Below are 1,153,433 nucleotides of genomic sequence, written 5' to 3' on the forward strand. Positions count from 1 at the left end.
AATTTAAAACGGCAAGTTTACATCTCAATCATATCTTGATTGCTTCAGTTCAAATTAATTGTGGTGGCGTCCAGACCCAACATTATGAAAATTGTATCGCTGTCAAAATACTTGCGGACATAATTTTATAATCCTATAGGGTGGGGAAGAGGAGGAGTCCTGAGGTGGCCATAGAACTTCCTGGAGTTCCACATAATTTTATCTAGTTCATAAAGCATCCAAAATATTAACTTCATCATCTTGAATATTTCATGTTGAGTCTTAACATGTAACCTGGAAGATCAAGCACTGTCATTGGTCTGTATGAACTCATAACTGGTTGTCATCTTAAGGTTTTAAATGTTTTGTTCCCATCTGAAATCCTCAAAAAATCTGCTTTAGAATATAGAACACATCTATACAGGACTGCTAAGGCTTGGTGTTATGCAAGTCTGAAAATAAAAGGTCTTGATTTTCTAAGTGTTATTGAGAGGGAACCTGCTCTTTGGTTCTCATAATGAGATTATAGTCTCTTTCTGTTAACAGGTCAATGTTTCCATCCTTATCCAGTCCATTTATGCTCACCTCCAGAGTGGATGTCAGATAAGGTGTATCTGTGGGAACACTAAGATTGCAAGCACAAAACCTGATTCCCTACATTGGCCAGAGCCATAGCCTATCCCAGAAGCATCAGGCACGATCATCGTAAAAGTCCAGAGATTACCATTGATTTGTATGAACTCATAACTGGTTGTCATCTTAAGGTTTTAAATGTGTTGTTCCCATCTGAAATCCTCAAAAAAATTCTGCTTTAGAATATAGAACACATTCAAATTAAATTTTGGTCAGTTTCAAGGGGCTGCTTTAACCATGCAGGGCTATCTGGACCAAATGTTTTCTTTTTGTCACATACTATACAAATTAACATACCAGTGTGCAAAGTTTGAGCCTGCTCAGTTGTTTTAGTAATTGAGGAATGGACTTATGAAGTTTGATGAAACAATGAGGCCAGATAAAATCAACACCCTTTGTCCCCTCGGTAAGCTGGCGGTATCTTGGAAAGTACAGTATTGATCTTACATCAAAAACATTTTACAGTTAGTCGCCTGACTAACATGGGTAAACCTGGTAATTTTTGCAGAATTTTTTGAGTTTGGAGTGCATAGGCCATTGGTTGATTTGAGATGGAATGACCCCACTTTAAGTGTGGAGTTTTCAGGTTTTCCCTATGTCTTTAAGTTTTCCCTTGATATTCCAGGTTCCCTTCCACTTCCAAAAGACATGTATCAGATTAATTTGCAACACTGAAATGACCTTCATTGAAAGTGTTTGTGGTTGAACAATGTAATTGCATCCTGGGAAGGACTGAGCAAGTGCTACCAGGATAGGCTAAGGTTCTGTGTAACCCAGAACTGAATTAAATGGGTTTGACATTTTGGGAGATTCAGGTACATGTGGGGATGCTCATTTTTTTTTTTTTTTTATTTTCCTTTGCTTTTCAATATGAACTTTTATAGTTACTCTTTTCAAATCTTTATTCACACACATACTTAAATGACCCCTGCTATATACATAGGCATTTCCTTTTATTTGTTTATTTATATTTCATATTCCATAATACACATCATATTAAGAAACACAAAGAATGAATATTAACATTTTGTAAATTAAATTTTATTAAAAAAGCAAAATTATATTTTAAGATAGACCTTTAGGAAATCCCGTTAATCTCACATTTTCTTTATTTCATGATAAGGATTATAATTACCCACTAAAATTCATTCAGACCAGCTCTAACCACAATCGGTGATAGCAGGCCTACTTCTTTGTAGGAAGACATGTTGATTTTTGAGGTGATTTTGAAACGTAGTGGCTTTTGTCAAAATAAATGTTTAGAAATAAATCAGCTTATTTTATCTAATTGTTTTCCTCAGTAAAAGGTCATGACATCTCCTTTTACAGGCCTCATCATATATTTATTTTAAATGAGTTTTTTTCATGAGTTTCAATAGACATAAAGAAAGTCAAGAATGATGACACCAACAAGGAAAAAATGCCTGCAATGCCACTTCTTCGTGGGAACAAATTGCAAAAGTTGAGAGAAATGCTTGTTTGTGTCAGGTTGGCATTGTGACACTGGTGGTGGACAGTGGTGTTGTGTTGCATTTGAGAGGTCAGTCTAAGCCCTTTACCAGTGACTCCAAATGTATCTCCTTCATCTGTGACTCTTTGTTATCCTACTTAGCATAGATAGCACATTATGAGCATTAAGTTGAATAACTTCCACTTCATTATGCACCATATGGAAAATGATGATTCCAAGCAAACTTTGTGTTGATGACAGCAGATTCAGAGTCCACTTAACATTGCAGTCATGAAGAAGTAAGTGTATAAAGCCTTTAATTGTACTTGTAAAGTGTGCCTGATAAAAGCTAAGTTCATCAGTTCTTCAGATAAGGAAAATAAAGGATTTATAGCTTGGTCTCTGCCTTGCAGATTGTCTCTGTAGTACTTTCTTCCTTTGGTGTTGGGTGCTTGTATTCAGTATATTCCACGCACCCATAAAGCACCATTCCGATGATGAGCACCGCTAGGACCACATAGAGCTTTACATAGACGCAAAGAAAAGTGCTGTAACCAAATGCAATCACAAATCCGACTGACTCCCAAAGACGGTAGTTTGAGAATGCAGCCTCCTTGTGTTTCTCAAACAGAACTCCATAAAGTGCTAGAAAAAAACAGAATGAACAACATAAAAAAATATTTTGATCAAGAGTGCTAAGGCTCAATAAACTGTTCAGACATTTATCAAACAACCTGATCAATAACAACCCAATAAATCAAATCTTGCCTAAAAATGCAACCTTACTTCTTTCTACAGACAGCACACAGGCTACCCGACTCAAATGAATTGATTTTCTTTCAAATATTCATGTTGGTGCAGATATTTTTCTGATGTTTTCTGATGTTTCTCAGTCACTTCTTAGCATTACACTAGGCTGACCCGCCTTTTAAGGCGACCGACTTTTAAGTTGACCACTTCTTAAGGCAATTCAATATGTAGATCAATTTGATATTTTATACAAACTCATTAATTTGGTTATATTGCATTTGAGCGGTGTAAGAGCCATTTTCCTAGTTCTATAAAATGTATGAATATTTACTAGATGATAATGCATAAAATATGGGAGGTTCCTAAAACCCCCGTGAATAGAATTGAGTTGGTATTTTCCTGTCATTTCTTAACAGTTTTTGAGTAAACAATGTTCTTTAGTAAGTGTTTGGCCTTGCCTTGTGTAAGGTACAGAGGCATACGGTTTTTTAACCATGTCCTTGAAAGAATTCTTTTTTGTGCTCGCGTTCGTGCTTATGCACGTCACTGAGCCTGGCGCATATCTAAGTGCCAACGGCCTAAGGGTCTTTTGAGTGTGAAGTAACTCGTAAATTAAAAGATCTAAGTTTTGAACCGTATGTTTAAAGCATACAGAAGAAGAAATAAATAACCTTTAAGTACAGAAGTAACCAAAGCTTCATAAGAAAAACTAAGTTTATATAAGATACATTTTTCCCTTTTTTTGCCTTTATTCTTTGTGTGTAATTATTTTTCCTTTTATTCTTGTATGGATTATTTGCCTTTAACTTCATCATCATCCAACCCGCTGAATCCGAATAGGGTCACGGGGGTCTGCTGGAGCCAATCCCAGCCAACACAGGGCAGGAACCAACCCTGGGCAGGGTGCCAACCCACCGCAGGACACATACAAACACACGGACACACCAAGCACACACTAGGGCCAATTTAGAATCGCCAATCCACCTAACCTGCATGTCTTTGGATTGTGGGAGGAAACCGGAGTGCCCGGAGGAAACCCACGCAGACACGGGAGAACATGCAAACTCCACGCAGGGAGGACCCGGGAAGCGAACCCGGGTCTCCTAACTGCGAGGCAGCAGCGCTACCACTGCGCCACCGTGCCGCCCTGCCTTTAACTTTCACTAAATATTTTTAAAACAAACTTTTGGACTGAGAGATTTCTTTGACATGCGTCTTACCCGTGCCTGACTTCGCCTTATACATCGGCGGCTACAAGCGGTATTACTTTAATACTCGTAGTTTCTGTTATTTTTGTGATGAAATTTAAACTTTTTTTCTATATTGAGGTCGCCCTTTTGAACCCCCCTGATATTTACTACGCGGTGAGGCATTTGTACTCCATCAACATTAATTATTTCCAGAGACATCATTTTGTCTATTTTTCCAGCGCATCATGCACAAAAGCAAGGGAACGATGGGAGCACCAGAACTCTGCTCACATCATGTCGCTTCGTACCGCAAGCTGCAAGTAGTAAGTCTGTGATAAGCGGAATACCGCTACGCTTTTCACTCACGGGACAGAAGGACAATCCCGACCGCTTTTATATAGTAAGAAAGAAGAAGAAGATATCGCACAGTCTAGAGTAGAAAATCATCTTTTACCTGGAAAAACGAAACTACAAATCCCATCGTGCATTGCAAAATGGACGGGGCGTGTGTGAAACTCCGCGCCTGCGTAGCACTCACGGGACGGAAGGACAATCCCGACCGCTTTTATATAGAAGAATATGATTTATGCGTTAATGGAATGTAACACCTAATGGTTAACAAAAGCAGCTTCATTCTTGCTGTCTGTATTGCAGTAGGAGTGCAGTAAAGTGATCCAATTGTATGAGGAGAACAGGACACTGCTGTGAATTGCCTTTTTAATGCTGAGAAAAATGTTTTGTTTTTGTGAACCCACACCATAGGAAAAATAGATGTACTGCCTCCTAGGGCTGGTACAATTATATTGAGATTTTAAAAGATACTGGGACATAAATAGAGCTGGATATGGATTGAGGTATCACTGAGGCAGTTGTTCACTACATAGCAAAATATATGCTTCCTATCTCAGCTGTGGAAATGGACGGTTTTAAAAGACTGATCAAAACTCTTGACCCACATTACGAATTGCCCAGTCACAATTACTATGCAAAAGGAGCACTGCATAACCATGCAAATCAGATGTACCCTTACTGACCTGATCATTAAACTAAAACATTTTGTTTTGACAACTGATAAATGGTCAAATTGTACCTTTGAGCCACATGTAAGTCTGACTATTCAGTTCATTTAAGAATGGGAGATTAAATGTGTGTGTGTAAACATTCTATTTCCCTGAAAACCACATTGACGCCCCACAAGACACCCTCATAAACTAGAAGCTGGATGAAAAGAGGCTCGTTGGTATTACAAACAACAATAGGAGCAACATTACCAAATCATTGCAGTCGCTGAAGTGGCAGAGGATGAAGTGCTTTGGGCATCGACTTCATCTGGCAATTGGTAATTTAAAAAAAAAAAGTTAATGCTAACTGCTAAGTGTTTTATTTATCAAAGCCAGAATTAAGCAGTAAAAGTGAGTTTTAAACTGCTTGCCTTTATAGTATAATGAGTTATGTCAGTTAAACACGTTAATATATTTCATGAAGTTTAAATTAGCTGCAGCATAAAATGTAAAATGCCCTTAAGCTAGACCTTTCTTAATGAAATGTTTTACAGATTTATTTATTAAAAAACAAATGCAAGTTAAAATTGTAACAAATTTAAATGCATGTCTAATGTACTGCCATGTGTTAATCAGATTTCATTAGGCCTTCCTTTTAACATAATTGGAAAATATTAAAAAGTAAAAGCATGCTTTACTACAGAACATGGCATGGATCATGACTAAGTGACCTGAGTAACTTCTTTATGCAAAAGAATTGTCAGCAGTTTCTCCTACAGCTGACAGAGGAGGAAGGAGCTGGCTGAATTTCTCATGCAGCTGGGACTGCCTACTCACCACCTCATCCTGCGCTGGGGATTAAACCAGAAAATGATTGAGAGGGTTGTAGAGCAGCAGAGAGCATTTTCAAAAGTCCTGTCCTTTGACAAAAAATCCAGGCATCTTGTCCCTACCTCGCAAGATTTTGAGGTGCATGAAGTAGTCCAGAAAGCTCCAAAACCTCTTCAGAAATTCAGAGATGCGATGTCAGGAAAGGATTATGTCACCCTTTCATATGTCCAACCAGTATTCTGACTTTTCAACTCTACCATCCTGGCTCACGATGAAGGAGACAGTGAGCTTGGCAAATACATCAAATCTGCCATTGTGGGTTGACTGAATGAAAAGTATGCCAACCCATCATAAGTGACCTGTTGGACATGGCATCATTTGTCGATCCACAATTTAAATCCACTTATTTTGCAGCTGACAGGATCAAGGCACTGAAGCTCAAAGCTGTATTGGAAATGGAATTACTGGCCTCCAATAGAGCTGCTGCAGCACAAGTAACCCAGCTATGATCAACACTGTGTCTAAGCCTGCAGACCAGCCAACCGGGGCACCACTTAAAATTTCTTTGGAAGGCCTTTTCACTTAGACAATGACCCCCACCTTCTGGACAGCATCAAAGAGGCAAACAATTGAGAATGAACTGTCCAACTATGTAGTGACAAGTCCAGTAGAGCACAAAGCAGATCCTCTTTCATGGTGGAAGGGGCATGCAGTTATCTTGCCTGTCTGGCACAAAAATACATTTGTGTTCCTGTCACCAGATCACCATCAGAGAGGGTATTTAGTTGCAGTGGCAATATTGTCAGTTGTCACAGGGCATCCTTGAAGCCTGTGACGGTTGACAGGCTGGTATTTCTAGCTCAAAATCTTTAGACTAAGATGAAATGCTTAGATAAGGCTACCTCAACAAAAACTACTTTTACAAGATAGATGGCTTCAGAAGTTAGTATTGTTTGCACAGTTGTGTACAATATTTTGTTAATGAAAACCTAAATGTAATTGTTATTGTCTACAGTTTGTTAACTTGTTTGTTAAAACAACAACAACATTTATTTATATAGCACATTTTCATACAAATGAAGTAGCTCAAAGTGTTTTACAAAATGAAGAAAGAAAAAATTTTAAATAACAGTGGGGAGCAAGTATGAAACACGTCATATATTTATTGTTATTATAATATTATTATTTCATTTTAACTGTGTTGTAGACTGGATTTTCATGAATTTCCACATACATTTTCAGAATACTTAGGCCTGTTTACATTTAAACATTTTATTTACATTTACACTATGTTATTAAGCAGATTCACTGAGATGTGACAACAGGCTATATAAACTGATGAAAAATGCAAAAGTTCTTCAGTGCTAATACTGTACACAGCATTGGCCCTCTTAAAAGGGAACTAAATAGAACCTATAAATCATTTTCAACAGGTATAAAATATTTGTCACATCAACGCACATTAGACTAATGACTCGGAGGTATACATTATTATATGCGTGAGTCATCATATAGCTATTTTGGATGCATTTCCCTGCTTGATCAAGGGTGTCGTCATTTCCCAGTTCCTCCGAAATGTTGCGTATGCATGGGCCGCAGTTGTCATAAAAATACATAAGCTTCATGTCAGGTTTTCTTTTATAAATCATAACATTTGGATGGGAAATTCTATACAAATATTTCAAGCCTCTTTTTGTGTGTACGCAATCTGTTTAAAAGAGACCCCTGGTGATGGAAATAAAACTGTGTGTTCTTTTCTAGATAAAAAGCCATCTCCAGTCTGGCAGAACTTTAAAATGTTTTCAAATCATCACCCTTCTTTTTTTTCGCTTTCTGAATTTTACACACCCTTGTAAAGGCTTTTAAAACTGTCAACCTCTTGCTTTTACCTTTCGTTTTTTGCTTCTACTTTAGTCTTCTTTCAATCTTTATTTTTCCTTTGTTTTTGCTACACATACAAGAGTTGAAATTCCATTGGTATCACAATATTGCTTTTGACATTTTTTAAACATTTTCATGCTAACTTACCAAGATGCCTGGCCACTGAGTCATATTATTAGTAACAACAATTACTGTAAACAATATGGATGCAAGTATTTCATTTTAAAACTACAAATGCATAATTTTATCTAGTTCATAAAGCATCCAAAATATTAACTTCATCATCTTGAATATTTCATGTGGAGTCTTAACTGCTAACCTGTAAGATCAAGCACTGTCATCGTAAAAGTCCAGAGATTACCATTGATAAGGTTTTAAATATGTTGTTCCCATCTGAAATCCTCAAAAAAAATCTGCTTTAGAATATAGAACACATCTATACAGGACTGCTAAGGCTTGGTGTTTTGCAAGTCTGAAAATAAAAGGTCTTGATTTTCTAAGTGTTATTGAGAGGGAACCTGCTCTTTGGTTCTCGTAATGAGATTATAGTCTCTTTCTGTTAACAGGTCAATGTTTCCATCCTTATCCAGTCCATTTATGCTAACCTCCAGAGTGGATATCAGATAAGGTGTATATGTGGGAACACTAAGATTGAAACCTGAATCCCAACATTGGCCAGAGCCATAGCCTATCCCAGAAGCATCATGCACTATCCAGGTATGTATAACGCTGTGCGTAGAATTCACACTAAAACATGGAGTATGGCCAAAAGTGGAAATGTGAGTATGCACAAAAAAATTCCAACTTCCACACACTTCAGCTCCATAAATCCCAGTCAACATTATAAGTAGCGCACATGCACAAACCTACTGCCCCACCCAGACTCCTCACAGAATTATGCAAATCAATATAAATAGCCCGTTATGTTCAATATTTTGTGAAAAGACAATGGCAAAAGCACGGGGAGAAGGAAAACTTGTGAAGTGGAGGCAAGAAAAACATACTGTTTGTTACCTTAAGCCAAGGGTGTTGAACTCCGGTCCTTGAGGGCCACAGTGGCTGCAGGCTTTCATTCTAACCATCTTCTTCATTAGTGACCAGTTTTTGCTACAACTTAACTTCTTTTGCCTTAGTTTTAATTAATGTGACTCAGGCCCCGTACTTGTTTCTTTTTCCTTAATTAGCAGCCAAACAATAATAAGACACAAAACGAGCTGACATATGACCAGCTCACCTCACGCAATAACTTAAAATAAAAGGTGAAGGTCTCAGTAAGGCTGATCTCTCAGGTCACCAAACCATTTTGACGGTGTTCTTAGAAAAAACAGAAACTCCACAGATTTGGAAATGTCTGCTGTGGCAGGATGAGAGCAGCAACAAACCATGGAATTAAATAATGGGTTTAATTAACAGCAAGAATTGGCTTCTCGTTAAGAAACTGGTTGGAGTGAAATTGGTTGGCGTTTGAAGCCCCAATTTATTTAGCTGCTCATCTGTTGGCTCGTTTCATGTCTTATTTCTGTTTGGCTATCATTTAATGAAGAACAGAATCAATTCAGAGGACCGAATCCTTAAAAACAGAGCCATTAAAATGAAGGTAAAAGGTGTTGATTAGCAGTGAAAACTGCTTGCTGATTAGGAATAGGGTTAGAATAAAAACCTGCAGCCACTGCGGCCCTCCAGGCCTGGAGTTCGACACCCCTGCCTTAAGTAGTGGTATAAGCAACAAATGGAAAGTAATGGAATGATACAGTGTTCAGAAAGTTGTACAGTATCCAAAATAAAAAAGAAGTGGTCAGATGTCAAACCTGAAGTGAAAAGGCGAGTCGTAGCCCACCGTTAGTGTGTCATACAAATGGAAACATATTAGGGCACAGAGAAAAGAAAATTAAAATTAACGACACCATGAAGAAAAAACAAGGCCAAAATGTTGACTTTAATCTCGAAATTTCCACTATGATCTTGTAATTTATTTTATTGTTAAAGTAGAACGTCATAAACTTACTAGATTTTCTCAAATCCCATCATAACTAAAAGTAGCACGTGTTCCCCGACCCAGGCATTAATCACTACTTGCAATGGTAGCAATGAGCTGGCCCCACCCAGGGATTGTTCCCGCGTCCTGGAAGAAGCTTGCTGGAACATGTGTGACTCTGAATGGAATAATTTAATGCAGCAGTACTGTCTCTGTCAAACATACTAACCCCCAATTCCTGTCCTTCCGTTTTCTTTCTCCACGTAACCAATTACAACCCAATGACCTCTGTAATAAATGTAAAGCCAGCTGTAAGCTTAGAATGCCGATTCTTCAAAACTTTTATGGAGCATTGAAAAATCTTTGTTATACATGTTTAATTATTCCATCCATCCAGGGTTGCACCAGTCCCAGCAAGCATCGAGTGCGTGGCAGGAACAAGTTCAAATAGGCTGCGGCATGGCTGAGTGGAATCCATGCAGATGCTGGTGGCTGGTGGCAGTGTGTGCTATAAATGTCCTCCAGGGCTGGAAACTGTATCCCAATAATCCACTGTGCACTTGATACAACCTGCCGTAGAGCTTTCCGATCAGCTTCTGTGCAGCAATGATGCCAGACACACATACAATGGATAATGGTTGATAACGGTCGACAACATCCGCCATGTTGAACTTTCTTATTTATGGCCCCATCTTCACGAAATTTGGTAGGCGGCTTCCCTGCGGTAACCGAAACCGATGTACGTACTTATTTTGATGGTATGACGCCACTGTCGGCCGCCATATTGAACTTTCCAACGTCACTAATTCTCCAACTTCCCGTGTAGGTAGAAGGCTGAAATTTGGCAGGCTCATTCCTTGCAGGTTTCATTTCGAAATTCTACGCGTAACGGTCATAACGGTCGACAACGTCCGCCATGTTGAACTTTCTTATTTATGGCCCCATCTTCACAAAATTTGGTAGGCGGCTTCCCTGCGCTAACCGAAACCAATGTACATACTTATTTCGGTGGTATGATGCCACTGTTGGCCTCCATATTGAACTTTTCAATGGTCTTTGTTACTTATGGGCCCATCTTCAAGAAATTTAATACGCGGGTTCCCAACCTTAACTGAATCCTACTTACGTACATATATACGTATATAGCCTGCAGCTCGGTCACCGTGTGAGGTGGCGTTGGGTCCCCCATCCCCACGCCTCCCACGTAGTTGGCTGACTGCCTATATAAGGCCATCCGTCTCTCTGGTCTCTACATTCCCTTCCTTGCTTCGCCACGGGATTCACGTCTCCCTGCTGATAACTACAGCCTTTTTATTTTATCCACGGCTTCTCCGCTGTTTTATTGTTCATTTATTACGATTATAGTTATTGTGTAGGTATTTTAGTTTACATTGTTCAGGTACCCATTTCCTTTATCATTCCAACCGTACCCCCATTAACATGTCTATCGAGGTGATCACCATTGATCAAAGAACTGTCACTTACCGAGTGGTTTCCATGCCCGGAGATGGCACCTACTTTTTCCATTCTCTTTGTTACATAGTGCACGGCCATATGAGGCTCACTCTTGATATCCAGAGGAACATTGTGTCTTATGTATTGAATGACTGGGACAGGTTCAAGGTGTGGATTGATGACGGTACAGGAGATAATTATTCTACACAGGAGCACTAGAAGAGTGAAATGCTTAAGCCCTTCACCTATGGATCTACATGTGAGTTGATGGCTGCCGCTGAATTGTTCGGTTGTCACTTTCAAGTGTACCGAAATGGCCAAATATTTTACACCTTTCGACAACCGCCTATGCCTCTTAAACATCTTAGATTCACAGGTGACGATTTCAGTAGTGGACACTTCGAAGTTTATGAATGTTTAAACTCTCAAAAGCTGGATGTGAAGTTATCAATGAAACCGGTTGTATACTTACAACGCTTGACAGATGCCGAATGTCTCTTCAACACAAGTGCTACAAATACTGTCGTAATTGAAACAAACCATGAAACTCAAACCGATTATGACAGCAGCAATCCAAGCTGTGAGATTTGAAACAAGATTACTGTTCACATGGCCAACTGTACATTGCATGCTCAAGAGTAAGCTCAGCGCACAGCTTGGTCATATTACAACCGGAGGGCCAGCTCACAATGTGGTATACAAAGAGATCCTTAACAAATAATTATTGGTATATTTTCCCTCAGTTTAAAAAGGTTTAATTTTCTTCTTAATAAAAATTTTAAGGCAGTACTTCGTCGCTGCGAAGCGCGGGTATTTTGCTAGTATTTGATAAATCCTGTGTCACTGATTCAAATCTGAAAAAAGGGAGACAACACAGAAACATTAGCACTGCTTTGACACTGGGTGCCACTAGTTTGCAAAACCAAGCAAAAACGTGAGTACACAAGTGGGGGGAGCTGCCCCAATTTTTTTTTTATACATTGCGATGTAAGCATGGAAATGGGCATATGCAAAGTTTTTGTACGTATGCACTGTTTATACATGAGGCTCCTGGACATGATGGCAATACTTTAATTTTTCTATATTGTAATAAGTTAAATATGATGAACACGAGGCAGACTTCTCCAGGTTAGGCTTATTTACTTTCAGAACAATAGATTGTCCATTTTTAGTTGTTTCATTTGATCTTTTGATGTTTTATTCTAATACATGTAAGCATGCATTATCCATCATTTTATTAATTTGGTTATTCTATTAAAGGATTAAATACAGGCACAGCCAATCCTGGCATCAAGTGCAAGACCTATCCCTAAAAGGTTCACCCATGTACCCACACAGCTATAGAACCATTTTAGAGTTCCACAACATATCACATATTTACTTGAGCAAAGGGTCTATTATTGCCAGCATTGTGATTACACAGGTATGAACTTCACAATCACAGAAACGTATCTGACTAAAAAGATCTTGCATGTTTTCAACAGGAGAAATGTGATTGGTGATTAAACATAGCTCACGGATATACACCTGTGGATCTGAGCTTAATATGTTCGGCCAGCCAGAGTATTCTCTGCCATTCTAACGGACTGATAATCAATGAATTATATACGGTGGAAACAACTAACTAAGCTATGAAACCCCATGCCACCACCCACCAAAGGGAAATACTACAATATTTCACTTGCCATTGGTTTGAGTCTGCCATATAGCATCAGCCAATCCCCACAGTGCTGGAAAAACAAAAAACACTGGGAACTCATCTGGGTGTGGCTTCCATGTCAGCAGAGAAATGATACAGGCCAGGTTTGTGAATGCCGCTGTGAAACAATAAGGGAATAAATATAGGTTAATGTGTTAGAATCTGGTAGAATACTGTAAAACTGGATCTTAACAATTAGCATGGCTGCATAATCAAAACAATTTTGTTAATAACAGCTTTTCACTGAAAACATTTCTGAAGCAATGATCATTTGTCTATTTTTTTAATATTGAATATAAATGTTTTAATGTTTAATGTTTTAACAAGTTGGGAAAGACGCAGGGCAGATAGTCAGAAGAAGCATTAAGAAAGACAAAAGTTTCTTAAAGGTGAAAAGAAGTTAAAGGAAATTATTAAAAAAATATTAGAAATTAAGGGAAATTGTTGTCTGACCATATAGGCATACAGTTTATGTACAGTTAAGGGGCTTATCTTGAAGCAAACAGGGTTCTAGGTACAAATTCCAGCACTGTCTTACTGGACAACATATCAAGCCTCATATCAAGTACCCTACTGGTCCTTGGGTTTGTTTATTTATTTATTTATTTTTTCCTAAGCTGCTGATAATGCTCCTTGAGACTGCTTAGGCGTTTTATGTGTCTGAGCTCCTATAGGCACAAAGCCTTTTGGCAAGCACTGTTAATGTAGTCTGTTACATTTTAAGTGAATACACCATTGTTCTTACAGTGTGCACATTGTGTTATGTTTGAATGCTTTGTATAGACGTTTATTAGCATCCACCTGAAGTCCAGTAAACGAGGAATAACTGAAACATCAGGATCCTTCTGCTCTGCTCTAAAATTCTGTCCGCTGTTGCCTATAAATTTATTGATAAACATATAAAGATTTTTTAATTGCCTTGGGTATTTTTCTAAATAAATAAATAATGCATAAACTGTGGACAGCAATTGTTGCCACTGCTGTCTTTCATCCCCAGAAGACTATGTACATATCTTAGCCTCGAAACTGCCCCTGTGGAGTTTGCCCTTTTCTCCAGGTTTTCTTCACAGATCCAATAGAAATCAAGCTTACACTGCTTGGCAACTTTAAATTGGTTCTAGTGTGGGTGTATTAGTGCACATTATGATGGACAGCCTCCCATGCAAGTTTGGCTTTTGTCTTATATCCATCATGTCCATACTCTTACCGACACATCTTTGACATGTGGGAGGACTGGAGATAATCTACATGGATACAGAGAGATAATGGCTTGGCTGGGATTTCAAACTTCCTAATTAAACCTAACAATTTTTTAAAACTCATTTGCAGGATGTACTTGACTGATACTGTAATGTTTTAACTATTCTGTTATCAAATTAAATTAAAGCACACTACCACATGCTGTTTTCCTTTATTTAACTGATGCTTTTTTGAGTGCATGAATAAAAAACCTTTATAGACTTTGCAATATTCTTTGTACCAAGTAATACATTTGGACATCCTCTCTCACATAAACTCCCTGTATAGTCCTAATGTCAGCCACAGAGAAGCATATGGCTAAATCCCACCTCACACTTCACAATTCTTGCAGGGATTTTCAGTTGTAGGCTTAATATACATAATCTTAGCAAGTTGGAGGCAGTTGCAGCACACTGTTGTAATGGCCACAGTGAGTTAGTCCAGCGGGCCAGCAACTAGCCCCAGAATAAGAAGACAAGTTTGATTTTGTCTTAAGTTGTAGGGTGAACTGTGTTGTGTACGAGAGTTGTTCAGCTGGAAGTAAAGTGCATATAATGCAGTCGAAAGGAAGAAAGAAAAAGGTATTTTGAATGGCAAAAATAGAAGAGAGGCTTGTTTGTCCAATGTGTTGTGCTTATTGTACCACAACATCACAGAAGAAGATATGCAGAGACTGCGGCTGGATTAATCATACCTGGAAAACATTAATAAAGCCACGACCAAAATCAGGCAGTGTGTCAATTGGCTCTCAAAATGCTGGGACATCGCAATACTTTGAAATTTGAAACTACGCTGAATTCATGAAGCAGTTGTGTGATTCATCATCCCCTTCAATTTATGATCATGCAATATGCTCTTCTCAAGGTGATGACCTCCAACAATTTCAGTCATTATGTCTGTCATACTTTCTGACGAGAAGTCACATAATATGCCTCTGGCCTCAAGGGACAAAAAAGTACCAGAACACTGGGTAAAACTTACCTAAAACAAAAAGAGCAATTCTCCCTGTATACTGAGAAAGCCTTCCAAATGCAAGTGAACAAAGGGAGTTAGTGGCTGCAAAGCAGATCATCACGTAGCCAACATAGTCTATACCCAGGGCACAGGTTACATAAGACTAAAGGAAAAAAGATTGAGAGAGTTAGTATTTGACTGTTAAGTAACGTGGACAGAATATATGCTGCAGCCCGCATTTAAAAGTGTTTTGTTTCGTTATATCACTTTTTATGTTATAAAACTAAAGTCCAATTGTGGTGTTGCACAGTGATTTTAGCCAGTATTTGAATAGTTGCCTTTGTTCAGAGAGGGGAAGTCCATCTATTCATTTGCTTAACACACTTCATCCATTGCAGCGGGGGGTTTCCAAATCCGATCCTGGACAGCCGCAGTGGCTGAACGTTTTAATTCCAACCATTTTCTTAATTACTGGCTAGATTTTGTTGCTAATTAACTTCTTTTCCATTCATATCAATTGATCTACTATTTAAGACCCAGACCCCTTTCCTTTTTCATTTAATTAGTAGCCAAACAATAATGTGATAAAAAACAAGTCAACTTGTGTCCATCTTTCAATATCTGAAAATAAAGAAGGGTGAAGGTCTTAGTAATGTTGATCTGCTCTGGTTTACCAAAAATTTTGATGATTCACTTAGGAAAAAGAAAATCAATGGTTTTGAAAATGTCTGCTGTAGCAGAATGACAGCACCAGCAAGCCCTGGAGTTAAATAAGAAGGCTAATTAACAACAAAAATCACCTTCTAATTAGGAAACTGGTTGGAATGAAACTGGCTGGAGTTTGAGGCTACTTAGCTGGTCATCTGTTGGCTTACTTCACATCTCATTTTGTGTGGCTGCCATTTAAGTTAAAAACAATCAATTCAGAGGACTGAGTCTTAAAAAACAAAGGAATTAAATGGAGGGAAAAGAAGTCAATTAGCTGCCCGTGTTATCTGTGAAAGGATAACTTCTGAATTCATCTATGTCTAGAGAAACTGAATGTGCATACAGAAGTAAATTACAGGTAATATGTATGTACCCATTTGTATTTTATTTTTAATGTATTGGTTATTGGTTTTAAGGATTGCATCATAATGAATTACGTACTTCTGTGTGTCTTTTTCAAAAATGGTCCAATAGTCCTTCTTGCCCATGTATTATTTATATGTGTTTCAGAGAAGAATATCAAAGTGGAGTAATAATTCAAAAAAGAAATGACTATGCAGTTCTTTCTCTAATATTTGAAATGGAAAGGTTTCCCAATTAATGTGCTGACACTGAACCAATTGTTTGTGTATGTGTACATGAAGAGGACAGGCCACATTGAGCTGCAGTATTATTTCAAAAATAAAATTTCTAAGTGATAGAAAAATCCAAAGGAGCAATTATGGTTGCTGTTTCACAGACCAAGGACCTGAATTTGGTTCCCTAGCTAATCACTGCAGAGTTTTGCATGTTCTCCCTGTGCTTGTGTAGGTTTTTTTGGGAGCCTTAAGTTTTCCATCTCACCCCACACTTTGAATGGAACCACTGAATTAACCAGGTATGAGAGAGTAAAGGGTGAATGCATTGTATCTCAGTAAGCATTGGTTCCTTCCTTGCTTCCAGGTCTCTTAGGATGGATTCAAACTTCCCACAGCCCTGCAATTTTGTACACAGGTTTAGAAAAACTGAAGAATGAAAGGAAGGCCAGGTGGATGAATGGGAAGTAGTAAAGTCTAACGGAAGCAGCATGGTGGCACAGTGGTTTATGCTGCTTTTTAACAGCTCTAAGAGACAACAAATGCACCACCATGACTGTTTGAGCGTTCTGCCTTTAATACAGGATTTTTCTCCTAATGGTGTGCATGCTGGGTTGTTTTGTGGGTGGTTTGTAGTAGCAACTGTAAAGCAGTTGAAGAATATTTATGGCTAAATAAAAATTATTAAAACTAGTCTGATTTTGAAAATCAGAAAGAAGCAAATGAATTCTACTTAACATCTGGAGATATCATTTTAGTTGGTAAGAAAAAAATTCATATAAAGGTGGAGGTTATTACATGCTTATGGAGGTAGGTCAAGGTGCAAGCTTCACTAGTGAAAGGCTGTCAGTTCTGAAAGAAGGCATCAGCAATATCATCTTCAAAGAGTAGAGTTCTAAGGTAAATTTCTTATAAATTATGACAGTTATTGTTTTATTGACTATTGCAAAGGCAAAGATGGCACTTTATAGTTGTGCGTGTAATTTAAAGATACAGTGTGTTTGGTCCATATCTTTCCTTCAGCTTTTATTGTAGCTTTATTGCTTTCTTGTATACAGAGTATAGAGAAAGTATAGGAATCATGAAAAAATTCGACCTTGTGATTTTGATGAATCTTGACATTTTAGACCTTCCCAAGTCCAAAAATACCATTTTTGAAATTACAGTATGTGTGTCTGTGTGTAAACATGAAGACTTGAAAGTGCTTTGACCTAGCTCAATGAGACTTTGTACACCTGCTTTATATCAAAAATAAGGAATCCTATCAACTTTTTGTCCACTTCTTGGCAATTGGAAGTGGTACTTTAACTGAATACTTTCACGAATTTTCAAGTAAACTGTGGTTATAATTACACAAAGGTGATTCAAATTTTGTATAGATATTTATAATTATAAAAAGCAAACATATGAAATTTAAGAAAAATTACTCAACTGGAAGTAGTACAGTATTCTGTTTAAACAACCATCAGAATTTTTTGTATCATGGAAATATAAATGTGTACAAAATATTAAAAACTGTATTTAATATAACGCATATTCTTTCAGTAACTATTACTAATTTTATTTTAATTTATACATCATCAGTTTACCAATATCATGTAAACATTGAACATGCTATATAAATTTAAAGATGTAATGGGAACAATAAGCGGCTATGTTCCCATCATGTTCCTGGTAATGCATTTAATTTAATGATTTTATTTTTATTTCTGCCATCATTATCATAATGAAAATGCAGTTTTACCTATAGCAATTTATTGCAACAAATATTATATAATAGTAACACTTTTCGTATGTTTTTAGGTGACTATAACTCTTTTTACTTTGCATGTAATCTAGGTAATGCATATGTAATCATGAAAAAAAAAGTGCAAAAATATAATTTTAATATAAAGTTTGAATATAAACAGAGATAAATGATTGTGTATTGATATTATCAGTTAGATATGATAAGAAACAAAGCGATATGATATTTGAGAAATATTGAGCAAATGGAAGTGGGTTTGATAACATTTTTCTCTATCTCTGTATACAAGAAAGTCGAGGGGAGCACACTCCCAATTTTTTTTTTATAGCAAATTAATGTTGAGAAAGCTTTATGCTGTTTTTTTTATCTGAATAAATGTGTACATAATTTTTAAAAATTCACAGAAGAAGCAATATGGCAGAGCCCATTTACATACCACTACATCATTAAATCCTCAGTCTGTTGTGTTTATGAGGAGGCTCCTGGCTGGTAAGAAGTTGCCTGGGCCAAGGACTATACTAGGAAGCAAAGATCTTTGCAGTTCCCTTCATAGATAGGTGTATAGAAAGATATGGAGAGAGCGACACCAACAGTAAAAAAAGATCCTGTGTATACCTGAATTTTGTGTGGTTGCCAAGTGACACAGATGGGCATTAGACAGGGGCACCAGTATCAAGAAGCATCCAGCTGCAGTCAGGACAGTTTTAGGCTTCTGACATATCCAAGCAATTCACACACTATGAAGTCCAGAACCTCTGTGCTCATGTGAGAAACGCAACATTTATTTTTACATGTTGTATAACTCTTTAGGTAAATAATGTACTAACTGGGTTCAGACACTTTTAATGTGATGTGTTGCTTTACCTAGAAATTTGATTCATTTTATTTTTTCATACAAAAAGTTATATTGACTTCTGAAAAAAAATGCTTGTGGTTGGTCAGCCAGTTGGCAAACATTTGCCACATTCTGTCAGTTGCAAGAGGCAGATCATAGATATGTTTTATAGTACCTGCCAGATAACACAATGAGTACATGACAAGTGTGTCGCCCTAATTGGGGCTCATCAGGTGTACGCACCTTTGTTCCCCTTACGGGGATTGAACCTCTGACGTTGCGCCACGGTGGCTGGTTCACTTACTTAACGGTGTAGATTGGAGTATTATATTCATAGGTCTGAATCGTAATCTGATTATTTGGGTGGATATAACCAATAATAAAAGAGACATCCATTCTGTGGTTTTGTTTCGGATGCAGAACTTTCAGAGCAGGAACTAAAAGGACCTGAAACTGACATTATGTGCGTGTAATACAGGCGTCAGTACATCGGTGAAACTGTCAGCGGCATCATCTCATGTGCTTCAGAAGGTCTCAGGTCACTGAATCTGTCTGAGGCTTCAGACTGTCTTGCCTGCAGCTGGACTCTATTGCCATCATCAGAGAGAGATGCTGTCAAAGTGGAAATATGCAATGTTGCATTAGGACTCAAAGGAGCAGGAAAGGGTATCTAACCCTCTCCTGGTAAGGAATGTAAGACTAGGGAGTAACCATCCTGTTTGCATGATGATCTGTTGCTTTCCCTCTTCAAATTTGTTGACAAAGACAGCAGTTTCCATGGGATGTACTTGGCATCAATTGTCAAAGCATTACTCAAGAAAGTCAGAACCAGACCCAAATATAATTATTAATTATACAGTCAGTCAGTCATTTTCCAACACGCTATATCCTAACACAGGGTCACAGGGGTCTGCTGGAACCAATTCCAGCCAACACAGGGTGCAAGGCAGGAATAAATCCCGGGCAGGGCGCCAGACCACCACAGGACACACACCCACCCACACACCAAGCAGATTATAGAATTTATCTAAAAATATTCCACCTAAATTTTTTTTTAATGTTTCTTACTGTTGTTTGTTGTAAGAAAAAAATGTAATCTTACATTTTTATGCAGAATAGAGATAACAAAATTCCTGACACAATCGCCTTCAGTAGGGACCAATGCTAAACTAACAGCACAAAATATCAAAAAAGTCTATGGAAAAAACCTAATATCACATAATCCATATGTCAGATATCTAGCTGTATGCTTACAATATTCAAAACACATGTATTTTTGCTAAAATATTGTTAAATAAACCACTATAAGAAAATCCTGTCATGAATGGCTGGAGAGATCGTTCAAACAAGATTGAGCTTTTGAATTGATGATTTTTCTCTCCCATTGAACATAACAAATTGATTCATGATGTTAGGATAAAACTCGATCATTACATTCTGAAGGTGAATATGGTCTTCCTCAGAGCTTATTTCTCAGACTTTACTGTTTCCATTTTATATGTTGCTCACAGGAGATAAAGTTAGAAAATAAAATATTCACTTCTCATCCTTATGCGAAAGATACTTAACTATATCTTTCCTTTAGATATTTGACATTTCTTATTTTGGATCCTTCATTGTGTTTGTGTCAATGAGTTAAACATTGGATGAGTGATAACTATCCATCCATCCATCCATTTTCTAACCCGCTGAATCCGAATACAGGGTCACGGGGGTCTGCTGGAGCCAATCCCAGCCAACACAGGGCACAAGGCAGGAACCAATCCTGGGCAGGGTGCCAACCGACCGCAGGACACACACAAACACCAAGCACACACTAGGGCCAATTTAGAATCGCCAATCCACCTAACCTGCATGGCTTTGGATTGTGGGAGGAAACCCACGCAGACACGGGGAGAACATGCAAACTCCACGCAGGGAGGACCCGGTAAGCGAACCCGGGTCTCCTAACTGCGAGGCAGCAGCACTACCACTGCGCCACCGTGCCGCCCGTGATAACTACTTATCTTTAATTAAAGAATAAAAACAAATGTTAATTGTTGGGAACAAGATTCTGTCACTTTTTAACAGCAGTTTGTCTTTAACCACACCATTTACTACTCTTGACTAAAACTTGTTTTTACCACTGAAACAAAAAAAGGGAAATTAACACACTAATTGCTGTAGTACTGTGTACAAGACACCTACACTCTTAAAAATACTGGTTGTTTAATGGAACTATATGACTCTTTACTATGTAGAGTGGTTCTTCATAACTCCATTGCTTGACAGAGCACTATTTTATTCTGGGACGGGTTCTTTTCTTATGAAGTTGGTAATTTGTTTTGAAAAATTTTCTAATGTGTAGAAAAACAAACAAAATCTTTAATGTATGGTGGTCTGCAGGACACTAACAGATTAAGAAAACCTGGCCTGTGCTACTGGGCATATGCAGCGAGAGTCCTTTTAAACTTAGGACCCATTGGGATTTCACAGATCTGTTCCAATTGATTTGTGGTTATTCACTGTATGGAGCCTTTTACTGATTCTGGTACCTTCATGTCAGTGGGTCTTTTGGGAACCAAAAATAGTTCAACTATGGCATCACTCTGAAGAACCGATCTGGCACCTTTATTTTTAAGAATGTACAAGAGAATTCTGTTTGTTCATTTATAGTCAACTGAATGTTGCAATGCATTATTCACACGCTGCTTTGTTTGTAGCTTTCAATTAAAGGAGATGTTCAGTACTACTTTATTTTATTTATTAAAAAAATAACGTTTTATAATGATACTTACAGGGCCAGGGGTGTGGATTTAATGGGAAAATCATCGCTAAGCACCATTACTGACATTAAATGTTGATGCCCTGATATTAATTGCTGTACATGTTCTGTAGACAACTAGACAATAAAAACTGAAAATAAGACGCACTTATATTCTTTCTCTATATTGAAGCTTATTGTGTTACCTGCTGGCATTGGATTGATATTGCATACTTGTACTTAAGTGAGAAAGAATATTGAGCTTGCACATAGTATCAATCAAGTGACAAGAACTGAACATACATTACAGGCGTTCAACCATCTTCCTAACCTGTTTATCCAGGGCAGGGTTGTGAGGCAGCTGGAGCTTATCTCAACAAGTGCTGGGCGCAAGGCAGGAGTAACCCTTGAATGGGCCAACTGTCCATCACAGAGTGAACACACAGCCATGAACACACCCACACACACACACACACCCACACACATAGCAGGGCCATTTTAGCAATACAAATTCAATGAAGTTTAATCAGGTTGAAGTTTAGTAAGTTTAATATAAATGTTTTCATAAAGGCAGAGTGATACCACAGAGTTATCATTCCTGCCTCACGGAGCCAGGGTCTGCATGGAGTGTGCATGATTGATTGGTACCTGTGAGTGTTAGTGAGCTTACTCACTTAAAACATTTTCTTCAGCTCTTTCATTATAATATCTGCAGCAAGAGCAATTAATCATGCTTTTAAAAATTGATAACTGGTTTGTGGAGCTTCAATCTGTTCTATGCCTTTTTTAGTTTCTGAGTAACTGTTTTATTTCCACACATGCACATGTCTCACCATAGGAAAAAAGTATGTGTGGGTGGCATGGCTCTTTAAAAAATATTTTATTAAAAGTACAATGCGTTGCAGAATATAGCTTGGCAGGTTGTTGTTATAATTCCACCTACAACGCCCTTCTGCTAATATAAAAGTGAACAAAAAATGTGTCCTTACCTTGAGAAAGCAGTACCAAGAATCTCTGGTAAAATGTATTTTTTCCAGTTGATTTTCTTTACAAGTATGCCTTAGATACGCAGAAGGAACTTTTTGATTGGAAGTGGAAGTATCTGGTAGGTTCTAAGGTGCATTTTCACAGTGGGTCCCAGGTACCCATAAACTCCATTTTAAATGGCAGGAGAGAGCTGGTTATTTTTTAAATTTATAAAATATGTTTCACTTTTTCATGTGGCAAATTAATATTTACCATTATTGTGAAGAAACAACTTCAACTTACAAAATGCAAAATGTATGCTTTAATCTAAAATGCTGTTGCATGAAATGTTAGTAGAACTAGAAACCATGACTGCATACCTCCTATTTTGAAGTCTTAACACTGGCTAACTTTACACAATTTATTAGTGATTCATTATTATAATCTGCCTGCTTGGCTAAGTGATGCCCCATTACTCCACATTTGTGTCCAATCTGAAATTCACCCTGAAAAAGTGATTACAGCTGCTGATTGCCTGTATATGGCGCAATTCTGTTTATTAGTCACTTCCTCAAAAAAAAAAAAAATGTTTGACAAATGTTACCAACTATTAGTGACCTTCCCCTATTCTGTTTCCCTTCTAGGTATTCTGCTATTCCACATTTCAAATTTACTACATATGCCTATGTGGAGTGACAATAAAGATTTCAAGATACTTGGGATTCAATAACAAAAATGTTATTTCGTCCTCACTATCGAGTATATACTTCTGATATTTTAAAGTGCCAATGATGAAAAGGTGAGTTGGTCTTTGTTAAAAGTGACTATGAACCCCTTCTTGCTGAGAGGCTTACTTTCTTCCACTTTTAGCTGCCCATATTTTAATTATAATGTTAAGGATTTTATATTGTCATGATTTTGTTACTGTGTGTTTGATGTACAGTATATGTTGTATGGCTTGTAATTTACTGTTAACATAACAGAATAGTTATACAAAAATGAATGTAATTGAATTGGTTGGTAGTGTGTGTACTTTGTAATACTGCCAACATTTCTGGACTTTCACAATGGCTGTGTAATATCACAGCATGTACATTTCATCATTCTGGTTATGTTTATTGTGCTACAGTAGTGTCCATAACAGCAGGGAGTGATGTTCAACTGGAAATTCTTAATCATTGAGCTGCTGTTTCTACATTTGCTCTCAGACTCCTCATCATGTATCTTGTTTTGCTACCTAATATCTTGGCCTGATTTGTGGCATTTAGGAAATAGGAAAATTGTGTGACCACTTCTTTATTTCTAGGATTTCTCTAGCACCTAGGATGTCAAAGATGCCACAATTACATCACTTAAAGATGATTGTTTTGACAATCTGATTAACAACTCGTATCAGAGTGAAATAGGCATTCATGTTTGTCTTGTGCTTATCATCTTTATTACATGTTCATGAAATCTCAATCAATTTTCTTTTCCTGAACTAATGTAAGTTAATTGGTGATTCTAACTGATCCTGTGGAACCTTTGTTACGTGAGTTAGAGAATGTTATGATGTGCTCAATTAATTTTGTGATTAATTATGGTTCACTGCAGTCCTGAAATAAACAAGCCTCCCCTGGTTTACAGCGTATGCTGTCATTTTTTGCTTATTTTCAGGAGTAAATGTCATGTCAGCCCTTTTCAAATATTTTTGTTAACTAATACATTTCTGTTACTGAACTATCCCCAGCTGCATACCTTTACCCACCTTGGTGTAGTCCCCAGCAAGGAAGCCTTGTTCAAAGCCACTGTACATTGTAATGGGGATGAGGAGGAGCTGTCTTTTGTCTTTCATTTGCTTGAAGGTTGCCATTAAAGTTGACCAAAAGGGATCCCGATTTTCTCTGAATTGATGTGCTACTGCTCTGTCCACGTTTTCCAGAAACACAGATACGAGTACCACAGCCAGCAAACCCACTCCTGAACAAGAAACACACATTACATACATAGCAGCAGGAGCTTAGGACTGGCCCAGTGTAACACACCAACTAAAATGAACCGTAACATAGAAACAGAAGTATTTACAATTAAATGAACATAAAGTGAGCAGCACGTTGACGCAGTGCTAGCACTGCTGCCTCTCGGTAAGGAGACCTGGGTTCGCTTCCCGGGTCCTCCCTGCATGGAGTTTGCATGTTCTCCCTGTGTCTGTGTGGGTTTCCTCCAGGTGCTCCTGTTTCCTCCCACAAAGACATGCAGGTTAGGTGGATTGGTGATCCTAAATTGTCCCTAGTCTGTGGGTGGGTGTGTGTGTGTGTCCTGCGGTGGGCTTGCGCCCTGCCGAGGATTTGTTCCTGCCTTGCACCCTGTGTTGGCTGGGATTGGCTCCAGCAGACCCCCGTGACCCTGTGTTAGGATATAGTGGGTTGGATGATGACTGACTGACTGAACATAAAGTTAAGGCTATGATTAAAGATATTGTACAGCAGTTCCAAAATCAATCGTGTGGATCACTTTCCTGTAGCTTAAAGCTGTATTATGAGGTAGGAAAATGCTGGGTATTTGTGTCAAACGACTCCTTTATTTGTTTTTAACTTCTCCTAAGATGGTTTTTTCATCTGATCATTAAAATCAGGAATATATGAAAATTGGTAAAACATTCAGGTGTATTGCGAGAGAACAATGATTATTGCTCAAGGATTTCACACTTTTTCTTCTAACAAGACATTAGCTCTTTGCTTTATGTTTTGGATTTTTTTCATTGCACCTCCATCTATGATTATTGAGACTAGAAGGGACCAGACATAAAGTTGCCAGGAATGTAAAAATTTTTCTATTCAACAAAATAATCTGATTTTGTCAGTGAGTATGGTGGTGCTTGATCATTGGTCTTACATTGCTTATAAGACATGAACATTGGAATGGTTAACTAATATCATGTATTGTGTGTGTGTGTTATTCTTTTATTGTGTACAGTATAATTATGCCTCCATTTCTGGAACTGCATGCGTATCAAATTTTCTGCTAGGATCAATGAATATTGCTGGATAAATATAAGAACTGAGATCAAAGTGATTTATCACCATGACTGCTGAAGGCCTGTGCATTGGAACTGGGGAGTCCTCTACAGCGCATCTTCAACCTGAGCCTGGAACAGGGGAGAGTCCCAAGGCTTTGGAAAACATCTTGTATCACCCCTGTCCCAAAGGTATCACGTCCTAGTGAGCTGAATGACTTCCAGTCTGTTGCTCTGACGTCACATCTGATTAAGACCATGGAACGGCTGTTGCTTCACCACCTGAGGCCACAGGTCCGTCACGCTCTCGACCCTCTGCAGTTTGCATACCAGGAGAAGGTGGGAGCGGAGGATGCCATCATCTATATGCTACACCGATCCCTTTCCCACCTGCACAGAGGCAGTGGTGCTGTAAGAATTATGTTTTTTTACTTCTCTAGCGCCTTCGACACCATCCAACCTCTGCTCCTTAGAGACAAGCTGACTGAGATGGGAGTAGACTCACACCTGGTGGCATGGATTGTGGACTATCTTGCAGACAGACCTCAGTATGTGCGTCTTGGGAACTGCAGGTCTGACATTGTGGTCAGCAACACAGGAGCGCCGCAGGGGACTGCACTTTCTCCAGTCCTGTTCAATCTATATACATCAGGCTTCCAATATGACTCAGAGTCCTGCCACGTGCAAAAGTTCGCTGATGACACTGCTATTGTGGGCTGCATCAGGAGTGGGCAGGAGGAGGAGTACAGGAAGCTAATCAAAGACTTTGTTAAATGGTGCGACTCAAACCACTTACATCTTAACACCAGCAAAACCAAGGAGCTGGTGGTGGATTTTAGGAGGCCTAGGCCCCTTATGGACCCTGTGATCATCAGAGGTGACTGTGTGCAGAGGGTGCAGACCTATAAATATCTGGGAGTGCAGCTGGATGACAAATTGGACTGGACTGCCAATACTGATGCTCTATGTAAGAAATGTCAGAGCAGACTATACTTTCTAAGAAGGTTGGCATCCTTCAACATCTGCAGTAAGATGCTGCAGATGTTCTACCAGACGGTTGTGGCGAGTGCCCTCTTCTACGCGGTGGTATGCTGGGGTGGCAGCATAAAGATGAAAGACGCCTCATGCCTGGACAAACTTGTTAAGAAGGCAGGCTCTATTGTAGGAGTAAAGTTGGACAGTTTAACATCTGTGGCAGAGCGACGGGCATTAAGCAAACTCCTGTCAATCATGGAGAATCCACTGCATCCACTGAACAGTGTCATCTCCAGGCAGAGGAGTAGCTTCAGTGACAGACTTTTGTCACTGTCTTGCTCCACTGACAGACTGAGGAGATCATTCCTCCCCGACACTATGCGACTCTTCAATTCCACCCGGGGGAGTAAATGCTCAAAGTTATTGTCTGCTTTTTCATTTTTTCATTTTTATTACTATTTAATTTAATATTGTTTCTTTGTATCAGTATACTGCTGCTGGATTATGTGAATTTCCCCTTGGGATTAATAAAGTATCTATCTATCTATCTATCTATCTATCTATCTATCTATCTATCTATCTATCTATCTATCTATCTATCTATCTATCTATCTATCTATCTATCTATCTATCTTAGTGATGTGAAAAGTAACAGTTGCATGATTATGTTTTTTGAATTTTATCTTTTCACATTTTCTCAACTTTGTGACTAACGGAGGCATAGTTAAGTGATTCAGTGAGTGCTTGTGTGGTTTGGTATGTGATGTCATGGTAACTAACCCCCTACAAAAAAGGAGTCTTGAAACCATGGCAAGATTGTTACTTTTTTAGCTTTTCAAAATTGTCGTATTTAAGCTTGCTAAATTTTGGAATCACTTTTCTCATCTTTGCCTGTAAACATCACATTATTATTAATGCTTTTGTTTGCTCTTTAGAAGCCAGTTACTTTTAGGCAGGCATTCAGGTTGATCTGCATGAACCCTGTGATGGACTGACACCCCAAATTTAAGATTACTTCCCCCCTTCTACCTAATGCTGTCAGGATAGGCACTGGACTTTCTGTTACTCTTAATCTAAAAAACTGGATTAATGGATTTGTGGGATAATGTCAATCATGTTGGGTCAGGTGAGTGAAGTTATCCTTCTTGAATGCATAATGCACTTTGTGGTCTGACACCTTTCTCTCATGGCTAGCATTAAGTTTTTTAGCAATTTGTGCTACAGTAGCTCATCTGTGGGATTGAACTAGATGGACTAGCCTTTGCTCCCCATGTGAATCAATCAGCCTTGGACACCCATGACCCTGTCACCAGTTCACTAGATGTCTTCCTTGGACCACTTTTGGTAAGTACTAACCATTTCATACCAGGAACACTCCATAAGACCTGTTGTTTTTGAAGATGCTCTGACCCTGTCATCTAGTCATTACAATTTGACCCATGTCAAAGTCACTCAGATCCTTTATTCTTGTGCATTTCTCCTGCTTCCAACACATCACCTTCAAGAACTGACTCTCTCACCCCTTGGCAGGTTCCATTGTAACACGACCTTCAATGTTATTCACTTCACCTGTCAGTGGTTTTACTGTTTTGGCAGATTGGTGTATACTTTTTTGATTGTGAATTCTGATATCCCGAAGCTATATGTACATGATGGTACAATGCAATAGCTGTTCTAGTGCAGTCTTGGCAGTATTGGTGTAGCCTTTCCTAATCAGTTCTATCACAAAAGTTGGTCTTGCTGCTGAAGTTTTTCTTTCTTGAGTCATTAAGAGTAGCTCCACAAACACATTTGGATATACTGCAGTGGAACTGCAGGCTTAAGTAAAATAAATTGCAACAAGCTCAAATACTTACCAATGTAAATTCCAAGCAAGGTGTATCGCAAGTTATTTGGGACCCCAGAGGTTTCCGTGCCATTGCCTGTGCCATTGCCTGTGGAGTACTTGTTGTTTGGACAATCGTTAGCTCCACAAAACTGTAGCTGCTCTTCAGTTATTACACCTTGAACACAAAAATTACAAAAGAAATCAAGCTAACAACTACCAAAGATTATATATATATATACAGGTAATCTTTACAACAAAATTTTTATTACAACAAAGTACAATGAAGTGCACCAAAAACCTTGAAATGCCTGAATGAATCATCCGCAGAGCAGTTAGTTCTGTGGCCGCAGCTCAGTTGTGCACAACGATCCCCAAACAGAAACACTGTAATTTGTTTTTCTTTCTTCGAACTTTCCTAATACTGTTTTTTTTTTTTTTTGCCTTTTTTGTTTCCTGCGGTTTTCAGTGATACCTTTTGCTTATTGTGCTTATTGCTTGTCAATATTTAAAAAACATCCATTGGAATTTAACTCAATGTCACCCTCCTATAGAAACAACAGACACGAAAAAACAATAAAAATTCATATTAGAAAAAAAAAACTTTAATTTTTTCGATTGTGGCAAAAAGAAAAAAGATGTTGCCAGTGAATTCAGAATTTCGCCATTGAAACCGCCAACTTTGTTGAAAGACAGAGCAAAAAAAGAAGAAAAATCTCAGGTTGCAAACTTATGTGAACTGCTACATTTGAAGACGTTGAAAAAGCAGTTTTTATGTGGTTCAGTGATGCTCGTTCAAGAAACATTCCTATTAATGCAGCACTCATTCAAGAAACTGTGAGGTTTGTAAACTCTCTTGGGACTTCCCCCAACTAGACAGCATGCCAAAGAGCATCCCGAAGTACGATCTCCGCGTCTGCACAGTGCAGGCTCACAGCTATGCTGCGTCTCTCCGCCAAAGTAAACAGAAAAGATCTTGATGGGTGATGCAAGGTTAGGAACACAATATTGTAAATGCAGATAACAGGATTACTATATCACTGACCTGGCCATGACCCTGCCTGACTGCTGTGTCTGTGTATAGCAGAGTGGCAGATCACACTACAATAAATAACTGTGCTGTTCCTGTTTCAAGCTGAATAAAGCTGGTTTTGCTGAGTACTGAAGGTAAGCCTCGTGTTTTGGGGTGCAAGACAGGGACTTATAGCGCCACCCCGATCTTTTAGGATTCGCTTCTATGAGCCTGCTATTGCCCTGCCCCAGCAGCGGACAACTCTTCCACAGATGCCGAAATCGCACTTCGGGACGCACTTCAGCTTGTCGTTCCCATTGGGTGGGGTGTGTGTGGGGGCGGGGATCTCAAAAGTGTTCAGAAACCTCACAATATGAAGAAGAAGAAAAGGATGATTCAGCTTCTGATTGATAACTGTACTGGACGCAACATGCTTCCACATTTACAACAACAACAACATTTATTTATATAGCACATTTTTATACAAAAAATTGTAGCTCAAAGTGCTTTACATAATGAAGAATAGAAAAATAAAAGACACATTAAGAAAATAAAATAAGTCAACATTAGATAATTTTCGCATTGAATTCCTCCCACCCAATTGCACAGCAGTGCTTCAGCTATTGGATTTGGGCATCATTCGCACCCTGAAAGTGTATTATGGCATAGAAATGCTGAGAAAAATTCTCATCAGCATAGCATGTAGGCAGGATGAAATTAAAATTCACGTGAAAGAAGCTATTGAAATGATTGCAAACGCCTGGACACAAGTTAAAGAAAGCACTATAGCAACAAATATGTTGTTGAAATACTTATTTCAATGAAATTTTCGTTACAATGAAATATTTTTTAGGTCCCTGGTAGTTCATTGTAACGGAATTTTACCTGTATATATATATATAGATAGATAGATATATATATAAAGACACTAGAGGGTGTTGTTGCTCCTCTTACCCGATAGACAAACGTCCTGGATACCAGGTAAAAAAACAAAAGGATGCTTTAATTCTTCTTTTTCCTGTAATAGTGCCTTTAAGCACCTCAACCACCATACACAGGCAACAATAATATTAATAAATACAATAATTATTCTCAGTTCTCTCCTCCACGCCTCACAGCAAGCTGTGTGATCAACCTCCCAACTCCGGCTCACTTGCTGGGTTCCCAACAGTCCTTTCCTTTCTCCCAGAATCAGAATATCAGAATATCTTTATTGTCATTGTAACAAATACATCTAAATTAGGTACAGTCCCTGGGGTGTCATAATATAAGTAAATATAATTACAAAAGGATAGGAAAGAATAAGAAGAAATAAGGTAGAACACAACATTCAACATAAGACCTTAATTGCACATGAAACACTATTGCACAAAATGTCTTCTATTGCACTGCTGCATTGGAGGTGATTAGGTGACATTCAGTGCCCTAATAGCTACAGGGTAGAAACTGTTATTCAGTCTATTAGTCTTTGTTTTGATGCTCCTATATCTTTTGCCTGATGGCAACAGTTGGAACATGTCATGAGTGGGGTGTGAGGAGTCTTTTAAGATGTTTTCCGCTTTCCTGAAGCAGCGAGAGCTGTGCAGTTCATCTAGAGAGGGTAAAGAACAGCCGATGATCTGCTGGGCAGTCTTTACGATTCGCTGAAGTGTTTTCCTCTGCGCTGTTGTGCAGCTGGAAACCACACACAGTGGCAGTAGCACAGGATACTCTCAATAGAGCAGCGATAGAAGGACACCAGCATTTTTGGGGGGAAGTTATTTTTCCTGAGGACTCTCAGGAAATCAAGTTTCTGCTGAGCCTACTTTGCCTGCTCAGCTGTGTTCACACCCCAGGAGAGATCTTCCATGATGTGGACTCCCAGGAAGCGGAAGTCTGACACCCTCTCCACACAGTCCCCTCTGATGTAGAGTGGTTTGATGTCAATTTTCTTTTTCCTGAAGTCCAAAACAAGCCCTTTAATTGTGTTCAGGGGCAGGTTGTCAGTGCACCATGCTGTCAGCCACTCCACTTCATCCCTGTAGGCAAACTCATCCTCCCCAGAGATTACCCCACCACAGTGGTGTCATCTGCAAATTTGATGATGATGTTGCTGTGATGGGTGGGGGCGCAGTCATGTGTGTACAGCGTGAAGAGCAGGGGGCTCAGCACACAGCCCTGAGGAGAGCCGGTGCTGATGCTGATGGCCAAGGAGATGTGAGGCCCACCCTAACCCTTTGTGTGCGGTCTGTCAGGAAGTCTTTAATCCATATACATGTGGAATACGGGAGTCCCAGGGCTAGCAGCTCGCACACCAATAATTGAGGGAGGATGATGTTAAAAGCAGAGCTAAAATCAACAAAGAGGAGACATGTGTTGCTCCCCTGGTGCTGCAGATGAGATAGGGTAGCATGGAGAGCAGCAACAACAGCGTCCTCAGTAGACCTGTTAGCCCTGTAAGGAAATTGGTGTAATTCAAAGGTGGGACGGATGAAGGACATGATATGACTCTGGACCAGTATCTCAAAACACTTCATCAACACAGGGGTGAGCGCTACTGGCCAGTAGTCATTCAGGCAGGTTATGGGTGATTTTTTTGGTAAAGAGAGTAAGATGGAGGATTTCAGACAGGGAGGAACTGAGGCCTGGGACAGTGACAGGTTAAAGATCTTTGTAAAGACCCCAGCCAGCTGCTCTGCACAGCTCCTCAACACATGTCCAGGGACACCATCGGGACCTGCTGCCTTCCTAGGACTTGCAGCCTAGAGCGAGCGTCTCACCTCGTGTTCCTGCACCCTAAGGGAGGGGGTGATGTTATTGTGAGCTGCTGCTGCGTGTGTAACAGCTGCCTCTGGTAGTTCCAACTCAAAGCGAACAAAGTATTGGTTCAACTCCTTTGCCATTGAGGCGTCACCTTCAGCAGCTCCATAACTGGTCCTGAATTTAGTGAAGTGCTGGACTCCCTGCCAAACCTGCCTGCTGTTATTACTGTCCAGGTGCTCCTCAATCCTTGCCAGCACATCCAGTCCTAATGTAGGGCTTCAGTTTTCTTCAGCCTGGAAGTACTTCGGGGCTTCCATCTACGTCACTTGGGAGTACTTCTGGGCTATACGGAAAGTAAAAATTCCCCGGGCTCCCTGCAGCGTCTCCTGGCGGCACCCATGGTACCCAGCAGGGCTGTAAAGCCGAACTCCAAATCCCATGGTGCCCTGTGGGAATCTGGGGCACCACTATGCTGCAGAGAAATCACCATCTAGTGACCTGGCAGAGGCACTGTCCCAAAGTAGCTGCCTTCCCCCATCCTTCCATTCTTTGGGCGTGCTAGCCGGGTTGAGCTGCTGGCCGTCCATCACAATATATATAACAGAGTCTTCCAGTAATCTTTGTCTGATATGAAGTCATTCTGGAGGTATTACTTTTCTAAGTTTAATCTCAGCTGGCAAAGCATGGACTAATGTTATTATCTTATAACTGCAATAAGCAGGATGTAATGTTGTGGCAAATTACATATGTGGAAATTGTTGCTTGAATTCGTTAACATTATTTTCCCTTGCAATTCACAAAAACACAAAATGTATGAAACATTCAACACTGAAATATTAAGTCCATGAGCAGCATGGTGATGCTGTATTAGCACGGATGCTTCATAGAGTAAGGAGACCGGGGTTTGTGTCCCACGAGTTTGCATGTTCTCTCCATATCTGCAGAGGTTCCTCCAGATGCTCCAGTTTCCTTCCACAGACCAATATCATACCGGTTAGGTGAATTATGTTTAATATTACATTTATTTATTTGGCTGACAGCATTTGAGATACAATTGGTAACGTTTCTTTTGTTTTTCTTTTTTTTTCAATTGGAGCACAGGCAGGTCAAGTGACTTGCTTCTGGTCACCCAGTGCCAGTAGCAGGATTTGAATCCACAACCTTTTAGTGTTTGAAGTCCAAAGCCTTGACCACTACACTACACTGTCAGAACTGGCAATGCTAAAATTGGCCCTAGTGTGTGTTTGGTGTGTGTGTATTCACCCTGTTATAGACTGGCACCTGTCTAGGGTTTTTTCCCCCTGTGACCCTGGTCTGGGTTAAGTTGGTTAGAATGACAATATTAACTCCCTTCATCCATGTTGTGAATCTTAATTTTTGGCCCCTCTGATTTCGTTTCTGTCATTTTTTTTATTTGCTGTAAATATTAATAATTTTGTCTTTATTTTTGTAAAGTCATCAGACTACCACTCTTTGATTTGTTTTATATCTCGTTCACCACCATCTCGAGTTATCCCATGTTGTCATGGATCATTTGTTGTTAGCAAAGACATCCAGTAGACACCACATGATTGTGGTATGTTGAATGCTTGAGATCATTGCCATGACCAATTTTATGTAAGAGGGTGCTGAATTAACTTCTTTGTTCAAAGGTTAAGATAAAATCAACCAGAAGTACTTTGCAGATAGTTACATAAGGAAAAGATTATAATGCAGACAAGAAGCTTTTGTTTTTTTTTAATTGCCTTACAAGTTTTGTGTGCTGATTTTACCTACTTCATTTGGGTTATTCGTTTTCTTCCTGACCCCTTCACCTACTTCCTGGTCATTCTTTTGTGATGTTCTTGTTTATTGTCTTCATTTTTCAGTTCTGTAATTATCAGTCCTTTGGGATGAACTTCTACTTGCTCATTATTTCCTATTTCCTTTGGTGCTTTCTGTGATGCCTTTTCTTTGTTTTATTTTTCATTTAATTTTGATGTGTTAGACATCCATGGTGGCATTGAGCAAACTATTGCTGTGCTGTAGTTGTCAAAAACCTGTGTGTGCAAGAGAAACACTCATGGTAATCAACCAACTGACAGCAAATTGTTTAGGGCTTGGATTTGTAATTTTTATTGGTTATTTTAAGGTATTACAAGATGGACCTACTGTGTAGTGCATGCTATTACAAATTTGTACATATGTAAAGAGAACTTTTTCTTTGAAACTAATTTAACTTCAATGAATTTAATGAAGCTTTTAAGGTTCTGCCTAATTACTCCATGCTTGATCAGCTAGCAAACTAGTTATTTAGTGTTATATGGTAGAATTTTGAAAATGTCTGGCTGACTATGGCTGTGGATCAATGCATAGAGTTTTGCGCCTTTTGCACTAATACTGAAGAACACCATTAACCAAAATGAGGCTGCCAGCTCATCTTCTGGTGTTTTTCTATACAGCTCTAAGAGTTATGTCTTGTAATTAACATACATTAATGTGATTAATGTACACAATCCTTAACTAAAATAAGTAGGATGAGGAGGTATGCATACTGTATACACATATATTTCTTTCTTTTGTTGCTTTTCATACTGTTCTTTACAATGTTTCTATTATTTTCTTATAGGCATCACTTTATTATATGTCAAAGTTTCTGTGTTTCATTGAAGTTTTTGCAATTTTGTCATCAAGTCTCAGTTATGGGCCACACTCTGAACTCCCTAGAGTTAGTAATGGAGGAGAGGATTAAAACAAAACTGAGTGCCATTATGAACAATATTGCACATCCTCTGTCGGACACACTAACACTGAGGACTTTAAGCCAATGAAATATGCAGCAGTAGTGTGTCAAGAAAGCTACTGGGGCTCCTTTATACCAACAGCAATACTTCTACATAATACTTCACTGGGACTGGGACTGCCAAGTCAGAAGTTTCCTTTCCTTTTAGTCATTTTGGTGTTTGTATCAGAGTGTACTGTGTGTTTATTTATTTTTTATTTAATGAGCCTCTGTAAAAAGCCTAAAGCTTTGGCTGTTACATTTTTCAACATATTTGAATAGGAAAATATTAGATCTTCATGCAAACAGTGTCTACAGATAAATGTGATTTTTTCAAACAAGTGACACATAAAACTGTCATGGTGTACTCATTCAAAACTTAAATGAACAAAAATGCAGATTTATTATATGGATAAAGTAAGTACACCCGTACATTTATCACCACTTGAAGTCCTAAACATTACAATCAGAAGTTCCAGATAGATGCAAATGATTAAAACCCCCATAGGGAGTATGCAGGTGGACCCTGTTTCGTTTAAACCCCAGATATGGATATACTGGTGTTCTCTTCCATAATGATGTGTGTGGTATCATCATGTCAAGTTCAAAAGAGCTCTCTAAGGCTCTTAAAAAGAAGGCTGTAGATGCCTAGGAGTCTTTCAAGGAATTTAAAAAGATCATCAAATTATTTGAAATCTATAATTTCAGTGTAAGGAAAATCATCTACAAGTGGCATAAATTTCAAATGCTAATTTATCATGGACTGGGCCAGCTCAGCAAATTCAGCTCAAGAGCTGACCATTTGATAGTACAAGAAGTATCCAATAACCCCAAAATTTCATTAGGGGATCTGCAGAAAACTCTTGGGAGCAGCTGATGTCAAAGTCCATGAATCCACAGTCTGAAAGAGATTGCACAGATTTGACCTGCATGTGAAGTGTGCCAAGAAAAGGCAATAAGGACATTCAAGCAAGACTACCATTTACCATTGAACATACAGGCAAAGACCAGGCCTTCTGGAACCATGTGCTTTAGACAAATGAATCAAAGATAGTGTTGTTTGGCCACAGTAATAGTAGACATGTTTGGCACAAACTAAAAAGTCAGCATTTCAGGAAAAATCCTAAGGGTGTGAGAGTAGACCGAACTGGTAACAAACTTGAGTGAGTTGAGGGTAATACTATGATAATACATGACTTCTTTAATATGTTCTTTAGTCTTCTATTATACAGTACAAGAGCACATACGTAAAAATCTTTTAACATTTTACTTTTTAAAAGATATTTCTTTTTTTATGGTAAATCAATGGGCAGAACAGCACTTAATGTAATTGTACAATAGTACCAGATTCCTCCGTTCACTCCTGTCCTATTCACTATCTGTGTGGAGTTTTCAGGTTTTATTTTTTTTATTTATTTATTTTTTTTTTATTTATTAATTTTATTACAATCAATACATAGCAATCAAGTTTTTACAAAAAAAAAGAATTATGCTAAGAACAGATCGATCCCCACCCTTGAGAGAGAGAGCAAGCCAAACAGTGTAAAATTTAAGGCTTGTAAAAATACCTAAATCAACAAATTCTCTGTGCTTTATAAACTCATTTCAAAATATTACTGATTAGATCCTGCCATGTTTTGAAAAAAGTCTGTACAGATCCTCTAACTGAGTATTTGATTTTTTCCAATTTCAAATAATATAACACATCAGTTTCCCACTGACTTAAAAGAGGAGAGTTTGGGTTCTCCCAGTTTATCAGAATCAGTCTGCGTGCCAACAGTGTAGTGAATGCAATCACAGTTTGTTTGTCTTTCTCCACTTTAAACCCCTCTGGAAGAACCCCAAACACAGCTGTTAATGGGTTAGGAGGGATTGTGAGTCCAAGGCTGTCTGAGAGGTAATTAAAATTTTTGTCCAGAATAATGTTAATTTGGTGCAGGCCCAGAACATGTGACGCAGTGAGGCTGGGACTTGGTTGCAACGTTCGCAGGTTGGATCATGCCCTGGAAACATTTTGGAGAGTTTTAGTCGAGACAGATGTGCTCGATATATAATTTTGAGTTGTATAATTGTATGCTTTGCGCATATGGAGCTTGAGTGAATTCTCTGCATTGCTACTTTCCACTCCTTTTCTGATATATTAATTGAGAGGTCATTTTCCCAGTGTCCTCTTGGATCTTTGAAAGGAAGGGATTGTAAAAGGATTTTATATATTGTAGAGATGGAGTCTAACTCCTTGAAATTGAGCAATAATTTTTCCAGCGTGGATGAGGGTGCAAGATGAGGAAAATCTGGAAGGTTCTGTTTAACAAAGTTCCTGATTTGAAGATAGTGAAAGAAATTTGTAGCTGGAATGTTAAATTTGGAATGTAATTGTTCATAGGATGCAAAGACGTTGTCTATATAAAGATCTCTAAGCAAGTTAATTCCAAATTTTTCCAGATATTAAAACTGCATATGTTTGTGAGGGTTGAAAGAGGTGGTTCTTTTGCAGGGGTGCCACAGAAAGAAGCTTCTCCGTCTTAAAATGCTTTCTACATTCGTTCCAGATTCTAAGTGAGTGGAGCACAATTGGGTTATTAGTGTATTGCCGATAAGCGTGTGTTTATTGGAGCGCAGAGCAGGGAATACAAAGAAGTACTGCAGGATTTTACTTCTATTGCGGTCCATGCCTGTATATGTTCTTCTATTTGTGTCCAGGTTCTTATCGACTGTATATTTGCCGCCCAGTAATAAAACTGGAAGTTAGGTAGAGCCATGCCGCCTTCTGCCTTTTGTCTTTGTAGGGTCGCTCTTTTGATGCGTGGATGTTTAGAATTCCAAATAAATGAGGTTATTGTTGAATCTAATTGCTTAAAGAACGATTTATTAATGTACTAGCAGAATACCCGCGCTTCGCAGCGGAGAAGTAGTGTGTTAAAGAAGGTACGAAAAAGAAAAGGAAAAATTTTAAAATAACGTAACATGATTGTTAATGTAATTGTTTTGTCATTGATATGAGTGTTGTTCTCATATCTATCTATCTATATATCTCTATCTATCTATCTATCTATATATATATATATATATATCTATCTATATATATATATCTCTATCTATCTATCTATATCTATATATATATATATATATATATATATATATATATATATATGGCAGCGGAGAAGTAGTGTGTTAAAGAAGGAAAGAGAAAGAAAAGGAAACATTTTGAAAATAACGTAACATGATTGTCAAAGTAATTGTTTTGTGTATTTGGCGGCAGCGTCACAAAGTTTTTTTCATCTAGCTGCATCAGAAAATGTACCACGACGTCTGACACGCCTCCTTTTTACCGTTTTCTCACAGCTTGGATTGCTGCTGTCATACACACACACACACACACACACACATACACACACATACATATATATATACATATATATACACATACATATCTTCATATCTATATACATATCTACATATACACTTATATATATACATACCTATCTACATCATATATACACACATACATACACACATACAAATTATATATATGTGTATGTATGTATATGTATGTGTGTGTGTGTGTGTGTGTGTGTGTGTGTGTATATATATATACATATATATATATATAAAATGTAGATGGGGTGTGTGTTTGTATATATATATATATATATATACACATACATACATATATATACACATACATATACTTGTGTGTATGTTTGTATGTGTCTATATGTGTGTGTATAGCTTTGGTCACTGAGTGCAAGGGAAAAATAATAAAATATAGTCTATAAGTTATTAAACAGTAAAACATTAACGTTTTAAGAAGTACAGGTACATTGAGCACTACTGGAGTGATTTGGGTAAACTACATTTTAAAGACTGTGTAACACAACAGGTAAGTAACTAACAGCAGCTAAAATGTATATGGATCATCTCTCGGTAGTTGATCCCTTTTGAAAGCGCTACACGACGGCTGTGGTATAGAAATTACATTTTCTATGTGAACGTTCAAATTTGTGCCTCTGGTAATGTGCCTTACCGGCATTTAAAGAAAATTAGTTTTGTGTCCTCTGCAGTGTTAAGAGAAAGGCTTTGGTTTGGGATAAAAGGAAAAAAGGTGTAAAGAAAGGAAAGTTGCCTTTTTCTTTTATATAGTATAGAGAGATGTGTTTGCTGACGTTATGATCGCCTTTTGGGGACAGTCGTGGGTGTCTTGTGTAGACTGGTGAGACGTCCCGCCATTAATCGGCTGTGATGGCACTGTCAGTCCTCCACTCGTGCGTGTCTTCATAATCCGAGCTGACAACCTCATAATCGTAACGTGCAAAAGAAAGTGTGAATCGCCTTAATATTAGTTTGCCGCGGTGTAGAAAAGGGGTCCCGTGTTTGCACTTGTCTGGGCTATAGCGCAGGGGGAGGATGAAAAAAATTAAAAGTGCTCACTTTGACTTAAGGCAGAAGCGCAGTCAGCGTCTCAAAGGCCGGCACAGCTATGCGCGCTGGCTGCTCGACTTTTGCTGGGCAGGAGACCCAGTTTTGCAGACACGTTCATGATATCAAAAGTCTCAGCGCTCTTTGGAGGTCATTCATATATATATATATAGCAAAATACCCCGCCGCAGCGGAGAAGTAGTGTGTTAAAGAAGTAATGAAAAGAAAAGGAAACATTTTAATAATAACGTAACATGATTGACATTGTCATGAGTGTTGCTGTCATATATATGCCTGCCTAAATAAGTCACCTCGCTTTGCTCTTACTTTATTTACCGTTCATTTAATCATGGCTAATGGCGGAAAAATTATAAAATGGAAGGAGGATGGCTTTACCAAAACAATTATTGATGGCGAATCGATTATTCATAAAGCTTGAATTGGTGATCTGTTTTTCTGTGTTAACCTCATATTTTTCATACTTCTTCTCAAACTAAGGTGGTGCGAGGGTAAAATGAATCGGGATGCTGATCAATGTAATCGTGTACCAGGAAATCATGCATTGACAAAAGCTCCCTTTGCTTGTAATGCAAAGTGTGATTAAATGCATTATTTTTAACGTTATGGAGCACATGCATCGAAGCTTCTCAGCTGTGCTTGTGCTAAGAAAAGGAAAGATTTTAAAAATAGCGTAACACGCTTGTCAATGTGACCTTTTGTAAGTAGTGCCTGGAGGATTCAGTGTGAGAAACTCTAGAGACAGCGTGTGTATTAACTTGTGGATTTTTCTGGGAGTATTTGGTGGCAGTGTGACAAAGTTGCTTCGGAAGACGGCGCGGAGCTCAGCTCAGAGCAAAATGAGGTAAATGGGAGGGGATATGATGACGTGACTCCCCCACCCGCCTTATCCGTCAATCCCCCAGAAACACAGTCTCTCGGAATTTGCATAAGCACACCCCTTCACCTACAATTTTAACTTAGTTACAAAGTGATCAAAACTCTCATTTATATCCTGCGTCCTCTCATTAAACTTGTATCCCGCATTACCTGTGGGCATGTGAAACGCCAGCGGTAGCCTGTCTATGAACTTAATTTAAAGTTTAGGTTTACACCTTGCTTTCTTTCCGAGGTAGCAGCAGTCATGAATATGGTAGTATATGTCACTCGCTCGCTTCTTATTGTTTTTCGCTGTCTTCTCAATTATATAATGCATGTTTTCTTAAGCGCTTTTTGGAGGTCTTCCTGGTTTTCTACGCACTGCGTTGACAATCAGTTCACGTGATTACGTGGGAGGCGTGATGATGTCAAACAAAACTCCGCCCCCACGTCATTCCAGCTCAACTCCATTACAGTGAATGGAGAAAAATACCTTCCGGTTATGACCATTACGTGTAGAATTTCGAAATGAAACCTGCCCAACTTTTGTAAGTAAGGTGTAAGGAATGAGCCTGCCAAATTTCAGCCTTCTACCTACACGGGAAGTTGGAGAATTAGTGATGAGTCAGTGAGTGAGTGAGTGAGTGAGTGAGTGAGTGAGTGAGTGAGGGCTTTGCCTTTTATTAGTATAGATATGAGTTTTCAGGTTTTAACCGTGTCTGTATACGTTTTTGTGCATGTACTCCAGTCTCATCTAACAACACAAAAAATTCAGTTTAGGTTAAATTTTGACATAAAAGTTGCCTAATATGAGTAGGTGGGGATGTGTAGATGGGAGGTCTGTCTGGGGTTGTTGGTAGGATAGGATCTGGTCATTCATGACTGGATTAAGCATTTTTGAAAGTGGATGGCTGAATTAATTAGTTATATTAAGGAGGATCATTTCACATTTTCCTTTTTACTTGCTGATAAAGCTAGATGGACTAATTGTTTGAAAAAGTTCTTATGTTCTTAAAACTTTCATTATATACTTACTTTTAAAACCATTAAAACCTGCACAGGAAAAGACAAAAGGAGGATGCTTTAACTGGTCTGACTCTGAGTGACTTCAGCTCATACTAATAAAAGGCAAAGCCCTCACTCACTGACTGACTCACTCATCACTAATTCTCCAACTTCCTGTGTAGGTAGAAGACTGAAATTTGGCAGGCTAATTCCTTACAGCTTACTTACAAAAGTTAGGTAGGTTTCATTTCGAAATTCTACACGCAACAGTCATAACTGGAACCTAATTTCGTCCATATATACGGCCATAGCCTGCAGCTCGGTCGCCGTGTGAGGCGAAGTTGTGTCTCGTATCATCACGCCTTCCACGTAATTGAGTGCCTGCCCATATAAGGTAAATATTTGCGGGTGAAGGACTGTGCTTATGCAAACAAACAGGAAAGCAGGATGTAAAACTTAACTTTAAATTAGGTTCATAAATATGCTGCCGCTGGCGTTTGTCATGCCTAAGACGAATAAACGAAAATGAGATGGTCAGGGAGACGCTGCTGCCGCTAAATATTCGCGGGTGGACTGTGCTTAGCATATTCATAAGTGCAGCTACTGCGGAAACCCTCTGACGCTGAACAAGCCTTAGTAGACATATCAATAGGAAAGCAAGGTGTAAAGCTTAAGTTTAAATTACGTTTATAGACACACTGCCGCTAAATATTCGCAGGCCAATCCACAACTTAATACCGAGAATGCCTGTTAAACATCTTAGATTCACGAGTACCGATTTGAGTAGTGAACACTTCGATGAATGAAACGTTATCTTTACACCGGTTGACAAACACGGAATGTAACTTCAACACAACACATCCTCCAAATACGAACCTGATTGAAAGAAATAATGATAATCAAATCCTTGATGACGGCAACATTCATAACATCGACAAAACAATTACATTGACAATCATGTTACGTTATTTTTAAAATGTTTCCTTTTCTTTTTCATAACAAAGTGTGGGTATTTTGCTAGTTACTTAAATAAATCAGTAACTCTTATCATATCTAATGACAGTCTAGGCAGCCATAATAGTTTTCACTAAATGAACTATTAAAACCAAGAACGGCGTATTCCATTTAAATTGGGAATCCTACTTTAGGCTTACCCATTAAAGGACAATAAAAGTGAAGGAATGTTGTTTTGATAAATGCTATCAGTTTAACAAGCTATTTGGTTCAATTACTACTTTTTTACAGCACCCTATGTTGACAGGGTTATTAAAGGAAACAGTTCACTTTGAACTTTGAATGTATAAACTTGACAAAAGACAACATCACTTTGGACTTTCCAGTAAGATTAACTTATCTTCCTTGTTACTTATCAAGTATGTCTGCGATGTCTAAGTATGTATCCACCTTAATAAAAGGATAAGTGTCTGTGTTTCAGTCTGTGTGTCAGTTTGCTATGTCTATGTTGTTTTAAAAGGTAGCCCATCACAAACACTTTTAGTAATAAAATGCATTGCCATTTGTCATTCCAATAAATGGTGCATCACAAAAATGACATATGCATTACATGGTGTACTATAAGCGTTAAAGCTGAGGTCTACATTGATTTCTTAGATTTCAGCCCCTCTTAGATGGATAGCACAGCTAGTTATGAATAATTGTTTGTATTTATTTTAATAATTTGTACTGCCTGTGATCACGAAAAAACCTATTAGAGCATCATTCAAACAGAATGAAACAATAATGTACAATAATAATTGTACAATTTTGTGGAAGTGAGCTTTATTAATTCTTGTCAGGTATCAATGCTACGATCAGATGAAACTACTAACACTTCTAAAATATTTAGTACTAGCTGTGCTACCCATCTAAGAGGGGTTGGAAATAAAGTAATCAAAGTACACCTCAAAGTTAATGCCTGCAGTACGCTTATTGGAATGTATTCTGTAATGCAAGTAGCATTATAATATTTGTCAATTGCGCAGATGGGGCATTGCCACAAGTGTTTGCAATGCACCACCTGTTGGAATGACAGAGACATTGCAAATGGAGGAACACACAGATACACAGACACTTTTCCTTTTTTTTAAGGTAGAATAGGGTGCTCTGACTTAACGGATTTACTATACAAAATATAATAAAAAAGGGAGAGATAAATAATAGAGAGATAAAGGAGAACACAAACAAAAAATTTAAAAACCCTAGCTATCATCTGGGCCATGTTCAGTGGGTTTTTAGTTCCTTTTTAGCAGGCATAGTGGCTTTTTCACTGGCCCACAAGTTAAAACAATAGTGACACTGCATCAAAATTCCCCCATTTTTGGCATGAAAATACGGAGGGAAAGGTGTGAGTGCAAGACTCGCCCAGCTGATGTCCACGGACTGTCTGAAAGGACAGAGCCATTCTTTGAAACTGAGTAGAAAAGGAGCCAATGCAGAGAAAATGATCCATGGAAGACTGGCATGGTGACCTACTAGTAAACCTCATGTGAGGAAGCAACGGAGAAACACGGTGTTTCACAATGTATTAGGCTGTAAGTACCAGTGCTAATAAAATGTCAGCCAAATGATCCTATAAAACACACAAAATGAAGATCAGTCAGCATGTTATTTTGTCAAACATACAACCAAATTAAATTAGATTAAATGATATCTCAACATAAACATCAAATATGCAACACCAAAAGCAGAAATGCAAAATAATATCCATAAATTTCCAGTTTTTATTCAATGGTGTTTTTACATAAGTGATCAGTGCAACACAGGGCGCAAGGCAGGAAACAAACCCTGGGCAGGTTGCCAGCCCACCACAGGGCACACACACACTAGGGACAATTTAGAATCATCAATGCACCTAACCTGCATGTCTTTGGATTGTGGGAGGAAACCGGAGCACCCGGAAGGATCCCACACAGACACGGGGAGAACATGCAAACTCCACGCAGGGAGGACCTGGGAAGTGAACCCGAGTCTCCTAACTGCAAGGCAGCAGCGCTACCACTGCGGCACCCTGTGTCAATGTTTTTACATTTAGTTTACTATTAGACAGTGCATGCTATGGTATAATTAACTATTTTTGTGCTTAAAAATCTTTAAAAAATATATATTTACATACAGCTTGTACAGTCCGGAACGGATTAATTGTATTTACATACAGTCCTATGGGGGAAATTACTTTGGGTCAGGACCAAATCGGGTTGCGACCAGAGTTTTGGAATGAATTACGGCCGTGACCCGAGGTTCCACTGTATATTTATATAAAACAACTGATCTTACAGTATATACATGCAGCATGCATGATTAGTTATTGCATAAAAAGAAACAATAAAAATGACCTAAATACATTAATAAAGATATTGTTAAAAACATGAAAAAAACAAAAAATTCAGAAGTAGAGGAATACAAGAAAGTCTATTTAAAGCTTAATAAAGACACAGAAATAAAGAAGTACTATAAAAGTTTAGACAAACAAAAAACAATATAATATTGTATACAAAATTAACAGAATACCTCGGGCAGAAGAAGAAATAAGCTCAGAGTTTACAGATTTTAAAAGAGAAGAGTCAGATGTGCATCAGGCTCTTGCTGCATTGAGGAATAAACCTCCAGGCCTGATGTAATTTTAGTATTGAAAGAAATAAATGTTATTATTTATTATAAAAGTTAAAAAATCTTTTCTGGCAATTGCTTCACATGGGATAAGTGTCTGATGACTAAAAAATTGTCAATGTGATGAAAACTACCAGAATGAGACACAAAAGATTCTAGGATGTATAAACCTGTAGAACTTTCTTCTATTAATTTTATAAATACAGTAAGAAATAAAATAAAAGACTACTTGCATGAAAATGATATGCTAAATTACAACCTGCACAACTCCATAAAAGGAAGATTCTGCTAAACCAACATGTCAGAAATTTTGAATAAGCAACTGGACTAGACGAGAGAAAAGTGCATAACGTAACTAAAAAAAACCTTAAGATTGACTCCTAAACCAGAAACCATTGGCATCAGAGGTAACTTACAGCTTTGATATCAAGATGATTCATCTTCAAAAGAACAAAGGGTAAAGGTAAGAGGAATAGTGCCCCATGGGTCCTCCAGCCACTACTCTATTCTAATTATATTAATAACACAGTTTCTAACATAGTTAAATTTTCAAATTATATAAAAATTGAAAAAATAGCAAACACTGAGGGGACAATAAAAAAATCAAAAATATCTGAGTAATCTTCAAGAATGGGGAAGACCTGTAAAAGGCAGTTACATGGAAATGTGCAGAGTTCTTTGTGCAGGCCCAAAGGAACTTAAATTATAAACACAAGATAGGTGACACAACATTCTTACTATCTAGGCATTATAAAGTGAAACTTCAGATGTTAGGTGTGCCAGCTGATTCAATCTTTCCATAATAGAAGGATCTAAACCAGACATGGTTAAGAGTTAAGTGGGCCAAATTACAATTTAAAAGGGCAAAGGCAAAGTTAGGCTATGATTACCAAACATTTGGAAATTAGTCACCAAATTTAAAGAGCTGGATAATACTCAAAGTCAGGACCAAAACAAAGTCAAATCCAAATATAAAAACAACTAAAAAATAAATGTACCAATGTATGGATAGAGTTTACACTGTTCAGGCAAGAGGATGTTTGCTTCTAGTCTGAGGTCTTGCCAACCTAAACAGAAATGTAGCGCGTGCAGGGGATGTTGGAACTCAAAGCATGACATTCGCTTTTTTTTTTTAAATGTTCTATTATTGTATACTTCTATTTACTCAGCTGGGATTCTCATGGAAGTAACCTTGAGTTCTGATAACCATGTCTGAAGCATTCTTTGCATTCACACAGCTGTGGTGCTGGGGTCGGTTATTCTCCTATTTGAGCGACAGGAGGAGGAGGTGGTGGTAGAGGAACGCCAGTCACCAAGCTGCTGTTTTAAAAACTGCTAGAGAGTTATCTAGCTCTTGTGGAATTTTATTATGCTTATCATTATTAATCCTTTATTAATTGTAATTTATAGGCTCTTAATTTTATCTGTAGTATGTAGCCTTGTTTTAAATAAATAAATAAATAAATCCTATATTTTCAATAGTAAATATTGGATTCCTTTTGTAACTGCTATGACCCAAGTTTGCTACTATGCTCGAGGTGAAGGGTTAAGACAAAATATATATATACTGTATATATATTCAGGTGCCAAGACTAGTCTTGTTATTGTACAGACAATCAAAGCAATTCATGAGAGTAATTGTTAAGAGCGGAGCTAAATATCGAAGAATCCCAATTGACTGCCCATTGTCTTTCAAGTGTCTGGCTCTTAGGTTAATAATGAAATCAGGTCCTGTCTTACTCATTGTTCTCTATCGTTCCTGAAAATAAAATGCATCTTTTTTATCTGATCCAATTGAATTATTAACCTGCTTAAGTTCTTTTCACAGAGAGTCTTTCTTCTTGGCGATTTCAACATCCATATTGACATTCCTATATATAAACTGAGGAATGAATTCCTGTCCTTGATGGACTGTTTTAAGAACAGTCCAGCAACATGTTGATTTTCCTACTTACTCTGGTGGTCATATATTGGACTCGATCTGTACATCTCGCTTGGCTGTCAGCAACACTTATGGCAGTGATTTGGGACTCTCTGATCATATAGCAGTACTTTTCACTGTCTCATTACCTCTTCCTCCTTTTACTTGCAAATGTCAGATTTCTTTTAGAAATCTTAAAAATATGTCCTTCTATCCTTACTTGTTCCATTTCTGATCTTTGTCTGTCTTCACCTATTCCATCAATACTAGATAATCTTGTTGACTACCATAACACAGCCCTTTTTTCAGCACTAGATAAAAGAGCTCCTTTAAAGCATAAGGAGGTTTCAAGCACTCCGCTCCATGGTACAGTTCAGAGTTATGGTCTATGAAAGCAGCTGGCCAACACCTTGAGAGAATGTCACGTAAGAATGGCCTCTCCATGCACATCCGGGCTTTCTAAGACCACCAAAGGGCTTACAGGGATGCACCAACTGCAGCCAAGAATACAAATTGTTGCAGAATGATAGAAAGTGGCCCACTTCATTCAGCTCCTTTTCTAAATTTTCACCAATCTCATCTGCATTTGTTAATGACCTCCTTTGTAAGATGAGGCGACTACTTGTGTACTGGACCCCATCCCCACCACACTTCTTAAATCCAGCATATTAATTCTGTTAGACCTCAGTGCAGCATTTGACACTGTCAGACATGACATTCTTGATTATTCATAAAATGACTTTGGCGCCGCCACGAGTGGCAGCCTTTCCAGCAGCTCTGTGTACAATTTTATCTTTCTACCTTTTTCTCTATTTCACTGATCACTCCTACCACTTTCATTTATGTAGACTCTGTTCCCTGGACACTTTTTACTACTTGGAATAAATTTTTACATGCCGAGACTTGTCTATTCAGGTAGTCAACTTCAAGTGCTGAGAGCAAATGCCCGCACCGGTGTGGTTCCCTATTTACCTGACGAGATAAGAAGGCAGTATCGTGGCAGCAGAGCTAAGCTAAAAACGAAGCGGCTTGCGAGAAAGTGTTTTATCTGAATTCTAAGGGTTATGCCACCTAACATACTGTAACTCCTACACAGGTTAATTTATCGATTGCTAGTCAATATTTTTTATACTTGTAGGAGTGTTTATTTCTGTTTTATATTAAAGATTTGTTTTCTACATGTAAAATTTTGATTCCCTTTTCTTTGTTCTTATATTAAGAAAAAAAGTGATTTTTTTCTTTTTCAGAGATCTGGAGTTAGTGAGTACACATGCTACTCCTGTATAGTGAAAATTGCTCAGCCGCATGCCGGTTACTTGTGACCACAACTGATATTTTATTAATTATTTTATTTAATATCACCTTGTAAATTGTATGATAAGTGCAAGGTATGCAGTTGAGGGTCAGGATGACACAAGTAGAGAGTGCTGAAGATGGTTAAGCCAATCTTCCAAATATTGGCACTTTCAGGGTTTTTATGGGTTTTTTATGGCACTTAGGGTATTTGGATTTCAACAAATATTTCAGCTTTGACCACAGCAGGGAATTTATCATTGAATACCTAACTGAGGACACTTAGTGGTCACATGAATGGTTTGTTACAGACTGAATCAAAAGAGATGCTATGTATTGGTTGTGCATTATAAAGACCTGCAACACTTATTAGTCTTCATTTTTCTGAATTGCACTAAAGTCACTGCCTACCAACAGACAGCCCCTGTGAGAATACAAGAAGGGGTTGACACAGTTTTGAATTTTTCAGCACATTCTAGCAAATACCTTCATCTCATCCAAAACATTACTAGGAATTAAACTTTATTGTTACGCAGTATGTACTTTAAAACTTAGTGCCCCATTATTTTTCTGTGATTTCCACCTTTCAACCAAAAAAGATGAAGAAGTGAAAGTTGGAAATTTCACACACCTATATTACGGTAATTGCATTTTGTTTCTTAGGGTTCATTCTACCTTCTTCTCATTTGACCTTTCATGAGCCCCCTGGTTAGCCACTGATTTTCAGAGTTTTTATATACCTGTCGGCCCCTCCTTTATGTTAACCCTACAGGGCAGTACACCTACTTAAACAGTTTTAAACAAGGGCCAGCTACTGTACATACTTTACTCAAAGCTGAAATTTTAATTTTGAAGTGTACAATTTTCAGGTTGTTGTACTTCCTTAACATTTAACTTGAAATAACTGTATAGTATCTTGGCACAGTCAAAAATATGTCCTTTTTTAAGCTCAAGAGCATTTTCTTTAAAGTCAAACTATATGAATAAAGCAGGTGAAAACAAGCTAAACCAGGGGTCACCAACTCCAGTCCTGGAGGACCACCGTGGCTGCAGGTTTTCATTTGAACCCTTTTTTTAATGAGTGCCCTGTTTGTGCTGCTAATTAACTTATTCTGAATTCATTTTAATTGATTTGCTTTTTTAAGATTTGTACCTCTGAATTTCTTCGCCATTCCTATTGCTTTACTTCTCTCCTTAAATGGCACCCAAACAGAAATGAAATGTGAAGCGAGTGAGCCAACAGAAGACCAACTAAGTCGGCCTCAAACTCCAACCAGTTTCACTCCAACCAGCTGCTTAATGAGGCGCTGATTCTTGTTGTTATTTAAACTCGTTCTTTAATTCCATGGCTTGTTGTTGCTCTCGTCGTGATTTAGCAGACATTTCTGAAATTGTCGATTTTCTATTTCTAAGAGCGCCATTAAAATGTTTTGGGGATCTGTGCAGACCAACATTCCTGAGACCTTCATTGTTCTTTATTTTCAGATATTGTATGATGGACACCAGTTGTTTTGGCTCATTTTGTATCTCATTATTGTTTGGCTGCTAATTAAGGAAAGAGAAACAATTAAGGGGTCTGAGTCTTCAAGAGCAAGTCAATTAAAATTAGTTCAAAAGAGTCAATTAGCAGCAAAAACAGGTCACTCATTAAGAAAAGGGTTACAATGAAATCCTGCAGCCATGGTGGTCCTCCAGGACTAGAGTTGGCGACCCCTGAGCTAAACAACACATTCTAAGCACCATGGTGTCCCTCTATGAGAGCAAGTCATTAAAGATATTTTGTTTTACCTTTGTTGGTATTCTGTCCAAAAATCAGAGATGACATGAGATTTCCCCAGACACCTGATGACTGAAATATGAGGAAGAAAATTCCAAAGTATTGGGTAATGACATCCTTTCCTTCTTTATTCTCTTTGCTTGCTTGTAAATTTCCAGTAATGGTCAAATAGGCACACTTGGCTGACCAAAGTGGTGCTCCACCAAATCCCAGAATTATTGATGTAGGAATCAGTGTCTCCCTTGAAAAACATAAAAATATGCTTTAAATCGAGTGGTGGCTTTCATTGACACTTAGTCGGTAGTCGTACTTTATAGAATACGGAAGATAATGTACGGTATTAGTCAGAGGCAGCAACAATATAACCTGAGAGAGATATGATGCGTGCGTGTGAGGGGTTTAGCTGCTAGCAGGGTTTTCTAGACTTTTACCACCTTGCCTGAATGATTTCTACAAATAAAGAATGCTTAGTATTTTAACTATGATGTACAATTTTCATCTTGTTCCTTCTAAAATGGTTTACCTTTTTTATCTCTAATATGCAAAAACGGTTTCTAATCCTTGTGATTAAAGGCAATAATACACTGGCACCCTGGCTGGAATGAAGGATTGGTAACCCAGCTGGGAGGCCCTCATAATGAATGGAGAGCGTCAGTGGATGGGAGCCCTGACCGGAATGGCTGGTGTTACCTTTCCCAGTGAGGAGAATTTAATGGAAGGCCAAGGGGTGACTGTGTGTTCCCTGAAGGCACTGAGTGGCAGCATCTCCCTCATGTAGCTCCTGTATGAACATTAGCAAGGCTGCATAGGAGTTGTGGTTCTGAAGGGCAGCATTGTTGTATTTCATGGGGACCTTTAGAAGGTGCTGTTGGGATGAGAATCCCCTCTCAGCTGGAGGTTCTGCCTGACCTGGAAATGCTTCCTCACTACAGCTCAGATGCAATAGAAGTACTCCTGGGACCAGGCTAAAAAAAGCCCTACATCTCACCCTGGCAAGCTGGAGTCAGGAAAGGAGAAGGACTGCACTCGCCTGCGTGGTTTGGAGGAGAAAAGGAAAAGAATGATGGAAGGAACATTGTTTGTTGTGAAGGTATTTTGCTTAATAAACATAAGACTTTTGAACTGGGGACTGGTGTCTGTGTGGTTGTGTCTGGGATCTGAGGTTGTGATGCATCCCCTACTTGTGACATCATACTAGTCGTCAATGAGTATGGCAGATCCAGGCATTTAAGTTTTTTCTTGGTCAGTTTGTTTAGAACTAGTACGTTTCTATTGCGCTTCTCTCTGTGTGCTGCAGTTTGTTTAGAACAGGGTTGTCCGACTCCAGTCCTGAAGAGCTACTGTGGCTGCAAGTTTTCATTCTAACTCTTTTTTTAGTTAGTGATCAGTTTTTAGTCCTAATTAACTATTTCCTTTTATTTTGATTGACTTATCTTGAGACTCTGATTGCTGAATTGATTCTTTTTTCCTTAAACGGCCCCTAAACATAAATATGATGTGAAGTGAGCCAACAGGTGACCAACTAAGTTGAGGCCTCAAATTCCAACCAACTTCACTTCATTCAGTTTCTTAATTTGAAGCCAATTCTCGTTGCTAATTAAACCCGTTATTTAATTCCATGGCACTAATTCTGCCATGGCAGACATTTCCAAAACTGTTGATTTTCTTTTTTAAGAGTGCTGTCAAAATGTTTTGTGGATCTGAGCAGATCAACATTAGTGAGGGCTTCACCTTTCTTTATTTTCAGTTATTGTGCGATGGACGCAGGTTGTTGTTTATATGTTGGTACATTTTGTGTCTTAATATTGTTTGGTTGCTAATTAAGGAAAAAAGAAATAATTAAGGGGCCTGAGTCAAAGAGACAAAGAGTTTATTAGCAGAAAAATCTAGTCACTAATTAAGAAAAGGGTTAGAATGAAAACCTGCAGTCACAGTAGCTCTCCAGAACTGGAGTTGGAGACCCCTGGATTAGAACCAGTATGCTTCTATTGTGCTTCTCTCCGTGTGATGCAGTTTGTTTTATCTCATATCACAAAATGTTATGTTAACTGTGTGGGTGCGTACAGGAGAGCGTGTGGTTATGTCAGTCAGGGTGGGCTTGCACTGGTAATGTGGGACGATGGAAGAGTCAGGATATGATAACATTTAGCCTTTATGTTTTGTCATACCTTTATCTTGTAACACCACTTTATAGTTATTAACTGTAGGTTAATTTTTAAATAAGATTGTTGGTTATATACACTTTCATGTGGGCGTGTGAAGTCGTGATGGTCTAATGCAGTGTCCAGGAAACACTGCACAGAGCTTTCTTCAGTACCCAAGGCAGCATGACAACATAGAAAAATATCTCATTAAGTAAACATATAAAATGTACACAGAGACCTGCACAAAACCCTCTAGAAATGAAAAAGAACCATTGATGTCAAAGATGCAATAACTATGTTAATCGAATGCTTAAAACTCATTTTGATTATGATAAAATTACCATCTAGGCTCGATGTTACCCAAAGAATATGTTATGTAGCAAAACATGGAGACGACAATGGTCCATTTACAGCCCAGGTTTTTGATGAGAATGGGTGGCAGGAACATGGAGGACAGAATGAGAGAGCCATAGATGACACTTAAGGATGCTACACCAAGGCCTTCATCTGCATTCAGACTGCTCTGTTGAAAGATAAAGGAAGTGATCTTACATGACAGTATGAGCACGGCTTTGAAAAACATTTAAACTTTGTATCTAATAACTAAGAATACAATCTCACATTGTCAGAGATTTTTATTTATGAAGACACCAAAAATACATAAACATAATGAGATTAACTAGCACTCCACAATGCAGCACTGTACAGAATGGGTTGGAGAATGTAATATTATGTTAATGTTTACATATGATGCTGTTATAAAAAGTTAGATAGCTTTGCATAGTAATTTTGTATTAATTTCACTTCATTTTCACATTGTCACAATTTTTTTTTCTTTTTTAAGCATTTTATTGAATTTATTAAAAGCAAATAACATTCCATACAAGCAAGTCAAATTTTACAAAACTAGGTTCACATCAAATCAACCCCAACCCATAAGAAAGAGAGCTAGGCCAACAGAATAAAACTTTAATAGTAGGAAAAATAAGTTAATAAATACATAAATAAATAAAAAGAATTAAAATAAATAAGGGAAGAGAATCCACTTTCTCAATTTAAATGCCTGTTCTAAAATGTTATTGATTTAGACACTGTCAGGTTTTAAAAATGTTTTGCACAGATCCTCTGAGAATTAGATTTTTTCCAGTTTCAAGTAATATATAACATTCCAGTTGAGTAAGATAAGTCTACATGTGTACAGTAGTGAAGTAAAGACAATTACAGTTTGTTTGTCCTTCTCCACCTTAAGCCCATTGTCACATTTGCTTTGTTTTTTCTAGTACTGAATATAACCTTATCTTTGTACATTATTATAAGAATTTTTAGATTTGGAGTGATGATAACTTTTTCTGCTGTATATAAAAGAAAATGCCAACTTTTGTCCAGAGACGTCAGTGTTTAAGGTTTACCTAGACAGTTTTGACCTTACTTTTTGTGATCAAAGTTTTTAATATAAATATGCAAATACAGATGTAAATCAAATATCAACTCATAAATAAATCATTCCATATGAACATTCACTTCTCAGAGCCCACATAGCACCCACCCAATGTAGCCAGGAGATAAACTCAGAAGAAGGAAGTTACAGATGTCAGTCATTGTCCAACCCGCTATATCCTAACACAGGGTCACATGGGTCTGCTGGAGCCAATCCCAGCCAGCACAGGGAGCAAGGCAGGAACAAACCCTGGCAGGGTGCCTGCCGCACACACTAGGGACAATTTAGGATCGCCAATGCACCTGACCTGCATGTCTTTGGACTGTGGGAGGAAACCTAGGAGTACCCAGAGGAAATCCACACAGACACAGAGAGAACATGCATACTCCATGCAGGGAGAATCCGGGAGGCAAACCCTTGTCTCCTAACTGCAAGGCAGCAGCGCTACCACTGCACCACCATGCTGCCCAAGTTACAGATGTACTGACTATATATATATAGCTCTATTAAAAAAAAAACTTGGGATGAGAGTGCGATGAGACGTGAACTTGTGAAGAGAGATCTCTGAGAGACAGAGAGATACTTTCACTTTCCGCGAGACGGGCAGGTCATGCCATACTTACAACCTTTGGAAGCAAGTCCCGTGATACACATGCAGAGCAGGTTAGAGATAATGGAAGTAGGAAAATTCGAAAGTCTCAAGAAAATGTGAGTAAAGCTCACATTAGCTCAAAAAAATGGAAAATATTACTCGGTTAAATAACAGAATAGCAAAAAGAGATCAGTGTTTGAGGATGTCTGGGGGTGAAGACAAGGCAGTGACTTTAAAACGTTCAAAATGCCGCACGAAATGCAGATCACACCGCACAGGAGGAGCAGCAAGCCAGCAGCTGATCAAGCAAAGAGGAGGTAAAAAAAACAACTGCTGTTTGCTTCTGATTGTATCACCGTTAAAGATGGGTTTCGGAGGAGCGACCGCATCTCCTTGAGGTGCGTTCAGCCCACCTCTTCACAACGTGATAAGATCACATTATCACAAACAAATGGAAAATATTAATGAAAATTAATGAAATAATGGAACAGCGAAAAGAGATCGAATAGTGTTTGAGGATGTCTGGGGAAGAAGAGAGACAAGGCAGTGAATGTTCGAAGTGCTGCATGAAATGCAGCGGCATGGCAAAAGCAGCAATCCAGCAGCTGATCGAGCAAAGAGGAGGTAAAAAAAGAAAAGGAATTTGTTTCCCATTGTATCACCATTTAACAGGGGTTTCGGAGGACCGGCTACATGTGTTTGGGGTGCGTTCAGCCCCCCCTCTTCAGAACGGTGCCATCCAAAATATCACAACAAATAGGGATACCGTGGTGTACCCAGCTCAGGAATGAGATAGGATTACGTAGTGTACAGATACTGGACTGGCTCCAGCACACCCCCATGACCCTGTAGTTAGGATATTGTGGGTTGGATAATGGATAATGGATGGATGGATGGAAACTAAAAGTAAACTAAAAGTCCAAGCAGAGACTACTCAGCTGTGTTCAAAAACCTGCTGAAACAAAAAATGTCTTGTTGCTTACTAATAGAGTCAACTGACTTGGGCGTGCACAATGCCAGTGGAAGACCATTCCAGAGCCTTGGCACAATGGACTGAAACGCACAATGCCCACGTAGCCATGACAATTCTTTTAGTTTTCTACATCACCTGTGTTTGTTTTATTTGCTAGAGGACCTTCTACACTAGTACTGAATTTTCTGAAGTGTTTTTCAAATCTATTTATTTATCAGCAGTTAAACTGGCAGAACCTGTTACTGCCTAGTGTTTATTTGCCTTGGGCTTTTTAATTTATTAATGACTTCAGCAGCTTGTGATCTATGAAAAAGTGTTATATAAAATAAAGTTTGATCAGTTTAAAGAAGAAGGAAGCACATTGTAAGTCATTGTTATCTCATCTGCAGCAAAAACACTGACATTTACACCTTGGCATTTTAGAGTAAGCCAAATAACCCGACAAAGTACATATGGAATGTGCCATAAAGTGGAGTGTTTTGAACAAAATCCATTCAAATGTAAGGAGAATATGTCAATTCCACAAAGAACACTCTTAAAAATAAACTTTTTTAATTGCACTGTATAGTTCTTTACTGGGTTGTGGGTTCTTCAGAGACCACTACTTGACAATAAACCATTTGATTCTGGGAAGAGTTCTTTGTATATGAAGTTGTTTCGTTGTGCTTTGAAAAACTTCCTAATATGCAGAAAAACACTAACATCTGTAATGTATGATGGACCACCTAGCAGGACACTAACAGAATTAAGAAAAGCTGAACTTAGCCTGAGTTACCGTACGTGTGCAGCAAGAGTCCTTAAAGAATTAAGAACCCACTGGTATTTCATAGATCTGTTACCATCTATTATGCACTGTATGAAGTTTGTTATTGATCTAAATTATCTCTCACGCTCAGGCCTGGAATGTGCGATAAATATCCAAAATTGAAAATAACTCCTTATAGTAAATGTTACTATATCTGAAAATGTCTTTACAGTTCAAACTCGATAACATCTGCCTCTGTAGGTTTAATGAGCCCTTCAAATTCTGCTTTCCTAACAGAAAATTGTGTAAATCATCCTTAGAAAAGTCTCATTGTCATTAATCTTTCCAAGCATCAGCTATTCGCACTGCCATCTTAACATATGGGTACAATGGGCACTGGCCGGGGGCCCCAGGATCGTAGGGGCCCACAATGTTACTGATGTCTAGGTATGTTTCTGTTTTGCTATTAAAACAGGAGCCTCAGCTCACTACTTTGCCGGGCGGGCCTATGATGCTGGTAGGATGGCCATGAAGGTCCTCACGATGTCCCGCGCAATGTCACTTTAGTAAGTGTGGAATGGACTGCTGTAAAAGTGTAGAAGTGACAACTTTTCATTTGCCCTGCATGGCTGAAGCAACATCTGTGGTAATCATTACCATCTGGTGTAAATTTAACTTATTTTCCACATAAAAGTATTGAATAGCTTTATGACAAGATAAACTGTTACATGAGGTTAATGTTATTATGTCAGCAAACACAGTTGTGTGAATGGATTCAATTTCATTCCTAAATTTAATACATAAAACAATACTGAAACTGTTATATCAGTTTTTTCTTCAACCATCAAAGTGTGGTAGGTTTTCTAATTTCGTTTAATACGTCAATTTTGATTGTTGAATTTATGTCCTCTATGAAGTCAAAGGTGTACTTCTTACTTCGCCAACTATCTATTTTAAGTGTTTGGCAGCATTAGTATCATGGACCGACAATATTGAAGAGTTTATTTTCACAGCCAGCAAAACATTTATCCATTAAAACTTTGATCTTGTCAGGTGTCATGTATTTTTGCTAACAAGTTCTTGTCTGCCTTGTTAAAAGAGATTCTGTTAACTTTTTTTAGTAACATTTCGATTGATTTTTATGTTTAAGTTAAAACTAAGATGGTTCACTTTCCAGTTGCTCCATGCTTTCTCTAAAATCAATTTGTTAAAAAAATCCTACTTTCAAACCTATTTTTTTAAATGACACCATCCTTTATATATTTCTTCCAGAAGTGAGTGCTGCCTATCTCTATATAGTCCGTTTTAACAAAACAATTCTGTGTCAACTATTCTGTTTTAAATCCCAAACAAGTTGTACTAGAACTATAGCTTAGATATCGCTTAGATATGGTTAAAAGTGACAAGGAAACAACAGGCAATTTTATTTGAAACTTGATTAAATCGGGTGTGGGTCATTGATTTAGTTTATTTTTATTTAATTTTTGAGAGTTTAATTTTGCTTGAAAGTCTGGTCTTCTTTTGAGTGACCATATAAAATCTGTGACCGACGCTCCTAACATGAATAATAGATCGCTTATGCGCTCAGCTTAGTGGAAACATTGGTCTCTATCTCCGTAGAGGCTGCATGTTCTTCTGATGTCTCTCTGGGTTACTTATCTTTCCTTCTAAATTATAAAGTCATACAATATAAGTTCATTAATGTCCATAAACTATGGGTGTCTGCATGAATTTTCCCTGTAGTGACTGACTAGTATCCCATACAATACTGGTTCATTCTTTGTATCTAACATTTCTGGAATAGGGGTCCTTCTTATTGTGACTCAGTTTTAGAAGACATTGACTTAGAAAAATGCACGAAGGGACTGATAGTTTAAGGTAATCAGTGCGGAGCACTTTGATTACACTACCAGTCAAAAATTTGGAAACATCCAGAAATGTTCATGTTTTTAATAGAAATTGATGTTTTTTAATCAAAATACCATTAAATGGGTTTAAAAATTGTGGAAGACAAATGTTCTCTTCGTTCCCTTGTACTAATTCATGTCTGAGAAGTAAGCTTTACAAAACCATGTAATAGCATGCTTTGTTTTAGCAAACAGAAAAAATATTTGTGCAAAGGACTCAAGGTCTGAGTATTCCACACATGAGTCTGCCTTATCACGTTTTCCCTTAGCTTACATCTGAACGCCATAACAAAAGGGGCCAAGAAATCAAGTTGCATAAGGGACATTGAAGGGGCTCAAGGATTGTGTATAATAAAGTGTTGACTGTTACATTTTATAATGATATTAAATTACGCATTCTAGGGGTATAAAACTGGACCCCACCCAACAGACGGGGTTCAGAAGAGCCCTGACGCTGTCATGTATATTTGATTGTCTGCTTTTCTGAAACTCTTCTTACCGTGACTCTAAAAATAAAGCTGCTTTGTAACCGCACCTGCTGTCGGGTCTGAGATTTCGTCCACAAAATACAACCAACACATGACCAGTGTTGCTAATGGCAATTACTGCTTGAAATAACTGATTTTTAATTTATTATTTAGATATGACTGCAAAGCCTCAGTTACAGCAACAATTCCTTCTGTGTCCTAATGGTCAGCTCTCTTAGCGTATCTTTAACTAGACATCCCCTGCATATTAGTGAAACAGGAGTGAGTAGGACCCTGGCCAGCTCTCTACTTCTGACGTCACTCTTCCCCATCCCCTCAGCCCCCAGCCTCTGTCTTGGATTAGCGCGAATATATCGCTCCAGCAAGCAAACTATGATTCTTAGCGCAACGAGAGAAGTCACAAAATCAAACGGAATGTTCAATGTTCAAGCAAATTATAGAAAAAAAAAGATCTAAATCCGTTCAGTAGTTCTCTCATTCGCTAAATAAGCGGAGTTAAGGTTATGCCCCGAGGCAGACGCTTAAGTAAGGAGGGCACCACCCCCCTCCCCGCAGCCCGATGAGTCTCTCTCGGATTTGCGCTAATAAATTGGTACCACAAGCGAACTATGATACTTAGTGTGATGAGAAAGTTGCGAAATCAACAGAATTTTCAAGCAATTTATAGAAAAAAAACCCGATCTAAATCCGTTAAGCAGTTCTCTCGTGATAAGCGGACAGACATACAAACGGGATTGAAAAATTATTACGAAATTTCGTGCTGGGACCACAGAATTTTTAAAACTGTTTCTTAGCGAGCATGTATGGGCCAAGGGCAACCTACATTCTAAATTTCAAGTCCTCATGGTTCGGGAGATTTTGTGATGAGCGAGTCAGTGGTATTTGGCTATATATATATATAGATTAGTCATTAGTCAACCTTTGTAATTGCATTAGCACCGCTGAAACCTTTTATTCTGTTCACTTGGATTGCAAGGTACTAGCATTCCTAAAGTTCAGTTCAGGGTTCAAAAGCAGCCAAACTGAAACACCTCTTTTGAGTAGCATGCCAATTTTGTTTTCAGAATGAAGGTTATTTTAAATGATAGGTTGCCAATAAACTGAAGATTTCATACAAAGGTGCTTGATGCTGGCCTAAGAGGCAGAGTTCCAAAGAGAAAACCATATAGGAAACTATGAGATGAAAAGAAAAGATTAAAATGGGCAAAAGAACACAGATAATGGACAGAAGATGACAGAAACGTTTATTAAGCTCAGCATCCTGGAGTCACCTTTTCTCTGTTGCAGATGACAATGGTATTTGACGCTAAGGAAGAAGCTAATTGAGGACCTGCAAAGTGTTACTTTCTCAAACTATAGATTGTGATGGTCTTATCTTCTTATGCAATTGTCCATTTCAGCCTTCCCCTTCTTTTTCTATCCTGGTTAGATCCAGTTCACCCCTTTTCTCTCAAGACAGTAGTAAACACCTTTATATGAAATCTTCTGTTTCTTGACAAGCTGCCACATAGATAGATAGATAGATAGATAGATAGATAGATAGATAGATAGATAGATAGATAGATAGATAGATAGATAGATAGATAGATAGATAGATAGATACTTTATTAATCCCAAGGGGAAATTCACATAATCCAGCAGCAGTATACTGATAGAATAACCTTCAAGCTACAATAAATAAATAAATAATAGACTGACACGTTTCCTGAGCAAGATGTTTCATTTTAGCCATTTTTTAACCCAGAATTGAACTTTAGGAATGCCAGAACCTTGCAACCCAAGTAAACAGAAGAATAGGGTTCAAAGGTGCTAAAGCAATTCCTAAGGTTTCTCTAATGGCAAATTTAAACATGACTAATTAGGGAGTTGTCTTTTAGGACACTGAAACAACGGATGTTGAAAATGTGGCTAGGCAGTCAAATTTGAATAATAATTTAATAATCAAGCAGAAATCGCAATTAGCAATACTAGTAATGTCTTACAGTGGGTACGGAAAGTATTCAGACCCCCTTCAATTTTTCACTCTTTGTTATATTGCAGCCATTTGCTAAAATCATTTAAATTAATTTTTTCCCTCATTAATGTACACACAGCACCCCATATTGACAGACAAAAAAAATAATTTTTGAAATTGTTGCATTGTCTTGGTGGAAGGTAAACCTTCGGCCCAGTCTGAGGCCCTTAGCACTCTGGAGAAGGTTTTTGTCCAGGATATCCCTGTACTTGGCCGCATTCATCTTTCCCTCGATTGCAACCAGTCGTCCTGTCCCTGCAGCTGAAAAACACCCCCACAGCATGATGCTGCCACCGCCATGCTTCATTGTGGGGACTGTATTGAACAAGTGATGAGCAGTGCCTGATTGTCTCCACACACTGAGGAGAGGCAAGACAAATGACAGCCCGCATGGAGTTTGCTAAAAGGGGAAAATTTTTATTTAAATGATTTTAGCAAATGGCTGCAATATAACAAAGAGTGAAAAATTGAAGGGGGTCTGAATACTTTCCGTATCCACTGTAGCTGTATTCTTCAATTAGGCATCCTTATTAAAAGGTATCACTTTTGACAGATTGTGTTCATGTATTGTTTCCTGTCAATAAAATAATAGCCTTTACACATGCACAAAATCCATTCATCAACTGTATATACTGCTTATACGCACACTCACTAGTACAGAACCACTGAATGTATTTGGGAATTAGGATATGAAAGGAAATCGGAGTACAAAAAAATAATTTCGATATTTTGGTTAAATACTATAGTAACCCTAGCTGAGGGGAAGAGAGCACTCCAAGCGCATCCACCTCCTGCCAAACCCCATCGGCACGGCCACCAGCGGGCTCGGCTCGGCTCGCGGAGACGTTTGTTAGTGTGGCAGGCGGATTGCCCCTGACCTCCGCTGAGCGGACTGAGGTGCAGCAGGGTGGCACGTACGGGGACGCACAGGCATAAGGCAGGTGGGAGCATGCGTGTCCGTAGAACGTCTGAGCGGAGTGTCGGAATCGGTGCTGATGAAGCCAAACGATCCTTTTTAGAGTCGCTCACCAGCAATCGGCGTCAAGAGGCAAATAACATTCTTCGTCTATTGCACTTTTATAAAATAATTGATTACATGAATTCTGTATTTTCTCCAATCGGTTCATTCGGTAACTACTTCATTTTGAAAGACGGTAAACTTTAAAGCATTGATTATTTTTTTCCCTGAATATAAAAGTATTTGATATACCTCTTTTTGTTTGCCGTCTGGCACATATTGACCAAATTCACAGTTGAAAAAAAGTATTTAGCAGCAGCAGCATCTTACCTGTAAACTTTGAAGTCCTCCATAGGCTGTAAATAAGAACAGAAATCCAAAAGAAACGACTAAAATATTCTTCAGCTGGTTTGCCATTTCTAAACAAGCTGCCTTCTATACAAATGGAAAGAGTCCGGACCATAGATTGGAGTCACAGTAAGTAAGAACAACAGGACTTTCTTATCTTGTGGTTAGATGACTTATCAGCTGCATTATAGACCGTCAGCTAATTTAATGCAAAAAAAAAACCTTTTCCTGCTGACCTCCTGCATTATGACCGACACGTGTTTTCCGAGTATTAACTTAAGCAGTTTGCTCACAAATACTCCTTTTCGGCACATCCATAGTTAAGTGAACTTTTCTGGAGGCTCTCCTGCCCACAATAGGAAGACGCACGTTTCTTTCGGCAGTTTGTAGCGAACTGTGCAACATACAGAAATACAAACAAGATATCAGGGCGCTAAGCAATGATGTGTTAACTTTATAAGTTTATTATAGATAGTCGTGAAGAGGTTTGTGTGCCCACCAAGTTAACACGCTCTCTAATAATTCGCACTGTCCCTCGATCCTAGACTTGGACCCGCTGGACTGTTCCCGGAGGCAAAGTTCAATGATGTTATCTCAGCCTGAACACCATATATTAAGATAAGGACACACGGAGAATTCCGTCCACACATCGACTAGACCAAAAATGTAGTAGATTGAATTTCATACTGATTCCATTAGCCCAGAGAGCCCACCGATAGTTTCAGTTTCGAACTCATATTTGGAATTAGGCAAAGGGAGTTGTGGACGGTCGGGATTATGTGGAATCAATTGAGCGCATTTGGTCATATACATCCATCCGTTTTTCAAACGGCTTGTCCAAGTCAGTGCCGCCAGGTGCCTGCGCCTATTCCGACAGCAATGTCTACCAAAGCGGGGACTCGCCCCAGCCGTGAAGTCACACCAACTGCCTAAACAAGAAATGGCATGCCGTATTGCTCCAGCTGTTTAGCAAGTTTTTCAAAGTTCTTTTAGATAAGTCACGAGCACTAGGCACTGGATTAGAATAGACACCTTGAGGGTTGCGCATACACAAACTGTGAGCAGTGAACTTTTATATGCTAAGCACACACACCTGCGGTGCCACTGTATACCTGCATCTCTACAAGGCTTTTTCAAAAACTGCCGCTGTTGACGGACTTTACTGTGACATCACGGAAGGGCGGGCTTGTTAGCTGTTCTGTCTGCGGCGTCCAATCAGAACAGAGAGAGACTGCCTGGAGTTGGAGATCTGGGGACCATTGCTACAAATCTTAAGGCTGGTAATTAGCTTTGCCATTTTTAATGGCTTTACTGAGTCTCTCTATGCATTTTTTATTTGTAAGGACGCTTGAGTAAACTTTGTATTCTGCTATTTGTTTAACTAGGTAAATTAATACAGAATATAGTCTTAAGAAATTCTATCCAGGATCGTTGTTAACTAATCGCTGTGTCGGAGGCAAATAGTGACTGGGAAAAGTTGTAGCAGGGCACAGCATAATCTGCAGCAAACTGAATGAATTAAATCAATGCAACTCTACACTTGTAAAATGGATGGTAATGGATGGCAGTAATAGTTGTCATTCATTAAACTGTTCAGTGGCCATTTAAAATTAAATTAGATTAGATTAGATATACCTGTACTTTATTAATTCTCAAAGGGAAATTCAAATGCATACTGCAGCTATAAAATACACATACCGACTCAGAGTACAATATAAAATAATATAATAAAAACATATAATACAACAAGCATTATGATACAGTAAATATAGTAGACTGAGTCCACACTTTCTTCATATAACTTCTGACTGGATTGATGGATGAGATGTCAGAAGGAAGTATCAAACTGCCTCGTATAGCTGCAGACGGAAAAGAGCTTCTTATTGTACCATGGGGCATTGGGCCTGTGGCTAAAACTACTCCAAGAAGGTGCCCCCCCTGGAGTGGATGGGCATAATTGCTCATGTTTGTGTCCAGTTTTGCCACATTGTTCTCTTCTGCCTCAGCCTCCAGAGTATCCAGGGTCAATCTTTAATGGAGTTAGCTTTTCTGATGAGTTTCTTCAGAAGTTTTGCATCACCTAAACTCAAATTGCTCCCCCAGGAGACTACAGTGTGAAACAATACACTGGCACAACAGGCAGGTAAAACATTTCCAGTAGCTTCCTGGACACATGAAAATACCAAAGTCTCCACAGAAAGTACAGTCTGCTCTGGATCTTCTTATACAACTCAATTGTGTTGTCAGACCACTCTAGTTTGCTGTCCATATGTACTCCCATGTAGTTTTAGCTCTGCTCTGTACATCTACATCCTCTCCCGAATGATAACTGGTATCAGGGGCTCCTTCATAAAACAAGATGGGAGACAAGATGGTTCCTTGGAAAACCAAGCCCAATTAAATAAGTAAAATACAGTGTAAACTCTCATTCAGTATGTGTCACAAAGCGGACCAAGATCAATGCATGACTCTAGAGTAGGCCTACTTCATGAAAGCAGCATGCATAAACCTTTTACTTGAGCATAATCCCTTTGAGAATGATTATTATTATCTTAGTAGTGAAGTTTTAGTGTTAGTATCAGAAAGCTGCAAAATGTCATCATGGTTTCCAAGGAAATTACAAAACACCTTCATGAGTGCCATTTTGTGGCCTGGTGTGTAATAAAATTGTGATATCATTCATTGTCAAACATGAAGTCCTACTTCTTCCTGGGAGTGGATGTTCAGAACGTTTTTCTCATGCTCTCCCCTGGGTTGAGACTCTCCCACTGTCTGTTTTGGACCTTTGTCCCTAATGCTTATTCTAATTTTTGGTTTCTGAATAGCTTCCCCTTACTCTTATTTTACTGCTCCTAGATCTCTCAGTTTTATCCCTTTCTTTTTTACAATGCAGATTTTTCTAATTGGGCATGACTGCTACTAGGCTGGCATTGGTCTGGCAAGGAAAGACTACTGGATCTGTTTTCTCACAATTTCTGTGCATCCTCTTTTTATAATTTATTTCTTCTGGAACATTCTACATCCTTCATTAATAGGTCATCCAGGTTTAAAGTTGATGAATTGCTAGGTGTGTCTTGCTTGGTAGAGGAAAGTTGTGTAACTTCAGCTCCCTATTTTCTTTTCTCCACTTTCTTAGTCTCCTCTGGGGCCTTCACTGGACTGTGCCCACCTGGGGCTTCCTTTGCGCCTGTGCTCTGTATTTATGGCCTTGCACTATTCACTGGACTGGATGAGATTAGTGGAGTGGGCATCATTGTGCCGATTCTTTTTTTTTTTTTTTTGCAGTCAGAGTTCAAGATGTGCTTTTATTTATTTTCAAATATAATAAAACAGTGGCTCCCAAGTTCAGTCTGAGCATTCACTGTAACTTGGGGTTTCTGCTCTAATTAGTTTCACAATCAGAATATCATTCTCACTTTTAATTGCTTGCATTTTTAAGTTACTTGCCATTGGTTATTCTCTTATTCTAAGAAATTCTGAAATATTTATATTTTTGCCAAAACTTTAAATGATTCTTCTGCTTCTTTCGGCTGCTCCCGTTAGGGCTGCGGAGTGGATCATCTTCTTCCATATCTTCCTGTCCTCTACATCTTGCTCTGTTACACCCATCACCTGCATGTCCTCTCTCACGACATCCATAAACCTTCGCTTAGTCCTTTCTCTTTTCTTCTTCTCTGGCAGCTCTATTCTTAGTATTCTTCTCCAATATACCCAGCATCTCTCCTCTGCACATGTCCAAACCAACACAATCTGGCCTCTCCGACTTTACCTCCCAAGCATCCAAATTGAGCTGACCCTCTAATGTACTCATTTCTAAGTCCCAAGGCTTTGGAAAACATCTTGTATCACCCCTGTCCCAAAGGTATCACGTCCTAGTGAGCTGAATGACTTCCGGCCTGTTGCTCTGACGTCACATCTGATGAAGACCATGGAGCGGCTGCTGCTTCACCACCTGAGGCCACAGGTCCGTCACGCCCTCGACCCTCTGCAGTTCCCATACCAGGAGAAGGTGGGAGCGGAGGATGCCATCATCTATATGCTACACCGATCCCTCTCCCACTTGGACAGAGGCAGTGGTGCTGTAAGAATTATGTTTTTGGACTTCTCTAGCGCCTTCGACACCATCCAACCTCTGCTCCTTAGAGACAAGCTGACTGAGATGGGAGTAGATTCATACCTGGTGGCATGGATTGTGGACTATCTTACAGACAGACCTCAGTATGTGCGTCTTGGGAACTGCAGGTCTGACATTGTGTTCAGCAATACAGGAGCGCCGCAGGGGACTGTACTTTCTCCGGTCCTGTTCAGCTTATATATGTCAGACTTCCGATATGACTCGGAGTCCTGCCACGTGCAAAAGTTCACTGATGACAATGCTATTGTGGGCTGCATCAAGTGTGGGCAGGAGGAGGAGTACAGAAAGTTAATCAAAGACTTTGTTAAATGGTGCGAACCACTTACACCTTAACACCAGCAAGACCAAGGAGCTGGTGGTGGATTTTAGGAGGCCCAGGCCCCTCATGGACCCTGTGATCATCAGAGGTGACTGTGTGCAGAGGGTGCAGACCTTTAAATATCTGGGAGTGCAGCTGGATGACAAATTGGACTGGACTGCCAATACTGATGCTCTATGTAAAAAAGCTCAGAGCAGACTATACTTTCTGAGAAGGTTGGCATCCTTCAACATCTGCAGTAAGATGCTGCAGATATTCTACCAGACGGTTGTGGCGAGTGCCCTCTTCTACGCGGTGGTGTGCTGGGGTGGCAGCATAAAAATGAAAGACGCCTCATGCATGGACAAACTTGTTAAGAAGGCAGGCTCTATTGTAGGATTAAAGTTGGACAGTTTAACATCTGTGGCAGAGCGACGGGCACTAAGCAAACTCCTGTCAGTCATGAATAATCCACAGCATCCACTGAACAGGATCATCTCCAGGCAGAGGAGTAGCTTCAGTGACAGACTTTTGTCACTGTCCTGCTCCACTTACAGACTGAGGAGATCGTTCCTCCCGCACACTATGCGACTCTTCAATTCCACCCGGGGGAGTAAATGCTAACATTAATTTTATTTTAATTTTTTTCATTTTTATTACTATTTAATTTAATATTGTTTCTTTGTATCAGTATACTGCTGCTGGATTATGTGAATTTCCCCTTGGGATTAATAAAGTATCTATCTATCTATCTATCTATCTATCTATCTATCTATCCATATCCATCCTCATCACACCCAATGCAAATCTTAGCATCTTTAACTCTGCTACCTCCAGCTCTGTCTCCAGCTTTCTGGTCAGTGCCACCGTCTCCGATTAAACTTTCTTTTTAATTGACCTTCTGGTGTAGCGGTTTAAATCTGATGGGGAAGTGGAGGGGCTGTGGTAGATGGTCACGCCCACTTTTTTAGGATGCCGGGGCAAAGAGTGCATCACTCAAGTCATACACATGTATAGTGATGAATGTCGGAGGACAATATTTTATAGAATATATACGCAGGTGCTTTGTGTAAGACTTTTTTGACGGTTTCTTACACCTTAAATTCCACCAGCTTTAGAGAATGCAGTTAAAGAGAGCTGCAGTGCTGATGCCCGTTTAACTTTGTTTTGTCGCTCTTTTGGTAAGCCACTTTGATCAGTATTACTGTTGTTTCGTTTTTGCTATTTTTTAATTATTGTCAATGTCTACGTGCCGTGAGGTATTAGATTCATATGAATATTTTGCTTTAAAATGCAGAAAAAGATGCTCCAGAATACAAGTGGCATTGCCCCCTCAAAACAGCTAGCATCACCCATGATTGCACAGACGGTACACTAACTTTATTGTTAACGGTGGTCTGTGTTTTCTCTGCATTCGTACTGTGGTATTTTATTACTTTCATATGTTTTCGTATTATTATTTGTTTCATCATTTTATTCTAATTCTTCTTAGAAATGTCTTTGTGAAAAAATATTAAGCAGTGAAATCGCACATCGAGATATAGGATATCTATCTCATACTTGAAATGAGAGTTATGTGTAACGCAAAGGAAATGCAGACTTTGTTAGGGAGAGTTTTCTTTTACCGCGACTATTGAAAACGCATTGACTGTCTTTGTCTAGCGCGTTGTTGGCTGCAATTCGAGCTCTTGAGCTTCGTTTAGGTACAAAGCCGGAGCGCTGCGTCAGGCAGGATGGCGATTTGTTTCTATCAACTATTTCGGAGCACTTGCTCCTATATTTGTTGTGGATCCAAAGGTATGTAGGCTTTATGTGTAATGCAATTGTGCACCGCAGCCCACTGTGAGAATCCAGGCCTTCCGTGCTTAACTTCTTTCAGCCCCGAACATGTGGACAGTGGCGGTTCTACATTAAATTGCTCCCCGGGCGAGACTCCCTCCTGGCGCCCCCAAAAATAACATGACAAAACTACACATTTTGTACACACCACACGTTTTATTGTAGTAATTCTGTCATTCCGTAACAGACCAATTTTTGCAAAATAAATAAATAAATAAATAAATAAATAAACTGCTCATAACTTAATTATACTCTGTACAAACCAATATTATTTAAGAAAAAATATTTTAAATTATTAAGAATAATATACAAATAAAATATAGAATAAATCACACTAAAGAAAATTAAATTATTTCACTGCAGAACAGAAAACACAAACTGAAACTAAAATCTGACATTTCTGGCCTTTCTAGATGCAAAGTCATCAATAATGGCATCATATGAGATATGCTCCCCTACTGAATGATTAATGCTTATGACAGCAAGGCCAGTGAGCCGTTCCTGAGACATGGTTGACCTCAGGTATGTCTTGATTAACTTCAGTTTGGAAAAGCTCCTCTCTGCTTGAGCCACAGTCACTGGCAGGGTAAGTGCAATCCTGAGAGCAGTCCAAAAGTTGGGGTAGATCTCAGATAGATCCTTATCGTGCATGAAAGTGATAAGCTCAAGGAGGCTCATGGTTTTTGATGGCAGGTGAGGGAAGTTCTTGATTTCCTGCAAAAGCTCTCTATTGTCCAAATCAGAATGCCCTTCGAAGTGCAGTGTGGTACCTAGTGCATTGCACTGCTCTGCCAGCTCCTCATCTGCAAGACTAGGGAAATTTGTCAAAACCCCAAATTTGTTTTCCACATTTTCCAATGTGGTAAATCTCTCCGCGATGGCTGACAGGGCTGCACCAAGAACAACATTGAAGAATCCAATCTCCAACTTCCTAAGGGCATCACTGAAAGGCTCATCATGTGATTCATATGAGAAGTGGCGCTTTGTGGACCTCAGCCTTTTTTGTTTCAAAACAGCTTCCACATTCATTTCTTCACAAATGTCTTTGGCCGCCATCTGTGCAGTCACAAAGCCACTTGCCCTGTAGCTCTGGAGACCTTGCTCAGTCTTCAAAAGATTCACAGCTAGGTCGACATGCATATTTGGAGACTGCATGAGTTTGCTGACATGCTGTATTGCAGATAGCATGTCATACCAAACAACCGTGCAGATGCTGAAGCGTACGGAGGAACAATTAGCTCCTTGGTTAATTTACTGCCTCAAATTATATGCTTTGTCACGTAACAGAGTTATAGCAAATGGAAAATGTTTGTCTTTTACACGATCTACACATATGTAAATTACACTGGCTATTTACAGTACAAACAATGGAAATAAATAATAACTGTACTTGCAACAGTTTTGTTGCAAAGCAAAATTTTGTGGTTAAATTTAATTAGATCTCGTGTTGTATACACTGCTGAAAAAACAATAGAACCCTGCCCAAAAATAACAGAAAATGTAATGGATTTAATGGTTATAATGGGAATTGTATTGGTTTTAATGGTAAGTATAACAGTGTCTGCTGGTATATGATGGATTCTATTGGTGGGTGGGATGGTAAATCCTATTGGAAAAGTGCCCAAAACACACTACAATAAGGAATTTTGTAATAGTTTCACTGGAAAAAAGTTAATGGTTCACAATGGTATTTAATAGAAACCATTAGAATTTCTGTGATGGCTTTTACTGTGTTTTTTTTTAGCAAGGTAAGCATAGCATGCATGCATCATAAGCAAGAAGGCTAACAAAGTAAGAGTTAACGTTATACCACTAATTAACACAATGACATGAATACCTTAATCATACAGAGAGAATATTGTTGCATAGCTACCTTTATCTTTTGCCCGTTTCTCCTCATCATCTTTTCTTTTTTTCCTAAATTGGGCACCTGTGTTTACTAAGTAATCGGCAATCAACAGATTTCCCATCAATCCCCCAACGCTGTCACTCACGACCAGAAGTCAAGACTAAACCAATTCACCTCCACGTCATAATTGTTTTTTATTACCTATTTTTATTAGCCATTTCACACAATTAAATAAATAAATAAAAATGTGCCAATTATTGGTCTGTCACAAACCGACACTCGTGAGTAACATTTTTAGAAAGTTCAAAAAGAAACGCAAATCGCAAAGCGTCTGTGTGCCGAGTCGAACAAGCTTTTGCAGAATACATTAACTGACAAGAGGCTGGCCCGCACTTTCCGAGTTTTGGTAGTCGTGATTCGTCAGTTCTTGGTAGCCGAGCGAGCCGTCATTGGTCAATTCTTGGTAGCCGAAATGGGTCGCGATTGGTCAATTCTTGGTAGCCGATACGGGCCGCGATTGGCCCGTGCTTTCAATTCTTGGTAGAATCTTGGTAGCGGAGAGCGATCCGATTGGTTCTCGCTACCAAGAATTACCTCGACTCACAGCTGCACGGAGGGCGCCAGCTCAGCTTCTGTGCGGCTCCTTCAGCAGCAGGGGCGGCGCAGGTATCATAGATAATAGAAAACCGCTTAGCGGGACAGATGATTTTTTTTTTCCTCCAAGTTCGTGTGCCGCCCCCCACGTGTCATGAAAAAATGCCGCCCCGGGCGGCTGCCCCGTTCGCCCATGCCTAAAACCGCCACTGCATGTGGAAAAGCCCAATAAAACACAGAATGACGCGGGCGGGTGCACCGTCAGGTGCCTCATCTGATTGGTGCTCAAGTTTCAATCTACAGATTTGGGTTCAGTCATTGGTGGTTCAGAGGCTAGGGCGCCAGAATGCTGCAAATGCTTGGTCCAGGGTATGACGTTAATCTGCATCCAGTCCTACAAGCATGTCCTCTAACTTTGGAGGGAAATCTCGGGCCAGGACTGGCACTCCGGCCTCTGTACTTCACCCTGTTCCTTCCATTCAAACTAGTGCTGTGAGGAGGTGTCACTGCTGAGCTCGTGTCCTAATTTGGGATCATGAGGTGGCTCTTTGTCTGGTGTGTGTGGCAAACCATCTCTCGGTGTCGGCGGGTAACGCTTTTCTCTCACCGGAACCCACAGCCTTAACGCAAAGCAGTGCTCTTCTTCAGTGAGCCGGCGAGCTCATCAAATCCTTTTCAAAGGGCAAAAGGTGGCGTCAGTGCTTCACAAGCGAGATCAGGTTTCATAGCCAAGTCCTGACACAATCATCCTAAACTGCTCCTGGGGTGGGCAAAGATTTCAGCTCCGGCCCTTATCCCACGGTGACACAGAATCCAATTTAAATATCAGGTACGCGTCGATAAAAATGTCCAGTGACTGAATAGACCCAATAAAAAAGAATAGGATGCATCACGCGACAAAAAGACCCTTCGGTCAATGCCTACCAGCTGCGTCAACTCCAAAGTTTTACGCGCCACCAGATCAAAGGCCCTGCGAATGGTCTTCTGCTGTGCCAATAGGAATATGTAGATGGTGGATGATTTGGGCAGGGCTGGCCCATACGTGTACAGGGTCCCCGAGATGACTAAGGGCTTAGCTCAGCCTTTCGTCACAAGCTATAATAATATAATAATAATAATAATACTGAATTTTATTTATAGGGCACTTTACATCAGCAGTAAATCCCAAAGTGCTACATAGTTTAAACAAAAGTAAAGCAAGATAAAAACAGAGATAAAACAACAATAATCATAGCATTCTTGTTAATAAGCTTTCCTAAATTGAAAATTCTTTAGTCTTTAGCACAGCCTGCTGTGTTCTTATGCTCTCTTGTAGGGAATGAGCCGTGGAGCAGCGGCTGCAAAGGCTCGGTCACCCAGTGTAGGGGGGCGAAGGCGGTAGGTGTTTGCAAAACGGAGGTTTCTTGCAGTGGTTTGTAGTTTAAGGAGTTCCTTCAGATATTGTGGAGAATTTCCATGGATGCACTGGTGAGTAAACAAACAGAGTTTGTATTTGATACGGCGGTGGATAGGGAGCCAATGGAGTGACCGAAGGATTGGTGAAATATGTCCGTATTTCCGCACCCTATGCGGGAGCTATGCGTATTAATCCTGCTCTTTGTGTCTTCAGTGCATCAGGAGCTAGAAAATGTCCCAGCACGGTGGGGGTGGGGGTCACGGCATTTTGGATGGTCAGAGGAATGAGGTTTGTAGAGTGTTTGCTCCGCTGACCCCCAGCCAATGATTTCGTTAAAGAGACCAAATTTTAAATTGGCTGATACATCTTTTAAGGATATTTGGCAAAAAGAGTAAACTGTGCTATTTGGTAACTGGAGTTCTGACAATCACCTTTAAGAGCGCTAAATAAAAACTGTGCACAACAAACGCATAATTCCATCCTTCTTTCTTTTCTCTTTTGGTGTTCCGGTGCTTGGAAAGAGGAAGGTTTATTATGGGTAAAATTTTGGAGAGTGTGTTTTCTCAGCAAAGCTCCTGTTTTGTTAGTCATTATTGCCTGCTGCTCACTCTTTGACTTTCTCTGCCACATTTATGGCAGCTGCTGTATAGCTGTGTCACGTTAAAACAGAAAAAATCAAAATAAATAAAAAGAAAAACTTCACAAATATAGCCAAATAAAGCATAATTATATGGCAGTGCACAATTTATACACCACCAGCTACAATTAATATTATTTTAAGGAAGTAACTCCGAACTTTGAATACATTTTGAATTCTAACTTAATGACAAAATTCAGTTCAACGCAAGTATACTTAAATGATTACTTACGAGTCCTTAATGACCCTTTTGAACACATGCAAATTATGAAAAATCACCATCCAATGAGTGCACGTCGTCAGGGAGAGTCTGCTTTTTTTCTCCTGCCAGAAGCGTAAACCAAGCTTAAAATGAAAGGACTTGCAGTAGCGCTCCATTTGGAATCAGCAGGCTAGGTCTGATGATGTTCCTGGCACCAAACTGAAGCTGTTTTCTTGTTGGGCTCCAAAATCTGTTCTTGGCCCTGCTGCCCTACTCACATAGGAACGTGGAAATTTTGAATGCCATGGTTGCTGACGCAGGAAGACACACAGAACGTTCAGGTCCGCGAATATGAAACAGTGGTGGTCATTGTTATTAATAACTGTTAAAAAAGATGAAATGGTTTTCTGTTTGAAGATTAGGCTTTAACATTAAAATATTGAATTCAGGTTAATTATTAAACTAAAATATTGATCTATAATTGTATACAGTGAAAACATATACAGTGGTGTGAAAAACTATTTGCCCCCTTCCTGATTTCTTATTCTTTTGCATGTTTGTCACACAAAATGTTTCTGATCATCAAACACATTTAACCATTAGTCAAATATAACACAAGTAAACACAAAATGCAGTTTTTAAATGATGGGTTTTTATTATTTAGGGAGAAAAAAAATCTAAACCTATATAGTTAGGATATAGCGGGTTGAATAATGGATGGATATATAATATTGTGGGATATGGCCCAGACACAGACAGGTAGACAAGTTTAAATCACCCAACACATGCTTATTTACGGACTCCATATTTACAAAAGTGCCGCGCAACCCCCAAAGCCCCCCAAAGTCCAGGCCTCACAATGCCTCTTTCACTTTTCAGGCCGTCTCCACTCCTCCCACCAAGACCTTGTCTTCTGCACTCCCAACTCCAACCATTGAATGGAAGGAGGCGGCCCCTTTTATCCCCACCCGGATGTGCTCCAGGTGCCTCCCGACCAGTGGCAGTTTTTGATATGGGCACATGGGCTATTGCCCAAGGCGGCATCGCGGTGGGGGCAGCATCTTGGGCATCAGCAAAAAAAATGGTTTTTTTTTTTCCGCGCTCCCATGCTGCCCCAACATCATGCCAGTGCATTTTTGGGTTTGCATGGGCACCGATTGGTTTTTTGTTGCCCATTTGCGGGGAGTAAGGGTGCCCTCCATTTTCGAGGTGCACCTGCTGCTTGCTGCTTGCCGCACAGGGAGGAGAGGGGTCGGGCGGCGGGGGATTCTCTGGCTGGCTGGTGCAGCTTCTAATAACCAGCTCACAAAATAAAACAAAATAAAAACAAACAAACAAACACAAAAGCACCAGACATTACGATATCTATACATATAATTCACTAAGGCAAGACACCCATGGAAAGCACGCCGGAAGGGGCGTGGATTCACTAAGCCGCCGACAAGTAAGACACCTATGGCGCACACAGGAAGGAACCACGCCCACCAACTCCAAGACCATTTGATACGACGACAACTCGCAGAACCACACCCACCAACTCGGATGCGACGACACAGAAAGAACGGCGTCTTTTATATTCGTCTGTCGTAGAGGCCTCATGTACCTCCGAGCCACGTTGCCTGTTCATAGAGGCATGTTTCTCACGGAGGTGAGTCGCCATATGCAGCGTGTAAAACGGTTTGCGAGGGGTATCCCATGGGATCCTTAAAACAATCCTTTACAACTGAGGTTAAAACACAATGAAGTAGGCAGTCTTTAAAAAAGAGTTTTGATTCGACGCGCCTGCGTGCACCATAGCAAACTGTTTTACACGCTACATGCAGCAATTCGCTTCAGTGACAAACATGCGTCTTCTTAGATGCTCCTGCACTTTGTTCACACCCCCTTCCACCTCGCTACTACCGTGGTCGGGTGTCTTGGTGGATTATATATAGAAAGGCAGCCAAAACCGCACAGAGCAATGAAACGTCTACGTGAGTCACAGGTGCATCTGGACTGTGCAAAGACGACAACGACTCCAGTGACGAGTTGGAGGTGGGCATATGAGCGGTCAGTGCATACAGAACGAGAAATCAGCAGACTAGCATGACGGAGGGAGCTGAATGGACGTCCTTCTCCTCTCCTCCCGTTCCACCCTCCGCGACTGAGCGCCGTGCACCCCCATCCCTCCGTCTAGCAGGAGAAGGCGCGATGGCGGTCCACCAGTTTTCAGTCACTTCAGACGATTGTGTGTTGGTTCGTTCCATGCATTGTTACAATGTTGCTTTTCTTGCTGATTTATTACATTACCGATTTTTCAAATGTTAATTTTCTCCCTGTGCTTAAAAATCATTAAAAAACCAGCCTGATTATGCGGCATATGGTACGCCGCGGGTTGGCTAGTACACTTATAATTTGCATCGATGTGTTTTCTAAATTCTACCACACCCATATATGTGGAAAGTGAGCGCAAGGGCCCTCGGTGCCCTGTCAAAAGGGGAGGGGGGTGGGGTGCTTACAAATAAAGCACATTTCATTCATAATATTGTCAATCCAAGCCCAATTTGTCACAATTCATTTTTCCTGGGTTGTGCGAAATCGCAGAAATCGTTAGATGGGCGCTCCTTGCAAGCAGCATAGAGCAGAGTACAGCAAACAGGAAGAATAAATCCTTCTGTGTGAAGCTGATGCCAGCTCAATGCGTGTGCTCTCTCTATTCTTTATCACAGGTTAGTAAATTTGCCATAATTGGAATGCACATTACAGGCTTTAAAACGGTAAAATATCGTCAATGAGATTTTGAACATGTTGATAAAATGATTTGAGTTAGTAAGAGTTTTTTTGTATGGATATAAATGTTTGCATGCTAACTTACTAATGCAAATAACTTGTGTAGTGGAGAGTGGTAGGCGGGGAAAGTTAACTTGAAATAATAAACTGACTGCAGCGCTGAGAGAAAAGGTTTATGTAGTTGTTAGTGACCAGGGGCCTCATGTTATAAACGGTGCGTACGCACAGAAATGTTGCGTAAGGACGTTTCCATGTTCAAATCGCAATGTATAAAACCTACACTTGGCATAAAGCCACGCACTTTTCCACGGTACCTCATACCTTGTCGTACGCAAGTTCTCCACTCGGTTTTGCAGACTAGTGGCACCCAGCGTCAAAGCAGTGCTACTGTTCTTGTGTGGTTACTCTTTTATTTTCCTGATGCGGCTTTATAAATACACTGAAACTAACCGCATATTGTTTATTAGTGTAATGTATCTGATTGTAATTAACTTGTAACAATATAATGGTCCAGGGAACAGCCATAGTATTCCAAATACCATAACTGCTTCAGCGTTGTTAATCTCACTGCACCTTCTTCTTCTTTCAGCTGCTCCCATCAGGAGTTGCCACAGCGGATCATCTTTTTCCATATTTCTCTCACTGCACCACTCGGAGTATTTATATCACTGTATCTGAGTGGGGAATCACAGCAGCAGCTGATCGGAAAGAGAATTATCGGTATACAGCTTTAAGGACACGCTATCTCAGCCACTGCAAAATGTTTTAAAGCCTTTCCTGTACGGACCTCGCGGTTCAGAAACAGTTTGATCCCAAGAACTTTAAATGCACTCAATCAATTGCTCCTTGTAGAACAGTTTGTACTTATAAGTACAATCACGCCACTGTAAACTTGCACTACAGTTATAATATCTCACAACCTGGGCCACTTTATAAAGCGCGTATTTACATGTGATGACGATATCATTTTTAAGGTGAAATGTAGCAAAATATTTTTATTATATTATACAGATAAAACTTTAACTTCATTTAAATAATCTATATTCTTCACTGGGAGTGTCGTTAAGGATAGAATAATTAAACATGTACTACGAAGATATTTCAATGTTCTTTAAATGTTTTGAAGAATCGGCGCTAAGCTTACAGATGGCTTAACTTCTATTACAGAGCTGATTGTGTGGCGATCAGTTACTTGGGGAAAGAAAAGCAAGGACTCTTGGGGCGGCCACGCCAATATATAATGAATATAAAACAGAAAGAGAAAATAACAACACAGCTAAAAACGCAGCGACAAATTTTGGCAAAAGTTAAATACTTGTGTCATGAGCACGAGGCGGCTATGCAGTGTCTGCAACGGAAGTGGCCATCCACCGTGCATAAGCTACTTTACTGACATTGGCGGGCGAAGGAGCCACCGATTCTTCCTCTGCCCAGTGCCACCACAAGCCTAGAGCCGCCCCTGAGCACTGCTGCAATAAATTATTTCATCGAAGGTCGCACACAATCACTGCGCTGTGAAACTCATGTTTAATAACGTGCTTTAACTCCTATTATCATAAAAATGATATCACGTATACATCTCAGTATTTTAGTTATTCAGAGAGCTGTAATATCACGAATGTAATGGATTCTGTGTCCTGTCAGAGGAAGAGAGCCGATTTAAGAAGCAAGTAGTGATTAACACGCACAGAGCACATAGAAGATCACATACAAAACAAAGCATTTAATGTGCTACTTTAATTAAGATGTGATTTGAGAAACTGGTTTATTAAACGATTTTAAGATGAAGTTTATGATGTTCTACTTTAATGACAAAATAAACTACGTGATTAAAGTGGAAATTTCGAGATTGAAGTTGACATTTCGTGCTTTTTCCCCACTGTTTGCCTTTTTTTCTCTGTACCCTAATAAGCTTTCATATGACACTCAGACAGTGGGCTACAACTCGGCTTTTCACGGTGACTTTGATATTTAACTTCTTTTTTATTTTTGGCACTGTGCGACTTTATGAACATGAGCTTTCAAGTTTCTCCAACACGCTATGTCACTCGATCAACTTCCTTTTGTTGATTATACCACGGTTTATTTGAACAAATAGTATGTTTTTCCTTTGCCTCCACTTGGTATTCGCTGAAATTCTTATATTTTCCCCGTGCTTTTCCCATTGTCTTTTCACAGAAGGCTGAGCTTAAGGGCGATCTATATTGAATTGCATATTCAAAGAGGCGTAATTCTGGGAGGAGTTGGGGCATTACATAAACCGCGTGCACAAGCGTTAGTTTTCACGCTGATCGGGATTTATGTAGCAGAAGAACGTGGAAGTTAGATGCGCACAGATTCCTGCATCTGGATTTTTCTGTGCGTAAGCACATTTCGGCTTTTCTGCTTACGCCATGTTATAGTGCGAGTTCTACGCACGGCGTTATACATGAGGCCCCTGGTGAACTGATGATTGGAGATGGTAAAGTGAAAATATTTTGGTGTTTTGGTGCTGTATAAATGTAAAATTTGATTTTGTCTATGTTAGATATTACATTTACAATAGTTTGTTTTATTGCACTGATTTTGTCCAGTGTTTATTAGAATGCTCGGGGTGCGCCGTGATTTCGCCAGAGGGGGTGTTCCCCCAGGGCACCAAACATGCTAGGACCGCCCCTGCTCCGGACTATCTTCTGCCGGCACTCCCCAGTGTGGCGGAAGTACCAGCTGCGCACCTAGAACTACTCCGGGTGTCCCTGGTCTTCTTCTCCCAACACTTCCAGGTGTGGCGGAAGTGCTGAGAGCCAGGGCTCCAAAGGCATTGGGGTGCCCCCTGGCGGTGACCACGGGCCCCTATAGGGTTTCCAAGCTCAGTTCCTGCGGTCCCCAAAGGCACCAGGGCGGTTGCTCCCACATGGTCTGGGGGAGGCATAAGCCCTCCTCCAGTTCTCCGGGGTGTCCCGGCTGGGCACCTGTGAATATATATATATATATATATATATATACATTACCAGGGTACAAAAAAATATGTTTAATTAAATGTTAAACAGTATAATGGTTAAGATTGTTTTTCACTTTTGAAAGCCTCAGAGAATTGCTGTCCAGTTAAAAAAAGCTACATTTTACGCTTATCAGAAAGGTCTTTTTTAGGTCAGTATTTGTTTTTTAACTCTTACCATGTAAAACATCTTAGTTAAAAACGTGTAAGCATTAGTTCATGCTAGAGAGAGTATTAATAAAGTTTATTATTTAAAAAGGCAAGAGGAGCATCTAGTGAGGGGAGGTGTACAAGTGAAATGGAGAAGTGGTTGGTGTAGCTCAGCGTTGTATGCACACTGTTGTCTCATTAAAAAAATTGGCAATCCCGCATAATAAACTCACCAGCGTCATCCTGTACAGCCAGAATGCATCCTGATAAGAAATGACATTGATAGTATATGCATCTTCTTCTTTCGTCTGCTCCCAGATCATCTTCTTCATATCTTCCTGTCCTCTGTATCTTGTTCTGTTACACCCATCACCTGCATGTCTTCTCTCACCACATCCATAAATCTTCACTTAGGCCTTCCTCTTTTCCTCGCTGCTCTATTCTTAACATCCTTCTCCCAATATACTCAGCATCTCTCCTCTGTACATGTCCAAACCAACGCAATCTCACCACTCTGACTTTGTCTCCCAAACGTCCAACTTGAGCTGACCCTCTAATGTACCCATTTCTAATCCTATCCATCCTCGTCACACCCAGTGCAAATCTTAGCATCTTTAACTCTGCCACCTCCAGCTCCATCTCCTGCTTTCTGATCAGTGCCATTGTCTTCAACCCATATAACATAGCTGGTCTCACCCCCGTCCTGTAGACCTTCCTTTTCACTCTTGCTGATACCCGTCTGTCACAGATTACTCCTGACACTCTTCTCCACCAATTCCACACTGCCTGCTCTCCCTTTTTCACCTCTTTTCCACAATTCCCATTACTCTGTACTGTTGATATGAATAATTAATAAAGATATGACCTATTGTACACAAGAACATTACCATACTTTTCCAGATGGGCCTTAAAGTTGTGTTTTTTAGCACTACCTTCCCATTGCTTGGGACAATGCCTGTAAGCTCTTTTCTGCACTTGCTCTTCTTGGCAGAAACAGAGAACAATAAACTTTTCTGTCAGCCAAGAACATCAGTTTCAGTGTGCACTTTACCTTAAATATCACTTTTAGAAATACTATAACAGGTACAGAGAATTAGAACATGACAAGGATTTATAACTTGTTGTATTATCACTGACAAAACAGTCTCATTTTTGGTTAAAAAAAAAAAAAATTATTACTATTGACCCTAAAGTTTCTCTTTAGTGAGTTAGATTCATCCATCCATCATCCAATCTGCTATATCCTAACTACAGGGTCACGGGGGTCTGCTGGAGCCAATCCCAGCCAGAACAGAGCACAAGCGAGGAAACAAACCCTGGGCAGGGTGCCAGCCCACCACAGGGCACACACACACACACACACACACACACATATCAAGCACACACTAGGGACAACTTAGAATCGCCAATGCACCCAACCTGCATGTCTTTGGACTGTGGGAGGAAACCTACGCAGACACGGGGAAAACATGCAAACTCCACGCAGGAAGGACCCGGGAAGCAAACCCAGGTCTCCTAACTGCGAGGCAGGAGCGCTACCCACTACGCCACCGTGCCGCCCTGAGTTGGATTCTTTCTGTGTAATTTTTGGAAACTGTCAATTAGTGAATACAGTGCCCTCCATAATACTTGGGACAAAGACACATTTTTCCCTGATTTACCCGTCTTCTCCACAGTTTAAAATTATAAATCAAACAAGTCAGACGTGATTAAAGTGAATATTGCAGACTTTAATTTAAAGGTATTTGCCTACATTTTAGTCACACCATGTAGAAATGACAACACTTTTTCTACATGGTCCCCCCATTTCAGAGCTGTAAATAAGAGAAGCCTACACAGCAGAGACAGAGAGGACACCCATAGAAAGCGAAAGAAAGAAAAGGCAGGGAGATGGAGGTTAAAGAATGGAGAGAAAGAAGGCAGGAACGAGAAAGCTGGGGCGAGAAAGAGAAAGAGGAGGCAGCTGGGAGGAGAGCCTCTTCGGAAACCACTAGGTTGATGCTCGGGGCTGCAGTGAGTCACCCCCACTGAGCGTTTCTTGAACCGTGGAATGACGTGAGGCTCGCTCCCCCATAAGGCCGGGGATGGCAGTGGGATCTGAAGGAGCTGAGGGAGACTCTGTGTGACACCCTGCTGGGGAGCCATGGCCAGCAGGGACCCGGGCCTATAAAAGAAAGCTGGTTGTGCCAGTCGGCTGGGCATCTCTTCTGCTGAAAGGCCCCGTGCGTGGTAAGAAGAGGAGACGTTGGTTTTAAAGGGATGCACCCGGGACTGAATTTTTAAGAAATGACTCCTGCTGTGGAATTGTAATTTTGTTTTATCAGATTATTTGATGGATTATTTTTAACCTCCACTGTTGTCACAGTTTTTATTGGATTATTTATTAAAAAATGTTTGCACTGCACTTTGGACACTCTTGTTTATGGATAGATCTGCTGCATGCGTGTGTTCTCATTTGCCGGCTCATCTCAGTTATGCCTATCGAGGGTGGCAGATTCAAGACAATGTGGAGCCAACCCGTGTCTTCACAAACAACAAACGAAACCGAAGCATTTCAAGTTGCGATATAGAGAAGTTTCTCACAAATATTTGTTTGCCACCTAAGTACACAATGAGATCAATAAGAAGTACAAATGATGTGAATGTTAAATCGGTAGAAATAAAAACTTGCAGCCAAGTGGAAACACCAGGACTGAACTTGAAAACCACCGTCATAAAAATGTGATCACAATAAACTAAACTGTACAAAAATATGACAATTTAAACCTTGTTACATTTGGTGAGAGTGGTTTACCTGCACCTGGGTGTAAAATCAAACTTCTTTCATGAAGTAAAACTTTAATTTGTCCTACTTGCATATTCATAACTGGTTTATAAACATTTTATTCTCCATTATTTATATATTACATTATTATTATTCATTTTACCACAAAACAATAAATTCTTCAACAATGCAAAAAGAATTCTATGCTTTTGTGAAAATGGCTTCATTTTTAATGAAAAGGTCTAATAAATAAAATGATTTTTTTCTGCCCATTTCCTTTCTCAGTATGAATGCACTTGACAGTCTTCAATAACATTTACTGACATTAAGTACTGTAGTCTCGTCAAGAACGTGTCGTGCATGGCATGTGTATCTGTTGTTCTTTACTATAGCTGTAATATCCGGCTCTGATGAGAGGTTCATCCATTTCATACCAACACTTCTTGTTAAACTCTGGGAAGAAGAAGGTGATCTCTCTTTCTGCAGAATCTAGCGAGTCTGAAAAAAAAAAGAAATGGTGTTAGGATCAGCTTTAGCCTGGATCAAAAATAAAGATTGTTGACTTTAAAAAAGAAACCATAAAAAGTAAGCTGGAATGTTATGGAGCGTTATGTAATGCTTCAAAATTACATTTACCACTTCACAGTAGGCTTGCATAAACATTTCATTGTAAATTACAGATGTATACAATAGGCAACTTATAAAGTACTAGCAGACCACGTGCTCTTCGCTGCAGTTGTATCTACATGCGACTTATAGAGCTTCTTTATATACAATTTACATTTTTGGTTTGTCCTCCTGGAGCCAAAATATATACATTTTCTCTATGACTAATTCGTGAACATGCTACATAAAAAATAGAAACGGGAAAAACGGCAACACCGCCGGGAACAACAGTAAATGAGATAAAGTAAAAGTCTACTAAACACTAAAGTACAAAAACAAAGTGGAAAGTAACAGTAAGTAAATCAGTAAAGGAGAAAGGACTAAACATTAAGGAAAAAAAAACGGCAAGACCGCGTCAGCTCGGAGCGAAATGAAGAGAATGAAATGAGGTGAACTGGAGGGGAGATGATCACGTGACTCCCCCACCCGCCTTAACTCTCCATCCCTCCACAAACACAGTCTCTCGGATCCCAACTCTCCTTTATATCATATGTATGGATAGATAAGATAAAATAATATGCTCCCTTGACAATTTTGTATAAATGCCATTTATTACGCAGCTATGTCACGTTAAACAAGGAGCACATCTATTCATAATAACGGTATGTAGAGGCTGTAACTCTCACGTCACGGATGGTGTGACAAGTGTCAATACTCCTTGGCACGGTTCATTATGGCTGCCACTTGGTTTGAACAAAATGTACTACAGTGTTTGCTATGGCTACTCAAAACTTAACAGGAGGGATTTAAGGTGGCTGCTCCAAGAATATAAGCTCACTTAAAAATATTAGTGAAGGGTAATATATCCATACACTCTCATTTCTTTCACAATTACACACCTCCTTGTGTAGAAAAAGTGATCCTTCAAGGCCACGAGGATTTATGATATACCAGTCAGTGTCGTGTATATTAATGATTAATGATGAATTTTTACTTTGCATTACAGAGGTAGTTTAAATGCATTTTCTTTTTTTTCGACCTAGAAAAAAAATAGCACATGAAAATATTAACAGCCATAACCCTTAGTGTTTAAAAAAAATGTAACTTTAATACCAATTAAAAATGTTGACGTTTTAAGATCAAGTTTATTGTTGCATGTACAATGAGATTCTTACCTGCATGTTGTCCACATCCTGCTGACAGGAGTTCAATGCCAAAAACATGCCATACGATAAAACACAAAATTAGATAATACCTGTATATATCTGAGTAAAACACATTAGATACACTCACGCAGATCACAGTATTGACAGCCGATGAGCAGCCTTATGATCTGTGGATAAAATGGCAGCGTGAGAGCTGATGGTCCCGAACGGTTTGCCAAAATGTACGTCTGACTTGAAGAGAAGGCAGCTGTGCACCAGTTAATATTCTGAGCCGACTTCATTTTCCCCTATAGTGCTTTGCAGTCCTGAGCTGAACAGGCGTTATACCAGAATGTTATGCAGCCAGATTTCACTGTGGATCAGGAGAAGTTCGTAAGCGTAGACAGAGACAGCCTACCATTTCTGTGCATGCCCAGAGAGCCTTTTTGATGTGTTTTGCCCACTGCAGGTACTCAAGGAAGTTAAAGTTTCTGACCCTCTCAACAGCATTTCCTCTGATGCTGCTCTGAGTCTTCTGAATATAATCTGTCACCATATTCTAGTCTTTGCTGTCCTTACAGGAGGGATTGGCAAGCTTATACCACTATGCCTTAAGGTGATTCTCTTTCTTTGTAAATCATCTCATTAATGCTTCTGGTGAACACTGTGATGGTGAAGTCACAATCAAATGTAATGATAAAGCTGCAGCAATATCTGGCCACACAGTTATAAGTGAACAAGAAACAGATAAGGGTGTTTAGCCCACTACCCTGTTGAACGTACTTGTTGAGGGTCAGTGTGGAGGCTGTGATGATGAACATCCACACATTCTGAGGTGTGCCAGTCAGAAAGTTCAAAATCCACTTGCAGAATGTAGCACTAAGGCCCAAGTCTAGGAGCATTCCTGGTAGAACTGTGTTGAATCCTGACTGTACACTATAAATGGCAATTTGGCATAGCTGTTCTTATTATCCAGGCGTGTCAGGATAGTTTGTATGAAACAGGGTATCTTCTGTGGACCGTATGCGATAATGTGCAAACTAGAGGTAGTCCAAAGTATTTGCATGCTACATTTAACTTGTTTAAGCACCAATCACATAAGGCATTTCATGACAATGAAAGTGAGTGCCACCAGTTGGTAAATATTGATGCAGTCCACTTTTGCTTTCTTTCGAATAAGGATAACTGATGGCTTTTTGATGAAGGAGGAGAGACACTTCATAACTGAATACGTGATGCTGCAGGAAATTTGTTGCTGTGATTAAATATTATGTGCAATAAATTTTAAACGTAACCAGGAGACAGTTTTATGAAACTGTTTCTCATCTGTTATTGATATCAATATTTCTTTGTGGGGGAAGAAAAGAAAATATGGTGCGACATGAAGTGACAGTGACTAGCACTGCTGTAGAGAACTGTGTTTGATTCCAAGCTTGGTAAATGTTTGTGTGGATTTTCACTGGTTATACTAGACCAGTAAGTGAATACTTGACTTGAGCATTCCTAGTTTTCAGACTCTTTCTCTGTACGTTTATCATTCGTTTGCTCAGAGGTTGATGCGCTTGCTGCTTCCTGAGCAGCTCTTCTTTTCTACACCCTAGCAGCCCGTTGCTTCTCTTTTTCGTCTGCATCTTTTCGTGTTAAAACTGTTCAAGTCAGTGTTTGTGTTGCAATTACTTAGTATGTTTTTCTTAATTTTTCACTTAAGCTGGCACTTAAGTCTTCAATCTGCCTCAAGAATGATTTAAGATATGAAGAGGTAGGGGAAGTGATGGTGAAGGTGGTAGGGGTGAGAACGGCACCTGTACTCATGCGCCACACGGCCGCCCTGCTGACCGCTGCCAAGAGTTGATTCTACAAATAAAGTAAAATAAAAATAAAAAAAGGAACAACCTCGGAGGTCAATCATCACTCTGAAAGCGGATAGTAGACACCACGTAGTATATGTGTACCAAATTTCAGGTCAATCGGTCAAATGGTTTGCGAGCTACAGGTGATTTAAAATCCTGGATAGACAAACGGACAGCCACGGTAAGTGTATTATATAAGAAGATTCTTCAGTTGTCTCAGTGATACTGTATGTGTACTAAACAGCTTGACATGAGTGCGTGTAGGTGTTTAAGGCAGCTTGTCCTATGATGGATAGATCCAGCATAGAGTGTTTTAATGTCTCGCTGTCTACCTGGTCTTAATATGCTTTTTTGTTGGCAGACATAGCACTAGTTGCTCACATGTAAACAGTGGTATGCATTTGAAAGTCATACCAGATTCGTGTTTGTAAGTACAAAAATTAATCTTTTCTTTATGACTCATAAATCAGAGAAGAGCATTCATATGCCTCATTTTCATAAAACAATTGTGCAGAAAATGAACTACCGATTTCCTCGTACACAGTATGCATCACTCACCTTATCAAAAGTTTTGAATATAGCATTTATTTTTTTTTTACTTTCATCAAAAAAAAAGTTAAATATCTTACCTGAACCATGGGTCGTGTTTCTAGTGTCTGTCAAACCATACTTTCCACGTATGGACTCTGGGGATAAATATCGGGCTCTATACGTTTTCGTAGGTCCCATCAGTTCTCTCCAGTGACTAACTGCATTTTCTCGTGCCAAGATGTATGCTCTCATTGGTCCACTGTAAAGAAAGAAGTATGCAATTTGAAAAGGGCTCGCAATCAAGCAACAATTGGAAAAGTGTATGTTTAAAATTCTGACTGACACACAGTAGAAATAATTGAAATATTCAGTAGTTTATAGCTTTTGAAAGTAAGTGCTTAATGAATACTGCATAAAAGCGTTCATATAAGACAATATGATTTACAGGTTTACACAGAAATTAAACCAAGTTTCATCGGCAACACTGTGGAGCTTGAGACTGAGGAGTTATTTTAAAATAAATTAATTACTTTTTTTATCTACTTATGACATGAGACAAAATGTATCCTACATAGTAAAACCTTAAAAAAAATTGACAACAGTTAAACCATTACTTTTTCCAAGCAGCATGAAAACACATTTTAATTCAGTTTAATTTTGTGCACCGTTCTTCACGGAGTGCAGGCTCGAGTACAAATTGAAAAGAGGAATGGAACAGCAGTGTAGTGTTATATGTTGTTTCATTGTTGACACTGTACACTACAGCAACTGGACATTTGTGTACTGTGATTGACTCCATCATACAATAACAAAGGCTATCAACATATTTAATACATTTTAAAAGTTATTTTTTCCAAAAACTTGGTTTATGCATTTCCAAAATTAATAAGGGGCCTGAGTTGCCACAAAAGCTTGCATATTGTAATCTTTTTAGTTAGCCAATAAAAGGTGTCATTTTGCTTGGCTTTTCTCTATATTGCTCAGTAATTTAAAATCATAATCAAATAATGGGGCAGCAGCAGTAAATGTACAGCAAGTCAGTTTAACTGTCCTTTTCAAACTACACCACCATTGCCCTGTATGGATTACTAACAGACACTGAAATATGAAATGCATCCTTAAGAGTTGTTGCTCAGGAATGTTGATTCTAGCCAATTAATTTTGAGGCACTTTGGAGATCAAAGTACAGTACAATAATGTTACTAAGTTACATCAATGACTGAAATAAACTGAACAATCCATTTCTTTTTATTATAGCCTTGCAAGTGATGACTTATTTGAAGAGCAGTCAATGCTTGCTATAGCCAAGAAGTTATCTAATCTGAAATAAATAACAAAATCAACTAACCTTGACATGAATTCAACAAGTCTCTGGTAGAAGAACCGTCCTTTATTTAAACAGAAAAACCGTGAGAAATAGAGAGAAGGTAAAAAAAAAAATCAATACAAATATTGACTGATAAGAAATGCTTCAAGTTTTAAAGTGATATTTGTACTGCACCGAATATTTTGTTTTCCTGCAACTCTGACAAATTAATTTAACAAACCAAAGTCATACCCTGCCACATTTCCTAGTAACCTCTAGTTAAATAAATTAGTAACTGGTAGTCTCAGTTGGCTTCAGTGTGACCTACTAGAGACATAATGTTTAGGGCACAGAAAGAGCTGCTTAAAATATGTATAATGGACATACAGAGTAGACAGAAAAGCATTAGATAATAATGAATAATCTATTTAGTTTTTATTAGTAAATGCAAAAGTTCTATTTCTCATGTTGGCCTGCATCTGGTAACTGTGTCCAGTCACAGATTTGTTTCTTCTATAACTACAGTGGGATGCAAAAGTTTGGGCAACCTTGTTAATAGTCATTATTTTCCTGTATAAATCGTTGGTTGTTACGATAAAAAATGTCAGTTAAATATATAATATAGGAGACACACACAGTGATATTTGAGAAGTGAAATGAAGCTTATTGGATTTACAGAAAGTGTGCAATAATTGTTCAAACAAAATCAGGCAGGTGCATAAATTTGGGCACCGTTGTCATTTTATTGACTCCAAAACTTTTAGAACTAATTATTGGAACTCAAATTGGTTTGGTAAGCTCAGTGACCCCTGACCTACATACACAGGTGAATCCTATAATGAGAAAGAGTATTTAAGGGGGTCAATTGTAAGTTTCCCTCCTCCTTTAATTTTCTCTGAAGAGTAGCAACATGGGGGTCACAAAACAACTCTCAAATGACCTGAAGACAAAGATTGTACACCATCATGGTTTAGGGGAAGGATACAGAAAGCTGTCCCAGAGATTTAAGCTGTCTGTTTCCACAGTTAGGAACATATTGAGGAAATGGAAGACCACAGGGCTCAGTTCAAGTTAAGGCTCGAAGTGGCAGACCAAGAAAGATTTTGGATAGACAGAAGCGACGAATGGTGAGAACAGTCAGAGTCAACCCACATCCCAGCACCAAAGACCTACAACATCATCTTGCAGCAGATGGAGTCACTGTGCATCGTTTAACCATTCGGCGCACTTTACACAAGGAGATGCTGTATGTGAGAGTGATGCAGAGGAAGCCTTTTCTCTGCCCACAGCACAAACTGAGGCGCTTGAGGTCTGCTCAAGCACATTTGAACAAGCCAGCTTCATTTTGGAATAAGGTGCTGTGGACTGATAAAACTACAATTGAGTTATTTGGGCATAACAAGGGGCGTTATGCATGGAGGAAAAAGAACACAGCATTCCAAGAAAAACACCTGCTACCTACAGTAAAATATGGTTGTGGTTCCATCGTGCTGTGGGGCTGTGTGGCCAGTGCAGGGACTGGGAATCTTGTCAAAGTTGAGGGACGCATGGATTCCACTCAGTATCAGCAGATTTTGGAGACCAATGTCTAGGAATCAGTGACAAAGCTGAAGCTGCGCCGGGGCTGGATCTTTCAACAAGACAACGACCCGAAACACTGCTCAAAATCCACTAAGGCATTCATGCAGAGGAACAAGTACAACGTTCTGGAATGGCCATCTCAGTCCCCAGACCTGAATATAATTGAAAATCTGTGGTGTGAGTTAAAGAGAGCTGTCCATGCTCGGAAGCCATCAAACCTGAATAAACTAGAGATGTTTTGTAAAGAGGAATGGTCCAAAATACCTTCAACCACAATCCAGACTCTCATTGGAACCTACAGGAAGCGTTTAGAGGTTGTAATTTCTGCAAAAGGCGGATCTACTAAATATTGATTTCATTTCTTTTTTGTGGTGCCCAAATTTATGCACCTGCCTGATTTTGTTTGAACAATTATTGCACACTTTCTGTAAATCCAATAAACTTCATTTCACTTCTCAAATATCACTGTGTGTGTCTCCTATATGATATATTTAACTGACATTTTTTATCATAACAACCAACGATTTATACAGGAAAATAATGACTATTAACAAGGTTGCCCAAACTTTTGCATCCCACTATATGCACTGTAAATACATGAATGGGGTAGAAGTCACCTACTATAACATTATTCTTTGGTTTTCATTTCAACCTATTTTAAAAAAATAATTAAAACGGGGGCAGGATGGTGGCACAGTGGTAACGCTGCTGCCTCGCAGTTAGGAGACCCGGGTTCACCTCTCGGGTCCTCCCTGCGTGGAGTTTGCATGTTCTCCCCGTGTCTGCGTGGGTTTCCTCCCACAGTCTAAAGACATGCTGGTTAGGTGGATTGGCGATTCTAAATTGTTCCTAGTGTGGGTTGTGTTGTGTGTGTGTGTGTGTGCCCTGCATGGGATTTGTTCCTGCCTTGTGCCCCCATGACCCTGTTTACAGATTCAGCAGGTTAGACAATGGATGGATGGATGAATAAAATGACATAATATTTCCAATTGGCCAAGTTATTACTTTTCTATCAAAGTGCAACTGAACTCAAGATTTTGTAATAAAATGTTTTGTTAACACGTTTCTTGTGTGATTTAACACAGTTCAGCACTTTATCCTGAGTTATGTTATACTGTACCCAATAAGAAATGTACACTTACTGGTAACCTTTCTGTTTTTCACTAATTAAACATGCATAAATTAGCACAGGTTTAAAAGAGTCAGAATAAAATACACTACTGGAAAAAGTACACACCTTTGGGGAGACATTAATATTTTGCAGGAAACACATTCAAGAAACTTATCTTGAGTAAATAACCAAACGTTCCCCTATTTTCCACATAATAGATGGACTAGAAATTATACTTTTATAGAAACTGAAAAGCAGTAGTCTAGTAGTGAGCAGATTCTACTGCACGCAGAAAACATTTGTGGCCAAAAACAGTGTTAATTAATTTAGACAATTATCCCTTCCTTGGACTTTAGCTTGTTGGAGAGACTTAGCGGACCTAGTGATCTAATGAGCTATATTATCATAAGCTTTATCCAAATGCAGAATTAAACTTAGCTTAAAAGGGGTTAGACAAGGAGCAAACCAAAATAAAGCTGTCAAGACAAATCAAATGAGAACAAATAGATCTCTGTCTGACAAAGGGAGTCCACAGCTCACTTTTGGAGCCAAACCACTCAGTCGCAGTTGTCAACAACCAACTGGATATCATGTCATCTATTAAGTCCAAACAGGCTCACCCTAAAGAACATGCCTGTTGCTGCAGGGTGAAGGCGTAAGGTGAATGATGGGCAGAGGGTGAAAGGCATGCCAAGCTAGGGGTATGACAGGGGCACGTTCAGACAAACTAGACATTCTTGGAATCATTTAAACCAGTTGTGCTTTTAAGTAGCTTGTGAATGAGGATAATGTCTTTGTTGCCATAGTCATCTCTATTGTGCACTGGGACAGTTCTTACCAGAATGTGACATGGTTCACAAGCCTATGCTGAAAAAGAGTGCAATCATCTCTGTAGGTGAGGGGAAGGAAAATAAAAATTGCAAGTGGAGGAATTTACATAAGTAAGTAAGGAGCTTGGAATCTCGTTCACAACAAAGGTGCAAGGTAATCACAACTCTCAATTTACCCGTCAGTCTAAAGCCAACGTGGTGGGTGGCAGGATTGGCTCCCCAGCCACTGTCAAAAAAAAAGTCTCGCACCGTTCCACTTGGGTCCTAATTTGGGATCCCGAGGTGGCTTTTCGTGTGGTGGGTGCGGCAACACACTGTATCAGTGTATATTCCTAATCATTCTATCCTATAAAGTCAATCAACCGTCTAATGGGTGAAGACCCAGGGGACTCTGGAGGGTAGACATTTTTCAATGTATGTGCATGTGCCTTAGTACTTCATAATTGGAGCCTGAGACTTCATGCAAGCTATAAAAAGGTCTGGTCTATCTTGCTCAGTCTGTTGCTGTGACAAGGTGGGGGAATTTAAATTCTAATAAAGACAAAAGTAAATAAACAAAAAGCTGAAAATGTTTTGTTTCTGATTTATACCTTTATGCTCTGCATAGAAGCGTTCCGAATCTTCTTTCCTCCATATTAATTCTTTAGACCTCACTACAACAAACTGCTGGTCAAGGATTTTTTGATGGATAGCCTGGACAAACACAGAGGAAAATGTAAAAGTAAAGCAAAACATATATTGTCCATATGCATATTTTTTTAGTTTTCACTTTTCAATTATTGCATATGCAAAAAATGCATAGAAAATCAACTTTTCATATCTGAATATGTAAAATAGCCTTTATTTACCCCACTGTAATTCACACCTGAATTTTGGTTTATACTATGAATTTTATCACTACTGCTGGCACAACTGATAAGAGAAGTCAAACATATTAATATAGAACTTGTATGATAATCAGTCTCCTCTTTTAACAAGACACATACTAAAAGGAATACAGAATGGTTACTCTAAGTGAGTGCTGTGATTATGATAAACTATTACATTTGGGACTGCTATCTTGCAATGTTGTCTTTAAGTTATCACAAATTACTTGAGGCCTGTTTATAAAGAATGCTATCATTGGGATGTTTATTGATTCCTAGTGACTCGAGGCCATCTGTCCAACATTTCTGAGAAAAGAAATAAACAGGAATAACTGTAGACTATTTTTTTACCATGCCTAATATCGAAAGAGGACTTGTTTTCTTTCTTCAAGCATGCAAACAGAGTAATCCATTGTTATACTAAAGGCAGAACCTGCTAAACAGTGAAAAATACTGTAAAATGACCATCACAGCCTTCAAAAAAAGAACACAAAATAAAAATGCTTGTAGAAAATGTTTACTCAAAGCCAATGATAAAAACTGAATGTCTGCAAGTGCAGTAAAGTATAAGAAACAGCCAAACTTTGAACACATTATCTGTCATCAGACACTTTGGAGGAAAAGGAGCAAACAGGACAAAAACATTCTTTGAAATTTAAAAGTATGCAGGACAAGCAGACTTAATCTAATGTGGATTTTTTGTTGTCCTGTAATTGCACAGTATAAAAGAGTGCATGGCTAAGAACATCCATGGTTACATTAAAACATTAATAGCAAATGGATCTAAAAATAATCGGTGAATTTAAGCTTAGCACACTACTCCTGCCTGTATTTGGTTAGTAATTTTAGATACAACAACTGGAGGCAAAAAGGAGAAATACATTATGTGATCCCACTTAATTGGGTACTATGGAAGGGAAACAAGGAACTTATCTTAGTAGCAGCAAGCAACTGTGGAATCAAGTCCATCACAAATCACACCCATTCAGACATCAGTACAGCTTGGCCAATCAGTAGTTGCACATCTTTACAGGAAGACAACCAGAAACATACAGAGAAAACCCAGAGAGACATGGGAGCACATACAATCTGCATGCTAGCTGGGCCGAAGCTGGAATTTGAAACCAGGACTCTGAGCCGAGTAGCAGCAACACTGTTGTGTCTATGCCATCATCTCATTAATATACCTTAAACAACAAGGGGAAAATTATAATAAACATAAATGTGAAAGATATTGTAACAGATAAAACAGTTTATGAATTGTTTATTATAATTAAAATGGCTTTGTCTTTATTTTTGAGCCTCATATCTACCTGGGCATATATAAATGGCACAAATCTGCCAAAAATGTGGCACAGACCATCCCCCATGACTTCGCCCACGTATAAGTGAAACAGGACAGTGAGGAGGGCCCCACCCAGCGCTCTACTCCTGACGTCACTCTTCCCCCTCCCCTTGGCCTGCAGCCTCTGTCTCAGATTAGTGTGAATATATCGATCCTGCAAGCGAACTATGATTCTTACCGCAATGAAGGAAGTCACAAAATCAAATGAAATGTTCAAGCAAATTACAGAACAAAAAAGATCTAAATCCATTAAGTAGTTCTCTCATTCGCTAACTAAGCGGAGTTAAGGTTACGCCCCGAGGCAGACGCTTGACTGAGGAGGGCCCCGCCCCCCTCCCCACAGCTCGATGAGTGTCTCTCGGATTCACACAAATAAATTGGTACTGGGATCTGTGCAGAAATTTTTCAAAACCTGGCAGGACCTAATCAGTAACATTTTAGAATAAGCTTTTAAAGCACAGAGGAAGTAGATTCTCTTACCATTTTTTTCTTCTCCATTTATCTTTATTCACTTATTAACTCATCTATTTACTTATTTTTACTAGCTTTAAGTTTTATTCTGCTGCCTATGCTCACTTTCTCAGGAGTGGGGGTTGATTTGTGTTCAAACCTATTTTTGTAAAATTGATCTATTTGTATGGAATGTTGTGTGATTTCAATAAAATCAATAAAATTTAAATAAACAAACTATGATGCTTAGCACGAAGAGAAAGTCGCAAAATCAACGGAATGTTCAAGCAAATTATAGAAAAAAACCCAATCTAAATTTCTTAACTAGTTCTCTCGTGAAAAGCAGACAGACATACAAACGGGTCAATAAACTATAAGAAATTTTGCGCTTGGACCACACAGTTTTTCAAAAACATTTCTTAGCGAGCACTTATGGGCCAAGGGTAACCTACATTCCAAATTTCAAGTCCCAAGTTCTCATGGTTCAGGAGATTTTGCGATGAGTGAGTCAGTGGTATTTGGCTTTTATTTACAGTATATAGATTTACAGATACATAGTGTATATAAAATTGTACCTATAAAGTACATGTTGCATGCTATGTAGTCTTTTTAATTACTCATTTTTAATATTGTATTGTTTTTTTTTTCTCAGTTCTTCTGAGAAGACAAGAAAGTAAGAATTTCATTGTACTACATATAGGGTGGTCCAGATCTAATTATGCAATTTTCATTGCACTATAACTTATTAAGTTTATTAAATAGAAAATCACCCAAAAAATCCCGGACCATCGAGAAGTGTGCGAACTGACAACATGAAGAATTGTCTTTGCACCGAACTGGAATCCTTAATAAGTCATCCAGACGATCTGGATCTGCATAATTAGATCTGGACTACCCTGTATATGACAATAAACCTGAAACACATGGATAACGCCACAAGAGTAAGCTAATCTCATACATAAAGCTCAATGTGGGTGTGTTTCTTTTTTCTTTTTTAGTTTAATCTTAACACAATTTAGCACACATATCCCACTTTTTAGACAGTAGACTACTTGGGAACTTACAATTTTAATCTCATTTGGGGGGACTGGAATTCTTTATACAATTCCACATCCTCAGTCCAATCTTAACAAAACTTTGCACTTATCTGCCACTTAGTCAGAAAGAGACAGCAGACTACTTTGGAACTAATGATTTTTACCCAGGGGGTACCTTTTTCCTACTGCAGTGAGTTTTACGAACAATGACTTTTCTGATTTTGACCTCTGGATTTAGTTTAATTTGTTTCAAAGCTCAAAACCCAGGAAAAGGCACTGTGCTGTGTTTAAGCAAAGTGATTTGTGACACATAATTGCTGCCTGTGGAAAAACATTTATTTTTGAATTTTATGCAGTATTCTTTTTTTTTTCAAAACAATGCATCCTGGGAAAAGGACTAGCAAAGTGTCTCTGAAATCTTTTTAGTTGTTGGACAGTTCTGGCTTAAAATTACTTACTTGAGCAATGTTGGGTCCTGCTGCTAGTACTGTATAAATATTTTAATTTACTACTTAGGAGCCCCTGTGGTGCCATGCCTGTGCCTATATAAAATATTGAGGTCTGCATCCCTGCCTACAGTAAATATGGGAGGATTTGGTCTGCTTTCTGCACATAAATCACAAAATTGCCATTTCTGGGCATAGGCTATCCAGGCAAGTGGTAGGGTGCATTACTGCAGCCTTCTGTAGAGGTTCCAATCTTTATTTTGTTTGGAAATAATTATCAGGACAAGACTAGAGCTCAAAGAAATTTTTATGTTGTGCGCCTCAGCAGTGCCTGGACTGTCTGCACTACGCACAAGACAATCTGTGTGCTGCTGCATACACTAGTGCAGGCAGCATGCCAGGAATTTGGTGCGACCCCCTTGATCCCTGTGCACTGTGTGTGTGACAGTGAGGTAGAGCCACTTCAACTTTGGCAGCTACCCGCTGCCAGGACCAGGAGTGAGAACTGACCCCCAGTCTTCCCACAAGACACGCAGCCTGCCAGACATACACACAACTGGGTCCCAGTCCCCTCCTCTTCCTCTTCAAGCACAGCGCTGCAGGGTGAGGGACGGCTGACCCGGGTGCAGTCCAGACTCCCATGAGTGACTGAGTACAGGTCACTTCCTCCTGTCATTGTCGTTGCCCGCTTGGCTTGTTCCTCGGGTCGGGAGGTACTTAGGTGAGAGACTGAGTTGCAGGAGCACTGGCGCTGCAACAGGGACACTGTGGCCACTATACCAACAGAGATTTAAAAAAAATACATACACTCCAGGGGGACATTACACCAGAACACATTTAGCACTACACAAGCACATTGCCAGTTGTCCCAAGCCCACCTTCCAAAAAGGTCCTGGTGGTGTATAGGTTAAATGTGTTGTATAGTATGACATTCTTGCAAAAATTCAACATGCAAGCAAATTAATGCAGTCAGAGTCCACAAAGTTGAATGCTGCTATAGAACTGCTGAAAAAAAAACAGAAGCCTCCTTAGTTAATTAGTTAAACTGCTGGCTTTGCTCCTGCGCAAATCCCTGCCAGAGGTATTTGTGAGAAGATGAACTTGGAACCTGTGCTGAAGCAAAAGCGGCTGAGACAAACAAAGCATCAATTCTTATATGAGGCTCCCAATGAGCCTCTTAGTGATGCACTTCAACAAATGGAAATCTCTTTCTTCAACAAAGTTGTGGAGGTTTTCACATTGCAGGTGAGATTTCAAATATTAATGAAGTTCAGAGTGAATTTGGAGTCCTTACCAACTTTTCAAAGCTTTCCAACACTGAGATAAATGAGTAATGTACAACACAAAGTCATTCCCTAAGCTACAATGACCAGTCAGACCTTGATGGGAAAGCACTGGCACAAGAAATAGAAGTAGTTTTCTGGTATTTTCATAAAGCTAACATGACCACACTGGAACTGTTCTCTCTCTTGCAAGAAATTAAATTAAATGAAATAAATTCCAAATACTGTATGTGGATAGCCCTCAGAATTGCAGCCACCACTCCCATAACTGTAGCTTCTGCAGAGAGAAGCTTCTCAAAACTGCAGTTCATAAAAAATGACTTGAGGTCTACAATGTCACAAGACCGTCTTAGTGGCCTTGCAATGATGAGCATTAACAGAGACATGTCAAGGAATGTGTCATATGATGATGTTATAAATGATGTTGCTGCAAGAAAAGCCAAAATGTATCTGGTTTTAAACAGACTTTATTTGCAATGTTACGTCCCTCCACTTACCAACAATGTGTTTCTAATATTATTTATTTGTTGTACTTTCTTTTTTTATATGAAGTTTGTAGAGTCTGTTAAATAAGTTGTTTACATAAAAAGTGGTGCTATTTTGTTTTTTTATTGTTCTGTATAAGTTTCATATGTTTTGGTTAATACACAATTTACATGCAAAAGAGTTCTATTGTTATTTTATTACTATATTCACATTTATTTATTTCTGTAGTGGGTGTTGTACTTTGTTGGCCAATATGGACGCAATGAGAAGTCAAGCAAAATGACACCTTTTATTGGCTAACTGAACCGAATACAATGTGCAAGCTTTCAAGGCAATGAGGCCCCTTCTTCAGGCTGATGGTTATTTATTTGTAATTAAATAAGTGATTAACCTGTGTTAGCAGCATATTGTTTGTGTGTGTCTGTGTACAGTGGTGGGTATTTGAGTGGGATCGGGGACAGATTTTCTTGCCTGGGGCACCAAACAGGTTAGAAACAGGCCTGCATTAAGATGTTTTTAATCAAAAAAGACAAGGGTTACTTTGTTTCCCTATCTGATGATGATGATGATGATTGATCCTGACAGGGATTAATTATCAGTATCTGTTCTTTAGTCACTAACATGTTCATCATGGGAACAAACATGGAATGTCCTTGTAACAAATAGATTTTTTTTTCAGTAACGGACCAGGTTCTGTAATTTTTTCCTTGCCAGGCATGAAACCACTTTGGGAGAGTCTTCATTAGAATGTGGGTTTTGTGTAAACTCTCTGACTCAAGACACAAGGTAGGCCAATCCAGATATACATATATTTTAATACTAGACTATATTTAAGGTGAAAGTAAAAAAAATCTAATTACCAAATAAAAAGCTAGCTATATTTTATATAGTTGTTTAGAATGGATGCTCTTTATTTCATTTCACAAGATGTTGCACCTATTAAATTTTGAACTGGCCGTGACAATAAACGGAATTCTGAGAAATGTTATATGTGGTTAAAAACCTTTCCCGTACACAATAACTACTTTATGTATTAATATGGCACTACCAAAGTTAGATAACAACTTTCTATTAGATACTGTGTTACACTAGAATACATACAGTAGGGCTTGCAAACATGCATTGACATTGACTAAAAAAGAAGGAAGAAAAACTGCACTCACTTCAGAGATCAAAGGGTGTGCCACTGCATCAGGTTTAATAATAGCCAGGGTAATTTGCAAGGCTTTTGCTCGCCTGACAGCCAGGAAAACCATCCCACCTTAAAAAGAAAAAAGAAAAAAAATTGGATGCAATTTCCTACCATAGAGCTGTGATTTGGAAATTTTGATCCTATTTCAATGATTTTCCCTTTTTCTCATAGGTGCCCATGGTATATACTATATAAATATCACATCTAATGGAGTGGTTTTGCTCAAATAAATAATTTTGTAACTAATAACTAAGCCAATTTTCATTTAGAGCAAGTAGTTCATTTTTGAGTCATCGTGACAGAGGTGTCACTTCCTGACAGCCAGAAATCACTCATCTCACATCTACTTGCAAGGCTTTCACGTTTCTGTGAAAAAAATTAAGTCTGTACAACACTGTGAAGCTGTTGGAAACATAACGGGAAAGATATGACTTAGTTCTACATAAATAACAAAAAATGTGGGTGTCATATTATCGCTTACATTCTATATTCAATCTTACAACTAGGAGGGAGCATTTCATTTTTTCCACCCACTTTCTTCATGATAGGCCAATGCTTGTTGTTAGTTAATTCTTTGTCTGGTTAATACACTCTTTCTGCCATTGTAGCTCTCCAAATGTTTTTGTGCACCAGTGCGTGCAATTATCAAAAATCTTGAGATTCAAAAATGTCATAATGATGCAAATTTTGTTCTGCTGTTAGGAGAAGAAGTAAAAGCTGTTTATTCTTTTTTCTAATTTAGGAAACTACTGGTGAGCTGTCTTAACTTGCTATAAACTGTCAAAAGGATGGTGTTTATGCAGCGAGAGATCAGTGCACACATTCTGGGATAGAAGGAATGTTTTGAAAATGACTGACAACAAAGAACTTGTAAAAAGATATCGATCTGACAGAGATGGAATAATATTAGTAACAAATCTTGTGCATCACATGATTGCTCCATCTGAGTGAAAAAACCATGAGATGTCAGCCGAAATTAAAGTGTTGGTAACATTTCATGCTTTGGAAACATGGAAAATGCTTTGCAATAGCAATGATTTCACTACGTCACAAGCAACCATTTTGGTCCAATCTTTGAATGCCATTACAACACCTGAGTTAATATGCAGATTTATCCTTCACCACTCGATGTGAGGCAATGTTAAAGTATGCTGAAATCATGCCAATTACTGTTTTTTTTTCTGGAATTGATGGTGTGACTGGTGGCAGGCACATAAAGATCATTGTCCCAAGTGTGGATGACCAAGAACTTGTGAATCTTAAGTGATATCACAGTATCAATACACAGTTGGTCATGGACGGAGGCTGAACGGTGGATCTGAGGCTAGGAATCTGCGCTGGCAATCGGAAGGTTGCCGGTTCAAATCCCGTAAATGCTAAAAGGGACTATGCTCTGTTGAATCCTTAAGCAAGGACCTTAACCTGCAATTGCTGAGCGCTTTGAGTAGTGAGAAAAGTGCTATATAAATGCAAAGAATTATTATTATTATTTAAAAAAATTATGGACGTAAACTGCATTATATAACCAGCATATTACCCTGAGGATAAGCAGGGCTGGATGGGTTATTAACAGCAAAATGTCACATAGATACATAAGTACCACAGAAGTTAAGGGAGGATCACAGAAGAGGACATGTCACGTGATTTTAGTAGACAATCAGGAACACTGGAATAGTGAACGCTAGTTTCAGGAATGTTACTTTGCAAGGTGCTTCCCGTGGCCATAACAGTGGGAAGGTGACTCTTCTGAAAGGATGGCAGTGAACAATTTTTTTGCTAAATAAACGTGCCCAAAATGATCCTTACTTTCTTTCTGTGTGTTTGAGTCTTAGGCTTTACATCTCAGTGTTCATTAAACTATTATTCTTTATGTGCAGCTTAGTACAACATCCTACTTTATTGTGCTTTGCTACTTCATCTTTTTTTTTTTTTTTTTACTACTTGTAATATTATTATTATTACACTTCATAACTACTTCTCATGCCCTTCTCTGGGTTAGGACAAATTCTTATCCTAGTCAGAATTTTAGTAAAATTCCTAGGACTAATTCTGAGACACTTGATAATTATGGGCACTGGTCAGAATAATGATTTTAGTTCTTTCCATTTTTTTACTTTAACTTTTTTTCCCAAAAATTTCACTAAAACAGATACTTCATGATAGATAACAGCCATTCATTCACCCTCTAAATGTTTAATCCAGTTTGGGAGGAGTGTTGTCCTGGCAAAGTCGTTACTGTGAAATTGATAAATATGTGCAACTTCTTACACTTAGTGAATACCTATACTTTGTTAATATACTTAGATATCATTCTATTTTTGTGTATTACTACCCTGTTAACATACTTAAGATGACGAGAATTGTTATATGAATGGCTGTGCCTTTTTATGTCTGCTATTATTACCCTGCAATTTCCTTCTGGATTAACACAGTTTCTATCTATTAATGGAGCCAGGTTAGGGAAAGGGTTAGGTCCTCGATAACTGCTTGCTACTTAAGAAACTACAACTGAAAACGTAAACGCTTCTCTTTGAGACTAAATACAACAACGAACACTTTTGGGTCCTAAAAATTTTGCTAACTTAAAATAATCCAAAAAATATGTTTTTTCAAATGTATATGTTGCTTCTAATTAATAAACCGACTAGAACACAAATCTGCGGCCCTTCTCTTTAGGGAATATAAAAATGAAGTCAAACCTAGGGTTTACTAAAGGGTTTTATGCAATCAGCTGGCACATTACCAATCGACAGTTTAAATGTTAACTATATTTTCTCCCATTTGACCGACCTCAATTCTGCCCACGTGTACTCGTATTTCCTTTTGTCTGTCCAACATTTTTCTATTTTATGAATCTGTGTTTTGAGAATTCATATAATCAAAGGTGCTTATTATGTCCACTATAAACTGATAAAGCAATAATCTGCAGAAGAACACTGGACAGTTAATACCTGAGCTGATGATGCCATAACCTCATGATCAAACTACGATACTGGGAGCCGCAGTAACGCAACTGTCACTCACCTCGTGCTGCAGATGCCGTAGGTCCGGATCGAAAACAAAGCCGCACAATGTACTTTAACGTTTGTACCACCGCATTTAAAAAGATCTCTCTAATACTGTAATAATGACTGCCGATATGGATGTGATTGATTTAAAACGCGTAATAAAAGAGAATTCATTGAAATTTGAGCTTTCAGTTATGGTGCATCAAACTCAAAAACCCTGACAAGCTTGTGTCTTTTCAGTTTATAGTTCCGTAACGCTTTGTCTCTGTGTCTCAGAAAGAGCAACAGAAAGTTTTCAGTAAGTGTTCCGTGATATCGGGTTAGATAATGACCGACTGACTGACTGGCTCCGTGATATTTTTTTACTTTGTTTTTAAAATAAAAGCTAGAAAGTACGTGTGAGTCTTGGTATATTAATTGTACATTTTGTTCACTTGCAGGTTGGCTACATTCAGGTCTGTTGTAAATTTTCATTCAAATTCCGTATTTATCCTATGCCATTGTCCGAATTTATTTGTGTGATATCCATTCATGTTTAAGTGTAAATTTATACAGGGTCACCTATATGTTATTTCTCAAAAAGTGTACCGGGGGCAGTGTTTTGGCTAAGGACGGTAATTAACAGTCAACACATTCCTAGAGAGTAATACATCTTTATTACTTTTTCCAACAAAAATAAACAAACAAATACATACATACATACATAAACTGCAGCAACAAGCAGTTGAAATATAACCATTTCTTTTCCATAATGGCAAAAAAGTTTGAATTCTAATTCGGGGTGTTTGTAAGAAATGTAATAATTTACTTTATGTGGTAGAAGTACATAAAAACAATAATGTTTGAATTTGAATAATTAAAAAGTATTCTTCAAATTTGAATGTGTATAGTCTAAATATTCTCGATTGCAAAAGAAATGTGTTATTTTCACCCTCTGAATCTGACAGCGGTCCATCTTAAACGATACCCCAGTAATGTAATGTCCCAGTAAACTTTCTGGGAATAACTCTTAAGAGTACTAGCACCACTGGTAAAAACTTAACTTTGAAATACTAGTCTAAACAGACTCCTCACATTTCTATACTGTATTACCAATTTTTGAAAAGGATCGGGTAACTTTGACCCCGCGTTTACGGGTTGAACCCCTGGTGTCAGTTCGTGACCTGCACAACTTCGAGTCCTTTTGTTCATTCTTGCTGAAGACACCAGTTGGTTTACTGTTTATCATAATGGTGCAATGTCCTGCAAAAAATTTGGTTACAAATGGTCTATCAGTTTTTTCAGTTCAACAATAGGGGGAATTTCTTTCAAAAAAGCTTGACATCTTGTACAACTAGACATCAAATGGAGTCGAGCTGTGTATCCAGACAAAAAAAAAACAACTGATTTCAAATCGTTCATAAATAATTCATATGAATCCAAGAAAAACCCTATCTTTTATCTTCGCTGTAAAGTTCTTATTAAATAATTAGACAATTAAAATCGTCATAATTTAGGAGTAATCCTAATTGATTGCAAAAAATGATCAGTTTTAACGAAACATGTTGATAACGTGAGAGAAGTTAAAGTGTCATTGTTTGTAATAACCATAAAAACAACCTGACAGCCAGTCACTCCGACTAAATGTTATGCCCTCCATTGACTTGGGTTTCATAAGACAGACTTTTTCTGTGCGCATTTTGTTAAAACCAGCGTCAAACGTTGTGGACTGGCCATCACCGAAGTTCCTTTCAGCTTTATTTGTGTCGGCTCAACACAGAGCACCTTCGACTGGCCCTTCCTTACGTCTAGGCTGGGAACAAGCGGTTTTATTTCTCTGTCCATCTTTAAATCGACGCTTTCTTTGGTGCATCTTTTGTACTTTGGTTGTGATCTGCAATCGTCTTCCGAGGAACTGTCAAACAGCCATGCATGCTTTTCTCTGAACAAACCTCTTAGCGTTTTCTAGCAACATTAGCATATGGCGTGTGTAAGTTCAAACCGTCTACTGGCATCGCATTAACTTTTTATAATAATTATAATATCCATACTTTGTAGTGAGCAATATGAAACTATGAATCGAAACTATGGCCACGAAACACTTGCCTTAATTAGTATCTGGAGCACCGTGTTAAGATTATCTTTGAGTGCCAACATCGGCTCTTTGAATAATGAATGCCCTTGTAAATTTACCTGCTGTGGGCATCTAACTTTCACTTTGGCTTTTTACATTTTACTTTATAATACTGAAGTCTGGGCGGCACGGTGGCGCAGTGGTAGCGCTGCTGCCTCGCAGTTAGGAGACCAGGGTTCACTTCCCGGGTCCTCCCTGCGTGGAGTTTGCATGTTCTCCCCGTGTCTGCGTGGGTTTCCTCCGGGCGCTCCGGTTTCCTCCCACAATCCAAAGACATGCAGGTTAGGTGGATTGGCGATTCTAAATTGTCCCTAGTGTGTGCTTGGTGTGTGGGTGTGTTTGTGTGTGTCCTGCGGTGGGTTGGCACCCTGCCCAGGATTGGTTCCTGCCTTGTGCCCTGTGTTGGCTGGGATTGGCTCCAGCAGACCCCCGTGACCCTGTATTCGGATTCAGCGGGTTAGAAAATGGATGGATGGATACTGAAGTCTTCCAAAATATGTCAGTTACAATTTACAGTTAGCTTAGGGATTCAGAACCATTCACTTTTTGTACACTTAATTGTGTTTTAGATTTAATTTTAAATAAATTTGCAATTTTTGCACATATAGTTAAAGTCAATAAACCCTACTGACAAGGTGAAAACAAGGTTTGTAAATTTATTAAAAATAAAAAACTGAAATCTCTCCCCTATGTAAGTATCCAGACCCTTGATTTATTACTTTGTAGAAGTCCTTTTGGCGCAATTACCGCTTTGAGTCTTGTTGAGTAAGTCTGTACAAGCTTTGTATGTCTGGATGTCAAAAGTTTATCTCATCCCTCCTGGCAGATCCTCTCAAGCTTTGTTAGATTGGATGGGAAGCATCTAGAAACTGCCATCAGGTCTCTTCACAGTGTTCTTTGGCAGGGGTTATCATATTCTGTCCTGGGGATCCACTGTGGCTGCAGGTTTTTGTTCCAATCCAGCTTCTGTTTTTAATTGGACTCCTGGGCTAATTAAGTGAACTGTTATTTCCCAGATTCTGTGCTTTGGGAACAATATAGAAATTAGAAAACTAAGTTTGCTAAAAAAAAAAAAAATAATAATAAATAAATAAATAAATAATTAAAATGTGCTAAGCAGTCATGTGGAGATTATGATTTTTTTTCTTTTTAACAATATTTTCATCCTGATTTTCATTCTTTTTTTTTCCAGGTGTTCTAATTGTTTAATCCATTATTTACTAATTAGTGGGTCTGACACTAAAGTAGTTGCAGCCTTTGAATACACTATGTAACAAATTTTTATTTTTATTTTGTTCCTGGGTACAAAGTGTGTTTTCCTAACCCGTTATGCCTAAAAAAAATAGAAAATAGCTGTTGCTCCACAAAAACTTTGCTTTTGTGATCAGGACAATGATATTTTGAAATTTGTCTGTTTTCGAGAAAATTCTCGATTTGCATTCAATACTGAATAGTGTTCTAGAACATCCTTGAACTGTTAGAATTGTCCAGAAGTTTCTAGCATTTTCCAGAATTATCTAGAACGTTCAAGAAACTTTTAAAACTTTCTAGAACGTTCTGGGACTGTCCAATAGTAGTCATACAAGTATAAAAGCACAGGTGACTCGAACCAACATTTCGGTTTATGTTATTTTTTTGATTTGATTTAGATGGCATCAAGAGGTTGCTTGCACCCAGCAGATGCATTTTGCTACGTCTGTGTACAATTTATAAAGACAAGAGCGACAAAGTATTCCGTGAAAGCATGTCGTAAGATGTGCGAGGCCTACAAGGCATACTTTGGAATGCCTGTTGGGGATCAAGACAAGCCCTGGACACCTCATTTTACATGCGAATATTGCAAGAAAACTCTTGAAGGTTGGTACAGGGGAGAAAAGAGAGCCATGAAGTTTGCTATCCCGCGAATTTGGCGGCAACCGACTGACCACTCAAGCAACTGCTACTTCTGCATGGTGGATCCTACCAATTTGCCAAGCTGCTGAACAGGACGGAGAAAACGGCTTGGAACAGTTTGGTTGCAGTGGTTCACGGCTTTCTGGGTAATCACAAGGCTGGAAACTATGTGCAGTTGGTTCGGACTCTTATAAAGAATTATGCCAAAATGGGATGCAGAATTTCTCTCAAAGTCCATATCCTTGACGCTCATCTTGACAAATTCAAGGAGAACATGGGAGCTTACTCAGAGGAGCAAGGCGAGCGCTTTCATCAGGATATACTGGACTTTGAACGTCGTTACCAAGGACAGTATAACGAAAACATGATGGGGGACTACATTTGGGGGCTTCTTCGAGAAAGCAATTTGCAGTACAGTCGCAAATCTAGAAAACCTACTCATTTCTGAACCTTTTTGAGTGGTTTTGACTGTCTTTGTCTATTTACCATGCAAGTGTTGTTCTTTATCAGACCACATGAACGAAAAGATAAAAATTCCCTTGTTTTGTCACTATAAATACAAAATTTTCTGGGATGTGGTCATAAAATCAAAGTTTGTGCTGAATGTAGTCGTTTTTCCATAGGCTTTAGACATAAGCAGTTGAAATATAACTCTTGGAAGCCAGGTACAAAAATTTTGTTACATAGTGTTATTCAGTGTTATTTACCTGGGTGTCTGTTCTGCTCATTTTTAATTGTCATTATTAAGATACAAGGAAGGGAGTAAACTGCACAGAGAAAGGGCAAAATATAATGAAATCAACAAAAAAGAGTTAAGCATTTCGACAGAAAAAAATAGAAATATTTCTATATATCTTATAAATGTAAAAATCATGCTTCTGTGCTTTTCTAAATGTAGAATAAAAGAAGAGAAAAATACCAGCTAATTAAATAATATGAGTGTTATCAGTTGTTGTCACTGATTATCAATCAGGTTGGAACAAAAACCTAAAGCCACTGTGGGCCCCCAGGACCACCTTTGAGAACCCTGTACTATGGGGTTTATGTCTAACCTTTGGCTAGGCCTGCACTCAAGGACAGTCAAAGACTTGTCCCAAGACCATTCCAGCCTTGTCTTGGCTGTATACAGTACTTCAGGTCATTGCTGTGTTGAAAGGTGAACCATTGCCCCATTCTGAAGTCATGTACACTCTTTAACAGATTTTCTTCAAAGACTCTGTGTATTTGCTACATTCATCCTATCCCCAATTCTGACAGTCTCACTGTCCCTGCCACTCAGACATACCCACACAGTCTGATGCTTCCACCACCATGCATCACTGTGGATAGGTGATGAGTAGTGCTTAATCTTTGCCAAACACAGTACTTGGAGGTCTGCCCAGTGACTTCAATATTCGTCTCATTAGACCAGAGAATCTTCTTCCTCATGCTTTCAGAATCCTTTAAACTATCATATGCCTTTTACCAAAGAGTGGATTCCATCTAACCAATCCACCTTTAATGGTCAGTGCTGTTGAGAGGATCATCCGTTTGACAAGTTCTCCTATCTCCACAGAGGACATCTGTAGCTTTGTTACAGTTGAATGTTGGGTTTTTTTGCACCACCCTGACCAAAGACTTTCTTGCCCAGTTACTCAGTTGGGCCGGGCAGCTGACTTTACAAACAGTCCTGGTAATTCCAAACTTAATATAATAATTTCATAGTTATTAATGTTGCTGAGCTCCTGGGAAAACTCAAATGTTTGGAAATGGTTTTATACGCTTGTCCTGATCAATGCCATGTCTACAGAGAGTTCCTTGGACTTCATGTCTTGTTTTATGCCCAGACATGCAGTGTGAAATTTTGGACCAGATATATACAGGTGTGTGCTTTTCAAAGTGATGTCCAATCATTTCAGTTGGCCACATGTGGACTCCAGTCAAGTTCTAGACATTTTGCAGGGATAATTAAAGCAAACAGGACGCACCTGACAATATTTGGAGTGTTACGGCAAATTGTCTGAATATAAATGAGAGATTTCAGTTTTTGATTTTTGCCATTTGAAAACATGTTTTCACTTTGTGATGATAGATTATTGAGTGTAGATTAATGGACAAAAATTGAAAATGTATCCATTTAAACTTAAATCTACAGCACAATAAATGTTTAGAAAGGGGTCTGAATACTTTCTGAATCCACTGTATAGTTTTATCTGTGGGACATTGGTTGTGCCTGTCAGTCTTGTGGTTCAGCTGACATTTTCTAGTTTGTTTTGTTGCACTTAGTTGTTGTTACTGAGTCTATTTTCACCCTCTATTCACATGTTTAGAACAACAACATTTATATAGCACATTTTCATACAAAAGTTTATTTGTTGTTAAGTTTGCTTTTAAAATACAATCCCAAATCAGAAAAAGTTGGGACAGTATGAAAAAAACCCCACAGTGATTCTCAAATTTACTTTGACTTTTATTTCATTGCAGACGGTATGAACCCAAGATATTTAATATTTTGTCTAGTATATTTCATTTGTTAATATATTGTGAGGAATACCCTCAGTGTGGAAGGACATAGGAAGACAACATGCACAGAGCATTGTCTCCCTTGGAACGCTAGATGACAGCCCCCTTGGTTGCAGCAGCACCCTGGATTCCCATACTGCATCGTGGTAATTAGAGTCTCATGGCTCAGCCCTCTTTGGTTCTGTGGATGCTTCCGGTGGGTGCTGCTGGGACTGGGGAGCTCTACTTTTTTGGGTTCCAGCCTTACCTTCATGTGCTCCCGGACCAAGCTTTTGGAATACCTGAAGTACTCCAGGAGTCAGAGTTGGGAGGATGAAGATGAATCTTGCTGGGAGGAGTGGAGGAGGCAGTGATGGAGAAAGAAATAAAAAGTGTTGCAGATGCTTTGTAACTTTGGCTGTGTTGTGGAAAACCTTTATTGAAGAGTTTTCCATGAATAAAAACTCTTGCCTGTGGCAGACCTTCATCCAGAGCCTGTTTGTGTCGAGTGTTTGGGGAGCTGGAGCTTCCCATAGTGGCCACAATACATCCATTCCTGCATTTTAGGCCTGCAACACATTCCAAAAAAAGTTGGGATAGTAAAGCATTCACCACTCTGTAATCTCGCCATTCCTTCTCACAACACTTTAAAGACGTTTTGGCACTGATGATATCAAGCAATGAACCATTTCAGGTGTTATTTTGTCCCATTCTTTCCTGCAAACAAATCTTAAGTTGTGCAGCGGTACGGGGGTTATCGGCATCACATTTCTTTATTTCAAAATTCTCCACACATTCAATATTGGGGACAGGTCAGGACTGCAGGCAGGCCAGTCCAGTACCCGTACCCTCTTTTTCCACAGCCAGGCCTTTGTAATTTGTGCAGAATTTGGTTTTGCATTGTGGTGTTGAAAAATGCATGGATATCCCTGGAAAACATGTCATCTTGATGGCAGCATATGTTGTTCTAAAATCTCAGTGTACCATTCTGCATTAATGCTGCCATCATATTAGTATAAATTACCTTTGCCAAGGGCACTAACATAACCCCATACCATGGTAGACCCTGGCTTTTACATTTGTTGTTGATAACAGCCTGAGTGGTCCTTATTATCTGGAGTACTGATTCATCTGACCACAATAAAGTTTTCCACAGTGTGATGGACCATTCCAGATGCCTTCAAGCCTAGAGAAGTCGGTTCTACTTCTGGAAATGTTAATATAAGGCTTCTTTTTTGCAAAGTAAAGTTTTAAGTGGCATTTGTGAATGTAACTCTGTATTTTAGTGCTTGACAAAGGTTTGCCAAAGTAATCCCTAGCCTGTGTGGTTATATCAGCCATTGATGAGTGATGGTTCCTGATGCCGTGCCATCTGAGAGTTTGGAGATCACAGGAGTTCATCTTAGGCTTGCGCCCTTGCCTTTTACGCACTGTAATTCCGCCAGATCCCTTGAATCGTTTAATGATATTATGCAGTGTAGAGGAAGTAATTTGTAAATCCCTTCTAATCTTTCCTTGAAGAACATTGTTTTTAAACATTTTAATAATTTTCTCATGCATTTGTTGACAAACTGGAGATCCTCTGTCTATCTTTGCTGCTTGAAGACCCAGCCTTTCGTGGATACTGCTTTTGTACCAAATCATAATTACAACTACCAGTAGACAACGCCCCTTTGAAATCACATCATTATTTAATTTTTTTACCTCATTACTGGCCCTAATTTGCCCCTGTCCCCACTGAAACGAAAGCAAAAATATAGTTTTTAGTTTCCCAAGCACCCATTAGCAATTACACTATGTTGAAAGAATTTCTAAGCATGTATCACGTTTTAATATGATTGTAAATCAAAAAGTTAAAACAATTTTGAAATAAAGCAGTAACCAGTTTCCATGTAATTTTTAAATCACCTTTACTTTTTGATTTATCCTCGTATAAGCCTTTAGTTAGGTATACAGTACAATCTGTTTTAATTGTAGCTCATTTCTTGTTACTGAATTATGCACATACTGTGAATATACATATAAGAGCAGCCATAAATGTGATGCATTATGCATCACCCAATTTTATCATATATATGATCAATTCTGGCGTGCTGGTCTGGTACCTAATTGTAAAGGAAGAAAATTAATTTAACTGAAATGAATTCAACCGAGTGGAACTACAGTACGCAGTACCTACAATGTCACTCGTGGAACATTCAAGGGCATTATTCTCAACATTCCCATTTCAAGGTGTTTGTTGTGTACTAATAAAATGCTTTGCATTTTTCATTTCATCAGATGGTAAATGCTGTTATAGGTCCAAATGTCACAATTACGTTAAATGTATGAATTTTTTATGTTAAAAGTGCTGATTTAGTTTCTATAAGTCAATGTATATTCTGCCATGTTTTATGTGTTTTGTGGGTGATCCCCCAAGAGGTGGAACCACCCCACCGTCACTGTCAAGGAACTACTCTCAGCCATTTAAAAAACATTAATTTTTTTAAAAATGTCTTGTCCTGTGCCAGCCTGTGCTATTAAAGTGCTTGAGTACTTCATTGAAGACATTGTCTTGGTAAAATTAGTTTTCTGTATATATCTGAAGGAATTATAACAGAAGTGTTTAATGAAGGTGCTACAGAAATTCTTTAAGTAAAAAGGCTAAAATTCACGATTCTTACATTAAAATACTCATACTTTACTTGGGTTGAATCCACTTGATATTAAAGTGTCCTCTTTGATGATGATGATGATGATGATGATGATTATTATTATTATTATTATTATTATTATTATTATATCATTTATGGACATCTTTACCAAATGTGAGTAACAATTTCAGGATATACATTTTACCTATAAAATACATTTTTTAAAATTGACGCAGTACTTTAAGGGACTTGTTTAGAGTCAGAGTCTAACAGTGCATCAGAAGTTGAGACAGAACATACTGTATAACCTTAAACCTTATGAGATGCCCCCAAAATAATAGATAATATTTTACATATTAGTACATTGTAGAATACTCTGGAAAAGTCAGACAGGTATTTAATTTGCATTTTTAATGATTGTGAGCCCCAGAAAATGTGAATAGATCAAAATGTTATGTTTCTCTCTACTTGCACCATTTTACCATGTTAATATATTTATACTATTTATGTTAGCATTATTTTCATGCATTTTCTTACGTAATTTGTACAACACAGGGTTTGCTGAGATATACACATGTATTTCTGTTTCTCTGTACAGATTGCTTGGTGTTTCATGTGTTTTTATTTAATGTTATTTTGGATTTAATGGCAACATTTTATAATTAATGTGTACAGCACATTAGGTTAGTATATAAGTGTGCTATAATAAAATGAGTTCAATAGTATGTTTCTACAACATTCTTATATATTGTCCTGTGACAGAAGCAGAACCCTACGTCTATGTATTTTTGGTGCTTATATTAACTATAGTGATCGAGACTGCTTCAGCTAAATGAAATGTCACATACATTAATCAAGCCACTCATTTTATTGAACAAAAGCATCTACAATGAAACATTTTGTACTGTTCAAGACAAATAATATTAATTGGGCATAACAGCAGACACAGTGGACTAAATCATAGTTTACCTAGGAGGCAAGGCTAAGCATCTTGACTTAAAAAACAACAGTTACAGAATGTAAGATACTGTAGAAGAAGTAGCATTCAGTAGAAATTGTAAGAACTCAGGAAGAACCTGAAGAAGCTGAAATCTCATTATTCTTTATAAAATATAGTGCTTATTAAACTTAGTAGTACTTATTAAAGAAGTTATACAGTATATCTGAACTTCATTGGATTGGTCAAATTACACACATTTACATTGGCATGAGTGTGTCAGGAACAGAAACATGGTTGGAATTTTCATGCATGGCAGTTTTATAGCTAAATCAAAAACGGGCCACCACCCATAAACATTCAGTCAAAGGCAGTTCTTCTATAAACAGAAACCGATCACTAAAGATATGGGCTGATGGGCGTTGAATAATATACATGCTACAGTCCATCAGCTTACAGCCGTGTATAAAACTGGTGCACATTAAAGGACACTAATCTTGTCTTAATCTGTCATGGATGGTTTATGGCAGCCAGTGATCCAACCGCAATTCATTCTTGTCTGCAGAAAGTAACAAGGTGTGGTGGCAGTTGACAAGTTTCGGCTGATCCATATGTTGTAATGGTATGGGGTGTGTTTACGTGGCTCTTTTGATCTAAGTTGGGTGAAGTTAAATGCTATATCTGAGCATCATTGCCAATCAGGTGTGTCCCATTATGGCATCATTGTATCCAGCTGTAAATAGGAAGAGTATTGCCCAAAACTACATATCCAGGAAAGTCTTAAAATTTTAACAAGAACATGATAATGAAATCACAGCCTGGGTTTTCCCTGCATGGAGTTTGCATGTTCTCTCTGTGTCTGCGTGGGTTTCCTCCAGGTGCTCCAGTTCCCTCCCACAAACCGAAGAAATGTAGGTTAGGTGGATTGGCCGTAGTGTTTGTGTGGTGTGTGCATGAGTGCTTGTCTCTGCTTTGCACCCTACCATGCTAGGAAAGGCTGCAGGCTTAGAAAATGGTATGGTATAGTATGACAGTGAAGTCATCATAATACAGTGGTCTCAGCATTCTACTGATGTATTCGGGGCAGTGTGCAAGTGATCCAAAATAATTTACTTCAGAGGGTGAAATCAGGAGTATGGTGAACAGCCGTACAGCCCCTGAAATTTTAAGGGTACCTCTGATCATCATAATAATTGTCAGAATTTCTGTACTTCTAATTTTTTTCAGTCAAATTTCCACACAAAGGTTTTAAATGTTTATTAAAAGCTACTGTCTTGTAAACATTCATATAAAAGATTGAAAGTGCATTTTTAATTGCAAATTTTATTGATCAAACCTAGCAAGCATAACCATGGGTTAGTTGACGTCTGCATATATATAGCAGTGTAAACATTTTGAGGTTGTGAGTTTCTGTGGAATTTAATCTTATCTTCAAGTGTGTTAAGCATTTTTAATTCCTGGAACATTCAGATAATTTCTGTTATTGTGTAGCTTCTGCATAAAGATACATAAACTTAACATTCATTCATTAATTTTTTTTTATCAATTTTTTTATATCCAAGGGCCATAGGGAGATAAAGCCAGTTCCAATTAAATCAGGTACTAGCCTGGAATCAGTTGTGGATCACAGGAAATAGTCACACCCAAATTACAAAAACAGATTCATTGCAAATTAATTTGCATTTCTATAATGTGGTATATGGCAAGAAACTAAAGTACATCAAGTGAGCCCACATGCAAGTGAGGAGAACATGAAACCTTCACACAGACAGCACTAAGCTGAGCTACCACAGTGCTGCCCACTGTGCCACAGCTCCACCAATTACAATGTCAAAATGGCAAATAAGCCAAACATCAAACATACCTGTAATGATATAAACAATATATGACAACACAGTAATTTGTTATGATCTGAAGCAAAACAAATTGTCAGAGAGATATACAAATTTCCTAAGAAGTTACACACATAAACAAACAAAAAAAAGGAAAAATCTTTTTGTTGACTTGAATTTATTTTAAATATCATTATTACCTCTTATTCTGTTCAGGATTCTTTCCCCACCTTCCTCAAGAAAAGTTGAATAGTTGAACTTACTTGGAGACTACTAGCACAAAAGTGCAAAAATACATGCATACTATATATATATATATATATATATATATATATATATATATATATATATATATATATATATATAAAATATAATATAATGTGTGTGTGTGTGTGTGTGTACGTTTAAATAAATATATACAATATATTTACAAAGTGTTCAATTGGGTTAAAATTTTCTGTCAACGTTTTAGTTCTTTCCTATAGTTTCTTTTTTTCAAAACATTCTTTCCAAATTGGATATATTTTCTTGTAAATGCATTCAATCTGAAAGACAAAAAAAAAAACAGGAAAAGGTATGATTTCTGATAGAATATAATATGTTTACTGTCTGACCCATTTACTTAATGAGCAAATAACAGAAGGAAATTGCAGAGTGGCTTCAATTTAATGGCACATTGGACTGTATGTGAAACATATCCTATTTGTAGTATTTTTGTTCTATAGTCCAAATAAGACTTCACTCCCACTGTTCTTTTTCAGCTAATTTCAATGTCTTTTGGGAAATTACTGCAATGTAAAGTTGTATAGCCAGTATCTCACATGAATTTTCTTTGTTTTGTCATTTCTGAGCTTCCTAGACACCCCAAAGGTAGAATATCTCACAAAATAATTTTTCCCATAAAAACAGAAAAACCAGGGCAGAAAGGGTTAGGCATTGTTTGATGTGCAGTTTTGGCCTCAAGTTTCATTTTGAAACCCCAGCTTTTAGATTTTAGAACCTTTTTTTTCCAAGTTTTGTTATAACATCAGCCTCAAGACAGGGGCCATTCACAATCTACACTTACTCAAGCTTTTCCAATTAAACATACACATTGTTGGCATGTCGATGGAAATAGGAGTACTTGGGGGAACCTCATGAGCAGATCAGAAGAATATGCAAGCTACACACATGGCAACCCATTTGGGATTAGAAACTAGGTTCCTGGAACCTCCATCTTGCTTTAATTGGTGAAAACATTCTACTTTAAATGCTGTTTTTTTCAGTACAGTCACTGTACAGTCACTGGCCAGTCACAGAAAGTTATTTTAATTATTATCATATTACCACTAGATAGTGTTTGAACATGAAAGAATATAGCTAAAGAATCCATTATAATCTTGGGCTGATAAAAAGTAAAACTTTCAAACCTAATCTATTTCAGAATCTAGTGTAGGAGTGTCCAACTCCGGTCCTGGTGGGCTGTAGTGGCTGCAGGTCTTCATTCTAACCATCTTCTTAATTAGTGGACCGTTTTTGCCTCTGATTAATTTGTTTTGCCTTAGTTTTAATTGACATGACTCAGACCCCTTAGCTGTTTCTTTTTCCTTAATGAGCAGTCAAACAATAATGTAACACAAAACAAGCCACCACATGACCAGCTGTCCTGAAAATAAAGAAAGGTGAAGGTCTCGGTCATGTTGGTCTGTTCAGGTCACCAAAACATCTTGACAGGGGTCTTAGTAAAAACAGCAAATGAACAGTCTGCATGATATTCAACAATGGCTTTAATTAACAGCAAGAATTGGCTTCTCATTAAGAAACTGGTTAGAGTGATATTGGCTGGAGTTTGATGTTCCAGTTCAGCCAGTCATCTGTTGGCTCGTTTCTCACCTCATTGGAGTTATGTACTTAACAAAAAAAGGTGAAATAACTGAAAACATGTTTTATATTCTAGTTTCTTTAAAATAGCCACCCTTTGCTCTGATTACTGCTTTGCACACTCTTGGCATTCTCTCGATGAGCTTCAACAGATAGTCACCTGAAATGGTTTTCACTTCACAGGTGTGCCTTATCAGGGTTATTTAGTGGAATTTCTTGCTTTATCAATGGGGTTGGGACCAGCGGTTGTGTTGTGCAGAAGTCAGGTTAGTTGGACGATCATTTATTTTTCAACAGGACAATGACCCCAAACACACCTCCAGGCTGTGTAAGGGCTATTTGACCAAGATGGAGAGTGATGGAGTGCTGTACATGGTCATGAAAATAAAGAAAACACATTGAATGAGGAAGTGTGTCCAAACTTTTGGCCTGTACTGTATGTGTTAACATTTAATTTAAGTGTTTTGCAAACTGTGTGTTGATGTGAGTGTGAATGCACCCTGCATTGGACTGATACCACTTCTGGAATTGCTTCCTGGCTTGAAGCAAGTAGAACAGAGGTGGGATTCAGCCCACCTACAACACTGTATTGCAGAAAACAAGCTGGGGAAATGAATAAAAGACTGAATGCAAATTATTACATAAATTGAAGTACAACAATATTATATTATGAGTTTATTTGAAAAATATATACATTAGTCCACATTCTGAGAATTTTATATTATTAAATAAATCTTTCATAGTTCACTATAGGGCGGCACGGTGGCGCTGCTGCCTCGCAGTTAGGAGACCCGGGTTCGCTTCCCGGTCCTCCCTGCGTGGAGTTTGCATGTTCTCCCCGTGTCTGCGTGGGTTTCCTCCCACAATCCAAAGACATGCAGGTTAGGTGGATTGGCGATTCTAAATTGGCCCTAGTGTGTGCTTGGTGTGTGGGTGTGTTTGTGTGTGTCCTGCAGTGGGTTGGCACCCTGCCCAGGATTGGTTCCTGCCTTGTGCCCTGTGTTGGCTGGGATTGGCTCCGGCAGACCCCCGTGACCCTGTATTCAGATTCAGCGGGTTAGAAAATGGATGGATGGATAGTTCACTATAACAGCAGGCTGATTCTCCATAGCAAATGCTTTTATTTCATGGTAAGTACGCATCATCCCAGGATTATTTAATGCACTTGTACAAATTATGAATTATAGTTTCAAGCCAGTTGTGTATCCATGTAGTTTAAATAAGTTGGTACATTTTCTGATAAGGATAAAAAATATCAGACATAAAAACACAGAATTATCTACCTGTATTGATTTTTTTATTCCATAGCGGAGAAGTGTTGCCTGGTGCTCACAGTTGTGGAAGAGGATATCATAGGTGACCGGCTTTCCTACTGCCTCATCAATCTCTGGTTTAATGACTTCATAGTAATCTCGTGGCTTGTGTTTTCCATCCAGGTAGTTATTTATTTTGTATTTTGCCCCCACTACATAAAGGGGGTCTATTTTAACCTCAGCCTTCAGTGCTCTTCCAAACAGCAGGATTTTGGCATCAGACTCTGCAAGGAAAATATTGAAATGTAAATTGATTTAAGCATTGTATTGATTTTTTGGTTAAGATGTGGGTTTTTTTGTATGCCTGTGTCTGTTGCTGCTTCTAAATGGTTTTGTAAAATCCAAAAAAGCTTAGGGAAATGGAAAAGACAAAACTATATATATTAGTATTAATTAGTTTGATACATTTATTATACTTTATTTATATTTACATGATTACTTTATGCTTGCTCTTAGTGTAACATGTCCCTTGTCTGTTGTTAAGTTAACATAAATAATTTTCTTTGGGATTAATAAAGTTTTTCTGATTTTGATTCTGAAATAGGACCAAAAAATGTTAATGTCTATTCCAGCAGTTCACCATAATCAATCCCAAGAAAATTAAGAAATATGCTAGTTATTAGAACATAATTGAAAGGATGATGGATAGAGACGTGGATTCTGTATTCTTACCCTCTTAGCAAAAGAATACTTGCAGAAAATCATATATCATAGGACAAAACAAATAAACAAAAAGAATTTTTTTGAAGAAATGCTTATTTAATGATTTAAAACATGTATATCTTAAGAGTAAATCATTCAGATGTTGATATCTTTTAAAGCTCATCAGATTTAAATAAGATTCGGCATATAAATATGGTTTAGATTAGATTAGATATACTTTACTAAACCTCAAGGGGAAAATCAAATGCATACTGCAGCAAAGCAAAAATAAATAAATAAAAGTAAAAACATAACGCACAGATTTTGACTCAAAGTTGAACATAATATAATCAAATAAAAACATGCAATAAATGCTATGCTAAAAATACATAGTAAATTTCCCTATGGGTTCTGGCTGGAGTGAAGGAAAGGATGTTAGGAGGATACATTGAAGTACCTAAAGGTAGCAAGCAGAAAACATCCCCAGAGGCACGTCTTATTACACTGAGGAGTAATGAACCTGTGGCTAAACATACTCCAAGAAAGCACCCTGGATGCAGTGGTTAACAACTGCCTCACACCTTTAAATGGCTAGGCTTGAATCCCAGCTTCACTGTATGTGTGGAGTTTGCATTTTATTCCAGTTAATGTATGATTATTTTTCCTTTTACATTCTGAAAACTGGCATATTATGTTATATGCTCTGTGATGGTATGGCTGTGCACTTTTACCTGATGCTGTTGTGATATGCTGTGACTCTGTACAACAGTGAATTGAACTAAGCACATCTAACAATGGGTTGATGGATTCTGCTGTTAGGGAGTTAGTCTAATTGTTTCTTGAATGGTTGAGTATTGTGCATTTTTCTCAGGCTCCAGCAGATGGCATTGGTGCACACCATGGAGACTTAAGCACAACAATAATAATATTGGAATGTAAATTGATTTAAGCATTGTATTGATTTTTTTGGTTAAGATGTGGGTTCTGGATTCTGGATCTTTATGATCCAGTCTCTAGCTGTTTTTTGTCATAGTGTACTTCAAAGCCATTAAACCTGGAAGAGCCAAATGATGGCTCATCTGATCAATCATTTAATCCTTTAACATTTTCATTTAACAAAAAGTAAAGTTCTCTGTAATGTAAACCATTTCCAAAGATAAAACGATAAAGTGTTATACATATCATATATAAGGTGGAGTGGTGGCTCTGAGGCTAGGGATCTGCACTGGCAATCGGAAGGTTGCCAGTTCGAATCCTGTAAATGCCAAAAGGAACTCTACTCTGTTGGGCCCTTGAGCAAGGCCCTTAACCTGCAATTGCTGAGCGCTTTGAGTAGTGAGAAAAGCGCTATATAAATGCAAAGAATTATATTTAGTAAGAATTGTTATGCTGCACATCTATCTGTCTGTCTATCTATCTATCTATCTTTTTTCTGATTTTCCTTCTCTCAGTAAAAGGATCATAGTGAGGAGGAGTCACTACTTGTTGCAAAAAGGAACCAAACCAAAGATGCTATTTTATTATGCAGTTTGCACGTACAAACACATAAAAGGGCATCATCCATCCATCCATTTTCTAACCCGCTGAATCCTAACCACAGGGTCACGGGGTCTGCTGGAGCCAATCCCAGCCAACACAGGGCACAAGGCAGGAACCAATCCTGGGCAGGGTGCCAACCCACCGCAGAAAAGGGCATCATTCAACTCATTAAACATGGGCTATCTAATAGCAATATTGTCCCAATATCTTATCTAAGCATTCTAATGAAGCCAACAACAAGACATAATATGTGCCTGACTTACAAAATTCATCATGTGATAAAGTGCTTCTTGGTTTCCATCTTTTAAACAGACCAATTGGGAGTTAAAAGTTAACATAACTCCATGTCTTTTAACAGTACAAAGAAACTGGAATTTCCAGAAAAAGCCAATGTGAGCAATATAGAGCAATTAACAGCTACAAAGAGGGTATACCAGCTAGAAACTGAACCAGGATACAAGCTCAGTGAGGTGAAAATACTACTCATTATGCCACCTCCACATTATTTGGACTAAAAAAAGTAAATGTGAAGCATGCTACATTGTCACCACCTCCTGTTTGTTGAATTTGAAAGGTCAAAATGAAGAATATCTTTTCCACAAGTGTAATAATTATTCATTGTTTGACCTTACGTGACATTTCTCTTTCTTACTTTCCTTGCTAAAATGAATTTCTGGTGCTAAGAAAACTGATTGCATGCATCAAGTTAAGCATCCAGAACAGGAACCATTCGAGCAGAGATTCTATAGCAAATGATAATAGTTTAGATAATTTGCATAACGTTTTATCAAACTCTATAGAAACATTACCGATAAATATATTTGTCATTTAAAAGAATGTAAATTTTTTGGATTTTCTTTTAGGTGGTGCTGTAGTTAATTCTCCAGGAACCTGAATTCAGTTTTTATCTTGAATGCTATTTAAGTTTGCATATGTGAATATCTACTTATATTTATAGTGACTACTGTATATACAATGGTAAATTTACTTTCTCGATTCTCTCACAGCTTCCTGAATGCCACTCAATACTTTTGCCAGTTTGTCTTTGGTATTGGACAATGTAGGAGTATGACACCATAGTAGACATCTGTAGGTTAGAACTGTAGTATAAACAGGATACATGATGGAAATCTGACATTTTTACATTTGATTACATCCTGCCTGAAGAAGGGGCCTGATTTGCCTTGAAAGCTTGCATATTGTAATCTTTTTAGTTAGCCAATAAAAGGTGTCATTTTGCTTGGTTTTTCTCTACATACATAATGGCTAACACGGTACAACACCCTAGTACTACATACATTTTTTTTGTAATTAGTGCTTTAGTTAAAAAAAGCTATTAAAGACCTAATAACAACCCTTCTGTGTTCTCTTTCTCCAATAAGTATTTATGTCTTTTCTCCTATATCCCAAACACTTGTGTGATTGGTTATGCAGCCACTCTAAATGTTCCTGTGATGAAGGTGTGCTTGTGCATGGGGATGCCTTTCCATGGACTGGCACCACTTCTTTGTGTCTTCTTCTGGGATATTTATGTACTGGCTGCCTGAATTGTATAAGTGGGTTGGATAAGATCTGACAAAGATTGCTGTCCCTTGTGCCTCAAGCCTCCAAGATAAGTTTTGACTGCCTGCTACTATAATGGAAAACTCAAGTTCAGGTACTTATTAGTTGGATGATTGTGGTGTTAGTTTTATCTGATAAATCAAATACAAATCAAAATTGCTTTGAGTGACTTTTCAATCTGTGTGATATTTAAAAATGTGTGCTTGTAACCAGTCTCTGTGGGGCTACTGTTCTTAGAGGTTTACAGTAGTCTTAAATGTGTTTATTGTTCAGACATCTCCAACATCCCAGGCTAGTTGAAGTCAAGTTGAATTCAAGGGATGCTTTTATTTAACATTAAAGAAAACAAATGAATAGAAGAAGAGATCTTTACAGTGAGTCACTAATGCATGGGTTATAAATAATCATTGTGCTGTGTGCCATAACCACCACAGGTGATGCAACTTGAAACTTTTGTCTGCTGCTTCAAGAAAATGACGTAGAACAAGGAATGTTCACCTAATGAAAATGTGCACATATTGTTAGCTCTAAATGCATACCAAAAACCAGTGGGTCACACAAGTTTCTTCATTCTGCTACACCTGTTGTGAACAGCACATCTATGTTCACAACATACAAACAACAAAACCAACATCACTGCTCACTTCATATGAGAATCGTCTGTTAAGACTAAGTGTTGCCAAGTATTGGAGTATCACAAAGTGAACATGTCAGTTACATTAAATGCGATTTGATTTTTTTTTTTTCACTGATCGAAAATAGTTGAATGATTCAAAAACATTTCAAACAAGTAATATAGACATTTTATTCCCAATCATTTTAAGTTTAAATATTTTTAAGAAGAAAAAAGCAACAGTGCCATACACAGTAAACCTTATTGTAAATGAAATCAGCCCAATATTTTAGGTTTTCAGGCTGCTTTTGGAAAGGAATAATGTATAGGTTTTAATCCATGTTTAATTAATAAAGCTTGCTTATCATGGCTCTAGGGAGAGTGCTCTTGTAGTGCATGTTTTTTCAGTTAAGCAAGTAATATTTTACTGTACAATGTACATGTGTTAATAAATGTCAATGAAACAGTAGGGATCTTCAAAAAATGCGTCAAACTGGACCTGCACCTTTTCATTTTTTCATTTTCAAACACGCACATAGATGTGGATTGAATGACATTTCATGAAATTGGTCAAATTGTGTCTAGGATGTAATTCTATTGAAAATTCAAAATCAGAAATTCTGTATAGAGAAAGTAAAAGCAAAGTTAAATGTGTCTTATGTTCAATGTATTCAAATTCTTTTTAATGATTTCAATTAAATAGATGCAAAAAATTGTAAAACTGTTGTGGTAGTAAAGATGCATCCAGTTGGCATCATCATTACAGAGAGAAGGCTTCGGGCATTTCAACAACAGCTGCTGGTCAGGCTGAAAGTCACTCAGGCCCTGTCTGGTCGTGCTGTGCTACCTTACCCTTTTCCACACACTAGTTTATCAAAACTTTGATAATGTACTGAAACCATAAGTGCAAAACTTAAAGGTCTAGAAGTTAAAAAATTGAGTTTCCTTGTCAGCAAAAGTGAAGAGTGCAATTTATTGAAAAGTCATATACTGTATATTACTTGCCTTGCTTTATAGAACATATAAGAGGATGGCTCTGTGACTTCTTTTTTATTTGTGTGATCCTTTTGGTATCAGTTCTATATTGCAATGTTTGCTGTATAACACTCTTTGTCATCTGCTGTGCTGTAACTGGCCAATGTAATCAGAAATTCTCCCAGCAGTACATTATTTCAAGGGCTGACTTCAGCACAGATATGACTCTAGACAATCCTTTCTATACAGAACAGATGAGGTCAGGTTTAAGAAATACGGTTACAAAAGGAACCCCTCTAAAAATGTCACCATCAAAATGACAGTTTTTTTGCCATTATTAGGTGCTTAGGATGCACTTTGATACCACCAACTATTTTGCCTGAACAAGACGTTTTCACTGCATCTTTCTTCTATGAAACTTTTTAACTCGCAATCTTATTTACTCACTTAAATTTTGAAAATGTCAAATTAAACATATACTGATACTCAACCTACTGTAGACACCCTACAGAATAGTGTGCTGATCCCCCTGCTATATTATGTGTTTACCTGTGACAAAGTGGCTGAACACAGACCCAAATAAAACATTACAGTTGGTGATGACACCAACTTTGAAAGTCTGGTCACCAGAAATAAAGAAATGCCTTACAGAGCAGATATTTACCTTCTGACACAAGTGGTACCAGAGCAACAATGTCTCACTCAATGGCTTATAGACATAAGAGGAAGCACGAGGCACAGTGTGGTCCAAAACATCCCCACAACCGTGGTCTTTGGTCTAAGTGGTTTAGGGTCAAGTGGACAATGAAAGTTACAATTTTGTCTCTTTCTCTGATCTCCTTTGGGATACTTCTAATCATTACAAAGCTTTTATCCCTAGGCCTGAAAAAGGCCACCATGTCTACCTGGACATACCCATTTCTACTCCATTGTCCCTTTTCTATACATGGCTTGGGCATGGGTGAGTATCATTGGGATTGTTGTCAGCTTTATTTTAGACTTTCATTATTGTGCAAAACCTTTTTTAAGTGAGTAAAAATGTGATCAAATAATGGAGGGGAATTGGGAATTGCCTAAAAAGATCAATGAAAGGTGATGTGTCAGCATCACAATGTGTTAATATACTAGTTATCATGTTCTTATTCACCAGTTATTTTCAGAGAAAGTGGTGTTTATCAGCAGCCGTTTCTTACAAGAAGGGATTACACTGTTTGGAGAACATCGACTTGTTAGTCTTAAATACAGTAATTTCTACAAGCTAAAATTACAGTGCAATAAATATAAAAAATAAATCGATAAAATTACAGTGGAGCAACAAAACATTAAAGCTGAATGTTATCCTAAGTCTTTCTGTACTTTCCAACTGTGTGACCTTCTCCATAGGCCCGTCTGGAGTAATGTCCTCTGGTTTTTGGTAAATCTTGATGCCTAATTTTCAACCTGTCTTGGCCCGGGGTTATGGAGAAAAGAAATCAATCTTTAAATATCTTAGTGTTTCTCTTTGCATGAATGTCCTTCTGTATACTGGGGTATATTGGTTGTAATGTTTATTCATTAAGAGAGACTGTTAATGAAGGTTCAAGTACATTTATGTAAATTTTTCATTGCTTATAACTTAACCTAACCAAAATACCAACAGAACATATTGTATTACCCATCACAAAATGAATCCATGACGAAAACTGATCCCTGTATTAAGAAAAACATACCTCTTGCCGTCAAGTGTGCTACATAAGGAACACCATCTCGTTCTCCATAGTAAATTCCAAAATGGGACAGATTTTTAGTGCGGGGAAACTCTATGATGTCTCCAGGAATAAGTAACGGGTGAGAATTTTTCTTTAAGAGAGAAGACAAAAATAACACAGATATCTTTAGGTTCCATGAATGTGCACACAGCTCTCCTTAGATAACATCTGTTTTGATATACAGAACTGTAATCCTAAAATTTCAGCGACTGATGGTATTGCCGAAAAGAAGAGCACAACTCTGAGGTAACTCCTTAATGTCTGTTCATTTACTAACACATACTGTTCTTGAATTTATCACACATGGTTAAGAGCATCCCATTTGTGACACCACTGCACCAGAGAATGTTTTGATCCTCATGCTTTCGCCACAGTTCATGTCTTAAGAAGTGTGTCCCTTGGATTTTCAGTTATACTGTGGTTCACACACCAAAGTTGACCATACTAACTAAATAAGAACTAGCGTCCTTGTCCAAATAGTTGGTATCAGCACATAACAGTATAAGGTTTTTGCAATCAACACTGCTACTCTGTTTTTGCACTTAAATACACTATCCTTCATGAAGGGTGACTTAGCTCTTGATTATAAATGTTAACAAGACCAGTTTTGTCCTTCACATCCTGCAATTAAGAGTGACCTCTGGCTCATTACTGTGGACTGGTTACACATGCTACTTAATCATTTAAACAAAATATGGTCCAACATGTTAGTATCATTATTGTCTAATGACATGGAACCACCACTACTACATCAAAACTCACATGTTGTTATGCTATTTAACTTTCCTGCAGGCATTGTCAAAAGGGATTGTCTCTTCTGACATCATCCGTAACAAGAATAGTGTTATCCTCAGCATTTCACATATGGTATGAAATCCTGAATATGACTCTGTGAGTCGCACTGCAAACTGGACACATGTGCAACAAGGCTCACAGCCATGGCTTCTGCAACCCAGAGACCTAAAATCGTTGTGGTTTTCAGGGTGAAGTGTGGCAAATGAACCATAACAGCCATTTTGGACTGTTTCAATATGTAAATGTACATATGTCATCTTTTTTATTATTAAGGACCCTGTACTATTTTCATGTCAAGAGTTGGCTCCTATTGTGCACTTGATGCTGCTGGGAAAGACTCTGGCCCCCACATTATTGCAACAAATATTATATCATACTAACACTTTTTCTATGTTTTTAGTGACTATAACTCTTTTTACTTTGCACGTAATCTAGGTAATGCATAAATGCAAAAATATTATTTTAATATAAAGTTTGGTTATAAATAGAGATAAATGATTGTGTATTGATATTATCAATTAGTTGTGATGAGAAACAAAGAAATATGATATTTGAGAAACATTGCGCAACTGGAAGAGGTTCTGATGACCATTTCCTCTATCTCAGTATACAAGAAAGTCTAGGGGAGCACACTCCCAATTTTTTGTCTTTAGTGATGGGCTAATGGCTGGCACCCAGTGTCATCCAGTGTCAAGGGCCACAATGAAGCTGCATTATTATTTGAATGTAATATTGTAATAACATGCAAATGTAATACTACCCTGGCCCACAAAGTGGAGGCTGAAGGTTACGTCTGAGACCAAAGCACCACAGCAACTATAAAACTTTGCTAATTTGATGCTGTCCATCCATTGATCCATTTTCGGAACCCCTTAGTACAATTCAGAGTCATTAGGGCTGCAGTCTACATCTGCATGGGATGCCAGCCTATCATATGACACACTGTGATTCTATCCCAATTGTCGGCCATCGATTATCCTAATATGCACAACTTTGCGATGTGGTAGGACAATAATGAGAGTACTTGAAGAAAACACATACAAGTCCTAAAGAAGATAAGATGTTGGACCTGTGAATCAGCAGCAGCAACTACTGTACCTGAGCATCTGGCACGTGTAGACTGTATGCTTTTCAGTATGTGCACTTACCCTTATGTTTCCAAACACATCTGTACTGTGTAAAATTGAAGACATTTGCCGCTAACGCAAATGGCTCTTTCCCCTTTTTGTAATAAATATTTCCAAAATAGACTTTTTAAAACAAACAGCTGCCTTAGTCAGGCACAGGTGCACTTGTTGATGAGTGAAGCACGACTGAGGCAGACACACTCTTCATTATAACTGAGTCAGCTCTCCAAACGTATTCACCTTTCCAAGCCCAGTTTCACCAGGATAGGATTTATAACTGGTTAGTGTTGGTGATAAGTTACAGTTCTGTGAACTAAAACTCAAGTTAGTTCATATTTGCAAGACATCTTAGACAAAGTCGAAATGTACCATAGACCTAAACTACATTAATGTGGAGGAGAACACTTACAGAACAGAAAAAAATTCTATTGAAAATATGCAGCTGCTCTGGCTTTTCTCGAGCTGTGTTACCCATTCACGTGTAAGAGGAAAGCCAGTTGAGCATCTACGTGCCGACAGGACCATATGCCTCTGCCAGTGCATCACCACATTAAAACAAAAGGAAAATAAGCAGTTAGAGAAGTCTTACCAAACCCATCTAGATTAGAATATTCCTTGGTTTTTAAATGCTTGAATTCAGATCAGCAACGGTATCCCTTGATTAGTGTCGACTGCAGGAGGCAGATATTCAAGTGAGCCTCTCTGAAAGTAGTGGGACTTAAAGAGAAAAGGAAGTGTGATTTGAAGGAGAAGTGAAACAGGCATGCATTTTAATCAAGTGTGAAGTTCTCAAGTAATCATTTGTAATTTGCATTTTTAAAAAAATGATATACAGTAAGTACAATTATCATTGTGACTGTTAGATATTAGTTAGATAGCGAGGGGGCACAGAAATTAATTCCCAGTGTTCCAGGAGACTAAGGTTCAGTATGAGTTCAGTCACATTCTTTGTGGGGTTTGCTTGTTCTCCATGACTCAGTATAAATATTCACCAAGCATGCTGGTCCACATGTCACTGATAGGTAGGTTTGGTTGAACAGTGGCTCAGGTATTAATTAGTGTGGATGTGTTTCCTTGTAGATAAATTGGAATAGACTGCAATTGTATACAGAGTTGTCTCTTGCCTTACACCCAATGCTGCCAGGAAAGACTGCTTTTTAAAATCTGTGTTAGAATAAGCATGTTTAGAAAATGGGTGATTGGCTGATTGGTTGGGTATGGTCATTTAAGACAGTCTGTACAACGGCAATAAGAAAAGAAGGGAATGCCGTTGAGTTAGGACTTGTTTAAGGATTAGGCGTAGTTAGTGCTGCTTCTTCTGAGTCCTGTGTCCAAATCCCAACTTGGTCACTATGAATGTGCAGATTGCATGTTTGTCTGAGTTTGAATTGTTTTTTTCTAAATATTCCAAACATGGAGTATTTACATTCATTTGTGACACTAAATTGGCCCACTGTTAATGATTGTGCTCTATAATGGACCTGCGTCCTGTCTAGGACTAGTTTGTGCCTTGTGTTCTTGCCTTTTGCGACACTCATTTTGGAGTAAGTATTATTTAGAATATGGATCAAAGAAATAAAACATCCATTAAGATATTGTTCCCTCTAATGGCTTCTTCTCTGCATTATGCACTTCAGTAATTCTAATGTGCGGTGTCTGTATGTATGTGTGTCTATAAGGTTCTGTAACACAATTTGCTGTATCAGAATAAATACAGAGCAGTTACTAGCTGGAAGGCTAATGATTTTTATTAAGGCTGTACACACTTTTACATTGTCTGCAATAACCCCAAAACACAGTAAACTGAATCAGGCACTTATGGACAACCAAATATTGTAAGAAAAAAAAAGCATGATAAAATTTTGAATTGGAAAAGGCCATTCACCACACAATAGCTTGTCCTATTTTTTATATTCAGTTGTCATTTTCAATTTTAATTTGAGCAGAGATTTTTAGGGTCCCCAAGGTTCTGTTTTCAGTTTGTTAGGAGTACATGCCGGTTTGGTCATTGTTTGTTTTTTTTTTGTCATTTTTTCTTGCCCTCTTGTTTGCTCTTTATTTTCATTTTAGTTAATATTTGTAATTTTGTCCCAGTCCATTTCATTAATATTTCTTGTCTAGGGATGTCAAGTATGCAAACCAGGAATTGTCTGAGAGGCTGTTTATTACATAATCTGTGCACCCTGCCTGGTTTATACAGTGCATGCAGATTCATTTCCAACCGATGTATAGTGCATTGCTTTCAAATGCCACTGGATCTGTACTGTGGATTTGTATTAATTATGGCATTGCATATTTTATCTTATTTTAGTCTCATGTTGAGGTTGCGTTTTTCTTTATTAGCAAATAAATATTTTGAATTTTACTTTAAAAGATGAGAACTTTTACATTTTACAATTCCTTGAAATAACATGTTTGGCAAGAACGACTGAACATTAGTTTAACAAACACAGCACAAAGTAAAATGCACTGTGCCTGTGAACTGCATAATCAAGTGCATATTAGCTTGGCAAATATTGTTGTCCTGTGTGACGTACAGGTTTTTAATCAAAGAGCTGGTTTAGAACTGAATTTACCAAAGAAATAACGTCTTCATTATCTTGTCAAATTAAAACATTGCATGTTTCAAGTGCCATAAAGAGTTTCGGCTTGTGCAAAACAAATCAGTACAACGGGGCATAGATCTGGTAGCCAAAATCTCAGTTTAAGACGCCTGCTGGCACAGCTACCTTTTGGTGCCATTTGTTGCCAAAAATGGCATTGCTCTTTGGCTCCCTTTGTTGTTTTTCTTGCTTGTAAGTCATTTAAGTGGCCACTTTTTCTGTTTCTTGGTTTTGCTCTGGTTTTCTATATTTTGAGTTTTGAATTTGTTGACTTTTGACTTAGTTTAATTGATTTTTTTGTTATTTATATTTGATGTATTTATATAGCTTTAATGTTCGTTTGTTGTTTGTTTTGCATTATGGGAATCTTTAAATAATTTTTGGCTTGGAATTTTTGAACTTAGAATTTTTTGAAATTTGGGTACTTTATTTCTAAATATACTGTTTCCTATTTAACTTAATTTGACTGTTAAATGTTTTGTCCTGAAACTTATTCCCACCATAAAAAGATTATTATGTTACTTCAAATTAATTATCATTTTATTTCACAAAAGTATCACCTGCTGTTGTCAGTATCGTTGTATGTGTTTATACGCTCTGGTCTTCTAGAGACTACTAGTGAGGGAGAAGTTAAGCCTGTACATAGCGTGTAATCTAGTGACAAAAATTGAACAGATATGACAGCCATACGTTTAGTGTTAAACATGTTAAAGTTTAGTAAATTTAGTACAAATGTTTTAACATCAAGCAGAGCTTGTATTTCTGCCTCACATGATGATGCCTTTCTGAAGTGATGCAGTAATTTTGTGAAATAATACAATAATTATTGTGAAATAACACAATTCTTTAGTGAAAAAAAACAATTATTTTGAAATAACACAATTGTTTTAATGCAATGTTTTGCAAAATAATGGAACATCTTTGTGAAATAGCGCAATAAATGTTCATTTTTTTGAATAGTGGAAATAAACTTCCATCTTTGTGATGGTTTGCTTTCCTTCTCAGAGTTTATTATAAAACTTTTTTTTTTTGCATCAAACTTTGCAAATAGAGTCATTTGATAAATTACTCAATGTATTTATATTACTTTGTATTAAGAAGTAATGTCTAATGTTTGTGAAGTGTTACTTTAACCAGCAGATTTTTAAGTAGTTATGTATAATTTCGAGGTTTTCTTTCATACAAATGCATGCTGTCTCATGTAGAGCATGCTAAATGAATGTAATAGCCCAGCTAAAGCCAAACAGCAAAGAGTAATTTAAAAACTGATGAAATTTACAAAGACATTAAAAAATGGTAACTGCTGCTCATTCAGAATAGGCACAGAATATTGCAAGTTATTATAATTCTCCAGATCTCCTGGTTTTCTGCCCACTTTCTAAAGATGTGTGTTAGATTAATTGCCAACTTTGAATTTGTTTTCCCTATTTTGACTGACCCCCGATCAAGTTTTTTTTGTGTTTGACACTTGATATGGACAAAGTGTGTACAGTTATTGGATATTAATATTACAACTAGAAAAAGGAATTGTATTTCTCCATTTCTTATGTCTCTTATTGTTGATGTATGATAACAGTTGAAAATCCCTCTTCTAACATACTTAAATGGTTTCATTACCTTGCTGAACTTATTAATGTTTATATAGTTAAGCATATTTTACAGTCATGAGACTCTATCACATTATTCTAACCTTACACAAAATATTCCTTAGAGGTGAAATCTTTAGTTATAGTGACTTTAAAACTTATACATGTGAAGGATACCCCTTTGATAGACACATTTCAGATGAAGCAGAAACTCATTCTTTTTCACATAGGATGGCATAAATCATACAAAAACTAAATCTGTTCAGTGTAATAATTGCTGTTTATAACTCTTCTTGTTTAAAACTTTAATTATATAGGATTTTGAAGATCTGTCAGGTTATTATGTTTATTATGACAATTGTAGCCAAAGGACATTCCTGACTAAATATTCATTACTACACAAAATCATTTTTATTATTTTTCAGATATGACGAAGATACAGTATATAAACCCACAAAACTGAGTGCATTAACTCAGCCTTATTCCGCCTTACACTACTATAACCAAAGAGCAGAACGTCTACATGCAGGCTGCTTCCAAGTTGTCTGTGAATTTGTGTACACACCCCGAAACTGCAATGGTGCTAGTTTTTGTCATGTGGAGGTGTGCACTTAAAGAAGAAGCAAAAATCGAAACTTTTGAAAAGTCCCATCATAAAACTGCCCAAGTTGGTTATCTTAAAATAAACCTTAAAGAATTAAGTGCAAGTAGTATTGATTAATATTTAAGAAAAAAGTGTCCATTTGTGTAAGTCTAATCTTTTTCAACAACCAAGTCAAAATCTTGATAATGTTGATTAATTTAAATAAATGTTTTATATAAGGTTTATATTCACCAGAATTTGTATACAGGCAGATTGCAGCTCCATAGTCCTGGATGCAAATCTGTCCCACACACTGTTTGTGTGGAATCTGTGGAGTTATGCCAGGCCAGACAGAGCTGGGGAATTACCCATCACTCCCAGCTAGGAAATATAATCTGTCCAGCATTTCCTCACTGTGTCCCTGGGTCTCCTCATAGTGCAGCATCCCTGGTATGCCTTTGGTATCCTTGAAGGCACCCAGAAGACATTATATCTGTATTCACAAACCTCCTCAACAAGTGTTTCTCAATATGGGAAAGCAATGGCTCTACTCCATGGTCCTCCTTTTTTGCTGAATTTCTCACTCTTTCATTGAGCGACAAGGTTATTTTGGCTGCTTGTACTTCAGAGCTCATTCTTTCAGTCACTGCCCAGTGCTGTTGACTAAAGATGAAAGCATAAGGATGTGAGGTCATTCTCAGTTCCTTGAATGTATTTTTTTTTTTTTCCTGGAACTACTTCAAAATTCTTATACCCGGACACTTATTTACATTCAACTAGTCAGCTTAAACATTAGCCTCTGACATCATACACCACTAAGGTACATCATTTCATATCTGCTTACCTTAAAAATTTTAATAATGTTAAATAGTTTTCTTATATTATTTTGATAGTATTTATCAAGGAACACTGTAGAAGATTTCATGCTCTTTTGGCATCCCTCAGTCATTTGTTGACATCTTCCAGATTATCTGCCATTAGTCAAACTGCTGTGTTCATCCCAACCAGGGTATCTCCAAGTTCTTCCTGATTGATATAGATGTACACCAAGGGTGTGTGCTGCCATCGTTCCTCTGCCTCCTGGCCATGGACTTCAACATGCGACATTCTCTTGCTCATGGTGACTTTGACCTACTGCAACAAGATGGGCTGAGGCTTGCGGACATGGACTTCACCAACAATATCGCCCTGCTTGGAGTCATTCAGTGGGTACACAGAGACTTTGGAGCATGAGGTGGCAAAGCTGGGTTGCAAATCAGTGCGTTGAAAGGCAAGATTTTCCGTGTAAAATACTCCAACATCAGCATCCCCATCTACGGTGGTCTATAGCGCCTCAAGGAAGTGGGTCTCTTCACCTACCTCAGTAGCATTAAGGAAACAAACAGTATTCGATAGTAATTCCTACCTTTTTCTATGCCAATGAAACATGGAAGGCAACTTCAACTATCTAAACTAACTAAAACGCCTGAGTGCATTGCAGCAGCAGTGCCTACAATGGAACCCTTGTATCTCATACCATGGCCACATCAGAAATGAAGTATATCATTGAACTGCCACCAACTCTCTAGCTGATATTGTCACTGAACACCAGTTTCAGTTTGTGGGCCACAAACCCAGAAGACCTACCAAAAGTGGGCATGCTCTGGACTCCAATGCATGGGAAATTGAATCAAGGACGACCGAGGCAAACATGGTGGCGCACCTTTCTCGAAGACCTTTGTGCAGTCATCTTGGCATGGGATGAAACTGAGGCCGCTGCTTCTGACTGGGCTCAATGGTGATTGCTTGGCACTCAATCGCTCCCCAGTGCAGGAGGAATTAAGTCTAAGTAAGTCAAGTTTTCTTCTAAGCTCTAATACTTTTGGCAGTGTTCTTGTGAATGACAAAGAAAGGTTATTTTTCTCTTCCAGAGGGTACTTTGTAAGCCTTTTATTGCAGTCTCCATGTTATGATGTACGTCAAACTGATTAGTGGAAGGTAAATGACAATTCATGTTCATCATCACTGATTTAGCTCCTGGAGCAACAGAATCCCAAGCTTTTAAGGTCCATCATGTATATTGACCCACTATTTAATCAAAAACTGTAGCCAAAGGTTTAGACCCTGCTTCCTTGGTGCAGTTTAATGTCTCCAAATCCTCCAAAGCAGAAAACATTTAGGGCCAAGCCTATTTAGCATGAAGCGGAATCAGTTAGACTTTTTTATTTATAAATGTATTAGCTTTTAGTGTTCTACTTTGACATTACAGAGTTATTTATGCTCATTAGTAGTTAAAATCACAATTTTATTTATACATTTAATTTAAACAATTATAATATTTTAATATAGGAACATGTTAAAATGTCCAGGAGATGGAATGCTTTAACATAGTTATCATGCAATGTATATTTAAAGGCTGCTTCTAAATAATCACAGAAAAGCAAATACTTTAAAAAAAATTAAAGTGAAACATTTCTTTTAGCACAAGATATTTTATTGTTTTTAACAATAGACTTTTTCTGTAATTTTTGCCATTTTACTATTACTAGTGTAAGTATTAAACTTACAAAAGTTATAAAATCTCCAAATTAAAAACCTGTAATGCATAAACAAACATTGCTAGGTGTGGTATGAAATTCACAAGCTATTTTTACTTGACCCTTTCATCTATTCAGCAATAACTTCTCCTTTTTTAAGGAAACACCTGAATTTTCTTTTGCTTATTTCTCAGTGCACTAAGAAAAGGCTTCAACAGAATAAAATAAGTCTTTAAAATGTTTCACAGTTTCACAGATGAACCAGTTTACTACAAGTTTAACTCAAAGGCCATTTTCTGTGGCATTGAATTCATTGCCTGCATAGCCTACACTTTATTTTACAAGGTTAGCTCAAACCTTGTGTGTATTATTGTTTATGCAGTAAATTTTAGTTTTGAGTCTTATTTACAGAATAGTGGTAAAGTAGCACTAACTTAATTATGAGACAATAAGAAAGCAACTTATTTTAAAAGAAGCCCATAGCAAAATATTTTGAAGAGAATTGTTGTTCATGGGCCTCCACTATAACAAATAAGCTTTTACGTAGAAAGTAAATGTTGTCTCACATTCCTTTGCTAAAGCAAAGTCTAGCCATTTGGTGTTTGTGATAGGCTGTACTGCTGCACACATGTAAAGCAATAATTTTTATCAATGATTCTTCAAAATATTAGATATATTGCAAAGCAACATTGAGGATAGACATCTATTTATTGCTTTTTATGCACCTCAGTCTAGCTTTAAGATCATGGTGGGACACTGCCCGTCCGAAATCAATGCAGGTAGCCAGTTCATCACATGGTCATGCTCACAAGCACACTCAACTTCAGATTTAGTTCAAGTTCATGATCATTTGTATACAGTACAACGAGATTAGTATGTACATGTTCACAGGAAACTAGTGAGAGTAGTATGACAGGTCACACAACACTTAAATCCAATAGTGAATGGCAAATACAACATAATGAAAATGAAACTAAAATCAAAAATGAGCAACAAAATCAGTCTATCTATTTTAAACCCAAAGATCTCAGTGGGAGCCAAAGCCTGTCTTTGGATCACCTGGTTCAAGTCAAGAACCAAAAGCAAATAGAGCACAATTTCTTTGCCGAATGCACACACAGGCCTACTCATTCTCACTTAGTCATACCAGGCAGATTTAAGTCACCTAACCTAATCTAACATGCATGTGTTTGCAAAGTGGGAAGAAAGCCAGACTACTCAGAGAAAAATCAAGAATTAATATGGAGAGAATGTGCATAATTCAATGTATAACTCAAGTCTCTTTCAGCTGTGAGGCAGCAGCAGTAATGTTTGAGCCATTATGTCACTCAAGGTGAAACCTGTGGTTATAAATGATTTTTTTAAAGTAAGCGGTTTTAGCATGGTCAAGAGTGGGTTGATCGTGGCTGAACAGGGGATTTTGATGTTGACTGAGGCAGTATGACCTAGTGTTTAATGCTTTAGTCTGTAAGCCACAAAACTTCCAGGTCCTCTTTAGGTGAGATTGAGCAAGTTCAGTCCTCGGGGCCCTACTGTGGCTACAGGATTTTGTTCCAACCCATCTCTCAGTCAGTTGGTCATTGTTACATTTAACTGATTGCATTGCTTAATTAGCTGATTTGTTTTTTTCCTTCTATTTTGCATTTAAAAGTAGCAGCAATGTCAGATTTACATGTATAGGAAATGTAGACATATTTGAATTTTTTTCTGGATCTTTAAATGCTTTATTTTTTAATTCACCTTTACTGTGTTAATTCAGTTTGCTGTGTTAATCAAATCTAAATACAGACAGTTAATATTGAGCACAGAAGTCACAGTCACAGAAGATGTTAACTTAACTGTTGTCACAGACGACTGGGGTTCCGACCCGATAGGGACGCCTAAATGGACCGGAAGGTCATAAGAATAGCTTCCGGGCCACAAGGGGGCAACCTCCCTGGAGCAGGAGAGGACCACGGGAAAGGAGAAAATGGATTCTGGACTGTTTGGACCCGTGGCCACCGCCAGGGGGCATCTTAAGCCTCCTAGAACCTGGGAGAACATTACTTCCGCCACATTTGGCAAGATGGCGGAGGAACATGCCAGGGATGCCCGGAGTGTTTCCGGGGCAAAGGGCAACACTTCCGCTATACCAGGAAGTGCTGCCGGAAGATCGTCATCAGCCACCTGGAGCACATCCGGGTGGGAAAAAAAGGCACCGCCTCCCAGCAATCTGGGAGCTAGAGTCAGGAGAGGGAGCAGGACGAAGCTCCCAGGAGGAGATTGGCGGCCACGGACAGAGTAAGAAAAGAAGGATTATTGTGGTGATTGATTGCTGTGTGCATCGTGTGTTGTTCGGGACTTTATTCCTGTGTTTATTTGTGGATGAATAAACGTGTGGTTTTGATAAAGATATAGTTTCCGACTGGTGGTGTCTGGGCAAGTCTCATACTGTTTAGTTAAGGTAGGAGTCCAATTAAGAAAAGAAATGGATTGAGACAACAACCTGCAACCACAGTGGGCTGAGAGGACTGAAATTTGAGAACTACTGATTTAGACCATTTTTAAACAAATCTGAAATTAGCACCTGGGAAGTGAAAATGTCCTCCGACCTGCTCTGCCTCTTAAATCTATTGCTTTAAAAATATACTACATTATCAGTTTTGTTTCAGTATTTTTTCTGCATCCTTTCACTTTCTTGTCATCTAGGTCAACTTTTGTGGTAGACCGTCACGGTTGCAAATATATAGAGGCAGCATTTTTATGCATTGTGCCAACAAGTGTGGTTAGACGCTTTCTGCCTTCAATATAACATAAATAGGAAATCATTAAATTCCAGCATGTTTGTTCCACGTATGTTTGATATTTAGGTCAAGGAAGAGTTTTATAATGAGAATGAATACAATGAGGATAGTCCACATCAGTTAAGAATATTAAGCCAGAAGACACCAGTCTACTACGGGGCACTTTGACTTGGCAAGCTTAGTCTTAACTGTACGTGGACTTTGAGGGAAAGCCAACATTTACAGAGAACACCTGAGCAGATACAGCAATTTAACAAAAGCTCCAAGCTACCTACTACACCATAGTAAATATAAAGTGATTGGAATTAAAATGTAATGCAAAGAACAGAAATTGAAACCTTTTTCAACTTCTGGAATGAGCACAAATTTCATATATTTTTTTTTTATTTTAGTATAGTTTTTTTAATCCCTGAGGGGAAATTGATTTTTAACATGAACTTCACTCACGTAAGAGGATTAAATATCAGGGAGTGAATTCATAGCTCTTCTTAGACGGTTCTCTTGTTTAATTTGGCAATTCTAAGAGAGACAAAAAAAAAATGTAATCCAAAATGTTTGGTGGGCTAAGGACACATTGGCTTATTTTGTGAATATATTGATAATTTTTTTGCATTATGAGAAGACAGTTTGATGTGAAAATCTGCACAATCTAGTGCATCATTGTTTGTTGGAGGCTTACCAATAACAGTTGTAACAGAATTTTCGCACAGAATGATCTGTGACTGGTAATTACTTTGTTTTACGTTAAATGTATTTTGAAGACTTCAAAAAGTGAATTATTTAATTTGTTTTATAACAATAAAGTATACAATGGAATGTTATTACATAAAAAATGGTCACCTTCGAACATTAGGACATGCGGTTATAAGTAGTCATAAATTTAATGACAAACTTACTGTATGTGCAGACTCATAAATTAAGCAAATTCAAAGCAGCAGGCTAAAAAGATTAATGATAAATGTTTAAATTAATTTGCATAACCCACTTAATCCAGTTGTAGGTTTGTGGGGAGCTAGGCAGAAGTCACAAACTCCACACAGTATAAAGCATATCTTGCTTCACATTATAGAGTCCAAGCATTAGTGAGACCTCATCTTGAGTATTTCAGGCAGGTCTGGAGACCACAAGACATGTAGCAGCATTAGAGGAGGTGCAGAGGAGAGCAACTACAATACGTGCATCCTGCTCTAACCGGCTAGGGACATTAAACCCAAGGTTGTGTCACAATCTAATCTAGGACTTCAGCATTCTCAGTAGCATCGATAGAAATGGATCCATCACAATTATTGCAGTTAAAAGTGAATTGTGAAAAGAAGAACATTGGGTAGGGCACTTAAAATGAAACTTTGGAAGTGGCCTTTCATAGAAAAGAGCGTAATAATTTGGAGCAAAATATCCAGTCATGTAGTTCAAGCACACACCATGACAATATTGAAGAAAGATTTGAATGAAATTTGACGATATTTAGTTCAGAAATTGTTCTTCACAAGCTAAATAATGTTCTGTAATTTTTTTTAACATTTTGACCTAAATTTAAAACTCAGTCTCTTGCAACTGTGAATCAGCAGCAATACTGCTGATTCACAATACTGAAAATGAATCCTGTTCTAGTGCGATCATCTCAGGGTATTTGTGGTCCTTCTTCTCTTTATGTTACCAAAGGAAATTCAGTAAAGCTACCTAAAATGAGCCAAAGGCATAGTCTCAGAATAACAAAGAGGATACCACACTGCTTACTAAGACATAGGCTGGTCCAATAGCCTGTTCTGGATAATAGAAGGACTGGGAATTCCATTATAAAATAGACCAAATCTGAAAACTCAGAGGCAAGACACAGTGTTATCTATTTTAGGTGTAAACTTTGACATTTTTTTATTTTTACTATTAAAAAGACTTTGTATTTTAGTTAACTATGCATCACACTATGATTACTATGTATTCTATACTATAGTATATATACTGTAGATGGTATTATTGTGTAATGACTACTGGTGTTGCTTTAGTGAACCACTGGGTTGGAAACCGAGGTCCACTTGTCTTTGTTGAGTTTGCAAATTCTGCCTCTATCTGCATGGATTTTAGTCAAATATCCCCAAACATAAACACGTTTAAGGTTTATTGAGGATTCCAGATTGACTGTGTTTGAATGTGTTTGTGTGTGTGTACAGAAACAGTAATGAAAACAGATATTTACAGAGTCAAAACCTCCACAAATTATATAGTTATGTTCAACAGATGGTTGTTTTTCTTTATGAATATAATTAAATGGAAGCATATCAGGAAAGATTTGATGATTTAAAACCTCCCAGTACTAACAAGAAAAAAAAATGCTGATCCTAGAAAATAAGGCAACTAATAAAAAGGAATGTAGCAAAAGTTTCATTTTGGTTACCTGGAATAACATTGAAAACATTTCCAGAGAACCTTTATTAATGAGATGTACTAATGAAAAGCATGATAAAAAAAAAGAATTAAAATGACCGTATGTAATCATCCAATAACTGCATCACAATTTGCTTACACTAAAAATATTTTAAAATAACAAAATAAAAATTTGAAAGCCCAGCAGACAATCAGTCAGAGCTTGAAGAGAAACCAGGAAAGTCAAGATTTGTCTTCTGTAAGAAAAGAAAATACAAAAATGGAATAAAAAAGCAAAACTAATTCAGTTCAACCTAGCAAACTTTAAATATAAATATAGCATGAAAAAAGAAATGCAATACAAATACATACTGTATATAGATTGCCATGGGGTTCAAATTTATGTTTTACCGTATGTCTATTTGTGATTATTTTAATTATATTGATGCTATTTTTGTTTATGTGCATTATTCTTTGTTTTTCATTTTGTTTATGTATTTAAGCAGCCTGCGTTATGCTCCATGTGTTTTGTGAGTGCCAATCTCCACCAAGAAATGCCCTCTGCCCTTTAAATCCAGAGGGTCTCCCACAGTTCCTGGCAGGTTATTTAGAACGTGCCTGGGAGTGATGAGTTTACTTGTGCTTTGCTACACTTAACGTGTTTATGGATTTTTTTGACTTCTTGCTGTGGTTTTGACTTAGTCTTTGGATTGTATTTTTGGGACATTGCTCACCTTGAATTGCCTTGCTGGCAACTCATTTATGTCTTTCATGGTCCACAGAACGTCACTGTAATTGGAATATTTTTTTGTGAACAATGAAGCTTTTATATATAGATTTGGTGCTATGTGTGGCAATATGGTCAGAAGTAGAATTAATTTTACTGGCCAGGTACAACGTGTACTAGGAATTTATCTTGGTAGTATTGATGCAAAATACAAGGACAACACAAATACAAAAAGATAAAATATGATGCAGTATACAAGGCCAACACAAAATGTGAAATGATAAAACAGAATAAAATATGATGGAAAAAAAGTCCTGAGTGTGCAGGTATACATACAGTAAATACTCTGCAGGAATTGAAACCTGGTTAGTCAGAATAACTGCAGGTGGCAAAAAACTATTTAGGTGACATGTTGTTTTAGCATTCACTCACATAGGTGTTTTTTGCAGTGAAGTTCTTGGAGTAGGTGGTGCACTGAGTGAGTTGGACCAGCAGTGATCTTGAAGTGATGCTCTCTTACGCTGGAGTCATATAGGACTGGAATGAGTGGTGAGTCCAGGAGATTCGCAGAAGACTGGCCTTAGCCTGAGCAGAGGCAGCACCAAACCAGACGGTTACAGATGAGGTGAGAATGGACTCAGTGGTGGCTTTGTAGAACTGGATCAGTATTGATGAGGAAGATTAAACTTGCTCAAACCTAAAAAAGTATCTAAAATATCATCTGAATTTGCAGAACTGAAATTCAAGCATTCTGAGTATTCATTATTTCATTCTTAGCACATAGTTGTCAGGTAACTCAAGAACTTATTTTTCTGAATTTTAAGAGAAATAGCTCTTAATCATCCATTGTTTCACATCACTAAAACTATTAATCATGTTGTACTTGAAGAAGTATTATGTGGTTGAAATAATAAATGCCGGTGAGTGTCATTAGCTTAAGAGTTACAACTGCAGCAAGTAACCTGTATTTAGATTAGAAAGGAGCTGATGACTTCTTTTCATGTCTACAAATAAAAGTTGTCAAATCCTAGAAGACAGCCGTAAAACCGATTAAAAGGAGTAACATTTCCAAAACAGGGTCAACGTTTAAATTATTTTGCAGAAGAAAGCAAAGCAAAAGATGCAGGTTACGAGAACTCCTGATAAAACAAGTGCAGTATCAAAGAGGAAGGAAGCAAACAATTTACACCTCCTCCAAGATGGTATCTGGTTTACCAGTTGGAGACATCTAGATGTGGTCTTGATTTATCTTTAACTTTATACAGTTTAAAGATTTTTATTTAGATACACCAGCATTTATTATGCAAATGCACAGTAAGCTATATTTGTCAGTCAGTCATTATCCAACCCGCTATATCCTAACACAGGGTCACGGGGGTCTGCTGGAGCCAATCCCAGCCAACACAGGGCATAAGGCAGGAACAAATCCCGGGCAGGCTGCCAGCCCACACACACACACACACACACCAAGCACAATTTAGGATCACCAATTCACCTAACCTGCATGTCTTTGGACTGTGGGAGGAAACTGGAGCACCCGGAGAAAACCCATGCAGACACGGGGAGAACATGCAAACTCCACACGAACTCAGGTCTCCGTACTCCGAGGCAGCAGTGCTACCACTGTGCCACCATGCCGCCAGCTATATTTGTGTTAAATAAATTAATACTATTAAAGAGTGGAGTACACCAAAATCTTTAGTTATCTGGTTAGTTATTTGTCAGATATTCATTTCAATACAGTTCCGTTTATTTTTGGATATTGGTCTTCACTGAGTGCAGGTTCAGAGCACTATAACAAGTTCACATGTAAATGCCATTTCAACACAAAAGAAAACAAAATAGTTTGAAACTTGTTAACATGAAGGGAACTTAACAATATCTATCCATTATCTGTCCATGAACAACACATGCAGTATGTGTGGAAGGGATAGGGTTTTTTTGTAAATGGAGTATATAACAATACTAGCAAAATACCCGCGCTTTGCAGCGGAGAAGTAATGTGTTAAAGAAGTAATAAAAAAGAAAAGGAAACATTTTAATAATAATGTAACATGATTGACATTGTCATTGTCATGAGTGTTGCTGTCATATATATATATATATATATATATATATATACATATACATATATATATACAGTATATATATATATATATATACACACACACATAAACATATATATACATATACACACATATATACAGTATATATACATATACATCTACATATATATACATATATATATATATATGTGCACAAATTCACGCTTTTATCAAGGCTTCCGTTGGGTAGTCTTTTGAAATAAAATTTTCCTCCAATCAGTCGTAGCAACGCGCTTTCTTCCGACTGTTACATTTTTGTAGCTCTGATGTGTGCATCAATGTAATCGGTGTAGCAGGAAATCATGCATTGACAGAAGTTCCCCTTTGCTTGGAATGCAATGTCTGATTAAATGCGTTATTTTTTAACACGTTATGGAGCACATGCATCGAAGCTTCTCAGCTGTGCTTGTGCTAAGAAAAGCAAACATTTTAAAAATAACGTAACACAATTGTCAATGTAACCTTTTGTAAGTAGTTCCTGGAGGATTCAGAGTGTGGAGAAACTCTAGAGACAGCGTGTGTATTAACTTGTGGATTTTTCTGTGAGTATTTGGTGGCAGCGTCACAAAGTTGCTTCCGCAAGACTACGTTAGCTGCGAACGAAGCTCAGAGCGAAATGAGGTGAATGGGAGGGGAGATGATGACGTAACTCTCCCACCCGCCTTAACTGTCAATCCCCCCACAAAGACAGTCTCTCGGAATTTGCATAAGCACAGCCCTTCAACAGCAATTTTAACTTAGTTACAAAGTGATCAAAACTCTCGTTTATATCCTGCGTCCTCTCATTAAACTTGTATCCCGCATTAGCCGTGAGCATGACAAACTCCAGCGGCAGCCTGTCTATGAACTTAATTTAAACTTTAGGTTTACACCGTGCTTTGTTTTCAAAGTAGCTGCACCCATGAATATGCTTGTATGTGTTTGACTGATATTGACTTACTAATTTTGGTCCTGAAGCCAGTCATTTCATCAGGTTTGGGCTGCCGACAACTTTTGTTGGTACTCGAACTGCTAATGTTAACAGCATACACAGTTTCTGTGTTCGCTGTAACATGTTTTGTACTTAGATGGTACCGTAAGGTTGAAGTGCTTGGGTGGTATGGAAACTCCTTTTTGCACAGTTTGCACAAAACCACGCTTTTATGAAGGCTTCCGTTGGGTAGTCTTTTGAAACTAAATTTTCCTCATATCAGTCCTAGCAACGCGCGTTCTTCCGACTCTAACATTTTTGTAGCTCTGATGTGTGCATCAATGTAATCGGTGTACCAGGAAATTATGCATTGACAGAAGTTCCCCTTTGCTTGGAATGCAAAGTGTGATTAAATGCATTATTTTTAATGCGTTATGGAGCACATGCATCGAAAGCTTCTCAGCTGTGCTTGTGCTATGAAAAGGAAACATTTTAAAAACAACGTAACACGATTGTCAATGTAACCTTTTGTACTCATAAGTAGTGCCTGGAGGATTCAGAGTGTGGAGAAATTCTAGAGACAGCGTGTGTATTAACTTGTGGATTTTTCTGTGAGTATTTAGTGGCAGCATCACAAAGTTGCTTCCGCAAGACTGCATTAGCTGCGGAGCTCAGCTCAGAGCGAAATGAGCTGAATGGGAGGGGAGATGATGACGTGACTCCCCCACCCGCCTTAACTGTCAATCCCCCCACAATCACAATCACAATCTCTCGGAATTTGTATAAGCACAGCCTGTCACCAGCAATTTTAACTTAGTTACAAAGTGATCAAAACTCTCGTTTATATCCTGCGTCCTCTCATTAAACTTGTATCCCGCATTAGCTGTGGGCATGACAAACGCCAGCGGCAGCCTGTCTATGAACTTAATTTAAACTTTAGGTTTACACCATGCTTTGTTTCCGAAGTAGCTGCACTCATGAATATGGTTGTATGTGTCACTCGCTCGCTTCTTATTGTTTCGCTGCCTTCTTAATTGTATAATGCATGTTTTCTTCAGCGCTTTTTGGAGCTTTTCCTTGTTTTCTACGTACTGCGTTTACAGTCAGTTCACGTGATTACGTGGGAGACGTGATGATGTCACATGAAACTCCGCCCCCCCATGGCCATCGAGCTCAACTCCATTACAGTATATGGAGAAAAATAGCTTTCAGTTATGACCATTACGCGTAGAATTTCAAAATGAAACCTGCCCAACTTTTGTAAGTAAGCTGTAAGGAATGAGCCTGCCAAATTTCAGCCTTCCACCTACACGGGAAGTTGGAGAATTAGTGATGAGTGAGTGAGTGAGTGAGTGAGTCAGTGAGGGCTTTGCCTTTTATTAGTATAGATTTTATAGAGACAAAAGCATCATCGATCGGGCAACTTTGTATCTGTAATAACATTTTCAAAGATAAATTTCAGCAAGTACATATGAGTTAAATGGGCAAAATAAAAAGAAATAATAAAAATAAAAAGTTCAACTTAAAATGTAAGTGATTAAAGTTGGTTTTGGAGACACTGAAAAACAATTTCATTTTATAATTGAGAAAAACATGAATCTAAAAATATTTATATTGTTTTTAAAGTACATTACATTACAAGGAAAAAATATTTTACCTTACAACTATTATTGAGCTCAAATAATTTGTTTAAGCAACAATAATATTACCACCTAAAATTATAATTAAAACAATAATTAAAACTTGTTTTATCAGATTCTGAACATGAGAAAATGTTGCAAGGATGGTGGATATAAAGAAAAAAGAAAAAGTCCAGAATGTTAATTAATAAACACTACTGAAATATGCAAGAATGGCGATATAAATAGTGGTTTAAGATAAAGAGAGAATGGCATATACTGTATAGCTAAATTATAGTTAGGAGCTGAATTAAAAATTACAAAACTAAAATGTTCTCAGAAAATATACCATCTAGTTAAACCACAGCATTAAAACAACCAGCAATACTGAGTAGGTCACTATTGTGTCGCCCAAACAGCTCTTGCCCATTGAGACATTGGGCCTCATGTATAAATTGTATGTACTGTGGAGACTGGCCCAGACAGAGACAGGCAGACACGTTCATGTCACCCACAAACACATTTATTTACACTATTTACAAGAGTCAAGTGCACCACAAACCCCCAAAGTCCTAGCCACACAATGCCTTTCTCTTCAGACCGCCTCCTTCTCTCTTCTCCAGGTCAGTCCACTCCCGACTCTTGCCTCGAATGAAGGGAGGCGGCCCCTTTTATTATCACCCGGATGTGCTCCAGGTGGGTTCTGGCAATCACCCGCAAGTGCCGGCTGCATCCCCCAGGGGCTCCAAAGGCATGGGGGCACCCCCTGGCGGTGACCACGGGCCCCTACAGGGTGGAGCTTCAAAGCTCTGTACCCATGGCCCCCAAAGCAACCAGGGTGGCGGCCCCCACGTGATCCAAGGCGGCCGCACGCCTTCTTCCGGTCCTTCATGGCGTCCCGGCCGGGTCGTCGCCCCTGGCACCTCTGACAGTACTCATAAAATTGTTTCATGCGCACAATCCCTCCTAACCCATTAACAGCTGTGTTTGGGGTTCTTCCAGAGGGTCTTAAAGTGGAGAAAGACAAACAAACTGTGATTGCATTCACTACACTGTTGGCATGCAGACTTATTCTGATAAACTGGAAGAACCCAAACTCTCCTCTTTTAAGTCAGTGGGAAACTGATGTGTTATATTATTTAAAATTGGAAAAAATCAAATACTCAGTTAGAGGATCTGTGCAGACTTTTTTCAAAACATGGCAGGATCTAATCAGTAATATTTTGAAATGATTTTATAAAGCACAGAGAATTTGTTGATTTAGGTATTTTTAAAAGCCTTAAATTTTACACCGTTTGGCTTGCTCTCTCTCTCAAGGGTGGGGATCGATCTGTTCTTAGCATAATTCTTTTTTTTTTTTGTAAAAACTTGATTGCTATGTATTGATTGTAATAAAATTAAATTAAAAAAAAAAAAAAATTGTTTCATGCGCCTGTTTCCACACTCACTTAATGATGTATAAAAACTAAATTTGGCATAAAGCCACATACATTTTCACTGCAGCCTTCCCCCTTGCGTATTCGCGTTTTTCCTCGATTTTACAAACTGGCGGCACCCAACATCAAAGCAGTGATACTATTTCTGTGTCATTTCCCTTTCGTTTTTGATTCACATCCATGACATGGGCTTTATCAAATACACCAAAATTAATTGCATATCACTTACAAATTTAAGGCACTTTACTGGCTAAACTGTTCCAAATACCATAGCTGCTTTAGCATTGTTACTCTCAGCGCACTACTCAGAGTATTTTAACACATTGTAGCTGATCAGAAAGCTCTACAACAGGTTGAATCGAGAGCACAGAGGATTATCAGGGTGCAGCTTCCAGTCCCGGAAGACATTTATAGCAGACTCTGTGACACGAAAGTCACCACCATTTCCATGGATTCCACTCACCCATGCCACAGTCTACTTGAACTTCTCCCATTTGACAAATGCTTCAGAGACTAACCACTGCATACCACAAACACCCCACATGACCTATTGTTTTGGAGAAGATCTGACCTAGCCATCTAGCCATCACAGTTTATTTAGCCCTTGTCAAAGTTCCTCTGCTCCTTACGTGTGAACATTTTCCTGCCTTCAAACACATCGCCTTCAAAAACTGACTGTTCAATTTCCCCCACCCCTTAACATGGGCCATTATAATGAGATAATCAATGTTATTCACTTCATCTGGTGGTGCTTTTAATGTTATAGCTAATTGCCATATATGTTTAGGAAAAGTTATTGGAAAAAACTGGAGAATTTGTAGATCAGGATATTTGGATTACTAAAAGTTATTTTCTTATCTATGAAAACTACCATATAATCATGAAGAAATGCCCTGTTGTATAATTTAGAATAATCTGATAGTTTTTTTTTTTTTGAATGGAAATAATTTTTTACTACATTGGAGAAGACTGTATACTAACCCAGAAACTTCAGTTTGCATCAACAACATTTGCTCAGACTACTTTAAACTAGAACGTGGTACTAGACAAGGATGCCCCCTGTCACCACTGCTGTTTGCAATTGCCGTTGAACCACTGGCAATACATTGTCGAAATACTGATCAGATAAAGGGATTTAGCAGAGAAGGACTGGAACAGAAAATTTCATTATATGCAGATGATATGGTACTGTATATATCGGACCCAGAAAATTCTGTGCCTGCAGTCTTAACAGCACTCACAGAATTTCAAAAGATCTCAGGTCTCAGAATTAATCTGAATAAAAGTGTACTCTTTCCATTGAATTCTACCTTTTATCACTGCAGAACAGTTTAAATACCTAGGGGTAAACATCACAAGTAAACATAAAGCTCTTTATCAGCAAAATTTCACAGTCTACATGGAAAAAATCAAGCAAGACTTGCATAGATGGTCAACCCTTCATCTCACACTAGCTGAAAGAATTAACACTGTTAAGATGAATATTTTTCCTTTGCTCCTTTTTTATTTCAAAACATTCCAATATACATTAATAAATCATTCTTTAAGCAATTAAATTCAACAATAACCTCATTTACAGTAATCCCTTTGCTATATCGCGCTTCGACTTTTGCGGCTTCACTCTATCGCGCATTTTAAATGTAAGCACATCTAAATATATATCATGGATTTTTCGCTGGTTCGCCACTTTCTGCGGACAATGGGTCTTTTAATTTAGGTTACATGCTTCCTCAGTTTCATTGCCCAGTTGATTTCATACAAGGGACGCTATTGGCGGATGGCTTAGAAGCTGCCCAATCAGAGCATGTATTACATATTAACTAAAACTCCTCAATGATATAAGATATGCTTCCTGCGCGGTGCTTGTTTGCTTCTCTCTATCTTTCTCACTCTCTGCCTGACGGAGGGGTGTGAGCAGAGGGGCTGTTTGCACAGAGGACACGGAGGCTCCTCTACAAAATGCCGCTTTATCGCGGTGCTTCTGTATACTTAAAAGCACGTATTGATTTTTTGATTGTTTGCTTTTCTTAGCTTTTGAAGATAAGATATGTTTGCTTTCTTTTAATTGTGAGAAAGAACTGTCATCTCTGTCTTGTCATGGAGCACAGTTTAAAAGTTTGGCTAAAGGGTGTTATTTCATGTCTAGAGGGCTCTAATAATGTTAACAGGGTGGGAGAGTTTATAAGGGCTTAAAATATATTAAAATAACCATACAAACATATGGTTTCTACTTCGCGGATTTTCACCTATCACCGATCGAGGAGGGATTACTGTATTTGGAATTCAAAACATCCACGCATCCAAAGAGCGACCCTACAAAGACAGAAGGTGGCATGGCTCTACCTAACTTCCAGTTTTATTACTGGGCAGCAAATATACAGACAATAAGAACCTGGACACAAATAGAAGAATATATACAGGCTTGGTCCGCAATAGAAGGAAAATCCTGCAGTACTTCTTTGTATTCCTTGCTCTGTGCTCCAATAAACACACGTTATCGGCAATACACTAATAACCTAATTGTGCTCCACTCACTTAGAATTTGGAACCAATGTAGAAAGCATTTTAAGACGGAGAAGCTTCTATCTGTGGCACCTCTGCAAGAGAACCAACTTTTTCAACCTTTGCGGAAAAAATTTGGAATTAACTTGCTTAGAGATCTTTATATAGACAACGTTTTTGCATCCTATGAACAATTACATTCTAAATTTAACATTCCAACTACACATTTCTTTCACTATCTTCAAATCAGGAATTTTTTTAAACAGAACCTTCCAGATTTTCCTCATTTTGCACCCTCATCCATGTTGGAAAAAATACTGCTCAATCTCATGGACTTCGACACCATCTCTACAATATATAAAATCATTTTACAATCTCTCCCTTTCAAAGATCCAAGAAGTCACTGGGAAAAAGATCTCTCAATTAATATATCAGAAAAGGAGTGGAAAGTAGCAATGCTCCATATGCGCAAAGCATACATTTATACAACTTAAAATTATATATCGAGCAACTCTGTCTCGACTAAAACTCTCCAAAATGTTTCCAGGGCATGATCCAACCTGCGAACGCTGCAAACTAGTTCCAGCCTCACTGGGTCACATGTTCTGGGCCTGCACCAAATTAACATCATTCTGGAAGAAAATTTTTAATTACCTTTCAGACATCCTTGGTCTCACAATCCCTCCTAACCCATTAACAGCTGTGTTTGGGGTTCTTCCAGATGGGTTTAAGGTGGAGAAAGACAAACAAACTGTGATTGCATTCACTACACTTTTGGCACGCAGACTTATTCTGATAAACTGGAAGAACCCAAACTCTCCTCTTTTACGTCAGTGGGGAACTGATGTGTTACACTATTTGAAATTGGAAAAAATCAAATACTCAGTTAGAGGATCCGTACAGACTTTTTCAACACATGGCAGGATCTAATCAGTAATATTTTAAAATAATCTCATAAAGCACAGAGAATTTATTAATTCAGGTATGTTTACAGGTCTTAAATTTCATGCCGTTTGGCTCCCTCTCTCTCTCTTAGGGGTGGGGATCGATTTGTTCTTAACTCAATTTTTCTTTTTGTAAAAACTTGATTGATTTGTATGGAATGCAATAAAATTAATAAAAAGGAAAAAAATAATAATCTGATAGTTCTGAGGGAGGTTGTTAAGTATGCCAAAAACAAACCAATCCTGTAAGCACTGTTTAAAATTCTTAAAAGTCTTAAAATTCTTAAAATGCTCAACACAGTTAACTATAATGGCAGAATTCTCAGAATATCCTCTGTGAAGATGTGCTGAAATACAGAAATTGTGAGGTAAGGCAAAGAATATATACTACTAGCAAAATACCCACGCTTCGCAGCGGAGAAGTAGTGTGTTAAAGAAGTAATGAAAAAGAAAAGGTAACATTTTGAAAATAACGTAACATGATTGTCAATGTAATTGTTTTGTCACTGTTATGAGTGTTGCGGTCATATATATATATACCTGTATATATACCCGTATATATATTTATATATATATATATATATATATATATACACACACACACATATACATATATATACATACATATGTACATATATACACACATATATATATTGTAACAGAATAAGATGCTTCTCGCACCCTTGCACCTTCAGACACCACGTCAGACACCAGGTAAAAGTCCAAAGATGATATTTATTTTATAATAAAGTGCACAAAGCACCCTCTACTCCCAAATATTCCAATAAACAATAACCAATAACAAATCCTCCACTCCCAGACGCTTAGCCACCCTGCCTCCCAACTCAGCTCATCGCCTGGGAGCTCCCATAGTCCTTTTATATTCCCTGACCCGGAGGTGTTCCTTCCCAACAGTCCACAAGTCCTTATTCCTTCCGGGTCAGGGTAAATAATGTTTCTCACCCCGAAGCCGTCGCTCTTCCTATGACGAACTTCCGGGTCATAGGGCATGAAGAATTCTTCGGTCCTCCCTGCAGCTCCCTCTCGTGGCCCCCATGGCATCCAGCAGGGCGGTGCACAAAAACTACATGGTCCATAATGCCCTGCTGGTCTTCTGGGGACCTCCATGCTGCAAGGAGGGCTCCACCTGGCGCTTGGGGTATTGGCGGGGTACATGGCCGCCATATCTTACAATATACACATACATATATATATACACACACATACATCCACATATATACATATACATATATATATATACATATATATATATATACATATATATATAATATATATATACACACACACATACATCCACATATATATATATATAGTCAGGGATGCCGGGGTAACGACCCGACCGGGACGCCATAAGGGATGCTTTGGGGGCCACAGGTTCAGGGCCTTGGGGACTTGTGACCTCAGCACTTCTGCCACACCAGGAAGTGCTGGGGGGAAGATTTAAAAGGATACCCGGAGAGCTGCCGGGAGGACAGCTGGCACTTCCGCCGAGGAGTATGCCGGGAACCACCTGGAGCTCACCCGGGAGAGTATAAAAGGGGCCGTCTCCCTTCATTCAGGGCTGGAGTCGGGTGGAAGACGGACGAGGCACGAGAGAGAGTGTGGAGGCGGCCCGAAGAGAGGCATTTTGTGGCCAGGACTGTGTGTTTGGGTTTGTGCACTATTTTGGACTGGGTCTTAGTGTACATATTATTGTAAATAAAACGTGTGGTGGTGAACAAACAACATGTCCGCCTGTCTGTGTCCGGGTCGGCTCCACATCTGGCGTAGCCAGCAGGATGCTCCGCCTGTTTCAAGGCGGGGACCTGTAAATAACAAATTTGTTGTGGACGGCCCGGTGCAGCAGGGGATCCCACCCGGTAAAGGAACCCCACGGACCACCAGGGGTCCACGAGAAGGCCGTTTTTCCCTGATGTGAGCGGGCAGCGTGCATGACAAGGGGGCAGCGGTCTCCACCATGCACGCTGTCAAGAGAGGCCACGCCGAGGATGTGTCCTCGGTTGGACGAGTTCGGGGAGGTGAGTTCCCTGCCTAGTGGCAGCCGGCCTGTGGGGGCCGGGCGTGTTTTCTCTTTTACAGGCAGGGATTTCCCGAACCTGCGTCAGTGGCGGGCACATGCCGGTCTGTGGGGCTCCGACAGCACGGCGGCAGCCGCGAGGGCTGCGGAGGAGGAGATGCTGCAGCTCGAGAGGCGCTGGCAACAGCAAGGCTGCTGGCAAGCACGTCGCCGCCGCAGAAAGGGATGCAAGATGGCCGCAGACCAGAAGTCCCTCCCCCTGACAGGCATGCGATTGAATGGTGTGTCTTGCGTGCCCGCCAATGACTGCATAGAGGCGGGTCCAAGGAATGTCCATCACGTGCAGGGGGGAGACCCGATTGGGCCAGAGGAGGAGGTCCACAGGAAGTTGCCGGCGTCGAGAGACTGACAGATAGGTAGGCTCCACGTCGGTTAACTTCCTGTCTTTGCCGGCTGCTCGTCAGAGCTGGAGGCATGCCTTCAGCCCGCGGAGCAGCGTTTGTTCCAGGTGCTACGTGCCCTCCGGGCAGAGATGCAGGTACTGGAGAGGAAGGCAGTCGCATCCATAGAGGAGCTACAGTTGGCGATCCGACGGCGCGGCGCGGGATTCTCCAGCCAGAGGTGCATGGTGGGGAAGGTAGGTCTTGCCGTCCCCGTACAGCATGAGGGAGGGTCTGTTGAACACGGCTGTGATTCCAAAGATCAGTTTCAAGTAAGCAGCCCTCCGACAGTAGGTGTGGCACAACCGGCTGTGTGCACGGCGAGGGGGGAGTCTGTGAGGACGCTGACTAGACACGGGCTGCTAAGTGCCCTGGGTCCTAGCGCCCTCCTCCCCGAGTCGGCCACGGTCTCGCACCGCTCTGTAGGGACGCAGATGGGAAAGAGGCTTTTTCTTTATAATAAGGAGTCTCAGACCGTCAGGGCGTCCCAGAGTGATGGGAGGAATTGGAGGCTGAGTGCCCGTTCCTCCGATATGTTGGGACACGATGCTGGGTGCATGTGTCCGGGTGCTGGCTGCCCTCTGCGGGGTCAGAGGGAATCCCTGAGGCTGGTGGAGAGAGTGCAGGCGGTGCCAGCGGTTCCACCACCAGGAGGGACATGGAACCCCCGGAGAGGGTGCATAACAGGCAAGTGCCAGGGTGTCAAATGGAGGGGGGAACGCTGCCAGTATGTGGCACAGGAAGGGTGCCCAGGCAGTGGTTCTGCCCCTGTGTTTCTCTCTGTTGCAGGGACGGACCTGGACAAGCAGTAGGACCCATTTTGTCAGGGACCTGCCCTCAGGAGTTGGACCGTCTGTCACAAGATCTCTCCGCTGGTGTGCGGGTGCCACCACGGCTGGAGGAGGCTGCAAGGGAGCGAGTGACTCCGAACAAAGCGGCGCAGAGGCCTCGGAGGGGGTGCCGAACGAGGGGGCCCTGGGGTGCCGGTAAGAGGGGGGAGCGCAAGGAGGGCACCAAGGGCTGGTGCTCAGGTCGCATCTCCGCCCCTATTCCTGTTTGGAGAACAGGACTGGACCCCGGCTGTCCTGAAGTAGGACCCGCTTCCGGGGTGTGCTGCCCTCGCGGGACGTGTCGCTCTCCCCGAGTAGTCTTTGCTGGCTGTGGGGCACTGTCAGGGATGCCAAGGGTAATGACCCGGCCGGGACGCCATAAGGGACCGGATGTGGGTCTGCGCCCACCCTGGATCACATGGGGGCCGCCTTCCTGGTTGCTTTGGGGGCCATGGGTTCAGGGCATGGAAGCCCCACTTGTAGGGGCCCGTGGTCACCGCCAGGAGGCACCCCAATGCCTTGGGGACTTTTGACCTCAGCACTTCCGCCACACCAGGAAGTGCTGGGGGGAAAATTTAAGAGGATACCTGGAGAGCTGCCGGGAGGACAGCCGGCATTTCTGCCACGCTGGGGCGTGGCCAAGAGGGGAATGCCGGAACCACCTGGAGCTCATCCGGGAGAGTATAAAAGGGGCCGTCTCCTTCATTCAGGGCTGGAGTCGGGTGGAAGATGGATGAGGCATGAGAGAGAGTGTGGAGGCGGCCCGAAGAGAGGCATTTTGTGGCCAGTACTGTGTGTTGGGGTTTGTGCACTATTTTGGACTGGGTCTTAGTGTCCATATTATTGTATATAGTGTACATATTATTGTAAATAAAATGTGTGGTGGTGAACAAACAACATGTCCGCCTGTCTGTGTCCGGGTCGGCTCCACAAACAGGATGCTCCGCCTGTTTCAAGGCGGGACCTGTAACAAATTTGTTGTGGACGCCCGGTGCAGCAGGGGATCCCACCCGTAAAGGAACCCCACGGACCACCAGGGGTCCACGAGAAGGCCGTTTTCCCCGGTCGGCTCCACAATATACACATACATCCACATGTGTATATATATATATATATATATATATATATATATATATATATATATATATATATATATATATATATATATACATGCATACAGTATCTACATATATTCACACATACATATACACACACATATATATATACAGATTCCATCGAGGAAGAAAAATTAAAACATTATTTGTACAAAATCTTAATTTATCTATCCATTCCTAAATAATTAAATGGGCAGGCTATTTCGTATCAGTGCAATACGCTCCTTGTTAAAACGGATGACTTCTGCTCTTACGTGCACGTAGTGCTGCGTGGGCATTATGAACTATCGTATCTGTTCAAGTTCTATTTAAATTTTAAATATAAGTAATTTTTATTTAGTCGACAGAAATATCTTTGGTAGGAATGTAAGTTAAATGTAGTCATCATTGCATAAATTTTTCTTCACCATAGAAATGTAAAGACTAAATTCATCTTACATTCCTACCAAAGATATTTCTGTCGACTAAATAGAACCTACTTATATCCAAATAGAACTTGAAAAGATATATTTTTTTGAATCTGAGCACGCATTTTAGATCGACTTAACGCGCACTACATCGAGCCCCGTGCTATTGTGCTCTGGCCTGCCTGCCTCAATAAGTCACCGTCACTTCGCTCCTACTTTTTTACCGTTCATTTAATCATGGGCCTCTCTACAGTTTTGTTTATTGTTGGATTGTAATGTTCATTAAATTTACGTATCATCTGGTCCATTGGCGGACCGTGCATCTCACACCTAGGCCTTCAGTACTGCTCCGTCTAAATAAACCAGCTCCTCAAAAACTAATTTATGGTTATAAAAACCATCTTAATATGCAGAAATACAGTATAAAGGGCCGCTGCATCACAGATAGATAACTCCTATAGCCACAATAAATGCCTTTATTGAATAGACAAACCAGGGGTGAACAAGTTCCTTTCTACTGCAGCCACAGCCGCGACACACATAAAAAACATCAATAATAACTCAAACTTGCAATATTATTTAGGAAAATCGCAACATTTTATTCACCAAAAATTCAGATTATTTGTAAACAAGATCCATCCTCCTCTCTTTCCTCAAAAACAGTTCAATCACTCTGTTGTATGGATTATCTGTGTGCCTCACTTCCATCAAAAAGTCCCTTTCTATCGCCATCGAAGCTAATGCTGAAAGTGGAACCAGCGGCTTCTATCCAATCAATGGGTCTGAATACGGTGATGTCGCCGTACGCCTGCGAGAGGGTCGTACTGATGCCAACTCAAAATCTGATTGGTTGAAACAACAGGTTAATCAACATTTACTCTGTGTTAGAGTGCCTGTACAATGGATTTTGAAGGCCTTTCTGCCTGGCAACAAATGATGGCTGAAATGTGAGTGGTTAAATGCTTTAATATGAAAATACACTTATTGTATTAAAAGTGTGCCATTTTCAAGCACTAATTTTGTACTTAGTGTGCTAATGTTATATAGTATAATTAGTGTAACTAAATATATACTTAAATACAACTAAGTGTATTTGAATGTGTTATTTTGAGACATCATTAAGATGTGCTTAAATATTCTTAAATACACTTTTTTCTATTATTTCTGTACTTTCATAAATGGAGTATATTTGAATCCACCTTTCAGATACTTGTTAATACACCTAGAATGTATAGGAAATATTAATATTTCAATCAAAATGCTAGAATAATACATTGAAAGCATATTTGGTATATATTTCAAATGTATTTACAAGTCAGAAATTGCAGACATTTAGTGTATTTAAATTATACAAGTGTATTTTTTTTCCTGAGTATCTGCAAATAAGTGTAACTAAATGCAACAAAATGCTGTGCAGTTTATGCTTGGTTGTATGTTTTATAACAATCAAAACAGTTATTCTGTCGTAACACTTTATTGGCATTTCGAGCATTCAAACAGACTGTGACAAACAAATGGACCTTGTGTGCTTATATTAAGTACACTAAAGCATTATGGAGGTTTTTGATATTAAAAAAACAGGAGTTGATAGTAAGTATATGAGAATCCACTAAAATTGAACTTCAACTTAAAGCTTTTAATGCACACTATTAAATAACACTAACAATATACTTCTGATTACTTTCAGAGTAGTACTTCAGAATGCACTAAATATCAACTTAAGTATTACTGCTGATTACTGCACTTACATTAAGTACTACTCATGTAAAAATATATTTGTAATTAGTCAATTTCTAGTGCATTTCCCTGAAAATCCTAACAATGAACTTGACAACAGTGTATGAAAATACACCAAAATTGAACTTATATTTAAAGCACGCATAATGCAATATTAAGTTTTGCACTTATAACACATTTTTTATGTATTTTAGGGGTAGTATACTTTGTCTGAGTACACTGTGGTATATGGCAAGCCATTCATCCCAGCCAATACCCCCAGGCCACCAGATGGAGCCCTCTCTGCAGCATGGAGATGCCCCGAATACCAGCAGGGAATCATGAACAATGGAGTGTTTATTCACAGCCCTGCAGGATACCATGGGGGCCGCCAGAGGACGCTGCAGGGAGGATCAATTACTATTTTCCCTACAACCCGGAAGTACGTCCCAGTCACGTGGACAGAAGAAATGACGTACTTCCGGGTTGAAGAAAAAAGCAGTTTTCATCCGACCTGGAAGTGTTGCCAGTCACATGGACAGTGAAAAGAGAAACACTTCCGGGTCAAGGACTATAAAAGACTGTGAGAAACACCAGAGCGTTGAGCTGAGTCGGGAGGCAGGGTGAGAACGCGTCTGGAAGTGGAGGATTGTGATAATTATATTGAATGTGACTTATTATTTATGAGTATTGTGGAATGGAGGGTGCTTTGTGCACATTATTATTATAATAAAGTCAACTTTTGGACTTTTATCTGGTGTCTAACGTCTGGTCTGATGGTTTCAGGGGATGATAGCGCCCCTATCTGTCACAACACTTAATATCAATTTATTAGTGCAAATTTGTGTATTTAGATTAAGTACTACTGAGGTGCAAATGTACATTTTATTAGTATACTAGCAAAATACCCGCGCTTTGCAGCGGCGAAGTACTGCTTTAAAATTTTTATTAAGAAGAAAATTAAACCTTTTTAAACTGAGGGAAAATATACCAATAATTATTTGTTAAGGATCTCTTTGTATACCACATTGTCAGTACGGCCCTCCGGTTGTAATATGACCAAGCTGTGCGCTGAGCTTACTCTTGAGCATGCAACATACAGTTGGCCATGTGAACAGTAATCTTGTTTCAAATCTCACAGCTTGGATTGCTGCTGTCATAATCGGTTTGAGTTTCATGGTTTGTTTCAATTACGTTGGTATTTGCAGAACTTGTTGTGTTGAAGTGACATTTGGCATCTGTCAAGCATTGTAAGCATACAACCGGTTTTATCAATAACTTCACATTCAGCTTTTGAGAGTTTAAACATTCATAAACATCAAAGTGTCCACTACTGAAATCGTCACCTGTCAATCTAAGATGTTTAAGAGGCATTGGCCAAATTTCAGCCTTCTATCTACATTGGAGAATCAGTTATGTTGGAAAGTTCAATATGGCGGGCAACAGTGGCGTCATACCACCGAAATAAGTACGTACATTGGTTTCGGTTAGCGCAGGGAAGCTGCCTACCAAATTTCGTGAAGATGGGGTCAGCCTTCTACATACACGGGAAGTTGGAGAATTAGTGTCATTGGAAAGGTCAATATGGCAGCCGACACTGGCATCATACCATCGAAATAAGTACGTACATCAGTTTCGGTTAGCGCAGGGAAGCCGCCTACCAAATTTCGTGAAGATGGGGTTATAAATAAGAAAATTCAACATGGCGGACTTTGTCGACCATTATGACCGTTACGTGTAGAATTTCGTAATGAAACCTGCTTTCCTTTTGTAAGTAAGCTGTAAGGAATGAGCCTGCCAAATTTCAGCCTTCTACCTACATGGGAAGTTGGAGAATTAGTGATAAGTGAGTGAGTGAGTCAGTGAGGAGTCAGTGAGGGCTTTGCCTTTTATTATTATAGATTTGTATTATGTTTTATTTGCACTTTTAGCACACAAAAACAAAAATGTGGTAGAAATGTACTTTCTGATATTAAATTATATTTTTAGTTCAATTAAATATATTTTAATTTTCCCTGGGGTAAGTAGGAGAAGAAATCAAAGCTAGATACTAAAACAAGCAAAAACATAATTGATGATGAATAAAGCACATAATATTCAGGTATGTCTAGTCAAGGATGCAAACTAACTAAAAAAACAAAGCGCAAGTATTAATTCCTCAAGTATACGGCTGTTTTCAATTTATTTTATCTATTCACTGTCATGTTTGCAATTTTCTAATCTTGCAATTGTCTTATGTTGTCTTATGATTTAAACCTCACTAAACAGGACAGAATTATTTGAACCAAAATGTTGCTGGACTTTAGGATGTTGTCATTTGGAGACTGATGCTTTATAGGTAAAGAAGAGCTTCATTTCTCTAATATTCCCTATGTTAAGTTCTCCTAAATGCAGACACTTGCCTTCATACCACAGATATTATATACCCATTTTTTCCAGACAAAGGTCACTTATAACAGAGGGGTATCCATTCATCCATTATCCAACCCTCTATATCCTAACTACAGGGTCACGGGGGTCTGCTGGAGCCAATCCCAGCCAACACTGGGCGCAAGGCACAGAAGGATATCCTGGAAGCAATAGTTGTGATGTGGAGCATTAGACCATCAGAGACCGCATATATGTACACATTCACAGTGTCAGTTTAGATCAGTAAAGAATTTCTTTTGATAATGGAAGGAAAATAACTCAAATGGAGTTTTGTCCTCTTACAGTTTTACATGCTGCATTTGGAAAAAAATTGTCTGATGCTTACATTAAGAAGTTGAGAAAAATTTAAAACTAATTCACACATGAGCAAAAAGAAAAGATCCTTCTAAGATTATTAAAGTTAATTATGTCATGGGATCAGGCCATAGTCAATCATGTGTGACTGTGAATGTACAGCAGCTGTTTACAATGCAGATGCCACAAAACCTGGTAAAGGAGATAAAGAATAAGTCAGAGGAAGAGCATTTTCTGATGCATAACCAGTGTGCATCTCTTTACATCTGCCATTGTTATCTTTTTATATGGGTGTTTTATATGAGTGTCTTTTGTATACTTGGTGAGGCACTAAGCCAAATACAGCTCGGAAGCAGAGGCGGCACTAAGAAAACAGGGTGGGAGTGCTGGAGTTCCCCTGAATGTGTTGAACTGGATGGAGGAACTCATTTGACACCCTTTTTGTCTGATTTGTCTGATTTGAGAAATCAGCTTGAGCAAAGAGCGGTGGGGAGCCCCACCAGAGGGGTTGGCACGGTCACCAACTCCAAAGCCTAGTTGACATTTGACAACTTCCCATTTTCTGTGACTATGCTAATTTCAATTCATAAAATAAACAAGAAATAATAATGTAAAATGATGAGATAGACAATCTGCGACTCTTTAACAGTTCAAAATAAAGTTCAACTGCCATAAAGTATGTAACTAATGCAGCACAATCCTTAAATGTTAAAGTTCCCTCAAATAATATTTTTTTTCTCAATGAAAAAATATAAATACTTCAGTGGCAGTGTGTACTATCTGACATAAATACAGTAACCACAATTCTGTATTTAGGTTCTGTATAGGTTTTCATTTCAACAAGTTTTTCAAGGCCTAGCAGATAATGATAATTGGTATTTAATTATATGGCTTTTTAGTACTTTCATTCTTGTAAGACAAATCTTTCAGTGTGATAAAAAGATTTTTCAAATCTTTAACTCATTGTAGATTTCTCCTTTTCTGAGAACATTGCCATATATTTTGTGGTCTGGAATAGATTTGTACCTTCTGGTCCTTCCCTTCTCTCTCATTAATTTCATAACTTTGTATTAACACAGATGCTTCATGACACATGTACACAGATTTAAATGGAAGCACGTTAGCTGGACAGCTGGTGGTTCCTTTGTCATTTGCTCCACATTGTTAACTGATACCTGGTTAAGAAACTGGTAACAATTAAATCATTAATGTAGTAGTTTAAAACTAAAATAGATAATTAGGGTTCTGAATTGTAACACGCAAGTAAACTAAAACTAAGCCACAAAATATAAATTGCTTTAGTAGTAAATAAATGGGTTATGATTAAAAAATTGGTTTAAGCAAAAACCTGCAGCCACTGCAGACGTCAAGTACCAGTTTTGTTTAACTTTGTGCTCTTATAAATACTGAGGGATACCAAGATGTTCTCTGATATGTGGATAAAAATTTTGATTTTGAAATGAGCTCTATTTAAATTATGTTTGAATTTTTTTCCGTGACATTGTGAAGATGAACTCGTACCCACAGGAAAGATTACATGGACTTTGTTATTGAAATCCTAAATTATCAGACTAAAATGCTGAGCTAACACTACAGTAATAGAATTTGCTTAACTTCATTTATTACTAACAGTTTGTCTTTGTTTTAACGTTCTTATTTATTTGATAATGTTAAGGTTCAAGAATTAATAGAATTTTTTGTCTGACAAAAGGTTTAAACTGATTGTTTAATGATTTATCCATCCATCCCGCTATATCTTAATTACAGGGTCACGGGGGTTTGCTAAAGCCAATTCCAGCCAACAAACCCTGGGCAGGGAGCCAGCCTACCACAGGACACATGCACACTAGGGACAATTTAGGCTTGCCAATCGAACTAACCTGCATGTCTTTGGACTGTGGGAGGAAACCAGAGTACCCTGAGGAAACCCACGCAGACATGGGGAGAACATGCAAACTCCACGCAGGGAGGACCCGGGAAGCGAACCCAGGTCTCCTAACTGCAAGGCAGAAGCGCTACCACTGCGCCACCATGCCACCCTTTAATGATTTATTTGTATTTTAATTTTTAACTGAGTATTTTTAAAAAGTCTTACTCAGAATAAGGATAACAAGGTGTCATGCCTCAGCATTCAGAGAATGGACGTATCTAATAAAAATATAAGATATGAAAAACAAGAAAAATAACCTTCTTAGGAGTTCCTCTTTTCCATCTGAGAATGACATAAATGGATGTATGTCTGCCACAGGATAGGCCTTATAATGAAGATCATCATAAAGTTACAGCAGTTAAAAGAGATTATATACTTTACGTAGAACGTCTGCCTACCCTCTGCTTATGGTATTATATTTAAATAATATTGAAATAATAATATTGGAAGAAGATTTGCCTTCAGTGCTATTCTGCCTGTGGTTTCTCTCATGGGACTTAGTAGCTTATTACTAATTCCAAGTCAATAGTGGTGGGAGAAGATGTTCTCAATAGACAGTCTGAACACAGTGTAGTCTTGAGTGATATTACACTGCATGAGCAAGGGTGTACCTTAGAGGCCGAAGCTCCAATGGTCTTGTGACAAACACTATAACTGGTTTGTCAGTGAGTCTGGTAAGCAGAAACACAAACACACAAGTTTAATAGATATTTAATAGATAGACTTCCAGGTCAGGGACTATAAAAGAACTGTGACAGCTCCCAGACGGGAAGCTGAGCTAGGTGGAAGGGTGGCAACGCATCTGGGAGTGTGGAGGATTGTTTATTGTGTTTATTGTGATTAATTAATGAGTATTGTGGAGAGGAAGGTGCTTGGTGCGCTGTTGTTAATTAATAAAGTCAACATTTGGACTTTTACTTGGTGTCTGACATTTGATCGGAGGGTTCAAGGGAGTGATAGTGCACCCTATCTGTCACAATATATATATAAAGTAGGGTTCCCCCCCACCACTCACTTCATCCACCAACCCACCCCACCCCCCCCCTTTGCCTGCGCTATGCACCAGCACTTTTCGTCTCTGTCGCTCGTGTCGTGAAGAGGGGGGCTGAACACACCCCAAGGAGATGCGGTTGCTCCTCTGAAACCCCCTCTTAAACGGTGATACAATGGGAAACAAATACAGTTTTTTTTCACCTCCTCTTTGCTCAATCAGCTGCTGGCTTGCTGCTGGATTGCTGCACAATAAACACAATAAACAATCCTCCACACTCCCAGACGCGTTGCCACCCTTCCACCCAGCTCACATGATCTCCATCTTGCATGACCATTTAAAAGCCTGTACAGCAGCTGTCCTACTCTTTGTCTTTTAATTCCGGCTCTGGGTGTGGTTAAATCTCTTGGCACAAACTCTTGTCTCATGGGACGCGAGTTCTAGATATTTTTTAGTTTATAATTTAAAATAAGCCTGATTTAAAGCTTGACAAAAAAAGTGACATAAAATCGTTGCACTATTAGGCTTAGGATTTTATATATAGAGAGTAGACAGTATATAAAAATAGGACACAAGCAATATACAAGAGTTGGGGTACCACCTTGGTGACACCATATAACTGAAAGGTTTCAAATTAAAAGAAAACACGCAAAGATTGCAGAAACATCTTCACAGACGTGAGTTAACAGAATTTACACAAGATGGCCTATTTCCAGGTTATAAGTTCATGAAACAGGAAGGGGAGGTTCCAGGTGAAATGACATGGAAGTTATTTCATTGTTGGAGTGGCTGTCAATTTTCTTTTCTGCAGAGGGAGAAGAAGGCATTAGCATACAAAGCCAACCCCTGGTCTGGAGGGTGACTGCATTCACCAAAGCACTTAAGCCATCTCCCATCCGCATACGTGTGATGATATATATACAGTATAAATATATGAACTACGGTATATTAAGTGTTATTTATATATGGAATTGTCAAAGATGTGGGCATAGTGAATGGGGACCAATTTAGGAGGACTCCACAGAGGAGGATGAGAGTACTACACCATCTTACACCATAAGCTGCATTATTTGTATGAAAATGTGCTATGTAAATAAATGTTGTTGTTGTTATCTATAAGTCCAATTTCATGTCAGCTCCTTCCTAACTGTTCTCAGTATTGTTTCTCTTCTTGGAATCTTGTTGTGTCAAATGCTAAGCTATTCTCATCTGAGATACTCTGAACCTTGAAATCAATAGATGGATCATTCTTCTGTCAGCTTGGATATCCCAACACAGACTCTACTATTCAATACCTAGGGAAGGAAGGATAGAATAATTAAACATGTACTACGAAGATATTTCAATGTTCTTTAAACGTTTTGAAGAATCGGCGCTAAGCTTACAGATGGCTTAACGTCTATTACAGAGCTGATTGTATGGCGATCGGTTACTTGGAGAAAGAAAAGCACTGACTGCAGTGACGGCTACGCCAATATATATTGAATATAAAACAGAAAGATAAAATAACAACACAGCTAAAAACGCAGCGACAAATTTCGGCAAAAGTTAAATGCTTGTGTCATGAGCACGAGGCGGCTAGTGTCTGCAACATACGTGGCCATCCACCGTGCATAAGATACTTTACTGACATGGAAGGAGCCACCGATTCTTCCTCTGCCCAGTGCCACCACAAGCTTAGAGCCGCCCCTGAGTACTGCTGCAATAAATTATTTCATCGAAGTGAAACATGTTTAATAACGTGCTTTAACTCCTATCATCATGAAAATGACATCACGTATACATCTCAGTATTTTAGTTATTCAGAGAGCTGTAATATCACGAATGTAATGGATTCTGTGTCCAGTTGGAGGAAGAGAGACGGTTTAAGAAACAAGTAGTGATTCACACACATAGAGCACATAGAAAATCAAATACAAAACAAAGCATTTAACGTGCTACTTTAATTACGATGTGATTTTAGAAACTGGTTAATTAAACAATTTTAAGATGAATTTTATGATGTTCTACTTTAATGACAAAATAAACTACGTGATTAAAGTGGAAATGTCGAGATTGAAGTGGACATTTCGTGCTTTTTCCCCACCGTGTGGCTTTTTTCTCTGTACCCTAATAAGCTTTCATATGACACTCAGACAGTGGGCTTACAACTCGGCTTTCCACGGCGACTTTGATATGTGACTTCTTTTTTATTTCCGGCACTGTGTGATTTTGTGAACGTGAGCTTTCAATGTTCTCCAACACGCTATGTCACTCGATCAACTTCCTTTTGTTGATTATACCACGGTTTATTTGAACACATAGTATGTTTTTCCTTTGCCTCCACTTGGTATTCACTGAAATTCTTATATTTTCCCCGTGCTTTTCCCATTGTCTTTTCACAGAAGGCTGCGCTTAAGGGCGATTTATATTGATTTGCATATTCAAATAGGCGTAATTCTGGGAGGATTTGGGGCGTTACATAATGCGCGTGCACGAGCGTTAGTTTTCACGCTGATCGGGATTTATGTAGCGGAAGAACGTGGAAGTTGGAGCACGCACAGATTCCTGCATCTGGATTTTTCTGTGCGTAAGCACATTTTGGCTTTTGTGCTTACGCCATGTTATAGTGCGAGTTCTACGCACGGCGTTATACATGAGGCCCCAGGAGTGTGACTGTGTTGGACTTTGTCTTTGAGTCTCTCTCTGTTTCTTACTGTTGACTGTGGAGCCCCCAGAAGTTTATTTTCAAGGCTACTGTTGATGGGAGGTTTTGCTTTCTTATCATTTGTTGTCAACAGAACATAGTTAAATAATTAATCCATGCATAAATATTTTTGGTTTTTATTTATGTTAATCTGTTTCAAACTACTTTCTTTTTCTCTATGTGTTTAAACAAATATGTGTCTTTATGTGTAATAATTCTGTATTAAGTAATTTGTAAAAATTAATATTTGCATTTCACTTGAGAATTTTACTGAGCACATCGATATTTACTTCAGAGATGTATACCCAAGGGTTGGAGTGACCTTAAAAGTGTCATTTTTCATTTTGACATTTTGTTCGTTGTCCCTATTTTTTGTCATCTTAATTTTCTGAAAAATTTAATGTTAGTCAGTCAGTCATTATCCAACCCGCTATATCCTAACAGAGGATCAATGGGGGTCTGCTGGAGCCAATCCCAGCCAACAGAGGGCTCAAGGCAGAAACAAATCCCCGGGCAGGGCACCAGCCCACCGCAGTAAATGTTACAGAGAAATGTTATATTTCATTAAAGAAAGTAACATATTAAGTAATAGACAGAAGTCCCTTCAAAATAGAGAGAAATATAGGATTGCTGCTCGTATTAGAAATTTACTCAAGTAAGCAATTAAATCCATCAGAGACCACACACTACAGTCCAGAGTTCTAAAAAAGCCATTCTTCTGAAGAACACAAAATGCAAACGTAGTTCATAAACTTTTATTAACATTATGTTTTATACATTCTGTGATGATTTTGTTATTTATTGAGTGCTCAAATTTTGTTTAGCCCTTTTTTATGATGCAACCATGTTTTGCTAGAGGGCATGGTCATGGAAGTCACTCATGATTACATCATCAGAAGGACAATATTAAGGTCAGTGTTATGGACAATAATTTGTCTAAGACAGCAGATATAAACCAAGGTTTGCTGCTTGTCTTCCCTTATTTTTTTAACTTGGTTTCCTAACTTTTTCCTAAGCTTCTTTTGTCTATGTTTTTGACTAATGTTTTGGTTTTGACTCTCGATTCATCGCTATTGCTTTAAGGAATTGTACAAAAGGGTACTCTCCATAGTAATACTGAAGCTCTCTACCTCAGGTGGCTGTAATCCTTAGGACAGAACTAGGCAGGGGCTATGTCCGACATGTGATCATTCCAAACTCCAAAATGGGTGCCAATTTAAAGAGGACACAGTGGGACAGCATGTGTGCCATTGCACAGTGTATTTTATCCATATTTGTTCTCCATAGTCAAGACATGGTAGACCTGGAAAAAGATTCCTGCAAAGGTCCACTCATCAGCCTGACATTTCTACCCACAAAAGGATAAAAACAGCAGCAGACTCTCATTCTCTTGTTTTCAAACTGAAGATGCACATCTCACAGAGAGAGAGAAAGATAAATAATGATGTCATCCTCAGGAGCTCAGGCCTCTCCATTCAGAAGCCAGCCACCCCCATTTAGAAGCATGGCCTCTCCAAAATGTAAACTTAAAATAAGGAGGACAAACCCGATCTTAGTTCAATCGTTATTAAACCAAGCAGCTCAAACCTTCAATGGGGATAACCTATGGATTTTATCTCAATCATCATTAAACTGTTGTGGACAATGGTCGGCCAGTCATCCCGGCCAATACCCCCAGGCCGCCAGGTGGAGCACTCCCTGCAGCATGGAGGTGCCCCAAATGCCAGCAGGGAATTATGGACATTGGAGTTTTCATCCGCAGCCCTGCTGGATACCACAGGGGCCACTAGAAGGTGCTGCAGGGAGGAGCAGCGAGACTTTTGCGTATGACCTGGAAGTGCGTCCTAGTCACATGGACAAAGAGACCGACGTACTTCCGGGATGAAGAAAAGAGTACTTTTTATCTAACCTGGAAGTGATGGGGAATCATGGACTGAGGGATGAAACACTTCCGGGTTAAGCAGTTTAAAGGATTGTGGGAAACCCCAGACAAACGAGCTTAGCTGGGTGGCAGGGTGACAACGTGTCTAGGAGTGGAGGATTATTGTGATTTATTGTAGTGTATTAGTTAATGAGTATTGTGGAGAGGAGGGTGCTTTGTGCACTGTATTGTATAAATAAAAACAATATTTGGACTTTTACCTGGTGTCTGGCGTCTAGTCTGAGGGTTCAAAGGGACAACAGAGCCCTCTATCTGTCACATTGTCCAGCTTAAAACTTCAAGGAGGACAACCTCTCCCCAGAATGGCTTATTGCTTGACCAACATATTGTTTCCAGGCCCACCCACTTTTCACTTTCTTTTGGTATATACAGTATTTTCCTCTTTTTCTCCCCTTGCTTGCCATTTAATAGGCTATACCCCAATGGGAACCCAGCTTTATGCTGGTTTTATATATCCTTTTTTTCACAATATATATACAAACTCAACAGTCACTTTATAATGCAACCCTTATAATATGGGGCAGGACCCATATTGTCTTCAAGGCATGGGGTCAACAAGATGTTCAAAGCATTCTTTAGAATTGGTGGTCCCTGCTCATTTGCTAGCATCATGCAGCTCCTACAGAATTATAGGGTACACATTCATGCTAGGATCCAAGGAGCTCTATTTATATTTGGGGACAATCCAGGCCTTTGGTATAAACTACTGAAGTCATTGTCATGTTCATTGAACAAGTTTGAAATGGTGTGTGCTGTGTAATATGGTGGATTATCTGTTTTATAAAGGGTGGTCATAAAAATGCACATTGTGAGAAACAGAACTTAAGTTTGCCATGAAATTTAAATGACACTCAATTTATGTTAAGGGCTAATATCTGCCAAGAACACATTCCCCACAGAAATTCACACTATTACCACATGTCTCTGCTGTTGACTCAGTGCAAGGTAGAGACATAGATTCATTCTGCTTACACCATTTTCTGGTCATACCATTTGCATGTCACAGCATCATATGAAATTCCTCAATATTAATTATCTCTTTTGCCATAGTATGAAACTCACATGCCACTGTGATAAGAAATTCATTCACAACTTGGCTTTCTCCTAACTTTACACAGCCTCTGTGTGAATGCTTCCACAAAGCAAGCTGCTCAGCCTCTGTGCTAGCTCTGACCTACTTTAGCATCCGTTCCTTGAGCACCTTCTGAACATAAGCGTCACAAGTGCATCTGGATATTCATGCATGGGGTGCAAAAACTTGGGCTGTAAGAGATCATATCTAGTTTTAGGTTTAACTACTGCATTGTAAGGAGTAGGTAATAAACAAGTCTGTAACTTTTTTCAGACATAGAATTAAGCCAAACCTAAAACTGATAAAGCAATAATAACTAATCAGAGAAGACAGAGATGTGAAGTAAAAAACAATTGCTGGCTAAACCTAAGCATATTTCTTAAAAACAGTGGCCATTCAGAAGAGAACATTGATCTCTGCAGCACAGCATGTGGTCACATCAGAAAGAAACTGGGCATTAATGAATCCAAAGCATTGTTTTTTTCTCCTGTTAGAACTGTTGCATTATAGCCGGGTTCATTTACATGATCTAAAATCAAAAACAGAAGCTTTTATTAGTCTAACTTGTTACAGATCAAAAGGTATTACATGCTAAATTTAGCCTTTGGACAGATGTTTCCAGAGTTTTCAAAGGGTTTGTTTAGTGCAGATTTAACTGTTTTACCTTCAAGTAAATTATCTGATTAGTTCTTTCCTCATCTTGGCTTTTCGGAATGTTAGCCGTAAATCACATACAAGTTGGTTTTACTGGCAGAATTCCTTTCTGCCTCCCTATTTATACCTTTGTCTAACAAGTTAAATAGACAGAATGTTTTTCTTTCTGCACTGTCTAATATTATCAAAGACCTATGAAAAAGCAATCTGTTATTTTACATATCATTTTTGTCTAATTATTTTTAAGCTTACAGTAATTTGCCTAAAGATGAGTTCAGTTGTTACTGCTAATGCAAAGTCCTTGCTTCAGGTCCTGGCCTGGGCGCCGCCTTTATGAAGTCTGCACGTTCTCCTGTTATCTCAATCACTTTTTCACTAGGTTCTAATGTTTGCCCCAGACATCTCTCTTATGCTAAATTGAATTGGTAACTTTAAATTGGCCCCACATGAGGATGTGTGTGGGCCTGGTTATGGTGGATCCTATCCAAGGTTGGATCCTTGTAGGCAATGATGCAGAAGTGGTTTCTGGTTCATGTAACCCAGAGATGGTTTAAATGAGCTTTGAAAATGGATGTCTCAAATACATTGTTTAGTATTTCGTCCTGTCAATTCTTTCAAGAATACAATAATCTGCTCCTCAACTCTTTTTTTTTTCCAAAACTCTCTTGAGACAGCATAAATAGCACTGTCTGCTGCCATCAGTACCCATCACCTTGTTCTCTACGGGTGTCTGGTATAAAGTATGTGGTGGAAGAATTTTTTCTACAGCCTGCTCACCTTGTTAATGCAATTACGCATTTTGAACATGTGAATCATATGTTTTCATTATGCTTAAAATCAACACAGAGCAGAACAAATGTGAAGAGCCTGTTATTGTAGGGGTGAAATGTTGGCTGTGGAGATAAGAGGAGTTACGCGGGCATGCCCTTATTATAAATAGTAACACCCAACAATACCCTTCTATTGTACTGATGACCTATAAAGATGTACCAAGTTTCAAAGAGAATTCATTAAGGGGTATCAATTCTTCACAGGCCATTGCACTTGTTTGAATAAGTTTTGATATTTGTGTTAAATACACTTAGAATGATTCACGTTTGTCAATCATAATTTGAATTGTTCATATTGTTATAAGATTACTCACATTTGTTTTATTTGTTTAAATTAGATTTTTTAATTTTTTTATACACTTTAAAGGTAACTGATGTACTGCACATGTGTTTTTTCCCTTAAGTGGCATTTTCATTTATTTGGTTAAATGATAGGTTGATTCTGTTGGACATTTCTGCCAGTCTTTTTTATTTTTTTAAGATGTTATATATTTTTTTTCAGGATTGTGTATGGAAGATCCATAGTTTCATTGTGTAGAAACCTTAGAAAGGACCTAGTGTCAAAATATTGCTTAAGTAGTAGTGTCCTAGAGCTCATAGCATTATTACCACTAGATGGTGTAGTTGGCTAGTCTGTCTGTTTTATTTGGCACTAGCGTTTGGGTCACTGGCACACTCATGCTGGCTTACAAGGGGCTGATTTAAAGCTGCCTAGAAACCAAGTATACACGGCTATAGGAGTTATGGGTGGAAAACCCATGAAGACCCAGGATAAAGAAGCTGTCTTTGTGAACATCTTACTTTTTAACTCCAGCCTGTCACAGCAGGCTCCATCACAAAGTGTTTAACAAGCAAAACACAATTAGACTGAAGGAGGTCTTCATGTGCTGTTGTTTGCCCAGGATTGTCCTTCACAACTGCCATATTTACCATCGAGACTTGTATGACATCAGTGATACTCCTGTCCTTGTTTTTCAAAAGGCAGTAACCAAATGGAAAAAGTTGTTTTTCAATTTGACATTTTTTTTTTATGTGGGCAGAGATTACTTTTAGAAAAAAAAAGAAAACAGGCATAAGAGTCCATCCCTATTAATAGTTTGCAAAAATATTGTAGATCCTTTTCTTCTTTATTTTATTTTTTATCTCTGACACTTTGGTAAATGATATGACAGTATATACTTTGCTATATCTTAAAAAAAGAAATTTAATGAAACAACTAGTTGATCCTCTCATTGAAATTTACATCAGCAAGTCTTGGAATGAGGCTACTTGACTTCCTTTAAAATGGCTTTCACTTATTTTAGATTTGAGACGTAGTCAGATAAATGCCCTATTCTGCTTTTTTCAGCACAGGATCACAGGAAATAAATTTGAATTGGACTTCAGTCCATCACACGGCTCATTCACACACACATCGGTGCTCCTACATATCAAGCCTATTGAGATTTCTAAATATAATATAATATAATAACTTGTCTGCCCTTGAGATGTGAAAGGAAAGTGAAGTACCCTTTGAAAACTCAAACAGACACACACACTGATGGTAATCTGATTATTTAGGCTCCTTTAGTGTAACATAGCTAACCACTAGAACAACATTCTGGCCTACTTTAAATAGCTTAATTTGCAATATATTGTAGAGTCGCAAGCACACAATAAATTATGCTTAACCCACAAAATGACCTAAATCATAATAGACAAGTAGGAATAGCTTTAGTTTCCTTTTTTATACAATAGTCCAATGCTACTAGACCTTATGTTATCGAAAATCTCTGTATACTTATCCTTCACTTATGGTACTGCATGCCAAAATAAAATAACACTGCGTTTGTGTTCAAAATTATTTATTTCTTTTGTTGTTTGAATATAAAAAGTAATGAATTCATTGAAAATCTTTATTTGTATTTGAGCACATCTGTGTATTGATACCAGGAAACATGTGTTGACATCAAATTTCTACTCTTCATTTTCACTACCATCATAATTCTCTATAAGTCTCTATATTCCCCTTGCGTATTCTTTATTGTGTATGCTTGATCAGAATGCCTTGAATCCCATAGAGTTACCACTGTTTATATGGTATTGTACTTTAGCATTTCTCCCCACCTTCTCTTCCACATCTATAACCTCAGGCAATTATACAGAGTAGAAGGACAAGCAGGAGTTAAGTTAAAACTTTTAGTAATGTATTAATTATAATATTAATATATTAATAATGAAGCAATGTACTGTGCATGTCAATATTAGCAACCAAACTTCCTGATAAATGCTAGATGTGTAGTTTCAGGTGGGATACAGACTTCTAGTTACTCAGATGTGTCTGGTCAAGTCATCATTTCTAGTCAGCTTTCTTCAGGACAGGCCCCATGCCTGTCTTAATATGGCTGCCAAGTGTTGCTCCTCATTGTGTTCTCTTCATGTCCATGGTGTGACAGTCAGAGAGAGAGGGAGGGGTAAAGCAAACAACTTTATACATTCCTATCCAAATCCTTAGACCAATAGGTGTCATGGTACAGAATGACCTCTGATTCAAAACCAATCCCAAATAGCCATGCTTCAGATCAATGGGTGCACACACTGCATTTACGCACTACATTTCTTTAGCTGAAGGTTGCCAGCTAGGTGTTTTTATGGCCTTCCAGCAGGGGTTGGTTTTTAGGAATGTCCTGAAAAAACAGTATGAGGCAACTCCCCTAGCCCTGCAATATATTTAACATCCTGAGTCAGTCCTAAAGACTCAGCGGTTGGTTAGTTAGTTAGACATCAAAGGTTGTACTAAAATCATTTAAATTCATTTTCACCCACATCAAAAAACACTTAATACCACATAATGATAAAGTAAAAACAGGATTTTTTAAGTATAAAAAACTGAAATTTCTCTTTAACACAAGTTTTCAGACCCTTTACAATACTTAGTTGAGGAAACTGTGATAGAAATAACAACCTGGAGTCTTTCTGCGCATGATGTGATAAGCTTCACACACTTAGATCTGGGGATTTTCTGCCATTCTTCTCTGCAGATCCTGTCAAGCTTGATTAGGTTGAATGGGGTCTGACGGTGGACAACAATTTTCTGGTTTCTTTAGAGATGTTCGAATGGGTTCAAGCCTGAGCTCTGATTGGGCCAATCAAGGATATTCACAGATTTGTCCTTAATTGTCTTTATTGCTGTCTTTGCTTTGTAGTAAAGGTCATTGTCCTGTTGGGAGGTTATCCTTCAGTCCTTAACAAAAGGTTTTAGTTAAGGATATCTCTGTACTTTGTTCCATTAAGCTTTTCTTTAACCCTGCCTAGTCTCCTAGTTCCTGAAAAACAGCCCCACAGCAGGATGCTGCCACCATCATGCTTCACCACAATATTTCACAGGTGTACAGCATTGTCCGGCTTCTTTAAGACATGACACTGAGAATTCAGGCAAAACATTTCAGTCTTGGTTTCTTTAGACCAGAGAATCTTGTTTCTCACAGTCTGAAAGTCCTTTAGGTGCCTTTTGGACAACTCCAAGCAGGCTTCCATTTGTCTTTTACTTAGGAGAAACGTTTGTCTGGACACTCGCTTATAAAGCTTAGATCAATGATGTGTCATAGTAATGGTTGTCTTTAGGCGCTTTTCCACTGCATAGTACGGCACAGCACGGTTCAGTACAGCTCACCTTGGTTCGGCTCAGTTCGGCTCAGTTTGCGTTTCGACTGCAGTTTAGTACCGCTTTAGAGTGGGCGGGATTATTCACGTGTCGTTATAGTTGCGCCGCCTCTACTGCCGTGACATCATCATAAACGCGCCACAAGCGACCTCCTGAAAAACTTTTTCATTCCGCGTCGCCCCATCCAGCTCTCGCTGGATCCGCTCCTCAGCTACCAACGAGAGGAACGTCTGTACTTCCTCAATAGACCACGAAACAGCCATTTTTGGTTAAAACAAAATGGTGTGTCCGAACCTTCGCTGGCTGTGCTAAAAATCTAGCGGGTCTGTTGTGTTTCGTGTCGCAAGTTCAGTGACGCAGTAATGACGATTTTCTCCGGCCAAACAGTGACCAGCAGAGTTTACACGTCACGTTTTGGTAACGGTTCGGTGCGCTTGGAACCTCGGCTGAGGTGGTACTAAAAAAAGGACCAGGTACCAGGTACTGTTCCCAGTGGAAAACGCCTCAAAAGTGAGCTGAACTGAACCGTGTCGTGCCGTACTATGCAGTGAAAAAGCGCCATTTGTGGAAGTTTCTTCCATCTCCATGCAGGTTTCCTAGAGCTCAGTCATAGTGGCCACTGGGTTCTTGGTCACCTACTCCCCACATTGCTAAGTTTGTCCGGGTTGCCAGTTGTAAAAAAAGTTATGGGTGTTACAAATTCCTTCCATATAAGAGCTATGCTCTTGGGAACCTTCAGTGCTGCAGAAAGTTTCTTGTAGCCTTCTCCAGATCTGTGCCTTAACACAATCCTGCCCCAAAACTGGTGGTAATTTCTTCCACTTTGTGTTTTTTTTTGTTCTGATATAATAGATTGTCAACTCCGAGCCATTCTATAGAGAGGTGTGTGCCTTTCCTAATCATGTCCTGTCACCTCAATTTACCACAGGTGGACTCCAAGCAAGATGTAGAGACATGTTAGAGATGATCAATAGAATTGGATGCACCTGATCCAAACTTTAATTGTCATAGCAAAGGGTTTGAATAATTATTTATTTATTTATTTATTTATTAATTTTTTATTTTATTAATTTTATTACAATCCATACATAGCAATCAAGTTTTTACAAAAAAAAGAATTATGTTAAGAACAGATCGATCCCCACCCCTCTGAATAATTGAATAATTGAATAATTATTTTAATGTAATATTTTGCTTTTTTGTTTTTAATACATTTTCATAGAATTATTAAGTCCTGAAAAAAGTGGAGGGGTCAGAATACTTTCTGAAGGCACTATATGTTGTGTTCTGGACTATGTGCCCTCTAAAGGTGAACAGGTGTTGCCACCTTTGGTGATCGCTCCTTGACTTCAGTCTGTCTGTTGTTTGGCATGCTTGCCAATATCTGAATCACCTTCGCATCCTATGGAGCCTAACCCGTTTCTCACATTGCTGCTTTGCCCCTCTCTTCCACTCATACTTTGATTGTCTGCTATTGCCCATCTGAGTCACACAATACATATGTTGATCCTTAGCAGCCCCTGTATTTCTACACTGGTATTTGTAACACATTATCATAAGTTAATTGGTTATTGCTGTAATGTATGACAAATGTATGACTGTAAGCAAGCAGGTAAAGCTTATGCCCATACGTCTGTGAATATACAGTACCTCATCATCTCTGATCTTATGAAATAAACACGTTTTGGTTCAGTCAACCCTTCCATGGGAGACCACCTAAAAAGCCTGAGTCCTGCAAGTTAATTGTTATTGATTGATCTTTTTTCTTTATAATTATAACTATTTCTTCTACTTTGTTGTAAAGCAATTTGAGCTACACTTCTGTATGAATATGAATAAATGTGGGTATGTGTGAGGGTGACAACAACCTGTTGTCCTCTCCAGGCTTTAGGTGCCTTGCACTGAATGTTGCTGGGATTGCTCATGGTGACAACACGTATGCCTATTTTGTATTGGCAATTTCAACATTTACTTAGGCAAATTCCCTGGTTGTATAGATACAAAAAAGTGTTACAAATGTATATAATTAAGATATGAACTGATTTCAGGGTGTGATGTACAGACAGATAAAAAGAAGAGGTGCATCACATACTTCAGGGCCAGATTTTCTCCCACGGTATATCTCCTAAGCTGTATTGCTGAGGTTTAGATTGTTCCAAATACTTTGCGCAAGCACCAGAACCTCAGATTAAATTTCCCACTACAGTCGCTGTGACGAGTCTCAATATGACTCAACTGTCAGCTTCCTGGTTTGAAGATCTTTCAACCTGACGTGATAAATAATTATTAATTTAAAAAAATCCTTTGCATGTTTTCATTTGAGACGTAGCAGTACACATATGAAAGACTGGCGTACAAGATGCATGTCCTATTGAAATGTTTCTGGATTTTCCTACAGAACTTTCTCCAAGGTAAGATTTAAGCTTCACAAGAATTTTGAGTGCAGGTATCCCACTATAGAGGCTGGTAGCTTTGAACCATAATATAAAAGGCAAGGTAAATGACAATAATCTTGATAACTTGGAGTTATAGCTTTATTAAATGATAGGGCTTTGCCTGTCAGACTTTACATTATATACAAATAAGAGCAGCTTGAAATTACTGTTAAGTTCATTTAAGTGAAAAGGTAAAGCTTTACCTGTTAGGCCATGATTCCTTAAGTTTGTTTATCAAATAAACTGAAAAATGTGCTCCATAGTTTGATCAAATTTATATAGCAATTAAAGTTTAAAAAACAATGAATATGGTAAGCAGCTCTAAAGAAGTAAATTGGTAATACCTCCCACAGTATTATGTGAGATGTTCTGTAATGCCTTCATCTGTATCTGTGCAGGGGTGAGTGACAGTTTCAGATTTAATGTCTCTACAAATGCCAAACTTAAGAAATGACAACCATAGTTATACTTTCCATGGAAATCAATCTCATTTGAAATAGATCATCAGAGTTTGTAATTGTTTTCTATTTAGATTTTAGTAACCATTGTGATAGGAGAGGGCCCCTATGATGGCCCTTCACGCTCAGAATAATCACACAAGGGGTTACAAAATATCTACAGTGAGTTTGAACACAAGGACAACACAAATTACATGTGATTAGGCTGAACTGAGCAAGTTTTCAGCCTATCTGGTCCTGGCTTAAATACTTGTATACTTAGCTAACATTTCTCCCATCACTTTGTTGAATCTGGACCTCTACCACCCACTAGTTGAGCATTCATCCCAGTCTCTTCTCAACTCTGCACTCCAGCATTACACTCCTTGCCAAGGTCACTTGCAGGTAAGCCTCTGAATCAGGTCTATTTCATCCAGGGACATCAGGCTAAATCTCTTGTCTCCTTGCAACTCTGAGTCTTCTATTTGTTTTAAAGTGCCAGGTATCCAAGACAGCACCCCAGCTGTCTGCACTCATTGATGGATTTCATGGTCACACATGTTTTCTGCTGGGACACTGTACAATCTAAGAGCCACCAGCTTTGGTGTTGTCAACTTTGGTGTTTCCTTCTAGGCTTGACTTTCAACAATAAAAGAGTCAGTCATGCTTTCCGGTATCTTGGATGCCCTAATGTCCTTGGAGGGAAGGGTGTGGTGGGGCATTACAGATATTTGGTTTTACTAAAATAACTGAAATGAGAGCCTATACAGATACATCAGAATGAGAAATAGAACAATTTTTGTTCTTCTAATGATCACATGATCATTGATTACAATGCCAAAGAAGGGGCCTCAGTTGTCTCAAAATCTTGCATATTGTAATCGGTTCAGTTAGCCAATAAAAGGTGTCATTTTGCTTGACTTCTCATTGCATCCTCTGTGATAAATATTGTGTGTAGTTCTTCTTTTGCTTATGGTAGTGAAGGTTAGTTACATTGTAGTGGGGAGCCACAACAGCTCATCATGACTGCTCTGGACACTTATACACATATCCTACATTTAAACGCAGCTTACAGTTTATATTCACAACCAGCCCAATGTGTACATATTTAGGCTATGGGAAAACTAAAAACTAAACTAAACTAAAAAAAATAATGCAAGAAAACACCAGAAAATGGGAGAATATGAGGGCAGTTTCCAGCTCAAGAATGAAATTCAACTGTCTCAGTTATATAGAGCCATTCATGTATGTATGTCTGTACAGTGTGTTTGTAAGCATGCATGTGTGTATACATATATAAATATATATATATATTATTTATATATACTGTATATATAAATGAATACTTTTTTCAATATCATCACTTGTGCATGCCAGTAATGCTGCATTAATGTTGAACATTCAGAACCTTTTAATGTTGAACTTTTCAGAACCTACATCACATTGCTTTGAACATTTACAGCTGCGTCAAATCCTTGTCCAATGATTTAGGATTTCATATTTCAAATTAACTTGGTGGCCCAAGACAGTATTAGGTAAGGATACCAAGATGAACAAGAGACAGAAAGGAGACAAAAGTGGATAATGCTTTTTCCTGGTGCTGGGGCAAGTTGGCAGAGATGTTTTATCCTCTTCTAATAAAGAAAGTGAGGCCAGGTTGGGAATGTCAGAATTGGAAAGTTCTCCTGTTTGGTAAAGGAACATACATGGCTTTGCCCCCTCAGACAGAGCAGGCAATTAAGAGGATGCCATGGAGATGTGTCCTCATGTGGTTAACTGACAGTGTGGGGTTGCAAGGGCACCAGGGGCCACTAGACAAATTTCTAGCTGAGCAAAGATAGGATAGTCTCTTACTCTTGAAATGACTCCAACAACTGCAGTCAGAGTCCCCTTAAGTGTTTAGTTGGAAGGTGAGTTGAGATTAATGTTTTATGGCAAGAGGAAGAGAGAGCACAATCTGAAGGGAGAAAAACTGAATTGCGTTTATTATCTCCATGCAATGGCATCTCTCAAGGGGTGAGATACATTGTGCCGCAAGTGACCAGTCAGTTCATGATGGAGAACTGTTGAATGCAGGAAAAAGAGACAAGCTTAAGCCTTATATAATGTTCATATTTCATGCCTTCACAGTGTGATCTGGGTCAGTTTTGAACCGGGCCAAGAATTCCCTCATAATTAATGTCTGTACCAAATTTCGAATTACTGATCTATTTAGAATGCATGAAGAGCCTATCTGTCATTAATAAATTTAGGATTAATCCTCAATTAACATTTCAGAAAGAGTGTATTTTTTAGGTTTTACAACATTCAGTTTTGGAGAAAAACGTCTACTATCACTCAATATTATGTCCTGTTTTACCCAAAAACTGCCATAATGATTTAAATATATTTTATTGAAAGTGAAAATGGCAAGAACATTCTTGAACTGTTGGGATTTATTATATAACCATGTATAACCATTACAACCATTAAACACTTTCCTCACACACTATATCATAAAAAATCCTCATAACAAGCAAGTCAAGTCAAGTTGGGGAGCATGCACTGGTACAGTGTGTTGCCGCATCCACCACACAACGGTTGCCCAATTGGCAACCCCCCAGGAAGACACGTGGTCCAGTCCAAACCTCTGGATATGACCCTCTATTTCTATAACTACCATCTATAATTATCAATATTAATTCATCATTAATTAACACATAAAAATTGTTTATTGCAAACTAGTCTGTGCATTCAAAGCAGTAGTGGGAAACCTTGCATGTATGGGACTTGCACATGTGTTTCTTACGTGTAGCACATTGTCCCTGTTTTGAAGTCCTTCTTGCAGAGCAGAAATTGCATCTCCTTCTGTTCTATCCCTTTTGTGTTGCCTTCTTGTGTGATTTGTTAATCAGGGCCAGGCTGAGATCGCTGCTCTGCTCTTACTAGTGCTGCTGAAGCTGCTGTGTGAGGAAGGTGGTGTCACTTTTGCATGCAAGGAGACACAAGGGCCTTTCCAAACTCCTCGGAAAAAAGATCCTCCTCCAGTTCCTCTTGCTTGCCCTCCAGGTGGGATTCAGCTCACTCCATATGACAAAGTAATTGTATGTCGATATGTCAATGATATTGTGGAATATCACGGTGGTTCTCCTTTTGCAGCTGTATGTGCCTGTTACTTTGTCAAGATTGTCCACTAGTGCTTTGTTGGCATTGTAGTCAAGGATAATGGTTGGTTTTCTGTCCTCCTGAGTGCTGACCTCGGCAGCTTTATGTAATGTGCTCACAAGAATGACATTACTGTTCTTCTTTTGCATATATCAGACAGCTGTGGTATCATGGGAGAAAGCTAACTTAGAAAAAAAGACCTCTCTCCCTCTTTTTGTAATCTGAGCTGGTGGCATATCAGGCTTATTCCACCTCACAGTCGCAACCGCTTTGATTTTCTTCTTCTGGAGTGCCTGACCAAGCTCATGAGAGGTGAAGAAGTTGTCACACGTCACTTTGTGTCCTCTTAGCCCTTCTGTCATCTCTAAAATAACACTCATGTTTTGTTTTCTCTCCAGGCCTCACCCAGGTGCCTTCCCAGTATATACTTGCATATTCCAAGCATATTTTGAATGTGCATGTATATAATGAAGCAGTGATTAATTAATCTAACAATAAAAGGCAATTCTTACCTTCGGACCAGGTTTTCATCCACTATGACCTCAGACCAGGGTTGTACATGAGAGACAGCTGTTCCACCCACTTTTCACAGACATCTCTGATTGCTGCCAGTTTGTCAGTGACACACTGCGCAATTTTTGTCTAACGATAGTCAAATCTGAGCATTGACAATATGGTACAGAACATTTCCACGGACATGGTGGCACAAAATATTGTTTTTTCCAGTCTCAGCATTCTACAGACTATAAGCAGCCTCACCTCAGGACTTGTTCATGCCAGCCAATATTAGAAGGCTCATGTAGGTCAGTCACATCCTTGGTCTTCCATTCTTGACCATACCACTTAATACCCTCCATGCTTGTCATTTCAATGACAATTTTTTCAGTGGCTGGAGGTAAGAAGAGCTGGAATGTTGACAAAATGTTGAATGCATGAGCAGTAGCCAGTCTTGTGGGTCCTGGAAGTGGAAGTAAGAACCAACTGATAGCATTGTTTTTTGACATAACTGTCTCCCTTGCTGCCTCAAAGTCATCTTCACCCTTTCCCTCAGAGTCTTCCATTTTAGAGGGGCTTTAATCAGAGTTTTCCTCCATGTCAACTTCTTGCTCTGAAACATCCTTCTCCAATTCACTGTTTCCTTATCATCTTGGAAGATCAGATCAAGGACCTCTTGCACAGTAAGTCTTGCTGCCAAAACTTCAGTCACTGATATGGCAGCTTACATGCCTTTATAATCTTATGACCCCCCTAACTGCTCTTTTCATCTCTGTTTTAATCTCATTTAGCTCAGTATAAACATATTCTAATTTGTTTATTTTCAGATTATTTTGTTACATTGCAGGGTCTTGTGCTTACAGGTGCAGATCTCGTGTCTGTGCCAAGGCACCCACTGACCTCTGTATGACCTCTGTTCCTTATATGATCACTTCTATGCTGTTTTACTAATTCAGTGTTTCAAAATTTCCTTTTGATCCTTCAAAGAGCAGCATGTGCCTATCTATGTAGGAATCGGGGCAAAAAACAGCATAAAGCATTAAAATATTTTCATTTTTTTGTATTTTGGGTCACTTTTGGAAAAGTCATTACATTTCAGGCTAAAAGAACAACAATTTAGTGTATTTGTACTGCTGTCAAATGTCAAAACAGATCAAATTTGACCCAAACAGCATGTAAAGGTTAAGGATCTGAGTGAAATCAACAAGGGCCAAATTGTAATGTCAGACTGACCCTGTAGAATAGGTCAGAGCATTTCCAAAATGACATGTCTTGAGGAGTGTTCTTGGTATGCCAGTGGTTAGTACCTACCAAAAGTGGTCCAAGGAAGGACAACTGCTGAAACAATGACAGGGTCAAGGGTGCTGTGGGCTTATTGATGTGCATTCCTAGCTGATATGATCACACAGAAGGGCTACTGTGCACAATTTTCTGAAAAACCTAATGCTGGCCATTAGAGAAAGTTTCATTACACACAATGTATGACAGCTTGCTGCATACTTGGCTGCATAGCTGTAGACCAGTCAGAGTTCCCATGATGACACTGTCTACTTTGAAAAGCCCTTACAAGGGTCACATGAGTGTTAAAACTGGACCATGATGCAATGGAAGAAGGTGGCCTGGTCTGATGAATCATGTTTTCTTTTAGATCATGTTGATGGCCAGGTGCATGTGCATTGATTACTTGGGGAAGAGATGGCAGCAGGATGCACTATTGGAAGAAGGCAAGCCAGTGGAGGTAGTGTAATGCTCTGGCCAATGTTCTACTGAGAAGCCTTGGGTCCTGGCATTTCTGTGACATGTACCACCTATGTAAAGATTGTTGAAGACCACATACACCCTTTCTTGGTATACCCTAACAGTAGCGGCCTTTTTCAACAGGATAATGCACCCTACCACACTGTGTTCTGGAATGGTTTGAGGAACATGACAATGAGTTCAAGGCATTGAATTTTCCTCCAGATACCCCAGATCTTAATCTGATGAGCATCTATGGGATGTGTTGGAAAAGCAAGTCCAATCCATGGAGGCCACATCTTGCAACTTATAAAACTTAAAGGGTCTGCTGCTAACATCTTGGTCCCAGATATCAAAGGACACTTTCAGAGGTCCTGTGGAGTCCATGTCTTGATGGGCCAGAGCTGTTTTGGCTGCATGAAGGGGACCTACTGTTGTGGCTGATCGGTGTATGTAAATAAAAACAGGGTGGTATGGTAGCCCCACTTTAGTTAGTACCGTGGCGTCACAACTCTGGTAGTATTAGTAGTAGCCATAGTAGTAGTATTGGGCATGATGCAAGATGTCTCCACTCTTCCTCACCATAGGAGGTTTGGGCTTAATTTCTGCCTGGAATAGCCCTCTGTATACTTTGCCTGTTTTCTCAATTTCTATGTGAGCTTTCTCTGGGGGCTCTATTTCTTCTCCCAAAATCAAAAAGATGTAAAAGTTAAGCCTGTAGCACATGACTTGTAATTGGAGGGGATGTCAAACTTGTTGACTGCAGCTGATGATCTTCTTGCTTGTGGATTAAATGACTAGAAATCACTGGGGATGAGAAATTGGATGGCCTCATGATGACTTTCCAGCAATTTCTCATTTTAAAAATATTGAGAGCTCGCCCATTTTCTAACAACCAATGACGTGCTGCCTGGCTGATCCGGTGCTGTACAAATGCTTTCCAGGTCTGGTGGGTTCAGCCATAATTTCGGCCTTTTTTGCTTTTTTCCGTTCAGTCGTGGTATGTTAGACAGGTTACACTAAGCAGGGGAGCCTCTTTTTTGTCTGTCAGATCCAAAATGCACACATTTCTTATCCCCTGTCACTGCATTATGTGTACATTACAGTACTTCAGGCTGAGTGCTCATTGGTTATCGGCTCTCACATACAGGAATGCGTGTCCCTATGACTTAAGTGAAAATTAAAAAATTAAACTTGTTTGATTTGATTGAGGCAAGTCACAGGCTTGTTGAACCAAGGCACTGAGAATGTCGGGCTACACGACGGGTGGTCACTGGAATGCACTGTGACTCCTCCCAACTCTCTAAGATTATGTAAATGAAGCTTACACAAAAAAATTCAATGGAAAAATCACTTTTGTCACATGACCTTTAGCTGTTAACTCTACATTGACTCCATATGAATGAGTGAGTGTGGATGTGTGTGTGAATGAGCACTTTGATAGTCGAATCATACCTTGCACCTAGTTTTGCTGCCCTTTAGTCCTAAACTGGATTAAATTGATTTAATAATAGATTTATGTGTATCCTTTGTACCAAATACATCTGTGGAGTTTTAGTTTAATTTGATTACCCATAATGGTAATCAATAACCCTTAAACACACTAATGTCAGATTCTGTCTTGAGGTGAGATGTGGTGAAACTGTCACATCTTTCTTAAAAGTTTCCTTAAACTAACATGGATGCTTTTCTGTGGCCCAGAAAGGTAAATGGACAAAAATTTAAATTAGTGGCTCACATGCAATAAGGGGGGAGTCTGCATTAAAAGGTAATATGAGCAAAATACTGGGGAGGGGGTGGCTCACAAAATGCAGACAGGAATTCTGAAAAGGTCAGTAAATGAACTGCTTCTAAGTAACAACTCCAGTTATGCAGTCCTCAATGAATATGAGATGCGATTCCCAGAACTGCTCTCTCCAAAGTGCGCATGAAGGTCACAAAACACTGCATGTTCCCATAATTGGCTTTCTTAATCATCCACTCAAAGCATTTATTACAAAAAGATGTTAATGTTTTTTTTTTGTTTTATAAAGGACTACTTTTTTTTAGTTCACCTTCTTTTTTGGATGCTTACCAGATCATAGATTGTTGGGGTTGGTGATAGGTAAGATTCAAATACAAATTCTTATAAAGCCCTGAATCATTTTGGTAAACACAAGAATGCCCATCACTAAGAAACAGTATTAATAACAAAACACAAGTTTTAGATTCTGGTAGAATTGCACAAATAAGTCAACTTAAGTATAGTGAGCCTGCTGAGCAGGCATCCATAGCCAAATATCCGAACACTGAAGTGAAGGAAAGGACTTCTCTTTGGATTGGATGGTTAAGGTGATTATTGTTGCATTCAGCCCTGGATTGGCAGGGATTTGTAAATACTACAGTGTTGGGGGAGCTTTACTTTTAAAAGTAACTTATTCCATTACTTATTACTTACAGAAATAGTAACTAAATATGTTACACAGTTACTTGTTATGAAACAGTGCATTACTTTTTTTTCTTTTGTATGAAAAACTGCATTTGTTTGTAAATCCTAAACCTATGTTCCTTCACAAAATGGACTACATTTCTTGCACTCAGAAATCAGTCACATCCAAATGTAGGTTAAATATATTTTTTAAATAAGTAGGAACACCAAAATGTCACCAGGGAAACACGGGACATCTACTCACCTCCAATACACAGGATCTGCTTTGTAATTCAAGACGATTATGTCAATTCACAGTTTCATTCTTTATAGGCGTTGTTACACTGAAGGTGAATTCCACCAAATGCTTTTTTCCAGCTACACTACAGCATTGCATGCTGCGGTAAAAAATACTGTGGTTTACCACAGATTCTTATTATGTTTGCTGCAGAAGTTTCCGAATATAGGAAAATATGAAACAACTATTAAATGCATGTCCACACATTTACATAGATAGATAGATTTGTGCGATATGCATATTGCTTCATTCCTCATATAGATAAAGCATTTATGTAAAGTTCATTGCAAAGTTACCTGCACCTTTCACCAATCAAACTGATTTTTTTAAATCATGCAGTACCTAAACAATAAAATTAGATATACTATAAACAAGACTGAAGAACCATCTATGATTTGCATTGTTAATTTTCAGCCTTCATATTATTTAATGTATTTGTTTTCATTGTTTATGCATTTAGAGGTCATGGTTCTGAAGAACAACACTGACATGCACCATCTTGGTTTCTGTTTTTATGGTGTCCATTGACACAGAGATAGACAGCCATCACAGCATTGTTGCTGCCATGTGGCCCAATAACAGTTCAGTTACACAGATAAAAAGGACCTAATCAGCCATCTTCATTTTCACCAATATCTATACTGCAAAAAATTCATATGCAATAACATAACGAGATAAAAAAAAAAACCTTGAAATGGGAGTTGTTTTACTTTTATTTGTCAAAATCTGCCAATAGGGTAAGCAAAATGTACTTGACCAGAATTCTTAAAGTAAACTAAATAGTCATAAGTGCACATTTTCTGATAAGTCAATAATTCATACAATAAGGAAAACAAGATTTAATGGCATAATATAAAAACTTTTCACTTGCTTAGATTTCATTTTTTTCAGTGTAAACATTGTTTCCTTAGGAATACAGTTGGGCTATGTCATGTTTCTTTTACCAGGTTTTTCTTTTTTGTACAAAGTTTCAGGTAATGCGAGTATAGAAACAGGTGTAAGGTGTACATCAGGTAAGCAGATTTGTGTTTTCTATTAATTACAATGATGGTCTGTATGTTAATAAGCACTTATTTATCACAGAGATGGAGAGTGGTGACATGTTTGCATGTTGATTAATATACTGCAGGAAAACACTTCAATATACTCTGTACACATGACAATACTACTCTATATAATTAAAATGTTATTTCTACTACTAATACTACTACTACTGTAATTTTACTGAATACCAGAACATTTCTCTGCTGTATATATACTTCAATGCAATGAAATTCACAATTATTTTAATGGGACATTGTTTTAAATCTTTAAAGGCAAATAAAAGGAAATATTGGACATAGGACTGAATACACTTACAAGGCACTGTGTATGTGTAACACTTGTAATCACCAGCAGGTGGCAGTTTCAAGTAGCTCAAGACCCCAGAATGAATACAATTAGTTTTAATAATATCATTGGTGTTCCCCCAGCCACTAGACAACAATATCGTGAAGCTTCATAAAGATGCTGGTAAGAAGAACATGCGGGAGCACTTGGTGCTACTGAAGGAACCCTGTTAATATGGCCATTGGGTAGTGATTGGGGAACTTGGAAGTGTTTGCCATGAGGTACCTGGAAGTGACAGTTAATCAAGGTCTAAAAGCCACTTACAGCCAGAGGTCCTTTTGAGCTTAGAAATGGGAGGCATGAGTCAACAAGGACTCAGCTGGTGAAAGGGAGGAGGCCAAGGGTAAAGAGGAAGAGTGAATTGTTGAGGAAAGTGAGTAGAAAATAGTGATGTACAATGGGAAAGTGAATCAACCACAGCACAGGGCAGTTAAGAACCTCTTTGCACAGGTAGGCCCTGAGTTTTAGCTGGTGTTGTTTTACTGTTGTACTTATTTCTTCTTTGGGTAATAAATCCATTTGTATTGGTACTGTGGTCACATTTTAGATTAGATTAGATTAGATTAGATTCTAAATATTTTCATTGTACAGGTACAATGAAATGTAGTTTAGTATCAAACTAGAAAGTGCAAACAGCATACTTTTATATATACATACATAAAGTAGTCTACAAGGAAGAATATATAGACATGAACAATGATCAGTAATTACCAATATATTATATGAATAAATATGGATATATGAACTATTTTAGATATACTAATAGATATATGTAATTAGGTGAAAATCAAATAGTCAAAAGTTATTGATATTTAGAAAGGTCAGCTATAGAGTGGAAACGGGTAGTTCGGAAAGATGGTGTTATGAAAAAAACTGTTTCTGAGCCTTTTGGTGTGGGACTGAAGGCATCTATAGTGCCTTCCTGATGAGAGGAGGTTACACAGTCCATGGATGGGGTGTGAGGCATCCTTAATGATGTTGCAGGCCCACCACAGACACTGTGTATGCTGCTGCAGGTCGTCCATAGTCGGCAACAGGATGATGATGATGTTATTTCATATACTGTATATAGTAGCTGTGTAAGCCTGTGCTGTAAAAAAGCTGGGCTCCTAGAAACTATTGAAATCGTCAGAAAAAAACTGAAATGCAGAGTCCCCCTTGTCTATCAGAAAGTAAGCAAGTTTCTCTCCCCTCAGAGGTTTTGTTTTGCTGATGTGCTCGCCTCACTTGTGTATTAGCGGCTAAGCGAGTTTGTCTCCGACTCGTTAACTTGGAGCCGGCTCTTTGAGCTTTATGCTGTAGCCTCGCACTTCCTGGCTTCCTCACACTACCAGTCAGTCAGTGTCAGTGTGTTTATAAAGTATCTGGAAAGTGTTCACATCCTAAGATTTTACCTATAAAGTTGAAACACAGACATGAGCTCACCGCTTCCTGATATTGTAAGAACACACTGTAGTTGTCGTGTCTTTTATCCATAATGTAACAATCATGGCCACTGTGCTTACTGTTTGCACCACAGAATATAGCTGTGTTCAAGATTTTGGTGGATTTACTGGGACTAATCCTGAGGCATTATCAGTAAAGCAGTGAAACAATAAACAGGGCATATTAAAGTGTGATGCTACAGGAAAAACTGAAGCTGGTGATTCAGAGTAAATGCCGAGGACAGCTGTCACGAGGTGCTCAGTGATTGAATTACAATGACTGGCCCAGCTGCTCCCTGCACTCTCTGAACATTCCAGTAGCTATGCTTTGAGATCTCAGATATCTACTTTTCAAGCTAACTCTTGCTCCATCAGAGTATCATTTCAGGGGAAAATGAAATGATGTCTCAATGACTTTCCCACTAGAAGAAAACTATTTTCTGGAAAGTTATGCAGAGATTTTTAAGACCTTCACAAAGTTTGCTCAAGAATGGACGATAAAGTAAACCTAAATATGTTCTTGTTCGTGAGTCTGTTACAAATGGCGTTAGTTCCAAAAGCCTAAATGGTCACTTGAGTTGAAGTAAACTAATAAAACCCCATTAATATAATTCATGGTCATAAAGGGTTGGAGGCAATGTTAGAAGCAACTCTGGACACAGATCTGTCTATCTCAAAGTCCACTCACGTACACAACCACATCTCGCTAGAACAATTTAGAGCCTAAGATCAAAAAGCAAGTCCGTTACCTACAAGCTCTGAATCTCAGAAGAAGACTGATTTTAAAGCAAACATATACAGTATATGGGGTATGACAATTTAATCCACAGAATAAGCCTGTATTTAAAATATGTGTGCCATTTTCGGTAATTGTCACCCCTCATATCTCTCTATTTGGCTCATGCATGGAGTCATGTAGTGCACATGTTTTGTATACACAAGACAAGTTGTGTGGGGTACTGTTTAAAATGTTCTTTCTTAAATCCACAAAGTTTTCAGTTTGATTCCAGTCACTGTGAGACATTGAGATCATCATTTAGTCTGCCTGTGTGCCAAATGTTAAAATATATATATAATTAATGGTACTGTAGCCTGACCTTGTATTTATCCTTAGATAAGGGTGTTACCCAAATATGTCATAATACTATAAAGTGAAAAAGCTCAGATGTGTTTCTAAGTAAATTGCCATAACACTTTGCTGGCTCCTTAGGACATGTCCTCATTAGAGGCCACAACAATCTCAACTTTCTCTTCATAATGTGGAGCAGTAGTAGCTCTACTATGAGGTTTTTCTGAAATTTGCAAGCTTTTCATCAAATCATAGTGACAAGTCAAGTAAAATGACACCTTTTATTGGCTAACTAAAAAATATTTCAATATGCAAGCTTTCGAGGCCTGAGTTGCCTCAAAAGCTTGCATATTGTAATCTTTTTTAGTTAACCAATAAATGATGTAATTTTGCTTGACTTGTCACTACATTCAGAATGGCTAACACGGTACAACACCCTAGTACACCAAAAAATCGCAAGTTAACAGAGAATGTTTATTTTGGTCGATTCTTCCTACAATCCCAATCTTTTACTCAATGCCATAAGCTCCTTATTACATATGAGGATGATGAGTGTCTTGTAACGACTGTCATTGTCAGGTACAAGTCCTGTACGATACTGCCATTTCATCAGTCTCATGATCATCTCTGCACTGACCAGAACAAGGTCCAAGATCCTTGAATACTTCCGCTTGGTCTCTTCACCTGCAGAGAATAAGTCATGACCTCATATTTTCTGCTTCACATCCCATCTACTGTATCACACCTAAGAGTTAAGAGTACATGTGTGCACCAAAGTCAAATACAAAGAAAAGTACAGAGCTGTACATATATATGAAGAGGAAGAAGAAGAATAAGACACATTCTTGAGGGAACATTATGCCTACCTTACATTGATATAATGTAGCGTACATCATGCCTCTACTTCTGAACCGTAATCATATATGTAAATTTCTATGGTCGATGAGCTACTGTGCTTAGTCCATCCTGGATTTGTCTCACACAAGGCTGTCACATCTCTGACACTGCACCTGCCTCCTATATTTTCTTCATGCAGTTGTTGAGTCAACACTCTGGCAGTGCTCATCTGAGCTCAGCCTTGCAAGCTGGTTAATACGACCTCTATGTGAATAAAGCCATAAGCCCTAGCTCCACAGGTGGGCCTCATTCTGCCCATGAGTTAGTGTTGGATCCTTCTTTGTCTGGCTGCTCCCCTTAGATCTGTTTGCCTAGTGGGTAACCCTACCAGCAACACAATGCTCCTGTCAACATACCTCTAAGGATCTCTGGGGCACACAAGCCCCATGCCATGCCAAGAGCATGTGCCTAGGAGCAGTATATACTATATATACCCACTCTACTTCGAGGTACAATTCCTCTGTAAGAATTTGTTAATGATAGGTCTACATTTTTTACACATGCATGGTACTTCACAACAGATGTAGACAAAAAAATCAGTACGCCCATAAATGAAAAAGCCTCAGCTGTTGTTGTAGACATGTGATATCAGCTTTCTGAAAGGGCTGATCATCTCTAAAAATACAGTAACAAAAAAAAAAATCTATGGGACAATGCCAAATTTTGGAAAATCGTAACAAAGGGACTTTATTAAACAGCCCAGCATATTTTGCAGTTCTTTAGATATTTTAGATAATATATTTTGCTATCACCTTAACCTTAGACAACTTATAACATCAAATTAAACGTGATACCTTAAGCTCATTTCTGACAGGTTAAGTGACCTGCTCAGAGGGGTTCACACAGTGAGCTGGTTTAGGAATTCATCTGACAGCTTTGTGCCTTAGTCCTGGTAGTGAGCAATGTGATAGGCCATTTTGAGACATGTGACATACTTGGATGAAATGATATTGTACTCCACAGTATGAGTTTTTAATATGTAATACCAGTTTTTACAAATATCCCAGTAAATAATTCATGGATAAGGATTGATTATCTACTGAAGAAATGTGTTGCAAAATCCAACACGCCATTGAATAAAAGGCTAATGTCAAAGGATTACAAGTTTCACGCTTTAAGAATTGTAAAGCTGGTGTCCTGCATTGCAGAGAACAAAAACAAATAATTCAATGGTGCTTGTTTATGGCTAATCACCACCTGTAATATATGCTGTATAAAATGACTATAAAAACCTTCTTCATAGATATTTATGATTATGAATATATAATATTAAAGGATAAACTCATGTTTGACGTGAAAAGAACTAGAGATGACCATTTTTTGCTGTTCTCTCTTTTTGGGTTACAGTAACACTTTGTCAGGAGTTCAAGATCCTTCACCATCCCTTGCAATTGACCACCCTGGCCGGTGGTAATGTCTCCATTCAGTGTGAGCTTTCTCCACCTGTTCATCCGCCACAACTCATTATCTACTGGCATAGGGGGAATCCAGATGGCCAACCGATGTACCCAATGAGCCACAACGGAGGTGATAAGCGAGTGCAGATCCAAAATGTAAGCGGAAACTCTGTTTGGTTGTGCTTTGTGGACATTACTCTGCAAGATTCTGATGTTTACTTCTGCAGTTTTCACGTACCCCAATTAAACAGAAATTTATCAAGTCAAGAAATTCAGCTGAAGGTGCTTGGTAAGTGTATTTGTATTATGACTGATACCATATTCTCACACTCACATTCATATCCTAAACCTACTTAAAGCAATCCTGTTACTGGCAGCAGTGTGTATTAGACAGAAACCAACCATTGATGGGGTGGCGGTGTATTAGAGGGCACACTTGTGTACACACCCAAGCGTACTCATGCCAACTAAACCAGCACACAAGCCTTTAGAGGAGTGATTTTTAACCTTTTTGATCTCATGGCACACATAATCGATTACTAAAATTCTGCAGCACATCAAAAAATGCATTAGATTTTTTGACAATCTCACAAAAAAACAAGTTAAATTTTGATTGACTTACAAAAAAATATATATTAGTAATTACCTACCCTCCACATCAAGAGGAGTCAGATGAGGTGGCTCGGGCATCTGATCAGGATGCCTTCTGGATGTCTCCCTGGTGATGTGTTCCGGGCATGTCTAACCGGGAGGAGGCCCCGGGGAAGACCCAGGACATGCTTGAGGGACTATGTCTCTCGGCTGGCCTGGGAATGCCTCAGGATTCCCCCAGAAGAGCTAGTAGAAGTGGACAGGTAGACAGAAGTCTGGGCATCTCTGCTCAAGCTGCTGCCCCTGCGACCCGATCTTGGATAAGCAGAAGAGGATGGATGAATGGATGGAAGGATGGATGGATGGATGGATGAAAGGATGGATGGATACCTACCCTTTTTATTCCAAAGTGGCTTTCTAAAAAATCTGTTTGAAACAATTTCTTTGTAATACTTTGTAATAAAAAACAATACTCAAAATTATCAGGTGCCTTTATAAGCAGGTGGCAGAGTGGTAGTGCTGCTTCCTCACAGTAAGGCAATCATGGGTTAGCATGTCGGGTCTTCTCTGCATGCTTTTTGCAAAGCGCTTTGAGTAGTGAGAAAAACATTATATAAATGTAAAGAATTATTTTTATTATTATTGTTATTATTATACGTGTGTATGCATGTTCAACTGCAGCCACGGCATAGTGGAAGATAAATAGAGACACTGGATGTGCTTGACAATAAGACACGATCATTGGAACAACATGGTGCACATGCAACATAAACATATTGTGTATATTATTGAAGTAAATGTTCATATAAATTCATTATATAAAATTATTTTTAGTATACAAATTTTTAACTAGTTGAGACATGTAAACTGTGTATAAATGCATGAAGTTATACATTTATTGCTTTATATTTCACATATAGTATATTTATATTATTATTAAATGATGTCTAAATCTTATATAAAATGGTATAAAATTTGTGTCGTAGACTTCTCTTGCTTCGTATTTCTTTAAAGAAGTCTTTAATTAATTAATTTAAAAAAATATCTTGCAGTACACTTGTGGAGCTCTCATGACACACTGGTTCAAATTCGTTGCTTCAGAGTGTTGCAGGAATACCCATAGCAGTGGTTCTCAACCTGTGGGGCGGGCCCCCCTAGGGGGGCGCGAAGATATGAAAAAAAGAAAACAAGAATCAATAATATGAAAAAAACATCTGTTGAAAGCAAAACAAATTAACTTAAACTACATTCTGATACTAGAACAATAAATATGGAGTTAGATAAATGTCGATAAAAGTTAAGTAGGTATAATAAAATATGCATCTACATTTAAAAAAAATGTTAGGGGGGCGCGATTAAAACTGTTGGAAAACTCGGGTCACAAATACTTAAAGGTTGAGAAACGCTGACCCACAGACATATGGGGAGAATGTAAACTACTCAAGGACAGAAATCAGGCCACTCATTACAGTACTAAGATGGTACGGCTACTCAATACTTTATGCTCACTCACTGAAATGATCATTCAGGAGTTAATAAGGAAACAAAACTTAATAATCCCTTTTGTCAATAGAATCATTCCTTTTATATTCAAATTTAAAGAAGGTTGTCATCTTTTAAATGTCATTTATGACAGCAGAAAACTAACAGGGTCAGGAAGATGAATTCTTTACTTTATGAAACATATAAAGACATCTGGTGGGAATGGACCATGATTGCTAGAGAATAATACAAACTGACATCTAGAAGAGTGGTTTTCCACTTTTCGACACTTTGTGATATTAATCAGATCATTTATTTATAGTCAGTTCATGTATGTATTCAAAAGAGGAAACCAAAGCACAAGATATGGAATTCCTGTTAAATGAACAAAGTCACACAGCAGACTATGTAGTATAATTCAGAGTGAATAATAAAAATAATAAACAATCTGTAAAACTGCAACCAAGACTTGCATTTTGCTCCAGCACCTCTGCCTTTAGTCCAGCTACAAAGTGGACAGCAAACAACCAAACCAGCAAAGCTTTAGACCATCTTCTCTGACCTGAGTGGCTGGCCTTGCTACTGCTAGTGTGAGCAGTGCTGCCACTACACCTTAAGAAGCATGAAATTCTTATATTTACACAAATACCATCCTTGGAGGATATTCACTCCTCATTAAAAGATCATAAATCTTGCATGTCCTCTACTGATATTAATATATGGAAGCACTTTCAAAAATCTAAGCAATAAAGTTTTGTTTCAGACCTTGTAATGAGCAGTTGTGGAGGAGGGCCCTCGGGTCTTGCTTATATCAAGGCATGCAGGTACATTCAGTCTTTTACCCTATAAGCTGCTGTTCATCTCTTGCTAATGTAAATGCACAGATGTGGAAGTACTTTTTCTGACCCTGCTCTAAGGAGATAAGCACAGCAGATGGTACTTAGCTGGTTCTGGTGTCCACTCACACATAAATGTCTAGGCTCTAAGGTCTTGTTTCAGGTCCTAAATTGAGCAGCTAAACAGAACAGGTGGCACTCAGCTGTCGCTGATCACAGTATGTCTCTGTGTCTTTCTACATCAGTTCTGGATCTGCTCTTTCAGACTTTGCACTGAGCAGTTACCTACAGTAGATGGCACTCAACTCTTTCTGAACTCAGTATGGATGTACATTCATGCTTTAGGGCTACCAACTATTTTTCAAACCCAGGGTTGATCAGCTGAAGAGTCTTGATTCTTTGCAATGTCAGTACACAAGACCTGAAGTGATGCTTGTACTCTTCAAGGGATTGTTTAAGACCCCCTGTTGAGCAGGAAAACACAGCTGGAGTGTTTAAAGCTCTCACTTATGTACACACTTAAGCAAAAGTTGATATTTCTCAGCTCCCTTATGTTATTAAACAAAAAGACAGCCAAGCTTGCATTTCATTTTCATTTGCTCTTTATTACTGGAAATGCAACAGTTACACTGTGTTCTCTCCAGTACCTGCCATTCTTCCATATTCACATGTGGTAGAAATACACAATCGTGGTTCTCAGCTGTTGCTGAAATTCCCCTAAAAAACATACTTTGTACTTTCATACTTCCCAAGTATGTTGTGGATATAAAGTATATAACACATATATGAAAATTCTGTTCTATTCTATTATTCATCCTACAAAGGTTTAGCACCAGGCACTCGTGGACCCACTGCAACTAAGATGGGCTACTGCCTCCTATGAATTAAGCAGGATGGAGAATATTACTGCATATTGTTATATTACTGTGTGTATGTGATTGACTGCTGTCCTGCCCAGGGTTGGTTCCTACCTTACATCACATGCTGCCAGGAAAATAAACACAAACTCCTAATGTCCTTGAACAAGACAACTGGATAATAAAATGGACAGATATATTGTCGTATACTATATTATACAAACACACAGTTTACCCATATTCAAACTGTTTAATCAAATTCATGTTGACAGAGATTTAAAATTTACTGGGCATAAGGCAGGAATTGGCCCTTTCTTTCGAAATCTGAAAGCCCAGTCCATTCTCTTCTATTCTTGAACCTGCTAAGCCCCATTCAAGGCCACAGGGTTTGGTGCCTGTTCATTGGATGCAGGACTAAAACCCTAAGTATACCACTAGTCCATAAAAGGGTATGCACATGCTTATATTATATTATATTATATTATATTATATTATATTATATTATATTATATTATATTATATTAACATTCTTAAACCTATGTAATCCATTTCAACGTTGTCTGGCGCTCATCCTGGAAGTGTCAGGTTCATAGGTGGTATATCGGTCAAGGTGACAGTCCATTGCAGAGGATTATATTATATTCCTCATACATCAAAAAAGTGTAGTATTAATCTAATGTAACATTATAATGTGGCATAGCAGTTAGTGCCCGGCCTGGCCTCCAGTGACACAGAATAAATTTGTAGCCCAGAGTTTGCACACTCTCACCATTTTTAACTTTCCCTAGATATTAAAGGTTACTCTAACATCTTGAAAAGGTGCATGGTAGCTTGATCAAGGGATCCAGATTGTCCTGGTATTACTGAGTAGTTGCATTTGTGTATTGGTGAGTGTCCACTGGCATCCTTTCCAATGCTGGTTCAAGCCTTGCACTTTTTTGCTGCTGAGAAAAGACTCCACTTCCTGCAAACCTGCAGTGCAAAAAATGGATCTGGAAAATGGATGGATGGATATGTTTAATTCATATTAAGTTACTTTTTAATTACATGACATATTGAAATATTTTTATATATTTAATATAACAGCCATTGGCCTCTATAATGAGTGACCCCTCAGCCAAGGTGGTGTTTTTTGCTAAATGCTAAATAGTACTAAGCTTGCCTATTAGACATCTTTAATAATAATGCTATGTGTGATATACTGTGCCAATAACTGACATCTTGTGCTCTAAAATTTCCTTCAGGATTAATAAAGTTTCTATCTATCTATCTATCTATCTATCTATCTATCTATCTATCTATCTATCTATCTATCTATCTATCTATCTATCTATCTATCTATCTAATGATATTTTTACTCATAATACAAGAAATGGTGTAATATTGTTAGAAAACAGTTTGGACTGGCCCCATATTTTCAGTTAATTTTTAAAATTGTAATCAGAACATTGTAACAATTGATGAGAACAAACCATTTAGTCCAACAATTTTGACAAATGTATTCACTAATTTGTCTAAAATAACATTGAGTGGCATTTTGAAGATCTCCAAAGACCTACTGTCTACCACTAGTACACAGTGTAGATTTGCATTTAGTGGAATAGTGGAAATTATATGAGTAATAATGACTTTCAAAGTCCATCATTAGGAAACAATTAATAGATATTTGTAGAAAAGTTAATCTCTACTAATTACAAAGACAGTGCTGTAAGTCAGAATGTGTTGAATCCTACAGAGTAGCATTATGGCCAAACTCCCAACAGAACACGATCTTCAAGGCAGTGTCTTCTTTAAATAGCAGGTTTTCCTCAGAAATTTCTGACTTCATTTTTTGCTTCATTCTGTTATTAATTATAAGGAAATAAGCAATTATTGAATTACAACTGACTAGTAAGCCATTTGTAAGTGTGTGCTCATTCGGGGAAGTAGAATGACAGTGACAGAGAAGTTTTAGAAATGAGAGAAGCCAAAGATACTCTTGTGTAGTATGTAGCACATTTAGCTGACTTAAAAATGATTTGTAAAGACCAGGTCAACAGTGAATCAATCAAGCTTTCGACTGCTCTTTCTTTTCATGAGGAGCTCCATTGCAAGTGTTAGAATACACACAGAGTAAAACTGAACACAATACTAAATAATAAAGTATGTGAGATACAAAATGAATCATATGAAATGTCTCAGAGGCTCAGATAAATCAGCAGGTATTCAGTTATCAATTAATAATAACATTTTATTAGGCTGACACCTTTATCCAAAGTAACTTAAAATATTTGAGAGACACAATTGGTAGTATTTCTTTTGTTTTTCCAATTGAAGCCCAGGCAGGTGAAATGACTTGCTCATGGTCACACATGTCAGTAATGGGATTTGAGAGCACATCCAGAAGGTTTGAAGTCCAGTGCCATAGCCACTAAGCCTGGTTGCCTTCCTGAATATGAAAATCAGCATCCAAACTGTAGGTGCAGACAAGACAGCCTTTAATGGAATTAATCTAGGAGCAGTAAAAGTTTAAATTACTGGAATGACGTATGCTTGATAAAGTCAAAAAATAACCTCTGATGTTTTATTGTTCTTAATATAGTAAAGCGGCATATATGGTATATAAATTTCAATAACAATAACTCTAATGAATGAAGTGTTAGAGTAAGTGAAAAAGAAAAAGCTGGTAAAAATCAGTTTAGAGTTTATCTTAGCTGCATTAGGAGTAAACATGGAACCAAACTTGGACCCCTGTCCATCACAGGGGCACTCATGCACTCACCCACACTCAACTTCCATAAACAGTTAGTTTAGAATTACCAATTAACGTAACTTGCATGTCTTTGTGGAGCGAATTCAAGTAGACATGTGAAGAATGTGCAAACTCCACACAGACCGTCACCAAGCAAGGCATTCAAACTCAGTTTAGTCAAATAAAGTAGCAGTCGATGCTCTAAAAATATTTTACTTTTAAATGCAAAAAGTCCAAAATAGCAAACAATGAAATAAATGGAGATGTACATCATTAAAAAATAAACACAGAGCGCAGGGAGGATGGGACAACTAAGAAGTGTTTAAGTTGCAGGATTGTTTTTTTGGGAGACTTACTAGTGCAGCCGGGAAGGTCATAACTTGCATTGTTTATTTGTTTATTCCACTTTGGAATGAAGATTAAGCAAGTAATGTTCTCATATCTACCAGGTTTAAGAGACCTGCATGTTCAGTAAGGTTTCCCATGGGCTCAATATGAGTGCGTATGTGCACTTAAATCTGTGCTGCAGTGGACGGCATCTCATTCAGACGTGATTCCTTTCAGGATAAACAGTTCATAACATATAGTTTAGTAACTTCAGTGATTTTCACCTTTTGGTCCAATCTAAATCTTCTACTTTGAATATTGTTTATGGATGACCGGCATTTATGGTTATGTCAAGGTTGAGATTTTTGTTATTATTTTGTGAAAAATAAGTATCTTTTACTATTAATGAAGATTATAATTTAAATCCACAAAAGTCAAAGGCCAATAGAAAACACAAACATAAATTCTGGAAGCTTTAATAACAGAAATTTGCAACAGCTTTGGCCCTCCTGCATAATGTTTTGTTTCTTCCTATCACAGGCGCTCCAACGCAACCAGTTTTGAAAGTGCAAAATGATTCCGATGTCACCATTCTGACATGTCAAAGTGGTGGTTTTTTCCCTGAAAACATTAGTGTTTCTTGGATAATTGATGATGTGGAGCAACAGGACCCCAGACCCATTGTGCAGAAGAATGGGCAAACATACAGCCTAAGCAGTCTCAGACATATTACCAAGGATGGGGGAAGAGGAATAATGAAAGTCTGCTGTCTTGTTGGGCACATATCACTAGTGAAACCTTTGGAGAGTGAAATTATCATTCTGGAAACTGAAGGTTGGACTGATGTATCATTTAACTATGAATGTTGAATTTTATAAGGAAGAGGCTGCAAATGAAAATCATTGATAATTCTGTGTATTGTGTCACATTACAAATTGGTAAGATTCTTAATAAAAACAAAAAGGTGACCTCCTTAGAGGAGATAAAAAGAAGAAGTCATTGCCAGGCGCATTCATTATTAGTGTTTGTAGATTTTTAATAAGCGTGAAACTGAATTTGAAGAATTGCAGAAGAAGGAAATAGTCATTTATTCAAAACTACCTGGCATTAGGACTGTGACACAGAGATAATTAAAAAAGCACACACCATTAAAATTAACTTAACTGGGGCTACATAGTGATAGAATTCATCTGAAAACACTGTTTCTTTTTTTCCTCTCATTGAGTAACAATGTTATGTTTATAATAACGTGAAAACTAAATCCTTTTGCATACTGCAATGAATTAAAGCATGCATACTATATTTGTGTGCAGATTCAAGGAAAAGCTACCTTCAAGAAAAGTATTTCAACTTCTTTGTTCTGTTATTCGTTGTTTTGCTTGTTGTGGTTCTACTGCTGATTCGATGGCGCAGAATTCGAGGTAAGAATGTGACCTGTTTTGTAGTGATTTTTTTTTCGTGATCAAATCTTTATTGATAAAATGAAAAAGGGGTCCTGAAGATTGTAGTGATTCTTGATGTATGTGCTCTTGTAATAGATAAGTTCTTGCCATAGCTCTCTCAATCTGTAATGTTCGTGCCCATGCCTGTTGTACACATAAAGGGCTATGCTGCCCCCTAGTGGCTCCTGTGCCTCCATACTGGTATGTTTTAGGGCAGGGGTGGTGAACTCCAGGCCTGGAGTGCAGCAGTGGCTACAGGTTTTCATTCTAACCCTTTTCCTAATCAGTGACCAGTTTTCACTGCTAATTAACTTTTTCCCATCATTTTAATAGCCCTGTTAGAAGAGGTCAACCCTCTGAATTGATTCATTTCTTCATTAAATGACAGCCAAGCAGAAATGAGATATGAAACGAGCTAATAGATGACCAGCTAAACTGGGGCCTTAAACTCTAACCAATTTCACTCCAATCACTTACTTAATGAGAAGCCAATTCTTGCTGTTATGTAATTCCATGGCTTGTTGCTGCTCTCAGTCTGTCGCAGTACGCATTTCAAAAACTGTTGTTTTTCTGTTCTTTCTAAGAACACTGTCAAAATGTTTTGGTGACCTGAGAGATCAACCTCACCAAGACCATCACCTCTCTTTAATTTTAGATATTGTGTAATGGGCACAGGGGAGCTGGTCATGTGGTGGCTTGTTTTGGGTCTCATTATTGTTTGGCTGCTAATTAAAGAAAAAGAAACAATAAACAGGCCTGAGTCAAGTTAATTAAAAGAAGTAATCAGCAGCAAAAGCTGGTCACTAACTAAGAAGATGGGAAGAAGAATGAAAACCTGCAGCCACTGTGGCACTCGAGGCCTAGAGTTCGGCACCCCTGTTTTAGGGTCATTGTAGGTTATTATTATCATTTAACAGTTGCCATTATCCAAACTGACTTACAAAGCAACTTATAATATATGTATGAATGATCAGAAAGTGCACCATGCAAGCATTAAAAGCAGCAGAGAGCAAGATAAAAAAAACAAGCAAGCTAGAGTAATACTACAGCTACATAATTATACCTGCAACTAGACAAAGATGAAACAATCACTACACTATGTTTTTTGTCAGCACAACAGAAGCTATCATGTAGAAGAGAAGCTAAGCAGTTCCAAAATATTTAAAGAAAAACTGTGCTTTCAAAAGACGCTTAACATGAGTACATTGGGTGCAGTTTGAATAGTTAAAGGAAAATCGTTCCATAGCTATGGAGCAAGAATGGAGAAGCATTGTCCAGTCTTGGCACGTCTGTTAGTGAGCAGACAGTTAGAGGCGGAAAAGAGACTTCTTGGAGAGACTAAAGACTTTTGAGGAGCAGAACCATTTAGAGAACCATAGGTCAAAGATGAGAGTCTTGAACTGGAACCTTGCTGCAGCAGGATGCCAGTGGAGTAACTGCAGCAGAGGAGTAGTAGGAGTGAAATGAGGAACAGAGAACACCAGTCAAGCTGCTGCATTCTAAAGGGGCTGAAGAGATCTGATACCAGTTAAAGGAAGCCCCACCAGGAGACAGTTGCAATGGTCCAGCCGAGAGAGAAACAGTGCTTGACATAATTAGTGAGGAAGCATTGGATCCCCTGAATATTATAAAGAAAGAATTGACAGTATTGGGTCACTAAAGAAATGTATTTGATGAATGAAAGTGAGAGGTCCAGAGTCACGCCAAGATTATGGTCACATGTACAGAGTACAGTGACATTCTTATGCACAACATCTACTTTTTAACTGTTCAGAGTTTCTTACAACTACTAGTGCAAATGTTCATCAATACTTCAAACAGATCAGATATCTAGTATGACATTTAGCAATGAACTTCACGGCTTTTACAGTGCATACAAAAGGTTTTCGCTCCCTGGAAGTTTTCACATTTTCTTATTATGCAACATTGAATCACAGTGGATTTAATTTTCCTTTTCTGACGCTGATGAACTACACAAGACACTTTAATGTAAAAGTGAAAACAGACCTCTGCACATTGATCTAAATTGATTACAGTACTTGAATATTTTTTATAGCAAGCGTACTTCAGTTTAACTGCTTTACTTATTATTGGGAAAAGGGTTCCTTCCACATCCCCAGAGATATGTAGGTTAGACTCATTTTCAATTGCAAATAGTCTCTGTTTAAGTGTGAGTATGAGTGTGTGTGTGTGTGTTCACAACCTTAGGCCACATGCTATGGGGACAGGCTCAAGCTCATGGCAACCCTAAACTGTATTAATTTGGGAATGTTATATTGTGAAGCTGCACTATGAGAGTGACTTATCTTGATTCTCAAGCAATGGCTGGTCACCGGGAAGCATGCATCAAATGATACAAGCGCAACTTGAATGCTAAATTAAGTCTGAATTTTCAGACAAAAGCAACATCATAGACAAATTAAACACATAAACATGACTTAGAGTGAGGCACTATGGTACCTTAGGATTAGAGACCAAAGCTAAAGATACTTGATTTTGCTCTTTTGCTAGAATTTTGCTGATACAGTATGACTTTTAATCATATTTCATACATAAAAATATAATGATGTTATTCTTTTTTGCAGTTGCAAATGGAAGAGAAGATGGATTAAAAAACAACAGTTTTCAAACAGTAAGAACATGAGCGTCTGATTGTTCTGCTTGAATTTTTCCTATTTACACACAGTGCCCTCAGGACAGTGTACCACTCACCGGTGCTCTGTCAAGAGGCTAATTTAAAGTCATGAATTAACTTTAATATCTTTGGAATTGGTGGGTTAATGTGCCTGTTTGTTCATTTCAGAAGTAGCACTCATTTTCTCACCTTCCATCTCTCCCTCTCACTCTCTTTCTCTTTCTCAGTCTTGATGCTTCAATAAGACTCCATCTTAACTTTCCTGACTATAATCTCAGGGATACTACGACTTGAGGCAGTGCTAAGCCCAGATCAACAGAATCAATTACAGCCATGTGCCCTGAAATGAAAAGGGGCCATCCTACTTTTGCCAAAGAGACACCAGGCTAATCTAGTGTCCTTCGGTGTCCTTTTCTTCAGTCGGACTTCACTCTCTTTATAAGAAAGAAGCCCTTATTGATCCTGTTGCATCCAAAAGAAACTCACTAGACATTTTTTAAACAAAACATTTTCCTCTTTTTATTTGTCTTTTTTCTCAAATAACCCCTTTCACTTCCTTTAACCACATCCGCTTTAGAACATTAGAACACTCTATATGACAACAGGCCATTCAGCCCAACAAAGCTTGCCAGTCCTATCCTATCCAAGTCAAGTTTTGAAAGTCCCAAAAGTCTTACTGTCTACCACACTACTTGGTGGTTTATTTCACGTGTCTATGGTTCTCTGTGTAAACAAAAACTTCCTAATGTTTGTGCGAAATTTACCCTGAGCAAGTTTCCAGCTGTGTCCCCGTGTTCCTGATGAACTCATTTTAAAATAAAAGTCTCACTTATCCAAATCCCACCAGGTAAGCTTCATACATAATCAGCAATGTACACAATCTGTAACATTTTAAAGAAACACCAGATCCTGGACATAACAGATCTGTGTGGGCAAGAGGTCATTGTGGTTTGCCCTTCCTGGCCTTCTTTTCTCTAAACACAATCGTCAGACATTTATTTTAAATCATATTCATGTTTACAAATTTAGGATTTTAAATTCCATTGCATTCAGTCATACAGTTCTATCTTTCGAATGAAATGTTAACTAATGCTGGGAAGTCAGAATGTCTGAGTTCTCAGTAGGAGGTTTCAACTGGAATGCCCCCACAAGTTAGATTTCCTACTTGGAAATTCAGGAGAGCCTCACTAGACCAGACATCAAAATCCAAAATGGCATCCCTATGCAGCAACAGAAGTGAAAACTGAAGTATTATACTTTTTATTTGCATTTCTGTCTATTATTAAATCAGTCATACATACAGTATTGTCCAACATCTATCTGTGGACATGTTGCTGTGGTTTTTAGAAGTGCAAAATACAGAGTAATTTGTTGTTCAGTAGTTGTCTGTATTCCGAAAGCGCAGGCACAACCATAGTTTTCCTCTTGTGCTAGCATGAAGAAGCAGATCTGTTCTTTATTAGAAATGAAAGTCAGAATGCTGTGTCAGCATTGAGCCCTTGACAGATTGAGAGAGCTGTGGCAAGGGCTCATCGATTTACCTTTCTGTTTAAAGGAGCTAACGTCAGAGTCAGCAGCATGTCCATTGGAGTATGATGCAATCAAACATTTTTCTAGTCAGCACTAAGCCCGCAAAGGCATATGGGGAAAAAAAGTCAACATGCTGTTATAGTTGCTTTAGTTTTATTACTATTATTTTTTTGATTACTGTAATCTGTTTCAATATTTATTCAAAACAGGCAGACAACCAGGCACCATCTAGTTTGCTGGAAAAGGGTGTTTGTTATGCCGAGCTTCTCCACCCAAATAAAGTGACCGAAGATGCCAGCCAGCTTTCTACAGAAGCAGGAAGAACTACACCCATTGTGAGAAGAGCCAAATGCCATGCCAGGGTCGGGGAACAGTCCTCGGAGATATATGACACCATATGGTCTCATGTGTGACACCACTGCAGATGATCCAGAAACTCTACGGCACCAAGAGGCTTGTCCAGTTTTCCTTTCCAAAACTGTTATTTATAGTGAAAAAAAAACCTGCTGTTTGTTTAACATCATCTGTAATACATTTTATGTGATTTTGCAAAAGCTCTAAACTCATCTTTTTAACAGCATCCTCTTTGCCAGTTTTTGATGTGTTTTGATTGCATAAGCAGACAGCAACAACAACAACAACATAGCTTCCTGGAGCCAAATGGTATTGTATCACCTTCTCTTACTTCTTGTGATCTTCTGAATATCAAAGAAGTGCCTACTCTTCAGAATCCAAATACGTGTTTGTAACATCTGACTTGGCAAAGTCACCTTTTACAGTCTGTCCTTTACAGCTCACACCTCCTCCCCCACATCCCCTGCCACTGTCACTTATTCCCATCAGCTTAAAAGATAATTTGTTATCCACACTATCCAGATGACCTCTTTGGTTTATTCAAAATGTAAAATAATCATGTTAAGGGGGTTTCAGAATGCTATTCACTGTATATGTTTAGTAATATTAAGAGTACTTCTACTTTGCAGCTCCACGGATCTGGGTTTGAATCCATTGTCCATATTAATTGGGGAGTTCATCTCACATCATCATACTGGACCAATGTGTAGTCAACTCTTAACTGGTTCAGGTGCTGGTAGGTTGCTTTTCTTTTTAAATGAGACAATAGGCCCCAGGATAGACTGGTGTTTCATTTCCAGAATGACTTTTTAGCATTTGTTTTTACTAGAATAGGCATTACCACAACCCTGAAGAGACAAAAGCCTGTATGAAAGTGGGCAGACAGTTGGCAAAATGGGATACACACAGCAAACACGCATGTCTGTGTAAGAGTGTAGCCATTATCGTGAAGGGAAACAGAATTGTCATTCTATTTCAAGTTTTCTCTTATTTCATATTTTTTATGTACCAAATCTAACATTTAAGATGACCTTCAGAGTCTGATGTAAAATAACATTCTCAACCCCACTTAATGGATAAGTTTGGTATTTCTTCTCAAAAATGGTATGCAGTAATTTACAAGGTGAAATTGTGTTCTAAAGTGAATTATATTTTACAAATTTAAATAAATAACTAACCTGTTCTTGCATTTTATAATAGAACTATAGAGTACAGTATTAAGTTTCCAATGTGAAAAAAAAACCTTAAAACACACTGATCCTATTTTTTAACCCACAAATGCTGTGGAGTATTAAAGCACCTTGTGAGAGTGAAGAAATGTTGCAAAACAGTGTACACATGTTGTTTTAAGAAGGAAAAAATGAAAAATGAATTTCGTCTATTTTAAAAGAGACAGGCTGTGTACTTCACTCTGTGCTGCTAGTCTTCCTCCATGGCATCTTTTTCAGCCCCAATGAGGTTGTTTCACATCAGAAAGTCATCGCCAAGGGCCTTTATTAATGCTGAATGTTGATGCCCAGATGTGAATTGCTGCTTCAGTTCTGTAGACAAATACTGTAGGTAATAATAATTAAAAAAAAGTTATAACTGTATATGATAAAGCTCAGTGGTGCTTCACATTATAAACGAGTAAATAAATAAAGTGGAGACAGCAATACCGTTAGAGCAGATACAGATGTGTCAGAAAAGTAAGGTTTAGATTTGAATGTCCATTTCATGTGATGCAGATTCAGTTCTGGATTTCACAATGGATGTCATGGACAAGCAGAAACAACTGAAGTAATGGCGTTTGTGACCGGGAGAAAATGGGAAAAGCTAGAGAAGCTAAATGGTAGTAATTTTAATGAAGGTGACTGATCGTTGAATTTCAGCCAGGTGGAGAGCTACTCTCTTTAGTAATGTAATGTCCAAATGGCAGTAACATCCTGTAAGAACTATTTGAGAAAGCATTTTGCTCTTAATAAATAAGGATGATGCAGTAGAGACTAGCAGGCCTTCCCCATCTGCTGCCTGAGGACGCATTAAAGAAGCGGAGAGTCTGACTACACAGCTGCTAATGTCAGAGTGCATCTGTGAATGGTGGGCTGTAGAGCCAGGTGAGGGTTATAAATCAGAAGCTTTAAATAATATGATACCTGGAAAAGCTCAGTAGCTGTAATTTCATATGAATATGGTCTTCAGCACCAAAGCCTACCTTACATACAGATTGGGCAGGCTATCTTCATTTTATACAGTGCCTTTCACAAAGAGCTGTCAGACACAGAAAAAGTAATGCAGTTATAGATATCCCACATATGTTTTGTATCTGTATTCCTATTTACAGTACAGTTTGTGATTAAATACATGTTTGAAACAAATCAAACATGCCCCCTGTTAACATTCATTTACCTTAAAGTATTTACATAGGAAACTTCTGTTTTTGGCAATGCCCATTTTTGATACAAACACCAAGAAATGTCTGGTGTAGGTGAATTTATTTAGTACTGCATTCAGAATTGAAAAGATTATTTGCTTGACATCCATCCATCCTCCAACCCACTATATCCTAACTACAGGGTCATAGAGGTCTGCTGGAGCCAATCGCAGCCAACACAGGGCACAAGGCAGGAAACAAACCACAGGTAGGGTGCCAGCCCACCGCAGGGCACGCACACACACACCAAGCATGCACACTAGGGACAATTTAGAATCACCAATGCACCTAACCTGCATGTCTTTGGACTGTGGGAGGAAACCCATGCAGACACGGGGAGAACATGCAAACTCCACGCAGGAAGTGAACCCGGGTCTCCTAACTGCGAAGCAGCAGCGCTACCCACTGCGCCACCATGTCGCCTCATTGTAAACATTTATATGTAATTCAGTTCTGTGCAATGTACTGGTTGGTGCTGCTTTCTGATAGATCCAGTGTCCAGGGTTGCTGTCTGTGGCTGTGTAGAATTTCCTCCGCATACTCCAGTTTCTCTCCCACATGTCAGGTAAATTAGCACTGTGTGGGTGTTTGTACATTACTTTTCTGGGATGACAGACTAGGGTGTTCTCCTGCTTTGTGTCTAATGCCGCCTGGATAACCCCCTGTCACTCAGCAATAAGCATGACAAGAGAATGTTACATTAACTCAGTCTATGGTTGGTATCTTCTTGCAAGGGTACTCCATTCGATGCATCACTCAGAAGACCTTTAGTATATTTTGTGGCAGCTGTATCATTCAAATAGTGAGCACTGTGGCAAGGCAACAATAGGCATGCAATAAAGATGAAGGACTTTAGAAATCTGATTTAACAAAAATAGCTAACAATATTTTATTGGGTACAGGAACCCTTTTGGTTTCATTGGGATGCAAAGTGAAATTTTCTCTCCTTGAAATAAACAGTACTTGTGAAGTATTTTATAATACATTCTTTGATGTTTTTATGTATTTCAGTGTAAAAAATTACACATGGACTACTTTGGCAACATAATGTAATTCCATCCATTCATTTTCTAACCCACTTATCTTATTTGGAGTCACAGTAAGCTGGTGTGTATTCTGGAAGCACTAGGCAGAAAGTTAGAACCATCCCAGGATAGTTCACTAGTCTGACAATTATTACACTTTTTAGTAGAATTCTTTAGGATGTAGGAAGAAACAAGATGACCTGGAATAAAACTCACCCACATTCTCCACAGTGCCATCCTGGGAGTTGAACTCACGGCTGTAAAGCTGTGAGACAGCAGCACCATCAAACCACCTTACAATGAATGAATTCAGCAGTGGTTGTAAAGTTATCAACCACAATGTTACTTGCCAATGGTCAAAACGACAGAGAAATGCATTTGACATTACTGTATTGGCGGCCACAATTCTTTTCCATTTTTAACAATGAAATGTACTCAACATTTTATTCCACAAAATCTATTATGAATCTATTCACTAACCATTTAAAAGAAAATCAAAAGAAATTTGCAATGTTTTGGCCCAATAAGGGAACAAAGTTATAACTTACAGTCAGTCCCATGTACAATGAAGTCTTGCTCCTTGGTGGGCCTTGAATGTTACAAAAGGATGTCTTCTGAAGTTATCTTCCAGGTGATCTATGGAATTGGCAACACACAACTGTTATTTCTCTCTAAATACTTCAACCCAGCTGTAGACATTTTCTCCTGAAGAATTACAGTGCTCAGCCCTGCAATAAAATGGCACCTCTTCCAGGGTTGTTTCTTGATTTACAGTATTTACATCTGTTGCTTTTGCCCCCTCAAACCCTGAATTGGATTAGTTGGGCTTGACAGTATTATTGATGTCTTTAGGTATCTTTTAGCCCAATGACTTTCATTCCTTTACCAAACCATTTCTTTGTATGATGTTTTCATTATAACAAAATGGTAGCTCCATCCATTATCTTGATTATTTAATCCAGTTCAGGGTTATGGGGACTTCAGTATACCCCAGCAGGTTGAGATGCCATTGCATCACATTGTACATTCAAAGGGGGGCAATTTAAATTTGCCAACAATCACACATCAAATTTAAAATTGTCTAAAATATATCCAGGGGAAGATCCAGCCTGTGACAGATATCATCAATGATCTGTGATCCTAGGTCACTACACTTAAATCGTTTTGGGACAAAGGTTTACATATGTTTCAAACAGCCTTGGATTAAAAATCACAATAACACCTTAGCTTAGGTACTGCAAAAATGCATCTATTAATCATCTTATGTAACAAGATCTTAACAAAAGATTCTTTTGGTCTTCAAAACAAAACATCTCTCTATTATATAAAAATATTGTGCGACAAAACAAGACTTTTTGAAGAGATTTTTTCAAGTCCCGCGAGATTTTGGCCATGCGATTTTTTAAGTCACACCCTCCTCTCAACCATATTCCACCAGGCACATGGTACTCTCACCTCTCATTCGTGTGAATGCTTTTGTCAGACACAGTTCCTTCCTCACTTTAAGTTCCCAATTAAAGAAGACGCATTATGTCCAAATCTTATTGAAGAATTTCATTATGAAGGGTTATCAACAGAAAAAATGAGTACACAGGAATCGAGCACCGAGATATGATGAAGTCAAACGAATTAACGCCAAAAATCTCGATTGGTTGAACAGTAAATTGGTTAAATGCGTATCAATAGACTATACTGAAACAGTTGATGGTGATTGTCCGGAATATGAAAGCATCAAATTAAAATAGCCTGAAGAATATCTACAACCGTTAACACCGTCCGGTCTTCCACCACATGAATTAGTATAGAAAGAAGGATGTATCCAAGAAAGGTAATGTAGTAAGTCTTCCACGGATAACATTAGACAGCAAAGGAGATTTTTATATGCCATTCGTATTAAAACATTAACAGTTTCCTGTTAGAATAGTTTTGCAAGGACAATTAACAAATCTCAGAGCCATACATTTGAAAAAGTCGTTTTATTTAATAAAGAGAAAGGAATGAAATTCAATCACGGGCAGTTATATGTTGCGTTTTCACGATGAAAGTCCAAACACAGAATCAAAATTAAATGCTATATTGATGGAAAAAAAAATTGTTTTTACTGAAGTTTTACAGTAAAAGTGTAAGTTTAAAAAGTATTTGCGTGTTAATTTCAAAGCCAAACAGAACAAAATCATATTACTCAATGAAAAACTCTAACACAACATGAAACATAATTTACTTTCAAATTATTACGTTTTACTATTTTTTAATATGGTTAATTACTCGCTGTAATGTAAAATAGTTAGTTCTCTATTCTCATTAATGTCTTATCTTAGTTATGCACTTTTATTTGTTATCATGCTTTTTATATAGAAACTGGACAATGGCATATGAATTATCATGTTACATTGTTATGTTAAATATCTCAATTAAATATCTGGACTCCATGGAGTTAGTAGTGGAAGAGAGGGTTAAAGCAAAACTGAGTGCCATTATGAACAATACTACACATCCTCTCTCTGACACTCTAACACGGAGGACTTTCAGCCAACAAATCATTCAGAAAAAGAGAGTCGAGAAATGCTACTGGGGCTCCTTTATACCAACAGCAATATGTCTGCATAATGTGTCACTGTGATTTTGACAGTCAAGTCAGTATGTATCTTTTCTTTCTTTTGATTTTTTTTATTGCTTTATAATAATTCCAGTGTGTGTTCAGATCAAAGTCTATCTATCTATCTATCTATCTATCTATCTATCTATCTATCTATCTATCTATCTATCTATCTATCTATCTGTATACTAGATTTAAATAAAGCAAAGGAATTGATTCACTTAAACAGGTAATTCAAAAGAATCAAAGCAATAAACTGAATCGAAATGCCAATCACTAGTGACAGTGCACTCTTTAAACAGGGCAGGAGGCAGAGCTACTGACGATGCTTACATCAGGGCTCTTCCCGTGGGAATTCCTTCACTCCAAGGCTGGAAAACAGAAGAGCAGTTTAGTGCAGGTGTCACCTTATTAATCTTTCCCCTTTTGTTTCCAATGACAATGACCCGTGAGAAACTTCCCATGCTCACATATGTAATAAAATAATATATAAACATTTACTTAAAAATAAATCAGTAAATGAAATGTTATTATAGGGAAGAATGTGAAAAAAATGAAAAGTGTTATTTTTAAAACAAATGCACAAAATAGGCATTAAAAATAATAAAATGCATATATTTTTCAGTGGTTTATGAAATTAAACTTGTTTTACTCATCCTGTAAACTTTTCTAATAACTTGGCAGTCCTGCCAGATAAAAGGCATCTGATCATAATATGTAACTGATACCTTAAGAATATTTCAGACATTAACAAAATTTTACAAAAAGATAAATCAATAATCAACAATATACAATATGTTAAAATCATCGTTGGAAGTTTCATATGCTGACCTGTAGCTTTAAAATGCACATGCGCTGTTCTCGGAAGCTTGCAGTATGAACCGTGTTAATGCAATATTTCTTGAATTAAAAATATTTTTCTTTCTCCCTTTAAAAGTAGTACTGTATATTATTACAACATTAAATGTTACTATAATTCTTAAGGGTCATACTTAACTCTGATTTTTTTAAAAATTATTATTTTGTAATATTAAAAAAGAGCTGTTGATCAAAAATGACAGCCTTACCAAAGTGCTGCGTGAGGCAGTCGCCTCGTCACCTCACTGCACTCGCCAGCCATATCTGCAGTTGTTCGGTAACAGCGTTACACCCCAATAACATGCTAGCTCTTGATTAAAATGTTTTAATGGTGTTTTAGTAGAGTTTCTGAGGTGGCTGGTTGTGGTGACTGTAGCCATGAGACTTCATGCACAAAGAACTGTGCAGATTTGGTTGACAGCACCAAGTGGTATACTGTTGAATGAAATAATCATTAAGATGAATTGTCGTCTGACATTTTTGTTAAACAATGAAATCTTTAAGCAATTTTCCAGCCTAACTTATGATGTCATTCAGCCTGAATGTGTCATTATTGATATTTCCATTCAAGGCTATTATTCAAAAAGTAAGAGCTCAATTGAAATGAAAACAACAGACAGTTGGCCACCTGGGCTCCTGCCTCTCCAGGGTGTCCCAAAAACTGTGAATGGCTTACTATTGTTTCAAATCGTAAAGTCATTTGAGCATCCCTGTCACTCCAGAACACATGCTAAATACCAGAGGAAAAGTGAAATGCGGTTACCTTCTGGAAAGCCACACAATCTTCCTAGTGTGTAAATTCTTGCCTTGTGTGACCTAAAGGACAGTTAGACATTTGGCACAGCTGACCACTATTCTTGAGATAGGATGGTGGTCACTGCCTGCTAAGGACTTTCCAGCCCAGTGCTTGTCAGGGGGATCTGACCACAACAACAAGAAACTTAAAGAAACTGATAATACCGGCACTTCAAATGTAACCGGTATTTGTGTCTTTACAGTCACATAGATCAAGGAGGCACAGAACTTAGCAAATGAGTTTACTTTTAGGTGGGGTGGCATTACAGCACAGTAGTTAGCACAGCTAATATCCCAACCCCCTGCACTCCCTGTGTTGAAATTTCCCACAATTCCTGTGTGTGAGTGGGTTTGGAGGACTAAAAGCTGGGGTGTGAGTGTGCCCTTCAGCATGCTAGTACCCAGTTTGGGGTGCTTCCTATCTTACACCCAATATTGCTTATGGTGGGCTAGGAAATTCATTAAATGGCCATTACTGTCACAAGAAGGCAGTACAGTGTTACTTGTGTGTCCTAATCAACATACAACACATCACCAATCTCCGACACCATCTGTAGCGATCATAAGCCAGCTACCGTACACTTCTGTCCTCCTTCCTTGGACAATCTCAGAACACAGTTTTTAACTCTACAGATAAACTTCACTTGGTATTAGCTGCATGACAACTGAAACTGAATCGGCATAGTAGTTGAAAAGAGAAAAGAGTAGGAGTGATGAAGGTAGACAATATGCCATTATTTTGGTGATGTCATGTTTCACCATTTTGTGTGCCTGTTTTGTGATTATGCTGCATGTGCTCCACATGTGATGTACAATCATGCTATAAAATCTGGCCACGCGTGTTATGATTGTGTCTGTTTTCACTATGTAGAATTGATCTCAGTAGTTGTTTTACTTTTCGTTTTTTAAATCTTTTTTATATATATATATACAGTACATATATATAAATATATATATACATATTTTTTTACTGTGAAAGCTGCTGTTTTCTGAAGGCAGTAGCCATGTTGTTGTTGAGAGTGGGATTCCCTTGCTAACATCTGGTTAAATAATAAATGAGTAGGGTGAACCCGGCCCGGACACAGACAGGCAGACATGTTGTTTCTCAACCACCACACGTTTATTTACAATATTTACAATTATGAAATTGGTCACACAGACCCAGTTCAGTGCACAAACAAACCCCCAAACACAGTCCTGGCCACTCAATGCCTTTTCTTCGGGCCGCCTCCACAGCTCTCCTGAGCTTTGTCCTTCTGCCTCCCGACTCCAGCCTCGAATGAAGGGAGACGGCCCCTTTTATACATGACCCGGATGAGCTCCAGGTGCTTCCGACACTCCCCCGTTGGCCACGCCCCAGCGTGGCGGAAGTGTCGGCTGTTCTCCCGGCAGCTCTCCGGGTATCCTCCAAAGTCTTCCCCCCAACACATCCTGGTGTGGCGGAAGTGCTGGGGTAACAGGTCCCCAAGGCATTGGGGCACCTCCTGGCGGTGACCACGGGCCCCTACAGGGTGGAGCTTCCATGCCCTGTACCCGTGGCCCCCAGAGCAACCAGGAAGGCGACCCCCATGTGATCCAGGGTAAGCACAGACCCACATCCGGTCCTTCATGACGTCCCGGCCAGGTCATGGCCCCTGGCATCCCTGACAGTAGATAGTAACATAAGGATGAAGGAAGGACTGACTTTTGGATTTTGACTTCATGCAACCCTGAGCTGGATACACATGTATATAGTTGTAAAAATAGATATTATAAACAATAGTTTCAATATGTTGATAGCAAGATGCTAAAGATAAAATACCTAGTATATACCATAAGCATTGTTTAATAATGTGGTCTGACAGAAACCTCCTTGGTTACTATGAATGATCCCTGACTCGTCTCTATGTGTGCTTCATGATCAACAAAGCCAACTTCCATACACAGAATGAGTCGGGATGAATGACACGAGAACAACTGTGCTTTGGGTGTATTTTAGGTGGCTGTGCCATTGGAGCCGATCTTGATGTCACTCTCTCTCATCTTTTGACCTGCTGGCCTGACCTTTTAGCCCTCCTACTGTCACAATCTTCTGTGACTTTTAGAATGAATGAATCATATTCAGAATATACACAATAAAGTTACACTGTATTTAAAAATAAAACTACCTATTATATATGGAGGACTGGCCACGTTAAAAATCTTCACACTGTTCCAGTGTGGTGCTGAGGTGTCACCCGCTGTACTCGGGTCCCAGTCCATGTAGTTGGTGCGGCTGTAATCAGAGCAAGCTGCCAACGTCTTTCTGTATCTCTCTCTCTCTTACTGAAAACTTCTCAAACTCTCTAAATCTGAATGAGGGTCACTGGAGATGGGACCCTATTCTGGCAACAATGGGTGCAAAGGGGAACAACTCATAGACAAGGTACCAGTCCTTTGTAGAACCTACTGATACTCACACCCAGCCAAACCAGAACTGGGAATTAATCTAATATAAAAATATTGGTGAAGTAGATGGAGAACATGCAAACTCCACAGAAGGAGTAACCAGGTGCAGCGTTCAAACCCAGGACACAGGATCTATAATGCATCACTACTAAGCACTGCACCACCATTCTTCCCTTTGTATCGGAATGTTTAATAAAAATCCTAAAATGATGTTAATGTTCCTAAAACAATTTCTGTTACAACTGAACTTATTGAGTTACATTTTCATTTGTAACTAAAGTTATTGAGAAAAATCTAAAACCCTTTTTATTAAAGAATAAATAATTTATGATAAAATACCTAATACCATCTATGAAAGAGTCTGTTCTATCCTGCCATAGTATCTGATGCAATGCCAGTATCAACCCTGGTCATGATGCCAGCCCACTGCCATGCACTACAAAGATAATCCACTCTCACAAGCCAGCTGAGACCTCAGAGCCCATCTAGCAGTGTTGAGCAAAAGGCAGGATCTGACCCTGGACAGGGTGACCTTCAAAGATGATGGCCTTAAAAATAATAAAATTAAGCTACAAAATGTCAGTCTGCTTTTGTTTCACGAATTCACTGCCTTACTGTCATTTTTGTTCCTGCCTTGATTTCTAATGTTTCAAAAACAGCCTTTTGTTCTCCTGATGTTGTGCGGTGCACCTGTCATCCTTTCTAAAGCAAACTTTGCTCACCTTCGACCTTTTCTGTTCAAATCCTTCACAATTCCAACCTTTTATACCCATTAGGCCTGGAACTCCTGACAACAGCTGTATCAGCCTGAGAGAGAGCAACTGGTGCACACGGAGAAGGACAACATTTAATGTCACTGCGATTAATAGAGCAAGGAAAGATGGCTAGTGCAGGAAACACTCACACTAGCAAAGCTTTCATCCTTGAACTCTGCTTTTAAAATACCATATATATTTACAGAAGGGTGTTTCCCTCATTATTATTTATTTATTTATTTATTGTTTTATAACAGTTTGGCTGGCACATTTATCCAAGACATATTACCAAAACAAATCACAGTACGTAAGAAAATTTAATAGAGAAGAAAATCTGAAGAACACATGTACAATTTTACAGTTAATGGGGAAAATATATCAGACTCAGCTGATCCAAGCCTGTCAGAACCTCAGCAATGGTGAAGAAAGAGTAGAACTAAGCCACAAGGGGGCTTGAATTTCTTTTCAAATTAGGTGGACTAAAACAACAGCTGCCATGCATGTCGAGATTAAACCAATGTTGGAATCCAGTTCTAACTAAACTAAGTAACTAAAAAGAAAGAAAAATATAAATGAAAAAAAGTTCTGACATGGCGGTCACAGTCCCAGTGAGGCATTATGCAGGAGTATAGCTGTTGGTATAAAGGAGCCCCAGTAGCGTTTCTTAACTTACATCTGCTGAATGATTTGTTGGCAGAAAGTCCTCAATGTTAGTGGGTCAGAGAGAGGATGTGCACCTTTGTTCATAATGATTCTAGTTTTGTTTTAATTCTTGCCTTCCCTACTACCTCCATGGGTGTAGAGTGCATCCCATAACTGAGCCTGCCCTTTTAATATGCTTGTTGATTCGGTGAGCCTCTCTTGAAGTGATGTTACCAGCTCAGCACACTATGACACAGAAAATCGTACTGACCATTACAGAGATGTAGAAGATGTTAAGGATATCACTACCCACTGGTTATGAGACCAGTCCAACCTGTCATTGACGTAGACCCCCAAGTACTTGTAGGAGTGCCCCACCTCCACATCCACTCCCTGAATAGAGACCGGACATAGAGGATCTTTGATGCAGTGAAAGTCCAAACCTTTTCTTAGGTTTTGCTAATGTTAAGATGCAAATAGTTTTTTCTGCACCAAAAAACAAAGTTCTCCACTTGACTCTTATACACTGTCTCACCCCCATTCCCCTTATCAATACACCCCATAAGTGCAGAACCATCTGAGAATTTCTGCAAGTGACATGACCTGCTGTTACATTTATGGTGAAAAGTAAAGAGAAGAGGAGACTTCACTGTTCCTTGTCATGCTCCAGTGTTGCTCACATCCATGTCAGGCTCACGTTTTGCTGTTTGTCAGACAGACAGTGCATTATCCAGGACACCATAGGCTCATCCACCCACATATATTTGAGCTTAATTAAATCCCTTACTGAAGAGAAAACTACAACAATAACATTAAGACCCATTTTTAAAATCACAGATTTTAGCAAAGCATATAAATATGGTAAAGTTTACTTTTCATACCTTAACAATACAGTTACAACTGGATATCAATGGCATTAATTAGAGAAAATACAGAACCCAAAAAAACACAATACCTGCCACTTCTTTAAAAAAATTCTGTTTCCAAATACTATAAAGACAAAAGAGAAAGAAGACAAGCTTAATACTAATATGAAAGCAAAATACCAAAACTAAAGAACAGTGCAACAGTTATAGCCATCTCATATAGTGTATCTTGAGCAAGTAGGACAAAGCCAGTCCGTAGACCAAACACGTAGGTGTTTCTACTCTGAAGTTAGCTTCTCCACTAGCTTCAAAAAGTCTGAATCCATGAGGCACTATTTGGTATTTTGAGTATTTGCTCAAGTTCAGCCATCTCTGGATATACAGTATATGAGATGGTCTATCTCCCCATCACCTCAATTTTGTTACCAGAAATGAATACAAAGGACATGTAACTGTTTGCAAATTAAGCAAATTAGTTATATGACTGCTTGTTTAATTGTTGATCTGCACATTTGTAAATTTATAATTTCTGCATTGCTCAGCACTAATTTGTTTTGATTTTATTTTAGTATTATGATCATCTTGTCTCTCTTTTATCTTTATTAATTAGAGAAAAGTAAAAAAAAAATAGAGAAAAACTTTACTTTCCACAAGGAACTGTAAAGCATGTGAGCTTCAACCATGTTGTACCATTTTGGTTCCGTCTGAAATGTTAATGGGGGAAGGATTAGGGTGTGACAAAACCTCTGACACAATTTCCGTCTACCCTAGAATGTAGGCGTTTTCTCCGCAAGATTTTCGAAGACTCACTTCCTCTCCCAGCTTGTCAGCTCTGCCACTTCCGCCTCCTCCACTACAGAGACCATGAAATCTGGACTTCTGACTAAGGAGGATCTCCTTCTGGAAGGAAGTCAACCTTACAGGCTACAAAGAGCCTAAACTTTACTAGTGACACCTATGTGCTCCTTTGTCCTCATTTTCAGCACTGGACATTAAACAGGGTCTCTCGTGGTGCCCTAAACCTTTATCTGTTCATTTCTCTTCTTCATTTTTACAGCACATAGATGAAATTGTCATGGTCTGGGTCTTTTTATCAGTCTAGGGTAATGGACAAATTGTATCACAACATTATGGTGGAGAACTTTAGGTACAACAGACCTACTGAGTTACTGACATATGTATCTCCAAAGCTCCTTCTACTGAGGCCACTCTGCCATTACTAGACTGTGTATGTAATTCTAACGTCATGGTCTAACAAAATTAGCATGCAAGAATAAGAATGGCTAGTTAAGGCTGCACCAAGTGCATAGCTTACTTTCTTTCGGTTCTAAATCCACTTTTTGAGAGGCAGCTCAGTAGTCTGCTAGCTTACAACAGAAACATCAATGCGCTGGCTTACAGCAACCCAAAATAGAGTCTGTCTTAATTCCCCAGCCTCTACCCATGCAGCATGAACGCAGATACTTGCATGCCCAGCACACTATATGTGATCCTGGCAGCAGTCCAGGTGCCCACCTGTCACACGACTCAATCTGAAGGAAGCCGATTGTGAAGAGGTGCAGCTTTTATTTCTTTGGAGAATTCCTGACTAAGAGGAATGGGTGACATTTGCCCTTGGGAATCCTTGAGAAATGCGGAAGATGCCACACACTGGGTGGTTGAAGGGGCCAGAAAGCAAGAGGGATCTCTAAACTGAATTGTGTTAACCGTTGTATGATGGAAACTCTCACTCAGTTTCAATCTTGCATGTGTAGACCTTGATTATTGTGCTAGAGTCATATTAAAACAATTGACTCCACCCAAAAAACATCTAGCCAAGCATGGTCCCTTGGTCTTATGGTCAGAGTGTTAATGAAAGAGGATGAAGGAGGCTGACATAATTTTTACGGAGCATGAAAAAGGCTACAGACAGTCAGTTGACACCTGGTTTCAAAAGAGGAATATCAGAATACATAATCATAAAACCCTTTCACTATGCCAACTGACAATATAACTGAGATTTACTTGAGCCACTGAAAACCAAAAAGTGTGATTGCAGAGGCATAACAGGCACAAACACTAAATACTGGAAACACTTGCTATGATGAACTCTAGTCCCAGATTATTTATAGTGATGTTGGGGAAATTGTATGAATCCAATTATGCTTGTTGTCAACAATGTCGAACCTTGGTAGGTATATAATGATGTGGATTGTGCTTTCATGACGCACACCAGGCCGACAGTTGCAGGTAGATTAATATTTGGATGCCACTGGGTATTCTAGGGCTGCTGTCGATCCTGTAAATCCCTTCCTGTCAAAGAACCTCTACAGACTGGACAGTCTTATTATCTAGGCAGCCATGCACAATGTTTTGGCTGGCCTTTAACTCTGATAATGCTCCATATAACAAAGCTAAGAGAGCCTTGGAATGGTTCTAGGAGTATAACAGGAAATTCACCTTAGTGCAGTGGCCTCTTTAGTCACCAGAGTATAATGAAATTAAATCTCTATTCAGAAAGATGTAAAGAGCCGTAGAGCGCTAAGATCCTTTATTAGCTCGTTTCTATTAAGCAGTCACAGGGTTTTGCTTTGTAATGCTTTGTTTTTCCTCAATTACTTTGTTCACTGTTTAATTTTTGTCGTTCACCTTTTATTAGTTCCTCTTAGTTCAGCTATTATCTCCTATTGTTGGTTAATTACATGTTTGGAATAGTGGAGAGGCAAGATCCCAATTAGGTATGATTCTTCAGGTGCCACAATTAGTTTAGCTGTAGCACGTAAGGCCGGTCTATTCAAATGGCCACATGTGACCCAGATGCAACCTCTGATTGGCCAAGTTCATGGTCTAACCAGAAACAGAGAAAAACTGAGAAAACACATTTAGCAGCTTTCAGAAATTCCTACAGTAGAACAGATAATCAATGCCAATATCTGCATAGCCTACTAACATTCAACCAAACCCACAATGCAGCGTGTTGCTGTGTGTCTAGAAGTGGTGGTAGTAGTCTATGATACAGTCACTTTTTTGTGATGGTATTCACCTCGGCTGTGACAGCTGGTTGTGGCATCGACTGTATATTAAATGATTCTATAATCAGTTGTGTTCTGAGTCTTAGTTGTGTTCCAGTTTCATCAAGTGGGCACAAATGTGGATTTTCACAAATGAATCGAATTGTTACTCCAATGAGAGCCTCATTACTGTCAAGCACTGTCTCCGCACTTCTCTTCATACGATTGGTTGGCCTCTCCGCTCAAAAGCTTAGATCCTGCAGATTCATGGCTGTTACGAGGATGATGATTAGCCGTTGACACTCAAAGAAAAGAACAAGTAAGAAAGACTGCATTTGATGAAAACATGAACAAAGTTTGGAAATTTCTTTAAAACTCAATCAAATTAAACACTGGTTGCTTTGTGGGACTACATAACGACTTATTAGGTCGAAGGTAGAGTTTGTTATTAATCCTGTGGTTAATTTTCTTCGATTTTGTCAATTCTATGTTTGTAATTTTAAACTTTCAAGCACACTATTGTGCAGTACAGTACACCGACACAGGTGGCACAATGGAAGAGCTACTGGCTCGCAATAAAGAGGTCATGGGTTTCCATCCTGGGTCCTCCTTGTGACGTTTGTAAAGTGCTTTAATTAAGTAGTGAGTAAATTACTGTATAAATGTAAGGGCTCATTTTTTTATACTTCACAATTTGTCCATTTCAAATTTTAAACATGTTTTTTCACTAAATAAACAAAATATGTAGCTCTTAGACACTCAGCATCTATATATCTTCACAGTACCTCAAACTTAATCCAAAAGCAATGTATACGTGTCGCAACCTTGTTCTACACGCACATGTGGTGATTTAAAGCAAACCTATGTTCCCTCAGTGTGCAGTAGACGTTGTATTCATGTGTGTTAGTTACTGTTGTCACTTGTCATGGGTTTGTGCACTGATAGCTTTGATAGCATTGATAGTTCTTTTTTATTCTGTTAAATGATCTTTGTGATGTGACTGGATGATATATGACAAAGATATTTATCTTATTTCAAAAGGTAAATAAATGCTAGTGCTAATAATGTGCACTTTTTTGATCTTATGCACTTTGAGATGTACGTAGGTCAGATGTGAGCAAAATGTTTATTTTTTTACTTCAAAACTGGAAAAAGGTATTACTACTGCTTCATATTCTGTCCAGTTACAGCTTTTTCATTGTTTTTTATGCACTTTTTGATGTGCCTGTGTCAGATGCGACCAAATGTTACAGGGAAACAATGAATAAGCATTACTTGTTTTTCAATACATTCATTTGTGTTGATTTAAAATATGTCATTATCTGCTGCTTAACGGCTGCTAAAAATGTCTGTCCCAGCTAAATTTCTTTGTTTGAAAATCTGACCCAACTGAATTTGTAATTGACTTAACCTAAAAGTTACATACAGAGCCAGTCAATCTATTAGATGACATCATCTGAAAGGGGCTATTTCTGAAAGTTAAGGGACACAGACTCTGGACAGTGAAGGGGAAGCCCCCCAGACACAAGTTGTCAAAGTGTAATAATACCAACTACCCACTATGGACAATGAGGAGCATCATCTGTCCACCCTCCCTGGGGCTCCAAATGGGCTTCGACCAGCACTGGCACAGACTACTTTGCAGTGGCATTCATTTCTAGTACTGTACTTTCTACTGCTTTTGTTTTCAATCTATTGAACAATTAGTAGTTTTCTTTTGATCTTCATCTTCTCCACTGTGGATTTTTTGTTTTCATGGTTTCAGATTTTTTGGCCTTATAATAATTACTGTTTTTTTTTATTTTGATAATCCTCAGTTCGTTTGTAAGAACTTTGACAATACATTTTGTATTTTAAATGTACAATTTGTTTCTTGTATTTTTTTATTTTGGATTTATTAACTTTGACCGTGACATTATGGAATTTTATTTGAATTTCTTTTTTTTAGTTGATACATTGGAGTGAGTGGTGTGACCAAAAATGCATATCACAGTATAATTATAAATCCTGACTGCCTCAGTAAACACCAGCATAATATATTTGTAAATATCTTTCTAACTGAAATGTATTTTCTAACAAATATCAAGCATATTCATGATTAATTGTGCACATACATGGATTCAATACCAGATATTCACTCACTCACTCTGTTGGTGCTGTAGAAACGCTCAATAAGCACCATGTTTTCTTCTCCTCTTTTCTTGCTTCAAAGCATCAACTTTAAACATACATACTTTATCAAAACCACTAAATCCAATACAGACATGCAGATTTTGCAAGTTTTGAGATATAGCATGCTGGTATGTTTTTAAATCCTTATCACAAGAAAAATGTAATCCAGCAATCTGAAACAATGTGTATACTGCCCACTCTTAAATTTACTTAAAAAAATTAATTTCTATTGTGCCCAGGAGTTTTGATAGTTTTTCCTCCCCTGCTCTCATGGGAGGTCAGCATAGACCAGCCCTTGTTTTAAACACTTTGACACTCTGGTCATCAGTATAACAACAGCCTCAGCCACTTATTTTATGATTTGTTATTTACTAAAATCATAATTTGTATTGATTACCCTCCTTATTGTCAAAATTTGCACCACTTTCTGGGTATTTCACTTGACTCTTAGAAGAGGTCCCAACCAGTTATTGATAGAAAATAAAAAAGACTGATAAACATTTGTGTTCCAAGTAACTGAAATTACTTTAAATTTTCACTTTTGAAGCATCATAATATCTTTTTCTCACTATGTGACAATCTATTTGATTAAAATTAGATTTGTAAAGCAGACCACATTGCTAATTAGGTATGAGTCAAATCCTTAACTGGGATCAACACTCTCCAGTTCATTAGTCATGTTAGCTGCTGACTGATTGATTAAGACCCTTCGCTTGTCCTGTATGCCCCATTTCGGGCTGCTTTCTGTTTTGCATCTACCAGCATCAGTTACTGCACATATGTGCCTGAACAGGATTAAACCAGTTCAAAAATGAATGCATAGAGGGAACAATGATGGATAGATGGATAGGCCTATTCTGCAAATTACATTCAGTATAGCTTGGACATTTAACAGGGGTTCTTCACATAAACACTGTGATGGGCTGGCATCCTTGGCAGGACGGGTTCAAGTCCCTTACTTGGCCGTGGTAATGATAGAAAACAAAAAAAAAATCAGGATATTCCTTGCCTTAGCCAGAAGACTGGAAAGAGATGCCAACAGGCAAGTTTTATATATTAACATCTCAGCAGAGATCCATAAACCAGCTAGGAGGCCAACATAATGAAGGAACTAGGGGAGACAAATTGTCCAGAGTACCTGCTCCCTCGACATGTCAGGTGGCAGCATCCCTTAGTTTCAGTACCCTCGCAGGGTATGCTGGGTATTGTAGTCCTGTAGGGCAGTCATGTTGGGTTCAAGGGTGTCACCAGCCAATGCTACAAGGATTCATGATATCAACTTTTAGAGACTTCCGCTTGATCCGGAAATGCTTCCTGTGGTGTCTGAGCACAGAATCCCAGAATGCAAATGCTCATTTGTGATTGGTCTAAAAAGTAGAATAGGAATTTGTTTTTGTTAATGTGTGATGCATCCTGGGTGCTTCTAGCAGGAAACATGGAAGAGTGAACATCTCTGAAGTTTGAAAGAAATAAAAGTTTGTTTTTTTTAAATGTAAAGTCTGCTGTCCATGTCTCTGCTATAAAACTGCCCTGGTGGATGAAGAAAAATGGAACACTTCCTACTGGCAATACATAAGAGTAAATGAGTAACAGATGCATTTTTGCAGTACCTAAGCTAAACTGTTACCAATACTTTTCAAAAACATGTTACAGTGTTATAAATTACTAGGCGACTATTACCAAGTTTGTAAGAAAATAGGCGAAAATACTAATGGAAAAGTAGATAATTTTTAGTAAACAGTGATCTCTCACTATATCGCGTTTCGACTTTCGCGGCTTCACTCCATCACAGATTTTAAATGTAAGCATATCCAAATATATATCATGGATTTTCCTGGTTCGTGGATTTCTGCGGACAATGGGTCTTTTAATTTATGGTACATGCTTCCTCAGTTTGTTTGGCCAGTTGATTTCATACAAGGGACGCTATTGGCGGATGGCTTAGAAGCTACCCAATCAGAGCATACATTACGTATTAAATTAAACTCGTCAATGATATACGATATGCTTCCCGCGTGACACTTGTTTTGTTTGCTTCTCTCTGTCTCTCTCACTCTCTCTGCCTGACGGAGGGGCTGTTTGCACAGAGGCTGTTTGCCTAGAAGATACGGACGCTCCTCTAAAAAATGCCGCTTTATTGCGGTGCTTCGGTATACTTAAAAGCCCAAAAGCATGTATTGATTTTTTGATTGCTTGCTTTTCTCTCGCGCTCTCTCTCTCTCTCTCTCTCTGACATTCTGTGCTCCTGACCTGCATTCTTTGAAGAGTAAGATATGTTTGCATTCTTTTAATTGTGAGAAAGAACTGTCATCTCTGACTTGTCATGGAGCACATTTCAAACTTTTGACTAAAGGGTGTTATTTCATGTCTAGAGGGCTCTAATAATGTTAACAGTGTGGGGGAGTTTATAAGGGCTTAAAATATATAAAAATAACCATACTAACATATGGTTTCTACTTCGCGGATTTTCACCTATCGCTGGGGGTTCTGGAACGCAACCCCCGCAATCGAGGAGGGATTACTGTATTAGCCTTTACCCTTGAAATGATTTGCTTCTACTTTTTGTGTTCCTAACTAACTACAGCTACAGAATGAGTTTATGAAAGAGTGGAGTAAGGGTGTATTCATATTAGGCATATTTGTTCCATACCGTGCCCAAGCACAATTATTCCCCTCCTTACTCCCTCTCTGGCCTGCATTCACAATTCACTTAACATTCTGGGTCCATCATGACCATGCCACTTTGTGTAAAACCAAAGCAACATCCAAACACAGAGTGACAGCATGCATGGTAAAATGATTTTACTTATTTTGTGTTTCTTTTGGACTCATGTAGAGCAGGATAATGCTCTACCCTATTACAGATTTATTGAGGTCAGCACAACATTTTGCTGTTAATCATGCTGCTCATACAAGAAGATTTTTGCAGTGACAAATGGTGCTAAGTGAGGAATTTGTAGCTTTTCTTGCCATCTACAATTCACGTTCAAGTGTAAGGTGACAATAAAAACTTGTTTTTAACTCAAATGGTATTACAAGAAATGAGAATTGCAGTATCTGACTTGTCGCATCATTAATGTCGTGTCTGTTTACTGTTTTCTGGCACATTTAGTGAGCACACTGTTCCCAAATCCTACTGAATTGTGCTCGGGCCTACATCTACCAAACAGGCCAAGGCACGGTACGGTTGGCCCAGCATGGAATGATCATACTAGTCAAATGAAGTAGACTTTACAGGGTTACATGAAGAAAAGAAAAGACAACTAATTTCTCTCCTTGTAAATTTTGGGTGTACTTTAAAAATTCAAGCAGGAGAATGAACTCAAACAATAAAATGTGTTTACGAGAGCGTCAGCATAACTATAGTGAGTGAGTTGTTGGCTTCTGCTCTCCTCCACAGAAGTATCTGTGCTCTGCAAGATGCTTGTGAAAAGTACAAGGTGGTGTAGCTTTTATTTTTAAATTGATATGATACAATTAGTCTGGTCAAGATATTCATATTATACATTATAACTAACTGCACATGCCATGGTACCAGAATAAGGTTTCAGTGTTCAAAATGGACCACTGACGGGACTCCACAATTCTCACATTGGGTACAATGCACATCATATTAAAGAGCCTTCCACAAAATGCAATAAATGTAATTTAATAAGTCAGGAGGCAACACAATGGAATTGTAGTTAGTGGCCATTTTTCCAGGCTTTAAAGGCATGATTCAACTTCTAGCCTGGCCACTAACTACTTGGAGTTTCTTTCTCCCCCTGTATCTGTGTGGCTCTTCACCAGGTAATTCACTTTCCCCATTTACAAAAGATGTACGAATGCAATATAGATCAGGTTGGCTGGATTTTGCCTTGTGCTCAAGGTTATATGAACAGGAATCCTTGCCAATCACTGCTGAGATGGAATGATTGTGTTCAGAAAACTACATATATATTTGTTTTGATGAAGTCAGATATTTAATAAAAAGCAGAGTGGAAATGTACACATGAGTTTAATTTCTCTTTAGTTAAATGTTTAGGGCTACTATACTATACCACTGAAGCAATGTCAGGCACTGCTCTGCATCCCAACAAATCCAGTAGACATGGCATCCACTCTAATATGCAGAGAAAATCTAGGTGGGCCTGTGAAAGGGCATGTCAATTTGATACCGATTTATATAATCAGAAGCCCTCTGCTCCATTCCTTGTCACTGATGACAGAACCACATGCAAATTCCCTGTGTGGTGCAGGGATCTGATTTATTACCAGCAGTTGTTCAATGATATCTCAAACTCCCTAGCAGTTCAGTCTCCATATTGGAACTTAATAGAAAAGCAAAAATTAGAGGGCACAATTATTTTCACGTTACTATATTATCATATCATTACCCAAATTGACGTCTCCCTGAGCCATACTGATACCTTCTGCTTTGCTTTACTGTTCTTTTTGTGCCCAGTCAGCTACCAAAGCAGGCCAACAGTGCCAAAGCAATGGAAAAGTGCAAGTTAAACCTTTGCTACAGCAGTTTTTGACATGTGCTCCTTTGGCTTCTCTAAGGTCAGCACCTGTGGTCAATAATCAACCCTAAGTGGGGCTGGGGGGTGGACATGGGAGCGCAGTCACAGGAAACTGTCACACTTCAACTGGCTTACCCAGAGATCTCATGCTGAAGCTATTTTGGAAGCATAAAAGAGATAAAAATAGAGCTGGGCTTATCTTTTTCCTCTGATGGGCAGACACAGGGAGTTCCTGGAGAGATCAACGTTGCTCTTAAACTGGACTTTTAGCTGAATGGAAACTTACTGACAATTTCAAAGGCAGAATCGGTGGCTTTTTTCATGGCACGGGGATTTTTTATCTTTACATTCATAAATAATCTTCAACACATTCCAGTTTGAACAAAACGTCTTGAAATGGTAATCCAAGAAGATGGTTTCACCTTTCAAAAATGTTAGTTTTTATATTGAATCTGTCATTTTTGGTAGTTAAGCACTGAGTAATTCTGATTACATTTTAAAAAAGTTCACAACAAAATAAGAAGGTTGTTTCCTGTCTATGCTTGGTATTGGTCATCTCTGTATATTTACATATATGAAAATAAAAAACTTGACAACTGACAAAAGACCATTCAGTCCCAAAGCTACTTTGATTAGCTAATAGCTAAATAGTTCCAATATCTTATCCAGGTACATTTTTAAAAGTTGTCAAGGTTTCTGCTTTGACTACATGATTTGGTAGTTTGCTTCAGATTTCTACAGCTCTTTGTGTGAAGAAGTACTTCCATCCTTCCATTATCCAACCCGCTATATCTTAACTACAGGGGTCTGCTGGAGCCAATCCCAGCCAACACAGGGCGCAAGGCAGGAAACAAACCCCAGGCAGGGTGCCATCCCACCTCAGAGAAGTACTGCCTAGCTTCTTAAATATGCTTCAAAGACAAGGCGTTTCTTGTAGACTTTACATGTCCTCGCCCATCTGTATGGATTTCCCTGTCATGCCAAACGCATTGATTACTCTCAATTGGCTCCAAAACAGCAAGAAGGGGTACGAGTGTGAGTGTGTCCTTCAATGTACTGAAGGTTTGGTATTGCATGTGTGAGTGAGCCCTGAGATATACTGGCAAACTGCTCATTGTTAGATCCCACCTCACTCCCAGTTCTGCCAAGACAGCCACCAGCTCTCTAAAGGCCTAATCCGAATCGGAGATTTAGAAAACGAGTAGATGGAAAAATTAGGTGAAGATCAATTCCACAAAGGTTTCATAACCAAAACACATTTTTTCATTTTTTTCCCCATGTGTAATTAAATTTAATTTTTATTTAATATAGTATAATGTTAACAGGAGAGAATGTTATTATAAGGAATCCAACAAAAAATTTCCATAATGAAGATTTTGGCCAGCTTTTCCACAGAATGAATTTTCTTCAAAAGTACAAAATAGACAGCCTTAGAAAATCTATCAATTGCTACTGAGATAGTGGTATGATCAGGCAACAAAGGGAGACTAGCTGTCGGACCCTGGAAGATGTGCTCCCATGGGCTATGTGGCAGTGACAAAAATTAAAGACTACCAACTACATGAGTACTGAAAGACTTCACCTGATAACATTCTTTGCATGTCTTTGATAAAATCGTCAGTACCTTGTCTAAGAGAAGAATACCAGAAAATACCGGGGAAGACCAGAAGCATCAGGAAATGGTTTCTTGTATGACTAATGAATCATGATCCCAATAAAAAACTTTAATGAGCCAGGTGCAAATAATAATGCCTCAGGCACCTTCCCAGGTGCCGAATGTTTAATGTCAATAGGATCAGTCAGTACAACCTCCACTAAAACAAATTTTTGGGGACAATATGGGCTCAGACTGAAGGGACAGAGCATCTGATGTAATATTCTTATCACCAAGCCAATAAGAAATAGCAACATTTTCAAAAATGACCAAATATTGTACACACTGTGCTTGCCTTTCACTGATGTGTTTAACAGACTTCAAATAAGTTAAATTCTACTAATCACTAAAGATGAAGGAGGGTAGTTCACATCCTATTAGCCTTTACCATCATTTATCAAACAGAAGACGTAATAGCCAGTAGTTCTAGATTCCCTCATCATAATAAACATAGCCTACTTTACACTATTAAGCACTGGCCAGTTCATAATATCTTGAACCTTAGAACTGTCTACTGTATATTTAATCCTGGCAGGAAATTTGATAAATTAGAAGGAGAACTGGGGACTGATGAAATTCAGGCTTTAGTTATGTAACAAACAATGCATTTCTTCTTAACCAAGTAAGGACTTCTTGTACCTGAGTTATGTGTGTCTCCATATCAGGTGAAAACAACATACTGTACAGTAATATCACCAATTTAGGCCAATACATTTAGTATTAACACATTTCAAAACATATATTTTCAACAGGTTGGTAGACTGCATTAACACTGGTAAGTACAAAACAGCATCACCAAGTACTACCAGTGCCCAAGGTGTTAGAAGAAGTTTTCCACTCGTCTGTCTTCCTAATTTCAATTAATTGTAATGTTCTGAGAAAATCAAGATTGTATCTTAGCAGATTTCTACTTTCTTTTGTTTTTCTTTGTGTTGAGCAACCGAAGGGAACACCACACATACATTGAGACTGTCAGAAGTAATCACTAGGAAGAAGTTGATAAATTAAACCTCAATGTATTGCTTTAATTGTTATTTTATGTTTGGCAGGGTGAGGGCACAGAAAGCACTGGTGTACCAGCTCTGAACTAATACAGTTTTCTTTAGCACTGGAATCTACCAAGGCTTGAAATAAACCTATGGACCTATGTGCACTTACTGTATATTTTTAGTCATTACAATGTAAGAGGATAACACAGCAAGAACATTACTCACACAAAATAAAAGGTCATCATGGGACCATTAACTTGTAACATACAAGTTGTTTTCTGTTTTCTTTCTATCTTTCTTTGCAATATTCTGTAACCTACTTTTAGAAGTAGATTACTGTCATGGGTTTCCCAACTTGGCGCAATTTAATAAATGGCTTCTTTAACAAATGAGCTTGGCTGTAACTCAGAAATTAATTTACATTGATTAAGGACACTAAAATAACCATAGCCCCAAGTAACATTTGGGGTGTGGAAATCGAGGGTCTCCATTAAGGGGTTCCAGTGATGGTATAGCATGGTAACAACTCCTATATTCTGCTACAAGGTAGCTACTGTAATTTGATGTATAAGTGTTGAATTGTGGTTGATAACTATGAGGCCTGCAACTACAAGTTATTGACTTTATTTTGTAGACTGCTGAGTTTAGACTCTGTACATCTGATGCAAATGTATGATGTGAATGTTGGGATCTTTCTATAAAAGCTATGAGGGATCAGTCTATTAAACTGAGTGGTGGAGCTTTAAGGAATGTTACAGAAGAGAAGTCAGACATTGCCAAAGTCTATACACTGTAGATCAAAAGGTTTCCTGTCCTGTAGTCAAAACTTAGAGGTGATGCCAAAGATTGTACACTATAAGGTTGTATTTCAGGAGGTTGTCCCATTATTTTTAATGAGTGTTTGATGCTTTCTAACTTTATGATTATATTTTTTGATCATATCATGAATATACTGTACATGCACCACATGCCTAGCAAAACACTGCATCCTAACAACCACAAACACTAAAGCGGCAGTGAAAAATGAACACAAAATAGTAGAGCCCATAAGAAACAAATACACAAAATAGTGGTAAAGGTAACGTCATTCAAGAAATACTGAAGTATATAAAAAAACAACAACAAAATAAAAATGGTGCATTAATTGTGTAATCATGACATCCACAAGTAAAGCATTTGTTCAAACTAATCTGTTCTTAATTGGCCTGTAGATGTGAGATGGCTTTAAACCCCGTCCTAAGTCACCACAGGTCAAGCACTACTTCTATATCTGGGGCCAAGAATGACCCATCTTCTGCCTCCTGCCAACACTTTGTGGTTTCACTCTAACTATTAGAGAGAGGTTAGATGTCCATACCAAGCACTGAGATGCTGGCCACCCAGGATCCAAGGGAGGCACTTCATGCTTATTCTTTCTTACCCAACTGTCTCTGCCTGTCATATTTCTGGGGCACATAGAACACACAGTTCATGTCACTCCCATTATCACCAATGCTTACTTTTCTTAATTTTCTTTCATTAACCGATGAGCCCTTGTCTCATGCTGCTGTTTTCGAGTCTGCAATGTTTTTGTCCATCAGAGTATCCATCACAGTACGTAGTCTGTGGGTCCAATGATCTTGTGATTGACTTCCAAGTAGACTTGAGATAACTTTACTGGTGCCCCAATATTTCTTTTTCATTTGGTTATTCCCTAACCCAATCACAACCTAAAACTAACTTAAAACTCTGAAATGTTTTGCTTAAGTAAGGACATGGAAAAGCAGCCCATTAGGGGTAAAACATTCTCAAAAATAAAATACTGAACAAGTTTCAATTTAACTTCTAGTGAAGGGGGTGAATGTAGCAGTGAGGTAACTGAATGATCCCACTGTAAAATGAAGACACCCTGAAAGTCAGGGGCTAGGCTGGTCACTAGAGAAGGGAAGTTCTCCTTTAGCAGTACTGTGCACTCTCAATCCAGTGGTTGTCTCACCTTTGTGTTAAAGCAGTTCCTAGTGATATCTATTCACTGGTGCCAGCCTTGCTCAAGTTTAAATCCCAGGGCACTCACTGTTTGTTCTTCCTCTATCTTCGCAACCAAAAGGGAAACTGACCAAGCAAATTTCTTCAGACGTGAGAATATACAGGAAGAACGTGAAAACATCACACAAATTGTTAAGATTTAGATATAGGCAGGGTTAACATCAGATAAAAACTTATGGGGTGCATACAGTTTGACATTTTGGTTGAAGTGGAGCTGGAACAGCTACCAGTGTGAAAATTTACTTTCACATGAAGTAAGAATGAACATTCGCTACAACTTTTTTTGTCAGATTTTCAATTAACTAATTGATTTTTCATTATTCCATTAACAAACTCTCTATAAGAAAAGGAAAAAGTTCTATGGTTGTGTCTTTGAGTTTTTCCAGCGTTCCTCTTCCTTATCTTCACAATAACATTTTAAGAAATGTCAATTAAGATAAACATGTCATATGTCAAAAATTCACATCTTTGTTAATTAGGGAGCTCAATTCACTTGCTATACTGATAATAAAGATTCAAAATGAAGATGAATGCCAAAAATGCACTTTACCATTAACCGAGCCACATACAGTAAGCTGGTAATTTACCACAAAACACTGTTCAAAAACTACAAGGGATGCTGTTCTAACTCCTGCTTGTAGCATTTGAATAGAGAATGGAGTCATTGTCAGTTTGGATGGGTAGGCATTTGTACTCCACCAACATGTGGATTAGTGGTCAGCGTAGTCATCTAACCACTGAGAATGTGCAACTGTTTTTAAGGCACAATTTAAAGAGGATAAAGTATTCAAAAATCCTGTTATCTAAAAATTTGGGGGTCAGGCAAATTGAATTGAGGAGGTGATGAGGCAGCAATTGGAACGACTGGTCTCACTATGTCACCTGACATGTAAAACACGTATCTGTCATTCCAAAGAATCTGTGTGGCATTGTCTTGAAATAAACTTGGCACTTTCAATGGCTTATGAGCTGCAATATCTTCACTGGAATTGAATGTTACGTTTGTTTTCAAGATTAATACATCTTTTGGGGATTAATAATTGAAGCTGGAAATGGTAGCTGTTTTTCCATAACAATCTGACAAGTGGGTGTGTCAAGCTCATTGCATTTACAGTCCAACTTTCTGTGTCTGTATGGCTTTCCCCTTCTCATCTAGATCCCTAATTAGGACTTATCCATTTGGTCGCCTTGCCTCTGCGCTATCATTCTACCTTGGCCCATTTGTTTCCTAAGGGTGGGGGTCAATTTACAGCTGCAAAAGAAAAAAAAAAAAAAGAAGCCTTCAGTCAGTTTGAGTTCTGTTCAGCTGTGCTCACTAAACCATTTTTCCTCCGTACTAATAAAAAGAAAGAAGGCCGGGCTTTGTGCAGTTGTTGCCATGAGCCCTCGTAAAGAGCCAGTGACATTCTGCGTAATGGGGAGCCATGAGTATAGGGTGTCTCGAGTGGAGTGCGAACAGCTGAGCGGTGTGATTTCAGAGGCTGTGCTACCCTGTCACCACTGTGATTGGGGCGGACAGGAGGTGTAGGAGAGGCCCTGGTTTGTAAAGGACACCAACAGGTGGGAGGCCGCTCTGCAGGGGGAGTAGCACAGATAGAAAAGGCCGGGTGGAGAGGCCTGTGCTGGACACAATCCAGGAGATGGCCAGTGAGGATGATATGCCAGGAGGCTGGTGGAGCTTGGAGGAAAAAAGAACCTGAGAGAAGCTAAAATAAATGCCACAAGGGAAGACGTTTTCAAGCCACAATATCTAAAGGTACGTTTTCATTGAAGATGGGGCTAGGGATGTCTATGTGCATTGACTTGTCAGAATTGGGCAACTTTTGTGTCAGGGGAATATAGGAGAAGGCCAGATAGTGCTGTTGCTGACTTAACAGGTCTAACTTAACTTGGATTAAAATTGCTAAAGACATGGAAATAAGGCATAACTTAAAAATCGTTTCAATTAGCCTGGCGGCTGTCTGTGTAAATTTCAAACATTCACCCGTGTGTTTGAATACTTCTTCTCCAGCTCCTCCAAGTTGCACACACACTACAAAGACATTCAGATTAGGTGATTATTGGATACAGTATGGAAAATGTGAGTGTGGGTGAGGGCAAGAATGTGCTGTTCCATTCAGGGCTGATTTCTACATAGCAGGTAATTCTCTATGGTTTCCTTTCATGGAAAAGTTCTGCAGATCAAGATGAGCAGATCAATAACATTTCCAGATGCACAATATGTGGCACAACAGTATAAATTCATGAAAACAACTAATAGTCATTAATTGATATGTTTTGTTTTGCTGTACAGAACCATTTAGATAGGTTTTATTTAATGGATTTTATGAAATCCAATACTTTTGATGGAAAATGTTTTCTCAGTATCCTGTCGATATGAGTAAATGAGCTTGTTATACAGTACTCCATTATTATCATATTATTATAAGAATAAAGAGCAAGTTCAGAATAATAGGAAAAAAATCTGTTTTGTCAAATAGCTTCAAATATTATTAATGTTTTGTATTATATATGACATAAATATTATAGAGGTTTTGTAATTCATTCAACATTCTATAAATATTGAAAAGGGCCAAGGGAAATAAAAATAAAATGTGCTGCAAAGTAATTTTTGATTAAAACCATGCAGGGTTGTAGGTGGTGCAGTAGTAAATCTCGGGGCTTTACAGTTCCGTTGACATAGGTCCAGTTCTCAATTACTGTGTGGTATTCGTTCATTCTGTTCATGTCTGTGTTGTCTTTCTTTGGGTTCTCCAATTTGCTCCCAGAGATTTACGTCTTAAGTTCATTTTTAAGTCCAAATTGTCATGGTGTGAGTGAATGGGGATTTACGGGCACATATGATTTATATTAGACTGACATTCCACCTGATTGGCCACCAAACCTGATTGATCATTATCTATGCTTCAGCACTCAGTAAAGGAAAAATAGGTTTAACAAAATCAACAAATAGGTTACTATTTGCTTTAAAAGCTAGCTAATTATGATGTATTATATTAGAGTGTGATTAATGAAAAACATAATGTTACTGAGGGCCTCAACCTTAACAATGCACCAAGTGAAGCCTTGCGGATGTTATAAAATTTGTGTGCTCCTTCTACAGTTCTATCTCAGAGAAATACAGAGAAATACTTGATGAAATAGGAAAGGGTGCAACAGCAAATGTTAATTCAGCCTGGCATAAATATCAGGGATGACAGCTGGCATGTCAGGCAGTTTGATACTGGAGGCCAAAGTTTTTTATAGCCTTGTGCAACCTGAGAAGTCCATGAATTGAAAGTAAGTTGCAGATAGCAAGCTGTGTGGTACATGGGGTCACATCTAGAGCTGGAATTTGGGTTGAACTGTCCAAGTGGGCAAAGTTTTATAAACCAGGTATTGAAAGACCCCACTCTACTCAACCTAAGCACTTTTTCCTAAGGCATTTTGAAAGAACAGCAGTTAAGAAAAGACAAGACAGTATTAGAATATTGTGTTGTTCACATTACAAAGTAAAGCTTGAAAAGAAAAGGCACCCAAAGAATCGCTATTAAATTATTGATGACCCTGAACATCTTGGCTTTTCCATAGATCCTATTTTTAAATCAGACTTCTTATTTTCCTATTTTTGAGTTCAGATCCATTAGTTGGGTTTTAACAATAGCATTTATAAACCAATAGCATTTATAAACCTGCATTCTGGTGAATAACGTTTTGTTCACAGAAGTGTAATCTGTGACATTTATGTCTTAATAATTCTCTATTTCCAAGTGTTCTAGTTCAATTTCAATAAACCAACATGTTGGCTTTTATGTGCTCTACATAACATCTTTGTTTTCAATATAATTTATACCTTAGCCATTTAATTAGTTAAAGCCTGTAGTTAAGAAAAAGGAATAACACCCAAATATTAATTAAAATGAAAAACATCTGTGTAGTGCTAAGTTTTCATTTCTCAGGTTAATTCTGAATTTACAGACTGAGTGTAGGTAAAGGGAAATGAAGAAGCAAGGTGGAGTTCAAAGAATTAAGTAATTAGTAGGGGAAACCTTCAGCAGCCGCAACACTATATGTACAGAGTTGAGTAGCCCCATCTATGAATCTTCTATTTGATGACGTTCAATGGTCACGCTCCACAGGCAGCTTAGGAAAGGCTTTCTGGCAATTAATTAAAAACTATATATCGATTTCCTTCGGTGCTTTGTGGAAAAGGTGATTGTGATTGTTGACAGTGCCTCTAAGTGTCAGTCATTTTGAACACAAGTATAAAAATGCTTTAAAAGTATTATCTGGGATGCAACTGCACAAGGTGGAATCCAGAACACCAGGCTATTTGCAATACCCATAGTGAAGAATTCTAATAAGTTAAAAATCCAGATGCTTCAATTTTATATTTTTCAAATGGCTGGTAGTATTTGACTAAAACATGTGAATATAAAGCTAAAACCAAAACCTTGATTAGATGTGTTGGATAAGGTTTTGGAAGGGTCTGGGTTACTATTCTAAATATGGTGAACCTGTTCCATCCAAGTCCATTTTAAGGAGTATGGTTATTTGCTTTGTGAGGACTTCACATCTCTTGTCTCTTGAGATGACATGCTTCCTTGCATCCCCATATGAATTAAACAATTATGGAATGTAAGGAAGTGTGTGGTTTCAGATACAAAAGCCATCTGTGTTTCTCCTTTTTCCTAATCCTGTTTAACCCTTAAGAATAAAGATGTCCTGGAACATATGTTAATAGTTTGAAAGCCATCAAGATATTCACTGGCACAGAAATGTGCTTCTTCTCTGATGTTAGCCTAGGTACCCCACTGCTTCTTCTCTCTTTTCTTCCTTTGTTTTCGATATTCCTTTTTGGCTCATCAGCCAACCTTTACTTTGGCTGTTTTAGTCAGTGAGTATTATTATCAATGGGCCAAAAGTTTAATAAAAACAAGCCCTGTCACTTCTGCCCTTTACGTTGACCCTGTTATGGCCACATCTTCCATAGTAATCATAAAAAATTATGAGAGCTCATTTAAAAAAGAAAAATCAGTACTACCCTTAGGCTAATAATGTGTCTGTTAAATCATCATTTGGCAGTAGCTATAAAAAAATGGCCTTTTCTCACTTGCTATTACATAATACAAAATATGTTTAATAACCTTCTGTTGACTTTGGTTCACTTAACTGGTACCAAAAAGTACAAACCTAAGTGTGTAGTGTTCTGTGCTTTATGAATAATTGAAAAATACAGTGTATATTTAATGAGCATCAAATAATATGAATGAACGTTTAAGTTGTCTAACTACACTGACTTACTGTAATAGACAAGGTAGACCTCTGAACTGATATTTCTGCATTTTATGTTTTGCAAATAAAAGTATACTATAATCGAAACAAGATGTCCAATTAAATAGGGAAATTCAGTTTCAGTTTCATTCATTTTCAGTCTCATTAAAAGTATTACCAAATCACTATAATATGTAAAAATGTCCATGGGAAGAAATTAAATATCCACTTTGTCCATTACAGGATCAGAGTGAAACAAAGCCTGCAGAAAATAAAGCAGAGAGTAACCTAGGATGGGACACAAGTTAGTCACACATCACACTCGGTGTTATTAGGAGGATACACAGAACATTAAACAATGTGACACCCCAAGGTGTTTCAAGATAAAAAGAATATCAAGTTAATAAATTGGCCAATTTTCTTAGTTAGCACAGATATGTTTTCAGACACTTTGCTTATCTAACGTTTTGCATTTCCTATCAAATATAAAGTGCTATAAAATACTGCCAGATGCTGTGAAAATGTGCATTTGCTAAATTTTTTGAAAATTGTTGTGTATCAGTCCAAATTATCATCAAATAGCACCAGAACCTTTAGTTTATTGTTATTCCTTACTCCAGCAGGCTTAAGTTTTGTTTTACCATCCACTAAATCCATTGGATCCATGTAAGGCAGAGTCATACAGGAGCTGAACTTGGAGGAGGTGCCAGTCCAGCACAGTCCAAGGTGCCACCTAGATCTGAGTTGCCAGTTCAACACAGGTTAAACCCATGCATACACCAACACTTACTCATTTGGGGACACTTCAGTGTCTACAGTTAACCAAACACACACACACACACACACACACACATCTTTAGCATGTCACAGGAAAACTGGAGTACCTGGAAAAAAATCAAGGCAGACACAGGGCGAACATTCGAAAGCCACATAAGATGGTGACAAAATGGGACTCAAACTCAGGACTTAGGAACTGTCAGGCAGAGTGTTATCCACAGCACCATCTTGTGGCCTTACAGTGTTAGATTATTTTACATTAACTCACATTCTACATAATATAATGAAAATGTAATAAAATATATTTTGTTTGTGTTTTTGTATTATATACACAATCAGTATTTTAGGTAGATAGATAGATAGATAGATAGATAGATAGATAGATAGATAGATAGATAGATAGATACTTTAATTAATTAATTAATCCCAAGGGGAAATTATTCATTTACTGAATAAAATTGAAGTATGTTGTAAAAATGTACATACTCATAATTTATGTGTTACTTGCACACAAATATATATATAGTAAGAGTGTAATACGTTAATGACGTTGGTATTAAACATTTAAGTACTGCAGAAATGATAAGCAGATACCAGTTACCTTCACACCATTAACATAATCCAGTAAATGATAATACATGTTCTAAAGAGCTTATATACAGTTAGTCATTCTGAATTCTTTGTAAGCATTGTAGATGGAGAACTGAAGTGTGACGCTAAATGTTAATGGAATTGATTTCTCCTTTCTCAATTTCTGAATTTTTGTATTGCATTCCTCAATCCATCTTGAGCATTCGCTAATGTTTGAACTGTTACAGTAAAATAAGATAAACAATAGACCCACACATTGTAAATTCACTCTTCAGATGCCATACAATCTTTATAATACACATCATTGTTATAATTTTAATACAGTACAATCTGAATTCTTAAACAAGAGTAGAGAAATTGATTGAAAGAATTTTGTACTGGAAAGCCACCGGTTTGCTGTGACTAAATTCAGCTAGTTATTCTTCATGTTTCTTTCATCATTAGTTTCCTTGTCCTAGCCCTGAATTAGAAATGATTTCTTGTGAAAAGTGCTTCACTTCACATGCAGCCATACTCCCTCAGTGTGTTTGCTCATCCCTTGAGATACCAGCAGCTGTATTTGAATTCCTAACCTTGTCAGGACTGTGATGAAGAGCACAAATGGCCCCCAGTAGCCCACTGGGCCTTAAAAATGCTGCTTTTGTTCACTTCTTATGGCACGTGCCGCACATTACTGGAACTGACAGAATTCTGTATCAGCCACAGCTGGAGACATCGAAGATTAGCTCCTGGCAGTTAGGAGCCGAGTGACAGGCCACAGGTGCTAATGGGCTCCAAGGCTGGGGTGGCAGAACAGATCATCCCAGAAGGTTCTCGGATTGTAGTAAATCCGAGCACGGATTTGTTCTCAGAGATATAGGCTTACTGCTTCTGCTACCAAATAAAATGTAAAGATTTGCATATAATATTGAGTTAATTTGAAACAAACATTGTGGAAATGCCATCAAAAGCTCTGCATCCAAGTGAAAGAATCTGTCACATCTAATCACTTATAAGAGCATTTTTAAAAAGAGCAGGAGGCTATTCTATACAAGTTAGTCTGCCAATTTTTATGCACATTGAGATTGAAAACCAATTGTGAGTCGATTAAAATTTTATACTAACTCTTTAAGGTTTTGATGATAAATTTAAACAGCAATAGTTATATCTGTGCAGCACTTTCAAGAAGTTGGGTTTCAAAATCACAGTTTTAACATTCTGAACAAGATTATTCCACCTGTGACTTCATGAATTCACGTATTAAATTGCAATGTCTGTGTTTCTTACAAGTTCAATTAACTGATCACTCTGGTTTCGATTTATCTTTATCAGGATTATGTGGTGTTCAGTATTTTATTCTCTTTATGATCAACAAACTTCAAAACTGGCAAAATGTCTGTTGCTGCATTTTTATATTTGTGCACAATTAGAAGATGGATGGAGAGTGGTTGTAATAGCAATTTGTAGGTAATTCAATTGATTTAGCTGAGTCCAGTGTTGATGGGATAGTTTCTGCTCCTTATAGTCCTGCATATGTTTTAACGTGGTTGATGATAAATAGATAATAAATGAATGGAGAGATGAATTAATAGAAAATGTTCTTGAGTAATTTCATGGAAATTAAAGTTTCACATCAATGTGACCACGTTAACAATATTATATTTGTGTTAGGATGTTTCCCGTGGTAAGATGACAGTCATGTCTCCTGTTTAATGGTCATCTTCAGTATAATGTCCACTTTACTCATTATTATAAGAAGAGTACCAAAAAAAGGGTCTTGTGTGACATCTGTATTGAGAGTTTTTGCTGATTCCATGATCTATCTATGGTAGTATTTAAAACCAAGTTTGCTATCTACGATTTCATCATTCTCTGCTTATTTGGCTGACACCTTTGTTTGAGGTGACTTACAACATTTGAGATACAATTGGTTACATTTCTTTTGATTTTCTAATCGGAGCACAGGCAGGTGAGATGACTTGCTCATTGCAACACTGAGTCAGTAGAATTTGAACCCAAAACCTCAGGTATAAACTACTATGACACATTCAAGATATTTTTTTTTACTCATTTTCCAAATACACCCAATACTCCGTTATCCCATTAAGGGATCTGTGGTCTACCCATCCATCAGGGTCACCTGGAGACAATGTGTGGCATTGGGCCCAAAGCAGAAACAACTAAAGGCCCTCTCACATCCAAATGAAAGGCCAATTTAGAATTACCAGTTAACCCAACATGCACATCTTTGGGAAAGAATAGCTGAGCTCTTTACAGGAAGTTCCTAGGTCATAACTGGAAGTTGTGTGGCAGAAATAATAATGTGCTACAGCGTTGCTCCTTTTTATTATGCTGCGTTTTCTGTTTTCTTTCCGACTGTGTATAAGGCATATCTGATAATGACATTATTGCAAATTATAGAAATAATCACCTTTGTTAAAATCCATGTTACAATGTTGACCTGAATCTGTTTCTCTTTTGTGTGTTTCACACATCCATTAACTGAACTGAATTGTGTAGATTTGCTCAAGCAGGGTGTTTGAAAATGACTTGTCATTCTGAAAGAATCCAAAGGTGTCTAAGAACTTTAATGAGCTGTTCCGGATTGTTCCAACCATTGTTATTTTTGGCATTTATGACATTTATGCTTCTTATCCAATTAAAGGAGGTCTGAAAATAATTACATTGAATTATAAATAGCAGACAGAGCATATCAATTCAAAGTGAGACTGTCATGTTATGGACATGAGCCCTCCTTCAGAAAGACTGGAGATGTCTAGCTCAATAGACGCGAGCCGAGTCCTTTGACTGTTCTTCTAATGTAACTGACTTTTTCACATTGAGTGTGCAATAGACTTTTTTTAAAACTTTTTCTTTATAGTTTCCACATAGCTCTGTTCACCTTACATATTATATAAAGGACACTGTAATGTGAAACTAAATCTGAATTTAACATTAATGCTATGCATAGATCAACGTGAAAGTTGTTGATTAACAGTGATGAGCAATAAAGCAAGATTTTCACTCACCATGGTTGAATGCAAATAAACATTTTCTATATATTTTAGACGGAATAATCTACACTACAGATTCACCCACTTACCAACTCTTAAATTGCACAAAATAAAAAATTATTGCAATAATATATAAATTGATCTTCTTGGGCTCTTGCTTTGTGACTCTGTTTTACTTCGGTGCTTCTTGCTCATTGCGTTTGACACAAATTGTTAAACTGGTTAGCTTGGAAGTTGGAAGTGAGTCTTTTTCAAATTTTGGTATTCACCAAGGTGCAATAAACTATTCTGTTTGCTTTTTATGATGTGGTTGTCTTTAAAAAACTAAAGCAGTTGCATCTAATGAGATAGAAAAATTTAATAACCTCAAAGGGGTGCAAAGGATCAGAATAAACAATTGGTATGAAGTAGGTGAAAAGTTTGCTAAATGAAAACTGTTTTCCAGGCATTGGAAATCTGTTAGTAGCATCTCAGTAAATGGAGGCAAACCTCCCTTATGAGGGAGGTCAAAGAAAGGGTTGCAGCATTGTCTTGAAGAGTCACTATCCATAACTATCCCCAGCTGATCCTGGCTAGCATGAGTTGCCAATTGTAACTGTATTACCCAGCTGGCACATAAAAACTTCCACATGAAATCATTCATATCCCAGTGCTAATACCCAGTTCTAACTTGGATTAAATCCTTTATGGTATTAAAATCAACCAATACCTGACCAATCATCCTGGCTGCAAGGTGTATCTCAAAAAATAGCTTTGACCAATAAGAGGTCTTGGGGGTGGGGCTTAGTGCATCTCAGTTCTTTGACAGAGTTGGCACTGACAGAGCATTGGAGTGCTCTGAAGTGTCCTTGTATTTCATGATAACTTAAAGTGAGCAATATTATTAATTTGACACATATTTTAAATGTTAACTTGGTAGTATTGACATTGGTATTAAATATTTTCACAAATAATAATATAGACTGGACAAAAATGGAACAAATTTGTCTTATTTTATAAAAAACATAATCAAATTCTGGAAACCATTAAAAAAGTAAGCATAAGTCACACTGTTATAATTTTGCAATAATCATTATTATTCATTAATACATATTTTTAAAAAAAAGAGTTAAAACTATTTAATTAGATATAAGTAATTTGTTTTAAGTTACTTTTTCATTACAGGTAAAATATTTAATTTAAATATGCTTTGCTTTCTATGGTTTATTAGAGTAAATAAAATGTCTGGTCAGCCTGTTTTTGCTTGTATTTACTGAGCTCTTCCATTAGCTCTCATAAGTTCCCCATACTCCACTTGTTTCACATATAGTGTGGTTGCTAGTTGTGGTGCATATGTTATTGCTTTTAATGCTACTGCAGTTTGATGTCCATCACATAGAATCTATTAAATGTATTGATTGATTGATTTGGAGTTTTTTTTTTGTTTTTTTCTGTCCACCCTGGCCATCGGACCTTACTTATTCTATGTTAATTAATGTTGACTTATGTTTATTTTTTAACGTGTCTTCTATTTTTCTATTCATTTTGTAAAGCACTTTGAGCTACATTTTTTTGTATGAAAATGTGCTATCTAAATAAATGTTGGTTGGTTGGTTGATTGCAGTTGGTGCCCTGTCTGCATTATGAGATTTGGAGACAAGGTCATGTCATTTACTAACCTGCTCAATCCAGACCAGGGTATCTGGAGCCATCCTCAGCTATCATAGAGTTTAAAGGTAGGACCAAGCCTTGGACAGGGTGCCAGCCCATCATAGGGTGAACACATGCACGCCAGCTGGTCAATTTAGCATCACCAATTCAGCTAACCTGCATGTTTTTGGACAAGGTGAGGCAACAAGAGCATCCGAAGGTTAAAAGGTTGGTTAGTCAATAAGACTTGGAGAAATCTGTGATCGCAGCCTGAGAATGAGCTTTGCTTCTTCAGTTTTTCTGTGAAAGTTGTCTTTAAAGCCATGTGAATGAACACAAATAGAAAGATCAGAGGAGCTATGACTGAGAGCTGTGAGATTTTCTACAGCAGACTTTGTAAGGGCTTTAATTTTAAATGCTCACACATGTTCTCTAAAAAGGTCTACTAGTCGTCTCCCTGTTTCATCTATGTAGATGGCTGGATACATCTGCAAGAAAAGAGTATATAAGAGTTTAACACAGGCAAAAGAATTGTTGTTTAATAATGTATTTACCAGATGGAGCAGATTCAAAGTATTGTTGATGATATATTTTCAAGTGACACAACAGCTCCTGTTCCAGCTCAAAGTGGCTGATGAGGAATGTTGCTGTCCTCTGTGAAGTGAACTGCGGTTGAGAAGTTAGTGTAGGTTAGGTGGTTAATGGAAGGAGTTCAAAAGAGGATTTGGAAAAAGTCTCTAATGTAAAGATCAGTTTGCAAAATTAGGAAATTTTGTTTGAAGACCTGTGGTAGAGACTGAGTGCTAGAGATAAAGTTGTCTTGCTCTCCAGTGGAACTAAATAACTGTTGTCATACAACCTTTTAGCAGAGACTTGCCATTTACAAGATCACAATACATTGCAATTGTTCACTTTCACTTTTTATACTTTGAGTATAAGCAAGTTAAATGCTTAGTCATTCAGTGAATGTTAGTCAAAACCTGCAAGTTTCTGTTTATCAAGTAAGTCCAGAGGTCTAGAGCTCAGATCAAATAACACTAAACTGCAAATTTGAAACTGGGGAATAACCAAAGTTCAAAGTGAAATAGTTTGACTCAAGGATTTTTTTATGTATGTTCATTGCCTCTTGCCTTTATAATGTTCATTGAGTTCACTCAGCAGAAGGAGATTTTTTTCTCCACAGCTCTCCCATTCGGACGGAATAGAATTTGCGGTGTCTGCAGCATTTTTATATTGATAAACACTCTCAAGAGATAATGTAATAGATTCAGTGTGCCCCTTACTGGAATAATAGAAGCAGTGAAGCAGCAGCTTTCAGCTTCACAGATTCACATAGCATGTTGTCTGATGTTCAACTTTGTAATCCTTCACTTTATAGTAGTGCAATAAATGTTAAATTTAATATTAGGTAAAGTAAGGCAAACATACTTAAAGGATATAAACATTCTTTTGTATACCTTGTGTGTCTATAAACATTTTCAGACTAGTGAATGCTATGAAATTAATGAACCTCCTTTTTTGCTTTGTGTTTTAGGTAAGAGCTGTTGTATATTGATGGGACCACTTACCTTAAAAAGAGCTAAGCAGAACGAAGACGCACGCCTTGCTGTGGCTGGTCAAATGGAACCAAGTCGGGAGACTTACTGAGGTTTGGTCCCCTTCAACCAGCTACTGCACCGTGAATTGAACCAGCAGGAAGCCAAAACTGAGCAAGATGGGCTGGTGTCATCTGTCCTGTTTCCAGTTAAAGCAAAATCAAATCATAGGAAGAATATGGAATTTTTCAGATATTTTGAATGTCTCAAAAGCTATTCTTTTTTTTTTTTAACTTTGCTTTAAAGTTAATGGTATTTCTGGCAAATATGTAGAGAAATATATAAATAAATTAATAAAATGAATAAATTATAATTAAATATGTATTAACTAATAAAAAATAGTACACAAAGGTAAATATGTGAATAGAATAATTGTTTTCTTATGTTAGTTGTTTATTAGTATTTAAATATTTCTGATTGTATGAAGGTAGATCATTTAAAGCAATAAGTACAAACACACACATAGAGATCTGATGCCATATTGTAAAATAGTGTTTGTCTAGCCTGTAAGCGATCTATCAAATATTTAAATCAACGAGAGCTATGTATTTTTTGTAGCCCGGTTATATCCGGTTAGGATCCCAGATGTTGGATCATGAGGTTGTAGCCAATCAGAATGTAATTGCTGGATAGGCCCTGTAGCATCCCGGTGTCATCCAGAATCTCTTTCCATGACAGGGGTGTAAAAGTCAGAAAAATGACATAGCTTCACACGTTCATAGGATCAATATTGTCTTATGTACAAAATATAGTGAAATTTTTAACACACAAAAGGGCTAATAGTAATAAAAATGATGGCAGTTATATTGGGGTTCTTGGCCTTAAGGCTTAAATTACAATAAATGGGAGTTTCTGTTCTTTTGTTGTTACAACTGAAACTGTGTGTGGATAGAGGTAAAGGTTTTATAGACTAGGAAAATGAATGTAAAAAGAATTTTGTTGAAGGAGAATACAAACAGATAAGAAAGATGTATCATTTGTTTAAGAAAACAAGGTTAAAGGTAAGAGGGAATTCAATGGTTATGTTTATACTGAACATGTGCTTAAGACGCCCCATGTGGATATATAGCAGGTAAATGATATTGCATTTCATTTTAGTTACTTGTATTTTTTTTATATAATATAAATATTTGGACAATGAACATATATTAATACCAAAGTAAACATTTAACACTTTACAACTGAATCAGAGGTCCGACAGGCTGTTTTTAGAACAGCAATAATAAATTCTTTCATATTCATATGAACATGTTTTGCAGCATTCCTTCTAAATAAAGTTAAAGTTTTTGAATATTTAAATAAGATATAATTGTCATTGTGTTATTGAGATAAGGTTGGATTGTTCCTATTAAGAAAGATAAGATGATGTAGAACATGATGATCACTGATGATTAATTGTTGCATATGTTTATCCCATGTTATTCAAGATACTGTTATTATGGGATCAGAAGCAAGTGTGAGCCAAGCATTATCTGACATATGAGCAGATGTTCTTCCGGAAAATTTTGACCAAACAAGCTCAGTGCAACATTTATCATATATGATGCATCCATCCATTATCCAACCCGCTATATCTGAACTACAGTGTCATGGGGGGTCTGCTGGAGCCAATCCCAGCAAACACAGGGCACAAGGCAGGAAACAAACCCCGGGCAGGGCGCCAGCCCACCGTAGATCATATATGATGACATGGTTCATAGTTTGACAAATGAGAAGAAACCATTTAGTATTTAAAGATTGCTTGGATAGCATTTTTCCAATATCTCATCCAGAATTTTTAAAGGTCAGAATTCTGTCCCTGCTAGATTTTAGAATTTTAATCTTGAAAGACAGGTGTTACACACAATATTAAGCTGAATTATGCCATATTTTGCACAAATTGAAAAAAGTGAATTTTATGATCCAATGAATTCCATTCCTTGTGTAAGAAATTGTTTGAGAGACCCTTTTCCTGTCATTGTAGGGGTGTGCACTTTGAAATAACTTGATAAAGCATGAAATTACTATTCATGTATTTATTATTACTACATAAATTATATTTAAACATAGATACTGGTGGAAGATTAGGGAAGATAGGTAAGATCCCCCCAAAGGTGCTTCCAACCCATACATTAAAAGTTGTGTATTGCTGAGTGTACAACTGATTCATCCATAGATCTGTAAAAGTTCAAATACAGAACAACTTCAGTGACTTAAATACTGTGCATGTTAAGGAAGGTTAAATTATAATATTATTATGCACTGGAGTAGCAGAGAATATCTTCTTTCTACTAAAGTGTTTCCGGCATTTGTTCCATATTTGAAGTGAGTTATGCATAATCAGGTTTCTAGTAAACTAGTGATAGTTACTGATGATAAAAGTGAGTCTGAACAAGACTTCTTTGCCAACACTAATTAGTTTGATGCCTTTCTTGTGCAAATCCAGTCTGATCTTGTGATATTATGGCAACGAGCACTTTTTCTAATCTTTTAGCTGAAACATTCACCAGGATCTTAAAATCATTATTCAACAACAAAACTGGCCTGTAAAATGCACATTTAAGATGGTCTTTCTTCTATGGAAACACAGTGATTGAACCCTGGCATAGATTTTTTGACAAAATTAGGCTAATCATGTCTTTCTTTTCTCTGATCAGATATCTTTTAATTCGTTTTAGGAATTTTCCCTTGTATATCTGCAATCTTTTGTATGAGTAATATTATTGTAAACATTTTTGTAAATTTATAAATAAAAATAAAGTACTTCACTTTAACACTTGTTTGAGCTTACTTTATTGCATTTTTAAAAGTTTACGAAGCCAATTATGACCAGATTTGACACTAACTTAAGTTTATTTATACATTAACTTAAAATCCCAGGAATACGATGTAAAAACTCCTGGACTTTATAATGTGTCTTCTAATTATCTATTGTGGACTGTATGGGTACTCATAAGTCAACCAAAACCCATATAAAGACTGGCCAGCAGTGTGAAAATATGACAGTATTTATCAAGGGACATTTACATACACAAAACTAAATATACAGTGCAGTGATGAAATAATAAAAACCTAATGCCCCAGAATTCCTATGCATGAAATAAGCACTTGTCCACCTAGCCTTCCAATGCTCCCTGCTCAGGTTCCTTAAGTTAGTCTCCATCTCCACTCTTGGCTTTTCTCACTCCTCCTGGTTTAGACCTTGACAAAGTTCACCTCTTAGTCTCAAACTCAGTGGTCTGTTAAGTAGAAGAAGCTTTCAAATCCTGGCCCAATACTATTTCTGAGTGTGCATGACGAATTACTTTCAGGGTCCCAAATGACATATAACAACTCCTGTCATGACCAATAGTGTTGTAAGCCTCAGTTTTGCACCTAGAGAATTTCATGTCTGGTATCAATTCATGAATTCATGTTGTTCCTAATAGTGTTCATATTCTTTATTAGTGTTTTCCTGATTGAGTCAAGTCACCATTTCTATGTTGCTTTGGGTAACATCTATTATTATTCAGAGAAGTCTGTCTTTACTGCAGCCATACTGTTTACATCTCAAATGAGATTTCATTAGGTAAATAAAATAGCCACAAAATATAATATTCAATTAACAAATGTGTGAAAAACAAAAACCAAATGCCAAAATGAATCAGTAGTGCATTCCTAGCTTTGTCAGGAAATTGAGACTTGTAGCCCCTGGAACTCCTGCACTTCTGAATTAGAGCTACCATGGACATGCCAGAGTGAGTCCTAGACGGGCTGGCCTTGGAGAACTTCTAATATTTTAATTGGAGTTTCTCACTGCCTGCACTATTTAGTCTAAAGCTTTGTAAAGCCTAGTGTTTATTTGGTAGTGGCCATAAATAGGGTTGTTACTTGCAGGACGGTTCATATTATGTTTAGTCAATAAAATACTTTAATTCTTTATATTAGACATGTCTGTAACAGTAGTCATGTCTCCTTAATTGGCTCATTAACTTTATGAATTAGGTTTCCCTTAATGATAAGAACTGATAGTAGAGAGGAATATAAGATATTGTGCTATTTAAGTCTCTAAGAATTACTGTATGCTATCAACACTTAGTCAGCAAGGATAATTCCAGCTGCAAAAAATACTTTAAGTTAGACCCTCGAGCCTTTGAACACCTTAATCTTGCCAAAGATTTATCAGATAAACATTAATATTAAATCCTGGATCACTGCCAGGTTAGAAACCATTTACTACCATTCGGACAGAAGCTGTTCTTAAAAAGATTTCTTGGAAAATGTATTAAATATTGGTATCTTCAGGTTTAGATTTTAGTTTGATATTTTTTCTCACTATACCTACAAATTAAAAAAGCTTTTATTAAACGGTGGGTCTTAACTGAGCTAATAAGAATACTTACATGTGGCCATTTTTGTTAAACTCTTTCTCTGTTATTGTAGCAAATTTTAACAGTTAATATTTTCAGGGCTTGAACCAAAATTTTATGTTAGATAAAGGCACCATAATGAACAAATAATATTTTTTGTACCTATTCTAATAAAGTACAACTTTTTTTCACAGCAGTGTATAGTAATTATATAATTATGTATGTAGAGTGCATTTATCTCAGTTTATGGTGGCAATAGGAATTAAGTAGATGACCTCCACACTCCTGAGCCTGGTGCACAGCGGCAGTGCTATTGGCAAGTGCTACAGCACAGTATTTGAGCGATCTTTCAGCTAAAATGCTGTTTCACGTGATTATTTTGTTGTTTTATATATTTCAGACTTCATTTTTGACAAATATATATTTTGACACCTCATGCATAAACAAACATTAAAGTTTATCTTCCTTTTAATAGCTTTTCACAGCTTCCACTTCTAAATTTATCCCTGATACCCTTTAATGCCTTTATTTCTTCTTTTTTTCCTTGTTTCGTTATAATGCACCTGGAAGGCCTCAATTCAGCTATATAACATTCAAAGATTCAAACTAAACAAATACTCTCTTATCATCCAATGGCATGGACGCACAATGGTTAGAGCTGCTGCATTTCAAGTTCAAAATATTTGAGTTCCAATCCAGGAACTGCCGGCATGGAGTTTGTAAATTCTTACCTTGAATATGTGGAATTTCTGTCAAATCAGACATCTGAAGGTTAGGTTATTTGATGACTTCAGTTTACTGTGGCATATGTGACAATGCCCTGCAATCGATTAGCACCCATTCTGGGGGGATTTCTGCACTTGCCCCCAGTGCTGCTATGACAGTCTCCAACCACTGCAATTCTGAATTCGATGAAGCAGATTCAATGCTGGAAGCATTTTGTTTACCACCCTATTAATATGGACATAGCACTGCATGATTCTTATTATACAATGCATTACTTATATGTTCCATAATTAATTCTTGAGTCTAATGTGAGCAAATTAAAACAAATACTGGACCAACCATGGCTCCAGACCAAAACTGTAATGGGGGTGATAAATTGTGCAGGGTGTGATAAAGTCCTAACAATCCTACATTTAGCAGTATACACAACAGCATGGCTAATGTGTTAAACAATGCCACCTGATGCTAGGTACATATTTGCAACCTATTTGCCCCAAACCCTATATATCACAAACAGACATGAGATGAAACTATTGGTTAACATACAATATGTATTGCTGTACAGGCTCCACAAAACACTGCATTCTCTGAACAGCAGATGAAAAAAAGTATACATTTTTAAAATGAAAAAAAAAAAAAATTTGTCTTATAACAATTAAACACACACTATGCATTAAAATCAATAACATTTGTAATCTAACATTACATTTTTCTAACCTGCTTATCCAGGACAGGGTCTTTGGGCATCTGTAGCCTATTCAGCAGTTATTTGGTATAAGGCAGAAACAGCACGTGGACATGACACCAGCCCATCACATGGAGAACACACACACACACACACACACACACACACACGCATGCACACGCACACTTTAGCAGTGCCAATGGCCTAATCCGTATGTCTTTGACAGACAAAACTTGACTTCATCTCTCCTCTTGCATGCCTCTACTCTAAATACCTTGGCCCTGAGCATGTACAATACAATCTGAGGAGACATTTAACAGACATTGTGACTGATATCTTAAACACATTCTAGAAATTAACAACATTTTTAAAAATGACATAATCAGTAAATACATAATGCAATGTACATGAGCATTAGCCCATCGTAAACATTGGGGGGAATGGAGAAAAAATCATAGGTTACAACATAAATAATAATAACAATAATAATAATTGACGGACAACCTTCTGCCCCATACACAGTATATACGGCTATATGTAAAAACCAGGAAAATAAACAGCAATACCACGTACTGAAATAGGACTTGGAAATGCGCATGTGTTGACTTGATTCTGGGACACTCCCAGTGCGGCAGTGTGTTGCAAAGTGTTCCAAACTGCATTATAAAACTTTTAAAATGAAAATATTTCTAGAACTTTCAAAACGTAGTATATAAAACAGTCTCTGGGTGTGTATGAAATTCTTAAGTTTCACACTTAATGCTTTTGTTTAATTATTTTGTAATGTTAGAAAAAGGTACCTGACAATGCCCTTACCATAATGCTGCCTGAGATGATGACCTTTTCATTTCACCCAATGTGCTGGGCAAGCAAGGGTGGGAGACACAGCCCAGCTAAATTTCCCTGTTCTAGACAAACAACGCCAACAAAAATAATGTTCAGAGTGTTAATACTTTGAATCATGTTGAGCAACAAGTTTCTGCATTTGAGAGACCTAGACCTTTATCCAAATAAACAACTTCCAATTAAATAAGGAATCCTGATCTGTAACCCTATTTTTATGTCATTTTGTGATTTTTTTCACATAATTTTGGATTTTATCTTCTGGTTTTGATTTTTGATTTTGGGGGCTTGGTTGATCTTTGGATTATCTTTCTGGATTAGTTTTTTTTCTATGATATTTTGTTATTCTTTTTTAATCATTATTTAACTTTGTTATAGTAATAATACATTTTAATTTAATAGGCTCTTTTCTTAGCACTCAAGGTCACTTTACAATAAAATTAAACAACATTAGTAAAATAAAAACAAGAGAATGATAAATCAAAAAGCAATAATTAGCAAACAAACAAAGATAACTGGCAGTAACAGTGCAAAATTCACAATTGGTATGCCAGTTTGAAAAGATAAGTTTTGAGGTCAGTTTTAAAATGTGTTATTGAATCGAGCTGACGAATATGAGAAGAGAATTCCCGAGTAGAGGAGCACCAGGAGAGACGCTCAATGGTGCTCAGAGCAGTGAGTCTGATGTGTGGTACAGAAAGTAGACCTGCAGATGAGGATCTGAGTGAGCGAGAGGAGTGTCGGTCTGTAGGAGATCAGTGAGGTTGTGGAGAGCTTTAAATGTTCAGAGCCGTATTTTGTATTGTATTCTGTAGTTAACAGGGAGCCAGTGAAGTTGACAGAGAGTAGATGTAATATGTTCAGTGGATTTAGAACAGCAGGTTATTAAAGTTGTAAGTTTTTGTGAGATGCCAGATAGAATAGCATCACAGCAATCTATACGTGAGGTAACTCAGGCATTAACCAATACTTCAGTACTGTGTTGCGTAAGAACAGGACGAAGTCTAGAAATGTTTCGGAGATGGAAGAAGGCAGACCAAGAAATTCTACTTATATGGGAAGAAAAAGAGAGAGTACTGTCTAGAATGATGCCCAGGCTCTTAACTTGGGAACAGATGTTTGTGTTAATATTGTTAACTAAAATAGAAGAATGGTTAACCTTAGCAAGTGTAGATTTAGAGCCAATAAGGAGCACCTCAGTTTTATTGCTGTTTAGTTTGAGAAAATTGCAAGTCATCCATGTCTTTGTGTCTTGGAGACATGCCATAAGAGCATCAGGATGAAAAACAAAAGTGGATTTAGAGGATAGATAGATCTGTGCGTCATCAGCGTAAAAATGAACCTTAATACCATGGTGCTGGAAGATTTTACCTATTGGGAAGATATAAATGAGATAAGGAAGCGGCCCCAAAACAGAACCCTGCGGAACTCCATGAGTAACGACTGCATCCTCAGATTTTAAGCTGTTTATTTGAAAAAAAATGTGAGGTAGGAAGAAAACCACTGGAGGACAAGGCCACAGACTCCAAAACTAGTTAGTTGTTTTTAAAAGTATCTGACGGGATATGTTGTCAAATGCAGAGCTGAGGTCAAGAAGCACAAGAATTGATAAAAGTTCCATGTTAGCTGCCCGGAGAAGATCATTTGTTATCTTGAACTTCATTCTTGGTTTTAGATCTTTTTTGTATTGTTCAAACTTTTGTTGTTGAGATTTTTTTTAGTATTTCCTTTTATTTAATTTATTAAAATGACCTCTATTAATTTTGGCCATGTAAGAGCCAGTATGCATCTAATACTGTCAGTAGTTAACAACTAAAAACAGCACTTGGTAACCATTGAGAATTGCAGCTTTCTAGGGCTTCACTGAACTTTCTCCTTCCATTTCAGAGTATGATCACATCAGTCGTCTGTCCACCCTACTGCTTACTAAAAGAGTGACTAAAAGAGACTGTCAGCTTTGCATTTTGTAGATAGATAGATAGATAGATACAGTGGTGTGAAAAACTATTTGCCCCCTTCCTGATTTCTTATTCTTTTGCATGTTTGTCACACATACAACACACATTTCTGATCATCAAACACATTTAACCATTAGTCAAATATAACACAAGTAAACACAAAATGCAGTTTTTAAATGATGGTTTTATTATTTAGGGAGAAAAAAAATCCAAACCTACATGGCCCTGTGTGAAAAAGTAATTGCCTCCTGAACTTAATAACTGGTTGGGCCACCCTTAGCAGCAATAACTGCAATCAAGCGTTTGCGATAACTTGCAATGAGTCTTTTACAGCTCTGGAGGAATTTTGGCCCACTCATCTTTGCAGAATTGTTGTAATTCAGCTTTATTTGAGGGTTTTCTACCATGAACCGCCTTTTTAAGGTCATGCCATAGCATCTCAATTGGATTCAGGTCAGGACTTTGACTAGGCCACTCCAAAGTCCTTATTTTGTTTTTCTTCAGCCATTTAGAGGTGGATTTGCTGGTGTGTTTTGGGTCATTGTCCTGTTGCAGCACCCAAGATCGATTCAGCTTGAGTTAACGAACAGATGGCCGGACATTCTCCTTCAGGATTTTTTGGTAGACAGTAGAATTCATGGTTCCATCTATCACAGCAAGCCTTCCAGGTCCTGAAGCAGCAAAACAACCCCAGACCATCACACTACCAACACCATATTTTACTGTTGGTATGATGTTCTTTTTCTGAAATGCTGTGTTCCTTTTACGCCAGATGTAATGGGACATTTGCCTTCCAAAAAGTTCAACTTTTGTCTCATCAGTCCACAAGGTATTTTCCCAAAAGTCTTGGCAATCATTGAGATGTTTCTTAGCAAAATTGAGACAAGCCCTAATGTTCTTTTTGCTTAAAAGTGGTTTGCGTCTTGGAAATCTGCCATGCAGGCCGTTTTGCCCAGTCTCTTTCTTATGGTGGAGTCGTGAACACTGACCTTAATTGAGGCAAGTGAGGCCTGCAGTTCTTTAGACGTTGTCCTGGGGTCTTTTGTGACCTCTCGGATGAGTCGTCTCTGCGCTCTTGGGGTAATTTTGGTCGGTCGGCCACTCCTGGGAAGGTTCACCACTGTTCCATGTTTTTGCCATTTGTGGATAATGGCTCTCACTGTGGTTCGCTGGAGTCCCAAAGCTTTAGAAATTACTATAACCTTTACCAGACTGATAGATCTCAATTACTTCTGTTCTCATTTGTTCCTGAATTTCTTTGGATCTTGGCATGATGTCTAGCTTTTGAGGTGCTTTTGGTCTACTTCTCTGTGTCAGGCAGCTCCTATTTAAGTGATTTCTTGATTGAAACAGGTGTGGCAGTAATCAGGCCTGGGGGTGGCTACGGAAATTGAACTCAGGTGTGATACACCACAGTTAGGTTATTTTTAACAAGGGGGCAATTACTTTTTCACACAGGGCCATGTAGGTTTGGATTTTTTTCTCCTTAAATAATAAAAACCATCATTTAAAAACTGCATTTTGTGTTTACTTGTGTTATATTTGACTAATGGTTAAATGTGTTTGATGATCAGAAACATTTTGTGTGACAAACATGCAAAAGAATAAGAAATCAGGAAGGGGGCAAATAGTTTTTCACATAGATGCATTAATGTGGTTCCTAATTTAAAATGCTTTAAAAGGCTTTAGGTATTCTTTAGGTTTAGGTATTCTTTGTGGTATTCAAGCCTTTTTGAGTGTAATTAAAACAATGAGCATGGCATGAGCTACTGAACTTTGAAAGTCACATCTAAATGGCTAATGTGCATTTTTTAACAATAAATGGTGCACCTAAACTGGAGTTAATATACAGAACGGCTCTGGAAAATATGTTTGGTCATCCTAGTGATAATGTGATAATGACAAAAGTTAAGCAAGCAGACATTCATGAATGCATTATTTATCTACCTTATTTATATTATCCTCTGATTTTTTTTGTAATAAGCTCTGACACCACTTTAGTTATTTTTAACAGCTTAGTTTAACAGCCTGCTAGACTATAATGAAGGATTTTGTTGCATTTTTATTAATTGGAAGTGATAGCATGGTTATCTCCTTTTACATTGCATTACATTTCTTCTCATCCAGGCCTACTCAGAGTTTGCACATTCTTTCTGCATCCAGGTTACTCAATTTACACCCACATTCTAAAGGATGTAACAGCGTGTGTAAGTGTGGTCTGTGATGGAGTGCCTTGTGACCTGAAACTGCAAAAAACAAAAATGTTTGCTATTGGTGATTACTGTGTTAAAATATATAGGGTATATGAACTTACAGTGTTTGTTTGACAAAGTGGACTTGTTGTTAAGTATTCTTTAGGAATTAAATAGTTGGTTTAAAAAAAAAAAAAGGAGAATATTTTTGTACCCCACGACTCTTTTCAGGACTAAGCAGAAAATGACTGACTGACTGAATATTTTTGTACTCTAGGACGAAGTCTTTTTCAATGATAAGAACAATTAAATACAGCACGAAGTGTCCATAAAAAGTATGTAAGTTCCTTGACTTTTCACATTTTATTGTGGTGTAATTAGAAATGTGAATGTGCTTAACTGGGACTTTTTCAGATTTTATTACATATAAATATAAATATATAATACTAAAGCATATAACATGCAGTTTTTTTGTCCTTATTTAACAAAAAAGAATGAATAAAAATAAATGCAACAGCATTTTAATATATAATGGTAAAAATTCAATTCTATTTCGATTTAATTTCATTTCTAATTCCTTGCTGTCCAACGTGAAGACCACTCAGTGACAAAGACTGCGCTTCATCTTAGCCAAGTTGGAAGAAGCTCTGGACTGAGAGTTATAGAGAAATGTCCAAATCAGCAGACTATGCACTAGCACGGGTCAAAAACTGGGGAAAAACAAGAAAATTTGTTTCTATTTGACAAGTCGCAATTCTGATTATAAATAAATCTTTAAAAAGTGATGGATTTTTCCAATTATCTTCTGTGGAGCATTCACATAGAGAGAACTGTAGTTACATTTTACCTCATCAAAATTAGAATCACAGTTATGCTTAATATATTTATGGTAAACTTATTTCACATTTAATGCCTGCCTTTGCTTAATCATAACAACAATAACTACGGTCTGCTTCTTGTATAGCCCATAATTTCATAAGGAATGCGTCAATGGGCATTAATAGGCTCTGTGTATTTTTGACATCCCCCAGCCTCGACTCCCTAAGAAAACAAGAAAAAAAAAACTCCCCCCAAAAACATAAACATGTAGGAAAAAAATAATGGAAGAAATCTTTAAAAAGGCAATTCAGAGAGAGGCCCCCTTCCAGGTAGGTTGGGTGTGCAGTGGGTATCAAAAAATGGAGTAAATAAAACACATCAAACTAATTAATATAAATGAAAAACAACAATATCTGCCCGTTAGTTAATTGTAGAATCACTTCTAGATTGTAGAAAAGGAGTCAGACAAACCAGAAACAGTCAGAGTCCTGGAGACCTCGGCCAACTAGCTGCCTACCCCCAATGGCCATGCTACAGCTTTAGTCAGTGCTGGGCTGGCCAATCTGATGAAAGAACCCTTCTACCCGATGATTCCAAATTATGACATGTCAAAATTGTATTTAAGTTATCTAAGATATAATTAAGACCAGTGAGTGTTGAAATTTAAGATTGCTTCAATATTTCTGATAAGGAAGCACATTAGTGCTGCTGCTGCTTCATGGGTTCTAGCCATCGTCTTTGTGGAGCTGCCACACTTGCAGTTTCTTCATATACTCTGGTTTTCCTCCATTATCCCAAAAGTATGTGTGTTGGAGAACGTGTGGGGTTTCCAAAGTGGACCACAATCAAGTGAGTACATAACTAGACCGTGAGACAGGCTGGGTTGATTCCTTGTCAGACAGGAATGCAAATGTTGCGGGGTCAGATGGCTGAGAACATTGTAGTTAATTGTAACATTCAAAGTCAGGATATCTGAATGATATCTGAGGCAGCAGCACTAACCACTGTTTGTGCCACCCTAATAGTAAATGCTAAAGATGTAATTAAAGGTATCTTTAGTTGGAAGCTCCAGAAACGTTAATAAGACATATTCCTAAATCTATAAGTATAGCATGGATTTTTGACTAGTCAAATTGTAGATATTTCCAACATACAAACAACAACTAGTCATAAGTATGTTGCAAATATTATGTATCTAAAACTGAAATTTAACTCACTAAATTATAATAATGACTAGTTGAAAGTGTGGTAATAATCGTTAAAAATGACTTGCCATACGATGTTAACTGGGTTTGGATCTGTTTCAAATTATACAAGTTTAGATCATACTCGTTGACACAATGAGCATTCAGCTAACCAAACTCAGGTCAGATTTCAGAAAGTTTCTCAAAAGTGCAACTGGATTAAGTGGATTTGAAAATCAATGAGCAGAAGAATGCATTAAACACAAATTCAGCAGCTTTGCAGAGCAGGACATGATCCAGTTGCATAAAAATGTATTATTATTGCAGAAAGGTACAGGCCTGGGCTTTTTCTCACCAGCATTTACTGTAAGGATGAATGCTTGAACCCTTTATGACCCTTGGTGTAAATCTACAACTTGGGGGGCTGTAAAGAGACAAAATCTGCTTTTAAATTTATTGACACCTAGTGTGACCAGACTGCCTTCATTTTATGGTAAGGGTGACAGTTAATTTATGGCTACTGTAAAAATAAACTTTCCTGAGATACAATACAGTCCACTCTCCATGATGTTAACTGATGTTATTGTAAAATGGCATTATACATTTTTCTGCTTAACTATAATTCAACCCTACAGATTTTGGAATTTTTGGAACTAAAAAATGTGCATGAATGTGATTGTTAGATTGAGTACTTTGGGTGGTTTGCCAATTGTAGTGTGTATGTATTAATATAGTAAAATTAAACAATTTTAAAAATTCATCTAATCAGATTTTACTCAGACCGCTGCTGTGGCATATACTGTAAATGGGCAACAATGTTAACAGAAGGCCGGCGGTGGCATGAAAACACATTGATGAATGCTCCTGTCTCATGGATCCAGTGTTGAGTCTGTGTAGGAAACTGCAGGTTATTGTGGGTTGTATTCCAGATAGCCCATTTTTCCTCCCATACCCCAAAGATCTGTGTGTTAGTTTAACTGCCGATTCCAGATTTTGTGCATTAGAGGGTTTCTCGTGATGCTGCCAGGATAAGCACAATCCATTACAAAGAGGTGGAGTAAGCAGGTTTGAGAATGTTATGTAATATTTGCATTAGTGATACGCAGTATGGGTTTGTGTCCCTGCATCCCTAACACCTCCATGTGTCTTAAAGGCCCAGTTCCTCCAGCAGCCTGTTTAGTCAGAAGGACAGCACAGCCTCAAAGATCCATCCATGTTTATGTCTGTCTGTCTTTTGGTGATCCATCTTTAAGTTTTATCTCTTTCTATCTAGGCTGAGCATCCATAAACCTTGACACACCCAGTTCAGTACAGTTCAGGCAGTAGCACTACTTCTCACATTTGCTGTTTGCCCTCAGCTCTGTCAGGTATCCCTGCCTTAATGATCAATACAGCACAGTTACAGGGAACTTTGCTCCATGATGATGTTCTTCCTTCTTCTCTGACAGGGGTGGGATGTACAGTACTTGACATTGCAAGCTACATTCTGTTCCACTAAGGTGTCGCTAAGCCCCTCTGTTTCTTGTATTGTGCATTCATACCTACAGTTCTTGTGCTCACCTATATATAGACCACAATAAGTTAAAACTCATTCTTGCAGGTATTACTTCACTACAATATGTTCACTCCTAAGTGCCATTCTGGGTTTTTAGCCTTTAAGCTGCAGGAACTACTTTGTCATTAAATCAGGATGATCCTTTAAGGTAGATTAAAATGAAGTTCTTGCTTTCAACAAATGAAATGTGCAATACCAGAGAGGGAGAAAATCTCAACAATGAAGACCATTGAAAATATCTTAAACCCCCTCTAATAACTTTTATTGATTGCTACGTCCGGATAGAACACTATTTAATTGCTGAGATGATCATTTCTTCCAGACCGAACAATCCACACAATGTTGGAGATGATAACATGGTTAGATTATGTCAGTTGTTTGGTGCAGTTGATCAAATGAAATAGCCCCCTAATCAGTCATAGTGCTTTACTGTAGTGATGCATGTCTGATTCACCAAACCGGCTCTTGACAAGGCCAAAAAACATTGATGGGGAAATAACAAGCAGAATGTACTTTGGATGAGGCAAATGGCAGTTTTTGTTCCCTCAATTGCTGACATAGTTATGATCTTAAACAGATAAATTAAATTCACAGTGTACTGAATAGGCACGGCAGAAAGTTTCAGAAAGAGAAAAATCTAAATATTGCTCGAGTTTATTCTCTTGCTCCTCAAATACAGTATATGATTTACAGTTTTGTTTTGTTTTTTTTCTAGAATTGGAAAAAGCATAATTATTTTATGTGTGAAAGACATGTTGAATCTATAATTAATGTTAGATACAGCTACTGTACATTACAGCATGCAGTTTGTGTAATGTAGCTATACTTCACTTGCTAGTTACACTAACTGACTAAATGAAGTTATTTAGTTAGCTAAATTAGCATTATGTTACATACCGCACCTCTTCAGTATTTGTAGATAGCACCATAAGTAGCCACCAAAATCACCTCAGCACAACTGTCCTCACAAAAGAAGCATTCAGTGTTTTCAGCAGCAGGACTCATCGCAACATTGTGAAACTGTGATGATCTGAGGACCCAAATATACATGTTGGGACCATACTGGGACCAAAGAAGAGGTTTATTACCATTATGGCAGTAGAGCTATTTACAGAAAGAAAACAACGGCCATACACAAATATTATGTGGAAAGCAAATATAAAGCAATAATTCTTTTTCAGAACTGTGCAGATTCTAGGGGTGTATCATTGTCAGTGTAAATGTAAGCTTTAGCAGAGATAAAAAAATTCTTTATAGTAGGGTATGAGGGTAACTACAAAGAGGACTATTTTATTTATGTTAGGTAGAATGCTCAGAGTGGGCTGGGTGGTCCCGTGGCCTGGAACCCCTGCAGATTTTTTTTTTCTCCAGCCGTCTGGAGTTTGTTTTTCTGTTTTTTTGTCCACCCTAGCCATCGGACCTTACTCCTTTTCTATGTTAACTAATGTTGTCTTATTTTAATTTCTTATTTTGTCTTTTATTTTTCTTTTCTTCATTATGTAAAGCACTTTGAGCTACTTTTTGTATGAAAATGTGCTATATAAATAAACTAGCAGAATACCCGCGCTTCGCAGCGGAGAAGTAGTGTGTTAAAGAAGTTATGAAAAAGAAAAGGAAAAATTTTAAAAATAACGTAACATTCTTTGCCTGAAAGAAAGTGAATGAAATAAGTATAATTGTAATAAACGAACAAAACAACAGCAGAAAAGCCGCGGATTAAATAAAGGAAATGGGTACTTGAACAGTAAACTAAGTGTAAAATACGTACACAATAAGTATAATAATCGTAACAAATGAACAATAAAACAGCACAGAACCCGTGGATTAAATAAAAAGGTTGCCTCGTTGGCGAAGCAAGGATAAATGACTTTCGTATATGTCGTTCGTTTATAAAACAGTGCAGAAGCTGTGAGAAAGTTGCTTCCTTGTTGAAGCAAGGAAACCAATAAAGACACCGCAGCGAAGAATGGCCTTATATGGGAAGCCAGTCAATTACATGGGAGGCGTGGTGAGTTGCGCAGCAGCCTTACATATGAATATGCTAAGTGTTGACTAAATAGAAGTTGAAAAGATATATTTTTTCAAATGTGATCGCGCAATTCAAACTTTCTGCGTTAACCGCATATTTTTTCATACGTCTCAAACCAAGGGGATGTGAGGCTAAAATGAATCGGGAAGCAACGTACATACTCAGTACATCCCCTCGCGGGACGCCGCCGCTAGAGGCGAAGGCTCTACTATTGCGCCACAGCGTGTAGTTTGTCTATTTGAGCGTAGCAGTGTAATTCAGTTTTTGTTCAGCACTCTTTGGAACTGTTGCTTTTTGTCTGCGACTCGCCAGTTCATGTGAGCCGCTGAATATGGTTTTATATGTCACTCGCTCGCTTCTAATTGTTTTGCTGCCTTCTTAATTATATAATGTATGTTTTCTTCATCTGTTTTTGGAGTTCTTACTGGTTTTCTACATACTGCGTGATTACGTGGGAGGCGTGATGATGTCACACGAAACTCCGCCCCTCCACGGCTTTCGAGCTCAACTCCATTATTACAGTATATGCAGAAAAATAGCTTCCAGTTATGACCATTACGCGTAGAATTTCGAAATGAAACCTGCCCAACTTTTGTAAGGAAGCTGGTAGAAATGAGCCTGCCAAATTTCAGCCTTCTACCAATACGGGAAGTTGGAGAATTAGTGATGAGTCAGTCAGTCAGTCAGTGAGTCAGTCAGTGAGTCAGTGAGGGCTTTGTCTTTTATTAGTATAGATGTTGTTGTTGTATTTTCAGAAGGGCAGGATGAAAGGCCACTTAACTAAATCACTTCACACTGGATGCCAGGTAAGGAATAAAGTACTCAAAAAAATTAATCAATACAGTTTATTTACCTCGTCTTAAGTGACTTTTTTAATGTTTTGAAATGAGATCATGATTAACAAAATGTGTTTGCAATTTGTTCAGTATATCCCTATTATATTTTAACTGAGTACAAAAGGTGAGTCTTGTAGCTATATTATTCTTTAAAAAATTATGTAATATTTGTGTTTCATACAGGTGATTGAAAAAGTCTTGATGAAGAAGTAAGTGAACAAACCAGATTGAAATATTAATGCTACAGACTCACATTGTTGTGAATGTCTAGCACTCTGCTCTATAGCCAGACTCACCTTTTTGATGACTTCTGTTGTTCTTACATTTGTCATGACTGAGCTATTGTTTATCTGGAATAAAAATAGGTGGGAGGTGAGGAAAATTGGACAGATTTTGTTTAGCAAAGTTTGTAATTTGGAGATAGTGGAAAAATTGTGTTGATGAGAAGTTAGACTTGGAGAGTGATTAATGGTAGGATGCAAAAACATTATCCATCCATCCATTTTCTAACCCGCTGAATCCAAACACAGGGTCACAGGGGTCTGCTGGAGCCAATCCCAGGGCACAAGGCAGGAACCAATCCCGGGCAGGGTGCCAACCCACTGCAGGACACACACAAACACACACTAGGGCCAATTTAGAATTGCCAATCCACCTAACTGGCATGTCTTTGGACTGTGGGAGGAAACCAGAGCGCCCGGATGAAACCCACGCAGACACAGATAGAGAACATGCAAACTCCACACAGGGAGGACCCGGGAAGCGAACCCGGGTCTCCTAACTGCAAGGCAGCAGCACTACCCACTGCACCACCCTATATACAAATCTTTAAATGATTTTATTCCATTCATTTTCCAAACGTTAAAAACTGAGTATGGTTGAGATGGTGTAAAAAATGGTTATCATGTAGAGGTACCACAGATAAAATATTGTCTAACTTGAAGTGCTTCCTACATTTGTTCCATATTCTGAGTGAATGAAGGACAATTGGGTTGTTAGTATACTGACAATACCTTGTATCTACTGCTACACAAAGCAGGGTACAAAGCAGTAAAGAGGTACTGCAGGATTTTGTTTCTATTGCGGACCAAGCTAGAGTGTGTTCATCTCCAATATGGCTGGCAGTTGAAGTCTGGAAACATAGTACATGATCGTGATGAATCCATGTCTTTGATATTTCTAATCCAATCTGTTAAATTTCTGGCAATTTTTATGATTATTTTTAAACTTACTAGGGAGCTATGCCTCCTGCTCGCTTTGCTCACCCACCCCTGGGTTTGGTTTACCGGATATACAATTTAAACAGATTGTTATTTTCATGGGAATTGTTACATATGCATTATTTTCACTTATGTAAAAATAATACTTGTCTTTTATTTCCGGCCCCGGGTGTGGTTAAATCATTCTCGCAGGACGCATAACACTGCTCGTGTTGTGAAAGGGGGCTGAACACACGCTAAGGAGATGCCGTCGGATCATCTGCTGTCTTTCTGCTGGCGAGCTGCGTGTTCTTTTTGTTGCACGGCACGTTGATCATTTAAGCCTATAGAGCAGCTGTCCTTTTGCCACTTCGTGTCTCTGCCGCTTGTGTTGTGAATGGGAACCTGAACGCACGCTGAGGAGTTGCAGTCAAATCATTTGTTGGCTTGTTGCTGCTGTTGAGCTGCATTTTCTCCTTATCATGCTTTGCATTGATCATTTGAAAGCCTGTACAGCAGCTGTCCTTTTGCCACTTTGTGTCTCTTCCACTCGTGTTGTGAAAAAAGGGGGGGCTGAACGCACACTAACGAGAAGCGGTCGGATCATCTGATGGCTTCCTGCTGCTGCTGCTGGTAAGCTGTGTGTTTTGTTTGTCGCTTGTTCTTGTTTTTATAGCTGGGAGCACATGATGTCTGTCTGCCAAAAGCATTCCAACAACTGCTTAGTTAGATGTCCATGAACTTGTTTTAAATGCTGTCTCACTGCCCTGTCTCACGTGACGTTAACGTGTCTCTCACGGGACATCAAATTGTCTTCACATGACGTTAAAGTGTTTCTCGCAGGACGTCAAATTGTCTCCCAAGAAGATCACGTTTCGTCTCCCTAGTCTCCCCCCAGGATTTTTTTTATATTAGAGAGATTATTTTATTATTAGTCTCAAGGGGCTTAATGTGATTCGCAATCAAGAGTACACGTCTGGGGACAACCCGTTAAAAAGTGTGTAGTGAATAGTAGTGAAATCCTGTGCTACAAAGGCTACACCCACAGGGCTTCTTCCTAAAACGCCTTCCTCCAATTTCTCCTGTCCATGCATTTTAAACTGCCACTAAGGTTTCAGGTAGAGAGCAAAAGGATATTGAACAAAAGCCTTGATGCTAAGATAAAATAAAAAGGTAAAATTGCTGTTTTCAGTTCGAGTGCTCAGGAGCACAAGGTAACTGAATTGATTTTTATGTTGTAATGACCACTGCGATAATGGTGACAGACAAACAGACACATACACACACACGTAGACCACTGCAGCTACTGGGCTCCACGTTTGACAAGTGATTCTCTGTCTGCTGCAATATCTTTTTGTTATTTTAACTATTACAAATAAAGTTTAGATAAGCAGTGTGGTCTATGGATATACAGTAGAACGTGTTAAAATGAGAGCACCTCTGATCTGTGCAGTTCAAAAGCATCATACCTACTTTGAGTGCTGCCTTCATGAGGCATTGGATTGGTTTAGAAATGTGACACTCAGTGAGCTCTCTAATTGTTCACACTGAGTTTTAGGAACAATTCACACAAAGTTGTCTTTTATTGATGCCATTTTGTATTCTGTTTTGTGTATAGTTGCTGTCATTTTATGGCAGTCTGTAAAAGACCATGCCAATATTGCTCACATGTTGCTTACGGCAGAAGGTTCTTTTTCTACCACAATTAACTTTTAATATTTACGATATAGCGTGTACTTTCTGCTATATTAAGTATCATTAATATTTATATAGTACATGATTTTATGTGATGTAAATCCATACTGTAAAAGGAACGAGATTTACCATCAAAAGGAATTGAAAAAATACTACTTTTAGGAAAAAGTACGCAAAGCAAAAAGGGTTTAGGTATCTGCAAATTTAAAGGAGGAACTGAACCTTAGATAACATTTTATGCCATCACATCATACCCTGAAAGGTCACAGCCTCCAAGGATACAATCCTAACAACCTGCAGTGATACCTTAGTAACAGGAAGAGAAGATGGTGGTGTTTGTAATGAAAACATGGCGATGAAAATTACTAAAATAAATAAACAGAATCAAAACTAGAGTCATAATTAAACAAAAAAAATAATAACGAATTTGAATTCTAAGGCTAAGATAGCTCCTAAAAGGAGTGATAGAATAAGAAAACCAAAAATTAAATAAATTCCCATTCCTAACAACTTAGCAGTAAATTTAAAAAGACAGTATAATGTATTTCACTGTAATAGCTAATAAATGCTAGTAACACATATACATTTAATAGTAAACAAATAAAAATGCTTATATTAACATTTAAATATTAGGTAAAATGCTTCTTTTAGCAGAAACTCCAAGGTATTGTCAAAAAAGTCAAGGAAAATGGAGAAGTCCACCAGAAACAAGGGTTGTTGTATCCATATAGCAAAACAAGTGTATCAGGCATTCTTATATGCTTCTTTATGCCAATTATAACTAATAACTAGAGACTCAGGTACACAAAGACTAAATGTTTTGGAAATAGAATACAGACCTGGGTTCAAGAGTTGGGTCACCTCTACTTTTAGAGCACAAACTCAAAGGACAAAAACAGATCATAAATCGTCTATCACCATAATAATGTCGAATTTGCTTCATAATTTGTAGGAGTTCCATCTCTTCTGCTGAATGGTCCCTCAAGTGATGGCCACTTCCTCCTTGTGGTTATAATATATGGGCGATTGCCTGGAGGGGGGCGGAAGTCACGTTAGGCGTCATCTGCGTCAAGTCCATCAGGCTGCAGGGAGGCAGCCAGTAATAGCACCCCTTTTCTCCATGGGGGGGAATTACTCAACATGACAGAGCCCTGAAGGTAACCCACAAGTATGTGTGCACGATACAAGTACGGAGATATTATAGTCCCATGTTTAGTTATAGCAAAATCCAATGCTACTATATAATGGAGCAGTGAACAAAATTTGCCATAAAAGTTGTTGCAAAAATGATAAAAACAAGATGTTCTTACGAAAATGACCATCAGGACAAAGTATGGAGCCACTGATTCCTCCTTTCATAGGCAGTAAGTTAGTTTGTTTCTTTGTTTTGTTAAGCCCTGTGGAGCAATAATGCCTTACATTTAAAAATCCGGGACACTTCAATCTGTCAAAGAAGGGGATCAGAATTTCCACCCGACATCAATGATTAGCAGTTTCTAAAACTGAGTTTTTCAGTTATTATATGGAATGATCATCGTCTAAAATGTGTCTGGAGAGGGGATGTTGAGTTGAGTGAGTGTGAATATTACTTTTGTGTCCTAGAATTCATTATCCTACTGGTCTGAACGTTTCACCAATATAATAAAGTGGGCATGGGCAAGCCAACACCTATATTACCGCTCTAGTGCTAAAGTTGGAGCAATGTGTTAAAGTAACGCTGACATTATTAATAGCAATGCCAGAAAAAGTCAGTCCCATACTGTGTATTGAACTGTGCAGATTTTATAATCTATACCTGTACTTACATTATTCCATCCATCTGATGGCAATGCATATAATCTGGCATCCTAACTTTAAAACCATTAAAAGAAAGACTTAAAGAATACCTTTTTATAGTATAAAAACATTTTTGGGGATTTTGAACTTTACTTTTGTGCAGCTGTGCTCTCTGCTTTTGGTTTGGGTTTTGACATTCTAGTTAAATAAATCTTTCCATGTGTCAACTTTTGCTATGTTTGATGATTTGAAGGATTATATCTTTAAGTAGTTGTGATCTCTGCCACTTGAACAGATCCTGACACAGAACTCTCAGTTTACAGTATGGAAATGCACTGTTTGAAACTGAGTTGAACTGAAGCACACTATTGTAATAGCGTACACACATATATTTTTTCTTAGAACTATTTTGTTTGTGTTATATTCCAACTGTCTTGTAAATAGCAACTGTATAAAGTGTTTTAATTAAGAATAAGTTTAAAATTTAGTACTGTATATTATAATCTAGCATTATCAGATTGTTGGCTGCTGTACATTTTGCTAAACAGAAATTAATTCACGCTGTTTGTGAAAAGTACATTTTTATATTCCCTAGCGGTTTTCATAGTTAATATCATCTTTATATGGTTTAAAAAGAAATCAAGAGCATAATAGGAACACCTGTGGCATGTTCGAAATACTCTCATTAATCAATCACCTAAAAATAAAAAAAAACATCTTCTCTGCAAAGGCCTGCTGCCACAGTAAATCAACAAATGCATTAATGGATGGATTGATGGAAAAACTTAAAACTGTCAGTCCTTCCTACAGTGTAATTACTCTATAAAAATTGTTTGGTGTTTTTTTTTTTCCTTAGTAATCAAACAGTAATATTCCACGCAACACTATAATAAACTAAATGTTTATATTATATGTTATAAAAGCATTGTTGTGTTTATGAGGTGCATCTTGTGGCCAATTATAATGATTTTGTTTATTGCTGCACTCATCATGGGCATTGCCTCCTCCTTTTTGGTGGCTTTTCCTATTTGGCTTAGATACAGATGTTTTGAATTTCACAAGCCTAGCTTGACTGCTGGTGACTGTGCAGAAGTCTGAGTAGATGGACATTTCAATTCTCAATTGTTTTTTGCCCAATAGCAGTGCATTGTTTAAAATAAAAAAAACAATCCAGTTATTCATCTTTTTCCTTCTTTAGTTTGCATCTACAGGCTTCTCTCCACCCTGTAAACATTGCATTTTGACCCAACACTGTGTTGCTTATGGGAGGCCCATTCCAGATGGATGACATTTTGACTTGATAGATTTGTTATGTGGAAGTTCCAGCACTGTCACATCAAAAACTTTCACTAAATCACAAAAGAAGTCAGACTTTATGATTTTGATCTTTACTGCTTTCCTTGTGACCAGCACTCCTGTGAACAGTTTGTGGTGTCATATAGGCTTGGCACAGTGACAACAGACTGCAGTCGTTATTCATGAACTCATTGAACCGGTTGGGTGACCTGCTTACTTGTGTCAGTTTATGTGTGAGTTTGATTTCGGAACAACGTGTGGATGGTATCGGGTTGGTAGTGGGTTCTGATTGTAATGAAGACCTTTTTCAGCCTTAAATATAGTGAATGTTTAAAATAATTTAAAATATGAAGATGCTTTTAGGAATGTAAAATTTCAGAGAATGAGATTATATAATATCATTAAAGTTTAACCAAGAAACAATAAAAGACAAGCAAAAACATTATGTGGACACTATTGATTTTTGTTCTTCATATTTTTATAACCTCTTTAGCTCACTCGTTTATTTGTTGATTGTTTTGCATGATATGACTGTCAGAATATGTTTGCACTGTAGTGGTCAATTACTGGGATGGAACTGAAGAGGAGGAGCAGGACAGTTTAGCACTTCTGCCTGGTTTGAAGAATGTTTAGATGTTGTTCATGTGAAATGTACATGTTCTCTCCCTACCTGTCTGGCTTTTCACCAGATAATCATGTTTTCTCCCCACATCCCATAGACAACTACATGAAATCTGTTAGCTACTCTTTTAACTGGTATCCCAGTGTGATTCAGGGTGTTTCTGTAAAAGAATACCCTCTTGGTTTATATCTGATGTTGTTAACTTAAGACAGAAGGTTCTTTTTTACCAAAAATAACATTTAATATTTAAGATATAGCATGTACTTACACTAAAAACCATTAAGTATCAATATTCTTATATAATATGCTATCATGGCTCTCTACTTGTTTGTCTGTCTAGGATTTTAAACCACCTGTAGCATGCAAACCCATTGAGCTATTGACCTGAAATTTGGTACACATAGACCTAGTGACCTCTACTATCCACTTTCGAGGTGACGATTGACCACCAAAGTTATTCCTGTTTTTATTTTTATTTTATTTTATTGTAGAATTAACTCTCAGTAGCGGCCAGCAGGGCGGCCGTGCGGCGAATGTGTACAGGCTCCGTTCTCATTCTTTACCACCTTCACCGTCACTTCACCTACCTCTTTATATCTTAAATCTTTCTTGAGGCAGATTGAAGTGCCAGCTTAAGTGAATAATTAAGAAAAATGTACTAAGCAATTGCAACTCAAACACTGACTTAATCAATTTTAATGCGAAAAGATGGCGGCAAAAGAAGAGAAGAAGCGGGCTGCTGGGGTGGAGAAAAGAAGAGCTGCTCAAGAAGCAGCAAGCGCATCAACCTCTGAGCAAATGAATGCTAAATGTACAGAGAAAGAGCATGAAAACTATGAATGCCCAAGTCAAGTGTATTCATGCAGTGCGCCATTACTAGTATTTATATAGTATATGATTGTATGTGATGCAAATCTGTACTATAGAAAGAATGAGATTTACCATCAAAAGGAATTAGAAAAAAATAATTTTAGGAAAAAGTATGCAAAGCAAAAAAGGTTTTGATATCCACAAACCCAAAGGAGGACGTAAACCTTAGATGTACTTTTAATGCTGTCACGTCATATCCAGAAAGGTCATGGCCTTTCTTCCTGTGAATGAAAAACAAGTACCTCATCTAAATAAGTTAAAGGAAAAGTCATTTGGTCTGTATGGGTTGGTCATCATATGATTTTGTCTTGCAAAGAGACAGACCGCATTTCTACATGAGCTCAGGCCATTCAATTTTTCTTTCTCCCATAATGAGCAAAGCCTTGGCTACCATTCACATCAATGTAAAGTCACCAGATGGGATTCAATCTTGGAGCTTTCTCCACTTCGTGTTAGTGAAATGCAGGCAGCTTAACTGATTTTAATGTGGGTAACATTGATTATGACAGTCTCATAATGAGAAAACAAAGTTATATTTCTTTAAAGGTTTAAGTTTACCTTATATTGAATGTACTCAGTCCATTGATGTTGGCCTTTAATCCTAGGTCTTAATTTTTTACCTTTGTTTCTGTCACTTCCAAATTGTCTGTGAATGGACCTCATGCATTAAACCTCATGCATTAAAATATAAGATCCCTCCTTTATGGAAATAAGAACAAATTTGGTGTCCAAATACATACTCATACAAATAATCCTCAGAGTATTTTTGATTTACAACAGCAAACACCTGGTTCCTGTAAGCATTCAGAAAAGTTAATAGCACTGGATATACTGATATGTGCAACAAAAGATCAAAAACTAAATTAAAACAAAAAAAATAAAAATAAAAAGCTAGGTATCAACAACTTTTTGCATCTTGGCCAACCAATGTATAAAGGGTTACTTCAACAATACCACTGATACACTGTTGGCTTAATATATAACTGTCAACGGCCTTCATTGTAGAACAAATAAAACAGGCAAATACGTGCATAGACATCAAACTGCTGAGCTCACTATTAACAAACCTGAATAAGAAAGAAAGAAAGAAAGAAAGAAAGAAAGAAAGAAAGAAAGAAAGAAAGAAAGAAAGATACTGTATTAATCCCCAAGGGGAAATTCACATACTCCAGCAGCAGCACACTGATAAAAAAAACAAAACAATATTAAATTAAAGAGTGATAAAAATGCAGGCAAAACAGACAATAACTTTGTTTAATGTTAACGTTTAACCCCCCCGAGTAGAATTGAAGAGTCGCATAGTGTGGGGGAGGAATGATCTCCTCAGTCTGTCAGTGGAGCAGGACAGTGACAGCAGTCTGTCGCTGAAGCTGCTCCTCTGCCTGGCGATAATACTGTTCAGTGGATACAGTGGATTCTCCATGATTGACAGGAGCCTGCTCAGTGCCCGTCGCGCTGCCACAGTCAACCTGTCCAGCTCCGTGCCTACAACAGAGCCTGCCTTCCTCATCAGTTTGTCCAGGCGTGAGGCATCCCTCTTCTTTATGCTGTCTCCCCAGCACACCACTGCATAGAAGAGGGTGCTCACCACAACCGTCTGATAGAACATCTGCAGCATCTTATTGCAGATGTTGAAGGACGCCAGCCTTCTAAGGAAGTATAGTCGGTTCTGTCCTCTCTTGCACAAAGCATCAGTATTGGCAATCCAGTCCAATTTATCATCCAGCTGCATTCCCAGGTATTTATAGGTCTGCACCCTCTGCACACAGTCACCTCTGATGATCACGGGGTCCATGAGGGGCCTAGGCCTCCTAAAATCCACCACCAGCTCCATGATTTTGCTGGTGTTCAGTTGTAGGTGGTTTGAGTCGCACCATTTAACAAAGTCTTTGATTAGGTTCCTATACTCCTTCTCTTGCCCACTTCTGATGCAGCCTACAATAGCAGTGTTGTCAGCAAACTTTTGCACATGGCAGGACTCCAAATTGTATTGGAATTCCTATGTATATAGGCTGAACAGGACCAGAGAAAGTACAGTCCCCTGTGCTGCTGACCACAATGTCAGACTTGCAGTTCCCGAGACGCACATACTGAGGTCTGTCTATAAGATAGCCCATGATCCATGCCACCAGGTATGAATCTACTCCCATCTCTGTCAGCTTGTCCCTGAGCAGCAGAGGTTGGATGGCGTTGAAGGTGCTAGAAAATTCCAGAAACATAATAGTTTGAGAGGGATCAGTGTAGCATATAGATGATGGCATCCTCCGCTCCCACCTTCTCCTGGCATGCGAACTGCAGAGGGTTGAGGGCATGGCAGACCTGTGGCCTCAGGTGGTGAAGTAGCAGCTGCTCCATGGTCTTCATCACTTGTGATGTCAGGGCGACAGGCTTGAAGTCATTCAACTCACCAGGATGTGATACCTTTGGAACTGGGGTGATGCAAGATGTTTTCCAAAGCCTCGGGACTCTCCCCTGTTCCAGGCTCAAGTTGAAGATATGCTGTAGAGGACACCGCAGTTCCAATGCACAGGCCTTCAGCAGTCGTGGCGATACACCATCTGAACCCACTGCTCTGCTGGCACAAAGTCTCCTCAGCTAACCTGGGCTGCTGTGGGTGGGGGGAAACTCTCTGCTATGCTGGTATCACCAGAAGGATGGGTGGAGGGTGCAGTACTCTTGGGTGAGAGTGGGTTAGGGTGGTCAAACCTGTTAAAAACGTTGTTAATCAGGTTTGCTCTCTCCACGTCCCTCTCGATGGTGGCACCCCACTTTGAGCTGCAGCCAGTGATGATCTTCATCCCATCCCACACTTCCTTCATGCTGTTATTCTGCAACTTCTGCTCCAGCTTTCTCCTGTACTGTTCCTTCGTCTCCCTGAGCTAGACTTGGAGTTCCCTCTGCATGCGCTTGAGCTCATGCTGATCACCGCCTTTAAAAGCTATTTTTTTTCTGGTTCAAAAGGCCCTTGATGTCACTTGTAATCCATGGCTTGTTGTTAGCATATCAGCGTACTGTTCTTGCTGGAACTACAATGTCCATACAGAAGTTGATGTAGTCAGTAATGCAGTCAACAACCTCCTCAATGTTCTCACTATGTGACTCAAGCAATATATCCCAGTCTGTAGTTCCAAAGCAGTCTCTCAGAGCCTGCACTGCCTCAGGGGACCACTTCCTGAATGAGCGTGTATTTGTAGGTAGCGCCCTCACTTTTGGTTTGTATTGAGGCTGAAGCAGAATCAGGTTATGATCTCCTTTCCCAAGCGCAGGCAGCGGGGTGGCGCTGCATGCGTCTTTAACGTTTGCATACAGTAGGTCAATAGTCCTATTTCCCCGAGTGTTACAATCCACATACTGGAAGAAGGCAGGTAATGTTTTGTCCAGCCTCACATGGTTAAAGTTTTCAGCGATTAGCACAAGCACCTCATAGTGCTGTGTTTGTAGTTAAGCAACAGCGGCGTGGATGATGTCACCCACTATTTCCACGTCCGCCCAAGGAGGGATGTAAACAATAACAACAATGACATGTCCAAACTCTCTGGGCATGTAATAAGGATGCAGACTTACGGCCAGCAGTTCGATGTCCCTGCAGCAAGTGGAGATTTTGACGTTTACATGTCCAGTGTTGCACCACCTTGTATTCACATATACAGCAAGTCCCCCTCCTTTCCGCTTCCCGCAGGTATTTACGTCTCTAACTGCGCTAAACCTGGGAAGCTCCACGTTAGCATCTGGGATGCTAGTTGTTAGCCACATTTCAGAAAAACAAACAAACTGCATTCTCTGTAGGTCCTGACATTTTTCACCAGCGCAGCCTGTTCATCTGTCTTATTTGGTAGTGAGTTCACATTTCCCAGGATCACAGAAGGCACTTCCTCGCTAGCCGCTTAGCCTTTAGCTTAGCGCTGGCTCTGCTGCCACGATACAACCTTCTTACTTCGTCAGGTAAACAGGGAACCACACCGGCATGGGCCATTGTTCTCAGCGCTTGAAGTTGACTACCTGAATAGATAAGTCTCAGCATGTAAAACTCAATGTCCAAGTAGTAAAAAGTGTCCAGGAAACAAGTCCACATAAAAGAAAGGTAGGAATGATCAGTGAGATAGAGAAAAAAGGTAGAAATATAAAGTCGTACACGTAGCTGCTGAAAAGGCTGCCACTTACGGCGGCACCAAACTGTAAGAATCTGGGAACAGATTCTCTGCAGTAGTCATGTAATCAAAATCACAGTGTACTGCTGTCCAGGAAAACAGTCAATCTTACATTTTTATCAAACCATAATTTGTTTTCAGCTCATTTTATTATGAACAGAGCTCTCTTTACCTCGATTTTGATTCCTCTCACACCCTCAAGCCAGCCAATAACTCCATCTATTATCTATTCACTTGCCTATTATTTATTATCTGTTTATAGTATATTTGTTTACCTGTATTGAATGTTTTTTGTGCTACTATATTTTGAAATGCTGTGTATAGATGGTACAACAATAAAGTTACTAAAATTACTTGCTCTGGTAAAAGCTGCAATGTAAAGTGCACCAAGCGACGAGGGGGAGAGAGACAGATTGACCGATGAATAAAGCAACTGCACACACAACAGAAAAATATGAAAATAATAAAAGGTCAACCAATGAAGACAAACACAAAACAAGTGACACTGAGAACAGTACGACAGACACAGATAACAGTTAGTGAGAGAAAGACAGAGAGAGCAAGAGAAGGAACATGCAGCAAGTGATGCAAATGACAGTGTCAGTTACCCATCACAATTTACCAGTGCTAACCATTCTACCTTAGTACTCTCATTTAGAAAAGCTACCCTACCGATCTGCATGGGTTCCAAAATTAAAAGTACATCTCTAGTGTCACAAAAACTCTTTTGCTAGATACTTGGCACTAGACATCTAATAGGGACCACTAACAAGATTGCCCCCTCCAGTTCAAAAGACTTGCACTGATTTCAATGGCACCCTGATTGCAGATGTTACCGGGCTCAGGCCTAGGGGAACCTGGACCAGGTACAAGCCACTGTTGCTACAGGGTGTAGCCACAGGGATATGGTGAAAAGCAGAAAAGAAACAGGCAGCAGTCCCAAGTTTCAGACTATACTTCTCTGTTCTCTCTTTTATTCTCCTTTTCCCAGAAATATATATATGCTTCAGTTTCTGCATAGGTCAACATGGCAATCAGTGAAAACAATGGTGCAAGCCAATTTCCTCTGCATAACAAATAGTGTAAACACATTTACTTTGAGTACTTGATTAGAAGCCAATTTTCCAAGGAAGCAGACAGTTCTGTATCCCCACATTGTGTATAGATGAGATGCTAAGTCAAAGCAGTATGACTATTCAAAGCAGGTGACTCTTTAGCAAGACAGGTAAATATTTATGTCCTGTAGATAGCCATCAGTAATAACCTGTAGCAGTAAAATTCTACCTTTTCTTTAAAACACTGGTTTATAGCCCATTACACTAAGCAACACACAGAAATGCCTTTTCTTTAGGATACTGAATTCTAGCCCATTACACTGACAATCTAATGCCCATTGGTAAATAATGGTGGTATAAAAAGAGCTCTAAGTAACACTGGTAGGGTGATAAGTTTAATTTTAGTGGACAGTAGCCTCTAGAGCCTAAAGAATACAAACCCAGATCCATAACAGTAAATCAAAACAGAGACCCTGAGTTATAATATAATGAGCTGATCACAAGTAATAAGGTTGTGCATCAGCATCGTCAGTATGGTCTGACAACGTTAGGATCGAAGCATATGACATTGACAAAGAGCCATACTTGGGGGAGGATCTCTATCGGCCCTTCAGCGTCAGTTAAGAAAGAATACCAAATGTTAATTCAGTTGAAGACATGATCTTGAACTTGAACTTATGCACAGCGCTTTTTTGTTTACAGGGGGTGCAGCCCACTGTCCTGAGTCATATCAGATTACAGGTTAGAAAGTGCATTATCTTTCATTACATTATCCTTGATCAAGGAGACAAGGGAGGTCAGGGTAAGTCTGAGCAGAGTCATTACATTTTATTGTGTGATTCGTAAGTGCAATACAGGGCTCAGCATGGCTCATTTGGAAAATTCAATTTCAGTAAACATGCCGCTGCAAGTTTTTACCATAAACAACCTGGACTATCGTGACTGCATTTACAGACTTTTAATGACTGCTTTGTCTGCTTGAAAGAAACTGCACAGTCAAAATTGATCTTTTGTAGTTGCTTTGCTATATTTCTGTATAAGTGACACTGACTGCTCAGATTTTCATACTATTAAACAAACTGAACATTGTGATCAAGTATGTCCACTCTTTCTTTGTTTGGATGTAAATTATGAAGATCTCCAGTCAGATTGTGGCCGCCTACATGTAGAATGAATTTAAGTTCTTAGTAAGTGTTGCTGTATATGTATTTAAATCACAACTGTAGAGTTATTCTGAACACTACTTTGTATGTACTTAACACTCAAAAACATAAGATTATTAATAGTCATATTAATCTGTGAAGCAATGTGTAAGGACTGCTTAAAGTTTAAAGACAACCCTGACTTCGACAACAAAACAAAATTTATCTCTTAAGGAACATTTTCAAATGGAAGTTCAGCTTAAAGTGCTTTACAAAGAGTGAAAGAAAAATTAAAGTTAATAAACAGAAGAAGCATCCCTAAAACAAGTGAGTAAAAAATTAGGTTATAATTGAAATCAAATAAAATTCTAATAGTTAAATTGATAAACTTTAATGTCAAATATGATAACGTATGCTATGAGTAGGCGGTCAGAAAGGAGAAGAGAACAAAAATTTCAGCAAGCATGGATGCTGGAAAAAATTTCTTTTTGAGATTTCCAAAGCCAGAAGACAGTTCAGCCTTCATGGGCATTCTTAAGTAGTGAAACGTAATCAAGTTACTAATAATTTACTGCATATGATAAAATAATGAAATCTCACTAGTTTCAGATAACATGCTCATGTAGGTTCTTTTTTCATGAATTTAATATGAAACACACTCTGAAAGCAGAATAAAGGAAAATAACTTTCAAACAACATGACAAGAAAAATCTGCAATGGTGATAATCTTATTTGAAAATCCGTTTGAAAATGTTTTAACATGTCTTATGCGTGTTATCAGCTGATTGTCAAGCTGACAGAATAATTTTTGTTGCAAGGACCAGGACATAAAACTCTGAGAAGGGTTAAGACAAAAAAGGAATGAAGGTCAGAACAAGAAATTCAAAAGGCCTGATCTTCAAAACACAAAGGGTAAAAATTCAAAACAAAAGATTCCTAACTACTTTAAAATTCTTTCCCTAAATAACTATTAAAGATCCTCAAGATTCTGTACATTCTGCATCCAAAAAATTGGACATAGGAAAACCCATGCTGCCACCCTTAAATAATCCCTATAATGACAACATCTCATGCGCTTTTGTGGGCAACACAAGAGTAGCCACTTAACAACACTTGATGCAAGGCCAAAATGGAACTGTGATAACAAAACCAAAAAGACATTAAAAAATAATTACAACATGAAATCACCACTGAAAATAACAATACAAAATAAAGCCCCAAACGTGTTTTATCCATACTGCAAAAAATGCATATGCAAATACTAGACAAAAAAACTTTAAATGGGAGTGTTTTGTTTTTATTTAGCAAACAAATCTGCTAATGGGGTAAGCAAAATGTTCTTGACGAGACTTCTTAAAGTAAGCAAAATAATCGTAAATACATATTTATTAATTAATCAATAATTCCTACAATAAGGAGAATAAGATTTAATGTCATAATATAAATACTTTTCACTTGCTTAGATTTCATGTTTTTGCACTGCAACACCAAGTTCAAAATTTCAACAATGAGTAACATTTTAAAGTACAAGTCTCTCTTTGTAACGCCTCTGCAATGAGGTTTACTGTGACTGAACTGAACCATGATAGAATCACAGTTTTTGGAATTCTTCCTGTGTTTTCCACACTCCTGGCATGGTTGGATGGTTGGAAAGTTTATTATTGTTAAAGGATAAGTTTGGTATTTTTCATGTCAAAATTATTTCTACAGAAACATGGTATATATGTCAGTCAGTCATTATCCATCCCACTATATCCTAACACAGGGGTCTGCTGGAGCCAATCCCAACCAAAACAGGGCGCAAGGCAGGAACAAATCCCCATGCAGGGCACCAGCCCACAGCAGGGCACACACTCACACACCAAGCACATACTAGGGACAATTTAGGATTGCCAATGCACCTAACCTGCATGTCTTTGGCCTGTGGGAGGAAACCCACGCAGTCACGTGGAGAACATGCAAACTCCATGCGGGGAAGACCCGGGAAGCGAACCCAGGTCTCCTTACTGCGAGGCAGCAGTGCTACCTACTGCGCCACCATGCCACCCTATGAATTATAAGCATTTTCTAATCTAAATTGTATTCTAAAGTTAATCATTTCTGTATATTTTTTAAATTATCTTGCATGCACTGGGTCTTTATTTTGTAGTCTATAGGGCATGGAGGAAAAGCTTAAAAACTCCCATTTTCTGTGGTCCTGGAAGGTGCGTGACTTGAGAGATTGGTTGGGCCAGGGGCAAGTGTGGTCTGGCTGCACTCTTTCTGAGCTGTGGTTGGAAAGATGAAATTGTGATCAACAGCACCCCCTTATCATCCCCAGGTGGCAGTGCTTATGTCCTCAGTGCCTTGACAGATTGAAGAAGCCCCCATTGTGCATGTGTGTGACAATGAGCCTATGAACTAATATTCACAGTATTTCAGATAAAAATGATAAATAAAACAAATAATATAGTGCATCATCATAGTAATGGATTTCAGCAAGTGATCACACTTACGAAAAAGGAGATCCTGTATATAAGTCCAAAATCGAAGTGATTCAAGAATCACTTTATAATTACATTGAATCCTGGGTATCTCCTGATTGCCACACTGCACATTGTGAGAGCAGCATAATTAGTCAAGTTGTGATGTTTAGTTAATGAGAGGTTTTTTGCAGTTAATGTGTTGAACAAGAGCAAGAGAAAAAGGATGAAAATGTGGCTAAGTCTGTCTAGAGGCTAAACTGCATTTTCATCAGTACAACTCAGATAGACCCAAATCTTACTGCAGAAAGTAAGTGATTCAAAATGAAGCAAGCGAAGAGGCATCCTCACCAGGGTGCAAGTTACTGCAATGCAGTTTGAAATTCAGAGGGAAAGAATATAGTAAGCTTGATTACATGAACATCCCACTTACGAAGGCTAATATTTACTGCATTTGTGAAATGCACAGCCAAAATGAATTTGGAAAGTTGGAATCTATGGTTTAGGTCAGAGAAATCCACCTTTTGCACATCCGTGATCTAATTTCTTTCATTTCTGGAAGTTGTGCATGTTTATTTAAATTTGGTTAACAATGTTAATTATTCTGGACCATTTTACATTTCCTTTTTTTAGATAGTTATTGCTATTTTGTGACTTTCTTTGCATAGCTGTAGCTGCAAATGTTACTTCCAGGTTGCTGTGCTTATTGTTGGTCGCTTGAAGTGGAGGTCATGTGACGCATTAGTTCACAGCTTCACGCAGGATCGAAGACAACAAATGTCAAACATCAATGTGAAATATAGACAAGAAATCAAGTTAGACTCAAAACATTTCTGCTAGTTGTCATAGGTCCTTTTTTTCAACTTTGGCAATTTTTTCTAATAATGAATCTAATTTTGTACTTAAATGTTTTAAATCTGTTTTGTTTCAAACACGATTGCTTCTTTAGCCAAAGTAAAATTTGGTTTATTTAATCTTTCTGTTATTGTTTAAATGTAATTGTGTATACTGTGTTAGACTTTCAGCTTTTGATTTTGTTTGGTGTCTGTGTAAAATTATGCTTTTCTGTGATATTGTGATGCATATTGCTTATGTTGTATTTTGTATAATATGATTTACATATGTATTTTATTTGTTTATCTACATTTTCTCCTGTATGTGTAGCCTAGTGAGGCAGTGAGTGTCTAAGGTAAAGCTGCTGTTCTAGGTTCGGCATTGTAGTTAGCTTTTGGTTTTTGAGTTCTCGCTTCATTTTTGATTTTTGGATTTCCTGGCTTTTTCACCCTTGCTTTGTTAAAGATGCTGTTTCTGGATTGTGCACCATACTTTTCTTCACTGTGGGTATTTTTGCCCTGTTCTTTTTTTGTCTTGCTTTTGCGCTCTTTGTGCAGTTTTGTATTGGACTTGAGGTTTTCTGGTTGTCCTTTTCTCCTTTTCTGGTTATTTATTAGCTTTAACAGCCTTAGCCCGGGGTAAGGCTGCCTGGAGTGAGACAATTTCCAGGGGCACAGAGCTGAATTAAGCTTAGGTGCCTCCTTTTGTGTGGATTTTTGGAGGCATGTCATGTTTTGTGCTTGTATAGAAAAACACAACAACATCACTCCTAATCTTTTCTGAGCATGTATTTTCATTTGGGTCTTAGTTGATCCCCAGAAACTATTTTTTTCCTCTTAGAATGCCTCCTAGTGAACTCTGTAATCCTAACCCTAAACAAACTTAAAAGATTTAGGCTACCCCAAAGTAGCCTGGTCAACACAATGCATAATAGAAGGTTCTGCATACTGTAGTGAGCCTCCTTGCTGCCACCTGTCAGACGTGGGGGCCTCTGTTAAATTATTACATGTTTCTAGCTTCACTATTTCTATTTGTGCCCTCCTGGAGTAATCGATCACTTCTAGAGAACTCTCTGTAAATGCACAGTACATACTATTCCTAAACTAGGACACTCCATTTATCCTTGTGGACCTCTGCTGCCTGCAATACTGGTCTCTACTTGCAAAACATTGTGTTCTGCCTGCACAGCTTCAGGAATATAAAATAAGGACGACATTATCTTAAAAGATATAGTGTGTCATTTTGTATCCCTGTTGTTGTAACTCTACACGTTCTACAGGTGATGTTGCTTGTGATGTCATAGCAGCCGGACTATGTAAGAGTTTCGTATATATGATTGATTTGTGGGTTTTAGTATCTATTCTTTTTTCAAAAGTTAAACTCATTGTAAATCACAATCTATTTTTCCTTTTGCTTCGTTCAAAGTCTTGTTTGGTTGCTTTTTTGATTACTTGGTTGGTTATTAGCCTTTGGTTAATTGCCCTTTGGTTTGTTCAGTTTTTCCCTATTGTAAAAGACCTTGCCTGTCTGACTGTTCTTTTGGATCCCCTCATACAAAGAACACAAAATCATTTTTTTCTATTCATCTTCTTTACTGAATTTAAGTACATTTTTGAAACTGATATAGAATGTTTAGTCCTATTATAGGGTTTCTGGTGCATCACCTCAATTCTATTAATGATGTTTTTGGTGTTCTCTTTCCACCACAGAAAGACATTGATTTTCCTTTGGACTCAGCTTGTGTTCTGGCATCTCATGCACCGATCAGCCACAACTTTAAAACCACCTACCTAACATGTGGTAGGTCCTGCTTGTGCCACCAAAGCAGCTCTGACCTGTCAAGGCATGGACTTCGCAAGACCTCTGAAGGTGTCCTGTGGTATCTGGTTCCAAGAGATTAGCATTCCTTTAAGTCATGTATGTTGCAAGATAGTGCCTCCATGAATTACTTGTTTTTCCAGCACATCCCATAGATGCTCAATCTGATTGAGATGTGGGAAATTTGGAGTCCAAGTCAATACCTTTAACTCTTTTTCATGTACAATTTAGCAGTGTGGCAGGATGCATAATCCTGCTGAAAGATGTCACAGCCAGCAGGGAGTATTGTTGCCATAATTTAGTGTACATGGTCTACAACAATTTAGGTAGGTAATATATGTTAAAGTAAGGTCAATATGAATGCCAGAACCCAAGGTTTCACAACAGAAAATTGCCTAGAGCATCACACTGCCTCCTCTGGCTCATCTTCTTCCCATAGTGCATCCTGCCGCCATCTCTTCCAAAAGTAAAAGATGCACAAGCACCTGACCATCCACATGATCTAAAATAAAATTTGATTCATCAGACCAAGCCACCTTCTTCCATTGCACCATGGTCCAGTTCCGAAGCTCACTTGCCCACTGTGGGCTTTTTCAGAAGTGAGCAGAGGTCAGCATGTAGCCCCATACAAAGCAAGCTGAGATGCACTGTGTGTTCTGTCACCTTTCTCTCATGGCCAGCATTACATCTTTCTGCAATTTGTTCTACAATAGTTCTACTGACATCTAGAGCCCATGTCTCTGTTGCTAGTTGTCCTTTCTTGGCCACTTTTTGAATGTACTAACCACTGCATATTTGTGTCTAGCCATTATAGTTTGGCCTTTGTCAAACTCAGTCAGATCCTTACTCTTGTCCATTTGTCCAGCTTCCAACACATCACCTTCAAGAACCGACTGTCCCCTTACTGCCTTATATATCCCATGCCTTGACAGGTACCATTGTAATGAGGTAATCGATGTTATTCACTTCTCCTGTCAGCAGTTTTAATCTTGTGGCTGATCAGTATGTAGACTGAGTGTTGTTGGTTTTGGAAATCTTGCAAGATTCTGTTTCTGAGTTGGAGTGAGGCAGCAGCCTTTCAGGAGGCAGAAATTGTCCAGGTGGCTTTCTTGGGGTAGCTAAAAGCAGAGACACAATAGAAATTAAAGTACAAGCCTATTAATCATTCCCCTCATCATGTTTGTCTTCCGGCTGGTACTTTGCTGCTACTCACTGAAGCCCCTGCCATTGAAGGTTTAATTTTTCTCAGTGATGAACTTATTTTCCATATGATCATAAACGTTGTGGTTTGGTAAAGTAGAAAAAAGCATTGAGTTTCAAACCCAACATAATAGCACCTGAACTTGTAAAATAGGACCTTAAAGCATACAAGTGTTTACTATAGTTTTACTAATGCACGTTTTATATTGCCATATGTTTATTTACTTATTTTACTATTTAAAGCTTTCCTGTCTGTTCAGAAAATGTTGAGGTGGATTGTTATATTGTTTTGTTTTTGCAGGGTGTTGCTGCCAGCCCATTTACAAATGGATTCAAAAATGCAAAAGGGAGGCAATCATAGACCCCCAGTATTAAAAATTTGCAAGCCACCATTCCAGGAGTTATAATGAGGTTTTATTAATTTCAGCTCAGTTTATCATTTTTGAATATACTCACACTTATAAGCCTAACCCACTACAGTTTTTACAAATGTAGCATAAAAAAGAAGCAACATAAGCACAAAACATCATCATGGTTATACTTATTAGGAGAGAACAGATCTAAATGTTTTTCTGTATTTATGCTTAAATCTTGAAATGTAGCCTTTTCATAAATGAATAGTTGAATCATTATAATATACTTTAGTAGACCTCTCAGTAGCTTGAACAGAACTCTTAAAGTCTGGACGTTCTCTTCCAGAAGTAAAATAATATGCTTCAAAGAAAATAAATTCACAGAATACGTAATCAAATATAAACTCTTCTTTCCTACCTCCATTAACTCTATACTTTTGACAAGTCTATATCTGCTGTTTCACTGTCTTTTGTTGTCACCACCTTATTTCAGTGTTAAAGAAACTCCCAGACCTCGAAAAAATACAGGAAAGGAAGAAGAAAAAAACAAGTTCAATTCTGAGGGTACAAAATCCCATCAACAGGGAGATTTTGAATGTTTATAGTTTTCTTGGAAACCTGTAGTTAGTCAGGCTAAAAAGTCCAGAAGGTGCATTACAGGTCTGTGTGCTTCATAACTGTAAAAGCAGAGGCCATTTTTGACGTCATCATTATGCATTCACTGCAGCTTTCATACTGAGTAAACAAAGTGTTGCCAGTGCTTCAATTGCTCTTTACGGCACCGGCTAATTACAGATTTTCACATATTTAAGATCTAAAGTAATAAAATCATAAAGTCATTGGCATTATACTTGTAGGTTGTGTAAAATGCAGGAGAGATAGCATCTCACTCTGCCTTCGTGTACGCCTACATTGCACCTTGGTCATTTCAGTGTCATTTTGAACAATGGGCTCGGAAATATCTTGAACTTATATCAAAGAGCACTTTAAAGCAAGTGTGTACATTTCTCAAAAGCCCCCTAAAGTCCAGTTACTAAAGTTCTACTGTAAGCAAAGAGAAGTTCTCTGGGCAAATTGCTGAATTCAGAATGAAAGGGGCCTCATTGCAAGACGTTGAATTCAGTGCAGAGTGACTAAAGGAATGATGGCTTTAGAGACTTTCTTCCTCCATACAGTTAGCTCACACAGAAGTAAAGAGCAACATAGCATTATTGCAGCTTTCTGAACTGAAACCTGAGATTCCATCTACACGGGTAATTGAAGTAAGGACCATAACTCAATGCAATTACATAAACATGAAATAAAAACAAGATTGATTATATAAATAAAATGTTTATTTTTATAAAAATATTGCAATATTTTACATTTTTCTGTAAATACATTTATTTAAGTGTAGACAGAAATCAATGGAAATAATCATAATGATTATTTAGAGTCAAAGATGTAAGCTACTAGTAATCAACACCTCAATTACCAGGAGAGCACCAGTGTCTCCAATGTTGCTTTGAGCACCAACAGGCATCGCCATATTTACATCCCCATATACCAAGCACCAAAAAAACTCATTGGCTCCTGAACTGGCATGGTACTTCTATTGACATTTTGAGCACCAACTGACACCCCAGCCTGGCTCCTGACAAACCAAACAAGGTGTTATGTAGAATCAGCTACCTGTCAATATCGACACTTTGAACACCAATTCAAGAAGCTCAGTGACTTTCAGATGACCAGTCAGGTTAGCATCACTGATACGTGAGTACTAACTGGTGTCTAATGACTACTTTTCTGCTGCGCTACAACATTTTTAGTAACTATAAATCAAAATCGACATGAAAGAAGCTTTCTTTACTTCAGTTGCTTCATTTTATGAAGTTCTTGTCACATTTACATTTTATCAAGGAAATAACGTTTTGATGACGGCTCTTCCTTAAATATGAATTAATTAAACGTATCATATTTCTATGAACAGCTGTGCTGCCTTGAAAATTAATTTTAAATCATCTACTGTTTAGTTCACCCAAACATTAAATGACTCATTATTTTTTCTATTGCAGTGCTTTATATCTGCTGCCTCACAGAATCCTTGGTTTGAATGCTGACTTTTACATTGTGTGGACACTGCACATTCTCCACAAGTTTGCATCGGGTTTTCAAACATCTCAAAGCAAAGCCTGTTATGTTGATTGGTATCTTCAAACTGACCCCATATGAGCAAGTGTTGTGTAATGATGCAATATAAACTATTTAGGAACCACAATTGTTTCCTCTAGTGATAAGTGAAACCAACTGAATTCACTTCGCCTTCTGTTCAGGGAAAATGTTCAGTAAATTCAGTAAACTGCACTGAAGTCAATAGGGAAGAAGAAGCTGAAATAGTTTTCAGTAGATTATAATGGTGCAATTGTCTTTTAAATGTCTCAGGGTATAGAGAAGTGTTGTCAACTATGCTTTTGTGGCAAAAATGTGACCTGAGCTGTGTGGCAGTACAGTAAGCACTGCTTACTCCAGCATTGAATTCACAATGTACAATGAGTCTATGCTTAAAAACTAAGCATTTTCATAATATTCTCATTATGGTCAGCTATTGTACCCCTTAAATGAAAATACAAAAGTTTTCTTATTGTTTTTTAATGCATGAGGGGTGAAAATCTGGCTGGAATACCAATTGGGCAGTGACACCCTCATCCAACATGGCTGCTACAGCTCTGTGATGAAATGCTGGACTCACAAAGCAACATGGGGTCCTGGGAAAAATAAGTTTGTCTAAGCTGGCCACATGGCACATTTTCTGTGAAAAATTTAGCGAATAAGGTCACTGGTGAACTCAACAAATTCATTGAGAAAAATGTTTTGATGAATTTCACCAAATAACACTAGTTTCTAAATACTGTACTCTAGGGAAAAGAGTAGTAGCTATTATATCTCTGAACCTGAAAAGACTCATTTATAATTGTCAGAAACGGTACACCGTCTCTTGTTACCAAATAGAAAATGACTCATGTAATGGTGATCATACATTGGAGCTCACAATGTACAGCCTGATATCTATCAGCAATGGCTCCCTGTGCAACAATGGACATTCCCCATTTAGTTTTACACCACATTTTTCATATGAAACATATGCACACAAAACAATGCACATATCAATTGTACAAGTAATCGGAAATATTTGTTTTCATTGACAATTAGAAAAAACATTTGTCTGCAAAATATTCCTCTGCATCAACAAAATTTTCAATTTCTTAGAATTGTCCCAGTCACCTCCACAACAACAGGAAATACCAAACAAAAACCCTCTCAACATCAAAACTGTCTTGTTCAACTCCAGTACAAATCCAGTAAATAACCTACTCTCATCCTTGGCCAACATCATTTGAACTAAAAGACTCTGCTAATCCGAGTAAATATGAATACTGTATAACAAAGACCTCATGTTTACAGAATCATGAAAAACCATAAATGAACCCACAACAACTCTCTAAATACAAGTAGAACCTTCAGTTGTCTCTTAGAACAACAATCTGCTGCTTCCTCTGACACATGGGCAACCAGCTACATATTTACAACACCCTTCTTAGTCACCTTAGGTTAAAGCACCTGCTGAAATAAGAATAATAACCAATTAGAGTGTACATTTATCATGAGCATTAAAATGAATTTGTCTGCAATGATCACCTTAGCACCATGAACAATGACGATTTCCATTGATTTATAGAGCACCTATCAGCAAAGCTGACTAAATCAAGAGGACCATAAATTATTCTATAACACCATTTCAACTATTAAGAAATATTTTTTTTAGAAATGAGAATCTAGGCAAGACATTTTCTCAGATCCTCTTTTGACAAAACTACATTGAAGAGAAATTAGTCAGTGTCTTTGGGTTTCATGTTGTTTGTTTCTTCCTGACCAGAGTATAGACAATGGCGACTGGTGATGATAGTGTAGGAGAGAGCATCTCCTCATGTCTTCTGGTTTTACCCACTGCATTTTAATTTATTGATAATTGTGTCATTTTTCAATGACCTTCCCCCACTCTCCTTTCCTTTGTGGAACATTCCATTCCGCCTTATTATGAAATGCCAATAAATGTATAAAAAGAACATAGAAATTAATGGTAAAAATTCAGAGAATCTTTGATTTTCACCATCTCCCTGCCCCCTAGATGAAGGTACTGTTGATGACACCTTTGTTATCTGGGTACAGTACGCTGAATCTAGGTGGCCTGTTGTGTGAGGAACAGCTTTCTAGCCCCATGTGATCCTTCTCATCATGTTCATTGAATATACTACAGCACATCTGTTGCTCACAACCACGGGAAAGGCAGGAAGCTGTACAGGAAAGGGCCCTCCCAAGGGGCTTTTCTTGGTAAGTCAGTTCAGGCTGAATGGTTGTTGAATGAACCCCAATGTTATGAAAAATCTCTCGTATTTGGTGGTTCAAGGACTCAAATGCAACTGCGTCTGCACATTTTACATGCAAAGTGGCAACATTGCGTCCAGCTGCCAGTTTCCAGATATGCAGCTCATGCATTCCTTGAACTCCAGGAACCTTCCTGAGGGCTGCACCTGAAGCAAAAAGCAAACATTATTTAACAAACAGAGACAGGAATCAAATCTCCAAACATTTCTTCTACCATGGAGCATTTGATTTAACATAAGAGTGATTTTCTCTAGACACTTTCTACTGGGGGGCGGCACGGTGGCGCAGTGGTAGCGCTGCTGCTGCCTCACAGTTAGGAGACCCGCGTTCGCTTCCCGGGTCCTCCCTGCGTGGAGTTTGCATGCTCTCCCCGTGTCTGCGTGGGTTTCCTCTGGGCGCTCCATGTTTCCTCCCACAGTCCAAAGACATGCAGGTTAGATGGATTGGCGATTCTAAATTGGCCCTGGTGTGTGCGTGTGTTTGTGTGTGTCCTGCGGTGGGTTGGCACCCTGCCCGGGATTGGTTCCTGCCTTGTGCCCTGTGTTGGCTGGGATTGGCTCCAGCAGACCCCCGTGACCCTGTGTTCAGATTCAGAGGGTTGGAAAATGGATGGATGGATGTCCAGTGAATAAACCAAAATGATGCAAAGGTAAGTGGTAAAATGCCACAGGGTAAAAAAACAAAAAAACTTTGGGTTACCCTTAAATGAAAAATAGTGTAATTATCAGAGTTAAAAAAGGGCTTTTTCCATGGAACAGTTAATAAGTTAAGAACATACAACTTCTTGGCAGCAATGTAAGTTAATCAAGTCTTGAACGTTGATACAAACAATTCCTACGTGTGTTCCAAATTTTGTATTTACTTACAAACTCTCCGCCTATATAAAAGCAGTGTTGGAACAATCGTCTCTGGTGACTCTTCCTATGAAGTCAGTAGACAGGTTGGGAGAGCATGGGGGGGTCATGAGGTCACTGGAAAGGGGTGAGTGGTTGTTCATGGAGTTCCAAATGAGGCACATTACCAGCATTGTGAGGAAGCGTCAGTTATGGCACTATGGCCAGCTTGTAAGATCCTCATTGTTGGGGAACCGAGTGGTTGGACCAGGCCAAGGGGTCACCCATGTAACACCTGGCTGCGGCAGATAGAGGGTCATTTCTGGAGGGTGGGACTGGACCAATCAATGCACAACCATTATATGTGCTGACAAAATCACCTGCTGTGATTGCACTGGATTTTTCTCAAACATTTACTCAGGTTATGGAAAAGAGGAACATTTGGGTGTTCTGAAGAAAGGAGCAGAAAATGAACATGGTCATGTAGCCTACTTAATAAAAGCTAAATGACAAATGCGTTTGACAAAGAGAATCACTGCCACTGTTGAAAAATGGATCATTATTTTTAAGAAAATATTGTAGGTGAGGAAATTTCGATATCAAGCCTGTTCTTATCAATATATGGACTGCTCTTAAGGAAGAATACACACACACTCACACATACACACACACACACACACACACACAAAGGTCTAATGTTATTTACTGGCAGATATCTATCAAAGTACATGATAATTCATGGGAGCTTTCAAATGCAAAACGACTCTCATAACTACTCACTGATCTCATCCACATGAAGGCCCTCAGGTACCATGTGAAGCAGAATGGAGACAGCCTCTCTAATGAGAGGGAAGACACTTGACAAAATGATGATAACCATGGCAATTGTGAGGCTTGGATCAATGTAGCACTCCCAATTACAACTATCTTCAGGACCCAATGGCAACACAAAGAAGATTACTGCAGTCACCACCACTACAAGTGAACCAAGTGCATCCCCCATCAAGTGAAGCACAACGCCTGGGAACAAAAAAGCAGACAGAATAATTAATAGAAAGCTACAGTCCAAAATCCAACAGGGACACAGATGTACAAACAGCTGTCTTAAACATAAGACTTCTTACCTCGTATGTTTAATGCTGCTGTTGGACTGTTCTCTTTCTTCTTTGTCTGAACTGGAACACTGTTAATCCTCTTTGAAATGACTGATTAACACAAAAGATGTTATTGTTTTATAAGATATACATCAGCAAAGTATCTTTTATATATAACAGCATCAAATATAATATTCTAACAAATAAGACCAGACTGGGCGTGTTATTCTTGCTTGCTCCTTAAATGCTTAAAAATGCAATAGAAACAAGCTGCATGGCAGTACTTAAAAGAGCTTCTGTTAAATATCCACTCCATGCAGATATGAGACAAACTTAACAGAATATACATTCTGTCTGACCCTTTTTTCCATGATAGAGTCGCAGGTACTCAGATCCAGTCCCTCAGCATCAGGTGAATAGTGAGAGGTGTTACTGGATGTAAAATTTAATGCGCATTAATAAATATATTACCCATCTAGCCATTCACTTCCTGAGCTCTCTTTCCCATTACAGGGTTACAGGAAGCCAAAAGTAACATGAGCCAGCCCTGGACAAAATGCCAATTCACTGCAGAAAAGCATTTGAAGTTTGAAATACATTTTTTCACACAAACCTGTCCAATATCCATCTGGCAAGCTAAGGCAAAAGAATGTAATTCATAAATGCAGGTTTGTGCTTTGCACTTAAAGTCTATCATCAAGGAGAAAAATAAAAACAAAATATGACCATATCACCAAAAACAACCAAGCCAATAATACCCTCCCTGGAGACAACCAAAAACACTTTTGTTCTTATTTTTTTTAAAAAGTACATATGTTGTATTTTCAGTTTACATTTACTATTTGTGTTTCATGAGTATTAGGCTTTCCTTCCTCTCATTTTTGGTAAGTTGTTTAATGATTACTCATGCATATATACTTTCAGCTATTTTCCCCTAAATAAACATTTATGATGTTTGAATCAAAGTTTTTGGAAAAATGTTTCAAAGAAATGTATTTATGTATGAACGTATTATTGTTAAGTTATTATTTCTAATTTCTTCTGAAAACTAATGGTGATTTTTCTGTTTTTACAGTAATCACCTATAAAGATTTTCTTTTAGAAACTATTTTATTGCATGCTCAGTGTTACCTGGCTACACCTACACTATCTTTAAAACAAATTAATTTTGTAGATGAGTTTATAAACCTGGATGGAACAAATTAAAAAATACAGAACTAAAAACTTACTGTACTGTTTATAACAGCAAGCAAGCATTATTACAGAAAATGGATCCTAACATTCACTAATGCTTCTTTGACTTAACACAGTATTGTAATGGCATATATACTGTAATTTAATTGACAAAAATGCCTTGAAATAAACTGTTTAAGAAAAAAAAAATTGTCAACTCCGTATTCAGCATGGGTGGTGCCAGCAGGTGCCCTGGATGAGGTACTGCTCTCTCACTGGGCACATTCATGTAAACGGCTACACTCATTTATACAGGCCTATAGGTATCAGATATGGGGTCTAAATGTAGGATGACCAATGACTCCAACACAAGGGACTTGGAATGAAGAGGGAAACCAAAGTACTTGAAGAAAGAATGAGGCAGACATGGAAAAACAAATCTTTTATTGATTTTAAACTGCTTTAATCAGGCATAATCTACAGCATATAAAATCCTGTTAAGGATTAAATACAGTGATTTTTAGTTTTTCACTTTTCAAACAGATGTACCTAAAAACATCTTTAGTGCATATATATATATATATATATATATATATATATATATATATATATATATATATATATATATCTTTAGTGCATAAATCTATATTGCAACTGGTATGTTTTATGTGTGTGTGTTTTTTTAAATAAGTTAAAACTGGGGTAGTGCGAAGGGTGGTGACTGTCCAGAATTTTACATATACTAATATTTGTATAATAATGTGTTAAATAATGTAGTAAAAACATGAGCATGATATAAGGAAACAGAACTAAATGATCAGAAAACCAGGCAGAATGATCTGAGTAATAAATATAATGCTATATTTGTACTTTTTTCACCCCTTGATTCCAATAATAATAATATGATTCATGGTAGAAACATATGCTAGATAGCCTATAGATAAAGCCTTATAGCGGATACAACATCTGATTTCCATACTTAATCAAAAAAAATTAGTTTGAGATTTATTGCCACTGTTAATTTAGTATTAACACAAAAGTAAATATTTTAGGCTGTACACATCTATTTCTAATATAAATTAAATAAGGTTATCCATTGCAACATGTTGTTTATGTTGAATCACAGTGTTAATATTTAGTCATAAAATAGTGTGCAGGATTTCAGCAATTGTCTTGGGGAAAAAAAAGGCTTAACTGTGAGACCGACAGTTAAAGATTGTATGTAAAGTTAATCTTACTGAATTCTGTGAGTTTTGTTTTCTATGGAAGTAGCATTTGCCCAGTCTGTCTTCAGTAATGGCAGATCTATTACACCTTCTGCATCATAAGAGCATGTTTTACTTCTGCATGAGCTGACAGGTAGTTAACTCTTTTATCAGTTTCATCCCCTGTTGAAATGCTGACAGTTCCATCATTTTGTAGAAAATGAAGCTTGTCTAATATGGATTACCATTTCTTATATATTTGGTTTTGCATACTTATTAGATATTCAGATTTACTTTACTTAATTTGGTTCAATACAAAATGAAAGTAATAATATTTATAATTAAATAAAAGGATCAAAGTAAGTTGGTTTAATGATGTTAACATCAGTGGCCTGGTGTATGCTGCTTGAACTAATTGTAATAATTAAACCTTATTATTTTATATAAGGTTTTTTACTTCTTCTTTAAATCAGTTTAGTTTGATTAAGAAGCATTTAGATAAACATACTGTATTTGGTAGAGAATTTCTTAATTAGTTTATATGAATAATAGGCATCACAACAAAATTAAGTAAATTCAAGCATCTTTTGAGTGCAGTAGGACTTTACAAAGTCAGAATAAGCAAAAATTAGGACTGGGACAAGTAAGAGTTGCTGATACTTTTTTGATTTAGTCAAAGGTTTGGCTGTGCAGGTCTTAAAACAGACATGTTTGAAAAAAAATCCATGCTTGTAGTCAATAAGGTGAAATAAACAAAAATGTGTAAAAATTTAATTTTACTTTCAATTACTATATTGTAATTGATATCAAGATAATTTGGAGAGATCTTGTCCTATATACTTTATAAATGTAAAAAATATATTAATATGAAACATAAACACAGAAAACATTTGATCTCTTCAGTGTCTATTAGTAACAAAGATCTTAAAACCAAATTTAAGATTCTAAACTTCCAAGAGGGAATCGAGGGCTTAAAGGGTTGGAAAACTGATGTCCTCAATCAGGGGTTTTCAACCTCGGTCCTGGGGATCCACTGTGGCTGCAGGTTTTTGTTCCAACCAGCTTCTGTTTTTAATTGGACTCCTGGGCTAATTAAATGAACTGTTATTTCCCAAATTCTGTGTTTTGAGAACAATATAGAAATTAGAAAACAAGTTTGGGAAAAAATGTAATAAAATGTATTAAGCAGTTATATGGGAATACTGTATTTTGTTTTCTTTTTAACAATATTTTCATCTACTTTTTCAGGTGTTCTAATTATTCAGTTATTCCATTATTTACTAATTAGTGGGTCTGACACTGAAGTAGTTGCAGCCTTTCACGATTCAGCATTGCTGCTCGTTTCTAATTGTCATTATTAAGATACAATGAAGGGAGGAAACTGCACAGAGAAAGGGGAAAATATAATAAAATCAACCAAACAGAATTAAGCATTTAAAAAACAAAAACAGAAATATTTCTAAATGCCTTATAAATGTAAAATCATGCTGCTATGCTTTTCAGAATGTAGAATAAGAGAAAAAAATACCTGGTAATTAAATGAGATCCATTTTACCTGGTATTGTCACTGATTAGGAATCGGGTTGGAACAAAAACCTACAGCAGCCACAGTGGGTCCCCAGGTTGAAAACCCTGTCCTAAACTATTCCCTTTCAATCTTTTCTTTTCTTTTAATTTTTATATTCAATTCATAAACTCTTCTGTTATTTTCCTGCAGTGTTATTATTATAGCAAGTAAGCTTTATCCAACTTTATTTCTCTCGTGGATTTTTCTCCCAGGCTCTAATGCTCATGAGGTTGTTACATGACTGATTACATTTTGATTGTTAAAATAACTCTAGAGCTTTTTATTAGAAGAAAACACTGAATGGATAATGCTGATTAACGGCCAATTCTCTCCATAGGTTCTCCATTAAAAACATTAGAAACTAAAACTCACTACTTTGATGATTCCTTAATAATATTCCAAAATAGAACGTAGAAAAGAAAAATACACTGAAGGAAATGTCACAGTCTTTAATTATTAAATCAACTGAACATTTTAACTAAAGAAAAATCTGGTGATTGTTAAAAATTTCTTGATAGTTTCCTCTATTCAGCGGCCAAATATTTATTAATTCACAACTAAATCATCTTTTCCCAGTGACAAAACCTCAAAGTTGAAGCATATGAATTTCCAAACCAATCTCATCCCTTTCAAATGGTACATTGGAAATGCATAATAGTTAACAGCAAATACTGTATAAGTAACTGATACTTTCTCAAATATGAAGGTTGAGTTTCTTGTTTTTAATTTTTGGGACCATTCACAAAAAAGTAACAATGACAAAACTACAAAACAAGACCAACAAGCACAGATGTGCGGTCACATCAACTATCAGATCTATAGTACCATTTGTCATAGAAATTCAACTTTAATTAGCAATCAGCTTACATTTTGAGGAATTTATGTGGCAGTAAGTGGCATAAGGTCCATAATATATACTTTTAATTAATGCTCTAATGTATACTCATGATTTAGTCAATATATTTCTATAAGATTGTGAAAAAAATACCTTATGTATTTTTGTAAAGTTTTGTAAAGTTTTCAGGAAGTTTCTTATCTTTTAAAGCCAGCTACATTTTTGGAAATTGAAAAGTTAATAGCACTTTAGAATACACTATGGTTTCACCTCAGCTGAGGGAAAGGGGAGGGGGGATATTGATTAGTAAATGTTGAGTAAAGTGAAATTGTACTAAAATTTTTTCTTTTCAATTTCATAAATATTTTCTATTCTGACAATTAAATCCATTACCTAGTCACATAAAAAGCATAGATTAAAAATTATTTTTAAAAAAATACATAAATAAATTGGGGTGGCGTGGTGGTGAATACTCTTGTCTTACAAGATCCTGACTCCTGGGCTCAAATCCCAGTTCCAGAGTACCACCTGAGTGTGTTCTGCACATTCTCCCTCTGGCTGTGTGGAGTTGTGTTCTGGAGCTCCAGGCTACCCTTGTAACCTGCAGTGTTCTGATGCCCCTCACCCTGGGCCCAACACTGCTGGGATTGGCGAGGGCTCACTGTGATCTTGAACTGTACAACAGGTTACAAAATGCACGGATAAAAAAACAAATCAGAAATCAAAATTCCCAAAATGAAAAAAATACAAGCTATTTAAAAATTGCAAACAAACAAAAAGCATGCATTCCTGGGTACAGCTTTTTTGTAAATAGGTTTATTAGTTTTATTTGACTTGTGTTCTTACCTTTGCACAATCCCATTCATTTACTCTTATTCCTTTGTTTTTGATTTTTTGCATCTAAATCTGTATGGATGTTTTTGATGTGTTAATGTTTTGTCTGATTTAACTTCTGCATAATTTTATATAGTCTTTTTCTTTTTACTCCTCTGTGTGTGTACCAATTTTTTGGGAAGTGCTGTTTCTTGTGCACTTTTTACAGGATGTGTTCCTTCTGCCTTGGGTTTATTTTTTCTCTGTTTTTCACATTGTGCTTTTGTTGGTTTGTGTTTTAACTTTTTGACTTTGTGTGGTTTAGGATCATAAAAAAGTAAAGTGATTACAGAATTAAGACGCGCTAATTCAAAGATTACTTTATTAAATACAATTTTGACATTTTGGAGTAGTCATATGAAAATTGACTCTCGTTTTTGAATATTCTGCAGTAATATTCTAATTATCTATACTAAAGGCATTATGAACTATGCATACTTTCATTCCTCCATTCATTTTTTCTAACCAAACTCATCCATGAATTGCACTGCTCTCACCTGCTTCGCAATCCTTGTCGCTTCCCGCGGGTTCCTCCTCAACGTCTTCCATCTGACTTTTGCAGAAGCAAAAATCCTGAAAAAGAATGAGTCCAAAGAGATTGATGCCAAGCCCCAGGGCCCCCACAATCAGCACGAGCTCCGCGTTTTCGATCTTCTCCGGCTCCACCAACCGCATGATAGCCTGCACGAATATGGTGAAGCAGAGCGCCGTGAGGAAAACGGCGTTACACAGCGCGCCCACGACCTCGGCCCGGGGCAGTCCATAAGTGAACCGGCCGGTCCGCTCCAGGCGACCAAGACGCAGAGCCGACATGCCAACTGTCACAGAAATTAAGTCCGACAGCATGTTGAAGGAGTCCGACATCAAGGCGATTGAATTTCCAAGGTATCCCGACACCAGCTCGGCCAGAAAGAATGAACCCAAGAAGAACATCATAAAGATGAGACGACATGTCTTTCCACTGTAGCGACCCATTTTTGGGAACTTCTGACGCCGCTTTCCAAATCAAGTGACTCCAATTTTAACCAAAGAAAGTGACCAAAAGAGTACACTGAAGTGTGCTGACAATGATGCCTAGGATACCTTTAATATCTGAGGTGGTCCAGGGTCCTCCTCAACTAGCGGCGCGACTGGCGGTTTCTTCAGATGGAGGGATGTGAACTTTAGGCACTTGACTGTGAACTGAGATGCCGTCTCGTGATGCCGGCCCCTGGGACTGTTTTACGATATGGTAAGTGATCAGTGTGTTATTAAAGAACCCGAAATGGTGACAATGGGCAGCTTGGACCTCCAATACGTTGCCAAAGACTGCGAGTTCTGGCTGGACGTTTGGTGAATGAAATGTTCGCAGCTACATCAGTTGCCCTGCGAGCGCCAGCAATAAAACAGCAGTGAGCAAATCTACTGACCTCCGTAGGAACAGGTCTGTGCTGCGCGATCGGAGCCAGACGCTCGTTTTAATATACGTGACAAAGGTGTCCCTACCCTCCTTCAGGTGAGCTTCTGTGACTTCCTGGTGACACATGGGCGGCACAAGCCTCAATGTTTGATAAGAGTTGAAACTCATTTACAACTTCGTCCGAAAGATAAGCTGGGTTAGTTAGCCACTCTCACAATTTCAAAGCCTGTTAGTGGTACCTGATGAAACATGGCTTGTGCTGGTTTTCGGAGTATCATGACTGGTCATGTATTCAGTTGTTTTGTTGACAACAGCCTTAATCAGAAGTATTACTGTTCACCTTCACTTGCAGTTTTTTTGTAAGAAACTATGTCATTTCTTCAAAGGAAATAATTACACTTCACTTCCAGATCCTGAATATGTCAAAGTCATTAAAACAATCATAGCAACAGGAGAAAATATTTGCAACTGATTATTTAAAACAGCTTATGTTTTCTTTGGCAATCAAATCTCTTTAAAATGAAAACTGTATAGATAAATTTAATATTTCTATTCATCCATTTTGTTCATGGACTTGCTGCATTCAATTCTAGGTCATATTAGACAGCGCTGGGCACAAAGGAAAACTGAACTAGCACTGCAGGGCACACTCCCACAGCCATATTCACTCACAATATCTGTATATTAAAGTTCCAACTGGTCATCAGGTGAGGCACCCCTTCTTAGATGTTTCATTGATTTAAGCCCAGTGCATATAGAGGACTCAACAGTGCACCCTGGCATCTCAGGTGCACCCTCTTCCACAACTGAGCACCCATAGATCATTTTAGGCTGCAGCTGCCATCAGTCCTCTTCATCCATGACCAGTATCTGTTTGGCTGTTTTATTGCTTGCCACTGGTCCTGGCCTCGCACTTGCAGCTCTGTTAACAGTCTGACCATGGAAGTAGCCATAAATTCTCTGTATCCATCCCTCTACTGGAAGAATCTGCACCTTTCATTTTCTGCTACATACCATCTGTGGCCAAATCAGAATATCTTAGATGTTTCTGTTCATGCTCCTTACAGACTACATTGTCTCAGGTCAACTCTAAGATCAGTACAGCCTTCAGACTGCTGGACCACATGAGTATGTCCAGTCTAAGGGTTGGAGTGGCTGTCTGTGATGAAAATGTTAGCCTTTTATCAATGTCAACAGTCATATACCAATCATAACCTGGTTCCAATATGCTTGGCACTAGTTGTGTCACAGCAGGAGGCACTGATTGTCCTTGCTGGGCAAAGGAGATCCTAGATCAGGAGTAGGCAGTATTGGGCCTGGAGTGCCACAGTGGCTGCAAATTTTTCTTCCAAACCAGTTTCTTAATGAGAGGCCAATTATTGCTGATGAAGCACTTATTGCTCAAGTGACATATTGATGCTTCATTTTAGTGGTGTTGCTTCTTAGGCTCCCCCACTCTTAATTGCTTATTTCAGTTTTAAACAGCTGCATTTATTGTTTTTAATAGTTCCTAATTAGTAATAAGATGAAAATGACAAAGGAGCCAGCAGTTCTCCATCTAAATTGTTTCACTTACACCTGTGTGAATTCATCATGCACTATTTGTTTAGTAAAACACTTAACAGAAAAATGTGACAAACTGAAACATTTCTGTTTTAGGATTCAAATCATTTAGATGATATCCTTGGCAAGGAAGAAAATCTATGATAATAAAAACTTACCATTGCACGCTGACAAGCCGTAAAATTAAATAAAGTCTAAGATTGGCAATTAAACAGTTGTGCTGGAATGAAAACCTGCAGCCACTGTGGCCCTCCAGGCCTGACGCTGCCTACCCCTGTCCTAGATGTTCTAATAATAATTTTACAAATATAACAATGTTAATAGTTTCATTTAAAACTATATTTGGGATAGGGAGAAAAGTCAAATTACCTGCTGAAAAAACTAAGCATAAACAGGGGGGTGAATACAAACATAACACAGAAAAGGGAACCCAGTTTCATGGAGCTGTGAGGCTTTAGTGCTAACTGATGTGTCGTCATGCTGCAATATTTGATATCTGATTTAACAAATGGTGTTAAATTTTATTATACAGTATATGAGGTGGCTGGATTATAATCACCATTTGTGCCCACAGCCAACATACCCAGATGTGTGCCAAGCAAGCCAGTATATGTGTGGCCTGCCAATTAGAGCATTGGACTTTAAACCAAAAGTTTGTTGGCTCAATTGCTGCTTCCAACTCACTGTGCGGCCCTCAGTAAGTTACTTAATAAAGGTTGAAAAATAACCTAGCATGTCTGCTTTTGGGATGCAAGCATCCAAAAAAGGAACAAGTGGAGAAAAACATACAAGGACACAGAGAGAACAGGGGGGTATTTTTCATACGTGGATTATTCGTTTAGCAGGATGTAATTGTTGACGATTTGGCATGATCCTGGATCTGTCGGCTTTTTGAAACTCTTGATGGACGTGTTGTCATAGCATGTAAACAAGGATTAGCTCACCCACTTATTCAGTTTCTGTACATGCAATTCATTCAGTCATGGCTTCACCATTCATGAATGAGCAACCAATTGATATCGGTGCGCAAATTATAGAGAGGGTTTTGTGTGATCGGCAAGATCCTTTATTGCTCCCGTAGGAAATTCATTTCGAAAGATACTGCTTTAGCCGAGGGGGAATATTGTACCTCAAAGATTTATTAGCACCTTATATTCGAAGTCAAACTAGGCAAAGTCAGGCTCTCACAACCACACAGACAGTATGCATTGTTTTGAGGTTTTTTGCAAGCGGCACTTTGTTATATACCGTAGACGATGCAGAAAATCTATCTAAAAGTACAGTTTGCCAGGCAATTCATAAAGTCTGTTTGGTTCTGAAATATTTCCTTCGGGTTTTCATAGTGTTTCCTGGACACCTGCATGTCAGACAATAAAAGAGGCATTTCATGCCATTGCAGGTACACAGGCAAAAACACCCACAGTTCCATAAAGAGTCTCACAACCAGCCTAACATTCTCATTACCCAGGATTTCCAAATGTGATTGGGGCACATGGGACTGATCAGAGTGGAGTTTGACCAAACATTATTTGGAAAATGTACCTCTCCTCCTGATAAATAATCGGACACAGTGTCTTCATCAAATATTTGAACTTTGTCAATATCTTGTTGGTCAGACACAGGTTCTAGGGATATGACATTCCCTGCAACTGACCCAACAAAAAAAGAGGGCTATATGGAACATACCTATGGCACACATTGAGGACAAATATATGCAATGACCATCCTTTACCTGAAATGAAGGGACCACTGCATCCTGCCACTGGTTCTGAGGAGGAGCTTCCCCCTGGAATGCCCTCAGAAACAGGGCGATGAGCATTTTGCTGGAGAGCTAACTCTTCTGCAGGGGTTAAGTCTAGATCGCGTGGACCTCCACCTGTTTTTTGCTTGTCAGCCTTCTTATTAGCTTTAAAATGAATGTTTTTTACATTATATATGATTCTTCATGTCAACAATTCTTTAAATAGTTATATACCAGTATTTACCAGTTTTTCTTGTACTTCGCTTTAACCTGCTCCCATGTTCTCCTTGTGCTCACATTTGATCTGGAATTATAATATATTAAATAGTTAATCTGACACATAGGAAATGAAACGCTGCATTCAGTAAGTACAATGCACACTACTTAGCATTTAATTTGTCGCCACTTTTTGCCAGCCGTCTTTTCTGGTTTGGGCTGCTTTTGCAGTGTTACCCCTTGTGCATATTAAATCTTGAAATTCTTCATATCCTTCAAGTAAAAGGTCCTGCTCCGCTTGTGTGAAAAAATGCGCCCGTTCTTTCGTCATTTTGTTGCAGCCTATCAAAGACTTGCTGTTCATGTTTTCTAGACTCGATATATATGGGCTTTTCACTCAGCGCGGGTGTGCGCATTCATCTAGGATGATTAGATCCAGCTAGACTAATCTACAACACGGCTGCGTTTGAAAAGCCAACTTATCCCGGATGAGTTTCACTGGCATTAACTCATCCAAGATGAGGCATCTGATCTCGGATGATTTAAGTGACGTACAGAAAATACCCCCCAAGCCTGTCAGGAACAGTGTCCACTGGATTCAAACCCAGGACTCTGAAGATCTACATCAACACTGATAACCACTGCACCATCATTAAATGAATCCCTATTCAATAAATACTTTTTTCCTGTAAGAGTCTTGATGTGAATAGTCCTCATTTGATATGTTGTTCAAGCACAAGAAGATAACTTACTTTAACCCATCAGTAGTACTGGTGTATTCTCTATATACACTTGATAAAAAACCAAGGTTTAGCATACTGGCTGCTTTATTTAATAATGGGTTATGCTGTGTTCCAGTTGAAGCTACTTTTAATAGCAAAAAAAAAAAATGATGTGGGATGAAGCCAGCGACCTAAGATTATGGAAGAATTTAGTTTTGAAAAGAATGCTGTCAGATTTTAGACCTTAGTAGTAACAAACTGGAAGACCTTTGGGATGTGAGCCACAAAGAAGTGGAACTTTTTAAGTGCTTACCTATGAATCATAAACTGCACCTCGTTTAAAATGGTAGTGTAGTCCTTAGGATGAGCAAGAAGGAGTAAGTAGCTTCACTTTCTGTTCTGTTTATTAAAAGGACAAATGAATGGATTCTCTCACCCATTGGATTCCTGTTCCTGTACAGTATATTTAGCAGAAGACTACTGAAGAGACTACTGTTGTCTTTGGCAATTTCCATGTGGCTCAGACAATAAATTGGGTGAAGATAAGGTAATGTTTTGCATAGTGTTTACTATTAAAGTCTATGTCCACACTACTACAAGTTTGTTGTCTTTTAAAAACATAGCATCTTCATTGTTGTTTCGCCTTTTGTTCACACTAGTCCAGTCTTTACTATTATTATTATTATTATTATTATTATTATTATTATTATTATTATTATTATTATTATTACACAAATTTAATTCAACTTGTCCTCTCTGCTTCTCTGGGTCAAATTTTGCAATTAATTTTTTACCCACTTTTACCAGACTAATTTCCTTCCAACTTTGGATAAATTCTGATCTCTGGTGACAATGCAATACTTCAACAGTTTGAACCCAGGATCTGTATGTTAATTATGTCAAATTTAAATTTCCTTGTATTATACTTTTAGCGATTATACATATATATAATGCTTTAAGCCAACACACATATATATGAAAATTATGCAGTATTGGTCAAGTGGTTAGCGTGTTGGATGTTCAATGAAATGGTCGAAGGTTTGAGACATGTTGGTCATATGTGTCTAAAACTAAAATGCATAGATTCCTTAAATGATTAAAAATACTCTTACAATTTGAACATTTCTGATATTGAATGCAGACAAGGCAAAGGACGACTGTAAGAAATTCTTTGTCTATTTTAGTAGTAAAAGAACAGTCAAGGAGGAGGTGAAGTGCATCAGAAATAAAGGGAAATTAATGGATGCAGTGAGATAGCGGATGCTCTAAACTTGCATTTTTCTGAGGTCTTCACAAGTGAGCAAGTGGATAACTTCCAAGCGGTAAGTGGGTCTACTAAGGACGCACTGAAGGATTTGGAAATTGTAGAGGGAGAAGTGCTGTTCAGATTTAATAAGCTGAAATCAAACAAATTACCAGGACCAGATAATATTTACCCTCAAGTTCTTAAGGAGGTTAGTGAGTACATACACTGCTCACAAAAATTAAAGGAACACTTTAAAGAAACACATTAGATACATCAGATCTCAATATGAAGTTGGATATCTATACAAATAGGGCAATGTCTTAGGAACAAAAGGATGCCAAGTCTTTTAATGGAAATAAAAGTTTTCTGCCTACAGAGGGCTCAATTGTGTAGACACCCTAAAATCAGAGTGAAATGAAGATGTGGCAGGCTAGTCCATTTTTTCAAAAACTTAATTTCTGCTACTCAAAATGCTTTTCAGTATCTTGTGTGGCCCCCACGAGCTTGTATGCATGCTTGACAACGTCGGGCATGCTCCTAATGAGACGACGGATGGTGTCTTGTGGCATTTCCTCCCAGATCTGTATGAGGGCATCCCTGAGCTGTTGTACAGTCTGAGGAGCAACCTGGCGGCGCCTAATGGACCAAACATAATGTCCCACAGATGTTCTATTGGGTTTAAGTCAGGAGATCGTGAAGGCCATTCAATTGTTTCAATTCCTTCATCCTCCAGGTACTGCCTGCATACTCTTGCCACATGAGGCCGGGCATTGTCGTGCATTAGGAGGAAACCAGGACCTACTGCACCAGCGTAGGGTCTGACAATGGGTCCAAGGATTTCATCTCGATACCTTATGGCAGTCAGAGCACCATTTCCTACGTAGTAGATGTCTGTGCGTCCCTCCATGGATATGCCTCCCCAGACCATCACTGACCCACCACCAAACCTGTCATGTTGAACGACGTTGCAGGCAGCATATCGTTCTCCTTGTCTTCTCCAGACTCTTTCACGTCTATTACAGCTGCTCAGGGTGAACCTGCTCTCGTCTGTAAAAGTACAGGGCGCCAGTGGCGGACTTGCCAATTCTGGTGTTCTTGAGCAAATGCCAGTCGAGCTCCACGGTGCTGGGCAGTGAGCACAGGGCCCACTACAGGACGTCGGGCCCTCAGGCCATCTTCATGAAGTCTGTTCCTGATTGTTTGGGTAGAGACATTCACACCAGTGGCCCTCTGGTGGTCATTCTGTAGGGCACGAGCAGTGCTCAGCCTGTTCCGCCTTGCACAAAGGAGCAGGTATCGGTCCTGCTGATGGGTTGAGGACCTTCTACGGCCCTGTCCAGCTCTCCGAGAATAACAGCCAGTCTCCTGAAATCTCCTCCATGTTCTGGAGATTGTGCTGGGAGACACATTAAACCTTCTTGCTGCAGCACGTGTGGATGTGCCATCCTGGAGAAGTTGGACAACCTGTGCAACTTCTGTAGGGTTAAGGAATCGCCTCATACTGCCAGTAGAGATAATTACTCAAGCCAAAACTAGCACGAGTGGAAAACCAGCCAAAAAAGATCAAGAGGGAGAAACTTGAAATGACCTCCACATGTAAAACCAGTCCTGTTTTGAGGGTTTTCTAATTGTTGCCACTTTAGTGCACCTGTCGTTAAGTCCATGAACACCAATACAGCTGAAAGTGATTAACAATGACCTCAGCTGCTTAACCAACCAGAAAATTATCAGACAGGTTTAATTGATTTCATGCCAGGCCCAATAAAAAAAAGTGTTCCTTTAATTTTTGTGAGTAGTGTATATAAATCCTTGACACATACAGTATTTTTAGGAAGTCACTGCTCACTGGGGAGATTCCAAAGGATTGGAAAATGGCAAATATTATCCTGTTATATAAAAAGGGTGAATGGGCAGATTCAAACAACTATAGGCCAGTAAGCTTAACACGCATCACAGGAAAATTAATGGAAGGAATTATTAAGGATAAGATTGAGTAGCACATGGCAAGGACAGAAGTTATTCTGAACAGTCAGCATGGGTTCAGAAGAGGAAGGTCATGTTTTACTAACATGCTGGAATTCTATGAGGAAGCAACAAAAGGATATGATCAAAGTGGAGCATAAGATATTATCTACAGAGTCTTGACTTTCAGAGAGCATTTGATAAGGTGCCACATGAGAGGTTTGGCATCAAACTAAAGGAAGTGGAAGTTCAGGGTGATATTTTAGATGGGTGCAGAATTGGCTCAGACATAGGAAGCAGAGGGTGATGGTGCGAGGAACCTTATTAGAATTGGCTGCTGTTAAGAGTGGTGTTCCACAGGGGTCAGTGCTTGTGCCGCTGCTATTTTTAATATATATATACTGTAAATAATTTAGATAAAAATATAAGTAACAAGCTGGTTAAGTTTGCAGATGATACCAAAATAGATGGATTGGCAGATAATTTGATATCCATTAAATCATTACAGAAGGACTTGGACCGCATACAGGCTTGGGCAGATTTGTGGTAGATGAAATTTAATGTCAGTAAATGTAAAGTATTACACATAGGAACTAAACATGTTAGGTTTGAATACACAATGGGTGGTCAGAAAATCGAGAGTACGCCTTATGAGAAGCATTTAGGAGTCGTAGTTGACTCTAAGCTATCGACTTCCCTACAGTGTTCAGAAGCCTTTAAGAAGGCAAACAGAATGTTTGGTTATATAGCACGATGTGTGGAGTACAAGTCCAAGGAGGTTATGCTCAACCTTTGTACAGCACTGGTGAGGCCTCATCTTGAGTACTGGGTGCAGTTTTGGTCTCCAGCCTACAAAAAGGACACAGCAGCACTAGAAAAGATCCAGAGAAGAGCGACTTGGCTGATTCCAGGGCTACAGGAGATACATTATGAAGAAAGATTAAAAGAGCCTTTTCAGTTTAAGCAAAAGAAGAATAAGAGGCGACATGATTAACGTGTTTACCATTATGAAGGGAATTAGTACAGTGGATCGAGACAGTTATATTACAATGCATTCATTGAGAACATGGGGACACAGATGGAAACTTGTTAAACGTAAATTTCGCACAAACATTAAGAAGTTTTCTTTATACAAAGAACCATAGACACTTGGAACAAGCTACCAAGTAGTGTGGTAGACAGTAAGACTTTAGGGACTTTCAAAATTAGACTTGATGTTTTTTTAGAAGAATCAAGTGCATAGGACTGACAAGCTTTGCTGGGCTGAATATCCTGTTCTCATCTAGATTGTTCTAATGTTCTAATACATAGTGGAACTTGAGTGACTAGCAGAGTCCAATGAATAGCTGGGGTGCTAACCCGGCTACTGCATTTAATTGCAAACAACAAAACCCAAATAAATAAGCGCTTGATGGTGTAAGAAACAAAAGAAAAGCAAAAAGGAACGTTAGTCTGAAATGGCTGTTTAAAAAGTGTCTGTCTGTGGTAATCCGTAATGCTCAGGTCAAGAATGAGACACCTCCTTCTTATGTAGCCAGTCACCTTCATGAGGCATTATTGGAGCCACAAAGAGGAGAGACAAGACTGTTAACAACAGCACCCCTTCTTATCCCGGAGTGGTTCACATACTTAGTCTGATTTGATAAGGTGATCCACCAACATGCATGTGTGACAACATAAATAAAGTAACTGATGCATGGACACATATCAGGAGGAGTTTGAAAGTATGTTTCTAACCAGTCAACTAAAAGCAGAAACAAATGACACAAGAGTCATTATGGAAATTACAGAAAAGCTTTTTTCATGTGAATTTTGAAAAAAAAAAAAGTAACAAAAAAAGACAACAGCGCTCAACATGGCAGACAAAAGTATAATTGTATTGTCATTTCGGGTGCTAAAAAATACCTGGTTACTTTAAACTGGATTGGTTTTAATTGAGATGAGTTCTGCTTTCTTGCAGTGGTTCCATTCTACATTTATTTTATTTAAGGCAGGTGGTCTGCCAAGAGATCTGTCATGAGCACTCAATGAAATCAATGTGCATCATGTTTTCTGTCATAATTCTTAGAAAAGTGAAAACAGCTAAGGTGTGCCTAAAGCTAAACTAATTCTTGAGTGTTTCCTGTGCACCAATAACTGAAAGAGACCCACTTATCAAACATAGAATTTGATGTATGCAAGAAGATAAAGCTACAAGTGTGCCTCTTTTATTTATATTGTGTTGTGATTTCAATTAAAGTATTCAAAGTTAAATAGTACCTGCTGGTAAATGTGTGAGGGCAGCATGTACTGCATGTGAGATCTGTGCAGACCAGCCTAGCCACTATGAAAAATATGGAAGACCAGATCCTCATAATGAATAGATTTGTGTTGGTTGACAAGGATACTTATGTAAAATATTCAGAATTTAAATCAGTTCTCTGCAGTTCAAATTGTGTTTAGTTACGTCTTCACAGTGACACCTAGTGGTCAACTTTTAACATGAATACATAAAACAGAACATTCCCACTTGTAAACACATCTAAACGGGCCTTAGTTAGCCTGCTTGGGGAATACAATGTTTCTTTGTCCTTCACTAGGAAAGACTTTTGAGGCTTAGCCTTTTCTGGAGGTGTTTGCGTGATTTGCCATGTGTTTCCATTTTTTGATTTAGCAATATTATGTACTCTGTAGTGGGTTGGCACCCTGCCCAGGATTGGTTCCTGCCTTGTGCTCTGTGTTGGCTGGGATTGACTCCAGCAGACCCCCGTGACCCTGTATTCGGATTCAGCGGGTTGGAAAATGGATGGATGGATGTACTCTGTTTACCAAATTCTTATTGCTTATGGTGCCAGAGAATGCGAAGTGCTGCATGTTGGTTGGACACAAGAATTTCAGTTGTTATTTGGGTTGGGTTTAAGATTGGTTTTGCTTTACAGTAGACTAAATTTGTAAGATAAGAGGTTTGTTCGAAGTGCTGAGGAACTTGCAAGTTTACTCTGAGTTTTTTGATGTTTGGGTGTGCAGACAGAAATGTGTATTGTATTTACGACACTTCCATTTTTTGTTTTGCTGTAATGCAGTAGATGCTGAAAGAATAGATTTTTCCTTTGAGTCTGTTTGTTTTTTATGAGGTGGTGTTGGGTAGGAATGGAACCCATCTAATTCAGAAGGCTGGTGTTTTCAAAGTACATGGTAACGTCAAAGGTGGTTAAGGAGCAGAAGCTGGCATTGTGATGGGCATCATTTTCAATACACATTTTACTTGTTGCCAGTGTTATATGAATAGGCTCTAGATCCTCAAACTTTAAAACTGGATAAAGGTGTGTTCAGGAAATAGATCCATTTTTCCAGGTGTCATAGTGGCACAGTGGTTAGCTCAGCTCCAGATACAACACTTCCAGCCTTGGCACGTATCATTGTCTATGTGGAACTGTCACGTTTTCAACTGTCTGTGAGGTTTTCTGGCCATCCCAAAATAATCAGGTTAGGCTGACTGACAGATCTAAACTGGCTGTTAAGAGTGAGAATACCTTGTAATAAATAGCCTTCCTGAAGAAAATGGTTTCTGATATCATTCCAGTAGTGAATGTTGCCATCAGTTTTCTGACAGAATAAAATCTTTTAGAAAATGGATTGATACTTAGTATAAAGCAGACTAATACTGGCCTTCCGGTGATTCCAGTGACCAAATAGAACCAGGTTCAGACTGATATGTTTCATCCTCTACCATTTTTCAAAATGAAACTCCTCTGAAATTGCACAGCTTGGTTAGTTTTATCTCCATACAGTATGAAGAATATGGAGTGACAGGAATCTCTGTAATGAGTGACATGATGGTCAGTCATTATCCAACCCATTATATCCTAACACTGGGTCATGGGGATAAATCCATGCCAATCCCAGCCAACACAGGGCGCAAGGCAGCAACAAATCCCTGGGCAGGGTGCCAGCCCACCACATGGCACACACACACATTCACACACTAGGGACACTTTAGGATCACTAATGCGCCTAACCTACATGTCTTTGGACTGTGGGAGGAAACCAGAGTAACCCCATGCAAACACGGGGAGAACATGCAAACTCCATGCAGGGAGGACCTGAGAAGCAAACCTAGGTCTCATAACTGTGAGGCAGCAGCGCTACCACTTCGCCACATTGCCGCCGTGACATGCTGGTGACTATTTGATTTCCTCTTGTATTGTCATGCAGATGAAAAGACTATAGAGGTAGCATTGTCTTCTAGGCATTATTTTCATATAACTAATTCAGTTATTTGGATCAGTTTTTATTTTACACATCACTTCTTTTTTGCACAAAATGGAATAACATTTGCACTGGACTAAAGATGACAGTAGTACTTTTTGCAATTTGGACAACTTGGAAGCTTTGACCCATATGAGAAAATATACAGGCAAACATCAAAGATGCTGGGGAAAAAAAAAGCAAATGCCATAAAAGTGTCAAGAAAAAAAAAAAAACAAGTCATACAAGGATATGAAGAGCAATAAAAATAACAATTAGCACCAAAGTAATCTCTTTAAATTCTTTTTATTACCAATCCATATTAATCATTACCAAGTATATTTGGTACGTTGGAAGTATTCTTAGACTTTGGAGGGAAGCAAGAAGAAATGAAGCTGTAACGGCTCTTTTAAAGTTGTAAGTAAATACTCTTCCAACTCCTCTTTATATGCTTCACTTTGTGCAACTACTACTACAAACTACGATCAATCAAGCAGCAATCCCGTTATTAACATCTATTCAGAATATGGTATCCATTTAGCACATGCACTAGGTCCAAGATGATTTTGTTGTTTGTGTCCATTCAGGAAAGTCAGCTCTTATATTCATCCTTAAGTTAGGAAGTTTTTAAAACTTGCCACTGGGACCTTTAGAGATTTCTATGTTGATAATACACTTGTATCATTTGAACATCTACATCTCAAATTTAATGCTTCAGTGACCCCTCTATTTTGTTATATGCAAGTCAGAAATTTTGTTAAAGATCCTTACCAGGCTTCCTTAATCTTCCTTCAATATTGGTGATAGTTACTATACTGTCTTTCAATAATGAAGTTAGAAGCAGTATTTCTGCTCTCTACTACTCTTTTCCACCGTTGATAACTTGAGGCAGCAGTGGGAAAGGGATTTCCCAATCAAAACATCAGATAAAGAATGGAAATTAGAAATTGGCGCAATACATCCATCATCACAACAAGAAATGCAACTCTGGACATATAAACATTAAAATCTTCACTTGCTGCAGGGACATCAAACTGTTGGCCGTAAGTCTGCATCCCTATTACTTGCCAAGAGAGTTTGGACATCTTATTGTTGTTATTGTTTACATTCCATATAGCAGGTGACATCATCCATTCCGCAGTTGCTAAGTTACAAACGCAGCACCCTGAGGTGCTTGCCTTGTGCTAATAGCTGGAGACTTTAACCATGTAACGTTGGATAAAACATTACCTGCCTTCTCCCAGTATGTGGACTGTAACAACTGGGGAAATAGGACCATTGACCTACTGTATGCAAACATTAAAGACGCATACAGTGCCACCCCGCTGCCTGTGCTTGGGAAAGCAGATCATAACCTGGTTCTGCTTCAGCCTCACTACAAACCAAGAGTGAGGGAGCTACCTACAACCACACACTCATTCAGGAAGTGGTCCCCTGAGGCAGAGCAGGCTCTGAGAGACTGCTTTGGAACTACAGACTGGGATATGCTACAGGGGTCACATAGTGAGAACATTGAAGAGGCTGTTGACTGCACAAATGATTACATCAACTTCTGTATGGACATTGTAGTTCCAGTAAGAACAGTATGCTGCTATGCTAACAACAAGCCATGGATTACAAGTGACATCAAGGGCCTTTTGAACCAGAAGAAAAGGGCTTTTAAAGGCGGTGATCAGCATGAGCTCAAGCGCGTGCAGAAGGAACACAAAGTCTAGCTCAGGGCGGCGAAGGAGCAGTACAGGAGAAAGCTGGAGCAGAAGTTGCAGAATAACAGCATGAAGGAAGTGTGGGATGGGATGAAGATCATCACTGGCTGCAGCTCGAAGCAGGGTGCCACCATCGAGAGAGACGTGGAGAGAGCAAACCAAATGAACAACTTCAGTAACAGGTTTGACCACCCTAACTCACTCTCACCTTGGAGTACTGCATCCTCCAACCATCCTTCTGCTGATACCAGCATAGGCGAGACATCCCCACCCACAATTACAGCAGCATAGGTGAGCAGAGAGCTGAGGAGACTTCGTGCCAGCAAAGCAGCGGGCCCAGATGGTGTACCACCATGACTGCTGAAGGCCTGTGCATTGGAACTGGGGAGTCCTCTACAGCGCATGTGCAACCTGAGCCTGGAACAGGGGAGAGTCCTGAGGCTTTGGAAAACATCTTGTATCACCCCAGTCCCAAAGGTATCACATCCTAGTGAGCTGATTGACTTCCGGCCTGTTGCTCTGACATCACATGTGATGAAGACCATGGAGCGGCTGCTGCTTCACCACCTGAGGCCACATGCTCTCGACCCTCTGCAGTTCGCATACCAGGAGAAGGTGGGAGCGGAGGATGCCATCATCTACATGCTACACCAATCCCTCTCCCACCTGGACAGAGGCAGTGGTGCTGTAAGAATTATGTTTTGGACTTCTCTAGCGCCTTCAACACCATCCAACCTCTGCTCCTTAGGGATAAGCTGACTGAGATGAGAGTAGACTCACACCTGGTGGCATGGATCGTGGACTATCTTACAGACAGACCTCAGTATGTGCGTCTTGGGAACTGCAGGTCTGACATTGTGGTCAGCAACACAGGAGCACCGCAGGGGACTGTACTTTCTCCGGTCCTGTTCAGCCTATATGCATCAGACTTCCAATACAATGGCCACGTGCAAAAGTTCGTTGATGACACTTCTATCGTGGGCTGCATCAGGAGTGGGCAGGAGGAGGAGTACAGGAAGCTAATCAAAGACTTTGTTAAATGGTGTGACTCAAACCACTTACACCTGAACACCAGCAAGACCAAGGAGCTGGTGGTGGATTTTAGGAGGCCCAGGCCCCTCATGGACCCCGTGATCATCAGAGGTGACTGTGTGCAGAGGGTACAGACCTATAAATAACTGGGAGTGCAGCTGGATGACAAATTGGACTGAACTGCCAATACTGATGCTCTATGTAAGAAAGGTCAGAGCCGACTATACTTCCTTAGAAGGTTGGTGTCCTTCAACATCTGCAATAAGATGCTGCAGATGTTCTACCAGACGGTTGTGGTGAGTGCCCTCTTCTACGCGGTGGTGTGCTGGGGAGGGAGCATAAAGAAGAAGGACGCCTCACGCCTGAACAAACTTGTTAGGAGGGCAGGCTCTAATTTAGGAATAAAGCTAGACAGTTTAACATCTGTAGCAGAGCAACGGGCGCTGAGCTGGCCCCTGTCAATCATGGAGAATCCACTGCATCCACTGAACAGTATCATCTCCAGGCAGAGGAGCGGCTTCAGCGACAGACTTTTGTCACTGTCTTGCTCCACTGACAGACTGAGGAGATTGTTCCTCCCCCACACTATGCGACTCTTCAGTTCCACCCGAGGAGTAACTGCTAACATTATTCAAAGTTATTGTCTGTTTTAACATGCATTTTTATTACTTTTTAATTTAATATTGTTTTGTTGTATCAGTATACTGCTGCTGGATTATGTGAATTTCCCCTTGGGATTCATAAAGTACCAAAGTACGTACGTACGTACCTATGTACGTTCGTACGTACCTACCTACCTACCTACCTAATCTTGATTTAGGTTATGTAGAATGTGCCCAAGCCAAGATTCTAATTGACAGTGATGTTTTCAGATATCCACACACAGACCAAACTGGGGAAAAAGACTGCCCTAGCCGTCAGGCAGTATTGGGAGCACTACTACTCCTTATCCACCTATAGCTTTAATTAGAATATTACCACCAGATAGAATAATTTTGCACAGTGAAAAATCTGTTGTGATATGTTATGGTACATTGGTCGCTCACTCATCTTATTCAAACGGATAAATTACAGTCCACTCTTTACAGCACAGTGGAAAAAGGATGCCCTGCTCTATTTAAAATGAGAGAAAATCAGATATTCAATTCAATGAACAGATCATACACCCTTAGAATTTGGCAAGAGTTTTTTAAAGTTGTCCTAAATTAAGCATGCCAGACCTCTGTTAAACCACATGCACTAGGGTGACATCTATGCAGCTCCACAAATTTAAGTTAATAACACCCCAAGTAGTGAGGTGGTGCTGTTACCAGCATCTTCTCCTTTTTCTCCTGCAGTTCAGAAGAGGTTGACTGACTTAGTTTCTGTTTTGACACACAAAGCCCTGCACTTCTTGTGTCAACATTGTAAAGATCGTAAAGCGACCAGAAGTGGGCATTTTTTGAGGACCAGCATCTGAGGAAGATGCAGCTTCATCTTAACAGTAGCATTTCTTTAATCAGTAGCAAGCTCTTTTTGCACCCATGAGTACTTTTATTTTCTTAGTTTTTCCCAATAACTTATTAAACTGTTATGGGCTGGTACACCAGCCTTTTTTTGACTGACCCATCTGATTTATCTTATACTCTCCAGATGTCTCAGAATCTTTGAGACACCAGTTCATCATGATTATCCAATTTCATAATTCTCATGGAGGGCTGGGAATGGCATTAGGGCCAAATTTAAATTTGATATGAAATACTGTATTCACTTGTTGTATGCTTAGTTGTTCTGCAGTACATTTATTGCTATGTATTCTTTTCAAACTAATAAAGTAGGGAAAAGAAGATTGGGTGGTCTCTACCCTGAACTAGTGCCTTGTCCAGGATCGTTTCCTGCCAGTGTAGTTTCTGGCACCCATTGCCCTAGACTGGATTAGAACCTGGATCAGAGAATATTCATCCATCAATTATCCAGCCCGCTATATCCTAACTACAGGGTCACTGGGGGAAACAAACCCAGGGCAGGGCGCCAGCTCACCAGAGGGCACACACACACTAAGGACAATTTAGGCCAATTTGCCAATGCACCTAACTTGCATGTCTTTAGACTGTGGGAGGAAACTCACACAGACACGGGGAGAACATGCAAACTCCACACAGGGAGGTCCTGGGAAGCGAACCCGGGTCTCCTAACTGCAAGGCAGCAGCGCTACCCACTGTGCCACCCCTGAGAATATTCAAATAATTTATTTATAAACAGCTTATTTTTGTTTATAGCATTAATTCCAATACTTTTACCATGCCCTCTATCTGTTAAGAGATCTTTAATGTTAACAAACAGTGTCTGCAATGGTGTACAGAAGTGATGAAAAAAGATAATTATGCAAAGCAAACATATACACATAAAACATATTTGAATAAATTCCTTGATACTTTTATAATTCTGTTCCACGTCTATTGGTATAATGTTTCAGTAAAGTTTAAAGAAAGTAATCAAGTTTTTTTTTTGGGAGTAACATACAATACACTGTATTTGTAATATGCAATACACATATGGCATCCAAAATAAACTTTCAGTATCTTAAAGAACTGAGACGAATGAGAAAAACCATTAAGGCTTAGACTGACTCACTTAAACTTAATCTCACCTGTGCCATTCTGAGCTTTGGAGAGCAAGATTTCCCCAATGAATTCGGTCTGACTTGACTTTTGCAGCCTCGTCTAAATCGATGTCAATGGTTGTGAGGTCCTGTTTGCAAGTTGCTTGTCAGGTCTTGAGCAGACAGCCTTTCTTCCTTATTTCATTTCTAGGCTTCTAGTGTAGTGCCATTTTGGCATTCTGATGGTCGGGTAGCCAGAGTACATAGCCGGTGAGACACATTCACTTGACAGTAATGATGTCTGATAGTTTCAGTTAGTTGCTGCATCTCAGGATTTCCTCATTCGTGATGTGATTGCGGTAGGTGATGCCATTAAAGGAATGCATTGATTTGTCAAATGATGTTCTGTGTTGTCCTCCACATCTGACTGGCATATACAGCTGTTGGCAATATGATGTTATAGTAGAGGTGAAACCTGGCCACTCGATCAATTGATGCCATCAACCGAATCCAACATAGCCTTTGAAATACCACCATCGCTTGGCCAATCTGTTGCCATTAAGACTTGCTCACTTAAATCGAATGTGACATTTTTAAATTGGGTTATAAACTCATAAACACTCCTCTGTATAGAAACAAAAACAGTTATAAAAAAGACATTGTTAAAAAATTATACTATAAAAAACACAAACACATAACAATTGCCCTCTTTCACAACTTTTCTACTCCACTACGCCCAATGCTTTTTTACAAGTTTGCAACAGGTAAACTGAATCAAGCTAATAAAAAAGGCAGGCAAAGTTACAGAACGTGGCCAAAAATGGCAATAGGTGCTTCACAATTTATGCAAATGCATCTGAAAAAGAATGTCAGTGATCAGCAATGATATCAGAATCTGCCTGACAGGTGAATCCCCACACAAATACAGAGGTTACCATGAGTTGACTGATACCGAGCTGTAAAACAAATTTGTGAAGCCTTTGGAAATACCTGGATTTCTGCATTATTACTCATAAAAATATTGTCTGATTTTCAACAAAGTTAAAATTTAACAGGCAAAATCAATTGGCATAAACTAATAACACGTAAACAACTGTGCTGTACTTCTTGTCAAAACAGAACAGACTGTTTAAACAGTCCCAGTCCAGTGTTCTGTGTTAGCAATTATGGAGGCAATGAGAAGTCAAGCAAAATGAAACATCTCATTAGCTAACTGAACCGATTACAATATGCAAACTTTCGAGGCAACTGAGGCCCTTTCTTCAGGCAGGTAGTAATCAATGATCATGTAATCTTGCAATCATGATTACAATCTGCCTGAAGAAGGGACCTCAGCAGCCTCAAAAGCTTGAATATTATAATCGGTTCAGTGAGCCGATAAAAGGTGTCATTTTGCTTGCCTTCTCATTACTGTCCAGGCTGGAAAAATCACGGAAACTCTTGAATTTAGTAGCTGGAAGAACTTCCTTTACCAAAAATAACCTCTGCAGGCAGTTACCCGATCATTGAAATTAATGATAACTCTTTCGCAGACGTCTCTGTCAATTCTGCCGATTACCCGTTGAATTTCCCTCTTCAGTTTGGCAATCGTTTGAGGTTTGTTCACGTAAACTTGTGACTTCACATATCCCCATAAAAAGAAGTCACAAGGTGTGAGGTCACATGACCTCTGAGGCCATTGTTGGCCGCCGGCATGAAGCGAGATCAGACACTCAGGAAATTTTTCATGAAGCAAGATGATTGTCTCCCGGGATGCATGGCAGATAGTCCCGTCCACATTTCATCAATTCCGTCATCCTCCATTTCTTCCAGAGCAGGTCACAAAAAGTTAGTGATCATGTCCTGATAACGGTTGCCATTTACAGTAACTGAATATCCATCATCATCTTCAAAAAAGAAGGGGCCAAACGACTTCACGGGACTCACAATCACACTGTCCTGTCCTACCTCAATGTTTTGTTGCATTTGAACATTACGGTTTTGACCGAGCGATTTTCTGGTTGCATCTGACCCAGATTTTTCGATTTTCTGTACCAACCTTGAAACTGTTGTTGCGGTAGGGGCATTGTCACATCCAAAGATCGAAGGTTGCAGACAGTCTCTGCGTAGCACTCCCCTTTTTTGTAAATAGTTTTCACAATAAGAATGTGTTGCTCGATACTAAACCACTCCATGGCTATTAAACGGAAAAACAACAAATGGTCTTCTAATCGGAGTGATAATAGAACAGTGCTGACAACCTTCAAGCAAAAAAATCCCACGCAATTCAAAAACTGTGTACTTTATGAAACACCCATAAAATGGAACCAAACTGAGTAGTGGAGCAGAAGAGTACACATTTTTGTTTCTCAGTTTTGTTATGGGCACCAAATGGGCCAAATACACCCTGGTGTTCTCTAAAACTTCCACCTCCTATATGCAGTGGTCTTTTACTGTATATCTGCCACCTATGTCTGCTAGGTCCACCATTGTTGTTCAATGTGGAAGTTTATCTGAACCACCACTTTCATGTCCTCAACATCCTACATAGCCATGGTGGACAAACATGTGCCTCTGTGTCAGGTCATATTGTAATTGTTGTTACCTTTACCACCTTGCTTCTAATCCATGAGTTCTGAATGCAATACTTCCCAGTTCTCAATGGTCCCACAGCCTCCAGTGATCATGCTTTCCTGGATAGCTTCTAGGACTGTTACTGGACCTGACACTGTACTTGTCACACTGGGCCTATCATGTTTCCCACCTGCCTTGTCTTTTCAAAGCTACTGGTGCTGAAGCTTGTCAGGCAGAACCCCTGCATATGGCAGGCCTGGTAGTTTAGGTTGCTTCTGCACAGTGTTATGGAATTATAGATTTATGTATTTTGTTGTTTTTGAGTTATCGTGTATTTTATTTTGCTTGTATACATGTTTTTATCTTTCATGTCCTTTGTGGATGAAACACAAAGAGGCGGGACCCCCTGACATTACCAGGAGTGGGTATCATTTGTTAAGAAGTTGACTGATTACCTTTCAGTCAACTCCTTGTGCCTGTTTTTTTTTTTTTGCTCTTTGGAACATTTGTGCTGTTTCCTTTTTTGTTATTAACTCTGATTTATAATGAGTCTTCTTTACTTTTTTTATAAAAAGTCTTTGCTGCACTTTCTATAATTAAGCCGAGGGTTGATGGGTATGCTTCCTCTTGTTAGGCTTTTGCCATATTTATTTATAGCTATTTTTTGGGTCTGCTCCAGCTGAAGCCAGTAAGTATACACATGGGCATAGCAGAAATCAGGTGAGCCTGGCCTGCTTGAGGAGCAACTTTTGGAGGCCTCAAAATTTTTTTTGGCTTGAAGGAAACTCTAGTTAATAACACATAGGTATTGCACACAGACTTCCTAGGGTGGGTTCATTCCTGTCCACTATGAACTTGACTCGGCTGCAAATACCTTGTGATGTGTCTTGATATGCATAAAATGTAGTATAGTTATGTCTACAATATTTGTTTCAGTGAAAAGGCCAAATAAAAATCCCTCAGATTATAAAGCACACACTAACTTGGTATAGTTGTATATAAAGTACAATGCAGTTTAGTGAACAAGGCACATAGTGCAACCCTTTTAAGATGTATAACACCAGTCCCCAGTAACACTTGTAACATATGCAGAGTCTAGGACTCTGTAGCCTCCTTCAAACTAGATTCTGCAGTTCCTATCAGTTCCTTTCCCAAGGAGACAAATACCTGATTAGACCACACTGAACTTCAGAAGCACGCTTCCGTTCCCATTCTCAGGGGCTACTTTACAATGTAATCCTCCATTTGAAACAGCTACTGTAATGCTTTATAACCTGGCTTTATTTCATCCCCACACCAACTTTCAGCAGTCATCCTACATGTTTGTTTTTCCCTCATCCTGGTTCTTTCCCATACACCCGTTAAACACAACTTATTTGCACAGGGATGCCTTTCATTCCTACATGTTGAGTGGCAATCCAGAAATCCAGGCATCCACATAAACAAACACAAAGCATCATACAGTGCAGGCAAGTTTTACACATTACACAAATGCACTGCTGATACATACTTTTCTGAAGACTTGACCAAGGCTGGTGGGTCAAGTGAGGCAAACTAGATGTAAAGCCTGTTTCTCTGATCTTCACCTGCTGGAAGCACACATGACTTGAAAACATCTCAAGTACGTCTCATAGGAAAGTGTTCTGTCACAACAGCCAGGCTTCAATCCCAACCCCAATGGGTGGGTGGGAACCATCCTGCTGATCTGGGGCTCTTACAGCAAGGGACCTTACTTACATCTTTCTAGATCTGTGCCAGCTTTTCCTATAAATGTTCCAGCTTGACCCCTGGCCAAGAATTGCTAAAATTAGGTTGTTATGTCCATGGGAATTGTACCATGGGTGGTGTGAGCTTTCGGCTTTTACTGCAAAGGCTAGTTGTGGAACCATTTCTCCGTGTTGGGTTTTTAAGTGTTTTTGATCCCACTCATTAAATCAATTTAACAACCCAATATAAGGAAAGAACTTCCACAGAGACACCAGCTTTTCTCTGAGAACTGTTGTCATTTCAACTCAAAGGATTACAGGTTTTCCTGAAGCATTACATGATATTACAGTCTCCTAGTTTTTGTTGCTTCCTGATTTTTCACTATTTAGTTGTAAATGGCTCCACTGAATTAAAATGATTCCACACAAGATATGTATGTGACATTAACATCAAGACTAAAGCTGGTGGTGTTACAGAAGGGTAACTTTACTTTTGGTTCTGTTTTGGTACGACACTGTTAACATCTATAACCAATAACATAGTAGGGTATGTGCGCCCCATGGGTTCTGCAAGCTTGCTGTGCTTAAACAGGAAAATAATGACTGCATTGCCTTAATATTTATGAACTGATCATTGTAAATGTCTAGTTAGTTGTACTCATTCATCATGAAGCTAGAGCACAAGTAAGTAATAATTTTACTGTACTCTGTGCACATAATAATAAAAACCCTTTACACTTGTAAAACATTTTATTTAAAAAATGCTTAAGTGGAAAATTTAATTAGACACAACAAACCTGTAAGTATATACAGTATTGTATGTTGGACAGCTATGCACAAGAAAAAAAAAATATGAACAGACCAATTAATTTTCAGACTGGAAAGCTCCCATTGTTCAGTGAATTAACCGTAAGGTTCAATGAGAATGTGGCAAGATTACATATACTGCAATTGTGTCATGTTTTGCTCAAAAGAAGGTAATCTCCATGTAACAGACATTTAAAGTGATCTGAAATCATATAAACATACAAATTTTAATTCACTTTGACTTGTGAACCAATAATATTACAGATTCAGAATGCAAATTGAGGGTCTTTCTTTTCACAGACCTCAAGGAAAAAGGTGGTTGAAGCTAGAGTACAGAAAGGCAGTAAACCCCCTAGGGTACAGAAAGGCAGTAAACCCCCTAGAGCTGAGTGACATTTATGCCATCATTTCCCAGGATGTTGGACTTAGGAAGAGAAACATCTGCTGGATAGCTGCTATCCTCGCTGTGGCCTTTGCCACGTTCAGAGAAAAGCGCACAGCACATCATTGATTGACATGTCTTAAACTGGCAGGGGGCTGTACAGGAGAGGACAGCCTCTGTTGGCTCTTCCTGATGGGTCATTTCAGGCTGGATGGTGATGGAATGGACCCCAGCTTTGTGAAAGATTTCTCTTGTCTGACAGCACAATTTCTCATATGCAACTGAGTCTGCACACTTTACATGTAGAGTGGCAATGTTACAGTCCGTCTCCAATGCCCATACATGAAGCTCATGAATTCCCTGCACACCAGTGATCTTCATCAGGTCTGCACCTGAAAAATCAAAAAAAAATCACCTTTGTTAAAAAAGATGCATATGCACTAGCAGTACTACCCGCCTAAGTAATCAATGTAGACCTTAGCATTAATGTTTGCAGTGCACTAGGTAATGCATACAGTATGTCTCTGTTATATTCCATTTGGATTCGTAAATGCAGTGTTACTGTAATGTTTGTGGTGTGCCATCTGTTGGAATATCAGAGACATAGCAAGCAGGCAGACACACAAGGCACCCTTTTATTAAAATAAATGATAAAAATACTGAATGTAGATGTTGCATCTGTCAGATTATATATTTTAGGCGTTGTCATTCAATTGTGCTGTTCTAATAACCTTATAAACATTGTTGCCCCACTTCAACTCTCTTTCAAATGCACCCAAATAGAAAGGAGGATAGTATTTTTTAATTTATTTTTGGGGGCATTGTGTGTGGAGCTTGCTTAAATTTTTCTCATTTACTGGCAAACATTGTTGTTCAAGTTCTGTGTTTACATTTAGTTCATATTTGATCATTAGTGTATTACTACCAACTCCTCCGTACTGTGCTTGTAATCAAAGGAAAACATACATTTTCATCCATGATAATATTCAGGTTTTGAAGTGCAGGCAACAGCAGGAGCCTGGTGTATGGGATATCCTTTATAGCTCAGAATTTAATACCAATAGAAATGTTTTTCTCATTGCTTTGTTTAGTGAGCTGTTGATGCTACAATATTTTTATGTTCAGCAGATTTTATCATTGTATTACAAGGTATTACAACTGAACTACAGATCCTTTACCTTAGCACACATTTATTCTTAATGCAAAAATTACTGTTTTATTTTTAAACTAAAAGTGTGCTTATTACTAATCATTTTCCATTTTCTACTTCTTTTCCTTATTGTACACTGGCACTTGGTGCTACTGCTGACTTGACCAAGCTAATCTCCGGGCTCGCAAGCACAACATTAGCTTATTTGAGACCTTTTGCATTAACAGTAGTCATACACACAGGATATGCAGCACAGTACTGCTGCTGATTTGAAAGCAAGTGTGAAGCATGGTGGCCTAGGTCAGTCAGACTTTCACTATGCTTATACTAATGAAATGTAAACCCATTGAGTTTGATTGTTAACTCATTTTTTTCTTTAATGACTCTGAATTCTTTTGTTTTTCTCCTGTGGGGTGATGTGGGGAGTTAAAATGTATATCTATGATTGTTGGCACAAACTATAGTAATAAATGTTTAGTAAATTGCAGGTATTACTCAATAAAGTCAATATGCCAGAATAAACTGCTTGATACTTTTATAATTCTGTTACATGAATTCTTATGTTAGTCTGATCTCATTAACATTTCAAAATTTTTCATCAATTGGAAGCTTATTAGATTCATCCTTCAGAGCACTGCTGAAAAAGTATATAGATCACTATGTTTCTTAATATTAAAAAATGTGCTTATATGTATGCAAATCCTATATTTATTTTGCTGTGTTGTTTTGCTCCTATTTTATATTTAGTGTGGCACAGGAGGACATTGAGTAGTGCTATTGACTGATTGATCCTGGCCCCATTGGCTTGAACCTTGCATCTGGTCATTGTCTGGTCATTGTCCGTTTTACTTTGTCTATGGTTTTCCTTGGGGTAGTCCTTTCTTACTCCAAGGATGTGCAGGTGAGGCTTGGTGATTCCCAATAGCCCTGAGTGAGTTGGATGTGTACATGACTGGTCTCAGTGATGAACTTGCAGTCTGTCTATCTAGGACTGTTTCCTGCCATGCATCCAGAGCTGCTGGGATAGGCTATGTCCCCGTATAAACTTACATTGAACCAACTGGGTTTCAGAATGTTATGTGAAATTCTTTTTAGTTGTCCACATATAATTTCATATACAAGATTAAATTGAATCAAATGTGACTGTAATAACCATAGACTATTTTGGGTCATTGGGTTAGTGTTTGTATTACTGTTTTTTAATTATAATTTATTTGTTGCACACTAAGGTGTCTTTTGAATAATTATTGTAGGGCTTTGTAATATGACCTTAAATTGAAATTGAGATTATTTTGACACACAATGAGATATTCGATATGTCCTGATATGTTCTCCAAACACCTTAAAGATGGGAGATCACATAAGCATGTACTGTATGTGCACAATTTCTATATAAAATCCAAAACCTGGTATATTTTCTCACAATAATAATATATTAGTAAAAGAAATTTTTTTTCCAAAATGTATCAATTTAATGAATAGCACTGCCACCTCAAAGTAACATTTTTGTTTTATATCTCCTCTGCATATTTCTGAGTACCCACTGTATGAATTAAGTTCAACTCCGTGCTTTCCTTACTCTCATCTGTGCCTGCCACTCAGTCAACACTGCTTTTTTTCTCTCTCGGACTGTTTTACGTAATGAAAGGCGAAGCTTTTGATTCATTACCTCACAAATCAAAGATCATAATACATGTATATGTGTATATTATATATATTATACATATTTAATGGTTTACATCATTGGCAATCGTTCCTAATTATGTATTTACATTTACATGCATTTTCTTGTTTTTACCAGTCTGTATGATGTGTAAGGATATTTACTTTGTGTCAGTTGCCAATATAGTTAAGTACTGTATTTGCTGCTGGACAACCCGTATTTGGTATTCAGTGCTCTTAACAGCTTCTTGAATACTTATTTCTCTTTGGTATAGATAGGTACTTGGCATGGAAATCGACATCAACTAAGTCATCATCATTTATAAATACACGCTGCATTCTAATTCTTCCATATGAGATGCCTGGTAAAAATGTTAAAGCAGCCATGTTAGTTGGAATAGTTTGGCCATTCCATGCAACATTATATTGTTACAGATTGATTACAATCAGTGAATTAAATGTGTGAACGATATGCAGTTCATTTCATTGTATTTGATAATGCCTTTTGTCATGGATGTGAATATGAAAAAGAAAGGTAAATGACATAGGAACAGTAGCACTGCTTTGACGCTGGGTGCCGCCAGTGAGCAAAACCGAGCAGAAAAGTGCACACGCAAGTTTATATTTTATATATCTTGAAGTTAGCGTGGATACAGGCATATGCAACATTTTTGTGCATATGCACTGTTTATACAGTACATGAGGTTCCTGGAATTTAAACTACATTAAATAAAAAAGCAGCTAAGCAACCATGCACTACAAGCTGTTATGAGCAAGAAGTGACAACACCGTGAAATTAGGAGACTATACTTTCTGAGAAGGTTGGCATCCTTCAACATCTGCAGTAAGATGCTGCAGATTTTCTACCAGACGGTTGTGGCGAGTGTCCTCTTCTACGCGGTGGTGTGCTGGGGTGGCAGCATAAAGATGAAAGAAACCTCACGCCTGGACAAACTTGTTAAGAAGGCAGTCTCTATTGTAGGAGTAAAGTTGGACAGTTTAACATCTGTGGCAGAGCGACGGGCATTAAGCAAACTCCTGTCAATCATGGAGAATCCACTGCATCCACTGAACAGTGTCATCTCCAGGCAGAGGAGTAGCTTCAGTGACAGACTTTTGTCACTGTCCTGCTCCACTGACAGACTAAAGAGATCGTTCCTCCCCCACACTATGCGACTCTTCAATTCCACCCGGGGGAGTAAATGCTAACATTAATTTTATTTAAATTTTTTTCATTTTTATTACTATTTAATTTAATATTGTTTCTTTGTATCAGTATACTGCTGCTGGATTATGTGAATTTCCTCTTGGGATTAATAAAGTATCTATCTATCTATCTATCTAGTCTAAGGAGGGTGGCTTTCACCAGTCTAAGAGTTATACTTTACATGGATTGCTTAGTAGTAGTTATCCAAATTGTTTGCTGTGTGCCTGGTCATGTAATCATCCTTGAGTATTCAAAATTAGTTTTAAAATACTTCTAACTACTTACAAATCTTATCCACTTGAACTCCTTCAGGTGCCATCTGCATCAAGTTGGTTACATATACTTTAAGGGCAGGATAGAGGAGCATTACTCTAATGACAACTGTAATGAGTATGACGGCAGGATCCACATAACACTTCCAATTACATTGGGCTTTTGGGTCCAGAGGCGAAAAGTAGAATATACCAGAACTCACTATTACTGCAGCTGAAATGAGTGTATCTCCAAACATGTGTAACAAAAATCCTAGGAATAAAAAGAAAAACATTAATACGTCCAAAGCTAAGAAATCACCCATTGCAACATGGCCAATTCTTGTAAATATGGTAAAGGGAGTAGAAATTTGTGACAAGAACAAGATCCTTACGTTTTGTATGGAATGCTTTTCCTTTCTTCTCCACCTTTTCATTGTTTATGTCACTTACTACCTCAGCACCTAATTAACAAAACAGAGCACCATATTAGGACTTGTTTGAAATGATAAAATCTCCAATTGTTTTGAAGACATGAGAAAATGAGAAAAGAGGCTCCTGGTTAAAATTTCACTTCAGCTACTGAACAAGCCATGCAGACTTTTTTCATAAAATGAAACAACAGCAGTCTACAACAGACAGTTCTCTTTGTACTGGCTACAATGAAATGAAATAACATCCGCAATATTTGTAAATGAGTAAATTACAATTGTCCAGATAATAGGGGATAAATTCTATTCACCCATCATCCAATCTAGTCATTTTCAGAACCTGTTAGGAATAAAACCCATTTTACTGTAGCAGTGTTTAACACTTCACTAATATGCTAATCAGTGAGAAACTGAATTTTATATTGCAAGTGTATATGATATACTGCAGTAATTCACCCAATGTGATAATATTGTATATTACCAAGCAGTCTATTTAAACAAATTAAAGTAAACTGTGGAAACTCAATATGAACAGTCTCTGCTGATCAAGTGAGGACAGAGCTGTGAAAACTCTGCATAAACAGGGCTTCAGAGCCAGATGGAGTCAGCCCCAGGGTGCTGAAAATTTGTGGCAGCCAGCACTGTGTGGTCCTTCAGCACCTGTTCTTCCTTTACCTGAATTTGCAGAAGGCTGCCCTGCTGTAGAAAACATCCTGTTATAAGCCTAGTGTCAAAGAAAGGACATTAAAGTGATTCCAAGGACTTCGGACCAGTTGCTGTTACTTCATACATCATATGAAGACCTTTGATAGGTTGGTCCTAAAACAGCTTTGACCCCATGGTTTTAGAACATTTGGATCCTCTGTAGTTTGCCTGTCAAGCATACAGTATATAGATGTGAAGGATGCTCTCATCTACATGATCCACAGAGCCTGCTCCTATTTGTACAATCAGGATAATGTTCTTTGACTTTTTCCAGTGCTTTCAACACTACTCTGCCTCATCAACTGGAGAAAAAGCTCAAGGCTTTAAATCTTGATGCTTCTACAACCTACTGGATCATAGACTACCTGACCAACAGACAGCAGTTTGTGAGGCTGACGGACAGCACGTCAGAAATGATTCTGTGTAATACTGGTGGATCTCATGAAACTGCCCTGTCTCCCTTCCTGTTTACCCTCTATGCAACAGACTTTGCCACAATACCAGAGCTTGCCATCTAAAGAAATTCTCAGATGACTCGTTCAACACAGATTGCATTTATAATGGCAATGAGTAAGGGTGCAGGAAGGTTGTGGGGGGCTTTGTCTTGTAGTGAAGACAAAACAACTCTTGGTGGACTTCTGATGTGCCAAGAAGCATCTGAGACTAGTCACCATTTTAGGGGGCAGTGCCTGCGGGTTCACATAAATAACAAACTGGACTGGCCTGACAACACAGTGGCGCTATACAAGAAGGGCCAAGGCAGACTGTACCTGCTAAGGAGACTCAGGTCTCTTGATGTGTGCAACAGGGTGTTGGAAATGTTCTACCAGTCCATAGTTGCCAGTGTGGTGTTCTATGCTGCACTCTCCTGGGGAAGCAACTTGAGCTCCAAAGAAGCACAATACATGAGTCTGCTCCATCACAGGTTGAACCCTGAACACGTAGGAAGTCTTTGTAGAAAAGAGGGTAATGGCAAAATTGGATGCCATCATGAAAAATCACCTCTATCCCCAACAGGTGGCACTCTCTTTGGAGTACATTTAGCAAATGATGCTCATTCCACCACGGTGTGCTAGGAAGTGCCAAAAGAGGGCGTTTTTGTGGCCACTGCTATAAATTCAATCCTTCTTCCTAATCTACTTCCATCCATCCATTTTCCAACCCGTTGAATCCAAACACAGGGGTCTGCTGGAGCCAATCCCAACCAACACAGGGCGCAAGGCAGGAACCAATCCAAGTAAGGGCGCAAAGCCACCGCAGGACACGCACACACATCAAGCAATTTAGAATCGCCAATCCACCTAACCTGCATGTCTTTGGACTGTGGGAGGAAACCGGAGTACTTGGAGTAAACCCACGCAGACACGGGGAGAACATGCAAGCTCCACGCAGGGAGGACCTGAGAAGTGAACTCGGGTCTCCTAACTGCGAGACAGCAGTGCTACCACTGCGCCACCATGCCGCCCCCTAATCTACTTGTTAAGTGTATTTATTTATTTTTGACTGATTGGCCATTAATACAGTCTTGTGAGTCTGTATCGTTGCTTTATATGTTTCTGCTGCTGTATGCATTTAAATTTCCCCATGGGTTTAATAACATTTTCTCTATTTAATTTAATCTAATCTAAAAAGAAATTATGCATTTTTAACATGTATTTTTTAAAATATTGAAATGCCATGCTCTGTCAATATCAGAGACACAATGCTTTTGCATTTACTGCATTGCTCTTTCCAGTGCCAATGCATGCACTGCGTATTGGCCTAAATCTTCTAATGTATTTAAAATGAGGTGATCACCCCTGAGTCTTTTACTGGCAAAATTGGTGTGTGATTTTGTGCAACAACCACAATATTCTATATTATAAAGAATGAGAAAGACAAGGGATATGATCCTCGTCATTCAGAACAAAACAGGCATTTTCATACAATATTTGCTTTTCCACATCTGCCCAATATGGGTCCCCTATCGTATCGTAGAACACATTGCACCAAGCCATGTACTTCTGACTGTTAATCCTTCAACTTCATTTTACAATTTATATATGTCCTGTGGATTCCAGGGGAGCAGCCATGGGGTGCACACTACGTCCCCTGGAACACTTGGTGGGAGTCCCCCTGTTTTAATTCAGGGCCATAATCATGGAACACCGGAGCACATCTTTGTTGGTCTCCGTGGCCAGGGAGCTGCACGGATTAACGAGCCTGTGTGGCAACTTCTGGGTGGGCTACAAGAAGCACACACAAGCCTGCATCGACATGGTGAGTGCCTTCATCAGATTAGACTGAGAGATTATGTTGTCCATTGTTGCTGAACAATTGGATTTTAGATATGTATCTGCATATGTCATAGTGTATGATGAGGCACCGTAATGTTTGGGCAAGATGGGTACCCAAACAGCACGTGCCAACAACTTTCAGTGAATTTCAGCAGGTTTCACTCACTGTGCTCAAAGAAATCTCACTACTGTGTGTTCTTCAACAATGATGCAGTCCTGCAGCATGGCATCCATGTTTATTTGACTGTGGCTTTAACTAGACTAACACTGCACTGTGTGTTTGAACTATCCATAAGCCTCCATGAATATGTTGTACTGTCATCAGTAGTGGGTAGTGGGTACGGTGTAATTTTCAAATTGCCTTCACTTTTTGATTTACCCACATATCAGTGTTTCTCAACCTTTAAGTATTTGCGACCCGGGTTTTCATAACAGTTTTAATCGCACCCCCCCTAACATTTTTTTGAAATGTAGATGCATATTTTATTATACCTACTTAACTTTTATTGACATTTATCTAACTCTATATTTATTGTTCCAGTATCAGAATGTAGTTTAAGTTAATTTGTTTTGGTTTCAACAGATTTTTGTTCATATTTTTGATTCTTGTTTTCTTTTTTTCACATCTTTGGCCCGCCCTACAGGTTGAGAACCACTGCCATATATATAACATTTATTTACTCATTGTTTAACCTCAGTTTGCTGTTTAATAAAATAGGATGCTAAGCTTAAGTTTGCCAGTACTGAGCACAAGCCAAGACCGTTAAATGAGCCCTTTCAAATTATGGGACGGAGGAAAAAAACACATAACTCACCTAAAGAAATCTGAATCCCCAATAAACCTGACTTAATAACTTTGTCCTGTGTAGAAGAAGCCACATTTCCTGCAGAAGAGTCCAATGAACATGGTGAGAACCTTCACACTCCACAGTAATGCTATTTATTATACATTTCATTCTACACTCTTTTTTTAATTCAGTAGTTACTACGTTCAAACCCCCAAACTAAACAACAGTTTTAAACTCACCTCTTTTACAGTCCATCCTATTCAGTTTTTGTGATTTCCTGGGGTTGTATGACTCTTTCTTGCTGGACCAGCTGTACTGGACCATGATGGCTGTCAGAACGTTGATGCCAGTTCCGCTTGCCCCAACAATCAAACCCAGTAGTGGATTCAAATTTTTTTTCGGTTGAAAGAGAGCTGTAATAGCTAGCGTGATGACACTAAAACAAAGCCCCACGAAGAAAGAGTTGCTGCACAGTTTACAAATCACTTTGGTCCGTCTGAGTCCATAGGTAAATAGTTCTGAAGATTGTTTGTTCATGTTGTGTATTACCACAAATTCTGGGCATATGGCAAGTGCTCCAAAGAGTGTTTTATATGAGTCTGCAATAAGGGCAACTGAGTTTCCAAGGTACCCCAACACAAATTCAACTAAGAAGAGGAGAGACTGGATGATCAAGATGAAGATCATGCAGGACATCTTCGTATAATAGTGAACCATCTTGTGCTGAAAGGAAAATGATGTGCTGAAAAGACAGTGGGATCAAAGGGTAGTGCCTGGTTACCCCAACTAGAAAACAGACGTGGCAAAAAGACATTTGTCTATAAGGTGCTAAATACTAGAACTGTTAAAGGTTTGCTTGTTATTAAATTAACTTTTTACATTATAAATGAAGTAGGTTTCCAATATATATATAACTCTTCACACTCTACTTTGGAAAATTATACATTTTAATACAGTGCTAACAAATAACACTTCCTTATTCAGTTGACACAATGAGGTTGTTGGTGAAATAAATATCATGGTATGGCTATTCCAAATTTGTATCAAATTATGGCACAGCTGTTTGTGTTAATAAATGACCTCATTAATAAAAATTACTGTATCATCAACATACTTTTTATAGCACGTATGCACAGTATAACAAAAATATGCACAATGAATATTGAACCATTTCTTAACAATGAATAAAACAAATACTTGCAAGCTTTTTTTTTTACTTATTTGTTGAATAATTCATATAAGTAAAGTTACATGTACCTTTACTTTGAACACTTGATTGGCATGCTAAGTAAGCATTGTAATGATTTTACAGCATTCTGCAGTTGAGTTATAATGCCTTAAGTGTCCTGTAGTAAATGATCTCATCTGGTGTTCACATTTATCAAACTAAATACATTAGGCTGTAATACTTCAACTGGTATATGCAATACAGTAGTGTACGATTCCTCCATATGCCCAATACATAACACCATAATGTGCCAGCAATTCATTGAATGCTGCTCCAATAAACGGATGGTTAAAGCTTTCTGCCTGTACTTTTAAAAATGTAGTATGTGATTTTAACAACATTGTATTGTTTATATATTTTTTAATACCAAAATATATATATATATATAATTACATCAATTGAATATAAATCACACTTTAATAAATGACAATTGAAAATTTTGGCAAAGCTTATAAATGTTTTCATAACAAGAAGAGCAGCTTGCACAAACAATACACTAGCATAAAAACAGTGACTTATGCTTCTTTCTAAGTTATTTTTAATTGAAATGAGCAAAGCATTTCAAAGCAGCTATTATAATGCACTGAATTTAAACAAATTTGGGTTGCAAAGCCTATGTGATGGAACTGACACTGATCTCAGAGCATCTGATTTATACTTTTAGCCGAGAATTTATTTTTACCAGTATCAGTGCAATCAGAGTTGTTTTTTATAAATAAATCTCTCTCTTTTTTACACAGACAATTTTACTTTTACAAAGTTCACATCTGCCAAATGAGCAGGAGTTTTGTTCACATTCATATTTTGGATTCTCCTGTTACCTCCTGCCCTTATATAAGTTCAGGGTTAGGTTTTCACACTGACCTTGTAAATGCTGATATCTAAATGGACATTATATTACAAGAATGTGATTTTTTTGGTGTATGTTGTATGCAAATGTAATTACAATTTAACTTAATAGTCAAATGACTTGTTATTTATCTTAAAGGATTTTTTTGGCTTGTTTGATTTTTATAAGATCATTTTTAGGTCATGCATTTTGGTGACAGCATTAGATAAGGTAAGATTAGGTAGGTAGGTAGGTAGGTACGTACTTTGGTACTTTATGAATCCCAAGGGGAAATTCACATAATCCAGCAGCAGTATACTGATACAAAAAAAAAAACAAACAATATTAAATTAAAAAGTAATAAAAATGCATGTAAAAACAGACAATAACTTTGAGTAATGTTAGCATTTACTCCCCCGGGTGGAATTGAAGAGTCGCATAGTTTGGGGGAGGAACGATCTCCTCAGTCTGTCAGTGGAGCAGGACAGTGATAGCAGTCTTGTCACTGAAGCTACTCCTCTGCCTGGAGATGATCCTGTTCAGTGGATGCAGTGGATTTTTCATGATTGACAGGAGTTTGCTTAATGCCCGTCGCTCTGCCACAGATGTTAAACTGTCCAGCTTTACTCCTACAATAGAGCCTGCCTTCTTAACAAGTTTGTCCAGGCGTGAGGCGTCTTTCATCTTTATGCTGCCTCCCCAGCACACCACCACGTAGAAGAGGGCACTCGCCACAACCGTCTGATAGAACATCTGCAGCATCTTATTGCAGATGTTGAAGGACGCCAACCTTCTAGGAAAGTAGAGTCGGCTCTGACCTTTCTTACATAGAGCATCAGTATTGGCAGTCCAGTCCAATTTGTCATCCAGCTGCACTCCCAGATATTTATAGGTTTCTACCCTCTGCACACAGTCACCTCTGATGATCACGGGGTCCATGAGGGGCCTGGGCCTCCTAAAATCCACCACCAGTTCCTTGGTCTTGCTGGTGTTAAGGTGTAAGTGGTTTGAGTCACACCATTTAACAAAGTCTTTGATTATCTTCCTGTACTCCTCCCTCTGCCCACTCCTGATGCAGCCCACAATAGCAGTGTCATCAGCGAACTTTTGCACGTGGCAGGACTCCGAGTCGTATTGGAAGTCTGATGTATATAGTCTGAACAGGACTGGAGAAAGTATAGTCCCCTGCGGCGCCCCTGTGTTGCTGACCACAATGTCAGACCTGCAGTTCCCAAGACGCACATACTGAGTCTGTCTGCAAGATAGTCCACGATCCATGCCACCAGGTTTAAGTCTACTCCCATCTCTGTCAGCTTGTCTCTAAGGAGCAGAGGTTGGATGGTGTTGAAGGCACTAGAGAAGTCCAAAAGCATAATTCTTACAGCACCACTGCCTCTGTCCAAATGGGAGAGGTATACACTTTTTCAAGAAGTTTAAAAATTTGGGGAAAACTGTTCATTCTGTGTGGTGAGGAAATAATATGGCGTTATTTCAGTGCCACTATTCTGAGCGCACGTAAAAAAATATTGCAAGTGCAAGTGTTGCATTTTGAGGAGAAATTTATTTTGAGCGTACAAAAGCTGAATTTGAGTGAACAAAATTAATTGCTGCGTGCAAAAAATGTATTTCAGTGTTTGCACTTATCCATATACACACACACAATAGCACCCCCTCTCGCTCAGTTTTTTCATTTGCGCTTGATCGCAATGTGTTGCTTGCTCACAACATTCTCTGCTGCAAGCGCTCAACTCTCTGTACACCGTTATAAGTGTGCCACAAAACCAACCAATCACAGACTTGGTTTCAAAAATTCTGATTGGCTCTTACGGTCTCCAATCAGCTCGCTAGCTGCTGCATTCCGGAAACAGTCAGTTGGCATGGTTGTATAATGCAACTACATTATACTACACCAACGATAGTCTTAACAAATAATATATTTTAAAATAAAATAATTAAAGATATTATCCACAAATTGGGGTTTAATTGAGTTTAGCTGGATTTAGCTACATTTCGGACTGTTTCCGGAATGCAGCAGCTAGCGAGCTGATTGGAGACCGTAAGAGCCAATCAGAATTTTTGAAACCAAGTCTGTGATTGGTTGGTTTTGTGGCACACTTATAACGGTGTACAGAGAGTTGAGCGCTTGCAGCAGAGAATGTTGTGAGCGCAAGCAACACATTGCGAGCAAGCGCAAATGAAAAACTGAGCGAGAGGGGGTGCTATTGTGTGTGTGTATATGGATAAGTGCAAACACTGAAATACATTTTTTGCACGCAGCAATGAATTTTGTTCACTCAAATTCAGCTTTTGTACGCTCAAAATAAATTTCTCCTCAAAATGCAACACTTGCACTTGCAATATTTTTTTACGTGCGCTCAGAATAGTGGCACTGAAATAACGCCATAAAATAATAGCTCTTTTTAAGTATTTCTTAAATTTATTGGACACAAATTTCTTTAAAGGAGGAAAAAAGAAATAAAGAATAGGTTGCCACAATCCTGAAGGTACTGTGCATAACATGTCTCTCTATTATAGAGGAGATGTGATCTTCTCGGAAGACAATTTGATGTCCCGCGAGAGACACTTTAACGTCACGTGAAGACAAGACTGTGTGACAACATTTAAAACAAGTTCACAGACATCTGACCAAGCAGTTGTTGGAATGCTTTTGGCAGACAGACATCATGTGCTCCCAGCTCTTAAAACAACAACAAGCAACAAGCAGAACACGCATCTCGCCAGCAGCAGGAAGCCAGCAGATTATCTGACCGCTTCTCCTTAGTGTGCGTTCAACTGCCCCTTCACAACGCGAGCAGCGTTATACGTCCTGTGAGAAAGATTTAACCACGCCCGGGGCTGCAAATAAAGGACAAGTATTGTTTTTACAAAAGTTTTAAAGTACAGTTAGTCCCCAGGTTATGGACATCCGACCTACAACTTATGAACAAGACAGCAGCTGCAACGCAGCTGCTCGCGCAGTGTAGTGTCCCTCAGGTGGCTCCCAGCGGCAAGCGGTGACCCGTGGTCCATAGTCACCGGGGGCACAGCTATTGCTCATGTGCAGGACGATGGTTCGCTGCCCGTGCACTATGCCGCCGCAGCTACTGTTCCTGACTGGATGCAGGCTGGATAGAGCGGAGGGGGGCGTTTTACTGCCCGCCCAGCACACACAGCTGGTAATGCTGCAAGCGGTGACCCAGTTGTGGGTGAACAGGGTGGCTGGGGGGTAGCATTGTAGTGTGCCTCGGATGGCTGCCTGTTGAATTGGGGTTGGGTGATTCACTACCCGCTTTTGGCCATACTGAGTTCGTTCTCGGTGGGCGGACGCAGCAGGCAGCATCTTGTAGTGGAGGTGACTGTGTGGTAGGCGAGTGATGAACCCCCCCTCGCCGAACCTCAGTCATTTTCAATAGTAAGCCTGCTTGTACTGTTACGTGTATAGCAGGATGTTGTCTCTTGTCAGTACATCAGACGTGTTGACGACTGGTGCCTTCCTGCTGTGATAGTGTGTACAGTGCTGTGCAGAAGAGCTCATTTTAACCTTTTGTCTTCACCCTTCAAGAATGTCTCTGAAACACAAATCTGATGCAAGTGCTGGTGATACAGTAAAGAAGAGAAAAACCATCACCATGGAAAATAAAGTAGAAATAATAAAAAGGTCAGAGAGAGGTGAAACTCCACCATTCATTGGCAGAGCACTTGGTTACAGTCGGTCAACAATAGCAATTATTAAAATAATGTACCTGTTCCAACTTACGTACAAATTCAACTTAAGTACAAACCTACAGTCCCTATCTCGTACATAACCCGGGGACTGCCTGTAAAAGTGAAAATAATGCATATGTAATAATTTCCATGAAAATAACAATCTCTTTTAATTGTATATCCGGTATACCAAACCTGGGGGTGGGCAAGCGAAGCCCCCTAGTCTTATATAAGGAAAGGACAAAGATTACAAAAATTTACAGACACACCTTAATGAATGGTGACAGTACCAGCAGACCCCCAGAAACTCTGACATGAGAAATGCATAATGTCTCTACAATGAAAGAAAGTGTTGTGTAAAAAGGGCCATAGTCCATAAGATTTATATTAAAAGTAAAAATTTCAGTGCTACATTATATGACTTGGATTAGGTTAGTTTTAAAAGCACTGCACTTAATCTACAAACTTGCTAGTAATACTTACATTAAATAAAGAATCTGCATTTTTCTTCATGAAAAGTAAAAATACACACTGACAAAAGCTATGGGTGGTCTTACCAACAGGTATGTTTTTATGGATGTAGTATAAATGTCCTGATGATTTGTTCTTAACTGTTCCAATGCTCAAGATCTGGACTCGCTCAGAAAATGTGAAGATTCTTCAGTTCCCAGAGACCTAAATCACCCTGCACTTTGTACATTCTTACACCTGATATATATACACTGCTCACAAAAATTAAAGGGACACTTTAAAGAAACACATTAGATACATCAGATCTCAATATGAAGTTGGTTGGATATCTATACAAATAACGACAGGGCAATGTCTTAAGAACAAAAGGATGCCAAGTCTTTTAATGGAAATAAAAGTTTTCTGCCTACAGAGGGCTCAATTGTGTAGACACCCTAAAGTCAGAGTGAAATGAAGATGTGGCAGGCTAGTCCATTTTTTCAAAAACTTAATTTCTGCTACTCAAAATGCTTTTCAGTATCTTGTGTGGCCCCGCGAGCTTGTATGCATGCTTGACAACGTCGGGGCATGCTCCTAATGAGACGACGGATGGTGTCTTGTGGCATTTCCTCCCAGATCTGTATGAGGGCATCCCTGAGCTGTTGTACAGTCTGAGGAGCAATCTGGCGGCGCCTAATGGACCGAAACATAATGTCCCACAGATGTTCTATTGGGTTTAAGTCAGGGGATCGTGAAGGCCATTCAATTGTTTCAATTCCTTCATCCTCCAGGTACTGCCTGCATACTCTTGCCACATGAGGCCGGGCATTGTCGTGCATTAGGAGGAAACCAGGACCTACTGCACCAGCGTAGGTTCTGACAATGGGTCCAAGGATTTCATCCTGATACCTAATGGCAGTCAAGGTGTCTTTGTCTAGCTTGTAGAAGTCTGTGCGTCCCTCCATGGATATGCCTCCCCAGACCATCACTGACCCACCACCAAACTGGTCATGCCGAATGATGTTACAGACAGCATAACATTCTCCATGGCTTCTGCAGACCCTTCAACGTCTGTCACATGTGCTCAGGGTGAACCTGCTCTCATCTGTGAAAAACACAGGGTGCCATTGGTGGACCTGACAATTCTGGTATTCTATGGTAAATGCCGATCGAGCTCCACTGCGCTGGGTTGTGAGCATAGGGCCCACTAGAGGACGTTGGGCCCTCAGACCACCCTCAAGAAGTCTGTTTCTGATTGTTTGGTCAGAGACATTCACACCAGTGGCCTGCTGGAGGTCATTTTGTAGAGCTCTGGAAATGCTCATCCTGTTTGTCCTTGTCCAAAGGAGCAGATACCAGTCCTGCTGATGGGTTAAGGACCTTCTATGGTCCTGTCCAGCTCTCCTAGACTAACTGCCTGTCTCCTGGAATCTCCTCCATGCCCTTGAGACAGTGCTGGGAGACACTGCAAACCTTCTGGCAATGACACACATTGATGTGCCATCCTGGAGAAGTTGGATTTCCTGTGCAACCTCTGTAGGGTCCAGGTTTCGCCTCATACTACCAGTAGTTACACTGACCATAGCGAAATGCAAAACTAGTGAAAAAAAACAGTCAGAAAAGATGAGGAGGGAAAAATGTCAGTGGCTTCCACCTGTTAAACCATTCCTGTTTGGGGGTCATCTCATTGTTGCCCCTCTAGTGCACCTGTTGTTAATTTCATTAACAGCAAAGCAGCTGAAACTGATTAACAACCCCCTGTGCTACTTAACTGACCAAATCAATATCCCAGAAGTTTCATTGACTTGATGCTATACTCTGATTAAAAAGTGTTCCTTTTATATATATTATATATATATAAATAAATATGTTTTCCATCTCTTAATTGAAACCATCATCCCTCCAATACATTGGACTTACGTTTTGGATTTTTAAAATCAATTCCCATTAGTCTTATTCCTCATTCCCTAATACCCACTAGCTCTTTCATCTCTCCTTAGCAGCAGCAGCAGCTGTGAAACCCCACTTCTCATTCTGTCTCCTTATTTTCCTTTTGAAGTTGCTTTACACGTGGCACAATCTATAGGTCACAAACCTCCTTATCAGGATACACCTGGCATTCCAAATGTACCTCTTTGATAGACAAATAACAAGCCATATCAAAAAGGCCTCCTGTGAAACTCTGCCATTTCCAGCTAGTCCCTCCTTTTCAAAATAAACAGATATGACAAAAATGGAATCTGTTACTATCATCAATAATTCTTTCACATTCGCCCACACTTCTGGTGTCCACCTGTGCTCCCAAAACACAAGTCTGATTATCTCCACCCGGCCACAGTCTGGTCTTGGACATATCCTTTTATGTGTCAACCTTGCCAATTTCCCCCACACCATCATCCAGCTTAAATCCTTTAAAATATTTTTCCAGCCTTTTTGGCTGTACTGTTGTCCTTAACCCCACTTTAAACTTTATTGTCAGAGTCTGCCACCTCCTCCATTGTACGCCTGACAGCCTTGTACTAGTCTTTCTGTTTACAAAGTAACATCTGCAGATTCCCTGTACTTGGTTTTTAATTTTGCTGCATATTCATTCATAGCTTACTGGTCTCTCTTCTGCTTTTGGTTTCAAATTTGACACACTATCAGAGTCCGCTTTAAGGATGTGAACCACAGAGCCAAACAAATTTAAATTTGTGTACAAAGTCCAAATTCAAAGCCTTGCACAAAGGTGTAAAAACACAGCCCATCTCTAGCCAAATGTCTATGATATCCCCATCTCCATTTTCCACACATTGTTCCATATAAACCTTCTTGTCCTCTCATACCTGCCCTCCCACATAAAATGAAACACCATTGATTTAATCTAAACCCACAAATAACAAGACAGAGGAAAATCTGTCCCCAAATACTTACATTTTACTGCCTAACAACGTCTAATTTTGTCACTGCAAAAACTCAAAAATTCTTCAAACTAAAACCTTGGTCTACGGTGAAGATTCAGAGGAATATGGTTCTTCTAACCCATTTATAGTTATTTTACCTATTTATATTTACTTTGATCCATTGATTTTTTGCTTCTATATGAAAACATATCAAATGACATTGAAACACTAACCTTACTCCAAAATGATGATATTTCATAATATATTAGTACTTTGAGAACTCCCATAATTCTCATGGTATTATGCTAATTAGTTTACATTCTAAAGTATACTCTGGTATATTTTTTATGCTGAAAGTTGTTTTTATGCTTAAAGTTTGTTGTTAGTATATAGCAATTCTCCACAGATAATTCAAGTAATAACTACATTTAAAAAAAATCTAATTGAATAATGTTTTGAGTAATTATACTCAGTAAGATTCATTTGGAAAAGAATCCAGCCTGTATTTTTATATAGAGTGGGTATAGCTAATGGGTGAAATCAGAAAAAGAGAAAAATCAGAATCAGAAAAATGTATTAATCCCAAAGGAAATTACTTGAAGTAACTCAAAAATACTTAAGACTTTAGATATTGAATTTTGAGGTAGCCACAAATCTATCAATGGGCTTTATCAACACCAAATAATTAATTTTCCTACTTAAGAGAAAAACTGGGGTACAATGTCTCAAAGATCAACTTTTAATATGTTGAACACATACAATTATAATAGTTCAATAACGGACTTCACATCAATCTCTTTCAGATGCAGAAACAAAATGCCTGCTACCTTAGTTGAAAGAAAATCAACAGTCATTTGCATGAGACACAAAGAATTCTGGGGCATTCTGCAGTTGACTGTAAGTAATACGTGATATACAAACTAAGTATTATTGAGCTGTAAATTAATTATGGATTTTATTATAGGTGCCGTCCAAATGAAATGGTTTTTACACAGTAGGTTAATTAAAAGAGTCATCTAATTCCCGGAGGCTGAACCGGCTACCTGGGCCCTGCATGTGTCAGAGTACTAGTCTGTTCATGGCGCGTTCTCAGTAGCTCACATGCCGATATGCCCTGCAGGAGAAAGAGAGTGAGCTGTGGAGGAGGGGACAGTTTCTATAGTTAACATTTTATTTTTTACTGAAACCTACGTACAAGAAAGCCAGGGCTGAGTAAGTCTTTGTGTTCCCATGGTACGTTAAAGTGGAATAAGTAATGCTGATACTGGTGGAGTCAGAGCGACACCTTAGCTGTTCGCTGTCAGAGCAATACATATATAAAGTCATTTCCAGTGTCAACGGAATGTGAATCTTGGTATCAATTATTGTATCTTTCTTTTAAGGGCCCGTGTCGTATCTGGCAGGTTAAACGAGGGGAGGAAATGAATAAAGAAACCTTGGACTACGCCGTGCATCATTAGGTGAACTCGTCTCCGTTTTCAAAATGAATCAACGCGTCATTTCGTCGAATTCGTTCTTTTAAGTTGTGCACATTATTACAGTGTACACAACCTGCCAATACTGAGCGTTGATTTAAAAAAAATTGCACTGTTGTAGAATCGCTATTCTTTTTAAAAATGTGGCATTTATAGAAAATAAAAAAAAATCACATTCCACGACATAAATAAATAAATAACACCATGACACGTAATTTAAATGGATGTAAATGTAATTATGGCACATACGGCATTAAAGTGCGGATTATATGCATATGTTTGGAACTGACTAATGAATAAGATAAGATTTGTGAATTGAAATTCCGATATGCATTAAACGATATTCTGCAAATTCAAGTCAGCTCTGCCAATATAAAAATATCTTGTCTTTTATTTAAAACATAAATCATTCTGTGGAAGACGAGGGTGATTACTAGTGCACTGTACAGTATACGAAAACGGTCGTTTTTGGAGTTTTTACAGGACGTCAAGCATTTTTTGCTGGACGCCAAATCGTGAGGGCGCCGAACATCCCAATATGAGCAACAAGAGGAGCGCCACCTGCTGTAGAGAAAGTGCATAGCGGTAGGCCCGGGAAAAGGACTTTCAGCTGTTTTTAAGAGTTTAGTTAAAGTTGCTTATCGTCTATTAACTCGGAATCTCACGATGCCGACAATTTATAATTTAATAAGTGTCATATTAAATGTACGATCGATGGAATGTGTCGCGTGCAGCTTTCCATTTTCTGAAAACATCTTTTTATATCCTAATAAATACCCTGCTCTGTCTTAATATTCTAATCATATAACAGAAAAAATAACATCAGTCATGGATCGTGTCGTTAACTTTCTTGACCATTAACGTACTAACACCATTAAAAAATTTGCCGTTAAGTTAAAAGCGTCCTGTCTTTATCACAAACTTTAAAGTGTCAATATAAATCACCTTCCAATTGTGTAGCGGTGCAAATTATTTATTCGCTTTGTAATTTTATTGATTTTATTTGAAGAACATAACATTCCACACAACAAAGTCGAACTTGTACAACAAATAAAATACAATTACATACAATTAAATCAAACTTGACAAACCAGAATTCAGCCCCCACCCCTACAGAAAGAGAGGAGAGCCAACTCCAAGAGGAAATCTTTAAAACAACAAAGAAAGGAGAATGTTATCTTGCCTGATATAAACGCTTATTCTAAAATGTTATTAATTAGATCTCATATTTTAAAAAAGTTTTGAACAAATGCACGAAGTGAGAATTTCATTTTTTCCAATTTCAAATAGTATAGGACATCAGTTACCCATCCATCCATTATTCAACCCACTATAGCCTAAAACAGGGTCACGGGGGTCTGCTGGAGCCAATCACAGGGCCCACACACTAGGGACAATTTAATATCGCCAATGCAGCTAACCTGCATGTCTTCGGACTGTGTGAGGAAACCCACACAGACACGGGGAAAACATGCTACTCCACGCAGGGAGGACCCGGGAAGCGAACCCAGGTCTCCTTACTGCAAGGCAGCAGCGCTACCACTCTGCCACCCTATCAGTTACCCACTGACTTAAAAGTGGTTGAGCAAGATAAGTCTATGTGCTAATAGTGAAGTAAAGGCAGTTACAGTCTGCTTGTCCTTCTCCATTTTAAGACCATCTTGGAGTACACTAAAAAACAGCTGTTAATGGATTAGGAGTGATTGTGACACCAAGGCTGCTTTATAGGCATGCAAAGATTTTTGTCCAGAATGATGTTAATTTGGTGCACACCCAAAACATGTGGCTAGTGAGCCTGGAGCGAAATTTCAACATTCACAGGTTGAGTCTTGGCCTGAATACATTTTGGCCAAATTTAAATATGATAAACGTGCACAATAAAAGATTTTAAGTTGGATGATTGAGTGCTTTGCGCATATGGAGCTGGAATGTATTCTATGTATGGCTGCCTTCCACTTCCTTTCAGAGGTGTTAAGTGAAAGATCCTTTCCCCATTGTACCCTTGGGATCTTTGAGACAAAGGGACTTTAAAATGTTTTTATATATTACTAGCTGATTACCCAGTGGCTTCGCTCACTGGGTGCAAGGTAAAAAAATAAAATGCAGTATATAAATTATTAAACAGTAAAACATTAACATTTAAGAAATAAAGATACATGAGCAGTACTGGAGTGCTTAGGGGTAAAGTACATTTTAAAGGCGTTCTAACACAACAGGTAAGTAGTACTAACAGCAGCTTAAATGTATTTGGATCATCTCTCGGGAGGAGATCCCTTGTGAAAGGCGCTACACGACCAGTATGGTATAGAAATAACATTTTCTATGCGATCCTGCAAATTTCTGCCTGACAACCTTGCACTATGTGCCTGTGATTTAAGAGAAAAATTATTCTGAGAAATGTGGACGCTGCCATTCCGTGCTTAACGGGCAGAAGGTCCAAACAATTCCCAAGTCCAATGCTTTACATGAAGAGGTTGGTACATCTTCTTAGATGTAAACCCCACATGTTGTTAAAAGAATTCATCACAAAAGCAACTTTGAATGTTGCGGGGTTTTAGTGACCCAAACCTTAAGGGACAGTAAATAGTCACGCAGTGAAATTTACAAAGAGAGTCTTGCTTCGATTGTGCCGATTACTGTCATTCGCAACGATTTCCACTCTCCCAGGAGCGCAGTTAAAAAGTTGAAAGACACAAAGCTGTTTTCTTCATCATTTCTACTATCAAGTACTGGCAATTAAAAAAAAGTTACAATGTGGCAGTTTCCGCGACAGTCATGTGGACGAATAAATAAAACTTCTCTGTCAGAACGCGCCTGGCGGTGGACAGCTCAGTGCTGGAGTCCAGAGAGGAAGGCTGGGAGTGGGCGATGCGGGGTGCACTTCTATGGGATAGATCGACGTGTTTGTATTTATTTCTTTTCAATATCAGTAAAATAACTCTCACACAAATAATAACAATTCGTAAGACAATATAAAAATGGCGTCCACAAACAAAGTGATTAGTTCCTGTATTATAATATGTTCTGTGTTCATACGTAATTTCCATTTCAAATGTAAAAAGAATTATATATATAAGATTGAGATGCTGTCTGAATCTTCAAGACTGATCAGTAATTCCTCCAGATTAGAAATAGGTGGGAGATGCAAAAAATTGGGCAGGTTCCTTTTAGCAAAGATTCTGATTTGAAAGTAGTGGAAAATTGTGTTGATGGGAAGTTAAATTTGAAGCATAATTGTTCATACAATGCAAAGGCAATATCTATATACAAATCCTTTAAGTGTTTTCATCCCGGACGATTTCCAAACATTAAATACTTTGTAAGTTTGAGAGGGTAGAAAAAGTTGATTATCGTGTAGTGATGCAACAGATAAGAGCTTCTCTGCCTTATCGTGCTTTCTGCATTGGTTCCGTATTCTGAGTGATTGATGGACAATTGGATTATTAGTGTATTGACAATTATTTGAAGTTACTGGGGCACAAAGCAGGGCATATAAAGAAGTACAGCAATATTTTATTTCTGTTGCAGATTAGGCTTGTATATATTCATCAATTTATATCAATTTCCAGGACTTTATAGCCTGTATATTTACTTCCCAGTAATAAAACTGAAAGTTAGTTAATGCAATGCCCCTATCTGCTTTAGGTCATTGTAGAGTCACTTCACATTATGTATGTGTGGATGTTTTGAATTCCAAATAAAATGGGTTATAATTGAGTCTGATTTCTCAAAGAACAATTTCTTAATGTATATAGGGATGCTCTAAAATAGAAAAAGAAGCTTGGGAAGGATGTTCATCTTGGCAGTATTGATTCTACCTGCTAATGTGACGTGGATGGTAGACCATCTGTTCACAGCATGTTTAATTTTTTCCATGCTCATAGCAAAAGTTTTTTGAAAAAGATCTTTATATTTACTTTTCACTTGGTAATTGTAAACAAAATAGTGTAGCCAGCAGTAAAATATAGTCTCATATTCTATGAAGTGTTTTAGCATAATATGTAAAGTGATTACAGACAGCTTTATAATTTAAATACCCCCATAATAATTTGCACTGCTATCATTACTGAAACATGCACTATAGTCCAACGCACCGACTGTCACCTAAATCAAGGCTGTTGTCTGGGTTGCATCCAGTGCTGCCATGATAGAATCTGAGTACCATGGACCTGAATTGGCCTTGAAATTATTATGTTGTTATTAAGGGTGGCATGGTGGTGCAGTGGCAGTGCCGCTGCCTTACAGTAAAGAGACTGGGGTTTTTGTCCTGCATTTTGCCATCATGGGTTTTCTCCGGGTGCTCCACTATCCCCCCACAGGCCAAAGGCATGCAGGTAAGACAAATTGGCTTTCCTAAACTGTCCCTAGCATGTGTGTGTTTGCCCTGAGATGGACTGGTGTCCTGCCCAGGTGTTGTTCCTGTCTTGTGCCCTATATGATTGCCAGGATAGACTCCAATTTCCATGCAACCCTGCTCTGGGTAAGAGGGCTAAGAAGGTGGATGGATGGTGTTAGGTTCTTATGTTGCAGTGCACCAAAATGCAGTCACTCTGCACTTACATTCACAGTGTACTTGCACACTTTTCTTACTGAATTTAAATGCACATACAAACTATCCTGTAAATACATAGAGATACTTGAGTTTAAATTTTCAGTTTGTGCCACCAAAACACTTGTACCTAAGCATGAAATACACAGAGGATATTAAAATTCAATAAGATACAGACATATGCATAATTCTGTAATGCATATACAGTATACTAAATTGCATTCAGAGTATTGTATATAAAATCATTATACTGTACACCAAAAGACTTGTACTATGTAAACTCACACACAGTATACTAAAGAGCATAAACCAACCATCCAGCCATTTTCTAAACCTAACCCAAGGTTAGGGTTGCAGGGTGCTGAAGACAGAACTTGTCATTTTGTGCAGCTCAACATGAGACACATGTTCTATTGCAGGTCACATATGTTCGCAAACTCATTCACTCATACATGACAAATTTAGAGTTGCCAGAAACAGGTATGTAAACATAAAAATACACATAATATTCAAAACAAGATACATTCTAAAACTTATAGACAACATATTGCAGTGCATATACAGTTTATAGAAACACACACATATACCATAATCATTTAATACAAAATATACAAAGTATGCTGAATATTATACAGAAATGCATAAACATTATACCAAAATATGCATCATGCTGTTAAACATTTACTGTATACTAAAGACAAAAATTAACAAATTAAAAGACACACACACAACTATAGTCAGTACTTTCAGAGCAAAGCAAAATGCATACATTCACCGCCAGGCAGTGCAGTGTACTCTTTGAAACACTGGACTTTAAACCACAAAAATGTATATTCATTTCCCATTTGTCTTTCTTCTTCTTTCAGCTGCTCACATTAGGGGTTGCCACAGCGGATCATCTTTTTCCATCTCTTCCTGTCCTCTGTATCTTGGTGTTACTCCCATCACCTGCATGTCCTATCTTACCACATCCATAAACCTTCTCTTAGGCCTTCCTCTTTTCCTCTTACCATGCAGATCAATCCTTAGCATCCTTTTCCCAATTTACTCAGCATCTCTCCTCTGTACATGTCCAAACCAATCCAGTCTTGCCTCTCTAGCTGTGTATCCAAACCGTCCATCCTGAGCTGACCCTCTAATGTACTCATTTCTAATCCTGTCCATCCTCGTCACACCCAGTGCTAATCTTAGCATCTTTAACTCTGCCAACTCTAGTTCTGTCTCCTGTTTTTTGGGCAGTGCCACCGCTTCCAACCCATATAACATAGCTGGTCTCACTACCAGCCTGTAGACCTTCTCTTTCACTCTTGTTGATACCCGTCTGTCACAAATTACCCCTGACACACCCAAAACTCTTCCACCCATTCCACTGTGCCTGCACTCTCTTTTTCACCTTTTTTCCACAATCCCCGTTTTTCTGTAATGTTGATCCCAAATATTTAAACTCATCCACCATCATCAACTCTACTCCCTACATCCTCACCATTCCTCTCCTTTACAAACATGAGATTCTGTCTTGTTCCTACTGATCTTCGTTGTTCTCCTCTCTACAACATATCTCCACCTCTCCAGGGTCTCCTCAACCTGTTCCTTACTCTTGCTACAGATCACAACGTCATCAGCATACATCATAGTCCAAGAGGACTCTAGTCTAATCTTGTCTGTTGACCTGTCCATCACTATTGCAAAAAAGAAAGGGCTCAGAGCTGGTCCCTCCTCCACACTGTATGCATCTGTGACTCCTACCGCAGACCTTACGACTGTCACACTTCCCTCGTACATATCTTGTACAACTCTTACATACTTCCCTGCCACTCCTGACTTTCTCATACATTACCACAACGACTCTCGAGGCACCCTGTCATATGCTTTCTCCAGGCCCACAAAGACGCAATGCAACTCCTTCTGGCCATCTCTATACTTCTCCATCCACACCCTCAGAGCAGACATTGCATCTGGTGCTCTTTTCCGGCATGAAACCATACTGCTGCTCACTAATCATCACCTCACTTCTTAACCTAGCTTCCCATACTCTTTCTCATAACTTCATGCTGTGGCTCATCAATTTTACCCCCCTATAGTTACTACAGTCCTGCACATCCCCTTATTCTTAAATATCGGCACTAGTACACTCCTCCTCCACTCCTCAGGCATCCTCTCACTTTCCAAGATTCCATTAAACAATCTGGTTAAAAACTCCACTGCCATCTCTCCTAAACACCTCCATGCTTCCACAGGTATGTCATCTGTACCAATGGCATCTCCATTCTTCATTCTCTTCATAGCTGTCCTTACTTCCTCCTTGCCAGTCCGTTGCACTTTCTGATTCACTATCTCCACATCATCCAACCTTCTCTCTCTCTCATTCTCTTCATTCATTAGCCACTCAAATGTACTGTTTCCATCTGTTCTATACACTCTCCTCGCTTGTGAGTACGTTTCCATCTTTATCCTTTATCACCCTAACCTGCTGCACATCTTTCCCAGCTTGGTCCCTCTGTCTAGCCAATTGGTACAGGTCCTTTAGTGTCCAACCTCTCATACAACTCATCATATGCCTTTTCTTTAGCCTTCACCACCTCTCTCTTCACCTTGTGCCTTATCTCCTTGTACTCTTGTCTACTTTCTGCATCTCTCTGACTATCCCACTTCTTCTTTGCCAACCTCTTCCTCTCTCATTCTACCATTAGGTTTCCTTTTCCTTCTTCCTCTGTCCAGATGTTATGCCAAACACTCTTCTTGCTGTCACCCTTACTACTACTTCTGTAGTTGCCCAACTATCTGGTCACTCTTCACTGCCACCCAGTGCCTGTCTTACCTCCTCCCTAAACTCAACCTTGCAGTCTTCCTTTTTCAACCTCCACCATTTGATCCTTGGCTTTGCCCTCACTGTACTCCTCTTCTTGATCTCCAGCATCATCCTACAGACCACCATCCTATGCTGCCTAACTACACTTTCCACTGCCACTGCCAATCTCCTTCAGATTGACCCTCCTGTATAGGATGTAATCTACTTGTGTGGATGTTCCTCCACTCTTGCACGTCACCCTATGTTCCTCCCTCTTCTTAAAATACGTATTTACCACAGCCATGTCCATCCTTTTTGCCAAATCCACTATCATCTAACCTTCTTCATTCCTCTCCTTCACACCATATCTACCCATCACCTCCTCGTCCCCTCTGGTCCCTTCGCCAACATGTTCATTGAAATCCACTCCAATCACCACTCTCTCTCCCTTGGGTACATTTTCCATTATTTTATCCAACTCACTCCAGAAATCTTCTTTCTCATCCATTACATACCCAACTTGCAGGGCATATTTATTAACAACATTCACCATCACACCTTCAATTTCCAGCTACATAATCATCACTGTGGCACTCATTTCACCTCCAATACACTCTTGACATACTGTTCTTTCAGATTAACCCCTTCCCCATTTCTCCTCCCATCCACGTCGTGATAGAACAATTTGAATCCAACACCAATCCACCTGGCCTGACTCTCCTTCCATTTAGTCTCTTGCATGCACAATATGTCAACCTTCCTTCTCTTCATCACATCAGCTAACTCTCCCCCCTTACCAGTCATACTGCCAATATTCAAACTTCCTACCCTCAGTTTCATTCTCTTTACCTTCCTCCTCTCCTCCTGCCTCTGCATATGTCTCCCCCCCTTCTTTGACCAACAGTAGCCCAATTTACGCCTGCACCCTGTTGTCTAACAGTACTTGGTGGTGGCCGTTGTTAACCCAGGCCTCGACTGATCCGGTATGGAAATTGGTATTGTTGTCCACATATTGATCTGGCAAAATCTCACACCGGATGCCCTTCCTGACGTAACCCTCCCCAGTTATCTGGGCTTGGGAGCGACACAAAGAAACATACTGGTTTGTGCATCTTCTGTGACTGGGTTTGTATCCCCTGTGGCTGGGTTCAGTTCCCACTTCTTTTTGCTGTGTGAAAATGAGCAAACTTTTTAATGTCTTTGTGCTACAAAAATAGTTGAATTTATTGATCATTAACACCTTTACAGGTTCTTATCAAGTTAGAAAATGTGTGCATTGTGCAATATTTAGGTGCGTTCAGTTCAGGGATTTCCCTGATTTAAAACTTGGAGCATTGTAAATTTCTTTTGCTACTTCCTCAAAGAGTTACAGTATTATTTTTTTATTTATAAAATATTTTTATAACAGGGAGTCATACTCAAAAAGAAAAGTGATAATAGAATGCATTCACATCTGTTATTAAACTACATTAAATATGTTTTTTAACACTACTTTATATGCCAGTGTAGTTAAAAAAGTGTAGCCCAGATAAGCTGATGATGGCTCAATAGTTTTTACAGATAGCAGTCTAACAGTTGTTGGTTGTGGAGGGGCTGTGACTAACTGTAATTCACATTTTTTAAACATATTTTAAAAAGGAGTTCCTGATAGAGACATGAAACTTCAGTTGAAATCGCCAAGTAAAAATTATTGGCTGCTTCAGCCCATGATAAAGAGCAGGTGGGGGGCTTTGCCAATGAAGTACAGTGTTGGAGATTCACTGAATTGTTATAATGTCCAGTGAAGCTGTGAGGTTATTATTAATGTAACATAAATACTGAAAGTACAGTGCATTCAGAAATTATTCACACCTCACTTTCTCTCCAGTTTAATATATTGTTGGTTCAATTTTAAATTGATAAATTTGCCAATTTTCTTCACCAATAAACTTATTAAAACTCAAAGCTATAATCTTTCAAGTATGTCAGTATTCAGACTCTTTGCTGTGGCACTGTATATTTGTTGTCACATGCATTATTATACTTGGTATGTCTAGAACCTGATTGGAGTCCGACCCGTGGCAAATTGAATTGATTGGATATAGCTTTGTAAGGCACACATCTGTGTAGTGGTCCAACATTTCGCACTGCATGTCAAAAAAGACATGAAGGCCAAGGAAGTCTCTATAGACCACCACAATAAAACTGTGGTAAGGCATAGATCAGGACAAGGCTATAAAACCATTTTTGAAGTGTGGAGTGTTCGCTGGAGCACAGTGGCCTAAATGGTTGTGAAATTGAAAAGTTTGGAACCACCTGGAGTCTCCCTAGAGTCCCCTGTCTTTGGAATCTGAGTAACTGCGCAAAAAGGGTTTCATTTAAGGAGACAACCAAGAACCCAATGGTCACTCTCTAACAGACTTGCATAAGTCATCTGCTGAAATGGAGAGACCTGTTAGAAGGTTGACCAGCTGAACAGCAGTCCATCAATCTGGTTTTTATGGTAAAGTTGCTAGACAGAAGCCACTCTTGAGTAAAATATATATGACAGCCAACAACAGCATTTAAAAGGCTTTGGTCTTATAAGACAAAAAATGAACTCTTTGAGCAGAACTTCAAGCACTATGTCTGGCAAAGACCAGGCACTGTTGAATTTCCCCTTGGGATTAATAAAGGGGAAATCTATCTATTATCTATCTATCTATCTATCTATCTATCTATCTATCTATCTATCTATCTATCTATCTATCATCTACTTAATACATCCCTATGGTGAAGCATGGTGCTAGCAGCATCACACTATGGGGTTGCTTCTCAGGGGCAGGGAAAGGCAGACTGGTCAGAAGTGAGGGAAGAATGAATGCAGTAAAACACAGAGAGGAGCTTGAAGAAAACCTTCTCCTGAGTGCATGTGACCTCATAATGCGGCAACAGTTCGCCTTTTAGCACAATAATGACGCAAAGCATACAGCCAAGACAACACTGGAGTCACTCTATTAATACAAAATGACCAATACTAGCAGAAAATGCACTCTAACTAATCTAACTATTAGTATTATTGTTAAAACACAGTAATTTATTAACATTATATATATAAGAATTTAGAAAGGAGCTGATTTATTGTGTAATGGGAATACAAATGGTACATAGTGAGTAAGAAGATGAAATTTTTTTTATAGTTGTGGGTTGATAATGTTAGTTTTTTGCAATAATAATCTGCAGATAATATTGTCCAGTCTGTTCAGTCTTGTATATGCTTCCATAATTGTTGTCCCTTCCATTTAGTCACTTATTTTTGGTCCTATATTAGTTACCTTACCTAGAGCAGCAGGAGAAGGTGCTACTGTTAGAGCTGTTTGAACGCATACTGTGCCTGGCATCACTCACTAACTTGCACTGGGCACCTGAGTGGCTGTCAAAAGAATAGGTCTTGTCACACATGTGCGATTAGGAGGCAGTCAAAGAGCCTAAAGGTGAGTGAAACATCGCGAGATAGAGGGTTATCACGTGGTACTTACCCAAATCTCTTTTGGTCAACAGAACACCTGAAGAAAAATAGTTCCTCCACTTCCAGGTTCCAAAATGGCCACGACGACGTCACTTCCGGCCAACCATGATGATGTCACTTCCGGCTCCATCAATCCACCTCACTTCCGTCCAGTCATGATGACGTTGTTTCCGGTTCCTGTTTCCAACGTCACTTCCTGCCAACCATTTCCTGTACCATAATCCTGTTCTGTATAAAGCCGCCATTTTTGTCAAAGAAAGGTGTTCACTGTTTTACTTTTGAAACTCTGAATCATTTACATTCTTTATTGTCTGGGCGACAATATATGGGGACGGTCCCCAAAACTTTGTTTTTGTTTGTGCTGTCTTCTTTGGGGAAGAATAAACACCACAGTCTATAAAGAGAAAACGTACAAAATATAAACATTCAAGTAACCGCTCACAAGGTAGAACTGAAACAGTAAACTAGTTCCTAGTTGAAGTTGCACAGAACATTTCCCCGTTTTAAGTTGGATGAGCTGGGAAATTCTGACACTTTAAAACTTCATACAGCTTGATCTGTTTGAGATATCTGAACAAAAATTGAACTGTCTAAACAAATGTCTTTGAAGAGTAAGTGTGCCCGTCTCTACAAAATTGGCCCATGGCAGGCTGAGTTGTTTCTTGCAGAGAGACAGACAGATGTACATGGGCTTTCAGAATTAGTGCTTTGCATGGATTTTCTTGGACTTATCCATAAAAATAAACAAAGCTTAACCATTTGAAGAAAGAAAAGTCCTTTCCAAACTTTAAGCATGAGGTGAAATGGTTATACTTGGTATTTTGCAGCAGCAAAGGAAATAATTTGGTATTCAGCTAAATATCATCAAATTCCAGAAATAAATCTACATGAGTTGCTGAAGAAATTGAACTGGAAAAGAGACTGGATATTTCATCAAGATAACAATGCAAAAAATAGTTAACATTTCACGATGACGTGTTTATTGCTATTTAGTTGTCACATACATAGTCATACAGGACAACACACAGTGAAATGCATCTTTTTCATTTACTCCTTGGGGTCAGAGTGCCATTGTACAGCCCCCCTGGCGCATTCAAAGGTTAACGGCATTGCTGAGTAGGATCTCCTTTGGCAGCAACGAGGATTCAAACCGGCAACCTTTTGGACGCCAGCGCAGATCCTTAGCCTCAGAGCCACCACTCCACCCCTTAACATTTCACCATGACATGTGTTATGGAAATGGTAATAAACTTCATGTCTTAAATATTTTTATAATCTGGGGGGAAATCTGAAATTTACAGGAAATATTTGTAAGCTCTGATTTCTGCCCAGATCTGCCAGTTGGTAAAATCTGACAAATAAATTGTAATTGTGTAGAAATGTGTATCCTGCAGAGACTGTGTGAACTTATTTTTATGTAGGAGATTCCTAAGACATGCACATTGACCACAGGTGCCTACATTTTTTCATGTATGCAGGAAGTCTATGGATTCATTAGGTCCTAAACAGTAATGCATTGTATGATGCCTGATCTTTATTAATCCCCGCCTGTCTGAGCTGCCATACAGTATGTAAGACTAAGTGCATAACACACGGCATTTGGGGTGGCTGTAGGAAAGGTTTTTCATTATAGTACTAATAATAATAGTAACAATGCTTTATCAAGAGCGCCTGGAAAACCCTGGAAACATATATTTGTGCTGTATATTTTTGTTAAGGTACTCTAATAGTGGCTAAATTTAGTGGGGATGTAAACAATGCTAAATAGATTAATTTACATTACAATACAAAAGTTGAATGTCGAATTCTAATTTCCTAATGTGTTTATTTTGAATAAACAGCATGTAAATGCTGTATCAAGTATTGGTATCTGGGATTCTAGAAATACATAGAACTAATATTAAAGTTTTTCTCTGTTTAATTGAACCATGTTCTGTTTTTAGACATTCTTTCTAATCAGCTGCTTTCCATTCTGTTCTCAGATTCCCCTCTTAGTTGGAAAGTCTAAACATGTCTCGACTAACCTGGAAGAAGTGGCAACTCACCTTCATGCTGGTAGACAATGGTCTCTTCTTTTTAACTGAAGTAATTTTGGGATACATAGGAAACTCTGTCACACTGATATCAGACTCATTCAGCTTGCTCTCAAACCTTCTGTCTCTACTTTTGGCCATTTTAACCCCGTATGCCTGCCGATATGGTCCCTCCTGCCACATCACTTATGGATTGACACTGTTTGAGGTGGTGGGTGTGCTATGCAATGCCGTCTTCCTCTCGTCTCTGTGCTTCACTATTTTTGTGCAGTCTACCATGCGACTCATTGTGGCACAGAAGATTGATGAGCCATTTTTGATACTGGTTGTGGGGTCCCTGGGAGTGCTAGTAAATGCTGTGGAGTTGATTGTCTTCAGGCCATTTGGTTTCAGTAAAAAACACGTGTTCAGTTTTATCAAGATGAACCGACAGAGCAGAAAACACAGTGAAACAGGTGAGGTTTAAATTACAGTTGGTTGTGCTGAACCATCGGTACTCACCAGCAGTTGTATCCAGTTTCACTGGAAATAAATATTTAATTGTGTTTATTTAATAGTTCAAATTTTCTGACTGGACAGTAAACCTATGCTTTCTGTGATATGAAGAAGTAGGCTTAGTGGAAATGTTCTGTGGAGGAGGGGAGGGCTCTAGTGAAGAAAATGAGCACAAATCACCATTTTATTGAAAAACATCCAACAAATCTTCCTACCAAACATTTTCACCAAATTTTCCAAAATATCGTCAGGTTGAGGTTTGAAGGTCCTTAAAGTTCAACTGTCAATGCCATCCTACTTGATAGTTTATTCCATTATATTGCCAAAAGTATCGGGATGCCTGCCTTTACACACACATGAACTTTAATGACATCCCATTCTTAATACATAGGCTTTAATATGGAGTTGGCCCACCCTTTGTAGCTAAAACAGCTTCACTTCTTCTGGGAAGGCTTTCCATAAGGTTTAGGAGTGTGTTTATGAGAATGTTTGACCATTCTTCCAGGACAGCATTTGTGAGGTCAGGCACTGATGTCGACGTCTCCACTCTAATTCATCACCAAAGGTGTTCTGTTGGGTTGAGGACAGGGCTCTGTGTAGGCCAGTCAAGTTCCTCCACACCAAACTCGCTCATCCATTTCTTTATAGACCTTGCTTTGTGCACTGGTTGGTGTGCAGTCATACCGGAACAGGAAGGGGCCATCCCCAAACTGTTCCACAAAGTTGGGAGCATGAAATTGTCCCAAATGGCTTTGTATGCTGAAGCATTAAGAGTTCCTTTCACTGGAACTAAGTGGCCAAGCCCAGCCCCTGAAAAACAACCCCATACCATAATCCCCCCATCTTCACCAAACATTACACTTGGCACAATACAAGTCGGGCAAGTAGCGTTGTCCTGGCAACCTCCAAACCCAGACTCATCCATTGGATTGCCAGACAGAGAAGCGTGATTCCTCACTCCAGAGGACACGTCTCAACTGCTCTAGAGTCCAGTGGCAGTGTGCTTTATAACACTGCATCCGACGCTTTGCATTGCACTTGGTGATGTAAGGCTTGGATACAGCTGCTCAGCCATGGAAACCCATTCCATGAAACTCTTTATGCACTGTTCTTGGGCTAATCTGGAGGCCACATGAAGTTTGGAGATCTGTAGCTATTGACTCTGCAGAAAGTTGCTGAATTCTGCACACAATCAGAACTAGACAAGAGATGACCTAATCAGTTCAACTCTCAAAACTGTGCCTGGTACTCCAGGGGCCTCATGCATAACGCCATGCGTAGAATTCGCACTATAACATGACGTAAGCACAAAAGCCGAAATGTGTTTACGCACAGAAAAATCCAAATGCAGGAATCTGTGTGTACTCCAACTTCTGCGTTCTTCCGCTACATAAATCCCAGTCAGCGTGAAAAGTAACGCTCGTGCACGCGCATGCTGTCCCGTCCAAATTCCTCCCAGAATTATGCCTCTTTGAATATGCAAATCAATATAAATAGCCCTTAGGCTCAGCCTACTGTGAAAAGACAATGAGAAAAGCATGGGGAAAATATAAGAATTTCAGCAAATACCAAGTGGAGGCAAAGGAAAAATATACTGTTTGTTGATTTAAACCGTGGTATAATCAACAAAAGGAAGCTGATCGAGTGACATAGCGTGTTGGAGAAACTTGAAAGCTCAAGTTCACAAAGTCGCACAGTGCCGGAAATAAAAAAAGAAGTTATCAGATATCAAAGTCGCCATGAAAAAGCGAGTCGTAGCCCACCATCTGAGTGTCATATGAAAGCTTATTAGGGTACAGAGAAAAAAAAAGGCACACAGTGAGGAAAAAGCACAAAATGTCAACTTCAATCTCAAACTTTCCACTTGAATCACGTAGTTTATTTTGTCATTAAAGTAGAACATCATAAACTTCATCTTAAAATCGTTTAATTAACCAGTTTCTCAAATCACATCGTAAGTAAAGTAGCAAGTTAAATGCTTTGTTTTGTATTTGATCTTCTACTCGTATGTGATCTATGTGTGTGAATCACTACTTGCTTCTTAAACCGGCTCTCTTCCTCCGACAGGACACAGAATCCATTACATTTGTGATATTACAGTTCTCTGAATAACTAAAATACTGAGATGTATACGTGATATCATTTTCATGATGATAGGAGTTAAAGCACGTTATTAAACATGGGTTTCACGGCGCAGTGATTGTGCACGACCTTCGATGAAATTATTTATTGCAGCAGTACTCATGGGCGGCTCTAGGCTTGTGGCGGCCCTGGGCAGAGAAAGAATCGGTGGCCCCTTCGCCTGCCAATGTCATTATGGTATCTTATGCACTGTGGATGGCCACGTCCGTTGCGGACAAATGCATAGCCGCCTCGTGCTCATGACACAAGCGTTTAACTTTTGTCGAAATTTGCCGCTGCGTTTTTAGCTGTGTTATTTTCTCTTTCTGTTTTATATTCAGTATATATTGGCGTGGCCGCCCCTGCAGTCCTTGCTTTTCTTTCTCCAAGTAACCGATCGCCACACAATCAGCTCTGTAATAGACGTTAAGCCATCTGTAAGCTTAGAGCGCCGATTCTTCAAAACATTTAAGGAACATTGAAATATCTTCGTAGTACATATTTAATTATTCTATCCTTCATGCTAGTCCCAGTGAAGAATATAGATTATTTAAATGAAGTTAAAGTTTTATCTGTATAATACAATAAACATATTTTGCTACATTTCATCTTAAAAATTATATCTTCATCATATGTAAATACGCGCTTTATAAAGGTTGTGTAATATTATAACTGTAGTGCAAGTTTACAGGGAGGTAATTGTACTTATAAGTACAAACAGTTCTACAAGGAGCAATTGATTGAGTGCGTTTATAGTTCTTAGGATGAAAGTGTTTCTGTATTATATTATATTATATTATATTATATTATATTGTTACAGGTTAATTACAATCAGATGCATTACACTAATAAACAATTTGCAATTAATTTTTAGTGTATTTATAAAGTTACGTCAGGAAAGGAAAGGATAACCACACAGGAACAGTAGTACTGCTTTGACGCTGGATGCTGCCAGTCTGCAAAACTGAGCGGAGAACTTGCGTATGACAGGGTATGAGGTGCCGTGGAAATGTGTTTGGCTTTACACCAAGTTTAGGTTTTATACATCGGTATTTGAATGTGGAAACGTTCTTACGCAACATTTCTATGCGTACGCACCTTTTATACATTAGTGTAGATGTGTGTCCTCTCTTGCTGTGGCCCATTCCTTGGTTACGTTATCGGGTGGTATGGGTTCAGGAAGCTTCCAAGATGGTTTCCGGTAGTGCTGAGCCAACCCGCACCACAACAGTATGGAATTCATAAAAGCAGTGGTAGTAATTGTGAAACACTATCTTTTGGAAAGACAAATGCAGTGCATTTTATTGCTAAAATGCTTGTGGTGGGGCATCTTTTCGAATGACAGAGACACAGCAACTGGACAAGCACACTGAAAGACACATAAACATTATTCCTTTTATTAGGGTGGATACAACTGTGATATAGTAATCGATGCATCTGCGGCTTAAAGAGGGGGTATGGTAGTGTGGCCTGAGTGGTTCCCTGGCGCAATGCGGGTTTGAGTGTTTCCACACTGAAGTGCACAGGTGTGGGATTGCCCATGTCCGTCATTGATGCCGGGAGCTGCTAATCACCACACCTGTGCCACGTCCCCATTATATATAGTAGGAGCGCGAGTGCAGAGGGATGAAAAAGATCAGAAAAGAGAATGGAGGAAGAAGAGGAAACTGGAAGCTGAGAGCCGGTGTGGGTGTGAGCGAGTGAACAAGCAGGAAGAGCAAGTTCACTGGTAGTGGAAGGCAGCTGGGAAGTGAGCCCAAGCGGGGTGTTTGGCTGGCAACTGGGGGGCAGATGGATTGGGTCACTCCTGCTGAGTTTGCCGAGTAAGGCTTTAGAGGGCAGCGGAAGTCGGAGACTTCGGAGGTGGAAACGCCAGTGTGAGCGTAGGAGAAGTCAGCTGCAGGTAGGGCGACTCCCCTGGTACAGGAGAAGCAGGGGAGCTGCCAACTGAAGAAGGCACCGTGTTTTTCTTTAATGAAGGGACTGGTTCCAACCAAAAATTTAACCTTGGTTTTAAAGGATTTATTTATTGGGATTTTAACCTGCACATTTTCAGTCTGTTTTATTTATTCATTGAACCGTTTTGAACACTGCACTATTGTTTAGAATACTTTTTGGTTTGGACTGTTTTAAATAAAAACACTTCTGCGATTGGTGTCCTCATTGTCCAGCTTATCCAGTTACATTACCGATGTTGTCGGGCTCAAGTTCTCCTAAAAAGGAAGTGGGAGCAGGGAGCCGAACCCGTATCATCACAACGACAAACACCTCGAGTGAGAGGCTCACGACAGACATCATAGAAATTGTGGCCTTCAGTTCCACTGTTGAATAAATTTCGATACAATGATCCAAGACTAGAAGACCATTATTTATTGTGGCCTGGGCCCGCTAGTTTTTTAATATTCATTTGGTTGATACACTGGAGAAATAGAACCGTAATCTTGCAACGAGCAGGTGCTTTCTTGCAGTGTAACCAAATCTGAAAATATTCTTCCAATCAAAGTGACAGGTTTCATGGCCCTGGGCTATACAGTGTCCATGGTGTGATCTGGAGCCACTTGAGCTCAAGTCGCCTTTTCTCTGACTGAAGGGAAGTAATTGTGTGGCAGAGCTGGAACTTGAACCTGGACCTGCTTCTTTGCATACCCTTGCTTGGTTATTAATGTGGATCTTTCCAAATGCAGTTAGTGGTGTGGTTGCATGTGTTCACACTGGCATTTCATGCATTCACGTCTCCTTCTGTGTTATTCAGGTGACTTCTTAACAGTTGACGATGCATCTGATGCAGAACAGGCAACTAAGAAAGAGCCCCCAGTGTCATCATTCAACATCCGAGGTAGGAAATCACGCCTGGGTGTGCAGAGCTGTTTTCCTGGTGCCAGTGGTCTCTTTTCTGAATGTTACCATTATCAAGTGTAATGTCCCGCTTCTGTCTTCCTAGGAGTTTTACTGAACATAATTGGGGATTTGCTTGGTTCCTTGGTGGTGCTAGTGAGTGCTCTCATCTTCTATTTTTCACCCCTGTCACCAGAAATGCCATGCAACTGGAAGTGCTATGTGGATCCCTGCCTTTCATTTTTGATGGTCTTCATTATAATGAAAAATGCTGTTCCTCTCATCAAAGATGCAACCGCCATCTTAATGCTGAAAGTGCCTGATAGAATTCTGGTTAAACAGCTCAGTGAGTAGTCGCCTTTGCATTTTCGAGACAGCCCATATACCCACAAGCACCTAACATGCTAATTAAAGACATAAATGGCAGCGATGCCCACAGACAAAACCAGCTTTTCAGGGCTCATTACGATTAGACAGTTCCATTGTAGGATTTGTGCTGACAGTGCACCCCCTAGACAAAAATTATTGGTGTTAATAATAAAAACATGCTGTAGGCTGTGACAATATTATTTAAAAACAGCTATCCTTTTATTAACTCTTTGAGGGCTGAATATTTTTTTCCAAACAACTCAGTCTTCTGAAAAAGCACACAACACAATGGTTTCACACAAAAATTAACATGTTGCTTTGTTCTGTCGCAGCTATCGCTGTCTGTTTGCTGTTTTTGCTGGCTGTGTAGGATGGCAGGAATCTGCAGCAGGCTTGCTGCCTGGCTATCTTCACGTGGCGGTGGCAGCCACAGTGTGACGCAATCTGGTTTGTACCTCTTGTCATTGTAAGTGGCGGTCCTCCCAGGTGTACGTTGCCATAGGCACATCTGTTACACAAACATGTTCAGCACCGCAATCAGCTAGGGTACCTCACTTTCGTTTTCAACCTCCATGTCCAGATCACTTGCATCAAAATCAGAGTCTGATTCAACGACAATACGCAAAATGTTGTCCATAGCGTACTATGCTTTGCGCCTTCGCTTTGGTCTCTCACCAGGTGTTGAGGTCATTTTAGAGGCTGTTTGCTCTTTGCTTCTCTCATTTAGGTTCCTTTAGAGTCATCAGTTAACAACACAGAAGATGGTAGGAAATATGGAGTGCAATGGAGGGAAGTCCAGAGAGACTGTGACTGGGGTGGGATTTGAGGCATCAGCTTGAACCACTGCAGCACCCTGCTGTCTCGGATGTAAACCAGAGTTGGGTGTGGAGGAAGCCTAAACGTAGCCCAGCAGCACTGCACAGTGCTTGCTCATTAACCTAACAAGTACATTTCTGGGATTAAAATTGACAAAAACCTCTGCTGTCATGGGGAGGACATGCAAACCAACACTCAACATCACACAGCACCACCACAGCAATACAATATAACAGAGTTCACATGTTTGGGATCCATCAACATCAGGGTGCTTACGAGGATAAAGCTTCCAGTTTGTGGGGCAGTGGGTGAAGCCTTCCTTACTTTGCCATCGCAGGTGTTGTGTGAGCGTTGCTAAAAACCTTTTCATTTCTTCCTGAGCCCTGGTTATTAATGCATCGGACTTCTAGAATGAAGGGTGAGCCTCTTGTGTCCCTTAATGCAGCTGGCCGTACATCGACCTTGCATGGGGTCTCTCGGTTGGCCTGTGAGTGTCTATATCTCACTATAAACACACAAATGGCGAGAAACCTTCATGATTTTGTAAAATTTTGTATTGAAATATGATCTTAACGCTCCCATTTCTAAATTAACTCTGTTAATAAAATACCAGCTGATGACGGAAGACAGCATTAATGGTCCTTACTGTTTCAGGTGAAGATCTCAGCAGTGTTCCTGGAGTGCAAGGGATTCACGAGCTTCATATCTGGGAGCTGTCATCTGGGCGCAGTGTTGCTTCATTGCATGTAAAATGTGCAGACTCACTCGCTTTCGAGAGCATCAACCAGCAGCTTCAAGAGATCTTTCACAAAGCAGGGGTCCATTCTATCACCATCCAGCCTGAACTTACTTACCTGGAAAAGCCTTCAGGAAAAGAAACATCGTGCACAGCATCCTGCCTGTCCTCTGACTGCGAAACATGGATGTGTTGCCGAATATTCGTCAGCAGGACAGACGAACTAAAAGATAAAGGTGAAACGGTGGCTGGAATCCCCGTGGAAGTGGAGGCAGTGCTGCCCAAGTCTAGTGCTCAGGATCCTGACCACGCATGTGTTAGCAATGGCTAACCATACAGACACAGAGCCTGACACTGCAGCTGCTTTGAGGGTCCTGGTTTTAAATGGGACGTTGTTGAGTAAAGTGCAGTTGTATTCACTGGTTTGACGTTTTCATTGAATTGATCTGTTAAATCTAGATAAAAGGAAACAAAGGTTTTCCTGTGCTTTGTTGTTAAACTTCTCTTCAGGTGAGTCATGGCTGTAATATTGATTATTAAACCAATAAACGTACCTGAGTGGGGATGTATGGTTTCTTCTGATAACTGTTTGAAATCTTTACCCAACATAGTAAGTGAAAAATTCTTTCTGATTTCTCAGTTTCTCTTGGGTCAGAAAGCTAGATGCCCCCATCTGCTGCTTGCTTAACTACTTCCATCTTTTAAGATGGGGCCTGGCATGACCACTGAGTTGCTAAGCTATTTGCCTAGCTGTGTCATGGGGGAGCATTGCATACTGCAACTTTGGCCATCTTTTACTCTTGCGCTAGTTCTCTGCCACCTGCCTAATGCGCTTATGGAGCACAGAACTTACCTGCAGGACATCCTATACTGTCACATGCAACACCTTTCCAAGTGCCAGTGCAGCTCTGCCTCTTTTCTGATTGCTGTCTCAGTAACTTCCCGTGCTCTGCGCCATCCTAGTAGTAGTAGTAGTAGTACCCTTGCGCCTGGCACACCTTCACAGTTAAGGTCTCCTCCCTTTACTGGCTGCTTGTCCTTCGCTCTTCCATTCTCAGGGACAGGCTACGTTTTCCTGTGTTTTTTGCCTGCTTAATGAAGATTTATCGCAGAAACTAATCCGAGTCCAAACTTCCTGTTGGATTCATGGTGGTCATCTAGGCCTTGAGGACAGCTTCATAGATAGATACAAATGGGATGTTTGCACGGTGAAAGCAACCAAGTGAATATCGCTGTGGCTTTAAAGTATTTGGATCCCACTTGGATTTCCTGTTTTGTGTTCCGAGCTGTTGTGCCTGATGCATAACTCACATCTTGCCTGAAGAAGGGGCCTGAGTTGCTTTGAAAGCTTGCATATTGTAATATTTTTAGTTAGCCAATAAAAGGTGTCATTTTGCTCGGCTTTTCTCTACATTCATAATGGCTAACTTGGTACAACACCCTAGTACTCTGGAAATACCTTTAACACTGAAACACGGCTGGTGCTTTGGTGGCCCATCGGGTGTTCATAATGACCAGACGTGTTTTTCACTTGCTACCCTCCCCTCAGATTAGGTAGTAAGCGCTCCAGATGTCTTATTTTGTGAAAATTGCAGATTTTATCTTTTAACAATGCAGACATTAGGAGAAATAGGTCATTATTTTTGACTGTGATGTTATCGTATCATGTAGTCGATCCTCCAGCAAACAGTATACAAATGGAAGACACGTTCAACATTCCAGGAGTGTACCTACGTGAGTGAATCTAAAACCAGTGCACTGCACAGGAGTGTTTACCTCCGGTGGTCCTTGACGGGAAGCTTATGGGTTACTGTTGAAATAGAAGGGCACACTCGGAGCTCTTGAACCAATGCCCAGGTTTTATCTCTGTCCTTTCAGAGATTCTTTCAGAGAAAGGTTGCACAAAATATGCCTGTATATAAAACTTGCTTTTATTTATTAGTAAGTTAATGTGGCTGGAATTATGGTAATATATTAATTTACACCAACTACTGTGCTGTGAAAACATCTCAATCTTTCCAGGAGCAGCACGCTAATGTTAAAATTAATAAGCAAATAAATAACTACATGAGTCCATGATGACCGTTTAAGGAAACCAAAATAATAATAATAATAATAATAATATTTTACAGAGTTATGGCAAAGGATCTGCAGGCCACTTTTAAAAAGGCATCCATCAGTGTTGATGATTCCTGCAGAAATAAAACACTGGAGATGAGTGGTGTGCAGACCAACAAAATGAAGGATTTTCTATGAGCGAATGATGGGCAAGTGGAGCTGCTGAAAATGAAAAGTTACATTAGAACTACAGAATACCTGGGAGTGCAGCTGGATGATAAACTGGACTGGACTGCCAATACTGATGCTCTGTGTAAGAAAGGTCAGAGCAGACTATACTTCCTTAGAAGGCTGGCGTCCTTCAACATCTGTAATAAGATGCTGCAGATGTTCTACCAGACGGTTGCGGCGAGCGCCCTCTTCTACGCGGTGGTGTGCTGGGGAGGCAGCTTAAAGATGAAGGACGCCTCACGCCTGGACAAACTAGTGAGGAAGACAGGCTCTATTGTAGGCATGGAGCTGGACAGTTTGACATCTGTGGCAGAGCGACAGGCAATGAGCAGGCTCCTGTCAATCATGGAGAATCCACTGCATCCACTGAACAGGATCATCACCAGATAGAGGAGCAGCTTCAGCGACAGACTGCTGTCACTGTCCTGCTCCACTGACAGACTGAGGAGATCATTCCTCCCCCATAGTATGCAACTCTTCAATTCCAACCAAGGGGGAGGGTAAACGTTAATATTATACAAAATTATTGTCCGTCTGTTATACCTTCATTGTTATCACTCTTTAATGTAATATTGTTCCTTATCAGTATGCTGCTGCTGGAGTATGTGAATTTCCCCTTGGGATTAATAAAGTACTGTATCTATCTATCTATCTATCTGTCTATCCATCCATCCATCCATCCCACTAAGCAATCATGAAGTGTGGCCGTGTGAAAAGAACAGCTTCTGGAATCCTTGAAAGGTTTGAGAGAACACTGAATCCCTGATGAGATTTGTAAACTGAATAGGAAGAAAAGAGATGATATCAAGCTATCTACAGCAGGGCCTTTGCAACTACACACAGAATGTGAACGTGACCGCACAACCAGATTGTCAGCTTGTGAGTGTAGTCAGCTTTATACAAAACAGAGTCTTCCTCAAATTGTGCTAGACGTGTTCTAATGCAGCTTAAAACTATCTGGATCAAGACTATCAACAGTTTCTGCCATGTTAAATCCTATTCACAAGGAAAGTCCCGAAGAAGCCATTTTTTGGCCAGATGTTCTGACCATGTTCCTGTCACAGGATCAATGATCAATGCTGCATTTTTTTTTGTTATTTGCTTAGACAGATACTCTTAACCAGTTATGGAGACTTAGATGAAGACCAAGGTAAAGTTAATGGAGGGACAGATTAATATTCTAAAAGGTTCAAAATGTTTTCTCAACAATGTATTCGGTGGAGGAAGCCCCCAAAAGAGCCCAAGACAGAGGCCAGAAGTAAAATCAAAGAGTGGTCGATAACATTTTTACCTGAATCCCTGGCAGGCACAGAGATACTGCAGAAATCAAATTTCAGCAGACTTCTATCTTCTTATCTTCCCTGATACTTGTCAGGATATTACAAGCGCACACACCATCAAAGTTGGTCTAATTTTGTTTTCTTCTTTACCCATAGAGGGCAGACATGGAGAAAAAGTTCAAATTCCCCCTCAAAGTGAGCGAGCCGGCATTGAAACTCAGACCCCGGAGCAGTGAGGCAGTAACATTTCATCAAAATGCTTAAAATACAAAGCAAGTTTAGAGCAGCAAATTTAACTTAGACAAATGCAGAGGACTCCAGTAGTTTCCAAAATGTTCATGGCTCGTTCATCCAAAGCATGAATCTTTCTAACCATGGAAGTCAGAATGTCTGGCAGTCAATGGTTTCCCCTGCAACTTTGATGTTGACAGCTAACTGACTGTCTCAGTTTCCAATGGAAAAAGACTAAGTATGTCTGCAAGTGCTTTTGAGGGAATGTTTAAAGTTAAAGATGAGTATTAACAGAATAACAGTGCTATCAGTTAGAAATATTAGTTGCGTTTAAATATATTCATTGCTAAATAAATAACTGTTAAAGAGAGTTTTTATGAAATAAAAGTCTTCTAATCCTATGAGCAAAGACACAAAGAAGAAGTAGAATGTTATAAATGAAAGGCATAACATGAATGAATTAAAATTATCAGTTTAATAACATAGAAAATTAGATCAAGTCACATATTGAAAGACAAAGAACAACAAATAGATAAATAGACTTTGCACACTGATGCAAAAAACAAAACAAAACAAAAAATAAAATATCAGAACATCATGAGCTTATTGAACAAAATAAACACAAAAGGTATTGAAACAAAATCTTACACAGTGCCTTCGGAGACCTAAAGGAACACTATCAGACACAGAAGATGTGCTGCTCGCTCATTAGGAAATGCCAAGGGCTTCGGCTCAGAAAGAATTGTCTGTGCCAACACAAATCCTTGTGTGTCTACAAGATCAGAATCACCGACTAAAACTGTAGCCAGGACAAACACTTGAGGAATTGGCAGAAACAGTACGGTGTATCTGTCCATTAATGTATATTGACCTGCTTGTCCTGGTCAGCATTGCTGGAGCAAATGATGTCAATGATTCAGACAGGAAAGAGAGAGAAAAAGCCTAGAAACTACACTGTGCACCACATGTTCATTAAAATGTATGCACCATTTTCTTAAGTATATTTCATAAAAATTAATATGAATACAAACAGTATATTTAAAATGTTGCTAAAATAAAACAAAATTAAATTAAAAAGCTAAAACCTTAGCACCTTAATAAATTATTTGGACTCAGATGATGCCAGCAGTGCTAAGCATGTTCTAGGGGCTGTGTGGCTAACGTAAGCTGCTGCAAAGTCCACTTCAACTTCCTTCACTTTTTACTGAATTAAACTAAGCTGATTAACCCTTTTTACATGTCTATACTTTCACAAACGCTAACAGGTCACAAGAACTTGTGCCAGACTAGGAAAAACAAAACAACCAAGTAGTTTTGCTTCTGCATAAGAGCTTTACTATACTTTTGTCAGTTGATAGCACAACAATGTTTATCCTGTACAAAAAGGTAACGACTTTCACTACACCCAGTCATGAGGTAACTGATGCAAAGGCAAGGGGGAAGAATAAAAGGAGAAACGGCGAAATATGTGGCTCAGCATGCACAATTTACTTCCATTGTATACACTGCAGATTTCCATTTAAATAAATAAATAAATAAAAATAAGGAGTGGAGCAAAGTTCATGCAGCCCTCCATTTTATGCACTTAACGTTTATTGCATGTAACCTTGCACCCTAATGGATCTCTTAAGTTATGTCTCATCCATGTCAATAATATTTGGAGTTGTATTACATTTCGACTAAGAATAAAAAGTGAAAATTCATATTACTTGCTAAGCATAACAATACTTCTTTGACAGGTCAGAACAAATAAAATTATCTAATGCTGAGCTTCATTCTGAAATTGTTATTGCACACTATGTCGCGTTTTACGTACAGTACATGCAAAAGACAGAAACTTTAAAACAAAAATCTCTGGTGAAGGGACATGAAGGGAGGTTAATGTGGGGACAACTGCACGAGCTCAGACGGCTCATCATGAAATATACATTCCCTGATTTAATAACGTTTGACATTATAATTTTATGTTCTTGATTCCTATCATGATGTCGTTTGTTTTGCTAGAACAAGGTTCTGCTCCAGAGCTGAGCTATAAAACGCCAGCTTCTACATTAGACTCTACAATCCTTAATTAGCCAATTTAAAGTTAAAATAACATTTTTTATTGCAGATAATTTTTTTATTGCAGTGTTAGGGTAGGAAATGTTTTCTACTTGTTCTATTACTTTGTGCCTTATTTGTTTTTGAACAATGAAATAATTAAAAAGATTCTTACTTGGTAGATGGTTCAGAATATAAAAAGCTATTACTAGTACTGGGAAACAGGATAGCACATACAGAATAGATCTACAACAATTCAGTGTAGTAAATGAGTACTTTTTAATATCAAGTGCATTTTAAAGAGTATAATTATGCATGTAAATGTATGTCATAATAACGAAAACCACAACGCAGGTCTTTCAAAGTTCCAGTAGCAAGTATGTTTCTTTAGGTTTGATTTTAAAGGAAAATGTTTTTTACCTGTGGAGTGTTCCAAGACCGGTCTTTGTAAATTGAGAGCTGCAGTTAGCTTTTGTCATTTCTTATTGCTTTAAACGGCATGCCAGGCTGCCATGCTCTCAATGGAGGATCCTTGCGCACACACACACGAACACGAACACACACACAAGCGATATCAAAATCAGCATAGCCAGCTGTCTACAGGAATAAAGCTGAGCACCGTAAGTGGACATGGTCAGAATTGGTAATAATCAATCTCGATTAATTTCATTATTGTTTGAACTCTCTAGAAATAAAGTTTAGTATACAAAAACATAAAAATGCATGAAGAACTTGTGATAAATTATATTGTATCAACAGTTTTTCATCTTAAAAACAGTTCCTAACATGGGAGTTTTCCAGCTTGGTCTAAAACTACACCTTACATCTATGATGCCAGTCATTGCCAGCTTCTGCCTTTAAGTAATGTCTGCTAGTTTCGTTTTGTATTGTTTTTGGCCTATAATCAGAAACACCGTTTTTTTCTTTAACTAAATGAAAATACAAGAAATGTGAGCCCTGTATAAAAGACAAGTGTACACCTCTCTTTAAGATTTCTGTCCATTCACAGGGACCCAAAGCTTATCTTCATGTCACCAGGCTAAAGTCAGGGGCCAAGTCTGGGTGGGTTGCCAGCCCATCTCAGAAACACTCAATCACAATGTGACCAGTCCAGTTTAGAGTCATCAGTTAGCTTAACCTGCATGTCTCTGCATTGTGGGTGGAAACCCACTGGGAGATCATGAGAACTCCACAAACAGCCATGATGCATTGCCACACTGAACCAGCCTGTGGCCACACCTTAACGTTTTGAGGGCTTTCTTTTACAGGTAATCTTTTGATGATGAATGCACACAGGGGACACCTCTGGAGAATGCAAAGCTATTTACATTGGCATTTGGTCATTCTTCATTAGGAGCAAAACTTAAACATTCATCCGTTTGCTTAATTTAGTTTTTCGAGTACTGTACTACATGAAGCCAGAGCCTACCCCTGCAGCGAATAGAGCAAGGACGGGATGTTAGTCCACAGGATACCCTCATACATGATCCCACCCTCACTCATTAGGCCAGTCTGGGGGCAAACTTAACATACATGTCTATGGGAGGACAAACATTCACATAAATAACGTCAAAGCAGAAGATGAAAGATGAAAATGGATCCATTTCTTTTGATTAGTGGATTTTATGTATGTCTTTTAAATTTGTAACAGAAGTAAACAATAAGCTCATTAGATGCCTGACTTCAAAGACTGACAGTAAAACAAAGTCACCTAAACAAATCAAGACAAACTGTTAATGGTGTTTTGCTAACAAAATCATGAACCTCAAATGTATTTAAGGACCATGGCTGAATCCTGCTTTTGTCAGTGAATCCATCTTGCAGGTAACACCTGTAACCACTTGGTAATTCCGTGTTCGGATCTGCTCAGCTTAGAAGTGGTGGCAGCTGCAATGTCTGTGATTTGTTTGTAATTAGTCACTATTCTTAGTCTTTTTTCCTGTTTCTGCAAGCAATCTGTGAATTTAAAATTCAATAAAGGTATTAAATTGATCAAAGGTCTTTATTATGAGTTTTCTCCGAAGGGGTGCTTTTAGTCACATCTATTTAATAAGAATATTCATTATTCTCAGTCTGAATGCAGAAACTAGGAGACAAGCTGCCTAGCTGACAGAACAACAAGCTACAGTGAAAGCTGCAGTCATTGCTGCTCTCCATTGACTGAGCTGATCCTTTCTCAGTTGTGGCTAGAAATGTGTATAAATAAGAACTGCTTTTCATTAGATGGTGAGTGGAATGCATTTTTCATTCTTAATTATTTGTGCAAATCATTCTAATGATAAGATGAATGAAATTTCTCTACTTGATTTACTTACATGTATTATTGTTGATATATAGGTGGACTAGTTTAGGTTTTATATTAGTCTTGTCACATCCCTCTAATGTATGATCCACTTACAGTACTTACCACACTGAAGTTACTGTTAAAGCTTCTTCAGTAGTCATTTTAAAAAAAATCATCTAAATACTATAAAAAAACAAATATGGAATTTGAAAAATCAAGTCTTTTCTATACAACACATTTAATGTAATGTCACTGTAACTTTAAAACTTACAAAGATTCTGCATTTATCATTCTGTCCTTATAAAAAGCTGCTGAACTGGAGATTCTTGAAAACATGGCTAATGGATGTTGAACATCTGTTTATTACAATTTCTGGTAACTTCAGTCATCTGTATGCTTTCCAAGTATGTATGCTCTGTTCTCACACAGTAGTGTGCCACAGCAGTCTCCAAAATGTATGGTTAGTTACGGTATGTTTTACATTAATGCCACTAGAATCATTCCTGGCGGAGCCACTGAGGATACAGGTCTTCACTGTGCCAAGTCTCTCAACCTGAGGTTCACTTCTGGCTGTAATATAACCCCAGCTTTGTCTTGTGAATACTAAAAATGAACCTGTGTTGTGAAGCTAAGCATTAATGTGATGGTCCTCAAAAGAGAATTTCTTATTTCGCTAGCACACTGCAGTTCTCCTGTTAACTAGTTTTGGACAGAGTAGCTGTTTAATAGCATGACCACTATTCATGACGTCTTATTTGAAAATTCATTCTCCTACTTAGCCCTCAACAGGTGTGTCAGAATGACAGAAGACATTGACATTCTTGAAGGAACGCTGGGTTCACTAAATATCTTAGAAAAACAACTGTGGAAGATTAAGACCATTGAAAAGCCCCCGTCTGAGCTCTGCAAATGTGACAGAAGGAGTCAAAGTGGACTGGTTACAATAAAGAACTTGGGCCTATGTGGCTCACCATGTACTAGGTAACAAAATATCTTAAAAAATAAACAACGAGGAGTCACTATGCTAGAGCCAGCAGGCCTCACATACTATATGTAAAAGAATAATTGTTATGTTGATTTAACAGCACTTACTTTGTGAAATGCATGCTTATCATATTTAGCAAAAGGGGCTTGGAGAGGATCTGTACTGCTTCATACCACAATTCAGTTTACAACTTTGGAATTCTGAATTGAACCAAACAAATGTGACAAGTTAAAGATGACAGAAGCTTGTTTTTTTTTTTGTTTTTTTTTTTGCACAAAAACAATACATTTATTCAAGTGTTTTCCAGCACAAGTACATAAGAAAGGAGCTTTTTCTTCTTTCTGGGCACTGAAAAAAAATGGGATGAAGGTGGACTGAGTCTGACTGACTGCTACATTGGCTGAACGCACTTGACCTTCAGAACAGTATAATCCATACACAGCTATGTCACGATCAATAGTCACACAGAAGTACAACAGTTTCACCAAGAGAAGAAATAGAGAAATTTACCTGCAGAGTCTTAGAACTGTGAAATGTACATTATTGTTGTCAATAAATATTGAAGCGACGTTTCAAAATGACAATCAAATGAAAATTAATCTAAAACAAACAAAAAAGAATCACTGTGTTTCTCTGTTGCATGGAATGTGGGTAAATAGACACTGCTGCCAGGGATCAAGCAAGTACATATGTAACAGTAAAAGTTATTACCAAATGGTTTCTAATTTCCTTTAAATCTTCAATATGAATACATGATTTTCCCACAGATAAGCACCAACTACAGCAATGCCTAGGCTAAAACACATGAATCTGTCATAGTTTAATTTTTTTCAAGTAAAAAGTTAAAATGCTTTGTTAATATATTCATATAAGAGTAAAATAATAGTGCTTCTTTTTCCTTACTACGAACTTAAAAACAGTCATTGTCAAGACAAAATGATTTTCTCCTAACAATATATTTTCTTTTTTTTTTTTGATAAAATGTTTAGCACCTTATTGAAACACCTACTGCCCCTCTTAAAAAAAAAAAAAATTAAAAAAAAAAACACAAATTACCGCATCTAGGGCTGTGTGATAAAGGTCACCTTCTCCATCTTAAAGCTGTCAACAAGTTATTGTTAAGATCACTTGACAATTCAATACAAGCCACTCTTAAAATCAAACATAAAACAAATTTATAAATATAAAAAGGCAGGCTAGGAAATGTTCCACAGCTGCCCTATCCCACTGCTTCATAGCTTATTTCAATACAAATTCATCTGTTTTTTTATCTAAGGTTTACTAGTTTTGTGATATATATTAGTAAAGAATCATATTTGTACATCTCAGAACTAATTTAAAAAGACATAAACAAACAACAACAGGCAAACCTTTCTATGTACAAAATTCTGGACTTCTAAGTTGGGGACAGAGAGCAGCGAGAAAGGAGCTGACGCAGCAAATATCACATAAACCCACAGAATATGGTGGGCCTTAGACGGTGGTGCACTCTTGTCAGTTAGATTCTCTTCTTGTAACATTGGACAACAAGACTGAAAACTTTACAGATTATACTGTCCCATTGGGGATAAAAAGGAAAAAGTTAAATAACATAGCGTTACTTTCCCCGGCCCCGTCAATTCATTCAGGGACATGGGGTGACACGTAATATTTCCTTGCTTTCCTTTAAACTGCAGTGTTAATTTGATTCTCAATAAAGAAACACAATCTTGAGAAATTCTGAAAGCTGCAACAGTGTCTGGCCCCCCAAACCAATGTGAACTCGCCAGCTTGTTTTGAAAGCTCCTTTCTCATAGCTTCTGAACCACATGCTGCACTTTTAATTTGGTCTTAAAAAGACATATCTTAATAGTAGACGTTTTCCAAAAAATATACTGTAATATAACAAGGCATGAGGAATAGGGGATTCTGTGTTATCAGTTTTATTGTTTTCTTTTTTTGCAGCATGAATTCTTGGATTTGCTGTTAAACAACGCACCATAGATGACCCCTACTCCTCAAACCACAAACCAAACAGTAAAAAGTAAAATCAGTCATTTTCTTTCCTGATTACAAAAATATTTAGTAATTCCCCCGTTCACATCATTTGAGTACAAGCCTACTGTAGGTGTACCCCTAAGAAGTGGGGGAGGAAAGGGATCACAAAGTTCACATCATAAATGCTGAACAGAATATACTAAAAAGAGGACAAAAGGAAAAAAATAACACAAAATGATATATATCGACGAGCTAAAGAGGAAAAAAAAAAAACCAACAATCCAAAAGCATATACTCTTAGAAAAGGCAGAACTGCAATGTGAAGCTGCACCATGTTGAAATCTGCACCTGATTGAATAAAAAATGAGGGAAAGGAGGGGGGCACTGAACTGAGGTTAGAATGCCCTCCCCTCCGCTCCCTCCAAGAGATGTACAGTAAAATGACATGTCTCAGTAAATCAAAATTGAAGTTTACTGCAGCCTTAGATCAAAAACATCGCCTCACAAATAGCTGGCTTTCACTTGGTTTGACTTTTTTTTCTGTGCTGCCACAGGTGTTGGGCCTGAGTTCACAAGGCCAGAGTAGTTTGAAAAGCACCAGTATGTTGTGTATAAAAGTTGTGATAGACAAAGAAAAAAAAAATCCACAGCTATGGCAGACCATTATATGCACCTTGATTCTGATTTTACTTTTTGTAACTAATTGCAAATTATTGCATTCTTTCATTGTCTTTTTTTAACTTTATAAAGTTTTTCTAGCATGATGTCCATTATCATAACCCTGCCTGTTGAGGTTTTTAAGGCCATGTGGAAGCTGATGTTTTCAATCATTTTTTTCATTTAAAAGCACCAATAGTTAATGTACAGTAGTACCTTTATGTTTTGTATATTAACTGTAAACAAGAGGTATAGTTGGCTTGTTGACTGTGTTTCTTTCAAGGTTTTCTTTAAAATTAAACCATGAAAATACTGTAACGAGTGTACACTTGAGATTTGTTACCAGTAATGGTGCTGGTAAAGTAAGGCTCAGCAACTGGAATTGTATAGCAGGTTTGGGCATATTGTTTGTGGCCCCCTGGCTTGTGCTCCTGTCAATCAAAACCAGGTTAAAATGTTTTAAAAATTAGCACACACACACACACAAGCACACAATCTCCCACATACATACACATACACACACATATACTGTAGCTATATATATATATATAAATATGTATATATATATATATACATCAATATACATATATGTATATATGCATGATAAATCATTCACGTTGTTTTCTAATTCTCAATCCTTATCTTCAAACAAATTGTCTCTCAGTGCTGTAAAAGAACAGAGAAAGCCTTGTCTCAAGTACAGCTTGCACACATAAAATCAATATAAAATAAAAAAAAAAAACACTGGATAATATAGCTACAAATTGAAATGACATATTTAAAAAATTAAATAGGATAAAAGAATGACATTTAAAATACAAGAAGTTATGTAAAACATCTACTTTAAATGTTTTTTTTTCTTGTTGTAAATCAGAGTAAAATTTTTTATATTTTTTTCCTTGTTAAATATCAGTTCTTGTGTATTTTCAATTATCCTTTTTTTCTTTTCCACGCGTGGATCAGGCTCTAGACACAGGCAAAGTACTCTTTCAGTGGTGCAAATAGGTGGCGGATCACTGGGACGCTCCAGGATCTTCCCAGAAGTCTCTGCCTGGCCAGGCGACTCATATTGGAAACATCTGTGTAATGGACTGGGAAACCAAACACCCTAGAAAAGTAAGATAGAGGCACACAAGGAAAGAAGGGGCATGGGGTGTTGGTAGAGAAAAGGAATTAAAATATTATTAGCAATAGCATAGCAGGGACAATAGATGTGTCCTCTAAATTGCCATTTCAGCCAATAAAGTTGACTTGAAGTCAGATGGAAAAAAAAACAGAGGCTTAAGTCTAAAAAAGATTTAGCATCTAAAGTTAAACCTGCCTATATTCTTGATGAAACCTTCTAAAAAGATGTGTTTGAATGAAAATCAATTTTCTTTTTGGAAGCCATTAAGTCCAAAACTACAAGACGTTATGAAAAAGCACCTTCATTTTTAAACTGGTTCTAATCAATACATAATCATCATAATTCATTAATTATTGATTGTAGGCAAGAAATAATGGAGACTGTAAGTATTTATTTTCCTTTCTATGAAACACTTAAAAAGGCTAAGGTGCAACCAGTTGTCTTTAGAAGCTTCACATATCCAGCAATAGAATACAGACAGGAAACTTTAACCACAGCCAGTTTAAATGGATATTAAACTTTTGGCACAAGGCCCCTGTTAATTAATTATCCATATGTGAGCACCCATGACATCGCATTGCCAAATACCTTAACTTTGCACCTCATGAAAAGGTGGAGTTCCTGCAGGAGACCAAGTAGACTCATGAAAATTAAGTAAACGTAGCACAAGTAGCATTACAGCCAGTTGGGATTCAGACTAGGGTCCACGCAATACATATCTTGATAAATTGGACATTATTACACTGGCAACTCCTTCCCATGCTGATGAAAAGATTTGTGAGGTCATTCTGTATTTGCTTAGCAATATATTTAATATTTATGCTTGTTAATTTATGATATGAGAATACCTTAAATAGCCAGTATTAATCACGAAGTAGAACTAAAAGATGTATGCAACAATTATTCTGAACAACCAAGGTGAAAAGTGTGTTGATGTATTTGAGAATCTAGCACTTCAATTTACCTGTCAGCTTCAGCTTCCAACATTTTAAAAGAATTACTCAATTATAAGAAAATCTGCTGCAATGAGAGCAACATGAAAGTTTTAAAAAGGTTTTAAGTAAAAATGGTTTATCATTTTTTACTGACGGTGACACAATGGAGCAATGGTTAACACTGCTGCCCCAGTACTGAACATCTTGAGCTCGGTGGCTGTATATGTGGAGTCCCCACATTTTCCCTTCCATTTTCTGAAGATGTTTAAGTTAAAGTCAATTAACAATTCCAAACTGTGAGTGTGTCCATGACAGGGGTATGTGATTGACTGGTGTTCTGCTACGGCTAGTTCCTACTTTGCACCCAGTGCTGCTAGGATATACAGTATTAAATCCCTACCATGACCCTTAACTGTAGTGAGCAGGGTTAAGAATTATATAGGTATGTTGTTTAATATAAAAATGGAAATTTACAAAAGATGCTAAAAAATAATTAAAAAGGCAACAAACACTGCATATCCTTGTGTTGATATTAAAATGAATTGCAAGATAGATGGAGGCTTACTTTGCCTTGTGAAAACTTAATATTTTGTAGAAAACATAGCCTTTGACAAATTAGCTGGCTATTTCTGTGTAACAAAGATATGCAAAAAAAGGCATAAAAACAAATGAAATATTAATGATAAACCCACTGTGAATGGGAAGGTACTCAAGGAAGCCTAAGAAATATTCAAAGATAAATGGGTACATTTGGTGATATGGGAGGAAAACCAGAATACCAAAGAAAACGCATGCTCATACATGGACAACATGCACACTCCACACAGAAAACAAAAAGGTATCGAACTAAGACCTCGATATACACACTAGCCATATTCAAATTTTGTTTTGTAGAAATCATACTATACATATCATTTATCAAAGTGAAGCATCGTGTTGAACATTTTAAAACAACACTACTAATACAGGAAGTGCTTCTGAAGACATCCAGCACAGCCAGGAAAGCACCAGCAAATTAAACAGAGTTATTTTGTTTTAAAATAATATTCATAAATCCTCTTTTAAAAATGCTTTTTTCTAGGAAACTTTTTGCATTCCACATATTTCCTATAGGATATCGAGAATACAAGACTGCTGATGAAGGTACCCCTTCTGACTCACTGAATGTTTAACATGCCTGCATTCCATGGATAAAGACGAAAGTCACCAACATAATGCTGCATCTCTGTTTTTGGAAAAAGTCTTTGCAATACACAATACAAAGGATGCAGTGTCGGTATATGAACTTTGTTTTTAGGTAAAATGGTAAGAAATACAAAGTTCTGCATTATTAAAATAAATAAAGCAATGTATGAACAACTGTATAATAATTTTGTTTATGACAGCAGTTTTTAAAATATTATAAAAATATTCAGAACATTCATTATCAGGATACCTGACGATAATGGTTGAAGATCTGGTGTTCAAAGTTTAAGGGAAACATACTTTCTGATTTAATTTTGTGAACTGGCTTTCATTAGATTATTAAGCTTTCTGTTTTTGCCATTTCAGTTTATCATTACTTAATCTCTGAAATGTAATATTTTCCACGTGTTGATCAAAACATATACTGTATATATATATATATATATATATATATATATATATATATATATATATATATATATATATATAAACAAGTTAATGTCATGATCATTGTTGCATAGCAAGATTGAAATACTAAAAGTAAACATGAAGAAAATGTACAGTACAAATATGCCATAAACATTTTGTTTACGGAGCTTTTATTTAATAATCTGCAGTCTGAATTTTTCTGGGTCCAATCGAAGTACTTTTTCAGTTTACAAAAACAGCTTTTTACCTTTCCATTTCAGTGCACCACAGAATATCCTCCTTCTCATTCATGTAGACGGGGAAGTGCTGGTCCTTGCCCTGCTTGATAGAATTAGATCTAGTGGTGATGGTTCTCACTTTGCTGAACTGAAAGAAAAAACAGTTCTTTTATAGTAGGCAAATTTCTTCTACAGTGATTCAGGACCATGTCCCACTTTCAGAAACCAACTTTGTGTTTAGATCGAGTACTGTTTCATATTGTGTGTGTGTATATATAAATATATACAGTATACATGTATATAAAATGATAAACCTGTAGTGTCTGAGTTGACTAAAATATCAGTAAAATACCAATTTACACATCCACTGAAAGGAAACACTGAGATGAAGAAAATTCATGCTACTAGTTACCCAAGAACAAAATAATATACCCTGTTTTTCGACCTGAGAATGTACAGCTCTGTAAAATGCACACTTTCACTGAGTTGAGCTTTTCTGATCAGCATTTTCTGTTTATCAGTCAATGACAAAAACATATCTTTTCATGAACAGCTACCATACAAAGCCTTCTCCTAAAATTAAAAAAAAGTTACTGTAGACGTTTTTTGAAACTGAAGACTTTTTTTGGGTTATACTACTGAACGGCAAAAACAAATAAATAAAGGTTAATGAGCAGGAAATGAATAGATCAAGCAGTCTTTATTTTGTTATATATTCTTTCTTTCTGAACATTTTCCCAAGACAGAGTTTGCACTACCAGGATTTTCTGCTCAAATCATAATTAGCAAAGAAATCCAACCTGCTGTCTGCGGTGTTTACATTACATGGCTCAGATGTAATCTGAGCATTTAAATAAATACATAGCTTATCGGGAATGTTTGTGCTGTGTGTGCAAATGTAGGTAAGCTGTAAACACTGACCCCTCACATTTGTTCTGCTGATATTTTTCAATTGTCTATGTTTTCAAAGTAGAGCTTGTTTTCTAAATATGGTGAGTCAGCACAGAAAGGCTATGACATCACTGTGTATGCCGTAGCATTTTCTGTCATAATTTTCTCCACCTCTATTCAGTGAAGAATTGGATAAAATAAGTTGACAGTGGTGGGACTGCTCACTGCTTTAATGAATTCCAATAACTGGTGATCTTTCAAATAAAATGAATAACACTGCAATATCTGTGCATTTGTTCTCTCCTTCCTTGTTGCATGATGCACAAAAATAAAATAACTAATTTCACTACCTTGAGTGAAACTCAGATCTATTTAAATTCAGATCAAATATGGGCAATAAGAATTGAAAAGGAATTCAGTACTGCAAAACAGACTGTATCCGATCTAAAAAAAAAACACTTCAGTGTCAAATTTGTCATCTGTCCTCATCCTGCTAAATATTCTTTGTCTTTGACATGGTCAACAATCAGATCCTCCTTGCTACCCTGTCTACTCACTAATGTGGGTAGTGACATCCTTCACATTTTCTACAACTTTGTGATGGCCAGTGTGATTTTATATGCTATGGTGTGCTGGGCTGGTAACATCACTTCAGGTGAGTCCCACCAAACCAACAAGCTAATCAAAAGGACAGGCTCAGTTATAGAACACACTCTGGACCCCTTGGAGGTAGCAGAGGAGGAGAGAATGAAAACAAAAGCATGTCATTATGAAAAAAGTTACATGGAGAGGACAGATGTCAAGGGTGCAGCATGCAAACAAGGTGCTGTCCCAAAGACCATTGTTAGACCCTCTCCTCTTCTTGCTAAACACCTGCTATTAAGGCCTTTTCATCCAGTCCCATGGTTTCTCTTATCAGTGTTATGCTGGTTTCCTCCACAGTAACACACAGTATCAGAAAAAACTTTGCCTGTCTCACTGATATTGAAACCTGGATGAAGGACCACTATTTTCAGCTCTACCTGGTAAAGACAGACCTTCTTGTTTTCACCAATTCATATTCAGCACCTCATTTCTGTTCAGCTCGCCTCATTATCACTAACACCTGCTAAGTCTGTTCACAACCATGGGGTGGTGACCGATGGCCAACTGTCCTTCACTAACCATGTTGCAATTGTCTCTGGGTCTTGCAGATTCATTCTATACAACTTCCGCAATATCTAACAAAATATACAGCACAAATCCTGGTATAAGCTTTGGCTTTGTCATGTCTGGATTGCTGCAACTCCGCTGGCAGAAGTATAGGCATGTGTCACCAAGCCACTGCAGATGATTCAAAATGCAGCAACACATTCAACTAGCCGAAGTTTACACACATCACTGCTCTTTTCAAACCACTACACTGGCTTCCTGTAACGTATTAAGTTCAAATCCTTGGTGCGTGCCTATAAGGTTCAGCACCTATATACAGTATGTACTGTATATGGAAACAATTGTGAGGTCTAAGGCTTGTTCTCAACCACTCGGGTCTTCTGATGAAATGCGTATGGTGACGCCATCTCTTCATAGGATCACCTCTCAATCCAGACTCTTTTCAATGTGTAGCTCCTAGCTGGTGGAACAAGCCGCTCACCTTCAAGCAAAATTCTGAGTCCCTCAATATTTTTCAGATTGATGAATTTCTGTCTAACTGATAAGTTTTTGTAATCTAGAAATTGTAACTAGCTTGTACTTTGTTCTGAGCTTTTCACTTGTGATGATCAATTTTGTAACTGGGTCCTATAACACTTGTTTTAAACAGTCCCACAGACTAATGTTTACTCGATTATGTGGACCTCTGTTTTAAGTTGGACAAAACTGCCAGTTAAGCAAATAAATTTAAAGGTATATGTAAAAAGACTGGAGTCAGGTCACATCATAATGCTATTGTAAATACAGCCAAAGAACTTTTTCCAAGATTGCTATGTTATACAGTAACCACATAATTATAGGTTTATGTACAGTATGTACACAGTATGCACAGTACAGTCTGTAATTCAGTAATGTTGTTACTGGCTTTAGTGTTATCAAGCTCTACAAACTTTCAACTAAAATGCAACCTATGTAACCAATGAAATGCAGGCCAATCATTTATTCAGAGTCAAACTTAACACATTCTACAAATGTGTTAGCAGTTTGTTCCACTAGACCTCAAGTAAACTGTGTAAATTCCTATTCATTTAAGAGAAAAAAGAAAATTCACATAATTTACTCTAGGATTCTTAAGGACTAAGAACTGCTTACCTTAGCTGTCCTGCCATGTTCTAGACAGTCCTGAAGGTCCAGTTTGTCATTGATTGTTGCCACTAGAGGTCTAAAAAATAATTCACAAAAAGCACATAACCTGGATGTTTTTCTGTTTAAAACTGTCTCTGCCTACAATGTTAACTGTCAATAATGTTGTGTGGTGGTGTTATTTACAGTAATTACATTGATCTAATAAAAACTGAACAAATCTTAACATAAATCAGCAGATTATGCATTAAATCTTTTTCACAGATCAGTAGCAAATATGAAATAATCACTATTTTTCAAGTTTTTCCAATATTGTAATTATTCACCCTGATGATGAGGAAAATCCAAACTAAAGGTCAATATTGTCACCTGAAAGCAAACCAAAATGAAATGCTAACAAAGAGTAAAATGATTTTTCTCACCATATTGCTTTAGGAAACACTGCCTGTGCCACGATCCATAGTTAGCAGTTTCAGGGGCAGTAAGTTCTGGTAAGTAATTCCCATGATTATAATAATACAGGTGTTTTTTTAAAGGAGTTGTATGCAAACACACCTACAGACTGTTTAAGAACTACGAGCGATAAAGCGTTGCAGCAGATGACCTGGCTTTCACAGTTTCCCAAACTAAACCATATAGGAGGCACACAGGATGGACAAGCATCCCGACTAGGAGTCCAGAAAGTCCCTTACCCGGACGGGAGGCCCATTGGAACATAAAGGCATCTCAGCCAAGAAACGGAAAAGGGTCGCACCTGGATTAGACAGCCTTGAGGGGTAGATGGACATCCTGGCCAGAATGAATGGTTCCTCACCAAATAAATGGACAGGCATCCTGACCAGACATGGACTCATCTTACCTTCCTTGGCCATGATAGAAGAAGAGGACGGAAGGACTGTCTCTGGGGATGTTTATTTCCCCCAGGTGCTAGATGGCAGCAGCCCTCCTTATCAGCTGCCATTTGGGAACCAGCAGGTAATGACAGGTGTTGTAGTCTGGCAACACAGCCCTGCTGGGGTCTGTGGGTGCCATTAGGGGGGCACTGCAGGGATATGAACTCTCCAGAATATAGGACTTTCATATGACCCAGAAGTACCTCCATCAGCCAGTGGCCCTGGCACCAGGAGTACTCCCGGGTCTTCAATAAAAAGGATCACACTCCCTTTTCCAGGTGAGTCAGAGCTGGGAGGACGTGGAGCAACACTCGACTGGAGAAGGAAGAGGGCAGTGAGGTGGTGAGAAGAGAGATTACTTATACTTTGTGTTTTCAACATTTTGGAGGTTTTTATGGTGAATAAACCAGCCATAATTTGAACCCGGGACTCTCTGTGTGTTTGTGATGGTGTCTGGGGCTCACGACACACCCTTTTCCATCACAACCAGCAGAGATGGCTTGGGATGAGCTGGGCCAGACAGTGAAAGAAAATTAGCAAGCAGATACTTAGCCTATACAAAACCCTTCAAAATTTTTGGAAAAGCATCCCAGGTGGCTAACTCATGATGCCAACTGTCACCAAAGGCAAAGTGTGGATACTCTGAAGAATCTGAAACAATGTATTGATTTAACACCTTTTTGTGACTCCAAAATTCCATATTTGTTATTTTATTTTTCTGATGTCTTTACTATATTCTAAAATATATAAAATAGTTAAAATAAAGAAAAATCCTTCTGTAAGATTTACAGGTACTGCCTGATTATTTGAATATTACTTAATTCATTTGGGGCGATATGGTGGCGCAGTGGGTAGCACTGCTGCCTCGCAGTTAGGAGACCTGGGTTTGCTTCCTGGGTCCTCCCTGTGTGGAGTTTGCATGTTCTCCTCATGTCTGGGTGGGTTTCCTCCCACAGCCCAAAGACATGCAGGTTAAGTGCATTGGTGATTCTAAATTGTCCATAGTGTGTGCTTGGTGTGTGTGTCCTGTGGTGGGCTGGATCCCTGCCCGGGGTTTGTTTCCTGCCTTGTGCCCTGTGTTGGCTGGGATTGGCTCCAGCAGACCCCCGTGACCCTGTAGTTAGATTATAGTGGGTTGGATAATAGATGCATGGATAATTCATTTGTTTCTTGTTTTACTTATAATCTATATGACCTTGACTGACTTGAACATTTTAGTTAAACTGCCAGATTTGCGCAATGTCTCTAGTGTAGATAAATTAAACTAGAACGTGGTACCAGACAAGGATGACCTTGTCACCACTGCTATTTGCAATCGCCATTGAACCACTGGCAGTTCACTGTCGAAATGCTTATCAGATAAAGGGGATTATCAGAGAAGGACTTCAACAGAAAAGTTCTCTATATGCAGATGATATGGTACTGTATATATCAGACCCACAAAATACTGTGCCTGCAGTCTTAACAGCACTTACAGAATTCCAAAAGATCTCTGGTCTCAGAATTAATTTGAATAAAAGTGTGCTCTTCACAGTGAATTCTGAAGCATACAATATCAGATTGGACACCTTCCCTTTTATCATTGCAGATGAGTTTAAACACCTAGGGGTAAATATCACAAGTAAATATAAAGCTCTTTATCAATAAAATTTCACTGTCTGTACGTAAAAAATTAAGCAAGACTTGCATAAATGGCCAACCCTTCATCCCACTCTAGCTGGAAGAATTAACGTTGTTAAGATGAATATCCTTCCCAAGCTTCTCTTTTTATTTCAAAACATTCCAATATACATCAATAAATAATTTTTTAAGCAATTAGATTCCATAACCTCATTTATTTGAAACTCAAAACAACCTATGTATCCAAAAAGCGACCCTTCAAAGGCCAAAGGCAGAAGGTGGCATGGCTCTACCCAACTTTCAGTTTTATTACTGGGCAGCAAACATACAAGCTATAAAAACCTGGACACAAATAGACAGAGAACATACACAGGCTTGGTCAGCAATAGAAATAAAATCCTGCGGTACTTCTTTATATTCCCTGCTCTGTGCCCCAATAAATGCAAGTTATCTCCAATATACTAATAACCCTTATGTGCTTCAGTCACTCAGAATATGGAACCAATGTAGAAATAATTTTAAGATGGGGAATCTTTTATCTGTGGCACCTCTGCATGAGAACCACCTTTTTCAACCCTTGCAAACATATGCAGTTTTTAATATCTGGAAAACATTTGGGATTAACTTGCTTAGAGATCTTTATATAGACAACATCTTTGCATCATATGAACAATTACATTCCAAATTTAACTTTCTAGCAATACATTTCTTTCACTATCTTCAAATTAGAAACTTTGTCAAACGGAACCTGCTCAGTTTTCCTCACCTCCGACCTCCCTCTATGCTACAAAAAAATATTGATTAGTCTTGAGGACTCAGACAGCATTTCTGCAATATATAAAAAAAAATATATATATATATTTTTTACAGTCCCTTTCTTTCAAAGATCCAAGAGGACACTGGGAAAAAGATCTCTTAATCAATATATCAGAAAAGGAGTGGAAAGTAGCAATGCAGAGAATTCACTCGAGCTCCATATGCCCATATTTTTTAATTATTCAATTTAAAATTATATATCGAGCACATCTGTCTCGCTTAAAACTGTCCAAAATGTTTCCAGGACAAGATCCAAGCTGCGAACGCTACAATCAAGCCCCAGCCTCAATGGGTCACATGTTTTGGGCCTTCACCAAATGAACACCATTCTGGACAAAAATTTTTAAGTGCCTTTCAGACAGCCTTGGTGTCACAATCCCTTCTAACCCAGAGAAGGACAAACAAATTGTGATTGCCTTTACTACACTATTGGCACGCAGACTTATTCTGCTAAACTGGAATAATCCTAACCCTCCTCTTTTAAGTCAGTGGGTAACTGATGTTTTATACCACCGTATTTGAAATTGGAAAAAATTAAATTCTCAGTTAGAGGATCTGTGAAGAACTTTTTCAAAACCTTGCAGGATCTAATCAATAATATTTTAGAATAAGCTCTTAAAGCACTGAGGAAATAGATTCTCTTCCCATTTTCCTTTTTTTTATCCGCCTATTAAACTCATCAATTTAGGTATTTTGACCAGCTTTAAGTTTTACTCCGTTGGCCATTCTCTCTTTCTCAGGGGTGGGGGTTGGGCTGATTTGTTTTCAATCCTATTTTTTGTAAAAATTGATCTATCTGTATGGAATGATTACAATAAAATCAATGAAATAAAAAAAAAGTAAATTGTAAAGTTCAGTCTGCTTTGTTACAGTAGCGACATTCCTTTGATATTTGCTTAAAAACCGCTGCCTGCTAACTTCCAGAATGCCTAAGGAAGACTGCATGGCCAGTTGGACTTGGCATGCTTTTGACCTTACAAGTAAATCTTGAAACCCATGAGTATGGTTTCCATGTGTCTCACTTATTAATCTTGTGTTTAAATAAATTTTAATATTGGCTGTTTTTTTATTTTGTCTTTCCTTCTGGCATGGTGACACAATGGTTAGTATAACCAGCAGAGTGCACAGTCAGACTGACAGAATCAGACCTGCTGAGCAGGAAAGATACATTACAGGCTAGGCAGCCAAATCTGACACTGGCTGACAGATATCTGCTTTATGTGGCAGAATTGGTGGCTGTAACCAATCTCCAACCTCTGCCATCTCTCACTTGAGACAGAGAGTTGGAGTGCCAGCTTGAATAATTTCTCCTGATAGTAGATAGCCTTACCATATTTATGAGACTAGATTTGGAGTTTATACATTTTCTTTGGGTACTTCAGTTTTCTTCCCACATCCCTTAGTATGGATATAATTTACTTACATATACTGTACTTAAGGATGTGTATGTGTGTGTTCAGTTAATTAATGACTGCAAATTGGCCCTGTGTGAGTGTCAGTAGGTTCTGGAAACGTTTAGCACCCCGACTAGGAAAAGTTCAGCTTCCCAAAATGACGATGAATTGCATTAAGCATATTATCTGTTTCTAGAGTTAGCGCTTGAACCTGTAAATTATGAAGTCACATACATACACAGTGGTTTATAAAGCCACTGCAGTGTTTATTCATTAATGTGATTTTCACACCCTTTTATGCAGACTAGCTCACCTAGCTTATCAAATACAGTTGGAAAAGGCTAAAGCAGTGTCAGAAGTAAATTAAAAGTATAAGTAAAGGTACCTATTAGACTGCATACAGTAAAGCAATTATTTTGCCTAAGAGTGGTGTGTTATGGGGCACTAACTCTGTATCCCCTCACCGTTCTCTCACCAACCTGTTCATACCAGGAAGGTTACCCCAGAAGTAGCGAGCCCTGTGTGCAGCAGAAACTTCTTTCGCATCAATCATTACTGGGTTACACTGTAGAAGACAAAAAGAATAAGGTTGAGTAGAATGGTACACACACATCAATAAATCACAATTGAAGGACTTTTTGAAAACATCTAGAAAAGTTCATGGTTAAATGGTAATAACAGATTACACATTTCATAAATCTGTGTTTTCAAAAGTTTATAATGCAAATCATATATGTATAAATGAACAAAGTGATAATGCTATTATTGAACATTTTATTAGCATAAGCACATTAACATATTATAACTAGAGTCATATTCAAGTTTTAACACCTTACTGTTTTTAACATGGGTCTTTCTGTCCATTTTGGCTGCAGGTTTTCACTATACCTAACACTTACACAAATAGTTATATATAAGAAATATACTTTAACTATTTATGCTTGCTAATGTTAAGAAGTTTAGACACATTCAAATAATTGTTACTTTCTTGAACATGTCCATTCATCTTGAATTTAAAGCCGTAGTTTATATACCGTATATACTCGCGGATAAGTTCTCTCGCAGGTAAGTCGGGACTTGATTTTACAGTATAATTTCTGGTATTTTATAATGTCGGTCCTATAAGTCGAATGCAGAAAACTCATGCTATTGGTCCAAGAGATTATGATAGGCTAACGCCCACTTGAGAGAGTAACTACGGAGCACACTGCCTTTTTTTTCTATGTGGGTGAGGCAATGTGCTGTATCAGTGCATGCTCCTAGCCTCTTTCTTTCTCTCTCTCTCTCTATATTGTGCCTACTTGACCACATGGTAATACCCAAACTATTCTGAAGTGATGTTTGCACGGATTTGTGTTTTTTGTATCTCACACCCTCATACACCTTTACCGTAAGAGCATCCCTTATCTACGATGGAGCGCTCGATCAGAAGAAAATACAAAGCTGGTTTTAAATTAAACGTCTTTGAAGTGGCGAAAGAAATTGGTAACTGTGCTGCTACAACAAAATTTGATGCGTCTGAGAAACTGATGTAAGATTGGAGGAGGCAAAAAGAAGAACGGGTGTATAAGTCGGGGTCTGATTTTATGAATGATTTTTCAGGTTTCAAGACCCGATTTATATCTGAGTATATACGGTAAACCTAAAGTTCATTTAAGAAGTACTAAAACAGAAATGTCTGTCTCACATACCTCTCACAATTTGTAAATTTTCTTGCTTTAGTGGAAAATTATTCTACAACACTGTGCTTTGATAATCAACATTTCATATAGTACCTTTAACAGCATCACAGAGTGAAATCCAAAATAGTTAAAGCTATGACCATATACAGTATTAATCCATACTGATTCAGGTTTTGAGAACATATGTAAATATACTGTAAAATATAAGTAATAATAGTAATTATGAAAACATGGCACATGTCCACATGCTTGAAGGATTTTTGGCATTTTCAATAACATTTACTTAGTCAACATGTTTTAAGTACCTCAAGGAAGCGAGAGATATCCCTTTTATCACTGACACCCATTGCAACCACATTCTCAAACAGCCAAAAGAAGGGCCGATCATTTCCTTCTTTTGGTCGTGCTTCATGGAGAAGACGGTAGAACTCAAAGAAAAGGCGCCCTGTCCCCTCTGTTTATAAAACCAAAAAAAAAAAACAAATGATGAATAGGCTTTTTGTCAGTTACAAAATGCTGACTAAAATAGCAATAAAGAAAAGTTGTGGACAACTTAGTGGATATATGGTCAATCTAATTCTATTTATTTATATATCAGTACTTTAAAAAAAGCTCATAATGCATGTACATACTTACAAACATAACTGCCAGTATCACTACATAACATTACCAAATTCATTTAATCCTAAGGAGGGTGAAGGTCTGGGTCATGATCAGGGTGTTAGTACTTTGTAATAAGAAATTGACAGAAAAATACAATAATATACAATATGTATGGGTTTGCCATGTGAAGGCCTGTTAATACAGTACTTTAGAAATCAGGGCTATGTTCACTTGGTAGTGAAAAATACAACATCAAGTCCCTTAAAAAGGAATATCAAAGTAAATACATGTTTAAAAATGTTAAATGCTATAATCTTTGATTTCTGTGATGTAATCATTTTTGCAGTGAAGAAATGCATATTACACTTTAAAACAAACAGATTTCATATTTGGAAAGAATTCCTACCATAAAGGCCTTTCCTTGCAGGGTTCACAATAGAAAGGTCATTGCATGGGCTTCCTCCAATAACCAAATCAAAGGGGCCCCATTCATGTATCTGTGGAAAGAGGAACAGATGACGTGAACTTGGCTAACAATTATTACCTTCAATAACATGATGCAGGTGTCTGCCCATATGACTATATCATTATAAAACTCAACTATTCTTGTTAGTCATATGTGCTTGCTCACATTTTTAATTGTCTATATAGATACTAATAAATTAAACAGATTTACAGAATAATGAAACACTGAAAAAATATTTTAAAATGTAAAAGAGAAAATTAAAATAATTTAAAATGTTTATAAAACGTGATGCTTATGTCTTGCAAATGTGAAGATACTGTAAATATGTTACTATGAAAGCAAGAGTAGTAGTAACAGTAACAGAACCAGACTTCTCCATATATCTTTATCTATATTCTGAACTGACTTTTGCCAAACTACTCAACTTATTTGAGTAGCACTGGGTACAAGGTAGGAACCAAACCTTAATGGAAAGCATCATAGGGCACACACAGGCACACACTCACTCACATATACTTATAATTTATTTAATCTAACTGCACATCTTTGCTCTGTGAAAATAAGCCACATTTCCTAAATTTTCCTGTTTTTTGTCTTTGGCATATTCTTACTGAAAACCTGGATGCTTCAGACCAAATTGGCAAAAGGTTCAGCTTTTATACTTGAGGAGGTGGTAGCACTTCTTGCACTTGATTATTATGCCTGCTTCTGATTGCTTTCTTAACTGTGAGGGAAGCAGAAATGTAGTACTGACTTTTTCCACACTTGGCTTCTTTATTTTGGCTCATTTTTTGCTGAATACATAATGATAAAGTAAAATCTGTTATATGTTTTTTGTCACCAGAGGTTAGATTGATCTCATTTCAAGAGTGAGGAGTTAAAGTATAGCATACCCTGACATGTAAAGCCATACAGTTGAAAAAGGGTGTAATTTCTTTTTAAAAAATTATTGTTAGTCCTTATTACTGATGTGGACCCTCGGACAGAAAGATCTGTGTGAGGTCATTTACTACCACAGGCTTTTTCCCTCCACTTAGTGATGGTAGGGGTTATTGCATTTCTTATCTAGTCCGATTCTGGATGCATTGCGCTTATGTAACTAATATTTATAAAGCAGCTTTCATAGAACAATCACTAATAAGGCACTTTAAAAACCTCTGTAAAGCAGAACTCAAACCAACAAAATAAAGAACATCTAATTCTATCAAACAGTAAGTCACAACAACATAAAAACAAGGGGTGACTTAAAAAGTAAGAAAACAGAAAAACACACAAAAAAAAACCAAAACAAAACAAATGTACATAGCTGCAGAAATATGTAATGGGCAACATGTTTAAGTCAGAAGTGGCACAGTAGGTACAGAAATCCATTTCAATTGCAAGATGAATTGCAGACAGGATTTGAACATTCATGACCAAATATAGGAGAACTTCTCAGATCATACAAGATACAAAGGTAAACAGACTTTCACAAGGAATTGCACAGAACATGGAGAGCTGAAATTAGATGATCTTAGAAGTACATCAAGTATGTAATCTCTGCCCTTTTTTCTTTCATTCATTGGTTGTCAGCTCTCATGCACACAAACACCCCTTATGAATGAAGGCAAAATCAAACAGATGTGATTTTGTCTGAGCAAATTATGGAATAGTGGGAGTGAGTCGCTGGGCATGTTACATTACACAACTGGCTTCAGGAGAGCACGGCCCAGGCTGCCTCCAACTTGCTAAGATTATGTGAATGAAGGCTATAACTGAATATTACTGTGAAAGTCACCTAATGTGACATGGCCTTAAGATAGATTGACTGATGACTTGAAAATAACTTAATGGTGCAGGGGTGTTACTGGGTGTGCTCAGTGACAGATAAGAATCTTGTTTAAATTTGGTGTTTTCTTTGATTCTGGGATAGTATTCAATACATGTGATCTCATACTGGAGTACGTAGGATTGGGAAATGAATGAAAGGTCATACTTATGCAAGGTATAAAATCAGACTTTTTGACTGTACTCATGCCACTAACTGTTATGATCTTCTTATTTCATGGTGCGTTTTTTGGAAACAAGCAGAAATTTAAGATGGTGCTAATCAACAGTTTTAAAGTTTTCACTTTTTTTCCAGAGAAAAAACCTTCATGCATTGTGCCTATAAAAATGATTTACCTTTGTTGGGACTGGAAAACAAAAATTTTAGGCTCCTGATAAAAATTCTAAATTGGATTGATATCTTCTTAAACAAACCACTCTTAAATATTGACCTTTTGTTTTTAAGCATCTCTAATGGATTCATGTACTTAAAAGTGGTGCTGCAATTGTCCCCTCCTTGCCCACTCTAAAGTATGACTGCATACACAGTTTTATTATTTATTTTTGTATTCATTCTCAAGCCTCCTTAATCCAAATCAGGGTCATTGAAAGCAAAGCCTGTTCTGGAAACCTTGGGCACAAGCCAGGAAACAACTCTGAACAGGGTGGTGGTCCACTGTAGGGCTTGTATCATCATCATCGTCATTATTATAACTCTAAAATTATCTGCTAAATCACCTGTTCATCTATTTTATTAACTTCCTTGTGTCCAGTAAAGTACTTCCAGAAGCCTCTTCCCATATTGGCATAATCATTCCAGATTCTTGGCAGAGCAAGTCAGGAGCCAAGAGGATCAGTGCCTGAAGTAGGTCAAATTTAATTGACCCATTTGATGTTCATGTTACCAGTCAAACTAATATGCGCATTCTTGTTAGGTCAGAGGAAATTGGAGTATCTGGATAAAAAACACCAGAAGAAAGTGCGAACAGCACACAGAATGTAGCCAGGTCTGAAAACAGGTCAGAGTCTCTGATGCAGCAAGGCAAATACACTAATTGCTAACTTAAAACTCTTCAATTGAGTATGTACTAAAATTTGCAGTAATGTTAAAAATTTGAGTGTGAACTGTCACATTACTACTTGTACAACATACTTCAGAGCGTTAAATGTGGCTTCTGTGCAGAAGCTTAACAAGTCTCCTCATTTTCAAAACTTCAATTTAGTTTACAGGATGTAGAATGGTGACAACTCACATGTTTGCGTGTAACGTTCCTCACATCCCCAACGTACATGATCCTACCCTGGTGTCGGACAATCCCCACAGTGATTGAGTCTTCACACACTTCTGAGGCAATGTACCGTTCCACCTGAATCCCTAGGTCCTTTAGCACCAGCAGTCCTGAGAAACACATACCAATAAAATATTATTTTTTGTATTTACAAATCTGATGTGATGTAAAAATTTCTTAAATATAGCTACATGATTTCCATTAAAATTCCCTTCAACTTTACATTAATTTTCACTCCATTCAGCAAGCAAAAGTTGTGAATCAAACTTGAACAGGCTTTTTCATTCCCTTGTGTTTCAAAAATCTAAGTAAAATAACGTGCAACTACAGACAGGTGCTGAGGTATAAAACTTTAAATTATTTAATAATATGTCCAACCCTTATAGAAAAGTATCATTTTGAATTTGAATGGCATGAATTAATGGGCATACAAAAAAACAGTAGGCTTTTTAAAAATGTAATTAATTCACAACAAGATTACATTTAATTATATACCCTTACTGTGTCAATACATCAAATGGCAGTCAAAAAGAAATTTTTACTTTGTTTAAGGGTGTTTTAACAGTTTTTAATATAGACATTTGCAAACAGTAAGCACCATTGCAAATGATAATGTATGGTTGATCTGATCATGTGTGGTCAATCTGCTATAGCCCAGTTTTGTACATGGACCCAAGTACCTTTTAACTGAATATTTGAAAAAAATATTTGAGAAAAAGAACATAGGAAATGTAATCTGTTCTAGTAAATAACATGCTTACTGAATTTCTCAAAACAATAAAAATAAAACATTTTATATTTTGGGACATACATTAAAAGTGGCAACAAAACTACCCAAATGAAAAGTAAAGCCAGCAGTTTAATTACAGGCAGAAATTAGCCTCTGACTGAAAGACAGACTAGAACTAAAATGTTAATCCAGGTCAACAACTGGAAAATATTATGATACTGCTTTCTTTTATTAGCAGTAATTCATGGTGAAAGTCTTTCATATAGAGTGTCAAATAAATGACTAAATATACTAAGACTGCTTACCTGTTGCTATGCCATCAAACAGCGACAGGACGCGAATAGGTTTCCTCTTTTCTGCTGGGACAGGTGGGTAAAGCTTTGGTGGATCCTGCAAGTTTAAGTGGAAAAGGAAAATAAAAATGATAATGGGCCTGGTGCACATTCTCTTGATGATTTCAGATTTTCTTAATCTTTAATCCTTAACATGTCATCTTAGTTCAATAAGTGTAAAACTTGACATTGAACCAGCACATCTATTTGCATAGCTAATTCAAGATGAACAGTGTTCATTACATCTGCTTGCAGTTCAGTGGAGGTAATCACTAGGTATGTGGTGAAGGGTCATGAAGGATCAGCGTGACCAGCTGGCCTAGATTACCTGATCCTTAAGGTACAGTACATGTTGGCCGCACAGGGTTTATTTTCTCCTAGAAGTATGACAGCGTTTTGCTTTCCCCTGTGAAATCAGTAATATCTTAGGATATATTTATTTATAACATTAGTAACATTCAAGTAGAATGAGATTAGACCTTTAAAAATATTTAATTACAGAGATATATGAGAATATACATTCATATACCAGTATGTTGTATTATTGTGCTATTTTAGTATTTATAAATCTGACCCTATCTTCTGAGATGAACACTACAGTATGTGAGAATTCATTTGAACTGAGTTAAAGTACAGGCTTAAGTCCACAAGTTATTTACTGTGTGTGGACTCAAATGTAAGGGACTATTTTCCATGACTTAATTCTGATTACATTAAAAATACAGCATAACTTTTCAAAAACTACATTCTAATAAATATGACCCGTAGTGCATTAACTCCTTCTTAAATTTTTTAAACTGGATAACTAATTTTTACAATGACAAAAATGCAATTAAGGAACATGGACTTAACTGCATAATTAACTCCTTGACAGACATGATAATAAATAAAAACATAGTAGTTAGTGTAGCGGTGGTGCTGTGCTGAAGATGGGAGCTAAGTGAGAGTAACGGCTCAGTTGACATCACCAGGGAACACTGTGCTTACAGTGGTTACAGGCAGTACCCAAGCAGAGAAGGTCTTCTATTGCTCATAGTGTATAAAACAGAGCTGCTTTTGTGAGCCTTTGTAATCCAGATATTACAGGTTCACAGCTTACCATAGTGCAAAATGGGATAACTGGGATGGATTGTGGTATAAATCCATGACAAAACAGATGCCATTGAAATACATTGAAAATGGAGAAGAATGAACAGATGCATATTCAATCCTGTGTACTTACAAAATCTTGGTCATGGTTATTGGCAAAGAAGAGCTGAAGGCGTGAAGGCCAGTCATCTCTGCGCTTCAGTAGCCCATAGATGCCCTTATGGCCACACATGTAGCAGTTCCAGGGATCTTCTTTTATAGCGGCCTGAGCTGCACCTGGTCCCACCAAAAGATCTACACACTCTACACAAAAGCACCTAATAAAAAAAGAAAAGAAATAAATAAAAACACTGACATCAAAGAATGTCTTTACACAGGGTTAAACAAACCACCTTCACTCTGGAGCACACTTTTGAATCAAAGAGCCGCCTCTTTGCAATCATTTATAGGTCAAGAGTCCTGTCATTGGGCTTCCTGTTTGTGGACTGGTTTACTTTTCTTGATGTATGTACTTAACAATATTTTTGCAAAAAATACATGTGTTTTGCACTTTGTGAGCATACGACTGGATGACTTGGCATGTGGATTATGTTACGCAAGCAATGTGATATGTTTTCATGGACGTTTTTATATTGTTTGCTGTTGCCTAGTATTGTTCACCATTGGTTCCCATTCTACCAGAATCTCTGTTCTCTAAGAAAAACATGACATTAAAAATTTGTCTTGGCCATCACTAAAATCTACATGGGGTAAGCAACACATAAAAAAATTAGTTGAATATTCCTTTAAAATTGTGGAAAATCTGAAAAGGAGGAAAAGGTTTGGAAAATGAAAGCATCAGGTGTGACATTTAAATTAAATTGACTTATTTGTTAATTATTATTGAAATAAAATAATTCTTAACAAAAATATTTTTACTTTTTGTAGCAACCGGACTTATGCAAGGGCTAACCTGAGCTGCAGGGGTCCTGAAATTAATTAAAAATATATAAATAGGAATTTCATATTTGGTTTTTGCATAAATATTCCTGCCATTAGTCTTTAACCCTTGCAGCTTTTAACTCTAAAACAGAAAGTAATCCTTTATGAGCCGTCCACATACTAAATATTCATCTAGTGAAACAGTGACTGGTGAAGGAGGACGGGTGACAGAACAAGCTGAATACAGGTGTGTAAAGTGTGTGACGAAGAAAGCGGTTTACTGTGTGAGAATAATGATAGTTCTTTGGGAGCAGATAGTGGCAGCATGATAAATTCTCGTCCAAGTGTTAGTAAAGCGTACCAAGGTGATGATTTTGTTTTGAATGTGCTCGGTAACTTTCATAGCTGTCATTCACTGCATCTCTGAGGCTCTACAGAGAAGTATTATATTTAGATAATCCCTTACAGAATTTCAGTCCATTCATAAATGACGCCATGTTAGCTGTAATTCTGACTGTGCCCAAGATACAGTATGTACACAGCAATTAATTCAGAAGCACACAATAAACTAAATTCCAGGAAGCATGAGTTGGATGTTCGTTATGATGAGCTGCCACATTTCTTTGCGCAACTTGTATATTAAGATGTAATTCAAATGCCTGAAATCAGATTGTGCTGGTCAACAAAATCTTTACTGTATGGGCATAAAAATCACAAGTAAGTAACGTTTCAGTTTATTTCTCAGATGTCTGCGTTTTGTTGACAATAATTCATCTGCTACTTCACCCAGGAGAAATTCTATTTGAAAATAAAACAACACTAATTGAGAGACTGTCTAGGTCAACATAAAAGGTCAGCATAGTATTGCTAAAAAATCACTTTTCCTGTAAAAAGGTAGTTTAATAACGAAGTAATACAAACCTTGAAAAATTCTTGAGTTGGCAACATCTCCTGAACTACAGGTGAAGAGAGTGACAACTGATGAAAAATTAACCTTGCTAATTTGTTTTTGTATTTATTCTGTATTTATTAATTTAACTTTTTTAGTTTTACATTCGTAGCTCAAAATACGTGCTATTGTGAAAATAATCCAGTGGCAGAATCATGTTTTCAAATATTGTCTCCCTCTTTTTTTCACTAACATTAAACTCATATCTAAACCCATTAAGTGTATAGTTCTGTCTGATTGTGACTCAAAACTATACTCCATAGTAGCTCTTTAACCATACCATAATTAGTAAAACTAAAACTGAAACTAATAGATATAAAAATAAAATAGAAATATCTTTGTGAAATTAAAACTAAAAATACACAAGGAAGGAAAACTAAACAGAATTTCCAAGTAAGATCAGAAATACTACAGATATAAAAAATTTATATAAAAAGGCAAAACTATAACAACTTTGGTTGGGACAATGACTGGGAAAGGAAGAGAGTTGACAGATTTCATGTAAATTATGACAGTGAGAGTATTGTGTGTATAGGAAAATAGATGGAAGGGGACTAAGGCAATAGAATTGGGAGGAGGCTTTAAGTTGCTGCATGGTGGAGCAAAAAAACAACATAGTAGTATCCAAAGAACTAAAAGGTAGTCTTTACAAGGAGTAATATGGTCATTAGTGTCAAGCTGAGCATTGGTGAGACTGGGCACAAATGGATGAAGAACTTAGGGTGGAACAAGAGGGAGAAAATAAAGATAAAAAATTGTAAAGTCATAAATGGAGAAACTGTTACAGTACAGCATAAAGTGGTGGTGATGGACTGGGAAACCAGAATCAATAAGAGAATAAAACCATGTCATGCAGCACCAAGTATAAAGAGGTAAAGATTAAACGAGGAACAGCTTAAAAACAGGTTTAGGGAAAACATTTTAAATTAAGTGCTGTCATTTAAGATTGTGGAGGAATGGTGGGAGAAGAATGGCAAAGTTGTATTAAGAGTAGGTGAAGAGTTGCTAAGTAGGACAACTCCAAAATCCCCCAAATAAATTGAACCCCTTTTGTTGTTACTCTCAGGAGAAATCACTCCCTGTCTATTTTTTAAGAAGTAAAAGATATTTAAAGCTTTTTAATTTTTTCTTCAAATTAGAGTACATCATTTTTAATATATTAAAAAATAATTAATTAAAAAACAGGTGTACATAAGAAAAATTAAAAGATTCACACACACAACCACACAAACTATGCATAATACATTAGTAAATCCCCAAAATGCTAAATTTTGGGCAGATAAAGAAATATTACCTTTAGTTTTACAAAATGACAGTTGAGTAACAATTTAGAACCATAGAAATTGTTGTACTTTAGAAAATTAAAATTTCTGGGGTGGTATGCCAAGACAAAAGAATGAGAACCCCATAGTCTATGTTATTATAATGTATTCCTTTGAGATAAACTGTAATCACATAAAACACACCAGCAAGAATCTTAAGCATAAAAAAAGGAAATCTACGCATATTTTACCAGTCTAAGTATCATTACACTGCCTGAGTCCTTCATGATTGTTCAAAAATACTTTTACTTGTGAGGCTATAAACAATTTAGCATCTTCTTATATTTGGGTGTATACATCCTCCTACATTCCTAATTGTTATCTTAAATCTTCTAACACTAGTTTGCTCAGCATTCTGAGAGTGAAACAAAGAAATAGTGAGTTGATATTTAGTTTTTATGCACCAAATATCTAGAATACTTTACTTACATAGACCAGTATAGTTGAACACTTAAGGAACTACTAAAAACATACCTCTTTAATTTGCAATTTTTGAACTCTTAAGAAATTGGTAGTATCACTAGCATTCCATTATACTGGGGGTGGAGAGGCAGAAAGTGGTTCTTTTCATAAAATGTAGTTTTATTTGCTATTTTATTGACTAGGTAGACTGTCACTAATCAATACTTTTGTAGGTTTTCTATTTTTCTTCCAAGACTCTGTTGTGGCTATGTGTCACAGCCCCATTCTGCAACAGTCTGCATTGCCTGACAAGAAGAAAGCTCCACAAGAGTATCCTGGTAATGGTGACACATTTATATACTACAGAATGCCCAGATTAGGCTAGGAAGTCTTTTGCCTTGGAACCCTTGGAGGTTTATTTTCACCAGCATTACACCAATTAGAGTTTTTATTTTTCTCTTTTCCCTTGCCATCATAGTTTTTGTTATTAGAGTGGTCATTTTGCTCATTTAAATGTTTAAATTACTATTCTCTTAGTTTTTACTTTCTTTTGAAAATTTGTTTAATCATTAAGATTGTAAAGCACCTTGCTCTACTTTCATGTATAAAAATGTGCTATATAAATAAAAGTTGTTGTTGATGTGGTTTCATACATTGGGACAATTGTGACAGTATGTTGTATGTGACATTTGTTGGAGATTATAAAATTAAGAAATTAGTTCTCCCACAGACAGCAACATAGGATAAACAGTAAATACACTACACATAATGTGAATAGAAGTCATTAAACAATAAATAGCTTGCAAAGCCTCAAGACAATGGTGATAAATACTATATCTAACATGGTTGGGTCCAATTCAGGAATTAATTCAAAAATTCCAATTCAAAACAAAAAAATGGAATTGGAACTGGAATTAAACAACTTAAATAATGGCACATGGAAAGGCACATTTCTGGGACTGACCATTATTGCATGCCAAAGATGAGGAAGAGGAATATAACTGCCAGACATGTTCATTGATATTACTTAATAATTGTATAAAGTCTTCTTGTCCCATGCATAATTGTATACATGCAACAACATAAACAGAAGCAATTTTTGTTTTAAATTGGTAAATAACCAAACTTGCACATTTATTAGCAATGGATAAAATCCTAGTATATGATTCTTCTGTAGAAGTACACCCAGTACAAGTACTCACCTGAAATTCCAGATTTCTCATTCCATTTCCAGTTTAATAGGGATTCCAAATCTGCAGTATGTGTTACTATTGCAATCCAGAGTTCATACACAGATCAGATTCCTCAAAACAGTCCATGATCATGCACAAAAGCAATCCAATGAAACTCGCAGAAAATCTCCAATCTCATACCTTCAACATGGGCCCTAATTAGCTTTCATTTATACTCATAGGTTATGAAACTTCACCTGGCATGGAGTTCTGGGAAACATTGTTTTATTCTAATTTAAGAAAATATTGTTAGGGACATTAATGTGCAGAGTAATACATGTAAATGAGATAATTTCATGTTTTACTTTTTATTTATAGCAGTGATTTGTGAAATTAACATGCATAATATATACAACATATATTACTCTTATATTTCTTTTACATGTTTGTGATGTATGTGATTCACAATATTTAATGTACTGTAGACTATTTAGCAAATGAAGTGAAATTATCTTAGAAAGTGCAATTTTGTGGAATTTATTTGAATTCAGTTCTATTTCCGGACATTCCAATTCAATTCCAATTGTAGGAAGTGAACTGAAATTTATATTGCACTAGCAAAATACCCGCGTTTCACAGCAGAGAAGTAGTGTGTTAAAGAAGTTATGAAAAAGAAAAGGAAACATTTTAAAAACAATGTAACATGATTGTCAATGTAATTATTTTGTCACTGTTATGAGTGTTGCTGTCACCAAGGATTTGATTATCATTATTTCTTTCAATCAGGTTCGTATTTGGAGGATGTGTTGTGTTCAAGTTACATTCTGTGTTTGTCAACCATTGTAAAGATAACAGGTTTCATTCATCGAAGTGTTCACTACCCATATTGCTACTCATGAATCTAAGATGTTTAACAGGCATTCCTAGTATTAACTTGTGGATTTGCCTGAGAGTATTTAGCGACAGCGTCTCTATGAACTTGTGGATTTGCCTGCGAGTATTTAGCGACAGCGTCTCTATGAACTTGTGGAATTGACTGCGAGTATTTAGCGGCAGCGTCTCTATTAAGTTGTGGATTTGCCTGCGAGTATTTAGCAAAAGCATGTCAATTAACTTGTGGATTTTTCTGCGAGTATTTGAAGGCAGCATCACAAAGTTGTTTCCGTCTAGCTGCATCAGAAAGTGTACCACGACATCTGTCACGCCTCATTTTTACTGTTTTGTCACAGATTGGATTGCTGCTGTCATAATTGGTTTGAGTTTCATGGTTTGTTTCAATTACGACAGTATTTGCAGGACTTGTTGTGTTGAAGTGACATTCGGCATCTGTCAAGCATTATAAGCATACAACTGGTTTCATTGATAACTTCGCATCCAGCTTTTGAGAGTTTAAACATTCATAAACATCAAAGAGTCCACTACTGAAATTGTCACCTGTGAATCTAAGATGTTTAAGAGGCATTGGCGGTTGTCCAAAGGTGTAAAATATTTGGCCATTTCGGTACACTTGAAAGTGACAACTGAACAATTCAGCAGCAGCCATCAACTCACATGCAGAACCATAGGTGAAGGGCTTAAGCATTTCACTCTTATAGTACTCCTGTGTAGTATAATTATCTCCTGTACCGTCATCAATCCACACCTTGAACCTGTCCCAGTCATTCAATACATAAGACACAATGTTCCTCCGGATATCAAGAGCGAACCTGACATGGCCATGCAATATGAAAACAGAGAATGGAAAAGGCAGGCGCCATCTCCGGGCATGGAAACCACTCGGTAAGTGACAGTTCTTTAATAGATGGTGATCACCTCTATAGACATGTTAATGGGGGTACGGTTTGAGCGATAAAGGAAATGGGCACCTGAACAATGTAAAGTAAGTCTAAAATACCTACACAATAACTATAATCGTAATAAATGAACAATAAAACAGCGGAGAAGCCTTGGAATAAATAAAAAGGCTGCAGTTATCAGCAGGGAGACGTGAATCCCGTGGCGAAGCAAGGAAAGGAATGAAGAGACCAGAGCGACGGACGGCCTTATATAGGCAGGCAGCCAACAACGTGGGAGGCGTTGGGATGGGGGACCCAACACCGCCTAACACAGTGATCGAGCTGCAGGCTATGGACATATATATGTACGTAAGTAGGATTCAGTTAGCGTTGGGAACCCGTGTACCAAATTTCTTGAAGATGGGCCCATAAGTAACAAAGACCATTGGAAAGTTTAATATGGTGGCCGACAGTGGCGTCATACCACTGAAATAAGTACATACATTGGTTTTGGTTAGCACAGGGAAGCCGCCTACCAAATTTCATGAAGATGGGGCCATAAATAAGAAATTTCAACATGTCGTTGTCGACTGTTATGACCATTACACGTACGATTTCAAAATGAAACCTGCTTAACTTTTGTAAGTAACCTGTAAGGAATGAGCCTGCCAAATTTCAGCCTTCTACCTACACAGGAAGAGAATTAGTGATGAGTGAGTGAGTGAGTGAGTGAGTGAGTGAGTGAGTGAATGGGTGAGTGAGTGAGTGGGTGAGTGAGTGAGTGAGTGAGTGAGTGAGTGAGTGAGTGAGTGAGTCAGTCAGTCAGTCAGTCAGTCAGTCAGTCAGTCAGTCAGTGAGGGCTTTGCCTTTTATTAGTATAGATTCTCAATTAATTTAATTAATGGTCCCCAAGCCTAGTATCTAATATACGTAAAGATAAAGCTAAATCAATAAAACACAAATAAGTTTTTCTTTTTCTTTTCTACTTTAGCTATGTAACCAGCATTAAAATCTGAAGTGGTCAGAGCATATATTACTATTGTAAAATGGCCTGTATATAATTCAGCTTGCTTAATTTAAGTTAATTGCTTAATAAAATATTCTTCAAGATAACCTACAACCTCTTATTCTGCCTTCTGTGACAATATTACAAATTATTTGTTTTGAAACCGTCTTCATTTTAAATAAAGTGGTGCACAGAAAACATCTCTTTGTATCACAAACAAGTACCACCCAATTACAGCGAGATTTCAATGTCCTAATGAGACACTTAAACTACCTATTAATAAAAAGCTTACATAACTTTATAAACACAATTGTTTTTTTGTTTTTTTTTGTTTTCAGCATCTACCACTTATTTTTTTATGACATTTAATTGAAGTTACATGCCTGTAGCTAAGGGAATATCCCAAATACCCACTCCCTCCACTCCTCCCAAGGGTGCCTGGAGACTACAGTTAGGGCTCTGAGAATTACTCAAACTTAGGACAACAGGCTCTATCTGGGAACATTTTACTTCAATTAGTTTTAATTTAAAAATGTGTTGAACATAGTTAAAGAACTTTGAAAATCTCTGTAGTCAGGGGACCAAGGCTCATGTCTGGTGGATAATCTGGTCATACTTGCAAAGTTGTCATACAGCTAAAGAGACTGTAGCACATAATCTGAGTCAGGCTGGTTAAAAAAATCTATTACATTTAGCAAGCATTACAATCATTAAGACATCTTACCGGCAGCAGTTGTTGTTTCCACACATTAGCACCTCCCGTCCACCACAGCAAATGGTGCAGTAGGACTGGTAACCATCATCATCATATTGGTATGCACATTCCAGGAAACAGTTCTGTTCAAGATCCAAAAACAAACACATACATTATTAAATAAAGAAATTTCTGGTATCTGTTATTTGTTTATGAGTTTTTTTTATACTTATTAAGAGCATTTGTAAATAAATTTACTCCCTACTTACCCGGTACACACAACAATACATTTAAAAAGAAATTGAAATAGCATAATCAGAAACAAAATACAAATGTATAATGCCACTATTTCTTTTATAAATTACTATGTATTTGTATTAATATAAAACGAAAATTTGGAATACTAACAGGATGTCTAATTTTTCTGCGGTGGGTTGGCACCCTGCCCGGGATTGGTTCCTGCCTTGTGCCCTGTGTTGGCTCGGATTGGCTTCAGCAGACCCCAGTGACCCTGTGTTCGGATTCAGCGGGTTGGAAAATGGATGGATGGATGTCTAATTTTTAACATCCTTATTGGTATACTCAAACAATCTGCAGTCAAGTACTACTTCACCCTTCATTATCATCACTACACTAGTGAGGTTTGCAGTGACAGAAATGAGGTCGCTGCTTCAGCTGACAAGTCATTCTCTTCCTCTGCTTATGAAGCAGACCATCATGTACTTGAACTATTTCAATTGGGGCAGCTTTTCTAGGGGAGGACCATAACCTAAAATTTTCAATTCTCAAACCAACGCAAATCATTTAAGTGCATACTGGAGATCACAGACTGATGAGCCCAAAGAACAACATAAACCACAAACCGTTGGGGTTCCAAAACAAAATACTCTGCCAGCCACAGCTGTGTCTTTATATCCTCAACCTCCCTGAGACCCATGCATCATATTGTCACAAATGCCTCTGACATATAACTGTGTGGTTTTATTTCTTCTTCTTTATTCATATGTTTTCCTACTTCTATGTGAAGTTGATGTGTTTAACCCACCTTCTTCATACAAGTCAGCCTCGACTTCCTCCAGTCATAACTTTGTCAAGTCTTCCTTTACTCTATCCATACACCTCTGCTTCAGCCTCCCCTGTTTTCCCTTGCCCTGTACTTCCATTACCATCACTTGTACACATAATCAAAGTTTATCCATCTGGAAGTCATCCTGATTGGCACATATATACTGTAGCGTATATATACACATTATGTGTTTTAAATATATATATGTATGGGTGTAAATCAAAACAATATGGGCAATATGAAAATTATGAGGTTACAACAATGGATAGAGGCTGATGCAATACAACACTCTTGCAATGGCTAATGGGTAGTTCGAGCATGCATAGTGCAGTATTCTGCTGTCAATCTAGTTGAAGTCAAGGTCAAATTAACACGGACACTCCACTGCAAGGCTGCACCATTTCTGAACATAGGCCATAGTGAGATTTCTTTGGGAAGAGGGATTGAAACATGCTAAACTTCACCTGAGTTACCAATCAGCTAATTTTGGTTGTGAGTGGAACTTGGGCTGTTTAGTAAATCCCCCATCCATAGTGACTAATACCTTCCATTGATACAGTATGTATTTTTTGTGCTATTAAAATCATGAAGTACTAAAATTATAATATGCTACATTCTGGATACATTCTGAAGATTATAGTCTGATCACTGAGGTCCTAATTAGCTTTTAATGGACGGGTTCAATAATAAATAGATGGAGTAAAGAGTGTATGGAAAATTAGGAAAGCATGTACAATACTGCTGAAATTAATGCCAGATTTTAGTTTATATTAAGAAAATTCCAGATCACAGAGATTGTTAGTAGCAAACAAAACATAGAGTTTACAAATGTACAGAATTCCCTATAACAGGAAACCTCAAATATTCTTAGGTTTGTAAAACTATTGTATGTAATAAACACTTGTTTGGTGCTACAGATGAAAACTTTATGAATAAAACTTCACTTCTGCTATGTAAATCTTTGCTGCAAATAATGAAAACCATCTACACTGCTTTACAAATAACCATATAAACAAAGCCAACGTGTGTACATCAAAAATATTGTTGATTTATGCCTTTTAGTCAGACTTTGTTTTTTGTGAATGAAATTAATCCACTATGCTAAACTGTATTGTTAAAAATATACTTTGAAAAATGCAGCTGATCAGGGAAATGCTTTAAATAGATTTCTGAAAAAGTGTCTTGCTAGATTAGGAAGGTTTTTTTTCAAAAGCTTACACTTATTTTCAGACTGCTTAATTGCAAATTATAAAGTGAGAGCGAAAACCACATTTAAATATGCCTGTAGTATTTTCCTCAGAAGAACAGATAAAAATAGAAGGCAATTATGTTTCCTGTTGAGACAAAGATAAGCAGGCACAACATACATTCTGCTAAAAAAAGAAAACACAAATAGAACTGATGCTCATTAAGCTATTTCTAAATTCAGAGAAGAGCTGAATCACCTACTGAGTGTTATGCTTCATGAACCAAGCAATGCACACTTCAAGATGAGCATCCAGTTCTGATTATCTTTTTCCCTGGGACCTAACTTACATGGTGTCAAACAACGGATCCCTTTCAATACTGAGAATACTGGATCAATACTCAGAGATGACCTGAAGGACAGCAATGAATTTATGTATATTTGGTGGCTATTCCTCACACAATCCTGGCTATTAATTCTTTCAAGGGCTTTCCAAGAATCTTAAGTACAGTATTGTTAAACTCAAACAAGAAAAGGGAATTAGGTGCAGAAGACAACAATCAATGTCGTACAATCCCCAATACTGTTTACATTTTATTTTCACACTGTGAGGCATATAGAGATTAGATGCTATGTGACACAGCACTTCCATTAACAGTAGGAAGGGAAAAAAGCATAGTGTGACATGGTCTTAAAATTTAAAATTTGAGATAAATTAGGAAGGTTTAAAGACAAACCACTGCTAGTGTTTCTTTAATTTGAGTTGACGTTGTGGACTTTTTGAGAATAAGTAAACTAAAACAATTTTAGTTGCTGAAACTATGTAAATACCAAAGAAGATTTAAAAAATGTTGATGGATGTACATTGTTTATTTTAGGTATCTAATTAAAACGTAAAAGACCGGATTAACATCTCATTAATTTTGAAGTTTGAATCTTCCAGTACAAGGTCAAAGGTGACAATACCCTACAGTGGGATGCAAAAGTTTGGGCAACCTTGTTAATAGTCATTATTTTCCTGTATAAATCGTTGGTTGTTACGATAAAAATGTCAGTTAAATATATCATATAGGAGACACACTTCTGTACACTTTCTGTAAATCCAATAAACTTCATTTCACTTCCCAAATATCACTTTGTGTGTCTCCTATATGATATATTTAACTGACATTTTTTATCGTAACAATCAACGATTTATACAGGAAAATAATGACTATTAACAAGGTCGCCCAAACTTTTGCATTCCACTGTATTTGCCAGTCCTGGTTTCAAGGGAAGTAGTACCGTTTAGTGGGTTGCCAGGCTCAGTCACGTTCCTGTCCTTAATTACTATTATGTATACATTTAAAGTAGCCTGTCCAAATTTGGGAAATGAGTGAAAGAGTGAAAATCTCAGAGAACACTCACAGAGGACCAGGATTTGAATCCAGGACACTGTGGCGATCATAACCCATGTGCTACTAAGCTATAAGAGCTTGGATTATATTACATTACATTAAAATACATTAAAAATGAGGCAAGAAAACATTTTAATTGTCTTGCCACTCAGTTGTCAGTCAGAATTACATTATAAAATGATCAATACCTTCTGAGGCTTTTTCAAAAAAAAATAATGTGCTGTTTGGAATGAAGGGGACAAAATTGGCTACATTTTGGAGGCTTACTCAATTTTGTCATCAGTGGTAGAAGGGAGAGAAAATTCTTGAATCCATATATTCTCACTCTTACTGCATCACTCTGCATTACTAAATCTGAGCCACTTTCTGTCCTTAAACAGTAGGCACTAAATGACAGAAAAATGTATTTTTATTGCAAAATAAAAGAAGTGCAACCTGATTTAAAGTGTAACTAAGCCTCCATGTCAAAACTTGAATCTAAAAAATACAGTATATCAATATATTTAAACATTTATCAGATGTATTGACATCCACCAACTAATACTTTCAGGTAAAAAAAAAAATAATCACTTACTCAATATACGTTTTTAGAAAGGTTTATAATTCCAGTAAATTGTATCATACCTTACAGTTTTGGCACATGCCTCCCAGGAAGAGCGGATGTTCAAGAGAAACATTCAAACTTCCACAAGAAATACAGATATCTGTAAGAAAAAGAAAAAAGCTAAATAATTCTAAATAATTTTGTAATATTAACACACATTAATGTCATCTGGCATTTAGATCTTTTAATCAGCTATTCATTCATTTGAAAAGTGGTTAATGAAAGTCATAATTATCCTAATAATACAACAAAAAAGAAAACATATGCACTTAACAATTTTGACTATAAGAAGGATTCTTCTTCCTAGTCCTGGACAATCACGGGGAGTGTTGGCTTTCATTCTAGCCAATGTGTGTTTTGAAACTGACTTCTATTTCAAACACATTTGCATCTGTTTCTCTATTTATTTCTTTATTGTGCTAATCTAAACAATTCAGACAGGACTGATTTAATTTACAGAAGCTAAGCATTTCATTTTACCTTCATTTTGCACTGTTATTTTTTTGCTTATTTTTAGCCATTGCTTACTTAAGATCAAATATAAATGACATTTCACAATGTCAGTATTGGATGCATTTTCTGCTGCAGTCAGACAGACATGTCTCCACAATTTTGTTTTACTGTTGAGTTTACTCATTTAATGATATTCTGATTTAACCCTTTACAAAGTATACACCAAAGAGAAATAGTACTTTCAGTGTTATCTCCAACTGTTTGACCAATAACAAGCAAAGACCTAAATAACAACAGTATTTTAAAAGAAATAAGTCAACAAAAAAAGTAGTCATACTTATTAAAATGCTAAAACGAAGGTAATATGATGCAGATGTTTGGATTAATATGATTATGGTATAAACAGTGTAATTAAAACATGTTGCAGTTGAAATAGAAGGAATGGCTTGGAAAGAAAAGACAGCACCACTGTGGCTCCCCACCTCCAGGACTGATCATCCCTTATCTGAACAGATGCTTTGAATATTGTATATTATTCTTGGATGACCAATATTTCAAGAGCAGTGTGAAAATATTGTGTCCTACTGCATATATCTATTGTGAAATTAAACCCCACTGAGAAAGGAAACTTAGTTTCAGAACATACCAAGTAAGGAGCTGACACATTAAAAAAAGGAATCTCCCCAGTTTGCTTCTGCATGACTTTAACATGCTAACTTCACTATAGTATCCTGCAACAGAAATCTACTCTTACACTTCCAGTTTGGTTTCATCTAGCTTGCCAATTCTCTGAAGCCAACAATATGAAAAAAATGCACAATTCTCTCCTGTGTTTTGCCCAACATAACTTGCCTTTTAAGAACATGTTTTAATTTTGTGCTTAAAATTTCATTTATTTATAATCAGAAATTTAAAAAAGTTGTTAAAACACAAAGTAAACTCAATATTGTAAGAATATGCTTCAAAGCTAAATATTACTTTCCTTATTTTTTTATCATTGTTTCTACACATACCTTTTTATGAATAGCAACATCAATTATTTTAAACCAAGCTGTTTGTTTGTCTGTCTTTGCCTAATTAAACATGTCCAATGTTTTCAACACCAAAAACAATGTATTATAAATGAGGATCTCTTTTTAAATATTGTAAAGCTTAAAGTTCAGTTTTGCAAGAGTTACTGTTTGGGCTTATGCTCTTAAAATGTTTAGTTCAATTTATATGAATAATAATTTTGAAAAGTTTGTTAAATTTAGGTTACATGACGAATGAAGTTTAATGTAAATTAAGGGAATTTTTTCACACACAAACAGAAAAATATCAGGTAAAATTACATGAAGGTTTTCTGGTTTGATGTAAAGTTTAACAAGAACATGTTTATGTATAAGGCCCATATACAAAAGTGATTAAAAGGCAAAAATTATGTTGAGTCATGCAGTATTCCTTGTGAAGTTCAAGTCAAGGTCTCCATCTCACAAGAAAGGAATAACAACACAAGAGGAAGTCTAGGCAATGAGCTATGAGCTATGATGACCACAACTTGAATCTTCTTGGTCTTAGAAAACAGAGATAAAAAATTCTAAAATTACTTAAAATTATGAAGAATTAATGCTGTATTTCCAGAAGAAAATGGGTTCTTTCAAAACAAAGTGAAAACACTGCTAAATGCTGGTGAAATTCAATTTTATACAACTTTTAGTAAGTTGAGGGCAAAAATGGAATTTGTACAATCATTATTCTTGAAATTGCTGTGAAGAAGCCACCATTAAATAGTCAAAAACAGTCAAAGAACAGTTATTAGGATTAACTGACAACATACTTATCCTAGGCTGTAATAGTGTGTATATAAAAAGTTAAAGCTGGAGCAGTACATATGTAGTTTCACCTAATGCCAAACGTTTGTAAAAAACAGATATGATCACAACTGAAAAATACCAATTTTAATGTTTTTCTAAACATTCTCTTCTTCAAATAAAATTATTCCTTGTGACCCTGAATTAAACTAAGTAGGTTTCAACATTTATACACTATATGTTGTGGTGGACGGCCGAGACCCATGCCTGGCCGGGACACCCTTTTGATGCTCGATGCAGGGGAACAGCCATGAGATGCACACTAAGTCCCCCGGAACACTTGGTGGCAGCCCCCCTGGGTTGCATCAGGCCACAATTGTGGAATACCGGAGCTCATGCCTGTTGGGCTCTGTGGCCACTGCCAGGGGAAGCTGCACGGCTTCCTGAGCCCATGTAGGTTGTAGCACAGCCACACCCGGAAATGCAGGGTGGGATATAAAAGAAGCTGGCAGACACACTCCGGGAGCCAGAGTCGGAAGGAGGAGGACAACACTTGCCAGGAGGGGGTGGCGAAGGAAGATTTGATATTTGTTGGTGCTTTGCTTTTTGTTTTTTGTGCTTCTGGGACTGTGTTGTGTCTGTGGGTACGAGGAAGGCATAACCCACAGACAAAGAAAATAAATCTTTTTGTTTATTTTTCACGTGCCTCTATTGTTAGTATGTGTCGGGTCGGGTGCCAACTGTATATACAGTAGTGCCTTGTTACAATGTATGTACAAATTGCAAAAAATTTATTTAATCTAAGTTTCTTTGCAATGAAATAAAAGTGTTAAATATGTTAATAAAAGATGTGTTTCTCATTAATGGGAATGTTTCTTTTCTTTTTTCCTAAATGCAATGAAAGACAGTTTCAAAGACCTTAAATAAACAGAAAACACATGCTCAATATCCCTTACCTTCAATGTTCCTGCATTTCTGCCTTACTTCATATACAAGTCTCTCTAGAAATAAGAAAAAATAAGATTAGTAGTTCTAAAAAATATTTAGATTAAAAGTAGTCTATAAATATTTAAAATCAACAAGCCATTATGATGCTGTTATTAAATAATAATTCACAACACATTTGCATCTGTAAGGACCAAACTATGTCATACTTATTCTGCATTTAAAATGCACCCAAATCTGTGTGAAACACATGCTTAAAATATAAAGAAATGGTACAATAGGGTATAATCTGTGTCAATAATGCATATTCACAAAGCCTACAGCATATCTATAATATTTCTAATAACATTTTCAACAAGGGTCACACACACACACACACACATATATATATATATAACATATATATATACATATACATATATATATATATACATATACATATATATAGTATATATATATATATATATATATACACAGTGGTGTGAAAAACTATTTGCCCCCTTCCTGATTTCTTATTCTTTTGCATGTTTGTCACACAAAATGTTTCTGATCATCAAACACATTTAACCATTAGTCAAATATAACACAAGTAAACACAAAATGCAGTTTTTAAATGATGGTTTTATTACTTAGGGAGAAAAAATCCAAACCTACATGGCCCTGTGTGAAAAAGTGATTGCCCCCTGAACCTAATAACCGGTTGGGCCACCCTTAGCAGCAATAACTGCAATCAAGCGTTTGCGATAACTTGCAATGAGTCTTTTATTGCGCTCTGGAGGAATTTTGGCCCACTCATCTTTGCAGAATTGTTGTAATTCAGCTTTATTTGAGGGTTTCTAGCATGAACCGCCTTTTTAAGGTCATGCCATAGCATCTCAATTGGATTCAGGTCAGGACTTTGACAAGGCCACTCCAAAGTCTTCATTTTGTTTTTCTTCAGTCATTCAGAGGTGGATTTGCTAGTGTGTTTTAGGTCATTGTCCTGTTGCAGCACCCAAGATCGCTTCAGCTTGAGTTGACGAACAGATGGCCGGACATTCTCCTTCAGGATTTTTTGGTAGACAGTAGAATTCATGGTTCCATCTATCACAGCAAGCCTTCCAGGTCCTGAAGCAGCAAAACAACTCCAGACCATCACACTACCACCACCATATTTTACTGTTGGTATGATGTTCTTTTTCTGAAATGTTGTGTTCCTTTTACGCCAGATGTAACGGGACATTTGCCTTCCAAAAAGTTCAACTTTTGTCTCATCAGTCCACAAGGTATTTTCCCAAAAGTCTTGGCAATCATTGAGATGTTTCTTAGCAAAATTGAGACAAGCCCTAATGTTCTTTTGGCTTAACAGTGGTTTGCGTCTTGGAAATTTGCCATGCAGGCCGTTTTTGCCCATGTCTCTTTCTTATGGTGAAGTCGGAACACTGACCTTAATTGAGGCAAGTGAGGCCTGCAGTTCTTTAGACGTTGTCCTGGGGTCTTTTGTGACCTCTCAGATAAGTCGTCTCTGCGCTCTTGGGGTAATTTTGGTCGGCCGGCCACTCCTGGGAAGGTTCACCACTGTTCCATGTTTTGCCATTTGTGGATAATGGCTCTCACTGTGGTTCGCTGGAGTCCCAAAGCTTTAGAAATGGCTTTATAACCTTTACCAGACTGATAGATCTCAATTACTTCTGTTCTCATTTGTTCCTGAATTTCTTTGGATCTTGGCATGATGTCTAATTTCCAAAATTAAGCTGTCTTTTTATTTAGAAACAAAACATCTTAACAGAAGACAACCAAAAAAAATTAAGTAATATAGAAAGTACAATGGTATGCTGCAAAAACAATCCATGAAATTCAGTATTAAATGCCTGCCTGAACAAGAGATCTTTACAACTGGATAGCCCGGTCTAAAATGGCTCTTTGGGTAGGATAAAGCAGCAAGTAAGAAGGCTGAGTACAGATCCAACATGTTCACTTTAGAATTACATTAATGAACTCTTGCCAAAGTATGAAGAAGTTCTGAACAAAGCCTTGTTATGAAAATGTGTTTTTTTCCAATTAGAGATAACACAGATTGTCATTTTACCACTGAGTCAGAAAAGATGGATGAAGATTCTTCCAGTTTAGCAGTCTTTGTGCAAGTATTGTGACAGAGGATTTTAAAAATGGTTTTCCCATCTGGTATTACTCCAAATATCGTTGTTAAGATGTTAGGAGTGATTTTAAATCCAATGTTATCCGAGTGATATATTTAAAAACATTTGCCCAAAATAGTTTAAGTGTCGAATATTTTAAGTGGGATGTGTGATTGATGAACACATTTTAGTTAAATTAGGGTAAGCTTAGAAAATAATGAACTAGAATAAAATTTTTAAATGGTTGAATTCCATTCATTTTCTGAAATTTTAAAAATGTGGGACCCTTATCCCATTATTATCTAAGCTCAGTAAGGGGGTAGTTGTCACAATGTTTTTATATACTTTGAAGATACTGAAACTTCATTCACATCATCCATCCATCCATCCATTTTCTAACCCGCTGAATCCGAATACAGGGTCACGGGGGTCTGCTGGAGCCAATCCCAGCCAACACAGGGCACAAGGCAGGAACCAATCCTGGGCAGGGTGCCAACCCACCGCAGGACACACACAAACACACCCACACACCAAGCACACACTAGGGCCAATTTAGAATCACCAAACCACCTAACCTGCATGTCTTTGGATTGTGGGAGGAAACCCACGCAGACACGGGGAGAACATGCAAACTCCACGCAGGGAGGACCCGGGAAGCGAACCCGGGTCTCCTAGCTGCGAGGCAGCAGCACTACCACTGCGCCACCGTGCCGCCCCATTCACATCATAGTTATGGTAAAACATGAAGACATTTGGTAGGTTCTTAGCTTCTAGTTTGTGTTGCTTGAAGACTAAATTTAGAACTTAACAGTTCAAAATATGCAAATAAAACATCAATATCTTCAATACAGAGGTTTCTAAATGTATCAGTTTCTAGCATCTTCCATAGATTGAAAACTACATAAGTAAAAGAAGGTGGAAATAGATGGATTATCATGTGTGGTGCCTACATTGAAATTTTTTATCAAATTCTGAACCTCTAAATTGCTAGTAAAATGACAGTAATTACTGTTGACAGGGACACAGCACAGATTGTACACAGAGATGGGTGCACATTTAATACAAAATTACTTTTCTGTGCCCTTCTACTAAATTCCAACAATTTATTGTATGCATATTTGCAGCCCAGTAATAGAACTGAAACTTGGATAGTGCCATTTATATGTCCGCTTTAGATCTCTAAAAGGTTAACATTTTATTATATGACCTTTTTGAGTTTGAGCTGAATAGTTTTACAACTTAAAGAATGATTCATTGACATATAAAATGATTCTCTGAAAGAGATAAATTGGCTTTGGAATTACATTCATTTTGACAATATTGATTTTCCCTGCTAAAGTTACATTACAGGAAATATGTGGAGGACTTCATCTTGTGGTACAGGGACAACAACCTGCAGCTCAACATCAGCAAGACAAAAGAGCTGATGTTGGACCTCCGGCCTGCCAAGTAGAATTTGAAACCAGTGACCATTTAGAAGAGGACTGGAAGTGGTGCAGAGTTACAAGTGCCTGGGGGTTCATATAAACAGCAAACAGGACTAGTCTGACCACACAGTTGTGCTGTATAAGAAGGGTCAGAAGCAGGCTGAACTTGCTAAGGAGTCTTGGGTCTTTTGTTGTGTGTATTAAACCGCTGAAAATGTTCTACCAGTAGTCCATAGTAGCCAGTGTGGTGTTGTATGCTGCAGTCTTCTGGTGAAGCAACCTGAGCTCAAAAGAAGCACAATGCCTGAACAACCTTATCAGGAAATTCCTGCTTCACCACAGGGAGAAACCCTACCCTAGACATACTTGAAGCTTGTTATGAAAAAGAGAATGATGGCAAAATTAGATGCCATCATGAAAAATCCCATCCATCCCCTTTCTTGGAGCACTTTTAGTGACAGCCTCATTCCACCACTGCGTGCTAAGTAGTTCCTCTGGGGGTCATTTCTGCCCACTGCTATGAGGCAATTCAATGCTGCCACCTGATGTACTTGTTAAGTTTACTTTATTTGGTTATTTATTTAATTTATTGATTGACTGTTTATCTGTCCTGTGAGTCTGTATTCTTGTTTTTTATGTTTCTGCTGCTGTATACATCTGAATTTCCCTATGAGATTAATAAAATTATCTAATCTAAACTAATCTAATCTGAAGTACGATTTGGGGAGGATCATCTAGTAATATTTTTTTGATGCTTTCCTTACATGCCAAAATGGTGATTAAATGATCATTGTATTAAATTGTAATTCTTATTTCCATGTATTTAAACTGTTGTAATACTTCGAGCGAAAAGTTACCCAACTTAGACAGTAGTCTATCTAACCAACAGTGCTATCTGAGACATAAAAATTTTGATAGAGCCAAAAAGATCAGGAAGAGAGTGCTGTCAGAAGAGGCTGAGCCATCCTGTGAAGCCATACAGATGGTCTGTGTATGTGGTGTGAGTGAGACTGAGTGTGTGAGAGAGCACTTCAAAAGCAGCACTTACAACAGCTTGCTCCTCCTGAGATCACTCCTCAACTGGTAATACTGGCTTGGATTAGCTTGAGGAAAGTGAGGGTACAGTAGGTGGTATTTCCTCTGACCACAAGTAAGGGGTGTGAGAAGAAACGTGAATGTGTAGGCAGGAGACACAGTAGAAAAAAGATCATTGTAGCCATGGAAGGTAGAAGCTGTGATAGTGTCTTTGCAGCGCAGTTATTATAATAATATGAATGCCTGACACGTTATATTCCAAATCGTAACCTTAGATCTCCAAATGAGTGTCTCCTTATAATTCCAAAAGCTAAACTTAAAAGAAGTGGTGAGGCGGCCTTCTGCTGTTATGCACCTAAAATGTGGAATAGCCTGCCAATAGGAATTCACCAAGCAAATACAGTAGAGCACTTTAAAACACTGCTGAAAACACATTACTTTAACATGGCCTTCTCATAACTTCACTTTAACTTAATACTGATACTCTGTATGTTCAATTCTTCATAATAACTATTCACAGTGGCTCCAAAATCCATACTGACCCCTACTCTCTCTTCTGTTTCTTTTTCCGGTTTCTTTGTGGTGGCGGCCTGCGCCACCACCACCTACTCAAAGCATCATGATGCACCAACATTGATGGACTGAAAGCCAGAAGTCTACGTGACCATCATCATCAACTCCTTCCATGAAAACCCTAAATACAAAGAGGACTGTTTGACTTATGTTAGGTAGATTGCCCAGAGGGGACTGGGCGGTCTCTTGGTCTGGAACCCCTACAGATTTTATTTTTTTCTCCAGCCTTTGGAGTTTTTTTTTTTTTCTGTCCACCCTGGCCATCGGACCTTACTTATTCTATGTTAATTAATGTTGACTTATGTTTATTTTTTATTGTGTCTTCTATTTTTCTATTCATTTTGTAAAGCACTTTGAGCTACATTTTTTGTATGAATATGTGCTATATAAATAAATGTTGATTGATTGATTGATTGATAATAATAATTCTTTGCATTTATATTGTGCTTTTCTAAATACGCAAAGCGCTCAGCAATTGCAGGTTATGGTAGTATTGTTTTTTTAATACATCTTATTTTCCCTGTTTCTTTGTTGAAGAGCTCCCGTTGAAGAATGTATTGCCAAAATGACTGAAGTAACAACTAAAAAAGTGGAATTTTAACAAAGTCTACTGTCTGCCATCAATCACAGAGCATCCTGATAAAACGACTTTAATACACCTTCAACCTTAAAATGCAGACTTGATCACATCTGTGTGTGATGAAACAGCGGGCAGGCAACTGCTCGTACATGTTCACTAACAGACAGGCCCACATTTTGCATGGAGTAAGGTTTAATCAAAAGACAAAACAGCATGCAAAGATGTGCAAACACAAGGTGATTGGGACAATCATACCTTATTGTGCTGCATCAAATCAGAATGACAACTGAATTCCACAGAGCACAGATATATTCATAACAGGGGACCTATGGGATGTGCAGATGAATTTCAAATGTTCTGCATGGCTACCTTTTGTTCTGATGACCGGTTGCATCATATTCATCTGTTTATTTATTATTCCAGCACAAGCGTAACCAGCCTGTCGCTGAAATTCACAGCCGTCCCCTCAGCAGCACCATGTACTTAGAAATATTTTCCCATGCAGTCTCCAAGTCTGACGTCATTTTCGCCAGGACTTCCTCACACCCAGTGCCGGATATAAACTAGCCTTTATACTGTTCAGATATATGCAAGGTGGAGCCTGTACTGACACATTATTAACAGCACATCCGCTTAATGATATAATTAGTTTAAAGTTTTGATGATTTCATTCACAACTGACGAACTAAGTAGAAATGATAACCGCCAAAGCTTATTTTTGGTTGCATTTTAGTTGTAGTCTGGAGCCATGGCAGAACCACAGACTGGGCCACTTGGAGGTTGCTTCTGGGCCGCATGTGGCCTGCGGGCCGCCATTTCAATTACCCTGGCCTAGAAATTCAAATGGGCTTGCTAATTCAACAGCAGTTTGAGAAATGGGGCTCTCTTTGAAGATTTTATAGTCATATTATAAAGGCATTTTGGTATTAGTGTAAATTTCCATAAAAATAATAGCGCATTCCCAAACAACAATCAGAGAACTTGCCTAAGGCATTATGAAGCCATATCTATGACTGCCCAGCGTACCAATTAATGGGCATACAAGTTTTGAAAAGAGGAACTTCAATAACGTACCATGCAGTTATTTACGAAACAAACTTTAATTGTAAATTAGTGTAACACAACAATGACTAAGTTCACTTATCTATACAATCGTGCTCAACTTCCTTCTTTTTTACCCTCTTGAATTTTGGGTAATGCACTTCCTATTATGATTCAAACGCATGCGTATACTTATAATACATAAATACCTATGTAACAGCTTAATCTTGCAGTTAATTAAACACAGATATTTCTGTCTGCATATTATTAATCGTATAAAGTAACAACAACAAAGAAAAGCAAATGAATCAAACATTTTATAAAACTGTTTCACATATTTAAAAAAGCCAAAGAAGTACCTCGGGTTCTTTCATCAATTATCTCCTTGATTTTCGGTTTCTCTGTGCTTTTTCTAGGTTTTTTGGCCGGAGGAGGGGCAGTATAGGCAGTTTCAGGCTCCACCCATATTTCAGGATAAACTTCTTTGTATGGATTGCGCTCCTCTGGAAAAGAAATGCAGTAAATGAACATTACAACCCAATTTTATGAAATAAAACACGTTGAGACAAGTGGCGTCGAATCCAACGTAGTTTGGATTGGTTTGGAAAATGTTCATTTCTTCAATGTTAATTAGGATTATTAGGATACAACTAAGGAAATGTGCCTCACAGAAAAAGGTGAATCAAAAGGAAAATGACAAAAGACAGTACAGAACTTAAAATTACAAATATTTTTATGAGTGCAAATCTCACTCTGTTGCTCTTTTTTTAAATGCAGAAGAGGTGATGAAAAAGACCAGCTAATTAAATGAGAACAATCAAAGGTGAAATGACTAACTGACTGTGAAAATAGTTGGAACAAACACCTACAGCCACAGGGCCTCCAGCACAGGGACTGGAAATGACTAGGTTAAACAGAGGAGTGCAGCACCCATTAGTTTATAGGAGCAACAGTACTTTAGAAAGCTTTTCATTTTTGAAACTGAACATAATAAAGGAAAGAATCGCTGTACACTTTTAGTTGCAACGTATTCAGTGAAGTTTAAAATTTTATTTAATAGCTCACTATTTACAGACGAACACATTTCATTTAGAAAAAAAAAATAAAAAGATGGCATTTATGGGAAAAACAGAGTCTTAGATTATTCAGGCTTAGATAAAATATTTTTATAATACAAACATTTCATGTTCATTTTAAAAAGACATACAGTTACAAGGTCATTTCTAAATCTTCTTTATTGACAAGCGTTGAAAAACATCTGAATAAAAATTCATGACAACATTATGTGTAAAATAAAGGAATTTGACTAATTATCATTTTACATCCTAATCATTCTCAAAGTTCACAACACTGCAGCTTTAGTGCTAAATTTGACAAATCATTATATATTTTCAAGTACAAGCCATCAGTCAAATCATTTCACTTTCCGACACTATAAACATCACTTCTCATAATTATGAAATATTTCATTAAAATACATGGCTTAGACTGCTAATGATACTAGAAATGGTGCTAATTGAAATTTAATTAGAACATATCTTGAAATATCTAAATAGTTAATTGGCCATATGTATATTTACTGAAAGAAAAGTTTCCTTTTGCAATGGCATTGCAAATGGTTATTTTAAACCACTGAAGATATCCAGCACATACATAAACAACAATATGAAAATTTACAAATTCTATTAGATTATTGAAATCTATAGGGTTATTTTTTTTTTCAAAGAACCAAATGTTTTAGAAATACAATATTTATATATATACAAAGCAGGACACATTGAAATATTTTTTCTAAACAAGTAAACTACTAACACATTTAAATAATGTAGGAGGTAATAGTTAGTACTGATTCATCATACTGGAATTATTACTTGTGGAGTTTGCATGTTCGCCCTATATTAGCCTGGTTTTTCCTATGGGTATTCCAGTTTTTTCTTTCAAATCCAAAAAGATATGCGTGTTAAGTTAACTGGTCATTCTAAACTGGCCTTATGTGAATGTGGGTGTGAGACTGAGTGAGGCCTGCAATGGCCTGGTGTCCTGTCCTGAGCTGTTACCTGCCTCAATCCTAAAGCAGCTGGGATAGACTCTAGTCCTTAACCTGGTTTGAAAATGTTAAGACATTCAAATTGCCTAGGCTTCTTACTGAGATCTTCCCTTATCTTACAACACTCACCGTGTTCTCAGCCTAAAAAAGATCTTACTTTGACCTACTACAAACCCTGGTTTCTTTACTCTGTCTCTCACTCCCTCTCCAGAATTTCTGCCTCTGCATACTGTCCTTCCAGAACACCCAGTATGCATATTGGCCATATTGCTTTATTTGGTGTTTTTTTTCGTGAGTATACCAAACACCTATTGTCACTGTCACCAAACAGTTTTCTCTCCATGTTCAGGCCTTTCTAGGCCTTATACCAACTTGTTTTGCCAACTGGATAAACAGTGTGCTGCAAAATATCCTGGTATTGAGAGTCCTTTTAAACCTCCTGTGGGGGCCGAAAGCTAGAATCTTACCCTTAAGGTAACTGTGTATTGTGAATCAATTCATAATGCTATCATTAACCAACAATACAGATCACACTGTCAGTATCGCAGCATCACTAATCTTGGCCACTTTCTGCTGTCTACCATCAAAATTCTTCAATATCACTGAGCAAGCAATAATAGTTGCATAGGACTCATGCTATTTCTCTATAAGTCCTTAGCCTTTTTCTTGAATCCTTCATGTTACACATGTTATGGAGTAAAGCCAAATAGTTATATGGCCCTTTACCTCTGCACTTGGGCAGGGTAATACAAGGATAACTGAAGATGCATGAAAGGGCTAATGGAAGAAGAACCGACCCAGGGTGAAATTTAAAAACTGCTGCTTGCCACAAGCTCATGGAACTTTGGGCAAGGAAGTGAGCTGATGTAAAGGAAAGGCTTGATTGTTAGCAAGTCAGCGAGGATAGGAATTAGACTTCTAAATGATGAATAATACAGCTAGGATTAGAAAATGCATTTCTTCTGCATCCATAGACATGGTAATTTTGATGAAGCCAAACACATAATATATAAGTCTGGAGAGAACCATGAGTGAATTTTGCTTAAAACTGGATGGGAACAATTTCAATGGTTCACCGAGTGTCACATTTCTAAACCAATACAATGCCTCATGAACATAGCAATCAAAATAAGGGTTGTAATCTTCAACTGCTTTTGTTCATTTTCGATCATTGATATTGGTCTATCAGACCATTTTCTTCTACTATTTAATATAGAAATAATGAGAGAAAACATTCATGAGAAGCATATTGTTAAAAAAACGCTTCTTTGACTCATCAGCAGCTTTAAAACTTTCAAACATTCTAAGCAATCAGTCCATTTATAGTGCCAACTATAATAGCGAGGATAATGTAAATAGTAAGGTGGAAAAATTTAATTCTAAAGTGAGAGCTGCTGTTGACATAGTTGCACCTGAAAAGACAGTTAAAAAATCTTATAGCATTATTATACCATGGAAGACCCAAAGAGTGCCTGATTTAAAAAGAACATGTCATAGAGCTGAGTGTAAAGGAGGAAAACTATTCACTGTGAAATACTGAAGGTTAAAATAACAGAATACAATAACACAGTCCGTCTTGAGAGGCACAGCTATTTCTCTAAGATTATAAATAACAATGCTAGTAATCCCAGAGTCTTATTTTCTATAATTGATCATATGCTAAAAACAGGTAACACAAAGGAAAGCCTCCAAAATACTTCCAGTGAAACCTGTGAGGCTATTGCTGCATTTTTCAATAATAGAAATAACATTGTACATCTCCCCAACACTGCAGATCCTCCTTAGCCCCAGTACTCCGTTATAAACAAATTAAATTCTTTCACCAGGATAGATTTATCTGATTTACATAGAATAATCTCTCAACTGAAACCCTCCACCTGCGTCTTTGACCCAATACCAACAAGTTTTTTCAAAGAAGTATTAGGAGTGCTAATTGATAATATTCTAGACATAGTAAATTCGTCATTAAATACGGGGGTCTTCCCAGACTATCTTAAGACTGTTGTAGTTAAACCCCTACTCAGGAAAAATAATCTTGACCCCTCTGCTTTTGAAAATTTTAGACAAATCTCTAACCTGCCTTCTTAAGTAAAATTCTGGAGAAGGCAGTTATTATGCAGTTAAATGACCACCTCAAAAAACATGCTATTCTTGATAAATTTCAGTCAGGTTTTAGAATAAATCACAGCACAGAAACTGCACTTGTTAAAGTAGTAAATGATTTGCAGGTAAATGCAGACAGAGGCCATTTATCTGTTCTCATCCTCTTAGATCTGAGTGCTGCATTTGACACCACTGATCACAATATTCTTAGAAATCGCCTTAGTCAATGGGTGGGCCTCTCTGGCAGTGTCTTAAATTGGTTTGAATCCTACCTGGCAGGGAGAAAATTCTTTGTGAGTTGTGGTAATTACAACTCAGACACATGATATCCAATATGGTGTTCCACAAGGCTCTATCCTGGGTCCACTGCTCTTCTCAATCTACATGCTTCTGTTAGGTCAGATTATCTCAGGGCACAAAGTGAGCTACCACAGCTATGCTGATGACACACAGCTGTACTTATTAATAGCACCTGATGACTCAGACTCTCTCGATTCACTAACACAATGTCTTACTTGTATTTCTGAATGGATGAATAGTAATATTCTCAAGCTAAATAAAGAGAAAACTGAAATTTTAGTGATTGGCAATAATGGATTCAATGAGGTTATCAGAAATAAACTTGATGCATTAGGATTAAAAGTCAAGACGGAAGTAAAAAACTTAGGGGTAACTGTTGACTGTAACCTGAATTTTAAATTGCATATTTATCAGACCACTAAGACAGCATTTTTTCACTTAAGAAACATAGCAAAAGTTAGACCTCTTATATCACTGAAAGATGCTGAGAAATTAATTCACGCATTTGTTTTCAGTCGACTAGATTACTGTAACACGCTACTCTCAGGACTACCCAAAAAAGACATAAATCGTTTGTAACAAGTGCAGAATGCAGCTGCTAGAATCCTAACTAGGAAAAGAAAATCCGAACACATTTCTTCAGTTTTGATGTCACTACACTGGTTACCTGTGTCATTCAGAATTGACTTTAAAATTCTGCTTATGGTTTATAAAGCCTTAAATAATCTCGCTCCATCTTATATATCGTAATGTCTGACCCCTTATATTCCAAATCGTAACCTTAGATCCTCAAATGAGTGTCTCCTTAGAATTCCAAAAACAAAACTTAAAAGAAGTGGTGAGGCGGCCTTCTGCTGTTATGCACCTAAAATCTGGAATAGCCTGCCAATAGGAATTCGCCAGGCTTATACAGTGGAGCACTTTAAAACACTGCTGAAAACACATTACTTTAGCATGACCTTCTCATAACTTCACTTCAATTTAATCCTGAAACTCTGAATTTTCAATTAATTATAATAACTATTTATGGTGGCTCTAAAATCTGTACTAATCTCTACTCTCTCTTCTGTTTCTTTTTCCAGTTTCTTTGTGGTGCCAGCCTGAGCCACCACCACCAACTCAAAACATCATGATGCTCCAACACTGATGGAATAAAAGTCAGAAGTCTACATGACCATCATCATCAAGTCCTTCTGTGAGAACCCTAAATACAAACAGGACTGTTTCATTTATGTTAGGTAGATTGCCCAGAGGGGACTGGGCGGTCTCATGGCATGGAATCCCTGCAGATTTTATTTTTTTCTCCAGCCGACTGGAGTTTTTTTTTTGTTTTTTCTTTCCTCCCTGGCCATCGGACCTTACTTATTCTATGTTAATTAATGTTGACTTATTTTTCTTACTGTGTCTTTTATTTTTCTGTTCTTCATTATGTAAAGCACTTTGAGCTACATTTCTTGTATAAAGATGTGCTATATAAATAAATGTTGTTGTTGTTGTTGTTGTTGTTAACCTGGTCCGACAGAAAGCAAGCCTTTATTCATGATGAACCATTCACAGTTGAAAAAAAAAAACTCTTATCGGAGAACACTGCATGTCTTAAAAGTAAACATAACCTGTTTTAGAAATAAACATAACCTGATGCAAGGGAAACACCTTTCTGTAGCACTAGATTATACATTTGCATTGTGGCATCATTAGATGAATGGTAAATGTGAACGAGAAGTTATCACCGGTGCTATTTGTGCTCTCTGTTGTTCAGCATTATTGTGATAGTGTAAGAGTCAATGTAAGTTTGAAAGAATCTGTAGTTATATTCATGAAAATATGAACTGTAAAATATGCATTTGAAGTAAATGGCATGTCACACTGCATCAAAAGGACTGGTGCTAACAGAGTTGACAACGAAGAGCCACAGAATATGCATAATTTAGTACTTAAAACACCTGAAAAGCTACAAAATAATATAGACAAAGGTCTTCACACACAGGTTTAACACAATTTCTTATATTTTCATTGCTTAGCACTAGCAAGAAGAACATCTTGCCTCTCTCTGAAGCATAATTTGGTTTGGCCAGGGGGCTCTGATTGCAGCCCTGTTAATTCAGTTCCTTTTCCTCTGAATCTAAAGCCAGTCAAAGCCTCCTCCAGGGGCCTCATGTATAAATGGTGCGTACGCACAGAAATGTTGCGTAAGAACTTTTCCACGTTCAAATCGCGATGTATAAAACCTACACTTGGCGTAAAGCCACGCACTTTTCCACGGTACCTCATGCCTTGTCGTACGCAAGTTCTCCGCTCGGTTTTGCAAACTGGCGGCACCCAGCGTCAAAGCAATGGTACTGTTCTTGTGTGATTACTCATTATTTTCATGACGCGGCTTTATAAATACACAGAAACTAACCGCATATTGTTTATTAGTGTAATGCATCTGATTGTAATTAACTCGTAACAATATAATGGTCCAGGGAACAGCCATAGTATTCCAAATACCATAACTGCTTTAGCGTTGTTACTCTCACTTCTATTTCTTCTTCTTCTTTCAGCTCCTCCCGTTAGGAGTTGCCACAGCGGATCATCTTTTTCCATATTACTCTCACTGCACGACTCGGAGTATTTATATCACTGTATCTGAGTGTGAATCACAGCAGCAGCTGATCGGAAAGAGAATTATCGGTATACGGCATTAAGCACACGCTGTCTCTGCCACTGCAAAATGTTTTAAAGCCTTTCCTGTACGGACCTCGCGGTTCAGAAACAGTTTAATCCCAAGAACTTTAAATGCACTCAATCAATTGCTCCTTGTAGAACGGTTTGTACTTATAAGTACAATCACCCCACTGTAAACTTGCACTACAGTTATAATATCTCACAACCTGGGCCACTTTATAAAGCGTATTTACATATGATGACGGTATCATTTTTAAGGTGAAATGAAGCAAAATATGTTTGTTAAATTATACACATAAAACTTTAACTTCATTTAAATAATATATATTCTTCACTGGGAGTGTCGTGAAGGATAGAATAATTAAACATGTACTACGAAGATATTTCAATGTTCTTTAAACGTTTTGAAGAATCGGCCAAGCTTACAGATGGCTTAACGTCTATTACAGAGCTGATTGTATGGCGATCGGTTACTTGGGGAAAGAAAAGCAAGGACTCTTGGGGCGGCCACGCCAATATATAATGAATATAAAACAGAAAGAGAAAATAACAACACAGCTAAAAACACAGCGACAAATTTCGACAAAAGATAAATGCTTGTCATGAGCACGAGGCTCATGAAACACATGTTTAATAATGTGCTTTAGCTCCTATCATCATGAAAATGACATCATGTATACATCTCAGTATTTTAGTTATTCAGAGAGCTGTAATATCACAAATGTAATCGACTCTGTGTCCAGTTGGAGGAAGAGAGCCAGTTTAAGAAGCAAGTAGTGATTCACACACATAGATCACATACGAGTAGAAGATCAAATACAAAACAAAGCATTTAACGTGCTACTTTAGTTACGATGTGATTTGAGAAACTGGTTAATTAAACGATTTTAAGATGAAGTTTATGATGTTCTATTTTAATGACAAAATAAACTACGTGATTAAAGTGGAAATGTCGAGATTAAAGTTGACATTTCGTGCTTTTTCCCCACCGTTTGCCTTTTTTCTCTGTACCCTAATAAGCTTTCATATGACACTCAGACAGTGGGCTACAACTCGGCTTTTCACGGCAACTTTGATATGTGACTTCTTTTTTATTTCCGGCACTGTGCGATTTTGTGAATGTGAGCTTTCAAGTTTCTCCAACACGCTATGTCACTCAATCAACTTCATTTTGTTGATTATACCACGGTTTATTTGAATAAATAGTATGTTTTTCATTTGCCTCCACTTGGTATTCGCTGAAATTCTTATATTTTCCCCCGTGCTTTTCCCATTGTCTTTTCACAGAAGGCTGCGCTTAAGGGCGATTTATATTGATTTGCATATTCAAAGAGGCGTAATTCTGGGAGGATTTGGGGCGTTACAAAATGCGCGTGCACGGCGTTAGTTTTCACGCTGATCGGGATTTATGTAGAGGAAGAACGTGGAAGTTGGAGATGCGCACAGATTCCTGCATCTGGATTTTTCTGTGCGTAAGCACATTTCGGCTTTTGTGCTTACGCCATGTTATAGTGCGAGTTCTACGCACGGCCTTATACATGAGGCCCCAGATGTCTGACTCTTTTTTACTGCAGGATAGTGGTCAGTTTTAATTGCCCTTTGCACATCTGCTTATTTCATTTTTTCAGTATTCTTTGAATAACTGGCATTCAAAAAATAATGACATTATGATTGGATATTTAATGTGTAAATGACTTTTCATAATGTAATGATTTAAGCTCATACTCAAAGGAATAGCATTTTTACTGTAGTTTTACTGCACATTATTGGCAATTTGTCATCCTGCATTTTTTAGTGCTAATTTCTAATTGTTACCCGTGAGTGTGAAAAGATCCCAGATACACAACTTTTCCATTAGGTACCATGGGATTCCAGTCCTTATCCACATTTCTAACGCACAAGTTGATTCACTTGTACCTTTATTACTGGGTGACATAAGAGTGTGCATTATTATTTACATTACTAGAAATAAATAGGTACCAAAAAAACAGAATAATAATGCCTCCTATAAAAACTAGTTTGAAAGATAGTATATAATAAAACCGGAGTCTCAGTTTTTGGACTCAGAGTGTGGGAATTTTTTTTTTTCAAGAACTGCACAACCCTGAATTTACAATGCACAAATAAATATAAATTCAACTATGACATTTAAGCTTTTCTTGAATTGTGATATTACCACTGAAAAGACTGTTTTATTTACTGAAAAAAAGATTTTTAAAATAAAAATAATATAAAAGAAATAAAGAAAATGTGCCAAAACAAAACAAGACAAATGGCATGCACAAATAGAAAGAAATGACAAAACCATGTAAATAAAAGGATAACTAACTGTATTGAGCAATTTATATCTCTGCCTTTTTGTCTTACACACTTAAGTGAACTAAACTTTACACAGACATAAGTGCAATCCCCACGTATAGTTTAACTTACAAATATCGAATAGGTATAAAACACCAAAATACATCTTTATGTTACAACTGTTTATAAGGAAAAGTTGTAGTGGAACTAGAGAATATAATAATGCCCTTCTGTGTAAGGCACTATTGGCACTCGCACCAGTAGATGCAAGGACAGTTTCTACACATAGGTCATAAGGTTGCTGAACGGTCAATCACAACAACAAAGATTTTATATATGTAGGATCAAGGAGACTGAGGTTTGCACCTTGGGTGTTCTGTGTAGAGTTTGCATATTCTCCCCATGTCTGGGTGGATATCATGTGGGTGCTCTGGTTTCCTCCGAAAGTCAATAGATGTACAGGTTGGATAGACTGGCATTTCTCAATTTGGCCCTAATGAGAGTGTGTGTGTGTGTGTGTTTGCCTTGCAATGGGCTATGCCTTGTGTACATGTTGTTCCTACTTTGAGAATGATGCCTGTGGGGATGTGCTCCAGCTTCCCTGTGACCCTGCCCTGGATGAATGTGTTAGGGAAATTGATAGATGGATGGATGGATATACATACTGTATATCTTGTATGCTATGTATATTTTTATTGATATATTTTTGCATTGTGTTTTTTGTCAACTATTCTGAGGAGACATGTGAGCAGGAATTTCATTCTGCTGAGTGGACACGATAGAAAACTTGACTTGACTCGCTTATTTCTGTCTTCTGTTTCCATTCAAATATTCAAATTGAGTCATTTTAAATTAAAATTCTTGAATTCTTTTGGAATCGTTAAAAAACTGCTTGCACTTGAAAATTGTTGATTGCAACAGAATAATTTTTAAGTAAGTTCTTTTTAATTACATTTTAAACACTGGTAATCCAATTAATTTTAAAATGTCAGTAATGTGCTGTCTATTATAACTGAAAACTACCTTTTTTAATCTTTCAATAAAAACAGAGATCAAATAATGAGTAAGCAGTATGTTCTTACCCTCTGGTGGCTCCAGCCCCTTTGGTCCAGAAGGCAGGAATCCCCCCATTGCCCATTCAATCATTTGCTTGTTCTGAATATCCACTGTTTTGGAAGTGTCTGTCTCATCATTTTCAGGACATGATTGGAAGATTTTTCCAGCCCGGCTACTAGCAACCTTAAAAATCAAGAGAAGAAACTTTCTCAACATGTTGACTGCCTCAAATAACTGAGAATAACTAGAAGTTCTCTGAAGTCATCCAAAGAGCAGTAAGTACAACAGATTTTCACAATTTGGCTATAATTCCAATGCTTTCTGAAAAAAACATTTCCCATTAGGTTTAAAAATTAATACATTTCTCTGTGCACCCAGCCTTAAGTGGGCAACATATTTATGAGAACACACTACAATGCACTTTCGTCTGTCTATGCTGAGTGGTTGTTGGGGTTACCCTATTTTACTATTAGGGTCACAGGAAATCACTTTGAAAAGTTTGGTCAGACAGACAGATATTACATTTTATATATAAATATATACAGTATATATTCAGTACATAATCTGTGACACTGTCAGTATATGGCCTGTTTATATACAGTAGTATATTGTTTTACACAAGCACATAGGGAGCAACTAGCAACATAAGGATGACATCCTCCCAGGGTGTAGTTGTTAACTTCTTTTGCCCTTAATTGCAGAACTGAACAAGACATGCACAGAAAAACTTAACATCACTTCCAGTAGCCACTTGGAAGTCCCTTACCCTCCCACCACAACAGGTATTTATCTGGTATAGCATCTCTCAGACCAGATGTCATCAGTCACTTTTGAACTCGCAACTGAGAAGGAGAACATTCCCTCAGAAAACCCCATCTAATTTGCCACAGTTGCATTCAGCAGATGCAGAGCATTCATTTTGTTGTTTCTTTCAGTATTTGAACTTTTAATATTTTGTCACTTTGTTCGTTATTAAATGGGATACACTTTACCTTTTCCCTTCATTTCTTACTATAAATATAGCAAGAGCATAGTTGAGGGCTTTTGTTGCTGTTTAACCAAACATCAGAATGGACAAGAAGCATGATTTACATTTTTTTAGTAACAGTGTCATTGCTGGCAGCAGATGTGGTGGTTTCTGCATCTGATGAAACAGCTCTTGTTCTGCGATTAACATGCTGTATACACTACAGCCTCTAAACTTTACTAAGAATGCTGCCATAAACAAAAAACATTGATTCTATTTTGTGGACAAAAACTCTTGCCAATTAAAGATGTCAGAGGTGAATGGCTAGACTGGATCAAATTAACAAAAAGGCCATAGATACTCAAATAACAGTGGAAGAAGTGGTGTGGTGTGTGGAAGGGTATCACTGAATGCTTAACTCCTCAAACCTTGAAGTAGATGAGGTGAAATTTGGATTTCAATGTATGAATGTATGCCCAAAAAAATCAACTGTAGTTAGAACAAAAATTTCTAAGGACTGTTTACAAAACCCATTCAAGGAATTCAGACTGACCTGGAGGCAAAAGTAAATCCTACTCTGCACTAAACATGGAACATAATAAAGTGTCCATTGAGTAGGTATATGCATTTATTTTGGACAGACTCTGCTTTAATTCAAGGTTGAGCTTTCCAAGGACAATTGGGTATAATCTAAACACCAACACTAGATAGGACAGATTCAATTGAACAGAGACTGACTTAGAAACTCTTTGAGTGGATAACAGAGGGAAAAGTTGATTATGGCACTTATACAAATGCATGAAGAGATGAACTTTTTTTTTCATTCTCTGTATTAGGACAAAAAGTAAAAATATTTTTAATTACAAGATTTAACAGCACCTATCTTTCATAGGGAACGTATAAAGAGCATGCAGATGCTAATCAGCTTACTGTCCCAAATTATGCTTAATCAGTTAGTACTACATGAAGGGACATTTGTTACAACATAAAATCTGAGATGTACAGTATAAGGCCAGCTGACAGCTGTGACTTTTTTATGTTCAGGTTATTATCTCACTTTGCTGCATGTAAAATAGTGAAAAAGCAGGCTAATACAAAACCTTATTTCAAATTTGTAATGTAACAAAAATGTAGGCTAAGCATAAGGAAGAATAGAAATCTAGATATATTATAATATGACATTGAAAAATTAAATGAATGTATGAGTGAATAGATAAAAATTTGCATATAAAATACAAATTTTCATTTTGTGGCATTTAATACTTGTTTGTTGATTGCACTGTATTATTAGGAAATTAAAATAAAAAAACCTGCACATATAGTTATGCAAGGCATAAAAGTTAAACACACCAAGGATTTATTTAACAACTTTTAATTCTGTGTATTAATATACTTAAATAAATTTACAATATTAAAAAAATAAATGATATAATCATTTTCAGTAATAGATGAATTCCTTTATTGACAAATCAACCTACAAATTAAGGAGATGTGTGACCCACCTGGAGCACCTCGTAAATTGCTTTTTTGTACATGGGTTGCTTGTTATACGTTGGCTGGTGAAATGCATTGGAAAATGAACTCAAAGGCATTAATTTCTCAACACAGACCTACGAAAGGAACAAAGATCATTATAGTGACTTAGTGAATACATAAACCTAATAATGTAATAGATTCATGTAATTACAAATTTGTTGTTTTAATATATAAACCTTTCCATTTTATAACACAAAGGTAATGGCACAAGATCAAACAGATTAGGGTACATAGGTGATTAGGTGCATATCTTTATCACCATTACATACAAAACAGAAAGCCACCTGGGGGAAAGCTTCTATCACATGACTCATGAACACATACTCATGCTCACTCACACCAGGCCATTATAACATATTGAGAAAGAAACTGCAGTATCTTAAGAAACAATGAGGAACAAAGCACTTCCAGTTTGAAAATATATTTTTTTAAATTAAGTCTTGAGCTTTGAGGTTTATGTTCTGTGAGGTGTTCTGGATCTTTTTTAATGTGTGTATAATATTGTCTACAGTGCACTAAAAAGTAAAATATATTATTTGAATGACTGGGTGCTGTCAGATCGGTAGAGTTAATGTGGGTGAAAAATATAAATGTGAACCCTAATACTGCTATTATACAATTTATACAATAGCAGAGAATTCAGTAACATATAAAAAAGTTCAAATATACCAGTTAATCAGTGAAAGCAGCTTAGCCAAGGGTAGTGACAACAGTGTAATACCAACAACAGAAAATGTACAATATAGATAGATAGATAGATAGATAGATAGATAGATAGATAGATAGATAGATAGATAGATAGATAGATAGAACTGTATTGGTCCCCGCTATCAATAAGTGAAACATTAAGCCCCCTTTCACAAATATTATAAGTGATTTACTGTAAAACATGATTCCCCTTTTTGTTAAGAAATAATCTGTGTCTCACTGATGTCAGTAATGCATTGATAATGTAGTATGTTTTAGTTCTTCTGAAGAGGTGTAGATAACTCAAGATTGTCATTTAAATTTTTCTTATTTCTGTCCAGCTTACTTTGTAAATGCTTTTATAGTCATTACATAATTCTATAATTAATATTTGAAAAGCATGTTTAGTGACTTCAGTCATTTTTATGTTAAACTATGTCTTCAGATACAATAATAATTAGAAAAATGTTAAGCAAATCATGTTACTCAGAAGAATTTAGATAAACTGTTGGATATGTATTTTGCAGTGGTGAAACCTGGATATACTCATTGTTGGTTTGATGCCCTTTTTAAAGAACATTTACTTAATTAAACAAAATATTTAATTTGTAATAAGGTATAAATACCAACCACAGAAAATTTGCCATCGCCAAACCACATGACCCATCTGGTTCCCTCAGCAGCCCGGCTTCTTCCGGTCATCCCCCAGGAAACAATGCGTCCTGGCCACCAGGAGAATCCCCGTAGCTTTCCCCAAACCAGTTCACCGATTCCAAAACCACGTCCATCCTAAAAGAAACAGACAGTAGGGAGGCTTATTTACGATTAATAGTTCCTTAGGTATTTTCACCTTCTGCTTTATCTTGTTCCCACCAAAACATCTATCAATATTTTAAAAATATAAAAAAGTACATATTTTAAAAATGATAAATATTTTTTATGATCAACTTGATATTATAATAACATTGGCAAAATATATATATATTATGGGTATTATAATCTTTCAGGATTAAAGACAACTGAAATCCATTGAGTATACACACTATATTTCAAGCTTTTTAGATACTGTGATGGATGATTTGATAAATTAGTGATTGCCAGGCTGGAAAAGTGCAAATCTAGTCAAACATGATGGCTTATTCATTTGCCTACACAAAACACTTATCAATAATCATTCTAAACATACATTCTCTCTTCTGTTCTCTTGCCATACTTCTTTCCAGCTACTTTCATGCTATTTCTGAAACTAGTCTAAATTTTTAAATACTATTAGGAAGAAGCTGTTTAGAGTCATTCCTGACATTCAGTTGTAAGGTATTCCCCAGAGTCACTTCTTGGGTCAGAAGCTCCCCTATAAGGCCAGTTGGCTCCAGGCTACAATGTCCTGTGGCAACCTCTAGGCCTAGTATTGCTCTACACACTGGCTGGCACCAACTACTGGACTGCAAACCTTTCTTCTATAAAGCTGCATCTTGCTATAGATAGATAGATAGATAGATAGATAGATAGATAGATAGATAGATAGATAGATAGATAGATAGATAGATAGATAGATAGACCCTGTGTTAGGTCTAAAAGATACCATAGTACCTAAAAACTGAGCTATACAAGTGTATAATAAGACCAGTACTGCTATGAGGCTTAGAAAAATTGGGAATGAGAAAGCAGGAAAGACATGTCTTGGAGAGGACTGAAATTATTATTCTGGGTTACTAAGGGTGAGAGAGGAAAAGGAGTAAAGACATGAAAGCAAGCCTTGGAAAAATCAACATCATTAATAACTATTCATATGGTTAAAGTAAAGACCATATAAATGCAGTTTTAAAAATGCGAGCCACGCAAAGGGAGATAGAAAGGCAGAAATTGAAATGGTCATATAACATCAAGAATGACTTGTTACAGAAAGGATTGAAGGACTGACAAAAAGTAGCAACAATTGACAAGGGAGGCTGACCACCTCATTGAGAGACAATACAGCCTGACGATGATTACAATAATATTTTTTTAGTTATTTTCATTAAAATTAATTATAAGAAAATGTTAATGAAATAGTTGACCAAAATGAAAATGTTATGGCTGTTTTCCTTCCATGAGAATAACTATGGAGAGAATAATCAACAAATTTTTAGTTTGGTTAAGCAGAATCAGATCACATTGTCCATAAAATTGGGCTATATATATAACAAATATACTGTATAAGCAAATATAATAAAATATAACAAAATACTCCTACTTTCTCTTTCAATTTTATGTAATTGTTCAATGTGATTTTGTGACACAAGAGGTAATGGTATACATTATCTACAGCAGAATGCGGTTGATCACATGTATAAACAAAGAGGGTTTGTTGCTACAAAAATGTGCCTATTTGTCTCCGATTACAAAAATAAAGAAAGATTAGTTATTGAAGGGAATGATGCTGACACTACAGCAGTCTGTCACTCTTTAACTCAGTTGAAATAATTTTAGTGAATCAGCATACAATTTAAGTTTTATATTTGAAACTAGGGGGTTACCCCCTATTTGCTTCGCTCGCCAGCCACTTCGCGTCTCTGCCGCTCATGTTGTGAAGAGGGGGGCTGAACACACCCCAAGGAGACGCGGACAAGGAAACCCCCTTTTAAACGGTGACACAATGGGAAACAAATACATTTTTTTTACTTCCTCTTTGCTCTATCAGCTGTTGGCTTGCCGCTGCTGCCGTGCCACATGATCTGCATCTTGTGCGGCGCTTCAAACATTTAAAAGCCTGTACAGCAGCTGTATTTGTCATCTTCTCTTTGTCTTTTATTTCTGACCCCAGGTGTGGTTAAATCTCTCTCGTGGGGCACGAGTTCTTGATATTTTTTAGTTTATAATTAAATTAATTATAATTAAATTAAATATAAAGTGGAATAAGAATCTGCAAATCTAAAAACATCACATTAAATTCTGAAAAGAATGAAACCAAACATATATATGTAGGTTTTAAAATAAGGCCAATTTAAAGCGTGACAAAAAAGTGATATAAAAACATCACATAAAATCATTGCACAAAATCGTTGCACTTTTACACATGGATTTTATATATATATATATATATATATATATATATATATATATATATATATATATATATATATAGTAGACTAGCATATCATTTAAAACACAAAGTACAAAACTATCTAAAACATGTGTTTTTGTTTTTTTTACTTCTCCTGGTTATGATTTTATTCACAAAATTATCATTTTGCATAATTTGTATGGAGGAATATTTCGGACAAAATTAAATAAATAAATGCATAAATAAATAAAAGTACTGTGAAATGTGAGCATAAATAAATAAATGTGTCATGAAATGAGAGCCAAAATAAATAAATATGCCATGAAATGAGAGTACAAATAAATAAATGTGTCATGAAATATGTTTTTTGTTGCTTATTTATTTATTTCATTTTGTCCATAACATTCCTGCAAACCGTCATGAAATACGACTTGAAATAAAACTGTCACTTTCACTCGTCAAAGTTGAGAGGGTGGGCTCTAACACGCCCTCTAGTTACTGATTGGTGAATCAATAGCACAAGAATTAATTAGAAAAATGCTTACTACTGCCTATGAAATGGATTCTGTCTAAGATATTACGTATTTCAGAGAGAATTGATTTATCGGAAGAAATTACAATGTTGGCGGCCCCATTAGACTCCGATGTAGATGAAACTATTTTTGAAACTATCGAAGAACAGGTGGAACGGACTCTACTACACTCCAGTTCAGGTGACACAGTTCCCTGCTCTGGACGTCCATCCTTTGACATTCCAGCTGAGTCAATAGAACACCTTCTGTTATGTGGTTTAAAAGCACGACAGATTGCAGATCTATATGGTGTATCGGAGAAGACGATCACAAGGCGAATGAGCCAGTTTGATATACGGTAAGCTGCAACGGCTGTATTACTTTAGATACATTGACATGGAATGCCCAAAGCAGCTCCAACTAATATTTTGAACTGAGTATTTGACCCTTGTTTTACAAGTATAAAGTCAGGTGCATATTCGCAGCTACTTTCTCAAACAACTCTACAGCTCTGATCAGTGGCAAAGTTGTTGTCACATTTCACAGTACCTTTATTTATTTACACATTTATTTATTTAATTAATTTTGTCCGAAATATTCCTCCATAAATTTGACCCTTAAAATCAATTTCAACAAAATTAGTCTAAAAACTGAATTACCATATTTGCAGCACCAAATTTCTACCTAAAACTATCGTCACCATTTCCCTCCTCCGACTGTGACATTTACAACATGTACTTAGAATTCTTTTTTCTCTGAATTTTATGCTACTGCTATGTTGGCCAGACTGGCCATGGAATCAGATGTTAAGACTGGCCGAGTGTCATTATCATCAACAGTGACACTGTTCACCATTTGTCATACTTGAGTGTATCAATGATCTCCAGGAATACTCCTGGATGCTTTAGAGGAAAGGAGAAGAGAGGACATGAGAGAAGGAGTGTGAATATTTTGTGCAGGTCAGCTAGGCATTGCCTTTGCTTATTCTAAAGAAAAACTGTGGACCTGCCTTGATTTTTACCAGTAACATTATAAGTTGGAGCTTTGAATTTCCTTTACTCAGCTTTATTACAGCTTGTAACAGCTGGATCTCCTTTTATTGATTTATATTACATAATTATGGACTAGGTTTATAAATCTGTTAAATATTTTATATAAAAACGTTCTTATATATTAAAATATTGCACTACTGTGTAATGTTCTATTCATTTTTTTTAAATCAGTGTATATGCTCTATACATGTTGTATTACAGAGCAATAAGCAAGATTTTATTGAACACAAAAATATTATAGTTGTTTATGTATATACAATTGTTTTACACCTAGCTGTTTGTCTATCTGCTGTATGTTAATGCAACAACTTTTCTTGTATATATACTTTGAGCATACACAGAGAAGGTAAATAACATGACTATATCTCACTGCATTTTATTATTTCTATGTACATGTGTTCCTACATGACATACAGTAGTAGGCAAGGTGCTCAACAGCGAACTAAAAGGGGTGCAAGTTTAGTCCTCAGCACTGATCACTGTGTAGCCAGCCAGATTTCCACAGCAGGTGCTCCAGCTGTAGAATCATATAAGACATTTTTTACGTTGGATTTGGAACTCTAAAAATACCTATTAAAATACAATAGCTTTTATTGGCTTTTGTGGATTATAATTGCAATGGTATTATATACCTATCAAGTCAAGTCAAGTTGGGGAGCATGCACTGGTACAGTGCGTTGCCGCACCAACTACACAATGAAACAACTCAGGATCCCGGTTTGCAACCCCCCAGGCAGACACGCGATCCAGTCCCACCCTCTGGAAATGACCATCTATCTGCCGCAGCCAGGTGTTACGTGGGCGACCCATTGGCCTGGTCCAGCCACTCGGGTCCCCAACAATGAGGATCTTATGAGCCGGTTCACCCTCGGGGAAAACACGGCAATGGCCGTAGTGCCGTAACTTATGCTACCTCACAATGCAGGTAATGTGCCTCATTCAGGACTCCATGAGCAACTGCTCATTCGACACAAAGTCAAACCAATGGTACCCAAGGATTTTACGAACAGACACATTACCAAAGGAGTCCAGTCTTTGTCTCAGGTCGCTGGATAGCGTCCATGTCTCACAACCATACAGCAAGACAGGAAGCACCAGGACTCTAAAGACTTGGACCTTCGTCCTTTTGCATAGATATCGGGAGTGCCACACACTCCTTTCCAGCGACCTCGTGACCCCGCATGCTCTCCCAATCTATCGTCTGACTTCATAGGATGAGTCACTAGAGACATGAATGTCACTGCCAAGGCAAGTAAACTGCTCAAAATATATACCTATGTGTGTCTATAAATAAGTAGGAAAAGAAAACTTCCATGAAAAAAACATTATTTCTCCTAAAAAGATTAAAGAAATTGAAGATACAAAAAATGGATATCATAACAAATAATCAGTAACTGTACCATAAGCATTTTTTCATTAACTTTATAAATATTATTTATATTTTCAAAAAAAAGCAGTGGTAGCGCTGCTGCCTCGCAGTTAGGAGACCCGGGTTCGCCTCCCGGGTCCTCCCTGCATGGAGTTTGCATGTTCTCCCCGTGTCTGCGTGGGTTTCCTCCGGGTACTCCGGTTTCCTCCCACAGTCCAAAGACATGCCGGTTAGGTGGACTGGCGATTCTAAAATTGGCCCTAGTGTGTGCTTGGTGTGTTTGTGTGTGTCCTGTGGTGGGTTGGCACCCTGCCCAGGATTGGTTCCTGCCTTGTGCCCTGTGTTGGCTGGGATTGGTTCAAGCAGACTCCTGTGACCCTGTGTTCGGATTCAGCGGGTTGGAAAATGGATGGATGGATTTTCAAATTATGTAAAACAGGGTGGTTCTGATCAGTCTTTAAGGGTATCTATAGACACTTCTAATTAAACCTATCAAACAGTAAAAAGAAACAGCTGGGTAAGGTTATTAACAATAATTTTAACATAAATCTTCTTGATAATCTGTCAACGGTTAACCAATATTATGGCCAAATACCAGGCCTGTAGGATCAATATTTAACAAAAATAGAAATCTCACATTTTTACTATAGCTTTACAATATACTGTTCAGAAGATTCAGATATTGCATTGCAAAGCTGTATAAATTTCAATCACCCGTAAATAGTAAATATCTTATCAACTGCTTGCCACTTTCCTAGACTCGTTTACAAAGCCTCTGATACAGGGTGGGCTCAGTAAGAGATGTATTTTTAATGTTGCCCTCATCTTTTGTGATTCCGTGCACATGCACCTCACCTCATATTCAGCTTCATCATCGGTGGACTTTGAAGTAGTCTTCTCCACAGTTTCAGCTACAGTTGGTTCAGGGGTGGTGGCCACTGTGGGTGAGGCTGGGTCCGTGGGTTGCTGAGGGGCAAGCTGATTTGTAAGAACCTCATCTTCCTCCTTCTGTGCTTCATTCCCAGTGGATTCCTCCCGTACATTCATTACAGCAAGTTTGGCCTTTTTCTCTGCCTAAAGAAACAAACCAAGAAGATGAGAGATTAGTTTAGTGATTACCTTTAAATGCTATAGGAGAAAATAAAAAAAAAATATTAACTTTAGTTAAGCTTAAAAGAAAGAGCATGTACAACATAGCGCATTCTATTTATTAAATCTGTCTGGTTCCTGCAACAAATGGTTAGTTTCTTCAACACTGAGTCCAGAATTGGTTTGCTTTGTAATGTTTATTCACTTGGAGACCACAGCTGAGACCAAGATACAATGCATGTTTTTTGCTATTTGTATTGAAAAAAAAACAAACCTACTAATATCAAGTTAGACAGAAATAGACATATTCCCAAGCAAAATCCAATTTTTAAACATGTAAACATTCAGAACTTGCTTTATAGTGGATATGAAAAGGTATAAATTTAGATTTACCAAAAAAATTACCAGAGGACAGAAGCTAATGTTTTTCTTGTTTACAGAGAGGCCAATTTCATATCTTACAGTTTGCAACCAGCAATTGGAGAAAGTACGGGGCATGCATATGAAGAGAAGAATAATCTTTGTAATCACAGATTGCAGATACATCAAAGGTCACAGGAAGATTTAACCTTACAATTTGCAACTAGTGTGGATAGGTCTTTCTCGAAGCTTAACTTAACTATGAACAAGGCTCCATATTGCAATTTGACCCACAGCAGTTCTAGCTCACATAACAAAATGGCTTTGGATGCACTCAAAAATATACAACCACAAAAAATTACTGAACTAGGGTCTGCTTCCCTAATGTTCCACATGGCATAAATAGGGCATACTTCATACCCTATTCCCAAATCTGTGACACATTTGTCTGTGATCTCTGGTATAATTTATTAAATGCTACTACTTATAAAGCTCTTTATGTAAAATAAGCCTCCAGACTCTAGGTAGTTGCCTTATCACAAAGAATTTTGCTTTTTGCTACTACAAGCCTATTAATTCCACCTGCTACCAAATTCACACAATTTCCTATCTCTTCTGGGCTTTTATATAGCTGCAATGGAAAAGAAATTAAAACTACAGGTTGTCAAATTGGTTAGGGCTAGTGGTGTAACATTATTTGATCAGTGCTAGTGCAAAAACTAATTTATGTCATTTTGTACAGATACTGCAACATAAAATTATATTTGCTTGATCACCACAAAATTCAACTGACAGCTAGAGTCATTTTAAAAAAGTAAGCATTTCTGAAAAATTGCTTCATCCATTTGAGCAACTATTCACTTTACAGTGTTGTTACAGGAGTTGGCAAACATGAGAAGTGCTACAAAGGGCAGGTACAATACAATATAATGTAGGCATATTTCTACTACACACACTTGATGCTTTTAGATCTAGAATTACAGTATCTGCAAATGACTCTGATATTCATTATTAGGATCCACCATCAATCATTCAGTTTTTAAACCTATTTTATTCAGTGCAGGGTCAAAAAGAGCCATAACTGGTCAACCTGAATTCATGCATTTAGACCCTGAGAAAAAACTAAGGTCCCTAGAGAAAACTGTGATTTCTTTAATTAATGTAAAACTCTACAATATGCTGCATGTTTCCAGATGTCTTGATCACACTTCCTGTAATGAGTACATGCTTATGTCACATGACACCACACCCTCAGAACAGTAGCCAGATGACTGTTAAAGAATTAACTGTGACAAATGAAATGAAAATTGTAAGGTAGTTGCTGTAAAACTGACACAGGAGCAGAATGAGCACACTAAGCTTACATTGTTGGTAAATCATAAAATTTGGTGGTACACTGACTAAGTACTGTATTTATTAACTTCAACATCAAATATATTCTGGATATTTTGGTTGAAACACAAAATAAATGATATGTTTGAGTGAAACAAATATCTGCTCACACAATTATTATTCCAGGACAAATATGTGCCAGAAAATGTCATTTTATTACAGTATCATTGCAATTTTAGCTAAATGAATTGGAGGGAAAAGGAGACTTATCTTTTCAATATTGACACATTGCTCTCTCCAGACAATTAAAATACACAATGATATTTAAAGTATTTGACATCTGTATTCACTTAAAACCTCTTTATATTTATCTGGAATGCTGTAACCATACAGTTAGGGAATATTAAAAAAAAACAAACATGAGTGATAATAGAGATGATGACCACACATGTGAACATAATTGTTCTAAATAATCTACATTAAACCAAATTGTGTGCTTACATTGCTCCATTGCCTCACTGCTCTTCAAATTTATTTTTCTGTCATAATTGGAGAAAATGTATTAATTAGAAAATCTAGTTTGCATTGCATTAGACATTTTATATCCTGTATATTACTTTATTTTTGCTGCTACTTGTCTAATGGGCAAAGGTTTTACACTAAATGAATCATTATGATTTCCTTAAACTTGAAGAGATGGAAAGACTGAGAATATAGTGTATTAAAATTTGAAACATTTCATCTACAGGCAAAAAACAGAATATCTTTAGACAATATATCTTAGCATTAAAAATATCAACTTAATAACATTAAGGGGAAATCATTAAAAAAAATGTTGTGTATAATAAGTTATATGATATTCAGGAACACTTAGAAACATTGTAGGCACTTCCATTATATCAATAATAAAATAAAACAACAGCTTAAAATCATTAAAATGCATTAGGTCAATGCAGAAAATCTCTGGATGTTCCAGGCAGAACATTTCTGTTTGTTTAAAGACATTCAGAATAGTTCAGAAAGAAACATACAGGTTAACAATGTAACGGAATCATCTTCAAATGAAAATTAACTCAAGCTGGAAATGTCAAGTCAGAATGAATGATACAAACAAATGAAACACCATGTGTTAACAGATGACATTAGGTACGTATGTCAATAGTCAGAAAAAACTGACATTTATTTTACATTGCCACAGAATATGATAAATGTAGGTCATTATGTGATGTATACTGAAGTTCCTGGATTGTTAGTATTCCATTAATATACAGAATTATTAACAGAGCCAGTCAAAGTGCTAGACTAATTTGCATTGTGATGCGACTCAAAATAAAAAATATAATTTACATTGAGCTGTTTAGTGATTAGTGTTTCACTGTTTATTTAATTGTTTCTATTACACAAAACTACTCAATAAACTGACTGGACTAAATTAATATGAATAGGCAAGTAATATTAAGTCATTTTTTTACAAGGAATTAATCAATGAGTTACTGTATTTCTGCTTTATAGAAAAATATTAATATGCTTGAAGAAACTACATACAATTTTGATTAATATATAGTTAATTTCAATAAAAAATTGTAATTGTGTGATAATTTTTTAAAAATCAATATATATACAGTGTATATAATAAGTGACTTCTCTAAGAAAGCATATTATACAAATATGCTTCCATTGCAAGCAAATCCAAGGTTACATTCAGATGCACCAAACTGTACCAGGCTTTTGAAACATAATACAAGACAAGACACAAAAAACAAACAAAAATGGATTGCATTGCCAGACAACATCCATCTACAGTGCCATCAGATTCACTCTTGTCTATAGCAAATGAACTCAATGACAAGATACAGTCTTGTGCCTGGTATATTCGTATTTTTTTTACATTTGGAAAATTTATGTCAGCTGTTACATTTACCTGATTATCCCTCTTTTGTTAGGGCATTTACTGGTTTTTATTTTGTCCAAAATTTTTACTTAGAATTTGTTGCTGGCACATTTACTATTAAAATGGAAAATAGAAACTGCTTGTTTAGCATGATGGAGGTATTTGGAGTAAAAAACCTTAATTATGTTGTTATTTTAGGTAATGTGTTTTCATTCAGTGAAAAAAATGCTTGAAAACTGATTAGCTGTTTAGCAGGTTCTCTCAATTGAGGTGAGGTCAGTTCTCAAAATAATTTTATAGTGATGCATTTAATCATTATCACTCAAAAACAGACATGCATTTTGATTATTTCAGACAAAAAAAGATATAATAATCAAAACACAAACATTCATGAAGTTTACCCTATTGAAGACCAGAAGCCAAATACTAGTCATCGATTTAAAAAGAAATAACTACACAACAGAAATATTACTCCCTTCATTAAAATAGTTAATAATATAGAAATTAAAACAAAAATGTATTTTCTTAATATGCAGCTACAAAGTTGACAAAATAATTAATATTGATCAATGCCTTTACTTTAATTTGCCTGAAAAAGAGTGGTAAATTTAATAATATTGTGAACTAAGTTTATTTTTTACAGAATAATCCCACCTAGATTATATATCACACAGTTCTGGGAAATATTTATTTATAGTATATATGTTTAAATAATATTGATTCCCTTTCATGTTTACTTGGATTACTGGATCTGGCCTTGAATCTTATTGTCAGGCTGTCAAAATAAAACATTTTAGTTACACTAATTTCCTGAGCTGAGGAAAATAAAAGGATGGTTTTCCTTCTCAGGAATCAGTCTTGCTCCAATACCTCTAAATGTGCACTGGCTTTTGATTGATGTAATGGTATAGCACTCTACTCCACATAAATATATTTTTGGAAACGAAATGGAACAATTTAATCCTTGTCAGAAAACATGTATTTTTTTTTTCTTCCTTATAACACTGACACTCCTTTTGAGTTGGCTATTATAAATTCATTATAGTTCTATTTGTTTTTTCATTCTCAGAATAACTCACTCTCCATACTAAAATAATACTTTAAAATATTATTAAATGATTGTTTTATTAGATGCATATGCACCTTCTTTGCATTTTATGAATACTGTGTTCAGTTATTATTTATTTATGGCATATACTATAATGAGACAGCTAAGGCTGAAAAAGTAAAAGATAAGTTTATTTAACCAAAACACATGAAGAAACGATTAGTGGAACGAGAAGCAAAAGTAAGAGTAATTTAGCACAGAAACCATTGTCTAGTTTCTGCATTTGGCAAGGTCATATAGGTAGGAATGACTAGTTGGGTTTCAGTTCCAGCCCACCATCAACAAACACAGCTTCTCAAGTACTACTCACTCCAACCTCTTACCTTTTGCTTTCTCTCTTTCTTCCTCTTCCCAGATTCTGGCTCCACTACAATGCAAATGGGGCCTTTGCAACAACCTCTTCTCCAAATTCAAGACTCTTGGAGATGCTTGGAGAGAGAAGCCTTTAATCCCTAGCCTAGGTTTGTTTCTGAAGTAATCTACAGATTTCCATCTAAGGTCAGATACACCTTCTGTAAGCTCTGGAGTTATCTCTCTAAATGTCCATCTGGTTGTCTCTGATATTCCAGTCTTCTTGAGTACTCATTTCTGCTAAATGAACTACCAGGCACCTTTGGTGTCTCCTGTGCAATATGGGTTTCTTGTCTTCTTGTCTTCCTGCCCCTGAACCCCACCCAAGTGGCAAAACTATCTTCAGAATGGTTGTCTCAGGAATAACTAACTGTCTAGGTTCAGCACTTTTAAACAAGCACAGCATACAGTACACAGAAAGCTTCCACAGAAAGCTTTGCTAACACAGATACTAGAAGGAGTGCTTCAGTCACCTTTGTCATTTCCTCTTTTCAAGTCCAGAGTCTGCTGAGCACAGTCCTTGTTTTGTGCTGCTTGTTTGACTTTTTAAACCATGTTAACCATGTGCCAGACAGTTATTGTGTTACAATATGCATAGCATTGTATTAACTATAGTATGTGGGCATTACATATTGTGGCACTGTTAGTAATGCTCATAAATGGTTTCCGGATGGTTCTTTGTGTGCTGTACAGTAATGTACACTTTGTTCAAACCCTTCACTTTCCATAAAATTGTATAGGTATTTTTAAGGAAAGATCTTTTATAACTTTTGATTCATTTAGACCAATGGTTTATTTATCTGTTTATTTACTTTATTCAAGTTAATATTTCAACTATCACTAGAATATGTTTGTGCCTGGTTGACAAGAGATTGCCAGAGGCAATGACACTACCAAAATTTCATGGGACAAAACAAAATCCCACAAAACGCCTCCAGAAAAAAGACACCCACACAACATGTCAGTGCGAGAATACAGGATACTCTAGGCAGTGTTACATTCTATATAAGTACTGAGCACCTGGCAAAACCAAGAGGCAGGGCCAACAATATATAGAGGGTTGCATCACAGAAATCTAAGAGATGCACTATTCAGATGCTGACAAGGATGCCTGTCCCTTTTTTAACAGAGGGAGAATAAGAGAAAAAAAGACAGTGAAAAAGTTGGAAGGGAATGCCAGAGGTGGCAAAACAACCTAGCAGCTACAAAGTATACAATCTAACAAGGGAACATATGGGATCTTGCTTGCCCTGTAATGGGGCAGGTAGCTGGAGATCTGCTTTGGAAACTTGGTTCTTTAAGGGCAATGACTAACTCACGGCCACATCATAACAGTCTGGAGCATGGAGAAGAGATTCAATTCAATTCAATTCAACTCATTAAATGGATAACAGTCTGGATTATGGAGAAGATATTAATTTCAATTCAATTCATTAAATGGATGGATTAGTAACATAGATTTAGTACATTTTGCATAATAGTAATACACATTTGTGAAGTGTGATCAAAGGTAGTTAGTGTGACCAGTTGAGGCACTCTTGAGCAGACTTCACACTTAGAGTGATGCACAGACTTTGCAAAAGGTAAAGGTCACATGCTTTCATAAAAAAAAGCTTGGCTCCACAATACTTCATCTCCTGCCTATTTTTGCCCTTCTCTTTCTTGTCTCACCAATAGTAATGGCATTTCGTTCATTTCTTGCTTCACCCCTTTGCCAGATGAGCCCTTGTTTCCATTTTGCTTCAACTCTAAGCTCCCCTGGCCGAGGGAAGGAGGTTTGATTCTAAGTGTATCTCTTAACTACTTCCAAGGTCAAGGCCAATTGGCCAACCAACAGTCCTGTATCATCCCTGACCCTTTGTGAGGCATACACAGACATACCTAAAGGAACACGGACACCTATACTTGGCTACAATTAGGGAGTGGGCACCTTTACTGATTCATTCAGCATGCCTAGATGGCTCCTTTGTGTGACTTCCCTGCAGTGGTTCTGAACAACGAGGAGAAAAATCCCCTGCAGTTCACCTTTGCATCCTCCTGACTTTCTCATTTGTTACAGTATGCAGGAAAATGCAGAATTTACAAAAATCTCTGTATGGTACTTTATTTTGTATTACTCCATTTTAAACTCTTTTAAATTTTACTCTACGCAAATTTTACATCTTTTACTGATTATTCATTTAGAAAAATTGTATGAAATTTAAATAACTGATTGTATTTGTAATACCTACATCAACAGAAGTATTGTAGCTTTATGTGGAATAAGTGGGTCCCAGAATAAAGGCAACTAGATGTAAGAATTCAAAACGTAAATTAAGTCAGGGGTGCACAGTAAAATGGTTTTGTTTTGTTTAAATTCTAGTAGTGCGGTATAATCTATTATAATTGATTTATCTATATGCACTTTAACGCTACCTAGGAGACATCAAATACAACCATTAATGGATTACGAGTAATTGTAACACCAAGCCTGTCTGTATTTGTGTCCAAAACAATGTTACTTTAGTTTATTCCCAGAACTTATGGCCTTGTGAAGCTGGAGCTAGATGGCATTTCTGGCAGTTTAGGTCTTGCCTTGAGTAAATTTTGGACAACTTTAAACAATATAAATGTGATCAACGGAAGACCTTTAGTTAAATTATGAAATATTTGGCACATGTATAACTACAGTATATTCTATGTATGGCAGAGTACCAGTCCGTACCTGAAATGTCAATTGAAAGATCCCTTTCCTACCACTCACTAGTGTCTTTGAAGGGTAAAAACTTTAAAATAGTTTATATTTTGCAGAACTGCTCTTTGGTCAATTACATAATAGCAACATATGGTTATTAATGATGGACAAGTGTACAGTATATGCTATTTGGATACACTGCCTACCTTCCTTGTAGCATTTAATTTACAGGGAAGTGCAATTGCAGACTCAGTGGGAAATTGTGCTGGGAGGACTGACGGGTACTGGGAGGAATGAATAGCTTAACTTGTTCTAAACTGGAATACACACACTCAAGCGGGTAATTCAAAATTTAGAGTTGAGTCAATTATTCCAGATCAAGACAGTATGTTACATTCCGGATCTCCTGCCATTCTAAATAAAACTGTAGAGCAGAGAGGGAATCTCTGACCAGTAAGACGGGAAGGGAGTAGGAGAATCATGAACCATATAAAGATAAGACTGGGAATGACATTCATCATCACAAAAGCAGGAAGGTGGGCCTGAAGAGACATTAGCATATTTGACATTGACTGAATTGACAATTCAATATCTACAAAGATATGACAAGAAATTTTGTGTACAAAAGGTTATGTCAATGCACAAATACCTAAACAAAGTCAGTAACTACGACAGATGCAAGGAAAGCTGCATAACAGGCAGAAGTGTTAATTGGTAGTAAGGAGGATTTCAGTCAATTAACTTTACACCCTGACATAAATTTAAAGGCTTTGAAAAGGTCTAAAGAATGTTGAACATCCTAAGGAGATGTTACCTAGACATAGGAGTATGTTGTCTGCATTAAGAAAAACCTATGATTTGTTTTATGAAGAGAAATTGGACTATGTAATTTATACATATGAGTGGCCTTGGCCAGAATCTCTTAGGATAAATTGAAGAGAAGGGGTTTGACTCTTCCTATCTATCAGGCTTTAGAGAGAAATGTAAGTGTATCATTTTTCACCAAATTTTCAGGAAGGCCTACACTTCATATGTATTTTCCATGCTCCTCTTATTCTGCCAGTTTCAATTTACAAATACCAGTCGCTCTATGCAATGGCACAATTTCTTCTCTGTGTTGTGAGACACTGGTATTTAGAGTCTACAATACATTTTTAATCTGGCATTGCTCAAACTTGATAGTAGCAATCTGACCACAACACAATAAAGTGAGCTTACATATTAGCACTCAAGGTTTTTGTTTTATACATAAGGAAATTTCTCATGATTTCCCAGTAACAAAGCCTTAGATTTCCCAATGTCCACCACTGGTCTTGAGGACTCCTTTGGCGAGCTGAATGATTCAGACTGAGCTCTGCGAGCAGAGTGAAACATCTTGCCACCGGTCAAAAAAAGAAAATTTCTTCTCCTTTAAATGAATTGTTTAATGAATAAGGTGTAATACTAGATCGAATCGAATAGAATAGAATTAAAGAGTTTGTGGTGATCAGAGCACAGAATTTCCACTGCCAATAAGATGTCATATGACATTTCCACCATTTTAAAAAAAATGAAATCTGTCTGAAATCTGCTTTGAGAATTTATTTTGTATTTTTACTTAAAAAATTGCTACTAATTTATTAGTTTCAAACTGCTCACTTACAGAATTATTATATTTCTATAGAGTTACTGAAAATTTCTTCCTCCAAACCTATTCTTTGGTACATGTGTCATAAAATTTAGCATCATTCCTATGTACCCTGTATGAAGATTGATTCTTCACCTCCATCCCAGTTCAAAACAAAGGTCTAATATTCTCTTAAGGAATATTTTAGAATAAATTAATTTATAATTTACTTAATGATCATTTGACATTCAGGTCCAGAAACACAAAATCAATGCCAAACCTTGACATTCCCAGTATGTTATATGGGTGACAAGCAACGTTACATGCGGTCTTAAATATGTTGCTTTTGAAGATTATTTATATTAAGGTAGACCAATAGACCAGGCAGACAAATACATACAACACTCTTTCTGAAGTATCTTTACATTGCAAACACAATTATTATTTCTCTGAAGACATCTATTTTGGTAAAGGACCATGGGGTCTTTAACTTATCCTGTCAACATCAGGTTCAAAGTAGTGAAAAACTCTGGCCAAAAAAACTTAAACTGCATGGCCAGCAAATGTGGTATTCTGAGGAAAAATCTCATGAATATTGGGAGATCATACAACCTCGACACAGACAATACAACCTCCATTTAGAATATAATATGACATGTTGTAGTAACCTGTTTTTAATATGACCAGACTGAGTAGTTTTCTAATCTTTATGTTGTGTAGAGTCTCACAGTAATTGTCTTTTCATTGATTAACATGGCAACCACTGCCTTGTTATATATGCAGAAATAATAACACTGGGGTTATATGTATTTGTAAATGATCAAACCATATATACTTCTCTTTCTCTCTATAGCAATCAATAAATTAATATGAACAATACTTAAAAACATATGCATATTAAAGCTGTCCTTTTCAGAGCTGGTTTAGACAGAGCGTAATAAAACTGTATTCTTCATAACTTGAAAGCAAGATTTTAAGAAATGCTTCTTTATCATGTTTCCAGAATCAACTGCTGTGAGTCGGTTATAGAGAGGTGAACAGCGCCATTTGTATTGTATATCTTCAGTTGTCATTACCATGGATCTTCTAATGCACTGTTACTATCAAAGAAAATCTACTAGACTAAAATTTCAATAAAAACACTTAGTGGAATAACATTTTAAATAATTATCTTATATGACTGTATACAATATTAAGTTAGATTTAGTTAAAGCCTTATTGAAAAAAAAACAACATTTCATAAAAAGGCACATTTGAGGTTTTATTCTTTTTTGTTGAGCCTATAAATAATATAAAACAACAAACATTTCAGTGGTTGTTTTTTAATTTAGTAACTAATATCGACAAATATAGTAAATAATATATTACAATATTTACAATCAGGGCTTTAGAAAATGAGAAAAAACATATTAAAATAGTATTCAGATATGAGTATGCATCCCGCAAAAGTCAGTCTATGCTGCATATATCATATAGTATAGTAATAACTGCAAGCCAGAAGAAGTTTCAGAATTAAGCTTTTATTGTTATGACAGTCATGCTTTTATCCCACATCTTACCAGCAGAGGACACTGTTAACTTTAATACTCATTATGCTTCAGGGACCTTATTATAAGGACACCTGTGTACCACGGTGCACTGCATTTGTGTGGAGGCTTTAGTTTTCATTTCCACTGGGTTACTCATTAGGTAAACTCATTTTATATCCTGGAAGGCATTACAATATCAAAAATGTTTAACCACACAAGTAATAGATACTCTCAGGTAATACTATATTTCAGGAATTATAAAAATAGGTTTACTTAATTAGTGTTATACTCCGATTTAAATTTCATGCTGCAAATAACCATACACACAGCAAAACAACACTAATATTATGTACAAGTCCAAGAAAAAAGGTAATGGTAGTGTAAGTGACAAGTGAGCTGTCTGCTCTGGATCTCCAGCTAAACTTTGCTTCAGGATTATGCCCTTTATAATGCTGATGTGATCCATGCAATTATCAACCCTTAAGACCTAGTTTGACACCTGGGATTCTTGATATTTATGGATATCCAAAACCACATTCTTAACCGTAATCACTCAATGCAAATAACCAATAATTAATTCAGTCACTCCTAGCATTTAAAAAATTCTTTCAGTTAATCATAATAAGCCACTTCAGAGAAAGCCAACTTTAAGGTAAAAAAATTGAACATATTGGGACAAAGTATGAAATATACTATAACAAAACAATGATGTTGTGGCAGTACAGTGGCAGAGTAGCTGTTGCCTCATAGCTCCAGAAAATGGTGTTTGAATCACAGCCTGGATTACTTTACTGTGTCTTTGTGAATTTTCCTTGCCAATTCATAAGATGCATGTGTTTAGTTAACTTGCAACTCTATATTGGTCCTGTGTGTGCATGATTTTGCAGTTTGAGGAATTACCATCCTATGCTACTAGGATAGATTCTTGACCCAGTTATCCTGAATTGGTCAAAGCGGATACCTATAATGGAAAGAAGGATGAATCATTTGAAGGCAGAATTCATAAAACAATGCTTATAATAGATGTGACACAACACATGTGAAAACACAGTGAATAGTTTAGATCTCCATATGGCAGAGGAGATTTGCCAAACTTGAGAGATAATGAAAGTTGTGAGACAAAGATTGAAGGCTTTGAGTTTTTCAGCATAGACAAACAGAAACTAAGACAAGATATGAATGCTGTATTTAGAATTGTGGTTTGAATAACTTACTTTAAGATAAATCCATGAATGATAACACAGAGGCACTGTTGGAAGATGGCACTATTAGATGGCACATTGAAGCAAGGTGTTTAAAATTTGCACGTTAAGGACATTAAAATATTGACTTAATAATGTTCTAGGAATCAGTAGAACCATTATGATCTGAAAAACTAAACACAGTTAAGTTTAACTTAAATTGACTTTTATTAGCAAAATTCTCTTTCCAAAACCATAAACTGGTTTATGTGGATTTGAAAATGTACCAACAGACTATGTTGATAAATTATTCAACTGGCACATCAAATATTGAAATCCACAGCAATAGTTTTATTTTGATTGCAAAATATTAACGTAGAACACTCTGATGATTGCTGAATCGTGGTATTCATCGTACTCAAGATAATAATTAAATGTGTTATGAAAACTAAAGGTAATTGTGTAAAATACATTCCTTGTCAGCCAAATCTAGAGTGTGTCACCTTGCACCTTGATGCCTATTGAACCTACAAAAGGACTGTCGTGCCTGTCTTGCTGCCATCATGGCCATGTCTGTTTTCACCTAGGTCAACTAAACCTTCATCCACATCCACTCACTCAAGCAGCATCATCTACCAAGACTTCTTAAGACTCTGGACTCAGACAAAAAAGAAATATCAGCATCTTACATAATGAAAATGAGTTTAGAACACTTCTTTCACTCAGATATTGGAAAAAAAAAACTTTCAAAAAACTGTGGGCATTTTAATTTTGGAACCAGGAGGTTCCATTTTCTAAGGTGTTTCTAGCTTCGGACTATTGTCTTTTATTAAATTAAGTGAGCTAAGTGATTCTGTGGGTTGTGAATAAGGAGTAAGAGGAGTAGAATGTACATCTGTTGAAGTCCTTGTGAAACCAAGCAAACTAGGCATAAACACAGCCTTTTCACACAGAAGATAACATTATACTATTTCAGTGCAATAATAAAGCTTATTGAATATTTTAAATGTAAATCTTTTTGACAAAAGCCAACCAAATCATCATGAAAGATTTGATAACAAGATAGAAGGGGCACACAAGATAGAAAATTCATTGAGGAACAAATAGTAATTGAAGCTGAGCTTAAAAGTAATAGCAATCACTGCTGAAATATTTAGTTCCATCAGGCTGTGATGTGCCAGTCTTCAGATGGAAATACAGTAGAAATTAAAAGAATAGGTGAAGTTTTGGACTCTGAAGACAGTAGTGTATCTGTGAGCAATAAGATACAGGTATTGACTTGAAAACATACCTGTACAAAATGTCAGATCATTTTGAAGACAGAAACTGGATAAAAAAAATAATCTGACAAGCTGAAACTATTGAAAGAAACATCCCAGTCACATAGTACTAGAATAAGTAGAAAGCAAAGTAAGCAGCCAGGACCAAGAAACCATCGTGAGGGGAAAAGAAGTCTTCATCTTGAAAAGATATCTCAGTAGAAGTTCAGAAAGAGGGGAGAAACTGCTGAAGTGAGAAGAAAGTTGTGAGATGCTAGAGTCGGGTAATTATTCCTGTCACCCATAGCCAATAACGTTAATGCTTTCCACAATGTTTTCTGGTTAAAAGAGGCAGAGAACTTCCTTGAAAACATCTAAAACAAATATTATTGTCTGAATAGGCCGGTCTATATTTTAATGGCCTTCAATCTATTGTGTAAATTTGGTGACAGACTTACATTTGCTTGTGTTTAAAATTCTACCTTTTTTAGATGCTTTAGTCTATGATAAGGTTAAATGTGCAGACAGGTGATAGTTGTTTTGCATAAAAAATCAAGACTGTAACAAATTAATATGGAGAGCAGTAGAGAGTTTTTGTTTTTTAAGTAATACTTATTAAACTATAATTAAACAGTATTTTATTACTTATTGGTGCAGCTGCATGACTTTCAGTTTTGCTTCTCTGTTTGTTATGCAGATAGTCAACACAACTTAGCAATACCTATACCTGGTTTGGTTTTCACATAAAGTTTTGCAAACTATTTCTAAGATTGCACTTATTTCCTTTTTTGTTACTGATAACTGTTGTTCAGAAAATTACACTCGTTTGTTGGTTATTTGAGCAAGGTCCTTAACCTGCAATTGCTGAGCACTTTGAGTAGTGAGAAAAGCGCTATATAAATGTAAAGAATTATTATTATTATTATTTCTCTTTTCACTGGACATCAACATTATGTGTATGAGGCTGCATTGTACTTCCTGTTTGTTCCATTGTAAGCAATCTCTCACCATAGTAGTGATACAAAACCAGAATGAATAGTCTTAAGATAATCACTTGCAATGTGAAGAGAGTGGGTGGTGCAGAAGAAATCTGAATAGTCTGAAAAGAGATAAGACTCAAATATCACTTTCAAGTATAAGAAGAAACTTGAATGACTTGGAGTCGTTTTTAAAAATTTAAAAGGGAATGGAAAGATTGCTTTTTTACTCATCATTTTCCACTAAGGGGAAAGGCATAGAGTTATCCTGATTTAAAAGAATATCCCATTTACAATCAGCTTAACTCACATGGATAAAGAAGTTAGAGTGAAAATGTTTAATGAAATACCAGAGTACATGTGTTAGACATCTGCGGTGGGTTGGCACCCTGCCCAGGATTGGTTCCTGCCTTGTGCCCTGTGTTGGCTGGGATTGGCTCCAGCAGACCCCCGTGACCCTGTATTTGGATTCAGCGGGTTAGAAAATGGATGGATGGATGTGTTAGACATGGTAATGGCATGTGTATATGGCCCTAATTAACAAAATTGACAGTTCTTTATTGATGTATTTGGACAACTGACTCTAATGCTCTGAAATAATATTATCTTAGAAGTAGACTTAAGTTTCACTCTCTGTCTTATGATGGTTAAGATGGCACATGCTGAAAACACAATTGTCTAAAATTTCCAAAAGTGATTAATTTATATTTTGAAACTGATCTTATTGATAAATGCAGATTCTTAAATCCAACCACTAGGGGATTCACATTTTATTCCTCAAGGCATCAAACACCCTTGTACATTGAACACTACTGCCTATCATTCATATGACTCATCTAGTAACAAATAATGGTACTAACTAAGGCTGTCAAATTAACCAAAAAATAAGGTTTGAATTTCATTAAAATAAGTTAAATATTAGAGTATATTTAAACAGGTTAACAATTATGGTTGTTAAATGTAAGTCTGCATGTGTTTTATCTATACTATATTATCATGGTAACAGCTGCAGCAGAGGCTACAGCAAGACCAAACACAAACTGTATAAAAAAAAATACGAGCCATCAAAATCCTGAGCAGATGCGTCCTATAAAGGGGAAGCATCAACTCTGCCCTCTTGTCCTCAATCTAATACTGATGATTGCGTGCTCAAGTCCTTGTCAGGATAGTGAGCTTTAAAATCAGCCATGAACTTACATCCTTATGAACCCTGCATGCAGGCACTATGCCTACTACATTATTATTAATATTATTACTTGTTTCACTCATAGTGTGTCTGTAAAGCATGAATTGCTTCCCTACACATGTGTTGTGATGTGTCTTGCTGCTGAATGGACAGCTGTGGGAAAACTGGGATGTTGCCTGGGAAAGCAATTTTTGTGAGTGTACAGGGCACCTTTCCTAGGGAGAGTTGAGTGATTAAGGACAAAGGATAAGTAGCAGTGCTTTTTTGCTGAACAAGCAGAGGGGTTTTGAGATCAGGAGGAATAGGAATTGCTTAGTAAGACATTGACAGGTTGAGAAAAGCGAAAGTCATGTAACAGCATGCAAGAGGCAGGCAGGTTGAAGACCACCTTGTTTTATTATTTTGGTGGTTTCCAGCAGACAAGCGGCACAGTAATGTTTATACTGTGGCATTCAATAAATCAAAATAATTTGATTTAACAAAACCAGTTTGCAGTCATCCAGAAAACTGGGATTGTCACAGTCAAAGTCAGGGTCCGCACAATCTGTGCACTTTTTTTCTCCTTTAGAGATGCAGCAATATTTTAATAAAGATGACCTGAATGTTTCTAACAATACCTCATTGTTTCGGGCATTGCAAATCAAACCAGCAGCCATGTAAGTTGACTCAGCATGTTGGCTGACACAGACAAGGCTGATTAAAGTGGTAATTTAAAAAACGAAAATCAAAATTATGAAACTTATCTTCCATTTGTTTTAATGATAAGGTTTTTGCTTTAAACAACAATTAGTTATCTCAGGTCTATGGGTGTACCCATATAGGATCAGATATAGACTTTTAGGGCACTGGAGAAGCATTTGAAAAAACTGTTCTGCGTATACTTGTAGATCAAAGTGCAGAGCAGTGGAATAGAGAAAAAAACATCCCCAAACTACACTGTGAAAGTGGCTGTCTTTAAGATTTTCTAATGAAGATAACAAACTAACCAATCAAAATTACAAAAAGGTTGACTGTAGAAGAGAAGTGCAAAAACAGATCATTAAAAGGCTGCAGCTTTGCATAGTGTGCCTGGAGTAACTCAATGTTAGATTAATGCAGGTAAATCAAAGAACTTTTCTTTAACAATCAAATGTCAGCTTTTGCTTTCAAATAAGACATTTTTTAAAATACATTTGAAGTATATTCAAATAGTGATATTTGATCTGACAGCCTATGTTACTATATCTGATCATGCTGTTGTGACAATGAGTGTGTCCTCCACAACTAGTGAAGCACTCTTCTGTCTGGAAACTAAATCTATTCAATATGCTTGATAAAAGATTCAGAACATATCTTCATAATCAAACAGGACAGTGAAGAAACTGATCCTAGGGTAAAATGGGAAGCTTATGAAGCTCATAGTGCCTATAAACCCTCTTAAAATTTTTCACATTTTATTGTTATACATCATTGAATCATAGTGGGTTTTATTTGGTGTTTATAACAATTATCAACAGAAAAAGACACTTCAGCGTTAAAGTAAAACCAGATCTCTGCAAAGTGGTCTAAATTAAATACAAATATAAAAAAAAATCAACAAATAAGTGCTTTGAGTATGTGAAAGTTTCTGTATACTGTGAATTATTATTATTATTATTATTAGGTATTCATCCTCTTCAAGTCAGTATTTAGTTAGCATTTTCAGCATTCTAGCCTTGAGTCTGTGCGGACAAGTCTCTCTCTGTCAGCTTTGCACATTGCAGTTTTTCCCCATTTGAGAAGTATGAGGAGTATGATAATTTATTATGTTAGAAAAAGACAAGATATTCTAGAACAGCATTTACAGTATTGAAAAGGGCAATAATCCTTACCTCCTTCTTGCAAAATTGACAAGGATGAGAACATACAAAAATGTAATCCTGCAAATAAACATATTAAGGGGATACTGGGAAAAACAAATGTAACAACAAATGTTAAAGAAAATTTTTGAGATTCTAAATTGCTCAGCAAGAGATAAAAACACCAGTGAGTATACTTCTAAGAACACAGATATTTCTCAAATTAATGATTCAAAGAAGGGATTTTTAAATAAACCTATACCCAGGTAAGAGGTAAACACAGCCATCACATCACTACATGTATCCTGAAAGCTAACCTGGAGAGTTTTTTTATTTTTAATAATGAAGGATCAGATTTGTAATATCTATCTTAAGGACATTCATGAATCTCCTAAAGAGGTTTCTCTCCAAGAATCTATTAATATTGCTGATACGATTAATAAGAATTCAAAAATATCAAAATATCCTGAGCTATGTGATTCATATAGACCCATAGATTTACTGAATGTTGATATGAATGTACTAGCTAAAATACTGACCACATGGCTGGACTAATGACTAGCATTATTGATCAGGCGACCGACTTTTAAGTTTGCCACTTCTTAAGGCAATTCAATATGTAGATTAATTTGATATTTTATACAAACTCATTAATTTGGTTATATTGCATTTGAGCGGTATTACTTTAATACTCGTAGTTTCTGTTATTTTTGTGATGAAATTTAAACTTTTTTTCTATATTGAGGTCGCCCTTTTGAACCCCCCTGATACAACATTAATTATTTCCAGAGACATAATTTTGTCTATTTTTCCAGCGCATCGCGCACAAAAGCAAGGGAACGATTGGAGCACCAGAACTCTGCTCACATCATGTCGCTTCGTACCGCAAGCTGCAAGTAGTAAGTCTGTGATAAGCGGAATACGCTACGCTTTCCACTCACGGGATGGAAGGACAATCCCGACCGCTTTTATATAGTAAGAAAGAAGAAGAAGATATCGCACAGTCTGGAGTAGAAAATCATCTTTTACCTGGAAAAGTGAAACTACAAATCCCATCCTGCATTGCAAAATACACGGGACAGAAGGACAATCCCAACTGCTTTTATATAGAAGGATAATACCAGGAGATATAATGTATCAGGCTTGATCAACTACAGGTGTCAGACCATGTATTAATGGATGCTGAGAAAGCCTTCAAAAGAATTTAGTGAGATTACATGATTGATGTTATGAGGAATGGTGAATTATCCTGTGGACTGGATTTTTAAATAGTGTAGCTGAAGACACGATACAAACACATAATTTTATTGTCCCACCATTCAGGCTGCACAGGACACTCTGAAAGTGTGCTCCCTGTCACTATTACTATAGCAAACAAATCATTGGCAGTATTTATTACATGTATTCCAAATATCCAGGGGATACACCTAGGAAGGAGACATCATAAATTCTGATGACATTATAATAACAATTTACAGCTCTGTTCACTCTTTAAACAATATCAGGCAATACTACTTACTTTAATAAATCTGTAAAAGGACTAAGGAAAACATGGGCAAAGAAGTACTTGCTTATATCAAACAACTTCGTCTGTACCCTATGGATACTATATACCTAAGGATTTAGATCACTCCCAAAATCTCACATCTTTACCACTTTACATATAGTTAAATTAAAACATGAACCAGTGGACAATGATTTCAGTATCTTTTCCTAGGAAGAGTTCACTACTTAAATACGATAACATCACATAGACTTTATCCTCTATCTACAGTATATTATTCACTCCCTTAACCAAAGTGACACTATAGATCTGAATTAAGCAACAATAGACTATTTTTGCTACAAGTTTTGCTCAGATGAGTTATAATGAACTGTAACAGAACTCTGAACTTCTTTTTCTCATAAACCAGGAACTATTACTCACATATGTCTCATACAGACAACACTGTGGGAACTTATTTCATGTTTTACTTCATTGTTCTATGTTTTGTATACATTGCTTTTTATTTATATTAATGTATAACTCGTATTTAACCTTATATTACAATGATTGCTCAGTCTGTAACTTAATCACCAGATGGAACATGATTTGTAACAAGGAAAGTTTACACAACAATCCTGACAAGATAAGGTGCTTGGAAATATTTTGGCAATTAAATGTTTTGGGATAAGCTGCTGATCATCAGAGTAGTTAGCCAATTATCTGTGTGTAATATCACAAGGCCATTAACACCACATGGTGCTTTTGGCATAAACAAACAGACTGCCTGAGGATGAGAGAAAGACTCCATCCAGCTGGACCTGAGAGAAACCATCCATGCATTAGCCTGACTTCTGAGTCATGAGAAGATAAATGGAAGTCAAACCATCTTTCCCGTTTTTCTCTCCTTCACACAAATGTTTTCATTGGTGCTATTCTTCAGCTTCCATAACCATATGGAAAACATTTTGACTTTGGAATAAGGGTATAATTAGGGCTAGACTTCGCTGTTATTCATTTTCACCTATTTCATTCATATCGTTTACTGCTATTATTACGTTTTTGCTGCAACTATACCTTTTTAATAAACATTGCTTTGTTTAAAAATTTTAAACTCTGCATGTCTTCAGTGATTGTAATAATAAAGTAAACAAAGGGCAGATGGTGTGGGTAGATTGCCAGTTCTCGCCACAGGTTTAGAGGTTTAGGAGGAACGCCTTCTAAAGGGAAAGACGCTAGAGGTAAGTGACTTTAACCACTTCCATAAAACCTAGAGTACATTTAGGGACTGAGTTGTGTCAGTTTTTAGTGTACAAAAAACGTCTGCACAGCAGTGGATCACTGAAGCTAAAGCTAGTGAATATACTGTATATATATTTCATCATCCCAGTTCCCAAGAAAGTGAACTCAATGACTTCAGACCTATGACCTTAACGTCCCATATATGAAGACCCTGGGGCGACTATTTCTTCATCTCTACAGACCACGGGTGAATCATGCACTAGACCCCCTTGTGGTATAGCAGGTCCACATTTTAACATTTCAGTAGCCTGTTTTAAAATAAATAAATAAATAAATGAGGCAATTGAGGCGAGACCCACCTGCATGTGAAGCTTGAAGAGGAAGGATGTTGATTATATTGGCAAGCTGATAAAGTGAGCAGGATCTGTTGTTTAAATGGAAATGGACTCTCTGGAGACAGTGGCAGAGAGAAGGACACTATGCAAGCTGCTATCTATTATGGACAACGAACATCACCCACTATACATTACCATAATTAAGCAGATGTGTTTGTTTAGTGGTAGGCTAATACACGTTCTCTGCTCATAAGATACAGTATATTAGATGTATTAGCTACACACTACATACATCTGATATCATTACTTGGTCATTACTGTATAACCCTTTTTTGTTCATTATTACCCTATTAGCATAAGCCATATCACTTTATTTTATTTTACTTTGACATTAAGTCATTTTAGTATCTGCCACTTTGGCAGTAGTATTATTTGCACAATTCCCACTGCACTGGCAATATTGAGTGTACAATCTAGTGAATTGTGTTATTCATACAGTATTTGTTATTTGTGTAGTAAGTGCACTTACAGTAAATGATTGTATTTATCTTGGTATGATTAATTCTGAGCTACAGGTACTTGAATTTCCCTCAATAAATCTGTCTATCTGCATGACTAGTACAATCCATAATGAACATGGTAAGTCCTACTCGCCCCATGATAATACAGCAGTTAATTAGGGATTATAGTGGATATGTTCTAGCAAATCTGAAATAGTATAGCTGGACATTTACAAGTAAGAATGGTTCAGCGTTACATACATGCATCAATACATTCCACATGTGTGTTTTTGGAGGCTGAACTCCTAAGAACGCTTCTTTGATCATTTTTCAGGTAGAAGGGTAACTTATTTCTTCTTTGTTTTCTAAAACAACCTTAATAATATATTTACTAGAAACATTTAGTCCAAACTAATCAAATACTTACTGTATGCTTTTATCCCTCTTTGTTATGCAGTCTTAATTTTTAGGCAACCATGAAAATACCCCTGGAAAAGACTGGCTATTTCCTGATTAAGTGGGAAAGCAGATATTCTTAGGAGTCCTGACTTAATCAAAAATAGGAGTATTTAAGCCTTCTGAGCACATCCATGCACAACACAACATACAAACAGGAAATTATTTTAAATATATCCAGATTCACATTATGTACTGTATACAATAATAGTTGTCTTCATTTATTTTTAGGAACTTACATACATTGGGAAACAGTTATTTTCTAAATTATTTTCATGTATTAGGGTAGCCATCTAAATTCCTTCAAAATTCCTAATATACTGTAAATATGAATTATTGCTGATCCAACACCTTACTCGGTTGTTTGGTTGTGCTTATCATGAAAGGCACTACACAAAACTATTTCTTGTTTCAGTAGTCAGAAATACTTCTTAAGTATCTTTTGCAAAAATAATCTTTTAACAAAGAGCTGTTACCTTACTTTTGCTTCAAAAACTTCAAAATGTTTAATGGTATAATTTGTTATAAAATTAAAATCTATTCCTTTTTAGAACCCAATTATTACACTACAGGGTCAAAGGGAGCAGAACCATTACACAAGGACCTAGCTGTGATTATTCTGTTACATGACAAGCTCATTCTCAAACCTGATTTATACACATCACTCAACTAAAATGGCTTTGTTTGCTCAAATCTTTTCAAATAAATTTTACTTTGCTTTGTATCCCACCAATACCTACAAAATGATTTACTAAACGTTTTTTAATAGTTAGGCAAGAATGGTAACAAAGCACTTCATTTTCCATATAACCTACTTCTAGTAAAAGTATTTTGAGTAGTCAAAAGCTTTTTCCATATTTTTATTAATTTGTTAAACTGTGAGAGTATTCTGTAATCATTACTGGATGGTGTTTTGTTTTTGTGCTTTATGAGAGCCAATCAAAATACAAGAATAAACAGTGCATTAAAAATCATAAAAAGTAATGGGCAAGAGTAGCTTGTGACAGTGTAAAAGGATGGGTAAAAGGACAGCCAGAATATGAGAAAAGAGGAGTGTAGCATTCAGATTACAAAAGGGACTGGAGACAAAGGACAAAGTGATTCACTGACTAAGATATGGCTCTTGTTTGTGTAGACAAAAAGACAAGCTAGGCAGCTTAAAGTGACTGTTAGATAATTAGTCGCCTAGCAAAAGGAAGTAGGAGGTATACACAAAAGCAAAATACACGTGGAAAGCAAGGCAGTAGACAATCTGCATATGAGATTATGGCATGATCTATCACAAGCCTTCATTAACCACATTTATAAGTTTAAGAAACTGATCACATACTTCATGCTCGATTTTGGAGTCACGTTGGTTGATGATGTTATTGATGTCGGAGCATCTTGCAAAGGGAGAACACTAGAAGCATACAGTACTTGGCTTTAAAAAGAAAAAAACAGGTTTCTGACTTACCCAGTTGCGTGTGCATGCTTCTTTTTAAATGACTGCGATCCTGCAATGGGATTAGGCTGCTCTGCTTGCTATGATCACTTTTACTTTGTCAATTACAACAACTGTATTTACTTATTGATCATAATTTCATATATGAAAATAGATTAAAGTATTTATGGGAATGTGGGCAGAATGTGTAAACTCTAGTTAGATACTGACAGGATTAAAATTTGAACCCAGGACTCTGTAGCTGTTAGACAGCAGTGCCTAACACTGTTTCAAAGCCACTTATTTTCTGTCATTTTTATGTTTAATTCAGTAAAATATACCTCAAACATAAAAAGGACAGAAAAGGTTAATATTTTACCAGTATTTCTACACTCCTCTTATCAACTTTCCAAACTCATACAAAACATACTTTACATTTTTTTCTCTTTTGTTAAATGCACCAAATAATTACTTTTACAATTTAAAAATTAATCATATTTTAAAACTGCATTAAATTACATCATATTATTAAAATATGTATTTTTTTTCTTTGAAGAGATCTCTCCACTCATTTTTCTTGATAGATACCATTCTTCATTTTCAATTTATTATTGATCCATTAAAATATCATGAATGACAAATTTTAACAATAAAACCATGCATATAAAGAAAAACCATAGCAACCAATGACTGACTTCATATAAGCTAATAAAACCTCATGTTAGCATTACATATGAGGATTACGTTTTTTTATTTATCTAGTGCTTTCAATACCACCCAGCTATCCTTGTTAATGGTAACCTCAGAGACATGCAGGTGGGTAAGCCTATGGTGTCCTGGATAATAGTGTGCAAGGCTGAAAGACTGTTTCTCTGATGTGGATGTGAGCAAACACTGGAGCACCACAATGTACTGTTCACCTTGGACTATAAATATAACATCAGGTCATGCAGAAATTCTCTGGGTGTATTGAGAAGAAAAATGAAACAATGTATAAGATTAAGGTGGGAAACTTTTGTTTCTTAGTGCAAATACAAATGCCTGCAAGTGGAAATCAGCAAAATCAAGGAACTGATTATTGACCTTCACAGCACCAAAGAGTCTCTATGCCTGGTTACTATTCAGGGAGCAGATATGGAGATGATATGGTATTACAAGTACTGGGGATCTACATCAATGACAAGCAGGACAGAAAGTGCAGGGCAGACTATTTTTATTTAGGAAAGTGAACTCCTTTAACATGGATAGTTCTAGACATGTTCGACAACTCTGATAGCCAGTGAGATTTTCTACACTGTAGTGCTGGTCCAATAACATAATATCAAGAGAGACCCACCAAATCAACAAGCTACTTAAGATTGCAGGCTCAGTTATGTGCACACTCTCAACATACTGTGGTAGCAGAGGATATAATAAAGACAAAACTGATAGCCATTATGAATGATGATGGACTCCCTCTTGCAGACACACAATCATGTTATACCATCCATCCATCCATTATCCAACCCGTAATATCCTAACTACAGGGTCACAGGGGGTCTGCTGGAGCCAATCTCAGCCAATACAGGGTGCAAGGAAGGAAACAAACCCCAGGCAGGGCGCCAGCCCACCACAGATGTTGTACTTTTAGCTAACAAATTATTTAATAGAAGTGTGTCAAGAAATGCTACTGGGGCTTCTTCATACAAATGTCAACTAGCTAAGTAAATTATTCAAATTAAATGTATCCTAGTAATTGTTTAGATCAAAATGAAATATGCTTCAGAAGAGTTTTTATATTTCAAAACTCTCTTTTCTAAACATACTGTCTATCAAGGTATGTCTTGATAAGTCAAGCCAAATGACACCTTTTATTGAAAGGCATCGAATAAAAGGTAGGAACCATATCTATATCTGGATGAACTACCCATCTTTTGTAGGGCACACTTACATCTAGCCACTCACTAAAACAGAGTAGCCAAATAACATAAAATGCATATTTTGGTGGATGAGACACACATTTTTCATAAGAAACCCCTAGCAAAAATGCACACAATGACCAAACCTTGACTCGGAATCATTTTCTGTATGTATAATTATACTTATTCATAAGTTGCAAGGCTGTTACAGATATTAACACTACTGAATTGTACTTCCAGGAGAATAATGATATTTGTAAAGTTTGGATCTATGTTAACATGTATTAAATTTGTAATGAAAATAGACAAATATATATATCCAACCCCATAAGGGGAAGGAAAAGTGCGTACACCTGATGATCTCCAATAAGGGTGAAAGACGTGTTGTGTACTCTCTGTATTATCTGGCAGATACTGTATCACATATCTATGATTTGCTTCTTGCAACTGACAGGATGTGGCAGATATTCACCGACTGGCCAACCAGTCACAAGTGTTACCTGGTAGGTAACCACCTAATAATCACATTGCGATCTTGATCTTCACCCTGCCAAATAAACAAACCAGCAACTGCGGCTCAGTATCAGAGGCTTCACCTCAGGCGCTGATGTCCAATGTTCGATACCCATAAGGGGATGCAAAAGTGCGTACACCTGATAAGCCCAAATGAGGGCAAAGCACATATCATGTACTCTTTACTCTACATGACACACACACACACACACACACACACACACACACACATATATATATATATATATATATATATATATATATATATATATATATATATATACACACACACACATATATACATACATACATATATATATAATAAAATTAAAGTCTGAGATGAAATATTTAGCCATGAAGTGTGAATGAGACAACTATTCATTTCATTTCAGAGGAGACTGGAGAGGGGTAATCTGAATTGCAAACTTGAAGCATTATATTTCTGAGCCAATCATTATTATGGACCCAATATTTACTATTTTTTACAAAAGCGAAATAAAAGAGGTGACTAGTTCCTGTGCTTCTTTAAAATATTCACATCTACAATATGTTATGCATTTATTTGTTTACAGAACCCACCCATTTAAAAATCTATCTCACTTCATTAGTCATGGCAAGTCACTATATAACTAAAGAAAGCCATTTACTTGTATGTGCCTGTGGCAAGATCAACTTTAAATATCTGTATATGGATCAGGACTATTGTAACTACAGGTTCAGTCAATCAATGGGTAATATAGATAAATTGATATATTAATGATAATGCTGGAATGGAATGTGGAATGGAATGGTAGTGCAGTGTTATCGCTCCTGCCCTGCAGTAAGGAGGCCAGGGTTCACCTCCTGGGTCTTCCCTACATCAAGTTTACATTTTCTCTCTGTGCCCATGTGGGTTTCCTCCCACAGTTCAAAGTCATCCAGGTTAGATGAATTGGTGTTGCTAAATTAGCCTGTGTACGTTTTTGTCCTACAATACACTAATGCTCTGTCAAGGTTTTGTTCTTACCCTGTGCCCAATGACAGCTGGGATGGGCTCCAGCTGTTCATACCATGTATTTTTTTATTGATGTGATTTGCTACAAATCATTTGCAAATTTTTTAATCGCCTTTTGAGCAAAAACTGATAAATCGTTTCTATGCTCTAGTAAAATCTTTCTTAAAATGTATATGCATTTTAGTAACTTAACCTTAAAAATGATTCAATCAAAAATAAGAAAACAATGAATGCTTCACATCCTCTCTCTGACACACTGTAATTGAGTACATTTAGCCAGCAAATTATTCAACAAAAGTGTGTCAAGAAACACTACTAACTTTTGTTTATACTCGAGGGGTGGTTGTAGTTACTACATTTTATAATATTTCTTCAGTTTCTGTATAAATTAAATTTCCCCTTTGGGACAAATTTCTTTCTTTCTTTCTTTCTTTCTTTCTTTTGTTATTTTGACATTTATTCCAGAAATTTAGTCAATCTTTAAGTGTCTTTATTCTGTAACTACTTACATTTTACTTACCTTTTTAAGCAGTAAGTAGGGAAGACGGGGTGAAAGTTTAACAGTGTACCTCTTTGTACAATGCAAAAACAAACAAAAAAAAAATTGTCTAGTTTTTGCACAATAAGCACATCCAAAAATCCAAAAAAATGGGATTGAAGGTATTGTTCTGAAAATTAAGTCAATGAATCATTGCAATATTACTATTGGCAAATAACAGAAAACTGATCAGAGTTACTATGCTATCCCTTAAGTACTGGAATAGTACAGAAAATGTGAAAACTGCTGAAAGGTAATTAAGAAAATCTAGCATAAGCACAGCTAAACCTCTCCCCCAAGGGCTATATTTTGTCATGATTTACATATACATTTACATCTAAATTGTGAAAAACAGATATTTTCCTTTATTTAGCTTTATTCCCAACACTTTATACAACTATATTAACATTTTAAGGCAGTAACCACTAAGGCACATATTTAGACAAATTATCTCTCTCTTGGCAGGACATCAATTTGTGTTACATCCACGTCAAAAATGACGCAAAGGTCCTCTAATGACTCTGCAGTTTTCCTTGCAGCCCTTTTGTCTGTTTACTCCCATGCCCACCTACACACACCATACATTTTCACTTTTGCAGTTTACTGAGTTAAGACTAACAGTATCATTGGCTAACTTTGGCTGTGTAATACTGCTTACAGTATATGGCAATTCAGAAAATTATCAATCCAAAGGGACTGAGTAAGTCAAGTGTCCAGAAGATTATTTGTATATGAACTGAGTGTACATATGTCAAGCCACTTCTCTCAGGGTTTCCGAAGCTAGTATATAGAATGTATTTTTTAACATGCCGTAGGTATTGATAAGAATACTATTATCCTTTAATTTATATTTCCAGCAAATTAAAATTCTGGGCACAGAAGCTGAGTGTTTTTTTTTTTGTGTTGATTGTCCTTCTTCCATATGGTACACAAACCCCTCCTGGATGTTTTTGAGTCTAATACCACCTTCATGAACTCAGAAGATGACAAATGCGAAGCTGTCCTCATTGGTCTGTTGCCTAGTAATAATAATAATAATGCATTTTATTTTTTATAGCACCTTTCCATACTCTAGCAATGTACTACAGCTAGTAGGGAAGGTATCTCACAAAGAACTACTGATTTATTTGTGCCTAAAGCACAAGGTCCTCAGAAGTGCCAATTCAGGTTTCATATTATACGCTACTGTCTTTACTATTAAAACCTGACAGAAGAATGTTGTGCAAATGATCATGAACATCATGTTTAATGACTTGGAAAAGGACAATAATAAAGGGATTATGGTGGTTTCGAAGGGAAGTGACCACATAGATTTGAAGACTGCCTTAAAAAGTCAAGCTCAGAATTAAAAAAAAAAATCCAATTTGATTACACAATGCACTACAAAATAAAAGAATGCTGTTAGTTAAAGTGTGCTATTTAGGAAATCAACCAAATTGAATAAATTGAAATTTCATGCACTGACGGCAACAAATGACAATAAAAACAAAAATGCGCATTGACCCAAATCTCTAACACGTGCAGGTAAAGTTAACTGATGAGTCCAAGCTAGCTCTATATGTGTGAGTAGGTCTACAGATAGAATAGCACCCTGTTCTAGGCTGCTTCCTCTCTTGTGCTCAGTTTTGCTAGGTTTGGCTCTAATTTCACAACTCTGAAATGGATTAAGCAGGCATGAGAATGTTAAGTATTTTTATTTGTATGTAAGAATGGATGTGTTAACATTTACAAAATATGGGACATGCACCCTTTCTATTAAAATAGAAATATTTAAATAAACATTTTAATATAATATACATTTTTTTTAATATTTACAGTTGTCATTATATCTATAGCCACAGTGTGCCTTATGCAACAAATGTGACTGACATTTTTACATGGCACACACATTCTCAGGTGCATCATTTATCTAGCAGCTTTCTTATTTTGTGTTACTAAAAATATTACTTACTTCATTTAATGTAAGAAGCAGATACAATCTATATTAAATATATATACTGTATATACTGTATATATATCTGTTATGCAAAAAACTCGTGCCACCCTGGTCTTTGAAGCTTGGGCTTGGTAACAATCGACAGCTTATGCCGTAACACGCAGCATGACCTCATGGCCACTAAAGATGCAGGAGTATATATCCCTAGACAGGATATAAATGATCTTGCAGAAACAAAATCAACATGCGTACGTACACATGGCATGCGCTGATTGTACTTACAGATGGACAGGAAACATACCCAGGAAAGTCACAGCTATATGTCCACAAACAACTCCCAGCACAAAACAAACTAATATACAGGCAGTCCCTGGGTTATGTATGAGATAGGGACTGTAGGTTTGTACTTAAGTTGAATTTGTATGTAAGTTGGAACAGGTACATTATTTTATTAAATGCTATTGTTGACCGACTGTAACCAAGTGCTCTGCCAATGAATGATTGAGTTTCACCTCTCTCTGGCCTTTTTATTATTTCTACTTTATTTTCAATGGTGATGGTTTTTCTCTTCTTTACTGTATCACCAGCACTTGTATCAGATTTGTGTTTCAGAGAGTCTCTTGAAGGGTGAAGACAAAAGATTAAGATGAGCTCTTCTGCACAGCATTGTACACGCTATCACAGCAGGAAGGCACCAGTCGTCAACACATCTGATGTACTGACAAGAGACAACTTCCTGCTATGTGCTTAACTGCACAAGCAGGCTTGCTATGGAGAATGAATGGGGGCCGGCGAGGGACGGTTCATCACCAGCCCACCTCACAGTCACCTCCACTACAGTATGCTGCCTGCAGCGTCCGCCCACCGAGAATGAACATGGTGCGGCCAAAGGTAGGTAATGAATTGCTCACCACCGCCCCCATTCAATAGGCAGCCAACCGAGATACACTACAATGCTACCCCCCACCACCCCGTTCACCCTTAATGGCCTCCGTTCAGCCACAACCAGGTCATCGCTTGCAGAATTACCAGCAGCTCACTGAGAACGAACAGGGCAGCTGTGTATGATGGGTGGGCAAAGAAACGCCCCCCTCCGCTCCATCCAGCCTGTGTCCAGCCAGGAGCAGCAGCTTCTACGGCAGCGAACCGCCCTATCATGCCTCTGTCCTGCACACGAGCGATAGCTGTGGCCCAGGTGACTATGTACCACGGGTCACCGCTTGCCGCCTGAAGGACACTACATTGCACGAGCAGCGAAATCTCCCCCCTCCAGCCTCTGTCCAGCCACCGCTTGCAGCGTCCCCAGGCCGAAGATGACAGAGCGGCAGTTACTGAAGCGCATGTGTCTCAGCTGCGGCCACGTTCGTAAGTCGTAGGTCGGATGTCCATAACCTGGGGACCACCTGTACACTGGAAGGGGCATTCAACAAGCTAATGACACATGATTCAACTGTGGGACACAATGTGCAGCTATAACAAATACTGGCAGTTGAACAACAAAGGATAAGGTGGCAAGAAACTGCACCACATGTCAAAGAGAAAGATAGACAGAAATTTCCACAGAAAGTGCAAGAATTAACAATTTAGGACACATATAAGGAATCAACAGCTCCTCATCTTTTATACTCATTTGAATCACTGTGTACAATATTCCCTGACATAGTGCATACCTGTTCAAATGACATGAGGACAAAAAAGGCAAACACCATACACAACCACAGACGAGCTTGAAAGCTTCAGTTCCTTATCATATACAGTACATAGCTGGTAAGATGAAACACTTGAAAAAACACTTATGGCCTACAACTATAAACATCTCTCCACATTTCCTTTAAAAGTACAAGGTTTGAATAATGTACACAGCCCTTACACCAAAACCATTTGCCATGGAATCAAGGGGGGCAGTTACACCAAATTGCCGGTGATGTGAATGAAACTCAGTCGGCAAAAAAACATACAATTTCAGTTACCAAAAATAACCTGTATCAGAATTATTCAGGAAATTTGTCTTTTTCCTTATCACCCCAGTCTCAAACAAAGGATGCCTATTGCCCCTTCAGCTATTGGTTTTTACTTTTGCTATTTATGTTTTTTTCCTAAGAGCAACACACAGAAATGTCCTGCTCTTTTAAACACTAATTTCTAGCCCATTACACTCTCCCCTACTTCTTTGAGATATCTCCTGACATCTTGCTCTAAAGGCTAGGCCTTTGATTCAGTACCTAGTGTGTCTCAACCACTGGTCTTGGATAATAATCAAATCCTGGGTATGCTAGATACTATCTATGTGTGGCTTGGTAACAGATACATAGGATTCTACATAACTGCATTTATGCCAGGATTCCAAGGCTGATATGATGGCTTTCCTAGTCTTTCTGAAAACAATTTCATTGCCTCACTGGATTACAACCTTTATATTATTTTTTTTTTCTGTTATTGTCAGTTTTTTAGTCAGACTTTATTCACAACAGACACTTACCCACATTTTCATTAACACCATTTTCTGAGAAATGTATTAGTCCAATACAGTTAAGCCAGTCAATACCTAATATGATGTTACATTTGACATCATCAACACAGAGAGATTTAGCCCACCACCTTGGTAAGAACTATACTTCCTTTTACTTGTACACCACACATATGATTCAACCACCTAACGTGTTTTTGAAGTAAGCAAAATACACATAAAATTAAAAAGAAATTATGTGATGCCATTACCTAAGCCATGACTATAGCTCAAAAAAATGTTATTATAATTTGATAGAAACAGACTAGTGAAAGAAAGTACTTTTCAATTATTTAAAAGTGCTTACTTCTAATTTTTTGTTGGTAGACATCTATCCATTGCCTCTGTATAAATATATAAGTATACTTGGGGGGTGTGCCTACTGGCCAACTATGGCAGCTTGACCCCACCTCGACCAAGTCATGACAAATTTTGATCATCTTTTCTATTGAATGAATCAACTTTAAATAATCTTTATAATATTACCAAACCACCACTTACTGCAGACTCTTTCCACACTCTGTGCAGCCAAGCTTTTACAAATAGAAAGCAACTTAAACAAGAATATAAACTACAAGCACAGACAGATGTCATACAGCTTCCACATGTTAAAACATGCCTACTCATTGATTTTACACAAGACCAACTCTGTTATAAGACATAGTACTTTAAGCTTTTGGTTATGAACTCTGTTATAAGACATAGTGCTTTAAGCTGTTGGTTTAATGTTTTATCACATTCTTGCATTACTTTGTCTTTGAGCTTTCCATTTTTTAATAACGCATTTCTTTCATTATAGGCTCTGTTGAAAATTCACATTCAGCTTTGCCATTATGTTGTTAGACTTCATCCCTTTCAATCCCCTTTTATATGAGGACCAGGGGTCTTTATGTGCAACTAGTGGAATATAATTATTTTGTGTATTTTTTTTTTATTTTTTATTTTGAGGCTATCAATAAATAAGTTATTGATCATGGTAAACAATTTTGTGAATGTTACTATTGGTTTACTAAAGCATGTTCATTTAATGTTATGCCACTAGGTTTAGAAAACCAATAATGGCAACAGCCAACAAATGCCTGTGAGATAAATACTTTCTGATTCTTAAGCCCCACATGATAGATACTGGTGATATATTAAAGACAGTGACACTGGTCACATAATAATATATTTTTAGGTGTTGAAGCCGTACAGTAAGGAAAGCACACATTGTATATTTTTTATACTTTTAACCATGAAACTATGATGATATATCATCTGAATTAGGCATCAGTTGGCTACTTTTTTCATTCATCTATCCATTTTCTAATTTGCAGAAATCCAGTTCAGGGTCATAGTAAACATATTCTTGCAGCATTTAACACAAGATGGGTCCCAATCCCCTATAAACTACTAATTCCTTGCAAGGCACACTATAGCACACACAGACTGATTCACACTGGTTCAAGGTAGAGTCTCCAGTTCACCTAACACAATATGGTAAAAAAAACAAAAAAAAAACAAAACCAAAAGCAGAGCATGGGATTGGACTCAAATCTAAGACACGAGAGTTGTAACAGAGCAGTACTAAAATTTGCATTACTGAAAAAGCATGATACTGAAAATGCAGACAGACTTTTTTTTCTTTGGTTACATTCTTGAATAAAAACAAACCTGTTTTTTTTGATATTTGGACTAAAGTCTTCACACATTATACACTTCATGTTATTATTAGTATAACATGGAAAAAGTTTCTGCTTTAGGTATTGTATGTGTTCAGCATTTCTTGCCTCGCATTTCCTTTCATCCTACACTTACCCAGGTCCTTGTAGACACGGAACACACATGAAATGCATGTGTTCCAAATACAGTAATGGTATACTGTATTATTTATCCTATACAACCCAAGGCACCTCACACACAGATAAGGAGCTTTGGCTTAAGCTGGAAGAACAAGGTGCTGTTGTCCAGCCTGTAGAGGTCTGTGAGTCCCTCCATGGATATGCCTCCCCAGACCATCACTGTCCCACCCCCAAAATGGTTATGCTGAATGATGTTACAGCCAGCATAACATTCTCCACAGCTTCTCCAGACCCTTTCACATCTGTCTCATGTGCTCAGGGTTAACCTGTTCTCATCTGTGAAAAGCACAGGGTGCCAGTGGTGGACCAGCCAATTCTAGTATTCTATGGCAAATGCCAATCAAGCTCCACGGTGCTGGGCAGTGAGCACAGGGCCCACCAGAGGATGTTTCTGATTGTTTGCTCAGAGATATTCACACCAGTGGCCTGCTGGAGGTCATTTTGTAGGGCTCTGACAGTGCTCATTCTGTTCCTCCTTGTCCAAAGGAGCAGATACCGGTCCTGCTGATGGGTTAAGGACCTTCTACAGCCCTGTCCAGCTCACTTAGAGTAACTGCCTGATTCCTGGAATCTCCTCCATGCCCTTGAGACTGTGCTGCGAGACAAAGCAAAACCTCTGGCAATGGCACATATTGATGTGCCATCCTGGAGAAGTTGGACTATCTGTGCAACTTCTGTAGGCACCAGGTATCGCCTCATGCTAGCAGTAGTGACACCGACCATAGCCAAATGCAAAACTAGTGAAAAAACAGTCAGAAAAGATAAGGAGGGAAAAATGTCAGTGACTTCCACCTGGTAAACCATTCCTGTTTTGGGGGTTGTCTCATTGTTGCCCTTCTAGCACACCTGTTGTTAATTTCATTAACACAAAAGCAGCCGAAACTGACTAACAACTCTGCTACTTAATTGACCAGATCAATATTCCAGAAGTTTCATTGACTTGATGCTATACTCTGATTAAAAAAGTGTTCCTTTAATATTTCTGAGCAGTAAAGTGTCATCATCAACATCAATTCAAGTTACTACATAACAAAATAACATTAAACTTTTAATAGATCACTAACCACACAAAGTAACAATCTAAGTAATTTTTAAATGTATGTAATCCAATTGTAATCGATCCTGCCAGAGTTCTGGCTAATTCACATTCAAGTTCAGCCAGACATCTGTTCAACAGCGTTCACCTGTGTATGCATGGATTTATTTAAAAATTTCATAGTTGTAAGCATCGTAAAAGTGTAGAGAGTGTCTTATTAATAGGCTTCTATAAAGGAAGCAATATTTCATGTCAGTCAAGAATTCTCAGGTTTGGGCAAGAAAAAGGTTTTATTCAGTCTTGCGTTTTCTATATTTTGTCATAGCATGTTTCTAGTCATTGATTGTATACTAATAAAAACAAAATACTCTAAGTATCCCATAAAACAATTCATATTTTAGTGGTACCATTGCTTTGAAAAAATGTTAAAGTGTATATCCAACCTTCCATCTTCTGCGCATGCTTAGACCATCACAAGATAGCATCAATACGGAGGCCATTTTGCCAGCACTGGCCAGTAACCACATGTGGATGCACACACCTCTAATGGAAATAAACAACTAAATACATGAATGAATATGTACAGCAAAGGGCAGCACATTAGGGCGATGAGTTGTGCTGCTGCTTTGCAGTCCCAGAAACCTGGCTTCCAAGCACCATCAGAGCCTGTGTGTAGTTTTTATTTGCTACCCCTGCTACACCAGAGGTCACTAACAGGCGTACTGCGGTTCGGGTCCGGACCCAGAAGCTGTCTCATACAGACCCAGACTTACAGCCAAAATAGAAGGTTATCATTTAAAAACTAACGGGGTGCTTTCTCTTTTAGCCGGCTCAGCTTTTGTAGTCTTTACGGTAATGTTTTAGTGGATGAGGAAATGCACAGACCAATTGAATGTGCGTTAAGCCATTTCACGTGATACTACCATTCATGTGGATTCTAGATGGTGAACATTGCTTTATTTTACTTTACAGCGCAGACAGATGAGAGAGTTACAGGCAAGGAAGAGAGACAGTAGAAAGAAAAAGAAAGATAGCGATACATGTAGAAAAAACAAAGGGAAAAATAAGCCGAAGAAAGTGAGAGATACAGACGACTGCGCTGGAAAAAGAAAAGATGGGTGAGATGGAGAAAGGGACAGAAAGATAAGGAACAAATGGCGCTCTCCAAAAAAAGGAAACTGGACAGCGAAAATAGGGCATTTAATCCGGAATGGACAAACTCATTTCTGTTCATACTTCCCACTGGGAGCACTAAACCAGTATGTCTCATATGTTCAGAAACATATATATATATATATATATATATATATATATATATATATATATATATATATATATATATATATATATATATGTTGTGAAAAGTGCCAATGTGAAACAACATTATGAGATGAAACATGAAGGTTTCAAAGAAACATACCCACACAAATCTAAAGTGAGATCACAGAAAATAATTAGTCTCAGAGCCCAATATGACCAGTCCACCAGGATCCTGAGCCACACATTCCCTGCCCAACATTGTGCTTATGAGTGTTCCCTCAGAGTTGCTTGGATTTTGGGTCAACACAAAAAGCCATTTACTGATGGAGGGGTTGTCAAAGAATGCATGAGTACAGTAGCTGAAACACTACTTGAAGGAAAACAAAAACAAGAGCTGTGTAATAAAATAAAGCAAATACCCATGTCAGCATCATCTGCCACAAAGAAAAGTGAAATATTGACTTAGGACATGCTAACCCAGCTTGATGAAGCAATGCATAAGACACCATGTGTAGGTTTAGCTGTGGATGAGTCCATTGACATATGTGACAATGCTCAGCTGTTAGTGTATGTCAGGTTTTTCAACACTGATCAGAAAGCATTCTGTGAAGACCTGTTAGGTGTCACTCCCCTTCAGACCAGTACAAGAGGAGAAGACATTAAGGAGATGTTGGCAAAGAGAGGAATAGAGCCAAAAAAGGCGGTTTCAATAACCACAGATGGAGCCCCTGCTATGATAGGGAGAGAGAAAGGAGCTGTAGAAAGACTGAAAGAAGACAATCCTGAGTGCATAGCTTACAATTGAATCATTCATCAATCTGTCCTCTGTACCTCCCTGTCAGATGAGCATGCTGAGGTGATGAATACAGTGGTGAAAATGATACATTTTCTCAGGTGCCTTTCTGAACTAAGGTCCTGGATGACTAATAATTTTCTTGATCTGAATCAAAATAAAACTGAGGTGCTTATAGTGGTTCCATAAGCTTAAGCCCAAACTGGTCTTAGGCTTCTCGGCTCTTTCTCTGTCTTTTGCAAACCTCAAGTTCGCAATCTAGGTGGTATCTTTGACAGTAACCTCTCTTTTGAGAAACAGGTTAATTCTGTAGTCAAGAGTTGTTTTTTCCAGCTTAGTCTATTAGGTAAGATCAAGCCTTTTTTTATCTTCTAGGGATCTTGAGAAAGCTACTCTTGCTTTTATTTTTTCTCGCCTTGATTACTGCAACTCGCTGTATTTTGGGATTAGAAAATCCCTGATACGCAGGTTACAGTTGGTCCAGAATGCTGCTGCTCGCTTTCTTGCTGGGGCAAGAAAGTCTGATTCTGTTTCTCCAAAATTAGCTTCATTACACCGGCTGCCAGTCAGTTTTTGAATTGTTTTTAAAATCTTGTTGCTAGTTTTTAAATCTTTACATGGCCTTGCTCCTGCCTATTTATCCGAATTGTGTGTTTTACACCAGCCATCCAGAATGCTTAGATCTTCTGGTCAGTTGCCTCCTGTTGTCCCTCGTACCAAATGTAAAACTAAGGGGGACAGGGCTTTTCCAGCTGCTGCTCCTCGCCTGTGGAACTCTTTACCTTGTCACATAAAGGAGTCGTCTACAATTGAACTGTTCAAACCAAGATTAAAGACTCATTTCTATTCACTTGCATTCCGTGACTTTCAGTAATACTGATGGTTTCCTCATTGTGATTATATAAAATTACTTCTATTTATTATTTATTTTATTTATGTTCATATATTTTATTTATATTTATGTTATTACGTTATTTGTTTGTTTTCTTTTATTCTATTATTTTAAAGCACTTTGACCACATCATTCCTATGTTGTTTTAAATGTTCTATATAAATAAATTGACACTGACATAGAGCATCCTCTTCCTACCAGCATCGCATGCTTAGAGAATTCCTTAGGGAAGTTGATGCCAATGCTGATGACCTTTTGCTGCACAACAATATGAGATGGCTCAGCAAAGGCAGGGTGTTAGCGTGCTTTTGGTCCATAAGTAGGGAAGTAGTAACTTTTTTGGCAGAGCTAAGAAGTCAGAAGGCATCACAGTTTTCTTTCTTTTTAGAAAATGAAAAACAGATGGACAATGTGGGCTTTTTGGTTGACATCACTTCACATATGAATGAACTGAATTCGAGGCTACAGGGCAAAGACAATTCAGTTTGTGAACTGATGATGGCTGTCCGCTCCTTTCAGAGGAAACTTGAAGTGTTCAAGGAAGATTTGCAGGGAGACTGTGAACACTTCACAGCAGTGCAGAAACAGGTTCAGGGACAGCGAGATGTGTCTTCTTTTGTTGACTTTATTAATAAGATGATTGTAAACTTCAGCAACTGTTTTGACACCTTCAGATTTGGACAGCAGCTCACCATGTTCATTCAGAGCCATTTCTCATCACAGATGTCAGGGGGGTCTCAAAGGAAGTCATACAGCACTTTAAATGGGTAAATACTGGGCTTCTTTAGATGCAACTGGTTGATTTCCAAGCAGATGTGGCCCTGAGAGAGCAGTGTGGAAGAACTGACCCTTCCATTTTCTGGCTCCAAATGGTCCCTGAGACAGCTTTCCCAGGTCTGAGGAAAGTAGCCTTGTACATCTTGACCATGTTTGGCTCCGCATACAGCTTCGAGGCAGCTTTCTCCACAATGAACATAATCAAAACTAAATATCGTTCCAGGCTCACCAATGAACACCTCCACATGTCTATGAGAATGGCTCTGACTCCATTCAAGCCCAGGTTTAAAATCCTGGCAGGACAAGCTAGAGCTCAATTCTCTCACTGAGCAAAAAAGTGGGGCGATGAATATAAGAGGGGAAGAAAGTGATCATTTAAAACTGTTTAATTGTTGAGATGTGTTGAAATTTATTATCTGTAAAATTGGTTGAGACTGCTGAGTCAAGATGTGAAACAGAAAAGGGGAAATTCAAGCTTTTTCTCCATTTATTTTATTTTTCTGAAGTTATGCACTTTATTTAAACATGCACAATTTTCACATTTTATTTATTTTGAAATGCAGCCCTACTTTTATTTAGTAAATTTAAGAACATTATATACTGTGACAGAACATTATACATATCTGCAGTCATACATACATGTTCAATTCTGTGTTACGTGACAATAAGTATTGTCAAAAAGTTTTTGAATTGTACTGAACTCATTTGATTTGTAAGTCTGGTATTGACTACATGCAGATGCTGATACAACTACTAGGCTACTTAAACATATATGATACTAAATAGTTAGACAACATGATCTTCCGGACCATTGCTTCAAGAAATTTTCTCTAATTGGACCTATTTAGATTTTAGTTGAATACGCCTGCCTTATACGAAAAAAGCCTTACCTTACATATCTAGATGTGCATGTTAGGTTATCAAGTGACTTTGAATTGGCCTGTAATTAGTAAGTGTAGGTTTATGCATGCATGTGAACTATGTTGTATTGATGCCCCATCCAAATTTGTGACTCTGCAAAGGAAAAAAAAACAGGTTAAGAAAATAAATAGAATAATGTATACATTTAGGGTGTGTTCTACTTGGGAAGAGAGTGGCTTTGAAGCTTGAAGTAGGAAAATGAGAGATATATCATGTCAGGTTAAGAGAGACACAAAGAAAAAAATGTGTAGTGAAACTGCACTCCAGGTTGGCATATCTATTTCAAGAAGGTGAAACCAACAGTATGTGACTACTTTTATCTTAGTGCTACAAACCCTGAAGTTTAAGAGAACTGATGTATTGCCGTATAACCAAGCTGTTCCCAAAGGATAACAGATATTCCCAGAAGGAGAAGTTAAGACACCCTTTAACACTAGAATTACCAGAGCCTACGAAAAAACTCGTAGATCCGTCCCACCTTAAAACATTTAACATCTCTCTGTCACGTCATTTGTCTTCTAAATTTGTGGCTAAGCAGCAAACAGCAAGCAGCCTACTATCATATCCCCCAGTGGTGCAGTTTTCTCAGCTCAAGTCTGTTTACTTGCGTGTCAGTTGCTTGGAGTTTTATAGAGTGAGAAGTCAAGCAAAATGACACCTTTTATAAATACTATATCGTTATTTGGAACACTTGCATTTCATGTGTGTTCCGTGTCTACATAGATCTATATACACACATTGTTAAAAAAGAAACGTTTTTCATGTTTTAGTCATAATTGACAAAATGTAGACATGAAGTTTATAATGTGTGAAGTCTGAAGTCCAAATATCAAAGAAACAGTTTCACAAAATGTACAAATATAATAGAACAAGTGCGCTTTATTACAAAAATATAACTACAGTAAAACAATCCGAGTACGATATTGACATGCATTTGCTAAGAGTGCTGTGGTGTTGCAACGGTATCAGCTCTTGACCAGTAGTCTGAACTTCACGGGTTCGATTCCAGATGAGTCTGTTTTGAAAAGTGAGCTGCACGTATTCTTACTATCTATACTAATAAAAGGCAAAGCCCTCACTGACTCACTCATTAATCACTAATTCTCCAACTTCCGTGTAGGTAGAAGACTGAAATTTGGCAGGCTCATTCCTTACAGCTTACTTACAAAAGTTGGGCAGGTTTCATTTCGAAATTCTACGCGTAATGGTCATAACTGGAACCTATTTTTCTCCATATACTGTAATGGATTTTAGTTCAAAGGCCTTGGGGGGGCGGAGCTGCGTGTCACATCATCACGCCTCCCACGTAATCACGTGAACTGACTGTGAACACAGTACGTAGAAAAGGAATAGCTCCCAAAGAGCGCTGAAGAAAAACGCATACAAGCTTATTCATAAGTGCAGCTACTGCGGAAACAAAGCACGCTGTAAACCGTAAGTTTAAATTACGTTTATGGAAACGCTCCCGCTGCCGTTTGTCATGCCTTCGCCGAATACTTTATTCACGAGATACAAGTTTAATGAGAAGACACGAAGTATGAACGAGACTTTAGATCACTTTGTAACAGAGTTAAAATTGCCGTAGCGAGAAACTTTTAAGTGCCGGGTCTTAGCTAACATTACATAAAGCCGTGGACATCGCAACATCACACAAGAGAGCAGCTCACGTGAACTGACTGAACGCAGTAGGAGTGATCACTTCCATGCATCAAACCTGTTCAAAAAAGGCATTACACAATTGACAAGGTAGGAAAAGAATATGCTCCGAGCTGAGCTCCACAGCTAACGTAGTCTTGCAGAAGCAACTTTGTCACCAAATACTCACAGAAAAATCCACAAGTTAATACACACGCTGTCTCTAGAGATTCTCCACACTCAATGTATTCCTCGCATCCCCGTTACACCCTCTGATCTCCCATTTCAATTCAGATGCCTCCAATTTCCACTAAGGCTCTGCTGCGCGATGACAAGTAATAACTCTCAGGTACAGACCCTACAAAAGGTTGCCATTGATTTCAGGCAAGATTGCTTTTCTCCTGGACAACTATACGTTGCATTCTCAAGAGTGAGCTTGCGCAGCTTTGTCATATTATTACCAGAGTGCTGAACTGACAAAGCGATATATAAAGAGAACTATGACAATCGTAATAAACGTACAATAAAACAGCAGAGAACCCGTGGATTAAATAAAAAGGCAGCTTCCTTGGCAAAACAAGGAAAAAGGATGGCCTTATATGTCATTCGTTTATAAACAGCGGAGAAGTTGTGTAAAGGCTGCTTCACAAAAAACCAGCGGAGCGCCTTATATGAGCAGGCAGTCAGCTAAAGAAGGGAATCAATAAATATCTATAATCGTAATAAATGAACAAAAAATAGCCTACAAGCCACGGATTAAATAAAGGAAATGGGTACCTGAACAGTAAAGTAAGTCTCGAATAGCTACACAATAACTTTAACAATCGTAATAAACGAACAATAAAACAGTACAGAACCACGAAGCAAGGAGAAACGTCGGCCTTATATGGGGTTCGTTTATAAAACAGTGGAGAAGCTGTGTGAAGGCAGCTACACAAAAAAAACAGCAGAGCGCCACACTCTGAATGTATTCCTCGCATCACCGTTATACCCTCTGATCTTCCATTTCAATTCAAATGCCTCAAATTTCCAGTAAGGCTCTGCTTCGCGATGACAATTAATAAGTCTCAGGGACAGACCCTACAAAAGGTTGCCATTGATTTGAGGCAACATTGCTTTTCTCCTGGACAACTATACGTTGCATTCTCAAAAGTAATCTCAGTGCACAGCTTGGTCATATTACAACCGGAGTGCTGAACTGACAACGTGGTATACAAAGAGATCCTTAACAGATAGTTATTGGTATATTTTCCCTCAGTTTAAAAAGGTTTTCTTTTCTTCTTAATAAAAATTTAAAAGCAGTTCTTCGTCGCTGCGAAGCGCGGGAATTTTGCTATATACAGTATATATATACAGTAATCCCTCCTCGATCGTGGGGGTTGCATTCCAAATCCGCGAAGTATAACCATATGTTTGTATGGTTATTTTTATATATTTTAAGCCTTATAAACTCTCCCAAACTGTTAACATTATTAGAGCCCTCTAGACATGAAATAACACCCTTTAGTGAAAAGTTTAAACTGTGCTCCATGACAAGACTGAGATGGCAGTTCTTTCTCACAATTAAAAGAATGCAAACATATCTTCTCTTCAAAGGAGCACCGTCAGGAGCAGAGAATGTCAGAGAGAGCGCTCGCTAAGAAAAGCAAACAATCAAAAAATCAATACATGCTTTTAAGTATGGAGAAGCACCGGGATAAAGCGGCATTTTGTAGAGGAGAGTCCTATCTTCTAGGCAAACAGCCTCTGTGCAAACAGCCCCTCTGCTCACACCCCCTCCGTCAGGCAGAGAGAGTGAGAGAGATAGAGAGAAGCAAATAATCAAGCACCGTGCGGGAAGCATATCTTATATCATTGAGGAGTTTTAGTGAATATGTAATAAATGTTTTGATTGGGTAGCTTCTAAGCCATCTGCCAATAGTGTCCCTTGTATGAAATCAACTGGGCAAACAAACTGAGGAAGCATGTACCATAAATTAAAAGACCCATTGTCCACAAAAAGCCGTGAACCAGCGAAAAATCCATGATATATATTTAGATGTGCTTACATTTAAAATCTGCGATAGAGTGAAGCCGCGAAAGTCGAAACGCGATATAGCGAGGGATTACTGTATATATATGTAAATATATATATATATATATATACACAGTATATATATGTATGTATGTATGTATGTATGTATGTATGTATGTATATATATATATGGATATGTATATATATATATATATATATATATATATATATATGTGTTTGTGTGTATATATATGTATATTTATCTGTATGTATGTATGTGTATATGTATATATGTATATGTATGTGTACATGTATGTTGATATGTGTATATATATGTATATATATGTAGATGTGTATATGTATATATATATATATATATATATATATATATATATATATATATATATATATAGATATGTGTATATGTAAAAATGAGTATATGTAATTACACTCACCTGAAGGATTATTAGGAACACCTGTTCAATTTCTCATTAATGTAATTATCTAATCAACCAATCACATGGCAGTTGCTTCAATGCATTTAGGGGTGTGGTCCTGGTCAAGACAATCTCCTGAACTCCAAACTGAATGTCAGAATGGGAAAGAAAGGTGATTTAAGCAATTTTGAGCGTGGCATGGTTGTTGGTGCTCAGTTACTGGGATTTTCACGCACAACCATTTCTAGGGTTTACAAAGAATGGTGTGAAAAGGGAAAAACATCCAGTATGCGGCAGTCCTGTGGGCGAAAATGCCTTGTTGATGCTAGAGGTCAGAGGAGAATGAGCCGACTGATTCAAGCTGATAGAAGAGCAACTTTGACTAAAATAACCACTCGTTACAACCGAGGTATGCAGCAAAGCATTTGTGAAACCACAACACGCACAACCATGAGGCGGATGGGCTACAACAGCAGAAGACCCCACCGGGTACCACTCATCTCCACTACAAATAGGAAAAAGAGGCTACAATTTGCACGAGCTCACCAAAATTAGACAGTTGAAGACTGGAAAAATGTTGCCTGGTCTGATGTGTCTCGATTTCTGTTGAGACATTCAAATGGTAGAGTCAGAATTTGGCGTAAACAGAATGAGAACATGGATCCATCATGCCTTGTTACCACTGTGCAGGCTGGTGGTGGTGGTGTAATGGTGTGGGGGATGTTTTCTTGGCACACTTTAGGCCCCTTAGTGCCAATTGGGCATCGTTTAAATGCCACGGGCTACCTGAGTATTGTTTCTGACCATGTCCATCCCTTCATGACCACCATGTACCAATCCTCTGATGGCTACTTCCAGCAGGATAATGCACCATGTCACAAAGCTTGAATCATTTCAAATTGGTTTCTTGAACATGACAATGAGTTCACTGTACTAGTATGGCCCCCACAGTCACCAGATTTCAACCCAATAGAGCATCTTTGGGATGTGGTGGAACGGGAGCTTCGTGCCCTGGATGTACATCCCACAAATCTCCATCAACTGCAAGATGCTATCCTATCAATATGGGCCAACATTTCTAAAGAATGCTTTCAGCACCTTGTTGAATCAATGCCACGTAGAATTAAGGCAGTTCTGAAGGCGAAAGGGGTTCAAACACCGTATTAGTATGGTGTTCCTAATAATCCTTTAGGTGAGTGCATGTATATGTATATATGTTTACACACAGTATATATATATATATATATATATATATGACAGCAACACTCATAACAGTGACAAAACAATTACATTGACAATCATGTTACGTTATTTTTAAAATGTTTCCTTTTCTTTTTCATAATTTCTTTAACACACTACTTCTCCGCTGTGAAGCGCGGGTATTTTGCTAGTTTTAAAATAAAGACATACATTTGATTCCAGTCTGTAACAGCCGGTGTAATTTATGATACTTGTAAAGGTTTGCTATTTTTTTTTTTTATTCTGTTATTCTCTCAGCCACGTTCACGATCCCAACTCAACCCCCCACCCCCTCCCCACCCTATTGACACTGCTGTTTTCTCAGATGCGCTATAATAGAGGCAAACTCAAATCATGATGACTGTTGTACATCGGATCAAGAATGCACTTTTGCCATCGCTGTACGTTGTATATGTACATGGAAGGCACTGCACTCATGACTTTATTCTGTAGGAAGTAAGTAAATAAATAATATCTATATAGTAATAACAAATTTTATTATTATATAGCAGCTTCCCAGTCTGCCTATCATATAGTGCCTTTCCTTCCTATCCAACTTTATATCTATCTCCTTAGCTGAATTTTTATATATCTATTATACAGTGCCATATGGGGTGCCAAACAGGCAATTACAATGATTTTTGGAATATATAAAGTCATTCCTGAATATATAAAGTCAAAACTTGTCAGATTATATTGATTGAAACGACTCAGGCACATTTTTAGTAAACTCAATGAGTTCCTACTACAACGTAATGAACTAAGTTAACAAAAACTTCAGAAAAATATTAAAAAAAACCCCACTGTTTAGTTAATTCATTCATAATGATGTATGTGCCTGGCATTTTGAACACTATATTTATTTATTCTTTTTGTATGGGCGCATTTTTGGACGAACCTCACAAGCCCAATCAACTCTGAGTGGCTTCTGTTGAAGTTTACCTTTCACTATATATTCAGGAATGATTTTATATATTCCAACGCCGACTTTATATATTCAGGAATTACTTTATATATTCAAGTTTTAACTTTATATATTCAGGAATGACTTTATATATTCCGAAAATCATTGTAATTGCCTGTTTGGCACCCCATAGGGCACTGTATAATAGATATATAAAAAAACTGCTAAGGGGACAGATATAGAAAGGAAAGGCACTATATGATAGGCAGACAAGGAAGCTGCTATATAATAATAAAATTACTGTTATTACTATATAGATAGACAGGGAGTTCAGGCAGGCAGAATGGCGAAGTTTAAAAAAAATAATAATAATAATTTCTCTCCAGCAGGGAATCAAACTCAGGTCTCTGATGTACAGCAAGTCTGTTGCGCTTTGAGTGACAAAATCTTAGCGGTACACCACAGAAGCTACTGAGACATTCTTGAACCTCTTGTGAAAGTGTTTATTTGATCTTTGGCCTTCAGGCTTCAAACATTTTATAGTTTAAGCCTACATTTTGCAACATTTATTACTAAAATATGAAAAAGTGTCTGTTTTAACAATGTGTTTACACAAATTACTGTAGAAACAGAACACACATGAAATGCGTGTGTTCCAAATAACAATCTATTATTTCCACTCTTAAACTCCACTTCACTCCCAGATAATCAATCAAGGCATGAGCTGGGAGAAGTTCGTGCACGTTCTAAGTCGGTGGGGGGATGGAATAGCAAGAGGGCACTTGCCACAACCGCCTGGTAGAACATCTGCAGCATCTTATTGCAGATGTTGAAGAACGCCAACCTTCTAAGGAAGTTTACCAAACGTTTACCAAAAGAGTAGACATTCTATGTTTATTATTAATTTACCCTTTTAATGTTCTTTACTAGCTGTTCCATTCTATGTTTAATGGGTTCTGATGCAAGTAAGCTTAAAAATAGTAATTCACTTTTATATTTCCATTGAAATTTAATACAAAAGGAATGATCAGCCATGCCATCATTTTGCTGTACATACTGTAGATACTGTATGCACCTCAAATCTCTAAAGGAAAAGTAAAGTGTATTTCAAAAATTCTACACATTTGATTGTGCTATAAATCCCAAATAATTCTGCTGTCTGTCACACTTATCCCATTGAGATATATTTTTGATCACACTGAAATGAGTCTAGTATTACACACATAACCAAGCTTATTGGTTAACAAATACAACAAAGGAGTGACTAGCAGGAAATGTGATATGCATGTAAAATAATATAAGAATGAAGCTGTATCACTCCAGAATTATAGTTTCATCCTACTCACACAAATCAAATATGTATTAGTTACTGTTGGATTCAGATTGCAACGAAGTGTGGTCTGTGGCAGCGTGAACTTTGAGCAGAGAAAATACAAAAACAGTGCGGTTTAGTCACTGGGGTTTAATAAGGTAATTGGCTGATTGTGTACTAATGTACAGATGCCCACAGTCTAGCCTATTGCCTCTTTAACACCTCATGGCACATAACTAGGCACTTATGACTTCCAGTAGTTTAAACAGGAGAGCTCGAGCAGTATTTGAAGAATGAAATGGAGAAGAAAAAGGAAAGTATCGGCAGAACAAATGTTGAAAGTGTAATGCCAAGGCAAAAGCAGGATGCACTGGGATCTTTCAAGTTGTTTATTGTTTATTTTAAACTCCACAAAAGCACATTTTTATAATAGATTATTTATGGATTTTATTTTATCTTCACTGTACTTCATTATGTGGGAGTTGGGTTAGGGCCCCAAATGTTGACCCCTGACACAGATTATCAGAAAAAAACTCTGCTTTCCATACAAGTGTGATATGAGGGTCAGAAAGAGTGAATGCTTTACCAAGCCTGCAAAACTAAAGAGAAAAAACATCCCATTTACAAAAAAGCAAAACAAAAACAAAAAAAGCTAAAGCAAATTAAAAAAAAAACAAGGCAATTAGGAAATAGAAAATAAAGGACAGGTCATTTTAAGGTTTGCTCTATTTTTAGTTAAATTATCACTACCTTTACCATTAGACACTTAGTTTGTGTTTTTATTAGTTCACTGGTGAATTTTGCATTTCCAACATTACTTCTATTTTTGTCTTGCTTGCCAGTTCCTACATTTCAACATAAACTAACTATTATGTGCAGTTTTATTTTCAATATTACCGGAAGGTTATTACAGTACTAGCAAAGATTCAAAGAAGAGTTGGTAAACTAATTCTAAGACTGTAGGATATTAGGTTTAATGTGTTGTGTTCAGTTATAGTTTCTGCCAGAATGCTAGGGGAAGTATTTAAAAGTGTGTTACCTGTTAATAGGACAGAAAATGAGTCTTCGATAAAAGAAAGTCGTCTTTTTATTGTACATCAGTGTGTGCTGGTCGTAAAATAAAGAAGTTAACGTTCTGAATTACCCATGGCTGGCTAATTATTTTACTCCGGTCACAATAAAATTGGTGACAAGGATCTTTTCTTTATACTGTGCATGCTTGCAGTGAAAATGGCTGTTGCTAATGTGCCCTTTCCAAGCTTTTTCTTAAGAGCCCTGGCAAGCCTGCAGTGCCATTCCCAAGGTGGCTTCAGAAGTTTAATAACAACTTCTCATCAATGCTACTGGGGATGCTTGGCCTGACGCTTTGAAGAGAGCTGTGTTACTTCATTGTCTTGGGACCAAAGATCAGCAAATTTTTTACACCTTGCCTAAGACAGGTACTACATGCGATACTGCTGTAGAAGCTTTGAAAGTATACTCTATGCCTAAAGCTAACGTGGTCATTCAGCGCCATACATTTCGTTAGAGGATCCAGGGACCACAAGAGACTGTTTTACAATATGTTTACAGTTTGTAAATGATTCATGACCAAATGGAAGAGCATGCATATATCCCACACTTACGTGAAAGATTGCTGTTGATGCCAGGCCTTACGTTGGATAAAGTAGTAATTCTAGCTACTCAGATAGAAGCAGCTACAGATCAGGCTACAATCATTTCTATGAATTCCAGTATCATGCCAGTACAGACAGTGCAGCATAAACACAAACCCAGACAGCAAAAGACACCTGCTACTACTATGTCTGCTAAATATGCTAAGGGGAAAGCGTGCTTTTAATGTGGATCACAGTCACATCTGGCTGACTCAAACACAACTTGTAGGCATTGCAAAAAGACTGGCCATTTTGTTAAAAGTGTGTCGCTCTGCCCAACCCCATATACGGGAAGTACTTGAGGTTGAATTGCCAGAAGTTACTGTACTATATACAGAAAATACAATACATACACCTGCTAAAATTACTTGTGCAGTGGAAATCTCAGCTCCAGGGTCACATTCCTGCTCACTGGACCTGATTGTCGACAATGGTTCATCAGTCTCAATTTTGCCACATTGCATTTACACACAACACTTCTGCAACATTCCTCTGACAAAACCTATAGTAAGACGTATTCAAAATCTAATATCCCCATACTTGGGTGCCTGTCTGTAACTGTATGTTTACATGGCCGTACAACAGAGGCAACATTTTTCATTGTGGAAAATGGATCCCCTCTGATGGGTAGAGACTTAATGTCACTTTTACATTTGCACATCGTGAACAATAAAGCTATGCCTTCTGATGCTGCAGCTTACAATTTGCCTATGTCAGTCTTACAGTGTGCTGATGTGCCCCTGTCCATTGACTGTGTTAAAAACTTCATCCACTGCATTAAGATCGATGAGACAGAAACTGCACCACTTACTTCTGTCGGTTAGAGATGCTGTGTCTGAAGAACTTGATCACCTACTCGCTGCTAGTGTCATAGAACAATTGATGCTCCTGCTTGGGTCTCACCTATTGTAGTCATTCAGAACAAATCTGGTAAAGTTTGCATGTGTATTGATCTGCGTGAGCCCAATAAAGCAATTATTGTAGACTCTTTTCCCTTGCCACATATGGATGAACTCCTTTCTGCACTCAGAGGGGCTACTGTATTTTCTATCATTGACTTAGCCAGGGCCTACTACCAAATGCTATTGTATGAGGACAGTCAAGACCTGACTGCTTTCTTTACACATGAGGGCCTTTTCCGGTTCTGCCGGGTTCCTTATGGTTCAGCATCTGCACCTACCACCTTCCAGAAAATGATGACTGCTATTGTCATTGACTTACTTGGCATGTAGAATTACTTGGATGATGTCATAGTACATGGACCTGACCCGACTACACATGACAGGACCTTACAAATTGTGTTATGCCAGCTGGAAGCCGCCGGCCTGCAGGTAAACAATGACAAGTGCAAGTTTTGTCAGTCCAGCCTAACCTTCCTTGGGCATATAGTGTCTGCTGATGGCCTGCTTCCTGATAAGGCCCATTTACAAGCTATCATGAATGCTCCTACAAACACAGATGCTGTTACTTTGCACTTCTTGGACTGCTGTCTTGGTACTCTAAATTTCTACAAAACCATGCTACTGTCATTGAACCAATGCACACATGCTTGAGACAGCATGCAGGTGCATTTCAGTGGATGGCTGATGCAAATAAGAGCTTTGAGCAGGTAAAAACGCTGCTAGTGGATAGCCCTGCTTTGGCAGTTTTTGACCATACACTGCATACTGTAGTTTCCACTGATGCTTCCGAGTACAGTCTAGGAGCCATTCTTTCTCAACTCGGTTCTGACAATGTAGAAAGACAGAAAGAACTGTGGCATTTGCCTCGAGGACTGTTTCCACTACACAGCGTAAATATTCAATAGTGGAAAAAGAAGTGCTTGCCTGTGTGTGGGTGGTGCAGAAGTGGCACACATACCTGTAGGGACGTCGCTTCACCCTGCGCACAGACCATCAGGCACTGACAACTCTTTTGACCATCACAGGGATTGGTCATGCTGGGACGCGTATTACAAGATGATCTGCACGTCTTCTGTCATTTAACTATGACATAATATATCACCCAGGTTCTCAGAATGCTCCTGATGACTGCTTGTCCCATTTGCCCTTACCTGTTGCTCCTGCAGCTGCTGCTGATGCTGTGGCACATAAGACATTGTCTGCTGCTTAGAATCTGCTTGTGCTGAATGTCCAGGCCTCAGTAAGCTACATAAACAGATTGCTCGGAGCTGACCTCCTTCTCCAAAGCCTTTGGATGCTGATCTGCTACCATACTACAAGCTCTGTCAGGAACTTTCTGTCAGTGACAGCTTTGTGTTTCGTGTTTCACATCTGATGAACACTAATGTTTGTACTGCCATTAGTTCTTGTCAGACATGACAGTTGAATGACAAAACAGCTCATCCACACCCTGCTCCCTTACAGCATAAACTGTTTCCAGATGGTCCATGGCAAAAAGTGGCTTTGGACATTGTAGGACCCTTTGACACTGTTGCATGGGACTATAGATATGCCTTGAACCTGACTGACTACCACAGTAAGTGGCCAGAAGTAGCCTTCACCTCTTCCATAACTACTGCTAAAGTACTAACATTCCTGTCTTCTGTTGTCAGTCACCATGGTAACCCCATGAGTCTGGTGACAGACAGATAAAGGGGTTCAGTTTACCTCTGCTGCTTTTGCTGCTTTTCTGGAGTAAAGACAGATTAAACACCATCGCTCCTCAATGTATTACCCTGCTGGAGCTGTAGAGTGATTCAGTCGTGTACTGAAACATACAATTCAACTAGCTATTCAAGAACATGTCCACAGTGCCACTCCACATGCAACTACTGGTGTTTCTCCATTTGAACTCTTTCATGGTTGACGGATGCGCACAAAATTGACTGCACTACCACCTACTTCTTTAGGTTTACAGTCTGCCGGCAATGTTTGTACCACAGTTGAGCAACACCAAAACAGAATGAACGTCTACACTGATGCCAAATGGGGTGCTCGCTCGCCTTGTTTCAAAACAGGGGAAACAGGGTCAGAAATCCTCTGCATGTTCCAAAAGGATATTAGACGTTCAGCAACCCTGTCACCATCAATAAGAAAGTGGGTGCTCATACATACATATTTAGTGATGGAAAGACCTGGAATGCATCTCATCTGGTTGCATTTCCAGACTGTGCCCCTATACCTGTCCAGAAGGAAGGCAAGCCACCAAAGCTTCCTCAGTCACCCAGACCCAAACGCAGTGCTCACCCACCAAAATGGTTGAAGACCTACATTACTCAAGATAATATTGCTGAGCCTGTGTAATAATATAATTGCATTTCATTTATTCTGGTGGTGGAATACACACGTCATGTTCTCTTAACTTTAATTATTTCATTGCTTGATTACATGGAAGTTCTGGTAATTTTTGTCACATTAACTTCATTATTAGGCAGAAGCAAACCATTTCTTTTTTAAAAAAGGGGAAACTGTTCAGTTGTAGTTTCTGCCAGAACACTAGGGGGAGTATTTAAAAGTGTGTTACCTGTTGAAAGGATAGAAAATGAGTCTTGAATAAAAGACAGCCTTTTTTTTATTGAATATCAGTGTGTGCTGGTCGTAAAATAAAGTAGTTAATGTTCTGAGTTACACATGGCTGGCTAATTATTTTACTCTGCTCCAGTCACAACATCTTGCATATTAAACAAATAAGGATTAAGATGTGACTTGATAAAACTGTTCAAAATTAGGAAAGGATAAAAGAGTGGTAATTAGAAGTTACCTTGAATATAACATCTGTAAGAAAATCATGGGATCAGAGTTGGAAATTGGTTTAAAGTATATTTGCCACAAATAAAATATTTCTTTGTACGAACTGCAGATACTTGAGATTAGAGAGATGTGCATTACCACAGCTATCCTGAATGAATCCTCCAGGTGTAGTATGTAATTTACTACTCTGATTGGGTATGGGTGATCAAGGAACAAAAAAATTTTAACTAAAATAATTAAAACCTTCAAAAACATTTCTTTTTTATTTTAAAATGCCAGTTGCATGAATTTAATAGAAGTGACAAAAAGCATTATTTTAAGTTGAAACTTACTTAACTGTTTTGGTTAATATGATAGGTACCAAACAAAGAGCCTACAATTAAAATGTAGATGCTGATAATTTCTGTTGCATCAGACACTATCATAGTGAATGTTGGCAGATGTATCCAAAATTCATACAAACAATGCTGAAAGGGCACTTAAAATTGTGATTTTAAAGCCAAACAAATAACCAAAGGAAAACTGTACATATTTTCCATGATGGCTAATAAAGATAACACCTAATATACGTTAGTTGTAGCACACTATACTCATAACTTAGGCACCTCAGGTATAAGGTGTCAAGTGTGCACTCCTGTCAAAGAACAAGCTAAGATGATTCTGACAAAACAAAACTGACAAGTGGCCTACCTAAAAAAATCAAAACAAAAAAATGTTCATTATATTTCAGGACATTCAAAACGCACAACATGGTATCTGTCAATAATTGTATTCAAATTATGCAGCACGTGGTTGTTATTTTGAATGCTGGTATAACACTGACACATATTTTAATGATTTTAAGGAATGTGACTAGAATGTAAAAGCAGGAATTGAGTATGTAATCCCATCTATCATAGATATACACATGATATGTATGGATGAAGAGCTATCACCAAACCTCCCTTTTATCCGTAACTGTTTGCAACAAAGAAAACTATGAGTTTATCCACAGAGTGCAGTCATACAACGAAATTTAAGCCCATGACCTTGAAGATGAGTGACAACATTCTATCAACTTTATTACTGTATAAACTCAGAATTGGCAGGACTAATGTTCTGCACTTACACAACAAAGCAGTTTTTCTCAGTGACCATGGAGCAAATACAATCAATGCCCTCCACGAGTTCACAGAATTTAACTGCTGGATATATTAAACATGATTCTCTCAAGAGCCTTCTTGTTGGCAGTAGTGGAAAGGGCACCTTAGATTGCTCATCTACTGACTGACATGAAAGAACTAACTACTTATTTAAAATATTCCTATCAGCAGGGAAAGATGAAAATAAATTTTAAGCAATAATTTGGAACTTACTTCTCTGATAAGTATGCAAAGGAGGACCAAAGTTATCATGCATTGACGAGCCGAATGATACTTTTAGCATACAGGTTGAAATGTGAAATGTCTTCTTGTGCTATGTAATGTAGAACTCTTAAAAAAAATCAAAGCACTCTAGATGAAATAAATCACCAAGTACCTTAGTTGATAGTAGCACTCTGGGGATCTCAAATCCTGAATAAGCATTATTTTGGAAATATTAGATTAAATAACTTCTTCTTTCTAAAACATTTCTTATATTCTAAGGTATTCTATCCTAAATTATGATGGATTAAGCTCAGTTCCACTGACATATGCACACAGAGATATGTTGAATTCTGCCTCGGGGTATGTGTTGCTGAAATAGGCTGTTACTCCTGCATTTTTAGCAAGCTAAAAATCAGAGGGATGGGCAATTTAGTTCTGCTGATTGGTGCAGATGTTGCATCATAATGTCTTCTCAGCAAGCAAAGTACATTATATTAAAATATGCACTTATTTTTCTCTACAAAATAATTATGAAGAGTCTTCTAAGAACTGAAAGGTTCTGGAGATGCTGGATGTGGACCTCTAGTCAAGGATATTCTACTGTGCCTTACCTCTGCATCAAGATAAAATCACTTGACCTATTTAAGGACTTTCAAAGCATTGTTGTTTGAAGCATTATTAATATTAAAAAAATGAAATTCACTAATGAGTACACTACATTTATGATATACCTGGTAAGCAACAATGTTTAGATATTCTGTAATACTATAATGTTGCTGCTGTTCAACCTGATGCTTAAAATAGTCATGGCACACTGCTAATTTGCAACCTGCACTATTCAACATATAGGGATGATGTTGTCATATTTGGAAGAAAACTGGAACTGCTCAACAAGAGCTGTTTCCAGTTGGAGGATGAGTCTGCACAGGCTGGCCTACCGATCAACAAGGGCATGACCAAGTACATGGTCACAACCTTTGGCTAAGGTACCCATTGTAAGCCACTGGTGAAGAACTTGACCTTCGCGATGAAAGTGACAATCAAGTGCTTCACTGATCACTGATAACAGTAAGACATGACTGAAGGTCATGATGAGGATAACTGCAACAAACCACAGCATACATCATAATATCAGATCTTGCTTGCTAGCATGGAGGACCAAAAACACAGTATACAACAACAAGGGTTTTCAATCTTAGTCCTGGGGACCCACTGTGGCTGCAAAATTTTGTTACAGCCAGATTTATAATTAGTGACAACATCTGATAACACTGATCTCATTAACTAGCTGGTATTTTTTTCATCTTCCCTTATTCTACATTTAGAAAAGCATAGAAATATGATTTTTACATTTATAAGATTTTTAGAACTACTTCTATTTTTGCTATAGATTGCTATAGATTATAGAACTTTTGTTGATTTCATTATATTTTGACCTTTCTCTGTGCAGTTTGCCCCCTTCATTGTATCATAATATTGATAAAAACAGACAAACAAGTAAAAACACAACCCCTGTAAGCTTTAGCGTCAGACCCACTTATTAGTAAATAATGGATTAATTAAACAATTAGAACACCTCGAAAAGTAGAATGCCAATCAAGATTAAAATATTGTTAAAAGAAAAGGGACTTATTCATAGTTTTCCTCCCCAGATTTCATGACCTACACAAGATGTGCACTCCAATAAATCTTGGCATCTTAATTGACTGCACTTTTCTGTTCTCAATCAATAATTTTTTAGGGAGTGGCTAATTATTATGACACCATACAAGTGGGGTGCACAAAACCCTTAGCAGAATGCCGATTCTTGGTAAATTCATGCCAGGAGATTTGGCATTGACTTTCATTCAAAGTCAATTAAACGTTTACTTTTGCCTGTTCTCCATTTGAAGTGCTTGATCTGTAAATCTGAACTGTTGGTACTTTAAAGAGCACGGTCATGTGATGCCCTTCCTCCCTATGCAATTACATTAGAAGGACAGGTACATTGTTTATAATAAAATATCTGTTTTGGTGGGTTGTGACACGACCAGAGTGGACTAACAGTTTTAATAAACATGCTGAAATAGTTTTCTTCTTAGTGTTAAATCTTTTTCCTATTCTCAATTCAGCTGTGAGTTGTTTTTTGTACTTTGTTGTAAATGCTTTATCATGCTGCTTACTCTCAAATCTGTAATCTTAATATTCTGTAAATTTGAGGTGGTTGTAACTGTTTATCAAGGTTTGCTATATTTTTGTTTTTGGAAAAGGTTTCAGTTTTCCCAATCACTGCATAGCAATACACTAGTATAACCGAAAACCACTGGGGTTGTACAAACAAATTATAAGTGTGTGTGTATAAGCAATATATGTGTGAGCGTGTTATTGAAATAAACAGTATATGTGTGTATGAGTTTGAGAGCTGCATGAATAATGTTTCTGTATAAATTAGCAATATTGACATTTACCAGCACATGTAAACAAATTACTTTCACATACTTTATTTTTCCTTTTACACTTAACATCTCTGAGTTTTTATTCTACTGCTGAATCAAGGACTTAAAAAATAAAAAGAATACAAAAGTAAAACAAAATTTACAGGAAGTGCAGCATTCATTTCAGGGCAATGGACCATACTTTTCCAGAGACTTGCTTGCTTTATACTTGTCCATGTCACTTGTTGACAGATTTGTGATGATTAAATGTTGGTCACAACCTGATGCTCAATCCCAGAATAACCTTTCAGACTCTGTTATACTAGAATAACAAATTCCATTTGACAGACTGTTTAAAGTTCTTCAGTCTAACCAATGACCTTTAGCTCAAGACAATAAATGAATTTCCCTAGAAGGCTGATTAAAGTAAAAATAATAATAATAATAGTAATAAAAAACTAAGGGCGATTCATCTATAGGCAATGGAAATGCACATATTTTATATAACTTTTAGGAATTTAACTGAAAAAGGCATTCCAAAGAAGTAAACCCTTAAAAAACAACAGCACACCTGGACTTCCAATATTGTTTCAAATAATTAATTATTGCTCACTTAACTTAAGAATAAAAATATATTTTGAAATTACCGCAGCAGAGATTGTTCGTTATTAGCAAAATACAGTAGATAGCTGAAACACAAAGATATGAAGATGCTAGAAAAGAGCTTTACTGTACTCATTATGGTATTAGGTATATATGATAATTTTTTGTTTCAGTTTTTAAAATACTGCATTATAAAGTCTCACTGAAAAAAATCACATAATATTACAAAATGAAAAGAGCAAATTTGTCCAAATTTGCATTTTATCTAATCTTATTTTAAAACCTGCTTCATTTACTTCAGGATCACAGGGGATCAAAACATAGGGAATAGTTCTTGACACAATACCTATCCATCACAGGGCTAACTAACATACACATACACACCCAGAATGGGCATTTGGGAACTGTAATATAAGAATATAAGAAGAAATCATTAATAGTGTTTGGGATTAGTGTCCTACAAAGCCTTCTCTGCTCAGGCTAAATAGGTTTAATTTCCCAAGGCCTGTAAGAGCAGAACATTCCCTTTGGTCCTGTGATGCAGTTAGTTGTTCTTCTCAGCACAACATCTGTGCTGTTCTGTCTTTTATGTAGTGAGGTGACAAGGACTACACATAGTACTTCATGTGCAGTATCACTTGCAAATTATTATCTGAACATGTCGTTCAGAGGTTGCTTTCTCCGTGACAGTGTTTCCATCTTGAATTTGAATGTAGTACTTTGCATTTTCCTATATTAAACTGAATTTGTGTTTGCCCATTTTTGAAGATTGTTGAGGGTTTTTGATCTTTGTTGCCTCCTCAGTATCTTGTACAGTTAAGTCCATAAATATTTGGACAGAGACAACTTTTTTCTAATTTTGGTTCTGTACATTACCACAATGAATTTTAAATGAAACAACTCAGATGCAGTTGAAGTGCAGACTTTCAGCTTTAATTCAGTGGGTTGAACAAAAAGATTGCATAAAAATGTGAGGCAACTAAAGCATTTTTTAACACAATCCCTTCATTTCAGGGGCTCAAAAGTAATTGGACAATTGACTCAAAGGCTATTTCATGGGCAGGTGTGGGCAAGTCCATCGTTATGTCTTATCAATTAAGCAGATAAAAGGCCTGGAGTTGATTTGAGTTGTGGTTCTTGCATGTGGAAGATTTTGCTGTGAACAGACAACATGCGGTCAAAGGAGCTCTCCATGCAGGTGAAAGAAGCCATCCTTAAGCTGTGAAAACAGAACAAACCCCTCCGAGAAATTATTACAATATCACAAGTTGGAAAATCTACAGTTTGGTACATCCTGAGAAAGAAAGCAAGCACTGGTGAACTCAGCAACACAAAAACACCTGGACGTCCATGGAGGACAATAGTGGTGGATGATCGCAGAATCATTTCCATGGTGAAGAGAAACCCCTTCACAACAGCCAACCAAGTGAACAACACTCTCCAGGGGTAGGCGTATCGATATCCAAGTCTACCATAAAGAGAAGACTGCATGAAAGTAAATACAGAGGGTGCACTGCAAGGTGCAAGCCACTCATAAGCCTCAAGAACAGAAAGGCTAGATTGGACTTTGCTAAAGAACATCTAAAAAAGCCAACACAGTTCTGAAAAAACATTCTTTGGTCAGATGAAACCAAGATCAACCTCTACCAGAATGATGGCAAGAAAAAAGTATGGAGAAGACGTGGAAAAGCTCATTATCCAAAGCATACCACATCATCTGTAAAACACGGCGGAGGCAGTGTGATGGCTTGAGCGTGCATGGCTGCCAGTGGCACTGGGACACTAGTGTTTATTGATGATGTGACACAGGACAGAAGCAGCCGAATGAATTCTGAGGTGTTCGGAGACATACTGTCTGTTCAAATCCAGCTAAATGCAGTCAAATTGATTGGGCGGCGTTTCATGAAACAGATGGACAATGACCAAAAACATACAGCCAAAACAACCCAGGAGTTTATTAAAGCAAAGAAGTGGAAAATTCTTGAATAGTCAAGTCAGTCACCTGGGGCCTCATGCATAACGGCATGGGTAGAACTCACACTATAACATGACATAAGTACAAAAGCCGGAATGTGCTTACACACAGAAAAATCCAGATGCAGGAATCTGTACGTTCGCCAACTTCCGCATTCTTCGGCTATATAAATCCCGGTCAGCATGAAAAGTAACGCTCATGCACACGCGTACTGTCCCGCCCCAACTCCTCCCAGAATTACGCCTTTTTGAATATGCAAAATAATATAAATATCGCAAAAGCTCAGTCTTCTGTGAAAAGACAATGGGAAAAGCATGGGGGAAAATATAAGAATTTCGGCGAATACCTAGTGGAGGCATACTATTTGTTGGTTTAAACCGTGGTATAATCAACAAAAGGAAGTTGATCGAGTGACATAGCGTGTTGGAGAAACTTGAAAGCTCAAGTTCACAAAGTCGCACAGTGCCGGAAATAAAAAAGAAGTTGTCAGATATCAAAGTCGCCGTGAAAAGGCGAGTCGTAGCCCACCATCTGAGTGTCATATGAAAGCTTATTAGGGTACAGAGAAAAAAAGAAAAATAGGCACACAGTGGGAAAAAGCACGAAATGTCAACTTCAATCTCGAAATTTCCACTTTAATCATGTAATTTATTTTGTCATTAAAGTAGAACATCATAAACTTCATCTTAAAATCGTTTAATTAACCAGTTACGCAAATCATATCGTAATTAAAGTAGCACGTTAAATGCTTTCTTTTGTATGTGATCTTCTATGTGCTCTATGTGTGTGAATCACTACGTGCTTCTTAAACCATCTCTCTTCCTCCGACAGGACACAGAATCCATTACATTCGAGATGTATACGTGATATAATTTTCATGATGACAGGAGTTAAAGCACGTTATTAAACATGGGTTTCACGGCGCAATGATTGTGCGCGACCTTCAATGTAATTATTTATAGCAGCAGTACTCATGTGTGGCTCTAGGCTCATGGCGGCCCTAGGCAGAGAAAGAATCGGTGGCCCCTTTGCCCGCCAATGTCAATATGGTATCTTATGCACGGCAGATGGCCACGTCCATTGCGAACACTGCATAGCCGCCTCATGCTCATGACACAAGCGTTTAACTTTTTTTTAAAATTTGCCAATGCATTTTTAGCTGTTACGTTATTTTCTCTTTCTGTTTTATATTCAATATATATTGGTGTGGCCGCCCCTGCAGTACTGTCTCTTTCAAACATACTAACCTCCAATTTCTATCCTTGCTTTTCTTTCTCCAAGTAACCGATCACCACACAATCAGCTCAGTAATAGACGTTAAGCCATCTGTAAGCTTAGAGCGCCGATTCTTCAAAATGTTTGAGGAACATTGAAATATCTTTGTAGTACATGTTTAATTATTCTATCCTTCACGTCAGCCCAGTTAAGCATACTGTGTGAGGCAGGAACAACCTTTAATTATTAACAATATAGATTATTTAAATGAAGTTAAAGTTTTATCTGTATAATATAATAAACATATTTTGCTGCATTTCATCTTAAAAATGATATCATCATCATATGTAAATACACGCTTTATAAAGTGGCTCAGGTTGTGCAATATTATAACTGTAGTGCAAGTTTACAGTGAGGTAACTCTACTTATAAGTACAGGTAGTTCTACAAGGAGCAATTGATTGAGTGTGTTTAGAGCTCTTGGGATGAAACTCTTTCTGAACCGCGAGGTCCATAGAGGAAAGGTTTGAAGCGTTTGCCGTGTGAGAAACAGTTCAAATAGGAAGCATGGCTGAGGCAGCGTGTGCTTGATGTTGTATACCGATAATTCTCTTTCCGATCAGCAGCTCCGAGTGGTGCAGTGAGAGTAATACGGAAAAAGATGATTTGCTGTTGCAACCCCTAACGGGAGCAGATGAAAGAAGTAAAATAAGGTGCAGTGAGAGTAACAACGCTAAAGAAGCTATGGTATTTGGAATAGTTTGACCATTCCATGGACCATTATATTCTTACAGGTTAATTACAATCAGATGCATTAAACTAATAAACAATATGCGATTAATTTCAGTGTATTTATAAAGCTGCATCAGGAAAAGAAAGGATAACCACACAGGAACAGTAGCACTGCTTTGACACTGGGTGCCGTCAGTCTGCAAAACCGAGCGGAGGACTTGCGTACGACAGGGTATGAGGTTCCGTGGAAATGTGCATGGCTTTACGGCAAGTTTAGGTTTTATACATCTCGATTTGAACGTGGAAACGTTCTTACGCAACATTTCTGTGCGTATGCAACGTTTATACATGAGGCTCCTGATCTTAACCCAATTGAGCATGCATTTCACTTGTTGAAGACTAAACTTCGGACAGAAAGGCCCACAAACAAACAGCAACTGAAAGCCACTGCAGTACAGGCCTGGCAGAGCATTAAAAAGGAGGAAACCCAGCATCTGGTGATGTCCATGAGTTCAAGACTTCAGGCTGTCATTGCCAGCAAAGGGTTTTCAACCAAGTATTAGAAATGAACATTTTATTTCCAGTTATTTAATTTGTCCAATTACTTTTGAGCCCCTGAAATGAAGGGATTGTGTTAAAAAATGCTTTAGTTGCCTCACATTTGTATGCAATCTTTTTGTTCAACCCACTGAATTAAAGCTGAAAGTCTGCACTTCAACTGCATCTGAGTTGTTTCATTTAAAATTCATTGTGGTAATGTACAGAACCAAAATTAGAAAAAAGTTGTCTCTGTCCAAATATTTATGAACCTAACTGTATCTCTCAAATTTTAGAACAATCTGCAAATTGCACAAGTTTGCTAATTATATCAGAATGTATGTCACTAATATATTAGAAGAAGTAATAGCCCACAGACACCTGAGAAGTCCCCTAATGATCTTATTATAAGTAGAGAATTCTCCATTCATCAGTAATTTTTGTTTCTTACTGAATAACTAACTTGAATTCCATTTTTGTAAGTTTCCTTTGATGCCAATAACTTGAAGTTTAAAAAATAATCTTTGCTTTGCAATGTTTGCAAAGGCTTTTTCAGTTTAAAAAGACATATTTTTATTGATTTTAATTAGAAACAGATAACATCCATACACTCAGGACAATTTGAACAAATCAAAGCAAAATTCGACTCCCACCCAAGAGAAAGTGAGAGGAGCCAGCAACCGCAGCTACTCTATAAAAGGTGCAAGAAAAGAAGAGTATCCTTTTCCCCGAAATAGAAGCTTATTCTAAAATGTTAATGATTACATTCTGTCATAATTAAAAAAAAACTTTTGAACAGATCCTCTAAATGGGAATTAGATTTTTCCAAATTCAAGCAGTATAGAACATCAGTTACCCACTGAGTTAAGAGTGGTGGGTGGGATTCTTCCCATTGAGCAAGATAAGCCTACAAGCTAGCAGTGCAGTAAAGGAAATTATAGTCTGTCCTTCTGCACTTTAAGGCCGTCTGGAAGTACACCAAAACACAGCTGTTAATGGGTTAGGAGTAAGTGTAATACCAAGGCTGTCTGATAGGCATGAAAATAATTTTGTCCAAAATCTTGTTATTTGGTGCATGCCCAGAACATATGGCAGAGTGAGGTAGGAGCTAGATTGCAACATTCACAGGTTGAACCTTGGCCTGGAAACATTTTGGATAATTTTAAACGAGATAGATGCTCTTGATAAAAGATTTTAAGTTTAATGACTGAATGCTTTGCACATATGGAGCTTGAGTGTATTCTGTACATGGCTGCCTTCCACTCCTTTTCAGAAAAATTCAGTGACAGATCCTTTCCCCAATGTACTCTGGGGTCTTTAAAAGGAAGAGGCTTTACATTTTTTTTATAAATTGTAGAGATGTTATCTGAGTCTTCAAGACTGATCAATAATTCTTCTGGAATAGAACAATGTAGAAGGTGAGGAAAATTGGGCAGGTTTTGTTTAGCAAAGTTTCTACATTGAAAGCAGTGGAGGAATTGTGTTGATGAGAAGTTGTATTTGAAGCAAAATTGTTTGTAGGATGCAAAGACATTATCTATGTACAAGTCTCTAAGTATTTTAATCCCGGACATTTTCCAGAAATTGAATAGTGTATATGTCTGAGAGGGTGGAAAAAGGTGGTTATTACGTTGAGGTGCAACAGACAAAAGCTTGTCTGTCTTAAAGTGATTCTTGGTTCCATACTTTGAGAGAATGAAGGGTAATTGAATTTTGAGTGTATGTAATATGGTAATGTAGTTTGTATTAACTGGGGCACAGAGCAGTGAATATAAAGAAGTCAGTCAGTCAGTCAGTCAGTCATTGTCCAACCCGCTATATCCTAACACAGGGTTACGGGGGTCTGCTGGAGCCAGCCCACCGAAGGGCACAAACATACACACACACACCAAGCACACACTAGGGGCAATTTAGGATCACCAATGCACCTAACCTGCATGTCTTTGGACTGTGGGAGGAAACCAGGGCACCCGGAGGAAACCCATGCAGACACGGGGAGAACATGCAAACTCCACGCAGGTAGGACTACTAAGTTTTATTTCTATTGCAGACCAGGCAAAGCTTGTATATTTGCAACCCGGTAATAAAATTGCTTTTTCACTTCTAAGTAAATCATGTCATATGCTTTGCTTATACTCTAGTTGCCCATTCCAAATCATCCAATTGATTTGGCAGTATGTTTCTTTCATAATGTCCTGCTGGCTATTATTTGATATATTATTTTTATACCAGTGCTAGTAAAATTTATTTTTAATGTAGTTTTCACAGTATTGCATGTTGCAGAAGGAAGGATCATTGGTCTGTTATCATGAAAGTTAACTAATCTGTACATTTTTGTGAAGGAAAGCTAGAGTACAAAAAAATGGGAGAACCCAGAAAATTTCAAATGACTTCCAATACCTTTTAGGTGATCTATTGATTTCTTATAAAATAATTAAATTAACAGTAAGGTTAGGTTACATTTTACTTTATTTTAAAATTTCAATATACAGTTCCTCTAATATTAAATCTGTTTTTTTTTCAATCTACCTTGCATTGTTGCTTTTGTAAACACTCAATCCACAGACATTTAACTTTAGCATATTTTAAAGCTAAAAGCTTTAAATATTTTCAATCTAAAAACTCTTTCAAAATAGCTGTTTTGTCGGTATATGACTGCCATTTTTAACAGCGATGTTGAATCTTTAAATTATGTCATTTGGACCACAGTATACCAGTGATTTAATTATCAAAAATGGTTTTCAAAGCAAATACCATTATGAGTATCATTATGAACAATGCTGTACATCCTCTCTCTAACACACTAACACTGAGTACTTTCAGCCAATGAGTCACTCAGCAGAAGAGCGTTAGAAAATGCTACTTGGGTTCCTTTATACCAACAGCAGTACATCAGCATAATGCCTCACTTTTTCTTCCTTTTTAATTATCTCAGTTTTTTGTTATTTTGGTAAGTATTCAGACCATAGAGTAATGGCAGCACAGTGGTTAGTGCTGTGCCTATCAAACCCAAGAACCAAAGTTTTATTTCTGGCAGGTAGTTGTCAGCATGAAATTCTGTGTCTTTGTGTGTTTCTCTGGTTACTCTGGCTTTTTTCCCACATCCCAAACAGTAGTAGAGCTAAACAGTAATGTGACCCTAAAAACTACATAAAATGTTGTTAAAACAGAAAATGTTTTAGTCATTTTTTACATATTGATATTTTCTAAAGTATTTATTTTGTCTTTGCAAACATTCTTTATCCTTGGCAAGCTTAATAAGAAGTCTGGATTTACTGAGTCACATTAATTATTCATATATTTATTTCACTGTGTTTAGATAAACTTATTTATAAACTACTGTTCCGCATGCTTTTGTACAGTATTTTCTATTTTAACAAGACACTGATGCAAAAGATGACTGATTCTGTTAAACAATCTAAAAGTTGAATAATGACATATAAATTAAGTCTAAATATGAGAATAGATTCTGAATGAATATGTATTTCATGGTGGCACAATAGACAGCACTGCTATCTAATGGATCCAGCATTGGGTTTGCACATTCTCCCCATGTCTGAATGGGTTTTCCTTACATGTCCTTGAAGAAGTGCCGGTAGCTTAATTGGTGATTCCTAATTGCCCCTGTTTAAGTGTGTGGGCCCAATGATGGACTGCCTAAGTCTGACTACTTCCTTGCACCTGTTGCTCTCAAGATAGGTCCAATGGATCCTGAATTAAATTTAATATAATTTTCACAAAAATCTTTTGCTACTTAGTAGCAAAGTAGAAGTAAATTAAATGAAATATGCAACATTTTTACTTGGAGGATACTCTTACAGCAAATGTTCTCCATGCAATATTTCACAAATTAACATTGCAAAGAATTGGGTATCCTTCATATTATAGACAATTTTTTTATAGTGCATACTATGGGAAACAGGGAGAAGGATAGAATTAGAACTTAAGATTCAGAAAACTTGCTGACCGCCTTAGAGAAAGGCCAACATTGCTGCAGGTATGAAGAAGCCTTGAGGGATGCAACATGGAAGAGAACTGTCTAAGCTGCTGAAAATGGCACCCTTTCGCCTTTAAGCTTTTTCATGGCCTAAACTGGGCTCAAGGCAAAGATTTCTATCAGATGAGTTAGTGCCATTATTCCAAATTCCTATATTCATCTACTACAGGTTCACTCCTGGCAATTCCGCAGGTCTTAGCAGGCAAGTAGTTAATTGTATTTAATTACACTCCTTCTGACTATGTGACTGCTTCCTAGAAAGTTCAAAGCTTTATGGGATTGTAAATAATGCCATGCTTTAAACAGTCTAAGTCAAAAGCAAGGCCCTAATTACAACAAGACATGCAATGATGTATTGTGTTTAATGCATCTACTCTCTTGTAAAATCAACTATACTCAAAAAACAAAGAAAAAGAAAGTAACACTTGAGTATTTTCATGTCACCTTCATTACATGCACAGGACTAGCTGTACTGCAATGCAGAATAAAAGGTGGCTGCTTTTACTTATGTCCTCCAAAATTATGAGACTTCACAATAGGGTTGAATGCACAAGCCTTACTTTTTGTTAAAATTCAAATTCAGTTCAGTTCTGACAATACTTGCTTCCCTTCCTTTTAAGTTTGTCCCCAGTACTTAATTTGTGGATGTTCTTACTTTTCTTTAATAAGTGTTTGAGTGGTGCAAGAAAACTGAACTCCAGCACTTTGAATAGACTACTAACTAGTAGCCCCTTAGCCTCTGCTTGTTTAATTCCTTTTAAAATGTGTCTTTCTTTACTGTTTTATTTTGTTTAAATATTTGTTTTGTTTTAGTTTATATTATTGCACAGTACTTTGGTTGACACTTGTCTTTTAAATATGCTATATAAATATGGAATTAAATACAACACATCAACAATAACTACTTAATTTGAAATAATTCAAAAATGATCATCTTTGAAACAATACTCCTGCAAAAATAACTTAAAAACATTATGCTTTTCTTTTTGTCTGTACTATTAAAAATAGAAAATGAAAATTGACATAATCACTTACAAAATTATAAATATTTATTTGTATAAAAGGTGGTCTGACAGATGCATAATACCTACTGCCAACAACCACTAAACACGTTTTTGAAGAGTACATTTCCTTTACCTAATTAGCTTTATCATTTAAAATCCTGTAGAAGGGTGACCAAACTGGCAGCAAGTTGTGACCAAAACCAAAACTTGCACACAGTATATCAGATGTGATGTCACATATGTATTTTATTCAGAACTTTTGGATTTGCGCTCTACACTCCAATATATATTCAGTTTGCCATTTCAATATTGAAATCTCCATACTTTTAAAACATCTGAAAGCTTTTCGAGGAATTCATATTTGTGAAATTCACAATTTACAACTTCTCCTGAATTCGGTTGAACTAGTTTTTTGCCTATTCAAATAAATATCTCTCCAAACAAAATAATGTTTCATAACTTAAATAAATTCACATATCGTGTTTTACTTTGCTTAAGTCACTTTTAAGATTCATCTGAATTCTTTATTTTAACTGTACACGGCCATTTTTTCACAAATATTTTTTCAGAAATGTTTAAAATTGTTTTAATTACAAATTGTATTTGGTAGCGCTAAAATTTAAACAAGCAAAAGAATTTGCGACCATTTATACAAGTGTACATACTAAATATGAAAAATTAGAGAAAAGGGTATTCTTTACAATCTTTTTTTAAAAGAATAATAAATGTATTATTTTATTTTCAATCAATTTTAGTGCGCAAAACCAAAGACATACAGTAATCACAGAATTCAATTTATTTAAAGAAACACTTAACTGCAACTGTCCTTTTTCATGCTCAACACAGGTAGGAGGGTTGAAACAGTTAGTGTGTCTAAAACTGCATGAACATTAAAAATTGAAAATTAAAATTCTGCAATGGACTGGTGCCTCATCAAGTGTTGTTTCCTGCCTTGCACTCAGTGTTACCAGGTTAAGTCTGGGATACCAAAAGGTAAATTTTGATTAACCCTTTGAGGGCTGAATATTTTTTCCAAAAAACTCAGTTTCCTGAAAAGCACACAAAGCAGTCATTTCACACATAAATCAACATAAAACATCTGTTGCTACGTGCTGTGGCTGCTGTTGGCGCATGTTTGGCATCTCTGGTGGCAGTTGCTGCACAGGGGCACCTCAATGGTCAGTAGGAATGCACGGTGGGCCAGCTGCCTGGCTGTCTTCACACAGCAGGTGGGTGGCGGTAGCGGTCGCAGTGTGACGCAATCTGGTTTGTATATCTTGTCATCATAAGTGGTGGTCCTCCCAGGTGAATGCTGCCATAGGCGCATCAGCTACACGAAAGTGTTCAGCACCACAATTGATAGATAGGGGACCGAACAAGCGATGCTGGTACCTCACTGTCATTTTTCATACCCATCTCCAGGTTGGAGTTCGACAATTCAAAGTCCTATTCAATGAAATTATGTAAAACGTCCATGGGGTATTTTGCTTTGCACATTTGCTTTCGTCTCTCGCCAGATGTCGATGCCATTTTAGAGGTTGTTTGCTCTTCGCAACTCTTGCGCACGTAGGTATTCGAGCTTAAATAGACAAAGTTATGTAACTGTCCTTCCAGTAAAGAGAGTCAAACTAAAATATAAGGATGAGTTTTGTTGCAGTTTACAGCTGATTACCATCCTTTACCCCTGAATTTTGACAAAAGTCAACATCAGCCCTGAAAGAGTTAATAAAGGATGGAATGTATTGATAAATTTAGCTGGAATTCAATGAAAATAGAATCACATCTTTGCCAATGCCCTAGTTTGAAATCTCTGATGGTAATGAGCAATGGAATCAGATCAGCATTTTTTCTTAGTTTTTTTGATTGCTATAATTGAGATTTAGCGTTCTTGCTACATAATTGGCACTGTGGTGTTTGTTGTTATAAAATTGTAGAATCGTTATATTAGGGAAGTATTTTTGCATATCAGGTTCTGCAAACAATACTATTATAATATTTAGTTAATCATAAAATCAGTTTATCTGTAACATTTAAAAGCAAAACAGTACATTTTAAATATGCTTTTAACTTTTAACATAATTAATGCCTTTAAGTTAAATTTCAAGAGGCAAATTTGGCTCCACTCTTCCAAACTGAGAGGACTTTGTATCTATCTACAAATAAAAGAGAAAGACGCCGCCAACTATGAAAGCATTGACAGCAGGGATAAGATTAATTTAGGGGACCATATAGAATACACAGTAATATAGGAAAACACCTAGGTCTACAGCTGTAAAGAAATGTCATGCCCGCTTTAAACAAAAGTCTCATGTCTACATTCTGCATAACATAATTTGCGAGGTATAATGTGGCACTGAAAAGATGGTGTCTACCACTTTAATTAAATTATTATATCAATAATAAAAAAAAGTCTTTCATAAAAAAAAAAATATATATATAAGGGTGGCACAGTGGCGCAGTGGTAGCGCTGCTGCCTTGCAGTAAAGGGACCAAGATTTGCATCTTGGTGTCTGCATGTTCTCCTTGAGTCTGCCCAGGTTTCCTCCAGATGCTCCAGTTTCCTCCCACAGTCAAATTTAATGCAACTTAGGTGAATTGTTCTTGCCTTGTGCCCTATGCTAGCTGGGATAGGCTCCAGCACACTCCCAAAACCTTGTTCAGGACTAAGAGAGTTAGAAAATAACGCACATATACATAGAAAATTAAAAAGTCTAAATGAGTTAGACTTTAGACTATACTGGAAATAACTGCAAAGTTTGATAGAAATAGGTGTGTTGGTTTTTGAATAATGTTTGAACAGACACGCAGACAGAAATTCAATTTTATATGTAACCTCAATTCTAAAAAAGATGAAAAATGGTAATAAAAATGGAATGACTTGGAGATTTACTTTGACTTGGATTCAAACAAAATCATTGTAACACAAAGTATTTAATGTTTTACTTAATCAACTGCATTGTTTTTTGAAGATATACATTCATTTTGAAACTGATGAACACAACACATTCCAAAAAAGTAGAGACGGGATAGTTAGGATTAATAATGAATTTGAAAATAACAAGGTGATGTTAAACAGATGGCACAATTGTGTTATAGTCTATAAGGAGCCTCCAAAAAGGCCTAGTACTTCAAGTGCAAGGATGGTTTGAGGCTGACCAATTTGCCAATAATTGTACTTTGAGAACAACATTCCTCTTAGAACAAATTGGTAGAATTTTTGAAATTTCGCCCTTTACATTACACAATATAATTAAAAGATTCCCGGGATAAAGTCAAATCTTGGGGCTTAAAGGGCAAAGACTTCAGCCACTTCTGGGTGTACGTGATCTCCGATCTCTCAGACATCACTGTCTTAAAAAGAGTTTGTTACTATTAGTGAATGAGTGTTACTTACTGTAGTTAATCAATGAATTCCAACAATATAAATGGGAGTAACAGTAAGTATCAAGAACATTAAGGAAAGAGCTCTACTGTTAGGAGTAGAATTGAGTAATGCAATGAGCTAAGTAGGTTCAGACAAATGAAGATTTTTTTTTTCTTTTGTATCTTTGAACTGAAATTTATTTTATAGAGGTGTGTCTTAATCAGAATTTTGACGTAACAAAACTTTTGACTGTCAGTGATTGTTTTTCTTGATTGATTCAATTAGAAATCTGTTTTTAGGTGACTGCGGATGCATATCAGATAAGATGCATTATCTACATTGAGTTTAGATGTTCACTGATGTAAATTATATACTGCTAATTTTCGATTCAACACTAACCCATTTTGAGTGTGTTTGAGTGTGTGGTTTATAAACTGACCAAAATTCTTTTTTGTGGACAAAAGTACCAAAATGTATGTTTGTAGCTCAGCTGTGGCTTTAACAAAATAATACTCTCCAACCACTTAATTATGTTCAGTGTAGTATGGATGAAAAACACAGGCTGGCAGAAATGGGGACAAAGAAAAGACCAGTCCTGAATGGGACACTAGTACCTTGCATGGCCCAATCATGCACATGGCCACATATTCAGACAGCGTTAATTTAGAATCACCACTTAACCTAACATGGTTGTCTCTGGCCAGTGTGAGAAAAAGACTGAGGAATACAGACTTAAAAAGTTTAATTTGGGTTGTGAGACGTTGGTTTCACCACAGAAATAACAAAGGAAAAAGCTTTAATTCATTTCACCAATAAACTCCACACACATGTTCTTAGTGTGTCAGTTCATGTTGGTTTGGGGGGTTTGGGTTTTAAAAGACAGGAATGAAAGGGGAAGGTGATGGGACCTTGGTTGCCCTTGGCTAAGACGTCCTATTCTCCTTCATGCCTTCACATGTTTTTCAACACACATACAGCTCAATGCACCATTCAAGCCTCAACAGGAATTGTGTTAACACAAAAACAATGATCACATTTTTTGATGATTTGATCAGTAAGATCCATCACAAGGCACAATCCAACACAGATGTGCCAAAGAGTAAACACAGGTATTGGCAACTTAATCTTTATGAATAAAAATAATAGAATGAATTCTATTGACAAACTAGCAAAATGAATGAAACTTTGACTGAGCACACACATGAATCCAATGAATCATGAACATGTTTCACAATGTCTACGGCTCTTCAAAGCAGCACACATCGAGTTAGGGTGCAGCTTGACTGTCCTCATTAAGACAATGGAAAGAAAAAGATACAATAATGTAATCAAATGTTCAGCCTCAATACCTGAAGACCTCTATCGAAAGGGTGTACTAATAAAGGTCTCTGATAAAATCTGCTTCACACAGACCACCTATGATAGAAATTAATTAGCTGAACAGTACACAAGAAGCATTAAAAATATAGGTCCCTTTGATCTTAATATTTCCAACTGAGATATTCAATTTTATATCTAAAAGACTACAAAAGATATTTTTATTGCAGCTTACAAGTTATAGATATTAATGTGTGTTTATGCTGATGTTTAAACAGCTACAAAATAAAAATCTATGAACTCCATGTTTAATTATGAACTGGAAAATCCTTTGTTGCCATTCCACTAAAGTTCCAGTAATACCATATAACCTTTTTTCATAATTTTAATGAATCAGGGACAGTCGTGCTATGCTCCCATTACCCCCAATAGTGCAGTTTGACATACCTATGGACTGACTCATACTGGTCTGTGATTTGCCTTTACAAAATCCAAGGCAGCCCCAATAAAAAATACAAATTGCTGTTTTGGATCATGCAAACAGAAGAGAGACTTGTCTGTTTGATATTTTGTGTTTGTTGTACTGGAACAGTAATTAAAATTGAATAATGATGGAGCAAGACTGAGACTGAACTTGGCATAGCTGAAAAACACTTGCACATAAACTGGCACTGTGAATCAGCATGTCATTTAGCTGTCAAAATTGGGTCAGCTTCCAATACTTTGAAAATCTGAAACTGTGCTGAGAATTCATGGTGTAGTCATGTAATCTGTCATCCCCAGCAATTCATAGTCAAATAATGTGTCATCCTCAAAGCAACAAGATTCATCAACTGCAGTCGTTAAGTCTGATTGAAAGTTCTGCAGTTTTCTACTAGTTAAACAGCATACTGTATATCTCTTTTGGGCTAAAACCAAGTTTGAAGTGACTACCACAGTGTTGTACACTATCATGAAAACATTTATGTTACGTATCTCCAATTACAATTTAAATCACATGCAGGCAAGAGACACAATAAAAGTAAATAGTTATGGAACTAAGCATGTGATAAAACAATTCATTTCTTTTTAATTATTCAAATAACATTATAACAAAACAATGAGGGAAAAAAATAAAATAACTGACTATTATAAACATTTCTATACAGTATTTAGATTATGTTTGTGTGGACATGGTATAAGGATTTTGCGGCACATTCAGTGTGCCAAAAGATCCAGATTAATGTGCATTGCACTATTCATAGCCCAAGTAAATAAGATACCATAACAATACTTCTCTATGTTAAAGAAGCAAAGGAAATTGATTTTTCCTCATTACCAAGAACAGGAAGAATGGAAAAGAATACATATGCCATGTTACGTTTTCATAAATATTTTACATATATTTGGTGTCCTCTAAACAACAGAGAAATTTCCTGTTGATAAACTAAGCTAAACTACCAAAACATAAAGTATCTCTAATCTGACCTTACTTGTTAAGGTAATGTCAATATAATATTAAGGTATATTAAGGTAATGCTGATGTTAAGGTAATGTTGTTAATGTCAAATGAAAATGTTCTTTGCAGGCATCACATAATCTTTCAGTTAGATAATAACAGATCTATAAAGAAGATCATCAGACACAAACTTGTTCATACTGCTTCTATGTTACAAGCCACGCCACCCTTCAATAACATCCCGTACACTCAAGTGTGCCAGAAGTGCATCATTTATGTTCACATTTACTCTACATTACTCATGCTAGCATGAACCAGAACCATCAGACATTTATTATAATGCCCAAGCCATTTCTAGAGAAGTTCACAGTTACACTTATCTCCTACAAATGCACTCAAGTCGGTCAGACTTTAGGAAACCTTCACCGAACGTCACTCAACATTATTGTCATTAATGTGACAATAAATTTGAACTAGAAGTTGAAAATTCACATCCTTGGAGAAGATAACAACAGTACATTGGCAGGTGGCATTGTTTAAACAATATTCTCTGACAAATTGGATGGCCAATACATCCTGGCATCCCATCCTGGTTTAGTTTCTACCTTTGGTTCTGATAATCTGTGACCCTATAATAAACAATGCTAATTTATAAAATGAGTGAAATGATGACAGGACAATGGAAAAGTGGCAGTTACAGCATATGTTCTACAGCCAAGAAATATACTCAAAATATAAATTATAACTAGTGGTATTATTTATTTTTATTTTTTCATATTTGCAATGACATGCAAAAAAAATGCTCAGAATCAACAATTTAAATCAATTAATGTCATGCATATATTTTACTAATGGTGTTTCTTAACTCTAACATCTTAATACTTTGCAAACGATTGCTGCATTGCTCTGAATCTTCAACTCTGACATACCAGGTCATAATATAAAGACCCCAACTCTCTAGACACAATGCATAATTTTAGAAGCATTAATCATATCAAACACTTATGAAGTCAGTTGCATAAAAAGCAACCCATGGTTTCTGTGAGAGATTGGTATAAACTGAAACAGACAGGCCACAATTCAACATATTAATACATTAAAACAAAAGATTAGTTCACAAGAGGATAAATAAAACTACAATAAAATCCAGTGAAAAAGAAAGAAAAATGTACTGAGACTGAGTGTGACATACCAATTAATTTGATACTTTAACTTTAAACTTGTATTCCCTTGATGTTCAGAAAAGAATAATGGGTCAGTCAGCTGTGATTAAAAATAACCTTTCTTAGATAGACAGATAGATAGATAGATAGATAGATAGATAGATAGATAGATAGATAGATAGATAGATAGATAGATAGATAGATAGATAGATAGTTGATTGTTAGTATGTAAATATATACTTCACATAATTCATTAATATAAATTTATATAACACAAAAAATCAAAAATGTTTTTTAATGCTAAAATAGCATTGGATTCACTGCATGAAATAAAAATGTAAGATTTTAATCCTATTCATTCAATAATGTACACATTTGTACTTTCAACTAATTTCTGCAGCATTATTGCAGTTTTGGTGTGAGTTATATTTTTACATATTAATGATAACTCAAATCCTTTGTCTCTTTCATATCCAAACACAAAGCTGCTCAGTTTCACACAAAAAACAAAAAGGGCCCTTTAAAAAGACACACGTTTTTACAATTCTGCCTCACGTCACTGGAAAACCATATTTACTTTTCTCACTGCAACTGTAAAAGTTGAACGAGGCCAAGATGAGCACCTTTTCTTTAAAATAAAAACACATATGTTTTGTTTGAACACAGTTGCTACAACACACCTTTCAGTCAAACTTCTTTAAAAGCTTTGGCATGATTTTCATTCTGAATTCATAGCTTATCAGAATGACAGATGACAGTGTGCCGTTAAACAAGGAAGAAAGAATGGATGGAAGATTTCTTTGCTCAAATGGTAAACAATGAACAGTAAAATTAAACTGAATGGTATTTCTTTATATCCTGACACTAGTTTTCTTTTTTGACATTACTTTTCAATATACACTTCAAATCTGTTGTTCAGGCTGCTGTCTATTTCTTATGCAAAAGTGGACCGTTCCCTTTAAGTTACTCGAAGCAGATGCTCCATAACAACTCTCTAGAAATACCTTAAGTCAGCATATTCTCCAGCATTGCAGTAATCAGGCTGTACACAAAAGCACACGACAGAGTTACTAAAAATATAACAATAACTTATTAACATACCCATAAACCCTGGTGCAAGCAACTTTAAATCCAGTGTAGGTTTTTGTTTATTTTTAAGCCCCCTTTTTGTGGGGTAAAGTAGCTAGGCTAAAAAAAAAAAAAAAAAAAGAAAAAAAAAAGCTGGAAATTTTCTTTTGTCTGAGAACTCGGGGTCAGGTGATTCCCAACAGTAATTCTGGTTGGCTAGAAAAAGGCTTGCAAATATTGGCAGCAATCCAGGATTCTGTCTGGTCTACAGACGAAAAATTTGCAACAAATCTTGTGCTCACTCTCATATCTATAACACAAGGCTTCATTTCCATACTTGGGAGGGGGCTGGGGGACTAAAGGCCATGGGCTGCAGATTGGGAGGCTGGAAATGGGGGGTGGGCGAGAAAGAGAGAATGTAAGACAGGCACGAACATGCACGCACATTCACAAACACACACACACACACACTCACTCACAGTGGAGCCCTCTTCCAAAGGCAAGCCAAGAGGCCGATCTACTTTCATTTCCAACCCATGCTGTTAAATTAGACTCTGTAGAATAAATGCTACATTTTGAAAGTTCATCCCTCTCAAATCAACAATATGCAATTATTGCAGGATTTGCTATTTTAAACAAAGATATGTGTCATTTTAATGAAATGCTTGAATTTTGTTCTGTTTGCTACATTAAAAATGCCTGACAGAAAAGAAAGGCATCCAACTCAATTATGAAAGTGTTTCAAAGAAAATACTTATTTCAATATGCTTTGATATTAAAACACAGAAAGAAAAGTATGGCCTCAATACAAGTTCCCTTTCTGATGTTTTAATTGTCTTTGTTAATCTGACACTTCAATGGGAGATTTTCTTTAGCAAATTGAAAATGCAATGTGCTCCTTGCTTCTGTTTTATGCATGCCGGAAATTCACTGATGTCTGACTTGACAATATAGCAAGGTTTTCACCTTCTGGACACTTTCAAGACTAACAAAAATAGCAGCAGCTTTTCCGTGGGGGTGGAGAAGGATTGGTTTAAGGCCTCGTAAAAGAACATACAGTAGGCCCTGCTTGTGTTTCCATGGTGACCAGCCATTGCAGAATGAACTGTTCACTGCCTCAGATTAATTTGGAAACAATTTCTGAGTTGATTAAATGATAACAGGGAGAAAAGCCTAGTTAGACGCCTGCCCAATTATTGCTTGATATTTTTTTTCTGGCTAGAACTCGAATAAGCATATGTTGATAAAATAAAATGTGTGATCACATACTTTTGAGACTAAAATGACAATTGACAAGATTCTCTTTTGTAGATTCTGCTGTGATGATACAGTAAGACAGAAGTATGCTAATTTATAAGCTTGACCTTGTCATTTCATTATTATTAACAGTACTAAATGCATTGTGTTTTCCACTTACAAATTTTATACTGTTATTAATAAATTTGCACAAATCTGTGCTTATTGGGGAAGTCACTATCTAGGTTAGCGGAAAGGAATGATTAATTAATTTAAACAGTCAAACTACTTAAGCAGATAATTATTATTATTTAATAACTTCACAGGCTCTTCCTTCATTGATCCATCTTAGAACTGTATTGTCCATTAGCCATTTTCTGTCCCCAGTGCTGACTCACACAGATTCCAAAACAAATATAATGTATTATGATTTGAAATTTCCCATTTGAAACTTGTTTTTTGACAAGTAATATTAGCTCTCAAAGAAAATCACACCAAACACAAATTACAACTGATCCCCAAGATTACCATGTAGAAACTAATAATTTTCATCAGCATTTTGCAAAAGCATGGATGGCTCATTTTTAGTGGTGATAAAAAAACTCTCCTCTTCCCATCAGACCTCTAAACAGAAAGAATACCGCAGTAGTATTAATTGCTTCATTCATATTTTTTTCAAGGCAAGTGCTTTGAGGATCCAATTTGAAACCTCTTATGAAGTATAAATTTATATGTAAGGGCAGAGCAAAACTTGCTTGTGTTCCATTTATTTTCATTGTGCTACATATATCGGAAGGGCATAATGTACTCATGTTTAAAAAAAGAAAAAGTGCATTTTTCATGTTTGAACACATTTGTTTTGACCAGCAAATTCATTATTGGAAGGGCCTCTGGTGACATTATCTGCCATATGCAAAATAATTTTACTATGGTAAGTTGATATCAGTCATCCTTTAAGTCTGCACAACAATCTACTCAGTGGCATCTGTAAGACACAGGAGTTGATTGTGGATTTTAGGAGAAAACAACAGGTGTCTACCCACCTCAGGTGGAGAGGGTGGATAGTTTCAGATACCTCAGTGTCTACATCACAGGGGACTTGACCTGGTTCAAACATGACACCTTGCTGAAGAAGCCCACATCAGATGCCTCAGAGATCTCAGGTTGCCTTCCCCCAGCTACTGAAGAACTTCTACATATCCACCATCGAAAGTATCCAGACAGGAAGTATTACTGAGTGGTCTGGGAACAGCAAGCAGTAGTCTACTCTGCAGAAATGGTGCAGTCAGCTGAACACATTATTGGGTGTGCACTTCCTAACTGACATTTACACCAAATAATGTCAAACCAGGGCAAAGAAAATTATCAGTGATACCAGCCATCCCAGCAACGGACTCTGTTCTGTGATGCAATCAGGTAATCACTACTGCTGCCTAAAGTCCAGGTCAAACAGTCTTATTTCCACAGTTCATCTTCATCTTGAATAAGGAAAGTGTCTAGAATTACATGACGCCCAATTGTAAACTCTCTTACATTAAGTTATTTAAATTATTAAATACTTTATGTAGTGCTATTATCACATATTTTATAATTATAAAATATGAATGATTTTATTGATATTTAAAATGTCATGTATTACTGTTATTGACCTTTAATATTCTTGTTAGATTCACAGTCATTAGTGTTTAGCAACTAACCATTTCACTACATATGGTACTGTGGACATAATTTATATATGACAAATTAAATTCAATTTGATTTAATTTAAAACCTGTATAATGTAATTCAATTTAGTGTTACAGTGGTCAGAAACTATACGGGAACACATCAGGAGCAAGGCAGAAACTAATCCTGGATTGGGCACCAGTACTGATCTGCACCTATTTTTTGTATTAGCCATTTAAATTACTTCTGCTTAATTATATATGAAATCAGATGTTGAAATCAGGTATCATTAGTTTTTGTTTTTTATCTTGCTTTATTATACTGTATATAATTTGCTTTGTAGTCAGGCAAGTTTAAAAAAAAAAAAACATTCTTTTATTAATCATTTGTAAGTAAAAGTTGACAGTGTTAGAAAATCTAATTTGCTCTTTTTGTATAAAGATTTTCAGTAGGATAAAGCATTAATTAACTGGCATAAATAGAATGTAGCCCATCCTGGAATTGTTAATGCCCTGTTCCTATAATAACCTCTCTTGCCCTTGCTGTTTTTGATAATCAAATGTAAGTATGGTTGTGTGCTATGGGACAAGATCGCCACTAACCCTAACAACTACTGCCTATCCTTTAACTCTGGCAATTATATAACCTTTGAACTGAGACATTCCACAGCGCTTTGCAAATACACAGATAAACACTCCTTCTCTGTCACTGAATGGCAGCAATACAATAAGAAGCAGACAGCTCACGTCTCCCAGCCATACTGGAACACAAAGGAAACCTTCTGTGGACTGCCTAAAATGGCCACTTTTGACTGTCTCCCTTTATTATTGCTCTTTTTCATATGGATTAGATGTACACATTAGTATGTAAAATATGCTTAATTGCGAACTTGTGTGCTATCCAGTAAGGCTCTCTCATCATCTCTATATAGCACAGAACAAAGAATAAGTGAAATATTCTCTTATCTATCTGTCTATCTATCTATCTATCTACACGCATAAATACAAATACAAATTTTAAATTTTGATAAAACACAATGTTTTAAGGGCTAAAAAATTATTACAGCGTATAAAAACTGAACTTGTGTGACATAAATGTTACTTTTTTTTTCCAAAAAATCATTTTATATTTTCAAAAGCAATGATTATCACAATTGACATTTTACACCCTCCATCATTTCAGTATAAAATATACTGAAAATGCTTCAAGGTGCTTAGGAGCCTCGTCTTTATAATACAGCAACAACTTAACGTGACTTTACAGGCTGCAAACAGCTTTCTGTTTTGACCTTGTAATATGCTTTAACTTATTTTCTCTTAATCCGCTACACACACAAATTAAATTTTTCAAAAATTGCTGCCTTTTCATTGAGCCGTCAAATAAAAGATGCAGGATGCTATAAAATTTTGCTGAAATAACTGACAATTTTTCTGCTTCCCTTTACATTCACATCTTACAGTATACCATTATCAAATTGCTAATTTAAGCATGAATGAGGCCTAATTTGCAAAGCACACTATTTTAGTTACCCTGAGAATTTATTTTCAATCTGGAGGCAATGATAATAACTAGAAAGTGAAACTACAACTGTGTAACCACAGGTTTAGAGTCAATTTAAAAATCCTCATTTTTGACATACAGTATAGCTCACCAATGCTGGAGAACTTACTAATAATTGTACTCCACAGTATGAATTGTGTTCACAAGATGCAGAACATCAAAAACCTCCAAGGAGTTCCTCTGTATACTCTGCTGTACTTCCCCATTCCACCACCAGGTTTCCTTTTCCTCGTTTCTCTGTCCAGATGTCACGCCAAGCACCCTTATTGGTGTCACCCTTACTACATCTGCTGTAGTTTCCCAGCTGTCTGGTAATTCTTCAGTGCAACCCAGTGCCTGCCTCACCTCCTCTAGTAAACTCAATCTTGCAGTCTTCTTTTTTCAAATTCCACCATTTGATCCATGGCTCTGCCCCTCACTCTCTTCCTCTTCTTGATCTCCAACGTCATCCTACAGACCACCAACCTATGCTGCTTAACTACACTTTTCCCTGCCACCACTTTGCAGTCTTCAATCTCCTTCAGATCAACTCTTCTGCATAGGATGTAATTTACCTGTGTGCATCTTCCTCCACTCTTGTATGTTACCCTGTGTTTCTCCCTTTTATTAAAATACGTATTCACCACAGCCATATCCATCTAGTAAAAGCACATATGATAATAAAACTGGATATAAAAGTCAATACAGGTGTACAATATCACAGAGCTGTCACCTTCATTTACATATAAATACCATGAAACATAAGTAAATGCTGAAAACTGTATTTCGAAGTGTAATTTTATCACCACCTTTCTCACCACAATTTGAGCCTTTAGAATGAAGGCCTGGTTAATGTGAACATTGAAGCCAAAGTGTTAAAATACCATACCGTATGCTATACATTATTCATTTGCTCAGCATTAAAGTAAAATATCTAGAAGGCATATCTTTAAAAAGGTATACAAAATATTTGAAGTGATAATAATAATAATAAAAAAACAACCTGCAAATTTATCCATTTAAGCATTTAAGATTGGAAAGAATGTTGCCCGAAAATGAAGCAATCAACTTTTCATTCTCTCTCTTCAAATAATCTGCTTCACCATATAGATAGATAGATAGATAGATAGATAGATAGATAGATAGATAGATAGATAGATAATTTTCTCAACTTTCCTTTCTCAACTTTCCTTGGAGTAGATATTGCTGTTTTTCAGGAGTCTCACCACCTTTCACTAAAAAGTATGGTGTTTTTGATCATTATTAGGAGGTGCCAATAACTAAAGATTAGGGTGAAGACTGCACAGTATGTATTTCTTCAAATGGCATTATTTAAATCTATTTTTTACACTAGTATTCTTCAGATTGGTGGCAATCCTAATATATTTCCAATCTGAATGCCTGGAGGAGTCAGGTTGATTGGGGACTTGTTCTTCTCCTAAGGTCTAGTGATGTCCTTGGATTTGTTTAAAAAATACCTTTACCCTCTTTCTCCTTCTATTTCTATTTTCAGATCAAGTCAGCATTCGGGGTCATGTGGTATTCCTATGGAGTTTCCCCTCCCAGTACACCCTACGTACCTTCCCTTCCTCCCTCATACCTTTCACATGCCCTTCTAAGGGAAGAGTATCCCATACCACTCCTCAATACATCAGTCTGGCAATCAGATCTTACTTCAGCTCCATTATTCTGTTGGGAAAGTATTTTCACTAACATATCTTAACTGTTCTTGCAATCTGGAGCACCAGCACAGTCAGTTTATATTTTTTCATCATATGTACCCTACCACCAAACAAAGACACCTGACTGGACAGGCCTCTAATTCCCTTTGTCATTTGCAGTAAGTTCATGTGGCTTAGCTGGCACATGTTCAAATGTTCTAGCAAAACCTGCTTATTTTCTTTTTCTGGTCCTTTGTTTCATCTGTTTTATCTGAAATCCTGAGAGCCTTGTTAACCTTATATATTGTTTTTACTCAACTTGTCTTTCTTACCCCTTTCATCTCTCCAGCAGCATCTTCCTATACTGGTACAAAGGCTGCTAAATTGCTTCTGAACCCCTTTTGTATGTCCTCAGGGAAGTCTTTGGAAGGCCAGATTTTATGATCTGCTCCTCCTCCACCTGGAGCTGTCTACACTGCAGGTTGGTTGAACATCTAGTCCAAAATTTACAACACTAAATAGTCTAATTAAAGTGGCGCATGGCTTCTGGTCAGTAAAAAAGACGCCTCATTACTGCTCTTTTTATCTTTCTCTTGGTCTTTTTTATTCTTTTGCAGTCCTTCTTTTTCTAGTTATTTTGATCTGGTGGTGACAGTCTTTCCCTTCTTCATTGCAGTATGGATCATATTATCTTTTTCCCTTTTGTTGACACTTCAGATTGTGTTGGGTCAGCAGGTGTAGGGGAACATTAATTGGTTTATTTTCTTGTTTATATATAAAGACTTATGTTGCTGTATGTTTTCCCTTTTCAAAAAGAAAGCCACTGACAAAGTGGTGCAACTGCCTCTTATGCCAAATCCTTTAAACTGTACCCCTGGGTGACAGGAGAGTACAAAATAGTGTGCAAAAAACAGTACTAGTATGAGTAGGATTGAACGAGTAATTCTACAAGCCGTTTCATATGAATTGGGTTATATCTGTACTTGTGAGCATATATTTTTTCACATTATTATTGTTTTTTAATGCTCCATGTTAATCCTTAACTCATTATGATATGAAAGAGGTTCCCTAGTTTCCGAAAGTAGACACTCAGGATGACTACCACAGCACACAAAATGTAATGCATAATGCAGTTATTTCATGTAATTAAATCAGTCCTGTGCCAGATTATATTCAGATCTCATGTGAACTGCTCCAGGGTCGGTAACACACCAAGACCACCCTTTCCAAAAAGTCTCAGGTATGGTTGATTTGGTCTGCACCAGAGTGTGACTTGTGTGATCACATCTAATTAAATCAACCAGACTTTTAAGGAAATCGCACCAGAGTTCGAAAAAACTGTACCAAACAAACTAGGTGTGAAAACACCTTAAAATGTCAATCTGGCAGCATAATACAAGATATCTGTGCACCACTTTTATGATGTTAACATACAATCACATTATTATTGATATAACTTCTGAAATAGCACTTCCAGTCATCCATCTATTATCAACCCTTTATAATCCATATTCCAGATCTAGAACCAATTCCCAGGAATATCAACTGCAAGGACGAAATCAACCCAAAACAGGGAGTCATTCCAATTTCACTATACTCAAAAGGATAACGTGACCTTATAATGTTGTGGAGATATGTGAAATCCCTACCAGCCATGCAGTTTTACATAAATATTTTACTTAAATAAAATTAAAATCTGTTTGTCTGTTGACCAGTCAAGCAAAAATGGCTGATCTGATTTTCACTAAATTTTGCTTGAGCAAGTATACTGTAGGCTCTGTCCTGGGTATGACGTTAAACTGCATCCGGCCCTGCAAGCGGTCCTCCAGCTTGCAGGAAAATCATGGGGGTTGGTGGCAGGATTGGCACTCCAGCTACCATAAAAAAACCTCACACAGCTCTGAGACAACAGAAAAGACTCCTTTTTGCTCTCCGTGGATGTAGCTCTGCTGCAGCCGCCAATAGGAAGGCTGCTTGCATCATGAAGGGGATGGGGGAAAGCCCTCGGTAGTCCCATCCTCGGAAGAGTTGAAACTGTTGGAGATCGATTGGGGTCAGGTCTGTTGGGGATCGGGACTGGTGTGGCGCTGAGGCATCACCTGCTGCATGGCAGCACTCGGGTCCCAATTTGAAGTGGCCCATACGGGTATGCGCATGGAACGTCTTGTCCCTCCGGCAAGATGATCATCTTCCTCTGCTTTTGGAGAAGCTGCGTAAACTCCACATTTCAGAGGTGCGCAGACTGGGGACTGGCCAGATCTCTGTGGGTGGACAGACAGGGGCTCCGAATCGCTGGATCCTGGTTCCAATGCCCAGAACCACATCGTTGGACTTGGTACTCCAATACTGGTGGTTTCAGTGAAGGAGATCGATCACATCCTTGTGGGCAGACACTGGAGGCTCTTGCAAAACTGCAGGGTCTACAGAAGTACCCAGTTTGTGAATTCTGACCACAGACTTCTTGTTGCTACTCTTGGGTTCCAGCTTATGTCCAGCAGGTTACCACCTACTAGGAAAATGAGCCTGGACCTGGCCAAACTCCAAGACCAGGCTGTTTCTAATGAGTTTGCATGCAGTTTGTGTGAGAAACTTGCAGATTTGGGTGCAACAATCCTAATGTGATGTGGGAGACCTTCCGTGACAACCCTCAGGTTGCTGAGGGTTGTGTTGGTATTACCGGTGTTCCCAGAAAGAGGTGTTTCATCTCACAGGACACCCTGGATATCATCGAGAGGAGTCGCAGCGCTCAGCTCAATGGCAACTCTGGTCTGTACCATGAACTGAGAAGGACGGCTGTGAGGGCTCTGAGGACAGATAAAGAGACGTTTGTTAGAGGAATCTGTGAGCAAGTGACACACCATCTGTGGTCTAACGATCCACATCCTGCTTGCAGAAGAATCGAAGCATTACACACATCTGAATCTGTTCCTCAGAGAGTCGCAGTCAGGGCAGCTGATGAAACGGTCCTTACGGAAGACACTGCAGTTGTGATGCGATGGGCTGGCTACTTTGAGCAGCTGTTCAAAGCTGATCCTCCGGCTAGGACGTTGGATATCTCTGGGTCCACGGTTCTTAAGGCTGATCCTCCAATTGGCTGTAAACCACCCAATCTCACTGAGACTGCACAGGTGATGAACCAGCTAAGAGGAGGAAAGGCTCCAGAGATCTGTGATAATCCAGGGTGAACTTCTTCAGGCTGGTGGTAAGGCTGTCCTCCTGGCATTGCAAGCAATCTTTGCTTCCATTTGGGAGACTGGCATCATCCCAACTGACTGGAAAATGGGACTTGTCGTCCTTATCTGGAAAGGCAAGGGTGATCGTCTGGATTGCAGCAACTACAGGGGGATAAGATGTCTCTCTGTGCCGGGTAAGGTCCTTGCTAAGGTCGTCCTCAATAGGATCCGTGATCACTTGCTCACCTACCAGCGACCGGAACAGTCTGGTTTTACGCCTAAGAAGTCTATCTGGCACTGAGGGTTCTCATGAAGCGCAAACGTGAATATCGGCAGAGTTTCTTTGAAGCCTTTGTCGATTTTAATAAACCGTTTGACTCAGTTGATCGAGCTGCCGTGTGGAACATCCTAAGGGTTCACGGGATCCCCCCAAGGTTGCTGGATATCATGGTCGGCCTGTACACTGGTACTGTGAGTGCTGTGCAGAGTGGAGGCAGAACCTCTGTTTTTCCCAGTTGATTCTGGGGTTCGTCAGGGGTGTGTTCTTGCTCCTACTCTGTTCAATGCTTGCATGGACTGGGTGTTGGGCAAGGTCGTGGAGTCCAGTGGCAGTGGGGCATCTGTTGGTGAAGAAAGATTCACAGATCTTGACTTTGCTGATGAGACTGTGATCTTCACGGAGTCAATGGAGGTGCTGATCAGGGTGCTCGAAGGACTGAGCGAGGACTTGTGAATGTCCTGGATAAAAACCAAGATCCAAGCCTTTAATGACCTATTGGGCACAGCCATCAGCAGTGTGTCTGTCTGCGGAGAGAGTGTCGACCTTGTCGAGAGGTTTACTTACCTTGGCAGCGACATTCATGTCTCTAGTAACTCATCCTATGAAGTCAGTAGACGGATTGGGAGAGCATGGGGGGTCATGAGGTCGCTGGAAAGGGGTGTGTGGCGCTCCTGATATCTATGCGAAAGGACGAAGGTCCAAGTCTTTAGAGTCCTGGTGCTTCCTGTCTTGCTATATGGTTGTGAGACATGGATGCTATCCAATGACCTGAGACGAAGACTGGACTCCTTTGGTACTGTGTCTCTCCAGAAAATCCTCGGGTACCATTGGTTTGACTTTGTGTCGAATGAGCGATTGCTCATGGAGTCGCAAATGAGGTACATTGCCTGCATTGTGAGGGAGCGTCAGTTACGGTACTACTACTGGCACGTTTCCCTGAGGGTGATCCAGCTTGTAAGATACTCATTGTTGGGGACCCGAATGGCTGGACCAGGCCAATGGTTCGCCCCATGTAACACCTAGCTGCAGCAGATAGAGGGTCATTTCCGGAAGGTGGGACTGGATCGCGTGTCTGTCTGGGGTGTTGCCAACCAGGATCCCGAGCTGTTTTGTCGTCTAGTGGGTGCGGCAACACAATGTATCAGTGCATACTCCCCAACTTGACTTGACTTGAAGTATAAGCTATATGTTGTTTCAGAAATTTAATTGCAGAAGTGGGATTTAAGAGGCTGAGGCAACCCAAGAACTTGGCATTATTCCAAAATGACTGGTTCAATCTTAACAAAATTCTGCATGTATAATAAAACTGAACAAAATTAATATCCAGGCTGCAAGGCATTTCAAAAGTTTCATCATTAAGATTAATTATAATAGGGGCAAAAATACATTAGTCCAAAAAGGCTAACTCAAAGTTCATGAAATTTTGCATCCATATTACTGTTGATACAACTAAAATCTAGACTTTAATCAAGAAATAGTATTGTAATATGGGGAAGGGCACGAAACAAAAAAGGAATTTGATATACTGTTTACATTTGGCCAACTTGCAGAGACAGTAACCTTCCATGTCAATTATTTAATACAAATGACAGTGGGAATGGAGTAGGTGAGGTTGTGTAATGTTAAACACACAAAAAACTATGCATTACTCAAAAATGGCTACGTCTGCTTTAATGAAATACTATATACAGTGGTGTGAAAAACTATTTGCCCCCTTCCTGATTTCTTATTCTTTTGCATGTTTGTCACACAAAATGTTTCTGATCATCAAACATATTTAACCATTAGTCAAATATAACACAAGTAAACACAAAATGCAGTTTTTAAATGATGGTTTTTATTATTTAGGGAGAAAAAAAAATCCAAACCTACATGGCCCTGTGTGAAAAAGTAATTGCCCCCTGAACCTAATAACTGGTTGGGCCACTCTTAGCAGCAATAACTGCAATCAAGCATTTGCGATAACTTGCAATGAGTCTTTTACAGCGCTCTGGAGGAATTTTGGCCCACTCATCTTTGCAGAATTGTTGTAATTCAGCTTTATTTGAGGGTTTTCTAGCATGAACCGCCTTTTTAAGGTCATGCCATAGCATCTCAATTGGATTCAGGTCAGGACTTTGACTAGGCCACTCCAAAGTCTTCATTTTGTTTTTCTTCAGCCATTCAGAGGTGGATTTGCTGGTGTGTTTTGGGTCATTGTCCTGTTGCAGCACCCAAGATCGATTCAGCTTGAGTTGACAAACAGATGGCCAGACATTCTCCTTCAGGATTTTTTGGTAGACAGTAGAATTCATGGTTCCATCTATCACAGCAAGCCTTCCAGGTCCTGAAGCAGCAATACAACCCCAGACCATCACACTACCACCACCATATTTTACTGTTGGTATGATGTTCTTTTTCTGAAATGCTGTGTTCCTTTTACGCCAGATGTAGCGGGACATTTGCCTTCCAAAAGTTCAACTTTTGTCTCATCAGTCCACAAGGTATTTTCCCAAAAGTCTTGGCAATCATTGAGATGTTTCTTAGCAAAATTGAGACGAGCCCTAATGTTCTTTTTGCTTAACAGTGGTTTGCGTCTTGGAAATCTGCCATGCAGGCCGTTTTGCCCAGTCTCTTTCTTATGGTGGAGTCGTGAACACTGACCTTAATTGAGGCAAGTGAGGCCTGCAGTTCTTTAGACGTTGTCCTGGGGTCTTTTGTGACCTCTCGGATGAGTCGTCTCTGCGCTCTTGGGGTAATTTTGGTCGGCCAGCCACTCCTGGGAAGGTTCACCACTGTTCCATGTTTTTGCCATTTGTGGATAATGGCTCTCACTGTGGTTCGCTGGAGTCCCAAAGCTTTAGAAATGGCTTTATAACTTTACCAGACTGATAGATCTCAATTACTTCTGTTCTCATTTGTTCCTGAATTTTTTTGGATCTTGGCATGATGTCTAGCTTTTGAGGTGCTTTTGGTCTACTTCTCTGTGTCAGGCAGCTCCTATTTAAGTGATTTCTTGATTGAAACAGGTGTGGCAGTAATCAGGCCTGGGGGTGGCTACGGAAATTGAACTCAGGTGTAATACACCACAGTTAGGTTATTTTTTAACAAGGGGGTAATTACTTTTTCACACAGGGCCATGTAGGTTTGGATTTTTTCTCCCTAAATAATAAAAACCATCATTTAAAAACTGCATTTTGTGTTTACTTGTGTTATATTTGACTAATAGTTAAATGTGTTGGATGATCAGAAACATTTTGTGTGACAAACATGCAAAAGAATAAGAAATCAGGAAGGGGGCAGATAGTTTTTTACACCACTGTATGTATGTCATATGAATGATGAATGTTTCCATCATTGACTGTGGAATGAGGGGGGCATCCAGTCCTGGGCCCTGGCTACTTGTAGTCTATTAATAGTGAGAAGCCAGTGACTGAAGCAAAATTGAATTTGCAGTGAAAATTTGTGCTTAGGGAGTTTGAGTTTTGCAGTTGTGAAACTACATGGGAAATGAGATTTTGCATCCGTTTCATAAACCTATACATGAAAGGAATCTCAGCTGTTACATTCACCACTAATTACCTATTTGTGATATTATAGCTTATCTAACCTACAGTAGGGACATTCAGAGTGCTGGAGAAGGACAATATCAGTGTGAGTTAGTCAAGCATGCAAGCAGGTATTTCATTGCATTATGTGCATGTGACAATAAGGAACGGATGATACTGCATTTTTTATGTAAGCAAAACCTTACATTTTAGAAAATGCCACTGCTGTTGTACACCTGCACATTGTTACTGTCAAGATCTGGATTTTCTTTATAAATTTTAATAATGTTAGTCTTTTATTGTCCTTTGTCTCTAAAATTATTTGAAACATTATTTATTGGGGTTTTAGAGATCAATGATTCTGTTACATTTATTTTTGGAACAGATTATGTTTTTCATTATGGGAAATTGTTTTTGTTATGGCAGCTGACATTTTATTATCTTTGTTGTTTTTATTGGCAGGCAGTTGCTAAGTAAGGTCAACCGAAAGTTGACAGCACATGGTCAAAGGTATAAAGGTCAGCAAATACCTCCTGGTTTGTCCATGTTTGTGCATAACCAAAGCATTCTTAGTTTTCTATTTATGTGATTTATTTAACAGCTTTTTGGTTACAAGCTCTCTTCTTTCCCTGATTACGATTTATGTCTTTTGTTTTGGCTCCAGTTACATGTACTAATCTGGCTTTTTACCCTTTTACACTGTTCTTTTACTATGATTCCTGTTACAATTTCCGTGTTTTTTTTATATAGGCCCCTGTGTGATGGTGCAGGGCACCGTTTCCCAAACCCAGTTGCTCTAGGGAGCCTCTTGAACCTGCCACCTGTAATGTAACCAAAGGATGAGCCTAGCAGATGAGGGCACAACTTAGAAAGCAAGGGGTAGGTGTGAAGGTGAACCTGTGTTTTTATTTAAAACTCCAAAACAGTATTCAAAAGAAAAGTGCATCAAAAGTTTCATAAATAAATGAATAATCCATAAAATGGTACAAAAGTGGAGATTAAAAACAAACAAGTATGTAATCCATTAAAACAAAGTTAAAACCCCACAGGCAAAAATCTGCCCTTTATAATCAAGTCTCTAGTGCTTCCCTTCTAAAATGAACGTCTCCTTGGCTTATACAGCTTGGGTCCTGCAGCCCCAAGAGACTTCAAACCAACAGATGCAGCCGACTTTCTTACATGGGTCTGGGTCCCTGCTGTCTCATGGTTCCCAGCAGGGATCCCCAATCCGAATCCAGGCTCAGTTCCCTATTATCCAAGGTTCCAATACGGCTTCCCATCTGAGCCTTGCCAACTCCCTCTGCCTTCCCAGACTTATGCTGCACGAATTGCACGATCCAGCCCTGGATCACTCCTGCTCCCAACAGCTCAGCCAGAGTGATTCACTTCTGCAGCCCCTGAGTGTGGGCCACACGCTCCCCTGAGGGCTCTCTGCATGGCTGCCTGCTTCTTCTCTCTCTCTTACTCACACTGGCACTCTCCCGTCTTCTTGCCTGATTATCACTTTCTCCCCTCTTTAGCTTCTGTACTTCTTCCTTTTGTTTTTTTCTCTAATTCTGTCCCATGCAGTCTCCTTGCTGCCTAATTGGGTGCAGGTGTATGGAGCTGTTCCCTCTGCCATATCACTGATGTGTCTAACTTAGCCACCTGCCACCGCATGGGCATGCAGTGCGGTCAGCCAGTTCCCCAATTAATTGCCGAGCGAAGCGCACTCATGTATACCTGCACCTGACTGGAGCCTACACCTTCTCAGGGCACAATTATTTATTTAAAATTGGCCACCTATTGTTAAGACAAGGATCTGATATTCCACACCCAGACTACCTAATTTTGACCATAACTTACCTTTTGACCTTGCTCTATCATCTGATTCCAATATCTAATTATAACGTCTGCTCCAATTTTAGAACTTGATGGCAATACAGCGCCAGGATTTGCAGTGATTTTAAATCAACATTGAATGAATTAAATTTCCCTCATCTTTATAACATTAAATTAAACATCATTGATTAAACGAAATTGATTATATTAAACATCATGAAATCAGGGAATGCAAAGAATATAAACCAGGGTGTTCAAAGAAGCAGTATTCATTGTTCAAACCCAGAAGTGAACTACCACAATTATGGAATCCAATCATACAAAAAAACGTAAAATCTTGAATCAGAACGCAGAGAAATTGATAGTTATAAGAAAGATATTAGATGATAAATGGAACACTTGCAACCAAAAATGACAAAGGGTCAACATTTAAAAAAACACAAAAATATTTGCTTTCTTTCCTTGACCCATAAAACAAACATACCTGTGCAATGCCAAATACCGTGGATAGTTCAATAATAAATCAAATAAAAAATGATATTTTTCTATGAAGATATTTTATCATAACTATGGTGATATTGCAGTGATTAGCCTTCCTGCCTCACTAGAGTTTGCCAGCCTTTGTCTGCCATCCATCCATCCATTATCCAACCCGCTATATCCTAACTACAGGGTCACACGGGTCTGCTGGTGCCAATCCCAGCCAATACAGGGCGCAAGGAAAGAAACAAACCCCAGGCAGGGCGCCAGCCCACCGCAGGGCCTTTGTCTGCCATGTGGGTTGATTTGCATGTTGTAATTACAACCTGACACAAAAGAAAACTTTTAAACACCATCTCAGGAAAAGCACAGGTTACCCACTTTTTTAAATCGTGGTCTGCAACTAATCCAAACCATTCAGTTTTGTCTGTTGGATAGTCACATACTCTATTATCTGGAGGAAATCAAACTGCCTCTTTATTATGGTACTAGACCTTCACTTTTGTTCTGTTACCCAAGTTACATTTACTTCAGGGATACCATTTAAATGGGGCCATATTTTCTGAGAAAATTACATATATCAGCTCCAATATACAGTAGGTATCACTGATTCTTTTTAAAATAAGTTTTATTTGTCCTATAATTTAGACAAGACCATTTTCTTAGTATAATAGGTTCTGAAGAAAAGTACTGTGAGTGCTGTTTCACATACTACCCAGGAACAATGGTACACTAAGTTTAAAAACACATTAGTTTTATTCAACACTGAGAAAAGTCTGACTAAACTTGTATTTGTAATGATTACTGGATAAAAAGCAGCAACAATCCTATGCAAACACATTCTCTGTCTAGATAGCTTGCTTTAGCTATGTATGCATCCTTTGAAAAATCACATCAAATGAAAAAACATAGTTAACCTACATTACACTTAAAATGACAAGGGGGCACCATGTCCAAGTAGCTGCTTCCAAACCGTTTAGAGAGAGGACTCCACTCCACTATTGCAATCTTCACTTGTCTATGGTAAGTTAAAAAATCATTTAGAGATTTTAAATTAATTTTAGGATATCTTGAAATATTTAAATATACAGTATAACGTAATCACTCACAGATACCTTCAAATGTAACTAAGATATCTGCAAATCTAATTAACATATTTTCATAACCTGGATTTAAAGATACCTTCAATTTAATTACATCACTTGCAGACATATTTAAAGATGTGTGAGACAGCATCTTCAAATCACTGAAATGTATGTAAACAATTTTGAATAAAGATTTGAATGAATTATAATGTCTTAGTAGATTTTATTCTAATTTGCTACTGAGAGATATTTTAACATTTTTAGATAAATCATTAAGAAGTTAACAGATGCTGTAAAAACGTTAAAGGATATCTGAAATGAATTAGAGATATCTCTAAAGGATTTACAGATATCTTTAAATCACCCTTACACATTTAAGATATCTTGAAAAGAATTTCAGATTATCTTTAATTTAATTATTGGCATATTTAAATCAATTCCTTTTTATTTAAAATTAAATTCTGAAAGTGTCTAAGGATTTCTATAACAATTTAAAGTTGTATACTGTTACACACATGCACATTGAAGACAGCTTATGGGCTTGAATAATTGTACTAACCTACCAAGCCAGGAGCTGGCGCTGTCCACTAATTCTTTCTCTCTTTTCCCAGTGCAGAATAGCATCTTAACCACTGTATTCAGTTCCATTTTGAGCTCAGTCTGTAACAACCAATTTTTTCAGCCTGATTTTTCCAAGTATACAGGGTAGATACCCCAACTCTTTATCTGTGTTTTGTGCTTATTTTACAATATATAAATGAAAGTAATATGAAAAAGCATTAAGGTACTCAATAAACTGTTTCATCATTTATTTGCTGCCGTAATTGTGCAATCTGTTTTCATCATTTATTTGCTGCCGTAATTGTGCAATCTGTTTTAATATACTGTATGCAGAAAGTAAAATGTTTTTGTTAAATTGAAACACATACTTATAAAAACAGCCAGTTATACATGGAATTCTACTTTCAAGGTGTGTTTTACGTACAGTATAATGAGCAGTGTGATGAGTGTGGTTAAGAAAAATTAGAGTCAACTGCAGCAGTCCACTTGACTGCTTTATGCATAAAACAATTGCCAAAGTGCAGGGCCGTGTCCGCTGTAGGCTATTACTTTCAGATTAATGCACCATGGGACATCTTCCTGAACTGTACAGGCACCCTTAGAAGTCTTTTTTGGCACAAGAGCAGTATAATTGTTGAAGGAGTTGTATTAATCTACTCATTAACATACACTGCTCCAAAAGTGCCATGCTTTTGGTAACAGATATACTTTTAAGGAGCAGTGGCCTGCTTGGAGTTCAGAAAACGTGTGTAGTACAGGTGCTGCAAAGCATCAAATGTGAACATTACATCCTCAGTGCAGTTGCAGTTTCATTGCTTCGGGATAAGTTGTTTCCATTGGGTATTCGAGTTTGAACTAATTGAAGTTTAGTTGGATCAACTATAGCCAAATTTTGCTGTAAGATTGTCAGTGACAACCACAATTAAATGAGGCCTGGTGCTAGCTCAGTGATCATGTCTTATTAATTTGCTAAAATAGGATTAATTTAGTATATTCAAGGGTGCTGCTGTAGTACAGCTCATTTTCCTGAACACCATACACATCTTTCCTTATGTCAAAACAAATACATTTAAATATATTAAGAAACATATACTGGTAATCATAAAAGGGTTTTTATTTTTTATTTGTTAGTCTTATTTTACATAAAAAACACAAAAACAATAAGCCTGAATGTTAATATATGGTAGATTGTGAGATATGCAAACACATTCTAATATAACAATGCTTTTTCAGTCATTTAACTGAGCAAATGTTAACATTTGAGTGTCTTTTACTGTTTGGTGTTTGAATGCATGTTTAATGTACTCATTGGAAAATCATGTTAGATTTTCTTAAATTACTTCTTTTAAACTGGAACTATAATAACTATAAAGCATATTTCCTTAGTATTAATAGTTAAACATAAAAGTGGAATAGCCAGTTAAATGTTGTTTTCTCAGCAGGATATGCCTCAAGACCTGATTGCCTCCATGTGTTTTAGTACACTCTAAATGCCACAAGAAGGCCCATAAATATTAGGCATTTAGAGTAGTACTTTAAAATAGTGTTTTTCCAAAATGAGCATATAAATATTTTTAGCCTTTTTTTAAGAACTATATTTCAGATTATTATGTCAATTACAACAATGAGTCAATGAGGCCACATTTGCTGTTGAAACCAATATTCTGTGAAAAGTGTTTACACATTTGAAGAAAGTTGATTGAATTTCTGGTTTATTTTAAAATACGTAAATGATATAACAAAACAAAATAGCGTTGGGGACAATGGAACTGATAGCAGAGCTAAATAACTTAACAGAAGGTAAATAAAGGGAGACTAAATGGGGCAGAGGAACAGCTGTTAAAAATGAGGACAGCATTACTACATTACTTAAAAAGTGCAGTGCTGGACTGATATAAGACTGAAGAAAACAAAAGGGAGGTTATAGAAAAATGAAGGTACTACTTTAAATTTGGTTCTGTTATAATTAACTTTGTATTTTCTAACTTTCTTTGTATTTGAATTTTATAAAATCATCTGCAAGATACAGAATTAAAATAATAATTAAAATAATTAAAATTTTAAAAAATGTTAAAAATTAAAATATTTTAAATTCTGGTCTCTGTTGCCAATTAAATTTGTACTTTCTAAGCACAGATTTTGACTAAATATTTGTCTTTGTAAGTTGCATTTCAATAAAATCATTTGCCAAATACAGAATATTAATTATAACTATATAACACTTCCTGGAAAAAAAACATTTTTAAAAGATGTATCAAATTGAGGACAGCTTCACAAAAATAATTTTTAAGGAATTACTATTAACAGAATTTATTTATTCATCCATTTAACAATCGCACCCCTGAAGCCTACAAAAAAACTCATAATCCTGGCCCATCTTAAATTCCTTCGTACCTCTCCATCAGTGTCTTTTGTTTTGTAAATGTGTCGATCAGCACAAGCAGCATGTAGCCGGCTATCCCATCCCTATGACGGGGCTCAACTCGGGCAAAATGTGCTCCCAGCTCAAGGCTACTTATCTGCATATGAGGTGCCTAGAGTTGTATAGGGTAAATAATACAGTATACTGTATGTTTATTTGGAATACATGCATTTCATGTGTGTTCCGTGTCTACAAAGATCTGGGTAAGTGTAGGATGAAAGAAAATGCAGCGCAAGAAATACTGAACATATACCTAAAGCAAAAACTTTTTCCATGATATACTAATAATGACGTGAAGTGTATAAATGTGTAGCTTTATTTGTGTATGCATTCTGTCTAGTGCTTGTTTCTGTCTAGTGCTTAATACTCCAGGGAAAAGCATATTTAAGAGATTAACAGACACATTGTGACTGATATGCCATTTGTGTTCACATGAAAATAAAGCAAGATGAAAAGAAGGAACATTTCATTTTATTTTTATTTTCATTAGGCACTTTCTCCTAATGTGCAAATGTGAAGCCTGCACAAACAAAATAAAACTGAAACATAATGTCGCGACATAATGTCGCTAAGCCCAGGGTTCTGTCAATTTATGCTTTCTTTTCCAGCTACTTCTAATTGAATGTCAATTCATGCAGTTATGAATCACAGACTCCTTTACAATATGGAAGAATCGTTAAGCAGTTAATGAAGCTAAAGATATTGCGATCAGTTTTTGAGTCTAATGGGACAATTATTTTTCACACAGGGTACCACGTACAGCACAACCGCTTGAAAGATAAACCGAAATAAGTACCACAGTTATTTCCATTTAGTCACAAATAAACAATTTTAATTTTAAAACTAGGTTGAAGACCAGATAAAATTAGCTGAAAAACAGGTCTTCCAAATTCTGCAGTGAGGTTAAAAAATAACATTTTAATTTAATGTATATACACAGTCATAAAACTCGTAAAGAGAACAGTTAGCAATAAAAGTGTGGCTTGTATCACAGACAGAAACGTTAAAAGGCAGGTATTGTGGTATTATATTAACCAAACGTGTGCTTGAGTACAGAAGTTCATTAAAAACAAATTATTTTGAATTTATCAGTCAAAAAAAAGAGATAAAATTGACATGCATTCATTAAACCATCACAATGATAAAATCCATATACAGTAAGATGCTGCTAGAATAAGAATTCAGGATGTAGGCAAGAGAAACTACATGGGGGGAGGGGGTAGCATGAAGTTATTTAAGGATGACAGCACAACACATGGAAAAATAATCCAAACAAAAAATGCTGCATAGACTCATCCAGTCACTACTTTACGCATTTCTACAATCAAATCATGTGGAATCTTCAGACGTTTGACTTGCTTAACATAAAATGCTCTAATAAATCATGTAATTCTTTAGATGATATCTCACTTCTCTGTCCTCCTTGTGTTTTTACTGTATATAACATTAGCAGCACTTTTGTAAATGCAGTACACTTTTTTCTGTACTTTACCTTGGCACTTTGAACTTTCAGATCATTTGCTTAAGTCCACTAAATTTACTCATTCATTTAAAGTCTTAGTTATGTACATTCACAGATAATATATTATGTAAAATTTATTTAGCACAGTTTCAATGGAGAGCATATTTAGGGTTCTGCAGCAGTGTACAGTTTAAAAAGAAAAACAATGCACTCACGCTGTACACCTGGATTTGGTTTAAATTCAACTTTTGAGCGGTCATTAATTATTCTTTTGTGTTTTTTTAAAAAAGGTACTCAGTACTAAATCAAATTAGTTGTTTGCAGCATTCAGCTGAAATCTGAAGTGTAATGATCATGTTAAGCAGAGATAACTTATGTTAAGTTTCTGTAAGGGAAAGAAGGGGCCTATTCCAAATTCTGCCTAGCAACACGTTTAACCACTGTGAGTGCCGAGTTATGTGAAAAGCCCACTTGTTCTGCATTGCTGCTGTGTTCAAAAGCTGTTTGTTTATGAAAGAAATTTTATACCAACTGGAGCAGTGAGTGTGTAAAGCAACTACTTCTAGATATCCTTCTGGCAGTGTTTCCAGATTGAACAAGTTCCTGTCCAATTGGTCTTCTTTTGATCCTGTTTGGTAAATAAAAATAGTCTTGGGTGGTACGTGAAATGTTAAACTGCTTAGACTGTATCGGTCGGGTTTGTATGTTTAAGTGAACTGCTATATATAACGTGAGCAAGGAGCTTCCAATCTAGGTATCACAACACTGGTACAATCACATTTGTATCTGGACACAATATATACATAACATTTTGAATTAGGCTTGTGTGGAGAACAGGACTTGCAGGCACCAACAGGAATTCTCACAGTTTTCAAAGTTCTTGCAGTCTGGACTCAGATGTTAATATAGTCAGTGCTTTTACATGCACACACATAACCGGGTTAAGGTAAACAACCAAATTAAGCCAGAAATCTGATTTATCAATAATTCACATGTACATGTGCAATTAGCCTCATGCATCTCTCTTTTAGCAAAATGCTAAAATGTCATTAATCTGCACAAAAACAGTTTTGAATATTATCATCCACCACCATGAATCTGAAAACAAGCATGATGACTGTGATAATTTTCTTGTGTTTATTAAAGATGTTTAGTCAAACTATAGCTTTATTAATACTGTAAGATTGTTTATAGTTGTTGCCATGGCTGTGATTTAGTCCGGATGTGGTTTCTGGACAGAAAAGAAAAGAGGGGATGTTATGTTTTTTTTTTTCTTTTTCACTCATACACGTGAGTACATGTGAGCAAGAATCTATGCTTTATTTATTCATTATTTGACTCAGATTTGATTTTTTTTGTGTTTCTATTAAGCATACAATGCCATGGATTATGATTTTCAACAATAATTGAAAGAATATTGTTTAGTGATTTTTCATCACACTGAGCAAGATTAAAGTTGTTGCTTGGGCTGAAAATTGTCTGCTCAATCTAGCAATACTGGTTTCTGGGGAAAATTGATTGATTGAAAATTGACCTGGGCAGAACCAACAAGTTACCTATAAGCTAAAGTTAGCACAGTGTTAAAGTGCTGACATAATTTATTTTTTTTAATCATCTTTGAGTTTTCATTGCTTATAACATTAGCACGTTTGTTTGCATTTGGTTCTGGGTAACGCTAGCTTATGACTGTTTGGGTATGTTAGCATACAATTCAAAGTGGTGTTAAAATTTGCATACAAGTGATCTGTTGCATTTACAGCAATAACTCTGAGAACTTTTCAAAAGAAAAAGCCATTAATTAGTCATTAACAGAGGTGGGTTAATGTTTTGCATCAATGTAACTGCAGCTGTTGTTGAGCTCAATGTTCTATTTTGGTTCTTATGAAGATGCAGTGGAAGTACAAGTGCTGTGAGTTTATATGTGATAAAAAGGGTTACCTATTAAAACATTACAAGTTAAACCATGGGAGCGGCAGTAGAACTGTACAGTTTCCTTGCTTACACAAAGAATTCTTGTGCACATTTAATTCCATTAATGCACTTATGGTCCACTCATCTAAGATTCATCAGAAACTGCCCAAGTAACTGCTCACTCTCAGTTATGTAATTTTTTTGCGACCTGCATAGAAGCAGTTGTTTTTCACTCACCTGTACAGTACACAGTTAAAAGTTCATCAAAAAGTCCAGTGTCCATCTAAAGGACATACTAATGTGTACTACACATTTAATGCACACAGAAGTAAAGAGCACAGAACAGACAACTGGAGGACATTTAAGCCAGAACTAGTCTCCGCTGGTGTAGCTAACAAAATGGCCCAAGAAGAACACATGCCTCTAAATGACACCCCTGATTTAGAGGACACAGAGGATTTCTGCAATGAAGAGCTTAATGATCTAGGGAAACATTTGGAGCACAACCTAGTAGCTAACTTTTTAAAAAATATACACCATCCTTCATATTTCAGAAAGGTCTGTACAAGAAGCTATACAACAGCTTTTACAGGTATGTGAATTTCAGGGGCGGTCTGTGCATTTCACACCTAGGACTTCAGTGGCATCCTACCTAAATTAATCCACCTCTTAATACCATCATTATGATGCCATGGCTATAGAAACCATCTATACTATACAGAAACGCAGTATAACAGGGCATTGCATCACAGACTGGTATCTCATGTAGTGAGAATTAATGCCATTACTGAAGCAAGAAATCCAGTTAACACAATTCAACAAGTCTCCTTTCACTGTAGCCAAAGAAACATCACATCATCATCTGTAGCGGAAGCATCAATATTAACCTAACAAAATGACAAAAATATAAAAAATATAAATAAAATGCACCGTACTCACCAAAAATACTGATTTCATTTGTACACAAAATCCATACTCCGTTCTTTCCTCAAGAACAGTTCAATCACTATGCTGTACATGTTATCTGTGTGTTTCAGTTCCATGGAGGCTAATGCTGAAAGTCGAGTCTGTCCAGTTGTATTTCTGGCATAAGTTTTAATTCACTTTAGCACTGAGAATGTCTGCTTGACAGAAGCACTGGACACGGGGACAGTCACTGCCAAATATGTTCATTGAGCTGCATATCAACACGCGAGTTTCCCCAAAAAGTTTTCAAAACCACCGTTATTTGTAAGTGTCCGGCTGTGCTTTGGTGTCTCACTGCTAAGACAACTTGAGTTTGCAAATCCTGTGTGGCTCCAACCACCAAATCAATCTGTTGCAAATAATAGGCATTCCTAGCAATACAATTTGCAGTTCTCCTCAGAGGCTGTGAGCCAAGGGTACCATTTGCGGTTACTACATTGAAAGTGGTGGACAAACCCTCAGCTGGATTAAGTTTGCTAGCTATGTGGCTGGCTGACCTTTACTCATGATATCCAGTCTTTCTTGAAAAGTCCATTTTGAAAATAGCATTGTAAGTATATCTGCGACCAAATCAATTTTCTCTCCTCTGTCAGCCATTGTGGGTTGAAAAAACAGCTAAACCTACACGAAAATGTTTTAGCTTCATCAGGTTGCTAGAGATCGCTCTCTGACCATCTAATCATAGGATAAATATGAAAATGTCAATGTTATCGTATGCCTGCTATATGGCTCCAGTGTCCCCAACTCGAAACCTGATTGGTTAAAACAACAGTTTCATTGCCATTTTAAGCTACAGGCGTCCGCACTGTTGATTATAAAGCTTCAATGCAAGTTTCTTTTACCCTGGCAACACATGATGGCTGAAATATGATTGGATAAAAGCTCCAACATAAATATACACTACTGGAAGCAGCACAACCAAGAGAAAAGCTATGAAATGAAGAGAATAGACTATTGTGAATTATTTAATACATATTCATGGAAAAATATATTAACAAAAAATAAAAAATAAAATAAAACATAAGTTGGTGATTTTGACTTGTGTTTAGGCCAGAAGAGAAGGCCTTGCTGGTCTTGACGACTCACCACTGGTGAATTTTCTCAGCCAATGCTGCATAATTCAGTCAAGGACATTCTCAAAGAACACACAGATGTAGATGATTCAACTGTGAGACTTTCAGGACTGCCTCAGACAGCAATGTCATTACAAGATTTTATGGCATGGATAGCTCGTTATCAAATACTAAAGCAAGTTCAAGAAAGATAAAATGCTAATGTTTCTGTTTATCTATCTTTTTTTCTGTCCGTATTTGATGTCTCTGAATATCGCTTTGTCAACTTTTCTTAATTTATTCCATTGCTCATTTATTTTTTAAAGCACATATGAGAATGTAGGTTGGACAGGATATGGGTCAATTCTAGTTGGATGGGGATGGAATAAGCAGGCTATGCCTTCACCTACAGTATTATTAGTCTTGAAGTGTTAAACTCTGTATCTCTGTATTTTTTAGGTGTACACAGAGCTCAACAGGGATGCAAGAAACTACCTCAAGAGGGAATTCTATGAAAGCACTGATCGGCACAATGTTCGTCTTATTTAGATATTTCAATCTAAGAGAGGGAACACTGGACAGCTGTGGACACACCTTTCATAATATGCCTGGGTTGGTCTATATTAGACACTTGCATTGCATTGTTGTTCACAACTTATGTAACATGACATGTCACAAAAAAGTGGCACTATCTTGGTTATGCAAAACAATCAAATTGAGCTTGTGTGGTTCAGCTTTCTTATAGATCAATAATTTTCTTGTCATTTTTTCATTTTACTTTCCAAAAGACTAAAGAGCCAACTGATATTTGGACACTGGTTCTCAGGGGGTTTCCCATTATTCTTGGTGACAATCCCACAGACCTCTTATTTTCTCAGAGTATCTAAAAACACCATAGTGTCTAAATTTTGATGTTTCACCATAATTTGATAGCTCTTGTCTTTGTTAAACGCTGTGAACATAGTTTTATGCAGTTGAATAAGATATTGATCCATTTATCACTAGTACAATTTGTCCATTAAGTTAGTTTCCTGGGATTTGGCAAGGTTTCCAGACTTCCACATTCTCCCCTATCTCCCTGAATACAATGAGGCTGGATAGGTGTTCTTTTTTGGACCTCAAAGAAGGAAAATTTAACAGCAACATCTCTTTCTGAGCTCTTTCCAACCTCTCTTGGGTGATGTGTTTGTTTAATCTACTTCATCAGTCATAACTAATTCTCACCTTCCCTCATGTGCCTGACCCTTAGTGATTAGACTATATTGCTTAACATTATTGAGGGTTATTTAATGAGAAATATTATGAATGTGCTTTTATGTTGTAAGAATGCTGATGATGACTCATTCTACCACCTTGACATTGGGATCTTCCTCACTGAACACAAAGCTGCTGTGCTTTCATCATCCCTCTATCTCAGTCCAGCTTCACTGAAGATCATCATTGGGGGAAAAGTTGTAATGGACAACATTCAAGACCTGTCAAAAGCTATGTGCATCCTGTTTGATCTTACATACACACTGCACTTCAACTATGCCAAGTGTATGAAGAACACGTTCTACTGTAGTTCAACAGGTACTTCTCACATTTGGCCACAGAGAACTAAAACACCGGTTCTGAAACATTGAAAAACTAGATTGAAATGTAAGGAAATTATATGTAATTTCTTCTGTGAGAAGCAATGGTTGCTTTGTTTTTTTTTATATTTAATTGTTATTTTAATTTTTATTCAAACCACTGTATTTGTTATATTGTTATTGCTTCCTCTTTAACTCCAATAGCCTCTCTAAACCTTCATAGGTTTCATAATCCCTCTCTGTCATAAATGATACAAAGGAAACATTGAACAGGTGCTTGTTATTTTGTATTATGTAAAAACTGTCTTGAATTTAATGAGTGACAGGAAGGTCACCAAACAACAGCATATTTAGTGCTCAGTTGATATTACATAGTTAAAACATTTTGTGTGTCCTTCTCCAGTGAAGTTTAGGTTTTAGAGGCTTGCATCCAGTTTTAACGAATTTCTTTGTGCCCAAATGTTTACAAGGATATAGCCGATATCATATTCCTTCTTCAAAAAAGTTGGAATTGCTACCATGAAGTTTAAATGTCTGTTTTTACTTATCTTTTGGTTGACAGTTTTATTTTGGTGCAATAACACACTTGAAGTGTAACCTTTCAATGTCTGTCAACCATAAAATAAAATATATTGGAACATTGAAATATATTATTTCTTCCTTTCATTTTTGTTGAAACAGAATGTGTTTAAAACAGTAATCTCAAAATTAAAATACTGTAATTAAATTACTTCTATTAACAAATGATTTTATGTTCTGATAATGTTATATTTGTCAATTGTTTTATATTTTTATTTGTTTAATTGAAAATAGTTATTTTATACAACAACAGAAAAGAAATCATTTATGTGAAGTAATAATTCTGAGTAAGATTACTAATGTAAACTTGATTTGCCTAATGCATCCAATCAAGGTTCTAAGTTAATACAACTTGACCTGTTTAGTTTCACCCTATGCATGGTTTAAAATTAAATGGTTTCCATGCAATTTTCTTGTAAAGTCAACTAATTCTGGATAAGAGTGCAGGCTCAGTGGGTGTGGGTGTGCTTGTGGCAATGTAGCCAAGCATCCCTGGGGTTTTAAATGGGAAAATTGGCTGGCTATGTATTCATGTGCAGGTGTGGTCAATTCGGCCAGTTTCCTCATCGACATTCCATGGGGCATAATCACGGCACCAGCATCAACAGTAGTATGAAAAGGAGCCTGAGCAAGTTAGAAGATGGCAGAAAGAATGGTAAAAGAGATAGAATGAAAAAGAATGTAGAGGTTAAATGGAAAGAAGAAGGAAAAGGAGAGGCAGGATCGTGGCAGGTATGGTGCTTCTATAGAAAGGAACAATGCTCTGGGTGTAGAAAACGGACAGTGCTTATGGGGTAGGGTTGCTCCTTCTGAGAATCTAAAGTAGCAGGAGCAACCACTCCTTGAGATCCTGCAGACGCCATGGAATGACAGAGGGAGAAGGAGCACGGCATGCAGGACCTCCACCAAACCAAGAGAAGGCAGCAAGGGGCATGAGTCAGTAAGATGGCTGACTTCACTTGTGTTCACTTGTCTGCCGTTGACCAGACAGTATGGGTGTTTTAGATGGATGCACTAAGGTTCATAATGGCTTTTATGGTCAGATCCAGACTTTTGTTAAACTTGGATTTTTATCTTCTTTATTGGATTATTTAGTTATTGAATTTTAACCTCCATTGAACACAGTTTTTTATGAAGGATTATTTATTTATTAATGAAAACTGCACTGAACTTTGAATTTGAACACTGTTTGACTTGTAATAAAAAAATCACTGAGCACTTTTGCACCACCCTTGCTGTGATTTGTGTCTTCATTGCCCAGTCCAGTCGACCCTCGTTTGTTACTATTGATACCTGGGTTTAGGGATGACAATACCAGCTGCGGGCAACTTGAATATCACAAGTACAAGCAAAATCAGTATTCCTGTTAAGCTGTCCTTGGTATAAAAGAGAATTACATTTCAAGTGGCTACTGCCCGATAAATTAGTAAGTGAGCCTACTGAAAAAAGAAGAAAAATAATTACATATGTATAGTAAGTGTTGCCATTGCCTTTAGAAATGTTTGATTTCTGAGTCCTGAATTTCAGTTTGGCTTATATCCAAACCACCACTGCTTCAACCACAAAGATCAGCATAAATTAGAGTATCTTGAAGGAAAGTTTGACCTTCCCTGGTAGCAAGCAGGATGTTGTCTGTTTTTGAAACAGAACATTTATTTTTGTATAATATCTACAAAAAATAATTCTGTAAACACTTTTGACTTATTGTTAATAAGACAAGCCTCATTCACTGATTTTATGCACATTTGATTTTTAAATGTATAAAAAGTTCATTGATGAGGTTCTGTACAATGTTTATAATTGGATGTTGATGGAATGTCTCATTAAAACACCTGGCCTGTGGTGCAAGAAACTGCTAAAGAGGGCACCTCCTCTGGTACAATATTGGGCTTAGACTAATGGCAATAGAGGAATACAGCCTAAATAGGGTTGTGTGAAGTAAACATACAGATGGGGTTAATTGATGTTTCATATTCCTGCCTGGTAAAGTAACCTTAACAGTGTCTGAAGGAGGCAAAATAGAAATGAAAGCAGGGTGAGGCAATATTTCACAGCTGATGAAGGTGAAACATGAAGCAAAGCTGGAAAGAAAGGAGACTAAATAGAGAGGAGTGTCAGAGTAAAAGGAAGATGAATTTTGAGTTAAATGAAAGACTTGGGGCTGAGGTGTTAAAGTGCTGTGCTGAGAAGCAACAGACAGGTGGTTTAGGCATGAGAAGTGAAAGGCGGAGGATGATTGGGTAAAGAAGAACATTAAGATAGAGGTGGAACAGATACAGCCAAAAGAAAGGCCATGAGCTCAGAAGTGGTGTCAGATTATATGGAAAGAATGGGTCTTGCACTGAAGGATGCCCATGACCGTAGAGAGTGGAAGAAAAAAAATTAGGGGGTTACTGAATAACCTGGGTAAATGTGGAAATTGCCATTAGTTTGGAAATGATGATGTTGGTGAGGAAGTGGATGTTAAGCTTCAGAAGGTAGATGATCATTAATCCCTTACTATTACTGTACATCAGAACTGGAGTAATTTCTGCTGCAAATGCATATGTCATCTTTTATTACAATTTTTCAAGTTTTATTTTTAATTCATGCTATTCATTAATTATATTAATTGTTTAGGATAGTGTTTCCCAACCTCGGTCCTGGGGGCCCACTGTGGCTGCAGATTTTTGCTTCAACGAGAATCCTAATCAGTGACAACACCTGATAACCCTGAGCTCATTTAATTAGCTGGTATTTTTTTTACTCTTTTTCTACATTCAGAAAAGCACAGCAGTATGATTTTTACATGTATAAGACATTTAGAAATATTTCTGCTTTTGCTATAGATTTAAATGTTTAACTGTTGATTTCATTATATTTGGCCCTTTCACTGTGCTGTTTTCCCCCTTTGTTGTATCTTACTAATGACAATTAAAAACAAGCAGAGCAGACATGCAGGCAAACAACACAGAATCATGAAAGGCTGCAACTACATTAGCGTTAGACCCAATAATTAGTAAATAATGGATTAATTAAACAATTAGAACACCTGGAAAAGTAGAATGAAAATCAAGATGAAAATATTGTTAAAAAGAAAACAATATATATTACTCCCATATAACTGCTTGGTACATTTTAATATTTATTTATTTTTACAAAACTTTGTTTTCTAATTTCTATATTGTTCCCAAAACACAGAACTTGGGAAATAACAGTTCACTTAATTAGCCCAGGAGTCTAATTATAAACAGAAGCTGGTTGGAACAAAAACCTGCAGCCACAGTGGGTCTCCAGGACAGAGTTTGAGAAAGACTGGTTTAGGTTATGCTTCAGTAAATTTACTTGCTAGCTTTAGATATTTTATCAGCTAGTTTTAGACATTTAAAATATCAATCTGTGATCACAAATGAGTTACAAATTGCTATTGTTTGCTGATACTATGGAACAAAACGTTTGTCTGACTTCCTAAGTTAGTCGTTAGAATGCTTACCTATACACGCATAAGTATGCATATACAGTGTACATAAATGTAGATATATTCAGGCATGTGGATAATCTGCTGCAAATGTAATATAAACAGATGTATTTTTTTTTTAATTTTCACCTGGTTTAACACCCATGAACACAATAATTTAAAGATTCTTGTCTATGGTCCTGTGGTTCTGGCGGACATCATGAATGATTTTTTTATCTGTTCCGTGGAATCATTTAAAAGATTGACCATATTTCTTCATCAGGTTTCATTATGATTTTATAAACCAGTCCACATGGACGGGCATTTAGAACACTTTCTCTAACAGCACCTTACTAGAATGGTGAATTCCAACACTCTACACAAGTAAATCAGCTTGACTGAATTTATCTTTAATTTATGGATATTAACCTTTTCTTTAACAGAGGTAAGAACTAGTTTTATTAAACAATCATCTCAAAGGAATAATTTAAAGAATTACTAGATGGTTCCACACATTTTCAAGGAGTACCATATTGTACATATGTATAAACATATATATGTTATTTGTATCGAAATGATCTAATATACGTGATATAGGTTATAAAATCCGAATATAGAAACAAAGGTGAAAAAACATCGAGTGAAAAATTACCAGCATTTAGTTCCTATATGGCAAAATGGCACTTACTACAACAAACTAGTACAAATTTAGTAACATTAGCCAGCATGTAAATTTGAAACATTTGGAAATAATCAATAACTAAATCAGTACACAGTAAAGGAAAATGAAAAATTATTGAAACATTGCACTTCTTATCATCCGAAGAAAGTTTATTCTGCAATTTTAAAAAATAACTTAATTGCAGTATACCCATAAACATATCAACATGGTATTGCTTTTGCAAAACTAGTATAACACAAGTTTGATTTGCATAAATATTTGCATTGTTAGTATGCTGTTTGTTTGCAAGGATAATTTGACAATAGGTAGCATATTGTAGATCTATTTTAGTGTTCGCCTTCAAAAGCAAGCATACAGTACATTAATAATAAATTCCGTAAGACAAGTAATTTCATAAGAAATTTAATGAATTAACTGAACATGTGTGTTTTGAAGCAAAGAAGAAAAAAAATCTTCTATGTAACCCAGAACAACTGTGAATGTAAACACTTTCTACCTGTTCTTTATTGTTCAATGTAATTGTATATTCTTTCTATTATTCCCTCTTGTAAACAATAACATTTTTTCTGAATGATAGTCTGAAACAACAGAAAATGAAGAAATACAAAAAGAAACTACAAAAACAAACACTCACGCAAGGAGCATCATCGGTTAAGCTCAGTCATTTCCATTGATTTGCACCAAGAATACTGAATAAATGGTACCTTCATGAGATAGCAACTGAATCGTCAAATACACTTGGCTTTGGAGGTATACTCTGCCCCACCCTTTGGACAGTGTTTCCTAGATTGGAAAGGACTTTCCCTACTGTCTCTTGTACACTGAGTCAATCCATTTACTCACCTCCATCTTCCATTTGGCCAGCCACTCATCTCTCTTCCTCTTGCTAACGTAATAAGGATCCCCAGCCTGGAAGGTTATTCTCTGCAAGGGCTTCTGACGTAGGCTGACTTCCCAGCCCAGTCCCCCACGAAGTCTGGTTCGAGTTCCCTGCTCAAATGAATAAAAAGAACACGGGAAAACAACATAAATATTCTGTCGACTAAGTGTTTTCCCTTAACAAATATTACTTAAAGTGATTCCAAAAACCTTTAGACTCACCACTGTGACATGGTGACTCCAGGATCTAGAAAACTCCTACTCTACAGCTAAGTAGACCTAATTGATATTTAGTGAAACTTTTCCTCAACACTGAGGCATTCACTTTTAATAAGGAGGCTGTGACTATTCTGGTAATCATACTAAGTAATAACTTTCAAAAAGTATGCCTTTATGCCTGACTGTTTCTCCTGCATATTCCCTAATTTAAGTACTTCTATGGCATAGGGTAAAGCTGGGTGATGATTTTTATTTATCAGTTAACCAAGTGTATTTGATGGGTACAATTTTTATAACACTCAGTACCATTTATTATCATTGTACAGTAGACTTGATAGTCTCCTTTTTCCTTTGAGAGGTCCAACTGAGCATTTTCTTGTGTTTATGAACTACTGGGTGTGTAACCCAATAGGCCATAGAAACTCTCTCCTTTGATCATCTTAGAATTGCACTTTATAATTCATGCTTCTCACAATTAAATTCAGTAACAGAGATTCCTGTAAATTAAGCACAGTATTGAACAAGAAAAAGAAATACACCTGTCACTCCAACATGTGCTGTAAGGAAATGCTCTTCTATCTAACTGGTGCAAAATTTTGAAGCTCAAAGCAGTTTACTTTAAAAGATTTACATGTCATAACAAAGCATAAGCTAATACATCTATAGATCAAGTGATCTGAATGTCCCAAAAAGCAAATGATCACTACGTTTTAATCGAACAACAGCAAGACTTCTCACATCAGTAAGACTATAACCTTGAATATACCTTGGGCATGTTTTCTAGTGTATTGTAGTGATGAATAATTAAAATGCAGTGAAATTCTCAATCTGGTGATGGACCAGACATCATTCGTCTATTGGTTTATTATATTTCATTAACAACATAATGGCATATTATTTTTCAACATATCAATGTTTGTTTTAGGTTATTCCTTTAACAAATGATTATTTCTTCAGTAATAATGTTCACATCATTACAATCACATAAATGACTTTTCTTGCTTTATTTCAGTTCAGACTACATTACTCTGAGATTTGAAATTCTCTGATGGTTATAAAGCTTTAGAAATAAGAGCAAGTATAATAAATAATTTCATATTAATCAATATCTTGATGTATGTATGCATGGTTGAAAATTCCAGAATGAAGACTTTTGTAAAATCATTTATAGTTTTGGGAAGTGCTACAAATGCCTTTATTTTGTTACATTTTGTTACACTAAAATACACTATATGCCCATGAAGAAACTTAAAGCTTGCATTTCAATATGAAAAATTCGAGACCTTGCATTGTCAATGGAGATGACCCAAAAGTAAGAAAATGTGTATTCATCATATATCTCTTGTGTCTACACTGTAGCTTGCACTGGTGTATGTGCAAGCAATAAATGTGTCTGCAGTGCATAGTTATATAGCCAACTGTTTAACCTCTGCTCACATGTGCACACTTCAAAGCCTCTTGATAATGGACTATAAAGAACTCACCAGCAAGTTGTCAGCCACAACTCTATAAACCTCTATAAAAGGAAGATCAACTTTTTTTTATTTTAAAGATGCCATACTGCAATATTGATGAAGATTAACCAGGAAAATATAATCTACATGTGAATGCTCTGGGATTTGATTATACAAAATAAGTAAATTTTTTTTTGTACTAGACGATTTAGCACAGTTGCATTATACATACAATAGCAGAACTAATGTATAAAAAGACTTAGTATTGAAAAGTACACTTCTAAATTTAGATTAGTAATAATTTTTTAATTTTACAATGTTCTCATATTCACACAATCAGGGATTTTTTTTTTGTGTAATAAGAAAATTCCATTAACATAATATTTCTTCTGAGCTCATAGTATGTACAGTGTTTTGTAAATTCAGTTTGTGAAGTTACCAAGTGTAACAGGTTTGTGCAGATTTTAACCTATAAAATGAAAATACATGTATATACAGAGATTAATTAAACTGATAAGCTCAAATATGCAAATAAAAGAAAAATGAACTAAACAAACAAACAGAAATGGTAATTGCCAGTAACTGAATCACTAACTGGAGAGAGCACAAACTCCTCTCTATGGAACTTTTAGTCAGCAGGTTTAGTTGCACTCATTATCAGTCTTACACATCAGACAAAAATCCTTCAAACACTTTTACATGTGTTTCAGAGTTAGTTAACAATGACAGCTGTTGCGGTTATTTCCAAGTAGGTTTAATTAGTAAAATCTATCCAACATCTCACTACAAAGCTACTCTACCTGCTGGTGAAATTAGGGCTATTGTAGTCTCTCTGCCGTTTCCTTGCTAATATAACCTTTGGTTTGGGTTGTAAAGAATGCAGTTCACTTGCCATGTGCATAAACATGTACTGTAACTCCTAGGCAATTACATACATGCTTGGACATATAAGAGTAACACTCTGAGATAGCAGCTGCTTAACAGACATAAGTATACATATAAGCATTTCTAGAAATACAGGATTTATTATATAAAAATACCTGCAAATTCCAATAGCTTGCGGTGTATACTAACTCTTGGTTCTTTAGCTGTCCTGTGAGAGGAACGTGCCTTTTTAATAAAGTAGTGCTGGGTAAGGTAGAATGATGAAGTGATATAATGTATGTATGATAAAGTCAGGTTTTCTTTCTAGCTTTCCTGAGTTAAAATATATGCAGCCACTTTCAGTCCTTGTTATAATTACAGAAATCATAAAAATTGTTTTTTTGCAAGAAATAAAAGTTGATTATATATTAAGTTTAGTTCGATAGTGTAATATATAACTATCTTCCAAACTATCTTTTCTTAGATTTGGTGAATGTGCAAACCAGTGAATAGACACATTTTATGATTTAAACATCATGTCTTTTTGAAGTAACAGTAAAGGTGGTTGGCCTGTTTTGTTAGCTATTTATGGAAGCAAAATCATCTCAGGTACAATGCAGCTATTCATAATTCAGGATGGTGTCTTTTACTCACAGGACAGAAATTAGTTTTTAAAGTGCAAGGAATGCTAGTTATACAATGGGCTAGGTAAACAGTCACTTAGGGATGAAAATACTATTTTTTTTTTCTAACCATAACAGAATGCTCAAATTATTGTCTTATAATCTGGAATTAGAAAATAAAAATAGCAGGTATTTTGAAAGATTGTACTTTTTAAAGCCACTTTCATGTCAAGTGAATGCTATGAATCCTTCTAAGTAGTCTGGAATTCTATCCAATCTAGAGATGGTGATCACTTGGTCTGTGCAGGTTTAAAATAAAAATAAAAAAAGTATTGGGATTTAAACCACAGCATTTTTATTTCAATTTTACCTTCATAATCGCTACACCAAACAATGAAACCTGAATTTCAGTTATACACCAAATTTCCACTGAAGATTTCGTTTGTAAAACTGGGATTTTATTCTGTATTTGAAAAAAAAAAAGTCAAAGTTTCCATTCTATATTCAAACCTCAGGTAAAAATAAGTATGTCACCTCAGAATTAAATACTTCAAATTGCTTCTGACAGACTAAAATAAGACAACAGTTTACATGAGCCAAGTGTAAAGTAATTTAATTGTGGCTGATTTCCACCTGATCTGTTTGTTGTCACTTCGCTGAGTAGATAACATTACTGTCCTGTCCCACAGGAATATAGAAATGGGCAACTACAGAGCCTAGCAGGTATTAGAAAATGTTTGTTGTTTTCCAAGAGAAACTGTATTCTATTCTATTTCCAAACTCAGTAAGTCTAGTTCTGGAAAACAACACTAGATAGGCTACCAGTCCATCAAATGGGTCTGGTAATTCACAAGTGGGCAATTTGAAATCGATCCTTAACATCAGTCACACATGTGCGCATGGGAGGCAGCTAAAGGGCTTGAGTAAGGACAGTTCCGAGGCATACTGGGACTGACACTTTTTCTTCCTTTCCTGTAGACCATTCACAGGAGATTTCACTTGGCTCTCTTGACGTCACTTCCGTGACCGAGCCTATGGAAGGAAACCTTGCCGGCTCCGGCCCCTGTGATGTCACATCTGGGCTCAAACCAATGGCTGAAGACCTTCATGAGCCCAACCCCTATGATCTCACTTCCTGTCTTCCCCTTTAAAAGCCTACATATTTTCCCTATTCTCTCAGTTCTGTTTTGGACTCGGTTTTGTGCATAGCAGTGCTGTATTTACTTGCTCAACTTTGCAGCCAGGAAATCAATTATATGGGTGGCTGCCCCAAACCTTTCCATGACTCTGAGTCGTTTCTGACACAACTCACACATTTGTTAGGGGATGTGAGAGTAAAAAAGGAGTACATGGAGGGAACTCATGCAGACATAGAGAAAACATACAAACTCCACATAGCCAGTGATTGGACACAGCAATCAAATATGGGATATTCAATTCATAAGGCAGAAGCCAAAACCACTGCATCAGTGTATACTATTTGACTAATCTTAATAGTTATTCATTATATGAAAATAAAAAAAAGAAAAATATACAAAAAACGTAAATCCATGTAAATCTTATGATTAATTAAGACAAGCATTCACTTTATATCACAAAAAGTAAAAAATAAACAAATACACAGTAATCAAAACCAATTTTAGATTCATTCACTTATTTAAAATGCAAGCAGTCCAAGCACCATTGCACTGTCCATCAAGTGGGTTACAAAATACACTTGCTCCTCACTGTGCCACCTCTATCTCTGTCCAGTGAAGCTCTTTGGCTAGACGAACCTTGATGCCAATGATAATTTTCAGGCTTTTTCTGGCTTCTTCTACTTTTCCTGAAGACTTTTTTTACATTTCTGGTGTTTGTGCTTTTTGTGCTATTCTTGTTTCCTGTCATTTCACTGATTTGAACTTTTCCTATTTATATCCACCAACCTGGTACCTCATTGTTGTTAATAGGCCCTTTTCACCTTGTGTCACTGATGTTATTACTGTTCACTCAAAGAACTTTGGGAAGATTGTATCATCCTGCTGCTTCCTCCTCTGGGATACTTTAGGTAGTTCATGCATTGCTGTAAAACAGTTCAGCTTACATTTGCTGTGTGCAATGAAGCTATGCTACATTTTTCTATGCCCATCACTGTTTATATTAAACACTATATGAGTTCCAGTTTTTTACTGTTTTGGACTACATTTCCAGTGGTTCTTCTGTGCTAAAGGCTTTCTGATCATGGGGCCAGAAAGGAGTAACAGAAGGCACTACACATGAATCAGTTGAGGGTCAAGGTCTGCTTTTATTATGTTTATCACAGTAGTACAAACAGGTATGGCGGGAAGGGAGAGGGGGCATCTGGAGGGAGTCATATATTTTGTTAGTGGTTTTATGGAGACACCTGTGAGTAATTAATGACAGAACCTTGATTGAAATATCTTACTCATCAGTTTTTGTGTTCAGTCTCTCTTCTATTAGCCTCGTGGCTCACTTAACAATCACTTTCCAGGCTTGTTTGAGGCCTCAGTTTAAAAGTTAAAAGTTCCAACATCCTTGATTGTGTTGGGCAGTATAAAATAGATATTGGCATCCTACGGGAATTTAACAGCTGAAGATACTGTAGGTCCCAGTTTTTTAACATTGCAATATACTTAGCTTTATCACCCTCTGCAAGCTTTGCAGAAGCGGAGTGATCATTTTAGTATAATATAATTTGCCACTTAGAATACCTGACGCAGGTTTGTATTATACTGCAATACTATATTTTATTATTTACATACAGAGAACAGAGGCAAAAAAATTGTGCTATGTGCTACTTATGATCCGACTTGTTCAGTCTTCTTTGTAACAACATTTTTAAATATTTCTTAGAGAAAGGCAAGTGTTTTCATGAACCCCCTACAGAAAACATTTTATATCCCTATTTGCAATCTAACCACCATCATATTTGCCTCTAATTTAAATTTGGTTGATTCCTTCAGTCTAGTTAACTATTCCACCAAAGAATACTCATTTTGTTTCATTTGCTATCACTCTCAATCTAGACTTGGCTACATATTGTCTAAATTTTTTATTTCACAGTTGCTCAGGTTCCTTATTATTAAAGCAAGGCTTGTCACTAATTCTTTCTTGGACTGCAGTCTGGTGATGTTTTAATGTATCCTGCCCACCCCTTAATAGCCATACCATGACATTTTTTTTTTCTTAATGTTAGAGCATCATCCTTTGTTCGAAAAACAATCCTCCACACTAACTTAAATTTTACTCATCAATAAGGGTTCTGTGGATTATCTTACATGTGTTTATTTAGATATAAAACATGATTTGTTTGTTTAAAACAGCAGAATATTACTGACCTGGAATTATTTTTAAAAACGCACACCTTTGTGTGATCAGTCCACGACATACAGTAAATATATAACAACTCATGCCAGACAGGAATTAAATTCCCTCCTGCTATGAAGTGCTGACATTGAAGACCTTTGTCACACTCACTAAATTACTGGCACTAAGGCTTTAGAGGTATGACTACTTGGCTTCCATTCTAAGTCTAAGAGCCAATCTTAGAAAGTTAATGCTTAAAGTTAAATATATATAGTGTTTGCTTAACTCCTATAGAAGAATAGCTATTAAAATATGGTATAGTCTTTTACCACCCGTAAGTTAATATGAGATAGAACTTTCTTGCTATTTCTGAAGTACAGTGTGTTTAGTGTGTCAGTGTGTGTTTGGAATTAGTCTCATGGCTAGTGTGGGCTTAAAGACCCATTTTGCAGTATGCAAATGGGATATGCATACCATTTTCTGACCATTTAGAAATGGTTCAGCTGTATAAGCAAACTTAAAGAAAGAAACAAGCTTTAAACCAAACTTTTCTTATACAAGAACCCTTTTTGTCTCTGTTTTTGTGTGAACAGTTTTACTTTGAATTTTTACTAAAGCTTTAAAAAACAAAGATATTTTGTCTGTGGAATCATTTCAACGAGTCAAGCTATTGCTGAATCCCATGAGTCAAACCAAAGCTGCAGATCATTAATAATTTTGAATAAACGCAGCTACAATTTTTCATCAGAAAAATCAGGAATTGGAAACTACCATCTGAGGACTCATTAAATAAAGAAAAAGAACTGAGCGACTATGAGGTATTGTGATCTTATCTTCTGTCTTTGCACAATCGTAAATGAAAGCAAGGTTTCTATACCGGAACTGGAGAAGATTTAAGAGCCTGTGATATAATATAAGACATCATGGAGGATCACTTGTGCTTTTGCCTGAGTTAAGGAAGCCTGATTCATCTGTATTGTTAGAGCGTCCCAATTGTGACATAGCTGTTGCTAAGAAACAGCTTACACGTTGCTGTGAACGTGTCAATGTCCAAGAAAAACTGAAGTGAAGTTACCAGGAGTGATCTGATTACGGACTCAAAACCAGAGAATGTGACCGGCTTTCCAATCTCATGGCTGAAATTGAAAATCTTAAAGATGCTCCTGAAAAATTCACAGAGATAGTACAGTTGTTTGAAACCTTGCATAAGATGCGTAGTCAGGCTTAAGAGCTGTATGGATGAGCAATATCTATGCGAAGTAAGTAAGGTGCAATTAAAAATACAGAAAAGAGCATTCGCAGGAAGCTCTAATATATGGGATGAATTTAGTGATGCTTCAGCAGCTTGGCTTACAGATATGAAGAGCCTTTTAGCACATCCACCTGATGAGCAGTTTGTTAATCGATTTGGAGATGCAACTGTGAGATCAAGATGGCCCAAAATCCAGAGTCCTACAAGCTCCACAGTTGAAATGCATTCCCGATAGTAAATGTGGCTCGTCATAACAGCTAAGAGCTATGGCAATGTCATCCTCCGTAACAAGTGTAGTTGAACAACCGATACTCGATAGAATCCTACAAAGGCTTGTTGAACTTAAGTCTGAAAGGCAGGAACGATCTACATCTAACGCAAAGGCTGACACTCAGAGTTTCAGACACGATCTGATAGACGTGTTCAAGAAGGATCTGGCCAAAAGTCAGAGGGCAGTCGCTGAAAGTCAGAGACTGTTTGCAGAAATTGCTAAAATGTTAGCCCAACAAAGAGATAAACAAAAGGAAGCTCCTGCACTGCATGGTGAAGTACCACACAGACAGGTGCCTTTATTTTCAAGGGATCCATTGCCTTACGCGGATTTTATCAGAGCCTTTGATCAGGCTGTAGGTGACGTGCTAGAAGACCCTCAAGATAAAGTAAATTACCTGATTCAATATATTAGAGGCCTTCCTCAAGAAATGGTTAAGGGGCTGTACATGATTGCCACCAAGTCAAGGCTATCAAAAGGCCAGAAAGCAAACTGAAAGTAATTATGGCAACCAAATATGATGTATACATGGATAAGGCATTGAAGTGGCCTCAAATAAAACAAAATGATGGAGGGGCCCTGAGAAACTATGCAACCTTTCTTGAAACCTGTATGGACTACATGGTCAATGCAAGGAGCCGGGACGCACTCGAAAGCAATCCAAATGTCCATACCATGCTCACAAAGCTCCCATATTCATTACAAGATATGTGGCAAAACTCAGCTTATGAACATGAAGAAAGAGAAGACACAGAGGCAGATATTTACAATCTAACTACTTTTCTACATCAACAGGCTAAGATGATGATCCATCCTGTTAATGGAAAAGCTCCACAAGGTAGCACAGGGAAAAAGGAAAAGACTGACAAGGGTAGTTCTCCTCTGAAGTGTAGAGAGAGATCAGGAAGTATTTTCATTACGAGCATTTCTGATGCTGTTGAAAAGGAGATTTAAGAAACCTTGGTCAAAAAGACTGTTACTGCTGTCTGTGCATTTAAAAAGCCTTGTGTATTCTGCAATGGCCAGTATACTCTTGCTAAATGCAGTAAAGGTTAAAGAGCTGCCACATAAAGACAGAACTGATTGTTTGAAAACTAAAGGTTTATTCCTTCGTTGTCTTAAACAAGGGCACCTTGGTAAGTATTGTAAAGAAAGAATGAAATGTCAGACATGTTCTTTGCAGTATCTAGATATCCTGCATATCAAAAAAGATGATGGAGCAACATCTAAAGCTACATCCAGTGTGGCAACATCAACTGAAGGGGAAACCGAGAAGGGAACTTGTGCCTTTACTGGGGTCGGTGAAGAGTGCGCACTGTATGAGGTTCCCGTTAAGGTCAAAATCTAAGAACAGAAAATAGTATGTAGAAACATACACCTTTACAGACCCCGGTAGTACAGTAACAATCTGTACCAAAAAGCTTTAGAGACAGCTAAACCTTCAAGGGAGAAGAACACAAGTATTCCTCAAAACTATGAGTTATTATGATGATTCAAAAATGCTAAGCACATGCTTTTTCTTATCAAATTTGCAAGTCTGCGGTCTCAATGATAATGCATTTATTAATTTGCCAAAGGCAAAGAGAAAATATTCCTTGATAAGAAGACATTAAGAAGAGGTACGTTTACCATTCATAGACTCTGAAGTTGATGTTTTAATAGGTGCCAATATCCCAAAGGCCTTTGAGCTGTGGCAAATCATATTGAGTGAACCAGGTGAACCTCACACAGTGAAAACCGCATTTGGATAGATGATCTGTGGGCTATACAAAGAAATAGATGACTCCGCAAAGCACAGTGGTAAGCTGCCTAAACATTCAATCAGTTGTGTGTCAATAACAGAAATAGAAGAAATTTTGCTTCAACAGTACATTTCAGACTTTCCAGAGCGCACCTGTGAGGAGAAGGAGGGAACGTTGCAGGACATCAAATTCATGCGCATAGTCACATAATCTGCAAGACTGGTAGGTGGCCATTATTGCTTAAATTTGCCTTTAAAGGATAAAACACTTAAAGTGCCAAACAATCGCTGTATTGTTGAACTGTATGCTGTTGGGCTCAAGAGAAAACTGACCAAAAATTCAGGTTTCCACGAAGACTATAAAGCCTTCATGAAAGACATTATTGAGAAGGGTTATGCTGTCAAAGTACCAAAAGAAAGCCTGAATTGCAATGAAGGCAGGTTGTGGTACATTATTTTCTATGGAGATAACTGCTTTAAGTCAGTAGCAACAGAAGAACAAGTTATAAAGCTGGCAAAGGACCTCCAAGCTCTATGCCTCAGAGGAGGATTTTATTTGACCAAGTGGGTGAGTAACAACACAGCAGTTTTATTATCTATTACTGAATAGGACAGAACTATTAAACAAAACGACCTAGACTTGAGCCACAGTCTGCTTCCCACAAAATGTGCCCTGAGTTTCCAGTGGTGCACAGAAACAGACAGCTTCAAAGTTCAGATAAAGTTACAAAACAAGCCTGCTACAAGGAGTGGTATTCTGTCTGTTGTTAGCTCAGTTTATGACCCCCTTGTTTTTCTAGCACCTGCCATACTCCCAGCAAAGCTTATCCTAAGATACTTGTACAAAGATAAATGTGGGTGGGATGAAGAAGTAGAAGCCAAACACATTCAGAAATGTAAAAAATGGATGGATGACTTACAGTTACTAGCAGACTACAAAGTGAACAGATGCATTAAACCTGCACAGTTTGGAACCATAAAGTCAGCACGAATGCACCATTTCACAGATCCCAGTGAAGATGAGTATGGCACCGTCACATACCTTCACTTAACTAATGAAGAAGGCAAAGAAAATTCTTTATTCTTGATGGGTAAGTCAAGAGTTGCAGCACTGAAGCATGTCACGATTCCAAGACTGGAGCTGATAGCAGCCGTTTTGGTAGTCAAAATGGACAAAATGCTAGAATACATAGCGAATGAAAACACTTGATTCAAGACCTTTGTTGCCAACAGAATCTCAGTGATCAGAGATTATTCACAACCTTCACAGTGGATGTATGTAACATCTGCCCTGAATCCAGCAGATCAAGCATCCACAGGGTTAAGCATAGAAAGTTTCATTAGAAGCACCACATGGACTTAGGGTCCAAGTTTCCCTATCAAAGCCAGAATGTGAGTGGCCAAAAAGACCAGATCTACTGAATGAACCACTTTCTGAAAATGATCCAGAAGTTAACCCTTGTGCAGTCAACATGACAAGAGTAGAAGAGGCTGCCGAGCCCTTCAACAAGTAATCACCCACTTTTCAGAATGGCTACACTTGAAGAAAGCAGTGGCTTGGCTCCTCAAGTGTAAAGACATACTGTTGCACTTAAAAAATGAAAGAAAAACATTTCAAATAGAAGTCAGTCAATCTGGAAGTTATCCCAAAGAACAAAAAACAACATCACATAGCATATGAAGAAGTATAAACCGACGTTAAAGCCAAACCCAATTTCTCCAGAAGACTTGGCTAAAGCAGAAACAGAGCTTATCTGCCTCAGTCAACTGCAGAATTTCCAGAAGAATTAAAAGCTTTAAAGAAAAATGTTTACATAAAAAAGAACAGTCAAATCTTTAAACTTGACCCAGTCATACAAGATGGAATACTGAGAGTTGGAGGAAGACGCAATAAATCTGCAATGCCAGATGAAGCGAAGCATCCTGCAATTCTTTACAAGCATTCACATATTGCTTCCCTTATATTGCAGCACATTCATAAAGAAATTGGATATTGTGGGCACAATTATATGCTCGCATAGTTACGCCAGAAACACTGGATACCTTCAAGCCAACTTGATTATCAGAAAAATTATTTCAAAGTGCACAACATACAGAAGATACAATGTGAAAGCTGTTGAGCAAAAAATGGCAGATTTGCCAGAAGATCATTTAGTACATCAAGAGACTTACATGAAGCAATTAAAAATCTTGACCAAGAAAAAAATCAGCAACGCTATGATGAAGAAAGAAATCAAATGGATTTTCAATCCACCATCAAGGTGGAATATGGGAAAGACAAATTAGAAGCATAAGAAATATTCTAAACTCAATACTTAACAGACAAACACTCTACGATGAAAGTCTGTGAACAGTGATGTGCAAAGTAGAATCAATCATCAATAGCATGATGCACTCACACGCAATCACTTGCTGATACTGAAGACGCAACCCAACATGCCTCCTGGACTCTTTTCTAAAAGAGACCAGTACACTTGAAAGCACTGGAAGCAAGTTCAGTACAGGGCAGATTTGTTAATATTTCAAGAACATCAAAAATGCCTAGCACCAAGAAGAAATTTTGAAGCAGGAGACATTGTCTTAAATTGCAGATGATGCTATACCCCGTAATTCCTAAGTAATGGGTCAAGTCATCATGACAATGCCAGATGCCAAAGGTGCAGTCAGAAGAATTTGTGTGTAGACCAAAATTAGCACACTGGACAGACCTAGGAATAAATTGTGCCTGCTTCAAGAAACATGACATTTTTAAATGTTTGTTTTATTGCTAGTGATTTGAAAACAATATTTAATGTAAAAGCATTATTGTATTATTAAACGTAGTATTGAAGTAAAATATAGTAATTGTCTCTGCTCCTGCATAAATAATTAGGGGCCGGAAATGTAAGAGCCATTCTTAGAACGTTAATACAAGTTAAATCCGTATACTGTTTGCTTAACTCCCATAGCTATAGAATAAGGTATTGTCTTTTACCCCCTGTAAGTTAATATGCTATATCTGAAGTACAGTGTGTTTAGGGTGTCAGTGTGTGTTTGGAATTAGTCTCATGGCTAGCATGGACTGAAAGACCCATTTTGCAGTTTGCAAATGGAATGTGCATACAGTTTTCTAACCATTTAGAAATGGTTCAGCTATATAAGCAAACTTAAAGAATGATGTATAAGCTTTAAACCAAACTTTTCCTAAACAAGAACCCTTTTTTTGCTATATTTATGTGAACTGTTTTACTTTGAATTTTTACTAAAGCTTTTAAATATGAAGATATTTTGTCTGTGGAATCATTTCCACGTGTCAAGCTATTACTGAATCCCATGAAGCAAACTAAAGCTGCAGAACTTTGGTAATTTTGAATAAACGCAGCTACACTAAGCATCAAAAACAAAGGGACAAGAGCTTACTACTAACAATCTCAAATAATTGATAAACTCTTATTTGCACTCAGAGTGCTTTTTTACTTAAACAACTCCCTCTCCAACATTATCACTTTTCTAGAAGGTCTGATTCTTCTAAGGCTTACGGAGGATGAGACCCCCCTATTAGATTCTCCTCTTTTAATGACTTTTTGAACAAATGAAGTTTACCAAGCTTTGATGGGATTCCCATAGACCTCTGTCCCACCTATTTAGAAATATATAATCTGTTTCTAATATTAAATTCTGGCATCTCTACCACAAAAACAATCTTTTCTATTAATATGGCCACAATTACAATTTAATCAAAAGAAGGTTGTTAATATTACCACCTAGTAAATTTGATGAACTATGCTTTTATCAAAATGTCTTTGTTGCCAAGAAGGAAAAGTAGCATGTATAGTGGACTTAAGGTATTATTTTTTAAAGACATTGAAATGTAAGGCTTTCTTTAGAGCATGGGGGAAGACAAATCCCAAAGTCTAAAACAAAACTAAAATGTAAAGTCCAAAAACAAAGTAAAAAAAAGTCCTAGTACTAAATTATATTCCTTTAATTTTCTACACACTATATTTGTTATTTTATTTAGCAGCTTTAAAGTTTGAAAGCCAGAGTGTGTAAGCAGCCATCTTTTATAATGGTTGCATAAAGACATCACATTTCACAGGCACATGACCAAGCACATATAAACAGCACAGATGCAGTACCAACAACAATATTTCAGCACTATGAAATAAGTTGACAACACAACCGACCCATGAAGAAATCCACAATTAAAATGGTGATGTGGTGAATGTCTTCATACACATTTATGACAAATCCCTCCTCCGAAAGTATGAATTCTTAATGCACCCAGCTTACTAGATAAACATCAATAAAACCCAGGCTGGGATCCAAGAATGATCTTGTGACCTTAATTATAATGATGGATGAAATTATCAACTTTATTTGCTGAATCCAAAAAAGATTTCTCTCTGTTATAAAAATAAATCTTGGAAGGAGACGAGACGTGACTTTCTCGGCAAGACACTTGTACATCCCGCAAGAAAGAGATTTAACTATGCCTATGGAAAACCACGCCTCAGGAAAGCAGAAAACATCTTAAAAGACTCCTCACACCCCGCTCAAGACATGTTCCAACTGTTGCCATCAGGCAAAAGATATAGGAGCATCAAAACAAAGACTAATAGACTGAATAACAGTTTCTACCCTGTAGCTATTAGGGCACTGAATGTCACCTAATCACCTCCAATGAAGCAGTGCAATAGATGACATCTTGTGCAAAAGTGTTCATGTGCAATTAAAGTCTTATGTTGAATGTTTGTGTTCTACCTTATTTCTTCTTATCCTTTTGTAATTATATATATTTATATTTTGACACCGCAGGGACTGCACCTAATTTTGTTGCATTTGTTACAATGACAATAAAGATATTCTGATTCTAATTCTGAAATAAAGGACAAAGAACAGATAACAAAGTAGAACGTTGTAAAGAATTCAAAAATGTTGGCGTGGTACACATGCAGAGCAGGTTAGAGATAATGGAAGTATGAAAATTCAAAAGTCTCAAAAAAAGAACAGTAAAGATCGCATTAGCACAAACAAAAAGAAATTATTACTCGGTGAAATAACGGAACAGCGAAAAGAGATTGAATACATTTTTGGATTTAAACTTTAAGTCGGAGACTTGTAGATCATCTAATTCGTGTTGACAGTAAGAATTAAACGATTCCAAAAACGTTGGCGCGGTATTTGGTACCCTTATGACTGTGACTTTTAACATGAGATTCTTTCAAGTCACGCCCTACTTACAACTATTTTTAAACAAGACCACGGTCATCTAACCTCAGTAATATGAATGCTTTTGTCAGAAACAGTTCCTGTGCTCTCAGCTCTTAGTCATGTGAATGCTTTTGGCAAACACACTTCCTGTGCTCAGCTCTTATAAATTTTATCAGGACAATAATTTTATACGTTCTAGATGACATGTCAAGGAAAAAGTGAAGGAGAAAGAGCATGGACAAACATTTGAGAAAGTTGTTTTATTTATTAGAGAGAAAGAAATCTGCTTACAGGCAGTTATATGTTGCATTGTCCAAACACAGAATCAAAATTCAATGTGATCTTGAAGAAAAGTTCACTCCCAATATTGTTTTTACTAAAGTTTTAAAGTAAAAGTGAAAATAATACATATGTAATAATTCCCATGAAAATAACAATCTCTTTAAATTGTATATCCGGTAAACCAAACCCAGGGGTTGGCGAACGGAGTGAGCAGGGGGCAAAGCCCCCTTGTTATCACAAAAGACAAACAAAATAAAATTTTCTTTGAATTTTGTATACAATTATTTTTGCAAAAAAGAAAAAAATAAACTAACTTGAAGTTTAAAGAAATGTAAACATTTTTTGCAAAACTATTATACAAACAGCAAAACCAATAAACATGACAATACAATTCTGTTACAGTTCTTTCCAGTTCAAAAACCATCTAGAAAAAATGAGTACCCAAATTTTTAAAATACAAAAATTATATTCCAAAATTCATATGGTTTTCAAAATGAACAAAATATATAATAGTCAATTTCAATTGCCAATTCATCAATTTCATTTCTTATGTATGTAGGCAATGTCAGTCAATCAGCACGAATATTACAAATGTCTTTATTAGTATTATGTTAATGGCTATCACAGTTGTATAAATTAAGCTGGTGACAAATAGATACAGTGAGTTTCATATCAAATGCAAAAGGCACAATCTTATTGCACTAAAAATATGGGAAAGAGTATCTGTGTTGAATGCATGTGCGTCAACAGGAAATTTTGGATTTCATTCATATTCAGATCAACATGCATCTAACATACTTGTACTTATCCACATTTTCACATTTCTCAATGTTCCTAATGACTTATCCACTCAGCAAGCTGTTACAGGTAATATTACAGCAATAAGAAAGGCTTGTTGAATACTAAAATGGTCATTGAAGTTCAGCAAGTCCACAATCTGTCATTTTCATGTTAAAAAGTGATCAAAAACAAATGAAGACTATAAGCCATTATATGTCATTTTGCCAGGATTTGCTTGGGGTAAAGTTCGGTCCTCTCAGGCAGTTATTGACTGGGCTAATAAAATGTCCACATAGGCAGAGAATGAGGAAGCTGCTATGTGGCTTGATAGTTAAGCCCCTTACACATATAAATGACAAAACACTGCTCTCTTTCATACTTGTATCCAATCTCAACATTTCACCTTGCATTTACTTATTGCTCCTTCAGTTAAATTATTTAAAAAGAAAATGACATGTGTGAAAAACAATTTGCAAACAGAAATGTTAACCTTCTCACTGATTGAACTAAATCACCAGTGTTTGGCGATGCTGAAAACTTAACACATGATGGTTAACACTGCACTCATGAATACAGGTTGTATAAGAGAAATGATACATAAATGTCAGTTTGCAGAAACTGTGTTTCTTTTACTACTGCAGTTAAAATATATTGTTCAAAAATATATTAATTAAGAATGATGTTCCAGTAACTTGGCCACACCATCCTAGCTAAATTTAGTTAAAGCTAAGAGATGTAAAGATCTCTATGATATGCTGCTGTAGTGAAACTCGAGCAACCAGGAAAAATATAATGCTATGATAAACCACTTCTGGCTTCTAACTTCATTGTGTTAAAAGTCTATTTAAAACTGTACCAAAAAGTCAGGTTTACTGTTATGTATAGCTACTCCTCGCTATCTGAACCTAATCTACTGCTGAAAATTTGTCTGATAGTGAATCTCCAGATAGCAAAAGCCAACTACAATGTTTAGATTTGGAAGGACACGACCAAATTTTGAAGGATAATAAACACAAACTATAGCAGAATTAGATCCTGGTGTTTTAGCACATTTTAACCTGATTTCCCAATTTCCATTTTAGCTAAAATATTAGAAAAAATTGTTTATAATCAACTGCTTGATCATCTTAACTCCAATAATTTATTTGAGATCCACCAGTTTGGCTTTAGGCATTATCATGGTATTGAGACTGCCCTCCTAAAAGTATTTAATGATATCTCAATTATTACTGACTCAGGTGGGGCAGCAGTCCTTGTCCTTCTAGACATTTGTGCAGTTTGAAAGTATTGATCATGAGATCTCACTGAGCTTCTGGTGGGACTTGCCTGGGTTGTTCTTACCTGGTTCAGGTCATATCTTACTGATAGATACTTTTCTGTAATTCTCAATTCCACTTTTTCGTCTATTGCTCCTGTTACATGGAGTGTTCTCCAGGGATCCATTCGGAGTCCTATTTTATCTCCTATGTATCTCCATCCTATAGGTGCTATTTTTAGGAAGTTTAATGTTTATTTTCATTGTTATACTGATGACACATAGGTCTATGTTCCAGGGAGTAACTCTTCAATGAATCGGCTGCACAATTGTCTTGTAGAACTAAGGTCCTAGATGGCTGCCAGTTTTCTCAATCTTAATAAAAATAAAACAGAAGTGCTGATAACTGGTCTTCCTGCCAAAGCTCAAATTGGTTTTGAACTTCTTGGCTCTTTCATAGACTTTTGCAAACCTCATGTTTGGAATTTTGGGGTTATTTTTGATAGTAACCACTCTTTTTGAAACAGATAAATTCTGTGGTTGCTTCTTGCAGCTTCTTCTTTTAGCTATGGTTAAGCCTTTTTTATCTTCTACGGGTCTTGAGAAAGTGATTCTGCTATGTTTTTATGTAATCTCAGCTTGATTACTGCAACTCATATTCTAGGATAAACCAAATTCTTAATATCCAGGTCTAGTTGGTCCAGAATGCTGTTGCCCGATTTTTTGTTGGGACAAGAAAGTTTGATTCAGTATCTTCAATTACAATCTCTTTACACTGGCTGCCTGTTAGTTTCAGAACTGATTTTAAAATTTTGTTGCTGGTTTTTATATTAACACATGGATACGCTCTCACTTATGTATCAGAAATAAGTGTTATAAACCATCCATCCAGAGGGTTTAGATCTACTGGACAATTGTCTCTCGAACAAGGTGCTTATCTATGAGGGATAGAGTGTTTGCAGATGCTGCACCTCATCTATGGAATTCTTTGCCTAATTACATTAAGGAGTCACTCTCAATTAAACTGTTTAAAACTATATTGAAGATGCATTTCTGTTCTCTAACTTTCCATGACCTTCAATGATACTGATGGTTCCTTCCTCAGTCATTTGTTTTCAATTTACTCCTGGTTTGTACTGTGTTTTATTGTATTTTATTGTATTTATTTTATTTGTTATTATTACATATTTTCTTGTAAAGCACTTTGGCTACAGCATTACTGATGTTATTTTAAATGTGCTCTATAAATAAATTGACGTTGACAACCATAGTTTCTCAACCAGTTTTCCCAAAGTTAAACCAAGACACTCTGAAACACCAATATAACTGTCCACCGAGGCTTTCCACATAATATAAAGCATGTAAAACACCAATTACCTACTCCTTTTCACACTAAGTAGACTCATGCAGTACATAAATAAACATAATAACACAATCCAGTTTTGTCTACATTATACTGCAATACAAACAATGAAAGCACATAATGAATGTATATAAAATTTAGCTAAATAAAATTTTAAGGCACTTTTAAAAGTGGTTACTTACCTATTGAAGAATTGAACAGTGTTTAGGTGGCAATAGGAGGGAAAAGGCAGAGGGATACTTTTCTTGTCCACTTTCTTTATGGACTTACATTTAAAAATAGGGTCAAAATAATATTGAAAAATGAAAAACACAATAGTGAGAGTGCAGAATGCAATTCAATGAATAACTGAGATGTGCATTTTTCATTCTCTCCTTGGACTGGAAGACAATTTCAGCAAGTTGGCGTGTTTTTATGCTTTGAAGTTTTTTGGGTGCAGATTTAGAATGTGGCAATTCTGGTATGCAATTGTGTGATAGTGAATTTTAAACACAATTTTTCAAGAGTCATATCAGTCAATTTTTAGATATATTGCTAAACACAAAATATTTGTGTACAGTTAAATGGTAAAAGTCAGCAAAGCAACTGCTGTATGAGTTTCCATGCTATGCACTACAAAACCCCCCTTAAATACTGGCTAAAACTCTCAAAACTAATTCTAGATGGTGTCGAACACTATTTAAATCTACATGGAAAGGCAATAATCCTTAGGCGAGAGCTCATTTAGCAACATAGGCAACATCATGCCATGAATCAAAACCAGCCCCTCACAAGATACTTTCCAAGGTGAAATGCCATTGTAACAGCAACTAATTGATGTTACCAGTGAGGAATTACTCATGGGTGATGCTTACACAATCTCTTTTTCTTGATCCAACTACTCTGAGAAGGCAGAAGTATGACACAAAATCATGACCTTGGGAATACAAGCCTCTAGTCTTACCTCTGCACTAAAGTACTGTAGATCTCCTTCAGGGAGTGGCTGATATGGTGGCTGAGCATGTGATGAAGCTTTTCCCATGCCACCAGCCCCAGAGGGATCCTGGATGAGCCTCCAATTGTTACTGGTGAGGAATCACTCATAGCTGACGCTCTCATTCAAGCTACCTACTCTGAGACTGCAGAGGTGGGACTGTGAACTCATGATGCTGAGAGTATAAACCACCAGTTCTGTGTCTGCACTTAAAGGAAACTGTTTTCAGCCAAGAGGAGATATAACTATGCTGGCACATTCTCTCAGCTGCTTCTTGGCCACAAAACATAAAAACAGCCCTATGCAAAAAGAGAAACATTTATTCTCCTTGACTGTACTATGCATATTGATGTCCAGATTTGAAATGCTTATTTATATGTAAGTCATTCTGGTCTTCTTTGCACTAAATAAAAGTCATACAGAAATATATAAGAAATAAAATAATAAATTATCAACCCATACATCAGTTTTCTTCTTCTCAATGCAATGCACAGAAGCAGACTACCAGAGTCCTTTCCAGCCACACCGGCTAAAAGCCATTTTGGCTAGCCCTGCATAGTTGTCTGAGTGTCTCATCATACAGCAAAATCACTCATGCATTAATACTTGATTAGACTGGCAAATTTAATATCAGCAATCAACCTAACATACATAACTTAGTGATGTGTGGGACACCTGTAGCTTACAGTGAAAATCCACAGAAGCATAAGGACAATGTGCACTCTTCATACCAACAATACTAATAGCAAATTACAGTATGTAATATGGGACTATTCAGATCAAATATATTAGAACCAGTTCACACCATAATACACATTTCAAAACATAAAGGCTAACTTCGATGCTCACACTAACTTAAACACTAACATAGCTGGCCAATATTTATGCAATGAAAGCTGCATTTTTCATCGTGAAATAAAAACTTTCAATTTGAAGAACGAACTAAAGAGGTACATAGCAACATTTTACAAATATACTATTATGCAAATATGTATTGATTTATTCTTATTTATCATTTTTAGTATTTAATTAATTTATTTATTCATATACTAATTTATTTATAATTTATTATTTTTTACTTGCAATTTTTAATTCTTCAGTATCTTTTAGCTAAATGTTTTGTAAATATGCTATATAAATAAACGTTAAATTCCTTAAAAATTAAGCACTGGAAATTAAGATCAAAACTTATGTAATAAACTAAGACTACAAAATGTCAACAAAAGTTCAGAAACAATGTCTCCATGACCAAACAGTTAACTTTGTGAGCTGGAATGTTAAAGGTCTTAATCAAGAATTAAAGAGAGAGTATTCTCTCATCTAACAGGTCTAAATGCTAAAATAATATTTTTACAGGAGACCCACTTATTAAGCAAGGAACAGTTTTGGTTGCACAAAGATTGCACTGGCCAAATATGCCATTTCAGCTATACAAAGAAAACTAGAGGTGTGGGAATTCTTATACATAGAACAATTTCATTTGTAGTATCAGATGTTGTATCATAATGGGTAATTTATTTAACTGTAAAATGATTTTGATAAATATCTACACACCTAAAACGCATTTGCATCCATTCCTAATGTGAACACTCATAAAATTATAATGGCTGGAGACTTTAATTGTGTTTTAAATCAAGAATTGGATAGCTGTCCTGCCATGGGGTGATGACATCTAACACTGCAAAAACAATTGCACAGTTCGTAATTTATCACAACATATCAGGCCTCTGGAGATTTCTAAACTCAAACTCAACAGCATATGTCTTCTACTTACCAGTACATCATTGTTACTCAAGAATTGATTATTTCTTAATAGATAACAATAGATAACAATTTCTTGCCCACAATTAAATCTTGTAAGTATGATGCTATTGTTATCTCTGACCACGCCCCTTTGATCATGGAGCTCAAATCTTTATGCCCCAAATTCTCATCTCGCAGCTGGAGTCTTAACCCACTTTTATTAGCAGACGAGAACTGTATATATATCCAAGCAAATCGATTTTTTTAAGAGACAAATACATCCTCATAGGTCTCTGCAGGATTACTCAGGGAAATGCTGAAGGCTTTCTTAAGAGGACAGATTATTTCATATCTTTCCCACAAGAATAAATCGGAACCCAAGAAGCCATCACAGGTAATCAGAGAAATTACCAGAAAAGAACATGGCAGGTATCCAAATGAGGCACTTAATAGGAAAAGACAGGCTTTGCATTCAGAACTCAATGTCTTGACAACAAAAGAAACAGCAACTCATTTTTAAATCACAACATCATTTCTATGAATATGGAGATAAGGCTAATAAGATCTTAGTTCAACAAATCCACAAACCAGATGTTAGCAATGCAATAGCAGTAAATACCAATACAGATGGAGACAAAATCACTGACCATAAAAAATATAATGCACACATTTAGAGACATACCCTAATGTGTTTTGGATGCATTACGGATACCACAACTAGATGCTCTCAGTGCAGAAAAATTGAATAAACCTCTGGCACTTTCCGAATTATTAGATGCTATAAACTCATTTCAGACTGGGAAATCAGCTGGCACTGATGGCTATCCTGCCAAATTTTATATAAAAAAACTTTTAATTATTTAACTCCCCTTTTTTAGCAATATTTGCAGAGGCTAGAGACAATAATATTCTACCTCAAACTTTTCGCCAACCATTAATTACGGTCTTTCCTAAGAAAAATAAGGATTTATTACAATGTGCATCACACAGACCAATCTCACTTCTGAATAATGATGTTAAGATACTCTCCAAAGTTCTAGCTAGAAGGATTGAGAAAGTGCTTCCTTCACTAATATCACAGGAATAAACTGTGTTTATTAAAGGTAGACACTTAGCTTCCAATCTTCAACGCCTGTTTAATGCAATATATTCACCCATAATGTCTAACACCCCAGAGGTATTATTATCATTGGATGAAGAAAAAAACATTTGATATGGTTGGACAGGACTGCCTTTTCACTACATTGGAGAAATTTGGGTTTGGCCCGAACATATGTGCATGGATCAAACTACTGTATACCAGTCCATAAGCTTCAGTTTTTATTGACAATATAATTTATGACTACTTGTCATGTCACCTGTCACCACTGCTTTTTGCAATCACCATTGAGCAACTGGCAGTTCACTTTCGAAATGCTTATGAGATAAAGAGAATTATCAGAGAAGGACTTGGACAGAAAATATCACTGTATGCACATGATATGGTACTATATACAGCATATCAGATCCACAAAATATTGCGCCTGTAGTCCTAACAGCACTAGCAGAATTTCAAAAGATTTGTAGACTCAAAATTAATTTGAATAAAAGTGTGCTCTTTCCAGTGAATCCTCTAGCGCACAGTATTAGATTGGACACCTTCCTTTTTATCATTGCAGATCAGCTTAAATACCTAGGGGTAAACATCAAAAGTTATCAACAAAATTTTGCTGTCTTCTTGGAAAAACTTAAGTAAGATTTGCATAGATGGTCTACCCTTCATCTCACTTTAGCTGGAAGAATTAACACCGTCAAGATGAATATCCTTCCTAAGTTTCTTTTTATATTTCAAAGCATTCCAATATACATTAATAAATCATTTTAAAGAAGTTAGAATCAATCATAACCTCTTTAATTTGGAATTCAAAACATCCCCACATTCAAAGGGTGACCCTACAAAGACCTAAGGCAGAAGGTGGCATGGCTCTATCTAACTTTCAATTTAAATACTAGGCAGCAAATATACAAGCTATAAAAACCTGGACATTGACACAAATTGATGAACATACGCAGGCTTGGTCCACAACAGAAATAAAATCCTGCAGTACTTCTTTATATTCTTTAATTTGTACCCCTGTAAATATAAGATATCCCCAATATAGAAACAACCCAATTGTGGTTCACTCAATCAGAATATGGAACCAAATATAGGAAGTACTTCAAGATAGAGATGTTTTTATCTGTGGCACCTCTGCACAATAACCACCTTTTTGCACCCTATCAAACATACTCAGTTTTTAATGTTTGGAAAACATTTGGGATTAAATGACTTAGAGATCTGTACATAGATAACATTTTTACATCCTACGTACAATTACATTCCAAATTTAACGTTCCATCAACACAATTTTTTCACTACCTCTAAATTAGAAACTTTACTAAACAAAATCTGCCCAATTTTCCTCACCTCCCACTTACATCTATTCCGGAAGAAATATTGATCAGTCTTGAGGACAGACAGCATTTCTGTAATATATGAAACATTTTAAAATCCCTCCCTTTCAAAGATCCCAGAGTACAGTGGCAAAAGGATCTCTTACTCAACATTTCAGATAAGGAGTGGAAGGCAGCCATGTACAGAATTCACTATAGCTCTATATAGTGTGGAGACTGGCCTAGACACAGACAGGCGGACACGTTCATGTCACCCACAAACACGTTTATTTACAATATTATTTACAGTTCAGTGCCACACAAACCCCCAAAGTCCCCAATGTCCTGGCCACAATGCCTTACTTCCTTCTTCAGTCCGCCTCCTTGCCTCCTCCAGTAGGTTCAGTCCTCTCCGCTCCCGACTCTCGCCTCGAATGAAGGGAGGCGGCCCCTTTTATCCGCACCCGGATGAGCTCAAGGTGCTCCCCGGCAATCTCCCGCTGACACACCCCAGTGTGGCGGAAGTGCCGGTTGTTCTCCTGGAAGCTCTCCGGGTGTCCCTGCTTCTCTTCCCCAGCACTTCCTGGTGTGGCGGAAGTACTGGGGTCCAGGGTTGACTTTCTTGTAGGGAATGTTAGTGGCTTTTAATAAATTCAAAAAAATAAAAAATAAGCAGTAACTTAGAAAATACCCCACATTCCCAAAATGCATAAACAGATTACAAAATGGGTGGTCAGAAGGACTTTAAGACATACTACAACATAAGTAAAAATTTGAAAAGTGTAAATAATGACATAAAAACCATTAATGGGTCACATTTCCAAGTGTCATTACTATATATATATATGTCCAGAACAAGTAAGAACAAATAATGTTCACTTTAAGGGGGTGCACACATTAGTTTAAACATTTTTCCACCTATTAATATCAATGACCTGTTTACTGTCAGAATAGCTTCAGTCCGTCTGGGAATGGAGACACACAACTCCTGAACTATGCTTAGTTGAAATAATTTGCCATTGTTGAGGAAGAAAAGCTTCCAGTTCATACTGCGTGCTCTGGAACTTCTCATACAGGTTTAATGATGTTCACACCTGGTAATTGGAGAGGGCATGGAAGGTGTTTGAGTTCATTATGGTATTTATAAAACCACTATTAAAACCGACTGTCAGTGTGTGTTATGGTATTATGATACAGAAGGACAGGATGAGGCAATCAGGTCTGTACCATAGGGTGCACCTGGTCCTGTAAAACACCCTCATATTCCTTGGCCATTATACAGCCATACAGAGAAATCATTGGACTTAAATGATTTCCATGAGATGGTTGTTCATACCCTTATGGATCCCCATAATATTTGATGGTTTGCAATAGACACAGTTTGTTAATTGTGTTTTGTTTTATCCCAGATGTAAACCCATCTGGATGGAGTCAAATGGGTGAAAGAGGACTCATTATATCAAAGTACGTTTTCCACTACTAAGGGATCCAGGCTTAGGTCACCTTATACAGGATATGTGTCTTTGGATAAACACAGTTTTTAAATAGCAGCCGTACCATAAACAGCTTTGTAAAGCTCATAATATACAGTTTTGGCTAAGAAATGTCACAGAGCTTTTAGTTAAATTATGTGCTAATTTATGAGGCAGTACCTTTGTGGGATTGTGCAGCTAAAGTGCCTATCAATCCCTTTAAGCAGCATTAATTTGTGACCACTGTTTTCCTTTTCTGATGCTGTCTGTCCATGTCTGGCATATGCTATTATTATTTTTGAGACTGCTCCCTCTGACACAGTTCTTGTGACTGATGAACTTGTAATTCTGACGCAGTCTCTTTGGCCTCATTTGAACTCATGACAGTTTTCTCATGTTGCTTTTAAAAGTCACATGTCAAGGCCCTCGATGTATGTATTATAGCTGACATGTACTGCTACACAATCAAATGAAAAGTACAATAATATTTTGTGAAGCCAATCCATGAAGCTAAGAATTCAATTCACCACCTGACCATAACAGCCGTATAACAAGGGGGACCCTATCTAAAATGGTAAGAAAGTAGCACATTGCCCGAAATAAAAAAGAAGAAGAACCATTTTATTATGCAGTGATTATTTATTCCACCCTGGTATGTTCATTAATTTTTCTTTACTACTAATGACTGACTGACTAATTTTAAAACAGTGCTGTACAGTGACAAATGCTGTTAGCGGATTCATCTCTAAACGCTGAAATATTTTTTTTTTTAACCAATGTATTAAATTGCCACTTCTCTATTTTTACGATGAGACTGAATATTTAATTCATCCATAAACTTATTTTCCTATAAAATACTAAATAATAATAAATAAAAAAAAAAAACAATGAAAAACATACAATATGAAAGCATAAGTACCATATACATGTATGTATAGTACAGACAGTGCAAATGGTTCAAAATGTGACTCAGGTTGTACAATATTACAGTTATAGTTACAATTACCTTACTGTAAACGTGCACAACAAGTACAAACAGTTCTACTGGGAGCACTTGATGGGCTGATTGAGTGCATTTATAGCTCTTGGGATGAAACTGTCTCTGAGCCTCAAGGTCCATCAAGAAAAGGCTCTGAAGCATTTGCACGATGGGAGAAGTTCAAATAGACTGTGGCATGGGTCATTGGAAACCATGCAGATGCTGGTGGCTTTCCTGAGGCAGTGTGGGCTATAAATGTCCTCTAGGGCTGGAAGCTGCACCTCGATAATCCTCTTGAAACAACCCACTGTAGGGCTTTCTGGTCAACTGCTGTGCAGCTGTGATGCCACACACAAATACAATAAACTGGTTAAAATACTCTCAATGGTACACTGAGAGTAATAAAGCTAAAGCAGCTACGGTATTTGGAACAGTTTAGCCATTCTGTGCACCATTATAATGTTACAGAATGATTGCAATCAAATGCATTAAATTTGTAAATGATATGCAATTCATTTTGGTGTATAGTATTTGATAAAGCCCGCTTCATGGATGTGAATCTAAAAAAGACAGGCAAACAACACAGAAACAGTAGCACTACTTTGATGCTGGGTTCTGCCCATTTGCAAAACTGAACAGAAAAGTGCATATGCTTGGTGTGAGGCTGCCATGAAAATGTGCGCAGCTTTACGCCATGTTTAGTTGTTATATATACCAAAGTGAGCATGGAAATGGGCGTAAGCAACATTTTTGTGCATATGCACTATTTATACATGAGGCCCCAAGTTTCCAAGTCTTATATTTGTATTTGTTAATTTCTACTTTGCAATGCTATCTTTCACAATGACAAAAGTATCTGAGCTGGTGTTTTTGTTTGTTTGCAGATTGACTGGCTACTTCAGTAAATATGAGACCTTCATGTTTTAAGATGAAGTCAGTGAAGGGCTAGGCCAGCATACATCTGCACTGTGCAAGAGAAAAAGAAAATAATGTGGCAATGAACTTTAGAGGCAGCATAGAGTAACTAATTTACACACTGGGTATTCATGATTTTTTGGTTACTGTATTTTCCATACATTACTGAAACTTCGCAGTTTTTCCTTTCCATTCCCAAATTAAGGGAAGACATGCCTGCATAGTAACTATCTATCCATCCATCCATTATCCAACCTGCTATATCCTAACCACAGGGTCATGGGGGTCTGCTGGAGCCAATCCCAGCCAACACAGGGCGCAAGGCAAGAAACAAACCCCAGGAAGGAAGGCAGCCCACCGCAGGCATGGTAACTAGTGTAGATTAATCACTCAAAACAAAATTTAAACAAAATTCACTAATACAGTAATTAGATGCCTAATTTGAGCAGAGTAAATGACAATATGTAAAACATCATTTTACAGTACTAATTGTAAAGGCTTACCAATGTTAGTGGCACTAAAACACAGCTCTCACAGAATGCTTTTGTCTAGAATCCCACTGTATGTCCACAGTTACTAAACAGTTCTAAATTCATATTTCAATTTTTCTGCAATTTTTCACACAAATAGCAAAACAAAACTACATTTATATTACTCAAAATCAATGTTCAAGTTCAGTTTATTTGTTATTTCAGCAATATCTAAAAAAAAATAAAACCACAAAAAGTAAATAAAAACAATACAAAGACAGTACTAAATTCACAAAGCCCAACAAATACCTGAGCTAATAACAATGTAAAATAATCAATTAAATACTACAGTCAAAAATAAATGATTATAAAAAACTGGCTTATTATATGCATATTGCAGAGAGTTTAGCTGTTTTATTGCCTGTGGAAAGAAGCTATTGCATATTCTGGCTGTTCTTGATTTTATGGAGCGATATCTCCTACCAGATGGCAAGAGATCGAACTGTCCATGACAGTGGTATAAGGAGTCACTCACAATGCAGAGGGGTTTCTTCTTGCATCTATCCTTAAAAATGTCCTCAGTGGAAGTGAGAAGAGACCCAGATAACCATCTCAGCCATCCTCATATATAAACCACATGGCACACAAAAATAGATTAAAAGCAGATAGTAATATAAATTTACAAAACTGAGCGATTTTAGATTTATGTAATAATAATCCAGAAACAAGAAATCAAACTGAGTTTTTGAAAATTACATTATTTTTACACTAATGGAAAACTAATTCCAGGTAATCTTTATATTTTTTCCACTTTTAAATAAAAAAGTTATTTTACCTATTTTCAAAATTAATGAACTGCTTGTTTTAGAGACCTACAGTAAGAGTTAAATTATAAATTCACAAGTAAAAAAGCAATTGATTCAGGTAATTATGTTAAATTAAATTAAATCCATCTAATACATGTATTATTATCTTCCTTAATCCAATTCAAGCCATATCAAAACATTCTATCATTTGATAAATGCTTTTTTTAAAACTTTACCTAGTATCTAAACATAATGCATACAAATTGTATTATTTTTATTTGGACTGGTCTGTTGGGTCAAGAAGTTTCAATCTGTATACCAGTTAAATAGTAATGTTAAAACTTCTAATGATATGGTGTGGTATATTGTGGCATGAACCTATAAAAATATGAACTCTCTACATTTAAAATTAGGCCCTGTACCAACTTTCTTTATCTTCCCTGTATATATATATATCATCATCCAGGTATGTCAAACAAAACATTACAAATATTAATATATATGATAATGAATGTAATCTATAATCTCAGAAAATATGAAAAAAAAAATTCTTGGCTATAAAATGCTGCATACCAGTGATATGCTACACCCACTAAATAAATGAAACAAATCTACCAGTTTACAATGATTTACTCAGCTACAGTATAAACTTCCCTAACACTCTCAAGAAGAGGGTCACTAACATAGATTCATATCACAAAAAAAGTGTTTGTTTAAAAAAGTAATTATTTTCAAAACTAAATTCTAATTCTTCTTCAGCAAGCTGTTTTAAAAATTGCAACAAACACAAATTGGACAGGCTTTAAAGCCATGTGGTTTGTAACAAATCATTAAGCCCATACCATCAAATGGCCCTTTAGGTAGCAGCAAAAATCTAATTACAAAAATGAAAATTGTGCACTAAAATATTATATTAGAAAAATATACCTTTGGGAGACATTATATAAATGAGTCTAAAATAGGGTCTAAATACATAACTATTTTATGAAGGTGATGGATCTAATCAACTGTAAGCAGAAAATTAGCCCCTAGTTGAATACTATATACAGAACATTAGTTTATTTCATCTTCTTTGAATACACAGGTACAGAAACAAATATTATGATACTGATTCAATTTAGTCTTTTGCAATTAAACAAAAATTGCTTTATCATTAACTAGATATTATTGTATGTTACATGATGATTCCACATTTTGAGGACCTGGTTAGTATTACATGATAGCAACATATGTAATAGGGGCCCAAATCATGTAAAACATGCAAACGAAAGAAGAAATGTAACAAATTGCAATCCTTACCTCTGTTTTGACAACCTCACAACTCACTTCCTCTTTTTCTTCTACATCTGCAAAACATAAAAATAACAAATATAGCAAATATAGCCAGATTCAAACATACACTAAAGATCCAATCATCTTTCTGTAGTTTACTAAATCTAATTTAACTGAACTTTATGTGGTTTTGCTATAAAGTTAAAGAATTGTTCATTTAAATTCAAAAGAGTGAATTCAGTCTATGATAACTTATTCACAGAAATAGAAAGCAGGATGTTTGAAAACAAATTGCAAAAAGACCATTTTTATTAGTACTCCGGTCACAATATGTTCTTTAACTTATTTTAAATATAAGCACACAATAAGCAGCTCCACTGGGATATAGCAACCATCAGTTTTTCCTCTCAAACTCTTCGAAGACTTTCATTAAATGGCAGATTGACCTTGGAACTTAATACTAAGCTGTCTAAAGTTTTTTCCGCATGCTCAGCTGATTTCTCATAACTCAGTTCAGAGATTTTTCTGCTGTGGGGCCCCAAGCAGACATTTCCATTTATACCAAGGGGTTTAGACCATACTTAATTTTGGAAACAGTAACCTTATACCTTGTTTTGTATAGGTTTAGGTTAATTCTCAACACAAGTAAAAATGTTTTTAAAATCTACATAAAAAACAAATACATGGATATGTATAAATGATGAAAAAAATCAAGGAAAAAATAACAAACTAAGTTGGTATAAAATAGTCATTACATACAATAAAATAAAATATATTTGAACAATGAAAGTAAAATCATCTGTAATAACTATAAAAAGACAGAATATCTATACTGACAGTGTATCAGTTCTTCTTTTTTCTAAATGCAGTCTAGTGGATTCTTCTCTAGTAAATTTAATATTTTTTGCCATCTGCTACTCATCCATAACTTCAAACACCTAAATCATAATTTTGTTCCTAAAGAAACTCTACATATATCTATGCTGAGGAAAGACCAGTGGATTAACAAGTCATGCTTTTACCATCTGGTATGTATTGAGTTTTATGTCCTCTCAGTAAAAGAATGCCATGGATAAAAGTTGTCTGGGTGTGTGTGTGTGTGTGTGTGTGTGCGTGTGTGTGTAGATGCTGGCATCCATGGTCATGCACTAAGTAATTAATTTATGTTAAAAAGTTAAAAAGTAGTTGGTTTAATATGACCTCTTTTGTAGAAACAAGATTCTAAAATTAATTTACTTGCTTAAAGCACTTATTAAAAACATTAAACAATCATTCATTCCATTCATTACAAATAAATACATTCATATACATTTTGCACACTTTATTGTGTTGTAGATTTAATTTTAAATGGACAAATTTGCCATTTGTGCCTTCTAATCTACACTTGGTAACCCACAATGACAAAGTGAAAGCATGTTTTCAATGAGGTTTGCAAATTTTATTAAAAAAAACAAAAGATAAAACTTCTAATTTCTATAAGTATTCAGACCCTTTGCTGATGCACTCTAAATTGTTGTCAGGTACATCCTGTTTGCTTTAATTATCCTTGAAATGTGTCGAGAATTTCACCGGAATTCACCTGTGGCAGACTGAATTAACCTAACAATGTTAAGAAAGGCACAGACCTGTACACATAAAGTCCCACAATTCACACAGCATATCAGGACACAATACAAGTCATGAAGTCCATGGAACTCTTTAGACCTCCACGATAAAAGTATGGTGAGGCACGGATCAGGGAAACAATATAAAACCATTTACGAAGCTTTTAGTATTCCCAGGAGCACAGTGGCCTCAATAATTGTGAAATGGAAGAAAACTGGAACCATCAGAGCTCTTCTTAGAATTGGTTATCTGGCCAAACTGAGTAACCAAGCAGAAAAGGGTCTTGGTAAGGGAGGTTAAAAGAACAGAATGGTCACTCTAACAGACTTTCATAAGTCCTCTGCTGAAATGAAAAAACCTGTTGGAAGGACAACCATTTAAGCAGCACTTTGTCCAAATGTTTGTACTTACTACAGTGGCTAGATGTGGAGCCACTCTTAAGCAAAAGGTATACAGTATATACTGCATATACCTATATATATATAACAGCCTGCTTGGAGTTTGAGATCATGAAGAAAAAGATTCTCTGGTCTAATGAGACAAAAATTCAACTGTTTGAGCAGATATCCAAGTCATATCTCTGACAAAGAACAGACACTACTCATCACCTGCTTTATACCATCCCTATGGTAAAGCATGGTGGTGCTAGCAATGTACTTTGTGGGTGAATCCCAGCGGCAAAAATAGAGAAACTGGTTAGTGGTGAGAGAAGGATAAATGCAGGCAAATACAGAGAAGTTCTTGAAGAAAATCTCCACAGTGCATGTGACCTTGGATTGGGGCAAGTGTTCATCTTTCAGTAGAACAATGACCCAAAGCATACATCCAAGACAACACTGGAGTACCTTCAGAGGCCTTGACTATACTTGAGTAGCCCAAACAAAGCCTACATTTAAACCCCATAGAAATACTATGGAGAGGCCTCAAGATGGCAATTTACGGATGTGTCCAATTCAGTCTAATAATGCTTGAGGGGATCTGGCAAGAAGAAAATGATAAACTGCCCAAACCCATGTGTGCAAAGCATGAATGAAGAGATTTACCAAAGAAGACTGTAAGCTGCCAATTGCTGCTTCAAGTGTTTAAACAAAGTAATGGATTAAAAGGTGTGAATACTTGCATGAATTAAGAGTTTTCAGTTTTTGAGTTTTAATAATGCTGTCATTTTGTCATTATGGGTGATTGAATATAGCTATATGGACAAAACTGTAAATGTATCTATCCATAAAATTTGCAGAAACTGAAAGAGTCTGAAAACTTACTGAGATCACTGTATATATACTGTTCTTTTCTAATTTACTTTGTTCAAACATTCTTTGGTGTGAGAAAACAAGAAATATAAAGGTTGTAACTTTAATAGTCAGCTTCAAACTGTCCATTCATTTATCCATTTTAAATGAAATCGACAACACAATAACATGTGCAGAAACTGAAAGAGTCTGAAAACTTTCAGTTCATTGTATATAGTCTTAATTTCTTTTCTAATTGAGTTTGATCAAACTTTGCATTCTTTGGTTTGAGAAAGCAAGAAATATAAAGGTTGTAAGTTTAACAGTCAGCTTAAAACTGTCCATTCATGCTGCATACTTACAGTGGACAACTGTCCTATTCAGAGATGCCTCTTGCATAGGTGATGGTTCGTAATACATTTAATTTTTTTTATGTCTAATCTTTTAATGAATTTGTATGCTGACATTTTACTGATACTGTATATTTAGATAGTTACTACTATAAAAATATAAAAATTCTCAAAATCCAATTAATGCAAATTAGGGTCATGGGTAACACAGAAATATTCCCCTGTATATTTTATTCAGTATTGAGTACATCAGTTGCAGAAATAAAATACATATATTTTTAATTTATTTAGCATTTGATTTCTATAAGCTCATACAAAAAATAAATAAAATGTTTTAATAAGTTTAATTTTATTTTCAGCCTTATAGATCAACTGTAATGACTTGCACTATGGTTAAGGGGTTCTTAGGAATGCAGTTGTGAACAGAGTGGTAATGATTCTTGAAAGAAAAAAAAAAAACTTGATTCTTGAAAAATACACCTCTTGGCTGACACAGGGCAGCATATGGTCCTTGGACATATAAAATTGGACCATGTTGCCTAAAAGATAAGATCAGTTGGAGGTAATGGTTATTTGCTGATACATAGTCTCAAAGATGAAGGAAATGGGGCATGTTGCCCTTTTTTTAGACTGGTGGCATGGAGACTGCCAAAAGATTTTGCCCTTTTAAAGCTGTGAAAGGTGGAGGAGGTTCAGTGGCCATGAAGTAGAATGAGGATAAGCGAGTTAAAGAGAGTGAAATAAAGAGAAAACAGAAAGATATGTATGGGGGTGCTTATTTTATATTGCTTGAAAAGCGAATGAGCCATCCCACCTGACAAACAGGGCTTCAAGACCTATGCACTTAATCACTTCAAAGTTACAGTCTTTGATATTTTCCTTTAGATTATTTGCTGGTTTGTTTTAACTCTTTGTTCATTGTTCAGAATAATATATACTGCTCAAAAAATTAAGGGAATACTTAAATCATATATTGGATTTCAGTGAACGAAATATTCAAGTGGAAAATCTTTACTAAGTACAGTAATACCATAAAATCCGTTGAGAACAAAATAGTGTAACAACGGATAATGGAAAACAAATTACCAACTCATTGAAGGACGGATTTAACATCACAGCAAAAATCAAAGTCAATAATTCATAACTCATAATGTGACTCAGTAGTTTGTATAGTCCTCACATGCCTGTATGCACTCCTGACAAAGTTTGGGCATGCTCCTGATGAGACGGCAAATAGTGTCCTGGAGGATCTCCTCCCAGATCTGGATCAGGACATCATTGAGCTCATGGACAGTCTGCGCCGCTACTTCATGGTGTTGGATGCCCTAATACATAACATCTCAGTGGTTCTCAATTGGGTTCAGGTCTGAGGAACGTGTGGGCAAGTCAATGGAATCAATGTCTTCTTCATCCAAGAACCACCTACACATTCTGGCCACATGAAGCTGAGCATTGTTATGCACCATGAGGAACCCAAGGCCCACTGCACAAGGTCTGACAATGGGTCTGAGGATTTCATTCCAGTACCTAACAGGAGTCAGGGTACCATTGCCTAGCACTTGGAGGTTTGCGTGACTTTTCAAGGGTATGCCTCTCCAGACCATCACTGACCCACTGCCAAACTGAACATGCTAGATGATGTTGTTGACTGCATAATGTTCAACACGGAGCCTCCAGACTCTTATGTGGGTCACATATGCTCAGGGTGAACCTGATCTCATCTGTGAAGAGAAGGGGTCTCCAATGGCAGAGCTGAAAATTGTGGTGCATGGTGATGGGCTGTGAGCACAGGTCCCACTGAGGATGTCGGTCCCTCATGCCACCCTCATTAAGTCTGTTTCTGACAGTTTGGTCAAAAACGTCCACACCAGTAGCCAGCTGGAGGTTATTTTGTAGAACTCTGGCAGTGCTCCTCATGTTCTTACTTGTACAAAGAAGCAGATACCAGTCCTGCTGCCGGGTCGATGCCCTTTTACAGCCCTATCCAGCTCTCCCTGTGTAACGGCCTGTCTCCTGGTATCTCTTCATGCTTGTACTGGAAACACAGCAAACCTTCTTGTGATGGCACATATGGATGTGTCATCCTGGAAGAGCTGAACCACCTGTGCAACCTGAATCAGCTACAGGTTCCACCTTATGCTATCAGCTGTGACAAGGACACTAGTAAACTGCAAAACTAGATAAGAATCAGGAAGGATAAGAAGAAAGCAAAAGACATCACCAGCAAAACCATTCTCTTTTTTGTGGTTGTCTTGCTGTTGCCTCTCCAGTGCACCTGTTGTCACTTTCATTTGCACCTAAGTAGGTGAAGGTGATTCTCAATTGCTTAGGCATCCTGACTGGACAGATTGATATCCCTGAAGCTTAATTGACTTATACTACTTAGCATTTTGTAAAACATATATAGGAACATTACAGAATTAACCAGATGTTATTAAGTTAATACAAATATCCTTCCTATGATCCTTTGTAGTGGCAAATTATTTAATTAAACTAGAGAAGTTCAAACAATTTGAAGATTTGGAAAGAATACATAGGGAATAATGAAACTAAGTTGTTCCTGAGCCATCTTAGAATGTAAAGCACTTTTAATTCAGTTTAAATTTAAATAAGCCTTTTTGATATTTTATTGCTTTATTTTGGAACTAAGAGTAACAGTTATACAAGATTGTAAACTGTTTTGGTTTCTTTTGTTCATTATTTATCATAAACATGTCAAATATTAATTCCATACTAATTAGATATGGAAGTAAGAATTTCACTGTACTGTGTATACATAACTTTATTTCTACTACCGCTGTAATATGTCAACTAAATGTGGTTGGCACGTGGGTTCTGCAAGGCTACAACTTTTTCCAAACAATGGGGATTCAGGTGACACAACTTCAATGAGTCAGTTAATATCTAAATTTTAAATACATTTTTTATTCTTATTGAAACATAACACTTGTCTATGAAGACAACCACATATAATAGAAAACCATTTAAAGATACTACCTGCCCCTTCAATCTTTTGGCCTGGTGCCTGGATGACACTGGCACCATGGTAAAGCTGGCACACTATATTTATTGCTAAGCAGCTATTTGAAGGTAGTTTGAAATTGGCTTGTTTTTTTTCTTTAAGAACTGAAGATGGCCAGGATTATGTTGAAGCATTAATGAAGTTTCAGTAAAACCAAAATGATACTGCAATGTCTCAAAATAATAAAACATACTATATTTTACAAAATATAACACATCACTCAGTCTGTCATATGCTTTTAGTTAAATAGCATCTACTGTAATATGTCATGACAGCATCAATCATGTTTTTAAAAACTTCTTGAATGAGAATAGTTCTTCGAACTGGGAATGTTTCAACATTTGTGTCTTGAATTTAAACTTAAATGTATTGTATGTCTTCTGATTTTGTATCAGTTTACTTCAGCAGTCAAACACATAGACATTCAACATGAAAATAATTTTAGAATTCACTTCTAAAGCTGAAATGAAAACAGGCAAGCTTGCTATATTTTTAGCTGAACTGGTTTTGCAAAAATGTATTTAGAGATGAGATTATATTTAGTGCTTTTCCTGTCTGACTGACAATTGTGGTCAACAGAGCAACAAATTATTAAATATCCCTTTCTCTTAATTATAGGAAGTGTCTAGGGAAATGAAAGCACAAAATATTTGCATAAAAATATGTCCATATTTAAAACTTTTGAACCTATTCCTCCTTTGACAAACAATATACTGTAAGTTCATTTCTTTCATTTATATGAAGAAAACTGTATTTACAGGACATAAAAAATCCAGCAGTGAAGGCACTCTAAACAGAAACTTAGACGGAACTTAAAGGAATATTCAACCCAAAATGTTTTTTATTTTTTATATGTTAACTACCCCATGTAGTTTATAGTGTTGGCTGAGCCCTAGCATACATGTGGATATTACTTTGACACATACCATCTACAAAAAAGATTGTTGCAGACCACATACACCACTTCATGGCAACAATATTCCCTAATGGCAGTGGTCTCTTTTAACAAGAATAATGCTCACTGCATTGCTAAAAAAATTGCTTAGGAATTGTTTGAGGAATGTGACAAAGTGTTCAAGATGTTTACTTGGCCCCAAAATTCCCAAAATCTTAATCTGATCGAGCATCTGTGGGATGTGCTGGAATATCAAGTCAGATCCATGAAGGCACTACTTCGCAACTTACAGGACTTGGTGTCAGATGCCACATGACACCTTCAGAGGTCTTGTGGATTTTGTTCCTTGACAGGTCAGAGCTTTATTGGCAACACAAGGGGGACCTACACAATATTTTTGTTTTTCCTGGGTAAAGCAGAAATTGTTGCCTGGTGTAGTACTGCATGCAGAAATTCTTTACTCTGGCTTTTATAAACATGGATGAGATTAATGAGCCTAAATTAAGTGAGTTTTTGTAGATTAAATTAGAAATGTATGGAAAGTTAGAATATGAAAAAGTGATAAAGCTTATGTAATCCAAATATTTTAGCACTGTTCTTGCACCAACACTTGTAAAGCTCAAAGAATATCTATATATATAATTCACTAAGGCAAGACATCCATGAAAAGCACGCCGGAAGGGGCGTGGATTCACTAAGCCGCCGACATGTAAGACACCTATGGCACATGGAGGAAGGAGCCACGCTGGAGGTGAATCGCCATATGCAGCATGTAAAACGGTTTGCGAGGGGTATCCCATGGGATCCTGAAAACAATCCTTTACAACTGAGGTTAAAACACAATAAAGTAAGCAGTCTTTAAAAACCGAGTTTTCAGTAACGACGCATGACCGCGTGCACCATAGCAAACTGTTTTACACGCTGCAGACAGCAATTCGCATCCGTGACAAACATGCGTCTTCTTAGATGCTCCTGCAGGAACATGGAAAGTCTACGTCAGTCAAAGGTGCATCTGGACTGTGCAAAGACGACAACGACTCAAGTGACGAGTTGGAGGTGGTTACATGAGCGATGGCGGTCCGCCAGTTTTGTCACGGACGATTCTGTTGGTTCATTCCATGCATTGTTACAATGTTGCTTTTCTTGCTGATTTATTACATTACCGATTTTTCAAATATTAATTTTCTCCCTGTGCTTAAAAATCATTAGAAAAACGGCCTGATTATGCGCCATATGGTACGCCGCAAGTTGGCTAGTTTTTGATAATTCTTTTACAATAGCCCCTACGACAAATTAAGTTTGTTCTATCTATCTATAAGAACCATTACATTTTACAATGCATATGTGTTTTTTTATCTTTACCCAGGTTTATTCAAAAACATTGTGTATGTAACACAAACCACAATATTCTCAAAATACACTATCCAAATCCAAGTGTTGGGGGACCAGCACCTGTTTCAATGCACACTAGACATAAGTCAGGAAACCAACATTGTCAGGGTGTCATTTCATCATAGGAGCTGGCTTACAAGCCCACACTCACAAAGACCTATTTAGAATTGCCAAATAATCTAACATGCATGCCTTTTGCATTAAGAAGGAAAAGCTATTAAGGCATAGGGAGAACAAACAAACCATACACTACCAGTAACCATAGGTTTTAAACCAAGGATGCTGTATCTTTGACACAGAAGTCCTACCACTGAGCCACTGTCCCAGTTAAATCAACCTAAAATTTAATACAAACCGATAGATTACAAAATGCATGTTTATGCAACCCATATGCATTAGGTTTTCATTTTACAAGTCCATAAAATAGTGCTTAGTGGGTATTGTTCCATTGAAACATTGTGGTATAGGTTGAATAAAGAATGTCTTGAAAGGGGTAAAGAGCAATGAGAACCACATTACATGCTTTTTACAAATATTTGACAATGAATGTGTTTTCTTTCTTTTTTATTATTGTTTTTCATCACATCACATGCGATTTAAATAATTTCAATCAAAAGGAGCTTGAGCTTCTGTTTTTCACTCTCACAACAAGGTACTGGCTACAACTTGATTGTACTTTTTCTTTTTAAACTCTGTGAAATTATATGGCTAAAAGTAATAAATAAACATCTGCACTAAAAATTTTATTTACATTAGTAGATGGGATGACAGTCTGCAGGAGAACAGACTACAGAACAGAGTACTAATGCATGCACACACCCATTTGCCTATTTTTTGAACTATAATCAAATTAATTAATTTATTCATTTATTTTAACTGAACCATAAATAAATTAATACATGGATCAATTTATCAATTAATTTATTAATTTTCTATACCATTATAGCGCCAGAGCTTATCATGGCCGAACCCTAGAACAAACTAAGAACTAAACCTTTGAAAAACTGAACAAATTCAACTCTGACAAAAAGAATAGTATAATTTATATACAATGTCATGCTCCCTACTGATTTAAGTCAAGAACATGTTGAAGAGTTAAATTTGATTTTAGGTATTCTACTTATAGCCCATTAATTACTAGGCAGTGTTTCTTTTATCAAGTGTTAATGAAAAACTTACAAAAAATTATCATACATAATTAACAGTATATATTTTAGATTATTACACTAAAAATAAATACAGTACTGAAACTAATTGTAAAAGAAAGTTTCATATCTCACTCTCTCTCTCGCTATATATATCCAATATCTGTCCACTTTTCACAAGAAAACTACTTAACGTACTTAGAATGGGTTTTTTTCTATAATTTGCTTAAACATTCCAGTTGATTTTTGTGACACTCTCATTGCGCTAAGTACCGTACTTCACTTGCAGTTCCAATTTATTTGCACAAATTGTAGAGAGTCACTGTGGGCGGAGGGGAGGGGGCATGGTCATCCTCCCACAAGCACCAGCCTCCGTCCGAGTCAGTCTCGCCACGTGTTGGAGTGTACCTTGCCTCCGATTAGCTAGCGATACCTGTTTGTTCAACAGACATTATCATCTACAGATTGTTAAGGAGTAACATTTGATGTGTTTGAGAGAGAGATCAGAGTCACATATGTTTTAGAGGGTAGCGGCTGATTGCCACAGATAGTTTAGTTGAAAATGATCAGATACAGTGCTAACATTTGACGTTTGGGCATATCTACATTCCGCTTAACCAGAATTATTTTTTTTATTATTAATTTTTAAAGTAATTTTACAATCCCTCCCTTTCAAAGATCCAAGAGGACACTGGGAAAAAGATCTTTCAATTAATATATCAGAAAAGGAGTGGAAAGTAGCAATGCAGAGAATTCACTCGAGCTCCATATGCGCAAAGCATACAATTATACAACTTAAAATTATATATCGAGCACATCTGTCTTGACTAAAACTCTCCAAAATGTTTCCAGGGCATGATCCAACCTGCGAACGTTGCAACCAAGTCCCAGCCTCACTAGGTCACATGTTCTGGTCCTGCACCAAATTAACATTATTCTGGACAAAAATTTTTAATTACCTTTCAGATAGACTTGGACTCACAATCCCTCTTAACCCATTAACAGCTGTGTTTGGTGTTCTTCCAGATGGGTTTAAAGTGGAGAAAGACAAACAAATTGTGATTGCACTCACTACACTTTTGGCACGCAGACTTATTCTCATAAACTGGAAGAACCCAAACTCTCCTCTTTTAAGTCAGTTGGAAACTGATGTGTTATATTATTTGAAGTTGGAAAAAATCAAATACTCAGAGGATCCGTACAGACTTTTTTCAAAACATGGCAGGATCTAATCAGTAATATTTTAAAATAAGTTCATAAAGCACAGAGAATGTATTCATTTAGGTATATTTACAAGCCTTAAATTTCACGCCGTTTGGCTTGCTCTCTCTCTCAGGGGTGGGGATCGATCTGTTCTTAACTCGATTTTTCTCTTTGTAAAAACGTGATTGCTTTGTATGGATTGTAATAAAATTAATAAAAAAAATAAATAAAAAAATAAATGAATAAAGTTTGCCCTGTATCACTATTACGTGAGCGGAGCCACGGGGGACAGCTAGTATTATACAGAATAACCTGCTGACAAATACTGACTTGATGTCCTGCTCACCAGGAGCTGTTTTGCTTTTACTTTTACAATCATGCCAAAAGAATGATGAACACATAAGATGTATTATGGAATAATTTAAATGAAAAGTTAAAACACTAAACCTAGGTAGATCTGCCTATTTATATGTTAACAATCTATTTAAAATAATAAAATATCACCTATGTCCTTAAAGTCTGGAAGTTCAAAGATTACATAAAATAGCTTACAGTTAGAACTTTTGTAATGACTCTCTGATTTGATTGCCTCTGTTTTACTGTACTTGATATTTTCAGAGAACAGTATTTACAACAAAAAATTAATTAATAATCACATACATTTTGCAGTTGTGGAGTACTATGAAAAATGGTATACAAAATGAAGGTAGAACTATTCTAACTTGCATAATGGTCTGTTTTGGACGATGCTAGCAAACTAATAAGGAAACTTGTGATTCCATGATATCATGCGATACACATGAATAGAAAATACAAGAAAGGAATGTTGTACTTTCCTGTATTTTAATCAATTGATTCTTATCCATAGGAAAATATGTTGGCAATACAAAAAGAAACGATTAACATCCAAAGTTAAACTATACATCTGTGAAGCATCTGGTAAGAATGTTTTTTAAAGGCTAAAATAAAGTAAGTATAATCTATGTAAACTTTAGTGGAGGAGTACAAAGATTTCACATCAGATTTGGAGGACACCCACAAAGATTCTTCAACAGCACTTAGAAGAAATGCAGCATGGAAGAAACTTATAGTATCTTTCAAACTGTACCTTACTAGCAGCATTGCCAATATTGAAGAATGAATAACTGTGAAATGTATAAGGTGATCCTTACTGTTTCCCAATACAGCAGGAGAATTTGAACTGATCAATATTAAATTTTACATGTATTGCAAATTGCTGTCTATGATTCTGAGTTAAGTATTACTAAATCATTACTATGGTATACTTCTGTTCAAATACTGTATATGTGTTTTTTTCTAGTTCATAACAGTCTGTATGATGTGTGCTGGTATATATTTTAGTCAACTAAACCCACTACAGTAAGATAAGTACACAACATTCTTCTGTTTTGCCTACTCCAAGATTCACACTGTAATGACAGCTAGTCTTAGTGCAAAGCTGAAGTGCACACTGCCACTGCGCTAAAACCCACAGACAGTCTGTAAATACTGTATGTACTAAGATGAGATCATCCCAGGGTGATCCCATGTTGTATGGGATCAGAGGGGACTGGGCGGTCCCGTGGCCTGGAACCCCTGCAGATTTTATTTTTTTTCTCCAGCTGTTTGGAGTTTTTTATCTGCTTTTCTGTCCACCCTGGCAATTGGACCTTACTCCTTTTCTATGTTAACTGATGTTGTCTTATTTTAATTTCTTATTTTGTCTTTTATTTTTCTTTTCTTCAGTATGTAAAGCACTTTGAGCTACTTTTTGTATGAAAATGTGCTATATAAATAAATGTTGTTGTTGTTGTTGTATGTATACTGCAGCTAATCAATACCATTTAGGTTTCTTTTGTGTTGATCAATTTGGAACTGTATTGTTTTACTGTTTGTTTAAACTAATCTGTAGTTATATATGTGTGCATTAAGTAAAGACTGTAATTTGTTTGTTTTTTTCTTACACTTACATTTATTTGTTTTTCAGACACTTTTACCCAAAGCAACTTACAAAAGAGGTAAACAATTGAGTAACATTAGGCTAGGGCCTATTTGTTCAGCAAGTGTAACAAGATGGGTAACAAAGGTTGATTGCCACAAGTGAAAAGATATAATAACCCATACATTTACAATCATATATTACAATCACTAAAGCAATTAAACTTAAACAAATAAGCTAAGAATATAAAAATATCGCAGAGCAGAGTTTTTTTTTCCCTTAATCAATTTGACAGATATTCACAGAACAGATTGGTCTTCATTTGCTTTATTAAAAAAACATTGTAGAGAAAAGCCAAGCAAAATGATACCTTTTATTGGCTAACTAAAAGGATTACAATATGCAAGCTTTCAAGGTAACTCAGGCCCCTTCTTCAGGCAAGATGTTGTTAACAGTGTGTGCTGCTACCGGGAGCCAATGTAGCAACCTGAAGAGAGGAGTGACATGTGCCCACTTCAACTTGTTAAATACATCTGCAGCAGCCTAATAACACATGCTGGAGCTCCTGCAAGAAGTGGGTTGCAGTAGTGCAGACATAACAAGACCAAAGCCTGGACCAGAAGTTGTGCTTCATACTCTGTTAGATAAGGTCTGATCTTGCAGATGTTGGTGTTTATTGATAATAGCACTTGCATTCAGTGAAGAGTACTATATAACAATAAACTGAAATGAATTCAATATTAAAAATTGACTCAGTCAGCAATAAGAGCTAAGTACAACAAAGGTGCCAAAGCAGGCATATCGGAAAAAAAACAACAGTAATGCTTATATTTAAAGTAACACCAAATAAAGCATAAATAAAGCAATTTTGCAAAAAGTAGCACCTGAATGCCTTTTTATCATATTATTCAAGTTTTCTTGTATAGAAATTTAGAGATTGGGGCCATAATATGATTCTATTTCTGTGAAAGAAGTAGCCCAAACATCCAGTAACTATTTACAAAAGTGCAAAGCAATGCATACTGACAGGTCTAGTGTTCTTATGAATCTGTGATAGAAAAGGCAGACACAGGAAATGGTTGAGTGATTGTAAGAGACTGCATAGCATTAGCCATTCTAGAAGGAATCAGGTCACACCTAAAATACATATTGACAGTGGATTCCAACTGCTTGGCTCCTTCTAAACTCTTGCAAATTAAATTCAGTATAATAATCCTACAGTAAATTGATTCTGTTTCTGTTCAACTCAAGTAAAAAGCACTCTGTATTAGTTTAAGGCTCTTTTTCATTTTTCCCTTTCCTGTGATTTTATTCATTCTAACAAAGTTAATATATAGCTGATTTAAATGCCAGCAAACTCCTTCTACTCTCTCTTCTGAATAACTGGACATTCTACTGAAACTCTCTTTTGTGGTTACATGGTACTTTCCTGTTATGAATGACAAATGTTCATTCATAACAATATATTTTAAATATACTGTACACTCATAAATCAAAACTTCTTACCAATTGACAGAAAGGTGAAAACCTTTTGTTGCAGTGTTTATTTTATCACAGTCGGTTTCAGAATTATATTTTTAGCATATTCTTTGTTTTATTTTCCTGTAAGAAACCAAATCTTTGTCTGAGAAACACTGATAAGGCAAGAAACAACCAGGAGTTGTTGCATGCATTTTATATGTGTCTAGTAACATTGGCAACAAAGCAACATTTGTTTTGTAGAACGTTGTATCAAATACAAAACTTAAGTTAATTTGTTACCCCTAACATCATTAGTTTTATCAACTGCATTACTCTTTATAGCAGGGAGCATAGCAGTGTAGCAGTTAGTGTTGCTACCTCACAGCTATTCATACTTTTACACTAGGAAGCTGGGAGAATCATTTGATGTACATAATGTTAAAGATAATAGAATGTCAAATTACTTCAACATGTACTGTACTGTATATGGAATGTTTCCAACTGTGACACAATTGCTTATTTAGCTGCAAATATTTTAAAGATATTTTTTTAATAATAAAGAAAATGTCACTTATTAAGCAGCAGTTGCTAATTTTGAAAGCTCTTAATTGTCTTGGTTTTCCTGTTAAATCAGTTAGTATGCAAGGTAACTGAATTTAGATTAACAGAATGGAATAACTCAGTCAGCAAAATAATTGTGTGTTTTGTTAATACGTGACTTTCCACTCAAGTAGTTTGCAGTCCTGTTCTGCAATGGCTGGTTAATAGCACTGAATTGCTATTTCAATAATGGGGAGATTAAATAATAGAAGGTGAGGTTAACAAGTTAAATGCAGTACAAATTTAACCAAGCTATAGTCTTTCTGTGTTTGGCAGTTAGGTTTTTGGAGAGGCCCTTTCCAGAGCCACCCAATAAATATCGACACTACTAGAGCTAAGCAGAGTAGTTAGTTGTCATTGTCCTACCCATTTAGGTTAAGGTTAGTATCTGGTTAATGTACATTACAATTCAACCTAGACATCCTGACATAAAACTGTAATTAAGTTTGCAAATGTTACGTCTTTGTTAATAAAGACAACTTTTGATACTACTATTCAGACTAACTTTGATCCATGCTTAAAGTGTCTTTCCCTTTATGAAACTGCAGAATGAATTGTGTCTAGGTAGTTTACTTGGCATCAAAGTCATTTCTTAATTCTTGATTCCAATTTTATCACTGAACTGTGGTGAGACTGAAGTGGGCTCAAGGTATACAATTAAAGCATTGCAAACAAAAGTTATGCCAGCTGTGTATGTGTGTGTTTGTCACTTTTTTAAAGTGAGAAGTTTACAATATGCACGCTTTCAAGGAAGGCTCAGGCCCCTTCAGAAGGTGTCATTTTGCTTGACTTCTCACTACATCCATAAAGGCTAATGATACAACTCACTTTTTTTTTTAAAGACACACCATACTCAGTGGCATATTTTATATTCACAGAAAAAGACATACTACAACAACAACAACTACTACTACTACTAATAATAATAATGACATTTTATCTATTTAGCAATTTAAAAAAAATGCTTCCCATTTTTACAAAATTCTTCCCAAAAGTACAAATAAAAACAATCATAGAGTGCATATAAACATAATCCATCAACTTAGAACACAAAATAATTCATCACAAATGTATTCACCTCCTTGACGTCAGTATTTAGTAGATACACCTTTGGCAGCTATGACAGCCTTGAGTCTCTGTGGACAGTTCTATATAAGCGTTGCACATCTGAACTGCAATCTTTCCCCATTCTTCTTTGAAAAACTGTTCAAGCTCCGTCATGCTGCATGATGATTATGAGTGAACAGCCATTTTAAAATCCAGATACAAATTCTCATTTAGGCTAAGACCTTGACTCTGAATCAGCCAGTCAAAGACATTTCCACTTTTGTGTTAAGTCATTCCTGTGTAGTTTTGGCATTATGTTTGGGGCAGTTGTATTGTTTGAAAACAAATCTTCTCCCAAGGTACAGGTTTACTGCAAACTACATCAGGTTTTCTTCCATGATTTCCTTGTATTTTGCTGCATTTAATTTACCTTCTACACTCACAAATCTTCTACGGCCTGCTTCAGAGAAGCATCTCCACAGCATGATACTACTACCACCATCATTGATCATGGTGGGAATTGTGTGTTTTTGATAATGTGTATTGTTTGGCGTATGTCAAATATGCCGTTCAGTCCGATGGCCGAAAATCTAAATTTTAGTCTCATCAAACCATACAACCTTCTTCCTGCTGACTTCAGATTCTCCTGTGTGCCTTCTGACAAACTCTAGATGAGATGACATGTGCATTTGTTTAACAGTGGCTTTCTCTTTGCCACTCATAAGGCACAAATCTCAGCCGCTCCAATCTTAGTCACTGTAGCTTGCAAATCTGGAGGTTGATGCGAAGGAGAGAATTAAAACAAAACTGAGTGCCTTTATGAACAATGTTCACACTTTACTTTACTTTCTGTCAGGAAGTCACTAACTGTCCACCTTTGAAAATTAATGGTGTGGTTCAGACATTTAAATTTCTGGGGACTACTTTCACTAATACATTAATATGGGACAAGCACATCACCTCCATCATCAAGAAAGCTGACTCTACCAAACACCCAGGAGCAACCTGTTCATTGCCATCAGAGAGGAGGTACAAATCTATTGCGACCTGAACTAAACTCATCTCTCACAGCTTCTTTTTGCAAATTATTCAGGTCCTACATAAACTTACAGAGGGTTACTCCTAAGTGTTTGGGCAACATATAACTGGTAACTGTGCTGTTTGTCTATTTGTAAATACTTCATATTGCTCAACTTGCACTATGTGATTATTTTGGATAGCTTTTCTAACTTTTTCAGGTAAATATTGAAGTTTGTAAATATTCTGTTCAAGAAATTGTTGTATTTGTATAGTTGTTTGCACATTGTCAGGTTAATGTTGGGTTGAAATTGTGTTGTCTTGCATTGGTTCTGTCTTTTATCTCATATTTTGCACCTAACCATAGTCAATCCCACATATTTCACATGCTAGCAATTAAGTGATTCTGATCTATCGATATAACTTATTCAGTTATTTTTGGCCTACTGATAGCTTCCCTTAATAGTCTTCTTTTTGCATAATCACTCAGTTTTTGTAGATGGCCTGCTCTAGGTAGACTTATAGCTCTGCCGTACTTTTTCCATTTCTTATTGATTGATTTAACTGGACTCCAAGGGTTATTCAGTGACATGGAGGTTTTCTTGTATCCATCCACTGACTTGTTCTTTTCAATCACCTTTTTACAGTGTCCTCTTTGTCTTCATTATGTTGGCTAGGCAACGATATTGTTTCAAGACAAGTTGGACTTTTCAGATAAGGTGCATTTATACAACAATCAATTAAAAACCACTTGACTATACACAGGTGATCTCCGTTTACCTGATTATGTGATTTCTAAAACTAACTGCACCAATGATGACTTCCATGCATCATATAAAAGAGAGTAAATATAGAATCAATTATTTTGTGCTTTATATTTGTTATTAATTTTGATCACTTTGCTGGGATCTGTTTTCTCATTAACAGTAAAGATGTTAATAAAGCCAATGTTAATAAAGCCAAATTAAGCCCACTGTGATTCAAAATAGTAAAACGGTAAAATGCGAAAACTTCCAAGGGGATGAATACTTTTTACAGGCACAGCAAATACATTAAAATGTAGTTTTATTATTTTTAAAAAATTAATCAAACACAGAATAAGATGGTTAAAGGTGCCACAGTTATTAATGAATCTCAATTTTTCTGGTATAGAATTTCAGAACTTTATTGATCCCAAAGGAAATTACTTGTTTTTCTTGCATACCCCTTGGGGTCTGAGTGCAGAGTCAGCCATTGTACTGCAAGCCTGGAGCAACTGAAGGTTAAGGGCCTTGCTTAAGGGCCCAGCAGAGTAGGATCTCTTTTGGCAGTGATGGGGATTTGAACCTGCAACCTTCGGGTTACGAGTGCAGATACTTAGCCTCAGAGCCACCACTCCAACCCACTTGGGCCTTAATAATAGAACACTGATTGGTGCATTTTAGTCGTGTCCTTGGACTTACCAGCAAAGTACTTACTATTTGATGATCTGAGTTGCCTAGCGGGTGTATAACAATAAAATCCCTGAGAGAGGAGCAAGGTCATAAAACCAATTCTAAAACAAATAGTTAGCCAATGGAAGGACTTAAAACATGTGATCCATAGTTCCAGTTTTGGTTAGGATTTTCACAGCTGTGCTGACAATGGTGTGATAATACACTTTGGGAGACTGCAAAAAGAATGACGCTGCAATCTCGTCTGCTAGAAACAAAAGCATGAACTGATTTCTCAATAACAGTTTTGAAATTTCACACTTTAGAGATGTTACTGTACATAAGTAAAATAAGCAGTTTTGTTAAAACTACTAAAAGTAAGATCACTCTCAAAGAAAAATCCCAGATTCTTAGCCACCATTTTAGTTTCCAGAAAAAAATAATCAAAATAAGCTTGTAAATACAATCTATGAGCCTCTTTTTGCTAGTGTTTAGCTGAAAATTTCTTTCGAGACATTTAGTCTGGAATAACAGAAATACAGTCACAATAAGTATTAAGTGGGTCACAGACATTAGAAGCCAGAGATATTGTCATCCGTATACTGATGAAAACGAACATTGAACCTTAGGTTCATCCTGAGTGCCTTTTTTAATTCTCACTTTTTCCAAATACAGCATTGGATTATTTCAGTACCTGTGCATGGATGAATATGACCTATAATAGACTGACATATAATTCAGGTTCGTGCAGTATCTAAAAGGATATCATCCCTAAATAGGATACAATAAACCACACAAAGAATGTCAAATTAGTGTCTCCAATCAACCTTAGACATGTGGAAGGAAACTCAGCTGGACATAAAGGGTGTCTGCAAACTACACAATGACTGAAAGCCAATGTGCACTTTGCTGCTCCATTGTAAGGATATAGGCCACAAAAGGTAATATAACAAAAAATAGCATTCTCAAACTTGTTTAATCCACTACAGGGTTAATGGGGGCCTGCAGCACTGAACGCAAAATAGGAAACATCCATAGCAAGGTCTACTTACCCACTCACCCATACTCACCATCAAAGTAAGACCAATTTAGAGTCGTTAATAAAATTAAGCTGCATGTGTTTGGGGATGTGGAAAGATGACTGACGTATCCAATATGTGCTCACACACAGGGACAGTGATCATTCTCTATACATATAATCTCCAGGTATGGGACATAAATCAAGAAAGCTGGTTTTACAAGGTGGCAGTGCAACCCACTGGGCCACTGTGTCAGAATAAAGATATGTTTTAAGCAAGTCCTTGTGCCAGTTTTTTTTTCAAAATGTTAATATTATGCATGGAAGTAAAACATCTATGTTATTCCTGAGTGGTGGAAAAAATGCTAAATATGGTTAAGAGAGATCAATTGTAAAAATAAAATAAAGAGGCCCAAAGAAAAAACTAAGATTAAAGACAAATGTGGAAAAGCCAAAGTTGACTGTAATATGTCTATATTTTGAGCTATCTTAGCTACCCCAGAATTGATAAACTATCTTTAAAAAAATACTATTTACTTTTAAGTACATACTTGGGTAATACTAAAATAGAAGCCATATGGCAATTAGTGTAACATTCTCTGGTGTCTGCATTGTTTGTCGTAATTTGTAAATATTCACATAAAGTTAATATAACACAAGAGAGCAGACTCTACAAAAAAGGAAAGACTTAAAAAGACAAAGACATAGTTAAGCATGTAAAGATACATCAAAACTTACAAATATCGTTTATACTGGTAGCAGGTTGCAGTGGGTTGCTGTGCCAACGATTGTGCTTGATTACCCTCCCACTCTGACAATCATGGTCAATTCAACAAGATGGTAAGCTCTGAGAATTGTGCTTGATTTACCCTCCATTTGTGGGTCATGTAGATATTTAATTAAGGAAAATGGGTCATGACACCAAAAAGGCTTAGAAACACTGGTTTACATGGTATGTGTAACTTGCATTATTCACAGTCAATGACACTAGCAACACAGACAATAAAACACTTAACAACAAATACAACTTCATGAAAATGATGGAGAAAAAGTATGAAGAAATAAAAGCTAAGTTGAAGAACATCCTTAAGGAAACTGACAGCATTGCACTCACAACTGACATTTGGACGAGTGTTGATACAGAGGTTTATCTGGGGGTGACATGTCACTTTTTTGGGGATGATTGAGTAAATGGAGTCCCACAGCCTGACAACACATTGCCCCTTAAAAAAAAGACACACTGCTGCAAATATTGCAGAATGGTGTGAAGATGTTATTGCCAAATTCGACATTCCACAAGAGAAAATCAAACCTGTTCTTCATGAAAATGGTGCTAATGTTGTAGCATCAGTGGCAGAAATGCATGAATGGGCATCAGTGCGATGGGTGAACTTGGTTTTGCAATTTGCTTTGAAGGGCTACCATGCTATCTCCAAGTGTCTGGCGGATGAAAGATGCCTTCTTGAACATTTTTAAAAAAGTGATCTAGCATGCACCCATTTAAAGGAAACGCAGTGGCAAATGGGTGCAACGCAACACATGCTGGTGCAAAACGTAAGTACTCGCTAGAACCATACTAATCACATGGTATCCAGGCTGCTGGAACAAAGATGGCCAGTGACTGCTGCATTCTGTGATACAGCAATGAGTCAGAGAGGAAAACACAACTACTTTGATCTCAAACCTGAACAGTGGAACCTGACTGAGAAGCTGAGTCAGGCCCTTGAGCCATTTGTAATTATTTTGTAATCGGCATATTTTTGCATTAACTAGGGGGCTCCTCTCCCTGCTCGCTTTGCTCACCCACCTTGGTTTGGTTTACTGGATATACAATTTAAAGAGAATGTTATTTTCATGGGAATTGTTACATATGCATTATTTTCACTTTTACTTTAAAATTTTTGTAAAAACAATACTGTACTTGTCCTTTATTTCCAGCCCCGGGCGTGGTTAAATCTCTTTCTTGCAGGACATAACACTGCTTACATTGTGAAGGGGGAGCGGCTGAATGCATGCTAAGGAGCAGCAGTCGGATCATCTGCTGGCTTGTTGCTGCTGGCGAGCTGCATCTTCTGCTTGTTGCTTATCCTTGTTTTAAGAGCACATGAAGCATGTCTGCCAAAAGCATTCCAACAACTGCTAGGTTAGATGTCCGTGAACTTGTTTTAAATGCTGTTTCACTGCCTTGTCTCGAGTGACGTTAAAGTGTCTCTTGCAGGATGTCAAATTGTCTTCTGAGAAGATCGTGTCTCATCTCCCTAGTCTCCCTTCCAAGATTTTTTTTTTTAATGAAGAGATTTGTTTTTGTGTTTCAGACAATGTTTTCTTTAAAGCCCAGAATTAAATGCACCAAATGGGTTTTGTTTTGACTAATAATTTTATTGTATGCAATTTAAGCAATAAAACTGTTGTTTTTTTTTTAAAAAGGGAATAAATTAACTGTTACTTTTAAGAGAGATGTCTTATTTTCATTTTTTTTGTATATTTACTATTGCTCTCAAATAAAGCAAAAGAATTTCTTATCCAATTACTTGATTAATCGATGGAATAATAGGTAGAATACTCAATTACTTCTGGGGATTACTTAAAAGGAGTTGCCTGCCACTGTTAAGGGAGGAGCAAGTAGCAAGTAACAGTGACAGAGAGAGAGAGAGAGAGAGAGAGAGAGAGAGAGAGAGAGAGAGAGAGAGAGAGAGAGAGAGAGAGAGAGAGAGAGAGAGAAGGCAGAGAACTGCAGAGTGTTAATTATAGCACTATGCTTCTATACTTGTAACATGAGAAATGATTCCCAGAAGAGTTTATCACAATAAAAACTCTTGTTCATTTTACACTTGTGTCCAGAGCCTGTCCATATTGGGTGTTATATATATATATATATATATATATATATATATATATATATATATATATATATATATATATTATAAAAAAAAAAAATCCTGGTGAGAAACACTAGGGTGTCGAGATGTGATCTTCATGTGAAAAAAAAAAAAACGTGAGATGAAAGAGATTGGCCACGGAGTGTCTCGCAGGGACCTTAAAAATGAGACTTTGTGCCAAGAGATTCACCCAGGACTGTCTCACAATGACGTGGAACATGAGATTCTTGCAAGACAAGCCTCGCTTACAATTAATATCAGGAGGCTTTGAGCACACACAGATCCAGGGCTCTCAGCACATATAAAGCGTATAAGGACAATATGTTATAAATGAAACGTAGATGACTAAGCGAAGAAGAAAGCAGCGCGGAGAAAAGAGATTCAAAAGCATTAGAGAGAAAAAAAAAGAAAAAAGAAGAATGTAGGTGCAAATTCAGAAAATAAAGAAAGTAATTATCAGCCCGGAACAAGTGGAATTGAAAAAAAAGCACGTCCAATCCAGCTCAGAATTAAAAGACAGAGAGTAAAAGACAAAGTAGGACTTCATAAAGACATTCACAAACGTTGGCGCTATACACATGCAGAGCAGGTTACAGATTATGAAAGTAGTGGAATTCGAAAGGTTAAAAAAAAAACGGCACGATACACATGTGGAGAAAGTTAAAGAATATGAAAGTAGGAAAATTAGAAAGTATAAAAAAAGAAAGTAAAGATTGCAATAGCGCAAACAAACAGAAATTATTACTGAAAAGAGAAAATAATAACCACGGACCAGGTGTCATTGAAAAAAAAGCAGGAAAAAGCGAGATCAGAAATAAAAGACAGAGTAAAAAACAAAGTCAAACGTCATAAAGAGGTTAAAAAACAAGGGGGCCAAAAACATGCAGAACAGGTTAGAGACAATGAAAACTGGAATTCAAAAGACTCAAAAAAAACGTAGGCACAAAACACATGCAAAGTTCTTTAATAATAGGTTTTACTTTACTTCACAACCCTAGGCAGTATAAGGATGATATGAATGAGTCTGTAGTTTACTGTGCAACTTTAGACAATGGTGAGCATGGATAGGGACATCTATTTCACCTTTTTAGTTACAGCAGAGATGCTTTATGACCACTTTAAGTCACAACTGAGGTTGACTCCAAAAAATGTAAAACTGCTTCTCCATTGCAAACAGAGGTGTAGTGTGCCTCTTGTTCTTGATGTTTATGAGCATTTGTTTGTGTATTCCTAAAGACTTGTATATAAAGTTTAATTTTTTCAAACAAAGTTAATAAGGGAACTCTGTCCATAAATCTACCTTTACAGAAAGTGGCACCATAATGTAAATTTCAGTTATTTTATTAGATTTTTAACATCTATGGAAAGAAATTTGTATGATATATACATTTCTAAACTATCTCACCTACACAAAGTTAATCTAGGCCATACACACCAAAAATATAACAACTGTGTTTATATTGTGTTAAGCCCAATGTCAGTTCCAGTAATTGCGTCATATAACTGAAATTATAACATTACGGTGAGAATGGAATCACAGAATACAAGCAATAAAAAGATTTTACTGGCACTGCCAAAATTGCAGAGCTCTGATGGGTTTGGAAAGCTGCCAAGTTGACTTTGGCAGAAGAAACAACATGACCTTATATTCCCTTTCCTGAGTAACAGCTGTCTGAGATTATACTTGTGCTCTCTCTTGTTGATGCTTGAATATACTGATATTGGCTAACTCCCATATTTGTCTGGTAAAGTACAGAATATTGGTAAATAGGTGAAATGTTTTGTGATGCTAGGAAAAGCACAGGGCTTCAGAACATGGGTCATATTAGTCATTAAAGCTGTTGACCATAGCAAAATCACTGAAAATTTGGAATTGGTGATGAAACCTCTGCGATACCCAGTTATTAGATATGTTCTGGCACTTCACTGAGTTTATTATTCTTTAAGAAGTTTCACTATTAACATCTGTCATACATTCAAGCATAAGGCAGAAAACAATACTTTTAATGACTTGCACACTCTTGTCAAATATTCGAAGAAGCACAATAAGGCACCTTCTGCAGAAAAGTATTTGGCCTAAATCTGGGGAGAATTCAAGCAAGAGCTGGAGTGCTTTGTGAGTGTGACACTAGGGGCCTCATGTATGAAGAGTGCATATGCTCTTTGAGATGTATAAAAACTAAAGCTGTCATAAAGCTACACACATTTTCACGGCAGCCTCACACCTTGTTTAAGCACTTTTCTGCTCGGTTTTGCAAACTGGAGGCACCCAGTGTCAAAGCAGTGCTACTGTTTCTGTGTCATTTACCTTTCTTTTTCATATTCGTATCCTTGTCACAGGCATTATCAATTACACTGAAATTAACTGCAATATTGTTTACAAATTTAATTCACTTGATTGTAATCATCCTGTAACAGTATTAATTTGCACGGAATGGCCAACCTATTCCAACTACCATTGTTGCTTTAGCGTTGTTAGAAGACATCACAAAATGAAGAATTAGGAGAAGAGAGCATGTATTTATAGATGATGATGACTGGCTTCTAAATCGATTTCAAATTTTGAGTGCTGACCTTGCATAGGCTTTACAAAAGTAGACTTTGAGGAATTGTGCGCTATCTGTTCCTTTGCTCTGTCTCTCAGGTTTTTAACCGACAGGAACTTTTCATCAAGAACTTGCTGACTGATTGAGTATTTCACAAACATACAATACAATACAATACAGTTTATTTTTGTATAGCCCAAAATCACACAGGAAGTGCCGCAATGGGCTTTAACAGGCCCTGCCTTTTGACAGCCCCCCAGCCTTGACTCTCTGAGAAGACAAGGAAAAACTCCCAATAAAAACCTTGTAGGGAAAAATGGAAGAAACCTCGGGAAAGGCAGTTCAAAGAGAGACCCCTTTCTGTCCTACACAGAACGGAACAATTCCTTAAGACAGCATAATAATAAAAATTTTAGAAGTACGGTTTAACAGTAGATGATATGACATAATTAGGTTTGGATATTTTAAGAGTCCTGGAGACCTCATCCATCTAGCTGCCTCCCCATTTGGCCATGCCACGGCTGAAATGTTGCTTCGATGAAAGGACCCCTCTGAGTCGTGCCATGCCAGCTGTATAGAATGGTATTATCTTTTTGTCATTCAGATATATATTTCCTTTGAAACATCCAAGCTAAATTCACAGCAAAGTCCAGCTTTCCAAATGTAATCAGAATGGTCAACTGCATGCACATTGCTATTGCAACAGCACTGAACAAGATACATCAGCCAGGGATGAATCACCAAAAGAATGAGCTGACATTACATCATCAATAGCAGGAAAGCCAATAAAAATGGCAACTCCGCACAGTCGTAGGTGCTTTTTCCAACTAGTGCAGCAAAAGGCAAGAAGCACCATGTAAAGAGAAGAGAATCGATCTGTTGTGGTGCTTAGTGCCGACCCTCCAGTATAAAGGAGCTTTCAGAGAATTAATTTGCTCATGTAAGTAGAAAGCATTTCCACTCTATTAATGTGCTACTCTAGAGTCCACAGAAAGTGTGCTGCCTTGTGCACCAAATGATCAGCCAAACCGGAATCGTTACAACTTTGCTTGAATGTAATTAGCAGAATGTAAAAACAGGTCATCAGATGAAGCATTTCTTTTTTAACCAATTCATTTAATTTGTGGTCAGTATCATATAGTACAGCCTTTATAATCCTTAGTTCATTGGCCACATCTATTACAGCATACTCTATTGCATTTTGTGACTCCAGAACAGCGTTTGTTAGCACACAGCCAGATGGTCGCCCATCGGTTTCCGAGGCAGGGGTGTGTCTGCAGCCAGCATCTGAAGATGTGGTAGGCACAGCAGCACCTGAAGTCGAGTCCTTAGCATGGGGATCAGCTTTTGTAATATTGTAATATTGATATCTGACCAATTATTTTTTATTTTGGTAACTGTGCAATTTTCTGAGTTTGAACTTTCAAGTGTCTCTGCCACGCTGTATCACTCCATCAAGTTCCTTTTGTTTCTTATATCACTGCTTAAGCCAACAAATAGTATGTTCATCCTTGCCTCCACTTTGCATTCGCTGAAATTCTTCCTTTTTTCCACATGCTTAAATTTCACGTTCATTGGGATTTATAAAGAGAAAGTGTGTGGAACTTGCCGTACATATAGTTTTATGCATCTTGATTTTTTGTACGTATGCCAGTTTTGTCCATATGCCATGCTTTAATGTGAATTCTATGTACATCGTTATACATGAGGCCCTAGAAGTGTGCGATATGTACTGTCTACGATAATATCTTAATTGTTGTTTTAACAATGGGCAAGCTGAAATTATCAAGTATGGCACTCGCTTTGCAAAAAACTATCAAAAACATCCCTTGAAAGTCCATGCTTTCACCGTCTCATTTAACTTAACAGGACAGACTGCTATGCATCCGTGCACAGTCAGATCTCCACAAGTGAAGCTAGAGCAGCTGCCTAAAACTGAGTGAGAAACAGCACCAGGGGATAAACAGCCTCACAATCTACATTGTTAGATTTAATTGCAAGACGTGGATCCTCCTCACTCACGTGGTGGCTTTGAAAATACTGTTGTTGCTTAAAAGACGACAATCTGCGAACTATGTCAGAAATTATTTGCTGCTAAATACAGCTTGACAACTAACTTATTTCACCATCTGCAAAATGAAATTGATCTAGTATGGTGCCCCATATATAGCTGTCTGGCAGTAAAAAAAATTCTGTTCAAACAAATTATGTAATTCATTCGAACAGATTATTTTTATTTCTGTAAGAAGCATATGCCTATAAGACATGTTTTATTTTGCAATCTGTCTTGGATGGGGGTCCTCAATTCTAAAGCAATTTTTATTCTTTCATTTTATAAAACACTCGTACAGATCCCTACCTCCTCACCCCACTGTGATGAAACAATGGAGGGAGCAAAAAAAGAAAAAAAATTCTTTTAGAAGCTATTTAAAAAAAAAAAAACACACAGGAATTCAGAGAAGGCGAGTCTATCACACTGCCACTGATAAAAGATCATGAGCTCTTTGATGATACCTGAGGTGGACAGTGATATAAATCCACTTCAGTGGTAGAAAACACAAGAAGTACCTTTTCCTCAAATTGCAGAAACTTACAAAAATGTACCTGTGTACCCCTGTTTTAAGCAGCCCTTCTAAAAGGGCCTTCAGCACGAGAGGAAATGTTGTAACGTGCAATTGTGCTGCTGTGAAGCAAGATGCTGTTCACAAATGCTATAGTTTTTTTTTCCTGTGCAATATTTAGAAAAACGTTGGATTTTTTACACTATAGTACTGTAATATAATTCAGTTATGATTAGTATTGTATTCCCTTTGGATTCATATCTTGTTTATATTAAGGGTAAGCGTCTGTTTAAAATGCTTTCACTGTTAATAGTTTTGTTGGTCTTTGTGCAATTTTTTGTGTAAATCCTGTAGGCCACTTTGAAATGGTTTACTCATACTTGCACTTTGATTTCAGTAATACTTTGACTTGTGATTTTAATGTTTTGTTATTTTACTTCAGTTTTAAGTAAATAAACAAGACCTGTTATCTTTAACTGTTGTTTCCATTAATCTCATTAGTAAGCTACAATTAATAACCTACTATCAAAACCATGCTCGATCAATAAGACATTTATAAACATGTTTTTAAAGGATGCAAAATGCAGTAATCCCTCCTCGATCACGGGGGTTGCGTTCCAGACCCCCGACGATAGGTGAAAATCCGCAAAGTAGAAACCATATGTTTGTATTGTTATTTTTATATATTTTAAGCCCTTATAAACTCTCCCACATTGTTTATAAATATTTCCCGCACAGTTATACAGCATAAACCCTTTGTATTCTCTTACATATTAGGTAAGATTCATTGAAATTATGTATATAAACACACTGTTTATATACAGTAAAACCTAAATATTATTTTAAAGATATCGAGTGTCTCCGATATCACATATGTTACAGCCATTACGATAGACAGGCCACCAGCAATAAATACGTACAATGCAAGAAAAATTGTATGCAGTAAATGTGTGTACAATGACACTAAACGCACGTACTTGTACTAAGTACTGTAAGTAGAAAATTAATTATGGTTACTCACCAACAATGACACAATGATTTGTCTGATAACAATGAGTTTTATTTTACTGCACAACAAAGGAGAGCGTTACAGCCCTTCTAAAGAAGCCTCTTCAGGCGATTGTGCAGTACCGCCGTTGTTCTTCTAACCGGCAGTCTTCAATCCAAATCCCTAAAGCAGATTCCATCCGGACTACTGCCTTATTACATCCACTTACAACTCGTTTTGCACCCTGGTTAAAAGGACACTGCAGCCATAGATCTTATATTCATTTCCTACTTTTTAAATAAAAAGAATTGTAGCCTCATTGATGCCGTAATGGCGTCCTACAGCGGTGTAGCTTTTCCCTTCCTTCAACATATCCAAAACGTTTACCTTTTTGGCAATCATTAACATCTTCCGTTGGCGCTTGGGCACGGCCCCTAAAGCAGTAGCAGGAGCAGATCGTTTTGGAGCCATAATGAAGGGCTTGACTACGCACAAAGATAAACACAAAAGAGCACAAAAGTTAACTCTTTACACATCGAAACACGTTGATGCTGAATGAATGAGACAAGACTTCCTGGTTAATGCCGCGGAATCAAATTTGGCACTCCGTCACTGAGCCAGTCAGCACACAGGAACTTAACTGTGTGCTCTGATCGGTTAGCTTCACAGTCATCCGCCAATAGCATCCCTTGTATGAAATCAAATGGGCAAACCAACTGAGGAAGCATGTACAGGAAGTAAAAAGACTGATTGTCCGTAGAACCCGCGAAGCAGTGTAAAATCTGCATTATATATTTAGATATGCTTACATATAAAATCCGAGCTAGAGTGAAGCCGCGAAAGTCGAAGCGCGATATAGCGTGGGATTACTGTATTGTCTAATTATCATTATTGTCAAATTCCCAGAAAATACCGAGATATAATTTTTTGCCAATATTGCACACCCCTAGCTGAAACTTCTTAATTCCCTTTCCTAAAAAAGGGAGCTACCAGGAAAGTGTAATAACAAATCTTATAGAAGAATTCAGCCTATTGCTTTGTTTTTAAATGACTTTTTTGTTTTCTCTCCAATATCAAACATGACAAAATGTCATATATATTTATACACACTATTTAAGTTCAAAGCACAGATAACTAGGACAGAAATAATATGGAAAAAAACTAATTTGATTGGTAGCTAGCAAGTCTAAAACACAATAATAAGCCAATAGCAATGGGATATGAATGACAAGAACATGTGGAACTCTACACACAAGAAATTTAGTTTTTTGCTGAAATTATCCCAATTACTTCATTTTTCTTTTTTTTGCTCTTAAAATAATGGAGTTTATTGTGGAGACTTAAGCTTATGATGCTGGCCAAACAGTTTTAAAACAATTTTGTTTGAGCTGCACTCTGACTTTTCTAGTTCTAAATTTTTACTTATCTTTCTGACCATAGGCCAAGACTGATGTTTTGTAAGGATGGATTCAACCCAAACATCTTTTGCTTAACTTCAGTCTTTGGCGTCTTTTCATCGTATACAGTATGCTCAGAAGACTTTTTTGCAAGTACTGCTTGTTATAGCAGACCAAGTCATTTACGCCTTCTTAAAAAATTGCTTTAAATTTATAAATCTCCAAAAATTAAGCAGATGGCTTTAATTAGTTTACTTGAAAGATCAAATACTACCAAAAATGAGTTAGCATTTCCTGAATCGGAGTAGTGGGCATGTTTCTATTGATGATACAAACATTTTTTGTAATATTCCTACTGCTTGCATCTAACAAATGCAAAAAACTTTCTTCCTCTTTAACTTTCAAAAGAGATGAAAGGCAGTTAATGGCTATATGTATGTGGGAAGGTTGATGTAGTGGGTAGCCCTGCTGACTTATGGACATATCATCCTTTCTTTACATTCCATGCTTGTTTGCTGTCTACATGTAGTCTGTATGTTGCACTGGGCTGGTTTAGCAACTAGCTGAGTCGTGTAGGGGCTTTCCCAACATGCACATCATTTTATTGTTATTTTTACTCATCAATTTATCAGTTATCATTTTTTTTTCATAATATGCTATAAGCCTCATTCATGTGCTTATTACCTCGCTGGTGTTGATCGGGTATAATTTCAGACAACAAATTAGGCCAAAAAGATTCATTTTCTTATTCTTTGGAACTTATTTGGTATTTTATTACCATATTTGTATTTTTTACGTTCTTCTACAGGTTTTGCTCATTTTAAAAAATGTCTTCCTAACCTGATTAACTGGACAGACACACACACAGACACTTGTCCTTTTATTAAGGTGGATAAGCTGATTTCTGTCTAACAGGCAGGACAGTTACTCTCTGTTAGACGTATTTAGCATTAATGTTTCCAGTGGACCGTCTATTTGAGTGTATTTTGTGATGCATGTAGTAATAAAAGGCACTGCATTTTTATTTCAGCTGATGGTGCATCACAAACATTACCACTGCTTTTACAAATGCCATACCCAATGGCATGTAACACAGAAACAGCAACCAGGCCGACACACAGATACCCAGACACACACACAGACTCTTGTGCTGTTAATTAGAAGGATAGTAAAGCCCACAAAATTACAACTTACTCAGCAAAACAATAAAAAAAGAAAAAGAAAATGACTTAATATAGTCCTTACATACTTGATTTAAAGAAGAAATTACATTTTAAAGGTAGCACAGAACTGTGAAAATCTGATTTACTTTTAAGCTGTTTCAAAAAAATAAAGATTTCAAAAAGGATTGTCACGTATGCCAAAACACTGGCATACTCATCAATATTATTGTGCATTGAAAAACTTTCAGGATCATTTACACAGCTGTGATTTTATCCAAATTCAACTGCAACTTCTTCAGATAAAGCTTTTATTTATTTTATTGGACACTAGCAAAATACCCACGCTTTGCACCGGAGAAGAAGTGTGTTAAAGAAGTTATGAAAAAGAAAAGGAAACATTTTAAAAATAACGTAACGTGATTGTCAATGTAATTGTTTTGTGACTGTTATGAGTGTTGCTGTCATCAAGGATTTTATTATCATTATTTGTTTCAATCAGGTTCGTATTTGGAGGATGTGTTGTGTTCAAGTTACATTCTGTGTTTGTCTAGTCTATCCCTAACCATCTCATCTTCGTTGTCAACCGTTGTAAAAATAACAGGTTTCATTCATCGAAGTGATCACTACCCAAATCGGTACTCGTGAATCTAAGATGTTCAACAGGCATTCCCGGTATTAAGTTGTGGATTTGCCTGCGAATATTTAGCAGCAGCGTGTCTATGAACGTAAAAAGATTTCTCTCGCACTTTGGCTGAGTTTGTGCCAAACACTATTCTATCCCTGACCATCTCATCTTCGTTTGCATAAGCACAGTCCTTCACCAGCAATTTTAACTCCGTTACAAAGTGATCTTAAGTCTCGTTTATACCCTGCGTCCTCTCATTAAACTTGTATCTTGTGAATATCGTATTTGTCTTAGGCATGACAAACGCCAGCGGCAGCGTGTCTATGAACTTAATTTAAAGTTAAGCTTTACACCTTGCTTTCTTATTCGTTTGAATAAGCACAGTCCTTCACCAGTAATTTTAACTCTGTTAAAGCAATTTTAACTCCGTTACAAAGTGATCAAAAGTCTCGTTTATACCCTGCGCCTTCTCATTAAACTTGTATCTCGCGAATATTGTATTTGTCGTAGGCATGACAAATGCCAGTGGCAGCGTGTCTATAAACTTAATTTAAACTTACAGTTTAAACCGTGCTTTGTTTCCGCAGTAGCTGCACTTTTCAGTATGCTTGTATGCGTCACTCGCTTAATATTCTTTTGCTGCCTTCTCAATCGTGTAATGCGTTTTTTGTTCATCGCTCTTGCTTGTTCTCTGCGTACTGCGTTCACAGTCAGTTCACGTGAGCCGCTCGGAGTACGTGCATCAAAGGTTCTCAGCTGTGCTTGTGCTATCTCATGCGATCTTGCGATGTCCACGGCTTTATTTAATGTTAGCTCAGACCCGGCACTTAAAAGTTTCTCTCGCACTTTCGCTGAGTTTGTGCCAAACAAGAGTCTGTCCCTGACAATCTCATCTTCGTTTGCATAAGCACAGTCCTTCACCCACGAATATTTAGCGGCAGCGTGTTTATTGGATTGCTGCAGACGGATGACCTTCTATGGGCAGGCACTCATTTACGTGGGAGGCGTGACGATGAGGGACGCAACTCCGCCTCACACGGCGACTGAGCTGCAGGCAATGGCTGTATATATGTATGTAAGTAGGTTCCAGTTATGACCATTATGCGTAGAATTTCGAAATTAAACCTGCCTAACATTTGTAAGTAAGCTGCAAGGAATGAGCCTGCCAAATTTCAGCCTTCTACCTACACGGAAAGTTGGAGAATTAGTGATGAGTGAGTTAGTCAGTGAGGGCTTTGCCTTTTATTAGTATAGATATGATTGCTAAAATAATCCTACAGTTTGCTTCTTGTGTGAGGGCCTCTCAACATTTGGTCATTAATTTTTTATGCAAGCTCTTAGTACATTTCAATGTGAAGCAAATTATTCTAAAATATGTTCTGAAAGAATCACTAGAAAAAATTGTAGCTTGCACTACCGACAAAACCAAAGAGATACATAGCAATGGCCCTGTGGGTTGAAGGAGTTCTGGACACACCTACAAATAGCCTGCATGGCTTGCAGGAAGCCACAAAGGAGAAAACATGTTGTAGAGTCTATAGGTCAAAGTAACAACTCTGCCCCAAGGAGCAAACAGTTGCATCCACCAAAATAAATTTAATAACTTTCATATCCATCAATTGGTTGTTATTAACTGGCGAGTTTCAAGGACATAGCTCAAAGGACTATGTGGAGTTTATTGAAATAGGGAGAAAAGAGAAAAAATATGTTCAAAACCAATAGAGAGCCTACACTAGAAGCCCATGTCAGATTAACACTTATGATACTATCCATCCATCCATTATCTAACCCTCTATATAATAAGCACTTAAAAGTGTGATGTGTACTATTTCAGGAACAATGCAAAACCTAATAATGGTGTTTCTGCCTTCCATGTGATGGCTCCTTACGTTAGGTTTCTTCTAACATAAGCCAGGAATTTGTATTACAATTGTGCGAATATGGTATACAATATAAATCTAGTTACTTTAAGAGTTCAATTCATCAAAATGAATACAGTAATCCCTCCTCGATCGCGGGAGTTGTGTTCCAGACCCCCCCGTGATAAGGTGAAAATTCGAGAAGTAGAAATCATATGTTTGTATGGTTATTTTTATATATATTTTAAACCCTTAGAAACTCCCCCACACTGTTTATAAATATTCTCTGCACAGTTATACAGTAAATCCTTGTTTATTGCGGTTAATCCGCTCCAGACAGATAAATGAATTTCCACGAAGTAGGATTCTTTATTTATAAATATTTTCACAGTTAGAGCATAGAAAATCTGTTTATTTAACTCAATTTTTCTTTTTGTAAAATCTTGATTGCTTTGTATGGATTGTAATAAAATTAATAAAAATTAAAAAAAAAAAAAAAGAAAAAGAAAATCTGTTTATTATTTTCTAAATACGATTTTAACATTATTAGAGCCCTCTAGACATGAAATAACACCCTTTAGTCAAAAGTTTAAACTGTGCTCCATGACAAGACAGAGATGACAGTTTTTTCTCACAATTAAAAGAATGCAAACATATCTTCTCTTCAAAAGAGCGACGTCAGGAGCAGAGAATATCAGAGAGAGAGAAAAGTAAACAAAAATCAATAGGGCTGTTGTGCTTTTGAGTAAACGAAGCACCGGCGATAAAGCAGCCGCAGTGAAGGGATCAATGTGAAGGTAGTCTTTTCAGCATTTTTTAGAGGAGCTTCCGTATCTTCTAAGCAAACAGCCTCTGTGCAAACAGCCCCTCTGCTCACACCCCCTCCGTCAGGCGCAGAGAAAAGCAAACAATCAAAAATCAATACGGGCTGTTAGAGCTTTGAAATGTGCGAACGTGTATCATTGAGGAGTTTTATTTAATATGTATTACGTGCTCTGATTGGGTAGCTTCTCAGCCATCTGCCAATAGCGTCCCTTGTATGAAATCAACTGGGCAAAAAAACTGAGGAAGCGTATACCATAAATTAAAAGACCCATTGTCCGCAGAAATCCGCGAACCAGCGAAAAATCCGTGATATATATTTAGACATGCTTACATTTAAAATCCGCGATAAGGTGAAGCCACGAAAGTCGAAGTGCGATAGCGAGGGATCACTGTATACCAAAGCGGAAACTCCAAATTGAACTACACATCTTTCTTCTGATAGGCCGCTAATTAAATATGATCTTAATTTTAAACCAAATCAAGCTACAGCTGATATTTTCAAGAAAGGAAAATTAATGATCTTTACACTAAAGAAGCTGTTTTAACTGTTTTAATGGTGCTGCCTCAAACCTTTAGTGTTTTGGTTTCAAATTACAACTTTGGCATTGTGTAGATTTTACATGTTCTTTCTGGGTGTAAATAGGTTTTTCTTTGGAATCCCTAATTCTTCTCAAATATCTAAAAACATAATTAATTGTTACCTTAACTGAAGACTGTGTAGGTGTGTGTGCATCATTCTACCCTTGCTTTGCAGGGGGCTTATGCCATGTATCTCGCTGTTTGTTATAGGCTCTAGCCCACAACCCTGAAATGGTTTAAGTACCTTTACAAGAATTAATGGTGGGCTGACTTCCACTGTTTAGTTTGCTTACACTTTTAAGATACGCTGTGTATAAATAAAATTTGCACAATATACAGAGCATAGCATTATTCTGACAAAAGGAAAAAAATGAGCAACAGCTGTTTAGGACAACAGTATGATCTATATATTAAGCTAAGCAAATCTGTTTCTCGTCTTTAACATTGAGGACTGAATTTATGCAGAGCTTTTGTCTCGAAACTAAGGTAACTACTGTAACAAGAATAGACCTTTGTGGTGCTGCTACAAGTCAGAGAAATTTAACAGGCTTGTGCTGATATGAGCCATGTATAAAAAAACAACTAGTTTGTGGGTGCAGTGTTGCATAATCTCTTAAAGATGTGCATGTGATTTTCCAGTTAACAGTAGCAACAATAGAAAGTCTCGGCTTTAGCACATAATGTAATGCTGAGTAACTGAAAAAAAAATTTTTCAGATTGTCCTATGAGTGAGTATAAAACTCTGATTCAGGAAAATATACTAATGTTGTACAAATGAGAAATATTAAAAATAGCCGGCAAGAAAGCAAACAACTATTATAAGCATTAATGACTCATGCATAGCATATATCCCTCTGTACACTGCTATTACCTATAAGACAGCAAGAAATTCCTACACTACAGCTGAAAAATATAATTTAAAAATGCATTTTATGGATGCCTTATATGCAAACTGTTTTCAGTGCTTTTTCAACAAACAGTAAAAGTACGTTGAGCACACATAACATAGCTTAATACATAAAAAAGAGCTTATCTGTTACAGTGCTTTGCATATAGAACAAAGTAAGCAACAGGATTAAAATAATAAAAGTGTTTTTATAATAATGGAGGCATACTGTATACAGAGTTGATATTTAGTGTGTCTGTTTTTTGTTTTTTTGCTAACTTATAATGGCTTCTTTTAAACAGAATCCATGTTTTCTGAAGTTGCTTTCTCCATTAATCAACAGGTTACAAAACAACACATACTGTAGCGGTTTTAGAAGGTACTGACTAAAAAGCCATTTTGACAAAAAAAAAGTTGTGATGTGAACTGATTTTTGTATCCTTGTAACACACTGCTGTGCCTTTTATAAATTTAGCATTTTTCTCGGGACTAGTTGGAATATTATTTATATTTTATATTGCGTTTATTGTATTTTGGGAGTGACATCATATTGGCTCATTTTATTATTTGTTTTATTTACAGGCACCACCGTTTTGTGTGTATTTTACATGGCCAAGGCCATGCTGTCTGCAGTTATTCTGCTTGCTTACCATTTATGCAACAATCATCTTCACAATGACAAAATGAGATGAGCACAAATTATCTGTGCATCTTTATTAAACTTTCTTGTACTTTTATCATCTTGTTACTGGATCAAGAGTAGCCAAAATCTCTGTATTGCTTTAGGTTTAAAGTAACATTTGAAATCTACCCATAGATTTGACAACAGTGCAGTGCTCACAGCACACTTACATGCAAATCTCATTTACACGCACACTCACAAATGAAGAAAAGAAAAAAAAAATCTCGTTATAATACTCTATAGGATCCAGGCTTAAAAGAGGATCTGATAACAATAAGCTTTATAGCCTTAAAACAATGAAAACAGAAAAAATGAACACAAAATACAAGTCAATAAAACCTTTTGAAACAGAAGGGAATGGGAGGCTCAGTGAGTAAATCTGTTTAACTCTGCTCAGTTGCAGCAAGGCACTAGTGAGAAGGCCCTCTCATAGTCTACATCACATGGTAAGTGGAGAATCCAGGACCAACATTTTCTTGAAATGAATGTAATTAGTTTTGTCAATTTAGATAAAAGGAAATTTTGCTTGGAAGTGGCTGAAAGTGACATGTAGACTATAACTCAATAGGTAATCTACAGCTGCCTCCCTAAAGCTAATCAGTAACTTAAAGAACCTGTGCAATTATTTTGACTGCTTCTCTGCCAAGGGCACACATCTCCTAGGATACTAAACAAAGGGCCAGCAAGCCTCCTATTCAAGGCATTTTTTACATTTCAGAATGTATTTTTGGTGAGGTGTTTTCCCTCCATCATACAAAGCAACATAACAAAAAAGATATTTTACACTATTTGTGATCTTTTTAAAACTCATTTTTAAGGAAGGGAAGGCCCCTCCCCAGTCTCTTAAAGCAGTTTCTTCATGGAACAGAATAGGCTTTTTAAGTGCAAAGTAAATCACTTTTCTATGACAGTCTTTAGAATTCCTGTTAGATATTATTATTACTAAGATGATCAAATTTGTAGACTTCTTCTGAATAAATCAAGTGAGTAACATTGTGACAATGAAATCTAGGACAGTCTGGTTCTGCAGCAACTAGAATCACTGCCTTACAACTATAGGCAACTTGGATTAAACTCCTGGACCAGACAGAATCTGTTAAGAGTCTACATACTTTGCTTTTGTGTGGTTTCCTAGGCATTCCATCTTCCCCCTACAAATTAAAAAGTTGTGCATGTTGCCTTAACCGATCATTCTAAATAGACTATTGATTAATAAGACTCAGCTGAGGTTGCAAGTTTACCCTGCGATAGACGGGGTACTGGTCTCTTCCTTGAGCCTGGTCTTCTGGCCCCCTGAAACATCATAAAAGGATTAAAGAATAGAAGAATGCCTTTTAATAAGTATTTTGGCTTTCAAATTCTGCACTCTTCAAATTATGCTCATTAACAAACAAGAGATAAACCCACAAGCAGTTGCCCAATGTTCATGAAATATGCTTATAAACTAGAGATACAAAAATAGTAAAAACAACAAAACTTGAAAAATTGAATGACTTATTAATCCAGAAAGTGGCTACAAAAGAGTTTTTTAGTTTCTATTGCCTATTAGTCGGCAATATATGATGCTATACATTGTGACACAAAGTTATCAGGTGCAAAGTGGTGTTTCTCAGAACACGTAACCTAGCCCTGTGTAACATCTACTTGAGGAAGACAGTGACCCATTGAGTGTGTGAAGTGGATAGAAGTTTCAGTCCAAGAATGTCCTATAATTGCTCTGTTGGTGACAAAGAAGGATGCTAACATCAATAAAACACAAAAAAAGCAAAGAAAACCTCAGTGTTGATAAATGGGATCAGGCAGGCCTGGTATGGAATAGGGTATACCGCGTTTCCCTGAAAATAAGACAGCGTCTTATATTAATTTTTGTTCCAAAAGTTGCACTAAGGCTTATTTTCAGGGGATGTCTTATATTTATTCATGTACAACATACATTTATCCAAATACAGTCATGTCATCTTCTTCTGGAATATCGTCATAATTCTCCACGTTCAAACCCTGAATTCCAGCCTGAATTTCTTGCTACATCAGCCGCTTTTAGGATCCTACAGGATCAAGGTGTGCGCGTCAATGTTTGATGAATGGTTCGATGTGGTGAAGTAAAATGCCGACATACAAATGCATTCGTCGTGCTTTAATATTCAAGCGTTGCATATTCTCCAAAGTAATGACACAATACATTTTAAAAAGTCTCACATACCATCTCCTGTGCCGTCTTTTTTTTTTTTTTTTGCAACTTTACAATGCCGTCAGGATGTACTGTGGCGTATTTCAGCCACAGAGAAAAAAAATAAGGACATAATGAAAATGTCTATTTTGTGATTAAAGTAAAAATTTCGGCCTTATCCTCGAAATGTCCACTGTAACCTCGTAGTTTACTTTATCATTAAAGCAGACCGTCGTAAATCTCATATTAAAACCAACCCAGTTGTTAAATCGCTACGCGCTTCTGGGGCTTCCTCCTGACCTGACAGCAGCAATAGATCGTCATGCAGAACACATTAAATTTATTATATTCCAGCTCTCTGCACATTTACAATACTTGATATCACTTTCATGATGAAATGCATTAAAATATGTATGTTACATTTAACAGATAAATCGTTAACTTTGTTTAAATAATGAATGCTGTTAATAGTTACACATATGGGGTGGCACAGTGGCAGAGCAGTAGCGCTGCTGTCTCGTAGGGAGTCATGTCCCTTGTGATCTCTGCCCGGAGTTTGCATATTTTTCCTGGTGGGTTTCCACAGTGTGCTCAGTTTTCCATCCAAAGACATGAAGGTTTGGGGGTTTGGTGAAGCTACAATGACGGCAGTGTATTTGTGTGTGCTTGTGTTCACCTTGCGATGAGCTGATGCTCCGTCCAGGGATTTTGTTTCTTTCTCATGCCCAATGCTTGCTGGAATGGGCATATCCCCAAATTGATGGATGTAATGATTAAACACCCTTTTCAGAGATATTGTGGCAAGGTCTCTTTGGAATTTAATGGATGTTTCAGGCACACGCGTTGCATCGCTTGAAGTATAAACCTGGCCTTACTTTTCAGCTGACGATCTTGACTAGGGCTTATTTTTGGGGTAGGGTTTATATTAGAGAGCAGCCTGAAAATTATGCTAGGGCTTATTTTGAGGGAAACACTGTATTAAGTGACAGTGTCGCAGTGAAATTAAAGTATGCAATCTGGCCACACTGCAGAAAACATGTAGCAGAGCTGATGGCTATAATAATGAATAATGTTCTATACAATGATATTTGATATTGTTGGAATGTTCAAAAATAAAAAATAATGTTCTGGGCCATCTGTATAGTCATTGTATTTAATTAACTCATCTTTCTTGTTATTGTTTATTGTGTATATTTATTTTTATGATGCCAGAATTTTACACCTGATTATCACTGTAGGCACTGCCATTTTACACTAATTTCCATGGTCATGGGAATGCTGTTTACAGACCATTGCTGGTCACATGGTCAGCAACATTGTGACACAAGATGCTTTAATGCCATCAGTTTATAAGGTGGTGGTGTAGTAACAAATGTATCCAAGATTCGGATAAACCTAAAATCTCTCTTAAATAATGATTGAATAATTACTGTGAGAATTAAAATTTTCTAGTTTTGGCTAAGACCTTCATAAACATTCTCCTTGCCATCTAATTTTTGGATTTTGTTTTTAGATTTTGACAATTGTGATGAATGTAGGGTTTTGATTTATGCAAAATCAATTTTTGTTAATATTTCTATAGCTTTTGGCTTTTTCTGGTACTTGAATTAATTTATCATTATTTTGTTTTGTGTGTTCAGTTGTGACCATCACCGTTTTGTTTTAGCAACCAAGTTTATTGCAAGTTTATTGTTGTTAGTTATGAAGTTCAGTTACTCCCATCTGGCCATGGTACATCTGGGATATTGACATGTAAAGTGGGAATGACATGGCTTTTTGGTTCTGGATTATGAATAAACTTTCAAAAAATGATTGTGGTTTAGTTGTTGTTTGTCGTTTCTTACACATATGGCCCTTAAGGTTAAGGTTCTGATTTGGTTACTTTATCTGAGTATCCTAGTTATCAACCCCAAATAATGTTCATGCTTATGTTTCTTTTTCATCTTCCAATCCTTTTCTCTTTCCAAATGTTGACATTCTTCTTAGAATAATGATAGTTTTTGTCTCTTTCTGTAACATACTTAACCACTCCCTTAAGTAATATCTTTTGCCCTCCTATTCCAACTATCTCCTTTCCTCATTTGGATACTTGGCTGTTTTCAAATGGATGCTCAGTGGCACATCTCTCCATTTTTAATACCACTGCACTGTTTACCTGTGCCATTTAGAATTGACTTTAAAATACTGCTCATGGTTTACAAAGCCTTAAATAATCTCACTCCATCCGATATTTTGGAGTGCCTCTCAACTTACACTCCAAATTGTACCCTTACATCTTCAAATGAGTGTCTGCTTATAATTCCAAGAGCTAAAATTAAAAGAAGGGGTGAGACAGCCTTCTGCTGTTATGCACCTAATATCTGGAACAGCTTCCCAATACAAATTCACCAGCCTAATACAGTGGAACACTTTAAAAAAATGTAAAAAAAATGAATATGGCTTTCTTATAGATTCATTGTAGTGTAACCCTAATATTCTGTATATGTATTTACTTATCGTTCTCTTCATGGCTCAGCAATATATATTAACCCATACTCTGCTGTTTTTTTTTCCAGTTTTCTGTCGGGGTGATCTGAGCTACCACCACCTGATCAAGGCACCATGCAGTCCCTACATTGATGGATTGAAGGCCAGATGTCCACATGACCATCAACATCTAATTCTTCCACGTGAAACCTGTACACCATGAGGACTGATTTACAGTGCATCCGGAAAGTATTCACAGCACATCACTTTTTCCACATTTTGTTATGTTATAGCCTTATTCCAAAATGGATTAATTTATTTTTTTTCCTCAGAATTCTACACACAACACCCCATAATGACAACGTGAAAAAATTTTACTTGAGGTTTTTGCAAATTTATTAAAAGTAAAAAAACGGAGAAAGCACATGTACATAAGTATTCACATCCTTTGCCATGAAGCTCAAAATTGAGCTCAGGTGCATCCTGTTTCCCCTGATCATCCTTGAGATGTTTCAGCAGCTTAATTGGAGTCCACCTGTGGTAAATTCAGCTGATTGGACATGATTTGGAAAGGCACACACCTGTCTATATAAGGTCTCACAGTTGACAGTTCATGTCAGAGCACAAACCAAGCATGAAGTCAAAGGAATTGCCTGTAGACCTCCGAGACAGGATTGTCTCGAGGCACAAATCTGGGGAAGGTTACAGAAAAATTTCTGCTGCTTTGAAGGTCCCAATGAGCACAGTGGCCTCCATCATCCGTAAGTGGAAGAAGTTCGAAACCACCAGGACTCTTCCTAGAGCTGGCCGGCCATCTAAACTGAGCGATCGGGGGAGAAGGGCCTTAGTCAGGGAGGTGACCAAGAACCCGATGGTCACTCTGTCAAAGCTCCAAAGGTCCTCTGTGGAGAGAGGAGAACCTTCCAGAAGGACAACCATCTCTGCAGCCATCCACCAATCAGGCGTGTATGGTAGAGTGGTCAGACAGAAGCCACTCCTTAGTAAAAGGCACATGGCAGCCCACCTGGAGTTTGCCAAAAGGCACCTGAAGGACTCTCAGACCATGAGAACCAAAATTCTCTGGTCTGATGAGACAAAGATTGAACTCTTTGGTGTGAATGCCAGGCGTCACGTTTGGAGGAAACCAGGCACTGCTCATCACCAGGCCAATACCATCCCTACAGTGAAGCATGGTGGTGGAAGCATCATGCTGTGGGGATGTTTTTCAGGAACAGGAATTGGGAGACTAGTCAGGATAAAGGGAAAGATGACTGCAGCAATGTACAGAGACATTCTGGATGAAAACCTGCTCCAGAGTACTCTTGACCTCAGACTGTTGGGACAGTTCATCTTTCAGCAGGACAAGGACCCTAAGCACAAAGCCAAGATATCAAAGGAGTGGCTTCAGGACAACTCTGTGAATGTCCTTGAGTGGCCCAGCCAGAGCCCAGACTTGAATCCGATTGAACATCTCTGGAGAGATCTTAAAATGGCTGTGCACCAACGCTTCCCATCCAACCTGATGGAGCTTGAGAGGTGCTGCAAAGAGGAATGGGCAAAACTGGCCAAGGATAGGTGTGCCAAGCTTGTGGCATCATATTCAAAAAGACCTGAGGCTGTAATTGCTGCCAAAGGTGCATCAACAAAGTATTAAGCAAAGGCTGTGAACACTTATGTACATGTGATTTCTCGTTTTTTTTATTTTTAATAAATTTGCAAAAACCTCAAGTAGACTTTTTTCATGTTGTCATTATGGGGTGTTGTGTGTAGAATTCTGAGGAAAAAAATGAATTTAAACCATTTTGGAATAAGGCTGTAACATAACAAAATGTGGAAAAAGTGATGCGCTGTGAATACTTTCTGGATGCACTGTAGGTCATTTATGTTAGACTGAATGCTCAGTGAGGGCTGGGCAGTCTTATGGTCTCTGAAACCCTGCAGATTTTGTTTTTTCCCAGCCTTCTGAAGTTTTTTTTTTTTTATTTGTCCTCCTGGCCATTGGACCTTACTTTATTCTTTCTTATTAGCATTACCTAATCTTATTTTTAGATTTTTCTTTCTTCATCTTGTAAAGCTCTTTGAACTACATAATTTGTATGAAAAAAATGCTATATAAATAAAAGATGTTGTTGTTAAAATATGATCACAAAAATACTGCTACAGTGTTGTCTATCTAAGCAACCACCTGTCACATGAAAATCAAATGTTTGGCCCTTGTAAAACTCACTCAACTGGCTGTACAACTGAGAAATGCATCCTTGAGTCATTTGTGGTGTTTTCCTCTGATAATACATGCATCATGAGCCCGATATGAGTCAACCCATTTGGCTATTATCTATCATGGGAAAACTCATATGCTGCTCTCTGGCATTGATCATTATATGAAAACAGGAGTGTACGTGATTTTTGGGCAAAGAGAGTATGCTTAAACTTCCAAAATAGGGTCTGAATACAGTATTTTTAAATAAACCTGCAATCTGATAAAAGAGGTCTGACAAAAATTCAACTTCTTAAACTATTGTATTATATTTTAATATTGGTTTCTAAGACTAAATACTAAGTTATTTGACAGTATTAGTGCGCTCACTTTAGAAAACTAAACTAGCAAAAGTAAGTAAAGGTTCTGTGGAAATATACACTGTAGGTTAACAAAACTTTTTTTTAAGTATCTTGGTCAGATATGCAAGTAAGAATTTCAGAATACTCTGTACACATGACAGTGCTACTACTAATAGTACTAGCATTACTACTCTGTGCTCCTGCATCCTGCAAGTCTGAAAAAAGTAAGCACCTGAAGTCAGAATTCTGAACATAAACAGATCTACAAAAACACACTTCCTTTAGCTTCACTGTGACTGGATGGTTTGTTTCATGTGTTCTAGGAAGAGGGATATATGTGCATTTTTGTGTAAGATTCACAAGTTTTTCATAGGCCCTTGACCAACTCAGAGTCCAGATCTAAGACTAATAGAAGGTTTATAGCTGCATTAAAAAATGCTGTTCATTCATGATCCCCATGGAACTGGACAGAGCTTAAGAAGAACAGGAAAATATTGCAGTGCCCAAATGTGCTGATAGGAATGCCTGTCCACACAGGCTCAATAATGTCATGGCTGTCAAAGGTGTTTCTATTAATTGAAGACAGTGAATACATTTGTGATTAATTACAAAGTATTTTGAGGTTCATATTAATAAATAATTCAGATTACTTGGCATTGATCTGTTTTCGCTTGACATTAAAGTTTATTTTTCTGTTGATTAATGACAAAAAGCCGAATCAATATTAAAAAATATGAAAATCTGAAAACTTCCAGGGGGTAAATACTTTCTATAGGCACTGTATGCAGCTCAATGTGGATTACAAGTCAAGGGAGGTTAAGCTTAAACTTTATAAATTCCCTGTGAGGCCTCATCTGTGGCATTTTGTGTAGTTTTGATCGATGTATTAATAAAATGACATCGCAGTGCTATGCGGAGAAGAGAGACTAGGCTGATTTCAGGTATGCAATGTGTGATCTATGAGGAAAGATTGAAGGAGATTAACCTTTTTATCTTAAGCAAACTGAGATCAGGATAACTGAAGTGTTCAGAATTATGAAAATAACAAGAAAGATGGATCCAGATGTCTCTTTATTATAATAAAAAAATCTTGGGAAGAGAGCAGAGACGTGACTTTCTCAGAGAGACACTTTCATGTCCCACGAGATGAGACTTTTTGCCAAGAGATTTAACCACTCCCAGTGCCGAAAATAAAAGACAAAGAGTAGATGACAAAGTACAATGTCATAAAGAATTTAAAAACATTGGAGCGATACACATGCGGAGCAGGTTAGAGGTAATGAAAGTAAATTCGAAAGTCTCAAAAAAATGATAGTAAAGGTCACATTAGCGCAAACAAATGGAAAAGTTACTCGGTGAAATAACGGAACAATGAAAAGAGATCAAATATATTGTTTGGATATAAACTTTAAATCGGAGACTTGCAGATTGTCTAATTTGTGTTGCCATCAAAAAAGTAGTGTTTCTTCCCAATGAAGAATCCATGAAAATAAAAAGATTTGTTGTTTGGTGAAAGTGAAATCCACTTACACCATCACGCTTGGATCACAGAATTGCATAGATACACAAGAGATTTTAGAGACAGAAATGTTATTTAAACACTTCAAACAAACATAAGTCTCTTTCAGGAGTGAATCGAGCTCCGTGTGTAGTCGGAGAAGACTGTTCCATCTCTCAATTAAAAGAATAGAAAATCTTCCTCTTCATAGGGGAGTGCCTTGGGAGCACGAACCCCAGCAGGAGCAGAGGATGTCTGGGGGAGAAGAGAGACAAGGCACTGAGACAAAAGGACAGCTGCTGTACAGGCTTTTAAATGTTCGAAGCGCCACACGAGAAGCAGATCATGTGGCACAGCAGCAGCAGCAAGCCAGAGCTGATCGAGCAAAGAGGAGGTAAAAAAAAAATAAAATATTTGTTTCCCATTGTATCACCGTTTAAGAGGGTGTTTTGGAGGAGTGACCGTGTCTACTTGGGGTGCATTCCGCTCCCCTCTTCACAACATGAGTGGCAAAGACGTGAAGTGACTGTCGCATAGCGCAGTCTTGTTGGTGGGCTGGGGGGTTGGCGAAGCGACTTTAAAATTTCCTCTTCAATAAGAATATTAAGAAATTTGCAGATGACTCTGTCACTGTGAGACTTCTACAAGATAAGGATGGTAACCATTGACTTGTTGTTGATGAGTTTGTTCAATTTACTTTATAAAAGCTAAATATCTCCAAGGCAAAGAATATAGTTGTAGATCTTATGTGCTCCCATCCTACCACTATATCAACATTTATTAAAAGGAAGACAGTGGAAATATTACTACAAATACAGTACCTGGGGACATTCATTCACTATTAACAGGCTAAACTTTAATCTTAACTCAAAACAACAAAGGGCCAACACAGCTTTTCTTTCTTAGGAAACTCAATTGTTTTAAGGTGGACAAAACCATGATAACACTTTCTTATAGGTTCTTCATTAATTAATTTCTACACTTTCTTTTATATGTTATATGTCGCAAACTCACCATTAAGAATATAAACCATCTTAACACCACTGTAAAAATAAGTAGTGCAATTATTGGTTTACAGCAGATCTCTATCACTAAGATGTGCAGGGGAGGAGGCCACCTCATTTCTGTTATTCTGGTGCTGTTGCCATTAGGCTGCAGATTTAGGTCCCCATGGGTAAAAAAACAACAGATTTAAGAATTCTAAATTATTACCTGTGTACTTTTAAAGATAATTATTCTTTTTTTTGTACCGATCTTGAGTGTGTGTACTTATGATAATACTAGTTTTCAGTTGTTGTCTCTTTGACTAATTATGTTGTAAGTGAGTAACAGTGCCTTATGTTTTGTATTTTCCTGCTGCAAACAAATTTCTCTCTGGGATAATAAAGTCTACCTTATCTAATCTGAATGGCCTGCTCTCAATAAAAATATTGTTCTAACTGTACTTTATTCGCAATGAAAAAAGTGGATGCAATATTAGAATAAGGGTGAATTGTACACTCTGATGGTATTAAATGTGATAGCAACTGTTCAAGACCTAACAACACAGACGGCATCTAATGGCTGTGTATCCAAATAGGTAATGTTTTGAATTAGTTTGGTTGGAGGCGATGGTGTGTGAGATTTGACTGTCTAAACTAAGATCAATGTTCTTTACTCTATTGTTCACTCTCTTTGAGAACTCTGCTGTTTCAGTACAATTCTATTGAGGTGCATATTATTTCCTCGACATTCTCTTGCAATGTCTAAGCAATGGTTTTTCTAATGTTTTCTATATTCATCATACTTTCTATACATAATGAATTATTACATTGTTCCCTTAGTACACGTTACCTCATTCTGTCATAGTTGTCTGAATCAGTTGCTTCTGAATTCCAAGTTTCCTTTAACAAAAACTTCTGATGTCACACGTATATACTGTACTATATGTACATATTAACTGAACTCTGTGGTTAATTCTCATTAAGGTCAAACTCAAAGTGAGAATATTTTGTCATTTTCTTTTAGACACCTCTGCTATTTGAAGTGTTTGCTGTACTGTAGTTTCTCTGTGAAAGATTATCGTTATTGACAGTTGTTTAATTAGAATACTCAGCTTCTACTTTAATGGGTGCGTTGCAGTTTTACACTTTTCTGATTAAACATGCATACAAAACAATGTATGGAACAGAAAGTAAACTAGCAGGCTGTGATATCTAAATAGATATCTTTAGAACAGAAAAAGTGGACAGGTGTTTGGTAGAATATACTTTAAATAGTTTATTTAACAAAATTATTCATTATATTGTAAACTGAAATTTTTAGTGGTGCAGTATAATTCAATACCATTATTATTAGTGTAGGTCTGCATTTGTGATTCATCAAAATAATCACCAAAGGCACCTGTCATTTAAACTTAAAAATGTGGATTTTATGGCAAAACAAATAAAGAAGTGATTATATATAAGTTTAATTTTGATTCTAGATCGCACCTCAAATGGAAAACACATTATGATGAAACAGATATATAAACAGAATTTTTTTATTAAAAATGTGCAGACCCCCTTTGTGATATAACCTGTTACTAACTGTGTGTTCAGGAATACACAAATAAGCAAAGCTACTTGAATTTACTACTTACATTATTCCATTGACAGGAAAAGAAACGAAATGTCTGCACACTTCCTGCCATGTGGCAATAAGAAGGAAATCAAAAGGGTACATACATAAATTAAAGGGAGTAAAATGACAGAAGCAGATGCAAATATATACAACTGTATGGCTCTGGGGCCAATCTTCAAAACTCTCTCTGACAGGAAACCCACATCCACTGTGTTGCTACTTCAAAACCCCAAAGTGTTCGTGTGCAACACAACCTCTCTGCTCTTTTGTGTCAGACATGTGTGATCAATCAGTCTGAAGTATATAAAGTACTTTTTATGGCATACACCATCAGGAAGTGCTTTGTGTCACTAAGTTTACTGCATAAAGAAGCAGCACTGTCAGAAAGAGAAGGAGCATGTTATGTGAAGAAAATGAACTTGAACAAATATTTTGCAGAGCATCACAAAATGTAAAAATTGAGGTAACAGTTAATACATGAATCTGCTTCCTGTACAATACAATAACTGTAAAATTTCAAATATGATGCAAAGATAATAAACATTTCTTAAAAATGTAGAAGGACAGGTACATTTTAGCCTGTGTCAAATGCATGGGCACAGTGTGGCTTTTACGAGAACAGATTCAGAAAGTGCATACGGAAAGGATTTGGGTGTAATACTGACACTAACATTTTTCCCTTTTCTGTTTCCAGGTCGGAGAGCCATGACTGAGAAGACTTATTAAGTTCCACCACTTCTAGATACAACAGAGTGCAAGGCACTACAATAGTACCAGGCTATGCTTTTCTACAATCACATTATTTTGGCTTACGTGTGGCAGTTAAACAGGGTTACTGCTTACACCTCAACCCTTATTGTAACTTCTGTGCTATTGTTTTCACACTCCACTTGTTCACTGGGACACCATTACACTTCAAAAGCCTCCGTTTTGTAATTCTGCTTTCTATTTTATTCTTCTTGTGTTGCAGGTGGGAGTGGTGCAGGTGTGAGGTAGAGCTAAAAAATTTCTCAGACATAACTGAATGATAAATAGAGACCTGACACCTGCACCACTCTCTATAGAAGAATTTTTCTCCATAAAAGAATTCCATCACAATTCATATTGAATTACTGCATCAAATCAACACATCTGTTTACAAAATAGAATTCTGCAGACTTTTTAATTATTACATATTTTTTGCAGAGGTATTCATTGCGCTGCAGTGGTTAGTATTGCTACTTTACAGCTCTGTAGTCTTAGGTTTGAACATTGGACTTGATACTATCTGCAAGAAGTCTGAATGTTCTCATCATGACTGTCTACTTTTTCTCCAGATACTCTATTTTAGGATTGTGTGGTTTTAACACTAGAATTACCAGAGCCTACGAAAAAACTCGTAATTCCGTCCCACCTTAAACTGCTTCTTAAATCCCTTCACACCTCTCCGCCAGCGCCCTTTGTCTTCTAAATGTGCTGATAAAGAGAAGCCGGTTATTCCATCCCCCCACCAATTTAGAACGTGCACGAACTTCTCTCAGCTCATGCCTTGATTGAGTATCTGGGAGTGAAGTGGAGTTTTAGAGTGGAAATAATAGATCGTTGTTTGGAACACAAGCATTTCATGTCTGTTCCGTTTCTACAGTAATCTGTGTCAACACATTGTTAAAACAGAAACTTTTTTTATATTCTAGTAGTAGATGACAAAATGTAGGCATAAACTATATAATGTATGAAGCCTGAAGTCCAAATAGCAAAGAAACATTTTCACAAGAATAACACAATTGCACTTTTATTCAAACATATAACTGCAGAAACAAAAAGCCGCCTTAATTTACTAGTTTCTCAAATCCCACCATTACTAAAGTAGCATGTTAAATGCTTTGTATTCTATGTGTTCTTCTATGTACCCTATGTGTGTGAATTACTAAGTGCTTCTTAAACAGGCTTTCTCTTATGTCGACAGGACACAGAATACATTACATTCATGATATTACAGCTCTCTGAACAATTTAAATACTAAGATGCATACTTGATTTAATTTTCATAATGGCAGGAAATAAAGCATACAGTACATAAAACATTGGGGTACGGTGGCAATTTTTTGAGATTCAATATTCAAATCCTCCATATACTCATTTTCCTATAAAATGGTAAAATAACATAATAATAATATGATAAAAACAATAAAAAAATATACAATATGAAAGCAAAAGTGGCTCAGGTTGTGCAATATTACAACTGCAATGCAAGTTTACAGTGATGTGATTGTACTTATAAGTACAAACAGTTCTACCAGTAGCACTTGCCAAATGAAGTTCAAATAGACTGTGCCCATGGCTGAGGCAGCGTGTGCTAGAAGCTGCATCCCGATAATTCTCTCTTGACATAATCTGCCATACAGCTTTCCAATCAGTTGCCATATAGCTGTGATTCCACACTTAAATACAGTGGGTTAAAATACTCTTGAGTATTGCACTGAGAGTAACAACGCTAAAGCAAATAGTATTTGGAATGGTCTGGCCATTCTGTGCACCATTATATGGTTACAGGTTGATTACAATCAGATGCCTTAAACTAAATAACGATAAGCAGTTAATTTCAATGTATTTGATAAAGTCGCGTCAGGAATGTGAATCTAAAAAGTAATGGGAAAGCGCACAGCAACAGTAGCATTGCTTTGACATTGGGTGCCACCAGTTTGCAAAACCAAGCTGAAAACTTGCGTACGCAATGGTTTAAGCTGACGTGAGAATGTGTGTGGCTTTACGCCAAGTTTAGTTTTTATACATTGTGATGTGAGTGTTGAAAAGGGCCTACGCAACATTTTTGTGTGTACGCATTGTTTATACATAAGGCACCTGGAAAAGTCTGAATAGCGCTGTTGTAGCCATTTCTAAATCATGACTTTGAGTTTGTAAGCATATTCTTAAATTATTCTTTGTTTAAATGTTGGTTCTCATGGTGTTACTGGAGTAGAGCAGTCTCTTCTTTCTGAACAGCTTCATGTCCTTTAATTAATCCAAAAATAAGCTAGGAATGTAATATCGCTCCATATTTGCTAGTGTACTGCTCAACAATTCATGGCATGCTAGATATCTAAATAATGAAGAAAGCTGGAAGCATTACAGGATTGGCTTTAGATTAATTAGGCAAAGTAACAGAAAATACAATGATGTCAAAGTAGAAACCATCATTATTAATAACACCCACCTTCCCAATAATGTACTGGAGCATATTAAGCTATGAGTTCATTCCGCAATGGTGTGGCATACTGGGGCTCTTTTTTACCTTCAGCCATCAGACTTTATTATACCTTCTCTAATTGTGCACATCCACACATGCTCTATACTGTGATAGTGTTACACTATCTATCTATCTATCTATCTCACATATTAATAACATTTTGGCAAATATTGTTATACTTTAGGAGGCACAACATAGCTTTTGTATGTCTTCCAACAGCTTTTCAATAATTTCGTTTGACTTCCATTTTAGATTTTACAAGATGGCGCCGACTGTTGAGGCACGCCGTCAGCCGCTCTGGCTTTTTTGTTTCTTATTAGTCCTGCTTTTTCCTCGGCTTACCTGTTCCTGTGATGCTCTTCTTGACTCGATCATTTCTTATGATCGCCTCACCCTTCTGGCTCTTCGAACGAGTGTGGGGATTTCTCAACATCTGACCCCTGAGTTCAGTCAAGCCTTTGGCCGACTGTTTGAGGAAGTCCCAGCTTTCCTCATCACTGCCTACGGCTTGGCGGTCGCCGATGGAACCGACGCCGCCGGGGTAAGCGGTGGCATCAGGGCTCGGCTCCGAGCTTCCCGGATCCTCTCTAGGAACAACTCTCCAGGCTCCCAACATGAGGTAATGTTGCCGGAATGCCATTTGCCCTCGGACGCTCCGATGTACCTCCCTGCCTCGCTCCGTCACCGCCGCCGGGGGGAACTTTAACAACCTACGCCGTATCATGACAATATCAACCGCCACGGCTGGTACGTCTCTGTTGACGTCCTCCCAGCCGGTTCGTTTCGCGCTGATAAATGCCAGATCGGTCGTGAACAAAACTTTCATCCTGAAAGACTTTTTTCTTTCTAATGGCCTGGATTTTTTATGTACCGCTGAAACCTGGTTTTACCGGGCGAGACGCTCCCACTCACTGAAGTTTTGCCTCCGGGATGTTCCTTTATCAACACGCCGAGGCGAGCGCGGCGGTGGCTTATTGACCTTATTTAAATCTGATTTTATTTGCAACCGCCCTTCCTTTCCCCTTTCATTTTCCCCTTCAACTTTTGAGCTCAGTATGTTTGAACTAGTCTGCTCACCACCGCTGCTGTGCACACTCATTTATCGCCCTCCAAAATACAATAAGAACTTTTTAGATGAATTTGCAGCTTTCCTGGCTGATATTACCTGCAGATATGATCGCTTCCTTTGTTTGGGTGATTTTAATGTCCATGTCTGCTGTCCCCTTAATCCTCTAGCAAAAGACTTTCTGGACATTATTGACTCCTTTGGTCTCTCTCAACTAGTGAACAGACCAACACATGGACAGGTTCACACACTGGACCTGGTTCTTTCTGCGGTCTCAGAATCAGTGACTTGGACATTCTACCTCCCAGCTTTTCTGATCACTCGCCTGTTCTGTTTAATCTGGATTTGGTCTCTGTTGAGCATGGTAAATCCACCACCACTCGTCCCTCCGTGTCATTCCCCTCTGCTGCTGAAGATTTTACAGCTGCTTTTTCACCAATCTCACATCATGTGAATCCACGGATGCTGATGTTTTATTGCAAACTTTCCACACTTCCTGCTGTTCTGTGATGGATGTCGTAGCCCCACTCAAACGGAGACAATCCAAAGTCAAGCATGACCCATGGCTAAATGAACAAACTCGCTCCATCAGGCAAAACTGTAGGCGGCTAGAACGTAAATGGAGGAAAGATGGTCTCACTGTTACCTTCGACTGCATGAGAGACGCGTGGTCCCAATACCAGAGAGTGGTCAGAGGTGCAAGGAACCGTTTTTGCTGACATCATCTCAAAAAACTCTGGCGATCAACGTGTCTTATACAAAACACTAAATGCTGTCCTCTCTCCAGCCGTAACTGTTTTCTCTGCTGCCTCCACTGCTCTTTGTAATCAGATCCTCACGTTTTTCTGGATAAGGTCACGAACATTAGATCCCAGATCTCCATTTCTTCTTCTGGCTCTGTTGATTTAGCGCTCCTGCACGGTTCCCTCACCAGCTTTGAACCTATTTCGCTCCCCATCTGGAAAAATCGTTGCCTCAATGAAGCCTTGGGCTCTCCGGACGATGTGGTGCCGTCCAGACTGCTGAAAGATGTGTTTCCTGTGATTCGATATGATGTCCTAAAGATCATAACTAGTAGTCTATCCTCGGCTATAGTTCCTCATGCTTTCAAACACGCAGTTGTACATCCAATTGTGAAAAAACCTGATCTTGACCCTGCCATTCTTTCCAATCTTCGTCCAATCTCCAAGCTACCTTTCTTGTCAAAAATACTAGAAAAAGTAGTTTATGAGCAATTAACTCATCACCTACAGGACCATCAGGTAATGGATCTTTTTCAGTCAGGCTTTAGGCCCCAACACAGCACAGAAACCGCGCATTCGTGTCCTAAATGACGTCCTTTTGGCATTGGACTCAGGATTCCACGTGGTTATGGTTCTTCTCGACTTATCTGCTGCTTTCGACACAATCGACCACGACATCATGATCTCCGACTCGAATCCTGGGCTGGTGTATCTGGCTTAGCCCTCGACTGGTTCAGGTCATATTTCTGCAACAGGACTCTCAGAGTCATGCTAGACGATTTTCATCTGAATCAGTCCCACTCCCATGTGGGTTCCCCAGGGTTCCATTTTAGGGCCACTACTTTTTCAATCTACATCCTGCCTTTAGGTGCAATTTTTAGAAAGCATGCAATTTCATATCACCTATATGCTGACGACTGCCAAATTTATTTCTCCCTCAAGCCAACTGACTCCACCAAACCTCTCCTCGACTGCCTATCTGACATTAAGGACTGGCTGGCTGTAAACTTCCTTCACCTGAACGATTCAAAAACCGAGGTCATTGTTTTTAGTCCCGACTGCAAACAGGCTCCACCCCTTGGCCTCGTTTCTCTTCCCATTCCAGTAACCGTCTGTCTCCAATCTTGGAATCAAAATGGATACGTTCCTGAAAATGGATGCTCAAGTCAACAGCACAGTAAAATCCTGCTTTTTCCATCTAAGGCGAATCGCCAAACTCAAGCCTATTCTTTCTAACCACCTCCTGGAATCAGTAATTCATGCATTCATTACGTCCCGGCTTGACTACTCTAATTCCTGCCTTTTTGGTATCAGTAAAGCCACACTTTCTAGACTCCAACTGGCTCAAAATGCGGCTGCAAGGCTTCTAACTGGAAGTAGCAGAATCCAACACATTTCACCAATTTTGAAAACCCTTCACTGGCTGCCGGTTAGATTCAGAATCGATTTTAAGATTCTCCTCCTAACCTATAAGGCATTAAACGGTCTAGCCCCCGCCTATTTGAGTGTCTTGCTCCATTGTCACAATCCCCCTCGTGTTCTTAGATCCACAGATCAGCTGCTCCTAACCGTTCCCAAGGCACGTTTTAAAGCTCGTGGTGAAAGGGCTTTCTCCGTCTGTGCACCCAGGCTCTGGAACTCCCTGCCCTTAGTGGTTAGGCAAGCCGCTTCAGTCGCCACATTCAAATCTCGCCTAAAACGCACTTCTTCACATTGGCTTTTAATTCTTAACCTGTTTCATTTTCCACTTGTCTTTTGCTATTTTCTCTATTTTATTTGGTCCCTTGACCTGTTTTTAGTATCTCTGTTTTAATTCTCTCTTAATGTTTATTTTTAATATTTTGCTTTTAGTCCTGCTTGTTGTAACTGTACAGCGCTTTGGTCAGTTGTAATGCTGTGTTTTTAAGCGCTCAACAAATAAATATGGTATGGTATGGTACTGTTTAACTTCAGTGGAAAGGCCCAAAATCATTTAACTATACATCAGGCAGAGCTGGAATAATTCAGACTGAAAATGGATAGTTATTCAAACAGTTAACTGTAACTTAACACTGAACTGGGAGAAAGTAAGCTGGAAATTAACCAGCAAAACAAATGTGGATTTAACAATAAAAAATCACTACAGTTAAGAATTACAAAAGCCAGATATTCTAAATGAAAAATTGTCAGTGAGTGAAGAAATTGGGAATACAGAAGTCACTGCTGGTGAGCAAGCACACTAAGGCTAAAGATCTTACAATTTTTGATGCTATTTATTATAATATAAATGGAAAACAAATCTATCATGTTGAACAATTTTTGAATTTATTTTGCTGCTACCATATGTATTTTTCAATTAGTCAGGTAAAACTACATTCCAGAGAAAATTATGTTAGTTGACATGAGTCCAAATCATGCATGCTATCTTCTCAACCAAAGCACAACCTACACAGTACAGAGGAGCTGTCATGCTTCCAAGTAGGCTACTTAAACTAAAACCACAAACTCTTTACAGCCATTTTGGGTGCGGTAATGCAGGGTTCAATTACATCATCTAACAAAGGAACCATTGTACACTTTAATCCAAACCTTCAAAGCACAGTGATGAGACTGCTGTATGTAGATACAGAAAGCAGATTCATTAACAACAAGCATTCTTAAAAAAGCAGGGCCCCAGTCCTAATTAAAAGAGCTTTCTGGCTTTGATTATGATACTGGATCTCCATTTTCAGTCACTGCAGACTTGCAGGAATGTGGTTCTGAAATGATTATCCGTTTCGCTCCATCTGGTTTCATTCTTCTGAAGACTGAACATGCTCACAAGCACACTTCTACTCTTTGTTCTTTAGTGTTATATAATTTAAGTACTTTTGCTTCTTTGTGAACATTGTTAAAAATAAGCAGAGTCATCACTCTGTTAAACCTTGGTAAGAACTGTGAATGTGAGAGTATATGCACTACATGAAGCTGAACCACAAAAGGTGGGAACTGATACTGTTATTGGATAAGCTACTGAACAAAATATTGCTCAAATATTGGAAACATAAATCTGCAAACTTTTTTCCATGATGCTTCCTTTTGAATTAAAGCAAAAGAATAAATTTAATGAAAATGTTAAGCTCATTTAAAGGTACTGATTGACAGAATTAAATGTATTCGTGAATGAATATTCAGAAAAGCCCAAAACACACAAAAATACTGCTCTACTGCTATATGCATCTAAATTTCCCCTTGGGATTAAAAAAATCTAATCTTATTAGTACAGCAATTGAATACAAATTAATAGGACACACTCCGGACTTCCAGGAGGTAGTAGCAAAATATAATGAGTGCCATTATTAACAATACTGCACATCCTCTCTCTGACACACACACACACTGAGTACTTTCAACCAATGAAGTATTCATCAGAACTGTGTCAAGAAACACTTCTGGGGCTCCTTTATACCAACAGCAATACATCTACATAATGACTCACTGTGACTGACAAGTCAGAACTTTTCTTTCTTTTGAATTTCCTTGCTGTATAGTCACTCTGGTCTGTGTTCAGACTAAAGTGTTTGTTTATTTGTGTATCTATCTATTTATTTATTTATGTTTGTATTTATTTACATACTTATCTACCTATTTATTTATTTATCTTATTTATTTATTTAAGAGCTTCTGTAAAAAGTCACATTTCCCCCTGGGGACAAATAAAGCTTTCTATCTATCTATCAGCACATATTGAAGGTTTGTGCCAAAGATATGTAATCTCTCATGTCTCAAAACCAGTCCAGGCACATTGTAGGCAAAAGGCAAAATATACACTCTCTATAAATATTACCAGCAATGTATTTGGAAAGTTTACATATGCAAAAGATAAGTGATTACACCTACAATTCTTTCAGGGTAAGAAAAAGCTTCAGAAAACAAGAGGAATGCCCAGATATGCAAGAGGTAAAGTACTTTAGAGTCTGTACTTTGAAAAACAGACAGCTTACATGTTCTGAATTGGCTGCTTCTTTAAATAGTGCACACTAAATACCAGTATCATCTGCAACAATGAAAGTTAAAATGGGCTAAATAACACAGACATTGGATGTTAGATTAACATTAGGGCATTGTCTGCTGAAAACGGAGATGTAAAGTCAAATGAAAATAAAAAATTATAAATTAAATAATTTCAAGCAGTAATAGGCATTTGCAATATTACTAGTGTCTTGGCTATACTTTTAAATAAATTTAACCATATCTTTAAAAGGTCAACTAATCCCACCCATGATGTAAAGGGCAGACATCTCCCCTTACATTCAGATGGCATAAAAGCAGATTGCACCTGAGAGGTGGTGATTCTCTCTGACCAGAACTTATCAGAGGACAGAGCTCCTACATAAGCTCAACTTTTCTCCTGACAGAGACCTAGGGTCATTTCAAGACGACGTTGTTGTTGTTGTACAGCCATGCACTCTTTAATCTATTCTTTTTACATTAAATGGGGTCACCTGGTTGGTGCCCTAACACTCTTTTGTAACTATTTGCAGTTTGCCTCACCAGTCACAATAATATATGGGTTACCTAACGGAAATACTCAATATGAAAACAGTACTGTAGTACTGTATATCTGTAAACAATACCACTGCATTTGTAAATAACTGATTCCTTCACAGTAACAAAGGCCATGGGTACAACCTCTCATTCTAAAGACAACTGTACAAAACTATAAACAATTCATTTATAATTAAATTGCTAAAGCTTTCGACTGACAAAAAATAACAGCTTAACAGAATGATGCACAGTGACAACCTATAATAAAGAAGAAGCACCGGACATAGAAATACACAGTTCTACTAAATTAAAAATTTTGCATGATATACACACTGTTTTTTCATCTTAGAGCTTCCAATCTTAAATTACATCATAGATTATATTAGTTTGTGTTAAAAGATTACAATTTGTGACTGTATAGTATGCAAGCCATAGAAAATCCATCATTAAAGAAATTCAATCATAAAATAGTTATTTCCATTCATAAAAAAAATTTATAAAATTTTAAAATTTGCTTGAAATATCCTCTTCAATTTCCCACGGGGCTAAGAAAAATTGTTGCTCACAGTATAATCTCATACAATAGCAATGAGCTCAGAAGAGGGAAGAAATCCTCCTGTCAATTCTTTATGGTACTAAATGATTACTGGGCCAAGTTCCAAAATGCTTAGACGGCAAAATATTCCATTATCGTGCTATCATGTTCCACCTCCTTGAAACCAATCATGAATACAAGACAGATTTTCTTCTTATCAGAATATCACTTCATTTTTCAACGCAGTTGCTTCTTGGTTTGTTCATTTGAGCAGATCTCAGACTTGAACCCAAAAAATTCATTTGGCTGTCAGGGTCAGAAGAGAGAAAGATCAGATCTATTCCAACACACACATTTATAAAAAGAAGTGCCAAAGCCTTTACAAGTCTGTTAGGAAGAGACCCCTTGTTCAAATTCAGCACATTCTGTAGGTTTGGGCCAGATACAGTATGTTTAGTCTCTTACTTCTCAAAACCAGTTTAGGCACATTGCAGCCAAAAGGCAATCTTGTTTTCTTTAAGTTTTACTTGACATTTTCTTTTAGTAAAAGTACCTTAAGAATGACAAATAATTCAGCTAGGAACATCTATTTCTTGTACTATGGAACAATCTATTAAAGGCTGCATTTATCCACAAAAAGTTAATAGGAAAAAAACAATTTCTTCAGTAGTCTGAAAACAAAGGGTATACCATTGGCTTTAGATGTGCCATATGTACAAACTTATTCAATTTGTTAGCACTGTAAATTTAATATTAATATTGTGTGTTTTACAAAGATATAAAAACATCCAAGTACACGGACTGATAATTGAACAAAAACCATTTGTAATATATTGATTAATACACTACAGGACACAGCAGCAGGCATTTTTGTTTATGGTTAAAGCCACCAACTACTACGGATGCTCCACTCAGGATTTTAGGCCGGTAACGATTACAGATTTCATGTTTCTTGATTGGCCAATTCTGAAACTGATTGCATTTTTTCCTTTAAACCTTTAAAAAAAATTTTGCACTAAGCGACTGCGTAACCTGACGCACAGACGCCTTATGTCTGTATTTAATTCTTTGTGTAATGTGCCCATCTAAAACAAGGCTTATTAAAAAAATTAGTTTTCACCATTTCTCTTACAAAAAAAAAAGATACATACTGTATATAGTAGGGCCAGGAATCAATTAAAATAATGAATTAATCACATAAATGTATGTAATTGTGATTAATCACATCTAACATGAAAATATGTACTTATAAAATTAATCCATAAATTATGATGTAAAACACAAATTTAATGTAAAATCAAAACAAAGGAATTAAAAAAATAGTAGATGTAGTTTAAACTTAAACAATGACCTTAAACCTGAACGTTTAACAAAATACTACTTAAGCAAGTACTTTGTGCAACCTGAATCTGCAAGCATTCCTAAAAGGCTTGATGATTATACTCTACACAAGTGTTTTTCAACTAGTGTGGCGTGAAAATAACAGTTTAGTGCCCCTGGGTCCTGACCTGAGAGAGACAAGTTCCTCAGGTGGTCGAGACTTGTCTGAGAAGGACAGAACTACCTGGAGAAGCTGACATAAAAGCAGCTCTGCTATCGCCATTTTGCAGACACTAGTGGTGTGCAAAACTATTCTTTTTAGCAATTCAATTAATTTTGTTCAGTACACCAAAATTTGAATATTTGAATCACTGATTCATTTACTTAAAAAAAAGCTATATTCTAGTTTAAAATCTAGAATAGTATCCTGGCAGCGTAACAACTTGACAATGACCCTAAGCACACAGCTAAAATAATGAAGGAGTGGCTTCACAACATCTCTGTGACTGTTCTTGAATGGCCCAGCCAGAGCCCTGACTTAAACCCAATTGAGCATCTCTGGAGAGACCTAAAAATGGCTGTCCACCAACGTTTACCATCCAACCTGACAGAACTGGAGAGGATCTGCAAGGAGGAATGGCAAAGGATCCCCAAATCCAGGTGTGAAAAACTTGTTGCATCTTTCCCAAGAAGACTCATGGCTGTATTAGCTCAAAAGGGTGCTTCTACTAAATACTGAGCAAAGGGTCTGAATACTTAGGACCATGTGATATTTCAGTTTTTCTTTTTTAATAAATCTGCAACAATTTCAAAAATTCTTTTTTTTGTCTGTCAATATGGGGTGCTGTGTGTACACTAATGAGGAAAAAAATTAATTTAAATGATTTTAGCAAATGGCTGCAATATAACAAAGAGTGAAAAATTGAAGGGGATCTGAATACTTTCCGTACCCACTGTATACTGTTGTTAACTAAGCAGTAATTTCAAATTTGTCTTCATCTTATATTTTTCCAATTTAAAAGGTGAGGCACTTAAAACAGCTTACGGTCCAAACTCAGATGGTAACCGTTTTAATTAATGGACAAAATAAATTGGTCTGAAGTATTTTTTCTTGTGACTTGTTTAACTGCACAGGACGACTTCTTAGATTCCTTTTTCTCAGAGCATTAGTCCACTTTCTTTAATGTAAAATTTAATATTCCAATCATCTCTTGCTCTGTTGTAAAACATGCCTTAACTAGCTTTGCTTACACTACAGGAAAAAAAAAGACATGCGCTGGCTCAATTATCATAATACCTTGCGTAAAGAAGCACAATAACTAAATTAGCTAGAACATCAGGGGATGAAAAGATCATTTTTTGTGATTGGCCGATTTACAGGTCACCGTCTTTTTTTAGCACCTCTACTAATTACCGTATTTAAATGAATTACAATTACATTACTACCTGTAAAAATATAGTCACAATATATACGAAGGCCTTATTAAGCAGGACATTGTAAGATTTTAAGGGATCATCAAACTTTATGGTCAAGGCAAGAGCAGCTGAATTTAAATGTATCTGTACAATGAGCTACACTTGAGGACTATCAGAGACTGCCAAGTAAAATACATTTCATCAAAAAGGAAAAGCCCAAGCTGAAACTGCAGGAAAGCCATCTTTAAAAACCCTAATTGCATGTAAGGTTTTTGTCCTCTATACCACCTTTCTCACCTATAGACTCACCACAAGTCAGAAATGTTTTGTGTAAGCAAGTATCTGTCAAATTTAAAACATTCTGTGGCTATATCAGAGGGAGAATTTAACCATCATAGCATGTTGTACAACCTTCAGAGAAAATGATTTAACCTTAAAAGAAAAGAAAAAGTTGCCACCAATATGCAACAATATCATCAATGACCTGATGTTGCTGGGTCCTACCAACTTCCTGAATCAGCATTCTCTCCAAAAAGAAAATCATTCCCAAACTCATGCTCTATCATCCATCCATCTACTGTCTAGAGCAGCTTAATATATTTTTATGTTAAGGGGCAGATCCTATCCAGATAACACAGTACAAACCAGAAACCAAACATGCAAAGGTGTCAGTTCTATACTGGGCACATTGAAGTCCATGATGCTCTCACTCCTTTTTATTTAGCTGATTTAGAGTTGCTCGTTACCCCAATACACCCGTCTTTGGTAGGTAAGAGGAAAACCAGAGTCCCAGAAGAAACACACTTGCAAACACTCAGACAGCCTGGAAAGTAAGATTTCATCCCAGTCTCCTGGAATTGTGAAGCAGCAACTCGAATAACTATGTCAAACCAGTATCAAAATGGTTCATATTATCATCATGTCAATATTGTTTGGCATATTGTCATAACAATTAAAATAGTTGCATTGATACACCAATGGTATACAGGCATTACAGTAAAACCAAATTATTTAATGCACAGAGTGGCAGATAAAGAAAAGGACAACACTGAGTCTTAAAACTAAGTGCCACACTTTCAGAAAAGAATCTGTTTTTGAAATGAGCTATAATAAGCTGAACCATCAGACAAAAATGCTTACTAAAAACACAGTAAGTAACATATAAACAGCCACAATGCTGAATGCATTGAGGAAAAGCCTTAGAAAGGAAAAAAGGTGTCCACAGAAAAAGGAAGATCAAAGAATTTAGGTAGAAATGCCTAACTGAAAAAGCAATGTCTCCAGTTTAGACTCAAATGGCTTTGAGGTAAGATAAACCACAAGCTACAGTTTTGCTATAACACACTGCAAAACTCTGTGAAAAGACTCAGGGGATGTCTGGTAGCAGCACTATCCACCATTCAGTTTAGTGTTTAATGGATAGTACAAGGCCACTTTCCACACCAGAAACATACTGAATCATCAATCAGTGAACCTCAAGTGAAGAAAAAAATTAAAAAGGCACTACATTTCTTTAAAAGAGGGGTGTCATTCCGAAGCCACTTTACAGTGTAGGTTTTATCATTTACTGGCTTCATATCCAGAAAGTGAAAGGAACAAATGTACCGCCTCCATTTAGGGCCATCCTTCATAGTACTGTTGATGAATAAAGATCAAAAGGTGCTCTTCAGTCTCATTCTGATCAGCATAATATCTTATACTCAAAGCATTTCTTATTTTATGCTATTTTTTGTCTTTTTCTCCAAAAAACTACTTGCTAGTACCTTTAATGGATTAAATAGTACAGGACTTTTCATAACTCTTCATGGCTTATACTGCATAGCCTTGACTGGGAAGAACTTAAACCAGAATTGCAAACAAGTTTGAAAAAAAAGATATTAATTTAATTAGGAGAATAACGAGCAAGCTCCAAGGCTGTTATGCCAGGTCAGGCTACAAATGCTTACATACTGTACAACCATAAATATGCCTAAAGCACTACAAGTTTACGAAGTTAGTCTCAGTAGCTGGAAACTGATTTGCTGCACTAGACGTGAAAAAAATTTCATTTACAATAAAAAAATAAAATTAAAAATATATATATTGTCTGTACAGGAAATTGAATTAAGCATATGAATATGTTAAATTACTTAAGGAAGCTTAATATTTTGCAGAAAAGTGATATCTGGTGAGAGAAAACACCACGTGGTTTTAAGAAAAACAACTTTTTGTTTTTCAATTAAAAAGCAATTGCAGTATGATATATAAACTACTTTCATATAGTTTTGGTCAAATGAACAAAGTTAAAGAAAATGTACATTTGCTCCAGAGATCAATCCCAAATTAATACATTGATGCGTAATATTAAGTTATGTTAAGTGCTTAAACTAGAACAAGGCTTTTCAATTACATTTTTCTAAAGTGTTCCTTTGATGTACCTGTAGATTAAAATTACTGTGACTATCTAACTGTATTATTGCATATTCTAATACTTTGACTGACCTCTTGGTTTAAGCAAATACATATGCTATGGTTAATTTCTGATTTTCAACATTTCTCTGAGTCATTTATAAACATATATACATTTTAAAAGAAAGTAAGCAAACTTTTCTGTTTTATTTTTGGTTCCCTCATAAGAACAGTATAGTCCTGCACAGATTGTCAGTGAAGTACAGGAAAATCACAAGCACACAGACACATTCACTCATACTTGGGAAGTCCAGAGTAACAAATTTTCCTGTAAATCTTTGGGATATGCAAAAACACTCTTATATCTAGAGAAAATACTCATACAAGTACAATATACAAATTTAAAACCCAAGGAAATGAACCCAAGTTTCTGGAGATGTCCAAACCACTGTGTGTGACTATACAGTATACTCAGTTGTTCGGATCGGGCCTGAGTTCTGTCCTTGGCCCTTCCTCATGTGCAGTTTGTGTAAATGTGCATGTGTAAAAGTTTCATGATGTAACACACATGAGATATAATAAAGGAAGCCTAAGTTGAGCTTTTCGTTTTAGTATTGTTCTACTTTCATCTTTGCAAGAACAGTTTAGTGAAATTGTAATCCCTAATTATTTTTGTGCCTTTTCACCTAGCAGTTATGACCATCTAACTGTACTTTTTGAATTTTCCTTCTGTTTGGTGATTTCTGTTGCATGCTTCCCTAATTATTACTTTTGAAAACTTTGTGTTCTACAATGCTCTTGGGACTGTGGTATGAAATAATACATTATCTTTACTCTTGCAAACTTGTCTGGATCCATAATTAATGCATACCTGTCAAGGTGTAATGGACCAATGCTTCGTCTCTGGTCTTGTCGTCTCAGAAGCTGATTCAAGTAGAATAGCCACAGTCATGTGTGTGATGCAAACAATGCACACATCTCTTGATGTTTATATAGAATTTCATAAATTGGGCTTGCCTCCTTGAAAACTTAAATTGTGTATTAAAATTATTTTATTTGCATTTACATATTATGATAAATCACCTATTGTTGTTATCAGTTTTTCCATATGATAGAACTTGGCTGCCAGTGGACCAAGTTCACTAAAATTCATCAAGGAAGTTTGTCCATCCATCCATTATCTAAGATATTTTGAACTTAGCACACTGTACATATTTTTGAAATTTCAAAATTTTCATTAAAAAGCATTGATGATTTTTTTCAAATCTTTTATCTTATCTTAAAAACATTCTATGCGGCCTCAACTCCTAATTAATTTATCAGATTTACCTTTGGGGGGTCATTTCAACTTTATTTAATTACATTGTTTGTTAGTGCTTTGCATTCTTCCAAGAAATAAAATTGTATATTTTTGGTTTTCTGAGAACTTCATACTTATGTTTTGTGGTTCTCCTCTCTCTCATTTTTTTTACAACCTTTTATTAACACAGATAATTCATGATTCATGTACACAGGTTTAAATGGAAATATGTTAGCTTGAGAGCTGGTGGTTCCATTGTCATTTGCACATCATTATTAACCGATGGCTGATAAACAAGAAAAGGAACAATTAAAACCTAAAAGCAACAGTTTAAAACTCTAGTGTCTATAAAAATCATTTCAACCACCATAAGCATATTACTTGAAATATGACTTTGTTTTCGATTAAATAAATATAAAAAACATTGAAATGTTATAAATTTCAAAACAGCTAACAAAGTTACTACTCGTATAAATACCTGGATGTTACACCATGTGTAGGTTTTTCTAATTAGTTCACTTCTGTTATCGCTTTCAGAAAAAGCATGCAAAATTTCTCTTCTGTTATATTATGCCTTAAAATACTCAAAGCAGTAAACTAACTTCAAAATTACTCTGTCATCTAGTGTTGAGATTAAAGATTAACAGAATTCACCCAAAGAGTTAACATTAAAATTAAGAAGGAAAAAATGTGGTTACTCTAGTTAAGCTAATATGTCAAATTATCTTGGATTTTCCTCAGGATATCCAGGTCAGAGGCTAATAATTATCACAAATAACTGTCTGTAGTTTAAAAATCTAAAGAGGAGGCTTTAGCCTTTCAAGTTTCCCAACAAATCTACAAAGTCTACAAATTAAAGATAAAAATGTATGGCTATTTACCCACGGGATGATGACACAGAAAAATTCTTCAGTCAGTCAAATTGACATAGAAAAATAGCCTCAGAGAAAAGGTGTTAATCTCAAGTAAAGGTGAAACTAAAGAAAAATTATCTACCATCAATGTCTTTTTAACTTGAATGTGTATGCTTTTTGCCATATTATGTTTGCCTTATAAATTGCTGCTTAGAGCAGGAACGTCTGGTACATTTTTCTTGATTTATGCCAGTGTAATTATTGATTTCATCTTCTCTATTACTTATGCTCTATGTAGAAATTCAAGGTCCTCTACACTGTCTTTTCCTGAACCATTCCTCCATATGCATTTCAGTTTTTAGAAATAACAGCTGTGGAGGATGGCCGGCCGTTTTTCCCGGCCAATAACCCCAAGCCATCAGGTAGAGCCCTCCTTGCAGCATGGAGGTCCCCAGAAGACCAGCAGGGCGTCGTGGACAATGGAGTTTTTATACACAGCATTGCTGGATGCCATGGGGGCCACTAGGGGACGCTGTAGGAAGGAGTAATGGATATTTTCCCTACGCCCGTGGACAAGAGGAATGGCGTGCTTCCAGGGGGGAAGAAAAGAACTTGTACCTGACCTGGAAGTGATTGAGAGTCACATGGACTGGGGATTAGGAACACTTCCGGGTCAGGAGATATAAAAGGACTGTGGGAGCTCCCAGACGGAGAGCTGAGCTGGGTGGAAGGGTGGCAATGCGTCTGGGAGCTGGAGGATTGTTTGTTCGTGATTATTGTGTTTGTTTATCAGTATTGTGGAGGAGAGGGTGTTTTGTATACTGTGGCTGAAGAATAAAGTCAATTTGAGGACTTTTACCTGGTGTCTGGAGTCGTGTACAGGGGTTCAAGGGAACAAGAGCACCCCCTATCTGTCACAGTGGCGTAGTTGGCAGGATACTCCAGCATCTGTAGTGGAGGACCTGAATAAAAAATTTCTGTGGGTAGTGAACCCCGAGAAGACTACGGAGTCGGGAATCACCACAGCATCGGCAAAACCCGAAAATTCCGAGTCCAAAATGGGGAAGAGGAAGGGCAAACATAGCAACAACGCGCGGGAGGAGTCAAGGAGTGGCCTTATAAGTCCGGAGAAACCTCCAGGATTCAACGAGCGGCTCTGAGTGCGTGCGGGAACGTTAATAACAATCCATTTATTATTACTCACTTTGTCCCATGCATGTACCTCACCTGGAGGCTCTGAGGGAAAAAGCAGACTGCCCCGAAGACGACGGCCTGCTCCTGTCGAAGCCAGAGCGCCTAGGAGACGACTCCTGCATGACGGTAGCCGAGGAGGGACACAACAACAAACCCGATGCTTGCTGGGAAGGAGGAGGACCGCGTCCCGCTGTTTGCGCCTTCGAGCCCGAAGGAACGGACTCGGATATTCCGAAGGGGAAGGGGGAGGTGAGTGAGGCACCGCTCACCTCACGAGAAGGTAAGGAGGGTCGGGAAATGGCTGATCGGGATGTCACAAAAATATTAAAGACAGACCACAGTTCGCCGAAGAAGGCAACCCGACCCGCAGAGAACTCAAAATCCCAGAAGCCTCCGCGAGACCCGTCAGAGCACGTGCCAGAAGCGGACGTGCTCATTAGCTCCCGGTCGGCAGGTAAGACGAACATGGAAGCAAGTCTCCTGCCGACCAAAGTAAATAATATTAAAGTACGCGAGCTCGAAAAGCTGATCGAGCCCATAGTTAGTTTCTTACAGGTCCAGACGAGTATCGAGAAGATCGTCGGGGAGTTGGGAGCTGCAGCCAAAGCGCCAGTAGAAAAGGTGAGGGACTACGTGCGGCGGTTTGGTGGAGACCCTCCCGTATTTCTTGATGTGGCGGTACAGGTATGTGAAACCTGTACCGTATATAAAACAAGAGGGACACAGTGTAATCTGGCCCTGCTTTTAATAGATAGCGGGTGCCAGTACACTACGTGCCCTACAAGAGAGGCCGGTACCATTAACCGAGTGGTCGGCGGAAGGGTTAATCAATCCGGGGCAGCTAGACAGTGCTGACTCCCGGAGCGAGGCGGCTCTAAAGACGCCGCCACCGGTAAATTATAAAGCAAAAAGGGTGCAGACAGTAAAGGGGCTCTCTTCTTCCAATAGAGAGACACAGACTGTGGACAAGCCCCAGATGAAAAAGGAGACTTCTAAAATAAAACAAGGGTCTCTTGACAGCGAAGCAAAAAGAGAGAAAGCACCGTTAGAGGCGGCAGGGGGTTTCTCTCCCAGCAAAAACTCCAGCTTCCGGGGTGAAGAAAAGAACTTGTACAGTGGGTACAGAAAGTATTCAGACCCCCTTCAATATTTCACTCTTTGTTATATTGCAGCCATTTGTTAAAATAATTTCAATTCATTTTTCTACTCATTAATGTACACACAGCACCCCATACTGACAGATAAAAAAAATAATTTTTGAAATTGTTGCAGATTTATTAAAAAATAAAAACTGAAATGTCACATGGTCCTAAGTATTCAGACACTTTGCTCAGTATTTAGTAGAAGCACCCTTTTGAGCTAATACAGCCATGAGTCTTCTTGGGAAAGATGCAACAAGTTTTTCACACCTGGATTTGGGGATCCTCTGCCATTCCTCCTTATAGATCCTCTCCAGTCCTGTCAGGTTGGATGGTAAACGTTGGTGGACAGCCATTTTTAGGTCTCTCCAGAGATGCTCAAATTGGTTTAAGTCAGGGCTCTGGCTGGGCCATTCAAGAACAGTCACAGAGTTGTTGTAAAGCCACTCCTTCGTTATTTTAGCTGTGTGCTTAGGGTCATTGTCTTGTTGGAAGGTAAATCTTCGGCCCAGTCTGAGGTCCTTAGCACACTGGAGAAGGTTTTTGTCCAGGATATCCCTGTACTTGGCTGCATTCATCTTTCCCTCATTTGCAACCAGTCGTCCTGTCCCTGCAGCTGAAAAACACCCCCACAGCATGATGCTGCCACCGCCATGCTTCACTGTGGGGACTGTATTGGACAAGTGATGAGCAGTGCCTGGTTGTCTCCACACATACTGCTTAGAATTAAGGCCAAAAAGTTCTATCTTGGTCTCATCAGGCCAAAGAATCTTATTTCTCACCATCTCAGAGTCCTTCAGGTGTCTTTTAGCAAACTCCATGCGGGCTGTCATGTGTCTTGCCTCTCCTCAGTATGTGGAGACAACCAGGCACTGCTCATCACTTGGGAGCTGGAGGATTGTTTATTAGTGATTATTGTGTTTGTTTATGAGTATTGTGGAGGAGAGGGTGTTTTGTACACTGTGGCTGAGGAATAAAGTCAATTTGAGGACTTTTACCTGGTGTCTGGAGTCGTGGACAGGGGTTCAAGGGAGCGAGAGCGCCCCCTATCTACCACACAGCCAATAAAGTTAAAAAATGAATGCCACACTAAAAGGGTATAGCCAAGAATTTCTACACTTTTAAAGTAGATTGGAGAAGCTTATGTCTTTGTTTCTAGTAATGTACTAAAACATCTAAGCATTTTACTACATTTTGTATTGTGTGGATAATTTATATGTAACAAAAATAAAATACAATAGAAAATGGAGTAAGGCTACAGACAAATTGGTCCAGTCACTATCATCGGTTATGAGCCAATCTGGTTATGAGTATACTCAGAAATGGCCTGGTACCCCCATTAGGAGCTGAATCCTGTTTTGCCCTTTAATACCACCAGTACATGAACCAAACAACTAGTAACAAAATAAACAAATGAATGTACTGCTTGTTAAGGATACATTTTAAAATGATAATGGAAATTAATCAAAAATTGGTTCCATTTTGAAGTTCTATTATGAATGTACAACAATACATCTTTATTTTTAGGACCTTACTAAAGTTAACAATTAAAAATTGTGCAAAATCCCTTTCCAGATGTTTACTAGTAACTGATATGAAATTACTAGGTAGCTTGGGATACTCTAAGAGCAGACCATTTCCATTTCTCTGAAACTTGACTCCTCATTAATTCAGTAACTTTTATAGTTTTGATTAATTTAACATAAATAAAATTAACATTTAGAAAAATTGAAAACACGGACATTACATTAAACAGGCCAAATCCATCCATCAATTTACAGAACCTACTTAAATTTTGGACTAGTGTAGAGCAGAACGCTTTAACATCAGTATAGATGTAAGGTATGAACAGTTACAGATGGAATGCTAGTTCATCACACAGAACACATTCATGCCAAGCAAATTTAGATTTACAAATCAGCCTAAACAGCACATTTATAAGATAAGACAGGAAAACTGGTGTACATTATCAAAAGGTGCAAAATTCATGTACTATTTACTAAAACTAAATCACTGTAATATAAAATTAAAATATTGCCTACAAAAGAATTCCTCCCAGACACTGAGATTCTCATTTTGTCTCAGTCACTATGCCTTCAATCTTTACATAAAACTTCAAGTGCAGTATGTGACAGAAACATCTAAATTAATTGAGGATATAAATCCAGTTAAATTTACTGTAATGCATACCTAAAGCATACCAAAGAAAATCCTTACAGTACCAAATACCATCAACACAGAACATATGTCAGTGAATATGGTTTAATCAGTCATTTACGCATTCAGGTTTGTCATAACACTCACTAGAACCTTGGTGGTTGTTGTCAGCTATGTGAGATTCGTAAGACTGCAAGCTATATTTTTGTAATTAGGAGAAGATGAAGGTTTGGATGTTAAAAATACAGTATATATACAGCTTGTGTTCCATGCAGAGTTTCCTCTTGCTTTAAATTCATGCACAGCAGTGGTAGGCAATGGATCCTGAAGTAGAATTAGTGCACTCGGTAAATTAATGAAAAGAAAGTCAATTAACGAAATGATTGATGAAGAACAAAGTATAAAAGAAAAACCTAGAGATTTTTTTAAAAGAAAAAGAATCACAGTAGTTTTTAAAAACAAAATAAAATATAGGAAGTGATTAAGTGAAGTAAACTTGCTTCTGTATGTCATATAGTACTGGAAATACAAGTATTCCAATTATTCCTTTACTCATTTATTTTCATTTCCTGCATAATTCTTATCAGGATGGTGGAGCACATCCTTCAACATCTGAGATGTTAATTCAGTCACATGGGACATTTAGATATAGAAAATTACACAAGGATACACAAGGCCACAAGATGGAAATCGACTGTTTTTGTACTGAAGGAGAAAACCAAGTTGGAAGAAGGGAATTTGTGTAAACAACAGATACACATGTAATAATAATAATAATAATAATAATACATTTTATTTATATAGCTCCTTTCATGTAAAATGTCCACATAAAAGACACCCTTGGCCTAGAACCTAATCAGGAGCTAGACACTGTGAAAAGAAGAAATAAAGTAGTAAGTATACTTGCCCCACATAATTTCACCAAAATGTATGCCTTATAGTAGTATATAATAAAAAAGTTTTAATCTATTAATTTCAGGGTCCCTGGGTAGACACTCTACCCATGCAGTCTCTGTAAACTTTACATATTCTGCCTGTGCATGTAACATATCATTTGTTTCTAGGTACTCTGCATTCCTACTGCATCCCCATGGCATGTATTTTACATTAATTAAGATGGTATGAGTATAATTACTTCCAGTAATGGACTGAAATAACACCCTGGGTAATTTCCTGTCATTGTCTTAATGATGTGAGATGGAACAAGCTGGTTTAGAAAAAAACAGATGGATAGATGACATTTTCCTGTGAATACTTGTGGCAGACCTGTCTGTGCCTCTGTATAGGACATATTTTAATTTTTACCTCTGACAGATTTAAGGTAATAGATCTTGGACTGAAATGTCCACTAAAGCTAAACTGGAGTGCAGAATATTCCAGGAATGAGGAAAGGCAAAGCCTATTTTACAAAGCTAGAGAGTGAAACAGGCTCTTACAATGTTCTGCATAGCCAGCCTGTCTGCAGTTTCAAACAGATTTTTGTTTTCCATGATAAGTAACCTTGAGCTTGTATGATAATGACTAAGTACGATTTTCTGTGTTTTGAAAAACTGCTGTACTGCTAATAGAAAAAAAAAACAGGGACCACATGTATAAATGGTGCATACGCACAGAAATGTTGCGTAAGAACGTTTCCACGTTCAAATCGCTATGTATAAAACCTAAACTTGCCGTAAAGCCACGCACATTTCCACGGTACCTCATACCATGTCGTATGCAAGTTCTGCTCTCAGTTTTGCAGACTGGCGGCACCCAGCATCAAAGCAGTGCTATTGTTCCTGTGAGGTTATCCTTTCATTTTTAGATCAACATCCCTGAAGCGGCTTTATAAATACACTGAAATTAACTGCTGTGATATATGGCCAGCCATTCATCCCGGCCAATACCCCCAGGCCGCCAGTTGGAGTCCTTCCTACAGCATGGAGGTGCCCCGAATTCCAGCAGGGCATCATGGACATTGGAGTTTTCCTGTACAGCCCTGCTGGATAACATCAGGGCGACCAGGGGATGCTGCAGGGAGGCCCAGAGACTTGTATTTTTCCTACAGCCCGGAAATACATCCCAGTCACATGGACAAAGGAAATGACGTGCTTCCGGGTTGAAGAAGAGGAGTTTTTACCTGACCCGGAAGTGCTGGATAATCACATGGACTGAGGGCTCAGAAGCTTCAGGGTCATAGACTATAAAGGACGGGCTGAGTTGGGAGGAAGGGAACAACGCGTCTGGGAGTAAGAGGATTGATTATTGTATTGGTTATTGTTATTGATTTATGAGCATAGTGGAGTGAAGGGTGCTTTGTGCACATTATTATTATAATAAAAATAATTATTGGACATTTATCTGGTGTCTGGCGTCTGATACGAGGGTTCAAGGGGATGACAGCGCCCCCTATCTGTCACACTGCATATTGTTTATAAGTTTAATGCATCTGATTGTAATTAACCAGTAACAATATAATGGTCCACGGAATGGTCAAACTAACTATATATATAATTCACCAAGTACATGGCAAGCAAGACGCACGCAAGACATGGCAAACAAGACGCACGCAAGACAGAGCCACACCCACCAACTCACAGAGACCCGCTCACCAACGCTAAGACCATGGGATACGACGACAACTCACAGAGCCACGCCCTCCGACAACACAGAGACCCCCCCCCCACCAACGCTAAGACCATGGGATACGATGACAACTCACAGAGCCACGCCCACCAACAATTCACTAAGCAGCCGACCATGGCACACGCATGACAGAGCCATTCCTGCCAACAATTCAAGCGAGAGCGAAAGCATTTGCCAAGAATGTTTTCATTAATCAAGAATGAAAGTCAGAGGTTCGAAGACAGTCACATACCATCGTAATTCCGACCATAAACGATGCCGACTGGCGATCCAGCGGCGTTATTCCCATGACCCGCCGGGCAGCCAACCGGGTAACCAAAGTCTTTGGGTTCGGGCGGGGGGGGGGGTATGATTGCAAAGCTGAAACTTAAAGTAATTGACGGGAGGGCATCCCCAGGTGTGGAGCCTTTTGCTTAATTTGACTCAACACGGGAAACCTTACCTGGGTCGGACACAGAGAGGATTGACAGATTGATAGCTCTTTCTCTATTCTGTGGGTGGGGTGGTGCATGGCCGTTCTTAGTTGGTGGAGCGATTTGGCTGGTTAATTCCGAAAACGAACGAGACTCCCGCCTGCTAAATAGTTATGCGACCCAAGAGCGGTGGGCGTCCAAATTCGAAGAGGGACAAGTGGCTTTCAGCCACGTGAGATTGAGCATTAACAGGTCTGTGATGCCCTTGTATGTCCGGTACTGCACGCGCGCTACACTGAATGGATCAACGTTTGTCTACCCAGTGAAGAGGGGCATGGGTAAGCCGTTGAACCCCATTCATGATGGAGACCGGGGCTTGCAATTGTTCCTCACGAATGAGGAATTCCCAGTACGTGCAGGTCTTACGTTTGCACAGATTATGTCCCTGCCCTTTGTACACACCCCCCTCTCGCTACTACCATGGTTGGGTGACTTGGTGGATCATATATAGAAAAGCAGCCGGAACCGCAAAGAACAATGAAAAGTCAACGCAGCTCAGAGGTGCATGTGGACTGTACCACAGACAAAAGTGACTGAGGCGGTGTTTGGAAAATGAACAGTCAACGTGACTCACAGGTGCATGTGGACTGTACACAGACGAAAGCGACTCAGATAAGGAGTTGGGGCGGACACATGAGCAGGCAGTGCGTACTGAACGAGCGCCATCCAGCCCCGTCCCTCGCTACTACCATGGTCGGGTGACTTGGTGGATTATATATAGAAAAGCAGCTGGAACCGCAAAGAACAATGAAAAGTCAATGTGGCTCAGAGGTGCATGTGGACTGTACCACAGACAAAAGCGACTGAGGCGGTGTTTGAAAAATGAAGAGTCAACGTGACTTACAGGTGCATGTGGACTGTACGCAAACGAAAGCGACTCAGGTAAGGAGTTGGGGCGGGCACATTAGCAGGCAGTGCATACTGAATGAGCGCCATCCAGCTCTGTCCCTCGCTCTGGGACAGCGCTTTCCGATTCATTTTACCCTTGCACCCCCTGTGATGGATGAGGCCGATTTCGCACCCCCTTGGTTTGTTAAGCAGTATGAAAAAATATGAGGTTAACGCAGAAAAACAGATTACCATTTGAAGCTTTATGAATAATGGATACTTTATTCTCCATCAATAATTGTTTTGGTAAAGCCATACTCAGTGTAATCCTCCTTCCATTTTCTAATTTTTTTGTGACTAGCCATGATTAAATGAACGCTAAAAAAGTAAGAGTGAAACGACGGTGACTTATTGAGGCAGGCAGGCGACAACACAATAGCATGCGGGCTCGATGTAGTACGCATCAAGTTGATCTAAAATGCGCGGTCAGATTCGAAAAAATATATCTTTTCAAGTTCTATTTGGATATAAGTAGGTTCTATTTAGTCGACAGAAATATCTTTGGTAGGAATGTAAGTTGAATTTAGTCTTTAAATTTCTATGGTGAAGAAAAATTTTGCAATGATGACTAAATTTAACTTACATTCCTACCAAAGATATTTCTTTTGACTAAATAAAACTTACTTTTATTTAAAATTTAAATAGAACTTGAACAGATACAATAGTTCATAATACCCACGCAGCAGTAAGTGCGCGTAACAGCAGAAGTCATCCGTTTTAACAAGCAGCGCATTGCAGTGATACGAAATAGCCTGCCCATTTAATTATTTAGGAATGGATAGATAAATTAAGATTTTGTACAAATAATGTTTTTCATTTTTTGTATGTTGGTTCGTAGCGTGCATTGTTGCAATGTTACTTTTCTTGGTGGTTTATTAAATTATGGATTTTTCAAATGTTCATTTTTTCCCCTGTGCTTAAAAATCATTAAAAAAGCGGTGTGATTATGTGGCGGATGCTACGCCATGGGTTGGCTAGTTCTAAATACAATAGCTGCTTTAGCGTTGTTACTCTCACTGAACATTTTTCTTCTTTCAGTTGCTCCCATCAGGAGTTGCCACAGTGGATCATCTTTTCCATATTACTCTCACTTGACCACTCAGAGTATTTATATCACTGTATCTGAGTGGGGGAATCAAAGATCTACAGGAGCTGAGAAAGAGAATTATCGGTATACAGCATCAAGCACAAGCAGCCTCAGCCATGCTGTCTATTGAACTGCTTTCACATGGCAAACGTTTCAAAGCCTTTCCTGTACGGACCTCGCGGTTCAGAAAGAGTTTCAGTCCAAGAACTATAAACGCACTCAATCAAGTGCTCCTTGTAGAACTGTCTGTACTTATAAATAGAATTACCTCACTGTAGAACTTGCACTACAGTTACAATATTGCACAACCTGAAGCACTTCATAAAGCACGTATTTACATATGATGACAATATCATTTTTAAGATGAAATGCAGCAAAATATGTTTATTATATTATACAGATAAAACTTTAACTTAATTTAAATCATTTATGTTGTCAATAATTAAATATGCCAGGACACGGTGCCACAGTACTAGCTATTAGCTTGTGCTTCGTTCACAGATTGCTCCTGCCTCGTCCTATATTATTACTGTTACTGGCATGACACTGGAAGGATAGATGGATAGAATAATTGAACACGTACTACGAAGATATTTCAATGTTCCTTAAAAGTTTTGAAGAATCAGCGTTCTAAGCTTACAGATAGCTTAACGTCTATTACAGAGCTGATTGTGTGGCGATTGGGTATTTGGAGAAAGAAAAGTAAAGACAGGAATTGGAGGTTAGTACGTTTGAAAGAGACAGTACTTCTGTACTAAACCATTTCATCGAAGGTCGCACATGGCGCAGCAAGCATCTGAGACATAACCGATCACTGCGCCACCGTGTTCCCATGTTTAATAACATGATTTAACTCCTATCATCATGAAAATGATATCACGTATACATCTCAGAATTTTAATTATTCAGAGAACTGTAATATCATGAATGCAATGGATTCTGTGTCCTGTCAGAGGAAGTGAAAGCTGGTTTAAGAAGCACGTGATTCACACACATAGAGCACATAGAAGATCAAATACAAAACAAAGCATTTAACTTTAGTTACGATGGGATTTGAGAAACTAATAAATTAAACAATTTAAGATGAAGTTTATGATGTTCTACTTTAATGACAAAATAAACTACGTGATTAAAGTGGAAATATCGAGATTAAAGTTGACATTTCGTGCTTTTTTCCCACCGTGTGCCTATTTTTTTTTCTGTACCCTAATAAGCTTTCATATGACACTCATCCGATGGGCTACAACTCGCCTTTTTACTGAGACTTTGATATGTGACAACTTCTTTTTTATTTCGGGCACTGTGCGACTTTGTGAACTTGAGCTTTCAAGTTTCTCCGACACGCTATGTCACTCGATCGACTTCCTTTTGTTGTTTATACCACTGTTTAAACCAACAAATAGTATGTTTTTCCTTGCCTCCACTTGGTATTTGCTGAAATTCTTATATTTTCCCCTGTGCCTTTCCCATTGTCTTTCAACAGAAGGCTGATCTTAATGGCTATGTATATTGATTTGCATATTCAAAGAGGCGTAATTCTGGTAGGAGTTGGGGTGGGACAGCAGGCGCGTGCACCAGCGTCACTTTTCACATTGACCGGGATTTATGTAGTGGAAGAACATGGAAGTTGGCAAACGCACAGATTCCTGCATCTGGAATTTTTTGTGCGTAAGCACATTTCGGCTTTTGTGCTTACATCATGTTATAGTGCGAATTCTACGCATGGCGTTATGCATGAGGCCCCAGGTGTGTGCACTTATTTTGGGCAAAAAGAGAGGGAAAAGAGTGGCTGCCTTTTATGCGACTTTTTTCCAAAAGAGTTCTCTTAGATCAGTTGCTGCTTTTATAACACTTTTATAAAGAGCTCAGCTGAATTGCAAAAATGGGTGCTTGTAAGGACCTCTCACTAGAAATGGACACTTTCATGGAACTCTGTCTCTGTCTGTTTAGGACACTTGTAAGACAGCTCTCTCTCTACCTGGAAAGAATTTTTTCTTTTCATTTTTAAATTTGAGATTGTATAATTTACAATTGAGGAACTGGATCTGGAGTGTCTTGTTGATATGAAGACTTTATACAGTGGAACCTCGGTTTATGAGTAACTTGGTTTACGAGTGTTTTGCAAGACGAGCAAAATTTTTTAACAAATATTGATTCGATAAACGAGCAATGTCTTGCAATACGAGTAGTATGGATACACTTTGTCTGCTGAGCGTCATGTGATCACAACTGAGCTGATGGTTCTCTCTCTCTCTCTCTCTCTCTCTCTCCTATCTCTCTCGCTCACGCGCAGCACGCCCGTCTCTCTCACTCTCTCTCTCTCCTTATTTCTCTTGCTCGCCCGCGTCTCTCTCTCTCCTTATCTCGCTCTCTCTCTCTCTCTCTCTCTCTCTTGAGGGCAATCGTCTCCTATTCTCCATATGAGTCTGTGTGCCTCACTCATATGGTCAATATTTGTACGAGCGTATACTGTTTACTACAGCATTGCGCGCACGTCCCCATCTTGTGCCCCAAAACACGAAGCTGAGTCTCAGTACTTTAACAACACCAGCTTTATTCAGCTTGAAACAGCAACAGCACTGTTATTTATTGTAGCGGGATCTTTATAATGTTCCTTGTAACACCCATCGACGGCAGGCGCTTATAGCATGTCTGCGATCTTTTTGGATGTGCTTATACGGCGAACTGCTACAGCGCTGGGAGACAGCGATTGCTTTGGGACACTCTTCCACGTGTCATCCCGTTGGGTAGAATCCCACAAGAGTTTAGAAACTCACTCACACCAGCCAATGATTCTTTTTAAAGGTAAAGTGCAGGTTAATTTGTTTTATGTATTTTTAATTTATATTTTGTATTAATCATTTTTATGTGAATAGTTTTGGGTTGTGGAACGAATCATCTGAGTTTCCATTATTTCTTATGGGGAAATTCGCTTTGATATATGAGTGCTTTGGATTGCGAGCATGTTTCCGGAACGAATTATACTTGCAAACCGAGGTTTCACTGTAGCAGGTTGTATAAGTCTTTGTATTGCTTATATTTGCTGCTGTAGGCTTTGATGCAAATAAATATAGATTTTAAGTGAAACTTTAAATCAGCATCTCTGTCTGACTGTTAAGAGTTGCCAAGAAATTTATAGATTGTTGACTAACTGTGGTCCGTTAAGGGCTCAAGGGGATGCCTTTAAGATACCCTCTAGTAGTAACAAACTGGTTTAAAATAAAAGAATAAAAGAAAAGACCGTTCTAGTCAGCAAAGTGCAACTTACTGATAGAGGTCCCTAGGATTAAAGATGCAAGGGACAAAACAGACAGTGAGACAGGTAAGAGGTTACAGGTAATAGTTGTACAGCGGATTTTTGACATTTCTTCCTGTTCCTCATTAACAAAAGAGCCTATGTTATGTTCATGGCATAGGTGATCTGATAACTTGATAAAAAGCCATCCCAACTACAGACCAAAAAAATAATTTCTCCCTTTTCTGGCTAGATGAGCTTTTTCTTTCCCCCTCAACACCCGGATGCACAGTACACTCTCAACCAGGTTAAACCAGCAGCAATATATTTGGCAAGTGTCTCTAACATGTTAATAGTCAAATTTAACACAGACATGTACAGGAGAAAGAAGCAAGAAAAATATGACTAATAAAATTCCTTCCAGACTGACAGATAACTTTTTTGCTACTACTAAGTCTAATTCAATGGGAATGGGATATGATTAACAATTCAACAGCTAGCAGGCTGATCCAGACATACCTTCTACTGAGTACATCACCATATGTCCAACTGATCACTAGTCAAGAACATACATTTACTCAGTCTTGGATTTCTAAACTGTAGGACATTAAATTTAATAAACTTCTACACAGCCTCCAAATGAATGGTTATATACTTAAAAAATCAACTTAAAATATTTATAACAGAATTACCTTCATTAACTCATGTTAAGAAGACACTATAGGCCAAACTGAAAGTCTTTCAGCCTTTCTATAACATACCAATTCAGCTAGAATTATGAGAAGAAAAAAGTATGCTTTTTTTCTCAAAATCCCTCTGTAGCAATAACATGGTTTACAAAAGTTGGATTACTGAAGCCTACGAAAAACCTTGTAATCCCAGCCCACCTTAAATCACTTCACACCTCTACCATGAGCATCTTTTGTTTTGGAAATGTGTTGATCAGCACAAGCAGAAAGCAGCCAGCTGTCTCATCCCTCGCCATGACGGAACTCAGTTCAGGCAAAAACTTCTCCCAGCTCAAGCCAAGGCTGTTTATCTGCATGTGAGATCTGGAGTTGTATTGGGTAAATAATATTATGTTGTAATATGGAATATATACATTTCATGTGTGTTCCGTGTCTTCAAAGATCTGGGTAAGTGTAGGATGAAAGGAAATGCAAGAAATGCTGAACAAATACCTAAAGCAGAAACTTCTTCCATGTTATACTAACAATGAAGAGAAGTGTATAATGCGTGAAGGCTTTAGTTCAAATATCAAACAAACATGTGCACTTTTATTCAAGAATATAACCAAAGAAAAAAAAAAGCATTTGATTTACATGTGGCTGTCAATTAGTTAAAAACTCAAGCTCAAGACAGGGAATCTACATGTATTCCTGAATGGTGCAGTGGTAAGAACTGCTGCCTTATAACCTGAAGTCCCGAGTTTGAGACCGGCACTAGGTTTTGACTAGTGAGCTGCTATTATTATTATTATTATTTCTACAATATAATAAAAACATACATTTGATTTGAGTCTGTATCACCCAGTGTAAATTTTGACTACTAATTAGTTAACTCTAATTTTTTTATTACTCAGTTTAATTCTCTTAGTGATGGTCACGTTGTACAACTTGCCTCTCCCTCTTTGAGTTGATGAAATTTATCTCCATGCTTTTCACAAGAGCAGCACTGTGGCTGATGCCTGTTCAGAACTGTTTGTTGTACCGGTAATCAAAGATACAATATCCTGTAACCGCTTTCAGACTGTACAAATGCAGGACTGAAGCAACAGACAGCTTCGTCACAGTGCTTTCGCCGGGTAATAGACTGCTGTAACGCAACACAACTCTGCTTGGCACCATAACTAAAATGGGACTTCCATCTGCAGCTAAAGTCACTTCAGTACGCAAGCAATTCGCCACGCTAGTGTTTAGATCTGACAGCGCCGTGCTGATGGTGTATACGCCCAAACTTTACACCAGCTGTTACAGGCTTAAATCAAAGTGGGTGCATACATCGTCAGCACAGCGCTGGCAAAGGACCTTCAAACTCTATGCCTCAGACAGGGATTCCACCTGACCAAGTGGGTGAATAACAGCAGAGAGCACTTTTATTGTCTCTTCCTGAAAAAGACAGAGCTTTTGAACAAAAGGATTTAGACTTAAGCCACAGTCTGCTTCCAGTAGAAATTGCCCTGGGCGTCTAGTGGTACACAGAAACAGCTTCAAATTTCAGATAAAGTTGCAAAACAAGCCTGCTGCCAAAGTGTGGCATTCTGTCTGTTAGCTCAGTTTGACACCCTTGGCATTTTAGCACCCACCATACTGCCAGCAAAGCTTATTTTAAGAGACTTGTGCAAAGATAAATGGGGGTGGGATGAAGAAGTGGAAGTCAAACACATTCAGAAATGGAAAAAATGGATGGATGACTTACAATTGCTAGCAGACTACAATGTAGACAGATGCATCAAACTAGCACAGTTTGGAACCATAAAGTCAGCAGAAATGCACCATTTGGCAGATGCCAGTGATGATGAATATGGCACTGTCACATACCTTCTCTTGACTAACGAAGAAGGCAAAAAACGTTGTTCATTCTTGATAGGTGAGTCAAGAGTTGCACCATTGAAGTAGGTCACAATTCCAAAATTGGAGCTAACAGCAGAAGTTGAAGCAGTCAAAATGGACAAAATGCTAAAAGGTAAGCTTCAAATACCTCTACAAGAATCCACATTTTAGACCTGACAGCACTTCGGTGCTAAAATACATTTCAAATGAAAGCACTAGATTCAAGACCTTTGCTGCCAACAGACTCTGTGATCAGAGATCATTCACGACCTTCACAGTGGAAGTACACAACATCTGCCCTAAATCCAGCTGATCAACCACCCAGAGGGCTAAGCATAGAAAGCTTCATTAGTAGCATCACATGGTCACAGGGTCCAAGTTTCTTATTGAAGCCAAAACGTAAGTGGTCGAAAAGACCAGATCAACTGAAAATTTCGTTTTTTGAATAAAGTAATCACCTACTTCTCAGAGTCGCTTGGCTCCTCAAGTTTAACACTAGAAAATTTAGGTTCAACTGTATTGGAAAATTTAAAGAAACAAACATGATATATAAGCTTTTAAACAGAACTTTCTTGAACAAGAACTTTTCTTTTCTTTGCTATATCAATTTTTCTATATTTTTGTGTGAACTGTTTTACTTTGAATTTTGTCTGTGGAATCATTTCAATGCATCAGTTATTGCCAGAATTCCACAAAGCAAACTAAACCTGCAGAACTTTGGTAATTCTTGGTAAATGCAGCTACAATTTTTCATCAGAAAACTTGTATGTTTATCCCACTTGCAGTTTGAATGGTATGAATGGTAGACATACCTCCTCATTGTCTATGGCTATGAAAAAAAATGTATTCTGTTTAAATTTAGCACATACTAACAAGAGTTTAACTTAAAGCATTAACTACCTAAGATTGGCTCTTACACTGTTTCATATAAAAGTTAAAAATACTGGTGACGAAAAATTATTTTTGTGGTTTTATCATTCTTCCTATTTAATGATTCTTTTTATTAGTGCATTTTTGTCATAAATTAGGTTTTATTGCTCTGTAATATGAAGAAACATGTATAATACAATAGCATTCTGGAAGGCCATATATAAAATTGAGTTCTTTTGCACCTGGTTCACTCTTACAAAAAGATGATTCTTTAATAATATAATATAATATAATATAATATAATATAATATAATATAATATAATATAATATAATATAATATAATGAGAGGCAACCCTCACAGTCATAATATGACATCTTGTGGAGAAGAAAAAAAAATGACTACTGCTTATACAGTTTGTGGCGAGACAGATTTTATGTGACATTTCAGAAGTGAGATTCTGACAGGGATGTAAGGATCATTTAGTAATACTTTGGGCTTTTTTAAAACAATTTCTTTGGCTCTTTTTCAATATCATGAGATTTGTTCAATGGCAATAAATTCTATCATGTGAAGGGCAGTATGAAATCAGACATCTTGCATCTGAAATTCTGTTTTCTTTGTCTTTGATGATACAAACATTTCCTCAGTAATCTGGCCTTAGTATTTTGTTCACAGCGTTAAGTAAGTGCACAGAACCATTACTTTTCTTCTGCTACCATTTCCCACTTGGCTAGTCATTGTCTAAAAAGCTGTCTTTAGGACCACTACTAGTTTCAGACAAAACAGAAATATGTAATCTTAGTCAGAAGACATAGAAATTTTAAGAAATTATGCACTGATTCCCTTCTAATACCAGTCAGCTTTTCCTATTAATCAGTTTTCCTTTTTATTTATTGTGCCTAGATGGTATATCACAGAGGTATTACAATAATACAGATTTCTACTATGCTCTTCTCAGTACCTATAATGTTGTTTAATTTATTTTTTTAATGTATTATTAAAGTATCCTTTTGTCACTCAGTCTGAGTTTGTGCTGTCATGGTGGCAACACTGAGACTGATAGACAAGGCCACCCTATCCTTGACAACAGTCACCATGTTTTTGCAACAGAATTCCAACATGAACGCATGCTGGACAAGACATATCATTTCTGTGCCTTATATATGTTTTGTGTATTGGTACTTCATTTTGAAAGATGAACTTAATGACAGTGTGGAAACAATGGATAAGTGAACAGGTTTTGCCCTTTGAATCCTGATTGCAGAAATGCATGACTGTGTGAAGTTTATAGGCAGCAGGTCAGTCTACAATCTTGAAGATTTTCTTGAAAGAACAATTCTTGGGACTTAATTTCCTAGCAAACAATTTTCTCTGGCCCAATACAAAGAAAACAAATTTAAGATTATCTAAAAGGCTACCTGAAGCACAAAAGAAACCTTTATTTACTCATCAGAAAAAAATGTGAAATTTCACAGAAAACAGGAATGAAATATGAAAAATCAAAAAATCATGTCACAATAATTAGTTAATGTAGTTCAGTATAGTTGCTATGAAACTAAAATTTAAACTGCAAAATTGCGAGCATTAACACTCATTACGTTACCATAAACAAGTCTCATAACATGTCTGCTAAAATTGTAAAATACAATTTATGTTAACAAGTATCAGTTCTTTTGAATTACCTTTAAAACTGGGGGAAGGATTAAAAGGAAACTTGCTTTAGAAAACACTACTTTGTTGAGGTGACAAATAGTTTTTTAAAGGTATATAAATCATGTTTTTCATTGAGACTCTGAAAACACTCAATAAAATGTGCACAGTCTAATGTTTTTGTGTAAAGTTAAGCAGTGTTTAACATTTCTTTCTACAGCAATACAACCACAATCTGACTGTTTCATTGTGAATTGATCAATCTACACATAAAGCACTAGTCTTTCATTTAAGTATCTTTTCTGAAAGAAAATGTAAGTTTTATAATATGTTATCAAATGCAATAATTTTGTAAAATTCCACATACAATGTTGAGTAAATAATCTGCAAACTTCAAAGAAAGTGAGGAAACCACCTGCTCTCTAATTGACAGAATAAATCATATCTAAATCAGGCTTAAGCAATGTTTAATTTAATTGCAAACTCTGTTTGGGTCTTAATACAGATGAATGATAAAATGTACACTGTTTCCATGACATAAATGATCTATTATGGCCTCACAGTTAAACTTAGGAAATATGGTATCAGATATCATATCTGTTTAACTAAGCAACAGAAGCAGTCTTTTATGATCTTACTTATATAAACTAATATATAAGCACTACTCATTAATCTTATCCCTACAAATGCCTCACTAAGACTCATTAAGCAAACTATTGTAATTTAATTTTACTATCTAGGCTAAATATTGTTATTGGTCCCATTTCAGCTTTATTTTTTCAATATCTTGGTGCACAATAGCATAAAAGACTTTGACCATTACAGATAGTTAAAGGCAAATCAAGACTGAAGATCATTGCAGTGCAGGGCCTTGAAGACTTTTCAAGTATATATGACCAGATGTTTGCTTGACATTAGCATGTTTGACATGATTTTCTGATATTACATGTAGTGGAACAGATACTGCAATCCTTTAAGGCAATGGTAGTTGGCCTGCCTTTCCCACCTGACATTTTTTTCTGCTTTGTGCAGATTCTTTTTTGTACTTTCCTATGATTCAGTTTTTCTAACATTCTTTACAATATTTTCTAGGATCACTTCAAAAACTTGGTTTTTGCCGACCTTTGGCAAACTATAACTTTTACGTGGTCAGAAAGCCAAAAAAGCTCATGTGGTGCTGTGCTTCTGCACTGGCATCTCTTCTGAACCTTGCAGATCAGGAACCAGCAACATAGCTCCTGTACTCACTAAAGTAAGGTATTACTCATGTCTGGATTGTTTCCTTTTAAAAATAAAAAGCTCAAATGATCCATATAACTTTAAAGCAAAGAGTGGTGGATAATTTAAAGCACAAATGAGAACAGTAAACTGCTCTTCCAGGTTTCTAAAAACGTGATAGGCAAATGCCCAGTAATCAAGACAAAAGGGTAATTCAAATTAGGAACCCAAAGACCAATTCAAAATCAAAAACAGAAATGGAATAGTTTGAGAAACTAACTTTTTCTTGCCAATTAGTCTTTCTTTTCTTTAGGGCTTTAGCTTACTAGCAAAATCTGGAATTGTTTTTATAAAATTGGCTTCCTATTTTTTGAACCATGGTCAGTTTATTGTAGTAAATAATTTAAAATCAGCAATTATTCTCCACTGTTCTGGAATTCCTCAAAGTCCCTTTTTAGACTTTTTAATTACTTATACATAACCCATCAGCAGGACTGGTATCTGCTCCTTTGGGCAAGGAGGAGCAGGATGAGCACTGCCAGAGCCCTACAAAATGACCTCCAGCAGGCCACTGGTGTGAATGTCTCTGACCAAACAATCAGAAACAGACTTGATGAGCGTGGCCTGAGGGCCTGACGTCCTCTAGTGGGCCCTGGAGCTCGATTTGCATTTGCCACAGAATACTAGAATTGGCAGGTCCTCCACTGTCGCCCAGTTCTTTTCACAGATGAGGACAGGTTCACCCTGAGCACACGTGACAGACGTGAAAAGGTCTGGAGAAGCCGTGGAGAACGTTATGCTGCCTGTGACATTTTTCAGGATGACCAGTTGGGTGGTGGGTCAGTGATGGTCTGGGAAGGCATATCCATGGAGGGACGCACAACCCTCTACAGGCTAGACAATGGCACCTTGACTGCAATTAGGTATCGGGATGAAATCCTTGGACCCATTGTCAGACCCTACTAAAAATGACCACATCGTCAAGATAGGCACCCGCACACACAGAATGCGGATGTAGGATCTGGTCCATGATTCGCTAAAAGGTCAGTGATGCACCATGGAAACCAAAAGGGAATGCCATAAATTCAAACAATCCATCCAGAGTGGCAAATGTGGTTTACTCACAACTAGACTCCTCCAAGGGGACCTGCCAATAACCCTTTATGAGATATATGAAGCTTGCCCAAGCTTTTCTGACAGCTTGTCCACTTTTGGCACTGGGTATTCATCAAACTTGGAAATCTTATTCAAATGACTAAAATCAATACCGAACTATCGGACCTTGAGACGAGTACAATTGGATTTCGCCATTCACTATTGCTTGACTGAATAATGCCTAATTGGAGCATCTGTTGCACCTCCTTGTGTATCACTTTCCTTGTTGCCTCCGGTAGGCAATACAGGGGCACCTGCATATTAACACCGGGTGGAGTGACAATCTTGTGTTCTGCAATCGTCATCAGGCCAGGTGTTGCTGAAAAAATGTCTGAGTTCCCTTTGATTAGCGATAGCAATTCTGTTTTCTGGGTCTCAGTCAAATCATCCCCAATGGCGACCTCAGTCGGGGGGGCCGCTATGGCTGTGACCAGAACTTTGTGATGGTTGTGCCATTCCTTTAAAAGATTAATATGCAAAATCTGTACGGGTTTCCACAAGTCAGGAATCCTGACTTTATAATTCACTGGGGACATACGCTCTTCTATCACTTCCGGCCCTTGCCATTCAGCCCGAAATTTATGTGGATCAGATGGGATCGACACCAGCATGTGGTACCCCTTCGTAAACTCGCTTACTCATCTAATCATAATTATGTTTTTGCACCGCCTGCTGGTGCTGCTGATGTTCCACCACAATACAGGATAATCGAGTAATCTGCTTTTGCAGTGAAACAACTCGGTTACCAAACCTCCCCCATGGGTTATCTTGAGAGTCCCCATACATTCATCCTGAAAAATGTCCAACACCTCGTGCGGTCGCAAACCAAATAATAGTTTGAAAGGGCTCATTCCAATGGAAGCTCGTGGAGTCTCCTGGACAGCAAACAGGAGGAAAGGTATTACAGTGTCCCAGGAAGTTGGATCGTCATGAGCTACCCGCCAAATCATCTGCTTTCATCTGTGGATGATAAACCGTGGAGTGTAACTGCTTAATTCCGAAACTTTCACATAGCTGCTTCATGATGTGAGACATAAAAGGTGTGCCCTGATTAGTATGAATCTCGCAAGGGATACCAATATGTGTGAACATATCTGAGAGTGCTTCTACAATAGTCCGGGCGTCCATCCGTCGCAGTACTGTTACTTCTGGATATCTTGTGGTGTAATTGATTAAAATGAACATATATTGAAAGCCACTTTTACTCTTTGGAAGCGGGCCAACAATATCTAATCCCAACCTTTCAAGGGGGACGTCTAAAATAGGCATGGGTACCAGAGGTGCCCTGGCGGGTCTGTGGGCAGAAACTATTTGACAATCGGTAGAAAATCATTCCACATCCCGGCCCATATTCACCCAATAAATGCATTTCAAAATGGGTTCCCTCGGCTGACCCCCTAAAATGTGACTGAGTTTAAAATTTTTAAAATCTTCTCCCTATGCTCACTTGGTACTACCAACTGCTCAATACATCAATCACCCATGCAATCAGAAATCACCCTATACAGAAAGCCAACCTTAAGTAAAAAATGTGGTGTTTTAAAATTCGTGTCATCTCTTTCCAGATAGTAAGAGTATTTTGCGTTGTGGGCTTGTCTGAATGCAAAATCCAAGTTGTTATCAGCTCATTGTTGTCAAGCAAACTCTGTCTGGACGCCAGTCTCTGCTTCCTCCATGTTTGATGTAGAGTCATCCTCGCTTCCCACTGCTACCATGTCCGATGCAGCATCGCACTCGCCTTCCACTGCAATTTCATTTTCATCTGGGTCCGTATTGAGTCACCGGTCTGCCAGCTTTGCCAGCTGTCCTGGGTCTTCACTTGAGGATTCTTCGCCCAGCTCGCTGCACTATTCCAAATCAATTTCAAATCCGTTTCCTTAACTGACATTGTCTGCAGGAAGCCCCTCTCTATCCACTATGGGGGTAGGTGTTCTGCAGGTGGCCATGACCAGTGGGAAGAGGGCATTCCTTTTTCTTATTAGGAATGGCCAGGGTATGGTGTCTGATACGCCAGTACAAACCTTAAAGTTCTTCTCTTTAAATTTCAGGGGAAGTATTATAGTTTCATATGTTTTAATGTCCCCATGGACACAGCGAATGTTCACCTTGTCTGTGGTCTTATAAGGGATCTGCTGCAGCAAGTCATGGTGGACTACACCAAGGTCGCTACCAGAGTCCAATAGCACCAGAAATTCCTATTCCGGCCAACGTAATAGAGACGTTAAATTTGTCCTCCTTTAACATTCTGGGGGAAACATGCGATCTGCATACCTGAGCCAGACCGAGAGCCATTGTTTGCACTGGTAGAAGGTGATACTCCCAAGCTAGGTATTTCAGTTGATCACAGTGAAAGCAGCAGTGCTTAGTCCACACTATGGTGTTCACCCTCTGGCATCTGCTACTTGTGACACTGGCAACGCTGAAGGTCTGTGCTGGCTGGATCAACATCAGGGTCAAACCTGGGTAGCCTTGTTGTTTCCAGGTGGCTTGTGCACCCTTGGGGTCAGATCCAGCAGAGAGTCGACATTGTTCTATAGCATTTCATAACAAAGACTCTTGTCTATAACTGACAGGACTGCATCAATAGCAAGCTTCTTCACAATGCACTCGAAAGGGTCTCCATGGATCCAGCTTTGAATCAGGTCCACTAAGTCCTGGATCTGTCCTCGTACAGGGCGATCCGGATCAATATACCACAGCCGAAACTGGCGCCCCTTAACCACTGGACTCACAACCACGCGGAGGAGGATCTGTTGTTTCAGATAGTCATAACAATCAAGCCCTTCGGGAGATTCTGTACAGCTTGGAGGGTTTCTCCAGTTAAAAACAGGGCTAAAATAGCTGTCTAGGCTCCCTTGTCCCATCGCATCAATGTTGCCATACGTTCAAAGCAGAATAGGAAACACTCAGGGTTGTCAGAGGGATCCACCTTTGGCAGCACATCTCGCAGCCATGCCAAGGCAGTGGCGGCCACCGGAGCATCATCAAGAGCTGGGCTTTGCTATATTTTTTGGGGATCCGTCAGTGCAAGGACCCCACTTCTGGTACTATGTGATGAGTGAGAATCTGTCTTGCACCCCAAAACACGAGGCTGAGTCTCAGTGCTTTAGCAAAACCAACTTTATTCAGCTTTAAACAGGAATAGCACGGTTATTTATTGTAGCAGGATCTACCACTATTTTATACACTGCAATCAGGCACAGTTGTGGCCAGGTTAATGGCCAAATACTGTTCCTTGCATTGCCCATTGATGGCAGGTGCTCATAGCATGACCGCGATGTTTTCAGATTTGATTTTGCGGCAAGCTGTCACAGCGCTGGGAACCCACAGTTGCCCAAACCACCAATATGCTATTTTCCACAGATGCGGCGATCACACTTTGGGATGCTCTTCAGAGTGTCACCCCGTTGGGGGAGTCCCAAAAGAATTATATATATATATATATATATATATACACACACACACACACACACACACACAAACACACACACATACACACACACACACACACACACACACACATAAATATATATATATATCTATCTATCTATATACATATAAATATGTACAGTATATACAGTATATATATATATAAATGTAACTATACATATATATATATATATATACACGCACACATACATACAGTACACACACATGTGTGTACACAAATTGTCAATATTCATAGAAACAAACTGGAAAATCCACACTCAATTAAACAAGTTAGGCTGTATATAGGTACAGAATTAATAACTATAATGGAAAAAGAATTACAATAAAAATGCTATAATAGAAGTCAGACAGAAGCATTAATATACTTATTGTTACACTGTTATGATGCCAGAACATTAACATAGCGAAAAAAAAGACAATGGTGGTATAAAACAAAAGTCAAAGTTGTAATACAGAAAGGTATTAGGGAAACCAGAAAGGATAAAATAAAACACCAATCATTTATACCCAAAATGTAAATCAAACTTGCAGTCAAAGGATGCACAGCAAAGTTACAAAATCGTTCTAGTTTTTCATGCCCCTAATTAACTCAGGCAAATGTTACTTATTTTTGAAAAAGAATCCAATACTCTGATGACAAATACACACCAAAAAAGTGTGAATAAATAGGTGGGTAGTTATTAATCAGAATGCTATTTTGCTGTCTTGTCACGTGAACAGCAATGAACATAATAACCATAAACTACAGTATACAGCATGGCCACCTAACTGTTGGGAAGTTGCATAAAAAGTTCAGAAATCCTAATTAAAGATTAAGTGGCAAAGATTTAAGGGGTGTTATAAAGGGGTAATAGGACATGGTCAAGGTCAGTTAATTAAAGGTCACAACAAGGTTATTATAGTTAATGAAAACTAAAATCAAAACTGAAACTATTAATAAAAAAACATTTTCGTAAACTGAAATAAAATAATTAACAAAATCGTAATGAAAAACTAAAAAAAGTAGCAGTAAAGAACTGAAATAAAGTACTAATTTACTAAAAATTATTTTAGTTTTCATTTTTGAATGCCTATACTTGCTGTTAGTTTTAAACCCTTATAACATATAACTCAAAAACTGAAAGTCATCCAACATGAGCCACCCACACATATTCATTCAGTGAACGGCGGCTGGTGGGTGTTCACACAGCATTTGCAGTGACAGAGTGTGCTGAATACTCACGTAAAGCATGGTAAATAGAAAGCGATTTACGTGCCGCCTTTCTCTGTGCTTGTTGTATATAAAGATTTAATTCAAAAGTCTGAAATCAGAATGTGCTGGTCAACAAAAATTTTACTGTATGGACAAAAAAATCACAAGTGAGTAACTTTTCAGTTTATTTCTCAGGTGCCTGCTTTTTGTCAACAGTAATTCACCTGCCATTTCGCACACGAAGTATAGAGATGGAATAGTAATCATGAAAAAAATTCAACCTCAAGATTTTGATGAATCTTGATTTTTTTAGACCTCCCCAGATCCAAAAATACAGTTTTTTTGGAATTATATGTGTGTGTAAACACAATAAATTAAAAAATGCAACTAGAAAGATGGATTAAATTTGGCATGTGTTTGTTACAATAAAATTGTAGATTTGCATTAATTCTTTGGCCAAATCCATCAACCGGAAATGCTCACATACTCTATTTTTTCTTTTATTCATGCAGCTGCAGAGTCCGATGTATTCAACTTTACTTTTATAATAATTGTTCAATATATTATTAATTTGTTTTGATTTGTTGTTGATGGTTCATTCATGCGGGTTCGCTTCCCAGGTCCTCCCTGCGTGGAGTCTGCATGTTCTCCCCGTGTCTGCATGGGTTTCCTCCCACAGTCCAAAGACATGCAGTTTAGGTAAATTGATGATTCTGTGTTGTGTGTGTGTGTGCACCCTGTGGTGGGCTGACGCCTTGCCCGGGGTTTGTTTCCTGCCTTGCGCCCTGTGCTAGCTGGGATTAGTTCCAGCAAACCCCCGTGACCCTGTAGTTAGGATATAGCGGGTTGGATAATGGATGAATGGATGGATGGTTCTTTCATGTACATAATATAATCATTCTCTTGTGATTTACTCCTCAAGTATTCATCCTCATATTTCAGTACAGGAGAAAATCTAGGGGAGACCACTCCCGATTTTTGAAAATAAAACGTCAGTAATTGAGAGACTGACAAGGTCATCATACAGGATCTGTATAATGCTGCTGACCAATCGTCGTTTAATAACGAAGTAACACACACCTTGTAAAATTCCTGAGTTGGCAACATCTCTACTGAATTACAGGTAGGTAGGCGAAGAGAATCTGAAAAGTAATGAAATGCTAAACATACTAATGGGTTTTTGTATTTATGCTATGTTTATTCGTTCATCTTTTTAGTTAACATTAAACAGCTCAAAATACCTAATATTGTGAAAATAATCCAGTGGCAGAATTATGTTTTAAAATATCTGTCCCAATTTTTTCAATGTTTCTCTCTTTCTTAAAATAGATAGTTTAAATATCATATTTTTGTGCTTAACATCAGCCGTATCATACATATTGCATAGCAGGGATTTTTCCTGCTTTGCATCCAAACCTGCTTGGGTAGGCTCCAGGTTCCTGTGATCCTGCTCTGAATAAACAGATTTAGATAATATATATATTGTTCATAATCTCAGATGCTGTCTCTGTCATTTTGTGCTCGTCCATACTCTTATTACCTGCTCTTGCTCTGCTTATTAAGGGTTTACTGTTCTTATGATGGGCTATTCAAGTCTCATGGCCCCTAACCTTGACACTACATGTTTGTTTTTCTTTGTTTCCCTCAATACAGCTAGGCGGGGTCTGCACACTGATTCAAGCCTAAGAGCCTTGTTCTTCCTAAGCCCCTGTGATTTTCATGATCACACCTGTCAGAACACAGTAGATTCTGTTTTCTGATTTTTGATATCTTTTCAGGCCTGCAGGTGGCAAAATTCTGTCTGTAAACTGAACTGAGATGGAATCAGAGATCAATATTGCTGGTAGAAAATAACAAAGCCCAGTATGGGAGATTTTTGAATGCAATGTTGAAGGCATTTATTATAAGCACATTGTCACTGGAGCAGGATATGTTGTGTGCTGTAGACATTTAGAGGAAAAAACACACCTTAAAATTCTCCTAAATTTCATTACAAACTGGCCCATTCTGGGCAATAAAAGGAAAAGAAAAAAGTTCCAACAGGTAGATTTGTTCAGAACAAATGACATACAAAATATTTTAAAAATAATACAACTGTGTAAAATTGTTCATATATATATATATATATATATATATATATATATATATATATATATATATATATATATATATATATATATATATATATATATCAGCCAAGAGGAGAACTTTCACAATGCATGCAAATGTGTCCAGCAACAAAATCAAAAAAAGCCTTAAAGGAGCCCTCACTTCTCCCTCACTTGATCAGAAAACATGGGACACACTGTGAATTAATAACAAAAAATTTATGAATAGCTACAAGGTATTTAATTATTTTTGATTGTAGAAGAAAGTGTGAAGCATCTGCGCAGATACATGGGAAACAAAAAAGACATTCCTGCTGTGCCCATGCCGCATTTTCAAGTCATGGCTAATGTGTTCCCTAAGAATGGAAGTCTTTCAGCACAATGATCTATATTTTATTTACTTATTGCTAGTTTGTGGCCATTTGTTGTATTTTTATTTGTGGTATTCATTCCATCTGTGTCTTTTGTTGTTTTAGGCATGGCGACACAGTGGTTAGGACTGCTGCTTCACGACTCAGATCATATATTTGGCCACAATAATTGGTCCAGAATTGTTGGCAAACTTCTCCCTAGCCCTCAGTCATTTAAAACAACACTGCACTATTATAATCTTCTCAAAACTAGTGCAGTCCCTCTTTTCCCTTTGACTTCAATGCATTTTGCAGCATTCAGCAAAGTTCAAAAGCATTTCTGTGATTTTGCCAAGCTCGAGGTAAAGCAAATTCAGTGGGTTTTGCTCATCACTAGTCACAAGATCTTTTATCTATATTTTTGAGAAATTGCTGGATTGAAAGTCATATAAAAAAAAACAAAGTCATAAGCAGGCTTCAATCCCATGAGAAGTGTTGAAAGTTTTTTTTGTCGTTTGTTTCTTTATTTTTCAACAAAGTTTGTATTAATTTCAAACAACCTGGCATCTACTATAATGTGGGCTGCCATGATGTAGTACATGAGCACGTGCATAACAGCATGTAGCTCATAGATCTAAAAAACTCAGAAAAGGTGGCACAAAATAGCACTGATTGTGACATAGAGACGATACTGCAATATATATCAAAAACATGTGACTGGGGAATCATTATCATAACACACAAAAATGAGAACAAATGCACTTTTTAAATGAACTTAATACCAATATCAACATGAGTTTTTCTGACGTTCCGCCATACAGTAAATAAATAATTGCAGAAAACAACTGAACCAATAAATTTACCAAAATCACCTACTTTTGACCTGAACAACAGATGATGAAGACCACATGAAAATAACTTTTTTAAACATAATACAAACATTGTCGTATTTTAACATTACAAAGAGCAAAAACATAAGGTTTTTGTCATACTGGCTCTATTAAACAAAAAATTGCTGCTATCTTACGTTTTTCTGGGTTTTCTAGTTTCCGCCTTCCTCTTTTCTTACGAGGATTGGGTGGCACCTGGTCCCCTTCTCCTTTCTCAGAGTCTTGGTCATCTGGAGGAGTAAGGCATCCATTTTCCAGGGAAGAATCAAGGTCCTCTATTTCCTGTCTCTCCTGATTGTCCTCAAGTAGTTCTCCAGACCTTTGGGAAGCTTCTTTTGAGACACCATTCTCTGGGATGACCTTCTCTTGCTGGGAGGAGATGGCAATGGTACTTCCTTGGCTGCAGTTCAGAACACCATTGTGTACTTCATCTGAAGACTGGCTCTCTCTGTGTGAAAGATACTTGGGTCCAACCCCAGCTTCTTTTGATGTTTCATAGCTGTCAACCTGCCATCAACAAATGAGACATAAGCATACATATTGGGGAAAGATAACAATTTTCACAAAATAAACAATTGTTATGAAAAATTTTGCTTCTATTCTGTTTGTAACATGATATTTAGTGAGGGCATCTTAAAAGGTGAAACCTTTCAGCAATTTTCATAATGCTGTTTTCACTGTGCTACTTCTACGTATTGTTTTGCAGTTTAAACAATGATTCATGAAAGTAAACTAATGAATTTAGAAGTTAGGTATATATCAGGTTAGGCTATATTGAAAATTAGCTTTTATCAGGCTTTGTTATAACTGGAGTTTGGATGCAAGTCTGCTTACTGTTTGAGTGCAGTTTGTGCACACTTCCATTTTCACATGTGTTATCTGCTCATACAGTTTATTTTGGCATACTTCATTGATAAGTATAAGTGAGTGTGTTTGAGTGCAAGGGTTTGCCCTTCAAAAGAGAGTCTTCTCATCCAGTGCTCTTTATTTGCCTTGTACACTAGATGATGTTGTGGAAATTCTGTAATGAAAATACAGGGTTCAAGCAATAAATGCATTAACAGATGGTTTCTGTGGCAATGGTGCATATGTTATGAATCAGAGGAAATCAATACTTTATACTGTATATTCCAAAAGGATATTATCTTGACATTACAAAAAAGGTAGATTCTAGGCCTTTGTGAATATTAATAATTAAATGTAAACAGATAGATATACACAACTAAGGCAAGTTCTCAATAAACAAAAAACTAAAGTTCATTTTCATACAGATTCCATCATCTCTTGGCTACCTGGAATCAATATATTAAGAAGCAGACAAATGTTAACAATTATATTATATAACAAAATTTGCATATGTCATTAGTGATAGTGTACCTATTCCTGTCTCAGGAGGGATAATCCTAAAATATATTCAAATCTCACCGAGACACCAAGCACCACTGCATGACACATAAAAAACACAATATAGGCCACTAGCTGACTTTATCACAATTGTAAAAAAAATGAATTAGGTATTTCTGTAGTTTACTGGACAATACAAAAGGAATATAAGTCAGTTTCCATGTATTGAAATCTTTGTATCTTCAATTACACAATACTCTGTGTTAACCCTGGTACAAACAAATTACTTGGAGCCTTGATGGAAAGTAGTTATATGCAATCATAAAAAGCTTCCATTGGTTTTAAATATGAAGGTTTTAAAACCTTATAATAGTTTCAAGAATGACCCTAGATTTGTAAAGAAAAAAAAAGGTTTTTGAATCAAATATGGAGTGATGATGCTATACCTTTAAGTCTAAACCTTGACTCAAATAGCATTTTAAAACTGTTCTAATCTGTTAATACTGTGCCTATAAAGATCACTTAAAACTGGAACTGCAGAAATCCAAATATGATTTTTTTTGTGATCAGATTTGTATTTTTAACCAATAAAAAAATAAACAGTTAAAAAATTTCAAATAACAAATGCAATACCCCCCAACATAAAATCCACACCATAAAACATGTAAATTTCTATTATTAGCATATTTACACATACTGTATTAAATAAAGTAAGAGATGGTGGTACTTCATATAAATGCAACAAAGATTTGACTGAGGCAGAAATGTGAGATTGTATGCTCAAGGTAGCACTAAGTTTTACTAAGAGAAAAGATAAAGCTCTTCCACTATGCTTAAGACTATAGTTAAGAATATAAAATGTTCATCAAATGTCTATACACCAATGCCACTGAAGCATTGGAAGAACTAGTCCAAGGCTGACATGAATTTACATTTAAAGGAAACATGTTGTTACTACATAACATGACATCACATCACATAACATAACATAATACAGTATGATGTTATTTTGGTGAATTCCGTATCCCAGTGAAGACATGCACCTGACCAAGTGAAGCGGCCAAATCCAAGACAATCTTTATTGTCAGTATCAGGGTATTTTGTGGGTACTATGTAGAGCGACTGCCAGGATACTTTATTTTTAAAATGGAGACCAGGCATATGGAATGATCCACTCAGTGTCAAACTTTTAGTCAGAAATTGTGGACTGAACTGGCAACCTTCCAGTCTACATTTCAGTGCCTAAATTGTTCAAGCTGTTGCCCGTGAAAACATACTACATGACAAATAACAGGCAAAAGCAATCACACTCTATGAAATAATACTGCTTGTGGCCACAATAATAGAGGTACATCTAGAAGTAACAGGTCTGATAAATCCTGCATAGCTGTTTGTGATTTACAGGAGGGTTGTGATTTTCACAATGAAGAGAGTGTCATATGGGCACCGAGGAGCAGCACAGAGGCAAACCCATCATCAGTCATTTGTAACTTGCCAGATGCAAGGATAATTTCTTTTGAAAAAAATATTCTGGACATTTTAAGTCAGCCTTAGTTAGTTAGACTCTCAATTGCTGCTGCAGAAAAACTATACTAAATCATAACCACATTTACTGTGACTACAGAATTATGGAGAATGCTAAATTACACAAAGGGAAAAAGCACTGTATTACTTTATTGACTTATTGTAATACAGATCTCTCTTTTGTGTATTAATATGTAGTTTAATATGTATTTAATCAGTAACTTAGATTTACATTTTAAATACATGGGGTTTTATTACAAATACTAAAATAGCTATACCTTTCTCAATTCATTTAGGAATGTAGCAACATTTTAGAGAGAATTTGTTAATTACTAAAAATAAGTTTAAAAATAGACTTTAAATTCACATTTAACAATTTGAATTGCATACTTCAAATGAATACATTGTGTGTCTCACCCATATCATACACTATGACAGTAGCTAATAATGTGTGCATGGGATATAAATCACACAAATACAAGGAGCAGGTGATCAGAGATCTAGGGAGGGGCGATAGTGCTGACAAGAAATGGCATGAAAAATTACCTACAAATTTTGCTTAAAGTATTTTACTGTATAAATAAGCTATGTTATTTTTACTGCAAGGCATCATTTCTAAATTTTAAATACATCTTATATTACATTATTACAGCTTTAAATACTACAGGAAACCTTTATCTCTCACATTCCAAGTGTATGGTGAAATGCCTCATTTTGTTCTAGAAATCCAAAATGTTGTGTTTGATACATTAAAAATGATTAAAAAGATCATGAAAAGAAATTTCAAAACATATATCAAAGCAAATTATAGAGACTTTTTTCATATCACTGGGGTGAAAAAGCCTGAGCAAATCTATCAATGAGGGTATGTTATTATACAAACCCTTTCACCTAGAATAATGCCGAGGAGGCTAATATATATAATGTCAGTGAATTTGTTTAATGTACTTTTTCCATTGATGAACAAACAAGGAGCTAGAATCTTTCCAGCAAATATCAACAGGAAATTTTGAACAAAAAATTTACTATTTTGGTTTTAAGTATAAAGATAGAAGTACTATAAAAACTATATTAATAGTAAGGTGAATGTGAGTTTTCTCAGTATTCAGTTACTATAATAATAATAAAAATTATTATTATTATTACTATTTTGTTTTTTTTATTTAATTTTATTTTTTTAAACAAACATTGCTGAAAGAAAAGGCACATCTAAGTTGTCTACTTCTTTTTTCTGCCAATTTCAAACAGACCTAATGAGCTCATGGTGATGTATTTAGGATTGTGTTACTAGAAAGGGAGAGAGGGGGAGAGAGAGAGACAGAAAGAACAATGCTGAAATAGCATTTCCTCAAGTGAAAATGAGAGCAGCTTAAAATCAGGTATCAGCCACAGGGTCACAGTCATCATAAGAACTGAGAAAATACATCATGTTTGTGGTTTGTCAATCAAGTAAAAATTCACTTTTATTCACATTGCAGATCAACATGCAAAATATGTGTTTTGTGTGTTTACTTAAAAAAATTTGCTAAATGCTAAAATCACATTGTTTTCTTTTTATTTTAAAGACAGTGGTTTGTTTGTAACAGTAAATGGTGCATTAAATTACACTACATACTGTTTTTAGTTAAGTTTCTGGTAAAATTATCTTCTTGAGATGGACACAACATACAGTATACCACCTTAGACATTTTAATACTGTACTCACATCATTATGCACTTTTTTATTCTGTGAGAACCACACTGATCTCTTGGTCTTTGTTAAAGAATTCAATACAGAATTGATTGGTTGAGATTCTTTATTATTTGCTGCCTAAAATAAGTTGGGTTTGTTTCAGTAAAACTATATTATATATATATATATATATATATATATATATATATATATATATATATATATATATATATATATATATATATATATATATATATATATATATATATATATATATATATATATATATATATATATATATATAAATAAAACAAATAATCCTAAATATGTAATTATGTCAATTGGCATAATTTGAACCTGTTCATAAACTGCCTCCTTTTTATCATTTGCCCAGATAATAACACATGCTTTATACTTTCAGTGTCACTTTTATTCAAGAAAAACAGGGGACATTATTTCAAATTTGCTGAATAATTTGCTGAGCTGAGGAATGTAAAAAAAATAGAAATAAAAATGATGAATGCAATACTGACTTACTTGTGAGTAATATACGTTAATTTATAGGGAAAATTAGTACAATTCTGAAAAATGAATCAAGGTAAATGCTTAAAAAGCAACTACAGCTGAGCTCCACATATTTATTCCAAAATATTAAGAAAGAAATACATACTTCTAGGAATACGTTAAACTTCCATCCAACTGTGAAATGTGCATTTATGTTGTATATTGAAGATGATATTTATTTACAGTATTATCATGAATAGTATCAAAACACAACTTACTATTATTGAGTGTTAGAATGACCAGCATGTTCACACTGATGATGTAACACATACTGCATAGATTTAATACAAATGTGTAAGTCATGAGGAGAAAATTAACAAAACATAATATTTTTCCAATAGGGCTGTTATTTCTGATAAGTAAAATATTATTACACTAAGTAACCTAACCACTCAAAGTAAAGAGCAACTTAAGAATCACAGAGAGCAAGAGTTGTTATCAGTATTTTCACTTTATTGTAACAGACTCTTCTGATGCACATTTCTGAAATACAGGTAGATTATAATATAGAGTTAAGGCAAAATAGAAAATTTAATCATGAAGGCATCAGACCTCTGCTGTACGTTGTCCCAATAATGAGAGTTAAATTTTGCTAAAGTTTAAAACACCAGTAACTTTCTGGAAGTTTGATTTGATGGTTGGCCAAACGAGTGCACTTTGCTGCTTTTCAATACAATATTTTAAATATCTGATCAAAACGGAACAAGCTGATATTCACATCATGGCCATATTCTGCAAGTTTACTATGATGTGTACATAGGTAAATGAAATTCTTATTTGCATGTCTCCCACAGACTACTGCTGATAGCAAAATACAAACAACTGAGAATGAACATACAGTAACACCATATATTACATTATCATCAAACAAATGGCAGGCGTTAGAAATATGCATCAGGCATATTCCATATAGCTGTGGATACAAGCAACCTTGCAGTCCTGAAGGTACAAGCTGCCCCTGAAGCTTGCTATTAGGCACCAGATCATTTGCCAGACAAGACATATGTGACTGTGTGGTATGGCTGAGGTCTTAATGATACTGTTTGCCATTCTAAGGCAGCATCACCACTGTTTCAGAATGTACATGCTTAGAAACATTTTTCAACTTAATGTTATACATTGAAATAATATTTTGATAACATGGAAAGAGGGCCTAATGGTAGAAGTTATCAGTATAATGAGGCAATCGTGCATCCTATCATGGTTCTATTTAGTTTTACTAATAAGACAAAGAAAGCCCTTACAGACCGTCATATGATCACCTCAACATCATATTTTTGAAACAGTTTTACTATGTTCCTGACCATTGCTGCTCTTTGATTAGTGGTCCGTGTAAACTGCCTGATTTGGTTTGTGAGTTACACAACCAGGATCATTAATTTGTATTCCATGAGCCAAGTCCTGCACATGTGCAAGATTTCTCCAGCCCTGTTATATACGCCTATAAAACATTTTTATGGAGAATCTCTAAACATCAGGCACATATAAAGTTAAGCACATGAAAAGAACTTGAAAGAGGTAGATGCTCAGTTCAGGGTAAGAAGACATGCAAGGCACAGGAGAGAATTCATAACTAAAGTGTCAATTTTTGTGCAGCAAATGTAAAACAACACACAAAGGCTGAAATAATTGATGAATCTTCAGTTGATAAGTTGATTACACAGACATGGTTTTAAAATAACAAGTTTTTAAAAAATAAAATAATAAACAGCAAATGTCACAAATCTACTGTAGACTTGTTGCCAAAACATTTTTGAAAAATGTGTTGTTCCAAGAGAAGCTTTAAAGAGTTTGATATTCTTGGTATTAACCAGCTTTATGGGACACTGATACTATATTGCTTGAATTTCTATTTTTAGATTTGATTTTAAGCAGTATACATTTTTCCTACTGAGGAGAAAATGACAGTGAATAAATTTAGTACAAATACACAATAAGATAAATAATTATACTGATATGTCCCCAATCTGGTAAAATCCTCTCCACTTCGTGTTACACTGGGAGAAATTCCCTCTGTACTGCAAATTTAGCCCCTGAAGTCAACACCTGCAGTAGAGGTGGGGCATGTGGTAGGTCTCCTATTGAAAAGCATAGTTTAAAAGTAGCACCCACCAACCATCCTCTGTCTTCCAAGCCAAATGCACACATTCCCTGCCCGCTGTTTCTCTTGGAATTCTCCTCCATCAAAATTTCAGACGGTACATTTTATGCTGCAATTTCATCAATGTATAGGTATATCAGACCAGCCTTCCTGACCCCATCTATTACCAAACTTTTGAAATTTCTTATGCATCATGGAAAACTTTTTTGTGCTTAGCCAGTATCCACTAGCTTAAAAGGACATGCTTATTGCTGATTTTTGCTCTTTTAGTGAACTGTTGAGTATTTGCTGCTGTGATGATAGCTTGTTTTCAAAGTCTTGATTTTCCTGTACCAAGCCTCAATGTGGTGAATAGCGTTGATTGGCGAATTTCAACAAAGTGTTATTCGCTGCAAATTTGCTGCATTCACCTTTGCACTTGTTTGTCAAATTATTTACTGATTATTTTGGCTGTTTTTTTTTTCAGTGTCCCATAATGCTTCACAAGGTCAAAGGAACATCCTCTGTAACAGCCAACATTGGATGGGACAACCGGGCATATAATATTGATCATTTGCAATACAGACTGGTTATGAAGCTTGTGTATCTCTTACTATGTTCTTTCTTCTTTGATCTCATGGAGGCATGGCTCACAGTTAGCATCATTAGTTTAATGATTACACACTACAGGATACAACACTGGAAGAAACTCAGGGTTGGCAGAGAAAACTCATGCAGATATAAATAAACTCATTCAGACTTCATGGAAATCAAAGGTGCTAAGGCAGCTGGTGAACTATCAGTATTCACACCAGTTTTTTACATTTTTCATAAAAACAAATGCTATAAAATGTAAAGTCATAAAGGCAGATTAATACAGTGTATAGTTGGTGAACTCAATTAGAGGAGCTTAACAGATATGTAATTGATGCAGATTCTCAAATTTTTTTTAATGAAACATATATAAATGTCCCCATAGGAGAAGGATGCGTGTGCCCTATGCATGCGTAATTAGCCATGTGGAGAATGAAAACAAATCTTGAAAGAGCCTGATGCCACAAACACAGTAGATTCTATGAAATAATAATAATAATAATAATAATGAAATATGCATTAGTATTTACAAGACTTTTTCATCTTTTTGATAGAAGAAAAAGTGAAAAGCCTCAGAACAGACAGTTTGGAGACCTTTCAGCGCTACTTGAAAAAATAAAACATGCCGGTGGCTTCAGTCATGACATGGCACTTTAAATTTTCTGCCTTTAACTCTTATTGGGATGTTTTTTTCATTTTCTCCCAGGGCTGAATATTTTTCCAAAAAACTCAGTATTCTGAAAAGCACACAAAGCAATAGTTTCTCACATAAATCAACATAAAATAACTTGCGTATTTTTTCTGACTGTTGACTACTATTTCAGCATTCACGCTTTATTTTGATGAAATATACATGTATGCTTCTCTAACTCTGTCCTTTCTTCTTTGATCTCATGGAGGCACGGTGGTGCAGTGGTTTGCACTGCTGCCACAAAACTCAGGTAGCCTTTTTGGCCACAATAATCGGTCCAGTATAGTTGGCAGACATTTCCTTAGCCTTCAGGGACACTTTAAAGATTATTGCATCATTATAATCCAGTCAAATCTAATTCAGTTAGTCCATCCCCATTGACTTCAATACATTTTGTCGAATTTGGTGATGTTCACGAGCATCTGTGATTTCTCCAAACTCATGACACTGCAGAGTTTGCTCATCACTAGATGTGAAAAATATTCACTGAAAATGTCATGCGTCTAAAGACAGAAGCATCTCTTCTTTGATTATAGTGACTATTTCACTGCAGATCAGGCAGGTTGGACATATTTTCGAATCATGCCATTATAAAGATAATTGTTAGAATTGATTTTCCTCTACTAAAAATATTTGTTTTCTTGACATATTAACAGAGATATTTTTGCTACTTAACTAAATTTTGGTAACTAACTTGTAACCTGAATTTGGAATTTACTTCCTTGCTAATCAGTATCACTGTGGATTTTCATGAGAAATTACATGTTTGAGCTTATTCAGTTTTGATTACAATAACACCAGAATGGATTTAGTACTACATATGCTTGATGATTCTTTATCTTGAGCAAATATAAATTTGACAGGTTGGACTGACTTGATGTGTGTGTGTGAAGTGAATGAGTAGATGCATCTAGGAATAAATGAGGTAGTGTTTCTATTAAAGTGTGTGTGTGTGTTTGTAGGCGTGTGTGTATGTGTCTGGCTGTGTGGTACTATTGTGGCTGAGTCTGGCAGAAAGAATATTTGCTCTGGAAGAATTCTGCTGCAGGTCAAATCTAATTAATGACCCCTGTTGTACAACATACCTTATCCCTGGGATGTTTTCAGTTTGTAACTACTTATTTGTTCAGTATAGACTTGTAGTCACAACTTAAAATATATATAGTTAAATTTTGTAAATTAATTGGTGTGATTGTTCTGGTAGTCTAAACTTCCTTCTGTATCTTTACTTATAAAGTATCTATCTATCTATCTAAAAGTATTAAAATTCACCAGGAAGCACCTAATAACTGTAAAAGATGGAAGGCATCTACAGCTGCTGTTTCCACAATAATATAAATTAAACATCACTTCCATTCACTAAGTTATATACTTATCATATACTTAACACCATAAACAATATAGAATTGTGGGATTTTTAGATCAGTCATTTATAAAGAAGCAGTAAGATGCCTTATTCCTTGCATCAGCCATTGACACCGTTATGAACAGAATTAATAACAAGCAATGAGATTGTTTTGGTGCAAAAATAAAAACACAGTACAGTCATTTCATCCTAAAATAATTGGAGTTCTTTGTACTCTTAATTTTTAGTTGCATTTGTAATTTTGGTCGCAGAGACCAGCCATGTTCACTAGAAAATATTTTAAAAAAATATATAAAATTACCACCCAAGGTTTTATCCAACTATGCCACTCTTAATAGTTATGTATTTCACTACATGCTTTGTAGAAGAGCAAAAGAGGAGGCACTCAGAACCTATACTACAAAGGAAACATAAAAGAGATAATATAAAACAAATAAAATGGAAAGCCATAAATGCTGGTTGGGCGAAACTTAAAAATTTAAAGTACAGACCATTCAAATCAACACAAGTAGTTACACTCCTATTCAGTATGTTGAAAACAAGCTGCCAAATGTGGAAAATTGTAAAATTTATTTTCTGAATAAATTTTCAGTTATACTACACTACAAAGCATAATCACAATAAATATTTAATACTTTCAAATGTCTATCCATTTATCTGCTTTTCAAGTAGTCTAATACAGTCCAGGTTTGATGGCCCATTAAGGAGGCATTTGGCAAAAGGCAGGACCCCAACCTGGAGAGCCAGGATATTGAAGGTCACACTCATGCAGTCAATCACAGTTATTCACACCGGGGAATACAAAACCCCCAAGTAGTCTAGCTTGCCTGTCTTGTTGTGATTCCCACCAGCTGAGTTACTTTTTCTGTATGACTGCAATCGGTTAGTACCCGGATCTAATAACCATCCATTTCCTTTATATATTTTTACATTTAAGAATTGTTCTTCGCTTAACCTTACCCTAACAATAAGACAAGTACCAACACTGAACAGGATGTCACTGGATGATATGTTTTGTTTGGCATCACTTAAAGTACTCACAAGGAGCCAACCTAACATGGAGAAAACCTGAACATTCTGAGAAATCTTAAACAAAAACAAGGAGAATGTGCAAACTCATAGACAGTGATTAAAACTGATTCTGGAGCTGTAAGGCAGCAGAACTAAAATTATGCCACCATGTCATTCTTATTAATGGCAAAGTGTGTGACTTATTAAAAAGAATCATGATTTCTGTCTTAAGTTTACTAATTTTATATTTCCATGTATATTAGTTGGTTAGATCATAAGTTTATTTAAAATGTTTCAACAACAAAGTCCCCACATTAAATGAATATTACAATCTGGAGAGCATAAAATAATAATTCAAACAAAATAAACTCACATTTTTAGTTTTTTTAAAATGCTCTGTAGAGTAATGAAAATAATAGTAACCGTAATGTGGTTATGGCAACATTCCAGACAGGTAGAACACCAACATAAAAAGGGAAAATAGCATTGTAAGCATGATCCAGAAGCTAAAGAAGCTGTTATACTTTACAAGTGTTTGCTATCACTAAAGACCATTTTTATAAGTATTACTACAGTGATAAGTATTTGATCCCCTGGTGAATTTGTAATTTTGCTCACTTACAAAGAAATGAACAGTCTCTAGTTTTATGGTAGTTTCATTTTAATGGAGAGAGACAGAATATCAACCAAAAATCAAGAAAAAAACACATTATATAAAAGTTATAAATTGATTTGCATGTCATTGAGAGAAATAAGTATTTGATCCCCTACAACCCATTCAGAATTCTGGATCCCACAGATTGGCTGTGTGCCCATATGGCACACAGATTACAATCAATTGATCGTCAGATCAATTACATACTGTATACTCCTGAACTCAACTCGTTATGTGTATAAAGCACACCTGTCCACAGAATCAATTTCTTCCATTCCTACCTCTCCACCACGCTGGCTACAAGACCATCAGCAAGAAGATTGGTGAGAAGAAGACAACTGTTGATGCAATTATTCAGAAATGGAAGAAATATAAAATGACCATCAATCGCACTCAGTCTGGAGCTCCATGCAAGATCTTGCCTCATGTGATGAGGACTATCAGGAGAAAGGTGAGGGATCAGCCCAAAACTACACTGGAGGAGCTTGTTAATGATCTGAAGGCAGTTGGGACCACAGTCACCAAGAACACCTTTGGTAACACACTATACTGTAATGGAGTAAAATCTTGCAGCACCCGCAAGGCCCCCCGATCAAGAAGGCACATATACAGGCCCGGGTGTTCATTGGTAAACTTATGACAGACCTGTACATATGCTGTCTTGAGCAAAGGGAGCTTGCAGGGCTCTGCAAGATTTGACTCCATTACGGCATAGTGGGTTACTAATGGTGTTCTTAGTGACTGTGGTCCCAACTGCCTTCAGATCATTAACAAGCTCCTCCCGTATAGTTTTGGGCTGATCCCTCACCTTTCTCATGATCATCAATAAAAGTAGGATCTTTAGCTGTTTAATATATAATCAAACATCTTTTTATAAGCTTAAAAAAATTCAGGCTACCTTCTTTTTGTATACTAAAGTATAAGCCAAATGAATGCATTTCGGCACAGTGAGGCTCATTTGCAAAATGTACTAACTTCCCTTTCTTTAAGAAGGAGATCATCTGCTTCTAAAAATGAAATCTCTGACCAAACATTTTTGTTCAGATAACTCAGAACTACAGAAAAATTGATATCATTAGTTTAATAACATTAGTGATCAAAACAAACCCTATTAAGCACTGTCCTTCATTAAATAGTGATTAATAAAGTGATTTACTTGGAAGCTAGAATTTCTTATTTCATATTAAAAGGAATGGCCTTTCGGTTTTTCTTGGGCTTTTCCAACTAGTTCACAATCTTTTTGAAGCCATGGTACCCAGAGTAATGTAAGAAGACATGTAAGCAACACAAATGATAAGGTGAATGAATCACAGCATGTGAAGGCACACACATGCCTTGCTGCAGCTTCTAGCCTCACTCCATTCAGAGTCGGAGACTACTGTAAATACAATGTCTGAATATTACAGCATCAGCTGTAGAAATAACTGAGACTGGAATTATGCGTCACCAACATCTAGCCCTACCACATTCTAAAGGCTGAGTTGAGATGTACTTGGAATGACTGTATAGATGATTGGGTATTTGGGTCTGCAACAAACAGACCAAAATTATTCTAAATTCTTTGTATACGTGAATTTTACTATAGCAGAGAGCACTCTACTTTAGATAACTGATTGAGTAAAATGTGTGTTTTTGAAAATGAAAGAAGACTGAAAATTCTTTGCTCAAGTACAGAACAAAGCATTTCAACGTCATTACTATACAATATTGGGATTCACAAACTATTCAGTAGTAATGCTGTAAATATGGAGAAAGTGATGTTTACAACCCAAATCTCTTTTATAATTGCAGATGCACTCAAAGTCTTTCTCTGACTCACTGGAATTAAACATATATTTGGACATTGACAGATAACGTGTCTAGAACACTACCTGCAGACTTCCAGTAAAATGATTAGATTTAGTACTTAGATCAGCAAACTTGCAATTAGCCAAATATGAAATACTAAGTGCGTGTGGTGCTCTAGACACTTTATAAGTCCATTCCACAGTTTTTTCCCAATGAAAAATGTGATAAGATTTCAAAAGTACAGCAACTAATATAATTTTAAAAACAGATAAATTCCAAAGCAGTAACACTTCACTTTTTGAAAAGATGGACTCTCAATTATAAACTCTTCCAGACTGATTTACAGGTAGAGTTTGAAACTGTGCTCATTCAGAAAGCTAAACAGCCATAGCAGTTCTTCACACTGAGGTTGAGTTACTGTGCTTTTGCCAGCCATGCTTTGTTTATCCAGCTATAATAAAAGAGAGCTGCACTCATGAATTTATAAGCATGACAATGGCATGCCCCCAGCTAAAATGTGAGTTGGCAAACAAAGATGAAGAAAGAACTGAAATTATTAATTATAGCTCCACAACACAAAGAAACAGATACGTAATCAAAAGGCAACAAAAAAGAAATGACACACATCCCTTTAAAATAAGTCATTCAAGGAAAACCTTGGTAAAAGCTGATTATTTAGCTGCATTGCTGCCAGATTTGTAAAGCTTGTGCTTCAGCAGTAAATGCAGACTGACAAGAAAAAGAAAAAAATGAACCCATTCTTCAGATGAAGACAATATAAAATCTTAACTCACAGACAATAAGAACCAAATGTCAGAAAACTAAAGACATATCTTCATCTGATGAAAATAGAGAAGGTGGCTGCCATTTGGTTGCCATGGCAGTTTATTTGAAAAATAGCTAACACCTGTATGTGTGTAACAGCCTGAGGTTAAGTACTGTCAGTTTTAAAGAATTCAGGCCAGTTTAAATAGTTTTAAAATCTTTACAGTTCAGATCAGCAACAAATCTTATTAACTTGCGGTGCAATGTTTCAAAGCCCCCACAGCAATAAAACTATAATGTTTTAAGAAACTTTGACTAGGCACCATGCAGCTTCAGAAACTATGAATAATTGTAACAGTTAATAATTTTAACAAAATTGGACGGCATGTTTTATACATTTAAATACACTGTAAATGTACTGACATGCAGTATCTTACATTTGCATTGTGTCATCAACATCACTATTATCATTACATTTGGTTCTTGTGTCAGTCAATCAGTCATTTCCTATCCCACTTTGTCCTGAATATGGTCACGGGGGTGCTGGAGCCTATCGCAGCTAGAATAGAGTGTAAAGGCAGGAACAAACCCTGGGCAGTACAACCAGTCCATCGCTAGGTGAACACACACACTCACACACCAAACTCACACTTTGGCCAATTTAAGATCGCCAATCCATCTAACCCGCACGTCTTTGGACTGTGGGAGGAAACCAGAGCACCTGGAGGAAACTTAATGCAGACACAGAGAGAACAAACAAACCCCATGCAGGGAGGACCCGGGATACAAACCTAAGTCTCTTATTGCAAGGCAGCAGCAATACCACTGCACCAGCATGCCACCCTATTTGACTCTTGTGGGAATATATATATATATATATGTTTTTTTCACTGTGACCATCCAATTTACCAGGAATTATATACTTTGTTCAAATATGTTAAAACAGTTTCCTATCTAGTTTGTTATATTATATATTTTAAGAGACTAGCTGAGGTTTAGGGTGGCACGGTTGCGCAGTGGTAGCGCTATTGCCTCACAGTTAGGAGACCCTGGGTCCTCCCTGCATGGAGTTTTCATGTTATCTGCGTGGGTTGCCTCCGGGTACTCCAGTTTCCTCCCACAGTCCAAAGGTGCACTGGCGATTCTAAATTGTTCCTAGTGTGTGGATATGTGTGCGCCCTGCCCAGGGTTTGTTTCCTGCCTTGCTGTGTTGGCTGGGATTGACTCCGGTGAACCCCCGTAACCCTGTGGTTAGGATATAGCGGGATGGATGGATAGCTGAGGTTTAACCAAAATAGAATAAGTCAAAAAATAATTTCACTTGTGCTGTTTTGTGATTGCATTCAGTTCTAAATGTTTTCATCGATGCGTTCAGCAATTAAGAATCCTATCTTTAATGTGTAATGCTATGGACTCTGCTTAATTCTTATACTTTCTTAATTTTTAAAATTCCCATTTCATTTTCCTGCCATCACTTTACTACATTTATTATTCAAAATGTCAAGGTAAATATCAATGTACTGTACTTTCTACTTGATTGTGTTTTTAACAGTGTTCTAAAATAGTGCAATGAGCACTATTAACAATTTGAGATGCTTACAGAAATGCAGGCTTTATTAACATACACACATAAAATATTAACTTACAGGCAAAGCTTGTCCATCAATAGAGTTTCAATGTTTCTACTCAAAATAATATGTAGGTTTTTTTTCCCATTTTATCCCTTCTGGCCTATATATAAACTTCACACAATACGCAATATAATAACTTACAAATAATGTTTTGTATGTTATACTAAAAATGTATTAATGGCACCCAGGGTCTAAAGAATTATTATTATTACATGAAATCCCTCCTGGTTGTGTAGTGTCTATTAATAAGCACATACCTTTATGTTTCAATGACATTAGTGCTTTGAATGTGCTCAAGTATCTGTTATCTTAGGTTAAAGTTCTAATATAATCCTACTAAGACAACTGCTTTACTTTGGACCTCAAAAGCAATTTAAGATGTTTGTCTTCTTCTACTTAATTATTCAAACTTATCAAATCATCCCATAATTACCTGAAAAAAGCTTTGTGCTGCAATTGGTAATAATATGAATTCTGCCAAACGCGTCCATTTATTTTCTAAGCTTAAACTTTTTCACATTCTGGGTTACAGGGAGCCAGCATCTCTGGGAAAAATTGCCTCAGCTGTTTCCGCTTTGGGCATCTTATCATTCACAAAATCATTTCTAATATTTTTGCTATTTAAATCCCAAGTTTTCAGCAGTAAAAATTCAGCATAGTTTTGTACCACATACACTGTGGAATTCTCTGCCTATGTCTGCTTGTGATTTAAATTAATTTTACAATTCATTCTTTATTTTCCTGTTTAAAACTGTTCTTCTGGTACAGACTCTTTGCAATACCCTCATCTCTTGTTTCAAATGATTCATAATTTCCCTATTCTTCACATTGTGTTTTCTTTTTTATTGTGAGCACCTGATAGATGTTTTCCTACTCTGCAATCTAATTTTGACAACTGATTTTGTTTTCTTTTAATGTTTATTGTAAACATTAGTTAGTCAGTTTTAAATTTTATTGAAGTATTATTTTGTAAGGTGCCTTGTATAAGCATGTCCATCCATCTTCTTTCAGAGGTTGATCCAGGTGTTTAAGCCAATTCAGAGTAAATGTGATTTTCCTAGCGTGCTAAAGGTAGGTGCTGTCATGTAGAAAAAGGACATCTACTCCCAGATAAAGCTGGCTGTGTCAAATTATTATGACCAAAATGTACAGAACATTTGTCACATTAAGCTGTTTTTGCAGCCTCAGTCAACAACAACATAAACAGTGACAAAATGCTCCTTAATGAATGTCTACTGGTGTTGAAATTTTTATAAAACGCAGCAACAACTATGTATCTGCAAAAATATATTTATTTACTATATTAAAATAATACAGCACTGAAAAATAAGTAATTTTCAGTTGTCTTTTGCAAAGAATACTGTGATAGTTCCATTTTATTCTTTAAATTATGAAAGGGCAAAATTTATCTCAAACATTGACTCATTTAATTGTCTTATAGTATAGTAATTCACTTGCCAATGTAAAAGAACAATCATACTTAAAGAGATAGGTTCTAAGGAAGGACAATACAACCTAATTTATTTCAACTTTTCAGTAAACATGTTGAAAACCAACAAGAAAAGCATACATGCAGATGCAGATAAAATAAATAAACACTCAACAGCTCCTGGATCCTTCCTCTAGTCTCATTCCATGATTTATCATACAGGCCAGAAACAAAGCCTGTTGGAATGGTAAGTTTGTGGAAGTGTTTACATACTGCCTGCAATGCAGCATTATTTTGCACAGAACAAGTTTTGGATCTCCAGGGACCTTTCCTGTGATTGAGCAAGTAGGTAAATTGATTGGTGAACTTCTGTATTTGCATCTTACCATATACTTTAAGAACAAGATCTGATCAATATTAAATATTACATTGATGCATTTCAGTAATTTATTAATCCTTAAGCCATTATACTATAGGTTTGTGAGAACAGACAATTACATTTAACAGCTAGTGTTTGAATTTAAACAGTATTTACTGAGAAAAATGGCTTGTCATAAAACAATGCTATAGCTTATGTTTTGAAAATTGTCTTCCATGGAAAAAAAAGTTATTTCACTCCTAAATAAACCAGAAACAGTACTTACCTGAACAGCCAACATTCAAGCAACCTGGATGGCAGCCAACTATTCTTTATAAAGGAGACTTGAACAGAAGGATCACAAGTTAAGGAGTCATTGAATTTTTGATAATAGCATTCTTCTTGTAACTGCTAGATGTTTCTGTTTACCCTATGGTATTCAACTCAAGACTTCTAGTAAATATTCTGTGTTATGACAGCAATCCTGCAAATAGTATAGTATAGATCCCTTGACTGATGTACACATGTTGAACATTATATAGATGACCTCTTGCCATCTGCAGTAACAAAGACTGTGTCCTTCCATAGCACTACCTTATACTGTGCAGTATAGTATTACATAGACGCCTAAACTAATATTAAGTTATTTGTCCTGAAGAGTATATTCAAAACCTATATGAGTAGTTGAAAAATGTAATTTTCCGTATTTTGCATATCCAACACCATAGCAACAGATTGAAGTTGGACAGTACTATGTGTATGATTGATTTAATGTGACACAAATAGACAGTAGTACTTATAAACAGTATAATACTACAGCTTTCACTTACTGTTTATGTGCGGTGCAGCCATCTTTGATTTTGAGGTTGGTGTTGGTGAGGCTCTTCAGACTTTACAAACAGAAATCCAACTAGTGGCAATGTTAAAGTTGAAAATTTCTACTAGGAGAATGGAAATTCCAAATTCCAGTTCAAATGGAATGCAACACAATTCCTACCTGCTTGATTAGCCAGACAATATTTTGCAGGTTTCAGAAGCTCCACTTCATCACTCAGGGCTCTGGACTATCTAAATTGCTTCTCTTACACTCAAACTTCTCCTCCTCCCACCTCCATACTTTCAGTGTATGAAGTCTGTTTGCTCTTTCTGAGACAGAAATGTTGTAAAATTCCTGGTTCAGTCATGCATTGTGTTTGCATACAATTTAATAACCCAGTTATTCACAGAAACTTAGTTTCTAAACTGCCATATAACATTTTATTCTGGATAGAGAAACTGGATTATTGGTTTCTGCGAAACTAGGTTAAAACATGTAGGTTTCTCTTATTTGGCCATGTAAACTATTAACCAGGTTATAGTTAAAGATTTTGTAGTCTGTGCATGCCTGTTGCACCCTGTTTGCCTGTGTATGTGTTAGCTTCACCCACACTTTCAGCAGCCACAGGTAGAAATGTCCATAAGGCAAATTTTCTGAGGTAAATGATGTCCTGTACATATCAAAGGTCAGAAAATTTTCTGAAAACATCATCAAAGACTACATTTTCTCAATTACCTCTCTCTTTTAGATATTACCATCATGGAAATGTTATTCGTTGCTAAAAGCAAGAACCACCAGTCACATACAGAGTTTATTCCAACTGTAGTCACTCTGGTTAAACAAATATCACATCAAAATTTACCTATCACATACCATTTCAGTTTTGTCATGATTTTTTCTTATATTTGTATCCAAACTTTTTCGCTCCCGTAAGTGACTTATCAACAACGGTTTGTGAAGCCTGGGCCTGTCCAGGCATGGAATCGGGCCAGATTGGAAGCTGTTCTGTGGAAGTTGACATCCTGGACATGCATGGGCAGGTCTGAATGAGCTTGACGCTGTCTCAGCATGCTATAAAGGTGGCTTGCATACACCGATACTGCTCATTTAGTTTATATAGATAGTCAGTGTGTATGTATAGTATCAGTATAGTAAAGTATAGTATCTGTAGCAATAGAACAGTAAGTAAGCTTGATGCTATAGGCGTTTTGGTGTCAGACGATATGTTTCATCAATGTGCCACTTGTGCCTCTGAGACATTGGATGACTGCTCTTGTGAAGAAAGCTTATCATCTGTATTTCGGCTGCAAAATTGGTGATCAAGACAAGGAATGGGTGCCTCACATTTGCTGTGCGACATGTGCTGTCAGTCTGAGAGCCTGGCTCAGAGGTATTCGAAAGACGATGATATGGCGAGAACAGAAAGACCATATAACGGACTTTTACTGCTGTTTGACTAATGTGTCTGGTTTCTCTGCCAAAAACAAGAAGTCAATTGAATATCCTAATCTGCCTTCAGCAATGAGACCTGTGCCACATGATGACAGTCTTCCAATTCTGAAACCACCAGAGAATTGGACCTTAGATGAACCAGATAAAGAAACTGCAATGCTGGGTACTGACAGTGACATTGACCCGGATTTTGAACCGTGCTCATCAGGCTATCCACATCTGATAACAGTCCGAATTGAACGATTTGGTCAGAGAATTGGGTCTGTCAAAAGCAAAAGCCGAGCTGCTGGGTTCAAGACTGCAGGAATGGTGTTTGCTGTCACCATGTACGAGCATTTCTGTGTTTCGAGGCCAACATCATGATATAACCAAATTTTTGCACAAGTCAACAGTCTCTGTTTCTGTTGTGACATTTAAAGATTGTTCTCGGCCTTGGATTGTGATCACAACCTGGAAGAGTGGCATCTCTTCATTGATTAATCAATGTTAAGCCTGAAAGCTGTTCTGCTACACAATGGCAATGTTTATCCTTCAGTACCTGTTGGCTATGCAGCACACATGAAAGAAACGTATGAGAATATGGAACTGTTGCTGAAGCACGTCCAGTATAGCAGGTACAACTGGAATGAATATCTGTGGAGATCTTAAAGTCATTGCTCCGTTACTAGGACTGCAGCTCAGCTATACAAAGTACTGTTGTTTCATCTGTGAATGGGACAGCCGTGCCAAAGAGTTGCACTATTCTTGACAGAACTGGCCACTCCATAAAAAGTTTGTTCCAGGACAGAAAAATGTGGCACACGAATCGCTTGTCGACCCGGCAAAGATATTTTTGCCTCCTCTTCACATAAAACTGGGACTCATGAAGAATTTTGTGAAAACACTGAACAAGGAAGGCAAAGGTTTACATAATTTAAGACAGATGTTCCCTAGAACAACCAACGCCAAGATCAAAGAGGGAGAAGCGGTTTGAAAATCTGTTAGTTGGGGCGGAAAAATTTCAACTTTAAAGCTTTCCATTATTAAATAACTACAAATATATCCAAGGATAAAAATACCACAATGTTGTCCAACTTTTAAAATTAAATGCCACAAGGGTTTAACACCTTGAAGATGAAAAAGTGGGTCAAAAGCAACACCAGTCAAGTGACTCACAAATCGTTTTCCTTTTTTTTCACTATAATTATCAACAGTCTTTATATTGCACCTTGCATAGTGAACACCGTCTCACTGCAACTTAAATGATTATTTGCTGGGTAAGTTGCAGTGAGTGGCTTTGGAAGACAATTACTATTTTAATTTCTCCACTGGCCATTATACTGTACACTAAAACCCATAAAGCACTGTAATTTAAGCAACAAAGCAGATATATCCTTGCTTACAGTAGTTTCATATAGTATGATATAAGCAAAAATGTATCAGGAGAAAAAATAATTCTGGAGTTCATAAGCAAAGAATAGGGGGCATTGCAAGTACTGTACCACACAGGGAAACAGCTATCAGACCATTCCAGAGAGCATGTATTCGTGCCATTAAAATCAAAGGCCTCACAAAGTCTATTGTAGAACACTCTGAATCAAAGCCAGACTGATCTTTCTGTTTATATTCTTTCACAGACCTTCATAGAAACTATATAAAGAAAAACAGAAGAAACTAAATTCATTTTCAGTTGTTTATAACATATTTCTCCAGGTTTTAATGACTGAGTAACTGTTTAATCTCTCCCTTCACCTTCTCTAATGGCAGATTTTTCCTCACCTACTCTCACATTCACCTTTCATTTATTCTAGGCTTTTCTTCCATAACTATATGTTACCTGTTTTTCAGTTGCACACCTGATTAAGGCTCTAAAGCCAAAATGTTGTGTGTTTTACATTCTTGCCCTTTCATCACTGAAATAACTTTAATGTTTTTTATTTTCCAGATGCACTTTGATGCAGACCTACTAACTCTAGAAGTACTTTACAGTGTATGCAGTTTTATGTTTATTACTTGTATAATTTCAAACTTTAGAGTAATTTTAAGAAATTTCAGTTGGGATAATAAGCCAGTATTTATCCTGCTCAGTATCATAGACATGTCTAACTTATCCAAGCAGCAACAGACACAAGAAATAAACCCACCATAGAGAAGAAGCCAGTATACCATAGATGTGCTATATATATTGCAGAAGACATTTATTCCTTGTATATAATTGCAAAGGTTTGTTGTGTTATTATATCTTGATTTAGCCATTAATTTCCTTAACTCACTAGTTAAACTTTCAAGGCACTCAAACTATTCAAAAATATAATATAGCAAATGTTTTTACTTTGTAATAAAAATCAAGAAAAATCTAAACCTGAGTTAAGTCAATAAAGATTAAACGCACCTTTAAGCCATACTAAATGTATCAACAATATTTTTTGCAAAACTGGATTTGAAGACTTGCATTTCCTTGAGTTTTCCACTATTCATATATCACCTTTTGATATAATGATGGACTTAATGAAATGCTGTTGAAAATTTTATAACAGCAGGCTTTATCAAAATTCTGTAATGAAGATTTACAAACAGTTGCTTGGTAATCATGTTAAAAATTATGGCTCTGGCATTTGCTGTCAAGAGCTAATCAGTTTCAGTTTTATCCAAAATATTAATATTTTATTTGAGTTTGAAAGGTAACAAAAGTTAAAAAATGCAAACATTTTGAATGAAGTCTGTTACATGGAAGTGTATACTATGATGCTTCTCTTGATATAGCAGATGATGAAAATGGTTAGGTGGAGGAGTTCAGTTAAAGCAAGCTAGCCAATAACACGGCATGTATTATTTCCTTGATTGATGAAGTATTGTTTAGCAAGGGATGTGAATTGGCCAAGCTGAAATGTGGACAATGCAGACAACATTAAGACAACTTCAACTGTACAACCCATTTAACTTGCCATTTTGAATTCAGTTCACACTAAATGGCAAAATATACTGTAAGAAGAAAAGATAACTGAAGATAATAATTCTTTCAAATAGATAAGGGAATCAGATGCTACAAAGTATTTGTTTAGACAAAAATAGTTTTTTTAAGGTATGTTATGCAGCAAGTTATTGTCACTATTCTTCATAGGATATCAGGGTGTCATACCCCAATATACAAGTCTTGTAGAGTATTATAAAGTTAGAACAACCTGAACAGAATATTTGAGTTAAGTGTATTTATAAGTGGATCCACGATTAATTTGTGCAGAGAAGACATGTACAGACAGAGGGTCAACTGTGTTTTTTTTTACAATTAATGTTTTTCTATTTCTGTAGCCTAAAACCTTTAAATATAAAACCTTTAATTCATCTACAGGACATTCCCTTGGAAATGGAAATGGAAATGTGGCCTGTGTCAATATTTTGAATAAATCAAAACCAGTAATTCTATTGTAAACATATACTACCTCCTTCTGTTACACTACCTAAACCTTTGTCACACAGTACATGCCTCAGCAGTCAAGGAAATCATGACTATGGATGCCAGAAACCATAAAAGACTAAAGTGAAGATTCAGGTTAAACTGGCGTGGAACAGTTAATGTTTCACAGCCTTTAGCATACTATCTTAAATGGAACTAAATTGAAGACTGAAAGAATAGACCTTAATTTAATGTATTTGCTGCTGCTAACTTCACCAGGAGACCTAGCTGTGTAAATTAATCAAATGAAATATAACATACTGTTTTTTTAGATGAAAATTAAATATGATTTAGAAGGACTTTTATATGTCAAACACACTATTTCTATTTCAGGGTCTCAAACAGGCATTGTATAATTTGGAAGCACAGGTCAAAAGGCATGAACCAACCTGGGAGGAGCTGCACAAATTTTGTAGGGCACACTTGCATTGAGCCACTCACTACAACAGAAACCATTTTAGAGTAGAGAACCAATATAAAATGTATATTTTATTTTCTGGGATGTAAGAGACAAAAAATTGTCATTATAAAAGTATACTACAAATTCACACATTGATCAAACCCTGACTCATTTTCTGAATGTATACCTGTATGTACCTGTATTAATTTTTTTCTGCATAAAAAATAAAGCTAGAAATTGAGTGATGTCACAGTTGCTAACATTGCTGCCTTGCTGCTCCAGGAGACTGGATTTGAATGGCAGGGACTATCTATGCGGTGTTTGTCTTATATCTCAAAGATATGCACGTTAGGTTGTTTGGTGACTCAAAAATGGTTTTGTGTGAGCAAATGTGGGCATGCAAATGAGTATACTCGTGCCTTCCTTCAGCCCAGCAAGTGTTAGTTTCCCATGTAATGAAAAAAGGGAGTACAGAAAATGTATAGGTATGTATTTCCATGTTCATGCGTAGGTTTTGCTTTAGTCTGAATTATAAATGGGTATAGCTTAATGTATACTGTCCCATAATCAGAATTACAACAGAATGAAAAATATTTCAGTTGGCATAATGTAAGTTTAAAAACACATACAGTATTTAAAAGTGCAACCTATAAAGCAATAACATACTGCAAATACAAATGTTAATTGTGAACCAAGCTTTGAAATGTTCACTGCAGACATAAAAATACAACAAGATAGCTAAGTGGTGTCTAATATAATGTAATGTAATGTCTAAGTAAGAAACTTTCTTACTTTCACCTCCGTAACATATCCCGTGTTCGTTCTTTCCTCTCCTTTTCTAATGCTGAGAAACTTGTCCATGCTTTTATCACATCCCGCATCGATTATTGTAACTCGCTGCTGGCAGGTGCCCCTTCTAATCATATATCACAGCTCCAGCTTATTCAAAACTCAGCTGCAAGAGTCCTTACTCGAACCAGCAGCAGCGAGCACATCACACCCATCCTGCACTGTCTTCACTGGCTAACTGTCTTACAGAATCGAATATAAAATCCTACTAATAACCTACAAAGCTTTAAATAACCTCGTGCCAAACTACATCAGTGATCTTCTCCATCATTATGTGCCTGCCCGCCCGCTAAGGTCCTCTGATTCTGGCAATCTTGTTGTGCCCCACACTAATCTACACTCCATGGGTGACAGGGCCTTCAGCTGTATAGCGCCCAGACTGTGGAATGACCTACCGAAATTAATTAGATCAGCTGACTCCATGAATTCTTTTAAAAAACAACTCAGAACTCATCTGTTCAGGAAAGCTTTTAGCTATACTTGACGATAGATAGAGAGATAGAGAGATAGATACTTTATTAATCCCAAGGGGAAATTCACATAATCCAGCAGCAGTATACTGATACAAAAAAAACAATATTAAATTAAAGAGTAATAAACATGCATGTAAAAACAGACAGTAACTTTGAATAATGTTAGTGTTTACCCCCCTGGGTAGAATTGAAGAGTCTCATAGTGTGGGGAAGGGACGATCTCCTCAGTCTGTCAGTGGAGCAAGACAGTGACAAAAGTCTGTCGCTGAAGCCGCTCCTCTGTCTGGAGATGATACTGTTCAGTGGATGCCATGGATTCTCCATGATTGACAGGAGCCTGCTTAGCGCTCGTCGCTCTGCCACAGATGTTAAACTATCCAGCTTTACTCCTACAATAGAGCCTGCCTTCCTAACAAGTTTGTCCAGGTGTGAGACGTCCTTCATTTTAATGATGCCTCACCAGCACACCACCGCGTAGAAGGGGGCACTCGCCACAACAGTCTGGTAGAACATCTGTAACATCTTATTGCAGATGTTGAAGGACGGCAACCTTCTAAGGAAGTATAGTCAGCTCTGACCTTTCTTACACAGAGCATCAGTATTGGCAGTCCAGTCCAATTTATCATCCAGCTGCACTCTCAAGTATTTGTAGGTTATTCCCTTTCTCTCAGTTTACCTCTCTGTCAAGATGCTCATGTAACCTGTATGTGTGTGCTAGACCATCAATTATGTTGTCTGTTAGGCTTTCTCTGAATTTACTGTCTTAATCTTCTTTATTTATTTATTTGGTTTGTACAATGCTATATACTGTATACCCTGCTGTTCTTCTTATGTTCTGTAAGTGCCTTGAGCATGGGAAAGGTGCTATATAAATAAAATGTATTATTATTATTATTAATATTATTATTAATGTTAGCTAATATTTTAAACAGAACAAAATTCCTGGTCATCAAGTCTAAAAATGGATATATGTACTGCACATATGTAAACAGACACACAAGTTCACATTATAAAGATGTAGTGCAGGGCCTCATCTAAATATTGTGCTATTTCAAACTGGAATATTTATCCTTTAAAATTAAAAGCAAACTTTTGTATATGGAGCAATATTATATGTATTTCTCTATAGTTACAATTGGAGTTTTGGAATTGGAATCAGGCTAGAAATAATACACAGCACTACATTAATCTTACTTCATCTTTAGTGTACAATTTAATTTTAACTTCTCCTTACAGATTGGATAGAAGTTCAGAATGATATCTGAAAAATGTGTATCTACCGTATGTGACCATATATTAAATGTGTAATGAAATATGGACAATAAATATATAATAAAAATACATGACTGAGATCATGTATCTAGCTAGCTATGAAGTGTGAATAAGACAACTGTTCATTGCATTTCAGAGGAGACTATAGAATGGAGGAGAACATTGTACAAGAACTATTTCAAAAGTACTAAGAGCAGCTTTGAAATGTTCATAGTAGTGTGTGTATCTGTTGGGGCAATCTGCACTGCAAACAAGAAGCAGTGTATTTCTGAGCCCATGCAATTTCTGGTGTTAAACAAAAGCATAATACATAAGATGTGACTAGTCTCAGTGCTTACTTAAAATATTCACATCAACAATACTACAGTATATGCACTTATTTGTTTACAGTAACCACCCATTTAAAAAATCTATCTCACATCATCACTTTATTAATCATGGCAACTTATCTGTAAATAAAGGAAGTTGTAAGTGAATCAATACTATCGTAACTGAAGGATAAATTAAAAAATGGATAATACAAATGAATTGACAATTAATGATAATATTAGGTGGAATAAAATTTTATATTTTGCTATTGATACTTATGTAACCATTGTGTATTCTGCATTAATGTGCTTTGCTGTAAATCATTTACAACATTTCTGATCATTAGTTGATATAAATGGATAAGTTGTTCTTATGCTCTGGTAAACTCTTTCTTAATATGTATAAGTATTTTGAAATAAATTAAAAATAAATATTTGTTTAAATAAAGTAAAAATCATAAGTAAGCAAACAATGTTACACATTCTGACACACTCTTATTGAGTAGTTTACTCAACATAAGTGTATCAAGAAACACTACTGGAGCTCCTTGATAACTACAGCAATATGCCTTTAAAACATCTCACTGGGATGGTTCCCGTATCTCAAGTTTGAAGTCAGTCAGTCATTTTCTAACCTACTTTGTCCTGAACAGAGTCACAGTACTCTATCACAGCTACCATAGGGCGCAAGTTAGGAACAAACCCTGTATAGGGCACCAGTCCATCGCAGGGGGAACAGACACACACACTCACCCAAACTATACAGTAGGGACAATTTAGCGTCACCAATCCACCTAACCTGCACGTCTTTGGACTGTGGGAGGAAACTGGAGCACCCGGAGGGAACCCACACAGACATGGGGAGAAAATGAAAACTCCACACAGGGAGGACCCAGGAACGTAAACCCAGGTCTCCTTACTGCAAGGCAGCAGCGCTAACACTGTGCCACCATGCCAGCCTTCAAATCAGAAGTTTTTCCTATTTTATTTGTATTGAAGGGGAGTGCTTAGCTACAAAAGCTACATTTCCCCCTTGAGACAAGCAAAGATATACAGTATTTTTTCATCTTTTGAACATGATATAAAATAAACTTGCACCTACTGGTTAATTAATTTGTATGTAACTACAAGGATGTGATATAATACATTCTGGCAGTAATAAGTTTAACACAGAGACCATCTGACAGTTTTAAAATTAAAGGATGTTTTGTCTAATATTTATTTTCTTTAAATTGTAATTTTTATTGCCTTAATTTTCCTTCCTTTTTAATAGTATTTTGAACAACCCTGGGAGAGTTAACAAAATTTTCTCAGCCAAATATGCTTACAAAAATTCAGGACCAGACTTTTCTAAAGGTAAAGTTGTTACTAAACTAAAATGAATAAATATGCATGTTTTAAACTTCATCTAGTTTAGGAAAAAATGGGCAAATAGTCACACTTAAAATTAGACCCTTTGTGTTAATCTATTATATGGTATTGTCTTGAATGTTTATGTAACTTACTAAATATGTCAGATACTTCATATCATGCCATGTTATTAAGCATTTAAGTAAATATTTTATTTATTAAGATTGTATTATGAATGAACTTTTCAACTGCAGCCTTATCCCAAAATGCTATCTGGTATGTATAAAAACAGGCTATATAACACTGTATTGTTTGTACAAAGAAATCTAATTACAATTTCTTACCATCTTCACAGATTTATTTTAATTTTTTAAAACTGAATATACAGTGAGCTAAAGAGAAAAGAGCTAAGTAAAATATTTTCAATATTAGATAAGTATCAGAGCCTTGTAACAATTTGGCTGTCATCAGTTTCTCATGAGTGACTGTGCAATAGCGATTAACAAATTAAATACAATTCACACTTATATTTCTTGTTGAATTATCAAGTTCTCTTTCCAACATAGAATGAAATCAGAAAATAACCCACTTTATCAATATAACAGCTGCCTGTGATGACAGAGCTGTGGTGGTGTTCGAATATCACACCAAAACCTTGGAAAGTATATAATAGATGATGCAATTACTATAGCATATATTCAGCAGGAATGAATGTAAAACTTTCAATATACTGCAGGAAAGGCAATGAGAATACTGATAGCAGGTTCACAAACACCAATATAAGTGGACTTATTAACTTAATATTAACTGATTAATAGAAAAAAACAGAGAAATTAAATATGTACAGCTTGATATGAAAGAGGATGGGGAAAAATATAATGCAGATCTTTAAACTTTTGAAGTCTTAAGTAATTTAAACAAGAATAGGAAAATAAGAGCTACACCATGAAAAAATATAAACGGTTATTACCTTCAATAAATTCACTGCCTGTTCTATTCTGGGAGTGAATGCACTAAAATATATTTTAGAAAACAAAGTGCTGGGAGTAAACAGCAATGTCTAAATCCAGGCCGGGATGCCTGCATTATTAATATGCTCCCTGTTTTCTTAAGGGTTTCTGAAAGTTCTATGTTCTATGACATGCTGTGTGTACTCTGAAGCAGACTTGCTCATCTCCAGTTTTTACAGTTTGCAAATCCAATGATCTGGTCAAGTATAAGCAAACAATGAACAACAGAATAACTATGGTTCACGATCAGCCAAATGGTAATGCAATCTGTTAATCATATATTCTAATAATGTTTTTTTAAACTAACACAGCATATTTTCTCATCTCTAGGTCATATCATGACAGTTCTACAACTATGACTGAGATATCCAGGAAACAAAGATGAGCATGCATAATACTAAGTAATTTCCATACTGTCATGCTTCCTTCTTCCTTATTTCTTTAAGTAGAATTTTAATAAAATAAAATGTCTAATTTAGTTTTTAGGGTGGACCAATCAATCTCAAACATACTGCATGACCTTAAGTATATACTGTATATAATATATATCCACAGTAAGAGAAACAAAGGTGCGTACACCTGATGAGTCCTAATTAGGGCAAAACACGTGTCGGGTACTCTTTGTATTATATGGCAGGTACTGTATTACATATCTATGATCAGCTTCTCATAACTAAGAGGGTATTTACTGACTGCCTGACCAACCACACGCGTTACCTAGTAGGTAACCATCCAAAAAATCAGATTGCGATTCATACCTATGAATGTAACACTGCGATCTTCACCCTACCAAGTAAGTGAACGAGCCACTGTGGTGCAATGTCAGAGTCTTCGCCCAGGTACTGACGTCCGAGATTTGAGCCCCATAAAGGGAAGCAAAGGTGCGTACATCTAATGAACCCCAATTATATATATATATAGATATATATGATCTGCTTTGTCCACATTGATTATAGCATAAACAATTTACACACATTCTGTTGTGAAGAATAACCTACTTGTCACAATTTTATTTTTCTATTTATGACTGATCAGTCATTACATTTAGCACACTAGAATTTTCCAATTTAGCAACTATAATGGAATAAAACTATATTCCAATGTAGTGGACATAAAAGAACTGCTTTCCATAGCACTTGTTGTGTTGCTAACCTCTATGCATATAAATTGCTTTTTGTATAGTATTAATGCTGCATACCTACACAAAAGCGAAATTATTCATCCATCACCACAGTTCTGTAAAAAATAACCGGCAGTGTTATTGTTCTGTCAAGGATTTTTCTGCCGATGAATGCATGCCTAGTGTAGGTGAACTTTAATGTCAAATGGGTTTTCTGTGATTTTAGTATGGGTGGATATTCTTTCGTAAACAATATGAAAATTATAATTTTCATTTAGATACGTCATTTTTAGAACATTAGAACAATCAAGACGAGAACAGGCCATTCAGCCCAACAAAGCTTGCCAGTCCTGCCCAATTAATTCTTCTAAAAACATCAAGTCTAATTTTGAAAGTCCCTAAAGTCTTACTGTCTACCATGCCACTTGGTAGCTTTTTCTGAGTGTCTATGGTTCTCTTTACAAAATGTAAATGTAAATGTACTGTAGTAGTGTGCATGTAGCCACAAATACAAATGCAGTATTTGTGAGCATTTCCCTAAGATATGTTACTGAATTGGTCCTATATGATTGAGTGAGGGTGTGCAAGTGAGTCCTATGATGGGCTATGTCCCTTTCACAGCTGGTACTTGTTTTACCACATTTTGCTATCCATGCTGCCAGGATAAGATTTAAATTCCAGCCTGAAGAAGTGGGTTAAGAAATGGATGGATAGGTGGTTGGCTACCTGGCTAACTGTATGATGATTTGTCAACACTACTCTCATAATTAAGCATCTAGAGTAAATCCAGTTTTAAGGGGATTTACATTAGTAGGATACATCACTGTCTCACTACAAAATATATATTAAAGAGCAGCCTTCTAATGCTGGTTTGTGCAGAATTTAAGAATTAAATATAACTTTGAGAACATCAACAAGATGTTCATGACAATAGTTCAAAAAAGATTTTCATCCTCATCTCCAACTTGACATGAGGGCTCCTCCTTCTTTCTGAGTGAAATCAAGGTCTGTCCACTTACTCAACTGTCTTTAGTTTGTCTTATCTTACATCATTCACCATGTTTCTTTAGGATGACCCTAAACTTCCCAGAACAGGAGTGTCCAGAGGTTTTGAAACATAATTTTCACTGAAAGCTCACTAAACTTAATTAGAGGTAGGCTACCATTTTTTTTTACTTGTCCTCCTGTCTTAATTTCAACTTCTAATTTCTGTAGTTTTAATCTAATGCATTTTAGATCATGGATTCAAATTAAAATGTATCACTGTGAATTTTAGTTAATCCATTGATCATTTTACTGTGTCTCTTAGTGGGCAGGAGTATTCATACAAACTTGTAAAGCACTATTTATGTTGCTGTTCTAGCAATCTTTTATAAAGCCCTACTATTCCGACTCAGGTATTAAAGACAATGAGTTAATGATCTCTAAGAAGTAAGCAGTGATACTATGTACATCAGAAACAGATCATTTTGAGGATACATTCAGACAACACTATATTCAAAAGTTAAAAAAGAACTTTCAGAAAGATATACTAAAGAATATTTTTCTTTTAAGCAAACATCCAGGAAGTGAAGAAACACACTGCTATTCAATTAAGTAGTGACATTCAGTAAGAAGCAGGAACTAGCCACTGATTAAAAAAATATCTTTCCAGGAACTGATTTTATTCAGAGCACTAAGGATATTATCTGACACAAATCATCTCTTGTGGTAATGGTCAAGGTACGCATGTTGCAGAGAACACCTTTTCCAGGCTCACTTGGGCACACACCCTCTTCATAAAAAGGACAATACTCTAATAACAAATGGTATTCATTAAAAAAGTATTCATTTGTATGTGAAAAGAAAGCAAACTTTCATGCAGAGTAAATCTCTGGCCTGCTTGAAGAAGACATTTTAAAACGTTTACTAAAGTCTTCTATATCATGTTTCACCAACAACCCATGTCCTTACTCAAAACCTCTTGGTTTATTCTGAATTGTTTGCCACCTGACACTCCAACCATGATATCCCATGTAGTCTGAACTGGCATCACTCTGGGCATCTTGTAGTTCGGGACCAAGTGTATCACAAACTATTCACAAAAACAAATAGCTACACCACTAACAGTCCTATGTGTGGTACTTCCTCTTGTCTTAAACTGTTCAAAAAACAGTTAAGTAGTGTTCAAACCTTGGTTTTATATGCCAGGGAGATTGTGGTGCCCAATCCCTGCTGAAGCACCTTTATTCCCAATCTATTAAAGAAAATGTCATGTTGCTGTCCATATCCACTCCTCCAGGTACTCTACACTAAATGCATTTATAACTTGTATGCATGTCTGAAGACAGTTCAATTGATCTTGCTATTTCTCTCTCCTTCACTTTCTCTCCAGTAAGTACTTTCTGCTGTTTCCCCTGGACTTTTCACTATTATGCACCATACTAAATGCCTGGTTTTCTCTGGCAGTGGCAGTATTGCAACATACTGCTGTCTTCACTTGCCTGGAGGCACATAAAGGCCACATAGCACACCATAACCCACACACATATACCCATGCCACTGCAAAGCCACATCCCTATAAGGACCTCATCACACCTCCTTATCTGGCAAGGCAAGTGACTTTCTTAGCTATTTACAAAATGAAAATAAAGCAATAAATAGATCATAGATAAAATATTGACTTAATCTTGTGGCATGCCTCGTCGCACCACCACATAAGTAAAACAAAAATGGCTAAAATGCATAATTATTATATTAAGATCAGACTAAATTTAAATATAACATTGTGCTACAAAATCTACAAAATGTAGATCCATGCAATCAGTTGACAGCTAACAAATAAGCTACTATACATTAAATCCATTTAGATTCAGAAAATAAAAAATGTTTAAAGTTATTTGACTTTGCTGACACTTGTAATGTAGCTATAGATTTAAAAAAAACATATTGCAGGATGATGAGATTTAAAAGTAAACAGCAAAGTCTGATAGAAAATGCAAAGCTATTTCTGGACAGTGTCATCTTGTAGACTGCCTGGCATAGTGGCTAGGCCACTGGGCTTTAAACCACAAATGGTTCAATCCCTGCCTCTGACTCATTATGTGAACATGAAAAAGTTGCTTAAACTTTCTGTGCTCCAAATATGAAAAATGTCCACTTGCACCAAAAGAACTGTAATTGTAAAGTATCCTAACATTTTAACTATTTCCATTAAGTATTTTGTCTATGAATGTTATTTTTCTCCCTAATTAAAATGCATTAAAAACAAATTACATGTAAACATAACAGTCCCAAAACAGTTATGGGTAACCCACATTCCCATGGCAAGCCTGAGGCATAATTTAAGGATGAGTATATACTTCTCATACTAGATCAAAATAAGACAGATGGAAGAAATGGCTATACCTCTCAATAGGTAAGATGAGAGTTAACAAATGCAATATCCAGCTTCCTGATTAACATACCATAATACAGAGGTTTTTTGACGCTTTATCAGATGGCTTTTTCATTTTGATAATCCTTACACGTGATTTACACGTGTCCCGTGAAGTTACTGTTTCGTTGCCTTTCTTTCACACAGTCCTTCCTTCTCTCTTGTCATTCTGATATGACATCTCTGCACTTCCTGTGTGTTCTTTTACACTCTCTTTAGAGAGACATGAGTTTCCTGTTTATACTAAAAATGTCAAGTGGAAACAAAAGGCCTGCATGTAGCTACTTCTGACAGTGGTGGTAATGGAAAAACTGAAAAAGATTGTGGGACAGAGGGAGGTAAACTATACGATAGTGCTTGTGAAGCTTAGAGTAGATTCTAGGCATAGTCACATGCCTTTGAGACAGACAGTGCATGAAAACCTTGCGAATTACCACAGATATACAGAACCATTAAACTATTTTTTAAGCAAATCATTTTTGTCACATATCCTTTCTCTTAAAATGCAGATAATTATTATTAAATCAGTTACACATCTTAAAGCATTATTTATTAACAAAGTATTTTATATGCATTGGATGAATGGAAAGGCAAGTTAAGAGGAGCATTTCTTAAACTTACCCTTAAAACAATTTTAAACAATGTAACAAAAAACTAACTAAACTAGCCAGTCCACAAAAATAATAACATAATAATGCTATACTACTATGTACCCCCAGCTTATCAAACATTTCTCAACATATGGGCATAACCAAATTTGTTTGTACACTTTCAGCTCATTGAAAAAGTGATGTATGACTCCTGAAAAGTGATTAAATGGAAAACAATTGTCCTATGTATACCTGTATGCCTCCGATATGCCACTGAGTAAAGCAAAGCAAGTCTAAAAAGAGATAACGTATTGCTTATTCTATACACATATTTCCCTTGGCAATATCTTCCGTAAATATAACATTAATTTTCACTGTTATGTTGATGACATCCAGCTATGCCTTGCTAGTAAACTCACCTCTTCTTTTCCACCATCTTCGCTTATTGACTACATTGCTGAAATTAAATCTTGGTTTTCTTAAAATTTTCTTAAATTAAACAGCAACAAAACTGAGGTTCTCCTCATTGGGACAAAATCACCATTATCCAAAGCCGATAATCTTTCACTTGTTATTGATAACTCCTTTGTTTCCCCTTCACCTCAGGTCAAGAGTCTGGGTGTCATCCATGATAGTACTCTATCTTTTCAATCTCACATTAATAACATTACCCAGTCTGCCTACTTTCACCTACGTAATATTAATCGCATCTGCCCCTCCCTCACTCCCAATAACACTTCCATCCTAGTTCACAGTCTTCTTACTTCTCGTCTGGACTATTGTAATTCGCTCCTCTTTGGTCTCTCTAATAAATTTCTCCATTAGCTTCAGCTGGTCCAGAATTCTGCTGCCCGCATCATTATTCGAACCCCGTCTATTCACCTTACTCCAGTCTTGCAGCAGCTTCATTGGCTCCCTATTAAGTTTGAAATTGATTTTAAAATTCTTCTATTAACATTTAAGGCCATTAATAAACTTCACCCCCCATACATGTCTGACCTTCTTGATGTTGCCATTCCCTCCTGTAACCTTGGATCAGGAGTCTCCAACACGTCACTTGCAAGCTACCGGTAGCTCGCAACCCCTTTCCAAGTAGCTCACCAAAGGGTTAATGAATCCTACATAAATTTGAAAACTTGATTAGTCAAATTAGGGGTGGACGATCTTTCCAAAAAATCATATCACAATCCTTTTAACACAAAATCACGATCCACAATCTGAATTGCAATCTGTCTTTCCAGTGTGGCATACGCTTAAGAGAATATCCAGACTCAAACTCATCAAGACCTAAGTAACACTTTATTTTAAATATCAAACAAAGTTGATTTCAATTGTTCTCTGGTTTGCTAGCTAACCGGAGTTAAGGAACATGCCCCAAAGCTGGCGAGTGAGTGAGGAAGGCCCCTCCCCTCGGCCCATTGTATGGTTCACGGATTTGCGCAAATAAATAGGTACCGCAAGTGAACTATCACACATAGCAAAATAAGAGAAGTTGCAAAATCAACCAGAATGTTCAAGCAAATTATAGAAAAAAACCTGATCTAAATCCGTTTAGCAGTTCTCTCGTGAAAAACGGACAGACAGACAGACAGCAATTGGATTTTATATATTATATATTAGGAAACATTCAAAATAATGTGCAGTTAAAGTCTCAACGGCATTCTGAGGATTTCTGGAGCTTCGTAGAGCCAGCTAACTTATAAGAATCTTCACCAAGCAGCTCTGAAAATGTCTGCTTTTTTTGGGTCTACATACCTCTGTGAGTCTGCCTTTTCTGACATGGATGTCATGAAATCAAAGTTCAGAACAAGACTGACAGATGAACATTTAACTGATTCCATAAGAGTGAACCTAAGCGGCTACACTCCACCATACACTTCTCTTGTTGACACCATGCAGTGCCAGTGACCTCACTAACTAAAAAACACATCACACGTGCAACTGGACATGTGAATACTCTTGTGAAGTGAAACAGAGACATGTAACAAAATTACAAATTAATAAGTAATATCTGTGTATTTGTAATTACATTGTTTTGTTTTGACAGCATTCATGTTTTAATTCAATAGTGTGAGATACACTAGAAAATGCATATAGATACAAAATGCACTTGCAGGTGAACTAAATATTTTTTGTCATTTTTAATGCAAAATTTGAGTTGTGGATACCAACATTTTGTACATATTCAAGCAAAACAAGCTTATTCAGTTTGTTTGGGTTGAAATAAGCTATGAGAACAAATGTTAGAAAACAGGAGTAGCTCTCGGCCATTTTCACTTCGTAAAAGTAGCTCTTGGGGGGAAAAAAAGGTTGAAGACCCCTGCCTTAGATCCTCTTCCTCCATCCACCTGACCATCCCTCTCACCTGTCAAACTACCACTGGGAACAAAACATTTAGCCGTTCTGCTCCCAAGCTCTGGAACTCATTACCTACTGAGCTTAGAAATACTGAACCATTCTCAGCTTTCAAATGTAAACTTAAAGCCCATCTGTTCAAAATGGCTTTTTCTCTAACATTTCAATGGCGTAGTTTGTTTTTAACTTCTCATATTTTCTGTATTTTCTGATACTTTTAGTTCTGTTTATAATGTGCTTTTTATTTATTGTTTGTTTGGTGTCATTGAGTGCTTAGAAAGGTGCCTTTGTATAAAAAATTATTATTATTATTAAAATGGTTTGGACACATTTGTTATTTCCCATTGAAAAGATCATAAGTAATTGGATTAGAGTGATTTTTCAACTATCTGTTTTTTTTTTTAATTACTATCACACATCTCTAATCATGCAGTCAGTCATTCAACCTATTTAAATGGGGGAAAGTTGTCACTCTATTGTTTAGTATTGACGTGTGTCCCACACGGAACCTGGACCAAAGGAAGCAAAGGAGAGAGATACTTGACAAGATCAGAAAGAAAATTACTAGCAAGTAATTTTGACTAGCATGTTAAAGGCAAAGGCTATAAGGCAATCCCTATGTGTCTGTGACAACAGCAGCAAATAGTATTAAGAAGTGTAAGGTCCATAGGACTGTTGCTAACCTCCCTGGAGCCGCCCAGATGAAAACTGACTCCAGAGTGGGCAGAAGAATAGTGAGAATGGTAGACAAAAGCCAAAAACAACTTCCAAAGAGATACAAGCTGAATCTCAAGATCAAGGTCCATCAGTGTCCAACTGCACCATCCATTGCTTTTGAGTGACAGTGGACTCAATGGAGAAAGTCCCAGGAGGACAATATTGACAAACCATGATGCTTCTCAGAGATTATCCTTTCAGATAAAACTTGAGCTGTTTGGGAGGTCACATCAGATCTATGTGCACAGGTGAAAAACTGAAGCTTTCAAAGAAAAGAACACCTGGCCTTCTGTGAAACATGGAGGAAGCTTGGTTAGGTTTTAGAGCTGCTTTGCTGCGTCTAGCATGGAGTGTCTTGAGTTTATACAGGAAATAATGAAATCTCAAGAATATCAAGACATTCTAAAGTGAAATGTACTGTGTCAGAAAGCTCTGTCTCAGTCACAGGTTATATATTCTCCATCAGGAAAATGACCCAAAACACATAGCTAAAAGCACCCAAGAATTTCCAAGAAAAAAATTATTGGACTATTCTGAAGTGGCCTTCTATGAGCCCTGAATTGAATCCTCTTGAACATCTATGGAAAGAACTGGAACAAGCAGTCTGGAGAAGGCATCCTTAAAACCTGATGCTGCCATTTGCTCAGGATGAGTGGGCCAAAGTATCCGTTGACAGGTATAAAAGTCTCTTTGAGAACTACAGGAATCACTTGTTTGCAGTCATTGCCTCTGAAGGTTATACAATAAAATATTAAGATAAGGGTCTTGTCAATTTTGTCCATGCCATTTTAATTTCTGTTAATATTTTTTCTGAAATATTCTGTTGAATCAAAACTCTAAAACAAAGCCTGATTTTTGTTAAATACGGAATAAATAATGATGGGTGCCAATTACTTTTGTCAGTTTCAAGTAATTTCAGATACAGTTGTGGATTTTAATTTTTCATGGATGGGTACCAATAACTTTGTCCAAATTGGATTAATAAGTCTAATGGGCTCTCATAAACAAACACTCATACATACATACATTAATTAATTGACTTAATTAATCAAATCAATCAATCAATTAATTATTGCATGCATTTTAGAAAGACTGGGGAGAGCAACTATGTTACAGCTCTACCACAAAAGAATGAACTGATAAATCTATAGAAACTGTATAGTGCCATTGGTTTCATTTTTTTCTTAACCCAAGTTAAAAAACATTGATTCCTTAACTCATATGTCTGAGGCAGTGAGGGAAAGTCCAAATTGTATTATGAAAATTTAAAGGCAATACAAGACATCCCTTGTCAGAATGGAATTTCCTCCATTTTTCTATCATATCTGAAAGATGAATGTGTTATGCTGAAGGTCAGGATTAAATTGGTCTGTTAAATGTTTGCATATTGTGCTTTAATCATGAAGCCCATGATGGACGGTATCTTAACCAGGTTTGGTTCCTTGCCTTTCAACCAATGTTGTTGAATTAAGCAAACTTGTATGGAATTGGATGGAACACCACGATACAATATTATTGCAATACCTTGGTAATGACATGATAATATTGTGATTTGTTTAAGTAGTTCCATATAATGCTATATAATACTGTGATTTTTAATGCTATCATTTATTCTGATATTTATTCCTGTTGTTATATTTGCCTACTAAAAGTAGAAATCACAATCTTATGACCAAAAGTGTTTCAAATTCATTATACCACAATAGAACAACATTTAGCCAGTTCATAGCAATTAAATCTATTTAAATTGCAGAGACTGAATTCAATCATCTCTTCTGATTCCGGATTAAGACTGAAAATGTTCAGTACATAAACTACTCACTAACCTTAGTGTTGGTGCCTTATGAAGTGAACATTTGCATTTGCAGGTTTGTGGAAATACTGCTTGCAAACTGCATGTTTCATATCAATACTTTTCTATCTTGTCATACTGTGAAAACCTATATGAACTACAATGAAAGAGACTTTTGCACTGGAAACACTAAAAATCGAATAAAAAATGTTCACTGATATTTCTCAAATATTAGAGAAGAATACATCTACTTTGCCGTTTTGAATTTTGTTGCACTGAAATATCTGACACAGTTAAGATTAAAAAAGGTAAATTCAGTCCCCAAAGACCAGCCTGCAATTCATATGCTCTCTCAGTCTTGCTCTTAGTAATTAAAGACTCAGTTGAGAGGGCAATATCCCCTTGCTTACAACTCAATAGGTGACTCAGCATGATAGTTTTTTCCCTTTATGGTATTTTACACATTAAACAGTGCTCTTACTGTGTCTATGTCATGGACCAAATTGGTCAAGCCCCTTAGGGTAAGTAACACCAAAGAAGAAATTAAACTGAGATTCAGGGAGACAAAATTTTCTTAGAATTATATTTTAGAAATCACCTGGGATTTTTAAATGTCTTCTTGATTTAAAGCTAGCTTTTCCAACAAATTGTTTCAGATTTACACATTTTAAAAATATCTCTTAAAAGAAAGATTATACTGTAAGGCAGAGACATAAAGGATCAGCTGCTGCAGACAATGTAACTGTTGCTGTTACTATCTACAGGAAGCCATATATAGTATGGTTCAAGATGGAATATATTTCTTATAAATGGCAAAAAACATAAACAGACCATGAATTTTTCATGAAGAGATCAATACCTTAATATTATGAAGGGAAATCTTTTATCCATAAAAAAAGAAAACAAATTGTTGTGTATATGTATTGATCTTCTGTACACATCCAGCTTTAAAAGGGTAATCTTCTACAATTATCCAGAAGCTTGGATAGGGATGCCATTAAGCAGGAGTGGGCAAACATAGTCCAAAAGGACTAAAGTGAATTAAATCTTAAGTAAATAAATTACATCAAACTATTACACTTCTGTTATTCTGTTAAATAATCATTGATGGTAATATCTGGTACATTGCCATTAATAGAGCTCATTATGAGGTTAATGGTTATTTACTGCTCTAATAGATATTCCAGTCTAACATGATGCATCTGTATTTTTCTATGTAATTATGAATTAAAATTTAAGCCAGTACAATAGAATTTACTTTTAAATAATTCAAAGGAAAACCACTTTGAAACAGGAGTCGAATAATTAATCTTATACAGGCAGTATCTAGGGAGAGTGCTACATTCTCCCAGTCCACCATATGGGTTTTCTTCAGAAAATCCAGATTCTTCCAAACGTTCCTTTTTGTAGTTCATTATAATAAAGTATTATATATATACAGTATATTCTTACACTGTACATATGCCACATTGAAAAGTAGTTGGTGATTGTGTCAGTTTACAAATGCATGTTTTTTTTAAAGAAAACGTTTTATAGAAGAAAATTTGTTTTGATATACAAGATTTCTCTTGGTATATGTGGGGAATGGTTCCAGGATTCCCCGTGGATGGCAAAATCTGAGGAGACTCAAGTCCCTTATTTAAAATGGATTTTGCATTAAAAAAACAATTTCAATATATATAAAATTCTGTAGGTACACGGTCACTGATACAAGCATCCCCATGCCAGGACTGATGACAAAATATACATCACGCACAACCTAACAAGGTTTATATAGGTGAAACAGTGACAGGATCATTACTGAGCCTCAAGGGCTGAGAGAGGAGGGGTGGCGCATTTGTCTAACCCTGTCTCTCTGCCAGTCCTCCTGGCATCCTGCAGAGTATGCCTACGCATTATTTCAGTTGTGAGGATTCAGCACGGTGCTTGTCACATGGCAAACATTTCTCTTTTTGGAACCCTCTGGATTTTATTGTTTTTAGCATATTTTCAATCTGCGGTTGGTTGAATCCATAGATGCAGAGCCCATTGATTATTTTTTGAAACAGCTCCCTCCTACAACCTTTACCCTCCTTTAAAGCCATTTAAGTTATATGTTGGAGGTTCATAACAGCCTACTGATCATCAAATCATTATTAAATTAACCAAAATGATGTCACAGTATTTTCACTTGGAAATATAGTACAATTTGTTGTTGTATATGTTAATAGAATAGCAGAACAATTCAGAATTTTTTGACTGTGCTGTTTGTATTTTTATGCTGTTAAGCAGATTGAGAGTATGTCTGCCACATTTTTGTTCACAATGACTTATAACTTAAATGACTTTTACCTGTCATGTGTCATCTGGATCCTCTAAAGACTTCCATTTGTGTGCTCTGCTGTATGTTTTGTATAAAGCAAGAGTAGTTAAACATACTGAACATTTTTTATTAAAATATTTTGAAGTAACTTTTACTAATGCTAGTTAAAAGCTCTTAACAGAATTTCTCTCATGGATGTTGAAATATATCTGAGAATTTTATTGTACTGAACAGAAGAACTGCATTTTCTAAAACTATAGAATTCCACTACATAAGCTAAAGGTAACATAGATAAAAACAAAAATAATTATATAATGCATCTACTGTAAAATAAATAATACAATAAAACAGGCATGTTTTCTGAGGCTAAAATGCTCTTGAAATATCTGATACTTGCCTGAAAACATGTACTTGGGAAACTGTCTTACCCCAGAGATTATTCTTTCAATAAACCGTTTCAAATTCTTCCTGATTTAATTTTTTAGTGTATTTCTGTTGGTGATCTGTCTTAACAATCATAAACGATTTTATCATAAATTAAATTTCATTAAAACAGTAACATAATTAATTCATTTCTACACACTAACCTTCTTATCTTGATGCAAACTAACTTCTGTTACCTTAATGAAGGAAACAAATACCTTCAGGGTATAAGAAAAGATCTCTCTTAAAATTAGTGAGACCTAATAACAGAATCTGCAATTACTTCTCTAGTGTACTGTATATTCACTAATAATTTAACAGCAGTAAAATTAAAAGGTTCAAACTACACTGTAAAAAATAAACCTTGCATGTGTGAAAAATAATAACACAAAATAGCTAACTATATGCAAAACAATCATTACTTTAATAAAAATGGGTTTTTACCCTTTTTATTGATTATTTAATTCTAATTCAATAAAAAAAAATCAAGAATATATTTAACTTATTATTTTTCTCAAAATGTAAACTTTTTTTATAACATTCTAAGTAAAAAAACTATACTGTGAACTGAACACATTTAACTTAAGTTAAATTTAATGACACTGTACTTCCTCTCACATTGATTTCTTGGTCTTTACAACAATGTATTCAGCTGTAAGTTTTATCCATAATAAGAGCTATTTTACTACAAATGTTTAAGTATAGAGCATATTAATTCCATAATGAATAACTAGTGTTTCATTTTGTTAGTTACAGACATAAGCAGTTGTTCTTTTCACAAAACCTTTCCCTTCATGTGGGAAACATGGCGAGCAAGGTACCATCTTTTTAACAACCTACCTTATTGGTTTGCTTTAAAAAGCAAGCACATTTCTCGGATAGCTCTGTACGTTCATGTATATTTATCGTTTAAAACTACTATTTTACACAGAAAAAGAAAATGACATTTTGAGTTGTCCCAAACTATGATCTGTAAACAACATAAAAAGATGTTTGCCTAACTGTCACAGTATTATTTAAGCTCTTATTTAATTAGTGTTCTGCATAGGTAATGTATTTTTAACACTGTAATTTATTTAGCGATGCAAAAAAAAAAAACTGTTGTGATTTCCTACATCTTATTTTATTTCATGATTTTTTCTATTGCGATACTGAAAAGTAGTGGAGAAGGTGGACATTCATTTATGCTTACATAAATGTAGGAAGTGCTTGAAGAGCGGAATCTGCCACAATATTTCACTCATTTCACTCTCTCCTTTTCATTCCTGTTTACCTTTCATTCCTGGGACAGTACTTGATTGAGGTATACTTTGTGTGTAAGTGAAAACAATTTGCATTGACATTTGAATGTCAGTTATTCAGTAAAAATTATCATTAGACATTTGAAAATATAACTCAGTTGTTATATTGACTATCTGTGTCAGCCTTCTGCCTACACAGGAAGTTGGAGAATTAGTGATGAGTGAGTCAGTGAGTCAGTGAGTCAGGGCTTTGCCTTTAATTAGTATAGATAAATAATGATGGTTTGAGGGTTTAATGTTAGAATAAGTCCTTGTAGTCACAATATAAACAGTCCCAGGGAAACAAATAAATAAAATTTAAAAAATCTGTGAAAAAATGTATGAATATGTGTTAGAATCAGATGAACTCCTATTAACCACTGTAGTAGGAGAGGGTTATGATGTTAAACCTGTGGTGCTGATGATAACAATTCATTCACTTTGGAAAAATTGTAACAAATGGATACTATCTTAATGAATAAGTACAGTGCAACAAAAATGTATGGTTCAAATAATTTTACAGTTGGTTGTTTGAGAGATGTACTAGCTGATACAGTATAAATTTACATAAAAGAATACATTTTAAATTGCACACAGTAATTCACATTACATATTATATGGCTATTCTGAAGGACATTACTGTAGTGATTGTTTTCCAAACTGTAAAAAAAAAAAAAATCACAGAGCTTTATTAACAAAGTGTATGCTGATCAGAGAGTGGCAAACCAAATTTTCTTTTTATATATGAGCAAACAGCTTCAAGATTATTTGTTCTTAAACCAGCAATACCAAAAAAGAACCCCATTCTTGGTTGTGTTTAAGCCATAGTGTTCAGAAGTTCCCACAAGCGCAAATTATGTCAAAAACAGGCAAAAACAGGCAAATTAGGTTCTTAAAAAGTTTAATCACCTGCCCAAATGATATACACTAGCTGCAAAATAAATAAATGGGTTAATTAATGTAATTAATTTTTTAAAAACGTGGAAAATGCGGCATCAAATTCAAATCACCTAACTAAATTCTGTCAGTAAATATGGCCTAATGGCGACTGTCCAGTCTTTGTACAATCTTAAAATTTTATACGATCAGATATGCTACAGATGACACAAGTTCTGAATGATATTTTAACATTTTTTTTAATTATGCTTTTCCTAATATTTAAGCAAGACAAATATTTTTATCTTTTTTAGTACATACAGTACTGTATCCGTTGTTTTAGAAAATGATGCCCATACTATTCATGAAGATGTGGTAACAACAGTATCTAAAGATTTATCTCTGTTATGAAAGGTTAAAGGCGACTTCTCAATTACTAAGAGTTAAACACACATTAGTTTCCCTAAAAATTGCCCAAGTCTGCCACAACTGAAGAAAAAACAAATGAATGTTTAAATATCACAATAAATATCTGAGACCCATTTACAGGTGAAGCCAATTTTGATATGTAAAATTATCAGACTGAATTTTTTGATGTCTCAATATATGAAGTCACTAATGAAATGAGAGCCACTGAATTTGAAAATTGCTGCTGAATTTGCATTAACAAAATAGGCAATTGATAATTAATAACATCTATACAAGTTTTCTACTGTATTTCAGAAGAGTTTATTAGGTACTTGTGAATATTGAGCTTAGGGACATATAGCTATACTGGGTAATACATAAAAACAAATCAACCTAAAATAGTCACCCCTGTGCTTCATGGGGATATACCATATATATCTGCTGTCTCACCACAAGTTTCAAATGAAAATCTGTCTTTCTTTTCCTGGCTCACTAGGTGAGAGTACAAATACTGCAGTTCTTCAAACGCTAGCCATTAATGGATTCTACCATCCCAAGGCACTGTCTCTATCTCAGGGAAAATCTAACTGTTCAAAATGAAATGTTAGTCAACCATTATCGCAGTACTTCTATAACCTTTACAGAAGAAGATCTCTTTTTTGATGTCCTTCTTAGATGTGCCCCCAGCTTCTGTTTTCTTCAGTTTGGAAACCTATAAATGATTGTGGTTTTTACATTCATATATTGTTTATTTTATCATGTATAGACAAGTGTCATGGCTCACTGATGCAACAACTAGTGAAATCCTATCTGGTCTGGATAAAAACAAAAAAAATGAGGAAATTTTCAAATCAATTATAGGAAAACAGTTAATCTTTACAGGCAATAGGTATTCCTAAAAAAGTTAGATTTTTCAAAGTTTGAAATTGATTCTGCACATCTGTGCTATATGTAAACATTACAAAATCAATTTTTACTACTTTACTTGCTTTAGGCATATTGCTGTAACATTCCTGATTTAATCTATTCAATTCAGTAAAAAATATTTACTAATCCTTATGTGAAGCTAAATCTTACCCAGATCATCAGTAAACTGAAGAACTTGCAGTGCAGTATAAAATGCATACACGAAAACACTACAAACTAGGGTATAACAACTGTAATGCTACTCATATGCAGTGTTTGTTATGTGACAATATTTGTTATTATGAGTGGCTCTTCATTAAGCTTGAATTGTGTTGATAAAAACTTTCCCTGAATCTACTGGTGTGATTGCCAGTGTTCCTGTATTATTGCCAAAAGGAAGGAGTGAGAAAAGTGACTCTTCAGGATGGCTAAAGTCTTTAATCATGCTGTTTGCATTTCTAAGGCAGGGAGTGTTGTAAATGACTGAGCATAAGGCAGCTGGGAGACAATAATATTTTATGCCACCTTTACCACCCTCTGCAGTACTTTAAAGTCTTAAACCTAGCTGATTATACCAGAATGTGATGGAGCCAGTCAGGATAAACTCCTCCAGTGCCCATCCATAGAAGTTTGTAAGAACAGATAGAAAAATACGAGCTGTCCTCAGACGTCTGATTAAGAATAGGTGATTGTGAGACATCTTGACAATAGTTGAAATGTGTAATTTCCAATAAGTAGTTACTGATGATAATCAAGAAATACATATAAAGTTGCTCACATTCTCAACAGGAATGTTTCTAAAATGCTGATTTGGTCAGCCTTTCTGATATTCTGACTTTCTGAAGTATATGATCTGCTCTTGAGATGAGTCAGCAAGTAGGTCATCCCATCATTGTCAGTCATCAAGCCTATGATGGTGATGTCATCAACAAATCTAATGATGGAGATGGAGCTGTGTTTATCCAAATGGTCATAAGAGAAGAGAAGAGATATACAGAAGGGTGCGCTCTGAATACTTGAGTGTACCCAGCTTTGGACCAATAAGTGATTTTTCCTATCTTGTATCCAGTGCTGCCAGGATGCTCCCCGTGATCCAGAACAGAATTAAATGAGTTCAGTAAATGGTTAGATAGGTGAAAAAACAGGAACAACTCTACATATATAAATGCTTCAATGTCTTTAACTGATCCTTAAATCAATATATATATATATATATATATATATATATATATATATATATATATATATATATATATATATTTGCATTCACATTAATTTTGCATTCTAGAATTAGTTTTATATGAGGCATTTCATAAATACTTACTTCAATGGACATCACCTGTCTGTAATTAAGGGACTGGAATTATATAAATATACCTTACCTGGAAGGCCTAACTTGTGGTGAGTCAATATCATAGCCTAACCTACACAATGAAGACAAAAGTACACTGCAAGCAACTGTAAAAGTGATTGAGGAGTAAAAATCAAGGGATGGACAGAAGAAAATCTTCATGTTACCAAATATCCCATTGAGTCCAGTTAAATCACTCATTAAAAAATTGTAAGAATATGACACAACTGTAAGTCTTCTTAGATTGGTCTGTCCACAAAAATGACATAGGTGATTATGCAAGAAGAAAACCAGTGAATGAGGCATCTAAGATACCTATGGTGACTCTGAAGGGGTTATGAAGCTAAGACTGGAAAAACTGCATACAACAAATGTCGTAGCTTTATAGGGCAAATGCAAAAAGATAGTCACTGTTTAAAAAAAAAAAAAAAAACTACATGTCATCTTGGCTAGACTTTGCTAAAAAGCACCTGAAGGTCTTCTAACCAAAGTCAGATGGAAGAAGGTTTTATGTTCTGATGAGTCCAAAATTGAGCTTTCTGGCCATCATCAGGTATTTTTTTCTGCAGCAGGCCCTGAAAGGCTTGTAATATTAGAGGGTAAAATGAATTGTGAAGGATGGCCGGCCATTTATCCCGGCCAATACCCCCAAGCCGCCAGGTGGAGCCCTCCTTGCAGCATGGAGGTCCCCAGAAGACCAGCAGGGCATCATGGACAATGGAGTTTTTATGAAAAGCCCTGCTGGATGTCGTGGGGGCTACAGGAGGGAGCTGCAGGGAGGACCGAGGGCTTCGTCATAGGAAGAGCGACGGACTTCCGGGTTGAAGAAAAGGACTATTTACCCTGACCCGGAAGGAATAAGGACTTGTGGACTGTTGGGCAGAAACACCTCCGGGTCAGGGAGTATAAAAAGACTATGGGAACTCACAGACAATGAGCTGAGCTGGGTGGAAGGGTGGCAACGCGTCTGGGAGCTGGAGGATTGGTTTATTGATAATTATTGTGATTTATATGAGTATTGTGGTGGAGAGTGTGCTTTGTACACTGTGGCGACAAAATAAAGTCAACTTGAGGACTTTTACCTGGTGTCTGGAGTCGTGGACAGGGGTTCAAGGGAGCGAGAGCGCCCCCTATCGTTCACAGAATGCAGCGAGTACAGAGAAAATCTGGAAGAAAACTTGATGCAGTATGCAAGGAACTTGTCCTTTGGGAGAAGTTGTCTTCCAGCAACAAAGAGAATCTGTGCTTGTACTTGATAAAGGCTGCTCACACATGATCGCCATGCAACCTGACAGAGCTTTAGCAATTATTCAAAGAAGAATGGTAAAAAAGATTGCAGCATCCAGATGGGGAAAGCTGATAAAGATCTGTGCAGACAAAGATAAGGCATTCTTGAACAACAAAGATGCATTTACTATATAATAACTTGATGAATATTTATGTAATCATTTATTTTGAGTTTTAGCTTTGTCCTGAACAGGGTTGTGGGGGGTCCGCTTGATTTAGCCAGCATAGCATACAGCACAAGGCAGGAGCAAACCCTGGACATTGTGCCAGTCCATCGTAGGGAGTACACACACATCCACCCCATGGACACACCAGGGCCAATTTAGGATCGCCAATTCACCTAATCTGCCTGTCTTCAGACTGTGGGAAGAAACCGGAGCACCCAGAGGAAACCCACACAGACACAGGGAGAATGTGCAAACTCCAAGCAGGGAGGACCTGGAACATGAAACCAGGCTTCCTTACAGTAAGGCTACAGTGCTACCACTGCACCACCATCCTGCCCTAATTTGACATATCAAAAAAGCCAAATTAAATCCACTGTGATTCAACATCATATAATAATAAAAACTGAAAGCCTCCAAGGGGGTGAATATTTTTAATAGACATTATATATTTATATATTAGTGACAACTGCTGACCTCTCGTTAATTTAGAAGGGTAACTTTCATAATACCAGTAATTCATTTTCTTTATTTGTTAATTATTATTACTGTTATACAGTAAATTAACTACTACTTATTCTTCCTAGTAAACCTGTCAAAAAATGAAGGACCAAAGAAAATACAATTTGTTGGGTTGTTAATCTGAATAACTTTGCTGATATGGACACTGACATTTTCATGGTTTCTTACTCCCATGAGAGCTACCCTTTTGCCAGCAGCTGGTTGTGTCCATAGTGCATTAACTTTTTCTGGTGTCTGACTGGAGCACTGTGACCAGACAAGAGCCCTCATTCTTTGAGCATTTGAAAATGTTGCTCTTTCGCTTTTTCTGCTGTTGTATTTTGATCATCTTAGCTGGTGTGTTGCTCTTATTATTTCAGACTAAGAACTCTGAAAGGATGGCCATGGATATCCCTCTACACTCATTTTGATTGGTTCTAACACTTAGGTAAAGTAAGGTACAGTAAACCCTTCATTATCCATCAGGGGTTGGGACCGAGGCCGTGATGGATAAGAGAAAAGACGAATAACACAACAGCTACTTTAAAAATGATATACAGTAGATTAGTTTAACAAATAGGCATATTTATTTACAAAACAAAACTATATTAACAAACTTAACTCATTCATGTAATATTGTAATGATAAGTGTAATAAGTAAATGCAATGCAGATGTACTTTAGTTTTCTACTTTTACTTGGAGTCTTCGTTCTGTAACAAACAGTGCCCTGTCTTATACTCCTTTATATGGTTTACAGAGCCTATCACCAAAACAATAAAAGAAAGCTTTCAATACCAATTATCTCCTGCCACTTACATTCTTTTTTTTCTATACTGAAAACACTCCTGCTTATTGTCTCCTAACTCCCTACTCAAAACTTACTTCCTCTGTACCTTCCTTTTTCTTCTAACTTCTCTTGTCACTCATCTCCTAACAGGCATGTCCGCTGCTTACAGAACAGAAGCCCTACATCCAGTCCCATCACTTACAGCATTTATTCCACCCTTTTTGCTCCCACACAGCACATCACAAGCTAATGCATGTCACAATATATTAACAAAACATATTATAACAGGATTTAAAAAGAAAATTACAAAGCAGAAGAACATTAACATTGATACAGAATAACATTACTGTCAATGGTTTCCATCTCCAACAGGTTTTTTTTTAATTTTGTCACCACCATGCTTTATATCGTTCACTATTATTTTTCCTACTCAGTAAATTGAAGAAATACTTGAAGCAGTTTCGCCATTTCGTAAACATTTAGTAATTTCAGTTTTTTGTGACAATTCCAACACTACACATAAACATTTATTGGCTATAACAATGCATAACAGATGAATTATAACAAAAGAGAAAAGCAACAAAAAGCTATTAAAATTTAAGGAACTGACACTGTGATTACAAAATGCGGCATGACACATGGTTCTGGGGAAGAACACAACGCACTAGCACAAGGAAGAGTTGATCCAATGTGCATAACTCACAGCATACAGCGCAGCAGTAACAGTATAGTAATAAGTAGGTGCTGTTAACGGAAACTGACGGTTAATTGAGTGATGGATAATTGATGTATTTCTTTAATGTCAATATTAAAGCTTTCTATCTTTTATTGGCATTGTCCTTATAAAAATTCTTTTCGTCCTGTGCTCATATAAAAATATGAGAAATGCACAGTTATAACCATTCCAACATAATAAAATATATATTTTATAAATGTTGATCTTGGATATTGGAGCATCATTTAATTTTATTAATTTTATAAAAATGAATTAACTCTAAAAATTGTATCTACTTCAGTATAATACTTATCATTAAGTAAAGGATTATGTAATTTACTACTATAATACATCTTTGTACATCAAATAAACTAACCACTGTTGCTGTACCTCTGAATGTGCCTTAGGAAAAGCAACATCCTGCTACACCGCATGACCTGCTGAGTTTATATGGTCTAATTATTATCAGACACAAATTGAGGCAGCTCTAAATCAGCAGGCACGTTTTAACAAAAAAGGCCTTGAGAAAAGTGAATGCTTAGTAACTCAAGGTTATTTGAGGGCAGTGTTCAGAGCACAAAGGAAAGTATGATTTCATAGTTGAAAACATCCTCTTGTGCTGCAACTTGGCAGATTGCGTTCTTTTTCAAGTGTTCTTGATTATTTGACCATCGAGGAATTCTCTGCACTAGTTTAAGCTTTAATCATACAGGCAAAGGTGCTTGTTCTAATCATGTTCAGCTTACCACTGCAGGGAAGAAGAAACACTAAACATAATTTTCCAAGAATTTATAAATCTGACTGATATGCCAAGTCTAGCACTGGCAGAACAGAGGAGATTCAAACCCATCCTTTAAATCCTATACTCCAAAAATGAATCAGAATCTGTTCCCTGGAGACAAATGTCAGCCAAGAAATGTTTGATTTCAGTTACCTACCCTAAAATACTGCATTTTTTGCATCACATAAAATAATGTGCTTGCTATCATTTTTATAAACAGTGAAATTTTCGTTCCTTTCATCACACTGCCGGATCATAATGACTCTTGATTTCCAACAGGAATAAAATTATATATTTTAAAGCCAATCAATCAAGATTACTCTTTCTGCTTTAACATGAAGGGGAGATTAATAAGCAATGCAGCTTTCTATGGAATTCACTTTTGGGCTATTATCACAGCTGGAAAACCTTCCAGAAACTGGCTTTACTGTGTTTGCATCATAAACACTGGATTATACCAGACTGTAAAAATGCTATACACTAAGTTTACATTCTTTGCCAGGTCAAGCAATCTTAATCTAATAAATTTCAGAATTTTGACACATGTAGTGTAGTATCAATGCATCCTGCATAAGTGTAAGGCTCCATGTTGCAGCATGAAGATCCACAAAAATACAGAGGGTTTACTAGCAGGCCTAGACTGACTAACAAACACAGGATAAACAGGAAGACTGCAAGGACTGCAATAAACAAAACAGAAAACTAGATCTAACATAAAGCACGAAAATGACAGAAAATATTGCCAGCACATTAATAATATAAAAGCAGTGTCATTAATCTTTTTGTTTAATCTTTTAATTTCCATGTACAATTTCTTGTATTAGGAATTTTCATTTTTCACATATCCCATCTTACTCACCAGAGTGTTTAGGTGTCAGAGCACAGGGTCAGCTATTAGAACAGCTCCCCTGTAGCAATTATAGGTTAAGGGCCTTTCTCAAGTGGCCAGATAAGTAGCATTCCTTCTGTCACTGCCAAGATCAAACCAGCATCCATACCAGCCCAGATCCTTTAGCCACAGAGCCACCACTCCACCCTAAGATCTGCAACTCTCACAGTGATGTGTAAAAAATATATTGTGAACCTACAGAATACAACATTAAACCTAAAAGAGTTTATTTTAAACTGCAAAAAATACTGAATGGTTTTTAATGATATGTAGATGGGAACAAATAACAGCCAGTTTAATTTTCTCCGCTTATGTGTTCTACTACATGGGGCTACAATAACAATGTTGTAAGTGAAATACTGGAACATTATTACTGGAGATTAATGCCAAAATTAAAAGAAAAGTTATAGAAAAAGGAAACTGTTGATAGTAAAGTAGGTGCAATAAATTACAGAAGAGAATGTCAATCATACCAAATAAAATAATTTGAACTCTCTTATGTGTGCTAAACTGTCTATTTTGAAAAATTGCATAAACAAAAACACCAGGGGCCTCATGCATAACGCTGTGCGTAGAATTCGCACTATAAAATGACGTAAGCACAAAAGCAGAAATGTACTCATGCACAAAAAATTCCAGATGCAGGAATCTGTGCGTTCGCCAAACTTCCACGTTCTTCCACTACATAAATCCCGGTCAGCATGAAAAGTAACGCCGCGGCACGCCTGTTGTCCCGCCCCAACTCCTCCCAGAATTATGCCTCTTTGAATATGCAAATTAATATAAATAGCCATTAAGATCAGCCTTCTGTGAAAAGACAATGGGAAAAGCACCAGGGAAAATATAAGAATTTCAGCGAATACCAAGTTGAGGCAAGGAAAAACATACTATTTGTTGGTTTAAACAGTGGTATAAACAACAAAAGGAAGTCGATCGAGTGACATAGCATGTCGGAAAAACTCGAAAGCTCAAGTTCACAAAGTCGCACAGTACCCGAAATAAAAAAGAAGTTGTCACAAATCAAAGTCGCTGTGAAAAGGCGTGTCGTAGCCCACCGGCTGAGTGTCATATGAAAGCTTATTAGGGTACAGAGAAAAAAAAAAGCACAAAATGTCAACTTTAATCTCGAAATTTCCACTTTAATCACGTAGTTTATTTTGTCATTAAAGTAGAACATCATAAACTTCATCTTAAAATTGTTTAATTTATTAGTTTCTCAAATTCCATTGTAACTAAAGTAGCAAGTTAAATGCTTTGTTTTGTATTTGATCTTCTATGTGGTCTATGTTTGTGAATCACTACGTGCTTCTTAAACCGGCTTTCTCTTCCTCCGATAGAACACAGAAGCCATTACACTCATGATATTACAGTTCTCTGAATAATTAAAATACTGAGATGTATACTTGATATCATTTTCATGATGATAGGAGCTAAATCATGTTATTAAACATGGGAACACGGTGGCGCAGTGATTGTTCATGTCTCAGATGCTTGCTGCGCCATGCATGACCTTCGATAAAATGATTTAGTACAGAAGTACTGCACTTTTGTTATACTTTTACACCAATATATGTTCCTGTGTTTGAGCAACACGGGCAGATGGGGAGTGTCTGATGATTGCATATAGCGCCGAAGTTACTGCTCTTTACCATTCTTTCCTCTGCATGTCCTGGAGTACAAAAGAAACAGCATACAGCAACATGCAGGGACTGGCAGGAACACTCAATAAAACTGAATAAAAAGAAAAGCAAGTGACGGTGAGATACGAAGAAGGCAGCTTCACCAGCGTTTGTGTGTCAGAACTCGATGTGGGGCGTTAGTATGCATCGTGGTACACTGCAGAGCTATAGCGCGTCTTTAGTGAAAATAGCCGTGTCAGATGGGGTTGTATGGATTGATTCTGAACGCGACTGAGAAAATGAAAAGTGAATTTAAAAAAAAAAAGCTAACCTTTACAAGGATCATAAATTGCACCGGCTGTTACAGACTGAAATCAAATGTATGCTTTTATTCTAAAATAGTAAGACTAAGAGCAATTTACTTCTCAAAACAGAGAGGCGCAGGATCGAACTCGTGACCTTTTGATTCCCAAGCGGGAACTGATTCTATTGAACTACAGAGGCAATTATAATAAACTGCTGTCAATGTCGCATGTTAAGGCGGCTTTTTATTTCTGCAGTTATATTTTGGAATAAAAGCGCAATTGTTGTGTTATTCTTGTGAAAATGTTTCTTTGATATTTGGACTTCAGGCTTCATACATTTATTTATTTATTTATTTATTTATTAAGCACCTTTAAACAACTTTCATTGACCAAAGTGCTGTACAACTAAAAGACAAAAAGGTTAGCAGGTACTACACAGCGCATATATACTCAATATACATTGTACACTACTATACTATACCGATCAATGAAATCAAAACAAAATAAGTTATTTATTTATTTATTTATTTACATTATATAGTTTATGCCTACATTTTTTCATCTACTACTAGAATATAAAAAACGTTTCTGTTTTAACAATGTGTTTACACAGATTACTGTAGAAATGGAACAGACATGAAATGCGTGTGTTCCAAATAACGATCTATTATTTCCATTCTAAAACTCCACTTCACTCCCAGATACTCAATCAAGGCATGAGCTGAGAGAAGTTCGTGTACGTTCTAAATTGGTGGGGGGATGGAATAGCCGGCTGCTCCTAGCTTCTCTTTATCAGCACATTTAGAAGACAAAGGACGATGGCGGAGAGGTGTGAAGGGATTTAAGAAGCAATTTAAGGTGGGACGGAATTATTTTTCGTAGGCTCTGGTAATTCTAGTGTTAAACGTACTAACCTCCAATTCCTGTCCTTACGTTTCTTTCTCCAAATACCCAATCTCCACAAAATCAACTCTGTAATAGACGTTAAGCCATCTGTAAGCTTAGAACGCCGATTCTTCAAAACTTTTAAGGAACATTGAAATATCTTCGTAGTACGTAGTCTACGTGTTTAATTATTCTATCTATCCTTCCAGTGTCACGCCAGTCCCAGTAAGTATACAACGCGAGGCAGGAGCAATCCGTGAACGGAGCGCAAGCTAATAGCTAGCGCTGCAGCACTGTGTCCTGGCATGTTTAATTATTGACAATATAGATTATTTAAATGAAGTTAAAGTTTTATCTGTATAATATAATAAACATATATTTTACTGCATTTCATCTTAAAAATGATATTGTCATCATACAGTATGTAAATACGTGCTTTAGGAAGTGCCTCAGGTTGTGCAATATTGTAACTGTAGTGCAAGTTTACAGTGAGTAAATTCTACTTATAAGTATAGACAGTTCTACACGGAGCAATTGATTAAGTGCGTTTATAGTTCTTGGAATGAAACTCTTTCTGAACCGTGTGTTCCATACAGGAAAGGCTTTGAAACGTTTGCCGTGTGAAAACAGTTCAATAGACAGCATGGCTGAGGCAGCGTGTGCTTGATGCTGTATAACAATAATTCTCTTTCTCAGCTTCTGTAGATCTTTGATTCCCCACTCAGATACAGTGATATAAATACTCTGAGTGGTGCAGTGAGAGTAAAATGGAAAAAGATGATCCGCTGTGGCAATCCCTAACGGGAGCAGCTGAAAGAAGAAGAATGTGCAGTGAGAGTTTCAACGCTAAAGCAGCTATTGTATTTAGAATAGTTTTACCATTCTGTGGACCATTATATTGTTACTGGTTAATTACAATCAGATGCATTAAACTAATAAACAATATATGGTTAATTTCAGTGTATTTATAAAGCCGCGTCAGGGATGTTGATCTAAAAAAGAAAGGATAACCACACAGGAACAGTAGCACTGCTTTGACACTGGGTGCCACAAGTCTGCAAAACCGAGCGCAGAACTTGCGTACAACAGGGTATAAGGTACCGTGGAAATGTGCGTGGCTTTACGCCAAGTTTAGGTTTTATACTTCGCGATTTGAATGTTGAAATTTCTGTGCATACACACCGTTTATACATGAGGCCCCAGAACTTTTCGGTCTGAATATCGAAGGACTACTGCTGTCATAAAATGTAAATTACACATATAAACACTGAATACTATGAAACAATACACCCAACCCCCACTGGGGAACATCGCCCCATTTTGTACACTGACTCCTTATTAAATGTTAAGCTGTTTGCAAATGTGGAGACCTCAGTTAAGCAAATGTAGACAAATGGGACTGGTGATGCCATGGAAAGATATACAGTCATGGCCGAAATTATCAGCACCCCTGGAATTTTCCCAGAAAATGCACCAATTCTCCCAGAAAATTGTTGCAATTACAAATGTTTTGGTATACACGTTTATTTCCTTTATGTGAATTGGAACAACACAAAAAACAGAGAAAAAAAGCCAAATCTGACATGATTTCACACAAAACTCAAAAACTGGGCTGGACAAAATTATTGGCACCCTCAACTTAATATTTGGTTGCATGCCCTTTGGAAAAAATAACTAAAATCAAGTGCTTCCTATAACCATCAACAAGCTTGTTAAACCTCTCAACTTGAATTTCTGACCACTCTTCTTTTGCAAACTGCTCAAGGTCTCTCAGATTTGAAGGTCACCTTTTCCCAACAGCAATTTTGAGATCTCTCCATAAGTGTTCATTCGGATTTAGATCCGGACTCATTGCTGGCCACTTCAGAACTCTCCAGCGCTTTGTCTTCAACCATTTCTGGGTGCTTTTAGAGGTATGTTTGGGGTCATTGTCCTGCTGGAATACCCATGACCTCTGATGCAGACCCAGCTTTCTGATATTGGGCCCTACATTGTGCCCCAATATCTTTTGGTAGTCTTCAGATTTCATGATGCCTTGCACACAGTCAAGACATCCGGTGCCAAAGGCAGCAAAAGATCCCCAAAACATCTTAGAACCTCCAACATGTTTGACTGTAGGTACTGTGTTCTTTTCTTCGTAGGCCTCATTCCGTTTTCTGTAAACAGTAGAATGATGAGCTTTACCAAAAAGCTCTACCTTGGTCTCATCTGTCCACAAGACGTTCGTCCAGAAGGATTTTGGCTTCCTCAAGTACATTTTGTCAAACTCCAGTCTGGCTTTTTTATGTTTCTGTGTCAGCAGTGGGGTCCTCCTGGCTCTCCTGCCACAGCGTTTTATTTCGTTCAGATGTTGACGGATAGTTCGAGCTGACACAGTTGCACCCTGAGTCTGCAGAACAGCTTGAATATGTTTTGAAGTTGATTGGGCTGTTTGTCCACCATTCGGACTATCCTTCATTGCAGTCTTTTATCAATTTTTCTGTTCTGTCCACGTCCAGGGAGATTAGCTACAGTGCCATGTGTTGCAAACTTCTTGATTATGTTGTGCACAGTGTACAAAGGAAGATGAAGATCTCTGGAGATGGACTTGTAGCCTTGAGATTGTTAATATTTTTCCACAATTTTTGTTCTCAAGTCCTCAGACAATTCTCTGCTGTTCTTTCTGTTCTCCATGCTTAGTGTGGGACACTCAGACACACAACAGAAAGGTTGAGTCAACTTTTCTCCATTATAACTTGCTTCGGGTGTGATTGCTATATTGCCAGCACCTGTTCCTTGCCACAGGTGAGTTCAAATGAGCATCATATGCTTGAAATTAAATGATTTACCCACAATTTTGAAAAGGTGCCGATAATTTTGTCCGGCCCATTTTTCTGTGTGACATGATGTCAGATTTAAATTTTTTTCTCTGTTTTTTTTGTTGTTTCAATGCACATAAAGGAAATAAACATGTGTATACCAAAACAGTTGTAATTGCAACAATTTTCTAGGAGAAATACTGCATTTTCTGGGAAAATTCCAGGGGTGCTGATAATTTCGGCCATGACTGTATGTAATACTGTGCAACTCTAAAGTATAGTTGGAAATGCCTAATGATTAGCAATTAAAAGAGACACCTTCAAAACAAAAGAAGTAATAATGTATACAGCTACAATGATGGCAATGCTTAAAGCACTAATCTTGCAAATAATGGGAAAGTAACAAAGCTAAATATTGGATCAATAAACTAAAGTCAACAGCCAAATACATGATAACTTAAAACAAGTATAAAAAACAACCATGGAGACTCTTACGATTGGAAATTAATTAAAAAAAGTTTAAACCAAAGTAATTAATGTCACTTAGTTTAGGCAAGTTGGTGGGTGGAAGTAAAAGTAATCATATGAATTTCATAGATCAGAGATCACAAACTCCAGCCCTGGATGGCCGCAGTGGCTGCTGGTTTTCATTCTAACTCTTTTCTTAATTAGTGACCTGTTTTTGCTGCTAATTAACTTCTTTTGAATTCATTTTAACTGGCTTGTTTTTTAAGATTTGTTACCCTGAATTTCTTCATCGTTCCTCTGAATTGCTTTATTTCTTTCCTTAAATAGAAATGAAATGTGAAGTGAGTGAACCAACAGAAGACCAACCAAGTCAGGTCCTCAAACTCTTGTTGCTGCTCTCATTGTGCCACAGCATATATTTTCAAAATTGCTGATTTTTACTTTACTTTTGTAAGAGTATTGTTAAAATGTTTTGGTTACCTGAGCATATCAGCATTCCTGAGACCTCCACCCTTTTTATTTTCAGATATTGCAAGATTGACGCAGTTTGGTTCGGTCATGTTTGGATTAATTTGCTTCTCATTATTGTTTGGCTGCTAATTAAGTAAAATTAAACAATTATTGGGTCTGTCTTCAAGAGCAAGTCAATTAAAATTAATTCCAAAGGAGTTAATTAGCAGCAAAAACAGGTAACTAGGGTCAGAATGAAAACCTGCAGCCATTGCGGCCCTCCAGGACTGGAGTTTGAGATCCCTGATATATATATATATATATATATATATATATATATATATATATATATATATATATATATATATATATATATATATATATATATATATATAGAGAGAGAGAGAGAGAGAGAGAGAGAGAGAGAGAGAGAGAGAGAGAGAGAGAGATAGATAGATAGATAGATAGATAGATAGATAGATAGATAGATAGATAGATAGATAGATAGATAGACACACATATACAGGTAAAATTCCATTACAACGAACTGCCAGTGATCTAAAAATATTTTGTTGAAATGAAAATTTCGTAGTAATGAGATTCTGTATTTGTCACTATAGTGCTTTCTTTAACTTGCGTCCATTTGTTTGCAATCATTTCAATAGCTTCTTTCATGTTAATTTTAATCTCCTCCTGTCTACAAGTTATACTTACAAGAATTATTCCCAGCATTTCCTTGCAATAACACTTTCAGAGTGCAAATGATGCCCAATTCCAATGGCTGAAGCACTGCCGTGAAATTGGATGGGAGGAATTCAACACAAACATTATCTAAATGTGGAAGCATGTTGTGGGCAGCACAGTTATCAATCAGAAGTCGAATCATCCTTTTCTTCTACTTAATATTATGAGGTTTCTAAACTCTATTGGGATACCCCCACTCCCCACCCAATGGGAACGACACGCTGAAGTGCGTCCCAAAGCGCGATTGCCGGGTCTGTGGAAGATTGTTTATCCGTTTAGCCAGGGCAGGGCAACTGCAGGCTCACAGCACTGCAGTGAAGCGTCACAGAAGCAAATCATAAAATATCGGGGTTGCGCTATAAGTCCCTGTCTTACACCTCAAAACATGAGGCATAGTCTCAATACTTTAGCAAACCCAGCTTTATTCAGCTTGAAACAGGAACAGCAGTGTTATTTATTGTAGCGTGATCTGCCACTCTCCTATACACAGACACAGCAGTCAGGCAGAGTTGTGGCCAAGTAATACTGTTCCCTGTATTTACAATGTTCCTTGCATCACCCATCGAGATCTTTTCTGTTTGCTTCGGTGAAGAGCCTGTGAGCCTGCTGTTGCTCCGGCAATGGATAAAGACTTCCACAGACACTGTAATCGCACTTCAGGATGCTTTTTGCCATGTTATCCATTTGGGAGAGGCCCAATTGCCGCAATTGAGAGCTGCAAAAAGCTGCAATTAGTTACTTTTTTTCTAATATGAATTGTTATCATTTTTTCACGTCTGCCGTTTCTATAGGAGGGTGACAATGAGTTAAATTCCAATAGATGTTTTTCACATGTTGACGAGCAATAAGCAAAAGGTATCACTGAAAACCACCAAAAACAAAAACAGGCGAAAAAAAAAACAGTACAAGGAAAGTTTGAAGAAGGAAAAAAAAAAATTACAGTGTTTCTGTTTGGGGATCATTGTGCACAACTTAACTGTGACCACAGAACTAACTGCTCTATGGATGATTCATTCAGGCATTTCAAGGTCTTTTGGGCACTTCTCTGTAATGAAAGTATCTGCTGAATGTATTTCGTTGTAACAAGATTTCTATAAACTCGTGTCATAAGTGGAAACTATCGGGACCATAAAAATACTTTGTTGTAATGAAAATTTTGCTGTAAAGATATTTGTTGTAACAGAATTTTATCTGTATATATATATATATATATATATATATATATATATATATATATATATATATATATATATATATATATATATATATATATATATATATATATAGAGTCACATATGAGTGACCACGAATCCTTTTCTAGGACAGACTGAGGTAAGCAATACTACTCTGGGATAAGAGGGGTTGATGTTGCTATCATCCACAGCTCCAAGAAGACACCCAGTGAAGGCTGTCAACCCTGACAGTAATGACCTGAGCAAGCCACACCCTTTTCAGTCAGGACATCATAAAAAGGGGCAGTGCTGAAAGGTGGAATCTCATTAACAATTTGGACTGGAGTCCAAATAAGTTCTGAAACCAGAATCACAATAATTAAAAACATTGCAAAGAACCCTGGATTGGTTGATTTTGGTCAGCATTATTTTTGTTTTGCCACTGTGCACCCTTTTTGTTTTCATCTGAATAAGTCAAACAAGGATTACTGCATTGGTAAACTAAAAAATTCCTGCTGTTCCAAAATGGTTCCATACCACTGGTCACTATATATACTATAATAAGTTGTGTCATTTCAGCCCCTGTACTGTTACAAAGCAGCATCCAGATGCAGGTGTCAGAATGAAAATGATGAAGAGCTGTCTAACAGGATTCAATTATTAATATTCAAACTTCGTCAAAATAAGGTAGTTATTGAGTTCTTCATCATTGTAAATGTTATTCCTTGCACGTCATCCTTTATGATGAAGCCTGTGAACCACATGTTGTTTAAGTCTCTGGCTTTTTCTTTTTTTGTGCAGAGACTTTGACAGGACGTTAAGTCACACATTTTATCAGTGTTTTTAACAGAATTATCCTTGATCCATAATGAACAGCTGTGGATTCTTATGGCTCAAATGTCTTAAAGTATTGAGCACAGAGCCAAAGGGAATTTCTAAATCTCTTACTATCATTCTCTAACTCTGAACACATTTGCAGAGTCCATGATTTGACCCCATGTGAACAGTGATGTATCCTGTAATCTTATGCCCAGTGGTTTATTTGTAAATGAGTAAAACATTGTTCACAATGCCTGTAGCAGTCTGTATGTTATGCATTACACTGAACTTCTCAACTTGGGAATGATGGGTGTGATTTTTATTTTATATTATCACTTTATTAGATTTTCTATTCTTACATTTTAGTCTTTAAATTAATGTTACCAACTGACTGAACACAAAACACTATTGAATATTGATTCAAAAGATTACAGATTTGTATCTGTTTGTATGTTCTAAAAATACTACATAGTATTGTGTGATGTGCCTTAAATGTACTATCATCACATACACACACTCTTATTCATTTTGGATGAATTAAAACTATTAATCAACCTACCAAATCTGTCAGGTTTTCAAGATTGAGGTGAATGTCATTCTTTTCAGACAAAACAAAAAGAGTCCTCAGGACAGGGCCAGAGTCAATAAATTGTCTAAAAATTATCTAATATATAGAAAGAAAAAGCATATTTAAGCTATATCAAGATGGGATCAAAATTATACTTCAAAGAAACTGAGAAGTTGGTATGATTACATCATCATGAGACATTCTAATAAAAAAAATAAATAAGTAAACAATATAATTTACTTGATGACATGTCTAGGTCACAATTTGGACCCAGCACACTGCAACTGTTCAACTGCCTATTTTTGTGCAGCAATTCATAACACCTATTTCATTCATTCATATGATTAATCAGAATGTTTTAATGGTTTAATATTTGGCTTTGTTGCTGTTATTTTCCATGCCCATCGAAGTTAAAGCATCTTTAGATTTTTCAGCGTACTCAATGAAAAGAGCTACAACAGACCAAAAGATTTTTTTACATAATGCCCATAATGTCAACAGAGGCAAGGAAGAGGGTCAATGACATGCTGTTGGCTGGTATATCAAGGGCAAGTATGACCAGAAAAAAGATAAAGCCATTCAACTGCATCCTAGCTGCAGGCAAGATTTCAGGAGACTGACAAAACAGGTGACTATCCACGATCAGGTTATCCTTGAGTGATCATACATTAGACTGGTCCATCTGAGGGATTATTTCAGATCCGTCATCTGTACTGCTGCTAAAACTACCAGCAGACACAATGCCTGCAACAGTGACAGGACCATGAGGGCCAGGATACATGTTTCTAGCCTTAGGGCAAGATGACCTGTCAGAGTCTTTCTGCTCAAAACTCTTCAATGTCATGCTTGGCTGGCCTAGGCCAGACAGAGGTTGAGATGGACTTTTCAGCAAATCCATCAGGTACTTTTCACAGATAAGTTATGCTTAAGCATGCTCTATGCATATGGGACATCCAGAGTGTGTAGAAGAAGAGAAGAAAGATATACGGATGCCTGTGTACAGAAAAATGACCTCCAGGGTGGAACTAGTGTAAAGGAGTAGAGTGGTATTCACCACACAAAATGGACACAGCTAAGCTTTACTGAGCGCACGCTGAATGGATGCATTATAGGGATGAGATTGTGCAGAAAATTATCATCCCTATGTGAGGCAACATGACTTAACACCACAGCAGGACAATGCCAGGCTACACTCAGTTAAGACTATCCTAAGGAATGTTGGTGTACAAGTGCTTATTTGTCCTGCCTTCTATCCTTACCCCATAGAACTCCTCTGAGATGCTCGGTTTCACAACTTCTGGGGATGTGACCGTCTACCTGCCAATGAATAGGCATTTCTTCAGACAATCGGAAAACATCAAATACAAATTCACAGGCTCATCAGTTCCTCACTTGTGTTTGAAAGAGAAGATCACACACAATACTGAACAACTGGAAGATGATTGTTGTTAATGTTCAGTCTTTGTTGTTATCCAGCTTTTTTTGCTGTTGTTATGCTTTTTTCTCCAATATTCTTATTTGTTTCATGTTATTATATTAATGAAGTTTGAAATTTCAATGCAATAGCAAGTTCTATTTTCGTTTTTATACCAGTCTATATTAAGTAGTTATTGGCCACATTTGGCAAGAATCTTTATGTCAATTATTAACAGAAGATGAATGATGATGTCTTTTGGCCAGAAATTAGATATAAAACATACATGTATTAACAATAACAAGTTGCAAAGGCAATATTTACGTTTTATTTTCAAATTGGTGTAAACCACTAGGTAGCACCCCAAATTCCAGACACAACTGCTCAGACATAGGTTTAAACTTCAACAACAATATTTATTGCCAAAAATACCTTAAAGTATTCCACAATTTCAGCAATAACACTCTTTCTTCTTCACTCCACTCAGGTGAGCTTAGTCCTACTGCTCTCTTGACTCTGACCCTCAGATGAAGCAGGGCAGCTTCTTTTATACCGGACCCAGGAGTACTTCTGGCGCTGTCACATTGCATCCAGGAAGCCCTTCCAGGTCATGTGGAGCCTCCTGGTGAAAGGAAAGTCTACCTCCAGGAGCTTCCACTAGCGGCACCTAAGAATCTCAACCGGGCTGCATGCCAGGGAGCTGTTGCCACCCAGTGTACTGGGGAAATACATGGCACTGGAAAGCAGTCTCCCCCTGTCCATCCATTATAATGGCCTCCCGACCGGGAAAGGTACAACTAACTAACGTGGTCAGGATACCCATCCACATAACCCTTCCATTAAAAGGGCCTCTTGGAGAGGTAAGGGGTTGTCTGTCCCAGCTGGGGTGCCAGCCCAACCCATGTTGCCCAATACAATGATAAAGACATAGAAAACATGGTGTTAAGTCTCTTAAAAATATTATTATTGCATACTTAAGTGACACCTTTGTCTGAGGCAACTCAAAAAAATCAGATTATGCATGTGGTGTTACAGCATAGGCAGGTTAAGTAAAATGGCCATGGCCATGCACTGAGGCAGAGGCAAGAAATAAATTGGCAGCCCTGTCGTTTAAAACCAGTTTCCTTAACTACTCCACCATACTGAGATTATACTGGTAGAGCAAGTTGCTAACAATTTGTGTAGAAGCATTAAACAGTTTTTGTTACAACAGAGCTCTAAATCAGATCTAGTGATACTCAATCTGCCATTCCTGAACAGTTGAGAATAATTTGTTTTGGATATCAACCAAGTACATGCTTTACTGGCAAAAACAAAAGAATCCTAAATATCCTTATATTATTTCGTTTGTGTCTGTCCGTGCTCAATATAAACTATATCCCTCCACAACAACAGTGAGGAATCCGTGTTCCTGGGAGAGTTTTGGTCTTAGGCTTATCTTCAAGTCTTCAATTCTTCAATGTGACCAATTCTTGACTGTGGTATTTGACCGTTTATTCGGTGCATACTTTGTTACTGACTGAAACTGCATTATGACACTACCATTTTACTCCTCCTCTTTCCTTCACTTCAAGGTAAGCCTCCCGCCTTTGTTACTCACCGAAACTGCATTATAACACAACTATTTTACACCTTCTTTCAGCTTCATTTCAACATAAGCCTCCCAATTAAATGTAAAGGCACATACAGCCTAGCTGCGACCAACAGAAACAGTCTCACTGCCCTACATACTCACACCAACTTACAGAGGCTGAAACGTCTTCATCACACCAGACTAACCAACCCAGGCAAGATGCCTTAGAACACAAAGACAACATATGAAAAACTACATAGCAACATTATCCGAACATCAGTGGCAGCAAGTCTTGCATCTAGACAGTGAACGAAACAAGAAGCAATACGACAGAAAAACTACAGGGATTCCATAACAACTGACAACTCAAAACAAGATATTCCCTTTATATTACTGCATAGGCGATTCCCTGTTCATTTAGCATATTGTATGACTATCACCAAGTCACAACAACAAACGTTTAATAACGTCAGAGTTAAATTGCTAGGCCCTATTTTAACCCATAATAATAATAATAATAATAATAATAATAATAATAATAAATACATTTTATTTATATAGTGCCTTTCCCATGGCCAGTTGTACACTACATTTTCCAGTGTTTCAACGAAACCTGGGTTAAACGTACAGGTTTTGTCTCCATTTTCAATCATTATTTAATTTTGTGCATAGGCAAGTAGCTTGAGTGGTAAAAAAAACACTGCTTTAAGTTCCCAGTGTCCGAAGTACGCATCCCAGACATGTAGTTATATTGAGCAGTTCTGCTTGGGGGGAGTGCTGCTTTGACACTTAGTGATTCCTCACCAAAGAGTACAGTCACCAACATGTAACTAGCGGGACACAAAGCAATGCAGTAAGTTCTATCACAGGTAAGTAGACAGATATACAGTTGTCCGTTTACCAAAGGAAAGACAGAATATGCTGTTTGTAATTCCCAGGATCTGAAGCACACGTTGCAGCCTGATAATTCCGGAAGCAAATTTGCTCAGAGGAAAAAGTGACACTCCTAGAAATCTTTCAGCAATGACAGAATGCCTCTACTGAGGTATCAATCATCAGATAGTGGAAATTTTTTGTACCATCATTATGCCATTTCCAGTTCTTAGTTTTATAGGGTAGTATGTCATGTGATGGACGGCCAGCTTTTCAGTCTGGCCGGGACATCCCACAACTAAACGAAAGAGCCTTTTTAGGGCACTACATCCTGGATGGAAATGGTTCCCCGGATTCCCGCAGGGCAGCATGGGACATGGAGTCTGGTTCTTCAGCCCTGTTGGGTGCTGTGGGTGCCACGAGGTGGAGCTCACCAAGAACCTGGGGACTATTACGGTAACGTTAACCCGGAAGTACTTAGGAGTCACGAGGACGGAAACCTGCAGTACTTCCGGGACACCTGAAGAAGGTGTTTGACCCGGAGACGGAATACTTCCGGGTCATGGACTATAAAGGATTGTGGGAAAACCCAGCAGATGGAGCCAGAGTTGGGTGGTAGAGGACAGTGCTGCTGGGATTGGAGGATTGTGTTTATTATTATTAATTATTGTATTGATTTATTACTGGAGAATTGTGGTGTGTGCGGTGCTTTGTGCACTTTATTGAAGAAAATATTAAAAGAATCTTCTTGTGCTTTTAAAAGTGTGTCTAGGACGTTTGTCTGGTGGGTTCAATGGGACAACAGAGACCCCTAGCGTCCACAGTCATTATCAAAAACTGTAAGATGTTTAAGCATAAGGTCACACTCGACAGAGTTGTGGTTCATTTTATGTTAAATTACTCATGTTATGTGATTTAAAGTACAGTAAATTGTTTCACTGTTATTTAATTAAAAAGTTTGAAATGATTTTCTGTAAAGTAAGTAATACAGGGTTATGCATTTTTGCCAATATTTTCATCAACAAATGTATTTTAGTGCAAGTTCCAATTTACATACAACACTGGGAAAAGCGACTAGAATCAAAGTCATTTGTAACCTGAAAGCTGCCTGTATAGTTGTGTTAATTCATCCATTCATTATCCAACCCGCTATATCCTAACTACAGGGTCACGGAGGTCTACTGGAGCCGATCCCAGCCAACACAGGGCGCAAGGCAGGAAACAAATCCCGGGCAGGGCACCAGCCCACCGCAGTTGTGTTAATTCATTTTGTTAAAACAAAGTAAATGCCTGTAATAGTTTTGATTATCTTTCTCCCTTTTGGTCTTCACACATTTTATCAATAATTTTGATCCTGGGACACCTCAGCAGATCCTTCTAGATTAGGAGAGAAGTGAAGCATAGACGTTGCGCTATTTAAAGCAAAGAAAGCAAAAAATGTGTACATAGAGGGATATTCTCTGAAGCACATGCATTATTACAAAGGCAGTGTTAGAAAATTCTAGTACCAATAAAATAAAGTTACAAATACTGCAGGATACCACTTTCAACCATCACCTAGATACTACATAATAAGTATACTCTACGACTACTGAATTGGCACAACTTATTGTTCATTAATGTATTGTGGCTTTTTCAATAAAGGGCTAGATTTATGCACTGCCACAAGTTACACTTTTTAAAGCATTAGTAAGCCTATTTAATTCTTATTTCTGAGTGATTATTTTTTATCACATTGTTTGGCGCCAAAATATGATCTAATGATCAAATTAAATCATATGTTTCTAAACAAGCTAAACACACATTTAGACTCAGAGTTAATTTACAAAAAGTGTAATTATATTATTTAATTGCTTTAATAAAAATATGCTTAATTATATGCATTTATTCTCCAATGTGACATCTTCCAATAAAAAAGTGGCAAGGTGCTGGAGCTACTACATTTTGTTCAAGGCAGCAACCAACTTTAAATCGGCTACACATCAAGGTTATTATAGTTTTGCCTTTTTATATTAGTTTTTATTTCTATATTTTTTCTGAACTTACTTGGAAATTCAGTTTAGTTTTAGTTTTCCTTCATCATGTATTTTAAGTTTTAGTTTAGTTTTTATTTAACAAAGACATTTCTATTTTATTTTTATATGTATTAGTTTCAGTTTTAGTCTTAGTAATTATGGCATGGAGCGCCTAAGGAGTTAGTTTTGTGTCACAATCAGACAGAACTGTACACTTAACAGATTTGGATATGAGTTTAATGTTAGTGGAAGCTTCCTATACTGCCTAGTTTATTATCTGGTTTTATTTTTGTCTGATAAAAACAAGCATAATCAAAACTAGACACTGAATATGAACAATTTTACACAATTTTATAATTTTTAAAATATTTTCTCATGAAAATCACAGGGGCTTAGGAAGAACAGGGCTCTTAGACTTGAATCGGTGTGCAGACCCCACCTGGCTGTATTGAGGGAACAAAGAACAACAAGCATGCAGTGTCAAGGTTAGGGGTGGTGAGTCTTGAATAGCCCACCATAAGAAGAGTAAACCAATAATGAGCAGGGCAAGTGCAGGTAATCGGAGTACGGACAGGCACAAAACAGAGACAGCGTCTGAGATTAAGAACAGCATATACATTATCTAAACCTGTTTATCCAGAGTAGGATTTCAGAAAACCTGGAGCCTACCGCAGCAGGTTTGGATGCAAGGCAGGAAAAATCCCTGGTATGCAATATATATGATAAGGCTGATGTTAAGAACAAACAGAATATAAAATTATATTTTGGGAAAGAGCGAAAAACATTGAAAAAGGGAGACAAATATTTTAAAATATTCTGCTAATGGATTACTTTCACAATATCAGGTATTTTGAGTTGTCAATATGAACTAAAAAAAGATAAATTAATAAATATGGAATAAATACAAAAACCCATTAGTAGTTTTTCATCACTTGTCAGACTCTCTACCTTTGTTTGTATCGCTTCACAGTTAAAAGATGTTTTTAAAGCAAAAGTGATTGGTCAGTAACAATATGCTGATCTTGTATGATGACCTAGTCAGTCTCTCGATTTTTAAAAACTGGGAGTGGTCTCCCCTCGACTTTCTTAAATACTCAGATATGGGGATGGATATTTGAGGAGTAAACTGCAAGACAACAATTATATTTTTATATTATGTACATTAAGGAACCATCAACAACAAATCAAATTAATAATATATTGAACAATTATTAAAAAAGTAAAGTTGAATAAATCAGACTCTGCAGCTGTATAAATTAAAAAAAAAAATTTAAAAATCGAGTATGTGTTCAGGTAAAGTACCACTTCTGGGTGATGGATTTGGCCCAAAAGTTAATACAGATCTACAAATGTGGTGTAACAACCACATGCCGAATTTCATCCATCCATCTAGTTACGTGTTTGAGTTATCGTGTTTACACACGCACAGAGACGCGCACACACGCAATTCCAAAAAAGAGTATTGTTGGACACTGGTTAGTCTATAACGTCAAGATTCATCAAAATATCGAGGTCGAATTTTTTCATTATTACTATACTTTCTGTATACTTCGTATATGAGAAAGTAAAAACGATTTCTCCTGTGCGAAGTGGCAGGTGAATTGCTGTCAACAAAAAGCAGACACCTGAGAAATAAACTGAAACGTTACTCACTCGTGATTTTTCCATGGTAAACGTTTTGTTGACCAGCATATTCTGATTTCAGCCATTTGAATTACATCTTGATATACAAAAAGCACAAAGAAAGACAACACGCAAATCACTTTCTATTTCTCATGCTTTATGCACCCACACTCAGCTTGCTCTGTCACCGCTGTGTGAACTGCCGCCCTCCTTCACCAGCTGCCGTTCACTGGATAAATATATGCGGGCGGCTCGTGGTGGATGACTTTCTGTTTTAGAGTTAAAACTTACAAGGGTTAAAGACTAACGGCAAAAATATTCATTCAAAAATTAAAACTAAAAATATTTTTGTTAATTATTTTATTTCAGTTTACGAAAATGTTTTTTAATAATAGTTTCAGTTTTGATTTTAGTTTTCGTTAACTATAATAACCTTGCTACACATACACAAGCTCCCTGCAATGGGGCTAATTTATAGTCATCCTTTAGCCTAGTAGGAGGCAAAAATACTGTAGATACACATTGTGAGTTTTCTGAACTCCCACCCAATGGGACGACACACCGAAGCACGATTGCTGCGTCTGTGGAGGGCTGCTAGTCTGTCACCGAGGAAACCACAGGTTTGTAGCACAGCGTTGCGGAAACAAATACAAGCCAATCGCAGTCGTGCTATAAGCACCTGTTGCCAATGGGAGATACAAGGAACATTATGAATGCAGGGAACAGAATAACTTGGCCACTGACCTAGCCCCGACCCTGCCTGTTTGCTGTGTCTGTGCAGAGGAGAGTGGTAGATCCTGCTACAATAAAAACTGTGCTGTTCCTGCTTCAAGCTGAATAAAGCTGGTTTTGCTAAAGTACTGAGACTCATCCTCCTTCTTGGGGTGCAAGATAGTAACTCACATGTCACAACACACTCAATATTTTCACATTTATGGTGTGGCTGTCTAGCTGTCAAGAAACTTCTAGTGACAACAGCTTTATCACCAGTGTTGTGCAAGTTCACAACCCTCAAGAGCTCAAAGTGCAGTTCACACAGATTAAAATGAATGCATTCACGTTCATAGTTCACTATTTCAATTTTGAATTAGTTCATGTTCAGTTCATTTTATATTTTTTAAGGAGTGAAAAAAATGACCAATGAGTTTGCTTTTTCAATTTTGCTTGCCTTATATTAGGCTATTACAGTGTTCTTGAATAAAATACAATAATTATGAAGTCTTTTTTTATTTAAATACACTTTATTGAGATATGCCCAGCAACAAACATGTACAGTATACCCATATATGCTAATATCCTCCCAGTCAGAAAAGAAATTAAATATACGGTGACTGTGGAACCAGTGTGTAGGAGAACTAAGCTATTACGCTGCCAGTCAAAATTCGCGTCATATATTGCATGTCCAACAGGGAGAAAATATTAAGTGGCCTCGCGAAGTACAATGTTTTCCTAAAAGTGAAAGCGGAGCTTCACCATGTGCTTGTGTCAGCGGACAGCTTAAGCACAAGCAGGCAGACACATACAGTGCCTATTTGATTTTACGTTATTTTTTCTGAATACAAATAAATGGCAAAAAATGCGTACGAAATAAATATTTGTAAAAATCCACTATTTGTGCTTATCCAAATACCGTATGCAGATTCACTCCACCCCTACAAGGTTAGGCAAAACGTTTAATCTGGACGTAAACCAGATCCAGAATGTCACATAAACTGAACTAGCTCACGTTCAAGTTCTTCATTTGCAAATACATTATGTTAAGTTCACCATTCTTAGAAAATTGAGCTTGTTCAATGAACACGCTCTTTTGAACTATCTTATGCACAACACTGAATATATGGAGTAACATGTGTAATTGAGGGGCTGATATGTTGGAAAAAACTTTTTATGGTATCCTACACTGCATCACTTTGTAACGGAATGGGTCAGCTCCTTGCTTCTTCTTCATTTTTAGGAGTCTCTTGAATGCAACACCATTGATAACTTAACTGGGTGAGCATGGCAGATGAAGACAAAATACACATGAAACAAGTGTTCAAAAAGTGCAGTGCTCAGAAAATAGTCCAATAAATAAATAATCCATAAAAATAAAAGGTGAAGTGGAGGTTAAAATAATCCCAATAAATATTAATTAAAAATGACGTTAAGATCAACTGGCAGGAAACTGTCATTGCTAAAAAACCAGTGCCTTCTTCCTCAGTGGAGGCTCCTCTGCTTATCTCATACAGGCCTTGCAGCAAAGTAGTTGTCCTACTAACATAAGCAGCTGACCTTCCACAGGTACAGGTCCCTGCCATCCCATGGTTACAGTATGGCTCTCTCTCCAGACCTAGGCTTGGGACCCCAACAGCCATGGCGCTAACAATGGAGCTCTACTCCCAAGTTTCCTGGACCCCCACTGTCTTCCCAGTCTTCCATAGCGAGCCACTCCTTTTAGTGCACATTGCTCTGGCTCCCCGAGTTGCTCAGCCAGAGCGATCACTCCTTCAGCCTCTTGCACTGCTCAAGGGAGTCTAATTCTCAGCTGCCTGCTTTATCTCCTTCAAGCCTGCTCCCTTCTGCTCGCTTGCATCAGCTCCTTCCACCTCCTGCCCTTTCTTTTGTTCCCTTTAACCTCCCTCTATTTTTTCTTGTTTCATGATTCTCCTCTCTCTAACTTGCGCTTCCCTTTTAAACTGAGGAAGTGACACAGCTGGACAATCAGGGTTGCGGACAGTCCTACACCTATGCACTAAATGCAGGACTGTCTGCTACCATATCGCACACAGGAACCGCTCACCACACTACCATGCCACACTGACACAAAGATGCGATTGTAGTGATTATTTATTAAAAAACCCAAACAGCCATGAACCTCACTTTACTACACACTTACAGAAAACCTATCTTGCTTAATTGGAACAATTCTGTTTTAAACTGTAAAAAAAATGAAAAACTTTTTTTTATAATTTCACAATAATGTTACTTTAAAATTGCTTACAGGGTCTTTGTTTGACCTTTCCTGTTTTCTTAGTATATACAAGTATGTGTAACCACATTGGACTTTTGTTTTTTGGGTTGTTTTTTTATAAGGTAGGGGAAGAAAATTATGTGTGTATGTGCACCCTGATGGTTTTTTTCTTTTTTTGCTGTGAAGAAAACAATGAATATACATTTGTATTATTCGTGTGAGTGTATTTTTGTCAGGATTTTGTTTTATTTATACAAGTTCTGCTGTTCTAAATAGTTAGCTGTTTACATAGAAGGTCTATTAATACATTTCTTTGTTTGAACTTAATGCTAAAATGTAGCATTTTAGTTAGATTTACTACAGTTGTTACCTTTAATAGCAGCACAGAAGTGCAGTGATTAGTACTGCAGTGTCATAAATCAAGAAGACTGGGTATAGTTCTCAGCCATGACACTGTTTTCACATGAATGCATATTTACAGTGTTTCGTCCAAGATCCCAGATGTACATTAAGCTTGTGAAAAGTTGGCAATGGCACTGTGCCGATTTTAAATAAATAATCACGCCCCATAAAGTGCAGGCTCTAACTGGGTGCGGGTGGGTGCATGAATGCAGTTTGCTCTGAGGACGGCCAGGGTGCCTGGCTGATTGCGAAAGTAAATTTGTGTGTCAGTCAGGTGCTTCTTTGATTCCTTGGAGGATGCGGCACATTCACACCTGTGCCTGATTTAAGTAGAAATATTATAAGAAGCATGCACTGGACAGAAGAGGAGATAGAAAAAAAAAGATAAGAGCTGCATTGACAGCATTGGATCGAGGGGCAAAATGAGCCAGCTAACAAGCTAGTGGAGAAAGACAAATGTGTGGATGTCCCCACGACAGAACAAAGGATTGGTGCTCTAGGGTTAGATCATCCCACTGATTTGGTGTTGTGTAATGGGTGTAATCATGGTGTAGTTCTATGTAGGGATCCAAGATACACCAGTGTGCATGAGAAGGAAGATGCAAGGACAACCAACCCAGAGCGGTATGGCCGATGCCACCTGCGGCAGCCAAGAAAGGGGTCAGGTTGAAGAGGTTCACAGCTGCAAGTGTCTCTGCCAGTTGAGTGAGCAATGGGTGAGCTGGAGATATTGTATGAAGTGGGTGTTTGGCTGGGATTGTTGGATGGAACAAGAACTCATTGACTATGGTGGATTTATTATTGTTTTAAATTCTGGATTTTTATCACATGGAAGTTCACAGTTTCAAAGGATTATTTATTTGAGTTTATGAAACACTGCACTTTGGGAGACTTTTTGATCACTGTTTTTGATTTTTGAGTTATTTAAATAAAAACACTTCTTCACTTTATTGCACCTACTCCTTGCTTTGTGTGTAAGTGTTCTCATTTGCTCGGCTTACACCTTGGTTACAATACTGACAGTTGTGGGTTCAAGAGGCACCTCGAAGGACCCAGCAGCGTCATGTCAACCCGTCACAAAGTTAAATGAGTTAGGCTACTGTAACTAACAAACTTATACTCAGATGCTGTATTTTAGCTTGGACCCTTGCATGTCTTCCAGTGTTTGAATGGGTTATTTTCCTGAAAACTTCAGTGGACTACCATATCCTGCAGGCAAGTATGACAGGATCATTAGTAACTTTAAACTGGCCCAGTTTAGAATTAGAAGTGTGGGCATATGGTGCTCTGTGATGCATTGGCATCCTATCCAGGCTTGGTTTTTATTTTATGCCCAGCATTATAATAATAGGTTTTGGTTCCTAGTGATCTCATAATAAACAAAAAAATCAGTGCAGAAAATGAATGAAATGATATTTGATGTGTATTTCTCTTTTAACTTCAAGGACAGTTGATTGTTGGCTTGTCCACTGGAATGTAATTATCTGTTTTTAAAAAGGATTCATTTCCAAGAAACATTTAACAATGACCCCCTTCAGTAATTTGCTGAAAGGGAGTCCTTGACAATAATCCATAGAAACTGAAATAAAATTTAATGCCCTTGATTTAGAGGGTTGTAAACCAATGTTGTCTCAACTCATATGAAGCAGGAATTATATTTAATTTTACACAGAGTGTACTAGAAGTAGTTCATAATAAATCAGATAATCAGAGATAAATAGCAGTGATTAATTTTAATATAGAAAGAATAATACCAAAGTGAACATGTTGTCATTGAGTTGTATTCTCCTATCCTATACTGATTTAAATTTATTTTTTTTACTTTGAAGTTCACTCTCTCATGATCCTGCTAAGGGTGTAGCAGGTTAGGAAATGGATGGATGGACTTTGAAGTTAAGTCTGAAACATTATAATCATTTTTTTATTTTTTATTTTTCTAAAACTGGAGAAAAAAGAAATTAACTGGATATGGTTATTTATGAGAGGCTTTTTGTAGTGAAAATAAAATTCTCTAGATTTTTGCTATGGAGTCATCTTTTTGATAAATCTTTGAACCTCAGCATCTTGATTTTTTTAAAATAAATGCAGTGTTTATTTGCAACACTAAGAAAAAGAATATTGCAGTACATTCTATATAAAGCACCTCCACAGAAGTACAGTAATTTTTATGGCAATTTAATACCAAAATTTAGTGAAGGTATTCTTTATTGTATCTGAGTAAAATGTTCACAGACTATCTAAACCATTCTTCAGATTTTCATCAGATGCATTTTTATTCTGCTAAGAATATGAACAAAGGTATCATCAAAAGAATTCAGTAGTGTTCCCCTTTAAATCAACTAAGGTCACTGTGACAGACATAGAAAAGTAATTACTACAGTGAACGTTTTTTAGAATTATTCACCTACCTTTGAAACAAGTGCTTTACTTCAATGTTAAAAAATGTTACTAATTTAAAACAGATTTCTCTCTTTTATTTCTGCCTTTGTAAGTAACATACATAATCTAAAACATCCTAGTATGTACAGTATATACTGTCTTAGTATCACTGGATGCTGATTTGATTAGAGATTTTACAGTATGTTTATAGTATCTTTCGATGACTTTATAGCATGTAAAGCTAAATCCAACAGTTACATAACAAACTGGGCGAGTAATTTACTTCGAGTCAGAGAGTAAGCTGACACAAGAATCTCATCCTATAACCTTGCAGTTTAAAATCTGTCAATAGCTATACTTTCATGAAAGATAATAAGCGCAGATAAGGTCGGGTTTTTAAGAAGACGTGCACTGAACAAGAGATATTTTTGAAAAATCCTGACACAGTAAGAAAACTATAACTACTAGGTGTAGAATGTTTATTTTAATACTGAAAAAATAATAAAGTAACATTTTTGTAAATATTGTATGAACAAAGTTTCAATTAAACAGCAGTAAATATAATTTGTATCATTTGGGCTTTGAGGTTTCATTGGCATGATGTGGCAGACATCTTAAAGTCAATGTTAAATGGATAATGCTCTAAAATACTCACTGCATTTTATTGCACATATTTGCAACTTTATGTTTTGTTGTTATTATGTTAAAACACATCAGAACAGATAGAATCAATTAGAATTGAACATAGTTACACTTTACCTCTCTCACCAAGGCTCTTCTCCCCTGGTAGCTCAGCTTGGCCGGACGGCCAGCTCTAGGAAGGGTTCTGGTCGTCCCAAATGTCTTCCATTTAAGGATTATGGATGCCACTGTGCTCTTGGGAACCTTAAGTGCAGCAGAAATTTTTTTGTAACCTTGGCCAGATCTGTGCCTTGCCACAATTCTGTCTCTGAGCTCTTCAGGCAGTTCCTTTGACCTCATAATTCTCATTTGCTCTGACATGCATTGTGAGCTGTAAGGTCTTATATAGACAGGTGTGTGGCTTTCCTAATCAAGTCCAATCAGTATAATCAAACACAGCTGGACTCAAATGAAGGTGATCTCAAGGATGATCAGAAGAAATGGAAAGCACCTGAGTTAAATATATGAGCGTCACAGCAAAGGACCATGTGATATTTCAGTTTTTCTTTTTTAATAAATCTGCAACAATTTCAAAAATTCTTTTTTTTGTCTGTCAATATGGGATGCTGTGTGTACATTAATGAGGAAAAAAATTAATTGAAATGATTTTAGCAAAGGGCTGCAATATAACAAAGAGTGAAAAATTGAAGGGGTTCTGAATACTTTCCGTACCCACCGTATGTTGCTGTAAGAAAGTAAAAAATTAACGGAGCTGTGGATTTCAAATGGAATGGCAGCCTTATAACACAAGGACCGTAAATTTTAACCATCTCACCTTATGTGCACAGTTTGCACATTTGCCACATTTTATCATTTTATCACATTATATCTATTATTCTGGGCACTCCTGTAGATTCCACATCCCAAATAGTAAATAATAAGTGAATATCTGTGATCCTACACTGTGTTGCAATGGTTCCCACACAGTACTGCTAGGATAGACTGTACATCTCAGTAACTGTGTAATTGAAATAGCATGGTCAAAACAGAAGGGAACATTGGGTTAATGTAAACATATATACCTGCAGAACAAGCCACACATTAGGGATTTAATGTGAAAATCGTTCATTTAAATGCTTCTCTATTGCCCTCTCACTTCTGCCCAGCAAGACTAGACTGAATAGGACAGTCTAAAACAGGGGTCGGCAACCTACAGCATGCGTGCCAAGCATGACACACGGAACAATTTTCAATGGGACTCTGACTGAATTGAAATATAGTAAAAAATTATATTTTAATTACAGCGCACGTATTTGCATCATCACCTACATTTTGCATATGTGACTTACATGTAAATGGAAACCAAGTTTTCAATGCAGGCTGTGGTATGTTAAAACAAACCTTGTTATTATAGTTTAATGACAGTGCATGCGTTTGCGCGCTGCGTCCCCACCTACGTTTTGCGCAAGTGACTCAAATATAAAGGAAAACCATGTGTTCAGTGCAGGCTGTGGTACGTTAAAACAAACCTCTAGTTATTATTAAGTAATATACTGTCCTAAAATGACTCGTAAAACACAAAAACTTGATGTTCGTTCTTTTCAAAACTCTTGGACAAATGAATATGGATTTGAAATTAGAACTAGAACTTGAAGTTTGAAAAGAATAGCAACAAAAACATTAACAAAGCAATATAAATAATTGATCATAAGTTTTTTATGATCAAAATCATGGGTGATGGGATAAATGCTGTTCCAGCATTTAAACTTTAATGCAGATGATGTCAGAATTGTGTATAAAAATTGTAAAGATTTTCTCAACACGTGGAGAAGTCATTGTTATTTTTGCATGGCAAATAAGATATTGAGTAACCAGGATGGGGACCTGAAATAAGAAACAGGTCATAACCGGGAGATCAAAGAAAATTGTGCATGGAGCAAAATGAAGAGAAAGAAATAAAGTCAAGGACAAGAGCAAAAGGTCGATGCACAAATAAATGAAGCGTCAAAGATTTTTAGCAAGCAATAGAATCCAATTTTTTTTCACCTGCAGCTCAGATAGGGAAAGATTGCCTCTGAACTCCTGCCTCTTTTAATATCTGTTATGTCGTAGAATCCACATCACAACTTCAGAGGATGCAACCATAACAACCATCGTGTTTCCTAACAACGATGAATATATACAATTGCCTGTAAAAGAATAATTCCTATCAACCAAGGGTGATAGGTTGCTATTAGGCTAGTGTTACACAGTATACAGATACTGAAAAAGTCGTGAAAATACAATTTTTTACTGGAAATAAACAGATACATGCAGACACCTCGTACTCTGTTAACTAGATTGGAACTCCAAGGGGGGTTACCCCCCCATCTTGTTCACTATAGTATACAAATGTGATTTTACTACAAAAATAATTTTATATTAGTGCATTGCACACTCTGAGTGGGATCCTCCCAAAAGAGTATGGCTAAGCAAGGAGGTGTATGTGTGTTCAGGCTTCTGGGTGTGAAGCAGCTGGTAGCCCTTGAGTTATCCATTATCTGGTTTAATATTTTTTTGACCAGTACCGAGGTGCAGAAGCTGCTACTGGTATGGAAGTGAAAATTTAGTGCTGATCCAACACTAATATGGGCATTATATGAACAAAGGACAGTCAAGTGGTCCTGCACAGGCGTTCTAGTGAAACAGTTAACAACACTGGTGAAAGCAGTGTTTCTCTGAAGGCCATTGTGGCTTAACACTAGTAACCAGGAGTTGTATGTCATAAAAATATAAAGCGTCCTTTGGAAGTTGTGGGAGAGGTGTTATAGAGGATGTGCAGGGCACTAAGTGCATCTTCTAGATCACTTACCAAGTTAATTAAGGGCAGGTAGATACAATATGTGACAGTCAACCATACCAGACTCTTTAAATGATTATATTGGATCTGGGGTACAAACACACCTGAAGACACTAGAAAATATTCTCTTGCACTGGTCCTAGAACATTTTGGGAGTATCACAGAGTCCAGAAGTGGTTTTAGAGGTTAACCTAAAAATAAACCCTGGCTGGATTTTAAAGGCTATAGTTAAGAGATGATAACTGCAAGATTTTTCAAGAAGAGAAGCAAACGGTCGTTTTTTCCCCTTTCATGTAGATTAGTCATGTATGCAAGTTTTAGGGGCATTAACACAGTAACATATGTGCTTATTCTATGAACATCACACTTTTGCAGATTAAAAGTACTATTATATGCAGTAACCCTAAGGGGTACAGCAGAACAGTTTTTATATCTTTTCTTTTTGTAATTATATGACTTGATGACCTTTACATACCATACAGAATACAAATGTACAACAAGTGCTAAAGGTCTGGATAAGAACAAAATATGCACGATTTGAATCCTGGAGAAAAAAATTTACATTTGTGCACAAACATTTCTTCTACAAATAGAATGTTCAACAGACAAAATCCAGCTGTCTACTAGATTTCTCCTTCAGGACTATAACAACAGACTGAAACTCTGCAGGGAAGTGCACAGTCCTGGAGTTGTGAGGTGTCAATTGGGAGATGAGCCTTAAATGACACCACTTCAAATCTGCTGTGAGACAAATAGAAATTGCTTGGTCAAAGGTTCAGCTGACACATGAGAACATTTGCTTAATCAGTACCAGAAGAAACATGTCCAGCAGATCACATTTCCAGGCACCTCAGACTTAACGTTCGCATAAAAGAAATGTCTAAAATGGTTTATTGCTGGATATTAATATAAACTAACAGACTTTTTGTAGCATCACAGCCAAGGTATCATTTTTTGGGAATGGGCCTAAACATCGTAATATTACGGAAAAGGTGTCAACCAATACAGTACATAATAATAAATATAACAGACCTGGCCAGACCTAATTATTATAGCTATTAAGCTGAACAATAATAGACTTGAATCATAAATGGTACTGTAGAACTTAAAAGTGAAAGTGTCCAATCATCATATTTCAGTCTGAACAAGAGGGACCAAACCACAGGTTTCTTCTTGTAATTACATGAGGACTGAGAAAGGAAGATTTTTTTCACCAGTAAAGATAAAGGTGAAGTTCTTTAACATTTTATCCTCACCACATTTTATAGTCTGGAACTTCTTATGGCAATCTGACATTATGAGAAAACTTCAGTATGATGATACTGTATATTATTTCTTCAGCAAAATTTTCACTATAGTTTCCCTTTGAATTCCTAGCATAGTACTATGCTAATTTAATAAATAGCTTTAAAATGGTTAGTAAGCATATGTGTGAATGTTTAAATAAGTACAGTTAAAGATACTTGGCATCTGGATATTTTGATCGGTTTCAAAGATACTACCAGATAGAAGCAACTGTTTCAAGTCATGTGAAAACATGAATCATCTACAAGTAATGATAGACAGTTAGTCAGTCTGTGATGATCTAATGAATGTATGAAATGTCCTTGATTAAAGAGGAAAACAGAAGAAAAATATATGACAGACACAGGCAATGATTTTTTTTTATTTTAATACTGAAAAAATAATAAAGCAACATTTTTGTAAATACTGTGTGAAAAAAGGTAATTGAAAACAGCAGTAAATATAATTTGTATCATTTAGGCTTTAAGGGTCACTGGCATGATGTGGCAGACTTCTTAAAGTCAATGTTAACTGGATAATGCTTTAGAATATGCATTGTACTGTATTTTATTGCAAGTGTTTGTATCTATAGGTTTTGTTGTTATTATGTTACAACACATCAGATCAGATAAAATCAATACGAATTGAACATAGTTACAGTGTATGTTGCTGTAAGAAAGTAAAAAAATGAATGGAGCAGTGGATATTAGTTAGAATGGCAGCCTTATAGCACAAGGGACATGAATTTTAGCCCTGTCACTGTATGTGCACAGTTTGCACATTTGCCACATTTTGTACATTTACCCAAGATTTTGTACTAACTAAAAGCACATAAAGGTTTTTTGCTAAAGTTTTATTTTTGCTTAATCTTAGGTAATAGTGACCTAACAGAACTTTCAAAAGTTAAGAGAGCTTTTGCATTTTGACAGTATTAAAATAGCAATTTTTACAGTGTTTTTAATTTTCAATTGATATTCATTGTACATCACTTATATATTGTGGATAAATTGCCAAGTCTATGGAGGCTGCCAGACATGAACATGCGGAAGAGGACAGATACAAAGCCCAGATATGTCTTAGAGAGAGATTTAAGAGACCATGCACCCACAATGAGAATCCATATTATGATGCATCTGTAAAAAGGACATTAGCAGGTGATAGTGTAATGTTTTTAAAGAGTATATTGTATATTAGTTGTATGTACTGGACAGAAAAACTAGAGGTAAAGAGGGATAGGTAATGTACCAGGAGAAATACTAATAGGTGGCAGCAGTGGTTAACTCTAGGGAGATACAGTATGAGTCCCAGAGGTATATTATAGAGGGTAGGCCAACTGGGAATTTTTACGATTGCCTGACCCTTTAGTTATGATTTAGGATCAGTGATACAGGGAAAAATGGAACTGGCAGACATACTTGTCAGATATTGGAAGCTACGGGTCTGTCATACGGTTTTGCTGACCATGTAAGTAACCCATGGTTGAGGTTATAATATCCCTTTGTGCCAGTGCTCCATTAATACTAGACTTGGGAGGAGTGAGTTCTTATATGATGAACAAATAAGGGAGTTCAAGGCTGAGAGAGAGACACACACACAGATAGGAGGAGAAACAAAGTACTTTGTGTGATACTGCAGTGGGAAAGCTGGAAAGTCACCTCAATATATAGACAGGAGTTCACTGTGGAACATAATGAGTGTTTCAGGCCTTCCTTGAAACCAGAATGACTCCATGGTAGTCAAAAAATAAATGGGAGCTCTTATTGTAAATAAGCACAAAAGGGGGATAAAGGTTAGGACCAAAATATACCAAATAAAAACAAGAAAACAAAAAAGTCCTGTACCTCTTTGGAATGTTCTGCACAAAACAGATGGCCTGTCCTTTTAGTGAAGTGGATAGCCCACTTCCAGTATCATGCAATACCAAAGACTTCTTTTCTCTCCCTTTCAATATTTTTTATAACAGTCCTCTGGCCACACGTCTTCTGTCATCTGAACATGTGCTACATATCACTGTCTGACTCCATGTTCGCTGTAGCATTGACAAAAGTGGTTGTTAAGTTCCACACAGGGATCACTTCCAAATAAAGTTCTGTAATGGTAGTTAGGATAACTGTCTGGATCTCCTGGGATCACCATCCTGGATCATCCTCAGTCCGCATCAGATGTTCCTTTAGGCCTGAGTTCCTGCTTGCACTTAAAAGAATCACGTAACCACCATGTAATCTTTTCATCAAAACCTATAGCAAGAGACTAGGATTATGCACATGATTCCACTGCTGCTACATTTTAATTAAAAGCAAATAACAATCCTTGCAATCAAATAAAACTTAACAAAACCAAAATTCAACCCCTACTCAAAAGAAAGAAAGAAAGATGAGACCCAGTGAACAAAGCAAATCTTTGAAGCAGCAAAGAAGGAAGAGTATCCTTTTCTGAGATATAGGTGCGTATTCTAAAATGTTATTGATTAGATCCTGCCATATTTTAAAAATATTTTGAACAGCTCTTCTAAGTGAGAATTTGGTGGTGGTTGGTTGGGACTCTTCCAGATAAGCAAAAATAAGTCTACATGCTAGTACTGAGGTAAAGGCAATTATGATTTGTTTGTCCTTCTCCACTTTAAGCCCATCTAGGAGTATAACAAAAACAGCTTTTAATGGGCTAGGAGTGATTGTGACACCAATGCTGTCTGATAGGCATTCAATGAGTTTTGTCCAAAACAAAGTAATTTGCTGCATGCCCAAAGCGTGTTCCAGTGAGGCTGCAGCTACTTTGCAGCTTTCACAGGTTGTATTTTGCCCTGAAAATATAATGGATTTAATTTATGTGCTTAACAGAAAATTTTAAGTTGAATAATTCGAGTGCTTTGCACATACTGTATGGAGCTAGAATGTATTCTGTGCATGGCTGCTTTCCACTCGTTTTCTGAAATGTTAAATGAAAGATCTTTCCTCATAAAATTTATAAAATTCCACTGGGTAGCCATAAGGGCCGGTTGCTTTTCCGCTTTGAAGCGAGTTTATAGCATATAATAATTCTGACTGTCAGAGGTTTATTCAGTTCCACAGCACTAAGAGTGTGGTAGCTCTAATTTTTATCTACTTTAGATGGGGTGGAATATAAGGATTTTTTGTCTTATCTAAATGTGTGGGCTATATTTTTATGGTCTATAATTTCATCTCTGTAGTAACTGATGTTATTGCATTGTGGACATCCTGCTTGTGGATTTCTCTCTGTTTTCATAATATTGGTGTTGAGTTTTTAAGATGAGCTGTTCCGTTTCTTTAGTAGTCAAGAGAATAAATTCTGATTTCAAAACCCGATCTGTTCTTATAAAGTGCCTCATATGGAGACCTGGCGTGTTCTAGATCTATTCTGGAAATTTTACTGATTGACTCAGACACCTTCTACGTTTCCAATTTATTTTTGTGAGAAAGATATGAAATTATCTGTCCTTTTAATAATGCCCTCAGAGTTTCCCAGAGTACACCTATAGAGACCTATGCCGATGCATTTATCTCCAGAAAATAATCAATTTGCTTGGATATGAATTCTGTACAGTGCTCATCAGCAAATGACAGGGGATTAAGATGCTAGCAATGAAATGAGTGTGTAGGATTTAGTAATTTAAGCTCCCTGACCAGAGGGGTGTGGACGGAGATAACAATAAAATTGTACTTACACAATTTGTTAATGGGCAAAAAATGATTGTCTACAAAGAATTAATCAATTCTTGAGTAACAGTGATTAAGTTGTGAGAAGAAAGAATATGTTCTAAGATTAAGATTTAAAAACTTCCACGGGTCTGATAAGTTCTGATTTATTAGAAACTGTGCAATTATTTCTGCAGTATTAGATATTATTGCCACCGTAGCTGAAGAGCTAACCAGGTCTGGTTTAAAAACAATATTCAATTCTCCACACATTAAAATTTTATGAGTGTTTACATTATCAATAGATGCAAATACATTTTGGATGAAATCTCTGTTATCCACATTAGGAGCATTAATATTTATCAAAATCACTTTAGTATTAAATAAATTGCCCCTCGCCATGACATATCGCACTTAGGAATCACATATTATGTCTGATGGTACAAATGTGTTAGTTCTGTGAATTAAGATTCCCAAACTCCTAGTTTTCTTTGTATAGCTGGAGTGAAAATTTGGCCAATCCAAGCCCTTTGCAGCTGAAACATGTGCTTACTAATTATGTGAGTCTCTCGTAAAAGTGCTATCTTGGCATGTAACCCTGTTGAGTGAGTGAATAATTTCTTTCTCTTTAATTCATGATTGAAATCTCTGACATTAGAGCTCACAAAGTTCACTGTTTGGTCATAAAAACATTGCTTCTGCACTTTTCTTGACATTTTGTAGTCTTAAGTTAAGGTAGTACATTTCTACATATGATTGCTTTGACCTAGATTTCATATTACTGCCAGGTATTATGGCTATGAAGCCAATTATTGTGTTGGCATTTAGAGTTTTTGGGACAGAAAGGATAAATAAGAAACAGAAAAGCTCTCCTTCTCTCCAACCAACCTGTTTTGCCTCAGCAAGTGAGGCACACTTCACAAAGTTCTGGTCTGCCGACATGCCAAGAAAGGGCATATCCAGAGCAAAATGTACCCCCCAGCAGAAGTGTAGAAAAGGTTAAAATTGGGATATCTTATGAAAGTACAGTCCAAATACAATAAATAAAGGAACGATGTTAAACTGCTCCCATATAGACTGAGATAATGCATGATAGTACATTCGCAATGCAATAAATAAAGGATATGAAAAAAAGAAAACACCTAGTGAAAAGCTACTTAATTTGTAGTTTGCCAAGATGTACATATATTCATTGAAAGAAATCCCAATATAATAATTGAAAAACAAATTTTATATATATAAAAATATATATTCATTGTTCCATCAAGCCATCTTGGCCCAGAAGCAGCAAAACAAGCCCAAACCATGATACTACCACCACCATGTTTGACAGATGGGATAAGGTTCTCATGCTGGAATGCAGTGTTTTCCTTTCTCCAAACATAACGCTTTTCATTTAAACCAAAAAGTTCTATTTTGGTCTCATCCATTCACAAAACAATCTTCCAATAGCCTTCTGGTTTGTCCACGTGATCTTTAGCAAACTGCAGACGAACAGCAATGTTTTTTTTTGGAGAGCAGTGGCTTTCTCCTTGCAACCCTGCCATGCACACCATTGTTGTTCAGTGTTCTCCTGATGGTGGACTCATGAACATGAACATTAGCCAATGTGAGAGAGGCCTTCAGTTGCTTAGAAGTTACCCTGGGGTCCTTTGTGACCTTGCCGACTATTACACGCCTTGCTCTTGGAGTGACCTTTGTTAGCCGACTATTCCTGGGGAGGGTAACAATGGTCTTGAATTTCCTCCATTTGTACACAACCTGACTGTGTACAATCCATTTGATTGTGGATTGGTGGAGTCCAAACTCTTTAGAGATGGTTTTGTAACCTTTTCCAGCCTGATGAGCATCAACAACTCTTTTTCTGAGGTCCTCAGAAATCTCCTTTGTTCATGCCATGATACATTTCCACAAACATGTGTTGTGAAGAGCAGACTTTGTTAGATCCCTGTTCTTTAAATAAAACAGGGTGCCCACTCACACCTGATTGTCATCCCATTGACTGAAAATACCTGACTCTATTTTCACCTTCAAAGTAACTGCTAATCCTAGAGGTTCACATACTTTTGCCATTCACAAATATGTAATATTCGATCATTTTCCTCAATAAATAAATGACCAAGTATATTTTTTTTTCTCATTTGTTTAGCTGGTTTATCTTTATCTACTTTTAGGACCTGACTGAAAATCTGATGATGTTTTAGGTCATATTTATGCAGAAATATAGAAAATTCTAAAGGGTTCACAAACTTTCAAGCACAACTGTATATAAACTGTATATAAAGGGAAAGGTATCCAAAACGGAAACAGAATATATAGTTACAGCAAATGTTGCATTACAAATGGTCCAACTGACAGTAGCCTTGTCAGAACACAGTATGACTCATTATCCTGTTTCATAAAGGCTGTCAGGATCAGCCTGCTTAGCTCTATTCTGGTTCATTCAGATAGCTAAAAATATAATAATTTAATTTGGCAAGGTACAAAAGGCTGTACCAGATTCCAGTGATGTGTAAATGTTGTTTACTACTTTTGTATGCGTAGTATGTAGTAGTATGTTGCAGGGGAGAAATCTTAGAAAATATGAAAGCAGTTATTTGCAAATATAATCTCCGCTTTCTTTCTGAGAAGGAACATGAAACTTTGTTTGGCCTGTAGTTTGTCGAAACAGGCAATACGGCCTCTTGGTTTTGAGGCATTCAATCCACATATACAGTAGGCTGCCGAGATCTTGGTGTCCTCTCCAGTTATTTTAAAGAATAGTTCAGTTTTTCAGGGAGACCTTCGAATCTGATGTTTTTCCTTCTATATCTATATTCCAATGCCAGTTCGTCAGCAAACACTTTGCATTCTGATTTTACAGCAGTTGCCTTTTCATCAGTGGCATAAGTCGACAAGGGGATTTTTAACTTGTTAGGCAAAGATTTCAGTTGTTCTGTTCCCATCTTTGAGTACAGTAGTAATTACTTCCTAGTAACTTTCTATACATATAAGTCTCATTTTTATTTTACGTCTCAGGGTAATTATTCCTCATTTGTTTATTTTAAATGTCTAATGCACATACTTATCTTGTGTATTTTGGCTTCTTTGGCATTATAATGTGGCACTCTGTCTGCCCTGGAGGTTTTCTGCAGGATATGCACCATTGTGATAATCAGTGTTGTGCATGAACTAGTTCAAAAGAGCACATTCAATGAACAAGCTCGTTTTTCTAAGAACAGTGAACTTAACATAACGTATTTGCAAGTGAAGAACTTGAACATGAGCTAGTTCAGTTTTATGTGACATTCTGAATTTGGTTTAAGTCCAGATACTGAATACGGTATTCAGATAAGCACAAATAGTGGATTTTTACAAATATCTATTTCATATGAATTTTTTGTCATTTATTTGTATTCTGAAAAAATAACGTAAAATCAAATAGGCACTGTTTATGTCTGCCTGTTTGTGCTTAAGCTGCACCCCTGCTGACACGAGCATGTGGTGAAGCTTTGCTTTCGCTTTTAGGAAAACGTTGTACCTTGCGAGGCCACTTTATATTTTTCCCCATTGGACATGCAAGATGTGGCACAAATTTTGACTGGCAGCATAATAGGTTAGTTCACCTACACGCTGGTTCCACAGTTACCATTTGTGTCACACGGTTGGAAACAGAGCAGTAATTTATATGTATACTTCTATTTAATTTCATTTTTGACGGGGAGGATATTAGCATATATGGTTATACGTGTTTGTTGCAGGGTATAACTCAATAAAGTATATTTAAATAAAAAACTCTTCATAATTATTGTATTTTATTCAAGAACACTGAAATAACCTAATATAAGGCATGCAAAATTGAAAAAAGTAAACTCATTTATTCTCACTCCTTAAAAAATACAAAATAAGCTAAACATGAACTAGAATTATTGAAATAGTGAACTATGAATGTAAATGTATTCATTTTAATCTGTGTGAACTGAACTTTGAGCTAGTTCTTGAGGGGTGTGAACTTGCACAACACTGCTGATATCGCTGTTAAGGAATGTGGAATGAATTTAGATTTGAAGCATCTGAGAGATGTGCACAAATTTTAAATCAAAATGGTTTCAGTGCAAACCATTCTAAGAATATATGATATACTGAGGTGAACACCTGTTGATGGCATTCATTGTGTGGATCTTGATACATTTTTGACAGATTTAAATTAGGTATGTGTTCATTATATACTATTTTAGCTGGACTATAGCACGCTTTGCGCGCAGTAAAGGTGAAATTATTTTATGAATAGTTGAAATTACTTATATGAAATTCTAACTGAAAGATCCTTTTCATATCATTCTCTGACATCATCTTCGGGGTACATTCTTTGAAGTTTGTTGATGCAGTCTACTCACATCATTATCAAAACTGACCAATATTGAATCAGAAAGGAAATCTGAAGAAGTTGAGAAAAATTCAGCATACAATTTTTCAAGCAATTTGTAGCTTGTACAGTAAATGTAGAAAAAATAATGTATTCCTGAGGTTTATGTGAAGATCTGCTTAAACTTAATTTTGGTAATGTGATAGAAAGTATTGAATAAGATGAATATATAGTCACCCCTCTATTACACAATAGCTGGAAGAATTAGCATTGTCAACATGAATATTCTTCCAAAGCTTCTGTATCTTTTTCAGACCACCCGATATTTTATAAAAGGTTAGACTGATTTATAATCTCATTTAATTAGAATTCAAAATTGCTTTGCATTAAAGTGTCTACTTTGAAGACACCTAAACGATAAGATTGGCATGGCATTAATTCATTTTCTGTTCAATCACTGGACCAAATCTGCTTGGTTTGCTATGCAAATTAATTTTTACTCAAAATCCTTTCAGCATGCCTTTTAATATGTCTTAGTCGATTCCAATTACCATCATTTTCCCAAAACCCCACAGTCTACCATTCACTAACATATGGTGGCATTGTAGAATACAGGGACATTCTTAGTAGTTGCATCTGTATATAATAACCACAAATTCCAGCCTTATTTAATTTATTTAGTATTCTGCAAATACAAACCGTATATTATACAGTATGCAGAATCATAGAAAACAGAAGATATTCTGCTTAAATGACTTTACTTAATTTGATCCATTTTTGTTCCTGAGGTCTATATTTGCAATATGAAACAAATTTAACTGGCAATTAGTAAGGTATTCCAAAGAAGACATGCATTTATTTATATAAAGGGTACTGTTTAACGTCCACTCATCTACAGCATTGCTTTATAAATAGAAAGGTACATGTCATACCAAATAACACATTCCTTAGATCACTTCATTGCTCGAGTCAGTGCAACTCTTGGATGACACGGATCTTAATCAAAGGATACATTAATTGCTGTCTGTCTATGTTTGTTAGATGAACTTCTCTCTCTCTCATTCTTTCCTAGAGCACAAAGTGGAAGCGGAAGCAGACAATGGTCGACAGTAAGATGAACCGTGTCATCAAAGAACTCCAGGCTCTTGACATCCAGATCAAGAAACTCCTGTCCAGGCTCGTCTGCTGGAAAAATTCTCCCAGACATCTGAAATTGTCACAGCAAATCGCGGTTCAGTAACATCAAATTCACGCTGTGCCACTCACTTTCAAGGTCAAGTGAATTTCATCTCCGCACCTCGTCGCTGGAGCAACTACATCAACGATGAAGAAATTGGCCTGTTTCAGCTATGCAGGTGAGGGTTTAAGGCTAGAACACCTCCCAGAACCGGTTCGACCCTGTACCAGTTTGCCTTCAACCCCATGTGATGTATTTGTGATTGGAGATTCAATTGTACAAAATCGAAACATGCCCTAATCAGAAATCTTTTGTCTTGTTTTCCCGGTGCTCATGTCTGAGATTTTATGAGATGAGCACCAACAGTCTTTGAGAGGCACAAGAACAGGGCAGTGGGATCTATTGTGATACATGATGGGGTAAATGAAGTGATATTTCGACACTCGAAGATTCTCAAGGCGGACTTCTCAGCACTAATTAAAGCCACAAAGGAGAGGACCCCAGCTACAAGAATTTTCATCTCAGGTCCCCTACCTCTCGTTAGAAGATCGAACGAGTATTACAATCATCTGCTAGCATTAAACATCTGGCTGAAAGGCTTCTGCAAGAGTCAAAACATTAAGTTCGCAGACAACAGGGACCTCTTCTGGTAGAGGCCGCGTTTCTTCAAGCGGGATGATCTGCATCCAAATAGATTCAGTGCCCGGGTCCTCTCTGAAAACATTGCCAAGGAAATTCTTCTCTCTTGACTCTCTATTTTTGCTCCAAACCCTTTCCATAATGCTTTGCTAGGACATGATAATTCGGTAACAAAATCTTCCTCAAAAGTGCACTGCATTAATATTGTAATAACTAACCTTAATGTACAGTATGTAAAAAAACGAGGCAGTGAAGCATAAATACGAACAATTGAATTACAATTACACCTCTAGATGAACAATGTATTAAAACTATAAAAACATATTATACATTAAATAAAAAATAAGCACAGAGCGGCACTAACAAAAATAACTTAATTTCTATCTCGAATACCCATAACACACATACAATTCAATTTTGCTCTTCCGAAACATTAACTACGACTTTATTAAATGTTAGAGTGTGACCCGTCATTTGCGCGATAGACATATGCGCTCCATCAAAATCGCGCCGACAAAATCGCGAAAGTTTCATTAAATATGAATTACTAGTTTAAAGCATATATAATAATGTTTATTTTAGAAGTCAATATTATGAGACACGGCATGCCATCAGCACGGCACGCAGATAGTCCTTTAGATCACACCCTGCATATGTAGGAAGAATTGTAGCAAGGGCGTCCCACTCTCTTGGCCTCTCTCGTGATTTTGTCGTGGCAATTTTGTCGGTGCACATTTGTCAAAAACCAGTTAGCGGGTTTGTTGGCGCTCATTTGTTGCTCGCGGTTTTGTCGGGGCGCATATGTCTATCGCGCTTTTGTCTTTTGATTTGAGCCAGCATATTAGTCAGCCTACTCACCAAGCAGGCCATACGTTAGACTTAGTAATTACTAAAGGACTAAAAGTTAATGTGAAGCAGATCATTTATATTGGTCTATCAGACCATTTTCTCTTGCTATTTAATATAGAAATAATGATAGAAAATATTCATGAGAAGCATATTGTTAAAAAACGCTTCTTTGGTTCATCAGCAGCCTCAAAATTTACAAACATTCTAAGCAACCAGTTTGTTTGTAATGCTTACTACAATAGTGAGAATAATTTAAATAGTAAGGTGGAAAATGTTAACACTAAGGTGAAAGCTGCTGCTGACATAGTTGCACCTGAAAAGATAGTTAAAAAATCTTCTAGCACTGTTATACCATGGAAGACCCAAAGAATGTCTGATCCAAAGAGAACATGCTGGAGAGCTCAGCGTAAATGGAGAAAAACTAAACTGATTATCCACTATGAGATATTGAAGGTTAAAATAACAGAATACAACAACATAGTCCGTCTTGAGAGGTGCTGCTATTTCTCTAGAATTATAAATAACAATGCTAGTAATCCCAGAGTCTTACTCTCTACGATTGATCATCTGCTAAACCCAGGTCACTCAATGGAATGCCTCCAAAATACTTCCAGTGAAACTTGTGAGGCTTTTGCTGTATTTTTTGATATTTAATGATATTAGAAATGATATAGCAGTTATATTTTTTAATAAAAGTGCAATTGTGTTATTCTTGTGAAAATGTTTCTTTGCTATTTGGACTTTAGGCTTCATACATTATATAGTTTATGTCTACATTTTGTCATCTACTACTAGAATATAAAAAACGTTTCTGTTTTTTTAACAATGTGTTTACACAGATTACTGTAGAAACAGAACAGACATGAAATGCATGTGTTCCAAATAACATGTTCTAAATTGGTGGGGGGATGGAATAGCCGGCTGCTCCTAGCTTCTCTTTATCAGCACATTTAGAAGACAAAGGATGGTGGCAGAGAGGTGTGAAGTGATTTAAGAAGCGATTTAAGGTGGGACAGAATTACGAGTTTTTTTGTAGGCTCTGGTAATTCTAATGTTAAAGATCACCATAAAATAAACATGCTATTCTTGATAAGTTTCAGTCGTGTTTCAGAGCAAATCACAGTACAGAAACTGCACTTGTTAAAGTAGTCAATGACTTGCGGGTGAATGCAGACAGAGGCCGTTTATCTGTTCTCATCCTCTTAGATCTGAGTGCCGCATTTGATTCCATTGATCAAAATATTCTTAGAAATTTCCTTAGTCTATCTATTTTAGTCTTAGACTAACTTACAGACAGAACTCAGTTTGTGCGTCTTGGGAACTGCAGGTCTGACATTGTGGTCAGCAGCACAGGAGCACCGCAGGGGACTGTACTTTCTCCGGTCCTGTTCAGCCTATATACATCAGACTTCCAATACAACTCGGAGTCCTGCCACGTGCAAAAGTTTGCTGACGACACTGCTATCATGGGCTGCATCAGGAGTGGGCAGGAGGAGGAGTAAAGGAACTTAATCAAGGACTTTGTTAAATGGTGTGACTCAAACCACCTACAAATGAACACCAACAAAACCAAGGAGCTGGTGGTGGATTTAGGAGGCTGAGGCCCCTCATGGACCCCGTGATCATCGGAGGTGACTGTGTGCAGAGGATGCAGACCTATAAATACCTGGGAGTGCAGCTGGATCAAAAATTGTACTGGACTGACAATACCGATGCTCTGTGCAAGAAAGGACAGAGCCAACTATACCTTCTTAGAAGGCTGGCATTCTTCAACATCTGCAATTAGATGCTGCAGGTGTTCTATCAGACGGTTGTGGTGAGCGCCCTCTTCTATGCGGTGGTGTGCTGGGGAGGCAGCATAAAGAAGAGGGATGCCTCACGCCTGGACAAAATGGTGTGGAAGGCAGGCTCTATTGTAGGCACTGAGCTGGACAGTTTGACTGTGGCATAGTGACGGGCACTGAGCAGGCTCCTGTCAATCATGGAGAATCCACTGCATCCACTGAACAGTATCATCTCCAGACAGAGGAGCAGCTTCAGTGACAAACTGCTGTCACTATCCTGCTCCACTGACAGACTGAGGAGATCCTCCTCCACACTATGCGACTCTTTAATTCCACCCGGGGGGTAAATGTTAACATTATACAAAGTTACAAAGTCTGTTATACCTGCATTTTTATCATTCTTTAATTTAATTTTGTTTTTTTTTCTCTCTGGCAGTGTCTTAAATTGGTTTGAATCCTACCTGGCAGGTAGAAAATTCTTTGTTAGTTGTGGTAATTATACTTCAAAGACACATGATATTCTATATTGTGTTCCACAAGGCTCTATCCTGGGTCCGCTGCTCTTTTCAATTTACATGCCTCCGTTAAGTCAGATTATCTTGGGGCATAACGTGAGCTACCACAACTATGTTGACGACACAAAACTTTATTTATCAATGGCACCTGATGACCCTGACTCTCTTGTCTCACTGACACAATGTCTTACTTGTGTTTCTGAATGGATGAGTAGTAATTTTCTCAAACTAAATAAAGAGAAAACAGAAATGTTTGTGATTGGCAATAATGGATTTAATGAGGTTTTTAGAAATAAACTTGATGCAATAGGATTAAAAGTGAAGACGGAGGTAAAGAATTTAGGGGTAACTACTGACTCTGACCTGAAATTTAAATCACATATTAATCAGATTACTAGGACAGAATTTTCTCACTTAATAAATATATCAGAAGTTAGACCTCTTATAACATTGCAAGATGTTGAGAAATGAGTTCACTCTTTTGTTTTCAGTCAACTAGATTACAGTAACGCATTCCTCTCAATAATCTTAACTAGGAAAAGAAAATCCGAGCACATTTCTCCAGTTTTGATGTCACTACATTGCTTACCTGTATCATTTAGAATTGACTTTTAAATACTTCTTATGTTTTACAAAGCCTTAAATTATCTCGCTGCATCCAATATTTCAGTGTGTCTTTCACTCCAAATCGTAACCTTACATTTTCAAATGAGTGTCTGCTTAGAATTCCAAGAGCTAAACATAAAAGAAGAGGTAAGGCTGCCTTCTGCTGTTATGCACCTAAAATCTGGAATAGGAGCACTTTAAAACACTGCTCAAAAAACACAATACTTTAACATGGTGTGACAGATGGCCGGGGCCCATGCCTGGCTGGGACATTTCTTTACCACATCTGCCAGGGGGACAAGGGGGGGAACCCCAGTATCTCCCCCTGGATGCTAGATGGCAGCCTCCCTGGGTTGTAGCGGTGCCTTGGACTCCCCCAGAGCTTCATGGGGGTTAGAGTTCTATGCAGCTCTGTGGGGTTCCGCAGGCGCCGCAAGTGGGTGCTGCAACAGGAGCGGCTGGTCCCTTTGGACACTGGTTATCCAGAAGTGCAGCCGGATGTTGGCAATCAACCACCTGGAGCACTTCCGGGTGCCTGATAAAAGGGAGCCAGCAACCATTACTCAGCGGCCAGAATTGGGAGGAAGAGGATGAGGTTGTCTGGGAGGAGTGGTGGTGCCAGAAGAAGGGTTGTGATTTGTGTTTAACTGTGCTTGGGACTGTGTTGTGGCTGGAGGGTTCACGGGGAAGATGTGCCCTCCAGCTGAAGAAAAATAAAGTGTTCTTGTGTTTTTACACATGCCTCTGTGTGAGTCTGTGCCGGGTCGGGCGCTATATAGCATCCTTATCACAATGGCTTTCTCATAGCTTCATCTTAGTTTAATCCTGATGCTCTGTATATTCAATCAATTATCATTATTATTCATGGTGGCTCTTAAATGGATGGATTAAAGGTCAGAAGTCCACATGACCGTCATCATCAAATTCTTCCATGAGAACCCTGAGTACAATGAGGACTGATTAAAGTCATTTATGTTAGGTAGAATGCCTAGAGGGGGCTGGGTGGTCTCATGGCCTGGAAACCCTGGAGATTTTATCTTTTTTCTCCAGCCATTTTTTTTTTTATTTTTTCTGTCCACCCTGGACATCAGACCTTACTTTTATTCTATGCTAATTAGTGTTCCCTAATTTTAATTCTTATTTATTTAGTCTTTTTTCGTCTTTCTTCATCATGTAAATCACTTTGAGATACATTATTTGTATGAAAATGTACTATATAAATAAATGTTGTTGTTGTTAGAATGGATACTGATAAAAATTAGACCTTAAAGAGAGTCTAATAGATCAATAAGTAAATATAAAAGAACATACAAATAAATATCAAATAACACTATATGGAATTAACAAATTACATCATCAAAAGGCATGAAAGGAGATGCTAAAATCATGAAGCTGGAGTAAAAATTCCATTTTCAGTAGGCAAAGGACCCATACCGCAGGACTAAATCTATAAGGGAGCAACTCAACTTAATGCAATGAGTGGGCCAAAATCATCTATTCCTTAATGTCAATCTGCGGCAAAATATATCTTCCCATCATAAGCAATTTCTGTGCTAACCAACACTGGCTGAGTGAATCTATCAACAACAACAATAAAAGAATATTACTATCCAGCAATTGACACACACCAGAAGTCTGTCAAGGCAGAGAACAACATAGTACTCATAATTGGTGACTTCATAGTGTGGAATGTTAGAATTCGCAAACTATGTTATTCCAGAAGTTAAAATAAAATGGTACCTGGGGCAAACGAATCTGACATTGAGGCTAAATTGGACTTCCTGGCTGATGATAAAGCGTCGACACTGCTACATGCTGACACTATTGTTTTGAAGTGAATTGATATAATAAAGAGGGACTTCATATGTTTATGCACCAAAGCTAAAAGAAATTATCAGAACATAACTGTGTCAGGTTCCTTTGCCAAGCTAAAAAGGTATAAAGGGGATTTAGAGAAGATTGCACTCATTTCATAAAGGGTTAGAAACCTGTGTCCATATTTAGCACACATCTCAGAATTAGTCATGGCACTTAAGATGATATTTTTAAGTTTTCTGATACTAACACCAAAGTTTCACCATAAAGATAATTATAAAAATACATAATAATCAAAGCAGGAGGAGCAGAAGAAGAATAAGTAAAACATAGTAAGGTAGGGCTATTTTGGCTCTGTTACTTAAGTCATGATCATAACAGAGTAACAGAAAGGGCAAAAATGAAACCTACTACCATTTTCTTTTAAGAAAACTAGTGAAAACCTCAATGGATGTTCTGATAGCATTCATTCCTAGCATTATCAATAGACCATGACTTAATGGAAGAGTTTCGGGTACACAAAATTTCAGTTACTAGACCATCACTGAAAAAATCAGAAGCAGACCCACAAAAGCTTGACAATTATAGAACAATTTTAAAATTACCCTTTCCAAAATACTTCAAAAAGTAGTTAGTACACAGCTTCACTCTCACCTTATACATCACTATTTATATGAGAAACTCTTGTCTGGATTCAATACCAGTCTCAGTACATAACCAGCAATAACATGTGTTTTAAACAACATTCTAATATCATCTTATGAAGTAAACTCAACAACAATTTTGTTTTTAGATTTAAGTGCAGTATTTGACACCATTGTGGTCTTAGGCAATTTGCTTGTCTGGTTTAGTTAATATTTATCAAAATGATTTCAGTATGTACAGAAATGTGCTAACAGTACTCCGTCATTATACTCAGAAGTTAAATATGGTGGCCCTTAGAGCTTAGCAATTGGACTTTGAATTCTTCCATTGTGAACTATCATTCATTTGCAGATGATTCACATTTATACATTTCTTTTAGACAGCTCAATGTTTCTCTGATAGAATCCATAATTAATATTTAAAATAAATTAAAAGAATGGATGGATGAGAACTACTTGTCTCCAAATATAGAATAGTCAACTGTTGGAGAGCATGATGCAAAATACAACAATATCTTATTCTAGATTATTAGCAGTATGGAACTTACATTATCTTTAACACTAGCATGTTTTTAAAACACAAATTACAAAACTATATAAAACATGTTTTTTGCATTTTCAAAACAATGGAAAATTAAGAACTTTCTAAATATGAAGGATACTGAGAATGAATTCGTGTATTTACTTCCAGTAGAATTAACAGCTTTCAGTTAATTCAGAATGTTGCTGGACGAATCATTATGAGAACTAGAAAGTAAGACCAAATAACTCATGCTCTGAAATCTTTACACTGTATTCCAGTTAAGTTTAAATCTGATTTCAAAATCTTCCTTCTTACATATAAAGTTATAAATAACAAAGATCTTGGTTATTTATCTGAAACTTCTATCAATTACAAACCACAGCATGAATTAAAATCTCAAGAAATAGGTCTACAAAGATTCCAAGGATTAATAAAATAACAATGGAAGATTAAGCCTTTAGTTACTGGGCCTCAAAACTAAGGCATGATTTACCTGCTTATGCAAGGGATATACCTTCAGTGTCAGCTTTTAAATCGTGGCTCAAACGCACTACTTATTCTAATATGCCCTGAATAGAAGTGCTGACTAGCTGTGCATATTGCATCTCTGTTTGTTAACCATTTGTACAAAAATATTATTACAATATTAGCAGTTACTAACCCTCTGTGGTTCTGTTTCTTGATTTTGTATTCTGTTACAGAACTCAGTGCCACTGTTCTACTCCCAAGCTGTTTTCCTGCCCATGTAAAAGACATCTAAGATACCAAGAGGCCTGCAATCAACTGATAGAAAGATTCTGTCTTCAGGTTAGACAGCCCAGTATTGACTCTACGGTAGAATGGCCAGGAGTGGGTGAGTGGCCAGTTGCAGAGGTCTTCATGAAACTGGCTGTGTCTAACTTTGTGGTTTCCTTTCTCTGTTACAATGGACTGTGGACTCTCCAGGGGTGTATTTTTCTCCAGAGATGCTGCTGACTGGGGTTTTTGTTTTTCTCTTCTTCAATACTTCAACAATTCATTATTGGTGAGATATGGGCTCCATTTATGTTAATCACTTTCAAACCTCTTTGAGTAATTAAGTTCTCATTATATAATTAGTAAGGTTTGTACTTGCATTTTACCTGATAATTTGCAACAGCACCCTGCTCCTGCACTAAATGACAAGTACAGTGGAACCTCAGGTCACAAACGTCTCAGAACACATACAAATCGGGCTACGACCAAAAAGTTTGCCAAACTTTTGCATCTGTTCACGACCACACACTCAGGTGACGAACAAGCCAGTTTCCCTTCCAGTTCGCACGCGCCGATGATTTCCACACATGTTCAGTCTCTCCCTGTGCATTCGCTGTGAACTCTTTGTGCTCTATTTCTTTTCTCTTCCGGTTCGTACACGCCAGTGATTTACGCATGTGTTCAGTCTCTTCCTGTACAGTACATTGTTACCGGTCAGACATGCATCGCGCATAGGGACTTTACCTCAAAACTGTAATCTCCTCTCCACCCAGTTCCACTTCACTTCCTTCATGCCAGAACTCGACTCATGCAAGGTTAGTTTTCTTGGTTGTTTATGGCTAGTTTTTGCATAAATTATGAATTTTTCAAATGTTCATTTTTTTCCCTGTGCTTAAAACTCATAAAAAAAAGTGTTTACAGCGAGCGGTTCATAAGGCTATAGCGTGAACTCTTGCAATGTTAGTTTTCTCTCTTCAAGGTTTTCTCAGTGTTATTCAATGTTTTTACATTTAGTTTACTATTACACTGTGCATTCTATGGTATAATGAACTATTTTTGTGCTTAAAAATCTTTAAAAAAAATATATTTACATACAGCTCATACGGTCCGGAATGGATTAATTGTATTTCCATACAATCCTATGGGGGAAATTATCGGGTTGGAACAAATTACGGTTGAGGTTCCACTGTACTATAAAAAATAAATTGAACTGAATTAAATGCAAGTTTTAGTGCTCAAAGTGTTACAGTGTGTTTTAAATGTATTCTGCTCATCTACAACTATGAGATATCAGTAGTGATTATTCTGCTGGATTCTGCTATAAAGATGGTGAGAGCATGCAGGTCCTGCCACATGCTCCACAAACTGATGAGCTCAAAGTGTGCTTCTAGCTCATCCTTCTCTTTTGTTGTTATTATTAGGTACATACTGTATTTTTTGACAAACTATGCCTAGCTAATTTTCTTATTTCTCCTCAGATGTTTAGAATTAAAAAAAAAAAGTTTTAGAAAAAAAAAATCTATTTAAAAAATGATAATCACTTTAGATGTACATCTAATGTTTATTCCAAAACATATGTTCCAGAATTGTTTTAAAACTAATTAAACAATAAAATTATGTGTATGTGTGTGTGTGTGTGTATGTGTGTATGATTTATAACTTGGCAGCCCTTGTGTACTACTTGTCAATAGCCACATAGAGGAGAGCTGAGGGATAGGGAACTGTGATCTCATGTCCACAGGGTGGTGTTTAGTGTGTCCACTCACCCAAAAAAAGTCCCTTTAATTTTGTTGTAGATCACACCGCAGGGCTATCTTAGTTCACAAAAGACTGGGGGTGGGAATTTGGATGGATGGTGTGGATTGTTGTTTTACTGTCCTAATATTTTTTTTAATTGTGGTTTGTTGTGTTTCTTCATGTTTTTTATTTCACTACTAAAGAATATTCACAAATAAGGAATTGTACTGGTTGAGCTTATATCTACAGACTAAAGATTTAAGGGCTAAAATTTAATTCACCAATAATGATTATGAAGAATGTTAAGAACTATGATCTCATCTACTGCATTGTATTATTACATTATACAAATAAAACTTGGAAAAAAATCCTGGGCATAACTTTTTGTGAGAGTTATATTTAACTGAAAGTGACCGTGATAACACATTATTACTTTTATGTTTTCTGTAAAGACAGAACACTTAGGGATTTCACAATGAGTCTAGTCATGCAAAGTTTCAGCTAACCACAAGTAACATTGGGCCGGATTACACATCAGTCCACACTGGTATTTATTTTCTATTTCTTCGCTAAATGTGCTGGGCTTTGTCATTCACTTCCACTTTAAATTATTTTTTTATCAATGACAACTGTACAGCATACCAAGCCCTGCACCTGACCTTTTTGCACTTTTGAAATAAGCACATTTTGTTGTTAATACCTTATTAGAAGTACAGTCCAAATATGTTATGTTTCAAAGCCACAGCAAACCCTAAGTCCACCAGGCATCTGTCTACAAGTTGCCACCTACAAGGATATTTATACATTTGTCAAGACAATTTTAAACTGTATGATCGTTACCTCCCATACAAACTATTCATTACATAAAACCAATTTAACAAAAAAGATAATTGAGAATTGAATCTATCTACTATGTAATAAAACAATAAGGATTTTTTTTTCCACCACAATGATTGGTCAGTTTGGGTTTGGTGACATGACGAGAAGTAAGTGCAAGTGTGAGATGCATGAGGAAGAAAAAATGCATATGAAACATTCTGAGAGAGTCAACTTTAAAATGAACATGAGGTAAGAAGAGCGCCACAAAATTATTGACAGAGTCTGAAAAAGAGGCTTTGTGAGAAGATATTTCAGAGAGGGAGTGCTGGTGAAAGACATTCACATACACAAATACTGAGGAAAGGCTTTGAAGGTACAAGTAGGGCAAAGTGATAACAAGTATTTTTTAATTATTGTATTAACTATCTTTGGTAGGTACCACATCAAGTACTTAATAAATCTATAAAATAGAGCGACTTACATATATTTCTATTAGAATGTACAAAAACTTTTAAAGTTAATTGTTGGAACTCTCTGACAGTGCTAGTTTAGTGATGATTATACTGTACATTTACATTATCAATTTTGTACTTATATTCAGTTTACTTGTTTGATCTCAGTCAATACCCTTCTAATACAACCTTATCTGTCACGGCATAAATTATATAAGTTTAAGTATAAATTACATAATTTAAGTGTTTAAATTATATTGCATAATAAGGCATGACATTAAACTTTATGCATTTCTACATAATTCTTAAAAAGATAACTGAATGTTAAAAAAAAATCTCTTGATTCTGAAGCCATGACCATCTATATTATGTTGTGCTTCTATATGAATTCCAATATAAAGTCACCTTAAAATAAATAAAATGATTTTCATCCACTCACACCATGACCTGTGAAAAAACTATAACTGTTTCATAATTCTTTGTTTAGGCTCTGTATCTATTATTTCAATGAGACTTATTTTGCAAATAGGCTATACATAAACCCTTGAATTAAAGTGGTTCCTTAAATGATTTAAATATGAAAAGCCTCTATTCCTATAAAACTGTCCTATGAGGAGGATCACTTTGAATAACAAACATAAAAATATGCTGAAATGAAGTGTGCATATCATGTAAACAAAGCATCTTCTGTGTCAACAGCTTTACAAGCAGACCACTTTCCAGCTGGGCTTACAGACTAATTAAGATTTAACTAACATTGCAGAACTTCCTATCTATAGAGCTAAAAGATATTAATAACAGAAAGTACTCACTTATTTATATCATGTCCCCCAAAAAATTTTAAGAGTGGTCTGTAAGATTTAGTTATTTAGTGTATGATTTAAACAAAAATACATGTTAGCAAATTCAAAAATTTACAGTGGCATAAAATTTGAAAGAACAGAATGTTTCTTAGTGTCTGATACTGTCACTATCTCCGATACTTTCTCAGGGTACTTTTCTGACCACAACAGACCCCAATGTACAGGGTGGTCCAGATCTAATTATGCAGATCCAGATCGTCTGGATGCCTTTGATTTATGCGGGGACAATTCCAATTCGACACAAAGACGATTCTTCATGTCGTCAGTTCCCACACCTCGATGGTCTGGGATTTTTTGGGTGATTTTCTATGTAATAAACTTAATAAGTTAGAGCATAATGAAAATTGCATAATTAGATCTGGACCACCCTATATTATTTCTTAACATTCATTAAAAAAACACTAGTCCTTTTCCTATGGGTGAGCCCACTATTCTTTATCTAATCAAATGGGAACTGGATCCCCCTACCAAAGTTACAGATGGAGATCTTTCTTCATAAGCCTGGCTGTCTTCCCAGCCAGTTTTCAGATGTTAATGTCAGTTTAAACCTAAAAACCAGCACCAATGCATGTGAACATTTTGATTAGCCAATTACCTCAACATTATAGTTAAAAAATGCTACATCAATAATCACACCTTAAATAATTCACACAGTCTGATTTTTGGCATTATTTTTTCAGTATTTTTCAAAGTAAATATAGTCAGAAAAATCTCCTGATTTTAGAAGCATGTTGAGGAAAGTACAAGAGAGAAAAAATGCTTATTTAATTGCTTGGCATTGTCGATTTATAATCCAAAGGTCGTGAGTTCGAAACCAGCTCCCCTGCAAATTTACTGTTTTGAGTAATGAGCTGCTCTTATTGTTACTATTATATAATAAAAACATACATTTCATTTGTGTCTGTAACAGCCGGTGTAAATTTATAGGACTTGTAAAAGTTGGCATTTTTTTCACTCTTATTTTCTCAGTCACGATCACGATATAAAGTCCTCAGACCACCCCCCACGCCCCCGCCCCCGCCCCAGCTCTGACGCGGTTACTTTTTATCTAAAACTGGGACTGTAGGTCCTAAGCACTCTGGAGAAGGTTTTTGTCCAGGATATCCTGTACTTGGCCGCATTCATCTTTCCCTCGATTGCAACCAGTCGTCCTGTCCCTGCAGCTGAAAAACACCCCCACAGCATAATGCTGCCACCGGCATGCTTCATTGTGGGGACTGTATTGAACAAGTGATGAGCATTGCCTGGTTGTCTCCACACATACCGCTTAGAATTAAGGCCAAAAAGTTCTATCTTGGTCTCATCAGATCAGAGAATCTTATTTCTTACCATCTGAGAGTCCTTCAGGTGTCTTTTAGCAAACTACAAGATAGAACTTTTTGGCCTTAATTCTAAGCGGTATGTGTGGAGACAGGACAGGGACAGGACGACTGGTTGCAATCGAGGGAAAGATGAATGCGGCCAAGTACAGGGATATCCTGGACAAAAACCTTCTTCAGAGTGCTAAGGACCTCAGACTGGACCGAAGGTTTACCTTCCAACAAGACAATGACCCTAAGCACACAGCTAAAATAACGAAGGAGTGGCTTCACAACAACTCTGTGACTGTTCTTGAATGGCCCAGCCAGAGCCCTGACTTAAACCCAATTGAGCATCTCTGGAGAGACCTAAAATGGCTGTCCACCAACGTTTACCATCCAACCTGACAGAACTGGAGAGGATCTGCAAGGAGGAATGGCAGAGGATCCCCAAATCCAGATGTGAAAAACTTGTTGCATCTTTCCCAAGAAGACTCATGGCTGTATTAGCTCAAAAGGGTGCTTCTACTAAATACTGAGCAAAGGGTCTGAATACTTAGGACCATGTGATATTTCAGTTTTTCTTTTTTTTAATAAATCTGCAACAATTTCAAAAATTATTTTTTTTGTCTGTCAATATGGGGTGCTGTGTGTACATTAATGAGGGAAAAAAATAATTTAAATGATTTTAGCAAATGGCTGCAATATAACAAAGAGTGAAAAATTGAAGGGGGTCTGAATAGTTTCTGTACCCACTGTACATATCTACATATATATATATATTAGGGGTGGAACTCGATAAAAAAAAATAATGTAATTAATTAGGGGCTTTGTAATTAATTAATCTTGATTAATTGCATGTAATCGCACAAGTAAATTTGCCCCAAAGCGAAAAGGTTTTTTTTAATGTAAAAGGGTTTTAGTGGGCGACAGAATCAAATAATAGACATGGACATGAATATTGTAAACTCAAGCTCTTTTAATTTCTGAAAAAAAAATGCATTTAAACTGCATTTCAATTCAAAACAGAAACAAAAATATCATCCCTGGCTAAAATTGGGCAGACTTGAAAATAAAGTGGTATTCTAAGTACGTGTACCTTAAGTACATGTTCAGAATGTGCAGTTTTTCTTCTTAAAAAAATAAGGCAGAAACATAAAAGGTAATTTGACCATGTTCACCTTTAAACTCTGAGTAACCTTAGCCAAAATTATTTTGTACATTAGGCTAAAACCGTGTGATCATTGAACATTTTGTAATTAGATGTAAGTAAAATTACTAACGGTCACGGAAGTCCAATGATCCCCAGTAATAGCCACAAAGTCCGATTTCTGTAATGCATCTAAATTTGCTTGCTTTTCAGTTTCATAAAGCTGTTGAATTTTACTTGAAATAGTCTCTCGGCACTGTAGTCGGAAAGTTGGATCACCTGACGCTAATTATAGCACATTTTCTAACCCCCTATCTTCCACCACTGTTAGTGGTCTACAGTCCTAAGCAATCCATTTTGTGAGAGAATTTGTATGTTTGACCGATGTTGACTTACTAATTTTGGTCCTGAAGCCAGTCATTTCATCAGGTTTGGGCTGCCGACACCTTTTGTTGGTACTCGAACTCGCACTGCTAGTGCAAAGCAGCATACACAGTTTCTGTGCTCGCTGTAACATGTTTTGCATTTAGATGGAACCGTAAGGTTGAAGTGCTTCGGTGGTCTGCAAACTCCAGTTTGCACAGTTTGCACAACACCACGCTTTTATCAAGGCTTCCGTCGGGTAGTCTTTTGAAATGAAATTTGCCTCCGATCAGTCCTACCAACGCGCTTTCTTCAGACTCTTCCAGTTTTGTAGCTCTGATGTGTGCATCAATGTAATCGATGTACCAGGAAATCATGCATTGACAAAAGTTCCCCTTTGCTTGGAATGCAAAGTGTGATTAAATGCGTTATTTTTTTAACGCTTTATGGAGCACATGTATCGAAGCTTCTCAGCTGTGCTTGTGCTACGAAAAGGAAACATTTTAAAAATAATGGAACATGATTGTCAATGTAACCTTTTGTAGGGTCTATCCCTGAGACTTATTAATTGTCATCGCGAAGCAGAGCCTTACTGGAAATTGGAGGTATTTGAATTGAAATGGGAGATCAGAGAGTATAACAGGGATGCGAGGAATACAAACTCTCTCCCCTGAGCAACTGCCAGTAAAAATAGTTGCCTCAATTAGGTTCTTTTGCAGACACGTGACCTGAAGTCTTGTGCCGTTACAAAGTCTCGGTGGCTGTAAGGTTTTCAGTAATATTAGTGGTGTCCCAACCCTCAAAATTAGATTATGCTCAGTAGTGCCTGGAGGATTCAGAGTGTGGAGAAACCCTAGAGACAGCGTGTGTATTAATTTGTGGATTTTTCTGTGAGTATTTGGTGGCAGCGTCACAAAGTTGCTTCCGCAAGACCGCGTTAGCTGCGGAGCTCAGCTCAGAGCGAAATGAAGTGAATGAAATGAGGTGAATGGGAGGGGAGATGATGACGTCAATCCCCCGCACAAACACAGTCTCTCGGAATTTGCATAAGCACAGTCCTTCACCAGCAATTTTAACTTAGTTACAAAGTGATCAAAACTCTCGTTTATACCCTGCGTCCTCTCATTAAACTTGTATCCCTCAAATATCGTATTAGTAGTGGGCATGACAAATGCCAGCGGTAGCCTGTCTATGAACTTAATTTAAACTTACAGTTTACACCGTGCTTTGTTTCCGCAGTAGCTGCACTTATGAATATGCTTGTATGCGTCACTCACTCGCTTCTTATTGTTTCGCTGCCTTCTCAATTGTATAATGCATGTTTTCTTCAGCGCTCTTTGGCGCTCCTCCTTGTTTTCTACGTACTGCCTTCACAGTCAGTTCACGTGATTACGTGGGAGGCGTAATGACGCAACACACAACTCCGCCTCCCACGGCCATCGCGCTGCAGTCTATTACAGTATATGGAGAAAAAATAGATTACAGTTATGACCATTACGCGTAGAATTTCAAAATGAAACCTGCCCAACTTTTGTAAGTAAGCTGTAAGGAATGAGCCTGCCAAATTTCAGCCTGCCACCTAAATGGGAAGTTGGAGAATTAGTGATGAGTGAGTCAGTCAGTCAGTCAGTGAGTCAGTGAGTGAGTGAGTCAGTGAGGGCTTTGCCTTTTATTAGTATAGATAAAAAAACTGAGAAATCACATAAGTACAAAAGTATTCACAGCCTTTACTCAATACTTTGTCGATGCACCTTTGGCAGAAATTACAGGCTCAAGTCTTTTTGAATATGATGCCACAAGCTTAGCACACCTATCTTTGGCCAGTTTCACCCATTCCTCTTTGCAGCACCTCTCAAGCTCCATCAGGTTGGATGGGAAGCGTCGGTGCAGAGCCATTTTAAGATCTCTCCAGAGATGTTCAATCGGATTCAAGTCTTGGACGTTATATCGTGATCGTGACTGAGACAATAAGAGTGAAAAAAAAAATGCTTTTACAAGTCTTATAAATTTACACCAGCTGTTACAGACACAAATGATGTTTTATTGTATAATAGTAACAATAAGAGCAACTCACTACTCAAAACAGTAAATTTGCAGAGGAGCTGGTTTCGAACTCATGACCTTTGAAATATAAGTCGACAGCTCTAACAGCTGCACCACTGAAACTGTTATATTTTAGTTCCCCTTTTTATGAAAGTGTTTATTTGATATTTGGCCATCAGCTTTTACATATTATATAGTTCATGTGTACATTTTGTCATTTATTACTAAAACATGAAAAACGTTTCTGTTTTAATGACTTGTTTACATAGATTGTTTAGACACAAAACGCACATCAAGTTATTTCCCCTTACAATTCTGAGTAGCTCACTTACAGATAATCAATCAAGGCAGGGACTGGGAGAACTTCTTGACCGTTCTGAGGCGATGGGGGGATGGTATAAAGCTGCTTGCTGCTTGGGCTTATCGACACATTTAGAAGACAAAAGAGGCTGATGGAGAGGTGCAAAGGGATTTAAAGTGAGCCAGAATTATGAGTTTTTTCATTGGCTCTGGTAATACTAGTGTTAAACAGGAACTATGGCAGTTTTTCCCCAAAAACTTAGGAATTGCTTTTAATAGCTTACTTTTACATAAAAAAACAACAATGCAAACAAATAACAATGTGTACTAAAAAGGAGATTGTAATACACATTAAATTTGTGTTTTCATCATCTAGTTTCTACTTAACACTAGAATTAGCAAAGCCTACAAAAAAACTTGTAATCCCGGCCCACCTTAAAACTCTTCGCACCTCTCTATTAGCGTCTTTTGTGTTGTAAATGTGTCGATAAGCTCAAGCACATTAAGAAAGAAAGTAAACATCAAAAACCCCCAAGAAACCTAAAAAAATAAGTTTATAAAATAAACCAGTCCTTATGACTAAAACAAAAATGTCTTTGCTGAATTCCCCAAAAATAAATAAATAAAACAAAGACAGAATATATGAATTGGCTAATTTGTATACATACATATATATATAAAATCCAACATTTGTTTGTCTGTCCACTTTTCACAAGAGAACTACTTAACGGATTTAACTCTTGTTTTTTTCTGTATTTTGATTGAACATTCCAGTTGATTTTGTGACTTCTCTCATCGCGCTAAAAATCATAGTCTGCTTGCAGTAGTGATATATTCGTACTAATCCAAGACAGATGCTATGGGTAGAGGGGAGAGGGAAGTGTGAAGTCAAGAGTAGGGAGCTGTGCAGGGCCCTCCTCACTGTCCTGTTTCACTACTAAGCGGGCAGAGCAGTGGAGGACAGCTAGTTAAATATATAAACAAATAACACATTCAATAAAACTAAGAAACAACTTGCAGTTAGAATGTCGTCAAGTACTTTGAATGGAAAAAAAAGCACATCAACTCTGCTGGCTTACATTACTTATGTTTAGTGACACTGAATAAACCATTGCTAATAACCATCAGTTAATAATGATCAAAAAGGAAAAAGACATAAGTAATCATCTTGTTACAATACAAGATTGTTTTATATCAAGTTATCCTCAATAACATAGTGGCATCAAAGAGCAGTGTTTACCTTAAGGATTAATGTTTTCAACAACTTGTTCTGAAGAAGAAAAATCAATATTACTGTTCACTAAAAACATTTGATTTAATTTTTATAGAAGCATAGAATGCTAATCAAGGTAACTGAATTTGTGTTTTTGACAGTGAAACTATCTTCATTGGTTGAGCCAGATGGACACAACAGGACAAGTAGAGTAGATACAGGGGCAAACAAGAAAAAAGGTAGAAAGAAAGCTGCTACTTATGTATCAGACCCAATAATATGCTCAGTAGAAAATAACAGCTTAATTATCCAGAATATCTAGAAAAGCAAAAGGAAAATTGTGGTGATTATGATAAAAATATTAACAATCGAGATTCAAAGATTTTAAAACAACACTTAATTATCCCCACACAGCATGCATACTGTATGTACCATACGGAATGGACAGGCATCCTGATCAGGAATGGAGAAGGTTCCTTGTCTAGATGGAAGGCCCCAGGCAGATGGACAGTCTTCCCAATCGAGTAAGAGAGAAAAAGGTTCCTTTCCCAGGCAGGAGGCCCCATATAGATGGACGAACATCCCTGCCAAGAGAGAAGAAAAGTTCTTGCCCGGAAGGGAGCCCCAGGTGGATGGACGGGCGTCTTGACTGGATATACTTGCAATACCTTCCCTGGCCGAGATAAAATGGAAGGACAGATAAGTGCTGTCTCAAAAAGCTGTTTATTCCCGAGGAAGCTAAATGGCAGCAGCTCTGGATGTCGATGCCTATTTGGACACCAGCAGAGAATACCCGGAAATGCAGTGATACAAAAGGGTTCTGTAGGGAATTACGCTCCTTACTATTTGAGACTTCCGTACAACCTAAAAGTACTTCCTATGGGTTAAGCCCTGGCACTGGAAATATTCTCGAGTCCTCAGTAAAGGGGACAGTGTTGCCTCTGTCTAGGCGAGTCAGAGCTGGGAGGAAGGAAGGGAAAACTCGATTGGCGAAGATCAGTAAGGTAGAAATAGGAGAGGAGAGCAGAGGAAGAGAAAGAGAAGATACAACTTGTTTTGTGCTTATTACATGAGGAATTCTTGTAATAAAACACCCTTTATTGACCCTGGACTGTTTTGGTGTTTTCAAGTTTGGGGTTTTGGGCTCACTGGCATCCTCTAGGCTCCAAAATACATGCTTGCTAAATTCTAATAAACAATTAGCAAACCCATTTTCTGTATTAGCAAAAAAACAAAGAAACTGTGAAATGGTAAATATGAGTGCTACCTCTTACCTCAGTCATATGTTCCTTTGTTTTTTTTTGTTTGTTTGTTTCAGTATTTTTTTGGCTAATGTATGAGATGTGCACACTCTAGTGCATGAGACTTTGATCATCTAATGTTCGATAAGACTGAAGAGTAAATGGACATGGATGTAGTAGTGGGCATTGCTGCCATTTGTTTCATAAGTACTGTATAAGACTGACAAACAAGATCAGGAAGATCAGGAGTCTGGTGATATACATTTCTCAGAGAAATATGACAGTGTGATGATCAACACAGATGAAAATGGCAAAGCCTGACTCTTATATTCTTCTTTTAATTGTCTTATTTTTTATTTTTCATTTGCTGTCTGTTTTTACTTTGTTAGTTTATAATTTTTATATTTCATTGAAGTGTTTACTGATTTAGAGACACTTAGATATACTATACTTCTGGAAAAAACAGCTTGTCTTGATTGCATTCTAAATGTTTATAAGGCTTTAAACTACACCAAAACAAATTTGTATTTGCAGTCAATAAAATAATCATTCATTTTATGTGTAAATAGATGACATTTAATTCTTCATAAAAATGGAAGAAAAATAGAAGATTGGAGGATAGAAACAAACTATAATATCACATTTTGTGAAGCATCATTTGCCTTGGCTCTCATTCGGCTTGTGAAAACATTGACAGATGGTGACAAAATAATGTCAACAGTATTTATGTTAACATAAACATGAAGACCGTGAGAGAGAAAGCGAGAGAATTTAGAGCTATGATTACAAAAATAACCTAGGTGTGCAAGGCATGATGGAAAAACTAATGACCAATCTGCTAATCCTATATAATGTCAACTTGGAGTTAAAGACTGACAGTTTATTAAAATAAAATACAAGCAGAAAATCTCAACAAGATAACATCTGATTAGGGTAAGTGTAATAGGAGAACCCTCAACCCTTCTCTAAGCAAACTTGATTCTATGAGCAGTAAAACAAAGCTGATACTAAAATAATATAAGCACATAAAAAAAGGCTTCTCTGAGGCCCAAGTAATGAACCACTGAGGCACCTGCCTTACTTTGATAATGCATAGCCAATTTCTCAGCTCAATATAACATTTACTCCTTTTTCTTCCCATAGAATTAAGCATATTTTTTGTTTCATAATAAAGACTATCTCAGGGGTCGGCAACCTTTCAGCGTTGTGCCAAACATATGTTGCAATGTTATTCCGTGTGCCAACATAATTCTACCAATTTTGTTATATATAGTATCAAAACTGGTCCGGTTAAAAATAAAACCATTATAACAGGATTTTATATTATTGCTGATTCAATATTTTAAAATACATAGGATCATATGTGAAAAGAATGTCTTGTCAATTTTTTTATAACTACATTCGGTGGCTTTATTTTTGGTTCCAATTATTTGACTAAAATAAGCAGTCAGAAACAGACTTTTTAATAGCTTCACTTGTCTCAGAGTTTTTAAACGTGGACTGATGTTTAGTTTGATAATGTCTTTGTACACTTGACATTTGACACACAACACTTTCACAGCATAATGTACAAACAGCACAATCCTTTTGTTGTACAAATCCATATTCATTCGTCCAAGAGTCTTGAAAAGAGTGAACATCAAGGTTTCGTCTTTTATGAGTCATTTTAAGGCAGTATATCTCTATATATATAAAATACAACGTCTGTCTGTCTGTATGTATGTCTATCCGCTTTTCATAAGAGGACTACTTAACGGATTTAGATCAGGCTTTTTTCCATAATTTACTTGAACATTCCGGTTGATTTTGCGACTTCTCTTATTTCGCTATGTATCACAGTTCACTTGCGGTACTGATTTATTTGCACAAATTCGAGAGACATGCAGCAGGCTGAGGGAAGGGTGGCAGGGCCCTCCACACTCACGCGCTAGCTTCAGGGCATGTACCTTACCTCTGCTTAGCGAGAGAACTACTTAACGGATTTAGATTGGGTTTTTTTCAATAATTTGCTTGAACATTCTGGTTGATTTTGTGACTTCTCTCATCGCACTAAGAATCATAGTTCGTTTGCAGGAGCGATATATTCATGCTAATCTGAGACAGAGGCTGCGGGCAGAGGGGAGAGGAATTAAGACATCAGGAGTAGGGAGCCCTCCTCACTGTCCTTTTTCACTAATATGTGGGCAGTGCCACAGGGCACGGCTAGTTACTTAATAATAACAAGCGGTTTGTTCTAATGTACCATGACTGACAGTGAACACGTTTTCCCTTTACACGTGAGTTGCATGCACAAAACGTAGGTGGGGATGTGGAGTGTGAATGCATGCGCTGTAATTAAAATATAACTTTTTACTATATTTCAATTAAATCAGAGTTCCATTGAAAATTGTTCCACGTGTGCTGTAGGTTGCCGACCCCTGGACTACCTCAATATATCAAAGCCTTAGGAAATCCCTAAAAAATTAGCATGCTCTATAAATTTCAATTCAAATTTCAGTTTGATTTTGTTATTATAATTTAAGATTTATTGTCCAATGAAATATTAATGCTGTAAGTGAGAATTAAGTAAAACTCACATAATTTCATTTTTTCCCACTAACAAATGACCTTTAGATATCCAAACAAAGTTTCTAAACTTCAATGTAAATAATGCAGAAATACCTGAAGCAGCCAATTTATAAAGAGAAGAGAAATTTAAAAAGGGTTATTCTCCTGGTACAATGTGATGCAATCCAAGCAAGCTTTCTTATAGAAACTAGACCCAATATTATTCCTGGTTTGGTGCTTCATGCACTATTTTGCATAACAGTCAGATAAGCAGATAAGGATTTCATTGTACTCTGTACACGTGGCAATATGCTTGAACTTGAATTATATTAGAATTAGATTCACAGCCCCACAATCTGGAATTAAATATAGAGTGAAAAGGGTTGTCTGATTTCAAAACAAAATGGTGACCAATTAAAAGTAACGACAGAGGTCAAAGAGTTAGAATTAAATTTACACTGACAGCTGATGAGCAACTCCATGTCAAGGTGAGATGTTTGGTATCATCATGTGGTACACCACATATATAATTTCTCAGAATGAACTATACAGACAGAACAAAAAAGAATGCTGAAAGGGACAGCCATTTGCTGTAGTTTTGGGTGGGAGGAAGGAAGTGGCAAAACCACCCTAGAAGACAATCAGAATCAAAATAGCCATTTCAATGAAGGCCCATTGGGGTAAGTTGCTCTTTGTTTCATTTTACCTCTTATACACTGCTTTCAAGTTGCATTCATTCCTCCCTTGTGTATTTTGGTTTGAATAAACATTCTTTTAAAAATAGTTCAGACATATTGACATAACTATTGGCTAAAAAAAACAATAAAATCTTTGTTTAAGCAGTCAGTATTTCAACACTATGTCTAAGTATAGGAGTTCACATGATGCTGACAGGATGTCTAAATCAAGTATACTGAGATAAAACCAAAAAACCATTGAAAGAGACACAAACGAAGTGTTTGATCAGGAAAAAATAACATGGGAGGAATTACAATAAAAAAATGTTGTAAGATTTAAACACTGACAGAGAACAAAATTAATCTGTCCCAGAAAAAAAGTTCAAAACATTCCTTGGAATATATATTTCTAGAAGCAATGTTCTGAACATATTCATTAAATTTGTCTACTTTGCATATTACTTTTTTTATTTACCAAAAATTAAAACAGATACAGTATTGGCCCAAGTTTTGTTGCATTTGTGAGAATGTACCCAATAGGAAAGCCACAATACTGAAGTTACTGATTTACAGAAAGAAATCCAGAGAATATATAAGATTTCCTGTCACTGTTGGCTATGTAGTGCCTTCAGGAAATGAAATGGTCTTTTGACAACGCTACAGTAACTTTAGGATAAGGATCTCAGAAGAAACCCCTAGACTGGTCACAAACAGCCGTCCCTGAGAAGACTTTACAAGGTTAGAGGAAGGAGGTAAATTCCATTCAATTTTAAATGCTGTCAGCTTACTGTTAAAATGTTAAAAAAAAGAAAATGGTTATTTTTCAGGTAAGAAAGTACTATGGATAGAGTATGAAAAATTCTCAAAGGACTTTGGAGAGTAGGAAAAGGAGACCAGGCAATTCATCTTAATACTCAGGTATATCCTATTAAGTAAAGGTTAGAGATTTATTATCTTACGGAATAGACTTCACATTTTACTTCCCATTTTGTGCAATAACATTCATACTTTTATCAAAAAAAATGAATACAAATTGTCTTGTACATTTTAACCACATACAGAGCTGAGCTAAATGAGCTACGACAGCATTACCTTATCAGTAATGGTCATCTCAAACAAAAGGTTGCTGCTCTCACTTCATCGGATATTTGTGGTAAAAAGTGCACAAGGTGTATGGTTCTGATATTAATTCACAAAACTATACTGATTATTGTACCTCCTTTAAACAGGATTGTGGGGGTGCACATGAGCGTTCTGTTTTTTTTTCCTTATAGTCTACTTCTTATTTAGTGGTCCCAAGTAAATAGCATGTTTTGATATACTGCATATGCCTTAACATTTTGTGTTTTGTACATTTACTTTACACTGAGAAATTCAGGAACAAGTTGTGTTTATGGTTGCAGCATACTATTGCCTATTTCCAAGTATTATTTTTAAAGCTAAACATGCTGTTTAATAATCACATCTACTATACTGATTTGTCAACTGCTATCACGTACACTACTGTTTCTTTCTACCAGACATACATGAGTTCCGGAACACTGTGAATTTTCTCATTTGAATAAAGTGATTAGAATACCTTCAAATAACAGATCTATATATACAATATACTGTATATATATTTTGCAGAATAAGCTCAATACTGGACAACAACAACAATGTATTTCTAATATAGTTCAAAATCACACAAGAAATGCCTTAATGGGTTTTAACAGGCTCTTTTTTTGATAGCCGATCCTCCCAAGCCTTGACTCCCTAAGAAGACAAGTAACACTGGAAGCATAAAGCAATTTTCCTCATTGTGTCTTTTTCTGTATCTCCAATTAAAAACATTTAAAAACAAAATACAATTAATTTCATATTTTTATAGTTATAAACTGCTTAATTTTTTGAAGTGTTCGTTTTTACATTTTTGGCATGAATTCGTTTCCATATCCACTTAACAGTAACAGTGCATATTCTAACTAGGCACATTCATAGCTTTACTCTTTAAAAATCAATAATTTTCACTGGTTTCATAATATTTTTATTCTCATTCATTATCCATTCTATACACGTTTGTCAAGCAAGCTGAACCACAGCTTTGAGATTAATGACTATTTGTCATAGTGTAGAGTATATCTAGACCCAGTTTGTACAAAATATGATACAACAGACCTGCTAAACAACTTTAACAAAATCATTGCTTATCTTTGGGAAAAACTGCACAATTTTATAGTACATTTATATGCAAACTCTATTGATGGTAAAGCTGCTAACAAAAATGATGGGGCAGGAAATGGAACTCTTTACTCCTCACGCTAGACATTTGGCACATATGCATACAAAGTATGGTAGCTCGTAATGGTTCAAAATCTGCTTATCCTTCATATACAGTTCTAGAGCTAGGCTCTGTTTCAACATATTGCCTTGCACAAGAATATCTACTTGGCTGCTTCTCCTAATCAAACAGATTAATTTCAATGAAGGTAAAAAATTAATCTATTATCATTTGTTTCAAAATGTGAATCAGATAGTACTATACAAAAATGTATATATCCATCAGTCATAGAACAAGCATTTCAATTTAATAGACTAGCCATTAAAAACAAAGTCTATTTTAGTGTGAATTTGGAAAGCATGTTTGAATAGTATATTCTCTTTTGCACTTAAGATAATTATTTACAACTGTATGTATTCTTTTCCTTCAAAGCAAAATATTGAACACAAGTAGAGAGATGCTACTGTATGCTTCCCTTTGATGCTGTACGGTTAGGCCAACAAAATAAGGCACTGACTTTCCAGATGTCATTCCATCACCATGAAGGTGAAAAGAACAATGTAGTTTAAGCCAAGTAAATTATTACATAATATGTGCCTAACATTTTGAGTTTAAGGGATAAGTTTAATTGAAAATCTGTAGTAATTAAACTGGTTCAGGACACACCACCGCTGAGACCATGCTATCATGTTAACAATTTTAACAATATCATTCATAAATATTTGTTATTTTAAGATCCCTAAACTATCTAATAAAATTAAACAAATTTCTTTTTAATAAGAGAATGTAACAGTTTTACCAGCTTTAAAATGCTTTAGTTTTCATAGGAAGAAAATGTCCATCCATCCATCCTCTTCTGCTTGTCTGAGATCAGGTCGCAGGGGCAGCAGCTTGAGCAGAGATGCCCAGACTTCCCTCTCCTCGGCCACTTCTTCTAGCTCTTCTGGTGGAATCCCGAGGTGTTCCCTGGCCAGCCGGGAGACATAGTCCCTCCAGCGTGTCCTGGGTCTTCCCCAGGGCCTCCTCCCGGTTGGACGTGCCCGGAACACCTCACCAGGGAGGTGTACAGGAGGCATTCTGATCAGATGCCCAAGCCACCTCATCTGACTCCTCTCGAAAATGAAGAAAATGTATCCTTTCTTATTGATTATGACTATACTCACTTCAAATACATTGGACGTTCAAAAAGTTTCCGTACTTTTTTTGAACTGTGTTTATTAAGAATTTAAAAAACAATTCAGATCACTTTTCTTTGCGATGCAATTTTCCCAGCGTTGTACCAACTTTTTAATGCCCAATTACTACTCCTCCCACCTTCACCATTCCCCATGAAAATATAAAAGTGCAGAAACTTTTTGAGCATCCCTTGTACCATTACATTGTCAGTTAAATGCTTAAAAATGCTTATTTACATTCCTCAGCTAACTCTGCACTACTCCTTTGTGGCATTGTTCATTTACTTTACGTATGGAAAAATGAAAGAAAAACTTTTAATGTGTTAATACCTCAGTAAGGCAGTACGGTGATGCACTGGTTACTGCTGCTGGCCTACAGCTCAGGACACAAGGCCTGACTCTCTGTCTGTGTGAGGTTAATATATTCTCCCCACATTTACACAGGTTTTATATATTATCCTTATGTCTACACAGGTTCTTCTTTGTGTATTCCAGATACTCCCACATCCCATGAAGCTTAGATTTACTTGCAACTATAAAATGAGTGAGTAAGGGTGTGGGAGTGTAGAGTGTTGTTTTCTGTGCCACATCTATTGCTCATTCTATAAGCTCTGGATAGATGGATATGTCTGTATAAATGCAGTACCATAAAAGAGTACTTATAAAAAAATAAACCGAGTTGAACTGAATGATGTGTATATTGCAAAAGAACAAACTTTATCATAAAATTTGTCACAACATGCATAGCACAAAAGATAAAGAGCATGAATCACACAAAAATAAGCCACTGATAGTCAAGACTACAAAGTGTACAGACCCAATGCAACAGAAACACAGCAATATTCCAACAAGAATGAGTTCCTACCTAATAATAATAAGCAGATTCTTCCAAACTTTATTTTATGGATGAAATGTAATACTTTAATCCTTATTGTATATGAATGGGAGCACTTAAAGTTAAACGAAAGTAGGAGCGTATAACTGTTCAGTCATCATAAATCAGAAATTTGGAAAAGTAAATGTTCCCTCAACAAATATTTAGGTATAGTAAGTTAAATAAATAGTTTAATTTCTAACACATAGCCAACCTAAAGCACATTGTTCCTTCAATGACTAGGTACAGTCCTCATTTTTTATATTACTTCAAAAAGACAAAACAAAATTTGAAATCTTTTGCAAAAACAAAAGATAGAGGCTCAGACCATACTTCATGACATGATGATGTGCTGGTAGCAATCTCACAAAGACTGCTTCTAAAGTATCTGGGTGAATGAAAATTAATGAGCTCCCTTCAGACACACCACAGTGTGCCGTACTGTCTAATGGCGCCTAACCTGAAAGAATAAGCATCTGTCCTTCCCAACTGAGATATCGTAAACAGAGCAAGGTAATAATGTCAACTAGGATGCCTCAGGGGAGAAACTGGTCTGCATATCAACTTCAGCAAACCTCCAAGGCTTAGGTAACTGGCTCCAGATGGCCATGTTGGGAATAGTTTGTAATCGTGCATAGTATATTTGAGTCACTTACTGACAAAGTACATATTATAAAACACTTGCACAGAAATACTATATAGCTTAAGTTAATTAGGACTTTATTGTGAAACATATGAATCTTTGTTTCTGGATCATCTTTAAATATGATTTTAATATGTTGACAAGACATAAAAATGGCATATAGGAGAATCTCTGCTTGAGAGAAAAAAATTGTACTGCAGAAGGAAACTAACATATTGGCAGATTCAGCAACTCTTAACAAGCACATGCAGAAGTGTCATTGCCCATTTAAGGGTGTCGGAGCAATATAAGAGAGAAAAACACTGCAGTAAAATAGTAAAATAACTTACAAGAATGCAATCAATCTGAAAGGTTGTGACACATAAGTAAGAAATAAATCATAATTAGGCGTAAATAGAATTAAACTTGAGTAAATGTTTTATCAAAATTACATTCATTCATTATAGGAAGGGGTATATTTCAAGGTTATTATGTATATATTTTTAGTTTTCATAATAACTGGACATACGCAAGGGCTAACCTAAGCTGCAGGGGTCCCAAAATTAATCAAAATATATTAATAAGATTTTCATATTTGGTTTTTGAATAAATATTCCTGCCGTTAGTCATTAACTGTTGTAACTTTTAACTCTACATCCACTATGAGCCGTTCACACAGCATTTGCGGTGACAGAGCAAGCTTAATACAGGTATGCAAAGCGTGTGATGAACAAAGTGATTTACTGTGTGAGAACAGTAACAATTCTATAGGAGCTGATAGTGACAGCATGACAAATTCTGGTCCAATTGTTAGTAAAACATACCAAGATGATGATTTTGCTTTGAATGCGCTCAGCAAATTTCGAAGCTGCCATTCACTGGATCTCTGGGGCTCAGGAGAGAAGTATTAGATACAGATAATCCCTTACAGAATTTCAGTGTGTTCATAAATGACAGCATGTTAACTCTAATTCTGACTCAGCCCAAGATACAGTATGTACACAGCAAGTAATACAGCAGCACAAGTTAAACTAAATTCCAGGCTGCATGAGTCTGATGTCTGTTATGATGAGCTGCCACATTTCTTTGCACTTCTTGTAAATGTAATTCAAATGCTTGAAGTCAGAATGTGCTGGTCAGCAAAAACTTTACTGTATGGACAGAAAGATCACAAGTGAAAAATGTTTTAGTTTATTTCTCAGGTGTCTGTGTTTTGTTGACAATAATTCACCTGGCACTTCGTACAGTAGGAATCCTTTTTGAAAATAAAATGGCAATGATCAAGACACTGACTAGGCCAACATACAAGATCAGCATATTGTTGCTGACCAATCGCTTTTGTTTTAAAAAGTTGTTTACCAATGAAGCCATACAAACCTTTTAGAATTCCTGAGTTGGCAATAACTCCACTGAACTACAGGTAGTAAAGTGAAGAGTCCCCAAGTGGTGAAAAACTAAATCTAATAATTTGTTTTTGTATTTATTCTGCATTTATTCATTTAACATTTTTAGTTTTACATTCATAGGTCCAAATACCCTATAGTGTGAAAATAATCCGGTGGCAGAATTATATTTTAAAATATTTGTCTCCCAATCTTTCACTCTTTGTCAAAATAGATAGTTGAAATATCATACTCTTTTTATTCTTAACATCAGCCATGTCATACTGTACATATTGCATACATATAGTATTATTGCAATAGGCAAGCACCCTGTCCAGGGATTTTTTCTGCCTTGCATCCAAAGCTGCTGAGATAGGCTTCAGGTTTCCTGCAATCCTTCTCTGGATAAGAGAATTTACAAAATATATATATTTTCTATGTTTCCCTTAATATAGCTAGGTGGGGTCTCCACACTGATTCAAGCTTAAGAGCCCTGTTCTTCCTAAGCACCCATGATTCTCATGATCACATCTGTCAGAACACAGTAGAATCTGTTATCTGATTTTTTATATCTTTTCATGCCTGCAGGAGGCAAAATTCTGTCTATAAATTGTATATGCCTAAAATGGAAGTCAAAAGAGATCAATATGGCTGGTAGATGTGACTATCGGAGATTTTCGAATATAATATTAAAGGCATTAATTGTAAGCACATTGTCTTGCAGCAGGATATGTTGTGTGCTGTAGACATTTAGAGTAAAAAAAAAACCTTAAACATTAAAATTCACCTAATCACCATCACAAATTGGCCCAATATGAGCAAGAAAATGAAAAGATAAAAGGTGCCAATAGTCAGCGCACATTTGTTCAGCACAAATTACATAGAAAATATTTTTTAAAATTATACAATTGTTCATATTCGGTATCTGGCTTTGATTATACTTGTTTTTATCAGCCAAAGGCAATACCAGATAGTAAACTATGTAGTGTAGTAAGCTTCCACTCACATTAAACTCTTCTCCAAACCCGTTAAGTGCACAGTTTTGTCTGATTGTGACACAAAACTAAACTTCATAGTGGCTCTTTAACTATACTATAATTACTAAAACTAAAACTGAAAATAATATATATAAAAAATAGAAATATCTTTGTGAAATAAAAACTAAATTAATACTAAAAATACACGATGAAGGAAAACTAAAACTAAACTGAATTTCCAAGTAAGATCAGAAATAATTTAGAAATAAAAACTAATATAAAAAAGTAAAACTACAATAACCTTGGTATATGCTAAGTCAAGATTCTTAGCAGCACTAGGTGATAGGGGATAGCCAAACCTGGATCATAGCATAGTCTCACACACCAACACTTACATAAATCCAATTTAGAATCACTAGTACAATAAAACTTTCTGGAGCCTTTGTTTAGAATAAAATTATCATCCCTCCTTTGTGTTTTAAAAAGCAAATAAAATTGGCTGGTGTTAGGAATGGTACCTGAATGAAAAAGTCTGCTTTAATACCCACAAAAATTTGGAGGGCCACCAGCCAACCTAAGTGAATCCAGGAATTGGATGATAAAATGGCGCAGAGAGTATAGTAAATCAAAAATTAATGTTTTCTGAATATGTGTACTGTGTTAAGTTGTTAAGTTCTTAAGTTAAGTTGTTAAATTAAGTATTACGATACTGCATCCCTATTGGGAGTAGTACAGCCAGGTTTTCAAGTGAGCATGCTTTTTTCAGGAGTTGAATTTCTGTATGTATAATAAGGTTTATGGCTAATGTCAAAGGTGTTGTATCATTATTTAAGTTTAACATGCTGGATATGAAGAGAACATGCAAATGTCATGCAGGGAGTGACCATGGTAGAATTTATACACAGACCTCTATCAGTTATGCTGCCCACTATGATGCTTTATGCAATTTATAAGTAAACTTTCTTTGTATTTCTCTTATCACTACTGCACTTGTTTAAAAGTACTGTCTGATCTACCTGTTACACAGAGCCAATTCACATCTAAACAAAGCTGGCACTACGGTCACAATTTTGTTCTTTGATTTAACACTATCCATCCTCAAGGTGTTCATTGTTAAAAGACCCCTTAATTGTCCTTAATTATGGATTATTTAACTGATATTCTACTAAGATGGGAATCAGTACCACAAGGACACCCCAGGTAACTGTCCTTTCTCCAAACAGTTACTTTAAGTACAATTCTAATTTATATAATCTACAGACGTTTTACGACAACTCCTCCACTGTAGGCTGCAAATGCAAAACCGATTAGAAGAAAACCAGAAAGGGGGTGGAGTTTGAATTGAACTCAACTGAATATTAAAAATACAAAGACATATGAGTAAGTGGTGGAGGTCCAGTGTGCCAGAGACAACTTAAGAACAGCCACCCAAACATGAGAGGACGCAGAGTTATATATCCATCCATCCATCCTCTTCCGCTTATCTGAGGTCGAGTCGCGGGGGCAGCAGCTTAAGCAAAGAGGCCCAGACTTCCCTCTCCCCAGCCACTTCTTCCAGCTCTTCTGGGAGAATCCCAAGGCGTTCCCAGGCCAGCCAGGAGACATAGTCCCTCCAGCGTGTCCTGGGTCTTCCCCGGGGCCTCCTCCCGGTTGGACGTGCCCGGAACACCTCACCAGGGAGGCGTCCAGGAGGCATCTGACTCCTCTCGATGCGGCAGAGCAGCGGCTCTACTCTGAGCCCCTCCCGGATAACTGAGCTTCTCACCCTATCTTTAAGGGAAAGCCCAGACACCCTGCGGAGGAAACTCATTTCAGCCGCTTGTATTCGCGATCTCGTTCTTTCGGTCACTACCCATAGCTCATGACCATAGGTGAGGGTAGGAACGTAGATCGACTGGTAAATTGAGAGCTTTGCCTTACGGCTCAGCTCCTTTTTCACCACAACAGACCGATGCAGAGCCCACATCACTGCGGATGCCGCACCGATCTGCCTGTCGATCTCACGCTCCATTCTTCCCTCACTCGTGAACAAGACCCCGAGATACTTGAACTCCTCCACTTGGGGCAGGATCTCGCCCCCAACCCTGAGAGAGCACTCCACCATTTTCCGGTTGAGGACCATGGTCTCGGATTTGGAGGTGCTGATTCTCATCCCAGCCGCTTCACACTCAGCTGCGAACCGATCCAGAGAGAGCTGAAGATCACAGCCTGATGAAGCAAACAGGACAACGTCATCTGCAAAAAGCAGTGACCCAATCCTGAGCTCACCAAACCAGACCCCTACAACACCCTGGCTGCGCCTAGAAATTTATATATATATACATTATGTATTTTATATTGTCCATCTGAAGAGCAGACTAGTTTGATTAGACACGACTTACTAAATATAACGGGTCTGAAGAAGCTCTTCTTTTTGAGAAGGATGCTGTCCTTTAATATGTGTGAACAGCTGATCAGTCTTTCTTTCTTTCTACATATCTACAGAAGTATCAGGTACACAGCAGAAGCCATGCTTGAATGTCATGTCATGCAAACTTTCGGCAGACTAATGGATACATCCATGTAAATTCACACTGAACAAAATAAAGCTGCAAATCAACCTAACCTATATGTTTTTGAGATATGCGAGGAAATTCCTGGAGAAAACAGGCAGGCAGTTAGGCATAATGGTTAAGGCTTTAGACTATGGACTCCAAGTCCTGAACTTGTGGGTTTAAATCAGGTTACTCACATGATGTAACCATGATTAAGTCACCTTACCTGCCTGATCTCTAGCTGGAAAGAGAAATGCAATCAATTGTATCTCAAATGTTGTATCTCACCTTGGATAAAGGTGTCAGCCAAATAAGTAAAAAATAATAAAAAAGGCAAAATAATGCCAAAAACTCCACAAACAAACTGATACAGCTGAGATCTTTTTTCTGATTCTGATCTGAAACTAAAGTTTTAAGGCATCAGCATTAATCACTGAGAAACTATACTACTGTATACTCATAAAAATAATAAAAAAGAAGATGCAAAGATGTTCAGCTTACATCTTATGGTGAAAATTTACAAAGGGATTCAAACAGACATAAGGTTGCTCAGACATTTCCAGGATTAGATAAAGGAAACATTAAACATTGTATATAGCAGATCATATATTCACTGGAGATGAAAGCTCAGTTTGTTAACATAACTTGGGAATGCTAGGAGAAGTGTGACCTGAAGGCAGGTATAAGTGTTAGCTTAGGACGTGGCAGGTGCTATCTAATTAATTCATTTAAGGTTTTCCAGAGGCTACTGGAAGCATTCATTAACGAACTACTGAATGAAAGCAGTGTTTGATCAGCTAATTAGGATTTGCTGTTGAAAATTAAAAGTAAATGTAAAAGTAAACCTGATGGGTGAAGGTGTTTTCATAGATGCAATGCAATCTTCTAATATGAAACTCTCAGCAACACTGCTTCAAGAAACACTGTAATTTTATCTAATTGGGTATACAGTACCTTTACCAAACCATCATTTTCCAGTATTGTGTCAGGGATAGGTCAAGACTGTAGCTAACATCCATTGCTAGACACACTCACAAAGATAAAGGGATATGAGGTAAAATCAGTGCAATAGTGGCCACTACCCACTATTTAAGCATTTTCTTAATGATATTTTGTAACTTTGTAATTTATAATGTTATTTATTTCATTTAGATCATTGATAGTATTATTTGCTTCTTATTATGCCACTTTGTGGCTCCTTCGGATGACCACAGCAATACTGTTTTTAGCAAGTGGCTGGTTGCTGGGCACCATATGCAGAGTTTTGTCATCAAAATTAACTATTTTTCCCATGTGGAAAAATATGGCAGAAAAGGGAAAGACCAGGGGCCTCATGCATAACGCTGTGCGTAGGATTCACACTAAAACATGATGTATGGACAAAAGTGGAAATGTTCGTACGCAAAAAAAAATCCAAATGCATAAATCTGTGTGAACATCAACTGACATGTTCTTCCGCTCCATAAAGCCTGGTCCTGGACTAGTCGCACAGTGCCCAAAATAAAAAAGATGTCAGATATCAAACTCGCCATGAAAAGGTGAGTCATAGCCCACCAACTGAGTGTCATATGAAAGCATATTAGAGTACAGAGGAAAAAAAAAATAGGGACACAGTGAGAAAAAAGCTTGAAATGTCAACTTTAATCTCGAAATTTCCACTTTAATCACGTACTTTATTTTTTCATTAAAGTAGAACATCATAGACTTCACCTTTAAATCGTTTAATTTACTAGTTTCTCAAATAACATCGTAACTAAAGTAGCACATTAAATTCTTTGTTTTGTATGTGTTCTTCTATGTGCTCTATGTGTGTGAATCACTACGTGCTTCTTAAACAGGCTTTCTCTTTCTCCGACAGGACACAGAATCCATTACATTCGTAATATTACAGCTCTCTGAATAATTACAGCTCCCTTAATAACTATAATACTGAGATGTATACTTGATATCATTTTCATGATGATAGGAGTTAAAACATGTTATTAAACATGGGAACATGGTGTTGCAGTGATAGTAATGACCTGGCACACTGTCCAGAGGTTGTTCCTGCCTCCCACAAGATGCTTGCTGTGCCATGCACAACCTTCGATGAAATCATTTATTGCAGCAGTACTGTCTCTTTCAAACATACTGACCTCCAATTCCTGTCCTTGCTTTTCTTTTTCCAAGTATCCAATCGCCATACAATCAGCTCTGTAATAGATGTTCAGCCATCTGTAAGCTTTGAACGTCAATTCTTCAAGACTTTTAAGGAACATTGAAATATCTTCGTAGTACATGTTTAATTATTCTATCCATCTATCCTTCCAGTGTCGCGCCAGTTCCAGAAAGAATATAGCACGAGGCAGGAACAATCATTGAGCTAGCTAGCACTGCGACACCGTGTCCTCACAGATTTAATCATTAACAATATAGATTATTTAAATGATGTTAACATTTTATCTGTATAATGTAATAAACATATTTTGCTGCATTTCATATTAAAAATGATATTGTCATCATATGTAAATATGCACTTTATAAAGTGGCTCAGGTTGTGCAATATTATAACTGTATTGCAAGTTTACATTGAGGTAATTGTACTTATAAGTACCAATAGTTCTACAAGGAGCACTTGATGGATTGAGTGAATTTATTGTTCTTGGGATGAAACTGTTTCTGAACTGTGAGGTCCATAGGGGAAAAGGTCTGAAGTGTTTGTCGTATGAGAGCAGTTCAAATAGTGCATGGCTGAGGCAGTGTGTGCTTGATGCTGTATACCGATAATTCTCTTTCCGTTCAGCTGCTGTGGAGCTCTGATTCCACACTCAAATACAGTGGGATAAATACTCTGAGTGGTGCATTGACAGGAACAACGCTAAAGCAGCTATGGTATTTGGAATAGTTTGGCCATTCCTTGGACCATTATATTGTTACAGGTTAACTACAATCAGATGCCTTAAACTAATAAACAATATTCTGTTAATTTCAGTGTATTTGATAAAGCCACGTCAGGGGTGTGGATCTAAATAAGAAAGGGAAACCACACTGGAACAAAAGCACTACTTTGACGCTGGGGGCCGGCAGTTTGCAAAACCGAGCGGAGAACTTGCGTACGCCAAGCATTTAGCTGGCGTGAAAATGTGCGTAGCTTTAAGCCAAGTTTAGGTTTTATACATTGCAATTTGAGCGTGGAAACGGGAGTATGCAACATTTTTGTGCATATGCACCGTTTATACATGACGCCCCAGGAAATAAAAGCGAGAAGGAGGACTAATTTCCCAGGAACACATCCAAATAAAAAACAGATAAAATCAGACAGGCTACAACATCAAAATCCATACCAAAACTCAAATAAATTTGAAAACATCAACCTGAACTTGATACCACATAGAAAATGTTTAGGGCTACAACCACAAACTTTGACTCTATTGTTAGCACTCTGCCACCTTAAATAGTAGTGGCTCAGTGACTTCTAATTGCAGCATAGTTAGCTATGGGGTGCTGTTACTAATAAAAAGACAACCACAGCCAGAAAAAAATACATATAACAGTCTATAGGCAAAAAAAAAAACCAAAAACAAAATGATGACACAAAAACATTAATAAAATAATTATTATAATTTATCATAACTCCAACATCAATATAATTACAAATTACAAACAAAAGCTGAATCAGGGCATCCCAAAACTCCCAAGTTGTAACATTTAACATTTCCAAGTACGTAGCCACAAGGTCCTCTTAGAAAAAATCTGGTTAACAATTTGTTTATTAAATTAGTTAGAAAAATAAATGCTGCTATAGTTAGAACCCTTTTCACTTTATGATTTTGTTCATCGGCTTCTTGCTTTTTTGGTTTAACCCATGCCTGCTTTATAAGTGTTGTTTTAGTCTTCCCCTTAACATTATTCATCACCTGGTCATTGTTACAAAATTAGCTTTATGGATAATACACAATATACACTTTTCCATATTTTTTCATCATTCATTATCTTAAGACAAATGAAGCAATTCATTGGTCCCTAAATCTTTTTATTTCCCCATCATATATATTTTGACAATACATCTTTATCACTAGCTCAAACTGTAAAATGTGCTTATACTTTGTTTTGGTCTGTATACTTGTGACCCAAGTTTGCACAAAAAGTAATAAAAAGCTAAACCTCCATATTACCTGTATGATGACATGAGCCAAAAGCAATCAGAGACAATGATTTCTGGCCCAGTTGAAACTATGGTGGCTCAAAAATATCTGGAAAAAAGGCAGCAGAAATAGGATGGCAGGTTTTTACTGTAGCTGGCGAAAAAATTGAAATAGAGTTATAATCCAATACAAGACAGAGGAAGTAGTACTTACTAAAATAAAAGCAGAAAAATTATCCCATTTGGTGTGAGGCTGAATGACAAAATAAACATAAGGTAAGCATACATAAAGGAAATTACACTACAGTGTGTAGAAGGAAAACCCTGAGGAATCTTTGTGTTTAATGATTACATCCATCTATCCATCCCGCTATATCCTAACACAAATAGTTTAAAAGTTCTAGGATGGAAAGACTGTATGGTACACTTCATCAGAATGAGAATCAGAAAACTTGTATTGTTTGTCACAAACATAATTCAAGTAAAATAAAACCTAATTATATTAATACATTTTTTTCATTGTTTATGATGTTCATATCTGCTGGAATAAAATATTTTTTATACATGTTAGGCATGGTTAATTGAAGTTTGTAATGAGACCCTGAATGGAGTAACTGAATTAAATGGTAAAGGGGATGTAAATAGTCATGTATAATATGAATAGCTTTCTTTCTAATAGTCCATATATAGAGTTCTGACAGTTGTAACTGAATAATGCTAAATATTTTACTTGCTTATTAATAGTCTGGCAAAGTTTTATTTTGCTCTTCACAGGAAGACAATTGTATAAACATGTATTATTAGAAGTAAGAACTGACTCCATAAGTGAAATATACTGTATATTGTTGTTAAAATTCTCTCCTCAATACTAAAACTCTGTTGAGCCTTTTAATATAAGCTCAGCATTTCTGAGAAACAATAAGAAACTAATTATCTCTATACCTAAGTACTTAAAAACATAAACCTGCTCCACCACCTGCTCCTTCAGCTTCAGGGGTTTAAAAGGAAGATGGGGAAACTCACAGGCTATCTCCCTTTTACAGCTCAGCTCTTTAATTTTATAAAAGCTAAGCTCCAAGAAGCTCACTTCAGTGAGTGTGGTCATAGTGTCCACATAGTGATAGTATTAATATAATGCATGTTCTTCTTCTACTTTGTCTACCAGAGCCATGTCATCTTCATATCTGAGTAAAATAATTCTGTTAATGTTATAGGTTATTTCATAGAACACAATCCTGATGGACACCGTGTTTATAACTTATTTGACTTAAAACAGTTCACCACCACATGCTGAGGGCTGTCCAGTAGGACAATCCAAATTCTTAAAACCAAAAATGGGTGGGTTTTTAACCCAAGAATCACATTTAGCAACATCTGCATATTAATGTTTTAAAAGCAGAACTAAATCCATGAATAAAATATAGGAATGTGGGGATTCCAGTTATGTGGCTACAATGTCCAGAGGAGTCAAGCAGGAAACATCCAGTCACTGTTTTGCCTCATATGCAAACTGAAGTGGGTTAAGTCTATTTTCTACCATAGTAAATTAATGATCACATAGTACCTTTTCATGCACTTACTCAGCACAGATTGACTTAAGCACCCCTCTTTTTGGACACAAATACAATAGTAGATTTCCTTAACATTTCTTTCATTCTTTCAATATAGGTTTGTGGTATTTTGAACTTCAAGGAATTTGAATTTTTAGTTATTTTCATTGTATTGTATGTTGAAATTAGTCTGATTTTTACAAACATTATTTTATGTTATTTCTGCAATGCAATTTTTTTTCACCTGGGGTGCCTTCATCTTGTGCCTAGTTTGCTGTGATGCATAGAACCACTGATGAGGAATTGGTTTTTGGAACTGTGTGGCATGACATCACTATCGCAATGGCTTATAAGCCTATGACACACAATAGACTATGACTAAGATTGTGGATACTCTGAGACTTCTTATGCATTGTTTTGTGTATTTATTCTTTTCAGTCTTAGAAACATTTTCGATAGCAAGCTGTTGAATTATGAATTGAAATAAGTTAATAATTGTGCATTCCCAGTTTTGTCTCCTTTTACTGGCTTTTGCACAATGCTCATCTCACAAGTACTACCTTGCAGTACAGAATCCAGGAGCAGTTGAAATACTGTAACTGAGTAATTATGTCAACCAGCTGTGCAGTACACAGTAACCCTGCATTTGAGCCTATCAGGACCACATGCTTTATGTGGGTAACCATAAAAAAAACAGATATTATCTTTCCTTTTTTAACTGTACTTGGGATGGGACTACTGAATGTTCCACTCATCCTTGGGCTAGCAGCTACTGAACATGCCATAAATGATGTTCAGCAGCTTTGCAAGGGAGATGGGTTTAGGGAATTTACTCTAAGCTAGATTATCAGTCCTGCCCATAAAGGTATGAAGTCTTTTCTAACGCTTCCCTTGCTCTGCCAGAGATAAACTTTTCCTTAATTTCACCATTGTAACAGAGTTTAGCTGTTGTCATGTTCATTCTAAATGCCCTCTTTGATGTTGCTCTTGTTTCATTTTATTAAAAAAGCAAGCTGCTTTAAATTTAAAAAGTTATTATATCCTTAATAACCCAACGCAGCATGACTTCATTCATTCATGAATTCAGGTGCAGCATGACTTATTTGGATGGAATGACATTGCATACCCAATAGGTCAAACAGGAGAATATTGAATTGGTTAAAAAAAAAAAAAACTTTCATAATCAGGCCCATCCAGGATTGCTTAAAGTACAGCAGATGCACTGCTGGGAAGAAAACTTCAGTCAACAGTTTAGTTTTAGATTCTGGAGGTAGAAATAAGAATGCTATTCTAGGCACTTAATAATATCTCACCATTTTGTCTACAAACTAATTAAGGAATAGTGATAGTTTGCCAATAGTGTTTAAAACTGTAAAGAAAGAGTATAGTGCCACGTTTTGCACTTGCAAAACAGGTGTGCTCATCTTCTTGGCATCAAGTTGAAATTAAAGCTATTTCATTTGAGCCAGAGATCTCACAATTAGCACAACACTTTTCTTAGTACTCTTCTGTAAGAACTGACTTAAATCTGGAAAAAATAATTTTATGAAACAAGAAAGTATAAAAAAAGATTTACTGTCAAAATGCTAAATCAGTACAGCTTGTAAACTAAATGTTACACAAGTGATTAATCAGCAAGCCTTTCAGTCTATAACTACAGCATCTTCATTTAATTTGACTGCCTACAGGCATGTATTAAAAATTAAAGCATTATTTTTCAACTTGTCAAACTGCATAGTGGCAGCAACTTTAGACATGAGCTCCAAAACATGATGATACATACAGTTCTAATCTCTAATGTACAAGTTCCTGTTGATAACTACACTCTTGTCTCTACTTTATCTGGAGAAAAATACACTTTACTTCTGAATGAACACATTGCGTTTGTCTGCATAACATCAAAATTCATAACTACACTCTTGTCTCTACTTTATCTGGAGAAAAATACACTTTACCTCTGAATGAACACATTGTGTTTGTCTGCATAACATCAAAAATAAATTCTTGAAATAATAGCATGCCTATATGGCATTGCCTTAATGTTATATTTAACAATAAAAATGGCAAGGATGTTATAGGGTTAACTTTAATTTTTTATATCTCATGCAGGCAAATCCTTTATTAACAAACCACTGTATATAATTTCACAACTCTTAGTTAAAACAAGAAATAAAAATTAAAGACTGGAAACATGACAGCAGCCTGTAATTCCTGTATAGCTCTCTGTACACAATTGGAAACAGCACTCAGATTTGCTGTAGAGGGCCCACCATCACTATTGTATGCCCTTTGTGAAAACATCTGCTGTGGAAAACAATAGTGCAGCAATTACATAATCATAGATTGTGTACAGTAATTAAACTAAGAATTATAAAAATTCCAGTTATAAGGATGTAACAGGCAATGATGAAAACAGTAATACAATGGACATTATTTCTAAAGATACAGTGCATGAACAGAACACATTGTAGCTCATTGTTGCAGTGGATACAATCAATGATTTACAGCTCTTGGAGGCAGGATTCAAAACCTTAGGGTCACTGCCTATGTGGAGTTAGCATATTTTCACACTATATCTGAGGGCCCTACATGAATGAGTATAGGTATCTAGTTGAGACTGCCCAGCAATTAAACAAAGATTGGGATAGTCTTTAAAAAAGTACAAAAAAATGAAAAAATGAGAAAATGGAATTTTGCTTAGAATTTTAAAATCCTACATGGTTTAAACTAATAAAGCAAGAAAATCATGTTGATATTTTCGAGCTTCTATCACTTCTATATTAATACCATTGTGGAATTATTTCAAAAACAAAAATACAAGATTTTTTTGTTGTTGTATATAGACAGTGATAATGTGAACAATAAGTTAGGAGCTGCAATTAGCTTAGCACTAGAATTACCAGAGCCTACGAAAAAACTCGTAGATCCATCCCACCTTAAATCACTACTTAAATCTGTTCACACCTCTCAGCGTCTTTTGTCATCTAAATGTGCTGATAAACACAAACTGCAAGCAGCCGCCTATTCCATCCCTCCACCGACTTAGAACGTGCACGAACTTCTCCCAGCCCATGCCTTGATTGATTAACTGGGAGTGAAGTAGAGTTTTAGAGTGGCAATAATAGATTGTTATTTGGAACACACGCATTTCATGTGTGTTCCGTTTCTACAGTAATCTGTGTAAACACATTTTTAAAACAGAAACTTTTTCATATTTTAGTAATAAATGTTACAAAATGCAGGCATAAACTATAAAATGTGTGAAGCCTGAAGTCCAAACATCAAATAAACACTTTCACAAAAGGTTTAAGAACAACACAACAGGTTCTGTGGTGTACTGGTAAGATTTGCTGATTCAGAGTGCAGCAGGCTTGCCATGCCTCAGAGACTTGAGTTCAATTCCCGCTGGGGAGAAAATGTTATTTTTTTTTCTTTTTAACCTTCACCGCTCTGTCTGCCTGCCTGAACTCCCTGTCTATCCATATAGTAATAACAGTAATTTTATTATTATATAGCAGCTTCCCTGTCTGCCTATCATATAGTGAGTGCCTTTTCTTCCTATCCATCTATATATCTATCCCCTTATCTCTTTTTTATATATCTATTATACAGTGCCTATGGGGTGCCAAACAGACAATTACAATGATTTTCGGAATATATAAAGTCATTCCTGAATATATAAAGTCAGAGTTCGAATATATAAAGTCATTACCGAATATATAAAATCAGCGTCGGAATATATAACCTCATTCCTAAATATATAAATTTAAAGTCAGATTATATTGATATTGATTGAAACGACTCAGGCACATTTTTAGTAAACTCAATGAGTTCCTAATACAACAGAATGAAGTTAACAAAAACATCTTCAGAAAAATATTAAAAAAACCCCATTGTTCAGTTAATTCATTCAAAATGATGTATGTGCCCGGCATTTTGAACACTATATTTATTTATTCTTTTTGTATGGGCACATTTTTGAATGAACCTCACAAGCCCGATCGACGCTGAGTGGCTGCTGTCGAAGTTTACCTTTCACTATAGTGTACGAGTGAGATGACAAGCACGGAAATTTTATGTATTCGGGAATATTTTTATATATTCCAACGTTGACTTTATATAATTAGGCTTTGACGTTATATATAATCGGGAATGATTTTATATAGAGAGACAGACAGGCAGAGAAGTCACTAGATATGTAAATAAACAGGGAAGGTACATGTACTGAAAGAAAAAAAAAGATCAACGTGTGTGTTGATCATGCTGCACTGAATAAGCTCACGTGCTCTAACACATCACACCTCCCCTCGGACCCCCTGACCCCCGATCTCACTCACTCTAAGTAATAGCGCACTTGGTTTGTGTCTGTACTTGCGTTGTTACTTAGAGTCAGATCGGAACGCACATGTTGATCTTCATTTTCTTTCAGTACATGTGCCTTCCCTCTTTATTTATATATCTAGTGACTTCTCTGCCTGTCTGTCTCTCTATTACACAGTGCTCTATCTGTCTGTGTGATAATGGATCTTACAAATATCAGTTATAAGGACACTTGTTCTTGTTAATTGAAGTCTCAATTGTTAAAAAGCATTTTAAAAGTAGCATCCCACATGAAAATATAATGATCTCATTAACTGACAGTGCATACCAATTTATAAATTTTATGTCCATTTGAGGTTAAAAAGAAAAAAAGAATAACACTTTCTCCCCAACGGGGAATCAAACTCCGGTTTGTGAGGCACGGCAAGACCTGCTCCCTTTTGAATCAGCAAATCTTACCACTAAGCCACGGAAGCTGTTGTATCTTTCTTGAACCTTTTGTGAAAGTGTTTATTTGATGTTTAGACTTCATGCTTCACGCATGCTATAGTTTATGCCTACATTTTGTAACATTTATTACTAAAATATTAAAAAGTTTCTGTTTTAACAATGAGTTTACACAGATTACTGTAGAAACGGAACACACATGAAATGCGTGTGTTCCAAATAACGATCTATTATTTCTATTCTAAAACTCCGCTTCACTCCCTGATAATCAATGAAGACATGAGCTGGGAGAAGTTTGTGCACGTTCTAAGTTGGTGGGGGTATGGAATAGCCGGCTGCTTTCAGCTTGTCTTTATTGGCACATTTACAGGACAAAGGACGTTGGTGGAGAGGTGTGATGGGATTTAAGGTGGGCCGGATCTACAAGTTTTTTCGTAGGCTCTGGTAATTCTAGTGTTAAGGGCCAGTTTATGCTTCAAGCTGAAAACGCACACACACGCATTGTGGCTGCAATGTGTTCCCAGCATTCTTTAGACTTGTCTTCTGAGCACATTGTGAGAAATTAACGAGATGTGTGCGTGACTTGTAGTACCAACAAAAATATGGGTAATGTGTCTTTTCAAGTTTTGGTACGTGACGTCAGCATCGTTGTTTCCTATCAACATGTGACAACAAGCAATGCCGCTCCAACATATGGATGTTCATTGTTTGATGAATGATTCGATGTGGTGAAGCAAATCATCAAACTTTAACATTGTGTTTTTTCATCCATTTCTTGCATAGGCAATACAAACGTCACACATTCCCCATCATAATGACTCAATACATTTAGAGGTCTCACATGCCATATTCTGACTGATGCCGTCTTTTTTTCTTTTTTTTTGCACCCCCACAACTGCATCAGAATGAATAGGATTTTTATCTTTAACATCTTTCTTCCTTCAACTCACAACACAGCGAAACCACACGTTGTTTCCTCTCCGTGATGATTTCTCACACTGTCACCTGATGGAATCCTCCAGATTTACTAAAAGTACACCTGCAAGTATAGACAGTACAGTAATCCCTCCTCGATCGCGGGGGTTGCGTTCCAGAACCCCCCGCGATAGATGAAAATCCGAGAAGTAGAAACCATATGTTTGTATGGTTATTTTTATATATTTTAAGCCCTTATAAACTCTCCCACACTGTTAACATTATTAGAGCCCTCTAGACATGAAATAACACCCTTTAGTCAAAAGTTTAAAATGTGCTCCATGACAAGACAGAGATGACAGTTCTTTCTCACAATTAAAAGAATGCAAATATATCTTCTCTTCAAAGGAGTGCACGTATCAGGAGCAGAGAATTTCAGAGAGGGAGCGCTCGCTAAGAAAAGCAAACAATCAAAAAATCAATACGTGCTTTTGTGCTTTGAAGTATGCCGAAGCACCGCGATAAAGAGGCATTTTTTAGAGGAGCATCTGTATCTTCTAAGCAAACAGCCTCTGTGCAAATAGCCCCTCTGCTCACACCCCCTCCGTCAGGCGCAGAGAACGTCAGAGAAAGAGAGAGAGCACAAGATTAAAGCAAACAATCAAAAAATCAATACGTCCTTTTGGGTTTTTAAGTATGCCAAAGCACCGCGATAAAGCGGTATTTTTTAGAGGAGCGTCCGTATCTTCTAAGCAAACAGCCTCTGTGCAAATAGCCCCTCTGCTCACACCCCCTCCGTCAGGCGCAGAGAATGTCAGAGAGAGAGCGCAAGATTAAAGCAAACAATCAAAAAATCAATACGTGCTTTTGGGTTTTTAAGTATGCCGAAGCACCGCGATAAAGCAGCATTTTTTAGAGGAGCGTCCGTATCCTCTAGGCAAACAGCCTGTGTGCAAACAGCCCCTTTGCTCACACCCCCTCCGTCAGGCAGAGAGAGTGAGAGTGACAGAAAAAAGCAAACAATCAAGCACCGCGCGGGAAGCATATCTTATATCATTGAGGAGTTTTAGTTAATATGTAATACATGCTCTGATTGGGTAGCTTCTAAGCCATCCGCCAATAGCGTCCCTTGTATGAAATCAACTGGGCAAACAAACTGAGGAAGCATGTACCATAAATTAAAAGACCCATTGTCCGCAGAAATCCGCGAACCAGCGAAAAATCTGTGATATATATTTAGATATGCTTACATCTAAAATTAGAGTGAATCCGCGAAAGTTGAAGCGCGATATAGTGACGGATTACTGTATACTGCTTGCATATCAGCAGCTGCCTAAGCGCATGGGTCACTTAGCATTAAATATATCCCCAGCCTAACTTGTAGCACCATGCATTTGAATGAGGGAATTAGAAATGATAACACAACTAATGTCAAATCATTCCTATATTGTTGACTTCTTTTCTCCATGGATATCATCCAGATGATTTGTGAACTGGTGCAAATCAGTAACTGTCATCCTTCACTTTTTTCTCTTACATGTCTTATGTGGACCAAATTAAGTCAGTTTTTTCTCTACTGTAGATCACCTTACTGTGGCAGAAGATTTTTGGTCTAACCAGTTTTATAATAAGTGACATGTTTTAACAATAATAGTTATTTAATTAGCTGGTATTTTTTCTTCAAATACAAATACCAATAAAAAATTACCAAACCCAGTTTTATAGTATATAAATTGATAATTAAACATAGAAACTGGTAAGTAATGCTAATAAGCAAGTTAACTAAAATAAAGTACAAATATGTTGCTTGACCAATAATTGCTTCAACAAGAATAACTGAGTATGGTTTAAAAAATGGGTTGAAACAAAAACAATACAACCAATTTTGCATATCAAGAATGAATTTGAGGACCCCTGCTGTAGAATCTGTATGTGCTCACACTAACAGTACAAAGTATACAGTGTGATAATAATACACAAAAGACATCATCAAGGTTTGGGGCAGCCACCCGTATATTGTGTTTCCCGGCTTCAAATGTTTTAAGTTTTTGAAGCACGATGTGCATCAAACAGAGTCTACAACAGAACTGACTATAGTAGCCCAAGATGGAGGCTTTAAAGGCCCATAAAGGAACTGATGTCATCAAAATGCCCGGAACCAGAAGTGATGTCAGCAAAGGGGTCGGCTTCAGGAGTGCTGTCAGCAAAGGGGTCGACTTCGGAAGTGATGTCAGCAAAGGGGCTGGCTTCGGAAGTGGTGTCATCAAAGGGGCCGGCTCCTGAAGTGATATCTTCTGAGGCGCCGGAACCTTGCAGGATTTCCCGGGAAAGGTCTGTAGGGCACTGAGAAAGACAGTCAGCACACTCCGCCACACCCTGGTCGGATGTTTCATTTCACTTACTCAGACCCTTTAGCTGCCTTCTACTCGCACATGTGTGACAACAGCTTATTAAAAGATCAACAGTAATGTAAGAATGGCACAGGTAATGGGCAAAGAAACCTTTATGTAAAAAAATGTGAAGGAAGTATGCATAATTTTGTTATTTTTGTTCATTAATAAAGTACTAACATATAAAGTAATTTAGTTGCAGCACAATTAATCTTCTTAAAGTGAACACGATTAATTTAATGAACCAATAGTTGCCACTTACAAAAAAAGCTAGATGGTGTGCAAATGGTGGAGCTTTAGATCTGTTCCTTATGGACCTTAGTTCATTGCATAGTGTGGATGTCGGCAGCACTCTGTTCGTTACAGATAAATGCTTATATAATGACACATATGAGCAAATTACAAGTCACTTTGCTCTTATATATGAGAAATTTCGCCTTGCAGCCCCCTTGACTCACGCTTATAAATCACAGGTATTCTGTGAACTACATTTGATGAAGTACTGATACAGTTTTGATTCTTTTTTTTAATGTAAATTAATCCATTTATAAACCCTCATCAGGAGATTAACGATCACTTACAATATGCAGATTTGTGATACTTGGTTAATTGCGGTCAGAAAGCCATGTGTTTTTTAGTTTTTGCGGATCATTCAAGAGTTACCAGCAACACTGGGGCTACTATGAAGAAAACCTTATTAAGCTCTGATATTGTATCATCATTGATTCTATTTCAAGTCAATGGTTATTGGTTTATTCAATAGTTGTGAGCATTGTGCCGATCATTAAAGCAGATTTTGTAGCAGCTAGGCATACAATGAAACTGTTCATTTTATAAGGAAGACTGTTAACTTAGAACGTAAAAGCAAGAGAGTTACAAACAGTAAAGAAAACATAACATTAGATGGAAATGTAGTTTCAAGGCCGAGTTTTAGTCTTACAGTAACAGTAAAATATGCAAAATTATTAATATTACATGTATTGCTGGGGCATTGAGCTTATTCAGTTCTCACATGAAGTGCAAGAATAATCAGAGTATCTAGTATTAACTCCATACAGGCCAATGCCTTCTACAGTTGTAACTAAAAATCAAGGCAAGCTTCAAGCCAAATACCTATATCTATACATTTACCAGATCCTAGTCTAAAATGGTAAAAAAATTAGCTGTTCTATAAATTTATTCTAAAATAAAACTTACTTAGTGTTTCAAAATGCCTGTGTTGGACATACATTTATGTGACTCAGTTCATAATAAAAGCATAAGGAAAATCTCACTGTTCATATGTAATGCGTTAACACTAGGATTACCAAAGCATATGGAAAAATTCGTAGATCTGTCCCACCTTAAATCCTTTCACACCTCTCCACCAGCGTCTTTTGTCCTGTAAATGTATCGATAAGCAGCAAGCAGCCTACTATCACATTCCCCCAGCGCCGCACAGTTTTCTCAGCTCAAGTCTGTTTACCTGCGTGTCAGTTGCTTAGAGTTGTATAGAGTGAGAAGTCAAACAAAATGACACCTTTTATGAATACTATATTGATATTTGGAACACATGCATTTCATGTGTGTTCCGTGTCTACAACAATCTATGTAAACACATAAAACAGAAACCTTAGTTCATGTTTTAGTAATAATTGACAAAATGTAGACATGAAGTGTATAATATTTGAAGCCTCAAGTCCAAATATCAAATAAACACTTTCACAAAAGGTACAAATATAACAGAACAAGTGCGCTTCCATTCAAGAATATAAATTGCAGAAAAAAAACCCGCATTGGGTGCAACATTCACACACCTTTTATACAACCGCTTCAGTGGTGCAACGGTATCAGCTGTTGACTGGTAATCAAAACTTCACGGGTTCAATCCCGGACAAGTCCATTTTGAGTAGTGAGCTGCTCTTATTACTATTTTAGAATAAAAAAATAAATTTCTTTTGAGTCTGTAACAGCCGGTGTAAATTTATGATACATGTAAAGGTTAGCTTTGTTTTTTTTTATTCAGTTTTATTCTCTCAGTCACATTCACGATCCCACCTACCATAAAAACTGACACTGCTGTTTTCTCATAAAGACACGCTATAACAGAGATGAACTCAGAAGATGACGACGGTTCTAAATCAGAGAAAAAATGCACGTCACACTTTTGCCATCGCCGTACTTTGAATATGTTCACGGGAAGCTCTGCAGTCTACTTGTGACTTTATGCTGTAGGAAAATAAGTAAATAAGTCAAAGTAAATAACATTCGATCTGGCTCTTATATGCAAAGTACAGCGATGGCAGCTTCCACCTTCAGCTATAGACTCTTCAGTATATGAACGACTCTCCACACTAGTGTTTTGATCTGGACGGTGCATGTGCCCAAAAAAGAAGTCTGACTGCACTTTTGCACCATTGCTCGCGTACTGCACTTTTCGTGACATTACACATGTATTTTTTGAGTATGCCCGTGTCGATCAAACACAGGAAGCTCTGAAGCCTACTTGTGACTTTATGCTGTAGGAAGTAAGTAAATAAATCAAGGTAAATAACATTTGATCTGAGCTTTTATGTAAGTAACACATAAATGTTAATGTTTTGGGCACATGCACCATCCAGATCTAAACACTAGTGCAGGTTGACTTTGTATATAAGAGCCAGATGGACTATTATTTACCTATTTACCTTGATTTATTTACTTATTATCCTAAAGCGTAAAAATGGAAATTTGAAAGTCAAGTTCATACAAAATGAAAAAGATTTAGATTCTGATACTATGAATACTTGGCAGCCATTGTTGGAGCTGAAATTTAAATGAGCATTTAAATGACAAATGAGGCATCTATAATGATTTTAACAACAATTAAAAAAATCAAAAAGCTTGTATATGTTGTTCTTGTAGAAAATCAACAATTATTCTATTCTAAGGTGACAAATGGACTTTATCTATGTATGAGCAAGATCAAGAGTCATATTAAACTGATCGGTCAGCCACTGGTGATGTCATAATCTACTGAACAGTTTTCTTAAGATTGCCAATAAAATCTGAAATAAAGATACTCTTAAAGAGATGTTTGTGTGTGAATATTTTGGTTTAGTTTGCCTGTAATGGCTTCCCATACAAAAACGTTCTGTTTTGTGTTATGGTAAAAGTTTAAAAACATAATTGCATTTTCCCATCTCACTTCCTTCATAATAAATCAGTCTCCATGCTTTGATCCTGCACAATATCTATTTAGTTAGGACTCGTTTAAAGGACCTAAATTCACATGAGGCAAAGGGTATGGTTTATAGAGAATGATTTAACAATCATGGTCAACTTGATTTATCTTACTGTGTGCACATACTAAACTTATTCTGTGAAATGTTCTTTTCAGTAACTAAAAAGTAAATACTATGAAACCTTGCCTTTTGGTTGAAGATTCATTTGGTGGTTTAGAAATCTTTTAAAATTGCCTTTTTTGTGCTCTTTTCATGGTGCCTCCAATAAGAGGTCAGACTTTGCTTTATTTTACGTGTGTGTATCTTGAACTTGACTGAACTTAGCTGCACTACTCATTAATTGGAAACTGTATGTTATATGTTCTCATACCATTCAGATATGTGTATTTTGTGATTTCATTGTGTTTGTTACATTTTAGTTGTTATGCTAATGATGCTAATGAAAATTAATATGTTCAAAAATCCAAATAACAATACAAAGCAATCATCATTTTAATTAGTGAATGGATTAATGAGCAAGAGCAAAAACAAAAACCAGCAGATACTTTACCTCATCAGACACCTCAGCAAGAATACAGTAAATGAAAAATGAATGAAACCTGGAAATGATGTGTTACAGGCAAGAATACACACACTATTTTTGTCTTTAAGATTTGCTCCATATTTCTGTCTTACTGAATGTTTATCCAGTGCAAGAAAAAAAATAACGCTTACTCTCCCACATACAGAACCTGTATAGGTTAAGAGGAGTTGTCATTTGCGCACTACTATTATTTGGAAGAGGTTTGGTCAATAAGCAGAATGCAGAGACTGATGTCCTCTATAAATCAACCAAACAAAAATTACTATGTGGATTGAGACAGAAAGTCTGCTAATTTACTATATTACTACACTCTGCCCCTACTACTACTACTACTACTACTGCTGCTACTGTTTTGTACTTTCCTTCTGATACCTTTTTGAAAAATAGACATGATGCCATAGAATAACAAACTGTCAGTTATGCTTTCACCAAACAGAAGACTGAGTAAGGATATGTGCACGCATGTGTTTAATGCTGAACTGTGACTTGTATTAAAAGGGGAATAGTTGCACATTATTTAGCCTTGTTGCACTGAATACATTATGCACCAGCTAGTAATAATACATCTTTAAATAGCACTGGGAAGCTGGAGTACTGCATAATCCATTTATCTGTGTCATTGCTGCCTTGGGGGATTTTCCGTCACCAGGTAACCTAGAAACAAAGGAGCTGGCACAGAAGGCACTTGAGCACACGAGTGCTCTGGCAGTATAAAGATTGGCTGGCTGTCTGCCAGGGTTGCAGCTCCTCTATCAATAATACAAAAACTGACAATCTTTACTAGATCTATACTTGCCAATAATTATTTGTTTAAACAGAACAAGAAAAATCTGTTTGATCACAATATTTTGCAATTTAAATTATGGTGAAATAGACATTTTTGCTGTCAGCTGTTATTTCACAAGCATCAGGTTATCGAAGATTTTTACCTTTCAACTTTTCATTACAGCGATGAATTTATAAAAGTGACACAACTGTTATTAAGCTATTTTTTCTGTGACCATGCTTATGCTATAGACTTTCATGTTTTAGACAGAGAAACTGTCGCACCTACGTAATGCTTTTTTCTTGTTCTTGCACATTTGTACCCTCCTGATATTACAACCTACAACTTCTAGTTCACATTTAAGCAATACTAGTAGTATCAAAGATTTTATTGGTCAAGTATTACTTAATTTAGTCAATATCTACCCATCATCAAACTTACTTTATCAACTGGAAGGTCAGGTCTGCAGTGTCCAGAGTCCAGCATCGAGGCCCAGCCAGGAAACAGACTCAGTTGAGTCATCAGCACATCGCAGGACATACATATGCACACTCCGATATTCATTAATAAAAGGTCAATTTAGAGTTACCAATTGATGTGATCCTCTTTGGAAAATTGGAAAAATAACTAGAGAACCAGAAGAAAAATCCATGCAGGGAGCATTCAACAATCTGAATAAATGCACATAGTGTATTTTACTGCATTCTCAACATTTACTATTATTCTTCTTTTGAGAGAATAAAACCAGATTTCCCCTGAAGCTATACACACATGAAACAGTTTATTGCTAAAAAGGGCAATTGATTACATGTGGCAAAGGACAAAGCTAGATGGGTTTCTGTTATATCAATGACAAGATTTCTTCTTTGTTTTTTGCCTTACACCACATTTAAAAACAACATTGGAATCTGAAAGTTCAAGCTGCAAACTGAAAAATGGAAAGACACAACCTGAAGATTAAAGATGGTGTGAATGGCTGTTAAACAAAATATTATAGACAAAAATTTCAGTTTATTTTTTCATATATAAATGCAGGCTCGTGTGGTGGTTTAGTGGTTAAAACTTATCTCAAAGATCCATGGAGCTCAGTCTGTGGAGAGTTTGCATGTTCTACATGTTAAAGTGTAGCCATACTCCATGAATTCCAATATCCTCTTACATGGCTAAGACTGACATGTTAAATTGACTGTGAACTCTAAACTGATCTTGGATCAGTTATTTTGACTGTAGGTATAAGAATGTGCCCTTTGAGAAACTATGCTAGACTAAGAATGATATATATATATACAGTTGTATTTAGTACCAATAAATGGATTACTACTTTATATTTAAAATATTCAAGTCAAAAATATTTTACAGTTATTTACTTTCTGTTTGCCTTTAAGGATAATGAATTAAAATAAATATTAATATTTTCTTTAAATCAAATACTCATTGATTCTCCATATACACAGTCAAATGTGTTTCATATCTGTCATAAGAGGGTAAACGATATGTTCATTAATGCTTGTATTAACATAATTACAGCTTGTAATGAATAAATAACCTTCATTTTCACATAAGCAGAGAAAGACAATCATTTGCAGTTTATTCACAATTCACTGCTCAAAAAATAAGTGAGTACTATATCTTTTTCTTTACAATAATTGAACTACTTGTTTTGTTCAATAAGATTGAACGTTTCCTGTTTTAACTATCAAATCCATATAACTCATATTACTATGAAGACATCAGAGATGAATCTGAAGATGAATATTATCATCATATTGAAAGATAAACAATAACAAGCACTATCAGCATCACTGCATTAGGAATGAACAGATCTTTATACTGAAAACCACTTAAGGCCTATCACTATATTTGTTGGTCTGTCTAATAGATGGCTGCTGTAAATCAATATAATTCCAGTCCAAACAAAAAATTGGACAATATTGTTTATATATAACTATATATTGTCACACACGCAAGCTTAGGTGTCAGCCAAAGGGCGAGAAAAACAGGAGAAAAGGGTTGGTAATAAGTGTTAATGGCATTCTCTTTTTTCTACAGACCTACGGAAGAACACTTCCATTCTGTCCCAATGACCTCACTTCTGCCCCGATGACCTCACTTCCATCCAACCCTTGTGACCTCACATCCGCCAAACCCTGATGACCTCACTCCTGTCCAACACTGATGATGTCACTTCCGGTACCTGTCCTGATGACATCACTTCCGTCCTGATGGCTCTACCTCATACTTCCACCACCTTCCTATAAAAACCATCCACTAACTTATCTTTCTTGTCTTGTGTTGCTTACAGCAGTTTAAAACCAGTATCATACTATTTTGGCTACCCCAGACTTCACAATAGCCTTATTACAATTTATATATATATATACAGTATATATATATATATATATATATATATAGTTTTAAAAATATATGCTCAATGGACATTCTCAGCTTTAGGGAAAGTTGTGATTAGTTATTTTCTAGTCTGCACTATGAAATACAGCAGCTACCATATTTGGCTGAATCAGCTACTTCAGGCATTTGCAAAGGGGCCACATAAATTCTGTTGCTAAGCTGGTGATGGGTAAGTTGAGCTTTGATGCAGTCCTATTAGTTAGTATTGTGGGCTACCAAAGTGTAGAATGCACTTACACACCCACTGGATTCATTTCCTTTTGCACCACAGTGCAGCTTCTTTATTCTTCTGAAACTGTGACTTGCACAGAAGCATCAGGCACAAACAGAATAAAAAGACATTTCTAAGTGAAGCTCACCATGTACACCATCCACGTGCATTACGAGAAATGGTAATGAAAGTAGTATGTACTTGTGACTTCTGAATATTTTGACACATACAAAAAGCCATTTGATAAAACGCCAAGAAATCTACATCCTCACAAAAATCAAGTGAGTTAAGGGCTTAGTTTCAGCGTTCATATTTGGTCATATGTAAAAAAAAATATTTCTAAGATATGAAATGGGCTTCCTAGTTAAATTACAAAGCACCTTTCATTTTATCTTTGACTATTTCACACTCCAGCTAAAGACCTGATGGTGGTAGTCCATGGCACTGGACCATCACAAGTAGTACCTCCTCTGGAGTAAAAAACTAAGAGAATAATTTCTCTTTAGATTAAGATTAAGTCATAATAATGGGACTGTACTGAGTCACTGTTTTTGTAAAATGCATGCAGTTGAAGGTATTATATGCTTTAAATGTAGAGAAAGATAATAAATGCATTATATATTTGCTTACTTTTCAGACAATTAGCTTAAAGACACGGTTCTGTTGTCTTTGTAGGATACAGCAATAAATCAACTAAGCTAAACTGTACTCTTGGAGGATCACAGCCATATTTTACCTGGAAAGTAATACATCTTTACTACCAAATTCAGGGCTACTCAATTATATTTACCCCCCAGAACTTAACAATTGTTATATCAGTATGGTGTTATGTTAGCTATACCACAAATACACACATTATCAATGTCCCCTTTGGCTTAGGCATCAGCTACTTTTATCAGTGCAATCATATAATGGTTCTTGTGAGACTCAGTGCTGAACTAGTGTCGAATTGGACATCCATTCAGCTGAAAATAAGTTGGTTAGATGCTGAGATAACTACATTTAATATTGACTATTGAAATATGTCTTACTTCTATAAGAAATGCAGATTTTTAACTGATATTTTTCCCTGTACTGTCCTTTCATGAGTGTCTTTCATTAAAGTTGAATGAAAACTATTTTTTGTATAAGACAACTTATATATAATATAATATATTAATATTAATAAATTAATATTTAAATTTTCCAGTCCACATTTCAAAAAAGAATAATAAGTTTTATAATATTAAGACAACACCTCAATTCTAGACAACACAAATGATTCTGGATCATTGGGAATTGATTTGCTACCAAGCAATATGCATGTAGTTAACTGAAAAATAAACAAAAAATAATAAATGACAGGAGCAGACATGAATCAATACTTACATCCCTTAACTTCCTGTGGTTTTTTGGTTAACACATGATAGACTTTACTCAGACTTCTAAATAAAGCCCATAGACACTGATCCCAAAGGCAATTTATGCTTTTGCAGCAGCAGAGGAGTAGTAACTGTGCTGAGAATTAATTTCCCCCAAGGATATGAAAGAATGAAACACAGTGTGTCCTTGATTAGAGATAATTTTTGGGTCAAATGTCAATTATTTGTGAAAGTTTTGAGAATGAATTGAATGCCCTTGATCTTTCTTTCCATAATTCCTTGGATACTTCACATATGTTGAATGCCTTTTTTCATATACACTTTTGCATATCATTGTCCTCCCCCCAATATCATACTAAAATATAAAAATTCTTGGCACTTTACAGTTACATAGATACATCTATTCATTCATCTACATTAAAACAGTATGGGAGTCTAAATTCAAGGATGGCAAATCAGGAACAAATCCAAAGAGGTCACCAGTCTATTTTACAAGGTACAATAGTGCACTTAATAGTGTAACCCACATTATACTTATATTCAGTCAACTGAAAGTTTCAAAGAAGCCCAGCCTGTTCATTTGTGGGATATACGAAGAAACCGGAGCACACAGGAAAACCCAAACAGACGTTTACTGAGTCAGAATTTCAAGTCTGCTGGAGCTGTGGAGCTGGGCCAGTTCCTTGTTCTACTTCAATATATTTCAAGGTCCATAAAGTACAATTTATAATTTTCCTTGCTGTCTAATCCTATGCACTGATCTCTGGGTCCTCTTAAGTTTTTTTTTTTTTATTTCTGTAGTATGAAAAGTGTCCTGCAAGGGGGCATTACCATGTGCCAAGATAAATTGTGCTATATAAACAACAGCAAAAAAAAAGGATCTGAATTACCCTAGACTGCATGGATCTACTTGTACAAATTCTGCCTTTAAAAGCCTGTGCCACAATAAAACATATTATGCACCCCAAATACAAAAATCTTTCCATTATATGGTTTAGAAGGAAGTACTGTAGCATCAAAACTCAGACCGCCAGGTTCTCAAACAAATTTTACACCCAACTATGAATGTAGAACTGCCTTCTATTTAGGACACATAAAACACTCACCTCATTAGATAGGCAAGCAGTGTAATTAAAGATTTCAATCATTCTGCAAAGCCACTTTCTCCATCCTAGTTTGTGGTAAATTTTGCGGGCCAATGGCAATTACACCAGTAAATTCAGGGACCTTTTCTTCTCACTGTTATGTATTAACTTAAGGTTATGTGCATTTTATGCTCGTTGTTGTTTTTGGTAAATTTGAGTTATTACTATATTTTTCATGTATTATTGTGATTACTGAAGGTGGGTTTTAATATGCTGTAATTGTGTACTGTCACTTCTCACTTTCTACTCCATATGTTCTGTTTGTGTCACCCACAGAAATTAAACTCATACACTTCGCTTGTATAACTGATTTTATGTTAACTGTTCTTATGTTATTATCTGCAATATGGAAAGCTAGTGTGTATATGAAATAATGTGGGCAAATCCACATAGATCACGTATCTTATTGATTTAATATTTACTACTTTGTATTGCTGGAAAATGTCTGAAAAAAAAATTAGATCAGAATGAGATGATAATTATTGTCTTTACTCTTAAATGAACAATACTACTTTCACTATCTTTATTCTGGTTTATTCTCTCTTCTTTATACTACTTGCTATATTAAATTATACCTTAAGTCTAACATGAACTGGTTCTGGTTGCATTTATAATTGTGGTGTTCTTGTTCCCTTGCTCACAGAGTACTGTATATTTTTTGTTATTTTACTTTGACTCATGACACTTATACAAGAACAGAATTTCCATCTATCCATAACCAACCCGCAATATCCTAACTACAGGGTCATAGGGGTCTGCTGGAGCCAATCCCTGCCAACACAGGGCACAAGGCAGGAAACAAGCCCCGGGCAGGGCGCCAGCCCTGCGCAGAACAGAATTTGCAAGTCAAAAAATAACTTACAAAACAAAACTAAACATAAATTCAGTTCCTTAAAGCTTTTTAAATGTATTCCTCATTTTTTAACGTTCTCCCCTTTTCCTTGTTTCACATGTAGACTCACAGCTTAGAGAATCTTTTCCATTTTAAATAATTTTCTAACCCATTTAATCCAGACCAGGGTCACATCAATTGCTTTTTATTAGATTGCTGTAATAAAATGTTAATCATCATATTTTGTTATGAAGAACATTTAGCGGTTAATTTTTAGGGTTACATTTATGGGCTTAAATTTAGAAGTTATATAAGGAATTGTGCAGATTTTGGCACCGTTAGAAAAGCATTTATATGTGATCCCAAAAGCATAAAATAAACCAAAATGAAAAAGGAAACAAATCAAACAATAGCAGCAATCAAGACAATAAGAATAAAACAGCTTTTAACTTTCTGATTTCCTTGGTTTTTGTGTTAAACACAAAATAAACATGTCAGTCAAAATGATTTGATTGGTTTACAGTATTTCTACTTATCAACTTACTTTACAAAAACATAAATATCCCTTTGAAGAATACAGGATGAAAAACTACACGATGGAGTACAAAACCAGGACATTTTAAAATATGTCCATCTTAGGAGACTAATCCCAGGGGTACTTCTAGTGCTACATCAGCCCCTCAGAATGTACTTCTGAGCCTACTTGGTTTCCGTAGAGACTACACAAACTACAGCTTCCCCACTGAGATCTGTCTATTTATATTACAGTGTTAAGTGATAACAAGATCCTCATTAAAATGATAATTTAAATCAATCCTATTCTGGTTCAAAAGAAAAAAAAACAACATGATAAACTGATTATGATAATTTTGATAAAAAACAATTCCATTTTCAAAACTGAAGAAGGAATTATGCAGTAAATCAACCACCTTAAACTCACCATTAGCTGTTTGCGTTTCCTTCCGGGTCGGCCTACTTTCCTTCCCATTACACTGTTTGTTGGCTTCTCATCATTACTCTTTTCTTCCAAATGATCTTCACTCTATTTTTAAAAAATCATGCAAATCAATCAATAGGTTATCCTTATACAAAACATTTTCCTTGGCACATAAATTGGCACATCTTCAAGATCCAGCACATGTCAAGTCAAGTTCACCAGGCTGGTAAATTCTACACATAATTCTATAAAAGCAGGCCCTTCTTCACATATAATAAGATTATATTTCATGTAAGAAAATGTATAAAAATTTCATTTTGTATAAAAGTTTAATCGGAATTTATTTCAAAGGATGAAAAGGCCATATCAGTTTATGGACAGTGATTTTTGGTAAGTACTGTACTTCTATATTTTGTTTTCCATTTTCTCACCAAATGTCACTCTTTGTAATTTGTAATGTTTGTATTAAGTATATGATTAACTTTAATAGACCTCATCTCTTCTCATGTCATATTTGAGAGTATATAACTTTGTCTTGATGAGGACTGTCTTGGTAGCACAATGAATAGAGCAGACTGAAGTTACCTAAACTTGGTAATGCTAACCTATTTCCTATTGTGCCATTTTCAGAGGTATCTATGTCAGCTGAGAGATATAATGTTTCCACTATGTTTTAAGTTTTACTTGGAGTCTCCTTCTTTTAGGAATTTTCCTGGTACACATCATGCAGTGTCCAATGAGAATCCTCACCAGATAACCAAACACCCATAAATCACTTAAAATTGATCTAGAACAAAAATACCATGACCGCAAAGTATGTGTGGTCTGTTTAATTTTCTACTCTTTCATGGAGAATTAGCCACACAGCTTTGCACAGTAACGTCACCTCAGCAGCATATGGTCTCAACAATCTTTATTCAACAACTATCCAAAATGATCTGACTATAGTGACATAAACTGACCTTTAAATCTCTAGTGTCACCAAATCTCTTCTCTCTGTGTCCAGGTAGCTAAGATCACAGTACTGCAGCTACTGGAGCAACTGATTGATCAATTTTATAATCCCAAATTACCATACTCCTGCACACAACTTTAAGTTATTTAAATGTATTCATGCGGGTCATGTGACACATTTATGTCATTGCTTCCAGTCTTATGGCACTGCACTATTCTTATTGTTCAAAGAGTCTGGTTATTGTGATTGATCTTTAGATATTCAAAAACATTTTATGGTGTTAATACTTAATGTGCTTTTCTTAATTCTTTATTTTTTAGAGTATTTCATTTGGTATTTAAGTTTAATAAACTTCCTGGATTTTGACCTTGGATGGTACCCCAAAGTCCAAAGTCCTGTTATACTCTGGCCTATATTTCAACTACCATTGTATGTGCCACCAGGTCTGCCAATGGTTCTCTGATCGTATGAGCCAGCTTAGTACCAAATGATATGTTGACAGCAAATCTCTCTTTAACCAGTACTATTAAATACACAGCTTCAGATTAGATAACACAAAGATGAAAAAAGAATTGCTTATTTACCTGAAGACCAAAAGTGCTCTTGTAACAAGTATGCTAATAAGCAGCCTTCTATAAGAATCTGAAATTTGCTGAAGATAACTCAACAACAACAGCAACATTTATTTATAAAGCACATTTTCATACAAATAATGTAGCTCAAAGTGATTTACATGATGAAGAATGAGAAAAAAGACAAAGTAAGAATTAAAATAAGACAAAACTCATTAACACAGAATAAAAGTAAGGTCTGATGGCCAGGGAGGACAGAAAAAACAAACAAAAAAAACTCCAGACGGCTGGAGAAAAAATAAAACCTGCAGGGGTTCCAGACCATGAGACCGCCCAGCCCCCTCTGGGAATTCTACCTAACATAAATGATCCATCCTCATTTTTTTAGGGTTCTCATGGAAGGACTTCTTGATGATGGTCATGTGGACTTGTGGTCTTTAATCCATCAATGTAGGAACATCATGGTGCTTTGATTAGGTGGTGGTGGCGTAGGTCACCACCACAGAAAACCAGGAAGAGAACAGAAGAGTGAGTAGGGGTTAGTATGGATTTTGGAGCCACCATGAATAGTTATGATAATTAATTGAATATACAGAGCATCAGGATTAAACAAAAATGAAGTTATGAGAAAGCCATGTTAAAGTAATGTGTTTTTAGCAGCTTTTTAAAGTGCTCCACTGTATTAGCCTGGTGAATTCCTATTGGCAGGCTATTCCAGATTTTAGGTGCATAACAGCAGAAGGCTGCCCCACCACGTCTTTTAAGTTTGCTCTTGGAATTCTAAGCAGACACTCATTTGAAGATCTAAGGTTACAATTTGGAATATAAGGTGTCAGACATTCCGATATATAAGGAGCGAGATTATTTAAGGCTTTGTAAACCATATGCAGTATTTTAAAGTCAATTCTGAATGACAAAGGTAACCAGTGTAGTGACATTAAAACTGGAGTGACGTGCTCGGATTTTCTTTTCCTAGTTAGGATTCTAGCAGCTACATTCTGCACTAGTTGCAAACGATTTATGTCTTTTTTGGGTAGTCCTGAAAGGAGTACGTTACAGTAATCTAGTCCAGGGGTTCTCAATCTCGGTCCTGGGGGCCCACTGTGGCTGCAGGCTTTTGTTCCAACCAGCCTCTGTTTTTAATTGGACTCCTGAGCTAATTAAGTGAACTGTTGTTTCCCAGATTCCCTGTTTTGGGAACAATATACAAACTAGAAAACTAAGTTTAGTATTAGTATTAAAATGTACTAAGCCATTATATGTATTTTTTTTCTTTTTAACAGTATTTTCATCTTGATTGTCATTCAACTTTTCTAGGTGTTCTAATTGTTTAATCCATTATTTACTACTTTGTGGGGCTGACGCTAAAGTAGTTGCAGCCTTTCACGATTGAGTGTTGTTTGCTTGGGTTTCTGCTCTGCTTGTTTTTAATTGTCATTATTAAGATTCAATGAAGGAGCAAACTGCACAGAGAAAGGGTGAAATATAATAAAAAGAGATTTAAGCATTTAAATCCATAGCAAAAAAGAAATATTTCTAAGTTTCTTATAAATGTAAAAATCATGCTGCTGTGCTTTTCTGAATGTAGAGTAAAAGATAAATAATACCAGCTAATTAAATGAGATCAGTGCTATCAGGTGTTGTCACTGATTAGGAATCTGGTTGGAACAAAAACCTGCAGCCACAGGGGTCCCCCACGAACGGCTTTGAGAGCCCCTGATCTAGTCAACTGAAAACAAAAGCATGAACTAGCATCTTTCAATGATATAAGAGGTCTAACTTTTGCTATATTTTTTACGTGAAATGCTGTTCTAGTTATATGATTAATATGCAATTTAAAATTCAGGTCACAGTCAACAGTTACCCCTAAATTCTTTACCTCCGTCTTGACTTTTAATCCTAATGCATAAAGTTTATTTCTAATAACTCAAGACTAAGATAGAAAATCAAAGCAATTCACTGCTTGAGATGAGGTTAATTAGGATGTTTTCCAGAGACATCTGCTTGAATGTCTACATCACTCTCCACATAAGCATCCCCAAGTAGGTAATAGAGAACCAGATACAGTACTGCAAATACTGAGTTTTAAGTATGGAAAATGGTTACTAGCTAAATACTCATAAAAAGCAATGTTCTCCTCTCTGCCACTCAAAGCCACAAGGAGGTGAACCTCTTGCCTTTCAGTCAATCTGTACAATTATGAACTACATAGCACATAGGCAGGAGGTTTTCAATATGCCCACACTAGTGCCAACTTCTCTTTAGATTAAGAGTAGGACCACCATGATTCAGAAGTCTGGTTACAGAAAAAACTTGTGTAGAGATGAATTTGACTACATGTCGCTTCCCTTCTTCTCCCCTTAAATTAATGTTCCGAACTTTATGAACCGTAAAAAATGATTTATTTTTGGTTGATCAGAATTACATTGTTCTGTCTTATGTGTATATAGTGATTGTTTTGGGGGTCAAGAAGCAAATATATATTGTCATGATGCACCCTTGTGGATCACCCTCAGAGTTTCTCTATTTTAAGTGATAGATAGATAGATAGATAGATAGATAGATAGATAGATAGATAGATAGATAGATAGATAGATAGATAGATAGTGCACCAGTCTGTCGCTGAAGCCGCTCCTCTGACTGGAGCTGATACTGTTCAGTGGATTCAGTGAATTCTCCATGATTGACAGGAGCCTGCTCAGCGCCCGTCGCTCTGCCATTGATGTCAAACTGTCCAGCTCCATGCCTACAATAGAGCCTGCCTTCCTCACCAGTTAGTCCAGGTGTGAGGTGTCTTTCATCTTTATGCTGCCTCCCCAGCACACCACCGCGTAGAAGAGGGCACTCGCCACAACCGTCTGATAGAACATCTGCAGCATCTTATTGCAGATGTTGAAGGACGCCAGTCTTCTAAGGAATTATAGTTGGCTCTGCCCTCTCTTGCACAGAGCATCAGTATTGGCAGTCCAGTCCTATCATCCATCTGCACTCCCAGGTATTTATAGGTCTGTACCCTCAGAACACAGTCGCCTCTGATAAGCACGGGGTCCAGGAGGGGCCTGGGTCTCCTAAAATCCACCACCAGCTCCTTGGTTTTGCTGGTGTTCAGGTGTAAGTGGTTTGAGTCGCACCATTTAACAAAGTCCTTGATTAGGTTCCTATACTCCTCCTCCTGCTCACTCCTGATGCAGCCCACGATAGCAGTATCATCAGCAAACTTTTGCACGTGGCAGGACTTCAAGTTGTATTGGTATTGATACCACCCTGGGTCAAGAGAGGATGCAGTCATTAATCATGTCCTCTCCTATTCCTTCCACAGCACCGAGAATATACCCTGTGAGGGTACCTGACCTGACCCTTGTGGTCTCCCACCTATAAGTCACATTGTCAATGGAAGGAGATGACACTGTGTGAACACAGCATGACACAGGATGGCGCTCCAGCATGATTGACCTTCTGTAAAACAACAAAGATATTTGTTTTTGGCTACTTTTAATTTATGATTCCCTTCACTGCCTCCACACCGTTGGGTATGTGCATTTTTCTTTATTTTCATTTACATGTAAATGGGGGCAACCGGGCTGGCGCCCCAATATTTATAGTTTCGGACATGTGATTCCTAATACGACCACAATATTCCTTTCTGAAGGTTTGGATAACATTATAAATGTGATATTTTTTATGAATTTCACTGTGTGTTGGGTTGTATTATTTGTGGGTGTATAAAAGGGCCTAGTCTTGGCCACTGGGCTTTATTTGTTTTTTTTTTGTACATTTGCTAATAAAGCAATAAGCACCTATTGCCACCATCACGTCTGTCTGTATGTCCGCAGGAAACAACTTGGCTTCCAGTGGACTGATTTTATTGAAATTTGGCATTATTATTCTTCAAGAAAATGTTTAAGGAAACTTTGATTTTCAATGAGATATTCAAACTGTACAAATTTTTGAAATTTCAAAATTTACTGTTGGAAAACATTGGTGAATTTTAATTTCCTCTATCTTAAACACTGAAATGTTCTATGCAACACCTTAAAAGGGTTACTTCAAATTATATATTCTGTATAATTTTCTCTTTTTAATTTCCACAAGCTACTCCAAAAAACAAAGTCACCTTATTTAAAATTAATGTAAGAGAAACAGAATCATGTAAAATATACATGCATACATAAGCATACAGTGGATAAATATGTACTCAGTACTTACAGTATATAAAGAACAACCTTGGCTGGAAGTGCTGCAAGAGGTCAAACTGGAAGTGATTCACTAGAGTTTAAAAACTCTTAATGAACATAACTTTATTAACTTTGGAGTCAGAAGAGCATGTCATGCCAAAAGCTCTACTGACAGGAATAAGAGAGGCCAGAAGAACTTAAAGTGCTATGAGAAGTTATTAACAGGTGTGACTGGTGCAGTATGCTGTTGGGCTACTACTACAGGCACATCATGGTGCAGTTAGGTATAAATACTGTAAAGGGAGGCCTGTTGAGGTAGCAGGTTGTCTGTTTTTCAAATTGTTTAATTTTACTGTTTTTACTCTTTGCGCTTATCCCTCTATGGTGTACTTGATTTCCCACAGTAACATCACTCATTGTTGGTGTTATGGCTAAGGATTCATCCCTGACTCAAGTGTCTTTTATTTTACTTATCTTTTTTATTTTCTTTTAAATATAATATATTGTAAATTCTATTTATGTTTTAGGATGGCACAGTGGTACACTGGTAGCACTTCTGCCTTGCAGTTAGGAGAGCACGGTTCATGTTCTCAGTCCTTCTCTGCATGGACTTTACATGTTCTCTCCCTATCTGCTCTTCTTACCTCCCACAGTTCAAAGACATTCAGGTTAGGTAGACTGGTGATACTAAGCTGGCTCAAGTATGTGTGTGTGTGTGTCTGTGTTTACCCTGCTATGGACTGGTGCCCTGACCAGGATTTGTTTCTGCCTTGTGTTGTATGCTAGCTGGGAGAGGCTCCAGAACCGCACATGAACCTCCATAGTACTAAGCAGGTTAGAAAATAACATGATATGTTAATGCTATCTTTCAATTTATATTGTATTATTTTTCTGCAAGTACTGTTTTGTTTATTTATTATCATGTTTCACTGTACTTTTTTTGTTCTATGTACCAAGTTCTGTTACGTTGTACCTAAGGGACTAAGTTTCCTGACACTGCAGTTGAGGGACCGCCACCAGGTTTACATAAGCCTAGAAAAACTTCATGAATTGTGCAGAGATGCTGACCTCATGGATGTATACTTGGCTCATGTTGTGATGTGAGATTTTGCATATAAGTTGATAAATATTTTGTATGTCTTTATTTGTAACTTAGGCAAAACTAAGTCAGGAAAGTGAATTTTACGACAGTTGGGGGAAGTGCTTCAAACAAATGTTTCTCTGCTAGAGTCTCTCTCTCATCCCCCACACAAAGCCAGGTTGTCTAACTGCCAAGCTATACCTCAACAAATGGTTTTGGGGGATGGCAGGTGTTAAGATGTTCTATTCCCCCTTTCATCTGAAGTAGGGCTGTTTGGAACTGGCTTGAATCAGAAGCCTTTAAGTATCATGACTTCCTATTGGCTCTAGGGGTTGGACAGAACATTGTGAGCTGGGGGGCTAATCACCCCCCTACAGGTTAAAAAAGACGCTGAAGGACTACCTTCACATTACTCCCTTGCTTGCTGGGCTTACTTGCGGCTGATCTATCAAGCGATCCGTGCGGTACTTCGCAGACTTAAAAGTCCGAACAGCTCCTATCAATTTTTGATTTTTGCCTTTCTCTCTCTCTGTCCTTCCCTGCTCCTGACACGCACTCCTTTGAAGAGGATGATATGTTTGCATTCTTTTAATTGTGAGACGGTACTGTCAACTCCGTCTTGTCAAGGAGCATGTTTAAACTTTTGAAAAAGAGACATTTGTTTGCAGTGTTTGAATAATGTTCCTGTCTCTACAACCTCCTGTGTTTCTGTGCAAATCTGTGACTCAAGCGTGACAAGTGGTACCAGAAGTGGTTGCACAGATGAACTCGAGGAGTTGTTTAAGATCACTCAAAATGTCCCTCTTCCTCCCGACTGGGAGGATGATCCAGTTCCAGCTCTACCTGCTAATTCCAAGGATGAGCTGAATGAAGATGTTTCCGGTGTAATCAACCCAGCCACTTGGCGAGAGAATGTCGCCTATCCCCTGCTTAATCGATGGAAATTGCTCTTGCCGAGGTTTGTTGCTCCCGTGTTCCTTATTCTTCAGATAAACAGGGTGGCTTAATGGTCTCGGCGAAGTTGTGGGGCCGCGAGATCTCGGCATTATTGGACTCAGGAAGTGACCTCTGTATTGTCAGATGGGACTGTCTTGACAACAGGTATCTGTGTAATACAGAAACTGTAAACATACGTTGTGTACATGGAGATGTTATAGACTATCAGACACTGCTTCTTCCTTTAACATATAAGGATCGACATTTTAAAGTTTGGTATGCCGTTTCGGACTCCTGCCCCTGGCCCTTACTGATCGGCAGGAGGAATGTCCTTTTTCCTAGACTCATGACTGAATGTCAGACGCCAGTCAGTGAGCCCCGTGTCAAGCTTAGCTGGGGGGAAGAGAACGAACTGGCTGTTGGGGAAGATCTCGAGCCCCGTTTAAATATTGAACCCGAAGTGGCTGTTGGGGAAGTTTTCGAGTCCAGAGTAGATATTGAACTTGATCTCTCCAGCGAGACCAAGGATGTCACCCCCCGCCAATTTCCCAGAGCAGCTGGCTGGCCCATCTACAACTTCTCAACTTGCAAATGCCTCCGAACAAGAACCGAGCAGTCCGATTTTGTGTGCTTGCAGCATGCTGATAGCTCATTAGAATATGTATTTAAACAGGCTCGCTCTGCTAGTGACTCTTATTACCAAAAGCGTGTATCTGGGGGCTTAAAAACTTTCTTGAGAAAGACGGCTGCCTTTTTAGAGTGATATCAGATCATTTAGTCTGAGAATTTATTGAACAGTTAGTTGTACCTGAAGTACATAGGAACATTCTTTTGCAATTAGCTCACACTCACATCTTGGGTGGGCACCTTGGGACTGATAAGACTAGAGAACGTTTATCAAAACGATTTTATTGGCTGAATATGGGGTAAGACGTGGAGCGATTCTGTATTTCTTGTCTTGATTGTCAAATCGTCTCTGCTTATAAACCTCTTCGGGCTCCTCTTTCTCCTATGCCTATTTTGGAATCCCCTTTCCAATGGGTGGGATTAGATATAGTAGGCCCTCTACCTAAGACTAAATATGGGTATCAATATATGCTTGTGTTGGTTGACTATGCAACGCGATATCTGGAAGTGGCTGCTTTGAAAAAAGTCAATTTCTCCACTGTAGCCAAAGCTTTGTGTGAGATTTTCACTCATATTGGCATCCCTAGAGAAACTTAAACTGATCAGGGCACACCTTTTACTTCTCGCGTGATGAAACAATTGTGTGACTGCTTTGCTATTAAGAAATTGAGTACCACTGTTTACCATCCACAGACGAATGGTTTGATTGAACGATTTAACAAAACTTTAAAACAGATGATCAGGCGAGTTGCTCATGATGATTCAATGTCTTGGGACTGTCCTGCCTTTTATTATGTTTGCAGTACAGGAATCGGCGCAGGCATCTACTGGCTTGAGTCCATTCGAGCTGTTGTTTGGCAGGCGTCCGTGAGGCATCTTGGATGTTGTATGAGGGAGGAATGAACAGGATTCAGGACAACAGCTCATGGACCGAGCTTTGCAGATCAGGTAATTCATTACAAGAAAGAATTTCTAACTTTCTTCTATTGCTGTGGAGCATCAGCGACATGAGCAGGAAACTCAGAAATGTCTTTATAATAGACGCTGTAAGCTCCGTGAATTTAAACCTGGTGATCGTGTTCTGGTACTGATTCCAACATATCCGCACCAATTCTTAGCAAAATTGCAGAGCCCTGCCATTATTGAGGAATGTATGGGGCCGGTAAAAAGGTTAGAATATCGGGGCGGCACAAACCATTCCAGATTTTACATGTTAATCTCTTGAAGGAATGGCATGACCCGCAGTGAGGGTACACTTCTTTGGCTGCTGTCTCTCAGACCGATGTTGCCATTGGTGACGATTTGACTGACTCACAAAAGACAGAGTTTTTATTTTTGATTGAACAGAACACTGATGTTTTTTTAGCCTTGCCAGGCATGACTAATCTTGTAGAACATAAAATCACTACTGAAGCCGGTGTTAGGGTGCAGATGAGCCCATATCGGATTCTGGAAGCACGACGGAATATAGTGCGCGAGGAAGTCAAAAAGATGCTGGCATTGGGTGTAATTCGCGAAAGTAAAAGTGACTGGTGCAGTCAGGTTGTATTAGTCCCAAAGCAAGACAGCCCGGTTCACTTCTGTATTGCTTTCAGATGCTTGAAGAAAGTCTCAAAATTTGATGCTTATCCAATGCCCCGTGTTGACGAGCTGTTGGAAAAACTGGGTCAGGCATCCTATATCTCCACACTAGATCTCAAGAAAGGTTACTGGCAGGTGCCTCTTGAGGCTGACAGTTGCGAAAAAAATGCATTTGCGACCCTGTACGAACTTTATGAATTTACTAGACTCCCATTTGGTCTTCATGGCGTGCCTCTAACTTTCCAGTGTATGATGGACCAGATCTTGCGTCCTCATTACTAGTATTCCAGGGCGTATCTCGATGATGTCGTGATTTTCAGTAATGATTGGCAAACACATTTAGAATGTCTCCAGGCTGTCCTTGAAAGCTTAAGACAGACTGGTTTGACAGATAACCCCAAGAAGAGTAAATTTGGTATGTCTAAGACTCATTATCTGGGCTACTTCATGGGCAGGGGTTTACTCTGACCTCAGTTCAGAAAAGTGGAAGAGATGCTTGCTTATCCACATCCAGAAACGCAGAAACAAGTATGTGCCTTTCTGGTTATTACAGAAGATTCATCCCTGATTTTGCAAATAGGGCTGCTCCTCTTTCAGATCTTACTAGAGGCAGGAAAACCCGCCCTGTTGTATGGACAGATATTTGTGAATGTGCCTTTGTGGAATCCCGACTTCTCCAAGGATTTTGTTTTACAGATGGATGCAAGTGCATTTGGTGTAGGCGTCATCCTGTCTCAGGTTTTTGATGGGGAAGAGCATTTTTGAGTAGGAAATTGCTTCCTAGGGAGCGTAGTTATTCGACTATTGAAAAAGAATGCTTGACAATAAAATGGGTTGTGGAAGCGCTTAGTTATTATTTATGGGGTCGAAATTTCACATTAGTGACAGATCACGCTCCACTTCAGTGGTTGTACCGTTTCAAGGCAACAAACTCTCGTCTCATGAGATGGTTTTTGGTTTTGCAACCTTATAGTTTTATAGTGAGGCATCGACCCGTCTCTGAACATATTAATGCTGATGTCCTGTCACGCTTGATTGAGCCTTGTTTGGAATATCGCTTGATTCACAAAAATGTGAATAAAGCAGAGGGAGGTGGTGTGAGCTGGGGGGCTGATCACACCCCTACAGGTTAAAAAAGACGCTGAAAGACTACCTTCACATTACTCCCTTGCTTTCTGGGCTTACTTACGGCTGATCTATTGCACGCTCCGCGCGGTATTTCACAGACTTAAAAGTACAAACAGCTCCTGTCAACTTTTGATTGATTGTTTGCCTCTCTCTCTCTCTCTCTCTCTCTCTCTCTCTCTCTCTCTCTGATCTTCCCTGCTCCTGATGCACACGCCTTTGAAGAGGAGGATATGTTTGCATTCTTTTAATTGTGAGACGGTACTGTCATCTCCGTCTTGTCAAGGAGCACATTTAAACTTTTGAAAAAGAGACATGTTTGTTTGGAGTATTTGAATAAAGTTCCTGTCTCTACAACCTCCTGTGTTTCTGTGCAAATCTGTGACCCAAGCATGACAACATCTATAAATTTGCTTGCTTTACTCACTCTCTCTCTCTTATCAAACTGATGAACTGAAAGGACAACACAATGGAGAGCATAGCTCGGCAACCATATAAAAACAGGCATGCGGCCTGTTCTGAAGAAAGCTGACCACAAATGATGCCTTAAGTAGAGACATTTTTAAGTAACTAACAAGTCTGTGTGTCACCAGAACTGCATATCACCATTTATCAGGTTGTATGGTACTTTGCATATTGTTATTATTTATGAATATTACCAATAATACATTGTTTAAATTGTAACTTAACTTAGTAACTTAGTCTTTTACTACACCTAACTGCCTAGGTTATAGATGTAGAAGGGAAGGTGGAGAGAAGTTATATACTATAATACCTTATAAACAGTGGTAAGTCTATGAGATTGGAGGCATTCTGACAAAGACTACATATTAATAATACAAAAGGGGAAAGTAGAGCAATATATTACACTACCAAGAAAAAACAGCTCATCTTTGCAGTTCAGTCTTTTTTGTTTAAATTTTTTGATTTTGGACTGGTTTAATTAGCTTTTGATTTGCCTTTTCTAAGCAAAACTTTAACATTTCATTGATATAGCTTTTCTTTTTTAAATTTTATTAATGTTTTTGTCATTTACACCAGGGGTTTTAATGGCTTTGATCTCTTTTCATAAGAAATATAAGCTTGGCTTCATTAGGCCTGTGCAGACCACAATCTCCGCTTCTTAGAGTTTGAAGCTAGGTTGTCTTTCTTTCTAAGCTTTTATTCTTAGTTTGGAGGTGAAGCCTCTTTCTGAACTTTTGTAGAGCCCAGCAATCCTAACCATTTAACCTTATTTGGTGGTCTTTTACTCTAATGTGCAAAAATATTTAAAATTTTATACAGATAGATAGACATAGACTGCACAGGCACATAGTGCACAGAGACTATAATAGATTTGAAGAGATACTGAAATCTCAAAATGGTCTATACTAGTAACTAACCAGTACTTTTCTTTATTTCCTTTTCAAGCTTTCTGAGGTGGTTTCCTACGCAACTGCTACTTGATCAAAGTACAGTGGAACCTCGGTTCACGACCATAATTCGTTCCAAAACTCTGGTCGTAAACCGATTTGGTCGTGAACTGAAGTAATTTCCCCCATAGGATTGTATGTAAATACAATTAAGCCATTCCAGACTGTATGAACTGTATGTAAATATATTTTTTTAAGATTTAAGATTATACTATAGAATGCACAGCGTAATAGTAAACTAAATGTAAAAACATTGAATAACACTGAGAAAACCTTGAACAACAAAGAAAACTAACACTGCAAGAGTTCACGCTGTAGAGCTACGAACCGCTCACTAAAAACACTTTTTTTTTTTTAATGAGCTTTAAGCACAGGGAAAAAAATGAACATTTGAAAAATCTTTAATTTAATAAACCACCAAGAAAAGTAACATTGCAACAATGCACGCTACAAACCGATCGCTGTACACAGAAGTGGAGGTTAAAATCCAATAGAAAAAAGTCTTCATTAAATACAACGAGGTTAAAACAATGCTCGGATCTGTCTCGTTAAAAACAAGCCTTATGCGTCCAGCCGTCTCGTGTGTGTGTGTGTCTCTCTCTCTCTCTCTCTTGCGCACACGTGTGTGTGTCTGTGTCTCTCTCTCTCTCTCTCCCTCTCTCTAGTGTGTGTGTGTGTGTCTCTCTCTCTCTCTCTCTTCCTCCCTCTCTCTCTCTCTCTCTCCCTCTCTCTCGTGTGTGTGTGTGTGTGTGTCCTTCTCTCTCTCTCTCTCACTGCACAGAGAATGCACAGGGAGAGACTGAACACGTGCGGAAAAAATCGGCTTGCACAAACCGAAAGAGAAACTGGCTTGTTCGTATACCGAGTCTGTGGTCGTGAACAGATGCAAAAGTTTGGCGAACTTTTTGGTCGTAAACCGATTTGTACGTGTTCCGAGACGTTCGTGAACCGAGGTTCCACTGTATTGCTTTTGACGTTGGAAGGACTGCAGATCTTTCAACTATTGACAATAGACCCAGTAATCTTCTAGTACAATGCAAGATAGCAATAATGATTTCATCATATTTATGTTTTCACGGGATGCTCAATGGGAAATGGGTCATCTTTTGGCCTTGAAACCCCAGCATTCCATTATTATGCTAAAGAAACTAGAGCAAAAATTACTTTGTAAAAAACAGTAAGTCTAAAAGTTGAAAGAGACCAGGATTTATACCAAACCAAAAATCTAATTTAATAAAACAAAAAAAAATAAACACAAATCAGAAAGAAAGATTTGAAAAGCAAAATGTCATTTGACAAAGGGTTTTGTTTCAGCAAATTTGGATACAAAGAGTTTCTGTAAATGACCTTTTATTCCTGTTACATCATTAATCAAAGGTCACAGTCTCTGAAAACAGTCCCCAAACAATGTGGGATGTTTTCCCAACTACAGGAAGCCAAAATGGCACAGATTAATGGAACAAATTAATTTACAAAAGCAAGAGAAGACTTCCACTCCAAAAGCAAATGTCAGATTCAGAATAAGGAACCACTTATAGTTAATAATAATTTAAACTATGCTTTGGAACTCTTCCATTTACTTGTTTGTTTATATTGTGCATGTATTAATTTATTTATTTTTTATGTGTCTATTTTCTTTGTAACTGTAATTCTTTCTTTAACTTCTTGTAAATCACTTTGAGTTGCAATTTTTGTATGAAAATGTGGTGTTTAAATAAATGTGGCTGAGAGTACTCCATAGAGGCCATAATACTTTTTATACAACAAAGTACACTATTGCAAATTATACAGAGAGTAAACATGCAACTTTATACCTGCAGCTTGACTCAAAACTAGTTAACAACCATTGGTGTGTATACTAAGAAGTATACTAAATTCAAAGCTTACCCTGGAATGTATCCAAAAAATGGCAATCACAGATGGAATACCTCAAAAGATTATTAGAAAGAAAAAAAAAAATCATTTGGCCTTTCTAAACTCCAGATTATATAGTTAATAAGCTTTTAAGCAGGCCTCATCCTTGATGTATCACAATACAGTATTTCTTTGTTTCACTTAATAGTTTATTTGATGATTAATTTTGGTATAATCATTAACTACTATTTAAAATGGTAAGGAATTTTAAAAAGTTTATCTTCTTCCACACAATTTACCTCTTAAAGCAATGTTCCACATGGATAATCACTGTAATTAGGTGTATAGATATTAAAAGGAGCAAAAAAAAAAACAGTCAGAAATGTCAAAGCCTTATCTTTCTTTATTTGATAAATTACAAGAATATTTATTTGTATCTATAATGCACATATTTTAATGTATTCACTTAAAAATCTGTTTTACTCATATTATTAAGTCTGCATATTTAAAAACTGAATCATGCAAGGACTAACCCTGTTCCACTTGCATTGGGTCCACTGTAAAATTAAGTATCAGATCATTACATGGCATACTAACACTCAGCCTATCACTTACTTACCCAGGCCAGTATAAAAATACCAATCACCCTATAATTGAGCACCAAGAGATTCACATGGAGACAAAATGAACATGCTTATGTTGAAGCACATAAGGGGTCTGTGGTGATACATGGTTTTATAAATTGTGTGTCTCTTATTTTCTGAGTGTAGGTGCATGCTGGTGGAAAGCCATGTAGCTGCAGAGTGTTTAATGGGGTAATTGGCTAATTGCTAATTCAAGTGTGAGTGTTGGTAGCACAGCCAATCCCTTTTGACACTGTCCTGGTTGTTAAGGAAAGCACCTGCAATCACATGGATAAAAAAAGTCTGAATTGGAGAAAGTAATGAGGAAGAAGGAGGGAAAAAAGGTAGTAGTAGTAGTACTAGTAGTACTAGTAGTACTAGTAGGTGTGTGAGCGTGTTGATGTATGTATGTATGTATGTATGTATGTACAGTATGTATGTATGAGAGAGAGAGAGAGAGAGAGACAGTGTGATAGACAGATTGAGGTGATCTATCCTGTGTGGATGAGAGGAGATGAAGTGGTCAGGTAGCCCAGGGAAGGAGCAAGAGAAATGGCACTCTGGGGGCAGGTCACTCCTGTTGAGCACTAGGGACAGAAGTGATTACGGGCTACAGGAATCGTCCTGTGGATGGTGGTGGAACGGTGGAGTCAGGCTCTGGCTGACGTGGCTGGAAAGGCAAAAGTGAGGGAGACAAACTGGTAATCATGAATAAAGAAGAAAAAGATCCCGATTCTGACAGTGTATTATTCTTGGTTTTTATCATATTAATTTTAAACTTAATTACTGTTTTTTTTTACCTCCACATACACTGTTTTTATTGGTTCTTTTATTTAATCATTAGTACTGCAGTTTTTTGGACAGTGATTGTTTAAAATAAATGGACTGACCATAAATGCACCAACCTTGTTGTTTGTGTTATCATTGTCTTACTTTATCCTTGGTTACGACTACTGATGTCTTGAGAAAAACAGAAGAATGCCAAGCTATGTTCCCTCTAAACTGTACCTTTTATCTGGGTGGCACACCAGTACTTTTGAACTGCCATGCAGCTCATCATTTGTGTAACGGTGCCTGGAGGAGCATCACAATGATATATAGAATATGGCAAGAATAATATTTAAAATAAGAATAATATTTAAACTAAGCCATCTGGAGTTTTTATGTTCAAGTCTGCAACAAAGGAGTATATTTTATATTTTAAGTTACTACCATACACCACCAAATGGAATCTGAGTTAGTGAAGTACATATAAATAAAACTCAATGCAAACATAAAAACAGTAATACTCCTTCTTGATCTTCCCAAAAACAAATAGTTAAAAAATTCCAACTTCAAATAGCTTTGTTTTTGTCCCTGGAAACAATGCTATGAATTGCCTAGAAGAATAGAGCATGAAAGACCACTCTTTACCAAGAGCCAAAGAAGTCTACATTTGGAAGGCAAGGAGGTAATAAGTATGCCTTCTAGGGAAGAAGTGCATGACATAAGGAATTCTCAGAAAGGCAGGAAAAGTAACAGCAGTAGCAGATTTTCAGATTGAATGTCACGTGTTTGGATAAGCAACCTAAATATTTTTAATTTTGGAAACTTCTCTTATTTTCAGTCCTTTACATTATAATTTCTTCCATTTGTATTTATATATCGTACATTTAAGCATATCTTCATTGGTCCCTTGAAAGTATCGGAACACATTTGTTTTTGATCTGAAGCATGCAATAGGGTACAATCAGTTTCACCACATATACATCTTCTACTTTAATTAAACACTTCTTGACAAATCTGTATTCAATATGAGCAAGGATTAGCCTTTATTATCCAAAATGAGAGATTTTTTTTCAACAAAAGAAAATATAAAGAATACTCATACTGATGATGTGTTGCATGTTGTATTATCATTTATACTGTATGATAACTGTGGCAGGAGGCTGGGGGGCAGACCCAGCCGGGACACCTGGAAGGAGATCTATACGTCCCCCGGGCCACGAGGGGGCAACCGCCCTGGATAGCATTTGAACCACGAGGAAGCAGCAGGGAGGCTCAAACCCGTGGGAACCCGTGGATAACGCCAGGGGGGCGCCCCAAGCCTCATAAAGCCCTGGAGATCGACACTTCCGCCACACCTGGGAAGGTGGAGGAAGGACCTTCCAGCAACGCCCGGAGTGCTTCTGGGTGCTCATGTGGTACTTCCGCCACACCAGGAAGTGCCGCCAGAAGAACGTCAGGGAGCACTTGCAGCACGTCCGGGTGACTATAAAGGGGGCCACCTTCCTACAGTCAGGGAGCTAGAGTCGGGAGCTGGAGGTGGACAAAGCTCCAGTGACAGGAGGAAGAAAGGTGGCCCATGGACATTGGAGAAGTCCGTGTGTAGGGGTGTTTGGTACTGGAAGCACTTTTTGTGTGTGGGACTTGTGTCTTGGGGGACTTGGTCTTTATTAAACGTGTGTGTTTTAAGAACTGCTGGTGTCAGTCTGTTTGTGTCCGGGCTGAAGATCTCACATAACACTACTACAAACAATTCATATACACAATTACAGTCAGTCAGTCAGTCATTATCCAACCCGTTATATCCTAACACAGGGTCACGGTGGTCTGCTGAAGCCAAGAAAGTAATAATATGCTGAGAAAAAATGGCAGGTGTACATAAAAATAAGAAAATAAACTAATTTATACGGTAACTGGAACTTCTATCATCTGCACTCTGAAAAGCAACTGATATTCATTAAAGGTTAAAAAAGAACTCAAAACTGACTAACATTCTCCTCATTTAATCGTTATTTAATGGATTATACCACTTTCAATTTTTGGCACACATTACTGGAATGGCTTTGCTAAAGTCCACATTAAATGACTCTATTCCCACTGCTTCAAAATGCAACTTAAACCCCAGTATCTGAGAAGGTATTTAAGTTACACTGAACATTCCTACTGTCTATTGCCTTATTCTGATCAGGTCTTTCATAAGTACATTTAAATAAAAAAAAACTGTCCCTTAATTGTTTAGTGCTGTTTAATACTCATTTTACACCGTGATGTTGTTTTTTAACTTTGGCCTGTTTAAAGAGAGGCACGATGGTGGACTCATTAATGCTGCTGCCTCACAGTTCCAGAACGCTCGGTTCAAATTCTGGGCCGTTTGTTGCCTATGTTGAAGATGGAGACCTCCACCTGTAAGAATGGGGTTTTCTCTGTGTGACCAGACTTTCCACCAGCATCCCATAAACATATGTGGTAGGCTATTTACCTACTCTGTATTGGCCTTGTACAAATTATTGAGGGGTATGTGAGTAAACAAGCCAGATGATAGACTAGAACCATGTACAGGGATAGTTCGTGAAGATGATTTAGGCTAGTGGTGACTATAAAATTGAATGTTTCAGTTCTCATATTGGATGGTCTATATTGGTACTTATTTATGTGTTTGCAAGGTGCACAGTGGTTAGTGCAGTGGCCTCATGAATCTAGCACTTTGGTTTTCAGTCCAATGCTCAGTCGTTGTCTGTGTTGAATCTGCAAATTAAATTTGCATTTCTATGTGGCTTTTTCTCTGGGTACACTGTTTTTTACTGCCACATCCAAAAATGTGCAAGTAAGGCTAAATGACACGTCACATTGGACAACTTTTCCAACAATTTTCAGTTGTAGACTTTATTTATAATCTCTCCTGTGAAGACCATTCATGTACTGTGACATACCTAGTGACTCACTCCAAGTAGTTCACAACTCACACCAGCAAAATCAAACGGTTATGATTTTGTTTTTAGAAGTAGGGACAGAAAAAAGAAAGAGGGGTAGAGATTGTAGCTGAACTCGCCTTAACTTTGTACAGCACTTGCTCAGTCAGGTAGTATGTTATTGGCTGTCACAAAAAGGGGGAGCAGGACTGTGCTGGAAGGTGGGCACTCAGTTGCTAAATGTGACATGCCCAGTGATTTTCAATTGTGTAAACTGACATGGTCCAGTGATGAGATCAACAACTTCAGTTGCAACAAGTAGAAGTTGTTCAATGTGACACAAACTAGCAATTTTAAACTGACTGGCACTATCCAGGGTTGTTTCCTGTTTTGGTCTTAGTGTTTTGGGGAAAGACTCAAGCCTCCTGTGACTCTGAAATGGATTAGGTGAGTTTGAAAATGTTATGTTTTCTAATATTTCTTGCATTTGGTTCTGAGGAGTTGTAAGATGAATGTTTATTTAAACAAAAATCATCAATAAAACAGTCCTTTATTTCCTATTGCAACATTGCAAGGGTGCTTTACAAAGCAAATAAAATTGTAACACAGTATGCAATACATTATACAGTCTGATTTATCCAATACAATTGATACTGCAATTAATTAAAAAACAAAAGTATACCAGTTAAATTGTAACAACATTTCACAAAAGAAGATTTATAAATCAAATCAAAAACAGATAAAGAAGAGTACATCACAAAGGTCATACACACAAAACAGGACAGAATATACTAATACTTTATTGGTACAGTTTAAAATGCCAGTAGAGAAGGTTATTATTAGGATTATGAGTTAATATTCTATCAATTTTCCCAACCTGCTTATCCTGGGTTCAGAGAGAGCAGGAGTCTATCCCAAAATGTAGATGGTGCAAGGCAGGAATAATTAATGGACAGAGTGCCACTCCATTGTAGGGTGAACAAATACACAGACTTTAGCCAACTATAATACCGAGGATAATGTAAATAGTAAAGTGGAAAACTTTAATTCTAAAGTAAGAACTGCTGTTGACATAGTTGCACCTGAAAAGACAGTTAAAAAATCCTCTAGTACTGTTATTCCATGGAAGACCCAAAGAGTGTCTGATTTAAAAAGAACATGTCGTAGAGCTGAGCGTAAATGGAGGAAAACTAAACTAACTATCCATTATGAGATATTGAAGGCTAAAATAACAGAATACAATAACACTGTCCGCCTTGAGAGGCGCTGCTATTTCTCTAATATTATAAATAACAATGCTAGTAATCCCAGAGTCTTATTTTCAACAATTGATCGTCTGTTAAGCCCAGGTAACACAAAGGAATGCCCCCAGAATACTTCCAGTGAAACCTGTGAGAACATTGCTGTATTTTTCACTCAAAAAATTAATGATATTAGAGATAACATAGTATATCTCCCCAACACTGCAGAACCTCCAAAGCCCCAGTACTCCATTATAAACAAATTAAATGCTTTCACCAGGATAGATTTACCTGAATTACATAGTATAATCTCTCAACTGAAACCCTCCACCTGCGTCCTTGATCCAATACCAACCAGGTTTTTCAAAGAAATATCAGGCGCTAATTGACAATATTCTGGACATAGTTAATTCGTCATTAGATACGGGGTCTTTCCAGACTGTCTTAAGACTGCTGTAGTTAAACCCCTTCTTAAGAAAATAATCTTGACCCTCTGCCTTTGAAAATTTTAGACCCATTTCTAACCTGCCCTTCTTAAGTAAAATTCTAGAGAAGGCAGTCATTATGCAGTTAAATGACCACCTAAATAAACATGCTATTCTTGATAAATTTCAGTCAGGCTTCAGAACAAATCACAGCACAGAAACTGCACTTGTTAAAGTAGTAAATGACTTGCGGGTAAATGCAGACAGAGGCCATTTATCTGTTCTCATCCTCTTAGATCTGAGTGCTGCATTTGACACCATTGATCATAATATTCTTAGAAATCGCCTTAGTCAATGGGTGGGCCTCTCTGGCAGTGTCTTAAATTGGTTTGAATCCTACCTGGCAGGAGAAAATTCTTTGTGAGTTGTGGTAATCACATCTCAAAGACACATGATATCCGATATGGTGTTCCACAAGGCTCTATCCTGGGTCCGCTGTTATTCTCAATCTACATGCTTCCGTTAGGTCAGATTATCTCAGGTTACAACGTGAGCTACCACAGCTATGCTGATGACACACAGCTGTACTTATCTATAGCACCTGATGACTCTGACTCTTTCGATACACTAACACAATGTCTTACTGGTATTTCTGAATGGATGAATAGTAATTTTCTCAAACTAAATAAAGAGAAAACTGAAATTTTAGTAATTGGCAATAATGGATTCAGTGAGGTTATCAGAAATAAACTTGATGCACTAGGATTAAAAGTTAAGACGGAAGTAAAAAATTTAGGGGTAACCGTTGACTGTAATCTGAATTTTAAATCACATATTCATCAGACCACTAGGACAGCATTTTTTCACTTAAGAAACATAGCTAAAGTTAGACCTCTTATATCATTGAAAGATGCTGAGAAATTAATTCACGCTTTTGTTTTCAGTAGACTAGATTACTGTAACGCACTCCTCTCAGGACTACCCAAAAAAGACATAAATCATTTGCAACGAGTGCAGAATGCAGCTGCTAGAATCCTAACTGGGAAAAGAAAATCCAACACATTTCTCCAGTTTTGATGTCACTACACTGGTTGCCTGTGTCATTCAGGATTGACTTTAAAATACTGCTTATGGTTTATAAAGCCTTAAATAATCTCGCTCCATCTTATATATCGGAATGCCTGACGCGTTATATTCCAAATCGTAACCTTAGATCTTCAAATGAGTGTCTCCTTATAATTCCAAAAGCTAAACTTAAAAGAAGTGGTGAGGCGGCCTTCTGCTGTTATGCACCCAAAATCTGGAATAGCCTGCCAATAGGAATTCGCCAGGCAAATACAGTAGAGCACTTTAAAACACTGCTGAAAACACATTACTTTAACATGGCCTTTTTATAACTTCACTTTAACTTAATCCTGATACTCTGTATGTTCAATTCTTCATAATAACTATTCACAGTGGCTCCAAAATCCATACTGACCCCTACTCTCTCTTCTGTTTCTTTTTCCGGTTTCTTTGTGGTGGCGGCCTGCGCCCCACCACCTACTCAAAGCATCATGATGCACCAACATTGATGGACTGAAAGCCAGAAGTCTACGTGACCATCATCATCAGGTCCTTCCATGAAAACCCTAAATACAAAGAGGACTGTTTGACTTATGTTAGGTAGATTGCCCAGAGGGGACTGGGCGGTCTCTTGGTCTGGAACCCCTACAGATTTTATTTTTTCTCCAGCCTTTGGAGTTTTTTGTTTTTCTGTCCACCCTGGCCATCGGACCTTACTCTTATTCTATGTTAATTAATGTTGACTTATGTTTATCTTTTATTGTGTCTTCTGTTTTTCTATTCATTTTGTAAAGCACTTTGAGCTACATTTTTTGTATGAATATGTGCTATATAAATAAATGTTGATTGATTGATTGATTGATTTAACAACACCGGTTCACCTAACCTGCATGTCTTTGGACTGTGGGAGAAAACCAGAGCACCCATACTAAAATCACATAGAAAACGTGAACTTCACACAGGAAGGAACTGGGACATAAAGAGTCTCCTTGTTGTAAAAAAGAAGCACTACCTCTGCACCACCTGGTGTCATTATGATAACAGTGAAAAAGTAGTTTTATGAATATAAGGAACTGAAAGAAAATGTAGATCTTCAGACTTGATTTGGAAATCAAGATAGACAGAGTCTTCTAATCAAATCAAGAAAAAGAGTTCCTGAGAGGACAAAAAATGAAAAGAGAGTTTATGGAGAAGTGTGTGAGTTTTACAACTGTGAGATAGCAAAGTTCAAAATATACTGTATGTGGAGTCTTAAAATTAATACAATTTTAAATTAAATCACTATAAGAAGTGTGATTCAGCTTCAGACAAGATTTTATAATAGTTTAATCAACTCATGGATAATATAGTTACCAAGTTTTATTTGAGGCAAGATTTCAGCAGCCATATTTGGATGTTACTATAAACCATCAACATTTTCCATGGAAAAAGCATTCAAATGAAAAGCAGTCCAGCACAAAAGTGATAAAACTATGGAAAATTATTTCTGTATATGTTTTAGAGATGTAGGATGGGATGAAAAAGGTGAAAAAATAAACTGTGACTGCAAAAGAGATGTCTGATTATTACCTATATAAAGTTCTTTTCTGAATGCTAATAAAGCAAAAAGAGTAGAAAGTCTTCCACACTTAAAGTGAAAGGAAAAGGAGTGTGGACACTCTTAAACAACAACCCATCCCTTATGTCCCTGTCGTTCCGCTCTGAATTCTGCTCTATCATAACATGGGACAGCAAAGTTGTGTGGCATTTGTGGTGTTAGGCCTAGATTACCTAATAATAAATAATAATAAGTAGCAATTATAGAGTGCCTTTCACTTGCTTTACATACAGAATAAAAGTTGAGTTGAGATTTAAAGGTGGAGAAAGAGGAGCAATTTCAGAGAGACTGAGGAAGAGAGTTCCAGAGTTGAGGGACCATAACACTGAAGGAACTGCCTCTCAGGGTGGAGAGTCAGCTGCGTGGGACAGTAAGGAGATTAATGCTCGAGAACCTGAGGGAGTGACAAGGAGTGCAAGCAGCTAGGAGCCACGCGACACAGGTGAGGTGAAGGATTTATATCCGCCGAGTGTGACAAAATGTTGCCTAGTAGAAAGATATGATATGAACCATTGAAGGGCTAAGCCAGAGATCCCTACAGCAGAGAGACATGACAGGAGGATTTCATGACTAACAGTGTCAAATGCTGCACTTGTCAAGAAGGAGGAGAATATTAAGTGAACCACAATCTGCAGACCGAAGATCATTAACTACACAGAGAAGAGCTGTCTCAGTGCTGTGTTATGTGCAAAATCCAGACTGAAAAGGATCATACAGTGTATTGTCTAAAAGAAAAGCATGGAGTTGTGTAGCAACAACACGTTCCATCACCTTAGCCAGAAAAGGGAGATTAGAGATAGGCCTGTAACTGGAGAGAGAAGAAGGATCCAGGTCAGGTTTTTTAAGGATTGGGGTAACTGCAGCAGTTGTGAGGGCACTAGGGACAGAACCTGAAACAAAATATGCATTTATCAATGAGGCAACAGGAATACTAATTATGGATGAGTGTGGGGCAGGATCAAACAGACAGGAAGAGAAATTAGACTTAATAAGTTAAGACTGACGAGAGAGTCAACAGGCGAGAAATATGTGAGTCTTGATGATGGAGATGGCAGATCGGAATGAGAGAGTGATTGATTGAGGTGTGGAGGGGAAAGTGTGATAGATTTGATCAATTTTGGTATCAAAGAAATGTAAGAAAACCTGACACTGTTCAGATTCAGGGCATGCTAGTGGAGGGCACTTGAGGAGTTTATTAACAGTCCAAAGCCAAGCAAAATTACACCTTTTATTGGCTAACTAAAAAGATTACAATATGCAAGCTTTCGAGGCAACTCAGGCCACTTCTTCGGGCAAGATGTAACAGTCCAAAAAAGAGTTCTAGGCCTAGACTTAGCACCATTTATGAGAGAGGAATAATAGTTGGAGCAAGAAGTGTTAAGGGCATCCCAATATTTACGTATGCGCTCAGTGTAAAGCTGTGAGTGAACTATGAGGCCTGTTTTCTTATAAAGCCACTCAAGATGCCGGCTAGTGGCTTTCATAGCTCTGAGCTCACGGATGTACCAGGGACAGGAGCAGGTAGCTGGAACCTGCCTAGTCCTTAAGGGAGCAAAGTTATCTAGCAGTTCGGAAACACAGTTGTTATATAGGGAAACCATGTTTGCAAGAGAGGAAAAATTATGCAGGCTAAAAAACAGACAAAGACAGCAGGGAAGCAGCAAACAAATCTGAATTTTAAGACTTTAGGGACTTTCAAAACTCAATGTTTTTTTGGATTAAATAAGTGGATAGGACTGGCGAGCTTTGTTGGGCTGAATGGCCTGTTCTAATCTAGATTGTTCTAATGTTCTAATTAACAGACATAATGTTTCGATAAGAGACAGACTTTTTATCAACAGAAGTAATGGTAATAATACTAAAGTTACATTCGATAAGCTTATGATCAGAAATACCAGTGAGTGAACCTGAGACAGAGACATTATTCAAACCATTTGAACAAAGCAAATCAAGAATATGACCATGAGTATGAGTGGGAAAATCAACATGCTGTGTCAAGTCAAAACATTTCAAAGTTGAGATGAACTTAGCTGTGAGAGAGCAGTTGATACAAACATGAATATTAAAGTCACCAAGTACAATAACAGCAGGGCAAAGAGATGAGCTTACAGTGAGAAGTTCATTAAATTCAGACAAAAAGTTCACCCCAAATTTGGGAGGGCAATAAACTAACAACAGCAGCACAGGAGGGAAGGAAACCAGTTTCACAGCAATATATTCAAAAGAGTTCCTTCATTATTAAGGTAGATCTATAAACCACAGCCAGGCCACCACCCCCTTTTCCTGTTAACTTGGGTTTAGATATATGGCTGTAGTCAGGAACAGACAGTAAGTTTAAATGTAAACAGTCACCATTTTGTCAAGTTTCTGTAAGAAGAAACATGTCCACTTCCTTCTAGGAGATGAGGTCATTAATCAGCTAGGTCTTGTTAGTGATGGAGCAAGTGTTCATTAGGGCGAGCCTAAAGTTGGAACAGCCGAAGATGGTCCATGTTTATTCCTCGGACGGCCCTAGCATTACGCCAGTGAACACAGTGAGATGATCCACAAGGGGCATCTTATAGACCGGTGAATATAGAGAGGATGCCATGTAATGGACCCTGTGATCATCAGAGGTGACTATGTGCAGAGGGTGCAGACCTATAAATATCTGGGAGTGCAGCTGGATGACAAATTGGACTGGACTGCCAATACTGATGCTCTATGTAAGAAAGGTCAGAGCCGACTATACTTTCTGAGAAGGTTGGCATCCTTCAACATCTGTAATAAGATGCTGCAGATGTTCTACCAGACGGTTGTGGCGAGTGCCCTCTTCTACGCGGTGGTGTGCTGGGGAGGCAGCATAAAGATGAAAGACGCCTCACGCCTGGACAAACTTGTTAAGAAGGCAGGCTCTATTGTAGGATTAAAGTTGGACAGTTTAACATCTGTGGCAGAGCGACGGGCACTAAGCAAACTCCTGTCAATCATGAATAATCCACTGCATCCACTGAACAGTGTCATCTCCAGGCAGAGGAGTAGCTTCAGTGACAGACTTTTGTCACTGTCCTGCTCCACTGACAGACTGAGGAGATCGTTCCTCCCCCACACTATGCGATTCTTCAATTCCACCCGGGGGAGTAAATCCTAACATTACTCAAAGTTATTGTCTGCTTTTTTATTTACTTATTTTTTTCATTTTTCATTTTTATTACTATTTAATTTAATATTGTTTTTTTTTTTGGTTTTTTTTTGTATCAGTATACTGCTGCTGGATTATGTGAATTTCCCTTTGGGATTAATAAAGTATCTATCTATCTATCTATCTATCTATCTAATTCCAAGCGACTAGCAAAAAATATAAGTCAAGGAGACCAATCGTGGATGGCAGTCAAGATGTTTAAATTCAAATGGAGAATATACGAGCTGCATTGCCAAAAAAATAGAAATGACAACACACAGTACAACTCCAAGCCAGAGACAGAACAGGTTATGATTATCCTGACACCAGTGGACACCGCCAGGAGCAAACAGAATGCCACACAATACCATGCTTACTCCAGCTACACACGTTAGCCAACCCAAATCTCATTGCATAACCAGCCAGAAAAGGAAAAGCACAACAGGTAGGCTGCACATTCGCAGTGCAGACTGGTAACTGCAAACAAAGCAAGAATAGATTCACACTCACAGCGAAAGCAGTAACAGGACAGAAGGAAGATGTTTCAAACAGGGCTGAAGCAGGTGTGATCTAGGCAATCGTCAATGGCATTCGTATAGTAAGTTAAATTCAAAACGAGCAGTCAGATGAAGGAGAAAAAGTCAGACTGGACAAAATAAAACAAAACAAAAACAACAAGACCAGTGAGAAGTGGCAGCCAAACGTGCACAGCATTCTCTCAACCGGAACACTATGGATACTGTCTGCCAAATTATAAACATGATGTTGTGATGACTGGATAAAGTCAGTTAAAGTTCTTAACAGGAAAAGACAGGGAGAACAGATGCAAGTAAAAGAAACGATAGGTAAGTCAAACACAATTGACAGTGTCCAAAAATGTCAAATACCAAAAAAACCACGAAAATAGCATGCAAAAAGTACTAGTGTTTACCTCTGACAAATAAATATAAATTTCTCAGATATCGAGGAATGACTCGGGTGAATTTTACACCAGCACACCAGTGACGTGATCACCATGCCAACCCAGTGCATTATAGGATTGTTTCCTTAGAAACAGGTGATGATAAAAAATCATAAACTTTTAAATAAAGTTGTTGAGGGTCAAAATATATTCTCTCTGCACAAAAACCTCCAAACATGTATAACATAATTTACAAACACACAGAGAATTCAGGAAAAATTATAGAAAATGTCAATCATGACAGATGTGAAGCAGTTGCACTTGACAGATGTACCTGTTTCCCAGATTCAGTAACTTTAACTACTAATTTATAAGTAACAAGCTCCAATACAATGCCTATAACATTTTATTTTACTACCACAGCATCAGTGACTATCTCACTATGCTTAACAAGTATCTATATAGATTGGAGGCAAGTATTTGTCACACTTTTTTGTTGAGTTGAGAATTTTCTGAGCTGCTTCTGAGGGCCTTTGTAACCCAGACATTGCAGGTGTACACCAAGTCACTGGCAGTTACAACAGTGCAAATATCTCAGTTGGGATGGACTGTGGTGTGATTCCATGACAAAACATGCAAAACCTCCAAAGAAACCCCTACCTCTTATAACGATGCTCTCTGTGTTGGTTTTAAGACACATGGTTATATCTACAATGACTCTTGGCTTGTATCTGTTCTAACTTCTTTCTTTATCTTTCTCCAATTCAAATCAGTTCTTATGGCAACTGGCTCCACCTTTATCCTCTCCTCTTTATAATTGTGTGTGTTTAAAGCAAGCTGCAACCTTATACTGTATACCACTCCACAGAAAGCATCTGCTAAATCAAACCATTATTATTTGTCTGGCAGTGTGACCTCTCTTCCTATCTCCTCATCATCAATTATAAGCAAGTTCAGTTATATGCTCTATGCTCTGCACTTGGTCACTGATTATCTCTTGTTGTTTTTGTTCTTTAAATGCTTCTGGAACATTTCTTTATAAGTTTTAAGATAGATGCCAGTTTCTGCCTTTTACTCTCTTAATTAGCACCCCCTTTCTGCCTCACATATATTATTTCTCCAACTAGACTGATCTGCTTTCTTTTTACTTTTATCCAGAAAACTCTATTTTCCTTGGGAATGACTACTGTAAAATATGTCCTAGCCACTTTCTAGATATTTCCTAAATCTCTAATATTTACATTTTTGGAAAACCAATTCCTTTAACCTAAATTCTAATGTTTAGCAGGAAGGACCAACGGATATCAAACCCAAATGTTTTGGTATCAAACTCAAAAGCCTGATTAGTGTTTGGATGGGTGATTGTGGGTCAACGCTTAGATCAAGTTTCTAGTCTAAATCCTTAACTTATTTGTCTGATATATTTCGTTATTGCTTAGGAGTTTTTGTGTTTGTCATAGGCCTCTTCCTATTCTGATCGTGTATTAAGGACTTTTGATCCTCTGCAGAGCTCTGTTACAAAATGAATGGGATAGAATAAATTGGGGAAGGATCCCATGGAGAGGGGATTATTTTTATTCTTTCACTATTTTTTCATTTTTGCAATGTTTTATTTTTATTAATTTTCATAACTTTTGTTTAAATTTAATAAAAACCTGATCACAATAAAAATGTATATTATAGATTATTATACCAATTGTAATGTCTTTATAGAAATATTTAACTTCTAAAAATAACTGTTCATATCAATTTACACGTCTCTACAATTGATCTTGATGTCCGACCATGACCAAATCTGCAAATTGTGAATGTTAAGCGTTGACTGCTCCTGCAATATTCTGTATACAAATTAAACAAGGGTTATAGTACACATTCTTTAGCACAGTCAATGGAAGATAAAACATTTTTTCATGGAAAATAAAACATATCTTCTTAACAATTGACAAGTTGCATAATGATAACAGCAACATATCTTCTCTTTTCTCATTCCATGCTCATTAAAAGCGAGAGAACAATCCACAATGACAAAAGGAGAATTCCTTGCTGTGCTATGAGGAAGAGACTAGGCAGACTCAAAATACTGGGTGGCCCACAAAAAAGTGGCCCGCCTCCACCGAGACAAATATCATCTCATCTACCGCTAGAGGTGTATCTGCAGATTTTTTGCCACTTCTACGCACAATTGATGGACTATGAACGCGACCATTGTCATTTCCAGCAAGGTGCAATTTGCCATACTTCCCGCATATCTATAGCTACTATTCTGGATCAATTCCCTGACGAAAGGATTATTAGCAAGGGTTTATGGCCACCACGATCACCTGGCTTAACAATGTGCGACTATATCTTGTGGGGACATTTGCACAAAACAAATCCATGAACTGTAAATGAACTAAAGTTGAACACTGAAAATGCGATAGAGAATTGATCCAATGACATTGCAAAGAGTGTACATGAACATGCTGAAACATGCTGAAACGGGCACAGTGATATATTGATGCACAAGGAGATCACTTTCAGCATCATCTATAAATGTGAGTACCAAATTCGATAATTTTTCTCTTCACCATGTAATGCATTGTCTCAGTGGAGACGGGCCACTTTTTCGTTGGCCACCCTGTACATTGGCCATATTTAGCTAAGTTGTTGTTTTTCTACGAATAACTCTTCAGTAGAAGTTTGCATTCTTTATACATTTCTTTTAGTTTCAAGGTTCCAAAACAGGGTAATATGCTTTTTTTGTTCTCATTTTTTTGTGTTATGTATGCCATCTTAACTTATTTTATAGGCATTGTGCATTAAATATATTAACCTGCTAAAACTATGCATATATTGCACTTTGTTTTTAGATTTATCATAGAATAACACAGTTCTTTGTCTCAGCCACCAACAGTTAAACTTAATGTTATATACTCAAGTTGAATTTAAATTGGTTTACAGTCAACCCTTGTTTATCGCGGTTAATCCGTTCCAGACTCTGCCGTGATAAATGAATTTCCACAAAGTAGGATTCTTTATTTATAAATTGAATATTTTCACAGTTAGAGCATAGAAAACCTGTTTACGACCTTCTAAATACATTTTCTAACATTATTAGAGCCCTCTAGACATGAAATAACACCCTTTAGTCAAATGTTTAAACTGTGCTCAATGACAAGACAGAGATGACAGTTCCATCTCACAATTAAAAGAATGCAAACATATCTTCCTCTTCAAAGTGTGCGTCAGGAGCAGAGAATGTCAGAGAGAGAGAGAGAGAGCGAGAAAAGCAAACAATCAAAAATCAATAGGGCTTTTTGGTCTTTTAAGTATACGAGGCACTGTCGGACAAAGCAGCTACAAAGAAGACAGCAATGTGAAGGTATTCTTTCAGCATTTTTTAGAGGACCCTCCATATCCTCTAGGCAAACAGCCTCTGTGTAAAGAGCCCCTCTGCTCACACCCCTTCTGTCAGGAGCAGAGAATGTCAGAGAGAGAGAGAGAGAGAGAGAGAGAGAGAGAGAGAGAGAGAGAGAGAGAGAGAGAGAGAGAGAGAGAGAGGCAGAGACAAGCAAACAATCAAAAATCAATATGTGCTGTTTGGGCTTTCAAGTATGCGAAGCGCCGCATGGGAAGCATATCATATATCATCGAGGAGTTTTATTTAATATGTAATACGTGCTCTGATTGGGTAGCTTCTCAGCCATCTTGCAATAGCGTCCCTTGTATGAAATCAACTGGGCAAGGCAACTGAGGAAGCATGTACCATAAATTAAAAGACCCATTGTCCGCAGAAATCCGCAAACCAGCAAAAAATCTGTGATATATATTTAGATATGCTTACATTTAAAATCCGCGATAGAGTGAAGCCACGAAAGTTGAAGCGCGATATAGCGAGGGATCACTGAATATTGTTACTCTGCACTTTTGCATTGTCAGCTTTATTATTACACATTATTTCTTTTTAATTTCTAAAGGTCAGGAGATGTGGCATGCAGCAGAGAACTCTAAGCATTAACTTGAAGTTCTTTCAAGATATCTTTTCCTTTTTTCTAACCAAGTATTTTTTTCTTTTCCTAACTTGTTATTTCCTTCTTTTTCTGAATATTGATATTTGTCTCTTCAGTTCTGTATGAGAAAACTATAAGATTAGGTGCCTGCTGGATTTCACACCTCTTTTTAAGGCTAATTGTGATGTGAAAGGCAGCTCCAACCAGTCAACTGGAGGTAAATTACAAGAATAAAAATCACAAGACATGAACAATAGTAAGTTACAAACTGTACTGAAGGCACAGAAGACTGTAAGAATGAACACTTTTAATATGAAATGTACATTAATTAAAACTTGAAAAAAGTAAGGACATTTAAATTGCATTTGTTATTTATTATCTCTGTCATCTTTTCCCTGCATTTTAACTAGTTTTAGTGATTTACTTTACAAAATTTGAATCAACAACTACAAGTTAAGATATTATGCTTACTTTTTTCTTCATTTATATAAATTGCTATGGTAGCATCTTCTTTAACTGCTTTTTTCCCTTTCAATGTTGCTTTTCTTTTTACTTTAGCAGCTTTACAGACATGTTTGTACAGCCGCAAAAACACTGATGTATTAACTCTTAAAATACAACTTATTGTGAAAGCTTTTGCATTTAATCACAATCCTCTATTAGGTCAGTAAAGTGCAATGGTAATTTTATTGCTGAATAAAGGCACTTCCAGCTCTATTAAGCTGTTACACTATATCAATTATCACTTGCACTCTCCAGTGCCCTGTGAAGACTATGGCCTTCTGCAGCCAAATAACTCTGCTGTCATCTTACACAAAACCTTATTTTAATATGAAAGCAAACTCAAGATGCCCCAGACATGAACTCAGACTTCTGCATGCTAAATACTAGAAATGCAGCTCCCTTTCTAAACTCTGAACTTAAAAGAAACCAATCTACATGTCAATTAAAGCAGTATTTGAGACCTACAAGCTACAACTTTTGAATAAATATACCCAAAATGTTCCATAATTTCTGCCACAACTTCATTTTATGTTGAATCATATCAAATTAAACTTCTTTGATTATATTAGAATGCAGGCCTGAAAAATTCAAAATATAATCAGTCTGACACATAATCAGATCCTATAAAATCTCATTAATTTATTAATTTGTGCTTAATCTTATCTTTGATATAGTTTAAAATGTTGACTGCATTGTAATAGCAATCTACATAGAAGTATATGAAAGTAATTTTTACAGTTTCATTCAACTTGGTTGTGTTACTAACTGTTTAAACTGCTCACTTCCTGCTCACTTTTGGCTCTTTATATGAAGGGCTGTGATCTTTTCCAGTCAATGAAATATTCTACTGATTTTCCCAGAAATGTATTACAAAATATAAATTGATGGAATTTATTTTTAAATGAACATGAACAGGAAAAAAGAAGAACAACTAATTAAGTGGCATTTTCTGTCAGCCACAAGAATTATTTTTTAATCAATAAATTCAAACCTAGGCAATAATAATATATCAGTATACTGTGATGATGGGACTGTGAACTGTATCCATCCATACTCTGAACCTTTTTTGGTCATCAAAGAGTTGTAGGAAGCGGAGACACCTATTTGATGACTAACCCCAAAGCCCGCCCACCCACTTCACTCCAATCCATCTACCGACTTCATAGAAAAAGTGACCAGAGATATTAATGTCACTGTCAAGGTAAATAAACTCTTTAAATGGTCAACATTCTCCCTGCAGACAGACACACTGATGATGGCTATGCCCAAGACATCATTAAAAGCCTGGATCTTGGTTTTCATCCAGGACACTGGCAAGCCCAAACAGTCAAACTCCTTGCTCAGTTTCTTCAGGACCCTGATCTGAACCTGCATTGACTCTGCAAAGATCACAGCATCATCGTTAATTAGTCAATTCAAGATCAGTAACTCTTTCTTCACCAACAGATGCCCCACAGCCACTGGACCCCACAACCCTGTCCAACACACAATCCATTCACAGACTGAACAGAGTAGGAGCAAGAACAAACCCCTGATAAACCACAGAATCAACTGGGAAGAACTCAAGAGATTCTGCCTCTTTTCTGCACATTACTGACAGTATCAGTGTACAGGCCGGCCATGACATCCAGCAACTTCGGGGGGATCCTGCTTCCACTCTTGGATAGCCTTTTTCAGCTCTCGTTTAGTTCCAACAAAATTAGTTCCATTGTCAGAACGTATTTTTAGATCTTGCCCTCTTTTGGAAATAAAGCATCGAAGGGCATTAATAAAGGAATCTGCGTCGAAGGAAGCTGCTACTTCTATATGAACTGCCTGGATTGCTAAGCATGTAAATATGACACCATATCTCTTTACAGTAGTTCTTCCATGCCTGATTTCAAATGGACCAAAGTAATCCACTCTAGTTCCGGTAAATGGTAGTTGGAAGGACGCTGTTTCTAGGCAGGTCTGCCACTTAGCTAGTGACCAGTTGTGCTATGTAACCTGCAACAGGTTGTATACTTGGACAAGACTTTTCTGATTAAAGAAGTAGCATAAGGAATCCAGAACCTTTGACGCAATTGAGGTAGTATATGATTGCGCCCATCGTGACCTGTTTGTTTAAGAATCTTATGTATCTCATGTATTAGATAGATAGATAGATAGATAGATAGATAGATAGATAGATAGATAGATAGATAGATAGATAGATAGATAGATAGATAGATAGATAGATAGATAGATAGATAGATAGATAGGTTGGTTTGGTAAGAAAGCTAGGCCCAAACAACCAAACCTTGTTCTGCATAAAGGCATCCACATTTTGGCCCCTAGATGCATAATCAGCAGGATTCATTTGTGAGCTCATGTACTTCTATTGGGATATCCTTGAAGTCTGTAGGATAGTTGATACCCTATTAGCTACAAATGTGTAGAATCTTGCTGTCTCATTGTTAATATATTTAATTACTGCTGTACTGTCTGTCCAAAATACATGTTTTAGTGGCAGCTGTAGTTCTTTCCTTAGCATTCTGTCTATGTGTACTGCTAAAGTTGCTGCTGTTAATTCTAATCATGGGATGATTAATGGTTTTAGTGGCACAACTCTAGCTTTTCCAATGATAAAGGCACAATGAAGTTGTTTGCTACTGTTCTGTTGAACTAAGTATGTGACTGTGCCAAACCCTTCTTCACTAGCATCAGAGAAATGATGCAACTGAGCAGAAACAAATGTATGGTACTTGTAAAGGTTAGCGTTGTTTTTTTTATCCAGTTTTATTCTCCCAGTTACGTTCACACTCCCCCCGATCTGACACTGCTGTTTTCACATAAAGATGCGCTATAGCAGAGGTGAACTCAGATGATGATGAGGGTTCCATATCGGAGAAAGAATGTATGTCACACTTTTGCCGTCACTGTACTTTGTGTATAAAAGCCAGATCGAATGTTATTTACTTATTTACCTTGATTTATTTACTTCCTTTCTACAGCATAAATTCACAAGTAGACCACAGAGCTTCCTGTGTACATATACAAAGTACAGCGACGGCAAAAGTGCGCCGTGCATTCTTTCTCCAATGTCGAACCGTTGTCATCATCTGAGTTCACCTCTGTTATAGCACGTTTTTATGTAAAAACAGCAGAGTCAGTTCGGGGGGGTGGGATCGTGAACATGACTGAGAGAATAAAACTGGATATGTTTGATCGACATGGGCATGCTCAAAACGTACATGTGTAATGCCACGAAAAGTGTATGCTGACACTTCAGTACGTGAGCAATGGTGCAAGAATGCAGTCAAACTTCTTTTTTGGGCACATACACTGTCTCGATCTACATACTAGAGTGGAGAGTCGCTCATGTACTGAAGAGTCTATAGCTGCAGGTGGAAGCTGCCGTTGCTGTACTTTGTATATAAAAGCCAGATCGAATGTTATTTATCTATTTACCTTGATTTATTTACTTATCTTCCTACAGCATAAAGTCACTAGTAGACTGCAGAGCTTCCTGTGTACATATACAAAGTACACTGCTGGCAAAAGTGCAAAATGCATTCTTTCTCCGATATATAGGTCCCTCGTCATCATCTGAGTTCACCTCTGGTATAGCGCGTCTTTATGTGTAAACAGCAGTGTCAGATCGTGGTGAAGTGTAAATGTAACTGGGAAAATAAAACTAAATTTAAAAAAAAAAATGCTAACCTTTACAAGTACCATACATTTACACTGGTTGTTAAAGACTCAAATCAAATGTATGTTTTTATTCTAAAATAGTAGGAATAAGAGTAGCTCAATTCTCAAAACGGTGTCGTTTGGAGTCAAACTCGTGAACCTTTGATTAGCAGTCGGCAGTTCTTACTGTTACGCCACCAAAGCAATCGTAGCGTGGATGTGTCAATGTCGCACCCTAACGCAGGTTCTTTTTCTGCAGTTATATTCTTGAATAAAAGTGCACTTGTTTTGTTATACTTGTACCTTTTGTGAAAGTGTTTATTTGATATTTGGTCTTCAGGCTTCACACATTATACGCTTTATGTCTACATTTTGTTAATTATTACTAAAACATGAAAAACGTTTCTGTTTAAACAATGTGTTTACATAGATTGTTGTACAGTAGACACGGAACACACATGAAATGTATGTGTTCCAAATAATGATATAGTATTTACTCTAGTCTATACAACTCTAAGCAACTAACTCGCAGGCAAACAGACTTGAGCTGAGAAAACTTTGTGCTGTGGTGGGGGGTTGTTATAGCAGGCTGCTTGCTGCTTATTGACACATTTAAAAGACAAAAGATACTGGAGAAGAGGTGCAAAGGGATTTAAGGTGGGACAGATTTACGAGTTTTTTTGTAGGCTTTGGTAATTCTAGTGTTAAGTGTGCAGAGGAAGCCACTGATGCTGCAGAATGCACAGAACTTGCTTTAGACTTTCTAGATGATATTATGTCTCTAGGACAGACTTCTTCACTAATTTTTTTTGCTACTTCTCTGTGTTGCAATACCTCATTAATCCAAATATTAACTTCCTTCATAAATTCACGGAATGAAGTTGCTTTGTGCTCAAACTGATATTGCTGATCTTTATTCATTTCATCCTCTGACCAAGCCTGATGTAGTAGTATTTAAACAGAGGTATTTAAGTCATGAAATTCTATAAAAAAGAAAAAAAAAGTCCTTTAAACTCCGCTAATAGTCTGGTTTTGACCGCATCTACATTACCATTATCATCCATTAAGTTAAGCATTTCATTCCTTTTTCCTGTAAGCTGACCCAATTTAAACCTTCTTGAGCCTATTTGTCTTTGTAAAGCCTCCTCCATAGCCTTGGCTGTTAATTTCACTTGCCGTTTTCCCCCTGTGACTGAATCCTTTTCTTGTTCCATATATCCCCTTCTTATATACAAATGGTACCTCGGTATAAGTACTTAATCTGTTCTAGATTCTTGGACTTATACCAAACAGGACGTATACCAAACCAATTTTCCCATAAGAAATAATGGGAAAATGATTAATCCGTTCCCATGAAAAAAAATCCTATTGTTATTGGGATATTATACATTGATGGGGTTGTATAAAATTTAAACACTGCTTAATACTAAAATACATAAATACAAAAGCAATTAGATGAAATAAATGAAAATTTAACCTCACTTTAGTTTTTAATAACGTCTTTGTTTTTCACAATCATAGATACCGTCGTTCTCGGCATACAGAATGCAGCATCCAAGTCCCGGATACGCATGCCACCTTCATACTTTTCAACAATCAATTCAAATTTATGTGAAAAAACATAAAATCACGTTGTGATGATGCGAGTTTGCTGTATGCTCCCATCTGCTGTCCGGGAGCCCTTGGATGGTGAAAGAGTGCAAAGTGCTTTTATTAAAACAATCAACAAAACAAGGTGTTCAAATTAAAGTGCAGTTTCCAAAGTTCCAATAAATAAATCCATAAAATCAGAAGTGAAACGTGGAGGTTAAAAACAACAGAAAAAAGTCTTCTAAAAAACAACAAGGTTAAAATACAGCAGGAAGCATTCTTTTAAAAAAAAAAACAACAAGAAGCCCAGTGCCTTTTTACCTGGCGGACCCCCTGCTTCCCCTGTCTGGGCTTCTCAACAGGGGAGTCGCCCTACTTACAGCTGACCTTCACTCTGTCTACTTCAGCTGTTCAGTTCACCTCTCCGATCCCTGGTTCCGGTAGGCTCCTTCTGAAAGTGACTTGGGATCCACAGCGACCAGGGCGCCCATACTGGGGAATACACTCGCCCAAGTCCCGACTCCCACTGCCTTACACGCAGAGTCATCCTCCTTCCGGTCAATCCCGCTCCATGATCACTCAGCAGGAGTGACCACTACTACTATTCCCCGGGTGTCGGCCCAACACCCAGGCTCCCTGTTCAGCTGCAACGTGAGCCTGCGCACATGCACTCGCTCACTCTCCACTGCTTCCTGCTTTCTCCTGCAACCTCCCTCCCTCCCATCCGTCCGTCCGTCCGTCCATTCTTTCTTTCTTTCTTTCTTTTTCCTCCCGTGTTAGCCGACTCATGCTTCTATTTATCAAGAGGGCACGGCAGCTGTGGCAAATCAGCAGCCCCAGGAACAATCACGAATGCGGGTGGTCTCTCACCTGTGCACCTGTGAGAAATGGCCACATCGCGAATCGCCCCGAGAACCACTTCAGCCACACAACCACCACGCCCCCTCATCAAGCCACAAGCGCGGTAATTATTTATTTTAAAACTGGCCTTTGACAGGAGCTGTGGACCCACTATTCTACACATGTGAAAATTCACAGAGAGTTATAGTGCGGGTTGTTCATTGAATGCTAGCAACTGGAGAACTGACGCTCATGGGCAGTCGTGGCTTTGTCTCGAGAGAGGTAAACAAGGGTAGCGTGTGGTGTTCTAGCACGCGAGTCGTATTCCAAACAAAGGCCCTATACCACTCAAAATTTTTCGCGTCCAAACAGGACGTATACCAAGTTGGACTTATTCCAAAGCAGACGTATACCAAGGTACCACTATCTATTATTAATACAATAGCAAGTTATGTCTGTTAAAGAGTTCTTTACACGACTTATTTCTTTCACTAATATTACAGGCAAGTTGGAATACACTTACTCAATTGATTTTGAGTGCTCAATTGATTTTTTTTTTTCTTTGATTAATGTTTCCTGACCTTTTAATCTACTCATGTATTCCACGTGGAGCCAGGTTTTCTTACTAATCAAGTTGCAAAACAATGTGTGGCTACAGCAGGAACTTACATGTGTCCAGACCTTGGCATTTCACATTAATCCACTCCATTGTTTTATAAAAAAAAACGTTTATTTTCTATGCTATATATTTCCACAGTCAAATGAAACTCAACCCAGACAGAGTAAGAAAACCATATGTTTCCATAGCCTTATCAATCCACACAAAAAAAAACAAAACTTATCACTTCCTTATTCCCATAACTCCCACTACCCAGCACCCCTTCATAGGGCTCATTTATACTTCATGCTCAGAATGAGTATGTGCATGCATCATGGCTGACAAGTGTTCCCAGCATTCATTTAATGCGTCCTCTGAGCACATCCTCAGAAATTAACACGACGCATACGCGAGTTGCAATACCAGCAAAAAGTACTGCAAAAAGTGCTCAGTGTGATAAAAGTTAGAATGTGAATGTCAGAGTCTCTGTTAATTATCTATATGTGACAGAAAGCCATTTTGAGGATACTCCGGGATTGATGTGTGTGCTTCAATGCTTGATGAATGGATCAACGTGGTGGAGCAAAATGCCAACATACAAATGCATTCTTGGTGCTTTTATATTCATGCATCGCATATTCCCCTTCATAATGACACAATACATTTTAAAAGTCTCACAAACCATTTTCTATGCCGTCTTTTTTTTTGCACACAGAGCCAAAATTATGAAAATTGTGACACTGTCCAAATACTTAGGGACCTGACGGTATGCTCATTTTTCTTGCTTTTAATTAACCTACTTTCTTCAGAAGGTCTGTTAACTAAGCCACACTAAAATATTGACTGTAGCTGTGGCCCACTGTCCCTTCTAAAAACTCCCAAAAAACTTCCATTGAAGCTGCTATTCAGCTCAAACCACTTTCTCTTCCTGCCGTAGATGACTGTGAAAACAAACATACTGTTGGAAAAGAGATTGCTTCCAAGAAAGTAAGTGTGCTTAACAGCCTTTTTTGTAGCCAGTGACTGTAACAGTATTTTAAGCCAGGTCTCTGGAACTACTGGAAAAACCTAAATGAATAAAAAAGCACACAGGCATTAATCTGGGCTAAAAAGTTAACAGAAACAATACTCTCTGATAAAACCATTCTACTCTATATACACAGTGTTGGACAGAATACTCTAAAGTATTTAGATACTGAATAGTGAATATACAGTCCTTAATGTATTCTGATTGAATACTCAAAATGTGTGACTTATTCTGGATATTTTATGAATACTTTCATATACTTTCAGACAATTATATATAGCCTTAGTTCATAAAAATGGTACAAGTTAAACATATTTAATTTAAATTGTGACCTGAAAATTCAGTTCAATCTCACATAAAACAGTCAGTCAGTCATTTTCTAATAAACTATATGCTCTATATTAAAGTGCTAACTTTGGTATTTTTATAATTAGACTATAGAAACAACTGTTCTTTTTTATAAACAAAATTAAATTACGTGGGGCTTATTGTTCAGTGACCATAAAAATATTATAATAGGTAAAATTTATTTACAATACACACTTTAATTAAATAAATATAAAAATATTTACCCATAATACATATGGCACAAAATAAAATAAAATGCTTCTCATAATTACAAGCTGTCAAACTGTTTACATTTTCCATTAATGTATTTATCTGAAATAAAGTTTAATTTAAAAAAATGTTTTCACCATTTCACTAACAAAAAAATATATGTATATGCAGTATATATATATATATATATATACTGTATATGTATATATATATATATATATACTGTATATATACAGTACAGGCCAAAAGTTTGGACACACCTCCTCATTCAATGTGTTTTCTTTATTTTCATGGCCATTTACATTGGTAGATTCTCACTGAAGGCATCAAAATACATGTGAAGTTATGTACTTAACAAAAAAAGGTGAAATAACTGAAAACATGTTTTATATTCTAGTTTCTTCAAAATAGCCACCCTTTGCTCTGATTACTGTTTTGCAGATTCTTGGCATTCTCTCGATTGTTTGCTACCCCCCAGGCAGACACGCGGACAAGTCCCACCCACCGGAAATGACCCTCTATCTGCCGCAGCCAGGTGGTACATGGGCAACACCTTGGCCTGGTCCAGCCACTTGGTTCCCCAACAATGAGGATCCTACGAGCTGGATCATCCTCGGGGAAACGCACCACATGGTTGTAGTGCTGTAACTGACGGTCACTCATAATGCAGGTAATGTGCCTCATTTGGGATTCCATGAGCAACCGCTCATTTGAGTCAAACCAAAGGATTTTCCGGACAGACACAGTACCAAAGGAGTCCAGTCTTCATCTCAGGTCGGTGGATAGCATCCATGTCTCGCAACCATATAGCAAGACAGGAAGCACCAGGACTCTAAAGATTTGGACTTTCGTCCTTTTGCATATATATCGGGAGTGCCACACAACCCTTTCCAGCAACCTCATGACCCTCCATGCTCTCTCAATCCATCTACTGACATAGGAAGAGTCACCAGAGAGATGAATGTCACTGCCAAGGTAAGTAAACCTCTCGACAATTTCGACACTCTCTCCGCAAACAGACACACTGCTGATGGCTGTGCCCAAGAGGTCATTAAAGGCCTGGACCTTGGTTTTTATCCAGGACACTCGCAAGCCCAGACTCCTCCCTCAGTCTCTCGAATGTTCTGATAAGAGCCTCCATTGACTCCGCGAAGATCACACCATCATCAGAAAAGTCAAGATCCGTGAATCTTTCCTCACCAACAGATGCCCCACAGCCGCTGGACCCCATGACCTTGCCCAACACCCAGTCCATATAAGCATTGAACAGAGTAGGAGCAAGAAAACAGACCTGTGAAACTCTGCCAAGTCTCGCGTTTGTGCTCCATGAGAACCCTCAGTACCAGGATGGGGTCAATGGTAGACTTCTTAGGTGTAAAACCAGACTGTTCCGGTCGATGGTTGGTGAGCAAGTGATCACGGATCCTATTGAGGATGACCCTAGCTAGCAAGAACCTTACCCAGCAATGACAGCCGTGTTATCCCCCTGTAGTAAATGCAATCCAGGCGATCATTCTTCCCTTTCCAGATAGGGACGACAAGACCAGCTTTCCAGTCAGTTGGGATGATGCCAGTCTCCCAAATGGAAGCAAAGATTGCTTGCAATGCCAGGAGGACAGCCTTACCACCAGCATGGACAAGTTCACCCCAGAAACCACAGATCTGTGCATTCTTTCCTCCCCTCAGCTGGTTCACCACCTGTGCAATCTCAGTGAGATTGGGTGGTTCACAGCTAATTGGAGGATCAGCCTCAAGAATCATGGACCCAGAGCTATCCACCGTCCTAGCCGGAGGATCAGCTTTGAACAGCTGCTCAAAGTTAGCCAGCCCAGCGGGTCACAACTGCAGTGTCATCCGTAAGGACCGTTCCATCATATGTATAGTGTGACGGAGGGCCAGAACCACCCCTTTAATAATAGGACCGGGAGTGTTCAGGGCATTATCTTCCTCTGGAACATTAGAGGGCATTTGAAAGCTCCACCCTGCTGGGGCCCATGGCCACCACAAGAGAGCACTTGTATGCTGTCACAGTCCTGGGTTGTAGGGCTTCCGTCACACCCTGCCTTATAAAAGGAGTCAGCAGCCACTATTCCGGAAGCCTGAGTCAGGTAGAAGCGGACGAGGCTTGCTGTAGGAGGAGTGGCAGTAAGAAAAGGGAAAAGAGAAAAGAGAAGAAAATGACTGTCAGCAGTGTGTTTTTGTGCCTTGTCTAGGAAAACTGGAAAACTGTGATGTAAAGGTGGGAAGCAGGGGGGAGCTGTTCCCACGTGGAAAAATAAAAGTGCGTTGCACCTCCACTTGTCTCTTGTCTGTGTTGGGTAGGGTGGCTGGTACGCCCCCAGGTGGTCCACAATAATCACATAATCAATTAATTGATATTGGCAATTAAATACTGCTTAAATGTAAATATACATGCACTTATAGGATTTAATTGTTTAAAATTATTAATTGCACTAAAGCTGTTTACTTTTAAAATACACATTTACCACATTTGATTGATATATGCTTTATTTATACAAGAGTGTTTTTTCTTCTTCTATCAGCCAGATGTTCATAATTTTTGAGGTGTAATTCTAAATATGGATTACCATTTTGATTATATAGTGATTGTTTCTGACCAAAACCTATACTGTATGACACACAGCATCTAATAATAAACAGTACAAATCTTTATAAAAGCCTATAGTTTACTATGCAGCAATTTCAAATTCGTCTTCATCTTCAACAGCTTGCTGTTCAAACTGAAACAGAGACCATTTTAATTTAAATGACAAAATAAAAAGGCAAGAATAGCTATTTTAATGAATTCTGACTGTCACTGTTTCCTTTTTCTCAGTTTATTATTCCTCTTTCTTTAGTGTAAAGGCTAATATTCTAATTACCTCTCACTCTCTGATAAAACAAAAGTCATTTCACTGCCCTTTGTTTACACTGCAGGAAGTTTGCTGCAAAAAAACAAAAAAACAAAAGGGAGAGACACAGAACTCAAGTTGCCCTTGCTAGCTCAACTACCCCATTACCTTGCATAAAGGCCCACTAAAACTAAATTACCATAATGCTTACAAAAGCAGGGCCTGAGAATATCAGTATATGTGATTGTTCAATTTACCAATCACCGATCAAATTATTTTTAGTGAAAATCAGCCTATTTAGATTATTCTACTTTTCAAACAAAATAATTAATTAAATTATTAGTTTATGCATATAACCTACGCACATACCTGGTAGGGCCACCCAAGGCAAACTGGTCCTAGGTGAGGGATGAGACAAAGAGCGGTTCAATAAACCTCCAAGGATGAGCAAAATCTCTGGACAACATTTTCCCTTGCCCGGACGCGGGTCACCGGGGCCCCCCTCTGGAGCTAGGCCTGGAGGTGGGGCTCGATGGCGAGCGCCTGGTGGCGGGCCTGCACCCATGGGCTCGGCCGGGCACAGCCGAAGAGGTAAAGTGGGTCCTCCTCCCATGGGCTCACCACCTATGGGAGGGCCAAGGAGGTTGGGTGCAGTGTGAGTTGGGTGGTGGCGGCGGGACCTTGGCGGTCTGATCCTCGGCTACAGAAACTGGCTCTTGGGACGTGGAATGTCACCTCTGAAGGGAAGGAGCCTGAGCTAGTGCGCGAGGTCGAGAGGTTCCGGCTAGATATAGTCGGACTCACCTCGACGCACAGCTTGGACTCTGGAACCAATCTTCTTGAGAGGGGCTGGACTCTCTACCACTCTGGAGTTGCCCCCGGTGAGAGGCGCCGAGCAGGTGTGGGCATACTTATTGCCCCGACTTGGAGCCTGTGCATTGGGGTTTACCCCGTGGACGAGAGGGTGGCCTCCCTCTGCCTTCGGGTGGGGAAGGGTCCTGACTGTTGTTTGTGCGTATGCGCCGAACAGCAGTTTGGAATATCCACCCTTTTGGAGTCTCTGGAGGGGTGCTAGAGGGCATACCTTCTGGGGATTCCCTGTTTTGCTGGGAGACTTCAATGCTCACGTGGGCAATGACAGTGAGACCTGGAAGGGCGTGATTGGGAGGAATGGCCCCCCCGATCTGAACCTGAGAGGTGTTTTGTTATTGGACTTCTGTGTTCATCACGGATTGTCCATAACGAACACCATGTTCAAGCATAAGGATGTTCATATGTGCACTTGGCACCAAGACACCCTAGGCCTCAGTTCGATGATCAAGTTTGTGGTGGTGCCGGACTTGCGCCATATGTCTTGGACACTCGGGTGAAGAGAGGGCGGAGCTGTCAACTGATCACCACCTGGTGGTGAGTTAGCTTAGATGGTGGGGGAAGATGCCGGTCAAACCTGGTAGGCCCAAACGTGTTGTGAGGGTCTGCTGGGAGGTCCCCTGTCAGAAGTAGCTTCAACTCCCACCTCCGGCAGAACTTCAACCACGTCCCGAGGGAGGTGGGGGACATTGAGTCCGAATGGGCCATGTTCCGTGCCTCTATTGTTGAGGGGCTGACCGGAGCTGTGGCCGCAAGGTGGTCGGTGCCTGTCGTGGCGGCAATCCCCGAAACCGTTGGTGGACACCGGCAGTGAGGGATGCCGTCAAGCTGAAGAAGGAGTCCTATAGGACTTTTTTGTCCTGTGGGTCTCTGGAGGCAGCTGATAGGTACCGCAGGCCAAGCGAATGCGGCTTCGTTGTTGCTGAGGCAAAACTCGGGCATGGGAGGAGTTTGAGAGGCCATGGAGAGCGACTTTCGGACGGCTTCGAGGAGATTCTGGTCCACCGTCCGCGTCTCAGGAGGGGAAGCAGTGCAGTGTCAACACCGTATATGGTGGGGATGGTGCGCTGCTGACCTCGACTTGGGACGTTGTGGGTCGGTGGGGAGTACTTCGAAGACCTCCTCAATCCCACTAACATGCCTTCAATGAGGAAGCAGAGCCTGGGGACTCTGAGGTGGGCTCTCCCATCTCTGGGACTGAAGTCACCGAGGTGGTCAAAAAACTCCTTGGTGGCAGGGCCCCGGGGTGGATGAGATACCGGAGTTCCTTAAGGCTCTGGATGTTGTAGGACTGTCTTGGTTGACACATCTCTGCAACATCGCATGGACATCGGGGACAGTGCCTCTGGATTGGCAGACGGGGTGGTGGTCCCCTCTTTAAAAGGGGACGGAGGGTGTGTTCCAACTATAGAGGGATCACACTCCTCAGCCTCCCTGGAAAAGTCTATTCGGGGTTCTGGAGAGGAGGGTCCGTCGGATAGTCGAACCTTGGATTCAGGAGGAACAGTGTGGTTTTCGTCCTGGTCGCGGAACAGTGGACCAGCTCTTCACCCTTAGCAGAGTCCTGGAGGGTGCATGGGAGTTTGCCCAACCAGTCTACATGTGTTTTGTGGACTTGGAAAAGGCATTGACCGTGTCCCTCGGGAATCCTGTGGGGGGTGCTCGGGAGTATGGGGTACCGGACCCCCTGATAAGAGCTGTTCGGTCCCTGTACAACCGGTGTCAGAGCTTGGTCCGCATTGCCGGCAGTAAGTCGAGCCCATTTCCAGTGAGAGTTGGACTCCGCCAGGGCTGCCCTTTGTCACCGATTCTGTTCATAACTATTATGGACAGAATTTCTAGGCGCAACCAGGGTGTTGAAGGGGTCGGTTTGGTGGACTCAGGATTGGGTCACTGCTTTTTGCAGATGATGTTGTCCTGTTTGCTTCATCAGGCCGTGATCTTCAGCTCTCTCTGGAACGGTTCTCAGCTGACTGTGAAGAGGCTGGGATGAGAATCAGTACCTCCAAATCCAAGACCATGGTCCTCAGCCGGAAAAGGGTGGAGTGCCCTCTCAGGGTTGGGGGAGAGATCCTGCCCCAAGTGGAGGAGTTCAAGTATCTCGGGGTCTTGTTCACGAGTGAGGGAAGAATGGACCGTGAGATCGACAGGCGGTCTGTCATGATGAAAAAAGAGCTGAGCCGTAACGCAAAGCTCTCAATTTACCAGTCGATCTACGTTCCTACCCTCACCTATGGTCATGAGCTATGGGTAGTGACCAAAAGAACGAGATCGCGAATACAAGCGGCTGAAATGAGTTTCCTCCGCAGGGTGTCTGGGCTTTCCCTTAAAGATAGGGTGAGAAGCTCAATCATCCGGGACGGGCTCAGAGTAGAGCCGCTACTCCTCCGCATCCAGAGGAGTCAGATGAGGTGACTCGGGCATCTGATCAGGATGCCTCCTGGATGCCTCCCTGGTGAGGTGTTCCGGGCACGTCCAACCGGGAAGACCCAGGACACGCTGGAGGGACTATGTCTCCCGCTGGCCTGGGAACGCCTTGGGATTCTACAGGAAGAGCTAGAAGAAGTGGCCGGAGAGAGGGAAGTCTGGGCCTCTCTGCTTAAGCTGCTGCCCCTGCGACTCGACCCCGGATAAGCGGAAGAGGATGGATGGACATATTCACCTATACTCTAAATCAAATCAAGCTACGTGATTTTTAATTTCATGTCAAGAGATTTCACTTTACGCTTCTTCCTAGCCTTTGAGAGATTGCTTTGACCATTTAATCGTTTCTTTGGAGCCACTACTTCACAGAAACTATAGGTGCAGATGTAACCTCCCATCAACACAAGTCCTTCAATTCCTGGCATTTGCTATAATAAGAGGCGAGCACACATGCATGTAAACTCCAGATGGAGTGCCCTGCATTGTGTAACTATGTCTTATCTGGTCAAATTAAGTCAACCACTGATCACTGTTCAAATACAAATTTTATGTTATTGCAATTAGGCTGAAGAGACTAAAAAGTAAACAGAATAGCCAGAATCAGCCATGTATCAAAAACCATTTCCACCATATCTATAATGCTGCTGCTTAATACATTAAATAATTACTTAACTGCTACTCATTAAAGCAAAAATAAACACTTTTAGAAAACTAGGTAAACAGAACATATATAGCTCACCTAAAATGCAAACAGAAATGTCCATAATCAAAGGCGTATCACAAACTGATTTATATCTACGGTGCTGCTGCTTCCAACAAAAGAGAGAGAGAGACAGCTTGAGAGCAAGTACTAGGCTTTCTAATAGAAAACATTTACAACTAAATCTCCCAGTGCTTGAACAATAAATTAACCAGTTCCACGCATAATGCAAGTAGTAAACAAATGAGATCCAAGGCTAACAATGTTTAAACAACAAGTGCTGGAGAGAGACTGTGGATTTGTGAAATGCCAGGAAGTTACAGCAGAGTATTCATACACATCACATTCATTTGCGTGGATTCAGGCCTAGGCAAATTCACGTTTTGGTTTTTGAAGCTTTCTGGAGGTTTTTTTTTTAAATTTTCAATCACAGGTTGATTGAATCCATGGACCAACTGTACCTGATTTTTTTAGGAGATATACTAACTATTCAGCATTAAATTTCATAAAGTAACTGAATTCCTGAATACATCTTTAGAAACATACCGCAAGCTGAATCCTACTACTTTCTGTTGTATTCTGAATATGTAATGCCAGTAATTGTATTACAATACTGCCCAACCCTGTATATACAATAGATTGAGAGAAGAAAAACAACTACTGTATATTGAAAGCATAATATTGTTCACTATATAAAATTTGATAATCTCAATCTTTTGAACATTTTAATTTTACCATTTACCAACTTCATTTCAAAAGAATTATTGTACTATGCATTTTTTTATGAAAATACTTAACAGTTTCTAAGAATGATTTAACTATTAAGCATACTGTGATCTATTTTTGATTATCATTTGTATCATTGGATGCACACATGAAAAAAGTAAGCACTGTTTCAATTTTCTAATATACTTGTGGGCAATTTTAAGTATAGAAACATTAGAGATTTTAAAGTATAAAGCCCAGAGAAACACACTTGAAGAGATCGCACACCTTTTCAAAGGCTCCTGAGAAATCTTCAAAAGCTTATACAGTATTTTCATTTTACCTGAGAACTTGTCAAAGAACTATACAGCTACACTCAGTAAAAGGCACTATACAAAAATAAAACAAACTGAACTGAACTGAATACAGGCCACTGCAATCCTCACAGCACTGCAAGATACCCACACTCATCAATACATGGTAAATTTAGAGACATTCACTAATTTAACATGCAACTTTTGGGATGTGGGAGATAAAAAGATTGAAAAGAAAAACACAGCCTAACATAAGGAGAATAAGCAGACTCACATGACCAGGTTATTAACATGTGAAATCATTTTAGGTGCAAGTGCCAAGTAGTGCAAAAATATGGTACTCCAATTACAAAGGCACAAAGTACATATGGCCAATAAGTCTGTAATCGTAAGAACAGGAAGCTTACGTACTGAAGACGTTTTCTTTACAACATAAGCTCTGGCAACCTGCTACCCTGAAATGGTTTCAGAGTGTTTGCATAACAATAAGTAACCCTAAGTACTGATTGGAGAAATTCCACAAAGTGTTTTTGCAGGGAAAATGCTGTGTTTTCTGGTATTCTTGTTCACCGACTATTTTCCTAGAAATTCATGGTGTGTCCGGCTTACTTGAACATTTTTGTAAAGCACCCCATAATGCTTTGCAAGGCCAGCGTAGAATCACAGAGCTATATCAGCCATGTGCAGAACTTTCATTCATATGTACTGTGAGGTCATTGTCAATCTGCTTTGGGTATGTATGATGTCATGACCCAATCAGTATTTCATCCTTCCACCCCATTCCAACTGTGCCTGCAGCAGAGACTTCAAACCATGGAATGAGACAGTCTCATGCCATTGCTTCATCACACAGTTAATGTGAGCCTGAACTCTATGAAACTCTGGAACTCTGTGAGTGTGATGACCTATATTTTTTGTTAGTTTGTGACCATTTGTTGTATTCTGTTTGTGGTTGTCATTCTGTCTGCATCTTTTGTTGTTTGAGGTATGGTGATGTAGTGGTTAGCATTGCTGTCTCAGAGTTTAGATCTCATCTGGTCACACTAATTGGCAGATGGTTTCCTCAGTTACACTTAAAACACCACTGTACGATTATAATCCATTCAAAATTAGTTCAGTTCCTACTTCCCAGTTGACTACAATGCATTTCGCAGAGTCTGGCAAGGTTTTTGAACATTTGAGTAATTTCAACAAACTAACAGTGAACAAAACTCTGAAATGTTTGCGCATCATTAGAGGAAGTACACGATATGAGTCAGAACTAACTCATCACAAAATTGCTAAGCAATGCAACACTGATATCACCATACAAGGTCAAAAGCACAATATTTGAAAAACAAAGATAAAGTAACACTTTCTATTGCAAATTGGCCTCTACTTGCCTAGATGCAAAATGCTTAATTTTAACTTAGTCAAAGTCAACAGTGCATAAACAACAATTTTTAAGTAGATAATAATTCACAAGGAGACCTGGGTTTGCTTTGCGGGTCCTCCGTGCATGGAGTTTTCATGTTCTTCCCGTGTCTGCGTGGGTTTCCTCCGGGTGCTCCGGTTTCCTCCAACAGTCCAAAGACATGCAGGTTAGGTGCACTGGCAATTCTAAATTGTCCTTGGTGTGGATGTGTGTGTGTGTGCACACCCTGTGCTGGGCTGGTGCCCTGCCCGGGGCTTGTTTCCTGCCTTGCGCCCTGTGTTGGCTGGGATTGGCTCCAGCAGACCCCATGACCCTGTAGTTAGGATATAGCGGGTTGGATAATGGATGGATGGATGGATAAAAATTCACACATAAAAGTGAACAATCTGTCTATCTGTTCATCTTCTAACTCTGCCTAATCCAGTTCATGGTTGTAGTGCTCCAAAGCCTCTAAATATGGCTTATACTGTACAAGAATTGGAGTGAAACCTAGATAAGACACCACTCCATCACAGGGAATACTCGAGCACCCTTTATGTTTTTACTGTTGTAGGGTCATAGTCCTTAGTCAACTAGCAATCATGGCATTGAAAGTGGAACAATTCACTTGATGTAACTGGTGAATGTGTAAACTCAACAAAATTTGAACCTAGCACATTGGGGCTATGAGGGAACTCTTGTTTAATGCTTAACACTGTGCCAATGTGTTGCCCCAAAACTAATTCTACCTTAAAAGAATATGCTGTTTTTAAAGCATGTTTCACTCAAGACATTAAAATAAACACATACAGTGTTTACAACCAAAAAATGTAAATTTCCCTTACATTTTCAGGAATTTTAATATAAAATGAACTTTTGCTGCATTTCCTTTTGAATACCATAATTGTATAGTATAGTTGCAAATTATTCTCCTCAGTCTGCTAATCTGAATTGCTCATGATTGAAAAAATAAACCAAACAATAAGCCATACAGTTTGGATACAAAAGTGAATTATGCTTGTCTACATTTTCTTGGGATTTTATGATAAACAAGACAAACATTTTAGCAGAGTGGTAGTTATTAATAGCAAGATTTTTGATATTAAAGGAACATGCTCAAACAAAAAATTTAAGAGGCATTATAAACTAATCTGGGCAATTGGCAACAGAGAATTTTAAGTATTAGTCCAGCTAGAGACATTTTATTACAAACCAACTGCTTATTTTTAATACAAGCATTTCTTAACAGAATGTCCAACAGTTAAATGTTACAAATTTACTGAAAAACTTAAAAGTTCTGCATCCATTAATATAGTACAAAATTATATTTTCTGCTTCTCTTCAAAGTGTCACTGTTTATTTGATCAAATGATTAGGAGATTAACTGTAGGATGTTTGGTGAAGAAGGTTTAGTACTGCCTAACATTTAGAGTAACACTGCACCAGAATAGATGTTCAAAAGGTAAATTCAAAATTTGAAATAAATAAAGACTAAAAAGACAATGTTAAAGCTGTTTGTAAGGAGTCAACGACCAGAATACATACCCAACAACAAACTGTCATCTTGACCTCCTAGTAGTTCGTAACAGAGGATGGACCAACAGCAAGTGAGAGACAGAAACAAGGTTTCAAACTTGTTTCCAAAGAGGAAGTGAATATTTATTGCAATACAAAAAGCATCAAACACATATTCAGTAAATAAAGGTTTATAAAACACAGTGTAGTAAAAACAAGACTATCATAAATAGTTAACATCAGTTAAATCAAGAGTTCCCAAAGTGGTCGATATCAACCCCCTGGGGTCGATTTAACTTTCTAGGGGCCGATAGTTTCAATAAAAAAATTGGGGGGTCGACAACAGCAAAAATACTGTAGACCCCTTTACTACTGCTATTTGTTTGTTACTTCAAAATATCTATGATTCCAATAGGTGCCTAATTAAGAAGTAAAATAATTAAAAAAAAACACTTTTTTGATAAAAACACATTACATACCAAACTTGCGAACGAAAAGGTAAAATGTGTCATTAAAAGAGTCACACATAAGAATGCATGAAAACACATGTAGTACAAACATGTCTGTGCATTGTCTTATTGAATGTATCAAAGCAAGTGCGGACATGAAAAACCGTTGCATGTCTGCACTTGTTCGCGGTGGGATGAGACGACAGATATTCGTTATTAGCAGAATCTATCAGTCTTGTACGGTCATGCTTTCATAAAACACTATAAATTGGTTCGATTGATGTGACATGTATTTATTTGTGATTTGAACTTTGAATATAGCTATTTATTGAGGAGCAGTAGTACGAAAAAGAAAATCAGAGGACACAGTTTATTCGAGTTTGAATAAAAATCTTCTGTTTCAAGTAAGTACATACTTCATTGTTTTTTTTATCACAGGGCTGTCGAAATTGTTTGTTAATAAAAGTTTTTATTTCTTCAGGTAATAATAATGACTGAACCAAAAAAGAAATGCTGACAGTACAGCTTGGACTATTTGTACTTATTTTGAATTTACATATTTATTTCATAAATGTCAAAAATGTAAAACAAACTCTGCTCGTATGTTTTTGCTTTAATTTTCGTTAGTGCAGGTTTTGATATTAAATGTTGCACAAGATAATGCCATATTCCGTAGTGCTTTTATCTTTTTCAATCATTAATTACAAGTGATTAAAATGAAAAGTTTGATATCTAGTGAAATATTTAATATCGAGTACTGTACAAATTTATTAATTTGAGTAAGTAAAGTAAATGACTAGGGGGTTGACGGTTTTAAAAGTTTTTGGTAAAGGGGTCTTCGGCCGAAAAAAGTTTGGAAACTCTTGAGTTAAATTCTTATGATAGTATCTATAAAAATGTTTTTGTAACTCCAGCCTCCAAAGAAACATAAACATGCATTTAGTCCATAAACACATAACTTAAATTAACCAGGTTCCTGATAAAAAAGCAAGGGATAGCTTATTCACTCTGCTTACAGCATCCTTATGTTGAAACTTCTATGGCCACACCAATTGTAGTTCTGCACACAATGAATCACACACATCTCCAATGCTCTATATCAACAGCCTTGACCCTTTCACTCTGGACTTGGCTATGCCTCCAACTCCTTCACTACTAACCCTGGTCAGTTAACAGGGAGCCCTCTCTGCCATCTCACATCGGTACCTCCAGAGTATGATCTGGTTATGCTGTCTCTCCTATCTCTATGATCCCATTGCATATCCGATGTTTCATCTCAACAAAGGAAACTGCCACGTAAACTGCCCCAGGCATAGCAAAAGTCATCTCATCTCTTTTTGTCCCCCTATTCAATTTATCCCCCATGATGCAGGCATCACCACCAATTAACACTGTATTTAGAACTGCACTTGCAGTTTTAAAAATTGCCCATGACAAAGAGTGTCACACACTTATGCTATCATTACATGTATGCCTAAATGGGACTGAGTAAGAAAGATGAACAAGGGAGATGAAGATGTAAGGAATGCAATCAAAGGATGGATCAAAAAGCTGAGTGATTCTTTGACAGGCAACCATTACACAGGATACTTTAAAAGTCAGTTGATCGCTAAATATGGAGAGAATGTGTGATCCATTTTTGAGAATAAACTTAGGTCTCCTGTCATTGTCTGCAATTTATTGTTACTATCAGTACCGTGGCATATTCCACAATCTGGCTCTCAATGTAAACATTACGTTTATTCAAATATCATCAGAGTAACTTCCACCCAAACAACTAGTATTTTGAAACCTTTGTCACTCCCATAACCTCTATCAATTTACTGCACCACTAAACTTAAGACTGCAAAAATAACTGACCTCAGTTTTACACTAATCACATGTAGATCTCAGCACGTAAAATGTGAAAGCTATCCACAAAGAAGTACTAGGTTCTCTTCAGTTCTACTGTATTAAAAACACTGCATGCTTTAATTGCAAAATACATTTGATCATCAATAAATAAATTTCAGTTTTGAGGTGGCTAGAGAGCCCATTATTGCATTTTGAACATTTTTTTCCACTTTTACTTTTTTCACAAATGCATTACATAAAAAGTTAAGCACTGAAACAAACATTATAAAAAAATATAATTTTGATAATGAAATAAATAAATTAATACATAAATAAATTCCACATGTACACTCCTTTCCATCAATCACCTTTTTCTAATTTCTAAGCAGCTTGCTAAACTTTTAAAACTCTGAGTTTAAAAGACTTTAAAACACTGCCACTTTATGAAATCATCACTTAGTGGGTCAACAAGGCCACTTCCACTTTAAAAAAGGTCAATTTTGGACACACCAATAAAAATACCTTTAACTTAAACATTAACAATGGTATTTTTTGCATTGTAAATTGGCTATTTTTTCATCTGAGTAAAGAAAATCATTGACCAGTTAGTGTGTAGAATGCTCAGTACTTAATTCCTAATACTAGGAATAGTAGTATCTAAACAAAACAATATCTTACTAGGTTAATTAATGTTCTTTTGGAATATTGTGATTATACAGTAATACCTCGGGTAAAGAATCCTCTAAGAGCAAAGCTCCGTTATAATGAACAAGGCATAAAACATGCTAGAGTCTGCAAGAGTACTGTCACAGTATGGATTCCTTACACAGAACTATTGTTGTCTTTCATTTATATTGTGTATAATTTAGAACACAAAATATTAATATGCAAGTTCTTAGTTATTTCACATGTACTGTAGTTAACATAACTTGCCCGCTATGTTAGATATTCATAAAGCAATGACTTTAGAAATTAAAATGTAGGTTATGAAGAGGGTAGAAGCTGGATAAACAAAATGCCATACAGCAGAATCAATGTGGTTAAGCACCCAGTCATGAAAGGAGCTTGTGAAGATTGTGGAAAAGGAAATATTGATAGAGATGTAGTATACACAGCATTTCTATGCATCTATTTATAAGTTATTTTGACATGTGTGATATATATTTATAATGTTTTTTGTAATTCATTTTGAACTTAAAAAGTCATTTTACATTATTGTCTTGAGATTTCTTATTTACAATGCCTTTGGATTTAATCATGTGTTTCCTGAAGAGGCATTAGCTCTCTTGGAAATGTGTTCTTTTGAAATTGCGGCATATTAAGTAACTAAACAATATCGTAATATACCAGAAAAGGCGATATCCCTCCCATCGTGATTACGGCGGTACAAGAATCACATGAGAAAAAATATCTTTTAGCTTACATTTACTGATGGTCAACGCGGTTACAGACGGGAGGCAAATGGACAGACTTTTTATCCAGGTGGGAATCTGGATCAACACAGGCTGCCATTTCTCGTCCCCACGCTGGGAGGTTTTTCGAACTTAGTCGACACAGCCTCGAAGGGTCTGGCTGCTGTCCAAGCCTTTTATACTGTTCTTCTTCAATTTGCTGGTCCTTTCTGTCTCCAAACAAGGGCTGAACTCCTCCGCCACAAAATACAGAAATATCATAGTGCTTACATGCCGGTTCTCATTCTCCCAATAAGGAAAGAAGATTTTGTGCTGACAGAGGACAGAAATACCCTATTCTGTATTTAAGCTGACTATACAATCCTCCAGTTGTTTTTGGCTATATAATCCAATGCTTGGCTAGCAATTCTAACTGCTGAGCCCCTGTGTGCCAAATTTAACATGCATATGTGAATAAAACTCATAACAGTATTGTCCAGATATAGTGACACTAATATTAAAGAAAAATGTAGTATAACATCATGTTACCACAATTATCACACTTGTGACATCATGGAAACTCACAATATAAACATGGTGGCATTTACACTACAAGTTATTTCTTGGCATATACAAAATAGCTTGCTTTTCTTTAGTACTAAGTTAGCTTTATTTCAAATAGGCCCAAGCATTAGTTTTGCTGTTTTGGTTTTGAACTCTTTTACATTTGATTTACAATTTTATTTGCCATTTGGTTTCTGGTTGTTAGATCTTGCCATAACATCTGGTATTTTGATTCTTGTGATTTCTCTTCTTCCTTTCTTCTCCTGTTGAATTCTCATTCACATTAATCCTTGGACACTTATCATGTAAACAACAGGACAGCACTTACCTGCAAGATCTCCAAAGTTGCTTCTCTTCTGCTAAAGCACTCTGGTCTGGTTGTGTAACGTACAGCGAAAAAGGATCCTGGCCTGGATTGTTTCACAGAGACTGGAAAAGTGAGGCAGATGGTATTGCCTAGGAGGCCAGGTAAGGCTTTAGGTGGAGATGGTAGTGTGAATGTCTAGACAAGAAATGAGGCAGATGAATGTTTTTCCAGCCACATGAACGGAACCATGCAAAATTAGGGAATCAGCTGTGGCACTGTAGGGAAGTCAAGGAGGAAGTATGAGCTCAGTAACACCTGCCTAAACCACCTGTCTCTTGGGTCACTACAATAGCTACAGTACCCATTATTCTCTTTTGTTAAATCTACCTCAGTAACACACTTTCTTATAACAAACTAAAATCCCAGAACACATCTTTTCCATTAACTGAGGTGTTACTGTCCACATTAGCTTTCTCTGTTTATTGTTTTGTAAACATTGCACAATTATTTTCTACTTGAGGGAAAGGGTTCTTAGAGGAAAAATAAAATATTTTTCCTTTAAACATTTATGTTCCCTTACAACTGCATGCTCACCACTTCAGTCAGTCTTAATAATCAAAGAACATCATGCAATAAAACTTAAAAACAAAAAGATTCTTGCAGCTCAGCACTTCAGAGATGGATCATTGCATAAATTGTTTCTTTATCCTTCCATTCTCAATGCCACTTCATACAGTATATTTCAGGTTTGTAGGCCAAGCACCCAGCACTGCAGTAGTGAGAATAAGGCAGAAACCAATCTTGATTAGGATACCAGTACATCATGGGGGCACTGAAACACATAACCACACTCAGTTAAATGTGGACCAATTGAACACAGCCAGTTAACTTCAGATGTATGTGTTTAGAATATGGATGGGTTACCACAGAACAGTTACTCTGCCATACAAAATTTTTAAGATGCTTTGCAAGTTTTTCATTGTTCCTGAATTGCAAATGATAGTCCTACATTTAGTTTCAATATGTATGAAACGAACAAGGGCAAAACTATATATTTTAGTAGATATTGTAACTTAAAAAGTCAGAAACTAATATATGCTTCTTGCACAAGTATACAGACTCCACATCTCTAGTAACTCTTATTTTTCATATGTAAAATAAATTATTCTAACAAAGATATATACCTTAATCTGTCTGTATAACTCAAAGTCGTCATTAATTTTTTTGTATAAAAATTCTAGTGTAGCTGTGAATAATTAGTCTCATTGAGAATATGACAGAGAGGAATAAAAATGAGCACTAAACATTTTAAGTAAATCTGAGATGAAGTGCTAAAATATACAATTTAGGAAAATAATAAAAACTAAAGTGTTTGTAACTCTCTCTTTTCCTCAGCGCTTAAACTGTTTACCTAAATAATCAATGAAGATGCTGCATCACACTGCTCACACATTACATAGAAAAGGATGTCCATGAAAACATTCAAACAATACAAACACTTGCATTGTTATCTGGTGAGAGATCAACAATAGCCTTTATTGACCTGCTGAGTTTAGTGGCTAAAAGTTAAACAGAGGTACATCAGGCAACTATAACAATAGCTACATGCAATGCTGATTTAATAAGAAAGTTGCAAGAAAGAAATTGTTGCACAGAAAGACCTACATTAAAACTTATCTGGAATTTTCCAGAAAAAACATGAGAATGAACCATAAATGTTTTTGAAAATGTTTTTTAAAGTCTACTTCTCTATTAATTATATATATCTATCTTATGTAAGTGTGCATTACTTTTGTATACTGTTTATTCATTATTGTTCTTATCTAATTTTAATTAGTTTTTTCTTTGCTTCTATTTCTATGACATCTTGCTATGACACTTTGAGCTACATCCTTTGTATAAAAATGTGCTATAGAAATAGATTAACAATATTGCTATGCCATTTCAAGTGAGGGCATAGTAGTTTTTTACAACAAAGACCATGGAATAAGAAGTATACAGCGAGCATGAATTTGACAAGGTGGAGGGTGAACATGTGAAGTGGCACATAGTGGACTGTGCGATTGAGCTGCAAGTGAAATGCATAGCGATGGACAGCGGTTCTCTTGCAGCTTTCATCGACATGACAGACCTAACAATGTATGTAAATGTGAGATTAAATGGTGGGCTTTTTTGTAAAAATGGAGAGAGCGATGCAAAGTGGTACTTCACTGTAAATGTGATGCCTCTTAAAATAAAAAAAATATGATGTCAGCACAACTACACTGAAATGCTGGCTTATGTACTCAATTATATGCACACACAATCACACATACCAAATTACATACATGGTTAGATAGCAGATGCTTGCCAACGCAGAGAAAACCTACTGTTAATGTTTGTATTTGTAGATATTGCCAAGTCTGCAGTGTCTGTGAAAACAACAGAGTTGCATTCACTCACAGATCATTCTATCCACAATGTGCCATCTTGCACGTTCTACACCATGGAAAACTGATGGTTACTGTACACATTGTATACTGACAGCTTTGCTGCTATCAGACACTTGAGATAACTTATGCAAAACTGCATCATTCATTTTAAGTAAGGGCAGTGAACATAAAACAAACCCCACAAGTTTGGAATAAAATTTTGGATACCGGCCAATGCAAGTGACAAATATGTATAGTACATACTTCTCCTTGTTTGGAAAAAGATCACAATCAATTGCTACGGAAAAACAGTGTGACTGATAAGCCTATCGCAGGCAATATGAAAATGCTGACAGTATTTTCATATTAGTTTGCATGACAAATAAGCCACTTGCCTAAAAGAAAGGCTTGGTGCTTTAATTCTGCCACAGCAAGACATTTCTAAAACTGTTGATTTTCTTTTGCTTTGAGTAACATTAAAATATTTTGCAGACGTGAGCAGATCAACATTACTTAAACCTTCACCTTTCTGTATTTTCAAATATTGTATGATGGACACAGTTTAGCTGGTCATATCTTGGCTCATTACTGTTTTGCTGATAAATAAAGGAAACAGTTGAGGGGTCTGAGGTATAAATAGCAAGTCAATCATAATTAAGACTAAATCAGTTTTTAACAGCAAAAACTTGTCACTAATTTAGAAAATGATTAGAATGAAAACCTGCAACTACGGCAGTTCTCCAGGACTAGAGTTGGATACCCATGCTGTATACTGTACTCATCTAAACATTAGTGAAGAGCACTATTCAAGAAATAAAATGTATTGTGTTGTAGAAGATTTTGTTTTGTTTTGTTTAACTGGTCACTGAACTTCTTTTTTTGTTGTCCACAGATCTTCCTTTTAGGTCACGCAGAGATGAACTATAACTCATCAAGCAAAGCTTCTTGTGAAATTGTTTCAGATGAAGTTTATTGTTTTTCTACTTTCTCTTCGATTGCCTTATTTTCAGAATTTTAGATTCAATATCATTGTGTTTTCAAGCTTACAGTACATAGTTTTAATATGGCAATACAATTTTTTTATATTAAACTCTTTCTTCACTGTAACATTGCTGAAATAAATATGCACCTCAACACCCCACGTAAACTTGGAGAGTGCAACTGTTATAGAAACAAGTAGTGCAGTAGTGCTAATACTTAGTGCATTACAAATGTTAGCACTTTTACATAGATTTACATACCTATATGTAATGTAAAAATAAAGAATTTCCATGCTTGTCCTTTTTGATATTGGTACAGAAATATTACAATATTCAACAGTACCAATCCAGTCCCCCCATTACCTCCCTACTAAAGTGTATTTAACCTGCTTTGCGGCTAATCATAAATGTTTATGTTGTATGTCAGTGAAAAACAGAAACCATTTTTTTCCAAATATTCTTACAACACACTCATAACAAGCTGCAATGTTAGGAGGGGATGTTGGGAGCATTAGATGATAGCACGTTGCCATATCCATTACACAACAAACCACCTGGTTTGGGGCTCAAGTGCAGCGGGTGACACCTCAGCACCAAACTGGAACAGTGTGAGGACCAGTCTGCAGTGTTACATGGTATAAAATTCTGTTGAACCATACATCACAGGAATAACATAATAATTCTAGATATTTCTATAGAAACTGTATTTTTGCCACAATGTAGAGACCACATTGTAAACAGAAAAATCCAAGGCTTTTGTCACTATTTCACTTTATGCATTTGCAAATTCAGTCAAACATATACAGACCTTTAATGTCCTCAGTTGGGCTTCATGTTGGGAATTTATTGAAAGTGCCAGGTACAATCAAATGTGGAAAAGGATGACCATTTATTAAAATGCATAAATTCATCTCTAGGTAATTTATTTTTCTTTTAATTTAAAAGCTGTGATGTTATAGGTAAGTACACTTTAAACCTCCATGACTTTGAGTCACATTTCATGGATGTCAGAATCTTATCCCAAACCTGTACAGGAAAAGCTGCCATTACTACTTGTTATAACAGTAATTTCTCTCCTTTCTGGATGAAACGTGTTGTATGTGAAGAATCTGTCAGGCCATTAATGCAGCTTTGCTGACTCTGTCTTTCCATAATGGAAAATCTATAGTTTAATAGTTCCCTTATAATGACTTTACTGGTGGTTGTAAACAGCCAAATCTAGTTAGAGACAAGTTCCTTTAAAATTCCAGTAGCACTGTATATTATATTAGTGGTGCAATTCTTGACCTGTTCCATTCACCATAATTCACCTAAACTTCAAATCTCAACAGCTCCTATCTGTCACAAATGGGTTTTTTTTACTTTTTGCTAATCTAAGAACTTTTAAGATAAAAACAAAATGAAGTGTTCCAAAAGAAGAAAGATTACACTTCCAAAAACCCACATTTACAAATAGATGTAAGTAGATGTAACCTGAAATTCCAAAAGTATAGCCATGAGCCTGAAAACTCTGTGTTCATCCTAAAGAGCAAAACCAGTTAGATGAGAACTGATATTAAAAATAAAAAATTACAGTGCTGAAAACTCTTATACCATATATAGTATCAACTTATCATGACAATGATGAAATAGCACCACATATTAGCACAATGTTTGAAATACTGTTAATATAGTAGTATTTACCAATAAAACAAACAGCAAACCTTAAAGAAACCACAGTAGACCACTACAGATGAAAACAATTAAATATGAAAGATAAGGGAGACTGCTGACACAACAAACACATTTTATTTTTTTATTAAATTTTTGATATTAATGTTCAACAATTTTATCGGAATAGGGATTGAAGCCAAGAAGTACAAGTATTTACAGTGTATAGCCCCTAATTAGTTTTGAAGGAAAATCAGCATCTGCTATGTCACTGAACTTAAGCATCAATTCATTATTTTAATGGAAAGTTTCAATTCATAAATTTTAAAGTTAATTAAATACCCATGGATTTATCTTCGTAGATTCATTTGTGTGCCTAGGCTTTGAAAAGCGCTCCTCCATTACATAAAATGAATATTTATGGTTCTAAAGCCCTATTCTCGTTTACTGGTATTTACTCATTATACCACTAACCTTTTGTAACTAGCCTTAAAATAAGCAAGAGCATGCCTTACCTGGATTAGATTTTTTTAATATCCCCACATCAGGACACAATGACATAAAATAAACAAATAAACACATGAAATCATATTTAAAGATATTTGAAAATGTTGATGTTTCACCAGTGATCATACATTGTTCACACTTCGAAGAAACTTCAGTATTATACAAGAAATAATGAATGGTATTTGAATCAATAATGTTACATTTTCTAGCTGTACTTATTCAGTAAAATTAGAAAAAACTATATTTTTTCAAAGAATAAATAAAGTAATTTGCCATTACAATTAAAAGTGTGTTTTTGTATACTGTGTATACAGAATACTGGAGATGAACCACTGAAAAAAGCATTTATTTTAAAATAAGTATTTAATAACACTTGTTTTTTTAAGTCTCTACTTTTACAATATTTGTACCATTACAGTGGCAATAAAAACAGTTTATGTTTACTTCAGCCACATGTCTAACTGCACTATTACCAATTCTAAGGAATATTAAGTTATATAATAAACTAAACAAAAGAATGTGTTTCAGAATTGGGAATTTTACTTAGTTGCAGGGGGAATAGGAGCCATCCCCAACATTCAAACATTAATTCAGGTGTAACTGTGATGAATGTTTGCAGTTATCTTTGCATCTTTGATTAACATTCAGTGTTATAAAACTCAGTAGGGCAGAATAATATTGACAATCATCAATGGTTTACAACATCAGAATTCACTTCGAGTTCACTTTATTGCCCAAGTATACTAATGTGTACTAGGAATTTTTCTTGATAGTATTGGTGCAACATACTGTACAAGGACAACACAGAATACAAAACAAATATAAGGTGATAAAATATAAAATGACAAAATATGATGCAGCATATAAGGGCAATACAAAAAATAAAGAGATAGTAGGATTAAAATGCCCAGGCTGTCCAGTTTGCAAATATACATGGATACTGAGCTCAGATCTGATTAGTAAGAATGGAGGTGCTACTACCTCACAAAGATCATTTGTAAAAAATAGATGAGATCTTTTTTGCACTTCTTAAAGTGAATAAATACAACAGTTCTTATTGCCTACCAACTTCAGATACACTTTCATCTAGAGCTATATTTTATACTGTGAAAAGACTGGACAAAATATGAAACACCTATTTCTCCTCAGCAAAAAAGTCAAGAAAACACGCAAGCCACATAAACTTGTAATAGCCATTGCATTATATATGTTTTCTTCTTTTTGTATTAAGACAAAAAAACAATGATCTTTAACAAATAGCCTATAGCTTATTAGGATCCAGTACATAAAAAGTGTACAAAGCATGAATCTGAAAACCACTGACAAATGTCTTTACAGAATCATCTGTTTCAGAATTCAAAACAACTAATAGCAATAACCAAATGATGCACATGAAATAGCATAACAATATAATATTCTCAAACCTGCTTAATCCAGTTCAGAATCACAGAGCCTATCCCAACAGTATTAGGCACAAGACAGGATCCAACACTGGAAGGGGTTGCAGTCCACTGCAGGGCCCACTCACACATACCCATACATGACCAATTTAGAATTGCCAATAAACCTTACACTCACATCATTAGGATGTGGGAGGAAAACCAGAGTACCTAGGAAAAAAAACAAACATACAAACTAGGGCTGTCAGATTGAATTTCACTATTCAAATATAATTGAAGCAAAAACTGACATTCAAATTTAAAAGAAGAGTTTATTTTACTACCAATTTTGTCATCATGCTACTCCACACTCTCTGTTTAGCACTGATTTTTACACAACACTTCTAGGACCTATTCTACTGAAGTCTATGTATATTTTTGAGGGTTAGTTTGTATTATCTTTAGTAAAACAGAGAAGCTTTTGTTTATTAAACATAACCCTTCACAATGCATTTTGAAACAAATATTTATATTGCCCTCTGATATTGTAACAAAAGTTATGATAAGGATAGATTATTAAATACTTCTCTGGCACCCAAAATATACCATTCTGTTTCTGATCCCTTTAATGTTCTCTCTTAAACCTGAGAACTCTAAATTTTCATTGCTTTATACTTGAACTGTTAAAACATCTATTGTAGCAAGCACAAGCTGGATTCTTCTTACTACTGACAACATAAAATTACTGTCATACATCCGATTGTGCTTTTATCATTATAGCAGCTTTAAAATCACAATTTTAAACAGCTGTTCCAATGCCAAGAATGCTAATTATAGCTACCTCAGCCAACACATACTGCAGCATTGCATATTATCTATAACTTAGGTAGCTACTGGTCTGCCTAAAACAGTAAAATATAATGAAAAACAAATACCAAGGCCCAATTGTATTACGTTTTCATGTTACTATAATTCAAAAAAAGGAAAAATTAATTTAGTTTATCTGTATGCCATTCCTTCAATGCCTACTCCTGCCTGCAGCATTCCACTGGCATCCAGCACTACGAAGTATCAAGCAGGCCAAGTGACACCAAGTTTTGTTTTTTTTAAGACTTAAAAAGAAATGAATCCTTATTAATGACTGCAATTATACGTGTTTGAGCAGTCACAAGTAATTTTTTCTCTGTACAGTGTGAACTGTATTCCATTTTGCTTTCACTTCGATTACTCTATTTAGTCCATGCAGAGAAACCAATTTTTGTGATACAGCTGTGTCACATTCATTTGAAGGCTGTTGCTTTCAACTGCTTTATTAAAACCAGTATCATAAGCAGATATACCTCAACAAATTATGTCTGATAAATTGTGCAAGGCAAACACAAATCCAAATCAAAAACACCATATCTTACATGTTCTGGTTGAATTATATTCACTATTACTTAAAGGTCTAAAGACAACGGCACACCAAGTATGCTAGAGTGAAATGTTTAATTTCATTTCTTCAAAAAATTATAGCTGATGCACAACTGATGCCAAATCTTAAATGAAATAACAAAATAAATACAGTATACATTTTTTCTGCCAATTATAATAATTCATACATTATGGTACAGTAGCAATCCAATCAAATGAGATACTGTAGATTTTTTAATATTTTATGTATCCGTATGTTTTTTAAATAAGTGTTTCTGCTTCCTTAATCATTGCAAATATGTACACATTAGATTAATTACTGAAACTAATCTAGTTCACCCGGGATTGGATCATGCTCTAACCCCCTGTGACCCTGGCTAGGAATAAGGAGATACAGAAAATGAAAAGATCAATGTATAAAAGCAAGACCCGTGTATGTATGATGTTTCATTTGGAGTGGTGATTATTGCCTTGTGTTCAAAGTTGCCAGGATGAGTTTAGGTTAAATAAGGTAGGCTATTACTCTAGATGTTTTGCAGCCGGAAAGTACAAAAATATATGGCATTTTTGCACAGATCCAATAAAATAAACAAAGATTCAACAACTGACAGCCAATATTATCCTATATACACACACTCAAGATCAATGAGGAATAATTACTTTTAACAGTAAATAAAGCAATAATTTATAATTTAGTATTTAGTAGCATCCCTACAAGTAACAGAATCTTAACTGCTTATACCATTGCTCTAGAGATAATAGTTCTTCAATATGTTGCACTTTACCTTCAGAAATCTAAACCTGCAGCCAGATGGCAATAACTGAAATTTTGTGAAAAAGAGGAAGGTTACTCTCTGACAGAACTGAGTCAACCTTCTTTCTAACTAGTTTGTGGTACAGTTCAGTGAGAGAGGTCTGCTGCAAACCAATAATTTTACAGTTAACAATGTTGTTAAGATGGTTTACATTCTTAATGCTGTGGTTGCCAAACCAGCATATTAAAGGAAAAAACAAAAAAGTCAATAAAGAATTGATAATACAGTGTCATTATGGTTTTGTCCACTTCAAAACAGTTGAGTTTCGTAAGAATGAAAAGCTATGCCTTCCACTTCCTACAAATTTGTTTTGTTATGATCAAATTTAGTCTGTTATCAATGATGGATTAAAATTTGATTCCCAAAGACATTTTCATTAAAAACTTTCATTCAGAATATAGATAGACGGATGTACTGTAACTGTAAAACATTAAGCGCACAAAGTTAAAATGAAATGTGATAATTATACATTGTGCACTGATGCATATTTGTATATCTTTTCCTTTTACATTCTTGTTGCCTTCTTTATCAAAACAGCACAGAGGAGTTTAGCTTGATACCTTTTCATATGACAAAAGATAATGTCAATGATTTAGCCCAATACCTTTTTATGATGAAAACAGGTTGAATTTCATGACAGTCATACCAAACTGCCTAGCATGGCAGTGGAAAGTACAAGGCATGGGTGGAACTCACTTCATTTACAAGATTAGATGCTTTAATTAGGGAATTATTTTGCAGTAATGATAGTGCTATCTATAGTTCTTGTCAGCAATCCAACCATGTTTTACCAATAATTGCACTGACCTTTTTTTATGATGTAACTAGCAAAATACCCGCGCTTCGCAGCGGAGAAGTAGTGTGTTAAAGAAGCAATGAAAGAGAAAAGGAAACATTTTGAAAATAACGTAACATGATTGTGAATGTAATTGTTTTGTCACTGTTGTGAGTGATGAGTGTTGTTGTCATATATATATATATATTTACACACACACACATAAACATATATATATACATATCTATACATATACACATATATATACACATATATAAATACATATATATAAATCTACATATATACACATACATATACATACACACATACATACATACATACACACATATATACACACAAATACATATATATATATACATACACACACACATATATAAACATATATATATACATATACATACATATCTACATATATACACACACAGCTATTTCGTATCAGTGCAATACGCTGCTTGTTAAAACTCCCGCTCTTACGTGCAAGTCTGCGTGGATATTATGAACTATCGTATTTGTTCAAGTTCTATTTAAATTTTAAATAGAAGGAATTTTTATTTAGTCGACAGAAATATCTTTGGTAGGAATGGTAAAACAGACAGGAATATTATTCGTGAATAAATCAACTCAAACCTTAAACAACTTATAATATTTTGCTCTCCATAAAAATATATCCTGTCTAAATTATACAAGTTAGAAATAAAGTAAACGTTAAAAGAACAAACATTCAAATTTCTTTACTCTTATGTAATTTTATATAAAAATAAAGTTAGATTTTAAATATCCCAAAAGATTTTGCTCTCCATAAAAATATATCCTGTCAAAATTATACAAATTCAAATATGAACATGCTGCATAACAAAACCTGGAAATATAAATAAAATGTGTTCCTTTCAGCAATAACAAATCAAATCATTCAGTTGTCTTTGCTCATATGTCATTTTAGAGCTGGACGCCTGGCATCTTTTTGGCACAGGTTCGTTTCTGTTTGCTGTGAGGTTCTGTGTTGTGGAGATTCTCAGGATGGATTGCAGGTGCTCATCAGTGAGGCGACTCCTGTGTGCTGTTTTGTTAGTCTTTATCACTGAGAAGAGCTTCTCACACAGATATGTGCTACCAAACATGCACAAGGTTCGAGCCGCATGTAGACGGACTTTTTTTGTTCTTCAAAGTCACCAAAGCGCCGTGCAAACTCAGTGCGTAACTCGCTCAGTTTATCAGCAAAGTGCGTATTTGGGAACACCGTAGTGACGACTTGGTTTAACATTACTTGGCAACAGGGAAAGTGGGGCAAGGTGCATTTGTGTCTCCCATAAAAGCAGCTTCACTTGAAATCACTTTGTGATTGTGCACGGTAAAACGTCCGCTGAAGTGTCAGATTCTTATTTAATTCTTCTGCTTTCTGTATCTTCTGCATTGCATTCAGGTTACCCTGATGTTTTGTCTCATAGTGCCGTCTTAGATTAAATTCTGTAATTACAGCCACATTAGCTCCACAAATGAGACACACGGGTTCAGTAAACATATACTCAGCCTCCCATCGGTTTTAAAGGCTCTATTTTCAGAATCAACTTTTCTCTTCAGCATGTGTGAGCTAGCTTCGCAATAACTTGCAGCATCATAAGCTAGACTTGATTAACGCGTAAGTGTTGGCAAGGCAGCTGGCGCTGCATTATGGGATATGTAGTTTATTGTGTTACCAGAGCTTCATATAACCGGGCCATTAATAACAATAATACAGTATATAAAATGATCTCGCGGGCCGGATATAATTACACGCCGGGCCGGATGTGGCCTGCGGCCCTTGAGTTTGACACATATGGACTAAATAGAACTTGAAAAGATATATTTTTTAAATGTGATCGCAATTCAGATAGAGTTGACGCAAGACTACAGCCTGCATGCCTCAATAAGTCATCCTCCCTCGCTCTTACTTTTTACCGCTCATCTAATGAATACACTGAGTATGGCTTTACCAAAACAATCATTGATGGCGAATAAAGTATCCATTATTCGAGTATGTAGATCGGGATATATATATATACATATATATATACCAGCGTATCGCAGCGAGAAGTAGTGTGTTAAAAAGCTAGAAAAGAAAAGGGAACATTTTAAAAATAACGTAACATGACTGTCAATATACAGTATTTGTTTTGTGAGTGTTACTGAGTGTTGCTGTCATCAAGGATTTGATTATCATTATTTCTTTCAATCAGGTTCGTATTTGTAGGATGTGTTGTGTTCAAGTTACATTCCGTGTTTGTCAATCGTTGTAAAGATGACAGGTTTCATTCATCGATTCGTTTCTTACTGCATCAATAAACAGCTCGTCTTCTTCTTTATCTGAGACCTGACACACTGCATGCACGGGTTTTTTTACACTGTCTTCCTTTAGCGGGACATTGACTTTTTCCAACGTGTGCTTTGTTTCCACAGTAGCTGGATTTATGAATATGCTTGTATGTATCAGACGCTTCATATTTTTTGCTGCCTTTTCAATTGTGTAATTCGGTTTTGTTCAGCTCTTTGGAACTGTTGCTTTTATCTGTGCACTGCGCCAGTTCACGTGAGCGCTCGGTGTACATGCATCGAAGGTTCCCAGCTGTGCTGGTGCCATCTCCTGCTATGTCCATGGCTGTATTTAATGTTACCTTAGTCCTGGCACTTAAAACTTTCTCTCGCAGTTTCGCTGAGTTTGTGTCAAACACCACCCTGACCATCTCATCTTCCTCTCCATAAGCACAGTCCTTCACCCGTGAATATTTAGTGGGAGTTTGCTATTGGATTGCCGCTGACGGACGGCCTTATATGGGCAGGCACTAAATTACAAACGCCAGCGGCAGCCTGTCTATGAACTTAATTTAAAGTGTAGGTTTACACCGTGCTTTGTTTCAAGTAGCAGAACTCATGAACATGGTTGTATATGTCACTCGCTCGCTTCTTATTGTTTCGCTGCCTTCTCAATTATATAATGCATGTTTTCTTCAGCGCTTTTTGGAGGTCTTCCTGGTTTTCTATGTACTGCGTGATTACGTGGGAGGCGTGATGATGTCACACGAAACTCCGCCCCCACTGCGTTCAAGCTCATCTCCATTACAGTAAATGGAGAAAAACAGCTTCCAGTTATGACCATTACACGTAGAATTTCGATATAAAACCTGCCCAACTTTTGTAAGGAAGCTGTAAGGAATGAACCTGCCAAATTTCAGCCTTCCACCCACACGGGAAGTTGGAGAATTAGTGATGAGTCAGTGAGTGAGTCAGTGAGTGAGTGAGTGAGTGAGGGCTTTGCCTTTTATTAGTATAGATGTAGCCTATAAGAATAGGTGCTTTATAATGGATGAATGACATTTTTTACCAACTTGGTAATTATACATTGACTTTAATTCAATCTCATTGCATTAAAACTATGCAAATCATTTACAATGAAACTGTATTTAAACTCTGGATTTTCCATACATTAACATTTTTAAACCAGTTTTTAAAGATTTTAGAAAAGAACCATAAACTTAAACCACAATGGTGACCTTCCTGTCATAGTTTGTTATGATAAATCATGTGGAAGTTGTTATTAAGTGACTGATTGATAAAACACTCATTTAAATTTGAAAACGTACATTGTTGCATGTATAAATAAATTACTTCATGCAGTATGCTCTAGTATGCTTGTAAGTCACCAAATACAAAAAAGTCATAAGAAAACTCACATGATCAAAAATATGGTATAGACAAATAATACAAATATTATCAAGCTACAAAAACCACTTAGCTTTTTCACTTTTCTGTATTTGTCACGAAATATTAATTGTCTGTATTAAATAAATATCTGTTCCTAAGATTAACAAATCATTAATCCATTTATTATTAAACAAATGCTATCCAGATTTACAGCAGGACAGAAATTATTCTGACAGGAAAAGCAGACACCAGCCTAGGATGAGGTACCAGTGTATAACTGGCTACACTCAAGTACACAACCACAGTAACTCACAACATGCCAGTTTGGAGTTACCAAATACAGTAATCCCTCCTTGATCGCGGGGGTTGCAGAGAATGTCAGAGAGGGTGAGAGAGAGAGAAAAGCAAACAATCAAGCACCGCGCGGAAAACATATCTTATATCATTGAGGAGTTTTACTTAATATGTAATACATGCTCTGATTGGGTAGCTTCTAAGCCATCCACCAATAGCGTCCTTGTATGAAAACAACTGGGCAAACAAACTGAGGAAGCATGTACCATAAATTAAAAGACCCATTGTCCGCAGAAATCCGTGAACCAGCGAAAAATCCGTGATATATATTTAGATATGCTTACATTTAAAATCCGTGACAGAGTGAAGCTGCGAAAGTCGAAGCGCGATATAGTGAGGGATTACTGTAATCTAACATGTCAATTACTGCCTTATAAAAATACATTTGTTAAATAAGTTTACAGTGAATTTTACACACATTATGGTGAAGAATGGTAATTTTTTTTCTAATATCTTCTTATATAATATGCTACAGTGGTTGTCCATTTGTCCGTCCAGGATTTTAAATCACCTGTAGCTCGCAAAACTATTGGCCTGAAATTTGGTACACATACAGTATACTATGTCACCTCTACTGTACGCTTTAAGGGTAATGATTGACCTCCAAGACTATTTCTCTTTTTAATTTTATTTTATTTTATTGTAGAATCAACTATCGGCAGCTGCCAGCAGAGCGGCCATGCAGCGCATGCGTACGGGCGCCGTTCTCATCCCCACCACCTTCACCGTCACTTCCCCTAACTCTTAACATCTTAAATCATTCTTAAGTCTTCAATCTGCCTCAAGTACCAGCTTAAGTGAAAAATTAAGAAAAAACTACTGAGTAATTGCAACACAAACACTGACTTAATCAGTTTTAACTTGAAAAGATGCAGACGAAAGGAGAGAAGAAGCGGGCCGCAAGGGTCGAGAAAAGAAGAGCTGCTCAGGGAGCAGCAAGCGCATCAACTTCTGAGCCAACAAATGCTAAATGTACAGAGAAAGAGTATGAAAACTATGAATGCTCAAGTCAAATATAACGTGGTGTGCACCATTACCAGTATAGTATATGTACCGAGTATGGGTGATAAAGGATTAAGTTCAAATGTTCAAATGAGCATTCATAACCCTAATAATGGCTGAAGACTTTAATTGAGTAGTAAATCTAGATTTTGGTTTCTATTGTGTCATGTACAACAGTGAAAATATTATTCCAAATGAATCTGGGATGTTGGCCTTAGAGGCAGAGTTTTAAAAAACTGAACCTGCCAAATAAAAAGAAAAGATTAAAATAGGCAAAAGAATACAGGCAATAGGACATGAGAGGACTGGAAAAGTGTATTATTTTCAGCATAATGGAATTATCTTTTCTCTGTTACAGATGACACTGGTATTTAGGATGTGTTTAATGAAGAAGCCAACTGAGAACCTGCAAGGCATTTGTTTCTCAAACAACAGACTCTGATGTCCTCTTATGCAGTTGTGCTTCTGGATCTTCTTCCCCTTCTTATGCTATTTTGGCTAATTCCAGTTTTCCCTCTTCTCTCAAGACAGTAACAGACACCTTTGTATGAAATCTTCAGTTTCTTAAGACATCACATGGAATAACCTTCATTATGACAAAAAAAGACTGACATGTTTCCTGAGAGAGAGAGCTGTTCTGGTTATGCCATTTTTAAACCCAGAACTGAACTTAATTCCGGTACCTTGCAACTCAAGGAAAGACAAATGACTTGCTTTATTGAGCGGAATAACAGGTTTCAGTAGTGCTAATGGAATTACAAAAGTTTCTCTAATAACCAATTAGCATTTAAACATGACTAATTAAGGATAAGCTAAGGAACTCAACCATTAGGACACTGAAGGAAAGGATGGTGAAAATGGGGCTTTGCAGTCATATATGAATATTAAATTAAAACCGAGTAATTTCAAGCAGTAATAGCCATTAGCAACACTAGGAATATCTTGGCTGCATTTTAAATAAATTTAAAAGTATCTTGATAAAAAATTACCAGTAAATAAAAGTGAAAAACTGGGGGACGCACTGTGTTCAAATTAAGACATAACGTCAGAGGGCTTCATAAATAATCGGTGCGTACACACAAAAATGTTTTGTACGCCCATTTTAACTATCAGATTGTGATGTATAAAAACTAAACTTACCGTAAGCCACACACATTCTCACGGCAGCATAAACCATTGCATAAGCATGTTTTCTGCTCTGTTTTGCATACTGGTGGCACCCAGCATCAAATCAGTGCTACAGTTCCTGTGTGGTTTCCCTTTCTTTTTTAGATTCACATCTCTTACGTGACATTATCACATACACTGAAATTTACCACATATCATTTATAAATTTAAGCCACTGATTGTAATCAACCTGTAGCAATATAATGGTCCACGGAATGGCCAAAATATTCCAAATACAATAGCTGTTTTAGTGCTGTTACTCTCAGTACAACATTCAGAGTATTTGAACCCATTGTATCTGAGTGTGGAATCACAGCTGTAAAACAGGTGATCAGAAAGGTCTACAGCGGATGGTGTCAAGAGCGCAGAGGATTATCGGGATACAGTATCTAGTCCTGGAGAACATTTATAGCACACATGCCTCAGCCATGTGCACAGTCTAAATGAACTTTTCACATTCAGCAAATGCTTTAGAGCCTTTCCTACAGGGACCTTGCAGTTCAGAAACAGTTTCATCCCAAGAGTTATAAATGCACTCAATCAGTCCATCAAGTGCTCCTGGTAGAACTGTTTGTACTTATACAGTAAGTACAATTACCTCACTGTAAACTTGCACTATAGTTGTAGTATTGCACAACCTGAGCCACCTTATGAACCATCTGTACTATCTGCACTATATGTACATGTATATTGTACTTACACTTTCATATTTTTATCGCATTATTATTATTTTATAATTTTATAGGAAAATAAGCTTATAGAGGATTTGCATATTGAAACTCTTTGTACCATACAATAACAATAAAGGAATTCAATTCAATTCAATAGAAGAGAGAGCATATTTACAGATGATGATGATGACTAGCTTCTAAGTCAATTTAGATTTCCAAGAGTTACCTTCTTGGAGCTCTTGATATCATTTTTAAGATGAAATACATTAAAGTATGTATATTACATCACACAGATAAATTTTTAACTTCATTTAAAGAATGTATACTGTTAATAATTAAATGTGTGGGAATGGTGGTGCAGCAGTAGCGATGAGCTGGCACCCCATCCAGGGATCGTTCCTCGCTCATGCTGTATGCTTGTTGGGCCTAGCATGACCCTGGATGGATAGGTGGATGGAATAATTAAACATATACTACTAAGATATTTCAATGTTCAATAAAAGTTTTGAAGAATCTGCATTCTAAGCTTACAGATGGCTTGACATTTATTACAAAGCTTATTGTGTGGCGACTGGTTATGTGGTAAAAGAAAAGGAAGGACAGGAATTTGGGGTTGGTACATTTGAAAGAGACAGTACTGCTGCAATAAATTATTTCATCGAGGGTCACGCACATCCGCACACATCACAGCAACTATCTGGCGGGAGGCAGGAACAATCTCTGGACGGGGCACCAGCTCATCACTACCACTGTACCACCATGCCCCATGTTTAATACATGCTTTAATTCACTCCATCATCAAAATTATATCAATTAAACATCTTACTATTTAAAATTGTTCAGAGAGCTGTAATATCATGAATGTAATGTATTTGTACTATTTAAATTGTTAAGAGAGCTGTAATATCATGAATGTAATTTATCCTATGCCCTTGTCAGCATAATAGAAAGCACGTAGTGATTCACACACATAGAGCACATAGAAGAATGCATAGAATACGAAGCATTTAACGTGCTACTTTAGTTACAATAGAATCTGAGAAACTCTAGCAAATTAAACATTGATTTTAAGATTAAGTTCATGATGTTCTACTTGAATGACAAAATAAAATATGAGATTAAGGTGAAACTATTATTACGACCTTTTTTCACTGTGTCCCTATTTTTTCTGCTTTTTTCTGTACCCTAATATGCTTCTGTATGGCACTCAGACAGTGGGCTATAACACGACTTTTCACAGCAACTTTAATAGCTAACCATTTTGTTTTTATTTCGGGCACTCTGCAACTTTCTGAACTTAAATTTTTGAGTTTCTGCCACTCTGTATCACTCAATCAACTTCCTATTGGTGTTTATAACACTGCTTAAGCCAAGTAATAGTACTTTTTTCCTTGCCTCCACTTCGCATTCGCTGAAATTCTTATTTTCAAGTGCTTTTGCCACCATCCTTTAACCAAATGCCAAATGGAAGGTATATATTGATTTACATATTAAAATATGCAAAATTATAGGAGTAGTTGGGGTTGGACGGCAGGCATGTGCACGTGTGCTATTTTTTTTTGTGCACACTCCCACTTTTGACTGTATGCCATGTTTTAGTGTGAATTTTATGCATGGCGTAATGCATGATGCCCAAAGTCTCTGTTTACTGTCAAAATGTGACACCAAGCTGCTTTGCAGATCCTACAGGATGAATGTGCATGCTTCAATGTTTGATGAATGGTTTGATGTGGCAAAGCACAATACTGACATACAAATGCATTTGTGGTGCTTTTATATTCAAGAGTCAGGTATTTCCTATCATAATGACGCGATACATTTTAAAGGTTTCACATAAAACCTTCTGTGCTCTTTGTTTTTTTGCACCTTCAGAACAGCGTCAGAATGTACGGCAGCATATTTCAGCCACAGACAAAAAAAATTAGTGACACAGTGAAAAGGTCTATTTTGTGATTAAAGTAGAAAGTTCGGCTTTAATCTCAAAATTTCCACTTTAATCTCGTAGTTTATTTTGTTATTAAAGTAAACCATTGTAAACGGCAATCGCTACGTGCTTCTGGGGCTTCCTCATGCACTGACTACAGCAGCAAGCAGCAATTACCACACAGAACACATTAAATGTATGATATTTCAGCTCTCTGCACATTTAAAATCATATCACTTTCATGATGAAATGCATTAAAGTATGAATATTAAATTTTACTGATAAGTCGTTAACTCCATTTAAATAATGAATACTGTTAATTACACATGTGGTGACGGAGTGGTAGCGTGGCTGCCTCACAGGGAGTCATGTCCCTGGTGTTCTCTGCATGGAGTTTGTATGTTTTCCCAGTGGGTTTCCACATTGTGCTCCAGTTTCCTTCCAAAGATATGCAGGCTTGGGGATTTGGTAATGCTAAAATGATGCTAGTGTATGTGTGTGCTTGTATTCACCTTGCGATTAGATGATGCCCCGTTCAGGGATTGTTTCTGCCTCATGTACTATGCTTGCTACAATGGGAGCATCCATTTATTGATGGATGTAATCATTAAACATCCATCTTTTTCAAAGATATTGTGGCAAGGTGCCCTCGGAATTTAATGGATTTTTCAGGCAATTCATAACACAGCAAAGTCGAGTGTTTTCTCATTGTGATGATATCTCACACTGCCACCTGGTGGAATCTTCCAGATTTACGTAAAGTATGCGCACAAGTATAAACAGTACACAACTTGCACAGTAGTAGTGTCTGCAGGAGCATGAGTCATGTCGTGTGAAGTATAAACCTGGTCTAAGTCTAATGACTACTCTTAATTTTAGTACTATGCTGAAAAATATTGAGTCAGATCCCCTGAGATATCCACAGGAATGCAGACCTCGGTCTCTGACTGTAAAAATAATATATATAGCAAGGGTGTTCATTATAGCCAATTATAGCCAACCTAGATCGCTTTTCGCAGACTGTATCAGGACAGTTCAAAGAATGGTGAATTATGATTACAAGAAAACAAAGATCTCATTAAACATAATCCAATTTCAGACAGACAGACAGACAGACAGACAGACAGACAGGTAGATAGATAGATAGATAGATAGATAGATAGATAGATAGATAGATAGATAGCAGGGCTTGCAAAATCAGTAACCCAACATCCTGGGGTTATTGAATTATATTATTTATTGTTTCTAAGTGATACAGTTTTACGGAGCCACTAAAGGGACATGTGGCAAACAAAAAAGTTCTTTGCAGGTTCATGTGTGCACACAAAACTTTCTGGTGCTCCTGCTAAAGTTTAACAGGATTTTTTTTTTTTTGCCTATTTCCCTTCAGGGGCCTTGAAGGAGGTGATGTTAAGTCAAAGGATGCTGTCAAAACAAAGGGGGTGGTACAGGAGATGAAGACCAAGAAATGTGTTTGCTCCTACATTTCATGTTAAACTACAATACTATCTTATCTAAGTGCAGTTCTGATTTTCGGTATGACATCTTAAACATCACGCTTACTCAGCCTGAGAACAAGACCAGGAGTACACCAGAAAGCCTTGGAAACAAAGTTCACAGTGAAAGATGAGGGTAGCATGTGGTACTGTGAAACTCCTCTCACAAAAAGCCAATGACCTACTAGAATAAGTGAAAGCACAGGCAAAAGACATCCTTGGTGCAGAGTTTCAGAAAATTATTGACAACCCAGTTAAGTAAAAGGCTATCTCTTGTTTCAACATTTTGACCTTTCCACTCTTCCCCTTTCCAGAGAAGAACTAGAAAATTATGGGCATGAAGAGGTGGATTATCTTATATACCAGTTTTCTAAATGAGGAAGTAATTCCACAAGAATGGACAGATCTAAAAATGTGACTTTCACAGCACCGGGGTATCAAGCTAGATTGCCTGTACAGAGATCTTCTCATTGAGAATCCAGAACACCTCTCTCATATCGTGCTACTGGTAAAACTAATGTGAACACTTAGTCCATCTACAGCCATGTGTGGCAGAAGATTTTCTTGCATGAACTGAGTGAAAACATCATACTGTACCTCTCTATAATGTGAAACACTGAATGTCCTCATGCATTTCTCCATAAACATAACACAACATAACAATTGGCTCCTGGATACATTCTGGAAAAGGTGCAATCACCATCTAATGCACTCTCTCATTTGTGATTTCAGTTGAGATTATTCAGATTTAGAATCTGACGCAGACTGATCCATGTTTAAATTCATCATATTGTTCATACAAGTTTCAATTCAGTTAGAACCGAATGCATATTTATGTTGATTGATGTTGATGATTGTTACCTGATTGTTGAGTAATTTATGTACGATTGTTGCTATGTGTGTTTGTAAAATAAATGTTTTGATAGATTTTTCGAATATATCTAACTTTCACCATTGATAAATTGTGTTTTTTGTTAGGGCAAGTAAAAATTTTTTCACACTACCAAAATCTAAAGAGTGACTGCACAAAGAGCTACCAGGGATTTTGAAATTTTACGAGCCCTAGATAGATAGATAGATAGATAGATAGATAGATAGATAGATAGATAGATAGATAGATAGATAGATCTTTATTATGGTAGAAGACAAGCTGTTAAAGGATGGTCCTAAATCTAACTTACTTTATGCAGGAGAATTAATATTGTCCGAATGAATGTCCTCTTAAACTTCTTTTCAGACCATATACTGTATATATTACTAAATTCTTCTTTAAGAAGTTAGACATAATATTAACCTGACTTATATGTAATTCAAAACAGCCATGCATTAAAAAGCTGATTCTACAGACATCTGAACATTAAGGAAGTATGGCACTACATATCTTTCAAGTCTATTACGGAGCTGCAAATATTTTATACCAGCATATTGGAAAGAGGCAGAAGTTCACAATACCACACCTGACTGGTTAGCCAGAGAAGGGAAAGGAAATCTTGCTCAAAAACGTCTCTGCATGCTTTGCTCTGTACTCCAGTCAACACTAAGTATTGTCAATTCTTTAAAGATACAGAACACATTTTAACACAGAAAAACTCTTATTTGCCACACCTATAGATGGTACCCACTGATTTTGGCCTACTTTAGCCTACACAGTATTCAATATATGAAAGTCAGTAGGTATTATGACATTTAGAGCTATATATATTGATAATACAATTGTGTTTGAACTGTTATACTTCAAATTCAATCATATAGACTACTTCTTCTACATAAAAATAGAAACTTCATCAAAAGCAACACATCCAAAATCCCTCCAACTATTACCTGTATTGATTCCAGAGGTGTCACAGGCTATATGGGTCTTCAATGGAAAAACACACTTTGGTATCTTTAAAACATTTTGTTTTTTGAAAGAACTCTGTTCGTGTGTCTGTGTGTTTCTGGTACAAATATGAAATTTGTAATCTGATAATGAATTAACTGAATCAAAAGAAATTTTGTGGACAACTTGCATCCATTAGTCTGAAGAGATGCTTACATTTTTTGAGAATTCCAACAATTCATCTCCAAGCTTTAAAAGTTCAAAATGTTTTTAAAGCTGGTAAAAGCAGCCAAGTCAATGCTTAGAACTTCACAAAATTTGGCATCCACATTTAAGACATTTCAAAAAAGAGACTTTTGTGAATTTTGAGTTTAATCCAAAGCACACATTTTGAGCTTTTAAAGTTCAAAATTTTCAAACATAATAGTAACAGAAGCTAAACTCTTATTGCAAATGAACACTGATTACATTGTGTGCTTTTGGTAAATAATCTTGACATTTTTGCCTTTAAGGCGGACTTAAAAAATTTCAGTGGTATTGCATCTTGCACATATTTTGGTAAATCTACACCATATACTGTATCATGTACATATGGAGAAAGTCATGTCCTGGCCACATCAGATTTTTTAGCTTTACAGTAATAACAAGTAACACATTGTTTTTGGCTGCTTGTTAGGAACAGGCACAGACTGGAATAAATGAAAGACTTAAATAGAACCTTAAACAGAACTTTGACATACTGCATATTTTGCTATGTAATATGTTCTAAAAAGTTTATGAGACATTGGAAGTTAAGACAATATAGTGTATAAGAGAGAACATGGAATGGAATTTTGACAATGAAATATGATGGCACAGGTTAAATAAAGTATTTACATCCAACCACCTATCCATTATCCAACTCCTTTAGGCCAGTTCAGAATTGGAAAAAATCCAGAGCTTATCCTGGCAGCACTGAGTGCAAGGTAGAAACCAAGCCAGGCCAGGACTCTTCATCATAGGGCACACTTGGTTCCATACTCACTTATTTACAGTTGTTAATTGCATTTCACCTTAGAAACATCTAAGAAAAACGTTCACATACATGGAACAAAATGTTAAAGATACATCAACCATGCCTGTTAAACTACTGTACACTTCTTGGAAGGTGTGGCTGACTACGAGTACAGGCATTATAAGGAGGTAAATTTTGGAACTCCATGCAATACTGATATTGCACTGAGATTTTTGAAATAAGGAAGACAGGTGTTTTGAGGTAAGGTTAATATTCTCATTTATCAAGGAAAGTGGCAACAGGTTGCAAGATAAGTAGCACATGCAAGTATGAATTACTCTGTACATGTGACAATAATGTCACTAAAAACTTATCATTAACCAAATACTTTTTTGGGATGTGGAAAAAAGGAGTACCTGTATAAAATCCACACAAACATTGCATGAATAATTTAAAATGGAAAATTTTATTAAAAAAGCAATTTCTATAACTTCTCTTTATAAGTTTTTATAAGTTCTCTTTCAACTATTATGGGTGTTTTTCAAGTATTTTTCTAGCATGTCCAAAGAAGCATTTTACAGGGAATATGAATGACATTATTTTCATTTTGTAGGCTGTGAGGTGTTGTGTTGCACGGTGATTGTTGTGCTTCCAGAATGTCCTCTTTGACATTTATGCTTTTTAATCCTGGCAATCACAGCAGTGAAGAGCAGGTGTCATCAGCATCATTAGTGAACATATTGGTTTATTCAGTTATGCAGCAAAGGGAGTCAAGAAGACAATTATGAACTCTCTATTAAGTAGGCAACATCCTGAAAAATTCCAAGATTACACATGGGTTGATAAGCACATAAGCATGTACTGTATAGTGTGAAAAAAAGAAAGAACATGCCTGCATGCAAGCATGTGACCCAGCATTTAATATCGGCTAATAAGGAGGGTTTATTATGCAGAGCAGGAATCAACTCAAAAGAATTGAACGTACATTGTATTCATATATAGTTAATCCTGTACAGGCTGGGGGTAACTTTAATCTGCCAAGTTAAGGGTCACTGACAGCCAATGATTATTGCAGCAATACTGGGTGTTAAGGCAAGAAGCACACATGGTGGATGTGTGCCAATCATTTCAGGGCTCAGTTGAACAGCCAAGCAGAAAAGAGTGGGCAGTGCAATCTAGTAATAGACATATATTAATAAAATATATGTTTTGCTTTAATCCAGTTATTTGCTCAAACTATTCTGAAGCAGTGTGATCTGGTGGCACAGCAGCCAGTGTTTACCCAGGAGCTCAGATTGGAGATAGAAAAAGAGGATGAATCAGACCCCCATGACCCTATTCGGATTCAGCGGGTTGGAAAATGGATGGATGGAAAAGAGGATGAATGTGATTTACTTCAAAAAGAACTAAACATACTTTCTTAATTTAATAATATGACTGAAACATTTTAATTATTCAATTTTAAAACAATAATTGAGTAATAATACTCAATTCAATATGTTTAATAATATAGAACAATTCAGAAATGCTTGGACACATGCAAATCCTATATGGCACTGTGAGTAAGAGCTCTGCACTACCATTCTTCGCATTTGGTTAAACATTTGGCTAAACTTTACCTGACAAAAACTAAATCCATATCCATGAAGAGATGTTGACTTCCATTCAAAGTACTTCCAAAACTCTCCTTTGCTTTCCTTTACTTGCGCTCTACCTTCATTACCATTGATTTCATTGGAACAAGCATTCGACCAAAAACACTTGAAAAATGTTCCATTTAAAGTGGCTTAGGAGCATTCTGTTATAGTGTGGTGTGAATGAAACCTCTGAGATCTGGTTTTTGTCTTTTGAGATAAATAAAACAATACAGGTTTGGTTCTGAAATCTCTCATCATAGCATCATAGCTCTTCCATATATTTATTAAATTCTACCTACAATACACCTGATTCAAATTAATAAGGTAGTGATTCTCAGATGTGCAATTTAGGCAAATGTATTTCACTGTTAGTTCTCTGACACCATTATTCACACCATAACATACAAATTATGCTGGAAAATAATGTCTATAGATAGCAATGACAAACAATGATTAAATTTGTAAAAACTAAGAGTTTTGGTTTTGTGTTGCCTGGATCTTAATATTGAAAATCTCTTTCAGAACTTTTCTGATGTACCCTTAGTTGGATATTTATTGGCAAGATTTTTGTTGAAATCGCTAACATACACTGTAGACTAATTGTAATATACCGTATTGTTATCATCAAAATTACTTTTACTTTTACAATATTTCTTGCTAGCTCTTAAAATTTTCAATACCTGTTTTTTAGGCCTATGTTAGAAATGCATAATACATAATAAAATAAATTGTGGATATGTTTTCTCCTCAGGGACACCTTATAAAGCTTATTTATGGTAGTAACAGTTATACTGTACTCCCACAAACATATTCTTCTATAAAGGCAAAATCTACATGAAAAAGAGAAAACAGCCACTACATAGTTTACATCAATTTAAATCCTTTAAATATTTTTCAATTTCTGGCATTGCTATTATGGAAGTCCTCCACATCCTAAGCAAATCTAATGATGACAAAACTAAAAAATATGGAAAATATGCAAAATAGACAAAATGACAAGGAAAGTATGTAGTAGTTAGGTGAGACAGTGTTGTTATCTTGCCAATTCTTCACAAGTTCACCCTTGAATAAGCAACATGGCCTCAGTTTCAAGCTAGTAACCATATGCTACTATCTGTCAACGAGTACATCTGGAAACTTCTTGCCATTGCTCCTTGACCTCACTTACTCTCTTCTGTTTCTCTTTCTTCTCTAACCCCACCCCCTTCTTCCTTTGAGCATCAGGAATCACTGTAACCTACTGAGTCACCTGTCTTTGGTATCCTGGGAGAATAGTATGGGATTCTGCCGAAGATAAAAGTTTCTTTTTTGCTGATGCCCTTGACCATCACTCTTCTGTGGTACTCAGCATACATATGTGGTATAGTACTCCCCACTGTCCATGAGGTGTTTTTGGACACTAGGCAAAGTCCCCACAGTAACAAATATATGTGAGCAATAACTAACTTTTCAGAAAAAGAACACATTACTTTGAGAAAAGAAACATCAACCCATATTCAACATATACCACAACCCCTCACATTGTACTGGCCAATCACTCAAAAAAGTTAGTATCCTGTGTGAAGGATGTCCCTGACACAGACTATCACCGAGACAGCCAGATGCCCAAAACACATGCTTTTATTTTAGTTCTGTACAACACACAGCCACAATGAACTCACAAGGCTCAGTCCTTTTTACTTCATTTCTCCTTTACTTCACTGCTGCCTCCACTCCTCTCTCGCAAGCTCCGACCTCTTCCACCCAACTCCGGCTCCCCAAGTGGAGTAAGGCAGTCCACTTTATTCTGCACCCGGAAGTGCCCCAGGTGCTTCTTAATTAACATCTGAACATCTGGCAGCAGAAGTGCTGTATGCCAAGGCTCCGGAGCTGTCCAGGCAACCCCTTGCAGTGGCTATGGACCACCACAAGGTGGAGCTTCCCAGCTCCTTATCCGTGACCCTGATCCTATCCAGGGGTGCTGCCCTCTTGTGCCCCAGGGAAGATATTGCTCCTCTCCCGGTCCTTCCCTTCTCCAAGCGTCCCAGTAGGGCAAGATCCCTGGTCGTCTGCCACACCTGTGTTGATTTTTTTCACTTTCTCTTTAAGCAATCAATGTATTTTCACATTTTCATAAAACAAAGTTACCAGAACAGTACACCATAGTTTCAACACTGACATGTGGAAGATCTCTCATTTACAGCTTAACTTACCTTACTCTTGCAAATCTGTAAAAGTATTTTTTAGTAATTTCATAATAAAACTTAAAATTAAATATAAGCTCCACTGTTTATACTGTATGTTCAGGTCTCTTTAGTAAGAGTTAAATAAATAAAAAATATAAATGAAACAGACTTCCAACAATGGCATTTTTTTTACTTTTTTTTTGCATCCTGTCAGGCATATCAACTTATTCTTTAACTCAAATATATTGAACTCTTTCTTATAAGTACACCTATTCTGTCCAGTCATACTGTAAAAGAGCCTAGGTTCTCTTTCAGCACCTTCCACAGCATATTTTCCAAATACGATAGAACCCAAAACCTTGTAGACAAGACACCAAAGTGATCTAAATGCCTATTCTAAGGCCTGTGAAGCCTAAGACCATCACTGTTATCTTTATAAGTTATATGAAATACATTTTCACTACATTTTCAAAGATCAAGGGCCTCACATATAACGCCGTGCGTAAAATTCACACTAAAACATGGTGCACAGACAAAACTGGAAATGAGCATACGCACAAAAAAACGCCAAGTTCCACACACTTCCCCTTTATAAATCCCAATGAACACGAAATTTAACGTCTGTGCACATGCTTTCAGCCCCACCCTGACTCCCCCCACAATTTCACATACTTGAATATACAAATCAATATAAATAGCCCCTTCCATTCAGTGTTTTGTTAAAGGACAAAGGCAAAAGCACATGGAAAAAAGAAGAATTTCAGCGAATGCGAAGTGGAGGCAAGGAAAATTGTACAATTTGTTGGCTTAAGCAGTGGCTTAAGCAACAAAAGGAAGTTGATGGAGTGATACAGCATGGCAGAGACACTCGAAAGTTCAAGTTCAGAAAATGCCTAAAATAAAATAGAAGTGATATCAAAGTTGCTGTGAAAAGGCATGTTGCAGCCCACCGTCTGTTTATTCTGTTTCAGACAATTTTATAAAAGCTGACCCCTGTGCTGAGGACGAGATGATGGTACTGCTGTGCTCATCACATCTTCGGCCTCTAGCTGCACACACATCTCTGCCTTGGAAACCGCTGCCGACCATCTGGCTGTGTGCTGAAGAATGCTGTTCTGGAGTCACAAAATTCAATAGTGGATGCTGTAACAGATGTGGCCAATGAACCAAGGAATACAAGGGCTTTGCTATGTGATATGGACCCCAAATGAAATGAATAGGTAAAAAATAAATGCTGCATCTGATTACCTGCTTTTACTTTCTGCTAATTAAATTCAAACAAAGTTGTAATGCTGTGCGATTTAGTGGGTCATAGTCAGGTTCACTATCTGTTCAGGTATGGGTAAGCCACGATTGAATGCCACATTATGTAGCATGCTACATGCTTGCACAATGCAATGCACTTTCTGTGGACTATAGAGCATCACATTAATAGAGAGGAAATGCTTTATTTTTACATAGGCAAATTAATTCTCTGAAGGCACTTTTAATAGTGTAGTGTTGGCACCGAGCGCCACAATGGACATATTGTCTGCTCTTTATATAGCTCTTTGAAGTGACTTGCTCTTCTTAAAAGAATTGCTTATATCAGTTGGAAAAAGCACATGGAACTGTGTGGAGTTGCCGTTTTTATAGGCTCTTCTGCTACAGATTATGTAATGCCATCTCATTCTTTTGGTGATTCATCCCTGGCTGATGTAATTTGTCCAGCACCATTGCAATAGCAGTTGACCGCACCGATTACATTTGGAACACTGGACGTTGCTGCAAATTTGCACTTTTACATGTCTCAATTCAACCACAGTGTAAGGAAATCTTATATATCTGGAAAACAAGAGAATAATACCATCCTATACAGCCGGCATGACGCAAATCATTGATGATTGTGAAATACCGAAATGTCAGCAGGTTCATGTTGAAAAGCTCCTGTGGCAAAAAACCCGAGAGTGGACAACACTTGCAAAGGAGCAGGTGAAGCACAATTCCTCAAAGTCTGCCTTTGTAAAGCCGGTGACAGTTCAGCACACAGCTCCAAGAGATTAGCTCTTGGAAATCGACATCGAATTAGAAGCCAGTCATCATCATCTCTAAATAAGCTCTCTCTTCTAATTCTTCCATTTGCGATGTCTTCTAACAACACTAAAGCAGCTATAGTAGTTTGAATAGTTTATTCTTTCCGTGCACCATTATATTGTTAGAGAATGTTTACAATCAAGTGAATTAAATTTGTAAACGATATGCAATTAATTTCAATGTATTTGATAAATCCCATGTCATTGATGCGATTCTAAAAAAAAGGGAGACCACACAGAAACAATAGCACTGTTTTGACATTGGGTGTCGGGCAAAACTGAGCAGAAACTTGAATACATACGGTGTGAGGTTGCCATGAAAATTTGAATGGCTTTATGCCAAGTTTAGTTTTTAGGTGTACATAACATTTTTGTGCATACGCTCTGTTTATACATGGGGCCCAAAATTATTTACATTAAGTTAAAAGGTTGAAGATTTAGACAAAAAAGGAGCAATTTGTTCTTGAATATAATTTAGAAGAAAATTGGTGCAAAGAGGTTTTAAAGACTATCTTGGAACAGGCTGCATAATTTTGGGAGCCAGAGGAAATAAACAGGAGATGGATAAGTCATAATGTAGTCATAATCAAGGGAGTAACCTTAGTCAAATAAGAGAAACTAAAATGCGTGAACTGTTTTCCTGAGCCAAAACATTAAAGTAAAGCCAAAGTCTAAGTAAAATGAAAGCTATAAAAGTCCTTCCATTACCTCAGTAATAACTGTCTCTCTGTAAAGCTATAAACTAAAGCGTGTTTATGAGAAAGCTCCCACAATAGGATATCAAAAGCTATGCAATGTAATTTTTTATAGACTGGACAAGATGAGTAACACTGTCACATAACATATAGGCTACAACACCATCAACAGACAGAGTGATCACAGACAATATGGCCATAGGTAAATATAATGGTAACAAAATGGAGGCAAGCATCCAAAAATGGAATTCAGTTGATGTCAATTCTAAAATGTTAAAATAAATAAACAATAAATAATACATATATAAACCTTCCAAAAATATACAGAAAAATAATCTTCAAAAGCCATAGTACAGATTAATGAGAGAGGTTAAAACAATTTCATGTTGATTGAGCGATGTTTAATAAATAACCACATTTATTGGACTATGGGCTACAACAAAGGCCCAAAGAGCTAATTGAACTGAAATGTGCAGATCATTAGGGTGTATTTGAGCTCTGAACCGGCTGTACTTTTTGAAAATGATTAGTATTATTATCTTTGTTTATTTGAAAGTTTTTCATATGATCCATTTTTCACAGGTTAAATAATTCCACATTCAGTGATATAGCACGTCAGCCATTCCCACACAACATTACGCTAAATAAAGACAACCAAAATTATGGTCAAAAGTTTATAATACTACAATAAAATTATGTTCTATATGTACCTGGCACTCTATGAAAGTAAATAAAATAAAACGATTGTACTAAATTTTATGTTTTCTAAAATAAAAAAATGCAGCACAAGTACTACCCATACTAAAAAGTGTTCTCAGAATTGTAAAGTGGAGGTAAACTAATAAAGTAACTTTCTTGTTCAAAACCAGAAAATATTATTTTTACTGCATTTCCTAAAGATACTCTTAATCTGCTAAGTAATTTCCACAATCCCTCAGACTGTCCCCTAACCAAATCTGCAGGATTCCTTGCCAGCCATAAGGAACATTGTGATTTGATTACTGAAGTTGTGCCTACTGGTTTATTATTCCCAACCCTAAGGAACTTTACCAATTTTGGAAGAACTGCTTAGTTTCTGACATAAAAAACAATGACCCCTAATTGGCATGGAAAAACCTTTATTATGATAAGTCTTTTAAATAATATCGTAAGGCTTTTTATATGATTAAATACTTTTGAAAGAGTTTCTAAAGCACCATATTATATGTAAGATTGTATTGTACCTTTTCAAGTATTTATGTTCTTTTTCACTATCTCTGTTAGTCACTGCGCCCTACTGTAATCACTTACTCACTGACTAATTGGTTGTCTGTCACAATATTTTAACACCTGAGTACTGTCTTGTTGGAATTCATGGATCTTTTTACCAAGCCAAGCCACATGGACACAGGACAAAGAGCCAAGGCTTTACTCACATGCAAGAACATTGTGTTTGTTCTACCAGATTCACTCATCCTAATGATTGCTCCGTTGTGTTGTCCATTTGATGTCTCTATAAATGTGTGTTTTGCAGCTAGCAATAGGCATGCCAATGAAGGAAAATATTTTTTAGGAAAAATCTGATTCCCCCATCCTCCATCAAAACCTACAATATTCATTGTGTGACAGGTTTAAAACATGATAGAGCATTACCATGTGGCATACCGTCAAAATATTAACTACTTTATATTGTAATGCAAGGATTATATACTTATTCAATTTTTTTAATTGACATAGAACACAGAATAATCAGTCTTAGAACAAAGCTGTGACTTGTGGCTCAGAAGTAACATGTACATTTTTTACAATCTGTTCTCAACAGAATTATTTGCTATTATCCAGCATTTAGCTTATCAATTGATAAACCATTGAATAATTATCAAAAAAGCAATCAGTAAATATAATAACAGAAATAGAATATAAATGTTACACAAAATATCTAAATATTGCACATTCAAATAAAACATTTATTTGCAGATAACCAGCATTTAACTTTTATTTCACAAAGTTTATCACTATAGGATATAGTGCAGAACAATTAAAATCTTACAATTACTTCAAACAATAGAAGCCTTTCATAATCCTTGCTTTCCTGACATCTCTACTTCTTCTCAACACTCACTGTGGGCTTTAAAGATTATTTGTCAAGAACACCAGCATGTCAACCTCCTTCACAGCAAAGTCATGGCTGGTATGCAATGGAATTTGAAAGCCAGTTCTCATAGTTCTCTCAGCATTGGAAAGTTAACATTGTGTACTAGGTCTGTCAAAATTGGGAAAAATAAAATTTGAATATACAAATAGAAAAATAAGTACTATTTAAATATAATCGGATTTAGATTAACGATGCTGGGCACTGCATGTACATTTGTATTTTTTTTTTATATGCTTTACTATTATGGCAAAGGCCACAACAGCAGCCAGAGTATGAACAACCACCAACTTAAAAAAAAAAATTACCAGTACTCGGGCAACTGTTATTTAAAAGTAAGAGCAATCAAAATCCTGAGCAGAGGTATTTTTCATTTGCTTTAATTAGTCAAAGCATTAAACAACAGTTAAGGGTCTTAGGTGTAAGAGTTAATGGAACAGAATCAGATATGAAGTAATACTTTTACATCATTGGAGAAGTGTTTAGAAAAACAGCTCGGAGTACTTGTGGCAGAGCTGTCACCCGGACCAAATCCTTTCTATTTCTGTAGGTGACCACTAAACAATATTTCAAAGATAAATAGAATTTCTAAGTATAAATAAAGTGAATCCTATTGCACTTTTTTAACAAAACACTGATTTCAACATAAATGAAGAACAGAGATGCTGATGCAGTAATCAATAAAGCGGTAGTTTAAAGAGATGTTTTGTAACAATATGATGGTGCCGCTCTGAGCAGCAGACGAGCTCACATTTATAGAGAACACGTCTCATTCAGATGCTACACAACAGAGAGTTAACTGAAGAAAAGAGCTAATCCGAGGCCTCCAAACTAATAATAAAACCAGTGAATGAAGGCATTGCAGGCTTTAGAATATAATATAAACATATTATATTAATAACATATTGGACATCAAAATAGTGCCTTATGCCCCGTGTTGGCTGGGATTGGCTCCAGCAGACCCCCGTGACCCTGTGTTAGGATATAGCGGGTTGTAGAATGACTGACTGACATCAAAATAGTGCACCACCAAGCTAGACAGCATGTATTTATAAAAGAAAAGAGATAACACGGTGGCTTTGCAACACACACACACACACACACACTTGCAGCTAAGCACAGAAAGAGAAAAGTAAAAACTTGTCCTGTATCCCGCTAGGATTGTCTATGTCCTGGTTATCTACAGTGATTGAACTTGGCATATATTATTCAAGTCCAATTCGGCTCACATTGGTGACTTTAAACATATACACAACCTCCTGCCAAAGGTAATGTTTAGTTAATGTCCTTACCGATTAACCAGTTTGGGTATAGTATGTGATATGTGATAGCAGCCTGATTGGATGGGCACAGGTCCCCTGACTTTCCAATCAAAGAGCACAGCAGGGGAGAGAAATAAAAAATTGACAGGTTCTAACTGTAAGTTTTACTGATAAATAGCTAACCATTCAAAATTACAAAAAGGCCAGCAGTGCTAGTTAAGTACAAAAATAGATATTGTAGTTTTGCATAACACATCTGGAGTAACTTAATGAAAAAATTAGTGTAAGTAAAACAACAACTGAATGTCAGCTTTTGCCTTTGATTGAGACCTGTTTTAAATTAATCCAAATTACATTTGAATAGCACTGTTTGATCTGACAGCATTATTGGTCAGACACGCTGCATAACATACTGTATACCCTATGCCTTTGCGATTTGCTAATTTGAAATCAATTAATTATTCAGCCCTATGCCAGAAAAATGACCAATAAAGGCTGGACTGCAGAGATACTGCATTTAAAGAAGTACCAAGGCAGAGGATAAGACAGAAAGATCACAACAAGATGACAGGAACAAGAAAGAAGAAACAGTACTGAAGAAAAAGTTGTTACTTTAGTACTGCAATGTTAAACCCTAGAAAACCTCAGCAGTGCAGGTTTTCAGTGTGGAACACTTACTTATTTCTCTTTTCCTTAGCCAAACAATAATGAGAAGCAATATGATGAAATTAATCAAATTTTCACAATACTATTGTTATGCTACCAAAATGACAGTCAAAAATATATAGCAACACTCAGGGAATGGAATAAAAGTGAAAGTCTAAAGCAAATAAACCAGTGATCTGTCTAAACCAAATAAATGAAACAAAAAAATCATAGTCAATATTTGTGTAGTAAAGGATCTACAACCAGAAGAAAGTATATCATAAAAAAAAACACAAACTCACAAAGATTTGTGAATAACTGCAAACTCCAATGCTTAGGAAATGCATCTTACTGAAAACACTATAGCAACAATTGGTGGCACCCCAAACAAACATGGTAAATGTTAAATAAAAAAGATGTACAGAAATGGATTCAGCATGTAACAAATCCCCCAAAACAAAGGAAAAGAGCAAGAAATGAAATAAAGGAAGCACAAATTTATCATACGATATACATGCAAATCTTAAAAACTATGGGGAACCTTTCTACCATGTTAGCTCTCCTATCCCATGTTTGTATTAAGTATACAATTTATTTTATTGTAGAAGACATTTAAGCAGTGATCTCTAAATACCTTTGTAAACCTCCATAGAATTCTAACTAGTTTGAATGTCAAATGTTCAACAGTATAATTAATACTGTATAATGTGTATACTGTATACATATATGGTTTCTGCATATAAAGATAATCATATTTTGCAGGATCTCAATTTCATTTGTAGCATGGGGCTTTCCTGAATGTAATAACAAATAGGAGGATTGCATTAGCTTGGGGGGTCTGTATAGACTTCTGAAGGGATTTCATTGTAGGGCTTATAAAGAATGATGTGATCATTAAGGACTACCTGTTTAATCTTATCATGTCCACATACTAAATTTATTCACAAACATTTTCTGCTCAGTAACTGAAAAACTAATACTGTACAAAGTTTACTACTAAAAATAAAAATGTAAACACTACTATCAATCACATGAATTAATGAATAGCACAACTATTAGCAAAACACATGGCCACTTTGTAACAACACATTTTTCAATTCATATTTCTCAGAAAATCACTTTGTCAAGTTTCTGATATTTGCTTTAGTGAGATTTATGTTTGCATCAGTTTATGGAGGAGACACCAGTTGGTTAATAACACTTACTGAAGAGTATATAATTGACAAATTATTTCAAATTTCAATTTTAACTGACTCCTGATGCATTAATCTTCTAAGTCTCCGCCTCTTTCTTTACATTTGTTCCGACATTAAGGCTACCTTTGTGAAATAAAATGTCTGAACTGCAAATAAATGAATGGTATTGTGAACTTAGTAACAACATACAGTTGGACAATGGCATTGGCTCTTTAATAAATGCAAGGCTTTGCTTTAATAAACATATCATGCACTGTTAGTACTGTAGTTCAGTTCAGATTTACAGAATATGAAAACAAAGACAACAAGAACCTCATCCCCCTTGTTGTCACCTACAACCCACATCTTGAAACACTTTGAAAAATTATAAAAGAACTTCAGCCAAAGCTAAACAATGACCAAACACTGAAAAATGTATTTCTTGAACCTCCCCTCCTGGCACACAGATAATACCAAACCTTCAGCAACTAATTGTCCGAAGCTCCCTAAGTGAACCAACAGAAAATGGCACATCTCCCTGCCTACAGAAAAGATGTAAAACGTGTGCCTACATTTATAATACAGACCGTATAGTTATACCAGACTGCTGACTCGAACATCACATAAAGGGATCATTTTCCTGGAGATCATCTAATGTGTTCTACCTAATTCTCTGCATGAAATGTCCTGACACTGCACTCTATATGGGAGAAACTGAATAAACACTCTGCCAGAGAATGAATTTACATAGGTTCCACATCAAGCATGGCAACACAGATGTTCCTGTAGAAACCCACTTCAACAGCCATGGACACTGTGAGAGGGACTTTAAAGTCACAGTGCTTATGGGCAACTTCAAAACACAGCATGAGAGAAAAGGATAGGAAGTTAAACTCATGCTAAATTTTAATACATTACAACATGGTTTGAATAAAGACAAGACTTTTATGGCCAGGTATGAGGATTGTTTGCATCTTTCAGAATGACACAGACAACCTGTCTACAGATCCACATTGTTTTGAAAAACGCATTCGAAACTTCAAAAGACTTTGTTGGACAGTTACTTTATCCAAAGATCCTGACCATACATTGTTCTTCTCTCTCTTGTTAAATTAACCATAGCCTGAATGAATCTATTAATTTTTTACATTTAAGATTTCTCATTTAATAGATTTACCAATGTTGTTTCTTGTCCTAGTATGTATACAAACACAGGGAACTCCAGTTTCTGTATTACATCTTGCCTGAAGAAGGGGCCTGAGTTGCCTCGAAAGCTTGCATATTGTAATCTTTTTAGTTAGCCAATAAAAGGTGTCATTTTGCTTGGCTTTTCTCTATAGTCTTGTGTACAGAATAGAAATACTTTTTTGCATGTTGTAACAAAACACACTTGGATGCCACCCTCCAAAAGCATAAATCTCACTCTGTAGGTTATGTAATTATTAAAAAAAATAAGTCCCCAGTTTTATTGTCCATAATGACTAAATAAAATCACAAGTCTTGTGATATTAATATCTTGGTATTCATTGTTGGACTTGGTACTCCAATAATGGTGGTGTGGTGAAGAAGATCAACCACTTCCTCGTGGGCAGACATTGGAGGCTCCTATAAAAATGCAGAGTCTACAAAAGTGTCCAGTTTGTGAATTCTGACCACATTCTTGTTTTTGCTACTCTTAACATCCAGCTTAGCTATAGCAGGCTACCACCTACTAGGAAAATGAGGCTGCACTTGGCCCGTTTCTAATGAGTTTACATGCAGTATGTGTGAGGAACTTGCAGACTTGGGTGCAACTGCCAATCCAGAAGTGATGTGGGAGACCTTTCATGGCAAGACCCTGAATGTTGCTTAGGGTTGGGTTGGTGTTGCCGGTGTTCCTAGAAGGAGGTATTTCATCTCACAATGCACCTTGGATATTATCGAGAGGAATCACAGTGTAACGAATTAATGGAAACTCCAGTCCATAACTGGAACCGAGAAAGACAGCTGCAAGGGCTCTGAGCACAGATAGGAAGGTGTTTGTTTGCAGTTGTGAACCGCTGGGATGGCTACTTAGAGCAGCTGTTTAAAGCTGATCCTCTGTCTGGGCCGTTGGACATCTCTGGGTCCACAGTTCTTGAGGTTGATCCTCCAATTAGTTGTGAAGCACAATGTCATTGAGATTGCACAGTTGGTGAATCAGCTGAGGTTAGGGATCCTGCAGGAATCTATGATATCTGGGGTGAACTCCTTCAGGCTGGTGGTAAGGCTGTCCTGCTGGCATTACAAGCAATCTTTGATTCCATTTGGGAGACAGGCGTCATCCTAACTGACTGAAAAACGGGACTTATCGTCCCTATCTGGGAAGGAAAAGGTGATCTCCACGATTGCTGCAACTGAAGAGAGATAACACTGTTCTTGGTGCCAGGTATGTTCCTTGATGGTTCTCATCGAGCGCAAACGTCAATATCGACAGAGTTTCTTTGTAGCCTTTGTAGATTTTCGTAAAGCCTTCAACTCTACCCTGAAGTAGATGGATGTCATGGCCAGCCTGTACAGTGGTACTGTGAGAGTTATGCAGAGTTGAGGCAGAACCTCTGCGTTTTTTCCCAGTTAATTCTGGGGTTCATCAGGGATGTGTTCTTGCTCCTACCTTGTTCAATGCTTGCATGGACTTGGTGTTAGACAGGCTTGTAGGATCCAGTGGTTATGTGGCATCAGTTGGTGAAGAAAGATTCATTGATTTTGACTTTACTGACGATGCTGTAATCTTTGCGTGGTCAATGGAGGCTATGATTAGGGCTCTCCAGAGACTGAGTGAGGAGTCCGAGTATCTGAGCTTGCAAGTGTCCTGGATAAAAACCAAGATCCAGGCCTTTGATGACTGTTTGAGCATAGCCATCAGCAGTGTGTCTGTTTGTGGAGAAAAATGTCAACCTCATTGAGAGGTTTACTTACCTCAGGATGTGGTAAAATGAGGTCCACGGCTGTTTGCCATTTTAAATAAATAATCACCACACTCGCGGCTTAAGGAGGGGGCGTGGTTGTGTGGCCAGAGTGATTTCTGGGTGTGATAAGGGCATGGGCGTTTCTGCACTGAAGTGCACAGGTGCATGATCGCCCGTGTCTGTAATTGATGCCGGGAGCTGCTAATTGCCAGACCTGTGCCAAGTCCCCATTATAAATAGGAGGAACACAAGTGAAAAGGGTAGAAGAAAAGAGAGAAGGATGGAGGTTAAGGAGAGGAGAAGGCAGTTAGCCATAAAACCCGGTGCAGGAGTGAGCGAGTAAACAGGCTCGCTAGAGTGAAGGAAGGCAGCTGAGAGGAGAGCCCTGTAAGAGAGTTTGGCAGACACTCTGAGGCAGGAAGAAATGGTCACTCCAGCTGAGCAATTTAAGAGGAGCTGGAGTGACCAGAAGTGTAGATGACTTGCCGGGGAGCCGCCAGTTAAGGAAAAGAGAAAGCATCAGGTTTTTAAACAAGGGACTGCTTCCAGCCTATGGATTTTAACCTTGTTTTAAAGGAACTATTTATTGATTTTTAACTTCCACTTTTATCACCCTGTTTTTATGGACTATTTATTTATTGAAACATTTTTGGAAGCACTGCACTTTGGACACTTTTTGGTTAAACAAAACAAACAAGTTTTGATCCTTTTTAATAAAAGCACTTTTGCACTCTTACACCATTAGTTTGCTCAGATTCCTTTGTCCTTATTGCACAGCTCGTCTGGTTATATTACTGATGGTGTTGGGTTGAGAGGCTCCCAGAAGTAAGGTGGAAGCATGGAGCAGGACTTGCATCAACACGCAGGAGCAACATTCATGTCTCTGGTGACTCTTTCAATGAAGTCAGTAGATGGATTTGGAGAGCATAGGGGCTCATGAGGTCATTGGAAAGGGGGGGGGGGGGTGCTCCCGATATCTTTGCAAAAGAATAAAGGTCCAAGTCTTTAGAGTCCTGGTGCTTCCTGTTTTGGTATATGGTTACGAGACATGGACGCTATCTAGTAACCTGAGACAAAGACTGGACTTCTTTGGTACTGTCTATTCAGAGAATCCTTAGGTACCGCTGGTATGTCTGTGTCAAATGAGCGGTTGCTCACAGAGTCCCAAACAAGGCACATTACCTGCAATGCGAGGGAGCATCAGTTACAGTACTACGGCCATGTGGCACAAATCCCTGAGGGTGACCCAGCTCTCAGGGTACTCATGCTAAGGACCCAAGTGGCTGCACCAGGCCAACAGGAAATCTACGTATCACCTCTCTGCAGCAGATTGATGATAATTTCCAGAGGGCTCGGGTCTAGACAGTGTGTTTGCCTGAGGGGTTACCAACCAAGATCCTGAGCTGTTTCATCATGTACTGGGAGCAGCAATGCACTGTACCAGTGCATACTCTCCAACCTGATCCTGACCTGGCATGGTACGTTAAATAAGATGTGATACTGATTTGTTGTACACCCTAATTGTGATGAACTATTTCCAAACATGGTAAAGGCATAGATCATAGTAGAATCGATCTACCTCTCCACAATGCCTTTCGTAATTGTATCTTACTGTTGTTCTGCATTGTTACTGTGTTTACAACCATCAGATTCTAAGAAAACTACTAAAATTGGTAAATTTGCTTAAAAAGAGTAAATCATAAAAATGGTCAATTATACCACATAAACTTGGATACAGAATTTTAATGAGAAGAATTTACAAAATATAGAGGTTTTTCAACATCTTTCCTTTTATCTACAAATATTCTGAAAAAACACTTGGTCAAACCACATCTATTCATGATTATAAAAAAAATGTTAATCAATTACAGTGAATCTACTTTATTTATGATTTACATCATTTATTGCCTTGCCAATCAACTTATTAATCATTTTAATTTCTTCTACGTCCTCTCTTACTGCCTTCCAGTCCCGCCTTAAGAATTAAACAGGAAACAAATATGCCTAATTTAAAATACCTTTGCGCAAGCTCCCTGCAGGGAGGAGCTACTTCAATAAATATTTCAAGAGCATTTCAATACAAATAATCAAACTTTAACAATATAGACACATCACGAACATTCCACAGATTTTAGGGCTAAATGCTTAGCTTAAACCATATTTGCTTTCTTTGTAGACATTACGCTAACAATCCTATGCTGAGCTCTCCTACAAGCACAGTTTATCAATTCTGTTGAGCCACTTAAAGGTAGATTATTCATTATTGTTAAACTATAACGCAAGCAGACCTAAAGTTAATATTTCACAGAAGGAAATAGTTATTGAACCTCACCTGATGCACTCAACCTAAAGTAATGTAACAATTCTACATACTGACAAATCACATTTTAAATAATCCCATTTTAGATTCCAGTCCATTCCTACTCTGTTCAGCAGCATTAAATAATTGTTTTCCACATTTCAGACTTACATTAATTGTTAAGGTTTTCAGCTCTAGTTTATGTTTGTAAATTTCTCTTTTGTGACAAGCCACAATCTTCTGACTTGCTACTCCAGAATTGGCTTCTTTTGGGTACAAAAGATAAATAGTTTTCTGCACTTGTGAATAAAGAATGTTGTTCATTAATAGAGTTAAGTAATAGAACAGTATTTTATAGTCATCTAATGTCTTGAAGCTTTACATGCCTAGACTATCCAGATTTTCTGTTGTGCTTCCCGGATTATCAATTATGCCTCTTTAGTGACTTTTTATGTCACCATATAACTTGAATGAAAAATATATAACTAAAATGTCTTTCATTTAGGTCAGTGAACCAATTACTTGCTTCTCACAAGCAGGGACCTTGAAATTATCTCCACTAACCAAACTTGTAATCTAGGCTTGGCTGTGGTCAAAACCAGAACTTTATCATGGGATGAAGACATCTGAGTAGTGAATCTGCCAGATTCAGAAATAAGAAACACAAGGTCAACTACAGAAAAAACAACACTATACAAGAAAAAAAAATAAATTAAATATAAAAAGTACCCTAAACTAAAATTCTTTTCAGAAACTATCTCAGGTCCCTTAAACTAAATAAAACAAAATTTTACTGTACTTTATTATTTGTTCTTTTAGTTTTAATTTTCTTGAAGAATCTTTTTATAGCAAGCTAAGTTTGCCCTGCATTGTTCAAGAACAAATTATGGTTGGCTTTAATTTACAATAGTGTGAAGATAGACTGTATATGTCATCCACAAAGCAACAGCAACAGCCATATGTCTACTTGAACTATAAATACTAAGTTGTGACTTTTATTTTCTCTTAGCAGTTACCCACATTTATTAGTTATTTTCCTATTTGTCATACAGTTTGGGATTTTCTGTAACTCCCGGTGTCCTAATAGCATAATCTGAAGCAATACCAGATTGGATTAAATTATTCAACATAAAATATACTGTGATCTCCTTACTGTGATTTTTTATATTATATAAAACTAGAAAAAAAAAATTATTTCCCTATAAGGAATAGTGCAAACCTTTTCCTGAATGTGGCAAGAAATTAACTAATTCTTTATGCCTGGCTTTTTGTGCATATGGCTGTCTGAACTGTAGGGGAACTACAATGATTGTACTAATATCATAATCCTGATATACAATTTTTTACTATTATATGGAGCTCAGAAAGGCAGAATTAAAAATGTATTTTTTCTATTGACATATTTTCATATAGCTTACTTTGTCTGTTCATTCTGCAGGTCTGAGCACTAGTTATTTGTTTTGCGCTCTTGGCCCTTTTTTATGTGTTTCTTTTTTTTATTTATTATATATTTTCAGTATTGTGCTGTTACTTTCTGCTTTTTATGGCTTACTTTCTCTTTATGTAGGCCCCTCCATCATTCTACAAATGTGGGTGAATAGGCACTCCAATAATGGCCTCCAAATAGATTTCCTTTCTCACTATAGAGTTTGAATCTGCTATGGTAAAATATCACATGCTGTTTCATGGAACTCCCAACTACAATTAAGGCAAGTTCAGCAGCACATTATCTATTATATATATAGGTAAATATAATATAAAATGTGTGTGCATGGAAAGTTAAATGCATTTGTATTGTTCTGCACTCAATCACTGACATTTAAGAATACACATGTAATGATTTTCTGCTGATTATGAAAATAAGTAAATATGAAATCAGACCACCATTTTGCACTTTAGAATAAGGCATTAGTAAAGTCCTCTGTTTTATTTTTACATTACTTTATTAAATGGTTTGCAATATTGGTAATCATTTACTAGTAAACTACCCTATTTAAGTCTTCAATGAAAAGTACACTTTTGCCCAATCATTTCTGCAAATAAAATATATGAATGTGTTAGACTACAGCCCATACAGAATGATTTCTTAAAAATGTCTACATAGTTAATACATCCCAGGTTACTTATGTAACATCTGGTGACATCTCAGGCTGAAAAAAGGTGGGTTGCAAGCTGAATTATAGTACTAATGAGAAAGGGCTAAATAGAGTAGTTGAGCTAGATCACTGTGACTTAAATGCAGTTCCTGTCATTATTGTAATTTTGTTTACGCTAACCAAGAAATTCTGTTCATTTTGAGCCTACAGTCTTCTAGTGACAATGTTTGTACTATGTTTGAATATGACAATGTGGTGACTGTGGTTGCTTTGTGCATGAAAATCGTCATAAGTTGGTATACAACAATATCACAGTATGACATTTTCAAAAAAGGTATCTAAAACTACATAATACAATGACATTTAAAAAATGAATATCTTCTCAGTGATGGATCTCTATAGATTTCAGATTCCCGTATGTTGCCACTACAAATGTAATTTTTAAATAAATGTATAACGTATTAAGATGATTTGTAGAGCAAATTATGAAAGCTACACAAGAACAATATATTTAATAAAATAGTACATCATGTTTTGTCACGTTAGCTTTTCAAACTAGCCTACAAGAATGAAAAATCATCAGGTAAGACATAGTTTGTGTTGAGTTTTACTATTTGGAAAACACTGTTATCTAAAATGGTTTACAAGGTTAAACTACAATTGTATTTTTTTTAAATGTGACATAAACCAATTAAGTAATTTGTTCAGGGTCAAATAATGGTGGGAATTGACTCATCAACCTAGTGGTTTAAACCCGATGCTCCATAGCCACTGGGCCGAAGTAACATAAACAGTATAGCCATCTTTGATAGGTCCCAAGTTTGAATTTCAACAAAAATATATATATAAATTAGTATAGTACAGTACTTTTATGTAAATCAAAGTAGACCATTTATTATTTTATTTTCTGAAACTTTTTAGACCAAACAGGATGAAGGAAAACAAAGCCTATCTTGTCAGAATTACACATTTTACTACTACATCACAGAGTACACTAGCTGACAAATCCACATGTATTCATTCTAGTCTAATATTTGCTCCTACACCTAACCTATGTACAGGTTGCTGATGTCAGAGAAAGATGTAATTCTCAGAGAAACCTCAGTATGAGAAGCATGTGCAAAATAAACACAGTGACAGGAATGGGATTCGAACCCTGAACCGAAATTTTGTAACCACTACACGACTGTGTTATTCCATCAATTATTTGCAATAAATAAAAAATTATATACAGTAAAGAGACATAAGGCACTGGATATAATGTTAGCCAACAAGCAGAACAGTAGGTTTTATGCCAAAATTCTCAGTATTATATTGCACCCAAGAACAGAACAATAATAATGTAGCTTATAGGATTAAAGTAAAAAGTATTCATTTTGGCACCTTTTTGATGGTCATAAGGGCAACAAGTAAGCATAACCAAAATGATATAAAGTAAAAATATAAAAAGTGTAACTGTTTAGTATGCAAACAGAAAAAAATCTACACCTGTCTATAATTCAAGATAAGTAATCAAAATACAAACCATTTTGTTTTGTAAAATCAATTAACAGAATCAATTTAAATTCTTATAAATTAAGTTCACTGAAATGAAGCTTTTCTTCACTAATTGTGACAGATTCTGTAAGTAAGCATGCTAAAGATGGTTTGGGTAAACAGAGAGTTCTTCCACATACAGCTTGGCTTTCAACATAAGAAATATTGTACATGTCATTTGGTTTACACTGAAAAGAGATTAAGGAAAGGAGCTGCCCCTGATTACCAGAGTGCATACAATTCTTTTTTTTTATTTTATTCATTTTATTGTAATCATTCCATACAAATAGATAAATTTTTTTACAAAAAATAGAATAGAAAACAAATCAACCCCCACCCCTGAGAAAGACAGCATGGCCAACGGAGTAGTTTAATAGGGCAATAGAGATGAATGAAGAAGAAAAAGAAATGTGGAGAGAATTACTTCCTCGGTGCTTTAAGAGCTGATTCTAAAATATTATTGATTAGATCCTGCCAGGTTTTGAAAAAGTTCTGTACAGATCCTCTAACTGAGAATTACATTTTTTCCAATTTCAAATAGTATGCATAAATAGATGCATCCCATCTGTCATCTACACTACACCTCCGAGGTCAATTTATTGCTCTCATATGTCAAAAATGTGCTCTTTTTGTACAGTATATGATTGGAGCTTATAATTCCATTAACTCCTTGCTAGGTTGGAACCAGGAATGATACTTTGTGATTTCTAGTTTTGTGTTGTTTCAAAACTAAATGTTTGATCAGACATTAATAAACTAGATGACTTATTAACCAAATGCATGAACCAAGGAAAGCACCTACACTAAGGGGGCCAGGGGAGATTGGGGTTCACAGATATAACTGCAGGTCTCTGTATTACTATAGGAGACAGCACCAAAAGAGGTATTCGGTAATATGAATATAATTCAAAGTTCACTCTTTCAACCTTGATTTAAAATTGATACAAATCACAAGACTGTATCGGCATGAAAGCCTACAATAGTCATAAAACTGACTTTAATAAATGTCTACAATCAAGAAACAGTAAGAGTTGCTAGTGCCATTCTCAGTTGTTCTCTTTCTACCGTTTCTAACAGTGACTCATATTTTTTAATATTGACAACATGTTCTTAGATTGGGTTTACTAATTTATTTCCATAAATGTTACTGCAGCAGAGAAGAGATGATCCGATGGTGTTATTGTATTATTGCAAGAATATATAAAAAAAAATCCTCTCAAGTTTCACCCGTCTAGGGAACACCATTTTTTCATCTTCATTCATTGCTAATATGATGTTGAGGTCAATGCTGATACTATAAATAATACATGTTGATTTCTCTCTCTGTTGGCTGCAGCATCATTTAACTAGGTTAACCCTGTAGCCTATTCTGATTCTATTTTTATTTTACAAGATATGCTATATATGACAATAGTTCACATATGTTCACAACAATTTTACATCATGGTAGATTGAGCTGATGATTGATAAAAAATATTTTTTTCATAGGAACCCATATTTATTTTGGATTGGATGACAACCTTTAATCGCTAAAGAAAAGACTATCCATATGTTGAGGGTTAAGCAATCCTCCACTATGCTGCCAACGGTATATTAAGATGAATAGCAGCCCTACTAACTTCAGTATAAAAGACAAATTAATGGGAGGAGCTTGTGGTAATTCGGATTTTGCTAAATACCTTTAAATATTCAGATCCATTTTAATGGCTTGTATAATGTGATTGTATAATCTTATGCATTTGCACTTGTAAATTATAAAATGTAATTAAAAATAAAACTCCACATCTACCTGGCTAGTCATGAAAGGTTTGTGATATGATTTTGTTAATAGTGATATTTTTGTACAAAGTTTAATGGCTAAGCAGGCTTTTGATTTTCTGCTCTGTAGTTACCAGAGTTCCATGACTAACCATGGGACGGGGATAAAGAGGGTAGTTCAATTTACCATGATGCATAATTTTCCATTAAATTTTGCATTCAATATAAACATATTTGGTTTACACTAATCAGTCAAAAATAGATTTACATCAAAATTTACTAAACAATTTTCAATATATTACATTTTCTGGAACAAAATAAATAAGTACCCTAAATTGTAGATTAATACAAATTAAATTGTCTATTAGTTTTGTCCCCATGTGGTGTTAAAGCTATAATCCTACCAAAAACTATTTTCATATTTCTTATCCCACGTAGATTTTATTGATGGTCAAGAAAAACTTTAATTTCAAATTTTAATGCAGAATAGAGAGAAAAAAGTTTATGAAATAATAAAAGCCAATAGTGACCAATGCTATACATATAGATACTTTATTATGTGAATTTCCCCTTGGTATTAATAAAGTATCTATCTATCTATACAATGGCAAACAATGTAAAAACGTCAGTGTAAATAAGAAAAAGCGTTACTTGTACCACATAATTCACATGCCAATAACCCAGTCATTTGGTCAAAACTTGCAAAATGCATACATTTTCTGCATAAACTATTGTTAAACAGCGTACAACATAAACAGGAAACTAAAGCCACATCAGATTGATTTTTTGAATTGAAGATAAGACTTTTGACCAATCAATGAGGGGGAGAGTCAGATCTTCAACTTAAAATGTGTTGCTCCTCCACAATTCTCACCTCAGACTTCAATGCAAAATCGTGAGGCCCAGCTACTACTTTTATCATAAGCAGCTTGTTTTAAAATCATTAGCATGGCCTTAATTCTAAGCGGTATGTGTGGAGACAACCAGGCACTGCTCATCACTTGTCCAATACAGTCCCCACAGTGAAGCATGGCAGTGGCAGCATCATGCTGTGGGGGTGTTTTTCAGCTGCAGGGACAGGATGACTGGTTGCAATCGAGGAAAAGATGAATGCGGCCAAGTACAGGGATATCCTGGAGAAAAACCTTCTCCAGAGTGCTAAGGACCTCAGACTGGGCCGAAGGTTTACCTTCCAACAAGACAATGACCCTAAGCACACAGCTAAAATAACGAAGGAGTGGCTTCACAACAACTCTGTGACTGTTCTTGAATGGCCTAGCCAGAGCCCTGACAAACCCAATTGAGCATCTCTGGAGAAACCTAAAAATGGCTGTCCACCAACGTTTACCATCCAACCTGACAGAACTGGAGAGGATCTGCAAGGAGGAATGGCAGAGGATCCCCAAATCCAGGTGTGAAAAACTTGTTGCATCTTTCCCAAGAAGACTCATGGCTGTATTAGCTCAAAAGGGTGCTTCTACTAAATACTGAGCAAAGGGTCTGAATACTTAGGACCATGTGATATTTCAGTTTTTCTTTTTTAATAAATATGCAACAATTTCAAATTTTTTTTTTTTTGTCTGTCAATATGGGGTGCTGTGTGTACATTAATGAGGGAAAAAATAGTTTAAATAATTTCAGAAAATGGCTGCAATATAACAAAGAGTAAAAAATTAAAGGGGGTCTGAATACTTTCCATACCAACTGTATGTGAGTTGATGTCATTTTAAAAGTGACTTAAAAAAATGAAAAAAAAGCCCTCAATTGCCTAACCTCATGGCCAACTAAAACTGGTGGTGATTCCTCTTTTCTCTCATGTGAACTTATTGGATCCACGCTTTAGCTCCCAGCAGGGGTGTACCTAAATGGCCACTCCAAATCTCCAGGTGTAACCTCCTGCTGGGTTTCCCTCCAGAACTTCAAGAGAGAGTAAAACAAAGCATATTAAACTTAAAGGACAAATTACCCCCCTGGCTTATGCTTTTGCATTACAAATCACCTTGTCTCATCACAGTTTTGCAGAAAACCAAGACTTAATTATTTCTCAGATGGCAAAGGTAAATTTATTGTCACAAGTATAGTCCTAGGAGAATTTTAAAAATGTTGCTACTGAATCATCAAAGACTGAACTTACTTGTATGGAATCAAACAACAGCAAGAAGCTCTGCTTGACAAATAATAATTTAGCCCTATATTTGTTTACTTAATAAACTGCAGAAGGGTATAAAAGGCACAGTTATAGCCAGGGTCTGGATCATAAAAACTTTAACAAGAGGAAATGCCCTTTTCCTCTCGTTTCTGTACAGAAATTAGACCAAATTTCATTACCAAAATATTTTAACAAGGGAAACTATTCTTGCTAATTTCTTTTAAATATTAACTCAGATTTACACTAATAAAACAGGCTACAAGCAGACCATTTTGCTTGAGCTTTAAGACAATAAAATGATACTGCGTAGATGCTCAAATAATCTATTTATACGATGTATATATATATATATAGCAAAAGCTTTTTAAAGCATACTAAATTTACTTTTCTTTATTACTACATTTCCAACATTCCTAAAGTCTTCAAATTAAACTGGGTAATTGTAACATAAAGAATATTTAAAAAGCCAAGTTAACCTCCAAAACATGAACATCCACCCTTTTGTCCATCTGCCTAACCAGCTTGTCCAGAGCAGGGTCGCAGGGCAGCTTGAACACATCTAGAATTTATAATTTCTATCATACATTCTCACTGCATACATATTATGCATATATAAATAATGACACAGATGTCCAGCCAACTCTACCACGTTGATGTCAATAAAGCATTTACGTCATATAGTACATGCTGAAAACCACCAGAATAATTTTCAGCTTCCATCTCACTATTCTGCACTCAAAAAAATACTTGAAGTGGCACATTTTCACATAAGAAAAGCATTAAGTCTATCATGGTATACATTGTTAATCTGGATTCAACCCAAGGCAAGACTTACGGATGAATATATTTAAAGAAAAAAACCATTGATGTACTTGTTGAACTATTCTTAGATATTCCAATGAAGCCTGTAATAATATTTGGAAGATTGCAGGTTCAAATCCCATTACTGCAAGAAGAGATTCTACGCTATTGGACCACTGAGCAACTCCCTTAACCTGAAAATTGCTCCAAGGGTGCTGCACAATGGGTGACTCTGTGCTCTATCACCAAAAGATCATGCAAAAAGACAGTTTCTCCTTGGGGATTAATAAAATATATCAAATCAAATATAATAGGTATGCTACTTTGATACATTTACCATTGCAGTACTGGTCACATGGGGTTCCTATGGTTTGATGACAAAAAGTACCAAAAATCTTCCCAGAAGCATGTGAAATACTAAATCAGTTTTAGAAGAAAGTATGTAAGCTGGAATAATACAAGGTTCATGATACTCTTTAATAAAATCTTTCTGAAAAAATAACATATTTGACCCGTATGATTGAATTCTCTTCTAGCCCATAACGGAAACCCCAGGAAATATAAATATAAGAATGCTGCTGTTAAGAGTCTGCACTATAATAATTCACAGGGGTGTTAACATCAGTAATCAAATAAACCTTAATGCATGCAACCACCAACTTATACATTCATACTTGTCTTTTGCCATCATAAAGTATTTATGAACATCTTTAAATTGTGTTGTATTAGTAACTGAATTTTTAATGCATTAAGACAATTATACCCTTTTGATTTATATAACACAATGTAACTCAGAAACAGTGCTGTTTATGAAACTGACCACAAAGGAATAAGGGATGCTATAAACTGTACACTACAGTGTGCAGAAGCGGTATAGTAATGAGTATAGTAATAATACAGATACCTTATAACTAATTGTGCCCTATTGCTAAACTGAAGCAGACAACCTTCTATGTATTTTTTTCTATGCCTTTTAAAGAAAAAAATGCAAAAGGAAGATAAAGGGAAATTGTGTGCAGATATGGCATTATTTAGAGTTACACTTGACCATTTTAGTTAAAGCTGGTAAAAATAAGTGAGTAAAACTGCTGTGTGTGTTTCAAAAGTCTCCATTAAATCATTAGTGTTATCTCAGCTACATTTCATAGAGTACATAGGGAGCATAAGAAAAATAATTACCAAAAAACAAACTTCTCATATACAATAAAACAATACAACTGAAAATGAATTTACCTATTTAAATGGTAGTATACTAATTAAAATCATCACTAAATACAGTAGTCAGGGTCACCAAGAATTATGGCTGCAAGTCAATCAGGGAGATGGAGTTTTACACGTCACACTAAAAGAATTTCTAACCTGAAAAAAACTCCCTAAGATAGACAATTGCTGCAAAATAAGCCATGGTTTTTCAGACAGATCAGAGGATTATTTTACGGGCATAAGCCAGAGTGGTCTATTAGCTTAATATTTAACCAGAGGGGCAAATGAATCTCAGTGAGTGGGGAAGAGCTGCCTCAAAAGCTTACATATTATAATTTGTTCAATTAGTCAATAAAATGTGCCATTTTGCCAGATTTCTCATTGTATCCATAATGGCTAACACAGTACAACACCCCCTTACCAATGAATATGGGGAAAACATGTAGTTTTTTTTATTTTATTAATTTTATTGTAATCATTCCATACAAATAGATCAATTTTTACAAAAAATAGGATTGAAAACAAGTCGCCCCCCACCCCTGAAAGAGAGAGTATGGCCAATGGAGTAGAACTTAAGGCTTGTAAACATACCTGAATTGATGAGTTTAATAGGTCAATAGAGGTGAATGGAGAAGAAAAAGAAATGTGGAGATAATTGCTTCCTCTGTGCATTAAGAGCTGATTCTAAAATATTATTGATTAGATCCTGCCAGATTTTGAAAAAATTTTGTACAGATCCTCTAACTGAATATTTGATTTTTTCCAATTTCAAATAGTATAAAACATCAGTTACCCACTGACTTAAAAGAGGAAAGTTAGGATTCTTCCAATTTAGCAAAATAAGTCTGCATGCCAAAAGTGTAGTAATTGCAATCACAGTTTGTTTGTCCTTCTCCACTTTAAACCCATCTGGAAGAACACCAAACACAGCTGATAATGGGTTAGGAGGGATTGCGACACCAAGGCTGTCTGAAAGGGACTTAAACATTTTGGCCCAAAATGATGTAATTTGGTGCAAGCCCAAAACATGTGACCCAGTGAGGCTGGGAGTTGATTGCAGCGTTTGCAGGTTGGATCTTGCCCTGGAAACATTTTGGACAGTTTTAGGCGAGACAGACGTGCTCGATAAATAATTTTGAGTTGAATAATTGTATGCTCTGCGCATATGGAGCTCGAGTGAAGTCTCTGCATTGCTATTTTCCACTCCTTTTCTGATATAATGATTAAGAGATCTTTTTCCCAGTGTCCTCTTGGATCTTTAAAAGGGAAGAGCTGCAAAATAATTTTATATATTGCAGAGATGAATTCTAAGTCCATGAAATTGAACAATATTTTTTCTGACATGGAGGAGGGTGCAAGATGAGGAAAATCAGACAGATTCTGTTTAACAAAGTTCCTAATTTGAAGATAGTGAAAGAAATGTGTGGCTGGAAAGTTAAATTTGGAATGTAATTGTTCATAGGATGCAAAGATGTTGTCTATATAAAGATTTCTAAGCAATTTAATCCCAAATCTTTTCCAGATATTAAAAACTGCATATGTTTGCGAGGGTTGAAAGAGGTGGTTCTCTTGCAGAGGTGCCACAGATAAAAGACTCTCTGTGTATTTTCATCTATTTGTGTCCAAGTTTTTATAGCTTGTAGATTTATTGCCCAGTAATAAAACTTAAAGTTAGGTAGAGCCATGCCACCTTTTGCATCAGGTCTTTGTAGGGTTGCTCTTTGGATACGTGGATGTTTTGAGTTCAAAATAAATGAGGTTATTGTTGAATCTAATTGCTTAAAAATGATTTATTGATGTATATTGGAATGTTTTGAAATAAAAAAAGAAGCTTAGGAAGAATATTCATCTTAACAACGTTAATTCTTCCAGCTAGAGTGAGATGAAGGGTTGACCATCTATGCAAGTCTTGCTTAATTTTTTCCATACAAATGGCGAGATTTTGTTGATAAAGAGCTTTGTGTTTACTTGTGATATTTACCCCTAGGTATTTAAACTGATCTGCAATGATAAAAGGTAGGGTGTCCTTACAACCTTACAATCCTTACAACTGAGTAACTTATTACAATGTACAAACATGTTTTATGGCTATTTACATACAGATAGGTGAACCTGGCTGTAGAAATAAGAAAGTTATAATCTTTAAAAAATCAATTAAATTTAGTTGTTGTGTCAAGTGAAGTACCAAGGGAATTTCACTGAACTTTTCCCTGCACTCCTTTTCTTCTACAGATTAAAATGTAAAACATGCAGTTTTTCTCATTTTTGTATCTTCTTTCCAAAATGTGCCATTTACTAGTTACAAGGAGTTTTTGATAGTTGATTTATTACAAGACTGTATGTGAAGTTTACAGTAGTTAGTATTGCAAAGTAATAAAGCAGAAATACTTGCACTTGAGCATGTTTTGAGAATATTTCTGCTTTACTTGAGTATAAAACTTTCTCTCTACTTTTACTTCATTACATTTTCAAAAACAAATGGCTGTTCTTGCTACAATATATTTTGCTGTATACTTTTGTTACTACAATATTAAACCAGAAAACAAAAGGCCTGTGTAAATATAAACAAGGTTTACTCCGTCAGTTGTTTAAAAATTAAAAAAACAGGTTTCTCCACTTAAGGAAAATTGCATATATAAAGAATCTGGAACAATCTTCAAATGTGCGCAGTTAATGCTAAATCCAAGTCGTTCCAAGCACAATTCACTACAGAATAGGGTGGGGCTGGACTGGACACTGGTGACGCACAATCCCAGTTTTAGCTATTTCTACAGCTAATGCTGCTGTGTTGAGACATTGTTCTCACGGCAGCCTGCTGAACAGGTCGAGACCAGATCTGCAGGCTGCAGCAAGATGTACTTGTGTGCTCAAGTGCTGTAGCTGCTCACATTTCTTCCCATATTATCCTGGGCAACATGGCTCCAAAGCAGACTGTGAACTACAGTAGTTGGAAAAGACAAACAAAACCGAAAGGCTATTTTTTTGAATGTGAACCTGGAAGTCATAGTATCTAGGTAAAGCACTTTATTAAACATTTTAGGGGTTTGTTATGATGACTAATGTTATTAATAAACTAATTCTCTCTATATTTACATGTCGTGTCATGTCATATTTAACAAAAGTAGGGGTCATGTTGAGGGTCAGGGAATGTTTAAAAATGTTTTCCATTTAAATGAATTGTAATAATGTATTCACATTTTGAAAATTCAATTTAAGATGCAGTTCTTCAGGAATGGATTAAAGGAGGTTATCTTACCAGTATGCTACTCCTATTAGTACCTATCCCACTGACTTAAGATGCATTCATTAAGATGTCCTCTCATGTTTAATGTGATGCTTTAAACTGAAGTTACTTGGCTCATACTTTAATGATTGTAACACAAATCACGTATAAAAAGGTAGTCTGAATTATTTTAAGTCTGAAAAAACTTTGTTTTGACCATATATAAAATGCAGGGTGGCACAGTTCAAGTGGAAAAGTGGGTTTCAAAAATGAATGGATGGATATAAAATGGAGAGACAGTCAACATTTAGAAGACACCATTGCCAAATCCTCCTGCTTCCTTGCTAATTAGACAGAAGACCTGCACTTTTAAGGGACATTCACTGTTCTCAGGCCTAAGATTTCTCTTGGTAAAATAGCATTATTCCCTCAATGTTAGACAAGGATTGAGAATTATGCAGTTATTCTTAGATTAGGTCATGACCACCTAGATGAGTGCTCACCAAAGATTCTTAGCATGAGCAATAGCTTATGTGTTAATGTAATTTCTAGAAGTACAAGTCCACAATCCCTCATGCATAATTCTTATATATAAACAGCTTCCAAAAACCACCTGTTTATTTTTGTTTCTTTGGCTGTTTTAGGTCATTGCTCAGTGAGAGTGAGACCATATGCATGCTGCAAAAGATGCTTTAAATATTAGCAAATTCTGGATTACTATAATGTACTTTTGAAGTATTTCAACAGTTTTAAAAGATGAAAATGTTAATAATGACATAGAAATTACACTAAAGTCAGTCACACAGTGTGCTGAAAAGCTGAGATGCACAATAGGTGAGGTTAGATTGTTATTGCAGTGGGATTTTGTCAAAACCTTTATCTTTTGTGAATACAGTATTCATAAGCTTCATTGGTAGCAATACACAACCTAAAACAAAACTGTAATTGGGAAACCATAGCAAAAAAAAAACAAGTAGATGGGTCGCATTTTTTTTTGTTTTGGAGAAAAGTGAAAAGTTTGAGGACCACAAGTAGAGGTATTTTACCCCTCATCACTAGGCTCCAATGTGTGTAATGGGTCACGTAAAAGGTACTAAATTGGTTTGTTGTACCATTTAAACTATGAGAACAAAATACAGTGTGAAGGATGGCCGGCCATTTATCCCGGCCAATACCCCCAAGCCGCCAGGTGGAGCCATCCTTGCAGCATGGAGGTCCCCAGAAGACCAGCAGGGCATCATGGACAATGGAGTTTTTATGCAAAGCCCTGCTGGATGCCGTGGGGGCCACAGGAGGGAGCTGCAGGGAGGACCGAGGGCTTTTTCGTGCCCTGTGACCCGGAGGTTCGTCATAGGAAGAGCGACGGACTTCCGGGTTGAAGAAAAGAACTTTTACCTGACCCAGAAGTGGTTGAGGATCACATGGACTGGGGATTGAGAACACTTCCGGGTCAGGGATTATAAAAGGACTGCGGGAGCTCCCAGACGGTGAGCTGAGCTGGGTGGAAGGGTCGCAACGCGTCTGGGAGCTGGAGGATTGTGTATTATTGATTTATTGGTGATTTATATGAGTATTGTGGTGGAGAGTGTGCTTTGTGCACTGTGGCGACAAAATAAAGTCAACCTGAGGACTTTTATCTGGTGTCTGGTGTCGTGGATAGGGGTTCAAGGGAGCGAGAGTGCCCCCTATCGTTCACAACAGATAGCAGGATCTATCTAGAGGAAGCAGATTTCCACATCTTATACAGTAACTGAGAAGGTCATAAGAAGCACCACAACACAACTACACAGTTTAAGTGTATCTATAGTTCACCTTTACGTATCATTCTTGGGTTAAACCTTGATGTCTTCATTTTAGATGTTGATGCATACCTGTTGTGCTGCAATGGTATTTTCATTTAGTGTTACAAAGCTGTCTTTGAACTGCATTTTCTTTTAAAGTGAAATACTACTAATATACTGCCATTTTCTGATGCTTTCTGCTGTGCATGTTTTGTTTGCCTTCTGCCATTTTCCAAATACAGGAAAAGGTAAAGTTTGAGTAAAATGAGTGACTCAGATACTCCCCTAATCTCATAGCCAAAGATATATTAAATAACACTGCTCTGTTTTTCTGTAATCCACAAAGAAATTAAAAGTAACCTTAGAAACTGCATCTTTGTTTACATTTGTTTACATTTATGTAAATTTCGCAACAGCCCTTCATCATTAAATGTATTATATACAAATAATCTAATGTTCAGTCCAGCTTTATGTGTTTTCATACCTATTATTTCTGCATGTTAGTTGTAGTTGTTTAGGGTTATTTATGTTTTCTCACCTAGCACAAGCCCTTGTCAAATTGCTTGCAATAGTCACACCATTCTTTTTAAGCCATTACTCAAAGAATGATATTGTTTACATAGCTGACAAATATCACCCACTGCTCTCTGGGATGATTCTTGTGTCTATGAACATATTTGCAATACTAACAACAATGTTTTTAGGCGGTTGCCACATTAAAATAAACTGAACCTTTGTTATCAGTTATCAAATTACACCCAAAAGTGTCCTGTAATTTAGATACAGGCACTAACTACTATTACTGTCACCATGTGCCTCTTTCAAAATAAAACATTCTTTTATTTAACTAGGGGGCTCTGCCCCCTGCTAGCTTTGCTCACCAACCCCCGGGCTAGTCATTTCCCAGATTTGCCACTTGCGACAAATTGTGCTGTGCTTTTGGATAAACACCAATATCAACTCTGTCTTTGATATCTCTGTCTTTCGATACTATTATCGCTGACAATTCATCACATATTGGTTTATTATATATGCGAGCGTGATCTTTTGGGGTCATATAGAAATCCAAGAAAACTTCCTTGTCCGTGTTTTACAGATAAATTTAATGTAAAGTGGATACTTTTGGGCATATGGATTTGTATACATTATTGGCTGTAGAATTTCTAATACATCCAACCATTTAACTATTTCGATTCTATGTTGCATTGCTTCTCTGTGATCATAAATATAAACCTTACCGAATTGTGGTTTCTTTGAAATAAAACTTGTAGTAGCTTTAATTGTTGAGGGACCACAGATTCTCATAGCGTATGGTCCTGAATTGTGTAAATTTACGTTTTGAGCATTGAATGATGCAAACACAAATCACACTATTGTAGATTTGGATATTTTGCCTGTAGTGTTTGTGGATTGTACTTTCACCAAATAACAAATCTTTTATTTCTTGCGGATACGCCACTTCATTGGGAAGAAACACTACTTTTCCATGATGGTAATACGAATTAGACAAACTACAAGTCTCCAACTTAAACTTTAAAGCCAAACGATATCTACATAAGGTTTAAGGTTTCTTTATTCAGTCATGTTTACACAAGAAAACATGAAATTTCCCTTCTCAGTTGCATTTAATAACAGACAGAATGAAATAAAACAGACAAATAGAAACAAGAAAGGTTTAGGTAAGGCAGTTAGATAATATATATTTACACAAAAAAAAGGTTACAGGATATATATCAAAACCTTAATCATTATCTCTGATATTTCTTATTGAAAAGTCGTATGGCACTAGGAAGAAAGGAGTTTCTGGAGCGATTTGTGTGGGTTTCCAAAGCGACTATCCTTTCTGATTTACTGAACTTTAGTTCTACATGCAATGGATGACTGTCATCAGTTGAGATGATTTCCAGTTTCTTTAACATTACCCTCTGACACACACTAGTCAAACCATCTACATCAGCCCCAATAACTTTAGCTGTATACTTAGTAATCTGCTGGAGCTTTTCTGAATTTTGGTTTGTCAGACTATTAAACCAGGCAATGAAACTGAACCTGATCACAGCCTGTATCATACTGCGATAGAAGGACAACATGAGGTCCTTGTCTACTTTAAATAGTTTGAGTTTATGGAGGAGAAATAAGCGCTGGTTGAATTTAGAGAATATTTTTTTTGTATTTGCATTCCAGTTGAGATTGTTATCTAGGTAAGTTCCTAAGTATTTATATTCAGTCACTATTTCTACCTCCTCTTCCAGAACTACAATAGGTGAACATACAGATTTCTGTCTCTTAAAATCAAATATCATTTCTACTTCTGTCATATCACTTATATCCATCTATTTGATCTCTTTTCACTGTTCTGTTAATTCACCGAGTGAAAATTTCCATTTGTTTGCGCTAATGCGATCTTTACTATCAGTTTTTTGAGACTTTCAAATTTTAGTAGTTTCATGATCTCTAACCTGCTCTGCATGTGTATCGAGCCAACGTTTTTGACCCTCTTTACGACGTTCTACTTTGTCTTCTACTCTTTGTCTTTTATTTCAGGCCCCGGGCGTGGTTAAATCTCTTGGCACAAAGTCTCGTCTTGCTGGACTTTAAATTACCTCTTTAAAAAAGTCTTGTCTCATCCCAGGATTTTTTTATATAATAGAGAGATATTAAACTGCTTAAGCAGAGCTCATTTGAAAGTTACCTATATTACTTTAAAATGTTACATTTTGTCTTTATTTGTATGCAATTCATTCATTTTGATTGATCACCTAGCCTTAATTACTTATGCTGACCATTATGCTCATCAATACTCCATTAATTCTAAAGCATCAGCTTTAATACCTTAAGAGTGGTAATGACTGTACACTTTAACTGTAGCTATCTTCTTTCCTATTTCTTGAACATGCTCTTTCAGTAGGATTTCAGGGGACCAGAGCTCATGCTGACAGAGTAAGGTAGAAATCACTACTTGACTCACGCTGACAGTTTAAGGTAGAAATCACTACTAAACAGTAGTATTCTACTGGAAGGCACATTCACAAATGAAACAATTTAGAGCCAGCAATCAACATTATCTGTACATCTTTGAGACAGGAGAGAAAACCAAAGTACCATGAGAAAACCCACTTGGACATGGAGAGAATTTGTAAACCCTTCACAGACAGTGCTCTGGGGAAATTGAGGTTTCAGCAGTTGGCACTGCATGAAACCTTTTTAGTGCTCTTATTCAGGCACATCATACATTGGTGATAAGGCAAATTTTACTTTTCTAGTGTGACAGACGCCTGCTGTCCATGCCCAGCCGGGACGCCCCTGCACACTGTATTCAGGGGGAGCAGCCCTGGACAGTGCAATACGTCCCCCTGGACGCTAGATGGCCGCCCCCCTGGGCTGGTGTAGTGCCTCGGTTTCCCACAGGGCTCCCTGGGAATTGGAGTTGGGGGCAGCCCTGTTGGGTCCCGCAGGTACCACCAGGGGGTGTTGTGTTTGGGACTCCTGAGCCCGTGTGGGCAAGAGCTTCATCACACCTGGAAGAGCCGCCGGATCTTGGTAAAAAAAACACCTGGAGCACTTCCAGGTGATCTATAAAAGGGAGCCAGCAACCACCACTCATCGGCCAGAGTCGGGTGGAGGAGGACAAGGTTGCGAGGGAGGAGTGGTGGTGCCAGGGAAGAGAAGAGTGTTTGTGCTTGTGCTGTACTGGTGTTTGGGACTGTGTTGTGGCTGGGGGGAGTACGGGGAGGACGTGCCCTCCAGCTGAAGAATAATAAAAATCCTTTTATTTTACACGTGCCTCCCGTGTCCAATCTGTGTCGGGTCAGGCGCTATATAGTACCTTTCACACTAGGAATGTTACTAAATATTTTGATTACCAAAATATTTAAAATATTTAAACTTATGTTTCATTAGCACAAACAACTGCCTTCTAATTAAGAAACTGATTTGAACAAAACCATTGAGTCCTGCCAGTAAAGACTTTGAAAACACTCTTTTTAGCATTCACTCGCCATAACATTCTTTATGCGGTACAAATACCCCATTTTCTATCAAAATGTCTATTATAGCAGAGTAGACAAAACAAAATACTGTGTTTAAGTCAGTATCTAAGGCGCACCTGTTTAAGATCATGGCTTTCATATTAGTTAATTCAATAATTTTCAAAACCTACTGTACTTAATTCAAAACAAGGTTGGGCAAAGCCAGAAAAAGCCTGACAGCACTGGACAGTCTTAGGAAGGATACGTTGACCCATTAAAATGAATGTTGGACTTGTGACATATCCCTTGATAAATCAACCAATATATATTTTTTCAAGTGCACTGTTTCTAGTAATGCTCGAGAAGTTTTAATCTCATGTTTTTATCAAGATCAGAGATAGTAAAATTTCTGACACAATAGACTTCCACAGTAATTAATGATAAACAAACAGCACACAATATCAAAATGTTCATGAAAAATATGTCATGTCACATAATACATACAGTATGTCAGATATTCAGTAGTATTCTTACAATGTCCAAAACACATGTATTTTCGTTCAACTTTTGTTAAATAAACCACTTCTGGAAAATGCTCTTGTGTATAAGTAATTATCTTTTGAATTGAAGACCCACCTCCCTCATCATTCACGTCCTTTGCAAATGGAACATGCATGAACTCAAAACGAGAAATGACAAAGGCACACAAGGACAAAGAAATAAGAAACTATCACAAATTAATTATACGTTCCTGCAATAAATCAAGAGTACTGAATTCCAAAGAACAATTAGAAGGGTGCTGTTTTCACTGCAAAGTGTTTATCAGCAGTTCAGCGAGTGAGAGGAAAAGGGACGCTGCTTTATGTGGGGGAGTGGTATATGTGCATGTATGTAGTTGTCTATGGGTATGAACTCAATGTCAAAAGAACAAGTAAACAGAAAAGTGCATCTGATATGGATAGGATTTATATTACGGAAGCAACTATTGGTAACCATTTCAAAATTTCAGGATCAGTATTTTTTTGATGTATTAATAATTCTGACAACATTATTCCATAATTGTAAGAGCCAGTTTTAGAAAGTTAAAGTTTTGAGTTAAACTCATATTAATGTTTGCTTAATTTGAACAGAGTATAAATTTCTTCCATAGTCATAGACAATGGTATAATCTTTTCCCCTTATAAGTTAGTAAGAGATAGAACCTTCTTACTATAACTGAGAAACAGTGTGATAATAGATTCAGTTGTGTCTAGAAGGTCCCAGTAAGCAGGGACTTGAAAGACCCATTTTCAACTTAGAAATGGGATAAGCATACAGTTTTCTGGTCGTCGTTTTGAAATGGTACAGAAATGTTAAGTAAATAGTAACGATTTGAGATGTAACAAGATTTAAGCTTTGAACAGAACTTTTTTTAATAAGATTTTTTTCTTTTTTTTTTGCTATTTTAATTTTCTTTTTTGTGTGAACACTTTCACTTTGAATTTTAATTAAACTTCAAAACAAAGTTATTTTGTCTGTGGAATCATTTCTGCACATCAGGCTTTTGTTGAATCACATTTTTTGAGTTAGAGTTGCTGGACTTGGGTAATTTTGGAAAAACGCAGCTACAATAATGAATAAACTTCCTGGTAGTTCAAAATTTACCCTAATGGCATTTAAGAAACACATTTATTCTAATTATACAATTTTAGATTCAAAATTAAAGTTGTTATACCGTTTTTAAAAAGCATCTCTTCCTGTACCATTAGTTATCTTTAGTACATGCCCATATTTAAATAAAAGTCTGTTAATGTTTTTTTTTCCCCAAGCACAGAATTAAAGAAACACTCCACCCAAAAATTAATATTTTTCATACGTCACTTACCCCATGCAGTCTGTAAGATCAGCCTCTCCCCCTCATTCACTGGTCAAGAACCCTATCTTCAATTCAAAAGAATTGTATTATAGAAATGCAGTTCCTGTTTATGATTTATCCTGAGTTTTCCGGAAGTTATTTTTAATATTTAAAAAAAAAGCGCATGTGTTTGAGCATACAACTGGATAACGGATATGTTTATTATGCAGCACGAGTAGCATGAGAATTTGTGTCTTTTTACCATTGGTGTTTTAGTGTTTAGTAGGCCTGGTTAAAATTATTAAATTTATGATTAAACGTAATTTGTTGTTTTAAATAATTCGATACTGATTTTTAAAGTCTCAAGATTAATCTTGTGAATCTCTATCCTGCTCATTCACTATATGTAGACTTTTTCTTATCTTTGTTTTTGGTGTCCAATCCAGTAGATTTCACTAATGTGCATGTTAAGGCTTTGTACCAAAAAGACACTTTATTACCTTGCATAAAAGTGACTGAACTGAACTCAGTAACTGAAATCAGCATCTTCGGCACTAAAATCAGATATGTGGACAGCTGAACACTTAGGGCAGCAGATTCCTACGTGACAGTCACACATTAAAAACAACAGGACACCTGTGGCAAATGTGTTGCAGACAAGCGCGTTGCATGCCAGTCACACCGGAATCAGCCTCGCTGCCTATATGCAGAGCTGTTGAGATGACTCGCTGCTGTTTCAAATACCTTTCAAGCAATTCCGATGCACTGTTCCATTGTGTGACCGCATCAGGCTTATGTTTTTGTGTTAGCAAGTCCAATAAATGTTGCTTTTCTTTATGCACGTGGATAACTGAACTGCTACTATGGAAAAACTTTGTAACGCACCTCACCTGTCAAAGCAAGCTAGCAATTGTTGGAATTTTTAGAGCAGTATGCAAAACAAAAGTGAGCATGTGCTCAAAGCAGCTGACTTGAAGTAGCTCCATAATAGTGGCACTATCAGTCACAATGGCTGGTGCTTTTTCTTTTATGCTCTTTTCATTCAATGCAGCTGTCAACAAGCATCAGCTAGATCCTTGTTTTAAAATGCTTGCCTTTTCTCTGAGGACTGTGAGGACACATTTTTGAGACTGATTAATGTGACTGCTACAAGTGAGCAACTGAAGAATTATAGAAAGACACGAGTCTTACTGCTGTATCTTTAATTTTCACTAATTCAGGATTATTTTAAATGTCCAAAAGGGGAATACATTTGGCTAACAGTTTAGTTGAAGGGTGTCTACATGGAGATTCATAAAACAAAAAATAGGTTATTGAATGACATTTATTATTTAAGAAGCAATTTTAGATTATTTTATTATAATATTATTTGCAAGATAGATGTTTTATAAAGTACATGCCACTGTATAATATTAAAACAAGGAGCCCCCTAGAATACGTGTTGTCTCTGATATGGTGATGCATACGTTTGTTAAATTATCGTAAATTTTGAATGAGTACAGTGCTGTGAAAAAGTCTTTAAGAGAAATAACATTATTTCCACATCTTCTAAATATTGATGTTAACTGTTCATCACTAATCAAGTATTTTTTCTTAAATGTCATTCCATGCTCTGCTTATGCATATTGTAGCGACCCGTGGTTGAGTCTTAAAGTTTTTAGAGCCGAATTCTGCCGTGTACTTCTCCCAAGCTGTCGGCTAGCGGACTGCCAGTGTTATGCACGCAGCTGTACCCAGCTCTTTAAGTAGCGAGCACTCGTGTCCCATACACCGCACGACTCCGAGTGTCTCGGCAATCATTGCTTAGATGAAATCTTAGCAACAAACAGCTCTGTCCTGTTGTATCTCTTTATTAAGCAGATAGTCAGAAAACAAAGCTCCCCCATTGCAAAAACCATTGCCAAGGTCATTAACGAAGCCACCTTTCTCATTGATGGTAACTATTTACAATTTAATAACCCCGGACGGCAATAACCCAAACCCACCCTACCAGTTGAACACAAACACATACAACAATTTTAACAGGAACAATAATTCGATTGCCTTGCTAATTTAACACAACAGTAACTCTTACATAAATTACCCACAATGCATCATGCCGCCAGCACTGGCTGCCGGGTCACTACAATATGTTATGAAGTCACTATGTAGACATCCTTCAAATAAAGTGTTACTGAAATTTGTCACATTAATGTTCTCTATGCATGGTTAAGTAATTTCTAAAAAAGCAACCACTACAAATATACCAGTAAGCATCATGAATATAGTAAATGTATATTATTCAAAGGATAAAATAACTTTGCAACATAAAATCTGTCCACTCGTTTCAATACATTTGTAGTAATACATACTGACACACTCTGCAAAGTCACATGCAGAATCATTTTGAGACAATTTTTGGCCATTTTACCAAATACCAGGTCTTTGGACTGTGGGAGGATAATGGTATTCTTTGCGGAAATGAACAAGAACACAAAAATACTGTGCTCTATTGTGTCAGCCTATAATGAACCATGTGATGGGAAGTGAGCTGTTTTCCCTCCCTCCTTGCAGAAAGCAGAAGTGACCAAAGCAACTACAGTATGAAAATAAATCACTCACATTCCCTTGTTGATACTTAATGCCTCTTACTTGCAAGCATTATTTCTGCCAATAAGACATCCAGAAAACATAATTTATGGTTTTGCTATAAAGCATCTGCTGTAATGTTTTCTGAAAAGAGTAAATGTATTCTTTATCATTTATTAATTATTATGTACTGAGATAAAACTAAACATGAACCCATCATTTTGCTTTCACACTTGTAGCAGTGCAACACATTACTGCTGTGTGAAACATTAGAAATATGTACATAGTGGGAAATAAGTAGTTATAAACATTTAATTTGCAGAATTTATGATATTGTTATTTAAATGTATGCAGTAATTCACAATTAAATGCAATATTGTATATATATTGATTAATTGTTATTCAATTGATGATACAACTGAAAGGTAATTTATAATAATAGTAAAAGGCAACATACAAGATAGATTCAGAACATAATTAATTATAATGGAAGAGTATATTTGGTTTTAAAAAATATACAGAACTTATCTATCACATAACTTCTGTAATGAGGTTAAGTGCCAGCTGACTCGGAGAAAAACCCATGAATTATCTACATTCTATACATTTTAACATTCAATGTGTTATGAAGAAAACACTGCCAACTTAATCATAGCTTACAGTGAGAAAAGCGATTCATAACTTTGACTGTAGCTAGCTCTTATTTAGGTAAAACACAGAAAATATCAACAATATTTATTACTTTTCTTACAGAAGAAAGCATTTAGCAAGATAAATAAAGAAAAAAACTGCAGTTTTGCCTCAACACTGAAACTAGAGAATCACTATAATTAGCCATAGAAAGAGTTGCTCATTTTAACAACATATATAATTTGAATTTTTTAAAATAATCTTTCACATATTATCAAAATATTTGTAATAAAAAAGTCAGGTTACATAAAAAACATTTACTATAAACCATACTGTATAAGTGCACTATAAAATTGGTACTGACCATAAATGGACAATTTCAATTCCTAATACATGACTAGCCATTTCTCTACTATTTGGCATGCTTATTAGAACATTAGTAAAATTTTGATGAGAACAGGCCATTCAGCTCAACAAAGTGTTTATGGTTCTCTGCGTACAAAAAAAAGTTTCTAATGTTTGTGCAAAATTTACTCTTAACAAGTTTCCAGCTGTGTCCCGATGTTCTTTTTGAACTCATTTTAAACTAAGAGTCCTGATCTTCGTACTATTTTTTCTCGTAATTTTAAACACTTTGATCATGTCACCTCTTAATCTCCTTTATCTTAAACTGAAAAGGTTTAGTTCCTTTAATCTTTCCTCATAATTCATTCCCTGCAACTCTCGAAACAGCCTAGTCGCTCTTCTCTGGACATTTCTAGCATTTCTATGTCTTTTTTGTAGCCTGGAGACCAAAACCGGACACAGTACTCCATAGTGAGGCCTCACCAGTGCATTATAATGCTTCAGCATTGGGTACATTTGACCAAATACTTTGTTTTTTATACAATAACAATGTATAATTTGCTGTTTTGGTTATACACTTTCTAGATATGATTTTGTTGCTAGAATACATGACATTTCTACAGTAATTTTTAAGTGACTGAAATTATAATTTGGTATATTACTAGATATTTTTATTTGTTTCATGTAAACCACAACATTTTACAGTATGTTATTGTTTTTAGTTTGTGTATTGTAAATGTTTTGTACATTTTGTCCCCTTACTTTCCAGTTTTAATTTGAATATCAACTACATCATATGTTATATTTCTGCCTGAAATGTTCACTTCTTGCATTTAACATAATAAATGGTGATCTGGACAGTTTTTTTACATGATTTAATATATAAATAATAATATATATTAATATATGTACAAAATATGATGAGGGGCATGGGCACAATAGCATGATACTTCCTGTGAAAATGCTAACAAAACATAAAGAGGATCAGTCAGTACATTTTTTATTAATATGCCAGCCACTCAGTCATGCTTTTATTAGACTGCAAACAAGCAAACAATTGCTACTACTTTGTCTATATTTTAAATAAAAACTTATGTTTCAAAGCATAAGCATTGCAGTAGTGAAAAATTTGCACTATAAGAAAAGATTAAACAAGACTAAACTAAGAAAGACAATTTAATATTTTAAAGCTATAGCCCAATATTCTTCTTACTGGAGACCTTTTAAGGTGACAGATTTAGCTCCAAAATGTACTATTTCCCATAAGGTAATAAGAAAGTCACTGGTTCTGTAGATGACAAATTTAAGTAAAGAAAGAAGGCAGGACTAGAAAATTTACTAAATACAATTCTAATAAACTAACACTGGTTCTATTTACTTATCAAATTCAAAGGTGACTGGGCTAACTGCCTTAAAGGATTTATCTTTAAATATTACAATAAATGGGATTGGCTCCAGCATACCCCCATGACCCTGTAGTTAGGATATAGCGGGATGGAAAATGGATGGATTGATGGATAACAATAAATGGCTAACAAAAAATAATGCCCTCACAGAGTGATTAGTGCCGTTGCAACATTTGGGAACTAGACTCCATTACTGGCTAGGTCACTGTCTGTATGCTTTTCTAGTCAGGTACAGCTGAGTTTTTTCCAGGTACTCAGATTTCTTCACTCATCTCAAAGATAGGCATATATAGTTTAACTGGTGTCTGTATATCTGACCAATATGAATGACTGTGGATGTGGGCAAGCAAGCACATGAATATGCCCAAGGATCAATGTGTCTCCTTACAGCTGGTTTACGTTTTTCACCAAATCAAGAAAACAAGTCTGGTGAAACTATAAAAATTGATAAAGGAAACAAAGCAATGTTTCCTGAAATCGTACAAAAATTGCTTTATGACAACTGTACAGTCCAGTATGCAAAAAGAAATTATATGAAAAGTGTGTGAACATTTTATAAAGAAGTTAAACATAAAGCATTCTGAGATACAACAACCAGACAAGCATCTCCAACTACAGTAGAACATTTCAAATTATTCTCTTGTAATACAGAATATACAATTTGAAAGGCAGTGTTGGACCTCTTGTAGAAAACATGGGTATGCATTCTAACACTGCTATTATAGTGGAAACCCACACCCCAGTCTTATTTTGGTTCCAGAATAATCCGATGACGCCAGTCAAAGAAATCAAGAGCTTGCCCTTGAACAGCTGGACACAAGTCAGAAATCAACTCTTGACGGCACAACAGTTTTTGTAGGATGCACCCACGCACACCCACACTAAATCGTCCCAGGGCAGTTTAAGGTGGCCAGTTTACCTAACACAGTTTAATGACATGAGAGATACTGAATGTACCCAGAAAACAAACACAAAAGTGAAAAAGTTTCTAATTTGGAAAAGAAGATCTCACTACTGAAGCTGAATGCAGTGTTTGGCAAACCAAAGATAATGAACCACACATGTGACTGCATGCCTCAATGTAATTAAAATAAAAAAAAAACACCCTGAAAGCACTGCAATTTGAAAGGACATGTCCTTGCACTGCAATTACAACACCAACAGTTCCTCAAGAAAGATAATGGACAGCAATGAAAATACACAAATACATAAAATACAGCAAACTTTTTCAAGGATCCTAATTATTTACAATAAACCAAGCAACCAAGCAAGGGTAGGAAACATACTGTATATTATTTTGCAGCACATGCCAATAGTTACAATTAAGTAACAAATAACTGCTGCTTACACACAATTTATTAAGTGTTTTAAGTCCCAAGTAAATAAATTACAAACAAAATGTTTTCAGACTGATAAATGCAATTTAATCAAACAATAAACATAATCAAAGTACAAATTACATATTGTGTTTCACGGGGGAAGGTATACTGTATATAATCACTTAATTGTTGTTGTTATCACACTAGCTTATACTGTAAATAGTACATGCCTGACATTATAAGTCCTGATTTTCAATTTAGACTGTTACTGTTAATTATGTCTGTTGAACCGAAACGTTATGTGCATTACAAATGCCTGCTTAAAACTATGATTTCACACATAAGAATTTTCTGGGTCTTTATTATTATATGTTGGATGACTCAGATAATTCTTAACATTTCTGATTCACTTCAAAAAAAATATTATGTAATGATTAAATTGAAAATGTGTATATTCAGGAAATGAATGCTTGCTTGAACATTTTTTATTTGAATAAATGACAAAATCATTTGCATATTCTAAGTAGAAAGATGCCAAAATGCTTGTAGGCAATAATACAAAGGACAGCAGAGAAATATTTAAACACAATATCTAATTTTGGCAAAAGTAAGACATTTATGATTCTCTCAGAACTTTTGAAGTTGTTTCAAGTAGATTTTTTCTATAATAAATTCAAAATGCCATAACATTCCACCATTAGAGCTTCCGGCGAGTAAGACTCAATATATAAATATGTGCCAAGCTCAATTAAAATTGTTTCATGAACATGAGATAACAACTTAAAAAATGCTGGTTCTACAGCAGTCTTTAATATTAAAAGAAGTATATTTATAAACTTTTTTGATATTGTTATACTTTTCTGTCTGTAGTTAATGATGCCTCACAGAAGTTATTGGAGATTCATTCTAACAATCAGGTGCTGCCTCTGCTCACACTACTTTATCAGACTCCTTTGAAACACATGTAAAGAATCAGATTCAATGCATCAGCACATATACCAGATGACCTAGCAAATACCCCATTATCTAAAACAAAATACAAAAAAAAAAAAACACAACACGCACAAACACCTACTTTTTCACTATTGAGTGTGGGCTCAGTCCATGACTCACCCACTGACATTTTGAGCTTGACCACACCTGGTAAATAGGAACATAAAATGTCTGACAAACCAGAGACCATTAAGCCCACTAAGATTATTTGGTTAGCTAATAAAGTTTTTCAATTACCACGATACTATTTAAATTCTCAATGTTTCCACTTCAGTTGAGTAACTCAAACGTTTGTTCCAGACTCCAATGACTCATTGTGAGAAGAAGTGCTTCCTGGCTTCAGCCTTAAATGCACTTTCCCCAAAATTCTACAATTCATGATTTAATATGTAATATAAAGAAATCTGCCGGTTGAACTTTATTTATGCTGCTGTTTGATAACTAGATTTCACTTGACCCATTCTGACAATTTTCTCAATACACCAGTTATGTTACACCCTTATTAGTTAAATATGAGACAGTCACCTAGTAGGCAGGGCTTGTTGAAATAAAAGGGGAGCATTGCCTTTAGTCACTGCTTAATCATTACATTTTGGTTTACCATAAAAACCTAGGTCTCGGAACAATGTTGTCTTGCCTTTCAGGCATTTTCTGTTTTATATATTCAGGCTGCTGAGATGTTCTAGTTTTAGGTAAACATTTTTTTTATTCTCTTTTTACTTTTTCTGTTAAAGTCCTGCAAATTTTCCAAATGAAAGATTTCTTATTTATCTTTTAATTTTAGGTTTCTCTTTGGGATTTTATCAGAGATGTAAATCTGAATGTGTGTACATTTTAAGTTTCTTTATAGTCTATTGCTTCTTCAGTTTGTTATTTTCTGTTTTTTTGTCCCTTAGGAATGGATTATTCAACACTTATTGGAAAAATTTTAATGATTGAATAATTAGCTTTTTATCGATGCTTTACTTCATATTACCATGTGGCCCTATGTGGGTATAAGTGTAACTGTGTGCACAACTGGGCCCTAAAATGGACTGGCACATCTTGCAGGGTTTATTCCTACTTGGTGCTAAGTGCTGCTGCAACTCTGAAATAGATTAAGCAGGTCTGAGAATATTATGCTTTCTTTTTTCAATCAGTTCAATAAACATTATACAATTTAGTTGAGGGTGTGTGATTGGTCTCAATTTAGATCATTTGCTTATTAATCTGCCTCTGAGATTACCGTGATCAAAATGTTTCTGAGATTTCAGTGCATGATAACATTAAACATGCCAGCACCATATGTACTTCTGCTAAGCACAAGGCACATCAGGATTCACAAAAAGACTTTGATGGCTTTTAATACTAGAAATTAAATCTCTTAATATACATATTTTTTCTAAACAATGTACACAGATAACATAAGGAGTTAAGGAAGTGCTACACTTGTGTGTAATGTTGGTTGACACCTGGTGAAGGCTATACAGCTGAAATGTTGTGCCTTTAACCTTCTTTCCTTTTCAGTGGGGAGATAACCTTCAACCTTTTTTTTCCCTACAGATAACGTATGACAATTAGATATTGCTAATTAATCACCAGTTGCAATGCAATGTAGGTTTCTCTGAAACCCTAAAGAACATGCATAAAGCTAAAGATTCCTGCACTAATGCATAGTACACTGGTATGTTTTAACACAACCTCCTCTTCACAGAATGTAATTCATTGTAAATGACAATTACTAATTGTCTATTAATTTCAAATACCTCCTTCTATGATAAAATTAAATGCTATCCCCAGGTATAAGCAAAGATGGTATCTTAAGCATTCAGCATTCACAGGAGTTATAAGTGATATTAGATTATATATTTCTATGAATTCTTTATTTTGCAATCTGTAATACTGCTGCAATTACATAACTGGACATAATAAGTTTATATTAGCTATTATTTGTGCTTAGGAAATGGATAAAATCTCTTCAGAAGCAAAGTCAGTCAGTCATTTTCAAACCCCCTTAGTCCTAAACAGGGTTTCAAGGGTCTGCTGGAGCCTTTCCCAGCTAGCAAGGCAGAAGCAAACCCTAGATGGGATGTGAGGGCAAACACACACACACATACACTAGGGCCAATTTAGGATTGCCAGTTCACCTAAGCTGCATGTCTTTACAAGTCTTTAGACTGTGGGAGGAAATCAGAGCACCCCAAGGAAACCCATGCAGAGATGAGGAGAACATACAAACACCATGCAGGGAGGACCTGGGACGTGAAACCTAGTCTCCTTACTGCAAGGCACCAGCTACCACTATGCCTCCGTGATGCCCCAGAAACATTGTGATATTTATAAATGCAGAAAAAAATCATTTTACAGGTAATAAGCTAAAAACAAATGGAAAAAATTGTCAGGTGAATTTTCTCAGAAATATTATTAACTTACAGTCATTTGAAGAAAAAAATGCCCCTTGAGCAAAGAAGATATACAGAATGAACCATGAATGAAATTAATATTTCAGCCCGTCTTTTACTACATCATGTAGATGTGCTGGCGCCAGGATAGTATCACCTTCAAATACAATCAATGATCCAGGCAATGAAAGGAATGTACAGGTACTTAATACCTACAGATCCAGCTCAACCTATGCTAGTGACTGCTTCTTTGTGAAAAACATCACTACAGCAAGATGGCAACCTATATCATTTAAAAAAATTAACAACACATAGACCAAAAGTACTACATTGCACTTTAAGAGATAATTTAAAAATAACCTGAATATGTTAAGCTGTTATACTTTAACTGCTGGCTTTCTCCAAGTTGTATTACTTCTTTGCAGCAGGAATCTTACAGGGTTCTACAATGTTTTTCTCATGCATTAGCTTAATATTTTGAAGCATTTGGAAAACCAGTATTGCTCTGAAAGAATACTTACTATTATTTCTATTTGGGAATCTGATTTATGTTTCCCAATATAACTTAATATTCCTTGAACTGTAAGAAAAATAGGGTATCATTAAAAGCATCATCATTATTTTCATTATGCTTATCCTAAAGTGTATCCTAAATAGTAGCAACACACTGATCAGAGCTGACTAGGCCACTTACTCCTCAGCAGTCACCTCTGGCCTCGAATGGCACATTCCTAGATAATCCCAGTCCAGGTTATAATATAATCTCTTCTGTATTTCTAGGATCTTCCCCTGGGTATTCTCCTAATGGGCTCTGCTACATACCCTTCCCCAATGAGGCCCACAGGTCGACCTCTAACTATGGGTGTACTCATGCTAGCAATTTGTTCTGTTCCCGAGCACATCTATCAGCATGCAACCCCCACAAAGTCTAGTTAGTTTTGACTAATGTGATTGCACCATGCCAAGCCAACTGTACTGTGCCCTGGCCCACTTGTAAGAAATGGGCCCAGGCACAATTCAGTAGGACTCGGGAAAAGTGTGATCACTAAAACGTGCCTGAATGTGGAATACAAACATGACGTCAATGTGACAAGTCAGTTAACAAAAATTTCACATTTCATGCAATGCCAATGGACTTAAAAACAGGTTTTTGTTCTCTCCTTATAGATGAACGTGAATTGTAGTTGTCAAGAAAAGCTGCAAATTCCTCCCTAAACTTCATTTGTCTCATTTGTCTTCTCATATGTAAAGTACAATTAACTGCAAAACGCTGCGTTGCAAACTCAATAAATGTGTAAGAGGGTACAGCAGTATCCTGCCCTATACAACTCCAAAAAAAAAAAAACAAAAGAAGGAAAATCATTTTGACATGCATGGATCTTGTTTTGGCTCAATAAAAAGTTGCAAAGTGATGACAAAAGCATTTCTGGGCCCAGAATATAAAGCACGGTTTGAGTGCAGGCAAGCAGGAGAGTAGGGTGAGGGGACAATCACACTCCAGCATGGTACACAACACATGTGTCTAGTGTGAATACACCCTATATAACAAAACCACTTTGACAGGCTTCCGGAGAAGAAGTTCTTTTCATACTACCAAGTTCTTCGCCCTAACATGGGGAATGAGCTCATCTATTCTGTAAAGAATCATTCTGGCCACATATACACACAATCTCATTTTTTGGTCATTATCCACAGCTGCAAACCATTGGGGAGGATAGGGATGTACACTGGCCAGTAAATCTAAAGCTTCACCCAAGGAACTCCTACTTCACCATCAAGGTTCCATACGATGTCAGTAAAAGTGATGCCAATGTAAGAATTCATTGGTGAGTCTCACAATCGATTCTTCCCTCATTCATGAATGAGAGATTCGAGGTACTTGAACTTGTTCATTTTGGGCAGCTGCTTACCCTATCAGGGCTGTGGTCAATTTATGAATGAACTCATCAATTACAACTGAGGAACTGGAAGTGGAACTGGAATTAAAAAAAAAAAGACTTCAGGAATTAGAATTTCAACTATAATTTAATTTCAGGAAATGGATCAGCTCATCAGTACATCTTCAAATTTATCACCATTACGATTACAACTCACAGACTCTTAGCAGTGACACTGAAAATATTTTCCACAGGTGCAGATGGGACAGGGATGGCTAGGTGTTAAGATACAAACTGTGTTAAGTAAGATAACACATAAGGGACCAATTACAAAGCTATCAATTTTGCCCAGTCTCTGAACTCTATACCTAGAGAAACGAAGTCACTATTTTCCAGGAGATAACCATGATCTTAAAATTAGAAATGCCAATTCTCATCCCAGCTGCATCACATAACACCAGTATGTGCCGAAGATGACTGTGTGATAAAGCAAAGAGTATAAAGTCATCTGCAGAAAACACAAATACAACCCTTCAGTTCACAAACTGCACATTAATATTCTGTGCATAGAAATCATTTACAGGAGAAAGACAAAACCATGATGAAGTCAATCGCCCACACTTATGAATTTGAATTTTGACAGCAAGTATGCAAAAACATGTTTCACTACACAAATACAGGGACCAGATAGTATGCTTCAGTAAATAATCCCACAGCATTTCAAGATATTCCAACTACAAGGATTTATAGCTGCCTCTGCTGCTGAGGTCTTCAACCAGTAAATGAAAATCATGAACATTCAGGTCTCCAATCATTCTTGAGATATAGGAGAAGCTCATCAAGAAGTGATAGAATGAGTTACAACAACCTGAAGCATCTAGTCATTCCCAACATATCCTCACTGACTGTTTTAGTTAGTTTCATTGGGGAACAAATGGAGGTCAGCTGACACAGATAGCCTGGCTGGGCTCAAGCCAAAAAGCCACTTAGTGTAGCCATGAGGGTTCAACATCCAGAGGTTGAAGGATGAGGGGCAGTGCAGTATCAGTCAAGTGATGGGCATGAGTGACATCAATAAAATAAAATATAAAAAATACATTCTACTTTTAATGTAAGAAAATGTGAAAGCTTAGGAGCTGTGTTGAATTAGGGTAGCCCTTTGGCTTCAGCTTTCCCAAACAGGTTGTTCTTTTTCAACCTTTTTCCCTCACCACTTCAGTGACTAGTTTCTGCATATGCTCTCCATTTTTCAATGCTGGCTAGAAATATCGTATTTTCTTACCGAATGGTCTATACAACTCTCTAGCAGGGATGCCCTGATGTGTTTTTTAAGACCAATACCAATCACTGATTTTATGTTACTTGATCGGCCAGTTCCAATCCTAATTCCAATTTTTGTTTTTTCTTTAAAAAACTTTTTACACTACATAACCAGACAAATAGAAGTTTTATGTCCTTAATTAAAGTGCATTTTTATAATTAAACTACAGATCACAGGTGTTAACGGTTCACTACTTATTAAAAGAATTAAATTATGTAGGCTTATTGTTCAGTGACCATAAAATACTAAAATAAATAAAATTTCTTTAGAATACATACTTTAACTAATATGTACACTAATATTGTACTAATACTAATATGTATATTGTGGAGGATGGCCGGAATCCTTACCCGGTCAGGACACCCAAAGTGTGGAAGGACCAGGGGAAAGAGGATTGTCAGGACAGTTTCTTCTCCCGGCTGATAAAGGTCAGCCCCCTTGATTTCCAGTGGGGCCATGGGTTATGAGCATGGGGGCTCAACCCCGTTGGAACCCGTGACCACCGTTAGAGGGTGCATGGACCTTTCCAGGGCCTTATTTGCTCACGCTTCCGCCACACCCGGATGTGTGGCCGGAAGGAGCTCGTTAGGCACCTGGAGTCCTTTCCGAGGATTCTTCAGTATGCAAGCGACTCTCCACGCTAGTGTTTAGATCTGGACGGTGTATGTGCCCAAAAACGAAGTCTAACTGCATTCTCGTACCATTGCTCACGAACTGAAGTGTCAGCAGACATTTTTCACGGCATTACACGTGTAATTTGTGAGCATGCCCTTGTTGATCAAAGAGAGGAAGCTCTGCAGTCAACTTGTGACTTTACGCTGTAAGAAGATAAGTAAATAAATCAAGGTAAATAACATTCGATCTGGCTTTTATATGAGTAACATATAAATGTTTCTTATGTAAAGACCATCACAAAACATAATCACAAACAGGAGTTTGCATGATACGGTAGCGAGCTCTGTAAGCTGTGCTGTTTCTTTGAAGGACAGGTGTGGGGCAGACTGATTAGCTGCATGACGCCGGACCTCGTCCTGCATCGAATCGGTGCCATCTTTCACCTTTACGCCTGGTGCAGCTGCGTTCTTCTTATATGTTGAGTGGACATTTCTTGTGGGGGGTGCTTCTGTTCTCTTTCTCCGAAGTAGAACCCTCGTCCTCATCTGAGTTCACCTCTGTTATAGTTTATCTTTATTTGAAAACAGCAGTGTCAGATCGGGGCAAGCGTGAATGCGACTGAGAGAATAAAACTGAATAAAAAATGCTAACCTTTACAAGTTCCATACATTTACACTGGCTGTCACAGACTCAAGCTAAATGTATGTTTTTATTGTATAATAGTAACAGTAAGAACGGCTCACTACTCAAAACATTTATTTTGGGACACGTGAAGACCCACGGCCTTTTGAATAGGAGTCAGCAGTCCTTACCGCTATACTACCAAAGAAAACACACCAACAAGCCACACTAACCCGATTTCTTTTTCTTCAGTTATAGTCTTGAATAAAAGCATATTTGTTCTGTTATACTTGTACCTTTTGTGAAAGTGCTTATTTGATATTTGGACTTTGGCACTTCTTGTCAAAATCTTGTCGTTAGTACTAAAACAGGAAAAAAGTTTGCTTTTTAGGTATGTGTTCAACATTTCTTGCATTTCCTGTCATCCTACACTTACATAGATCTTTGTAGACATGGAACACACATGAAATGAATGCGTTCCAAATAACAATATATTTTTAGCCTTTACAGCTCTAAGTACCTGACTCCCTGATAAATAAGACTTCAGTTGGGAGAGGTTTTTGCCGTTTCTGCAGTGGTGGGGGGATGGTATAGCAGGGTGCTTGGGCTTATCGACACATTTACAAATCAAAAGACGCTGACCGAGAGGTGCGAGCTGATTTAAGGTGGGCCGGATTTACAGGTTTTTCATAAGTTGTGTTAATTCTAGTGTTAAATCACTTTGAATGCTATCTGCAGCCATGGGGACTTTAGCTAATGTTCTAATGGGCTTTCTTCACTAGGCTTGAACAAGGAGAGTCAGGATGATTCTGTCAAACTGAATGATCCATAAGAAATCAGCAACTATTCAAAAAGGTATGTCAACACTTCATGAGAGATGTATGAAGGTAATCCATAAAAAAATGAGTAATTGTGGGGTTGGGTTGCCCAGCATGTTTAGAACACACCCATACTACACCAAACACCACGTGATCCTCAAGCTAGCCAATAAGTTAATATACTGGTGAACAAAGAAACCACAATGAGAAACAATTTTTATGACCTGATCTTACCACTATTGAAGATTAATAGATGACAACAGAAATAGTTCCTCATAAACTGTTCAGAACATTAGCTAATCTAACAAATGGGAATTCAGAAGTAAAATACAAAATACCTACAAACATAAGTAGTGCAGAATTTATGATCTTCTTTAATGATAAAATTGACGATATAAGATCTCAGATTGCAGCATCACTTTGCAAACTAAAGTATTGTAATGCCAAACACTGTATCTCCTTGTGCTTCCCTCTTTAGTAATTTTAACTAACCTACTACTTGTCCCTTAGATCCATCCCAACAAAACTAGTGGAAAGCTCAATGGCTGTTCTGGCAGCACTTATTCTTAGCATTATAAATAGTTTGTTACTGACTGACACAGTTGCTAATGAAAAAAATGCCTTAGTCTCAGCTCAAAGATCATGATTATTTTAGGAACTTCCTGTCTGGATGCCACACCAGTCATGGTATAGAAAAAGCACTAATCCATATTGTAAAAAACATTCTAATGTCCTCATATAGGTTGAAAAATCCACAGTAATATGTTGTTAGATTTACATGTAGCCTAAAGCACCATTGACCAATCTGTTATGCTACACGGGCTAGAAAATGGCATTGGGCTCACACCCACTATTCTTACATGGTTTAGTCCATATTTGGCAAACTGAATTGAGCATGTATAGAAATATGCTAGCAGTACTCCATAATTACATTCAAAATTTAAATATAACGTCCCACAAGGCTCATTTCTCGGACATTTACTGTTCTCACTCTATATGCTTCCATTGGGAAATATCATTACAAGCATAACATTTATTTTTCATTCATTTACAGACAGAACCCAACTATTCTTTTCTAGAAGACCAAATGATGTTTCTTAGTTAGTACTCTTAATTAACCATGCCAGTGAGTTAAAAAAGTGGACAGTGGATGGATGATAACTGTCTGTCACTCAATAACAGAAAAAACAGAAATTATTTATTGGAGTGAGTGATGCTGACTATAAAAATGTTCTGTCACTGTTTAACAAAGATGGTCTAAACATTAGTCTTACTGAATCAGCACACGACTTCAGTGTAGTTGTGAGACCAATATATCTTTTAAAACACATATTACAAAATTAATCAAAACCCGTTTTTTTTTTTTTTTTCAGTTTAAAAATACAGGAAATTAATATGGAGGGCACTGAAAATTAATTTTTACATTTGATTCTGGTAGGATTGACTAATGCAATGTGTTACTCACAGGCTGTTCAAAGCACTCTGTATGCAGCTTTGAGTTACTTCAAAATGTTGCTGCAAGAGTCATTATAAAAGCTAGAAAATACAACTACATAGCTCCTCTTTGTAAGCTTTTTCATGGTTTTTCAAGTAAGCTTAGGTCTAATTTCAAAATCATCCTTCTTACAGATAAAGTATTAAATGGTCAAGGTCCTGCTTATCTAACTTTTCACTGCTTAAGATGTCAGCCTACTGAAGATGTCAAAAGTTAATAACATTACAGTGGGAGGTCGAACTTTTAGCTAGAAAACCCCAAAGCTGTAGCTGTTTATATAAAACATGCCCCTTCAGTCTGACCTTTTAAATGCAGGCTGAATACTCACTAGTTTAGTTCATCTTACCCTCATTATAATTGCTGAATAGCTATGCAAACTGCATCTCTGTTTGTTACTCATTTGCACAAAAACACAAGTAATATAATAGTTATGAACCAATACTAACCCTCCTCTATTCTGTCTCTCTTCTAGTTTCCTACTATGGACCATGAAAAGGCATCTGGTGATACTGTAAGCCTTGGAATCAGTGCTTGAAGTAGGACTGTATTTGCCAGTAGAGAGAACCATCACTTCTTAATTTTTGTTGTTGAGCATTGGTACTCTTAAAAGCGTACTGGAGGTGTTTTCTAGCTTATTGGTTCTCACCATGACTATCCGTTCCAGACACACTACTGAAAATTACAGGGGGGATACCCCCTATCCCACCCCCAGCTCTCTGAGACACTTAAACCATGCAACAGTCCTTGGCACTTGAACTTCTAATTAGGAAGCCAAAGATACTGCTTTGTGCTACATTCCCTTCACATTAATGCATCAGTTGAAAACACTAGGTACCAATACTTACATATTTCCATTTCAAGCACTGCTTGGAATCAAAGGATGGAAATTGTGTTGTCATAATGCCCAGAAGGGGTTTGATAGCCTGTTGGTCTAGGTCTTTAGAACTATGACTGTGTCTGACTTTGACTTTTCACGTTGTCTGTTATAACTGACTGCAGATCCACCAGACAATTATTCTTTCTAGGGATGTTGCTGACTGGAATGTTTGTTTTTCTCTCCTCTGCTGTCATCTGGCCAAAGCTCAACAGTTATGATAATGGACAGATATTATTAGGGTTCTTTTATGTTTTCAGCCTGCAACTGCTTTTTCTTCTTATGAATATAAACAAAACTGTGTCTTTATACATAGGCATTATGAAAAAAATAATCTTTATTCCCTTCAGAGTTGAACTGAAGGATGCTGATCTTGAAAATGTATTATATATTTTTTTATAGCACATCTCTACTAATAAATTTTTATCTGATTACAAGCTGAACATCCACATAGATAGATAGATAGATAGATAGATAGATAGATAGATAGATAGATAGATAGATAGATAGATAGATAGATAGATAGATACTTTATTAATCCCAAGGGGAAATTCACAAAAGTTGACTATTTGTATAGACGAATCTCGGCATGTAAAAATCCATGTCAAGTAGTAAAAACAGTAAAAAGTGTCCAGGGAGCTATTCCACATAAAAGAAAGTGATAGAAGTGATCATTGAAATAGAGAAAAATAGAAAAAAAAGATAAAAACATAAAGTCATACACGGAGCTGCTGGAATGGCTGCCACTTGCTGCGGCGCCAGAAATACTAATCACCACATAGGTCCTACTTTTTGTTCTACAGCATCATGCTGAAATCTTAAAGAAGTGTGTGTTAATATTTGGTTTACTTATGAATTCTGATGCATCAAGAAGTGTAAAAAATGCTTCATGAAATTTAATGAAAAAATGCCCATACTTTTTAATACTGAACATTCTCAATAATTATATTAGTCACATTCTTTTTAAATAAAAGTTCAAGACTTAAAATAAATCAAAGTGCAAGTATTATCCTCAAAAGTAACCAATTACCCACCGTCTTAATTTAGTTAAAATCTTAAACTGTCATTTTGTTTTTGCACTCCACATTATTCACCCTGCAATATTGAACTACTTAACATTTCTACAATACGATGTGCTTATAGTTCATTTTTCAACATTCACTCAATATTACTGAAGAAGAGAAGGATTGCCTCGACATAAACCACAGCAAAACAGACACAGGGTCAAAAAAATCTTGAGGAAGTCTTTTATTTATCACAGTGTGCACAAAAAAGTACCACTGCAATATACACTAGAGACACATGGTATACACGCTTGTGTTTTTTTTTTTTAATCTTGTAGTTTTCTTTGTTTGTGCTATAAAAATTAATTGACTTAACAGCATATGCTCGGAATAAGTAGGGAAGTAATAGCCAGAACTCCAAGAGTAAAATTACCTGAATAAAATTAAAATAAATAATTTCTACAAAGCCTAACTTTCACTTTAACATAGATTTATCTTTTTAAATTACATGAGAAGATTATAATAGCAAATAACCTACACTAATTAATTATGACCAGGGAAACAGAGTTATAGCTACAAATTACTGTCAGTATGTCAAGCTCCTCGTAGTTGTGAGAGAAAGTACAATATAGCAAAATCTATTGAGACTGATGACATGTTGTGTGCATGGTCTAGACAAATTTGGGTATGTGTGTGTGTTTTTTATATAATCTTGTAGTTTTCTTTGTTTGTGAAGTATGTATTGTCTATGGTTAGTACTATCTGCGGTGGGTTGGCACCCTGCCCAGGATTGGTCCCTGCCTTGTGCTTTTTGTTGGCTGGGATTGGCTCCAGCAGACCCCCGTGACCCTGTGTTCGGATTCAGCGGGATGGAAAATGGATGGATGGATGGATGGATGGGTTAGTACTATACTACTATCACTAGTCTGTGGGAGATTCACAAGTAAAAATATCATTGTACTATAGACACATAACATAAAACCTGAACTGGATCAGCATTGGAATGGATGGAAATACTATGTCACCATCTATCAACAAAGAAATAAGACCACTCCAATTGTGATGGTATTATGATGGTTAGTACGGTATGTTGCCTGTGGACTAAGATATCTAGCTTAGGTTCCAGCTTATTACATTTTTGTTTTTAATCAAGCATTTCCTTTCTACATCAAGCGACCCCAGATGTTTTTTTTTTCAATTTGGTATTCTCAGTCAGTCAGTCATTATCCAACCCGCTCTATCCTAACCACAGGGTCACAGGAGCCTGCTGGGGCCAATCCCAGCCAGCACAAGGCACAAGGCAGGAATAAACCCTGGGCAGGATGCCAGGTCACCACAGGGCATGCACACACACCAAGCACACACTAGGGACAATTTAGGATTACCAATGCACCTAACCTGCATGTCTTTGGACTGTGGGTGGAAACCAGAGCACCTGGAGGAAACCCACGCAGACATGGGGAGAACATGCAAACTCCACACAGGGAGGACCTGGGAAGCGAACCCAGGTCTCCTTACTGCAAGGCAGCAGCGCTGCCATAATTTGATATTTATTTCCTAAAAATAAATACAAAAAATCTATATACAAAGATGTGTTTCAATACTATTAATAGATATATAATAAATGCAACATGTTTAAGGTTAATAAAGTTTTGCAATAGCTATATTTTTAATTAATTTTTTCTTCTCCCTTTTCACTTTCTCACCTGAGGAACACTGACTAACTCAGGGAGAAATAATCTAAAAAATGCTGAAAATACAAACTCAACACAAGTAGTCAGGGAGCAGTTCTGGGGCAACTGGACTTTTAAATTTAGCTAAATGGGTAACAGCAAGCTGGAAAGATAATTCACAATTTAAAATTATGTTTCCTTAGTTTTAAAATCGGTAAAGGGGTTATTTTAGCCTACAAAATTCTATCTATTATTGCTATGTACTTTTCTACCTTTAGGACCTCCTTTGGGTACAGTTATTGGGAGACCACCCATTTGACGCAGAGTAGTTGAAATTTTACTCATGACTCATAGGTGATGTCAAAGGATAGCCAAGACCCAGTTACAAAAATGATTTATTAGTGATGACTTAAAAATGTAGAGTCTATAGAGGCTGTATATACATTTTTATTACTTCTATCACAATTTAAACAGCTTTGAATTGTATAATTTTCTATTATTTCTATGCTTACTTTTATAGAATTAAACATTACCAATGCATTGTGTATTTAATACATAAATATAGATATACAGTAGGCTACAATATACTTCATTTGTGAAGTTTTTTATACTAATCCCTCATCAGGTGCATACTTCTCATACATATATTGTATAAATTATATTGGTTCTACCATGCCATCCAAAAATCGTAAAACATGCCATTAAAACTCTTGAATGAAAAATTTCTCAAGTTTACTTTTAAGCATACCAGGAGTCAAGAACTATGTCAGCAAAAATTTGTTTTCATAAAACAAGCATAGTGTCAGCGAAAAAGGATAACTGAACAAAAGTACCTCAATTTTCATAAGATCAACTCTGTCTCTTCTTTTGATATTATAAGCTTTATGTGACGAGGACTGAAAACTACTCCCAGGCTACATCATTTGGCTACAGATGATCTACTCAAAAGGAATTCTGAACAAGATCACTAGATGCTTTAAGAGCAGGTAAAGCCATACCACTTTTTTGGCGAGTGATACTTTGTTTTGTAGCAGCAGCAGTTGATTTAGAGACTACAATAATTCTGGATATACAAAAGCTACAGAAATGTGCACTGCATAGATCTTGTTTCAACATTAACTTTTTCCTTCTATACTGGGTATCCCCAAGGCTGGACAGCCCCTGTCCCTGATGTAAAATATGGGGTGTGGGGCGGCCTAGCAAAGACTCAGCCACCCTAAATGAAACATGAACTCTTCTGAAATAAACCTTTGTGAATCTTTTGGGGAGCTTCCTAAAGATAAGTGTAAAATCAAAATATTGATTATTACTGTAATATACTTTCAGGGTACAATTCTGTTTAATTAGTTTACTATTAATACATGTGGCACTCCTGCCACAACTGACTTTCACTTTGTACCTATGATGCAAACTTAGGTAGTGTTGTCTGTACAGAAAGCACAAACACAGCAGTCTTAATCCATAGAGCCAAAGGCAAATAACTTCACCTTCACGTAAACTTTCTGAGCTTTGATAGTGAGGGTTTCTTTATACAGCAAGCTCACTCCACTTGAGCATTACTACATAGTAGCTTCCAAGACAATGGTGGCCACAGCCGTATCACAAAATGGTATTTTTTGCACATATAAAATATACAAATTGACAAAATGTAGTTAATCTTTAATAAATGGCCTTACACCTAAACAGTCTAGCTTCTTTGTGATGAGATGTGAATAACCCTCACTCCCAAAATTTCAGGGTGGACTCCACAGCAAAATTTGCACGCAACCCACTCAAATAGTTGTAGATCATTCTAAATCATTTGTACCTAATGAGATGAAAAACAAGAGGGTTGTTAATGAGCTAACCAAGTACTATCCTCAATTAATAAAATATGGTCAACCATTTCAGGCCCAGAATATTTACAAAGTATGTTTTTTTTTTTAATGAATCACAATATTTGAGGTACAGTTGGTTGCATTTCTTTTGTTTTCCCAATTGGAGCACAGGCAGGTTAAGTAACTTGGTCACAATTTGGACCCACAGCTTCAAGATTTGAAGTTCAAAGCCTTAACCACTACGTCACACTGTACTTCATCAAAATACCAGCTTCCTACTGTGATAACCAAAAAATAAATTGACTCTGAGGAGATTAGAAACTTCCACAGACACTGAGGTGATACATTTTGACCCATTAAACTTCTAAATAGTGATTTTCAACGTCAACAATTAACAGTGATTTCTCTGCACAACCTCATGTCTGCTACTATAAGTGTAAATTCAAACTAGCACAGTACACCAGCAAATGAGTCCACTTGCAAAACAAATTAAGTAGTATAAAGTCCATTCTTTAAATTAGCACTGTATCATAATCATATTAAAAATGAAGTTTCTGCTGTAACTTCAGTTGAGCTGTCATGTGGCCCAAGCATGATTCACTCTTTGTGCCATTTGCTCCTGAGGTAAGCTCCAGCTCCCTAAAACACTGAGCTAAAGCATGGAGCTCCGACACTGGGTAGAGGAATTAATTCATGAGTTAGTGCACAGTATACTCTATGTATAAACTCTGCGATAAACTACTAGAAAAGCACTCACTTTAAAGTTTCAATTATGTAGATGTTATAAGATAACCATTTTGCAGAAATTACAGTATTTATGGGGATCAAAACATAAAAGAAAAATGCAGATGCATTTATTTTGAAAGGTACTGTGGTTTGTATGTCACAAGCGAATGGGACAGTTTTTTTCTTCAGAAGACATGAAGATAAACTTTTAAAATACTACTTAAGTACATCAGCAATAATCACTTGAATCATCAGATGCCCTTAATTTATGGGTAGAAGCACTGGTGCAATTCATATCTATCCTCAAGCCACAGCTTTCTTAACCTGTGGATGGACGTCCTTTTTCCACAGAGCAACCATAATGTTCACTGTGTTGTAAAAGACCTGTAAAAGTCTTATTTAACTTGCTCACTTACTTAAATATACTGTATATTATTATTTTTAATTACAGCTCAATACTGATTTCATGCAAGTAAATGTTAAAAAAATACGAGTGTGTTCCTTAAGCTTGGCTATGCACCTGCAGGACGTTAGCCGTGTTTGTTTAACCGAAAGCTGTGTTATACTGAAAATACTTAACAATAAAATATACGTAACAAACTACAGAAGACTGGGAAAAAAATGTACGAGAAAGACAACATTCATTCAGTAACCAATCTTTGACAAAAATCCGCCAAGGACTCCAATGTCGATGCTGTTTCGTAGTGGGGGAAAAAAGCCATGATAAGTGGAGTGCTTACATTTATCAATACTTAAAATTAACTGCGATAATCAAAATGCACCAGCTGTATCCTTTAACAGCACACTCCGAGTCTGTACCTGCGGCCGACGTGCACAACTGTACAGCGCGCAAGTCGGCAGGAGAAGAGAGGCGTGTCCGGGCCACTGCGCTGCAACGCACACGCCGTGTCGTCATCCTGCGCTCTCTCTTCCGACACTTCCCTCCAAAAATATTTCTTAAAGCATGACTTAAACATTTACAAACATAACATTCCACGTACATAAAAAAATCAAGAGGCATATAACGGTTTGTTATTTTTACAATGGATTCTAAAGCGTCATGCCTCTTACCATCTTATTTCCAACTGCGTCATGATCGAAGTCGGGGCTTTTGATTGTGGCTGTCGTGGTGGCAGTAGCGTTGGACGGCATCCCGAAAATATATTCTTGTAAGGGGAACAATAAATTAAAGAAAATAAAAGGCAAAATTTAAAAAAAAAATTCACTGGTTGGAGCCTCCTCCCTTGCAATTCTTTCTTCAACCTGCAAAGAAGAAAGGAAAAAGAATGAGCAAACACTGGCTGTACGTGGGCGACTTATGCGCACATAAATAATAAGCTACCATATATTCATGCATGTAGTACCTTCGTATGCCTTATCATGTATTTCTTTATTTATTTATTTTATTTATCCCACCATTTTGTATACCTGGCTGTCCCACTACTTAACAAAGGACATAGTCTCGCAATTTGAATTTCAGAATGTCAGGGGCATGTGGCTTACCTGTGATCGAGCACCCCCAGAATGCATTACCTTTCCGCTGCCTTGTCAATCTGTATGAACGTATTGCCGCGTGCTTTACATTTTGTCCTAAATCATATTACCTACATCCGTAATATCTCCGTTTTGCATACAATACATACATCTAATTAATATATTAGAAGCACATATGCTTAAACTACGTACACTGATAAATGCATAAATGTTAATATGGGCGCACACCATATTTAAACAATATCATTAACATGTGCGCAAGAACTGCTTTTATTTTGTCACCAAATACTCAAGCCAACGGCACGTATATAAATGATTTTTCTCAATGTGATTTGTCGCATATGATATTTAAGTTTTCCTGGAGAGGCACCTTTACTCCGCACCTTTGTGGGAATGGCAACTTTCAGAGGACACAGGGTCCAGTTTCAGGACGAGGGCACAGCTTTGAAGAAAACGACCTTCCCTTGTAACTCTCCACAAAAGCTGGTGGTGGCTTTGCCACTTTGTCAAACATTAAGAAGTGCATTTCAAGCCGTAACATTATCGACCCTATCCAGCGTTAACTAAAGGTAACAAAGTGCAAGAGAAACAATGTAATGTGTCTACCAGGATGAAAGTTCTGATTAGTAAGTGGTAACTTAAAAAGAAATGACGGAGCACAAAGCCCAGGCACTGGGCAGACTTTTTTTTTTTAATGTTGCAGTTCTTGGCAGCTGGGCGTTTAGATTCACGCCGACTCTATAAAAAATTAATTTTCACGAATTGTGCTGTTAATTGCTGTTGTATAGGTCATACTTTAAACGTCTGAACGGGCGTTCCACCTAATATTGTTCCGTCTTAATAATAATACGCATTTCACGCCTTGTGGCAGACGTTGCGTGGTGAGGCTCCAGCTTCCCATTACGCTGTACAGGAAAAAGCGACTGTAGAAAATGGATGGATGGGTGGTTCCGATATTTATTTAAATCTTATGAATAAAAATAAATCTTTTAAGTAGCACAGTTCACTGTTTCTTAAACAGAGCAGGTGATAATATTTTAGTGTAAACTAAAATGGGATGCCTTGTTACTAGAAAGAGAATTTATTTTCCAAGTGAAAGCGCCATTTTAAAATCACCTAAAACCAAATGAGTCATTTATAAAAACGTAACGACGATTTCAAATTTTTGTCTGTAAAAGAAAGAGAGATTTGTAGACATTTTACTTCGTCGAGTCTTTAAATGGCAATGCTGTGCTGGCGGAATATGCCTTTTGCAGCAGGAACGTAATCGCGTATATTGTCTAGTTTCTGGTAAAACAGATGCCACCATCAGTTATGCAGACAATATACATGGATATGGAAAAATGCGTTAACTTAAATATATATGGGATTTGTTATGCATTGAGCAATACAGACGCCCGGTCCCCGCAGCGTCTTATGAATACCCGACGTAAGACGTCTGGCACACCGCGATGGCATTGATCTATTTCGCGCACCTTTCTTCATTTTATGTCAACATTCGGAAGATTTCTCGAGACAGTAGCATTGCCACTAAACGTGTGCGTCTACTGCAATGTATCGAGTGTCCTTTCTGTGAAATGCTTCAACATGGCGGGTTTTGAATCAGTGCCAGCATCATACTTTGTTCCACTCTCGCTTCAGCTTTTACCATCAAGATCTTGCTGCTGTGATTCTGTAACCTGCATTCTCGGTGGTATCCTCGTGATTACAGTCGTCTTGATTTTTTTTCTAGAATTTTTAAATGGAACTACTCCTGATTTGCGTGTTCTGCACACTCATTAACAATGCGTACACACGTATATTTAGGCACTACTGATTTTCTTTTCCGTTTTCGTCCTGATCACAGAGACAGCATAGGCGACTGACAAAAATGTGGGCCTTAAAGCATCAAATACATAGCTACTACTTTCGCGATGTGAAAACTGAAGCTGAAAAATATGGATTGGTGATTTTGTATTTACTTAATAAAAGCATATTTGGACATTGCTAAAAAAAAATGGTGAAATGCACAAATAAATGTATAAATAATCTGCAAATTCATCGTTCCTGTGATTATGTTGAGGCAAGATACAATACATTGTTTGTCTGGGCTTTGGCTAGGGATACCATCTAATAGAGAAAGTGCGTGTAAAGCGACTTCCGAAATTCTGAAAACTAAGAGACCGGGAGGGAAGCTTGTTAGTTGAATTAGGTTAAACTGCAGTGCCCCTGCCAACGTGCTGCTAAACTTACCCGTGGCGTGGAATTTTGTATAGGGCTAAAGTTAAGGCTCTGTGACAGTCAGAGTACCCACAGAGTAAGAGAATGTGTGTGATTACATCATGGACAACACGATTTTTTAACTAATAAGGAACAATAAGTTTTGACGTTACTGTTTTTTCATTAGAAATGTATACTAATTCAGTGTGTCTTTCCGTGTATTTTTATTAAGAATATTGATTTGGATTAAAATAGAAGCTAAATTGCTGAGTTTAGGTAAATATAAAACATAAGGGCTTGATCTTAAGAACAGGAAAATAATGGAAACCAGGTCTATAACCTCAAGACTGTTACAAAAGATGCTAACAAGAAATAAACAATGTGTAAATCAGAAAAAGGGGTGTCAGTGGAAGCCAGCAACACGAGTGTGCCCAGCAAGGGACTAGCATCCCATCCAGAGTTGTTTCCTTCCTTGCGCATTCAAAGATAGACTCCATGTGCTCACAGTCCTGTCACTCATACTATAAACTAGTGCAGAAAATGGATGGATGGGACAGGACTGTTGCTTCCGCAATACTTTACTCTTTATCAACATATATTCTGAATGTTGTGTGTCTTTATTAGCATGTGTGCCTTTTTTGACTAGTTTATTTACATCAGTACTCTGTGTTCATTTACTTCTAGATCCCCGAACTTCATGCACTTAACAGACTTTCGTGCTTTAATAATCTCATTCTCGGATATCCCAGCAATCTGGACGATTGTATTTTTTTCATGAAATTTTTAATTTAGTAAAGGTTCATATTTATAACAGAGGGTTAAAGTGTAAACTGCATTTATAAAAATGGTGGAAGAATAACGTGTGTGATAAAAGCGAAACGTGCAAGTAAATTCTGTAAAGTCTGAACATACGATTTAAGTTGTACGTCCTTCAGCAGCCATACCCCATATTTATCATACGTAATTCCACTTGGAATTCATTTCTTGTAAACTGAGAAGCACTGAATTGTATGTGCCTGCACTTGCAGGCTAACTGAGGGATAAAGCAGATTGTATCACTTGTTAGCAATTTTAATCTTTTTTTCTTGAAAATGCCACAGTTCGATTAGAGATGCGTGCATGCAATCAGTTTGTGTGTTTGGTGGTGTGTGAGTGTGTGTATGTTTCGTGTCAGTTCTTACAAAACAAATGGACTTGCACCTGTTACATGAGTGCACATAACAAATTCTGGCTTAGCTAATGCAGTTTCCTGCGCAGTAATGGCGCACAAAGGAACATTTTCCCTCATCTGGAACCAATCAATCCACGTAGCACGGGTGTGTGCCGGTGTACAAACTAAGATTTATACTGATAAGCCATATACAATATATTTGTGCCAGAATAACTTGTTTAACTGCCAGGTTATCCCGCTGATCTGTTTAGACACACACATCAGATACCGGGGTCTGGCTTAATGTGACTTTTTATACTTTGGTATTCATGTACTTGCTTTCCAAGTACATTTAATTGTGTAGCGAGACAGAAAGATTAACAATAACTTCAAAAAATACATTGTTGATCTTTACTATTGAAAAAACCTGATATTTCAACGTGCACAACGAACGATAGTTTACTTGGCATTATATGAAAATGTACCGTTTGAACCCTCAGTCAGACAGTCCAGCTATCCTTTTTCTAACCCGTTCATTCACTGGGTCACATGGAACCAACGCCTGTCCAGACAGCTTTGGGAGCAAGATGGATCCTACTTAGTATTTCTCTAAACACGTGCTATCGAGCCTAGTCACTTTGGGGAATTCATTATTAAAGGTTTTTATAACAGAATACTATGAGCATAATCACTGGCGATTTCCTTTAAACACACAAAACTGTCGGATCGAAACTCGTAATTTTTCGTGACCAACGATTGCTAGCCTGTACCCTTTGTAAAGTTCGTTTTCTTGGACATACGTCACATTTACATTGATCTGGAAATCAGATACAGTATTTCTGCTTTTGCATATGTTTACTTTATGTCTGCGTTGCCTCTAAGACGTCTCATATACTCCTTGGCAATGCTGCCATGGAGGATTTTATGTTTCTAGTCGACGAATAACAACAATTGGTTAGAGATTTAAAGCATGGCTCCCACTTCCTGCGAAAAAGTGCCGCGGGAATTTACCTTATAAATCTAATCACCATTTAACATTAAATCGGACGAATAAATCATCTAAACTAGAGTTATGGATTTATTTAACTAAACTCTAAACTGACTGCTTTTGAGATCAAGAGCAGTCGCTTTATTATCAGACAAAGCAAAGGAAGTTTAACTGCTTCTAAAAGCGACATTTCGGAAGCCTAAGGGGCAGCCCTTTAAAAGGAATTATCAGAGTTAGCACACGGAAATGGAGACAGTTTTAAAAAAAATGTCTCAAGATTAATAAAGAAAATACACCCAAACTCGATTCACTACGTAAATTATGTATATAATCTAAGCTTTCCTAAAACTAAAACTGTTTACAGGTTAGTTTTACTCCTTTGTAAATAGCGTATTAACAAAATTTCAAATTTTAAAAATTGAGCAACTGCAGTTTGGAAAAGTAAAAAAAAAACGTGTTTAAGGTTATAGAAATGCCTTTAAAATGTTGCATAAAAGCAAAAGCAGGTGGATATTAGCTTTTAGGATGAAAATCTATGAATAACGTTAGTACAGGTATAGCGTAGTAATGCTCGCTTTACTGCTGCAAGAAATGCAGTTCAGTTTGAATGTAAAGTTTTTGCTTTGCTGCTTATACAATTTTATAAATTACTAAAGCTGCTATTGAAGTGCATTGTGGTCTTCACCTCTGTAATTGTATCGAAAGAAAATTAACAACAAGATTTATGGTAACTTAAGCAAACTCCTGAAATTGACGGTATATTTTCATTGTAAGCTGAATCTATTTCAAAGATACGTTCTGTTATTTAGCTATTTATTTAAAAAAAAAAGAGAAACACTCTGCTATTTCTGGTCCTGCATACAATAAACAAATTTTGCATTTAAAATTAATTCTGAATAATTATTCCATCCATTTTCTCAGCCATACTGTGTGTTTCCATTAAAAGGTCATTGGGAGTAGAAGCCTCCGCATGAGGTGAAAGGTATTGGAAACACAAATGTGTGGGATCCCAGTCCATCATAGGACAAACTCACACACTCACACACACCATGTTTATTGTGAATCCAAATTCATTTAACATGCTCCTCTTTGGTGTGAGGATGGAAAGTACAGTACCAAACGTCAACCTATATGCATACAAGGAAAGAACATATATGCTGGATAATAGATGTTATTCAAAAATGCAAGTACAAATTTCACTGTATTCTGTACACAGGACAATAATACCTCTATGCGTATTATGTCTACTTCTCCTACTGATACTACTACTACTATAAATAATAATAATAATAAATATAAGAATATAATAAAGACTGTGATTCAGTAAAATTACAGATTAATATACTCAGTTACTGTATAACAGACACATACATAGCATGTACAAAGACAGAGAGGACAAGAATGTTCAGGGTTCTTTCTCCTTGTTTTGGAAATTTAAATCTAATTATGAGCTTAGTTATTTACTGAGTGACAAATGATTACATTTAAAATTACATTCATATTTCCATTCATCATTTCACTTCTGAGCCTGCTAAATCCAATACAGGGGGCAGGAACCTATCCCTGCAGTATCAGGAAAAAAGTGGATATGGCACTAGTCAAATGTTCTTTTTTATTACAATATATTAAAATGTCATTATGTCAGTTTGTATATTATTTGCCCAAGTATGACCTACAGAAGTAGCATATATGTTATTAAGAGCACAAAGGTCTGACAAAAACATTCAGTTATTTTATAGCTTTATTTAACTTAAGTACTGTAAACACATACGCCCCTTGGTAATTGTGAATAAATTAAATTTCAAAATAATAGTTGCTCTAATATTAAACTGTACAAAATAATTAGGAGCCTATCAGGCTTTTAATTTGAGCAACTAACTGCTTCCTTGTTAAATAATCATTGAAGGATTCTCTGCATTCTACAACTTAAGCAAATAAGACAGATCATATAAAATTCATAAATCACTATTTAAGAACAATGCTAGCATAAATTAAGAGGTCATACAGATCTGTGAATTCATTATTCTGTAAACAATAGCTCATATTAAGGTTTTGGATTTTAAGACATAGTACTTCTTTGTTTTTTTTTAAATAAACTCATAATGGAAGAACATTTCCCTTCCTATTTGTCACACTCAGAATGCATAAGAGTGCATTTTCAGTGCATATTAGTTGTGAATGTCAAATGATCTCCAACAAGCAGTACATGCAAAAGCAAAAGGGTTGTGTGGAATTATAAAGATCTTATAATAAGAACTACAAGAATCAGTTTAGTGCATTCCACATGTAATTTTGAACTCTTGTGCACTCATTTATCATGTGGTGGGTGTGTGTGCTGCATACATCAGTGTCCTTCCCTGAGCAAGCTGTGACCTCATTTGTCCCCTTCTCCCAGGAAAAGTACTTTCATGGGCTCTTGTGACTGTAGTGAAGACATTAACTGTATGCACGTCAATGTATTTTAAAGTGACTGAACGATTATTTCGAGCATTTCTTGGCAAGAGAACCCCATAGAATGTAGGTCAATTAATTCCTAACACTTAACACTCCTTGTCTGCTCAAATTTTATATATTAATAATGCAACTCTTACAATGCATGCTTCGTTCTTGTTAATCGAAAGCGCAGGCAGTTGAGTTGTTTCTGTGTAATTTTCACAAAACGAAAACATCAGAAGTCCACCCTAAATATTCAAACAAGCACATACTTCATAATATCACATTATTACATTAAAACTTTAATGCCTTGTGTTACATTTGACAGTAAAAATGCACTTCTTCTAAAGTTTGCCACCAGTGCAGGAATGCGTGATCCTGGGGGCATTTCTACACAAAAGACCCTTTTTAAATCAATGCCCGCCTCTTTAGTGCACTTTTATGGTGTCACCGGCAGAAGTGAACCAAGTTTTCAAATAGAAGCCCTAAAGCTCTCATAAACACTTAGAACAGAGATAGATTGGGACCTAGGAGGGTTTGTGAACTCGGGTTTTAGAAGTTGTAGATTTGTTAAAGCACACTGTTCCCTAAATGATGACTATGTTGGGTTTTTTTCCCTTTTAAGTCGATATTAATCTTATTATAGGACACAAGGGGCAGAATATCATTAGTTGGGTTCGCTTTACCCGCTAGCCTCGTGCCCAAATATGTGGCCAATGAATTAGTGACTGCCGAGTTCAAGGTGTCAATTAAAACGGTACACTCTGCTCGGCACTACCTAATGTATTTTTTCTAGGCGACTGTCAAGTTCAACGGCGTGTCTCTTCAGGACACATCTGCAATCAAGAAAAAGCAAGCCTACCACCTCTCCTCCATGTTATTATACCACCCCTTTTGGCTCAGTGTGGCACACAGATAAAACAGTATTTCAAGCACCTAGACAAAGGAGATCACAGCATGTATTCGACTAGTCATTGCTCATTTAACCTCCTAGCTGTCCCAGGTTTAACCGCTACTTGCACTGCCAAAATCCACACATTTGCAAAAAGCACCAGAAATCATGCCACTTTCTGCACATTTCTAAATGGCACCCTTTTTGTGGCTGCAGCAATGCCGCTCAGAGGGTTACCCTCGTCTGACTGCATATTGAGCACGGGCCGAGGTGTTTAATTAGTGGATCACAGTGTTAATTACCCTTTTTGCCAGTCCCAGGCCTGAACCTTTTCGTTTTCGCTAGCTCCCGGATCTTCCTTCTGCTTCTCTCCCTGTCCTCCACCTCCCCAGCCGGCGAGGCCTCCTCCAGCTGCTCGGCTCTGACTGCAGAGGCCGCTGAAAACGATCGGGTTCGCTGGGTCCTAGCGCATGACATGTAGCGTTCCGGGTAGTGACATCACTGTAAAGTTTTTAAAAATTCCAGTAACAAGATGCAATAAAAAAACTCACATGAAAACATTTTTCAAAAGCATCAATAACTAAAACATTAGTCAACATATATATACAGTTATATTAATTAATTTAGTATAGTGTTTAAACTTGTATTGCTAAAACGAAAAAGGTGACTTTGTTAATTGTGCGAATACAAAACGGTCAAATTAATTAATTTGTTAGTAGCCTACCGACGATCAGATGATCTACAATCTAAAATAATCTTAATCCATACAATCTAGAGGTCATTGCACTGGGTGGCCTTAAACACCTCTAAAAAACCAGACCCAAACATGAATTTTAAATCATTTACAACAAAATTACTAATTCAGTTAATTTCAAATTTTGCAAGCGTGAATTAATATCATCAGATTAAACCATGCAACGTGTTTTCTCCATTAAACACGCATCGGATTTATATTGCATGCATTAAGTTTACCATTACAAAGCATTCTTCAGACTGGAATTATTTATTAAATGGAATTTAGCATTTCAGGTAATGCGAAATGAATACATTGCGATCTCTAAGGGATAAAGACAAGCGATCCCTTTTAATTTCGGCTGTATAAAGTTTACATTCACCTCATGCACCCCAAAATGCTTAATTCATAAAATGTGAAATGACGCTGTGGAAACCAAATCAACATATACAGTAAAACGATGCTAAATAGTAAGTATTCCAGCGGCATTATAGAAATGATTCTTTGCAATTGCAGCCTTTACAGATTCATTTAAGTATGTGTATGTGCTTTTATGTGCGTTATAGAGTATATGCCCACTTACATATCAATACCATATACTGTATGTTCAATATTCACACCCTGCATTTTCATTTCACTAATTTAAATTAAGCTCTGTAATATACTGATAAGTCCATGTACTGTGCTGGTTTATTTGAGCACTGTCATGGAGAGCCTATCGCTACAGGGAATGATCGCAAGACTGAAATAATCCCTGGACGGGAGGCCTGTTCATTGAAGAGTCATTGTAAAAATATGTAAAACAGATCAACCCTAGAGTTGTGCTTTGATTTGTTTACTTATCAATACGACAATAAATGTAACATAGCCTTTTGATACTTTATTCCTAAATACTTCATATGTTAATCAATATACACTATTCCAGAGGGTTCCATGATCGAAATGGGTGACTCTTTAATTCCAGAAAGATTTCACATGTTCTTACTTGAACCACTTTCTTTTACAGCTCGGTAATGTGAAACGGCGTTTTTTAATTTTTTTTATTGCTAAACGACATCCGACCAATTAAATGTCCAGGAAATTTAACACTCGAACTTAAATAAAATCGACGCTTTTAGGACCGCGCGGAATCCGGGTTTTTGTCACTAGCGGAGCGGAGCATTTCTGTCCATAAAGAAGATTACTGTATTTATGGGTGGAAGGGAACACCAATATGGCAAATGGCGCCTTAGAAATTACCTAGTATTCACCCTGCCTCAATTTCATTAAGTTACTTGTGTTGCCCTTGCTGACCCAGACTTTACATTTTGAACTTCTGTGATGCTGTATTACTGTACAGTTTCCTATTAGCATAATGTTGCTAAGGAATTCCCCCACCCTTCATTTTTTCTAATATATTTTTGCACTGTAAGTAACCTTCAATTCATTTTCTTAACCCATGACTATCGACGCCTTTTCTCAGCTATATTGTGTACAACGGTATGGGCAGCACTGAATTGGACGCCAGTTCAATGAGTACACAACCCCACACTCGCATCCGCACCCGATTCAGAGTCGTCAAAACTGTAACATTCAGAAAAGTACACCTGGTCGAATACAAGGAGAACGTGTTAACTACATACAAGCAGTCTCTGGGGCTGTCAGCAAATGGCGCTAAACACTGCGCCGCTGTGCCGTCCGGTGTAAGAATTATACGGAGTGCGACATTCTTTCAGCATCTATCTGTTCATGTATATACTTTATATTTATTGAGGATGTACTATTAGCATGTATGGCATATGAGGAAATATTTGGAAGTTGTGATCGTCAGACACTTTTTGTCATTGATCATAGCCTATGGACGTAATGCACCAGCAGCTTAAAGGTAAACTTGTCAATAGTTTTTCATACGTCCACCTCTGTAAAGAATGCATCATTTTGAAAAACAACGCCACATGTCACATTTCCGCTCTTTCAGTGGAAGCTGTGCCACTCGTGTTTTAGGCCACGCATATATAATCCTTTCATGACACGGCCGATTTAAAGGAGTGTTATGTTTTCTATCAAAAACGCAACAACTACACAATCGTGTTAAATTCATTCTAAAAACTGTGATTTCAAATATTGCTTTATTTTTTTAACCAATATTGCGTTTTCATTAGGAATAGCACAATTGTAAAAATCAGTGTTATTTCCAAAATCTGTCCGCATATTACAGGTAAAAAGGCGATGTGATTTGACTAAACGAACAAGTGAGTATTTTGTCAAATAGTTTGAACTCAACATAATATGTGTAAGTACATTTTCTACGATGTGAGTGCCAGTGAGAAGTTTTCCTTCTTTTCCGTCTTATTTTCCGAATTTTTCTGTGTTTCATATGAGTGTGCTCACCTAAAAGCACGCGGCATTTATGACCTTGTGCAGCAATAACTTGCTCAAGTGTACACTTCACACATCAAGCATTATATGAACGAAGAGGTAAAAAATACATCTTGCCCCTCAATTTGATCATGCATTTATTTAGCTCAACCATCAGAGGATACGCTTGCCATCTTGTACCCCTATGTATGCGTGCACGCTATTACTCGGTTTATCTTTTGCTCGCCTGCCATTTGATCTGCTAACAGAAAGTCTCTATTGCGGCAGGATAGTCTGTAAAATGGCGCACTTTAATTTGTTTTTGTTCTTTTCGGAAAGCCCGAATTAGGCGGCTCAGACGTCAATATTTCAGTAGCAGGGCACATGATTACCACAACCTGCAGTGCGTTAAATTGTACACTTTAATAAATAAAGCGTCAAAGTCTGTATTAAAGAAACATTGCTGTAAATACAGTATTTTACGTCTGTATGTCTTGCTGAAGTCGTTTCCTGTAAGAATAACCTTTCCGACAACTTGGTCATTTTGCTTAGTTTTATATTTTTGTATGATGCTTATCATCTTTACACTTAATATTCTACTTTTTAAGAGAAAAAAACGGCTACGCTGCGAGATTCCTTGTTTCAGTGCGACTTTACAAACGATTGTGTATTCAGTTGTTACAACATCTTAATAATTTTAGTAATTTTCACAACATGAAATATTAACACTCCTGGACTGTACATAATCACATTATTTATTCATTCTGGGTTGATGATAACGTTACGAAAAAAAATAATTTTCAGCTGAACACAGGGGTCGTATTTAAAGCTCCTTCGGGGTGACTTACTGTTAATATATTCGCAAAATCTTTTTAGTTATTCATTGACTGACAGGCATAATCTGTATTGTTTACATTCATTTTAAAAGTCAGATAAAATTTGAATATTCTGAACACTGCATTTATTTACGCTTCATAACTGGGTATCCAAATTGGAATGGGCAATTTCAGAAAACTAAATAAAATATAAGCTGTTATGAGCATGGGTAAAGAATTTTATTGGAGAACAGCATATCAGCTGGTCTATACACTCTTAAAAATAAAGATGCCAGAGTGATTCTTCAGAGCAATGCCATAGGGAAACCATAAGAAAGTTCCAGAATGAACTTTGATTTATTTTGATCTTCAACAGGCTCCATACAGTAAATAACCAGATTGTAACAGATCTGTGTAATACCAATGGGTCATGATTTTAAAAGGACTCTTACTGCAACCGTACAGTGCCTCAGGTTAAGTCCAGGTTTTCTTTAATCTAGCGTCCTGCTAGGTAGTTTACCGTTCATGAAAGATTTCAATTTTTTTTCTACATATTAGGAAGTTTTTCAAAACACAAAGAACCAAATTCATATACAAAGAGCCCATCCCAGAATGAAATGGTGCCTTGTCAAGGAATAGCTCTATGAGGAGCCACACAATCCAGTAAATAACCAAAAAATGCCAATAAAGAACCAGAATTTCAAGAGAGTACACACCATGTTGCTAGGTGCTTCTCATAATATATATGTTTTATCCATTGGCTGTAGGACTACTTTGTGTAAAGCCATCAGAGGTCTAGTTCCAATAGTCAATATGGCCAGCTGCATTTAACCTTTCAGGCTGTTTCCCTGCAAACATGATGGTATGTGGACACAGCAAAACAGCAAAGCAAAACAATTCATGCAACATTCATTGAAGTAACGAGTAATCAGTTGGTTCACCACAGCCTAAGGGATACCAAACAAGAAGTCTCTCTGCTGGTTTGAGGGCTGTTTTCTAGGTCCAGAGAGGTTGGCTGGCAGACCCCCATATTTGGGGGTATTGGAGCAAATGTTGTTATGGCCAAAATGCCCTTCCTGGTGGCACCCTTCTGTTGTCACGATTTACTACAAGGATGCTGACCTTATTCTAACTACTGGTCACAGGAGGAAATACCAATCAAGAACATTCACTTTTTAAAATAAAGGTGCCAAAGCAGTTCTTTAGAGCAATGCCATAGCCCAAAAGACCCATCCACATGAAATCAGCAACAGTCTCCATTAGAGTGAATACCCTAATGATGATGGTAAAAGATTTGTTAAACACAATTGGGTCATGATTTTAAAAGGACTATTGGTGCATACAATAACACATACTAAGTCCAGGTTTTCTTAATCTGTTAGTGTCCTGCTAGGTAGCCTACCATACGTTAAAAAGATTTCTTTCTATATATAAGGAAGTTTTTCAAAGCACACAGAACCAACTTCATATGTAAAGAACCCGTCCCAGAATGAAATTGTGCTTTGTCAAGCTATATTTCTACAAGGAACTGCACAACCCAGAAAAGAACTGTAGAGTGTCATCAACGTGTGGGGGGATTTGGACTACATTAAAGAACAGAAAAGTAGGAGTTTGTTTATAAACCAAATAGAGAGTGGAGCTCAAAGAAGTTGAACTTTATAGCCTAATGATTACTTATTGTTTATTCCAAATGGTTGTGAAACCAGCTGCCTCCTGAACTGTCCAGCATGAGTTGGGTAAGCAACATGGACTGGAAATTCTGAAGTGTACCCAATCAGAGCTGCTGTATGTCACAGACTATTATTGAACTTTCTATCCAACTTTCCATCTTATCCAGCTCAGGTATGATATATTAATAAAGTGTTGCTTACTCACAGTATAAGTGATCAGGGTTCAGTTTTCTGAAGATTTAATGTTTTTGAAGTTCATGAGATCCATGTAGAACTTTTTCAGGTCTGTATGGTTTTCTCTCAAAGACAAGCAAGTTAGGTTAATAATTAACTCTAAATTTCAAAGTTATATTACTGGTTGAGTGTAATAGACTAGTGTCCCATCCAGGTTTAGTTCCAGCTCCTGCCTTTGACCTTGTAATCGTCCAAATGGATCAGAAAATGGATGGATGAAAATGGCCAAAGTAACTAATTCTTTATTATTTATTTTGTATCATTTATGTACACTGTTTAGGACGAGCTACATAACACCGAGCTAAACACAAGTAAGTGAGATAAATACTAAATACTTTCAGCCATATTTATGTTGTTTCACCTACTGCATGTAATGACTCCTGTCCCCAATGCCAGTGTCCACCACCATTATACCTCACACACACTACTTCTGTCTTTACACTTTACTAGCCATATACATTTTTGCTCCCAAATGTTACATATGATGTACCAAACTCTTAGTCGTTGTGTGAACTTTGGAGAACTCACTTAAGCTGCCTTTGACATTCAACTGTACAGGTCAGGTCAGGTCAGGTCAGGTTGGGGAGCATGCTCTGGTACAATGTATTGCTGCACCCACCACACAACGAAACAGTTCAGGATCCTAGTTGGAAACCCCCCAGACAGACACGCATGTCCAGTCCAGTCCCACCATCCCAAAATGACCATCTATCTGCCACAGCCAGGTGTTACGTGGGCGTCCCCTTAGCCTGGTTCAGCCATTCAGGTCCTCAACAATGAGGATCCTACGAGCTGGATCATCCTCAGGGAATCACACCACATGGCCGTAGTGCCGTAACTGACACTCCCTCACAATGCAGGTAATGTGACTCATGTGGGACTCCAGGAGCAACCTCTCATTCGACACAAAGTCAAACCAACGGTACCCAAAGATTCTCCGAAGAGACACGGTACCAATGGAGTGCAGTCTGTACTAACTTAAAAAAACAAAAACACACACATAAACATTTGTACAATTGATATTTCTAAAGCACTCTGACAATGGAAAGAGCATTCTAGAAACAGACTTACCTTCAGTTTTTCAGTTATGGGGAGATTTCACTTCAATTAACTGTTGTTCTGCCATTTTCTAACCTGCTAAGTCCTGAACAGGGTCACGGGGGTTTGCTGGAGCCAATCCCAGCTAACACAGGGCACAAGGCAGGAACAAACCCTGGTCAGGGTGCCAGTCCATTGCAGAGCAAATACACTGAAAATACTATGTGAGCTTACTAACTCCAAACACAATTGTAATTGTTATACTTTTAACTAAAATAAATGCTAAAGGAGAACTAAAGTTAGCTTTACAAGCAAGAAGCAGTAACTTTTAGGTATTTAAAGCTGTTTCTCTCAACCTTTATTCTTCCAAAGTGCCCCAGTGTAGCACGAGAATGTGTGAAGACCCCCGCTACAGAGGCCATGATATTTACACTCTTGTACTTTTACTGCAGTTTTGAACTTACATTTAATGACCAAAAATATTTGCTGCAAGTTCTATTATACGGCCTAGATGTTTTTAAAGCATAATAGAAAATTAACAGGCAATTTCAAAAATAGCCTGAATGTTCATATTAAATAAAAGTTATTTTTATAGTTCCCGAATCTGTTAAACATCGCATAAAACAAGTAGGCATTTAGGATTAAATAATAACCAGTAATAACCAAAATGCAGAATTTGTCACTGCAGATATTTTTGATAACAACAAATGACACTCAGTGCTCATGCAGTTTAAGTTTTGTTTGTTAAAGATAGCATAGAATGATTATGTATTTTTAATCATAAAAAAATCCAAAATAATTTTTAAAATGCATAGTTACTGCAGATATTTTTTCAATAACTTGATTACAGAGATACTTTGTTATCCAGTGGATTCAACGTTAGAGCATTATTATCACCAATAACCACATTTAAGACAAGTGGAAATGTTTACTGATCAAATGCAACAATCAAATCAACAGAAAAGACAAAAGCATTGTGTAGGGTGGTAGCAGCAGTCAGGTAAGCCACCAAACGGTGAGCAGCCCCGACACAGTGCAGTTTTAAAAAGTGAGTACTGTGGCTTTACTGAAGTTGAATTACCATTTCGTTCATGAGACTAACACTTAAAAAACGCAAGTTCTTTATGGCAGTGTGGCACCTGACCTTCTTTTCGCATTTCCTTGTTGGATTAACATGAGCAACCAGTTCTCGTACAAACTACAGGTTAGTAGCTGAAGATGAACTTTCATACTTTTTTTGCAAGTGAGATTTTCAAGCAAATAATAGTTTGGGGATTGTTACTAGTTTTACCTTTTCTGTTGAAACTAGTGATAAAGTGTAAAGTCAAGCAGGGCCAGTTCATTTTCAATTGAATATTTTTAATCATTTAAATATTGGAAATATATGTTAATTGTTTTGCCTGTTAGTGGTGAAGTCATTTGTTGTGATTGACTGTTTTCAATAGCCAACTAAACATATAGTTTTAAAAGACTCCACCAAATCACTGCAAAAAGCTCTTCTTTTACTTGCAAACTGACATTATATCGCCTTGACTTGATTACACTTTACACAGATTAATAGCAGTAGCATAGAATCATATTTTCCCTTTACCATTACACCAAAACACTGAGATAGAGAGGACTCTGTAATCAAAACTGGATAGTTTAGGACAATCGAAAGAAAGAGATGACATATTATGAAATAACATAAATATAACTACTTTTAGCACCTCATATTGAAAAATAGCAAATGGTGGGAGGCACCGTACAGTGCAGAGTTTAACTCTACTACCTCCAAGCTCTAGGGACCAGAGTTTGAGTCCCAGCCCAGTTACTGTCTGTGCAAGTTTACTTCACGTCGTTGGGAGTTTTCGTTGGAAAAGTCTGGTTTCCTTCCACCTCTGCATGCAATAAATATATTGTGTTAAACTGAGACTCTGAATTTGCCTAGTTTGAGTAAGCACATCCTCATTAGGACAAGTACTACCCACATTTGGTTTCTGACATGAGTAGGAAGTATTCATGACAAGCTCCTGCTCATAAACACATTGCAAAGAAAAATAATATAGACTTAGGAAATGGAGGGAATTGGAAATGCTTTTAAAGAAATATGAAAAGTCAAATATTGTGCATATTGTATTATCAGAAGGCTCTAAAGGTATGTTCCCTATTTTGAAGGTTTGCATATTCTTATAGATTGAAGTCAGTTGTGTATATTGTGTTAAGCACATTTCCTTAGGAGGCACCTTCAAGGCTCCTGCTAGGTAGGTCGTTACACCATGGGACGAGGGAGGGCTCTGTTGCTAACTTCCTCTTTCTTTCCATTTGCAGTTCTGAAGCATAAAGTCAGGAAGACACCTGACCTCATTTTCTATGTAGCCCTGGAAGTCCCACCCTTTCTGGGAGAATCTCTATATATACAGACTACTCACAGGAAAAGGCATTTAATTTCATGACCTGCATCAGAGACCAATGAAGGTCCTGCTCACTAAACAATTCAGGCATACTCTGAACCATGGCAGAGGCCATTTACTTATGTCTGATCTAAGTTTCTGATGTTACATTACATGGGATTCACCTAGGAGGTAATCCAACTCTTGAGCTGTCATTGATCCTGTTTGTTACAATATGCAATACTGTAGGGGGCAAGTGAGAAGGCAGAGCAAGTCCCAAAATAATTGGGATGCCATCTGGGCAAAACCCTTTTAATTTGCATTTTAGAAAAAGACAAACATAACAGGTGTGTGATGGTGCTATCAAACAAAATTAGTCTCTTTTCAACCTATAGTGGTGTTTCTGGGTAGGTCAGGCTTTGGAGGAGTTCCTGTCAGTTGTGCACTCCAAATGATCCAAATGAGACGCCACCTTCCAGGGACATCGCACCTTTGTATTGTCTGAACCGGAAGGTGTGGGGCTTCTCGAGCTCTGTTATCCTTAAGGGGTGGCTTCTTGGCAATTTGAGGGAGAAAGGAGACAAGACTATTAGCGACAGAGCCCCCCATACCCCCCCACCCTCGCTCTGGGGTGGTACCACATACTTTAGGCAAGCCAAGAAATGCTGAGCCAGAGAACTCCAGTTCCTATGATGCCTTGTTGGAGTCTGGGGCACTGCTGCAACCCAAGCAGCTGCCATCTAGCACTCCAAGGGAGACAATGCCCTGTGCATGCTGTCTCCCATGGCACTTCAAATCTGAGGGTGTCCCAGCTGGGCAAAGTTCATGGCCAACCTTCACATTGGTTGACGTGTTTTCAAGGTCTTACTTCACACTTCTAAAGTTTCTACATTTGTGCGCTCAGTGTACTGTACTCTTGCTGTTCTTCTTCATTCACATAAATCACATGTGATTGACCCCAAAAAGTCTTCCAGGTACCTTAAATTTTTAATTACACTCTTTTGCCCTTGCTGGACTTCATTTAATAAAGCTATTATAGTAAAGAACACATACATGAAAGGGATCTGTGTCTAGTACTCAGATGACCATTAAGTGGTACTGTATGTTAAGAAAGAAAGCACATACATATACTGTACACATGGAAGTGGTTTGGTCAGCTTAACTAAAGTCAAGTCTATCTGTGAGCCTCCTGGAAAAACATATCCAAGGCTGAAAGAACAGAAGGAGGCATGGTAAAGATGGGCAATGAGAAAAGAGCATTTAGTAAAATGATTTATGTTCTAGACCATTTGACATAGTTTTCATAACAGGAGATTTTGGAAATGTTTTACACTGGTGGCCCTAAATGTGAAAAATGATGCTAGGATGCTAACTAGAAATTGGGAATTTTAAAAGTGTAGTGAATCCTTGAGCATGGTGCACTGCATGGTGCAAATCTTGTTAAGGGGCATAGTTAACATAAACACAACTGTAAAGTGGACAGCAGCTTAGAAGAAGATATGGCTGAATGCACATTGCAAGGTGTAACAAGGTCTCTAAATTGAGTGGAGCATTACTGTGACCAAAAAGAGTCAGCACTTCAGGAACATTTGTTTAATAATTACATTATCTCTCTCTTGTTAATTTTCAACATTTGAGGCACCCATGTTTTATTTTAGTTCCTTTTTGTAGGTTTGATAATACAGTAATCCTCATGTTTACCAATTTGCTGTGTATTTGTAGTCTGCCACAGGAAAGACTGAAGACTTAACTTAAGGTTTAAATTTGAAGAGGGGACAAAGAGTGACCAAATCAATCTTTATTTCCAAATTAGCACTACTAAAAGCAGCATAAACACTCTTGGAGGTGAGTACTACGTTAACCCAGCTGCTGCAACATCTCCTTATCTTCTTTCATCTAGCTAAAGACTTTATTTTTCACTCCTTCAAATGGTGTGTTGCAATGGTCAATCAGTCAATCAACTACCAAAAGCCGAGGCTACTGTATGAAAAATGACCGGTGCTTTAACAGTTACACCAGAGATGATCCAAACTAATCCTTTACATAAGTCTTCAATATAGCCTAATGTTCCACAGAGAGGGTGTCATATTTTTTAACATGTATTATTATCCTTTACATTTGAAACCTGAGTCTATTTAAAGTGTGTTTAAAGTACCCTTTATTGCTCAGAGAGGAGGTCTAACTGTTCCAAAGTGTACCCTAGGTGCTGTTAATATTCTTAGCACATTCCCCAGGTTAAGACCCTTGTTATGTTAGGTCAGCAACTGGTAATAAATTGTTTAAATAAGAAATGACTTATTTATGTATAGGAGCTTTTACGTTAACCCAATTTTGTTATCTGATATTTTTTTACAGTCAGCATAGCAAAGTATTGATTCCTGCCTTGGGCAACATGCTAATGCAAATCCACAAAGAGTGAAAGCTTAAAATTAAGAGACAACCTATCACAAATTGCATTTTTGTGATATATTGCAATAGACAGAATTAAACATTGCAGTAGATATATACACAAAAAATAAGAAGTGTAAGATGCCTCTCACAAACAATATAAGATAACAGAGAAGTATGACACATGAAAAAGAGAAATGCTGCTTCAAATCAGACAATTGACTGGCTTCCGATGATGACTATCATTCTGTAAGTGCTGTTTTAGTCAGCATAGTGAAATGTAGCTCATTTACAGTTTTTAAGCCATTGACTGCAAAACCACCAGTGAAGTCCCCAACAACAGTTACATCAGAGACTTGTTAAAGCTGCAAAACATTTGCACAGGGCTTGTATTTTAGCATAGGAGAATGCACCTAAATTTGGCAGACTTATCTAAATTATTTAACTATATCTTCAAAGTGTTTTTGTTTCCTTCCTAGACTGATGCTTTTCAACCTACAAAAAACTGATACAGTACTTTTGATAAAATGAAAGTGTGACAACTTTTTAAAATATGTTTCCTATTACAAATTGCAATGGATTTCCTAAACACAACTACTAATGACATACTGTAATGCACTATATAATGCTGTGGTAGGCCCATCAACTGCTCATTAAAGAGATGTGTCCTGGCTCTCTAATGCAGTTATAATTATCTGGTAAGACCAAATCCCACAAGCACAGCTGTCTTTACCTATGCCTTTTCTAAGTTCTAATACTGCTCCAGCATTGATGTCTTTTTCATGGAGTGTACAGTATATATATATATTTCTTTAGTTCTTTTCATGGAGTCAGAATAGGTACTAATGGCATGGAGTAACTAGTAGAAGCTGAAGTTATTAAACAAAATTATAATTAGTTCTCCATTGGTGTTACAATGAAAGGAAAATACAATAAAGAATACCAACATTTTTGTAATGTAAATAGTTTAGTTGGGAAAATTACTAGGACTAGTTGCCTTCATGCTGCTTCTGAAGAACAAAGTTATATTTCACTTGGTTGTACTTAAAACACTGTACCTAAGTTAAACACAGACATCAGTTGCTGTATTGTATTGTATGTACTGTAAATATAAAGAGGCAGTTTATTAAGGCACATACTTACTATGGGCGGCACGGTGGCACAGTGGTAGTGCTGCTGCCTCACAGTAAAGAGACCTGGATTCGCTTCCTGCATCCTCCCTGCGTGACTGTGTGGGTTTCCTCTGGGTGCTCTGGTTTCCTCCCACAGTCCAAAGACATGCAGGTTAGGTGCATTGGCATTCCTAAATTGTCCCTAGTGTGTGCTTGGTGTGTGGGTGTGCCTTGCGGTGGGATGGCACCCTGCCCTGGGTTTGTTCCTGCCTTGCGGCCTGTGCTGGCTAGGATTGGCTCCAGAAGACCCTGTGACCCTGTGTTAGGATATAGCGGGTTGGATGCTGACTGACTGACTGACATACTTACTATGTATAAACAATTTCAAAGAATATAAAATAACAAAACACACATACACTTACTTATAGTGGCACCTGCAATGGCTCTAGTGCTAGCTCCATAGTTATGCAGTGTTGGGTCTTACAAAACATGATGAACCGGATAGAAATGCCATTCAGAGTATTGCACATCTGGAAGGGTTGCCCACAGCAAACAGGTTTAGGAAGAAACTCTAAACAAAAAGTCATATTATGCTCAATTCTTCCACAGCAGATCAGGTGGAGGCAGGCTAGAGGTGGCCAGTGATCTCTGCTCATAGTTGCTCCTTTTTGACTGGGTTAAGGTCACTAAACTGTCAAGATTGTGTAGATCAGGCATGTCAAACACGCAACCCCCGGGCCACATGCGGCCCGCAACAGAAATCTGTGCGGCCCGCCTGACTGATTCTAATTAGCACTAAACTTGTACAAAATGATTATTATCATTTGTGATTGAATCATTCTGCATCTTCAGCATTACTTATTGACTTTTCTTACTTCTGCCTTCTGACAAAAGCACGTTTTCCCATGGCATTAAGGTACTGGAAACATCATCTGCTAGTATAGTTGCAGCCGCGAAGTCGCAACTGAAGTGCTAGGCTGCGGTCTTGGCCCACTACCAAGCCACGAGAGAACTGCCAGCAACGGAGACTCACTCAGTGAAGGGCTACAGCAAAAACGGTTGCCCCCTTCACTGCGGACACTTTTCAGAACGCTAGGTGGGCGGGGCTTTGCAGCGGCGCAGAGAGAGGCGAGACCGCGGTGAGAGAGTATTACAACAAAATATTTTTATGTTTCTACAGTTTCCCCATATGACACGAGAAATCTCGTTACTACGAAGTACATTCAGCAATAGATACTTTCATTACAATGAAGTGAAATGCTTGAATGAATCATCCACAGAGCAGTAAGTTCTGTGGTCACAGCTCAGTTGTGGACATTTGCACAACGATCCCCAAACAGAAACATTGTAAAAAAATGTTCTTTCTTTGAACATTCCTCGTACTGTTTTTTTGCTGTTTTTGTTTTGTGTGGTTTTAAGTGATACCTTTTCCTTATTGCTCGTCAACATTTGAAAAACATCCATTGGAATTTAACTCATTGTCACCCTTCTATAGAAACAGCATACTTGTTATATGCTAAAAAGAAGAAAAATCTCAGGTTGCAAATGTATGCGAACTGCTGCATTTGAAGACGCCGAAAAAGCCGTTTTTATGTGGTTGCAGTGATGCTTGTTCAAGAAACATTCCAATTAATGCGGCACTCTTTCAAGAAAATATGAGGTTTTTAAACTCTCTTGGGACCCGTACAAACAATCTCACACGTAGCAATAGTGCTTCGGGACGCACTTCAGCGTGTCGTTCCCGTTGGGTGGGGTGGGTCCCAGATCCCAAAAGAGTTCAGAAACCTCACAATATGAAGAAGAAGAAAAGGGTAACTGTGCTGACCATAACATGCTTCCGTATTTAGATAATGTTCACGTTGAATTCCTCTCACCCAACTGCATGGCAGTGCTTCAGCCATTGGATTTGGGCATCATTCGCACCCTGAAAGTGTATTATTGCAAGGAAATGCTGAGAAAAATTCTCGTCAGCATAACTTGTAGACAGGAGAAGATTAAACTAACGCAAAAGAAGCTATTGAAGCTGCATCCATTTCCAACATCCTATCTTTGTGATGCACGTTTTCTGCAGTAACAGCAACCAAAACGAGATTACAGAGTAGCCTGAACATAAGCAACACACTTCACGTGTCACTGTCTTTCATCCTCCCCAGATAGGATCGTCTGGTTGCAGGAAAACAAGCTCTGGGCTCTCACTGATTCTGCATTATGGGAAGCTGTATAATTTCTATTACTATATTATAACTTAATAATAATAGAAATGTAATGTAAATTGTGTATAAAACTGCCCTACGAACCCTCCCATAAATCACCCCACAAACTCCAACCTCCAACAACCCACCGGTCCCTGGAAATATTTGCTTCTAGTAAAGCGGTCCTTGGTATCAAAAAGGTTGCAGACCACTGGGCTACACTACTGGCTGGGCTGCTGAGACTGGCCACTGGGCAGAACTGACCATCACGAGTAGTAATAGCTCGCATATTTTCACTTTTTTTTTGCTATAGTTTTGTGTAATTTTGTGCTAGTATTGTAATGAACAGTTAGTACAGACTACAGCTGAAGATCTGAAGTGGATGCGAGAAGTTGGGGAGTTGTTTATTAACAGATTTTTGTGATTTTGAGTTTGTATAATTAGTGTAGTTCAGGGTTTTTTTGCATATCGGCTTATTTTACAATATTAACTTTGAAGTAAACCTAGTAAAGTAAAATTAGATTTTTGGAGAATTTGTTTTCCCACATGTATTACTGAGCAATGAATTCAGTGAGCATTTTCACGATTTCAGTTCACACGAACAGGACTTTGTGCTGTTTACGTCACCATACTCTTACAACGCTGAGAATGCGCCTGAGAATATCCAAATGGAATTGATTGAACTGCAGTCAGACTCTATTCTGATGGCAAAATACAACGAAGTTGGTGTGCCAGGCTTGTATGCTTACCTGTCACCCTCGTATGTGCAGAGCCATAAATTGGCATTGAGAGTACTGTCTATGTTCAGAAGCACTTACCTTTGTGAGCAATTGTTTTCTTTAATGAAAGCTACCAAAACCCCACATCACTCAAGACTTACTGTCGAGCACCTTTCATCCCCCATAAAAGTCGCAGCTGCACAAGATTTCATGCCTGATATTGACAAACTCGTTACTAACAAGAGATGCCAAGTTTCGGGACAAAAGAAACAGATCTCATACTGTAAGACTTTGCTTTTCTTTAAACTTTAAGCGTTACATTTTTTAAAGTTTTGGTATTGGAAAGAAAGCTACAGTAACTTTGTATAATAGTATAATAGTAGTTGTTACAGTGCGGCCCGCTGACCCACGTATGGCAGTCGAAGCGCCCACCAATGGTAGTGAGTTTGACATGCCTGGTGTAGATGGTAATTAACTTGATTTCATACACAGGATTCTGTTAAAATACTCACCACTCTTCTCTCCTCCCTACTTTAAGTCATGCAATGATGAATATGTGCTGAAGGGGACAGGACTGTATATATGGAGGGCCCTCATCATGACTCTACATAACAGATAACCAAGAGGTTTGTAATAGTGATCCACTGCTGACTAAATACTGAAATCTTACTCTGGGGCTATAGACTGCTATGGTGAATAATATCTCTTAAGGTAATGCCTTGTGGCAGATTATGGGCGCTATCACTCCCTTGAACCCTTGTCCAAGATGCCAGACACCAGATAAAAGTCCAAAAGTAGACTATATTTATTCTGCACAGTGCACAAAGCACCCTCCTCTCCACAATACTCATACAATAAATCAACCACAATACGTAATAATAAACTCTCCACCACTCCCAGACGCGTTGCCACCCTTCCACCCAGCTCAGCTCGCCGTTTGGGAGCTCCCACAATCCTTTTATACTCCCTGACCCGGAAGTGTTCCAATCCCCAGTCCATGTGATCTCCTATCACTTCCGGGTCAGATCAAAAGTCCTTTTCTTCACCCCGGAAGCACATCATTTCCCTTGTCCATGTGACTCAGTCGTACCTCCGGAGTGTAAAGCAAATAAATGTCGTTCCTCCTTGCAGCGTCTCCTAGCGGCCCCCATGATATCCAGCAGGGCTTTGCATAAAGACTCCAATGTCCATGATGCCCTGCTGGTTTTCGGGGCACCTCCATACTGCAGGGAGGGCTCCACCTGGTGGCGTGGGGGTATTGGCCGGGATGAACGGCCGGCCATACATCATAGCATATAGTAAGTAGATGAATCACAATATACACAGATATATAACATGAATGACTGGAGAGTTTTACTTTCTTCAGCATAGCATATGATTCTTTCTCCATTTATGTGCATAATATGAGGAGGATTTTCACTGCATTTTCTGGACACATGTAGCAACCAATATGTTGACATCTTTAATGACATCTTTTAATATTTTTCTGTGTGAGCCTTCAAAAGGACAATTATACCTTTGCTTAAGAGAACAAAAGTTAACTGTCTGAATAACTACAGACTGGTGGCATTCATTCAAGTCATGATGAAGTGCTTTGAGACACTGGTACTGGGACACATTAAATGGAATACTGTATTCCACATAGTCATCATCAGTGGTTAACAGAGAATACCACATTCCTTGCACTTCATACTATCCTGGCACATTTGTATAATAAAAAACTTTTTGCCATTGCCCAGTTTAAAAAATAAGGCTTATAATTTAAAACCGCTATGCAATCAAAGCTGACCATCAAACTCGTTAACTTAGGAACCTTAGTGCCACCCTGTGTAATTGGATTTTGAACTTCATTATTTTTAGACAATCAGCATGTGCAGACTTGCAGCATCACATCCTGTACATTACACTGACTCTCCGCACACACAATCCACAGGGTAGTGTGCTGATCTCCTTTTCGTACTCATCACTGACTATGACTCAGTCTCCAGATATACTGTAGCTCCAACTCCACCATTAAATTTGCTGATGATACCACCATCATACTTGTTGATCACTAACAATGATCAAGCAACTTATAGAGAGGTGATTTACCTGCTGACTCAATGGTGCCAGGGTAACAATTTAACTATCAATGCCAGGAATGTGTCATAGACTTCAGAAAAGCAGACTCAACTCCCAAATAAAATTGAATGAGATGCTGTTGAGTGAGCAGTGTTTCATTTCTTGGAGTGCCTATCACCAATTGACTGAAGTAGGCACAATACATTTTTGCTATTTTCAAACTGGCTTACCAGTGCCTCTGTTTCATCAGACAACTGAAGAAAGCCCAGATTTCTCAATCTATTCCCACTGACTTATACAGGTGCTCAGCAGAGTCCATTCTCACTGGCTGCATACCACCATGGTATGGTGCCTGCTAGCCTCAAGATCATAAGATACTGCAGAGGGTGGTGAAGACAACACAGAATATTACCAAAACTAAGCTGCCTTCTTTTCACGACATATATAACATGCTCTGCATTAGAAAGGCAAACAGACGTCACCCATCCTGCAGAGTCAATTTTTTCATATATCCTCACACCAGTAGACAGGCAGAGGTTCTGTTCACAGGTTGTAAGGTTACTGAACAGCTAGTTATAATACCAAATACGTTTCATGTTCTTGTATCTAGTATACAGAATAGTACTCGTACATTGTACATAATTGCACAAATACTATATATTGCACTGTATGTATGTTTTTTATTGCATTTGTACCTATTTGTTTGTATTGTACCAACATAATTTTTCTGAGGAGAAATGGAAATAAAAATATCAATTTGTACTACATACACATTAGAATACATTTAAACTTGAATAAGAAGAGATCCTATAAGCTTAGGATTTCTTTCATCCATCCTGAACAGAAAACTGAATTTAGAGGAATCAACCTTCTCAAGTGAAATGTACACATACACACTGATAAAGTTTGTTATATGGGGTCTCTGTACCTTTATGAGCAATAACACCAGTGGCTGTCCTGTAGAATATTGTAAAGGAATTCACAATAGAGGTCTTTGCCAAAAAATGACACTTATCTCCTAAATGAGTGACCGTCCAAAGAAGAAAGGGGTATTTACACCTTCTTTAGATTGGAGCGACCTGCTCATATCTCAGGCTTATAGTTGGCTTTGCCATAAAGAAAAAAATTGTCAGCCATTTTAACTGCCTTTCTGTCATTACCACCAACTATACCATAATCCTCCAATAACAGCTTAACAATTTTCAGTCAAAGGCAATACCAATGGCCATTTTTATCTTGTTCTAAATACGAGAGTACTGACCACTTTCCCCTAGGAAGGCAAGTTGATCCTGCTGGGAAACTTTAATGCCAAGGTAGGGTATGACTTCAATGTATGCTGCAGTATCAGGGGTAATGAAGGTGTGAGAAAAGCGAACTGCAACGACCCCCTGCTTCTGAATGGAACTTAACCACACCAAACATACCACACCTGCACTATGCAAACATCCCCACTGTATCTTTGCAGATGGAATATGAAAAATAGATTTTCTTATCTCCAGCCTTTGTATATATATTTGATTTGTTGTTAAAAACACTAAAACTATAACATTACTTTTTTTTACAAAAATTTTATATATCTTCTAAAAATGCATTGCTAATGCTACTACATAAAACATGATTCTAGTCAGCAGCCCATTTATACTATGAGTGCAAAGATTCTTTTTCATTTTCATTTAAGTCTTTAATGATATTCTAGTTGCACTGACTCAGAACATTTATAGGAGTGTCTTTGTCATATTTGGTGCCTTTAGGCATTAATTCCACAAAAATGTACAAGCATGCAGCTTTGCTTTAGATCAAGCCCAGGTTATTATTATAAAATTAATGGTTGCCTGAAATATTTGCTTACAGTCTTCTGTCATTTTATGATTTATATATATATATATTATTTCATAAATTCAGGCTTTCCAGTTTATATGATTTATCAGTGGCATCGACCTGTACTGTACCACCAACAAGATGGTTTATTTTCCTGATTGCAAAATGCTATATAACTCTCCAATGAAGTGCTGAGAGATTTAAGGACACCGAATTGTGGTGTGTGCTTTGTCCCCTGGTTACTGTGGTCCGGCTGTGCACGATTAACATCTTTTTATGAATAGCATGATGTATGACCCTGCAGTTGCAGTCATGCGTGTAACGGATGCGTGTAACGGACATGAAAATCCTGACTACATTAAAGAGTTTCATACAAATTGGACAACTCCTTCTGAAGGCACCAATTTATACATGCATACAGAATGCACTACTGGTCAAACGTGTGGAATCACCCAGACATTTTTATGTTTTTGATAGACGTTGATACCTTTTTAACAAGATGCCATTAAATAAATTTTAAAATACAATCAAGACATCACTAGTGTAGCTGTGTTATTCCAAAATTTCCAAAGTTCTGCAACGTTTAGCTTGCTTCATAGAACAGTCAATAGGCAATATTGTGACGTGTTTTCAAATAATTTCACAATCTAAGCATCTTTTTTTTTTAAAGGGTTAGTAAAATAAAGCAAAACTTTCACACAAAAAATAAAAGAAAAATTGATATTTCAAAGAAAAGTTCTTGTTTAAAGAAAGTTCTGCTTAAGGCTTACTTATCTTGTTTCATCTCTCTCTAAGTTTGATCATACAATCATATTATGTGTAGAGTGGTCAGAAAACTGTATTCCAATGATCTGTTTGTAAACTAATCTAACAGTCCATGCTAGCAGTGAGATTATTTTCTAATTTGCTTAATTAACACTGTTTTTACAGGTATAGCTAAGAAAGTTCTATTTCATGCTAACTCACAGGGGGAAAAATATTATGCTATAATCTAAGTAAATATGATAAACTGGTATTCTATTGAAATTGAACAGACACTTATGTGAATTTAAAATAACATTAACTTGCTTAGATTGCCTCTTTCTACTAGTGTTGCTAATGGCCTTTACTGCTTAAAATGACTGATTATTTACTTATTATTCACATATGACTGCAAAGTCCTGTTCTTCATAGAAATTCTTTCAATGTCCTAGTGGTCACCTCCCTTAGCTTATGCTTAATTAGTCATGTTTAAATGCTAAATGGTTATTAGACCAATCTCTGTAATTGCATTAGCAATGTTTGAAACCTGTCATCCTGTTCTTTTGGGCTGCAAGATACTGGCATTCCTTAAGTTCAGCTCTGGGTTCAAAAATTAAATGAAACATCTTTCTCAAGAAACATGCTAGTCTATTTTTTTACACATTGATGGTTACTTCTTGTGACCCATTGCCAAAAAAATGAAGTTTTCCTATAAAGGTGTCTAATACTGTATTTTGGGAACAGGGCAAATTGGATCTAACTAGGATAGAAAAAAAAGGGGAAGGTCAAATTACACAACTGTGTAAGTCCATCAGAGTGCATAGTTGAGAAACAATTTTCATCAATTGGCTCCTACTTTAAAACCTTTGTCAAATGCAACAAAAAAAAGCCAACTCCAGGATGCTGACAATAATCCAGTCTTTTTCCATCCAAAGTCTGTGTTCTTTTGCCCATTTTAATCTTTTGTTTTTACTTGGCAATTTCAGATATGGTTTTTGTCCTCTGAATCTCTGCCTATAAAGCCAGGACCTAGAAATCATCTTTTTATTATGTACAATTATACAAAAGATTCGACAAAATTATGTCCATCCTAAAAGTTAACATGGAACATGTGTAAGCAGCACAGATCTGGCTGTGCAAAAAGACAATTTCCCCTCTGGAATTAATACAGTGCACCAAATTCTAAAATAACCATAGGATGACCCTCCAAGAGTTCAGTCCCAGAGACCAGGTCATCATTCTCATTCCAACTTCCTAATGTAAATGACTGGCACATTGGCAAGGGCCTTACGAAATTAGGGTGAGGAAGTGCTTGATAGACTATTTGGTTAAACTAGTGAATTACTGTTAAAGTGAACATGTTCATTATGTGAATTTGTTGAAACCATGGAAAAAATGGGGTGGCGATCTCTACTCCATCCAACAGCATTCATAATTCACTCTCAATATAAAACTTAATTTCTGATCTAATTTGATGGCCAAACAGAGATGGGGACTTGAAGCTTCCATCATGTCTGTCTGTCGTGGAAATGATGGATGAAAGACGAAGATGGACCTCTCTCATTGTGCGTAATATCATAACCGAACCGAGTTGTCAGAGAACGCCTGAACCATCTCCCAGAGGCAAAAAGAACTGAAGTGGAACTTGAGATCAAGCAAATATTAGATCTTGGTGTTATCAAAAAAGGTTTTAGTCACAGGTCTAACCCTATCATTTTGACCCCAAAGCCAGAAGTTGATGCTTCTGCAATGACTTCCGTCAGCTTAATCTAGTCTCCCAGTTTGATGCCTACCCAGTGCTGTGAGTGAACAAACTCCTCAAGTGATTCAGAAAAACACAATATTTGACTATACTTGACATTACAAAAAGGGTATTGGCAAATTCTTTTAACAAAATCCACCAAGGAATAAACCATGTTTAGCACTCCTAGTAATCACAAGTCCCAGGGTGCTGGAACAACTCTTAAGTGCCTTAAGTCATATTGTTTGTTTTATATCCTTTTTAACTGTCATTCTTAGCACAATGTATAGATTTTCTATCTTTTTTTGGTAAATTATTTTTTTATTTTATTTTTTGTTTCATTATTATTGTTGTTTGCATAGGTGTAAACAGCTTCACAGATCCTTTCTTTGTCTGTGTTATGTTACATCATCGGTGTGAGCCTCTCCCAGTGTTCATTGTGAGGAGGAAGTTCACTGGCAGAGTTTGAGCACTCATATGTTTTCTGTAGCAGTACAGCATGTGTGGTGCAAACAGGTTAAACATAACTTAAAGTCACACGCAATCATATTTCCTCGCTTTCCTCCCACATACTCTATATACAGTACGCAATATATATATTGCATTCAGTTAACCAAGAATGAGAAGTGCTATGTAACTAAATACTTTCATGTATATAATACTAGCTGAAGCAGCTGACATTGCCAGATATGCTTTGTGAGTTTAAATTTTGATAAACAGACTTTAGAGATATATAAAATGTCTATGAAATTTTGGCTTGTGCCCGATTTATTTTTAAAAAGTCTCATCTGTTCTCTGGCAGTATTGACTATCTTTTTTTATAAGTAAAACTCAAATTTAAAATGTACTAATACTATTTATAAATTTGTGAAAAACAATTTTTAGTCTACAGAGCAATATAGCATTGACAAAAAGTAAAAGTTGACATTGGTAAATATGACTGAAATATTATATGCAGAGTTTTCAGGAACAAATTCCAATTTCATTCTTTTGTCATTATATCATATTATTTCATAAAAAAAGTGTTGCTACCTCTACTGGTAAAGAAAAATGTAGAGATAATACAATACAAGGACGAATGACAGAGCAATCATAAATTACTGAACAAGGCAACAAAAATTGAAAATAAATAAACATGTAACTTCCAAATTCAAAATAAATCAAAATAAATAAGCATCAGATATAAATGGACAAATTATATCTGACAAAAAAAATAACAATAGCATGGTTTTGTTGCATAAAGGAATATTATGATAAGATATAACAAAAGAAGTAGTAGAAATGAAACAGGGTTTACTTATTTCTTTCAATAAAAATACATGTAAAATTTCAGAAAGAATGCTGGTATAATATGTATAATTACCTTAAATTAGCAGAGTACACTAAATTGCTTTATGAACAGAAATTAAATGCTGAATAGGAACTGCAAGGCTTTCAAAGGGTTGCAAATATAAAAAAGAGAATTGTGACATACACAATAAGATCTTAACAAAACTTGGATAAGCATGAATAAAATGTAATCCTTATGCATAAAGAGTAGATGTAAATTGCTGCACTATGCAATGCTGTCTTACTGTATTTCCTGATGATTTTATTTCAATAGATATCTTACCACAAGGTGGAGCATTTTGATGCAAAAGCATTCCAGATAAGCCCTCTTTAAAATAACAGTTTGGATCATAAATGATAGTATGTGTTAAATTCATATTCTGGTTTCCTTGCTTACTGTCTCTTCAGCTGGAAGGATCTGTGAATAAATAAATACCAGATAAAATCCCTGGCACAGACCTGGCTGGCACTTGAGGTACTGTACTTTCAAGGTCATATCTCAAATGCTTCACTAGAGTTCAAATTATTTTTGTGTGTTAGCCACACATAAATTATAACCACACTTTTGCCAGTCCAAAACATATGTATACGATTTTAACAGAGCATGCTTCTACCTGATGATATACTAGAAGAGAAACATCCATCCATCCATTATCCAACCTGCTGTATCCTAACTACAGGGTCACAGGGGTCTGCTGGAGCCAATCCCAGCCAACACAGGGCGCAAGGCAGGAAACAAACCCCAGGCAGGGCATCAGCCCACCTCAGGGCACGCACACACACACACACACACACACACACTAGGGACAGTTTAGAATCGACAATGCACCTAACCTGCATGTCTTTGGACTGTGGGAGGAATCCCACGCAAATACGTTGAGAACATGCAAACTCCACACAGGGAGGACCCGGAAAGCAAACCCAGGTCAGAAGAGAAACAATAGCCCACTATTATTATTTCATGAAGTGTCTGATAAAGAATTTTTTGAAAACAGGCACTTTAAATACTTAAAAATAAAGTAATTCCAAAGTATTTTGTTTTTTTAATATACAGTATACTGTACATGCATAATCTTTCCATCCCTGCCTTACTTCAGATGAGTGGAGGAAGTCAAAGCCTTCACCAGGAGGGATTAGTACAAGGCAGAATCCAGCCCTGGACAAGACACCAGTGAGTAACTGGTTACATTCATGCACAATCCGATACGGCACCAATCTAAAATGTCCAATTCATTTACCACATGTCGCAATGGTTTCCCTCCAGTGTGCCCCCAGCCCACAGTCACAAGATCCATGTGGTGCATTTGGTATGCCGTGTGGGTACTTATGTGTGTATGACAACGATGAGATGTTCTTCTTGCAATGACTTTGTCTGCAAAGAACTTTCAACATCTGAAGTGAAATGTGATACATGTGCAAATCCAGCAGTGGATGAAAGTGACTGGTGACGAATTAGCACTGGAGAAGTGGATCAGGTTTATTTTCAGGTAGTCCTAGACTGCGTTGTACTATTCATTAATATGATATTAAATGACATTAAAACATGTACAATTTAAAATTATTGCAATATTTTATGTTACAACCTCACAGCATGCACATAAATAGCCATTTTAACACTGGTGCATAAAATACACTGCATGAGTATTTATGACATGAGAAATGGTGTGAGTAGTTAAGACTTAACCAGGAACACACTTTTTCATTCACGTTCACGTTTTTTTTAACCATCAGACTTGGATAACCTGGAACTGCCCGGGTCGACATGTATATTGTCGCATTGATGATGTCACAAGTGAGCATACTCCAGGCAATTCTGGGAAATAACCATGGAAACAGTTGATACAATTAGCTTAAAATGGCAGCAAAATACAACATGCCCTTGACAGAACAAACACAAAACATGCAAAGAACTCAACAAAGGTGGTCAGGCACTTACAAATGGGCTTGATCTCCATACATGTACACACCATTTCTCATTACATGACTTTGATTGATAATTAATGTTCTGAAGCAATCAAACTATTTAAAGGTGTGAGAAACAAAAGCCAGCACATAAAATATTGGAAAAGTGGTCTGACACCAAATATAATAATGAGATCCCAAAGTTCTTTTTCTTTGACTTTGTTTTCAGTTAAGCGCATACATTTTAAATGTTGATGTAAAGTCATATACTGTAACATGAACATGTAATAAATTTGTAGTAAGGTAATTAATCTTTTAAATTTGAATGATTTCATAAATTTTTTACACCACATGAACTGTTTCATGTTTGAGAGATGTCATATTTTAAATGTGTAACAATTGTATTGTATTGGCTATATTTATCACTGGTAATCACTTTAAAAAACTGTGAGAACTGTATAATGCCGAAGCTTTCAAATCTGCAATATTATGAATAACTAAAAAATTGTCAGTATTTATAAACACATAACAGGGCTCAAATGTAGTCTGACTGTAAGAGCTGTCAAAATGTCTCAGTACATTAGGTAGAGACGACATGAAGGACTGATTATGTTGGCACATTGCTACAATGATACAGTATATGACTTGTAAAAGAAGTAAACACCCCGAGGCCATCAGTTCAGCTCTGTAAGTAAGTGTGCTCTCTTAGGTGATTACATAATCTGTGTGTGTCTAGAATGCTTCGAATGCTTTGACTTGAATGCTTCAGCCTGTGCTAGGCAGCTTCGCAGCCTCTGGCATGGTATACTATATATGTCTATGAACATAACATTACATATTTAAGAAACTCGGAGACACAGTTTTAAATGCTTATATTACAAGAAAAATGAAAAAGGTGTATAGACTGGTGCTCTGAATAATGTTTAGATTAACTTAAAAATGTGTTTTATTGCATGTATAAGTTTAATGAAGAAGACTGTTACTTCTTTTGATGTATTTTTCAATACAAATTACAAATTAAAGACTGTGGACAAAAGCATCACACATACAGTGTATTCCATGGAAAAGTGAAACAAAAATCATGTGATGCATGAAATAACTAAATTCCAAGCTTCTTTTAGCTAATGTACTCCGAAATGAAAAATAGGCACTGAAGTAGTGATGGGAACTCCGGCTCTTTTCAAAGCTTCGGCTCTTTTGGATCGGCTCCCTTTAAAGAGCCGGCTCTTACGGCTCCCGAATGGCTCTTCGTTTAGTATCACTTGGATGCTTATATTTTAGCCTAATTAAGCAATTATGGTTTGTGTATAAGAAATTTCTTATTTATTGTTTTCAGACATTACGTATTTTTATGCATTTTTTCATTACAAAAAATACACAGTTACTATTGTTTAAAATTTTAATAAAAGCTTTAAAATTAACAACTTAACACAAAACCACAGCAAACAAATTTAAATAAAGGCCAAACTCAGCAACAATACAACACTATGACTCTTTGAATAAAAGTTTTTAGGCCAGGTTGGCATTTAGAAATGCCAGATGCCTCAGCTTAAATGGGTTGATGTAATTTCTCCTCTCCGTGATTATTTGTCCTGTTTTTGAGAAGACTCTTTCTGAGGGGAGCGATGTAGCGACAATGCAAAGTCTTCCTACCAGCACTGCAGCAGGAGTACCTGGCTCTTTTCCAGGGTCAGTGGATGGCAGGAGAGAGGGCACGCTCTCCTCCAGTTGCACAGATGGGTGGGAGGTTCTTATATGTCTGTGCAGGTTTGTTGTTGACCATGCTCTAATCGATATTTTCATATTACAAATTCTGCACTTAGCTTTGCAGTTCTCAGTATCACTGAAATGCAGACAGATGCTGCTTCTTTTTCGGCTTTCACTCATTTTTTCACTCTTCTTTTTTTCTTCACGATGCGCTTGCATTTAAATCTGGCTCCTCGTCTGTCGCAGCAACAGGTACACAGAGCGACAGTGTTGCTCTGTGTACCTGGCCTGTACCAACACTTGCTGTCTTCGGAGCGTCTGTCCCCCTTCCTTCCTTCACATAATGATACGATCCTATTCCGAGGTGTCATTCGTGAACGAGCCAGTATTATGAGCCAATGTTCTGTGTGCCTATATAAATATAGTCCCGCCCCTGCCGAATGGATTTTCAGCAGAGCTGAGCAGGAGTGGCTGAAGCTTCGGCTCTTCTTGATGGGCATCGGCTCCTCTCGTTCGCTGCAAAGCATCGGCTCTTAGAGCCGGCTCGTTCGCAAACGACACATCACTACACTGAAGAGATGTAATTTGATTATTCACAATATCTCTTACTTCGTGGAATTTTTTCTTGTTTTCATTGAAATTCTCATATGATTCACATTTACCAAATTGATTACTCACCACCATTATAAAATAGTCTGGAATTACCCATTCTGCTACGCCTGGAACACAAGTCTTCTGCTTATAAAGCCACTGCCAGACAGGGCATATTCTTGAATAAAAACGAACGTGTTTATTTGATATTTGGACTAAAGTCTTCACACATTATAAACGTCACGTCATTGTTAGTATAACATGGAAAAAGTTTCTGCTTTAGGTATATGTTCAGCATTTCTCACATTTCCTTTCTTCCTACACTTACCCAGATATTTGTAGACACAGAACACACATGAAATGCACGTATTCCAAAAAACGATATACTGTATCATTTACCCTATACAACTCCAGGCACCTCACACACAGATAAGGAGCCTTGGCTTGAGCTGGGAGAGTTGAGCTCCATCGAGGCGGGGGATGGGATGCTTGCTGCTTGTGCTGATCGACGCAATTACAAAACAAAATACGCTGATGGAGAGATGCAAAGGAATTTAAGGTGGGCCAGAATTATAAGTTTTTTCGTAGGCTTCAGTGATGCTAGTGCTAAATGCTTGCCTTAAATATATTTTTTATTATTTTACTCTTTTATTTTTTTCCATTTGCTGTCTATTTGTGTTGTTTTGGATGAGTTACTACCTATTTGGGTCAGTTTCAGTTTATGGAAGCTGCTACTAATAGAACTGCACTGATGCATGAAACTTCATCCGTTTCAAACTAGCTGAAATTTAGTACATATCTCCACAACCTGAAATTAGCACATGTAAAGTTAAGGGTTTTTGTGTGATTTGATGTCTCCATAAGAACGCATTAATTTGGATGAACACAGAATTATGGATAAAATTGATCATGTGTCTGGTCTAAAATCAAAAAGAATTTTCAATTGGTTCAAGAAGAAGGTTCATTGACTAACTCCATAAACCTTTATTGTGCACACCCAATGTGTTTTTCAGAACTCTATATGTAGATCTGTTTGTAGCATGCCATCAACTGAAACATTTAAACCAAGGTTAAACAATCACCTTATTCTTTTTTTAGCATGAACTCTTTAAAAATGTACTCTGTCATGTTTAATTGTGTTATAGGCTCTTGAAGCTCAATTCGCTCCTACTTTTCCTCGTATTATAATGTTAAATATGCCATTGGTTTTACTTATACTACTATAACATTTTTTTTTCACTTTTCAAATCTACTGTAACCTTCCTTGGGTATAATAGTGCATAATAATAATATTGCTTTAAAATATTGAATGTTTGTTTGATAAGAGCAATTACTACATTTAAGAGCCGGATGAATTACAGTAGAAAATTACTGACCAGCCCTAAACAAACATAATAGATGACCAACATACATTCTGTGGCAAAAGAGAACAAAACAGTGTACAATATTAAACTTTATACTGCTAGTTTCTTTACATATATCCATATTCTAAGTAAAGATACAGGAGACTAATTTATTAAATTAACCAAAAGGTTCAGTTTAGAAATAAAATGAACCTTTAATTGACACTTCAGTTGCAAAGAATGCCTACAACCACCATAGTCCCCCAAGACTGAGCTTTCTAGTCTTGTTGAAGCCAGAGGTATAATATATACATCTGGAGAGACCCCCTGAGTGAATTGTGCCTAAAATTGTGAATTGTGAGAACAATTAGATGACTTACTGAGTGTCACATTTCTAAACCAATCCAATGCTTCATTAAGATGTCACTCAAAGTATTTGTGGTGATTTTGAACTGCAAAGAGCAATGGCACTCTCATTAACCTGGTCTGACAAAAAGCAAGCTTCTGATTATGATAAATTGTAAAACTGAATATATAAAGATGTGTGGCGTATACAGATTTTAAAAATAAACATAACCTGTTGCGAGGGAAAAATCTTTCCATAACATCAGATTGGCATTCTACAGCATCAATACATGAATGTTGTTGCAAGTGCTGTGTTTGCTCTCTGTTGTTCAGGATTTTGTTGATAGCTTAGGGTTCGATTTTTGATATTTGTGAAAATATGAAATGCAAAATATGCATTTGAAGTAAACAGTGTGCCACACTTCGTCAAAAGGACTGCAATTTAAGTGAGCTGACAATGAAGAGCCACAGGGGATGAAGATTTAAGTACTCAAAACACCCGAATCAATACATTTTTCTAACAACACCAGTGGATGCACAGATGAGGCTGCACAATATCTACCTTCTGACTTTACGTCTTAATGAACAACTAAAAAATTACTTTTGAATTGGAAATATAAACATGCCATGATAAAGCAGCTGCAATGTTTTATCACACTGCTTATCCAAACACCACAATGCTTATCTAAACTTTTTTTTTGCTCTTATTATGTCATATAGTCTGTCAGTCAGTCATTTTCCAACCTGCTATATCCTAACACAGGGTCATGGAGGTCTTCTGGAGCCAAACCCAGCAAACAAAAGGACGCAAGGCAGGAACAAATCCCAGGCAGGGCAACAGCCCACTGCAGTGTTATGTAATATACTGATGCAATAATTAAAATGACTTAAAGATATCATAGCAGACAAAGGCTTTTCCCAAACATGTGCAGCCCAGTAGCTGCGGAGGTATATTTGCATGTATATCACCTTTGTTGCAGCGCTCATTACAATATGCAAATTAGTCATTAAGCTTTGGTTACTTTGTGCTACTGAGCTGCAGAACAGATAACCACAATTTTAGCTTTTTACTTTCTCTCAGCATTGTCTTTTTTTCAGTATCATACCCCGGTGGCGGGTTAAAATACATGGACTGAAGGAATTGGGGCCAGGTGTTTTAGGAAGAAGTCTTTTGCAGTGCAAAATTTTCCCACTATTCACTATGCACTTTTTAATGGGTTGTCTGCAGACGTGTATTCTTGTTTGAGAATCACGACTGGCCCCTCGAGACTATGAGCATCCCTGTACTAGACATCTGTCATCTTTGTTATGATTAAGTTTGCTTATCATAATCTATAACTGACATTTGTACAAATAAAAAAAAAAACTAGGAACGATGACTCCTCCCACAGTCCAAAGACATGCAGGTTAGATGGATTGCCGATTGTAAATTGTCCCTAGTGTGTGCTTGGTGTGTGTGTGTGCGCACCCTGCGGTGGGCTGGCACCCTGCCCGGGGTTTGTTTCCTGCCTTGCGCTCTGTGTTGGCTGGGATTGGCTCCAGCAGACCCCGTGACCCTGTAGTTGGGATATAGCGGGTTGGATAATGGATGGATAGATGGATGATGACAGATACTAATGCGAGTACATAAAATACTTCATCATCACTTGCATCTCAAGTGAATTCAATGTACTAGTCAACTATCACTGGCTCAGTCAGAGATAACCAGTTGGACCAGGCTGTTTTTTAAGCAGACATAAAAAAACAAAAGATATGTAATTAATTTGAATTCATTTTTCTGTTTTTATTTTATGCTATTTTGTGCTGTCTCTTAATGCACCTTATATTATGATCCTGAAAGGTGGAAACAATCCTTGAAACCCTGGAGCTTATGAGTACAGGAAAACATTGGAGAACTATAGTTTATTGCCTGTAAGATTTCTGTCTAAACATGATTTTTTTTTACTGATTTTCAAGCTCTCTCTTTAAATGCTATGAATTAGAAAAGAAATTGCTAATCCATAATTTAATTCAACTACATTATTCTTTGGGTAAAATGATGCCCTAGTCACTCAAGGAGTCCCCGTCTGTGGACAATCTGCAGGTTCTCTCCGTTTCTATGTGAGTTTTCTCTGACATCCCAAAACATGTAAATGTTAAATTAACTGGATACTCCAAATCAGTCAGATGTGATGGAATTTGTTGCTGACTTGCACCTAATGCTGCTCTGCTGGCCACAGCCCCTTGTAAATCTGTAATACGCTAAGATCGTTCAGTGAATGAATGAATGGACTGTCAGTGCTCTGGTTTCTTCTTATATGCACTTTAGGTTTATAAGGGACTCTAAATGTGTGCACATGGCTGGCATCCCATCCATGACTGGTTTCAGCACTGGGCACAAATGCTGTAGGGATAGGTTATACAGTATTCCATCTCCTTGTAACCCATTATTAGCCTAAGCAAGTTCAAAACTAAATGGATGGATGTGTTCTTCTTAATTAATGTAATCACTTTCATTACAATTATGACTTAATTATTTTTTTTTACCTCAAATGTATAATAAATAATATCATAAATTATTTGAAAACCAATCATGACAACCTTGGCAAAATGAAATACTCTGGTTGTAATTTGAAAGTAATCTCCATTTAACAATGAAATATAAATTATTAACAACATATACTGAAGTTGTGAAACACTTACTCTAGAAATGAAATCACTTCTCTGGATTATGTGCTTGTCAACATCTTGTCTAAAGGATGCTGCATTGTCAAGAGAACAATCTTTTGGAACGTTTTCCTAAGGGGCACAATTGTCACAGCTCTGGCTGGTGAACAAGCTTGTCTGAATGGTTTCATAGGGGTGTGCTTGTCAACAGCTTCCCTGCAGGGTATGTCTGGTTGCTCATCAGGGGAATGCTTCTCAGACTTTGTGCTTCATCTAATTTCTTTATAGTGCTCCAGATATATTCATCACAAAAGATGCAATCCTGCTTTGCTTTATTTAGACAATCTCCATCTCTGCCACAACAGACAGGCACTTTGTCTGTGAATGCATCCCTGAAATAGAAAGGTTTGAAAAAGCAATTACTATAAAAAATACCATGCGATATTTTTCAGCCATGAGAAATATGTAGTGCACATAACATATTTCCTTTTTTGAGCATATTACAAGTTACAAGAGTATTCTGCCAGCTTAGAATTTAAAACATTGTGGCAATACACATAATTATGTATTGAGATAATAAAATGGCAAAACACATTTTCAGGGCAACAATGTCAATGTTAGGATCACGTTTTCTTAACATATTCTTACCAAAATGTGAGGAAAAAAGTCACCATGGATTCCACACTTGCAGGCAACGCAAGACAGATTTGGTTAACAAACTGCTTTGAATGCAGCCATTTCAAATATTATTTCAGTCAGCTGTTTAATAAATATTGATAAGCTGTGCCTCTGTATCTCCTGTGTCTCTTTAATGTCTGATATTGCCCCAAGGACCTAGCAGAATGATGAGAGAGCTGCTTTATTAATGTATTAACTAAGGCAAAAGGAGGTATAGCCTGGTGCAAGTAAACCACAATTCCCCAAGGTAAACAGCTTGGCTGAGGGAAAAGGGAACCTCAAGGCCAATTGAACACATTTGTCTCTCCCCCAACACAGAAGGATCGAAATAACTAGTTGCCGTAGAAACCAGGCTGCAGACATAAACAGAGGCCCACTGAGACCAGCACTGCAAGATGAAAAAAAAAACCGAGGGTCAGCCTTTAGAAATGCTGAGTCAATGTGCTTAACGGCACATGGGGAACTGTCATCTCTAATACATTAACAAGAGTAGCAAGGTCGCATTTAGTCTTAGCAATCAGCAGCTTGCTCTCACGCAGTAAGAGGCCTTTTACTCGACTAAGACAAGACGATGGAAAATTTGGGGCTTCCCAATTCAAAATTACTCTTAATGATTGCCGAAGACGACACCATTGGTCTGATAATAAAACTCCATGCAGAAGAAACTGCTGATATATTACTTGTGTTATTTTAGGTATGTGTAAAAGAAATAAATAAAATACTAATTCTTGTTCAAATGAATGTTAACCTTCCATCAATTCAATTGTGAAAAGTCAAAGCTACAAATATTTTTTCCTTTGATGCAATTAAAATAAAATAAAAAAAACCCAAAACTTTCAATCCGTTTACATATTTGTGGTAGTTAATCTACAACTTGATGGTATGACAGAGCACTGCTGACCAGACATCAGTCCACAAAGAATTTTTAGCATTATTTTTATGTGTGTTCTTGTCTTTAGGACTGTTTAACTTTAACATTTTGGTCATGCTTTCCACATGGTGTTTTATTTTCTGGGTTTCTTGCTTGCAGTTGCCTAGGAACTACACTTAATCTGCATGTACCTGAGGCTTTTTTGGTCTAATTACTGGTGATTTAAACAAAGCATTAACCTTCACTCTTTACTGAGTCAGCTTCCCAAGATTCTCATTGGTTCGATCTCTGCTTTGCTCACTTATTGTCTTTTTTATTTTCCTTCTTGTCTTCTGCTTATTACTCCTTTGACTTGCTCACTTTTCATATTTGTGCCATGTTTGCTTATCCTCTAACTGTCAGTCACACACACCAAAGAACCCATCTTCTGGCAGTGTTGCTAGCCATTAAAACATTGTATGGTAACCCAAGACCTCTGTGCTCATAAAACCCCACAATTTTGAATCATAGGCGTTCATGCTCAGGTTCTTTTCTGTTATATGTAACCGTCCACAAAATCGTTTATAGATATTATATAGCCCAGAAGATGCCACAGGTTCCTGTGCCTCTAACAGACATAGTGGGCTTAATGATGCACTGGTTTCAAGGGTTGGCAGAGAACACTCTTGACATGAGAAATGTGAATTTTATGCAAATTCTGGAGGTGGTGTTAGACATAACATGAGGATCAAGAGTCAAAAAGATGAGATGAAGGTGGCATGGTTAGAGAATTCCAGTAGCAAAAAGTACAGGGAAAATCCAAAGGAAGACTGCAGAATGTCACAGGTCAGGTCAAGTCAGGTCAAGTTGGCACGCATGCACTGGTATGCCACACCCACCACACGACAAAACAGCTCGGGATCCTGGTTGCCAAACCCCTAGGCAGGCACACAGTCCAGTCCTACCCTCCAGAAATGACCCTTTACCTGCAGCAGCCAGGTGTTAGCCACTCGGGTCCACAACAATGTTGCAAATGACATAAATTAGATATGACAACCATTGATCCCATTCCCCTTGTAAACTGCTGAATCATTCTATGTGAGTTCTTTTCTTTGGGTCTGTTTGGCTGTAAGTGAAAGCATGTGATCTTCACCCCCTCTATGCTCCAACAGTCACTGAACCACCTGGGAGCTAAGTCAAAAGTGAATACCCACTCTTGAGAATACCCCATTCAGCTTCTCAGCAACATGGCCAGTCCTAAGGTTTCCCAAAGAAACTCCATCCAAACTCCCTGTAGCCAAGTCACTCAATATTAAGATATATTGCTGCCCAGAATGTCTCTTTCATAGCTGGACCCACCATTCTCTTAAATGGCTCCTGCACCACTGGTATGGTCCCTTTTAGCACATTGACCCATTCTGCAAAATTCCTTGACCAGTCCGGCTAATAAAGGTATTAGGCAATCCTAGCCATAGTCCTCATTTGCAGCCTTCAAGGTCGTATACAGCTCACCACATTCCTTTGCCATGTCTCTTTTTCCACACCTTGTGATGGGTACGTTTAGTAAGCATGATGAGTCAGATAGTTACTGAACCTTGTGGTATTAAAGTCCATCCCCCAGGCCACAGTTTACCACACCATATTGAAGTTTCTTGGAAGCAGTACTCCTTTTTGCATTTGTGGTTAGAATCAGAAAATTCATTAATAATATTACAACACCAGCATGCTTACCTCAAATTGGACACCTCTGAAAATGTACACTTTCATAAGTGCAAAAATATAAGGCTGTGCCAATCAAGCAAAATATCAGAATCACTTTCAGGAACATTTTATCAGAAAAAAATAGCTTGTAGCAAAAAGAACAGTTTGTATCAAAAATTAATTTCATATATGAGGCTACTTACAGTGCCTTTGGGATGTATTCAGACTCCTTCAACAGTTTCAAATTTTATGTTGCAGCCTTGTCATTTACATTCATTTTTCCCTCATCAAATAACACTCAATACCCCAGAATAGCGAAGCAAAAACTGGGGTTTAGACATTTTTGCAAATTTATTAAAAATACAAAAAACTGAAAATGTCACATTGAGATAAGCATTCAGATCCTTTACTATGACACTTAAAATTTGGTTCTGGTGCATCCTGTTCTATTGATCATCATTGAGATGTTTCTACACCTTGTTTGGAGTCCAACTTTGGTCAATTCAATTGATAGGGCAAGAGTAGGAAAGGCACACACCTGTCTGTAGAAGGTCCCACATTTGATAGTCAGAACAAAAACCAGGCAATGAGGTTGAAGGAATTATCTGCAGACCTTAGAAATAGGATTGTGTCAATGCACAGATCTGGGGAAGGCTACAAAATATTCTGTTGCATTAAAGGTGCAAGATCACAGTGGCCTCCATACAGTATTTCTTAAATGGGGGTATTTAGAAAAACCATGACTTTTCCTAGAGCTGGCTTCCCAAACAAACTGAGCAGTCAGGGGATAACAGTATTATTAAAGAGAAGTGACCAATAACCTGACAGTCACTGTGGATGAAGTCCAGAAAAACTGTGTGGAAATGGGAGAAACTTCCAGAAGGATGACTACCACTGCAACACTTCATTCATTTGGGCCTTGGTGCACAGTATCCACAAGACACAGGAAAGCTCACTTAGTGTTTGAAAAAATGCACCCAAAGGACTGTCAGGCTATGAGAAAGATGATTGTCTAGTCTGATGAGGCCAAGATTGAGTTGATTGGCCTCAATTCTGAGCATCGTGAATGAAGAAAGCAGACTCTGCTCATCACCAATGAGCTTGCAATAGCATTGCAACAGTGAAGCATGGAGGTGGTGGTGGTGGTGGTGTCATGCTGTAGGGATGTTTTGTAGCAGCAGGGATTGTAAGACTAATCAGGGTTGAGGGGAAAGCTGAACTGAGCAAAGTACAGAAATACTCCTAAAGAAATCCAGAGTGCACTGTATCTTAGACTGGGCTGAAGGCTCCCCTTGAAACAGGACAATGAGCCCAAGCACAAATTAAAGACAATACAGGAGTTGCTCAGGGTCAACGTTCGGAACGTTCTTAGGTGGCCCAGCCAGAGACTAAAATTGAATTCAATCTAACATCTGTGGAGTGACCTAAAAATACAGTAGATGTCAACTGAGCTTGAAAAGAAAGGCAGAAAATCCCCGAATCCACTGAATTCATTATCACTGCCAAAGGGGTTTCAACAAAGTTCTGAGTAAAGGGTCTGAATACATGTGTCAAGGTGATATTTCGTTTTTTTTTTATTTATTTTTTTTAATATCTTTCCTAGAAATTTCTAAAATCCTGTTTTTGATTTGCCATTCTGTGGTATTGAGTGTTGTTTGGTAAAAGACAAAATATTTGAAACGATTTTTTAAAACAAGACTGCAACAGCAAATTGTGAAAAAAGCGCAGGGGCCTGAACACTTTCTGAAGGCACTCAACGTCAGCAAACAAATGCTCTCAATAACAGTGGAGGTTTTGCATTGCGAGGCCCTGGAGTGCCACCCCTCCAAATATTTTAAAAACTCTACTGAAATGAATTGGGCAATGCAAAATAATCATGAAATAAATTTATTTGCACAACGTGCCTGGTGTCAGCACAGGTCTGTATCGAAGGAGTGACACTTCATAGGAGTGACATAACAAAGGACTGACATAAATACCGTATTAAAGGAGTGACATTTTATTGGAGTGACATAACAAGTCACCTACCACACACAACTGAAAGTACGCTCGCCAAAAAAATCCTTGTCGCCTCACCTACCACTTGGATGGTTGTTACTCCTTTGAAATTTATATCTGACTCCTTTGTTATGTCCCTCCTTTGAATAGGACTGGTCAGCACATGTCAACGTCCATTAAAAACTGGTTCTGACTTGCACTTGTCTAATCTCTGTGTGAATACCTATATTTCCTTAGTGAAGGGTGCCAGGCAAATGCAAGACAATGTAATTCCTTGAGCTTATGGGAAGCAGGTGACCTGAGGCTGCCCTTCAATTGGTTGCTTTCAGAATCTACTGGTGCCCCGGACACATCCACTTTTATTAGCAGCAAATTAGCACTGATTTAGGCTTTTTAATGTAATGTGATTGGACAATTGGTGACGCACTTATTTCATGTTCATGTCAATGATTCACAGTTCCCACCTGTCATTAATGTAACTACAGATGAGCGAATGCGACTTCAAGTGGAACTAAAAATTAGTTTATTTCTTCAATGAAACACTTCTCCTTAAACTGTTCACTTGAAGAAAATAAAAAGATAAGGGAGCTTGGACCAGAACCATTTGACTTTCCGCTCTTGTTATAAAATACGAGTTGGCTAAATGGATGTGGTGTGAGTAATGCCTTTTTTTGCTTTCCCTGTTTGTTGTTTCAGTGTCAAAGCTTTGTGGACAATGACAGGGGTATGAGACCTACAACATCTTTCTAAAAAAATGCATGATGCATGAAAGTAGCCGCAATCATCTAGGGCAGTGTTTCTCAACCAGTGTGATGTGGCACAGTAGTATGCTATGAGAGCTACCCAGGTATGTTCTGGAAAAAATAATGCAGTGCACTAGGCTCTATACCTGAGAGTGACAAGCTCCGCAGGTGGTCAAGACCTATCTGAGGAGGACAGAACTACCTGGAGAAACTGGCATAAAAGCAGCTCCGTGATTGCTATGTTACAGACCCCGCACTTTGAGCTCCTCGGATACATCTCCAGGCTGCTAGAGTCCATCTGCCCTGGGTGTGTGGTCGCCAGCGAGCTTCAAAGCCTTGGTCGATATTGGGTATACGAGTTGCCTCTGAGGTAGACAGGGGTGAGCAACAGGGCGCAGCAGCTGTGAAATGCCAGCAAAGTGCTCACTAAGTGCCATGTCTGCAAATGCTGACCTTGAAGCTCCGTTTTTACAGGCTTCTTGGGTTGTCCCGTCCCTTCGGACAGTTAAGCACATGTATCAGATAGAATATGTTTGTAGTTAGGAGAATAGTGGTGTGCCTTGGCATGATTTTGGTTACAGAAATTGTGCCACTACTCAAAAAAAAAGGTTGGGAAACACTAATACAGACATTAGTATGAGGCAAATTTTTTGGCAGGCTTAGTGAAATAACAGTAATCAGAAAGTAATACAGAAATTTTCAGGCCTGAAGGAAAGGAGGCATTAGGTATCCTAATCTTAAAGGCAGAATAAGATTTAGGCTGGACTTGTCCTGTGAGTGTAGTATAAGACAAGTTGGGTGGTGAGTTATGTTTTAAGATGTGGGAGTCTGTGGATCTTACAATATGAATTTGTGCCTAAGTGAGGTAAGCCTGGCATACTTGCATAGGACTGGGCAGACTGGTATCAAATGTAGAATACAATTAGGATGGGAATGACTCTATGGATGGGGTAAGTGATAAACTAGGATGCAAGACGAGAAAAATCAGAGGCCTAGTGATTGTATGATGTGGATTTATGGAATATGGTGAAAATGGTCAAGGACTGGACACTCTATTAGCAGTGGCAGAATAAGATTTGGATTGGACTTATACTATGGAATTGTTATAGGAAAGGTGGAAGCACATGTTATTGGAAGATTATGGAGGTGAGGGTGCGGACATCATGGTGTAGGTTTTGGCTGAATGGCAACTGGATAAGCATTGGGCAATTTAGAGACAGATTTAGTATAAAATTTGGGAGGCAGGGGCTCCTGTTCTTTTCCACATATATGGGACACGTTATGGGATGAATAAGGGGATTGTGGGTGTCATGGACAGAAGTTTTGCGGCACTGTTGAAATTGGAAAGTTGGCATCAGATTGGGCAGTATGGTGGAAAGGGTGTAATACATTTAAGCCTGGATTTGTTCTATGAGTCTGGTAGTGGACAGGCCAAGATGTGCATTGGCATTATGATGAGGACCACGAGAGCAGGTGGAATAACCAGATAAATGTGAAAGGCACCATATAATAGAGAAATGCGGCTTCAGTTTGCCCTCCCCAAACTGCTCCCCCACTCAAATTGTTTTCACTAGCTGTCACTGCTCAGTAATGCACATAAATAAATCAAATCCATATTCAGATCTCTTTGCTCACTGATCAAAACCTTAAAGAAACACTTAAAAGTAGGGACCAATCAAATCTTAGCTCCTGACACCAGGAAAGGCAAAGATAAGCCACTTATTTCCAAAAATAACACTGATGTGTTTCTAAGCTAGTCCTTATAATACCATAACTAAATGTAGAAAGACAGTACATTTTGGCTAATATTTCTCTGAAATTGAGTAAAATATGTTATTACCGTGGACCATGTCAAGTGACATTTTGTTCAGTATGGACTGCTATCAGCAAATTAGTTTGACAATTCTGGTCTTACCAAAACCATTGCCCCCTTCACAATGCCAGGAATGATAAATTACTCTTTCATGATTTATTTGCTGAGGGCAAACACATCCCAGATGCTTTAAATGCAATAGACTGTCTTAACCTGAAGATCAATATTTACACACCTGCAGCTTTCAAGGAGATGTCCATACAAACAGCATTTTCAGTGTTGCACAAGGCTGTTAATGCCCACCTTGATGATCTTTGGCATTCAGTAAACCCTCTACAATAAAAATAGAAGCATATCTCCAAAAAGTAACATAATTGCTCTTCAAAACCAGTCACATGGTACAAAACTGTTTTAGTTAATATGTTATTGTTGTTAAAGAAAGAAAGAGACATAAAGAGCATGACATTTGAACAATACATACCTAAAATTGGTAGCCTTCTTGTGTAATGTAAAGACAAGCAAGACCAGAGGATAATTTCTATCTGTAGCATTTACTTCTGCAAACATATTTGCTAGATTTATTTATCTCCACTTCAGTTGTTCATCTCATGTTTCTGATGATAGTATTGCTCCATAATGCGTAAACTTAGCAGTAACTAATTTTGAACAAACCAATCACTTGAATATTTCTATTTAAGTTCAGTAAAGTCCAATGCCTTCATTTTTGTGGCTACAGCCCAAAGAAGTCTATGTTGGATTAGTGATAGCACTTGTGCTTAAATTAAAATATCGGAAACTCATGCATAAATGGAGAGCTATAAAATGAGAGGTTTTCCAAATTGCATAGGCCTACATCCCAGATTACGAGATGAAAACAGATATAACGTTTTATACTGTTCAGGACACCTGACAAATGGAAGATCTGAATTGTTATGCAAAATCCCAGCAATCATCAGCAGTACAGAATTTTCAGACTGCTTAGATAAAATAACATTCACAATTTAAGTCATGTTGCAGATTTAGGATTAGGATGTCAAACGCTGACTCTCACTTGGTGCTCACCTTTTGAGTAATTTTAACATTGAAACGAGTCAAATAACAATATAGTTTTAAGTTAATGACAAATCTTAGATTTAGTTTCTACCTGCAGTTCCTTAGATCCAGCTACAGCAAAATTAGTGCAAAGCTAAATCTCTAGGCTGTCAGCATCTCTTAACAGGTTTCTTTGTACAGGAGCAATTCCTGATGCTTTAAACGGGATTGTCATGCCATAATTGAAAGAATCTAAGCGAGATTTAAATGCATAATAATTATAGACCAACTTCACATTTATCTTTTCTTTGTAAAGTACTTAACTAATAGCCTCATAGCTTCAGTGTTACCTCATTTATTTCATCCTACTTGAAACGTTTCAGCCTGATTTTCACAATGGTTACAGTACAGACAACTCAAAGTAGTATACAAATCCAAGCATGTAAATATGCAGTCCTAAATTAGTGGAGTGATCTGCCTACTGATGTAGCAGATGCTTCTTTGGCCTCAGTGTTTCAATTCACTCTCAATGGCCACTCATACTGCAGCTTTGTTTGTGAGTCATTTACTGAATCATTATGAAATGTTGCTGTCCCACTCAAATATTGTTTCCATAATAGGCACCCTGCTGTGTCACTTGGTGCCACTGCTATCTTGTCAAGCTACTACTACTCCTATCCATGAGAAGTACAAGTGATACTGGGAGAGATGGGATTCAATGGTGAAAATTTTCAGTGTGTTCTTTACACTTCCCAGCATGCAGTAAAATGCACAGGAGTTTTTAGGAGCCTAGATGGCCTAGGTCACCAGAACTGTGACTTTGTTTGACTAAGACTGTGACTTTATTATAATCAACCATAGCCCCCCTAGACCGTGTTGTGTTTCCACAGTGTGTAGAGAAGTCATAACTGGTAACTATTGTATTGGAGCCTCAACTGTGCATAATTACAAAACTATGCATTAACAGGTACTGAATGATTGGGTCAGGGGCACTTGTATCAGAAAAGTCTGTAGTTAGGCTGTTGTTATGTTTTTTCTTTAATATAACAATATGGTTATGAGACCATCATGGCTTCAGGTAAACTTAACTGAAGTGTAGATTTGATTTATGACATCAAGGATTAATTTAAATCAAGGGTACACAAAAATAATGATGTTATTGATGACTTCCTGAAGTACTTTGTGTTTTACTGGCCTTATTGAAATACAGCCTAAGGCATGAGTTTTGTTTGAGAAAATATTAATAAAATTTTCTGTTGTAAAACTGTTGTACTAAAGCATGACTGCTTACCCTCTAATTTAATTTTATTGAATTTGCAACTGAAAATAACTGCAATAGAAATTATACCTGACAGTTATGATTATTTTTGATCATGTATATAAAATGAAAGGTGCTTTTATTTTAATTTATTATTTCTGAACAATAGACAAATACAATCTATCTATCTCTCTATCTATCTATCTATCTAGTTGTAGTTTTATTGATTGACATTGATGTTCTGCTTTGCAGTACCGCATACATTTGGGTGACACATGTGTTCAAGTTTTGGTACGTGATGTCACCGTTGTTGTTTACTATCAACATCTCATAGTGACAAACATGCCAGTTAGAACAGCTGTCATCATAGCACCAGCTCTTTGAAAGTGGACGTGGAAACGTGCAAGATCAAATGGAAGCAAATTCAAGACAGATTCATATGTGCAATGTGGAAAATGTCAGAGAAAAGAAGTGGGAATTTGGCCATTGCAAGATAACAGCAAGCCGCATTGCAGTTCCAATGGGATCAAAGTGTGTGCTCGATGTTTGATGAATGGTCAGATGCGGTGAAGTATATCATAAAACTTAAATGCTAACATACAAAAATATTCATGGTGCTTTTCTTCATTTATTTCTCACATTGGCAATGCAAGCGTTGCATATTCCCCATTGAACCATTTCTTTGTCAATGTTGCCATCTTTTTTTGCAACTTCATAACAGCATCTCAAACTGGCAACTGGTGGAATACACAAGAATTACCTAAAGTGCACGCGTAAGTATTGTCAGTACAATGCTTATGTCAAAGCAGCGACCGCAAGCGTACATGTCGCATAGCGTCAAGTATATCCCAGCTTTAAGGCTGCAGATATAACAGCACCTGGATGTTTGGCCCTGGAGAGGCCAGAAAATGTAGAAGATTAAGCTGTCATTATACAACCAACCATCATGACACCACTTCATGTGGTATATGTTCAATGTTCACTCACCTGCCAAATTTAATTACTGTTGGATCATCTTGGATCGACCAAGTATGATGTTATCTGCCTCCAAGAGAATTAAGGGTAATCACCTAAAGTGGAAGACCAGTGAACATTTTCATTCTGGGTGGTCAAGAGATCAATATGATTGTCAATGAACATGGTTTGTCCTCTCTAAGGAAACCACTACGGTTTTCCATAATGTCAAGGACCTGTCTCCTCAACTAAGAATGCTAATATTTATAATGCCAAAAAGCAAAGAAATCCTCACTATCAATGCATCTGACATCTCTGCCTACAAGAGGGGAAGAATTCTACAAGGATGGCTCCACAGCTATTAATTCATCCAAAACCTTCCTCAGGTTAATTTGGGCAATGTCAAGCGGAAGCAAAAAAAATAAAATGAAAAATCCTGGTTGGTCCCCATGGATACCAATTATGCAACAACCTCGGCCACGATTTATCGGAGTTGTGGCATGCTAAATGCCTCACCCACATGAACTCTCACTTGAAACAGAAGGATGACCAATAATGGACATGGAAGGCACCAAGTTTACTACATCCCATATCTGGTGGGACCCTTACCCCATCTGCTGCCTCATTCTCCTTTTTCATAAGAAGATGAAAGTCACCCCTCATTGCTCTACTATCTACAGTAGGATCCTGACTGAGAAACGACTTTTGCAACAAGCAAGCCAATTGTATGCCAGCAGAAACCACCTCTTCTCCCAAAAATACAGTTGTCACATCTCTGCCATTATCCAGGCTATGAGCAGAGTGATGATGTGTCCAATATACCATGAAATATAATAACACTATAATAATATCTATAATAACACCATCTAGTCTCCAAAGGTCCTACAAGTCATCTAGAGTTTTGCCTCCTGAGCAAACTCTCCCATAAAGAGGTATCAGAAGAAGAAGCTGCTGGAACAGGCTGAACATCTAAAAGAAGAAGGCAGAACTGCCAAGGTCTTTCATCTCATGCCATCCTTAAAGGACTACCACAAAGTCTCTGTTACGTCAAAACCAGCCATGGAAGATATTGAATAACCAGAAGAAATACTATTAATCGTAAAGGCTGAGGTTAGGAGTGTTATCATGCCAATGAAAAGCAGCAAGGCACCAGCAACAAGTCAAGCTGACACACATATTCACCCAGTGCATCAACAGTGTACTGTATAGATAATGGACTAGTGGAGAACCTATGCCACCATCTTCATCTTTTGGTCTAATTAGCTCTCTTTTGGGTTGAGGAATTGCTCAAAAATGGACCCTTCAGTTAATTATATGCATATATACTGTACCATATGACAGAGTAAACAGAACACAAATCAAAACCTTTTGTTTTTCTTTGCCCTATTTGTGCACACATTGCTGTCTGCCAGATACAGTGGTTCACCCTTTGCCTCTCTGACCTTAAGAATTGAATTAAGACCTCTACTGTATTAAGGCACACACACACATTTCCTAGTCTCTTTTCCTACCTTGATCAAATCATCTTCTGGCTCTAAGATTAATATGCATTCCACTTGAAGCAGCTTTTTTTTAATTTTATTAATTTTATTGTAATCATTCCATGCAATTAGATAATTTTTTACAAAAAAAAAAAAAAATAGGATGAAAAGAACTTAACCCCCACCCCTAAGAAAGAGAGCATGGCCAACGGAGTAAAACTTAAAGCTTGTAACAAAAAGGGCAATAGAGATGAATGGAGACGAAAAAGAAATGCGGAAAAAATTGCTTCCTCGGTGCTTTAAGAGCTGATTCTAAAATATTATTGATTAGATCCTGCCAGGTTTTGAAAAAAATTCTGTACTGATCCTCTAACTGAGAATTAGATTTTTTCCAATTTCAAATAGTATAAAACATCAGTTTCCCACAGACTTAAAAGAGGAAAGTTAGGATTCTTCCAGTTTAGCAAAGTCTGCATGCCAATAGTGTAGTGAATGCAATCACAATTTGTTTGTCCTTCTCCGTTTTAAGCCCATCTGGAAGAACACCAAACACAGCTGTTAATGGGTTAGGAGGGATTGTGACACCAAGACTGTCTGAAAGGGACTTAAAATGTTTTGTCCAGAATGATGTTAATTTGGTGCAGGCCCAAAACATGTGACCCGGTGAAGCTGGAACTTGACTTCAGTGTTCACAGGTTGGATCTTGCCATGGAAACATTTTGGACAATTCTAAATGAGCCAGATGTGCTTGATATATAATTTTGAGTTGAATAATTGTATGCTTTGCGCATATGGAGCTCGAGTGAATTCTCTGTATTGCTACCTTCCACTCCTTTTCTGATATATTGATTAAGAGATCTTTTTCCCAGTGTCCTCTTGGATCTTTGAAAGGGAGGGACTGTAAAATAATTTTATATATTGCAGAGATGGTGTTTAAGTCCTTAAAATTGAGCAATATTTTTTCCAGCATGGAGGAGGGTGCAAGATGAGGAAAATCGGGAAGGTTCTGTTTAACAAGGTTCTTAATTTGAAGATAGTGAAAGAAATGTGTGGCTGGAATGTTAAATTTGGAATGTAATTGTTCATAGGATGCAAAGATGTTGTCTATATAAAGATCTCTAAGCAAGTTAATTCCAAATCTTTTCCAGATATTAAAAACTGCATATGTTTGTGAAGGTTGAAAGAGGTGGTTCTCTTGCAGAGGTGCCACAGATAAAAGATTCTCCATCTTAAAATGCTTTCTACATTGGTTTCATATTCTGAGTGAGTGAACTACAATTGGATTATTAGTATATTGCCGATAACTTGCATTTATTGGGGTACAAAGCAGGGAATATAAAGAAGTACCGCAGGATTTTACTTCTATTGCGGACCAGGCCTGTGTATGTTCATCTATTTGTGTCCAGGTTTTCATAGCTTGTACGATTGCTGCCCAATTATAAAACTGAAAGTTAGGTAGAGCCATGCCACCTTCTGCCTTTGGTCTTTGTAGGGACGCTCTTTGGATATGTGGATGTTTTGAGTTCCAATTAAATTAGGTTATTGTTGAATCTAATTACTTAAAAAACGATTTATTAATGTATACTGGAATGTTTTGAAATGAAAAAAGAAACTTAGGAAGAATATTCATCTTAACAACGTTAATTCTTCCAGCTAGAGTGAGATGAAGGGTTGACCATCTATGTAAGTCTTGCCTAATTTTTTCCATACAGACAGCAAAATTTTGTTGATAAAGAGCTTTGTGTTTACTTGTCACTTGAAGCAGCTTTAAGTTCAATTTTAGAGTCCCTTTTGGCCACGTCAGGTACTTTTGGTGTACTATTAGGTGGAGTTCAAGTCACAGTGCTTTCTGGCGAACACTGACACCACTTAGTTAACTGTCTGAATCTTTTAAAGCCTTCAAAGAGTTGCATCACTCAGGCAGTCCATCCATCCATTATCCAACCCGCTATATCCCAACTACAGTGTCACAGGAGTCTGCTGGAGCCAATCCCAGCCAATAGAGAACATGCAAACTCCACACAGGGAGGACCCGGGACGCAAACCCGGGTCTTCTAACTGCGAGGCAGCAGTGCTACCCACTGCGTCACCATGCCACTCAGGCAGTTTCAAGGGTATTTTATCTTTGTAAAAACAGGCAAGACCAATATACTGTAAAAGAGCAAAAAGATCAGAAAATGGAGAGCCTTTCAAAGTAAACCAAAAGACTATTTGATGTTATGACAAGGGGTCAAATAGCAAAAAGGTCCCTTTTTTAAACTGAAATTTTATTATTCTTTGAAAATATATCCAAAGCTGAAATAACAAAACAGCATGCCACTATGTCAAGTGGCATAAGAACATTATACAGAATGGCATCAGTGGTCACTGTTATCAACACTTTGTGAAAGGCAGAATGCACATTAAAAGGCATTTTAAAAAGGGGGACATTAAGTTGAAAAGATTAAAGGACCAGGCAAATGTGAAATCATGAAAAAAGAGAGAGTCAGTACACTTGACTTCCAAAATTCTGACAGCAAAGCAAAAATGTCAGACACAATACCAAAGGTCAAAAGACAAACAAATGTTCCAGAGATAAAACTAAAATAAAACTAATATCCCAAACCAAAAATAAAGCACTTAGCAATCAAATATTTCAGTTGAGCAGCAGATGTAATAGTAGGACAAAATGGTCACTTCTTTATGGGATCTGGTGATTCTCATCTTCTGCAGCTTATGAACAATATGAACAACATTTTTACAAACTTCATAAAAAAACAGAAATTTCACAAATGAGAGGAGACCATTCAGTCAAGCACATTTGTTTAGCTGTACCAATAGCTCACCCAGATTCTTCTCAAACATTGTTAAAATTTCTGCTTCAGCTACATGTCTCGTAGCTTGTTCCGAAGTCCCACAACTCTTTGTGTAAAGAAGTGCTATCTGGCTTCAGTTTTAAATGCACTCCCCCTTAATTTCCACTGATGTCCTTGAGTATGTGATTCACCCTTAAGCTGCAAGAATGTTGCTGGATCTACTTTATCAGTGCCTTTAAGAGTTTTGAAGGTCTGGATTAGGTCCCCACGCAGTCTCCTCTGCTCAAGACTAAAATGGTTTAATTATCTGAATCTATCACAATATGACATGTCCTTAAGTCCTGGGATGCACTTGGTTGCTCTACTCTGCACAGCTGCAAGTTCTTTCTTGTAATGTGGTGACCAGAATTACACACAATACTCCAGATGTGGTCTTATTAGTGGATTATTTAGTCTGAAATAATATACATGTAAAATATTTATTTATAATAATTTATAATATTGATTTATTAATCATTTTATCATATATAGTTGTGTGTTAGGGATGTGAATAGATATTTATGGTTACATATGTGTGGGAGGGGATCGACATCGCAATGAGGGTTTATGCATAGTTATAATATAGATCAATTGTTATTGTGCACAATTAGTCATTAATACATTTTTTTATTTGAACAAAAAACTTATTTTTCAGTCACAAAAGTATATACACATTAATGATACCCGTTTCTACTGATAGCATTTCAGGTATTTATTTATTTAGCCAATTATTCATTGCTATGGTTCTTTCTACACTCCCAGCTGAAATTATCCAGAGGCAGTGTGCTTGTTTTTTGCTGTATTTCTTCATTGCATTTTCTCTCTGACAGGCAGATTTGGAAGAAAACAAAAGGAAAACTTCACGGAGTCAGCATGTGCTTTCTTCACAATGTAGAATCTAATCAAAATTACACCTCTTGTGATTTGAAAAATGCATCAAATTGCAATTTCAATGTGAAATCAATTAACTGTACAGCTTTCAACTTCATGTTGAAATGTGAATATACTGTCTAAATTGTAAACTTTGACATGTTCTATAAGGTTGGGGAGGTGGGGCTTAAACCACTTAGGACACGCAAGTAAGAATGATTTTAAAATAAACTGTAAACTTAACTGGAAGTCAGTGAAGGGATTTAAAAACTGCTGTCATGCAATTGTACTACTTAGTGCAAGTTAAAATTTCTTGCACCATGTTTTGAGTTAACTGTATGGTTGTAAGTTCGGTTCAAATAGTCATATCCTAAAGTATTACAACAGTCGATTCTGCCTGAGACAATCAAATGAACTATCTTTTCAATATCCTTCAACAGACCGTGAGATTTTCTAATGTTTCTAAGGTGGATCAGGCCAGTTTAGAAAGCACACAAACGTGACAACTGATGTTTAAATCTAAGATCTAAATTTCAGATTTCTTCCGTCAAAGTTAAATTCAAGCCCTTTCTGTATTAAGCATTCAGTAGCAAATTAATGATATAGAGGTATTACACATTGAAAGAACTTCCTTTTTATCTTGAATTTAAAGACAAATAATTATTACTGACTGACTTTTTTTACATCAGTAATTAAAAATTAATGTTGTAATTGAAGAATATTTACATGAAATGGCGAATTCAACTAAAAGTTATTAGCATACAAATGGAAATTAATATTGCATTTTCGATTTACATCTCCAATGGAAACAAATTGTATGTGGAGAAAAGAGAACTGGGGCCAGCACTGAACCCTGTGGAGCACCGTGTGTGACTGTAGACTGGAATGAGGAGGTGCCTGCTTAAGACGCACAAGAAATACGAAGTAAACTAACCAAGAAAAGTGCCTGGTGTCACAAAGAAATGTTTGGTTCTTATGATCTGTAGTCAAAAGACTATAGCATAATAAGGGTAGCATTCCTTACATTAGAGACTAGCAAAATACTAGCGCTTCGCAGCGGCGAAGTACTGCCTATAAATTTTTTTAAGATGAAAAGTAAACCTTTTTAAAATGAGGGAAAATATACCAAATAATTATTTGTTAAGGATCTCTTTGTATGCCACGTTGTCAGTTCGGCACTCCGGTTGTAATATGACCAAGCTGTGCGCTGAGTTTACTCTTGAGCATGCAATGTTCAGTTGGCCATGTGAAAAGCCAATCTTGCCTCGGATCTCACAGCTTGGATTGCTGCTGTCATAATCGGTTTGAGTTTCATGGTTTGTTTCAATTACGACAGTATTTGTAGGACTTGTGTTGAAGTGACATTCGGCATCTGTCAAGCGTTGTAAGCATACAACTGGTTTCATCGATAACTTCGCATCCAGCTTTTGAGAGTTTAAACATTCATAAACATCAAAGTGTCCACTACTGAAATCGTCACTTGTGAATCTAAGATGTTTAAGAGGCATTGGCAGTTGTCAAAAGGTGTAAAATATTTGGCCATTTCGGTACACTTGAAAGAGACAACCGAACAATTCAGCGGCAGCCATCAACTCACATGCAGAACCATAGGTGAAGGGCTTAAGCATTTCATTCTTATAGTGCTCCTGTGTAGTATAATTATCTCCTATGCCGTCATCAGTCCACACCTTGAACCTGTCCCAGTCATTCAATACATAAGACACAATGTTCCTCCGGATATCAAGAGTGAGCCTAATATGGCCGTGCAATATGTAACACAGAGAATGGAAAAGGCAGGCGCCACCTCCTGGCATGGAAACCACTCGGTAAGTGACAGTTCTTTGATCTACGGTGATCACCTCGATAGACATGTTAATGGGGGTACGGTTGGAACGATAAAGGAAATGGGTACCTGAACAATGTAAACTAAGTCTAAAATACCTACACAATAACTATAATCGTAATAAACGAACAATAAAACAGCGGAGAAGCCTTGGATTAAATAAAAAGGCTGCAGTTATCAGCAGGGAGATGTGAATGCTGTGGCGAAGCCTTCTACCTACACGGGAAGTTGGAGAATTAGTGATGAGTGAGTGAGTCAATCAGTCAGTCAGTGAGGGCTTTGCCTTTTATTAGTATACTAGCAAAATACCCACGCTTCGCAGCGGAGAAGTAATGTGTTAAAGAAGTTATGAAAAAGAAAAGGAAACATTTTTAAAATAACATAACCTGATTGTCAATGTAATTGTTTTGTCACTGTTATGAGTGTTGCTGTCTTCAAGGATTTGATTATCATTATTTCTTTCAATCAGGTTCGTATTTGGAGGACGTGTTGTTTTGAAGTTACATTCCGTGTGTGTCAACCGTTGTAAATACTGATATTCTGTGTAAGAAAGGTCAGAACCGACTATACTTTCTTAGAAGGTTGGCGTCCTTCAACATCTGCAATAAGATGCTAAAGATGTTCTACCAGACGGTTATGGCGAGTGCCCTCTTCTACGTGGTGGTGTGCTGGGGAGGCAGCATAAAGATGAAGGATGCCTCACGCCTGGACAAACTTGTTAAGAAGGCAGGCTCTATTGTAGGAGTAAAGTTGGACAGTTTAACATCTCTTGCAGAGAGACGGGCATTAAGCAAACTCCTGTCAATCATGAAGAATCCACTGAATCCACTGAACAGTGTCATCTCCAGGCAGAGAAGTAGCTTCAGTGACAGACTTTTGTCACTGTCCTGCTCCACTGACAGACTGAGGAGATCGTTCCTCCCCCACACTATGCGACTCTTCAATTCCACCCGGGGGAGTAAATGCTAACATTATTCAAAGTTATTGTCTGCTTTTACATGCATTTTTATTACTATTTAATTTAATATTGTTTTTTTGTATCAGTATACTGCTGCTGGATTATGTGAATTTCCCCTTGGGATTAATAAAGTATCTATCTATCTATCTATCTATCTATCTATCTATCTATCTATCTATCTATCTATCTATCTATCTATCTATCTATCTAAAGATAACAGATTTCATTAATCGAAGTGTTCATTATGCAAATCGCTATTCGTGAATGTAAGATGTTTAACAGGCATTCCCGGTATTAACTTGTGCTAAACGTACCATGGTGTGACGTAAGGGGAGCTGACTGTAAAAAGGCAAGAAGGCGCGCATTTTGAACGAAAAGGGAGAAGACAGCGAAGGAGCGGAAAAGTGAGAAGGAAGACTGTTTAAATAAAGAGCTAGGAAGGTGAATGGAAAGAAGCAGCCAGCGGTAAAGCAAGAAAGACTTCGTAATAAGGACGGTTCGGTGCACGTAGAAGGTGTAACAATAAGATTGTTAAGCCTTATGATAATGTTCCCGCACGGAGGATTTAGAGAGACGCCCTGGGAGAAGTATAATCTGAACCTCTCTACAGTTTCATTTATTTTCGGGTTGTAATGTTCATCAAATTTACGTATCATCTGGACCAGTGGCAGACCGTGCATTTCACACCTAGGCCTTCAGTAGTGCTCCGTCTGAATCAACCCGCCCCTCAAAAACTAATTTATGGTTATAAAAACCATCTTAATATGCAGAAATACAGTATAAAGAGCTGCTGTATCGCAGACAGATAACTCCTGTAGCCACAATAAATGCCTTTATTGAATAGACAAACCAGGGGTAAACAAGTTCCTTTCTACTGCAGCTACAGCCGTGACACACATAAAAAACATCAATAATAACTCATAAACTTGCAATATTATTTAAGAAAATCTCAACATTTTACTCACCAAAAATTCGGATAATTTGTAAACAAAATCTATCCTCCTCTCTTTCCTCAAAAACAGTTCAATTACTCTGTCGTACAGATAATCCGTGCGCTTCAGTTCCATCAAAAAGTCCCTTTCTATCGCCATCAAAGCTAATGCTGAAAGTCGAACCTGCCCTGTTGTATTTCTGGCATACGTTTTAATTCGCTTTATGTCTGAAAATGTCCGTTCGACAGATGCAGTGTACACGGGAATGGTCACCGCCAAATATACCAATGTGTCCAGCTGCCCCATTCTCTCATTCAGATTTTTCTGATGAAGGAAGTCAAGGAGATCAGTGGGAGATTTTCCTGCAAAATCATCTATGGCATACATTACAGTCAGTTCTGTTTTTAGCCGAGACAGATCAAAAACTGCTCCGTGGCTCTGTGTTAAACTGGAGATGGCTGCATGCAGGAAATTTTTCTTGTATTCCTGAAACTTCTGGGGATCGAGGAGCGTGACAAACATCAGTTTTTCGTGGTCTTGAAATATGGTATGTGTCTGGCAAATAATATTGTCCAGAATCCTGCCATGGAGTTGGCGGCAGTGCGCACGAGGATCTTGCGCTCGGAGCACCTGCGGTGCGTTCAGTGGCCTAGTAGAGTTCCTCATATCAACTTCTATCCAATCAATGGGTCTGAATACGGTGACGTTGCCGTACGCCTGCTAGAGGGCCCTACTGACACGAACTCAAAATCTGATTGGTTGAAGCAACAATTTAATCGACATTTATTCTGTGTTAGAGGGCCTGCAGAACGGATTGTGAAGGCCTCTCTGCCTGGCAACAAATGATGGCTGAAATGTGATTGGTTAAATGCTTTAATATGAAAATACATGTCTGGAAGCAGCACAACCATCGGAAAAGCTATGAAAGGAAGCGGACAGACTATTTGTAATTATTTAATAAGTATTCATGGACAAAATATAATTAACATCAGTTTGTGATTCAGATATTTTTTTAGACTAGCAGAGAAGGCCTTGCAGGCCCTGACGGCCCATCACTCAAGCTCATCGTTAACTCATCAGGTCTTACATGACCGGTCAGCGCCTGACACAATTCTCTGCTGCTCTCTCCAATAAGATAACGGAATAATCTGACCTTAGTGTTTTCCTCTGCCTCCGGCATTGCAAGTTCTGTGTACAGTATAATGTGAACTCGTCCTTCCATGTTCTCCATGACTTCACCAGGTCTTTAGCATCGAGGCTTTATACCCTGCGTCTTCTCATTAAACTTGTATCTCGCGAATATCTCATGCGATTTTGCGATGTCCATGGCTTTATTTAATTTTAGCTCAGACCCGGCACTTAAAAGTTTCTCTCGCACTTTCGCTGAGGGAGGGTTTCCACAGTAGCTGAACTTATGAATATGCTAAGCACAGTCCTTCACCCGTGAATATTTACTTTATATGGGTAGGCACTCAATTACATCACGCCTCATTACACCTCCCACAGCGACCGAGCTGCAGGCAATAGCCGTATACAGTATATGGACGAAAGCATGTTCCAGTTATGACTGTTACGCGTAGTATTTTGAAATGAAACCTGCCTAACTTTTGTAAGTAAGTTGTAAGTAATGAGCCTGCCAAATTTCAGCCTTCCACCTACACGAGAAGTTGGAGAATTAGTGATGAGTCAGTCAGTCAGTCAGTCAGTGAGTCAGTCAGTGAGTGAGTCAGTGAGGGCTTCGCCTTTTATTAGTATAGATGATAAATATCACCTTTACGTCACGGGTAAAAGTTGTTTCTGTGCTGCGACTGTTAATTTTTTTGTGTTGTGTAAATGTCTGGATATTTTGTATTATTTAATTACATTCAATGAATCTGCGCCTATTTGTTTTTTTAACATATATTCACGTAGAATTTATTTTTCAATCAACTTGCATAGTAAAACATGCCATATTTTTCCATTTTTCGCAAAGCAAGAAGAAACAGTTATTCTTTTACTGTTTAATATCACACTGGCTGGACTGCAAGGCAGGCTCTCTGTCCAGTCACAGACAGCAATTATTTCATATCATACAAATAAAAAGAGAAAAGAAAGATTTACACGTAAAGTTACCATGCCACATTCATAGTCAGTGTCTGAACACCACAACACTTGACTGGTACGACTATCGTCTGAGAATTCTAGATTTGTTTTCAAAGCATAGCTCTTTTTTAGTTTTAGAAAGTGAAGCTCATCCTAGGATGGCCAATTCTTAATAAATGTGTATTATATTTTACTGTATATTATACTCCTGGCCAGGCTTTAGACGATATACAATAAAAAAAATATTCACACATATGCTATCTTTTTAGGAAAACATTTCAGGCACACTGCAAAATGTCTGATTGTTATAAAATAAAAACGACACACTTTTTGATGAGGATGTACGACAGTATAACTGATAAAATCAGAAATATTCTCATCCTGATAGGAAGCATGTTATTTGTTACAGAACATCATATTGCATTTTATTCTACAAAGGTTATGTTTACTATTCTTACTCCACACAATGCAGTTACTGGAGTAAAGAACTGACATGTATTTGAAAACAGCAATTATGAAATGATGTGATGGAAGAAGACGTTTTATGCCATATAATATGCCCATCTAACCGTTCATCAGTTTATCTGAAATTACGCTTAAATGTTATAAAAATAAGAATATTTCCTGGAAGATGAATGGTAGTATCTTAAATGTTAACAACGTTTAAAAGCAAATTGTATTACTAAGTACCAAACACTGATACCACCGACGATTCTGCAGCAATACTATGGGAAGCATCTAAGCCAGTGATGAGGAAGAAACTTATTTCCAGCTGTTCATGCAAATACAAAGCAAAATTTCCTGGCTTGAAAGTCATTAAAAATGAGGTCACTATCATGGTGGTTCCAGACCCCCAAGATTAGTCACCATGCTGAACATCCATGCCAACTTGATACCTTGAACTGAGCAGGCAAAGAAGCAAAAATGGCCATTTTGTGAGAAGAGAAAAACCCCACCATTGATGTGAAACATTACAAGCTACTCAACTTGCATTTTTTTTTTTCAGGGGGATAAATGGGAGGGAGATACCAACTCCAACACTGTCATAGGGAATAGGCAGGGGTGGAAAAATGAATTCTTGGACCCGTGCAATAAGCAACTCTGCCACAGAATGGGATCACTCAAATAATTACACAGGCAAGCTAAGAAGAAAGCTTTAAAGTCTGATTCACCATAATAAATGCAAAATATAGAATAAACACTCTGGTAATGATCTTGTTTTGTCATACGAAATGCTATTTAATTTGCACGACATATACAAGTAATCCTTAGATTATTAATACATTCATAACATTGACTTAAGAAATAAGCTTTTTACTGCTTCACCTGAAACATATGGTGTTCAGATGGTGTGATCCCATGTGGGGACCATACGGCCTCAGATCCTGCAGCAGAAGACAGCTTTTTCTGGAGACTAATATGCTTGAGGCTTTCTGTTAAAAATGTGTCTGTGTTATGTGAGTATCCTAAAAAAAAAATAGAGAGACAAACCAACGTATATTTCACTTGTCAGTGCAAGGCAATATTACTTTCATAGTTATAAAGTTGGCTATTTAAAAGAATATGGGTTATGAGCACCACATGTTCACAAGGATAGCCATATGTTAACACAAATAGCTTTGCTGTAGTAATCATTTAGCTGTAAATCTTCATAATTGCTAAATAACAAAAACTATAATGTAAAGACTAAGTGATATGTTTGTCTGGCTTGTTTAATTAAAATGACTAAAAGTGCAGGTTTGAAACACATCCCAGTAATTGAAGAACATGGCAAGTACCAAAATGATCTGATGTGGAAACAAAATATTTACTTACAAGCAAAACACAAGTATACAGATTTACTGCGTCTTAACACAGCAAACTTAATAATGATAAACACAGAAGAATAAAAGATTACAGTTGCTGCCGAGTGGAAAAGTGTTCCTTTCCACTCATTTCAGAAATGCCTGTAATAAATGATCTCTGATCACTACCTAATTAAATTTGACTTGCTCCTGTCCTCGCCAATACAATCACAGATTAAATAAGGAGCTGTGCAGCTTCTAGATTGCAATTCTACATTAAAACATTTGTTGTTATTGTATAAGACCCTTAAACCAACGTATATGTACAATATAGATCAGCTGACATACAGTATAATTATAGTGAGTCTCACACAAAAAAGGTGACTGGAGCACAAACAAACTTGCCTTGTTTTAACGAAAGTTTCTGGAGTTTTAAATTAGAATGACGAAAATTAGAGTACAGATGAAAAGCAACAAATACAGAAGTTTTAAAAGATGTAAAGAAAGTTGTTTATCTGTTCTGCTCTCAATACTGTCACAGACTAATAATGAAAACAGAAACAAGGTTTGAAAATACCTTTTTAGAGGCAAACAGTCGTTCAAAAACCTGTACAAACATTGGCAATTGAGATATTTAGAAACTTGCTCAATGATAATATAAGTCAAGCTCCATCTCCTGTTGTTCACAGTGACTAAGTAATTTTAACTTTATAACAGAACTAGAAATGATAAGTTTATCTTGAATGAAGCCTCCTTCCTACTACCTACCCCCTAGATCTGATCAATTACTCAGTTACTGTCGTGGCAGCACAGGTTCGTAACACTATCAGTAAATCTTTATTGACTGCAGTACCTAAGACACTAAAACTGTCAGTGGTTGGAACATTTAAAAAAAAAAATCAGGCATTGGCTCAAATATGCTTAATAATAATAGACTTATTGTAATCTTACATTTTTTCTAAGGCATTTGAAGAAGTAGTTTTATTCAGTTTCACTCTCACCTTTCTTACTACCACTTACTTGGGAATTTGCAGTCTGGGTTACACAATTCATCACAGCACAGAAACTGCACAAACTTGTGCTCTTAAAGACATTTTGATATTTTCTGATGTTTTGAGTGGTACAGTTAGGCGAGGTTAGATATACTTTATTTGTACCCAAATTATATGTTTTTCGATTTAAAAGCAAAAATTAATATCACTGACCACCCTAGTCTGTTACATTGGGCTGACATGCACTTTCTTCCATGGTTTCGTTCATATTCACCAAATCAATTTAGCCTGTACAGAAATGTGATTATAGAGAAGTTACATGTGGTGCTCTTCAGGGCTCAGTATTCAGACCTGTTAGGTTAGCCTTGGATCTTCAATTCTTTTGGGTTGAACACATTTTTCTTTATTCTGTTCTAATTTGTTTTTATTTTTGGTATTGATATATGGGACATTTAATGGGAAATTATTTTTTATGATTACCATATGTTTAGAATTATTATTTAATTTTAAAGTCATATTCTGGAATTTTCTACAGTTGCCGCCATTTTGGTAGTATTTACTAGGAGATGGGTCCCAGTTGCTGGCCCATGCCACTGGAAGTCACATCACATGACATCACTAGTGCAATGATATTTAAGCTAGCATCTCGCTAGTCCTTTTGTCCATGACATATCTCAAACCCTTCACCATGCTTGTGCTTTCTATAGAATCATTGGTTTACCAAAATCACATTCCGTTTTTTGAATGTAACCTTTTTGTAATGTAATGTTTTGTGATTTGTCATGATTTTATGTCTTGTTTCATTCCTTGATTATGTCTTTGTCTCCTGAGGCACCTCTTCCTCTGCTCACATCGTTGAGTGGTACAAGGTCAGTGCTGCTTTCATTTTAAATCCTGCTGCTGGGAGATATCATTAGAAAATATATCATCTGCTTTCACTTATACACCTGTGATATCCAAGTTATATATGCCCAGTGTCCTTAATTAATTGTATCGGTGAGTTAAAAGCGTGGATGAGCAATATTTACTTGTCTTTGAATACAGAAAAAAGTGAATTGGTGTGGTGTTGAATGATGAGGACATCAGCAAGCTACTGTCACTTGTAATCCCCGTAGGTCTGCTCATTATTTTTACAGAATCAACACATAACTGTGGCATTATTTTTGACACCACTGTTTTTTAAAACATATATTACAACACTATCTAAAACTTGCTTATTCCAGCTAAAGAAAACATAACAATTAAGAGAATTTCTAAATATGGAGGAATCTAGCAGACTTGACTACTAAAATGTGTCTTTCACAGGCTGTTGAAATCATTCTGCTTGCAGTTACTTCAAAAAATGCAGCAAGAATTATCAATAGTACAACTACTTAACCCCTGCTTTTAGGTCTTTACACTGACTTCCAGATACATTTAGGGACAATTTTTAAATAATATTTCTTACATATAAAGCTTTAAATGGCCTAGGCTCTACCTGCTAATCAGTTCATATCTACCAAAGCACAGAATACAATATCAACATGCAGGTCATTAGGATTAAAAGGATTAATAAAACAACACTGGCAGATAAACATTTAACAACAGGGTCTTGTTGACACTTTTTCTATAGTGTCGTTTCTTGTGACTGAAGACAGAGAGATATAATTAAAGTTAGTAAAAAATCTTTTATTGATACACACCAGGCAAAGGCAAAATGACAGAGAAGCACAGTCCTAGGACACCTGCCCTTCATCTTCCTCAAGGGGTCGGTGTCCCAAATTTTTTATAGGGCCTTTGTCTTATGACTTTAGTTGCACAAGAATTTCAAACCATTACATCTTACAACATTTTGCTTGGATCAGCATTTACAACATTCTTTAAGTTCATCAGTTGGTCACTTGTGGTTTTTTGTTCGTTAGGAGAAACAAGAAGTTGCTCTTGTCATGTGCACTATGGACAAGACAGGGTCTGCATGGCTTTTGCCACGTATACCAGATTGATCAAACTGTTTATTATTTTTCCACAGTCTCAAAGGTGTAGAATGATCTGCTTGCTTGTGTAAGTAATGTCCCACCAATGTCAGGATTTACATCCAGGCTGAAGACTCACTACATTAGTCTAATCTTTGCTAGTTGATCATTTGCTCAAAATGAAATATGCTAGTAATTATGAACTGTTGCTAACCAGTATCTGAACGAGGCAATTGATAATACTTCTATACTTTCAAGCTGCTACTCATGCCCATGGAATATTGGGATCAACAGATTTCATGGACTGGAAGGATTTTATAATTTTATTAGATTTCCAGCACAGACAAATTGAATAGGTAGAGGTGGGCAGGCAATTAGCCTAGGTCGCCATAAACTGTCGTAAATACTTTGAGTATGGAGTTCTAGACCTACATAACCAGGTACTGGAAGAATTGGGTTCAGGAGATGGATGGACGGATGGATGGATGGATGGATGGAATGATTGTTTTAATGTGATGCAAGTATGTCAACAACATCAAATGGTTTTCATACAAATGCTAACACAAGAACGATGACACTTGGAGGCCATGATGTGTTTGTACTGACTGTCCAGGGCGGCAGCAGTTTGATTATATTAATTGGAATGAGGAGATGAAAAGTAATCTTAGATATGCAGTCAAGAACGTGCAAAATGTTAAAGCCAGGAAATGAAGAAACAGAATGAAACAAATGAAATCAAAGGAGCAAAGACTAAGGCATAAATCAAGATAGAGAGCTGACTTCAAATCCAAAGAAAATCATTGCTATGGCCTACTTAAAATTAAAGATAACACCAAGTATTAAATTGCTTGAAATTTTTATAACTAGGAAAAGTCAAGAAGTCTAACAGGCTGACCTTTATATCCCTTGAGATGTGATGTTACACCTTCCGTGATCCCTGATGTCACCTAGAACAACCACATAGCATCTGCCAACACTAAAGTCCCAAAATGGAGATGCCCATAGAAAGAACAAGATGGTACTGCAGGATGACACAAAAAATAACTAATGTAAGTCAAGGAGCATTGAAACAAAAAATGTGACTGCTGGATCCCTGGCTCTGTAAAGGTCCCAAAACATTGTATAAATCATTTTTAGAGCCCCAGAAATCATTTAAAAAATAAAAAAACAACAGCCAAATCATGATAGCATTGTTGTTTACAGGGCTAGGGAATCAACTTCTCAAATGTCATGTGGGATGTGACCATATTGGATCGTCTGATTTCAATACTGGCTTCATGAGAAAAAGATTGCTGTAGCCTGTACAGTGGTAAAGTTGCAGTAAAATATTGTTTCATGAGATGTTAGCATGATTAGCACTTTACAGCTCCAGAGACTTGTGTTTGATTCCTGAGTATGGCCTGCGTAAAGCTTACACTTTCTTCCCTGGTCCACGTGGCTTTCATCAAGTTTCCGTTATACATCTCTAAGATCTTTATGGTAAGTTAACTGGCACAATGTGAGTTACATCTATAAGAGTATATTCAGATAAATGAGAACCACACTGTTCTGGTCCTCTATGACTTGAAATTAGTAAAGTCAGTTCAGTAAATAGAAGGATGAATGGATTTTATAATGTATTAAACGGATACCGCTGCTGTATTGTTAATTTAGCCATCTGTTATTATTTAATTTAACCATATGGAGTTTGCAGTTTGTCAGCCAGTGATTATGTCTGCTGGGGAAACCTAGCAAAGCTGCACTGCTCTTCAAAGAATTTAAAATATTGCTGTGAAAAATGGTGTAGGTCAGTTGAGTCAGAAGGGGGCCGACTTAAACTAGGGCAATTAGGTGATTAGTGCAATTTACAGACTTCACATAGCTTTGTATTTTTAATTGAGCAGTAACAGTTCTGGTATACTGAAGACTAACTTCTATATTCAGTCCAGAATGGCATGTCCACGTACGTTATGGCATGATATGTTCACCTCAAAAGATATATCAATAGAGTGGCATTTCATGATGGCGTCACCTGTGGGGAAAAAAATTTAAAGCTTTCTATTTCACTCTTATATTAATAAGCAAAAACTTTAAAAGATGCAGAAAAAAGTTTTATATTCTATATGAAGGTTCACTGTGACGTCAAGAGTTTTCTGCTTATGTTCCTCATAACTAAAGCCAACACATACTACACTACAGAACACTTTAAGACTAACTTAGACAGGATTATTTTATTCCTACTAATGCTTCAACAAATAGTTCCCATTTTGAATATTTGCACTTGGGCTGTCATTTGTCAGAAAAATCATTATTATAAAAATTAACACTCTGCCGCCCAAAAATTGCACACTGCTAACAGTCACATCATCATTTCTTGGGAATAGGATACAGCCCTGGGTGAAAATTCATGCTGTTTTGAACACCTAAAGCTGAGCCAGAGCTTTCTTATTTAATATCCAATTTTACTACAGAGAAGTCTGAACGCTCAGACTCTGGAACGCTGAAATGGATCAATTGGTTCCAAAGCTGTAGTTGTGTGGCCTGTTATGGAAAAGACATCTCATATTTTATCATCTTTAAATGCTGCACTTTACATACCTAAATACAGTGGTGCATCAAACCATACGGAAAATTAGTATCAGTAGCTTTTGTCAAATTAATCTTTAGCATCAAAGCCAATGGTGGCCACTGTGGGCCATCACCAACCAAGTCCAGGCACAACTTTTCAATATCTATTCCAGTTGCAAATACTTTTTATTTAAAAGCAATACCTTTCAATGTATAATTTCTCTGCCAAAACACACACAACGCAAAATTCTTTGTCTCTTTCCTTCCTCCATCCTCCAGGGAAGAGTTGTCAAACTCCTCCTGCCTCTTACTCCCTGAGTAAGGTGAGATGGCTCCCTTTATGTTGGACCCAGAAGAGCTTCCGGTGCCATAGCATTTCATGGAGGAAGCACTTCTGAGTCAGGCAGAAGCCCCTCAAAGTAGGAGTGCCTGCTCTTGGCAGCTCCCTATGTACCCTGCGCCGCTACCCCACAGGGCTAAAATTTCCAGGTCATTGCAATGGTATGTGCATGGTCGATCCAATAAAGAGATGCCACCACTTAGCACAATCGGGGAGTTCCTAGCCCTGGCGAGCAGTCTCTCCTTGTTCTTTTATTACATGGGTCTTCCAGGCATGTAAAGGTCCATCCATCCTATTCGGAAAGCCCATCCAACCCAGCCTGCTATTACATGTCATTTATTCAGTTATGTAACAATTCATAATTCACTATATGGATGCATTGCATTCGGACCAACAATTACATAATTGTTAATTGTTTCTGGGGACGTCGAAAAATTTTCTAAGTCCAGACCCAAAACAAGGTTTCAGGAAATGTTCCGGCATGAGGCGGATTTCATAAATTACATAATTTGTAGATAGATAGATAGATAGATAGATAGATAGATAGATAGATAGATAGATAGATAGATAGATAGATAGATAGATAGATAGATATTGTATATTTTAAATTTATTTCCATCTTTGGAACATCTTTCGCAAATGAAACCCTACTCATTTAAAAATAACCCTATTCAAAGATCTTTGGTTCATTAAATAGACTTTAAGATAAGGAACATTCCCTATCTTACCCTTCCTCTTTTAAAGATTGTATTGTAAAGCTACAAGATTTGATAAAGGAATTATGTCAAAGCTATACCAGTAATTTCACCACAACACAGCCGAAGGTAATCTGAATCAAAGGTCAGATTCTTAGATAATGAAGTCAGCCTTAGAAAAAAATAAACATTTCTTCAGTTGGTGCCAGGCAAGATCTAATTATCTGCAAAACTGCAAACACAGAAAATACAATTAGTTAATTTGTGCCAGACACGGACTACTTGATTTCAAAATAAATTTTCACAACTGTCAAAAAATTGCCCTGGATTAGTAAACCACCTGTCAGAAATGACTTCATACACCCACTTCCTTTTTGCCACATGTTTTGACTATGTTCTTTAGCTTATAGCCCGCTTCACTCACATTTTTACCTATTTAACCAGCATCTTCATTATCACATTTGATTATAACATTCTAATTGCATTTTCCAGATTGATACCAGATGGAAAATGCTTCTGGGATGAGTGCTCCTCCACAGTAACATCAACTGTTCATATAGCTTGCTGTCTCACTTTGCTAACTGGAAAATGCATAGAATGTCTACTACTGTATATCACAATAGAAATGAGATGCTTGTGTTAATTTAAAATTAGAAAACAGTCTGGATTTATTCAGTGGAGACATATTCCAAAATAATTCAGTGAATGACAGTTGTTTATCAAGATCATCTTGAAACAGCAATATGCAAAGTTCATAAGCATCCTACATACGTCCTGTGGAAATCCTAATGCCTTAACTACCTCAAATATGTCCTGTTGATACAGAGAATCAGTAGTTCTACTGTACTATGAGATCCTCCTCTATTGCTGAGCTCTTCACTGTGCCACTGACAGTGATCCCAAACAATCCTGCACATGCGCCCTTTATTCGCCTAGTAACCAACTTGTATCATTTTTACATTTTTAAATACTGGTGAGAATAAGGATTTCAATTGACTGGTAAATAGGCAACAGCTTTGTCTGCAGACTTAGTTCCAGCTTCACTACCATTGCTTGTTACAAGATTTGTGAAACTTCTAATGCTGCACTGATTCATTAGTCAATCTTCTAATCCCCTCTAACCTCGCTCGTACTGTAATCAAGACCCTAAGCTACTTTGACTCTTCCACCAGGAGCACTGGCAATCCCGTTACCTGCAGGGAACATACAACTCTTTTGCAGGAGGAGACAATGTACTAATATTTGGAAGTGCTATTGTCATCCTAATCATGCTTCTAACCATTCCAGTGCATATTAGATATCTTAGGAGTCAAGGTGGGCAACATTGGCAACCAGGAAAGGTGAAACAATTACATTTCTAAAGTTAATACCCTCCATACTTCAGCTAATCTTTGATAACCTGTCCATGGAAATTATGAGTCCAACATCAAAATGGAAAGGTCTTGACTTAATGCAAGTACACAAACACAACTCTCGCTCTGAAAATAAAGGGACTAAATAACGTGTAGCAATGTCCATGGAACTTCATACTCAAAGTATTTACCACAAGCCAGTATGACTGGACTGCCAATACTGATGCTCTGTGTAAGAAAGGTCAGCGCCGACTATACTTCCTTAGAAGGTTGGCGTCCTTTAACATCTGCAATAAGATGCTGCAGATGTTCTACCAGCCGGTTGTGGTGAGTGCCCTCTTCTATGCGGTGGTGTGCTGGGGAGGCAGCATAAAGAAGAAGGACGTCTCACGCCTGGACAAACTGAAGAATCTATCTATCTAAATATCTGTTAAAGAGTGAAGGGTTGGTTCATTGTTTCACAGTCATTGTCCTCATGGATCTGTGGTTCAATTATCTGATGACATCTCAGCCCCAGTACCTCAGCATAGCCTTTTTTACGGAGACTAAGGAGTATAATCTCAAACAAAATTCAAACACACCTTCCTGGACACCTTTCTGAAAACTGGAACTACCGCCCCAGAGTGATAGGCAAGAGACTCTGTCCCCATCTTCCATGCAACACAGAGGAGTGGTGTTAAACTAAAACACCCCCATAATATCCACTGTTTTCAGCACTTTCATTTGGATCTCAGCTGCATCTATGGACTTGCCTCTTCAGAGTTGCAACCTCACCTATATTGGAAGAATCAACCCCAACCGATGCTTCTGTCTCTGTCTCCTCCAGGAAAGGCATATTAATAGGATTTAGAAGCTCATCAGATTGAACCTTGCTTTTTTCAACAATATCCCTTTTTGGGGACCCATCCCTTGCCAAAAACAGCCTGAGAATGATAGCTTCACTTACTGCTGATGACCACCACCAGGTCCCATGGTTGTTGAAATGACAGTCATTAACAATTTTTGGCTACAGCTACTTGTGACTGCCTCCAATACAGAGTCTGTTCACACTCTACATCCCTGACCTCACCCAAGATGCACAAGAAGCTACTTCTTAAGTGTAGTTCTGAAAAGGGGCATTCACTAGTCATTTCATGCATGTCCTCGTCACCCCTTTAGGTCTTCCAGTTCTGTCCAGGTGGTGCTCCATCCATTTCATAGCCAGTTCATTATTTTGTAAGTTTCTAGAGCATACATATTCAGATCAAACTAAATGACTATAAAGTCCACTGACCTTACACCCAAAGTACCCTGGTACCAGGAAACATTGAAGTGCAACACTGTGTTTGTAAATGATTTTATTTATGGGCATTCCAGGACTAGCACAAAAATCCAGTATTAATGAACTGGTCAGATGCAGATCTGGCTCCCAATCATACCCCTCTAGGCCATCATTCCATATGTAAGGGTTGACATCTTGCAGCTGCACTACAGAGTCGGTAAATGGTACTCTTTCAGCATTAAATCCTACAATACAGTATGTCTAGGGTCAAATGTCCAGAATACATACAAAGAAAGGCAATGTTTTCCTCTTGGCAACTTAAGGTTACAATAAAGTGACTATCTCATCTAGAGAGGTTGGGAGCATATGCTGATAGCATGTTGCCGCACCCAGCACTCGATGAACCACCTGGACTGGGACCCGAGTGCAGCAGGTGACACCTTAGCACCACACTGGAACAGTGTGAGGATTTTTACATTGGATGGAGTCCCAATCCTGCCACCAATCCCCAAATTTTACCTGTAAGTTGGAGGACCTGCTTGAAGGGCTGGATGCAGATTAACGTCATACCCAGGATGAAATAACTGCAGGTTAAAGGCCTTGCTCAAGGGCCCAATAGAGTAGAGTCACTTCTGGTGTTTACGGGATTTGAACTGGCAACATTCCAATTGCCAGCACAGATTCGGCGGCCTGCCTAGGATTGGTTCCTGCCTTGTGCCCTGTATTGGCTGGGATTGGCTCCAGCAGACCCCCCGTGACCCTGTGTTTGGAATCAGTGGGTTGGAAAATGGATGGATGGATTGATTCTTAGCCTCAGAGCCACCACTCCGCCCTCCCATCTAAAAAAAGAAAAAAATTCCAACCAGTCCTTGGGGGACTTGTGAGAAACCATATACCAATTTGGAGCTTTGCCCAATGGGCAACTTCAGAGTAAGAGAAAAACCATCCTTGAAAATGGCATTTGGTTCCAGAGGAAGGTAGCAAAGAGGTACACCCATGTACTGTATATCTAGTTGGCATTTTGCATGGGTTCTGGCTCCTTCCTGGGTCGTTCCTACTCTTGCCTGTTACCTGACTGGCATTACACCTAACCTTTGCCATTCAGAAGCACATAACTCCAAACAACATAAATCCAAACATCACTGAGGCACACAAGCCCACCAATACCCCTAGCATTTTGAATATATGAGACACTCTGTTTATTAACTAATCTGTAACACACTGTATTAAAATTCTGAAGCTTCACTGATTCATTGTCTAACATGAATTCTTTTGACTATCTCCTCATATGAGCATTACAGACACCCTCAGGCCAGCTGAAAGGGCTAGTTTGGCAGGACCAACCAGTTTGTTGCTTCTTACAGAAAGGAACCTGAAAGTCAACAGACTGGGAATTGAGAAAAAGTCTTTAAGGTGAAATAAAACAGCAAAAGATATATACAGCAATATCATAAACTATACATTATCCTTTATTTAATTCATAAGGTTTTTTAAGGAGAAGAGATGTGATATCCGCCCAAGGGCATTCTGGGACTAGCAGAGTCACTGATTGAAGGATGAAACAGAAGCATAGATATTTTAAAGATGGCCCTGCCTTTTGGGCAAAGACCTGTCATTGCGTGAAGAACAAAGTGCACTCCGGATTGCTGAAACTTCATCTGCCCAGGGAAAACAAAATTAGTGAAAGAGGACAAGGTGCGACTGGCAAAGGTGAAGAAGATCAGGTAATGCCAAAGGTTAAAGAGATGAAAACGAGAGTATTAAATAGTGCTAACCACCCAGTCTAACACAATGTACTTCCAAGGCATACAAGCAGCATTCAAGTCTGCCCTCTAACATTCGAGTTCATGTCAAGGCCAAGTCATTTGTGCTTAACTCAAAGTCAGGAGCTACCGAAAAAATCATTGCAGAGGTAGAAACCCTTGTGCCATAAGTCTGGAATGTTCAACTCTACCTATAGACCCTCATGTCTTCTCATATTTGACCTTTATGTTTGGGACCCCTTTGAGAAGGAATGGTGACAGACAAACAACAGGCATAGAAAAAGGTGAACAGTTCCATTAAAGGACTCAGGTTTACATACAAATTACTGTCCCCAGTTTTTCTTTACAGAAATACGCACTAAGTAGGAACTTTTGCTTCTACAAAACCATTGATTTTGGTTTTCAATAAAACTGTTGGGTTTGATGTGATGTTCCCAAAAGTGCATGTCACCCTGGACGGGTTTTAATGTGCACACTTGAGAACTGGACAAGAAATCCCCCCAATCTAAAATGTAAAATGTAATGTCTCCCCCCAGTCTATCCATTAATCTTTCACTACAAATGGGATAATAATCGAGATCCATCTTGGCTGGGTTATGCCTCCAATTATGATGTCCATCTATTAAGGCCAGTTGCACATCACAACCATTAAGCAACTGATTTAAATATACACATGTATGAATTAACCCACAAAAATGTGATTGCAAACAACCAGATATATAGGAAACAGTCATGTGACCAAAGCAGTGCCATTTGCCAAGGAAGCCCCCCACACATGCACTCTCTGCTACATCAGATTTGTGTGGGAAACACCGCCTGCAGTATGTAGTGTGTAGAGGTGATTTACCAGTTCGTTACATTTTTAAGACTTGGAATTAAACCTTAAACCTTCCAGTCCCTGCTGAGGAACTGAAACTAACAGCATGAACACAAAAGTGACATAGGATAAGACTAAAACCTGACGCTAACAAATGGAGAGCAATAAGACCACTCCTTCTAATAAGACACCCAAAAAGAAATTCAAGTCCAGTGAAAGACTATGAGTGTCTTTTGTGTCATTGCCTACACAGCAAGTAAGCACCATATGGAGCAGGGTGCATATATGGTTACCTTCAAAAGGGGGCAAGGACTGTTAAGGGGGGCAGGGTTTACTTGAGCTGTCAGCCATGGGCTTTTGTAGATTATAGCTGACCCCAGAAATGATTGGATTTTATAGAAGAGGTGAATTTGACTTTAAAACCCCAGACTGCATGTCAAAATCCAAAACAAACAGCCGCAGGCAAAAGTTCATGGCATTAATATGGACAGACCACGAAAAGAAATGTCAAAAGAATGAAGGCCAAACAAAAAGCTTTATTGCTATTCAATGTTTACTTAACCACATTCAAACTGAACTTCAAGGTTACTGTCAAATATATATAATAGAATGAAATTCTTATGTGGATATCAATAAAACTTTGATCATTAAAAAAAAAAACTTACTTGAATGTCTCGCAGACTACTGAAGGTAATACAAAATCAACAACATTCAAGAAACTGACACTGAATTCAACATGCACATAAACACACACACACATATATATATAGGCGGATGCAGACAGAAGGGCATCCCGGCCTAGTTGGTTAGTGGTACCTTAACTGGAAGCTGTTACAATAGAAGGACTGAGGGAAAATGCCTTTCAGAAGCATGTGTTTCCCCAGAACACACGGTGGCAGTATCACTTCTGGCCTGGCTCCCATTTGACTGCCTGAAGGACTGCACGGGAGAGGTAGTTCTGGTGGGAAGGTTTCCCTGCAAGTTGTTCTGCCTGACTCACAAGTGCTTCCTGGTTACAGTGCTGAAGTACTCACTGGTCTGAGTTAAAAAAGAGCACTCATCCTTCCCCAGGGAACTCAGAGCTGGGAGTAGAACTGGGCAAAGCTCACCTGGGAGGAGTGGAGGAGGAAGAGAATTGGAAAACCTGTGTAAGGTATTTTGATATAATATACTTCATTTGAGCTCAGAACTATGTCGGTGCGGTTGTGTCTGGGGTTTGGGGATCAGTCCACAATATATACTGTATATGTATTTGTTGGAATGAGAAGTTATTGACATCTGAATAGAAAATGGTCCCAGATTAAGAATTACGTATTTTATCTTTACTGATTGCCAGAAGGAGAAGGGAGAATAATGACCAGACAGAATGGCCGAGGCCCTTAATAAGGCATTGTTAGATATTTATCCTGAACAGGAAGTGTATCAGTAACATGTGCTGCCTTCACCATTCTGAAGAGTTGTCCCAGAACCCAAACTAATAAACTAATGTCAATATTTGTAAATGATTTTAGTGTGCTAGGCAGGGAAATGGAGGCATAGTGAAGATGAAGAATAATAAGAAGAAGATGTCCCTGCAGCAGTAAATAGCAGTAGCTGAATATGAATGAGAATTAGTCAGCGGTAGAAATATGGACAGCAAGGTGTGACAAATGAGAAGGGAAAACAGAAAGAGAATTTAATGGAATCACAACGAGGAAAATGGTTCAGTTAAAACTCATCACAGATTTCAAGATGACTTTGGGGAAGGAAATGCTGCAGGATATTCTTGATTTTTTTATCAAGGGTGGAGGATATTACTTTTTGAAAATTGTGCAGGACTTAAGTTACATTTGCATTCTTTTTTCATAATCTGAAAAATACATTATGGTTTTTAGATTGGGGCTATTGGGGTAATTGGTCACTTCTCTTAATAATACTGTCATCCCCTAACTGCTCAGTTTGTTGGGGCAGCCAGCTCTAGGAAAAGTCATGGTTTTTCTAAACATACCCCATTTAAGAAATATGGGGGCCGCTGTGATATTGCACCTTTAATGCCACAGAATACTTTGTAGCAGGGCAGCACAGTGGCGCAGTGGTAGCACTGCTGCCTTGTAGTAAGGAGACCTGGGTTCACTTCCCAGGTCCTCCCTGCGTGGAGTTTGCATGTTCTCGCCGTTTCTGCGTGGGGTGCGCCGGTTTCCTCCCACCGTCCAAAGACATGCAGGTTAGGTGTATTGGTGATCTTAAATTGTGCTTGGTGTGTGGGTGTATGTGTGCCCTGCAGTGGGGATTTGTTCCTGCCTTGCGCAGACCCCCATGACCCTGTGTTAGGATATAGCGGGTTGGATAATGACTGACTGACTGAATAGCAGATAGATGTGTCACTGCATTTCTAGCACATGAAGAGTAAGGGTATAGTGCGGTTGCTGTTAGGCCATTTCTTATGGAGAAGCATAGGAAATGGGTCTGAAACAAAGCAGGTGGGGACGAAGGTTACAAATGGAAAATGTGTATTTATACAGCACAATACAAACTAAACATTATAGAGAATTTATTTAATACTTTAATTAAGCTGAGCAACATGTATTTGCAGTAAAGTAAAATGTACAGATTGTTGAATCACTGATTATATGATTAAAAAAATTAAGGAATATATAATTTTCACAGAGTTTGTCAATGTCAATTTATTTGCAGTCCATCCGGTAAGTATTCACAGCGCATCACTTTTTCCATATTTTGTTATGTTACAGCCTTATTCCAAAATGGATAAAATTCATTTTTTTCCTCAGAATTCTACACACAACACCCCATAATGACAACGTGAAAAAAGTTTACTTGAGATTTTTGCAAATTTATTAAAAATAAAAAAACTGAGAAATCACATGTACATAAGTATTCACAGCCTTTGCTTAATACTTTGTCGATGCACCTTTGGCAGCAATAACAGCCTCAAGTCTTTTTGAATATGATGCCACAAGCTGGGCACACCTATCCTTGGCCAGTTTCGCCCATTCCTCTTTGCAGCACCTCTAAAGCTCCATCAGGTTGGATGGGAAGCATCGGTGCACAGCCATTTTAAGATCTCTCCAGAGATGTTCAATCGGATTCAAGTCTGGGCTCTGGCTGGGCCACTCAAGGACATTCACAGAGTTGTCCTGAAGCCACTCCTTTGATATCTTGGCTGTGTGCTTAGGGTCGTTGTCCTGCTGAAAGATGAACCGTCGCTGCAGTCTGAGGTCAAGAGCGCTCTGGAGCAGGTTTTCATCCAGGATGTCTCTGTACATTGCTGCAGTCATCTTTCCCTTTATCCTGACTAGTCTCCCTGTTCCTGCCGCTGAAAAACATCCCCACAGCATGATGCTGACACCACCATGCTTCACTGTAGGGATGGTATTGGCCTGGTGATGAGCGGTGCCTGATTTCCTCCAAATGTGACGCCTGGCATTCACACCAAAGAGTTCAATCTTTGTCTCATCAGACCAGAGAATTTTGGTTCTCATGGTCTGAGAGTCCTTCAGGTGCCTTTTGGAAAACTCCAGGTGGGCTGCCATGTGCCTTTTACTAAGGAGTGGCTTCTGTCTGGCCACTCTACCATGCAGGCCTGAATGGTGGATTGCTGCAGAGAGGGTTGTCCTTCTGGAAGGTTCTCCTCTCTCCACAGAGGACCTCTGGAGCTCTGACAGAGTGACCATCGGGTTCTTGGTCACCTCCCTGACTAAGACCCTTCTCCCCCGATCACTCAGTTTAGATGGCCGGCCAGCTCTAGGAATAGTCCTGGTGGTTTCGAACTTCTTCCACTTATGGATGATGGAAGCCACTGTGCTCATTGGGGCCTTCAAAGCAGCAGATATTTTTCAGTAACCTTCCCCAGATTTGTGCCTCAAGAAAATCCTGTCTCGGAGGTCTACAGACAATTCCTTTGACTTCATGCTTGGTTTGTGCTCTGACATGAACTGTCAACTGTGGGACCTTATAAAGACAGGTGTGTGCCTTTCCAAATTATGTCCAATCAACTGAATTTACCACAGGTGGACTCCAATTAAGCTGCAGAAACATCTCAAGGATGATCAGGGGAAACAGGATGCACCTGAGCTCAGTTTTGAGCTTCATGGCAAAGGCTGTGAATACTTATGTACATGTGATTTCTCCATTTTTTTATTTTTAATAAATTTGCAAAAAACTCAAGTAAACTTTTTTCACGTTGTCATTATGGGGTGTTGTGTGTAGAATTCTCAGGAAAAAAATGAATTTAATCCATTTTGGAATAAGGTTGTAACATAATAAAATGTGGAAAAAGTGATGCGCTGTGAAAACTTTCCGGATGCACTGTATATAGCACATTTAAAACAACATAGGAATGCTGTGGTCAAAGTGCTTTACAATAAAAGAATAAAAAAAAACCATACAATTAACATAAAAAACATAAATAGAAATAAAATAAACATAAAATAAATAATAAATAGAAGTAAGATTGGGTGGCACGGTGGCGTAGTGGTAGCGCTGCTGCCTCGCAGTAAGGAGACCTGGGTTCGCTTCCCGGGTCCTCCCTGCGTGGAGTCTGCATGTTCTCCCTGTGTCTGCGTGGGTTTCCTCTGGGTGCTCTGGTTTCCTCCCACGGTCCAAAGACATGCAGGTTAAGTGGATTGGTGATTCTAAATTGGCCCTAGTGTGTGCTTGGTTTGTGTGTGTCCTGCGGAGGGTTGGCACCCTGCGTGGGTTTGGTTCCTGCCTTGTGCTCTGTGTTGGCTGGGATTGGCCCCAGCAGACCCCCGTGACCCTGTGTTCGGATTCAGTGGGTTGGAAAATGGATGGATGGATAGAAGTAAGATTACATAACCACAATGAGGAAAGCATCAGTATTACTGAAAGTCATGGAAGGCAAGTGAATAGAAATGAGTCTTTAATCTTGTTTTGAAGAGTTCAATTGTAGACGACTACTTTATATGATGAGGTAAAGAGTTCCACAGGCGAGGAGCAGCAGCTGTAAAAGCCCTGTCCCCCTTGGTTTTACACTTGGTATGAGGGACAACAAGAGACAACAAAAATAGCTCCAATAGGGTGAATGTATATAGAGAATAAAATAGGACACAAAATGGATCCCTGAGGAACACCACACTTAACAGGAGCAGTAGACAAATTTAAAGTCACTGAAAAGTGTCTTTTATCTTTTAAGTTTGGTTAAAATCTTACAAAAATAAACACAGCTAATTTTACTAAAGAAACAGGGAGTGTAATGAAGTAAAGATGAAAACAAAACAGTGCATAGAAAAAAATATATATATATATAAAATATAAAAATTAGTAACCCCAAGGATGAAAACGAGCAGAACTGTTGATCCTCCATCACCAAACAAATGTAGATAAAAGATAAAATCAAGTATAAGGCAAAGAAATTGCAAACACAACCAAATATAAATGATTTAGATAGGAATATAAGTAACAAGCTGGTTAAGTTTGCAGAATGATACCAAGATAGGTGGATTATCAGATGATTTGGAATCCACAGAAGGACTTGAACAGCTTACAGGCCCGGGCAGATTTGATGAAATTTAATGTCAGTAAAGTATTACACATATGAAATAAAAATGTTAGGTTTGATTACACAATGGGAGGTCTGAAAATAGAGAGTACCTTATGAGAAGGATTTGGGAGTCGTAGTGGACATTACTATATGGCTATTACTATATTGGCTATCAACTTTCTGACAGCATTCAGAAGCCTTTAAGAAGACTAACAGAATATTAGGTTATATAGCGGCCTGATGTGTGGAGTACAAGTCCAAGGAGGTTATGCTCAAGCTTTATAACACACTGGTGAGGCCTCATCTGGAGTACTGGGTGCAGTTTTGGTCTTCAGCCTACAAAAAGGACACAGCAGCACTAGAAAAGGTCCAGAGAAGAGCACCTAGACTGATTCCAGGACTACAGGGGATGAATTATGAAGAAAGATTAAAAGAGCTGAAGCTGTACTGTTTAAGGGAAAGAAGATTAATAGGTGACATGATTGAAATGTTTATGATTACGAAGGAAATTAGTACAATGGATTGAGACTGTTATTTTAAAATGAGTTTATCAGGAACACAGGGATACAGTTTGAAACTTGTTAAGGGTACATTTTGCACAAACATTAAGAAGTTTTTCTTTACACAGAGAACCATAGACACTTGGAATAAACTATCAAGTATTTTGGTGGACAGTAAGAATTTAGGGAATTTCAAAACTAGACTTGATGTTTTTTAGAAGAATTACTGTAAGTGGATAGGACTGACAAGCTTTGTTGGGTTGAATGGCATGTTCTCATCTAGATTGTTCTAATGTTCTAAATATAAAAGACTGGAAAACAGTGTTCTGTTAATAATAAAGAGAGGGGATTCAAGAGCTTGATGCAAATTAGAGTCTGTGAAAAGACACATAAAAAGGGAAGCCTCTTTAATATTAAAATAAAGAAACTGCTTAATACTGGAAAATAAAGAAGATGCAGCAAGAAAGAAAATGTGGGGCAATAATAATAAAGAATGGAAACAATAGTGAAAGAAACATGAATGGAAATATGCCTGCCAGGAGGGAAACAAGCAGATCTCCAATACCAATAAGAAACACTTGGAGAATACAGTAAGAAAACAAAAACTTGTACTGTCAATCACTTTCAGACATTGGACTAAAGTGTGCAATTATATGTAATTCAAAAAGAAGGCTGGAAGCCAAAAGATGAAAAAGAGGAAACTTTATTCACAAGACGCCATAAAAGTTCCTACTGAATTTCTCTTTGTTAGTGTCGCACACGCACGCATGAGAGGCAGTCTATAGGCTTAACTGAGGCGAAGACGCAGAGTCAGGTACTGATGAGCTGCACTAATACCTTTTCTCCTTTCTCCACATCCTTTCAGAATGGAAGCTGAAGTAGAACTCCAACCACTTCCACTACCAAACCTCCTACAGACCTCACTTATGGCTAGAACCCTCCTCTTCTTCCTCTATAAGACCTGGTCCCTTAATCCTTTTGACACAGTCTTGTATGATTACTCACTTTCAATATTGCTGTTTGTGTGCTGCTACAATATACGGGGTGGACCCGCCAAACCTTTTTATTTGTTCTCGTCTCCTTCACATTAGTCATTTGTACAGAATATAAGTAACACAATATTTTTAAACCATTACTAAATTCCATCTATTCTGTTTCTCTGTGGCACTTGCTGCCATTGCACCACTGCCAGGCTGCTCTCCTTCGTACAGAAGAGTCATCTCAGATAAAAGGGCTGTTGGAATCATCAGATGGAAAAATTCTCTCATCAGATTGGATGGCCAGCACAGACTGCCCAGAAGGGGGTGAGCAGTCAGTTGGCCGAGGTGTCCAGGACTGTGACTTTGCTTTTGACTTCCTCTGTTACAATTTTAATCTCCTCCATTGTCAACTGTTCATAGTTCATCAATTAATTAATGGAAAGATATGTTTGGTTTCTGTTGATGTTTATTCAGTTTCTACCTTGTTCTCTGTGTGGTTTTAAAAAAATCTGCGTTTTTATTTTTTTTATAGTGCAGCCATTTGATTTTAGAAGTCACCTATTTACTTAAATAGTGATCAGCTGTCTCAGGTTTCAATCGATTGTGGTATAAACGCTCCAAATCTGGAAGGTCCAACTTTTAGTGCGTGAGTATTGTGGACTCAACTACTCAATGAACACAAAAGACATGATGTCTGTCAGCCTCAACTTGGCATCACCGATGACTTGTGTGTCAATGAAATGTAACATCTTACAGTAAACAAATACAACTTCTTTCTCACTAGGTGCCCTTATTGCAATAGGAGTGCAATAAAGTGCTCTGATTATGTTAGGAGAACCAGACATTGCTGAAAATCAGCTTTTTAATGTTTGGAAAAAAAATGCTACGTTTTAAGCACTTACACCCATGTCATACAAAAACTAGATATAGCGCCTCCTTAGTCAGCTAATGGTTTCCCACACAGCAAGCATGATGGAGTGAAGCTTGGCTGATATACCCCTGACCTGTCAGCCAGTGCCCTGAGAAATGACAACAGGTAGTCAATATAAACTGATGACAAACCAAAAATTCTTCAGTGAATCCCTCTTAAATAGGAACTAAAATACAGTCAGTACATCATATTCAACACTTTTGAGGTTTAATGTGCTTGTCACATTAACACACATTATAATAATGGCTTGGTGGTATGAATATATATAATAATTAGTGTGAGTCATCATTTAGCTGGTTTGGCTGCATTTCCCTACTTTATCAGTGGTGTCTATATTTCCCAGTTTCTCTGAAGTGTTGCGTACCCAACACTGCTGTAAATATTCACAAGCTTTTCTGTCACGTGTTCTTTTTTTAAATCCAATGTTTGTGTCGGAAGTTTAGTTTGCACATTTTGAGTCACTTTTATGTGTAAGCTTTATAAATGAGGCCCCTGCTGGGTTGCTTGCCCTATAGCATCCCGAGAGAGCAATGATTTCTTCTACCCAGGATACCCTTCTTCCTATATGTCCCTGTCTCCAGGCATTTCAAGTATAAAGGGCTCATACGGGGTATAACACCACTAGGTCGTACTCTTCCTCCTACACTGTAAGTCATTATTGCCAGCACATGTTTCTCCATGTTTTCTACAGCATTTGCCAGCCTTGCCCCTGCCTTGTGTTATTCTTTCCTTCTTGTAATCCCATTATTGACTAGGCCCCCCGTCACAGCATACATAATTATAAACGCACTTTGACAAACCTGCTTTGCATTTGAGGGCCCACCTCAGGCTACAGAATTAAAGTGTTTAGGGTTAATTATTAGTACTATGATTGTTTGCTCACGCAGCGTTCCCAAAGCTCAGAGTGTCTGTTAGAATGACAGAATCATCTGATGGGGTCAGGATTTTCTGTAAGCCATTTGTGCTGTGCCTTTGTAAATAAAAACCTTCAAATTTTCTGCCTGTCATTTTCATTCTTTTAACTCTGCATTTAAGGGTAGGGGGTAAGCTTAGCATACATTAGGAGAAGTGGGCTTCTGTGGATGGTAAGGTAAAATATTCAGACACTTAAGTTGAATATTTGAAGGCTTTTGCAGAGGTTCTGATATAAAATACTAGAGCAAACAGTAATCAGTGGTCTTCCTGTTCGCACCATACTAAAGTACTTGTGTAACCCAGAAGAAGCCACTTTATCCACCTGTACTCCAGCTGTAAAAACCAAATACAAGAAATTGTATTGTTATCCTGATTTTGTAAACCTCCTTGTATAAATGCATCTGAATAAAGCAAATATTTGTAATACCTGAGACATTACATGACTCTAGCGACAATGCATCTTGATTGGTGGAGTTTGGTACAAGCAGAGTGTGAACAGAGGGGCCATTGTCAAAGCCTACAAAGAGCTGGGTTTCAGGGTCACTGCCATGGAGCCATCCAACCTCTGCTCCTTAGAGACAAGCTGACTGAGATGGGAGTAGATTCACACCTGGTGGCATGGATTGTGGACTATCTTACAGACAGACCTCAATATGTGCGTCTTGGGAACTGCAGGTCTGTCATTGTGGTCAGCAACACAGGAGCACCGCAGGGGACTGTACTTTCTCCGGTCCTGTTCAGCCTATATACATCGGATTTCCAATATGACTCGGAGTCCTGTCACGTGCAAACGTTCGCTGATGACACTGCTATTGTGGGCTGCATCAAGTGTGGGCAGGAGGAGGAGTACAGAAAGTTAATCAAAGACTTTGTTAAATGGTGCGACTCAAACCACTTACACCTTAACACCAGCAAGACCAAGGAGTTGGTGGTGGATTTTAGGAGGCCCAGGCCCCTCATGGACCCTGTGATCATCAGAGGTGACTGTGTGCAGAGGGTGCAGACCTTTAAATATCTGGGAGTGCAGCTGGATGACAAATTGGACTGGACTGCCAATACTGATGCTCTATGTAAGAAAGGTCAGAGCAGACTATACTTTCTGAGAAGGTTGGCGTCCTTCAACATCTGCAGTAAGATGCTGCAGATGTTCTACCAGACGGTGGTGGCGAGTGCCCTCTTCTACGTGGTGGTGTGCTGGGGTGGCAGCATAAAGATGAAGGACGCCTCACGCCTGGACAAACTTGTTAAGAAGGCAGGCTCTATTGTAGGAGTAAAGTTGGACAGTTTAACATCTGTGGCAGAGTGACGGGCATTAAGCAAACTCCTGTCAATCATGAATAATCCACTGCATCCACTGAACAGTGTCATCTCCAGGCAGAGGAGTAGCTTCAGTGACAGACTTTTGTCACTGTCCTGCTCCACTGACAGACTGAGGAGATCGTTCCTCCCCCACGTTATGCGACTCTTCAATTCCACCTGGGGGAGTAAATGCTAACATTAATTTTATTTTAATTTTTTTCATTTTTATTACTATTTAATTTAATATTGTTTCTTTGTATCAGTATACTGCTGCTGGATTATGTGAATTTCCCCTTGGGATTAATAAAGTATCTATCTATCTATCTATCTATCTATCTATCTATCTATCTATCTATCTATCTATCTATCTATCTATCTATCTATCTATCTATCTAACTAACTACACTCCAGTAGATAAGACTATGGTTAATAAGCATTCTTTAAAGTTAAGGCACCAAGAAACTCCATTTTTGGACAGGTGGAAGCACATTATGGATGCATTTACATATATTTTAGTTTATACTTCTTTAAAACAAAGTATGCCATGGTTCCTGTTCCTCATTATCTACCTGCAATATAGAGGACTGAGCAGCTGTGTAGCATACTGGCTGCTATGAACTGCCAGTTCTCAAAGCTCAAAAACAAAAAAAATCTATGCCTCAGTGCCCATGGGAAGCCTAGAAACATAAATTAGTCTTACCTGAAATCAATAAGCAGGCTTCGCAACCAGTACTAGTCGTTAAAACCCCTGGTCCAAGTGAAATGAAGCAAAAGAAGGGAAAAAAGGGTGGAATCCAAGTCAAGCCCACTGTATTCAAAAAAAAGTCCACAATCCACAGATCAGATTAACAAAAGTTCATAAATCTGTGGACCAAAAAACTAGAACACTTAGAGTATAATATATCAAAGTTGAAAAATAAAAAAATGAAAATCAGAAGAGCGACAAACATAAATAAGAATGCTAATGCCTCATCACAGGAACAGAGTTTTCTCTAAACTTATATTGACCTGGTGCAGTCCCATAGCGGCAATTTCAGGGGGTCCCGTCCCCTTAGACTCAACGTATCAATGACAAGGAAGATGTTTATCAAAAATGTGTAATAATTACAAAATCAAAACACACTTCAGTCAAAAAAAGATAACTAAATAAACAAACTTAACAAAACTGAGGGATAGTCTGGTCTCAACACTGGTTATACGTTGTTGCTATGTTACAGCCAGAGTTTATTCCATAATTCATGTTTATTTTCTGTTTTGTCGTTATTTCTGTTTTGTTTGAATTATTATTTTTCATGTTTTAATGTTGTTTCTGTTCACTGCCCTTCAATGTGCTTTGTGGGTGGAATCCCAAGAGATGGGTCCACCCTGACGTCACTGCTGCTGCTGAGACCATCTTCTGGCTTTATAAGTCAGAAAAAGAGAAGCCAGCAGTGGAGCATTGAGTTAGTATAGAATTCACTGAAAGTGTCATTTTACCTTGATTTTCCTGGTTATTGGATTTATTTCCTTCTATCATTTGATACTGCACTTAGGATTATGATTTTAGATTTGTTTACCCTGGAATGCTTTTTTAAGCACATTCTTTTTGCTCCTTTAGATAATTTTTGCCTTAGTTTTTATTTGTATTAATAAATTCTTTGTGTTTAAAGATTCAGAGTTGTTTTTTATTTACAAGGCAGAGTTTTTACAGTCTCTCTATTTGTGAGGCATTATTTGTGGTACTTCATTACATCTTTTAAGCAAGCTCACCATCTTTAGGCCTGTGTAGGCTGGACTGCAGTCAGTAGGTAGCAGTTAGGGGATTGGCTGACCAGGGGTGAGCCTCTTCAGGGAAGAGCAGTGAATGTTCAGTCTGCTTTTGTCACCTATTTTGGTGGCCTCACACCTTTTTGTTATGTTTAGAGCGCTCCTAATCAGAGCAGATTAAACTTAAAATATTGGTCTAATGTCATCTTCACAAATTACTGAAAGGAATGCTACAGTTTCCCTAGTAAAAATTAAAAAAATAAGCAAAGCAAATTTTATAAAACGTGAGGTGGAAGGCTAATATTTATTACCAGAGCCAAAACAAAATGGTAAAATAGCCAATGATCTTCTAAGCAAGACAAAAAGTTCTAGAAATATCTGCATATCTGCCTCAACGTATTGAATTACTATCATTTCAATTTTTATTTTCTGTTTCTCTTTTTTCTTTTACTCTTTTTCCTTTGGAGATGACTGTTTAATATCTTACCTCAGTTTTTGTTCTACTTGCATTGTATCAACATTAAGATCTACTGTATTAACTGCTAGTATCTCAGTATACTTTTTATCTTACGGCTGCTGGGGGGATTATTCATGTTTTGGGTGCACTCTGTCTCTTAGCATATCAGAGGACTAGGATTCTATGATGTTTGGTCTTATCCTCACTTGTGGAGATAAGATGAGAAGGGCTGGGGGGTGTGGGCATGAAAGAGAGCAAGTTATTATCTTTATATTTCTTTTACACTAGTGCTTGCAAATATCAATTGATGTACTATCTTATTAATTGTAATACCCAGCAATAAACATTTCAAATTAATGTTAAAGCTGAAATCTGAAATAACTCACTCCTTCTACCAATGAACACAAAATGTCTCCTAACGCACAGAAGAGGTATATCGTCAATCACCAAACTTTGTAAACTGGAATGTCAAAGGTCTCAATCGTGACTGAAAGCTAACAAAATTATTTTCCAGTCTCCCAGGCTTAAAAGCAAAGATAACATTTTTACAGGAGACTCACCCAACAAGCAAGGACTCGTTTTAGCTGAAAAGAGACTGGATTGAGTACATCTTTTAATCAAGCTATAATAAAATAAAAAAAATTAAAAAAAAAAAACAGAGGTGTGAGAATTTTAATCCAAAAATAATCCCAGCTGGAGCAAGAGATGTAATATCCAATCCTGAAAGGCACTATGTCAAGGTGGTGGGGAAATTATTCAACTCTAAAGTAATTCTTGTAAAAATATATCCACTCAATTTGGACGACAGACATCTCATGCAAAATGAACTTGCACTACTTCCTATTATGAGCACTTAGAAAATTATATTGGCTGGATATTTTAATTGTGTTATAAATTGAGAAACTATAAAATCTAAAACTGCAAAGATAATTTCACATTTCATTGCAGGTCACAATGTATCAGCTCCATAGAGATTTTTATATCCAAATTCAAGAGGATTTTTCTTCTCGTCTGTCAAACATAGTTACTCAAGAATTTATTATTTCTTTATTGATAGTAAATTTTCTTACAAGTATGATTCCATTGTAATCTCCTTCCATGATCCTCTTATTATGGAGTTTACGTCTCTATGCCCTAAATATTCAGCTCACAACTGGTGTCTTAACCCTCTGTTATTAGCAGACAAAAACTCTATGGAATTTATCTTTAATCAAATTAATTATTTCTTGGAGACCAAAGCATCTTCAAATGTTTCTGCAGTGACACTCTGTGAAACAATGAAGGCTTTTTTTAAGAGGGCAATTTATATCATACCTCTCTTATAAAACAAACTAGAGAGTAGGAAGGCATCAGAACTGAAAACTGACATTTCTAGAATATATCACGAATATACCAGAGTTCTTAATGTGGTTCTCTATAAGAAAAGATTGGAGTTACAATCAGAATTTCTTGACAACAAGAGAAACTCAACAACTTATTTTTAAATCGCAAGATCATTATTATAAACATTGATGGAAGGCTAACAAGAATCTAATTCAACAGATCCATAAGCAGGAAATTTACAAAACAGAACAGAAGTAACAGAAATCACCAACGCAACTGGAAATAAAGTAAAATACTATAAGTCTTTATATTCTTCTCAGTGTAAAAAAGATTAGATACAAAATAAAAAGCTTTTTGATAAAATCCAAATACCACAAGTAGATACTGTGGGTGCAGCAGAGTTTGAAAAACCAATGACACTTTTAGAAATACAAGCTGCCATAAACACACTCCAAAGTGGGAAAGCTGCAGGGCCGGATGGGTACCCAACTAAATTTTATACAAAATATTTTCAGCTAAGTAGACTCCAAGAAAGCAAATTTTCACCCCAAACATTCCGCCAAGCACTAAGTGTTTTTCCAAAGAAAGTAAAGACTTATTACAATGTGCTGTATGTACTGTAGACCAGTTTAATTCCTGAATAAGGATGTGGTTTAACTAGAAGAATTAAGAAAGTGCTTTCCTCAGTAATATTGCAAGACCAAACTGTAGTTTTTAAAGGCAGCCACTCAGCCAGCTATCTTTGATGCATGTTTAATGTAATGTACTCATCCACAAATTATGTTTTACTACAGGGTTTACTATCTTTGGATGCTGAAAAGCCTTTAATTGAGTTGAATGTGATTATCTATTTACGACACTACACAGATTTGGGTTTGACCCAAATATATGTGCATGGATTAAGCTACTTTATACTAGTCCAGAAGAGTCAGTTTGTATTAAGAACACACACTCAGACTACTTCAAATTAGAATGAGGTACTAGACAAGGATCCCAGTATCACCAAAGCTCTTTGCATTAGCCATTGGGCCATTTCTAGAATAAATCAGAGATAAAAGGGATTACAAAAGAACAACTTGACCAGAAAATATCATTATATGCAGACCATACAGTGCTTTATAAATTAGATCCACAATCGTCTCTACCATTAATCTTGTTAGAAGAAGTAACATTACTAAGATTTATAGTTTCAAAAGTTTTTCTGAGTGAACTCTCCAGCACATTTTATGGATAGCTTAGATGTTCCTTATATTAAAATAGTTAAAATATTTGGGGATAACCTTCACAAGTAAATCTAAGCATGGATATAATTTTGGAAGTAGTATGGATAAAACTAGCAGGGAAATGAATTACTCTCAAAATAAACATCCTGTTTAATGTGCTTTATCTTAGAGTATCCCTAAATAAAAAAAAATCATTATTTAATTAATCAGTCTCCATTAAAATATCATTCATCTGGAATTTGAAATGGCCACGTATTTGAAAGGCACCTTTACAAAGATCTAAAGCAGAAGGCGGCAAGGTGCTACTTAACTTTCAGTTTTACTCATGGGCAGCAAACATATACACAACAAAATTTGGAAAATTTGCAGAAATTTGTAAATTCACACCAGGGCTTGCAATGGAAAATAAATCCTGTTCTCAGTCTTTCTTGGATGCCCTGCTTTGTGCTCCACTCAATGCTAAATATTATCAACTTAACAGCAGTTCAGTCATCCACCAGTTCCTTAAACTATGGAACCAATGCAGGATGTATTTCAAGATAGAACATCTCTTATCTGTCGCTCCTACACAAAATAATCATCTTTTTCAACCTTCTCTAACAAAAACAGTGTTCAAGTTATGGACAACGGTGAGGATTAAGACACTCAGAGATCTTTATATAGACAATGTATTTACATCTTATCAACAACAGTACTCCAAAATGAACTTTCCAGCTGCACATTTCTTTTCCAATCTGCAAATGAGAAATTTTGTTAAAAGAAATCTATCGCATTTTCCACTTCTCACACCCTATATCTATCCCAGAGGCCATACTGGTTAGTCTTGATAAAGACTCAGAAAGCATTTTAACAATATATGAAAACATTTCAAAGAATCTACCCTTCAAAGATCACAGAAAATGAGGGCAAAGTGACCTTTTTAGTTGGCATATCAGAACAGTAGTGGAACTCAGCCACACTTAGTACACACTTAGCCGCACACAGTAGTTCGATATGTGCTAAGCATTCTGAAATTCAACTAAATGTCTTTCTTCTATCACATTTAGCTTGTTTACAATTGCCCAAAATGTACCCAGGGTCAGACCAAGCCTATGAGTGCTGCCATCTACCTCCAGCTTAACTATGCCATATGTCTTGGGAATGCGCTAAAGTAACATAGTTTAGGACAAAAATCTTTACATACTTTTCAGAAATAAACACTCCTAATCCATTAACGGCAGTTATTTGTTGTACTCCTGGATGGCATCAATGTGCAAAGGGTGCATAAACTGATTGTAATAGCCTACATTACACTACCAGCATGCAGACTTCTCTTGCTCAACTGGAAGAATTCCGAACTGCCGTCTATAACTCAGTTAATAAGAAACGCTCTGTAATATCACATATTAGATAAAATTAAATTCTCTTTCAGCGGATATGTGGAAAACTTTTTTAAAACATGGTAAGAATGCATTAATATTATTTTAGAATAAACTTGCTGAGTCTCTGTTCAACTCTCTCTTGTAATGAATGGTTTTATCATATTTTTTTTTAAAGTTATTTTTGTTTTTTTTATGTTGTCTTTTTTTTCTCTTTCTCTTGGGTGGAGGTTAAATTTTGTTTTTTTTTCTTTTTTATATTTTGTATTAATTTCAAAGTAAATGGCTGTATCTGTTAAGTTAATGTTACTTGCTTGACTGAGAAGCATGTCATTGTAATGTTCTGGTTTTTGAAAATGAAATAAAATTAATATTTTTTTTTTTAATTAAGAAAGGTAACCAGTATTTTGTCTATCATTTTGTATTATAATATCATTTAGCTTACTACTCTGCCTCTTTCTGCACTTTTTATAATTGAACTTTGCATATTCTATTTACTATTCATTTTTACTTGATATATTTGTGCAATTTCTTGGCAGTTCTTTTTCATTTCTTTATTTATATGTATTTCCTTTATTTTGGTTGGTTGGTTTGTTGGTCCAACATTTGTACCGGTGAACAGTAATCAGTAGGTTTCCTTTTTTATGAGCTTCCTTACATATTTTTCCAATATTATGCTACAGATAGATAGATAGATAGATAGATAGATAGATAGATAGATATCAAAGAAACTAATATTTATCTATCTAACTCTCTCTCTCTCTATATATATATATATATATTGTAGCAGACAACTGACGCCTGGAAGATGGAGCAACTGCGAGAGAGGCAGTACCTCCTACGGGACACAAGAGGGCAACCCCCCTGGTTTGCATTGGGGCCATGGGACTGGAGTGTGGAAGCTCAACCCTGTTAGGGACCGTGGCCACTGCCAGGGGGTGCCTGGACAATTCCGGAGCCCTGGACTGCAGCACTTCCGCCACACCAGGAAGTGCTACAGGAAGATTGTTAGGGAGCACCAGGAGCACATCCTGGGGAACTATAAAATTGGACGCCTCACTCCATTTTGGAAGCCGGTGTCAGGAGGTGGAGGACCGAGCTTGAGAAGGGAGGAGTAGAGGCAGCAGAAGAGAGAAAAGAAAAGAAGAAAGAGAAAGAAGTGACTGAGATGTGATTGGAACACTGCGTGCTGTGCTGAAGTGGAAGAAAATAAAATAAAAACCATGAGCTTTTGTAAGTGTGCCTCTGGTGTCTGTCTGTTTCGGGTTGGGTGGCTGGTACGCCCCTACAGTTGTCACTATATATATATATATATATATACTGTATATATACTGTATATATATATATATATATATATATAGAGAGAGAGAGAGTGATATGTATATCTATATATAAATATATATAATATATATATCTCTGTACATATATACAGTATATTTATAGATAGACAGATAGATTTTGTGTTCAATATTTTTTATAATCAAATTATATATTTTCTTATTTTTAATCTTTATATAATGTTTTACTAGTTCAACATAATACATTGATTGAATTTCTTACTTATTTACATTATGTTTGAATGGTTTACGATTTTATGAAATTATTCTGAGTAGTTTTCTCTGCTTATTTTTTTGTTTCTTATAACTGAATGTAGCCAGTAATTACTTCATTTCAAATGTCAGTTATCTTTGAAAAGTAACACACATACACACAGAGTGCATACACAAACCTGCAATGCAATCCAAATGTTGAACGGCTCACTCCTCCATACTCACAGAGGCGTTTACCCCGTACATCTGACCCTCATTAATATGGAGAGAGTCGGGTTCTTATGCTCAGTGTCAGTTCCCTAGTGTGCTGGATTAGAGCCCGCTGATTGTTTGTCAGATTCTGCTGCTTTCACCTCACTGATTACCCTCTGCTGTGCAAAGTGGGTGGTGACTCCGGAAAAGTACATTTGCCACCTGTGAACAAGAATAAATAAATAGGAGAGTTTGATTATACAAAAGAGCAGAATAATAATGACTTAGAGGACAAATGTTTATGCTGCTGTTTAAAGTGCTCTCTGAAACACTGAACATTTTCACACAGTACTATAAGAATCCAACTCCGTGTGCTCATGTATAATCCCTACCTCACCAGATGGGTATATCTCAAGTATCTCATTGTTTATTATAGTCAGATGGACTATAAATATTTTAATTCTGTATATTTTTCTAGCCCAGAAATCTGGATTCTTTCAGATATAGAGGGATATTCAGTTTAGTTCTGTAGCTACAGATTTTAACTGTAACCAGACGTCTGACTCTAAGGCTTATCTGTTTATTGTATTATATGATTAAACTTCCTGATTGTCAGTTTTGGTATTTTGAATGAGAAAAACAACCCAGCAGTGAGACTTACCGAAGAATTTGATAAATAGATAGCAACAATAAATGACTGGTGAGAGTCTCACATAATATTTTAACAACAGATTTTTTTTCTCAGAAATACAGGAGATATATGAAACAACTTTTACAGCCAAAGCTTTTTAAATGATGAAAAAATATACAGTACATTCCAAATAATTTCCATTTCCAAATATTTTTCTTTCACAATAAAGATACTATTCATACAATATAAACACACTGATAATGTACACTTTTTTAAAAGTAACAATCAGTATTATAAAAATGCAGTGCTAATTTTAGGAACATAAATCAACTTCAGGTTTGTTGGAAGTAACTGCGGCATCTTGATGAGATTATTCAAATTTCCACAGAGAGGTACTTTAGCCTGGTATCTATTATGTGCTAATTAAATTATAGGTGAATTATTTTTATTAAGCATAAAACATTTAAACCATTACTTATACGGTGTTACTTATACTTACAGTTATGGAATCAGCCCAGTCACTCTTCTCTTTTCAAGAGCTGCTATGTCCTTTTGTATCCTGGAGACCAAAATTGCATGTAGTACTTCAGGTGAGGCCTCAGTAGTGTGCTACAGCATACAACTTAAGCATTACCTCCTTGGACATCATGCCACATGACCTAACATCCTATTAGCTTTCTTAATCACTTCTGTACACTAACTAGATGTGGATAGTGATGAGTCCCAGTGGCTTCTGGGTCCTCCTCATAAGGGGTACATCCAAGTTTCAGACCTGTATTCAAATCTGACATGTCTACTTCCTATGTGTACCTTACATTTGCTTATATTAAATCTTAACTACCACTAGTCTGCCAAAGCCTGTATTCTCTCCAAGTACCTCTGTAAATATTTGGCGGATTCTAAATCATCTGCTTTCCCCCCAAGATTAGCATCATCTACAACCATAACCAACTTTTTATTAATATTCATATGCAGACAATTAACTGTATATACATTATATTAAAGGGACGGCGATTTTGCCCTCCATTCTTATGGTCACAAACTCTCTACACGTGCTCTGCGCATGTGATATACCTGAACTCTGAACTGGACCTCACAGGCATTAAAGTTGTGCTTTTTAACAGTTCCCATTGCTCTATCCATTTGTAAGGGTTTGCCTCGTATCTCCCTTCCAAAATCTTAAGACAATGGCTTCGCTGACTCAATTTTTGAACTCTGTCTGACATTGTGTGATCTTTTGAAAAATGTGTTGATCACTTCAGTTTCACATTCTCTTCAGCCTTGGATAGTCTCCTGATGAGTAAAAACTTCAAAGTTCTACCATATAACTCTACCCTGATCCATGAACGTAACTGGCTTCACTTGTCTGAAGTGGAAATCTTTTACTGCTGTGCATGCTGGGGCTCTCCCTGACCATCGAAGGGCTTAAAGAACCGCTGTAACTCCAGCTGAAAATGCGCATTATGGAAGAATGATTTAGAGTTGCCATGAGAGACTTCAAGCCCTGCCGTCCATGTAATTGATTACAGCCGGCCTTCCTGCTCTCTCTTACCACTTCCTTTGAAGAATGTGATCAATACTTTCACTTTTTTATTCACAAAGTTGAAAACTCCTTGTGAAATAGCATAATAAAAGTACAGCCTTCTCAAACTCATTTAATCCCATTCAGGCTCTCAAAGAATGAAAACTGAAATTATTTTTTAAACTTATTTCCTCTTTCCCTGGCTTTCATTCTCTCACTAATTCCTTCCTCGCCTCACCTTTATCTGTTTGTGATTGATCTTCACATTCAAAATCTCGACAGGTTTAGCTTAACTTTTCCACACAAACCTCACAAGTATGCTTTGTTCTCTTGGCTCAAGAATTATATAACTGCTACTACCCTGTTTCGGTCATTTCAGTTTAACTTCAAGGCATAGCACAGGTGCTTGTCTTTGAATGATTAACGGTTAACATGGGAGCAAACTCGAAACCTAGTAGCATTCTACTATAGCACAGTATTTCAAAGCGACTGATCGTAGTATTTTATTTTGGTGACCTGAGCATTCTTTATCACCTCCAGTTATATCCTACAATGGCTTAAGTCCTGTCTTAAAAGCTGTGGATTCAGCATACATGAGAGTTTAAAGCAGAAGAAATGTGACAAATGAGAGGAGACCATTGAGTCCATCTGGCTCATGCGCTTAACTTATAGGAAAGCTGTCCCAAGGTCTCACCCAGATACTTTTTATAGGTTGTCAGGGGTTCTGCTTCAATGGCATGTCTCCATAGTTTGTTCCAGATTCCCGCAACTTTTTGTGTAAAGAAGTATTTCCTGGCTTCATTCCTAAATGCACTGCCCCTTAGTTTTTACTGATGTCCTCCAGAACGTGATTGATTCAGCGATAAGTAGGAAGAATGTGGCTGGAATCTCTTTTACGGACTGTGTGTGTGGTACAGCAGCTGCACTTAATCAGAAAGGAAAGCACTCCACAGGGTCATCAGGACAGCGGAGAGGGTTGTACCCTCCCCACTCTGGAACAAATCTAAAACCTCCCGATGCCGCAAAAAAGCAATAGATACAGGATTCATCACATCCCAGTCATTGCCTCTTCCAGCTTTTGCCAAGAGATACAGAGCCATGAAAACCAGGACACACAGCCTTAAAAACAGCTTTTATCCAAAAGCAATCATGGCCCTGAACTCAGAATAAAACTTCGCCATATCATTCTCCCAATGTGCAATATAGACCTTAAGTCAACCAATGCAATTTATATATACTGTATATAACAAGTGCAATTTGTATATTTTTTAAAGTACTTTTATTACTATTCAGTTTGTTACTACTTTCTCTCTTCTTGTCTTTTTAACTCTTGTACCTCACACTGAGTCGAATGCACCATCAATTTCGTTGTTCCTTTGTAAAAGTGACAATGACAATAAAGATCTATCTATAGGGTGGTCCAGAACTAATTATGCAATTTTCATTATGCTATAACTTATTAAGTTTATTACATAGAAAATCACCCAAAAAATCCTGGACCATCGAGAAGTGTGCGAACTGACGACATGAAGAATCGTCTTCACGCTGGACTGGAATCGTCCCCACATAAATTAAAGTTATTCAGACAATCTGGATCTGCATAATTAGATCTAGACCACCCTGTATCTATCCGTCTATCTATCTATCAAGGCCTTTTGAAGGCCTGCATTAGGTCCCCACGCAGTCTCCTCTGCTTGAGACTAAACAGGTTTAATTTTCTGAGTCTGTCTGAGGTAGGTCATGTCCTTGAGTTCTGGGATGCTCTCTGCTGCAGAGCTTTAAGTGCTGCTATGTCTTTTTTGTAGCATGGCACCCAAATCTGCCCACAGTTCACCAGAGGCAGTCTCACTAGCGCAATGTCAAGCATAATGTCTCTTGATTAATACACAACAGTTAGGGCCTGTTAAAACCCATTGAGGCATTCCTTCTGTGAGCCTGGGCTATATAAGAAAAAATTGCTGTTGTGGATGTTAAATATATGCATTAATAATTGAATGTTAGAATATCAATTTGTTGCACTAATCCATAATGTACAAATGCAAAACAATATTTATTGATCATAAACTGACAATGCGAATTTGTAAACTGGTATATTACAAATAATAAAATTATATGATTTCTGGTTGGTCAGGCCCCTCATAATTATCTTCATATGTTCCCACATGTTTTATGATTAACTGTTAAATGTATTAAGAGTTTTTAACATTCCTAAAACCTATTTTATCATATAAAAATTAATCTTCTAGTTCTTCCAGTTCTAAAAAGATAGATTGGAATAGCAATGGTTTAGTTCTGTTAGTCCTTATAAATATAATTAAAATGCCAATAACCAATCCCTATATATACTGTAGCAGCATGACTAAAATAAACTGACAGGGGGAGTGATGGGACAAAAAGAATTCCTCATTCTTGTATTAATCAAGAGAAAAGTGAGAATGCAGTTAACCTTTGGACATGTAACAGGCACTGGTTTCAAATTCAGGTTTGATCTAATAACTGTAGATAGATCTCTGCTTTGATAAATCTGTGTGCAGCAAAAGAAACACAACTCAAAAGTAGAGCCTCATGCAAAACCTCTGCGTTTCTGGCTTTTTTAAATACCAAAGCATACTGCTGGTATGTTAAGAGTAGGTCCATGATGAACATGGCTGTACCAGTAAGACAGCATGTGCTGGCAATATAAGCAGAAGACAGTTATTACATATGGGTGTGTAGTCGGATCTCTCTCAGGTTTAGAACATTTACACTTCTGTGGTGAAAACCATGAGCACCTTTAGACAGGGCAGGGCTTCCAACATTTTATGAATGAGAGATGCTAAGTTCTAATTTTTCCATGGGCATTGCTAACTGTTAAAAGGTATTCCAGTGTCACCAATTGCATAAAACATGTTTAAGTTCTCAACAACAGTATTTTCATCTTTTAGTTGTGACATGTAGTGGTATTAAAGTAATATGACCAGACTAACGCTTAATTGGACCGTTACTGAGCACAGGCCAGTTCTCTTCTCTTCCTTTGGATGGATGGGCTACACAGTTATCAGCTTGGTGTCGTTCATTTCAAATTATGTTGTACTTCATGTAAGTAAGTCTGTATGCCAAGTCAGCATTCTTCTTCTTCTGTGTTGCCATTCAGGTTTATTCTTCACCACCTTAGGGAGGTTAGGAGTGATGCTGCTGTTCTCTTCAGCAGAGGAATTCACTCAGTGGGGAACATCACCAGGAGTACCACAGGTGTATCTCGATGTCTACCGCAAAGGATTTTCCTCTTTTCCTTGTCCTTTCACATTGAACAGACATATTTGTTTACAAGTGGATTTCTTAAGCAAATAATTTCACTGATTTTGATCCGTATTGCACATCTATTTTGTTTGCAGTTGACTCTCATGTTATGACGTGACTCTGTGAGTGAGTATTTCTCACGTGGTGCAGTATGCAGTATTTTCTCTGTTACTATAGCTTAACAGATTTAATTTTTAAAAAATGAAGATATGTAGAACTCCATGAATACTTTAAATAGTCCAAAATGTTAAAATATTGATTTTTACCTGCTAATATTGCCAATACCCTATGATATGAAGCATTTGTAAGCTTTTTATTGTTACACATTTTCAGTGTTTATTTGCTTTTTATAATAGGCTGCAACCACCTAGTCATTAAAAGTTTAAGTGAAATGGTTTTTAATGGCCTACAGCAGGGGTGCCAACACTTTTTCGGCTTGCGAGCTACTTTTAAAATGACCAGGTCGAAATGATCTCGCTACATTAAAAATGCTGAGTATACTTTATATTATTATTAAAATATATGTTGTCGTACCTTGCATAACTGAATAACCTTTATGGCACAATCACAATTCAATATATTTATTACAGTATTTATATATATATTTATTATACAGTATTTGGATTTAATAATCTTCACGTGGGAAAAGGCTGACTCGCATAAATAAGTAGAGCCGAATAATGCAGTCAAGGAGGTAGCACATTTCCTCATGTTTGGGTGCTTTTCCTCTGTGAGTAAGTTCCCAAACTGTCCAAGAGCCCCAGACTTCAGCTGAATGTCATCCTGTAGTGTCAAAGTCTCATCCTCCACTGTAGAGGAGTTTTAGGTGAAACAGTGTTGCAATTTTTGATACGGGTGAATCACCCTCAACATCTTCCCTAAATGGATAGCACTTAAATGTAGCGATTGGCTCAAGTAAAGCTGAGTCTTGAAACCATCTGTCAAAGTCTGACAGGCAATTTTCAATCTGCTTCCGTAGTGTAAGCTGTCAAGTTGCGCACACGCCTTCCATTGCGTCTCTAGCTCTGACGTGAGGTTTCGGATGTTCCCTAAATCAAGGCACTGCAGCTTTGAGGACAGATGTTGCATTTTTTGTTTGAAAGTATTAACTGAGCTAATCATATTGGCCATGGAGTTTTCTTTTCCTTGCAGCTATAAATTAAGCTCATTCAACATGTTGGTCAGATCGGAAAAAAAAATGCACATTACATTATGATTAGAGTTTGCCAATAAGCACACGGGAGACTCTGAAGTCAGCTGGAGAAAGTTTTTATGGTCTGATGAGACCAAAATTGTGTAAGAGGTGTAAGCCTAACATTGCACATTATGAAAAACACACCATCCGCACTGTGAATCATGATGGTGGCAGTATCATACTGTGAGGAAGCTTCTCCACAGCAAGTCCTGGATGGCTTGTAAGGGTAGAGGGCAAAAAAGAGGGGAAAGCTACAAAATACGGGACAACTTGGAGGGAAAACTGATGTGGTCAAACCAGATTAGTTTTCAAGACAACCCCCCCAATCATTAAGCCAAAACTATAAAGGAATGGCTTTAAAACAACAATTTTAATATGCCAGAGGGGCCAAGTCACAGTTCAGATCTCAATTCAATTGGGAATTTGTGGCTGGACTTGGAAAAGGCTGTTCAACCTTAAAGACCTTGAGCAGTTTTCAACAAAAAAAACTGAGAAAAAATGTCAGATGTGCAAAGCTGACACCACAGGCCTGTGTACAAAGACTCAAAGCTATCATGGCTGCCAAAGACACGTCTACAGAATATTGACGTCAAGGGGTGAACACTTATGGGACCAATTATTGTGTGTTTTATATTTGTAATTACACTCATATGAAAAAGTTTGGGAACCCCTCTTAATTCTTTGGATTTAAGTTTATCATTGGCTGAGCTTTCAAAGTAGCAACTTCCTTTTAATATATGACATGCCTTATGGAAATAGTAGTATTTCAGTAGTGACATTAAGTTTATTGGATTAACAGAAAATATGCAATATGCATCATAACAAAATTAGATAGGTGCATGAATTTGGGCACCCCAACAGAGATATTACATTAATACTTAGTCGAGCCTCCTTTTGCAAATATAACAGCCTCTAGACACCTCCTATAGCCTTTGATGAGTGTCTGGATTCTGGATGGAGGTATTTTTGACCATTCTTCCATAAAAAATCTCTCCACTTCAGTTAAATTTGATGGCTGCCGAGCATGGACAGCCTGCTTCAAATCATCCCATAGATTTTCGATGATATTCAAGTCAGGGGACTGTGACGGCCATTCCAGAACATTGTACTTCTCCCTCTCCATGAATGCCTTTGCAGATTTTGAACTGTGTTTTTGGTCATTGTCTTGTTGGAATATCCAACCCCTGCATAACTTCGACTTTGTGACTGATGCTTGAACATTATCCTTAAGAATTTGTTGATATTGGGTTGAATTTATCCGACCCTCTACTTTAACAAGGGCCCCAGTCCCTCAACTAGCCACAGAGCCCCACAGCCCCACAACATGATGGAACCTCCACCAAATTTGACAGTAGGTAGCATGTATTTTTCTTGGAATGCGGTGTTCTACTTCCTCCATGCAAAGCGCTTTTTGTTATGACCAAATAACTAAATTTTTGTCTCATCAGTCCAAAGCACTTTGTTCCAAAATGAATCTGGCTTGTCTAAATGAGCATTTGCATACAACAAGCGACTCTGTTTGTGGTGTGAGTGCAGAAAGGGCTTCTTTCTCATCAACCCGCCATACAGATGTTCTTTGTGCAAATTGCGCTGAATTGTAGAATGATGTACAGATACACCATCTGCAGCAAGATGTTCTTGCAGGTCTTTAGAGGTGATCTGTGGGTTGTCTGTAACCATTCTCACAATCCTACGTGTATGCCGCTCCTATATTTTTCTTGGCCTGCCAGATCTCGGTTTAACAGCAACTGTGTCTGTGGCCTTCCATTTCCTGATTACGTTCCTTCAGTTGAAATTGACAGTTTAAACCTCTGAGATAGCTTTTTGTAGCCTTCCCCTAAACCATGATACTGGACAATCTTTGTTTTTTGAGATCTTTTGAGAGTTGCTTTGAGGATCCTATGCTGTCACTCTTCAGAGGAGAGTCAAAGGGAAGCACAACTTGCAATTGACCACCTTAAATACTTTTTCTCACGATTGGACACACCTGTCTATGAAGTTCAAGGCTTAACGAGCTAATCCAACCAATTTGGTGTTGCAAGTAATCCATATTGAGCAGTTACATGCATTCAAATCAGCAAAATTACAAGGGTACCCACATTTTTACACAGCCAGTTTTTCACATTTGATTTCATTTCATACAACTAAGTACTGCTTTACTAAAAATCTTTGTTTGGAAAACACCCAGTACTCAGATGTTCCTAAGAAATGAAAGACATACCACTGTTATCTTTTTTGTTGAAAGTTGGCTGAGAGGGGTTCCCAAACTTTTTCATATGACTGTAATTTAAATCAGTTTGCACAGATCTTTCACTTTGACATAAAGGAGCCTTTTTCTGTTATCAGTTTTAAAAATTCAAAATTAAATCCAGTGTGATTCAATGTTATATAATGATAAAATGTAAAAGGTTCCAAGGGGTGGGTGAATACTTTTTATAGGCACTGTATATTCTACATTTCTGATTTTGTTATCTATTATACTTTTTTTTTGCATGACTGCACAAATCTAGAAAAACAGGCCAAATTAAATATGTTACTATTTCATGACAGTTATCTATAAATTGAAAATTTTACTATGAAAACATATTTTGGTTTAGAGACCCTTTTAACCAAACATCATTCTAGGTTTCCCCTCACTGCAAAAACACTTCCAAAAATAAATAAATTAGTCCACCAGTGAAATTACTACACTGGGAAAAGAGAGGCTTGTGTCTTGTAACCATAACGTACATCTGTGAGGAATACAATGTACTTCCACAGAATTACTGCCCCTGAAAAATGAATCTTTCTCAGTTGTATTCAGCAAGCAAAGGTCAATAGTTCATATGACTGTAGATGAGTTACCATCCGAAGCATCTGCTCCCAAAAGGAAAAGTTAAGCCCTCTCATGTACTGAATCCAAGGCCACGGGAAGCTGAACTAGAGGGAAGCCAGCTAATGCATTTATCAGACTATTAACAGTCAAATAGGCGCTTGATGTTTTCTTTATTCAGAAAAGGAATGGTTCTCTGTGACTATGTATTGATTAAATTTTAAAATAGTTTAAAAATAATATATATATCTTTTATAAAAATAACAAATTTCCCCTCATATCAGATCTGTTAAATCAAGTGGCAGGGTCCACACAGTGTTTAGTATCGATTTAACAGTTTGAATTAGCAAGGGTGATGAGCGGACTGCCTTCAACACCTCCAAAGGTCACTATGGGTACCTTGTAATGGCATTTGACCAATCAAATGTCCCTGCAGTATTTCAGGCCTTTGTGAATGGCATACTTTGGGCTATATACTTCACAGACTTGGTAAATGGCTGGCTTGTAAATGGCCGTTTTACGCTAGTTGTCCTTGAAGGTTTCTAGGTTGACATTAGAAGGATTGTATTTTATTCCTGGAACATTTCATAAGTGGGATGTAGCATATATTCAGTGAGGCAATAAAAAAAGTTTGCTATTAGCATAAAATATTTCATGAATGTGTAAAATCTGAAAGTTAGAAAGTTAGTTATCGTAGGCTTCATATAATCTGCAAGCAAAGGCACATCGCAAGTAAAAGCATTTACTATTTAAATAAAATTTAGGAGGAGGTGTAGCACTTCTAATTTATAAGCACTAATTATACATTTTATGTAAAGTGATAGCATTAATGTATATATGAAATGTATGCAAACTATAGGAGAAGTTGAAAAGTTGTAAATAAAGATTATTGTGCAGTAGTTATTTATGAGCTTACTCACCCAAAAGTCATCACTCACACCAGACATTCTGCTGGTTGTTCTACCTAGAGAATGACGGTAAAAGGTTCTCTTTTAACATTATGTGTTACAGACCAGGAAAACGGTAATAAGTAAGTTCATGGCATAAAACATGGGAAACTATTAGGTGCCATTGTGAAATCCATGTGCAGGCTGAAGTCCTAAATCTTGCCTACTACACTGAATTTTGTCTATCTTCCATCGCACAGTTTGATATTTATTATGTTATTTTACTATAAGTGTCTCAATTATAATTCATTTTTCACACTTTCCTCGGGGCCTGAACCTCACTGGGCACAAGCCAAGAGCCATCAAATGATGGGGTGACAATCACAGTTGTCAAAAAGCTGCTCTAACAGGCACACCTTTGGGAAGTGGGAGGAAAAAATGGACCTGTAGAAATCCACACGAATCCAATGGGGATGGGCAAATACAGTGATGAGATGTGAACCTCGAAAACAAAAACTATGAAGCAGCAGCATTAATCACTGTACCACCATACCATCACCGTAGCAATCACAAAAGAAAAATATACACTTTAAAAAAAACAACAAAACTTTATCTGTGGATATTTGTTAAAATGCACATTCTCCGTTTTGGTGTGGGCAAAATGTCACTATTCCAGTATTTATATAATCAAGACTAGTTTATTTTTAGCCAGACATTTCAATTCAAAATCCATTCAAATAACATTATTTTTGATCGGGACACATTGCACCAATTTGCCTCAATTATAAAGCAGTTACGTCTGTGGACCTGTGACACATCTGGCATAAGCATTACCTCATGAGTGCTTTCCTCCCAGAGTGTTTAAGTTACAAATGTTTACTTTTGGGGAACTTTCAAAAATACTCATTAATGACTGTCATGTTAAAAAAAAAATAATGCATTGCTTTTGATTTGTTATTTTTGGTTTTAAATAACTGAAAAATCTAAAGCTCTACTTTTTTGTGACTTCAGGCAAACTTTGGATGGGTTGCCAGTCCATCACAGGCCACAGCCACTAACAGAATCACAATCACCTGGGACCTCATGTATAAACGGTGCGTACGCACAAAAATGTTGCTTACTCCAGTTTCCACGCTCAAATTGTGATGTATAAAACCTAAACTTGGTGTAAATCCACGCACATTTTAATGCTAGCTCAAACCCTGGCGTACACAAGTTCTCAGCTCGGTTTTGCAAACTGGCGACACCCAACGTCAAAGCAGTGCTACTGTTCCTGTGTGGTTTCCCTTTCTTTTTTAGATCCACATCCCTAACGTTGCTTTATAAATACACTGAAATTCACCGCATATTATTTATTAGTTTAAGGCATCTGATTGTAATTAGCCTGTAACAATATAATGGTCCACGGAATGGCCAAACTATTCCAAATACAATAGCTGCTTTAGTGTTGTTACTCTCACTTCACCTCCTTCTTCTTCTTTCAGTGCTCCCATTAAGGGTTGCCACAGCGGATCATCTTTTTCCATATTACTCTCACAGCACCACTATTTATAGTATTTATATCACTGTATCTGAGTGTGAATCACAGCTGTACAGCAGCTGATCGGAAAGAGAATTATCGGTATACAGCATCAAGTACACGCTGCCTCAGCCATGATGTCTATTGAACTGCTCTCATATGGCAAAGGCTTCAGAGCCTTTCCTGTACAGACCTCGCAGTTCAGAAACAGTTTCATCCCAAGAACTGTAAATGCACTCAATCAGTCCATCAACTGCTCCTTGTAGAACTATTAGTACTTATTAGTACAGTTACCTCACTGTAAACTTGCGATACAGTTATAATATTGCACAACCTGAGCCACTTTATAAAGAGCGTATTTACATATGATGACGATATCATTTTTAAGATGAAATGCAGTAAAATATGTTTATTACATTATACAGTGTCACACACGTGCGCATGGGAGCCAGCTAAAGGGCTTGAGTAAGGGCGGTTCCGAAGCATGCCGGGATGTGGCAGAGTGCACTGACTCTTTTTCTCCCTTTCCTGTAGACCATTCATGGGAGATCCCACCTGGCTCTATTGACGTCACTTCCGGGACCGAGCCAATGGAAGAAGACCTTGCCGGCCCCGGCCCCTGTGATGTCATGTCTGGACTCGAACCAGTGGCTGAAGACCATGAGCCCGATCCCTATGATCTCACTTCCTGTCTTCCCCTTTGAAAACCTACACCTTTTCCCTAGTCCTTCAGTTCTGTCTTGGACTCGGTTGTGTGCACATCATTGCAATATTCATTTAAAAACGACTGTTGCAGCCAGGAAACCAAATTATACGGGTGGCTGCCCCAAACCTTTCTATGATTCTGTGTGGGTTTCATGACAACAGATAAAATGTTAACATTATTTAAATAATCTATACTGTTAATAATTAAACATGTGAGGACACAGCGTCGCAGCGCTAGCAAGGAGCTGGCGCCCTGTTAAGGAATTGTTCCTGCCTCGCGCTGTATTCTTGCTGGGGCTGGCGCGACACTGGAATGTTCCCTAAATGTTTTGAAGAATCGACGTTCTAAGCCTACAGATGGCTGTACATCTATTGCAGAGCTGATTGTGTGGCGATTGGGTACATGGAGAAAGAAAAGAAAGGATAGGAATTGAAGGTTAGTACGTTTGATAGAGATAGTACTGCTGCAATAAATTATTTCATCGAAGGTCGCGCACGGCACAGCAAGCATCTTGTCTGAGGCAGGAACAATCTCTAGACAAGGTGCCAGCTCATCACTATCACTGCGCCACTGTGTTCCGATGTTTAATAACATGCTTTAATTCCTATCGTCACGAAAGTTATATCAAGTATACATCTCAGTATTTAAATTATTCAAAGAGATGTAATATCACGAACGTAATGGATTCTGTGTCCTGACGGAAGAAGAGAAAACCCATTTAAGAAGCACGTAGGATTCACACACATAGAGCACATATTGGGTGGTCCAGATCTAATTATACAACTTTTAATGCAATGCAGGAAAACAATGCAAGACAAAAGAATTGCTCGAAATATCTTGTAATAAACGAAAATGGACTTTTTCCATGTAATGTCCCACTTGTCCTCCATTCAGTTGTGAATTCTCTATGCAATAAACTTAATAAGTTGTAGCGTAATGAAAATTGCTTAATTAGATCTGGACCACCCTGTAGAAGAACATATACAAAACAAAAGCATTTAATGTGCTACTTTAGTCATGATGGTATTTAAGAAACTAGTAAATTAAAGATTTTAAGATGAAGTTTATGATGTTCTACTTTAATGATGGACTACATGATTAAAGTAGAGTTTTTGAGATTAAAGTTGACATTTTAAGGTTTTTTTTGCCACTGTGTGCCTATTTATTTTCTCTGTACCCTAATAAGCTTTCATATGACACTAAGACGGTGGGCTACGACTCGCATTTTCACGGCAACTTTGATATCTGACGGCTTCTTTTTTATTTCCGGCCCTGTGCAACTTTGTGAACTTGAGCTTTCAAGTTTCTCCGACATGCTATGTCACTCGATCAACTTCCTTTTGTTGTTTATACTACTGTTTAAATGAACAAATAGTACGTTTTTCCTTGCTCCACTTGGTATTCGCTGAAATTCTTTTATTTCCCCCCATGCTTTTGCCATTGCCTTTTCACAGAATGCTGAGCTTAAGGGCAATTTATATTGATTTACATATTCAAAGAGGCGTAATTCCGGGAGGAGTTGGGGAGTGGCAGCAGGCACGTGCATTACTTTTCACGCTGACCAGGATTTACACAGCGAAAGAACATGGAAGTTGACAAATGCACAGATTTATGCATCTGAATTTTTTTGTGCGTGTGAACATTTCCGCTTTTGTCCATACGCCATGTTATAGTGTGAATTCTACGCACGGCATTATGCATGAGGGCCCAGTATTGGGCCAGTCTGTGGTCTCCATTTAATCTGACCTGCCAGTCTCTGGGATGTGGAATGGAAAACAAGGGGATAAGGAGAAAAAAAAAAACAAACAAACAAATAAACAAAAAGACACAGATAGATAGATAGATAGATAGATAGATAGATAGATAGATAGATAGATAGATAGATAATTTTTATTTGTCCCAAAGGGGAAAGTAAGACTTTACAGCAGTTAAAGAAAAATATAAATATTGTAGCAAACAACAACCCTCCAAACACTCCCAATAACTTCTGATAAGAGAGCTGCTGTTGTCTAAGAACAGGCTTGTAGGTGGAAGTATGACAGATCACATTGTAGTCAGATCTGTCCAATTGTGCTATAGGTTTACAGTTAAAGGCAATTAGTTTCATTGCAAATTTCAAAAAGGGATTCATAATCATTTTTAAATTGATGATATGCTGTTGTTATTGCCTGAGTGCCAGCTCATTTCAGACCAGCTAGATACTTGGGAGATGTCACAGAGAGTGAAGGCTACCTTTCATGTGCAAACATTAAGAGCGTAAGAGACTCTGGGGAATCTAAACTGGGCTATATAAAATATTCCCATAATCAGCTGGTGACACCTGTGATCACGACTGCCTAAGGATCTCTGCTACACCTTATTGGAGCAGCAGCTCGTCTGCAGATGGAAAGGGTGAAGAGCCTGAGTGAGGGTAAAAGTAAAGTGGAAAGGTTATTATTATTGCTGTTTTTGTATTTGTTTTCCATTTTTAATGTAATGCTGTATATTTACAGTAAATATAATCCAAAAATATTAAACTTGTTATGAATGGCCAAACAAACTTTTACAGTTGAAAAGAAATCAATGCAGTCTTTACGAAATGGCGTCATTATCCTTTATGGCAATGCTTCCATGAATCCACTGTAGCCATATTACATATTGCTCTTTGAAATAATCTAACTTAAACAACAAAACAAATTAAAAAAAACACTGTATTGTTAAACAACATTGTGATGCAAGATTAGGAAATGGCAATGTTCAACAGTTTATTTCTATTATCATGTTAATTTATTCTGTTTCTGTGAACATTTCTTTCCCGTGAAGTTAAAATTGTCTAAGGAAATCATATCTGTTCAAGTGTACACAATATAATTAATTCAAAAAGGTGAAAGCTGAATGGCCAGAGAATCTTTAAATTTGAAATCGAGCTCAATAAAGGAGCTGTCAGCTGAGGACTTGTGATCAATCGCGGAGACGTCATTCTAACTGATCTGCACTCTTGGATGCTCACAGAATCAGCTGTGTTGTGTATACCTGAAGGACTGGTGATTAGCTTGTGTTTTCATGGCTGTTTTTGCTCTTCTTTTTACCTTTCTCTGCCAATCTCAGTGAAGCTCAAGAGCCTGGCTGTCAGCTCTGTAAATATTTCAATCCATGTCCTCATCTGATAACACAGAGGCATCCTCTACGTGCGCAGGGACTCAGCTGAAGACGGGCCTGGCGACTGTAGCCTAAATTGCGCATCCTGGATGACAGCAAGTCAATACGCCGAGAGAATTTCAATGAATATTCAAAGAGGTCTGCTATCCTGCCAGCCAGCTACTAAGAACAGGGGGGAAGGGAGGATTGGTGCTGTGACAGAATTTGTGTCAGCATCTGGGGAAAGAAGAAGAAGGGAAAAAAAACAATTCAGTGCCAGAAGAGCCATTTCGTTTAGTCGCAATCTAATCTGATCAAGTTTACTCCTTGAATTGCATGATTCTATTTACTTTTAGAAGCACAACTTTACTTAATGTTTTAGCACAGGGAACCTGCTCTCTAAATGTTCAAGCTTTTCTTCTAATAAATGACTCAGCCAAGGTCACCCATGCCACTCGGGAATAGGAGACAAAGATGGGATTCAAGTCTCTTGGCTTCTTGCCCCTCCTTGTCTCTCTGTACTTGAAAAACACAGACAGAGACTTTGAGCAAGGTTACGACCAGGCCCAAACCTTTTACACGCCTCTCTGACTGAAAGGAGCAGCTGAGTCGATATTTTGACATTTTGTGGAAAAGTGTGCTTCCGTCACAAGTCTTTAAAGATACCCAATAGCAAAACCACAGGATAATTTAGAGACCCAAAGCAATTCAGATTCAAGGTGAAATCATGACAGCACATGAAAAAAGGCCAGTCACAAACGACTGTTTTTTTAAAACGATAATAACAAAGAATCTCACTTAAGTGTTTTCCTCTTATTTCTTCAAACATTTTCTTCTAATTACAGGAGACAGAGAGCATCCTGAAGAAATTAGACCAACATTTCAAGGCTGCCTTAAAGAGGCATAATAATAAAAGACACAGAAAATAGTTTGCTAATACATATAAAATACTTCAATACAACTGTAATTAGTTTACCTGAAACAATTCAATCCAGGTATTTTCATGAATAACTTATATGTCTTCAGGATTACAATGGCCCGGAAGCCAGGCAGGCCAGACAGTGAATGGAAGGGAAACAAAAGGAAAGACCATGTTAGTCTTACAAGACAACTGTTCAGGAAGGAGATCTGTTTGATTTATTCATCTGCTCTCAGAATCAAGTGCAGCAGTACAAGTTCATACGATTACAGTAGAAATAATAACACTAATAATAATACATGCATACATTGATCAATTTTTGTAACCATATTATTATTTTTATTATTACTATCATCATCATCATCATCATCAACCACCACAACTCTAAATAAGATTAAAGGATTGGCATTATTCAAACCAAAGCTATTTTTTCACAATCATGTTATATGTATTTGCCAGGTAAAATTGCATTCTAAAGTTTAAAGATAACTTCTCTGTTCTTGCAACTTACAATAGGGCTAAAGGGCACCATGGTCCATATGTGAAGGAAAAGGCATTAAAACTTAACCAAATACATCCACTCTGAAGCAGCAAATGTTTCAATTTAAGAAAACATGCCTTCTTTGTTTAAGAGACTGGCTTATGGTAACAGAAGGAAACTAAAATATACCTGATTGTGAATAAGCAGCTTTGCCTTGAAATAAATATCAAAGCTTTTTTTCAAGTGGCTCAGAAATGAACTTATTATTATCATTATAATCATCACATGATCACTCACACCTTACACAAAGCACAGTGCTCACCTTCCAACCAGTCACTCTGCCCTGTGGTGTTTGCACATTCTCCCAGTGTCTGCGTGGGTTTTCACTGAGTCTTCTTAGCCTTCCTCCCACATGCCAAGGACGTACATGTTAGGTTACTCAGTGACTCTAAAATGGCCTGCTGTGAATGAAAAGTTTACAGGCTTAGTTACTGCCTTGAAGCTAAAACCACAGCAATAGGCTAGAGGTACACCACGACCCAAAAACTGGATTAAACAGGTTCCCTACATGGACAAGAGGATTGATGTAACTATTTCTAAGCCAGACTTCAGTTAAATCAGAGCATTCATCAGTAAGTTCCAAGACATGAGGTAACACATTTATTTCCTTTGGAAAATTCCTTGTAGGGTGCAGTAATGCTAGTTAATTTCTCAATATTTGCATCGACATATCCATTCATCTGTCTATTTACTCTGCACACTTTTTCATTTTTGGGTTACAGGTGCTGGAGCCTACCTCTAAATCCTGAGATATTCTACTTTAATACAAGACAGGGCTTCTTCAAATTTTAGGGTCTTTTCCAATTTTGAACTAGACTACTGGGTCCCCATATTTCATGTTATAACCATAATTGAAAAACAACAATTTGATATTGTGATTTGTGAAACTAATTATGTTTAACATATACTTTGTATATGTTTTTAGCTTATGCAAAAAAAAGCTCCTTCAGGCAGACACCGTAAGTGATTAAGGAAGCTTCACCCTTCACAGATAATAAAAGAATATGCTGGATTGGAGTTTTAGAAGGTCTAATCTATACACAGCACATGTAAATAGCTCAGTTGGTAGTAATCCATAGATCACAAATAGCTCACTGAATATGCTAAAAGTGTGGGTATTTATTATCCCTCAAGATGTCTTAAGCTAGAAGCCAGTTGGAACAGATGTTGACATCGACTCTGCACCAAGAAGAAAGGCTCCACCACAACTGAATGGATTGCAGTCTACAACGACCCCCACTGAAGAACTGAACGGTGGCCGCGCTGTTCCAATAGCCTCTCTTTTGCAGTATTTGTATATATAAATGATTATGCTACAATGCAAAACAAATTACAGTAAATATAACCTTTCTTTTGTGCATATTTTTCGTGTCTTAACATTTGTGCCGGGTTACTGAAGGGGTATGTATGCAGGTTCAAAGTTCAGCATTTCTAAAAAAAAAACACATTCCCAAGGGACAAGTGCCCCCTGCTGGACACTCACATGAAACCCCCTCAACACACACACACACACACACATTCAAATCACACTTACAGTCGACCCTTGACATATGAATGGCCTGACATGCGAAGAACTTGATTTACGACCAAAATTTATTGTTTTGATTTACAACCAACATCTTGCGTTACAACCCGAATGCGGTCACGTGTATCCGCTTGTGCGATTGTAAACAAACAGCCGAGAGCGTTCGTAAGCGTCAGTCGGAGCCCAGATACATGTGTTTGTGGACGTAATTTCGGTCAGTGCAGTGATTTATCTACATATATAATTCACTAAGACCATGGCAAGCAAGACGCATAATTGCTAAGGAAGGAAGAGAAGGTAACGAAGGTAAAGAAAGCGATTGTTAAGGGATTTTAGCTAGCGGGCTGGCACGGCACATGATGATATCATCAGGCTGAGTCAGCACTGGCTTGCTTTGGAGTGTATTATTACAGCAGTTCACAACACGGCCAGCTTTGAACTGAGTGCTCGACTACTGTCATTATTAACTTGAGAAACAGTGATCACAATCGAAACGAAGAAGGAAATTGTGCGGAAATATGAGAGTGGCGTTCGTGTGACCGATCTCGCTAATATGTACAGCATGTCGAAATCCATCTCGACAATTTTACAAAGAAAAGATTTGCATAAGGAGGCTCCTTCTAAACAAAAACCACCTTTCGTTTCATTCTCCTCCTCCTCCCTTCCTGCAGCCCAAAGATGTCAAATTAAATGGTGACTACAGTATGAAATTGTTGTTTCTGGTAGGCTAGGCACTTTTTATAACTTTTTGGTTAGTACATTAGAAAAATTATTGGTGTTTTGGTAAATTATGCACATTATACAACCCTTTTTGATTATGAAAAGGTTAAGTGTTGCTGTGGGAGGTTCGGCGCGCATTATGGGTATTTCCACTATTTCTTATGGGAAAAATAGTCTTGATTTACAACCAACTTGAGTTACAACCAGCCCTCACGAATGAATTGAGTTCGTAAGTCAAGGGTCCACTGTACTCTGTGGCAGATAAGTATGTAAGAGTTGTACAAGATATGTACGAGGGAAGTGTGACTGTGGTGAGGTCTGCAGTAGGAGTGACGGATGCATTCGACGTGGAGGTGGGATTACATCAGGGATCGGCGCTGAGCCCTTTCTTATTTGCAATGGTGATGGACAGGTTGACAGACGAGATTAGACAGGAGTCCTTGTGTTCTATGATATTTGCTGATGACATTGTGATATGTAGCAAGAGTAGGGTGCAGTTTGAGGAGAATCTGGAGAGGTGGAGATATGCTCTGGAGAGGAGAGGAATGAAGGTCAGTAGGAACAAGACAGAATAAATGTGTGTGAATGAGAGGCAGGTCAGTGGAATGGTGAGGATGCAGGGAGTAGAGCTGGTGAAGGTGGATGAGTTTAAATACTTGGGATCAACAGCACAGAGTAATGGGGATTGTGGAAGAGAGGTGAAGAAGAGAGTGCTGGCAGGGTGGAATGGGTGGAGAAGAATGTCAGCAGTGATTTGTGACAGACGGGTATCAGCAAGAGTGTAAGGGAAGGTCTACAGGACGGTAGTGAGACCAGCTATGTTATATGGGTGGGAGACGGTGGCACTGACCAGAAAGCAGGAGATAGAGCTGGAGATGGCAGAGTTAAAGATGCTAAAATTTGCACTGGGTGTGACGAGGATGAACAGGATAAGAAATGAGGACATTAGAGGGTCGGCTCATGTTGGACTGTTGCGAGACAAAGTCAGAGAGGCGAGATTGTGTTGATTTGGACATGTGCAGAGGAGAGATGCTGAGTATATTGGGAGAAGGATGTTAAGGATAGAGCTGCCAGGGAAGAGGAAAAGAGGAAGGCCTAAGAGAAGGTTTATGGATGTGGTGAGAGAGGACATGCAGGTAATGGGTGTAACAGAGCAAGATGCAGAAGACAGGAAGATATGGAAGAAGATGATCTGCATTGGTGACCCCTAAAGGGACAAAGCAGGAAAAGACAATACAAACAGATGTATTTTTTTTGCTAGCATTAAATATTTTGAGCCAAGAAGCAAGCTAAACTAAAATTCAAAAACTATGGTTTGAACCAAATCATGACCCAAAAACAAAATATAAAGTGTAGCACTTACTAACCAATACAACACTAAAAGACACACTATACATCTCCTTGAAAAAACCCTAATATATGGAAGTCAATGTGAGAGTCTTTAGAACTGTGCAGAAATACACAGAAATCGTTTCTATTGTGTGGCCTGTAAAATATGCTAGAAAAAAAATTCAAGGATCACAAATGCAGCTTCTTCCTCTTGCTGAATTACAGCCACTTCCACCATCTAAGAATTCAGCTTGGCAAACACCAGATCCATTCCCTTTTGGGCAAAATTCATTTCAGTCCCAGCCTAGTCTGTTTCATTTCACTTCCATACCTCACAAAATTAATTAAATCATTCCAAAAATATTTTGTGCTAAGCTTGCCAGTAACAGGCAGGCCGGTCACTCAAGACTTAGTGAATGAGAGCCCCAGCAGTGAGGGTGTATGTACCATCTACCTATATAAAATATAATTTATAGAAGTCTGCCTGTCTGTTCCCTACACAATCCTATACCCTTTGACTGATCAGGGCAATATTTTGCATAGCTGCTCTCTAGGACCATATGGACAAGACAGACTACTTTGGAACCTAAAATTTTGAACAAGTGGGCTTTTGTTTCCTTTGTGCTACAGTTGGCACAGTAGTACCATCTGCTGGCTCACAGCAAGTGAAACATCCAAACACACTGAAGCCAGACTAGCAGACAAAATAACCAGAGCTTGAAATTACTTACCTAGGCAACGCCACTTGTGGCTTCTATCTAATGTAATATACAAAGGAGGGTCTTGCACTTTTGTAGTGGGGTGTTCGGTCAGGTTTGATCGAGAGTGGAAGTGCAGCGTAACACAAACAAGAATCAAAGGGTTCGTGCTTAACTGCTGTTTTGTCAGCTTTTTGTCATAATTGAAGCACTAAAAACTGTCCATTTTGCACTAAGAGGACAGGTCAGACATGACAGTGTTTATGGTTACAACCCAGCAAGAAGTTACCACAATCCAGCCAGTCCCAAAAAGAACAAATCTTTGACTCAAAAGACCAGAGACATTGATAGAGAGGCAGTGAGGATAATGAATGAGACAGCTGAATCGCCATTTAAAAAACACATGAACCTTTGCTTTACTTCCTTAATCCATTCTGCAAATATACCCAGGAAATGCCATCTAAAGGATAACAAGGGTATCAATTATTACAATCTAAGGACAGTGTAGCTGGTTGACAGAGGAGATCAATCTGAAATGTCAGCAATTTGGTGGGAGTTCACGGTGCAGCATGTTGATGGGCTCACCATAGTCCCAAACACAGAATGCAAAGTGTTATGGCGACAGGAAGTGTTTCTAAATTAGCTGATATTAAAAGTGGTGTCTCTCAGGGATCAGTGCTGGGGCTGCTGCTCTTTTTAATATAAATAAATTGTCTTGATGGGAGTATAAATAAAAAGCTAATTAAGTTTGCTTAAGACTGCAAAAGGAGGATACCCTAGAGACCACAGAATCATGACAGAATATCTTGGAAAGAATGTAGACTTGAGTGTGGGCTGAGGCAGATATACAGGAAAAAAAAGAATCTGAAGAACTGGAAAGCAGGAAATAAAAATGTTAGATATAAATACACAGTTATGACATATCATGTATGAACAATTAAGTGGTGTTCGGGTCACTGGGGGAATCACTGGGCAATCCTCTGATGTAAGCCACAGTGTAAGCATGTAAGACTTCAGAAAATCCTGGCTACTCACGCTTGTGTTTTCTAATGATGAAATACAATACGCTCTTTTGTTTTGCATAGATAGATAGATAGATAGATAGATAGATAGATAGATAGATAGATAGATAGATAGATAGATACTGTAGATACTTTATTAATCCCAAGGGGAAATTCACATACTCCAGCAGCAGCATACTGATAAAAAACAATATTAAATTAAAGAGTGATAAAAATGGTAAAACATGGTAATGGTAAAGGAAAAACAGACAATAACTTTGTATAATGTTAACGTTTACTCCCCCGGGTGGAACTGAAGAGTCGCATAGTGTCCGGGAGGAACGATCTCCTCAGTCTGTCAGTGGAGCAGGACAGTGACAACAGTCTGTCACTCAAGCCGCTCCTCTGCCTGGAGATGACACTGTTCAGTAGATGCAGTGGATTCTCCATGATTGACAGGAGCCTGCTCAGCGCCCGTTGCTCTGCCACGGATGTCAAACTGTCCAGCTCCGTGCCTACAATAGATCCTGCCTTCTTCACCAATTTGTCCAGGCGTGAGGCATCCCTCTTCTTTATGCTGCCTGCCCAGCACACCATTGCGTAGAAGAGGGATCTCGCCACAACCATCTGATAGAACATCTGCAGCATCTTATTACAGATGTTAAAGGATGCCAACCTTCTAAGGAAGTATAGTCGGCTCTGTCCTCTCTTGCACAGAGCATCAGTATTGGCATATTAAACTGACAAGAAAATTTCATGCCACAGTGAAAAGCAATTGATGATTTGGTTAATATTTTTTTAATTATGACAAGATAAAACTGTAAAACAAAATTAAACACAGCACTTCTATTGCAATGTAGTTAACATGTTAGATTGCTTTTCATTTTGGCACCCATAATCTTCCAGATAAACACTTTCACTTCACTTTGCAGTGTGTGCATCTTAAGGTTATATAGAAATTGAATGTAGAGGACAGCCTTTGATGGAGATGGACAGTCTATAAACAACTACTGGATGACAGGGAAATTCAACGAGACATGGCCCTCCAGCTTGAATGGAACTTTAAGGTTTAAACATTTTGCAAACAGCAATGCAATGCAAAGTAAGTCTTGCAACACTAGAAAGTCTGGTTAGAAGTTGGGGACTACGGCTGCCCGACCGGGACTCCTCCACGCTGGAAGGACTTGGGGAGAGAGCGTATCCAGAGCATTACCTCCCCTGGAGCAGTAGGTGGCAGCCCCCCAGGGTTGCAGTGGTGCCTCGGACTCCAGGCTCCATGGAAGCTGGAGTTTTGTGCAGCCCTGTTGGGTTCTGTGGGCACCGCCAGGGGGTGCTGCAGCTGCTGCTGGGCCCTTATGTGCTGCCGGAAGAGGGTCAATGAGCACTTGGGGCACTTCTGGGTGTTGTATAAAAGGAACCAGCGGCCACCACTCCAGGAGCCAGAGTCGGGAGGAAGTAGATGAAGCTTGCCCGGAGGTGTGGAGAAACAGAGAGTAGAGAAGAAGAAGACGAAGAAGAAAAGACTTTTGTATTGTGATTGTGCTGAATCGTGTTGTACATGTGGGAAATGGGGGAAGGGGAAAGGAAAAAATAAAAACTTAACTTGTGCCTCTGTGTCTGTCTGTGTCAGTTTTTAGGTGGCAGGAGCTCCCTCTGCAGGCCACAAAGGGGTTTATAAAAATACAGAACCCTGGCTTTGGTCTTTTTAAACCTCAAGTATACTTTTGGGGATGATAAGGTGGACAGGGACAGCACTATTTGGATCATGGAGGTGCTGATTACTTTGGCACTTGAAGTCGGAGTGAACACTTCCACAATGGGTTAGCCAATCCTTTCCAAATGGTCTTACTATTTTTTCAGCTTTTTATAAATCTACTTTAACCCAAATTGCATATTTTTGGATCCGAACCAACTAATCCACCCTTTGGGGTCCAGTTCAAAAACAACTCACTTTGTCTCATATAGCAAACTGTGAAAATCTAAAAGGTTAATGAAAGCAATCTGGAAGAGATAAGAGCTTGTTTATGATGAAGCTTTAATGCAGGCTGGGAGTAAATGAAAAGTGCACTCATGTGATGGGATTCAAAGATAAAGACACCGGCCTTTTCATTCTAAACCGGGGAACAGTAGATGACATTCCAAGAAGCCAGCAGAGCATTGTAAGATTATTTATTCTTCACATAGTTCATTATGAAAGAAAAAGCGTGCTAAAGGCCAGCAAGTAATATGCATAATTAGGAGTGAAATAGTGGGAATCACCCTGAGGAATAGTTTTCACAATTTGGTAAACCTAAACTGCTCCTTTCTTCTCTTAATGTTCCCCATTTAAAAAACATGCCAATATACGGCCATCTACAGCAGTATTGATTAGGCTTTCTTTGTCATTTACTTAATCAAAATCATTCTTGCAAAACATCTAATAACATAATAAACTGAGGAATGAAATGTCTTAGCTTCAATCTTGGGACCATCAAAAATGCAACTTCAGAAAAAGAGAGCCGCTTACACAGTGAGCATTTTTTCAGATGACGCCTAAATCGAGCTGTAAGTTTTTACTTTAAAAGAATGCTATTGTAAAGAATTGTATACAGAGAAACTAATCGTTAAAAATTCTGAAAAATTAAGAGATGGATCCTTTTCATAATTTTTGTTTAAACAAGTGTGGGGGACTAAGACACCATAGCCGGCTGCCTATTTACAGGACACAAATTTGGGTTATAGCAGTTGCTGCAATTTTGACTGGCAGGGGATACTGCAGAGTAGAAATGAAATACGTTGACAGGACTGGTCTGAAAGCAGACAACCTCCAAACAGGCGTTCATTCTAGTCATTTGCTCTTACCAGAATGCAAATGTCAGTCAAATTACAAGTAATAAATGGTGGGTATACTTACCTAATTGTGTCTAGAAACAGTTCACTCCCCAGTTAACCAATCAAATGTGGGGATGTGCTGATATAGTTAGGAGTGAACCAAGATAACCTTTGGCTCAGATATTAGTAAAATGTAAAGCATGATGACAACCAGTCTGTATGGGTAACATAAGTCCCTGTCCCTGCAGCAGTTGAGCCCCCATCCAGATCCAACTGCTCTTACTACATCAGCTTAGAGATCTCAGAGTGCTTTCCATGTCAGAGTCAGGAGTAGCCCTCTTTTTATTTTGACTGGACAGTGGATACCGTGGAATGGTAAGAAAATATGACCAAGAAATGGAAATAGAAAAAAGACTGACCTGAAGAAAAGGCCTAAACTGGGAAGTAAAGAAAGTAGCCAGAGCAAACTAAGCACTAGCAAGATCCAAAAATCAATGTTAGCTAAATAAACAAATACATAAATAAGTAAATAAAGCAAAGATTTTCTTCAAAAGTGTTCTTGATGGCACCTTATAGCGACCTCGATTACTGAAGGTAAGCGTCAGAATGTTTTAAAGTGAATGATCTTCAATCAATTACACATGTATTACTGAGTCGCCATATTTCATTGGAATCCCATGATGAAAAACACTACCCAACACCAGAATCACAAGCCTAGCAACTGCTGTATTTTTTTATTTTATTTACCTTCTCGTTGGGCTAACGTGTCTTGTGACCGCAAAATGCACACGAGCGCAGTCGGGCTGTCATGTAGTCAATTTCCCATCTATTCATTTCAGTGGTGCTTTGTGGCACTGTGCACCCTGATTGGTCAAGATTCTCATGATAACAAGTCAAACCAGGGGTCAAGCCAATTACTTTCGAGTTAAATATGGCTGTGTCACCGATGTCCAGTATCCATAGGTGGATTATTATAAAAAATAAAATAACATAAACACACTCTTGTGTGAAAACTGGACAGTTAGGTAGCATTTCCATACTTTTAATTTCTTTTTTTTTCTGTGTTTGTTTGTCGGCAATGTGTTCACTTTTTTTTTATTGCCATGTATTTTTATACTCCTCTCCTCTGATGCCTATTGGCCTTAATGCCAGTTTATGTCTTGCATCTCACTAAGAAGTACGTACTTTGGTAATAAGCATAAACTGAAAATCTTACAAACTGAAGTGGAATGGTGCAAGTTGTTACATTTCAGCCAGAGTTACTCCCCTGCCTGGGGTTCAAATTCTGTACTTATGTCTGTTTTGTTCATTTTTTGTTCCTTTGGTTATGTTACATTCATTGATCATTTAGTTCCTATATATCTGTGTATCTTGTCTTATGTAACATGTGTCTTTTGGGTGGTTCTCCAAGATGGCACCTGCCCATCACCATCATGGACTCACCTCAGCCTTCTACTTGGGGGGCTGTCAACCCACAGTCCCTTGCGGTTTATTCAAATGTGCTTGGAAGATGGTGAGTACCGTGATTATTTCTAGGCTTTGTGATTTATATTTACTACTTTATCTTGACCCGGTGTTGGTGTTTTAAACCATTGATTATGTTTTTTATACCTTCACTTGTTCCATTGCCATTCCTCTCTTTCTGGATGCTTCTGATTTTCTTAACCTTTTCTTTGCCAGTGTTTATAACCAGTTAGACCATCCGTTTTCGAGGCTCGCTTTATGACCCTGTGTGGGTGATTAGCCCAACGACAAGGGTTACCGTAGGACAACTGGTTGCTTATCATGAATATTCACAGCAATCCCATTTCAGGAATTCCACTATCTGCCACCCAAAAGACATGTTCTCTAGGAATGTGATTTATTTTTGAGCTTTTTTTGCTTTGTTTTTGACTACTCTTTGGATTTCATATTGGAACTTTATTTGTCTTGGATTGCCTTTGCTGGCAACTCATTTTGGGATTTTTATGCGCCATGGAGCCTCATGTAATTAACTGAGCAATTTTGTTAAAATCATGGGTTTCATAACACAAGTGGACTGACTCACAAGGATTAATGGTTGGTCTGGTCACTATTTGCGTGGGCTTTGCACTCCTATGTGGGTTTCTCCTATCCAGAGTAGCTCCCACATTGTCCTTGGAAGTGGTGACGTGTGACAACATGCTTTTTAAACAGCAGTGTACTATAAATTTCATCCAAGTGTCTGGATTTATAAAAGTGATCTTTGTCGTGTGAGAAGTTACTGTTTCAGATCTTTAGGTGCTATGACTTTCACCAGTTTTTTTTTTTTTTTTATTGTGAGTTTAGATTTGCGTTTTTATTTGGTTCTTTGATTTGTTTGATATTCTGGTTATTGAATCCGTCATCATTAGCACATTTCAATTTTTGTGTTTATTTTCTGGTTCTGATCAGTTTTGCATCAGTTCTGCCTTTGCATTTTTTTCACAGCAGAACATAAATGTAGAGTTTCAGCTTAGAAATGAAAAAGTCATCTGTGGTGGTCTGCTTTTATTAATAAATTCATATATGCCAACTTGATACCAGAAAATGTCTCTGGAAGGATTTTAAAAACTTAATGACTTGAAGTGCCACACCTGTTGGTAAAGTAATTTGTTTTTCTTGCAATTATGAGCTTGTAGAACAGCTCTGCCACTTTGTCATTATAAGAGTCTCTATCCATCATTGCACAGCTTAGCATCATACAACATTATGGTTACAGTTGTAGTTTGTCACTTCTTGTAAGCTGAGCATACCAAAGAAAAATCCAGGCTTTCATAAATCTCTATTCATTGAAAATGAGTGAGACGTGATATGACAATTACGTCACCATCAGGTCTGCAGTGTGCCCTGCGTCAACGCTAACTTCCAATAATGATGAATCAGCCTACAGAACGGAGGTGTAAAATGTGTTGAGATGGTGGTCAATGAACAACCTGTCCCTCCACACAGGGAAGACCAAGGAGTTCATCTGTGAGAATTATCCTCTAGTTTTCGTCAATGGGAATAGGGTGGAGTATGTGTCAAGCTTTAGGTAACCTGGACGTATTTACAGTATCTCCAGGGACCTTTCATGGACAGCTAACACCATGGCACTGCTGAAGAAGCCACAGCAATGGCTGTATTTCATAAAAAAAAAGTTGGCCTCCCTTGATTGATGCTTTTGACCTACTACTGCAGCACCGTGGCGAGTATTTCAACCCATTGTATCTGTGTGTGGTATCAGCTGATCAGAAAGCTCAACGGTGGGTTGTGTTGAGAGCACAGAGGAATATCTGGGTGCAGCTTCCAGCCCTGGAGGACATTTATAAGCACACGCTGTCTCAGGAAAGCCACCAGCATCTGCATGGTTTCCACTGACCCAAACCTTAGTCTATTTGAACTTCTTCCGTCCAGCAAATGCTTCAGAGTTTTTCCTGCATGGACCTCGAGGTTCAAAAAGAGTTTCATCCCAAAGCTATAAACACACTCAATCAGTCCATCACGTGCTCCTGGTAGAACAGCTTGCACTTAGAATTACAATGACCTCATTGTAAACTACTACAACGGTAATATTAAACAACCTGAGACACTTTATGAACCATTTGCACTATCTGCACTTTATTTACATGTTACATGTATATTGCACTTATGCTTTCATATTGTCAATGTTTCATTTTTTTATCATTTCATTTCATAGGAATATTAGTTTATGGAGGAGTTGCATATTGAATTTCATTGTACCATACAATGCCAATAAACAAGTTCAATTCAATGTTTCTGAGTAGATTGAAGTTCGCCTCTAAGACAGGGCATTTTACAAGAACCACTCTAGAAATTGTAAGGGAAAAACTTTCTGAATGAATTAGTGAAGTGCTTGAAACTGTGTCTGCCTGCTTAACTAGGGCGTTCTGAAATATTTGTACCGCCACACCATTATAAGTGTCAGTTTTACTTTATTTTGTTGTCCAAACATAAACAGATATTAATTTTAATTTGTTAAAATATTTTGGGACATTTGTACAGCCAAAAGTACAGTATCAGAATGTTTAAAGATTATAACATTAATCTGTACTCTGTTGTAATTAAAATGCTTTCTAACTATGCTATATAAATGAACCTAACTTATAAAAGATGCTGTTTTTGGACTTGATTACAATGGAGACTCATAACAATTCTTTATTTAGAGACTACATTTCCTTACAGAACACTTTATATACTGCATTTGGTTCCTTGTTTAAGTTTTTTTCTATACAAGTTTTATAGAATTGTCTCTGTCTCTGCATGTGCTTGACAGTTTCTCTTTCTACCCCACCATTTCATTGATCAGACACTTAACATAGGTTAAACAAAAAGTACAAACATGTGGTTAAGACATCATAAAACCAAATATTTTAAAACATAAGTCAACGTTTGCTACTTTAATGGAGGAAATACCAATGGACAAAATGTAAACCTTGGACACTAAATCTATAAACCTGTTAAGTCTACGTTTTTGTTTTTAAATGTTTTACTAAACTTGTAATTGGTGGCATTTCCATGGATGGTAGACAAAGGGTCTTTGAAAGTGTGGGGCTGTGGGTGAAAGGGTTGTAGAAGGACAAAGTGCAGTAGCCCCAAAGCCATTGGCTTGAGTCTTTCTGACCGCACTCCCCCGCTTCACTTTCCTACCCCTCTGCTACTTCATCCTGTTCTGGTTAGTGAACACAAATATACACTTTTTATCACAAATACAACAACTGGGGATCATGATGAAAGAAGATGGAGTCAGTCTGCAAAAAGCAAAAAAATCACATTTATTTCCAGAAAAGTGAAATCTGAACTCAAGTGGCAAATTTGAAATGTGAAGAAGACTGAGGAGCAATGCAGTAAATTTAAATTATGAAGGCAATACAGGACAACAGTAAAGGCAAATTATTGACAACGATAAATCTAAGAGAGCTCCTCAGTGGGTGAGTAACATAAAGAGAGAGAAATTACTGAAGGAAAAGAAATTCTACAATATTAGCCAGTGAAAAATTATCTCCGCAAACTGTTCAGATTATGAGCACATGATGGTAAAAATTAAGAGGTGTATGTTAGAATCCATTTAAACACAACAATATAAAAGAGGCTGGTTTAATATTTAGCAGTTAGGGTGCATTAAGGAAACCAAAAACGTACAGAGAAGCAAATATCTAATACTCTGGATTCATATTCACCCAGAGGCTAGTAACATTAAGGAGATACTAAAAGACTTAGGCCGGGTTTAAACTTCATGTGACGCGACACATGTACCTGCAGATGCTACTGCTACGCAAGTGTTGTACTGTTAATACCTGCGAACGTACTTTAGTAAAATTAGAAGATTCCACCAGGTAGCAGTGTGAGATATCATCACAGTGAGAAAATGTTCAGCTTCCCTGTGTTGTGAATTGCCTGAAACACCCATTAAACTCTGAGGACACCTTGCCACAATACCTCTGAAAAGTGTGTGGAAACCCACCAGGAAAACATACGTGACTCCTTGAGAGGTAGCAGAGCTACCGCTCTGCCACCGTGCCGGCCCCACGTGTAATTATTAACAGTATTCGTTATTTAAATGAAGTTAACGATTTATCTGTAAAATGTAACATACATACTTTAATGCATTTCATCTAAATGTGCAGAGAGCTGGAATATCATAAATCTAATGTGTTCTGTGTGGCAATTGCTGCTTGCCACTGCTGTCAGCGCAGGAGCAGCCCCAGAAGCACAGTGATTAACAAGTAGGTTGGTTTTAAGATGGCGTTTATGACAGTCTACTCTAATGACAAAATAAATGACGAGATTAAAGTGGAAATTTCAAGATTAAAGCCAAAATTTCCACATTAATCACAAAATAAACATTTTCAATGTGTCCCTAACTTTTTTTCTCTGTGGCTCAAATACGCTGTCGTACATTCTCTTGCGGCACAAAAGATGGTATGTGAGACCTTTAAAATGTATCGCGTCATTACGATGGGGAATATGCAACGCTTGAATATGAAAACACCAGGAATGCATTTGAATGTTGGCATTTTGCTTCAGCACATCGAACCATTTATCAAACATTGAAGCGCTCACATTGATCCTGTAGGATCTGCAAAACGGCTTTCTGTCACATGTTCACAGCAAATAGAGAGTTTGACGTCATGTTCCGACTCGATCACACTGCTCCCCCTGATTTTCTGCTGGTACTGTGACTCATGCAGGCTTCATTTTAATTTCTGAGGACTCGTCAAATGAATGCAGGGAACGTGTGGCAGCCATGATGTGTGCATGTATGCGTTCTGAGCGTGAAGTATAAACCAGCCCTTAGAGGCTACAGCATATGCTAGAATTAAAAACTTACATGCAAGTAAATAACTGGGAGCAGAAAACAATCATCCAAGAGCAATCAAAGAACCCAGAAAACGCTTTAGTCTTGTGTAAGAAACAGAGATCAGACTCACCCTGCAAAACATGAGCCTATTCCCCTCTCATAGAAATCTACCAATTTATTGAAAACTCACAAACTAACTTGAGGGTATCAGGCAACGGCAGCCCACCCCAGATATACTGGATGAAAAGAAGGAACCAACCCTACTCAGGCCATCTTTCCATTACGGGACACACTAGGGCTCACAAACAAGAGTGACTCGCCCAGCAGGGAACTGCTAGCCAGAAGGTGTTGTGGTGTCTTTGCAATAATCCATGACCTCCATCTGTTTTAAAGAATAAGTCTGGTATTTTTCAAGTTGAAGTTATTTTTTCCCAGTTGAGCTATACATTAATTTGCCACAGGAAGCTTTTTTCTTAAGTGTAGCATTATTTTTAATTCAAAAAATAGTATTTCTGTTCTTGAGATTTAAAATGGGGTCTACAGGGTGCCAACCTTTTGTGTATCTGAATTAGGTTTGCGACAATATAAGATAATTGGAAGTAATATATTTTATTACTGATTGCTGGGAGTATCAGTATTTCTCTTCTCGTATCTTTTCATAGCAACATACGTGAATATTTCATGTAAACACAAGAAAGGAATATCACAAAATCACACACATTTTGGAAGCAGTTTAACAGGAAATTGCCTTTCTACATCTTCATTGTCGGACATATTGCTGGTATAAAATGACAGCTCTAACATGGGTCTAACAGTCTGACACCTGCTAACCTTTCTGCTTTCATTTATCTATCTAGAGTGCCAGCCTGTCTGGAAGAGAAAGGAAAAACTCTTACCTTTCACACTCTCAGTTGACGCTCCATCAGCTCATCTGAAACATGTGTCTTTCACCTGCGGAAATGCCTCAAATCATTGTGTCTCACCATAATGAAGAAAATGTGGTCCTTGTTACTGGAAGAGAAGCACAGGGATTGAAGCTATTTGAAAAGGACACATATTTGCTAGTAGCAGCCTCTTTTATTAATATACCAGACACAGTTTCATTAGTTTAACTTTTTCAGAGTACATTAACTCTATAAAGGTGGGTCTCTGCATTGGCTTCTAACTTCAAAATAGTCGACTACTTATAGATAGATAGATAGATAGATAGATAGATAGATAGATAGATAGATAGATAGATAGATAGATAGATAGATAGATAGATAGATAGATAGATAGATAGATAGATAGATAGATAGATAGATAGATAGATAGATAGATAGATAGATAGATAGATAGATAAAACAGAAAATAACTTTATTTAATGTTAACGTTTACCTCCTCGGGTGGAATTGAAGAGTCGCATAGTGTGGTGAAGGAACGATCTTCTCAGTCTGTCAGTGGAGCAGGACAGTGACAGCAATCTGTCACCAAAGCTGCTCCTCTGTCTGGAGATGATAATGAGACACTTACTGTACAGTGCAACACATCCTATCCAAGTTGAACTTCGGCCATTAGATTGAAATCTCCAGGCGTACCTGTTCACAATTGCTTAATATTTTATTGTAACTGTTTACCTACAGAAAAGCTGAAGCAAAGATGAATTGGCCCCAAATAGGAAAAATGTCACAGGGGTCTGCTTTAGCAATAATTGGTCAGTTTGAATAAAGAAATAAATGAACACCTTTATATTGCTTTAACCTTGGACACAAGTGTAGTAGTTATTTCAACTCAGTTATAAATGAACCCACCAGAACGCCCTATGATGCCAACTGCAATTGTACCAAAGAGACCCCAATACCAAGCAAGAATTTTCATTAATTTTACTGCTTTTAAAATCTTCTCACCAGCAAGACCTGTATGCTTTCATGCATTCATCACCTCTCACCCTTTATCAGAAACTGCCTGTTACAAATGGGCAATAAGGGCCCAATGTGGTCTTTAAAAGTGTTTACTGATAAAACATTTTTTAGACACTTTAAAAAGTAAAAGTCCTGTTAGATCTTGCTAGAAGCTCAACATTCTTTATCACACATTATAGTCAGAGTAGATTTTTGCACCATCAAATAACATATGAACTCTTGGAAACAACACCTGAAAATAGTCAAGGAGTATTCACTTATAGATTCTTGACATTTTATGACAATTTTGTGGACGAAATGATACTTTTACAGAATACACAAGTAAAAGAGCTATCATGAGCCATTCACAAATCATGGCATGCGGTAGCTTTATTTCACTGGTTTCTTAAAGGCGTGAAGAGACCTCTGCGAAAAGTAAAGGAATGCAATTTGTCACATGGCGGGACATGGCAGGACTAATTGGAGGATTCAACATCTGCTTGTGTTTTGACATGGACCAACCAACTCGGTGGAATTTGGTTTTTGTGGTGAATGGTCCATGATGTGCAGTTCTGTGTGCAAATGTTGCAGGAAATATTGCTGACTACACGTTAACTTGTGCTTTTTTGTAGCGCTATTTGTATGAGCTGTAAACTCAGCTCCATGAACATTTGTATTCAAAATTAATTACTGAATTGGATACCAACTTACTCAGTCTCATTCAACAACATCCCAACAATGGTTTAGGGTATAAATATAGCAAATCTAAAAGGACAAGCAGGATTATAACAAAATGTTATGACGTTAGAAAAACAAGAATGACAAAATATTTTGAAAATAAATAAATATGGCTTGCTGCTTTATCACTATAGCATGGACATTTAAAGGACAGTATTGTGACACTGGCAGGTTCTGTTCTGTACAGGCACATCTGTAAATGTATCCTTTCATTTTTTGCATATGTTATTTCACTACTAACAGATTTTTGAAAACTGGTATCTTCCCCTGTGGCACTGGGTAAAAGTCCGTAGTTAGCGCTGCAAAGGTTGCCTGCACCCTCTGCCAGTCACACTCAATCATGACGGCCAGCACAGGGTCATCATCTAACATAACAAGCATGTCCTTGAGATTTGAGGGGTCAGATTTCAAACCCCGGTCTCTAGGGCATTCTAGTAGCAGCACTAAATAAACTGTGCCACTCTGTGTGTCTCAATATGTGCTTTTATTTTTGTCATTAGTTTTAACTTTTAGTGCCAATGTGTTCACATTGTTCATACAATCAGTGAACTCAAACTGTTAGCCTGCAGGGTCTCACCTTTCAAGGAAGGAGCAGGTGGATTTGCTGATGGAGAAATATAACCCTGACAGGGGAAAGTGCAGGAGATCAAATGTCTAGGGGAAGAATGCAGTGTTTATTCATGGTAAGGAAAGAGCTACAATATATATTAATTTTCAGATGCTTAAGGTACCAGCCGCTAGACCTATGCTAGCAACACTTGGCAAAAGACAGCAAATAACTCTGGACAGGGCACCAGTCACATTCACATTCACATGCACAGCCACCCAATCCACACAAGGACGAATTTGTAATCATCAGTTATACAATACAATTTATTTTTGTATAGCCCAAAATCACACAAGTAGTGCTGCAATGGGCTTTAACAGGCCCTACCTCTTGACAGCCGCCCAGCCTTGACTCTCTAAGAAGACAAGGAAAAACTCCCAAAAAACCCTTGTAGGGAAAATATTGAAGAAACCTTGGGAAAGGCAGTTCAAAGAGAGACCCCTTTCCAGGTAGGTTGGGCGTGTAGTGGGTGTCAAAAAGAAGGGGGTCAATACAATACAATACACAGAAAAAAATCCTTAATATAGTATAAAAATACAAATTTTAGAAGTATGGAGTAGAATTTAACAGTAGATGATATCACATAATAAGATTTGGATTTGTTTAGACTCCTGGAGACATCATTCATCAAGCTGCCTCCCCCATTTGGCCATTCCACAGCTGAAATAGCGCTAATCCGATGAAAGGACCCATCTTTTCCACGATTCCTGTGATCCTCCATCAGGGATGACTTTACCTTAGGCAGGCAAAACAACTTGGCAGGTGGGCTGTGGCACCAAGTGCCACATTTGAATACCGAGAAGAGAAACAGAATAGGTGAGAGTTAGTATCCATTTCTAAGTATCATGTTACTTATGTTTTAGTGCTAATGACTAACAACAGAGATGTGGTCTGTACAGTTAATCAGCAGCTCTAGTCAGGATATTCTAAACTGAAGTAGTGAGTCTTCAGCCAGGATTTAAAAGCTGAGACCGAAGGGGCACCTCTTATAGTAGCAGGCAGACCATTCTATAGTTTAGGGGTCCTGTAACTAAAAGCTCAACCTCCCATTGTTATTTTATTAATTCTTGGAATCATAAGCAGACCGGCATCTTGAGATCTTAATGTGAGCTCTGGTTTGTAAGTCATGAAAAGTTCAGACAAGTAAGCCCGATCTTGGCCATTTAATGCTTTATATGTTAAAAGGAGGATTTTGAAATCTGCCCTAAACTTAACTGGGAGCCAGTGTAAGGATTTAAGAACTGCAGTTATGTGTTCGTATTTTCTTGTTCTTGTAATAATTCTTGCAGCAGCATTTTGGATTAACTGGAGACTATATAAAGAACAGTTTGAACATCAAGTGAACACCACATTGCAGTAGTCAATCCTACTAGAAATAATTGCATAAATTAATTTCTCAGAATCCTGTTTATTTAGAAAGCACCTTAATTTCCAACATTTTTAAGATGGAAGAAACATGATTTGGACAACTTTGTTATATGTGTTTTAAATGACATGCTAGACTCAAATATAACTCCTAGATTGCGGGCTGATTCAGTAAAATTAATGGTGATTCCAACCGAGTTAAATGATGACAGAATATTGTTGTGATCAGCGTCATTCCCTCCAACAATTAACATCTCTGTTTCATCTGTATTTAAAGACAAGTACTGTAGTTCTCATTCATCCACTCCTTTAATTCACGAACACAACTAATTAAAGACATCGGAGAAACTTAATTTTATCTAAATGAAAGGTATAACTGGGTGTCATCTGCATATGAGTGAAAATTAACATTATGTTTCCAAATGATAGATCCCATTGGAAGCATGTAAATTGAAAATAGTAAAGGTCCCAGTACTGAGCCCTGCGGGACACCATATCTCACTTCTGTGTATAAAGATGAAGTACTGTCAGCACATTTCTGTACATATTGGAATTGATTTGATAAATAAGAACTAAACCAAGCGAGCAGAGTGCCTGTAAGGCCAACATCATTTTCTAGCCTGTGAATCAGGGACTGTGGCATGCAATAATGAACTACTGATAATGTTTAGAATAGGCACTGCAAGTACATCCATTGCGCTAGTTTTGTTGGCAAGTAGTGGGCTTCATTTTAGAAATTAAAGTTAAGACTTACACTCAGTTACAGGATTAAAATTACTAAAGTGCTTAATGCAATGTGAGGCAGGGTCAAGACAGTATTTGGTTTGTACTGTGATGCTGAGATCTGGGATCTTATATTTAAAATTTTCTCATTGAAGAAGTTCATAAAGTCTGTACTGCTAATATTTGTTGGTATTTTGCACTGTAGATCTGAATTTCCATTTGTTAATTTAGCCACAGTTCTAAACAGTACCTGAGGATTTTTATTATTGCTATCTATTATTGTAGAATAGTATTCTGAGCGAGCTTTAAAGAGAGCTTTTTTATATTTTTTAACACTCTCTGTCCATGCAATTTGAAATACATGTAGCTTTGTTGTATTTTATCTGCGCTCCAGTTTTTGATATTCTTATTTAAGAGCTCGAGTGTTCTCATTAAAACAGGGAGAGTTTCTATATGCTTTGATCACGTTTGTTTTAAGGGGAACCACCGTGTCCAGAGCATCTCTCAAGGTCACATTATAATGTGATATTAGCTGATCTAAATTGTTTTCCACGCTTACAATTGATGTTAACTGATCTAAATGGTTTTCCACAATTACATTGGACTTACTCAAAGTATCTATAAATTTTGAAACAGAATTACAATCTAGATGTCACACTGTCTTTATTTTAATCTGTGAGTGCTTTGGCAAGGGCAGGACTAAATCAAATGTAATTAAGTAGTGATCGGAAACAACTTCATTTAATGAAGTAATATTTAAATTTTGAATTTCAGCTTTGTAAGTTATAATTAAATCTAATGTGTGGTTATGATTATGAGTTGGACCTTTGACATTCTGCCAAAATCCTACTGAATTTAACAAATAAGCTAAAAGTGTCAGCTTCCACATCAATGTGTACATTAAAACCCTCCATCAGTACTACGTGATCATAATTTACAGCCAAATCAGATAAAAGGTTGCTAAATTCAGTCATGAACAATGAATATGGCCCTGGTGGTCTGTAGACTAGCACTATAATTGTGTTGGAATCTGTTTTAATATTTAAAATGAATGCCTCAAAGGATGTAAAGACGCCAACATTTTTAGACATGATTTGCATTTTGTTACAATGAATTATTCCAAGGCATCCTCCTTGACCAGAATCTCTAGACTTGTGAAGGAGTGAGTATCCATCTGGTGACATCTCAGCTAGGGGAACAGTGTCACATTTACTAAGCCAGGTTTCAGTGAGAAGACACAGATCAGATTTTGTACTTAATATACACTAATATCATTTACCAAAACAGCTTTACTGACAAAAGAGTGAATGTTCAATAAGAAGCATTTAAAACTTCATGCTTCCTTCTGTCACCCCTGTGACATTTTTCCTATATGGGGCAAATTCACCTTATGTTATCCTAACATAAATGCCTTTGCTGCCCAAACTAATATAAACATATAAACAATATAGGAGGGGTTTAAAAATGGACAGCGGTTGAGTTGGGAGGCTTCAGTGGATTAGGATTTAATCTCTGGCACCCTGACCCTGATCTTTCAGTCACAGATCTACAAGAATAATTGTGGCAAACCCCTGAACTTCTTGCCCATTATATTCTCACTATACAATAAAATAGTTCCTTTCCAAGTTCTTACTATTTAATATAATTTTAACAGATTACTGCTGTGTTTTAACTAACATTAATAGCTAGATGGGAACATTTCTTTTCTCTGTTAGGTATACTTTAAAAAATGTTATGTTTAAGAAAAACTATTTGTCACAGCCTGCTATTAAGCCACAAAAACATATTTGTGCTCTGTTTTTAACTTAATTGTAAAGTGCTGTTAAAAAGAATGTATTTAATGTAGTCTACTACAACATGTACTTGCATTCAATTATCAATATAACTTCTGAATATGACTCATTGTTATAAAAGTATTTAATAAAGAAAAATGTAATAACTGACTCTTGGAGGAAGCAAAAATATGAAATGCTCCAACTTTCATATTAATTAAGTTGGTCACTTAACATGCCTGAATATTATGTCATGCGTACATTATCTAACTTTGTTTAACCCAGCCACAGGGTATGCACAAACCAGTGTGATTCGTTATGTCAGGAAGGGCATCCGGTGTAAAATTTTGCCAGGTCAATATGTGGACAATACAGATTTCCATATTGGGTCAGTCAAGACCTAGGTTAACAACAGCCACCACCAGTACTGTTAGCCAACAGGGTGCTGGCGGAAATTGGGATACTGTCGGCAGAGGCAGGGGGAGAACAGGAAGGTAAAGAAAGTGGAAATGAGTGTAGGAACTTTGAATGTTGGTAGTATAACTGGTAAAGGGAGAGAGTTAGCTGATATGACAGAGAGAAGGAAAGTTGATATATTGTGCACGCAAGAGACCAGATGGAAGGGGAGTAAGGCCAGGTGTATTGATGCAGGTTCAAATTGTTTTACCATGGTGTGGATGGGAGGAGAAATGGGGAAGCGGTGTGATCACTACTTGATAGCCATTTCCACAAAATAAACTACAAGCTTGAGAATGGGGCAGGTTCATAAATTTTCAATCACTTGTGATACAATAATTGGGATTGCTACTTATGCTAAATATGTGCTTCAGTATTGTAGGCATGCTTGTTTTCATGTTGGTTATCTATATAAATAAAAACGTAATATTTTCAATTGATTTGGCAACTGACTTTTAAGAAATTTTGCATATGTGTTGCTGCTTGTCCAACATAAAACATATGCAATACGGCGTATTTAAGAGAGGGGTTGTAATGAAGGTGGGTGGCAACCTAAATTCCAGTGCCAACAAAGTCTACAGTTTTCATCAGGGAGCTGGAGAGCTCTGGGGCTGATGGAAGGACAACTTTATCAGCATGAGTTCTGTATCAGTCAAAGCGGAATCTCCACAGGTATGGCGTTTTCTTTTCAGCTAATTTGGATAACAATTTTATTGCCTTGAAGTAATACTGTTATAGTTTATATCTTTTTGAGTACATCTTTTTCTCTCACCATTGCTTGTGTTTAGCAATGTTGAATTTCCAAAGGACAGTTTTTCCCGTTTATTTTGATCTAGACTCTACTTTGAGAAATCTGAGGATCCATACGTGGTATACGGTGTTGCCAATAAAATTGCAATATTCCATAATTTTAATCAATCCCCCTGAAAAACTTTTAAAACTGCAAAACACATTTTTTGTGTGTTTCACGGTTGGGAAATCATATGTGAAATGAAGTTTAGCCTCAAATTCATAAAACTGTATGTGAAAGGTAATGTGCAGCTTCGCTTACCACAAACTATTATTTTGGAATGTTGTACATAAACAAAGGAGCGAGATTTGGGAGTTTTGATAGAGATAAGCCATTATAAAATAGAATAAAATATAGCCTTTTTGTGCAACCAGGTTACTGTTCAGAATATGGTAAAAAGAGAAGGACTGAGGGCATAGTTGGAAACCTTTACTGTTTCTTAATGCCATTTATTAAAAACATTTTATGATAAGGCACTTACAATTTTATGCTTTGGTGACAATGCATCGTTGTGAATTTTAAATCAATGCTGAATGGATCAACTGTAAATAATCTTTATAACTTTATTAAATACTACCACTGGTGCTGTCTCCTGTAATAATATAGAGACCTGTAGCAGTATCTGTGAAAAACATCCTCCCATTTTCTGCAATCCACAGATTCAATTATACAACAAGCCATCTAAGTTATTAATGTGGGATCAAATATATACTATATTTGTGAAATCCCACCAAAGCAGAAAATATAAAGAAGTTCAGCAAGGTGATATGGCAATTATGGAATCCAATCATACACAAACAATTCCTCGACTCATGACAGCAGAGAAACTGATAGCTATCAGAAAGGTAGTGTTGGTGATGGATGAACACGGGCATTTCAGTCAGCAATGACAAAAGTTCAGCATTTAAAAAACACTTAAGTATTTTCTTTCTTATCTTAACCCATACACCTGGTAAACGTTAAGTACTTCTGTTAGTTGCAAAGGTGTATAAAATAAACCCATCCCTTCATTCATTTCTGAATCTACTTAATCCAGTTCAGAATTGCAGAATTGCAGGGACTCAGAGCATTTAATTTACATTTTTCATATTTTGTAAACTAGTACAATTTTCTTTTTTCAGGATGCAAAATAAAGGAATATATGCTATTGAATTTATTTTTTACACATCTACAATAATTGAAAATAACTTTTGTTAGTTCCTGCTAAAACCTGCTTTGTTAGTATGGCTAGCTACACTATTTAGATAAACATGTGAAATTCAACATATTTATCCTTCCATAGCCTATAATGAAGTCTAAGCTCACCACTGTTTGTCATGTCTAGTCTTGTTTAAACCAATAAAAATACTCATTTTTACTTAGTTGCTTTTTCAGCTTGGGTGATGGAAAGCTGGAGCCCATACTGACAGCTTATTAACAAGTCAAAAGTGAATGCACACAAACAAATTCACATAAAGGATGCAAATATTCAGCATGACTGCAACTCTTTGTACAACAGGAAAAAATCCAAACCATTCAAACACCGCAAATAACTCATTACAGATCACAAAAGAATCACACACAAAGAGCAAAGAAACTCCACCATTTTCATTGACATTTCAAAGAAAACTATTCAATTTTAAAACAATGATAAAATTACATATTTAATTTTAACATTGTTAGAAACAGACATATCTCATAAATTATCATGAATACTTATTGACAACGTATATTGAGAGGAGCAGGCATGCATATTTTTTCTTTTTAAGGAAATTCAAGCAATATTTACTGAATTATGAGATGAACAAACCTGAATCATAAACAGCTGATTATTTAGGTAGTTTGCCGGTTCAGTCCCCACCTTTGATAGTCTGTGTGACCCTCAGCAGCTTCCCGTTTGCTCTCAGTAAAAAAATAGGCACACTGTATAAACAACTGTAATGTATTCTGACAATCTGTAATGTATTTTTCAAATAAAGATATCATAAACCAAATGTATGCACTCTATATACAATAACTCTGACCTAATTATATAATTGAAATATTTATAAAGTGAAAGTAGTTCCAAAAAGATTAGAAAAATGTCCACATATAAAAACCAGTTTGTCATTACTAGATTTTACTTATGGCTAATGTGAGCAAATGAGCTTCTAGTATGCCTGAAACCAATAAGACGATCAATTGGCATATTTGCCTTAGTGTTTGGCAAAGTCTGGCTATTTCTTAAATGTATGGCCCACGTTTTTTCTCTTTGGCATTTTAGAAAAGCTGTACCTGCACTTTTTTTAAAATTAATTCTAAATTAGTGTGCCACTGCTGAAGTCTATGTTGTCTTACAGTTACTTGATGGTATATATTAAGAATTTTCTCTGTTGTAACGGGATAAAAGGCATTTGCAATTATTTCTGCTTTCAATATTTTACCATAAATTGCCTTGCATTTTTACTTCTTCTAATCATTTTAAGTTATTATTACCCACCTTTTAGCAAGTTACAAAATATTGGAAACTAGTGACCTCTGAAATGTAGCTTGTGATGCTAAAGACTGCCAAAGGGACCATTCAACATAGAGATAGGCTGATGTTGGAATAAGTCTGCTATGTGCAACAATTTGTTTAATCAACTTTTTGGGATTAAATTACTGTACCAGGATCACAAGACAGCAGATTTTTAACACGTCTCATTAAATAATTTATAATGCATTTTCATCTGATGCTTATAAATACAGAATTTTAAAAAGAAATTGAATTAAAGGTATTAATAAATATATTCTCTGCAAAACCTTAACTGCTTTATCAGTTATTAGTATATTGACAGGTGTCTTTCTTTGTGGACATACAGCATTCACACCTTATAAACATTTATTATATTAAAAATAAACTGATGGGATTTCAGAAACATTTATTATTCACAAATTATAAAGGTCTAGGGACATTCAAATATTTGCAGATGTCTTATAAAAATACAAAAAACAGAATTAAAATGGCTGCCTTTTTATTTTACATTATATTTGCAGATGAAACACAGTCATTGGGTGAAATAAAATAAGGGTTGTGAAATAATAATTAAATAATGGTATCCAGCACCAAGACAGTCTTTACAAAAAGGGTTTGTTACTTAAATCTGATGTTTAACTTTGGTAAGACTGGGAACAACAGCAAAACTGTGTCTTGTCAAATAACATTACAAGCATTCATTCATTTCATAATAGTGGGGGCTAAGTAGTTGTCAGATATACAGCAGTTTAGTGTAATCCAGAAAAAAAAGTCCAGTCATGGTGACAAGCAGTGACTGAGCACTTGCTGGGAATTATCAGATGTCACAGTTATCAATAATTTCTTTCTTTAATTTTGACAAACAAGACATTCTGATGCTACATGGCCTTACAATGATGACTAAGAATGATCAGGAAAATTGACAATTCCCTTTACAGTGGTATTTCAGATCCACTGTTTACAGGATGTCAAACGTTTTAACCAATTATACTGAAAACAACAAACACTGTACCTCAGATAACAAAATTAGGTAAAAAAAAAAAAAAAAGTTCAGTTATTACACTTAAGTTTTTGGGGTACCCAAGAGCTCCATTACATCAAAGAAAGTTAACTCTTATCAGAAAATATCTTCATAATGGATTGATTAATATTAGAAAAAAATACTAAATCTTTAATAATCTCAAATTATTTTCATTTCCATTGTGAAAAACACTGAGTAAAAAAATACTTTTTTCACATAAATAAGAGCAAAATAAAACATAAAAATGTCTAAATTACAAAGTAAATTTTACAATGAATATTTTGGCACAAATATAAAACAAAAATATATAAATCTTTATGCAAATAAACATACATTTCAAGCAAATGCAACAGCTTATAAATTGCAGGTTTCAAAATGTTCTTATTGTTTTTAAGTCCCAAAAATAGACACTACAGTGTCCAGCTTCCACAGCTAAAATGTTTTCCCAAAATGACACATTTAAAGTCCTGACACTTTTTGGATCATTTTGCTGTTTACACAACATTTGGACAAACATTCTGAAGAGTAAAATACATTAATAGGTGAAGTTATTCACATGTACAATTAAATTGGCTATTTTGTTTGTTTCTGGCAGTTTCATATTCTCTAAAAGAACAGATATTAAAATAATTGCCAGTAGATTCTGCATCATCAATGTACGGGAAGTCTCACTCATCATAAGCTAACTATTAGATGTCTGCTCCACCCATTCTGTTATGCAAAATTTTTAGATGACTTCATCAGAGTAAATCTTGCACAACCTGATGGTTAACTGCATTTCTGCTTTGTTCAAGTCTTTCCTCACTCTATCTGTGTTAATGAATTTTTTTCACCAATAAGGAATCCCTTCCATAATCACTCCCAATCTCCCCTTACATACTCGCTGCCTTTAGTTTACTCCTGTTCAGTGAACTCTAAACTGTTTACAGAGGTTTACAGTCCTTTATCCCTGAGCACTGTCTAACAGCTCTCCAATACTATCTCTACCAAACTCATAGCACCTCTGACTACCAAATTACTTTTCTTCTAGTAACTGAAATCTGAATCAAACACTACCTATTTAATTAACATACTTGACAGAGTATCTTTGGGACTTTTTAATTTAGTTAGTATGAAATTAAACCATCTGAGAGAAAAAAAGAAAAAAACAGGAAAACAGAGAAGCCTTATTTATAATATTTCAGTAAAACAGGGTTAAAAAGTGGTATCCTTTTAAAGGTATTTTTTCTGACCATAGAATTATTAAAATATGATCAAGTAAACTGGAAATAAGCAACAAGATTTATTCACTTTAATTGACATTATACACTGGAATTAAAATGTTATGAGAATATCAAGCAAGGCCACAGAGCATGGCCATAAAGTAACTTCATGCAAAACCTTCCAGCTGCAATGTGGTTTTTATGTTGCAATAGGCAACACATTACTCTGATTTTAAGCAAACCTTGTGAAATATATATATATATATATATATATATATATATATATATATATATATATATATATATATATATATATATATATATATATATATATATATATATATATTCAGGACAATATTATGTGGAAAAATATATAAAAATAAACATAAAACCAGATATCTCTGTCACAGCTTCAGTAGTACAGTAAATTAAATGTTGGTGCCACATTTTTTGATTGCAGCTTTTTCTTTGTTTTTATGAAGACCCAAAACTTCTCTCATTTAAATAAAGTTACATCGAAACATTTAAAATTGAGAAATAATGTAAAAAGAAAAAAACATGCATATTTCCTAATGAAAGGAATGCATCCAGGACCTTTTAGGTCTCTGATGGGTAAAAGGAGAAATTCCTCTGAAAAACGTCAGTGAGATTGCTATGGCCGGTGACAGTTTCTTCGGTGACGGATTGATGTAACTGTCCAAGGGGATTAAAGGATTCTTGATGTATGTTCACTTGATTTGTCCAGAGCCTAAAACCAAACAAGAAAGATTAATATTATACATAAAATGTATCCATGAATACATTACTTAATGGCTTTTATGGCTTCCCCTATTGAACAGTCTAGAAAAACATCTGCTTTTTATACACTACTTGTAAAGAAAGCAGCAGCGTTGAAAAATCTTTCTAATGCAGGTGCAATTTATATAAACTCAGACTGCGTCTTTGTATTTTTAAGCACAAATCCATAACCTATTATTAAATCTAAAATACTGTAGGAAACCTTATGCAGTTTTTCCTCTTATTACATTATTTATAGTTCATGATTTTAACAGCTGAATCTAGTTAAAAAGCACAGTATGTTAATGCGCTATTATGAACAGACGCAATATTTAACATCCTCCCTAGAGACTGGATAATAGCAGTGTGTTCTATTTTAAACTACATTTTTAGTGTGAAAGGCATATATGTTCATGCTAATTTATAATTTAAATTACCAAAAAAGTTCACAAGGTAGATGTGTTTTCTGTATTATTCAAGTGAAAAAAATATATTCTGATCACATGTTGAAGCACTTCAAAAAGAGACGTAGTATGAGAATTATAGTTTGTGTTTAGTTAGAGAACAAAAACTAAATGATACAATAGCAATGCTTACAAGTTTGCTCTTAAAAGTTAGAATTCAATGTTTTATATCTTTAAAGAAATGATTAAAATATTCATGTGTATCTAGTCTCAACAAAATGAATACACATACTTTTTAAGGCTAAGCATCTATGCAAGTTGTACCAAACCTTTTTTCTTAAAATAAGAAATATAGAGCATAGACTGGATAAGAAAGAGCTCTCTATGTAGCATGACATTTAGAAACAATGCAGTGTTGGTAAATGAAAATGGAAAATATAAAGAATGATACTTTGAAATGATATTTTACAGATTAGTGTTGTTGAGAATCAGTAGATTAAAAGCAGTGTATTTGTGCATACATGGTTGGGAAGGAGACAATTCCATGATGTTAACTAAATTTGATGAGTTTAAAACCTAAGATAAAAAGTAATGAAGAATGTGATGAAGAAATCAAAAAACATACAAGCTGGGTGGACAAACTGGAGAAAAATGACAGAACTGCATTGTGATAAAAACCAATCCTGTGAATGTAAAGGAAAAGATTTACTTTGCAGTTGTGAGATTAACAATAATGTATATAAGTAGTGGCCATGACATAAAAGCTTGGATCAAGGCTGGATATTGTTGAGATAAGAAAGATACTAAGGACAGCAGGGTTCACAAGTAGGAACAAATTGAAAAATGAATACAGTATATCCAGAAAAGCATGCAAATGCGATAAATCTCCAAAAATGTGCTTGAATTAAGACTGCACTGTTGTGGATATGTGACTACATAACAGGAAGAATATGTGAGTGAAAGAGTGTTCAATATACCTGTAGTTATATTTAAAGGAATGAAGGTTGAAGGTTGAATTCATGAACCTCCGGGACTCTTTTGATTTGAGCCAGCACATTAGTCAACCTACACACAAAGCAGGTCATACGTTAGACTTAGTAATTACTAAAGGACTAAAAGTTGATGTGAAGCAGATCATTGATATTGGTCTATCAGACCATTTTCTCTTACTATTTAATATAGAAATAATGATAGAAAATATTCACGAGAAGAATATTGTTAAAAAACGCTTCTTTGATTCAGCAGCAGCTTCAAAATTTACAAACATTCTAAGCAACCAGTCCATTTGTAGTGTTTAATACAATAGTGTGAATAATGTAAATAGTAAGGTGGAAAATTTTAATACTAAGATAAGAGCTGCTGCTGACATAGTTGCACCTGAAAAGATAGTTAAAAAATTTCTAGCGTTGTTACACCATGGAAGACCCAAAAAGTGTCTGATCTCAAGAGAATATGCCAGAGAGCTGAGTGTAAATGTAGAAAAACTAAACTGATTATCCGCTATGAGATATTGAAGCTTAAAATAATAGAATACAACAACATAGTCCATCTTGAGAGGCGGTGTTATTTCTCTAGAATTATAAATAACAATGCTAGTAATCCCAGAGTCTTATTCTCTACAATTGATCGTCTACTAAACCCAGATCACTCAAATAAATGCCTCCAAAATTCTTCCAGTGAAACTTGTGAGGCTTTTGCTGTATTTTTTAATCACAAAATTAATGATATTAGAAATAATATAGTACATCTCCCCAATACCGATCCTCTTAAACCCCGGTACTTTATTATCATCTTCTTGTTTTGGCTGCTCCTGTCTTCTTCCATATCTTAAGGTACCTGGTACTCTATTATAAACAAATGAAATTCTTTCACCAGGATAGATTTACCTGATTTATATAAAATAATTTCTTAACTGAGACCCTCCACCTGTGTCCCTCACCCAATACCAACACTTTTATTTGGTATCAGCGTGCTAATTGCTAATATTCTTGACATTATAAACTCGTCATTAGATACGGGGGTCTTCCCAGACTGTCTTAAAACAGCTGTAGTTAAACCCCTGCTGAAGAAAAATAATCTTGACTCCTCTGCTTTTGAAAATTTTAGACCTATTTCTAACCTACCTTTCTTAAGTAAAATTCTAGAGAAGGCAGTTATTATGCAGCTTAATGATCACCACAGTACATCTGGTATTCTTGATAAGTTTCAGTCGGGTTTCAGAGCAAATCACAGTACAGAAACTGCACTCGTTAAAAGTAGTAAAAGACTTATGGGTAAATGCAGACAGAGGCCGTTTATCTGTTCTCATCCTCTTAGATCTGAGTGCTGCATTTGATACCATTGATCACAATATTCTTAGAAATCGCCTTAGTCAATGGGAGGGCCTCTCTGCCAGTGTCTTAAATCGGCTTGAATTCTACCTGGCAGGTAGAAAATTCTTTGTTAGTTGTGGCAATTATACTTGATATATGATATGATATTATATTCTATGATATTAGAAGTAATTATGTAGTTTGGCCAAGAGACCCAGAGATTACCCATCTCATTTTCCCCCTGCTATATACTAGAGCTGAAAGGCTGACACCAGTTCTGGACAGGATTCTGGATACTCATCTAAATAAACATATTTGACCCTTAAAAAAAAAGAAAACAAAACAAAGCAAAAATTTCAAACTAAATATGCAACAAACTTTCAGTTCCAGTTAAAATACACTGTGTTTAAAAATTTTAATTCTTAAAAACACCATTTCCCTGAAATCTGATAGCATTGTTTACATAAGGCTGCCCTGAGTATGTAAAGAATATCACAGAGTAATATTAATTCTATAATTGATATGTAGTTTATATAGAAATAAATGTAATCTTCCAGAAGAAAACTGCATACTGTAGGTTGTGGTTCTCAGTGCTCAGACAGCTAAAAGGCAGTTTTGAACACTAGTATGTGTTTCTGAAATGTCCTTTTACCATCAAATAAGATACACCCTACGGCATACAGATCTTTGCAAGCTTTTTATCTTGAAGTGTAAAAATTTGGACTGGTTTGTTGGTTTTATTTTATATTTTCTCTCCTATAGTTTGTCAGAAAGGATTTGAAATGTATTCAGTTATGGATTTTCACTTTGCTGTACACTAAATACAAAGCATAACATGGAATCTATTCCTCTCATTAAATAAATGTGAAAAAGAACGGTAATACAATAAATTCTTACATTGTTTTTTCCCCAAATATACTAGTTCTGTAATTAAACTTTGTCATTCCAAACTACATCTGAAGCCCATGTCTTTGTCCCTGCTTTTTAGACCAGCTGTACTTGGATTTAGTATATAAACACAATTAAAAAAAATGTTTGGGTGGCTAAAATGATTTCAATTCAAACAGCAGAGCACATGAATTGGATTCAGTTGAAGACATTTCCCACTCCATCCCTCGACTCCAACCTTTTCCAATTCAAGGCCAATTTCCTGAATTGCAGAAAGATACAACACGTGTTACAGTCTTTAATACCAGACTATCCTACAGCGCCCTCCAGCTCTTGTTGGAGTTTCCCCAAAACAAGTCCTCCCCTTCATTCAATTGCGGTGCCTTGCTTTGTCATCTCAATGCATGGCTCATTTGACTTCCATTTTAAGGCTTACACCTATATTTATATTTTCTTTTTTATGTTTCTCTAAGACATCTCAACCAAGACAATTTTTATAAACATGGGACCGAGATATTTCAGTTGTATTGACATAGTGGATTAAAATCATACTGCACAATCTTAACATATACTTTTAACATACAGCTCCTATATCACCCAAGAATTCTGACTTTTTTTCTTTTTATCATGGACATTTTTCACATCGATCTGCCATTGTGCAGCATTGCTCACTTTTGGCCTCTATTATACCATAAACTATTTTCTCTCTATTCTGCATGAAAACATGAGATTAACAAATGTTCTCAGTTACTTACAAATTTAGGTATGCCATGTTCTATAAGGAAAAGAGAAGAATGCTTATTGTAAGGGTATATTAGACATTATGGCTTTCAGAAAACTATGAACAATATGGAACATGCAATAACAATACATCAACTTAATCCTACTGAAGAATTTTAGCATGAATGCTACATATTAAAACAGGTTAATCCTTAATGTCAAAAAGACTTTCTTTTGATTCATACCCCACCCTTACATTTGTAATGCAACGAATATAGAGAAGCAAATAGCAAGATTATAAGCCTAAATGTTTCTTGCAATTTGTAATTTTCTTAGTTTTTCAGTTTATGTTTAGAAAATAAGAAATTAACAAACAGCTTAAGTTAATTTATAAAGTACAAAGAAGCTCTGATATACAATTTATATTTCAAAATATTTATTAGATATATTGCTTCATTTTTTACCCCAAAGAAGTTCAAAATAGGTGATATTTTTAATTGACTTACCATTAGATTAGGTAAAGTTTGCATTTTTGGCAGTTAACGTTAGAGATCATACACCATCAGAGGCTATCAGATAGTTATATTATTTTAATTGTTAATATTTGTTTTCTTAATTCATATTATTAATGAATTTTGTGCTGCACTATTTTGGTTTGTTATTAAACAAACTATCTTCCTGACCACTGTATTTTTGTATTATAAAATTTCTTAGAAATAAATATAAAGATATTAATAGAAATTATCCTTATTTTTGTGTAACTGTTGAAAAGAGATTGGATGTGTAAGGGGAGGTAGTGTGTGTTTATTTAAAGAATATGTGCATTTAGATGCAATAGATCACTCATTTAACTGTTATTTGAAACTTAAATGTAAATATTTTTACTTTGGTGGGTTTAAACAACTAAGGCTTATTGCAGTTCTTGTAAACAGAAAAGCTGCAGAGTGTGGAGTACAACAAGAAGAGAGGCTACTATTTAGACTTGTACTATTTCTTTATTCTGTATTTGTCATAACCAGGTTGAATCAGATTGCTTCTCTCTAATGTGTTTTCTCTGTAATATTGGGAATATCCTCTATATAAATATTTAAAATAAAGTTTTCCTTAGAGTTAAGCTGAAAAAGAATTGTGGAGATAGTCAGTGTATGCATACCGTGAGAGAAAATAAAATACTGTTTTACTTTAAAATAATTTCTCAGAAATGGCCAATCTGAGCAGATTCTTATGACAATCGTTTTTCTGCAATGCTCATAATACATCCACAACATATATATAATTACTTGAATGCACCCAGGATCAGAGGTGTAATGATAAAAACAGATTTTATATAATTGCTTGAAATATACATACTTACCACATAGTATTACACCCATACCTTTTATAATGTGCATAAATAGAAGATTAACACTTTACAAGCATGCAATTTGCAAGAAAAACAAATTAAATACATGGCTTCTTAATATATGCAATTCCCTGTGGCTATTTATACATTTATTTTAGCAATGGCTAAAATGGCTTGTTCTTGTGAAATGGGTTCACTGAAAAAAGCGGGATAGACATATAAGCCCCGACAAAACCGTGACGGACAAATGAGCGCCGACAAACCCACTAACTGGTTTTCGACAAATGCGCGCCGACAAAATCACCACGACAAAATCGCTAGAGAGGCCAAGAGAGTGGGACGCGTACGTGCGCATTATGTACACATTATGTGCTAGGTTATAACTGCTGATGGCATGCCGCGAACAAATAACTCAGTCGAGGGTTGGCATAACGCATCGTATACAAAGCGGAATTACCAGCAGTCAGGCAGCCAGCAAGTCTAAATACGCTCAACTATCAAGACATCTTGCTGCAATTCTTTCTACATATGCAGGGCGTGATCTTAAGGACTATCTGCGTGCCGTGCTGATGGCATGCCGCGTCTCATAATATTGACTTCTAAAATAAACATTATTATATATGCTTTAAACTAGTAATTCATATTTAATGAAACTTTCGCGATTTTGTCTGCACGATTTTGACGCCTCGTTTTAATCGCCACTATTTTGTCAGCGCTCATATGTCTATCGCGCAAATGTCGGGAATGGTAAGTCTGATCAGGCGAAAAAAGTTATTATAAAAGATGAATTGTGACATATTTACAGCACATAGTACCGATTCTGATGAACTAACTGAAAGCCAGGGGTAATCAATCCATCTTGCTTCCACTCATCCAGCTCTAGGTCACAGAGAGCAACATTATTTGCAAGGTGGGGTTCCCCTGCTCATATTATGGCATACTCTCTCAACCTAAGTGGGTGTCAACAGTCCATATTATAGCATACTCACACACATATATTAAATTATACAAGGCAACTTTAAAGTTACCAATTAACCTAATCTGAGTGCCTTTATAATGAGGGAAGGTCCAAGGGCTAATTAATTCCTAAAAATACAAATCGGGAGTGGTCTCCCCTAGACTTTTCATGTAGTCAGATATGGGGATGGATTTTTGAGGAGTATACCGCACAACAATGATTGTATATTTATATTACTATGGGGCTTCACTCGTCAACCCCCTTGCCTGCGCTATGCGCCAGCCACTTCGCGTCCCTGCTGCTCACATATGTGGATTTCTTTTTCTTTCTTTTCTTTCACCAAACAAGTAATCTTTTAATTCTCGCGGATACACCTCTTCATTGGGAAGAAACACTGCTTTTCCTTGATGACAACACAAATTAGACGATCTACAAGTCTCCGACTTAAAGTTTAAATCCGAACAATATCTACATACTTCTGTCGTATCACCTATGTCCATGTACTCAATCTCTTTTCGGTGTTCCATTATTTTACAGAGTAATAATTTCTGTTTGTTTGTGCTGATGCAATCTTTACTATTATTTTTTTGAGACTCTCGAATTTTAGTACTTTCATTATCTCTAGCCTTCTCTGCATTTGTATTGTGCCAACATTTTTGAACCTCTTTATGAAGTTCTACTTTTTCATCTACTCTTTGTCTTTTATTTCCGGCCCCGGGTGTGGTTAAATCTCTTGGCTCAAAGTCTCATCTTGCGGGACGTAAAATTATCTCTCTGAAAAAGTCCTGTCTTGTCCCAGGATTTTTATATTATGTATATATATATGTGTATATATATATATATATATATATATATATATATATATATATATATATAAATTAATATATTGAACAATTAATTTAAAAGTAAAGTTGAATAAATTGAACTCTGCAGATGCATGAATAAAAGGTAAAGTACCACTTCCAGTTAACAGAAATAGCCCAAAAGGTTTGTACCTAATACCTGTATGCAAAATTTGGTTGACCTAAGTGAAAGTGTACTCAGGTTATCGTGTTTACACACACACACAGACAGACATACAAACATAATTCCAAAAATTGTATTTTTGGACTCAGGGATGTTTAAAACATTGAGATTCATCAAAATCTTGAAATGGAAATTTTGAAGGATTCCAATACTTTCCCTATACTTTGTATACAAGAAAGTAAAAAGTAACACACAAAAAAGTAGTGCTTATAAGTAGAAATACTACTAATATTGTCACTCGTTCAGAGTTATTAACATGTCGAACCAATATGCAACATGCTGGTACCATGACAAACACAAGACTTAATCGAGAACAGTGGCTCATTTTAAAAATGAGCTGAAATTAGTGTTAAAATCTTAGGCCCATTTTCATATTTGGTCTCATTTTTTCACAGGTCATGTTATGTTGTTTTTTTTCTTTATAGCTCCTAGAGTTTTTTGGGGGCACAAAATCAAATTTTGATATTAGTTTGGTGGAATTCTTTCATTTTAAAGGTGCTGAAATACTATTGTGCCATTCTGCAATGCCACTTTGAAATTCTATAAACATTATTATTTTGTTTCTTTTGTTTAGTGATTTTCTAGTGTGGCAGATGCCTGGGGCGACGAACTGGCCGGAATGCTTTGGAGGACCGGAAGAGGGCGTGCGCCCATCTCAGACCATGTGGGGGCAGCCACCCTGGTTGCTATGGGGACCACGGGTACAGAGCTTTGAAACTCAACCCTGTAAGGGCCTGTGGTCACTGCCAGGGGCGGCCCGGAGCCTGGAGAGCCCTGGACCTCAGCACTTCTGCCACACCAGGAATTGCTGAGCGGAAAAAGAGCAGGGACACCTGGAAAGCCTCCTGGGATGCAGCCGGCACTTCTGCCACACTGGGGCATGTCAGTGGAAGATTGCCAGGAAACACCTGGAGCACATCCGGGTGATTATAAAAGGGGCCACCTCCCTTCATTCAGGGCTGGAGTCGGGTGAGGAGAGGACTAAGCAGGAGAAGAGAGTGGAGGCGGTCTGAAGACTGAGGCAAAGTGTGTGCGAGGCCTGGACTTGGGGTAAAGTGGGTTGTGTGGCACTTGAACTTTGTAAATAGTTGTAAATAAACATGTGGTGGTGATTAAGAACATGTCTACCTGTCGGTGTCTGGGGCTTAGTCCACACTAGATATGACTATGAAGTAATGTTTGGGGTCATGCTAAGTGTGACATCAGAGCTCAAGGGGTATAAACATCAGCGCCTCAGACTTCTGGACTAACAGAGATCGAGAATATGACTTAAAGAAATTAAAAGGCATATGTGGTTTATACTTAGGTACAATTAGGTTCTGTCTATTTGTCTATGAGTTAGGATTTTGTTTTGGTGCTTGGTTTGACTAACTTTTTGGCAACGACCCTTAAGGTAATTTTTTGACTCTTTTTTATCTCTGTATGTATGCTGTGCCTTATTCCACCTTAAGGTACATGCCAGGAATGCACGATTCATGTAAAAGCACAACTCCTTAACTTAAATTTCTTGCCATGAAAATGCCTTTCATATTCCCCAAGAATAATGAACCATATTTATAGATTTTTGGTTTATATCAATGTTAGCTTATACAGTACTTAAAAATCTAAAGTTTAAGACTGAATATTGCTTTACTCAATTTGATAATTAACTGGAGTCAAAGGATAACGTCAACAATATTTGGAACATTACTCCTATAATAGTTTAAGATAACAATGTTATATCATCTTCTATTTCAGTTCATGTCTTCTTATCAAATACAGCATGTTTGTCTATCTGTGTTCAATTTACACATAACCTAAGAAAAATAAAACCAATACCTGTCCAGAATGAAAACTAGTTAAAATGGAAACTATATGTAATCCATTCCTACAAATATATATATGGGAAAGGAAATACTAACGATACTCTTTATCTCACATGTGTTGGCGCTGATTGCACAATGAAAGAGTATCTGCTAAGTTGAAGATACTAACAGCTCTGTACCCTAATAAGGTTTAAGATTTTTGCAAACACATATGGTATGTCAGTTTCAAATATATCATGGATGTTTTCTCAATAAAATTTAAATCATTAGGCCCTGGAAAACATGGCCCCTTCTCTCTTTGTAGATGTCTGCCATTTGGATATACTGTCCTTCTATTTTCCACTTTTGCCACTAGTTACAATTAAGTTCTTTTGAAATAAGTGGACCTACTGAGAAGCTCAAATTCCTCTGGATGCAGAACAGATCAGTAACTCACCTCGATCTTTACCATTTTGCATTTTCTCTTCTTCATTTTCCTCACCATCTTCATCTACTTCAATCCAAAAACAGGAAAGCAGTTAAGGTAATGATATATACAGCTCAAGTCAAATGATATATGCACTGATGCAAATACAGTAGAATACAAAATATAAACAGAAAGCTGTAATCAGAATGTATTGGGAGGCATCCCTATTTATTTTACACATATAAGATACATAAAAAAACTAAACACTTACTTTAAAATAACTATAATCATAACACAGTAAAATTATTTCACCTGTAAGTAAACAGAATATACTGTAGATGCATAATTGAACAGTGACCACCCTGAAAAGCAAACAAAACTAAAATTCAAATGATTCTGAGAATGTATAGGAATAAAAAGAAATAAATACTGAGCGTAAAAGAAACCCTAAAGACCGGTCCACGAAAGAACGTGAATAGGTAGAGACAAGAACAAAACTATACAGAATCAGTGACAAGGTAATTGAATATTTTAAATCTAAACTAGATCTGGAAAGACAGCATTACAAATACAATGTTCACAGTGTGTGAATTAAGTAAATAAACTGAACTGTTCATGATAGGGATATAATGTTAGGAGTAAAACCACATGATCAAGCTAATTAGTACCACCATATGTAAAAGAGACAGGCAGTTAAAACTATTAAAACCTAACTAATTGATTTCCAGAATAGTTCCTGAAATATTCAGTATCAAAGTCACTTTTCAGTGCTATTGTCTGTTTAAATAAAAAGTGCTTCACAGCAAGAGTAAATAAGATTACTATGAAACAATTAGCAAAAGTATAAAGTAATTTGCAGAGATTATGGAAATGAGTCTCTACTTTTAATTGTCAAAATAAAGAACAGTTAGAGGGTTTTCATTTATATTTGGATTGAAGTCTACAGTGAGCTGAAGAACACAGTTAAGCACATGTGTATAAACAAATCTCACACAACATCAAGAGCAAGGCAGAAATCAACAAAAGACAAGATACCAGTTCATCTTAAGGATCACTTGAAATGCATACTTCCTTGTTAGCGTATAGACAGCTAAGACTTTTATCTGGATTTTGTTTTCCTCTGTTCTTCTTTCTTCAGCTGGTTGAAAACTTTTCCTATTCACTTTTGTAAGGCCATAAATTTTACAAATATTGGACTAACTAGCTTCCTTCTCAAAAACAGAGAAATGTGATTGGGGAGAAATTATCCTGCATTACAATAACAATTCAGCTCTGAAAATATGAAACTTTTATTCAATTAATAAATTAGGAATTTACAACATTGATTAAATACCATGTCACAAGGTGACACACAATATCACATCACATTTTCATTCAATTTTTATTTCTATTCCTGTATTCCAGTAAAATAGTCACAAATGTCACCTGTATCTTTAATACCATGGCATCATATGCAAAATTATGTTATTTAGTAAATTAAATTAACTCACCCTTAAATTAAAAAGAGATCTTTTTTTACTCAAAAGTAAATAAACATTAGCAAGAATTTCTGATATTCAAAATGAGAGCAAGATCAAGTCATCAAATTAAATAAAATGGATAATCATCAGAAAGGGTTGTTTTAAAAATGTGTAGCCACTGTGGCACTCCAAAAACATGGTTGCCTAAAACTGACAAAGTACAGTAAGTCAAGTCAAGTTGGGGAGCATGCACTGGTAAAGTGCGCTGCTGCACCCACTACACGACGAAACAACTTGGGATCCTAGTTTGCTACCCCCAGGCAGACGCACGGTCTAGTCCCACCATCTGGAAATGACCATCAAAATCTGCTGCAGCCAGGTGTTACGTGGGCGACCCCTTGGCGTGGTCCAGCCACTCGGGTCCCCAACAATGAGGATCTTACGTGCCATATCACCCTTAGGGAAATGCGCCACATGGCCGTAGTGCCGTAACTGACGCTCCCTCACAATGCAGGTAATGTACCTCATTTGGGACTCTATGAGCAACTGCTCATTCGACACAAAGTCAAACCAAGGATTTTCCAGAGAGACACGGTACCAAAGGAGTCCAGTCTTCGTCTCAGGTCACTGGATAGCGTCCATGTCTCGCAACCATATTGCAAGACAGGAAGCACCAGGACTCTAAAGACTTGGACTTTCATCCTTTTGCATAGATATCGGGAGCGCCACACACCCCTTTCCAGCAACCTCATGACCCCCCCATGCTTTCCCAATCAGTCTACTGACTTCATAAGAAGAGTCAGCAGAGACATGAATGCCACTGTCAAGGTAAGTAAACCCCTTGACAAGGTCAACACTCTCTCAAACAGACACACTGCTGATGGCTGTGCCCAAGAAGTCATTGAAGGCCTGGATCTTGGTTTTTATCCAGGACACTTGCAAGCCCAGACACTCAGACTCCTCTCTCAGTGTTTTGAGCATCCCAATCAGAGCCTCCATTGACTCCGCAAATATCACAGCATCGTCAGCAAAGTCAAGATCCGTAAATCTTTCTTCACCAACAGATGCCCCACAGCTGCTGGACCCCACGACCTTGCCCAACATCCAGTCCATACAAGCATTGAACAGAGTAGGAGCAAGAACACACCCCTGATGAAACCCAGAATCAATTGGGAAAAACGCAGAGATCCTGCCTCCACTCTGCACAGCACTCACAGTAACAGTGTACAGGCCCGCCATGATATCCAGCAACATCGAGGGGATCCTGCAAACCTTCAGGATGACCGACAGAGCAGCTAGATCAACTGAGTCGAACGCTTTGTGAAAATCACCAAAGGCTGCAAAGAAACTCCGCCAATATTCGCGTTTGCGCTTAATGAGAACCCTAAGTGACAGGATGCGGTCGATGGTAGACTTCTTAGGCGTAAAACCATACTGTTCAGGTCGCTGGTAGGTGAGCAAGTGATCACAGATCCTATTAAGGAGACCCTAGCAAGGACCTTACCCGGCACAGAGAGCAGTGTTATCTACCTGTAGTTGCTGCAAACCAGGCAATCATCCTTCCCTTTCCAGAAGTCTTAATTTTAAATGTAAAAAGATGTCATTTTTTTGCTAAGTTACAGAGGATACAATAAGGTCCTTCCATAAATTACAATAAGGTGATGAGTAGTGTGAGGTATCAAAATTGACTTTTTTGAAGATTTTGATTATTAAAATAGAAAATGTACCATTGGCAGTTTAAGGCTTGACTACTCATTATAAAACGTAACAAATGCTGATTAATGACAAATGAATCAGGAACTGTTCTCCAGGAAAAGGAAATTTTACTTGCATCCAGCTAGGTTTGCAATTAATTTTGTTCAATACAGGACACAGGCAATATCTTTCAATTTACACAGTCTTATTTGCTTTTAATTAAGGCAAGAAAAATGACTGGTATGCCATATTTAGTCAAAATAAGCTACTTTATTTTTACTTGATTTATAGTACTCTTTAAAAAATCATTGCCATGGTACTTTAAGTAGAACTGCTAGAATGGTTCTAATACTAATACAGTAGATTATGTTAAAAGAAAAAAAATACTTTTAGAAATACAAATAACAGGATAAACAAAATGTCAGTCTAGCTTCAGTGCTAAATAATTTCACAATGTAAAGTAAATGCTTAAGTTACAACAATACAAAATGCAAAGAACCATTTATGTCTTAACCCCACAGGAATTTCTTTTCCATTTTTCAGACATTCTTCATTACCCTCTAAATCAGGGGTGCCCAATGATCGTGATTGACCAGTAGATCGCAAAGGTAGTGTAGGTAGATCGCGTTGCATTAAAAAAAAACTTTTTTAAAATGTTAGTCTATGATATATCATCCCTATGGCACTTGCCACTTGATTGACATACAGGCCAGTCTGAGATCTCTTTTCTTCTAATACACTGGTCATCCAGCAGGCACGATCAAATGCACGAGCTACTGCAAAACTCTGGCTGTGATCTAGTTAGCCTTCCAATTTATATCGACTAAAGAAGAAATTTAAAAAAAAAAATTGTTTGGGGAGGGTATGGGCTGAATGTGGAATTGAAAGAGGATTATTTTTCTCAAAATGTCACAATCGAAGTGCGTTTGTCTGATGTACGAGGTTCGATCCCTGAAGAGGGGTGCAGTGGAGTGTGTACGCCAGATGAGCCCAAAATAGGGCGAAACACGGGTCACATATTCTTTGCATTATCTGACAGTTAACTATGTAACATTCTATGATCTGCTTCTCGCAACTGAGAGGGCACCCATGGGGGATATTTGCCGACTTGCAGACCAACCACACGCGTTAGGTAGGTAACCATCCATACAATCAGATTGTGATTCAGACTTCGAATGCTATGTGTGTATATATATATATATATATATATATATAAATATATAAATATATATATACAGTGCTCAGCATAAATGAGTACACCCCACTACATTTGTCAGAAAACCTTTAGTTTCCTTTCAGTATCAACATTTTCTATGAGATACTGTACTACAAAATACTCCCACAAATGTGGGCCATTGATTGCAAACAAGATTTGTTAATTTGCACACACAAAAAAGTGATTTTCCTAACAAATTCATTCAAGCCCATGTTGCAACAATGAGTACACCCCAATTATAATCTTAGGAGGAAAGCCACACTTAAGACTACAAAATTCTAATTAACAGGCATTCAACCACAGGTGAGTCTAATGATTCATTTAAGAGGTGTCCAGCAGACAGGTGACTATAAAAGGGCATTACTTGACAAAGAAAAGCCCTTTCCATTTCATGCTGTCAGCAATGGCTCCACATGGAAGGGAAATGTCAGAAATCTGAGAAAGGAAATCATTACTTTACACAAAAAAGGTGAGGGCTACAAGAATATCAGCAAAGGTTTACATATCAGTCAAAATACTGTAGCAAAAATGATCCAAAAATTTAAGAAAGACTGAAGTGCAACCATCTTACAGAAACGTCCAGGCCGTCCACGGAAGTTAACATCTCGACAGGAGCATCTTCTGATGAGAAGGGTTGAAGAAAATCGCTATGCAAGTTCACTGTAGTTAGCTAAAGCAGTAGAAAGCCAAACTGGAGTGACCATTTCCCGTGACACCATATGGCGCACACTGCAGAGGAATGGCATGTATGGGTATCGTCCACGAAGGAAGCCGCTCCTAAAGCCCATGCACAAAAAAGCACACCTAGAATTTGCTAGGGCCCATGCTGAAAAAGATGACGACTACTGGGACTCTATACTCTGGAGTGATGAGACAAAGATCATTGTTTTTGGAACTAATGGTTTCAAAACTGTATGGCGTCGTAAAGGTGAGGATTTCAAAGAAAAATGCATGGTGCCTACAGTGAAACATGGTGGTGGCAGTGTCCTTATGTGGGGCTGCATGAGTGCTGCTGGTGTTGGGGAGCTGCATTTCATTAATGGTATCATGAACTCAACAATGTACTGCTCTATACTGAAGAATAAGATGCTGCCATCACTCCATGCACTTGGTCGTCATGCACTTTTCCAACATGACAATGATCCAAAACACACATCTAAAGCTACTGTTGCATTTCTGAAGAAGAACAGGGTGAAGGTGATTGAATGGCCAAGTATGTCTCCTGATCTGAACCCATTTGAACACCTGTGAGGAATTCTGAAGCGACAAGTTGAGCATCACTCTCCATCCAGCATCCAGGGTCTAAAACAGGTTATTCTTGAAGAATGGAAAAAGATAGATGTTGCAATATGTCGCCAACTTGTTCATTCCATGCCTAGAAGACTTGGTGCTGTCCTTACAAATCACGGAGGTCATACAAAATACTAGATGTAGTAGTTTTTGTTGCGATGTGTATTCATTTTTGCTTCAACCAATTTGAGTAAAACTGAAGATTTTGTGATCTAAGTTATATCATTAACCTTAATTTCATGTTATGGAGTTAAACAAGTGTTCAATAAAACTCAGCCTTGTGAAAATTTTTGAAATTGTTTTTTTGTTCATTGAGCTACTGATTAAATTCGTACTTCTTAAAGGGGGTGTACTCATTTATGCTGAGCACTAGATCTTTTTGACCTGGTCATTTTAAAAGTAGCTCACAAGCCGAATAACTGTGGGGACCACTGCTCTAAATGAATATGTTTCTGTCACATCATCTGCAAACTCTTAATATAAGGCATAACACTCATTTTTTTAATAATTGCTTAAAAAAAAAATATGGGTATTTATATAAGATGGTGTCACTTGAAAATCATACTGATCCTGGGCCTAAATATAGTTACAATTTGAGTATCCCTAATCTGAAATCCCAACATCCAAAATGCTCCATAAACACTAATTTCTTGAGCATTGGTATGAATCCACAGTACACCAGATTTCTCTTATATAAATCTTTGCTTGTATCTGAACATGTAAACATGTGTACGTCAAAAAAGTGGAGGTGAATAACATATGTATAGATTCAAAATGGATTAATTTTTTTCTGAGCCAAATGGATGGATCCCTGTGATGCTTAGAGATCCATGAATCAACAACACATGAATGACATCCACTTGGGGATGGGGATCTCATGAAGCAGTTAATGCAGCTAATTAGTGAAACTCAGTAGATGTAGTTTATCCCTCATTAACACTAGAACACTAACACCAGAGCCTACGAAATAGCATCAGATCAGCTGCAAATTTGTGGCATTTCTAAAAGTCAGCTTTTTATCAGTTTTATTCTCTCAGTCACGTTCACGCTCTCCCTCAGACCCCATAACCCCGGTCTGACTCTAACAAACTGTGCCAGTACAAATTAAAACTTTTCAAATAATATTGCATTAGTGCAACAATGTTTTCTGATCGGTACTCTTCAGGTCATAAAATGATTTCTTCAAAATGTCACATATATTTGTCTCTTTCTTTTTTGCCCGGTGCTGCGTTGACACTGTGCACCAGAAGGCATGAGCTTATTCAGTGCGAGCAGAAGCATGCAGGTGGCTGGTCGCTGTGTTCTATAACACGCTTGACTTGGAAGCTATAAATGAACATGTACTGTGTAAGGCATGTATGGGGGCCACTGAGAAAAGAAGAGTGTTCTTTGCTCACCTTGCACAGGAGCTTCATCGTCGCTTCTTACAAGAAAAGGCGATGGATAATGCAAAAGAGGAGGTAACATCAACAAGCTTCTGTTCCAAGACCGCCGCTTCCCCAGGAAAGCAAACTCAGTCTGTGGCAGACGCCCCTTCAGTGTAATAGTAAGCACAGCACGGACAGAAGTGTGTACATTGCAACAGGTACACATGTTGTAAACGTAGAAAGGATGGTCCTTGGGTGTGTGGGAACTGTTAACATTTGAATCTGATGACTGCATATAGTGCAGAACTGACCTCTTTGTACTATTCTTTCCTCTGCATGTCCTGGAGTACAAAAGAAACACCCCCATGCACCCAAAAGTGGACATTGGCAAGATCGAAAAAAAAAAAACACGGTCACTGAATAATATGAATAATGTTGCATCAGTGCCACAATGTTTTCCAAAATGTACTATACAGGAATGAGTTATTCCAAATATCATATATACCTACAGTATGTCTCTGTTTTTTTGTCACTGCGGCTTTGATATCATGGACCATAAGGTGCATACTAATTCAGCGTGAGCAGGAACACTCAATAAAACTGAATAAAAAAAAATTCAAGTGACGGTGTGATACGAAGAAGGTAGATTCATCAGCGTTTGTGTGTCAGCTTTAATCCCTCCAGATCAGAGAATTTCCAGTTCCATTGTCTCAAAACACCACTCACATCTACAGTGATTCCCAGTTTCAGATAAAAAGTAACCGTGTCAGATCTGGGGTGGGGGTAAGGTGTTGTATAGTGATCGTGACTGAGAGAATAAAAGTGAAAAAAGAAAAAAAAACGCTAATTTTTACAAGTACTATACATTTACACCAGCTGTTACAGATACAAATCAAAAGTGTTTTTATTGTATAATATTAACAACTAGCAAAATACCTGCGCTTCGCAGCGGCGAAGTACTGCCTTAAAATTTTTATTAAGAAGAAAATTAAACCTTTTTAAACTGAGGGAAAATATACCAATAATAATCTGTTAAGGATCTCTTTGTATACCACATTGTGAGTTCGGCCATCCGGTTGTAATATGACCAAGCTGTGCGCTGAGCATACCCTTGAGCATGCAACGTACAGTTGGCCATGTGAACAGTAATCTTGTTTCAAATCTCACAGCTTGGATTGCTGCTGTCATAATTGGTTTGAGTTTCATGGTATGTCTCAATTACGACAGTATTTGTAGGACTTGTGTTGAAGAGACATTTGGCATCTGTCAAGCATTGTAAGTATATAACCGGTTTCATCGATAACTTCACATCCAGCTTTTGAGAGTTTAAACATTCATTAACATCAAAGTGTCCACCACTGAAATCGTCACCGGTCAATCTAAGATGTTTAAGAGGCATTGGCGGTTGTCGAAAGATGTAAAATATTTGGCCATTTCGGTACACTTGAAAGCGACAACCGAACAATTCAGTGGCAGCCATCAACTCACATGCAGATGCATAGGTGAAGGGCTTAAGCATTTCACTCTTATAGTGCTCCTGTGTAGTATAATTACTGTATCTCCTGTACCGTCATCAGTCCACACCTTGAACCTGTCCCAGTCATTCAATAAATAAGACACAATGTTCCTCCGGATATCAAGAGTGAGCCTGATATGGCCATGCAATATGTAACAAAGAGAATGGAAAAGGTAGGTGCCATCTCTGGGCATGGAAACCACTCGGTAAGTGACAGTTCTTTGATCGATGGTGATCACCTCGATAGACATGTTAATGGGGGTACGGTTGGAATGATAAAGGAAATGGGTACCTGAACAATGTAAAGTAAGTCTAAAATACCTACACAATAACTATAATCGTAATAAATGAACAATAAAACAGCGGAGAAGCCGTGGATTAAATAAAAAGGCTGTAGTTATCAGCAGGGAGACGTGAATCCCGAGGCGAAGCAAGGAAGGGAATGTAGAGACTGGAACGACGGACGGCCTTATATAGGCAGGCAGCCAACAACGTGGGAGCCGTTGGGATGGGGGACCCAATGCTGCCTCACACAGTGACCGAGCTGCAGGCTATGGACGTATATATGTACGTAAGTAGGATTCAGTTAGCGTTGGGAACCAGCATATCAAATTTCTTGAAGATGGGCCCATAAGTAACCAAAGACCGTTGAAAAGTTCAATATGGCGGCAGACAGTGGCATCATACCACCAAAATAAGTACCAAATTTCAGCCTTCTACCTACACGGGAAGTTGTAGAATTAGTGATGTTGGAAAGTTCAATATGGCGGCTGAGTGGCATCATACCACTGAAATAAGTACATACATCGGTATTGGTTAGCGCAGGGAAGCCACCTACCAAATTTCGTGAAGATAGGGCCATAAATAAGAAAGTTCAACATGGCGAATGTTGTCAACCGTTTATGACCGTTACGCATAGAATTTCGAAATGAAACGTGCTTACCTTTTGTAAGTAAGCTGTAAAGAATGAGCCTGCCAAATTTCAGCCTTCTACCTACACGGGAAGTTGGAGAATTAGTGACATTGGAAAGTTCAATATGGCGGCCGACAGTGGCATCACACCACCGAAATAAGTACGTACATCGGTTTCAGTTAACGCAGGGAAGCTGCCTACCAAATTTCGTGAAGATGGGGCCATAAATAAGAAAGTTCAACATGGAGGACGTTGTCGACCGTTATCGACCATTATGACCATTACGTGTAGAATTTTGAAATGAAACCTGCTTAACTTTTGTAAGTAAGCTGTAAGGAATAAGCCTGCCAAATTTCAGCCTTCTGCCTACACGGGAAGTTAGAGAATTAGTGATGAGTGAGTGAGTGAGTGAGTGAGTGAGTGAGTGAGTGAGTGAGGGCTTTGCCTTGTATTAGTATAGACTAGCAAAATACCCGCGCTTCGCAGCGGAGAAGTAGTGTGTTAAAGAAGTAATGAAAAAGTAAAGAAAACATCTTAAAAATAACGTAAGATGATTGTTAATGTAATTGTTTTGTCACTGATATGAGTGTTGCTGTCATATATATAGACACAGACACAGACACACACAACATAACGTAACAAGATTGTCAATGTAATTGTTTTGTCACTGTTGTGAGTGATGAGTGTTGCTGTCATATATATATACATACAAACACATACATATAAACATATATGTATACATATCCATACATATATACATATACACATATATACAGGTATATTACACACACACATATATACATACATACTGTATATATATACAGTAATCCCTCCTCGATCGAGTAGAAATCATAGGTTTGTATGGTTATTTTTATATATTTTAAGTCCTTAGAAACTCTCCCACACTGTTTATAAATATTCTCTGCACAGTTATACAGTAAGCCCTTGTTTATCGCGGTTAATCCGCTCCAGACAGATAAATTAATTTCCACGAAGTAGGATTCTTTATTTATAAATCTTTATTTATAAATATTTTCGCAGTTAGAGCATAGAAAACCTGTTTACGACTTTCTAAATACGATTTTAACATTATTACAGCCCTCTAGACATGAAATAACACCCTTTAGTCAAAAGTTTAAACTGTGCTCCATGACAAGACATAGATGACAGTTCTTTCTCACAATTAAAAGAATGCAAACATATCTTCTCTTCAAAGGAGCGATGTCAGGAGCAGAGAATATCAGAGAGAGAAAGTAAACAAAAATCAATAGGGTTGTTGTGCTTTTAAGTAAACGAAGCACCGCGATAAAGCAGCCGCAGTGAAGGGATCAATGTGAAGGTAGTCTTTTCAGCATTTTTTAGAGAAGCGTCTGTATCTTCTAAGCAAACAGCCTTTGTGCAAACAGCCCCTCTGCTCACACCCCCTCTGTCAGGCGCAGAGAAAAGCAAACACTCAAAAATCAATACGGGCTGTTAGAGCTTTGAAATGTGCGAATGTGTATCATTGAGGCGTTTTATTTAATTTGTAATACCTGCTCTGATTGGGTAGCTTCTCAGCCATCCGCCAATAGCGTCCCTTGTATGAAATCAACTGGGCAAACAAACTGAGGAAGCGTGTACCATAAATTAAAAGACCCATTGTCCGCAGATATCCGAGAACCAGTGAAAAATCCGTGATATATATTTAGACATGCTTACATTTAAAATCCGCGACAGAGTGAAGCCGCGAAAGTCGAAGCGTGATATAGCGAGGGATCACTGTATATATATACATATAAACACATAAATCCACATATATATATACAGTATATACATATATAAACTGCTCAAAAAAATTAAAGGAACACTTTGAAAACACATCAGATCTCAATGGGAAAAAGAAATCCTCCTGGATATCTATACTGATATAGACTGGGTAATGTGTTAGGAATGAAAGGATGCCACATCGTTTGATGGAAATGAAAATGATCAACCTACAGAGCCCTGAATTCAAAGACGCCCCAAAAATCAGAGTGAAAAAATTATGTGGCAGGCTAGTCCATTTTGCCAAAATTTAATTGCAGCAACTCAAAATTGTACGCAGCACTTTTTATGGCCCCTGTGTTCTTGTATACATGCCTGACAACATCGGTGCATGCTTCTAATGAGATGACAGATGGTGTTGTGGGGGATCTCCTCCCAGATCTGGACCAGGGCATCACTGAGCTCCTGGACAGTCTGAGGTGCAACCTGGTGGCATTGGATGGACCAAAACATAATGTCCCAGAGGTGTTCTATTGGATTTAGGTCAGGAAAGTGTGGTGGCCAGTCAATGGTATCAATTCCTTCATCCCCAGGAACTGCCTGCATACTCTCACCACATGAGGCCAGGAATTGTCGTGCACCAGGAGGCACTGTACCAGCATAGGGTCTGACAATGGGTCCAAGGATTTCATCCTGATACCTAATGGCAGCCAATGTGCCTTTGTCAAGCCTGTAGCGGTCTGTATGACCCTCCATGGATATGCCTCCCCAGACAATCATTAACCCACCACCAAACTGCTCATGCTGAATGATGTTACAGGCAGCATAATGTTCTCCATGGCTTCTCCAGACCCTTTCACTTCTGTCACGTGCTCAGGGTGAACCTGCTCTCATCTGTAAAGCACAGGGCACCAGTGGTGCATCTGTCAATTCTGGTATTCTATGGCGAATGCCAATCGAGCTGCATGCTGCTGGGCAGTGAGCTCAGGGCCCATTAGAGGACATGGGGCCCTTGGGTCACCCTCATGAAGTCTTTCTGGTTGTTTGGTCAGAGACATTCACACCAGTGGCCTGCTGGAGGTCATTTTGTAGGGCTCTGGCAGTGCTCATCCTGTTCCTCCTTGCCCAAAGGAGCAGATACTGGTCCTGCTGATGGGTTATGGACCTTCTATGGCCCTCTCCAGCTCTCCTAGAGTAACTGCTTGTCTCCTAGAATCTCCTCCATGCCCTTGAGACTGTGCAGGGAGACACAGCAAACCTTCTGGCAATGACACGTATTGATGTGCCATCCTGGAGAAGTTGGACTACCTGTGCAACCTCTGTAGGGTCCAGGTATCGCCTCATGCTACCAGTAGTGACACTGACTGTAGCCAAATGCAAAACTAGTGAAGAAACAGTCAGAAAAGATGAGGAGGGAAAAATGTCAGTGGCCTCCACCTGTTAAACCATTCCTGTTTTGGGGTCATCTCATTGTTGCCCCTCTAGTGCATCTGTTGTTAATTTCATTAACACCACATCAGCTGAAACTGATTAACAACCCCCTCTGCTACTTAACTGACCAGATTAATATCCCATAAGTTTCACTGACTTTATGCTATACTCTGATTAAAAAGTGTTCCTTTAATTCTTTTGAGCAGTATATATAAGTGTATGTAAATGTGTGTCTGTATATACGTATATATATATATATATGTATATATATATGTATATGTATATATATATATGTATATATATATGCCAGCAACACTCATGACAATGACAAAACAATTACATTGTCAATCATGTTACGTTATTATTAAAATGTTTCCTTTTCTTTTTCATTACTTCTTTAACACACTACTTCTCCGCTGCAAAGCGCGGTATATATGTATATATGTGTATATATATATATATGTATATGTATATATATGCATATATATGTATATGTATATACTGTATATATGTGTGTGTGTGTGTGTGTGTGTGTATGTGTGTGTGTGTCTGTGTCTATATATATGACAGCAACACTCATATCAGTGACAAAACAATTACATTAACAATCATCTTACGTTATTTTTAAAATGTTTCCTTTTCTTTTTCATAACTTCTTTAACACACTACTTCTCCGCTGCGAAGCGCGGGTATTTGGCTAGTGGTTTATAAAGCCCTAAATAATCTCGCCCCATCTTATATATCGGAATGTCTGACACCTTATATTCCAAATCATAACCTCAGATCCTCAAATTAGTCTCCTTAGAATTCCAAGAACAAAACTTAAAAGTGATGAGGCGGCCATCTGCTGTTAAGCACCTAAAATCTGGAATAGCCTCCCCATAGGAATTCGCCTAATACAGGCTAATACAGTAGAGCACTTTAAAACACTGCTGAAAACACATTACTTTAACATGGCCTTTTCATAACTTCACATTAACTTGATCCTGATACTCTGTATGTTCAGTTCATCTTAATACTATTTATGGTGGCTCTAAAATCCGTACTGACCCCTACTCTCTCTTCTGTTTCTTTTTCCGGTTTCTTTGTGGTGGCGGCCTGCGCCACCACCACCTACTCAAAGCATCATGATGCTCCAACAATGATGGATGGATTAAAAGGCAGAAGTCTACGTGACCATCATCATCAAGCCCTTCCGTGAGAACCCTAAATCCAAAGAGGACTGTTTCATTTAAATTAGGTAGAATGCCCAGAGAGGACTGGGCAATCTAATGGTCTGGAATTCCTACCGATTTTATTTTTTTCTCCAGCCTTCTGGAGTTTTTTTTTTTTGTTTGTTTTTTCTGTCCACCCTGGCTGTTGGATCTTATTCTTATTCTATGTTAATTAATGTTGACTAATTTTATTTTCTTACTGTGTCTTTTATTTTTCTATTCTTCATTATGTAAAGCACTTTGAGCTACTTTTTGTATGAAAATGTGCTATATAAATAAATGTTGTTGTTGTTGTAGACACAAAACACACATCAAATTATTTCCACTTACAATTCTGGGTATCTCACTCCCAGATAATCAATCAAGGCAGGGACTGGGAGAACTTCTTGCCCTTTCTGAGGCGGTGGGTGGGATGGTATAGCAGGCTGCTTGCTGCTTAGACTTATTGACACATTTAGAAGACAAAAGACGCAGACGGAGAGGTGTGAAGGGATTTAAGGTGGGCCGGATTTACGAGTTTTTTCGTTGGCTCTGGTAATTCTAGTGTTAAGTAACATGATAATACTAACGCAGGAGCTAAAAAGTTCTGCATGGTGCCATTAAAATTGTAGATGACTTGTGTGTTAATGGAATGTCACTGCTTACAGTTAACAAAAGCAATTTCACTCTCATTAGGTGCCCTTATTGCAATACGAGTTCAGCAAATTGTTCTGATTATTATTAGGAAAAATGCATATATAAATATATATATATATATTTATGGAAGCAAAGGTCTGTGATAAGGCTTGCATATTTGTAAATGGAGATCCACAAAAAAAATGAGTCACGTATCTTTCCCGATGGAAAAAGAAATGAACAGACAGACAATTTCCTTGATACTTCCATCAAAAGAGGTAACCATAACAGCTTAATTATGGAATGTTAAGGAATGTTATGCAGATAAAATACTACACTTTTCCAGCAACCACCCATTATCACAAAAACGGAGTTGTGTTAAGACTTTGTTCAAAAGGATTAACACCCATTGTAACACAACGGACACAAAAAAGAATGAAAGGTGTTCATCTTTTTTGTCTGTTCACATCAAACGGCTACCCCAAGACATTTATTAAACAAGGATTACATAGGGGACACCCCAGACCTCAGCAAACAATCAACTCCAACTTGATCCCGAACCAGACTTACCACACCCTCCCTTATCATTGGGGCATGTCAGAAGGTACAGCATGCGTCCTGTCTAGATCTGGGATCAAGATAGTGTACAAACTGATAAACATCTTACAGACTGTCCTTTTGTGGAAAACAAGAAATCAACCACAGAGACAAGAAATGCAGTTTACAGCATTCCATGCAGTGCATGCCCAGCGCTATATATAGGACAAATAAAACACTTGCAACACGTATACAGGAACCTCGCAACACCATTAGAAGAAGGAACCCAAAGTCTCTGATTTATGCACATTCAAGTTCAAACTGGACACATCTTTAACTGGGACACAGTGAAAGTAAAATTCAGGGCCGATACCAAGAGTGCAACAGAGCTAACTGAATCGTGGCTCTTTTATGAAAACACCATTAACAGACACTTGGAGATGAACCCAGTTTATGCAAGCTTAAAAAGAAGAACATCCAAATAGTTAATAAAGACTTGGTTACCCATGTAAAGGAAATCTTGTTCATACTCTTCATTTGGTTAAAATAAGGTACCAGTGTAGGAAACACTTTAAAGCCAAGATACTACTGTCACTTCCTCTCATAATCATTTACTATAGTCATCCTCAACTGTATGTAGTGTTTAATTCAAGGAAGTTACTTAGCATCTGGACCTTTATATTGAAAATATGTTCAACCAAAGTCTCTAATAGCATTCAAAGGAACAACAGATGCTTTGTTATGAAAATTACATAGTGATATATTATACTGATCTGCTTGTTTGATATATTGGATTACTCCGTGACAAAAATCCTATTTCACACTTTAAAAATAAGAGGGAAAAAGATGACTTCACATTTTATGTGTAAGGAACAGTGCAGAGATTCAGAATTTGCCAAGAATTCACAAATGGTTTATTAAAAGAAACAAGCTCTTGCTGATATTAATTCGATTTCATATGAAACATGAATGTATGGGAAGTGGTATTGATTTAATCCTTGAATGCTCTGTGTCACATTCACTTTAATGTATTTCATAAAATTAATAAAATAATTAAAGTTGTGAGAATCTAGGAACCAGTTTCCAATCAATGTAGCTGAAGTGGAACTCCTGTCATCTTTTTAAAAGTATATGAATGAAATATCACCACAATTTAAGTATTAACCAATGAAATGAGCATGATTAACTGATCGGTCTCTTCTCTTTGTCTAACTCTTATTTTCTTGTCTTTATCCCCACCTGTTTGAATTTAATCCTTTAAGCCAGGGATAGGAAATTCTGGTCTTGGAGTACCACCATGGCTGATGTTTTTTTCCAAGTAAAATTTTCTACTTATCTTGTTTTTTTCCACTTTTATTACGTTAGTCAAAACATCTTTCCAATAGTTTTTACCCATCTGAGAAAAATCATCAAATCATCTATGATAAAAAAACATCTGTACCAATTTATGTCGTCCCTTAATAGATATGTAAGAAACTACATATATAAATTATCTATTCAACTGTTGGCTACTTCGAGAAATGTCACCTTACAATTTACTAGGAGTTCAAATATGAACATCTCATGCTAGCTGAGGCTGAGGAGATCTTGAAACATACCCGAAAGACCAGTATTCACTGACTGAAGTTTTGTTTTCCTCCCTTTTCTATATAAAATGAAATAAATTGATGAGCAACAATGGTTAGTTGCAAAGAACAAAATATACAAAAACATGTCCAGTTGTAGTTTTACGTTTTCAGAACGCTGCATGAAATTCATTTTCAACTTAATGGGCAGCACAAACCCCGCTCCCTCCACTTTATTGTCTTAACCACCTATGCCATTTGAAGATAAAGCATAGAGTCTCCTTTAAGGCAGGAGGAATTTGAACATATTTACAACTGATTGCAAATTGGCTTAAAAAATTCTCACTATTTTAGAAGGAGAGCAACCCCAAAATCCATTTCATTTATACATTTTTCAAACAGCTCACCTTAAAAAGAAATAATCTTCACTGATACAATGGATATAGTAATATATTTTAATTTGTCCTTGCCCACACCTCTGAAGTGTTCCCATTCATGTCAACGGTACCTCTGTAAAGTTTCATTTTGGTAACATAAAGAAATAGTTACAGCATTTGGCGCCATGGGCAACCCCTTACACCTCCAGAACCTTTCCAGGCAGAGATGCCCAAAATATTAATATAAATAATGTAAAATATTTAAATAAAATCTAAATAATATCTCACATGCACACACACAACCACACACATACAAAAAAAAATCACATTTTTGTTTATTTTGCTCAACTTTGTCTCTCTCATTTATTCAAACGTCGTCATGTTACCTATCATAGGAAATGTTTCACTTATACCTACAGTGCATCCAGAAAGTATTCACAGCGCATCACTTTTTCCACATTTTGTTATGTTACAGCCTTATTCCAAAATGGATTAAATTCATTTTTTTCCTCAGAATTATACACACAGTGCTCCATAATGACAATGTGAAAAAAGTTTACTTGAGGTTTTTGCAAATTTATTAAAAATAAAAAAGTGAGAAATCACATGTACATAAGTATTCACAGCCTTTGCTCAATACTTTGTTGAGGCACCTTTGGCAGCAATTACAGCCTCAAGTCTTTTTGAATATGATGCCACAAGCTTGGCACACCTATCCTTGGCCAGTTTCGCCCATTCCTCTTTGCAACACCTCTCAAGTTCCATCAGGTTGGATGGGAAGCGTCGGTGCACAGCCATTTTAAGATCTCTCCAGAGATGTTCAATCGGATTCAAGTCTGGGCTGTGGCTGGGCCACTCAAGGACATTCACAGAGTTTCCTGAAGCCACTCCTTTGATATCTTGGCTATGTGCTTAGGGTCGTTGTCCTGCTGAAAGATGAACCGTCACCCCAGTCTGAGGTTAAGAGCGTTCTGGAGCAGGTTTTCATCCAGGATGTCTCTGTACATTGCTGCAGTCATCTTTCCCTTTATCCTAACTAGTCTCCCAGTTCATGCCACTGAAAAACATCCTCACAGCATGATGCTGCCACCACCATGCTTCACTGTATGGATGGTATTGGCCTGGTGATGAGCAGTGCCTGGTTTCCTCCAAATGTGACGCCTGGCATTCACACCAAAGAGTTCAATCCTTGTCTCATCAGACCAGAGAATTTTGCTTCTCATGGTCTGAGAGTCCTTCAGGTGCCTTTTGGCAAACTCCAGGCGGGCTGCCATGTGCCTTTTACTAAGGAGTGGTTTTCGTAAGGCCACTCTACCATACAGGCCTGACTGGTGGATTGCTGCAGAGATGGTTGTCTTTCTGGAAGGTTCTCCTCTCTCCACAAAGGACCTTTGGTGCTCTGACAGAGTGACCATCGGGTTCTTGGTCACTTCCCTGACTAAGGCCCTTCTCCCCTGATCGCTCAATTTAGATGGCTGGCCAGCTCTAGGAAGAGTCCTGGTGGTTTCGAACTTCTTCCACTTAACGATGATGGAGGCCACTGTGCTCATTGGGACCTTCAAAGCAGCAGAATTTTTTCTGTAACCTTCCCCAGATTTGTGCCTCGAGACAATCCTGTCTCGGAGGTCTACAGACAATTCCTTTGACTTCATGCTTGGTCTGTGCTCTGACATGAACTGTCAACTGTGGGACCTTATATTATACAGACAGGTGTGTGCCTTTCCAAATCATGTCCAATCAGCTGAATTTACCACAGGTGGACTCCAATTAAGTTGCAGAAACATCTCAAGGATGATCAGGGGAAACAGGATGCACCTGAGCTCAATTTTGAGCTTCATGGCAAAGGCTGTGAATACTTACAATAGTGTGAAAAACTATTTGCCCCCTTCCTGATTTCTTATTCTTTTGCATGTTTGTCACACAAAATGTTTCTGATCATCAAACACATTTAACCATTAGTCAAATATAACACAAGTAAACACAAAATGCAGTTTTTAAATGATGGTTTTATTATTTAGGAGAAAAAATCCAAACCTACATGGCCCTGTGTGAAAAAGTAATTGCCCCCTTGTTAAAAAATAACCTAACTGTGGTGTATCACACCTGAGTTCAATTTCCGTAGCCACCCCCAGGCCTGATTACTGCCATACTTGTTTCAATCAAGAAATCACTTAAATAGGAGCTGCCTGACACAGAGAAGTAGACCAAAAGCACCTCAAATTTGCTAAGAAACATCTCAATGATTGCCAAGACTTTTGGGAAAATACCTTGTAGACTGATGAGACAAAAGTTGAACTTTTTGGAAGGCAAATGTCCCATTACATCTGGCGTAAAAGGAACACAGCATTTCAGAAAAAGAACATCATACCAACAGTAAAATACGGTGGTGGTAGTGTGATGGTCTGGGGTTGTTTTGCTGCTTCAGGACCTGGAAGGCTTGCTGTGATAGATGGAACCATGAATTCTACTGTCTACCAAAAAATCCTGAAGGAGAATGTCCGGTTATCTGTTCGTCAACTCAAGCTGAATCGATCTTGGGTGCTGCAACAGGACAATGACCCAAAACACACCAGCAAATCCACCTCTGAATGGCTGAAGAAAAACAAAATGAAGACTTTGGAGTGGCCTAGTCAAAGTCCTGACCTGAATCCAATTGAGATGCTAAGGCATGACCTTAAAAAGGCGGTTCATGCTAGAAAACCCTCAAATAAAGCTGAATTACAACAATTCTGCAAAGATGAGTGGGAAAAAAAATCCTCCAGAGCGCTGTAAAGACTCATTGCAAGTTATCGCAAACGCTTGATTGCAGTTATTGCTGCTAAGGGTGGCCCAACCAGTTATTAGGTTCAGGGGGCAATTACTTTTTCACACAGGGCCATGTAGGTTTGGATTTTTTTTCTCCCTAAATAATAAAAACTATCATTTAAAAACTGCATTTTGTGTTTACTTGTGTTATATTTGACTAATGGTTAAATGTGTTTGATGATCAGAAACATTTTGTGTGACAAACATGCAAAAGAATAAGAAATCAGGAAGGGGGCAAATAGTTTTTCACAACACTGTATGTACATGTGTTTTCTCAGTTTTTTTATTTTTAATAAATCTGCAAAAACCTCAAGTAAACTTTTTTCACGTTGTCATTATAGGGTGTTGTGTGTAGAGTTCTGAGGAATAAAATGAATTTATTCCATTTTGGAATAAGGCTGTAACATAAAAAAATGTGGAAAAAGTGATGCACTGTGAATACTTTCCGGATGCACTGTATACAATGGTGTAAAAGCTTGCAATGGCATGACCTACTGAGCCAGAGTCAACTACCTAGAAGTGGCAGATTGCTAGTGTGTATGGCAGATCGCTTTTATGGACAATAACTCATAATTGTTTCCACCTCAGAAAAATGTGATTGGGCTTGTTTCGTTCATGAGAATCTGCTGTAAATTTTGATATATAACACATGAAAATTCAGACATGCACAGTGAGAAGGGACCTCTATTACGCAGAGCTGGGTAGCTCTCCTTGTTCAAAAATTGCAGTGTGACGTCATTGGAAACGTCACAAGAGTCTCAGCTATACAATAATGTGAAGCTTGAGATGGCATGACTAACTCAGCAAGAAACCCCCAATCCAAAAACCAAAAACGTCAGATAGTTTGTACCAGCTATGGTCACCATGGTTTTGGTTTAGTGAAGATTTCTAAAGATCGGGACATAGCACAAAGATATGTTTGGGCTTGTTTTGTTCAGGAGAATGTTCTGTAAGTACTGATATGCCATTTGTATATTCTTGCTGTTGTTTTGTGAAGTTATTTGGGATAGTATGTGAAAATGTGAAAATTCAGACGGTGTGACAGTTTCTCTCGTTTTTGGACTAAAGCTAGTGTTTGCTCATTTGGAGCAAGGGTTCAGTGCAACAGTTGAAATCTACTCATCACAACCTACCGATTGATGTATAACACTTCAGTATTTGTTATGCAGAACAATTAATGTACTACGATTTTTTCAATTTTTTTTTTTTACTGATGCTTTATAACACACCCGTAAGTATTATTTCATAACAGATTCAGAGTCACTTGAAAACAAGGTATTTTTTGTGTTGGTATGTGGAGTAGTTTGCCTGTATGATGTGCCAAAATGTTTTTTTAAAACATTTTCAAACCCTTGTCAGCCTGGTAGCAGACTGCTTAGAGTCAAAGAGGAATTATTAATTAAGTGGGTGGCAGCTTACTACACTTTAAATTAGATGTAACAGTTTAAATACATGAATATGACAAAGGTAAAAGCTGGCATTTCACTTACCTGAATGAAGTTCTTTAACCAATGATGACATGGTGTTTGTGATGGAATCAGCTGCAACTAGCAAATCATTTCTTAGGTTCCTTCTGGAGCCTGTGAATACAAAGGAGGCAATATTGCAGGAATACAGAAAAAATACTGTATATAGAATCTGTATATGTAAGAATAACACAAAGAACTAATTATTTAAAAAATGTACATCTCTTATTAAACATTAAGTATACTGTATTTTAAAATTATTTACAATGTTATTTACAATCAAAGTAAAAAAATACATTTTAATTATTGAGTATAACATAATATTTTTTTCAATATGCTATACATACTTTTAACTCTATAACATTATGATACAGTGCTTAAAATTGATTTGCAATATAAAATGATGGGCAAGCTGACCATAACATTTAGTTAAAGCCTCAGACTAAATTAGCTGACATGATGCATTTTAAATAGGATTAGGACCTACAATGTGTAACTCAAAATCACCATACTGCAAAATGTTTTCCCTAAATAGTTTCAGGTTAAACCTCAGGGTGAAAAAGGCACATGTTTAAAACAATGATTTACTACAGGACATGAAGAAAGGGAGGGAAGCAAAAATCAAAGTGCTCAGCTGGTCGCATGTAGCCTTGACAAGGAGTATAATGATCTTACACAAACAGGAAACTTCTATAAGGGTGCTATAAATCTATTATTTGAGACAACAACCCTGTCAGTTTATTACACTCTGTTTTCCTGTGTCAGTAAACTTTAAAAATGAACCAAAATTATATTTATTACTCACATAATATGTTAAAATTTTGAATGTGTATAATCTGCTGGGGCTTCAGGGTCATGTAATACCTTTACACCTTTCAGTATGTAAAACTGAATGCTATTATGCATAAAAAATCTTTTTCACTTTAGAGCTTAGAATTTACAGGAATGTGCAATTCTTATTGTCATATACCCAGCACTCAAATGCCAAAGATGGTGTTACTCAAATATAAAATACTGTATAACTTTGGCATTTTCAAAGTTTCAAGTTTCAAACTATTTTTTCACAGTCATTTTATGTATTCATTTGGCACAGTTAATTGTGTTCTTCAGTGAAGCATTTTTTAATACACTTATTAAAATGCCATGCTATTGTTACGTCCACTCATAAAGAAAACCCAACTTACAGAATATACTGTTTTGTGTAACAGAAGATCGTAAAATAAAATATATATTCAGTGGAACCTCGGTTCACAACCATAATTGGCACCCGGAGAGCTCCAAAACTCTGATCATCCGGGGCAAACCAAGTTGGTCAGGAAGAAAGGCACAGAACTGTGGGCCCTGGACTTTGGGGAGCAATTTCGTGGAGTGCCTCATAAGATTTTATGTAAATACAATTAATCCGCAATTTCCCTCCAGATCCGCTCCAGACCGCATTTAACTGTATGTAAATATATTTTTTTTAAAGATTTTTAATCACAAATATAGTTAATTATACGATAGAATGCACATCTATCTAGTAGTAAACTAAATGTAAAAAACATTGAATAACACCGAGAAAACCTTGAACAACAGAGGAAACTAACATTGCAAAATTTGCGCTATAGCCTTATGACCCGATCGCTGTAAACACTTTTTCTTAATGAGTTTTAAGCACAGGGGAAAAAAAAGGAACATTTGAACAAATACGAACTTTATTTAAAAACCAACCACAAGCAACCAAGAAAGTAACATTGCAGGAGTTCACGCTAATAGCCTTACGATCCGATCGCTATAAACACTTTTTTTAAAATGAGTTTTAAGCACAGGGGAAAAAAAGGAACATTAGAACAAATCTAACAGTAAAAGCACACGAAATACTGTAGAGCACAAAGACAGCACAGGTAATGTAAGCACGCCTGACTGAGAACAATGAACAGGCTGCTTTTGAAAAAGTGAAAAATGACTAACATCAAGAATTTAAAGTAAATGAACATATTTACACATGAATTGTCAGCCCTGCCTGTCATTGTTTTTATGAATAACAAAAGTTTAAAGAAAAAAGCAATGCGATTTAAGAGATGCTAGAAGTACAATCATTGCCCCTATGAGTCTGCAGTCCAAAAAGGAATTACTTTGCAGCTGCAAAAGTACAGAATATTGGTTTTAATTCATTCTTCTCTTCAAGAGATATGAGTTGTCTATCCCCTGCAATGTGATTTTAGTTTGTATAATTTACATTTTATAAACATTACTAAGGCTTTTTACTGCAAATATACCTAGCAGTTATATTCATGATGTTTATGAATAGCACCTATATCAAATAAAAATGGACTTTTTAAAAAATACTGGTAAAATAAATATTAGAATAGATCAACTGCAACACTTAAGTCTAGAAGAACCTAAAAACCTAATTATGTTGTTTCAAGTTGCATTACTGACATCAAGTTATGTTAATAAGTTCATTATTAATCAAAAGGCTTTGTCTTGATTGTCTTCTTGTTGGATGTATTTTAGCTGTGTTTTTCATATCCTGATGTTTTCAAATTCAACACATAAAATTACAAAATATTTAAATACAGAACACATTCATATTGAATTAATGCTTGAATTATTTGGTCAAAAATAGTTATTAAATTAATAAATTAATTCATAAAATAGTTGATACATTAATCATTTACAACATAATTGTTTGTGCCAACCCTAAATGGCATGTTCAGAAACATACCTTGAGCAAAAGCCTCCTGTACATCACCACCAACCCCAGCCAGTGAGTCTTGAGGTGCATGAGTGGGCGTGGAACCAGCTGAGGTTGAGCGGACAGGCATTGGCATTGGGCGACTACCTCCATGGCTTGGAGAAGAGCGTGGGGTGGTAGCTGCTTGGGCCTAAATAGGGAAAAGGAGGAAAAAATGGAATTTAAACACAAATAATCAACTATGATAACATTATTTAAGTGCATTTCATGTTGGAGAGTTAAACAATTGATAAAACATAATTGATTTAGACACTCCTAAGAAGAGTTCAAAGCAGTATTTTGACATTAATGCGGTGGGCTAGCGCCCTGTCCGGGGTTTGTTTCCTGCCTTGTGTCCTGTGTTGGCTGGGATTGGCTCCAGCAGATTCCCGTGACCCTGTGTTAGGATATAGCGGGTGGGATAATGGATGGATGGATGGATTTTGACATGAATATAAACATATGATATACAAGACCTTTGAAGATATAAATAAATAATAAATTAGACCCCAAAGTTACTTTATTATTGATAAATTGCTCAAAATATAGGTAACGATTAAAACCTCTTATTCATTAAGCCAGAGATTATGGAAAATACTCAAATGATCAAACCTGAGACAAACCTGATGGAAGAAATTCAAGTTCTCTTGAAACATGAGGTCATATTGTGTTCAGTTGCTGCCAAACCCTCTTGAATTAACCCTAAACCTATCTCAGCTAAAGGTGTTTCTAATGATGGTTAAAAAGTCTTTCATGGGGCTACAGTCCATTACACAGTACAATCTCATATATATGCACACAGACTCACACAGGACCAATTTAGAACTGCTAACAAAACTGACAAAAACCTTTATACCTGTGAGAGGAAATACAGAGTTCCAGGAGAAAAACCCATGTAGACAAAGGAAAGAAAGTTCTGACTTTGGGTTAGTATTCAGTACCAAGACTCTGAAGCTGCCAGGCGGCAACATAAGTAAAGTTTTATGAAAAAGCCAAGATGTCAACATCCATGCAAAAGCTGATGTAAATTAAAGAATTTGAATGTATGAATCAGTCAGCAAATGAAAAAGTACAGTCCCAGATAATTTACAGTAAGTACATTATAGTTTTTATAATACATATAAAGCTAAAATAAAAACCTATAGTAAATGCAAACCACTTGGAATAACAGTTTTATCTATAATTTTATCTTTATATATAAGGTGGACAAATGAAAAAGGCAAATATATTTTACCCAACCATATCAATATAAACATAATATATGTCCTAAAAACATGAGACCATGATAGGTTGCAAGTTTAATCCATACCAAAGACTCTTGAACTGACCCTTAACCTACCTTACATAAAAGTGTTTCAAATGATGGCGAAGAAGTGTTCTAAATGGGCACAAATTATAAACAAACTTGTGATCAGCAAGCATGCTCAATTGCTAACCTCTCATCAGATATGCAGTTATTTAATCACAAATGTACAATAGCACGAATTATACAGCTTCAAAACAATACATATATTAATAATGCAATGATGTCATGCATCTTCAAGAAGCCTAATAACATTATTGTATTTAACTTTGAAGAATGTCATCAAGAAGCACTGTTATCTGTTTTGAATGACAGAAAGAAATCCAGCTACCTAGGTGGCCCAAAAATGCTACTTCCCAACATCAGAAACTTTTCCAGATTTCCAAATGAAAGTTAACATACTGCATTATATTTTCAAAGAAAAATCACAATCCCCCTGCCTTAATGGCAGACTGCATACAAATGCTTATCAGCATTAGATCTATACTAATAAAAGGCAAAGCCCTCACTGACTGACTCACTGACTCATCACTAATTCTCCAAGTTCCCGTGTAGGTAGAAGGCTGAAATTTGGCAAGCTCACTCCTTACAGCTTCCTTACAAAAGTTGGGCAGGTTTCATTTTGAAATTCTAGGCGTAATGGTCATAACTGGAAGCTATTTTTCTCCTGTTACTGTAATGGAGTTGAGCTTGAAAGCCGTGGGGGGCGGAGTTTAGTGTAACATCATCACGCCTCCCACGTAATCACGTGAACTGACTGTCAACGCAGTACGTAGAAAACCAGGAAGAGCTCCAAAAAGCGCTGAAGAAAACATGCATTATATAATTGAGAAGGCAGCGAAACAAGAAGCGAGCGAGTGACATATACAACCATATTCATGAGTGCTGCTACTTCGGAAACAAAGCACGGTGTAAACCTACAGTTTAAATTAAGTTCATAGACAGGCTGCCGCTGGCGTTTGTCATGCCCACAGGTAATGCGGGATACAAGTTTAATGAGAGAACGCAGGATATAAACGAGAGTTTTGATCACTTTGTAACTAAGTTAAAATTGCAGGTGAAGGACTGTGCTTATGCAAATTCTGAGAGACTGTGTTTGTGGGGGATTGACAGTTAAGGCGGGTGGGGGAGTCACGTCATCATCTCCCCTCCCATTCACCTCAGTTGGCTCTGAGCTGAGCTCCACAGCTAACACAGTGTTATGGAAGCGACTTTGTGACGCTGCCACCAAATACTCACAGAAAAATCCACAAGTTATATATATATAAAGTCAGATCTTGAATATATAAAGTCAGCTTCGGAATATATAAAGTAAGCGCTGCAATATATAAAGTCAAAACTTCAATATATAAAGTCAGCGTCGGAATATACAAAGTCAGCGCTGGAATATCCATCCATTTCCCAACCCGTTGAATCCGACCACAGGGTCACGGGGGTCTGCTGGAGCCAATCCCAGCCAACATTGGGCACAAGGCAGGAACCAATCCTGGGCAGGGCACATGCATCATTTTCAAAACATTAACCGAACAGTGTTTTTTAAATTTATTTTTCTGAATACGTTTTTGTTAACTTAGTTCAGTTCAGGGTCTTTTCAATCAATAGATTTTGACTTTCACTTTATATATTCAGGAGTGAGTTTATATACTCCGATATTGACTTTATATAATCAGGAATGACTTTATAAATTCTGACGCTGACTTTATATATTCAGGTTTTGACTTTATATATTCCAGCGCTGACTTTATATATTCCGACGCTGACTTTATATATTCCGGGTATTTTGATATATATATACACTCAATCAAAATATCAATGGCAAAACAATTACATTAACAATCATGTTACGTTATTTTTAAAATTTTTCCTTTTCTTTTTCATAACTTCTTTAACACACTACTTCTCCGCTGCGAAGTGTGGGTATTCTGCTAGTACAGTATAATCTAGATAGATAGATACTTTATTAAACCCAAGGGGAAATTCACAATATAATAATAATACAATGTGGTTATAACTTATTTTCATTCATTGGAAGGACTGTTTTTGTTAGACGGTTAACATAACTGTTACTTAACCATTTTAAATATTTTTGGATACATTTGTCATTTAATACAGTCTATCAATAGTCTGTCTTTGTTAGCCTCATGCACAGAGAAATGTATCTTGTGGTATACTGTATATTTCTCCCTGTGAACAAATGACCCACACTAGGGCATTCAAATCTGTTTTAATTCATATGTGCACTTGTATTATCACAGGGGTAGAGTTCTTTTCAATACAACACATAACACATTCACTGTCTGCGTAGTGATATTAGGTCTGGGTAAATCAGGCTTTGACAAAGTATACTATATAAACCATTGATTTAGAGATACTGAAAATTACTGAAAAGCTTAACTAGATGATCCTAGTCTTTCTACTTGTAGTAGTAGGTGTAAAAATTGTACTGCCACATGTACAAGGTACAGTGAAATTCTTACTTGCATGTCTGACCATGCAACATGTGGTCAATCTTGGGCAATACTTAATTTTATGAAAAAGAAAACACAAATTAGCTTACATGTTTACACAAAGTGAGAAAAAAAGTGTATTTTGTTGAGGGTTGGTTTTGATTTATTATCTGAAAACTGAAAGTTGCTCAATACCAACCAGTTCAGTTTCAAGGGGAACCACTTGACTGAGATAGCTCTACTGATTGTGGTGGACCAGCTACTCTGTGCTAGAGCTACCAACATGTCATCAGTCCTGATTCTGCTAGATCTATCCTCTGCCTTCGACACAGTCAACCACAACATCCTTCTTGCCACCCTCTCTGACCTTGACATAACTGGGACCTCTTAGATGGTCTGAGTCCTACATCCCAAGAAGATCCTACAATGTATCCTGGTGGGGGTGTTGTCAAAGGCACATCAGACATGCACTGGTGTACCCAAGGATCGGTGCTGAGTACTCTACTTTTCTCTCTATACATCACTCTGCTAGGCTCCATCATCCAATCCCATAGTTTCTCTTATCAGTGCTCTGCCAATAATATACAGTTGTACCTGTTGTTCCTTCTGGAGGACAATACAGTATCGGCTAGTCTCGGCATGTCTTACTGATATCTCAACCTGGATGGAGGATCACCATCTATAGCTCAACCTGAAAAAAATGGAGCTCCTTGTGATTCCGGCCAGCCATTCTGCTCATCTCCCCATCTTTTTATAGCTTGGCTCACTGTTTCCTAACACCTGCCAAGTCAGTATACAAACTTGGGGTGGTAAGTGATGAGAAGCTATCTTTTCTTGACCACATTTCTATAGTTTCTTGTTCATGCAGGTTCACGCTGTACAACATCAGCAAGATCAGACCTTATCTGACAGAGTATGCAGCACAACCTCTGGTCTAGGCTTAGGTCTTGTCACGTCTGGACTACTGCAACTCACTTCTGGCAGGAGTAGCCGTGTGTGCTAACAAGCCCATCTTGTATTTAATGATTGGCACATGTCATTCCTCTCTTCCAGTCTCTACATTGGCTCCCTTTAGCAGAACACATTAAGTTCAAATCCCTGATACTTGCCTACAGAGTAATCAATTGGTCAGCACTTGAGTATATGGAGGCACTGGTGAAGGGCTATATGTCTGCATGCCCACTGAGGTCTGCCAGGGAACAGCATCCAGACTCTTTTCCTATGTAGTTCCTAGTTGGTGGAACAGGCTACCCACCTCCATCTGTACTACTGACTTCATGTATGACTCAATGTATTTAAGAAGCAATTGAAGACCCATGTATTCTGTGAATATCTGTCCAGTTTATGAAAAAAAATCTTGGTTAATTTAATTTTAATTGCTTTAGTGACTGTAATCTATGACTGTAAATGTAGGAGTTATTACATATTTTCAGTTGTAGCAATCACCTTTTGTTACCCATCCCATTACACTTGCTAAACAAACAGGCCCTAGCCTAATGTTGCTTGATAGTTTACCTCTTTTGTAAGTCGCTTTGGATAAAAGTGTCTGCCAAGCAAATAAAGGTAAATATAAGCGTAAATGAAAATCTATTTGAGTGGTTCCATTATGTTAGACAATATAATTTCTACAGTAATTGTAAAGAAAGTCAGCTTTGCACTGTGTGAGAGTTCATGTACATTACAGAATATCAGCCTGGCAAATGACATGACACAAACAGAATACATAGCAAGACAGAATACAGAAGGATGTTTACTTTGCAGGAGGTAATTTCTTCTATCAAATGAAATTTGCTATGTGGACATAGTTAAATGCTCCTTTGCTTTCTTATCTTTTCAACTCTATATGTCATAATATAAAATATTCAGTACCTTAGAAGGGTTGTTCCACAACAGTGCCTGTTAATCCATTCATTAAATAACTGCCAATATGGGAGTTAGTGGCACTGCTTTTTATAGGGATGCAAACTAAATTCAAATTATGCCTAACTAGCTTGAGAAAAGCCTTTTGGTTATCAAGTTGTACATTCCTATCCTGAACAATTCTGTTTATATTTTTCAAATATGTACAAACAGAGTATTGTGTCAGTGTGGTCTTTCTACTCCTAGTAATGTACACATGACATTTAATAATGCATTAAATCAAACAAATATAGTCTATTCAAACTAACATTATACTGTTTATGTCAAGAAAGTAAAAAGCATTCATGCAGAAATACAATTATAGGAATCATCAATTAAATATTAACATGAATTTAATTTATTCCTATAAAAAACACTTTCAACGATTAAAACTGGCAGGCTATACACAGTATCTTTCATACCATTTTCAAACTAGCCTAATCCAATTCAAGGTCACAGTGACTGGATCCTTACCTGACAGCATTTGGGCACAAAGCAGTAACAAGTCTCAGATAGGGCTGAAGTCTAATACACAGCACTATCACATACACACACACTTATTTAGCATTTTCAACTAAAACAACAACATCTTTTTTGAGATATGAGAAGAAATACACAGTTCCAGGAAAACAATCCATGCAGATAATGAGAGAGCAAGTTCAGACTCTACATACAGTAGATAATGCTTTGGTTCTGAAACTATGACAGCAGCATAGGAATAATTTGACAAAAAAGCAAATATATTTTTCAGTCAACATTCATGTAAAATCTGAAGTAAATTGCATGATTTGATCACGTAAATCAGCTAGCAAAATGCAATCCCAGACAATGCATCAAAAATGTACAATATAAGCATTATGTTTATCATATAATAAACATAACATTAAAATATAAACCTATAGTAAAACAAAAAATATCTGCAGTAACAATCTGAGCATAGCCTACAATAAACTGCTGCATCATTGGGGGGTTGTTTCCTGCCAGTGTCTAAAGCTCATAGGATAGGCTTTTGGCATCCAATTGCCCAAGGAGTAGCAGTAGTAGTAGTAGTATTTTTACCCATGTACCCAGTACAGGATAATTCTGATTTGTATGACTGACCACCATGCATCTTATTTACACTTTGTAAGAAAGAAAGGGGGGCACTAAAATGGTTTGCTGGATGACAATAAACTTCCAAACAAAAAAAAATGGGAAATTTAATAATGAACAGAAAATGTTTATTATTAGATGTTAAATACAAATTCAGTAGTATCAGGTTCTAGGCATAAATAAAGCAGAAAAGTGATATAAAACTTTATAGTACAATTACACATTTCCACATTATTTATTTTTAAAATTCCATTTATTTTGCAATGGTATATTCTCAGGTTTCCTAAGCTGCTTGGCTCCTGGTCAAAGCTACATGTATCTTTATAGTTTTCTATTGCAACTGCAAAATTTTATGTACTGTCTGTAGCATGACACACAGAAAAGGTGTGGGAAAACAGACGTTTATGGAGATTCCTTTTAATTATTCAGCATGGATGGGCAATCCTTATTAGTTATATGAGGAAAGAGTATACTGGTATGTATTCTAATAACTTTAATGCATTCTGTAAAAGCCTCTCACATCAGTGGTGCAATGAAAAACACTTTGCTCTATTCATACTATTTAAACATCAAAGGTATTTTGTAGTGATCTTGCTATCAAGATGTTAGCCACAAAACAAAAGTAAAATGAATGCGAACAGCAAGTCTTAAAACGTACACCCCAATTAAATACAGCTAATTCCCTAAAATACATAATGCTTTCTGTCCTGATTTTCTCCACAACCATACTTGAAAGCATAAAGAAATATAAAAGAATAAAAATGCCATTAGGTCTGTTTTCAATAAGAAAAAAAGGAAAGCTAATAGCTTTTTATGTGGCATTTACAAATGCTACTAAAGCTGTAGCTCGGCAACAGACTGAAAGGCGCACTTTGTCCATATGATCAACTTTCCTTTTCACCTGGCAATCTTCCAGGCTGCAGATGGCTACTGGGCATAATTAGCCTCATTGTACAACATTTAGTTGAAATAAAATGAACTTCAATCTAGTAAGAGTTTAGACCTATATACTTCCACTGATAAATTTACCGACGGACTGCCAAATATCCCAATACATATGCAAAAGCTGCTGCTATTTGTGCATACTTCAGTTTACATGCGTAATTACAAGTATTTTCTATTCTTGTTTTGGCCATTAATTTGTCATTTATTAAAAATAATAAAAAATATTTTAAGATATTTAGATATTCAAAAACCAATACGTTATATGTTGTTTAGCATTTGCAAAGAAAAATGATATTGTACTCTTTACACATGATAGTTATCACCCTATACACCTTGTGATGGAGCCCTGGGGTGTCAGTGAGCCCCAAACCCCAACACAAACACACAAAGAGTCCCAGGTTCAAATAATGCAAGGTTTATTACATGCTAAACCTCCAAACAGTTGTAAGCACAAGCAAAACACAAATAATATCTCTCTCTCTCTCTCTCTCTCTCTTTGTCTCTACAAATCACAATTCCTCTGACCACTGCACTGCCCTCCTCCAGTCAAGTGTTGCTCCACGTCCTCCCAGCTCTGACTCTCCTGGATAAGGGAGTGAGGTCTTTTTTATTAAGGTTCCAGGAGTACTTATGGCGCCAGGGCAACTGCCCAATGGAAGTACTTCCAGGTCACACTCAAATCCCATAAATTGAGGCATGCATCTCCCTACAGGGCTGTTTTCTGGACTACATCTCTCAACGTTTCCGGCCGGTTCCCAAATGAACGCCGATACAGAGGGCAGCTGCCATTTCGTTTCCTGGAGGAATAACCTGTGCACTGCAGCATCTTTTACTTATGATGGGTTGTCCGTCCATCCCTTCTGGCCATTCCTTCTGGGTCTGGTTCCTTCCTATATCCTGGCTGGGATCCCTATCTGACTGCTTAAAGCTTCCTGTATGGGTAAGGAACCATCCCCTCCTCTGGCTGAGATGCCAGTCCAACCCATGTGGCACTGACAACCTACATGTATATATTAACTGTGTTTAATTCATCATTGAACAGAAATGTCTTGTTTTTGTTTTTTAAAAATAAATGTAATGATCACATTTTTAACATGTTAAATGGGGAGCCAGTTAGTGCAGTAGTTTGTGCTGCTGTCTCACTGCTCAGATCCCTGGCCTTGTGTGGTGTTTATATATTCGTTTCCATGTTTTTATCAGTGGTGGTCAAGTACTCCTGTTTCATTTAATATCTCTGAGCCATCCATTATAATTGAACTGGTTACTGTAAATTGTGTACATGTTGTATGTGAGTATACCATGTGCTGGACAGGACTGTTTTGATTCTTGAGCCAGATTTTGGGAGAACAGGCTTTTCCTGCTCCCTGCAAACTCTGTAATTAATTGATAAATCAACACGAATTAATCCTTTTACATTCTTAGAAGAATTGAGTGCTTAAATTTATGTTAATGAAAGAAAAATGTAAATAAAGTGTTAGCTATTGTGATCTTTTTTAAAGATGCTGAGGAGCATTTATTAAAGTGTATTTATTTTCAAAGACTTCCAAATTACCCTCCCAAAAGTTAAAATTTAAAATGGACATTAAGCTATTGGTGGCCACTTCTAAACAGCAGTAATGAAAATACATGATTGTTCAGGATAATAAGCTTACAAAACTCATACCACTAATCATTCCAGAAAGCAAAATGCTTTCACATTAAGATTCATGATCTGTATATATCATGTATCATGTATATAAGGCTAAAAAATATGCGCTAAAAAAACAAACAAACTTTGCCTTCATAAAATGATTTCAGTTTGTTTAAGTAGGGAGGAGAGGAAGGACTGAGCTGTGCTAGTTTGTTTAACCAGTCACTCCTACTGTACTAAATATACATTGCAAAGAAGTGAAGCATGAATACAAATTACCTTTCTAAAATTATTTTTCTACTTATGATTATATACTGGATGTAAAGCCCATAAGACATGTCTTACAGCTAAACTATTCTCTCACTATCGATTTCTCCTTTTTTACTGCAACTCTGACATATATACAGTATATTTAAACACCTACTCATATTATTTATTCTTTGCTAAATAAAACATCTTACACACACACACTTGGCCAATATGTAGAAGGAGTCAAATATATTTACCTGCTCAAATGCTAAATGCATACATGTTGTGTATTTTTGAGGAAGATCCATTTAAATGTGTCAACTTCATAGCTGTCTCTTTAAGAATACATTAGTACCTTTACACAGAGTGCCATTTTCTGTTTGTTCACTTTATTGTAGGTATTAAATTCTATCATTTTGTTAATGGAATTCAAATAAATTAATTAGTTTGAAAGTTTATACAGTGTCACGGAAAGACTATTTTTGCTGAGTTGAAAAACAGTTTATATGACACTCACCTGTAGCAACCTAACATAGATGTTTTATAATGTAAAGCTGGGAGAATACTGCATGGTGTAGCACATTCTTTACTTGAGGTACTTATAAAGGAGAAAACATCAACCATCTGGCAAAAGAACCACACACATACACTACATATGTTAAACCCACAATTTTAAATAAAATATCTTAGTAAAACCACCAGTAGAAGAGAAAGTCTCTTTTTAGATAATATATATTTACAGAGGTAGGGCTTTTGCTTTGCCCTTCTTCAAATTATGAAACTGTGTGAGTCTAAATCTAATCTATTTCAGGCTACTGTAAAACCTATGCATTTTAGTGTGATTAACTTTGATTACATTACACAAATCTCACAGTCGTTTTTTAATCAAAATGATTTTGCACATTTGCCCTTCAGGTCAAAGCAGATGTTCATAATATTAATTACATACACACTCTACCAAGCAATGATTGAAAACAGTTTACCTGTTTGTTCTGGCATAAAACACAAGCCTTGAGCAGATGTGAATTAACTTTCTCAGCATTTTCTGTTTGCTTATCCAACTAATTTTGTTAGCTTTGGAATACCTACTTTAAAATATTGACCTGCTTCTAAAATGGACTGCAACATCAAATGTGAGTAGGCAGCTTTCACCAAAGCTATTACATTAATCAAAGATGCCTGTTCAGCTTTTCATCCAGAAACAAACATTTCACAGGAAATTACTCTTACAGAACGATCTTTGGTAAAGGCTAATATGTAAGCAAAAAGAGCACTAATTCAAGAAGATGGAGCATCATGAAAAAAATGTAATAAGTCATGAATTGTTCAGCACTATATGCTATTTAACACAGACATGATAGAAAGACATCTGATTATCCGAATTATCTTTATCTATTTTCCGGCACTTATTTAAATCAGTCACACAGCTTCTACATAAATTGTATGAGTATCCCTTAGTAAATAATCACAGGACACAACAAAATAGTACTGTGCAGTAACACAGAATAGTACAATGCTGTTGCTGTCGTACAGAAATGACATAGTGTGCACAACACTCAAGATCTGGTCTGTACTTAAAAGTGTGCACCCCTACCATATGAATAGAAGAGAATATGCAGACTCCACGCAGGAAGCACCCGTCATGTGGACCCAAGTCTCCTATATGCAGGTTAGGTGAATTGACGGTCCATGCATGTATGTGATCACTGACTATGGGCTGGCACCCTTCCCAGGGATTATTCTTGCCTTCCACCTAATGGATGCTAGGATAAGCTCTAGCTTCTCCACATCCCTGTCGTGGAAAAGCTGAGTAAGAGAATGGATGGATAGATACAAAATTTTACTGAATGACAGTATTTGCTTTTTTGAGATTCAGTTTCTTGTGGTTCGGTCACTGGGTTTCTGGAAAAACTGTTTAGAAAGGTATGGTCTATGAGAAAGAAGCAGGGACTCACTCTAAAAATGAATGATGCTTAATTTGCTTACAGCCACTATTGGGTATAATCAGACCTCACCTATTAGCACTGAAAATTAAACATCCTTTTTCATCATAAATACATGCAGCAGTATGGTGAGTGTTCCCTACATTTTCTGGATTTTCTCTTTCTGGACCGTCCTGACTATCTGATCTCCATTTTGGAATTTACAGAGAGCCTGATTTGATTTACAACCTCAGAATAATGCCATCTCTGTTTGTACACTTTACTTTGACCTTTTATATCCAGTACTTTGTATGTATTTTGTTAACATGTTCATTGAGCAAACAGGATACCAACAACACATAGGTATATTATTGATGGTGCATATTTATTAAAGGATGAAGGATAGGTGTTTATTATTGTTTTGCTTATTAGGCAGCAATATAGGGCAACACAGTGGTGTGGTGCAGTGGTAACGTTAAAAGAGCAGGCTCAGTTATCGAATGCACTCTGGATCTCCTCAAGGTAGTAGCAAAGGACAGACTGAAAACAAAACTGAGTGCCATTATCAACAATGCTACAAATCCTCTCTCTAACACATTACCACTGAGTACTTCCAGCCAAATAATCATTCAGCAAAAATGTGTCAAGAAATACTATTGAGGCTCCTTTATACCAACATCAATACATCTGTATAATGTCTCACTGTGACTGTAACTACCAAGTCAGAAGTGTTTTCTTTTTTTAGTGGTTCTGATGAGTGATCAGACCATAGTGTATATGTATATACTATATATTTATTTATGTTTTTATTTATTTAAAGAGCTTCTGTAAAAAAACAAAATTTACCCCTGGGAAAAAAAGTTCTGTCTAGCTCTCTATTTACTACCTTGCAGTAAGGAGACCAGGGTTCATGTCCTGAGTCCTCCCTCTGTAGAGTTTTCATGTTCTCTCTGTGTTCTGCCATGATCCAGAGACATGCAGGTTGGGTGGATTAGCAACACTAAATTGGCTGCAGTGTGTGTGTGTGTGTGTACTTTCCATACAATGGACTGGCATCCTGTTCAGGGACTTGTTCCTTTCTTGAACCATAGGCTTGCTGGATAAGGCTCAAGCACCCTTGTGACCCTGCTCAGGACTTAGTGGGTTATGAAAATGGATAAATGCAAATATACACAATATACATTGCGTGTCTTCGGATAAATTGAGTGTTCTCAGAATTTAGCATTTTTATTTATTACTCCTCAATATCTTAAGAAAATTTGACTTTACTCCTTTTCATTTTTATGACCTACCTCTCTTTAACTGTAGATTGTTGAAGAATGGTGGTGAATACTGCATTACTACATTGTGTCTGAACTTCAGGCTTCTGGACTTGGCATGTACTTAGCATAAACATTTCTTGAATTATACTCCACATATTAAACAAGATAGAAAAGCTTTTTGTTAGTGTTTTTGTACAATGTTTTGAAAGAGTAACACAACTTTACCATAAAGGTGGCTGTTCAGGCTTCAAAGGGTCCATTATATGTATATACTATATCTACTTATACAGTTAAAGTGTATAGCTCAACAGTGGATTGCTTCCATGGGATTATTTTAATCTTAACTTCAATGACCCAACAAAGACATTTCTTTTTTTTTTTACTGGATGCAATACAAACTGCTTTTTTCTCAGACGCTTCCCTGTCCCTTCAGAGTTAATGAGGAGAAAAAATAATAGATCTCATCTGATTATACCTTTCAAATAACCATCCAAGAGATATTTACAGCTGTACATGAAAACAAAAGCATTTGTGATATACTGTAGTATTAATTTTGAATAACATTTATTTTTAAAAGTAATTTTCCTACATATAATGTATGTACAAAAGAAAGAGCAGTTGTTTCATTGAAATTGCATCACAACAAACCATTTTTTTAGTGTTTCCTGTCAAAACATATGATTCCAGTTTCTTAATAGTTCCTTCCATGTACTGTATGTACTATTTATCTCCCATAAAACATAAAGACTACCGTCCAGTTCTCATAAGGGAATTCTTATATGCAGATATTACACAACATGAAAGTAAAAAATGGTTACCCATAAATAACATAACTTAAATACAATGATTAAAAAAGACATAACCAGTTATAACAGACTAGTTAGATACTCTGGAAGTGCAGAGAATGCAGTATGTCCATTCTGCTTGCAAACCACGTGGAAGCACTTTGGGGTAGCTTAAATAAAAGGAACTGCCTACATCACATGAGGTAGCCAGAGTCAGGAAGTGGTGGACAAAGCTTGTGAGGAGGCAACAACCAAGGGAAGACGAACAGAAGACAAAGTATTGCTTAATTTTCTTATTAATTGTGCTTGTGCATATGTGTGGCTGTGGTGGGAAACGATTTGGGGAAGAGTTTTCAACAATAAAGATATCTGGCTTTCACCTTGTGTCTTATGCCTATTTGTGTTGGGTGTTTGGGGAGCTTGAGCACCCCCTACTGCCCACACATTCAATGAAGAGTTCTCTTTAGGCTTCTAATCTGTGCTACTCCACTATAGCAGAGTTCTGAATCTATTACCAACAACTTAATATTATGCTTATTAAGGTATTTAAATACAGCACCTTTTTTCTTTTCAGATTTTTTTTGTTCTTCTTTTTAATTGTAGGTGATTAATCAGGTGTCTGTAACCATCCTTAACGATATGTCTTAGTAAATTTCAATATAGTTTTACACATGTTTGAAACTACCATTTAGATCCTGTAACATAGTTTTGAACCCATCATTTTCTGTTAATGTTAATGATTAACACCCAAAAAGATTGGCATAAACACACTGTAAAGTTCAGCAATAACATCTATCTCCATTGACTTAGGCCTCTCTTCATTATACTACTGAGCCTATGCTGCCCTAGAGCGGCCTTTATCTGTCCTTAGCAAAGCAGTATGCTGAGCTATAGTCTATCAATATTGGTCTTTCTCTCCCTCTCAAGAAGCTGTTCTGTCACATATTCATTCCTTGAGTTAACCTTGCTTCTGGCAATCCTTAAGGAGCAAATAAAACTAACACAACAAAGAAAAAAGACAAAACACAGACATATTCAAGAGCTGAAATATAATATGTTAAAGTAATATTATGAAAGGTAATTCATGTTTAAAACAGTTCTTAAAAAGCTTAAAACACCTCAAAGGGTTATTTTTAATCCACAGTCTATAGGACACCAGGCAGTTTAATTAAGCCAGTACAGTAACATAATTAAAGACATGACACAGACTCTTAATTAAGAGACTGTCAGCAATAATTTCTACAGATACTGTGCCCTTCAGACATGATACCAGGGACATCTATTGTAGCCGACATAATGTTACACAGCTTCAATTTCTATAAATAAAAATATACTGTTATTCTTAAGACCCAAACTTGCACAGTGTTAATGATAATGCACATGTGTTTTGGTGAAAATTACAGGTTTTTCAGCTTTTCATAAATATTGTTAAGTACAGACATAACCAGAAATTGGAAAAAAAATAAGCATGCTTCATTTTAGACATTAATTTGCAGTAAAATGCAAACAATGGCAGGTTTATTTTGGCAAATAAATGCAGCAAAAGATCCCAACTTTACTTCCTGTCTGAGTATGTGATAGAAGAACAATCTTTTTACTTTGGATGGAAAGCTAGTTTCCACAGGAACCATTGAAAAAACAAAAACTTAAGGGATGTTGTAGCATTTTCATGTTTAACAGTGAATTTAGTAGCTGGAAGCACTTTCATTAATGAATGTAATGTTCTACACAATTAAAACTAAAAAGCAGGAGACCTTACACTTCTGTAATTACTACAATTTATTCATTATTTTCCATCTCTTGTCTTTCAGACCCTTTAGCAAAAATTTGCCTTTAGAAGTAGAAGTCTGTTTTCTTGTGTTAGTGGAATGAAATTTAATTTTTTTCTGAAACTGTAAAAAGTAGGCATCACCTGAATATGCAAAAGAGTTTTGCCCAAGTTATACTGTACAATGGCAGTTTTGATCCCACATGATCCAAACAATAAAACAGAAAATCAAGAATTGCACCATGGAAAATTTAAGACTATGTATCACTTTGTAGTACTGTAATGAAACAGTTTTAGAATATCTCTTATTTTTCCTGTTTTTCTTCAAATTTAATCAGCTGAAATGCAATAAATGACCTAAAATGGTTAAACAGTAAGTACAAAGTAGTAAACTGATACGGGGAGGAAATTTAAAGCTTAGATTAGCAAAAACCGAAAAAAAGGAAATTTTGTATTACAAATGGACCTTCTTCAGAGAAAAACTAATAGGTTACAACCTACAGATCATCTGCAGCAATTTTTATTATATTATAGTATAGCTGCTATTTGGGCTTAGAATTTTACTCATTGACAGCAGCATGTAAATTTAATTATTTTTTTCTTTGGTTATATTCTTGAATAAAAGCAAAACTGCTTTGTTATACCTCTTGTGAAAGTGTTTCTGTGATATTTGGACTTCAGTCTTCAGGCCCAGGAGGTTTTAGGGGTTCAAGTGTTAAAGCGGAGTTAGAACAGACTATATTACCACATCCTATTAAGTACTTTGTGGACAATATTACACTGTAGAATGTTGTGAATACCAGTGTTAATGCCAAGAAAATGATAATTAAATAAAATGACACAAAGCATTATTATCCTTAGAAGTGTAGGCCTTTCATTTAAAGGAACTGCAAAAACAAACAAAGTATGGTGTCCTACATAATCCAAAGGCAATTGAAAACTAGAAGACACTCTGACAAGAAGAGATTTGGTAGACCCAAAGTCACAACCCAATCAGAAGACAAGTTTCTGAGGGTCAGCAGCTTGCAGTAATAGATGCCTTAAATCCCAACAGCTTCAAGCACAGCTTAGCAGTGGTCGAAAAAAACAAGTCTCAGTTTCTACTGTGAAGAGGAAACTTTGTGCTGAAGGTTTCACATGGTGTGTGGCAGTAAAAAAGCCATTCTTTAAGGGACAAAATAGAGCCTTGAAATGTGGACTACTTATGGACCGATGAAACAAAATTTTCAAAGGTTGGTGAAATGATGGTCTCTCAGTGTGTGACACCAACTGTCAAACAAGGAGGAGGAAATGTGATGGTTTGGGGTTCTTATGCTGGAGGCATTCTGAATCAAAATGGCTACCACAGTTTGGTTGTTATATTAGCAAAACGTGGCTACTTTGATGAATCAAATATTTGAATACAATTTTGTACACTTAATGATACCTTAATTTATTTTTTTATTTGCCGTTGTTTATTTGTCTTATGTCTTCATTTCATGAAATATTAAGACTGCGTGAATTTCCATAAACACTAAAAAAACACTAAGGTGTTCTAAAACTTCTGACTGGTAAATAAATATAAATATAAATATTTGACCACTCTTGAGATGACAAAGGGGTACTGGCAGGTTCCTTTAATGGATTCCACAAAGGCCAAAACAGTGTTTTGCACCCGTAGTAGACACTGGCAATATCATGTTCTTCCATTTGGATTGCACAGGGCACCTGCCACCATCAAACATCTGATGGATAAAGTGCTGCAGCCCCACAATTCCTATACTACTGCCTACTTGGATGATGTAGCTATCTATTCCAACGTGGAAGAAACACCTACAGCAGTTTTAGGCTGTGATCCAGTCACTTGGAAAAGCTGGACTTCAAATCAACCCTAAGAAATGTTTCTTTGGACTGACTGAGAACAAATATTTGGGCTACCTTGTGGTTGGGGTTTCAGTCAAACAACAGTGTTCCAAAGTATATGCCACACTGAAGTGGCCCCATCTGAAAACCAAGTGGTAGGTCCAAGCCTTTCTTGGTTTGGCCAGGTACTACCTCCGGTTTGTACTACGGTTCTCCAAGAGAGCGGTGCCCTTGATGGACTTAACAAAGAAGTGGGCCCCTAACAATGTAGTATGGGACAGTAAAGCGGACACTGCATTTTGTAACCTGAAGCAGGCCCTTACGTTAGTACCTGTTTTAATAGCTCCTAACTTCTCTCTGCCTTTTATCCTCCAGATAGATGCTTCAGACACAGGACTGGGTGTGATGCTGAGCCAAGGCATTGATGGTGCCAAATACCGTGTCATAATCCTGAGCCAGAAACTGCTGGACAATAGAAACCATGTATGTGGGGGTGGAATGTGTGGCGATGGTGATCAAATGGGCAGTAACACAACTGAGGTACTACCTCTTGGGCTGTGAGCTTACCCTTGTCACTGATCTTGCCACTTTACAGTGGATTGCAGTGCACAAGGAGTCCAACCTGTGCGTCACTCGTTGGTTTTTGGACCTCCAACAATATAAGATTTCTGTCCTTTATCATCGGGGTAGTCTCCAGGTCAATGCTGATGCTTTTTCTCGGGTTGACAATCTCTTGGTTTGGGCCACTTGACCCAATGGGTCTGGGCTGGGGGGAGGGGGGGGTCTTGGAGAGGAGCGTGTAACACACATGCACGTGGGAGAGACTTTACAGGCTCAAATGGTATTATTTCTCAATCAGATCAGGGGCTGACGCTGTCACCTGAGCCTTTCTCCTACTGTCCCTCTGCAGACCAGCCGAAGAACCTGCCTCTCCATGACATCACCACCGGTCCACCCACTATTGACTTTACTTCCAGCACTCTCTGATGTTGTCATATCCGGTACCCAGAACTCAATCTTCCTGCCACATCAGCTCCTCTCCCTCCATTCAGCCATATTTATAGACCAGTCTACAACCTGTTAGTCAGTTCTGTATTGGACTCCAGTCTATAAAGACGTGCCTGTTTTTTGCATTCTTTTTCCGATAGCGTTTTCATGGGTGGCCATCCTCAAACCTATATATATATGTATGTATTTATGCTGCATATATGATACATAGATCTACACTGAAAATTAACAATATGCTCCCTAAATGCACCGAATGCTTCTTTGTGGGCAGCAGCAAAGAACAACATAATTCCTTTATTAAACTACATTTAATTTCAAATTGTAATATTATTTAGACTTTGAATATGCAATCATTTATTTGTCAAAGATAACCTTTCAATCAAATAAAACTTAAACATTATCTTACTTCCATAATATGTGAGAAAATGAGCAAAACCAGTACCTAATCAGTATGTTAAAAAGTTAGAAGTTGATGGTACAGTAGAATGAATGGAAAACAGATTTTAATGAGTATACCATGTAAATTTGTAAAATATATCAAGGAAAAATAAGTGAAGCATATGTCAATTATTTAATAGAAGGTACTGAACAAAGTATGAATTAAGATGTTTAAAACCAGAATTGGAGACACTTTATACAGAAAGCTTTAGATTGTGAAGTATAAATTAAATTAAGTAATATATAGTGTGATTTAAGCATGCAGAAATGACATACTTCAACAATAACTTACTGCCTGCTTTTGTTCTTCATCCTATCAAACAGTCGGTAGCAATAAAATGAAAAGAAGAAGCAACAAAAAAAACAGGACTGATTAGTAGTTAAAAACTTTTCTAATGTAATCGAAAAGAAAGAGATACACTTTTATAATAAAAAGGCAACTTGAAAAATATATAAATAATAATGAATGTGCATTTGAAAAATAAAATTACACTATAAAGTTACCAGAAAAGTACCAATGTAACCCTTCAGTTTAGAAGTGATTCCAGAATATGACCAAAGAAATGAGTCAGAGATGATCTGACACTTATCCGGAGAGGGTCAAAATAAAGGATCATTGGTGGGAGAACAAAACCACAGTTTTGAAAGAGGGAGGGAGGGAGAAACAAAGAGACAAATACAAATAGACATAGAAAAGAAGGTAGTACTTGGTTCAGGGGCGAATTGTCCCACTTGGTAAACATTGATTCAGCATCTGTAGAGATTAACCCTGTTGCCAAAATCTCATTATAATTTGGTGCTGTGCCTTACTTGTATGTTAAAAAAATATTGTTTGTATTATGGATATGAAGACACACTATGTCAATGCTCTCTCCATAAATATAAATTATTAATCTTTAAATTGTGTGTATAAACAATTTTACAAGAAGTATTTTGATGTCTACATTACAAAAAATTTTAAAAAATGAGAATTGCAAGTTTTTCTCTTAATCAAGCGGCACACATCAATTAATATGCTGAAATACAAAATAAAATATTTAATGAGAGGCAGTCAATATGATTTGGTATAAATAAACTGGTCGATGTTGAGGGAGTTCAGTTATATGAAAATATGTGACTTGCGATACTGCTTTGCACCCTAGATTACATTAGAATATAACATGACACAACCTTCTCAGAATCTCTAAATCAAATTTAGTGTCACTAAGGCCTGGACTTACTACAGCAGAAACTAGTCCTGAAGGTTATACCAGTCCATTAAAGCACATAGTAATATTAGAATTAATTTTGTGGAAATACAAAACTTAAACTATTCTTTACAAAAGCTACATGACAAGATGAAACATTTAATCCTTTATTTCTGTTTGCAGAAAGACAGAATATGCTGTGAGATCCGAGGATGGGCTTTCAATTATACAGAGTTTGCACCAAGCCTGGATCCAAGTATGCCAATTATGGCCACATTTTATAATATGGAGTCAAGTCCATTAATTAATTAATAACCAGTATTTCTTAAAGAGAGACACCCTACTTAATTACACAGAAAAAAGTAGGGTACATTTTCCAAGAAAAGTCTTATTTATGCATTATGCAAACAAGAATATTTTAAATGGTTAAGTAGCCAATGAAGTATCTTTTTAATGCTAAATTATCTGTAATTTTCTAATTTCTTTTTACAAAGATAGACTTGAAGACTTAAAGGAAGTCAGTTTTTCTTTGTGAGGTAACATAGTGGCAAACTAATAATCCTGCTGCCTTGCGACATGGTTCATTTTCCTGGTTCTTCATGCATCAAGATTGCATGCCCACCAGATGTGTTTCCTCCTAATGCTCCAGCTTCCTCCCTTTGTCCAAACATATCCAAGTTAGGTGTATTGTTTATGGTAAATTGGTCTTGGCCTTGCTAATCACTGTGTGTGTGTTCACTGTGATGGACTGGTGCCCAGACCAGGGAATGTTCTTGCCTTGTGTCATATGCTTACTTGGATATTCTCCTGATTTCCTGCAACCCTGCTCGGGATAAAGCTGGTTTAGAACATGGAAGGATGGATTAATTTCAAAGTCATCTCGTTAGAACTGGAAGACACTCATTAACAACGCTAGACACTGCTTTAATGACTAACCGTAGGAGCTTATAAACCTAAGACTTTTGTTAAATTAATATTCCGGACAATGACGTGCACTGTAGAGTTAATACTTATGAAATGATTACTAAGATTACTATTGACACTGTACAGGATCAACAAAAGAAGAGCAGAAACTCAAGGTCACAGAAGGGACCAAGAACAGTGGGAAGACAAAGAATATACATTTACATCCATAGCCTTGCACAAGTCAAGCCTCAAGTCACATCACTCAAAGGCTTCCACTCAGTCTCAAAGCAACTCAAAGGTCACATCAACAGGCTCAAGTCTGTCAACTACCAATATACAAAAACCATCTGCTTAAGTTACTGATAATCAGGGCAACTTTAGAAATATTGCAAAAACATCAATTAGAAGAGCTTCTGCAACTTGAAACTAAAGATAGGACTAGAACATCAGAATAAGAAGCTCTCTCTTTCCTAGTGTTTGTCCTGCGCTAATACAGGGTCCGCTGCTTTCAGTGCCCTTTCCCACTTCTTTTGGTCTAGGGAATCTTCTGGCTTGATGCCAATTTGTTGTGTATACTCTTTGATCCTGTCAAGCCAGAATTTTTTGGGCCTCCACGTGGTTGCCCACCGCCTGAACTGAATTTTAGGTCTATCTGGGCCACTGCTCCTTCTCCACTGTGAAGTACATGTCCATACCATCTCAGACAGGCATCTTGCATCTTTCTGGTAATCGACACTACTCCCATATTCATTCAATGTCGACTACAGTCAACCTTCTTTCCATTTGATCTGCAGTTGCAAATCCATAACTAGAATATGGTGTTGCGGCGCCATGCAATCTAAGAGAATCACTTTCTAATTGGTGGTTAGCTTCAGATTGCATCTTCATATTAGCCAGTAGTCAAATGGTATAGTCTGGCCTCCAATTGTTTAAGTGACCAGGTAGCTGGATCTCTTCTTAAAGAAGGTGATGACTATGACAATATTGTGCATCTACATGTGTTTCAGGATACAACAACCTTCGTCATTTTGTTCTCTGTATCCATACAAGCCATGCTGTTGTGCATAGCCATCATTTGCTGAACCCACATGACCATTCATGTCGCTTCCAATCAAAAAACATTATTCCATGCCTAATGATTTGAGGTGGTTATCGAAAGAATCTAAGTCTTTTTCTTCTTCAGAGCATCCTACTTTGGTGCATATGCTATGAGTACTCGGAGGGCTGTTGACACAGACTCAATCTTGATAGACACCAATTGATCTGAAATTTAATGATGTCGTCTCTTAGCTGCTCACTAGCAACCACAGTGTCTCCATTCTGACTTGCTATTTGTTCATTATAAAATCATTATAACATCAGAGCAAGATGCTGATACTTTAAAATGCCTCCTATTGAGAGAGAGACACAAATAAAGGGATGAAGAAGAAGCTAGGCTATAAACCAAATTTATATTATTTATATTTTATATTTTATTTATATTTTATATTTTACAATAAGCACTACAAGATAAGACAAGTGCAGAAAGAGAGAGAGAGAGCGCTTGAAGGCACTCAAGAAAATGCTGCGGATGCATGGATGCAAGTGTATGAGCAAACTGAAGACTCAAGAAAATGACATGAAAGAAGTATTCTGTGGCTGTGAAAGAATAAAGAGAAATGCAAACACAGATGTTTCTTTGCTGTCAACTATGTCAAACCAAGCAAGGAGACAGCACCACCATCAATATCAAAGCACTTCCAGTCACCTGCATGTACCAGTATCGTCAATATTAAGTGGAGACCAACTCAAATTAATTGATTGGAAAGTCTATTTTCGGACTCTGACAGGTTGGAAAAATATGCCAGAAGCTAAAAAGATTTATTGATTGTAAATGTATATTGGCAACAACTTTCTGCAAGGTACAGAGACAGTCTGTCAATCAGCATGGAGCACTCTAGGTATTGGCATCAATTCCTCATTGTCAAAACGTTTAGAGACAAACATACTGCATGGCCTAAAATAGGACCCAAAAATAGTCTAGAGTTTGTAGACTTCCTTAACAGTTATGACTGTTATCTGTGTTAATGCTTGTTGAGGATTTGTGGTAGTGTGCCGGTTTTAAATAAAAATGGTGCACTCAGGCTCCGGGCAGGTGAATGTGTGCACAGCAGGGTGGATAAAATGGCCCTGGGTGTTGATGAGGAAATTGTGTGATTGTCTGATTTCCTCATTAATGCTCTGGGTTATGTACTTAGGCACCTTTGTTCGGTTGAAAATAAAAGGAGCCTGACTATTACACAGAAGAAGAAAAAGGGCCAAGACAGAGAGAACAGAAAAACAGAACAAAGAGAAAAATGTAGAGATTGAAGTTGAAATGAAAGAGGAAAAAAAAGTGAGTGCAAACCGTAGCTAGCTGGTGCGGAAGAGAGTAAGAAAGTGGAAAACTCTCATGGGGATGGGTCACTCCTGCTGAGCACTGAGGAGCAGAAGCAACCAACCACTCTGTGTGGGCTTCTGCTGAAGACTGGAGAATGGCTGCTGGAGAAAGGATCAGGGCTTGCAGGGTTGCTTGCTGAAAGCCAAGAACTAGGAGTCAGATTTGAAGGTTGACTGTACTTGTTAGTTGGTGTCTTGTTGGGTGAGCAGCCGAGACAAGGCTGAGAAGGAAACACCGTGGCTCGTGAGTGCTTTTAAAGACAAATCTTGCCAATGATTCTAACCTTGTTTTTATTGTTGGATTATTTATTAAGCATTTATTAGATTTTTAACATTCATAAATATGTCACTGTTTTTATTGGGATTATTTATTGATTTATACATTATAGAAGAAACTTGTACTGCACTTTTGAACATTTTGTTAAATAAAAACACTGACCACTTTTGATGCATCAACCCTTGCCTGTTACATGTCCTCATTTCCCAGTCCATTTCAAAGTCCCGGATTCAAGGATGTAATGCTCAACCTGGACTCGTTTAGGCCTTGTTCACACGGGCGTTAAAATCGAGCATTTTTTTTGCGTTCGTAGCGTCCGGTGAGCGCGGATCAAGTGCCGAGTGTTTTCTACACGTAGGAGTCAATGAGAGTGTTCACACGGGCTTTGGTGACGTGCGTTTGTCTGGCTGCGCGTTTATACGGCATCAAAAAAACGTTGCATGCAGCGTTTTCTTGGCGTTCAAAACCCAACGAACGCAAGGAAAACGCTTCTATTTCGTTTTCTGCGCATTTATTTTACGCTTCGGAGGAGCGGGGATGACATTTTCAGTGCATAACACCGGTGTAAGCGCACACTCGACTACTGTTTCCTTACCTCAAAGTGACAAGTAGTCTCTTGGCTAACACCAAGTCGCATATTGGTTGATCGGCGTGCAATGTGGCATTGCACCAGCTGCAGCAGACAATCAAAAGTAGAAACCGACATCTGACAGTAATTAAAAAACTTGCGCGGAAATTTTCGCATTTCTTCATAAAGCACAAAAAACTTCCTTTAACCCAACGTTGTGCAGTCAGAGGATGAACCCAGTAGCGGCGATTTTTCTCTCCCTACGTCGCTGTATTACGAGTATTTTTAAAACAAGAAGATTAATATCTAACATAGCAAAATGGTCCATATTGAAAGGAGGCACCTCAAATAAAACGACAAGGGCTTTCATATCCAGTTCCCGACACTGCCTCCACAGGTTAACACACAAACTACAATTTGGGCTGCAGGCTGGCGTTAGACAGAGACAAACGAACGCCGGTGTAGAAGTCAATCGATCGCCACCACAAAATGCAACATAAACGTCTAGGACGTTCAGAGCAAGTTCGTTTATCCAAAAACTTAACGCCCGTGTGAACAAGGCCTTACTGTATAGAGAAGTGTGTATTAGGGAAACCTGAATTCTCAACAGAGTGGGAGTACTAAATGAAATGCATTAATGGACTTTAAGTGTATCACAGCTGCCATAATTGCAATTGTGAATAATATATGATTAATTGTGCAGCCCTATTTGAGTTCATTCCTGGAGGAGCAGGGTATGCTGAGTGGGAGTTTGCTTAATGCATACGTAGCTTTATCCTTTTTGAAGTAACTGGAAATTCTTCCAAGAGAAACTTGCTTGTCAGCATTATTCATCAAGCACTATCATGGCAAAGTACAACACTAAGAACGTTGAATGACTGAGGAGGAGCTCCAATCCAATGATTTACAGTATTTACCTTAGTATGCAGCAATGCAGTTTCCTCTCACATCTATAGTCCTAGGGTGTTGTACCGTGTTAGCCATTATGAATGTTGAGAAAAGCCAAGCAAAATGACACCTTTTATTGGTTAACTAAAAATATTACAATATGCAAGCTTTCAAGGCAACTCAGGCCCCTTCTTCAGGCAAGATGTAATCCTCTCACATCTACAAATGCATGGCAATTTAGAAGCTGCACTGAGGAACAAATGATGTCAGACCTCCCGATAGAATGCATGAAGTCAACACCTTCCTTTAAATACTGTGGGAAGAATTGCTTTGGATCTTTCTATGTGAAAAAGTAAAGACCACATCTGAAATTTTATGCACTGCTACTTAACTGCATGTGTTTCACAGCAACACATATTTGAAATACTTGATGACTTAACCACTGATGCTTTCATTAATGCTGTATTCATTCATTGGAAAACATGAAGTGGTTCATCAAAACAGATGTGATCTAGGCAACAATTTAACTGGTGCAAGACATAGGTTTGTTGCTGTGTTTGTAAGAAATGAATCAAGAATGACTAAAGGAATTAGGATATTAGATCACCATTAGTAGCTTGTCTTCAGGTCATATGTGTGGCATTTGGGAAAGACAAAGACAAAGAATTATTCTTGATCTGTCATCTGAAAGACTTGGTAGTGCCTTCTTGAGAACATTTCTTTATGAAGTTATCGCTGTTAAGCCTAACAGGAAAGGCTACCAAGGTTTAAAGGGATGACCGGGACAGAAAACATAAGATGAGCAAAGGATCAAAACCAGAAAAGAATTCCTATGTTTAACTATGTCAATTCATTAATCAAGAAATTGTAAGAAAATCAAAACAAAAGTCAAAATCCAAAAAGTCAGAATAGCAAAAGTAATGCACCCACGAAGGTTGTTCTCTATTTAAGTGTCTGCAAACTTGGATAATGATCTGTCTGATGCGGTTCTTTTTGTATAATTGGTTTGTTACATTAATTATGGTATTTCTGGGCATGTGTTCCATTACAACTGACACCATGTCAAAAAAATGCAATAGAAATGGTAAAAAGTTTCTTATTAATAACTGAAAACAATAACAACAAAAAATAATTACAGAGAATCATAAAAATAGCAATTGTGAATAGCCAACCTCTAACTACTGAACATCTAAATGATCCAGAGCCTCTTACACAAAATCACATCTTGACAATGAAGTCTATGATTATTTAGTCAAGAATATTTCCTTCTGAAAGAGTGGAGGAAGATGTACCTCATAAAGCTCCAACAGAGACAGAAATGGAACAAGAACTGAAGAAACACTAGAGTTAATGTCAGTGTTATTCTGTAAGATAATACTGCACCCCATAATCAGAGGACATTAGCAAGAGTGACTGTTGTGTACACATGTCAGGATGGCTGATAAGAAGCTCAAGTTGTAAGTTGTATTCATTAAATGTAATATATAAAGTTAATCTTTTCAAATCTTACAATTTTGATCACATCAGATTCAGTGTTTCCGTGTTTTTTACTGTTTTTGTACTATTTTTGTTATTGTAGAGCAGTTTTAATAGACATATCAGATGAAACATATGTAGCAAGAATTATTTCAGTCTTTTGTTGTTGGTCAACTGCTGGAATTTCTGGAACATTTTCACTGAATTCTGAAATAATTTCAGCTTGACTTTCATTTAAATCTTTCCTGTGTGATGAACTTGAGATAGGTGAACCTCCCTGTGTTTGAGCATTCCAGAACCTGATCTACACTCACCTAAAGGATTATTAGGAACACCATACTAATACGGTGTTTGACCCCCTTTCGCCTTCAGAACTGCCTTAATTCTACGTGGCATTGATTCAACAAGGTGCTGAAAGCATTCTTTAGAAATGTTGGCCCATATTGATAGGATAGAATCTTGCAGTTGCTGGAGATTTGTGGGATGCACATCCAGAGCATAAAGGTCCCATTCCACCACATCCCAAAGATGCTCTATTGAGTTGAGAACTGGTGACTGTGGGGGCCATTTTAGTACAGTGAACTCATTGCAATGTTCAAGAAACCAATTTGAAATGATTCGAGCTTTGTGACATGGTGCATTATCCTGCTGGAAGTAGCCATCAGAGGATGGGTACATGGTGGTAATGAAGGGATGGACATGGTCAGAAACAATGCTCAGGTAGCCTGTGGCATTTAAACGATGCCCAATTGGCACTAAGGGGCCTAAAGTGTGCCAAGAAAACATCCCCCACACCATTACACCACCACCACCAGCCTGCACAGTGGTAACAAGGCATGATGGATCCATGTTCTCATTCTGTTTACGCCAAATTCTGACTCTACCATTTGAATGTCTCAACAGAAATCGAGACTCATCAGACCAGGCAACATTTTTCCAGTCTTCAACTGTCCAATTTTGGTGAGCTTGTGCAAATTGTAGCCTCTTTTTCCTATTTGTAGTGGAGATGAGTGGTACCTGGTGGGGTCTTCTGCTGTTGTAGCCCATCCGCCTTAAGGTTGTGCGTGTTGTGGCTTCACCAATGCTTTGCTGCATACCTCGGTTGTAACGAGTGGTTATTTCAGTCAAAGTTGCTCTTCTATCAGCTTGAATCAGTTGGCCCATTCTCCTCTGACCTCTAGCATCAACAAAGCATTTTCGCCCACAGGACTGCCGCATACTGGATGTTTTTCCCTTTTCACACCATTCTTTGTAATCCCTAGAAATGGTTGTGCGTGAAAATCCCAGTAACTAAGCAGATTGTGAAATACTCAGACCGGCCTGTCTGGCATCAACAACCATGCCACGCTCAAAATTGCTTAAATCACATTTCTTTCCCATTCTGACATTCAGTTTGGACTTCAGGAGATTGTCTTGACCAGGACCACACCCCTAAATGCATTGAAGCAACTGCCATGTGATTGGTTGATTAGATAATTTCATTAATGAGAAATTGAACAGGTGTTCCTAATAATCCTTTAGGTGAGTGTACATTGTCTTTTTCACATGGTGTTCCCAACATCAACATCATACATCAATGGACTTATGCTAGCAATGATATTTTCCAGTTGCCACTTATTATTTTGATATTCTGAAACTAGAACATTCTGTCCAATGTTAACACTCCTGGTCAATTTGTTATACATGTACTTAAACAATTTTGTATTGTACCACCCAGTGGACATCTGTTTTGTTGAGATCCATGATCTCAGGATCTTTAACATCCATTTCAAAAAATTAAGGCTGGTGTGGTGTTTGATTTATTAACTGTATTTCTGTACACACAAAGAAAATTATCATTTTTTATTATTGTTGTAAATCTTTGTTCATGGCCTTGACTAGACATGGACTCTTAGAATAAATAAAAACCATAACATAACAGCTGTAATGTAATGTAATTCCAATTGTTCCTCAATAAGGTTTTGAAATTGCATTGCAGTGAACTGTGGTACATTATCACTGCAAACTTGCTCTGGTAAGCCATTTCTTGAGAATATTGTTCTCAGCACAGGGAGGATATTTTTTGAAATTGTTGACATCTTGTGAATAACAACTGGCCATTTTGAATATGCATCAAGAAAAGAACGTTAAAGAATGGCCCTAACAAGATTCAAAATGAGTGTGTAAAGTAGTGTTGTTGAGGGGAGTTCTGTACCAGCTAAAAGAACAATCATCTGGACAGTTATTTGGGATATCTTCAGTCTGCTTATCAATATTAGTCCATCACACATAACTACAGATCAGAGTCTTCATTTTCACAGTCCTCAAGTGTCCTTCATGCATGTAGTTCCATGGTATGCATGTGGTTTAGCGGCCACAGCTCACGTCAAAAAGGCCACTTTGTAAAATAAATAATTGCCGTACTCGCGGTTTAGAGATGGGGTGTGGTAGTGTCGTGGAAGCGATTCCGGGAGAATTCGTGATGCGGGTGGTCCTCATTTAAGTGCACAGGTGAGGAGTCATCTGCATCAGTAATCGGCACCAGAAGCTGCTAATTGCCACATCTGATCCACGTCCCTATAATTAATAGAAGCGTGAGGTGGCTAGAGGGGAGGAGGAATAGTGAAAAGATGGATAGAGGTTAGAAGGAGAAGAAGGCAGGAAGCAGGGAGGAGAAAGCTGGTGTGTGAGTGAACAAGACAACAAAAGGCAGCTGGACAGTGAGCCCTCACGGGGTGTTTGGCCAGCACCCGGGGGCAGTCAGTAGTGGTTGGTCACGCTGAGCGTTTGTGAGGAGCGGGAGTGACCTGAAGGAGGATGGCTCGCTGCATAAGGCCGAGAAGGCAGTGGGAGTTGGGACTTGGGACATGAAAGCTCCAGTGTGAGCGTCCTGGTCGCTGGAGAGCCCAAGTCACGATCTGGTGAAGCCTACCGGAGCCAGGGATCAGAAAGGTGAACATACCAGCAGGAGAAAGTAGAAAGAAGGTCAGCTGCAGGTAGGGTGGCTCCCCTGGTGCATTGCCTGGACGGGAGAAGCAGGGTAGTCACCAGTAGAAAGGAACAGGGCTTTGTTTTAAAAGATTTCTTCCATTGTTTTAACCTGCACAATTCATTGCTTTTTATTGGATTATTTATTTGAAGACGTTTGAAGCACTGCAGTTTACTTTGGACACTGTTTGGTTTTTGTTTGTTGATTTTAATAAAAGCACACTGCACTTTTTGCACCATCCCCTTGCTTCATTGTTTGTGCCTAACTGTCCAACTCATCTGTGACATTACCGACAGTGTCGGTTCAAGAACTCCCAAAAGGCAGATGGGAGCATGGAGGGAGGCCACATCATCACAATGCAGCTTTGAAGGAATCACTACATGTGATCCACACATTAAAGTACCTTGAAAAACAATTAAGAGCTCCATTGTAACATCAAATTCTGGGTTAATGACATTTTCATTAAATTCAATATGTGCTTTTATTGTCCTATTGTTCTAATCCATTCATCCATCTATTATCCAACCCGATATATCCTAACTACAGGGTCACGGGGGTCTGCTGGAGCCAGCCAGCCAACAAAGGGGACAAGGCAGGAAACAAACCCCGGGCAGGGCGCCAGCCCACCGCAGGGCACACACACACACCAAGCACACACTAGGGACAATTTAGGATCACCAATGCACCTATCCTGCATGTCTTTGGACTGTGTGAGGAAACTGGAGCACCTGGAGGAAACCCACGCAGACACGGGGAGAACATGCAAACTCCACGCAGGGACGACCTGGGAAGTGAACCTGGGTTTCCTAACTGTGAGGCATATTGTTCTAATCCTTTTTCAGCTGTGCCTTTGCAGCTGACATTGTGATGACATATTCATTGTTTTAATTGAATGCCAGTCCAATTTAGTTTTCATTACCCACACAAGGCTTGTCCTCTCTTTTCTAGCATCCAGATACTGTGCTTTACCCTGTTATCTCAGTGGTATATTAATTTTTCCTTTGGGAGAAACTTTTAACTCCAGTATATGTTTTGAGTACCACTGCAGTCTCTTTTAAAAGCATTTTTGTTGTCTGCTGCAAAAATCCATTTTTAATTTTACTTTTGACACTTCAAGATGCATATGGTTTTACAATTATTTTCATTAACATTATTCAGCTCAAGCCTTAAAGATATTATCTTTTCCATAGTTTGTATCATACTCTGCTTGCACTGTGTCAACCTTGCTGTCTGTACCAGCCACTTTATGGTCATTTATTGTTTATGCAATTCATTTTCTGGGAACTCCTTTTGCTACTTGTGTGTGTCCTATGTACTCTGTGCACTCTCTGTCTCTATATGACCAGGTTTATGACATTTTCTGCAGTCTTCTTGTTTAAATCTAAAGTCATCTGCATTGTGTGAAACTTTACCACAGTGGAAATATGCTTGTTTGTTATTTGTTTTACTGAAATTTCATTTGTTGCACATTCAAGTCCTCTCAAAAAATATCAGACAGTCCTGAGCTAAACTGACAGTGCTCCTTAACTCCATGATATACTCAGTTATATTTTCTCCTCTCATCTGGTTTTGCTCATGGAAACAAAATCATTCCATCATTACAGGAGGTTTTGGATTAAAACAATTTTGAAGAAACTCAACAAGGTCTCTAATGTTTTCTGATAGTTTTCCCTGAACTAACAGGCTGTACTGTAAACTGTACTTTTTGACATCAACCATGACGATAAGCAGCACTGTTACTTTTTTAAATTCTCAATGTTGATAACTGCATGTTAAAGTTCCACTCTTTCAGTATACGTTGACCTGTCTTCCACTGTTGGATTAAATGAACTAATATTTCTAATAAATCCTGACATTTACTGTATATTTAGTTATTTGGTTTACATTTCACATTAACTGTTATATTTTTGTAAAATTGCTTTTTACTAGGTTTAAGTGAGTTAACTTACAGTTGCTCTGTGCCAGGTGTCTTCTTCTGATTTCATTTGTTTTAAATGATTAAGGTTTAACCAGTTGTAGGAATGTTTATGGTTGTATGTTTGTACATGTCGCTAAAATGTTTTGTCATTCCATTTACTGTACTTACACAATTAACAGTCAAGCCAAGCCAACATCATTTTAGACAGTTTCTCATGAAATATGGATAGGTGTAACAGCCTCTACTACTGTTACACTTGACCCAACATGTAGGCTCTTCCCAAAGTCATAGCGATCTATTTGAATTAAGGAAGCCATTGTACAAAGCAACTGCTTCTGCCTTGGAATTTTTTTACATGAACGTAAACATGATGGTGTGTTTGCTATTTTAGTATCTCAGTCGATGCAAATGTATGTGCTTTCAGGATAATTTGTGAGACATGTTTCTTTTACTTTGTCAGTTAACTGTTTACATATGTATGTTTATATACAATAATATAAAATAAGGAACATAAAAAGGTTAAAAAATTCAAAAATAATTGAATGTCTAGCATCATTTAATATAGTCTCTCTCAAGCCACTACAAACCACTTATTTTTACAAATGGTTCTCTGGAATTTTTTTATTTAGTTTTTATGAAGTACCTCATAATTGTTTTATGCTGGAAATGTCACAATTTGTTTTTTTTCCATGTGAAAATGTGGAAGTCTTTGCTTTTAGTATATACACCGCAGGGACTGCACCTAATTTTGTTGTATTTGTTACAATGACAATAAAGATATTATGATTCTGATTTTGATAAAGAAAAGATCTCTTCCTCTAATTGAATGCTGTTAAATTAAAATTTGGGATATTTGTGGGATAGTTGAAAGAATCAGGACTATTGCACTACAAGGACAAATAAGACACTCTACATACAAGTCAAACCCAATAAAAAATGCTCTGCATAAAATATGCTACTCTGGCTATCAATACATTATCAAACCCACTTACTCTAATTCAGCAATGCAAGAGACTAATTGGCAGAAGTTGGTGCCAGATGGGAAACGACCTTGGACAGACAGAATCACAAACATACCCATGCTCTCTTTGTTAACTGACAAAATTTTAGAAAGTAGTAACACAAGTAAGGATAAATAATTTAGAATGTGTGGACAGTCTGTGGTATAGCGGATCTGTGATTCTGAATGAAAGGCCAGTTTTTAAATAATCCATTTGACATGTCAGTCTCCGTGGGCACGACTGTGCAGCCGTGGGGAGTTGATGAGGTAAATGGGGCGAGTCATACCTGCATATGAGGGTGCAATCATTCTCGATTGCTTAATTGGCCTCCTGCGGTGCGTGATTTAGGCGTTGCACCCAAAGAGCCATATGAGTACGGGCCGGCACAGGAGATCGAGAGGAAAAAGACAGAAAAGAGACAAAAGAGGCTTAGAGAGTGAAAGCAGCATCTGGGGGGTGAAAGAGAGTGGATGAGCTAGCCAGCTTAAAGAGAGAGGTCAGTGTGGTCAGGGGTCCCATGTGGAGCGAAAGATCAGCACTTGAGGGAAAGATCGCACTCACTGAATGGGAGGAGTGGGTATGATCGAGGTGGAGTCCTTCCTAGGGATCTGAGGGATGACTGCATGTGTGAGAAGGAAGACGGAAGGACAACTGACCCCGAGTGGTCTAGCAGACGCCGGCGGAGGCAGTCAAGTAGGGGGTCGGTAGCGAGAGGACCGCGACTGCTGAAGTCTCTTCAGCTGAGAAAACCTTGGGTGAGCTGGAGTGACTGGGAAGGAGCTGTGTTTGGCTGGTGTGGCCCCAATGACTGTTGCAGGTTATTCTCGTGTTTAAGCCTAGTTTTAAATAGTTGGGATTTTTATCTTTTATGGATTATTAACATTTTGAAGAACTGCACTTTCACAATGGACAATGTTTGGATTTGATTTTGGTTTTAAATAAAACCACTTGCACCATTTGCACCATCTCCTTTCTCAGTCTGATTTGTTCCCATAAGATTAGCTCATCCGGTTACATGACTGACGGTGTTAGGTTGGAGAGGCTTCCAAAAGGGAAGATGGAGCATGGAGCAGGGTCCGCACCATCACATGCCCAACATGAGCATACGTAACATTTCAACATTGTTTTCTTGAAATTACGTCAATGGGATACAAAAAAATGGGAAAATGTACTCATGCTCCCTGAAATCCTGACATGTTCTAAATTAAGTTTCTTGTTTCCCCATTTCTGCATTAAAAACAACTTACTGTGTTACATTTTCTTTAATATGAATATTGTAGAGAAATGTGTTGCTTTCTAATCTTCCAGATTATAACAGTTGACTGTTCATGTAGTTCATGGAAAGCAATACAAAAAACAACTTACTGCCATTGGCATCTCAAATTGGAAGCAGGGTTCTTGCTGTTATCAAGTGAATATAACCACCATCTAAATGGATAAAAGTGGTGAGTAGTTACCCTTTAAGAAGGGTCTCATTAACCACTGGTTATCTCTGAAAAATCTACTTTGAATTTGACACAAACTCCTCATTTTAACAAACTTTTTCTTATACAAGTGGTACCTCGGTGTACGTCCTTAATCCGTTCCAAATCCTTGGACTTAAAGCAAACAGGACGTATACCAAATTAATTTTTCCCATAAAAATCCTATTGTTATTGGTATATTATACTTTGATGGGGTTGTATAAAATAATTTAAACACTGCTTAATACTAACATACATAAATACAAAAGCAATTACATGAAATAAATGAAAATTTAACCTCACTTTACCTTTTAATAACGTCTTTGTTTTTCACAATCGTAGATACCGTCGTTCTCGGCATACGATACGCAGCCAAGTCCCGGATACGCATGTCACCTTCATACTTTTCAACAATCAATTCAAATTTACGCAAAAAAACACAAAATCACATGAAAATTCACAGAGAATTGTAGCACAGGTTGTTCACTGATGGCTAGCAACTGGCATACTGACGCTCGTGGGCAGTCATTGCTTTGTTTCGAGAGAAGTGAACAAGGGTAGCGCGCAGGTTGTTCACTGAATGCTAGCAACTGGCGTACTGATGTTCTTGGGCAGTCGTGGCTTTGTCTCAAGAGAGGTAAACAAGGGTAAAACGTGGTGTTCTAGCACGCAAGTCGTATTCCAAACAAAATTTTTCGCATCCAAACATGACGTATACCAAGTTGGACTTATTCCAAAGTGGACGTATACCGAGGTACCACTGTATTTTGTTATTGATTACCTGTTATTACATTCTGTAGAATTTATACTGTGCTACACTGCAATGACTATTTAAAAGGTACTTCATGTCCCACAGTTTTACTAAAAGTAACTAAAGTATATATTGTTGTTATTGGAAAATAAGGTTTTCCACCATTTGTTAAACTACTGCATGTTACTAAAAAGGAGATAATTTTTAACATAAACACAGTAAGGCAATCATAGCAGTCATCTTTACAGAGTAACATACTTCAGAGATTTTATAAGCATTTTAAATGCACACAAATATTTTTTTTTAACTCAAACTCTTAGGTGCTTTCAAATGCAAGTAAACTGAAAAAACAATAAAATTGAAGAATTAGCAATTGACTTTCAAACAATTTGTGTTCAATGTGTATTGAACACCTCATTCAAAAAGTACACTGTGTTCTCCTTCTAGCACTCTTTTGAGTGTGAAGTGTGTATTATCTTCTTCAAATTACTATACATGGACTAAGTGAATTTTGTGTAAAATAAACATTTAACATAAGAAAATGTCTTTAACTAACACATACATAATAGCTAAAATTGGTTCACTAGTTGCAGAAATACTGTATACGTAGACAGATTAACACACAGAGAGCTGGTTATAGGTAATCTTTTACTCCATCACATACATCCCACCCTCTCTGTCAAAAATATTAAAATCAAAAGCAACATTTCTTTTTGTGATAAAATGACATACAACAATTCTTACCTCACATATTGTCAGTTTTTAAGTTTGAGTAATAAGTAGATAAAGCACTAAATTAGCCCTCAAAGACGATCACTATGTAACAGAAAGGAAAATACACTTTTTAAGCATTTAAGGTGGATCTTTAAGATTTATCTGATCACTTGCAATGCTCTGAAAATTAGAACTTAAATGACAGATGAAAGTTTCTAAAGTTAGCAATTCATCTATTTAAGAACTTTCTGTAAACTTCCATTGAAAGCCAAGTCACATAACATTAAGTGGCTTTATTGTCATACCATCCATACACAGTGTTGCAACATACTGTGGTTCCCAGGACCGCTATGCAACATATACATAAGCACTGGACAAGTGCAAGATGGGTAAACAACTATACTACACTATACTAAAAATAAACTACAGATAAACAAATAATAACCAATAAATTGAAATGGATAGTACTTGAAATAAATAAGTAAAAAACAACAACTAATAATAAAAACAAAAGTAGTAACAAATGTACTGCAAATGAATAAACAACAGGCTTAGTATCCATAACCCGAAATGCCTGTGATGAGAAATATTTAGGATTTCAGGTATTTTCAAATTTTGGAATATTTGCATATGCAACATGAAATATCATGGGGACACCCTTGATTAAGTAAGGAAATGCAGACAAACCGGCTAAATAATGACTCACGCATGTAATGATTCATATGACCAAGCCATTAATTATAATGTATGTTGACATGACAAACATATTAACCTCAAAAGTGATGAATATGATGCATAAACTCTAGTTTAGTTCCCTTTTAAGAGAGTCAGTGCTGCATATTTGCACTGAAGGACTTTTTCGTTTTATTTTATTGGCTACCCGTTTTCACTTCTCAGGGAACTGGTTTACAGGTCAGGATTTTCTCAGCCAACCAGCTTGGAAGTGCTGGAAGTAATTAACCAAAATGAGTCACTACAATCAGTATTTGTAAGGTGTGGGTATACATACATGAAACATACGGTAATATGTTTTTGCCAACATAAAATGGCAATTTGCTGCAGTATGCAGTTTTTCTAATGTAATTAGAGCAATTTACTGAAAACTCATATTTGCAATAATGGCACCTAAAGACAATGAAATCACTTTTTTAACTGCATGCAGTGACATATGGGAGAGCATGGCAATTGAAAATTGTTATCATGTTGCTTAATGGGGGCAAAGCTTGTCAACTGTGTTTCTTTGGTTAGAATCACTTGATGCTTCATGGGGTATATGCCTCACTCCTCCCCAAGTCCCTATATCTTTGATCATGTGTTGTTTCCTAATAGCACTTGATACTTCGTGGGATATCAATCATGGGTAGTTGCTTTTTGAGGCACTAAGCTTCATGGGGAACTCCCCCATACCCAATTCAGCTCTAAAGAATAAATCCATTTTGAATCTGCATGTATGTTATTCATGCTCACTTTTGCCAAAAGCATATTTTTAATGCTCAGATACAAGCAAAATATCATAAAAGAAACCCGTGGTATGGAACTTTCCACTTGTGATGTCATGTTGGAGCTCAAAAAGTTTCAGATTTTGGATACTCAAACTGTACTAACAACAGATCTGTGGGGAGAGTGGCATCACAAAGTTTAGAGTATGGACAGCAAAGAAGTAGAAGCTGTTGCAGAACCTGGTACAACCATTTCAGATTCTACAGTTTCTTCTGCCAGATGACAGTAGGACAAAGACACGGTGGGAAGTGTGGGAATGGTCCTCCACAATGCTACAGACTTAATAAAGATGTCTTTAATGGAGGATAAAAAGGCCCCAATGATCTTCTCTGCTGTGAGAACCATTTTCTCCTGTACATTTGTGTTCCTAAAAATTCTTCAAAGTCATCACTGAAATCAAAAAACAAGGCTTGTGTCCTATTCATATTATTTTATGGTTACTAATGTGAGATACTGTGATTCCAAATTCTTTCAGCAAAGGTAAACTTTTAAATTTTGATTCATATTTATTTAAAGTTGGCACTGCGGTATTGCCAATCCTTAGTACATTTTAACAATATTGATGTAAACAGGACATTCAGCTCAACAAAGCCTAATAACCTTAACTTCACAGCTTAACTACTTCTTTACAGATTGTTTTATTGTGTTTATGTAATTTATGTTTTGATATCTTGTAAGAAATTTAATTGAGGTAGCTGGTATGAAAAATACTATAAATAAATTTCCAAAACACAGTTTCTTCTTTCAGCACTCAATTGAGAACTGTAAGAGAAGTTTACATTTTTAGGTGTAAAACTGAAACATGTTACATTTATAAGAAGGTTTTGCAATTCTTGAGGACATGAACCAAATAATATTTTTATTCACAATGTTGTAAACACAATCAATCTCACCGAGTTCCTCCTTAGCGTTACACTGTATATAATATACCAACATAGTAACTTACCTTCAACAGCTTCATTAGTCCTTCGAGCTGTACCATCAGCTCTCTTCGGCTCTCCTGCAAAGCTGACATTCGCTGTTCAAGTTCATCTTTCCTCTGCCTATTCATGAAAGAGAAAGGAAAACCTTTTTAAAATTTGATGTTAAAATGAAACAAATAATTTGGAATACAAAAATCTCTTCAAAATAACAAAAAGTAGTAATTATTACCATCAATTCTTGATCGAGATTTTAATAAACAAAACATCGCCATTAGATTCAAACAGGAAGCAATTTAAAATGAAAAAGGAATTTCTATCAGAAAGGTTGGCTTTCAATGACAAAAAAAAAATATTTTACAGTCAGTAGGTTAAAGTTTCATCCAGTAGGTCAGGTATCATCCATAACAATTCTCTCACTACAGCCAGTTTTGTTACTTGGCATAACAATATTGTTAGGTTTATTCAAGTAGTTCTACACTTTTATTTTACTAATTTGCCACTTTTTAACATTTTAGTGACATAATTTTGTCAATATTTTCTGTTTTATTTTTTTATGGGTATATGACATGAAACCTTCCCACAGATGCAGTTTAATATTTGGAATTTTTATATGTGGTTTTCCTAAATGTATAAGTCTTCATTCCTTTCAATACATGCACAAATTTGAAGTAAAAACAACTAAAACATAGAAAATATCTCCATTATACAGGACATTTTAGAATGATTAGGAACTAGAAATAGAAATTCATTCAAACTGACATGTTATACCTATTCACAATGTTATTTGGATAGGATGACACCTAATATAAGTGTTAAAGCTTGATTGAAGACAAAACAGACCACTGAGACCTGCCTAAAATCTATCCCACTACATATGTGTGAAGATTGCGCATTCTTTTCCATGTCTGTATTTTTTTTCTTATTACATTTTAGGTTTCATTCCACATAAAAGTAACATTAAGATTATTTTAATTGGGCCTACAAACTGATTCTAGTGTCAGAGTCTTGCTTTTGTCATGGTATTGGCAGAAATCCTGTGGATCTTGTACAATCCATCTCAATACTTAATTGAGGAAGACAAAATATTGGTGCTACAGATGGGACTTAAGTTTTTATGCCAATGGGATGAAAGAAGAAGGGGTTAAAAAAAGTATAATGAGCCCTCATATTTACAAAAAGGGGGGCACCTATTGCCAAAAAGTATAAATATAGGCTAGAAAATCTAAATTTGGCAAAATGACATTTGACAATTTGGGGCACAAAAGAAAACTGATTCCAGGGTTAAGCATCAGAAAATGCCTTTATTATGTACTGTAAAATCCATTTTTGGAGAGAAATTCCTAAAATACCTACATATTTTTTTATTTAGTTGATATTCATATAAAACAAAGGTTTTTATTCATGTAGAGACAAATTTAAAGTGTTATGCTGCATTGCATTTACTTAGGAAGTCAGATATCATAACTGGGAATGGAGTCACACTTGAGCTGACCACATTCCAGTAAACCATTTAGAAAAACAAAATGGACACCTCCAGATAAACCTATGTTGTACTTGCTCTTTCAGAATACAGACAACTAATGAACAAATATGTTCTACTTTAGTTGCTCTAACCCTGTTAAAAAAGAACTTTTAAAATTTAAATTGGAATTTCCACAACCAATTTGTTTTTTGGGTTTTTTTTTATTTCATGGGGTGTAAGAAGTGAGACTGGCACAGTAGCCAGTTTAGCCATTAAGCCATTATAAGCAAAGCAAGTTGATAACAAATAACAATGCAATGATGTATTTTGCACTTCCAAACACTGTGGCAATATGTTTACAAATACAGTATAAGCTGAAAAATATTGTGTGTATGACTGGTTTCATAAGATACAAATAGACAGAAGTGCTAATAAACATCAACTTTCGTTACTGTTGATGCATGGTGTAGCCAACTTGGATATCGAGCTCAGTGTTGGTGAGGCTCTCGTGAATTTCCAAGTAGAAAATCTGACTTCCTATAAGGAACTCAGAAAGTCTGACTTCCCAGGTCAAATGAAACTCAGCATTATACTCACTATACTTCAGCCATTTGCAGTGCATTTATTACATAAGTAGAATAATAGCTCTAATAATAGAAAAGGAACACTTGAGTAAATGTAACTGTACTTGAGTAAAAATAATAAACATCTAATAATGATAATAATATATACTTAAATTTCATGTTATTAATACTGATTACCCATTTCAATTCAAAAGAAAATGTTTTTCTGTAAAATTGTGTCTTTCAACAAAAACCAAGTCACTAGTTAAAGCAGGAATTGATCTAATATAGGAGTGTTTTAATCATGAGAAACTGTGTATAGCATGTTCAACAGTAAAAAGCTCCAGTGACCTAATAATATAATTGTTCCTTATTATTTGACTGACACCTTTATCCAAGGTGACTTAAAACTTTTGTGTCACATTTCTTTTGTTTTTCTAGTTGGAGCATAGGAAGATGAGATGACTTGCTCAAGATCACACAATGTCAGTAGAAAGATTTGAACCCACAACCTCAGGATTTGAAGTCCCAGGTCCAAAGCCTTATCCACTACAGCATACTGCCTGCCAGTAATACTGTATAAAACACACCACTTACAGCCATGTGGTTGTCAACTGCTAAACAGTCTAATGACCTAAATGTGAAAACAGTCCCTGAGTCTAGTGGTGTTAGTCAAAATGGTTCTTTACCATTTAACAGAACAGAGGTAGA

General features: G+C 37.3%; 9 protein-coding genes and 2 long non-coding RNA genes across 24 annotated transcripts in view; 3 read left to right on the forward strand and 8 right to left on the reverse strand.

Annotated features, from left to right (window-relative positions):
* Window positions 1–1,707: 1,707 nt before the first annotated feature.
* Window positions 1,708–62,287, reverse strand: unc93a (unc-93 homolog A). Its single transcript, XM_039748768.1, has 8 exons — window positions 61,405–62,287; window positions 52,301–52,482; window positions 49,827–50,056; window positions 28,438–28,584; window positions 24,359–24,570; window positions 15,065–15,200; window positions 12,831–12,962; window positions 1,708–2,707 (listed from the first exon to the last, which is right to left on the reverse strand). The coding sequence occupies exons 1-8, from the start codon at window positions 61,489–61,491 to the stop codon at window positions 2,451–2,453; spliced, it is 1,383 nt and encodes a 460-aa protein (XP_039604702.1). The 5' UTR covers window positions 61,492–62,287; the 3' UTR covers window positions 1,708–2,450.
* Window positions 62,288–80,828: 18,541 nt separating this feature from the next.
* Window positions 80,829–100,332, reverse strand: nme6 (NME/NM23 nucleoside diphosphate kinase 6). The gene is made up of 6 exons (XM_039748770.1): window positions 100,122–100,332; window positions 97,069–97,166; window positions 90,583–90,685; window positions 86,513–86,552; window positions 85,263–85,423; window positions 80,829–81,530 (listed from the first exon to the last, which is right to left on the reverse strand). The coding sequence occupies exons 2-6, from the start codon at window positions 97,159–97,161 to the stop codon at window positions 81,376–81,378; spliced, it is 552 nt and encodes a 183-aa protein (XP_039604704.1). The 5' UTR covers window positions 97,162–97,166; window positions 100,122–100,332; the 3' UTR covers window positions 80,829–81,375.
* Window positions 100,333–112,378: 12,046 nt separating this feature from the next.
* On the reverse strand, window positions 112,379–124,887 carry plaat1l (phospholipase A and acyltransferase 1-like). The gene is made up of 4 exons (XM_039748771.1): window positions 124,759–124,887; window positions 122,209–122,338; window positions 115,138–115,391; window positions 112,379–112,539 (listed from the first exon to the last, which is right to left on the reverse strand). The coding sequence occupies exons 1-4, from the start codon at window positions 124,765–124,767 to the stop codon at window positions 112,474–112,476; spliced, it is 459 nt and encodes a 152-aa protein (XP_039604705.1). The 5' UTR covers window positions 124,768–124,887; the 3' UTR covers window positions 112,379–112,473.
* A 47,227-nt stretch (window positions 124,888–172,114) lies between these two features.
* On the forward strand, window positions 172,115–200,866 carry LOC120525986 (tyrosine-protein phosphatase non-receptor type substrate 1-like). The gene is made up of 6 exons (XM_039748769.1): window positions 172,115–172,273; window positions 186,942–187,280; window positions 194,356–194,649; window positions 195,129–195,236; window positions 197,843–197,889; window positions 199,632–200,866. Exons 1-6 carry the CDS (start codon window positions 172,222–172,224, stop codon window positions 199,833–199,835), a joined length of 1,044 nt encoding a protein of 347 aa, XP_039604703.1. The 5' UTR covers window positions 172,115–172,221; the 3' UTR covers window positions 199,836–200,866.
* Window positions 200,867–227,898: 27,032 nt separating this feature from the next.
* On the forward strand, window positions 227,899–240,932 carry LOC120525989. Its single transcript, XR_005633055.1, has 2 exons — window positions 227,899–228,244; window positions 239,266–240,932. It is a non-coding gene; the product is annotated as an uncharacterized LOC120525989 (long non-coding RNA).
* Window positions 240,933–250,370: 9,438 nt separating this feature from the next.
* LOC120526879 (zinc transporter 10-like) lies at window positions 250,371–352,578 on the forward strand. Its single transcript, XM_039749995.1, has 6 exons — window positions 250,371–250,393; window positions 331,164–331,257; window positions 344,642–344,714; window positions 350,061–350,144; window positions 350,340–350,489; window positions 351,983–352,578. The coding sequence occupies exons 2-6, from the start codon at window positions 331,177–331,179 to the stop codon at window positions 352,393–352,395; spliced, it is 801 nt and encodes a 266-aa protein (XP_039605929.1). The 5' UTR covers window positions 250,371–250,393; window positions 331,164–331,176; the 3' UTR covers window positions 352,396–352,578.
* On the reverse strand, window positions 281,113–289,938 carry LOC120526947 (zinc transporter 10-like). Its single transcript, XM_039750047.1, has 4 exons — window positions 289,451–289,938; window positions 283,331–283,381; window positions 282,987–283,226; window positions 281,113–281,519 (listed from the first exon to the last, which is right to left on the reverse strand). The coding sequence occupies exons 1-4, from the start codon at window positions 289,926–289,928 to the stop codon at window positions 281,113–281,115; spliced, it is 1,176 nt and encodes a 391-aa protein (XP_039605981.1). The 5' UTR covers window positions 289,929–289,938.
* On the reverse strand, window positions 312,739–321,530 carry LOC120526880 (zinc transporter 10-like). The gene is made up of 5 exons (XM_039749996.1): window positions 321,506–321,530; window positions 321,294–321,362; window positions 317,462–317,530; window positions 317,101–317,340; window positions 312,739–313,188 (listed from the first exon to the last, which is right to left on the reverse strand). The coding sequence occupies exons 1-5, from the start codon at window positions 321,519–321,521 to the stop codon at window positions 312,794–312,796; spliced, it is 789 nt and encodes a 262-aa protein (XP_039605930.1). The 5' UTR covers window positions 321,522–321,530; the 3' UTR covers window positions 312,739–312,793.
* A 3,750-nt stretch (window positions 352,579–356,328) lies between the features above and the next one.
* Window positions 356,329–949,117, reverse strand: dnmt3ab (DNA (cytosine-5-)-methyltransferase 3 alpha b). 8 transcript variants are annotated; one of them, XM_039748775.1, is made up of 23 exons: window positions 949,013–949,117; window positions 940,626–940,817; window positions 801,587–801,688; window positions 655,420–655,789; window positions 562,106–562,152; window positions 532,398–532,544; window positions 426,533–426,751; window positions 420,332–420,490; window positions 418,981–419,088; window positions 416,538–416,694; window positions 406,400–406,543; window positions 399,279–399,323; window positions 396,100–396,179; window positions 391,857–391,969; window positions 383,719–383,902; window positions 382,470–382,554; window positions 381,399–381,544; window positions 378,280–378,370; window positions 377,576–377,724; window positions 376,068–376,153; window positions 370,875–370,944; window positions 367,730–367,848; window positions 356,329–364,915 (listed from the first exon to the last, which is right to left on the reverse strand). In XM_039748775.1, the coding sequence occupies exons 2-23, from the start codon at window positions 940,704–940,706 to the stop codon at window positions 364,774–364,776; spliced, it is 2,844 nt and encodes a 947-aa protein (XP_039604709.1). In that variant the 5' UTR covers window positions 940,707–940,817; window positions 949,013–949,117; the 3' UTR covers window positions 356,329–364,773. The 8 variants fall into 8 exon arrangements, with proteins under 8 accessions (XP_039604709.1, XP_039604707.1, XP_039604708.1 ...); XM_039748773.1 differs by having other exon boundaries at window positions 376,053–376,153; XM_039748774.1 differs by having other exon boundaries at window positions 532,398–532,547.
* A 100,085-nt stretch (window positions 949,118–1,049,202) lies between these two features.
* On the reverse strand, window positions 1,049,203–1,051,544 carry LOC120526881. Its single transcript, XR_005633211.1, has 3 exons — window positions 1,051,439–1,051,544; window positions 1,050,693–1,050,736; window positions 1,049,203–1,049,953 (listed from the first exon to the last, which is right to left on the reverse strand). It is a non-coding gene; the product is annotated as an uncharacterized LOC120526881 (long non-coding RNA).
* A 27,392-nt stretch (window positions 1,051,545–1,078,936) lies between these two features.
* dtnbb (dystrobrevin, beta b) overlaps window positions 1,078,937–1,153,433 on the reverse strand; it is a 219,146-nt gene continuing 144,649 nt past the window's right edge. For 3 of the 7 annotated variants that reach the window (XM_039748781.1, XM_039748786.1, XM_039748783.1), the window contains 6 exons: window positions 1,150,721–1,150,817; window positions 1,132,032–1,132,052; window positions 1,113,141–1,113,300; window positions 1,110,458–1,110,547; window positions 1,089,254–1,089,310; window positions 1,078,937–1,079,333 (listed from right to left, as the gene is read on the reverse strand). In XM_039748781.1, coding sequence (XP_039604715.1) covers window positions 1,079,314–1,079,333; window positions 1,089,254–1,089,310; window positions 1,110,458–1,110,547; window positions 1,113,141–1,113,300; window positions 1,132,032–1,132,052; window positions 1,150,721–1,150,817 — 445 coding nt within the window. In that variant the 3' untranslated portion in view covers window positions 1,078,937–1,079,313. The remainder of the gene's footprint in view (window positions 1,079,334–1,089,253; window positions 1,089,311–1,110,457; window positions 1,110,548–1,113,140; window positions 1,113,301–1,132,031; window positions 1,132,053–1,150,720; window positions 1,150,818–1,153,433) is intronic. The other 4 variants (XM_039748784.1, XM_039748787.1, XM_039748785.1 and 1 more) reach the window with 2 other exon arrangements.

The sequence above is a fragment of the Polypterus senegalus genome, chromosome 3 (genome assembly GCF_016835505.1).
Source record: "Polypterus senegalus isolate Bchr_013 chromosome 3, ASM1683550v1, whole genome shotgun sequence".
Classification (NCBI taxonomy): domain Eukaryota; kingdom Metazoa; phylum Chordata; class Cladistia; order Polypteriformes; family Polypteridae; genus Polypterus; species Polypterus senegalus.

Excerpts from the sequence above, each read along its gene's own strand:
- unc93a (XM_039748768.1), bottom strand. The coding sequence starts at position 61,491 with ATGGCAAACCAGCTGAAGAATATTTTAGTCGTTTCTTTTGGATTTCTG. Across the intron at positions 24,571-28,437 it reads CTTGCTTGGAATTTACATTG|GAGTGGGTTTGCTGGCTGTG; the intron begins GTAAGTATTTGA and ends TTTCTTGTTCAG. Across the intron at positions 12,963-15,064 it reads AATTGCTCTTTTTGTTTTAG|CGGCATTCACAAACCTGGCC; the intron begins GTAAGTTTTACC and ends ATTGTTTCACAG.
- LOC120525986 (XM_039748769.1), top strand. The coding sequence starts at position 172,222 with ATGCATGTCCTATTGAAATGTTTCTGGATTTTCCTACAGAACTTTCTC. Across the intron at positions 195,237-197,842 it reads TCGATGGCGCAGAATTCGAG|TTGCAAATGGAAGAGAAGAT; the intron begins GTAAGAATGTGA and ends TCTTTTTTGCAG. Across the intron at positions 197,890-199,631 it reads AAAACAACAGTTTTCAAACA|GCAGACAACCAGGCACCATC; the intron begins GTAAGAACATGA and ends TATTCAAAACAG.
- nme6 (XM_039748770.1), bottom strand. The coding sequence starts at position 97,161 with ATGGTTTTCCTGGCTGTCAGGCGAGCAAAAGCCTTGCAAATTACCCTG. Across the intron at positions 90,686-97,068 it reads CACACCCTTTGATCTCTGAA|GCTATCCATCAAAAAATCCT; the intron begins GTGAGTGCAGTT and ends GTGTTTGTCCAG. Across the intron at positions 85,424-86,512 it reads CTTGTTGAATTCATGTCAAG|TGGACCAATGAGAGCATACA; the intron begins GTTAGTTGATTT and ends CTTTCTTTACAG.
- dnmt3ab (XM_039748772.1), bottom strand. The coding sequence starts at position 940,706 with ATGCCGTCCAACGCTACTGCCACCACGACAGCCACAATCAAAAGCCCC. Across the intron at positions 420,491-426,532 it reads ATGATGAAGCTGAATATGAG|GATGGACGTGGTTTTGGAAT; the intron begins GTGAGGTGCATG and ends TGTTTCTTTTAG. Across the intron at positions 396,180-399,278 it reads GAAATGCAGGAACATTGAAG|ATATCTGTATTTCTTGTGGA; the intron begins GTAAGGGATATT and ends TTTTTCTTACAG.
- LOC120526947 (XM_039750047.1), bottom strand. The coding sequence starts at position 289,928 with ATGGGTCGCTACAGTGGAAAGACATGTCGTCTCATCTTTATGATGTTC. Across the intron at positions 283,227-283,330 it reads AGCAGCATTAAACATACGAG|GCGTTGTGCTTCACTTGATG; the intron begins GTAAGAAGTCTT and ends TTTTGTTCCCAG. Across the intron at positions 281,520-282,986 it reads CCTTCATGTGGATGAGATCA|GTGCAGCCCTCAGGAAGGTT; the intron begins GTGAGTAGTTAT and ends TTTTTGCTTCAG.
- plaat1l (XM_039748771.1), bottom strand. Across the intron at positions 115,392-122,208 it reads AGCACACTTGACGGCAAGAG|AGTCTGATGCCAAAATCCTG; the intron begins GTATGTTTTTCT and ends TTTTCCTTGCAG. Across the intron at positions 112,540-115,137 it reads GAATAAAAAAATCAATACAG|ATTGAATGCATTTACAAGAA; the intron begins GTAGATAATTCT and ends TTTGTCTTTCAG.
- LOC120526879 (XM_039749995.1), top strand. The coding sequence starts at position 331,177 with ATGCCTGCTACCTTAGTTGAAAGAAAATCAACAGTCATTTGCATGAGA. Across the intron at positions 331,258-344,641 it reads GGGGCATTCTGCAGTTGACT|ATTCCCCTCTTAGTTGGAAA; the intron begins GTAAGTAATACG and ends TTCTGTTCTCAG. Across the intron at positions 350,145-350,339 it reads GTCATCATTCAACATCCGAG|AAATGCCATGCAACTGGAAG; the intron begins GTAGGAAATCAC and ends CCCTGTCACCAG.
- LOC120526880 (XM_039749996.1), bottom strand. Across the intron at positions 317,531-321,293 it reads GGGGATTCAGATTTCTTTAG|GTGCTGAGGTAGTAAGTGAC; the intron begins GTGAGTTATGTG and ends TTTGTTAATTAG. Across the intron at positions 317,341-317,461 it reads AAAAGCATTCCATACAAAAC|GATTTTTGTTACACATGTTT; the intron begins GTAAGGATCTTG and ends TTTTATTCCTAG.